The 1,153,433-nt window shown below is 42.1% G+C and overlaps 1 protein-coding gene and 5 long non-coding RNA genes across 12 annotated transcripts; 4 read left to right on the top strand and 2 right to left on the bottom strand.

Annotated features, from left to right (window-relative positions):
• The first annotated feature begins 47,772 nt into the window (after positions 1 to 47,772).
• On the top strand, positions 47,773 to 87,320 carry LOC309373874. Its single transcript, XR_014170261.1, has 3 exons — positions 47,773 to 47,865; positions 70,111 to 70,246; positions 87,281 to 87,320. It is a non-coding gene; the product is annotated as an uncharacterized lncRNA (long non-coding RNA).
• Positions 87,321 to 336,708: 249,388 nt separating this feature from the next.
• CDH12 (cadherin 12) lies at positions 336,709 to 989,098 on the bottom strand. 6 transcript variants are annotated; one of them, XM_081918186.1, is made up of 15 exons: positions 988,692 to 989,098; positions 774,847 to 774,924; positions 733,692 to 733,772; positions 589,205 to 589,365; positions 486,231 to 486,657; positions 441,252 to 441,546; positions 405,414 to 405,533; positions 397,926 to 398,093; positions 379,423 to 379,610; positions 364,544 to 364,797; positions 355,337 to 355,473; positions 350,012 to 350,133; positions 346,485 to 346,602; positions 341,392 to 341,643; positions 336,709 to 337,959 (listed from the first exon to the last, which is right to left on the bottom strand). In XM_081918186.1, the coding sequence occupies exons 5-15, from the start codon at positions 486,459 to 486,461 to the stop codon at positions 337,460 to 337,462; spliced, it is 2,385 nt and encodes a 794-aa protein (XP_081774312.1). In that variant the 5' UTR covers positions 486,462 to 486,657; positions 589,205 to 589,365; positions 733,692 to 733,772; positions 774,847 to 774,924; positions 988,692 to 989,098; the 3' UTR covers positions 336,709 to 337,459. The 6 variants fall into 6 exon arrangements, with proteins under 6 accessions (XP_081774312.1, XP_081774311.1, XP_081774314.1 ...); XM_081918185.1 differs by lacking the exon at positions 733,692 to 733,772; XM_081918188.1 differs by lacking the exons at positions 733,692 to 733,772; positions 774,847 to 774,924; positions 988,692 to 989,098 and adding an exon at positions 589,863 to 589,937.
• LOC309373859 lies at positions 858,566 to 877,851 on the top strand. The gene is made up of 3 exons (XR_014170247.1): positions 858,566 to 858,623; positions 859,762 to 859,863; positions 877,336 to 877,851. It is a non-coding gene; the product is annotated as an uncharacterized lncRNA (long non-coding RNA).
• Positions 943,424 to 947,972, top strand: LOC309373855. 2 transcript variants are annotated; one of them, XR_014170241.1, is made up of 3 exons: positions 943,424 to 943,729; positions 944,087 to 944,241; positions 947,888 to 947,972. It is a non-coding gene; the product is annotated as an uncharacterized lncRNA (long non-coding RNA). The 2 variants fall into 2 exon arrangements; XR_014170242.1 differs by lacking the exon at positions 947,888 to 947,972 and adding an exon at positions 947,516 to 947,670.
• A 60,196-nt stretch (positions 989,099 to 1,049,294) lies between the features above and the next one.
• On the bottom strand, positions 1,049,295 to 1,050,239 carry LOC309373888. The gene is made up of 2 exons (XR_014170272.1): positions 1,050,059 to 1,050,239; positions 1,049,295 to 1,049,610 (listed from the first exon to the last, which is right to left on the bottom strand). It is a non-coding gene; the product is annotated as an uncharacterized lncRNA (long non-coding RNA).
• Positions 1,050,240 to 1,051,895: 1,656 nt separating this feature from the next.
• LOC309373645 lies at positions 1,051,896 to 1,054,502 on the top strand. Its single transcript, XR_014170124.1, has 3 exons — positions 1,051,896 to 1,052,028; positions 1,053,628 to 1,053,698; positions 1,054,378 to 1,054,502. It is a non-coding gene; the product is annotated as an uncharacterized lncRNA (long non-coding RNA).
• Positions 1,054,503 to 1,153,433: the final 98,931 nt, after the last annotated feature.

The following is a 1,153,433-nucleotide window of genomic DNA, read 5'->3' as shown; positions in this document are numbered from 1 at the left end:
CTCTGCATTTCCTAAAGTTTCACAAGGGCTAAAAGGAGTGCGTGGAAAGGGCAGGAAGAAGCATTTGGGTGTGGGGAATAACTTTTGACTTCCACCTTCGACCTACGCTAATTTAGTGATGATCTGTCCAAAGGAATGTAAGAGGGTGAAAAGTGCCTTACTCAGAGCTGTGTTGGTAAGTTCCAGAGAGAGAGAGAGAGAGAGAGAGAGAGAGAGAGAGAGAAGTTTAGGAGTTAAAATGAAGAAGGCACAGATGAGACGGAACCAGGAGTGCATCTTGGGTGGAATCTACACAAATATAAAAACCATTTTGAATTTTTTTTTCCAAAGGTTTTTAAAAAATACATTGAATTCCCATTGGCTCACCATTACCATCTAGTGTCACATTGTATATTGCACTTAAAACATGCTTAAAATGCTTTATTTGCAGCTGTATAATTGAGTCAAAAAAAGATTGCAGGATAACACCAAGGTTGCAGGTTTGATCCCAGCATGGGACAGGTGCATATTCCTTCATTGCAGGAGGTTGGACTAGATGATCCTTGGGGTCTCTTCCAACTCTGTGGTTCTGTGTTCTATGATCTAAGTCTTCTATGATCTGAGGATCAAACCTGATACCAAAAAAAGTGCCTAAGCAATCTGCTCCTGAATGCTCAATGTGTGGAGCACCAGGAGACTAGTTTCAGGGAGAAATGGCACCCTGCTGGCTGACTATTGTACATTATTGCTTCATGTGGCAGCAGAAAAAACTAATTTAAGAAATAAGTGGGAGGATTTCCCCCATGCAGTGCAACTACTCTTTCTTGGTAAGCTCACCTGCCCTCAAAGGTTGGTTTTTCGAATTTCAGTGGCACCCTGTGTGACGCCAAAATTCAGTGCCCCTTGCCTTCCATTCTTTGTGTGCACTATGTCATAATTGAGATGCCCCCCCTTGACTCTGCCCTAAATCTCTCTCTGCTGCCCTGAACACATGACCCACTTACAAATGTGTCTTTAAAGTGTGTCTACCTGGACACTGAGGTCCAGCACCGAGGGCCTTCTGGCGGTTCCCTCACTGCGAGAAGCCAAGTTACAGCGAACCAGGCAGAAGGCCTTCTTGGTAGTGGTGCCCGCCCTGTGGAACACCCTCCCACCAGATGTCAAAGAGAACAACAACTACCAAATTTTATAAGACATCTGAAGGCAGTCCTGTTTAGGGAAGCTTTTAATGTTTGATTTTAAGATTTGGTTGGAAGCCGCCCAGAGTGGCTGGGAAAGCCCAGCCAGATGGACGGGGTATAAATAATAAATTATTATTATTAATTATTATTATTATTAATTATTATTATTATTATTATTATTATTATTATTATTTCCCATCTTCCCCCCCCCAGCATTATATGACTTTGCAGAGAAAAATCTTTCCAGGAGAATTTTCAGCTCAGCTCTAGCTTCTGTGCTGGAAACGATCCAACATGATGGAAGACAGATACATGGCAGACACACCCACCCTCAATGGGAACAGAGGCAGAGCACCAAATCATGCAGAGAGACACCGCAGGCAGAGTTACCTCCTCTCTGAGTTTGGGTTCATGGGAGACTTCAGTGATTTAATGCATTTGTTCCTCCTGGCATACTGGCAATTCTCTCACAGCACACAGCTTGAAAATCCCAATGAGTGCCATTCACAATAAGTTGTGATTTTTCCGACATCAGTGCCATCTTTTAAAAACGTTGCGGAGCGGGAGTCCTTTACAGGAGAAAATTAAAGAGCCAAAGCTGGGGTTTCGTATTTCATGCAGGACTCTGCAAAATAAAATAAAAGCCGACACTCTTCCGAAGGGCTGTGTGCCTCTTTTGCAGGAAAAGCTCTGAGAGCTCTGCGTTAGCCATTAAACTATGATTGACTTTTGGATTCCTGTTCCTCCAAATGTGTCAAATCCCTATGGCATTTACAAAGCTTGGAAAGCCTTGTTTACATTTGGAATTGTTTTCAGATGAAAACTTCATTTATTATGCTCAAATATGTCTTCACTTCTTGAAGGCAAAGATGCTTAGCAAGTTGCCATAGGGACTTGTTTTTAAGAAGGGTTGTTGTGTTGTTGTTGTTCTTTTAAGGGCAGCCAGCAGCTAGCTAATGTGAAGTCTCTCCACCACACCCCTAGTTCCTTAGCTAGTTTATATTTAAATGTTATATAATTAAAAACTCAGTATTGCATTTCAAATAGCAATTTGTTCAGTCTTGGAAGCAGTTGGCTGAGTACACTGATGCAGAAACATAGAAATAGCTCCAACAACAAGAGAGCGCCAATTACATAAGATACGTTCCCAAGAAGTTGAATTAAGTGGTCTGGGGGGGTTATAAGACGTATGTGGCTGCTCCACCTCTTCCTCTTCCATAATGTGATGTGATTCTGAGGGCTCAGATAGATTGGTAAAGGAAAAGCATTTTAGATGTGTTGTACAGTGGTACCTTGGTTTTAGAACAGCTTAGTTTATGAACAACTTGGAAATAGAATGCTGCAAACCCAGAAGTAGGTGTTCCGGTTTGTGAAGTTTGCCTTGGAAGCGGAACATTCCTGTTAAGTGTGTTCCGTTTGTAAATTGAGTCCCCCGCTACTAATCAGAGGCTTCCTGTTGAGTCGGTCGGCTGTTGAGTCCTGAGCACCCGAGCAACACAGAGGTGATATCTGGAGCTTTTGTTTTTGTTTGTGTGGCTTTTTCGTTTTTTTGACTGTGACTTCTTCTTCGTTTTATGGGACTGACTTGTGACTGTGGCTTATGACTTGTTATTGTGACTGTGTAGAACCCAGTTCAGATTGATTGATTGATTGATTGTGTGACTGCAGAAATGGATAAAAGCCCCCCATCCAAACAATGACTATCATCAGTGCACGTAAGAAAAAATAATAATTTTATTTTTTATCATCTACAATACTGTCTTATTTATTTTATAGTACAGTACATTGTTTATTGCTTTCATTTTATGGATCAATGGTCTCGTTAGGGGTTGTTTTTAAAAGTCTGGAACGGATTCATCCATTTTGCATTACGTTCTATGGGAAAGCGAGCCTTGGTTTAGAACTCTTTGGTTTTGGAACAGACTTCTGGAATGGATTAAGTTTGGGAACCAAGGTACCACTGTATCTGCATTATAACACTGTGACACCAGATAGTGCTGTGGACTTCTGTTTTTGCCAACACGATTTCTCATACCAAGTGTTTTCCTGAAACACTTCTTTGATGCATCTAGATCCAGCCTGAGTTTCCGTGTCTTTTTTAGCTGCCATTTGTTTGAACACAGAGCTCAATGAAGTCAATACGAGTGCTCAGATAAAGCTTACATCTTCTGAATCCTCTTCAGAGGCATATAGAAATTTCCAGAGGAGGAGCACACCATTTCAAGGGACTATGAGGCAGAGCATGTGGCTGTGGGGCCCTCAGAAGACATGGAATCCAACCTACTTCTCAAGATGCAGGTACCCCTTCATGGAATCAGAAGCAGAACCTTGCTGCTGATCACTGAACCCACCCCTCCCATATTTTGACTGTGATAACAACAACAACAACAACAACAACAACAATTTATTATTTATACCCCGCCCATCTGGCTGAGTTTCCCCAGCCACTCTAGGCGGCTTCCAATCAAGTGTTAAAAACAATACAGCATTAAATATTAAAAACTTTCCTCAGATGTTTCTTAAAGATAAGATAGCTGCTTATTTCCTTCACATCTGAAGGTAGGGCGTTCCACAGGGCAGGCACCACTACCGAGAAGGCCCTCTGTCTGGTTCCCTGTAACCTCACTTCTCGCAATGAGGGAAATGCCAGAAGGCCCTCGGTGCTGGAACGATGGGGGTGGAGACACTCCTTCAGGTATCCTGGGCTGAGGCCATTTAGGGCTTTAAAGGTCAGCACCAACACTTTGAATTGTGCTCGGAAACATACTGGGAGCCAATGCAGATCTCTCAGGACCGGTGTTATGTGGTCCCAGTGGCCACTCCCAGTCACCAGTCTACCTTCCACATTCTGGATTAATTGCACTTTCCGGGCCACCTTCAAAGGTAGCCCCACGCAGAGCGCAAGCAGGAGTGGTCTCCTCATTGACCTTGACAATGCAAATATATAGCAGGACAAGGCTGCTCACTTAGTGAGTAATGAAGTTTTGCCTTTGGCTTATATACCTTATACATAACTTAATCAGCCAGTCATGTGTGACAGTACACCAGGGGTCAATGTGCTTCTTTGTTTTGCTAGTTGCCTGGCAGTGCAAAACAGAGGAGCGTTGCTGAACACTTGACAGCATATAATCCATGGCTGATTGACTGCATTTGGCTTGCTGAGTCACAAGTAGCGCAGTTCTGAATTAGACAGCTCAGCAAAAAAATAAGCAGACGGGAAACTCACCTCTCACCTTCATAGAAGCAGAAGCTTTCAGGGGAAAGATTTATGCTATTTTTAATTTTAATTTGGGCTCAGTAAAAGCAACCAGTCTTTGTGGCATGCTTTCCTAAAGTGGGCTTCATCTTTTGCCTCTCCCCTCTCTTCATTTTGATTCCCTGTCCCTCACTCTCCTAAGGAAATCTGCTCAGTCAACCAGAGATGCTTTTCTCCTGTGTACCTGCAATGCTCAGCGGCAGTCATGCGGTTAAAGTTGTACTAGAATAAAGCAGAACTAATGTATGAATATTTGCTCATACTTAGAACAGATATGACAAATCCACATTATTTCCAAATACTTTGACACATCTTCACTTTACACCGGTGCACTTGTGCAGAGCATTTGCAAACAAACTGAATGCTTGAATAAACAGAAAGTTACAGAAACAGGCAGTCTTATCAGCCATCAAAAATCAACGATGCTTTACATCTAACTTTTTGTTTTGTACTTTTTTTAAAAAGTTCATTTATTCAGTTATTTTTACATCCTAACCCTCACAGTTCTGGGTGTATGTAATGAGGTACCATTTCACATTTCAGCTAAGAAGAGATCCCTCATCAAGAGCCAATACATATTTGAAATATACAAAGAGTCGCAAAGTGATTTCATGCTCTTTATTCAGCTCATAGTGGTGAGGAGGAATGAATGAATGTCCCCTCAAAGTATCTGCTTTATATACATTATTTACACAATGGGCTGCACATGATTGGCTAATTCTGGAATTCTACTGTAAGCCAATCAGGTTGTGGATTCACTTATATCTGGAGCATGATTGGGTGGTTCCTGCCAACCAATCATACTGCTGCATTGTTCTAGGACCAATCAGACTGCTGCATTCTGAATCCTATTGTTCTAGGACCAATCAGACTGTTGCAATTTGGATCCTATTGTTCTAGGACCAATCAGACTGCTGCAGTTTGGATCCTATTCAACTCAGTACATAACAATATTCAAAATGAATCTCCGTATATTTAAAGAGGTTTTGTGGTAGTAATTCATTTTTTTTTATTCCTCAAAATAACTATAGAAACATTATCAACCTAGGTCACATTTGTTTAGCAAATGGAAGCTCTCAGTCTAACACTTTGATTTCCTAACTAATGCTCTATTACTCTAGCTAATGAAATGACTTTTCTTTCCTGTGCTATAACTGTGTCACTAACGCATTGATTCTCTAATGCAGCAGGACCAACACTGGTAAGTCTTGGAAGAAACAGCAGTTGTGGATGGTGGGGTAGTGTGCTGGCACTCACCTGACATTTGGTCAATCACATCACTGACGTATAAGAGGAACAATGCCCATTGTTGAGCAAGGTTGCTAAGTAACAGTGACATGTCCTCCTGTTGAATGCCATTCTAGAGGTCTTTGCTAAAAGCAGGTCAGGGGAGTTAAAAAGCTAGGAAGTTATTGTGTTAGAGAATTATTTGCAAAGAGTGTTAATTGCAAAGAACTTGCATTACTTCAAGAAAATTAAGATGTTTTTGACAAAAGTTTATTTGGGTTACAAGCAAGAACGATTAATGCAGTCAACTGTGCACTGTAACACTGTTCCTTAATAAAAGGCTAGCCTTTAAAAGTTATTTCCTGCACAATTTTTCAATCAACTTGATTTTTTAATAGCACATTTGCTGATTTAGTTTTATCTCTAGAAAAGGCCTGAGACCTTGTCACCTCCATGTAATCCCCTGCCCCCATGTCACGGTTAGCTTTAAAAATTGTAAAAGTCAGCGTTAAAAAAATGTGATGAACAGCTTGAAATGTTTCTCATAACCAGCATGCAACTTGGAAATCAGTAGCTGGTATTAAACCCAGGCTCAGTTGTATGACAACTTCCTTTTCAACTGAAGGGAATAAGCAATTAAGTAATTATCATTTATTTGTCAAGCTAGGATTTATTTTACTTTTTTTCCTCTTGGTACAGATTTAGTTCTTCATTTCCTGCAAAATCTTTGAAAATAAAATACTTCCCTGTCAAGTTGTTTTACAGGTTGCAAATTACGGTCTACCACCTATAGATTGCAGTGGCAGGAAATGATGTTTTACTGAAAATTCAGCTTCCTTAGGGGATGTTAACTTATCTTGTTTTCTTCAACTACCCTTTATGCATAAATGAGTTGTCAATACTTAGTACATCTCCCAGACAAGAATAATCTGGCAATGGCAATCCATTCTCTGGTACCATCCTATTTCAACTACAGTTGTACCTCGGAAACATCTCGAACGTTTTGGCTCCTGAACGCCGCAAACCCGGAAGTGAGTGTTCTGGTTTGCAAACGTTCTTTGGAACCTGAATGTCTGATGTGGGTTCTGTGGGGTCTGATTGGCTGCAGGAGCTTCCAATCGGAAGCCATACCTTGGTTTTGGAAGTCAAACATATTTGCAGAACGGACTCCGTTAGACTCTTGAGGTACGACTGTAGTGAAATTTGTTTTAGGTGGGGCTGTACTTGAAAATGGTTTGGAAGCCACATTTAATTTAAAAGGCAAGACTTTTTGACCAGGACAATTCACTAGGAATGCATCTCTTTGGTTTTGAGATATCTATATGAAGCACAAGCTATTTTGCAAGCCCCTGCAAGGGGTTGGTTTTGATCTTAAAAACCATCCATGGTCTGGGACTCAGGGACTACCTCTCCCAAAAGGTGCAACTTTCTTTTTTTTTTTTTTATAAATATTTTATTAGGTTTTTAATAAACAAATTTCCACTTTCAAATACATACTTCCATGAATCCAATGGACTCCCCCCATCTCCCGAGCACTGCATTCCCTGTGTAACCAAAACCTCAGCAATTTGTTAACTTGTTTTATACATAACAATATATCTTCCATTTTATCGTGTTATCTGATGTAAACATTTCAATACAATTGCATTAATTTTTAATTTCCACACAATAAAAATATTTCGTTACCTCACTTCTGTCTTATAGTGTCTTATTTATCAATTCAGAAATTTGCCGATACTGAAGCTATACCTTCCTAGAAAGGAGCATTTTTTAACATTCATACAACTTATAATGCTTTTTCAAATAGTCCTTAAAATTTTTCCAAACTTCCTCCGTTTCTTCTTCTCCCGAGTCTCGAATTCTGCCAGTCATTTCAGCCAACTCCATATAGTCCATCAGCTGCGTCTGCCATTCTTCCAATGTGGGTAGATTTTGTGTCTTCCAGTGCTTTGCCAACAAGATCCTCGCTGCCGTAGTAGCGTACATAAAGAAAGTTCTATCTTTCTTGACCATTCTCTGGTCCACCATGCCCAGAAGGAAGGCCTCCGGTTTCTTAGGTAAGGTGAATCTCAGCACCTTTTTTAGTTCATTATGTATCATTTCCCAGAAGGTCTTCACTTTCGGGCAGGTCCACCAGAGGTGTAAAAATGTACCTTCCTCTTCCTTACATTTCCAACATTTATTATCGGACAGGTGATATATCTTTGCAAGCTTGACTGGGGTCATGTACCACCGGTATATCATTTTCATAATGTTTTCCTTCAAGGCAGTACATGCCGTGAAATTCATTCCGGTGTTCCATAACCTTTCCCAGTCTTCAAACATAATGTTATGCCCCAAGTCCTGTGCCCACTTTATCATAGAGGATTTGACAATATGGTTTTTGAACAATTTATGAACTTTAACCTTGTCATACCACAAATATGCATGCCACCCAAAAGCATTATCAAATCCCTCCAGGTCAAGGACGTCGGTGTTCTCCAATAGGATCCAATCCTTCAACCAGCAGAGGGCTGCAGCTTCGTAATATAACCTCAAGTCCGGCAGGGCAAACCCCCCTCTTTCTTTCGCATCTGTTAGTATTTTAAACTTTATTCGGGGCTTTTTGCCCTGCCAGACAAATTTAGATAAATCCCTCTGCCATTTTCCAAAACATTCCACCTTATCCACGATCTGGAGGGACTGAAACAAAAATAGCATTTTCGGCAATACATTCATCTTTATAGCAGCTATTCTGCCCAGCAAGGAAAGTTTTAATCTTGACCATGTTTCCAGATCTCTTTTTATCTCTGACCAACATTTCTCATAGTTGTCCTTAAATAAATTCAAATTTTTGGAGGTCAAGTGCACCCCTAGGTACTTTACTTTTTTAACCACATTTAGTTCTGTTTCTTTTCTGAACTCCTCTATTTCAGTAGTTGTCAAGTTTTTTGCTAAAACTTTAGTTTTTTGTTTATTCAGCTTGAATCCCGCCACCCGACCAAAATCAGAAATTAATTCTAACGCTCTTTTAGTGCTAGAGGCTGGCTCCTGTAATGTTAATACCAAGTCGTCTGCGAAAGCTTTCAGTTTATATTGTTTCTCTCCGACCACAATTCCCTGTGTCAACCGGTCATTTCTAATCATGTTCAGTAGCACCTCCAGGACTGAAATAAACAACAGAGGAGATAGAGGGCACCCCTGTCGTGTCCCTTTTTCAATTCTAAACTCCTCTGTCACCACGTTGTTTACTATCAATTTGGCTTTTTGTTCTGAATAAATTGCTTCTATTCCATTTTCAAACCCCCGCCCTACTCCCATCCTTTCCAAATTTTTCTTCATAAACAGCCAAGAAATGTTGTCAAAGGCCTTCTCCGCATCAATAAAAATCAACACCGCTCTTGTGTTTGAATTAATCTGTAAAAACTCCAAAATGTCAATGATGTTTCTTGTGTTGTCAAATAAATGCCTACCAGGGAGAAAGCCTGCTTGGTCCTTATGAATCACTTCATTTAAAACTTTCTTAAACCTACTTGCCAAAATGTCTGCAAAAATTTTGTAATCCACATTTAGGAGTGAGATAGGACGGTAGTTTTTAAGTTGAGTTTTTTCAGATTCTAGTTTTGGGATCAACGTGATGAAGGCTTCTTTCCACGTTTCCGGTGCCTTCCTCCCCTCCATAATCTGGTTGCAAACTTCCAGCAATGGTTGTGTCAATGAGTCCTTCAGTACCTTATAATATTTGGAAGTAAGCCCATCAGGTCCCGGAGATTTGCCCAGTTGGAGGTTCTGAATGGCGCATTCAATTTCTTGGGTTGTAATATTACAGTTCAGGGTTGCTCTCATTTCCTGGGGTATTTTTTGTAATCCATTAGTTATAACAAATTGGTCCACCTCTGAGCTTTTTTGTGGCCTTTGAGAATAGAGTTCTTTGAAATATCTCTGAAAGGACCTTCTAATTTCATCGGGTTTCTGAACCATTCTCCCTTCAATCTCTAGATTTGTAACTGTGTTAAGTTTTTGTCTCTTTTTCAGCTGCCAGGCTAACAATTTTCCACATTTGTTTGCAGATTCAAAGGATCTTTGTTTCATTTGTTTAATTTTCCATTCCACCTCTTGATTTATCAGTTTCGAATATTGTGCCTGGAAAAACTTCACTTCTCTCAATACTTCCTTTGATTTAGGCCTGGATCTCAGTTTTCTCTCTCCTTCTCTTATTTTCTCCAAGATCTTCTCCTTCTTTTCATTCCAGAGTCTTTTTTTAATCGTGTTCTGTTGTATTAGAAACCCTCTTATCACTGCTTTGCTTGCGTCCCAGATTATTCTTTTTTCCACATTTGTCTTTAAGTTTATTTCGAAATAGTCCTTTAAAACTTTTTGGGCCTTCTTAACAATCTCCTGATCTCTTAACAAGGCGTCATTCATTCTCCATCTGAACGATCCGGTTGTATTTAGTCTCAATTCCATTCTCAAGGCGTTGTGGTCGGAGCAGGTTTTTGGGCAGATTTCCACTTTTCTGGTCTTAGGTGCCAGCCCTCTAGTTATCCATATTTGGTCGATTCGCGTCCATGTCATATGGGCCTCAGAAAAGAAAGTTCCTTCTTTCCCTAGAGGGTTCTTGGTCCTCCATATGTCGATCAAATCCAAATTGTCAGTCATTTCAAAAAAGGTTTTTGGAAGACTTCCGGAGGCGGCGCAAAATGGCAATGGCGGTCCTCTTTACTCAGTGAAGAGGGGCTCCGCGAAAAAGGGTCGTCCGCTACGGCGAAGCGGAGACCCATCCAGATAAACCGCAGGCAGAGCGAGCCTGTGGCCGTGGGACTCGGCGGGTGCCAGAAGCCCCCCCAGAAGCGAGGAAGGGACCTCGTAAGAGGCTCCGGATCGTGAACGGGGGAGCGGCGCTGTGAGTTCATCGCTCTTTTCGCGGAAGTGAAGCCGCGCTGCTGTTGCTGATGAGCGCCGACCTTTCTTCTTGAAAAACATCGAGATTGGCTGCAATCTACCCGTGAGTAAGGGGTATCAAAGAACTGATTAAGGATTAACTTAAATTTGTCTATTTCGGCTGAAAACGGGAGGCGAGTAACAGGAAGTCCGCCTTCCGGTCCTGCTAATCGGAGCAAAGCAAAGAACCCGATGCGGGCTGAAGCGTTAAAAAGAGACTTTGAAAGAAGTAAGAAGGGGCATTAATAGACTGTGTGTTTCTAGAAATCGAAAAAGAGTGAAGAAATAAATGTTTTGGTTCAGTGTGCTAGAGAATCTTCCTCCTATTGTGAAGAGATGTGGAATTGAAGGGGATAACCGAGTTATTGGACTGCCAGTGTTGCAAATGAGTACTGTCAGGCTGCTGAAACTTTTCTCTTAACATAAACTGTTGCATTGATGGATACACTATCGCTTTAATACTGTCATCGAAACCTCTCCGTTACCTTGTGGCACTAATTTGAAACAGAACTTTCTGAAATCCTCCTTTCTGAACTTGGGGATTTCAGTTGAAATAGGAGCTTTGATGGTGGAAAAGAAACTTTCTTTCCTTTGAAAACCCCCCCTAGTGGATTTGCGGAGGCATAGTGGTCTGGGAACTGTATCTTATTGGGATTTTTTGTGGTTTAATTGTTTATACTCTGGACTTGCCTTTCTCATGGATTGAAAGACTATTTGACCTTGAACAGCAGCTGGGGAATGAGTGGCCCAGCGAAAACAAGAGCAGCTAAAGCTAAGGAAACTTTAGCTGAGGAAGCTAAAGAAAAGAAAAAAGATAAGAGAGCTGGGCAGCTTGTCCAAACAACCTTGATTCATCATCGTAGATCCTCGGTGCCAACTGTGTTGACGGCGCAGGAGGAGGAAGTTGAAACGCCTGCTACAGAAGAAATGGCAGCTGGAGGAACTGATCCAGTCTTGAAACAAATTTTGGAACAATTGGCACTTTTGAATAAGAAGGTGGACGATCAGTCATCTAAAATTGATAGAGCTACATCTACTATCAGCAAGTTAACAGATCAGGTTTCGCAGCACACTCAGGCTATTGAGAAACTGCAAGGAGCTACGGCGGAGAACTACAAATTAGCTGCGGAAGCCAATCAAAAAGCTGAGCAAGCGTGCAAGAAGGTGGAAGAGATCAAAGGGGAAGTAAGACCTCTGAAAAGACAGGTAGGAGAACAGCAAGCCTACCTGTCAATGGTGGAACTGAAAAGTAAGGAATGTAATCTTAGGCTGAGGGCTGTCCCAGAGTTGGAACAGGGCAACCTAGAGAAATTCTTGACGGAGCTGTTTTCTAAATTTTGGGGGGTTGAAGAAGATAAAGATTTCAAGATTGTGACGGCCTTCAGACTGGGAAGATCGGTTAAGAAAGATAAGTCCAGAGACTGTTTGGTTTGTTTGAGAACAAGAGAGGAAAGAGACAAGATATTAGGCCAACACTTTAAAAAATCCCTGGAAGTCGAAGGCAAAAGGGCAGAAATTTATAGAGACATTCCTAAATATTTGTTGGACCTTAGAGCCACATACACAGACTTGGCCAAATTGTTAAGATACAACGCAATCCCTTATAGGTGGGAATTTCCTCAAGGTCTGTCATTCACCTATAAAGGAAAGAAGGTAAGAATTAAAACACCAGAAGACCACCAGAAGTTCCTACACGACAACGAGGAGGACCTCCAAAAGAGAGCCGCAGATTCCTGGCCTCCACCACCGGGATTACCACCAGGATCCATACCATCTGGAGGCGGCCCGGCACCACAGCTTCCGGAAAAGGACGACAAATTAGATACCCAACTGTGATACCCAAGAAGTAGACCGGGATGTCTCTACAGCTTCTTAGTTGGAATATAAATGGCGGGAATTCTCCAGAAAAACGCAGAAAAGTATTTCATATTTTGAAAAAAGAACAATTGGACATTATTTGCCTGCAAGAAACACATGTGACAAGACTCCATAGAAAAGTGCTAATCAATAAAAGGTTAGGCCAAGAATTTATTTCATCGGATAAAGTTAAGAAAAGAGGAGTGGTGATTTATGCAAAGGAGAACTTGTCCCCAAAATTTGTATTTAAAGACGAACAGGGCAGAATTTTGGCAATTGAAATCCAGACACAAGGAGAAAAGTTTTTAATTCTAGGAATCTACGCCCCAAATGATGGAAAATCGGAATTTTTTAAGAAGCTGCACGAGATTATGCTGGACTATTTGGACTATAACAACATTATCATGTTGGGAGATATGAACGGTGTCGCCTCAGTGAATATGGATAAGTCACAAAGTGCTAATATAACGAAAGATGGCAGACTTCCAAAAGGTGCAACTTTCTGTCCACTCAATATGTGATTGGGCAAGGTCCCCCAGTGCCATTCCTGCCGGCAGAGCCAGGTGTATTGTCATGAAGTGGGGCTGGGTGGGGATGAGCCAGCCCACAATCTGCTGAATCCCACAACTGGTGCTGGCCAGCACTGATCAGGGCTGATTGCTGTGCCAGCCTGAAGCTGGCACAAATATCAGACTAAATTCCGCTTGCCCCCATGTCCACTTTCTGCTACCTTGAGCCTCTGGGCTGGTAACTCTGCAGAGCCTTGGTGACAGCTGTAACAAATTTGGATTGCAGTCTCAGGTGCCTATTTGGGTACTAAGTGAGATATAAGTTAAGAACAGCAACAATAGCAACAGTTTTCTAACTTCCCTTTGAAACAGGGATCTTATTATATTATATACTATCACCTCCCACATTACAGTTACAATAGGATTTAGAGTGTAACTTTGTGGTGGCAATAATAATAATAATAATAATAATAATAATAATAATAATAATAATAATGTATTTATACCCTGCCCATTTTGCTGGGTTTCCACAGACACTCTGGGCAGCTGCCAACAGAATATTAAAAACATGATAAAACATCAAACATAAAAACTTCCCTAAACAGATCTGCCTTCAGAAGTCTTCTAAAAGTCAGATAGTTGTTTATTTCCTTGACAGCTGATGGGAGGGCATTCCACAGGGCAGGCGATACTACTGTGAAGGCCCTCTGCCTGGTTCCCTGTAACCTCACTTCTCACAGTGAGGGAACCACCAGAAGGTCCTCAGAGCTGGACCTCAGTATCCAGGCTGAATGATGGGGGTGGAGACGCTCCTTCAGGTATACTGGGCTGAGGCCATTTGGGGCTTTAAAAGTCAGCACCAACACTTTGAATTGCGCTCAGAAACATACTGAGAGCCAATGTAGGTCTTTCAGGACCGGTGTTATACAGTCTTGGCAGCCACTCCCAGTCACCAGTCTGGGTGCCGCATTCTAGATTGGTTGTAGTTTCTGGGTCACCTTCAAAGGTAGTCCCACGTAGAGTGCATTGCAGTAGTCCAAGCGGGAGATAACTACAGCATGCACCACTCTGGCAAGACAGTCTGTAGGCAGGTAGGGTCTCAGTTGGCATACCAGATGTAGCTTGTAGACAGCTGTCCTGGACAAAGAATTGACCTGAGTCTCCATGAACAGCTGTGGTACCAGTTATTCCACAAAGAGTAGTCCTGAATCCAGTAGTCAAGCATCTCATTCACACAAAGAATATGTACTTGCTGGGTAGAACTGATAGCCTAGGCTTATAGGGACGTTTGCTGTAAAACTGCTATTTTCTGGGTGGGATTTCTTCCCTTATCCAACTTTTCTCCATCCATGTTTTTGAACTGACTGCATTCAGGATGACTTAGAAGTGGGCATTACTATAGGACATATTAAACCCCATATATATATATATATATATATATATATATATATATATATATGCAACATGTTTCCATGAGAACAAGAATCCAGGTCGTTGATTGCTTCCCTTGAATTACAAAGAACAGGTTTAGCCAGACATATCTGATATAATTCTTCAAAGGTTGACAAAAATGAATGAGAGAAAGAGGTGAATGTGGTATAGCTGGATTTTATTCAAGGCATACATTACCGTGTCAAAGAGAAGGCTAATCTTAAAGGTCAAGAGTATGAGATAAAATGGGAGTCTTTTCATCAAAAGGTGCCCAGGGGGGAGAAAGTCTAGAAAGCTGCATTAACAACAGCAGGTGGAATGTGTAGAGTGGGAGGCTTCATTTACTAAGGATTCACACTGTGTGAATTTTCTTAAAATTCACATCAATGTCTATGAAGCTGATGTTCATTGTTGTCAGCTCCTACATAATGGTGGCACCTGAGGGCAGGACCATGAACCAAAAGGGAGAAGGAGGCATTTACAAAACAGAAGACACAAGAGGGGTGTCAAAGGCTTGAAAGTACAACTGTATTCACCTGGGAAGAAATGCAGGAAAGAAAATAGATGCTGAAATGGGTTAAGACAGGCATGGCCAAACTTGGCCCTCCAGCTGTTTGGGGACTACAATTCCCATCAACCCTGACCACTGGTCCTGTTAGCTAGGGATGATGGGAGTTGTAGTCCCAATGCCTGGGTTAAGAGAAAGGAGGGGGAGGAAAGGGGAAGGGAGGGGAAGGGAGGGAGACTGGAGACAATATTATAAGATGAAGGGTTTCAGCTCTGTGGTGTCATGGGCCAGGAGTCGGCTTCACCTGCTGAGCAGCAGCCTGAAGCAGCAGAAGAATTGACTCCACCTGCTGCTGATCACCCTTCTTGCTCCTGATGAGAACCACCTGGTTCCAGCTTTCTTTAGCAGGGTTTTCAGCCTCAGTCAGTTGCTGGAAACATTTGTTTGCCCTGGCCAGACCTTGTTGCTTCTTGCTTCTTGTGACCTTGGATCTTCACCTTTCTTAACCCCTGGATTGTCTATACTCCTGACCTTAGGACTGGACTGGACCTTGTATATGGACTCTGCCTCCAGGCAAGTACCCCTCTGAGACTTGGTTGGTTGGCTGGCTTCTCCTTCCACTGAGCTCTGCTGTGGCTGGCAGCACAGGAATATGACAAGTGGTGCAGCATCTGTTTTGCCTGCAAAAGGTTGCAGGTTCAATCCCCAGCATCTTCAGGTAGGGCTGAAGGGGGAACAATCTTAGTTCTTTCCATTGCTTTCCATTGCATCCATCCCACTTTTGGATCACTTTCCCCATAACTCCCCATTTCTTCTCTTGCAAGGCAACACCCGAAGCAGATCAGATTTTTTTTCTCAGGGAGTGGAGTGGATGCGCAAGTACACTGAGGAGCTATGGCCACTCCAAATGCAGCATGTTGGCGCATTTGCACGTGAGGGCTGAATAATTATCATTGAAAAAGAGAACAATCCTCAAAATCTCTCTCCTCCCTTAAGCTTTTCACATCATGGGATATCATTTATTTCATATATCCATTTGAGATAGATTTTTTTAAAAAAACACACACCATATTTTGTAAATGTTAATAAGTTTTCTTTAAGATCTATTTTTAACATATGGAAAATAGCTGGCAAAATGCCCAAAGTATTCTAAAATAGATTGTATTTTGCTTTAGAAAGAGCTAAAAGGCCCACCCTCCATCAAAAGAATTCATATCACTGTTCATTGGATTCTTTATATTTTTCTCTGACAATGCATTTTGCAAATGCTAAACAGCTTTAATTTTTAATTCATGGGAAATAGTATGTGGCAAAAGATCAACATCTTTTTTAAATAATAATAAAAAAAAACATGTTAATGAGGTACATTTATGCATTGCGGTGAACTGTAAAGCATTTTGCTTCAGAATTCTCTGACAACTATATTCCAGTTGAAATTTTCTATTGTAGAACACTTTGTTCCAACTCAACGTACCGTGCAGAATAAATAACCAAGTAAGCAAAGTTCATTGTGAGACAAGTATTAGCAAAATATTTTGTATTTGTTTAGATTGGGAGCAGTGGTGTATTTATGGTGTCTGCCTCCTCGACTTCCATAAAACAAACAAACATGCCCATGGAAAACCAGCTAATTGAACAGGTCAAAGTTTTCAAATATCTTGGACTTATTTTCCAGTCTACGGAGTCATGGGGAGCACACCAGAAATGTTCAGAAGAAAAAGCATCCCAAAGCACCATGCTTTTTCTACACAAAAGGTGGTACATATATACCATCAGTCCTGGAAGTGTTCCAAGCTAAACCCCTAGCACAGTTATTATGTGGGGCTCAGATTTGGACAGGCACTTATCTTGGATCAATGGAAGCTATCCAATCAAAGCTCTTAAGGCAAATTTTCTCTGTACCACACCATTGTGCCTAGAGGATAATCTTCCCTCGGTAGAATTATGGATCTGGCGTAGGACACTTAACTATTGGCTTCGCCTAAACTCAAATCCCCCCGGTCTAATATCCGTAGTGCTGCAGGATTGTCACAAGAGCACCTGGACTAAAATTGTCTATCAGAAACTTCACTCTTGTGGTTTATCACCACAACAGCTACTCACTTTGGGTTTTAGTAAAGCAAACAGTCTAATTTGTCAGTGTCAAAATCATATTGAGCATCAGAACAACATGGCCGCAATAAGGAAATTTTGCCCATGGTATGACTATTTTCCACCTTCCCATTTTGACTCTCTGGCACCCTATCTGCATAACCTAGCAATTCTAAAATATAGACGCGCTTTTACTCTCACAAGATTGAACGTATTGCCTTTGGCTGTACTTGAGGGACGATTCCAACAGATTCCACACGAAAAACGCTTATGTCCCTGCGGAGAAGACAGTACCAAATCAGTAGCGCATGTCCTTTTGGCTTGCACTCTTTATAAAGACTTGAGGAATGAGGTTATCACCCCTCTTTTATTATCCATTCCGGGTCACCCAGCCACTGCCACAGTGTCATTTCTCTTGGCAGAACAAGATGAGCAGGTGACAGCAAAGGTTGCAAGGTTTTTTAGCTGGGGCAATTAGAATAAGATCCACTATTTGACTATTTCAAAACCCTAAAATGTATTTTATATAATTGACATTTTATTTCTGTTTTTTGTATATCGTATTGTTTTATTGCTATGGCGAATGGCTGATGCAAATAATGATTCATTTATTCAGTCGGGAAACAAACATGCCAGATATCTGGAGTCCCAGCCATTAAAATGGAATAAGGGAAATCGTTAGCTGTACAGTATGGTCCTCCTAGGTCCCTGCCATAGGCACCAATTCTAAGGGACCCAGTTCCATATCCCCCCCCCCCCAATGTTGAGAACAATCAGTTGTGAAGGAGGCTGATCGTGGAGCCAAGCATGATGCTTTTATGGTCCCTGTAGTCTTTGCTTCCTTTCTGCATCCTTCATCATTGCTCTGCTTCCTAAGTTCTGCCTAGGTTCACCAGTAGAATCTGGTGGGGCTTACACTTTTGTTTAATACAGGTATCTATGGCTGCATACACACCACACAGTTAAAGCAGATGGCTTCCCTGCAGGGATCCTGGGAACTGTAGTTTAGCCTATACATAGCTACATTTCCCACCGCTCTTAGTGGCTGTTCTTTTGGTGGCTGTTCTTTTGGTTCTTGCCAGAAGTCGCTATGAACCTAGTCACATTGACAAACATTTCCACAGAGCTAGACTGTTCAGCTGAAGACCTTAATTGTTCACCTTTCCATCTGTAAGTATTTTCACAGATGGGCGATGACATGCAACAAAATGGCGATACTTGACAGTTCTATAAATATTTATGTAGGATTCTGTTGTTCCTGATAAATGTGCTGTTTGGGCTTCATTATAATTTCTGAAATATTTTCTGGAGGAAATATTTATTTGCAGATCCTTTACAATCTCCTTTACTTTTGGATAGACTCCAACATTTCTAAGAAAATGAGCAATTATTGGACTTTGCTCTGACATTAGAGACATGCAGTAAACATTGCAGGAGAGGTTGGGCTGCCCTCATTCACCTTGGCCTTGCTGTCACGCCCTGACACCATCACATCCCAAAATTGAGTAGCCTATGTCAGTGCATAGGCTGTCCTTGTGGGTTGGGACCCTGAGTATGCTGTGATCTTGCCTGACTTTCAGCTGTTGAGTAAACTATGGCTCTCAGAGTGTGTGATACAAAATGTCATTGCATTTAAATTGGGTATAGAACTAGTGGGCATCCAGATTTTGCTGGACTTTAGCTCCCCTCATCCCTGTGGTCCTTATACTTTACAGAGTTGTGCAGAAGCTGCCCTGGGTTGTTTGGGATTTTATTGGTGGTGGTTATAAATTAGGCACTGGTACTCATACTATAGGGATGCGGGTGGCGCTGTGGGTAAAACCTCAGCGCCTAGGACTTGCCGATCGTATGGTCGGTGGTTCGAATCCCCATGGCGGGGTGAGCTCCCATCGTTCGGTCCCAGCTCCTGCCCACCTGGCAGTTCGAAAGCACTCCTAAGTGCAAGTAGATAAATAGGTACCGCTTTATAGCGGGAAGGTAAACGGCGTTTCCATGTGCTGCACTGGTTCAGGCTCACCAGAGCAGCTTTGTCACGCTGGCCACGTGACCCGGAAGTGTCTCCGGACAGCGCTGGCCCCTGGCCTCTTAAGCGAGATGGCCGCGCAACCCCAGAGTCGGTCATGACTGGCCCGTATGGCCAGGGGTACCTTTACCTTTACCTTACTCATACTATATATTGATAGAAGTGCCTTGGCTGGCAGTACAAAATGGCTGCCAAAAAGGAGAGATGGGTATTCTGTACCAGCAACTACTGTACATCTATCTATCTATCTATCTATCTATCTATCTATCTATCTATCTATCTATCAATCATCTATCTATCTATCATCTATCTATCTATCTATCTATCTATCTATCTATCTATCTATCTATTTCTATCATCTATCCAAGCAAGTCTTCTCTCCCTCAACAGCCTGAAATGGTACAGCCGAGATAAAACTGTTCCCTGTAGAGCTTTGATTGCCGGTTTCTGCTCTTCCATTTCTTTGTCACCTGAATTCTCTGACTCTGGGGAATCATGTGAGAATGTATTCACAGCTCTCCAAGGTGTGAACGGAGCAGGCTGCTTTAATTAAATATGCCTGTCAATATTCCCCAAACACCTTGAAATAGGCTTGTGTTTTCCCCAAATAAACATTTTACTATCCTAGGTTTACGTAGCTGAGAGTAAAAAGGAACCTTTTTCTGAATAAATTGTACAGAGCAGTCTGCTAAACAGGCACATACATACCTCCCATCTTTTCCTATATCTGAGCCTATGGGTAAGGTTTTTAATTAAAGTGTGAGTCTGCTCTGAGTAATGGTGTGTTTTTAGGGAATCCTGGTGTTCTGCTCCAAACCTTCACTGCCCTTTCCAAACATTTATCTAATCCAGTGGGTCTCATTCGGTAGGTTGGGGTCTTACTGAAGGAGGAGGGAGAGTAATAAATAGGAATGCCAGAAAATTCTGGTAAAAGCAGAAAAGAAAGCAAAAATAGCTGCAGTTGACATATTTGCCTGTGCTCAGGAATGGAAATCAGTCAAGCAAACATGATCAGTATTTGTTTGTATAGTTTTTAAGCTGAGGACAAAAGTGCAGTTGCACATCTGCGGGGATGCAGAACAAAGCAAAATGCAAGACATATCTGGGATGAAATAAGGCCGCAACTTTATTGATAATCTGCAGCAAATAGGGTTGATATAGACGTGGGGCATGGATCCAGTGATCAAGCAGCTTGAGTTCTGATAGAAACACTGTTGTACCTGTAAGGGGATTGTCTAACAATAGGGTCCACTATAGTGTGAATTGCTTTCAGGTGAACCCTTACAAATAATCTGGTAGGGGGCGCTATGGCCCATCAGCCCATAAACTGGACATAGTGTCGCCTTCCATGTTCCCTTGAAAACAGAGGCTTGGTGTGTGTGTGTGTGTGTGAGTGTGTGTGTGTGTGTGGTATGTCATCTTTTCTCTGCTAACTGTTTCAGTCCATTTTGCAGCCTGCAATTGGTGAAATGGGGTGGGGGTGTTATTTTAACGAGCACACTAATTTCACATATTGCTTTACCAGTGTTTTTACCAATTGTGTGACTGTATTGCTGGATAGTTAATGTTGACAAATGGCCTTGATTTAGCTATCTTCAGACTATGGTCCAGATAATGGTTAGACTATGGTCATTGTTGGTGTCCTTCCAGAAACTACATGAACCTATGCTTCTACACTACCACCAAAAGCCACAAGACATCTGATAGAAAGGAGCCTTGGTTGCTCCCTTTTTACTGAGCATGGGTTCTGCCCAGCAACCAGCCAAAAGCATTTCTTCCCCTTGCCCTCCCATAAGCAGAACGTATCGGATGAGAGAAATGCTTGCTCATTACCGAGAATAAACCATCCAGCTTTTTCTGATGCAAAACCGGAAAGTGCATCTTTTGGGATGTGTTCCCAGGTGAGTCATGTGACCCACACCTTGCACTCTCCTCTCATAAACAGTTTTTGGGCTGGCAAATTCTTGTGTGGTGCCCCAAAACACACATTTTTGGATGCCGTGCAAGATCGCAGCCCTGTAAAAAAGCACTTTTGGAGGGAGTGAAGAAGTGGGGCACAAAAAAAAAAGCCACTGAGATCTCATGAGAAAAAACTGGATGTCCCATTTTTTCCTGACACATGAGAACAATGGTTTACTAAAGCTGCAGTCTTCAGCATGCTTAGCTAGGAAGAAAGCTCCATTGAGCTCTGTGTGACTTAACTGTTGCATCTAGTGAAACAATGTGAAAGAATTGATAGATACAGCCTGAGTGGGTTCTGCTTCCTGGGAGGACCCAAGAGGAGGTTAATTGCAAGATCCACTGCTTCTGGCCTGAGAGAGAGAGGTTACTGACTAGAGCAGCTCTGTAAAACATGTGATTAAATCTTAAGTGTTTGTTTAGAAAACCCAGCTTGTTTGATTCTGTCAGGGACCGTACAAAAACACCTAGCAGCCCATTTGTCTGGCTTCACTCCCAGTAGGAGATTGATTCTCTTTCCTTAGTTGATGGTGGCCCTCAGAGCTATGAACACCCTGCTCCATGGCATTCTGGGTCTCTCAGGAGATGTAATATTTTCTGCTTGGCTGATGGCGATTGGAGAACAGCTGCAGGGTGGTTTCTTAATATTTTGCTGCAGCAGGGACTCTGCTAGGAATGCCATCATGGGAAAATGATTCTTGTGTCTTCAAGCTTTCTGAGGATGAGTAAATACATGGAAGAGGGATTAGCTGAGGAGGCTTACTGCTTGGTGGATGATCTTAAGGACTTTCCCCGCTGCAGCAGAGGACGTTGCAACAATTTAATTAACAATAAGCGCAACAATTCACGATACAACCCATTTTACATTTGAAATTACTCTTCTAGCCTAAAAAGGTGTAATAAAGGCTGCTGCATATAGTAATATGCACTTAACTGGGACTAAGTCCCAGTAAACTCAAGGAGGCTTAATTCTGTGTAGCCATGAATAGGATGTATTGTGAACTGGGAAAACTGCCCAGTAATACAGCCTGGGTTTGAAATGCTAGCTCATTTTTGCTTTTAAGCAATTACATTTTCAGGTCCTGGCATATGTGTGTGTGTGTGTGCGCGTGTGTGTGTGTGCGCGTGTGTTGTATGTACATGAAATCTCTAGTGACCATAAATTCTGAAAGTCTGATCTGATCCAATATCAAATATTACCGGATTAAGTTTGTATCACAAATAATCTTTACAGCTCGACATAAGTATATTTGTTTTTAATGTTAGCTTAACAGTGTTGAAGATGAAAAAAACACATTTCAATGAAATTCCATACCAACGATATACATATAGCTAAACATATTTACCAGGCATTTTTAAAAGTTAGGTAATGCTGCAGTTTGCTGTGAATGAGAGGAAAGCAAAGCCTCATAAATTTACGTGGGTTGTTTTGCATGAGGCCCTTCCAAAACCATCATCAATTTAAATACTTTGGTGTTTAAAGATTAGACATTGGGGGGGGGGCAAATCTGATATTGGGCAGTTCTGCTATGGCAGAAGAAGCATGGATCTGAAGCATGAATTATTATAGAGCCTCACAATGTTTACTTGGGATGCCAACAAAACCACCTTCGAATAACAGAGCACAACTGTGACTTATGAAGTCATTGGGTTAAGACTGTCTATTGGCTGGGAGACTCTTGAGAGTCCCATGGATTGCAAGAAGATCAAACTTATCCATTCTTAAGGAAATCCTGCCTACTGGATGCTCACTGGAAGGACAGATCGTGAAGCTGAGGCTCCAATACTTTGGCCACCTCATGAGAAGAGAAGACTCCCTGGAAAAGACCCTGATGTTGGGAAAGATGGAGGACACAAGGAGAAGGGGACGACAGAGGACAAGATGGTTGGACAGTGTTCTCGAAGCTACCAGCATGAGTTTGACCAAACTGCGGGAGGCAGTGGAAGACAGGAATGCCTGGCGTGCTCTGGTCCATGGGGTCACGAAGATTCGGACACGACTAAACGACTAAACAACAACAACAAAAATTGGCTGGGAACATGAGTAGCAGCAGATCATGTGGTTGCCACCAGAATGGGGGCATGACAATTTCCTTAGATGTTTGCTGCAACTTCTACATGGCCAACTTTTACCATAGTTGCTGTACTTTAACTCAATTCTCCCCATTTCAGATGTTATATCTAGTAGTTTAATAGGGATCCAAATGTATATTAGCTACAATATTTATGCCCCTTTATATCTGTGCATCTGTATACTTTGTATTTTACTAGATGCTCCATATAATGAATGATATGCTTTCATCTAATAATGGAGACCTTAAAGTTTGTCATCTCCGATATAAACAATAATTATGTTTCAAAGTTTTTCATTACTGCCTAATTGTTGATTTATTAGGCTATTAAAGTGGGGCAAACACACCAAATGAAATTTGATTTCAGGCAGCATTATTCAAAATGTTGAACTTGTAAATAATTGTGGATAACATTATAATTAATCACACAATTACTTAGGGCCATTTTGTGACATTATGCAAACTGTGGGAAAGGTCACTAGCAGTGGAACCATATCCATGCCTACTCAAGTATGGACTTAAAAAGGTAAAGGGACCCCTGACCATTAGGTCCAGTTGTGACCGACTCTGGGGTTGCGGCGCTCATCTCGCTTTATTGGCCGAGGGAGCCGGCGTACAGCTTCTGGGTCATGTGGCCAGCATGACTAAGCCGCTTCTGGCGAACCAGAGCAGCGCACGGAAATGCCATTTACCTTCCCGCCGGAGTGGTACCTATTTATCTACTTGCAATTTGACGTGCTTTCGAACTGCTAGGTTGGCAGGAGCGGGGACTGAGCAACAGGAGCTCACCCTGTTGCGGGGATTCGAACTGCCAACCTTCTGATCGGCAAGTCCTAGGCTCTGTGGTTTAACCCACAGTGCCACCCACATCAAGTATGGACTTACTCCCAGGTAAATGTATGTGTGGGGAACCTGTGGCCCACAAGATGTTGCTGAACTATTCTGTCACAATTGACTATGGCTGGGTGGTATATTGCTATATCATCCAAAAACCCAACTCTGTTTTTGTTTTTTTCCTCAACACTCTTTTCACGATTTGTTTGTGCAAGATGTCCAGATTCACTTTGTGTGAAATTTGGTGATAACATAATACTTCTGAGAAACTAAATGCAAAACAGAGAGGTTGTAGCCTCCCATCAAGATGTCTTTGCTAAACTCATTTGGCACATTTCCTAAGGAACCTATGCCTACGTTTCACTGAAATAAAGGGAATTAAAACAGGTAACTATCTTTGTGTTTGTTGTTGCCATGGACATTAAACACTGCACAATTGTTGCTAATGTATTGGGACTTAATTCTGAATAATTAAGATCACAATACATTAGCTGGATCCTAGATTTGTTATATGTCTTATTAATTGGGGTCATAACTGTAGAAATATTTTAAAAATCCTGCTTGATGCAGAACTTTAGTGTGGTTGGTTTCCTTTTTTTTAAAAAAAACACACCCATCTTTTCATGCTTGCTGGCTATGTGCCCCCAGAAAATGTGGGGGTTCATGTTTCTGCTTCAATGTATATATGGCATGCCCATTGTGCCTTGCCAAGTGTAACTTGTCCCTTAGTTTACATATAATAGACATAAATATTTGGAAAAGTATCTATGTAGTTGTACATTGATATGATAAGATATGATGATATGATATTTAATATATTATATATTAATGGATATGAACATGTATATGCATGATCTTTGAGCTGATTTCAGCCTTCAGATTACGTTTGTATTATATTTTTTGGGAAAACCTAGCAACATGCTAAAATTTAAAATGTCAGTATCTCAGCAAGTGCGGCACTCTTCAGCTGCTTCCACGTGAAAGACAGAGCAGAATTTTGCTATATATATATGCATTTGTTACTGCAAAATCCAATTAACCTTGAATTCCAAACACCTTTGAGGCATGCATCCCACTTTAGCCTTTAGAAACAGAATTGCTTGGGGCATAAGAGGAGGGTCAGAGGTCATGGATGAAAGAAAATTAAGAAGTTTGGAGAAGGTATAATGAAAAGTGTTCTGAACAATTGACTTTGTGGCCAAATTCCCTATGTGAGCACGTGCGTGAGAAGCTGAGAGAAAGAGTAGTTATTGTATCTTCAAAGTTGCCTGGTTTCTGTTAAATTCCATGGGAATCATAAGAACTGTTTTCTATTAGGCCCTTTACAAAGAAGAAAGTCCATTACTATAAAAGGAGGAGGAAGCTGCTATTCGGTTCTCAAAATTTGCAATTTGTCTTTAAGATTACCTAGCAGATAAGAGTACACTGATGAGGCACTGATTCTCCACTGGCTTTTATTGAATGTGACTGTGGGAATAAACATTGTGTTGTGCAATTTCATGAAGGTTAGAAGAAAGTTTAACTAGCAATGTTCAGTTTGTTTTGGATACTGGATGCATCTTTATCTTCCTGCCTAAATTCCCTAAAATTTCAGGATTGTTTTTAACTGCACTTAAAATGCTGTAAAAGTAGCAGCAAACATTTCATCTAATTGAGCTGCTCACTTTGGGGGGAGGGATCCCTCGACGCCTGACTGAAAATCTTAAATACAGTGGTACCTTGGGTTACAAACACTTTGGGTTACAGACTCCGCTAACCAGAAAGTAGTATCTCGGGTTAAGAACTTTGCCCCAGGATGAGAACCAAAATTGTGGGGTAGCAGTGGGAGGCCCCATTAGCTAAAGTGGTACCTCAGGTTAAGAACGGTTTCAGGTTAAGAATCGACCTCGGGAACAAATTTAGTTCGTAACCAGAGGTACCACTGTATATGACAAGTATGGAACTGTAGGGAAACAACAAACACAAAAACAACAGAATGAAAATGCTCTGGGTAGTTTTCAGTGCTAGTCTTCCTCAGAGTAGGCCAATTGAAGTTAATGAGCATGGTGAATTTAGGTTTATTAATTTCAGTGGGTCTACTCTGAGTAGGGTTTAGCGGAATACAATCCATTATTTATAACACAATCCAGCCAAACATCAATGATTTAAGATCTCAAGTCTTTAAATAGGAGAGAATTAAGCATGTGCTCAATTAAAGCTCATGCTTAATAGTCATATTAATTAGTAATACCTGCAAGTGCTTAACTTTGTATAGATTATTTATTCATGTGAGCATGTAGCCAAAGGAACAAGTACATTGTAAAACATACTCATACCCATTGTTGGTGAGTTTACACACCCCTTTCCATTTTTTCCCCTTGTACAGTTAGATATGCACAATTTACAACATACTACAATTTTGTAGTATGATACTTGGACTGAGGCCACTGCTATTTGACCAGTCACTCCCCCTCCTCCCCTTTCCAATGAATTTCAAAACTTTGTTGAACCTTGCAGTAAAATGTAAGGATATTGCTCAATAAAAATAAGTTTATAGGAAGACATGGTTGGAATTAATAACTGTTGGCAGTGGCTGGAACCTTGTCCCACTGTTCCTTCAATCAAACAAACAAATGATAAAACCCCATGCCTTATCACAAAAGCCCCCACAGTTTCAAAGGCAGTGTAATTGTGGCAAAACAAAGCCTCTCTGGTGAAAGAGACGCTCACTGTGTAGTTCTTTTGCATCTTGCCTTACTGGATCTCAGATATGAAAGTGGTGATAGCCTGTTTGCCTTTCAGTTTACCAAAATAACCTTCACTCTTACCACCTGCATCGGTTGTGGTTTCCTGCTGGTGAGAACTATCTCTGTAAAAACAGGCTAGCAGCGAAGCAAATTGTGCAGAAATCATAATTACTGCAGTTCTGTGTTGAGTGGGTAATAGTATTGCAAAGGTAGCTATTGTTCGGCTTTCTGATAAAAATTTCTTGAGCACCAAGTTGGTGACTCAGAACAGTCACAACAGGGGTTTAATTAAAGCCATTCTCACAGTCCCTTTCCCCTCTTAATGGGTCATAGAAAGAAATCACATTCTCTTCTGTTCAACTGTTTTTGGATAATATGAGGAGCCTCTTCACAATATCTCTGGGATATTTTTGATGCCCACTGTGAATTAAAACTACAAATCAAGCTGAGAAGGGGGCGTGGAGAGATCCACCTTGAGACATTTCTAGTGAGAAATTTCTGTTTATTAAAGAAGGAACCCCACTGTCCAAAGTGACTCATCCGTTGAAAGCCTCCAGTGCTATTCAATTTTTCTAGAAAATTTCCCAATTTGTTTTTCTGGAAATCTCACATGGTTGCAATCACAGGCACAGGTCCTGGATGAAAATCACTTCCTGGGAAGCAACAGTGAGTGAGGGCTATTGCCTTCAAGTTCTGTTTGTGCATTTCCCAAAAGAGTTGGCCACTAGAAAACAGGATGTTGGCTTAGATCTGGGGTCTGCAACCTTTAAGACAAAAAGAGCCACTTGCACCTGTTTCCGAAGGAAAAAAAAACTGGGAGCCGCAAAACTCGTCATTATAAAAAAACCTTTTTTGTCACTTTTAAAAATTATTTCTTCGTTTGACCCCTCAGAATTACTCCTCCTCATAGAAATAAACGTTAAATTAACAAGTTACCTTTTTGTGTGTGTGTGTTCTTCACTGCCCTTCAAAACAGTGACCAGCGTACATGCCCCCTTTCAATGCAGTGACCAGCGTACATGCCCCGTACAATGTAGCGGGCAGGCGGGCGGGACGGTGCGTGACTAATGCACACACCGCCCCCATGCGACGTCACATCCAGTACAGCGCCCGCCACAGTGGGAAGTGTCGGGGCGCACAATGTGCCTCCTCCCCTCGCTAGTATCCGCCCCGGAGCCGCGGCAAAGGTGTAAAAGAGCCAAATGCGGCTCCGGAGCCACGGGTTGCCGACCCCTGGCTTAGATGAATCTTTGATCTGATCCAGCAGGTTTCTTGTTATGTTATTAACAGGGTTACTGAGTACCTGAGATCACTGGCGGAGGAAGAGGAGTGCGGGGGGAGTGCACCGCCCCTAGTAGCGCGATCCTGGTTGAGTGCCATTGCGGCTGCCCCCATGCCTGCACTGGGCACCACGCCCCTGCAGGCGGCATGCCCCGCCCCAGGACGCGGGCCACGTCCCCCGGTGCCGGACCATGAAGCTCCGCCACTGCCTGAGATACCACTCAAGAGACTTCCCCCAGCCCCTCTCTAGCCCATATCCAGAGGCAGATTTATGGCAGTGCAGCCAGTGTTAATATCTTTCTGGAAAGTTAGCCTTGGGTAAGACTTGACGCTTTCATCCCCAAAAAAGTTTTTGATTTGAGTTTCCATTGAAATGAGGCTGTATTTTAATGTTTTAATGTTGTATTTTAATCTTGTTTTAAAGTTGCATTTCAATCAATTTGTTTTTATGTCGGGTGTTAGCCGCCCTGAGCTCGGTCTTGGCTGGGGAGCGGGGGGTATAAATAAAAATTATTATTATTATTATTATTATTATTATTATTATTATTATTATTATTTATTTATTTATTTATTTATTAAATTGTGGTACTCAGAAGCAGACACAGTACTTACAGGTGTGGTCTGACTAAGGCAGAATAGAGTTCCCTTTATCTAGACACTATACTTCTGTTGATGCAGTCTAGAATAGCAATAGCTATTCCTCCCCACTCCCTAACCATGTTGCAGGGTTTGTACCAGTGACCTTTTTGCTCGCAGTGTCACATTACTTCTACTTATCTTAATAGGGCTTTCTTAAAGTCCCGTTTCTTATGTCACTTATTATTCATTTCCCAAACAGCAGCCTGCATCGAAAGTGCATATGAGCATCATCAATTTACTCGCTTGTTTACACAGCAATGTAATAGCAGCAGCATCCTGTTGCTTCTGTTTTCCAGGTTAGAAAAAAAAAACACCAATTTATTTTCATCTCCTGGATGCATTTATTATATTAAATTAGCATTTGGTTCCATGTGGTACAATTTAAAAACTCTTTCCTCTTCTTCCTAATTTTTGTTTGTTAATAATTGCTCTGCCAAATGAATAAATAATACAAAAACATAAAAAACATAAGCATGCTCTACAAACACATTTATTCTATTACAGTTGTACCTTGGAAGTCAAACAGAATCGGTTCTGGAAGTCCATTTGACTTCCAAAACATTTGAAAACCGAAGCACGGCTTTTGATTGACTGAAGGAAGCTCCTACAGCCAATGAGAAGCAACAGAAGCCCTTTCAGATATTTGGCTTCCAAAAGAACATTAAAAAACCGGGACACTCACTTTTGATCGTTCAGGAGCTGATTTGTTCAGGAGCCAAGGCTTTCGAGATTCAAGGTACGACTGTAATAGAATAAATGTGTTTGTAGAGTGTGCTTATGTTTATTATGTTTTTGTATTATTTATTCATTTGGCAGAGTAAGAATATAAGATCAGACAAGAAGTTCATCTAGTGCAGTATCCTTTTGCTAAAAATGACCAGATAGCTGCTTCAGCGAAGCTGACAAGAAAGCTGCAAGAGCAACAGTCCCTTTGTGTCTCCCTATCCTTTGGTGTTCTATGACTTAATTTGCATGTGAGATGTAACACTCCTCCTTTAACACCCCATACATCTTGTAGGGGACACATCATGCTCCTTCCAGGGTAGTTTGTCCACCTTTGGTGGTCTCCCTGCACTTAGCTCTCACCTGTGGCTTCTAGAAGTTGTTGGCATGTGACAGCAGCCACACCCCAGGAAAAGGCTTTGACTGGGTGACTAAACCAGGTGAGGGGAGCCAATGGGTCTAAAACCATCTCTGAGTTATGGACTTCGACTGCGTATGAAGACAGGCTGTGGTGGATTGAGTGGACAAGACCAATAGTAGGTCTAATATCAAGAAGGCATTTGTGTGTCAAGGCCCCAGCGCAACCCCCAAGAATAATAAAAACACATTGACACAGAATTTTAGTTTAAAGGTTAATGGGCAAAATTGAGGCCACAACTTTATTGATTACAGAAATGTGAGTGGTATTGGCTTAAGCATTGGCAATAACTATATCTGACGCCTGCCCACCTTGCAGGAAATCTGGAAGGGTAAACCACCAAAAGAGGGAGCTCCGTTGATGACTAGCAACTGAAGGTCACCCTGGGGTTCCCGCTGGGTCGTGGCATGGCAACCCCTCCCCCGGCGGACTTTGAATAAAATCCAGACCTGCGGATTCCTTTAACGGAATACCCTTGTACCTGGAGGGGCAGGTGATGGCCGCCCCTCACCTCCCCCACATCTCCCTAAGCCAATGCGTAACCGCCAAACCGCTCTTCCCTCGCCGGTCCTGGATGGAGCCTATGCTCAGAGACTTTGCACCTGTCCATTGGGAGAGACAGGAAGCCCAGAACACTTGTTCTTTAGATGTCCCTTTTATGAAGAGGCACGTAGTAAGATCATTGATCCCCTACTGGTGAGGCTCGCCGACCTCCTGCAAAAGCAAAAATTTGACCTTTTGCTGTTAGGCAAAGATCAGAAGATGACCTGGATAGTCGCCAGATTCTGTGAACCTTACAAAGTTGTGACGATTGCTAAGAGGTAGGCGAAAACCAAATGGCCAGAGCCAATCTGCCAGATGGAAAAAATTCCTACCCAGCCCCTGTTCCAAAACAGGTGACCAACTGAAGTCCAGAGCAAGGGCAAAGCAGACACCTAAAACACTAGGGCGGGCGGGTGTTTGGTGGCGTGAAGCCTTTTAAAGGCCCCCACAATCATGCCAGTATTGTTGTCTGGACAGCCAAGTCTTCAGTTCACATTGCCCTGGCTTGTGCCCCAGAGAGATCACTTCATTGCTGCAAAAGCAACACAGAAGACAGCAGTTACGAGTTACCAGTCTCTGCCACCGCTGTGGGTGCAGTGATTTTCCAGTGGTTTGGCTTCACCACTGGTGATGCACTCTGTTATCTTTCAAGGCAGATGGATGCAAAGAACAACAGTTTACATGTAATTCTTCACCAATCTGTTAGTGTGAATGAATGTGTCAGTTCCTGGAGCAAAGATTGCAGCTGCTGCAATTCTCCCTTGGCTCTTGGTTACATATCATAGTACAGCAGCTGTGACCTTCACTCTGAGAATCCACATTAATGGGCACTCTTTAGGTTCAGTCAGTCTACCAGCTGCAGTTACACCATCCAGCCCACATTTAACCAGCTTTTCCTCAAGAATATCACGAGGGACTTTGTCAAAAGCCTTACCTAAATCAAGATACACTATGTCCACAACCTTCCCCTGATCCACCAAGCTTGTATGACTTACTTTTGAGAAATCTATGCTGGGTCTTAGTAATCACAGGATTCTTTTTTAAGTGCTCACAGACTATTAATTATGTGTAGTAGGACTTTTCCTGGTGACAACATCAAGCTGACCAGTCGGTAGTTACCTGGGTCTTCTTTTCCTTGCTTTTTGAAGATGGAAGCAACATTTGCCTGCCTCATGTCTGCAGGGACCTCACCTGTTCTCCAATAATTCTCAAGGATTACAGACAGAGGCTCTGAAATTACACCCAGAAGTTCCTTTAGCTTCCTTGGGTGTGCAGCTGAATTCATTTAAAGTAGTTTGGTGTTCCTTTACTACCTTTTCTCCTCTATCTTGGGCAGCTCAATCTATGCATCATTTATTCTGTTATCACCAGTTTGGGCACTGTTTTCCTTTTGGCTGCAGGCAGAGGCAAAGTAGATGTTGAACAGTTCTACCTTCTCTCTGTCACCCAATAGCATTTCTCCATGCAGAGGACCTACTATTGACTTGTTCGCCCTTTTACTTCTAACATAGCAAAATAAACCTTCATTATTATTTTTAATTTCTCTTGCAAGTGTGAACTCATTCTGAGCTTTGGCCTGCCTGACGTTCTCCCTGCAGCTGTTGGCTACTTATGTGTATTCATTTGTGATTTCCCCATTCTTCCTTTTCTTATACATCCCCTTCCTAACTCTCAGCTCAGCTGTAAGCTCCTTATGCAGCCACACTGGTTTCTTTAGATGCTTCCCACTTTTCTTTCTTATTGGAATTGTTTGCATTTGTGCCTTCAATATTTCACCTTTAAGATACTTGCATCCCTCTTGAACTCCCTTCTCTGAGTATTTCTCTGACCATGGGATCTCACCCAGAAGTTCCTTAAGCTCTTTGAAATCAGCTTTCTCAAAGTCCAAACTGCATATCCTACTACACTCAGAATAGTATCAGCCAATGTAGAGAAGATGCACTGGAACTACTCTCACACTTCCCTTTTTTAAAATCAATGAATGTTTTACTTTCAATGAAATATGGTGAGAATAAGGCTGCAGGGATCTGTATTCTTTTGCATTGTGCCTGAAACGCAGCTCAATAATTTTATTTAACTACTAATTAAAATTAGTGGCATGCTTTACTCTTATACTCAATAAGAAATCTTTTGGCGGGACATAACTGAAGTACACATGCAGTTTTAATTCAGAAATATTATATCTCAGCTATGAGAAGGTTAGGAAACAACAATCTGGTCTCTCAAACTTGGGCTTCCTTGAAACAGATTCTTCCTCCAGCAGCTATTTATATCGTTTACTCAGGAGTGGATTGAAACATCTGCCTGATTTGTTAATTTCATTTTAATTTACCCCAAGGGAAGAATAAGTTGATAAAGCTGTGCCCCCTTCCTCTTAGTCTACTTATACTTCCCCATTAGTATGATGAACAAATGAAAAGAGAACAAGAAATTAACCTTAGAGCATAGCACATGAAGCACATCGGCGGAGGTTTCGGAGTACAAAATTAAACAACACACACACACTTTTCTAGCCTAGATTCACTTAAAATCTCTGCAGGTTTCCACATCAAAGTTTTTCATGGTTGAAGGCTATCGCACTGCAGTGGGCTGAACTATTCAGAAAGGTTACCTAATCTGAGAGAGCCATGTTTTCTTCCCATACTGCCTGTGGGTCACAAGAAGTCTGCAGGGAGGCCATGAGGCGAGGTTGGCATTCATTGAAGCACTGATCTTTCTAGCCTGGTGTCTGATCTGCTCTTATTGGGATTTTCAAAGGAAGATTCATGGGTGTGCTTTGAAATCTTCTGGCTCAAGGAGTTACTGAAGTCTTCTGCCAACTAGGAACAGTGGTCTGGGATCATTGTCTAAAGATGCCTTTCCTCTGTAATAATGATCAAACGATGTTGGATTGTGAAGTTACTTAGAGAGTTTCATTTAGAAACATTTGAGACAAGACTAGATAAGGAGAATAACATATAGATAAGTACCTATTCTATGCAGGTGGCTGGATTAAGGTATACAAGAGGGATTCATTTTTTTTTTTATTCAGAACTTTAGATAGTGGAATCCTGGTGTCACATAACCACATATATTTATATAATAAAAGCAACACCAGACATTTATATGGAATTTTTTTAGCATTCAAAGAGTTTCACAGGCATAATCTGGTTATATCATTACAGAGCATTCTACATTTCCAAATAAAGAAAAAAATCTGATAAATTTAAGATCAAATGCTGGTATACTTGGAAATGGATTCAAATTCAGTTCCATAGTTTTTTGGATACATTTTTGTTGTTGTTTAGTCGTGTCTGACTCTTCGTGACCCCATGGACCAGAGCATGCCAGGCACTCCTGTCTTCCACTGCCTCCCACAGTTTGGTCAAACTCATGCTGGTAGCTTCGAGGACACTGTCCAATGAGTGAGCAAATCTGTAAATTGAGCAACCCACATGGCAGATTACCACAAGTGAGTCACTATGATGTCAAACTGCTCAGGCAGAAAACCTTTACCTGGAATAACCTGATTTATTTTCCAGATGTTTTCCCTTCCAGGGCTGATCAGTATACTTATAAGGTATTTTATAAGGATTTATTCATGTATGCATAGGAGCACAGGTTAGATGGAATATGTGTTTCAAATCGGTAACATATGAATTGGCAGAGAACAGCAAATCTTTCATTTTAAATAACTTTCAATTATGAATAGCAGCATTACTTGTAAAATAAAATAAAAGTCCATCTAATGTATCCTTATAGCTCTCAGAATGCATGTTTGTTTTATGCTTTTATTTAGGCTTTATTTCAACACTTGTTAAAAGAGGGACTTTTTAACAAAAACAAGGCATGCTAGGGAAAATCACCATTTTAAGATTGTTTATGCCAGGCATCCCCAAACTTGGCCCTCCAGATGTTTTGGGATTAACATTCCCATCATCCCTGACCACTGGTCCTGTTAGCTAGGGATGATGGGAGTTGTAGTCCCAAAACATCTAGAGGGCCAAGTTTGGGAATGCCTGCTGTTTTAAGCTTTAATTTGGGTCTGTGTTAACGTTTATTGATGTTTAAAAAAAGTTTTGTTTTTTTAATTAACACCTACACATTGGGCTGAATCCACCAAAGACCTTGAAGAAACAGAATGACCTACATAAATAATTTTTCCCTTCCTCTCTCCCACCCCTGGTCTTCCTGAATATGCTCCTAAGGGTTGAGTAAATTCCCAAAGGAGATGGGGACAGGGAAGTGATATTTTATGGGGTCACTTACACAAGGGCTTCATTGGATTAAATTGTAAATGGATACATAAATGGGTATGCAATATATGCAATTTTTAAATTTTCATTGATACAAAATTGCTATTGTCCTGACAAGTGTCTCATTGATCCACCCCCCCCCCCCAGCATTGTTTATTGACTTTTTGTGCATAGAGGTTGCTACCCATTGCTAGAGGTACCTTATACACACTTTACCTGCTTCCTACTGTGGAGTTTAAATCCAAGGAAATGTTTCATTCATTATTTTTTCCCATATGGAAATAAGTTTGCTTGTGGGGCGGGAAATGCCTGTGGATTATATCTGTGCTGCTCAGTTAAATCCCAAACCTCTTTGTCAAAGTGAGGAAAACCATGTGAATCTGACTGCTGAAATATCTCAGTGGGCCACAAAGGGTTACACTAGGATCAAATATTTTTTTATATATGGAAGAGAATCATGTCACCGTGGAACAACTAATAGATGAATCTGCCTTGAATTTGTCCTGGTTGCAAAAGCAGAAACTCACCCATACTCCAATAGTTTGGTTTTATTTTTGCTGCTGTTTTATCGTGTATCTTTATAGGTTTATGGGTTACTGCATTGTTTTTTTCCTGATTTTGTGTTATGCTTTATGCTCTTAAAATTTGTATATCACTTGGAATGCCTTATGCATCAAGCAACTAATAAACTGAATCAATAAGAATAATAGCAAAGATTAATATAGGACCAAAGAATTCAGGTTGTGTACCAAAAATTTTAATGGAGTAGTTCCACTACATTTTTATTAAAAAAAATTAGCTGTCATTTTATAACATCCTCCATGACCCACTTAAATATCCACTTCCTTTTCTATGCTGCATTAAATTATAAAAGAAAACATTTTCATATAGCAGCCTGCTTTTGATCTCCTTCCTCCAATTGTTCAGACTTCTACCATGATAAACGCCCAAGCTGCATGTGCTAATTTTTTACAATTCCCCCCCCCCCCCATTCTGATGTGTTTTATCCTTGAAACTGCCTCTTGCCTTTTCTGTAGCTCTAAGGATATATGTATATCAGCAGGCCTTTTCTTAGGAGTGGCAATTTATATTTGGCTAAAACACAATCCTGCCTTTCCAAAATAGCCATTTGGCAGTTCCTTCTTGCACTCCCACTGCTTCCAGCTACTAAAGTATCCTTATCTGCTGTTATTTATGCAAGCCCCCACCCACCACTTCTCACCAGTCTCTCACTTTTGAGGAAATGGCATTGATTATCATATTCATGGAAAGAGTAAAAATATAGGTTACCTTTCCAATACCTTAATCTGCAGTAGCTCACACAGTAAAAGTGTGGGCATCTCAGTGTCAAAGACTGAGATGAAAAAGAATGTAAGCAGGCATGAATGGAAATATTATAATAGGGAGAATTTTTTTTTTCAGACAGTCCCTGGGCTGTTCTAGAAGTTATGGGACATGCACTGATTGGAAATGTTTTCATTTGTGCTAAAAGCAATATCATGTGTAACTGCCCCAATACCATTGTGAACACACATAATTGTGAATTTGCAATGAAAATGACATCTGGAGGAACCCTCTATTTTACCCCAGTGACTTTGGCTTGTTCTATTGACTCCCTGCAGCCTTTCAAAAAGGCAATAAATCATCTTCAAATATCTTAAGGGCTGTCACATGGAAGAAGGAACAAGCTTGTTTTCTCCTGTTCTGGATGGTAGGACTCAAACCAATGGCATCAAGTTACAAGAAAGGAGATTCGGACTGAACATGTGGAAAAACTTTCTGACATTAAGAGCTGTTTAAGACATTAAGAGCAGTGGAACAGTCTCCCTCAGGAGGTTGTGGACTCTCCTTCTTGGAGGTTTTTAAGCAGAGGTTGGATGGCCATCTGTCATGGATGCCTTAGCTGAGATTCTTGAATTGCAGGGGGTTGGACTAGATGACCCTTGGAGTCCTTCAAACTATAATTCTATATTTTTTTTAAGGATTTCGTCCCCTCCCCCCAAAAAAACACTTAGCAGAGGTGTTCCCAAATTTCAAGTAAACCAAAATTCCAAGCTGAAATCGAAAATTCCTGCGCACCAGAGGAATTTCATGTTGAGGTTTGTGAGAAAGCCTCTCCTCCTTACAGAGGGGAGGAGTTGTGAACGGGAGCCATTTCCAGCATTGACAGGGGGTGTTTTGGCCCCTTCCCAGCTGTCCCGGCTGTCACGCCACACCCCCTGGCAGCCAACCAATCAGGTGGAGGCTTGGGGGCGGGGTTTAGCCACTCAAATGCATCCACGGCAGTGCTTCCCTTTCATTGTGCTGCTGATTTTTGTCGGAGCTTTGATGTGGACAATAAGTGAGTTGGCAAGAAGCCAAGTTAAGCAAGGGTAAGTGAGGAAGTCTGCTTGGAGATAGGGAAGCCTAGCAACAGGTGGTGATTGGTTAAAAGTTTTCCCTTATAAGCAGTGTTAACGGAAAAATCTGAGGGCTCCCTTGGAAAAAAACAAAGACACCAACCAGGATAACTTGGAGCAAAACAGCAGCCTGTAGGCTTGGCCTTTATTGATCTGTTGCAACAGGTGCTCCCCTCACCCGCAGGAGAGAGGAGGGACCCAGAAAAATGGTGTGCAAGGCCTTATAAAGACTTTTGAAATTGCCACCCTGTAGATCAAGACCACCCCTCAGATACATCATACCTACATCACAAAAAAGGCGGTCTAAACAGAAATTTGAATGTTGTTTTTCTCCTGTCCTTGTTTATCTCCTGTGTGGCAGGTTACTTGATTGGATTGCCTGGGGAGCCTGGCTATTCTTTTGTAATGATACATACTTAGTTCCTGGGCCCAGGTCACAGGCTCACACCCTATTCAAACACAGACATACCCTTAAGACAGGATTTGTGAAGGAAAAGACAATGGGGAGGCTTTCCCACTTTGACCTTGCAGAGAAAACATTTGCTCAGTTTAGGAATCAAAATGGCTTCAGGTTGGTCTTCCTGTGCTGATCTATGTACTTGCGGTTATGAACATTACCATATATCTAAGACCTCAAAATTCCTATCACAGCAGCATGACACAGTAGTTTGGTGTTGGAGTTCAGAGGTTGGTGTGCAGAGTTTGAATTGAGTCTGTGCATATAGTAACTTGTACACAGCTGTGCTATACTCTGTATAAAATAAAAGCAAATGCAAATCAAGTTACTGCTCAGCACGTTATGTTCCTGAGTCGTCATCCTGGACTACACAGACTAAGCAGTCAGTAGGAGAGTTTTTGGTTGAGATCCATCAACATTTCAATGGGACCGTAAAGGGTTGCAAATAAGGGTTGTGAACTTTCTCAGAAGCACCCCCACCCAAATGCTGCTCTTCAAGCTGTGTGATTGATGCCATCATTGGCTGACAAGAGACTTGGGACTTAAGAAGTTACTTGAGCCTCAAACGCCAGAGCTTTGGAACTTTATCACATTTGCTTGCTCAGCGAGAATGGAGAAATGGAGTGTAAACAATGTAACCTTGCAATGATCACGAGACTTTTCCCTTGTGTGTCAACAGTATGGAACAAATAATCACAGAGGCACTCAACACTGATAGCTGCAGCCTGCTGACCATCTTTGAATGGTTCAGGTTAACATATAATAAATATCCCATTGACCTGAATTGAACAAGTACCCCAGGATCAAAAGAACTATGCAACTGCTTCCACCCAAGGGGACTTTGTTACCTAAAGAGCAACCTGCAATCTTTTGGCAGACTTTCAAAGCCTGTTTGCATAAACTCCAGTTTTTCCTGATTACCTGGTACTTGTCCGTGGTAGAAGAACATTGTGTGGCGAGGCCCTGGCCCCGTGGTTCCCTGAGATAATAAACACATGGACACGAATGTTTAGGTTAATGGGATAAAATAGGCCACAACTTTATTGGTTACAGATGTGAGCGGTTTGGCTTAGGCATTGAGTGAAACTGGATTATACCCTGACTCCTTGTCTGCAGGGAGTCTCATAAGGGTAAACCACCAGTAGGGGGAGCCCTATGGTATACATCAAATCGGGGCACCCCCAGGGTCCCTGATGGGGTCGTGCCATGGCCCTAGCCCACGCCCAGGCTTCAGACAGGAAACACGCTCCCCAGATCCCTTTAAAGCAGTAGTTCTCAACCTGTGGGTCCCCAGATGATGTTGGACTACAACTCCCATCATCCCTGACCACTGATCATGCTGGCCAGGAATACAGGATACCCTTAACAAGGTGGGGCAGGTGGAGGCAACAACCTCCTCTCCCATAAACAAGGCTTACCCAATGCCTAACCTTACAAAGTTGTGATGTGGCCGGGAGTCCCAATGACACAGGCAGTATCCCTCCACCCACAGTCGGGTTACTGGGAGGCCTGGAGGCCCTCCCGCAACGCCACCCCCTGGGGAAGGGGAGGGGACCTGTATAAATATAAGCATGACTTTAGAAAGCATCACAAAGAACACACCGGGAATGGCTGAACCCAAGGAAAACTAAAAAGGAATGGAAATTGGCTGTTCCATCCACCTAACAATAAGGCCAACTGAACTTAAAAGGATTTGTCTCTGCATTGACGTGCATAGCTTTATGCTGCTTAATACTAATATTTCATTATTTAAGTAGTGTGTTTTACAGGAAATTGAGGGGAAATTAGGAAAACCAATCTTCCCATGAGTGAAGGGACAAGGCTAGATGTTTCAAGCTATGCTGAAAGCATTGTTATAACAAGATTGATTTTTTTTTTTACACAAAGCACAGAAAGAGGGAGTGGTGAAAATTTTGCCTCATTATCTCTTAAAAGGTAGCCTTCGTGGGGATAATGGCGGAATTGTTAGTTTCTGTGTTGAATAGACTGACACATCATGTAGCGATACAATTAGCGCAGCCATTTAGAAGAGATATTACTGTAAATTCATAATACAGTATGGCTAATTTTGCTGGTGTGTTTATAAAGACATGAACAACAAAAACAAGTCAGACGAGGTATCTTTGTTTTGTTTTGTTGGTATATAGCTTTTTCTCTTTTGTGTTTTGGTTTTTGATGTATTGCTTGTATTCTTGATGGTAAATTAGTGTGTATATGCACACACAGGGGAGTGTGTGTATGTGTCACACACATACACATCAATTGTTCACTATGACCTTTGGGCCACAGTGAAATCAACAACATTCATTCATAATAACTTCAACAACAAAGAAACCATACATTTTATTAGATGAAATGCACACTACATTCCACTGTAATGTTCTATGGAGGGGGTGGGTTGAGATCCAATCAATTGCTTTTCTCGTCACAAGAAGAGTTGGAGTCCAGTTTGTTTGAGAAATGCAAACATGCTTTGTTTTGCAACTATTCATTTTGCCTGGAAGAGACGAAGATAGTATCATTGTAGTCAAACTTTAAATATTGCTCCTGCTATAGCAAAGTCATCAAACTTTGCATCATTAACTGTTCTGCTTACCTGGCTTTCAATACTAATTATCTAAAATACAGGTGAATCACACTATGTCTTAAAATAGAATTAATGAGCATTCCCATCGAGAATGCAATTGGCTAGATTATTAAACAGCATCTGTGTTCTGTCAATTATGGTAATTTCACTGTTTTAAAGAGCATTTTACATTTCCTGGTGGGAATATAACTGTGCCCAGCATATGTTTATTAAGCCACTTAGCAAACAGAGTTTTATTAATGAATCTTCAAGTTAAACTATTCCATTCTGTACTTTTTAATTAGAGACTGTAAGTCATAGTATACGCGTAAAGTGAATGGCCATAGATGTACTGAGTAAACACAGATACTTTTGATAACATTACTCTGTTACGTAGTAACTTGATTGAAGATATGATAGGTATCATCATAATGGATAATGGGCTGTAACCTAGTAATGTGAATTTTGTGTATGATACTGCACCTCTTAGCTAACTAGAAACATGCAGCGGAATAAGCATTCAACAACAAAAGTCTCTCTTTAGCTTTAACTGATGAAGCTTTCCTAATAAGGCCTCTGAGAATTGGCTCACACAAACAAACAATGCTTATTTTCTCCACATGATCATTTAATCAAGTTAGAGTTACCGCTGAATATTGTCTAAAGTGAAATTCGAGGTTAATTAGCAGATGAAGATGACCATTTGGGGAAGCCATTACCTTCACTGTATTTATATTCCAGCCCGAATGTGACCATTTCTCACATTCACCTATGTCTGACCAATTCAGTTATTTGAGTGGTTATTGCTATCAAGAAATGACCTGTATGCATGCCAAAGGGGGGAAAAAGTTTGTAGAGGAAGAGGATTGAGACCAGGTGAATTTGTAGAGACTTGGAGTTTGACTGTAAAAAAAATGACCACTTCCATGGTGTCCCCCCACTTTACTACTCTTCTTGGTGCATGAGAAATCTGTAAGTGCTCTAAGTGTTCTTAAACCAAAATCGCCGAGGCTTCTTAATTTAGAATTCTAACTAATATATTTGGGTTTGGCTGCTGGAAACCTAGACTGTAAGAAATCTCTCAGCTCTGAAGCTCACTGGATGGCCTTAGGGAAATTCCTATCTTTCAGTATGCCTTGCCTTGGAGGGCTATTGTATTCAAGTGAGGGGTGGAAAAGTAGCTAATAAGTAAATAAATGTTTGCTCATCTCCAGGCTCTCGAAAGGAAAGCAGGTTGGGGAATGAGAACTCTTTACTTCCGCCAATAGTTTTCTATTACCTAACTCTTCAGCTGGGTAATTGTTCAGGGGCCAGTAAGCAAATTTCACAATCCCTTGAAGTAAATTAGAAACAGAAAAGTAATTCTCTACAAGTGCTGCAATAATGCTATGCCATCCATCTATTTTTGTTTAATGGATACGGTTATTTTCATAAGGATTCTTTACAGCATAACCAGTTATTTTCAGATTTAAATGTTAAGACTGTGGGACAAGTCTGCGTGACACAGCAGATGAGTGATCGGGATCTCTCTCTCTCTCTCTATTAGATTGCTTTTGTTGAACTTGAAAACTGTGGCACAGGTATGGCATTATGATGGGGACAGTGGTGATGTGGCGAAGGACATTTAACCTGTTCCCCCCAACCTAAATGGCCTTCTAAATTATGACCCCCAGAGGGGGAAAAGATAAAAATGTCTACCTTCATTCCCTCCCTCTTGGGGGACTCAAAAAATCACTTTAGGGAGGTGAATTAGATTGTGCACAGGAGGAATGAGTTAATTGACTTCTCCCAGCACTTCTTTTCTCGCCAAACTAGCAACCCTGTGCAGGGTGGGGAACCTCCAGGTTGTAAGCCAATCTTGACCCACAGGAGAGTATGATTTGGGAGAAGACTATTGCTTGGAGGATCAGTGGTTTCCACCTTTATATACCCCAGGTGTGGACCAGAGCATAAGGTAAAGGGACCCTTGACCATTAGGTCCAGTCGTGACTGACTCTGGGATTGCGGTGCTCATCTCGCTTTATTGGCCAAGGGAGCCGGCGTACAGCTTCTGGGTCATGTGGCCAGCATGACTAAGCTGCTTCTGATGAACCAGAGCAGCGCATGGAAACACCGTTTACCTTCATGCAGGAGTGGTACCTATTTATCTACTTGCACTTTGATGTGCTTGTGAACTGCTAGGTTGGCAGGAGCAGGGACCGAGCAACGGGAGCTCACCCCGTCGCAGGGATTCGAACCGCCGACCTTCTGATCGGCAAGTCCTAGGCTCTGTGGTTTAACCCACAGCGCCACCCCTGTCCCTTATGGACCAGAACATAGCCAGTTTTAGATTTGGTCTGCCCCTGGAGCCCCACCCTCTGGGAAGCTACCAATTAAGATTCTGGGAGCTTCCTGCTCTAACCTCCAGCGCTGCCCTAGAGCCGCAGAGACTGCCATTGGTAAGTCACTTTGAGAACCAGCAGTGGTGAACCCCAGGCTCACAAGTTATCTGGATTTATCAGAGGGAACGATACAAAATCAGTCCCCACCATGATAACCAACTTGGTAGGTGCAAGGAGGTTTGCTTTAACATGGGCATGAGCATTTAAACAAGTGGCTTCTCCCAACAGCAGCCTAAATGGCACAGCCCAACAATAGTTGCACCTTATGGTTACTCCAATAAGCATTTGCTTCTGGCCTGTGCTCCAGTGTGCCCTGTTGCTGTTTCACTACAGTGGTACTTCAGGTTAAGAACTTAATTCATTCTGGAGGTCTGTTCTTAACCTGAAACTGTTCTTAACCTGAGGTGCCACTTTAGCTAATGGGGCCTCTCAATGCTGCTGCGCCGCCGTCGTGTGATTTCTGTTCTCATCCTGAAGCAAAGTTCTTAACCCGAGGTACTATTTCTGGGTTAGCGGAGTCTGTAACATGAAGTGTCTGTAACCCGAGGTACCACTGTCCTGGGATTATAATAGCAGAACTCCCTCCGCCCTCTTATCTTATTAATGACTATTGTTCTGTGCACATTGCTGTAAGTATTTCCCTACAGCAGGATGTGGGTGGCACTGTGGTCTAAACCACTAAGCCTCTTGGGTTTGCTGATCAGAAGGTAGGCGATTCAAATCCCTACGATGGGGTGAGCTCATGTAGCTCTGTCCCAGCTCCTGCCAACCTAGCAGTTCAAAAGCACACCAGTGCAAGTAGATAAATAGGCACCGCTATGACGGGAAGGTAAACTGCATTTTTGTGTGGTCTGGTTTCCATCACAGTGTTCTGTTGCACCAGAAGTGGTTAGTAATGCTGGCCACATGACCCGGAAAGCTGTCTGTGGACAAACGCTGGCTCCAACCCCATAGTCACCTTTGACTGGCCTTAACCATCTAGCCATCCTTTACCTTTTTTCTGCCTAAGTTAAACATAGGTCTTTAGTCTGCTGTTGAAAATTTGCACACAAGTCAAACGCTTTTTCTATTCTTTTTGTTTTGCTTCAGGGAAATGAATGGTTAATCATTTATTTGTGCTTTATAGACCTAGGAAATAATTCCTGCACCCAACATTACAATTTAATTAAATGGCATATAAAACAAAGATTGTGAAATTAATGGGATTCCACTAAGAAGCTTGGTTAATCAAATGCCTTATTAATGCCATGGTTCTGTATATGTTTGTGTATATATGGCTTGCTTTTTATTTAGTAAAATAAGCAATTTAATGGTTTCCTTGATGATGGGAATATCATTTGCTTTGTTATCTCCAATCATATTCCCCTAGAAGCGATTTCAAGACTATTTCATTAATAGTGCTTCAAATTTATTTTCCCCGTGTTGTGGTATTTTCTATAACAAAAATAGCCTGATCTTCCTTTTGGCTAAACAGGAGATAAAGATTGTTCCCACCAAAATCTATTAGAGGTACCCAAGAGATACAAAGTAAATTTATTATGATAAACAATGTACATTGTATACAATATATGCATCTTGCCCTTTCCTACATTTTCTCCTTGGTATTCGCCTGGGAGCAAAAGTATATATTAGCATTCGTATATTCTGTATCACACCTGCACTATTTCTGGCCCACCAATATATTTCGGACGAATGCTACTGTAATAGGAAAAGGGGGCTGCTCGTGCATAAGCGTTTAAAGCCTCCAAGCTTTACCATCAGTTCCTAAACTTTCCCAGTCTGAGGAGCCATGGGTGCGTGGCTACCTCAATCGCTGGCAGAATCCGTCAGTGGGCGTTTCCGGAATTTACTCCAACATAAGAGTTCTTTGACAGAGACTCTTCTTCTAGATTCTCTACGTGACAGCTTCCTCCGCGGAGTGGGCGTCCCCAGTGGAGGTCCTGAGCCCTCCCCGCTATTCTCACTGGAAACATCTTGGAGCCCTTCCTCCGATTGAGTTTCTGCAGGAACTCTCCCTCTCCCCCTACTGGTTCCTTCCTCCGCATCTGAGGCTCTCATAGCCTCCTTGAGCCCTTCCACCACCTGACTCTCCAATGGCAGTTTCCTGACAGCTACTTTTTATGAATTCTGGTATTTTCCATATCAGACCTGCACTATTTGTGATCCACCAAGTCAACTGCAATCTAACAGCCTCATATGACACATCACTGGGTGACTATTTCATTTCCACTCAAATGAGTTTTCTCTTTTTCCTTTCTCAGTTGGGCAGGACATTTAAGCATAAAAGGGGAACTGTACCACTGAGAAAGTAGCTACAAATTTGCATGTAGTAATTGATATTTATATATGCAAATTTATAAACAATTGCCAGAATTTAAATGGAAGCTAATTAATTTCCCATCCAAATGCCCCAGATAGGTCTTCAGTTAGTTTGTACCCCAGCACCAGATCACTCCCAGTCTCTTAGTTGGAGGTAAATTGATTAAAGAGAAACTATTTAGCACTCCGATCCTGCTCCGAAATATTTTCCCCTTCAGTTAATTATCCTTACTCATGAGCCACTTTTAACCCCCTCTTATAATTTTTTGTTTTTTAAAAATAAAATGCCTACATTTGTGATTCTGTTTTTCTTTGTGTATGTGTACGTTTTGGGGGGTGGGGTATTATAATGAGAAGGCATGGCTTTTCTTTTTAATAAGTTTGACCAGCTATAGGTCAGCTGCCTCTGTCAGCCTGCTGCCAAGCTGTGAGCTGGAACCCAAGATACCTCTGGAAAATGAGAACACGTGATGGCATAATAGTGTTTCTATTTTCAGGGATGTTGCTTGTCCAAAAAAAAAAAAAAGGCTGAAAGCAAATACCTGATCATTCCATTACTACCAAGTATGCTTGGTGGTCATTTAACTGCTTTGGGGGCATGTTTTCCCCAAGTTTCTTAACTGATTTCTGCAATATCAGGATCTCCCTGAACATGCTAATGGTTTCTACTTTTTCCCATGGTTCCATTCTGGCAAATTATCTTTTGGCATTCAGCTTCTGTGTTTGTGGTGTGCTCTTGTAATTCTCTGGGCTATCCAATCAGTAATCTGATTCATTCCTTTTAGAAATGTGATAAATGACAGATGGGTCAAAGTTTGGGATGCTCACACCACACCGCTCCTTCTAGTAAGAGGCAAAGTAAGGTGATCACATCAGGCAGCAGCATCTACAAGGGCAGCTGATCTGGCTAACAAGGAATGCATTCCCTACTGTTGCTGCTGCCAGCAGAATGGCTACAATGGCTATGGTGTGCTCCTTGAAGACCTGATCTGCTCCCTCCTTGGCAGCCCTCATCACACCACCTCTACAGCAGCCTCTTGGGGAATAGGAGGCACCAATGGTCTCTTCCCCCTTCAAGAGAGGAAATTGGGGGTGTCTATCCTCTAGGCTCTCCTGGATTCTACACCCACCTTGTATGCTTCAGAGTGGGCCCCCTTTTCCCCCCACAACAGCCTTTGAGCCCCACTGAATCCATTGTTGTTGTTTAGTCGTTTAGTCGTGTCCGACTCTTCATGACCCCATGGACCAGAGCACGCTAGGCACTCCTGTCTTCCACTGCCTCCCACAGTTTGGTCAAACTCATGCTGGTAGCTTCGAGAACACTGTTCAATCATCTCATCCTCTGTTGTCCCCTTCTCCTTGTGCCCTCCATCTTTCCCAACATCAGGGTCTTTTCCAGGGAGTCTTCTCTTCTCACGAGGTGGCCAAAGTATTGGAGCCTCAGCCTCAGGATCTGTCCTTCCAGTGAGCACTCAGGGCTGATTTCCTTAAGAATGGATAGGTTTGATCTTCTTGCAGTCCACAGGACTCTCCTCCAGCACCATAATTCAAAAGCATCAATTCTTCGGCGATCAGCCTTCTTTATGGTCCAGCTCTCACTTCCATGCATCACTACTGGGAAAACCATAGCTGAATCCATTAGGTAAGGTTGATTAATCTTGTTCCTGATGTTATCGTCACTCAATCCATTGTTCCCAATGCAGATTTCTAGTCTAATGTCTCTTTATACTCATGGCATGATATAGAGAGATAAGCCATAATGTATGTTTGGATTCACACACACCTCTTCACACGATCTTTATTTCCCCCTTGTTCCTGATGTAGTTCTTCACTCTTGCCTTGTTCCTGATGCAGATGTTTATTCCCCCTTTGTTCCTAATTTAGACTTTCACGCACCCCTTCTTCCCTGGTGGGGAGGCTGCTATTTTGTGGTTCGCCTCAGGTCCCAAAATGTCTTGGTCCGTTCCTGGTTCAATGTAGTGGTTCGAAATCAAATAATATCAGAATGAACATTTATTTTTCATGCTGGGTGGTATTCACAATAAAGAAGCAGTCCCCCCCCCACAAGAGAGTCGCACAATTTTAAAACAAAAGATTGACAGAAGGACATCACGATTATAAAGCATTTTATGCAGCTCTCCCTTTTCCTTACTAGTATAGTTCAGCTTATTACATTGCAAATTCTTCCGAACAAATGAGTCTTATCCCTTGTTCCTGGGGAGAGAAGTAGCAATACTTTGATGTTGCTTCCAAATATAGAAATTACTTCTGTTTTAAAATGCAGATGAGATTCCTTTCTTTCTTCCCCTGCCTTGCTACAGACTCTGCCTGTCATAATTGAAATTTGAATATGACTCATTCTTAAACTTGAAGAGTGTTTGGGTGGGGAAGAAAGTAACAGAAGAAGCAAATAATTAAAAGAGCTCTCTGGAGAGATGCTATGCTCGCAAATTAAATATTGTTTGAGTTATGCTTGAAGAAAGAAAAGGAGAAGTTTTAAGGATGGAATAATAACAAGGGATGAGAGAATGGTAGTTCCTGGTGCAAATAATCACAATGGAGTGAAGACAGATGTGTGGAATAGTAAAACACATTTTGTTTTACAAGTATGGTGTAAAATTTTGTTATAGATACAGTGGCGTAGCGTGGGTTGTCAGCACCCGGGGCAAGGCAAGTAATTTGCACCACCTAACCCGTGGATTTGCGCCCCCTAACCCTAACCCCCAGATGTTGCGCCCGGTGCGGCTGGGCCCCCCCGTACCCCCCACGCTACGCCACTGTATAGATACACTTGTTATAACTTTTCTTTCTGATGCATCCAAACCAGCAAGCTCTGGATCACTAAATCGTTTCCCATGCCAAAGAAAAGTTTAATCTACAGTTTACCCCAATCTCCTGTGCATGAAGTATGATAACATTTGGAAAGAGTTTATATAGAATGTAGTAGGCTATTAACATCTACACAAGTACAAGGGAACCTTGGCTTTTGAGCATCTCTGCTGCTGAACATTTCAGAAGCTGAACACGGAAAACCCGGAAGTCAGATGACTGGTGAATGGTTAGACACTCTAATGAAGGGTTAGACACCATTTTGGCACCACATTCATAGCTGTAGATCCTGGGTTCAAGCTTTTCAGACAGGGGAAATGCAAAGCTTGAGAAAAACCAGGATACAGGTCCCAAGCTACTGAATATTTTCTTGACTTTTCCACTTTTCCACAACGTTTTACAGAGAACATCTGATAATACTGAATGACACCTTAGAGCAGAATGAGGAACAGGCCAAGGGTTTCCACAATGACCAGCTGCTATACTGCCATCCACAGTGACGGTAAGCAAGCAATCTTGATTTTGAAAGGCTTTGAATGTTAAAGTGTGTCAGTGGCTAAACATTCCTCTGTATTTCTCTACTTGTGCATTTTTAATGAGGAGCTCTGAGGATAATTGTCTATTTAATTCCCTATACTTATGTTTCTTTGAATGAAATGGTAACTTCTGAATTATGCTGATGAAAGTCAATATTTATCAAGTGCAGCTCGTCTATATACCCTATATATTACAGGTCTAGTAATTGCCAGAGAAACTATTTGTCAAAATCTAAAGATGCAAGGGGGGGGGGACGCGGGTGGCACTGTGGGTAAAAGCCTCAGTGCCTAGGACTTGCCGATTGAAAGGTTGGCGGTTCGAATCCCTGCGGCGGGGTGCGCTCCCGTCGCTCGGTCCCAGCGCCTGCCAACCTAGCAGTTCGAAAGCACCCCTGGGTGCAAGTAGATAAATAGGGACCACTTACTAGCGCAAAGGTAAACGGCGTTCCGTGTGCTGCACTGGCTCGCCAGATGCAGCTTGTCACGCTGGCCACGTGACCCAGAAGTGTCTGCGGACAGCGCTGACTCCCGGCCTCTAGAGTGAGATGAGCGCACAACCCTAGAGTCTGGCAAGACTGGCCCGTACGGGCAGGGGTACCTTTACCTTTAAAGATGCAAGGACAACGCAACAGCTTAATTATTAATTGTTCAATATGACATTGTTAGTTTCCATAATTTTTTATCAATCTAAAATGATTTGAGTTCCCTTCTCTTTTTGAATCACTCTAGGAAATGTGTGTTCACACATTGCATAATATCAGACTTCACAGAGACATTACAGAAAATCACTGGGTGGCCTACCTAGCTCTACAGAGTTGTTATCAGTGTGGAAACTCACGGCACTGCCACAGTGATGAGCCTTAAGGTGGCTTTCAGGTTCTATGCTTAACACTGCAATGTTGACTCCTGCTCAGTCTCAGTCCCACCACCACCCTCCTCTTCCCTCCCCAGCCAACATGCTCTTCCTCCTGTCTTCCTACCTTTTAAAATTCCAGTGGCAGCACCAGTCTCCTGGTCTCTGGTAATGTTTGAGCCACTCCTGCTGTTTGCAGTGGACAGTTTGAAAAATTTTCAAAACTTCATTTCTTAAAAAAAGAATTTAAAAAAAAGAATTTAGGTCTTTTCTAAACATTGTGGCAAATAGCAGGCATTTTTTCTGATCACCTCACGCAGGATGCCTGAGGGGGGGAAAGACCCACAAAACTATCTCAGAAACTAGGCTTCAGGTGAGGCAGCAGGGAAGTGGAAGTGTTTGGCTAGGTGGCTGCCATGGCAAATGGAAGCTGTATCTGGTGGACAGGTGATTGAATGAGTGGCAGGTTGATCCAGTGAGCCCTAAGCCAGTGCCTGACTAGACTTGTTAAGTATAATTGGTTTAATTGTCAGAACAATGGAAAATGTGTGTGCTTACTGATGATGGTTTAATATGGGGAAATTCCATTGCAGCATAATGTGGGACTTTAAGCTCCTAAATGACTTAATGATGAACTGTTGTAGAACTGCTTTCTACTCTCAACTTGGTGTAACCTTTGGTCATGAGATGAGGGTCTTGAGTTGCAAATTTGCCATCTTGGAAATGTGGTGGTTAGAGTCTTTTGTTCTTTCAGATTCTGTGGAGTAACAGACATGTGAAAGACTCTCCTGATGGGAGAGAAAACAGTTCCAGGAGAAATGGAGGATATATGAATAGAGAGACCTTTGCTTATAGGTCTGTTTGGCTAGTTTTGTTTTCCCCAAAACTCCATGGAGTAAGGATGTAAATGAAGCTCTCCAGATAAACAGCTCCAGGTTAAAGGGGCTGGAATGCAGGCAATGAAACCTGGGACACACACAGAGAGAGAGGCTATGTTTATTTCTAAGATGCTGGGCCTGTGCTGGACAGTGCAAGGCATTCTATGGATGTATCTTTGATGCTTTTGTTCTGCAAGTAAACTTTTGAATTAAAGTTATGGACCTTAGTGATGTTTTTTCCCCAAAAGGACTCAGTTTTTATGCATCCAGTTGCTTCAAACTATACAATATCAATATCTGGCAGCACCAGAACCAGAAGTAAGTGGGGGCACCTATTTTCTCTCTTTTTGTACCAGTTCCCATCATTTATCTCTCTTCTTTCCCACTCTTTGCAGGGTGGAGATCCTTCTAGCCAGAAGTCTGAACTTTTCACTTTCAGAGGGCTTTTCAAATTAGGGAAAGGGCTGCATGAAAGTAGGCTGAGGGTTATGGACTGCCTGTCTTTGCCCTGAAGGGTTGTAGATGTAAGGAACCCTTTTATTCCTTCAATTGCTGATCAAAGCATAGAGTAGGCAGAATGACAGCATGCCATTTTGCTTCAGCAAATGAATTGGAGAACTATAATGAGAACTTGGATATATCCTTTGGCTGCTGGTTTATCTCTGGCTTGAAGGAACAGAATGCTGGATTAAATGGCTTAATCAAATGAATATGTTCTCAATGCGGTTGGGTGTTCTAAGCAAGAGAGCTGGATTTGAGGCAAGGAAAAGAAAGTACAAGTGGGTTCACTTTCTCTTCCAATTCTTATTTTGAGCATCCCAGGCCAATCCCATTTATCTCTCCTCTACCATATGTGGAGATGCTTGTGCTCCAGATGCAGAGTTACACGTGCGTATATCTTCAGTTCTTTGTTTAATGGTTCAAAATGGCCCTGCTGTAACACATTCATTCCCAGCAATCTTCTAGACATCATAGCTAACAGAAGACATCATACCTAACAAAAATTCTGATACAGTCAAATAATATATGGGCAAAGTCCTGTGCCTCATGGCAATGGCAATTTCTTAGTCAGTGCTTTAGTGAAAAATGAAAGCTTCTAACTGGATATGTCCTGACTCTTGAGAAGAAGTATTTGTGATAATGGTATCTTCATTCTGTATTTTCTTGTTCCACAATGACCTGGAGTCCAATAACATTATTCCAAGCCTTACTTGGAATGTGAAATATTGACTTCAGCCATTGACATTATAATGATAGACGAAGACTTTGAACTAGAGTACCTACACAGTTAGCTATGAGCTACGTATTGCAATAACAATTGAGCTGTTGGACACTCATATCATTCTTAGATATAACTACAAGGAACAAAAATTTCTTCTCCACTTGAAAATTCAATTTCCCCAATAAAACTTTGCTCAGTAATAACTTGAGAAGTATGATTGCGATAGGAAGCCTCATCATCATTCTGTATTGATTTATGCAGAGGGCTGTGAGATTAATGTTTACTGTAGTAGAAATGAAATCCAGATGAGTCATTATATTGTTTATCTTGTTCTTGCCTTGGTCTTATTAATGCTGGGGGAGTGGGGAAGAAATGCATTTTTGACAGGAGCTTGGAGGAATACATTTATATTTAAGAGCAGAGTATTAAGATCTGGTTAATAATCTTATTTTGTAAAGTGCATCCCTGACAAAACTGATAAGAATAACTAAAGGGAAGAAGTCTGAATTGCCCCAGTGATCTTTGGTGTTTTAATTGGTTGCAAAGTTGTATAAATAACTGGGGCTGAGCCAACAAGTCACCCCACAGAAATGGTGAGGATAAATTTGGAGGTGTTTGGATGTGAAAGCTTCCTTCCAAACCCCAGATTACCTTTGAAGTCAATGCTTTATATGACTGAAGTCTGATGCACAACTGAGATGCTCAGTTTAAAACATAAATTTGATTACATACATTGGGATCAGCAGGGGCAAGGGGAATGATTAACCCCCACCCCCATGGTGTCCCTAATGGATGACATTTGTGCAAAGCGGGGGAAATAAGAACTGCATTTGAAGATAATTTTCCAGAAGAATAAAAGTCAATATTTAGTGTCCCTGAGAGCAGGGGGCCTGTTCTCCACTGACAGGGATGCCCTAGTGGCATGCCATGCATCACTGTGAGCAGAGATGCATTAAGCCTTCAAGGCGTACCAAAAATATATGGACCATCATGCCATGCGTGTATAGCTATTCCTACAAGGTGTGACCAGAAAGTTGGGTGAATGGTCACAGAAATCAGACAGTGAGAAATATTCAAACCTATATACATTACAAGTCTTCAAAGTAGGCCCTCCTCTGATACAATGCACCATTGACAACATTCGTAGAACTGTTGGAAACTTCCAGAGAAGTCCTTTTTTCGTACTGCTTTCAGTTCCCTTGTCACAGCAGCTTGAACGTGTGGAATGTTGGAAAATCTGTGCCCTTTCAGTGCAGATTTCAGTTTTGGGGAAAAAAAGAAATCTGGTGGGGCCAGATCAGGAGAATATGGAGGGTGGGACAACTCAGTAACCTCAGTAGCAATTTCATGCGGAATATGCAATTATTCCGCCCTCATTCAGATGGACAAATGCGAATTCTGCATCAATAACTCACGAACTCTGTCAACATTTGCGACTTGACGGTCATTGACGGTCTACCAGACCAAGGGTCATCTTCGATGGTTTGCCGCCCTTCACGGAAACACTTAAACTACTCATACACCGTCTTTCAAGTGACAGATTCATCTCCATGCACAATTGTGACCATTTCTGATGCCGATTGAATGTTTGAATATTTCTCGTTCTGCGATTTCTGTGACCATTCACTGAACTCTCCGGTCACACCTTGTAATTATGGGTGTGATGCTATTATTAATAAGTGGAATGAACCATCCTCAGGAAGCTTCACATCTGCTACTGCAAACCAGGATCCCCCAAGAGTGAACAGAGCAATGGCTCAGGCAAGAGTGAAGCACCCGTCTCAGGTGGTAGAAACACAAGAGACAGGGGCATGGAGGACAAGCAGGTGGACAAGCAAGAAGGGGGAGCGATCCTGACTGCTGGGGGTGTGGGGTACAGTGGGGGCAGCAGGTGGCACCTTCCCTTTTTGCCTTAGGTGGCTAAATAGGATGGGCCACCCCTGGCTGAGGATCATTAACTGCAGGGGAAAGAAGAGGCAAAGTTCATTGCACTCCATCCAGGTATCCTTTTTGCTAATCAGCAATTCTGTCAGGCTTATACCTTGAGCTTTCTTGACTGCAGTGCGCTCTCTCTCTCTCTCTCTCTCTCCCTCTCCCTCTCCCTCTCCCTCCCTCTCTCTGCGTATGCTGAAACCACTTGGATAGTTTGTCATAGAAGTATATATGTATGTGTGTGTGTATCATATAATTGCATGCCCTCCAACATTTCTCCAATGAAAATAGGGACATTCTAAGGAAAAGTGGGGCATTCCAGGATCAAATCAGAAACCAGGACGGCTTCTCTAAATCAGGGATGTCCCTGGAAAATAGGGACACTTGGAGGGTCTGTTCCTGTTGACAGATCTGGGTCTCTTCACACAGCATGTTTGTGTCTGGTGAGCTAAGATCTTACAGGGCTATCACACAGGCAATCATGGATTTGCAACAAGCATGTTTGCACACCACACAACTGAACAATTTTAGTGGTATCCTCAGCCAATAAAAACATTACTGTAGATCACGTCTGCAAAATATGTGACCTGCCAAGATGAAGTAGCGCAGTCAGCCACAGCAGCAGACTTCATAGGCCTAGCATTATTATTTTTTGCTGTCTGTTGAGAAATAGAAAAATAAGACTGGATTTGGGGTGGGGAGGCTGCCAAGCTCTTGGTTGGACAACTGCCTATCTGATAATCTGTGCTTGGCTCAATGGGTCGCAAGCTATGCTAGCCTTCTGTCAGCTAGTCTCATTTTGTATGAATATGTGATGCCCATCTGAAAGTCAGAGTGATTAATCTGTGAATGGTCTATCTGAGAGAGAAAAATTCTGCTTCATGTTCAGCTTGAAATAAGCATGTTAAGTGCTGTTCTGAATTAATACATTCTTCTTTATAAAAAAAACAAGACTTTTCAGATGAACAAAACTCCCTTTTTCGCATTCATCAAGGGCTCCCCTCCTCCCTTTTTTAAAAAGGCATTAACATGTGCTTAACTGTAGGTGCATAATTCAGTGTAGAATAATAAATTTATATTCTTTTCAAGTCTTATTCATTGTAGTTAAAAGGAACTTGTTCAAATTCATAGAACACAACCCTACATCATACCCTTCAACATTTCTCTGATGAAAATAGGGTTGCCCCCTTCCATAATGATAATTTTACTATTTATACCCCATACATCTTATTAGGTTGCCCCAGCACTCTGGGCAGCTTCCAACATACATAAAAAACATAATAAAACATCAAGCATTAAAAAATAACAACAACATCCTTCAGATGGTTCAGGGATTGGGTAACTCCATATTCTCCAACATTTCTCCAATGAAAATAGGGACATTCTAAGGAAAAGTGGGACATTCCAGGATCAAATCAGAAACTGGGATGGCTTCTCTAAATCAGGGATGTCTCTGGAAAATAGGGATACTTGGAGGGTCTGCTACATCTCAAAAAACCACTAGCCAAGAAGCCAACAGAGTAATATGATTCAGGGGCTATGCAAGTTGCCTGTTTATAAGCCTATTTATAAGGCGTCTGAGGATTGCAGAAACAAACAGCGAAAAACAATAGAATTTAAATATCATTGTACTGTAATGTATGCAGCTTTGTCAGTGAACCACTTTGGTGTACCTTAGCTCCCTGATGATTTTAATAGAAAAAATATTTCCCCCAAGCAATGTGATAGAAACAAACAAACAAACAATGTTCAAATGTGGAGCATTTCTTACGGAAATGTCATTACTTTTGCAACAACAGCATAGCATAAATCAGAAGGAATGTACAAATGTACAATTGTTCCCTAACTTTTATTTCCTTTTCTATGTGATGTAATTCACACACCAAATATATTTATATCTGCAGCTAGTATTGTAGAGGTTCTAGCTCTGGGCTACTTTTAATCTGTTTTAGTATTTTAACTTTTGTATGTTTTAAAATAGGGTTGTAATTTTTTATGGTTTTAACTTTTTGTAAACTGCTTTGGAGTTGTTGGGGTTATGCAAGCAGTGTATACTTCCATGGAGAAAAATCTCTCTCTCTCTCTCTTTGCCAAATTCAGGGTATTGGTATTATATTTTAAATTTAGTTCTAAGTGGATTTGTCCGAAAATATCATCAATTTATTTCCCATAAAAATGTTCCCAAACTGGTTCACAGCATCAAATGAACAACGGTAAGTCTAACAATTAAAAATAATAATTGCATTACTGCATTATGTGTTTATTAAATTTATACCTGGCCGTTCCTTCCAACAAAGTCCAGAGATAAACAACTTTGGCACTTAGATGCATCTTCCCATGTACATTTGGATGTGCAACAGATTAATGACTACATATCCCAGTCCTGCAAGTAAACTGTCCATAGAAGTCCCGTATTTTTTGCTCTATAAGTCGCACTACACCATAAGACTCACCTAATTTTTGGAGGAGGAAAACAATTAAAAAAAATATTCTGAATCCCAGAAGCCAGAACAGCAAGAGGGATTGCTGTGCAGCTTCTGGGATAGCTGCGCAGCCTGCATTCGCTCCATAAGACACACACATTTCCCCTTACTTTTTAGGAGGGGAAAAGTGTGTTGTATAGAGCAAAAAATACGGTATACTTACATACACTGATTTTCTTAACTGAATAGGAGTGACTGAGGTTAGACCCTAACATGGAAAACACTCAACATGTACAAAATTAATGAGACCCTAGCATATAAACAAAGGAGCTTTACATAGTCATTTAGATTTTCTCTGCTATTTCTTCTACTCAGAGTACTCCCACTGGGTAGTTCAGCGCTGCTGGTAGCATTGTTTGAGTAGACTTCATGCTTTTTGGCCTTTTTATGGGTAACAAAACAATTAACCTATGCTGCAGTAACCCTCAAACTCATTTAAGATGGGATTTTCCTATTAGTTCAAGCAACTCACTTTGGTGAAGCCTTGATCTATGTGCCTGATATTTTCAGCAAAATGGCATGTCCATGTGGAAAGGGATGCAGTGAAGCATCCAGTCACGATCTTGACCTTTTTAAAAATTCTGCTGGTTTGATAACATTCCAGCAAAAATAAAATAAATAAGAGCATAGCCAAAGTGACATTATTCCCCCCTCTTTTACTTTCTATGCACAGACATAAGTTAATACCTGACTTAATCAATTCTCTGTCTTAACTTTGTTCTATCCAGATATTGTAAAACTGATTTATTTCCTCCTTTGTGCATAAATAGAAACACAGGAGTCTTCATTTCCCTAGCTGCAGTTAGCTACAAGCTTAAATAAGTTAGAAGTCCTTATCAACAGACCTACTAAGCAGAAAACAGCCCAGCAGCCATGTTTTAAAGCCTACCAAATGGTTGGGACTGTGCCACTACCGATTTTTGTGGCTTGAAAAATGCAACAAGAACAGATTTATTGAGTGTGTCATACACGGGTTACTTTTTGGTTACAAATTGGGCAGGCTTGTTTAACACATGCATGTAGGCACACATGTATCCCCATTTACAGGGATGCGGGTGGCGCTGTGGGTTAAACCACAGAGTCTAGGACTTGCCAATCAGAAGGCCGGCGGGTCGAATCTCCACGACGGGGTGAGCTTTCGTTGCTCGGACCCTGCTCCTGCCAACCTAGCAGTTCAAAAGCACGTCAAAGTGCAAGTAGATAAATAGGTACCACTCCGGCGGGAAGGTAAACGGCGTTTCCATACGCTGCTCTGGTTCACCAGAAGCAGCTTAGTCATGCTGGCCATGTGACCCGGAAGCTGTATGCCGGCTTCCTCGGCCAATAAAGCGAGATGAGCGCCACAACCCCAGAGTCGGTCACGACTGGACCTAATGGTCAGGGGTCCCTTTACCTTTATCCCCATTTACACACACACAATGTATGGGCATGATACTTCAAGTCTGCTTTTGCCAACATCCCAAATGTCTCTGTTGGAGACATACCCAGAAAATTCACTTTGGCTTTTGTGCAAATGCCTTCATGTGGGATTCCATATGATGTGCAGGGAGTGGGGCTGTGTTGCTGGCTCCAGCTCGTGCACCAGTGTTTGGCAACCCTTCTTTTTGCAATTTTCAGGTAGGCAAGAAAGTCATGCCTGGCGGTGTGGTGCATTCAGCATTTGGGTTGCAAGTTCTGCAAGGCAGCTTTAAGATGCTAAGAAGAACTTTACTGGATCAGACCAAAGACCTATCTAGTCTAGGATTCTGTTTCTCACAGAGGTCAGCCAAATGCTTATTGGAAGCACACAAGCAGCACAGGAGGACAATAGCCCTCTCCTGCTGTTGCTCCTCAGAAACTGATATTAAGAGTCATCATGACACAAAACCAAGCATAGGCAAACTCCAGCCCTCCAGATGTTTGGGACTACAATTCCCATCATCCCTGACCACTGGTCCTATTAACTAGGGATGATGAGAATTGTAGTCCCAAACATTTAGAGGGCCGGAGTTTGCCTATGCCTGCACAAAACCGATGATAGCCTATTCTCCATGAATTATTCTAATCTTCTTTTATACTGTTGCAAGCCATCCCAATCCCCAAGATTCCAGGCTAACCAAGGGTTCATGTTTGCTTTTGAATGAGGTACAGCAGATTGTGGTGTATTTATGATATATGGTTTATTTACACATATGTGCAACCTGAGCTTATGATGAAGGGGTTCACAGCATTAACACCCCAAGAGTTGCTTCCTCCATTGTTGAGGCCCGGGATTCAAACAGAAATCAAACATTGTTTTTTCTCTCTCTCTATCTCTCGCCTACCAGCTTGATGATTTTCTTCTAGCTCCCATCACTTGAAACCCTCTGTTCTCAACTCTTGCTTTGTTCTTCTAACTATCCATAAGTGCCCACCCCTTTGCCTTCCCGCATAGAGCCCCTTCCCTTTGTTCCCCTTAATGACACATCACTCTTGCCTCACCAGGAAGCTTGACTGGCCAATATGTCAAAACTTGCTGGATCCAGGTATTAGAAAGAGCCAAGGTATAGGACGGTCTTGGCATATAGCCCACTCTCGCGTGCCAACTCAAAACAATTCATTTAAAACTGGTGACATCAAGTCAGCATTCACCACTTCAGCAGATGTGATGTCTTAATGAATAGGTCTACCTTAGAGTCTGGTTACCCCCAAGGATAGTGTGAATTTTCACTGACATTCCAAGCTGATTCTTCACATATGATTGAAGAAAGTTCAATATCAAAAGTATTGATGCACGTATTGCAAAATAATTAATTTTAGTTTCAATGACTTGTGGATGGGCTATGCTAGCTTAACGATCCATCAAGAAAGCAATAGTAAACCTCAAAAGCTGTCTGAGTGATTGTTTTTATGTAGCAGATTTTATCTTAATAACAGCATGCTTGTTTATTGTTTCTGGTAAACTTTATGACAGTTCTTTCCAGAAGGTTTTTAATCACACATCTCAAATGGCCAGGGGGTTTCTTAAGGCAAGAAGAGCTAGGTTTTATTTCCACAAAGGACTTGCAAAGGTGTTAGACACATAGCATGCACTCTGAGACTTTGCTGTGCACTCCAAGTCTCAGAACTAGCGGTCTGCTGAAACCTGTCATCCAATACGTTGAAAGTATCCATCCCCTGTAAAATAAGTCTGTTATTCTGCCTCACTCACAGTGTACATTAGAATTTCAGTGGGTGCAGAATTGAGTCTGTCTTATCAAGTTCCTTGTGTATTGGTAGGGTTCATATCTCCAGAATTGTAGGGAAAGCCCAATAAAGTTATGAGCCGCTCGCTTGTGAGGTGCTGGAACATCATCTTGCCAATAAACAAATAAACAATATAAATAAAGCAATATATTCCAAATCATTGGATTTCTGAGACAGTGTTGTACACCACAATTGATTTTCCATGAGGTGCCAGTGAAGAGTGAAGAGGTAAAGCTAAACTCATATAAAAAGGAGGTCAGTGCAATTTTTTGAAGGACCATGAATCTTGATTCTTACTAGAATATAAAAGAAATCAATTTAAGTATTGCTATATCCATTCAGCACTGCTTTGCTCACATGGATGGACCGTCTTCCACTCAAGTACATAAGATGCTATCAGGTTTGGTTTAGCTTTTGTAATTAGAGAGGGACAGCGAGAAATAAAAAAAGGGACACATAATCCTAAAATTAATGTTACAGGTGTATTTAAGTATACTAATCATATTTATAGCATAGTACTACCTGTCAGGATGTACCAACTTTGTATGCAATTAAGGCCTTTAAATTTTCACCTGGCTTGTCATTTATGACCTCTGATGAGACTAATAATATTGCACTGACTTGCAAAGAGAGTTTTGAGTCACTTAGGAATAATGCTGCTATGTTTTTCAGGGTCACTATGGAACTTTATGGTATTTTATGTGACAGGGCCATTTTCCTTCTGTGATGAATTATGTCCTGTAAATTTAATCCCCCTCAGCACAGACTTCTGACTCTGAGTCCCTCCTACTAACACCTGCTTTTGTGGGCATAGTATGTGTGATGGGATAATGAGCTGCTTGTGCGTAAAAGCTTAATCCCTCTGGGGTTTGGCTGGTCAACCAAACCCAGGCACTAACGGAGCCCCCAAAGCATGGCTCCGTCAGTCGCTGGTAGAATCTGACAGTGGGCGTCTACGGAATTTACTCCAACATAAAAGCTGTTTGACGGACATGCGCCTTCGTGACTCTCTGCGTGACAGTTTCCGGCGAGGGGTGGGAGTTGCTAACAGGGGTCTTGATACCTCTGCACTATTCTCACTAGAAGTATCCCAGAGCCTTCCCTCCGATTCCCCTTCCGCTGGAACTCCTGCGCTCCCCCTGCTGGTTCCTGCTTCTGCTGTAGGGTCTCTCCTATTCTCCTGGAGCCTTTTCCCCATCTCTCTCTCTGATGGCAGTTCCCTGACAGTATGATTGAGCTTAACTAAAGTAGCCATCACAGTGAGCCTACACCAAAATGCTGAGATTCATTTGGAGGTTCGTATTTCACATTTGGAGGTTGACACATCCAAATATTTTTGAGAGAAGCAAAGTTAATAATAAATACACAAAGCTGAATAATAATAGAAAGCTAGGCAAAATTCTTTGATGGGTTCTGCAACCTGCACATTTTTATATGCAATCTGTGCTATGAGTGTCTTCTGTCTCTCATCAGATTCCCATTAGGAATCTGGAACTGATGAAGAAGTTACTTGCACATGAGACAATACTACTAAGACCTTGGTCCTCATGTCAGGGGTACCATTTATGTAACATTGATACACTACCACATGTGATGATTCCTTTTTTTATATAAATTTTTATTAACAGTTTCAACATAACAAATTATCCAAACAAATCATCTTCATTATTCCCCCCACCTCCCCAACAAACCCTCCCTCCTTCCCCCTATGACTCCTCTCTCTGATTTCTCAACCAATGTTAACTTCTGCATATTATAAAATTGTATACATCCTTATATTATCTATCTACTATGTTAACCCTCAATAAATTTGTGTATGTTTGTTCAAAACTTGCCAAGGAGTCCAATTCATTTTGTTGTCTTTTTAAATAATTTGTAAAAGGTTCCCATTCTTCTTTAAAGTCACAGTTGTCCTTGTCTCGTAATTTGCATGTCAATTTCGCTAGTTCTACATAGTTCAATTTCTCTTGCCACTGTTCTTTTGTCTGGGTTTCCTCATTCTTCCATCCTTGTGCAATCAAGACTCTTGCCACTGTTGTAGCATACATAAATAAATTCTTTCTTTTCCTTGGCAGGTCTTGTCCTACTCCACATGTGATGATTCCTGAGCAACACTTACTATTTATAGGAAAATTAAATCCCGCATTTCACTAAGATGATCCCTCTGTGGTTTAGAACCCAATCTTTTGCCACCTACGGTCATTCTGAGGCATAAAAGAATAATAAATTTCCACAAATGCTATGAAATTACTGTGATGGGATGATGAGCTGCTTGTGCGTAAAAGCTTAGTCCCTCAGAGTTTGGGCAAGTCAGCAAACTTCTGTCTATAACGGAGCCCCTTAAGCATGGCTCCGTCAGTCGCTGGCAGAATCCGACAGTGGACGTTTATGGAATCTCTTCCAACATAAAAGCTCCTTAACGGAAACGCGTCTTCTGGACTCTCGGCGCGACAGTTTCCGGCGAGGAGTGGGTGTCCCTATAGGAGGTCCTGAAACCTCCCCACTGTTTTCGCTGGAAGTGTCTCTGAGCCATCCCTCCGACTCACTTTCCCTCGGAGCTCCTTCTCTCCCCCTGCTGGTTCCCTCTTCTGCTGCTAAGTCTCTCCTAACCTCTGTGAGCCCTTCCACCTCCTGTCCTTCCGATGGCAGTTCCCTGACAATTACACTGCATTGCTAAAATTCAATCTTCAACCGATGCAGAACAAATCTTTGAACCATCCTGTGGATCTTTCCACTGTATCTTCCACTGTTTCTTTTCCTGTCGCTTGCCACTGAAACCTGAAATAGCATTCTTAAACCACATGTTCAGTAATAAATCTACTGGTCACCTCAAGAGCATTTCTCAGAAAGGTCTCCAAGGATATACATATTGGACTGCTTCTGCAATGTTTAGATAACTTATCTGAATGAAGTGGTGAATAATGGCAGTAATAAACACAGAAAGTGTGTGTGAGAGAAGGCTGCCTCTCTTGTGTGGGTTTTCTGTAGTTGATTTGGCATTCAGTCAGTGCTATATCTGGTGGCTTGTTCCACTGGTGACATCTTGTATTAATAAAAAGCAAACCCCGTTGTCTCCTAGTGCCTTTCAGGGTGAACTAGCAAAAGCTGTAAAATGTCAGATGCTGATATGAAAGATGATATCTCTCTGGCCTATATGCTCTGACAGTGACTCAAATATATTAGAAATGGGACTCCAGCAGGCAGCAGTTCTTCTCAAAGGGAAGGACATCCCAGAAACAGTCCACTAAAACTTCACAAAACTGATGTCTTCTTTCAAGACAGTTTCTTCTGTATTCAAAACAGGGATGAAGTAAAAAGTGAGAGATATGTGGGATATGAAACACAAGAGCAGTCAAGTACAACATTCCTAGAGTTGACATGTTTGCACATGGGGAGGAATGTTTGTCCAGCCAGCAGGTAAACTTCCTGTTTCCTTCTGGGCTGGGACAGACTTCCTCTGCATGTGACTAGAGGTGGGTGTGGCCTCACCTGTGCAGGTAATGACAAAAGCACAGGGCAGGGCAGCCATCTCCATCTCTTTCACCACGTGCATCAAAGAAACAACATCTGCTTAGCCAAAGATGCCCTCTTGGCTTCCAGCCAAGAGAGGACAAAGGGACTTTCTTCTTATGGAATAGTTTCCAAGTGTATGTTACTTTTCTAAGCTAAGTCTGCCTTCTGGGATCCGATTATGTACAGAATGTGAGTAAACTCTTATGCTTTTGTAGAAGACTGTGTTGTGTCTTATCTTTTATGAGGGAATAAGGGGAAAATACCAGAACAGTTATTATGGAGGCTTTAGCGAGCCTGAGCAAACACATCCTCTGCAAGTCTAAAAGAAGGGAATGTTACTCTGCTAAAATTGTGGAACTTGTTAACACAAGTTGGATAAGGATATAATCAGACAATATATCCTTTCCTGCATCCCTGAACATTCCCACCAGGTGGACAATAAGTAAAAGGTCATTCATTAAGAAAGGCCCATAGCACAGTGTTCAGTGAAGGCTCTAGACTATGGGTGGGTGGGAAGCTCTCAAAGCAAAATGGCTCTGACCTCCAGGGGAAGCAGTCTTATATAGGTTTTCTCCTCCCCTTTGCAAGGGCTCATGGGACAGCTTTTTCCCATGAGCCCATTGCACAGAGAGGATACTGGGCAAAACCTTGCCCACTATTTTGCAACAATCTATGGGCCACATAGCTGCTGGGCAAAGGCATTCCGCGCTTATGGGACACAGAACGGGGCATGTAATAGAATAAAAACCAAACAAAGCTAATATCTAAAAAGAGCAAAATAATAAAAGGAAAATAATGGGGGGAGAGAGAGAGAGGGGGGAAAAACAAAAAAGAAACATACCCGCATAAATACAACATTTTATATTCTGTCAACCTTCTTCAATTCACCACCTCTCGCCTAGAATATTGTATACAGTGGTACCTCAGTTTACACATGCTTCATGTTACAGACACTTCAGGTTACAGACTCTGCTAATCCAGAAATAGTACCTCGGGTTAAGAACTTTGCTTCAGGATAAGAACAGAAATCGCATGGTGGCGGTGCGGTGGCAGTGGGAGGCCCCATTAGCTAAAGTGGTACCTCAGGTTAAGAACAGTTTCAGGTTAAGAACGGACCTCAAGAACGAATTAAGTTCTTAACCTGAGAACGGACCTCAAGAACGAATTAAGTTCTTAACACTGTCATTCTGATTGTCTCACTGAACAAAGGCAAGCAAGCAAAATGATCAAGGGGCTGGAGCAACTCCTCTGGCGAAAGGTTGCAGCATTTGGGGGCTTTTAGTTTTGAGTTTAGAGAAAAAGTGAGTAAGAGGTGACATGATAGAATTTTATAAAATGACGCATGACACAGAGAAAGTAGGTAGAGAAAAGTTTTTCTCCCTCATGGACATCCAGTGAAGATTAATGTTGGAAGATTAAATACAGTTAAAAGATTCCATTAGCTACAGGAGATGCCGACGATAAGAGAATGGCAGATAAGGCTGGTCGAATATGCTGAAATGGCTAAATTGACACACAGAATTCGCAATCAGGACGAGACGAAGCACCCAAAAAGAATGGGGTAAATTTATGGTTTATATAAGTGAGAATTGTACAAATATGAAAATGTTGGCAGGATTGAAGTAAATCTTATGTCATGGTGTAATTTTTTAATTAAAGAAACTGTGAATTATGGATTGGAATAGGAAAACTTGTGGAAGGGAAAGACGGAAGTCAACGGCTCTATGGAGCATAAAGTAGGATATATGTAATAAGAGTTGATGTTTTTGTTGGTTGGTGTTGGCGTTCTTAAACCTCATAAAAATCATTTTTTAAAAAAATACAGTTAAAAGAAAGTATTTATTTCACACAGCACATAGTAAAATGATGGAATTCCCTCCTATGGGAAGCAGTGATGGCCATCAATATGGATGGCTTTAAAAGAGGATTAAAGAAATTCAAGGAGAATGTGGCTATAAAGGCTACTAGGCCTAGTGGCCATGCTGTCTCCTTTGGAATGTGCATTTGAAAACCAGTTGCTAGAAACTACAGGAGGGGAGAGTGCTCTTGTGCTTGAGTCCTGTTTGCAGGTTTCCCATAGGAATCTAGCTGGCCACTGTGAGAACAGGACACTGGACCAGATGGGTCTACTGGCCTGAAGGTAAAGGTAAAGGACTCCTGGATGCTTAAGTCCAGTCAAAGGTGACTTTGAGGTTGCTGTGCTCAGCTTGCTTTCAGGCCAGTGTTTGTGCACAGACAGCTTTCCAGGTCATGTGGCCAGCATGACTAAACCACTTATGGCACAACGGGACACCGTGATGGAAACCAGAGTGCATGGAAACACCATTTGATGGGACTTAACCCTCCAGGGGTCCTTTACCATTACCTCTACTAACCTGAAGCATCAGGCCCTTTTTATTTTTATTTTATCCAGGTATTAAACAGGCACTTTGAATAATGGATCCAACATACTACCTGACAAGAATTTTATGACTGAAGCTTTAAAAGGAGTTCAAATTCCTTTATGTGGAAACTGAAAGCAGATTCCTAGAATACCCTTATCTCAACTAACCTGCAGTCAAAGGGACATTGTTAATCCCTGACCTCAACTGGAAACCGATGACTTCAAAAGTATTCTTATATGCATTTCTACAGGGCATGAGACATTGAACTGAAACGGTTTTGAGGTTACTTGACATTTTGCAGGAGTAAACCAGAAATGGAACGGGGTGGGGTGGGGAGGGATAACAACACTACCAAACCACAATGACAGAATCGTGTGGCAAGGTTATTTGGTGGCATGCAAGACTGTCATCGCGGGACGCAGGTGGCGCTGTGGGTTAAAGCCTCAGCGCCTAGGACTTGCCGATCGAAAGGTCGGCGGTTCGAATCCCTGCGGCGGGGTGCGCTCCCGTCTTTCGGTCCCAGCGCCTGCCAACCTAGCAGTTCGAAAGCACCTCCGGGTGCAAGTAGATAAATAGGGACCGCTTACCAGCGGGAAGGTAAACGGCGTTTCCGTGTGCAGCTCTGGCTCGCCAGATGCAGCTTTGTCACGCTGGCCACGTGACCCGGAAGTGTCTCTGGACAGCGCTGGCCCCTGGCCTCTTGAGTGAGATGGGCGCACAACCCCAGAGTCTGTCAAGACTGGCCCGTACGGGCAGGGGTACCTTTACCTTTACCTTTTTAAGACTGTCATCATATTTCTCTAGCCTTTTCAAACACTGCCTGAGTTTCCCATCATGCTGAAGTGATTTTTAAATGTGTACGCCTCCATCTCATAATAATTTACACGTCCCCGGCCTTGAACTAAATGTTGTCTCCCTCTGCTTGTAACCTGCGTATTCCTCTTGTGCTGATTTATAACAGCTTCTAAATACAGACTAGAAGTGGCTTGTCATTCCCCCCACCCGCCTTTTGCCTGAGGCTGTTGAATTCCCTGCCACTTCGATATCCCTGTTTGAAGACATTTTTGTTCTCTGGAGCGTTTCAGACAGTCCTATTTAGTTTTGTGATTTATTCTCCTGTACGTGTACCTTCAGATGCTCTCCGCGGAAGGTGCTTTATGAATGTATGTTGCATTATACCGTACAGCTGAGTGGCTTATGGCTGGGGAAGTGGGAATTCTCTGAGATCTGAAACTCAAACAGCAGCAGCTATCCGTCACTCTTCTCGCTAGCTGTGTGAATATCTGATGTGCCCAAGGGGTTAAAAATGTGGTCACAATGGCTCAGTTTTATGGCTCAGACATATATGCATGCAAGGGTAGGGATGGGGTTATCTCCATGTGGTGCACTTCAAAATCTTCTCACAAACCCATCCAGTGCAGTGAATGAGAATAATCTCACAAATATGTATCTTGCATGAATGCAAAGGCGAATCCATAGATGTTGGGCATTTATTTATTGAAAAGCATTTCTAAACTGCTCAGTATTTTAAATCCTCTCACATCATAGGCAAAACTATGGCATAAAAACAAGAAAACAGTATCAGGGTGTGAACATTAAATGCCGTGATAAAAACAGAAACTCAGTTAAAAACAAGGTGCAGTCTAAGGGGTTGGGAAAAACCTGGGCAAAAATATAAATTCATAAAAGACATCAGAAATGTCTGATACATACAACAGGTAGAAGGGCATTCCAGACCGCATGGAGGAATAGCAGAAAATGCCTGTTTTCTTTTTTTAAAAAAAATAAATTTTATTAGTATTTTCCACACAACAACAACAACAACACGAAAGATATCTAAAAATAACAATACACACAAAAATCAACATTCGAAAACTAAAGAAAGCAACAACAAGAACAACAACACAAAAAAAGAACAAATCTTTATCTTTCAAGTTAATATTATAAACACTAAAACAACAACAAGACATTGACTCCCTCCAACCCCACAGCACCTCCTTTATCTCTCATTGTGTCTTCCTGTCTTCCTGTTTTCTTTATCATCTCTATCCTAACATCTAGATATAAATCCCTCTTTCATATCCTTTCACTTCACAAGGTTATTCCAGACTCAGCCAGATTTCTGTCCTTGAACCTTGACTTTTGGGGTATTCATTTAGGCACTCCCATTCTTTTTTTACTTCACTTTTTGGTTTTTGTCTTATTATGTCTGTCAATTTGGCTAATTCTAAGTATTCTGAAAGCTTACATAGCCACTCTCCCCTGGTGGGTAACTGATTCCCTTTCCAGTTCTTAGCCACCAGGATTCTTGCTTCAGACGTTGCGTATAAGAAAAAAATAGTTTTGTCTTTTGGAATATTGTCATTTAAAATTCCTAAAAGGAATGCCTCTGGCCTTTTACTACATGATATTCTTAATATTTTCTTTATTTCTTCATGGAAAATGCCTGTTTTCAGGTCACCACCCTGTGATATTCTGTAAGGCAAGGTACCATGAGCAAAATTTCCTGTTGATTTCAGTGGTTGACAGGTCTACTATACATGCAGTAGCCTGGTCCTAAGTTGTTATGTTAGTAATAAGATCTTGAACATCACCTAGAAGTTGATTGGCAACCAGTGCAGTTTCTTCAATAGAGGTGTAGTATGTGTGCACCCAAGTATGTTATGTCACATATGTGTTTTATTGTATAACAGTGAATTAGAACATGGATCTGTATTACGTTTTGTGTTTCAAGCCACATAGTCGTGACCAGAATTAGCCAGTCAACAAAATTAGCAGATGATGATAATGATGCATCTGTGGAATTCTGTCTTTGTGAATTATGATATGAATCAACCTCATCCACCACTTCCAGACTAATGCACAGATGAGAAATTAGAGTTGTGTGCTTCACTAATGTTTGGGTGTAGCTTTTGGCTTAAGGAACGTATAAAATGCATTTAATATCATTACTCTCTGTCACCTTAACCTACCTCATAGATACAGATAGGTAGCCGTGTTGGTCTGCCATAGTCAAAACAAAAAAAAATCCTTCCAGTAGCACCTTAAAGACCAACTAAGTTAGTTCTTGGTATGAGCTTTCGTGTGCATGCACACTTGGTATCTGAAGAAGTGTGCATGCACACGAAAGCTCATACCAAGAACTAACTTAGTTGGTCTTTAAGGTGCTACTGGAAGGAATTTTTTTTGTTTTGACTACCTCATAGAGTTGTTGTAAGGATGGAAAATACCACATTTCCCACCATGAGCTCCATTTGGAATAGGACATAAAATAAATATATCTGCTTGCTCATTGCGCATTAAGCCATATATGGTCAGGATTGTGTTGGTTTGGGGCTACTCAAGTGGTTTGGGTGTTACTAGGGCTTTTTTCAGCCAAAACGCGCCAGAACTAAGTTTGGGCACCTCTCAGGTGAGCACCATTGCCGTTATAAGAGAACAAGGGAGAAGTTAATGGTGTGTTCTGGCACCCCTTTTTCTTAAAAATAAAAAATAAAAAAATAGTTCTGGGTGTTACCTAATTTATGACCTTATGAATGAAGCAGATTCTGTGACATTAAGGAAACTTCCTGACATACTTCCTGACTAGCAGAATGTATAGGACTCTGGACAAACCAGAACAATTATTTATTTATTTATTTACGTTCAAAATTGTTCCATGCATCCAGACACTGTATGTAATTCTATGTACTGTACTTTTCTGTATATGGGCATATTCATGCTTTGTATTTTGGTTCATTTAACTTAAATGTATTGATAACACATCTATGTTTATTGTACAGTATTTACTTTTATTTCTCAATAAATCTTACCCCCTGCACAAACTATTTTACGCACTGTACCAAGTTTCCTAAAAATGCATGTAGATTATGTCATAACAAGGGAAATTCAAAGATGGTGTATTAAGATATTGTGAAGAACAGTATGTCCCAGTTGTCCCAAGTCACAATTTCCTCACCTTAGACAGACTACACAATACTGAGGTACATGGACTTATGGTCTGACCCTGTTTAAGACAGTTTCCTATTTTCTTGTCAACTTAACTTTACTCTCTAGCTGCAAAATCAAACCCATCTTTTGATTCCTTATTTTACTTGTTTTCTCTTACTTGCACATTCTCAAAGATGCCTATGGCACCAGTAGTTTTACATTTTCCAGTTTCCAACATTGTTGACTGACAAAAATGGAGGGGGGGATGAGGAAGATGAATAGTCTCAGGGTAAACTGAACCCTTCTTGGTATAGATCCTCTTAAATTTCCTTTGATTTGTTGGGGTGTTGTTTTTCTTTTCAAGTGTGAGGAAACCTCACATTTTCCTGTAGCTGTGGATTGCTGAAGAGATATGTCTCAAGTTTATTTCTTCTTCTTTGCCAGTTCCAATTTAGCTGCCAGTAGTAAATATGATGTGATATGATTTGATACAATATATGAGCTCCTCTTTTCTTATTTTGGTGCAATCTCTCTCCCCAACGCTTTGTGGTTGCCTTCTCTGGGGAGACAACTAATAAAAAAGGAAATAATTGAAGACTACGGCTGCTGGCCTAAGAAAGACTTCCTAGAGAATAGTCAAGCAAGTCTCCCTCAGGCTGAGCAGCAACCAAGCAATATAATGTATTGGCAAAAGCATTATAATAACTTGAGAGTAGTTTCTTTCTCTCCCCCCCCCCCACCCCTTTTCAGTTCCTTGGGAAAATCTACAAATAACCTCCTACCCATGAGATTATATGGCAGCTTTCCCCAAGCTGATTACTACTTGGAGTGAACTACAAGTTACTGTGTTTTATAATAGCTCAGTTACCTGAAGTTGCTGCATTATCTATATATCCTCTGTTTGTTTTAGCTATTCTTCACCACAGCTGAGGAGTTTTTAAGAAGCACTACTTGCCTGCCTTGGCTGCAATCTCTTCTGTTTGTCACTGTGTACTCTTTTGTGACTCTTTTGCACACACAATCTTTCTCTCTCTCTCTCTGTCTCTCTCTCTCTCTGTTTGATCAGCCACTGTATTTTTAAGAGCATTTTTGGTAGTTACTTCCTTATAACTCACCATAAAGACATGGTTGGTTTTCATGAGTAATCACCTGTGGCTTGAAACAGCATGGATGATACAACATTGTTCTGTATTGTCTCATCTGACTGCCAGAAGCTCTCAAGTCTCTCAGAACCTGATGGCAAAGCCCTCTTTCTATCTCAGGAAGCAATCCAAGCCCAAGATCCACTGGGATTCTTTTAAGATCCCATGGATCTCTAGCTCAAACGGCCAATACCTGGGACAGCTATGCTATCATAAGTCTCACATTCCAGCTCAGCTGAAGATACACCGGCATACCTCCCTCATCCCAGCTCAAAATAAAACTGGAGCCAGGCAGTCTGCTGTTTATGTTGACAGAAAAACCAGCTTCCCAAGTCTACCTACAAAAGAGGCAATAAAATTGCTGAGTGGCTGAGTTTGATGGCACAGAAACCTCCATTTAAAAGGTTTATCTTCCTCTTGGGTCAAAAAGACCTAGGCACAGGAGCTCAGCAGCAGAAGGTCTGCAAGCTTTAATGGCTAAAAGCTGGAATTCATTTTGATAGAAATCCACTAGGAAAGTTTGAAGTTATAAAAAGTGAGCAAGCAAATCCGGTCTTCCAGGGAAATATAGCATTTCCCAGAAAACAAAAATGTGCAGTCAAACTATGCATTGTAATAAACATGTGCCCCAAATGGTGACCATGTGTTTAACTCACCCTTCTTCTCTCAGAATGCCTGAAAGAATTGACCATGTGTTGTGAAACGCACATTAGTCTGCATTTCCTCACCCACACTCTGCATCATTGGCTGCAGATGGTGATGGCAGTGGTGGTGGTGGGGAGAACTTCATGATGTCACAACATGAGGTAAGTTCTGCTAGGCATTATGAGGGAAAAGAAGGAATCAGACAGCTGCTATCTCTGGCAACTCCTACACATTTGCTGCAATGTCTAGTTGGCTGACATTTGTGTGTAGAAATTGCATTTTTATTCAGTTGTTTACTTCCCAAGGCCTTTATTTAGGGATAGAGAACCCTGTCCAATTAATTTGTCTAATCTTATGAAAGCTTTTTTTGTTGGGGGGGGCTTCTCTAAATTTTTCAGGCAATTCATCTGAGGACAGAACTCCACATTTGCTTCAAATTTTCCCTTTAGGATGGGTATTTTCTCAAAATATTTGAATTTGGAGGTGTTTCCCCCTTAATCTCTAGATTTCTGCAATAAAGATGTACATGCTCAAAACCTTGACTGTTAACAACAGCATTTGAATGTATATTTTTTAATTCCTAATAATAAGATGGAATCTAAACTACATTTCTCGAGTGACCAATGCCGGCAATGAACATGCTATAAAGCCTTCACTGAACAAATATGGCTGACCTCCATGAACTATGGATTTTTCCATAGAGCCAGTGTGGTGTAGTGGTTAAGAGCGGTAGTCTCGTAATCTGGGGAACCGGGTTCGAGTCTCCGCTCCTCCACATGCAACTTCTGGGTGACCTTGGGCCAGTCACACTTCTCTGAAGTCTCTCAGCCCCACTCACCTCACAGAGTGTTTATTGTGGGGGAGGAAGGGAAAGGAGAATGTTAGCCGCTTTGAGACTCCTTAAAGGGAGTGAAAGGCGGGATATCAAATCCAAACTTCTTCTTCTTCTTCTTCTTCTTCTTCTTCTTCTTCTTCCCCTTGGTTAGTGGGTATAGACCCACCCACCCCTGCCAAAAAACCCCATCCACTTACCACAATTCATGGTTTCAGGAAAAACATAGAAATTCTATTTATTCTATTTCATATCCATATGGTATTTCATTATTTACTTTAAGCTGCCCAGAGAACTTTATGCTATGGGTAAGAATGGACAATTCTGCCAGTTTTGATTCCTCTTAGTTTCTCATTTTTCCAGTCTTAAGTTCAGTTCTTCATATTTCCACATCAATTTGCTTTTTTTATATAAAAAAAAGGTCATTATAAAAATTCCTCAGCATTTTAGTGTGAATTTCTTCTAACATGCATATTTTTGCAAAGTAATTCTCCCTAACATAAAGGATTTTTGTATGCTATAGTTACTAATATTTGTACTTGACTACAATGCATTATGTACACATTACTTGGCTAGAGAAGTCCATTGCAAAATTCAGAGAAGTGCAAATTTCAAAGGATGGCTGCATATTGTTTCAGAAAGTGCAAATTTGAGAGGTTTGTGTTTAAATGTCAACAGCATACAAATGCCTATCATCACCATTTCCCCCCCATATTTAGTCTTGACTGCTCTTCCCCCTCCTCTTCAGTCCCCCTCACATCTTGATAAGTTTGCAAATGTGTTCAGGGGTGGTGGTGAATGAGAGACTGGAAGCGGAGGTGATTGGTACCCAGCCATTAGGAACCAACGCAAAATTCTGAAACGTTTCACCTTTCATTAAAAATTTCCAGATTAAAGATGGCAACCCTAGACTACACTTGCAGCATCACTTATTAAAGTCTCTCGAGCAGCCAGTCTACAGTCTTTTTGCATGAGATTTGAGAAAATTGCTCTGACTCAATTGACAGTACTCAGCTAAAGGCCATTCATTTTGCTTACAGCATCTCCTTATACCCCAGTCACTGTAAACATCCCAAATATGATGCCTTTACTTTATATAAGAAATGAAAGTCCAAACTGCTGTTGGGTTCATAGTTCTTATTCCTACAGGCCTCCAGAGATAATTCTGTTTTAAGCTGTTGTAAGTCAACAAGCTTCTGGAAGAGATATTGCTGAAGTCACTTAAGAAATACTGGAGCTTGCTCAGCCTAAGCGACAAGGAGAAAGGTTGATAAAAGTGATTCAGATAGTCCAGGGAATGAATGTTATAACTGAGTACAGTTCCAGTGCACTGTGTTATATTAAAATGTGACTTTGATCCATAAAGAGAGAATCATAGCTCTCCTGGTATATAGCTTTACAGGAACACCAAGACCGAATTGTTGGGTTTACAGCTTAAACAATGCAGAAAATTTCATTTCAAGTAACCCAGGGCAAAGATCGCAGTCTGGAACATGTTCAGATTTGTCACTTCTTCTTCTTACTCCTGTTCTTAAAATTAAAAGCATTGTTTTATGGTTTGAACCATTCACCAGGTACTTGTTTCAATTCCTTGTGTGTCGCTTTCTGAGGGCAAAGGCAAGCACAAAGAAAGAAAGAAAAAGAACAATACTTCAATGCTACCAATGGAAAATAGAGTAGTAATGTAGGGGGTGGTGCTAAGTATGGGAAGCTTGCATAATTTACCCTAGTGTAAGTACTCCAGATCCAAACTCTGTTTGGGAGTGGCACTACTGCTGTTGGAGCCAGCCTAAGCATGCAAGAGGTTACTTTGGCTATTGTGTGTTACTGTAAAAAGGAAATTAATAACAAACCATTTAAATCGCAGGGCTTTCTGTAATTTTACTGCTAAAACAGCATTTCATTTTTATTAAATTGCAACTTACTTTACATTTCCTTTGATAAGCTGGAAGGAGTGGACAGGAATCTAGTGCTTCTTCTCATGAGTGTTTTCTGTAAAATGCACATAGATGCATTACTGTCACACCGTTATTTTCCGTTCTGACATCCCTGAGGGATTAACTAGCTACTGTTGGGAGATAAAATGTTGGATCTTAGTCTGATCCACTAGGCAAATCTTGCATTCTGTCATGGACCAGGAGTCAGCTTCACCTGCCGAGCAGCAGCCTGAAGGGGAGAAGGCAGAGAGGGTGGAATGACTCCACCTGCAGCTGATTAGCCTTCAAGGACACAGAGGAAACGGCGCAGATGAGAACCCGCTGGCTTCAGCCTTCTTACGCAGAGCTTCCAGCAGCAGTCAGACGTTGGAAACAATGCTTGCAGTTCCTTGCCACTTCCTGCTTGTCTTGACCACATGATCATCGGATTCCCTGACTCCTGGACCACCTTACAACATGGACTGCTATTCTCCCTATGGACCTGACATAGGATGCTGACTCTGTCTTTAGGCAAGTACACCTCCGGAGACTCTTCTAGTCTGGTCTTCCACTCCACTGAGCTCTGCACATTGTTGCTCAGCAACAAGACTACAACACATTCTCCTTTTCACAAAGACACATTACATGTTTGACCTTTAAGCCAATGCCTTATTCAGCTGACATTTGCCAAACAGTTGACTGTCATAGAAAACAGCAGTTCCCATATGAATTTCTTCCCTCCCCTAGTGATACCTGCATCCTTATATCATGATGTCCTGGCTTTTCCTGATTCTGCTAGTGCCAGGCTCTGGAACCTTTGGCCCTCCAGATGTTGCTTGACTACAACTTCCATTATCACTGCCCATTGGCCATGCATGCTAGGGCTGATGGGAATTAGAGTCCAACAACTTCTGGAGGGTCACAGTTTGCCCAAGTCTTCGGCTCATGGAATCCCTGTGACGTGGAGTGGGGGACATACACAATTTAATGATGCCAGCAGATTAAATAAGTTGCAATTACAGAAGGACATATATGTCTACATACTTTTTTATGAGGTGGGTGGGTAAGCAGACTAGTTTCTAACAATTTTAATAAGAAGAATGGTGTGATACATTTTGCCTTGTATATCAGGATCTGATCATTATGGTTCATCTGGGATGTGTGTCAACTCTCCTCTTGCACCCCCCTGTTGATGCCCAGAGCAGTGTTTTTCCAACTTGGGCTTCCAGCTGTTTTTGGACTACAACTCTCATTATCCCTAGCTAGCAGGACCAGTGGTCAGGGATGATGAGAAATGTAGTCCAAACAGCTGGAGATCAAATTTGAGGAAACACTTGTCTCAGGCCTCCTGTTACTTATGGCAGCCCCATCTTTCATGTCCTGCTTCATCTTGGCCTCTGTAGGACTTCTTACTTGGAATATACATCTAGCCAAGTATAATGTGATTTCCTTTCAGATATCCTTTGAGTTGTAGAAATAAACAAGCAAGTGGCAGGTCAAACATTTATGATCATGCTACACCTCAGAGAAAGCCCCTTTTGAAGCTCTGTACATTTTCTTGATGAAAAGCGTATAAAAATCGTGCATTTCCCCCCTGAAGATATCATAAAAGATTTATAAGCTACAGCTTTGCCTTTAGCATTAGTCTGGACCACACCCCAGGGCAAAGTATGCATATGCTTGTCTGGCATATTCTAAAATGGATCCTGCCTACTCTCCTTGAAAGCCCTTCTCCTCGTCCCCCCTGCACTAGCTTTTTTTGGGTATGGAAAAGTTCAGGTTCTCTTGCCAGCATAAGCTCCTCATTTTGTATGCTTATCCTATAACAGGCTCTTGGGGAAATGCACAACCATCATCCAATTCCAGGCAAATTCAAGGGCTTATTTGGTTGATTGATTACATTCATGTGTTGCTTTTCTTCTTGAAGACATCAAGGCAGCATAAAGCTAGATCAGTGAGCTGGATCCAGAATGTCCTTTCTGCAAGGGGTCCCACAGGTGGAAGGACCAACAGCTGAAAATCACCTGTCCCACACACCCCAAAAACTTTTGCAGAGGGTCCTCAAACCCCATAGATAATCTTCATAGAGCTCGGTCCCAGCTCCTGCCAACCTAGCAGGTCGAAATCATGCCCCAAAGTGCAAGTAGATAAATAGGTACTGATCCAGAACTTATACTGCAGGGTGCTGACCTTTAAAGCCCTAAACGGCCTCGGTCCAGTATATCTGAAGGAGCGTCTCCACCCCCATCGTTCTACCCGGACACTGAGGTCCAGCACCGAGGGCCTTCTGGCGGTTCCCTCACTGCGAGAAGCCAAGTTACAGGGAACTAGGCAGAGGGCCTTCTCGGTAGTGGCGCCCTCCCTGTGGAACGCCCTCCCACCAGATGTCAAAGAGAACAACAACTACCAGACTTTTAGAAGCCCTGTTTAGGGAAGCTTTTAATGTTTGATGTATTACAGTATTTTAATATTTTTGGGGAAGCCGCCCAGAGTGGCTGGGGAAGCCCAGCCAGATGGGCGGGGTATAAATAAATAATAATAATAATAATAATAATAATTATTATTATTATTATTATTATTATTATTATTATTATTATTATCATCATCATCATCATCATCATCATCATCATCATCATCATCATCAGGGCCTACAAGAGGAAGGAACAGTTGACATAAATCATCTCTGCTCTTGCCTTTCTTCCAATGGGAGCATCATATGAGTGGAGTTCCTTTAATTTCAATCCATAAGTACCGGTACTTTTATTTCAAACTGAAACACAACTACATGTGTAGCTGACCAAATGAATTTGCCTAAAAGGATATTTCAAGGCGAATCTAGGGATTTTGTTCAGGCAAAACATCTGAGAAATATCAGAGGGCACCCAAAGAGATTCATAAGTCTGGCAAAATCTCCCAGGAGAAGTCCATACATGCTTAAACTGAACCTATGAAACAGCCTTATGCTTAAGGATCATTGTGGAAGTGCCTGCTTTGAGTTGGAGCAGAATGATGTTATGCTACCTAATGAGGTTAGCTCACCTAAATTCAGCAGTGGACCTTGGAAACCAGAATGGCTTCCACAAATCACTCTGGTTCTGTGAGAGTAAAATAATGAGAACATTTTTCACTGTATCTGACATCTTCAGGATGTGAAGAGGATCGAGGACAGCTTTTGTACTGCTCTGCAAACCCCACCTGAACCTCAGTGAAGCTTAGATTGAGCAATAGCATTGCAATCTTACTAGTCTTCTATTTCTGAATTGCAGAGGTTTTGGGCAAGGAGGCAAAGCACCCTCTCAATGTATGTGTTGAGCTGTTTGTGTAAAACTATAAACGTGTAAATGTAACATGTAGATGGGGTCTCTTTTCTGCACCACAAGGTGAATGAGACACCATTCTTGTACAAGAATAACTCATTTTGCTTGCTACCCATTTCTTGGTTATTAGTCTCTGCTAGACAACAAACCTCTCAGTCACTGGGGGGGGGGGGGGTTAAATATTGGTTGGTTGGCCATCTGCCACAGATGTTTTAGTTGATATTCCTGTATTACAGAGAGTTGGATGAGATGACTTTCAGGGTCCCTTCCAACTCTACAATTCTTTGATTCTATGAAATGCTTAAGTTGCCATGGAATTCAGCCAAAAATAGAAATTGGATAAGTATGTAGAGATTTCTGTTCAGGACAAACACCAAAGAGGGATAAAATTATGTTGTGTAACCCACGTGGGTGGTGCTGTGGTCTAAACCACGGAGCCTCTTGGGCTTGCTGATCAGAAGGTCGGTGGGTCAAATCCCCGTGACGGGGTGAGTTCTTGTTGCTTGGTCCCAGCTGCTTCCAACCTAGCAGTTCAAAATCACTCCCAAAAGTGCAAGTAGATAAATAGGTACCACTCCGGCGGGAAGGTAAACAGCATTTCTGTGTGCTGCTCTGGTTTTGCCAGAAGTGGCTTAGTCATGGTGGCCATATGACCTGGAAACACTGTCTGTGGACGGATGTCAGCTCCCTCAGTCTGTAAAGCGAGGTGAGCGCCACAACCCAGAGTCATCTGCAACTGAACTTAACAGTCAGCGGTCCTTTACCTTTTAACCCTAGCAGTATTTTTTCAGGCATCTGCAGAAGTTCCTAATTCATAGGAATATAGGAAGCTGCCTTATGGTGAGTTAGACAATTGGTTCATCTAGTTCAGTATTGTCAGCAACGGTTGGTAGTGACTTTCCAGGATTTCAGAGGAAGGACATTCTCAGCCCTGCCTTCCCGGACAATAATTTCCATCACACAATCTCATGCCAGCAGAAAGCATGTTTTGTTTTTGTTTTTGGTCAATGGAACCTTTGGCTTCATTAATTGTTTGCAATATAATTAATTGCTATCATTATGTCAATAATTGTTTGAGGGCAACCCATTGCTGCTCAACTGGGAGCAGCTGATATATGATCACCCACCTGTTGAGTCAAGAGCTTCCCTTTGTATGTGTGGATCAGAAGAGCTACAAACAGAGCATGAAAGGCTACGAGTGCACAGTGAATCAAAAGAGAACTCTATCATTTCCGTCACCCTTCCTCCTCCCCTTTTATTAGTGTATGTTCTCTTAGCCACCGCAGCAACCCATATATGAAATTATGAGCTCTTGTGGTTGACAGGATGGTCTCTCATGATTGTAGTGGAGGAGTTACAACATTTTGCTTTGCTTAAGTTTGTTTCCCTTTGTATTATATATAATATTTTTTATATAAAATATAGATTTCCCTACCTTGTCTCCCCACAGCATTCAAGGCAGGTCCCAAATCTGTAGAGCAAAACATAAAATACACAAGCTACAATGCTAAATAACACCAGTTGCTCACTTGAGCTCCTGTATAGTGTACATTTATTGTACATTTTTGTATTCACTTATATTAATGTTGTTCACTGCTTCAGGAGTCTTTGGGCTAAAAAGCAGAATATAAATAAACCATACTATAAAACAGCAGTTTTAAAAGGTAGTCTGTCAAACTGAACATGGGAAAAGATTTACTCTTGTAATATAGGTGGTGATGTGGTCTAACCAGTGAGCTTGCCAATCAGAAGGTTGGAGGTTTGAATCTCCGCAACGGGGTCAGCTCCCGTGGTTTGGTCCCAGCTCCTGCCCACCTAGCAGTTCGTAAGCACATCAAAGTGCAAGTAGATAAATAAGTATCGCTCTGGCAGGAAGGTAAACACTGTTTCCGTGCACTGCTTTGGTGTTGGTGTTTTGTTGCGCCAGAAGTACATGACCCGGAAAAACTGTGGACAAATGTTGGCTTCCTCGGCCAGTAAAACGAGATAAGCGCCGTAACCCCAGAGTCGTTCACAACCGGACTTAACTGTCGGGGGTCCTTTAAAGGTAAAGGGACCCCTGACCATTAGTTCCAGTCAAGGACGACTCTGGGGTTGCAGCGCTCATCTCGCTTTATTGGCCGAGGGAGCTGGCGTACAGCTTCTGGGTCATGTGGCCAGCATGCCTAAGCCGCTTCTGGCGAACCAGAGCAGCGCATGGAAACACCGTTTACCTTTCTGTCGGAAAAGTACCTATTTATCTACTTGCACTTTGACGTGCTTTCGAACTGCTAGGTTGGCAGAAGCAGGGACCGAGCAACGGGAGCTCACCCCGTCGCGGGGATTCAAACCGCCAACCTTCTGATCTGCAAGCCCTAGGCTCTGTGGTTTAACCCACAGCGCCACCTGTGTCCAGGAGTCCTTTACCTTTGTATGCAACAAAGACAGCAAAATACCCTGTACCACTTTCAAGACTGACACATATAGTGACATGTGAGACAAAGGTACCAAAGTGTTGTGGCTCACCACCCTTTGGAGCAATGTCTGCTAAAGTTTAGTCTTCTTGGAATAGACATAGAGGAGGAGAAGCAAACAAACAAGGAGCTTACAGGGATAGATTCATACGTCATAAGTATTGGGGCTTATTAGCATTCACAATGAATATAAACGCAAAATCCAGTTCCAAACTAATCATATTTCACCTAGAAATCATTTATGTTAAACAGGAAGAAGCATGAAAAAGCAGCAACAGAAATATTGCAAGTGTAGTGATGATAATGAAAAAGACAATAAAACAACAACACTGCAGCAGTCCTAGCAGAGTAGATAAAAATGCATTTTTAATTTCCAAAATGTTTGAACGTCGGTATTCCTTTCTCAAGGGAAAAATGCTTCGCAAAACCTAAAAGCAAAGTTGAAGGTTTTGCTTTTTTCAGTTGGGGACCATATTTTCCCCCCTTGAGAAAAAAACAACAACTGGCATTTGAAATGCTTTCAGAATTAAAGATACATTTTTGTTTCTTTCTCATTTGGCTTCTGTTTGTGTGTGTCCCGGCCCCCTGCTGCCTCCAAGGACTTGATGTAACCCCATGGGATCCTGCCAGAAAAGGTTCTCGGCGACAGTGATTCATCCTTCCGCAAAAGCCTATCTGCAGCCTGCTGTTCCCGCTTGCTCTCTCATTTTTAGATGATAGCATTGATTGGATCAACTGCAAACACAATTCTCTACCTATGAAAATATAGAGCAGTTCTTGCACTTAATTTCAGGCTCAAATAGGCAAATACACTCCAGTGACTGCTGGTGTTTGTTTTTGTTAACAAAATCTGCAGCCCAAATAAAATTTCTATCATTGCATTGTAACAGTTAGACAAGTGCACACAGAAACACAGTTCTTTTGCAAACATTTCCGCATGTTACATCAGCAGTGGAATCAATGTATCCAGCAAATGTGTGCACGTTGCATTGCTATAATATATCCAGTGTCCACAAAGGAACTGGGAAAAAAGTTCAGTTTTTGAATGAAGAAAGCCAGCCAGTCAGTCAGTCAGTCAACAGGATCATTACTTTAAGGGGCTTATGTCTATTAAATAGCCCATTGCGGGCATCACTTTTTATAATCCTTTAAATCATGTTTGAGGCTAGCAACCTTCCCCTAGAGGCCTCGATAAATAGGTTTCTATAGTGTTCTCATTCAGGCAAGATATATAATCCCCAGCTATAGATTTACAGAGGCTACATTTTATTAGCAATCAGAGAACACCAGGGAACAGTGTGGGGTGTGTGTGTGTGTGTGCACGTATATATTTCTGCTGATACAGTTATCTTCCAGAAAATTCAAATGCTCTTCCAATAAATGGTACAGAACAGTCTGAACAAAATGCTAACTTGAAAATGTAATGGTGGCATAAAGTTGTGCCCTGCTCTTTCTTCCAATATCTTCATCCCCAGTCCCTAGCCTCATCGTATGCTCATCTCACTGATGGTATCATTCTGGAAAATCTGTAACGTGGAAAATTTGGACTATTGTGCAGGTAAAAACCCGCTGTGGTGGAAGTGGCTTCAATAGGAAACATCATCTGCCATATCACTTGATTGGATCATGTAGCCAAAGAACAGAAAAATAAAGCATCCGAGTTTTAATTTGGAATCCTTTCAAGTACCCTCCCACACAACTACAATCAAACAAGGAAAGGGAGAGGTCATCAGTACAACCAAATTTAAGGTTCACTGTCTTTGGGAGTTGGAAATAGTATTTGACAATCTTACATAATGCAAAAAGAATACTTTTGCTTCATCCATGGAAACCAAGACTGTTAATAGATCACACAAACTGCCAAACTCATACCAAAATCCTTAAAATCAATGGGTGAACATGCTCCCATAGAAGCCAACTCCTAGGAACCAAGGTCGCTTTACCCTCACAATAAAGTATTTGTAGGGCCTGCCCCCCAAGTTGACGGGCATTGTCATTCAAATGGTGTGTGAGCAACGCATCTTGTGATGGATTATGCTGGGTGGGGCTTACCTGCCCCCCACCATTTATTTTATACTTGCAGTAGCCCTGCAGGATATACATTTTCCAAATAAGTAAATAAAATAGTGGATCCAGGGCTTAGATGAGATTCGAACCTGGAACTTCAAAGTAGGTGTTGACAAATCAGTCTGGTTTTGGTCTGTGTGACTTTCACATGTGTTTACCCATAAGTCCATACTGTCCTGTTTTACGTTAAATGCCTTTTTGGGAAAACCTGTGCAAAGCATTGAACTTAAATATTATTTAATTACATGTTTTATGACTGAAAACCTGCTGGACTAGTCTGGTCTGGAACATCCTTTTATTATGCAAACTACAGGTGATATGTAGAATTAAATAGTTAGCCTATGGGAACTAAATAGCCAACTGAAGATCAGTTTAGTTCATATCAGAATTTGCTAAGATCAAATTTCTCAAGCATTGTTACATTCTAGCTCATTCTTATAACCACAATGTAAGTACTGTACTGTTATGTAGAACACAACTGAATATTTGTGTTCGAACAGCTTGGAACATACAGACGTAAATATCCCATAGTCACACCATGGTTGTGGCTTTAAAACTGTGACTTTGCTCTGATGTTGGTCTGTGGTATAAAGGTAAAGGGACCCCTGACCGTTAGGTCCAGTCACAGACGTCTCTGTGTCTCTGGGGTTGCAGCGCTCATCTCGCTTTACTGGCCAAGGGAGCCGGTGTACAGCTTCCGGGTCATGTGGCCAGCATGACTAAGCTGCTTCTGGCAAACCAGAGCAGCGCATGGAAACGCCGTTCACCTTCCTGCTGGAGCAGTACCTATTTATCTACTTGCACTTTGATGTGCTTTCGAACTGCTAGGTTGGCAGGAGCAGGGACCGAGCAAAGGGAGCTCACCCCATCATGGGGATTTGAACCGCTGACCTTCTGATCGGCAAGCCCTAGGCTCAGTGGTTTACACCACAGTGCCACCCGTGTTCCAGTCTATGGCATATTCGGGTGCTTTTTCTTCATACTGCCTTTGAGGACCCATATCCCTCCCATAGTATGTAGGCTGCCTCACAGCACTTACCAACTTGGTAGAATTCAGACATGCATGGTGATATAATGTTTTAAGAACTTCACCATTTGACATATATATCTAACAGCAACAGAAAGGATTATAAGAAACTTTGTTCTAAGATCATGTTAAAGTTGCAGAGTTCATTTCTGGCTCCTTACTTTGCTTCAGAAACTCCCAACTTTCCTCTTTCACAGCTAATTAAAAGACTGTCAGAAATCTCCTGTTGTTTCCAGTAAGCCTGGAATTAAGTGTAATTCCAAGGTGCAATTAAAAGCATGGTTGGTTTTAATATATATACATATTGCAGATCTTCAGTTCTCTATTAGTAGCGCAGCGCAAATCGGCTTGGTTTGGTGAGGCTGTCACAATTTGTGGACAAAACAATCTTTTCTGCAGATATTGCTTTGTTCCTTATAGACTATTACATTTAAGCTTGGAAATGCTCAACTTTGTAATCAGAAGTTAGCTTGTGACTGCTTAATAATCAAGAATTGAAATAGGGCTGTATTCATTAGAAAGTCATTTATAGGAATAGCAAGGCTATCCTCTGTGATAATAGAATGGATTAAATAAAACTGAGGGTATTGAAAGGGATATGAAACATCCACAATAGAGAGGACATGCAGATCTAAGCAGGAATTAGCATTATGCAGAAGGTTTCTCTGGGGGTAAGTTATTGCATAACCATTTGCAGTAGAATTCTTGTAACCTTACCCAGCATCCTACGACATTAACCAGTGTCAGGTATACTTATACATTAAGATGGGGGTTTGGAATCCATGGCCCTATAGATATTATTAGACAAAAAAATAATAATCTCCTCTTTGGGAGGAGAAAAGACTAAGGAGTAAATCCTATCCAAATCCAGAGTGGAGTCCCTAAGATGGTTGGATTGTGCTTTGTACGCCTCCTTCCAGCAACTCCTTCACCCAAGCTGGTGCCAAACATATTATTCTGCTTTCCTTTGAACAATATCAGTTAGGCTGGGAGGACAGTGTTGTCATCTGGGAAGCCCAGGACCTCCATACACACTGTCCTGGCTTGCACCCCAAGGAGATCACTTTGATGCTGCTAATACAGCAAAAAAAAAAAAAAAAAAAAAAAAAAGCAATGCAGAAGGAGCAGTTATGAGTTACTGGTCTCTACAGCCACAGCAGGCACTGTGATTCTCCTGCAGTTTGACATTACCCCTGGAGCTGCACTCCATTGTCTCTTAAGACAGACAGATGCCAACAAGAACAAATCCCACCATCCCTGGCGCTTAGCTACACTTGCTGGGACCAATGCATACTAGAATCTTAGTGCTACCATTGATGGGTACTACAAGTTCCTCAAATGTTTAAACCAAACTACTTCCTCCTCCTTTTACATTGGATTCTGATATCTTGGTCTTGTTGCCCTTGTGTTCCCATAGGGTTGATTGATTTATTTTACTGGCTTTTCTTCTCTTTGTTAAAGGAATGTTCTTCCATTCTTGAGGGATTATTTGCTTTCTTTTATTACTGTTTACAGAACAGATCTTCCTTGTAGGATCTTTTCAAATATGTGCACTGTGGTTTCCTTCTAGTTCAAAGTGGTCTTCATGAGGCCTAGAGGCTCCATCTTCCAAACCATTACTCATAGAAATAGCCCTACAAACTACAGGCCACCGACTGATATCACTCAGGAATGGGAAAGCAAATGTGCATTAAGTCTATCTGTGTTTGCGGAAGAAATACAGTAACTGATCAAAGTTAACTGAATGTATAGCTCTTACTTTTTATAGATTATTTTATCATTCTGTATCAGGGCCAATGTCTCTGTGTTCAGTTCATTGGTGAACCTGTCTGCCCATCCTTCTCCCCCAGAACTGCTTCACCAGTGGAGTCAAAAGCGCCATCAGAAAGCTGAGGTGGATGGCAAGTAATTTGCTATGTTGGAGGGAAGTGTGACCTTCCACATGGAGGAGCAGCAATTTAGTGAAGGCAGAATTCAGGTCTGGGACTTTTATCAGAGCAGCAGTGGTGAAATGGAAAATAAATGCAATACTTTCAAGAGGAATATCAAAATTTCATGAAAATTGCTCACTACCTATGCTCCCCAAATAAAGTAATGCTTTTCCTCCTAAGTAAAAGTGTAGCTTTGATTTATAAATAGATTTAGTCTTGTTCGAAACCTGATAATGTTTACCCATATCCATTCTTCCCCAACCTTGTGATATCACGCTCCCAAATGGGATTGTATCTCAAAATGCTGGAAAAAATAGGATTTTGTTGTCAAAACAGTCCAAGATATACAATGATTGTTTAAATGCCTTCTTCATGGGCATTTGTATACTTGCTCTAAACAAACAGCCTGCAGAGATCAAAGTTAGATATATCTACCTTTCACATTAACTGGTTTGATTCATAAATATACCGTATTTTTCCGTGTATAAGACACCCCCATGTATAAGACGCCCCCTACTTTTGGAGATTGCAAATTTTGAAAATGGGCACATGCACTATCCGTGTATAAGATGCCCCCAAATTTTTAACCTTATTTTAAAGTATAAAAAAAACCACTGGTCTTATACATGGAAAAGTATGGTATTTAGTCTTGTTTGAATCATGCTCAGTTTTCCCCAAACTTCTGTGTTGAAGTTGTTCCACAACAGCTCTCATAATACCTGCCATTGACCAGGCTGGCTGTGACTAATGGGAATGATAGTCCAAAACATATGGAGAGTTCAAGCTTGAGGAAGGCAGCCTTGCCCTGTAAGAAGTCTTTAAAGATAAGACATCAGGGTGAATCTAGTTTATATCATCCCTACCTTGCTGGCTATGCACTTGGGTTCGAGTCTGTCTCTGTCTCTGTGTGTTTCTAGAACAAGCTGTTTTTCCCGTATCATCCAGTGTTCTTCTATTGTCATCTGACAATAGAATATAAATACTAGAATAAGGCTCAGTAAGGATTTTTGCACTCTGAAAACACTCCATGTCTCTATTAATTCCTACAACGTTGTATTTGTTGAGATAAATCCTTTGGTTTAAATTTGTTTTGAAAGATTATAAATGAATTGGACTCTACTGTCAAGCAGCATCCACAAAAGCTTTGAATTGCACTTAGGTAAGCTGTGCTTCATGAGGAGTTCATTTGTGGTGTGTGCTGAAAATTCCTCCTGCGTGTTTTCTTTCTTTCTAGTTCTTCACCATTCTCCATCAGTTAAGAAGGAAATGAATTGCATTTATCAAAGGGAGGAGGAAAGTTAAGTCAAATTCTCATGGGTGGGGTGCATAATTTTTATTGCACTTACCATTAAGGTGGATGAGGGCTGTTTATCCTTTCATCCATTCTACAAATCATTTCTTCCATGATTTATGGCTTCTCAATTGCCCATGCACTAGGAAAAAACACACACCATAAGGCAGTGGTGGCCCATGTGATGTAGTCCAAAGCATCTAGAAGACAATTCCCATCACACCTGACCAGTGTGACTGAGATTCAGGGATGGTGGGAGTGTTATCCCATCACCAGCAGTGAAGTAAGATTCAATTGCCAAGCCAGTTGTGGAATAGACGTCAGGAGTGTATGCAGGAGCCAGGCCCTGTGACTGGTAGGGCCTCACAGGACTGGGGCCTTCCTGAGTTTGGCCTGGAAGGGCAAGGTGCGGCCACACAGGTGAAGCTTGACAGAAGACTCGTAGCACCTGGTGGCAAGGGCCAGGAGGGGTATATAAGACCAGCAGTTCCCTCTGGCTCTTTGCCACAGCAACACACTACCCACCTAACTGTGCTTCAGCTTCCTGAATCCTGGTTCCTGACCCTCGGACTCTTGGCTTCCTGACTCCTGGTTTCCTGATTCGTGGACTCTTGGCTTCGTGGACTGCTGACCCTAGACTGCTGCTTCCTGCTTCCCGACCTCTACCCTGGTCCCGACGTACCAAGCCGAGACTCTGACTGCCTGTAACCCGGACCATGACAATAGAGTAGTGCCATCTTGTCCTTTGCAGCAGCAGTGACAGCCTGCCCTGGCTCTCATGCTCTTATGTTAAAGCTAGGAGATGCCAGACCTTCTTGGCTTAGCATGAAAATATAGAGTCAGTTGGGATTGCCTCTGAAAGCCAGCACAGCTCTCTACAAACTCTGCTGCTGCCTTGCCATTCCCAATGCAGAAAGTGGGAAGGATCACTGCAGAAAAAAGAGCAGGTTGCTAAAGCAGGTGCTAGGACACAGGGCAGCCTTCATGAACTTGGTGCCTTCCAACTTTGGGGACAAAACATCTCAATAGCTCCAGCCAGCATAGTGGAAGCTAACATAGGAAAGGGGATCAGGCTGCCACAGCACATATCTGAGGGAGAAGCACCTCATCCCAGCAATATTGTCTTCTGCTGTTCCTGACAAATGGTGACCCCCCTGGTCGTTTGAAAGAAATACACTTTTCACATACAATTTATAACCAAACATAACCTGGAAATTAAAACAAGGATGACATAGGGATGGGTTAATCGGTTGGTTTTGGTTTCTCATTTTTCAAACCTACATTTTCCCATCAGTTTGCAGAAGAGGTCCTCATGAAAATTCACCAGCATTTTAGTGCAAATTAATCCCAATATTCACACTTTTATGCAATTTTGCCTAATACACACATTTTTATAACTCACATTTTCTCCAATATTCTGGTTCTTTTTGTAATATAATGCACTGTGTACATTATTTTCACTAATATATACATTGCTATGGAAACTTACCTTAGTATTTGCATTTTTGTACACACTGCGTGGCTGGAGAACTGCATTAAAAATTCAGAGAAGTGTGGATTTTGAAGGACAGCTGTGTTTCAGTTCATGTATTCTCTCATGTGGGTTTGGGTTTAAATGAAACCTGAATCAAAAGTCTTGCCCATCCCTAGCTGGAACCCAAAATATGTTTGCTTGAATGTTTACTCCATAGAAGCAAACAAATATATATATATATATATATATATATAACAATATATTTCAGAGAAATGTTTAGGATGGGAATATCAGTGTGAAATACACCATTATTTCTTTTGCAAGACTACTAACATATGGAACTAAGCCCCACAATTGTTTTTGTTTTGCTTTATTTATGTGTTTAGTTTAAGGGGTTTAGGTTGGGTTTTGTATTGTTTATATATTGTACTGTATTGTTTTGCTTTTCTTCTTTTTTGTTATTTTTTCTTTTCTGTTTTTCTTCTTATTTCTTCTCCTTTTTTGTAACTTTGAAAAGTAATAAATATTATTTTTTTTTAAAAAAAATAAGCCCCACATTATCACACTGTCCTTCCTATGGCTCTCCCAGCCTTTCCCCCCAACCTGGTCCTGTCAATGGGAACAGAATATTAGCATGGTTTGGTTATGGAGTGAAGTGGCTGCAGGCAGGGCGAGTGGGGGGTAAGCAAAACAAGATATATGTGATCGTTGCAAGAAAACTTATTTGCAATTTGGGGGCAGCAAACAGTCATTCTGTAGCTCATCCCTCGTGCCACATCAAATAGATGTTCTGCAAGACCTTAAAAGTTTTTCTTTTCTTTTCTGCTACAGCTTGATGATTTATTGTGTTGTTTATTTGTTCAATTCTTTTGTTTTTCCTTTCCAAGGATGGCCTTTAGAAACCTGTGGGGAATGTCATAGAACAACTGGAGAATAATAATAATAAAAAGGATTCTCTTCCATCAAGGCTGTGCTGCGTGGCACTTGACAAAAAGCCTGTTAGTTTTGCTTCCTATTTGTCTGCTCAGAAAGTTTAGCAATAAAGCAAACATATTAAAACTCAACTGAATCCACAGCTGGTTAGTATATATATGTTGAGGAAAGGGCCATCTTTCCATAAAAGTGTGCTGTTTTGCAACTCAGGAATCCTGGCAAAATTTATTGCATCTGTTACACACCAGTAGAAGGATAATAATGCAGCTATCCTGTTCAATCTCAGCAGTTTAACAGGAAAGCATCTGTTCTTGATACAATGTTATTTGGTAATATTTACACTTTGGGCAATATACAGATAAGTATGGTGGGTATTTATGGTTGTTGTATGCATTACGTAACTTTCAATGTTGATCCTCCCAGTTTATCTCTTCTCCAAGTTGAAATTCAGTCCTGTGCATTCCTCCCCCCCATAAATTTGCATTAAAAACAACCATACAAATTCATCAGCATTTAAGGGCAAATTCATTCTAATTAAATACATTTTATATGGAGTTCTAACTAATGCACATTTTGGCAAGCAATTTCCTCAAATATATACGTTGTTTTCATCAATATTCATTCTTATGGACACTTTCCTGTGATATGACTATTTTTGTAAACATTGGTTAACAAACTACATAGTAAAATTCCAATACGTGTGGATTTCAAAAGATAGCTGCATTTTGATTTGTTTTATAAAGTGTAAATTTGAATAGGCTTCATAGGAGACCTGAATCAAATTTCTCCCTCCAGCCCTGCTTGCAGGTAATTTATTTCCAAATCTTCACATCCTTCAAGAGATGTGACTTCAGCTCCTTCATCCAATCTTGACTTCGTCACCTGCAAAATGCTCGAATCCCTGAAGGACATCCTTTCCAAACGCAGTCCTTATTGACACTTCTGATTTCAAACTGAACTGCTTTCCAACTCTGCAGGATACACAGAGCTTTCACCTTAGAGATTTCAAGGCCTAAAGCAAAGTCAAACATTGTCCACAGACAAATATGGCCAAAGACAGTTTTCCATTTATATCTCAAATTTATCCAGGATTGAGGAACTTGTATGGTAAATTTCAGTGTGGTCCTCCAAGTCTCTTTAACTCAGGCTTCCTCAAACTTGGCCCTCCAGATGTTTTTGGCCTACAACTCCCATGATTCCTAGCTAGCAGGACCAGTGGTCAGGGATGATGGGAATTGTAGTCTCAAAACATCTGGAGAGCCGAGTTTGAGGAAGCCTGCTTTAACTGGATCTTCAGAAGTTCTCCAGGCCACATGCCTCACTTGCTGATCTTAATATCTAAAATGTTTTTGCCTGGCTGCAAAGAGTCATTGAGACCTGGTAATACCGCTTGCTTCTCTGGCATATGTAGAATGTGTGTAGAACATATCCTTCTCTGCAAAAGTAAAATTTACATTTGCTTGCCCAGGCCTCCTGGCTGAAAAAGTTTCTACACCCCTTTGATCTCTTTCAGCTGTTGCATCATTTTCCCAAACTCTTGGGTCACTTCCTTGAGTCCCTTGCTTTCTCCTCCAGTTGAAAGAGCTGAAGGACCTGGACTTAAATGTCTACTTGGTCATGAAGCTCCTGATGTAACCTCAGGGAAGCTTAGCCCATCTCACAGGATAGATAAGAATTCAACAGCCTTTTAATATGTAACATCTAGTTTTACTACTGTCAGTTTTAATGTGCAATATCTTTTAGCCTTGCTGATGTTAGGCTGATGGTTTTATATGCTCTTTGTTATTGCTTTTAGAAATTGTTAGGTGTATGTTTATGATTATATTGTATCATTTTATGGTTATTCTGTATGCCTCTCTGGGGTTCTTCTCACAGAAGAGTGGGATTCATTTATCGTTGCGGTTGTTGTTTGTTGTTATGTGCACTATTATGTGGCTTCTATTGAGAAAAAACAGAACACAAATGCAATAAATAATTATGAGCACATCTTAAAAGAAAGGGAGAAGGAAAAATGAAATAATGTGTCCTGGGTACACATTTTTATTTTAATGAACTATGTCCATTGTCATTGTCTAAGATTGGATGAAAATATCAGATATGATAGTTTGAGCAGGATAAAAATAGTTATTGTGCTCCAGTGAAAATCTTTGGGTTTAAAACCCCACAGGTATAGGGCTACCACAAATTTTGTGCTTGGTTAACATTCCATCTTGGCCTGTCCTGGTCTTCATAACTGGAAGTTTCTAGGCTGCCCCTCATCTGAGGATCACGGGGCAGTTCACAATATAAAAACACAAAAATACATAACATACTAACAAATATGTTCCCAATGGTTGCCGGGTTGTAAGACATAATGGGCTGCAAACTGTCTTAACCTGCTTATGCTCCACTTCTGGAAATAATTCTTAAAAAATATCCCAATCTCGAATTCTGGAGTGCAATGAAGGACAGTAATGCCAGCTCAAGATATTTTGCTATCTAACGTGAAAAGGTAAATAGTGCCTCCTACCCACTCACACGCCACAGTCAAGGTATTCCAGGTCAGTCAATTTATTTTGATACCTGAGGCAAAAAAATGTCACAAGTGGGAGTGCGTGTAGAATACATTTTACTTAAATGACTACCAATTTGTCCGTCCTTCCATGATGCTAAACAGGGGGCAGCCTCACTCTCCCTAATGGAAGAGCTGGCCTTTCAGGCAGAGAAGAGAAGAGGGCTAATAAAGTAACAGAGCAGGGCAAAAGGCTTTTGTTTGAAGGAAAGCTAACAGCTGCTTCCAGTCCTTTTAGGGAGTTTGTTAAGTGAGCATCATAGCACCTTGGCTTTCAAAGCCTGCTGCTAAGAATTCCCCAGATCTCCTCCTGTTGGTTTTGTGTCTCCAGCTCCTGGGATTCCACCTCCCCTGCTGGCGACAGAATTTGCTGCTGTACAGAGGGATCCCTTTTGTGAAGCAGTTAATGGTCAGAGATGCTACATACTCCTGCTGTGTGTGATGTTCTCAAATGGAATGGTTAAGCTTTTCATCATGTTTCTTTTAAAATCAAATTTAAAGGCAGCCCTTCTTCTTAAACTTCTCCTTTAAATCCTGATTTGCAGCTCAGCGCTAGTCATGCCAATGAAGCTGCAATGTTGTTGCTGCAAAAAGTAAATAGCGGGGAGCACAGAGGGGGTTTATAAGAAGAGGGTGAGGGGAGTCTTTTTGTATATAATCCTATTTTAGGCTACACCTGATGTTCTTAAAGCAGAGCTTTACTAGAGAGAGAGGAAAGAAAATAACCGCAATTTTTTTTATCCTTAATCACACTACTTGCAGATAGCCATATGTAAGAAAAATGTCGTGTCAGATAAGCCTAAAACTTATTTAAAAGATTACCATCTTTACTGCTGTAGTGTATGTTAAATGCCAAGCATGGTTGAATGGCTGTTATGAGCAAGAAGTAATACTAAGCTAATGTGATAAGATAAAATAAACAGAAGCATATTTCATTTTTGCATCCAGAGAAATACACAGAACTGGCACCCATATGTACTTGTCACTAGGGTGGGGCAACTGGAGCATGTGCCTTGGATACAACCTGGCCCCAGAGATACTGCAGTGCACTCTAGGTGAGACTGCCCTTAAGACTGATTTGAAAGCTGCAGTTGTGGCAGGTGGACTGTTATGCAGCTTCCAAATCAGTCTTAAGGGCCTAGTGGGGGCATAGGCAACCTCGGCCCTCCAGATGTTTTGGGACTACCATTCCCATCACCCCTGACCACTGGTCCTGTTAGCTAGGGATCATGGGAGTTGTAGTCCCAAAACATCTGGAGGGCCGAGTTTGGGGATGCCTGGCCTAGAGGGAACATGTAACACCAGACCTGAAAAGTGTGCACTGGCTGCCAAACTGCTATAAGTCAAACTCTGTTGGGGCTCTCTAACCTTGGGTTAAGTACTTAATTCGTTCCAGAGGTCCGTTCTTAACCTGAAACTGTTCTTAACCTGGAGCACCATTTTAGCTAATGGGGCCTCCTGCTGCTGCCGTGCCGCCGGAGCACAATTTCTGTTCTCATCCTGAAGCAACCCGAGGTACTATTTCTGGGTTAGCGGAGTCTGTAACCTGAAGCGTATGTAACCTGAAGCGTATGTAACCCGAGGTACCACTGTACTTGCCTCAAACCTGGATCTAGGCATCTAGGGAGTTCTTTTATTTTACTATTTATTTCCTTTCACCAAATTAACTAACACAAAGGTTTTCTTATTGGACCATCTTACTTCTATAGTATATCTTACATCTATAGGGGGACACGGGTGGCGCTGTGGGTGAAACCTCAGTGCCTAGGACTTGCTGATCGTATGGTCGGCGGTTTGAATCCCCACGGCGGGGTGAGCTCCCGTCGTTTGGTCCCAGCTCCTACCCACCTAGCAGTTCGAAAGCACCCCTGAGTGCAAGTAGATAAATAGGTACCGCTTCATAGTGGGAAGGTAAATGGCGTTTCCATGTGCTGCGCTGGTGCTGGCTCGCCAGAGCAGCTTCGTCACACTGGCCACGTGACCCGGAAGTGTCTGCGGATGGCACCGGCTCCTGGCCTCTAGAGTGAGATGAGCGCACAACCCTAGAGTCGGTCACGACTGGCCCGTACGGGCAGGGGTACCTTTACTTCTATAGACTGGCCTTTGCTCAGGTCAGTTAGATGCAAGAAACCCAACAAAGTGCCTTCCTCTGTCTTATGTTGCATGTATATTGGACCACTGACCTGGAAACAGGTCAACTGATGATTCAGCATGAGTTGTTGGTTGTCTTAAACCATCAGTGGTTTGTTTCTCATTGCTGCAATTTTTGTAAGGATAATTAATTTTATTATTATTTTCTAATTTATATGCCACCCTATACCTGCAGGTCTCAGGTTGGTTCACAAGATAAAACCAAGCATACACAAATACTTTCCAAGTCCCTAATTCTCAACAGAACCATATCTGTTTGGGTTTTTTTGTGTTTTTTATTATTATTTATATCGTCCACTTCCCAAAGGAACCCAGTGCAGTGTGAATTGCAATGCTGCCATTTGTCGTGTTGTAAAGATATAGTTTCAGGGATGCTTTATCCTAAGTACATGGACTAGAGCTGGGATGTGCATATATGTATGAAGAATTTGTTGAATCACTGAGACCTGCTTGTGTGCATTATTGCCTAGGCACACTGCCAAGAATAACACGATGAGCTAGCCTTTCCTCCTAGTCACCTCTCCCCTGCTGTTGAATGATGTGCTCCTGGTGACTAGTGATCCTTATCCAGCCTCCTTCTTCTTGGGACAGAAACACTATTAAAGCCACAGTAAGTGAATGGAATCCTGCTCACCTGTGTCTTCTAATCTGGAGGAGTGGGTTTTATACAAAATGAAGTGCTGTCCTTCCAGGTGGGAAGGTGATTCACAGTTAATTAGCATCAGATTCAAAGAGGAAAAATGGAATCGCCAACTTGCCAAAAAACTTAATTGACTGCAAGAAGCAACCAGGTAATTGTGTGTACCTGTGGCCAGGAATGCTGACCATTGCATTGCATATTCTTCTATGTGATGTGTGCAATGAAGTTTAGTAAACTTCAATGAGCATAAACAAATGAACAGTATGCTGCACACTGTTGACACTTCATCCTTGCCAGTGTCTCAAACATATTTGTTCAATGTCCCCTCCTCTTTAAGGGTATTCTGTTAAAGGGATCCGGGGTTGTGGATCCTGTTCGAAGCCCAGGTATGGGCTAGGGCCATGCCACCACCCCATCAGGGACCCTAGAGGAGCTTGCAATTGATGTACATCAACAGGGTTCCCCCTACTGGTGGTTGACCCTTACGAGACTACCTGCATGGCGGGCAGGAGTCAGATATAGTTGGTTCAGTTCCAATGCCTAAGCCAATACCACTCACATCTGTAACCAATAAAGTTGTGGCCTTATTTATCCCATTAACCCAAAATATTGGTGTACATGTGTGGTGGGGCTCAGGGCCTTGCCATCCAAATCTTTGTGTGTGTGGTCATTATAAACCTCAATCCCTCAACTTCAGTCCAGTAACATATGTCAGACATTAACTGTAGTCGTTGCACTTTCACCTTGAGAATAAAATCAACATTTCATCTAATGCATCTCTTGAGGATAAAACTTCCAATGTATCTCATATTTGGTACTTAGTAACTAAAAAAAAAAAAAGTGGAGTGAGGGAACTACATAAAAAGAAATGTGTCCTATATAATTAAACAGTAGTCACCACTGGATTGAAGTGTATCATCTATAGCTGTAGTGGGCTAAAAATATACCCTTAGCTTACTCACTGGTAGGGCATTATTATGCCTTTCAATATATGTACCTGCAACTATAAATTATGTGGCATAATGATACACCTACAAGCTGTGTTAATAAATAGAGATCTACTAAGTAAAATGGAACAAGTTCAGTGCTTTAATAGTTGGGGGACTTATGAGTCAAACTGACAGGATCAAAATATAATTCTGGCAGCTTTTCTGTTCATCTTTCAGAGTGTGTATTTGGTTGCCAGACAACTAACAGGACTGGAAAAGCAACCAGTATTTGCATCTGAAAATACCAGTGAACTTCAGATTCTTCCAGGCTCTGTCTATGGGCCTTTTCCCACTTACCTTTTATATTGGTATAGTTGCTCAGTTTATTAAAAAAAATATTGTTATTCTCATGATTGGCATTCTCACATTTTCAACATAGCCATTATTCAGCTGCTGATCTGCAGTGATATACTCATAAAATTGATTTTCTTCTACCACAAAAAAATAAAATAAATAAATGTGAAAGATCTGGGGTGAATCCTCAGTATTTCCACTTCTGTGGAATATATTCAAGGGGTCGGGGGATTGTGGGCATTGTCCCATTTTTTAAAATTATGTTTTCTGTTAGGTCCAATATGAGATGAATAAACCATTGTTTCCTTATCAGTTGTGCATACTAATACTGGTATTGTGCAAACATATTGCCCATAACAGCAATAATTATCTGCAGATAGAATTTAATCAGAATAACCAGCATATGAGAAGTGCACCCAGCATATGCAGCAGCAGCAATGGAGCAAAATTCACTCTGCCTGTTCCTGCTTTCCTATTCTTGTGTTCTAATTGAACACCTGAAGAGGGAAAGCATTTGTTTAGGATTGTGACTCCTGAAACAGAAAATCCCACAATTACCTCTCCCTCAGACTAAGAATGCAAAGTGTCAAATTAAATAATTACCAATTTGTTGTTCCCACATGACACCTAATATCAGCTGCCCGAGGCAGCTTCCTCCCTCTGTCTAATGGTAGGGCTGGCCTTACATAATCACCTGAGGCATAGATACTTCATAATACTATTGTATGGTTCTTACTGTTTTGGAATGAATTAAGTTTATTTAAGTGCTTCTGAGTGCCAACTGCATAGATTCAGCATTTCCTGAGAGGATTTTTTTTTTTAAATAACAACTCAGCCTACAGTTCTGTGCATGCCTGCAGAAGAAGATTTGTTCTGGGAGAGCGAAGACAAAGCTGAGTTGAACAGCATCGAGACGGATAAATTATACTCTGCATATACCCCAACATGTCTTTATTTCTCTTTCTCATCTTCCATAATTTACAGCACGTTGCTGTATTGTCCCATTATTGAATTTTCAATTTGCATGATAGTTGCTTTGATATCAAATAAAAGTTGCACTAGTAATCTAAAGGAAAGCGCATTAAGGTTATTTCCAGGAGGACCAGACGGTGCAGATGGCTCATTATTGCCTTAACCCAGAATTTAATGGCAGCTTAAAGAAATATGCACAGAGAGACTCACACATGAACTCACAAATGCCTGCAGATCTGTCACAGCAGTCAGAGAGCTAGTAAAAAAAAATACTGGACATTATCACATGCAGGTCTTCTAATAGCCTGCTGGTCTCACCATGTGCCTCATCACAGTGTGTATAAGATAGAAGCTGTGAGTTAATGGGGTAAAAGGCCATGCCTTTTATGTGTTTGTCAGAAAACCTACTTTGTGAGCAAAAATAAGAACATTAGATAGATCAAGGAAATACTGTGGATGATTAGGAACCTACAGCCAAAGCCTTAGCTGTTTCATTCAGATCAATGGGTTGTATTCAATGGAGTGTTAAGGTGAATGTTCTCTCATTGTTCTCCTTTTGCAATGGAATATTCTCCCCATTTCTGCCCCGGCTTCGTCCAAATCTGTTCTAGAGAATAATAGGGGAATTCCAAACTGATCCTTCCACTAGTCCAATAATGTAGTTGAATTCCGTTCAATATGTGAAATTCAACCCCTTTCAAACCCCCCCATTGTTTCCTTAGGGTTGCTAGGTCACAATTGTGTCATGACCATAGAAGCCACAACTCAAGTGACCCTATGTCCCATAAATACCTGATCCAGAGTCCCAAGTCTTCTAAAGCTCATGAGTCCTCCTTTTTTCAACTCTCATATCTCCATTACCAATGGAAGCTCTTCTGTTTTCCTGTTCCTTGGGTTCTCTGTATCATTGGACCTCTTTTCAGCTATCAGATTGCCCTTCATGACATGTTCATCTCAGCCAAACTGACAGTAATTCTTTTCCTTACAAAAGCTAGATGGCAGATACTTGGGACATGCAATCAGTAATAGGTTCCTCAATGGCAATGCATGAAGCCTGGGGCTAGGAAAGCATATGGCAAGCTTTAGTACCCCTATGTATCCCTGATTCTGGCATTCTTTGGCAGGTCTAAGGACACCTCCATCTACCACCATGTTTCCCAAACTTGTATCTCCAGCTGTTTTGAGACTACATTTCCCATCATCCCTGACCACTGGTCTTGTTAGCTAGGGATGGTGCGAGCTGGAGACCCAAGTTTGGAAAACACTGATCCACCACATGCACTTCATAGACATCCAGCAACTTCAGATGATACAGTGGTGAAGACTCAATTACTTGTGCCTGCTTGCTGCAGCAACAGCTTCATTCTTTCAAGAGGTAATTACATGGCAGCTAAATTACATAGAAGGTTTTGTTTCTTACCAGAAAGGGACATAATAATTATTGATCAAACCATTGTCTTTGCAGCACAAATTGCTGTTAAAAATACCTATCATAGGAATGCAAGGGAGGAAATGTAATTTGCCTTCCCTAGACTCAGCAATAGACAAGGCATTGTCTGCAGTTGCCATTTATTAGACGGCTATAAAATATGTTGATTTGGTTTTATTTCCCCAAAGGAAATGAACTGCGTCTTTTTTTCCCCTTTTCTTTTGAAGGCACCAAATACAGAATTGTGAGAGGAGCTCTTTGTATGCGTGTCTCTGGGGGTGTGGGAGGAATCCTCCTGAAAAGTTTCATAAGGGTTTCCTTTTACCTATTAACCAGCCATGAAATTACTTAGGAAATCAGGAAGCTCCAGTGTTAGAGGATTTGTCATTCCACCAAGTAATCTGGGGTTGGAAAGCTCATATTTTTGCCGATAAAACCCTGATTTGTACACTGTTGATGCTCTGAAAGTGGGATACACCAAATTCTCAGGTTAGATTTACCTGGAACTGAATGTGGAGAGGGCAGCAAACTACTTAATGAGCTATAGCTATGGGCAGCCTGAGGAAGCTCTGCGTGCCTTGGGCCTCCCCATAAAATGGAAGCTTAGAGTGAGAGTCTAGGGTGATGACAGCAGCAACCCTTTGTGAGACTTTTGTGAGTGAGCTGAGAGTTAGTTTGGACCCTGGGTGAGAGCTGGGGGTGGGTGGGTGGAGTCCTGGGTGAGTGTCTGCAGGCTGACACTCCAAGTGGGGCCAAAGGTGTATGAGTTGACAATAATATATATTTATTAGTTATTCTATATGAATGCAGCATTTTATTTTTTGTAATATTTGTTGTCTAAGTTGTTGTTGCTTTTAGTTGCTTTTAGTATACCACTAAGAGATATATTTTTTAAAAATACTGTTGGCATCAGGAGTCCCAGTTTGGTCCTGTGACCATTGGTGCCCAGGGCTGTGGGTGCCATGCAGTGTGCATGGCTCTGATGCTGAAATTTGTGGGTGACAGACCCCTTCATGGGGAATTCTGTAGGTGCTCAGGCACCCAAGGCCCCAGGGAGTTGGCAGTCATCTTTCTCAAGAGACAATAGCGTGCACCTCCAGGGGTGAAGTCAAACTGCTGCATTAACAGCACAAGCCTAGGCAGTGTGAATGGAGGTCCTGGGCTGCTCAGATGACAAGATCCTCGTCTCGGACTCACTGATTGGTCCAGAGGAAAGCAAAAGCAATACATATGGCATGAACTTGGATGCAGGAGTACACCTCCGGGGTTGAAGTCAAACCTCTGCATTAGCAGCGCCAAAGTGACCTCCCTGGGGCCAAGCCTGGGCAGTGTATGTGGAGGTCCTGGGGTGCCCAGAAGATAAGAACCCTTCTCTCAGCCTCACTGGTGGAGTCTAACGGAATGGAAAGGAATATGTTTGGTGCCAACTTGGCTGCAGGAATTGCTGGAAGGAAGTGTACAAGGTGACATCCAACCATCTTAGGGACTGCACTTATTGGTGCTGGGTTTGCTTCTTAGCCCTTTCTTCTCCTGAAGATACAGAAATGGCATAAGTAAGTAAGTAAGTAAAATAAATAATTCACCATTGATGAATTGTGCTCACCTTTGTGGGTTACAAGGTGTGCCGATCTCCTATAAAGAGAGGCCACAAGGAACTTAGAATCTTTCCTATACATCAATGAGGGCCAAACTTGGCCCTCCAGCTGTTTTGGGACTACAGTTCCCATTATCCCTGACCACTGGTCCTGTTAGCTAGGGAAGGTGGCTAAACAGCTGGAGGGCCTAGTGTGGCTATCACTGCTATACATAGTCCAATAATTAGACTAAAGAGACAGAGATATTTTGGTGATCTCCTTTAAGATCTTCTGTAAGATCTCAAACTATTAAGAACGGGTTAACTGTAGTCCTATTAACATTATCTACTATATCTACAGCAAGCTGAAAGAATTCCCTGAGATCTAGCTCATATATGGGGTGTGTGGAGGGTTGGGAGCCTTTCTGATTAAACTGACACTTAGAGAAAATGTTGGGCATGGCTGTGTGAATACCACAAAGGTTCTTCACCAGCTCTGGTGCCCTTGTTTCTAAATATGGAACTAAAATGAGCAGTTCTTGGATTTATCAGCATGACCCCTGCCCTCTGCTTAACATAGCAGGGTAAAGGAGAGTAGACTATTGGAATTGAAACAGAAAGACGATCCCCTTCTTAAGAGAATGGATTTTTCTTGCTGAGACTTTTTTTTTTAAAAAAAGGCAACGGGGTGAGATGATCAGTTTAAAATTGAATACTTTGGTTTGGGTTTTTTTTAATGCCAGAAAGTGGATTGTTTATGTTGACAATGCTAAATATGGTCCCATGACATAGACAGTAAACCTAATGTTGGAAACTAGAATTATGGACAGTTTCTGCAACAGCACCTTAGCAGTTGGGTAAGACTAATCTTGGCTGCATACGCATCATACATATAAAGTACATGAGTTCCCCCAAAGAATACTGGGAATTGTAGTTTGTTAATACTGCTGGGAATTATAGCTCTCTCTCTGTGTGGGTAAACTACAGATCCCATGATACTTTGGGGGAAGCCATATGCTTTAATTTCACTTTAAACGTATAGTGTATGCAGGCCTAATGGTTATGTTTATGATAGATTTTGGCCTATAGGTGCTGTTTAAAAGGCCAACAAATGATCATCTTTGTTTCTGTGGATCAGGCCAGATGAAAACATTTTGCGCTCTAGTCTATATTTCTCTTTACACAATTCACTTCAGATCAATTCATCTATACATTTCAGAAATTTCAAGGTGGTCAGTCAGGTGATTTCAAATTAGGTAGCTGCTGGCCTATGTAGAGAAGCAAGTTGCCTGAAGGGCAGCTTAATATGTGGTTGTAGAATAGTTATGAGCGAGTTTTATTTACACCAAACAGTGCCATCTGCCAAGGAGATTTTTCAATTTAAATGATTTGAGCATAGATTTAAGTTTGCTAAATTGATGTTCTAAAAAATTTATAGATTACAAATTAGTCCTGGATTTGTTTGTTTGTTTGTTGCGATTTGTATGGCATTGGTCATTGGCTGCAAGAAATAAAAATGCATGCTGCAGTACTCTGGATACTTCTGTACTTCTTAAAGAATTGCACAACTGAGATATGCTGCTGTACAAAAGGAGATGGGATTCACTCCCCCTTCCTAATTGGATACCAATAAGATTTTTATTACAATATTTCCTTTAAAAATTAATCTGTAAATTAGTTGAGATCAGAAGTGCCTTTGGCAAATCCTAGTTTAATGAGCTAAGAGATTATACAGAACATAGAATTAATATGGCAAACCTTCTATAATTCCCTCTTATGACTGTGCAGTTTATTAAAACAAAGCGCTGTGAAACAAAACAAAGATGTGTATATTGCCTGAACAAAAGCCTGTGTGGATGCTCAGCTATTATGGAGAATGTGGAACTGGGGACTGAGTACTCCACACACACACACACACACACATCTTAACTTCTTAGACTAATATGAAGACCAGAATGCAGATATTGGATTACACACTTCTTTGATTTTTTGATACCTTGGCTCAAAAAACAAAAGGTTCTTTTCTGAATAATATTAGGAAAAGATTGTTTTTTCTGAGGGAAATGTTTGAAAATATGTATTTAAAGTGGTAAATGACAAAATAATGTAGAAATGGGACACAGACTCACAAATGAACACATGTGAAAGTGTCATGGTTTCAAAACAGATTAGCCCACCCATCCCTAGTAGGCCACCAACATTGCTCTCCTCTCTAGTGTCACAAAGTAGATTCAGTGTTCTCTCTGATACTGACAATCAGTAGCAGACCTTGGGGTCTCAAATCTCAGCGGCATCCTATGTGATGCCAAAATTCAATACTTCTTGCCTTACATTCTACATCACAGTTGTAGTGCTCCCTGTGGTGGCCCAGATCAGGTCCATCATCAGTAGCTGGAGTGGCTTAGAATCCCACTTTGACCCTCTCTGCCCCAGCAATGCCCAGTTTCAGGAGTTTACACTGACTACTATTGGAAGTGACGTTTCCGTGTGCTGCGCTGGTGCAGGCTCGCCAGAGCAGCTTCGTCACGCTGGCCACGTGACCCGGAAGTGTCTTCGGACAGCACTGGCCCCCGGCCTCTTAAGTGAGATGGGCGCGCAACCCCAGAGTCGGTCACGACCGGCCCGTACGGGCAGGGGTACCTTTACCTTTACTTTACTATTGGAAATAATATTGCTGATGACACTTTTGCCCATCCATGCTTTTGGCAGGGGTAGGAGGGACCTCTACAGCGGCAAAGGCCCACCAGCAACAGAACTGAGTGGAGCCAAGCAAAGGGTTCCCTGTGCTGCAGTCAAAGACTTGGATTATTTTGTAAGTCAATTTTGAAGCACCTACAATGACTTGTTGTGAAACATGAAGTCTGGATCTCAATATGAAAGGCTTGTTTTAAAGAAGTCTATTCTTTTGCTCAGGTTTCTGATTTCATTTCCAACTTTCCAAGGGAGCATATCATTGTAATAATTCAGTAGCAAAACGTGTGCTGTCGCGTATTGATCTACCAGTCTATTGATAGAAGTCCACTGAAGATTTTATACAATCCAAGATTTCAATGTTTTAAGTTTGTAAAACTTTCTGCTTTTATGTGAGAGGTTATACCCAATTGCAGTGACCTTGAATTTGATTAACCACCAAAGTGACAAATACTTCTAGAAGACCTGAGAAGGATTACCTGAAGTCCCATCCCTAATGCATTCAGGCCATTATCGCTGAAGTCTCTTTCATTTGTAGAACTCTGATTAAAATGGATTGCACATTTACAGTTTTATTTGTGATGAATTAATTTACTGGTTAATTTCATTGATGTATTGATTACAGCTTTCAGCCTGGATGAAAATGAATAGTGGTGTCATGGAACACAAAAGAACTTTAGAAATTGAAACATCTGCTTCAGATAAGTTTGTAGGGAGGGGAGAGGTCACTGAGGACAAAACGAGAAGGCACCAAGTTCTTCTTTGCAGCAATGAGGTTTCAAGCTTAGATTGCCTAGTGTCTTATGAACTCACATTATTGGTCTGGGGTGTCATGGCGGCAGGACTGGACTGATCCACATGGTTCCATTCTGGTTGTCTTGCATAGATGAATTGTGCCATGTGTTTCTCACTTCTTTTCCCGCTAAACTAATTTCTCTCATGAGTTTTGTGTAAACACATATTGTGGTGCACATTCATCTCACACATCACAAAAAGCCTGAAATCAGTCATTATTTCTATAATGTGTATTGAATGAGTCCCCCTTTCCCCTTCATGCCTCGATTTTGAGCTTTTGCTAGTATTTAGCTGGTCACTGCTTAAAAAGCAGCAATTGGACTAGATCAGTGATGGCCAAACTCAGCCCTCTAGCTGTTTTGGGACTACAATTCCCATCATCCCTGACCACTGGCCCTATTAGCTAGGGATGATGGGAGTTGTAGTCCAAAAACAGCTGGAAGGCCGAGTTTGGCCATCACTGAACTAAATGATCTGATCCAACAAGAGTTCTTATGGCCTTGTATACCCTCTGTTTTCCAAATTTTGATTGTGGTGTTGCCTCATCTTGTTTCGCCGATGTTATTCTGTAAATAGATGGTTATCAGGCAGATAAATAAAGGGCTGAATTAATGGCATGCACCTTAATATTTGTATACCAACGCTGATTATTTGAGACCCAGAATGATCTACTGAGGCCTCACTCCCTGCACAATGGCAGTAAGCTGATTATTGCTTTGCAAATGTAGTGGGGTTCACTGCTGAATGCCAGGCAGTTGACCACTGTACAAATGACATCTGCCAACTTGACAAAGCTTTGGCGGTTGTTGTTGTTGTTCCATCATTTCAACCTTCCCTGCATGTCAAAAGAACACCTAAGAGATTTGTGTGTCCATTTTAACTTGGCTCTCAGTGAAGGGGGTACAAATCAGAGATTTAGAGAATTGTAAAGTGAACGCATTGAAAACAGTTATTTTGGCCTGCACTGCTCTCCTGACCAATTAATTACCATGTTATGAAGAGAAGCGGAACCTGTGCTTGTTAGCTTAATTGAGAAAAGGCAGGTGAAATAGTCCCCCACATAAATCTGTTGCATGCTCTGCAATTGCTTAAGGAAAGCACAATCCATTTTTTGTTTTGTTTTGTTTTCAAATTTGCCTCTCCAATATTAATCAGCAACTTTAGCGTTTAGAGAGATGGATTTGCTTGTTAGATACCCCCAGTGGAGATTAAGCACACTGGCTGCTACTGCCTCCAAATGTACTTCAACTTTAATTGCATGGAGCAATCAATGCTAATGGATGGTGGCAACAATGTAAATACCTCACTGCCTAGGCCTTGTGAAGAAAAAAAACCTGGTGGGTGATTTGGGAATGCAGATCTTGCAGTAAGAATTGAGTTTAGGCTCAGCAGTGGTGACAGAACCAGAGCCTGTTTGTGTAGGATTCCCCACAACTCTACATTCATTTTACACCAAAATTCCAGAGGAAGCAAACTATAAGATCTTATATATTTATTTAGCACAGAATATAGTATGCTATTTAAACTAGTTTTGTTTATGATGACTCCTCAAATAAAGATGGGAAATATCTGTCAGTTTTGGTTCCCTTAGTTTCTCATTTTCCCAGTGTTTCATTCAGTTCTCTAAATTTCTTTGGCATCTGCTAAACTCTTCTTTAAAAAATACACATGAACATTCTTCTGCATTATAGTGTGAATTTCTCCTTTTAAATACGTTTGTGCATGCAGTCTTGACTAATGCATACATTTTTGCAAGCAAATTTTTCCTAATGGAATGCATTTTGTATGCTTTTTAAAACTGATTTTAGGCACAACTTCCTCTCATATATGCACTTTTGCAAATGTTCTTTGGTTGGAGAACTGCATTGCAAAATTCGGATACGTGTGAATTTCAATAGATGGCTGTGCATCAGTTTTCATATTGTTTTGGAATGTGAAAATTTGAAAGATTCTGCTTTGAACTGAATTGCTCACCTATGCAATACTATTTATTACCTTCGCACACAGGCCAGATGTGTACATTGTACATATTTTGGGAAAGGTAGTGAGCTTTGGGCACTCTGCACAAGGAGTGGGGAATCTTTAAGGGAATCTGCTTAAAATAATAGGTCTAATTAGCCCTTATGGATTACCGTATATAGGCAGTGGTTTTGATTAAAATTGAATGGCAAATCCTAAAACACAGTCTAGAGGAGAACATGAAGAATGTCTAAATTTGCATTTTGTTTTCCCCCAATGTAAACTAGGGCTAAGAAGAATATATATACACACATACATATATACACAGTGGTACCTCAGGTTAAGTACGGTACTTAATTCATTCCAGAGGTCCGTTCTTAACCTGAAACTGTTCTTAACCTGAAGCACCACTTTAGCTAATGGGGCCTCCTGCTGCTGCCGCTCCACTGGAGCCCGATTTCTGTTCTTATCCTGAAGCAAAGTTTTTAACCTGAAGCACTATTTCTGGGTTAGCGGAGTGTGTAACCTGAAGCGTATATAACCCGAGGTACCACTGTATGTGTGTGTGTGTGTGTGTATATATATATATATATATATATATATATATATATATATATATATATATGTATGTATATAAACACCCCTCTTCCAAGTATGCAGGCCTTCTTGTGGCAAACTAACATTGTATGTTCTATTAGGTGCACAAATATTGGGGGAGGGGATCCTGTGTCACAAGTATAAGAGGATTGTCAGCCAACAACTTCTCCCATGAAAATGAGCAGAGTCAGTTCTTATATGCCTATCTCTATGCTCTTGTAAGTGATTTTATTAATCAAAGGATAATCTTATTTGGGGAATAAAATACCTCAGGGTGAGTTGAGCTTCTTCAGAACAAAGTTGGAATCCAGGAATAATTTGTAATTAAGTTTCTAGATAACTTTGTGGACAATAATGGCGTTGGCTGATATATTATGCACACTACATATTTCCCAATTTGCACTTTGACAGATACAATTTATATTAGTTTAGTTATTGCTCCTCCCATTCAAAGCTTCTTTGCCCCTGCATTGCATTTATGTGTATTCAGCACATGAAGTTTGGTATTATAAATAAGGCAACAATACATTATGTCTATCTTTGTGTGTGTGTGCGCGCACACGTGCGCATGCAGATATGTGGCTGGTGGGAGGATGGGGAGAAGAAGGTAGGGAGCCTTGGGAAAAAATAAAATAGAAAAAATAAATAATCTAGCTCTCCTGCTTATTAATGGATGCCCACCAGAATGCCAGCCATCTTCTTCCAATTCTAAGTTCATCTCCATGCCCTGTTTTGAAGTTAAAGTAAGAAATGGCTATGTTGGTATCCATGGAGACAGACAGGCAGGTTGATGGGTCAGAACAGGGCCCCAACCTCCAACTGCGTTGAAAATCTGTAAATGGATATTCTGCATGTAGATTCTGCATTTATGTTAGTGGCAGGGTCAACAGGTTTGATTCCCTTCCTCTCCTCCATGTGTCCGTATCCATGGATATGTCACATGAAGTGGGCTAATGAGGTAAGATTAGATAAACCCCTTTGGGAAATCTAAATTTCTCTGATGTTTTTTGCCCTGCATGGGTTTTCCATTTTATGATTGGGTGAAATTGTAAACTTATAGACTCTCTCACTGAGGAAATTTTACTTCTCTCAGTATGGAATGCTTCTCAATCCCTCCTGGATTCTTCAAGTGTTTTGCCAGAGCAGAAACCTCCGCATTCACTTCAAGATTTGATATAGACTTCAAGTAGCAAGTGGTCCTTGAATGGTAAGTCCACTTATGAGACCAGTTAAAGAAAATTACACAGGCTTTTAAAGCAATAACTCCATCATTATTTCTAAAATTTCAAAATTACTCTCAGCGCATGAAATGACATATCTTGCACTGTGTGGCACAACAGTGTTCACAAATCCACTCTCCATCAATAATTTTTCAGTGGTATTCAACTAAATTATTGTGCTGGCACAAGAATTGGCTCTAGCTCAATGGTATTTCCCCCCTTCTCTTCCATCCACGTTTTCCCAACTCTTCCAATCTACTCCCATTTTTTCCCCTAGAATTCAGAGGAAGGTTGTTTTTGAAACCTGGAACCTGATGGCTTCTCTCAAAATTTCCTCAAAAGGATGAAAATATTCCCCCACTATGTTCAATAGCAAACGGAGGAGTGTGCATTAGAGACTGATGATGGTAGCACATTCTCATGTGGTGGTTTGCTTGAATAGTTCATTGTATCAATTTCTGAAAATAAATATATAATGAAATATAAAAATGTGAAAAATAAGCAAGGAGTCAGGCTGGTTCCAAAACAGCCAAGAGCCAATTGCATCATGCTCTTTTTATCCCCCTCCCCCGTACATTTACCCCACTGTTCCACCAAGGAGCTAGTAAGTGCTGTACATAGAGATTATCCTATTTTATAATCCTTATACCAACAAGGACTGAATTCACATGACAAATTATTTCATTTTCCTGACATTTCCCTAACTGTTATTTTCTGTATTATATTTGAGCTTTCGCATGACATAAAAACCAATTCTTGAAAACTAATGGAATGGAGTGGAATATAGCTCAAGTTTAGTATTCAATTCCATTTTCATTGGGTCTGGAAAATAATCTGTTTACAGTACCCTCAACCCGGGGGAAAATTGTGGAAGATTTGCATGACGCATGTTCAAGCCACAGCCACTCATGTGATGAGCAGTGAGGCATCACACCAGCATCTGTTGTGCTCCCTGCCCATTTGCAGGCTCCCACCTTTTTTCCTTTTCTGTTTCCTGTTTCCTGCTTCCTGTTTCCTTTCTCCTGCTTCCTTTCTTCTTTTCCATTTCCTTGGCAGAGGTAAAGCAAGACATTAAAACAAAGTTTTACTAACATCACCCTTTTGACCAGGAGAGCGTCTAGCAGGTTGCTAGGTTACATGACCGGTCTGACCAAAGTTGGGATATAGTGTAAGTCCCCACCTCTGCACTCCTCCCTCCCATACCCCCAGAATGCCTACTTTTTCAGGGGCTATGTTGATGTAAGTTCTTGTAGTCTTGGCTCAGCCCGCTTAGACCTAGCTGAGGTGGGAAGGTAAAGGTAAAGGTAAAGGTACCCCTGCCCGTATGGGCCAGTCTTGCCAGACTCTGGGGTTGTGCGCCCATCTCACTCAAGAGGCCAGGGGCCAGCGCTGTCCGAAGACACTTCCGGGTCACGTGGCCAGCGTGACATCGCTGCTCTGGCGAGCCAGAGCTGTACACGGAAACGCCATTTACCTTCCCGCTAGAAAGCGGTCCCTATTTATCTACTTGCACCCGAGGGTGCTTTCGAACTGCTAGGTTGGCAGGCGCTGGGACCGAGCAGTGGGAGCGCACCCCGCCGCGGGGATTCGAACCGCCGACCTTTCGATCGGCAAGCCCTAGGCGCTGAGGCTTTAACCCACAGCGCCACCCGCGTCCCACGAGGTGGGAAGAGGGTGTTACAATGGCCCATCCCCCTCAACCTAGGGGATTTAGGGTTTGGATTGCACCATGAGTCATAAAATTACCTTCACCTGGTGCCAAAAGGATAACAGCATTGTGCCAGGCAAGAAGAATATATGGGAAGGCCATCACAGAGATTAGCCATCACTACTGAAAAGGTCCTTAGCATTTGGCCACCACCTGCCCACCACTGACAGCAGGAGGAGAAGTAGAAGGGGCTCTAAGAAGATCTCTGTATCAAGGCAGGCTTAGTTGTGGGTGAACATATCAGATGACACAGCGATTCTTCAAACAGCTCTTGTTTATTCACAGGCCAGAACAGAACTGAACTGAGGAGCTCAGTCAGCCTGCTTATATAGAGCTCCAAAACAGCGTAACTGTTGCAACTTTCTAAAACTATCCAATCACTGAATGTCACTTTCGATCCCTTATTTGCATAACTATCTACAGTATCCCCCTGCTGGCCCAGGGTGAGAAATTCAGTACATAACAGAATTCAATTTTGTTTGCATTGTAACGAGAAACTGCTTAATATGCATTTCCACAACCAATGCACAAACAGAAAAACAGCTATCCTTTGACATTTGCAAAAATTGTCATGCAGTTCTCTAATGAAACAATATGTGTATTAATAATAATAATAATTTTAATTGTATCCCACCCTCCCCGGCCAAGGGTGGCTCAGAGCGGCTAACATCAAAAACAATAACACAATATGCATAAAAACAGACCTCAATTAATAAAAATACATCTTAAAATTAATTCAGATAAATTAAAAATTGGGCAGGTGGCAATTATCAAGTTGGAATTGAGAGTGGTTAATACTTGCCAGGACCAACTATTTCCATTGATCATACAAGGACCTGTGAGCGGGTTGGGGGCCTCCTTTGGCTTGTTTTATACAAAGGAAAGTAAGTCAAACTGCCGCCTGCCCAAAGGCCTGGCGGAACAGCTCCATCTTGCAGGCCCTGCGGAAAGATGTCCAATCCCGGAAAGATGTCAAATGCATATATTGGGGAAAATGTACACGAAACCATATATATTAATGAAAATAACATACAAAAATGCCTTACATTAGGATAAATTGCTTGGAAAAATGCGTAGTCAAGCCTGCATGCAAAAAAATGTGTTTATTGGAAGACATTTGCACTACTATACTGATTAATTATCATGAATATTTTTCACATGCTGCAGATACGTGAAAAACTAAATTCAAGATTGGGGAAAATGAGCAACGTAGAGAAGCAAAATTGATAAATCCATCGCGGTGTGGAAGCTATTTAGGTTGTGGTATCTACTGGTACTTTTTACTTGAAAATGTTTTGCATTTTGTATCTTCTATCACTACTACTGAACACTCCTCCTCCCCTTTCTTATTTTGCAGGGACCCAATGTACATAATTAATTCAATGACTTTGAGAGAAAGCAGGCTCGTGAATTAGTAGTATGACCCCTGACAAATATATTGTTACAGAATTAGACTCTTTTGGGTCTTCTGGGAAGGTGACCATGAGAAAACGTTGCCACCATCTATCATTCACACTCCTACGTGATTAAAAGGAGGAAAGAAAGAGGATATACAGTTGCTGAAAAATAGCATATCCACACATTTTGTTATATTGGGATAATTTGTAAGAAAAATTCAATTATCTTCAAAATCCCCTCCTGCCGTCACAAATTGGCAGGGTGCAAAATGAAGATTTGAATGCTGTTGATTCACTTTTTTCCTTTGGGGGCGAAACAACTCTGTTTGGGAAGAGACTGATTTAAAGCAGCCTGGAACCGTTCAAATGTAATAATATACATGAAAAAGAAATCATTTCTACAGGGGAAAGGTGTGCGGGTTTTTTTGTTTTTTTAAAAAAACATGATAGGAAGCTGTGAATATTAAATACACAGAGAATTGTCCAAAAGGGGGGGGGCATGAGACACAGTGTTATGCTTTTGCACGCATATTTCAAAAATGATATAGTGGATAATGTGATATGATTAGGATAACCACTAAAAGGAGGGTTTATATGGTTAGGGGAGGATCCTAGTATTAGTGATTAATTCTGCAGCCTCAACTTGAAAAGAGCTGGATTGCATCATTACAGATCCATGATTCTGCTAAGAACGTAAGAAAAGATCACACCAGCCCATCTTGTCTAGCACCCTGTTTTCACAGTGGCCAGCCGATTGCCTACAAGGCATATCTGCACGCATGCACACATAATACAGAAATACTCTGGATATAAAGGATTGCTGCTTGATGTTGTTGTTGTTTAGTCGTTTAGTCATGTCCGACTCTTCGTGGCCCCATGGACCAGAGAACGCCAGGCACCTCTGTCCTCCACTGCCTCCCGCAGTTTGGTCAAACTCATGCTGGTAACCTCGAAAACACTATCCAACCATCTCGTCCTCTGTCGTCCCCTTCTCCTTGTGCCCTCCATCTTTCCCAACATCAGGGTGTTCTCCAGGGAGTCTTCTCTTTTCATGAGGTGGCCAAAGTACTGGAGCCTCAGCTTCACAATCTGTCCTTCCAGTGAGATAGCAAGCAAAATAGCCAGCTTATTTCTGGATGGGAACTCCCAAGACCAATCCATCCCTAGCTATGCTCCAAGCCTCTGCGGGAGCTCTAATCTACGTGAAGATTCACTAAAGACTCTCCATGCATTCACTCAACATGCGGAGGTGGAAGGCGGCTGGCACCCACTGCCCATTGGAGGGTTCTCCAATGTCAACAAGCCTATCATGTCCATCCCCCTAGCTCTGCATTTTTTGACAGACAGGCAGAATGGGGAGTTTGTGCATGTGCTTCTGTAGGACCTTTGGAGTTACGGAGTGGAGCCAGTGGGATGTTGACTGGGGTGGGGCAGAGGTGGTTTTAGGGTAGCATGACCTGTTTGGCCACACTGGACACCATGTTGTGGAGGGTGCCACAACAATGCTGTAGAACAGAACATGAGAGGCAGGGGGCACCAGATGTTAGCGTTGTACAGGGCACCGTTGAGTTTTGAGAGCCCAAAGTCCACCACTGAGTTGGGGGATGGAGGCAATGGGACAAGTGGACCTATTCTCCCTCTTCCCATTCCATGCACACGTGGAGACCACTTGTGGAATGGACTTTAGTGCCAGGGAAAACAGTGTCCTGGTGGTGTGCATGCTGGTGGTCTAGTAACATTATGTGAGTGAGCTAGGACTTGCTTATGTAGAATGCCTTGTGTGAAAATTGTGTGAATTAGTTCCAAGTAGCATTTAGGAATCCATATTTTTTAACCCCCCAGTTGGCAGGATCTTGTTCATCAATCTCTCGAGGTTTCTGGCTTAACCTTCTCAGGGAACAAAGTGCTTCCTACTGCTTGAACAAATATGTTAACTAGAGTGGTTTTGCAGATTCAGGTGTATTTTCTGCTCACGTTTGTTTCGTCGCTTTTAAACAGACTTCCTTTTAGCAGCAAAATGTAAACCCCGGGGAGGCATTCTAGATTTGTCTTCCATAGTGTAAATCAATAAGCTGATACTAGAATAGCAGATTCAGACTTAATCCTATCACACAAGGGACTCTGGCTAATTTGACGCTGGTATAAAGCAGGGTCTTTTGTTAAATCATGAAGAAATATTGCCAAGGGGGTATGGATAGTCTGATTAACACTTTGGGCTATAAGTTCCCCTTGTAAGCCAGGCATAGGTAAACTCGGCCCTCCAGATGTTCTGGGACTACAATTCCCACCATCCCTGACCACTGGTCCTGTTAGCTAGGGATGATGGGAGTTGTAGTCCCAAAACATCTGGAGGGCCGAGTTTGTCTATGCCTGCATTTAGCTTAGCATCACTCAATAGTAATAAATGTCATGAATTTATATTTCTACTTGAGTAGGGAAGCAGAATCTGTCAATTTCATTTCCCCCAGTCTACCATTTTTGGATTCTCAAGTTCAGTTCTCTGCATTTCTCCACCAATTTGTGATTTTTTTAAAAAGAAATAAATCCTCATGAAATATCTTCAGCATTTTAGTGCAAAGTTTCCCAATAATATGCTATTTTGAAATAATACTTATACAATCCATGTTTGTATGCTACTTCCATTACTATGCATTTTATGTACACTTCACTTTATGCATTTGTATAAACAGTGCTTCGTTAGAGAAATGTATCACAAAACTCAAATAAGGGTAAATTTTAAAGGGTGGCTGTGTTTTGCTTCCCTTGTTGCTTTGGGATGTGCAAATTTGGTATATTTGCCTTTTAAGGTGTGATGAATTTAATTTCTCCCCATCCCATAAAGACTAAGGAAGCAATTATATGGCAAGATCCTTTGAGATGAGCAGCTTCAGATGCAGCTGATCTCCATCTCAGCCGACTGAGATGGTTCCACTGGGCTCACCCAGGATTAAATCTCCCATCCAGATCAGCCATAGATCAACTGGCATAATTTGCTCAAACCGGCTAACGCCAGGGGTCAGCAAACTTTTTCAGCAGGGGGCCGGTCCACTGTCCCTCAGACCTTGTGGCGGACCAGACTATATTTTGGAAAGAAGAAAAAAATGAACAAATTCCTATGCCCCACAAATAACCCAGAGATACATTTTAAATAAAAGGACATATTCTGCTCATGTAAAAACTCCAGGCAGGCCTCACAAATAACCCAGAGATGCATTTTAAATAAAAGGTCAGATTCTACTAATGTAAAAACATGCTGATTCCTGGACTATTCACGGGCCGGATTTAGAAGGGATTGGGCCAGATCCAGCCCACCTAAGGCTCACCTAGCTGAGCTGAAAGGGGCATTATAGTGGTGTTGCAGGGATGGGGCTAAGGCTGGATCCTAAGCCCTTTTTCTGCTCAGTCACATGACCTGGCAACCTGACAAAGAACACTATAGGCAATTCCCCACTCATGTGCAACCGCTGGTGCATGCACAGTTTTCAGCACTGCAAAGGAGTGCGGTAGGGGCAGAATGAGATGGAACACAGTGGAGCAGACTTCTGTGTGTCCCACTGACATGCACGGTGGCCAGGAACACCACTCCTGCACAAGTGGGGAGTTGCTTGTATTTTACAGGCTTGTTTTCCTTCTGCCAGAACAGCAGCCCCACTGCTGAATGGGGTTTGTAATTGATGTAGCCAGCATAACTTACACTCGCTTCATCTTCTTGCGCATAGGATTGCTCCATAAATCGTATAACATACATTTCTGTAGCAGTAAATTAAGTGGGAAGCCTCATTCTCTCGAAGTGTTCTCATATTCACACACAAAGGTAGTCAATAGGCCTTACATGAGTGGGGTTGTGTTGTCCCTCCCAGTTGATAGCAGCCTGCCCTTCAGATAGCATCTCAGTGGCCATAATTTAATAAAGAAGCTACTTCCACTGATTTAACATTTAAAAGACTTTCAAAGAAGAGGGCAAGGTAGTATAACTAATTTGTTCAAATCAGCAGTACTAAGTTGGTTTTTAAAAAATGAAATTGCAATATGATTTACTTTTCCGATTAACATTTGGTGCTTCTCATTCTGTTTAACTCATAAAAGAATATTCTGGCAGTTCCTTCCCCACCCCCTCCTCTGGCTCTTTCTGTGCTTTCTTTAAATAGGAAGGCAGCGACTTTTGTATCTTTCCTTATATAGAAGCATTATCCTACTTAAATATTTCAACAAGCCATATCATCTGAAATTGGAAGGGCATTATACCAATGGGACTTGTGACCTGATTCAACAAACCAGGAGGTATTCCGTTCACAGTTAGCGCTGCTCCGTTGCTTTTGCCAGGGAAAGCTTTTTAAATGAAATTACATGCAATTTGTCAGAACATTTTGTTCAGCATGTTTCTGTCTAGTCCAGTCAGCTTGGGTTACAGCTTTGCAATTGTAAAAAGTGAAGCAGTGTTTGTTTTATCCTAAGGAACAGTGAAATCATTCCGTAGTCCTAACACAGCCTCCTTGGTCCCATCTGCACTATATATTTAAATCAGTGTGATGCAACTTTTAACAGCACTGGGTTCCCCAAAGAATCCTGAGAACTCTATTTTGTGAAGGGTGCAGAGAGTTGTTAGGAGTTCCCTATCCCCCCGCAAAGAGCTACAGTTCCCAGAGTTCCCTTGGAAGAAACATGATGATGATGATGTTGATTACCCAGGCAGGCACATTATGTAACCTATGAGAGCAGCAAATGATCAGACTGTACAATGGTGATGGGATAAAATCAGGCTAGTAGGCAGGGTAACGGTTGGCATGACACTGGGGTCAGGATCATATCACCACTCCACAAATCCCACGTTGATGGAACGGGTTTGCTGGGTTACGACTGGCTCAAACCTGTTCCATGGGAGTCGGCCAGTATTGAACCTTGCTGTCTTGAAAGCCAAGCAAGCAAGGTCTCACTCGGCGACCAGGATGCAGATTCCAACCAGGCACATACCCTAACCCAAATTTGGGGTGTACCATGGTCAGTCCTTCCCTCAGGCACCTTACGCCCCCCCAATACTATGTTGATCCTGCCCAATGCTATTTCTGCTCTCAACAAACAATGCTCTTCCCCCCAACAAAGAATGAGCATAATTTCACTGAGGGAAGGTGAAAAAACCCCAACCACTAATCATGGCTGAGGGGGGTGAAAATCATTCCTGGCCCTGTCAATCAGTAACCCAAAATGGCTTAGAGAAGGCTCTAACCTGAGGGTGGGTGGCTGGGAAGCTCTTGAGGCAAAATGGCCCTGAGTGCCAGTGGAAGCAGCCTTATATAGGTTTCCCTCTTCCCTTTGCAGGGCTCATGGGACAGCTTTTCCCACGAGCCCATTACATGGGCAAGATACTGGACAGAATTTTTTCCAGTATTTTGGTGTAATCTATTGGCCCCAGGGCCACCGGGCAAAGGTGCCCTGCATATATTGGGTACAGAACAAGGCCCATTATTATGCTAGAGTATTCTATGTGGTCACCTACCTTTGTTTCTTTCCATTTCCTCTCACCATGTCTTCTCCCCCAGATGTGGCAGCATTGGGCAGGAGAGGCAGGCAATGGTAGCCTTGCCATCTTTCAGTTTTCAAACCAACAATACACAAGCCATTTGTAACTATTGTGTGTTTTTTAAGTTTGGAATAGACAGAAAGACGATAGCACTAGTGGAAGAAAATGCATTTTCTTCTTATTATTTTTAACTTCTTCTGCACTAACGTTAATGAACCTCTTGGAAAATGAGCATGAAATTGTGCACCATGTAGACACATTTATCTTCACTATATTCCTTTTCACTATCATATCTAAATCCTAGTCAATGAAATCTATCTGCAAATAATTGCATTTTTTATATAAAAAACCCCTGTCTTGCCATAAGCATGCCCTTATCAGAGCTCTCAATTTATCTGTATCAATTGAATAAAAGAAGGCAAAAGGGGGAAAAGAAAAAAGAATTGAAGGCAACAATGAAACCCTTTTTGCATGCAATTATTAGCATATTTTTCTACTGAATAGGACAAATTATGTAAAAACCAGAATCCCCTAAGGGTCTGTGAGAATTGGAAGAAGATACTATGACTGGAGGGGGGTTTTCAATGACACATTCTGTTTGCTAACTTCCTATAACTTGTTCTTTTTTAAAGCAATATTTGGAGTCTAAATGCTAAGATGGTTCTGTTGAAATGAAAGTTGTTACATATAATTGCTTCAGAAGACAATGCTTCAGATGAACAACTATCTTGCCTGTGAAACCTCAGGCTACAGCAAGAGATTAGAGCAGTGTTTAGCCTGCGGATTCATGAATGTCTAGCTCAAGAGTGAACCCAAGTTCCCTCTCAGATCCAGTATAAGGAGCTGCCCATCTGCTGGTCTTTGCTGCTTGGGCAGGCAGAAGACTTTGCTGACTGCTCCTCTCCTATTGCCAGGCACAGTGGAGGGGCCTATGCTTGAGTGGCAACCAGCTTCGTTAAGTATTTTTATGTCTACCAAGTTCAGTCTTTCATGGAATGGGCAACAAAAGAAAGAGAATCTCAGAGGAAAGTAACAGAACAGCAATATTCTCCCAGACTTTTGAAATATAGCATCAGGGCCTCAGAGTTTCTATCTAGTTCAAGAAACAAAGGCAATAATAAAGATATAGAGTTGGATCCAAAGAAATGCCAGTGTAAGAAATTAAAGCAGAGGCAAGATTCCGCAAGCTGTTGCACAAGAACTCATGTGAAACATCACCAAACAGGGACATAGCACATGAGGCTAAATATGAATAAATATCAAAGTGAAGGCAGGGTAAAAAAAATAAAATTAATAGATGATGGTGATGTTAGCAGACATTGTGTATACGTAAGAAATCGCTGACATCTAGCTGTTAGCAGATGTCTTGGGAACATAGGAAGTTGTCTTACACTGAAACAGATCATTGGTCTGTGTAGCTCACAAGTGTACAATGACGGGCAACAGCTGTCCATTGTTTCAGACAGGGGACAATCCCACTCCTACCTGGAGATGTCAGGAACTGATCATGGGACCTCCTGCATGCAAAAACGGATGCTCTACCACTGACTTATGGTACTTCTTAAGACATTGTGCAATGCATTGCGCCAACAGAAACACATTTCTACTGAATTTCAGTTCTCTTTTCTAACAAAGGAGAAGAAAACAGAAGCAGCCTTCAGCTTGCAGTGGGACATTTCTTGTTCAAACCCAACATCTCCATACTAAAAGTATATTGAAATTTAACAGGGTTAGCCCACCAGTGCCTCTTCTTGCAGTAGTGCTTTATGTAAAATATTTTAATAAGGGATATAATATATGAAATGTTAAAGAATGGGAGAAACTATCAATGCTGACTTGAAATAAAGATGTCCTTGCTACTGAGGACATTCTTTCAAAATATGAACACTTGCCACTAGATGAGATAAGTTATAGCCCCCCCTTTATTCCTTCAAATAAGGCACTGTGTTTATATTTAGTAGACAGATCAATTTAAGGTCAACCAGGGCTTAAATAAGAGGCTGTGGTTTCTGGTCAATGGTAATACTTGGGACAGAGTGAAGAAATGGAGAAAACCAGCTCTGGATTGTACAGACATTAGATCTTATAGATGAGGAAAAGGTGAGCTAGGTGAATAAACATTTTCTCCATTTAGCTTTGCTGAACTCCATGGGCAAGTAGAAATTTGAACCAAGGTCTCTGCATTCCAAGTCCAGCACTCCATCTCTGAAGGAATGGGTTTCCCAAATCTAAAAACCTGACTTTGTAGTCAGTCTGGAACGGGCCCCAAAATCCACATTTTTCCTTCTCCAAGGGAGCATTTCTAAAATGCTTTAACTTGAGCTCTTGAGCCAAAACCCAGCAGTATAAACAAATGCTCAAAGCGCTCTCCTTTATCAGTCCGTGACGGCAATGGATGACCTTGGCTGTTCCAGTGGAGCAGGGATGGCACGTCTGGGTCTTATCTTACATCCTGACCACACTCTGACGCACAGACCTAGTCTGGGAACAGTGCCAGGAGACCTTCTTACCCCAAGATAAGAGTATAGGAACAAGAACAGGAAAACCCTTTTATGGTCAAAGAGTGCAGGAACAGGAAAACCCTTTTATGGTTAAGAGTACCGGCAGGAACATCTGTGATGTCAACGTGCGTGTATAAGCTGACATGGCTGGATTCCTGGGGAAGGGGTGAGAGGGTGTCTGGAGGATATATATACTGCATGAAGCTTCTCATTTCTTTGGACTTGCTGTGGACTGACCACGCAAGTGCCTTCTGCTATCCGGAGAGCAGAATAAACTCTTTCTCTGAACCAAACCTCGGTGTCGTTTGACTTCCTTTCTCCCTCCCGGGAGCAACGCAGACCCCACCAGTCAGTATAGTCTAATAAGGCTACATCTCTTATACAAAGAACAACTCTTTCACTATTATAATTAAAATATATAGAAAGAATAGCATAAAGAGCTAACTAAGTATGATGCTCAAACATAGCCATAGTGCTAGTTTTTGTTTTCCAAGAAAGGGATTTTGGGAGGCAGCAAAAGAGCAGGGGAGCAAGGGGACAGAAGGAAGCAACTGAAGAGTAGTTGGAAAGTTTTGAGCTAGGAAAGATTTATATCCCCAGCAGCAGCAGCTGTATCTTCATCCCAAATCCCCATCTTCCCAAGCTACTTTTCTTTAAAAAGAAAACTCTGGCAGAACTATGTTAGGTACAGTTGCACATCTAGTGTAGTTAGCGCCTAGGCATGCATTCAAATCCTTAGACATTGTGACTTTATAATGAATGTCCACATTAACCTTCTTAAAAACCAGCTAAATCCTCTACCAATCTGTGCACTATTTTTTTTTTAATTTAAAAAGCTGCTCTCTTGACAGTCTCATTAACATATGGCTCTGTGTAAAAAGAGTCCCTTTGTATATATGCAGCAGCTCAGTATTGGAGGTAGGTCTTTTAATGGAGCAGAAGCAAGGATTTGGAAATACAGTGGCACTTGCCCCTCCTCTCTCCATTCTTGTAATCCTTTGTTAATCCATTTTGTACGTCTTGTGGTTTTGGGTTTGAATGTGGAACTCACAAAAGGTTCCAAGAGAGAGAAATGTTTGAAATGAGAAGGAGTCTCTTATTTAAATCCCCCAGAGCTGTATCTATAAAGGATTTTGCAATCTGCAAAACAAAAGATCAGCCCCAGGAGCTAATCTCTCCCTGCTTGGATTTCTCTTATTCTGTCATGACCTTGATTCTCTCACACATCTTCCCTCTCTCCTCTCCTATGTCTCAAAGCTGCTGTTTTCCTGCCCCACTCCCATATCAGGGCAGGACTCTCCAGCCTCAACTTGCTCTTTTGATAAACTGTACAGAGATCACTCAGGCAAAGAAGGGGATTTAGCTCAATATCAGCAAGGTGTGCCAAGATGACAACTCAATTTTTCTCTCTCTGTGTTGTTGGCTTCTAATGTGTTTGGTTGTACTTGGTTTAAAGGAGTAAAAGAAGAATTCCACAAATGCCTAGATCCAGGTTTTGGACAAATACTCTCTTGGTGAGAGAGCCCCAGCAGAGACTATGTGTGCTGGGCTGATGCAGTCAAACGATGCACATTTCCCAAGGCCTGCTAAAGATTGTGCATAAGGACCAGAAAACACATAGACACAAATGGTTGAGATATGCATAGTTCCCCAAACCAGCTGGCTATTGTGTATACCGACCAGGAAATGTGCACAACCCTTCTTCATCAACATATGATGTGCACATTATCCATGTTGCATGGTGAATGTGCACAATGGCCAGTCATTATGCACATTAACTGTTCAACTTACATTATCCATAACATATTTATGCAAACAAAGAATGCTCAGCAGTGAGTGAAACCAAAAGCCCCACTTCACTCAGCTAATGAAACCATATGTTTTTAAGATACAGAAAATATAATTTGAATTGATATTGCTCAAGGAAAATATATTAGTTTTCTGTTTTTTTGTTTAACGAGGATATATATGTGTGACTTTTCAAATTGCACCTTCTCATTCTGAAAAACTTAATGTGATTGCAGGCTTTGCACTTCTGGAGCTTTTCAGTTTTAGAGTGACATCTGATGGGCCCACTGAACAGTTGGTAGCCATCAGCACAGCCAGATAAAGGTGACTTGACTTTGCGTGGCTTTTGTTCTTCATATCCCTGCACAGTGGGTTTATTAAAACAGTGACTTCACATAAAGGAGAGACAAACAGGCATTTGAACAGATGGGTTTAATAAAGTTTCTGTAATATATCTGCCACAAACAGTTATGCATTGGCACTAAAGCGGCACCAGGATATGACTTAGAATAAAGAACTTCCAAATGGCTTGTGTTCTCAGTGGAGAAGTGCTAGATTAAAAGATAACAGTTAAAATGTTGATCTATATATGCTACATAGATCATAAGAATGCACACCACTGAGGTTTCCTACGTACAAGGGAAAATCCACTGTCCTTTCAGGCTAATAAAATTTAAAATATGAACTGTAGCCAGCATAAAGGAGGGCAGACTTTTTGACATATTTATATTCTCAGTAAAATATCTGTTGCTTTTTGTTCCACAATACAATCTGAAAAGTATATGATCCAGATAAAAGTTTGCAAAAAAGAGTTATGGAGGGATTTAATTTTTTTTGTCAGTTTCCAAGCCTATTTGTCTGTGTCTGTTAGGGAGGATGGGAACTGTGTCCTCATTCTCCAGTCCTAATATCTTGTCACTGACTATGAAATTGTACAATGGAGTTTAGGGAAGGAAGATGCAGCCTATTTCCTATCTACAGAAGTACCTCGGTTCCTGAACGTCTCCATTTCGGTTCTCAAACGCCAAAAACCAGGAAGTAAATGCTTCCATTTTTGAACCCTTTTCGGAACCCAAATGTGCACACAGCTTCTGCTGAGTGCAAGAAGCTCTTGCAACCAATGGGAAGCTGTGCCTCGGTTTTCAAACATTTTGGAAGCCAAACGGGCTTCCAGATCGGATTACGTTTGAGAACCGAGGTACCACTGTATCCCATTTTCTCACACATAAACCCATTCCACATTAATCTGTGCTTTAAAACATGCACACATGAAAATCTTCATTCTATGGAGCAATCTTATAGCAAGATCTGCCAAGATGGTCCTGGAACAGCTGAGCTATTCTGGCATAACTCCCTCAACCTTGCCTCAGCTTCTGTCCAAGCTGGGACCCAGCAGAGATGAAGCCTGCATAAACATTGAAAAGGTAGCCTTCTTGAAGTCTGGTGGTGCAGGATGAGAGGGAGAAATGTAGGCTGGATCCTAAGAGCCAGTGTGGTGTAGTGGTTAAGAGTGGTAGTCTCCTAATCTGGGGAACCGGGTTCGCGTCTCCGCTCCTCCACATGCAGCTCCTGGGTGACCTTGGGCCAGTCACACTTCTTTGAAGTCTCTCAGCCCCACTCACCTCACAGAGTGTTTGTTGTGGGGGAGGAAGGGAAAGGAGAATGTTAGCTGCTTTGAAGGGGAGTGAAAGGCGGGATATCAAATCCAAACTCCTCTTCTTCTCTTCTAAGCCTATTCAGTTCAGTCAATGAAAAGGGTGCTGTAGCTCAAGCAATATTTTAAAGGCTTATTTCCCTCTGCTAGGATTAGGCTGCCCACTGCTGAATAGAGTTTGGATCTCTTGCAGCTTTACACTGGATTAATTTACACTGGTTTGCGTGTACAAACCTTTAAACCTCCCCCTTAAATAAATTCAGACAAGACTCAAATTTTGGTTTGATTTTTGGCAGAATTTAGGCCACAACTTTATTGATTACAGCAAGTGAGTGGTTGCATAGGTTCTGGTTTGACTAGCTCCCTGCACTGTTGCCAGCAGCGCTGACCCAGGGCACCAGCATAGGTCAGCCTAGGGTGAAAACCTGGATAAGTGGAAAGCTGGGAACAGGCTATCTCTGCCACCCAAATGCCCCCCTGAACTCAGGCACAGGCACAACCCCCTCACAGGGGTTGACCAAACCATCGAGTCCCTGGATTCCTTTAACGGAATACCCTTCACATAGGGATGGCGAGAGCATTCTCCCATCCCTATCACCTGAACCAGAGCCTATCCGCAGCCTTACAAGTTGGGATGATTTGCTACACAGCAGGCGAAACCCAAATGGCACCAGCCAATCAGCCAAGTGGGGAAAATTCCTGCCGTGCCCCTGTCCCAACAACAGAAGACACATGATGGCATAGCAAGGTCAAGTGCAAAATGCCCTAAAAGTTGGGAGAGGTGGGCATGTGTTCCAATGCACGCACTGAAAGAGGAAGCTCTGGGTCACATATATAGGTCCCTTGATCCGTTTAGCCTGTGTCCCATTGGCCTGATTAAACCCAGTATCAAGGGACCTACCATTTGGGTGTTGTGGCTATCCAATCTTACCCACCCACAACACAGGGTTTGGTTGCCAGGTCTCACTGCAACACATGCACTCTTTAAGAGAGGACCCAATTTGTTTCTTGTGTAGAGAACTTCTCCCTAAATTGTCATTCTGAAAAATACTTAAACCTAGCAGAACAAAATTAAAGTTGGCTCATCTGTCTTCACACCCACCTTGTTTTCCCTATTTATCCTTGCATCTCATTTGCAGGTGTTTCTTTTCATGCAAATTGCGCCAGCTGGCAAGGCTGATAATTAATAGGCTCGTTGCAGGCATGGAGGGAGAATTTCACCCTACCCTCTTGCAGTTCTAAGGAAAAGTCCTCGTCTGAATCAGATATATATATATGGGAGGGATTCTCCCATTGGTGCCAACAAGGAATTTCCCCTGAAGGCTAACGCTAGCTTCAGAACCACAGTAGTGGGAGTAGGAGAGTGACAATAATGCCAATATATTTCACCAATGTACCCCTTTGGTTTCAGATAGTACATGTATATTTTGCTCTAGGAGGCTTAGTTTGTTCAGAACCAAGTATACACTTCCAGAGTTAATACTAAACACGCTACATCAGGTCAGCAAGCCACCATAGCTGCTAGAATTTGTCCCTCAGACTTGTCTACCCATGCACTATCTGAAACCTAATGCAGCACATTGGTTGCCAAATGTGAAATCTTTTTTAGTTCTCCTACCTCACTAAAACAGCAGCCACAAAATTAAAAGATACCTGCTTCTTAGGAGAAAAGTAATGACAACATCTTAAAAAAGCAGAGACATCACCTTGCCAACAAACGTTCGTATAGTTAAAGCTATGGTTTTCCCAGTAGTGATGTATGGAAGTGAGAGCTGGACCATAAAGAAGGCTGATCACAGAAAATTTGATGCTTTTGAATTATGGTGCTGGAGGAGACTCTTGAGAGTCCCATGGACTGCAAGAAGATCAAACCTATCCATTCTTAAGGAAATCAGCCCTGAGTGCTCACTGGAAGGACAGATCCTGAAGCTGAGACTCCAATACTTTGGCCACCTCATGAGAAGAGAAGACTCCCTGGAAAAGACCCTGATGTTGGGAAAGATGGAGGGCACAAGGAGAAGGGGATGACAGAGGATGAGATGGTTGGATAGTGTTCTCGAAGCTACCAGCATGAGTTTGACCAAACTGCGGGAGGCAGTGGAAGACAGGAGTGCCTGGCGTGCTCTGGTCCATGGGGTCACGAAGAGTCGAACACGACTAAACGACTGAACAACTAAACAACACCACCTCACTAAACTGTTAGAATCCCACACATGCACACACCTGAGCTAATCATATTAATGATCAACCCCACTTCCACACACTGATGTGTTTTAAATACATGTGCATTAAATGATAACATAGATACATTAAATTTCATGTGCAGTTTTGCTCAAAGCATTTTGGCTAAACTGATTTGAAGGCTGAAGTACCTGTCTGCTTACTAATGAATTCACATTCCAAAAGGACTTACCCTTTTTGGCACAGGAGGGAACAAAACTTGTCTCAGTGGAGTAGGCCTAAAGCTTTTGGGTTTTCCATAGCCCCTTAAGGGATTTCTTATGTAGCCTTTTATCCTTAATTCAGGTTTGTGGCCTCCACTCATCGTGTTCTACCTAGCGGCATAAACCAACAGTGATCAGGGGATTTTGCAACTGGGAAAATAAAATTATTAGCTGGTCCTAACTGAAATCACTAATATCCATCCTTGAAATACCAGCTGTTTCACCTTTAGAGTGATGTGGTTGATTACAGAGATGAGGAACCTCTGCAGCACCAGGGCAGGATGCAGATGGGAATACAGTTTGGGAAACATAAATGAAGAGTGCAAGGAATTAATCCGAGCCCACCTGGTGGCTTCCAACTTCCCAGAGCAGCTTTATTGTAATGTGGCGAAGAGCCAAGGTGCTCTGTTAAAGGAGTGGAGATGCAGCATGCTAAACTTGACAAATGCACATTAGGAATTCAACAGCCCATCTGGTTCTGCCATGATTCTCCTTGGAGGATTATTTTTCTTTATCTGAACCACTGTACAAGAAACAATGCAATTAAAGATGCATATTTTTTTGTATTATTTGTTTGTTTAATATTCCACAGTGGTGGCGATACAGCATGCTACTTTAAAGGAAGCAATGAGAAAAAAGTATGACAGCATACCAGGTGTGATGGTATTATAGGCATGTAGGAGAAATTCAGCTCCATTCTCATTTAAAGGTGAATTTACCCAATTATTTTTTTTTCCATGGTCCTCCTTTGAATCCAGAAGTGCAGAGCAAATTTCTAATTTCCTAAGCTCCTCCAATGGGGGAGCATATCGCTTTCTGTTTGTTATGCATTTTGGTTCTTTTAGATTGATCGCTGGATGAAGGGTAACATAGAAATTTAATATCAGTAGTAATAATAATAACCTGCACTTTCTGAAACAATACATGAATCGAAATTTGCTCTTACACAGATTTTGTAATGCAGTTCTCCAGCCAAGTACTGTGTGCAGAAATGAAAATGAATATATGCAAAATGCATTATATGCATGGGGAAATTGCTTTGCAGAAATGTGTAAATTAAACAAAATTGTATATTCAAATCAGGAGATGTTTTCGTTAAAATACTAATTAACTTTCATGAGAATTTTTAAAAATAATAAAATTAATTCAGAAACTGATGTGGAGGCAAGGAGCACTGAAACACAGCCAGCCATTGACATTTGCACTTTTTCATTTTTTGCAATATAGTTCTTCAGTCTAGTACAGTGGTACCTCGGGTTACATACGCTTCAGGTTACAGACTCCGCTAACCCAGAAATAATACCTCGAGTTAAGCAAAGTTCTTAACTCGAAGCACAGGATGAGAACAGAAATTCTGCGGCGGTGGCGCGGCGGCCCCATTGGCTAAAGTGTACCTCAGTTTCAGGTTAAAAACGGACCTCTGGAACAAATTAAGTTCTTAACAAGAGGTACAACTTTAATAGGTATGAAAATGCATATTCTGAGGAAAATATTTATAAAAATGCATGTATTAGTGAAAACAACATAAAAACTGCATTATAACTGTATTAAGGAAATTAGCTGTACAAAAATGCACATGTTGCTGTAAATATAACTGTTGGGGAGATGGCTTCATTAAAATGTTCATATTAGGCAAAATTGCATAGAAACATGAGTATATCAAGGTAAATTCACACTAAGATGTAGATGAATTTTCATGAGGTGATTTTTTTTGTAAAGAAATGAACCACAAACTGATGTGGAAACATGGCAAACTGGATTTTTAAGCTGAAATAACCAGAAAGTGAGTAAACCAAAACATTTCTGTGTCCCTCGCACACATTTAACAATGGGGGAATGACCCACTATTATCAGTGATGAAACATCTGCTTTGTGTGCAAAAGGCCACAGGTATAAGTCCCAGCTTTTCCAGAAATGCCAGGGAGATGCTTGTCTGTAATCTTGGGAGGCTGCTATCAGTCATTGTAGACAATATTGCTCTATATGGACCAACATTCAGACTCGGGATAAGGCAGCTCCTTATGTTCCTATGATTAATCCACTAAGGTCTCTTTAACTGGGCCCCACATATCCTTCATTTGTACACTGTAGGCAGCTGTCTGCATGACACAGAGACTTCACCTTTTAGTGGGTGCTACTGTAATTGTTTTAATAGATTAACACATTAGCTAGACGATGGTGTGTCACATCCTCTTGGGCCCTCGCAAGCAGTGTTTACTTTGTCTCGCTAGCTTTTAGAAACAAGATATGAATCCTCTTCCTTGGCCTCCAAGACCTTGAGTTTCATTATCTAAAACAAGTAGAGCACAATGGCATTAAGCTAATGAAGTATTTATTGACCTCGCCACCATTAATCTCTACCACCTTGTGTGAAAGGACTGCAGCACGTGCAGCCTAAGTAGGGCATTTACTAGACTATTGATTGCGGCGGAGAGCTTACTCTGCTGTGCCAGACCTGAAGACGTTCATTTTGAAGGCAGCATAAAAAGTCCTTCACCTTGTTTAAGGAGGTGGACACACAAACGGACACTGGAGCATTCACACTCTTTGAAAAGCACAGGAAAATTGTTACTCTTTTTTGGCTGAAAGATGTAAAGAGACATTTTCATTGAATTTATGATGGTTGCAACAGAGTCAGTCTGCTTGCAAGCTTTTCAACGCCTTGATGTAACAGTGAGATGTGGTCACCAAGAATCAAGCACCCCACTTTCATTTCTACAAGAAACCTTAGATCACCATTCAGATATTCTTTGTATCTAACCTTTTGAGATGGGGATGCATACATATGCAATGGACACAAAAAAGAGTTAGCAACAGATCTCACTAACTGATGTTGCTTACTGAAGCTTGCAAAGGTTTGTGTTTAATACTTACTCAAATACAACTGGAAGGGAAACAAAAGAAAAGAGCCAAGATACGGAACCTGGAGATGAAAGGCTTTTTAGAGTTCCTCTGAAAGTTATTAAAGCAGGCATTTCAGGACGGCACTTGAAGCTATAAAGACTACAGTGAACAAATACGATGGGAGAAAGTATATGAACAATACAATGTGACAATACATAACTTCCCTATGCGGTTGATTAAAAGTTACAGAATTTTAGTCTGGCAGTTGATCAAACCTTATGGAACTTACTTTATTTTAAACCATTTCTAAACCACTTAATATTTTAAAATCTATAAGCAATATCCAAAAAATACAACACAATCTTTTTTTGTCTAAACTCAGGTTTAGTGGATGGGGGAGGTGAGGAAAACAATTCTAGAAGCACAGTGAGAATGATTGTAGTAAATTGCTCCCTTCCACCTCTAACTTCCATATGAAGGGCAGCTTCACAGGGGTGCTTGACTTCCATGTCATACATTGATGAAAGTGCTTGCTTGAAGGGTTACTCAAATTTCCTCTAAACCAAAATTCAAACCAAATTTGAGGGGTCCTTCCTTCTTAGCATAACTTCAGGGAGTTGAGAGCAGGGAACTGATGGAAGCCAAAATAGTTTAATAAGAATGGTGGAAATTATCGAGTGAACATCCTTAGGCTCTCACTGAACTAGGCTTAAATTGATTTTAGAAGCAAATTTTGTGGTGGGCTCTTGGAGTGAGAAACCTGAGCAATTTTGAGGGAGCCCAAACACCTTTTTCATAGGGCTAGCACAATTTCTCTGAAGAGTTCTGAGCATTGCAACATTTCCTAGGCTGCAACTGCTATAATATTTACTCCAAGGAAAATTAGTTACAACTTTCAGACTTACTGGGAACTGTTACCAGTTTATCAATAGATTTATTAGAAATTACTGAAGTCCATTTTCATGCTATTTTCTTTGATTTCTGTATGATGACCAAAATCTGTTGGTAGCGTAAGTGTCAAGAATGGTACTTATCAATGACACCAATTGTTTTACACTCTGTGATCCTGGGAGCTGAATCTGTTTAGGAAGGCTATAGTTTTGAACTTTGTGAAGTTTTGTATCACATCCAGATTGAATTCATGACAGTGGCTTTCTTACAATTATTGGGCATTTGCCAAAGCTAAAAGGGCACAGTAAGTGAAATTATCTTTCAATTAATACAATATCCTTCCCTCTTTTCTTTTCTTTTCTTTTCTACATTATACACTTTTTTCTTTTCAATCTCTCTCAGTGATGTAAATCAGATGTCTGATAAACAGCACAAAGTCACTGTAGTACCGTACAAACCAAAATGTTCCCATACTCCCCAATTGGCTCTGCATAAAAATGATTATGAGATAAATGGAAGTATTCACAAATAGGTAGATTCTAGGAAATGGGCATGTGTTCAGAATAACTTGGTTCCCTGCCCATGGAGAGTTGGCAGGGCACATAATACTTGCAGAAGTAGCTGGAAATAATGGAGTAATAATTGAGCTTCCTCTGTTGTGGGCTCTGGGTACATAGGAAAGAGGTGCCAAAGGATTTAGTTCCTGCCAGAGAACAGTAGAGATTGCAGCTGGACAAAAATCAAGAGCAACAAAGAGACAGGTATGAGGAACTGTAAAGGTAACTGGCCATCTATTCATGGCCAAGGCAAGATATGAAGATTAGCTTCCTGGGCTGCATTCCAGGGCAGAGGGGAATCTGACAGCCAAATGGCATTTGCTGAATCAAAGGGGAAATTAAAGAAGAGAGGAACACGAGCAGTAGACTGGAAGAGTAGTAAAGTACACAGCCGGGAATTTATGTACTTGACATCTGTTGAGCACAAGCCAATCAAACCAATTAGATGAAGGTGATGGTAAGAGGTGGTGCACCCAAAATTTAACCATCAGATTTAAATCCATTTCGAGCTACTATGACATTTTTACTTTTTAAGTAATCAGTCCCACTCCTCTCTCCACACGTTGGACAGCATAATCCAATTCCCTCTTCGAGCATTTAAGGCTCATGAGATGAAATGGAGAATGAGTTCATTGTCTCCACCCACTCAGTTTCATCCCTGGCTTCGTTGGCTTCCAAAAGTTGAGATGATCTGCTGTCAGTGAACCTTCTGGAAGATCAGAGTTCTAAATTGTGCAGGGTGCCTACATGATTGCTGAGGCTTCTGCTCCAAGGTGCTCCAAGTGTCATGAAGTGGTGGGTCTTGAAGCTCCCCCATGTACCCTTCTATCAGGAAAGGCTAGGATATGTGAATGGATTTGTGTGAGAGGGAGAGTGTGAGACTGGGAGCATGTGTGCATGTACATGAATGAGTGACAAATAATTAAAATGATCACCACCCATACTCTTTCTCTCTGAAGATTCTTAACAGAGAGAGAGGGAGGAAGAGTATGGAGTGGCTCTGAGCCTACCTGCCACCAAAATACAACCCCTAAAACATTACCCCTGAAGGAATGAGACCCTTGGTAGGGAAAAAAGTCACTTGTTCTCATTTTCGTGAGATGATCACCATTATTTGCAAACTACAAGGTTAAATAAGGAGCAGTTGTTCTTTCCCTTCCAGAATTTCCAATAACTAAAAAAATGTCAAGATAGAGAATTCCTTTGCATGGTGTGACAGAAGCAAAACAGAGATGCTTTATACCTAAAACACCACTTGTAATGTTAGTGGCAGTATACTTCTTTAATACACCATGCTCAGGGTCTAGCAGGAAAGAGCTGTTGCTTTCCTGCCCTGTTGGAAATAGGATAGTGAACTAGATGGAGCCTCAGTCTGGTCCAGAAGGGCAGCAGGATTCATCCAACACAGCTGTCAATCATTCATCTCCATTCTTTATATTAACAAGAATTTTGGCAAGGAAACTGCAGAAATCTACACGGAAAGGACCTCAGGAGGAAGGTGCATTTTGATACAGATAATGAGATAGCAATAGAATTTTTTTGGCAAAAATAAATCAGTGAAATTGAAGATGACTGAATATGGCAAAGGCTCAGATTGACAATAATTCAACTTGACAGTGACCTTGGCAGAATGCTAAGGTAATGTTTAAACAATGATACGGTGATCCTGAATATAGTAGACATTGTAGCCGATTCCGACATTACACTCTTTCTGATATAGGAGTCACTTCCTACCTTGATCTATGGCAGTGATCCATCCAGGAAAACAGGGTTTCTGCACACAGATCTCCTTCTGGATCAGGATTCTGTGACAGAGAAGGAGTGGGAAGGAAGGAAGGAAGGAAGGAAGGAAGGAAGGAAGGAAGGAAGGAAGGAAGGAAGGAAGGAACTCATTTCCCATCAAAATAGCCACAATTTTTATCTTTAGAAAGACAGAACCAACAAACAAATATGAGGAATGAATAACAGAACCACAACAGTTTAGCAGCACTTTCAAAAACTTGCTTTCAACATGTGGCAATGTCCATATGTTTCACCCATCTATTCTTCCTAGGGCCTAAAGTCAGCAGTAATTAATGCCAATGATTGGCTATGATGGGAGAAGATCTTAAATACCCCTTAGGATGAGGTGTACAAAAATGGACACTAGCAGTAACATACCTAGGATAAATTAAGAAGTAGATCTGAGCCTTGGAGAATACTATGGGACATATCCAGTAAATAAATGAAAAATATATGTCCTTTTTCTTGAGAAGCATGCTACTTTAAAGCACTTGTTCATTCCTCTTTCAAAAACGTCATTGATTTGAATGATGATTATGAAGATTTTTAACAAAGCTAATTTCAAAGGTTTGGCTATCATGAGTCTGTTGTGAATTCAATTACAATGAGAGTAATTTGAACAAGTTTACCTCTATATAAACATGGGATTGGCTTCCTTTTTCGAATGAAAAAGTGTAAAACTAGCAACATGATTTTGCTGCAAATATACATGCATATATTTATGTTCTTATTTTGAAAATTATTCCGTGAAAAGTTGTCGATGCAAAACCAAACCCTAAACCTCACACCTGGCCTCACTTAGTTTCTTCACATCTCCCCAACATTTTCTTATGCTACTAATAGTCCCTCCATTAGTCCCTTGTGAAAATATTATTCATGTGAAAGCTGAGCACAAATTTGTGTATACTACAAGGTCAAGGCTAAGCTGTGCATATGGATTATTCTTCCAATTATCTACTTGTTGGGTACTTAGAGGGACCTGTGGTTCCTGAGCTCATTCAAAAGATTAAAATCATTGAAGGCAGATATAGGAATCAGTATTTATTGGCAACATATAATGGATAAGAACACTTAGTTCAGCAGAACTAAACTTGCAGGCTTTCTGGTTCCATATGGATTTATGTACATGTAGCCTTAAATCCACGATATCCATCATTTGATGGGCTCGATTAAGTTGGTGTACAAACTTTTCATTTGCAAACACTGTCACAGCAGATGACAAGCCTAATTTAGCTCATCAGATTGCAGAAGGCACTGTGGAGAAAAGGCCAGCTTTTTCGAGAACCATTATTTAACCTACACCCAAGGCTCCATTTTCTTAAGCAGAAGAAAATATTAATCACATAATATGAACCATTTAAAAGGCATTTACTTGGTGCATATCCTTGAGATTAATAGATGATGACTTGAATCTGTGAAATGAGTTCAGTGAGGATCAAGGGCACTGCCATCTTAGAATGAACAAACTAACAAAGGTTTCAATCCTGCACACAGAGAGGATTCATACTCTCTTTGACTTCTCTAGCATCTAAGCTAGAAACCTATTGTCCAATTCCTCAAATGATTTCTTTCCCTCCAAAAAATACTGTTTTTTCTCCCTTATTATCAGGGCACTTTTAAATTTGTTCAGAATTTTGGTGGGTGCTGGATTGAATGTTCCAAGATCATTGTGGGTAGTGTGTGGATTTTTATTTCTACGAAATTTCCTCATCACTCTGCAATCTCCCTGGTTGCCTGAGCTACCTGGTCTGAAAAAAGCCCCATGGGAAAAGTCAACATCTTCCCCTGAGCCTGGGAAGTAAGGTAGGTGGGCTGTCAAATGTCTGAGATTGTTGCACTTGGTGATTTTTATTTTAAAGAGAATACCTTCAAAAAATCCACACTGATTTCTTTAAAAATAAAGGGACCGAAATGACCCAATTGTCTGTGATTTCATGTCAACTGGACATGCCTAAAATGGTAATCACCTGTACAAACATGCTGAATGTTTTTGTGCTTGGAATGTACACTGTAATCTCCCTCTTGGCTGAATTTCCTGTTGAACCTCTGGCACTTGATGGAAACTTTTTAATTTTATATAAGCAGGGGAACTAAGTGGGTTTTCTGGCCATATGGTTAATTCTAACTGATGTTATGATACATGCTATATCCTTATTGTACATTACTTAGAAGCTATTGCATTAAGCAGCATATAAATTATATATATATATATATATATATATATATATATATATATATATATATATATATATATATTTGCTTTCGTAGATTTTCACGGGTACAGGAATGCAGGTTTTGGTGTCCTCGGGTGTCTTCCCGTGTAAAAGTTGGGGTGTCTAGGCGACGTTTCGACGAGGTCTCACTCGTCATCTTCAGGCTGGTGCTTTCGGCTTCTTGTTACTGGAACAGAGCAGGATCTCAGTGTTTGAGTTCCTATAAATACTGTTGAGGGGGTGTGGTGTATAGCCTCCAATGTTCTGGGCAGAGAGGAAGTTCCCAGGCTAGTGTGCCTTTTCTTCTTTTGTTCCTTAATTACTTGAGGGATATCCTGAGTGATTTCTTGAGTGATATCCTGAGTACCACTTAGGTGGGTCATTAGGTGTGGATTAGTTGCTAAAGTCTTTGTGTCTTGACCTCTTGAACTTTGTGAAGAGTTTTTCTGAGAAGATGGCTGTACTGCACTTAGTTGTGCTCTGGCTTGGCTTCGTGTATAGGGGCGAAGAAAACAATGGCATGGCCCTCCTTCCTTATATCAAGGGCACTACAGATAAAATTAGCAAAATCCTCCATAAACACAATATCAAAACAGCCTTTTGCACCAACCAAAAAATAGCCAATATCCTCAGAAACCCCAAGGATAAAATCCAGTTGGAAAACCAAGGGGTCTATGAAATACCCTGCAAAGTCTGCCCAGCCACGTACATTGGACAAACAAACAGACGAATAAATGCACGTATCGCAGAACACAAGAATGCCGTCAAAAAAGAAGAAAAAACTTCCTCTCTTTTCCAACACATGAAAGAAACAGGACACGAAATTAATTTTGCAGATTCCAAATTGCTCTTTAACATGGAACATCACCACAAGAGAATAATCATGGAAGCCATCGAGATAGAGAAACACCCTCACAACATGAACAAGCGTGACGACACATCCCGCTTGCCAGACATCTGGAAATTAGCCCTCCCCACAAAAACTGACACCAGATCCAGAGGCACACAGAACGCCATCACCAATCAACCACACCAGACCCAAACCCAGACCCTCTCCACAGATAAATTACAGACACCATCCAGTAGCCAAACCATGGAGGCACCTCCGGATGCTGCACCCCCCTGCAATCCCTACACAGATCTGGCTGACACAAGCCACAAAACCACAGCTCGCCCCTATACACGAAGCCAAGCCAGAGCACAACTAAGTGCAGTACAGCCATCTTCTCAGAAAAACTCTTCACAAAGTTCAAGAGGTCAAGACACAAAGACTTTAGCAACTAATCCACACCTAATGACCCACCTAAGTGGTACTCAGGATATCACTCAAGAAATCACTCAGGATATCCCTCAAGTAATTAAGGAACAAAAGAAGAAAAGGCACACTAGCCTGGGAACTTCCTCTCTGCCCAGAACATTGGAGGCTATACACCACACCCCCTCAACAGTATTTATAGGAACTCAAACACTGAGATCCTGCTCTGTTCCAGTAACAAGAAGCCGAAAGCACCAGCCTGAAGATGACGAGTGAGACCTCGTCGAAACGTCGCCTAGACACCCCAACTTTTACACGGGAAGACACCCGAGGACACCAAAACCTGCATATATATATATATATATATATATCCCACCTAACCAGCACTCTGCTTAGAGTGGAATAAAAATCCAGTGTGGATTGCCTCTGTGATATACCTACATTATTTATTTATAAAAATAGTCATATACCGCTATTCATAAAAAAAAAATCAGAGCAGTTTAACAACAATTACACATACAATCATACAAATAAAACCATATGAATAGATAAAATCAGAAATCAGCCAAGCTTTATGGAAATAAGTACTCTTAATTGCCCACATAAGCTTGACAGAATACAGAAGTTTTCAGTAGGCTTTTAAAAGTTGGAACAGAAGGTGCCTGCTGAATCTCTATTGGCAGATTATTCCACAATACTGGGCCAATGACACTAACAGAAATAACACTGTAAAATAGTTAATTAACACAGTTATTTATATAACAGAAGCCAAAGGTATTCAGTATAATTGCACCCACAGCCAAAAAAAAAAAGAAGAAAAAAGAAAAGAAAAGAGGAGAGATGCCTGATATTGGCAAACAGTAATATTACAAGAAAGGAACTCTGCAAAGAAGAGTTTGGATTTGATATCCCGCTTTATCACTACCCGAAGGAGTCTCAAAGCGGCTAACATTCTCCTTTCCCTTCCTCCCCCACAACAAACACTCTGTGAGGTGAGTGGGGCTGAGAGACTTCAGAGAAGTGTGACTGGCCCAAGGTCACCCAGCAGCTGCATGTGGAGGAGCGGGGAAGTGAACCCGGTTCCCCAGATTACAAGTCTACCACTCTTAACCACTATACCACACTTGTGGGCATTTGTTAATGCACAAAGTAATTCTGGCTCTTCCAGATGACCAAATGCCTGACTCAGCCCCAAGTCTAGAGATTTCTTGTCTCTGTGCCCTTCGGCCACCCATTTTTGGTGATGAAGGAGGTTCTCCCTTGAGGCGCACCCAGCTGGGACCCAAGACTCTGAGTTTGTGACCCAGTCACATTCCAAAGGGATTGCGTTCCCTGTCCCAAGCCCCATGCCATGGGAAATGGCAGGACTTCTTGGAACCTACACATATTTACCAATCATTATTTCCTGTCATTGGCCTGTTCTGGCTCTCAGCTCTACAAGAGAGGAGAAGCCTACTTGCTTGCTTCTTCAAATTGTCTCTTGGGTGGCTGCTATTAAGCAATCCTCAATGGCTGTTTCACCACAAGGTGAGTGGTATTGCATTATAGCCAGAGGGGGGAAATGTTGGCATGTCATGCAGGTCTATCCCCCTCGCCGCACTGACCGCTACTGCCTAAAAGGATGCAAACAATGAGTCCACTTGGGCAACAGCTTTCCAGTTGCTTCAGAAGTTCTTGACTCCTTTCTTGATGTCCATCCTTGATGCCAAGATAAAATTGAGATGGAGAGGGCAAGGACTGCTTTAACTAGGCCCTGTTAAGTTCTGTCCCCAAGCTGTCCACATGAGGACACAAATATGGACTCCCATATCAATGTTCCACCTTCCTCTGGCTTCAAAGTTGCCACTGCCCTTGCTAGGAGACTTATATGGAAGGAGCAGGATTATGACAGTATGCAGCTGCAAAAGCCTCAGGTTACACAATGAGAATGATTTGGAGCTGAGGAAACAAGAGCGAATGAATATGAGAAACATTATGAAAATGGGGGACGCGGGTGGCGCTGTGGGTAAAACCTCAGCGGCTAGGACTTGCTGATCGCATGGTTGGCGGTTCAAATCCCCGCAGCGGGGTGAGCTCCCGTCGTTCGGTCCCAGCTCCTGCCCACCTAGCAGTTCGAAAGCACCCTTAAGTGCAAGTAGATAAATAGGTACCGCTTTATAGTGGGAAGGTAAATGGCATTTCCGTGTGCTGCGCTGGTGCCAGTTCGCCAGAGCAGCTTCGTCACGTGGGCCATGTGACCCGGAAGTGTCTGTGGACGGCGCTGGCTCCCGGCCTCTAGAGTGAGATGAGCGCACAACCCTAGAGTCTGTCAAGACTGGCCCGTATGGGCAGGGGTACCTTTACCTTTACCTATGAAAATAGTATTGTTGGGGCTGCTGAGTAATTTGTGTCTTTCATGCATTAAAAAAAGCCATCATAAAGTGATGTTGTTTTCTCCACCTTCATACTTTGTTTAATATAACCCAAAATAAAACCACAGGAGCTATGATTTAATTAAACAGTAAAACACAACAGACCATGCAATGATACTGATTAAAGTTACCTCAGACACATGCAAGACTGAGCGGAGACCATGAATTTAAGCACTCAAAGAGTGCATTAATAAGCTTCATCATGCACTAAACTACCCCTTAGTTGCAGTTACAAAATGACTTCTTACAAAAGGACAATATAGCATGCTTATGTTGCAACTTTCTCGTGCCAGCAAATGTTGTTTAGCACACAGACAACACAGCTATATTTATTTGTTTCAGAATTTGTAAACCACTTTACACGCTCCTGCGACAGTGGATGATGCAGAGGTTCCAACCAGCTTGATGAAGAGGCCAGAATTCATATTGCCAAGAGGCTTCCATCTTGCTATATTTAAAATCTATTCATTCGAAAGGGTCAGGGCCAGTCAGCAGATTAAAACAGGTAGAAAAAAGACCAGCTTAAAACTGTCCATCAAAAGACAGCTAAATAATAGCATTATTTATATATATATTTATTTTTAAAAAGAGAGTGTTTTGTGCCATTTCCAAAAGTTGCTCCAGATTTAGACCTTCCCTTTCTGTAAGGTGATATATTTCAAAGCTGAGTAGCCACTGCAATACCTTTTCAGCTTGCTAAATTCAGGAAATGACCATGTCATGCAGTAGGCGGACAGAACATAAATTAGCCAAGACATCCTTGCAAACAAGCTGACTCCAGCTATAGCCCCTTTCTCTGGATTAGGTCCATGACAGAAAATCATACGCTGGTGAAATATGAATATGCACATCACTTGCTCTGGTTTTGACTACAGATGATGGGGAGGACACACACTTTCACCCGCAAAAATATCTTGTTTCCCATAATCTTACGGAGAGATGGATTGCTGCCAATGGATTATATATACAAACAATGTTTTGAGCATATTCAAATAGTAGGCTTAATAAATAAATAAATAAACTATGAGTGGGAATTGGAAATGGTTGGTTCTTGCAGATCTCCACACTCAACCAGAATCTAGTCAGGACCTAAGTTAAAAAGAATACATTTTAATAACCTGCTCGGGGGCAGGGGCGAGATTTCTTCCCGCCTACGTTTGATGGCATAGGTGGGGAGCAGAGTGATTTCAGGATTGCATTTCATTACCTTTTATTTTATGCACCAAACATTTAAAACGCTCATGCAAATGACAGCATAATACATTTTAATGAATGTCAAATGCGACCTTTTCCACTGTGGTTAATAATTTAGACAGTAGCACTAGAGGATAGGAGTCTATTGAAATATGATGATTATTGAAGATGTAGCTTAGAGATTTGCATTTAGATTTGCTGTGGTGGTAATAGAGCTGGGTTTGTTCCGTACTTGAGCACACTGATCTCATCTCATCTTCTGAACTGTTCCCATTTATGAGGATCCTCCACAAGAAAAGGTCCCAGGAGATTTTATTCTTTCACATGAGGTCCAGGATCCTAACCTCAGGCTGTGCAATGGTGAGTTAGCTACAGGATTATTACAGGATGGTTTCCAGTATCTCAGTGAAAATGGTTTGGAGCTGCGACGGAAAAATCCTAAATTTCCCCCGCTTTTAGCATGTTTAAGCTGTTCAGAAGCAACAACATAAGTAACTGTTTGGGAATATCTTATGAAAACACATATATACTCTCATATGTATAAAATACCCTTTCTCTCTTTCTTTAATTTATTAGCAACAAAATGAACTTCAGAGATGCAGTGTCAAAAAGCAGTAATAATTGAATAGCTCCACCTTCCCTTCCCTTTGGGTTTGTGGTACTTAATAAGAGATTTCTCCAAATGGGCACTTAGAAATTACTCCTGCAACATTTTGAATACTGATGCTTGTGAAACTGTTAATTATTAAACTGAATGTTGAAAAATGAAAGTAATTGAATCCCACAAATATGTCTACAACAAGTCTGAAGTCAGTATTCAATTGACTATAATTGCTTTTTCCTAATAAAGAGGATTTATCAGAGCAGAAAGAAAATATTTATGCTCTATTATGTAAATCCCTTCTGCCATTTATGACTTTTCCTGTTGGAAAAAGGCACAATCAAATGCAATATCAAATATTGTATTTTAATTAACGGATAAGTGCCTATTGTAAAGCACAGAGTTGGTCCACCAATTACATTGAATATTTCCTTCCTTCTGCCGAACTCTTTTTTTCCATCAGGTGGGGTGCTGCTACTTGAACTTGGTTTGGGCTGTTTTCCATTCCAAGGTAAACAGTAAGGGCCTTATGGTTTTAAAGCAAATGCAAGGATCACTACCCTGGGTTGCTTGGTGCAAAGTTTTCCCATTTTTCTGGGAGGGAGCAAAGCAACTACTCGGTGTAATTTCTCTAGGCCCTGTACACATTTGTAACAAGGATACGTCCCTCTCCCTCTAGTTCTGGAGTGAGCATATCACAAAACGATGCACACTTCTTTTTGTCTCTCAAAAACGACAGGTCCTCAATTCTCCTCTCTCACCATTGGAAATGTCACTTGTCTTGTTCTAACAGTGCTTCTAATTGGCTCTTCCAAGTTTTAAGAAAACCAGATGTTCCATTTAGATACCAGGAAGCAAGCCAGCACTTCCATCCTAAAGCATGATCTGCAATGCATTGCCATTTACAGTTCATCATAGATGACAGAAACCAAACTTGGTTCTAGGCAAGTCTTACCAAGATGAGACACCCCAGCTGGAAATACCTCTTTTTCTCCAGTCATTCCCTATTTGTTTGTTTAATGAACTGTTTCATACAATGCATCTTTTCTGTCTTTATAATTTTATTTTATTTTGAGCTTAAAAGTTACATTTTGTCACTCAACAGTTATATCCAATCCTACAATACTAATGACTTCGTGCTCACCCACTACCGATGTTTACAATCAAGATTAAAGAAAATTGCATTTTTATATTTCCACCATATCCAGTTTCATCCACTTTAACAGGTTTCTTAATATGTTCTGCTATTCTTTTCTTAATCTCCCTATGTCTTGAAGCAACTTAAAAATAAAAACAATGGACGCCACTTCATATATAAAAACAATTTCAATTCCAGCACAGATACAGACTCTTTCTGGTCCTTCACTTATGGTGACAATAGAACACCACCTTATCTCCTCCTGTCCCCTCCCATTCCTCTTATCTATACCATTATAGTTTCATATTGATACAGAAATTATGGGTCTCTCCCAAAATAAAATAATCCATGCCTATAGGAACACTGCCAGATTCCTTTCCAGTCCTAGATACCAGAAACTTTTCTGGACTGATCTCTCTGAGCTCACGTTGGAATAATTGATTGCTCGGTGGTTCTGATCAATTAAGGCACAAAGAGATATTTTAAAGCCTCCTCCAGGAGCCTTCAAATTAAAATTGATTATCATACTAGAAGGTGCTCTTACAGACATTATTAGCCAGTCATTAGTAGTGACCGCCACACCCCATGTTATCCTTATAGGTTAATAGTCAAGAGATGGCAGTGCTCTTGACTTGTCATTTTGACATTATTCTGCTTTACAGGAACCAAGAGAGTATAATAAAAATAAAACAAGAGGTAATCATGCATGGAGTGTGCATTAACTGTGAACAGAATTGCTTCTTTTGCATCCGATTCAAAAAGCTTTGCTTTATTTATGTATTAAAATTGGCTGGGTTAATGTGGAAGGATCTGTGTATCGTTACAAAGGTCAGTAATTTTAGCATGGTTATTCCCTAGCAATCAACCTGCATTGATGAAAAACAAGCCTTTCAACTCCATCTCTGGTACTTTGGGGCTATTTTGAGCTACCTGGAGATGAAGAGTTCAAGCCAAACAGCTCAAGGGCAAGGCATTGTGGAAGGTTAGCCTGGATAAACAGAATTTTAAAGAATTTTTAAAGGAATTTTAAAGAATTTTAAAGGCATGAGCCAAGCAGTGCTGGCTAGCAGAAAATAGTGTTGTTTATGTTGACAGGAACTGTTGAGACTTTATTCCTCACATATAGAGTACATTATTTATCCAGACATAGGAAAACAGATTGAGGGCCACACAAAAGTATAAACCCTTTCCATATACCGGTACTTTAAAATATACTTCCATATGTACTTTCAAATTCTATATCTGAAGTCCGGCAGATATACAGTCATCTTTTTGAAAGTATGTTAACAGAATAAATTAAAATGGGTGTCTTGTGCCAAAATATATGTGGTTCAATGCTTTATTTAAATAAGAGAAGTTGGATAGAGACCTAAAAATTATGGCATAAGTTTATGAAGGGATTTCCTCCCATAATGTTGGAACATGCAATTACCTGGCGAAATGGATTGACAGTAGATTCAGGTTGCATAAAAGTATGCGTTTCTTCAGTTTATGGACTTAATTATGATACACTGGGAGGGACGCAGGTGGCGCTGTGGGTTAAAGCCTCAGCGCCTAGGACTTGCCAATCAAAAGGTCGGCAGTTCGAATCCCTGCGGCGGGGTGCGCTCCCGCTGCTCGGTCCCAGCGCCTGCCAACCTAGCAGTTCGAAAGCACCTCCGGGTGCAAGTAGATAAATAGGGACCGCTTACCAGCGGGAAGGTAAACGGCGTTTCCGTGTGCGGCTCTGGCTGGCCAGATGCAGCTTTGTCACGCTGGCCACGTGACCCGGAAGTGTCTCCGGACAGCGCTGGCCCCTGGCCTCTTAAGTGAGATGGGCGCACAACCCCAGAGTCTGTCAAGACTGGCCCGTACGGGCAGGGGTACCTTTACCTTTACCCTGTTTCTCAACACTGCTTTTGCTCTCTGAATAATTCAAGGCTTTGTACCTGTATCAAAAAATAAAAATAAAAAATAAATGTTTGGAACTTTCAAAATTGGGGCCATTCTGCCTCCTTGAATATAAAATATGTGCATGGAATTCAGAAAATGATTAAGTGATCAGAACCTGAGAGCTGGTATGCCAGGCATTTTGTAGCATCATTGAGAAGACTGGCCGTAAAATATTTTACAGTTTGTTAATCTAAAGACTGGATCCTATGACTTGTTTGTTTTCTACTATGCAGTATTATTTTCCAGTTAATTTCCAATCTTTATATTGGCCTTTTCTATTGATCCTCAAATTAACATCAGAAAAGTACAATTGACAGTAGAAAAGCTTGCAAGTTTATGTTATTATGGGATTGGTCCGGGCTGAATACCATCTTGGAGTCCCTTCCTGTGATATAATCTGGAAAGGAAAAGGACTGCTAAAATGGTCAGAAAAGGGTGGTATTAAGTAAATATGCCTGGCCAGGTATGTTCAGAAGTCCCTTTGTAATGTAAACTGGGGCAATATGTTGCCAAAGAAATAAAATAGCTGAAGGCACCTCAAGAAGGTGACAGCCTTCTAAAGTAAGCCTGTCTTCTTCCCTGGTCTCTTGGCTGGAGGTGATGTCATTTAGGTCAGTGTTTCCCAACCTTGGGTCTCCAGCTGTTTTCAGAATACAGTTCCCATCATCCCTGACCCCTAGTCTTGCTAGCTAGGAATGATGGGAGTTGTAGTCCAAAAACAGCTGGAGACCCAAGGTTGGGAAACACTGATTTAGGTGTCTATGCATGTAGAAGTTTGGATATACACATAATCAGAAATAGAGACTGATTCTGGAAGCTAACAGCATTTGGGGAGCAGGCTGTGTCCACCTAGAAATCTAATGGGGAGGAGAGAAGTTGGGGCATCAGTTGGAGTTAAACTGCATCTTTCCCTATCCTCAACCTGTAAATTTATGTGTATGTATGTGTGTGTGTGTGTGTGTGTGTGTGTGGGTATGTGTGTGCATTCGTCTTGCGGGGCACCACTGTATGTATGTATTTGTGTGTAAGGATATGCCACAACGCACTAGTAAGACTCCTGTGTTTAGATGCACACTGACATAATGCATACTGAAATAACAAAAAGGGAGATTTTTCACCACTCCCTGATGCTTCTGTACCATATATGAAGCATTTGTGTTGGGTTGCTAGAATTTCATTCCAGCTGTGTACAGACAAAAAGCACAACAACCATGGTCAATTGGCTTCGTAGATCAAAAACAGTTATTAGAAGATAACAAAACAAAATTACTTTGTTCTGGCTGGCTCCTAGGTCAATTGTTTATTGATATGTACTTTTATTTGCCCAGGCAACTGAAACTTAGATGTCATGCAGTCCAGAAACTGAGATGATGGACTGCTATATTATTTTTGATTGAGTTTGATATGAGGCATTTAAAACATTCATGTATACGTTTTCTGATGTGTGTTTTAAGATTGTTGTGTTCTACTCTGGGCTCCACCAAGAGGAAGATTATTATCATCATCAAACTTTTTTTTTAAAAGAAACCCAACACCAAAAACCAGGATCCAATTCAAGTTTGCCTCGGGAATCCACAACCTCCTAAGGAAGACCATTCCACTACTGAACAGCTCTTACTGTCAGAAAGTTTTTCTGTATGTTTAGTTGGAATCTCCTTTCTTGTAACTTGAAGCCATTCGTTTGAGTCCTGCCCTTGAGAGCAGGAGACAACAAGCTTGTCCCCTCTTCTACGTGACAGCCCTTGAGATATTTGAAGATGGCTATCATATCTCCCCTCAGTCTCTTTTCCAGGTTAAACATACCCAGCTCCTTCAACAGTTCCTCATAAGGTTTGGTTTCCACACCCCTGATCATCTTGGTTGTTTTCCTCTGCACATGTTCTGGCTTGTCAACATCCTTCTTAAATTGTCATGTCCAGAATTGGGCACAATATTCCAGATGTGGTCTTACCAAGGCAGAATAAAGTGGTACTATTATTTCCCTTGATCTAGAAACTATACTTCTATTGCTTCAGCCTAGAATAGCATTAGCTTTTTTCTTTTCTTTCTTTTTTGCTGCTGCATCACCCTGTTGACTCATGTTAAGCTCCACCAAGACCCCTAGATCCTTTTCATATGTACTGCCAGATGTCCCCCATCTTATATTTGTGCATCTGGTTCTTCCTGCCTAAGTGTACACAAAAGTTGAGCATACACTGCTACATACCACGTCTTAAGAGATGGAGAGTGTCCTTTATGGGACATGTCTATGACAACATATATGGACAGTGACATGGAGTGTTGGCATTGCATTCAGAGACTTAGCATTTCATTCACTGTCTTCTTCTGTAAAGAAAATTCCATGAGTTCCCCAGCTGTGCCACCTTTATTCGTGTGTGTGTGTGTGTCTAACAATTCTGTGACAGAGGAAGACGAGCAAATTTTGCACTCAGCTGATATTGCTTTGGAAAAATGATTTACAAGCTCTTTAAACTGAAGTGAGGCATGCAAAAGTTAAGCACAGGCACACCATGTTTCTATCATATTTACTGTGATAAAGCCTTAACTAATTTTTCTTTACACTTCTTCACCTGAAGGCCTTCCCGGTGACATCCTTTCCTTCACAAATATAATTCATTTCCCAAAGCCAAGCTTTCTCTTCATCTCCTTCCTGTGCAATTTGCCTCTATCTTCTCAATTCCATCACTTAAGGATTGCCTACAGAAGTGGAAATGTCTATGGAACCAATATAAAACCTGACGTGTTTCAAGAATAATTCTGATTGCTTTTTGCAATAATTCAATCAGAAGATTCTTCAGAGTAATTTTCCTCCAAATCCAAGGGTGGAGTGGAAGGAGGCAAAAAGGGGCAAAAAATGTGGACAAACTGGGATGGAACAAGAACATTAACATTTTGGAGGGAACATGAGAGCTTACTTGAAAATAATTGGTGGATAGTATCCAACTAACTTGTTCCGTATGGGTTTCCAGTTGCACAACAGATTTTTCAGAACTTCCCCTCTCTATTTGTGCCCCCTGTCCTCCCCAAATCTGCTCCAGAGGTTTGGGGAAAACCTCTGCACAGATTTAGGGGGCATGTGAGGGAGGAGATGAGGAAAAGTTTATATTGAACTTTCTTTACATAGGAAGAACAAAACCTCCCTATTTAAGCAAATATTCAAGGGAAAATAAGTCTCATCCTTTCTATGACAGATTGTAAAGCCTCCTACTCCTTTTTCTTCTTCTTTTACAACGTCTCTACCCCCCATTGCACTGACTAAGCAACGTCTCCTGATTTCTCCTCCACAGAAACATTTGCTCTTCTAAGTATTGTTCAGTTTGGTGAAGGATGAGTCAAGACATAATGGGAGGAGACCTTTTGAAATTTCTAAAAGAAGAGGGAAACAAAGGAAAATTCTAAAGAAAGAAACAGAAAATGAAAGAGTAGGGGTAGTGTACATGAGGAACAGTATAAGGAGGAATGAACTCTTGGTGTAAAATGATTATTTTTTTCGGATTTACCCCTCATTAGCCTGTATGCATGGAAATAAATTATTATTAAGCCAACACTGTGAGCTTCGGGAAATCTTTGGGAATACTTTGCCACATTCAGATGCATCAAAACTTTAAGAACAGCTTCAGAATGTTTTCAGTAAAGTGACATAACCTTTTCTTGCTCCACATGTTCTAAATGTTCACCCTGGATAATTATAGAACCATGTGAGGCAAGCATTTGCTTCTATCCTTATGAAGTTTGAAAATTCTATTAATCATACAATCAAGATAATTTATCTTGTCAGCATAAAATTTGGCAACTTCTGTTCAGCCTTCAAGGAACTGTGTTGTTTTACCCTTTCTCCTGCCTCCCTTGAGAATGGGTTGTGGAGGAACACTCAAGCTGGGTTCCATCCTTGAAGCGCAGGAGGTACAATTTTAATTCCAACTCCCCTAGTATCTGGTGTGTGTGTGTGATGGTTTGTCTCTGCTGGCAGAGAGAAGCAGTACTGGCGGATGGGAGCCTCCACCATGATGGAGGCCCTGAGCTTTGCTGAGTTGGGTAGTAAGCTCCTACCACTGGTTCTTCAACTGACAGGAGAACACAGTGTTACGGAAGGGGGGCATGTCTTCTTCACCTTCTTCGCTACAATATATTTGCTCAATTTCTCTAGAACTCCATCACCCCTCCCCTGCCCTCCATAATCCCCCAAGTAAGGTGTCAAGACCCTAATCCTGTCAAATCACTCTGCCAAGCCTTTCCTCCGGGCAATGCCAGGTGACAGACTATGCATACATGGACCATTGTCTTCCCATCACCGGCACTCAGGAAGCGCTTATCTGTGCATATCTCCAGCTCTGCATATTCCCCCCTCCCTCCTCCATATGTTAATCCGGTGTAACCCAACCTCTCCTTAATGTATTCATGATTTAATCTGTGTAACCCAACCTTTCCTTAATATATTCATGATGTAACTGGGATGTATTTTGCACTGTATTCTGGGACATGGAGGGAGTTTCAAAAGTTCATGTCACCCCTTTCTCACTGTTCAATCTTGTCTTGAACCTGTTGCGCAATAAACCTTGGATCTCCGCATTTTGCTCCTGTCCGGCTGAGCTCATTCTCTTCCGCAGGGACCCGCGGACACTTAGTCCGACGAGCTGGGTGGCAGAGTAGCCCCGCACTCAGATTTTAGCTGTAACAACAGGAAGGTACAAAGTAGGGCAGTGGGCTGATGCCTTGGATCCACTGGATCCAAGACCTATAGATTCCTCCACCCAAGAGTCCCCATTCTTGGTCCCCTTGGCCTCACATGTTCCAAAGCAATCCTGCTGCTCCAATGCACCCCTCTTAAGAGAGGGAAAATGTGCTGGCTCTAAATTTATTTTTCCACCAACCACATCCTTCTACCATTTCCTGCCATGGCTGGAATGGGGCCAGCAGGCTTTAGGTGGTGGCACATGGACTTCTCCATACCCTCCAAGTGTCCCTATTTTCCAGATATGCAGAAACCACCCAAATAGCCCAGCTTTTCCTTAAAGGTAAAGGGACCCCTGACCATTAGGTCCAGTCACAGACAACTCTGGGGTTGCGGCGCTCATCCCACTCTATAGGCCGATGGAGCCAGCTTTTGTCCGCAGACAGCTTCCAGATCATGTGGCCAGCATGACTAAGCTGCTTCTGGCGAACCAGAGCAGCACACAGAAACGCCGTTTACCTTCCCGCCGGAGCGGTACCTATTTATCTACTTGCACTTGATGTGCTTTCGAACTGTTAGGTTGGCAGGAGCAGGGACCAAGCAACAGGAGCTCACCCCGTGGCAGGGATTCAAACCGCCAACCTTCTGATCGGCATTCCCCAGGCTCTGTGGTTTAGACCACAGCACCACCCACGTCCCTTCAGTTTTTCCTTAATATGTCCCTATTTTCATTGAAGAAATGTTGGCGGTATGGAGTTATCCAACCCCCAAGCCAGGTAGCCCTGTATCAGGAAGTATTTTTTAATGTTTTATTGTGGTTTATATATATATATGTTGGAAGCTGCCCACAGTGGCTGGGGCAACCCAGTCAAATGGACGGGGGTATAACTATTGTTATTGAATAGGACACCCCTATTTTCATTGGAGAAATGTTGGAGGGTGGGCTTCTCTCCCCCTTTCTCCTGTAGGACAAACCAATGCAAGCAGAAAGAGGAATGTTTCAAAACTTCTGCATCTCTGCAGTTTATGCCCCTTACTCCTGAGATTTTACTATAGCCTACTTTGTTTTTAGACAACACATGTACATACTAACATGCACACCCATACAACCTCCTGTCTAGACGCTGGAGTTCATCTGGGGAGAAACAGATTTTTAAGCATGTACCTGTCAATGTGATGCTGAAAGATAAAACCATGGGGATCCCCGGAGGCTTCTCGTGCAAAAGCTTCACAGTTCTAACTAAAAGTATTTTGTTTACCTCTTCTTAAAACCCATCTCTATAGTTTTGAAGATGCCAAGCTGACAGTATGACATGGTGCATTAATTTAAACTTCTGTTCGCTACGGAGAAGAGCATCGTGTTTGCCTAATTCTAAAAAGAAAAAGAAAAAGCCAACACATATCAACTTATCCCCATGATAAATAATTCTAAAATAAGCAAATATTTCTTCCTTTCTTTTGAAGCCTAGAGAAACCATACATTTTAATGGGATAAAATATTGAAAAACGAGACTGTGGACTTAGCTGTCTGATGCTGTGTGCTGCCGAGAAATACATACAACTCACAGAAATGGAACAGAGGAATAGCCCTCAGACTAGCCCGTTACTTTTGAAAATAGGTCTACATTACAAATTGAAATCAGGATGCGAGTGGCACTGTGGGTTAAACCACAGAGACTAGGACTTGCTGATCAGAAGGTCGGCGGTTCGAATCTCCAGGACGGGGTGAGCTCCCATTGCTCGGTCCCTGCTCCTGCCAACCTAGCAGTTTGAAAGCATGTCAAAGTGCAAGTAGATAAATAGGTACCGCTTCGGCGGGAAGGTAAACGCTGTTTCCATGTGCTGCTCTGGGTCACCAGAAGTGGCTTAGTCATGCTGGCCACATGACCTGGAAGCTGTACGCTGGCTCCCTTGGCCAATAAAACGAGATGAGTGCTGCAACCCCAGAGTCGGCCACGACTGGACCTAATGGTCAGGGGTCCCTTTACGTTTACAAATTGAAATCTATCTGAAAACTTACTATTGCTCTCAACAAGAGACCTTGGGAGATTGTTATGCATTCTGACAATCTGTAGAACAGGGGTCAGCAAACTTTTCCAGCAGGGGGCCGGTCCACTGTTCCTCAGACCTTGTGGGGGGGCTGGGCTATATTTTTTGGGGGGGTGTGGAGAAAAACAAATTCCTATGCCCCACAAATAACCCAAAGATGTATTATAAATAAAAGGACACATTCTACTCATGTAAAAATATGCTGATTCCCGGACCATCCGTGGTCCAGATTTAAAAGGTGATTGGACTGGATCCAGCCCCCGGGCCTTAGTTTGCCTACCCATGCTGTAGAAGCTCTAGTCCAGCAGCAGCCAATGTGGTGCCTTCCATATGTTGTTGGACTGCAACTTGCAGCTACCCCAGCCAACAGGCCCAGTCACAAGGGACAATGGGATTTGTAGTCCAACAACTATGTTGGCTGTCTCCTCTGCCTTCACTCTACTGCATCTGGCATAGAACAAGGAAATCTTCAGCTGCAGCCAGGCTATCGATCCTTCCTCCAGCTTATGGGATCATGAACACCATCTTCCCTTACTCTGCGTCTCCATAATCCTGGGACTAATGCTCTCTCCTTCTCCTGGATTCACAATAAGGCAGCTCATGAATATCCCTGGCATTTGCTGGATAAATTGGCAGAGGATTTGAAGGAGAGCTGAAGCATGACAGCAGTCAGCAGTGGAGCAAATTGAGGCAGCAGGTGTGCCTATGAAGAGATGGCTTATTGCTACCAGCTAACCTGGTGCTCAGAATCATCTAACCATTGCCATCATCATACTCAACTGCCTGCCCCCCAGAAACGCACAGCATTTTAATGAGATGAGTGCAATCCCAACTTAAAATGGTATAAACCCACAATTTCTTGCTATTGCCCTTGAGTGGGGTGGGCAATTTAAGACCTAAGCATACAGGATATTTGAAGAAGCATCTTCTCCATATCAACATGCCCACCCACTGTAGCGGAGCTATGGAGCTTTGCTTCATGTCCCAGCACCGTCACAGGTTTTTTTTCGGTTTGGGAGACAGCACTCTGTAGTTGGTTGTGGCACTCTGATTGTGCAATTCCCTCTTCAGAGAGACCTGATTGAAAAGTGCAGCAAATATTTTTTAAAAAGGGGGGGGGGTTGATGCTATTTTGATCTGGTTGCTTAATGGTGGTGGTGGTGATAGTTCTCTTTTAATCTGCACAGTTGCTACATGTTTTTAATACCATAGTGCAAATATTCTTTTATTTAAATTTTATAATTGGGAACGTCTCCTTATTTATTTACTTATTTATTTGCCTTATAAGCGAAAAATTCTACCTTGATTCATCTGCTATTATGATGTAGTAACTCATAATCCAGTTGATTCAAAGCAGAGGAGCTATACTAAGGAAAAAGTTCTTCCATTTCCTTAAAGTAGCAGGTGGGTGTTTCCAATATTTCTAATCTCTGCATTAAATGGAAGCTATCTCCACATTTAACAAGAAATGCCTGTTATTTCTTTCATTTGCGCAATGTTGGTGCATCTTTTATTTCAGCTTTCGCTTGCTAGGCTCAATTTGAAAACAACATCAGTGAGCTATTTATTTTACTTTCCTTTGAAACCAATTACCAACTCTTCTTCTATCCAGCTCTCCTCCTGCTTCCCTCTTCAATGTGGCACACTTAAATAACCAGTATCTCGTTTTCAAGTGTCTTTCCTTAGGTATTTTAGTCTAATCAAAATAAATCTCAGGCAATAATTGAACCACCTTGGTACTTACTGCAACCCTTCCACCCACAATCTGAAATTGCTAATCATTAAAAACTTCCCACTTGTTTAAACTCCCCCATGCCTCAAAATGAACACTGGGGGTGGGAGCTTATGAAACTGTTACTGAACAGCAAACTGAAGATGACAAAGTAAGTGTGTGTGTGTGTGTGTGTGTGTCTGTGCACACATGTGTGTGTGTGTGTGTGTGTGTGTGTGTGTGTTTATGTATAGGTATGTGTGTGTGTATTTATCCCCTGCTATCAAAAGTACCCATAGCAAAATACATTGAGTTAAGAAGAAACATCATTTGTATGAGCTCAGAAAGGAACTGGATGAATATAAGCAATCATTTGCTAAGTGGTAACTAAGTGGTCACTTCGGTACTGCTAACCGAGTGGTTTGACTTCACCCCTGGAGGCACACTCCATTGTCTCTAGAGACAGACAGATGCCAACAATAAACAACTACATAGGCCGGTCATCTGTAAGGCCAGAAGAGCAGTATCAGTCTCCTGATCGCCCTACGGAGCCCTACATGTTTTGGGAAAGGTCTTCTCCTTGGTGGAACATCCTATCCTTTGAGATGGGCTGATGTGTCCCATTTCTGTGTTCCCTCTTTTCTGTTCTTTATTCATTCTGGAATTCATTCTGGAATGAATAAAGGGTTGCCTACTTATGATTCATTTCATCCTGCTTTTTAATAACAAGAAGAAAAGTTTCATTGCTCAAATTGCCTTGCTTTAATAATGTGGATGTTAATGTTGTAAGTCTTTTGTAAAGATCTGAAAGGCAGTGGTATAAATTGTATTAAAATGAATAAATGAGAAGGAAGGTTTGGTACAGTACACCTGAAAGTGGTGGTACAGAGCCTGTTCACATGTTATGGTATGGCTATTATTTTGTAGAGCCAATCTATACACTTTCCTGGCCTCTTGGCCTAGAGGATTAGGTTTGCCACACCAATCCATTTTGTCCAAAGATAATGTATGTAGTAAAGGCTTTTATCATAGAGGATAAGGCTATCAATGGCTACTAACCTTGATCCTCCTGCGATTTTCCACCCACCCACCCAGTCTTTCTGGGCCCACCCAGGGGAGAAACAAGCATGTTGCCTATGGACTTTGCTGTGGTTTGTTTGGTCACCATATTCAGGGCCGGGGAGTAATTTTCTCTTGCAAGCAAATTGGCCAGCTTGCAGATTTTCACCTGCCTCATAGCTACTGTCACATCTTTGGTGGATAAAGCATAGGGCTAGATGCTTAATCACAGGGGTACCCCATTAGAAGGGTCCAGGAGGGGTGACTATGTCTGGGAGTCCACTGGAGACCAATGGGCCAATACACCTCTCCCAATGGCGGCCTGTGTGGGGTCGTGGCATCCAGTCCATGTTGAGGGTGACTCCCCAGCACAAGTTCAACCCCACCAGTTTCCTATCAGCTAGCAGACGGGCTGTGTGATGCGGAACACATGGCCAGTGCCTTAGCCAAACCTACTCTTTCTTGTAATCAATAAAGTTGTGGCCTAATTCAACCCAACACCAGTCTCCTGTGTCATTCTTGTGGTCCTTCCTTCAACTGCTGTGGCCATTAGGCACCTGTGCTGGGGATGCTACTTATTATTCCTTTAGTGGATTTCAGTCTGTGCACATTTATACCTAAACCGCTGAGCCTCTTGGGCTTGCTGATCAGAAGGTCGGCAGTTCAAATCCCTGCAATGGGGTGAGCTCCCGTTGCTCTGTCCTGGCTCCTGCCAACCTAGCAGTTTGAAAGCACACTAGTGCAGGTAGATAAATAGGTACCACTGCAGTGGGAAGATAAACGGCGTTTCCATGCGCTCTGGTTTCTGTCACGGTGTCCCGTTGGGCCAGAAGTGGTTTAGTCATGCTGGCCATATGACCCAAAAAGCTGTCTGTGGACAAACGACAGCTTCCTCGGCCTGAAAGCGAGATGAGCACCGCAACCCCATAGTTGCCTTTGACTGGACTTAACCGTCCAGGGGTCCTTTACCTTTACTTTTACATGATTTGTGCAGCTAAGAACACAAGAACAGCCTGCTGTACCAAGGCAAGGGCCTATCTAGTCTAGCACCCTGTTCTCACAGAGCTAATCAGGTGCCTGTGGTAAACCAGTCAGCAGAACATGAGTACAAAAACACTCTCCCCTCCTCCTCCACTGCTATTTGGAAGCATTGCTGCACTGTACTAGAATCCTGCTAAATCCAATGTGTGCATCATGTGCCCAGGTATATACGTGATCAAATGAACACACAGTTACTTTTTGATAACCCTGTAACATGCAGCCTCCCGCAGGGTGCCTGGAAGGCAACATTTTGGGGCAATACTGAAGAACTGCTGTGGAAGTTTTTAATTAGGTGGTTCAGAGGGAAACTTGGAAGATTTGCAAGGAAAGGGGGAGAAGGGACTGTGCCCTTCTTCACCTCACACAAAGTTTCATTTAGGAGCATCTCTCTAGCCAGTGAGTGACATACTGAGGCCTAGAGCTGCATTCCAGCCCAGGGCTGTGTAAGCAGCAAGCCAGGCCCCAGAGACCCATATCCCTTAGTAATGGATAACTGATTTATTGGACTCCATCCTCCTAACATTGTTTTATTTAAAGACTTACCTTAAATTCTATATTTATCTCTATTATTTGTCCCACTTCATACGCCTTCTGAATGTCACTCTTCTGAGTAAGACACAAATGGTGTGCTAATTTTAATGGGATATATCCTTTTGTAAGATTGGTACAGGAGTGTGTCGGTGTAACCAGAAATACTTCTGGCGATTCCCTTAATAGTCAATGGCAGTTAGCTAGCAAATCTTTTTTAAAAGAGAAAATTATAGACCAGGTAGGTTAAGATATGGTTGGAGAAGACTTATTTTTATTTCCCCCTCAAGCCAGTGAGAGAGAGAGAGAGCAAGCTAGTTGTGAGTGGAAAACAAACTTTTTATTGGAGGGCAGACTGGTTTTTGGGATAGAGAGCACTGAGCTTTGAGGGCTCCGCAATGAGCTTTTATTTTGGGGCGTACCTCTCTCTGGAGATCTGACGTGAAGTCATGGATTTGGCTGTCTGTTAGAGCATTTGAGCTATCCCCAAACTATGCTTAACCTGTATACAGTGGTACCTCGGGTTACATACGCTTCAGGTTACATACACTTCAGGTTACAGACTCTGCTACCCCAGAAATATTGCTTCAAGTTAAGAACTTTGCTTCAGGATGAGAACAGAAATTGTGCTCTGGCAGCGCGGCAGCAGCAGGAGGCCCCATTAGCTAAAGTGGTGCTTCAGGTTAAGGACAGTTTCAGGTTAAGTATGGACCTCCGGAACGAATTAAGTACTTAACCCGAGGTACCACTGTATTAATAAATATTAATAAATGTTACAAAACAACGTACAATATGTCTCCAGTGGCATCCTTCCAAACCCATATATGTGCTACCCTGCATGGAAAAGTGAAGAAGACCGTAATAATATATTCTGGTCTTTTGATTCAAAATGCAATGGGCTTTTAAAAAAATGACTTGTCCCTGTGCACCTTTTGAATATGTCTCTTCTTATTTCCCGAACTGTTACCAGGGGCGGACTTTGGTAATCTTTTAATAGGGTACCCTGTTTGAGACCAAAATTTAGCAACCAGGAATGGATCTTCACAGTTGTGGACCTTCGCAATTTTGTACCCCCTTGGCTTGGTAACCTGACCAGCTGCACTGACCTAAATCCAGCACTGCTGTTACCTTTCTCCTTACTATGCACTGCCATGCTTGTCAAAAAGAGGGAAGGAGGAAATGGTGTCCTCCTCCCAAAGAGTTGCGGTGAGATAATCAAGGTTGACCTCACTGCTGTTGTGGGTGGGAGCAATTGGATAGCCACAACAATCTGATTGGCGGTCCCTCAGTTGCTGGGGTAAATCTGGCCAATGGGATCATTTCAAGCATTAACCGAGAGACCCATATATACTGCTGTACGTTGCGTCGAGCTTCTTCTTTTTCGCCTCATGCACCCGATCACCCACCCTCCCTCCCTATATTTAGGGTTCATTATGACCTTGCTATGCCACCGTGGGTCGTCTGTCATTGGGACAGGGGCCCAATAGGAATTTTCCCATTTGGCTGATTGGCTGGTGCCACTTGGGTTTCACCTGCCATGTCGCAAATCATCACAACTATGTAAGGTTTGGTGGTTAGGCATTGGTTCAGTGGTGGCGGAGGGGGTGTGGATAGGCTGTGCCTCCCCCTCCAATGCTAGGGTATTCCATTAAAGGAATCCAGGGGATCACCTTGCTTTTGTCCAATCCCCATCCAGAGGTTAGGGCCACGCCAGAGCCCCTGGGAGCATTTGGGGTGAGCTTGAGTCTGAACCTGGTCCAATTCTCCCCCAGGATGTTTTCCCTTACTGGCGTCTGCCGGAGTCCAGGCGTCAGTGCTGCCCTGCTGAGGTCAGGTGCAACTCGTCAGGAACCAATGCCTAAGCAAACCACTCATGATCTGTAATCAATAAAGTTGTGGCCAAAATGATGCCAATAACCTTAAAATAAATTCCGTGTCAATTGTGTCCTTATTTATTGGGGGAGGTCTTGGTATCTTAACAAGCAAATAGATCCATTGGGCCTCATGGCATTACAATGGTGATTCTTCTGCACATCTGCACTTGTAGCACAGCTTTTGTTGCTGACCCTTTTACCTGCAGATATATAAGAGTGGGGAGGTGGGGAAGCATCCTGGCTGTATTTCACCCCATTGTTTAGCAAGAAGTCTGTCTGCTCCAAATGAAATCACTGTAAATATATTAGACTCCTTGTGTTTAGGTTTTGGTCATCTCCTATTGATTAACTGTGGCCGTGTCAGACTGCTCTTAGAAACCAGCACAACATTTCTAAGTCCTTGGCAATCCTGTTGATTTATATGTTAGAATTTAGAGAATATGATGTTGCACAGCAGGATTATAATGTTCCCTTTCAAATGATGAACTGTGCAGATGAAAGCTTTTCTTTTTTCATCATTTCATTAAAGTTTGGGTACAATGATGCGCCATATATCTGTTCCTCTTGAGACTCTAGCGTTGTTTTAATTTCCTAATCATACTCTACTGTTATGGAAGTTATAGTTGGTAATTTAAATTTGAATTGTATATAATAACTCTGTCCACTGTCAGAGCATAAGGCAAGCTCGCTTCATCCTTATACATATTTAAGAATGCCTTAAATCTCCCTAATGATACTCCTTTCTTAATTGAAACCAGGACCCTATATGCAAGAAACAATCCCCATTTTGCAGTGTTTACTTCTCTGATGCTTTGGTAGACATTATGTAGCAATGGATTTTTGCCTTCACAGCCAACAGTTTTTATTGGTAGTGCAGATGGCAATTTGAGTAAGTCAGAGGCATAGCTAATTTCATTTTTTATGGGTGCAGTCCACATCCCATTGAAATCAATATAGCACCCCCCATTGGTTTTAATGGATCATGTTTCTGCCCTATCTGACCAGCTTTTTGAAATTAGAAATAGGAAATCTGAAACATTAAATTCATGCAATTGCTAATGTGTGAATTCAAGAAGGATTTGGGTAGCTGATTAAATTCATCCAAATGCAAATAATTAATGCTAAGTGATCACAGTATTCTTCATCATTAAACAATTAAGCATTCTTCCATATTCTATTAACCATGAGAACTTTGTGTATGTCCCCTTCCCACCCCAAAAATTCTATTACAAGCCGTAAATTAAAAGAGAGAGAGAGAGAAGAGGAGAAAATGGCTGGAAAAAGGTACAAGGTGGCCTGATTTGCACAACATCATAAACCATGGTTTATAAACAGTCAGCTGGATTCAACTAGTTTCACCACCCAAAGCCTGCACAAGGGCTTCCACTATCACAGTGGGCCTTTTCCCTCTGCTTCCCTGACAATTCCCCCCAAATTGCCTCAAGGGGCGGGAGAACCCTAAGAACAGGGGGATAGGAGGGGTCAGATTGCTCCATAAAGCAAGCAAAAATGTTTGTGCTAATGAAGTGATCAGCTTAGTGCTACCCTGAATTTCTCTCTATGGTTTTGCAGGTATATTCTGCAAAGCGCGTTCTCCTTCATGGAGAGCACATGCTGCGGTGGGGGCCGCCAGGACACTCCAAAGTTGGGGGCGGGCTAATTGATCGTTGGCCACTGATGCGATTGGGCTTCTCTTGTTGTTGGGAAGAAGTTAATGTTGCCATTTGTTGATTGACAGCCAGAAATGCTAAAACTCTTTGCACGAGGCTAGGGCTTCCTCTTTTCGCCCGTGCATCGGATTGCCCAACCCCCATATTTAGGGTTGTTCACTTTGACCTTACTATGCCTGTCATGGGGTCGTCTGCTGTTGGGGCCGGGGCCCGGTAGGAATTTTGTCCATCTGGCTGATTGGTTGGGGCCATTTGGTTTTTGCCTACTGCGTAGCAAATCATCACAACTTGTAAGGTTGCAGTTAGGCATTGGTTTATGGTTTGGTTGCATGAGGGGCATGGATTGGCTGTGCCTGCCCCTCTAATGCTGCTGCTGCAAGGGATTCCGTTAGAGGAATCAGGGGCTAACTATTGCTTGTCCACCCTGTCAAAGGGGCTCGGGCCATTGCAAGAGCTCCTGGCTGCATTTGGGTAGGGCTGAGGGCAGGTTCCCTGCTCCATTCGCTACCCCCAAGTGTATTCCCTTTTTCTGACTTTCGCAGGCGTGCGGAATGTCAATCTGTCCCCCATGATGGGGGCAGATAGTCACAACCAATGCCTAGGCAACCACTCACATTTTTTGTATTTTAATAAAGTTGTGGCCAAAATTATGCCAAAAACCTTAAACAAATTTTTTTTGTGTGATGTGTGAGTTATTGGGGTGGCCTTGGGGACCTCAACACGCAATGCATAATTGATGCATTAGTTGTGGATTTGTACTGGGCTGTTCATACATCAGTCCACTGTATGTATGTATGTTTGTATGTATGTATGTATTTTTACAAAAATGTATACCACCCTATACCTGCAGGTCTCAGGACGGTTCACAGGATAAAATCAGAATATAAAACCACAAAGTTGTTTTGTAATGCGTCCTCAGTGTTACCACATTATTGCTGCTTGGAAAGGTAATAAGTGCAGCCAAAGCAGGAGAGAAAAAAAACCCACCCAGAACGTTTGTGGCATGAAAAGTTAGAGGAACAGGCAGTGATTAGAAATGAAGTAGTATTTTTGCCCTGAAAGTTATCCAGGGGCAACTCATACTGAAAACAGCATGGCACATAACCATCCCAATACCATCATGAGCAAAAATCACCATGTCTGCACAATAGAAAGGATATCTGGTGGGGTGCTGTGATACTCCTCTTAGCCACTGACTGGAAGGAGTAAGTAGTAGACCAATTAATGAGTCATCTGCAGGCCAGATTTACCTTCCCAGGATACTAGATGCACATTAAAGTAAAATTAGCAATGCCTGCTCACATTTCTCCCTGCACAACTAGATATTGCAAGAACTCTGCAAGTACATTTGTTTATCTCAGTTCATTTCCTCTGCTTACATCTTTTATCTGAGGATGCTGCTAAAGAGTTATAGTGGCAAGGCCAGCAAAATTTAAATTGAGTTAGATGTGATCTCGGGAAGATATTCATATTGGAAATGTAATTATCCTGTTGGGAAATAAAAATAGATCATGTGAGTTATGCTTTTAATCAAAGGCAATGAGCAGCTTGGACTTTGAATATCAACTTGTAATGAGAAATGGCCGGAATCACATATTTTAACAAATGAACACATGTATTGAAGGTAGAGGGAATAAGAAAGAGAAGCTTGTCATTCAGAAAGTCAACTTTACAGAGCTGCCCAAATGTGTTGCTCCTGAAATGTAATGCTGAAATATGTGACAAGGTATTGTTGCAGTACATTATCCCTAAAACCAATGAAGTTGTGTAGGGTGAGGAAAACTTAGTAAGAAGTGATGACAGATCTTGCATTTTGTGTGTGGAGGTCCCCAAGCCACCCGTCAAAATAATTCACAAATCACACGTAATTTTTGTTTAAGGTTTTTGGCACTATTTTGGCCACAACTTTATTAAAATACATAATCTGTGAGTGGTTGCTTAGGCATTGGTTATGACTATCTGTCCACCCTGCCTGGGACAGAACTGACATTCTGTACTCCCACAGAAGCCAGTGAAGGAAAAAAATGTTGGGGATCAGTTGAGCTGAGCGACAGTCCCTTAGCTCATCCAACCAGTTCCCCAAGGCTTGCCAGCCCTGATCGCATTTCAGAGATTGGGCGAAATCATGGCAAGCCCCAGGATTCCTTTAATGGAATTCCCTTCCAGCACCATTGGAGGGGCAGGCCCAGCCTATCCTGACCCCTCCTCCACCAATTTTTATAACCAATGCCTAACCGCAACCTTACAAGTTGTGACTAATTGCTAAGTAGTAGGCAAAAACCAGATGGCACCAGCCAATCAACCAAATGGACAAAATTCCTACTAAGCCCCTGCCCCAATGGCAGACTCCATGACAGGCATAGCAAGGTCAACCGGAACTCAGGGGGGCGGGTGGGTGATCCGATGCACTCAGCGAAAGAGAAAGCAAAAGCTGAGTGCCGCAATATTTAAAGCCTTTGGTCCCACCCACCAAACTGCAACATACAATTTGCCCCAGCAACCCGGCCATCCAATCATTGCCCCAGACCAGCCAATTTTACCTGCCTGGCAACAGAGAGTTGGCTTGGCAGACCCCACCGCAACACATGCTCTCATTTCAGGGAGAACATGCTGCACTCTTACTACTCATCAACCCGTTGCTATTCCCTGCATATTACCCCCTAGAGCTTCCCTTTCCCATCCTATACAGCTACTAAGTTCACTATGCACCTTCTCAAACCACATTTCTGTTCTGCATCTAAGCTTTGCATCTCTATTTTCACCTTCCTACCTATTCTCTCTCCTCCTTTGAGGTCAGAGATCAGCACTGTCTGAGCCCAACAACTCTTTTATTCTTTTTTTAAAAAACAACAACACTAAAAACAAAAACCCAAATTAACAGGGAAATATTGGTTGCGGAAACAATATTTTATGTAAGTCTTTAACTTTATTTTGCCCATGACTGTTTTTATTTCATATTTCAACAATATGTGGACAATTATTTCCCAAGGCTTACATATTTGTAAACAAGCTAGATGTGTATTTTTTTCACTATATTAATAGGTAATGAAAAATAACTTGAACATATGCTCATGTTGAAAGAGGTCCATATATTTGACACTGAACCTTGTACACCATTTATTTACATTTTATTTTGCTTGCATTGCAGAATCTTCATGGATGTCTATAAATATGTTTCACCCATGGTATGGAGAGGCTCATACAGATCAAGAATTCCAAAGTTTTCCAAGAAACACGGAGGGCTCACTATAATGTAAGAGCATAGTCATTATAAAACTTGGTTGTCCGCTTTTTTGTGAAGTTGTTTCCTAAGTGTCTGCAGCTGAAATGTTCATGTCAAATTGTGACTCAGTTATGTGAAATGTCAAGGTAGTAAAATTTCACATTTACAGATCTTCAGAGGAGATCAATTTCCATGGATAGCCTCCATAAATGACCTTTATTTTTTAATTTATTGTAAACAGTTTTGTTTATTTTCAATATACCTAAACTTTTCAACCACAGTGATCATCAAAGCAAATCACAATAGCAAAATTAGTATATGGTTGGATGATATTGTCACATGGACTGTATCTGAGCATTCTAGAAGATACCTTTTTAAAAGAGTGCATTTGTTTTGGAATGAATGAAAGGGTTTAACTGAATGAGGCCCATTTGGTTCAATGTTCGTTCGTACCATTTTCGGGATGTGTGTGTGTGTGTGTTACCTGACTCATACCAACATAAGTCTACTTGTTGACTGCTTTCTAGAGGCCAGAATTTTATTTACCTTCAAAGTCATGGATATCTGGTTATTCTGGGTAAAGGTAAAAGGTAAAGGACCCCTGGAGAGTTAAGTCCAGTCAAAGGTTTACCATGGGCATCTGGTTAGCACTGTGAGAACAGGATGCTAGACTAGATTGGCCCTTGCCCTCATCCAGGAGGCTGTTCCTATGTTCTTAGGTGCACAACTCATGTAAAAGTAAAGGTAAAGGTAAAGGACCACTGGATGGTTAAGTCCAGTCAAAGGCAACTATGGTTTGAGGCACTCATCTCGCTTTCAGGCCAAGGGAGCTGGCGTTTGTCCACAGACAGCTTTCCGGGTCATGTGGCCAGCATGACTAAACCGCTTCGACTGCAATGGGACACCATGACGGAAACCAGTTGGCAGGAGCTGGGAAAGAACAACAGGAGCTTACTCCATCATGCGGATTCGAACCATGACCTTCTGATCGGCAAGCCCAAGAAGCTCAGTGGCAATGGCAGTGGCCCTACATTGGAGGCTGCCATATCCTGCCCCACACTCTGAAACAACATATAGGACATTATCAGAAAGTAAAATGGCACTCTATGCAAAATGTTTTTGTGTTTTCATCTCTTATTCATTCACCTTGCATTTTAGCTCCGTGACTGAATATAGCATGGTTCCGAGAGAATGCTGATTTTTTTTAAAAAAAAGCAAAAATCAAAGCAAAAAAAACCAAAAAACAATAGCAACAAAAAACACCAAATTTGTACACCTGTTCCTCAAAATGAGTGCATCCTTTCAATGAATTTCAGAGAATTGCTTCAGGTTAATGAAAAAGTCCTTGAAATACTCCATTATCACAAGACCTGTTGTATAGCTGAGTTTCATAAGTCCATGTACAGTGGTGCCCCGCAAGACGAATGCCTCGCAAGACGAAAAACCCGCAAGACGAAAGGGTTTTTCGGTTTTTGCGTCGCTTCGCTAGACGATTTTCCCTATGGGCTTGCTTCGCAAGACGAAAGCCCATAGGGAAATCTCCGGGGACCTCTTTTAAATGCTGGCGGTGGGGAGCAAAGCCTTTCCCCCCCCCCTCCGGCCTTCAGAAGAGGTCCAGGAAGGCCGGCGGGGGCGAAAGGCTTTGCTCCCCACCGCCAGCATTTTAAAAGCGGTCCGGGATAGCAGGGAAGTGCTTCCCGCTATCCCGGACGGCTTTTGAAGGCAGGCGGGGGGGGCAAAGACTTTCGGCCCCTGCCGGCCTTCCTGGACCTCTTCTGAAGGCAGGCGGGGGGCGAAAGTCTTTGCTCCCCCCTGCCTGCCTTCCCGGGAGAGCGGAAAAACGCGCTGCTATTCTCCGCTCTCCCCGAGGCTTTTGAAGGCAGGCGGGGGGAAGCAAAGACTTTTGCCCCCCGCCAGCCTTCAGAAGAGGTCCAGGACCTCTTCCGAAGGCGGGCGGGGGGCAAAAGTCTTTGTCCCCCCTGCCTGCCTAACCGGGGGCTTTTAAATCGCCCCGGGACTGTCCGGGGCGATTTAAAAGCCCCCGGACAGCTTTTGAAGGCAGGCACGGGGGGGGGGGGAGCAAAGACTTTTGCCTTCCCAGGAAGGCAGGCAGGGGGGAGCAAAGACTTTTGCCCCCCGCCAGCCTTCAGAAGAGGTCGGGGGACAGTTTCCATAGGAACGCATTAATTGATTTTTAATGCATTCCTAGGGGAAACCGTGCTTCGCAAGACGAAAAACTCGCAAGACGAAAAGACTTGCGGAACGAATTAATTTCGTCTTGCGAGGCACCACTGTATCTCTCTGCTTCTTTTGTCTAGATTTGGTCAAGCAAAGTGGTCAATTTGATCACATTGGCAATTCAAAAGACTGTAAGTCATTGATCCAACAGTCAAAGCAATAAACTCTATGAAACAACAAAGCTAATGCCCTGTTACAGAAAGAAACATGTGCTTGTTTGCAATGACATTTCAGTGGTCTATTAGGAGCCATCTGGTTGCAATGTCAAAAACTTGGTTGTCATGTAAACAGGAGCATTTGCAGAGCTTTGGCCCAATCTGACTTATTAAATGGCCTGGTTCTGTATGCCTCCTTAGAGGTACATAAAACCACACACTTATCAGACCCCTGGGCAAAGTATTTATTCTCTTGCATTAATTTAGTGTGCAGAGACAAAGGACTCAAGGTCTTTCATGTAAAGTGCTCTGAGTACCCACTTTACTGCTCATTCATATATAACCTTTTTTTGGCTTAGTGTTACACATGAAATGGGCCTATGTATGTGCCCTCATAGATAGAAAGAATAAGAAAAATGAACCTTGGGTATAAAGGAGAATGGGTATATATACATACTTGGAGAATGTGTTTGGTATTATTAGTAGTCCCATACTATATGACATAGGAGCCAACTCCTAGGGAATGAGGGGTCTTTTGCCCCCAATAAAATATTTGAGGGGGCCAGGAGGCCCCCAAGTTGATGGGCATTGTCATTCAAGTTATGTGTGTGCACCTTGTCATGTGATCAATTATGCAAGGTGGGGCGTACTTGGGCCTCCTGATATTTGATTCAAGGTGGCATCCCACAGTATGACATTTACAATATCTTTTTGACTATTGCATGATGCTACAGACAAAACAAATTATGATAAATAAACATAACTTCTTTGTTTTGTGCTTCCCATGTGCATTTGGATGGCCACAGTTAGAGACAAAGAACTTGGCTAAATGAATCGGTAGTCTGATCTTCCGTAGCATTTCTTATGTTTCCAAGTCACTTTGATATGTAGAATGTAGCTAAATGCATAGGAGAACATCTTTCAACATCATTAGCAAAAAAACAAAGCCTGTGTGTCATCTTTTTCTGCATAAAACCTCCCATACCAGACAAGTATTTTCCCGCCCCACATGCATTTTTCTTTTTTTTCTTTTTAAATAATTTTTTATTAACTGACCAATCAAATCAAATCACATAAATTCCGAATTACAAAGCCGAATTTTAAATTTTTGTTGAGGGGACCCATATTTCAAGTTCCAAAGGGGGATTCCAATCATCATCTTGTTGCTGCGTTAATATCCACAAATCTGTCCAAATAATGTTCATAATTCTATCCAGTCTTATCTTGCTGTTTCCACATCTCATCTTGTTCATATATTTTTCTTTTTTTTTCTTTTGGATCTCTTCTGATAATCTCCTTAAGCTGGTAAACACCAATTGTAATCCTGTGTGAATTTCTCCATTCATCCAATCATCATATCCAGATGGTTTCCATATATCATCACTTTCATAAATAACAGCACTCTTTCCATCATTAATCTCGCAAATCTGTCGCTCTTTAGTCCCATTGAGGAGGCTCACCCACAATATAAAAACAGCTCTGTTCCTCCTCCCAGACTTAAGTCTTCTGACAGAACTTGCCAAAATGGCGACGGTATTTTTTACTGCGTCATTCCAAAACTCATATACTTTCCACAATCTTCTGGAAACATGCTTTGGTTAGAAAATTATCTCCCCACAACCTTAAATCCACAGCTTAACTCATTTAAACGGCATTTCTGACTTGTGACTTGTGGGGGGGGGGGTTTCTTAGTTAATCACATAGAGAAAAGAAAGGAAAGTTTCCCCCCCTCCCCCATCCAGTCCCGTTGCCAAACATACCGAGCCTTGGTGTGTCTTCTCATGATTTATTCTTGTTCCTCCGACCCGTCTTATTTATCAGAGATCTCTTCAGTTAGCAGTCTTTATTCCTTCCTTGAAATATGTGCATTCGCTTCCTCCTAATTGTTTCTTTTGAAGTTGCTGCAGCTAGGAGGCGCGGATCAGAGACAGCGTCCAGGAGTGCTGAGATCCACAGAAGGGCTTTCTGCCTAGTGCCCCCATCCCCACAAATTCAGGGGTGGTATAGGGCACAGCAGGCAAGGGCAGTCCCCCCCACACACACTTAGGGGGGCAGGGAGGCTATTTACAGCCTCCTAATTACCTCGTGTGGGTCGGAGAGATGTTATTGTTAGCCATCTTCCGATGCGCCCCTACTGGCCCCTCTCCCACATGCATTTTTCTTTTTGTTTTTTGGTTCATATTTTAACTTTCTGTTGCTGCCTAGATTGCCACCTCCCAAGACGAAATGAACAAATTATTCCCTTTAATATTCCAATTTTCTTCCTGGCAAGTTTTTTCATAACAATATATTCTAGCAATGCCATATAATGTATCAAAGGACAGTGCAATTAAAATGTAAAGATCTTCTGGTGCATTCATTATTTCTACTCTGCATTTGCATTGACTACTGTTCAGCTTAATGTTTTATAAAGCAATTCTTTGCTTAATGGAAGAACAGAATACAACATCAATTTTATTCTCCTTTTGCCATAAATGCTTCTAAAAAGAGTATCCACAATACTGGTGTGGTTTATAGATCAGAGGAGGTGAAACATTGAGGCGAACTAATTATAAAAAACAAAACGGAAAATCTTCAGCTCTCATGAGTTCATTGCTCAGACATCAAGTAATGTCTTCTAAAATTCAGGCTCAGTGTTCAAGTATCTCATAGCCAGTGATTTGTATGCCTAGCTTAGTAGCTGTCTCCCTACACAGATCTTGGGTCACAAATTTTTAAAAGGAGATTAGACAGAGTCTGAACCAATCAAAGGTTTTTGGCTGTTTTGGCTTAATCAGATAGTTGTGTCTGTGCAACTCAGGTGACATTCTCTGTTAAGCAATAGCCACGGGATCCTGGACATTTGCCACCAAAAAAGCTTTGCATTCTATTCTCTTCTTTCTATCATCTCCTTCTTACAGTGTTGCAACTCTGCATAAGACTGTTGACTATCCCAGTGACCCAGTTGAATTCTATCCAAGAAACCATTGGTGGCCTTATTTCCTTAGGGCCCTTGCCTTCCTCAAAGGTCCACAGTGAGCCAATTTTATGACATGTAGGGTGTATAAAAGTCACAATTGTAGGAGTTGTGGACAGCACAAATTAAATCTGAATGCAAATAGCTGATAGGTTTTCTTATGAGCAGTACATAAGCACCTTAAAATTGACAGAAATCATTGATCGTATAGTGAGTCAGACTGTGGTTGTCTCTGGAGCCATACAATATTACCAATAAGTTGGAAGTTGCAACAAATTTCCACTCAAACCTTGCCAGTAAAGAGGTTAACTGTAATACTTCTGAATAGTTCTCCCTCCCAACCCAACATTCAGGTTCTGAAAGTTCTCTCTCCCCCCAAGGTATTGGGAGTCGGAAGGGGGATGCCCAGGTATTTACTATTTATTCAAATCCCTTTCCATTTCAGGCCCAGTTAATAATGGATATGAAGATATTGGGCTGGGTAACCTGTGGCAACAAGTCGCTTCATAATTCACTCAGAGCAACAATTTTAGTTAGAAGTCAGAGTTATTGGCCTGGCTTTTCTTGCTTTGATGTGTGCTGTCAAGGGAAACCATTTTGGTTTGAACAGATAATGCTAAGGCCAAAGTTTGTATAAAAAGACAAAGATCCAGATTTCTTTTTCAGGAAAACTGTTCTTATGCTGGGTAGTATGTCCCCAGTGCTCCTAATAGTGCTTTCTGTAAGGGGATTTTGTAGCACCAGAGGATAGCGACTGGGTCACCAGGTTTTGAATGAGGACTGGAACCCAAACACTTTAGTATTCTCTCTCTAGCCTGCATTTGACCTTTCATTGGGAGACTTACTTGGCACTCAATGAAGCAACATTTATGTATATGAAACTGTGGAGGTTTTAGATGCAATAAGCACAGTCATCATATCACAACAGCTCCTTGAAATTTTTAGAGCAGACTAAGCAAATGAATTTGTGGTAGCCCATTACTAGCCAAGAAGAAAATGAATTTCAACTCGTGTGGCTGGAGCATCCACAACAGGTTCCTTATTCTTCATGGACTTCTGTTGTAGTTCCTCCTGATAAAGCAAAGCCCAGATGTAAGACTAAGTGGAAAGAACCCTGGTTAAACCACATTTCTGAGCCACTACCCAGAATGTTCAGTAAAGTCAGAACCAGCTACTCTGTCACCAGGGAGGGAGTTCTGCATGATCTAGCTACACTCTGGATTACAACAGGGGGAAACCTGCAGCCTGTGGTATGTATGTGGCCTGAGGCCTCATTCCACCATATTCCATCTACCCACAGGGATCTCCAGTCTTCTCTGGGTCTCCCTGGATGTTGTTGGACCACACTTGGCTTGATGGGTGGGATGTGGATAGGCTACACCAAAATAAAGGTTATGCTTCTCCTTCATTTGAGGGGAAGTTAAAAGTCTGAGTGTGTGTGTGGCAGAGATACTAAGTGTTGCAGCCAACATTACTAGAAGGTGAGGGATGTCATGGTCACTGCAGGGTGTAGGCCTAGTCTTCAGTGGTCTCTTGGAAGACACATGGCAAGGAGCCCAGAAAGAGAAACAGAGAGCTGGTAATTAGTAAGCAGGGTCAAGGCAGGAGAAAGCAACATGGGAAAGAGTTCTTGGGAGAGGAATCCCCAACAAGGAGGCACATATGAGTTTATCTAACCCCCCAGTGCATCCTAAGCTGCCCATCCTAATGGATCTTGCCATAGGATTTTCCCTTAGAAATATTGTTTATTATACTAAGCCTGTCCATCTCGTGGCCCACCAAACAGAACCCAACTCACCTCCTATGTGTGGCGACCCATAATGAGCCCAAATAATCTCCTGAATTGGCTGCCTACCTGGGACTTCAGCATAGTGAGGTTGACACACATATAGGTTAACTTGATGTGTCACACAAGTGACACACAAAGAGCTTTAAGGCTCTTTCTGCAGGGTGCCAAGGTCTTTAGGAGAGGCCTTTTTGTACCTTCACAATTAGTTTTACCTGGATGCTGCAGAAACATCCTGATAGCCCCATGGAAGCACTTTCCAGGAGCAATTATTATAAAGCAAGTGCTGAGCTTTGAAGGACAGCCGCTCTCCACCATGGTTCCTTTGATGTCTTCAAGAAACTTACAAACCAAAGTACAGTGTCCAGCCCCAAGTTGTTTTATTGTCCTTGGTGTCACAGATTTCAAGTTACCAAAGCAGCAGTGACAAATTTCTTAACACATCACTGGGGTTCATGACATCTAAGATAAATGAACATATATTGTTTCAATAGACCCCTTAAATGTATTTTTGACACATGACAAGATGAAATGGGGGGGGGGGAGAGAGGAATCCTGCCAGAAGATTATGACTTAAGTTCTAGAAAAGAAAGAAAGAAAGAGGGAACAGAAAGGAAATGATACCTAAAGGCAAACAACATAAACATTGTAGGTTTTGGCACAATGCTAAATGCAAAATTCCAGTGGCATTCCCTTAACAAGACCTAGTGTCATCATTTAATACTGCCACTCCTCATCAGGCTATTAACCAGAAGATAAGTTTCATATTAGATCATCCATGGCAAATTGTTGGGGAGAAGGGTGGGTGGTTTACAAGGAGCTAAGTCATACAGATTCATATATGTGTTTTGCAGCAGTTTTGTTATTACACGGTGAGCACAATTATATCAAATATTTCAGCTTTGTAGCTCAAGGGAATAGCTGACTGCAGTGTGAAAGAGATTGAATTAATGGTTCAGTTACCATGATATATTTGATCATTCATAGTGCTACTCAACAGAAAATAATAAGCTTGTCTTGCAGTACAAAGTCACATTCATATGGTCAAAGGGTTATAAGCAGGTTTTATGGCCTCAGAGTCCCAGCAACATTCTAAGAAAATCTCACTCTATTATCTTATTTTTAACATTTCAAGTAATTTTACAAACACAGGAAGGGAAAGAACACAGAGATCCAGGCCAGAAATTGTATTCCTTCTGGTTACCCTCCCAGCTCTTCAATATTTCCCACACCTGAGAAAAAGCAGTCCAACATTTGCCTCAGATTCCATTTTGCAACAACTCTACTTGTCAAAAAGACGACTTGCTATTACATAGGAAATGTACCAATCTTGAAGGCAATTAAGAGCTTCTTTATTCCATCACAGTTATTGGGACATAAAGCGCTTCTTTGATTCAAATAGATGCCATTTTCTTTTAAATCAGTGCTTGATATTACAAATACCCCTTTCTTAATTACTCACTCAGCTAATTGTCTACAAAATCATCCCCGTAGTCCAATAAAAATACTAAACAGGAAAAAGGGGATTCTTGCTGTCACGCTTCACAAACTATTACAGTTTTATCCTTTTAACCCCTTGGAATTCTAGAAACTGAGCCAGTTCAGAATGGCCCATGCCAATCAGGTTGGAGCCAGAATGATTCCTTGCAAACCAAAAGGACATTCTAGCATGACTGGTGGAATGCAAAGATGTGTAAGGGTAAGAAAATAGAAAAGAAAGAAACCTATATCAGAAGAGGGCAAATTCTTCCTCAAAATTTAAAAGAATCATACTGCACTCAGTTATTGTCGCATCGTTTTCCTGTTACAACATCCACAACAGCTCATGGCTGCCTGTGTCTTATGCATTAAGGAAGAAGGGAGCAGAAGGAAGCCATCAGATGAGGGGAAATGGAAGCAAGAAGGAAAGCAAGGTGTTATGTACTGAAGTTCTCACCCTGGGGCAGCAGGGGGATACTGTAGATAGTTATGCAAATAAGGGATCGAAAGTGACTTTCAGTGATTGGATAGTTTTAGAAAATTGTTACAGTTACGTGGTACTGGAGCTCTATATAAGCAGGCTGACTGAGCCCTTCAGTTCAGTTCTGCTCTGGCCTCTGAATAAACAAGAGCTGTTTGAAGAATCGCTGTGTCGTGTGATATGTTCACCCACAACTTAAAACAAGGTATGGTGAAGAAGAAAGCCAAGGAGAAAAGGAGACAGCAGAAGCAAAGGTGAAGGGTGTGTGTGTGGCAGGATGAGTGACAGGAAGAAAGGAGAAATGAGCAAAAGAGGAAGAAAAAAATAGCAGGGAGACAGGAAATGAATCAACAGGTGGTGGTGGGGAAACAAGAGACAGACAACACAAAGGCTAGCCAACTAGAGCATGAGTGAGGAACCAGTGGACCTTCAGATGCTGTTGGACTACAACTCCCAGCATTCCCGATTAGTGGTCATATTAGCTGCGACTGAAGGGAGCTTGAGTCCAGCAACATCTGGAGGGCTGCAGGTTCTCCACCCCTGCTCTAGAGGAAGGAGACATAACCAAGGCTAATAACTGACACGCATGACAATTTGAGCATAGGTATTTCTAAACACAACACTTTCCATGTCTCTCTCATTGCACCATATATATTTCAGATGAATAGCATGATGCGAAAACAGACATTACATTTTTAATATAACATTTTTCCCCCATGCTGTTGTTCCTGGGTTGTTTAAACAAGAGCTCTTTCATCAGTAGCTTCTTTTTCTATAAGGTTCAAAATGATGCTAAATCATTATTTTCTCATGTTCCTGCCCTCTCTGATCTGACCTTGAAATGTCAAACCAGTTTCTATTTGATCAGGCACACACCATGCATCTTCACTTGCATATCCAGAGCTAAAACAGTCACAGGTCCCTTTATGGTTCAAGTCTTGAGTTTACTAATTATGTTATATCCTTTATTTAGCTTTTTTCTCACACCAAAAAAAGAAACTTTTACCGGTGTTAGCACATTTTCTTTCTGATGTCAAATAAAAGTGACAGGTATTGGGGAGGGGGAAGGAAACAGAGAGAAGATGGCCTTGAGCACAAAACCAAAAGTAATGCACACAACTGCACTGATGTCTCAGCAGAATCAAACTGTGTTTAAAAGACTAAAGAATAGTACACAACCATCTTTAGGCAATAGTGAAGCCAACATGTTGCAATGAAATCCAAGCATGTTCGAAATTAATTCCTAGCTTGTGAAAAGTTGTCCAGATGTCAGTGCCCTTTCTATCTGTGTACGAAATTAAGTTGTCAACATAGAAGGCAACACACTCAGACTTCAGTGTAGGAGACAGGACCAGGGAAGTGGGAATTATTTATATATTTTAAAGAATTTACAGAGTGTTTAATATTTTAAAAATCTCTACACTTTACCACCACTCCTATTCACCAACACTGACAACATCTTTTCTGAGAAGATTCCATAATATGCATATCTGAAATTCTCCAAAAGACTAGGAGGCCATTTTGTTCTCTGAAGGCAGGGAAATAAGACTTGTGTTGCTGTGTGTGTGATCTCGAAAGAAAGAAGATTAATTCTTTGAGTATAAGGGACAGCATGAAATGTATATGGAGAACAATTTTCTCAAACACCATTTTGGTTCAGTAATTTCCTCTGTAATTCGATCAGCCAAATGGTTTAGGAGGCACCTCAAAAGCAGCCTGCTTAGGTTGAGATTTCTAAAGAGAAATGACACAATGTCAATTTAATTTCTCTTCTCAATGGTGTGCTGTGTTTCTGCAGTACGTCAGCAAATGGATGAAATCAAATTTAATTTATTGCAACATCTTGATAGGAGCTGGGGAGTCCATTTGTTATGTCGACTGCAATTAATTAGCATGCCATATAGTTTTCAAACATTTTCATCTCCTTGGTTTTGCATCCTTCTCTATTCCTACTTCCCTACAGGTCTTTTTTGCATGTTAATTTATTGCAATGTCTTGATAGCAGCCTGGGAGTCCATTTGTTGTGTCGATTGCAATTAACTAGCACGCCATACAGCTTTCAAAGGTTTTCATCTCCTTGGCACTGCATTCTCCTCTATTTCCTTCTCTCCTATGGGTCTTTGCATATGAATTTCTATTGTTTTTCCTTTTATTTACCTTAGGGTCTCAATGCAGGTGCTAGCATTTAACTTTAAAGACCTATGCATGAACCTCATCACTTACTCACAGCATTTAACAAAGCCCTGCTTGATATTCCATCATCAAGGGTGGAGCTTTCTTGTTTGTGATACTTGTGCTGTGAAACTCTCTCACCAAGCAGGTCTGCCAAGTGATTTCCCTGGAGACATTTAGAAGAACAGCCAATGCCATTTTTGTTTTTCAGGAGAAGGCTAATGGATGTTTTCTTTTATTCACCGCTTTTTCATGTGCTTATTCTATTGCATTTCACCTATTTTTCTTTTTAAGCAAGTAACAGTTGCTGGTAGTTTAGTGATCTTTTGGTTATATTGTTTCTATGTTATCATTTATTGTCAGTTGCATAGGGCGCTCTGCTCATCTGTAATATCTAACAGAATTTTCCTCTCCATACCCTACAATGTCCCTATCTTCCAAGTATAGTCCCAGATTTACAAGAGCCATCCCAGTTTCTGATTTGATCCTTGAATGTCCCACTTTTCCTTAAGACTTCCCTGGAGAAATGTTGGAGGGTATGGGGCTATGCAACCCCTGAGCCAAGGAGATAAGTAACTATACAACCTTTAGAAGACATCTGAAGGCAGCCCTGTATAGGGAAGTTTTTAAAAATGTTTAATGTTTTATTATATTTCTATATATGTTGGAAGCTGCCCAGAGTGGCTGGAGCAACCCAGTCACATGGGCAGGATGTTGTTGTTGTTGTTATGGAATAGGACGTCCTTATTTTCATTGGAGAAAATTGGAAGGTATGCTCTCCCAACCATATTGTGATGGCCTGGGAATCCAATTCAGAGGCAGAACCGGAGGAATCCCAGCCTGCACAGGAGTCCCCACCTCCAGGGCTGGCTGAACTGGGGCAGGGCCTTGATTCTGAAGCGCCTGCACCTGTGCCGGATCCTCAGGAGCAGGCACCAGGTGAATCCACTCTGGCTCCAGAGGTGGTTGAGGACTCAGTGCCTACAGGTGAGTCTCCCCCTGGGCCCAGTAACCCTTCAGCCTCTCCTGAACTGCAGAGGCTCAGGGCAGAGAGGCGAAGGGAACTGGTTTCTCCCAGGAGGAGTGCTCGCCTTAAGGCCAGGAGAGGTGGGTCTCCTGGGGGCCGGGACCGCCCTGGCCTCAGAGAAGATAAAGGCCAGTCAGCCTGGTCCCAGGTTGCGGGAGCAACGTCATTGATGAGCTGTTTCAGCCAGCATCCAGTCCTGTTCCCCCCAGAGTTCCTGTCCTTGCCCGGCTTCCCGCTGTGGACCCCGCTTCGCCCGAGGAGGACTGTCTGCCGACCCTCAACTCAGGTCCTGGACCTCGCCCCATGGTAACCTCCCCCCTGGACCAGCACACATATAGTATGACACAAAACAGGTTAAAAGGGACGCGGGTGGCACTGTGTGTTAAACCACAGAGCCTAGGGCTTGCCAATCAGAAGGTTGGCAGTTCGAATCCCCACAACAGGGTGAGCTCCCGTTGCTCGGTCCCTGCTCCTGCTAACCTAGCAGTTCGAAAGCACATCAAAGTGCAAGTAGATAAATAGGTACCACTCCGGCGGGAAGGTAAATGGACCTAATGGTCAGGGGTCCCTTTACCTTTACCTAAACAGGTTAACACAGTACTACCATTTTCACTTGCCACTAGAAAATCATCAGATTGGATTTATAGATAGGGACACTGTCTTTGAGAGGAAGGTACCCAAAAGCTGCAGAAATACTCCAGAGAAACTTTGATCCTCAGTCAATACTTACTAGTAATGCAAAGGAGACTACTCCTTGATGACCTCCAAAAACTTGTCTCATTCCAATCTTAGGGCTAACATTGTGATCTAAAAATCCATTTAGATTTGAGATCATTTTGTCCATGTTTGTGGAACTTACAAGGAAAAGCATTTAGAATAACATCCTTTGTCTGTGAGAAACATGGTAAAAATGCTGGGAGCAGCAAATACAATGTTCAGCCTAGGAAGTTGTAAGTGCAGCAAATTTGTGTATGAAAAAGCTGCATTGATTTTGTTGCTTGTTCCGTTAATGGAAAGTGGAGATGAAACGGTGATGATATTTCCCCCCCTCTCCCTCCCCTGCTCATCCATAATACTGAAACTTACACTGGGCACTTCAAATAATTGCAAAATAATGACAGAGCAAAGCTGGAGCCAATATTATCAGCTCCTACATGCGCTGAAAATGTGAGGACAAAAAGAAACAAAATGAGAAATGAAAAGGATAACAAAAGCAAACAAGGAGAGCAAAATAATAATAGTAATAACACTGTATGGGCTGAAAAGCACTTTGGATTAAAAGTTCACATTGCAATGTGCCCTCCCCTGATTGTGGCTCAGGCATTTCACTGTTTATTTAACAACTTCACCCTACCATCAATTTGCTTCTCTCTTTTGACGATGCATTTAACAGAAAGCCATTTGGATTTGAATATATTTCTGCTAGCATGCTTTCAAGGATAGGGATGTTTTATGTAACCTGTAAAAAAGAGAGAGAGAGAGAGAGAGAGAGAGAGAGAGAGAGAGAGAGAGAGAGAGAGAGCAGAAACAACCAACAAGAATTTCTGGCTGATAGCCTTTTGATTGGATTTCCAGAATGCAAGCAAAAGCTAAATGCATAGAGATATACACAACAGAGGTAGGCTTCACATTGCAGACATCCACATCCAATGCATGTACATCAGTGGAGGGGGACGCGGGTGGTGCTGTGGTCTGAACTATGGAGCCTCTTGGGATTGCCGATCAAAAGGTCAGCAGTTCAAATCCCCACAACGGGGTGAGCTCCCGTTGCTTCATCCCAGCTCCTGCCAACATAGTTGTTAAAAAGCATGCCGGTGCAAGTAGATAAATAGGTACTGCTGTGGCAGGAAGGTAAATGGTATTTCCGTGTGCTCTGGTTTCCATCACGATGTCCCATTGCACCAGAAGCGGTTTAGTTATGCTGGCCACATGACACGGAAAGCTGTCTGTGGACAAATGCTAGCTCCCTTCGCCGGAAAGCGAGATTAGCACCACAATCTCATAGTCACCTTTGACTGGACTTAACCGCCCAAGGGTCCTTTACCTTTTATCAGTGGAGGATTGGTAGTGTTGAGTGACCACAGGAGGTAGCCTAGAGGTGTGGCCTTGCAACTTCGTTCTGCCTGTGAGTACCTTTCACATGAAGCCTACATGCAGAGGGCCAAAGTGTGGTGATAATATCATTTTCTTTATGGAAGGCTTTTCTAGTCCCATCTTAATTATACATTTAAAACAGTATTCTATCACCTGAAACTGAGAACCAATGTGGTGTAGTCATTAAGAGCAGTAGACTCGTAATCTGGTGAACCGGGTTCACTTCCCTGCTCCTCCACATGCAGCTGCTGGGTGACCTTGGGCTGGTCACACTTCTCTGAAGTCTCTCAGCCTCACTCACCTCACAGAGTGTTTGTTGTGGGGGAGGAAGGGAAAGGAGATTGTTAGTCACTTTGAAACTTCTTAAGGTAAAGGGACCCCTGACCATTAGGTCAAGTCACGGACGACTCTGGGGTTGCGGCGCTCATCTCACTTTATTGGCTGAGGGAGCCGGCGTACAGCTTCCAGGTCATGTGGCCAGTATGACTAAGCCGCTTCTGGCGAACCAGAGCAGCGCACGGAAACGCTTTTACCTTCCCGCCGGAGCGGTACCTATTTATCTACTTGCACTGGTGTGCTTTCGAACTGCTAGGTTGGCAGGAGCAGGGACCGGGCAACGGGAGCTCACCCTGTTGCGGGGATTCGAACCGCCGAGCTTCTGATTGGCAAGCCCTAGGCTCTGTGGTTTAACCCACAGTGCCACCCGCGTCCCTTGAGACTTCTTAGGGTAGTGATAAAGTGGGATATCAAATCCAAACTTCTTCTTCTTCTTTCCAGTCCCAAAGAATTCCTCAAAGAATTCTGGGAACTGAGTTTCTTAAGAGAGAAGAAGAAGAAGAAGAAGAAGAAGAAGAAGAAGAAGAAGAAGAAGAAGAAGAAGAAGAAGAAGAAGAAGAAGAAGAAGAGTAGTAGTAGTAGTAGTAGTAGTTTGGATTTGATATCCTGCCTTTCACTCCCTTTAAGGAGTCTCAAAGCAGCTAACAATCTCCTTTCCCTTCCTCCCCCACAACAAACACTCTGTGAGGTGAGTGGGGCTGAGAGACTTCAGACAAGTGTTACTAGTCCAAGGTCACCCAGCAGCTGCATGTGGAGGAGCGGAGACGCGAACCCGGTTCCCCAGATTACGAGACTACCGCTCTTAACCACTGCACCACACTGGCTGAGAGTTATTAAGAGATCCTTTCCCCCTCACACAGCTAAAATTCCCAGGACTGTTTAAAAATCAGTCCTTCTCCCAATGTCTTAAATGAATAGAGCAAATGGGGACAGGCTTACATGTTAAGATATTTGTTTGGTATTTTAATCATTACTCTAACTACCACACTGGTTATTTCTTTGTTAGCAGAAATGCTATAAACCAAGGAGCATTTTACAGCAATTGTTAAAAATATTTGTCCTCTGAAGTAAAGAGATCCTTCACTCAGTAGAATAAAGTGCATTTTTTTTATATATAAAAAAGTCGATTCCAGATAAGTAGCTGTTTGCTTTAAGAATGGTGAAATTTTAATGCTTATGCCATGAACCCTCTTCATAATGAATGCAATTTGAATTCCATTTTGGGCCTGTCAAATGCAATATTAAAAAATAATGAGTCGTGCGCACACAATATTTTTCATGCATTCTTAGTTGCAGGAAGACTGATAAACAATGTGAACCACAGATAGAGAAGCATGACTAACTTTAGAATAATGAGGCAGATTATTGTTATTCTTTTTGCTAGCAAATTTTGCGCCTACAGTGTTAGGGTTTTGTTACAGTCTGGCCACCTATTAGACTGATAAGGATTTGTTCAGGAAGTCACAGTAGAATTTGCCCTTCAGGCATTTACTGATAAAAATGATGCTGCCTATTAATTTGGGGAGGGGACACCCAATCTTGTGAACCAATTAAACATTCTTGTACTGGCATATCCTAGATCTTTCAAAGCAAAACAAAACAACCCAAGACCTTATGCCGTGATGCTGTAGAAAACAGGTTATATGCTTTTGTTGTCTCACACACAATGCATTCAAAGCACATTTATACCACTTTGCCAGTCATGGCTTCCCCCAAAGAATTCTGAGAAATGGGATTGAAAATATCCAATACAGACCAGGTTATAAATACAACGGGATGAGGGTGGCGCTGTGGGTTAAACCACAGAGCCTAGGACTTGCTGATCAGAAGGTCGGCAGTTCGAATCCCCGCAACGGGGTGAGCTCCCATTGCTCGGTCCCTGCTCCTGCCAACCTAGCAGTTCGAAAACACATCAAAGTGCAAGTAGATAAATAGGTACTGCCCCGGCAGGAAGGTAAAAGGCATTTCTGTGTGCTGCTCTGATTCGCTAGAAGCGGCTTAGTCATGCTGGCCACATGACCCGGAAGCTGTATGCCGTCTCCCTCGGCCAATAAAGCGAGGTGAGCACTGCAACCCAAGAGTCAGCCGTGACTGGACCTAATGGTCAGGGGTCCCTTTACCTTTATAAATGCAAAAGTGTGTGAGTAGTTTACTCTGAGCTTCCAAATGTCCCTATTTTCCAGGAACAGCCCCAGATTTACAGATGCTATCCCGGTTCTTTATTTGATTCTGGAATGTTCCGCTTTTCCTTAGGACATCCCTATTTTCATCAGAGAAATGTTAGAGAGTATGGTAGAATGTCCCTATTTTCATTGGTCATGGAGTTATGTGACCCCAAGCCAAGGAGATAAGTAACTATACAACCTTTAGAAGACATCTGAAGGCAGCCCTGTATAGGGAAGTTTTTAAAATGTTTAATATATTATTATGCTTTCATATTTTATAGTTCAAATCTGGAAAAATAAATACAGTAAATGGACAAAAGTACAAAGATTTACAAAATGTTTAGGGGTATGCATACCCCTGCAACTCCCCAGAAAAAACACTGATAATAAGAATAAGAATAATTTCTGTTCTAATGGTTTTTTCTCTTTGATTCACTAAGAACAATAAACTGAAACCCCCACACACTTAATTAAATACAATATTGCTAGAATCAGCCATTTTAACTTTTTATTGTACTTTATAGCTCCTTTCATAATTTTTTTTTATTTTTGTAATGTTTATGTATGGATTTGCATGTATTAATTAGAGGACCATTAAGGAATGACAGGCTGACAGTTGTAGCTGGTATGATTGATGCTGAACAGTTTGGTACATTCTTAGAAAATAAGACTACACTATTAATACTGAAGAAATGGAGACTCTGTCCCAAACTATGGTTGCACCCCTGACCCGTAAAGACTTTCCCCCCCCCGCCACAATAATTTCTACAAAAAGAAGTTCGCCACAAATAGTTTCCCTAAATTGAGATTGAAATTAATCTTTGAATAACTCCTGAAAGAAATATCTGAGCAATATTGAGGTCTGCTTAAAAAGAAAAAGAAAAATCTAGATGGAGGAATATTTACTGTTCTAAATTACAAATGAATTCTGCCTAAAGTAAAATGTGAAACCCATTTGGAGGGGGTTTTTTGGTTCAAAAAAAGAGAATAGAATTTCAAGACAAGGCAAACAAGCTTTGATAATATAGTAAAAATCCTCAGGAGGCTTTAAAGAGTGGTGCGTGAAGGTATAATTCTGAAATATTGTCTCACATATTTCACAATGTTATAAGACCGTTGCCCCATAGTCCTTCATGACTACCACTTATTTTGTACATCATTGCATACAGTGCTGCCTTGTACACCCATGGCCTTCTCTATATTGACTTCATCCTGGCTACAGAAGTTCCACAACCTAACACCTGGCATCACAGTAGTTTTGATCTGTGCTTAAGTGCTGATGTGTCTCTAAGGTTTCTAGAGGGCAGATAGCTTCAGAAGTTTGATAGCCTTGCCAGTCAGACAGACAGAACTGATGAATCAATCCAAGACACTATTTTATGTAAGCGGTTTTGTGGATTATCCAAGACTATGCTGAGTTATGCACCATGGGGGGGGGGAAGGGTCTTCTTCTTCTTCTTTTAATCTCTCCAGCCAGCAGGCAGCTCAGCCAATGCCATCTGTGGCTTGAGCACTGGGATTTCAGAACTCAGCTGTGCCTGCTTGGGAGAGCTGTCTAATCTACTGACCATCTGTTACAGGTACTGGAACCACAACACATATTATTAATTCTATAGATTACAAACTTCCTTCACACTGGCACGCTGGCTCCTTTCTAGGGCACTGAGCTCTGCGTTCTTTGAACATTGCTGTGATTCTCTGAGCCAGCTTTTTGTACCCAACCTCCAAGAAGGAGTTCTTAGATCTCAGCGGTATCTCTCTGAAGAAGGGAAATGTTTCATTAGGTTTTCATTGATTTATAAGACAGATAATTTCAATGAAGTCATGAACACCTTGTTTGTTGAGCTTGGCAGCAAAGTCATCTCTACAAATAGATTTTTTTTTTATTGGCTGCAGACACTGATGCCCCCTGGTCAATCCTGGGGCAAGATTGTGGAACAGCCCTTTAGAATGACCTCCTTTCCTGCTCATCAACATAATAATAATAATAATAATAATAATAATAATAATAATAATAATAAATAATTTATTTATACCCCACCCATCTGGCTAGGCTTCCCCAGCCACTCTGGGAGGCTTCCAAAAAATATTAAAATACTGTAATGCATCAAACATTAAAAGCTTCCCTAAACAGGGCTGCCTTCAGATGTCTTCTAAAAGTCTGGTAGTTGTTGTTCTCTTTGACATCTGGTGGGAGGGTGTTCCACAGGGAGGGCGCTACTACCAAGAAGGCCCTCTGCCTGATTCCCTGTAACTTAGCTTCTCGCGGTGAGGGAACCACCAGAATGCCCTCGGTGCTGGACCTCAGTGTCCGGGTAGAACGATGGGGGTGGAGACGCTCCTTCAGATATACTGGACCAAGGCCATTTAGGGCTTTAAAGGTCAGCACCAACACTTTGAATTGTGCTCGGAAACGTCCTGGGAGCCAATGTAGGTCTTTCAAGACCGGTGTTATGTGGTCTCGGGGGCCGCTTCCAGTCACCAGTCTAGCTGCCATGTTCTGGATTAGTTGTAGTTTCTGAGTCACCTTCAAAGGTAGCCCCATGTAGAGCGCATTGCAGTAGTCCAAGCAGGAGATAACTCACCCCCTGTACAGTTGATTTTACAAAGCTGGGTGACACTCTGTGCATGGAATGGAACCACTTCACTGGCCACACCTATTAGATTCCTCAGTACAGTACTAGATCAATGAAGGGAGAGGGCATAAAGGCATGAGATGCCTTTAGTAAAAGTACTTAAAATTGCATTTGCAAGATCTGCACCGGCTTAGCTCTCTCTGGATTGTATCCTGTAATATTGTGCTGGAGAAATTGCCTTGGAAAAGTTTGAGAAGGAAATGAGAGTCGTTTATTTCATTTTAACAAATATTTTTGAGGAACGAACAACAAACATACACAATGGAAGCTTATTCCTCTTAAGGGTTGAATTATTTTTTGAGATTACCATCTGCTTGGTAAGTGTTGGGGAAAATGGAAGTGTTTGGTGCATATGCTCTCAATACTGAAGTGAACGAACACAATGAAACTTCATTAACAGTGAATAATCCCAGTTGTTTCCAAATGATTTGTGCCACTGAGGAAACCTTTTATGCGATTTAGCCTTTTTTGTTTTCCTCTCAATGGCTTTGCTTTGAATGGTTAATAACTGCATAACAGAGTGACTTTAAACATTAAGGCATGGCTTGTGCAAGTCAGTCTGGGAGCCTCCAGTTATGGGACACTGTGGTAGGTTTTAGAAGAATAGAATTTGGGGGTTAACCTAGAAGTCGAACCCCAGATCCACTATGCTGGGTGAGGTTTGAATGCAGTGGATATGTTCCTTCACCAATACTACTGGTGGGGATTTCCTGCCACACTGCAGAGGTCCCCATTGCATCAGCCAAAAGTACAGTATCTGAAAGGGAAAGGGTTAAGTGGTTCCTGATCTCAGGATGGGAATTCTAGTTTGAGATTGCTTCATTGTTATGCCCTGAAGAAAAGAAAATCACCATCCTTGACTTGGCAACTAAATTCAATGCTCACCGAAAACCCAAAATGCTGTTGCTGACACTTTTGGATTTATGGGCAGGGGACTATGGTTGTTGTTTTTCAAAGGTAGCTTGGCATTGAAGCCAACCATGAAATCTGAAGACTTCTGTGATAAAGGAGGCCAAGGTGGCCGGCGTACAGCTTCTGGGTCATGTGGCCAACATGACTAAGCCGCTTCTGGCAAACCAGAGCAGCATACAGAAACACTGTTTACCTTCCTGCTGGAGCGGTACCTATTTATCTACTTGCGCTTTGACGTGCGTGCGAACTGCTAGGTTGGCAGGAGCAGGGACCGAGCGACGGGAGCTCACCCCGCCATGGGGATTCGAACTGCCGACCTTCTGATCAGCAAGTCCTAGGTTCTGTGGTTTAACCCACCTCTTCTTCTTCTTTTTCTCTCTCTCTCTCTCTTTGTCAAATGCAATGCATATTTGCATAATCAAACACTTGTGCCAGCACCATAGAGTGCCAAAAAGCAGGTTGCCTTTTAGATGCTGCAAAGAGATTTAATGAAGGGTAGGATCTTCATTCCTCTCTCTCCCCCCACCCCATCTCCTAGTACCTCTTGCCAAATCTAGTTAAACCATTCCAGGCCATGGATCCAAGTTGTATAATTAAGGCTAGCACTAGACTTAATTCTACACTCTGGCAAAGGTCCTTCTTCTATCCCCTTGAGCCAAGCAAGCGATGCTCATTTGAAAGCTCTTCTGACATTGTGTGGAATTAGTCTATTTTGCAACAGGTCAATCAACCATTTCTTAAGGACATCATTTCCTCTCAGGTAAGTAGTAGCAAATTACTGCAAGAAGCACCTACACACTTAAATCAAATTAGTAGTGGGTTTTTTGAGGGGAGGGGAGGTGAAGATGTTGATGCTTCTAATTAAAGATAGAGTTAAGCTTCTTCAAACAATAAATCCACACACACACATTCTCTCACACACATACAGCTCACACTGATAGAAGATGTGATATACGCTCTGTAAATCAAACTGTATATTGAAGCGAGGAGCATTAAGAATTCCCCTCGTATTGCTTTCCTGCACTTCTTGCTCTTAGAAACAGCAATCATTCTGCACAAAGCACTTGTTACACTGATAAATCTCCTTACACTTTCCTGATTAAAAGGTTCTTCTGCTATTTATTGTTCTCCACTGTCCAGTAATGCCCAGTGTTGGGGGGCAGTTTGGGTGGGGAGAGAGAAAGAGTAAGAGAACGTTGTGTGTCGAGGTCCCCAAGCCACCCCTCAAATAACTCACAACTCGCACGTAATTTTTGTTTGGGTTTTTGGCATAATTTTGGCCACAACTTTATTAAAATACAAATTTTATGAGTGGTTGCTTAGGCATTGGTTAAGACTATCTGCCCCCCCCCCCGGCCTGGGGACAGAACAGACACCCGAACTCCATCGGATGCCAGTAAGGGAAAACAATATTGGGGAGCAATGGAGCTGAGTCACAGGCCCTCAGTGCTCACCCACATGCTTCCTAGGGCTAGCCCCTCTCCAGGGATTCGGATGAAATTGTGGCAAGCCAGATGGACAAAATTCCTACCAGGCCCCTGCCCCAATGGCAGACAATCCCATGACAGGCATAGCAAGGTCAAGCAAAACCTTCCGAACGCAGGGCGGGTGTGCGGGTAATTCGGCTCACGCAGCGAAAGAGAAAGCATCAAGCTGCGTGCTCTGAATTTAAACAGTTCGGTCCCTCCCATGAAATTTGCAACAAGTAAATTCCCCCAGCAACACAGCCATCCAATTAAATGCCAGGATAATATTTATCACCCTACCTGGCAACAGAGGGGTGACTCAGCAGACCCTACCGCAACACATACTCTCATTTAGGGAGAACACTCTTTGTTGGAACAGGTGCAACAAAATCACTCATCAAAGACAGATCTGCTTGCGTACCCTCCATAAGTTGGGAACAAAATACTTTTCTCATACTGACCCCAGTAAAACATGGAATACAAGGCTTTGGTTCTCTGAAAGAGTCTTTATACTGGTTTTGGCCATTGAAGAGTCACATTTTTGTGTCATGCAACTTTCTGGGCATGGTAACTATTTTGCGGTCCAAATCCAGTCTTTATTTCTCTCACCTCTTCTCCTATCCAGGAGTTCCCATAAGCATCATTGTCACAAATAATATCTAGAGAACCCAACAGCTTTCATCAATTCATCAATACCTGTAATTCCAATCAGTGCTATTTTTTCTAGAAACAGAGGTGCCAGAACTCACCATGAATGCCTCCCTTGTTCTCTTATAATGGCAATTATTATTTTATGTGTGTACTGGTTGTTTGCTAAAACAGAATAACTGAATTGTATGCTATATAATGGCAATGACATCCACCTGAGAGGTGCCGGAACTGAGTTCTGGTGAGTTCCAGCTGGAAAAAGCCCTGATTCCAATGACTTCATGTTCCTGTTGAGCAAAATAGATTCAGATACTGAGTAACAGGAGTAGCTTGTATGCAGATATGGTAGTTGGGCAACTTCTTACTTTTCCCTTAGTTAGAAGCCACATTACTGCAGTCAGGAAACGAACATTATGTTAATAGCTTAGGACAGGAAGCAGAGGATCAGGAGCAGCAGGTCACTCAGACTTGAAGCACCTGAACATATAAATAGCAAATAAATAATCTAGGTAGGCAAGCTCTCTTGTCATCGCTTGCTGCCACCTTTTGCTTTCCCTGGGAATTCTTTTATTAATTAATGACTGCATAATTTATGCTAATAGAATGAAGGTAATGCACAAGAAACAGTGCCTATGGCTACCACACAGATTGAATGGAAGCCTATCAAGTTGCATTTTAATTACTGGGGTGGGGGGAGGGAAAAAAGCAAGAGTGTTTAAAGACTTGCCTCAGAACAAGTAATAAGTAGTCATGTTGACTGCTCCGGTTATGGACTCTCACAGGATACTCCATTCCTTTCCTGGTTTTCCATGCATGTGCAGCCCTCATTGGACTGTTTTGGGTGTCCCTGCTGTTGGTTTCTGCTTTCTTCTCTGTGCAGCGAAGTGCTTGTCACGAGACAGGTGTTTACATTCCACAGAGTCTGTACTGTTGGGTTTCTCACGGGAACGGGAGACTGGATATGACGTACACTGGTTTTCCTGTTTTTCACTGTTCTTTGCAGTTTCAGTTTGTGATTCTCTCCGTGCCTTAGAGGAGAGATGACGCTTTCTCTGCTCCGGCAGAGGGAAGATGTTTTTCTGTAACTTACCAGCTTTGAACTGTAAATAAAGTAGTATAGAGCATGTTGGCACATACTTCTCATCATTCCGCTGTGCACTGGACACTGCTTATCCCCAACATTTGGTTATGGGCCCAGAAAAACGCAGTGTTTTGAGAATGGACTCCAGAAGTCGGGCTCCTGGCAAAGGAACAAAGGAGCAAGAAGCGAAGTGCCGGCAAAGTATCGGAACAGCGGCAGAGGGACGGAACGCAAGGTATCTGCTCTGCGCGTCAAAATGATTGATGAAGGTATGTGCTACTGCTCCGGGCAGCCTGCCAGCTTCTAATTAATGGCTTTATGGCTGGACTTTGAACTTTTAATAGCCGGTTTTTGCCGTGGCACAGGCAAAAGGCTAAAAGGGCAGTAGAGAAAGCACTTGGGGACTTTCGCTTTTGAACTTGCTTTTGGAATGCAGTTTCAAGCAGCTGCAGATAAGCAAAGCAGTTAAAGAGAACAGCAGCACAGGCAAGGCAGAGGCTGTTTTGGGTTTGCTTTTGGATTGAAGCAGCTGTACACAAACGCAGCATGTATAAAGCAGTCTGATTTAAAGCAGCAGAGATGATGCAGGAGGCAAATGCCAGAGTCATGATGGCTAGCTGCAGAAGGCTGGATGAAGCAAGTGGGGAATTTGATACCACTGATCAGCCAAATGCTCAACTCACAGTAGCTTGTGATACTGCCATGATTCAGAATGAAGCAGATCGGCGGGGTGATGGCTGCATGGGAAAGGGGGAGTCTTCACAGACGTCATCCCATAGTGCAGTGGAACCACCAGATGGCGCCAAAGCTTTGAAGGCAGTGAAATGCTACTCGTGTGGACGTCTAGGCCATATGAAGAGGGAATGCAAATATCCCAGGGCCAAGACAGAGCAGCGCAGTGGAAGCTCATCGCGTGGAAAAGGCCAGAGCAAAGGCAAAGGTCCGGTGTCCAGGACAACGCAGCACAAGGCAATGGTCTCACGCTACGCTCCAAAGGTTGCAGAGGTTGCAGAGGTCCAGAAGACGTCTAGGTCTTTCTTCGTTGTTGATTCAGCTGCAACCCACCACATGTGCAACGATAAGCGACTGTTCGTGTCTTTTACACCGCAGGAAGGTGCAATTCACCAGGCGGATGACCACACAATCCCCAGTAAAGGCTACGGAACTGTTGTTCTTCACAGTTTGGACTTATCGATACAGGATGTTCTTTATGTGCCGGATGCGAAACATAATCTGCTCAGCGTTGGACAGCTGATTGAGAAGAAAATTGACGTTTCCTTTAAGAACAATAGATGCATCATCACCAAGAAAAATGATTATCAATTGTATGCTGAATTTGTTGATCGTTTGTTTGTTTTGTATTATGATGACGTTGTGCAGGATGACACTTGTTGCATTGCAGGTTCTAACAAAAGTTTGCATGCAGAATGTATTCACGATTTTCATCGAAAATTTGGACATTTGCATTTTGAGGCAGTATCTAAAATGCCTGCCTTGGTTGAAGGTATGACTATTAAACCCTGCAGGTACCACATGAAGTGCAAGGCATGCGCAGCAAACAAGGTGAAAATGGCTGCGAAAGGTAAGGTGTCTAGTAGGCAAGCTACAGAACCATACCAAATTGTTCATGCTGATTTGGTTGGACCACTAGCGCCCTCTTTGGGTGGGAATAGGTACTTCATGGTTCTTATTGATGCATTTTCCAGGTATATTTTTGTGTACAATCTCAAGCAGAAATCAGAGGCTTTTCCTAGGTTCAAGGAATTCTGTGCTTGGTTGGGAAATGTGCATGGTAAGAAGATAAAAATTCTTTTCACTGACCGGGGGGGAGAATTCACTTCTCAGCAGTTTGAAGCTTTTCTGGCTGAGAAAGGAATTCAACACGATTTATCTAGTCCTCGCTCGCCATGGCAGAATGGACTTGCGGAACGAGCAAATCAAACATTGCTTCAAGGGTTAAAAACCTTGCTGCATGATGCAAATCTTCCAGAGAGTTATTGGGCCGAAGCTCTCTCATGTTTCACTTACAGTTATAATCGCAGGTTATCTTCAGCGATTGGTTGTACCCCCTATGAGAAGATGTTTGGCAAGAAGCCATACATCAAACACATGAAAATTTTTGGTTCTGACATGTGGGTTCACTCACCACAAAACTCCAAGTTAGACAAGCGTGGATTGCATGGTATCTTTCTAGGTTATCAGAAAGGGTCTTACAGAATAATGATGACTGACTCTAAGGAAATTAAGCTCACAAGAAGTGTTGAGTACAATGCCAAGTGGGGGGAGAATGTGGGAATTTTCCAATGTTATCCTGATGACAGTGATGAGACTGAGGATAGTCAAAAGCAACCACAACAACCCACACCCACTGATGAAGGTTCTGATTCTGAGTCTGAAACTGAATCAGATGATTCAGAGGATTTCAAGAGTGCGAAAGCCTCTATGCGACCCTCTGAAAGCTCTGATCAAGAATTGGAGGAACCATTGTTCACAATAGGTCACTCTTCTCCTAAGAAGGAAGAGGAGAGTGTTGAAGACTTAAGGCTAATTCGCAGGTCACAGAGAGCCACAAAAGGCAGACCTCCAAAGAGATTTGCTGATGAGTTTGCCAAGATAGCAGTAACAGCTGTTAAAAGCTCCAAGAAGGTTTTTGAACCTTCAAGTTTCCAAGAAATCCAGGATTTGGATTCAAAGGAAGCTGAGCCCTGGTTAAATGCCATGAAGGCTGAGCTTGATTCCTTGGAAAGGAACAAAACATGGGACCTTGTTCCAATAGTTCCAGGAATGAAATTGCTTGGAAGCAAATGGGTCTTCAAAGCGAAGACTGATCAAAATGGCAAGATAGTCAGACACAAAGCCAGATTGGTAGCCAGAGGATTTGCTCAGGTACCAGGTGAAGACTATCACGAGACCTACTCACCCACCGTGAGGTATGAGAGCATTAGGCTTATGCTCAAGCTAGCAGCAGAGGAGAATCTACACATTAGTCACCATGATGTGAATACAGCTTTTCTGTACGGATCTCTAGGTGAATCCCTTTATATGCTTCCACCTGATGGCGTACAGGTAAAACAGGGATTTGTTTGTGCTCTGAAAAAGTCAATTTATGGTCTCAAACAAAGTGCATGGTGTTGGCACACAAAACTCACTGAAGTATTGTTTTCTCTAGGTTTTAAGCAAGGGAAATCTGATCCATGTGTATTTGTCAAAGAGGAGGGGCAAAAGAAACTGTATTGTTTGTTTTATGTTGATGATCTTTTATTCTTTTGGAAAGATGTCACAATGTACAATAACGCCCTAGCTCAACTGAAAGAGCACTTTGACATGAAAGATCTTGGTGAGGTAAACAACTACCTATCTCTGGAAATAGAGAGAGATCAAGATGGTAACATTCTAGTACACCAGTCACGGAAAATTGCTGATGTGTTAAGCAAACTAAACCTGATGGATGCTAACCCTGTAGACACACCGATGACAACAGGTTATCAGGTAGATGACACTGAAGAAGCATTTTCTGACACTACACTGTACAGAAGTGTGCTAGGCAAACTAAACTTCATTGTCAGATGTTCAAGACCAGACATTGCTGTTAGCTGTAATTTGCTGAGCAGACAAGTCAACAATCCTACTGTTAAGGATTGGAAAGCTCTGAAACGCATAGCGCGGTATTTGAAAGGCACTATGCATTACAGACTGAGATTTAACAATCAGAAGTCTGGTGGTCTTGAGATATTTGCAGATGCAAGTTTTGGAAGTGACACTACAGACAGGAAAAGTACGTCTGGAGTTTGCTATAAGTACAATCAGGGTCTATTTGATTGGTCATGCAAGAAGCAAACAACAGTTAGCTTAAGTACTTGTGAAGCTGAACTGAATGCACTGTCTTATTCACTTAAAGATTGTGAATGGTTGTTACAATTGTGCAAAGACATGAAAAGTCCTGTCAAATGTCCAATCCAGGTTTACCAGGACAACAAAGCATGTTTGGCTTTGCTGAATTCTGAAGGTTGTAAGCAAAGCACGAAGCACTTGCAATTGAAGTTGCAACATGCTAGGGAACGTATTCAGAAGGGACTCGTAACGGTGTCCTATATGCCAGGTAATGAAATTCCTGCTGATGTATTGTCCAAGATTGTATCAAGGGATCAACACTGTACCTATGTGCAGAAGTTGGGTTTGTACTGATATTGTACGAACACGCTGCCCAGAGATGTTCACAGAAAGGGGGAGGATGTTGGTTTCTGCTTTCTTCTCTGTGCAGCGAAGTGCTTGTCACGAGACAGGTGTTTACATTCCACAGAGTCTGTACTGTTGGGTTTCTCACGGGAACGGGAGACTGGATATGACGTACACTGGTTTTCCTGTTTTTCACTGTTCTTTGCAGTTTCAGTTTGTGATTCTCTCCGTGCCTTAGAGGAGAGATGACGCTTTCTCTGCTCCGGCAGAGGGAAGATGTTTTTCTGTAACTTACCAGCTTTGAACTGTAAATAAAGTAGTATAGAGCATGTTGGCACATACTTCTCATCATTCCGCTGTGCACTGGACACTGCTTATCCCCAACACCTGCTCCCTTTACCTCCCCTCCCCCCAGCAAAGATTTTTGTACTTCTGAAAATCTTGAGGTTCTCCCAAGTCTGTTGCTATGTCATGGATGGTGCCATTTGGCTACATAAAGGATCCACGCTCAGAGATTGAGTTTGCTATTAATGTACAGACCAGCACACATGAGACACCTTAAACAAGCAATCAGAATATGCAGTGTGAATTGAAAATTTAGGGAAACCATGGAGGGAGGGGAGGGGAGTTGATTCATTGAATGTTGAATTTGGAATGTTGTTGGAATATTGTTTATTTTTCAAAGAGAGAGAGAGAGAGACCTCAAACATTTCTCTGCTTTAGCATATGCACACACACATGCATACACGCACCAAAGAAATTGCTTAAAATTTCACATTAGGTGAAATCTAGTTAAAAACATAGGCATTTGCAGGATACACAATAATTTTTGCTTGTCTCACTGAAAGGCTTTTTCGACATTAAATTTTGAAATCTGTGTCAAAACAGACAAGGAAAGAGAAAAAGACAACATCACAAAAGAACAATATAAGGAATTAAGGAGGATGGAAAGGAAACACACTGATTACAGCCCATAATTTGTAATCTGCAAGTTTATGACACAATTAGAGTGCAGCGGGCTAAGGAGACACTCACTAACTATTGAGACAGTATGTCAAGTGGCGAAATAGATACCTGTATTTGACTCTAGTATGTTCAAGAGTCCTTTGGTTCCATAGAAAAATCTCAGAGCCAAACAACACAATACATTGATTACACAATTTACCTTTAAGTGCAGGATACTTTTCTTTCATGAATAGCCAGGGCAGGCCCCTGATTCAGTTCAGGACCTGATGTGGGGACAGGGCCAAGGGCTTTAATCATTGCCTTCTGCTGTGATCCCAGGCCAGAACATGCCTCAAGCACCTGCTATTTGCCCTAGGAGAGGAGTTTCTATGGAAAAATGGAGGTGCAGGGGCCCCAGCCTGGATCATAGCCACTATGTAACTAGGTCCCTGCTAGGTCCAAATCTGGGGAGAGCACAACTGCTATGTGAGAAAGAAAAATCCCACACTTAAGGCCAAACCACATATTAAATATAATATGCAGTGTGCAGCTACGCCTCTGACTTGTTCTTGTCTTTAATTAATTGCAGGCACACAACTTCAGTGCAAGGGACACTCGATAGAGCAAAGTGTTTTAAAGCTAAGATTGTATAATCTTTCCGTTTCCACCTTGAGCCTATTCAATCTTATTTAATGGCAACAGTGCAAACAGTGTGCTGCCAAATGCTCTCTTTCCCTGTACTTCTAAATGATCCATCACAGGGTTGCTGTTTGAATATTAAGTGAGCAGGCTCTTGTACAGGATGGATGGGTGGAGGACAAAGTGACTGTTTTCACACGGGCTCACCTTCTCTCTCCCACCCCATATCCGATCAGCATTGTTTCTTCCACCAGAGTCGCATAATGACTCTATGTGTCTTCAATATACCAGTCAGAGTAAGGAAGGAGGTAGCACTGTTACCACAGAATGGGCAATTATACTGTTCCAGGAGTCAGTCTTGGATCTGATCCTGACACCAGGGCAATGCATCAATTGGAGAATCATGCTGATGTTGAGATGGTGAAGTTGCAATCTAAGCACTTGGGTGATTTCTAGGTTCTGATGTGAATAAATACTTTTATTTCATTTTTGAAGACCAGGGCCTCGCTCTATGCAGCACTTTTGAAAAGGTTATCAGTCTTTTCGACTGAATGAACAAACTTATCCACTACAGAGTGAAACTGTTGAGTACATGTTCTCTAGAAACCCCACAAAGTCCTCCAGGTTCTGAATTTTCAGACATACCATTCATCCATGGCCCACAATAGTTATGACACTTTGCTTCCCAATGGTGAATATGATATAGCTTTAAGCCTGTTTCAGATCATAGCATGCATCCTTGGCTCCCATAGAGGGTTTTGTTTTGGCACCTCTGCATCTCGGTGGGAAATGGAAAGTGGCTTTAAGGTAATTTCAGATCATAATACACATCTGTCATGTTCTCCAATGGAGCTTGTAACGTTTAACGATGTGCACCCCAGTGGTGCATATGATGTAGCTTTAAACCAATTGGTACCCATGAATGTGTCTGCACATTCAGATAGATAGATAGATAGATAGATAGATAGATAGATAGATGATAGATAGATAGATAGATAGATAGATAGATAGATAGATAGATGATAGATAGATAATCTCACAATGCACTGTGATGTTTTGCAGCTTCTTGGGGATTAAGACTATTTCATGGATACAAGGACCAGCAAGCAGAAACCTGGAGCTTTTCACATACTAACTGAGCCTCTTAGGGTACAGTCAGAAATGCAGTCAAAATAATATAGTTGCTTGTAAACTGCGTTGTTCACAATGAAGCGCACAGTGCAAGTATTCCAGGTAGACTGGGCTGCCATAACATTATCCTGGAGGAACTGTTCACCATTGACTTCAATGGGACTTGCCCCAGTAGAATTCTTTGAAAATTAGGCTCTTAGCATTTCAGGTAATTAAATGGACACCCATGCGAGAGAAAACAGCAGATAAATAAAATATAATCACATCAAAAAGAATACTATCCATTTCAGCTTGTTGTTATAATTAAGTGGTTTTTAGATAATAAAAGAGTGCAGTCAAAACATCACTGAAACATGAGTGGATTTTGAAAGGGACCCATCGTATAGAAAGCAAGACATCTGAAGTTCTTACAGTCTAGGCAGTGCACCATTTTGAACATCAAGCAAATTGCAATGAAAATAGTTCTTACACCATAATGCTCAGGAAGATGTGATCCATCAGCAGGACATCTGGAAAACAACAACAACAACTCTGGATTATGTCAAGTGATGAAATCATTGCAATGTGCCATGTCTTGAAAGCCTGGATGCCTCTGTGGCTTTCATGCAACAAATGAAACCTTTTTCTGGACACCACCATCTTCACAGCATTACGGTCTCACAGTGGCGTAGCGTGGGGGGTGCAGGGGGGGCCGCCCGCACCGGGCGCAACATCTGGGGGTTAGGGAAATCCACGGGTTAGGCTAAAATTACTTGCCTTGCCCCGGGTGCTGATAACCCACACTACGCCACTGCGGTCTCAGGTTTCTCTGCCGCACTTAGAAAATGTTGGGCAGTTGCTGAGAAGTGGCCTGGGCAATGTACCCTCCTTGAGCATCCCCACATGCTGCCTCAGGTTTATTGAGCAATGGTGGGGTGGTGGTGATGGAGGAGCACCGCAATCTGTGCTACTCAGAGTCCTGAGGCACCTTTAAATCTTTCCACCTCCCAATTTGGGAAGAAGAAGAAGAATCCAAAGTACAACAGGCAGTGGTTATTCTCCTCCATTGATGGCTGCCCTTTGGATGTGCTACTCTAGGTAGATTGTGATTGCAGAAGCGGCAATGCCCAGCCAAGTGGTAGAGGAGAAGCACTCCCCTCTGAACTACTCTGGGCTTACCAGCTTGCTTCCTCTGTTGCCACTCCCCAAATTAGCACAGGCAGAGACACTTTCTTCCATCACTAGCCAGTAATAAGGACTGAGCTCTCCTTATCGTTGTGAGGTTGCTGTGGGTTACTCTTTTAATTCAGAAGAAAAACACAGTGATGATCAGCTGTCTGGTACAGAATAGGCAGCCTCTCCACCTTTCAAGGAAACCCAGATGAGGACAGTGCGGTGCTTACATGCTATTCTTCCAGAAGGTTGCCAAGTGCAGATCACTTGAATGAATGAACACTCAGAAATACACTTTGGCCACCTCAAAACTTGTCAGGGACTGGAATGAGGAGGAATGGTGGGGACCACCCTCCCTTCTCCTGAACTTCTCTAGAAGAGGAGGACAGTGTAGATTTACCACAGTGGTTTGCAGGAGGTAATAGTTCACAGGCTGCAGAGGGAAGAAGCTGGGAAATATTGGGAGAGGAGAGCAGGAAGAAGCACAAGGGGATAGACAGCTGACAGACTCAGTATCTTTAGAAAGCATTCCTGACCCCTCCCCCCCCCCGGACCAGGCGGGCATTGAGAGTAGTAGAACAGAAAGCTCATAGGCAGAAAGCTCAGATCAGCCAGCGCATGGATGATGTACAATAGAAGAGACGGAGGGGTTGGGACTTTACTCGGAACAATGCCATTATCCTGGAGACTGCATCGTGTGTTTCTCTCTGTGAATACTGAATAAAATACCTTGGTAAGAGCTTCTTGTCTTTCCATTTACTGGCAGCCTGCCGTGAGGGAGCAGGGTCGGATTCCCTGAAGCCTGATAAAAATAAAATGAGAATGGTCAAAACGAAAGAAAACATCACCCCCAATCATAGCTGTCAACTTTTCCCTTTTCTTGCGAGGAATCCTATTCAGAATAAGGGAATTTCCCTTAAAAATGGGGAAACATTGATAGCTATGCCCCCAATTCATGAGAATTTCACCAAGTTTCCATCCCTTCGATAATTTTGGGGTGTAATATGTTTTCTCATTATTGCTGGAAGAGAGAAGAAAAATGCAGGAGAAATTTGTGGCATGGGTATATACTTTTCAATGCTGAGCAATTAAAAGTTTAAACCACTGGAGAAGAAGGGCAGAGAAGACGAGCTGTGGTGGTCTTTTGTGGTCTGTGGGCTCAGAAATTTGCCTTGATCACTCCAGGTGCTGATATTGGACCTACAATAGCCCAATCTGCATTCATGTCTGGATATTTTCCAGATGGGCCAGGAGCCAAAGTGCAAAACACATCCATGTCTAGGAGACTCCTAAAGCCCAACCCTAAGTCCTGATTCATCACTAGAGAAATCTCTCTGATTTGTGTGGCGAAACCCCTCCCCCCAAGAGAAATGAAGACACAGGACACGTTATTTAAGGTTAATGGGCATAAAAAGGCCACAACTTTATTGATTACAGGAATTGGAAGGTATTGGCCTTAGGCATTGGCTCCTATCGACTACCCGGCATGGAGACAGGGAAGGGTTATCCACAAGCCGTGGGAGTCCTATTGAAGTATGCCAACTAGGATCCCACAGGTGTCACTGCTTGGGGGCGTGCTGGAGGCCCTTACCTCCCTAGGTTTCGGACAAGGCAACGCCACCCGGAGTCCTCTACCGGACTACCCCTTTTCATTGGGGGAAGGTGATGGCGCTTCCTTCCCCCTTCTTTTGCATAACAATGATCCTTGCCAATGCAGGAACGGGGGCAAAGAGGGCGGTCCCCGGGCGCCCTGGCCTTAAATGGGGCCAGGCCATGCCTCCCTGCCCGCCGATTGGCGGGCCGGGTTGCAGACACGCCCGGGGATTCCCTCATCTCGCGGGGGCTAGAACCAGCCCCCGCGTGCATGGGAAGGGGATGGCCCCGCAACCCCCCCTCCTCTCGAGCTTGGAAGTGGCTTTGTAAAATCAGAGCTGTCACTGTGTTTGATCCCATCTAATGACACTGTTTCAAGGATGTAGCAAAAGCCAAGCTAGCTGAATGTGTGGCAGTGGGTGGGAAGCTGAAAGAATAATGCCTCAGACAGGCATAATATCATTATAGGAAAAAGTCGGCTCTGTCATCCATGTCGAACCTACAAAACTAGAGACAGAAAGGTAGACCATCAGCAGGTTGAAAATTGCATAATTTCATGGATTTTGCTGTCACTCTTCTTGTCTATTCTGCATATCTGGCCACAGATGTCTCTCTCATGGGATGAAAATATAAAATAAAGGGATCAATCTTGCCTTTCGGGAGAGCAAATGGGTAGTAGAAGGAAATGGCAAGGTAGGAAAAATGAATAGCTATCCCTCATTATTATTATTTGTCCCCAAGGCTATTTTCCCTTGCCCCTTGGATAAAATGTGAAACTTCCAACTGCATGTGCTAAGCAAAATGTTAACTAATTCAAAATACAGCACAATATTCTACTCATTTTGATAATATGTGCAAACCAGCTTTCCTTAATTTTAAACATTTTCTTATTTATAGTTCTTCTAGAACTTTCTTTTTGTTCCACTGCAGCCAGTGCTAGAGGATCTAAAGCAGAGGTTGGCAACATAAGGCCCATGGGCAGGTTCTGTGGATCGGCGAGGGTAATCTGTGGTTTGTTTCCCCCCCCCCTCACCACGGAGGAACCTCCTCCCTCCTCCTTTCCTGGTGTAGCAAATCACTGGCCAATCACCTGCTAAGGTTTGTGGCCCTGGCCAATGGGCAAGTGGCAGCTGTGCGTGGCCAAGAGGAGGAACAGGGCTGCGCTGAGTTGGCCAAGCACATTTCCAGCAGCCCCTTGTTGGAGCAAGCTGTTTAGCGCCACCACTGCCACTCTGCCAAGCGCAGCTCCTGTGTCTGCCCTTGCGAGCAGCAGACGCTGTCGGCAGTGGCAGAGTAAGAACAAGCAGCCTGCAAGCAGCCCTTTCGGGTTGCTCATTCCTCCTCCTCCGCTGCCACCACCAGCCTCTGCCACATGGCAGCACCCTAGGTAGGCAGGGGGACGGGAGGGGCTGGGGAGAGGGGGGAGAGAGAGAAGCCCCCTCTGCTGTGTGCGCATGCGCACATACATACACACACTCCAGCACACCAGGAGGTTTGTGGTGTGGTGAACCAGCCCCCCCCCAAATCTTGCCGACCCCTGATCTAAAGTGACCCATAAACTCAACTCTTTCTCTTATACTCTCTGCCCACCGCCAAAAGGTTATTAGAAAATATCACAAAAATCCGTTTTAAAATAAAGCACCTTGTTAATTGGTTTTAGCCACTGGACTTCATATCGACACTGTCATGTTGATATTTTCATCATCCTGAGCCATTGAAGTTTTGTGTTTGAATCAGGTTTGCTATTAAGTTGGGGAATTAAGTAACACAAAGGGAAGGGAAAGCTTTCTTCTCAAATACGTATATGGTTAGAGGATTTTAAAAGAGGATTAAAGGGGAAGAGGAATTAAAACAGGTAATTTATAAAGAGCTAAAAGGAAGTGATCCTGATTAGAAATTCCTATTCTGAAGTGGAGGTTTTGAGTTATTAAGTCTAAACCCATATCTTTATATAACAGGGTGGTGATGAAGTGTTTTTCAACACTTACTAATTTGTGCTTCACCTGTTTGAGTTAATGGGAATTTAATAGGGCTCTGCTGTTTGTTGCCAACTGAATATTTTGGTGCAAATGAGGGCAGCCAAATTTCTCCAAATTTCCCCTCAATTATTTAATTTATGAGGGATGCGGGTGGCACTGTGGGTTAAACCACAGAGCCTAGGGCTTAATTTATACATATTTTCATCAGCCATTGCAGTTCCACCATTTCTTCCTAGGACCAGTAATAGTAGGGATGTTAATCTGAACAGCCCTCAAATATTAAAGAAGGGTGTGGCATTGTGGCCAGTGACCAGTCACCAATGTCCCCTCCTTTTACTGTAAGTACCGGCCACAAAATTATCAGGCTATTCATTCAGCATGTGTGAGAAAAGGCTCATAGCAGTTGCAAACATATGCACATTGAATTTATCAGGAACACCTGTCTCATGACACATAGTTCTATGTGCATAAAGTGGGATGGGTAGTTCATGCTGGGTCTTTGAAGTTCAAAATTGATTTGTGCAGCTGTGAAACTACATCAGGATACAGTGGTATGTTCAAGGACCTCCATTTCATGCATGCTGAACATGTGGTTGACTGGGGGCATGGCCACCCAGTGTGTGGGCGGTAGAAGAGCTAGTCTTGTGGCCCCCTGGCACACTCTTTGAACAGGGGAAGAAGTTTCCTCTGACCTCTCCTCCCCAATTTTCAAATACCCAATTAAATGAAATGCTATCATTTGCTTAGTCCTCAGCAATGGACATGGGTGGCTCTGTGGTTTAGACGATCAGAAGGTCGGCGGTTTGAATCCCCGTGACGGGGTGAGCTCCCATTGCTCTGTCCCAGCTCCTGCCAACCTAGCAGTTCGAAAGCACGTCAAAGTGCAAGTAGATAAATAGGTACTGCTCTGGCGGGAAGGTAAACAGCGTTTCTGTGTGCTGCTCTGGTTCACCAGAAGCGGCTTAGTCATGCTGGCCACATGACCCAGAAGCTGTATGCCAGCTCCCCTGGCCAATAAAGCGAGATGCGCACCGCAACCCCAGAGTCATCCGCGACTGGACCTAACGGTCAGGGGTCCCTTTACCTTTACAGCAATGGCATCACATGTTGAAATGCCGTTGGAGAGGCAGAAAAGTGGAAGGCAAATGGTAAGCATACCTGCCAAAATGCTGGTGAATTTCCTTTTTTTAAAAAAAAACAACGAATTTGCAGCAGAAGTGTGGAGTACTGAATAAGATTGGGAAAGTGGGACACTGGAAGAACCAAAATGGACAGATCCTTCTACCCTTAGACCTAGGACATCCTCCTGATAGCTATTTTTTGTTGTTAAATTGGTGATCCTCTTCATAATTTTTCACTCACAGGCAGTGTCGGATTTTGGTTTGATGAGGCCCTAAGCTACTGAAGGTAATGGGGCCCTTTATATGTCCAGCTGTCTTTTGTCAACAACAAATTGTTGCTTTTTTTGTCCTGAATATATGCTATATTGTAATTTATGGACCTAATAGGTATCTTAAACCATTTGCACATAACAAAATATGTATTTTTTCAAAGTAATTGTTGAACTGAAATCTGGAACGGATTAAGTTTGAGAACCAAGGTACCACTGTATATAGAAATGAGCAAACCAGTGATATTTTAGGGAGCAGGCTAGCAGACATGGCCCGTTACTTACATCATAGGAGCTCACACAACACAAAACACTGTTGCTGTATGTAGGTTTTATTTTATTTGTTTTTTATCTTATATTTGGGGCGCGGGTGGCGCTGTGGGTAAAACCTCAGTGCCTAGTACTTGCCGATCGTATGGTCGGCGGTTCAAATCCCCGTGGCGGGGTGAGCTCCTGTCTTTTGGTCACAGCTCCTGCCCACCTAGCAGTTCGAAAGCACCCCTAAGTGCAAGTAGATAAATAGGTACCGCTTTATAGCGGGAAGGTAAACGGCGTTTCCGTGTGCTGCGCTGGTGCTGGCTCGCCAGAGCAGCTTTGTCATGCTGGCCATGTGACCCGGAAATGTCTCCAGACAGCGCTGGCCCCCGGCCTCTTAAGTGAGATGGGCGCACAACCCTAGAGTCGGACACGACTGGCCCGTACGGGTAGGGGTACCTTTACCTTTACCTTTAATCTTATATTTGGAAATGTACATCCAGTGGTTATTTTTCCCCTTTGAATTTTTTTGGGCCCCCCGAGAGAGTGTGGCTCTAAGCTATAGCTTGTTTAGCTTATACGTAAATCCAGCACTGCTCCCTGGTCTGTTTTGATGTACTGTCAGAAAGGTGAAGTTGCAGCAATGGTGATGAAGACCATTTAACCAGTCAGTCTCTTGAGTTCAGCATCTTGTGACTGTCATCCGCGGCTCTGTAACCTTGAGATTTGATCACTCTAATGTATTTCCTACGAGGCCACCCTTGAGAGGCTGGTACAGAGCACAGCTTCTGGTGGGGCTGTACCAACCAAGGCCTTGCTCCTGCCTGGTTCTCTGTCACTCCAGAGTACAAATCACTGTAGTGGTCCTTTACAAACCATAACTGACTGAGACTTAACAGGTGGAACAACCCTCCTCACCTGTACCCAATAAGGTGAGAGTGGTCTTTTAAGTGTGCCATGTATGAATGGTGAATGTATGTAAAAAAGGCATTAACTAATGGCTACAACTAAGGAACATTTTGCTCACACATTCCAAGGGGGCATGTAAACAGGCAAGTGATAGCAATCTAATCACTGCTGCAGGCATCATTACTTCACTTGCCAAAACCAAAACCATCCCTTTCCATATCATTTTTTAAAATACATACTGCATGCATAAGGATGTTTATATATAGTATCCCCTGATTCTTAAGGATGTTATGAGCAAAACTTTTAATTTATTTAAGACACTTAAAAACAGAATAACTAAGGTTTTTGTGGCCAATGGGAACTGGTTAGGGTTTTTTATTTTTATTTTTTAAATAATAAATGTTTTTGGCTCAATTATTTGGTTGCAATTATTGCCAGTGATCTTGAAAGAAGCACCCTTTTGTATAAATAGGTCAATTACTTGTGTCTTTGCTGAAATAGAATGTCCATTTCTGGAGGACTGAATGTGTCAGAAAAATAGGTCAAAACACAACCGAAATATAAAGCTACGTTTTTGGTTTTTTAATGGACTATGATGAAATGTTCCGGAAGGAGAAAATGTTCATATTTTTTTTTTTCAAAAGCACTCTGACAGTTTGAGTTCTGAAAGGAAATTGGAGCACTTTTTAAATTTTAACTTTGGAAAAGGCTTGTTTCAGTGAGTGGAGATTTTGATGTTTGCTTGTTCTTTATTTTGGCAGGGAAGTTCTGGTATTTTCCTAGTGGTTTCCCTTGTAGCATCATGCAACTTTTATAACTAAAAGCTTCATTTTCCACCTCTTTCTCAGAAGCCTTTTCATGTACCTGCACCCAATCATACTGTGTTGCCCTCCTACATATCAGAAGCAGTTTCTGCCACTTACTGGCCCTTTAAACACTGTTGCAAAGTTTCTTGCTGTGTGAAGTAACTCATTTGCCTCCAGTTAAGTTTTTACTAGGGCAGTACATTGGCTATGTAAACAGGTCAAATAATAAAAAACATCAGGATGATTCGGGGGCCTTCTTCCCCACTCTTGAGTGCATGAACAATGTCACATTTTCCCCTGGGTGATATCAGAGCCCCCACAAAGTCTTGTGTCTATTTGTTTCTGTACCATATAGAATTATTCTGTATCTCTGTTTCTCTAGGTTCATGGGTGAGGCTGTCCAAAATGCTGTCCACAAATCACTTAGGAGCTCTGAATTACTTGTTTGTTATTAAACCATAGCAGCAGAGGGGATTTTTTTTTTAAAAAAAGAAAACAGTTAAAAGCATCATTTATGTCTTTTTTAAAAAAATCCTACATTGCTCTGCTTTAACAACAGGAAAGCAACCCAGGGCTCTTAAGAACTCTGCAGGCAGTATTCTAGCCTGCCTTATGTTGTAAGGCCCATCAGGGGCCTATTGGAGGACACAACAAACTTAAAAATTCTGATGTGAAGCTGCATTTAAAAAAATAATAAGTATAGGCCAAGAATACACACAAACCACTTTAGAGAAAACAAGAGGAAGATATAGATCCCTGTCTCCTCAGCCCTCTCTTAAGAGATTATGGACGACAGTGAATCTCTTCCACATTAAAAAAAAAGTACCTGAACCCGTTTGTCTGCAGTTTGGCAGGCTTAATGTAATCTGGAGTGGCTCCTCTGCCTGTAAATTTTATCCACTTTGACCAAAAGAGTAAAAACTATAGCAGTTTTAAAGTCCCACATTATAGTGAATGAGGGATGAGGGCCAGAGATTAGACTGAAGCAGAGAGAACACGCAGCCATTCAGAAACAGATTAGAATAATAAATAAATAAATAAATAAATAAATAAATAAATAATAAGCAAGCAAGCAATGTGAATCTTGGGGCCCTGTGACCAGGAACCTCTTATCATCAGGGTTCCTGATTTTGGAAAGGTTTCTGAATGTTTTTAACAGAATGCACATGGGAATTTTCTTTAAACCTCCATGTTAAATGTGTGAAGGTCTGAAGCGTCGTTCATATGGTGAGGTGTCAGAGACTGGATAGATGAGGAGGAATGGTAGGAGTCTATAGTCATCACCATCAAACCTTTTACTGGCATCACATACAACATCCAAAACAAATCAATACAGAATTACCACTCCCCCAGTGGCAGAAACTATTTGCTAAAAGAAAGGAGGCAGAGCAGTCTATCGTCACATCTCTTGGTCTCCAGGGAGATTGGACGTCTGCAGTGTATTTCAACAACAAAAAACCAAATAGAGATATTTAGCCACTAACTTGGTGAGCTCCTGATCATTCCCCAGTAATGTATGACCTCTGACTCTGGTTTCCATTTGGGGATACAGAGTTGATCTAGAAATTGCTAGCGGAGATCAGCATATAGTTTACAATTGAGAACCATATGTGTAAGGATTTCCACCAGGTGGTCTTCACATGGGCAAGTTCTTTCTCCTTCCACCCTGCCTGAGAATCTTCCCCAAAGGATGTTTGATGAATTTGAATTAAACCTGGCTAGTGAAAATGCCCTTCTTTCTTGAGGGTTAAGCAGAAATTCAAGGTAATTATGGTTGGTTTCATGTGCCGAAGAAAGTTGAAAATAAAGAGGGGAACATGTTGTCTCTGCTGCTACTGTTAGTTCTTGGCGTTCAATATTCCACAACCTAGTTTTTATTATAGCCTTGGCAGATGATAGGGATATTGATCGCAAAAGTTCCACTGACAGCCCAAGTTGCTGTACCTTCTCGTTAAACTGTTGTAGCCCTGGGGAAAGAAAGGGGTCTAACAAAACTTCTCTGAGGAGAGGATCTTTATCTGATGTAAGGGAGTCTATAGTCAGAGAACCTCCCCGCAGGGAAGCATCAGATGGGGAAGGCAAGAGAATGGTGGTGGGATGCAGGAGACAGGTCAGAGGAAGGATGGAGTGAAGAAGGGTTGGAGACTGAGCAAGCACCTGTTTTAAGGCAGCTTAGGAGGAGGAGGATGAGACTGCAACAGGCCCCGAGCCACCTGCCAGTTCCACTGTTTCCTTCTCCCCTCCTCCGCTGTCCCCAAGAACAAGGAGGGGGTTACATGTAGCAGAACAAAAAGCACAGAGAGACCCTCCTCAAATGAGTTTGCGACTGTTGGGAAGGCTGGGGAGGAGCCTTAAGAGGAAATGGGATGCTCAGATCCTCAGTCCTGGCAAGTGCCTCAACGGGGCTAGTTCTGCCTGTGGAGTTCTCTGTTGGGGGTTTGTCTCTCTGAATAAAGAATTAACCTTACACTCATTTCTGAGTTTCTGTGCTGAACCAGCCCTGACATCAGGGACATTGAGATGGGGGTGTCTATGTAAAAAGAACTAGATGGTACCACACCTAAAACTGCATTTATTTCCCACTGTATCTCACCCTGATTACATTGGATAGGTGTTTATTTGTGTATAATATGAATGATAGAAAAGATCTTAATAATAATAATAATAATAATAATAATAATAATAATAATAATAATAATATCAATTACTTCTTAACTTTCACATGTTTGAATATAGTAGATCAGGGTTGAGGAACCTGTGGCCATCCAGATGTTGTTGGTCTCCAGCTCCCATATAATCTCTTATATAAACATATGTTGCTTTCATCTTTTAGTTCCTTTTCATATATACACATGTGTTAAATATGAAATAGCATGTGCAAGCAACAACAACGAAATCCCCTGTTGGTTTAGGCAGAGGTTCTGTTTTTTATATAGATTTTATATACCGAGGTTCTATTTCTATATAATTTTTTCTATAAAGAGATATAGATTCGTAGACATTTCTTTCTTGGATAGTGTCTGTATGGTCTGTATAGTGTCATGTCCTTTGGCTAGTGCATTAAAGCTTATCTACATCCACCCCCAACCCCTAGCATATGTATTATTCCTGCAAAACACTCCCCAAGCAGCTGATTGGTCAACACTCCCAGGTAAGTGTCATGATGGTCATGTGTGAAGCAGCCCTTAAATGACTGAAGACTGAAAAGAGTCAAGCATCTGAGCTTGCTTCATTGCCAAATTGGATTCTGAGCCAACTTCATTCTGTTTATTATTTAATTTACTATGAGTATTATAAACTGCAGTTTATTGAATATTTAAACCCCATAATGAAATAGAACAATAAAACTAGGCGGAAAAGAGACAGCAATATACAAAAATTAACGAATCCATAAACACATGTCCAATAAATCCAGGCCAACACAAACAGATCAACACATCTATAATTCAACAAGCAAAACTAAACAGCAATGAGGACAATGACGTGAATTTCCAATTTAACCAGACAGGACAACCGGCTAAAGCAACCAAATAGCTTTACTGACTTTTCCCACCCCATCTCTCATGTGAGGCAGTGCACTCCCCCACTCTCTCTCACCCAAAGAAACAGGGCCAGATGAAGACCTTTAGAAGCCACCTGAAATATTTTGGTGCCCCCATATATTTCTAATTCAAAATATAAACCATAACAAACTGTATATCATCAATCTCTATTATTGCTATTTTATTATTACTATTTTCTTATCATTGTACATATATGTAATTCTTTCATCTACAGTGGTACCTCAAGTTACATATGATTCAGGTTACATACAGTAGTACCTTGGGTTACAGACGCTTCAGGTTACAGACTTTGCTAACCCAGAAATAGTGCTTCAGGTTAAGAACTTTGCTTCAGGATGAGAACAGAAATCGTGCTCCGGCCGTGCAGCGGCAGCAGGAGGCCCCATTAGCTAAAGTGGTGCTTCAGGTTAAGAACAGTTTCAGGTTAAGAACGGACCTCCAGAACGAATTAAGTACTTAACCCGAGGTACTATTGTATTGTGGGAGCCATTATGTGGAATCTGCTTCAACTGCACCATGGTAAATCCGGTAATGAAAAAAATTACCTTCCCTTGATGCCCTAAACACATGCTTATTTTGCTTCAAATAGTGGCATATGGACTGGAAGTCAGTCAGTGTGCCACCACTGGTGTTTTTATCCTCCTCCTCCCAGTCTGCCAAGGTTCTTGAATGGCTTAGTTGTAGAACAAATCAACTCCCAAATGCCGCAAACCCAGAAGTAAGTGTTCCTGTTTGCGAATGTTTTTTGGAAGCCGAACGTCCGACGCAGCTTCTGCTTGAGTGCAGGAAGCTTCTGCAGCCTATCAGAAGCTGCGCCTTGGTTTTCGAATGGTTTCGGGAGTCAAACGGAGTCCTGGAATGGATTAAGTTTGAGAACCAAGGTATCAGGTCAGTAGGGCTGCTAAGGGAGGGGTACACAGGAGCATATGTAGGCCTCTCTCATTCCTATGCTCTTTAATAGCTGAAAGAAACAGCAGTCAGCATTTCCATTTTATCCCACTGCAAACTTTCAAAAAAAACCAGGGACAGAAGTAGTGTAGTAGTTTCCCATTGTTGGTATGCTTAATCTATGCTGGGCTTCTGAACCAACTAAACTCCTTTATTACAGTGGTACCTCAGGTTAAGAAATTAATTTGTTCTGATGGTCCATTCTTAACCTGAAACTGTTTTTAACCAGAGGCACCACTTTAGCTAATAGGGCCTCCTGCTATTGCCGCACCGCCGCCGCACAATTTCTGTTCTCATCCTGAAGCAAAGTTCTTAACCCGAGATACTATTTCTGGGTTAGCAAAGTCTGTAACCTGAAGCGTCTGTAACCCAAGGTACTACTGTTTATACAAGTGTTACAGAACAAAGCAACATGGCTCCTCTCTCCTTCTTCTTCTTCTTCTTCTTCAAGAGAACAGACAAAAAGCAATAGTACAACATAACAGAACAGTGTAACTGAACTTCCATTCTCATGACTCCAACAGTATGGAATGTCAACACAGACATGTGATGAAAACAATCATACATCCAGCAACGGAGGAATGAAATCCCAACACACATTTTTGATGGAAAAATAATAATCTTTCTCTCCCTCCCCCCCACTTGCTGGAGTATATGAAACTGTCTGCCGCCAGAATGTCACTAATCCTACCTAACTTCATTAAGCTGCTATCTCAATTAAACATATATGCTTTCCGAGTTGGAATTCTTTGAGATGAAATTTGGTGGCATTTCATTATTTGCAAACAAAGCATTTCGCTGCCACTATGATGTGAAAATCAGGGCATAAGACATTTTTCAAAGGCTATGGTAAAATCAGGTATCATGAGTTACTCTCCTGAGAGGACCTAGCACCCCACTCGTCCCCCAATCTTTTTTTTTTGTTTAACATATCAGTTTTACAAATGCATGATAAAAAGTTTTTCTTAATATCCTTTAGTACCCTATCTGAAACAGAACATTCCAAACAAATGTATCCTGTCTTGACATAAATGCAAACGTAACCTGTCTCAGTAGCAGAATATCTTCTAAGTGTTTCTATGCCATCTACAGGCCATTCATAAAACTGAGTGGACTTATGACTTGCATATTATTTAATCAATCTGGCAACCAAATAACATTAGACGTCGTTAGATGTCTCCATGCAAACATGGAGACTGTTTTGAACATCAACATCACTGTTTAAATTCTTCCTTCCCAATCCTAATAAGGATTAGCATGTTTAGCACCAGAAGCAATCCCTATACAGGATTGCTTTCAAATGGCTTGGGGGTCGGATAACTCCATACCCTCCAACATTTATCCAATGAAAATAACAACATCCTAAGGAAAAGTGGAACGTTCCGGAATCAAATCAGAAACCGGGATGGCTTCTCTAAATCAGGGACTTCCCTAGAAAATAGGGAGACTTGGAGGGTCTGTTATTGCTTTGTCATTGAACCTTGCTAGTAACACTACAGCTTGAGTCCGACAAAGTACATCCAGATAACCCATGACTGCATGTTCTCCCTCCCTCCCTCTCTCCACACACACATGTTGGAGAAATTTAAAAGGGGTTCCTAGACTGGATGTATCCCTCCCAGAAACTCCCCCCAAAAGGATGCAGGCTCCAGGGGCAAAGATAAGCCTTTATTGAAATACAAATGTGCATAGGGAAAACCTCAAAAATAAAGAGGAGGCTGCAAAGAAGAACATCAAAAGAAATGTGTTTTTTTTTATTACACACGTGATTTCTATTCACCAGTAAAGGATTGCAGCAATCTTATTCAGGATGAAAACCAATGATTTCATCTTGAACCAATCAAAATCCTTTGGCTTTTCAGATCAGCCTTCATCATAATATCATGTGATTACATATAATCATTTTTCAACGTCTTTCTTTATTAAGACTTTGACTAATTTTCCTATTCATTAAGTGTCTTCCAATATCCTCTTTCATCTGTCTACAAAACAAGATTAGTCACAATTGCCATGCCTAGCCAATTCTCTTCTCATGCATACAATGGCCATCACAGGTTCTAACAGTTTATTCTTTTCAGTTTTCTGAATGGGTATGTGCTACATACAGTACCTGAAAACAACTAGTTCTGTACTGTAAAAGGCAGGCAGCCACAGACCTTCTCAGTTCAGCCAGGCCATAGGCTCAAAAGAAAATGGAATCATCAAAATGATACAGTTTTATGGAATGATTGTTTTTTTCCATCACACACATATGGAGGGAAGCTAAAAGTCTACCAATTAGATGTTTGGCCGGGAATGGAGAGTGGGATGGGGTGAAGACTGAATCTAACTCACGCTCCAGAACAGCCAGTTCCTGGGATTTCAGCCTTGAGGTTTAAATTAGAAGTGTTTGCATTATGTGGCCACCTTCCTCATTCCATTAGGACTTCCTTGCATACAGTGGTACCTCAGGTTACAGACGCTTCAGGTTACAGAGTCCGCTAACCCAGAAATAGTACCTCGGGTTAAGAACTTTGCTTCAGGATGAGAACAGAAGTCACGCAGCCGCGGCGCGGCAGCAGTGGGAGGCCCCCCAGCTAAAGTGGTGCTTCAGGTTAAGAACAATTTCAGGTTAAGAATGGACCTTCAGAATGAATTAAGTTCTTAACCCGAGGTACCACTGTATATCCAGTTTGACTGGTTTCTGTTCTTCCTGCTATTGGTGGATTGAACTCCCATAAGCCCCCAGTCTACTACAGTAAAAAAATGAAACCAAAGGGCTCAGTCAAATGTTTGCTGAAATGTCAACATTCAGATTTGGCGGGCTGTATTGATGCCAGATTTCCTTCATGTATAGAAGCTGACAAGCTTCCCCACCCATCTATGTTCTATCCCTATATCACATTGCAATTGTACCTTCACCATGCAAACTCTGTCTCCATTGCATGGATGGGTAATCATTGGCATGAGAAGCAAAACTTCATCTAACTTCAAAAAAACCCTGGCAAGGTATCAGTTCAGAGCTCTGACAAAAGTGATTTGTCCATCCACCCACAGACTGCTGGGTAGGGAAGAAGAGGGAGAGGGGTAAAAGAATGAGGAAGGGGGCAGGAGAAAGAGAGAAATGGGGTTGCCTCACCAAATTTTGACTTTGACCCCACCTACTGCTGGGATCCAACTCCCAACAGATAACAGAACAAAGAATTTGATAGGACAAGGTTGCCTGCCTTTGCCTTCTTGGAGAATTATCAAAATAACTTGATTATTTCTTGTTGGCCAGTGGTGCAGGAATGGGAATATTTGGGAATATGGGAATCTTTTTCCAGTGCTGGACTAAATGCAGCTGCCCCTCTTCTCAAAGGAGTTGTGTATCCATGTCATAGCTTATTGCATGCACCACAATGTCTAAACTGGGGCTTGGATTTATTTTTTAAAAAATCATAGGAAGTGTCAAAAACACAGGAGGGGGTGGAAATGACAATTTCAAGTAATGAGGAACAAATGCACATGTTTAATTAAAAACGAACAAGCAAACAAGCCCTCAGCTATCCTAAGGAGATGTACGGTCTTATTCCTAAAGATATTCATTCATCAACTTCAACAAGACTCCTGGCACTGCACATGCTTTAAGTATCTGCATTGAATTATCAATGAGAATTTCCGCCAGTGAGCTTGCATGGAGAGAATGAAGCAACAGGGTGTAAAATGTAAGAAGCCAGCTAATTATGTCCTCCAATATGCCCTAGATAAATGGGAGCAGTGTTGTATTGACAATATAGTGACAAATTTTCCTAAAATAAAGCAAAGGCATTGAAGAAGAATGTGTCTGGTGTATCAAGTATTAAAAGCATGGAAACTGGACATATTCTAATAAGAAGCTACATGTATATGCTCACATGACATCCAAGTACTATTGGAAAACGCCCTCTGGCTTAGATCCAAATGAACAGAGCACACACATACAGTAGACCCAATGCTGAGTTTGTGGGCAGATAGAATTAAGTGAGGGTGTCTGCCCAGCACTGTTGACTTAATTGGCCTCCTACTAACCAATGTCAACACCAGAAGTAGCTGGCATTCTGGAGGTAGGGAGGGTCTGAGCCAGTCCAGGAGCCATTGGATCCTGAGCCAGTCTTACTGGATCCTGAGTGCCCTCATTTGATGGCATTAGATCTTATCAAAGTGTCATCACTATACAGTATCAGTCAAGGTAGTTCTGCTTCTACTGCCTTCCACCATGGGTTCAATGAGTGGCAGTGCTGCAGCTGTAGCAGTGGCCCTGCCACTCTGCCAATCCCTGTTTCTGGGGGAGAGATTTGGATTGGGGCCATCATCTAAGCAGCATGGGAGGCAAGGGAGCCAACTTGAATAAAATATGTGGGGGGGGGGAGGAGAGAACAGGTAAGCCCTGCCCTGCATAATCGATCATAAGATGTGGGTCACACACACCATCTGAATGGCAGTGTCCATCAGCTTTGTGGGGGCCTGGACACTCAAATATTTTATTGAGGGGATTGAAGGGACCTTGGCCCCTAAGACTTGGCTCCTATGATAAAAGGCAATGCAGGGCAAACGAGAAACTGATAGAAAATGCTATTCTAGCACAAGCGAAGGGGAGTGCCAGCTGGCAGGTTTAATAAGGCCTGGAACAATTCCCAGTGTGGCCCATGAGGTCATTTCCTACAAACCACATTGAGCTGATCTACACATGATATAATATATTATTTTGCAAGCAGGGCTTCCTAACGGTCTTCAAAGGGGCTTGCTGTAGAAGATCAGCTGATCATCAGTCACCTTTGAACTCTGATAGCTGTCAGTCACTTGGTATCATTCTGGCACCAGGTGATTGACAGGGGGGTAGTCCTGTTCCATTGTCAAAACTGGCCCACAAGGGGTGTGCAAAGTAAGGATCTGGCCTGCTGAATGGATCCAGTTCCCTACTCCTGCTTTAGCAGGATCCTTTGCTTGATCCCAGCTCCCTCTGTGAATGAAAGATCCTCTTCCATTCATGGATGGCTAGCCAGGAGCCAAGCCTCTGTTCTTTTGATAATATTGCATGTAGTAAAAGCAAAAGTAGAGCTTTGAAACTGAAATTTCACCTATAAGTGAAATTCAAGGTATAAAATCTGGCAAAATATTTGGAGAGTTCCAAGGGAAGCCAATAATTTTGATAAATCTCTTGGCAATAGCTGCATTCTGCACATCCAAAGACTGTATTTGTGTAGCAGCTGATCAGACTTGAAAAACAATATGTTATCGGGTTGAGGAGACAGGCTCACACAATGCTCTAAATATATGTTCTGTTTGTCATACACTGATCACTTTCTGCCATTTTTCTGTTGTGGTTCGTTTGGAGTTTGTCATCAACTTTAATAAAGTTTTGTTGCAATGAAATTTTGCTGATCATTCTTTTTTAGATTCCCAACTGAGCATATGGATTGAAATCTTACATTCCATGCATAGTATGCAATAAACTACCATCGACAACTTTACCTCCTGCTTATACAGAGTAGTTTTAATCATGATGGTATTGAACCTGCAAAAAGCAATTAAGAGTTCTTTGCCTTTTTAGAATATCATTCAAATGGTAATAACATTATATCTGCCACAGGGATATCGTTGAAAATCACCCACCCACTCCATAGCAAAGGAACCAGATTTTGGCCATGACATGTAGAAGCATTCAGCCATACACATTGTGAGTTTAATGTCTCTTTGAGTGGAAGCCACAAACATGGAATGAGAGTGTTGAGAGTGATTCTATTGTGAAAATAAAGCACAATACATACTTGTTATTCTCATCACAATGAGGTCATTTTGGGTTGCATCACTGTAGCAAATATAATATAATGTTAATAACTTGTGTAAGCGCCTATTAGCATGCTTTGGCACAAAAATGTTGAGTAAATAAGAATGTGACAGAATGGGTATATTCTGGGATAGCTCAGTTAGTAGAGCATGAGGCTCTTAATATCAGGGTCACGGGTTAAAGGCCTATGTTGGGCAAAAGATTCTTCCATTGCTGGGGGTTGAGCTCGGTGACCCTCACTTCCAACTTTGCAATTCTATTATTTTATGATTCTGAACAATGAAGTTGAGCCTTAGGACTAAACATCATAGGGCAACTCAATGGTGGTTAAAAATGTAGTGATCTTCCAATGGGAAAACTGCAATTTTGAGGTTGCCAAGTCGAAGCAGATTGTCAATAGTGAAGCACCAGAGTCAGTTATAGGTCTTCGCGTCCTTGGAGTTCTTCAGTGCAAAGTTGAGAGGTGTCTGGTGAAAAAAAGAGCGGGGAAGAGATTTTGTTTTTATTTTCTGGTGGTGTTTATGTTGTTCATTGGGAATTGGGAATGGATAAATAGCTTTCATCCATATTAAAAATGAAGGTTTTTAAAAATAAATAAATAAATGAAGAAGAAGAAGGCAACGACTATCTTTTTGCTTGCTTGCCCTCCCTCCCACCCTTTGATAAAAAGGGAGAGATTGATGGGATGAGAGCTGGGGGGGGGCTTCGGGGGGATGGAGTGGAGAATACTTAGCTGGCTGCCTTCTGCTGATATGTGAGGATGGGTACTGTGTGAGAATGATGGGGAGTGTTGTTGTTGTTTTTGTACAAAATGCAATCGAATGTATGTCTACTCACAAACAAGCCCTACTGAATTCAATGAGGCTTGCTCCTGGAAAGTAAAAGTATCTGTTTCCCCACTCGGAGGTCTAAGTGGAATCTCTGCATGCATAAGCCCCACTGAGTTCAACTAAACTTACAACTTGGCTAGTATTAAATTAGTTGAAAATATATAAAATTTATTATATGTAAATTTATATTACCACAAACTTGACATGAGCCAACAGTATGACACGGCAGCTAAAAAAGCCAATGCAATTCTGGGCTGCATCAATAGGAGTATATAGCATCTAGATCAAGGGAAGTTATAGTGCCACTGTATTCTGCTCTGGTGAGACCTCACCTGGAGTACTGTGTCCAGTTCTGGGCACCACAGTTCAAGAAGGACACCGACAAACTGGAACGTGTCCAGAGGAGGGCAACCAAAATGGTCAAAGGCCTGGAAACGATGCCTTATGAGGAATGGCTAAGGGAGCTGGGCATGTTTAGCCTGGAGAAGAGGAGGTTAAGGGGTGATATGATAGCCATGTTCAAATATATAAAAGGATGTCACATAGAGCAGGTAGAAAGGTTGTTTTCTGCTGCTCCAGAGAAGGGAAACACGGAGCAATGGATCCAAACTACAAGAAAGAAGATTCCACCTAAACATTAGGAAGAACTTCCTGACAGTAAGAGCTGTTCGACAGTGGAATTTGCTGCCAAGGAGTGTGGTGAAGTCTCCTTCTTTGGAGGTCTTTAAGCAGAGGCTTGACAACCATATGTCAGGAGTGCTCTGATGGTGTTTCCTGCTTGGCAGGGGGTTGGACTCAATGGCCCTTGTGGTCTCTTCCAGCTCTATGATTCTATGATTCTATATTATATATATTTTTATATTAAATCTACTGCTTCCTTACATATTAAGGACCTCCACTGCTGTGGGGAGGCCCAGCAAAGCCCTCTGCTTCTGTGGGGAAGTTCTGGGAGGTATGGTGGGACCCTCTGCGGCCACGGGGACACCCAGCAAGGCCCTCTGCTGCGGTGGGGAAGTGTGGTACACTCTCCGCCGCTGCAGAGAGGTACAGAGGGACCCTCTGCCATCCAACAAAGCCCTCTGCCATTGCATATATATGCCATGATATATTGAGATATTGTGATGTTTAGCTAGTAATATATCATGATGTTGAAAACCAGATATTGCCCACCCTTAGAGAGCAGGACCTCTAATGGGCTTGGAACTGATTATGGAAGCAGTCTTCATTTAAAATCATCATATTAAAGGAGTTTGGTTGGAAGTGATTATTTCGAATGACTTGTTTTACTCATGCAAGTTATCACATGATGTTGCGGTGATAAAGTGAATAATGTAGGCATGTGAATTTCAACTAAGTCACATTGGTAGAAGGCGAAACACAAATGTCTGAGAAAACAGAGCGAGAAGATCCTTAGTGTTTAGGCTTCAATAATAATTAAAAAAATAATGTTGTCAAGGACCAAGCAAGCATTGTGTGGTTATCAAATTCAAAGATGGATTTCTATATGTTTCTGTATATCAGCAAACATTGGTGATGCCATCTTTAATGAACCATATTACAAATCTATTTGAATGGATTACCACATTTTAGAAGCATTACATTCTGAATAATCTTTCTATGAAATCACATCATTGTTCTTCACAGTAGTTCACCAAAATGTTAAGAAGCAAAGAAAATAGGAAATGTAAAATGTATGTCTGGAAAGCTTTTAAATTAGATTCCTTTGAAAAGTAATGGAGACCTTTGTGTTATCAAACTCAATGCACCTTTGAACAGGGGGAAAAACAATCAGATATGCCAGAAGATAAACAGTAATGTCTTAATAACTTAAAAGGTTCCCAAAGGGTTTTTATTCTGGAGAGATATATAGGGTCTTATGTTTAGACTAGTTTGTAAAACACGGCAGGTTTTCACACAACTTTTTCAACAAAACTCAACTTAGCTGCAAGTGGATGTTTTGAAGTGTAATTGAAACTAATTAGTATGCTCTTTTGTTCAGCAAAGACATGAATTGAAAATTTGGGGACATTATTTAAATCTATTCAGCTGAGAGAAACCATGGGCAGGTCTGGGGATTCAGTAGCGATGTTGTATACCTTGGAGACCACATGTCCCAGCATGCTCAGCAGTACTTTAAGCAGAAAGCACTTTGGGACATATGATTCCCAGTGTGTGTGATGTCTCTACTGAGTACTTGATAATGATAGGTCTCAAGGCTAGAAAGGGTACCGCTGAAACATTTAAGACATCAGGGACGAACAGAAGCCTTGATAAGAGACTTGTATGTCTGTGCCACAACCAGGTAGATTTTTGGCGAGGGAATTGAGGCAGGAGGTTCACGAGGATGTAGGAGCTGTTGGGTTTGGGAAGGTGGAAGGGTGGGAGTTATAGGCCTCACCTCACCATATTTATGAGCACAATTAAGTTTCTGAATTTAAAATTTGGCTTAGAAATATAATATATTTTCCGATTTTTATTTTATTTTTTGAAATAACCAAACCAAATTCCAGATAGAGCTGAGCGAAATCAATCTTCCACTGCACAGGAATAGGCATTGCTGCCGAATGAAACAGTTGGTCCACATAATGCATTAGTATCAGTATATGACATGAAGTAAAACAGTTGTTACATCTGCTAAACCCCTTGGGTCTCATTAGGCAGAGAAATGTGTTCCAAGCCGATGAATATATTACTTTTCTCTCTCTTCTTCCGCCCAGCCAATTCAAATGATACATTTACATTATTAACTCTTCTTCCAATGATGATTTTCTTGTTCCATATAACTGCTATAAGGTCTTGATTTTCTTTTTGTATTAAGACAAAATGTCCAAACCTGACTTTCTAGTTCAACAGAAGTTGCACTCTTCAGTGTCAAGATTTCATTATCTATCTGATTCAATGACATTTCGACAGTCCTGTTTCTATCATATGAATCATATAATATTGAACTGGAAGGGTCCCTGAATGTCATCTGGTCCAACCACCTGCAATGCAGGAATCTCAACTAAAGCATCCGTGACAGATCAAACCTATGCATCCCTATCTGTGTAATAAGCTTGAAAACATTGCCTCAATATTTTGCTTTCCAACTTTCATTATAGATGTCTGATTGTCTTTTCTAAACAAGCAAACAAAGAAACGAAACTGAGTCTGAACTTCCTGCTCAGTAATGGGGTGGAGAGAGGGAATGAGTTTGAAAATGACCTAGGAATCATTCAAAGGTCTACCCCAAAATGAAATTAATTTACCCTTAAAGGTAAAGGTAAAAGGACCCCTGACCATTAGGTCCAGTCGTGGCTGACTCTGGGGTTGCGGTGCTCATCTTCCTTTATTGGCTGAGGGAGCCGGCGTACAGCTTCCAGGTCATGTGGCCAGTATGACTAAGCCATTTCTGGCAAACCAGAGCAGCGCACGGAAACGCAGTTTACCTTCCTGCCGGAGTGGTATCTATTTATCTACTTGAACTTTGATGTGCTTTTGAACTGCTAGGTTGGCAGGAGCAGGGACCGAGCAACGGAAGCTTACCCCATCGTGGGGATTTGAACCGCCGACCTTCTGATTGGCAAGTCCTAGGCTCTGTGGTGTAACCCACAGCGCCACCCACATCCAATTTACCCTTAGTTCACCTCTTAATTATGGGAATTACTTTCAAAGTGAAAGTAATTAATTATTTTCACTGAACTTCGTTCAACCAAACTAGTTCATTCCAAGTACCCAGATAGATGGATGAAAAAACATTTTAAATCTGCTATCATTTGGGGGGGGGGGTTTGGACACACTGGTGCCCAAGTTCAGGTTCAAGTTCAGGACATCTTGGGTGAAGATGGCACTATACAGTGTTACCTCAGTTTACAAGCGTAATCCGTTCCGAAAGTCCGTTCTTAAACCGAAATCGTTCTTAAACCGAGCCGCTCTTCCCCTAATGAGGCCTTCCACTGCCAGTGCCCTTCCACTGTTTGGATTCCGTTCTTAGACCGAGGTAGAGTTCTCAAACCAAGACACTATTTCCGGTTTTGCGGAGTTTGTAAACCAAATCGTTCTGAAACCAGACTGTGCTTAAACCGACATACCACTGTACTTATTTATGATTTTTCTGTAATAGGTAAAGGAGAAAAATGATTAAAGGCTGCTTTTCTTCCTAAGAATGAGTGGCTCATTTATGTAGCTTATCTAAGACTTAATTCAATAATCTCAGAATAACAGTTATACTGTTGTCCTTGTGAAAAATGCAATCCATTTAACAGCACAGTCCCTCACATGTCTATACAAGTAAACCCCATTGAATTCAATATATCTTATACCCAGAAGAATGAGTATGTGATTGCTGCCTACATATAATTGACTGAATAATCTGTTAAAAGGCATATGATTCATCAATTACGTTTATTTAATCAACTGCTCTCTCTCTCTCTCTCTCTCTCTCTCTCTCTCTCTCTCTCTCTCTCTCGTGTGTATGTGATTTGCATTCAATTTCATCAGCATATTTATTTATTTTTTAGCATTTTGATTTAACAGCAAAATTTACCCTCTAAGCACCTATGTATAAATACACAACCAGCAAGCGTCATGCTTGATTGCTAGCCATATGGCTGCCAGCTTTTTAATGCAGAGGCATCTGCATTCTTAGACAAATGGGAGCGTCTTGCAAACATAATTTGCCAAGTTTATTTCTCTTCATCCTCTTTTTTCCCCTTTCTGGCAATCATTGTGGTTTTTGTGTTTGCGAGTTTCAGTACAATGTTTCTTAGACAAAAAGAGGCATATGGGAATAAATCTTTTGTTTTTTTGAAGAATTAACTTTTTTATTCAATTTCTTCAAGTATAAGAGAAGAACAAACTGCCGCTGTGATCAAAGGATTCAAAAATAGCAAACTTAAACAAAAAAAATTACTACTCGACAAATATTGACTTGATTAGTTCTTCTAAGTCCTTAGCTTAGCCAAGCAACAAAGTTTGGGGAAAAAAGGCATTCTGTCTTGAATTTTTACCTAGATTGGGTAAAAGCACCCAAATCTGAATAATCATATTTGCCTCAATCCAGCAAGAGCAAGCAGTGTATAGAAACAGACTTTTATCTACTGATAACTTTTTAGCATTATCAAATCCTACTAAAATTACTTTTTCCACCCTGAGAAAATTTATGAGATTTGTCTTTTTTCCTCACTCTTCCCCCCTAGGAAAAGAAGGGCAATCTGCAGACTTTTCTCCTAAGATGCAGTAGTGAAGTGAATGAGGGGGTCAACAGACTGAAGATGAATCCTGCTACAATGGAGACAATACAGGTAAGTCATTTGCAGGACTGAGGACTGGAGAGTCTGATTCTTCTAGATGGGGTTCTGCTGCCTCCGATAGAACAGGTACACAGTTTAGGGATGCTCTTGGAACCATCTCAGCCCATTAAGGTCTACTTAGCCTCTGTGGCAAAGGCATATATTTTATGTGAACAACCCTGAGACCTTTGGGTATAGGGCGTTATAAAAAATCAATCAATCAATCAATCATTAAAAAATAATATATGATCACCTTTTACATACAGGGATAGCAAGGACAATGTAATACATGTGTTGGTAACCTCATCTCTGAACTATTGTCCAGGGTGGCTGTCTACCAGCTCCATCTGGCTGAGACCCTACCTGTCTGTGCACTGTCTTACCAGAGTGGTACGTGTTCTGGTTATCTGTTGTTGGGACTACTGCAATGTGCTCTATGTGGAACTACCCCTGAAGGTGGCTCAGAAACTACAACTAATCCAGAATGTGGCGGCCAGTCTGGGGAGCAGTGACTGGGACCATATAACACTGGTTTGCATTGCTATTTGTGTGAATTACTATGTGGTTGTCCTGTTGTGATTCGAGGACCCGGTCCCCGCTTGGGGAATAAAGACACTTGGACACAGAATGTAAGGTTAATGGGTAAGGTAAAGGCCACAACTTTATTGATTACAGCATGTGAGAAGGTATTGGCTTAGGCATTGGACCACGGAACATTAGACTCCACCCACTCGTAGAGGGGTGAGTCTGAGGAGGGGTTAACCACTAGTAGCGGAAGCCTGTTGATGCTAATCCAACTATAGGCTCTCTTCCTGATGTCACCAAGGGTTGTGCCATGGCCCCCCGCCACAACGGCATCAGACAGGATCCACAACCGCCGGATTCCTTTAGCGGAATATCCAAAATTGTCAGGGAAGGCAATGGCCACACCTTGCCACCCGAAACACCAACAACACATTCCAATGCCTAACCGCCAAATACCACAAAGTTGTGACGGTTGCTACGAGGTAGGTGAAAAAAACCAATTTAGCCAATTGGAAAAAACTCCTACCAGGCCCCCTGGTTAAACAGGGCGACCAACCAGAGGTCCATAGCAAAGTCTCAGGAACAGCTAATCTAAAGGGAGTGGAGGGTGGGTGACTCGAAGAAAATGTGTGTGCAATGGTGGGGATCGCTGGCGCGGCTGCGTTTCAGCAGCAAGCCACACACACACCGTTGAGCTTCCCTATTGGGTGCCCAACTGGGGAGGGGCGTGGTGCCAGCCCTGGAGTTGAAGCAGGGGCGAAGCGCCCCCTGCATGACATGGGAATCATCTCCCGATCACAACCCCTCCCCTCCTGGGAGGAGGAAAGGCTTTATCACTAGTGAAGTTGCCAAAGTTCATAATACTTTGTTTGGATTTGAAAACAAGAATTGGCCCACAACATCGGTGGTGCTGTGGGTTAAAACACAGAGCCTAGGGCTTGCCGATCAGAAGGTTTGAATCCCCACGACAGAGTGAGCTCCCGTTGCTCGGTCCCTGCTCCTGCCAATCTAGCAGTTCAAAAGCACACAGTGCAAGTAGACAAATAGGTACGTAAGGTAAAGGTAAAGGGACCCCTGACCGTTAGGTCCAGTTGTGGCTGACTCTGGGGTTGTGGTGCTCATCTTGCTTTATTGGCCGAGGAAGCCGGCGTACAGCTTCCGGGTCATGTGGCCAGCATGACTAAGCCGCTTCTGGTGAACGAGAGCAGCGCACGGAAACGCCGTTTACCTTCTCGCCAGAGTGGTAACTATTTATCTACTTGCACTTTGACGTGCTTTCAAACTGCTAGGTTGGCAGGAGCAGGGACTGAGCAACAGGAGCTCACCCCGTCGCTGGGATTCGAACCGCCGACCTTCCGATTGCCAAGCCCTAGGCTCTGTGGTTTAGACCACAGTGCCACCCGCGTCTCCACATTTCCCTAGCTGCCTTAAATATGAAGCAAGCATTACAAATGCCCAAATGGCTTTCCTGGTTCCTGTATTACTCTACCTCTTTCCCCATAAAGAACTGGGACAGCAGCAGGGTACATGGCTGAGATGGATGTGGTTCTATATGACTATTACATTTTATTATAGGGGCTTTATAATGTCTGTTGCCCTGCACTATGGTGTTTAAGTTGGCTTTAAATTAATTCAGCTCTGCATTTGCAGCGGAGTGTAAACAATTTCATCTGCATGAATATAGTTGAAAAATACGTTTCTCTCAAAATGGGGACTTCTGCTTGCTTGAAATGAAACTTCACCACCCATCTGTCCACTTGTGTGCCATCATAAATTTGTGACTATAAAATAATGCAATAATCTCAAATTATAAACACTTCAAGAGACAGATCCCAAGAATCAATCCCCATATGCTATGTTTGTTCATGTTGACTAATGATACAATTAATTGGATAACTGCTTTGAATCTTCATAATTCAGCAACCTCTCTCTTTGGGCTCAATCTAAATGTTTCATCAATACATAGATCAATTCAGCATTTTTGTAACCCTGTCTTCCCATCTGAACTGCAATGAAAGTAATAGCAAGGATTTAACTCAGAAGCACTTTCCTGGAACAAACAACCAAAAGTTTTGATTTGTCCATAAAAAGACAAAGCGCCAAATCGTTAAACTGTTGTGTAACCTTGAACCAAAGTTACACATCCTGTGTTATTTATTTAATTGCATATTTGTGGTGCATTGATCTGTCAAACGTGTTATATCCTTGCTGAATTTTCGGCTGCTGCTCCCCATTCTATTTCTGTTTTGTTAAGTGGGAACAAACTACATAGGGAGCAGCCTTTCCTGGGCTGCACCATTTCAAGTTGGAAGTAGGAAATTATATACTTGCATGCTCTTCTGTGCAATGGACTCCCTGCACATTCAAAACTGGCATGTTGGGAGAAAGCCTGGAACTCTGACATGATGCTACTCTTTCATGTACCTAGTATAGTGTGTTGCTCTTGTTTTTAACATGGGGGAATATTCGATTCATCATGAAATTTTTCAAGAACACATTTCAGGGCAGATATCTACAGATATCTCTAAAAATCTGTTTAGGGAAGTTTTTAATGTTTGATTTTTTAATTGTGTTTTTAATATTCTGTTGGGAGCCACCCAGAGTGGCTCGGGAAACCCAGCCAGATGGGTGGGGTTAATAATAATAATAATAATAATAATAATAATAATAATTGTTTTGTGCTGGGTTCTTTGTTTCACCCTGACACTGCAACAAGGATGTAGAGACTGTGGAAGAGAACAGGATGTCTGCAAGAAGGACAGATCTGTATTCACTTTTTCTAAGAAACATCAGGCTGGAAACTGGAGTTCCTGGAGTAATATGCTCTCAGTGAGATGATTCTGGAAGAAATGATTACGCATTTCAGTGTTTGGCTTTGGGTGTTCAGTTTCGCCCACACTTTTATCGTAGTTCTGTGGACATATTAAGTGCAGATTAGCTGGCATGTGATAACAGGATATTTGGAAGGAGAGAAGCAACATTGCACAATATATTTCTTAAAGCTGCAAAATATATTGTGGACATTTAATTTTAGTGAGGTGTGTAAGCATGTGGGTGTTGAAGTGATAACTTCACACATTGTCAGAATAGGAAAGGTGACCTAGAAAACCAAAGCATAGGGGTTGAATTAAACAGTCGAGAATAAACAATGGGAACAAGTGTCAAAGATTAAGTTAATCTTCCAAAGCATTTGTGGGTGTTAAATTTAGTAGGTTTTGTAATTAGCTTTAAGCCCTCATGATGTAATAAATATTGGTGCTAAAATTAATGAGAGTGCTGAATATATAAGTGATGCAATTAATAGACTGTTTCCTCCCTGTTTGACCTGCAATTCTTCTTTTTATTTATTGTATGCCATCTGATACATATAACATGTGGACATGTGTGATGCTAGAGATGGTTAGATTGTTGGGCTAGGACCTCAGAGACCATGGTTCCAATTCCCATTCTGCCATGTATCTCACTGGGTGACCTTGAACTCTTATCCCAAACACATGTATTTGAAGGAGGTTCCACATGAGTGTTGTTGTTTAGTCGTGTCTGACTCTTCGTGACCCCATGGATCAGAGCATGCCAGGCACTCCTGTCTTCCACTGCCTCCCTCAGTTTGGTCAAACTCATGCTGGTAGCTTCGAGAACACTATCCAACCATCTCGTCCTCTGTCGTCCCCTTCTCCTTGTGCCCTCCATCTTTCCTAACATCAGAGTCTTTTCCAGGGAGTCTTCTCTTCTCATGAGATGGCCAATGTATTGGAGCCTCAGCTTCAGGATCTGTCCTTCCAGTGAGCACTCAGGGCTGATTTCCTCAAGAATGGATAGGTTTTAAAATGATTTATAGGTGGTACATGACCCCAGTCAAGCTTGCAAAAATTTACCACTTGCCTGATAATAAATGCTGGAAATGTAAAGAGACTGAAGGTACATTCTTTCACCTCTGGTGGACATGCCCAAAGATTAAGGCTTTCTGGGAAATGATATATAATGAAATGAAAAAGGTATTTAAATATACCTTCCTGAAGAAACCAGAGGCCTTTCTCCTGGGTATAGTCGGCCAATTGGTGCCAAAGAAGGATAGAACATTCTTTATGTATGCTACAACAGCAGCAAGAATACTCATCGCAAAGTATTGGAAGACACAAGATCTACCCACCTTGGAAGAATGGCAGATGAAGGTGATAGACTATATGGGACTGGCAGAAATGACTGGCAGAATCGGAGACTAGGGAAGAGAGACAGCGGAAGAAGATTGGAAGAAATTTAAGGACTATCTTAGGAAACATTGCAAAATTAATGAATGTTAGAATGATGTTGGTTTAGAAATTATGTGGTTCCCAGCTGTAATGGTTAAATAAAAAAAAAGAAAATGAAAAATAAGGGAGAGGATTTGCTGAATTAATAATTAGAAATTGGAATACAGCAAGGGGAGGTTTGAGGAAGTCGGGGGAGTAAGTTATAAGAAAATAAGGGAATGAAATTATACTTGTTTTTGTTTGTGTTTGTTTGTATTGTTGTTTTGTTTTGTTTTTATATAATTTTTGAAACTTTAATAAATATCTATTTAAAAAAAAGAATGGATAGGTTTGTTTGTCTTGCAGTCCATGGGACTCTCAAGAGTCTCCTCCAGCACCATAATTCAGAAGCATCAATTCTTCGGCGATCAGCCTTCTTTATGGTCCAGCTCTCACTTCCATACATCACTACTGGGAAAACCATAGCTTTTACTATATGGACCTTTGTTGGCAAGGTGATGTCTCTGCTTTTTAAGATGCTCCACATGAGTAAAGACATCTAAATCATAAATAAAAGTATGTAACTCTTGGATGGATTATTGCACCGAATTTTTGGTTTTGTCATAGAGGTTGTCTGTAGAGTAGCATGTTTTTGAAATCACCTCAGAAGGAATCTATGCAGTCCTTCAGGTCAAGGTATCAGTTGCAGAATGTTTCAGGAGTGACAGCGATGTGAGAAATTGTAGCTGGCAGGTGTTCTTGTAAGGAATTTAATACATTCACCCCCAAACATTGTAATCATTTTTTGTAAAACCAGATTCTCCTTCAAAATACCCCACAATCCGCTCATATTCATGCTTTTATTTTTTTTAACTTTATTTGAATTGCACACTCCACGAAAACATATCAACTTGAGTACATGATTTAATATATTTAGTTGTTTCTAATTGTTTAATTGTTCCTTAACACTGTTTTTTATACAATTATAAATGCAATTTCAGACAATGTATTTATATATCATCCAGCCCTACTGGCCACGCTACCAGAGCATAGATTTTTATTTGTTTGTTTTGTTTTAACTCAAAACTGGGCTAGCTCCTTTTTGCAATTGGGGAGGGGACCCCAAAAGTTGTGGGCAGGGACTGAGAAATTTGAAGGCTTGTTTTCCTTACTTTAGACCTTAGCTGTTGTTTTCATGGTTATTCCAGGAAATGTGTGACTAGGAGGTCACACCACTGCTATGAGTACCCCATATAATTGTGGCAACCTGGGGGGGGGGGAGTTGGATCCACCTAACAGAGGGTCCATCTTGTGCTCGGCCCGAAACTCTTCCCTAACATGTTTGTGGGTGGGGCTTGCCCCGCTCCAAGCTGGTGGTGCCACAGTTATGCCAATGGCCTTTAGCCAATCAGCAGCGTGGCAAGGTTGGGGGTTGGGGGTATCTATTTGGCAGCATGACGTAGGGACCTCCTTTTGCTTCGCGCTGCCGAACATCCACCTACCCACCCGTTAATTAGGCCGTGTTTGGCCTTGCTTTGGACTTTGGTTGGTTGCCTGTTTTTGGAATGGGGGCCAGGTAGGAATTTTTTCCAATGTGGTAGATTGGCTGTGGCCACTTGGTTTTTGCCTACCTCTTAGCAATCGTCACAACTTTGTAAGGTTTGGCAGTTAGGCATTGGTTTAGGGGAATGTGGGGAGGGGAGGTGCAGCCATCACCTGCCCCTCCAATGAATAGGGTATTCCGTTTAAGGAATCTGGGTGTCTGGATCTCATCCGAAGCCCGGAGAGGGGCTAGGGCCATGCCAGGACCCCTGGGAACCCCAGGGGTGAGCACCAGTCAATATACACTGACGGTTGTTTACCCTTCCAGATTTCCTGCAGGGTGGGGCAGGAGCCAGATATAGTTTGATACCAATGTCTAAGCCAATAGCAGTCACATTTGTGTATTTTAACAAAGTTGTGCCCAAAATTTGCCCATTAACATTTAAACTAAATTTTGTCTCCACTGTGTCTTTATTTCCATTCGGGATGGGTTTGGGGGCTCGAAGCACAAATCCACCTCATTTAAATGAAGGTAATCCACTCCACTCAATATGTTTCTCAGAAATTTGCCCTATGAAATCACCACATATTCCACCCCTCGCTTTTGCTGGGATGTGTAGTTCTATGAAGAATGGGGTGGCAGAGCGGTGTGGAATTTCAGCTCACTTCAATTTTAAGTCATTTTAGTGGACATTTATTCTAAAATACACATTTTGCATGCAATTCAGCCTAATGCACATACCACCTTCCTTAACATATGCATATTGGTAATCTTGCTTTATTGGCCAAGGGAGCCAGTGTACAGCTTCCGGGTCATGTGGCCAGCATGACTAAGCCACTTCTGGTGAACTAGAGCAGTGTATGGAAATGCCGTTTACCTTCCCACTGGTATCTATTTATCTACTTGCACTTTGACATGCTTTCAAACTGCTAGGCTGGCAGAAGCAAGGACCAAGCAACGAGAGCTCACCCCGCCATAGGGATGCAAACTGCTGACTTTCTGATCAGCAAGCCCTAGGCCACAGTGCCACCTACGTCCCTTGCCCATTAGGTAAAGGTAAAGGGACCCCTCACCATTAGGTCCAGTCGCGAAGGACTCTGGGGTTGCGGCGCTCATCTCGCTTTGCTTGCTAAGGGAGGCGGCGTACAGCTTCCAGGTTATGTGGCCAGCATAACTAAGCCGCTTCTGGTGAACTAGAGCTGCACACAGAAATGCTGTTTACCTTCCTGCTGGTACCTATTTATCTTCTTGCACTTTGTGCTTTCAAACTGCTAGGTTGGCAGGAGCACGGACCAAGCAACGGGAGCTCACCCCGCCACGGGGATTCAAATCGCCGACCTTCTGATCAGCAAGCCCTAGGCTCTGTGGTTTAACCCACAGCACCACCCACGTCCCTTGCCCATTAGGTAGGTTCCCATTAAATGCAAACCAATCTTAGTCACAAGCTGTGCAAGCCCACCGTAAATTTTAAATTAGTCCGTTCAAAGGACTAGCTTTTAAATTAGGACTATTTCTGCCCAATTCATTGCATACGTTTCAGAAACAGACTATGGGGGGGAAAAGTCTGGGTGACAGTTCTTGTGCTGTACATTAGGTTACAATGACCCTTCATGGCCTGAATCTGCAAAGCTTTCAATAACATTGTACATCAAGTGATGCTGTCAACCCACCAAAATCTCAAAGCGCATTGCATAGTATTAGGAACGGAGTCTACAGCAGGCAACAAAAAGGAAGTTTCTGCAATATCCATTCAGCAGGATTACAAAGTTAAAGCTCTAAAAGCATGTGAAGGAACTAAATAGACAGATCAGTGACCTCACACTAGGAGAGATAAAGCGATAAGGAGATGAAGCAGAGTGCCAGGAGCTAAAGGAACACGGCACACCAGGTATAAAACCTTTTCTGAGAATAAAGTAATGTAAGAATACAAAAACGGCACCATGAAAACAAACCTGACCTTCCTTCTAACAGATATTAATAGCCCCTTGCACAATAAGAGACCTAATAGGACAATAGTTGAGATAACTCAAGAAACAAACAAATTGTGTGAGGAGGGAAGCAGCATGGTTCTTGTGGCTTCTCTTTGTCAGATTTGGGACAGCCTTGATTTTGATTTGTTCTGCCACCCGCAGCTTAATATGGAAATGGTTACAACTAGATCATCTTGTACTATACTTTGAAAGGCTATAGTTGGGAGGTTGAATAGAAAATGTGCACAAACTCTGATCATTGTGTATTTTCACAAGATATTGTCAAGCACGTGCACAAATGAACATGTAAATGGAATTTTGCATATTGTGCTAGGAAACACCCTCAACCTCTCAATACGAACAATGCATTTAATGTATATCGATCATATGCATATTCTCCATTTGGGCACAATGCACATCCATGGCTAATGCATTTAATAATCAAGTCTTCAAACATCTCTTGATGGTCGTGTACATTGACCAGACAAAGCACACCAAATCACCTTTTCATTGTGCTCATGCCTGCACATTTTCCACATTGTGTTTATGTGCACAATAGCTGAAACCTCTTCCTAGTTACCAATAAACTTGCCAATAAACTCACTCCCAAAAATATAACTCCAGTAGTTGAAAGAACAGGCAATATAAAGAGTCCCCAACTTGCATGGGATGTGAGTGCTGTGGAAAGATAAAAACACATACAGTACTAAAATAGAGAAGCATTCCTGCAACTTGATAGTTACTTGTTTTTACATTTTATATACAATTTAGCACTGCTGCTTCTGAACAATCTGCAATAAAGTTACAAAGATGATACAACAGAGATAAAATCAGTACAATTAACAACAGCGTCACAGAAAGTGCATTTTAGCTTACCCACAACCCAGTTCAGGGGCCCAGATTGTCTCTGAGGTTGACTCAGGTCGACCCAAGCCCAAATGAATTCAGAGAATTGGGATAATGTTGAATTAGAAGGGTTTTAACAGAAATAAACATGCAATCTGGAAGTGGAGGTGAGGTGTTGACGTCTCCCTGCACACACACACCTGACCCCCTTGCAAAGAGCAGGAGGTCAATCCTGCTGGGTGCTGTTACTTTAATATTTATTTGTTTATTTATTGTGTGTGTGTGTGTGTGTGTGTGTGTATCACCTTTCATTCAAGCAGCTCAAGGCTGCACACATGGTTCTGTTCCTCATCTTCTCCTCACAACAGCCCTAAGAGAGTTAGGTTAGAATGAGAGGAAGTTGGCTTCCTAGGTCCTAGTCCAACACGCTAACCACAACACCACACTGGCTCAGGGAACACACTGGCACAGCAGAGCCTTACAGCCAGCAGAAGTGAATCCTCTGATCACCAGCTGCAGAGTGACGGATGAAATCCTGATGGATCTGCTTCCCCAGCATGTTCCCTATGGGGCTCACACTAGCAAAACAGAACCCTGCAGGACTGAATTGTCTGCGCATCTCCTGCACACTGCTTTACATGTGGGAGTCTCTGGTCCCCAAGCCTCGTACATACTCAGCAGCCTCCCCACATATGGAGAGCAGTAGCCTGGGGACAACTGGACAGGGGACAGATCTCTATGCCTAAGGAAAGAGTTAAAGCCTTGTGAAGCAGTCACCAAGAATTCCTGGGCTGGATCTAGACTTGGTCATGTTCCAAGTAGATAGATCAATGGGTCTTTAAACTATGACTAGTTTAAATCCCACTGGTTTCAACTGGCCTCCTCTAGACATAGTTTTGGGTGTTTTGGGTGCCTTTGTCTCAGAAACTTGCTACATCCAATGTTATTTTAAAGAGGGCTGGTCTCAGAATTGCTGAGCTCTCATAATTTTACCAAAAAATTATCAAAACTACTGCCCTGCTCTTCTGGGAACGACAGCCATTTCATTTCTCCTCTGCAGTGTGCACTTAGAATTAACTTCATCCACAAGCAGGATTATGGGCTTATAAATAAAATATTAAATACTGTCAAATCAATAACCGGATCGCTGCAAAATGTGACTTTTTAAAACAGATACATTCATTAAACAGCTATTAATTTCAGAGGGCCCCAGGGTTTTTATGAAGCATGTTCTGACAGCCTGGATACATAGAAAGCAGGTTCTGTAGCTTTCCTCACTCTCTTTTAGGCATAAGAAGTTATTCTTTTAACAAGTCTATTCCTTTGTCAGTTTATGAGGACTTCAGTGCCACTATTGACTTCAAGAAGAGCTGTAGCTCAGTAGCAGAATACATTCTTCATATTCCAAAAGTACAATCACTGGTCTCTCCAGGTAGGGTAGAAAAATATTCCTGTTAGAAGATCCCCATTCCCCTCCCCTGGCATACCACCTTGCCCCCACAACAGAGGGGGCCCGGGGTCACATGACATCAGCATACCCCACTTCCTCATAGGACTCGGGGGGCAGCCCCTTCATTGAATTTTTTTTTTGGGGGGGGAGCTGGACCCCCACAATCTTGCATAGATGTGCCTATGCCTCTCCCAGTGTTATATTTCCAGAGTGGTTTAACAATCAATCCCTCTTAATAGGGATATCTGGGAAATGTAGGTCTGAGAGGGGAATAAGGGTCTTCTAACAACTCTTGGCACCTTTGACAGACTAAGGTTCCCAGAATCCTTTTGGGGGGAAACCATGACAGTCTAAAGTGGTAGCATAGTGCTTTAGCTGTATAGTGTGAATGTGGCCCTGCTTAGCTTCAGTAACCTTTACACTACATATGCCTTCAAACCATACCCTGGGATGAGTAACATTATTACCTGACTTCTTTATCCTCCCCTTCCTCTATTCCTGTTCTCTCTCCTATGTGATAAGCCATAAACTTACTTCTTTCCACATACATAGAGAAAGCCAGTGTGGTGTAGTGGTTAAGAGTGGTAGACTCATAATCTGGGGAACCAGGTTTGCGTCTCCGCTCTTCCACATGCAGCTGCTGGGTGACCTTGGGCTAGTCACACTTCTCCGAAGTCTCTCAGCCTCACTCACCTCACAGAGTGTTTGTTGTGGGGGGGGGGAGGGAAAGGAGAATGTTAGCCGCTTTGAGACTCCTTCGGGTAATGATAAAGCAGGATATCAAATCCAAACTCTTCTTCTTCTTCTACATAGTGAATTCTTGGCAGTGAGTCCCCACAACAAAATATCAGGTGATTGTGTCAGATCGGAGGGCAGGAGCCCCATAGAATGACAGCAAACAGGCTCAGATGCAGAATATTGAAGTCAGGTAGGCTAGAGGTCGTGTGATTGCTCGGGCTGAGGGAAGATAGCAGCCATTGCTGTCCAAAGACTTTCTATGTTAGGAACTACAGTACTACCTGAAATTCCTTCCTCTAGCCAGCAATTCCAGTGGTGCAAGACCCCCGTGAGAACTAGATGCTGCTGCTTCTTTTCCAACAAAAAGTAGTTTTTTTAAATTAAGATCCTGAGTACATGCTAGAAAACCTTTTGCTTTCACCTTTTTTTTGCAGGAACCCATTAACTAGAAATCCTACCAAAGAGAAAACTAGACATATGTAATCCTATCATCAATTCCTTCCAGCAATTTCCCAAATACTAATGTTTAACTAGGATGCTATAGGTTAAGCTGATTGCATTGGCTGAAAGGACAGCTAAAAGAAAGACTATTATTAGATAATAATAAGGGGAAAATACTTCCTGCCCTTAAGGAGCCAATTCATTTTTTCCTCTCCTTCTTATCTTACTGGCATTTTACACAGTCCCACTGCCAGGTGGAATCAAACATGAATGTTTCATCTGAAGTAATTTAACTCCTGTGGCGAAGGTTGACAAACAAAATTAAAACTGCATTATAAAAAATTCTTGGCACAGGTGAGAGCCACTTGAATAAAAATCCAGAAGGGTGGAGAAACATATTAATTGAATTTCAGGAAGAAGAAGGAGGAGGAGGAGGAGGAGGAGGAGGAGGAGGAGGAGGAGGAGGAGGAGAAGAAGAAGAAGAAGAAGAAGAAGAAGAAGAAGAAGAAGAAGAAGAAGAAGAAGAAGAAGAAGAAGAAGAAGAAGAAGAAATTCACATTTGAGGAATTAATTTTTTTGACATGATCACATATTATCTGTATGCATTTTTTAAAGCTTTTAACTATTTTCTTCCTATTGGCTATTGTAGATCCAAATTTCAGTGGTATAGCATCTTCCTTGCATGAAGAAGACCCCAGGTTCAACCACTGATGTCTCCAGGTAGAGCTGGGAAAATTTCCTGCCTTAAATTCTGGAAAGCCACTGCCCAGCAGAGTAGTCCATATTGAGCTAGACTGAACCAATGGTTACTCTTTGGACCCTGTGTGTGTGTGTGTGTGTGCGCGCGCACGCGCTTGTATGGAATCCTATCCACAGCCATCCCTGGATGGGCTTTTGGTCAACAGCCAGATGCATTGACCCACTTCATCCTGCTTCCACACAATTCCTTTTAGGAGTGTATGTTGGGTCTATACACATGGTGGTCCTGTATATGGTCTCAGATGCATGCCTTATAACAGGACAAGGTAACAATGAGGCCATCAAATGTCTCCAGTGCCTCCTGAATTTGGGGAACAGGGTTCTTTTCCCCCATGCAGTTCCTAGGAGAACATGTGTGAATGCCTTTTCCGGGTGAAAGACTGGAGATTTCTCCAAAACACTCTATTCTCCCTCTCCCTCTCTCTCTCTCTCTCTCTCTCTCTCTCTCTCTCTCTCTCTCTCTCTCTCTCTCTCTCTTTCAGCTTTTAACCAGTCTACCCCCCACTAACACAGGGAACATTGCTCAGAACAGAGAGTGTAATATGATTATTGCAGAAGTTACTAGAGCTTAATGATGTAATAATCTTACTTTTTGACTAGTTTGGTAGAGAGCTTTTCTGAGGGCAAACAGTCAGGACAACTGACATTTACCAATTTACAGGGGTAACTAGAATTCCCATGTATTTTAAGTACACAATTGGCATCTTGTTATGCTTCAAAATATTTTCCTGGTAAGAGTCGCAATATTCTTTCTCTCATCAAATCATGAAAATGACCCCTTAGTTTTAGTATGATGCTAAATTTGCAGGTGAACATCCATGTATAAGACTGATTTTTGGTCCCAAAGCTTCACCTTCCCAGCAAAGTCACCTGACATAAATACTTCCCTGTCCCTACCCAATATCACAACCAGCAATGTATTTCAAATCAGTTTGTGCTCAAAGCACTGGTGTCCTTTCACATGCTTCTCTTTTTTTTGTAGTAGTAGAGTTTCTTTCCCAGAGTTTCTCTGATGGCTTTGCATTTTTATGTTCAAAGGATGTCAGGAGTGACTAGTTAGATACGTGTGTGCACAGGCTTCAGGCTTCCTCTGTCAGGCTAATGTCAACTTCTGGTTATGAGTTTCTGCAGCTATTCCCATGTGGCCATTTAATCAAACTGGCACATAACCAGTGTTGCACAGAAGTTCAACAAGTCACTTTTGGAAGGTCAAAACTCAGTAACAAACAGTTACTTGGAGACCGTTGTGTTAAAAATAAAAATGCTCATGGAACCTTATGGTATTCAAAAAATATATGGTATGCACTTGAATGTAACCTGCAATTCAAAAAAACCTTTGCATAATTTTTGTGTGTGTGTGTGTTTCTACTGATTTATGCATTTCACAAAATACTTCTCTTCCATGTAAGTTTAAACCCATAATTTGGTCGCATTTTAGTAGCAAAATAGCTTTGCATTAAGTGAAATATGTCCTGCATCTTAAGAAGTAAAGAAAGTTAATTTAAAGGAAGGCAAGATCTGGAGACTAGAGGGAACTTGACACTTAGGATCCAGCCAAAGTCCTTTCTCTGGTCCCAACCCTGCCACCCCACCCACATTTTTAGGGCTAATACCAGTTTAAGATGCCTCAAACAGGCTTGCTTCAAACAGCTGGGTCCAAGCTAAGCCAAGATGGGGGAGATACAATGAAGTATCTCCAGTTGGGCATAGGGTGATGGTTTTAAGCTGGGGGTACGCAGGTGGCGCTGTGGGTTAAAGCCTCAGCGCCTAGGACTTGCCGATCGAAAGGTCGGCGGTTCGAATCCCTGCAGCGGGGTGCGCTCCCGCTGCTCGGTCCCAGCGCCTGCCAACCTAGCAGTTCGAAAGCACCTCCAGGTGCAAGTAGATAAATAGGGACCGCTTACCAGCGGGAAGGTAAACGGCGTTTCCGTGTGCGGCTCTGGCTCGCCAGAGCAGTGATGTCACGCTGGCCACGTGACCCGGAAGTGTCTCCGGACAGCGCTGGCCCCTGGCCTCTTAAGTGAGATGGGCGCACAACCCCAGAGTCTGTCAAGACTGGCCCGTACGGGCAGGGGTACCTTTACCTTTACCTTTTTAACCCAGCTGTAAAGGGATGCGGGTGGCACTGTGGGTTAAACCACAGAGCCTAGGGCTTGCCGATCAGAAGGTCGGCGGTTCAAATCCCCACGATGGGGTAAGCTCCCGTCGCTCGGTCCCAGCTCCTGCCAACCTAGCACTTTGAAAGCATGTCAAAGTGCAAGTAGATAAATATGTACCTCTCCAGCGGGAAGGTAAACGGCATTTCCATGTGCTGCTCTGGTTCGCCAGAGGCGGCTTAGTCATGCTGGCAATATGACCCAGAAGCTGTACGCCGGCTCCCTCAGCCAATAAAGCGAGATGAGCATCGCAACCTCAGAGTCGTCCGCGACTGGACCTAATGGTCAGGGGTCCCTTTACCTTTACCTTAAACCCAGCTGTGCTGGGAACCCATAGGTCAGTCAGTGGCGGAGCTTGCTATAGGTTTATGTCCTTAGTTGGTTCCAGCCTGAAGTCTGTTCTGTCTCATTCTACATTTAAAAAAATAAAGAATGAAAGTGTACATTTTTTGTATAGAAACTTTACCTTAAAATATACATTTTTGTGTGCTTTTTTGGGGGGGGGAGGGGACAGAATGCAATGACCTGTGACAAATAAAAACAACTTTGTTCCAATCCATACCTTTGTTTATGACATTTGTACACTGCCCCACTGCAGAAAGATATCTGGGCAGATTACAAAAAAGTAAAAATCAAATGAAATACCAAGTAAAACATAAAACCACTCAAGATGGGGGAACCAAGAGAGGTTTTAGGGTGGCAGGGGGGAGGGTGTTGTCAAATTTTAGCATTTATAGGGCGCCACTGAAATTTGAGATACCAAAGTCCACCACTGGGGGAACCCTAGATATGTAGAACAAAACAAAACTTGCTGCACCACAACCTTCATTTTATAAAAATGAAACAAAAGAGGCTCTAATTCAGGCATCCCCAAACTCAGCCGTCTAGATGTTTTGGGACTACAATTCCCATAATCCCTGACCACTGGTCCTGTTAGCTAGGGATGATGGGAGTTCTAGTCCCAAAACATCTGGAGGACTGAGTTAGGGAATGCCTGCTCTAATTCATTGTGTAATTGTAACCTTTTGGATGACCAGAAAGGTTAGCATTCTGCAAAGATGACAGCAAACAAGTCTCTAGCATAACTGTGTTGTCACTGTGTTGTCAACTGTGTGGCGCCCTCAGGTCATTCAACTGGGTACCCAATTACAGATAGGTAGCCGTGTTGGTCTGCCATAGTCAAAACAAAATAAAAAAATTCCTTCCAGTAGCACCTTAAAGACCAACTAAGTTAGTTCTTGGTATGAGCTTTCGTGTGCATGCACACTTCTTCAGATACACTGAAACAGAAGTCACCAGACCCTTCTATATAGTGAGAAGGTGGGGAGGGGTATTACTCAGAAGGGTGGTGGGAATGGGTGATTGGCAGATAGCTGTGATGAGCCTGTTGACAACTCTTAACGACTGCAATAGGTCTTACAGGAAAAAGCAAGGGGTGAGAAGGTGAAAAATGGCTTTGTCATGTATAATGAGATAAGAATCCAATGTCTCTGTTCAGACCAGGTCTCTCCATGGTTTTAAGTTTGGTAATAATTACTGGGTACCCAAGTAAGGGTAATATAGGTAATATTTCGGGTCTGTCTGTTCTGAAGACATTTAGGGCTTTAGCGGTTAAGACATGCACTTTCAGTTGGGCCTGGGAATTGACTGTGAGCCACTACAGCTGATGAAGCACAGGAATTATGTGGTCAAACTGCCCAGTCACAGATAACAATCTTGCAGGTATGTTCTGGATCAACTGCAGCTTCTGGGACATTTTTAAAAGCAGTCCCACTGGCTCTCTAAGATGGGGAAGTGGAAACCATGCTGGTTGGTATGAAAATGGAGACTGAATGAAATTCCTAAGAATCTCTAAAATTTCTTGCTGAAATAGGTAGCACTGATATTATCTGGAGTCTTTGAAATAACCCAAGGCAGTCACCCTAGAGCTTGCTTGTTGTTCTCCTTTTGTACTGGGAACGACTAAGCATAGAAATTGTTGGTTCGATGACAGCAAGAGGGAATGGGTTTTCAATAAATTCTATTGATTTTTCTACAAATCTTAATAATTGCAAAGCAGTAAAATGTTGTTGTTGTTGATTAGTCATTTAGTCGTGTCTGACTCTTCGTGACCCCATGGACCAGAGTACGCCAGGCACTCCTGTCTTCCACTGCCTCCCTCAATTGGTCAGACTCATGCTGGTAGCTTCGAGCCCACTATCCAACCATCTCGTCCTCAGTCATCCACTTCTCCTTCTGCCCTCCATCTTTCCCAACATCAGGGTCTTTTCCAGGGAGTCTTCTCTTCTCATGAGGTGGCCAAAGGATTGGAGCCTCAGCTTCAGGATCTGTCCTTCCAGTGAGCTGATTTCCTTCAGAATGGATAGGTTTGATCTTCTTGCAATCCATGGGACTCTCAAGAGTCTCCTCCAGCACCATAATTCAAAAGCATCAATTCTTCGGCGATCAGCCTTCTTTATGGTCCAGCTCTCACTTCCATACATCACTACTGGGAAAACCATAGCTTTTACTATGCAGACCTTTGTTGGCAAGCTGATGTCTCTACTTTTGGACAAAGACAACAGGCATATAAAAGCAGTAAAATATGTGACTTCTAATCACTATAGTTTGTGCATTCCCCCCCCCCCATATTTCTGTTATCATAAAATAAGCATGGCTGCTCCAACTTTGCAAACTGATGGAATGCAGTTCAAATAAGGACTATGCTTGCTTTGTGTATGTGTTTTGCACCTTATCAGGAAATAACCTTTTGAGTGGTTTGAACGGAAGCGGTCACTGCACAGCTGCAACATTGTCCTTTGTGCACGGGCCAGATAACTAAATTAATTTACCTACATAATGAACATGTGCTTCCATCCTGAGGTTTGCTAAGTATTATCTGTGTAGTGTTATGCCCTTGTTTTACCAGCAAAATAAGAAGCAGATGTTGAACTAGGGTATAATTACCCTATTTACAAAATAGCTGATCCCATTGAAATAGAAGTCATGTTGTGTCAAATTAATGATTGCTTTTGCCACAACTTGCCCTGCGTAGTTCATTACGCTCTCAGAATTTTCTCCATAATTCCACCAAATATTTAAAGGACACAAAATAATAATGTAGAAAGAAAAGGATTTAATTTTGCCTGACTATATGTATCTATGTATTCAAGGTCTACTACTTTGCCACTTGTGACCCTTCCAAGCGGTCCTTAAGCTGACTTTTATAACATTGACTTTTATATAAACCATACCATAATAACAACAACAATAAAAATACCAAAGGGGTAAAGACCATTTAATATGCCATTACAACCAATTATACTGCAATAATGACAAATAAGAGTCAGAACAAGAATGGGTAATAAAAATGCGGTTAGCCATCTCAGCTGGGTTGGGGTGGTGCTAGTTCTGCTCATTTCAGCTATATACATTGGCACTGAATTGTGATCCAAAGTCCTACTGTGATTACAATACAGTATTTGAACCCAGAGCACCTACCTACAGATGCTATGTCTCTGCATGATTCGCTGTTCTGCCCTTGCTTGCTTCCCGTCAGTCTCTGCTACAGGTAATTCTGCCATGTCTCTGCATCAGATAGAGATGAATGGAATGTTCCTGATATACAGGGATGCAGCACAATGACCCCTTCTCAGAATCAACTATTTTCAGAGTTGTGTCTCTGCAGGAGTCACTGCCTCTTTCTGGTCAGGAGCAATGGTCAGAACAGTGACAGATGGAGACACATTGGGCTAAGCTAGGTGTGGGAGCCTTTGCTCCCCCAGATGTTTCTGATCTACAGCACCCATCAGCCCCAGCAAATCTGCCTGATGTTCAAGGAGGATGGGAGTTTAGCAACATCTGGAGAGCAAAAGGTTCTCCATACCTGGGCTAGACTTTTCTGAAAGCAGTTAACTCCTACCATGGTATTAAAGAGTGTACCTCATTTATATCAAATTTGAGGAAAACAGAGGGACGAAGGTAATAAGAGCTAGGAACCATCTTACCTGTGCTCCAGTGCTCATCTTAGTTTGCAACAGAAAGAAGTTTGACCAAATTCCCTTGGATAGGCCAATCGTGCAATACGTATTTCTATTTTGAGGAATGAGGAAAGACCCCCCAATAGAGCAAGTTCCCACATGAATTTATTGGCTGCAGGATTAAGAGACAATGAGGTATCACAGAATAATGTGATCATTTGGTTATTCAATGGTTTGTGACTCTCATAAGAATTTGAGAACTAACATGACTGAAAAGCATTGCTGGCATTCAGACAAAAGGCCAAACTTATAGATTGGTTGTAAGAGCAGTTCAGCAATGGAAACAGTTATATAAATGGTGGTCTCTCCTGTATTGGAGGTCTTCTAACAGAAGCTGGGCAGCCTTCTGCTGGGATGCTCTTGCTCTACTGAACAAGAGGTTGGGTTGCATGGCCTACAAGGCTCCCTCCAACTCTATGATTCAAACCATGATTTGCCATTACTCACAGGAGAAAATGCCAAGGAAAGCTGAGACTCAGGCTTGCACACTTTCTATCCCCTTTCCCTCCCTCCTGCCCTGACATGCAAAGATTTCTATACTCGAGTCCCTGCCTTTTGGGAAGTTGCATTCATTGTGGTTTGCTCAAATCATCATTTGCTTTTAGATCAAGTTCCCAAACCAGAATCACACCATCTGTGTGAGGGAGAAGTTGTGTTTATCCTCAGAAGTTGATGGTTTTGCTTGCCTGTTATGTGTGTGTGTGTGTGTGTGTGCATACGCTGATTCTAATTTTAGAAAACTACAAAGCTATCTCCTCGAACTCTGTTTTTTGCTGAAAGGATCCCACCACTGCATCAAAAGGTAGGATATAATTAATTTTATATTGTTGAATGTACCTAGAGATGGGGGTCAAGAGATATTTCTCAAGCTTCTTCAGGGGAGATATTTTCCAACAGGTAAAACAGCCAAAAGTATCCATTCTTTTTAGTTCAAATAACAGCTAGACCCTTAATTCAAATAATATTCTTTCATCTCTTCCTGGCTATTCATAGGAAAGGGTAATGTTGGGTTTATAATAATCCACTACTACACACATACAACTTTTCCACAACTGTTTCAATGTAACACTCCCCAGGTCTCAATCTTTGAAGCTGACAGATATACCTGCTATCCAGATATTATAAATCATTTTTTTAAAAATCCTCCCTGATCAAAAAAGCCTTTTAAATCTTTTAACATTTCCGTAATAAGCATGTCCTGACTTCCTGTGATGACCTCCAGTGCTGCTTCCTTTCCACTAATGGTTCTCTCTTTATTTCCAATAGCTTTCAAGGGTTTATTTTATTTTATTTTTTGCTTTCTGTAATGAGTCAAAATGGGCTTTTAATCGTCTTGGGTCCTTTTTGTTGTTGTTGTCAAGTTGCTTTCCCCTGTGGATGTGAGATAGGGAGAGTATAAAGGAAAGGTGACTCCACAAGAATGTCTTCGAATGGATATGTTCACTTTACCCTATTAAAAATGAGAGAGAAATGACAATACGGCTCCTTTTTCCTTTTTTTTTTTTTAAAAAAAATATTTATTAAAGTTTCAAAAAAAATTACAAAAATAAAGAAAAACAAAAACAAAAAAATACAAAATACAAAATACAGAAAAAGTAAAAACAATTAAAAAGAAATCCATCTTTCCATGTCTTGTCTTTCATTTACTTGTTTCCTTGACCTCCTCACACCTCCCTTTTTTGTATTCTAGTTCAATTGATTATTTCAGCAAATCCTTTCCATTCTTATTTTTATCTTACTAATTTATCTTAATATATTGTAACCTTACATTCTGACCTCTTAACAATCCATTCTTCCTTAACCCTATATAGCATTACTGCAAAAGCCACATTACATCATTCCAACATCCTTTTAGCATTCCTTAATTTTACAGTGTTTCTGTAGATAGTCTTTAAATTTCTTACCATCTTCTTCTACTGACTCTTCTCCCAGGTCTTGGATTCTGCCAGTCATTTCCGCCAATTCCCTATAGTCCATCACCTTCATCCAGGGTGGGTAAATCTTGTGTCTTCCAATACTTCGCTATAAGTATTCTTGCTGCTGTTGTTGCAGACATTAAAAAAGTTCTATCCTTCTTTGACACCAATTGGCCAACCATGCCCAGGAGAAAGGCCTCTGGTTTCTTCAGAAAGGTGTATTTAAATACCTTTTTTTCATTTCATTATAGATCATCTCCCAGAAAGCCTTAATCCTTGGGCACGTCCACCAAAGGTGAAAGACTACCTTCATTTTCTTTACATTTCCAACACTTATTATCGGGCAAGTGACATATTTTTGCAAGCTTGACTGGTGTCATGTACCACCTGTAGATCATTTTCATAATATTTTCTCTCCTTTTTCCATCCTGTTTCAAAGATGACTAAAGTGCAGCTTGTAGATTCAGCTTCCTTTCTTTACATGCCCTACTAGAAATTCAAAAGGCTACTTATTTGCTTGATATTTACTCTAGACCATGGGTGAGGAACCTCAAGCCTGGGACCTGAATGCAGCTGAATGTCCTTGAATTGTGATAAATACTTGATGCTTGCCTGGATGAAGGATGCAGAGATCTGTGTGGAATTTGGATATATGGATATTCAACCTTTATTGAATAAAGGTTAGAGTCACAGCTATTGCTCTGCCCACTTTTTCCTCTGGCCCTGTCCACCCAGAAGATTGCTCATGACAGAAGCATAACCCTTGGGCTCAAAAACATTCCCCCACCCATGATCCCAGCCAAGGGTGACAAAGCTGTAGCCCTCCAGATTTCAGTGGACTCCAACTCCCACCAGTCCCAGCCAGCATGACCAATTTTCAGGGATGGCAGAAGTTGGAGCATGACAACATATGGAGGACCACAAGTTAGTCATCCTAATAAAGATTTGAAATTGAGTTCTGGTCTAAACATGACTGGTTCCAACTCATCCTTTCCCTAGAGACTCAATTTGAGTTCAGACATCTTTCAAAACTAAATCATTAGTCATATTTGTATCCCACCAATTTCCCAAAGCACCAAACATCACTAACCCTTAAAATGGCATGTTGCAGCACCCAGAAGGTAAGATTTCAAACTTGATTCACCAAGCCAGACTATAAAGCTCTGGTAGTTCAAGCAAGCCAACTTGTTACTCTTTCTTCAGCTGCAGAATTACTGTTCATGGTCCTGAACCTCTTTTTTTCTGTGCAGAGTCCTGACCTCACTCCAGAGCTAAGCTGGTTTAGTCAGTCCTGATTTGCATCTGCTGTCTTTTTCGAGCTATCACCTCTTCCTGGTGACAAAGATCACTCAGGTTCAGGTTAGAAGTGGGAAGCAGGTGCATCACTGACTCCCTCCACATGACCTAGGGCTTCTGACGGTACTATAATGTACAAAGTGTTGTGCAAGCTAGTGGCCTAAAACAAAATATTGGAAGGCTCATTTATCTATACACTGCAGAGGACAAAATCTGCATTAACTATTCACTATACACTACACAGAGGACAAAATCTAATTTCGATTTTTAAAAAATAATTCCTAGGGCACTGCAATATTCTGGGACGTGAATATCAGGCCTTTACTGTGTCAGTGAAGGGACGTGATCTGTTTTTATGCTACTCTGGGGTGTCCCCCCCCTCTCAACTTTACAGATTTGGTATGGGAAGATTGCAAGTTACAGCTTCTGATCAGCAATGGATAAAAGGGGGGGGGGAATCATCTGCTAGGGACTATTATTTCTGAAAGATTACAGCAGAAGAATAACAAGTTGGCTGATTGTAATTCACCTTCTTCTGAGATTCAAATTAGCAAATACATGCTGAATGTGATTTATTCTCTGTTTCTTCCTTGACTAACTGCATTTCATAATTAAGGCACACTTCATAATTAAAGCCAAAGAAGGCAAGGCGTGATCATGAAAAGAATATATAGCAGGGTAGTCATCTTCTCCAAAATCATCCTAAAAATGAATAAAGGTGGTTTTCTACCATCCCAAATATTGGGCTTTGCATTCTAACAGTTCATCTCTCCATCTCTATGTAATGCTACTGTATTTGGTGTCTACTGACTTTTTAAACGAAGTATACAACATAAAATTATCCTTTTTGCTGACAGGATTGCTACCCAATGCATGCTTACCTGAGAGCAAGCTGAACATGATGGGACTAATTTAAGTAAACAATGAAAAGGTTGCACAATAAGCGTGCCTCTAGACTGCTTTGTGAGAGGGATTCAAGCTCATATTTGAGGTTTCTGCAATTAAAGTGCTCTGCTACCCTAGCACAGCAAACCCACTTCTGTGGTTTGGAAGCCAACTGGAAATCATCATCATCATCATCATCATCATCATCATCATCATCATCATTTTTAATTTGTATACTGCCTTTCTATCTTACAATACTCAAGGCGATTTACAAGCTGAAGAAACAAAAAATGTACATCTTATAACAATCTAATGCAATACAAAAAATGTGATAATAAGACATAACTTTAAAATAGGCAACCTCCATCAAATAAGTAACATTCAACAATCACTAGAATAGTATAAAATAATATCAACATATAAAAGTTAAACAGAAATCCACTCAACAGTTACAATAATATCTAAACTATAATCAATAAAACAATGGCAAGCCACAGTACATAAAACAATACAATACACATTGAGAAGCAGAGGGTAGAGAAAGGCAGGTGGAAAGAGGCCTTGCCTGATGGAGTCTCTCCCCTCAAAAAACATGGAATGAATGACTGACTGATAGGAATAAATGCAAAGACCCCACATGCAAATCAGGGCGAATGCAGAACAAATACTCGTTGTTGTATAACTGCCCTGTAAATGAATCAGAATGAATGCTCAGTAAAGACTGGATATAAGCTAACTTTCATGTAAGTTTTGTGCAAGCAAATCAAGATGGATGCTGAATAAGCAGGTTATATAGAGGAGCCCTAAGATCTTAATGTCTGACTGCTTTATGAGACTGAGGACCAGGGCAGTTAGAGCTTGGGGTTTTTCAGTGGTGGCTTTGTTCCTCTGGAACTCTGTTCCCAGGAAGGCACTCCTGGATAACTTACTCATTGTTTTAGAAGTTGTGAAGTCCTGATATTTGGGCTATTGAGGGCAGAGTAACTGTGTTGTGTTTTTTTATAATGACATTATTCATTGGAATAATGTTATATTGGTTTTATTGACTACCGTCATTCATTTCTTGGTGACAGCTAGCAGAAATTATTGTCAAACTCTCTGAGGAGGACTGCTCATGATGAAGACAGTTCAGGAATTCCAATTAGCACAAAATGTGAGTCCTTATGTGGTGCATTTATTACTAAGGATGGGCAAAAATGGCACACTATCCCTTCAGTTTCACACTGTATATATATATATATGTGTGTGTGTGTGTGTGTGTGTGTGTGCGCGCGCGCGCCATATATATATATCTTGGTGTAGAGGGAAAGAAACTGCTTAGGATGTAGTTGCTGCTTCCTTTAATGGGTCTTTCCAGGAAGTGATGAGGAGTGGTGGAGAGACCATTGTGCCACTTCCTGCTGACCACACTTCCCAGAATGCCTTGGAAAAGATTTGACAGAGATTTGACAGAGATTCATGGCATTCTAGGAGGTGCACCTAGGAAGAAACTGTGGGGAAAGGCTTCTGCCATTGTGAACAGAGTGGGTCTTAAAAAAGAAAGTTAAGGAAGTTAACGGGAAAATGGAAAGCCCTTGGCCACCTCATGATGTGTAAACCACAACTACCTCTCAAAAAATATATATTTCAGGAGGATTTTATTTTGCTTGCAAACAACCAACCACAGGCCATTAAGGAAAGCTGGTTTTTGTACAGCTCAGTGCATTGTGCATTATGTTTTGTACTGAATAGTATACAGTAATTACCAGTTTATTTCTGAAGTCAAATCAATGTAGTGGATTTGACCTTCAGAGCCCTAAACAGTCTAGCTCCTGGATTTCTCAGGCAAGTTATGAAGTGATGTGTTACATGACAAGCTCTTAGATTTGCAGACCACTGCATCTTCATCTTTTTGGCATACAGAAAAGATGTACAAGCCTGTTTTTGTCTCAAACTGGGTTATTATGTTATGCATAATTCATTCAGTCTTCCCGTGAACTCTCTGTTTTTTTAATAAAGAATTTCTTCCATTTTCTTGTATGACATAAGTACAACATTGCTATCTACTGTTCTACAATCTAACCTAGAAAAGTACATGCAATTTATAAAATATTAGTACTGGTATCTAGTGCAGCCAGCACATTTGTATCCTACCCTTCTTTCAAGTGCCTCAATGTGATGTATATTGTGTAGTTCATTTTAGGCTAGGCTGAAAAGCAGTGATTAGCCCAATATCACTCAGCCGATTTCATAGCTGAATTTTGATTCCTCCCCAATTTAAATCCAAGATGCTAACTGGTCCATCTAGCTCAGTACTGTTTATATTGGCAGTGCTTCTCCAAGGTTTCAGGAAGAGGACATTCCCAGCCCTATGTGGAGATTTGTTCTCTGCTGTCCCAGAAGGCTGAATGGGTTTAAGTTACAGATGGGTAGACTTCAGATGACTGTTAGGAAAAGCACTTTCAAGGTAAGAGCACTTCAACAATGGAATTGCTTAGAAGAATGGTGGGCTGTCCTCACTGGAGGTCTTCCAACAGAGGTGAATGGAAATGTTCTAGCTCTGGATTTCCTTCGCTGAACAAGAGGCTAGACTAGATGATGGCCTACAAGGCTCCCTCTAAGCCTCCTTCGAGGCCAATTTTGCTCACACATGACACAGTGGGAGATAATCAAAATAAGAAAGTGGGAAGCAAGCTGCACTGAAGTAAGCCTAAGAAGCATTTTATATGTCAAGGTTCTACCCAGAATTAGGAACACAGAGTCATGAAATTCTCCCAATGTGACATCCATAACTGGTTAGCTGGAACTATTTCTCTCTCACACTCACCCTTTGCCTTGAAAGACTCCCTGCTAGTTTCTGAAGAGGGGATGTGACAGCTGGTTTGGTATGTGTAGAATTCTCTGAAGGCTAGGTCTCTAAAGTTTCAGTGATAATGAAGGATTTTTAGGAAGCAATTCAGAAATCCCCTGCAATGCCAGAAAGGGGACATACTTCTGCTTTAAACCACCGGCGGACTTGAAACCAGAAATATCTGTCTTGAGGCCTAGATGCATTTGTCAATAGAAATGTGGCTCCCAATGTTGGAATTCTCTTGGGGCTGAAGACCACTTCCACACTTTTTTCTGAGTACTCACTAGTAGGATACTTTTGTCTCTGTAGCAAGTACATTTGCATTACAGTTCCTTGGGACTTTGGCTACCTGTTGCATATTTCGCTTTCTGTCTAGACCTGCCATTTCACCCCACTTATCTCGATCATGCTTATCTGGATCATGCTGCCCTCATGGCTACAGATTTTTTCCTGGAAACTAATCTCTGAAAAATTGTCCCAACCTTTCATTTTCTAGCAAACCCAATCTCAAGACTAGATTTGGGAAGCACACCTTCCTCCTAATCAGCCAGAATTCGTCGGCATGCACCTCTCTCTGCTAGATGCCTCCTACAAATAAAAAAAACTATTTTCTAAAAAAACAAACAAACCACTTTCCTAGATGTAACTCAGGGATTGGGAACCTCAGGTTGGGGGCTGAAATGTGGCCCTCTATCCTGTCCCTGGGATTCTCCTAAGGCCATCCTAACACCATCCTTGTTCAAGTCCTTTTATCTGACTGAAACGTCTTCTTGAACTGTGATCATGCCTCATGCTTGGCTAAATGGAAAAATCTGCATGTAGATGAGTGTTTGCAACAATATCTGGCTTTTGCATGGATGAAATGTAGTCCTGCTTTTTGAGAATTACATCCATTAATCCACCCACTGCTCCTTCAGTCCCTATACACCGCTGTCATATGACCTTCAGAAGGTTGACTATGACTGAAAAAGTTTAGTTACTACCCATGATGTAACTAAAGGTGATGCAATTAAGCTAAGTGTGGCAGGTGATGTATATATAGATTCCTGTAGTTTTATGATGAGATGTTTAGCTTTGCTGTTTGGGTTTTTAATATATTTCATAAAGCTACTTGCCTGGGGAAAACAGGGGATGAGTAAAATTGTATTTAGGGGTGAGATAGTTCTGGGCAGCCTTGGTAACTGTTGTCAAGGGAACTGGAAAGTTGGGGAAATGACAATTATGGCAGTTAGGCCAGTTAGGTGAGGAACACACACACAAATGCTGTTGTGAGTTTGTGATCAAGTTCTTTGTGAGGCTTTGGTAGATACAGTCAGAACAAAATAGTGATGGGGGACAGTACAGCAGTAAAATGCAGGGCAATCTGGCGGCCTGCAATGCCAAGGAGCTGTGCAACAGCGTTATCGCACGGGAACCACAGGAACACTCAGAAAACACCATTGCAAAAATGGGATTTAATTGGGGGGGAAGGCTTGCAGCGTTGGTTCATTTTACCTGAAAAGATGCACCTGTGTAATTGTATTATTTGCTGGGGAGAAGTTATCCCTTCCATCATTTATAACAAGAAATATTTAATGGTGACTGGAAGTGGCCACCTGGACCATATAACAGCAGTCCTAAAAGATCTTCACTGGCTCCCGGTACATTTCCGAGCACAATTCAAAGTGTTGATGCTGACCTGTAACACCCCAAATGGCCACAGCCTAGTAAACCTGAAGGAGCATCTCCATTCCCATCTCTCAGCCCAGAAACTGAGGTCCTCCTCCAAGGGTTTTCTGATGGTTCCCTCACTGCGAGAAGCGAAGTTACAGGGAACAAGGCAGAGGGCCTTCTTGGTAGTGGCACCCTCCCTGTGGAATGCCCTCCCATCAGTTGTCAAAGAGATAAAGAACTGCACAACTTTTAGAAGATATTCGAAGGCAGCAGCCCTGTATAGGGAAGTTTTTATGTTTGATATTTTATTATGTTTCTATATGTGCTAGGAGTCACCCAGAATGGCTGATCTGTGTGTGTGAACCACCTGCTGCTATAATTACACACACTGGGTCAGTGTAGCATCACTCTGAGGTGTTGTGGGTAATTTAACATTGTGGCTTTCCCTGACCCATGTTAACCAGGGGCCAAGAATTTCCTGGACTGAGGCTGGGTCCAAGTGCAGTGTAATTTTGACCTCTTTTCAGTGGATGCCCTGCGGAATTTTGAGCTGGCCATGGTCTCTGTTCTGCTAGCAACATTGCAATGATTCCTATGAATTGCAGAGCAGGTGCAAGGAAAACAACTAATCACATTGCCCCACAGCTACCTCAGTGAGTGTTGTGGCTGCAGTGATCCCACTTCCACCTTTTCGATGACCCAGCAGTTCTTCACAAACAACTTTGAGAAGGAAGAGAGGCAGATAACTGGTGAGGTAAAGATGGATCCAAAGACAGATCAGAAGTGGAGATACCACATTTCAACAGTCTAACAGAGTCCCCAACTCTATTGACTTGTTTATGAGAGAAGAAAACAAGCCAAATTTGATGTGAGGAAACATGTGTTTTCAGTATTAAGGGATCTATCCAATATGATATCAAAATGAATGAGGGGAAAGTCTTTGGTGATGTGTTAGGCTCACTGCGACTGTCCTGTTGTGTCACTGGCTACTGAAAGCATTTCGGAGCTTTTGATTTTGAAACCTTTGAGAAAAGAATTGTTTCTGGGCCTTAATGAAAAGTAAAAAAAAAAAAAACCCACACACCCAAAAGGCATCCTTTTATTCTCTCTTTCTCTTTCATTGTCAGCTGCTTGGATGGACTTGCTTGAAAGAGCTCCCTATCTGAAAGATGTCACATGTTGCATTGACAGGCAGCTATTCTGTGGATGGCAGACAGCCAATATATCACTCAGCAATGCTTTCCTTGCCCTCTCAGGCAAGTCTTACAAAAATCTACAGTTCTTGTCTTCAGACTGCATGATTCAATGTCAAGGACTCTGCGTTCTGTTTAAACTTCTGCACTCCCACCATCTCTAACAAAAACTCTCCCTTCTATACACATGTTCAGATGCCAATTCTTCCTTCCCATTAAATAACCCAAGTGCACATTTGGAAGGACATACAAGTGGGTGCCATTGAACTGTTTGCCTCCTTTGATAGGGAGTCCCTGGACCACTGGAGTGTAGAAGATAAGGGCAACATCATTTCAGTCTCTGACAGGATAATTTGACTGAAGGAAGGTAAGAAGCAATTGATTACTTAGAGACTAAGGTTAAGGTGTTTGCTGCTGGAGGCAGCCTGGTCCCCACTTGAGCCAAGGTGCATCACACACAAGACCAATCCAGTTATTTTGGAGATAAGAATGTTTTTTCTTCCCCTACAACTTTTGTTCCCCTTTCCACATCAATAAAAATACAATGAATTAAATATCTAGCTTGTTGCTTTCATGTCACTAAAAGAAAAAGGGGGAAAGGTAGCCATCTTATTCTAAGGTTATTGCCAGCCCTGTGGAAAGAGTGCTTTACACTCATGTGAAAGTCACAATTGATGTGGGAATCCTTGGCAAATAACACCATGCATGGTCCTACTAATATTTTGGGCTTATGCACAGTTGTTGTTTTTAAAGATGATAGATAGATAAATGATAGATAGATAGATGATATAGATAGATAGATAGATAGATGATAGATAGATAGATAGATGATAGATAGATGATAGATAGATAGATAGATAGATAGATAGATAGATAGATAGATAGATGATATATTAGATTTCAGCAACAAGGTTTCAACAAATTTACTTCAGATGCAATATTTATATTTTTCTTTTTGACTTCCCATCCCCTCCCGCCCTGATGTTTTTATTCTTATCCTTAGTTGCTGCATTATACTTGTTGCTGAACCTCCTAACTCCCATCTTATCTTTTATTTTTTCAGCCGCTCATATCTCGAATCCTGCTCACAATTTCGTATCGCTAAAATACTTTGATATTTGGGGTTTATGCGCAGTTTTAAAAGATGAAAGGTGGTGAACAATGAGTGCTTTACATTGGAAGGAGGCAGAAGGAGGGGGCAAAGAACATAAAAGCTGAAAGCTAACAAGCAGATTATTCAGTATGATATAAACAAATGGGGAGAATATAGACAAACTGCAGTAATATTTCTAAATTCCCCCAAGCGTGCAACACCATATAATAGATGAGGCATCATTTGCATGTTTCTTGTTAATCATGATTGCTTTTCGAAAGATGATCAAAGACATCTTTGGAAGAAATCAACATGTGCTTTAAAACTCAGGCTCCTATCTTGTTTGTTACAATCCCTGGCAAATTTAAACTGGGATGATATCACACCATCGGATGTTTTAGAGCATTTGGACAAGATGGATGGAGAGATGAAGATGAGTTGCTTGGCTATCATTAGATGCAGGTCATTTTAGAGTCAAAGCGGAGACTGTTCCAGGAATTTTCTGTTTCCTTTTCTTTACTGTTGACATTTTCCATAAAATCACATTCTCCTGTTCTTCTCTTTATCAGCAGAACTGACACCCAGGTCCTGAGTTGCTTCCTGGTGTCATCAGCTCAGTATATAAAGAGCCCCTCATCTTGCTTCCTAGAATCCTAAAGAACTGAAGCAAGCTGGCAATAAAATGACAGCGGGATTGAAATTTAAATGGCCTGAAATGTAAAATGACTCTCCTGTTGTTCAGACATAGTTTGCCGCTAGTTAATTTCATCCTGAGCTGAATTTATCACCTTTTCGTTCTAATTGGAGAAACAAGCTATATTCCTAAGGGGGAAATACAGAGGATAAACGTCTCTAATTAGCATTGCCACCACATATCATTGTAGCTGCTCAAGACACCTGCTTGTGGCATGCAGAGAGGAGGGGGGAACGTTGAGCCATCAGGGATTGTAATGAATGTGATAATTTAAAGATATCAGATGTCACCACTATGAGAATCTTGGGCAACTGAGCACCTACAGAGCAGGGCTGCTGCATTTCTGGGTGACAAAATTGTTTTGTTGTTTTTCAACAAGGCTCTGTTTCGAAAATTCAATATGAACTTCCAGCTTTTGACATGCAGATAAATACATGCAGGCAATAGAATCTTTTAAAAAAATCCAAAACACATTTTCCATTTATTCTGATTTCTTTTGGAGTTTCGTAACATAATTTGAAGTGATAAATGCAGTATATACTGAAGTTCAACAAAGAACAGGAATATAAAAGAAGATGGAGTAAGAAAGATGAAGGGAATATGCCCAAACCCTGACCTTTTGGGAAAGAAATATAACTCAGTGGTAGAGCATCTGATCTGCATGTGAAATGTCCAAGATTTAATCCCCAGCATCTCCAGCTACATCTGGGAGTGTTACCTGCTTGAATTCTGAAGAGCTGCCCCTCAGGGAAGACATTTTCATTCTCTCCCTCCACTCCCATAACTGGCAAATGATCACTCCGTATAAGTAAACAGCAGCAAATTCTATGGTAAATACCCATTACAGTGGTACCTCTAGTTTCAAATGCTTCTGGTTACAAATGCTTCTGGTTACGAACTCTGTTAACCCAGAAGTAGCTGCTCCTGGTTGCAAACTTTGCCTCAGGATGTGAACGGAAATCGTGCGCCACAGGCCCCATTAGCGAAAGTGCGTCTCAGGATAAGAACGGTTTCAGCTTAAGAACAAACCTCCGGAACAAATTAAGTTCATAACAAAAGGTACCACTGTACAATGGATATGAACATTAGAGAAAGAAAGGGAGGGAGAAATGATGGACAGAAATGGACAGAAATCCATATCACAACATCTGGATCTCAAAAAAAAATCAAACAAAAAAGAAGAAGAAAAGTTTGGATTTGATATCCTGCTTTATCACTACCCGAAGGAGTTTCAAAGCAGCTAACCATCTCCTTTCCCTTCCTCCCCCACAACAAACACTCTGTGAGGTGAGTGAGGCTGAGAGACTTCAGAGAAGTGTGACTAGCCCAAGGTCACCCAGCAGCTGCATGTGGAGGAGTGGGGAAGCGAACCCAGTTCCTCAGATTACGAGTCTATCGCTTTTAACCACTACACCACACTGGCTCTGGACCACTGAATAAACAAATACACACTAAATGTTTTTAAACAGTTTGCCCCACATGTGAAGACATGCTCTGGTGGATAGAGTGGATGAGACCAACAGCAGGTCCAACAGTCAAGAAGGCAGTTTCGGCATGTGGTATAGAGGGGCTGCTCAACCTGGGAAGGTAGCCCATCTAGGAGGAAAAAAACCTCTGATGCAAAACCTCCACTGCCTTGTGGGAGATCTTTGGGAGAAGAAAGGGCTAAGGAGTAAACCCTACACAAAGCTAGAGTGGATTTCCAAACACTGTTGGGTGGTGCCTTGTACACCTCCTTCGGGCAACTCCTGCAGCCATGCTGGTGCCAAATGTACTGTCCTATTTTCCACAACAGCAAGGCTGAGAAGGAGGTCTTGTCTTCTTAGCAGCCCAGAACCTCCATACATACTGCCCTGGCTTGCGAAACTAGGGAGATCCCTTGGGTGCTGCTTGACTTCACCTCTGGAGGTGGACTCCATTGTCTCTTGAGACAGAAAGACAGATGCCAGCAACAACAGGGAAGAAATTTCTCTACTGTACTGAGCACATCTGAAGGATGTACAGTGGCACCTCGGGTTACCTTTGCTTCAGGTTACAGACTCCACTAGCCCAGAAATAGTACCTCGGGTTAAGAGCTTTGCTTCTGAATGAGAACAGAAATCGTGTTCTGGTGGCGCGGCAGCAGTGGCAATTCCCATTAGCTAAAGTGGTGCTTCAGGTTAAGAACAGTTTCAGGTTAAGAACGGACCTCCAGAACAAATTACGTTCTTAACCCGAGGTACCACTGTATTTCCAAGAAATATTTCAGTAGGCAGTAACCACCAACACCCATCAGTGGGCCATTTTTAGCTTTTAACCAGCAATCTTCACACCAAGACTTCATGCAAAAACCAGTCAGCAGTATCACAATGTCCTTGAGTTGGAGAGTGGATTTAATCAATGCAGCATACCTCTTACTAGTTCTAGTGATACTTCAAGCAATTCTGAAGCATATCAGCAGAAGACAAAGGAATGCAATGTCTGGTAATCTCAAAATGGTTATGAATTGGAAAGAGATCTACTTGGCCTTATCCAAAGACAAGTATTTCTATTTCACTGTTGCTGGATCTCAAGAGGTGTCCTCATGGCTCAGAATGCAGCTGGTTGATCTCTACACCCTCCCAATTCTCATGTTAACTTTCATGTCTCTACAAAGCCCTCAAGTATTGTAAATCATTAAATTTAATGATTTGTAGAAGAAGTTGATGTCCCTGTTTTAATGTGGTTTTTTTCCTGATTGTCCCCAGCAGAAAGACTCCTCCTGTGAGTTCAGAAGCTGTTCGTACGCTAGGGATTATATTTTATCATCTGTTCTAAAATGGAATCTTTAAGCAATTTATAAACAACAGCTTAGGTTCAAATATCAAGTTTTAGCACTGTTACTGCATAACATTTACTCAGTGCCACATTTTCAAATGAAAGGTTACATGCAATATGTGATCAGGACATGAAATATTCAAACGCTCCACCTTATGACAAAAACTTTAATTAGAACAAACATCTTGAAATCATTACAACACAAATAAAGTAAAAATAACAAATTAGATCAGCATCATTAATGATTTGCAATAGTAAGAAGACGCATGGGAAAAAGCCATGGCTCACTTCCAGTGTCTCACAACTACAGTTAAATGCATTTCAGTGTCCCATGGAATAAGCCTTAGAATCCACCAGTCTGGAAGCTAGCCATATATTTGTGTCGGAAAGAACCAGAAATCACAGTGTGGCATTAAAGTTAACCATGCTAGTTTCTACTGACAGGAAAAGATCAATTTTGCAATTCCTTGGAGGTGTTTATGCTTACATTGCCTTGAACTATAGTGCTTGAATCCTGCGATTTGCTACTGCATTGATCTTAACTAATCTATTTCCCCTCCTCCCTGTTATTCTGGGCCTAAAGAGGACCTCAAGGTGATACATATTAAAAACCATGAAAATGAAGAATAAGAGACTCGTATAGGTCTCCCTTAGGGACGCGGGTGGCGCTGTGGGTTAAACCACAGAGCCTAGGACTTGCCGATCAGAAGGTTAGCGGTTCAAATCCCCGTGATGGGGTGAGCTCCTGTTGCTTGGTCCCTGCTCCTGCCAACCTAGCAGTTCGAAAGCACGTCAAAGTGCAAGTAGATAAATAGGAACCGCTTTGGCGGGAAGGTAAATGGTGTTTCCGTGCGCTGCTCTGGTTCGCCAGAAGCGGCTTAGTCATGCTGGCCACATGACCCGGAAGCTGTATGCCGGCTTCCTCGGCCAATAAAGCGAGATGAGCACCGCAACCCCAGAGTCGGTCACGACTGGACCTAATGGTCAGAGGTCCCTTTACCTTTACCACAGATTGAAGCTGGGATCTTCTGCATGCAAATGATATGCTCTACCAGGTTTATTGGTTGCTTGGTTGGTTGGTCTGTGTAAGGCTCCAGCAGACTCAAACCAAGTATTGTTAATGGCAGAGTCCCAGCACACCCCGTGCACTCCTTTGGTCAATTTATAGATAATCCAAGGGAATTCAATGCTAGTGTGGGGTACTGGATGTCTCAAACTAGCAACTAGTGAACTCTCCTTGGCTCAATTCAGAATCAATTCAGAATTTGCAAAGTTTCTTGGCAAGCATTTGGGGAGAGGGGGAGAAACATTAATCTTGTTTTCCAAGAGCACATAATGATGATACATGCATGCATATGGTGCTGCTGTTCGGATGGAATAGGTGAAGACTCCCCTTACTCTGCCCCACCCCCACCATACCACTCTGGGGTGACTTACCCCAACCTCAGTTTGGCCAACTTTGACTCATCCAGCTAAGTTTTATCTAAGCCAGGATAGATAACTCATTCCAGTATATCTCCAGCTGATCCAGGTTGAGGGACTTCAGCTATTTGAGCCCCAGTTGAATGCTGCCAGAAATCAACCTATTTTAACTTTGGCTCATCCCAGCAAGTTCTTGGGCTTGGATTGTTCTCCAGCTGTTTCCCTTCCTCTTGCAAAAACCAGGCAAAAACAAACTGCCTATGTTTTTGCACAGACAAAGAAGAAATCCCTACTTGGCCCCAAATTAACAGGTTAGAGAGGCAGAGCAACATTGTATGAGATGTTTCTATAGTGACCATCCCCACAAAGGTGAGATATATTAGAACCTCAAATAAGTAAATGCCCTCTTTACTAGAAACGCTCTATGATTCAGCCAAGCAAGTTTCATAGTTATGGTCAAATTTAATCAGACTCTACCAAGCTGCAGAGTTTATGTTTGCCAATAATGATAAATCTTGCTGGGTGAAAACATCTCTCTACATAATGCAGTATCAGAAGTGTTTAATACAATGTCCATTTCTCCTCTCTCCCAAGACGCACACAAATCATTTTCTCAATGTACATTATAGTAAGGATTTGCAAGAGGCAATCAACTGCATGAATAAGTGTCTTTGAAGCTTGGAGATTAGAGTTATAAAACTTTAGATGCCAGACTGTATTTGGCCTGACCAAACCTCACTAACATAAGTGGAAAGTGTCCAACTGATTTGGATGGCTTTTGGATCCCATCCTTTTTGAGGTTGCTGGCTTGCTGCTTTGGTCATGAAATTAAATTCTCTGCCACACTCTGATAAAGTAGTTCCATTTTTTTTTTGCATGCTCAGAGTAGCAGTAAGCATGAGACAGGACTATCCCTACTCTGGATGGCAAATGCTGCAGCACCAACTGAGTTCTCATTAAATAACATGTCAGGTATTACTGGACAAGCAAATGTGTCAATATCATTTTCTCTCTGTTGCCCATTTTTTCTGAAGTAATATTCACCTCTCCACATTTACACATCAGTTCATGATATTTTTAAAAAGTTGTCATGAAACTCCATCAGCATTTTTGTGAAAAGTAACCCTAATATTCATATTTTTGTAAGCATGCTTGTATGTTATTTTCACTAATATATATATGCATTTTAGGCACACTTTACCTTTTTGTTGTTGTTTATTCATTTAGTCATGTCCGACTCTTCATGACCCCATGGACCAGAGCATGCCAGGCACTCCTGTCTTCCACTGCCTCCCACAGTTTGGTCAGACTCATGTTAGTAGCTTCGAGAACACTGTCCAACCATCTCATCCCCTGCCGTCCCCTTCTCCTTGTGCCCTCAATCTTTCCCAACATCAGGGTCTTTTCTAGGGAGTCTTCTCTTCTCATGAGGTGGCCAAAGTATTGGAGCCTCAGCTTCAGGATCTGTCCTTCCAGTGAGCACTCGGGGCTGATTTCCTTAAGAATGGAGAGGTTTGATCTTCTTGCAGTCCATGGGACTCTCAAGAGTCTCCTCCAGCAGCATAATTCAAAAGCATCAATTCTTCCGCGATCAGCCTTCTTTATGGTCCAGCTTTCACTTCCATACATCACTACTGGGAAAACCAGAATGGATCAGAATGGATAGGCTTGATCTTCTTGCTTCCATGCATTTATTTATTTATTTACATGAGAATCATAAAATTGTAGAGGCACAAAGGTACAAAGTTTAGTGAGAAAGATACAGATTGGTGTTGATGGGGTCAAATAAATCCATCTCCTTTACAGTTGATAGTTATCTCAGCTATATAATTTTTTCTATTTTTCCTTCCTGGTCACATACTTATCAATGTCTGCAAGGAGATATAGAATCATGTCAGAAGGATTCTGGCCAGGGGACCTTATCATTATAGTGTCAAAAACTGTTCTATTGCTTCAGTATATAAGGGGCAGTGCAAGCTATAATGCGTAAGGTCCTCTAATTCAGAGCATCCCCTAATACAAACACGATCAATTACTGGTATGCCTCTCTGTCTCCCATCTCTATAAGCAGAGTTTATTGTATTTAATCGTAGCTCTGTAAAAGCTTTCCGGAGTTGTACAAATTCATTGAAGTAAGACATATGTTCATGATCCTCTCTAAGTTTAAAATATAATGAGGCACATGCGCATGGGTACATGGAGTTTAAGTCGTTTTAGTAGCTACTGCCCTTATAGTCTGTTTAAAAATATTTTTCTGAGAGTGTAGGGAAAGTTCTTTGAGCTCGGTCACTGAGAGGTCATATTAGCCCATCACTTGGGCAGCATGATGTACCCAGTTTTTAAGGGGTAATCCATTCGCAAGCTCAATCAGGCATTTTTTAATTTTTATTGGTAACCTGGTGTTGTCCATCCGTTGAACTCTGAACCAGTAGCAGAGGATTCTTTTATCTGTTTGGCTCTCTATGCTCAACATACAAGTTTCCAGGCTAACCATGATGGATTGCACATCTTTGAGTAGGCCTAAAAGGGCTCTTTAAAAATAAATCTGTGGGGGGTTCCAAACCAGAAACCTTTGAGGTACCCCAAACCTCTGTGCCGTATAAAATCTGGGCCATTGATTTTGCTTTATAAACAGATAGAGCTGGATTAACCAGATTTCCACCTTTACAAGCGGCAAATTGCAGAATAGCTTTTGCTGATTTAAAGGCTTGCAATTTAATGTTAGATAACTGTATATTCCAAGAGGCTGTTTCTGAGTAGACCAGTCCCAAATATTTAAACATATTTACTTGATTTATAATGTGTTCATCCAGGCACCAAACATGCTTTTTAGAGCATTTCCCAAATACAATGACCTGTGTCTTATCATAGTTTCTAGATAAAGCATTACCCGTGCTATATGAACCTAATTTTGCAAGCAGCCGTGTCAAGCCCACCTGGGTTCTAGACACAAGTACTAGGTCATCAGCATACTTTAAAACTGAAAGTTTTTGGTCCGAATTGTAAGAGGGGAGAACTTTAGGCCATCCAGTTCTTTAACCATGTCATTAATATAAAAGTTAAATGGAAAAGGCGCCAAAACGCATCCTTGTTTAACTCTGGTAATGGTCTTTAGTAGTGAGATGGCCGGCCAGATCCACTTTTACTTGTATTGATGTATCAGTATATAGTGTTTTGATGAGAAATAATAAGCAACTATCTATATTCGTCTTTTCCAATTTCTGCCACAATGCATATGGACCGTATTGAAAGCTGACTTTAGATAAATTATAAATAATAATAATAATTCAGAGAGGTTGATCACCTGTCTCTTGAACAGGCATGGCACGAACACAGGTATATCCCTCACTTTGTTGCTTGCCAGATCACATCCAAGAGGAACAAGCTCTGAAGAGGAAACTGGACTTCTAAGCCACAGAGTGCCTTAGTGTCCGATAGGCTTAGTGGGAAAAGGGCTGTATGCTGTGAAAATTTATCAGTAGATGGTCACACTCAAGACAAGGGAGAAGAACCGCTTTGGGCACCAACAACCCAATGTAGAGCCACGCTGGCAGTGCAGAGTTTGACATTGTGCATGAGATCGTGCAAAGTTGTTATCATTGCAGCACCATTTCCGAGTGAGGTCTATCCAAGCACCAGATTACTTCATGCAAATGAGTGGTTCATTATGGTGTAGCAATTGAAATGGCAACTGCTGCCATTGAAAAGAACTCTGGACAGGCTTCAATTGATAAGCTGTGCTTTTAGGATTGTCACCCTGGCATATCCAACTCAACAGCCTGTCAGCCAACCAAGTTCAAAGAGACGCACCAAGATGGTTTACCAAAAACACATGATGTCACTATCTATCCTCCTGCTAATCTTGAGCACCTCATCTGGTAATTTAAGGTAATTTCTGAAAATGAAATTTGGGGTTTTAGACTGAAGCCATTGATAGCCCACATGCCTTACTTAACATCTCACTCTTGACTGCAGTCCTTCTGATCTCACACTTGTAGAAATCATGGGCATACTGTTCGTTAATGCTCTGGAACTTTAATAGGACCTGGCCTGTGTCCCCTAGCTTGTGCAGACCACAAGCATTTAACAATAGCCCTTGATACAGCAGTATAAAAAGGAGAGAAAATCAATTGCATAATGAAGGACTTAAAAAAAGAAAGGGATATATGTTCCCCTACAAATAGGTGTGTTACTTTATGCTCAGCAGTGCAATAGTGCATCCTGGTGGACATGCACCAGATTACTTCATTCAAACGAGCAGTTCATTACGATAGGTGTAGTAATTGAAATGGCAACTGCTGCCATTGAAAAGACAATAGAGAAGACCAGTAGTGTTTTCTTGTGTATAATTCTGCTCTGTTATTTCCATATGGGTTCTCTAGTGGAGAGTTGGGATATGTGATATTAAGGAGATGATCTGGTTCCTTTTGGCTCCTCATCTATCGCTTAAATATGGAAATTTTCCTGCAAAGTTGTAAAGCGGAGGTTAAGTTGTAAAGCAGGAGGTTAAGCAAAATAAAAAATAAAAATAAATCAGTCCCATGCACATATCAGCACTTTCAAGGTAGGGATGGGCAAAATGGTCCTAAACCAACCAACTAACCAACCAACCAACCAACCACATCATGAGCTCAACCACAGGTCTGTTCCATTCTAGTTCTGCATTAATCTATATTTTCTTGTTTAAAATCTGCACAAACATTTGCATTCAAATATGTATGTTTTCTCTCAAACTATTGGTGATTATCATTTATAGATACTTTCTTTCTTTCTTTCTTTCTTTTTCTTTGCCAAGGACATTGAGGAGCTCAAAAGTCAGTGAATAACTAAGTTAATATGTAGCTCAAGATATCTGGATTAGGTTGGTTCATACTCCAAGTCATAAACATCAAATTTCTCAAGCATTCTAATTCATCCCCTTTCCATCCAAAGAAGAGAGCCTCTGCTACACATTCCAGTTCTGTTTCAGACATTCTTTACTTGATTAGGTGTGTATTTACATACACATATCACCAAGGACAGTTTTGACATTTGCACCGTGTATCTTGCTACCACACATTTCCCTCAGGGAATGTTTGCTGAGCAGTTGCTATCTCCAGATGTTTCAAGAGGCACTTATTTTAAATGGTGGTGATGAATTCAGTACAGTGGTACCTTGGTTTAATAACAGTTTATTTTAAGAACAACTTGGATTAAGAATGCTGCAAACCCAGAAGTAGGTGTTTTGGTTTGTGAACTTTGCCTTGGAATAAGAGCATGTTTCACTTCCGGTTGAGTGTGTTCCAGTTGTAAATTGAGTCCCTCACTGCTATGGGAAGGCATGCCTTGGTTTAAGAATGCTTTCGTTTAAGAACAGACTTCCGAAATGGATTAAGTTCATAAACCAAGGTACCACTATAGTAAGCAAAGCATCATAATTGTCTAGTGCACTTTAAAACTATTCAAGAAGGGGGCTTTTGGTGTTTGCAAATAGTCCCCACCAATGCACCGTGTGTTTGCCTGTGGATCATATTTCATAGTACCTCACCAATCAGCTTTGTTCACCTGATGATGTCATTGAGGGTCAGTGAAATCAATGGAGAGTGAGAGCAAGATGGGGTGTTGTGAAATTTTCTTCTTCTTCTTCTTCTTCTTCTTCTTCTTCTTCTTCTTCTTCGTCTTCTTCTTCCCCCAACTATCTGGCTGGGTTTCCCCAGCCACTCTGGGAGGCTCTCAACAGAATATTAAAAACACAATAAAGCATCAAACATTAAAAACTTCCCTAAACATGAACATGTTGCAAGGAGTGCTATGCTGAACAGCCATAAAAGGAGGAGGATTTTTTTTAAAATGCGCTGCTGAAAGTGTTTGCAAAAACAAAACAGCCATTTAATCTCTGGGCTAGATAAGCTCCTCATAGATCCATTTGTTTTTAATAAGAACCCACTAATTTTACACTCTGCTAGTAATAACTCTTAACTCCATATGAAAAAAACTTTTTCAGGGACAGAGGAACACCTATAATTGAATCTAAGATTACATTTGCTTCATATTAACCACAAACTCTTAAGCAATCAATGGCTACCCGATTTCAGTAGCAGTTCCTTAAAATGATTGAAAAACCTTATGAGTAGTGATGAAAAGCATAAAGCAGTATTGATCTCTTGCTCTGGGACATTGACTTACACTGTAAGCAAGTCTAATGCTGAAAGAAATGTACTCCTTTTTCCTCCTTAGTTGCTTGTAAGCAAATACACAGATTTTTAAACTAATCACAAAGTCTGTTTTATAAGTAAAGAAAACCCCAGAAACCAAAATGTGATCAGTTCAAACAGAGACAGGAGCAATACAGTTATTGTACATATTTTCCTCACTTATCTTTTACTGCAAATAGGCTTACACTGGAAGGAATAATCACTTTGTATGTAATAAAGTATATACTTGTAACTAACAACAACAAAAAAAATCCATTTCAAATAAGCAAAAACAGATTACCGTGTCATTTTGCATTTGAATCTCCCCCTGCCCCAGTAGAATGTACACCACAGTTGTATTGAATGTTTGAGCTTGATCTTAGGCACCACATGATAAAAGCTTTGTCTAAACAGAGATAAGATGGAGCGGGAAGGGATTACCGGTATGTTCAGAAGCAGTGCTCGAGAAGATTTTGACGTGATTTACAAATCAAAACTTTCAGATTTCTTTTGGGGAAGCCTAGCTGTAAACAGAGAATGACATAGTTTGGTGTTTTCATGACCAGCTAATGACCCAAATGATTTTGCACAGAGACTGGTTTGTCAAGAATGGGGTGACTAAGAGTCTTTCCATTTTCTTACCATCATATCCAAAGTCTTTTGTTCTGCAGACGTGTCTTCCTCCATCCAGTTAAATACAGTAAACATTGATGGGAGTCTCAAAGTTACTCTCATCATTTTGTTTATATGATGCAAAAAAATGCCTCCAAAATTCATAAGCATACTGGTGATTCCATCGCTTGTGTGTTAAGTGTGTGTTTTGCAGCCTAGAACTTCCAACATTTGATATGTTTCCATACATATTCCATCCAACCTACCCTCACAAAAAAGAATTATATTGAGCGTCTCTTATCAATAAACAGAGCTCTTTCCCATCTTGACTGCTCCAGTCCCATTGATATGGGAATGGCTTCCATACATCCAGGTTTTCCCCCACACTTCCAGTAATTGGGCTGTCAAACGGCATCTGGATTTTCACTTTTGGGAATAAATTGAATTATCTGTTTCAGGAGTGGATTGGTATTTTCCACAATACATAATTTTCTGAGAAATGCTTGTGTTTTGTGAATTGCAGTGGTACCTCGGGTTACATATGCTTCAAGTTACATACGCTTCAGGTTACACACTCCACTAAACCAGAAATAGTGCTTCAGGTTAAGAACTTTGCTTCAGGATAAGAGCAGAAATCGGGCTCTGGCGGCGCAGCAGCAGCAGGAGGCCCCATTAGCTAAAGTGGTGCTTCAGGTTAAGAACAGTTTCAGGTTAAGTATGGACCTCCAGAACAAATTAAGTACTTAACCTGAGGTATTACTGTACTGTAATGTGAGTTTTGGAAAGAACAGGCCTGAAGGAAATTTATGTATGTACATATTGATTTTTGAATAATTAAAAAATTGGGGAGGGGGCTGGAGTGGTGGATTGTACATGGATCATTTACTTTATCAAATTTGCGGTTCAGAATTAACATTCCATACATCTACAGCTAGGACCTGTAACAAAATGTTGCAGTGTATCCTCAATGCATCATAGATGTGTTAATATTCAGGGTTCCAGTCAGTTTTCATGCCCTTGTCTGGCTAGGGATATAAAAAAATCTGTCAATTTTGGTTTCTCAGAGTTTCTCCTTTTTCCAGAAGTTCAGTTTGCCACATTGAACATCAATTGGCCAAGCTTACTGAGACTGATGGGAGAACACTTGGCTGAGAAAGGCTGTTCTAGTAGCTTTCATAAAATAGGAATAATTATCTAAGATGCTGAAAAGTATACCATTCTCCAATAACTCAGTGTTTTAGGGGTAATTTGAACAAAAGTCTGATACCAAATATAGTTACTTGGAACTATGTCCCACTGAGGTTTGGAGGAGCACACATTACAATTGTTACAAGTGTCCATTTATTGATCCCTACCTGGTCTATAAAATACTTATAGATGTATTGCCCAACATGATTTGTCCTCTTCATAATGCAAAAGTCTCTTTAGGGAAGATTATTTCTATGGACTGCTCCACAGTTATCATAACACATATTATCTTTGTATTTAATGAGAAGTACTTTCTGATAAGCATCCTTCGGACTGTTAGCTTAGCCTGCCGTATTCTTTTTTACACTGACAGCTATGAGACAAAGGATGAAGTAAAACGAGGAAGAAGTTATGTTCTAGTGGCAAATTCCTATCTCAGCCCCCAAATTAGTTCTCAGAATATTTTTATTGCTCAGTCCAACATCACTGCAAAGTTTCCTCCAAAGCCTTTTAAGTAGCTTAATAGATGGGTCTGGTTCAAAACCACGATAAATTCTGCTTTCTGCATCTAAAAATCCTTATTTTAAGGTTGACAGGGAGCTATATTCCAGCTTCCAATTAAAGATAACCTCATTCAAAACATACTTCTGTGTGCTTCAGCGATACTTAACGACAGAAGAGTCTCCTGGGAGCATTGTGTTTCGAAATGGAGTGGTGGTAAATCAAGGCACAGAATACCAAAAGCAGAAGATACTATCTATTCAAGGACACATCTTTTATATTTCACCTCCAACTGAACCATTAAACAGAAAGGAAAAGAATGGATCCCTGCTTCTTCTTTTGGCCTCATCCAAAGTGTCTACAGGAGAACTTACTGCGCTACAGCCTTGTCCTTGGGGACTTGAAATGTTTAAACTAGTTTTGGTTTTCATGGTTTGAGGGAAATGTATCTTTTAAAAAAAATACACACAAGAATATCATGTTGGCTAACCGTAGACCATTGGTTTAACAATCAACTCTGGGAATTGTAGCTAGTTCTGTGAGTGGAATAGGGGTCATCAAACAATTCTCAGCACCCTTAACAAAGCAAAGGCCCCAGAATTCTTTGTGGGAAGCCATGACTGTGCTATAAATATATGATGTGATTGTGACCTCGGTGGATTGCGCCATTTTAAGAGGATGCATCAATATCAGAGCAAATGTCTTAGTGAATATTTCTCTTTCGCACTAGTAAAGCTATGTTCTTTTAGCAGGGGGAAAACCACTTCAGTTTTTAAAGTAGTAATTAATAAAGCTGGCAAAAAACATTAAAAATGGAATCTTCATATAGTGCAGCTCATACATTTGTTAATTATATATTTCATTATATATGGGTAGGAAGCTTTCCAAAAGTGCAATTACTGTCTGGAGGGGGGAAACCTCACCTTAGTTCAACAATGACCTTGGCTTTGTACGGTAATGCATAAAAGCATTGCAATAATCTATGGCCTAAGTAATATGGCCATGATATTTACTGCACAAGGCCAGACAAAATGAGTTTTGCAAGACAATATCATGGAGAATGAAAACCTCCTCTCCAAAACTCTGGACAGAATTGAAGAGATCTACTCACTCTGTTGGAGCATAACTTGTATACAACTATCCAGTTTCACTGAAGTGGAAAGCTTTTTAAATGAACGTGGAAAGTTCTGCTTCAAAGAAAGTACCTTCAAAGCTGAAAGCAGTAAGAAAGCCCTTGCAGTTTTTCAGAGACGTGTTCAGATGTATAATCTGCACACCCTTAGATTAAAGAGCCATGGTTGTCTGTGGTGTACACACACACTTCTTTTTTCATCAGAGTGCCTCTGGTCCTCGATGTGTCTACTCAGGAGTAAGTCCCACTGAGTTCAATGGGATTTACTCCCAGGCAATAGTGTTTCCAGCATGAATCACCACAGGAAGCCAAAAAAACCCAAAAAAAAAAAACCAACAACATTCAACTGAATATTACAGTGGATCAAAAAAGGAAAAGAGCACACATAGTTGTACTATGAACAGTGATTGCTATAATATACGACTTTCAACTCTCTGGGGTGACATATATATCCAGACTCCAGTCCATGTTGCTGCTTTTGTGGATTAATCTACCTGAACAGTTCAAAAAAATATTCTGATCCAGATGTTGAAAGCCAATCCATTTTTATTGGCTATTACCTGATTTGAAAGAAGACCTTCTTCACAGAAGCCACGTTCCAATAATCTTAATATGCATTTGGTGTAATCTTCAAGTATCTAGATATATATCTAGGAAGACCTGTAGCCCAGCTTCACTGCTTCTTGAAGTGACTTGCTTTGAAATGCTAGACAACATCAAAGCTTCTCACAATATGCTGTAAGAAGTCCGGCCTCTGAAGTTTGTACACACTGAATCTGGAAAAAGCCATTTTAAGCTATGGATATGATAACTTGTGCACACATAAGAAGGGACATTGCTACTTTGATTTTGTGCTAACTCCTATGATTAGATACCTTCCTGCATGCACTCATATATGTAGATCAAAACTGGATAAGGTCTTTAAGGAGAAAGTAATAGTGTCACTTTTCATTTTATTTTCTTCTTTTTTTCAGAGGGGGGTATATGGACATGGCTCCCAGTAGTAGATTTCCATGCAGCAAATCAACCATAAAGCTGTCACAGCCTAAAATTGGCCACTGTTTCTTTAATACAAAAGTAACTGAGGCAGCATGAGTCGGTGGCCTACAATGAATCGGCAGAGCCTGCATGACTCATGCAACCTTTCACCTGCACATGCTTGTATATATAAGGTGGTCATTGATGGTCTGTTTGCTGTGGTGTGGGTTGGTTGGATGGTAGAAAGTTGGTTGAGTTTAATATGTATAAAGCTGTCAGTCATTGGTGGAGAAGACTTTTTTTAGAATACAGTGATACCTCGGGTTACATACGCTTTGGGTTACAGATGCTTCAGGTTACAGACTCCGCTAACCCAGAAATAGTACCTCGGGTTAAGAACTTTGCTTCAGGATGAGAACAGAAATCAGGCTCCGGAGGCGCGGCAGCAGCAGGAGGCCCCATTAGCTAAAGTGGTACCTCAGGTTAAGAACAGATTCAGGTTAAGAACGGACCTCCCTAACGAATTAAGTACGTAACCAGAGGTACCACTGTAAAAGCAGCAATACTCTGCAAAGTACTCTTTCTCTAGGGCTCTTTGTGCCAACTAGAGTGCAAGGACCAGGCAAAGGAGGCAAAGGAAGTCAGAACCTTTTCATTTTCAAACACTGACAAAAGCCATTTCTGATCATTACTTGTGGAATAACGCTGGTCTGTAGCTTCTCATTTGCAGTTCTACGACCAGAGAAAAACTCAGCAAGGTTAAAAGCAAAGCAAACTTGAGTAGACATCTGGAATCTTGGTCATTTCCCCAGGGTATAAGATTCAGGGCAAGGACATCCACTCAAAATTACTAAGACCTCTTAGTATTTCACTCAATATTCTGCATAGTAAATACTTCAAATAAATATTCCTAGAAAGAAGTCCTAGAAAGCTACTAGTGGATTTAATTTATTTATATGTCTCTCTGTGTATTCAAATCAATTTTATTTGTATTTTTTAAAATGCCCTACTCCTCTTTGCTTGCCTATGCTGCCTTCAGGAGTAGGTTGAAGCGGCAGGGAGATGAGGAAGGGGAATTCTCATTGCATGAGGAAAAGCCAATTCACATTTATTTATTGAGAGCACTTCAGCCAAAAGGGTCCCCAGAGCGGCTTACACAAAATCAAAACAAGACACTCCCTGCCTGCAGGCTTACATTCTAATTAATAAATAAATACATATGCAGCTCACAAGCGGAAAGGGACAAGGAGGGCAGAGGGAAATAAAACTCAAAACGCAGAAACACATTTGTAAATAGTTATTTTCTATACTGGGGACTGGGAGTGGCCGCCGAGACCATAGAACACTGGTCCTGAAAGACCTACATTGGCTCTCAGTACGTTTGCAAGCACAATTCAAAGTGTGGGTGTTGACCTTTAAAGCCCTAAACGGCCTCAGCCCAGTATACCTGAAGGAGCATCTCCAACTCCATCACTCAGCCTGGACAATGAGGTCCAGTTCCAAGGGCCTTCTGGCGGTTCCCTCACTGTGAGAAGTGACACCTGCCCTGTGGAATGCCCTCCCACCAGATGTCAAAGAAATAAACAACTATATGGCTTTTAGAAGACATCTGAAGGTAGCCCTGTTTAGGGAAGCTTTTAATATTTGATGAGTTATTGTATTTTAATATTTTGCTGGAAGCTGCCCAGAGTGGCTGAGGAAACCCAGCCAGATGGGTGGGGTATAAATAAAGTGTTGTTGTTGTTGTTGTTGTTGTGGCCAGCAGGCACAGTCCAGGGCCATAAGGTGCCTGGTGGAGCTGGGCCTCCAGGAAAGCAGAGGCAATGAACCCTGCTTCCTATCTCTCCCACCGAGGCAGCCTGATGAAAATGGCTGCCCCCAGATGACAGATGAGGAATCCAATAATTATTAAATTCATGATAACACAAGACTAGTTATGAGTGAACTGCAGTGCCTAAAAAATAAAAAAAGTTTAGGGGTACTCTCATTTTCCTACTCATATTGAAATACTGCCCCTCAATGAGGCCAAACTTAGATTCACAAAATGTTTAGGGGTGTGCGTACCCCCGCATCCCCCAGAAAAAAGTGCTGGTGAACTCTATTCACTATTCTATACAGGCAATGATTTTAAAATGAACACTGGAGATATGGAATATCTCTCTGTCTCCCTGTCTGTGTATCTATCAATATCTCTCTCTCTCTCAACACACACAAAAGATTTAAGGATTAGCCTTGAATGGAACTCTCACTGTTGAAAGACTGATGTAAGGAAACAAGAGTTTGGGTGCCTTTTAAGATGACACCTTGGACAGGAGCATTGGGAAACGCAACAGAATTTGACCGAAATAGAATATTGCAGCTATACACAAACGGAAGTGATGACTATTGATTGAATCATTAAGCTGAAATATATTGTAATGGTGGCCCTGTTTATTGGCTTTTCCTTTTAAAGTACTTTTCATTGTCTGATGATAATGATTAGGTGTAATTATGTTAAGGTCAAACAATTCATATAAATCAGTCGCTGATGTGGGGAACAGCCTAAGGAAATGAATTAAGATCTTGGTTGGGTGGTTTTTATTGGTGATTATTCATTGTTATGTGCCCCCTCCCCCCCGTATTAAACTCTCTCAAGGGCAAGCCCATCAACCTAGTTTGTTCTGACAATCTGCTTTTGAACTGTGTTTTGAATAGAGCCAAGTATAAAAGTGATTTGACTGGCTCCATCTTTCAAACAAAATTGATAACTCTTGTTTGCATGTTCCCACCTCCCCACCAACCTGCCTCATTTTCTTCTCTATGAGGTGCACATTCAAATCATGTTGGTATTGTCAGTAATACTTTTTTGAACGGCTTTTATAGTTGTTTTGTATTATCAGGGAATAATTGTCATTGAGCTCTGTGCTAGATCTTCCATGCGAAACACAGCCTAAACCAATTGTGAACTGAGTGATCTGCTGAGTTCCTCCCTTCTATGCAGTTGCAAGGCATTATCAAAAACAGGAGATTGACGAAACCCTTTGTGACAGTAGCAGAGCCTGACCTCCCATCACTGGCATCGATGTGGCCTACTGGGAAGGAAAGGCATTATGATGGTGAAGTTGGCATGGTGCAAATCCAACAGCTGGAGCACTGGATTGGCTCATGGTGTGCATCTGCACTGCACCAACCTTAACATTGCCTTCGGCTGTGTTTATTATTATGATTTTCATTTGCGTGGCAAGACCCTCATTCGCATAAAGAAATTCACACAGACACAGAATTTTTGTTTAAGGTTATTGGGCAATTTTTTTGGCCACAACTTTATTGATTACGGGAAATGTGAGCCGTATTGGCTTAGGCATTGGCAAAAGACTATATCTGACTTCTGCCCCATTTGCAGGAAGTCTGTAAGGGTAAACCACCCAAAGGGAAACTGCTTCGGGGGAACCTGCCTGTATCTCCCCTGGTATTCCCAGAGGCCTGGAATGGCCCTAGCCCCTCAAGCAGATTTCGGACACGATCCAGGCCCCGAATTCCTTTAATGGAATACCCTTGAAATGGAGGGGCAGGCAATAGCCAACCTCCTCTCCCCCACTCAACAATAAGCCAATGCCTAACCGCCAAACCTTACAAAGTTGTGACAATTGCTAAAAGGTAGGCAAAAAGCAAGTGGCCCGTGCCAATTTGCCAAATTGAAAAATTCCTGCCCGTTCCCCGACCCAAGATGGGCAACCAACCGAAGTCCAAAGCAAGGCCAGAGGACACCCAAATTAAAGGGAGGGAGGGTGGTTGTTCGGCAGCACAAAGCAGGTGGCTGGCACACGTCGCACTACCACTTTTGTACCTTCCCATGATCACCCATTCAAACTGATTGGGCAATAGCCCTGGGTAATCCTGGTGCAACTGTGGTGTGAGGGTGATGGCTCCACCCATGCCAGGGTGGGGGGGAACCAGGTTGAGAGCCTGCCTGCAACCAGGACCATCTATTAAGATGATCCCACTTATTCATTGCTGCATACAAATGTGTGTGTGTGTGTGTGTATGAATCTCCAAGCAACTTATAGCAGCACAAGATAAAAACAAGTAAAATTAGTTGAAAAGCAGATTGGAAGAAAACAAAACACAAATCCTAAGGTACTCATTCAATAGTACTACAGAAAGGATAAACATTTCTTCACCTAAAAAAATAAATAAAATGCACCGAATCCCTCTAAAGTAACTGTCATTTCTTTTTTTCCTCCCCCCTTTTTCATATTTCCATATTTATAAAACATGTCAGTGACATAATTACACATTAAATTGAAATTACAAACATATTGTTCTATTTTTCACAAGCAAAAACAAGAGGTGGAGAAATCTGCAAGCAGTCAAATGTACCAAGCACAACAGAATATCAATGTTTAATTAAATTTACATGCTAAAAGTCCCAAGAATCAGCTGTTTGCTTTGAGATGTTGTTTCTTAGGATTCTGTTCTTTCTTTTAAACTAAATATTTAAAGGAAGGGATCTTTTCCCTGCAGATCTTATAGTGTAGCTGAGATTTCTCTTGTGAATTTGAGTTTAATAGATTCAAATCAAGAAATACAATAGTCCTGTCTCATCCATTCAGTAACGTTCAGCCATTGCTCTGACATTGTTTCTGGCAGAAGACAAATGGAAGATTGAACGCCAAAGGGACCTTTACGCTGTCACCTGTCAGGAGAACATAAATCCTCTAGGTCATTGTTACACAGAAAACAAACTGATCCGTTACTCTTAAAAGTCTCCTATCCAGGAAAGAACACCTCTCTGCTGTGAGACACCTGTATTTTGACAAGACGTGGTAGCATTCTTGCAAACACCATCCTTGGAAACAGTGTTAGCAGTTATAAATAGCTGATTTCCTCCTATTATATTGGGTTAATCAATACCTGTCTTTAAATGGTATTTGCCAGAGATATATTCAGCACCCACAGTTTCCTTGATTACAATGGCACTGTGATCATACAAGGGGAGTTTGCAAGAAACCTCCGAGCCATGCAGTTTCTAAAGCAGTGACACAGTGGTGCTTGGGAAGCTGCCCTATGCTGTGTCAGACCCTTGGTCATTTAGCTTAGTGTTATCTACAATGACTGGCAGCAGCTCTCCAGTGTGAGCCAGTGTGGTGTAGTGGTTAAGAGCAGTGGGCTCGAAATCTGGTGAACCAGGTTCGATTCTCCGCTCCTCCACATGCAGCTTCTGGGTGACCTTGGGCTAGTCACACTTCTCTGAAGTCTCTCAGCCTCACTCACCTCACAGAATGTTTGTTGTGGGGGAGGAAGGGAAAGGAGATTGTTAGCCCTTTGAGGCACCTTAGGGTAGTGAATGTTAGGATTTTTATCTATTCAAGCTGCTCCAGCAAGTGGTACTGTGGTACTAGGATTTGTGTACATCATGTGAATGTCTGAGAGAGCGTGAGAAAGGAAGTCTGTATTATCTATTCCTGCTGTCTACTGTTGGACGTTAGTTTCACTTCTGTGTGTGTCACGAGTTCTGTACTGGTGTTCAGAGGGCATAGATGTACTGATGGAGTTTCTGTATATAAAACTGTAAATAAAGTAGTTTTAGAACTATGATTGAGTCCTTCTTCTGCTGTGATATGCCAGAAGACTGAAATGCTCTTTTCAGGAGAGAAGGGTCGCTTATTACTGGTCTGTTTGGATTGAGGGAGATTTACGGCCAGAGAGGACCACCAGAGAGATGATCCGGAGACCTGGGAAGTTGGCAGCCATTCCCGGGGGGGGGGGGGGGTTCCAACAGTGATAAGGCGGGATATCAAATCCAAACTACTACTACTACTACTACTACTCTTCTTCTTCTTCTTCTTCTTCTTCTTCTTCTTCTTCTTCTTCTTCTTCTTCTTCTTCTTCTTCTTCTTCCAGAATCTCTCCCAACCCTACCTGGAGATGCCAAGGATAGAACATGGACTGATTGCATGCAAAGCAGATGTTCCACCACTAAGTTATGACCAGTAGCAGATGGTGCCACTCATCTTACTTTCAAGCAGGGCTTATCCACACCTTGGCTTCTCCCACTGCTGTCCCCTGGGGAAAACCCACAAACAGCAATCAGGTTTGAGTTGCTGGGGAGCCCAAGTGGGGTTGTTCTGTTGCACTTATCCCTTGATTGTGGGCTTCCTAAGAGACATCTGGTTGACCACTTTGAGAACATGATGATGGACTAGATGGGTCTTTGGTCTGTTCCAGCAGTTCTTATATTATGTTCTTATCTTAGTCTCTGAATTCTGTTAGTGCAGCCAGTGTAGCCAATGATCAGGGAAGATGAGAGACATAGTACATGGCCGCTCCTCTTCCCAGAGGAGCGGGATTGCAGGCCAGCCTCAGGCATTCCCCGTGAACAGGGATCTGGGTGTGTGGATCTTGTCTGAAGCCCAGGAAGTGGCTAGGGCCCATGCCAAGACCCCATTGGGAACTCTGGGGGAGCTCACAGTTGATGTACATCAACGGGGCTCCCGCTACTTGTGGTTGACCCTTACTAGACTACCTGCATGCTGGGCAGGAATCAGATATAGTCGGTTCAGTTCCAATGCCTAAGCCAATACCGCTCACATCTGTAACCAATAAAGTCGTGGCCTTAATTACCCCATTAACCCAAAATATTGGTGTTCATGTGTTTTATTATCCAAGAAATGGGGTGGGCTTGGGGCCTTGCTATACAACAGCATCTGAAGAACATCATGTTGGTTACTCCTGCTCTATGGAAATGAAGTTTACTACAACTGTTTTAATTAATATTCATAAAAAGCATATTAATTATGAGTTTTAACCTGAGCATAAAATAACTTTTGTTGATTTCCCATCTTTAGTAATTATTATTATTATTATTATTATTATTATTATTATTATTATGCCAATCTGATTGGGTTGCCCCAGCCACTCTGGGCGGTTCCCAACAAAATATTAAAAACACAATAAAACATCAACCATTAAAAACTTCCCTTAACAGAGCTGCCTTCAGATGTCTTCTAAAAGTCAAATAGTTGTTTATTTGTTTGACATCTCATGGGAGGCCTCAAGAAGGCCCTCTGCCTGGTTCCCTGTAGCATCATGTCTTGCAGTGAGGGAACCACCAGAAAGTTATAGTTATTATTAGTACTTCATACTTAAGGGCAACAAGTATTTTGGAGAGTTCACCATGAATATCAGATGCCATGGTGGGACCTTTCAGATATTGAATATATGGGAATTTGTCACCACAATCAAAAGCATAATTTATAACAAGTGTTCTGAAAAACCTGATGAAGACTTACAATAGTTTGCTAATTTCTGAAGGGCTTTGCTTCTGATCCTGCTTATTTGTTGGATTTCACTAGAGGAGGCTTATTTGTACATTTGTAAATATAAAATCTTTCAGTCTTTCTTTTCCTTCCCCATCTGAGTTCAACTTGCACATCCACTCTGCAGCACTGCCTCATCTAAGCAAGAAAGTTGCCTTTCCTAAAACTAGATGTTCTTCCAGCAAATTGTAAATGCTAACAAATTTTCATGGAGATGTTAAATGCAAACTATGGAGCTATGAATTTAAGATGGGGAAAATTAGAAATTGAGAGGAACTCCAAAATTGGCATATTTACTCAGACTACAAGTAGAGTGCTGTGAAATTCCAACATGGGTAAATACTACCAAACTTTTCAGAGGGGAATAGGAGAAACATCTTCCATTTTAGGTGGCAAGTCCATATTGTTTAGCATCACATATAGTTGGGGCTTAAGTTGTAGTCAAAGGAGAAGACAACTCACTACTTCAGTATATTCTTTAAGGCCACAGAGCTTCTTTCTACTCTGTGCTTTAGTCAGACTGATACAATACCATAGCAAATGGCCTTTTAAAAAATGAGTCAAGAGAATTGACGTACCAACCTAATTGTCAATTAGTCCTTTAATTGCTTACAACTAATAAGATCAGAACACAGGTCAGCAATGAAATTGTCCCCTCATATTAACAACCAAGGCACTTTGGGAGGAAAGTCTGTTTAATGAGGGAAATCACAAGGTGGTTTGTTCAGCTAAATTTATTCTTAAAAACTCAAAGCTGGAATGTTTCCTTCCTCTTTTGATTTTAATAATTATTAGCCTGTCAGACAAGTGCTCTCTCTGTGTGTCTATATATTGCAGTGACTAACAAAACAAATTTTTATAGCAAAAAATGCTAAAATTTATGGCATACATAAATTGAGATGTCTTTTAGAATTTAACTGAAAGTGTGTTTCTCAAATATCCCTCTCCAAATAAGCTTCCCTATTCAGAGATTTGCAAAAGGTTGTGAATCTGTTTGCATGGGGTTGGATATCAAAGAAGAGGGAAAGAGATATGTTTAAACAAACAGCCAGGTTGATGCTTTTTCCATCCAATCTAGCCATGGATATTTAATCCACTTGCAAGTTCATCTCCATCTGCATTTTGTGGAAATGAGTCACACATTACAAGCAGCTTCCAGAGCTCCATTAGGGCACATTTCGTCTTCTGCACAATGTAAGTGGGCAATGAAACCACCATTGCAACCCAGGAAACTCCAGGAAATAAAGCCTCATTGCCATGGGAGCAGAGGTGTATCCCCACGGTTCTTCCAATCAGAAGTTGAGAGCTCTGGTTGCTCTCATGGTTGTTAACAGTGAGAGTGATGTGTCTGCCTATGGAGAAATCCTGGTGTTTATTTTTGGGTTCTGTACACACATTACCCCTTCATGGATCATTGCCTTGTTGTGGTGAAGGGGCTTGAATAACTCCAAGAAGTGCTGAGCTATGCCGTGCAGGGCCACCAAAGACTGACAGGTCATAGCCGGGAATTTAGACTAAATGTGATCCGTCTGGAGAAGGAACTGGCAAACCACTCCAGTATTTTGCCAAGAAAACTACAAGGACATAAAAAAGGAGAAGCTTCGAGAAGATAGTGAGAGTTTCCAAGGCATACTCTGGTTCACAGAGAGTTGAACACAACTAGACAACTAAACAACGACAACAACGCACATGATTCTCAACACAAGTGCAAGCTGACACTGAATGAACGTGTGTGTGAAAGAGTGTAAACTTGTTCATTTGTAGAGTCCAGCTATTGGGATGTTCTCACATTGTGCTGTACCTGGATACAACTCATCTGCACCTATGTTCATGAGAAAGTCTACCTGCAATGAATTTAAAACTTACCACGTGTAGCACAGGGGTTTCACTCAGAGGGTTTCACTGAAATTAATGTACCAAAGTTAGTCCTGTTCAATAATTTCAATGGTTCTACTCTGAGTAGGACTAGCATCGACTACAACCCAAATATTTTGAGGAATTGACGCGTATGGTGAAATAAGCACAGGGGAAGCCCACATATCTCACAGAAGGATGTGACTGTCCCATTTGAGGTGCACAGAAAAGCACAGAAATATGATGTTCAATGTATACATGCTTCTTTTACCAAGCATTTTCCAAGAAACAAATATGTACCTAGAGTCTAAAGGTGCTTACCTGAAATGTGAATGGAGGCGTTTGTGCATAGAAACATGATGTTATTAGATCCTGTGGTTGTTTAGTATTTGCAACCCAATTCCCCATTTTTTTTTTGGTTCAGCAAAACCGCCAGTATGGGTTAGGGATGAAATGTGGTAGAAGATGGAAGCAGCAGCCCCCTCCATGTCCCGTTCAAACCAACCAATAGCATGATCCTTTAGGTAGCAATGTTCCCATTTTGTCTTTGAAACAAGATTAGCAGAAAGACAATTTTAATGTTATTCCATTTGATCTGGTTTTCCGCTTTTATTAATACAGTTCCTTTGTGCATTCTAATGAAGATTGGGTTCAGTAAGGTTGACAGTTTCACAGTATTCCTACAGCAATAAAACTCCAGGCCAAAACCATAGATATAAATATAGCCATTGGAACATAAATGTGTTCTAGTTAAAGTTATTGCCTTATACTCAAAATAGAAAATACAGGAGCACTAAAACTGTATAAATCCATATTTCTCAGAGCTAATAAAAATGTTCAAGAACATAAAGTACCAAAAGCAATGTGTGCGTCTTTCTTTGTGGCTCTGAGATGGTGTAATGCCATTAAAATAATCAACTGGTGTGCATGACAAATAAAACCCCTTATCAAAATAGAAGGCAAAAGACTGTAATGTTTGGAGTGTTTTGTGCCTTTGTGATTGGTGTACTGTATATGGGTGTGCTTGCTTCACAATTCAGAAGTCAAGCAGTGTACAGAGAACTAAATATTTCACCCTTCAATAGATATAGATATGTTTTTAAAAAACAGTAACTTGCATGGCAATAATAATAAGTCATGTACAGCAGCTAGAAGAAAGGAAGAAAAAATGGACCATAAAGTAATGTATTAATGAAAGGCAACTCTGACACACACTATATTAATTGATCTCCTTGCTTTGATCAGTGCTATTGTCTTATGATCTACCACAAGTGCTTTAGATTTTGCCATTTATTTCTTTATTTGAGCATTACATTTGTATCCACCATTCACCCAAGAAGCTGATTTTTAGCCTCTAAATAATCTATTGAGGAAGGTGAAACAGGTTGATTTGCCCAAGCTTTCCAGTGAGCAAACTGCTGAAATGCCTGAGCTGGCAGGCACAAACAATACTTAGACTTTAATCATAGTTCATAAAGATCATAGAATTGGAGGAGGACCACAGGGGTCATCTAGTCCAGCTCCCTGAAATACAGGAATCTTTTGCCCCACTGGGGTTCAACCCATGGCCTTGAGATTAAGAATCTCATCTTCCACCAATTCCTACATCCACTTACTTGAACTCAGTGGGGCTTCTGAGTAGATTTGTTGCATTGCATTGCTAGAGTCTAATCCAGTAAACTGCTCTGGAGTGCTCTGGAGTAATGGTATAATGGCACCATCACTGCTATAAGCATCCCAGCACAAATGGACTACCCATTTCCTTGCATCAGTACCTAGGAGTTGGCTTCAACCAACCATACTAACAGCCTGGGCTTACAGTATAGAGCAGGTTAATATGACTTGCCCAGATAAAGTAACAGAGAGCTTCAGCTGTATACTTTGTGAAGAGAAAGAATGGTCCAAGAAGTTTCTAGCTGAACTCTTACATAGGCTATGAAACCCCTTAAACAGCCTCCTATTTTTCTGCCTGCCATTTGTAATATGGGCAACAATAATGTTGGCATTTCCAATACTGTACTATTGTAAGGATTGCAGAAATAATGCATGGAAGGGCAAATCATATCATAAATAACAATGATAAGGTAGCAATTTCCAGAGGATTAAACTCATGCATATAGGTTTATGCCATAAATAAATTGTTAGTCTTTAAGGTGACAAAAAACTCTTAGTTATGATAACAATATAACCCATATACATTAGTTATGTAATTGTCAATGATTTATATTTATGAAACTATATTTTTGCTTAACAACGTCTTCTTCTTCTTCTTCTTCTTCTTCTTCTTCTTCTTCTTCTTCTTCTTCTTCTAGTAGAATGTATTTTCTCCTTACTATGCTTTGATGCTTACAGGAGCACTTACATAACTTTACTACACAGTAACAGTTACACTTAAGGTTCACTGCAGATGGTGACAGCAGTCATGAAATTAAAAGATGCCTGCTTCTTGGGAGAAAAGCAATGACAAACCTAGACAGCATCTTAAAGAGCAGAGACATTACCTTGACAACAAAGGTCCGTATAGTTAAAACTATGGTTTTCCCAGTAGTGATGTATGGAAGTGAGTGATGTATGGAAGTGAAAGCTGGACCATAAAGAAGGCTGATCGCTGAAGAACTGATGCTTTTGAATTATGGTGCTGGAGGAGACTCTTGAGAGTCCCATGGACTGCAAGAAGATCAAACCTATCCATTCTTAAGGAAATCAGCCCTGAGTGCTCACTGGAAGGACAGATCCTGAAGCTGAGGCTCCAATACTTTGGCCACCTCATGAGAAGAGAAGACTCCCTGGAAAAGACCCTGATGTTGGGAAAGATGGAGGGCACAAGGAGAGAAGGGGATGACAGAGGACGAGATGGTTGGACAGTGTTCTCAAAGCTACAAATGTGAGTTTGACCAAGCTGCAGGAGGCAGTGGAAGACAGGAGTGCCTGGCGTGCTCTGGTCCATGGGGTCACAAAGAGTCGGACACGACTAAACGACTAAACATCATCAACAACAACAACACTTAAGGTAGCCCCCAAATACCTTTGAAATGCAGCAGTCCATAGCCAGGCAGAGGTGCTGTCTTTTCAGTAAGGTTGCATGCAGGATTAAAGATATTGCCTCCAATCTCCTGCTGGTTGCTGTTTCTGGGTGAGATTCCATCACAAAATGGCAAATAGAGGTTGCATGATTACAGTTGATTGAGAAGTCTTGCGCAACAAACCCACTTCCCCAAGACTGGATTTTTGTGATAAGGAAAGTGACAGGAAAACAAAGTGGAAAGTGTGGGATAACTCTTGCAATGTCATCTAACCTCCCTGCAAACAAATCAGGATGAATGCCCATTAAATAGCCAACAACTTCTCATCTCCCTGGAAAGAAATCAGGATGAAAGGATGCTCAGCAAACAGGAAACATCCTTATATGCTGCCTGGAAACTTCCTTATATGTGCTCTGCAATGGTTTTTGGATGGGTCCTGGCTCCTTGTGTCAAATGTATTATAACCACCAGACAAGGTGGGGAGGAGTAATCTGCCCCAGTCAAGTCCTACCACGGTGGTTCAGAAGCTTCATAGCAGTTCCACTCAATGCATCAATTGTAAATAGCATTCTCAGCTTGGTGAACACCTTGCTGACCTCTAAGTAGTGATGAGAACCTTGATTCACAAAGGCTTTCTGCAAGACAAAGAGCAGAGCTCTTCAGCTGGATCAAGGCAGCTGTACACAGACCCACGGGGGGCATTGTGCAGATATTATATTGCAGAACCCCCTATTTTTTCTTTCTATTGATCCACCTTGCTAACTGCCTGTTAGCATGAGATTTTTTTTTTTTTTTTTTGCACAGCAAGAGATCAAGCAAGGTTAAGTATAAGGATTTTTGTGTTCCTAAAGTGTTTGCCCTTGTTGTTCTGTTTTGGAATCTTTAGAAGTCAAATGTGCTTATCTAGACATTTCAGGTTTGTGTCTGTGCATTTTAAAAATGATGCTCTCCAAAACAGCAAGATCATTAATTGAGTGGAAATTGTTTACCCAAAGCTCTCCTAAGGGGAGCCAGGCTGTAAGCTTGCCACTAATGTGTTATGAACTTCATCATCTCTTCTAAAGATCACCCTCAAGACCCAATCCATATATTTTGAGGTTCTAGTTTTAATATAATTTTACTGTGTCTGTCGCCCACACATCAGTCTAACTGAACACGCTTCTTAAAAGTAAATCTGGATGTGAAAATGTCCACTTATTTCATGCTTCATTTGAATGGGTTGACTTTGCAGACAGTATAGCAGGAGACAGGCATAAAGGCATCATCCTGCTCACTCACTAGCTGTACAATGGCATGTAAATTTGAGATCTCTGTCTTTCTCATGAGTAGAACCACTGGCCTCCAGTGCAATTCAACACATGTCCACTCAGATGTACATACCACGGAGTCGAATCCATATTTAAAGTAAACCTATTCAAATTAATGAAAATGTCTGACTTGGGTCCATCTATTTCATTGGGTCTACTCAGCATATAACTTCATTGAATAGGAGCCATTAATTACAATGCTGCTTATGCTAAAATCGAAGCCATAATGAGTGAGTAGTTTCACAGGAGGGGGTGTAGAAATAACCCAAAACAATTATAATAGTTACTAAATAACAAATACTAAAATTGTAATAAAATAGTTTTTATTACTATTTTTATTTTTAAAAAGAGAGTTTATGGGTCACTTTTAATGGAAAACAACTCAATTTTGGTGCCTTTCCCACATTTGCTTTTCCTTTTTTTTTTTTTTTTTTTTTTGCTCAAGATGCTTAAAAAATGTTAGATTCCATTTAACAGTCCTTAATTGCACCCTTTTAGAAGGACCGGCTTATTTTTCTTCTCTCCCCACTCCTGTAGGTAATCAGAATACGAGGAAATTGCTTCTACTTAGACCATTTAATTGTGCAGTACAAATACAATGTAATGGAATCACGGATTTATTTTTTATTTTATTTTTTAAAAAAGAAAATTCAATTCATGAGCAATCTTTCTTTTCTCTTCCAGTTTCAAAAAGAAAGGTATATGTTGTCACCTCCTGCTGACCTTCTTTTTTTATTTATCCACTTTAAAACCATTACTCTGAAAATCGAAACTGTTTCCAATAATAATCTTTTGCAAGCTACACTTGCTAATATAGTAGAGTGCTAAGATGTTTATAAGAAATGCTGTGGCCTTTTCTTTGCAGGAAGTTTTGGCACACTTATTTGGGGTTCAGTATCACTGAACATGCTGAGGATTTCAGTGTTAAAGTTTAAACTAGATAGAAGATCAGTAAAAAATGCTTACATTTCTAGTGACAGTTCATCACACTATGCTTATTTTGAGATCCACATCTCAAGAGTGTGGTATGCTCTCATCATCCCAGTTCATTGTCCATGCTAGCTGACAGAAGATGGAGTCCACCAATATCTGGAGGACCACATGTTCCACACCCCAGAATCTGAATGTCTCTACCAATGGCATAGTTCTTCATAGGAAGCTTCCACATATCAGGTCAGAACATTGATCCATGTAGCTTAGCATTATCTCATCAGACAGGCTAGCAGCACTCAACAGGGGTTAAAGAAGAAACATTTCACATCAGATCATACATGATCTTTTAAACTAGAGATACCAGGAATAGAACTGGGACCTTCTAAGATTATGCATTGCAAACATGGGATTCGGAACATGGGATCATATTCTAGCAGCTAGGGAGTACATTCAATCCTCAGGTCACCTGGACCGTCTGGAAGCCAAGGCTACATACAGTACATACACCAGTCATACAATGCATACACATCATGCCTTTAACACACACTTCTTTTTTCAAAACCAAAACCCCAAACCAGCACTGTCATTTGATAAGGGTGCTGAGAATTTTACCTCTTTGAGAGGTATAGTTCCCATGATTCTTTGTGGGAGGAATTGTGCTTTAAATGTGTGCGTGGCCATAGTCAGCTGGGAAAGGAGTGGGGTGATGGATAGGTGGAGGAGCAGAAGAGATCGTTGTCTATTTCAGAGAAATTGTTGGTTGTGCTTAGGCAACCCACCATCACAGCCATCATCCTAAATGGCAAGCAGAGAGTGCCAGTGTGGTGTAGTGGTTAAGAGCGGTAGTCTCGTAATCTGGGGAACCGGGTTCGCGTCTCCGCTCCTCTACATGCAGCTGCTGGGTGAACTTGGGCCAGTCACACTTCTCTGAAGTCTCTCAGCCCCACTCACCTCGCAGAGTGTTTGTTGTGGGGGAGGAAGGGAAAGGAGAATGTTAGCCGCTTTGAGACTCCTGAAGGGGAGTGAAAGGCGGGATATCAAATCCAAACTCTTCTTCTTCTTCTTCTTTGGAGGGCAGCACAGAGCTTTATACAGTGGTACCTCAGGTTAATAACTTAATTCGTTCTGGAGGTCCGTTCTTAACCTGAAACTGTTCTTAACCTGAGGTACCACTTTAGCTTATGGGGCCTCCTGCTGCCGCTGCGCTACCGCCACACGATTTCTGTTGTCATCCTGAAGCAAAGTTTTTAACCTGAAGTACTATTTCTGGGTTAGCAGACTCTTTAACCTGAAGTGTCTGTAACCTGAAGCATCTGTAACACATTTACAGGTACCACTGTAAATGTGAGGAGGTACTTTTATCACTACAAATCTGCTCTTGGGAGGTTTATTGCTAAGCAGCATATAGGGACCTGCAACAAAATGTTGTCCTGTGGATGCTCCTGTTCAGAGTTCCAACCAGCTCACAGAGGATGCTCTGTTACATTTACCTCCTCCCAGTTTTCCATCCCTCCCAGCCAATCAGCATTCTGTGCCCACTGAGCATGCTCAGTGGTCATTGGTTCATACCTTCACCCCCATTATTGCTAAATATTTTGTTGTACTTCTTCAAAATTTGGGGTTCTCCCAGGCCTACTGATTTCTCCCTCTTGTGTATCCTTGCTTGGGTTGCAGGAAACCACACAGAGAGAATGTGTTCACTGTTGGTATATACAAGGATGTCCACCCTGACTGTGAAGGGAAGGGAACAAAAGAGGGCATGTTATAGCTTGTCAACTTGCTTCAGCAATATAGAAAGGAAAGATACAGAAATACCCTTGAGAAAAGCTAACTGAGTAAACAGGAATTCAGCACTCTCACAAACATATACATCGCTGCCTGTGTTTGTATACACAGCCAGCTATCATCTGCAAGGCTAGCAGAACTGTAAATCCAGAAAAGTACAAGGCAGAGTCTTGTGGCATCTTAAATCCCAAGGCCACAGTGAAGGCTGAATAAATCCCAGGGGGCTCAACGTGATTTCAGCAGCCCAGCTGTGCGTGAGGATTGCAACCCAAATGGTTTATTGTTGCGGACTATCCTTTGGAGGACATGTAAAAATGGCAGTAATAATAATAATAATAATAATAATAATAATAATAATAATAATATAGCCCCAGCAACTCTGGGTGGCTCACAACAAAATATTAAAAACGCAATAAAGCATCAAACATTAAAAACTTCCCCATTGATATGCAGTTGAAAATAGAATCAAAAGGACCCATGGATGGGATGGGGGGATGTCAGGAGATTCAGAGCAATCTCGATATTTGGATTTTGTACTATTTTTTTTAATATATATATATGTTTTCTTTCTTTCTTTCTTTCTTTCTTTCTTTCTTTCTTTCTTTCTTTCTTTCTTTCTCTCTTTCTCTCTTTCTCTCTTTCTCTCTTTCTCTCTTTCTCTTTCTTTTTTTGAAAATCAAATAAAAAGATTTTTTTTTAAAAAAAACCCCTTCCCTGAACAGGGCTACCTTCAGATGTCTTCCAAAAGTCAGATAGTTATTTATTCCCATGACATCCAATGGGAGGGCATTCCACAGGGCGGGCGCCACTACCGAGAAGGCCCTCTGCCTGGTTCCCTGTAACCTCACTTCTCGCAGTGAGGGAACCGCCCGAAGGCCCTCGGCGCTGGATCTCATTGGCAGCCCCCATTGGCATTTTATTGCCAATCAACATCTCCTTGAAATGGTCCTACAGCCTCTTGTTATAAACCAGGAGGTGTGCAACTCAACAACTTTATTAGAAACATCTGTAGCTCTCCAGACAACCCATGATCTGTAAACCAAGAACAAACTGTGCTTACAGTTTCTGACTCCTTGGGGTTGGAGATGACATGTTAAGCCAAACTGTGGCTTAGCTTATGGCAGTGCAGCGAAGAGGCCACAAACTTCACTCACACATTCTCACTACGCCAAGTTTTGCCTTAGCATTGTGTGTGTGTGAACCAGGTCTTTGAAGTTCAAGTTTGGGATATTACAAAGGAGCACATGCAGTTGTGGCTGTGCCCAAAGATGCTACATTGGCTGCACATTCAAAGGAAAGAAGCCAATTCACATAGGTGATGTCAGCTGTTTGATACATTGTAGAGCCAAAAAAACCATTGAGTTCAGTCCCAGCTACATTCTGTTTGAATGCAGACTGGTAGTTAAATCTTGAAGAAATAATGTTGACTGTGGCACAGCAATATATTTAAAGTGATTTCTTTTACTCCAGTCATGTCGCTTGGCCATTAATTATTTTCATTGGCACTGGATGCTGTCCATAAGTAAAAGAGATACAATATGGCAAAATTACCTGCCGGGACTCTAAGGGTGTTCGCTGGAGGAAATGTCAAGGAATGTGTAAATAACAAAGCATGGATACAACTGTTCCTCTTTTATTTTCTCTCTGTTTAAGAATTATAGCATCATTTTCCCCCTGGGTATGCACACTGCTGGCAAGTGTTATATCAACTGCTATTCAACATTTATATGGGGCCGGCAGTGTTGTATACACACAGACCCAGCTCAAACTGCCAGCCGCCATCGTGCATGCAAGTTAGGGGACACATATCTTGTGTTTGTAACCCTGTAGGCCTGCTGCAAGTCAGTGTAGACAATACTGACAGAGTTGGACCAGTGGTCTGACTTGCTATGAGGTAGCTTCCCACGTTTATACATTTTCATCAGATAATGTTCCCCTTAGTAGATGCCTTTTTTGCAAGTTCCCCTTTTCTTCCCCTTTAAACTGTTTCAGTACATGACAACACTTTGATACTGTTTTAATCCCACAATAATTCCATGGCTAGATGTAAAATTGCGGATTTTTATTGCTCTTGAATTAATCGTGCGCCACCAGACTGCTTTAATATCCTTCTACCTGCAAAGCAGATAGATGAAAAGTGATCAAATTCATGTAATAAGCAAAATAAACCAAGGAAAATCAATCCTGGCTTGTATATGAAAAACCTTGCCACCGTTAATCAGAATTGATCCATCAAACCATCCATTCCAAGTGCCAAGAAAATAAAATTTTGATGATCAACAGCTTGAGAGAGTTTATTTTAAATTAGAAAATAGATAACATCATATACAAAACTTTGAAGTATATGCTACACACAAGAATCTCATCTAGTTTTTGAGCTTTGGATCTTCCGGAAATGATTTCTCTATACCAAGCTTCTCCAGCGTGTTGCCCTCCAGATTTTTTTGCACTATAAATCTCAGTAGCCCCAGCCGCCATACCTAACAGTTGTGGGGTTGTGGGGAATGTAGTCCAAAATATACTGAAGGCACAAGTTGGGGGATCATGACTCCTGACTGGGTTGAGAGGAAACTTCTCATAGGAGTTTCACTTTTGGTGAAATTGAGCCCAGCTGCCATTTCTTCAAACGTGTGTGCATGCAAAATTTGAAGGCAAGGAGGGTGCTCTTCAATGCATGTTGGGGTCGGGTGGAGAAGTTCACCACTAACAGCAGGAACAGCTGTCTGAATGGGCCTAACTCTTGCTGGATTAACTTATGGTCTGTGTGTGTGGTTTGGGAGCTGCACGGAAAAAACAATGCTGTCCAGGGTTGTAAAGACTGCAGAGAGAATAATTGGGTGCACTCTTCCCACCTTAGATCAAATCTATGCTGTCAGGTGCCATAAGAAAGCTGCAGAGACAGTGCAGGATAGTGCACACCCCGGAAATGATCTCTTTCAGCTTCTGCCTTCTGGAAGAAGGTACAGGGTTATAAAGACCAGGACTAGCCGCCTGAGAACAGTTTCTACACAAATGCAATTCTGGTTCTAAATGCAGCATAAGGAGTCTCTATAGTATATTGTATTTTAAAATGGGGTTTCAGAGTTTTTAGGAGTTTCTGAATGTTTTATGTAGATTTTCAATTTCATTGTTCTGTATGGGACAATGAAAATAAAGATATTGTATTGTATCTTGCCCATAACCTTATTTAAAGACTGAGCTGCATGAGAATTTTGTTTATGTGACTTCAAGCTATATTTCAAACCTTTCTTTTGATGAGCTGAACAAAAGCAAAGCTGTATGTGAAGGAAGTCTATTGAGCTCTCCCCTCCACTTCTGTTGCAGTCATTATCATGGGCCAGGAGTCAGCTTCACCTGAAGAGGGAGAAGGCAGAGTGACTCCAGCTGCAGCTGATCAGCCTGCAAGAACACAGAGGAAAAGGCACTGATTAGAACCAGCTGGGTTCAGCTTTCTCAACAGAGCTTCCAGTCTCAGTCTAATGCTGGAAACATCACTTGTCCTTCCCTGCCCAACCGTGCTGCTTCTTGCTCCTCTTGACCTTTGATCATCGGATTCCCTGACCCCTGGACCTTCTGACCACGTGAATTGCTGTTCACCCAATGCTAGGACTGGACCTGACTTTGAATACAGACTCTGCCTACAGGTAAGTGCACCTTAGAGACTATGTTGGCTGTCTGGCCTTCCACTCCACTGACCTTGCTTGCTGCTACTCAGCATGAGACTACAAAGCCATCACCATTATGCTGGAGGCCTAGAGGGTATCAGAACGTTGAGATACTTCCATGAGAGACCTAAAAGGGCAATGTCTAAGTTCATTGCAGTACACCCAGCTGAAATGTGCTAGAATAGAAGGGCCTATGTTGTGAACCTCCCTGTGGTTTGTGGGTTTTTTTATGAAGGGCACTATACAAATTTAATAATTTATACTAATTATGATAGGCTATATTTCTGTTCCAACTGATGGCTCTAGTAGACTACAGGTTCTGGACAAGGCCATATAAGGAATGGCATGGTGTGGTATTGGGGATGGGCATCTCTCTACAGAGCTCCATTTACAACAAGGGCAGGGTAATTTTTGGGGGGTTGCCTCATTGAAACCTGGTCAATTCTTCTGGGGACTGCAGTTGGTGTGGTCAAAAGTGTATGCAGCCATCTTAGACTCATGTATGAATACACAGGACACCAACACAAAAGCACACAGCCCCCTCCTCAGCTGATCCATGTAAATCAGCTGCCATGAGAGTTATTAACTCCTCCCCACTTATCAAAAGATTAATCCGATGGCCACAAAAGGGGTGATTTGCATCCTCATATAGACCTTTTCAAGTGTCCCTATTTTCCAAGGACAGTCCCAGATTTCCAGAAGCCATCTGATACCAGAATGTCCCTCTTTTCCTTAGGACGTCCCTATTTTCATCAGAGTAATGTTAGAGGGTATGGAGTTATTCGACCCCCGAGCCTAAGAGATAAGTAACTATGCAACGTTTATAAGACATTTGTAGACAGCTCTGTACAGGGGAAGTTTTTACAAAAATGTTTAATGTTTTTTTAATATGTTGGAAGCCACCCAGAGTGGCTGGGGTGATCCAGTCACATGTGTGGGGTATAAATGTTGTTGTTGTTGAATCAGATTTCTCTATTTTCATTGGAAAATGTTGGAGGGTATGCCATCAGGGCACATGGCCTAGCATTTTAAAACAGTTTATTTTTCAGCCAAGTGGCCTGATGGGGGTGAAAATTTCGGCTAAATGATTGCAAGTTGTGTTTTGAAAAACATTGTGCATGCTTTCCAAAACATGCCCCGCCACCAGGATTGCTGTAAGGATAATACAGTGGTGGGGTGCAGTGGTACCTCAGGTTAAGTACTTAATTCATTCCGGAGTTCCGTTCTTAACCTGAAACTGTTCTTAACCTGAAGCACCACTTTAGTTAATGGGGCCTCCTGCTGCTGCCGTGCTGCCAGAGCACGATTTCTGTTCTCATCCTGAAGCAAAGTTCTTAACCCAAGGTACTATTTCTGGGTTAGCGGAGTCTATAACCTGAAGCGAATGTAACCCGAGGTATGACTGTACACTGTCTTGAACACCTTGGAGGAAAGATGGGTTGCAAAAATTGCTTTTTTTCTCCCTCTCTCCTAAGTTGCTGTGGGAACAGCATATGTGATGTTCTCCAAACCTCACCTCATGTTCATTTAACTGCAAATTTCACTAGGGTAGAAGAGGGGATACTTCAGGGTCACCCAGAACTTCCTCAATGCTTCTTTTGTGAAGCAAAAAATCTGCCACAGTGGGAACATTTTCAGCTAGTGGGAAACCAGCACGAAATTGCCAGTGCAAACACACACTGTTGAGATGATCTTTGAGGAATTGCTGAGGCTGGCAAAGCATTTGCTAAAGCTTTTGTCTCTCTCTTCTATACTAAGTGACGGACACAGCTCAGTTTAGCAAACAATGCACTTTACTTCCGAGATTTTGTATTGTGATTAATCCAATTATCTATCCTTCTATAGGAGAAAAGTGATTATATTGGATGGTTTTGTTTCCTGCAGCAAAGTAATTTTCTGCATGACCAGCAATAACATAATGGAGGAGATTTTAATACGTAGCAATTATTTTTTTAAATTAAACTTTAAGCAGGATACAGATTCTAATAATATGGCAGAGGTGCGCACAAAACGATGACCCCCCTCCCTTTAAACTTAACCCTGAAATGTGTTAATGGGTGAAATTTTAGCATAATGGCTATGCAGAACCAACAGCAAAAATGTAATCCAACAACATTTTAAAAAAATATATTTATTGAAGTTTTTAATAAAAGAAATACAAAAATAATAAACAGCGTTGCTTTGTTTTTACAAAATTTCATAACATCTTTAGACTTCCTCACATCCCCCGCTCCCACTTACATCATTAATAAGTTTTTGTCAAGCAAATTATCATCTTATTTTCAATTTTATAACCACTTATTTAAATACACTGAAATAATTCTCCTACAAATTTTGTTTCTCTTAGTCTCTCTTAACATCAAATCCTGATCCAATTTAAAGGTAAAGGTAAAGGTACCCCTGCCCGTACGGGCCAGTCTTGACAGACTCTGGGGTTGTGCGCCCATCTCACTTAAGAGGCCAGGGGCCAGCGCTGTCCGGAGACACTTCCGGGTCACGTGGCCAGCGTGACATCGCTGCTCTGGCGAGCCAGAGCCGCACACGGAAACGCCGTTTACCTTCCCGCTGGTAAGCGGTCCCTATTTATCTACTTGCACCCGGAGGTGCTTTCGAACTGCTAGGTTGGCAGGCGCTGGGACCGAGCAGCGGGAGCGCACCCCGCCGCAGGGATTCGAACCGCCGACCTTTCGATTGGCAAGTCCTAGGCGCTGAGGCTTTAACCCACAGCGCCACCTGCGTCCCCTCCTGATCCAATTTAGTGATGGCCAATTATTTATAACCAAGCATCCTTCTTAACATTCCACTAAATCACAATGCTTCTGTAGATAGATCTTGAATTTCTTCCAATCTTCTTCGATCCTTTCTTCTCCCAGGTCTCGGATTCTGCCAGTCATCTCCACCAGTTGCATATAGTCCATCAGTTGCATCTGCCATTCTTCCAGTGTGGGTAGATCTTGAGTTTTCCAGTTCTTAGCGAGTAGTATCCTTGCTGAATCCAACAACATTTTAAAGGAAAAGCCTAATAAAATACAGTTTATTCTGCTGTGCAAAGTCAGTCATATGAAAGATCGCAGAAGCATAATACCTGGGACAGTGTGAAACCCCATATGGATGAAAACATATTTGCTTTATAAAGTAGATTAGGGTTGCAATCATACTCAATGTTGTGCTCCTATAGTAACCTTTCATGCATTGTACAAAAAAGAACTGAGGAATTTCATATTTCTGAATTCCAATGTGAACTGACTTGCATTTCCCAGGCTAATGAGTGGAATAGAAATTGGCCCTCCATTGCATTTTGCAGATTTTGGAATGCTATGAGACAGTTCTCCACTTAAAATAGCATCAAAATAGTTTGTTTGCTTTTTACAAGGTGTATTTTCAGAGTAACCATACTCAATATCCATATTTTAATGTGACTTTTTGTATGTTTTTAAAAAATAAATAAATCACAGATTAAGGTAGAAATGGAATGAAAGAGACTCACAATTGAACACATGTACAAGAGACCTGGGATAGAAGTGAACTGGTCTATCCATCGAGATCCTTCCTAAACATTGGTCCAAAACTTAGCTAAAAAAAATCCAAAGCAAGCACTTTGAATTCCCACTGGTTTCAGTGGGTGAGTGAGGCCATGTTCCAATATGGACTGAGAATTTTCCTTGAGGGGTTCACGGTAGAACGTGTCTGTAATTGTGAGCTGTCACATCTTTTAATATTTCAAAAAGACACCCATATTGTGGTTTTGATAAGCAAATTTGTGGAAATGTAATCAACACATCACTTAAAAGGTAGATAATGAAGCAACTAAAATTTCTTCACTTTGTTGACAGCCTTAATTATTATGCATTGCTCTGAGGAGAGTTTGTCCCAGTTATTCTATACAAGAAGAAACAATTCTAATGAATACAATGCCCTCAAGTAAAGATGCTTACTCTAATATTAATTGACTGATTTGGGTCTAGGATTGCTTAGTAATTTATTAGGAGTGAATAATTAAACTAGCACTATTTGTTTCACTTTTATACATTATCTACCCAAGTGTTTCATTGATAAGCCCATTTCAAAATATAATGGAAGTGTTACTGCCTAAGTGATAACTTACAACAGCAGTACACAGACAGGAAACGAGGAAACCACTTAATAAGTGTCAAAAAAAATAATTTGTTCCTTCCCTTGTGCATATATTATCTACTCCACTGATCTTATGTACTACACAGAACAATGTTCAGGTTGGTGGTAGATTAATGAGATATTTGCCACAATATAAATGAGGATGCCATCTGATTTGCGTTACCGTAAGGCACAAGATGGAGTAATATAATTTCCCACTTCTACCATAAATTCAATTCATCAGTGTTTACAGAAGAAAATATATTATTGGGATCATGCTTCAGTGGGACTTTGTATTATGTTCGCATTATGCCCAGATAACTGAAGACATTTATTACGGTGAGCTTTCATGCAATGCCAATGAAACTGAATACCATTTAAGACCAGATATTTGGACAGTGAAAACACATTGGATAGGTTTCGGCCAGATCTTGCAAATACCAGCTCACTGTTTTGCTAAAACAGGTTTAATTGAAAAAAATATGATTACCAAGCAATGAATCATATTATAAGGTTGAGATACATCTAGTTATAACTTCTAATGATGTTTGTTTAGTATAAATGTGAAAGCTACGCAAGGCAGTTGTCCAAGACTGATACTGAGAATCAAGACTCAGTAGAAAAACAAAAAAGAAAACAAACACAAGGGGACAGGGAGAGAGTGACGGACAACATCAGTGTGCTGTTGATGCTGGGTTGTATCTAGGTAAAATAGGTAAATGACCCCCGGACAATTAAAGTCCAGTCAAAGGTGACTATGGGGTGCAGTGCTCTAACACTCTATATCTAGTTAGTTGTATGTAACTGTATACAGTATGTAACTGTATGCGTTACACATAGACAGTATGAAGACAGTTCAGAAAGTTTGGCTGGTGCAGAATTCAGCAGCCAGGTTGCTCACCAGAGCAAGACGGTTTGAGCATATTACACCAATCCTGGTCCAACTGGACTGGCTACCAGTTAGTTTCCGGGCCCAATTCAAAGTATTGGTTTTGACCTATAAAGCCTTAAATGGCTCAGGACCACAATACCTCAAGGACAGCCTCTTCCCATAGGGACCTACCCGGACCCTGAGATCATCCTCTGAGGCCCTTTTTTTGTGTGCCTCCTCCGTGAGAGGTCAGGAGGTGGCAACATGAGAATGGGCCTTCTCTGCAGTGGCTCCCCGGGGAGTTTGCCTGGCGCCTTCACTATACACCTTTAGGCACCAGGCACAAAACGTTTCTTTTAAACGAGGCCTTTGTCTGACTTGATCTACATCCTATATCCTTTTTAAAAATGCTGGCTTTTTTTGGGGAGGGGGGGTTATTGAGTTTTTGTTTTTGTTTTGCTTTCATGTATTTGATACTTTATGTGAACTGCCCTGAGACCTTCGGGTATAGGGCGGTATAGAAATAAAATAATAAAATAAAAAATAATAAAAATAAAATAAAATAAAATAAAATTAGTGTGCTTAAGTGAGCACAAGGGCTTTTGATCCAACAAAGGCATACTTTTCCACCTGTAGCTTCCTGTGCCCCCTTAAAAGCTGTTCCGGGGGGGGGGTGTCTTTGTGGAATCCCAAGAGAAAAGGTCTTGTAGAGAATGAGAATCAAGGTAGCCAGATGCAAAAGAGGGCAGGGGATCTGCAACTTTAATTGGAGTGAAGATGAGATTTCAGCAAATGTAGCTGCCAGGACAAGCCACACTGATTGTTATCTCCCTTTTCTACCGAATTACTAAAGGTGCACGGGGGTCTGTCCTCTTTTTGCATCTGACCACCCTAATAATCAGCCATCAGTCACTACAGAATAGTCTACTCTAGATGAACAGCTATCAAATGGGTTGCAGCTAAATTGGACAAATAATGTCTCTTGTGTATTTAACTTCAATGGGTCTTGTGACCTTAGTAAAGGTATTTGCTGACTGAGCTATCACATGGTAGAACTGTTCCAAAAAATTGCTGCTTTAAAATGGTGGGCAAGAAGGCACTTCCGGAGGCGGCGCGAAATGGCAATGGCGGTCCTCTTTAGTTTCTAAAGAGGGGCTCCGCAGAAAAGGATCGTCTGCTACGGCTCAGCGACGATCCACTAAGAAAAACCACGAGCAGAGTGAGCTCGTGGCCGTGGGACTCAGCGGGCACCTGGAGCGACCCCCGAAACGAAGAAGGGACCCCGTAAGGGGCTCCGGAAGCGCAGAGGGGAAGCGGTGCTGAGAGTTCATCGCTCTTTCTGCGGGAGCGAAGCCGCGCGGCTGCTGCCGATGAGCGCCGACCTTTCTTCCTCGACCATTGGATTCTAAATTATCTACTCGTGAGTAAGTGTTACTCTATTTTGGATTTACAAATTTTGAAATTCGGCTGAAAGCGGGAGACGAAAAAGAGGAAGTCCGTCTCCCGGCAAAGCTTACAGATCAAAGGCAAAGGAACTGACAGGCTGGAAGCAGTAGAAAAGGATTTTAAAAGTGGAAGTATTATGCGTCTGACAGAACTGAGGATTGAAATGAAAGGCAAGTTTTTTTCTTAATTAATTTACTCTACAGTGTGGAACCTTCTCCTTTGGGGACTTTAAAGTTTAAAACCCAGCCTCGGGATGGCAGGGGAAAAGAATGTCTTTTGCGGATACAATTTATAAAATCGAGATAGATACATAGAGGCAACTCTGGACTATATAACTAAGTAACTGTATCCTGCGCCTTGGGAGGTGATATTTCTGGCAACTTTGGAAGGGCTCTGCAGGTGGAAAGAAATGTTTTAAGGACTATCGGACTATTGCTAAACTATTTAACTGCAGGATCTTTAATGGCGACCATAACTTTTTTCCTTCTCTCCTGAACTCCAATTGTACTCCCTCCAACTGTACTCCCTCTGGTGGAGACTGGGATTTACAACTTCTTGGGAACTAACTTTGTTTTGTCTCTCCGCGGTGGTTATCTACATTGAGGTCTGTCCTTCCCATGGAACATTGGACAGCTTGACCTTGACTCATAGACAGGTGGGGAATGAGTGGCCAACCGAAAACAAGATCTGCAAAAGCGAAAGCAGCAAAAGGCCAGCTTGTGCAAACAACTTTGACTTCCCAGTCACGTAGATCATCAGTTCCTGCTGTACTGAAGGGAACTGAACTTCCAACAGTAGCTGAATTGAAGGGAACTGAACCTTCAACAACAGCTGAACTAAAGGAAGCTGAACAACTAGCAATAGAGGATATGGCTGCAGGTGGATCTGATGTACTTCTGAAGGAAATGCTACAACAATTTGCAATTTTAAACAAGAAGGTTGATGACCAAACAGCAAAAATTGATTTAGCCACATCCTCCATTACAAAGCTATCTGAACAAGTGGCACAGCACTCACAAGCAATTGGGAATTTAAAAGACGCTACTGCTGAGAATCGGAAACTGGCCAAAGCTGCGAACGAAAAAGCTGACCAAGCAATTCAAAAAGTGGATGAATTGAAAGGAGAGGTAAGGCCACTACATAAGCACATCAGTGACCAGCAGGCCTACCTGTCTATGGTGGAACTGAGAAATCGGGAAAATAATTTAAGATTACGCTCTATCCCAGAGCTTGAAAAGGAAGATTTGACTGGTTTCTTGACAGTAGAATTTTCCAAATTCTGGGGAATAAAGGAGGACGAAGACTTCAAAATAACAACGGCATTTAGATTGGGAAGTGTCACCAGGAAGGACAGACCAAGAGACTGCTTGATTATCCTAAGGACCAAACAGGAGAGAGACAAAATACTTGACCTTCATTTTAATAAATCACTTGAGATCCAGGATAGAAGAGCGGAAATTTATAAGGATATACCAAAACAATTACTGGATCTCAGGGCCATTTATACTGACCTAGCAAGACTTTTGAGAGGCAACGGAATACCCTATAGGTGGGAGTTCCCACAAGGCCTATCTTTTAAATACAAAGGAAAGAAGGTTAGAATCAAGACAAAAGAGGACAACCAGAAGTTCCTGCACGACCACGGAGAGGATCTTCAGAAGGGAACAGCAGTTCCTTGGCCTCCGCCACAGCCTGGATTGGAACCAATACCATCTCCCTCGGACCCAGATAAAAAGGAGGACACCCCATAGAGAGCAACAACAGATTGATACAGGATGTCTCTGCAGCTGTACAGTTGGAATATTAACGGCGCAAATTCCCCGGAAAAACGAAAAAGGATTTTTCATATTTTGAAAAAGGAAAATTTGGATGTAATTTGCTTGCAAGAAACGCACGTGACTAGGCTCCACAGGAAAGTACTAATTAACAAAAGACTAGGCCAAGAATTTGTTTCGTCAGACAAAGTAAAAAAGAGAGGCCTGGTGATCTACGTAAAGGAGAACCTAGCACCGAAATTTCTGTTTAAAGATGAGCAAGGGAGAATCTTGGCAATTGAAATACAATCCCAAGGAGAAAAAGTTTTGATATTAGGAATTTATGCACCAAATGAGGGGAAAGCAGAATTTTATAAGAAGCTGCACGAGACATTACTGGACTATCTGGACTATTCGAACATCATTATGATGGGAGACATGAATGGGGTAGTCTCCACTTTGATGGATAAGTCACAGAGCCAAAACTTAACTAAGGATGGCAGACTACCGAAAACTTTTTTTGAACTGACAGACAATATGGATTTGATCGACATTTGGCGGACAAGGAACCCCCTAGGTAGAGAAGGAACTTTCTTTTCTGAGGCCCACTTGTCATGGATGAGAATCGACCAAATCTGGACAACTAGAGGGCTGGCACCGAAGACTATAAGAGTGGAAATCTGCCCAAAGACTTGCTCCGACCATAACGCCCTGAAAATGGAATTGAGACTTACGCCAGCCGGATCCTTCAGATGGAAAATGAATGACACCCTCTTTAGAGATCAAGAGTTTGTAAAGAAGGCCCAAAAAACATTAAGGGACTATTTTGAAATCAACTTGAACACTTCAGTGGAAAAAAGAACAGTCTGGGACGCTAGCAAAGCTGTAATGAGGGGGTTTCTGATACAACAAAACACAATTAAGAAAAAACTCTGGAATGGGAAAAAGGATAAAATACTAGAGAAGATAAGAGATGGAGAGAAAAGATTGAGATCTAAACCAAAATCCAAAGAGATCTTGCGAGAGATCAAATTCTATCAGGCACAATAATTGAAATTGATAAACCAAGAAGTGGAATGGAAAATTAAACAAATGAGACAAAGATCCTTTGAGTCAGCAAACAAATGTGGAAAACTGCTGGCATGGCAGTTGAAAAAAAGACAGAAATTTAATTATGTTACCAATCTAGAGGTGGAAGGGAAAAATATCCAGAAACCAGGTGAAATTAGAAAGTGTTTCCAGAAATACTTCAAAAAGTTGTATACACAAGGGCCTGAGGAAGTGTCTGAGATGGAACGATTTTTGAAACTCAATGGTCTACCAGAACTATCCCAGGAGAAGAGATCAATCTTGAACTGTAAAATAACACAACAGGAAATTGAGGGTGCCATTCAGAATATGCAGTTGGGCAAATCTCCAGGCCCAGATGGGCTCACCTCCAAGTATTATAAGATATTAAAAGACTACTTAACTCTTCCATTAATGGAGGTTTGCAATCAGATTATGGGGGGAGGAAGGGCACCGGAAACGTGGAAAGAAGCTTTCATCACATTGATACCCAAAGTGGAAACTGAAAAGAATCAACTTAGAAACTACCGTCCCATCTCACTCCTAAATGTGGATTATAAAATATTTGCAGACATTTTGGCAAGTAGATTGAAAAAGGTTTTAAATGAAGTAACTCATAAGGACCAAGCAGGCTTTCTTCCTGGTAGGCATTTGTTTGACAATACTAGGAACATTATTGATATCCTGGAACTTTTACAAACAAATATTAACACTAAAGCAGTGTTAATTTTTATTGATGCTGAGAAGGCCTTTGACAATATCTCTTGGAAATTTATGAAGAAGAACTTGGAAGGGATGGGAGTGGGACGGGGGTTTGAAAATGGCTTAGAAGCAATTTATTCAGAACAAAAAGCTAAGTTGATAGTGAACAATGTGGTGACAGAGGAGTTCCATATTGAAAAAGGAACACGCCAGGGGTGCCCCCTATCCCCACTATTATTTATATCAGTCCTGGAGGTTTTGTTGAACATGATTAGGAGGGACCGGCAAATACAGGGGATTACGGTCGGAGTGAAACAATATAAATTGAAAGCATTTGCAGATGACTTAGTAATAACATTACAGGAGCCAGAATCTAGTACAAAAAGAGTTCTGGAATTGATACAAGAATTTGGTCGGGTGGCAGGATTTAAGTTGAACAAACAGAAAACTAAAGTTTTGGGGAAAAACTTGACGCCTTTAGAAATAGAGGGGTTTCAGAAGGAAACAGAGTTAACTGTGGTCAAGAAAGTGAAATACCTGGGGGTAAACTTGACGCCTAAAAACTTGAACTTGTTTAAGGACAATTATGAGAAATGTTGGTCAGAGGTTAAGAAGGATTTGGAAACTTGGTCGCGACTGAAGCTTTCCTTGCTGGGCCGAATTGCTGCTGTTAAGATGAATGTTTTGCCAAAAATGTTGTTTCTATTTCAAACCTTGCAGGTCGTGGACAGAGTGGAATGTTTTGGAAAGTGGCAGAGGGATATATCAAAGTTTGTCTGGCAGGGCAAAAAGCCCCGAATAAAGTTTAAAATACTAACTGATGCAAAAGAAAGAGGGGGGTTTGCCCTGCCGGACTTAAGGTTATACTATGAGGCGGCAGCCCTCTGCTGGTTGAAAGATTGGATTTTATTAGAGAATACAGATGTCCTAGACCTGGAAGGTTTTAACAATTCGTTAGGATGGCATGCGTATTTGTGGTACAGCAAGGTAAAAACACATGGAATGTTCAAAAACCATATTGTCAGGAAAGCAATCTTTATGGTCTGGATGAAATATAAAGACTTATTGGAAAGTAAGACTCCGAGGTGGCTATCACCAGTGGAGGCCAAGGCGCGGAAAAAACCCAATATGGAGGTCGGTTGGCCGAAATATTGGGAATTAATAGAAAAAGTTGACGACAATTGGAGGTTGCGGAGCTTTGAAAATTTAAAAGATAAGGTGCAAGATTGGTTTCACTATGCCCAAATTAACGAAGTTGTTAAGCTAGATAAAAAAACAGGATTCCAGGTGGAAAAATCGAAACTTGAGACAGAGCTGTTAGAACCAAAGACCAAGGTATTATCGAGAATGTATAACTTGCTGCTTAAATGGAATACACAGGATGAGACAGTTAAATCAGCCATGATAAAGTGGGCTCAAGACATTGGTTATAATATCATGTTTGAAGACTGGGAAAGGTTATGGACCACCGGTATGAAATTTACGGCATGTAATGCCTTGAAAGAAAACATCATGAAAATGATATACAGGTGGTACATGACCCCAGTCAAGCTTGCTAAGATATACCATTTGTCTGATAACAAATGTTGGAAGTGTAAGGAAGCTGAAGGAACATTTTTTCACCTCTGGTGGACTTGCCCAAGAGTGAAGGCCTTCTGGGAAATGATCTATAACGAGTTAAAAAAGGTGTTTAAGTACACCTTCTCTAAAAAACCGGAGGCCTTCCTCTTGGGTATTGTCGGCCAAGGGGTGTTAAAGAAGGATAGAACGTTTTTTATGTATGCCACCACGGCAGCAAGAATTCTGATCGCCAAATATTGGAAGACTCAAGATTTGCCCACACTGGAAGAGTGGCAAACGCAACTGATTGACTATATGGAGCTGGCCGAAATGACTGCCAGAATCCGAGATCTGGGAGAAGAAGCAATGGAGGAGGACTGGAAAAAATTCAAGAATTACCTGCAAAAATTTTATAAGCTATATGAACTATAAAATGACGCATAATTTGAAATGCTAGCCCCAGTAATGAGTGTGCAACATTTATGAAATTGGATAACATTATTGAAAGAATCCAAGTTTAAATGTTAAAAATGATAATATGTTTTGTTTATAGAGTAAACGAGCAGTAAGGGATTTAAACTTAAAACTGCAATTGAAAGTACAAAAGAAATACATGAAACAAGGTTATAATTTGCTGATAAATTTATTGTTAAGAATGCATTGAGCGGGAGATGTGGGGAAGCTCGATAGAAAGTTGAAATAGGTTGTTGAAGGGTTATGAATTTTTTATCTTCTTTTGGTCTATTTCTTGTTTTTTCTGTGCTTCTTTTTTCTTCCTTTTTTGTATACGTCTGAAAAAACACAATAAAAATTATTTTTTTAAAAAAATAAAATGGTGGGCAAGAGCAGATGTTGAATGCTACTTCAATAATTAAAAAACCCCTCAAAATTAAAAAAAAAACTAGCTTGGGATAAGTCTAGGTAATAAGTCTTTTCTCAATATTTCAATTCTGCATATGCAAGGGCATTAATTTTAATATGACGCCTACCACCACAATCTACAAGCTGAAATGGCACCATGAATGAACAGTATTTCCATGTGACCTAATGCTTGCCTAGGCCAAAGCTTTCTTGACAGAAAGAAACCAGCTCAGTGAAGTATAGCCCCCATTTTTACAATCCCAATGCCTAAACCTTGTGGTCAGTGAGTTAGAGGCTGCTGAAAGGACTGGTAAAACCTTTTTTGAAGAAGCAAGAAAAGAAAATCACACACACAAAGAACTGGTGGGTGTGGAACATAAGTAACAAAAAAAGGATGAATGTTCTAAAGAACAACGTCAAAAAGAGCAGTTGCTACTATAGAATTTAAATGGTTTGCAAAGGTTATCCAGATGTAAGTCTGGAAATTCTTTCAAGTGGGAAATCTTTGAGGATATCAACACTCTTGCAAGAAATCTTCTTTGATTATAAGCTATTCAAACACATTGTTCCTTATGCCTTTAACGTTATCCTTTCCTTCACCAAAAATGAAGATAAATCTGGCAGCTGCTGTGTCTTTGATAGATGCAGATGTAACTCACTCTCTAAATCATGAGCATTAATCATAGTTCTGATAATCATCACTCAGCGAGAACAGGCTCAAGTGTAGCTAACTGTGGGGCTCCATCTGTGACTGAGATCAAGGATGAAAATTTAAAGTAATAAGGCTGGCCTCCTTGAGGTGCTTCACTCAATTTAAGGAGGACCACAGGCAAGGTACACAGTGGTACGTCAGGTTACAGATGCTTCGGGTTACAGACGCTTTGGGTTACAAATTCCGCTAACCAGGAAGTGGTTGCTCCAGGTTAAGAACTTTGCCCCAGGATAAGAATGGAAATCCTGCGCCAGTGGCACAGCGACAGCAGGAGACCCCATTAGCGAAAGCACACCTCAGGTTAAGAACCATTTCAGGTTAAGAAAGGACCTCTGGAATGAATTAAGTTCTTAACCCGAGGTACCACTGTACTTGGACTTCAGTAGGCAAAGAGGAACAACTGTTTTCATGTCCACATTCCCCACAAATTCAATTAGGGATGCTTCAGAATTTTACCTCCTCAGCATCTCTCAACTACCACCCCACCCCACCTCATAGGCACTGACTCCTAGAGTCTGAGACAGTTTTGGGCACCCAAATATATTTTCTGAGGGGGCTGGGCCACCTTGATTTTTCAGAGGGTGTTTGACTCCATGCAATGTCACGTTTGCAACTTCAAGACGTTGTGTGACATTGCATTGGGTCCCCTCATTCCTCTGGAGAAGCTGATGCCTCTGCCCACCCCACATTTTAGTGGTTCAGATTGATCTTGTTCTGGTCCCAAAGAAGCATCAGTGCATTTGTTTTTCATCATTCTTCTGACTTGGATTTCTGAAATTTGTGCACATGCATGTCACAACATATATATGCCGCCTTGTTGTTGCTGTTGTTGTTTAGTCATTTAGTCGTGTCCAACTCTTTGTGACCCCATGGACCAGAGCATGCCAGGCACTTCTGTCTTCCACTGCCTCCCACAGTTTAGTCAAACTCATGCTGGTAGCTTTGAGAACACTACCCAACCATCTCGTCCTCTGTCGTCCCCTTCTCCTTGTGCCCTCCATCTTTCCCAACATCAGGGTCTTTTCCAGGGAGTCTTTTCTTCTCATGAGGTGGCCAAAGTGTTGGAGTCTCAGCTTCAGGATCTGTCCTTCCAGTGAGCACTCAGGGCTGATTATCTTAAGAATGGATAGGTTTGATCTTCTTGATCATCTTTGATCTTCTATGCCACCTTAGCTATGTATATGAACAATCATGAGCAATCTCTAGGCCTGCTGTGTCAAGGCAAGACTGTGGAGACTCCAGTTATGGCTGGAGAGCCAGTACAGCTTAATAACAATGGCCTCATTATCAGTAGCAGAAGGAGCTGACTTGGGATATTATCACAACCATGTCAAATAATAGGGAAGCATTTTCATGACCAATATAATATCTATAGTGATCTTTCTTGCTCCTCTACTGGTTGTTGACTATGAAATTGATGGAATGTTGAAAAGACACCAAAATCAAGGGCTGTCTCCAACTAAATTCTACTCAGAATAAGCCTATTGAAATGAATGAACCTAAGCTGCTCATGCTATTAATTTCAATAGGCCCACTCTGCGTTGGATACATCCCAGTGATTCCCTTTGGGTTGATGGCATGAAAGGTTAAAAGGTAAAGGGACCCCTGACCATTAGGTCCAGTCACGGCCGACTCTGGTGTTGCGACACTCATCTCGCTTTATTGGCCGAGGGAGCTGGCGTACAGCATGACTAAGCCACTTCTGGCGAACCAGTGCATGGAAATGCCGTTTACCTTCCCGCTGCAGTGGTACCTATTTATCTACTTGCACTTTGATGTGCTTTCAAACTGCTAGATTGGCAGGAGCAGGGACTGAGCAACGGGAGCTCACCACCGACCTTCTGATCGGCAAGCCCTAGGTTCTGTGGTTTAACCCACAGTGCCAAGGTTAGCACTCAAAAATCCATTGAAACAGCAAGGGTTACACTGATACAGCAAATGATGTAATATAGAGTAAGATATATCACTATGCAGTAGTATATATTCTTTGTCGAATGTGGAGGTTCCAAAATCTTTTTGAATTGCATTTTAGACAAGCTGTGATCCTGTCTATGGGTTCTCCACACCTGCTCTATGTGACAGAAAACAAGTAAAGATGGCCACTACACAACCCACAACCCTCTTGCTTCACATTCTATACACCATCCTATTAATAGAAGTGGCTTGAGTTAATGTGCCATCATTACTTTGGGAATCAGCCGCTAATGTTTTAGAAATATGTGGCTAAAAATAATAGAAACAGCATGCTAATTTTTCCTTAAAATAGTCATCCCCATTGGAATGTTAATGAATAAACCTTTAGTGACCAGCTATAGCCTAAATAATGGTACTTGGAGAACATTCAATTTGCTCAATGATGCATAATTGTTTAAAGATAATTACTGCTAATTACATTAGTTAATGCTAATTGACTCACACTAACTTTGAGACTGACTGATGTAGTTGGATATCTGTGTGGGGCATAGAATTCTATTTGGCTTCAGCTACATTCTTCTAAATGTAGCTGTGGGTTAAAGCCTCAGCGCCTAGGACTTGCCGATCGAAAGGTCGGCGGTTCGAATCCCTGCTGCGGGGTGCGCTCCCGCTGCTCGGTCCCAGCGCCTGCCAACCTAGCAGTTCGAAAGCACCTCCGGGTGCAAGTAGATAAATAGGGACCGCTTACCAGCGGGAAGGTAAATGGCGTTTCCGTGTGCAGCTCTGGCTCGCCAGAGCAGCGATGTCACGCTGGCCATGTGACCCGGAAGTGTCTCCGGACAGCGCTGGCCCCTGGCCTTTTGAGTGAGATGGGCGCACAACCCCAGAGTCTGGCAAGACTGGCCCATACGGGCAGGGGTACCTTTACCTTTACCTTTACATTCTTCTATGTCTTAAATGTCTCAGAATTCCCCTGCTTCATATATGTCCAAATCAACTTGGCAAAATTGTCTGGGTCTACCTGAATTTATGAGGAATTCTACTGCTAGCCAATAGTTAACACCCATTCCTTGCAAGCTTTCTCAGAGCATTTTTGCTCATTCCTATTCAGAAGTGAATCCAAAATTATGCACTGTTCATGCTCAGATGACACTTAGGTGAGTGCAATGGGTGCCACTGGCCTTCAATTAAATTATTTTTCCCTTTCCTTCCAAGAAACTTCTTCTGTATATCCTCATCCCAATAACCACCTGCTTCTCCTTTCTCCCCCATAAGGATACTGAAAGACATCAACACGGATTACACAGATTGCAGGTTAATATGAGAGCAAAGCACTGCAAGGAAGTAAACAAGGAAATCCCCTTGATCAATGCCATTGCATTCATTTCAGTGTTCTAGCATTGATTGCCCTTTTTAAACTGAAGGCTAAAGTTGAAAGCCTGCACGTCAGTTTAATCATCAGCATCTGGAGGGACTAAAATGACACACTTATCTATCCTTCTATCGCCAGCTGCACTATTGGGCCAGTGGCTGGCAAAAGCCAGAACGATTCTACTTGCTAGCAGTAAAAAAAGAGTGTTGTGTTGGGTCTTTAAACTGCTTACACAGGGACAACTCAGCTTGAGTTTGTAAGTTCCTGATACACATGATTTATCCTGCTGGCTTTTCGTCTTCAATGCATAGCCTAAATTGCAACTAATTAATCACTTCCACACCTTCCTCTCTCCCCCAAGTAGATGACAGATAATTACTAGCTTGTATTTCTCCCACTGGTAAGTTAGTGCTTTGATTGGCCTCCTTAAACTTAGGTCTGAGTTTCCTTGTAAAATACAGGCCAGAGCCTTCCTAAGCTGTCCATTTTTACTCTTGGAAAAACAAGCTGAAATGACTTATTATGTCAGAGAACCACTGCTGCCATTACTTTTATGGATTGCTATTTAGCTGCTTAATTAATGTGAGCACAGAGGTCTGAAAAATCCTCTGCTTATGTAATATGCAACACGACTACCGATTTGAAAAGCTATTAAAAGGAAGAAAAAAGTATACAGCATAGCATTGGAAAAATAAATCTGAAATTACCGTTGCTCTACAACTCTGAAACATCATGTAGAAAAAGATCAGGACAGAGAAGCTTCCTCAAAATAATAAATACATGCACTGGTCCACTAACACAACTGCATCCTTCATCAATAGATGAAGCAGAATGAGATGGTACAATAGAGTTTTTGGGTTGTATCCAAAGTTGTGTCTGAGTAATGCAACAAGACTTGCCCATGTACTCTCTCTACTCCCTATAAATCTATTCTAGGGGTCCCCCCAACCCTCTGAAACAGATTTGGGGAGTCACAGGACACACAAATGGGGAACAGAGGCAGGGAAGTCTGTTGTGCAACTGGAAACCACTGACCTAATGGGACACATTAGTTGGATACCACTCTACAATTTCAAATAATGTGGGACACATTAGTTGGATACCACTCTACAATTTCAACTTGAAAGCAGGAGATCAACTTTTAACAGTTTTTTTTTTTTAAAAAAATAATCTCGTTGAAAGTAGACAGCAAACATTAGAGATGTTCATGGAAGGATCCCAACATTTCTCAGATGTAGTCCTTTTCTGTTTACAGGATTTATTTGTGGGGAAGGGAACACATACAGAAAATGAAGTGGAATTTCCTACTCTCCTAACTTCATTCTGCTGTATATCTAGATCTGATTTCTACATGTAAACAAAAGACAAATTCACATGGTGTTTCTGAGCTGTTTGCTGGAATGTTGAACACTCAACTACAACTCTAATAGACTGAAGGCAGAAAAAAGATCTCAGTGGGTATCACCGGGCATCTGCCAAGACCCACAGCCCAGTTAGGAGACACACTGGCAACCCATAATGCCTTGATCCATTTAATTTAGCTATGCTGCCTATGACATGCATTTGCAATTAGCTATTGCCATCACACCCACCCCAATGAAGACTCAAGGCACCACTGTAAAAGGTTATATTTATTAAATATAGCATTGGGGGGAAACTTAAGGATCAACAGAGAACAGCTATTTATTTTGATCTTATCATTCTTTAGCATGTCTGTGGCAAGAAGAAAAAGGGGACAGGACTCTTACACCTTTAAGGTGTAAGAGTGTTTAGAAGAGGCACTTTATATCATATTGAGTATATGACATAAACTTCACTAGTTAATCAGTTAGTCTTCCTCTGAACTTGCGTGTACCATATGTAATGCCCTCCCCATATCCCCATGTTCTTACCTGGTTTTGTGACTCTGAAACTGTGACTTAACAGAGAGATAGCTTAGCTAAAAGCAAAGTCAAAAGGGCCAGCAGAAAGAGTACAGTGTTACCTCGGGTTACATACGCTTCAGGTTACATATGCTTCAGGTTACATACGCTTCAGGTTACAGACTCCGCTAACCCAGAAATAGTGCTTCAGGTTAAGAACTTTGCTTCAGGATGAGAACAGAAATCGTGTTCTGGCGGCACAGCAGCAGCAGGAGGCCCCATTAGCTAAAGTGGTGCTTCAGGTTAAGAACAGTTTCAGGTTAAGTACGGACCTCTGGAACGAATTAAGTACATAACCCGAGGTACCACTGTATATGGAAAAATATACGGGAATAAATCAAACTCAAGGTGAGAATAAATCAAGTATTATCTTTGCATACTTTCTTAAAGAAATTCCGTGTGAGATAGGTGGCAATAATAAAGCAAGTAGGTTGCATAGCAAGAGTCCTTCAAGATTCAGGAAAGGGCAGAGTGCCATAATAAGTATACTGCAGCAGGAGTACAAAAGCCTTTGGGGAAAGACTGCTTCTATTTTTCTCTAGGATATGTGACAGGCTTCTTCCAGAGGTGTTTCCCTCACGCCCAGCTGTGCATTGCAGTGTTTGAGCAGGAAGCTACCATGCTGCTTGTTTCCTGACTAGCAATGCCACCTGCTGGGTGCACTTGCCCTGAACTTGGCTTTACCAAAGCCCAGGGCTAATTGCAACCAATCACACAAAGGACATGTGACAAGAATATGCTCTCCGGTTTCACTTTGTGAATGAACCTCAATAGAGAAGGCTGAGTTATCCCTATTGGTGCGGTTGTCGACTTTTAAACAACAGCAGTCTGATTTGTAGCAATGAGCAGGTGATAATGGAACTCATGGCTGGTTCTATGCCATAAAGGCACTCTTGACCTGTAAATTGTCAAAGGAAGCATAACCCCAACATAATCTACATACACATCCCCATTTTGTAGGAAAGTACTTTCTACGTGTTTTGAAAAATCATCTCCAGGAGGTTGCACCCCTAAAGAACAGAGGATTTTAGCACAAGCATTTCCTCATTGTTTTGGTTTAGCTCTTTTTTCGCTCTGTGTGCATATGGTTCTGTCTTGCATGTGACCAGAAAACAGCACTCCTTTTTCCCCACCGCTCGGCTACCCAAAAGTTGAAAAGTTCATATGGGAAGATACACTTGTCACTATGAATAAACTGCAACATACATCTGAAAGGAAACACATTTAATTGTGCTTGGCATTTATGAGAGTTAGATACAGTCATTTCATGAGAGCTACATCGCTGGAACACAGACAGTATGAGGTCAAAAATTAGACTTAGATCAATTTATTGATCCATCTACTATCTCTTATTTGTGTCCTTAAATGTGTTTATGAGCTTTCCCATGACGAGGAACCCTGTCAGGGCTGGAGTGTGTGACCCCATGCACTCTACACACTTTTACGATCATAACTTCTGAAGAGGATGATAGCTTATTCATTAAGTGGTCACTGGACTTAAATGTATATAGGACCGGTTGAGAATAGGAGTTGGGGAAGGAGTTTGATTCTGTTCACAATATCATGAAAAACTACCTAATTCACACTTCTCTTCACAAACTGAAGCACATGTATCCATCAAAATGTATTCTTCTCAAATGTTGTGATGCACTTCTCCAGCCAAAAAGAAATGTGTACATTTGGGGGAAATGTACATAAAAATACACGTTTTGGTTAAAATACAGTGGTACCTCGAATTAAGTACTTAAGGTACTACTGTAACATGAAATTGGGGGAATTTGCTTGCAGAAATACGTATATTAGTCAGAACCGCATACAGTGGTACCTCAGGTTAAGAACTTAATTTGTTTCGGAGGTCCGTTCTTAACCTGAAACTGTTCTTAACCTGAAGCACCACTTTAGTTAATGGGGCCTCCCACTGCCGCCACGCCGCCAGAGCACAATTTCTGTTCTCATCCTGAAGCAAAGTTCTTAACCTGAAGCACTATTTATGGGTTAGCGGAGTGTGTAACCTGAAGCGTATGTAACCTGAAGCGTATGTAACCCAAGGTACCACTGTACTGAAATGTGTTTATTAGGAGAAATGTGTTCTAAAATTCAGATCTCCGATAGCTGCTGGAATTTAGAGAATTGAATTCAAGACTGTAAAAATAAGAAAATGAGGGAACCCAATTTGATGTAATGCTGTTCTGTTCTTGTTTAAGAGAAGCAACAACAAAAGTTCTTGTCTGGTTCTTGTCTGTGTCCTCACATCCTTCCATGGCAGCCGTAGCCTACATAAGCCTAGCCACAGGCTTCTCTGAATTCTCTGCAAGCAAATTCATATCACATCAGGGAGAATCATGGCTTGTTCCCTGTGCTCTGGGTTTCTGCATGCACAGAGTTACTATGTAGAAGAACATTCAAAAATGTAATTTCCCACATATCAGTACCAGAACCAGGAACGTTGCATCCAATTCTACAGCCTCATTCTACCCCATGTGCATTGGTTGGCACCTGTCTGGTCTCAAGAGACAATGGAGTGTGCTTCCAGGGGTGAAATCAAACCACTGTGTTTGCAGCACCCTCCCCGGGGCGCAAGCCCGGGCAGGGTGTAAGGAGATCCTGGGCTGCCAGGATGACAAGACCCCACTCTTGGCATCCCTCATGCGGTCCAAAGGAAAGCAGAGCAATATGTTTGCCATCAGTTTGGCTGCAGGTGTTGCGGACCAGGCCTAAGCCTTGCACATAACTCAAAACATGTGCTAGTACTTTCTCGATCACTTTGAACAGAACTGCATCATGGTTTCAAACTTGTACTTGAGATGGGGTTAGCTGTGAGTGAGATGGGAACTGGTGGGTAGGAGTTATAGATGCTTAATTTCTCCTGGGCCCACCAATTCTTCCTTTCATGTGCCCCATTTCCCAGCTGGACATACTTTCAATTTTTCAGCGTAGCTTCAAGAAAAAAAATATTTCCGTTAGTGAATCAATAGAGAGGAGGGTAAGCATTAAGCACCTCTTCACACACAAATCCCAGTTCTCTCTTGCAAGTGGTCCCCAAGAAAGGAAATTCTGATTGAGTTTAATTTCAACAATGAAAGTTGATGTGGGCTAATGGAAAGGAGACATGATTTATGCCCGAGATTGCAATTTTCATTCTTTAAATCTACGGGGAAACTTACATTGACATCAACTGAGCTTAAAATTGTGTGCTGTCTGAAAATGCAATTATGCATATTTCTATCAGAAGTAGTCATTTGTGTCATATGAAATTGCTGCTGCCTTTTTGTTGTCTGTTACAATTAGGAGACTACGTACAGCAGAGGTTGTCTATCACAGTGGTTTTCAGATGTTTTCTGCAGGAAACCCCTCCTGCCCTGCTTTGCCTTTCAAGATACACATTTGCCACAACCCCCCTGTGTGTTGCATGGGGCTTGGGGGATTATTATAATGTGTTTGCCTGCTTCAAGCAGAGTACAAGCCAGGCCTATTGAATTGCCTTGTTGCCTAATATGAACCAGCATTTGAGAATACCCACAACATCCCGTGCATTTAAAAGGTGGGGAGGGAATTGCAGTGGTGAAAATGTTTCTTCTCAGGAACACTTTGGCCATTACTGATCTTTGCATTTAGGAAACCCCTGATAAGCTTCTAAAGAGCAACCGGGTTCACAAGAAGATAGCTGGAAGATGGTCAGTCTTGTTTTGTTTGTTTTGGTGGTGTTGAGGAAACTCTGTTTTGTTTTTCAGACTTCACAACTGTATGCAGAAATCATCAGAGAAGGCTTGCTACATTGTTTATTGCGGAAGTAGGAACTCTACTCAAATGCTAATTGAGTCAAAAAGGGTAAGTAGCAGAATGCTGCTCAAAATACTTTTTAAATAAGAGTTCTAAATTGGCTTAAACAGTGTTTTGCACAAGTGTTGCTTTTTTGCAAGTCCACTTAGCAATACTTGTTCAGGGGTTGGGGAAGGAGGCATATGTTCTTGATGGAAGCAGTTCAGAAAACAATTATTATTTTATTAAATTGGCTAGATGGTTCTTAACCTTTTTCTCTGGGAGGTTTGCTGTTGCTACCAATGATGGCTGAAAGAAGAGAGGCAATAGGAGGACACTTCTTGCAAAGAAAATTCATATGCCTTTGACATTCATATTCTCCAAAGCAAATGGTGAATGGGGGGGGGGTGAGAGGCATTTTGCAGCTACCCTAGGAAAACACTCCCATTTTCAAAATCAGACAGGTTTAGCAATCAAGGACAGCTGTGCTGTTTTTGCTTTCTAAGTAAGGGATTAAAAGTAATCAGCCTCTAAGTATATGCTAGCAAAGGCTACCAACTTCTGATGCCTAGCCTGGTGAATGTCGGTCACAATCAGCATTTATGTTCATAAAATATTTCTACTTGAATTATGAAAGGGGGGGATTTCAGAGCATGGAAGCTTAACTCATAAAACAAGATGGCAAAACTCATATTCCAACCTACCCTTATATAACAAATTGTTGGTGTTGTATGAAAATGTTGATGCTGTGTTTGAAACATTTAATGATATAATGTGTTTATGTTTTAAGATATAAGTTACCCGGCGACCTTTTAAGAATGTGTGGCACTTTGAAACAGCCTTTATCTTAGCAATGCAGAAGTTATAAAGATATGGCCTTAATTTGGAACTTTTAAACTTACCCAAACCAATGTGTAAGGCAGGTTTGCAATATCCTCTGCGGCTGTTAATAAAGGACTATTCCGTTTGCCTCAAATTCTCTATGGGCAGCTTTTGAGAAGGGCTCTAGACATGGCCTTTTGCAATCATGAGGCTCTTAAGTTCTTCATACGTTAATAACAATGGAGATTAAGGTTCAGAAGGAAATAAAAATGACTGGATAGGTCTGTGTTCTCTCAGGGCCTGCTTTGAAGTCACACATGCCTTTCTGTCTCTTCAATTTTAAACAGAAGGGAATAAATTGATGCACATCCTTTTTCCCATTAGGGTTAGGAATAAGGATGGGGACCCACATGGTTCAAAACAAATACATTATTTGAGAGGGGCTGGTTTGGAAATCAAAGACAAAGGGGTGATTCAAAGTGGAATCACACGCAAAATGTATTTTGGCAGTTGTGGCAACTAGAATTCTAGCAGGGAGCTCATCATGAAGATCAGCTTAGAACTCAGTGATGAATAGTTTTGGTGCTTGACGCAAACAACAAAATAGTACTACTAACCTCCCTCCTTTTTCATATTCAGAAGCTACCTGGAATGGCAGCTGAATACTTACTGACATTACATTTCAGGGGTTTGGACTACACTCACTCGATCCCTTCAAACAGTGCAATTCTATTATCTTACTCTATCACATAAAAAGGTTTCAGGCAAATGTAGGGAGTACAGGGCAACTCACATGATATGTATGGCATGAATGCAGCCTATTTCAAGCACTGCCACCCCAGAATCCTGGAAAGTGTAGATTACCCCTCAGTTTACCTGTAACAAACTGCAGTTTCCAATATTCTTGGTGTTTGTGTGCTTTAAATGCACTGTTAAGTTGTGGGTGAACATATCAGACAACACAGCAATTCTTCAAACAGCTCTTGTTTATTCACAGGCCAGAACTGAACTGAACTGAAGGGTTCAGCCAGCCTGCTTATATAGAGCTCCACTACAACACAACAGTAACCACTTTCTGTAACTATCCAATCACTGAACGTCAGTATCAATCCCTTATTTGCATATGTGGACCTGAGTGAAAATTATATACAGTATCCCCCTGCTGACCCAGAGTGAGAACTTCAGCACATAACATGCACGGTGTGTATGCAGGCATGTACAGCTCCATTGTCCAACCACTTGCCACCACTCCTTGCCCCTGCCAGCATCTGCCACCTGAGGCAGCTGTCTTACTCTGTTTCACATTACAGCCAGCCCTGACTAGGTCTGAGTGAGACATTACACTGTAAACTAGAGAAACTGCTTCATGCCCAGAATATGGTCTTATTCTGCCACCTGCCTTCATGCACAAACAACATGTTCTTGCTTGAGCGCTAGAACCTAGCTGACAAGAAACAAAATCAATTGGTAGGATGCCCGGTGGGGCATATTTATCAAGTTATTGTCTAATGCCTTTATGTGGAAAGTTCATTTCAAGGCTAACTTTTCACTGGCATTAATGTGCTTGGTGAACTGTGTTTAGAAGTAGGAGAGGAGCTGGGAAACTCAGTTTCCAATTTGGGGGAGGCAAAGATGGGGGGGGGGACTTTTTACAGACAGAGGCTTGCATCTCACAAGCTGTGTACAGTGGATTGCTTGACTGTATGTTAGCAATGCAAACAAAACTTAATTCAGAGTAATGCAAAAAATGCCAGCTCTGTCATTAACAGGCAGATAGCGAAACTGAGGTCATCGCTTCCAAAAATTTCTCCAGCACACAGTTGGCATGTGTGGATTGGGCATGTGCAAAGAAGACTCATAACTCTGTGTATTGTTTTTGGGGATGCGGCATAGGTTCACGGTAGAACAGCAAATGTTGCAGATCCATTGCCAGTAGGAGTAGAAAATACCAGAGGAAAATGTAGAGCATCTTGGATTTAACAAATCGAGTGAAAGCAACATCTTATCTAAAACAATTAAAGCAATTACGGTAGCTGCCTTGAATATATTGTAGAAAGGAAGGGTACAAATCAATATATCATCATCAATCAAAAGGTCAATTTCAACAAACAACACAAAGGTTGCAATCTTAAACATGCTTACAAGTTTTGGGAACAAGCCTTATTGAACACAATGGGGCTTACTTTTCAGTAAATATATACAAGATTGCCACTTCTTTCTGTTAAGAAATTTAACCAATGCAGCATTTGTTCACATGAAGAAGGAATGATGTGAAAAGGCTTATACTGTAGCATTTCTGCCTGTTACATATCTGTTAATGGGGCAGAAGTCTCGCTGGCACGGGGGTTGGGGGGGAGGTGGTAGCCCCAGCCAAGATGAAAAATACCTGCTTTGAAAGATTTCCAATTACTGTAGCTTTCATTTCACCAGTCACTTGAACAGTGTAGGTTTCATTACTATTAATTAGATTTTTCAAAAAGATGAGGCTTCTGGATTTTGCCTGCTTCCTTTCCTGCATCTAAAATTCCAATTCCCATAATATTCTCACCGGGATAGGTTTGGCTTAATCTCATTTTTTTTGTGTGCGCAAGATCAATGCTCCTTCAGCATTTTTAAACCTGTGCCTTGCAATAGGTTCCCTTAAAAGCAAAATTGGACTAGCTCTCTGGAACACTGTGCAGTCGGTTAAAAACTGTGTGTGTGTAACGACTTGGTATTTTTGTGCTCCAGGGCAATAATTAGTCAACCAAAACAAAAGATTGTTAAAAATGAGGATGCACTGGGAAGCCACATAAAACCAGGAGAAAACAGTCTAATATTTAACTATTAAAAATACGCCGTGCAAGGCCAGGAATGCAAATCCATTGCTTTTGAGAGCTGTTTGATCAATAGGATATGATATTAAAATAACTCTCAAGCACTCTTCTTCAGAGCCAATTAATACTTGCCCAGGAGTGTGCAAGGTAAACAGGACAAATAGCAGTAGGCTGCCAGCAATAATCATTTGGTTCACACAGAGATGCAAAGCAATCCAGCTGGGAAGTTGATGGAGGGAATAAGCAACTGCAACCTACAGCCTCATCTAGGTGCAAATGGACATTCTGCTTACCCCCAATATCTCTGAATACACTCCACCCTATTCAGTCAGAATTCCTGGCATAATTCCCTGTACTCCATGATAGAAAGGCACTGAATAGCTGCACCTCTCTTACATGATGTTTCCCATGATACACATGGGTTTCACATGTTAACTTTATCCCTGTCATGGCTATGCAAAGGCAGAGGAGACTCTTGCAGCAAGGAAGCAGGCAATCTTCCCCACAATGAACTGTTGTTGATTTTCTAAGAGGACAGTTGGAACAGAGGTCCATCATCCTCTTTTCTCACAGTAGCCAACTGGTGCCACTGGAAAGCTGACTATCAAGACATGGAGGCAATGACTCTCTTCCAGTACTGCCCCACATATAGGAACGCAAGTGGCGCTGTGGTCTAAACCACTGAGCCTCTTGGGCTTGTGAATCAGAAGGTCAGAAGTTCGAATCCAAGCGACGGGGTGAGCTCCCATTGCTCTGCCAACCTAGTAGTTCGACAGCATACCAATGCAAGTAGATAAATAGGTACTGCTGCTGTGGGAAGAAAAACAGCGTTTCCATGTGCTCTGGCACTCTGTGCACCAGTAGCAGTTTAGTCATGCTGGCCACATGACCCAGAAAGCTGTCTGTGGACAAACACTAGCTCCATTGGCCCGGAAAGTGAAATGAGCACTGCACCGCAGAGGACAGGGAAAGGGCAGGGAAGGGGGGCAGCCCAAGCAGCAGTGGGCCTTTACCATGCTAGACTGATGGCTGAGGAGGGGCACCAGCAAGAAGTAATGGAGGAGGGGCAGAGGAAGAAGAGGAGTTTGCTGCTTCCCCCTTCTCTCTATTGTTGCTTACACTGGGCTCCTTGTCAACCACACAAACAGCAATGCAGTTGCCATTTTGAGCTGCCCGAGCTCAGATACAGGGGAAAATGTGTCCCATTTGAAGTCCAAATGGGACAGGGGACACTTTTGTCCAAAAACAGGGTGATCTCATTTTTCTAGGGACAGGTGGCAACTGTATGCCTAGCAGCCATTGATAAACTTACCCACCAGGAATTTATCTAAGGTCTGGTCATCCCCATATCTTTTGGCAGCAAATTCCATAAATTAGTTACACACCGTGTAAATAAGTGCTTCATTTTGTCTCTCCTGAGTCTGTGGCCAATCATTGTCATTTGATGACCCCAAGTTGTATCTGTGCATGAACAAGAATGCAGAAGGAATAAGAGTATAAATTAGGTTCCTGTTTCTGAAAAGATAATTTTTAGGAAGACATGGAAGTACTTTTTTCACCACCCATACCTTGTACATCCTCCTCCCCTGCCCTGGTTTTATGATCTACGTCAGCTGTAAAATGCAAGGAAGGCCAACTTACACTTCCTCCAACCTCATATCTGAGTGATATGTGACGTTGCTTCCAAAGCCTCCAATAGAGACCCTTTCATAACAGCACAACCTAAAGGCAATGCATGAAAACAAAGAGAAGCAGGCAGCAGCAGACAATCACAATGTTTGAGGGCTGTTGCAAAAGAAGTGTTTCAGGGTAGTGTGGTGCTGAACATTTCTCCTCAATTTTTTCAACCCTTAATGAGCAAAGCTTATTTAACTGGAATTAATTGTGTTGTACATTACTGCTTAAAGAACATTAGTGGTTACCAGTCTGAACAAAATTCACAATTTATCCTGCAACATCCTAGCAGTTTCCTTATACTTTGTGTTATATCCTCCAACCACCTAATCTTATTCAAGTTTAGATTGAAAGCTCCTTTGGGCAGGAACCCGATTTCTCCTTACGTGGCTTGATAAGCTCCATCTCCTGTAGGTGTCTTCTTGCCTGACATGGAGGAGGAAAGATATTCCAGGACTGTGTGAAGGTCCCTCTTTGCTGAAGGATAGGATATATTGAAGACCTTCCCTTGACATCAAGTGGTACAAATTAGTTGAGCAGCGGAAGCAAAGATACTGGAAAACTCTGTCAGAAAAGTTGCCTGGGTGTCTGTCTGGGGGAAAGTCCTAGGCATAAATCTGAGTTTTCTGATGAAGTAGAATGTTCTCCTGAAATTCAGGAGGGACCTTATTGGTGCTTGCCTGACATTCCACCATGTATTTCAGATATAGCATAGGTGATGGATATACTCTTAATGTGGTGATTCTCACCCACCCACCCTTTTTTTACTTTACCTCTCTCTCTTTTAAGTTATATGTTCTTCACCCCCTTCTCAATGAATAACCTAAATTATCACCCTCTAATTAATAACCATTTTTATTTGTGATGGTATAATAAAGGACATTTTGACATGTGCAAACTGTCTATCCATCACTTCTGAGTGTAGCATGTTTGGATGCATACCATTAAGAGGAAATTAATGGGCTCTGTTGGCTCCCATGCAGGCCTGAATTTACATTTCTTTAAAAATGATAATAGTACAGTCATGACTTCTCTTGCCAATGTTCCTTACAACTGGTACACAGCATATTGTGACTTTTTCTGTGAACCGCCCCGAGACCTCCAAGTATAGGGCAGTATATAAATTCAATAAACTAATAAAAATAAAATAATAAATATTCCCTGTCACATTCAAACATATTCTGGTTCATCTCTGTTTTTTTGGCAGTATTGTCATCTGGGATGGGAATAATTAGCTTTTCATGGTAAGTGCAAATTATCCCCTTTGTGTTTCATGCACAGAGGGGGATAGTGAGATAACATTGTGGGTCCCTAGGCGAGATCTAACTGAGTACAAATCCCTGCTGAGCCGAGAAGCTCAATAAGTGCTGTCACCCTCCTTTAGCCTAATATTCCTCACAAAAATGTCAATTGCATTGACATATTTGAAGTGTGTGTGTTTCAAAAAGAATCAATGTGCTATAGACTGTTTCACTACTACGCAGCTACTCTTGACGCTCACTTCATAATGAAGTTTGTAGGCACTTAGTTCAGTAATTAAAATTCAAGCTTTCAATGAAAATGGAGATGACTGGACAAGCCCTGCTCTTCACATGTATGTTAGAAATTAATTCAAAAGTCAACAGGGCCTTTGCTGACCTGTGAATGGGGGGGGGGGGAATATTCTGTCCATATTTGAAAAAGTACAGTATTTTGTACTCCGTGGGTTTTTACAGGAGGAAGACTGCAAGTGTGACTTTCTCCCCCTTTCTTCTAACTCTGAACTTGAGTCGTCCAGTGCCTATCTGTTAGACAAAGGGGGTAGAGTGCCAATAGTATACTAGAACCCCTGAGCCCACAGCAGAATTGTTGCAACACAGCAACTACCTATGGGCGTGCCGCATTCAGGAGGAGACATGTCCCACTGACATGGAAACTTAGGAAGAGCTCTAGTAGATCAAAATTAGGAATTTAGTTCAGCATCTTGCTGTGGTTAGCCAGATGCCTCAAGGATCTGTACATGTCATCCATTTAAATCACATTATTTCCCCTGAAAAATCCTGGGAATAAAAATTTATTAAGTGTACTGAGGATTGTGCCTCTGTGAGGGGCAAACTACAGTTCCCAGAATTCTTTGTAGCGTATAATGTGATTTCAATGGATGATGTGTGTGCAGTCACAGTCATAGCAATTCTCCATAAGTCTTTCATCTTCATTTCCTATACCTATGAAGAATTGCCATCAATGAAAATAAAGTTATTGAGTCAAGGCTCCTACTTGGGAATGTGGAGAAAGGGAGGGGTTTTGGCAAAGATATAAACTTATTTGGAGGGTGGGGGAGCTTCCAAACACCTCTAACTTATGTAATTTGATACTCTTTTGTATACCCATCCATATCTTTGTGCCTTTCCCGTCTTTGTGTAACTCAACAGCCTCTTTCTGTAGCCTCAAGTTATCTGACACAATTGCAAGTGATCAATGAACCTGGCCTATTATTTGTGACCGGTATGAAACTGACTAGCTGATTAATTCTCCATGTTCTAGCATTGTACAGATTAAACAGCGTTCATACATCAGGACCTGAGTTTTTTATATTCAGTGATTACAAATTCAGGAAAGTATTAAAAACTGTCTGGCTTATTCTATAAAATATGAAGAATAAATATAGCTATGTATAATGTGCAGCTGTACTGCCGGCCCAATGAGGCTTGTTTCTCAAGTTTAATGATCTGGAAATGACTTCAGTGTGGCACAGGCAACCCAGTCGATATGTTTATACAGCAGAATGCAAATCACAGTGCTGCATGCTATCGATGAGAATGAAGGACTCCCGTTGAACACCTGCATTGTTCTGTTCCTTCCACTTAAATCGATGGTTTCCTTTCAATCTTTCTACACGAGGAAATGAATACCCAATATTTATTACTCCCCATTTCTTGAAAATGTTGCACTTGGTGGGTCTACTTAAGTGGAGTTAGACAATGACCATACAATGAATGATCACCTCACTTTCACCACACTGAAATCATGGTTCAGTGGTAGAGCACATGCATTGTATGTACAAGGTCTGAAATTCAATCCCCAACATGTCTGGGAAAGATGCTCTACCAGAAACCTTGCAGAGTCACTGTCTATCAGTGTTGACAATACTGTACTGCATTCAGTACAAGGCTGTCTCCTATGTACCACAAGATATTCAGGAAACACCCCCCCCCATTTTCCTGCTCTCATTTGTGACTTTTTAAAATTCTTCTGTTTCAGTTCACCATCATCTATCAATTTGTTGCATTCATATCTCACCTTTTCCCCCAAGAGGCTCAAGGCAGGGAGAGAGGAAGGGGTGTGGGGTGGGTGCAGGCTGCCCCCGGTGTCACCACTGAGGGAGGTGACAAAATGCCAGGCAGCACTCACCGCGGGACCTGAGCCAGGCGTGTCTCCTGGGAGAGACTCAGTGGCCTGGGCACACTCAAGCTCCATGCTGCCCAAACAGTCCGCCTGCTGCCTTCCTCTCCCCAGCTGTAGGGCGGCTGAGTGGGAGGAGGCAGGCAGACTCCAGAGGCCCCACGGTGCACCACATCCCAATGGGCAGCTCACCCCACCCCTGGGCACACCACCCCAGGCACCTGAGTGGCTTCCTCCACCACTGGCTCAAGGTGGTGTAGATGGTGCTCTCTATTCTCATTTAATCCCGACCACAACCCAGTGAGGCATAGGAGCCAACTCCTAGGGGCTGTGGGGGCTTCAGCCCCAGCAATAAAATATTTGAGGGGGCTGGATCCCTGCAAAGTTGATGGGCATTGTGACTCAAATGGTGTGCATGCACTGTGTCATGTGATCAGTTCTGTGGTGCAAGGCTTACCTGGGCCCCACAATATTCCATTCAAGTTGGTACTCCTGCGGTGAGGTAGGTTAGGTTGAGAGGCAGTGTCTGGTCCAACGTCATCCAATAAGCTTTGTAGATGAGTAGGGATTTAAAACCTGGTCCTGCAGGTCCTAACCAGACACTCTAACCACTATACCACACTGTCTCTCCAGTGGGGGGTGGGATGCAATTTCCTATATAGAGAGTTAAACCTGGGCCACCTCTGTGAAAACCAAGAATCCTAACCCCTAGAACATATGGGAAACTATATGGAGTCATGGAAAATTTCAGTCGTGTTCAGTTTCAGATGGCAGCATGCAGTTTAGAATTAAATCAGTAAGCTTTTCAAGCAGGGCTGGTCATTGAAGTGATGGTTTGCAGTTAGCTAAACTGGGTTGTTTTATCAAACTGGGGAGAGGGGTGGTGTACCTGAAATGGGATAAGTGATTTTCTTTGAGAGGTGGAAATTTGAGAATAGGTGTTGGTGTCGAGAGAAAGAAAAGCTGCATAACTCAGTGAAAGCAAAAACTATGTGGCTGGCCAGCCCCCAGACACGGCTGGCTGTGGCTGCTGCAGATACTGGCTAGTAGCCATCATTTCCATGCCTCAAAGATTTTCAGTGCAGAAAGGAGGTGGTCTATGAAGGAGGAGGTGCTCTTTGGAACAAGAAAATTGTGGCTGCCAGCCAATTAGCTGGTAGCTACAGCTGCACTTGTCATGTTGCAAGCCACTTAAATAGTACATCACTTTCCAGAACAGTTGGAGGGAATAGGAAGGAAAGAAGAAGGTTCATAAAGACTCTCCTCCCTGAAAGAGAGGGGAGTGGTTGTGGACGGGAGCCCGAGCACCGCTCCTAGCAGGGGGCGTTGCCCCCTGCCTCCAGCTCACCTGGCTGGCATTCACGCCCCCCCCGGTGGCCATCCAACCAGGTGCCATGGGGGGCGTGTCCAGCAGCCTTTATGCTGCAGTGCCAGCCTCCCCCCCGGCCTCATTTCTCTTTGTCGTCCTGGGCGAGTCACCCACCCTCCACTCCCTTTGAGTTAGGGCTTAGGTCATTGGCCTTGCTATGGACCTTAGGTTGGTCGCCCCGGTTGCCCGGGGGGCCTGGTAGGAGTTTTTCCATTTGGCATTAGGCTTTTTGGTTTTTTCGCCTACCTCGTAGCAATCGTCACAACTTTTTGATGGTATTGGTGGGTAGGTTAGGCATTGGAATAATGTGTTGTGGTGTGTTGAAGTGCTAGGTGTGGCCATCGCCTATGCCTTCAATTTCTAGGGGTATTCCGTTAATGGAATCTGGCGGTCGTGTATTCCGTCCGAAGCCTGCTTGGCGGGAGGCCATGGCACGACCCTCGGTGACATCAGGGGTGAGCCTATAGTTGGATTAGCATCAACTGGTGATGAACCCCTGGTGAATAAACCCACTTGTTTCGCAATCCAATGCCTAAGCCAATACCTTTTCATTGCTGTAATCAATAAAGTTGTGGCCTTTTCTAGCCCATTAACCTTATATCACGTGTCCCTGTGTCTTCATTTTACTTTGCGGGGGTCGGGTCCTCGAACCACATATAAGCTGAAGAAAAGATACTCAGACCTCCTGCAAAACAAGTTGCCATTTTTTATTCCCCACCTCTGAAAGTTGGTGAAATGCCTTCTTTCAGTGTGCCCTCTCTGGAAATTGAAGAGGGGAGTAATTGCAGGAACACATTTCACAATAGCTCTACAATGAGCCATTACCAATTAGGCACCACTGACAGAAGAGAGACGCCTTGTGGCTCAGTGGTAGAGTGGCAGATCCCTGCAGAGTAAATAGTGGTGCTATGCTTCACACTCTCAATATCACATGAGGAAGGCTGGAGAAAAGTCAGTTGCCCCTTGTTATCTAATGGGCTTCCATTCCATTGAGAAGAATGAGACTGCTGCAGAGGCTTCTGTGAAAAATCTTTCACCGAGAGACACTTTCAATTTCTTAAGCCTGGTGGTATTGCGTTGTACTTTTCCAAGCCGCTGGTGGAGTGAGAACATCCAGGTCCCAAACACTTTAGCTGGGGGGGGGGGGGAATTAAGGAGATACTGGGTGAGATCCCATGGTCAGAAATACTCAAAGAGAAGGGTGCCCAAGATGCCAAAAGAAGTATAGTGATCAGGTCAAGGGAAATAATAGTACTATTTTATTCTATCTGGAAAGACAGATCCTGAAGCAGAGGCTCCAATACTTTGGCCACCTCATGAGAAGAGAAGACTCCCTGGAAAAGACCCTGATGGTGGGAAAGATTGAGGGCACAAGGAGAAGGGGACAACAGAGGATGAGATGGGTGGACAGTATTCTTGAAGCTACCAACATGAGTTTGACCAAACTGCAGTAGACAGTGGAAGACATGCTCTGGTCCATGGGGTCACGAAGAGTCGGACATGACTAAACAACAAAACAACAACAATTCTATCTCATTCAAACCACAACTGGAATATTGGGTCCAGTTCTGGGTGCCACAATTTAAGATGTTGTGAACCACCCGGAGGCCTAAATAAATAGGGCAATATACAAATAATAAAATAATAAGGATGATATTGACAAGCTGGAACATGTGCAGAAGAGGGCAACCAATATGATCAAGGTTCTGGAAACCAAGTCTTATGAGGAATGATTAAGAGAGCTGGGTATGTTTAGCCTGGAAAAGATGAGAATGAGAGGAGATAAGATAGCCATCTTCAAATATCTAAAGGGCTATCAGATAGAAGATGGAGCAATCTTGTTTTCTCCTGCTCCAGAGGATAGTACTTGAACCAAAGGATTCAAGTTACCAGAAACGAGATTCCAGCTAAACATCAGGAAGAACTTTCTGACTGTAAGAGCTGTTTGACAGTGAAATGGACTTCCTTGGGTAGTTGTACATTCTCCTTCCTTGGGGACTTTAAGCAGATGTTGGATGGCCATCTGCCATGGATGCTTTAGCTGAGATTCCTGCATTATAAGGTGTTCTATGATTCTAAGAGAATCCAGTCATCCCTAACTCAAGGAATTGAACACTGATGATTATGATTGTTCCATAAAAGCCTGGCTTTTGGTTTTCCATGCCTTTTAATAAGAAAGGTAGAGTGGTTGGCCATCTGATCCATTCTGGAAGAGAAACATTTCAGCTATTTAGCTACATCATTTAATTCTTATTTTTTGATGGCAAGAGGCTCTGCCCTTTTCTTTGCAAATGCCATTACAAGGCCCCCAAGTTATATGACTTACCTAGCACAATAAAACAGATTGTTGTATTATTGCTTTTGTAATAAGAATGACAGACTATTATAGTCTACACCTAGCAATGATAAGCAATTTACTTGGAAATATTAATAAGGCGGTACTGTATGCCATGTGGATTTATTTTCCAATTTCAATAATGTAAAACACAACTAAGCACAAGATAAACCACATGCCATCTTAAGAAAATTAAACCAAACATTAAAAGCTTGGGAGGAGATTCTGTTCATAGTTATAGCTGTAGTAGACAAAATCCATGTGATGCATTTCTGTGTATCTATTAACACAAATCCACATCTGTATCTAGGATGCATGTGACAAGTGTAATTTAGTATTTAAGTGGGGGAAAGAAGAAAATGTCAGCCATAATCTCAAAATTAAAAAATTAAAATTAAATTTTTCCTTTTTTAACAGCCCAGGAACATCTTCAATAGGTCATTTCTGAAGTGGGTTAGATGCTTGAGGGAATTAGTTTAATGTTTGTTCAATGCTACCTCTTGCATACTTCTGATATTGTCAATAATGCTTGCTATGGCAAAATCATTCATGGCAGAATCCTATGCATGTCTTTTTAAGAAGAATGCCCCGTTGACTTTCAAAAGACTGCATATGACCAAAAATATAGGCTTGGATTTGAAGCTGACAAACTCAGAGTAGAAATTTTCCATCCAACTCCCCTTTTTGACAAGTGGAAGAGAAGTTTCCATATACTTGCTTAAATTGTCTTGTGATCAAAGTCCCATTTTGGGGTGATTTTCCCCTGCCTAAAACAATCTCCGTGCCCCCCACATTATTCACCTTCTAGAGAAGCTTCTGAGGCTCAAATAGCTTCAAGGGCAAAGGAAGGTGCTAGAAACCTTCCTTTAATGAACTTCCTTAACTTGCAGTTTTATTCTGCGTGAAATGAAAGGAAAAATCTGATGTGCCATTTTTTAGCTGATCACAGTGTTTTAAATGCTGCAGAGCCAATATTTTGACCAGCATTTTACTTAACCATTTGTGGAAAGGGGTGGGCAAGTAGAAATCAGAATGAAGTTTGGGTGGGTGAGCTGGAAATTTATTCAGAAATGTGGGGGGGTAGGGATTTCAAATATTAGCTGAAACACCCTCCTGACTTTCTGTAGTTCGCCAACACCTGCTGTGGCGTCCGTGAAAACTTCTGGTTCCCATGGTAACTCCAGCAAGAAGAGTCAGGCTGATGAACTACTAGAAAAGCCAGTTCTAGTGCCAGGCTAGTTTGTGCTCTTAATTTTATTTTATTTTTAAATGCTAACTTCAATTTTCAAGTTGTCTTGTGGAAAAAATGAAAAGCATGACACATAATTTATTTTAAATTTCAAGAATAAGTAATGCAACAATCTTTGATTACCTTTTTTAAATACAAAAGGGAAAGTTTCAGCTCACAAATCCTTTTGAATTAACATGTGAATTGTGTTAAGTCTTTTAGAAGGTTCAATTTCAGACACATAAAAATCTCACGTTGCATGCCTTTTTCTTTCCAAATTTTGTTGCCAATTCCTTCAGGTCAAGTGCTGATGTTTGGCTTGTCTGATTGATATAGTTGCCAAGCCAAACAGTCTCTTTTGCTACATTGTTGAGCATATGTGAGTTGATAGAATTCTTGAGAATATAAAATAAAGGTAAAATATTATCAGAAATGTGTAAGATATAACAAAAACTAATCAGTTTAGTACTTTAGCCCTCCGAGATCTGCACCCGAGGTGGCTGACTAGTTCGCCTAATGATAGCATTAGCCTTTAGAAGGGCCCAAGTTGGTCAATTGCTTTATAGCAGAGGTTTCCAACCTTCTGGGGTCCATGGCTCCGTTGACCAACTACATTCTTTCTGTGACATCCCTGTGGGGCTCAGGAGCCCAGTTATGTCACCCCTTGCCTGCAGAGCTGGCAGCCCTGCACCCCTTTTTGAGCGCACACCCCGGTGGAGTGTTTCCTCAGCCTCCTATCTTCTCCCCGTTCCTTGGGGCTTGGGAGTCCTCTGGGCTGCCGCCCCTGGTCTCTAAGTTGACCCCCTGCCCCAAAGAGAGGTGCCTCCTCATACTGCCTCACAGGGGCATGGGAAGCACCCCCTGGCCAGCCCCAGAGGCACCCTTTGCCTGGAGAGCTTGTATCCACAACGGGGCAAGTTCCAGCACAGCACTGGTTTTGAACCTATTCAATTAGTTGATCAAATGTTACACAGAATTACAAACAATGTTTCAGAAAAGTAATTCTGCTTGAATTTAGTCAGTCTGCCTTGGGAAGAAGTTTAGCAACTCTAAGCAAAGGTAGGAAAGCAGCCCTGTAGTTCCCTCAATCCCAGTCAGCATGGCCAACAGTTGCCATTTTGATTGAATCAATTTTTGCAATTGGCCTGAATAAACAAACAAGCAAGTCATGGAGGGTTCTAACAAGCAACCTGAATTGTGCTTTTTTAAAAAAATTAAAAAATCAGGCACAGTTTGTGTGCATTTATGAGACAGTTTTCCCCCTTCACTTCACTGGAATGAGAGAATCTTCATATTCATCTTTTTTTTTTTTTGTCTGGTTATTCATATATGCATTGGACGCCTTTGTAACATTCTTTAGAAATGATCCAAACACATGAGGCAAGTATCTTGTAGTTCACGGAGCAGGCATTCCCTTGCTTAACACATTCCAAAAAGCATACAGGAAAGTAGCCGCGGAAGAATTGCATCTTTTGTTCTTTACAAAAGGGCCTTTTCTTATTTTGGTGACAGGAAAAGAAAAGAAAGAGGAAACTACAGAGAGATAATTGCTTTGCTCTTATAAAGCAAACGTTGAATCCAAAAGAGGAAGAAATTCCATTATGTGTTTTTAATGGTGCAAAAAGTGTAATGTGGTGCTAAAAATGGGGTTGGGGAGAGAGAGGAGGTACTAAAATGAGCTGACATACTCAGATTAGGCAATTAAAATCAGATAGGCAATTCATGGGTTTAGAAAGGTGGTATTTTACAGTTGACACCAAAGATTTGACACATGCCACTCTTGAGAGCATGCCAAAGGTCCCAGCTTTGGGTTTATCCACATTTTAATGCTACATATATATATGTTTTCCCTACGAAAACACTGTTTTCAAAGCTGAATCAGAAAAAAACTTCAATTTGGGTGTTCACTGACAGTTGCTCTGACTTAGCTTTTAAACAGCGGGTTTTCCCTGGGAAAGCTATGGAGCAAGAAACAAGGTGCTCAGACGCGGAGCTTTAAATTGTGGACCGTGCCTGGAAAGAACGGAGGAAAGTTTAGATCCAGCAAAAGGATCTTAGATGGTAGCAGTGACAGTGCTTACAGATTGAAATGGTGTGGTGTGGTGGTGTTATATTGTAAATGGGTTTAAAACTCATCCACACTTCCACTTGCCCTTCCACTTTCCCCCAGGCAAACTCAGTTTAGCGCTAAATCGGAACAAATGGAAGTTGGGTTTCCCATGGATTAATGTTTGTTCCAGATTAGCACTAAAGAGCAGGTTTTCCAGTGTGGGGGAGGCAAACACAAAACCGCTCAGACCCATGGAAATCATGGGACAAGCAGAAAACTGTTTGGACCCATGTTTTATAGCCATCAGACAAGTGGACAAGCCTTGATGATCTTTGTAAAAGAGATTGAACTAATAAAATAGGTCAGATTCATACTATTAAGAAGCAAAGGTTTTGCTTGGTACTTCAGTTGGGGATTCCTATATAGCAGCATCTTCTATCCATTATTCCATCTCTGTGTGTGTCTGCTTCCAATTTTAATAGATAGACTTGCACGTTACCTCTTGAAAAACAAAGTGATATTATGAAGGTTCTCTAAATACAAAATAGAATAGGTTTGAAGTACAAAACAATTTTGCTCAAAGTGTGTTTTCCCTAACATTTCAGGTTATTTAGTTCAGGACCTCAATTGCTCTGGTTTATCAATTATTGTAAGCAGAACCAAATTGGGGGATAAAATAGAGAGCAGAAAGTATACAATAGCTAGGAATGGAGGAGAAAGAAATGTCAACCTTTGCCTCAACCCTTTGTTGGACTGAATTTGCATGCTGTCTACCTGTATTTCTCATTAAAGCTGCTCATGTTGCCAGAAAAGCAGTAAAGTGGTTAGCTTATAAAGCCCGTGTTGGGGAAAACCCAGGGTCAGAGCTTTAAAACTCTCATAACTAGGAGCTGGAGACTTACTTATCTTCACTACTAGAGATGCTCTGCTTTTATAGGTTCTGCATACTCCAAGATGCACATCTCTTGGGTAGTTAGAGAATTCGGAACAACATTGATGCGAAGCATAGGGTGTTTTTTCCCTATGAGGGTAGCAGCCTGCTCTGATGCCAATGAGACTTTCCCCACTAGTGTTTTTTTTTACTAGAAAAATAGGTGCCAGTACTCACCATGAAGTTGTTACAGGAAGTGTCATGCTTTTAAACTACCACAGCAAAAGAGGTGCCAGTACTGCATACCCCTGAGTACCCCCTGAAAAAAGTACTGCATTTAAGTATTCCCAATTTCAGTAAATTAAAGCACTATACTTAACACACTATCTCAGTATGTGTTGCTCAGGGGTTGGGGTGGTTATGAGTTTGTGGGATGGGCTCCATTTTATTTTATTTTTACATTAAACAAGAACAAACCACTGCACTGCACTCAATAGTTACCTATTGTGTTGGAAAAATCTTTAAAAATGAGGCTAGGCACGTTGTTTGGTGATGACGAAGCATGATTCCCAGTAGGAGGAAAATGGCTGCCCTCTTGTGTATCCTGTACATTTTCCCAATAGTAACAATTTTTGGTCTCAGCAATATTCCCTGAACGTATGTTGGGTTTCAGAATTATGCGCAAACTCTTTGTATGGAGATTTTGAAGTGACTGATCCATGACTTTTGATCTGAATTTCAGCTCCTCTCGGTTTTGATAGTGAGTGTAAACCTAACAACCATGCCCTTTTGTTTTGTTTCATTGTTATGCATCCCCTGTAACATGACTCTCTAAAATATTTATATCATAGTTGCCTTGGGCTCAACTTGGTCTTCTTACATTTCAGGAATCTATAATTACATCCTACAAAGTATATATTATAGAATGCAGTAACTTTTGATGATAAATATGCCTTCAACCTATGAGCGAGTGTGTGCATGTGTGAGAATCAAAAAAAGTGTGACTCACAGGCTCAATACAATACAGTGGGCAAGCTCCAACTAAGTTAGAGTTGTCCTGCTGAAATCAGTGGACTAGCATAACAACATAACAGGACATTAATTTTAAGAGCGTTTAAATTGGTGATAGAGGAAGTGTTCCTCATGGCCCACAAACCAATTTCATGGGTCCAATTTGCTGTGAAATTTGAGGGTGGCATTTTCTCACTTCGGAGGATGGGTTGTGGGCAAAACTTACAGGAGTGCTATGGGTTCCACCTAGCTAGTGGTTGCCATCTTCAGTTTTGTGGAATAATGTGGTGGCTGCTCACTTAATGGGACTTCAAAGAGGTCTAGTAGATTTAGCCCACTCCTTAAAATCACACTCTACCCTGCAAAATGGGAAAAGAGGGACCTGATTCCCCCCCTCCTTTTTATTCCAAGCCAAATTTGGTCCAAAGCTCCAGGTTCCTGAAAATTCAGCTGAACCCTAGTACATTCCAAGAATTCTCTGTGTTATACTGAGTCAAGCCATGGGCCCAGTTAGCTCAGTCCTGTCTACACTGATTATGACTGGCACACCAGGATTTGAGGCAGAGAGTCGCCCTACCCAACCCTACCCTAGCCTACCTCAAGATCCCAGGGATTGAACCAGAGGACACACTGCCACTGAGCTATGGCCCTTCCCTTAGTTTTTATTTGTTTCACTATTTTCTCTGGGATATCAGGTTTAGCAAGTTTTTAAAATACTGAAGGTGGGGGAGGAACATCTGTTTATACCAGATACTATAGTGGTGTGTGTGTGCATTCCAATATTTACCTACCATATTTCAGTAATCACTACAACAACCCTGAAAGGCTATTCAAAGAAGCAGGGGTGGAGTTGGATAATATTTGGTTGTATGGTGTTATGAAGTGAGGCCATAATTTGGTGCCCCCAAATGGATCTTCTCAATGATGGATCTTCTCAATTTTGTGCCCCCTTGTCTCAGTGCCCTATGTGAGGGAACTGACTGCATCACCCTAAATCTGGCACTGAGATAAAGGAGGAAGTTCAGTGGTAGAGCTTATCCTCTTATGCATAAAGTTCCTAGTACAATCCATGGCTTCTGCAGGTTGGGTGAGCACCTACACTGAAGTCCTAGAGAGGCTGTGCCCAACAGTGTAGATGGTATTGAGCAAACTGGACCAATAGTAGTATAAGGTTGCTTTCTATGTTAATACTGTTACCATCTTCATACTGTACCAGCTCACTGAGATTGAGACATTGCAGTTTCATCATCATCATCAAACCTTTTATTGGCATCACATACAACATCCAAAACAAATCAATACAGAGTTACCACTTCCCCAGTGGCACAAAACATTTGCTAACAGAAAGGAGGCAGAGCAGTCTATCGTCACATCTCTTGGTCTCCAGGGAGATCAGATGTCTGCAGTGTATTTTGATGACAAAAAACCAAATAGAGACATTTAGCCACTAACTTGGTGAGCTCCTGATTATTCCCCAGTAATAGAAAATGTATGAACTCTGACTCTGGTTTCCATTTGGGGATACAGAGTTGATCTAGAAATTGCTGGCAGAGGTCAGCATATAGTTTACAACTGAGAACCATATATGTAAGGGTTTCCACCAGGTGATATTCACATGGGCAAGTTCTTTCTCATTCCACCCTGCCTCAGAACCTTCCCCAAAGGAGGTTTCATTGCAGTTTCCCTAGAGCCATCTACGGAGTTCTTGGGAGAAGCAAGAATTGAACAAGGCCTTTCTTGCACTACTGCTGAGTCTCCTAGGCCGCAATTGTAGACATCAAAGGTTTTACTTTACAGATGTTGTTGTTGGACTCTCAACTTTCATCACTTCCAGAAAGTTGTAGTGGGAGTTGTAGTTCAACAACATTTGTGGGGCAGCATGTTGGCTATCCCTCCTATACAGATGTCCCTGAGAATCACTCCCAATTACTGAATACATTCACAGTGCTTTGTACAAAACTCTGTGATGAATGGAACTATGCATGAGTTCCAGTTTTGCAACAAAACAAAAAAATTCCAAGTATTTTGGCACTCCAAAACCTGGGGGTGAATTTGGATGAGGAGAATTTCAGAAGCATCTCTAATATATATTTTTAAACCACTTCCATAGCATTTATTATTATTATTAAAAAATCAAAACTCTTAAATTTGTATTGCACAATCATCTAAACTGCCATACCTATAATTAGTGATCTATTAAGAAGCAATTAAAGTAGCTCCCAGTGAAAAAGGAAAACAGCTGCAAATGCTGAAATCCCCCCCCCCCCAAAAAAGAACTGATACCAAGGAGATAATCTCAGAACAGCAGGTTGCTTTGTATCAAACAGATTTGATTATGAGTTCAGATGCTCCAAAGCACAGTGTGGGCATTTCTGGAATGACTCGCTCGATTGAGTCATTGGCAACAAGGCAAATGTTAAAACTTGGCAGCTGCATTTCAATCTTTCTGTGTGATGAGGGTTGCTCTTGGGATAAACATTTCTTTTTAAGAATCCTCTCTTTCTTTTCTAAGAGCTTCATTATTATTATCTATTTTCAGCATGCAGGAGCATGATGATTGAAAGAAAGGCAAGGAGAAACCTAAATGTATTATTATAATAAAAACCTCCCCTTGTAATTATCTCTCATGTAAGTGCAGATATATATATACATATATGAGATAGGAAAGAGGGTTGTATCCAAGGCTAGCCCTACCATGCGGCAGAATGAAAATAGTTGTTTCAGTCAGCATCATGGGAGAAGGAGTAGATGAAAGCAGGTACTGATGTTGGAGCGGTATAGCAAAACCTTTTAAAGCTGGGGAGGTTAACCTGCAACCTTCCAGTTGTTGGTGAATTATGGTTTCCTTCACCCCTGAGTAGTAGTAATAATAATAATAATAATAATAATAATAATAATAATAATAATAATAATAAATTTTATTTATATCCTGCCCTCCCCAGCTGAAGCTAGGCTCAGGGTGGCTAACAACAATAAAACAGTACTAAAGTACATCACAAACAACACTCTAAAATCATTCATTATAAAATTAATTAAATTCAAGCCACTGGCCACCAGTGGGCCAGAGCTCCGCGAAGATTGCTGAGGGAGGGAGTCAGGCTGTGCCCTGGCCAAAGGCCTGACGGAACAGCTCTATCTTGAAGGCCCTGCGGAAAGATGTCAAGTCCCGCAGGGCCCTAGTCTCTTGTGACAGAGTGTTCCACCAGATCAGAGCCACAGCCGAAAGCCCTGGCTCTAGTTGAGGCCAGCCTAACTTCTCTGTGGCCTGGGACCTTCAAGATGTTTTTATTTGAAGACCGTAAGTTTCTCTGTGGGGCATACCAGGAGAGGCGGTCCCGTAGGTACGAGGGTCCTAGGCCGTATAGGGCTTTAAAGGTTAAAACCAGCACCTTAAACCTGATCCTGTACTCCACCGGTAGCCAGTGTAGCTGGTATAGCACCGGGTGAATGTGATCTTGCAGCAAAGACCCCGTAAGGAGTCTCGCTGCAGCATTCTGCACCCGCTGGAGTTTCTGGGTCAGTCTCAAGGGCAGCCCCATGTAGAACGAGTTACAATAATCCAGTCTGGAGGTGACCGTCGCGTTGATCACAGTGGCTAGGTCAGGGCGAGAGAGGTAAAGAGCCAACTGCTTAGCTTGGCGGAGATGTAAAAATGCCGCATTTGTTATAGCTGCAATCTGTGCCTCCATGGAATATTGCTCATGATGGATGGAGCTGATGGAATCTGAGGTCCAGTTACACAGGAATCTGCTTTATATGAAGTCCATGCACAGTCCATTCAAGGGAATAAAAGAATTGTAAGTTTGAAGGGACCACCAGGGCCATATAGTACAACCCACTGCAATGCAGGCATCTTTTGACCAATGTGAGACTTGCACCCATGATCCTGTGATTAAGAGTCTCATGCTCTACTGACTGAGCTATACTATAAACATTTGGTCTTTCTAAAGGATTGTTGTCTATGCCAGGCTTGGGAAATCGTTAGCCCTCAAGATGCTGCTCTGCTACAGCTCACATCCATGGTCACTGGCCATGCTGGCTGGGCCGATGGGAATTGTACTACATCAACATCTGGAGGACGAATGGTTCTTCAAACCTATTCTATATTCAGGGATTCTAACAGGATTTATTGGGCCCAGCATACTCTATGTAGATTGGGGTCCCAGCACTCACAATCTATTGGCAAATAACTGCTGTTTCTGTAGCCCAGCCTACCTCACAGGGCTGCTGAAAAGATGAGAAGGGATAGCAGAGGGGCTGCCTGCCTGGCAAAATCCCTTTCACTCTCAACGGAGTGAGATTGGGTTTTAATGGGAAGGCAAGGAAGAAGCTTTTGCGAGTTCCTTTTAACACCAATTTGCAAGCATTTGTGAGTCTCCCTTCCTTTAAGTTCACAGCAAGGTCAGGCTTAACAAGGAGGGTGCAGAAGCCATTGGAAGTCTCCACCTCTCTCTTTAAGACTGCAACAAAATTGAGCTCAAAAGGGGAGGGAATAGACTCCCTGCTGCTTCCTGTTATGTACTGAAGTTCTCACCCTGGGCCAGCAGGGGGATACTGTAGATAGTTATGCAAATAAGGGATCGAAAGTGACGTTCAGTGATTGGATAGTTTTAGAAAGTTGTTACAATTATGTTGTAGTGGAGCTCTATATAAGCAGGCTGACTGAACCCTTCAGTTCAGTTCTGTTCTGGCCTGTGAATAAACAAGAGCTGTTTGAAGAATCGCTGTGTCGTCTGATATGTTCACCCACAACTTAACACTGAGTTTGACTATGTTGGCATGCCTGGCTGCTTTTCTGAGCCCAGTGCTAAGAGTGATCATCCCCACTCCTAATGGAGAGGGAATGATCCTGCCTGGTGCTGAGTTTGGGCATGTCAGAGAGCTCCCTGCAGGAACGCTCTCCTGTTGTGCCAACTGATATGAAGGCAGAGTGATTGTGCTTAGCACTGGGTCCTCACTTTGTGCAGTGCTTCAATGGCTCCTGTCAACCAGCTGGTTTTCATCTATTGTTGTAACCCCTCCCTGGACCTTATGGTGAGGGATGGCTAAGAAATCAAATAAAACAACATCCACAACATGTAAACTAGAGAGAAAAGCAGCTCAGTGATTTATTAGAACTTGAATTGTAATAAATCTGGTAATAAGTAAATCTGGTAAACTGAAACCATCACCACACATTAACATCCTGCTGTTTCCCTGAAGTTCACCCTCCATCCCACTTCAACTGGATTCTTGTTTTCTTCCTGGTTTTCTTGGGCGCTAATGGACTCATCAGGGTCCAATCTCTGCCAATCAGTGCTGTCTAATCTCCCCCCCCCACACACACACACTGTTTCAGTTTCCTGTCCACTGGACTTTCTGGCTGGTGGATTTTATTTTATTTTTTTTCAAGCCAGAAAGGAGAACAGATTGAGACACTGCCTCTTAACTCTTTTCTTTGGTAGAAGCAACAGAGAGTTAGAGTTCATGCCTTGGCAAGCCCCCTATGAGCCTATCAGCTTGGTCGAATGCCCAGGTTCTTTGGTGGTTAGCACAGGCCATGAACTTTGGAGTCAATCTGACTTGTGACTTGCAGCACAGAATCTGCTGAGTGCAACTTTTCAAGCCTAGCAAAAATGCAGTCCAGTTCTTTTCTTATCAGAAAACAGACCGCCTAGTTCCTATCACTGCTATTTTCTCAGCAGGCTTCTATCTTGGGGAGCGGAGGAGGCAGCTGGCAGTATCCTTAGCCCTGCTGGTCCATGAGCTTGTATGACCCTTTAAGATAGCATTTTTACTCCATCAGCAATTCAGCAGGTACATTTCTCCTGACAGGAGGGTGGTTTTTAATTATTCTTTTAAAAAAAGCATTCTTGTTACTCTGCAGAAAGTGACACGCTTATAGGATCAGCCTTCCCAAAATTTCTATGCCAATGTTTACTGTCTGTCAATATGATTAAAAGTAACGAGCATACAGAAGCGCTGGATTTTTACTGCCTGTGGAAAAGTTGCTGCCATGTTTGGCCAGAAGTGAAATTTCGAGGCCAGTCTGGAGGCTCTGCCTAAGGCGGAACAAGGGAAGAATTTCAAGGGAAGCAAACAAACGGTTTCTCTTGAGTCTAGTGAAACTTCCTAATGAGTTCTGTGCATCTATAACCTGTGTGGTCTGTCATATATGGCTGCTTTTCTCCCACGGCATATTGATACTTAATAATCCAAAGCTTGGGGGATTGAGATGGCCAAAGGGCCATTTACAGGGGAGGATTCCCACAAACCCGTAACAACCTACAATGCCCAGAATGCTTAAAAGGTGCAGTGTGTACACAGCCCAATACAGTTCCAGACTGAGCTTAAAAAAAAACCACCCCCCAAAGCCCTCCATTTAAAGTTTCATTGAAAAATGAAGGCCCTCACTAAATACTCCACTTGTGGATTGTTCTGCACAGGGAATCCTACCAATTTTTTTCAAGGCCAAATGAAGTCATCCAGCCTTTTAACTCCCAGTTTTATTGCTGCTGTTCCACTTTCAGCTGCCAGATCTTTTAAGTCATTGTTCTTGTAGACATTTTGTTCTGTGTTTTATTATTTTATTTTAAAGCTAAAATGAAAATACATTTTTTTAAAAAAATATAAGGCAGCATGTCAAGTCCCAGAATAAAGAATATAATAGTGCTCCCCCCCACCCTTTAATATGATCACAAAATTTGCTTAATAAAAGTCTGTCAAAATTAGGGATGGAGGAGAATGCCTTTGGGTCTGATTATTATTTTTAAGCAAACTGGCTCAATTTGCACTTTCCAAACTAACACATAATGCTCTTTTTAAAAAAGATTTTGTACTTCTCTGAATTTTGCATTTTTTTAAGCTCAGTGTACCAAATTCTATTTATTAAGATACGTTTAGAACTATGTACATTGCGATAAAATGCATATTTAAATATGTGTTTTGTGATAAATACCATATTTTTCTGCCTCTAAGACTAGGTTTTTTCCCCTTAAAAATAATGTCAAAAATTATGGGGCATCTGATACACGGAGAGTGTCAAGGGTGGACTGGCAATTGGTTGTTGCCTCAAAAATAGGGGTGCCTTATACATGGGGGCGTCTTATAGACAGAAAAATATGGTAAGTATTCAAATATGAATTTTCATATGGACTTGCAAAATTGCATTTCAGTGGGGAAATAGGACTTATGTGGCCTAGGACCCTTGTACCTACGGGACCGCCTCTCCTGGTATCCCCCGCGGAGGACCTTAAGGTCCATAAATAACAACACTTTGGAGGTTCCATGCCTCAAGGATGTTAGTTTGGTTTCACCTATGGCCAGGGCCTTTTCAGCACTGCCCCCAACTTGGTGGTACATGCTGTCACAAGAGACCAGGGCCCTGCGGGGTTTGACATCTTTCTGCAGGGCCTGCAAGATGGAGCTGTTCCACCTGGCCTTCAGCTTAGATTCACTCTAACCCCTTATATGGGATTTGGCATATAAATTTCCCCTTGGCTTTTTTGCTGGCCCATGTAGGACCATCATGGATAGCTGGCTCAGGTGAATATCTGATGTTTCCTCCCTTTATGGTCTTGATTTATGGACTACTACTAAAATGAAGCTGCATTTTATGTTGTATTTTAAGCCATATTAACTGTTTGTGTGTGTGTGTTTTCTATTACGTTTTATTGTAATATTTATTTATTTGGTGTTAGCCGCCCTGAGTCCAGCCCTGGCCAAGGAGGGTGGGGTTTAAATAAAATTATTAGTATTAGTATTATGTGAACCTGCGATGCACTGAACTGTCCATCCCTAGACAGATGCAAGGTTTAGGTTATGCATGCTCACAGTATTTGAGACCTTCATGTTTACTTTTGGCAAGTGGTGACTGAAGAAAAAGGTATCTTCATTGGTGGCAACAGATTGGTGGCCTGCTCTCTCTGAGTATTCATGAAAGCTCTGAATGTTGAGGTCCAGTCTAGAAATGCAACAGAACTGTGGCTTTTAAAAGTCACTTCACTCCAGCTCACAGGTGGCAAACGTGACATATATTTTCTCTCAAGGAAAGCTAATGAGATTCTTGGCTAGTGTTTTTTCATTTCGTTTTGTTTTATTTCTGAGACAAGAGTACTCCCACCCTGCGACCCAACTTTGATGGTAGTTTATATTTTTATCAGGGCAGGTAGAGGAGTTTAGTTCCTGGCAAAGAGCAAACGGCAGGTGCAGTTCGATGAGAACAATTTAAGGGAAAGCTTGTTTTACAACTTTTTTTAAAAAAAATGGGGAAAAGTATGATTTCTGGCAAGCTTGTGATAGGTTGGCAGGATAAAGAGGGTATCTGAGAAACTGGCAGGAAGAGAAGACATGGGGGTGTTGATAAATCTTTGATGGTTCATTTATAATGTTAACAGTGCAGAAGGGTCACACACATTAAAAAAAAATCTAAGGCCAGAACATACCTAACTGATGCCAGGTGAGCAAGCTGCCTTCTTGGAAGCACAGGCCTTGCCTTGGCAAGGATATCACAAAATGTTGTTTGTCTGATTAGCAATCCTCAGGAAAATGACATATCAGATATCATTGCAATTAAAAGACACAGCCTGTTCAGTTATTACCCAGGGGGCAGTTGAGCTACTACAGCACAGTGTCATCCTAGTAGAAGTCACATATAACCAAATGAAAGAGGGCAGGCCCTCTTTCCACATGGGTCAGGGTTCCTGCTCTTACCTGAGCAGCGGGGGAGGGGGAGAAACTGCTTTCTGTCCCCCCAGGCAAGGCGCACAGTTCTGGTGTGTCTCAACAGTTTAGAGCCAAGTGAAATGAAGTTATAGATGGAACCATATATGTCAGCTGCTAGGAGTGAAGAAGGGGAAGTCTCAATAATTTTTTCAGCATTGTTTATGAAGAACTAGGAAACAAAGAAGGCTGAGGCTGTGGCAGCACATGGAGATGATCTCTGACTTCATCTCTTAAGTTGGATCCTTCCTTCTGCTTGCTTGAACTTCTGAAAGAATACATTACAGTGGTACCTTGGGTTACATACACTTCAGGTTACATACGCTTCAGGTTACAGACTCCGCTAACCCAGAAATAGTACCTCGGGTTAAGAACTTTGCTTCAGGATGAGAACAGAAATCGTGCAGCGGCGGCAGCAGCTGGAGGCCCTATTAGCTAAAGTGGTGCTTCAGGTTAAGAACAGTTTCAGGTTAAGAACAGACCTCCAGAATGAATTAAGTTCTTAACCTGAGGTACCACTGTATTTTGATTGCAAACATCAAGAAGTTCCACAATATTCCAGTCAAGAGCAGCGAAGCGATAACAAAAAGTTACTGTTCTGCAGTTTGTCAGTGAGCATTGAGGTTTTATTAAGAACGTAGGAACTTCCTTGATGGATTAGACAAAGGTCCAGCTCCCCCCCCCCCCCTGTTTGCAACAGAGGCCATCCAGAAGACACTGGCAGGGTTTGAAGGCAACAGCTCTTTTCGCCAGCTTGCCTCCATCTTGTGCATAAAATTATATTGCCATATGGAGGTTCTGGCTAACTGTCAAGGCCAATGGCAATTTAAGGATTTAACCTGTAAGAATCTGTCAGATAGCTGTTTTAATGCCTGATGAATTTGGGCATATTTCCACATATTGTCAACAAAGTTCCCTAAATTCAATTTTGTTCTGTGATAAAACTTACTCGTTTTGTCTGACTGGCAATAGGTGGTCCAGTCTGTTTTCTTATATGATTCTGGGTTTCTAATATTATGAGAGGTAAAGGGAATCTCCCTCTTTTCTCTCTGCACTATTCAAAGTTTTGAAAACTCTGATGCATATGAAGTTACTCTGTAGTTCATATAAAGTCCATTGCCTCTTAGCCCGCACTGAAGCATCAACATCTGGGCATCCCATTGAAGCTAAATAGAAACTCTGTGCTATACCTTAAATATAACATATATAACATAAAAATGCAGTGGAGAAACTCTTGTGTGAACAAAGATGAAATAATTTATCATTTTTCAATGTGAAGGAGTGGTTGTTGAAGTTTTTGGAGGCAAAGTTGCTATGTTGGACTGGAGGAAGATTATTGTTGACATTTATCAAGGATAACAACTGGAGAGCCCCTTTTGGACTTTTTGTGTGGAGGGGAAATAAATGAATTTGAGAAGTTTGGAACTGAAGATTGGTAAAATATCGCTTAGCAGAAAGGAACAGTTGGATGTCATGCTGGAGTGAATACTTTCAGTAATCTTTTTATATGTAATTGATGGGTGGAGAATCCGAAGTCATTTTTAGCGCTCTCTCTCTCTATCTCTCTCTCTCTCCCCTTTCTTCTTCCATTGTTTTATTGTTTTTATGGTTGGTGAAGGACCCTGTATGAGAGGCAGGGAAGCGAGGAGCTTCCAGGGTGATAGGCTAGGAGAAAGAAAGGGAAGCTCCCAGGTAAGAACTTGGAGGGTCCACCCCTTTCTGTTTGAGACCAGAGAGAGCGAGAGAGCGACATTAGACAGACTGACTAGCAGAGATTGGGCCCTGATGAGTCCATTAGCGCCCAAGAAAACCAGGAAGAAAACAAGAATCCAGTTGAATTTCCTCTTTCTTTCTTTCTTTCTTTCTTTCTTTCTTTCTTTCTTTCTTTCTTTCTTTCTTTCTTATTTTTTTAAAAAATAAAAAATATGAAAGGAAAGAAAAGATATAAATGAAGAAATTCATGCAGTGGTCTGAGTTGGGATAGTTTGACATTCACAGTGTAAACCAACCAGAACTCCTCTACTTCCAAGAAGATAAAGATAAAGAAAAGTACAAGTTGTGAGGTCTTTGATTTTAAAAAGACAGAATGGCTTGCCTATAAATTTATTTCCCCCCCAATATGGAGGTCCTTAGTTGCCTGCCTTACAATGTCCTCCATCTCCAATAATATAAAGAGAAGTAAGAATTCAAGGTGCAAGTTCTAAGATAAAGAAATGGCAGAATGTATTGCTGCTTCTTTTTCTTTTTAAATACAATATGGATGTCTTTGCTTCATTTATGTGCTTGTCTTGGAACAGCATAATAAATCTTAGAAGACTGACTCATCCTGTCATAATTAGTTATTTCAGACTAGTGATTTCGTTTTAGGGGGTGTGGGTGGGATGAAAACAGCTTTGGTGGAGGAAGCCAGTGGTGTTTGTTTGTTTGTTTAAAAAACATACCCAGTAATGTCCCCAATATTATTTTGCTGCCACTTTAAGTGGTGTTTTTTCTTTTCCTTAAAAGAAAAGATTACAGCTTCCTCCTATGTGACCTGTATCAAGGAAAACTACCCCCATTCTGCCCCAAATGCTCCCCTTTCACTGGGAACCAATGACCCATTTTGAGCCTGCCATAAGACAGAATTCAAATTTTGTCCCTTAGGAATTACAAGGCCCTTTTCCTATTATCACCTCTTCACATCATAATTTTGAGAAAATTTAATTTTTAAGAGCATGCATTGTCCCGGGGAATGGTGAGTTAAAATGAGGTGCTTCATGGGTCTTTCCCATTAAGTACCCCACTTCTCTCTGTCTTCTTCTTCCTCCTCCTCCTCCTCCTCTTCTTCTTCTTCTTCTTCTTCTTCTTCTTCTTCTTCTTCTTCTTCTTCTTCTTCTTCTCCTCCTCCTCCTCCTCCTCCTCCTCCTCCTTCTTTGGCGATCACTCATAGTCAAGTAAGATTGTCTTCCATAGCTTTCTGGGTGGGAGTTGATCACAGTGTGGATTTGCCAAGCGTGCCTTCCTACTATGATGTTTCTCCATTTCGTCCTGAGTTCAAGCATTTTCAAAGCCCACAACACCTTTGGTAAAGACTGTTCTCCAATTGGAGTGCTCACAGGCCAGTGTTTCCCAGTTGTCAGTGATTATACTACTTTTTTTTTTATTTGCCTTGAGACAATCTTTAAACCTCATTTGTTGACCACCAGCATTATGGTTTGCATTTTAAAGTTTGGAATAGAAATTAATAATAATTTCTCTCTGTACATCACTATAGTCAATGGAATCAGTAGCAGATTGTCCTGTTCCTATTTCCTATGTATCTTCAGATTTGGCGACACTCCAATGAGAATGGAGCAGACTAGATAACAATAACTAGATAACAATAACTATCTACCCTCATCATCCTTTGTGGGTTTCAGGTAGTTAAGGGAGTTGACTCAGTGTGTAAGTTTCCTTAACTATACAAGCTAGCTGTGCAAGGGGGGAGCTTTAAATCACATTTGTGGAAGGTGGGAATCATAGTGCCTACTATGCACATTTGATGTTCAAGAAAATATTATTTGCTTTGCTTTTTAAAAAATAAATAAAATAAAAATAAGACATGACCCAATAAGTCACACTACTATTTTTGATGGGAACATTAATTCTGTATGAGGTTATGCCAGAAGCCTAGGCCTGTCATCTCCATTCGGACACAATATAAAGGTGATTTTTCTCAGCGGTCGTTTTCAGAACATGCTGAATATTTCTTATCAAAAGATAGATAAAAAAATATCAGTTGGAGTCCAAAAGACAAAGGAAACAAGCGCTACCACTATGGTTTGGCTTCAGGCTCTTATCACTGTACTTGTTGAAACAAACCGATATAGAAAGATGTAAGAATATATCAGTATGAACTAGAGCTGTGCTAAACGTTCATCCATTTTGATCTTCAGAGCAAAACTAGTGCTTTTGTTTTTAGGGTTGTTTCAGCTGAAAAGGGGGAATAAGAAAAGTACTTTGGATGTCCCACTAATTATTAGTGATTGGTAACCCCGACCTTCTGGTTATATGGAAACTAGACTTAACACCCATCCCATAAGAAATCAACTTGGTTATCTCTGAGACCTGTTTGTCATCTTCTTTCTGACATCATAGGAAGTTATTAGGGCCTGAATTCTCTCCCAAACCCCAACAACTATCCAAGCTCTTAACTGTGTAATTATTTGGGGGAAGGTGGTATTTTCCAACCTGTAGGACCAAAGTAGATAAATAGGTACCGCTCCAGCGGGAAGGTAAACTGCATTTCCATGTGCTGCTCTGGTTCGCCAGAAGCGGCTTAGTCATGCTGGCCACATGACCCAGAAGCTGTACATTGGCTCCCTCGGCCAGTAAAGCGAGATGAGCGCCTCAACCCCAGAGTCGTCTGTGACTGGACCTCATGGTCAGGGGTACCTTTACCTTTACCTTTAGGACCCATCTTAATAAGGGGTCTCCCGCAAAAGATGTACAATAGGCTGCTTTCACAACCTGCTCATATACTGAAGAATGATCACAATTCTGGCTAACTCATCTGTGTACTTGTTACACAGTTTCATTTAAAAGTTCTTAATATACCTCTGTCCATATAATATTTCCCAGTGTTGCATGAGTTGTTGTGTATATGTTAAAAAATTGTATAGGATAATTATATATTTCTGGGTGCACACTTCAGTGTGATTTGTGAGCTTGATGTTATATAAATATATTTTTAAAACTGAGGACAAAAATCTTGTTGGGGACCCACTTCTGGAAGCCGCTTCTTCTTTTTTTTACTTTAACATGGAAAAGCTTAAACAAGCTGGTAGCTTACTGTATGCTTAATTGTTAACTCTAAATCAATGGCTGCAATTTGTCTTGGTCTAAAGTAGGTGTCTGATTTGATATATCTGAAAGTGGGCAACTGCTTCAGGTCACACTTGTCTTATTGAATTGCTACCTGGAGAATGTAAAATCATATAATATAGATATTATGTATCAGTGCACGTAGCATATTACTGCTCTTTAAATGAGGGCTGCTAGTGACCTGTAGAATGAGAGATGCTTGCATAAAATCCAGGTGTGCTTAAAGGATAAGTTGGCCAACCAATTGAAAACTACACAGTTATTACATGCCCCCCCAAACCTCTTCTATATGAAAGGACGTTGACATCTAAGAAGACAATGTCTTATTATTACCATTTCTGTCCCACTTTATAAACTTTTCCTCCTTCCCCCTTCTAGCTATTTGTGTCCAATTCTACCCGTTCTCTACTTCTGCATTGTCTCTTAGTAAATAAATTTGGTTTGGTGTGTGGAGATAATAGGGTCTTTTCATCATAACTGATGAAAGTTCAACAAACATGATGCATTTTCCAATCTGCAATGGGTGAGCCCGTATCGCTGGCAAAGCCATAGATCAGGGCTGGTTATGTATTACTCTTTAATATATAGCATTATATATATATATAGCACTTACAAACATTACCCAGGCCAATTTGCTTAGAACTTTCTTTGTCAGCAACTTTCCTACTTGGCACCTTTAGAATGGAATTGCCTGGGTCACTTCTGGAATGAGTTTGATTAATCTCTGTAGCAGGAACATAACACATCTCCACAGTCAAATTAATAACCACAGTCTGAAGGTTAGCTTGTAAATGGGTTCAGGACTTCTGCTCTGCAGCTATAGATCTTGAAGCCCCTATGATGTTCATTTTCAGCCTCTCATCTTTGGAAAGGCTATTTATTTCTACTGGAGATGAATGAATCTTGCTTTTATTATCAAGAATAATTGAGTACTCCATTCTTCATTTTTCTTCAGTTTAAACACTTGGTCCTGGGCTGTTAGTTAAACAAACATCCGATTATCTCCATCCGGGGTGTAAAGAGCCAAGGCAGTAAATTGAATAATGATTTGCTTGAACGTAAAGCAGAACAGAATACAAATATCCTCTGAAGATGCATGCATCCCTTTCTGCACATATTTTATCACTTGGTCCTTCATGTGTCTAAATTTCTTGTTAAATATAAATTATTTGGAGGTAATTAGATAGCAGATCTGAAACAGAACGGTGGCTAGTGGTGATTTATTATAAATTCTATGTTTTGTTCACTCACAATGGTAAACAATGTCATACATCACATTGGACAAGTGGGATCCAGCCTTGCTCTTGCAACCTGATCCTTTGTCCAAATAGTCACTGCATTCCCCTCCACCCAATTATTCTTTGCTTAGGAAGGCTGTTTTCCCCTACTAAGGATGGTGGAGAGTTTAGCAATAATCAAACATGAATGTGAGCTCTATAGCAGTTTTGGTCATTTACCTACCAAGTGAGCTGTTTGGTTTCCATCTTTATTGATACCAGTGTCGTTTTGGTAAAGTCAGGTGTCATTAGCAACACTCGGGACAAATTGAACCATGATTTCTTATAACTCGGGATAAATTGAACCATGATTTCTTCAGTATCTGAAGAAGTGTGCATGCACACGAAAGCTCATACCAAGAACTAACTTAGTTGGTCTTTAAGGTGCTACTCGCCTGCCAACCTAGCAGTTCGAAAGCACCTCCGGGTGCAAGTAGATAAATAGGGACCGCTTACCAGCGGGAAGGTAAACGGCGTTTCCGTGTGCGGCTCTGGCTCGCCAGAGCAGCGATGTCACGCTGGCCACGTGACCCGGAAGTGTCTCCGGACAGCGCTGGCCCCTGGCCTCTTAAGTGAGATGGGCGCACAACCCCAGAGTCTGTCAAGACTGGCCCGTACGGGCAGGGGTACCTTTACCTTTTTAAGGTGCTACTGGAAGGAATTTTTTTTTGGTCATGATTTCTTATAATGGCTTTACTTTGCTGTCACTGATTTGGGGTTACCATCAGATTAGGTGTGAATGTTTTCCACTGAACATGCCAAATCCTAAGCCTCTGTGGGACAAACCACTGGAGGCATCTTCTTAGGCAGTGAAGGGTATGGGAAATTCATGCCCACTCACGTCTGGGAGCAGCAGACTCTGAGAAATTCAGAGGATCATTATTGTAATATTTACCTGCTTATGTATAGCTATTCCCATTCAGCATTCCTTACTTTACCTCCTATGTCCCTGACGCAATTATGTATCATGGATTTGAAACATAATAAATACAGCTCCCCCGGGGAGTGGAGATGGCTACTTGATGATGGACAATAAATGACAGCAGTATGGCCAGTAAGAACAGGATAATTGAAAACAGTAATGTTATTTTCACACATGGCCTCACTGGGCCAAGGTCATATAAATTTAACAAAATGCAAAACTCAAAAGGACTGAGCTTAAGTAACAATAGCATGATTCAAAGATGAACACTGAACTACTTGCCACCAACTAATTCAGGGGTGCCCAAACCTTTTTCAAAGAGGGCCAGATTTGATGAAGTGAACATGCGTGAGGGCTGGCCAAAGTTGCTGAGCTATTTTTTTAAAGGATTTTACCCCAGAACATATACTGCCACGGGGGCCAGATTAAATTGACCGGCAGGCCAGATTAGGCCCCGAAAACAGACTTTGGGCATGCCTGAACTAGTTGGTTGGGTGATACTGTCGGTGACAAATTGTTTTTAATTATTTTATTGCTTGTTTTCACTGAATGACTCACCCCATCAAGCTAAGGCGATCCATTAAAAAAAATCAGACTTCCATGTGTATCACTTACTGGACTGATATCTATGGTTAACATTCAGTGGTGAACCCAAGTGAATATCCCACACTGCATTGCTGTATGGTGTGTATCCCAATGTGAATTCTCACCCAAATTCATACACCACCAACTGCACAGCACAACTAGCACCTTAGATCAGGGCAAGAGACTGAACAAAATTTCTTTCTATTGTGAAACACAGTCTACCAAGTTAGCACCCCATTGGTCAACATAATTGTAGGTGTCCAGCACAGGACAAAGAAAAAGATAGATTTTCTGAAATGACTGCTTTCATAATGGACATAAGATGACTGGCCTACATAAAATGGAAGTGAATTTCATTGGCTCTACGTGGTTTAGTGAACAGATATAATTTGCAACTCCTGGACTAATACATGCCTCAAAACATGATTATCCTTTGGATTTTGCACTTTGCTGAATTTTACAATACAGTTCTTGGCTCAAAAAAATAATACCAAAAACGTATTAGGCAATATGAATTTTAAGATTAAATACATGGTAAAATGTGTACACAAAGATAAAATAAATGTTTAAGTAGGTATTGTTTGAGAAGCTACATACCTAAATGCATATGTAACTGGGATCTGTGTATGGAATCTTGTTTTTTAAGTTGCAGTTTGTTACAAAAACAGGACAGAATGAGTTTACAAATGAACACATGCAAAATTGACATGGAGCAAATGGTCTGTATTCCCCTGGACTAGGCCTTGAATTTGTCCTAGGAGGAAAGCTACACTGTGACACTTTGCTTCAGGTTTCATTTATACTGTTTATTTCTAAAAACAACCTATGCCACAACCTGCCCAAGTTCCTGCAGAGCCTCTGCTTATTTAAATGAGTTTACTTTGGACCAAACCTGTATGCTTTTTGTCCCAAAGACTTACCTTGCTTAGGTATCAGTCAGAAAACAGTAGAGCCGGAGGACTTTAAATGTTACTCTTGAGAATTATTTTAACAATAACAACTATAATAAAAGCCACAGTGTCCTGCATATTGAAACCAATGATTTCCTTCCACACAAAATTGCTGTTCTTGCTTCAGGAGATGTTGAAGAGGGGAAGGCACATATAACCAACATATAACACAACAGGGTAGGGGAATTACTTTGGTACACTGCTGTTGTGAATTAGCTTATGAAAACACAAAGCCCTAAGGACCAAGCTAATGGGACATAAAACTCCTCATCTGTGGAAATTATTCTTTTTTATTGGTCCTGTTATTGCTATTAATAATAAGCTTTCACTTCTTTGAGGCCCTTTTTGCATTCCATCTCTCCCATCGTACGGTGATTTCGGCGCAAATCAATTTTCTCTCTTCCTTGAATAAGTGTGTTGTGAAACAGAGCTTGAGAAGCATGTTAGGGCCATAGAGTCAGCACATTAATTTCAAAGCAGCGACCTTGCTCAGCGAAGGTCAGCTCTTTAGAATGTCAAAGCAACCATTTAAGGGCACTTTGGACATTTCCACAAAGATTCATGTTCCAAAGAATTTTTAAAAAGTGCATGCATACTCTCCATTGACGCTGCCCTCTCAACCAGTTTGGAAGGGTTCATCATAATGGCAGCGGGCAGGCAGGCTTTGAAGTGTGGGAGACCCAAATTACTTTCAAGTAGCCATGCATGTTACGACAGGGAGGTGAAAAATTGCTAGGAATAACACACCACGTAGTACCAGAAGAGATTTACTTCCTGAGGCACCAGACTAAGCAAGGGAATACCCACCGGTGCACTGCCATCATCATAATGCAGGTACTACAACTCCACAGTTTCTACTGCATTCTGTAAGCTGAAGTCAGCTGACTCAGCAACAGCCAATTATCTATTTCACCATCAAAGTGGAGTGACAGAGTCCCTCCCTAGGATGCGTGTGGCATTTTCTCTACCCCAGTTTTTGTTGGACATCTATGCTCTCTTTCTTCTTCTTCTTCTTCTTCTTCTTCTTCTTCTTCTTCTTCTTCTTCTTCATCTTCATCTTCATCTTCATCTTCTTCTACTACTATCACTCTTTCTCATGTATTCATCCCAAATAATAAAATCCGCCCTTGCAGAACTATCACCACAGCCATCTTTCACAGCAGGTTTCATTGCATCAGGAGGGGTGACCATGCCTGCAAATTGTAAGTTATTCTGGCAGAAAATCAAAAAAGTTACAGACTTTTCTTTCGTTTTGTGTTTTTTAATCAGATGTTTAAAGTGCCTTCCATGAACACCACTGGATGCATCCACCTATGGTTTAGCAGGCTTAATCCACTTTGGAGGGGCTGCTATGCCTGCAGATTTCATCTACTTTGGCCCAAAGGGCGGTGAGTTCTATCTATTTTTATATTACCCATTGTAGTGAATATGGAGAAAACAGATCTAAATTGGTCCTGAATAATGAGTCAAATTAGGAAGACACAGAGCAGCTCCAAAACACATCAGTCTGCTTCCAAAATCTATATATCGAAGTCAAATATTGTGACTGGTGAACACTCCTAAATGATTCATTCTCTCTCTCTCTCTCTCTCTCTCTCTCTCTCTCTCTCTCACACACACACACACACACACACATTTCATTCTTGCATTGCATAGCTCTCTAAAGGTTTTTGAAACAGGAAAATATAGGGCATATGTTTCATTTGATTCATCCATACAATTCAGTTAATTGGGAGAAATGTCTTCTGCACCTTTTTCTGTTCCTCTCACCATCCCCTCTAGGCCTGCATCTATCCCTGATTTTACAATACTAGAACAAGTGACACAGGGGCACCCCAGTCTAATGTAATCTTACTTTTAAATAGTATTTGTTCATGATTAGCTGCACCAGAATGTGGGGGAGAATGCACATCTGAATACACATCGTATTGAAAGCAATGCAATGCAAATAGACTATGGGCTTATCCGCACCTACCTTTCCTCTACACTTTCCAGGCATGTTTCTGAGCACCTATTATTATTACCGGTATCTTATTTGCTGAAGATCTTGCCCTGTGAAAACCTGTTCTTTAAAGCTCAGTCAGAGACAACATCAATCCATGGAAAACCTGAATTGATGTTTGCTCCTATTTGGATTTTAGAAGCGGGAAAAGCTCTGGATGAAAAAGCAGAAAATGTGCTTTGACACAGAGTATTAAACTGCAGGCCTCTGCCTGGAAAAAGAAGGGCAAAGGGTTAAGTGTTGCAAAGACCTTTACCTATACTCTGGTGTGTACATGACAAGGTGTGCATAAGCTTGCTTATACATGCAGATCTATTTAGATAGATGGGACATTGATGTTTAAAAGCATGCCAAATGGTGAATTTCTGATGGTGAAATGCCACCAGAAATAACCCACACCATCCCTGGTGGATTAATGCAGGAGACTACAGCACATGGCAGGCTCTATTGGGGACATAGAATGAATGTGTATACAAAAGAATTCTGGATAACTAGTGGATTATGTAAAGGCTTTACTGTACCTGCAGAACAGAGTTGCCAAGTTTTAATTTGGCAATTTATAGGCAATCCAGCCATTCATTGCACCAGTGGGGCAGAATGAGGGCAAGACCAGTGGTTATGACCAGTGGGCAAGCATCTCATGAAGAACTGTTTCCCAATTCTCTAATAATTAAGATTATTATACAGCAAATTGGGAAATAAGTCTTCATGTTTTTTGAAGTCTCTTATTATCCATACACCATTTTACAAATGCATTTTTCTCAAATGGAAGGCAGTAGGATATACTGTGTCCATAACACGTTTTGTTACTTCTTATGGACAGAGCTTTGGAAATACGAACAATCAATTAAAAAAAACGCACACCCTATGAGCAGTTGGCATCTCTGCTGCAGACAAGCTATGATATTATTTACATATACCACCTTAGCTATACACAGCAAAAGGGATACCCAAATAATCCCCTCCATCTGACTAAACCCTCCAAAAACACCAGTAGCCTTTCTCTGAATACGAAGAGCATTCTGCAAGGACTTTATCATCCAAATAAGAAATGTATACTTCCATCACTTCTCTCTCTCTTTTTTTTAATTCTTGAAAAAGTGTAACATTTTGATGAACATTTTAAATATTCATTGACTTCAGTTAAAGACTGTGGGCTTTACAACTTGAATTGGAATAACAGCTTTTTAAAACTTTCCCTTGTGAAGTGTAGGCATAAGAAATGTGATGTCCTGGCAGACAACTTGCTTCCTTGGTTAAAAAACAAAACCAAACAGAACACAATCTCCACCGAGTTGCAATCGCTGGACAGACAGAATCCAGCCACTGTTCTACACTTTTTGTTTTAAAAGAACCAGAAGTCAGCGTGCGGCTATTGCTTCTCGACATAAAAGTTAATGTCCTCTTTATGTCAGTTTCCCTTAGCGCCATTTGCTGCAGTCATTTCCACTTTAAATAGTAAGAGTTTCAATAGGCACTTCAGTGGAATTAAGAAAAATCTACCACTCTTCCACCACCATGCCGGAAAGCTATCCTTCTTTCTGTGTTGTATCGGTAAATTGTAGCTAATAGGCCTGAGGTTGTCTCAGTGTGATTCCAAAGTAATAATAAAAAACAAAATCCACCAAGAAAGGAAACAGATTGTCAAGGATGCTCCTTCCCTCGACAAACAGGTAAACCAAGATTGGCGGTATGATAAATATAGGAGCTCACTGGGACAGCTGCTGTCTCTTATAATCAAAGGAATCCTTTCCTATAAAGCTTGTTTATTTTAAAATTTGTTGTAGGTTTACATTTCTTCCCCCCTCCCTGCCCCCAGCTAAGTGACTTTATCCGGATTATAACTTTCTTCTTCTCCAAACATGTCTGCTAAGACTTTAAAACGTGGTCCCCAGTCACTCAAATAATCATAATCCTGATCTGCCTCGGTTGCAAGCGAATCTATAGAGCTAAGAGACTCGGCCACAGATCCATTTCCTTCATAAGCGTATGTCGCTAGTGAGTCATAAGGGGGTGCTGAGGGATCGCCGTCATTTTCTCTCAGCCTTTGATTTATGAAATCTCTGATATTTGTGTTGTCCTCTGCGGGTGGTCTTGAGCGAGGTAGGCAGAGAGCATCTGGCTTTATATCCCTGCGTATTTTGTTATCCTCAATTGCTTTTGGATTCCTCAGGGCCCCGATGTCGAAAGCCTGAGTGTCCTCTTCGCCACCTCCTTCATCATCGTAATGGATGACGTTGTCTCGGATGTCTTCTTTAGAGGTCATGAGAGTGTCTTTTTTCTTCTGCCGCCTCAGCGCCACGTACAGCACCACGATGACTAAGACAAGAAGAGAATGGTAAATTAAGAGCGGAAGGCGTCCGGCTTTCTTCCAATAAAATACTGCATCGCCTTCTAATATCTAGGAACTGTCGGGGGTGAGTCACAAATTACTTTTTGATCTCAGGTATAAACAGGACCTGAGTTGAAATGGCAAAATGCAGGCCTGGCATTGTCAACTGCAAATGGCGCACATGGATTTTCTGCTTTCCCGACAACCATGAAATGGGGAAAGATCAGATTTTCTGTTTTTAACAGAATGGAAGCCTGGGCATTTATTTTTTAAAGAAGCCACTTTTTTATATATAAAGCATTGTGATCCTTACATTCGATATTGATTGCACTGAATGCAACCCTAGCTGCAGTTTACAGATTTTGATTATTCTGTATTATGTTTATTTAACAAAATGTACCGTATTTTTCGCACCATAGGACGCACTTTTTCCCTCCTAAAAAGCAAGGGAAAATGTGTGTGCATCCTATGGAGCGAATGCAGGCTTTTGCTGAAGCCTGGAGAGTGAGAGGGGTCGGTGCGCACCGACCCCTCTCGCTCTCCAGGCTTCAGGAAGCGATCCGCTAGCCGTGGGAGACCCAGCTCTCCCACGGCTAGCGGAGCGCTGCATTAATCCCGAAGCTTGGGGCGTGCGGAGCTCAGCGCGCCCCAAGCTTCTGGGTGCCGGCAAGGTCTCCGCTAGCTGTCTAGACCTTGCCGGCACCCAGAAGCTTGGGGCGCGCTGAGCTCCGCACGCCCCAAGCTTTGGGATTAGCGCTCCGCTAGCTGTGTCTAGGCTGAGGATATCAGCCTGCTGCCCGGCGGGTGGGGCGCCCTGAAGCAGAGCGCCCCTCGCACCGGGCACACATCCGCAGCGTGCGGAGCCTTGCAGAAGTTCCCTGCAGGGCTCCCCACGCTGCGGATAGCAGCCTGCTGCCTGGCGGGTGGGGCCCGCTGAAGCAGAGCGCCCCGCGCGCCAGGCAAACATCAGCCAGCCCCACAAGCTCGGGGGACAGCAGGGAGGCGCAGCGCCACTATCCCTCTTTTCCTCGACCTGGTTTGGTTTCCCTGACCTGCTTTTGGGGGGGAAATAAAGGGAAAAAATTTTTCCTTTATTTCCCCCCAAAAAAACTAGCTGCGTGCAATGGTCCGGTGCGTCCAATCGTGCGAAAAATACGGTATATGCTGTTGGATTGTAAAAAAAAAAAAATAACAAAACCCTAAAACTACAACCCACACATCTGTAAGTGCTTTGCAACAATGACTATAACAGCTCCACTTAACACACAAACACAGATGTACCCATTCACAGTTGATGGTGCCATGCTAACATTTTGCCATGTAAATCTAATACCTGTGGTTAAGGTTCTCATTGTCATTTCTCTGCCTTTAAACTCCTCAGTGCATTGCAGGGAATTGTCCAAGCTAATGTGGTGTGTGAGCTTGAGAACTATTATGTCTTATTCCCCTTTACTAGCCTTTAATTATATCCTTTAATTGTAAAGGAAATAGGCAACCTTGGATACAAAGGCCCTAAAAGCCTGCAATAATCATGTACCATGGGGCAGGTAGGCATATTCTGACTCCCCATTCAGAGCTTATTGGCTTTTGTTCAAGAAACAAATTTAAGCAGTTTCCTGTGTAAAATGAGGGTTAATAAGATAGCTTTTAGACAGAGGTCTTACTAGATGCAAATTACCTTTGTTACAGAGACTGGTAAAAAAAGGTAGCATTGGAAGCAGCAAAGCAAAGGATTATTTAGATGGACACCTTTAAACATTGCATGACCTGGGTGTAATTACCAAATGAACCTACCGTATTTTTCGCTCCATAGGGCACACCTAGTTTTCAGAGGGGGAAATCAAGGAAAAAAAATATGATCCCCCTCCCCAGCTCTGGGAGCAGCAGACAGGCTACAGGCAGCCTGGCACTTCTCCCAGACCTTCTCCCTGCTTTTGCGGGAGGTGGGGGAATTCCCCCACCTCCCGCAAAAGCCCGCAGAAGCCGCACACTCTTTAAAGGGGCTGTGCGGCTTCTGTTGGCTTTTCTAGGAGGTGGGAGAAGGGACTGATGCGGCCAGTCAGTCCCTTCTCCCTCCTGGGGAAAAGCCCGAGAGATGCATGGAGCTTGTGTGTGGCTCTTGACGGCTTTTCCCGCCTGACTCCCCCCTGCATTCGCTCCATAGGATGCACACACATTTCCCTTGCTTTTTAGGAGGGGAAAAAGTGCGTCCTATAGAGCAAAAAATACAGTAACTGCCTCCCACCCAAGTCTTATTTTCAGGCCATTCAGAATTCAAAATAGTGCTGAATACATTACCTCTAGGCTCCATAAGACCTTGATCAGTCTAAGACACCCCCAGCATAAGGCGAGCCAGAGATACCATCCTTTTTTTAAGAATTCGGAAAGTCTCAGATCAAGAGGTTCACGTCTCTGAGTCTGAGACAACTGGGCATGTACATCCTAAGATAATATACTGCAGAGTATATATCACGTGCTCTACATATATGCTATATTGCCTATAAATCCTCATCCTGATGTCTTCCGAGTGCTGTTGGACTATCACTCCCATCATCTCCAAAGTTTGGTCATCTGAAGGGCGCCAGGTTAGGGAAGGCCATACAAATGATTTTCATGTAATTATTGCCAACTTCTATTGCTAATGCTCATATTTAAGTATACAGTCGTACCTTGGTTGTCGAATGTCTTGGTACTCAGACGTTTTGGCTCCTGAATGCCGCAAACCCAGAAGTAAGTGTTCTGGTTTGCGAAATTTTTGGAAGCCAAATGTCTGACATGACTTCCAATTGAGTGCAGGAAGCTCCTGTAGCCAATAGGAAGCCGTGCCTTGGTTTTCAAACCGTTTAGGAAGTCGAACGGACTCCCGGAACAGATTAAGTTCGACAACCAAGGGTATGACTGTATACAACATTTAGTACATTGCCCCCCCCTTATTCCAGAGTGGTTCCCAAATAGAATAACCTTAACTACACATCTGGGAATTTCTGGGGGAACCAGTGGAATCTGGAGAATCCATCAAACACTCCTTTGAAAAAGTCTGCTTACCTTATTTGGTGGGTGACATTGTGGCCGGACTCTGAGTCCTGCGTGACCCAGCTGAGGGCTAGAGACTATCACACTCCATGCCGTCGGCGCTGGGCAGGGCCCTGCTCAAGGAGCGGGTCTCACTAACCAAGCAGCACCGATGGGAGCATGTCCATGGTGAATTTAAACTCCAACATGGTGGGGAGGCCGCCCTCTCGTGCCATTCACCGGATCCGAGTTTCAGTACATGGTATCTAATGCAATATGGCTGTGCTCACGAAAACTCCCACCCCTAAAAGCAGCTTACAGGAGCTGCCTTTTGGGAATTTCATAACAGTACTGAGGAATAGACTATGTAGTACCAGTGAAACTTCTTTCTGTAAAGGAGTACTAACCTAGAAGTATAACAATGCACAAGAGGATTGCAATCAAGGCCCCTGTGCTGAGTCCGACTGGCAGGAAGATTGCCTCAACATTGCACGAGAGGATGGTGCCATCAGAGTCGCATCTGCAAACCCGGATTGTCATTGTGTTTGTACTGCTTTGTATGGGGTAGCTGCTGTCTTCTATCACAACTGGAAGGAAATATAACTCCTGCTGCCGGCGGCTGTACCCACTTCTCCTGGCCACAATTCCAGCTGTGTTGTCTGGAGGGGGAAACAAAAGAACACTACAGATAAGGTTCTTGTTCTCTCCTTGGTGTCATGATTTGAAAAAAATGCAGAACAATGAGAATGTGCACTGAAAGCAAGAGTACCGCTTTTCTCCCTCCCTTCCCCCTGTAATGTAAACAAATGGAAATGGTGTGAAATCATGTTGTAAGCTTCTTCACTGTCAATAAGGTGGAATGAGGGTGGGGAAAAATTGCAATGGGGTGCCATCGTATCATGCACTCCCTATTTCTAGGCATTGTGGAAGGGAGAGGAGGGGAAATCAATCTGCTTCTTCCAATGTCAATCTCTCATGCACCTTCACACATGGCCTATTTGAGGTTCCACAACCAGTATAGTTTCTTTGCTTCATCATTACCCAAAGCATCACATTCAAATGAGATGCCAGGTAATGGAATCCTCTCCTCTCTTCCCTGGGCAAATGGTAATTACTGTGACTCTTCTCCTATAAATCTGGCTCAGCTTGACAGCAGGCTTGTCATAGCACACAAAAAAGATGAAAAACAACAACCAAAAAACCCCCAAACTACCATGGGGTAACTATCTTTGCCACATCTCTTGCTTTTCCTCAGGTCTGCCTGGATGCCCTTCAACGACTGTGATTGCCATTCAGTTCTCCAGTGGGAAGGGAAATGTGGCTTTCTGGCTTTCCACTGGAGGCACCTTAGAAAGGTAGGAAACCTTCCCTCATACAGTACCTGCTCAGAAGAGATGATTAAGAAAAGTCCCACCAGAAATCAAACTAGACACTCAATACCATTAGAACATTTGCCAGTAATCTCTGATTAAGGTGAATGCAGGCCTCTGAGAGTGGTGTTTCTCTCACTTTCCCTGGTAGGGGCTGGGTTATTGCGCCTTTCCCCTGAATCAAAAAAACCCAGTGAGGGAGAAAACTGATGTAAAGATTAAAAGGATTAAGCAGGGAGTGAGATTAGAAACCAATTTGCTGGCAGGTCTGATTGGGATTGCCTGCGGTGTTCTCTCTCCTGCCTTATTATCTCTCCAACACTCGCTAGTTCACAGCATCTCCCACAACATTACATGTCTCTCTATACTGGATGTTTTTTCTTCCCTCTTTGAATGCTGCTGCAAAAGAATTGAGAGATGAACTGACAGATCCTGTTTCCTTGTAGATAGGCTCAGATCCCAGTGGAGCCATCAGTTGCTGAGTATCTGAAGACAAGTGTTGCTTTTAGGGGAAAGTCTGCGGGTAGATGTTATGATATTATAAGTAGGCCTTGTGCAGGTTGCAGCCCAGTTACACTACAACAGCCTTTGCCCTCCAGATGTTTTTGGACTCCAACTCCCATCAACCTCATCTAGCATTGTGAAAGGTTGGGTATTGTGGGGAGTTGTAGTTCAGTACCACACAGAGCGCCGCAGGCTGTCCTGCATGAAAAAGATTTCAAGGCTGGCTCACACATGCCACGTTATGCATATTGTATAGTTCAGGACCTTTTTTTAAGATGGAACTCAGTTCCGGCACCTTTCAGTTGGGTTCCGCCACCTCACAGATAGGCACCATTGCAAGAGAACGAGGGAGGTGTTTGTGATGAGTTCCCACAACTCTTTTTCTAGAAAAATAGTTCTGATATAGCTTATCATAGCTACCATCTAATTCTTAGTACGTGCAAAGTTGGTAAGGACTTGGCTAGAATGTGAAAAATGCTGGGGTGAAGTGAAAAAAGATTTAGAAATATAGTCAAATTTGAAACTTTCCTTGCTGGGCCGTATCGCTGCTATAAAAATGTATTCCCTAGAATGTTGTTTTTGTTTCAGGCATTGCAAATTGTGGACAAGATTGATTGTTTCAAGAAGTGGCAGAGAGATATTTCAAGATTTGTCTGGCAGGGCAAGAAGCCTAGAATAAAATTTAAAATATTAATGGATGCAAAGGAAAGAGGTGGATTTGCCCTGCCAGACTTTAAACTTTATTATGAATCAGCAGCTTTCTGCTGGTTGAAAGAATGGCTACTTCTCGAAAACACAGACATTTTGGATTTGGAAGGTTTTAATAATGTATTTGGATGGCATGCATATTTGTGGTATGATAAAGTCAAAGTGCATAAAGCATTTAAAAACCATATTGTTAGGAAAGCATTGTTTAATGTTTGGATAAGATACAAGGATCTACTGGAAAATAAAACCCCAAGGTGGCTGTCACCGATGGAAGCAAAAGCTCAGAAAAAGCTCAATATGGAGGCTAAATGGCCGAAATATTGGGAAATTTTGGAGCAAGATGGAGATAGACTAAAACTGCAGAGTTTTGAGAAACTAAAGAACAAAGTGCGAGATTGGCTCAATTATTATCAGTAATGGAGGCATATAATTTGGATAAGAAAATTGGCTTCCAGGTGGAAAAATCAAAATTAGAAACAGAACTGTTAGAACCCAAAATTAAGAATTTGTCAAGGATGTATAACTTGCTGTTGAAATGGAATACTCTGGATGAAACGGTGAAATCTGTTATGATTAAATGGGCACAAGATGTTGGGTACAATATTATGTTTGCTGACTGGGAACAGTTATGGACCACAGGTATGAAGTTTACGGCATGTAATGCCTTAAGAGAGAATATTATGAAAATGATATACAGGTGGTACATAACCCCAGTCAAGCTAGCAAAAATCTATCATTTGCCCGATAATAAATGTTGGAAATGTAAAGAAACTGAAGGTACATTCTTTCACCTTTGGTGGACGTGCCCAAGGATTAAGGCTTTCTGGGAGCCGATATATAATGAATTGAAAAAGGTATTTAAATATACCTTCTTGAAGAAACCAGAGGCCTTCCTCCTGGGCATAGTTGACCAATCGGTGTTAAAGAAGGATAGAACTTTCTTTATGTACGCTACAACAGCAGCAAGAATACTTATTGCAAAATATTGGAAGACACAAGATTTACCCACTCTGGAAGAATGGCAGATGAAGGTGATGGATTACATGGAATTGGTGGAAATGACTGGCAGGATCCGAGATCAGGGAGAAGAGTCAGTGGAAGAAATTTAAAGACTATCTACAGAGACACTGTAAAATTAATGAATCTTAGAATGATGTTGGATTGGTGGTTTCTAGCTGTAATGGTATAAAAGAATATGAAAAAATGGTATAAGTAAAAACTCAAGGTTATAATAATTTAAGATTTAAATATCTGGGTAGAATAAAGAGGGAAAGAAACTGCTGAGCTAATAAATTTGAATTGGAATACAAAAAAGGGAGGTATGAGGAGGTCCGAGAAACAAGTAAATGAAAAATAATGTGATGAAAAGATTGATTGTTTTTAACAATTTTTATTTTGTATTTTGTATTTTTTCTTTTTCTATTTTGTAATGCAAAAATCTTAATAAAAATTTATTTTTAAAAAAAAGAATGTATGAGTCCAATTCAGACTGAACGCAGGGGAGACAATCTCTGTACTTTTCACCACCCTACAGTCTAGCATTATTCTTCACAGATGTGATATAATCTGAGGTTTGATTGGTGGTACGGTGCAAATTAATTGTCAGATTTGCACCACCATTGAAACCACAAGTGAAATATATGTCTAGCATTTTATATTTATAGCATCACTAAAGTACATAGTGGGTAACAGCTTTTCCTTATCTTGCTCAGCTCACTATTCTGTCTCTTTGATGGATTTGAAGCAGAAACAAACTGGGCAGGGCAGGAAGCTAATGTCTGTGGCCATTTTGAAGGGTTGGGTCCAGCAGACTCTGGTACTCTATAGCAGGAGTATCCAGCATGGTGTGTTCTAGGTGGTGCTGGACTCCAACTCTCATAATCCCTGGCACTTGGTCATGGTTGCTGGGGCTGATATGAGATGGAATCCAGTGGCATCCGCTCTCTTGTAAGCCTGTACAACCTGTGACCCAGCAAGGCATGCACAGCCCACCGGTCATGTATGTTCATCTATTCAGATGTTTAAGAGATCCAACATCACCAAGGATGTGGCAGACCCAATAGGGCTTTATGACTTTTGATATGAAATAGCCTGAGCTGAACCTTAGAAATGCATAGTTTCAGGGAGAATACAATTAGAGATGCATATTTTTACATCAAAATGCAAATTTTCATGCAGTTTTTTTTAAAAAATGCAGATAGATACAGAATGAAACATTGTGAAAATGTGTGAAAGGGACAATGGCTGGGGGAAAAAAGATGGATTCATCCATCTGTAAAGGCCAGTATAGTTGGTGAGAATTATTCGGCCAAGAATGTCACAAGATGCACAGGTAAGATATGGACCACATTCCCTTTTGTGTGAAAAAGTGCTGTCATTAATTGTGCACCTTTCTGGTAGGGGCCAGTAATTTTGAGGAAATAAATTACATTAGTTTTAAGGAGTAAATGTACCTTAGATTATGAAATCACATAAAGAATCAAAATGAATCTGCAGGACTCAACTATCTTCCTCTGTGTCCACAGTGGCTCTTGATATGTTTAATAAATATTACACACCCAACTAGAGTCATCCTATGCTAAGACTATGCTACTAAGCATAGTACAGATGGTGCCCATTTCTGAGAAGTTCTCCTTCAGTTACTCCAAACCTATTTTTCTCCTCCCCTTTCTCCCTTGCTTTGGAGTCTTTCACCATGATGGTCAAGCTGATGGAACTCCCTGACCTTTTTTGTCTAGTAGACCCCCCAACACTCCTTTGTCTGTAAAGCACTGTTCTCATCTCCCGTGTGTGATATCTGGAAAACAATTGCATATTGAAGCAGCTCACTGTCTCACATATAAATAGAAGGCTGTAGCCACCAGAATAACTGAACAAAACAATTGTTGACATCATCATCATCCAAAATAGAAACTTACTTCTGAAATCGTGGACTGTGAAATTTGGCTTTGTAGACACCTCAGGAGAGAGTCGAAAGGAGAATCTTTGTCCAGCAGGTGACAAATCCTTGTCTGCTGCACCGACAATCTGAATGACCTAAAACCACAATGGAATAAAAACTTCAGCACTCATTTCTGTGTGAAAGGAAATGTCTTAATTTGATTACCATGTTGTAGTACGTTAATTTGGACATAATGCACCAAACTGAAACACATGTTTTCAGAAAAAAGAAGGGTTTCACTAACATATCTCCCCAAAGAGAGAAACTCAAAATGTAAAGCTTAAAGTTAGCATAGGCTGCAGTGTTCAAAACCTCTGTAGCGATTTTCTGCAAGAGACCTGACTTCATTTGACTGTCAGTTGGTTTAGTTGCTGAGGTTTTCTGGAATATTCATGTCCTTATGGTTCAGTATATCACCAGGTTGGGGTCGACTTGCTTAGCAGCTATGGCCAGGTGAGGGACCAATCCAGCCCAGGATTGCACAGGGCCCCTCAGGGGCATGGCGGCTGACCTCTTAAAAAACAATGTTGCCCACCATTGTAGCATTCCTTCCCTTATAGTAGGATTTCCCAGCCCTCCCTCCCTCAGTTTTGAGAGTCGGCCAATGGTTTACATGACTAGGAATGAATTTTTCTCTCAGTCACAGCTGCCCCTTGGTTGAGAGGTTTTCACCTTTTTCCTCAGTGAATGGCAAAACTATTGGCATGTGAAAGATATTGTTCTTTCTTTGATTGCTTGTACAGTCGTACCTTGGTTCTCAAATGCCTTGGTACTCATGTGTTTTGGCTCCCGAATGCCGCAAACCTGGAAGTAAGTATTCTGGTTTGTGAACGTTTTTCAGAAGCCAAACATCCGACATGGCTTCCGCTTAACTGCAGGAAGCTCCTGCAGTCAATTGGAAGTCGTGCCTTGGTTTTCAAACAGTTTCAGGAGTCAAGTGGACTCCAGGAATGGATTAAGTTTGAGAACCAAGGTACCACTGTATTTTAAATTGTTGTTACCCACCCTGAGATCATTTATGATACAGGGTGGGAAAGAAATTGTGCAAACAATAATAGAAGAAAAAGTGAAATTGTTTGCCCTGACAGTAATCTGAGCCGGTCTTTTCCTGTGGGCAGAAATCACCAAAGGGAGGCAATCCCTGAAGGTAAAATAGACAGGGGGCATGATGTTAGCATTGTTAAGGATAATAGTTTAATGTCCTGAAATGGGAATGTTTGCTTATGTTAAATTGCATGGAGTTCTTTCTTTGGCAATAGCTCTCTCCTGTGATTGGCTGACTGTGAGTCATATGAGAGAGGCATTCCATTCTGTTGTGACTGTTACTCAAGTAACTGTCATTTTTAACTGCTTTTTGCTTCTCTCTCAGTGTGTGTGAGGTGAATAGCTGCTGAGAGAAACTTCACAGGATGCTGCTGAGGACAGTGTATGTTATTGTGATCTGTCTGAAATGAAATACAGAAGAAATCCCTAAATGTTAATAGGGGGAAACCTGTGCTCTCTATAAGGAACAAAGTGAATAAATATGAGATTTTAGATATGTTTTCAGTTTTGAGTCTGGACATTATATATCATCAAAAATGATATAGAGATAGATGATAGATAGATCTATCTATCCATAACAAGCATGGCAAAGTTTGACCATCCTCCATTCACTTCAACCTCTGCCATCAGCCTTGAGTGAAGGCTAAGCTGCAAGGCCTACAGCCTACCAAGTTAGCACTCTGCCACATGACACCGATCTCCTCCTTATCCTTGCACTTGGACCAGCTCATATGCGGATGGCTGCAAGCATTCTCCTACAATTGCTGACACTTTGATCATTTCAGACAATTTCAGTAGCACTTCTATGCATTTGTTACATGCCACACAGAAGCAAACACTGTGCAAGGGGCTCTTTAAGCAGTTGCCATGGGCAGTTATTTAAACCAGTTACTATCTATACTGAGGAGATTTTTTTTTTGCTCCATAGGTGTAGTAATTCAAGTAACAGAATTGTTGAGGCTGCAAATCCCATCTCCTCTGGGCAATAGTGTTGAATGATGGTGGTTTTTTTGTTTTTTTAAAGTGCCCAGAGTCTTGGAACTCTCCATTTGATTCTGCAAGGCTTATAAACAGGACTATATATGGTAGAATATAACAGTGTAGATATTCTTATGTTTATTACCATTGAGCAGCACCTCAAGAAAAGTAGGGTTTGGGAAAACTTAATGACCGGTGGGGGTGGGAATGAGAAGCAGGGTTAGCAGAATTTACACCGGCCGTATATTTTATTTTTCAGTCTGCTAACGTTTTGCTCATCCTGGCAAGGAAATTGCTGTCTTTTATGAGTTTTGTTCCCAGGCAAGGGGAACTTGTGATTATACTGCCTAACTTCAGTGGATCCCCGGGGGCCAGCTATATATGGTGGCTGAATACATCTTTTGGAGAGTCACAGTTAATTTGCAGAACAGTCGATACACTATCTTTTAAGGTGTCCACCGTACAAGAAATGCAGTTATCAAATACAAGCCTGAATGACTATTCACCCTGCTGTCTATTCACCCTGCTGTCCATACATTGAAGTCTGCCAGGTGCTGAACATACACCTCTGTTTCTGGCAGTCCCAGGCAAGGAGCTATAAGAGGTAGTTTTTTCAAGCCTTTAATAGGCCACAACGTAGTTTGTGGTCTGTGCTTGGCGGGTCACAGGGTATGTCCGCCTGATCCAATAAATGCAGTTTTAAGACTGTGACCAATGGGATTCACTAAAAACTAGAAAGTTCCTGGTTAAAATAGCATCCCGCCACAAACTTGCTATGTAAAGGTAAAGGGAAAGGTACCCCTGCCCGTACGGGCCAGTCTTGACAGACTCTAGGGTTGTGCGCTCATCTCACTCTAGAGGCCGGGAGCCGGCGCTGTCCGTGGACACTTCTGGGTTACATGGCCAGTGTTACATCGCTGCTCTGGCGAGCCTGCACCAGCGCAGCACACCGAACGCCATTTACCTTCCCGCTATAAAGCGGTACCTATTTATCTACTTGCACTTTTAAGGGTGCTTTTGAACTGCTAGGTGGGCAGGAGCTGGGACCGAAAGATGGGAGCTCACCCCGCCGCGGGGATTCGAACCGCCGACCATACGATCGGCAAGTCCTAGGCACTGTGGTTTTACCCACAGCGCCACCCGCGTCCCCAGCTTGCTATGTAGCTTTTGACAAAGAGACTGTTTCCCCAGCTTTAGCTGCCAATATATAACAGAGGGATAGGATAATACTGGCTCACTTTTCAGGGTTGTTGTAAGCATTGTTCAGATAAGTATTATTTTTATTCTGAGTTGTTTTCAGTGCAGCCCTCTCTCTTTAGAAATGCATTCAATATATAAGTAAATAAAATACCTCAAATACTCATAAGGTACAAGACCAATAGTTATCGTTAAGTTGCTTTTGTGGTTGGTTAACCACTGCACATGATTACAATCATTCCTCATGACTACATCCACAGGTAACATTAAAAAGGAGAGAGGTACCTGTCCTGGCCTTGCATTTTCACACACATAGGACTCATAGGGCACTGCAATTTCAGGAGGAAATTCATTGACATCTAGGACATTTATGATGACGTTGACCTTGCTGGTTAATAGTGGATTGCCTATTAAGAAAAATAAATAAAAAGAATTTAGGTATGGAATACTTACGATATCTGAAGCAACATTATATATTCACATAAGGCAGTGGAAGGCGTAATTACCGATATATCTTAACATGGTCTTTCATATTGGTCTGGCAAATTGCTCACTCAAGAGGGGTTGCACCTAACAGTCATATGAAGTTGGGACAGAGCACCAAGCTATATAATTTAAGCATGCTTATATAGAAACATTTAGCACTTCCCCTTTATGGGCTAAAACTGGCAGTGCCATAAGTAGGATGTGGGAAAAGAGTTACAATACTTAGTTACAACACAATACAGTGTGGTTACAAACTTAATTCATTCTGGAAGTCCATTCTTAATCTGAGGTACCACTTTAGCTAATGGGGCCTCCTGCTGCCACCGCCCCCCGATTTCTGTTCTCATCCTGAGGTAAAGTTCTTAACCCAAGGTAATACTTCCGGTTTAGCAGAGTCTGTAACCCAAAGTGTTTGCAACCCGAGGTACCACTGTAGTTACAAATGTCCTCTCTTGCACGTATATCCCCATTTCCCTTTGCATTAACTCCACATCACCTGGAATCTATAGGTTAAATCCAAACATAGCAGGGCAATCCAAATGCCTCTTATACTGGAGGGTGTGTGAGATGAGCCAAGGCATCTTTCTGCCCAGATCTCACAACTAAGCAAGCATCCTGCCTGAGTGACACAAGGATTACAGCATTTGAACCTCCCCCTTCTACCTTTCAAACGTGTGGGTGGGCAGGAGCCAGTGGAAAGGTCCTGAAATGGTGGACATTCTGAAGGCAAGAAGGAATAGAGCTGTCATGATGGGATTCACTGGATCCCAAGCTGGCCACACTGCTGTCATGTGATGGCACTGAGACCCGATCATCCTGCCTCATCTTCTGCCCTCCCTGCTATGGCTGCATTGGTGGTCCTGTCACTCCATAAAGTCCTGTTGGCCTGGGGAAGTTAGGAGGCTGCTGCAAATTATCTGAGTTTATGCCCCATGGACTGTCATGTGACAAAGCTATTTGAGAGCGGAAGCAGTAAAGGAGTCTAGAAATGTTGTGAAATGCTGAAAAGCTGCAGAACCGTTTAGCATGCTGAGTCACTGTGACTCATTCTCTGTACGAGTATTGTATCTGCTTGCAGGCAAACTCAGTGTCTTACTCAGTGTGTCAGTGTCAGTCAGCAACTGTGTGTGTGGTGGAGCCTGTGTCCTGTGAAGCCTGTGCTCAATGGAGACTCTGTGTGACTCAGTAACTCTGTGTATGCTCTGAAGCTAGTTTAATGTTCTGTTCACTATGCTGTTACAGTGGTACCTCAGGTTACAGATGCTTCAGGTTACCAACGCTTTAGGTTACAGACTCCGCTAACCCAGAAATAGTACCTCGGGTTAAGAACTTTGCTTCAGGATGAGAACAGAAATCGTGCTCTGGCGGCACGGCAGCAGCAGGAGGCCCCATTAGCTAAAGTGGTGCTTCAGGTTAAGAACAGTTTCAGATTATGAATGGACCTCCAGGTACCACTGTATTTGCAAACAAGTTTACTTTAACTCAGTAAAGCTTTTATTCTTTTACTGAAGAAGACTCTGCACTATTAATTTACGCTGAGCGTCATAGACATCAATGTGAAAAGTTAGCCATGACTAAGACTGCAATCCTAACCTCAGTTTTCTGGGAGAAAGCCCCATTTTATTCCATGGGACTTACTTCTGTATGGACGCATTTAGGTTTGCAGCCCAAGTTAAATCCCACTGGTTTAACTGGGAGCTATTTATTACTAACAGTTGTAATCCAACCCTATGTGCAACTACATCTACATAGGCCCTAACTAGCCAGCACTTTTCTGGGTCATGGGATTGTGCAGATGACTGGGGTCATCTACGCCTTCCCACAAAGGGAGATGGGCTTCTGCTCAAGACTCCTTCTCCCACCTATGTGCTGAGCCTTTGCTCCTCTATACAAATAAATAATAATAATAATAATACAGTGGTACCTCGGGTTACATACGCTTCAGGTTACAGACTCCACTAACCCAGAAATATTACCTCAGGTTAAGAACTTTGCTTCAGGATGAGAACAGAAATCGTGCTCCAGCGGCGCAGTGGCAGCAGGAGGCCCCATTAGCTAAAGTGTTGCTTCAGGTTAAGAACAGTTTCAGGTAAAGTCCAGACATCTGGAACGAATTAAATACTTAACCTGAGGTACCACTGTAATAATAAATCCCTTAGCACAGAAATTTGGCATGCCAGGTGGAAGGCTCATCTAGATTATGCCTCTTTGACATTCAGCATGCTACAGGGTGGAGATTTTGACACAGGTTCACCACCTCCAAGAGAACTAAACCCAGGTCATGACGGAAAAATAAATATAGCTTTGAATGGAAGAACTTGGTAAAAAGAACAAAACAGAATTTCCAACCCTGGAAACTATTTTATAGTTTGCCTTTTTTAGACAGAGTGTTCTGATCTGGTATTATATGGCCCAAAGTCAGCCAGCCAGCCTTGCTAAGAAAAACTAATCATTCATCTGTCACTTCATTTCTCTTACATATTCCCCATCATTGTCTTTATCAGCGTAAGCTGCACAGCATCTATTCTGGTAGCAAAAAGCCAACTTGATCTCTTGAGACTCGACAGAATTTCAAATCACTCCTAGTAAAGATTATTTGCTTTGAGAGAGCAGCGAGATAAGCATCAGCCTTGCATCACCATTGGTTCTAAATAATGCTCCATCTCAAAGAGCCACAGATGCTTTTCAGGAAACAACTGTCAAGAGTGCTCTGGGGATGAGACAGGCACAGCTGATTCTGTAGACACCTGCTCTTGACCTTCATCTGAGTCTCCACGGAAAGTGGCAAAGTCCAATTTCATTTGTAGTTTCTGAGAGTTGACGGGAGTCCAGATGGCGGGCTTTATTTATAACTACAAATGGGAGGGCAATCTTGACATTTTTCCATATTTGGAGATAAGTGTTCAAATTGACGTAAGAGGCCATGATGGGAAATAACGGAGAAACTCAGAAGGTCATTTATTTGATCTTCAGGACAGGATCTGCTGTGCAGGATACAACTACAGCCTTTGCCTAAAGACCTCCATTGAAGGAGGGAGCCCACTCCTCAAACTATCAAATGGCTCATACTTTAGGTTTCTTCAAATATTTAGCTGAAATTTCCTTCACTGTCATTTCTACCCACTGGTTTCAGTTCTGGCCTTTGGAGCAAGAGCAAACAGGTATGCTCCGTCTTCAATGTGATAACCCTTCAGATATTTGAAGATCACTATTTATTTTTAAAACACACACAACTTACTCATCAGGTACAACATTAAGACCGCAATAAAAGGTCAGAGAGGGGACAGGAAAATTGGCTTCCAGATGGAGAGATCCAAACTAGAAACAGAGCTGTTAGAACCCAATACTAAGAACTTATCAAGAATGTACAACTTGCTGCTGAAATGGAACACACTAGATGAGACCGTCAAATCAGCTATGATTAAGTGGGCACAAGATATTGGTCATGACATTATGTTTGCGGATTGGGAACAGTTATGGACCACCGGTATAAAATTTACGGCATGTAATGCTTTAAGAGAAAATATTATGAAAATGATCTACAGGTGGTACATGACCCCAACCAAGCTCGCAAAAATCTATCATTTGCCCAATAATAAATGCTGGAAATGTAATGAAACTGAAGGAACCTTTTATCACCTTTGGTGGACCTGCCTGAAGATTAAGGCCTTCTGGGAAATGATCTATAATGAAATTAAGAAAGTACTTAAATGTACTTTTCATAAGAAACCAGAGGCATTTCTCTTGGGCATAGTCGGCCAATTGGTGTTAAAGAAGGATAGGGCGTTTTTTATGTACGCCACCACAGCAGCAAGGATCCTTTTAGCAAAGTATTGGAAGACACAAGAACTACCCACACTGGAAGAATGGCAGACAAAGGTGATTGATTATATGGGACTGGCGGAGATGACTGGCAGAATCCGTGACCAAGAAAAAGAGACGGTGGAAGAAGACTGGAAGAAATTTCAAGTAAATCTCAAAAATTGTTGTAAAATTGATGAGTGCTAAAATGTCAAAGGAAAGGAAAATATAGAATTACAGCTGTAATTGATTATGTATGAGAAGAAGCATAAAAAGAAAATAAGTAATTAATTAATTGGTGTGAAGAGTTGCTGAAGAAATTTAAAACAGGGATGCAGAAAAGGGGAGGTAAGGGGAAGTCCGAGAAGTAAGGTTTAGGAAAAAGAGTTTTTGAAATTATACATGTTTATATGTTTTTGTTTGTCTATGTGTGTGTGTTGTTTTGTTTCTAATTTGTGTTGGAAAATTAATAAAAAAATATTTAAAAAAAGAGAGGGGAGGGGGAATCATGTAATTGGGCATTATTGACTATCTGATGAAGAAGAAAGCAGAGCAGGAAGAGAGAACATGAGATATAGTTCCAGGAACAAATGTTCTGGATCACTGGGATAACTAAAGCAGGACATCCACTGAAGTTCTTGAACTAGCAAGATTTTCATATAATTAAATATGTTTACAGTATTGAGAGGTCCAGCATAAGCTTGTTGTAACCAAGTCCCCTTGACTGACTGACCAAGTCGTGATGAGGTTCCATTCCACTGCTTTTAGCTACATCTAATTGTTGATCGGTCCCTGCTCCTGCCAACCTAGCAGTTTGAAAGCACATCAGTGCAAGTAGATAAATAGGTACCGCTCTGGCAGGAAGGTAAACGGCGTTTCCATGGGCTGCTCTGGTTCACCAGAAGCGGCTTAGTCATGCTGGCCACATGACCTGGAAGCTGTACGCCGGCTCTCTCGGCCAATAAAGCGAGATGAGCGCCGCAACCCCAGAGTCGGTCACAACTGGACCTAATGGTCAGGGGTCCCTTTACCTTTAATTGTGATCAATTGGTTTTGCAAAAGCATGCCCAGAGTGCCCAATCAAGAACTATAAATCCTTTAACGACTCTTAGGAAGTCATTTCATAGAATCATAGAAGTATGGAGTTTGAAGGATGAAACACTGGCACACAGCAGAGACACAAAATTATTACTGCATGAACCGCACGAAATAAATATATATTTTACCTTCCCACCCCCAAATGGGCCAAATGTGACCTTGCATAAAATGAACAAACCATGTAGGAAAGAGAATATTGGATGAGTCTTTTCCTGCCATACTTACTGACTTTACTGGCAATTATGGAAAAATTGTACTGTGCAGTGGTCTCTCTGTCCAGCAATTCATTTGTGGCAATAGTTCCTTCCATTTCATCTATAGTAAAGTAGCTGTCCACATCATTCTTCCAGTCTATGAAGTACCTGCAGATGTGTTTCGGGGAAAGAAAGAAAAACAAGAAGGAAATAGCAATGCTTAGCTATCATAATAGCAGTTGGTGAGGTATAATCAGTTTTGCTACTCTGGTTTCCCTGATTTATAATGAAGAAGCAATGACTGCTTCAATCCCAAGTTGGAAAGCTAAATAAAGGAATAAAGAAAGATGGACTTGAGAAAACAGTTAACCAAAAATATACTGTATAATAATATTTGACTGTATTTTGGTCGTTCAAATTTGTGTTTTGGAGTGCATGCCTTCTTCGCTTCCCCACCGCCCACCCCCAAGACCATCAAAGTTTAGAACAAACCTTTTTAATGTATATTTGTTAATGCTCTTCATAAATCCAATTTGAACACTTGTTTTGCTGACTGTATTCATAGTAACTTAGAAATGTTGTGGAAAAACAACGATCACAGTATAGCAAAGTTGCAATAAAGTGAAAAGAAAGAGTGCAATCTGTAAATGAGTGTCATATGGAAAACGGTGTCATGTGTGAATAGTTACATTTGTATCTTGTTACCTATTTATGAAAGCTTATAGATGGGTATGTTTGGTGTCTTCTGCCTGAACTGTGAGGTTGGAAGGACACAATTCTTGGCCAGGAATAAAGCTTGAAGTTTTGCCTCAATGCCTTGTTTATTGACTCCGCGAGGCAATGAACCAATGGTGATTTCCCACCACGGTAAGCATGCTTCACCATGTACTTTCATTGTTTATTGCTGTTTTATGATTATTTTATAGATTAAAGCTACACTGATTTATGCTGTTGATTGTAAACTGCCTTTTATAGAGAGGCGGGATAAAATGCTGCAAATAAATAAATAGAAAACCTCCTGAAAAGCCAGACATACAAATCTATCTCTCAAGTTCTATAACATTGAGAACCTTAGAGGTTGTCATAGGTTGTGCTCTTTTGAAAACAAACTACTGTGTTGAGATTTCAGGAGGTAGTTCAGTTTTAACTTATTAGAGAGGATATGAAAAAGCTTATCTCCCATCAGATGTCAGGGAGATAAAGAATTACACAACTTTTAGAAAACATCTGAAGGATGTTCAGGGAACTTTTCAATGTCCAACATTTTATTATTTTTAGTATTTTGCTAGAAGCTGACCTAAGTGGCTGGGGAAACCCAGCCAGATGGGTGGGGTATAAATAATAAATTGTTTTTTTTTGTTGTTGTTGTTAAATGGCTTGGGTAAGGCAAGTGTCTCCTACTACTCTTATGGGATATGGGAGATTATCAAAGAGAGACTAAGTATCACAGAACAGATCTCACACAAAGGTAAGACACACAGTTACAGTCAAAATCTGGATTTTTTTGTTTTGTGGGCTTGGGCACGATTATCCATTGTGCCTCAACATTACTCCGGTTTAGCTCATAAAAAATATGAGCTCCACAAAAGTGCCACAATTTCCCAATATCCCAAGTAAGAAAAAGTTTCTGGAAATCTTTTAGAGTTAATCCTCTCAGATCCAAAAACAAATGATTTCTCAGTTCCTGTATTGACTTCAGCGTCTCATTTCTCAAACAGTGGCTTACGCAACTGTCCAAAATCATGAAAAAAATATATTAAATACAAATTGGCTCTAGCAAGTGGGTAGGAACTGAGTTGGCACCTCCAAAGCAAATAGGATTGTGGATTATGTTTTGCCTTACAAATACAGAATGTGGAATGTTAACTGTAATTTAATACGAATTCTATTTCACCCTTCCACTATCTTCTGCTAGGCAAAAATTACAGCAGATGCCGCTGAGAGAGCCATAACAAACTGTGAGTACCTATTTGGTGATGGATTAACATTACTCATGCTGTTAACACTCATGTTTGCTCTGACAGAGGATCTGGAAGTCCAGCTCTATGAACTGTTGTTATATGGATTATTGTAGGGTGGGCTAGCAAATAATGGTTATTGTGGCCCATTTAAAATCCTTTCATGCCTTCCTTTTTCATAAAACTTGGGTGCTAGGGGAAACATTTCAGCAAAATTTTTCAGCAGGGGGCTAGTCCACTGTCCCTCAGACCTTGTGGGGGATGGGGCTATATTTTTTGGGGGGGAATGAACGAATTCCTATGCCCTACAAATAACCCAGAGATGCATTTTAAGTTAAAGAACACATTCTACTCAAGTAAAAACACACTGATTCTTGGATTGTTTGCAGGCTGGATTTAGAAGGCGATTGGGCCGGATCCAGACCCAGACCTTAGTTTGCCTACCAATGGTCTAACATAAAGTGACAGTTTACCATCTGGAACCATGCGGTTCCGCTGCCCAATTGGTTTTCTTTCAATGCTCAATGGTATCTATAGTTGAAGAAAACCTGAGAAATACATGCATATATACAAACAGCTGCCTTTTGCTTTATGTATGCTTATGTTAAAATTCTAACCACCTCCCAACCTGCTGGGAAAACAAAACTTGATCCGTGCTCTGTTTGACAACATGCCGCTACTGTGTTCTTTTGTGGCACTCTAATGAGACACATGCAGGAGAACTTCCCGAAGGATTGTGCTAATTTCACAATGGCTGTCACTGGGGAGCCTATGCTTGAAGAGTAATTTGTCACTGAGGTGAGAGAGGAACATTGCAATTATTTCACCCAATGTTAGTAGCGGCTGACCCCTTTGAGCAATTGGAGTATTTCCCCACCAACCACAACTGGCCTTCAGCTGCTCCCCACCTGCCTGCTTTCTTACAACCAGTTCAGGGCGTGGTACTTCTGCTTAGGGACGCAGGTGGTGCTGTGGGTTAAACCACAGAGCCTAGGACTTGCTGGTAGGTTGGCAGGAGCAGGGACCGAGCAACGGGAGGTCACGCCATCGCAGGGATTCGAACCACTGACCTTCTGAGCAGCAAGTCCTAGGCTCTGTGGTTTAACCCACAGCGCCACCCGCATCCCACTTGAACTCTTTGAACTCTTTGGCAGGCTTTAAATAATTATTGCAATGACACATACACTTTAGATATAATGGAGGATGGTAAAATAGATGGACTTACAACATGCAGTTAAAAAAGTGATTCAAAGACCCACAAAGGGGAGGGGGAAGTTTCGGGATTCAGAACAACCTTGTGCAATTCTAATATTTGTAATAACATCTGTGTGGAAGAATTTGTAAAATCAAATAAAAACTTTTTTAAAAAAAAGAGAATGGAGGCAAAACTAGAATGAGTTGCCTCTGCCTGTCATTTGCTCTGGCTCCCCCTACTGTTGGCCTCCTTTCCGCTGTACCAGCCCCAATGGACAATAGCCATCACTGCCTGGCTTAGGCCCATATTGTTGGGTGTTTTTGCATTTACATAGGCTAAGAAGTGCACGGGTCTGCACATGAAAATACTCTTTCATCACTCAGGCAGACACCAAGTTTTTGAATGCTCAAATCCAAACGAGACGATTTGTTTGCTTTCTTTCCCTGCTGCTTGCAATGGCAAGAGATATGTCGCCAGTTCTGCTGACCTGAACAAACACCATTTTACTGTGAGGGCCCAATGAGCAAAGCAATTATTGATTTGACAGGATGCAAAACTAATTTACATGGATTGTCCTGCAGGGAGTGAGAAAACCTAAAGCAGCTAATGCTTCCAAAATAGCAGTACATTTCATATTCCTGCTTTACCAAACAGCTCTACACAAGTGGGGGGGGGGAGAGAGAGAGATTCGCTGCAATCCGATTAAGAAGCACTTCCTAACTGTTGTCTACACATTTCATTGCTCCTCGCCTTGCCCTTCTAAGATGCGCTGTGCTTTTGCTTAACAAATGCTCCTGTCATCTCCATTGTCGGCTTTTCATTTCTCATAATGAGCTAAACGGTTTATCAAGAAATGTTGATCTTTGAAAATGCTTATTCAATTCTAATGTTTCACAGGCGGCTGGGTTATGGGGGCAATGATGCTTGACTCAGAAAGTGGGGTGGGGGTGGGAAGACAGACTCATGTCCTCTGTTTTAATAACATCACAGATGTTTTGACATGATTTCCAGTGAATGATACAGGCATCTGAATGATGCCTGAATAATGAATGAGCTGAGTATACATTGAGTTCCATGAAAACAGCTGCTTTGCCCATGCAATCTCATTTATTCATACAAAATAACACGGGAAAATGTATCTTGTTCACTAGGAACATAAATCTATGGGGATTTCTGCAATTTCAGCATTTTTTAAAAAATTATTTTTGCATTCCCAAGTACCAACTACTACAGATTATGTACACAAAGGCCCTTTTTAATTCTATCCTATTGGTGTAGAGGGCTGCATGTCAGAGGCTACACATGGATCCTGTGGGCAGGATCCAATGTGCTCCATCAGTGAAAGGCTTTAAGCTTTAAGGGATGCAGGTGGCGCTGTGGTCTAAACCACTGAGCCTTTTGGGCTTGCCGATCAGAAGGTTGGCAGTTCAAATCCCCATGATGGGGTGAGCTCCCGTTGCTCTGTCCCAGCTCCTGCCAACCTAGCAGTCTGAAAGCACACCAGTACAAGTAGATAAATAGGTACTGCGGCAGTGGGAAGGTAAACAGCACTTCTGTGCACTCTGGTTTCCGTCACAGTGTCCTGTTGCGCCAGAAGCAGTTTAGTCATGCTGCACACATGACCCAGAAAGCTGTCTGTGGACAAACGCAAGCTCCCTCGGCCTGAAAGCGAGATGAGCGCTGCAACCCCATAGTTGCCTTTGACTGGACTTAGCCATCCAGGGGTCCTTTACCTTTAAGCTTGCACAGTGAAATTCCTCTTTCCCCTCCCTCTGCACTTACCTAAATCTGTTCTAGGGTTTCACCTAATCAATAGACTTTGGGCTATTGAATTTCAGCAGCCCTCCTGCCTGCCTCCTGTGTTAAGTCATTGTTGCAGGTCCCTCTGTGACACATTCAGCTCAGTGCCCAGTGCTGGTAAACTGGTCACACTCCCCTAAAGCCACCACGGGGTTGGGAGAGATAGGAGGGAAGTTCCATTATATAAGTGTAAATCCTTGCACTGATGGGACATATTAACTGGATGCCACAGACAATACGGAACAACTAAATTCTGAGTCTCCCAAATCCTTAAATTGTGAAGTGAAGCTGCCTCATGCATCTGGTACACATCCTCTCAGGATTTCTCAATTTCTTCTTCATTCAGTGCTTGCCTCTCTATTTCTATATTCCTGACAGCTTTGATCTTCACCCAATAAACTCGTTCCTTCGCTGAAACTTTGACTGCTTTGATTCTATCCAAACAAGAAAAATAAACCTCAGCATTCTCGATGACTTTCTGCAAAACAGTTTTCCTCCTTCTCTATTCTTTAAATAAGTGGATTTCCTTTCTGCTATCATTTAGCTATTATCTTCTGATCCCCATATGTCAAAGCTAACAGATTTGAAAGTCCCTTTTTTGCCTGATAAAGTGTAATAAATTGCCAGGACTAGTGTTACTTCTGCTAATGTGAGCTGCTTTGAACTGCTTTGTTCTCTGGAGTTGTGCCTTCTGCTGCACAAAGCACAGATTTATCTTTTGTTCCTGTCTCCATTGTTTTGCAGATTACAGATTTGTGTAATAGGCATTGTGATGGCTAAAACTGTGCCTGGAAAACATCTCAGAGAAAATGAATTAATTTGCAATGAAACTATACTGCACAGCACATTATATTGCCTATTGCATACGAGAACACTTATTGTCTTCCACTGTCTTCTTAAAGACCTATTTTCCAGTCCCCCTCAACTGCATTATGCTTTGCAAGTTCTTTCTTTAAAATATTATTAAAGTGACACAGGCCATTATTTACCCTGACAAGGCAAACTAGGTTTTAAAAAGCTAACACAGCATAATGGTTGTAAGACACACTTGGAAGTTGTAAGCACACACAACTGTTTGCAACTAATTTATGCTTTTGCTAACTTCTGTTTATTGACTTTTTAGTTTCAATTAGAGGAGATAAACCTTATGGAGCACTGAAGTCTAATACATCAGTAACTAACAACTGCATATATTTTCTTTCCTTCTGTTAGGCCAATAGATAAATAAGCAGGATCAGCTTAATAAATAGGAAATGGGGGTCTTGACAATTATCCTTTTCAAATAAATAAACTGCAGTATCTCCGAATCAGCACTCCTACATATTAAAGCACCAAAGGCATTTTCTGCAAAAAAAAATGCAAGAGTGCAGCCAAAACCTACAGACCTTTTGAAACCTTCAGAGTTCATTTATGTGCACCAAGAAGTGCCCTCGTTATTTATCCTAAGGAAAAAAACAGCCTTCATTTTTTTTTTAAAAAAATCAAGATTCTAGTCCTTATGACTGCAGTGATGTTCACTTGAAACTGGGTGGTGTAAAACAACTGTAAAGAAGGCCTTTTGTGGCCACCATAATGACCCCAAAAGCCCTGTCTTTTCTCCACCTGCACATTAAACATGGCTGGTAATGAAGGAATGGGTTTCCCAAATCTAAAGACCTGACTGTGTAGTCAGTCTGGAACGGGCCCCAAAATCCGCATTTTTCCTTCTCCAAGGGAGCATTTCTAAAATGCATTAACTCGAGCTGTTGAGCAAATGCATAACAGGAACCCAGCTGTATAAACAAAGTGCTCTCCTTTATCAGTCCGTGACGGCAATGTATGGCCTTGACTGTTCCAGTAGAGCAGGGATGGCGCGTCTGGGTCTTATCTTATATCCTGACCACAAAGACCACACTCTGATGTGCAGACCTAGTCCGGGAACAGCGCCAGGAGAGTTGGTGACCTTCTTACCCCAAGATAAGAGTGCCGGAACAGGAATACCCTTATATGGTCAAGAGTACAGGAAGAGGAACACCCTTTTATGGTTAAAAGTACTGGAGCAGGAACATCTGTGATGTCAACCTGCGTGTATAAGCTGACGTGGCTGGATTCCTGGGAAAGGGGGGAGGGTGCCTGGAGGATATATACTGCATGAAATTTCTCATTTCTTTGGACTTGCTGTGAGCTGACCACGCAAGTGCCTTCTGCTCTCCGGAGAGCAGGGTAAACTCTTTCTCTGAACCAACCCTCGGTGTCATTTGACTTCCTTCCTCCCGTCCGGGAACAACGCTCACCCTACCAATTGGTAAAGTCCAATTGCTGTAAAAAGCAATTTCCTAATCAAAAGCCCTTCAGCATTTTTCAGGCGTCAGCTTTCAGACAACCATTTCCAAGCTAGAGTCAGTTAGGGTGATGCCATGCCTTTGATCATTGACCATCACTGTGGTTTCTTTCCCCCTCTGTGGCTATCCAGTTTTAAATCTCTGTTGTTTTAAGGGACAGATTGGAAGGTGCCGCTTTCAAACGAACATGCTACAGCCTCGTTCGTTAGCTACTTTCTCCCCATGTTGGGGATTTAGACCAATACAAGGTTCCAGAAGGGGCTTGCCAGGTGAGGTGGAATCAATAGGCTAGCTTCTCGGCAGCTAGGTCACTGTTCCTTACTGGGGGGGGGAGTGAGGGACCAGTGGAGAGGTTGGCATTGTGCAAATATGCTGGTCAGAGCACCAGATTGGCTCTTCTGGTGTATTTGAACCATGCTGACTTCCATTCCACCTCGACCCTCCTGATCCATAGGAGAGAACATCTTATAGGCTCTATGTGAGTTTCCCCTACATCTTGTATCTAGATCTACTACAGTGGTACCTTGGTACTCCGTTCTGGAAAACAGTTCAAATTCCAAAACACTCGAAAACTGAGACCCAACAGCTAGCCATCTTGCACTCAGTGGAAGCCACGTGGCATGTTCGTCATAAGCCAATTTACTGAAGTGATATTTAAGAATTGCCTTGCTTTCATCAACCATAAGCACCTGGTTCTCTGTTGGACAGCTTATTATTTAAATTTGAATGAGGCACTGTATCTTAAGCCATTGATTGTTCATTTTCACAATAAGAGGGTTAAACATTGCCAATGAGCCAGAGCATGTAAAGCCAATAACCTAGCCTCATCCCTTGAAATCCAGATTTATTATAAATATTTTCAGGTAGATATTTTGTAGTCAGAAAAGTGGCATTTCTAAGCATCCTAATCCTAAATTGAATTACATTTGTGCCGAAGCACATTTACTCAAATACTTATTTGGGATTATTATTAGTGACATTATTAGCAGATGTCATTCACATGCTACATGGCATTTTAAAGAATTAAAGAACCAGATTCCTGACCTGTGGGGATTGCAAACTAAAAATAAAAATTGGGGAAAGAGAGAAAAGGGGAGGCAAATGTAGAAGAGGAAGATGATGCATAAATGTTCAGAAAATGGGAGTTTTGGGAGGAAGCTGGAATTATTTGAGAGCTGGACTTATTTGAGGGATGGGCTGATCAGCTTATTCCATCCCTGGAATAACATTGACACTCCCTCATAGCTTTGCTCCATCCTGTTTAATCCCTTTGCAGGTCATTCCAATCCATGGTTTGAGGGTGACCAGAATGGTCATGTATAAGAAATCAACAGAAGCTAGTTTGGGGATTCCCAAAATTCAGGGCCAGCCCAGGACGTTTTGTCACTGTGAGCAAAATGTGCTGAAGCCGCCACTCCCTTTCACTCCCTGCCCACAGATCTGCATCCCTGCCTCTGCTGCTGTGCTGCTGCCAGCCCCATCATTGCAACTGTGCCCTCACCTATGGCTGTGCTGTCAACATGGCACAGCTGTGAGGGCACAGCAGGTGCAGCAGTCCTGGTGGCATGAAAGCCCCAGTGGGGCTGGCAGTAGCACGAAGGCAGGGGATGGATCTTCCGCCTGAGGCAAATGGCCTCATCTTACCTCTGCCATATCTTACCACATGGGTCACCTCCTTCCATTTGTTAAACATTGTACAGACATACACTGTTTTAGACTGGAACCCTTTCTTTTGGCCTCCAGGACTTGGGGAACCTTTGTCATTCTACTACACTTGAAGTGTGGGATCTAGAAGGTTTCTCCAGATTATAAGTGCTCTGGATTCACCGAATTTTTGTTTTCTTGGAGAAGGACCAAACTGCTGGTCCCTCGTTTTGAAAACAGAATTAACTGCTTCTGAGGTTAATGTTGCTTTATGTATTTATACATCACTGAACTTGGGAAGACAAGGAGCATTTTCTCACCTGACGACACTGCTGCCAATATCAAGGTCCTGGGCAGTAACAGCTCCAATAATGGTCCCGACCGGAGTATCTTCATAAACCTCCATAGTGTACAAAGGTTTGCTGAAAATGGGCGGTTCGTCCATGTCCAACACATTGATCTTCACCGTAGCAGTATCCTTGAATGGGCCCACAGAATGGAAGCGATGGTCAAGATGCACATTTGATGCCTCTACTTTAAAAGTGTATGCCTTCTTTGTTTCAAAGTCCAATGGCTACAATAAAGAGGAATGCAAAATACAACGTCAGATCAAGGACTTAAAAGAAGTAGTCTAAAACCTATTGGTGAGAGAGAAAAGACATGTGCATATTTAAAATATTGAACAGAGGACTGTTTTGCTTAGTATATTTATACTGGATATGCATTTTGGTCTTGGGTGGGGAAGAAGGGACCAATGGCAGACAAGAGGGGCTGCAGCTCAGTAGAACAGCAATTATTTTTCATACATAATTTCCTTAATTCTATCATTGGAATCTCACAGAGTTAGCCCTTGTGGCCATCCCCGCTTGCTATGCTATGAAATCCCAACTCCCATCATCATTGCTAATTGTCAGGGATGATGGGAGCTGTAGTAAACAATTGTTTGTGGTTACCATGCTTGATAGGGACGCAGGTGGTGCTGTGGTCTAAACCACTGAGCCTAGGGCTTGTCGATCGAAAGTTTGGCGGTTCGAATCCCTGTGACAGGGTGAGCTCCCGTTACGCGGTCACAGCTCCTGTCAACCTAGCCGTTTGAAAGCATGTCAAAGTGCAAGTAGATAAACAGGCACCACTCCAGCGGGAAGGTAAATGGTTTTCCAGAAGTGTCTTAGTCATGCTGGCCACATGACCCAGAAAAACTCTGTGGACAAACTTCGTCTCTCTCGGCTAATAAAGCGAGATGAGCACCGCAACCCCAGAGTCGTTTGCAACTGGACTTAATTGTCAGGGGTCCTTTACCTTTACCTTTTACCATGTTCAATACCCATGAAACAATGGAGTTCAACAAGAAAAGGACTAGGAGACACCTTTGCCATTACATGGCTGAATTACAGACCATTGATTTGAATTCAGTTTGCGATAAATTTTTGGTGGCTCAGTAATGCAGCAGGAAAATGTGGCCCTCTTGGTTCTTTTGGACCTGAGTGGCTCCAGTATCACCAGCCACAATGCTCTCCATCACCTCTTCTCTCACGCTCTGCTTCCCCAGTCAGCCTGGTTTCATTTGTCAGAAAAGATTGGTGTGGGTGGCAGGAATGGTCACCTGTTTAAATTTACTGAAAAACTAAGGCAAAAAGAGCAAATTGGATGGTTGTCATTTTGGAAGAGGCCTGCTTCCTTTCCCCAGCCACCTAGAGAGTAGGTGGAGAGGAGCAGCTTTTGGCAGAAGGGAAGGCATGCTAGGCTGTGCAGACACATATAACATTCACGTGTGCCACCAAAAATGCCAGGCTCTTCATCCTGCAGACCCCTTTATGTAGCAAAAATATATATATTGAAGCATTCAGCAGGCGATTCCGGCATTAGAGGGAACAGTGGATCAAAATCCCAGCATGGTGGAAGGGGGAGGGATCAGGAGCTGCTTCAGTAATTATTTTTAGAAGTACTGGGCTGGGGAGGAAGTTATGACCTGAGAATTCTATACATAAAGCCATGGATCACTGCCTATTTTACACCCTATCCTCCACCTCAATATGCCGTAATGAATGTCTTTATGTCTTATACTGCCTGAGGCTGACAAGCATGACAGAATATCTACGTATACTGTGAATCAATCAGTTCCACCATTCAGCATGAGTCCAGGTAATTTACCAACACGATGGTCTGAAATCTTTTTATTTGCCGAGCACAGTCTTGTCCTCGCTCAGTCATTCCTATCAGAACTATCGTTTCTGTCCCACATCTATCCCATTATACGTCCAAAAATAATAATACGTTGCCTTTTTTTTTTTTTTTTTTGAGATCATGCACACAAGAAGTCTACACAGTTTACCCTGCTGATGATAAAAAAGAAACAGAGGCTCTGCTGTCTTTACAGACATTTAACTGGATTGGGCCCCTGATTTCTTGTGATGCTTTACTGTTGATGCTTAGCTAGTAGTGACATCTCGTGGTCAGCTTTAGGAACATCACAGAGCAGTGTAGTTTTAAAATGCATGGAACAGAGAGGAGATTAGAAGGAACTGAAATTTACAGTTTTGCAATGTACAAAAATTAATGCATACTTTTGAAATTTCTGTTGTAATTAGTCGTGTTCTGCCAATATCCTACCTGGCATGAATGCAATCTCTGCTTTTTATAGCACTGGCAACAAAAAACAGGTTTATTATGAATTTGCAAGAGATTAATAGTCACTCTAAGACAGTGTTTCCCAACCGGTGTTCCGCGACACACTAGTGTGCCGCCGGACGTTGCCTAGTGTGCCGTGGGAGGGAGGCGGGCGAGTCGGGCTAATCCTCCGATGAGCTCTACCTCCAGACCCATTGCTCAAATCCTTTAACCCAGGAGGGCGGGGAGGGGGGGGAGAAAGAGAAAAAAGAAAGGGTGGGAAAAAAGAAGAGGAAGAGAAAATATTTTTTTAAAAAAAGGAAAGAGAGGGAAAAAAGCGAGGGATGGAGGAAGGGGAATAAACAGAAGGGGAGGACAATGAAGAGGGGCGGGGCTTGGCAGGCAGCAGATAACTGGGGAGGGGGGCGCGGCTGGCGGTGGCTCAAGGCAGGAAGGGAGGAGCTGCCTCGTGGAGAGTCTTGGGCTGCAGAGATTTCCCGTTCAGGAGCGCGGGAGGCCACGCCGTGGATGGGAATCTCCTCCTCCTCTTCCTCCTCCTCCTCCAGGAGAGAGGGTGGTCCGCCCCACCGAGTCGGGCGTGCTCAAGCGTGGGAGCCTATAGTTAGAGCTCAGCTCCTTTTCTTGCCTTCCCCGCCCCCCCACGGAGCACATTTTCCTCGCCCCCCAACCCCCGCATGTAGAATAGAAGCCCTCCAGCCTCCACGGTGCACAAACTCTCCCCTCTGCAACGAAGCGCTTTGTTGCATATCTTTGGTGAGGTTTTTAGGCAGTCTTGGTGCACCTTAAATCAGCGCTAATTGCGCCTGGACGCAGTATTTACTTCCGAGTAGGCCCCCTCCCCCCCCGGTAGCACCTGACGTTGCTATTCGTATCATCAGGTTTGTTTGTTGATAATTTAATTGTTTTAAAAGCATCATGCTAAAGAGCTCTCTCCCACCCCCAGACCCTTGGGCAAAACAGAAACACACACATACACAAACACAGAGATTGAGCCCTGCAGGTTTTATGAAATGAATGGATTCTGAATGCCTGTTTCAGTGGCTTGTCCGCCTTAGGCTGCTGGGCCAGACACCTGTTACACGGTGCAGTCCGTAAGCTGTGAGCGCTGCTACCTGCCGCCGAGACCACGTAACGACAGTTTTGAAAGACCTACATTGGCTCCCAGTACCTTTCCGAGCACAATTCAAAGTGTTGGTGCTGACCTTTAAAGCCCTAAGCGGTTTCGGTCCAGTATACCTGAAGTAGCGTCTCCGCCACCATCGTTCAGCCCAGACACTGAGATCCAGTGCCAAGGGCCTTCTGGCAATTCCCTCACTGTGAAAAGTGAGGTTACAGGGAACCAGGCAGAGGGCCTTCTCAGTAGTGGCGCCCGCCCTGTGGAATGCCCTCCCATCAGACATCAAAGAGATAACCATTACCTTCTATGCTGTTACTATTTTTTTATTTTTTTTTACATAAGTAAAAAGTGACCTTTCCCCATCTGGCATGGTGGTGTGCCTCGAGATTTTTTTCATGAAACAAGTGTGCCTTTGCCCAAAAAAGGTTGGGAAACACTGCTCTAAGAAACAAAAAAGCAAGTTTTGGAAAGTGTTCGAATAATGACTTTCCACAGGGATGCATTAAACCTTTTTGAGACATGTCTGACTGATACTCCTTTTCTCTCAAAATTCTTCAGATTCATTGCCTGAGGAGCTATATCTACATTCGCCTCAAGTGTTGCTTCAGACCTGAGGAATTTTACAAATCTTAGCAAAATCCCACAAATGTCTCCATTCACAGAAACCTCCAAAAGTTTGTTCAAATTTTGCTATAGGACACACACGGTGATGACCTTAGATTCTGGTTATTCTGGGCCCATTGTATGATGACCAGTCTATTTCCTGGTAAGCAGCAATAAATAAAAAGGTAAAAGGTAAAGGACCCCTGGGTGGTTAAGTCCAGTTGAATTTGATTATGGGGTACGGCACTAATCTCCGCTTTCAGGCAGAGGGAGCCAGCATTTGTCCACATGATTAAACCGCTTCTGGTACACAGGACACCGTGATGGGTGCCAGAGCTCATGGAAATGCTGTTTACCTTCCTTTCGCAGTAGTATCTATTTAGCAACAATATGACTGGCTTGAGGTCAGGTGAGCAACAGCACCACACCACATATTGCTGCTGTTTACCAGGAGATAGAGGGGGAGAGGTGAAGGGGTCAGTACTGTGCAAGTGCAACAGGAGTGACATATTGTGTCCAACCACACCTGAACTGTCGAAAGGTTTTTCTACTCCCGGGGAACCTGCTGTATAGGTGGTGAAAATGGAGGCACCTGAGAGCATATAAGAAATGCTAATTGATCTCTCTGCCCCTTGGGAACCTACTGTGGAAAAAGAGGTGCAGGAGGAGAAAGATTGAGGAACTGCCTCACTGTGGGTGTCTGCTGTAGAAAAGGGGATGCAAGAGGAACAAGTGCCTGCAGAGATGGAAGAAAATGTAAAAAACACACACATCATGCATGGTGGGTAGAGAAAAAGGTTCTCTCTCTGTCCTGCAGGATGCAGTAGTCATAGCAACAGCTTTGCCCAGGCAGGCTCACGATGTGACCCATGAGAGCAGCAAAATAACCAGAGTGTGATGAGATAAAATCAGGCCAAATCATTATTGATAGCAGAAGGCAGGGTAAGGGTTGGCATGGCATTGGGTCCCAGGACCAGTTCAACATTCCACAAGCCCCATGTTGATGTAATGGATCAAGCCAGGTATGGACTACCTCAAACCTGTTCCATGGGAGTCAGCCAATGTTGAACCTTGCTATGGTACAAGCCAGCAAGCAAGGTGTCACTGGGTGCAGATTCTAACAAAGCAGATACCCCAACCTTGGGGGTGCCCTGGTCAATCCTTCCCTCAGGCTACTTATGGGGGCTCCCCCATACTATGTTGATCCTGTCTAATGCCATTTCCACCCTTGTACAAATACTGGTTTTCTGCCTAATGAAGGAAGGCCATAATTTCACTGAGGGAGAGATGAAAAAACCCCAAACAAGTGCCAATCAGGTTGAAAGAGAAGAATTCCTTTCTGGCCATGTCAACCAGTGACCCAAAATTGCTCAGTGAAGGCTCTAACCTGAGGGTGGGTGGGCACTGGGCAGGATGACCCTTACCTCCAGGGAAAACAGCCCTATATAGGCTTTGCAAGGGCTCATGAGACAGCTTTCCCCCCACAAACCCATCACACAGAGAGGATACTGGACAAAACCTTGCCCAGTATTTTGCTGCAATCTATGGGCCACAGTGTCACCAGGCAAAGGTGTCTTAGACTTACTGGACACGGAAAGAGGCTTAAAAGAGAATTAGATAGATTAGTGGAGGATAAGGGTACAAGTTTCTGGGGGTCATGAGTGGGATAATACTATTGAGCCTGCTTCTATCTGCTTTGACCCTGTGTAAGCAGAAAGCTGGATAAACGGGCCATGGGTCTGTCTCAGCAAAGCTCTTCTGATAATCTTATGCCACTGTATTTAGTGCAATTTGGGATGAATTCACAGAGCTCTCCTCAATGAAGGTATTTGAGGAGTTTCAAGGGGAGCAACAGGTGTTTCAACATGGCTAGGGGAATTTCTTCAGTGTTTATGTGTGGCTCAATCCCAAAGCTGTTGCCAAATTTTGACAGAAGTGAGATTTTTGAAGTGAATTTTAAGATTCCTGCTTGGGTGAAATGCCTGAGGAAATTTTAGAGAAACAAATCTAATTTTATAAGCTTGATGAACACTATAATCCTAACCATGACTAATCGGAAGTAAGACCTATTACTCCCCAGGTAGGCAGGGTTAGGATTGCAGCCTAAATTGCTCAGAGGTTTCTGAGAGACAAGGAGATTAATCTACATCATTCAGAGGAAGAAGCATGAATGAACAAACCTATATGGCACTAATTGAACTCAATGAACTCAATAATGATGACAATGAAAATCAATCAGATAGTCCTGATTTATTAGACTTCTGCTTCATATTTCAGCCTGAGATTATTACTCAGGAGCTCTGGGAAGACATTTCCCATGACCTGTGCATTTTGATTTTTGTGGTACGTAGACTTCACTGAGATGGTCTGTGTTGCATTGGTATCTGTTGATACCCTGTGCAAACACTCAGGAGTTTGGTTGCCATCACATCTTGCCTGACATGAAGGTGACTATGGAGGTTCCTCCTTGGAGAAACTTCTGAGGAACTTTGAAGAAAGCCTAGTCAATCACATGGATGGCAGGTAGGAGCAAAGTGTGAGAAGCATGTCAAGGCGTTTGTTAAGTACTAACTAGAATTCTGATTCCTTCCTACATGCATCCATTGTTAATACAATCATGGTGCAACTAGTTGTTGATACCAGCTATTGTTATAAATCAGGGCTGGGGTACCATTGTCCCTCCAGATGCTGTTGAACTCCAGCTCCCATAATTCTCAGGGCTGATGGGAATTGGAGTCCAACAACCTCTAGACATCTATGGTTCCCCAGTTCTGCTATAAACAATTAAGTAAAATGGAAACCTGGGATTTTACTCCATCTTGTCTGTACTAATCTAAATAAAAGGTAAATGGACCCCTGAACATTAGGTCCAGTCATGGCCGACTCTGGGGTTGAGTTGCTCATCTCACTTTATTGGCTGAGGGAGCCGGTGTACAGCTTCCGAGTCCTGTGGCCAGCATGACTAAGCCGCTTCTGGTGAACCAGAGCAGCGCACGGAAATACCGTTTACCTTCCCGCTGGAGCGGTACCTATTTATCTACTTGCACTTTGATGTGCTTCCGAACTGCTAGGTTGGCAGGAGCTAGAACTGAGCAACGGGAGCTCACCCCATCACGGGGATTTGAACTGCCGACCTTCTGATCGGCAAGTCCTAGGCTCTGTGGTTTAACCCACAGCGCCACCCGCATCCCTTTGGAGGTCCCACCAAGATATGAACTCGGATATGAACTGTACTAATCTACTTTAGCACAAAATATGCTGATTATTATTATTTTTTGCGGGGGGCGGGCAGGTTCTGCTTTCATGCAGACAGGGAGAATAGAAAATTTTCTTTCAAAATTAAAGCAAAATCAAATTTTGAAGCAGAGAATGCAATACAGGCTGAAATTGATTGAATATGCTGTTGCAATAAACACAGCACAAATACTGAGAAGGAAGTGTTTCTCTTCATTCACAGTCTCCGCACGGTGACAGGAGACACGCAGTGCTGTCTGCTATCTGTGAAGACTTGCACAGCTAAACAGTTTCTATATTTATCCACAGAGCAGGCGCTGCATGAATAGGAACAGCCAGGCATTTTCCTATGCTGCATTATCAATGTGCTTTAGACCCCAGTGTAGAGAAACCTATTCCCATTCGCTCTCTTTGTTTCAGGCCTGCATAATGTGTGACACACCAAGCTGAAAACACCTGACCTGTCACATATTGCAAACCCACTATTTGTTGTTGGTTTTTCTTTTGTTGGGGAGGGTATGCAGTCTCCAGAAGGTTATGAAACAAGAGGTTTGTTCACCCCTGTGGGCCAACATGCTTTGTTGCACAACCCATCAGGCAGGTTTGAGAAACTTCTATTTCTTCTATCAGTACCAGCCCTTAAGGAAACAAAAATTTTAATACATGCATTAATCACATAATACCAGAACTTCAAATTAAACAATAGCAGATGGCACAGTGGGGCTGCACAGCTTACCTGATATCTCTCTGGCTGAATAGCTACTCCAAAGCAGGATGGAGATGGACAAAGGCAGCGGTGAGGTCAGCCTGGTGCAAATACACCAGCAGAACCAATCTGGTCTCCTGCCAGCTCATTCGCACCTTGCTGACCTTGCCACTGCTCCATTCCAATGTGCAGCAGCAACTTGGCCTGAACCCCACTGCAACTAAAACATTACATTAAAAGGGCTTAATATTATCCCACCACCGCTTGTGTGGTGGTCCAAATAAGACGGTCTGACTCCACCTTCCATAGGTGATCAAACCTGTATGAATCACAGGCAGACTGCAGACTACACCTGCAAATGGGTGTGTGTGTTTGGTTTGAATCCTGCAAATGGACTTCAAAGTCCATTCAAGGGGCTGCCCATGAGACTAACCCAGAAACTCCAGCGGGTGCAGAATGCTGCAGTGAGACTCCTTACGGGGTCCTCGCTGTGGGATCACATTCACCCAGTGCTATACCAGCTGCACTGGCTCCCGGTGGAGTACAGGATCAGGTTTAAGGTGCTGGTTTTAACCTTTAAAGCCCTATACAGCCTAGGAACCTTGTACCTACAGGGCCGCCTCTCCTGGTATGTCCCACGTAGGACCTTACGGTCTTCAGACAAAAACACCTTGGAGGTCCCGGGCCACAGAGAGGTTAGGCTGGCCTCAACCAGAGCCAGGGCATTTTCGGCTGTGGCTCCGATCTGGTGGAACGCTCTGTAACAAGAGACTAGGGCTCTGTGGGACTTGACATCTTTCCGCAGGGCCTGCAAGACAGAGCTGTTCCACCAGGCATTTGGCGAAGGCACAGACTGACCCCCTCCTTTGGTAATTATTCACAGAACTCTAGCCCAATGGTTGCCATCAATTTGATTTGAACTGATTTTATAATGAATTGATTTTAGAATGCTGTATTATTTTACTATTGTTAGCCGCTCTGAGCCCATCTTTGGCTGGGGAGGGTGTGATATAAATAAAATTTATTATTAAGTCGTTTGAGGATGTGCTATCAGCAGCAGCTTTGCATCCCTTGCTGGTACCCAGGACATGTGCCGGGAGTGGGGTGCGGAGGGTGAACAAAACCCTCAAAACAAAACACTCAAGCCCTCAGCTCTGACACTGCCAGACAGGCGCAGGGCACAGAGGGTTCAAGGGGCTGCTCTGCATTACCTGCCAAACTATCCAGGGTGGCACATCCCCCCAATGCTGGTAGATGGCCATTCAGTGAGGGGGGTCAGGGATGCTTTGGTAGGGCTAGGCCGGGCTCTGGCACCCAGAGACCCCTAGTGGCAAGCAGGGTGGGATGGGGATTCCTGCTTGGGGGTGCTTGGTCCATGCCTACTCAAAATCATATGCTTAGGGCTATGCGGGTGGCGCTGTGGGTAAAACCTCAGTGCCTAGGACTTGCCGATCGTATGGTCGGCGGTTCGAATCCCCGCGGCGGGGTGAGCTCCCGTCGTTCGGTCCCAGCTCCTGCCCACCTAGCAGTTTGAAAGCACCCTTAAGTGCAAGTAGATAAATAGGTACAGTTTTATAGTGGGAAGGCAAACGGCGTTTCCGTGTGCTGTGCTGGTGCTGGCTCACCAGCTGCAGCTTCGTCACGCTGGCCACGTGACCCAGAAGTGTCTTCGGACAGTGCTGGCCCCCGGCCTCTTAAGCGAGATGGGCGCGCAACCCCAGAGTCGGTCACAAATGGCCCGTACGGGCAGGGGTACCTTTACCTTTACATGCCCCCCTAGCCCTCCCTCCATGCTATGCCCCTGGCTGTAAGCACCAATCAGCTCATGGGCAAAGAGAATGCACATTCAAATGAGCTTGCTCTCAGCAGCACCGAAGATGCAGTGATCCACTTCCCCACCCCTGTTCTAGGAAAACCAAATGCCAGTTCCCCACACTTGTTCCAGGGAATGATCTGCTCCTTCATTGTTTTTCAGCTATGGGCCAGCTACCTAAAAGGCCTTGCTGTTGCTTAGGCATGGAAATATTATATATGAGCCCACATTCATACTGGCAAGTTAATGAATTGTGAGTTTCAACTCCCTAAAAGCCCACCTTTTCCACTGACTCAAAGAAATTTCTATCACACATGCATTCCCCTACCTTGAAGTGACTAAGGCATCACTTCCATGCCCACAACTCAGTGTGCACCCTGGTTGGATTAAGGCAACTACCTATACATAGCTTTTATGCTTCCTTTTGTATGTATGTATGTATGTATGTATGTGTGTGTGTGTGTGTATATATATATATATATATATATATATATATATATATATATATGCAGGTTTTGGTGTCCTCGGGTGTCTTCCCGTGTAAAAGTTGGGGTGTCTAGGCGACGTTTCGACGAGGTCTCACTCACTCAATGACGAGTGAGACCTCGTCGAAACGTCGCCTAGACACCCCAACTTTTACACGGGAAGACACCCGAGGACACCAAAACCTGCATTCCTGTACCCGTGAAAATCTACGAAAGCATATATATATATATATATAATCTCGAGAGAGAGTTGTAGCCTCTCAGACATGCATTTTTTAAATATGAAATGCACTATTTAGGTGTACAACAAGCTAACTTGTGAGCAACTGTACCTAACACAGCCCACCAGTCATATATTGTGGCCTGGCAGGTAGATGATATTTCCTCTACTTTGCTGTCCTGGACAAACAGAAAATGCAAGATCTCCGTCGAACTGATGGTAGGCCTTTTTTCATGGTTGCTGGTGGGCTGTGTTCAGCTCAGTGAATCACATGCTTGGGAGGCCTGATGTTAACGTATAAGAGACAAAATTAACTTTCTGAACCGTAAGAATCTATTTATCCACTTAGAGATCATAAAAGCTTATTGATTGCAATGCTAATAAGGCAGTAGAACTTGCTTGCTTCAGTTCCCTTTGGCTGCTGTTTCAGTGCCAACCACCGTGTGGCACTAGAAGACACAATATACTCAAATGGAAATGCATTTGATCCTTTCTAAGAGATAACAGAAGTTGTACCTGGGACTCAAAGCTCAAAGTCACAGAGTCAGCAGCCACATTATGAGATTTCAGATGTGCTACAAACATACCTCCCGCTTAGCAGTATTGGATTACGACAGCTATTGAAAATAATGAGGGAGAGGGTCTGGTTTGTAATTTCCTCCAGCCAACCCTGTTTTTCACCAGCGTATATATTTTTATTCCTTCCTAAAAAAACCCAGTGTATATTGTTGTTGTTGTTGTTGTTTTGCAACAACAGAGTAACTGACAAGTGTTAAACTATTAACTTGAATTAGTAACAAGCCCAGATACTTTTTGGATTGAATGTTGGTTATTCCAGACCATCTCTATTCAGTGATTTGCTTGAGAATAGGGAATAAAACGTTGGTCTTCTCCAATCCTAAGTCTCTGAGACTTTTTTTCTTTTACATTTCTAATGAAGCATCCTAATTCAAACCTCTTGCACAAACATGCAGATCTGCATTTAATAGATTTTGCACACTTTTGAATGCTGTGATACGGTTCTTGTCAGTCTACGCACATTTTTTGAAAATGAACTTCGAAATACTTAGAAGTTAGCCAGTCCTTAGACTCTCCTCTTTTTACTTTCTTTTAACGGACACTAGTCACCTGCAGCAGTGTCTGTGCATGGTTTCTGCCATATGAGTTGAAAGTGTGCTATGTGGTAGAGAGAGGAAAAAAGAAAACCACATGGTAGCCATGTTTTCTTTTATTCAATCTCATTGGAAGCCTATTTGGATCACTCCCTGAGAGTAGGAGGTCTTCTTATCCTGCTCTGCCTGAGGAGAATTGCAGGTAGAGTTTCAACCCATGTGGCAGGAACTGTGCATGCCAGAAGCTCCAGGTATGTGTGGAAAAAGAAATAAATAGTGTGCTACTTCATAATGGATTCTGGCAGGAGTTAAGATTTTGAAGTGGGCTCATATCTCAGCCTCATGTTGGTCCAGGAGGTATGGATAGCTCTAGAGCCATTTGTTCCAGCAGTGCACCGACCTTCTGCTGGCTAGGTAAGGCTTGCTTTTAGTTCACACCTCCTTAACTATTCTCTTAAGAAACTCCAGTCATTGCTGTCAGGCAGACAGACCTGGTGTGTGTCACCACGAAAACAAGAGTTCCAAAGGCCAAGCAATATTCATATCTTAAATAGCTGAACAGACCGGCAGGTAGTTTTATAGGCCCAGTTTGTTGCTTTTACTTTTCTGGCATGTTAGCTGTTGAAAAATGGAAATGTTTTGTATGAATTGCCTTCTGAGGTGTATGGAGCATTTTTTAAAACCTTGCAAGAAGGAAGGCATTGCACTGATGAGACCGACATTTCTACAACTATATGGGAAACGGCTTCCAACAAACACCCATGCATTGAGTCCACATATTTGTTGTGGGCCCTGCTTCCTAATTATAAGCTCCCATGGCCAAACTAGGAAAGATGCTACACTTTAACTTCTTTAAATGCAATGCTTCAGCAGCCAGCAATTCTTAGGTACCACTGGAATGTTTATTTCTTTATTGTAAATGGAGCCCCACACTTGCAAGTCTTCACGTCTACTCAGAAGTTAGTCCCACTGTATTCAATGGAGCTTATTCCCAGTTAACTGGGTAAAGACTGTGCAGCCTTACACTGCAATCCTAAGCAATTTTACTCAGAATTAAGTCCCACTGAGTTCAATAGGATTTATTCTCTGGTATGTTCCTGATCAGGATGTAGGTGGAGCTGTGGGTTAAACCACAGAGCCCAGGACTTGCTGATCAGAAGGTCGGTGGTTCGAATCCTCGCGATGGGGTGAGCTCCCGTTGCTCGGTCCCTGCTCCTGCCAACCTAGCAGTTCGAAAGCACATCAAAGTGCAAGTAGATAAATAGGTACCGCTCTGGCGGGAAGGTAAACGGCATTTCTGTGTGCTGCTCTGGTTCGCCAGAAGTGGCTTAGTCATGCTGGCCACATGACCCGGAAGCTGAACGCTGGCTCGCTTGGCCAATAAAGCGACATGAGTGACACAACTCCAGAGTCGGCCACGACTAGACCTAATGGTCAGGGGTCCCTTTACTCTTTACCTTTACCTATGTTCCTGATCATTCTCACAGTTTCCTATTACAGTGGTACCTTGGTTTAAGAACAGCCCTATTTACGAACGATTCGGTTTATGAACTCCACAAGACTGGAAGTAGTGTCTTGGTTTGCAAATTTTACCTTGGTCTAAAAACGGAATCCGAATGATGGAAGGGCCTCATTAGGGAAAGCGCGCCTCAGTTTAAGAATGGTTTCGGTTTAAGAACGGACTTCCGGAACAGATTAAATTCATAAACCGAGGTACTGCGGTATTATTATTACTCACTTTTTCCTCTGACAGGGACTCGAGGCAGCTTACAGCTAAAATTTTATTTCATTCTATTTACCGGTGGAAGGTTTGTACACGATCCTTTCCCTTGCACACTTTTTCTTTGCAACAATCCTGCGATGTAGGCTAGGCTGAGAGGTTTTAATTGGCTCAAGGTGACAGATGTATATGTGCATACGACATATACATGTGCAGCAAGATCAAATGCAGGAGAAGCTTCTCGATACAGAAAATGATGTCCCTATTTTCATCTGAGAAACACTGGAGGGTATGTGTTTACATCTTGCCTCCTACAAGTTATTCATGCAATTTCTATTTGTGTGACTGGTGTAGGACTGGTAACTTGTCCATTTTTGGTCCATACTCTCACTCAAAAGACTGGGCACATAATCATGTGAAGTACTAAAACTTTTATGGCTACTAATTTTGCTTTTGTTTTTAAAACACCATTTCTGTTCCTTCAGAGCTTTACGGCCCACTTGCAATAGTCAAACGAAATGCCGCAAGCTCTTAGTTACTATAGAGAGTGATTGATTTGAGCTGAAAATGTACTTGCTTTTGAAAACCACAGGAGAGAGCAGCTTCCTGGCTGGGAGATACAATGGACTCTTTGCCCTTCAGCGGGATTACATAGCTACAAGTTTATCCATTGGGAGATTCCAATAGGGCTGGACTGACAGCTTGGTGCCAGGTAAATATAAAAACAGGGCCGAGGTTGGGGATGTGAGGGGGCGGGGGAAGGAAACCAGTTCCATACTTATTTTAATGTGTATGCACATAATTTACAATTCCAAACATAATGTGCGACTCAAAACACAGTTATCCCTCAAACCTTACACTTTGCTGAATTTTGTAATGCAGTTATTCAGGCAAATAAAATGCACGTATTAGCGTAAAGCCTGCATTCAGATGCATATCTGAGTGAAAATAACATTGGAATACATTATGCTAGGGGAAATTGGTTTTTAAAAAGAAAAATAATGTGTATATCAGGAGAACTACACACTAAAATGCTGACAAATTTTCACAAGGACTTAAAAAACAACAACCCACAAGCTAATGCAGAATTTTAGAGACCTGTATATTGGGGAAATGGCAAAGGGAGAGTAACAAAAAATGACCGATTTATTCATCACCAGCTGAGGATAAAAATGGACTTCTGGTTAAGAAGAAATCTAAACTGATCTCTCTTGCCTAATACACTTGACAGAAAGGTTGACCGTGGACATCATGTTGCTGCCCTCTTCTGTTGATGGTGTTTGTTTCTCTTTTGGGTTAGGTGCTATGAAGGGAGGCAGTTCTTGACCTAAACATTTGGAAGATGTAAGTCTGATTTCAACTTATTTAACTGTGTGAAGTAATTTTTAGGTAAACCACTATGTACTTCCAAGGGGAGAGGGGTTTTTGTTTGTATTTTGATTTTGTATTTTGTGGTTTTATATTTTGATTTTGTACTGTGAACCACCCTGAGACCTCCGGGTATAGGGCAGTATAATAATAATAATAATAATAATAATAATAATAATAATAATAATAATACCTTTTTCAGCTTGATGACCCCTTCTTGGGTGTTCTCATCTGTGCCGATGTCAAACAAGTTCCCTCCATCTCCCGGAACAATAGTATATTCAATTTCTGCATTTTTCCCAGAGTCAGGATCAACCGCTCTGATTCTTCCAATGGCTGAACCAATGAGAGATGTTTCAGGTACTTTCAGATGGAAGATACCTGTGGAAAATTGATAATCAGTTATTCAGCTGAAATCTTGGCAAATTACAGATAGTTGTAATGCATGCTGCTACCATTAACATAGGTAAAAAGGTAAAGGTAAAGGACTCCTGGACGGTTAAGTCCAGTCAAAGGTGACTATGGGATTGCGGCGCTCATCTTGCTTTCAGGCCGAGGGAGCCGGTGTTTGTCCACAGACAGCTTTCTGGGTCATGTGGCCAGCGTGACTAAAGTGCTTCTGGTGCAACAGAACACTGTGACGGAAACCAGAGTGCACAGAAATGCCCTTTACCTTCATGCCACAGTGGTACCTATTTATCTACTTACACTGGCATGCTTTCAAACTGCTAGGTTGGCAGGAGTTGGGACAGAGCAACGGGAGCTCACACCATCGCAGGGATTCGAACCACGACCTTCTGATCAGCAAGCTCAAGAGGCTCAGAGATTTAGACCACAGTGCCACCTGCGTCCCTACCATTAATAAAGCACATTAGGGCACTATACAATCCCTATCATAATAGCCACGCCAAAACTATTTTTTCCTTCCAATTCTGATTTTAAAGGTGCAACACAAATTTAATAAATAAATACATTAAATATAAACCAGGGGGAAATGGGCATTGGAGAGTTTTAGATTTGCAGCCATGTCCTGGTTGTCTTGTTTTGGGCAAGCATCAACCATGAAACATCCCAAGCCGTTAAATGCTATTCGCATTACATCAGCCATTCAGGTAATATTTCTTAAATCATGAAGAGCAAATGTGGTTCAACACAGCTTTTGACAAAGTTGCATCACATCAAGTTTGTCTAACACCAAAACGGATTATGCTGAAATATCACCAGCGTGTCGATAGCCCTGTATCTCTTTGCTATTCTGCAGGGTCTCAATGCCTATTCTGGTCATAGGCCCTTCAGTATCCAGAGATAACCCTAAAACCAGAGGCACTTTATTTTTACACTGGGGGCTGCACTTACAATTGTGTAGCAGCAAAGAGATGTCTGCAAAAAGTTGGTGTGCATATACCACAGTGTCTTTCTCACCAAAGCATTTCACATTGTTTTCTACACACCACGTTCGTTAGACATAGCTAAAACAAGTGGACTGGAATAAAGCCATTTTGCTGCTAGAAGTTCTCACTGCCCAAGTCTGTTACAAGAATTTTAACAGCTTCATAATTTTGACAGAATGGTTCCCACTGCTACAAGGCACTCGTATTCTACCGAGGAAGAAGAATGTCCTCAACATTTTCCTTAATCATTTCAGAGGAAGCTATAATTTTAACGTTTCATCAAAAACAGAAGTCAGGGATTTTGTGCTAATCAATTTTAGTGAAGTCATTTCCCACCCCCTTTTGTACTTCAAGAGAGGTTCTTGACGCAAGCAGGGGAGAGGGATGTTTCCTGTGAGCTTGGTTTCTCTAGAAATTAATCATGCTGGAATGAGGGTTTCCCGGTTTGTTAGGCCCGTTGGCCTGATTCCATTCATACCAAGGCTAAGTAAATATATTCAATTCAGAAAGTTCAGCTCTCTTGACTATTATTGTTACCCATCCTTCACCCTAAGGACCCAGGATGGGTTACAACAATTAAAATACAGTATTAGCATTGGAACACAGTATCATACAATATTTTTTTTTTTTAAAAAAAGTTTTAAACTATTGAAATTACAGAAATAAGGTGGGTCTTAAAAAGATACATCTCTAGTGTCAATAAATCAGGGAAAGAGGTGCATCTGATTTTGCAGTGTCCACATATGGTATAAAAGCACATGGCCTAAAACCTTGCTACAGCTATATACTACTTATAGAAGAGCATTTCAAATTGGAGCGTACATGCAAACAAACAAATAGGAAAACCTATGTCTGGACAGTGCTTGGATGGGAGAAAAACTACATAGAAACCCATTTAATTCAATGGGCGAAAAGTAGGATACTATAAAACAGGAGTGGCTACCTTTTTTCCAGCCCAAGGTTTGTACAGATGCACACACACACACACACAGAGGGCAGGGAAACAGGCAGAAACACAAATATTCAGGCAGGCAATTTGACACATACATGAACAGAGTGACACAGAGCTGCACACACAGATACACACATTCTGCTTTTCAGAAACACAAATATTCAGGCAGGCAATTTGACACATACATGAACAGAGTGACACAGAGCTGCACACACAGATACACACATTCTGCTTTTCTGTAGACTGTGAGGGAATGGGAAAATAGTAGGAGGGAAGCCATCTCTTTCCTTCATTCCTGTTTCCTGACCTCAAATACAGTTGCTTCTTTCAACTGTGACAAACCAGAGGCAGAAAATGTCATTCTTCAGAGGCAAGAAATGGCACTACCAACTTGGAGACTGGATTCATTTTTGACACCCAAAAGCACCTAAAACAGTTCAAAGGGGCTAGATAGAGTGGTGCAGATGGGAAGCCATCAGAAAACATGTTTACAATTATATTATTATAATATAGACCCTTCAAGTATCCCTATTTTTCAGTCCCAGATTTACAGAAGCCATCCCAGTTTCTGATTTGATCCCATTTTTCCTTAGGATGTCCCTATTTTCATTGGAGAAATGTTGGAGGGTATGTCATTGTAGGTTTCAATAGCAAACCTAGCCCTCTAGATTTCTTTTACTTGTTCATAAATCAAATATGTATAGCTTCTGACTAGGTCCACCAACCATGCCATCTGGCCTGCCAACCACTTGACAGCACTCCCGTTTTTGCAATCCCAGGTAGGGAACAGTAACAAGAAATTTGTCAAGGCCAGTGTACATGGCTGGTGGGTTGGGCTGGGCTTGATTGAACAGATACTGCACAAGACATTTTAAAATTTGTATATTTGAGAAGGGTTTTAGTGCCTTAATTTTTGTAGTCTAGGTCAGCATAAAACAATGGGTGAATTTCTAATGCTGGTTGTCCCTTTTCTTCACTTACAAAGTTGCAAAACATCCCAGTCAATGAGGAGCTTGTTTTCTGTTTTAAGAAATATGGCTGGCTCTACAATGAAGGGAATAAGTGAGTCAAGGCAGTTGTATATTACTTATTTCAAATTGTTTAGGCTGCAGTGTTTTATTTACAGCAACTTGGCATTCTGTTGCATTTCCAGAAATTCAGCAGCAATAAAAGCCAGGGTCATTTGGATTAATCTGAAACTCTGAAGGATTCTTCAGCTCCTGCCAAACTCAGATTTCCAATGATGTACTGTGTAATTAGGCTGCCACCATCCTTCAGTAATGGTACCTCAGTAACATATGGAACATCTTAATGGCTCTTACCTTGGCAGCATGCTGTTAAGGGAAGTAATGAAAACAAACAATGCATGTTTTCACTCAAGTGAAGGGTAAAATGTTAAATCCACTTTGCTATTTCCCTTTGACTAAAAATGGGGCGGGGGGGGATGTAAGAGGAGAACAAATTAAAAAGCATGCAGCTGCCTTTCAAAGCATGTGTTCATCTTCCTTTGTTCAAATTTATTGTCAATTCAGTCTCTCTGGTTGGAGCTACACTGACCTGTTTAATGTTATTTCCTCATAATAGAACAATATTAGATATGTTGTACTGAAACCTTGCAGGGCATTCTTGTTAATTAAAATGTTTTTTAACTTGGTCCCCCCCCCTCATCAAATGGAAGCAATACCGAGCCACACCATTTTCCCAAATGCTGTTTCTTTCCCTGCTGGTCGCTGGTTGCTCTGGCGTCACGTTTTAATCTTCCCTCCCTCCCTCTGTGTCCTTTGAACACTGTCCCTTGAATACCATTGTGGGCGTGGGGACTTTGAATGCAGTAAAAAAAAAGATTAAAAGCCTATAAAGGTAAAGGGACCCCTGACTATTAGGTCCAGTTGTGACCGACTCTGGGGTTGCGGCGCTCATCTCGCTTTATTGGCCGAGGGAGCCGGCGTACAGCTTCCAGGTCATGCGGCCAGCATGACTAAGCCAATTCTGGCAAACCAGAGCAGCACACGGAAACGCAGTTTACCTTCCTGCTGGAGGGGTACCCATTTATCTACTTGCACTTTGATGTGCTTTCAAACTGCTAGGTTGGCATTGGGACTGAGCAACAGGAGCTCACCCCATTGCGGGGATTCGAACCACTGACCTTCTGATCAGCAAGTCCTAGGCTCTGTGGTTTAACCTACAGCACCACTCACATCCCATTAAAAAACAACAACCTATAGAGGAACATATAAGCAGTGTTTCACCGATATAGCAGCATAAAACGATTAAAAATAAGTGATAAAAAAGACAAGGTAATAATGCATTATGAACATAAAAGGTAGGATGTCAGGTGTCCATCTACATTATCAAAACCATTCCTTAACCCTTCCTTGACATTAAAAACCATGAGTGTAGATCCACCCTCTGTCTTGCATTATTAGCTTTGGTGACCAAGGGGATTGTTGTCTTCAGTACATGACACACTATGGAACTGTATACAGCTGCTGGGAATCATAACAGGGGAGAATGCTGTTGTACTCCAGTCCTGATAGATGGATCTTTGGCCTGATCCATCAGGGCTTTGTTTTTATGGAAGCAGTTTGTGTGATCAAAACTGGTGTACTGAGAATACAGACTAGTTGGCACAAGGTAAAGAGACCATGTGACTTTATCATATTCCCTGTGTTTACAATTCAAAGCACATTTATAAATCACATTTTGATCCACCCCTGAAATGTAGACACCTCCTGTGAAATGTTAATGAAGTGTTTTCCCAATTATTTTCTTATAATAATGGATGTTTCACCTGAGGAAGAATCTTTAATTTTCTTCAGCTGTTGCCCCAGGGAAAATTCAGTGGCAATTCTAATTTTCCACAAAGTATCTCAAGGGTTTATGAATCATCTTATGCTTTCCCCTCATAGCAACTCTGAAAGGTAATTTCAACTTAGAGATACTAAAATTCAAGACTGCTCAACATACTTCATGGCTGAGGCAGGATGCTGAGCTCTAGTAAAGGTAAATGGACCCCTGACCATTACATCCAGTCGTGACCGACTCTGGGGTTGTGGCGCTCATCTTGCTTTATTGGCCGAGGGAGCCAGCCTACAGCTTCCGGGTCATATGGCCAGCATGACTAAGCTGCTTCCGGAGAACCAAAGCACTGCACAGAAACGCCGTTTACCTTCCCGCTGGAGCGGTACCTATTTATCTACTTGCACTTTGATGTGCTTTCGAACTGCTACGTTGGCAGGAGCAGGGACCGAGCAATGGCAGCTCACCCCGTCGTGGGGATTTGAACCACCGACCTTTCGATCGGCAAGTCCTAGGCTCTGTGGTTTAACCCGCAGCGCCACCCACGTCCCTCTGAGCTCCAGTACACTATCCTAATTCGAAGCAAGCTTTGCAATGGCACCAATAAATTTAGGCCATGTGGTGAACTGGTTATGTGATGTTGTTATCCTACAGTGGCTTCACCATGTGGTGAACTGTGTGTGGATTTATTGCAGAGATAATGAACCTGAAGCCCTTCAGATGCTGATGGAGTGCAATTCTCATCATCCCTGACCACTCAGGTGGAGTTTACCCAACACTGATCTATTCACTCTATGTTCTCCTCTGCATTTCACCATCAAAAATGTCCCATGGTAAGAAAGCACAATGTTACAATACCATGAGACCTTGGTTCTCTATGAACCATATGTTCTATGCAAATAACAACCTGGTAAGCTGAACAGCACCCAACAATCACTTGTTGGTGGATTGCCAGGTGTTTGGCAACCACCCACCCACCCACCCACCCACCTTTCGTCCATTTCCTTTTTGCAGTGCTAAGCATGGAACAACATACACAGCTGTGTTCAGCTCTGTGTGCAGACCTGATCTGGATACAACAAATGTAACAGGACTATCTGCAACAGGAAAGAGAAAGCTGAAGCGATGAGAAAGACCAAAAGGACAAAGTATAAAATGAGAGCAGGTCAGTGGTGATGTTATAATCACAGAGGAATCGTAATGAAAGCCCTCTAACCTGAGTTTCACCTGCATATTCTTGCAATGAAACGAGCAATATGAACGGAACATGAGGCTACTGTGGAGCAAATCAATTTTGTTTGTCCTTGACATTTTAAAACTGCGTGGTTCTTGAGGAGGGCCACTGTTTTGAGAACAGAAAGCTTTAAAGGTAGGGCAGAGAAACAGGAGTCGCCCTCCTGCCATCAGTATGTCGTGTTATCAACAAGCCCTGCTCATAATCCTCAGAAGTATGTGACAGAAAGGAAGTAATTGTTATTTCAGAAGTCTCTGTATGCAAATGAGGACAAATTGCTGTTTTTCTCGGATTCTAATTTTTTCAATCTTAAATTTAGTTTGTCATATTTCTGCATTAATATGCATTTCTTTCAATATTCACATTTTATGCAGTTTTGCCCAATATACACATTTTTGCAACATTTTGTCTCATATGATACATTTTGTATGTTATTTTCTTTAATATAGGTATTCTTATGCACATTTCCTCCGATGCTTTTTTGTACTTTTTTTTGCAAAAACTGGAGAAATGATAATTTCTAAGGATACCTGCATTTCATTATGCAAACTGTTACAAGCACATCATATTAGAACTGAACTTCATCCTTTACCCTAGTGTGAACTAAGAAGAAGGGAGGATGCCTGAAGACAAATGAGCTGGCAGTTGTTCCTTTCCTTCCTAATTCCTAGGACAATTAGCTGCTAAGAAGATAGAAGATAAGCAGAGATTCACAGTGGAGGAGTAGGCCCCTACAATTCCCTCCAGCATTATCTGTCTGCATCCCTGGGAGCTTCCAATATCTCAACAGTCAAAGTCTGATTTACACATGTCTACTTTTGTTATGATAAATGCAAGGTGTTGCACAGCTGTAAGACAGTCTCCTGTATCACAAAACATACATATACCTATATACATATAAGAATGGGGAGATCACTCAATCTCTGGCCAGTGTCTCTCTTGCATGCTTTCATCCATAAGTCTATTTCTTCCCATTTCCAAACTGATCAGTGAGAGATTATGACATATTGGAGATTCTGCACATTGACCACAGAATGTATACAATTCCGTCAAAATATGCCCATTCCCCAAGACCTGTTGTAGATGATGCATGTTTACTGGGAAATGTTCAAAATTCCTTCTTCAAGGGCAGATTACAGATAACAATGGTCTGTTGTTATGCACATTAACTGCTCAACTTGTATTCCCCTTAACATATATGCACACATACAGGTGCACACACACAACTGCTTTGGCTAATTTTCTCTCTAAGGCAAACCTACCACACCCAAAGCACTGTGGTTTTCATGTTACTGACAAACCCCTGATTTTTGCAAGCTCAGAGAGGCAAAAAAACCGGGAGGCTTGCCAACTTACTTGTGGACCCATCATAGTGGACTGTTTGGAATGGAAGGAAACAATTTGCCCAGGGCTGCTCTAAGCTTTGCTGAACTGCAGTCATGTACTTTTGTTAAGATTTCACTTTTGATGCATCAGCTAACAATAAGAACTGTGGAGAAGTTTTAGAAGGGAGCTGGGTATGTATTCACGCATGAGATAAGTCAGAAGAATTTTGCTCCTTGGTTCTACCAAAGAATAGTAATGGGAACAGCATAATCTGCAAAGTTTGGATTTACGGCTGCGGTCACATAGGTAAGGGTCAATTCGAGAACATTGGAAAGGGCAAGCTGAATCCAAATGTCACACATGCTTGATTTGCTTAAAGGAAACACATTGTAATTTACACATGCACAAATTGCCTTTTGCTTAGCCGAAGTTACCCAAATGGCAACAGTGACTGGGGGAAAATGTCAAATTTCATTAAGTTCACTGCTTTACTTTTTGCCTCTCCTGTGGATCATCTAATGTTTGTGTGGCAACAGATTTCTAATAGAGTAGGGAATTTATAACAACATGTGCAATGCAATCTGTGAATACAACTAGAAGGGTTTCTCCTCTTCACTAGCCTCAGTGTGGTACCTCTAGGGTGATCAATGCACAAAGACTCATCATTTAGGGGCTAATGACCATGAGACAGACAAACAGCCTGATACGTGCTCAGTGGTGGAGAAAGGCTGGGCGGTGGGGTGGCGCACTCCGGGTGCCATCCCTGAAAGGGTGACAAAATTCCCACCTGGGCAGATTGCCCCCATGCTGATAGGGACACGACGGGACACACGACGCCCATAGGGATGCGACATGTGGGGCCTCAACCGCCCTACAGCTGGGGGGGGGGAGGCAGCGGGCAGGCAGCGGGTGGGATGGGCCATGCACATCGCGTCCCTAGGGGGAGCTGCACGCTCTGCGTCCCTATGGGCAGGGCGCCCCGCCCCAGATGGCCAAGAGGCTTCCTCCGCCGCTGTACGTGCTACAATGTGGCTCATTCAAAAGTTGTATAAAACAAAGGGGGGGTGTTAAATCAGAGAAACGGCAAGTGTCTGGTGCTGATTCCTTCCTCAGGCCTTTTATTTTGCTGTGCTTATAGAATGTCAACACGACCAAGCCTATTCATTTGTAACAACAACGTATGAGTCAGGTTTTGCATTTTCGACCAGTGCTGACTTACATCTTATGTATGTTATTTCATATAGAACTCCACTGCTGCAATTATGAATCACAAAATTGTAGAGTTGGAAGGGACCTCAAGGGTCATATAGTCTAAACGCCCCCCCCCCCAAGCAAGGCAGGAATCTCAGCTAATGCATCCATGACAGATGGTTATCCAACCTCTGCTTAAAAACCTTCAAGGAAGGATAATCCACAACCTCTCGAGGGAGACTGTTCTACTGTCGAATAGCTCTTACTGTCAGAAAGTCCCCCTGATGTTTAGTTGGAATCTCCTTTCTTGCAACTTGAAGTCATTGGTTCGAGTCCCACCCTCCAGAGCAGGAGAAAACAAACTTTCTCCCTCTTCCACGTGACTGCTCTTGAGATATTAGAGTATGGCTGTCATATCTCCTCTCAGTCTCCTCTTTTCCAGGCTAAACATAATCAGCTCCTTCAACTGTTCCTCATAAGGTTTGGTTTCCAGACCCTTGATGATCTTGGTTGCCCTCTTCTGAACATGTTCCAGCCTGTCCACATCCTTCTCAAACCGTGGTGCCCAAAATTGGACACAGTATTCTAGTTGTGGTCTGACCGAGATAGTATAGAGCACGACTATTACTTCCCCTGGGACCCGGGTGGCGCTGTGGATTAAACCACAGGGCCTAGGGCTTGCCGATCAGAAGGTCAGTGGTTCGAAACCCCGCGACGGGGTGAGCTCCTGTTGCTCGGTTCCTGCTCCTGCCAACCTAGCAGTTTGAAAGCACATCAAAGTGCAAGTAGATAAATAGGTACCGCTCCGGCGGGAAGGTAAACGGTGTTTCTGTGTGCTGCTCTGGTTCGCCAGAAGCAGCTTAGTCATGCTGGCCACATGACCTGGAAGCTGTATGTTGGCTCCCTCGACCAATAAAGCGAGATGATGCCGCAACCCCAGAGTCGGTCACGACTGGACCTAATGGTCAGGGGTCCCTTTACCTTTACCTTCATTACTTCCCTGGATCTGGACACTATACTTCTGTTGATGCAGCCTAGAAAACATTAGCTTTATTTTGCTGCTGCTGCAAACAAAAAGAGAATCATGCACAGTCCAACTACAGTGGTACCTCGGGTTAAGTACTTAATTCGTTCTGGATGTCCATACTTAACTTGAAACTGTTCTTAACCTAAACCAGCACTTTAGCTAATGGGGCCTCCTGCTGCTGCTGCGCCGCCAGAGCACAATTTCTATTCTCATCCTGAAGCAAAGTTCTTAACCTGAAGCACTATTTCTGGGTTAGCGGAGTCTGTAACCTGAAACGTATGTAACCCGAAGTACCACTGTACTGTTGAAAAGACAAATACACCTGCTACTGGTTAAACTGTGTCAGGTTCTAGGATAATGGTTTTCTGACTAGGAGCCCAAGAGTTCCTCAGTACCTTACCAAGAGCTCCTTAATAAATAGAACAGCAACAGTAGACAAGCTTCTGTGAAGGATAACTTGTCCACCACTACCAATGATTGACAGATCTGCCTATTTTAGGTCCATAGGTGAAGAGGAGGAGTGGCAGTAGCTGTGTCATCATCCACAAATGCTGGCAATCTGCCTGGCACAGGAGGGAACAGGCTGGGAACCAAGCAATAAAGGAAGAAGATGGGAGATGTGGACATGCTTGAACTGTGGGAGAGTAAATCATCTATCCCAAGGCACACCAAGACAGAGGCTGGCACTGTGTGTGTTATTGCTACATTCTCCTGTCTCTTGCCCTAACAGTGCCCTATCACAAGCCCCAAATCCAGTGTTTCTTTGGCTGAAAGTCAAGCAATATTATCTGGTGGAAGTTGATGCAAAAAGAGTTCCCTCAGGGAAGAAAGTTTGAAAACCATATCTGAACACAGTGTGCTAAAAAGTTCTGGGCTTTCTATAGTGCATGTTCCACTTCACTGAGCTCCTTTAGTAGGGAGGGTTGCCTAGAAATTTAATAAATTAACAACAGATGCAGCAGCAATGAAAGAAAAAACTGACTTTAATGTATGAGCAGATTCTTATACGAAGACCACCAAACTTTAAATGAGCTGTGCAAGAATAGGACTTTTTTAAAAAGCCTTTATGTTTTCGTGGACTTCTGGAAGGCAAAAGTCTGTGTATCTTTTTAATAATATCATGAACCATCCTGTTCTCCATTTATTTTCCTTTTATGCAAACAATTTCAAACCACTCACTTACATGACATGATATCAGGGCAAACCGTAAAATCTTTATTGATTTGGAAATCATTTTTGGGAAAAACCATTCTTTACCTGAATTGCTAGCTATTTCCAGTATAAAAGAAAGGTGAATTATGGGTGTTCTATTATTTCAACCAAGAAAAGCTCTCCCTACTATGATTTGCTAGGTTAAGATGGACTATGATTTGCTACAGCTAGAATGGGGAAAATGCAATTAACTAATGTTCATAGTGATTGTTTTCTTCTTTGTGTTCTTTGTCTCTCAGTAGGATATTTACCTTTGTGTGTGTTAGTGGGTCTTTGAATCCAAATATTCCTATGACATATATTGCATTGCATAAAAGACATTATACAGCTAAATGCTTTCATTTTCTCTCTTTCAACACAAAGAAATAAGGTGATGAAGAAGTTATGGAACAAAAATACTGCAAAACATGAATTAACTTCTTCACTTAATTTCCATGATTCCACAATGTATCATTTATCTCAGTTAATTATACATCTTCCGTTGTTTAAATGTGTAAGTAAATCTTTCTCCTCCTGAAGAAGATGAATTAAAACTGCTATAAATAAGCTGTAGCAGTTCTAGAGTTGATCACAGTACATTTTACAACAGTGGGGGTCTATTTTTTCAGATCTAAAGAAATTTCCAACCCTTCTAATTGATCACAGAATGCCGCCTTATTCCAGCTATCAATGCTGGATTTATTTCTGACCTTGTCAGATTCAGCTGTGCAGAGATGGGGAATTTGTGGTCATCCAGTTGCTCCTGAACTAGAGCTCTCATCATCCCTGAACATTACCCATACTGGCTGAGGCTTAGGGCAGCTGAAGTCTAATGATATCTGCAGAGCACCCCTGTGCTAATACCTTGTTAGATGCCATGTGTTTTAAAAAAACAACAAGTGAAATAGATGAATGACTTGGCTAGTTCTCATTCCAAATCTAGAAGCATCTCTGAAAATTTTATTTTTATTTATTTTAATGGTTATTTGAATTGAATGAATTCATCTATTTATTAATCTGCAATTATATTTTAGGATCTAACTATGTAGATTTAATCCATATATTGCAACCATTCTGCAATATAAGAAACTTCTAACACAGGGGTCAGCAAGGTTTATCTTGCCTGGGCCAAATCGGCCCAGTGGAGATCCCTCCATGGGTCAGATCGTGCATGCGCAGATGCAATTTTTAGCGCCGCGGAAGGGAGTCCCTGTGCTGCGCCGCGCCGGTTTAGCGCAACCTGCGTGTGGGCAACTCAGTTCAGGGGCAGCTCCTGCGCCAGTCAAATGATGTCCGCAGTCCAGTTCCGGCCCATGGGCCTTAGGTTGCAGACCCCTGTTCTAACAGTTTCAAGATCCTAATGATGGAGGAGAGGGACTCGCAATACTTAACTATTCCTCCATTAGGCTCCAAGTTCCATCCTGGGCATGCCAAAATGAGAGATGGCATAGAATTTCATCTGGTCTACATTTTTAACTAAACCGACCTAACTCACACCTCCCAGATTAGAGGAGGAATCCTATGCGCAAGAAGCTGGCATAAAGCAAGCTGGTATGCAATGGCATAAAGTTACACCAGATCCAATCAGCAGTGATGCTGTTGCTACCAGTCTGCCTAAGCTTGGCAGAGGGAAAACAAGCCTTTGAAATAACGTTATGCACCAGGTTGCAAGTCACACAATGAAAGTGAATGGGATTTGTTGTTGTTGTTCAGTCGTTTAGTCGTGTCCGACTCTTCATGACCCCATGGACCAGAACACGCCAGGCACCCCTGTCTTCCACTGCCTCACGCAGTTTGGTCAAACTCATGCTGGTAACTTCGAGAACACTGCCCAATCATCTCGTCCTCTGTCGTCCCCTTCTCCTTGTGCCCTCCATCTTTCCCAGCATCAGGGTCTTTTCCAGGGAGTCTTATCTTCTCATGAGGTGGCCAAAGTATTGGAGCCTCAGCTTCACGATCTGTCCTTCCAGTGAGCACTCAGGGCTGATTTCCTTAAGAATGGATTGGTTTGATCTTCTTGCAGTCCCTCTTAAGTTCCCGCTTTCTGGTGCTGCCATACCATGCCCACAGAAGGCTACTTTTTTGGTACTTACATCCAGGATTGGCCCGCTCATGAAGTGCGGTGATGCAGCTGCCATGGGTGAATGATGCCCAAGAGGGTGGCAGGGAACCTCTGCCCTCCCATATGTTGTTGGACTCCATTCTCCCATTCTCTGGCCAGTGGTGGAGCATTGTAGGTGTTTGTTGTCCAGGAACATTTGGAGAGTTGCAGGCTCTCCATCACTGCTCTAAGCCCTAAGACAAAGGCTACCTTTTCAGTATTTGGAGAGAGAGTAAGGAAGAGTCTGGAAGTAGTCTACAGTGTCGCCATCATGATTAAAGTGCAACAGGCTTTAGCATCCAAAAATGGCTTATGATGTAGCTTCTTAAAAGGCTGCATCAACCTGTCTGATTATTAAGATCATCATCTGAGCCTTTCTCTGAGTTTCACTAACCATTAGAGGTAAGTTAGATGGAGACAGTGCAGCATCTATTGATTGGTGGATTGATTTGGTTGAATTTCTTACCATTTATCAGAAGTTCCTGGGCTGGATTACAACAACATGAAGTGCAGCATTGAAATCAGTGTAAAAAAAAATTCACAATCAGAAGAATAGGGTGGATCCTAATATATGTGTCTCTCAGATATCAAAGACCTGGGTGAATAGGTGCATCTTCACCCTATGGCAATGCTGTTCACCCCCATTTACTAATGAACACGTGGCGAGACGTAATTTGATTTGGTTATATAGGTTGACTCTGATGAGTTAATCTGTTTTGCAGATCCTATTTATCCACTCTTCTTCCTGGTATGCTAAGAAAACCTATATAATGTTAAAGAAACAGAAGCCTTCTTATTAGGAATTACAGGTACGGAGATACCAAAGGACCAGAAAAGACTGTTAATGTACAGTACGTGACAACACCCACATGGATGCTACTAGACCAAGGATGGAAGGAAGAAACAACTCCTATTAGAGAAGAATGGCAAACCAAGTTGATGGACTATGCCTAAATGGCAAAATTAACTGGGAAGCTCAGAAATCAAGAAGACAAGAACTTTCAAAAATAATGGGGAAGGTTTGTGACTTACTTATGAGACCACTGCAAGTAAGTTAAAACACTGCCAGGATTTTAACCACACTTGTAAAGTAACAGAAAGTATGGATAATTTAGGATAAAAATTTGGATAAATATTGATATGCAGCTGTAGATATTATCATGGAAGGGATGGGGGGAGTCAGGAGATTCAGAGTAATTTCGATATTCAGACTTTGAATTGTTGTTCATAATTTATATTATTTAAAATCATTTTTTTAAAAACAATATTTTTAAAAAAGCAAAACCTATGTAATGAAGGTGGTAGATGCACCTTTTTGGGCAGGGAATTCCACAGGCAATGTCCTCTCCTAGACTGCCCCTCCCAAGTATCCAAGGGTGGCCCCCAATCTTAACATCCAAGGGATGTAAGGAAGGCTTTGGCACCCTGTCTTTCAAACTCCTTCTCTAAAGTGGCTCACCACTTTGAAGATAATTGAAGATATGTCTTTTTATATCTATTACTTTCTATGTTACACTGGACCTGGATCTGCTCCCCGGTGGGTTGTGATACTTTATTGCTGCTAATGTTGTTGTTTTAACTTACATAAGCCACAAGGGTGTGATGACCATAATAAAATAAAAATAAAATGAGAAAATGAATGGAATGATTTCATATGCAGCTATTTAAACTGCATAACAGCTGGATGCAAGGCAGAAATCACACAGGTGCTTTGAACATAAGTGACTTCCTTGTGGGGGGGGGGGAATGAACTGAGTCACCACTTAATTGTAGCACATAGTGGTAATACTACAAGCTAATATAAATAGATTGATATTCCTTCCTTCCCTCACCCCTTATTATTATTCTAACCACCACCTCCTGTTATGACTCCTTCCCATGAGGCATGCCAAAACAACTTAAAATATAACATCTATAAAACAGTTAACATATATAAAAATAGTTAAAACAATTGCATATAAAAAAAATTATTTTTAATGGTTATAAACAGAGATTATTTTCAATTAGTGCAACACGCCTGATAAGTTTAGTCTGTCTTATAAAACTCTTTATAGCTTGCCTTGAAATTCCATGGAAGTTTCACTGGCAGAGAAACCTTCATTTTCAATTCCACTGGAGGTGATATTCTGTGGCGACTCAACATTTCTCCTTTCCCCAGAGAGAAAGTTTTTTAAACTAGAGCTCTCTCTGATGTGGTGAGATTTCATTTGTTTCATCTGGGCTCTGAGTTGTACAATTTGTTCCCCAGATGAATGAAATGGAAGCGGTACAACTTCCGTGTGTGGGCTGTTGTTACATCAAAAATGAAACATGAGAACCAACTCCGCTTGACCAAAGACAGTGGGAGAAAAATGCTCAACTGCTAGAACTATGAGGGTGAAATCTTATGGAATGGGAACTTGGGAGAAGCTCCATAGTATGAGGGAGGGGAAAGTGGAAGAAAAATTGAACTTGACTGGAAGGGGGGGGGGGATAAATCTCATTCAGCTCCAAAACTGACTAGGTGGTGGAGCTGTGCAAACAAGCCCACCCCATAGGGTGGCATAGGAGGGCAGGGTTTGGAACCATATTTGCTTCTGATACCAGGTCCTTCCCCACTTCAGACAACTTTGGATATAACCAAATTCACCTTGAGTCTAAAGCAGAACCTTGCTTTAGAAATTCAGTGCAAATACACAAGGTTGTTGTCTATGTCAGAAATACTACTGGTAGACCCATTGAAATTAACAGAAATGATTAGCCTATGTCCATTCATTTAAATGCTTCTGCTCCAAGTGCAATTTACTTGGGTTACAACACACAACTTTTGCTTTAGGGAGTGAAATTAATAATGGATTTGCCTTGCACCTCTAATTTCACAACAGGCCAAAAACCAGAACCAAGTGCTACACAAAACACACCCCTTCATATCTCTCTCTCTCTCTCTCTCTAACACACACACACCCTTCACAACAGTGCTGCTCTACCCCAGAAAAGTTTGGGGAAAGAAAAGAAGGATGGGGTATATAGGAAGTCACAGTGAGGTTATGGGAACCTACAGGAGATGGGACGCCCAGTATTCAGACCTGAAGATGCTCCTAAAGAAGTCATCCCTGATGATGTCATACACCTGCCTAGATCTAAGAATGGCTCATGCTCATGTTCCAAACTGCTGAAGTGACAAGCATTGTTCCCTTTGAACACCAACTTGCTTTTCAGCAGAGGGGGCCACCACAAAGGAAAACAGTCAGAAATTCAGAATGATTTGGGTCAATCTCTTAACTGGCCCTACAAGAAAATACCTGAAGAAACCAGAGGCGAAATTAATTTGGAATCTACTGAGAAAAGCAAGCAATAAATTATATTCATGCCCCTTTCAGTATGAAAAATATATGACATATTAGAGAATATAACCCCCCCCCCAGCCCAGTAAGTCCTGTTGTAGGCAAAATTTGCCTCTGTCTGCAGAGCTATTCTAGTTCAGCTGCAGCTGTAACAGTTTCTTATGTGGGATCAATTTTATGGGTGAAAACACCTAAAGTTACCCTACTTCCCACTAAAGTGTCTCTTCTGATTAAACCCTCCACAGTTCAGCAAAGCATTCCATGGCATGATTGCCGTAGCTCATGCAAATGTTCTCGTTCAATATTACTTCCTTGCCCCAGTCTGCATCTCACAATTTCTCTCTCGCATACTCTCCTCTATTCCCACAAAGGCTGACAGCTATTATTTGGCTTTTGTGACATTCTATGCGATAGAGGTGAAAGGTTTTCAACTTGAGCTGCGTGCGGAAGGGGAGTCGGGGTAGAAGTGTTGTTTTTTCCGAGGGCAAATGCATTGCCAAGGAGGAAACCGCTCTGTATTCATGGCCACAGAGCTACAAGATTAGTTCCCTGGAAGTGTAAAGAAAGAACCCCATGACATCTCTGCTGAACAAAATAAAAATAAAATAGAGAACGAGTGTTTGACATGTGTGTTTGCTAGCACTCTTTTCCCTTTGCACTTGGAAATGCCTGAGTCTATTAAGCCACAGCATCTATTACAAAGCAATATTCAGGGCCTGCTTTAAGCAATAGCATGAACAGTCAAAAGCACTGCTGGAGAGAAGACTATATGAAACCAGGCATCTGGGAAAATGCAGACCTCTGCCTGAATTCTTTGGAGAGGTCAGATGATGCACACAACAGTTTGCAAATCAGGTGCTTTGCGGAGAAGCAGGGTAACGGTTGGAAATGTGTTTGGTTGTGGAGGGGGGAGAGAGAGATACACCCAGAAAATGTTGACTACTTTGGTGTTTCGGAAATACAAGGTGATTCATAATGAAGTATACAGTTTCCAGATGCTGTGAAACAGTAACAGGCAATGACACGGACCACAACTGTGCACCGTGAGGTAGATGTATTCATAAAGTTTGTGTTCCGCTACTGAGGGAAGTGACGTAGGTGATAGCATGCATGTCACGTAACTAGTCAGGCAAAATGGCTGCATCTGCAGTGGAGAAGGCATGTTGCGTTCTTGAACTGAGCAGAATAGAATCTGTAACTGTTGTGCAACAGCATTTTTGATTGCGATTCGGAAAACAACCTCCAAGCAGAAAATGCCTTTGTGACTGTTTCTAAAAAAAACTTTAAACATTTCCCTACAATTTTGTTACAGGTAACATAAGATATATAATATTCTTCTTTTTTATAGTGCGTTGAATCTGTATACTTCATTATGAATCACCCTAAAGGTAAAGGGACCCCTGACCATTAGGTCCAGTCGTGGACAACTCTGGGGTTGCGGTGCTTATCTCACTTTACTGGCCGAGGGAGCCGGCGTACAGCTTCTGGGTCGTGTGGCCAGCATGAGTAAGCCACTTCTGGCAAACCAGAGCAGTGCACGGAAACACTGTTTACCTTCCCACTGGAGCAGTATCTATTTATCAACTTGCACTTTTGTGCTTTCGAACTGCTAGTTTGGCAGGAGCAGGGACCGAGCAACAGGAGCTTACCCCGTCACAGGGATTCAAACCGCCGACCTTCTGATCGGCAAGTCCTAGGCTCTGTGGTTTAACCCACAGCACCACCCGCCTCCCTATGAATCACCCTGTATGTGCATAATTATAAGCAGATTTAAGGAATCTCCAGTAAGCATTTCAGAGCCAATCTAGAAACAGTTTCACTCACCACAGATATGAGATTAGCTTCCTTCCCCAGCTGTCTCATTTAACAATACTTGCAGAACCTGGTATCTTCTGAATGTTTTGGGCTCCCATCAGCTCTGGCCAGTGTGGTCAATGGTCAAGTGATGGCCTTGACTCATACAATGTTGCAACTGGGGCAGGGGCAAGGAGGGGATACAATATCTAGACCAGCTCTCCACTGGCAAAAGTTTGTCTTAATGTCATGCTATAAATTGACCCATGTGGAACCATGCTCCCATAGCACAAGTCACTTCGAACATTCATCAGAGTAAACACAGCCATTTTCATCTAGAATGTTACTCATAGGTGATAGAACTTACTCTTGGGAAATCTGGGCGGATTGTCATTTACATCAGTGAGAGTGATGTTCACCGTAGTAGTTCCAGCCAATCCTCCAAGCTGGCCTCCCATGTCCTTGGCCTGAATGAGAACCTGGTATTGCTCTTTGACTTCTCTGTCCATGTTTGGCAAGGCTGTTCGTATGACACCTTTTAAAAGAAACAAAATGAAGTTTCTCTGTGAGGTAGCAGAACATTTATGAGGCAAAACACTGTACTCACGGCATCAAATTCATAGCATTTGGCACTGAACAGTGTCCACAGAAAATGAACATTAATTGGATGCATACCACTCTTATGCTAGTAGACTATGAAATAGGAGCTTTAAAAAAACTAATTAAATTGGGGGGGACACTCTATTGGGTGTTGTTTGTTTGTTTGGCAATAATCAGAGGTACTTTTTGAGGGAGGGTAGATAGATAGATAATTTATTACGGTCGGACACCAGCTTATAAAACACACTTGGGGGTATAATCCCAGAAGGAAAACAAACATTTAAAACAATGTAAAACAATAAATTTAAAATTTATAAATGCGATAAGCATATAGACACTTAAAACTTTAAGATAAGCTACCGTGGAGAGATGAGCCAGAGTCACCCATGGAACCGAATTTGGGGATTTTCTTAAAGAACTAGTTTGGGTTGGGCAATGGTCTGCGCCTACAGATCTGTACACAGAATCTGGCGACCATCCAAGTCGACTTATGATCTTTGCCTAACAGGAAAAGGTCAATTTTTTGCTTTTCTGGGAGGTCAGCGAGCCTCGCTAGCAGGGGATCAATGATCTCACTACGTGCCTCTTCATAAAAGGGGCATCTAAAGAACAAGTGCTCTGGGCTTCCTATCTCCCCCAATGAACAGGCGCAAAGTCTCTGAGCATATGGGACTTTTTAAAAGGATCCTTCCAGGACCAGCGAGGGCAGAGCCGAGCTTCTGGTGAGTGTAAAAGCCCTTCATGCATTTTTGAATACGGGAAAGAAGATATATGCTGCTGGTACGGCTATGTCTCTCTCGATTTCTCCAATTTTGAGGGAGGGTATATAAAAAAGGTAGGGAACCTATGCAAAACATGGCTCCTCAGCACTCCCCATACATGACATCAAGTATGGGGCAAGTAAGAGGGGTTCAAAGGAACAAGTGGAAGCTGAAAGTGGGCTCCTGAATGTTCCTTTTCCTGCAGCATAGCACATTCTCAACCACACATCAGCTGATGCATGGAGCAGCATGTCTTGAGAAAGCAGTTTCCTGCCCTACCCCATTTGTTTGCCCAACAAAATCTCTTTGCCCCTTTCCACCAAAATTTGAGCTCAGCCTACAACTAAGTTAGCCTGGAAAGATAATGCCTGGTGAATTCATTCAATACATACACCAAACCAGTGTTTTCCAAACTTGGGGGTTTCCAGCTGTTTCTGGACTACAACTACTACAACTCCCATTATCCCTAGCTAGCAGGTCCAGTGGTCAGGGTGATGGGAATTGTAGTCCAAAACCAGCAGGAGGCCCAAGTTTGGGAAACACTGCAATAAACAAAAGCAAAATCAATCAATCAAACATCAGATATTCATTATTAGGTGCCAAACAAAAATGTTCCTTACTAACCAGGCCTTTGATTCATCCTATGTCCTTTTTAAAATGTGGCTCTTTTTGAGGGGATGTGTTATTGGGCTGTTGTTTTTATTTTGATTATATTTATTGTGTTTTTTATGTTGATCTTTTATGTGAACCGCCTTGAGACCTCCCGGTATAGGGTGGTATATAAATTCAATAAATAATAATAAAAATTAGCTTTTAGAACAGACGATGTCTCTGTTAAGGAGGAACTACCTATATAAATCCCATGTGCACCAGTAGTAGCCTCTGTTTCAGCATAGGCAGCTAAGACTGATGCGCTCCCATCCAGACTTTATTATATGCCATACCCCCAATAATGGACGAGAGACTTCTGCCTTCATCGTTCCAGCTTGACAAAAAACCCCTCAACAGCCCCAAATGACAGGATGCCCCAGAGATTTCGGAATCCGTTTCATTTGCACTGGAAGAGACACCTGCCAGGTGTGAAGTTGCATCTTTCGTGATGCTTTGGATCTAAGCAGAACTGCTTCCTGTGGAGAGTTGCAGAAGCTGCCGAGTCAGTGTCTTGTTGGAGGCTGGTACTGACAAGGATGCAGGCTTTGCTGGGTGGCACAGAGCGAGGGAGAAGCTGTTTGGGATCATAGTATGGGGGCTACAGCCCAAAATTTAATAAATAATCAGCCTTCTCAAACATATGAAGAAACAAAGGAAAATGCTCTGAACTTGCCTGATCTAGTGATCTAGTATAGCACCGTGACTATGTTTATTCATGCACTGTATCAAAAATATCATCAAGTAGTTTTAAATCTAGCCAAAGTCTTCCTAATGAGCAATTGTCTGTCATCTCACTACAGATGTACTCAATCAAGCAATGATTTCCCCCCCTGGGTTGATGTCCAAAGGCTTGTTCCAATTTTTATTATGTAATAGAACTTGGTCTTCATTTTTTTGTTTTGTTTTTGTTTTAAATCAATGATAATAATGTCTGAAAGAGCTCATGAGCAATATTCTCTTCCTTCTCTCATTTTTTTTAAAACAAATTAAGTCTTAGTTAAAATGAGAAACAGTCTCTTCAAAAGCAGGTGTTCATGAGCTGTGCCACAAGCACTTAACCAGAGCAAATAATTATGTGCAGTTTATTCCCAAGAAAAAGAGAAAATATTTAATTATTTGCCTGCACCTTGCCAAACGACATAAGGGATCTATACCATGGCTCTGTCTATAGAACTTGCATTTTCTTGTCTGCAGTAAAAATCTGATCTGTGACATAAAAAAAACACAGACTCATAGGCAGGGAATGGAGAACTAGGGACAATGGTATTTTGTACAAAAATGGAGGCCAAATATTTGGACAGGGGAAGCAAAATATTTAGTTCTACTCCATTTGCAATGAAAAAATCTTATCATGTAGCCCAGGTATGGCCAAACCTGCCCCCCCCCAATATTTTGGAACTACAACTCCCATCATTCCTAGCTAACAGGACCAGTGGTCAGGGATGATGGAACTTGTAGTCCCAAAACATCTGGAGGGCCAAGTTTGGCCATGCCTAATGTAGCTCTAGACATATCACTCAACATTTACTCAGAGTAGACCCATTGCAATTAACAACCATGACTAATGTAGGGCCATTAATTCCAACTAGTCTACTCTGAGTTAGCGGAATACAAACCATACTGCTGATCATCTGTACACGCAAAAAAGAATTAAATCTAATCGCTCTGATCCATGGGGTCATGAAGAGTTGGACACGACTAAACGACTAAACAACAACAAATCACTATGAAGGCATGAGTGGCATTATTGTATGTGATCTGACAGCCTCTATCAGGCTTTTTAGAGGTCAGGAATCACAATGCAATACACATTTGCAAATGTTATCATCTAGGGATCCCTGTTTCCATTATATGCACATGGCCAGCTTCGTGGAACTATCAATGTATAAAATGTATAAATTCATGATTCTTCAAATGCGGGTGGTGGAATCTGAAGCTGCACCCCAATACTACAGAAGTGTGAATGTTTTAAAGGACCAACTCTCTAGAGAAAGGGTGAGTATTTCTCCTTTCTGTGGCCTCCCACCTGCTGTCCCCCTTGATTCTTGGGCAAGCACAGAAGAACGGAGAAGTACATGACTTGTATTGGGAATACAGAGGAAAGCCACCCATGAGGTTTTGGATTCCAGCTAGGGTTCTGCAGGCTTATGGCCAATAAAAACCTCTCCTTCCATAGCAGGAACCTGCTCAAGTTCCTTAGCAGCTCTGGGCTCAACCAGTTAATTTACCACTGTCTGTGAGCTTGAGGCAGAGGAGAAGCTTATATAAAGAACAGGAAAGAAAGTGATCAGTCCCAATGGGGAGCAGTGGAGAAAGACAAATCACTGGTAAAGCTGCCTAGACCCCCAGAAGGATAATGGCTTTCCGATAGGGCTATTGTGGTTTAAGGAGAAGTGGATTGAACAAGCTCCCATGCTTTGAGACCACCCATCTCCAATGACCATGGCATTTCCCCCCCCCCCAGTGTGAAAATCCCCAGCTTCTGAGTGAAAATAATTAATGAAGGTGGCACTGAGAACAAAAGCAGAAAGAAGCGGAGCAGGGGATCCTGGGGAAATCTTTGTTGTCATCATTCATCTCATCCAGAAACTTTATATAACACACGTATAGCCTGGATTTTAACACCTCTGTATTGTCAGCGAGATCTAATTAAAAGAAGAACATTAAAGGAAGCGGTTTTTATCCCCTAGAGCCCGAGGAAGGGGGGGAAACACACACATCCTCATCCTAATTTAAAAAGTAAACTCTCTGATTCACACTTGCGATATCATCTTTTGTTAAAACCGGGTATATTTGACAGAGGACATGACCTCTACAGTACCTGCACTGACAGCGTTATGCTGTTTCCACCTCCAGTCATTGATTAGCCAGGAAGCCAGGGTCTTTAACACTCCATCTGACATTCAAGGAGAGGTTTGCAGGGAAAAGAAATTCCATTTGCAGAAAGGGGGCAGGCAGGCAAGCTCTTTCTTACGTTGCATTCAAGGCACACAATTGGCAGAATTTAGTGTGGAGCATTTTGGTAAAGTCATTGAATTATTAAATACAGAAGCGGGAGTGACATTTCGGAACACAGGGCAAGATATGCAATTAACTGTCATCCTGTCCCAGGAGCATTTCTGGGTCCTTCTACCAGCACATCTAGTGGACTCTGAACAACAGCCTGACATTATTGCTTGTCTCCCATCCTCCAGGCCAGACAAATGCCAAAAGCAAGCAGCTGGGGAAAGGCAGGTTTCCCACTGAACACCAATGTTCATTAAAAGCCTGGTTTATTCCAGATTAATAAACTTTTCCTGTAGCATCCAAGCAGGACTGCACACATGCTCAGAAGATCCTAGCTAAAACTCATGTGCAGTGTAATGGTTATAGGGGTTGCTCGTGCGTAAGTTGCCGCCACTCCTGGCTAGGTTGCCTGGTTAAACCTTTTCTGTCTGGACAGCCCTTCACTTCGTGGCCGTTTCAGTCACTAGCAAAATCCGTCAGTGAGCGTTTCTTGAACCTCTTCCAGCAAAGAAGTTCTTTGACGCCAAGTCTCCGCCTACTCTCCCTGCGCGGAAGTCTTCTGCGCAGGGTGGGTGTGGGCAGCGGAGGACCCGTGCTCTCCCCGCTGGTCTCTGGTGAGGAGTCCTGGAGCCCCCTCACCGCTTCCCCCATCTGCCCCCCTTTATCCCTGGTGTTACACTGATTTCCTTCCCCAGCCGATGAGCTGCCTCTCTCCCTGCTAGGGCCTTCTCCAGCATCGCTTTGGAGCCTTGCCTCCGCCTCTGGCTCCGATGGCAGTTCCCTGACATGCAGAATATAGCCTACTGGAAATTTGGCTCAGGGTAAGATTAAACCAGATTTGGGGGGGGGGATCACTGAGCTTTCATATTATATTAAAACTTTTGTCTATGTTTGGATAGCACAGTAAACTACACTTTATCATGATAGGAATGAGCCTGATGTTCATGCATTCTCCTTTCCATCTCCCATTCCAGTTCTGCCACAAAGATGAACTCAGAAGCCTTTGCTTGTGCTTTTGATTGACCACAGTTTAGCATTATATTAAAACCCTACACTGTGCTTAATCTTAAAGAAGTCAGCTACATAACTGCATACCCTCCAATATTTGTCCGAGGAAATAGGAACATCCTATTGTATAAGAATAATAATATTTATACTCCATTAATCTGACAGGGTTGTCACAGCAAACCTGTACAAAGAAACTGCCAGGGAATGGACATTGGAGCCAGAGGTGGAGGCAAGGCTCCCAAGTGATGCCGGAGATGGGCCCAGCAGGGAGAGAGGGAACTCATCGGCTGGGGAAGGAAATCAGCATAACACCAGGGATAAAGGGGGGCAGATGGGGGAATTGGCGAGGGGGCTCAAGGACTCTTCGCCGGAGACCAGCGGGGAGAGCACGGGTCCTCCGCTACCCACACCCACCCTGCGCAGAAGACTTCCGCGCAGGGAAAGTAGGCGTAGACTTGGCGTCAAAGAACTTCAGTGCTGGAAGAAGTTCAAGAAACGCCCACTGACGGATTCTGCTAGCGACTGAAACAGCCACGAAGTGAAGGGCTGTCCAGCCAGGAAAAGGTTTAACCAGGCCACCTAGCCAGGAGTGGCGGCAACTTATGCACGAGCAACCCCATATAACCACTACAGAAACCTAGCATGTCAGTGTGCTTACCCTCTTCCCTGACATTCTAGTTTTCGATGTCAATGGCCCTTTTATTCAGGGAAACATTTAAACTTGTGATTCCAGCCCCCATCGGCTGGAAATGATACAATTCAGCAAGATGTGCACCAGTTCTGAAAACAGCTGTTACGTTTCAATCAGGGGGCATGGGAATTGTGTTTATTATGTAGCAGTCACTGTATCTGGGGTGTGGGGAAGGCATTCACAGGGAAGAAGCAGCACACAGGAGTTCTCCCACCTAACTTGCAATGAAGTTGCTTAGGATTACCAACTGGAGTCACTGACATCTATAACAAATAGCTGTCAGCTGTTATCTGGTATAAAGCAACCTTCTGCAGTATGTTAAGTGTTGTAAACGATAGGCTGAATTGGTACAATAACTTAGTAGTGGCTGGAAATCAGAATTGTATGGGCTCCATTCTACCTGTGAAGTTATTTTTGTGAGGTAGCACAGATGTGGCAATTTCAAACATGGTGACTGCACCCATATTTTTTTTGAACCTTTGTGGGCAGCATTGGAAGAATTGTTTATTTGTAAATTCTAATGGAAAGGGACCCAGTCCGCAATGCTTGGACTAATGAATGGTTCAGAATGCAGTCATCTTCCAGATCTCACGTGCTGAATTTTTCAATGCAGTTCTTAGCACAGAAAAGTAACCAAAGACATAAACAATAAACATCTTTAGACATGTATATTTCTGTAAGAAAATACATCCAGAAATGTATTTTTGAATATGCATTTATATGTGTGTTTTCTTTTTTGTGTTATTCGCTCAGGATAATGCCAAAAAACAGCAAACAGCCTTATGAATCAACACATGGGAAACTGGCATGGACTGTGAAGCGGCTGATCCATCCATCCCTTACCATAATCACTGGAAGCTGTTTTACAAAATTTCCCATATGGAACACTGCCTGTTCATTTCTTTGATAGACCTTTATTTTGATTCAGCAGAGCAATCCTTATATTTGTTGAATTCTGAAAAGGCAATGCTACTTACCTTGTGCTAATGGGAAACAGCTGATGCTTTTCCACAAACAATAATACTGTCACCTTTTCTTCCACTGTCATCGGATAAAGACTGTCCAGGTGGGCATCTAATCAGTTTGATATTTGAAAGTGGGAAACAGTACAATTTTCCCTGGCAAATACGTTCATTACCTGTCTTGGGATCAATGGAGAAATATGGCTGTCCCTGAAGGATGCTGTAAACCACTCTGGCACTGTTTCCATAGGTCGGGTCATCAGCATCGGTTGCTTTGACCTGTAGCACATATGCCCCTAAGAAAAGGTGAAAAGAGGGAGAGAGAAAATTGTTTCATTTAGTACCGTATTGGCCCGAATATAAGCCACACCCGAATATAAGCCACACCTTTAAAATTCGGGGGGGGGGGGAGAAAAAAAAGACAATGCCCAAATATAAGCCACTCCCTTAAAATTCCGCAGGCACTCACATCCATTCCAATTTTTGTATGGTCGTGAATTTAAGCAGCACTTTAACTTTTCACAGTCATAATTTAGAAACAAAATGTGCAACTTATATTCAGGCCAGTGTGGTAATAGGACGCACCCAACCATAGGACGCACCTTGTTTTAGAGGGGGAGAACAAGAAAAAAAATTCTCCCCCTCTCTGCTCAGTGCCCCTTCAGCTAAGCAGCAGGATAAACGGAGCCCCTTCCATTTCTCCTCCCGCTTGGCTGAAGGGGTGCTGCGCAGCTCTCCCTCTCTGCTGAAGCCAGGAGAGTCTTGCTCTCCCGGCTTCAGCGAAAGGAACCTGAAGCCTCCGGAGCACAGCGGGAACTCACGCTGAGCTCTGAAGGCTTCAGGCGGCTATCCCTGAAGCCTGGAGAGCGAGAGGGGTCGGTGTGCACCAACCCCTCTCGCTCTCCAGGCTTCAGCGAAAGCAATGTGAAGCCTCCGGAGCGTGGAGGGAGCGCTCCCTCTGCACTTCGGAGGCTTCACGTTGCTATCGCTGAAGACAAGGAGCCTGCATTCGCTCCATAGGACGCACACACATTTCCCCTTAATTTTTGGAGGGGGGAAAGTGCGTCCTATAGAGCGAAAAATACAGTGAAAAATTCACTCCTGTGGATCTAGTTTTCTGGATGAAGTAATATTCAAGGTGTACTCTCAAGGTATGCTTAAAACAAGCTTCAATACAAATGGGTCAAAGCAGGTCAATGAGCACAAGAAGAACCCTGTTGGATCAGACTGAAGACCCATTTAGTACAGCATCCCTTTCTCACATTGTCCAACCTGATGGTGTGGAAAGCCTGCAGGCAAGACCGACATGCAAACAGCCCTCTCCCAGCGAGGCACATCTCCTCTGATCATGGAGGCAGCAGGTAGCTCACGTGAGCAGTAGACATCAATATCTTATCCTCTGTTTGTGTTTCCCTCATTTCCTTTGTCAAAGCTGCAGAATGTCTGGCTAACTGATAGATGCTAGGACTGCAAACTATTTGAGCCAACGACTGTGCTCTCTTAGGGTTAAATGTCAAAACTTACATGCTGGCAGTGGGCGGGGCAGGAATGAAAGGTGAGTGGGGCACCTTTTTTGTCTCTCTGCAAATCCCTCCCCTCCATGGTGTTTCCCATCTTACCACTTGAATGAAAGAAGACCAAGGTAGCCTTAGGGCATGCATTGGCAAACTCTGGCCCTCCAGATGTGACAGATGCATCAAGTTCTGTTCAGCAAGGACATTCTTTATTTGGGGACATTTTTCGGTTTCTGCAAAGTCGCTGTCTGTCACTGTTTCATCCTATTGTTGTCATTTAGGGGTGCTTGGTTAACATTTTGTTAGCATGAGTTGATGGACCCATCGTTGTTCAAGTTCCAGCTCCGTCCCCAAGGTCTCTAGAAGTTAAATCCCTGAGTGGCAGGAGGGTGGGCTCTGTTGTCTCTAGTACCTATACATCTGAATATGTGTAGATGAACACTGATACCATGTAGTAGTGCACACCATGTCATTTCATTTGCTGCAACTGCTGGGTATGTTTTGAATTGTTTACCTATTGTAGGGCAATTGTGTTCTCCTAGTCCAGGCATCTCCAAACTCGGCCCTCTGGCTGCTTTGGGACTACAATTCCCATCATCCCTGACCACTGGTCCTAAAATGGAATCACTCGAAAATGAGAATTCCCTTCAGGGCAGACAAGGATACAGTGAAACAGCAGGATACCCAGGCATTGCATTATTTTCCTGCAGGGTCTGGAGTTTGCCTATACCTGCCCTAGGGCCACAAATAGTTCCACTGGCTTAAGGGTTTGGTGTTGTGTAGGTAGAGGCAGTTAAGGGCTGCTCCTGAGATTGACCAAGCCCACCTTCCTCTAAGGCTCACTAATCTTGCCACGCTACAACTTCCCACAATATACACCTCCAACCTTTCAACTGGGTATGTGTAGATACCCTAGAGGAGACATCTATTGACAAGTGAATACATTTTCCCAATTGCATTTGGCCAAGCCAAGGTTGGGGTGACAGAAAGGAACTGACTCAGAGTAGTCTATTCAGAACATCATAGAGTTAACATGTGGGGGAATATCCTGTCATTCTATACATCTTTAAGGAACTTCAGGTGGAATGCAACAAGTGGCATTCGTGTTCTGTAATGCACATGTACATTTCTGACATTCACTAGCTGTGCCAGAGTATAAAATCTGGCCATTCTGCATTAGCTTTCTTCTTAAAACTGCAGGGTGGTGTTCTTATTGCTCATATGGCTGCTCTAAAAATGTAACACTTGCAATGGTAATATTGCCAAATATAGCAGGCTGTCACCCAAAAAAAGAACAGCCTGTCCTTATTTCTGTATTCCAGCAAAATCAATCAACATCCATCCACCTTGCTGCCTTGCCCTCAACTTCTGTGCTTTTTTTTTTCCCTTGAAAGAACTGCAAAGGAGATTTAAGGATTCAGTATATTGCAATTCAGATCAGGAAGGCCTTAGATGCAGACTGCATTTTCCTGACCTGTCATTGGCAAAGCCTTATGACCGTGAAAGTATATGGAGCATCTGTAAAGAGAGATGCTGACATTGCCTGTCTTTTAGGGGAGGGGGAAATTACCAATTATGTGCTGTAAAGATAAACTCCTGAAGTTGATTCCTCCATAAGTAATATGAGAAAGAAATATTTGACCTAGAGAAGAGCTTTTTTCTAACTTGCTACATTTGTGTCTGGGCTGCCCCTGATAAGAGAATGAGCTTGCTGGCTCCATCAATATATCAGCTGTTAGAAAGAGCATTCCCATCTCCTGCTATACATTCCTGAAAATGTATATATCTTCTCTTTTCCAAGTGTCTGAAGTAACATTCTTCACATAAACAGTCCAGCCAATCTGTGTTATGAATAATAGCAAGTCAGGATTTTATTTATACATGTCCTCTACATGTTAGAGAGGGATATATACAAAATGGGAAGAAAATGTATTCGTATTTTGTGCAGGCCCATCTAGTACCAGAAATGATATTTGCAAGCATGAAAAATTAGATGTATTTTGGAAAATCTCAATTCAAAGTTATGAATGAGGGGTTTTTAAAGTGAAAAGTAAACATATTTCCTGATTGCAAAATAAAAATGCTTTAAGTTATGTTACGTTTCTCAATTGTTTTGATATTCAAACATGAAATCTCATAACTGTTAAATGTTAAATACCAATAACCATCTCGTGTTCTTGCTAGAATTATCTCCCCTCCCGCCACATTATCATTGTCAAATGCTAACTAATGTTAAAAATGAAAAGGGATGCGGGTGTTGCTGTGGGTAAAACCTCAGCACCTAGGACTTGCTGATCGCATGGTCGGCGGTTCGAATCCCCACGGCAGGGTGAGCTCCCGGCGTTCGGTCCCAGCTCCTGCCCACCTAGCAGTTCAAAAGCACACTTAAGTGCAAGTAGATAAATAGGTACCACTTTATAGCGGGAAGGTAAACGCCGTTTCCGTGTGCTGCGCTGGTGCTGGCTCGCCAGAGCAGCTTCGTCACGCTGGCCATGTGACCCGGAAGTGTCTCCGGACAGCGCTGGCCCCCGGCCTCTTAAGTGAGATGGGCGCACAACCCTAGAGTCGGACACGACTGGCCCGTACGGGATGGGGTACCTTTACCTTTATGCCAACTATCAATTATGACAAACCATCTATGCTATTTACCAAGGACATATACCATATATCAACTTTTCAAATCATTTCAAGCTATTTTCTGGGAAACCTTGGTTCAGCAGAAGTTTATCAAGGGATTATTCAAGAACAGCTAAACAACATCAGTTGCATCCAACAACTGATCATCCTATGCAATGCACAGTCAATATTCAGAAAATCCAAAATTACCAAAATTAGGTAGAGCTCCATATATGCAAAAGGTCCCAATCATTGACATCTTGATGTAGAAGAATCTGGTTAAAGGCCTCAGAGAGCCTCTGCCAGTCAACAGACATACTGAGTTGGATGGACTAATGGCTTATGACAATTTCTTCCTACACTTTCTAATACTCAGCATCCAAATCGAAAAAGGGACAATTTCCCCTTTTTTAATCTCTATCTAGCATCAGTTCCTTTCCTAATATTATGAGAGGCAACATTATTTGATATATATCACTCATCCAGCCATGGTTTAAGAGACATTTCATCACAATGTGGCATAGGAACACTTTGAACAAATTTAAATGACAAAGAGAACCTGCTTCTAATCTGGCATAACACTGATTGGTACCATGAATCAGATATCAAAATCCTCTTATAGCGCAGTCCTAAATACACCTACTCAAAGGTAAATCTCATATGCATCTCACATACACACATCCCATGCATCATACTGTTTGGAGGATAGGAGGCAAGATTCCACAGGTAAATAAAATAAAATAAAATTGCATGCTACATCCCTGTCCTAGATAGTGAGAAGGTTAAATCAAGACAGAATTGCTTTCTAGCAGTCATCTCATTACTTTCCTGCCAGAGATACTACTCTGTAATAGCTCCAATGCATCACAAATCATTAAAATTTCTTTCTTCTTTTTCATGGATGGTAGAGTTTGGGGGGGGAGGGGGACCCAAAAAATTTCCCTCCCAAGACTTTTTTCTTTAAAAGTAACCTTTTTATACAGTTCTGCCATGCTCAAGAAACTCTTAACTTTTTGAAAAAGATGAAAAGTCACAAGCGAACCTAAAAATGCCCCCATATAGGAACCTGCTGCCACACTTTGCAGTCAATGTGCATGGTTTTTCTTAATTGCAAAGAAGGTATTTACAATATTTATAAATTTAGTAAAAAATGCAGATTATGATTATGTATTTACAAGGCTATCTGGAAGTTTAGACAGTCCTCTTGCTTACCTAACATTTATCGTGTTTGCATGACTAAAGGAAATGCATTCGTTCAAAATAGCAGCTAATGGGCTGTACCCAAAATGAATGTTAAAAGGACTTGCAGGGACAGAACACCTCCCCAAAAAAATATTGTAGTGGGAAGGAGCACACAACCTTATTAGCAAGTATGTAAGTGCACAAGGGTTTGGATAACAATGGATGTTTTCTGACTGAGTTTGCTCATCTTGCATTTTCAAATCCATGCTGTCAGTTTGTGTGACTGAAGAGGGGGCAGGAATGCAAAGGAATGCAAAGCCTTCAAGAAAAAAAACCACAAATACATCTTCTAGTTGGACTCTTACTGATGTAAAGGAATAGCTGATTGAACATTAGTGTGAGAAGAAGTACTGAAGGTCCCTGTCTATTATTAGGTGCCTCCATTGTTCTACCCCACTGGTGTGGGAACCTCTGGCCCATGGGTCAAATTTGGTCCACTAGCCTTCCCACTTGGTTTACTGGGCCATTTTCCCCTAAACCACACCTACCTGCCCCACACCTGACATCATACATGACATGAGGTGGGGCAGGTAGAGGATGCAGTTTGATCAGTTACATGTGTCAGTTGCCTGTTGGACATTTGCTGGGCAGTAAATTTGGGCTTCCTAGTTTACTGCCATGGGACGCGGGTGGCGCTGTGGTCTAAACCACTGAGCCTAGGGCTTGCCGGTCGGAAGGTCGTGGTTTGTATCCCCATGACAGGGTGAGCTCCCATTGTTCATTCCCAGCTCCTGCCAACCTAGCACATCAAAGTGCAAGTAGATAAATAGGTATCGCTCCAGCGGGAAGGTAAATGGCATTTTCATGTGCTGCTCTGGTTTCACCAGAAGTGGCTTAGTCATGCTAGCCACATGACCCGGAAAAACTGTCTGCAGACAAACGTCAGCTCCCTTGGCCAGTAAAGCGAGATGAGCGCCACAACCCCAGAGTCATTCGTGACTGGACTTAACTGTCAGGGGTCCTTTACCTTTACCTTTAGTTTACTGCCACTTGAGATGGAACAGTAAAAATAAGAGAAGGTCTGTCCAAGCCCCTCCAAAGTAGGCCTCTGATTTTAATACATGCCACGTAAACAGCACCATCGTTTGGCCTTTGGTCAAAAAAAGCTTTGATGAGTCTCTTCTCGATTCTCCTCCCTCCATCTCCAAAATGCAGCATCAGCTTCAAAATATCCGAAAAAGCTCCTCAGCAGAATGCCACAGAGGGGTGGAAGGGCTGTCACACTTAGTTTGAAGGGTGGGAACAAAAATAGATGGATGCCCAGCATTTGAACATTAATGCAGCTCGACAACCGTAATGTCACTCAGAACATGCAGCACTCATGGCCATCAGCCCTTGCCGTTCAAAATCGGTAGCATCATCCAAAGACCAGGCAGAACAAGAGGACAGCCATGTGAAACATTTTCAAAGCCTATTTGCATACCGACTGATGCATGCTCCTGGGTGGCTGTGTTGCCTTCAAAAAGCCAGGTGTCTGATAAAGAGACCTACGCATAGCATGACAAATGGCCTCCCAGAAATTGGACGTGACACGAGAGCTCAAGGAGAAGCTTGCCATAAAACCATGATGGCCACTCTAATATGCAAAGCTTCCGACATGCTGCACTTCTCATAGATTAGCACTGCGCGTGACAAAAAGAATTGCAAGTCTCAGCAGCAGCTCGGAGTAGGTCAGAAGGAAACAGAGGTGTAAAGTAAATGGGATTTGTTTCTGAACAAGCCGCACAAAGCAAGAAAAGTGACACCTCTAATTGCTTTAATTGACTAGTGGCCGGTGTGAGAGTGCTGTGCTATCTGATACACAAAACACTTTCTAATAAGAGTTGCTACAGAAATTGAGCCTAAAGAGGTAGTTTGAAGCAAATCTGGAGTGGCTGGGTGCTAAATACCTAAGAAATTGCAGGTGCTAAATACCTGAGGAATTCTGCGGACTGTAACTGAATTGAAAACAAGGAGAACTCTGACAGGAACAAGGAAGCTTCTCCCCATGAAAACAACAGAGGAATTTCAGAGCCCCAAAACTAAAAGCCCCAAATAAGTTCAAGAGCCAGGGACACGGGTGGCGCTGTGGGTTAAACCACAGAGCCTAGCACTTGCCAATCAGAAGGTTGGCGGTTTGAATCCCCGTGACGGGGTGAGTTCCCATTGCTTTGGTCCCTGCTCCTGCCCACCTAGCAGTTCGAAAGCACGTCAAAGTGCAAGTAGATAAATAGGTACCGCTCCAGCGGGTAGGTAAACGGTGTTTCTGTGCGCTGCTCTGGTTCACCAGAAGCGGCTTAGTCATGCTGGCCACATGACCCGGAAGCTGTACGCTGGCTCCCTCGGCCTGTAAAGCAAGATGAGCGCCACAACCCCAGAGTCGGCCACAACAGGACCTAATGGTCAGGGGTCCCTTTACCTTTAAGTTCAAGAGCCAATGACATTTCTCACTGAAGTCTTGAACCTCTCTGTTTTTTATTATTTTTTTACATTGTGTGTGTGTGTGTGTGTGTGTGTGTGTGTGTGTGTACACACACACACACACACAAACACACATATATTACTAGCTTCTTACTACAATTTGGAGAAGGGACTTTTAAGATCTAGCTCCGTGGTTGTTAATCTGTTCTGGTAACAAAAAGGCTCTGAGAATTAAGACTTTATATTATCTCTTACAATCAGCAGTGTATTTCATTGAAAAAATGATGATGATGATTTATTTTTTTAAAAAAAAAACCTATATTTGAATTTTTGCACCAGAAGCCCAATCAATGCCAAGTAGTCAGAAAATTCTTCTAATTGTTTTAAAGAAAGAAAGAAAGAAAGACACTTGGAGATTTGTGAAAATATAGATGCTTTATAAAGGATTTTGAATGAATGAATATACCGTTTTCCCCTTTGTATGAAACATTTTTTTGTGCTATAGATATACAGTTATTGCAAGCCCCAAAAGGTTAATGTGCCTTACAGTCTTCCCTAATCTGGTGTACTCCATATATTTTGGACCCCAACTCCCATTATCTCTAACCATTGGCCTGCTGGCTCACACTGCTAATAAGAGCATTTTTGATCAGTTAATAATAATAATAAATTTTATTTATATCCCGCCCTCCCCAGCCGAAACTGGGCTCAGGGCGGCTAAAAACAATCAAAATAATCCAACGATTCTAAAAACATTTCATTATAAAATTGTCATTAGTGTTGCACTAGACATCTGTTCTATTAAACATGGTTATGATTTTCAGATAAAATGCCAAATCCTTTATAATAAGGAATAGAACAGGAATACCAACATACCCTCAAATACTACCTCAACTACTGTTGGAGCAACAGCCCAAGCTCCTTCCTTCTCAGCAAGTCTGGGTTTACGCTTGATCTTCACTCCGGCCCCATGAGCTGTCCATGGTGCTGAACAATCACTGGCAGCCATACACCTATGCCACACCTGGCTAGGACAGCTCCCAAGAACAGAAAAGAACCTACCAAAATATTCTCCTTCACACAGCTATTAAAAGCCTCCTTTGGTCACAGATATTTTATAGCACATATTAGTACAAATGAACATATAATTAAATTCGTATTACCTGCCTTTCAATTATTCATCTTCAACAAATGTTTGTGCCAGTCGGAGAAACCTTAGCAAGTAGCCTTGTTGTTTCTTATAACTTGTTCACAACTACCCCTTTCCCTTTCCCAACCCCATTAAGAATAAGACAAATTGTCAGGGAAATAGGGAGTGAAAATGTATTGAGCTATGAGAGACATACCCCACTAAAAACTTTATATTCTACCCTGATTCTCAGAGTGTAGCCATAATATCACAACCTCCTTTCCTTCAAACTGTGAGAATTATAGCACTGGCTATTAGTATCCCTTTACTACACGGAAATTGACACTCCTCCTCTTAAGAAACACAGGGTTTCCTACCTTCAGACGCTCCACACGAAATCAATACAATGTCTGGCAGTTTATTTCTTCAGTCATGGCCTTCTGTCACCAGGTGGCACTATTTTCCTTGCAGGCTTCTGAACTCGATTACAAAAGGTCTTTAATTCATCCTCTAACTCTGCATCAACACATTTTGTACACTTGTGGCCCCTATGCTGACTTACTTTTATTATTGTTCATCACTACAGTTTGGCTCTTCAACAATATTTTTAAGTTCCACAAGTCCCTCTCTCAAGCATACTTTGCCACCTCCTTGAGCTCTTCAAGAAATGATTATGTCAAGCTTATTCATTGATAGTTTGCAGGCTGCGACATGGAGAAGGCACTTTTAAGATTCCAGTGTCATCCTTGCTAACAATGCAAAAAAACTTTCTTGAAGAGGAAAAAGAGGCATGCCTCAAAATGGTACTGAACAAGGAATGGAACTTTAATAAAAAATTACATATTGCCCCAAACATCTTGTGGATTGCCTAGAAACTTTCCTTGTGGATGCAATAATTCAATTTGTTGAGATACTTTAGATCAGGGGCTACAACGTTTTTTTCTGCTCATGGGCAGAAAAAGGTTATGCTGTTGTGTGCATGACATACACATCCTGCAATCAAGCACACAGAACAAACTATTCTTCCCAGCCTGATTTTGGCAAGGGGAGGGGACCCCCGTGCATGCCAGGGAATGCCTCTATGGCAAAGCCTGTTCTAAATGTTGTCTTGCTAGAATAAATGTATGAATTGACTTCCTGTGCAACTGAGAAATGCTCCTATTAAAATGCATGCAGGACCCCCACCTATCCACAATTTCTGGATCGTGGTGTGGAGAATTGGGGGGGGGGGGAGGAGCATGGTTACTGTTGGGATCCAGGTAAGTCTTCCCTAATCCTGAAGGGGCATTCCACCATTTTAGGGGTAAATAATTGAAAAGTACTTTGCTAACCTACCCTAGAGCTGGCCACGAGAAGAGGTATCCTTGAATATATCCTTGCTCTTAGTTTTGTCTTAAATAATTGAAAGTATATTTAGCAGCTCACATGTATTGTAAATAAATCCCACAGAAAAGCGTAAGGACATAAGGAGAGCTTTGCTCGATCAGGCTAAAGGCCCACCTAGTCTAGCATTGTGTGTTCACAATGGCCAAGCAGGTACCTATGGGAAGTTTGTAAGCAGAATATGAGCACTATAGCACTCTCTTAGTCATGAGCCCAATAACTGGCATTCAAAGGCATAATGCTTTTGTTCTTGGTTGTAATATATTGCATTCTATTTTATTCATTTTCCAATAAAAATCTTCCAATTATTAACAAATCAGATCAAATCAGATCAAATCAAATCATATACATTATCACCAATTATAAATTCCATATTACATAATTTCCAGGGATTCCCCCATGTCCTGGTTTTTTTCAAAGTGTCCATGTTTGTGGCCCTCACTACATCTTGTGGTAACAAATACCATAATTTAACTATTTGCTGTGTGAAGAAGTACCTCATTTTGCCTATTCTGACCTACCTCGTTAACAGTCCAATTGTTTGTTAGCAAATCAAATACTAACCTGTGTGAGTGTGTTTTTTTAAAAAATATTTGACTCCTTCTAGAGGTGCCACCTTGGGTAAAATATTGGGGAGGGGACAAGTTAAGTCCCACCCTGCACAATCGATCACAAGGCGTGGCACGCATGCACCATTTTAATGGCAATGTCCATCACTTTTTTGGGGGGGAGCCAGCCCCCTCAAATATTTTATGGGGGGAGGGCAAAGTGACCTCAGCCCCAAGGAGTTGGCTCCTATGACTCCTCCATCTTTATCCCTTTAGCTTTTAAAAAATAAAAATGAAAAGCAGGGGCATATCAGTTCATTTGAGGGTGCATTTTACATGTGAATTAAGAGGACAAAATAACCAGTGGAATACTGATTCAGGTTTGGGAATCAAGTTAGTTAAATTCAGGGAGAAGCATCAACCAAGATCCATTGACTTGCATTTTGTATTAATCTTAGGGTACTGAAAATGAATTAATTTTCTTTCTTTTAACTTGAAGAGAAGACTTGTTAGCATAATTTCAGTCCCCTTCTTGCCTTTCAAGTGTGAGTCAAGGAAAAGGAGATATTGATGGTTCTACGTTTTAGATTATTATCACATAAATCTTCTTGGTTTTCTTTTATGGTTTGCACCAAAGGTGTAAAACTTATCAAATGTATTAGCAAAAAACCCTACTTTGCTACGCCAGAGCAAATCCACTTAAACCTCAAATAAATACAGAATCAGATTTAAAACAAGCACAAGAAGGTCTTTTCTTTATGAACTTATGAAAAGAATGTACAGCTTGAACAAAAAGGTTTAAGTAATATCGAAACCAAACTTTTTTCAAACTTAGTGAACTTCTTTCATAACCAAACTTTATGATTCTTTAAAAACAAAACTATGCTTTATTAGATTTGCACTAATTTAGCCCACAATGAACCTGAAGCTCCCATGCTTCTTTGCATCTATTCCCATTGGACAAATGAGCATTTCAGCATGGCAAGTTTTATGGGTGACACATATCTGCACTTTTAATGCAGAATTAGGGTGTTCCTCCTGTTCACTTGTATTAGCATCTAGAAGATGATGGAAAGCTCCCAGACTGGTAAGCCAGACAAGCACCATTGCTTAGAGCAGAGACCCCAGGTCCCCAAATGTTGCTGGGAATTGTAACCATTCTCCCAACCATTGGGTCTAAGATTGGTGAAGAAGATGGGAACTATAGTCAAGCAAAATCTGGAGACCCAAGGTCCCAACATCTGGAGACACTGGGTTCAGAGCATTTCCAAACATACCCACTCATCTCTTCCTTTTCCTTGAAGTTTGGGCAAAAGACTTATTAGTTGCTTCACCTTGCTGTAGTGTATGGTCACAGGCAGATTAGGGTGAACTTTGCTCAAAAACCGAGATGAATGTTTGTGTGTATGAATATTTTACAGTGTTCCTGCACTGAAGGAGATCTAGCTAAAAAGATTTGTACAGTGGGTACTGTACAGGGGTACAGGAGTCTCCTAACAAACCACCCAGAATGATTTTATGTAATCTGGTGGGACTATATTTGTTATGCTTCGGAATTAAATGTCTAGCGTTCATATCTGCAGCCCCACCACTTACACTAAGAAGGGCAGATGGGGGGTCACGGTGGCAGGAATAGGCAACCACTGGCCTTTCTTTTTGAAGGAGGATAGAGACAAAACACTCTCTGTAACGTAGCTGCATTGACATATATCTGGTAAAATATCAGAATGGCAGTAGGTGTGCACTAGGGTGGGAAATCGATCAGTTTCAGGTTCTCTCTGTGTCTCATTTTTTCCCCAGTACAAAGTTTAGTTCTCCACATTTTCACATAAGTTCTTTTTAAGTCATCATGAAAATTCATGAGTGAATTTTTCATAATATTTATTTTTGTAAGCTATTTTTCCTGATTTGCAAAGCAAAGTAATTTCCCCTAATATAATGCATTTTTGGATGCTATTTTCACTAATATACCCATTTTCATACACACTTTACCCTAGTATATGCATGTTTTTATGCATTACATGGCTGGAGAATTGCACTGCAAAATTTGGAGAAGTGTATATTTTGAAGGATGGCTTGCTTTGGTTTGTGCATTGTTTGAAAAAGTGCAAATTAGGTATGCTTGCCTTTAATTGTGACCTGAAATCCCCACCTCTTGTCAGAACACAATTCTACACCTCAATATCAAACTTAGCTCAACTTTAACACCATTTTCCAGCAGGCTTGGAAAAAACATGCAACACAATGAATGCTTTCTCTTCCCTTGAGTATTGGTATCTCAGTGAAAGCTTGGTACATTTATGATGTAATTCTCAATTTGATGTGTAAACACCAAGACTACGCCAGTACTAATGTTATTGGGGAGGAGGGAGAGGCAAAATCCATTGTAAAGAGATATCTGAAGTGTGGCCTCTTGGGTTGTGTGCTTTACTATGCATGTATATTGTAAATCACGGATTGTGTTGAGTTTTAAATATGCATAGTTCACATTATTTGTCTTAATGGATTCTTGCCTTTTTATGCCTGAATATTTTCTAAAGAAAATTGTGAAAGTGTAGCAGACTAAAAAAGAAAATCAATCTTTGCTAATGCACTGATTAATGGAAATGTGTCATTTTGTATCACATCCCTCCCCAGTTTTCCGAACTTTAAATGTAACAGCTCTCTTTCCAAAATTATTGGCATATGCTGCTGCAACAAACTATGGGACCAGCAAGTGAATGATGCATGACTTCACTCTAAACTTCTAAAAAATAAAAAAAGGAATCTTGTTCATGTTAGGAATGAGTTTCATTATTTTCAGCAAGCATGCTTTGAAGGCTCAAAACATTATTTTGAAGAATGGCTGTGGAATTAAACTTTCATTTACTAAAAAAAAACTTTAATAAAAATGCAAATAATCTTTTTAGTTAATATGTCAACAGTGGTAGAGCATCTCTTTATAAACATTATTTTCAATTAGTGGAGTCATTATAGTCAACATTAAAATGACAGCATAACTGGAAGGTGATACATGAACTAAGTCTCTAATAAGTTAGGGGGCGAAAATGAACCAAAAAACAGCAGAGCGCCACAAATCTTAAATAATGTGGCCCAGGTCCAAAGATGAATGCAGGCAGCAGAGACCTGCGTGCTTACTGCAACATGTCAAGGTTTCTCTGTCCCTGAGGAATAGATGGCCAAGATTGCCCAGTTGCCCAGTACTGAACATCCATTGGGGGTGAGCAGGGATAGGGGTCACCCAGAATCTGACTCTTCACCCAACACAACAACAAGGAAAGCTTAATAAATGCCCTTATGTTTTGCTGCGGCAATTCATGTCTCTTCCTCACTTCCAGAAATTTAATTGCCCAAGCTATATGTTTGGAAAGACACAGCCCTAAATCTTCAATCTACACTCCACATTGTAATTTGGACTGTGGGGATTAGATCACCACAGGCAGGTAGCATGGACTACAGGAAATACTAACATGGCAAGCCATCTTGTAGCAGCTCCATCTAGCATAGTATTGTCTGACTGGCAATGTTTCACGTTTCTTTTAACTGCAGCTACCAGGGATTGAAATTGGGACCTTCTCCATTCAAAGCATGGACAGAGCTCTGGTCATGCTTCCTATCATTTAAAAGAGGTCATGTATGTCTTTCAGAACCCCAATGCCAAAGGCAATTTAAATCACAATACTTCCCACTTGCTTTCTAAATATGTATGTATGTATGAATGAATGAATGTTGCTGCTGTTGTTGTTAAATTAAAATTGTATACCCCCTTCATCTGAAGATCTCAAGGCAGTTCACAGCATAAAAAATATAAAAACACAACATAAAAGATAACAACAAGAACCAAACCAAACCAAAAACCTCATCTTCTACAAATAATTTTTAAAAGACATAGAATGTTGATCAACCAAAGGTCTGTTTGAAGAGGAATGCTTTTACCTGGTGCCTAAAAATGTATAATGAAGGGACCAGGTGAGTTTCCCTGGGGAGAACATTCCACAAATGGGGAGCCAATGCAAAAAAAGGGCCCATTTCCGCGTTGCCACTCTCTGGACCGCTCGTGGGGGAGGCACACAAAGAAGGGTCTCAGATGATAATTGCGGGGTCTGGATTAGTTCATATGGGAGACGTGCTCCCTGAAGTATTGCACTGGGTCAATAAGAAAAGGCGCGTGAGAGAAGAAAACATTGGAATCCTTCATAGTTTGAAGAGGAAATACAGTGTAATGATGTCCATGGAGTATTTTACAATTTTCAGATGTACTCCTCTGACATTTTCAATGTTCCCCTGAAATGTAACTTGTGGAGCAGCCTTTTGAGTAAAGGCAGATCTCCTGGTTCATGGCAGGAAATAGTTATACATTTCAAAATGACTGTTTTGAAAAACTGGATGCCCCATATTAAAGATGAATGTTGACAAGTTCCCTCTATTCTGTGTTTCTAAACAAAACAAGAGAGCCTTGTGGGGAAGGAGATCAGCCAACAGCCTGGAGGTACCTTTGCTTCCGTGTACACACCCAGCTGGGCACACAGCTGCCTGGTGGCGGCCATCTGGGTGTGTCTAATTAGAAACTGCTTGGAATAGGCACTCACAAATGCTATTAAGAAGAGGTTAGGCAGCAGATGCAACTCAAATCCCCCCTGGCTGAAAGATAAGGCAGCCAGAACCAGGGGATCACCGGGTAATCAGGATATTGTTATTACACCTCCTGGTGCTTTCCTCCAATGAAATATTCCTTTAAAAAGACCAAGAATGACTTGTGCTTGGAATTTACATGGTGTCCTACAGAGACAGATGATTACGGTGAACAGGAAGTATAACAACAGCAAAATGGCACACTGCAATATTATACATAATGTATTGCATGCTGGCATGCCATAGCTTAGGCTAATGTGGTCTCCCCCGCTCTGTCATTTTACACCCTGCTTTTTAAGGTTGCCTTGTCTCATCCTTTTCTGCTCACTTCATCTGATACCTAACATGTAATTTATTGTTTTAGACCCCCATTCCCTGTGGATTTTTTTAAAGGTGCCACTGTTTGTTCTCCACAAATGCTGAAATTCCAAGTATTGCTGACCAAACAACCAACAATACAATATGAAGAGAGATGGAGGGGAAGATTTCCAACGCAAATTCTGAGTTCAGCTTCAAGGAACATGAATTATCATTTCTTCCCCCTCATCTCCTCAGTGTTTAAAATGGCCTGCACTGTGATGAGCGAAGGCAGCTGGGAGTAATGTAAGGTAGCAATGATACAATATGTTTAGGTGGTGGTGGCGGGGCAACCAGAATGCATTTCTCTTGTGCAGCACCAGCAACATCTTTCAGGGCAACTGCTGCAGTCAATCCTGCCTCATTGCCTGTCCAGCATAATCCCATTATTTTTAAAAAAATCCTGCCACAGATTGTACAGTGGACGCTCGGATAGCGAACGTGATCTACGCGGGATGCACGTTCACAACCTGCAGCGTTCGCAACCTGCAGTGGCGCATCTGCGCACGTATGGGTTGTGATTTGGCGCTTCTGCATGTGCGTGACCGCCGAAACCTGGAAGTAACCCATTCTGGTATTTCTGGGTTTCAGTGGTTTGTAACCCCCCCCAAAAAAAACACACAAAAAAACCCCACAACCTGAAGCATCTATAACCCAAGGTATGACTGTATAGGGTTTCTGTATGGGCATCTATTGGAGAATTAAATTTATGGCGTAGAACTACCTTTATGGGGATGCTATAACCACTCCCGTGCCTATATCCTGTTCACTCCCTTATATGTAACCTCATTCATATTCATAGACAGGGCTTTTTTCAGCCAAAAATCACTGGGACTCAGTTCCGGCACCTCTCAGGTTGGCACCATTGCCATTATAAGAGGACAAGTGAGGTGTTCATGGTGAGTTCCAGCACCGCTTTTTCTAGAAAAAAAATAGCACTGTTCATAACCTTATAAATGATGGGTGTTCATATCAAAATATTATTTTGGGGCCATTCATTGGGTGGGGGATGGCAGGAAGAACCCTCCCAAAAAAGCAAAGAGTGGAAAAGAGAAATTTATCTGAAAATGTTGGAAGAAGGCTGCCACTTTCCTTATTTAATCTCATTGAAAAGCCCCCCTCCCAATTCTCTGGATTTTTTAAATTGAGAAAAGAAAAGAAGAAAAGAAAAGAAAAGAAAAGAAAAGGAAAGGAAAGGAAAGGAAAAAAAGCCCTGTAACACTCATTTACTCTGTTTCTAAGCAACATGCTGATTGTATTTCCTGGGATACCTTGGGAATAATGCCACATCACATCACTCCAAAGGCCTTCTGAGATGTATGACTGGTGGGAAGCGGAACAACGTTATCACTACAGCATCCTGCAGGCTGCATTTCTTGATGAAATCCAGAATCTCATCCAGAAACAGCCCCCCCCAACAATTTTGGAGATATCTTCCCTCCGATAGAAGCAGAAAAGCAGCCCCCATTTATTGGAGGGGGAGAGTAGTCAAATATCACTCTCACAAATATACAGTCTAACAATCAGCAGTCTAATTAGCAGTCTAACAATTAATTACCATTACTTTAGTGCTGTCACCTCCCTCTGCTGCACCCTTTTCCTCACAACAAACTCATCTAATCCCTGGTTCAGAAGTAGTCAATGCAGTACCCTTCAGATATTTTGGTCTACAGTTCCCATCAGACTCAGACAACCTGGCCAATAAGGAAGATGGAAGTTGGAGTCCCCAATATCTGGAAGTTAGAGTCCACAACATCTGGATGTCATGATGTTGGCAACCACTGCCCTAGGTTTATTGCTGGCTGGACTTTAAAAAATAATCATCAACAATTCGATTGTTTATCAACACTCCTTAGAATGTCCACTGTAGAATGTCTAAGGAAATCACAAGATTTTGCCAACAGTAGTGTTTTAATAAATCTGAGGGTATCCTTGGGTGAAACACCTGAGAAATCTGAGGAGAAGACTAAACAGATTGGATAAAGCAAGCCAACCTTCCCAGCGGGGTTCCATGTACCCCTAGACCAGGGGTCTGCAACCTTTAAGACAAAAAGAGCCACTTGGACCCGTTTCCGAAGGGGAAAAAACTGGGAGCCGCAAAACTCGTCATTATAAAAATAACTTTTTTGTCACTTTTTTATTATTTCTTTGTTTGACCCCTCAGAATTACTCCTCCTCCTCATAGAATTACTCCTCATAGAAATAAACGTTAAATTAACAAGTTACCTTTGTGTGTGTGTGTGTTCTTCACTCCCCTTCAAAACAGTGCCCAGCGTACATGCCCCCTTTCAATGCAGTGACCAGCGTACATGCCCCTTACAATGTAGCGGGCAGGCGGGAAGGTGATGTCGGGACGGTGCGTGACTAACGCACGCACTGCCCCCATGTGACGTCACAGCCAGTACAGTGCCCGCCACAGTGGGGAGTGTTGGGGTGCACAGTGCTCCTCCTCCCCTCGTTAGTATCCGCCCCGGAGCCGTAGCAAAGGTTAAAAGAGCCACATGCGGCTCCGGAGCCGCGTGTTGCAGACCCCTGCCCTAGACCATAGGGAAACAAAGCTCAATTTTGTCACACTTACGCTGCTCTTTGGTTGTCTACCAACACTCAAAGTTGGGGATCTCAGTATTGTTGGACTTTTAATCTCAGTACACTGAGATTACAAAACGGCATTCACAAGCACTTGACACCTCAGGTAGTTTTACTTAGGGGAGGCCTAAAAGGGTGCATTTTCACCACCATGATGACAGACCCTATAGACTGTGATCTTGTGCTATAGGTCTCAGTAAGGAAGCCTGCCAGTAGCTGTTTGCTTGCCAGTTTTTAAGAGCTCTTGTAATACACTTCATTTTTGTAAGTGATTCTGCTGAAGTGTGTATTGGCACCATCCACCTCAGCAATATCTTACCCATTGGTATTTATAGCCATCGGCCACAAACAAGGAAGGAAGGAGAAGTGAATAGAGTTCATGGCCATTTGTAACAACAAGCATCATCGTGCTCATATCATAGAAACTCCTGGCAATGAATGAGAGATGTCAGAACAAATGCATCACAGCAAGCGCAAGGACTCTGGGGGAAAGGAAGAGAAATGTAATGGCAGGAATGGACACATAAAGAATCGCCCACATGGGAGACAGCCTGACCAATTTCCAGTCACAGCTTAAAGCAATCGCTCAGAAGAATATGGGAAACAAAAAAGGAAATCTGCAGTGATGGATTAATATACACACTTGGATATTTACACAGGAGCCTCAGAAGCAAATCAAAGACAATTACCAGACCACATATGTGTAATTAGCCGACTTGCCAAAACATGCCTCTTTAGCAGCACATACAGAACAGAGCTTGAATGAAGAAAAGAACTGCCTCTCTCCCTATTCATAATGCATCCAGCACTGGGTCACCACCTAAAGGTAACTGGCTCTCATCATAGGTAGCTAGGCCAGTGGCTGTTTGCAAGTTGGAATAAAATAGGCACAAGCCCAACTGGGAATTCAGCTCCTCATATAGCTGAATGTGTCTCTACCAGTAGGACAGTTTTGACCTCCTCTAGAATATGGAGGCTATTATTTCACAACATAACAACATGTTCTTATTGTGAGAATTTTGAGATACTGGTGATTTGCAGAATGAGGATAATCTTGATATTCAGTGTCACAATTTAGGTAATTTTAAACTCTGAAGTTAATGGTCTGGTGGAGGAAAGGAAGTCATCAGATGCTTATGTGGATAGCATCTCTTACTTCAAAATGTGGTAAGCCAGCTCGGCTGTGTTTGAGGACTTTCCTGGTCATTCTTCTGAGCAGAGACCTGGATGTCTGCCCCCAGTGTCCTTCCATAATGACACCACAGTTGATATTATAGGCTTTCTAGTGAGGAACTGATGAAATACAGCAGGAATGGCATTTCTATCTCTATTCTTTCTAGTAATTGCCAGACAGCAATCTATGGGAAAGGCCTGGGAATATAATTTGTCACAAAATCTAACCTTTCCAAGCTCTGTGGTAAAGGAAGCATCCATTGCTTCAAAACCTTTGCTATTAAGGAACACATATACTCAACTACACGGCGTTGCATGAAAAATTCAACAAGAAACGAAAACAGTGAGTTATGAAATCTTTTTCTCACATATGTAAGTATTGGAGATAATGTTATCAGTTAAAATTTGGACCAACCTTTACCCCCACCTTGTTTGAAAATGTGTAAGGTCACACAGACACATATAATATTACTTTCTGGGGTAGACCAGCCTGCAAATTAATTCTCTGGGATTCAGAAAGGTTATTTGCTGTTTTCCTCATCCATTACATGCATGTGTCAGTTTATGTAAAGGAGAGAATGAGAGAGACGTGTCAGAAAAGATATGGGGCCAATCAAGAACGAGGTGACACCTCTAAATGAACTATGTCAGCTTAATATGTAGTGGGAGCTTTTCCTCTGGTTTGAACAGTTTAAAAACTCCCTAGCTTGACTGAGATTTACACAGCACATTGACCAATCATTGGCCTAGTTGTATAACCTTCATTAGCTTTTCTGGGACTGCCCACATAAATCCTAAGGAGAATGAGAGAACAGCCCCATTGTCTACAAATCATCGCCAAGCGTTAGAATGGCTCCACACTTCAAACCAAAGCAATAAACTAAAATTTACTTCTTTGGTCCTCAGAAAGATGTCTCCTGGTAAGGCATTCAAATGGACAGACCTTTTGCAGCAGCACCATACCAAAAAGAGTAAAGTACAGAAAATCCAAATCATAGGGTTGGAAGGGACCTCAAAGGTCATCTAATTCAACCCACTGCTAATACAGGAGAGTCACTGCTACACCATCTCTGCTAGATTGCTACCCGACATCTGCTTAAAAGAAAAGTCCATCACTTCCCAATACAGCATGCTCCCCTGTCTAATAAGTCAAACTATGACAAAGTTCTTTGCTAGATTTAGTCTAAATCCCATTTCATATAATTTTAACTGATTGGTTTGCAGGCAACCTAGTACAGTGGTACCTCAGTTTAAGTACAGTCTGGTTTAAGAATGATTCAGTTTATGAACTCCACAAAATCGAAAATAGTGTCCCGGTTTGAGAACGTTACCTTGGTCTAAGAATGGAATCCAAATGGTGGAAGGGCACCGGCAGCGGGAAGCCTCATTAGGGAAAGCATACCTCGATTTAAGAATGGTTTTGGTTTAAGAATGGACTTCCATTAAGTTCGTAAACCCAGGTACCACTGTATTGCAAAAGAAATGTAAGGTACTCTGTTGTGTATCTGAGACCCCTTCAGATCTCTATTATATCAGAACCGGGGTGCCAACTTGAATGAAATATTGTGGGAGGAGGTAAACACTCCGCTGCATAATCAATCACAAGATATTGCGCATGCACAACATTTTAATGGCAATGCCCATTAACTTTTTTTGGGGGGGGGGTGGTTTGGGCCCCTCTGATATCTTTTTTTAGGGGAGGACAAATGGACCTCAACCCCTAGAAGTTAACTCCTATGTTTCAGGGAAAGAAGGGTTGTTTTTAATATTGCCACACCAGCTCCATTGCTGGCAACACAAATGTGCTTGGATCAGGGCCTCCACTGCAACTTGGGGGTCATTGTTAAGATCCAGTAGATCCTTGGTCACTCAGCTCTGCCCAGCTCCCTTCCAAAATACTTCCATTTCAAGTCTACTTACTGGTGGGGATATTGCCAGCAGTAGCTTCAATATGCTTATGCTTTTGATGGGCAGAGAGGGGATTTCTGCAGCAGCACAGCTTCCCTGTTAGTGGAGCCCAGCACCACCAGACAAAGCTGAGCATATAGGCACTGCTATGTCTCCCAAACCCTCTCCAATGGGGCAGATCAGATTGCTCTGCCTGGGTTCATGTGAGCTGAGCAACCCAAGCTCATTTTCACATCTAATTCCTCTTCCAGTTAAGGATATGTGAGCAGAAGCTTGCTTTCATGTGCATATAGATTCTAGGCAGATCAAGGGACCTTACTCAAAACAAGGGCTTTTTTTCCAGTCAGAACTCACTGAAACTCAGTTCTGGCACCTCTCAGGAGCAAGGTGTTCATGGTGAGTTCTGTCACCTCTTTTTCCAGAAAAAATGCACAGCTCAAAATGCCTTACTTATTAGCAAATAAAAACAGAATCTGTGGTCTTTTCAGATTCCTGGATTATCCCAACGCAGCAAAAACAACGTGGGAAGAAGCAATTATAATTTGCTGGTCTCTGTAGCTATAGCAGGTGCAGTACCCTTCAGAGGTTTGACTTCACCCCCAGAGGCACATTTGTTGTCTCTAAAGACAGACAGACAACACAACTATCCTTACTTGACAAACCATTATTTGCATAACATATTCTTCATTGATGACGTGTGTCCCCTCCTGGTTTCCACTGCTATGCACTGAATTGTGTTTCTGATTTACACCCACCCACCCGCCCATACATGGAGTTTCTCACATAGCAAGAAAGAGGGAAACAAGGATCCTATTGTCAAAATTGCAATGTGAGGGGAGGGATATCTTTTTTTACCCTCACAGCTTGGATGGCATCCAGGCTGCAGTGTGATTTCACACTCCCTTGAACTTTGTAATAATTTTATATTAGTGATTTATCTTCTTGAACCAAAAGACCTCATTCAATCTTGTGAATGTATATGCAAAAGACTTCATAAAAATAAATCTAAGGATGGATTCTGAAGATGTATGCATATTGCAAGAGTGCTATCTAGTACCTAGCAAATGCTGGGCAAGTTTGTGGAGTAGCCATTCTGGTTGTTGCTCACTTTTGTATACCTACATTCATTTCTCTTCTTCCTCCCCTTCCTTAGTGTTTGCCCCTTTCCTTTTTGTTTTGTTTTCTTATTTATGCAAAAAGAGGTAGAATGTTGGTGGGGATTGGAATACAAGGTATTGATGGATCCCTAAATCAGGAGAAAACAGTGTCATCCATCAATGCCACTTCCAGGAAGAAATGGAATTTTAAAAACTGTACCCTAACCAGTACAGGTTCCACAAATACATTATATTACTTTCAGAGCCTTCCACCTTGCTAATGGCACCCAGTGTTGACAAAGGTTGACTGCCAATGCAATTCACATAACGTTGGTTAGGGAAGAGTGACCCACATATGTCAATCATATTCTGTATATTGTGGTATAATGGTAGTGTAGCATGGCAAGCTCATCATCTCAACTTTGAGATGTAGGCAAATGAAGAAGGGAAAATCAATAGCATTCTTCAGCTGGTGACACAGTTTCCACACAGCTCAAGGTATTGTGGTTATTAATATTGTGCATATGGAAGCAATAGGATGAATAAAAAATGATTCCTTTTAGAATAAAAAATCACCCATACCAAAAAATATGGCTCCAAAGCTTTACTAATAGAACTTGTTTGAAAACAGACTTATAAAAATTAGGATACATCCCAATAGTTGCATAGAATCGTGTGCTTGTCCGAGCACAGGTTCAGCATCTTAAGAATATAAAATTACTTCAAAGAGATCTGAAATCAAAGGTCTTTCTCTCCACACAGTCTCCATTACATCATTTGCACCCCTTTATCTTGTGGCTTGAGAACAGACAACTCCCTCAAAATGAAGATTTGCCACTGAAAACCTTACTCATGTGATCTAAAGTTAAACACCATGTAAGGGAGAGCAGAGGTACATTCTCAGTTAATTAGCAGCCTATTAGGCACCCAGAGAGCCTTACTTAGCTTCAATGGAAATTTATATGTTCCCTTTAACAATACATATACCTAGTCATTTTCTATTTCAATGTGCAATTAAACAACTATACCTAACATTGTGAACCCAGCCCAATCTTTCAAGCATTGCTGTCTCTACTGTTGCTGCAGTGTTTTCCCCACAGTGAAAGGATGGAATTCACACTGAAAATATTGGTATGAAGACAAAGTCGGGGGAGAGCCCATATTCTGCCACAGATCCTTCAAAAGAGAAGTCAGTTTTCCAAATTAAACTTTGTCACGCTCCAGTAATGGTCATATAGCTCATTTGTTAGAAAGAATAAAAAATGATAGTGAGGCCTATAAGTAGTTTTCCAGAGCTCAGGAATGAATGACTTGTCAACTCAAAGGCAGAGTAATGGCTTTGAACATATCACAAAGTACCCTCTTAGGACTGAAATGGCAGGCTACACAATTAACAGACCACATAAAACAGCTTACATGGATGACTGTGATGCAGTCCACACGGATTTAGGATGGAGAATTTCTTCTGCCAGTGTGGGGATATTGCAACAGTGCAACTGGCAGAAACTCCAACATAAATATTTAGGAATGCTGTCACTCCCTTTGACATCAACAGGACTAGGCTTGTTTAGAACTACATGTTCCATTGTAGCTAGTTTGTGAATTACACTAAGCCTGTACAACTTATGATCCACTAAGCCAAATGCAGACTATCTGCCTGTATGGCAACATATCAGGGTTTTTATGCCTGCTTGGAGCAGCATTAAGAAGGCTGCCAAGAACCTGGCAGGCCACAATATACGGCTGGCAGGTTATGTTCAGCTAGTTATGTGACATGTCATATAGATTAAGCCATAGGCCACTGATGATCTGGCTTTTGAATTGCTAGGAATCTTCTCCCTCCCATTTGTCCAGCTGTGAGCCAATTCTTCTCCACACAGAGAGAAAGATATCTAAAATATATATTGCAAAAAGTCGTATGACCATATTCTAATAGGGATATGGTTCCTGTCCCTTTATTTGTTGTATAGAAGAGAAGATCTGGCAGAAGAAGCTTGCTGTCATGAACGGAGGCTGCAGCTGCCAAAATTCTGTCCTCTGTACAACTACCAGCAGTCCAAGTAGGAACAGAGGAGAAAATCATTCACATTTCTAAAGCGAACAAACTCAATATGCCATTCTCAGACTGATGTACATGTGGATCAATCAGATAACACATATTCTGAAAACTGTTATATAGTTTCAGTTTGAAAAATGTGCACAAAAATGCCTATTTCGGGGAAAATACAAAATAGTATGTTTTAGTGTAAGAATGCATACAAAAGTCATGCATCTGAAATGTATTTTGTGTGTGTTTTCTTTTTTTTAAGGAAATCAACAAAAACGGGAAAGAATGGATGTAGGACTGAGTGCAAGCAAAATGTAAATGGAAAACACTGAATCAATCTATCCCAAAACACCAGTGTTCTCCTTGGCATCCAGGCTTACTAATTGTTAGCCAGGACTTTGGCAGCTTATGAAACACTGACACAGTTTAACACTTTTACCATTCTACCTGGGATATGTTTTTCACTCCTCTATTAGCAAGGACAGTTCACATCTAGTAATGCCTTTGACCATGCTAATATATGGTTTACTAAGTTTGAGGACGCCGGGAATGTAAATGGGTACCCCTACCTTGCCTTTGAGATGGGAAAGGGGGTATGCTAGAATCACCCAGCCCCGATGGATGCTGAAGACTGAGTTAACCTTGTCTAGTAACAGCCAGGACACTGAGTCAGAGGCTACAGTGTCAATACCTAAATGACTCTGAGCTTGATGCTAGTAAGAATATGATCACTGAACTTGAGGTTAGCAGGCAGGAAGCAGACCCAATAACACCGCTACATGTAAAAACAGAGCCAACACCCCCACAGACAACTTTCCCCAGGTCTAAGCAAAGGAATGCCTCAACACTACTTTGCCAGTCTAATAACCCACTGACAATTTCTGCTCCTGTTTTTTTCGTTGGAATTCTCAGGCATCCATAGTATAATCTCAGGATAAACTGGGTGGAGCAATGGGTGTGACTCTTATATTTGTGTGGCAGGCCGAGGCGCCAGCTTGAGATGGTGATGGGGGAGGGGAACGCCGTGCACATGACATCAGGACGTCCCAACCTCATGCATCAGGACACAGAACTCAACACAGGGCCGTCTTACCCATAGGCGCTAGGGATGCGGGGCACCCGGGCGCTGGGCTCTCAGGGGCGCCAGGCCAAGAGTCTGGGGCCTGAGAGTTGAGTCTAGGGAAGAGCCCACCTGTCAGAGTGCCGCGGTGGGCTCTTCTGCTGCAGGCGGCTCTGCCCCGTGAGTTTGTTAACGAGCGACACGCTGAAGCGGCTGGCTGGCTCTGTCCTCCTGCGTACCTGGGACTGGGCAACTGGGGGGGGGGGCACCGGGCGGATCTTTGCACCCCAGCACTGCATATCCTTAAGACAGCCCTGGCTAAACATGGCAGCCATGTGGCTTGCATGGCCAGCAGCTCCTCTGCCTCTTCTTGACACTGCCACTGACATGAAGCTGTTTTGAGCATCCTTCTCCTCCACGGCAGGAGAAGGAGGCTGTCACTGGAAACATGCCATGGTCAGCTATGCACTTCTCCTCCATGTTTTATGAACATGAAGAGGGGGTCGGCCCCTACCCCCCAAAATAGGGGGGAACAAGATGGCTCAAGTGTCTGGAGCTGGCTCCCCCAGTGTCAGGCTATATTCCAATCACACAAAAGCCAAAGGTTACTAAAGATACACACATCTCTCTATCCAGGTGTTGTTACAGTTAAAGAGAGCATTCCAGTTAGGCAAAAGAAAGCATGGAGCAGGGCCAGTGTGTGGGTGAGTAGGGTGCAGCCTGAGGAGAAAGAAGGGCCTGGGGAGAGTCCTAAAGATCTGATAGGGAAGCTGCATTCAGCCCCCAGGACTGAGGTCCTCCAGTCCTTCCTTAGACAATCCTCATTCCTCTGCAATTTCAAATTATTCATCAGCTTACTCTGCACCTGACAATGTTATTTGCAGCCTTAGAACTCACGTGTGCTTCAATACGGCTTAGCTCCCAGTGTGCTGAAAACTTCCAATCTACCTACCTTATGACCCCAGTAATTAGAATTTTATTGCATTTTTAAAACATCTACAAATCCCCCTCCCTGCAAACGCATAATCACAACATTTCCCCAGCACCAGATGGTCAAGATTTACCATGTTATCATCCTCAATGCATTTTCTCAACTTGATGTGGAAGAGTGGGTCCCCTCCTCTTCTTTACAACATGTAGAAGGCAATGTTCCTCCTGCTGCTTTAATAGCAGCAGATGGGTGAGCAGCTAGATCATCTATTATTTGAAAAGCAAGGTGTTTTGTCTCGCTGGATTATGTTCAGTGATTATTGTTGGTTCAGGACTAAAAAGCTGTGAATGGAGTATTATATATATATATAGAGAGAGAGAGAACTATGCAAGAGCTATGAGAGAGCATCTGCTGAAAACTGTCTGATTCACTTTCAGGCATGAGGGGACATAGAGTGGAAATCACAAGGGAAAGCGGATGACTCTGGAGTCACTGAACCAAAGAGAGAGTAAGCAAGTTACCTAATTCTAGCTACAGTGTCTTTAATACCTCTCATAGGACTAAGCACTGGGAAACAGAGTGTTTGCAGACAAGCTTTTTCCTGTTGCTTTCAAAAGCAACAGGCATTTTCAAAAGCACAGAACCTTTGCATGGAGAAAAAAGGGTTGATAAGATTGCAATGGAACTGCCATGAAGGCAATAAGGAGCAGGGCTGGATCTATCCTTGTTTACAGTGAGAAAAGATGAGCATAACTATGTCAGTGATGCTGACTTGTATGAGAGTTGTGGCATCAACAGAATTATGCACTGAATGATTTGCTTGCCCTCTGTGATTGCTGAAATTTGGTATTACCAAATTGGTAGAGAAAGCCACAGAGAAGTAGCTACCGAACTGTTCAAGTAGTTTCTAAACTGACTTGATGTCTAAGCTCAGGCCTTCAAGCTCCTCAGGATGGACACAGAAGCCACTGACATCTGTTTTGACTTTCACTGTGTGCATGAATCTGAGACACAAGAATGTTTGTTTGTCCCAAAGCAAGATGCAAACTGAACCACAGCAGAAATGTGCACTTCCATCAGTTAAGTTCTCCCACCACAAATCCATTAACCAAGGGGAAATAAATGCATATATACCAGTGAAAATAAAATGCATTACTTTAGTGGTAAAGGTAAAGGGACCCCTGACCATTAGGTCCAGTCGTGGCCGACTCTGGGGTTGCGGCGCTCATCTCGCTTTATTGGCTGAGGGAGCCAGCATACAGCTTCCGGGTCATGTGGCCAGCATGACTAAGCCGCTTCTGGCGAACCAGAGCAGCACACGAAAACGCTGTTTACCTTCCCCCTGGAGTGGTACCTGTTTATCTACTTGCACTTTGACGTGCTTTCAAACTGCTAGGTTGGCAGGAGCAGGGGCCGAGCAACGGGAGCTCACCCCGTCATGGGGATTCGAGCCGCCGACCTTCTGATTGGCAAGTCCTAGGCTCTGTGGTTTAACCCACAGCGCCACCTGCGTCCCTACTATAGTGGTAATTGCCTGTAAATATACATATAGTGGCCAAAACTGCATAGAAAACTGTGTACAAAAATGTGTGTAATGGGGGGAACGCACACTAAAATGCTAACAAATTTTCTTGAGATCTGTCACCTCAAACTGACACAGAAATGTGGAAATCTGAACTTAAGAATGGAAAAATAAGAGATAGAGAGAAACTGAAATAGATTCACCTAACTGTACATATGATTGATAGATTTTTTAATGTTCCTGGATAGATGCTCTGATGAGAAGGGGGGGGGAGAGTGTGTCTAAGAGCAATAGCAGATGTTCTTGTATATATGCATTTGATGGATGGAAATGATTATCAGTATGTATTTGTTTAATATTGTAAAGTAGGGCCAAATGACCAGTGGCTCATAGATCCAGATCTAACCTTGGAGCTGCAATTTTTAGACTGACAACAGAGCCTTCTTCCCAGGGAACTCTGGGAATTGTAGGACTTTGAAGGGGATGGAGTTGCCTAACAACTCTCAGCACCCTTAACATGTTCCCAAGATTATTTGGGTGAAGCCATAGCGGTTTAAAGTGGCATGATGCCGCTTAAAATGTATTGTGTAGGTAGGGCCTAAAATTGACATAATGGCAGGACTAAGATGCATGGAATGTGTTCAGGACATAAATATGATCTTCTGGTTCCAGATATGTGAAGGAAAACTCCACAGGGATCTTAGACTATGTGTTCTGGACTAGTGGGAATTAATCTGTACATAATATGAAAAAAAATATGGGCCAAGTGAAAGTATGGGTCTCAGCCTCTCCTATATTCCTAGACCCCACCTTTATCCCACTCTTACCTGAAGGCACCAATACTGCAACATCTTTGGCCTGCCCTAGATCTTTTGAGTCCAGGCTGGCTTTGTCCAAAAGGCAGAGGCAAAATCACAGCAACCAAAACAAGAAAAGAAACAAATACTTGTGGCAACCAGAGGTGTGTTTTCCCTTTTTACAATATCTGCCATCAGTAATTTTCCCCCTCTACTCTCTCATTAATCAAGCCCCTAAAGTTCACTTTGTTATCACTCTGACACTTCCTGTGGTTTGGTACTATCTGCTTTATTGTGGATATTTCTATACATAGAATTGCAGTCGTTAATCATGTTTGGTTTGCTGATTCCCACTTGCTTAGCATCCTTAAGTCTTTCCTGCTTTTCGCCCTCCAAGGCTACTGATCCCTTGACTGACTCCTACAATCCATCAGTGTCTGGTCTTTAGAACTGGCTTGCCCTGTTGCACAGGGCATCTCATGCCCTCCTCACACACAAAACAGAGTATAATACACTCCAAAGCAGGAAAGGGAGGAGAGGGGAATGGAGTGCTTTAAGATAAAGCAGTCGGGGCATGTGCCAAATATCCATTATAATCCGTTTAAATCTCAGCTTGCTCTCATTATCTCCAATGTCTTTATGAGAGTTCGACGACTGGGACATTATTGCTTGTCATAAAGCGAGAGCTGCTTCAGTGATGGCAACCTTTGCTTACTTTCTGATGTGAGAAATATAAATAGATCCAAGCTAATAGGAGAAAAATAGCTCAGCAGCTGGAAAGGGAAAATGATGCTCATAGCCACTCAGTCGGTAGCCAGGAAAAAAAAGTCATTTCCTATATAATATAGTTAATGTTTACAGCCGTTTGGGCGACTAGGCGAAGTAATCCATTTAAAAATACACTTCAGGTTTAGATCCACTTAGTGGTACAGACGCTTTGCACACATTATTATTGATTCCAGCTCCAGTGTGCTCTGGTGTTTGAAGCCCAGAGCACATGGCATTTCAATTTGTAAGTATCCTACAGTTTCATGAGAAATGCTGCTGTTTGATACACTTTCCCTCAAACCAGCTTCCATCCAATAAATAGCGCAGGAAATCTGTTCACAAGGTAGAAATTCTGCAAAACCCATTATCAATATAGTGGGGTGGAAGAACTGGGGGGGGGGGTCATATTTGGCAACCAATGCACTCCTTTGGTTTCAGATAGTACATGGGTAGACGAGTCTAAAAAGTTCAGGACACAAATTTTCACAGCTGACTAGCAGCTATGTTGGCTCATATACCAGAAGTAATGTACCATATTTTTCACTCTACAAGACGCACCAGACCACAAGACGCACCTAGTTTTTGGAGGAGGAAAACAATAAAAAATATATTCTGAATCTCAGAAGCCAGAACAGCAAGAGGGATCGTTGTGCAGTGAAAGCAGCAATCCCTCTTGCTGTTCTGGCTTTGGGGATAGCTGTGCAGCCTGCATTCGCTCCATAAGATGCACACACATTTCTCCTTACTTTTTAGGAGGGAAAATGTGAGTCTTATAGAGCAAAATATACAGTATTTAGCACTAACTCTCAAAGTGTATATTCCATTCTGACTAAACTAAGCCTCCTACACCTTCTGTTCTTGATACTTCAGTTTGGGAACAGACACAATAATGTTGTAGTAAACATTAGAATATTATAGCCCCCCCCCCATGTTTGATTTAATAGCTACCCTAACATTATCACAATCAAACTAAATATTTAAGTGATCAATACTTGTTAGTTTATCATTTTATTACACAAAATATGGGGTTAACTTCAGGGCAAATGTCAGGTTGTTTGCCCCAGTTACCAAGGCACTTAGGTCTGGTCCTGCTATCATTTACTCTTCATTCTGCTAGGCTTCTGTTTAGAAAGTTTCATATTAATTTGCTGAATTCTAAGCCATCCTTTGTAATTAGCTCCACTTTTGCTACTCTGTTAATACACACTTTTAACCTTTTAATGAGGGTGAAAGAGGAGAGCACAAAATATGGTTTGAAGCTCAACATCAAAAAAGCTAAGATCATGGCCACTGGTCCCATCACCTCCTGGCAAATAGAAGGGGAAGAAATAGAGGCAGTGAGAGATTTTACTTTCTTGGGCTCCATGATCACTGCAGATGGTGACAGCAGTCATGAAATTAAAAGACCCATGCTTCTGGGGAGAAAAGCAATGACAAACCTATATAGCATCTTAAAAAGCAGAGACATCAACTTGCCGACAAAGATCTGTATACTTAAAGCTATGGTTTTCCCAGTAGTGATGTATGGAAGTGAGAGCTGGACCATAAAGAAGGCTGACCGCCAGAGAATTGATGCTTTTGAATTATGGTGCTGAAGGAGACTCTTGAGAGTCCCATGGACTGCAAGAAGATCAAACCTATCCATTCTGAAAGAAATCAGCCCTGAGTGCTCACTGGAAGGACAGATCATGAAGCTGAGGCTCCAATACTTTGGCCACCTCATGAGAAGAGAAGACTCCCTGGAAAAGACCCTGATGTTGGGAAAGATGGAGGGCACAAGGAGAAGGGGACGACAGAGGATGAGATGGTTGGACAACGTTCTTGAAGCTATGAACATGAGTTTGACCAAACTGCGGAGGCAGTGGAAGACAGGAGTGCCTGGCATGCTCTGGTCCATGGGGTCACAAAGAGCTAAGACTAAACAACTAAATAATAACAACAACAACAAACTGAACTGCCAACAAACATTTTAAAAAAAGCTGGTAGAATCACACAATATCTTCAACATTATTTTTTATTTTTATTTTTATTTTTAAAAAAACACAAAATCAAGTGTTGAGGTTGGGGAAGAATTCACAGTGACAAAACACTTAGCAAGCTGCATTAAGCAGATGCTTTGTCAGTTGTATACAACTCTGACAGGACAAATTGCCAGTGCATTTCTTTATTCATTTTACTGGCATGCATTTTTAAACTTGCAACCTGCTCTTCCTCTTTGAAACACTATAAACAGATGTTCTGGTGTACTTATATAGAGGTCACACTTGTTAAGCGTAAGTGTGGAAAGAATTGCAGGGGATTCTATTTTCTTTCTGGCTTTGCCAGGAAGCATGCATAGAAATGACCTAAATAAATAAAATTTGTATCTTGAAGCAAAATATAATTATGGGGTCAACAGGAAACAGCATGAACTAGGACTCAACCCCTGTAAACATAGATAGCAAGGCAGAGAGTACAGAAAACTAGACTGTGAAGGATGAAAAGGGAGGGGCAGATCCCCTTCTCCCCACCCAAATTCCTCTCTGCTGCAAGGCACTGATAGTATCTGTGCACGTTCAATATCATTCAATACCATAGTCTCATGCTGAAAGCTATTTCTAATCTTGATAAGAGTAGTCTATCAGTAGAGGCCTCAGCTGTCAGATGCACCCAGGGAAGGAGCAAGGTCTCAGTGTCCAGGCAACAGAGGAGAGAGGAGGAAAAGAGGAAAGCAAATGAACCTGGCACATTAAGACCATAGCTCAGTAATGCAGAGCATGCAGTTAACAAGCAGAAGGTCCTGAGTTCATTCATTAAAGGGATAAGGTAGCCCTCTGGCTGAGAACCTGGAGAGACATTCCCAAGAAGAAAAGACAATACTGTACTGGGCGAGATGAACAAATTGTTGGGGTGCTGCACCTTTTGCAAGTAGAGGGGGTCGGATTGTGGCCATTGTGAATAACTAGGAATGTTTCAGGGAAGGAACACATTCCAAAACAAACATACAAACCCCTTAGTAACCAAATATTAAACACCTTCCATAAGACCTTGCTAAACGGTCTCGGCTCAGTATACGTGAAGGAGCGTCTCCACCCCCATCTTTCAGCTCGGACACTGAGGTCCAGAGCCAAGGGCCTTCTGGCGGTTCCCTCACTATGAGAAGTGAGGTTACAGGGAACCAGGCAGAGGGCCTTCTCAGTAGTGGCGCCCACCCTGTGGAAAGCTCTCCCACCAGATGTCAAGGAAATAAACAACTATCTGACTTTTAGAAGATGTTTGAAGGCAGCCTTGTTTAGGGAAGTTTTTAGTGTTTGATGTTTGATGTTTTATCATGTTTTTAATATTCTGCTGGGAGTTGCCCAGAGTGGCTGGGGAAACCCAGCCAGATGGGCAGGGTATAAATAAAAATTATTATTATTATTATTATTATTATTATTATTATTATTATTATTATTGCTAAGCGAACGAAGGAGATGGCCACAGATACACAAGCAGAAGCAACTGATTGCATATGCTCCTGGGGCCTCCCACTGCCATGTCTGCAGCAAGTAATTGCTGTTGATATCTTAAAATGGTGGTGATGTAGAATATTTGTCTCACCTCAAACCAGAGGTGTGCATCCATCATCCAATATGGTACGATGTCTCAAGCAGTTCCTACACAACTCTATGCTCTTTGAGTAGCTACTACACAGAATTAATTTAATACTCAACCTTGAACAGTAGAGGTCATGAATGCCAACACCGACAGTATATCTATATATGGTCTGAAGAGGAGGCTCAGTAATAGATTGGGTTTTTGAAAGGAAGCTGAGGTAGAAAGTAGGCCAGTCTACATCCTTAAAGAATGCTTTTACAGCAATTTAGGAGACAAAATGAATGGCAGGAAGAGGAAATCTTAGATGAAAACAACCGTTTCATTTTGATGATTTATAAAAAAAGCTGGTATTTTTTTTAGCTTACCAAAAAAATCATACAGTTATGACACATTATTTGTTTCAGCTGCAAGATCACCCGGAGGCAAAAGAATATCATTATCGAATAATTCATGTATCAGAATACTAAATACAGGACGGCAAAGTCTTACATTAGCAGAAAAGCTAATGTTTGTTGCTTAGAAATTGTTGGTATTGCTAATGTAAGACTTTGCCGTCCAGTATTTAGTTTTCTGATACATGAATTCTTCGATAATGATGTTTCTCCAGACATCCAGTACATGGGAAGTCCCTCAGATATTTTTTTTAAAAAAATGTAATGTAATTTGCTCTTATTTTTTTGTATTGTGATTTGCTTTGATTTGTTATTAATTGGGATGAATTAATAAAAATTATTTATATAAAAAAGAAATTAATGATTAATTTAGCTTTGGAGGCATGACTTGGTCATTATGAGTATGGCTATTCTTATCACTATGCGTATGTCAAACTCTCTGATTGCTTCCCCCTTGAGCTTAAAAAGGGTAGCACAAATAATAATAAATTCACTCTCAATTTTGCCCACATAGGCAGAGAAGTCCTGATTTAAATACTGATTGAAAGGTCTATCATAATAGGTAAAGGGTAAAGGGACCCCTGACCATTAGGTCAAGTCGTGACCGACTCTGAGGTTGCGGCACTCATCTCGCTATATTGGCCGAGGGAGCCGGCATACAGCTTCCAGGTCATGTGGCCAGCATGACTAAGCCGCTTCTGGCGAACCAGAGCAGTGCACGTAAACGCCATTTACTTTCCCGATAGAGCGGTACCTATTTATCTACTTGCACTTTGACATGCTTTTGAACTGCTAGGTTGGCAGGAGCAGGGACAGAGCAACGGGAGCTCACCCTGTCACAGGGATTCGAATCGCCGACCTTCTGATCGGCAAGTCCTGGGCTCTGTGGTTTAACCCACAGCGCCACCCCCGTCCCAGCTATCATAATAACTTGCCCTCAAAAGGGCATGCCCATCCAAACACCTCCCTTCTGTGTTTTGCCTCAAGGGGCAAACAACAGCTTTTTCTGCATGAAGCAGAAAAAAATAGCAAGGGGTAAAGTTAAATCTACATCTCGCTGAGACTCGATCCCCCACACTACCAGGAGAGCATAACGGTAACCCCATGTAGTTGTATTGGCCACATGTGGGACTTCTACATATGAGATGTGTTTATGTTCAGGCTCCATTTTTGTAACTCTCATGAGTGCTGCATATGCAGTTGACACCTTACCAAAATAATGCTGCTTTAAAAAGGGCTACTGTCATCATGGAAATCTCAGTGATTAAACATACTTCATACACATGGAGGAGACAGGTCACCTAGAATGATCTGGCAGCAACGACTCCCTTCAATCTCCCTTCAATCTTCCTGGGGCAACTTGCTGAGAGCACCAACACATGTGAAGATACCCCTCAACCACTACAGCTCCCATCATCTGTGACTATTGGCCATCCTTCCTGGGGCTGATGCTCAACAATATCACCTCTATGGGCCAAGTGGATTCTTTTGAGTACTTAATTGTCCACCTGTGGATTGCTATTACTTTAGATCCAAAAATTGTTTACATTAATGTATGAGTTTGTATTAGTGTTTACATGTATATCATCTGAACGTGGATTAAGTTTGTTTTATATTTGCTGTGCCATATGGGTCACTTTAAGAAAGATGTTCTGTGGATTGCCAACACCTGTAACCCAATCAATATTGTGCTTGTCCAGATAACCCTACTTTGTAACGGTTGCTAATTACTGCAGCTACTACCATGCCATAAGTTCCACTGTCCTGTAATCTAACATATGGTATGCACAGTTATTTATGGTTTTATATTATTTTTGCTGTAAAATGCGTGAGATCATGATATTGTATTTATTTGCATTACTTAGTGATTTAACTACTGATGAAGCCCAGGACGGCGAAACAAGGCCAATATTCCGGAAATCCTTGCCTTAGACTCTGTGAAAGGATTTTGTGGAACTGTAACAACCTTTCATGTGGATGGTTTGGACTTTATGAACAGATAAGTGGAACAGACACCATTACACAGATGGACCTTATGCACGAACGGACTAGAGAATGATCTGATCCACTGGGTCTTCTGCTTTGTTCGTTTCTTGAACTTTATGAGTTACTTCTACTGAAATTTACAATTTGATACTATGAATAGTATACCTTATTTATCTAAGAACACAACCAGTTACATCTCGTTTGTTTATTGAGGATGCTTTACGTGACCATATGTTTGTTTGTTGTTGTTTTGCCAGGTTCATTTCCAGAACAAATGAGGCTAAAGCGTGCAGGTTAGGTAAGAAGAGTTCTTTTAAAGGAGGAGAAGGAAGAAGAAGAGGCAGACTTACCTACTGGAGACATTTCAGGGACACTGGCAACGTAAGGCCCATCGAGAAATTTTGGTTCATTATCATTAATGTCCTGCACTTTGATGATGAACTCAGATTCGGGCTCCAGTGGCTTCCTCGTATCGATGTCCACTGCTTGAGCACGGAGGGTGTAGAAAGGCTTCTCTTCGCGGTCAAGGCTCTTTATGGCATGAATGTCCCCTGTGGTCTCGTCAATGGTAAACACTGTACCAGCGCCATCTCCTGATAACGTGTACTTAACACTTCCCACTCCCTTGTCCAAGTCAGAATGAAGCTTAACAGAAAAAGAGAGAAAAGGTCAAAGTAATTAATAAGAGAAATTCATGGATGGAAGAACGGTAGCTTTTTCGTTTTAAGTATTAATCCAAAAATCATTTCAATCTCTAACGACATCAAATGGGAAAGTTGCTATTTCTGAGCAAGACAGGAACATTGCACAACCCTTTGGGATCTTTAAGTGTACCTAACTCTGTTTATAGAAATTATTACAAATAACAACATGCAGATTATTTTATAATTCTTATCTCAGTTAGCCTCTGTGTTCTTCTGAGGTTGATTAGACTGAGAGACACTAGCCTGCCCATAGCCATACAATCAGTGTGGGTTTGGACTTCAGTGATATATGCTAGTTCAGGAAATGTCAGTTGCACTTCTTGTGTTGTTATCTTGGAGAAGGAAGCCCCAGGTTGGAGTTAATGCTATGTACAGATACAGGACATCTTGCTTAATGACACTTCCTGTACTTGACTTCAAATGGGTTTGCACATTTCCTGTACGGGGAAATGCATGAGGTAACAAGAGAACTTCTAATGTGCTTGATATAAACACAGGGAGTGTGACATAGTTGTTATTTCTGCAAATGCATTGTTAATGCTCCAAAACACTCTTAATTTCATAGATGAATCTGGTCCTCCTGTGATCAGTGCCAGTATTCTAACCACTACTACACACTGGTTTTAAATTTAAGTACAGATGTTTCCTTCTACTCAGGGACAGCCTGTTCTATTTCATTGCCTAAAAGGCAAAATGGAAAGGTCCTGTCTCCACTATCTAAACCCTCCCTGTTATTTCCAAATCCACAGATCGTGTCCTCCAAATCATGGAGAGCCACGTGTTGTGGTGATATCACCAAACTGCCTTCTTGTTGCTGGGGCGGGCCTGCTTGGATGCCCTCTGCACCTCATTGGTCGCCCCTTTGTTGCTGGGGATAATTTTCTGTCGGTTGGGGTTTGATTGGCAACTAAGGGGCTATTTAAGGGGCTGCACAAGGCAAAGTACTTTCTCTTTCACATTGTGCAGCGGATCTCCCACCTTATAATTTAAGGTGGTGTTTTTGACCTTTCTATGCCTGTCTAGGGTCATCTGTTTTTGGAGCAGGGGCCCAGTAGGAATTTTGCCACTTGGCTGATTGGCTGGTGCTATTTGGTTTTTGCCTACCATGTAGCAAATCATCACAACTTTGTAAGGTTGGCGGTTAGGCATTAGTTCATTCTTTGGTGGAGGGGATTATGGATTGGCTGTGTCTGCCCCTCATTTTTGTTGCTGCTGCTAGGGAATTCCATTAAAAGAATCCAGGGGCTCAATTTGCTCTGTCCGATTCCCTCTCAGGGGTAGGGCCATGCCAGAGTTCCTGGGAGCAGCTGGGGTGAACTAAGAGGTGGAAATCTGCCTCTGTGCTCCCCCAGTATGTTTTCCCTTACTGACCTCTGGAGGTTCCAGTTATCAGTCATGTTCCTGCAGGTTTAGGTAATCCGAACCAATGCCTAAGCAACCACTCACATGCTGTAATCAATAAAGTTGTGGTCAAACTAATGTCAAAAATTCTTAAACAAATATTCTGTGTCCTGTGTGATTTATTTTGGAGGAGGTTTGGGGGTCTCCACATGCAACTAAGGAACATCATGTCTAGCTGGAAAAAACATGTGTCCAGAAGAACATGCCCTACAGTAGAAGACAAGGAAATATGTTTTTCAATGGTGTGAATACCACTTTTGCTAATGGAACAGAGTAACCTCTACCTAGAGGCCAGCACACATGTGTGTATAAAGGCTGACCTTAAGGTGGATTCACAAAATAAAAATAAAATAAAAAGGCTAGCTATGAAAAGTGACCTCATTTCAGTGATTTTGGGGTGAAGGTGCTTGAAAGAGGGGCAAAAGGCCATTAAATATTGCCCTTCCTTTGAATTTACTTCATGACTTTATCATAGTTTTGTGGCATCTTAACATTAAGTGGCTTGGATCAAGTAGTCAGCTTGAAAAAGCTGTTGATTTCAGGAGATGAGGTTCTGAATGAGCACATCAGACATACCAAGCAGGACTTCAGAATCAGAAAGTTTATTGTATCTACCAGTATGAAAATCACAGTAGGACAAAGATGAAGAAGAAAATAAGAAAGAAGGCAGTAAATGAAAAGGAAGAACACACAATTGTATGTTGTCATCGGCATCACATCACTGCAGCCTTTTACATGCAGAACCCAGGCTTTTAATATAATGGTTGTCAAAAATATATTCTCTGTGCTAGGTTAATGCCAGAGCATTGAACACCTTTAGCTAGGGGAGAAAGATCATATCTCGATCATTTTTCAACACAGTTCAGCTGAATTGCACCAGAAGGAGCATAAACTAGTAAATAACAGTTTTTATTCATAATTTTACTACTATCCAGTGGTAGGAAAGTAGCAGGCCTGGCATATGATTCCTCCTTTAGCCTAGTGCTATAAGTAGGATGGAGGGATATTAGCTTGTGGGGGGGGGCACACTTCAGTTGTTCACTAATAGCACCAGTATTTCTCCTCTAACCACTAATCTTTCCTTTTTATCAACATTCCCATCCATGGTTAGGCCACTTCTGTGTTTTAAAAATACATCTATGAAGTACCCCCAAGTACAAAAAGAGTGCCCTACTGATCTACTAATCTCCTTCTGCATTGTGACTTCCTTTCAAAGGAGACAACAGACCTGAAAACCCAGGATCTTAACACTGTTCCCAATTCCTATTAGAGACAGGGGAGGAATTCCTTCACGTCACTTTTTACAGAGGACTGATCCGATCCAACAATCCCAAAACTCACTTGCGAACCGAAGACAAACCTAAGTCACGGAATGTATTTCTCCAGATTTTGCTACGCAGTTTAGGTATACAAAAGTACAGACAAAAAAACACATTTTATGTAAAATGTGTATTTAACAGTAGGAAATAGGATAGAATGGATCTCTGAATGAGTGTCAGTAAACCTGAAATGTGATGGAATTAGGCTGCTCAGAACATCGCCACCTCCTATGACAAAATTCTCAGAGCACAAAAGCTTTAAAAGTTTATAGCATGTGTTATAACTCCTTTACCTTTCTGGAATATTTGAAGGTCCACCATAACTGAGCATACCTGCTCAGTTTCAGCACTTTGAAACACAGCTATGACATAATACTTTGTGGAGTGGGCTTGTTCCCCCAGCACAGAAGGTCTTGCTTCCAGGTTTCCCACAGGCGTCTAAGGTAAAGGTAAAGGACCCCTGGACGGTTAAGTCCAGTCAAAGGTGACTGTGAGGTTGTGGCGCTCATCTTGCTTTCAGGCTGAGGGAGCCGGTGTTTGTCCACAGACAGCTTTCCGGGTCATGTGGCCAGCAGGACTAAACCACTTCTGGCACAACGGAACACTGTGACGGAAACCAGAGCGCACAGAAATACCATTTACCTTCCCAGCACAGCGGTACCTAGTTATCTACTTGTACTGGCAGGCTTTCAAACTGCTAGGTTGGCAGGAGCTGGAACAGAGCAAGAGGAGTTCACCCTGTTGCTAGGATTTGAACCGCCGACCTTCTGATCGGCAAGCCCAAGAGGCTCAGTGGTTTAGACCACAGCGCCACCCACGTCCCTTGTCCACAGCATGCTAGGCTAGATAGGCCTGATCTAGCAGGGCTCTTATTATGCTCTTATTATGATAAATACCCATTTAAATAGAACGGATTTCTACAGGAGTAAAAGATAAAGTATGTCAGCCGGCTGTAACCTGTCTCGTTCTGATATTACACTCTAAACAGAACTCCGGATTAATTTCAGCTTGTGGGTGTACGGGACACATTGAGAAACAGTTGTTTGTGTGTGTGGCGAGGTGGAACTATACACTGGCAGCCTCCAAGGCATCTGTTTCGTGGCGGTGTTATTGTTGACATTCCCTGAACTGGATCAGATGGCATGCAAAGATAAAAAAAAAATACAAATGCAAAAAAATCTGCCACCAGGAGAAGCAGAGCATCTGCTGGGGCTTTCTGAAGAGCTGCTGCTTGACTTTTTGTTGCTTCCAACTTGTCAGGAAACAGAAAGCATTTGCACAGAATAAAGGCTTGCTCCTTTGATCCCAATGCATAAGTTATAAAAAAAAAATCAAATCCTTCTTGGAGAACAGACATTTATTTTGGAACTGGAAAACATCTGTTAATAGCCCTTTTGCATGCCGCAAAGGACACAACTTTACAATAGACTTAAAAAGCATCTGACTGCCATTGCTTCTCCTCAAAGAACCACAGAACATGTGATTCAATAACGAGGGAAAACAGACTCCCCAATTTTCCCTATTTTTCAGGGCTGTCCCTGATTTAGAGAAGCCATCCTGGTTTCTGATCCTGGAACGTCCCGCTTTCCTTAGGATCTCCCTATTTTCATTGGAGAAATGTTGGAGGGTATTTTATCTAACCCCCGAGCCATCTAAAGGCAATCCTGTACAGGGAATTTTTTTTAAAATGTTTAATGTTTTATTATGTTTTTATATACAGTGGTACCTCGGGTTAAGTACTTAATTCGTTCCGGAGGTCTGTTCTTACCCTGAAACTGTTCTTAACCTGAAGCACCACTTTAGCTAATGGGGCCTCCTGCTGCTGCCGCACCACCAGAGCACGATTTCTGTTCTCATCCTGAAGCAAAGTTCTTAACCTGAGGTAATATTTCTGGCTTAGCAGAGTCTGTAACGTGAAGCGTATGTAACCTGAAGCGTATGTAACCTGAAGCGTATGTAACCCGAGGTCCACTGTGTGTTGAAAGCTGCCCCGAGTGGAGGGGAACCCAATAAGATGTGTGGGTTATAAATAGTATAATTATCATCATGGAATGGGGTGCCCCTATTTTCATCAGTGAAATTTTGGAGGGTATGGGATAAGGATTGTTGACTGAATACTCAGCACCCGTACTAAACTACAAAGCTGAGGCTTAAATGGGGGGTGGGCAGTGACCATGACAGTCACTGCTGTCATGACAAGCTGCTGTTGAGATGTGACGCACTGAACGTTCTCCAAAGCAGACTCAGGTGTAAATATGTGTTAATGAACAATATCTCTGAAAGACCATGACGATCTCCACTTCATCTTGATTGCCAACAGAAACACAACCCTGGCCATTTGAGCCAACTCTTAGGGGCTGAGGGGTCTTCACCCCCCACAATAAAACATTTCAGGAGGTGGACCTCCCCAGTCAATGAACATTGCCATTCAAAGGTGTGTGCGTACTGCGTCATGTGATTTATTATGTCAGGGCAGGGCGTACCTGGGCCCCCACAATGTTTTATTGAAGTTGGCACCCCTGACCCTGGGTAAGTCCTAGAGCCCCTTGGAATTTTGCTACAACTCAGTAGAGATTAGGGGTGCTGTGCAACCTTTGTAATAATAACTACATAAGTAATTAATTGCATAAATTATGTAATTTTGCCACAGTGGAGCATACCCTCCAACATTTCTCCAATTTAAAAAGGGACATCCTATTCTGTGACTGATAATAAAAATAATAATGTTACAATTTATACCCCACTCATCCAACTGGGTTGCCCCAGACACTCTGGATGACTTCCAACACATATAAAAACATAATAAACAATTAAACTTTTTTTAAAAAAAAAACTTTAGAAGACTTCTAAAGTTATAAAGTTACTTATCTCCTTGGCTTGGGGGGCACATAACTCCATACCCTCCAGATTTTCTGTTATGAAAATAGGAACATCTTAATAAAAAGTGGGACATTCTGGGATCAAAGCAGAAACCTAGATGGCTTCTGTAAATCTTGGACTGCCTGTGGAAAATAGGGACACTTGCAGGGTCTGGAACAATGCAATGAGTAGCATAGGTTTTGGAGGAAGGCAACTAGTACAGTATGCAATCAATACAGGGTAGAATGGAAAGTAGTCCCTCCTTACTTTACTCTTCTTCTCAACACTTAGGAAGTTTCTTTCTCCTTTCAAATCAACTCAGAACTTCAGCAATCCTCACTACCACTTAATACTATGTTGAGGAGAGGAAATGAGCTCTTTGCTCTCCCAAATGGTGAGAAAATGGAATAATACCTCTACTGAGAATGGGTTCTACAAGCTTAAATAGACAGTATGGTATAATGGTTAGTGTGTCAGACCTGGGAGACCAGGGTTCAGATCACACTGGGTGACCCTTGGGCCAGTCACTGCCTCTCAGCTCAGCCTACCTCACAGGGTTGTGGTGCCCTTTCAAATCTTGTGACCTTGTGATTTTGGACCATGTGATCCAAACTGCTCCATACTGCTGGAAAAGGAATGGAAGAATTGCATGGCACTTCCAAACCTGGAGTTGTCCCCCACCCGCAAGCAATTAAGATTTCAGTCAAAAATGTATATTTTGCTGGGAAAGTGACCAGTTTTCAACTCAGTCCCGTTACCCTCCTTTCTGATAGCCACCAGAAGCATTTGATTCATTACTGAAAATTTACAGCCTCTTGTTTAAGAGGAGCATAACAAACCCCACGCAGCAGTACACTAATAGAGAATGTGCGTGATAAAAACGAGCTGCCTGTAGCTCTCTTTGAGAAGCTGTTTATTAAGAGCTTTGTCTGGATTGACTTCAAAATGATTATCCTTTGTCATTTTGCCTGCCACAGCACTGCGCTAAAGTCAATAAGGAGAGCGGTAGTCTTCTTTATGGGATTTGCCAAAGCAGAGTGCTCTTAGTCCATTCAATCGAAGAATGCATAATAGCTGTGATCATCTGGATTATCACCGCACAAAGATGGATATCAAAGGTCTTGAAGTAGCAGCAGAGCAAATACTTTGCCTAACCTACAATGGTAAGCCGGAGTGTGCAAATCAGAGCTGTTGGCTTGTCTATGTTTTCTCTGCCTTTTGTATTCTGCTACAGATATTTCAACTATAAGGATATAGTGACTTGGAAAGGATTGAGTCCCTTTTTTCTGTATTCTAAAATTGATGTCTATGACCTTTACAATTCCTGTAATAGTTTATGCTACAGTCTTATACTTATCCAGGAGCATGTCCCATTGAAGAAGAAGAAGAGAAGAGTTTGGATTTGATATCCCGCTTTATCACTACCCGAAGGAGTCTCAAAGCGGCTAACATTCTCCTTTCCCTTCCTCTCTCACAACAAACACTCTGTGAGGTGAGTGGGGCAGAGAGACTTCAGAGAAGTGTGACTAGCCCAAAATCACTCAGCAGCTGCATGTGGAGGAGCGGAGACGCAAACCCAGTTCCCCAGATTACGAGACTACCACTCTTAACCACTACACCACACTGGCTCTCATTGAACTCAAAAAATCTACTGATAGGTTTGTGGTATAATATAGTCAGGGCTTTTTTCTTCTTCTTTTTTAGAAGAAAGCGTGCCAGTACGTTTCCGAGCACAATTCAAAGTGTTGGTGCTGACCTTTAAAGCCCTAAAATGCTTTGGCACTGTATATCTGAAGGAGCGTCTCCACCCCCATCATTCATTTAAGATCCAGCTCCTAGAGCCTTCTGGTGGTTCCCTCACTGCAAGAAATTACAGGGGACCAGGCAGAGGGCCTTCTCGGCAGTGGCACCCTCCCTGTAGAACACCCTCCCATCAGATGTCAAGGAGATTGATAACTATATAACATTTAAAAGGCATCTGAAGGCAGCCCTGTTCAGGGAAGTTTTAAGGTTTGATGTGTTAATGGGTTTTAATTTGTTGGAAGCTGCCCAGAGTGGCCGGGGGAACCCAGTCAGATGGGTGGCAAACAAACAAACGAATAAATAAATGTCATTATCAACATCGTCATGAAGTTGTTACAACAAATGCCACACTTGGACAAAGAAGGTGCTGGTATCGTGTAACCTTGAGTACCCCCAGGAAAAAAAGCACAGTGTAAATTAAGCCGACATAAGGCACACCAGATCCTAAGCCTGGGAGAGGAAAAGCAAGCTTTCAAAATAGTGTTTGAATTACACTACCCTGTTTGCTGGCTTAACTTAAAGCAGGTTGGCAATTCACTACACTGAGTTGAATGGACTTGGGATCCAAACTAAGTCACCCACTTTTTGGTCCAGAGGGTTTTCAGCGGGTTGCAGCTCTGCCAGAAACCTGCTAAATCCTAACCCCACACATCCCGCCAGATCTTGCAATAAAAGATTGCCCTATTAAGTGAATTTTCATTATATTACTGATGTGTGGCCCTTGTACTTTTAGTCACTCCATCAACACATGCACAAAACATGATATCTTATAACTCTAATACTTTGAGTCCAGTCGCTGAACTTAAAATGAATGCTATTTTGTGTGTTTGTGTTCTCTTAAACTGTTAGGATTTATAGCTTGATTTACATTGTACTAATGTGATGAAATTGCTAAATGTATTCAATAATCTATCCCTATCTAACAGACGTATCAAATAATAGCTAAATCATTTCTCTGTTGGTGTCTGATTTCCCCCCTTTTTTCTGCAATAACCTGATTCATAAATTGGAGTAGAAAACTCATCTCATTTAATTATATTGCTTGGGAGACATTCATGAACTTTGCGTAAGTATTATTTTAAGAAAGTTGACTATTTTTAATTTAAATAAAATATACATTTGTTTGGTTTGTCAGGCAGTTGAGCAGAGTAACTAATTGAGCCTGAAATTGAAATGAATTTAATAGCCATTCACCTCCTCTATAAAAACAGGGTGGTTCACTGCACCAAGAGATATTGACTTAACAAGTAATTAATAGCTATTTAATGCAATAGAAATGATCTTGCTAATATGGGTGTTCTCCATGGGGCTCAACAGAGCCTGTTTCACCCTCCTCAATGACTATTTTAAGGTCGTTTCAAAGAATGGGAGGCCTGGGTGCATCTCCTGTATTCACACTCAACCTATCTTGTTTGCATAAAAGTAGTTACTCAAATATTTGAATGGGAGCATAGAGATACAGACATGTTTGCAGCTCTACCCTTACAGAGTTAACTGCTTCCACAAGGTTCATCCATTTAATGCATTAACACACTAAACATACAATACAAATCTTTATTACGGTCATAAGCCAGCACAGATTAAACATAGATTATGGTGGAAAAGTCAGAAACGTATGCTTCATTTTAACGTTCCAGCGTTTGAGCCAGTTCGGTTCTCTCACTTTCTCATTTTTTCATTCATAAACTCAGTTCAAACCCAGTGGACCCATTCCATCAATGTGGGGGTTTGTGGAATGATGAACTGATCCTGGCCCCAATGCCATACCAATTCTTACCCTGCCTGTTTCTCTCGATAAAGATTTGACCTGATTTTCTCCCATCACCGTTCTGCAGCCTGGTTATTTGATGCTCTTTTGGGTCATGTAATATGCTTGCCTGGGCAAAAAATATAAGGGTACTGCTGCCCAAAATGGTCCTTTGAGGCCAAGCAATCTCCTGGCTATTCTATTCTGCTCCTAAGGTGTTTCTATTGGTATGTGTGTGTGTCATTTTTTGTTCTTTTGTTCAAGTACTTTGATCATTTTATGTTTTGTTCTTTAACATTGCTTGTATTAGCTGCCTTAAGGAAATTACACCCAAATGTCAGGGTATAAATATTTTAAATTACTTAATAAATTAGGCAGCTCAACCACTTTCTCTCATGCTTGAAAGGCTCTTTAACCCCTTCTCCCCCAGTGTGAATCACAAATTTAGTCTCTGAAAGTTATTGACCGTAGCAGCTCACTCTCATGGGAAGTTAAAAGACAGGGAAGGGGGAAAAATGAAGAGCTGAGGTGCTTAAACGGAGGAATCTGCCAAAGCCTCTATTGCTGTTCACATTAGGAGAAGGTTAACAAGTTCTTTGCTTTTCTCTCAGATGTTATTGGGCTGAGTCAGTGTTCCTTGCCCTCTAGTTATAGTTTAGATGAAAATTATATCCCTGCTGTGTGTGGGATTCCTCATCAGAGGAGGACCAGAAGGCCCCAGTCATACAACAAGCCTTGGATCAGACTCCATATGGGCATGAGAATCCAGGATCCAGTGGTGAGGCTGGGGAGGGGGTCATTACACCAGGGGAAAATTCAACCCCTGACATTGGAGCTGAATGGGTCCTAAGCTGAATGAAGAGGCAGTACGTTAACTGTCACATAGAAAGCTACTCTATCTGGAAAAGTGACAACAAGGATTCATCGGGAGCAAAGATATCCTAGGAAGTAAGACCCTTCTCTCAGAGTTGATAGAAGTCTGCTGAAACTGGGGTGTGGCTTCAACAGCTCCAGATTATTATTATTATAAACACACACACACACACACACACCAGTGTTTGGCTGGAAAAGCTGCTGGAATATTTGTGCACCAGTTCAAGTTGCTACTGGTCTGCCTGCCTACACCAGACCAAACTGTGGCCTGTTCTGACTTTCCCCTGAACCTTGCTGTCAACACTGCTTGCTTGGACTCTGGCTTTGAACCAGTCTTGAGTACTGTTTTAGTTTTTGCCAGCAGGTCTCCTGGTTACTCAGGTCCCCCTCTTGCAAAAGAACCACCCCCTGGGGACTTAAACAATAGAACTTATCAAATTAATTCAGAATTTAACACACCACAGGTTTTTCACTCATAAAGCTGTGCCACTCGGAAGAAATCATGTCACGCTGCGAAGGCTGATCAGTGCACTTTGCAACGTAAAAGGGTCTCTGTGCAGCTTCACTTTGTGCTTCAGTGGAAAAATTAAGTCCAGCAACAAAGAGACAGGGGGTGGAAGGAAGAAAAAAAAAACCCTCTCATTAAGTGTTATTGAGGCAGTCACTAAGGAAGGAACTCTCTGAGGAAGTAGTAGATAAAACGATCTTGGAAAGGACAGAAAAAGAAAAAGAAAATGAGCCTCTTTTACAAGGTTAACAACTCAAAGTCCGTCGCCGAAGGCCAAGCAAATACAATAGTGGGATTGCATGCAAAGTGGGGAAAAGAATAAATGCAGGTGTCAAGGCATGCCAGCAGGCTGAAGGATTGAGGTTGTTTGAGCTGAAACGCTCGTTTTTTGAAATTCCAAATCCAGCAAACATTTTGACCTGTAGGGTGGAGAAGCCTCTCTAGTTCAAAGGGCTACGTTTCCACTTGGGCAACTCTTCTGGGGTTTGTAGGGCAGCAGTGGGTGGAGCCAGAAACTCCCCCCCCCCAAAAAAAGTGGTGACTATTATATTCGAGCCACTGAAAACTCAGAGGTTTCTCTGACTTATGTAAGCTTCTCAAAGCCTCCCCCCCTTTATTGGACTTTGACGGATTTCTTTTTAAAAAGCTTCAACATTAATTCTTGTTGAGTAATTTTAAAAGTAGCTGTGCATTACATATCAGCAGAATGGTGTCAGAACAGTTTAGCCTGAGGGGTTAAGCAGCAAAAAGGTTAGCAGAGATCCACCTGGTCCTAGAAAACTGTTTATTATAGATAGGAGAGTAGCCTCAATAGGTTTTTCAGTCTGAACAAATCATTAGTTGGCTGTAGACGACAGAGCTTGCCTGCTAATTGAAGAAGAAGAAGAAGAGTTTGGATTTGATATCCTGCTTTATCACTACCCGAAGGAGTCTCAAAGCGGCTAACATTCTCCTTTCCCTTCCTCCCCCACAACAAACACTCTGTGAGGTGAGTGGGGCTAAGAGACTTCGGAGAAGTGTGACTAGCCCAAGGTCACCCAGCAGCTGCATGTGGAGGAGTGGAGACGCAAACCCGGTTCCCCAGATTATGAGTGTATCACTCTTAACCACTACACCACACTGGCTCTCATAACTGATTGGCTGACTTGCTTTCTCCTGAGCTTTACCTGCCTGGCTCGTTTATGACCAACAGCCTAAACAATGGGGTGACAGTGTAGCATAAGTTTAACTTCTCCAGTTCTGCCTCTAGACAAAGCTTTCACCGAGTACATCCTTTTTGCTCACTTTCTTTTCTCTCTGCCCCTCCACTCTTCTTGCTCTCTGGCCTCTATCTCTGCCATTCAATGCACTCTCAGAATTATGAATTCCAGTCCATTTCTTACACTGCCTATTTCCTTCAGCCACTTTGGACTCTGTTTCTTTTCTTGTGGGACTTGACTTCTGTTAAATAAATCATGACACAGTGTAATAGGTCATGTGTTGTTGTTCACCTGAGGTTGTATTTTCCTAATTTTCAGGCCTGCTAATTTTATGCCCTGATACATAAAACTACGGGACGCGGGTGGCGCTGATACATAAAACCATGGGATGCGGGTGGCGCTGTGGTCTAAACCACAGAGCCTAGGGCTTGCCGATTAGAAGGTTGGTGGTTCGAATCCCGGTGACAGAGTGAGCTCCTGTTGTTTGGTCCCAGCTCCTACCCACCTAGCAGTTCGAAAACACATCAAGTGCAAGTAGATAAATAGGTACCACTCCAGCGGGAAGGTAAACGGTGTTTCCATGTGCTGCTCTGGTTCTCCAGAAGCAGCTTAGTCATGCTGGCCACATGACCCGAAAGCTGTCTGCGGACAAACGCCAGCTCCCTCAGCCTATAGAAAGAGATGAGCGCCGCAACCCCAGAGTCGTCCGCGACTGGACCTGATGGTCAGGGGTACCTTCACCTTTACATAAAACCACATGATTAAAAGCGGGTGCACTCCCCCCCCCATGACTGTATTTTCACCAATATACACATTTTTTATGCACTCTTACCCTAGTATATGCATTTTTACTTGGCTGGATAACAGCACTGCAAAATCCAGAGATATGCAAATTTCAAAGAATGGCTGCATTTCAGTTTTCATATTAATTCAGAAACATCAAAATAGGTAGATTCACTGAAGCAGCCTTCTCCGCCATCCCAGAATGCACATCTTATTGCATGGCCACTCGGTAAACAAACAAAGCCAAGGAGTGCTAGGAGGCGTTCCATTTAACTTGAAAGCAAAAGACAAACAGATACAACCTACTAACCACCTTGTCTCCCTTTCAGGAAATGTGCCGTTGGCTGCAGGCTCTGAAAGAAAATTGATTTAAATCCACTGCATTTGTTGAGGTCAAAGATTTTAAAGGGTTCATATAAAGCTAGTGCTTAATTTGACAGTGATGGAGACCCTCAGGAGCAAATGCATCTTTTGCTGTGTTTTTCCATGTTCTTCTTTTCACAAAAGTCTGTTCGGATTTTGAGAGCATTATATCTGAATCCGACTTGGAAGCCTTTTACACTGATCTGCTGAATGTTACCTTTTTTATTTTGATTTCTGAATTACATGGGATATGCACTACCAACTTTGCCCATTTTTATATGACTGCATATATAATACAGTATCTGAAGAAGTGTGCATGCACACAAAAGCTCATACCAATATGAAACTTAGTTGGTCTCTAAGGTGCTACTGGAAGGATTTTTATTATTATTATTATTTTGTATATACAGTGGTACCTCGGGTTACATACACTTCAGGTTACATACGCTTCAGGTTATAGACTCCGCTAACCCAGGAATAGTGCTTCAGGTTAAGAACTTTGCTTCAGGATAAGAACAGAAATCATGCTCCGGTGGCACGGCAGCAGCAGGAGGCCCCATTAGCTAAAGTGGTGCTTCAGGTTAAGAACAGTTTCAGGTTAAGAATGGACCTCCAGAATGAATTAAGTACTTAACCTGAGGTATCACTGTATAACATTCCACATGGGACTGATGACATTGTTTCACTCCAGCCAACATTCCCTGTATTTTGTAGCCATTCACTGTAACATGCTATATATAATAAATATAACAGATGCCAATGCTTCACTGACAAACTAATTGTTTGTGTATTCAGAGTGGGAGAGTACTCTCAGATGAGCTAGAGTTCATCAAAATTAATACAGATCACAAGTACCTCAGTGCACCTCTATTCAGTCCAGTAACTAGAAAAATAAGAAAATGTGAGCAAGTGTGGGGTAAAGGTTAAAAGTGTTTGGACGGGGTTGGAAAGAAATGAGTTTAAACCCATTCCCAGCTATGAAGTTCATTGGGTGATCACCAGTTAGTCACTATCTTTCACCCTAACCTTCGACTTGGGGGAGCAGGAAGAAAGAATGATGTTTGCCACCCAAAGCTCCTTGGAGTAAGCACTGAATGTTCATTGTTGTTATGAAATTGTAAGGTAAAAAAAGTAAGGTAAAGTACCCCTGGACGGCTAAGTCCAGTCAAAGGCGACTATGGGGTTGCAGCGCTCATCTCGCTTTCAGGCCAAGGGGCCCAGCGTTTGTCACAGACAGCTTTCTGGGTCATGTGGCCAGCATGACTAAACCGCTTCTGGTGCAACAGGGCAACGGGACACCGTGACGTAAAACAGAGTGCACAGAAATGCCGTTTACCTTCCCACTGCAGTGGTACCTAGTTATCTACTTGCACTGGCATGCTTTCAAACTGCTAGGTTGGCAGGAGTTGGGACACAGCAACAGGAGCTCACCCCATCATGGGGATTTGAACCGCCAACCTTCTAATTGGCAAGCCCAAGAGGCTCAGTGGTTTAGACCACAGCACCATTCACATCCCTTAGGAAACTGTATGCACACCTTTCAACACCAACAGCAACAACCTCCAAAACATAATTCAAAGCATCTCCCCTAATAATTAAGCTACTTCCAAATCACACAGAAAGCTGCCATCCAGAGTATACAAAGTTAAAAAATACTTCAATTACTTATGAAGGGAATACCTCAGCATGTCTCCCTGTAACCACAAAAGAGAAAAAGCATCTATGAACAGTAAAGTTACTGCCTCACTTACAAGTAGGCCATATGTGGGGTCTATGTGGAGAGGGTAACAACGTTCAGATTTTTGGGCATTGAATTTCAAGAGGATCTGTCCTGGAGTGTCAACACAAGGGGGCTTGTGAAGAAGGCACAGCAGAGACTGTACTTTTTGAGAATTCTAAGGAAAAACCATCTTCCGCAGAAACTGCTGCTTGCCTTCTATCACTGTGCCATTGAGAGCGTGCTCACTTATTGCTTATGTGTGTGGTACAGAAGCTGTACTACCCAGGACAGGATGGGGTTGTGCAGAGTTGTTAAGGCAGCAGAGAGCATTGTTGGCTGCCCACTCTCCACCTTAGAGCAGATTTATGCCACAAGGTGCCATAGGAAGGCACTGGACATAGTAAAAGATCCATCGCATCCTGGTCATTGTCTCATAGTAAAAGATCCATCGCATCCTGGTCACACATTCACACACACATTTAGCTTTAGGCACTTGGCTAAATAAATAAAAAGATGTTGAAAAGGGGGCAGGAAATAAGACTTTGGAAATCCTATACACCACTGAATCCACTGTGTTTTGACTATACATGATTTTGGCTTTACATCCTATCCCTGGCACATAATTTGTAAATTGAGAGTTGCTTGTGTAATTAACAAGATTCATTCCTGTTGGAACTGGAGCCTCATTGCCACTAATCAAGTTATTCATTTGGGATGATTCCTTCCAGACCTGAACTATTCAATAAGAAGTGGCCATAAAAATGTACCCGTATTTGACAAGAAAACGAATTTTTCATGCCACGTTTTGTCTCTGTCCAGAACCACCTCGAAACCTCCTTAGGCCAGCTGCCACACTATGCCAACCAGATGATGAAATTGCGTGGGGATCTGTACATAACCCATCCTGTAAATAGGCAATATTTAATAATGAGAACTATTTTCAAGTGAGGAATAGCATCATGACTAAGAGCTGAAGATAAAAAGATACACAAGATAAATCTATAACAAAATGAGGCTATATTAAGCAGGTAACCTTGCCAAGTTTGCATTTCTCTCTTCTGGAGCACACCAAAAGAGATTTTTGCAAGCACAAGGAAATACAGCTCTGCTGGGGAACATCAATTAATTTGCGTTCTGAATAGAGAATAGCCAATTCTCTCTGAACATGTAAGGTGCTGAGAGCATTTGATTTTATTCAGACTTTAGAAAAACAGCCTTCTTTTGCAGCAACACGCCAATTTTTATGGAATAACCATTCTACATGTTTTCAGTATGTGTTGGCATGATGTCTGCTCAGAAACATTCCATTGCAGGGATTTGGGCTAGATTCTATGATTCTAAGTAAACTCCACTGAGTTCAATATCACTTACTCCTGGGTAGATGTGCTTAGAAATATAGTTGTTCTTAGTGGGCATTCATTCTGATTTTTTTGAAGTGAGGTTATATGGCATTAGAGTGTACCATTCTCTCACATTCCACCCCCCCATCATTTTTCTTCCCACAAAAAACGAACACTATTTAAAAACTGAGCTTATCATTGATTGAACTGTGCAAAAATGACATATCCACTTTAATGTTTAGAAATTACATTTTTTGGTATAAAATTTGATGGTTGGTATTATATTAAATATTGGTTTTATTTAATATTAAAGTATAACATTGCTTTATTGTAACCTGCCCTGGGATCTTATGATGAAGTACGGGTAAGAAATTCTATATAAATAAATTTGCACCCCACATTTGCTGGTATACATTGAGTCGCACTCACAAAAACCAACAGTCTGAAAGTTGTGTATGATTAAAAACAACAACTCCTGAAAGATTTCTTACTGATTAAACCACAACTTTATTTCTTTCGTTATTTACTTCACTTCTTCCTCCAATATGACACTTTGGAGAAATTCATGTGCTGCTTCATGAAATGCCGTTAAGAATAAATAAAGTCCTCTGCTAGTGTATACATGAGTAACAAGATCATTATTATTTCTCAGTTTGAATTATTGCTACAGCCTTCAATTTTTATTCCAAGACTTACTTTTGGTTAGAGCTCCCATCAAATTCTGACGAATGCAAAACTTGAGGAGACAAATATACAGGTTCCTGCTCAAGGAAACTGTCGGAGATTTTTGTTTGTTTGCTTGCTTGTTTAAAGTTTGGGAACATCCATTGTCAGAAGGTAAAAAAATATTCTTTTTTGTGGGTCTCCTGTGTAAAGATGAGTTACATACCCTCCAACATTTCTCTGACGAAAATAGGGACAAGTCAGTCTACTTCTTGTCTGCGTCAATTTCACATGTGTATATTCATAATTTAGGGTTGCCATATTTCAAACAGTGCAAATATGGACATAAAAGTTGTTGAGCTTTCCCCCTGCAAATGTACACTTCCGACATGGGTTGCCATACATTCAGATTTTCCTGAATATTACAGCATTTGCCAGCAGGACACAGTTTCTGACACCCAATCCCGGCTATGTCTGGGAAATTCCGGCTGTATGGCAACCCTACATAATTCCACATTATACAGCATGTTGTTGTTTTAATCTGCATTTAAATATGTCTTTCCAAATGCATTTCATTTCAAAGCAGGCATTTCTGACTATTTGTTACTTCAAATATCCCTTTTGAAATGCATTTCTCCCAAAATACACTCTCTTAAACGCATTTTGGTGTTAGTCTCAGCTTCCGAGGCTAAATCACACTGGGTCTGGATGACCCCTGCTCAGCCTCATTGCAAGATCCTGGCTTTTCACTCACTGATGGAGCCCGGCACAGGGCTTGCAGTAAGGAATCCTGTGCCTCAAGCATGACAATACACTTATTTGCTGGGAATAACACAAAGATTTTCATGGTACCCAATGTGATGCTCACCAAACATGTATGTTAATATTAGAAGCTTGGTTTTTAAATTATATTTTTCATCACGTTTTGTAAACTGATGCCTGGAACCTGGTTATTCGGTGATACATATATCAGTATACCTGAAGGAGCATCTCCACCCCCATCATTCAGTCTGGACACTGAGGTCCAGCTCTGAGGGCCTTCTGGTGGTTCCCTCATTGTGAGAAGTGAAGCTACAGGGAACTAGGCAGAGGGCCTTCTCAGTAGTGGTGCCCGCCCTGTGGAACGCCCTCCCATCAGATGTCAAGGAAATAAACAATTATCTGACTTTTAGAAGACATATGAAGGCTTTAGGCAAGTTTTTTTTATGTTTGGTGTTTTATTGTGTTTTTTTTTATCCTGTTGGAAGCCACCCAGAGTGACTGGGAAGGCGTGGCCAGATGGGAGGGGTATAAGTAATAAAAGAAGAAGAAGAAGAAGAAGAAGAAGAAGAAGAAGAAGAAGAAGAAGAAGAAGAAGAAGAAGAAGAAACAAACATTCATTTCTTCACCTAGGTACAGATAAGCCTCCCTATCTATAATGGGTGGGGAAGCCTTGGGCATTTATTATTTTATCTTATTAAATTTATAAACCGCCCTTCACCCGAAGATCACAGGACAGTTTACAGTATGGTTTTCCTTCAGCTCTGTATCCAACATGAGACACTTCCCAGATTCACTTTGGGCTTTCTTAGCAGAAGAGGGTGCCAGGGAGCCAACAGACAGAGCAGGTTGTTCACAGGTGTGTGTGTGTGTGTGTGTGTGTGTGGGAGAGAGAGAGAGAGAGAGAGAGAGAGAGAGAGAGAGAGAGAGAGAGAGAGAGAGAGAGAGAGAAAGAGAAAGAGAAAGAGAGAGAGAGAGGGTTGGCTATCTTTCAGTTAGTTTTTCTTATTAAGGAAAGCAAAACAAACAGCACATGGAGACTTCTAAAGGGTAAACCTTTCTTACTGAAGAAGTTGTTTGAACTGGCTAGTAGCATCTCATTCACTCCCTGCTCTGCAACATGCAATAAAAGCCTCGTTCTAGAAGTGTGGGGGCCTGGCAAGCTGTCAGCAGAGAAGATGCCAGAGCGGCTCTGAGGGAGAACTGCAGGGTCCATCTCTCCTCCGTCATTGCTTGTTGGCCTGCATCCAAACTGGAAACCTCCCTATCCTGCCTCCTCACTATCCCTCAAGTGCCCTGTTTATAGCACTTTCCAGCTCAACCCCCTCTTCTGAGGTGTGATCAGTGTCCCACTACCAGTTCCCAGCCTCGAAATTCTCTTTATCTGCGCCTTCCCCTGGGGGGCTCCTCTGTTGGGCATCCAGGGACTGGCTGGATGAAAGTGCGTCCTCAACCAGCCAGTCCCCAACATCGTGGTTCCAATTCACCACCTTCAGAATTTCCAATAAATCTAAATCTGATTGGATAATAAGTTCCCTGGGTTGGTTTGTTCGGCAGATGGAATTAATTTTACAAACAAAGGCCCTCGCTTTTATAGCGCACTTCAAAACTTTGTGTGAGGTGTCATCACTCATTGGCCTCCAGCTGGCCTTGTTTAGAGTAATAAAAAAATACGGTGGGGGGAAAAACATGCCGACAAATATGTAAGAAAAATGAGTCTTTGCCTGCCTTAAAAGTGCAGATTTTTCATTTTAATGTTACATCTACAGGAAGCCTGCATTGGTGTTGAGGGATACCAAATGCATGCCATGGAATGAAATTTGGTGCTATAAAATTATGACAAAGTTTTGCTCCTATACAGCATCAGTCTTAGGAGGAATGATGCTTTTGTTATAATAGGAAGGGGTCGGGTTACATGCTTTCCCCCCCGCCCCCATGCACATGATTAGAATGCAAAGCTGTGCTCGCTTGGCAGCTCAGCATTGAATCCATTAATTAATTCTTATTTAATTATCATGCAAGTTGACAGAAGTCAATTTGCCTGTCTGTCGTATTTGATGTCTTTGAGAAAGCAAAGTTTAAAATTACTGCAGCTAGAGATATCACTTTCATTAGGATGAAAGAGTACTTTAGGGCAGAGTCGTATTTGCCACTGGGAAGCTGGCCCTCTCAGAAATATATATATATATGAAAATTAAAGAAATTAAAGAAAGCAGAATGTACCTTTCTCATGATACTATGCACAAATCACATTTGTTAGTGTAACCTCAAGCTTTCATCATAATGATCTATGGAGAGGTAGGTGCATTATGGCACTACACTGTTGGCAAGTCACAGCAAGTTGTCTTCTTAAGAACAGTGAGACTTCAGACCCTATAAAAGAGTATCTATAATTCATTCAGATCTCTCGCTGTTCACCTTCCCGTGGTAACCCGGAGGGTCCAAAATAGATGAATAATGAATGATGAGATCAAAAAGATTGAGCCAATGGCAAGAGGCTGGGCTCTTCCTTCATCTCCAAACACTTCTTTTTGTTTTTGTTAAGTATGCCATAGAACTCTGTGGAATTTTGTGGTTCAAGCACTACTGATCATTTTGCTGCCTGCAAAATATGCTGTGATTCCAGATCAGAAGGATGGACTGATATTCCTATTCTGTTCTCTGAATCCTCTCACCAACAAAAATTTGTAAGTAGTCAACCATCATACCCTCCAACATTTCTCAAATGCTTAGAAAATTGAAGTGATTTAAAACTGCTTTAGTATTTTAACTTTTGTTAAAGTTTTTTAAAAAGGGTTGTATTCCCCCTCCCCTTGATTTTACTCTTTTATGTTTTGCAAACTGCTTTGAGGTTTTTTGGGCGCTCTGGTCTAAACCACTGAGCCTCTTGGGCTTGCCAATCAGAAGATTGGCGGTTTGAATCCCCATGACGGGGTGAGCTCCCATTGCTCGGTTCCAGCTCCTGCCAACCTAGCAGTTCGAAAGCATGCCAAAAAAAAAGTGAAAATTGATAAGTAGGTACCGCTCCGGTGGGAAGGTAAATGGCATTTCCGTGCACTGCTCTGGTTCCTTCGTGCCAGACAAACGCTGGCTCCCTCAGCCTGTAAAGTGAGATGAGCGCCACAACCCCAGAATCATCTGCGACTGGACTTAACTGTCAGGGGTCCTTTACCTTGACCTTGACATTTACAATGCGGCAGGTTATATTTTTTTATGAAGTAAATAACAGATAAATATAAAAAAAACCCTGACCTTAACACCACACCAAGCCACTTGGAACAACAATTCCAATCCCTTTGCATTTTGAGTCTTCCTTTATTCCTCCCGCCTCATCTTGCTATCCAGACATGCCACACATAACTGCTATTTTGATAGAAAACTATGGATGAAATATCCAGATGTGGGCGGGGTGTGTGTGACCTAATAAAGCAATTTTGCCAATCTTTGGCATAATACATTGTAGCATTATTCGAATCCCATTGTTTTCCTTTCACTGCAGTTAAGAGCAAAGTTAGACTACTGTTGAACATGTGTAAGACACCTTTTCTAGGTTATGCCTCAGTAGTCAATTTTGCTGTGCATGTACTAACGGCAAGACGAATAAAAAGCAAATGGATTTTACATGTGTGCAATGCAATGCATTTCAGAAGTACAGGGAAAGGGAAGCAGACCGAATCTGAACTGGAGTCAGAGTACAAGAACTCGCTATTAAGATTTGTGAATAATGCATGCATACCTTATCTGTTACTTTTATCTTTCTGTATAGAAATGTAAGAAGCAGAACCTTTTCAGCACGCGATTGCAAGCTTTTGGTGGTTAACACAGTTTCAGATGAAAACTATTAACATTTAGGAATGACAGCACTTTAAAGATCTCACAGGGCACATTTGGTTTTAGTGCCACTTTAATTATTTGCATTTAACAGTATTTTAATTTTCCCAAGGCAGATCCCTATTTTCATTGGAGAAATGTTTGAGGCTGCTTCCACACTGTCGCTATTTTGGGCTGGGATTCAATCGCATGCTATCAAACTCAGGTTGCACAATTAATGTTGGTCCGGTACTCTTGTAGGACAACTCGCCTCCCAACTGAACTTTTTGCAATAAAAGAAACGATGGAGAAATGCATTGGAAAGCATCAGAGAACACTTGCAGGATGCAATGTCATGTAACCTCTCCCATAAACAAATGAGAAAGAATGTTCATTGAACAAGCAGCTACCATCTAACCTCCCTGCAATATTTGTGCAGGCAAATTAGGACGAATGATCAATAAACAGGCCATCTAGAAGTGATCGTTGTTACTGTGTGGACCAGTAAATATCGCTTCACATTACGTGTATGTTTACCTGCATAACTGAAACTCCAGTAACTTTGCATTAAGTGACGAGCAATAGATGCACTACTGGCTGTTAACAAAATCACTGCTAAGCTATCATGGAATGAAACAGAACGATGGAATAGAGGCTTTTATCTATTTACTGAACACTGTTTCTGCAAAAGGCATTTGCTTTGCATGAATAAAACTGTCAAAATCTGTGCCATATCGGCAGCTGTTAGACAAATGTCGCTATTACCTCCTGTGCAGGCACTTTTTCAGGGCCTTGTTCACCCTCCCCTAGAGTTTATGCCATACTGAGATTATAAACGGCTTTGCTATTTCAATATGCAGGGAATAAATCATGTTTTACATGTCTACAGCCAGGGCTGGCCTAAGACCCTTTGGCGCCCGAGGCAAGATGTGTCACCAGTTCTTCCCCTTACAGATCCAGACTCATACCCCGGTGGGGTGGCAGGAGCATGCCATGCAAAGCAGGTCACCTCATTGGTGTGCTGCCAAGTTGGGCAGCAAGCTAGGTTAGGGGTTGCAGGGCAGACCACATGACATATCTTTCTAACCCCTCAGAATTTGCCACCTGAAGCCATTTTCTCACTATGCATCATGTTAGGGCCGGCCCTGTCTATTGCTCTCCTGTGCAGAAGATGGTACTCCTCAAACTTTTAAAACTGGGAGTCTCCTCAATTTGCTCTGCATTCTGCCCCTTGCTATGCAACACAGATGGAACAAACAAAAATAACTGCAGGTGGATTCAGTAGCAGTCTACCGAATCCAGTTTTATTGCCTTCTCACCAGGGGTGCTAACTATAGGGGGCGGAAGGGGCTTTGGTCCCCTCAATATCTGTGGGAAGGGGCCACCATCTTCCGCCGCCGCTTGCTGAGTGGGGGGGGGCACGTAGAGGGTGAATATCGCCCTCCGCAGGCCACGCTGAGTGAGCGCTCATGCACCAGGCGGAGGTGGGATGTGTCATGTGATGCCAGGCCCTCACTTGTGGAGGGCAAGTTGGTGACCCTACTCCTCTCTTTAGCAAGGTATGCATTGTGCTACATGTACTGCAATGGTCCAGCTACTGATATGAATGTAAGGCTCTTCCACACCTCACAAAGGTTTTTACCTCATTCTCCAGCAGATGAAATTTGGGTGCTTTCTCCCACCTCTCTCTCACTGCTCCTAAGTTCAGTATGTGATAGCGTCTTCCATATCTGTATCATTTATGGAGGCAAGGTCTGTGAAGGCATGGAGCAGGGACTTTTTAGTGGTGTTGTCAGCCTCGTGGTTGTCTTGGGGAAAATGACATGCACTAATCTTTCTCGTGCTTTCAAGAAGAGGATTTTTGAAAATTATTATTCAGGAAAGCTTTTCAGCTGTCCCATTTATTAATGTCGTTTCCCCACTGCAGTATCTGTCATGGTATAGAACTAGGGCTTTATGACTGAACGCTGAATTTCATTTACACTTGTGGGCATGATGCAACACAAAAAGAAACAGTTTGGCTTCTCCTCCATCTTTTCTGTGCATGCTTCTGTTTCCCCACAACTCCCTAACAACAGCAAGAAAGAACTGTATGCTGGTATCTGACCCCAAATTTTGTTACTTTACTCCTACAATTTTCTGGGTTAAGGGGGCTGAAAATGAGTATTTTCCCTGGAATTATGTGTTATGTGGCAATGAGCACTAAGCATGCACTATATTCCATTAGTTTCCTGGGAGTGGTTTTTACATTGTGTGAAAGCTCAAATACCATGTGGGCATTAATAGTTAGGGAAACGACATTAACTGCTCTGTGAATGCAGCCTGAGATTAAGGGGAAAGACACACAGGTGGGGGGCAGCTTAGGGCAAACCAAAGTTGGTGGGGCAGTACCCCACTTGCCAAATGGATCACTTTCCATTTTCAAAAGTTTGGTGCTGGCCCTAAACTGGATCATTCCAGTGATCAACATCTATTGTCAACCATACTGCAAAATCATTGCCTATTTTTGCCTGCTTCTTCCTTCATCTTCCACTTACACCTCCGGCCACTCGAGCTGGGCTTCGCATCATTTATGCTGGAGACTATCTGACTACGCAGGTGGGACTGTGGGTTGAACCACAGAGCCTAGGACTTGCCGATCAGAAGGTTGGCGGGGTGAGCTCCCGTTGCTCGGTCCCTGCTCCTGCCAACCTAGCAGTTCGAAAGCACACCAAAGTGCAAGTAGATAAATAGGTACCGCTCCAGCGGGAAGGTAAACGGCATTTCTGTGTGCTGCTCTGGTTTGCCAGAAGCAGCTTAGACATGCTGGCCACATGACCTGTAAGCTGTACGCCAGCTCCCTCGGCCAATAAAGTGAGATGAGCGGTGCAACCCCAGAGCCGGTCACGACTGGACCTAATGGTCAGGGGTCCCTTTACCTTTACCTATCTGCCTACAGACACAAATCTCTTCGTATTCATCTGGCTTTGTGCTAACGTATTGACTGACTGTTTGTAACAGACACAAACAAGGGGAGCCGACGTGCAGGAGTGGCAGGGATGGGTATTTATTTTCAGCAGAGTGGATTATGTGCCGCTAATTAGTAATTATTTCCTTTTCCACATAAAAAGAGCCAATCTATCAGATTTGCATCACATACTTTAGTATGCATCTATTTTCCCCATTACCCAGGACAATATGAAGACAAAACAAAGGCAATTCATAATGGAACAATCTTGGGGTGGAAGAACACACTAAATGCAGGCGTGTGTAAGAAACTCCCAGGGGGAACCTTTTTCTAAGGAGGCACAGCTTCTTGCAGGAGGTAATTTGGAATGGATAAACTGTGAGGAACGGGTGCAGGGAGGAGTAAAGTGGTGGTTACCCTTTCCCTACGTGTCATTCTCCCTCCGCAACCCCTGCCTCCCCATTTAGGAACATAGGAAATGACCTTATATTGAAGTTATATAGAAATGACCTTTCCCAGTTTCACACTATGGGACTCAAGGTGAGTTTTTGCACCCACAAAGAAGGGTTGAGAACCCTGTAAGAAGAAAAGTGGCTGGGAGGGAAAAGATGCTATAGAAAAGCAAAGGGTGGTGGAAAGGGTCCAAATACTGCTTCCTCAGTTCTGCATGGCCAAACGGCCCCCTATTCTTAAGTGAGGAGGTTGTAGCTTGCTTTCTTAGAAAAAAAGCATTTGCAAAATAATGTCTGGATGGTGAATAATGAGTTTGCATTGTTTACGGAGCTTGCCCTTTTCCGATATCCATGGCTAGCTTTAACGAAAACCATCCACTGTTACTAGAATGATTTTATGCTCTCCAGGGAGATAAAGCACGTGCTGTAAAGTGTTGCAGAATCATTTGTTTGGGGTCAGCAATCTTTGTGATACAGGTAAGTAAAAGGTTATTTTCCATGGGGAAAGTAGCAGGGTCATATACAAAATATTGGCATTAAAGAGAGGGAGGGAGCAGGAGGCCCTTATGAATTTTAATGGCATGCAATGCCTTCTGCTGACTGTTTTTCTCCCTTGCGGTTTAAATAGAGTGGCTCAGAGTGATGACCCATGCCTGTAAACTTGTAAGAGATGACAACTTTCCCTTCTGCCTCCCTCCCCCATTCTCCGCATCCCCTGGAGCTTTGCTCACCTTGCAGCTGTGAATTTCAAACAGTTAATGTCAATTTGCCTGGCTTAGAAGTTGAACACACAGTCTAACAAGAGTGCCAATTACTAGGTGAACCAAAACCTCATCAGCGAGTCCTTTTGCTCTCCCCCACTTTTCTTTCTTCTTTTAAACTAGGCCCAGACCTATTGATATTCCACATCTGTATAATGGGGAGCACACTTCTGCTTCCAAAGGCATTCATCAGAAGGAGAATATTCACAGCAGAGCACTCCACTTACATTGTACATACATAGTGCAGACAACTATTTATTCTGTTAAGTAGTGAAACAAAATATAAATCTGTGACTTAAGGGTCATTGGAGTATGTTCAGTCTAATTGCTATGGCCTTGTTCATCTGGAAGCTTATTCATCGTATCTATTATGTTCCCTCAGCTTGAAAGCGGAGATGAGCACCACACCCCATAGAAAAGCTGACCAGGGGTCCTTTACCTGTTTTTACCTACCTCGCAGGGGCTGTACTCCCTGAGAGTCAACATACCTGCCATGGTAGCATGTCATGTATTGCAGTTAGGAACCCTGCTGGAGATGTTCATGGGGGTATATCAAAAAAGCTTGAAACATTTCTGTTAGGGATTATAGCAGCAGAAATCAACCCCCAAGATGTTTATGTATGCAACAGCAGCAACTAGGATTCTGTAGGTACAGAAATGGAAAGTAGTAGTTCTAAGACTCTAATGATGAGCATTTCGTGGAAGAATGGATACCTTTTTTGGAGTATTTAAAGAAATATTATAGTATGATGAGTTCGTGAACAGGATTGAAGGGGAGAAACAACAATTCCGTGGAAAACAGGGTGAGGAGTTGACAAAGATAAAAGTTGAAATTGTGTTTTGACTGTATATATTGAAAATATTGCAACTTAATAAAATATCATTGTGGGGGAAGAGATGTTCATGGGGGAAGGATGAGGAATTGGGATAATGCCCACTGTTGGTGTCCTGATCTCCACAGGTCTGACCAGAGCCTGTGTAAGACCTCTATGAATGACCAGAAACTCTGCATAAGGTAGGATCCTTTATTACAGAGGCAGAGTCTATGTACATAGAGTTGTAAGTCCCAGCCCCCAAAGCTTCAGACAGATGTGCAGATATCAGGGGTAGGGATAGTGGATGTAATCCTGACCTCAGACATTCACTAAATATTTCCACACATTGCTATAGAGATGGTGGTGAAGTTAATTTTAGACTCTGGTCTTAGCCTCACCTAATTCAGCTGCAGGCAATGCGATGGGGCAGCAATGCTCACCTGATCTCTAGTCATTCACACCACAGCTGCTTATGTGAGGTACAGGGGGAGCACAAAGGTGGCAGAAAGGTCTACATGGTGAAAATAGACCGTGGGTACCCTGAATTGGCACAACTGGTGTGGTTTTCATTGCCCCTCTAACTATACATCCCAGTAAGCAATAATAACATGACCAATCAGAAAAGTACATTAGTCCACCCTGCCACCCACTATTGGTATTACTTCGAACTTGGGTAAACCAGCCTTATTGCATTTCAAGGCCTAGACCAGTGTTTCCCAAACTTGTGTTGCCAGCTGTTTTTGGACTACAACTCCTAGCATCTCTAGTTAGCAGGACCAGTGATCAGGGATGATGGGAGATGTAGTTTCAAAAACAGCTGGAGACACAAGTTTGGGAAACACTGGCCTAGACTTTGCCTCAAAGTCCTGCCCTGATGGCACCTCTCTATACAGGCAATGTGTAGATGGGGGAAGAGGAAATACAGTGGAACCTCAGTTCTCGAACGTATGTGTTGACAAACGTTTTGGAACCCGAACTCCAAAAACCCAAAAGTAACTGCTTTGGTTTTCGAATGATTTTTGGAAGCTGAACATGCCACACGGCTTATGTTTTGAGTTTCCCTGAGGAGAAACTGAGGAGCCCCAGGCACAAGCTGCTGAAGTAAAAGTACCAAAGAAGATGTGAGAGACAAACAACGATGGCTCATGCAATAAGGTATTGAATGGAAAGCAAGAATTCTGGAGTACATTTGAAATGGGCAGATACCATAATGTACACAGCAAAGGCAGGCAAATGGCTCTCGCTTTCTACCAAGACACATCTGTAAACACAGCTTGCAGCTGTAGCACACATTATAGTCGGTGGTGCTGAGAATGGGCTCCTTATGAAAAATCATTTCCTGTTTGTCAGTTAACATATCACAACAGTTCCAGAAGCATGTGCAGCAGCAGCACCCCACATGAGTCCAGCACGTGTCTCACCAGTTGGTGGCTTCTGCTTTTTTCCTACAGCTTTACATGTGGAAGAACAGAACACAGGCGTATGCTCTTAAAAGGGGGCTTTTATGTTGTTGTTTTCCCTTGGCGCATGTGCACCCAGGGAGGCTGTTTTCAGTCCTCATTTGGCAGCAAGCAGGAATGAGGGTTCTTTTCAGGATTGGCCAGCACAGAGCTAACCTCCCAGCATGGGCATCACTGCAGTTTACCAGAAAGAGGAGGGGGAAAGGGAGATCAGTGTGGGGCAAACACACTAGATTGGCTCGATTAAGAGCCTGCAATCCACCAATCACCCCCACCCAATAAATTGTAGCAACACTCATGTTGGGAGGTCAGGCAAATTACAACGTCCCTCCCTACTGACTAGCTACTTACAGTTCTTTTGCCTCCACTCCCCATGTCACTAGTATGATTGGAGCTCTTTCTGCTTTCCTCAACATACTTCTCTGAGAGAGAAAAATCTCTGCATTTTGCACTGAAATCCCCTATCAGACAAATTCCATTTGCAACTCTGGTCATACAGTATTTTGCACAAGAGAAACGTTATGCCATGGGTTGATCAGAAGCTGGCGCTGTTCCAAACCTTGCACTCTTGAAAAGCAAAGTGATGACACTTGCAATCACTCAGATCAGCCATTTAATTCAATAACATTATTTATCTGTTGACTTCATAAACTGCTGTTTTGTACCCAGCAATCTTGGAAGACAGCCTACACAATACAACAGCCCCTTGACTGTGAACTGAAGTGAGATGTAGAAACAAAAACAAATGTTTTAAAAGAAGCCGGCCACTGTTTCTGTATTATGACAGCTGTTAAGCCATACGAATGCAGGCTGCCACTTTTCATTAGGATTTAGTGTGAATTTTCCTTCTGTATCCACAGACTCTCACATTCATAGATTGATTTTACATTTCTTCAAGGAGCATCAATTAGGCTTAAACTAGAAGCAGTTACCTGCTGTTGGATTGAAACAGCTGGTGTTGTCAAGAGAGGACCATTAATTGGTTTTTAGTTTAAAACTAAAAAGGTGGGGAAGACTCACAACTTTGTAAATATTTATATTATTCTAATACAGATTTCTTTCAGTGTGTGTGTGTGTGTGTGTGTGTGTGTGAGAGAGAGAGAGAGAGAGAGAGAGAGAGAGAGAGAGAGAGAGAGAGAGAGCGCACTATGAAAGTTTCTTTCTCTATATAGAGTTCAAGGGGATTAAGAGTGGCTTCAAAAGTTCCTGAAGAAGAAGAAAAAATCCAAAGTTCCTTTTCTGGCAGGTGAAGATTCTTGAAATGGCCATAATGGAAATTGTGTGAATCCCTTCTCTTGAACAGAAATCCCTCCTCAGGATTTCTCCTCAGGTAAGTGAGCAATGATTTTACTAAACTGAAGAAACAGTGAATGGTAGACTTGGTATATTAAAAGGGACCTTGGTGGAGAAGATTCATAAGGTCATGTCACACATCTATCCTGCTTCTACTTTCCCCAAGATATTAGGTTATTTGTTTGTTTGTTTAGGGCAGAAATCTGAAAGGCAAGATTTCTGTAGTGGGTATTTTATTTTCTACTGGTGGTACAATTAAACCAAAGCCAATTTCTGTCTTTATTTTCCATCCAGGGGAGGGAATTGTCAGCACCTGAAGGCACAAACGCTTGAATAACCTGGCCAAGAATGGAATTCATCCAACTGAAATCTAAGAACAGCATCCATGACTGGATATGAATTCTAATCTGACACTAATTTACAGCTGCAGTTTATGCTTGCAGAATTTCCATTGATATTTTGGGATGGAAAATGAAGCAAGTTGTATTTAGGAGCCTGGGCACATATTGGTTGAAAGACATTTGTTGGTATAAACTACATATAATTTACATGGGCTAGCATAATAAGATTAGGCCTGCTGAGCAAAACGTTGCAGCCCAAGGATGGCAGCGTTCATGGTCCCTAACGTCCCAACACCCTTAATGATGTTATTTTATTATACATCATCTCTTCATTTAACACATCCTTGGGTTCTCAACAAATCTCTTTTGACCAATAGGTGCCCATGCTCTTAAAAAGAATGTGCTTCACAGAATATTATTCTACAATATTTCAAATGGACTGCAGAAGCATCTCGTCCAGCTTTCTTACTCAGTTGGGGGAACCTGAAATGCATGATGCAGCAGATGGCCATCTGCTGGGAAAAAAAGTGCTCTTGCCACTATGAAGTTTTTCCTTACGTTTAGCTAAAACTCAATGCATTGCAGTTTCCACCCAATTGCTTTAGGTCCATCTGGATCAAAAGAGACCATGTCTGCTCCCTTTTCTGCATGGCAGCCTTTCAGATATTTGAAGACAGGTAGCATGTCTTCCATTAGCCTTCTCTTCTCTAGTATTTTCTGACTATGCCCAAAAAATGTGACATCTCACAAATGAAAACAGGGTCACACCACTCTTCAGCTCCCTTCCCCTCCACATGCATGATGATGGACCCTCTCTGCCATCTCCTATATTCATTTTCTCCACAATAAGCCTTCCATCAACTGATTTAAAAGCCAATACAGCATTTGTGCTTTCAGTACTGATAAACTGGGACAGGCATCCCCAAACTCAGCTCTCCAGCAGTTTTGGGACTACAACTCCCATCATCCCTAGATAACAGGACCAGTGGTCAGGGATGATGGGAATTGTAGACCCAAAACAGCTGGAGGGCCAAATTTGGGGATGCCTGGAAGAGGAGAACACAATTGCCCTACAATAGGTAAACAATTCAAAACTTACCCAGCAGTTGCAGCAAATGAAATGACATGGTGTGCACAACTACATGGTATCAGTGTGCATCTACACACACTTAGATGTATAGGCACTACAGACAACAAAACCCACCCTCCTGCCACTCAGAGATTTAACTTCTAGAGACCATGGGAAAGGAGCTGGAACTTGAACAACGACGGGTCCATCAACTCATGCTAACAAAATGTTAACCAAGCACCCCTAAATGGCGACAATAGGATGAAACAGTGACAGACAGTGATTTTGCAGAAACTGAAAAATGCCCCCAAATAAAGCATGTCTTTGCTCAACAGAACTTGATGCATCTGTCACATTGTCCAAAACATTCCAAGATATTTCCAACCAGGCTTTATCTTTTCAATGGACCTCTTAACCTCCCATAGATGTTGACTCTGGGAGAAAGAAGCAAGAAAAATAGGAGGACTGCCAATGATGCTGCTTTATATAGAGCATCTATTGGTCCAAGTTCAGAAGCTTTTTCCAGATTTAGCCACAGCTTCTACGAATTGAAACTGGAACTTCTGCATGCAATGCATGTGCTTTTTCACTGAGCTTTGTTCCTTTCCCCTGTTCCCTCTATACTTGGTATCAATAGATTGCACTATAAACAATGTAGAAGGAAACTGACGGTTTTCACATTTATTGTTCTGGCCAATATGCCAGAACAATAGAATACAAAAGCAGGGCAAGAATATTAATCACAGACCCAAGTTAATAGAAGTTTTCAAAGAATAGAGAGGAACCATAAATAAGTCATTAGCATAATTAAACACACAAGATTAAAACAGGATACACGGCAAGAATCCAAATGCTTTTTTAACCTTAAAATAGGCCATCTCCCTTGTAGCAAATCATGTGCTTCTGAATGAACTCCCCCACTTTCTGAATTATTGCAGCAATCAGCACAAAACATGCTACTTCATGTACCTGATTCTAATCCATTTTGAAGAAATCCTATTTTAAGAGCTTTTGAGCCAAAAATAACCCTTGTTTGAGGTAGAATCCAATTGCTCCCTTTCTGTAGGGCCATAGAAGAGGGCTTACTCAGACATCCCTAGTCTTAGAGTCCCTTTCTACATTAGCTGGCAGGAGCTGGTGCAGGACAGCTTATGTCAGAAGCTCAGGGTCACATGAGAAAAAAACCCTTTTTGCAGATTTTCATAAACTTCTCTGATTTGGTGTCCTCCAGTAGCAGCTTAATTGCAGCTCACACCATCCCCGATCATTGACTTTGTTGACTGGGGCTGATGGAAGCAGGTGTCCAACAAAACCTGGAGGACACTAGCATGAGGTGTCCTCTACTAGGTGGGCCTTTGGTGCAATCCAACAGGGCTCTTCTTACTCTCTCTTGCTTGCATGCACAAGTAAGGGGTTGAATTCTTTGGAGCAGGGAAGTTGATAGACATTCAGTGCTAGTAAAACAACAACCCAGCATCAGTCTCCCAGGCGTAACATGAGTTGCTGCAATCCCCTAAGCAGCTTCTTGCCAGCTGGCTTGAAAACTGAAGATTGCTCCACTCCCCATCCCCATTCTCAAAACTGCTTCATTTAGCCCTTCTTTTCATACTGGTCTTAGCCAACGGCTGGTGGACATGACTGCCACTCTAGTTTCTAAGAATATCAACCATCAAGTAAGCAACTGAGCTAGCCCAGATACCGTATTTTTCGCTCTATAAGATGCACCAGACCACAAGACGCACCTAGTTTTTGGAGGAGGAAAACAAGAAAAAAAATATTCTGAATCCCTGAAGCCAGAACAAGAGGGATCGCTGCGCAGTGAAAGCAGCAATCTCTCTTGCTCTTCTGGCTTCTGTGATAGCTGCTCAGCCTGCATTCGCTCCATAAGACGCACACACATTTCACCTTACTTTTTTAGGAGGGGAAAAGTGAGTCTTATGGAGCAAAAAATACGGTAAGTTGTCATTCCATTTTGTACATCAGGATAGCAGGCCAGACTCCAATTTCTCATAATTTCCTTCCTTCCTTCTTAATGATCTACCATTCCTTTGATCAGCATCTCAGGGTACTCTCCAAGGGCTCATTCAATTGTTCTCCTGCTCAACGCCCACCCCTTGACCCTTAGGAAAGCCACTCTTTAGCTTTAAATAGGAGCAAACAGCAAATTGTGTTATAGCTGGATTGCCGTTTGCTCCTATTTAAAGCTAAAGAGTGGGTCTTTTCTTGGAAAAGGTGTAAGGGAAGATTGAAAACACTCTGGCCCATGCCTAGAAAGCACATGTCAAGCATGGGACAAGCAGGGATCTGGACAAGCACTACATGTGATATAACAATAATAAGAAAATAGTGAACCTGCTCAGAGCAACTCTGTGTCTGTATTTTTCTCTACTTCCTTACCTCTCATATATTACTGATTTTATTTTGCAATTGAAAAAGGTACCATAGTAGCACACAACAGGCTCTCAAAAGCATTAAGCTTTGTGGGCCCTTTATTCTGTCTGATGTTTAGTGCCCTAAAAGTTTACAACCTCATTCTGAGAAAACCCATTCTCAAATGTTCACCTTTGAGGTCAACAGTTTCATTATAACTGAACAACGCAGGAGAGGAAATTCAAAAGTGCAGTGCTGGGAGATATACAACCAGACCCACAAACCAGCTAGGTGAGCATAATTACCTGGAATTTTGTGAAATGCAATATAGCCAAACCAGCTTAAAACAACAACTTAAATGAATAACATCCTTGTGTGTGTAACCTGTGGTTTGTCCTACTATATTTACATTTCTGATCCATTATAAGCTCATTTACAGAACATTGTGTGCGCATGTCAGTCCTATTCTACATCTTATGAACTATGCAAGTAACTGAGCACCAAGCTTTCATAATCCTCACTTTTCCACTAACAGAAATGTGCGGAGCCAGCTGGTTCAAACATCATGTTCTTAACTAACATTGAGTAATACTAGGCTGAACATGCTTTCAGTTCCTGAAGCACAAGGATTGCCCGTGCTATTATTCTCTTCACTGACTGGCTTAGATGTAATTTACAAAGCAGGACTCCAGAGATGAACAAATTCCTCAAACCTGCTTGTTCAGGCCATTTCAAAAAGTCAGAAGTTGACATTGCTGACATAGTTAGGGCTGGGTGAATCTGTTGGTTTTGATTTTCTGTCAGTTTCTCATTTTCACAGTCTCAGTGTTCAGTTCTCCATATTTCTGTCAGTTTACATTAAGATACTGTCATGATGGAAATTCACAGCATTTTAATGCCAATTTTACCTAATACAGTGGTACCTCGGGTTACAAACACTTCGGGTTACAGACTAACCCAGAAGTAGTACCTCAGGTTAAGAATTTTACCTCAGGATAAGAACAGAAATCACGTGCTAGTAGGCCGGCAGCAGTGGGAGGCCCCATTAGCTAAAGTGGTACCTCAGGTTAAGAACTGTTTCAGGTTAAGAACGGACCTCCGGAACGAATTAAGTTTGTAACCAGAGGTATACTGTATACATTTTTTTTTTTTGCAAAACAATTCCCCCTTGTGTTTCCACAACACAATATATTGTGTTTTTGTATGTTATTTTCACTAATATATACAATTTTATGCACACTTTCCCCATCTACACAAAATGGCTAGAGAACTTCAGTGAAAAATTCATCAAAGTACAAATTCTGAAAGATGGGTGTGTTTCTTCCCAATTCATAGACATGTCAACCCTAGATATAACTGCACAGCAGGAGACCCAATGAAAATGTGGAGGCAGGCTGATGGTGGATGGGATGGGATCTGCTCCACTATCCAAGCACTGATGGTTACATTCTTATCTGAGAATGTTATGTGATAATTACATTGCTGGAATGGCTACACCAATAGATATAGATATAAAGGAGAATAGATATAAAGGAGCATCAGCTGCAATTTCTTTTGTCTCCAAATATATAATAATGATACCACACACACAATCCAAATTTGGGTCAGTCCAAATGAGAGTGACAAATTTGTGTTTCTGCCCATGCAGTGGGACTTCACAAATTCAATCGGCAGGACTAATGTATTGCAAAACATGTTCGGACTGCCCTGAGCCTTGCCTCTGGTGTGTGTTGGTTATTTGTTTATTCATTGCATAGATTTTCATATAATCATAGAGTTGGAAGGGACCACAACAGTCATCTAGTCCCAACACCCTGCAATGAAGGAATCTTTCACCCAACATGGGGTTTGACCCTGTATCTCTTCTTTCTGCTCACTCAAAGCAACTCGCAATGCAAGACAGATGCAAATTAAAATTCAAAGGAGATAGAGGCAACGGGGAGGAGGGAGAACAAATCAAGAATAACAGAAATTAATAAACTAACCAGGTGGTAAACAAATACTTGCCAAAACAAAAAGTTCTACATTAAGGCCATAAAATCACCACACAGTGCAGAACAGACACATATTATTGGGTAGGGACTTGCACCACTAGGGAGAAGCCCCCCCTCTTGTGTTCCCACCAGAAATACATCAAAGAGAGATGCTCTCTAGATGTTACCACAGATTGGGCACTGGGAAGTCTCAAAAAGGTAGAGACAGTATTTTAAGCATTCTGGACATGAGCTGTTTAAGGCTTTAAAGGTGAGCCATTTTGTGTATTTCTGATGCTATTCATCTGCATTGCCTTTTGACATGTCAGAAGTTTGATGTGCTTTTTTATGTGTCGGTGATTCCATAATGGCCATTCTAGTGATTCTCATGACTCCAGCTTAGGTCCAGACACTTCAGTCATATCCTGATGCAGAGTTCTGGGTACATGGAAACCTTTCCAGAGAGGAACCAGATGATTTTGCCCAACTCTAAGTATTGAAACAACTGCTCATTAGATCTAATTTGCAGTGTTCACTCCAGAGCCAACAACTGAACAACTGTAATGTCCTTCTCAAAGGACTGATTGAACATATGTTTAAAGCAACAGCCCATGCAGCATCATCTGTTATCTATCTTTGAAACTTGACATCATGCATATGAATAGTAGGAACACCAGACTGCTATTTTCTGTCTCTTTTGGAAGCAGCTGTTTTCAAGTTGCATCTAGAGTCGAGTGGGATAAACCCCTTATAAGAACATTAACAGTGGAGAAAATTAGCAGAGCTCTGTGCTATGTGTCAATAGCACATAGGCTGTAATCAGAATAAATGTAAGAATCTGAGTCCATTCCCAAAATAGTATTTACACACAGTTTTCCCCAGGCATGATACTGGCATGCGGAAAATTCACCCACTGAATTTATGGTCAGCAGACTAGGGGGTGGGATATGCACCAAATTCCTGCTATTCTCTCTTCCCCCTGCAGCCCCATGAAATCTGCTTGGGATGAGGTGTCTCCCAACATGCCAGAATAGATTCAGATATGTGAAGGCTACAGAACGGATGGATAATCACACACACACACACACACACACACACACACACTATGCTTCCCTCCCGATTCTGCTGATAGAAGCCTTATCAACAGCAGATACAACACATCTCCAAACCTATGTGAAACCTACTTTGCAAAACATTCCCTCACCATGAGCAAAATAAAGCACCAGGCTAAAAGCAGCAGCAGCAGCACATGTGACAGGTTAAAAGGCAGGAAGGGAAAGGACAGTATATTCTGTCCTATTCATGGAAATGGAGGGGGCACTGAGCTTCGCTTTCAGTCACAAGACTCTTCAGTCCAGTTTTCACTATGACTTCATATGCCCATGCTCCTTCGCCTGTTTGAACATCTTTTCTGGCATGAACCCAGTCCTTAACTCTGAAATGTACAAAACAACATGCCCGAAGGAATGTTAACAGCCTTATCAGCCTCAACTTGTTTTACCCATGGTGAAAATTCACTACAAGGGTGGGTTTCATTGACATTTTGATCATAACCCTATCTGTTGTCTAGGGTTGCCATATTTCAAAAAGTGGGTGGGGGGACTTCTTTTTTGCAAAATCTCAGGGGGAAATGAAGTTTATGAGCTATTTTTAAGGGAAATCACAAATTACAACACTGCTGACATGGGTTGCATCTCGAGGTCCCCAAGCCACCCCTAGATAACTCACAACACACACAAAATTGTTGTTTAAGTTTTATGGAATAATTTTGGCCACAACTTTATTGAAATACATAAATGTGAGTGGTTGCTTAGGCATTGGTTAAGACTATATGTCCCCCCACCTGGGGACAGAACTGACTTCCGGGCACCACCAAAAGCCAGTAAGGGAAAAACAATACTGGGGAGAAATGGAGCTGAGGCACAGACCCTCACCTCTCCCCGCATGCTCCCCAGGGCTTGCTGGCCCTAGCCCCATTCCAGGGATTCGGACGAAAAGATGGCAAGCCCCTGGATTCCTTTAATGGAATTTCCCTTTCCGCAGCAACCATGGAGGGGCAGGCCCAGCCAATCCTAACTCCTCCTCCAACCAACTGATAATCAATGCCTAACCGCAACCTTACAAGTTGTGACGATTTGCAATGCAGTAGGCAAAAACCAAATGGCACAGCCAATCCGCCAGCCAATTCCTACCAAGCCCCTGCCCCAATGGCAGACGACCCGATGACAGGCATAGCAAGGTCAACACAAACCCATAAAATTAGGTCGGGTGGGCGGGTGATCTGTTGCTCGCAGCGAAAGAGAACGCTCCAGATCCGAGCACAGGATTTAAAACATCCAATCCCTCCCACCAAATTGCAACATGGAATTTACCCCAGCAACCCAGCCATCCAATCGTTGTCACAGGCTTCCATAGGAATCCTGCCTGGCAACAGAGGGGTGGCCTGGTAAACCCCACCGCAAGACGTGCTCTCCATGAGGGAGAACACGCTTTGCCATACGTCCAGATTTTTCCAGATGTTTCAACGATTTCCACATGGACACCGTTTCCAATGGCCAACTAACAGCTATGTCCAGGAAATTCCAGACACATGGCAACCCTATGGTTGACCCACTCTGGCCTGTCGTAGCTTCCCACAATGCTGAGAGAGGTGTGTGTTTATTGACTCCTATCAATTCAGGAAGTATAGGTTACTGATATCCATTACAGCAGCCACATTTGCACAGTCAAATCCTGGCTTAATAAGCAGAGATATTCATGATGCACAGCCACTTTCTTCCATCCCGATGGAGGTGAAACAAGCAAGGGACCCACAGTTAACCATGGCTTCCTGTTATATCAGAACCAGGAAACTATGGTTAACAGCATCTAAGCAAGCCAGAATATGAAGCCATGGAAACTGGCTTCCAGATCCTGGTTACTTTGGAGCCATTAGTTCAGATGTAATGGGAAGCTATGTGTTACTGCTGCTGCTTCCTGCCTTGCTCGCAAACTTGTATGCATAGAGGAGTAAAATGGGGAGCCAAAGGGCAGCTTGTATCTCATTCATTAAACTGAGGTTTGTTTGTGCAAATGTGACTACTAGTTCTACACTCCTCTGACCAGCACAAAAAGTAATAATTATGACAGACTTAAGCCCAACTGCTAAGGGGGGAGGGAAACAGTTTAGATCTCTTCTTGCCCAAGTGGTTTTAAAGGGTGTCTGACTCTCGCCTGTAAAGCTGAAATATTTCCTTCAAAATCCTGTATTCTGATATAATATGAAGGCATAAGGCACTTTGATTTACAGCTTGGGTTACAATGGCCCAAGCCGACTGTCATAAGGATTTTTTAGTGATGGGTTTGAAAGTGTCAACCTCAAGCACTATTTCAGACTCTCTCACCATGAACTTGCCTAATCCCCATCAGTTTCTGCAACCTGACACTTTTTAAGATACTCTCCCGGGGGTGGGAAGCCAGCATAAAATGGATTGAGAGTTTGGGCTGATAGCATCTGACATGTCTGCTGTAAAACTCTCCAGTGCTCTTCCAGGTGGCTTCCAAAATTAACTAGTCATCCCAAAATGTTTAGTGAAATTGGCGGCTGATTTAATAGGTCCCATTAAAGCCCTATTTATAAATTACGCTGATATTGTTAGTGCTGCAGTTCTATAATAAGTCATGGAACGATCACTGCACCTGTCAGAATAGCACACCACGATAGCCTGATCAGAGTATGGGGTAAGGAATTGCTATTTTTAAAACAAACAAACAAATGCAACATTGAAAAGTGTACATTTTTGACAGCACAACACATATGAAATATAATGGCAAGACAAGTAAGGGTGAAATTTAACTTGCATAGCAATCAGTGACAAAGTTTTCATGGGTTTTACTGGAGTTTGCTTGCACCCAAAATTCTAATCAGCTGCATACATTTTTATTTGTCTTAAATAACCTTTTGCACATACAGTATCTTTAGGCCTCTGCAGGAAAGTAGTGGTTCATTTATAAAAATAAAAATTCATAGCTTTTCACTCGGAAGAACTTTTATCAATAAGAATAATAATTATAACCCTTTGCAAGAGCTGCATTGGGTGGAATTTGGAATTGGACATTTGGTAAATTTAATATGGGTTGGATAAATACACATATTTGTTGTTTAATTCTAATTTTATCAGTTGGCAAGTATGCACCAATTAATAAAATGTGGCATTGTCTGACAAGCAAGTATGTAGGGGCTACTGGCTACTGAACCATGTTTTGCATAAGAATTAAAATCTGTACAAAGCCCAGTCCCCTTTACTGGCTGCAACAATAAACACACCTCGGTTTATGTCTTAGGTAAGAATTACATTCATCATAGTAAATGCCTGCACTTCAAAATTTTGCATCTTAGGTGTGGGAAGCAACTGGTTGGGGAAGGTTTAAGCACCCTCCATCCAATACTCCATTGTCCCCTACTCTGATTCAGGGAGGAAATACATGGGTTTCCTGTGAATCTGTTGATTTTGCTTTCTCTCAGTATCTTGTTTTCCAAGTTCAGATCTCCAAATTTCCCCATCAATTTGCAAAAAATCCTTATTAAAAATTCATCAGGATTTTAAAGCAAAGTTATCCCAATATACGCATGTTTATATGTGCAAACTTTACCAAGACAAAATGCATCTTTGTATACATCACTTGGCTGGGAAATTGTATCGCAAGTGTAACTTTTGAAGGATGGCTGTGTTTAAGATCAATATTGTTTTGGAAAGTACAAAATAAGCAGCTTCACCTTTGAATGTGAACCGAATCAAATTTCTCCCCCATTTCCATTAGTCCAGTGTCTTCCCCCATCCATGCAGTTCATCCTTATTCATCAACAAATCCTTAGAAAACCCTTTAAATCTATCGCTGACCCTCTCTCCCATGTCAGAAAATATCACTTGTGACATGCCATGAAGGAAGAAGTGGTAGAAATTCATTGTGATGTGCACTATTTGCTGATGTTTAACAACAGCCATAGTGTGAATTTAACAACAAATGCACTCTATATGATTGGACCAGTCATTTGCATATATATTGCTGTAGTTTGGAACAACAACCTGTTACTTATTTAAGGAAATCATGCAGATAAATAATTAGCAAAAGAGGTGTATGGGGGGGGAGGGAAGGAAATCATTCCTTTGACCTTAGGAGCTGGATGCTGCAGCAAACTTCTGCTAGTATAAATCTTGCTTTGATGAAGTCAGCTATAAATGTCAGTCCAGTAGCTGTTCAACAGGCACAGTTTTCATGCTCACAGTCCGTGCTTCCTGGCTCCTTGTTAATGAAGTATCCGTTATGCATTCGTTATTCGGCATTCTATCATCCAGCTCCTTCCATATTTTATTTTTATTGTCTGGATAGAAGCGGCACACTAGGGACACATTTGCTTAAAAGTGTGCGCTTAGTACTCAAGGATGCAACAATATCACTTATCTTAAAGTGAAATTACACCCATGCAGCCTGTGCGGCAGAAGATTCTTTCATCATTATGACTCCCCCCTCCCATTAAAAAATATCTAAGTAACAATTGAGCCATGTTAATCTGATATATAGCCTAATATAGCTGGTCCTCATGCCTGTCTTAATTGTTTAGAAGCACACAGAACATTAGTGGGTACAACTCTTATATGAGCCAGCCATCTTTGCTGGAGTCTGGAAACTGGCACACACACAAAAACCCACACCTTCAAATGTGATCATATCACATTTGAAAAAGAGGAATAAGAATTTAGGAATCCACCCCATGGACCAAACTAAAGATTCATGTAATATCTACAGCATGCTAAGAATTCAGCTAAGAACAAAGCTCTATTATAATAAACATACAGCTTCAGCCAAGACTTACCTCTCCTCATATCACAGTGACATTAAAATGCTTACACCTACGAGGCGTCCATGAGCTCACACCACTATAAATAATTCCAGGTTAGAAGATTCCTTAGCACCTAGACATCATGGTGGGCATAGGACTACAGTCGTACCTTGGCTCTCGAACGTAATCCATTCCAGAAGTCTGTTTGACTTCCAAAATGTTCGAAAACCAAGTTGCGGCTTCTGATTGGCTGCAGGAGCTTCCTGCACTCAAGGGAAGCCATGTTGGATGTCCGGCTTCCAAAAAACGATCAGAAACTGGAACACTTACTTCCGAGTTTTCGGTGTTCAGGAGCCAAAACATATGAGTACCAAGGCGTTTGAGAACCATGTAGTATGACTGTAGTGCCACATGCATGCAGAACTTCTCTGAGGCCCAGGGTGGGAGCCCCCGGTCTACAGGGAGACACAGGGACTTCTTGGCAGGCCCCTGGTGGGGAGCACCAACCAGCTTAGCCCTTTGAGGCCCTGGGTAAATGTACTTGGCTGACCCCACTGACCTGCTGCACAGGCCTGAGACAAACAGGCCTGAAAACAACACCCCAGGTCATGTTCTCTCCTTTGTCCTTGCATAATGTATTTTCACTTTGCCTGCGATGCAGCATCCTTAAATTGTATGCTTCAATTGCTATGTCACACCGGGGGCAACCAATACGGTAAGGCAGAGGCCAATGGAATGGAGCAGGGCCATGGAAATGCATGGCGTGACAATGACTTGTCATGAGCTAAATGAAGCTACATGTAACAAGAAGTGAAGGGAGATGCGACGTGGGCCTGTCAGTTTGGATGGCAGCCTCACGTTGACTGCAATGTATGGTTTGGCCTTTATTCTCTTTTCTTGGTTGTCTCGAGCACGAACTCTCAGTCATGTGGGGCAAGGGCAATATTCCTCAAGGAGTATATTATTATATTCCTTAGAGTTCTTATACATTGTACATGGCGTTGTACTGTATGGGCACCTGCAGGATACCCACTAATGCAGATTTAAGGGGTATAATTAGGGATAGAAAAATCTGTCAATTTCTGTTACCTTCTGTTTCTGTTTTCCAGCCTTAAAATTGGTTTGCCCCATTTCTGCATATGTTTGGATTTATTTATTTTTTAAAAGGCTGCATGAACATTGATTTGATTTTTTTATGCACGTCTCCTAATATGCAAACATTTGCCAAGAAAACACATTTTGCAAGTAATTTTACCTTAACAGAATGCATTTTTGTACATGTACAAAACATTGTGCCATACACACATTTGCATGCACTTTTCTCTGGTATAAACATTTTTGTATGCATTCTTTTGTTGGGGAACTGCATCACAAATTTTAGAGAAGTGTGAATGTGGAAGGGTTTGTGTATTGGTTTGGTTCAAGTATTGCTCTGTGAAATGCAGATTTGGTAGTTTTGAACTAAAATGCAAACTGAATGAATTAGGTCTCACTATAATTAGTGAAAGTCACACTAAAATATGCAGTTTACCGAACTGAGGAAGAATCTATAGTCAAATGATGAAGTACATAAAAAAATATATGGGTATGACACAATCTGCTGTAGGGTGATCAAAGGATAGAATAGAAACACATTGCCTCATCCACCACTACCTGCTCAGACTCATGTCAATTCTTGAATTGTGAGGGATGAAATGTCCCTCTCAATATCTAGTTGGGGGGATCTTTGCATCTCTCTGACATATTGCTTTCTTTCTCCCTCACCGAAAGCCAAGTCAGTTCTCTCCGTGTGAGTGCGCATGCAAATGGTAAGAATGACAGGCAGGGAATATGACACTAGAAACTGTCTCTGAATTCTAGCCTACCATTCAGTTACACGGATACTTTTGATGAAATATACAAAATGGGAGTTACAGTGAAGCTTATTCTGCTCATATGAAACTACCATTTTGCTTCCTAAGATTCACACAGACACACACAATAGCTCTCACAAATATGTATAGGAAATTATTTCCAAAACAGGAATGCAATCGCAGCTAGCTGTCCTTCCTCATTCACACATGCTACTTAAATAAGCAGAAACCATACAAAAGGATCCACCATGTCAGATTAACCTTTCAAGGTCACTCAGCACAACAGAAAAGTTGCAAGGAAGGTAAGGGGTCAGAAGGCACAGTGAATGTAATAATATCTCCTATAACAAATCCTTTAGAGTTATAGAAACAGAGGCTTTTATTTTTCTTCCAGTAAGTAATTTTGAATTGCTTTACAAAGCTATAGAAACTAGACTGAAGACAAAGAATAGTTTGAATACATTTTGAGGCTGAAGCGAAACAGGTCTGGATTGAGTCAGTGTCTGAATTTTACACTGCTTTGGGTTCAATGCTGGAAGAAAGATGGCATGTAAGTTTAAGGGGGAAATACATTACAATACTTTAAAAGATAGCTGAAAGTGCTCGCTTCGGCAGCACATATACTAAAAGATAGCTGAAATTGTAAAAATGGAGGCACCCTCTCCATTCAACAACTGCCCTATCATGTGGATCATTATGAGACCCTTAAATTGAGATTGAAGCAGCTTAATATGGATGTTTGACCAATGTCAATGCATTATTGCTTTCTGGGGACGTGGGGGACGCTGTGGTCTAAACCACTGAGCCTCTTGGGGTTGCCGATCAGAAGGTCAGCAGTTCAAATCCTCATGACAGGGTGAGCTCCTGTTGCTCTATCCCAGCTTCTGCCAACCTAGCAGTTCGAAAGCATGCCCATGTAAATAGATAAATAGGTGGTGGGAACATAATCGGCGTTTCCATGCACTCAGGTTTCCGTCACAGTGTCCCATTGTGCCAGAAGCCATTCAGTCATGCTGGCCACGTGTCCCACAAGTCTGTGGACAAACGCCGGCTCCCTTGGCCTGAAAGCGAGATGAGTGCAGCAACCCCATAGTCGCCTTTGACTGGAACTGTCGGGGGGGTCCTTTTTATCACTGCTTTCTATTGGATCTTTGATTCTACAATCATTACTGCTTTTCACTATCACCTAATCTAGATCCAAGAATTGCTATACCACTTCCAAACTGTGCCAAGTTGGTTCTCCTGACACAAAGTGCCATACATTATTTATCCAGAAAGATGCATCAGTGCATTGAGGAAGGCATCCTGAGTCTTTAAAATGGGCATGTGAAAAGTACTCTGGACAAGCAAATGTAATAATCAAAGTGTAATAGACTTGCTATTTGTGCAAACAAGAGTCATTGGGGCGTGTGGATGGGAACCACAGCAATTTAAACTCAGCATATAGAAGAATAAATACGACCATGAATTGGCCACACAAGAAAGTTCCAAGACATTTCTGAAAATTAAACATTCACTCAGAGGCTTTGTTGTATGAATTGGCAAAGCATTTTGAAGCTTATCTAAACATGTTAAGGCTGAAATCCAAATCGCTTTCGCTGAGGCCTGGTTGGAAGTGTTGTGGTCACTCATGAGTGGCAGAAAACCATGAAAAGGGGGAATCTTGAGGGATGGAGGGACAGAGCTGGCCAGGAATTCAATAGACCCTTTGCCAGGCCCACAATCATCACAAGGTGGTTTCAGACACAATCCAGAGATGATATCTACATCAGCAAAATGATTTGCTTGCCCTATGTGGGTGTGCAGTGGCCCTGCTATTTAGGACTAGTCTAAAACAAAAACAAAAACACCTCATTCTGGCAACCTATCCTTCAAAGATTGCTTACTATATCCTCTGCAACTGTTGATAGCTTCCTTTTTAAGCCACAGAAAACCAATGTCAACAATTCTGTATAAAAAAACGACATCCAAAAACACGATTTCATAAAAGTTAGACTACAATACACAGTGGTACCTTGGTTCTCGAACATAATCTGTTCGAGGAGTCTGTTCAACTCCTGAAACCATTCGAAAACCAAGGCACGGCTTCCAATTGGCTGCAGGAGCTTCCTGCACTTTAATCGGAAGCCGCAGAAGCCACATTTGACATTCGACTTTTGCAGAATTTGGAAGATTTAAGTTGGAATCCTATAGTTACCTGGGAGCAGGTCCCATTGAACTCACTGGGGCTCACTTCTGAGTATAGGATTGTAATGTTAAAACACATGTACTTCTTTCATACAACATTTAGTCCACTGAGCTTTTTAGAAGACTAAACATTTACCTTTCCCACGTACTGGGGTTCGGAGCCCATGTATTCTTCCAATACAAAGAACTGATTCCACACCCAGCCTCGCTTGACCCGCACGGCGGGTGTCCTCCTCTCTGGTGCTGTGACAACATTTCCCCTCAGCTCACCTTCTAAAGTCTGTTGTGGTTGTGGATGAAGTGGCTTTAAGAGACCTCCATCGAATAGGACCCAGAGAACCAGGGATAAGCAGTTCCTTGTAAGCATTGGCGATGGTTTCCCTACAGCAAGCAATTAAAAACTCCAACGGTGAATGTCGAGCTGAAGAATCCAGGTTTAAGGTTGTCCGTGGGCCTCCACCACTTGTCTTCCGAGGGTTTTTTTTTATTGCCGAAATGCTAATGCAGACATTAATCCTTCTGGTGACAAGGTTTCTGCCGCATTAAATTCCATCTATAGAGACCTATAAAAGAGATTTACATGGCAACATGAAATTATATAAAATTACACTGAAGTATTCATCCAAACTCTCAAGCACACCTAGTTAGTTTCTAAAGACGGGGAGCGAGAGACAAACACATTGTGGAGGTTGATATCATTTTGGTGTTTCAGACTGTAGCATCCCGTTGCAACAGAACACTGCGTGGGGACAAGAGGAATGCTTCATTCTGCTTCTGCTTTGTATTATTTTAGTGTCTGTCTGAAGAGAAGCACGCAGCCCGCCCTTTATGGCCCAGTTATAAAATAAAGCCGTTACACACCAGTGAATTCAGATATTATTTACTCAGGATTCATTTGGGGGAAAGCAGAAGGGGGAGCACTGAGAGAAAGAGTAAACCTATCAGTAGGTATGGTAGTGTTGCTACCTACATCACAGTGTCTGTGTGTATACACACACACACAAACACACATACATTTATTAAAGCCGTGTGTTTGCGTTTGCTTAGCTTTCTACAGATTTTTTAAAAAGTAGTCAAGAGACAGAGAACTTTGGAGGAAGAGGAGGAAATGAAGGTATCACTCTTGTGAAAGGAAAGGGCTGTGGAGGAGTTGAAGGAAATGAGCAAAGTGGGTAGAGAAATGGAGAGAGTCAGAGAGGAAAGCTGTTATGAGAAGTATGTGTACAAAGACATGGGAGGAAGGATGTCTGAGGAGGTGGGGAAAAGGCAGGAGATAAGGCAGGGAAATAGGAGAAGAAATTGCAGGAGATGGATAAAAGGTAAAGAGGTAAAGGTAAGGTAAAGAACCCCATGATGGTTAAGTCTAATCAAAGGCGACAATGGGGTTTGTGATGCTCATCTCACTTCAGGCTGAGAGAGTAGGCATTTGTCCACAGATAGCTTTCCGGGTCATGTGGCCAGCATGACTAAACCACTACTGGCACACGGAGTGCCTTGACGAGTGCCAGAGCATACGGAAACGCCATTTACCTGCCCAGCACAGCAATACCTATTTATCTATGTGCACTGGTGTGCTTTCAAACTGCTAGGTTGGCAGGGGCTGGGACAGAGCAAAATGATGGATAGAAAAGGGGGAAAGTGTGTGTGTGTGCGCGTGCGCGTGTTCTAAATCTCTTAGAGCCTCTGGATTAGCAAATACTACCTAAAATGGGGAGGCTGTATCACAATACTGAACTACGAAACTCCTTGTCGCAAGGAAAATGCTGTGGCAAAGAATTTAGCAGTTTTCAAAGATGAATTAGGTATCAGTGGAAAGTGAAGCTGAATCTCTCTCACTGCACCATCATTCTGTGTAGTAGTCAACCACCTCAAGCGTGTCTCAGGGGCAGAAGGTTTGAGAATCCCTGTTGTAGAACACAAATCATTAGCTCTACTAGTTATAAGTAGCTATAAATAATTCTGTAAATCAGGCATACCTGCTGGGTTCAGAAAGATAATCACACAATTTCTGCACTTTCTGAAGTTTAGTGAGTTATCACGCATTGTAATTTTAGAGCACAACCCAATGAGAAGTTCTTATACAAGTTAAATTGCAAAGAATGGAAGCTGTCCTATTCAATATCTTGATGAATTGAACCTGAACCATTCACTGACTAATGTAATGAGTAACACATGACATGCAAAATAGCTATATAAAAAGTGTTTTCCAACTGCATTCTATAATTAGAGATGTTTTTTGTTCACATTTATGAATCCCTCTGAATAATTGTAGCTATTTATTAACTTGATAGCATTAAAAGGATGTAATTAAGTATTTCCACTATTAAGGACAAATAGAAGAGATTTCACTTAATTTAGGGCTTGAATTAATGAGCACAGCGACACAGAAGCTTTTAGTTAATTTTGGGTGGAACAAATGGCAGATAAGCAACAGGCGGTTTGTTGTTGGTACTATTACTAGTAGTAATAATAACAGCACAAGGCATACATAGCTAAGTAGAGGTATTTCCCAAAGATTCCTACATTAGAAAGACAAGTTACAAAGGGGAAAGGGATTAGAATTTGCAAGGAGGACAGCGCATCCATCTGAGTGAAGACCAAAGAGATTAAACTAGCTGTATCACTTCACAAGCATTAGCAAACAGCGTGATGGGGCAGCATAACTCACCTGTCCTCCAGTCAGTCATATTGTTGCTGCTTACTGGGATGTAAAGGGGCAGGGCAGGCTGTTAAAATGACAAGTTGAATGTGCATGAAATGCTGTGTTTGAATGCACTCTATTTAAAATGTTGTAATGGGAAGTTTATCTTAGGCAAAGAGGTTGCACTCTGGCAAATGCGTCAGAGAAGGCTGGTTATTTTTGCCTTGCAATTACTACTTGCCAGCAGTAGGTTACTTTATTTTGTAACATTTATCTTACTGGAACTGGTATTCAAGACTGTTCTGTAGTTAAGTATTAAAGTGCATTCTTATGGTGGAGAACAGGGGTGCCATCTAGGGGGGAGAGAAAGGGGCCAGAGCCGCCCCCATATTTTCAAGAAATTCTGCAGTGATCCTCAAAAGGATGTGCCAGGATGAAGACGCTTGGCCCTGGCACATCCCTTTCAGGGTCACCAGAGCGCCTCCATGGAAGGTGTGTTGGCGATCTCCGACAGGGACACACAGGAAATAGAAATACATCATTTCCTGCTACAAAGTCATCCTCAAAACAAAGCATTTCACTGTCTCCCCTCCACCATAACAGTAACTGGAACCAGTTTAGGAAAAAGTAAAGTAAAAGAAGTGAAGTTTTGGAAAAAGGAAAGGATTATAATGCTGGATACATAGGGAACTGGGAGGATAAACCTGTTTCTTATCCCATTTTCCTCCCCAAATGACCTGTAGGCAAAGTTTATTTCACCTTGGTATATAATGAATTGTGCCTAAAACTAGATTTGTTAAGGACTCTTTCCACATGCAGCTGCTGTGATATGGATGCCACTGCCTTGTGGCCTGACCCCACACTGTTGGGTAGTGTCTACGTGACTGCCTTTACTTTGCATACTTTTAAACTGAGGATGGTCCTGTGTCCTACATTACAGAAGACAGGCCTCTATTTGAGTGTGTCCTCTGAGGGCTGTTGAAGTCTGATTTTAAGATAAGAAACTAGAAGGAATAAAGAGTGGGAACATTGAAGTTTCCTTTCAACAGTTAGCACCTGGTCAGCAGACTGAGCAGGCAGACACACCACTCTCCATCTACCCCTGTGGTGCCCAACGTGGGGCACGCACCCCACAGGGGGGGATTTTATTTTTAAGGGGGGCAATTCAAGAATGAGTTATTAACAGTGAATGGCCTTTTAGGCTTCTTCCACATGAATAGGAGTTCACTATTTGAATAATAAGAATTATATGTCACCGGGGGTGGGGGGTGGCAATCAGGGTTTTAGAGATGCTTAGGTGGGGCATGACCAAAAAAGTTGGGAAGCACTAATCTAACACAATATGATGAGATGTAAAGATTTTTCAATATGCACCAATACACATATGCAAATTTGTTAGCTCTTTTGTTCACTTCTTCTGATGCAATTTCTCTGCTCTGACATTGTATCTGCCCCCACCAACCCCCATTCATTTTTTTCTGTTTTGCAGATGAGTAAAATGGTAAATCACACTGGGCCCATTATTTCGGATGGTGTTAAAATGCAAGTCTCTTCCATTTCTCTTGTGTGTGTTGGGGGGGGACCCCAATGTTCACAAGTCAAGAAGCATACAATAAAGTCTTTGAAATTATTATTTTTTCCTAAGATCAAATATTTGCAGAGTTACTCTTTTTATTATATTGTTCTTATAAGTGACTATTTTACTAATATTAGTTACTTGTAGGCTGATTTCTTTTATTATTAAGGATATATAATTAAAGATTCTTGAAAATCTAAGTTCTGAGAAGAGAAGAAATCTATGGTTATTTCCACCCTGAGACAGGAGAAAGGTTTGTACTGACACCCACACTAAAAAGAAAAGTTCAGTTTAGTCCCCCTTCCACTAAAACTGGTTTGTTTCAAGATCTTAAAGGGCAACCAGATATATATGCAAAATGTGTGTGTGTGAGAGAGAGAGAGAGAGAGAGAGTGTGTGTGTGTGTGTGAGAGAGAGAGAGAGAGAGAGAGAGAGAGAGAGAGAGAGGGAGAATGAGAGAGAGAGATTAATAAAACGAGAGATTAAAGGGCAGTGAAAATATGTTTAAGTTAAAATGCCTGACTGATCCTTGTGTTCAGAAAGGATTAATGTGTGGTATCTGAAGCTGAGAAGAAAGTACAGACATCTACTCCATAAAGTTTGCATTTCACATGAAGACTTTCTTAGCAATTTTCACAAGGCCTTTCTTCCACCACTGGACTCTTTCCTGGGTCGTGCTTAGGGCAAACCATGAATAATACACAAACACATCCCTTCTTGTTATTGGGTTGTCTGCCATTAATGGCAGGCATGTAAGCGAGGCACCCATTATATTTTGGCCTGGTAAAAGTGCTTGGGTTTAGTACATGTGAAATGCATTTCTTTTAACCACTTTATTTATTTAAAAGATCAGAGGGCTTCCATGCTCCTTCCTTTTTAATGCACACATACACTATACGGTATTACAATCAGACCAGGCTCATCAATAATGTAATTTCCAGGTCTGGCAGATTAACAAGCACCAGCCTTCAGCTCTGCGGCTGCTGCTACCTGCCTAATTTGGATGGCAAAATGTCAACAACAAATACAGCCTGCTGTTCCACAACCCTACCTTCCTGTATCTAGATTACAGTGGAAAATAATTGTTTAGGGTGTGGGGTCTTCAGAACAACACTTTATGATTCCGTGGTCACCCCTAAACCATTTGCTGCTCAATTCAGCAGCAGCTCCCAGGGAGGTTCTATTCAATACAGAATGCCTTTCTGTAAATCTCAGCCTCAGGCCATTTCTGTCAGTCAGGGGAGCTTTTAAGGTATCATACAGGGAACCAAAAGTAATGTAAAGAGATTGACAGGCTCAGAAGGACACCCCCACCCCTCTGAGGCTTGAAGATGGCATTCAAGCATAAATATGAACCATTTGTAATCCATTCTCCATTGTGCATGTTCTCTGTGCAGGGAGAAAAGAATGGCTTTTCTTAAGCAAGAAGCTTAAGGTATTGTGACATAGCTCACACAACCTTTCTTCACATAAGCTTCAGGCCTTGTTTATCTGTACAAATGGCAGATACCAGTACAAAATTGCTACTGGACTTCAGATTGCAAGAGTTGGATCAAATGGACGGATGTTTCCCAACAAGTGGGTGGTGGTGGTAGGAATTCCTGCACATGCAGAGCTATGATCTCATAAGGTTACAGAAAGAGCCCTGCAGGACCAGACCAGAGATTTATTTGACTGGATGAATCCCAAGCTGGTATTAAGATTGCTGGAAGCAATATCAACAACCTCAGATATGCAGATGGCACAACTTTGATGGCAGAAAGTGAGGAGGAATTAAAGAACCTCTTAATGAGGGTGAAAGAGGAGAGCACAAAATATGGCCTGAAGCTCAACATCAAAAAAATTAAAATCATGGCCACTGCTCCCATCACCTCCTGGCAAACAGAAGGGGAAGAATTGGAAGCAGTGACAGATTTTACCTCATTGGGCTCCATGATCACCGCATATGGTGACAGCAGTCACGAAATTAAAAGACACCTGCTTCTTGGGAGAAAAGCGATGACAAACCTAGACAGCATCTCAAAAAGCAGAGACATTACCTTGTTGACAAAGATCTGTATAGTTAAAGCTATGGTTTTCCCAGTAGTGATGTATGGAAGTGAGAGCTGGACCACAAAGAAGGCTGATTGCCAGAGAATTGATGCTTTTGAATTATGGTGCTGGAGGAGACTCTTGAGAAAACATCAAACCTATCCATTCTGAAGGAAATCAACCCTGAGTGCTCACAGGAAGGACAGATCCTGAAGCTGAGGCTCCAATACTTTGGCCACATCATAAGAAGAGAAGACTGCCTGGGGGAAAAAAAAACTCTGAAGTTGGGAAAGATTGAGGGCACAAGTAAAAGGGGACCAACATGAATTTGACAAAACTCCGGGAGGCAGTGGAAGACAGGAGTACCTGGCATGCTCTGGTCCATGGGGTCATGAAGAGTCGGACATGACTAATCAACTAAACAACAACAAACATCCCATGTCCCAGAGTGGACAACCAGATGCTATGAGAATCTCACAAGCAGGACATGAGGCAGTAGCATCTACCGCTGTTGTTCCTCAACAACTGATATTCTGAAGCATGACTCCTCTGATTCTGGAGTCGGGATATAGCCATTGTGATTAGCAACCTCCATGGTTCTGCCCAACTGGTGACCATCAACACATCATTGTGGAAGCAAATCCCATAGGTTAAGTATGGTCCGGGTGAAGAAGAACTTCCTTTTCTCTGTTCTGAATCATCTATCGTTCAGTTTCATTGGACAACCCCTGATGATAGTACCATGAAAAGGGGAGAAAAGCTTCTCTCTATTCATTTTCTTTACATCATGCATAATTCCTAAAATTCAATCTATGAAAAGTATCTACATGAAATATACCCATGCGGACATCTACAAATGTACATTTTTCCTTATTTGTTTATTAAATAGAGAACACATACTCCAACATGTTGCAAAACAGAAACATTTGTACATCATCTACTCTTCGTGTAGACCAGGTCTCAGGACCGTTTAATAAAATGTTGATATCAGCATCGTGTGCAGGGGCACCAGCTTGAATAAAATATTTGGGGGCCCGTATAAGCCTCACCCAATCTGAGCAATGGAGGTACCTAGTGCTGGTGAAACACTATTCCCCACTTTTTATCCCATGAATTGTGGTGCAGTGGATCCCACATATATTTGCAATGTATTCATAGGGTGGCCTTTACATGGGGCAATCCTCTATTTGAAGATGTCCTGCATCTGAAGGTCTATCCTGTTCATGTTCAAGGAAGGAGAAGAGAGGCACTAAAGTTGCCCATCAACAGTCCACATCAGGGCAGCATATTGAACAGATATATTGAGTTTCTATGTAAATTTTCTAAATTTCTATCTTTGGTTGATGCATTTCTGAGGGATGGGGGAGGCAATACCTAAGGTTGTGTAGAAGAGCCCATTAGGCTGCTCAACTCAATAGACAATTCAAACTCCTATGAGTCATGGGCTGGTGAGTGTTTTACAATGAGTTCCAAGACTCCAACACCATTTCTATGGAAAGCACTGAGCTGATATAAAGTCTCAAGACTACACTATCTGCTCTGAAAATATTACCTTGGCAAAGTAAAATGGGCAGGCAACAGAGCTACTCCTGCAGCTGCACAAAACCTGAAGAATTCTGCTGAGACAAAAATGTAACATGAACAATACAGCCTCACTGACAACAGTCAGAGGAGTTATAAAACACAGCATAAATTGCAGAGGAGATATGGGGGGCATTTCAGCATCTCCTGAAATATTGCAACTATAGAGCTCCTGCAACATGCACAATATTTCAAACTCTGGTATTAGGTGGGAAATCTAATATGTTATGGTCCCACATTCCAAAGCACACACCACCCCAGAAAAACACACATTTCTTCTTCTTGTACAGGTGGAGGTTGTAGCAAATTCATTTACCACCACCAAAGCGAGGTGGGGCGGGAAAGAGCACTGTAAGCAAATCGAGGACAGTGCCCACTTTTTGCATACTTTTCACGATCTCTCAGCACATGGGCTCTCAGTGCTCATCCAGCTCCCCATGCAAAACTTTGAAAATGCCAAACACCCAAGCTCTCATGCCAGTTTGTGTGTACAGTACTGTGATATTCTGATTCAAAATATCTGAAGAAAGCCACAGCTGTCAATTAAGCTTGTCTTTTAAACTTATTGTAGCAGGTGCTTCTTTTTGTGCTAGTGAAAGTGGTCAAGTTGTTATAGGACAGCTCCACTCAACTCCCCCCCCCCCCAGTGTTACATCAATGTCAAAGGAACAGTGGGGTCTTATTTCAAGAATACAAACTTTTTGAAGGTTATTGTTACCATTTTGCCAATGATCTAGAGGATTCCTTTAAAAACAAACAAACTGCAAACATTCTCTGTATATATGTGAAATTTATCAATGTCAAAGTTTGATGATAGACTTCCATGAAACCACCTTTCATCCAGCTTACTCAGGAGTGATGTCATATGATGGAATATAACCCAAAGAAAAACCTGTCCAGAATTTCAGATTGTGACTGAAGTGTGCCTTTCAATGTACAATTGATGAAAGCTGCTGTAATGAAGGTGAGTCTGTTTTAAGCTTGCTATCAATCTTGCTAATTTGAGCTATACTGTGACTCATTAATTGCTTATCAGACTGCTATGTACTGGAATGAAATAGCATGCAAATCAACTCAAAAGTTTACACTTAAAGGTTTAACATCTAACTGGCAAAATGCCTGCCATGCTTACAGAAAAGGCAAAGTCAGGGTCTAGGTATTGCATGCTTGTGAAACATGGACCACTTATAAATGCTATCTCCAGCTCCTCGAAAGATTCCATCAACAGTGTCTCCAAAAATTTAACACATTGCTAGGGAAGACAGGCAAACTAATGCCAGTGTACTGGAAGAAGCAAAGATCACCAGTGTTGAAGCAATGATTCTTCAACATCAACTTTGCTGGACTGGTCATGTTGTGCGGATGCCTGATTATTGTCTTCCAAAGCAATTACAGTGGTACCTCAAGTTACAAACACCTCAGGTTACAAATGATTCAGGTTACAAACTCCACTAACCTGAAGAGTTACCTCGAGTTGAGAACTTTGCCCCAGGATGAGAACAGCAATCGTGTGCCGGCGGCACAGCAGCAGCAAGAGGCCCCATTAGCAAAAGCACGCCTCTAGTTAAGAACAGTTTCAGGTTAAGAAAGGACCTCTGGAATGAATTAAGTTCGTAACTAGAAGTACCACTGTACTCTATTTTGAATTTAAAAATGGAAAGCGTAATGCCGGTGGTCAGCAAAAGAGGTTTAAAGACTTTCTCAAGGCAAATCTTAAAAAAAAGTAGTATAAACACTGGCAACTGGGAAACACTGGCCTGTGAGTGCTCCAAGTGGAGTACAGCTTTTTACCAAAAGTGTCATGGGCTTTGAAGATGCTTGAACTCAGGACAAAAGGGAGAAATGTGCTAAGAGGAAGGTACCCTTGGCAAACCCTCACCATGATCAGCTCCTGCCCAGAAACCTATGTCCCCACTGTGGAAGGATGTGTGGATCCAGAATTGGCCTGCATAGTTACTTACGGACCCACTGTTAAAACCGTGTTTATGGAAGACAATCTTGCTTGGCTATGCGTGATTGCCAAAGATTGCAAGGATTCAGGGTGGCTGCAATGCATATCTATGCCACCAGATGCAGTCAATTGCTTCTGACACATGGCTATTTCCAGGGACCTTTCACTAAGGATGGGCAAGCATGTCAGTTTCAGTTTCGCTCTGTTTATCCATTTTCCAATCTTAAGTTCAGTTCTTCACATTTCCAGAACAGTTTGCACTCCTCATGAAACTTCGTCAGCATGTTAGTGCAAAATGCTCCAACAGAGTGATTGAAATGGGATAAGGACAGACATGAAGGAAAAGATAGAGAAGCTGCAGCTCTTGTGGGTCCCATTCAAAGTAGCCAGAGTTTCAGGAGATTGCAGATACAGTTTCCTCCCTATCGTGTCTCAAAATATGCCCTTTATTCGCAATTTAAATGCAGGCTGGTTATGGGAATAACTGAGTTTCTGCAGTTTTGAAAGGAAAAAATCCACCTGCTTTCCCAGACACCACCGAGAGGAGAATTGCCATGCAGAATACTTTGTTCAAGGATAGAGAACATTTTGTCTATCAATGACCATTGACCCACAACAGAAAAAGCAAAACCATCAGCAGCCACATGCAAGTATTAATTGAGTTCTAGGTTGTTCATTACATTACCAAAAAACCCTATACATTTCACTTCATTTATGTATTTATTATATCTATATCCTGCCTTCCCCGCCCAAACGAGCCTAGGATGGTAAAAAAAGTGGCAAATAAACAAACAACATTTAAAACATCTCAGATCCAAAGGTTTGTTTAAAGAGGAAGGTGTTCAATAGGTGCCAAAAAGATAATAGAAACTAATATTCAAGAGGCTAATTCCAAAGGGTAGGTACGCCACAGCAATGAAGGCCAGTTTCATTCATTGTGTGAAATGGATCTCCTGGTAGAATGGAATCTGTGGGAGACCCTGACCTGCCCAGCACAGAGTATCAACTGGGTATGCTGGTACCAAGCTATATAAGGCTTTATAGGGTAATGCCAGCAACTTTAAGTTAACTCGGTAGCTCATTTGCATCCAGTGTATTGTAATGTCTAGAAAGTTCAAGATCCATCACAGCTGCTATTATTATCATTCTCACATAGAAGTCACAGTCATGAAGAACTAGGGCCACTCACCTGTCAGGGAATCCTTGCTTTTTTGTCAGTAGGGTTAATGGCTGTCACCCTGACCACTTCAGTTGGATGAGCTTCCACCTACTCCCCCATTCCTCACACCCATCTCATTATTGTCCAGTAGTCCTTTCGCTGGTGCCACCAGCCAATTCCTCACCCACCCAAAAAGAGTTGCACCTGAGAAGTCCACAAGCAAGGTATGCTGGCAACTGTCTCTGCCTGCTCCTAGCTCCCCATCAAATGATGTTCATAGGTGTACTGCCTCTGTGCTTGTTGCTACCATTAGCTAACATGCCTAAGAGCCTTCTTCTCTCTCACAAATTTGTCTAGTTTAAAGCCATTTAAACCAATGTCCCTTCTTGAATCTGCTGCCAGAGACTGTCATACATTAATTATGACTTCTGCGAACATAGAATTGCTTTTTTTATTATTATCCAGAACTGACAGCCAATCAACATCAGCCGAAAAACCAAACTTATACAGGAGGGAGGAAAATATTTTTCTCTATCCCCTTATTTATAAAACTCTTATGCTGTCCCTTTCTAGTTACACCTTCCCCCCCCCCACAAAAAAAATTGCTGATGAAACTGGAAATAATTATTAAAAGCAAATTATCCAGCTGCATGTCTGTCAGTCCCTAGGTATTTATTATTATTATTATTATTATTATTATTATTATTATTATTATTATTATTATTATTATTTCTAAAACAGAGATAAGACAGCTTTGGTTGGGAAGATGTTACAACAGTGTTGAAACAACTAAATTTTCCCTTCAGAACTTTCCTAGGGGAGTTCTCCAGGCTTACCCACTATGTAACTCTTTAATGTGTTCTTTCTTTAAAGAAAAAAAAAAGAGAGAGAAAGAAATTACACTAACTCCCTAAGTAAGAGAAGACAGGATTTTTGCTTGACCTACATGATTAGGAACCCTCAAGCGTCTCTCATGTGCACTCTGCACATTTCCCAGACTCATGACTAATGAGTTGAGTAATTTTACAACAGATGCTGAGTTGGCTTCCAGCACTCAGGGGGCTTGGCAGGCCTGAAATGTAGCTGTAACATCTCCTAAAAATTCACGCTGTATCTTGCATAGGAGATGGAAAGCTATTTTAACAAAAGGGTACTTTCATGGAGGGATGGGACAAGCTTTTAACACAAGGGTGCTGGGGTAATCAAGTACTCCTGCTTGATCACAGTGAACAAATTCAAAGGATTCAAATCTGATCAAAGGAGACAACAAACACTTCCCTGCCCTGTCAATGACCACTAACCATGATGGCTGTTTTGCATGCCTGTTGCTGGGAATCACCTGGGCAGAAAGCTCTGTTGTGTTTGGGTCTTGCTTGTAGGTTACCCACATCTGGTTGGTCACTATGAGAATAGGATACTAGATTATATGGCCCACTGGCTTGATCCAACTGGCTGTTATCTTAATGACTCTTGCCTCTGAGCATCTTTCCCTGCCAGGGATTATGGAGCTTGTATTATAGTGCAGGAGTCTCTTGATGGTGAGCTTCTGAGATAACAGAACTCAGAGGTCCACCAACTGGAACAATGAGCAAAACAGAGGAGTGATGATGTATTTTGAGAATGAAAAATAGGTCACTTCCAGGCTGGCTCTTACCACAAGGCAGGAGACGGCAACAGTCAGGATGTGGTGGCCAGATATTGAGAGGCAACCTACTGGTGCCTCCTATGCCAGTTTTCAGCTCCCAGGATGATGCCACCCTATTGTTACTGTCAAAATATGATTTAAATGTCATTTCAATAAGCTTCAGGGAACAAAATTGCTCAGCCCAGGACAGAAACCCAATCCTAGTTTTCTCCAGATCATTCTTTGTTTCAGCAACCTAATTTTGATAGGGAGGAAACCTGTTGCTGTTAAGTTAGCAGTTTGAAGGCCCCTCCAGATGTTCTTCTTGTTGAGCATTCATTATTGGGGTGGTTAGAAGCAATCACACTTTCAACACCATATGTGTCTAAAAGCGATTTCAGGCTATCATTCAGCCTCCTATGTAACTGGCACGTTGCTTCCAGAAAAGAAAAGAAAAACCCAGTTGCAAATATTATGGAAATGAGTGCTAAACTTCTACTGTAGCTCTGTATAATTCTGGAAGTGGTTTTTACATTGTGCAAAAGCTCAAATCAATGTAGTGCTGAAATTAACAGTCAGGGGAAGGTAGAGGAAATGGAATAAAACCGCTTTGTGAATGCAGCCTTCATGTTTCTTGGTTAATGTAATCACATAAACCAAATCTCACTGGTTATGTAGCATTGCAACATCATCCTGCTGATGATACTTGTTTGGCTGGCATTACCCATATGACCAGTACAGGAAGAAAAAGCAGAAATAAGTGGAAGGGGAAGTAGCTGCAGCTTGAGGGAAAAAAACTAGTACTAAACAGGAGAGTGGGGAAAGATGAATTTCATAAAGAGGGTTTTACAGTGAGTATTTCAACCCCATGGAAATGATTGAAGAATATTTAGAATACCACTGCTTAAAGCTAAAATCAAGTTATATGTTCTATTGTAATGCTTTCTTGAATTCAATAGGTGGAACGGCAATCAATAGATTTAATATAATGTTTATTGTGTCTAGCCTTTGAAAATAAGCATAAATTTGTCTGTTCATTGTAGCTTGCCAGCATGAGGTTTAGATACAAAATCAATGATACATTTGTAAAGTTAAGCTTCCCTGAAGCCGTGCATTGACACAGTCCCTGATGAAATACTGTCTCTGCAAAACTCACCAACAATGAATGGCATTGTAGTGAGAGATAATGCCGCTACGTGCAGCAGATTGCCTAGATATTCTATGAAGAGTAAATTCACAATGTGTCTCCTGTACTCAAAGAATACATTCAAATTAGAAAAGGAATGGACGTGGGGGGGACGACGACTCATATTGAATTATTCACTAAGGTAAGTATAATAAATTTACAAAAGAAAGTATGATTGGGTGTACTAAGAGCCATCTTTTCCTGACAATCAATCATAAGGGACAGAGCTCTTGGAATGCTGGTATTTCTGACTACTACTGATGGATAGCATGTTTAAATGTGTGAACATCCCCATGCTTCAAAGACAACACCAAACACACATAGATCCCACACGTTCAAAAGGGTGGCATATTCTGGAAGAGGCTAGGCAAGAGCATAGTTTCATAAACCAGGGGGATTTTTGACAAATTCAGTGATTGATTGATTGAGTGTGTGTGTGTGTGATGAAGAAACAACAGGAATAATTTGGGTATATATAGAACAAGGTCGTCTCTTAAGTAAGCTGGTTCTGAAATGTAGGGCCTTATATGTTATTACCTAAACCTTGAACTTGGCCCAGAAGCAGGTCTGCAGCCAGTTTAAATCCCACAAGCAAGGTGTAATATGATGTAGTAGCGTGTCCCACAAGCAGCCTAGCCACATATTCTGCACTAGCTGCAGTCTCTGGGCCAACCCCAAGGGTAGCAGCACACAAAGCACATAAGCAAAACGTAACAAGTAAGTGAATGGGGTGTTAAGAGGAGGGGTAGCACCTCTGGTAGGGAACACATCATGTCCACCTTTGGTCACCACCCTGAAGTCAGCTCTCACCTGTGGTTCCTAGAAGCTGTCAGCATGCCACAGCAGACACACCACAGGAGACGGCTTCGAATGGCCAACTAAACCAGATGAGGGTAGCTGAGGGGGCTCAAACCCTCTGTAAGTTACAGGCTTCCCTTGCATGTGAAGAAAGGCTGTGGTGGATTGAGCGGATGAATCCAATAGTGGGCCCAATGGTCAAGAAGGAGGTTTCTGCATGTGCTGCAGAGGTGAAGTGAGGGGCAGATGGACCTCATCAACCTGAGAAGGTAGCCAATCTAGGAGAATGAAAACTCTGATTCTAAATCTCTGTTGCCTTGTGGGATATCTTCAGGCGAAGGAAAGGTTAAGGAGTAACCCTACACAAAACTGGAGTGGAGTCCCTAAGATGCTTGGATAGCACCTTGAATGTATCCTTCTGGGAATCTGTATTCTCCTGCAGCCAAGCTGGTGCCAAACACATTGCTCTGCTGTCCTTTGGACCACAAGAGCAAGGCTGAGAGGGAGGTCTTGTTGTCTGGACAACCCAGGACCTCCATACACACTGCCTAGGCTTGAAGCTAGCTCACTTCAGTGCTACTAACACACACCCGGAGGTGCACCCCACTGTCTCTTGAGCCAGGTGGATGCAATGAATTGAGTACCAGCAATTTGCACTCCTGTTTCCATTTTTATTGGAATTATCCAACCACTTTATGGGGGAAATTAACATCACACTATTATAAATGTTCTGTCTCCACAAGCATATCAGCTTGCCAGTCAGAATGACCCCCCCCCCCCATTCTGGGACTTCTTCCAGCCCCCACAGAGTCAATTTGGTGTTGGAGGTGGGAAAACCCATTGCACAAGTAGAAGCTCTTCCACAGGGCTTCTGCAGACAGGACTCATTGGGTGAATCACACCCCTAGTCTCCACAACACAGATTGGTCACTGGATTGCCAAAACACAGAGATAACATTATCACGTTTTCTTTGCCCATCTATACTTCCTCCTCCTGCTGCTGCTGCTCAGAATATATGTTTTCCCAAATTAATTTCTCTACTCCACATTTCCTATTATTTGGAAGGTGATCTCAATACTCCCTCTGCCATGCTAAAGTGCAGGAAACCACCTCATGTTTCAGGAGGTTGGAGGGCCAAAATTGGATAGTTCAAAGCTTGCCATGAAAAACCTGTTCTTGGATATATTTAATAGTGAGACCACAATCTTAGCAATGTCCATTCAGAAGTAAATCCCATTGAACTCAGTGGTGCTTATTCCAAGGTAAATTGGTTTAGGATGGCAGTGTAAATTTCAGAAAGAAAGAAAGAAAGAAAGAAAGAAAGAAAGAAAGAAAGGAAGGAAGGAAGGAAGGAAGGAAGGAAGGAAGGAAGGAAGGAAGGAAGGAGCATTTACTGTGGATTTCTTTTAATGTTTTGTAATGTGTTCCTTGTTCTTTTTCTGTACCTATTCCTGGAGTTTTGAGATTTGCCTTCTATGGTCAAGATAGACACAGCATTCTAGGTGTAGATGGGGGGGGGGGGAGCAGACATTTACCTAAGCTCTTTGTGTCAAATCTTGACATTTACATTTTTTCCCATCGAAATGGCAGACATGTAATTATTTTAAGGAAAATAGGAGGAAATAATAGATCTTAGCCACCTCAGAATTTCAATCAAATAGCAATGACTTGCACAGTAGTAACTGCAGCCACAGGAGCAGAATGTTATTGCAAACTTTATATTAAGCCTCAAGCCTTTTGTTTTTTCTTGATTGATCCCCTTTCCCCTGCTTTTAGAAATTTCTTAAACAACAAGGCTGGTTTCTATGGCTAACTTTTGCAATTTGAGTTTGGAAAGTTTCCAGAGAGACTGTTTACAAGAGATGGAGAAAGAAATCGTTCAGTTGACATGTTAATGCAGATCCACTGAATTCACACTCCCCGAACCAATATGCAATCTAAAAACAAAACAAAAGAACCCTATCCTTCAAATTCTGTGCTTTGCCAAATTTACAGAGCAGTTTCCCAACCAAAAATGTCTACCAAGGTGCACAAAAAATGCATCTTCTCAGTGAAAATAGAATGCAAAAAGGTACTATATATGGGGAAATTGCATACAAAGTGTGTATCGTAGGAGAAATGCATACAATAGGTAGGTAACTTCCTTTTTAAATAAATACTAAAGTGATGGAGAAATGGGGTGAACCAAATGTAAGTATTAGAACAAATGAGAGACTGACATGGACAGATTTGCCCATTCCTGGTTCTTACATTAAGCAAGGACACCGAACAAGTGAGAGATCTACCAGAAAAAGACTGCATGGGTGGGTAGAAAACAAAATCCTCTATAATGTCCTCCCTGGTTGGAGAGAAAGTAATGAAAGTATTTTATTAGCTAGTTTGCAGCTGGAAGGGTCACTTTGATACATGATTGAAAATAGATTTTGATCAATGTCTCTTGATTCCACCCACCGAGTTCAAAACAAAACGTATATGCCAATGAGTGATTCATCTCGGCTACTCAAGTTAATTGCCTCCATCCTGTTGTTTATTTCAGGACAAAGGATTATGTAATTTCTTCCCCCATTTTCTGAAGTAACCTCCTTTAAGGGAATAGTGCCTAGAGCAGGGGTCTGCAACCCGCGGCTCCGGAGCCGCATGTGGCTCTTTTACACCTTTGACGCGGCTCCGGGGCAGATACTAACGAAGGGAGGAGCGCATTGTGCGCCCCGACACTCCCCACTGTGGCGGGCGCTGTACTGGCTGTGACATCGCATGGGTTAGTCACGCACCGTCCCAACGTCACCTTCCCGCCCGCTACATTGTAAGGGGCATGTACGCTGGTCACTGTTTTGAAGGGGAGTGAAGAACACACACACACACAAAGGTAACTTGTTAATTTAACGTTTATTTCTATGAGGAGGAGTAATTCTGAGGGGTCAAACAAAGAAATAATAAAAAAGTGACAAAAAAGTTATTTTTATAATGACGAGTTTTGTGGTTCCCAGTTTTTTTTTCTTCGGAAACGGGTCCAAGTGGCTCTTTTTGTCTTAAAGGTTGCAGACCCCTGGCCTAGAGGAAGACATTATTGATACTCCTTCCTACATTTCCTGGAATAGCACACACACACACACACACACACACACACATACACACACACACACACACACACACACACACGGGACACCAGCCATTCCATATGCATTTAAAGAGATACTTAACTCTTCTGTAACTCTCCTCCAATTTCAGCCTCCCTGTACCTTATAGGAAATTTAGTAAATTCCCATATTTAATTTTGAACCTTGCCAGGCTATGACAGTAGGTGGAAAGTTTGTGTGATATACAAACCAGGTCCTAGATTGATCCTAAATTCAATTCAACTTAACATTGTGCATGTTGGCAGTCCCTTGAGAGTCACGTTAGTTCTTTCCCCCATAGCTCCGCTTTGAAGAGGGATTGAAGCTCAGTGACAGAGTGCAAGCCTTCTATGCAGAAGTTTCAATCCCTGGCACTTCTAGCAGAAAGAAGCTGAAAAACCATGATAGGAAAGACTTCCTCATTGTTTGGAAAATCAATAAATTTATTTATAAAAAAGGAAAGACTTCCTCAGAGAGGCACCAGCTGTGGGAACAGACAGTACCAGCCTGAATGACACAAAGGGCTGACTTGGAATAAGACAATGCCATAAGTTCACATAAGTAGCAAACTTTCTATGGGATCCATATTCCCATAGTTGGTCTGTTCCAACTCTGACTCCTGCATTCCATTGATACAACTCTTAAATATGACTTCTCTAACTAAGTCATACATTTTGGTTAACACAACACACACACACACAAATGCGCGCACGCACACAAACACACATATGTATGTTTATTTGTTTTTCAGCTTAAAGTTTTACAATCACATAGACATATCCAAGAGGGACGCGGGTGGCGCTGTGGGTTAAACCACAGAGCCTAGGGCTTGCCGATCAGAAGGTCAGCGGTTCGAATCCTCGCAACGGGGTGAGCTCCCGTTGCTCGGTCCCTGCTCCTTCCAACCTATCAGTTTGAAACCACATCAAAGTGCAAGTAGATAAATAGGTACTGCTCCAGTGGGAAGGTAAACGGTGTTTCCGTGTGCTGCTCTGGTTCACCAGAAGCGGCTTAGTCATGCTGGCCACATGACCTGGAAGCTGTATGCCAGCTCCCTCGGCCAGTAAAGCGAGATGAGCGCCGCAACCCCAGAGTCGTCCACGACTGGACCTAACGGTCAGGGGTCCCTTTACCTTTAAACATATCCAACATACAACACAGAAACAAGATTCCAAAGAATTTCCTGGGCTTCCCTCCTCCCCTTTGTGGGTCCTATTGTCAATCATTTCCTTCTGCCTCTTTTATGATAAACCAAGTCTTCTACATCTCCATTATGTCCAAAATTCACCATTAAACTACAAAGCATTATTCCAACCCGACTAACAGTTTTAACCGTTTACAATGGTTTTTAAGAAAAAATGTAAATTTCCCCCATTCCTTATTAAAATTTTGGTCTTCCTGATTTCTGATTCTTCCAGTCATAGTTCACTCAACATTTTTATTCCCCCCACCCACCCACCCACTTCCTGGCCTATACGGTTGCTTTTCCTGTCCGCTAAATAAACAACACTTATGGTTAAAATACAGCCTTGTGTGAGTTGGAATCAATCCACAGACTGTAGCTGCACAGATCATGCTATCTAAAGCTATGTGGGAATTTGTGGCCTGTATGGCATTCAAGTAGAGAGCTCGAGGCGCAATTGCTTATATATGTACTAACTTATGCCGATGCAATTCTTAGTTTCCCCCACCAACTGAGGTAAATTAAATTGGTGAGAGAAGAAGTGGCAAGAATTGGTTTACTTAAAACAGTGAGGAAGCATGGTAATTGGAAAAGCACACAAGGACCTTCATTTACATCACAGTAAGAATTCTCCAAATGCAAGTTAAACTCCATGCTGGAATAAAGCATAACCTTTGTTCCAAAGTGCATGAAGAGCTACACAAGTGTTATTTTGAATCAGCTGCAAGCCAAGGAAGCCAATCCACACTGTGGTTCCTGATACAGGGACCAGAGGCAACGGGAAATTGATTGCACATTAAACCTCAGTGTTGGGGGTGGGGAGTATTGAGTTGCCTGAAAACACACATACATTTGTTTGTGAGCATGTGTTTGTGGGACAAAGGCTACAACTTTTGTTGATCTCTTTCACAAAGATGAAAATTATTGAGGGCGATACATGGAGGCAATAGATATGATTGAATTTCAAATTTGGCTTTGGAATAATCACTGCACGCAGCCAGTGTTTGTGTGTGTTTATGTATAGGCGTGTGGACATTCACAATGTTCAGCAAATGTTTCCTTCTTCATACCATCTTCTAAGTTCTGTACCTTCTCTGTCCTTACCGCCATTCAATCTATCTGGCTGTGATTCTATTTATTTAATGAATAATTCCTAGTTTGCCTTTTACAAAAGGTGGTAATATATATATATATATATATATATATATATATATATATATATATATACACACACACACACACACACACACACACACAGCCTATTTGCTGGGAATAAGTCTCCTCAGGGGTCTGATGCACAGCTATAATTTCCTGATGGTGGGGTCACTATTGTTTACTGGGAGCGGAGATGTGTCTATGCAGCTAAATCCTCACCAGCACATCAATGGGAGCACTGGTTCGGCTCCACCAGTGCAGCTTTTACCTCTCCACTGCCTTACTTCTCCCCCTCCCTGTAAGTAGCAGTGACTCTGTTGCCCAGGTCACCATTAAAATTACTATCTGCCTGAATACACAGAATGCAGCTGAAACCCAGAGGAGGGTTACCATTGGAACTAAGCTACTGGAAATTAAGGACCCACGAAATCCTGAAAGCATAGGTGCGTGTGTTCATCACCTCTGAAATACCATGAAGGTTGGTGGCTGATTCAAGCTCAGTGGGGATATAGTTCCATGGAGGGGGAATCAATGGTTTTGACTGTAGCATGTTTGATATCTATTAACCTGAGCATCATCTGAGCAAGTTAACAGCCTCACACTGTGTGCATGTAGCAAGGTTTCCTAAGATTCCTCCCTCCCTGCTGAATGGGCCATGGGTATAAGAGCCTGACAGGTATATTGTGCCCCATTGGCCTGTTAGGATATAGTTCTGTTCCACCTTAAAAGGGTACAGGCATGACTGTTGTATGTCACATGCCTGTTTACTTCCAGCACTTGCTGGGAACTTCTGTTTGTATATAGCTTTTGTGTTACTGCTGTCTTGCTGGAGACGAAGGAAAGCAGACATGTTTTCCTCTGTTCCTGAACTATGCTGAATAAAATGCTGTACATTATGCTTACACATTTCTCTGTCCACCTCTTCTGCTGTGAAAATATTTACACACTCTGCTGACAGAGTGTGCATGGGTCTCTAAACATATCTGAGGCTCGTGTCGCTGATTGATGCTATTCTAAGGGAGACTGGCTGCCGGCCAGTGGCTGGAGCCAGCTGTGGGCCTGCCTGGTGCCGGCCTGATGCCCCCGTCTTCCCGGCAGTATCCCAACAAGGCCAACATTCACTCTGATGCATCTGTCAAGTCAAAGAGCACCCCCACTCCCAGCACCCACAGGCCATGCCTGACAACAGTGACTAAGGGATACCACAACCCAGCATGGCTTCAGGTAAGTCAGGCTTCCTCAGCCTCGGCCCTCCAGATGTTTTGGCCTACAACTCCCATGATCCCTACCTAGCAGGACCAGTGGTCAGGGATGATGGGAATTGTAGTCTCAAAAACACCTGGAGGGCCAAGGTTGAGGAAGCCTGAGGGAAGTCTTCCAATCTTTCTGAAGTCCGCTCACCTACCTGGACCACATGCCAATTAGCCAAATTGAAAGAACACGACTGCAACAAACATCACCCAGCAGGGGAGGAGGGGTGTGGCAAATTCATCGCACCCCATAAATAGGGAGATGAGCATGGACAGGAAGGTTGAGGTCAACCCCCTCCCCCCCCCCCACAGTGCAATCAAAATAAAATAGAACTAGAGGTAACATTACAATAGGAACAGAGATTCTACTACCATTTGCTAATGCCATGAGGGAAAAGGGGGCTCAAGGTCTAATAGATTACTTTCCTGAAAAATCCTTGGATGTTTTTCCTCAAGAGTAACCCCCAAATCCGTATTTCAGTGCTGTGTGTTTTAACCTCAGAGGTATTTTGCTAATATGTCCAACACTGCCTGAGCTATGTAGTTGTCAGCAAAACCAGCCAAGTATCTCAAACCTGAACACGCACAGAGAGACGTACAAACTCTTCTGAAGCAAAAATGCAAGCACTACTATTCAAGGCAGCAAAAGTCATAAGCAGTTATGGGACACAGGTATCCTCTTGTTGATAGCAAAGTCATTTCCCACTTCTTTTGTGATAGTTTATTGAAGACACCATCGGGTAGAAAGTTCACCCTACATAACTCCAAGTATTTGCTTTTCTGGGGTTGTCAGAAAGGTGTAAAAGACAATCAAGGGTATGAAAGACAATGAAAGCATACCTCTATAAAGGGATTCTATCTCAAATGGCTTTTGTTACTTTGCCAGGCTTTAACTAAAGGTTCCTCTGATGTTCGAGATTTTGATATTCCTGGGAGGGTTTCCTCCCCCGAAGGAGCCATATTTTCCATTTCAAAAGGGACTAAAACAAGTCTTTGTTTAAAACACTGTTTTTGATGCTTGCACACATAGTTATGCGTAGCTTGTTTCCTTCAAGAGTATTAAAATCTAAGACTTGCGACTCAGAAACTGAGTAAAGTTTTGAGATTATATCTATAGGATTTTACTAGACCTTTGGTTTAACAAATACAAATTAAGCCATTACATTCATGCGCTGAATGAGGATTTATTCAGTGCTTTGATATATTGTTTACCACACTTTGGCTCCTTTCTGACTAAAGTATTTTGCATATTTCTCTTAGCTACCCGCAGAGCTGGGCAGAACTTCTTGGACCTGCTCTGGAAATGTTTAGAGCAACCAAAGGCTAGCCTAAAATACTTCTCCCCTGACATGCCAGCTTTCTATGAGCAGACTGAAGTAGTACAGCTCATAGTACAGATGTACCACTTCAGTAACCAACCTAAAGCTAAGAGAAGTAAACACATGAAACTGCCTTATCCCAAGACAGAATGATAGCCTATCTGGACCAGGACTGTCTATCCCAGGGATGTGGAATCTTTGGCCTTCCACTTGTGATTGGACTCCAGCTCTCATCAACCCCAGCCAGCATTGCCAATAATCAGGGTGATGGGTTTTGTAGTCCAGCAACACTGCAGGGCTGCAGAATCTCCATCCCTGGTGCATTCTGGCTGGAAATAAGTCTCCCTAGTCTCACATCCCTGCTGTCTGATAATGGAACTATAACAATAAAGCATGCACTCTGTATGACCCTCCATTTTGATTATCCTATCTCCTTCAGTCTCCTCTAATCCAAGGTAAACATATTTTACTCCTTCAACCATTCCTCATAAGGCTTGGTTTCCAGACCCTTGATCATTTTGGTTGACCTCCTCTGCATATGTTCAAGCTTGCCAACATCCTTTTAAATTGTGGCACCCAGAACTGGACAGAGCACTCCAGGTATAGTTTGACCAAGGCAGAATAGAGTGGCATTAGTACTTCCCTTGATCTGAACACTAGACTTCTGTTGATGGAGCCCAGAATAGCATTGCCTTCTTTTTCTTTTCTTGCTGCTGCTGCATCGCACTGTTGATTCATGTTAAGCTTGTGGTCTATTAGGACCCTTAGTAATAAATAAATAAATAAATATTTGTACTCCGCCCATCTGGCTGGGTTTCCCCAGCCACTCTGAGAGGCTTCCAATGAAGATTAAAAATACATTAAAATGTCACACATTAAAAACTTCCCTGAAGAGGGCTGCCTTCAGATGTCTTCTAAATGTCAGGTAGTTGTTTATCTCTTTGAAATCTGATGGGAGGGCGTTCCACAGTGTGGGTGCCACTACCGAGAAGGCCCTCTGCCTGGTTTCCTGTAGCTTTGCTTCTCACAGTGAGGTGGCAGAAGGCCCTCAGTGCTGGACCTCAGTGTCCGGGCAGAATGATGGGGGGTGGAGAAGCTCCTTCAGGTATACTGGGCCAAGGCCATTTAGGGCTTTAAAGGTCAACACCAACACTTTGAGTTGTGCTTGGAAATGTAATTGTGCTTCTCACACTGGCAATCCAGGTGTCCTCCATCTTATAGTTATGTAACTGGTTCTTCATGCCTAAGTGCAGGACTTGACGTATGCCCATACTGCAATTCATTTTGGTAGGCAGCATTAGCTACCTGCCCCATCTTGGTGTCATCTGTAGATCTGATGAGCATCCTCTCAATTGCAACATCCAGATCATTTATAAAGATGTTGAACAACAATGAGCCCAGAACAGAACCCTGCAGCACCCAGCTTGTCACTGCTAGCTGACTGCTTACTGCTGTTACTGGCATTTAGAAGCTGTGGCTTTGGCAGAGGCTTTGTGGCTATAGGGGATAAAACCTTGGCAGCTTACAATGCTAGAAAATGGGACTTAACAGCAGAAGTCCTCTTCATTTGGAGATAGATGAATATGTAGGGAATATTGATAAGAGTAAGGCTGACTGGCCCTATCTTTGACCTTTACACAGTTGAGTTTTACACTACGCTTACACCAGAACACTCGCATATGTATAAACCCCTTTGAACCTAGGAAAATGGAGGATCCTTGGTGGCAAAGCCCTCCATACAAAAGTGACACTTTTAAGATGTGGAGACAGGGAATGCGGCCAGATGTGAGCCCAAACAGTTCCCTCTATGCATTATACCCAAATAAATGCCTGTACAGGGCTACGAGTGACTATGCTACCCACTGAAAACACATTGCTTCCACATTAGTCAAAGTGCCAGTGAAAAATCTGCCCTTTGTTCAAGCCTTAGATAAGATTTCATACGCTTCTGCCCACCTGGCTGTTCAAAATAAAGCTGAAGATTGCCAAGCCATAGAAGCAAAAGCAACCCACTTCTTCCTGGAACTCCATTTCAGCACAGCTACCGTTCAATTGCTGCTTCTGTGATCGAGAGCTCCATTCCCAAGTGTGGAAAGGAGAATGCATCATTTATAGAGCACTACTACAGTGGAATGAAGGAGAAGGGGAAAGAGGAATTTGGGCACATGAGACATGCTTTCAGCAAAAATGCTCTATAAAACAAGGATGAGCTGATCTAAAGAAAGGGGAATTCCGTTTGCCCTCCTAGGGAGGGTGGCTTTGCGAGTGGGCACCATATCTCCCCTGTTAATCTGACTCTAGCAGCCTGGATCATCCTCCTGCTGGTCAATGGTGGCAGGAATTTAGGGTGCATTCCACTGGGCACAGTGCCAACTCGTCAGTAGTGGTGATTGGCACCACACCCAGGGGAAGCTTAAATACCCAGCCTATGCGGCCTCTCAGCCTCTTGCTCGCTGCACTGGTTTTGGGATATTTTCTACCTTGATTTCTCCATGGTACTCGTCCTCCTCCTCCTCCTCCTCCTCCTCCTCCTCCTCCTCCTCCTCCTTCTTCTTCTTCTTCTTCTTCTTCTTCTTCTTCTTCGCTGTAGAAGAAGAAGAAGAAGAAGAAGAAGAGGAGATTGGATTTGATATCCCGCTTTATCACTACCCGAAGGAGTCTCAAGGAGGCTAACATTCTCCTTTCCCTTCCTCCCCCACAACAAACACTCTGTGAGGTGAGTGGGGCTGAGAGACTTCAGAGAAGTGTGACTGGCCCAAGGTCACCCAGCAGCTGCATGTGGAGGAGCGGAGACGCGAACACGGTTCCCCAGATTATGAATCTACCGCTCTTAACCACTACACCACACTGGCAAATGGCCCACCTTGCCTAATTTTGAATTTTGACATCTATTACTGGGCTATGTGGAGCTGTTTAATTTTCTTTTTTAATTATCCACCATTGCAGACCAGAGTTTTTCTCCCTGACATGCCAGATTTGTCTGTGAGAGAAGCATTCAAACATTTATTAATTCAAAGTATTTACAAGCTGCTTTTTAGACCTTTTTGCTTTCCCAGACCTTTTGATGATATTTTTGTTTTATCTATGCTGATGAATATATGCAGCTCTGTTACTTCCACTGCTTTCATTATGCTACTTTTAAGTAGCTCATTTGGTATTGTATTGTAAGCTTTCCTGGGAATTTAAATAAATAGATATTAACTCGTAGGTAGATGTTTCCCCTACCATCTCTCTATAAAGATTTGGGGACTGCAAAAGGCCTTGGAAACATTAAAATTATTTTGTCAGTGCTTTTAATAAAACTGAATATTGCATGCTGTAACGAATGCCAAACGATTGCTGTGCACATCTATTTCAATATTGCACGCATATTTGCATCTCACTGGTGCATATTCTCCCTTATTCATTTTTGATAAACTCAGATGAAGCTTCCATATTTAATGCAGAACAATCTAGCACAGGATTCAGCAACCATATGAATAGATGACAGAGGGATGAAAAAGAAGTCAAGGTGAATATTTAGCTGAAGAGCCGCCAGGTAAACAGCCCAAAAGACAATGGTAAATCATGCACCATCACTGAATGCCTGCTTTTTTCTAATGTGTATGCAGTGGAGAAGTCAGCCAATCAAGTGAAAATTATTTGCACACTAGATCATTACTCAAAAATACATGGGGGGGGCAGCGGGCGGGCTGAAAATGCAAATGAAAACCTCTTGCTCAAATTACTAGGATTTGCATATTTTAATGTTTCTGAAAATTACCTGGAGAGTAATTAGGCAAGTGAAACCCACAGAAAATGGTTGGGGAATTGAGTAACTGGAAGATGAACTTTCACTTGCATGCCCATAACTGTTCATTAGCCCAGCTTTTTAGCTAAATGAGATGATTCAACGTACAGCTTATGTGTATAAAATTCCCAATACATTCTTAGCAGAAAAACAACAACACAACTATCAAATTGTGAAACCCGCAATTTGTATTGTCCTGTTACTTTATATCTTTGAATTGACATCCTGCGCTTTTTCTGGGTGGGGGGGGCAAACCTTGTCCCATTTAAGCAATTTAATCTAATTGCACATCCTGAAACACTATACATAGACATGTTATTGGGTTCCGCCATATTCAATCATTACACTTTAGAAAACGGAGATTATGGAGGCAGTACTGTACATATAAGAACCGGCTAAATCCTTGAAGGACTTCCATTAATGTCTGCAAGGCAAATAACAAAGAAAGATCGCTCATACAGAATCAGATGACTAGTCCATCCATCAGCACTGATACATTGACAGACAGCAGCTTTCCAGGGTTTCAGACAGGGTCATTCCTAGCTCTACCTGCAGATGTTGGGGATTTAATCTGGGACTTTATGTATTCAAAGCATGAGCTGCAAAGGGAAATACAAAGCCAGTTTCATATCTGGAAATCTTTATCTGGAAGCCTTCAGTTTCCTCCTTAGTGTTATTATTAAGTCACCTCAAAAAGCAAAAAAAAACTATATGTAAAGTCAAAAATGTTTAAAGCTACTTAAAATATAAATGCAAATTTAATCAGATTTTAAGTGATAGTGGCCAAATTGTTCACACAGTATTTATATTATAGGATGGTCCCTCATTGATTCCATTCAAAACAGAGATAATATCTGTTCACTATTTCCTGAACATGGAATTAGGATGAAACATCCCTTTTATTAATATGAACCAGGAACTGCAACTAGGCAGTAACAAACCATGTATAGGTGCCAGCGACTGCAAGAGGCCTTGGGGGAAGCACCTAGAATCACATGAATGGGTGACACCACCCTGTTTCAAACATTGACCTGAGAAATTAATGCCTATCACAATCTTCCTGCCCTAAATGCATGCAGGGGATCTCACACTTGCCCCTCCTGTTAAAAACTGGCTCGCATTTGGCCAGAGAGGTATCTCCAGGACAAAGTCTGCCACTTTCCACACCATACTGAGCCAGCCTTTAATGAGACATGTGTTTGGTTAGCATTCCTTCGCCTTGCAGGTACCCTGGGGTGATAGGTCTTACCTATGTGGTGCCTTCACTACCTGCATAACACCACCAAGCATTAAACTGAAGAGAAAAATCAAAGGCCAAGATTACTATGGAGTGGGCAACATGATATGGAGCTCAACAGCCAACTCAGGACACACCAAACCATGCTATTTAGCTCCCTTGAAGGAAGACCAATCACAGTCCTCCGTATGAGACATAAGGAAAACCTGTACTTGAATAGGCACATGCTTTATCCAACTTCCTGGATGTATCATTGACCGTTTTGTACCTGTTTTTGAAAACGTTCTGGCTGGTAAAACTTTGAATAATATTTATGTAAATAAATATTTGGGCAATTTTTATTCAAAAAGGATTCAGTTTTTATGCATCTAATTGCTACATGCTGCACAATATCAATATCCGCAGTAGTAATAGCACACTCTGCAAGGCTACACCACCAGAGAGTCTTTGCCCCATTCCATTTCAGGGGCAAACCCACCTTTATTATAATAATGGTTATGATTTAATTAATTTATATATGCCACTTAATGGCGATTAGAAATGGGAAAGCGACATTATCTAAGTAAACAACGCTTGTGCTTCAGAAACACAAGATCAGAATCCCTTTTTATTTATTTTATTTTTTGCTATAGCAATGTTCCAGTTACGTGGTGGGTAACCGAGAAACCTTGAGACAGCTGCAGTGATGACATTAATGAAGTGGAAATGTGTCATTCAGAATGCCTTCTCCCAAGTAAGCATCTGCAAAGAGCTCACATTTTTGGTTAATGGGGAGGAAAGACGATGACTAGCCAGAGATGAACGTGATCCTAATTAGAGCATAGTGTTCAGCTATCTTATTCCATCTCCAGAGCTGCTTTCCTCCTTCTAGAAGGCTGCCTAGGAAACAGCCGGTGAATCCAAAGTCTACCTCAGTCTACCTTGGACACATATTGCAGTCCTGTGCTGCCCAGCCACGACAGAGTTCAGTGGTGGGTGAAGCCAGCCTAGCAGCCAAGTCTCAGGGGGGTACTTGCCTGGAGGCAGAGTCCGTATGCAAGGTTCAGTCCAGTCCTAAGGTCAGGAGGAAGCTGAGAGTCCAAGGTCACAAGAAGCAGCAAGGTCTGGCCAGGAACGACAAATGTTTGCAGCAACTGACTGAGGCTGCAAACCCTGCTGAAGAAAGCTGAAGCCAGCTGGTTCACATTAGGAGCAAGAAGGCTAACCAGCAGCAGGTGGAGTCACTCTGCCTTCTGCTCCTTCAGGCTGCAGCTCAACAGGTGAAGGCAATTCCTGGCCCATGACAACATGACCCAGGAACCTGCCTTTTTTGACCTTGCTACCCTTGGAATATTGAGGGTGGCAACAGTGCTGAAAGCTTTCCATTGTTGCTCTCAGGAGGCCTTGGGCAACTTCCTCCAGCTACTGTTTCCCTTTCTCTCTGACCATGGAAAGGAAGCCCAAAGCTTCCCATGACCTTCCAGCTAGCTGCCCTGTGATGTTAGGATTGCTCCTTAAGAAGCCTAACCTGTAAAAATGGACCACTATGGTTTGTGAAGCATATGTCTATCTATAACATGGCATAGTTGCTTTGAGCATACAGTGACCCACTTGCCAATTTAACTCAAGTATCTATTTCATTTTCTCAAGAGATGTCAGAGGGCAATTGGTGGAGGTGGCCATGAGGAAACATAAATCTGATATGGTATTAGTAGAAAATGTGGCTTTTAACTTGTGTTTTAATTACCAAAACAAAATATGCTAGGCCTGAACATTACAGCACTCAACACACACAGTCTGCATAATATTTAGGCCTCTGGTAAACAACAGTACTTCTCTAGCTAGCCTTTCAAGTTTTGCAAGCCTTCATTATTTTTCCTTGGCTGTTCTTGGGAGCTGGCTATTGGGTTGCTATTGACTTTATATTGTTATTGTTTTGCTGTCGATTAAAATGTGTGTTGAGGTCTTAAGTAATGCCAGCTGTCTTGTTGATTTTCAATGTAAAATATGGAATCTAAATATATAAAATGTTTAGAAAATAGTATGGTTTGTTTAATTATATGTTCTTTTTCTCTTATAAGACGACTTGGGGGCAGGTTATAAATTACATAATTATTAAAATTGGTGCAATCTTCGGGGGTGGATTTAGGGCTGTGTGAGTGTTGCTCATGCGCTGGGAGCTGAGCTGAGGAGGCACAGGCTAGATTTATACTGATAAATAAAAGGCTACAGAAAAAACTTGTTATAAAAGCTCTCAATGGAAAATCCCATTGGCGAGAGATCACTGCTCCACAGAACCATCTGGTGCCACATGTTTATAACACAGTTATAATGGTATAATTGACAGGTGTAGCTGAGTCTGCTGTCTCAAAACCCGGTAAGTGAGGTGCTGGGCTTTGGGAAGGAGGCAGGGGGCTCTGATAGAGTCCCCCTGCCTCTTTCCCACATCCTAGTTAGCACTGTCCCGGCTTTGGGAAGCCGATGGGAGAGCTCTAGGCTTCTGCCAGAGCCCTCACACCTCCTTCCCAAAGCCAGGCGCCTCCTTACCCGGCAGTGCAAAGAGTTGGGGTGTGTGTGCTAAATGGTTGCCTTGCACTGCGCACCATAGTACCCTAGTCCACCACTGCAACATGCTCTCCAAGTCCCAATGCGACCTCAAAGGGATCAGCTACCACTTTCTGCTCTAAGAAGGTATTCAAGGGCAGCCCCCTCTAGAGTTTGCTGAAACAACAGGGCAGCAATGCATAGATGACAGGACTAAATTTCAGCATCCCCCACTAATGCACACCTTTTTTCAGGAAGCCAAAGCTATTCACTACTGCTCTTTATTTCGTTTTTTTAAAGTTTTGACTGACACCAGCTCAATTCACTATATGAACCAGTGTTCTGACCTAGTATAATACAACCTCTTTATATCTTAAATAACGATTCCCCGTTCCAAATCAACTATCTTTTCCTTTTTCTGAAAATCCATTACCTTTGCATTACACTCTGGAATGCTCTTTTCTAGTGTGGTTTTTTTTTGATGGCACTGAGCTGATATTTTCAGGGAACTCTCCACAACCATTCTGCTTTCCTGAATGCTAAGAGTTACTAGTGTTCAGCCAAACATCATTTGTTTCATACACTTATTTTTCTCTCTCATTACATTGCACCGAACATCATCTGCCATTTTAATTGCTCACTTTCCTTGCATTGCAAGATCCTTTTGAAACTCTCACTGCCTGCTTTTAAAACAGTTTAAGATGATATTTCCAAATATTGTGTACATTTTGTGTTTCCATTGTTTTCCTGTTAATCAATGAATAACTATAATAGCATCATGCCCAGCTAATATGATCGAGGTCACCGCTGCTTGCTAATTTACTGTGTTTTGAAAAATGACCATTTAGGCATATCCTCTGCTTCGTAATGGCCAGTTGCTAATCAATGAGTTCCATTATGCTTTCTTTTCCTTAAAAGCCTTTTTGTATGGAGTGTTGTCCAAGGTACAGTGGTACCTCGAGATAAGAACTTAATTCATTCTGGAGGTCTGTTCTTAACCTGAAACTGTTCTTAACCTGAGGTACCACTTTAGAGAATGGGGCCGCCCACTGCCGCTGTGCGATTTCTGTTCTCATCTTGAAGCAAAGTTCTTAACCCGAGGTACTACTTCTGGGTTAGCGGAATCTGTAACATGAAGCGTCTGTAACCTGAAGCGTCTGTAACCCGAGGTACCACTGTAATTCAAGACCTAGACTTGACCCTCCCAAAAGCTCTAGGCTAGCTGTCCTCAACCAGGACCTTTCTATAAGTCATTGCATGAAGTTGCCCCTCTGCATTGGTGCTAGGAGTCTTAGCATATGTGAAATACAGATTCTGCAAGCCTCTGGATAAATCAAAGTTGAAAAAGGAAGTTCCTGCCCAGGCAAAATACATGAAAATGCCAAGGGAAAACAGATTGATCTTTATAAGACACGCAAACTGTCTCAGAGAGGTTCCACACATGTCATAGTTGCCATCAAATGTTGCTTAAAGCAAAAACCAAATTTGGAAGTTCCTGCTTGGGTAAAATTTTTGGAGAATTTGGATGAAACAAAGTTTCAGTAACTAAAAGAATTTCTTGGGAGTGTGGTGGGATGGCACGTAACTATTAGGAACTGCTGTTTTGAGCTACACAAAGAACCAGGCCATAAATATTGCAGATAATGATGATGGGTTTTGGGGTTTGGTACACAGAACATATTCCAACGTTGCCTGCTCTATGGTAAATTTCAAGCAGTAATCATGATTTAAAAAATAATAATCATAATGAGGAAAAATAGTAAACAGGGTAGGAAAATTGTAAATAAAAATAAAATAAAATAAATAAAAATAAGCTACCTTGGATCCTGAAATGTCTTATGTGAGTGGAAAAGGCACTTTTATTTGTTAAGACAGCCCTACCAAATTCTCCAGGTTTCCCCATCCCACACAATTTCATACATCACCCATGGGCAGCTTTTGGGATGTGCTGGGGGCTGTTGAGGGTGGAGAGGAACCCTCACAGTCCCATTGCATGAACAGAGTTCAGCTTGTAGGTTTCTAGAATCCAGCCCTCCCCCCTCCCCTTTATTTTACTTTTACTTCTTTCTTCTGCAAACTTTAGTGGCAGGGGGAAATGAACTAATTTAGGATGGCTTTGAGTCTTTTGCTTTAACATTTTGATTCTTCGTCTGTTAAGATGAAACAAAGCAATCACGTTGGGGGGAAACTGGAAAGAATGAAATGGGTAGAAAATTTGGTTTGCCTTTTAAAGGTTTGTTATTACACGCTGGCTGTTGAAAATTACAGTCACAGCATGGAGTCCTATCACTTACACTGACCTTTCGTAACCTGTTAGTGTTGCAAAGGTTGATTAAGCCAGAGAAATATTAAAAGAAGTCATGGAAAGAGGGGGGGTAAGAAGTAAACTTCTCTCTGGGGTGGGGGGTTGGGAAGAAATGTAGAATTGTCAGAAGAGGTGACAGGGTTCTTTAAAACCTATTCATATTGGAACAATTTGTGTTTAATTGTTTCCTATGCTTTTGAATGCTTTGCTCACTACATGAGCAACTCAATGAACTGAGAAAGCAATGGGAGGTTTCACTGACCCTACGATAGCTTACAGGGTGGGATGGAGAAATGGAGATCAGGCCAACACTCCTCAGGGAAGTAACCTTAGCTACCTGGGGTTGAGACCTAACTAGCAGGTTGAAAAAAAAAGAGTCTCACAGCTCTGCTTTGTAAGTGAATGATTCAGACACATGAACAAAAATAACAGTGACTGTCCTGCTGTCACATCTAAGTATCGATGGATCAGTCGATTGTCAGTCTTTGCCACTTTTGCACATTTTCATTCAGAAGTCCCTTCCATCTCAAAATAATCATCCGCCCACACATTTACGTAACTATTTTAAGTAGGCATTTTAAATGTAGTTTCGTACCTAAAATGCAGATTTAGAAACATTTGGCTTCCAAATATGCATTTTCACCAAAGCACATCTTTATATGCTTTTTGAGTGAGGAACTGCATCGCAAAATTTGGAAACTTAAAATAACCAAAGGTTGGCTACTTTCCCATCTACACATTAGTCCAGGAGGTTTGGATCGAGTCAGTTCAGAAATTCAAAAGTTCCTCAAGCATCCCTAGTGAAATCTAGTTTGGCCCTTGTAATCCATGGTAAATACTCACTGAAAAAAAAAAATATAATTCAACTGATGTGGTCATGACACCTAAGATAGCTAGCTACAGAGAAGCTACACATATAGGTGCTTTCCTGCCCTTGAACTTAATAAATTTGCTGCTGTGCATGAACCCCCCAAAACAACAAAAAAATAGGCTTGAATATAATATTGCAAGATCTCAAAGGGGGGGATAAATGGGCATCAATTATGATGCACAATTGATGCACCATTATTCTCTCACTGGAGAACTGCCTGAGAGCCTACAGACAAAAGCCATTCTGTCTCTCCACATTTCCCATCTTGATACACTTCATTAGACTTAGTTTAGCTTTTTACTGGCTAGTAGAGTAGAAAGAAACCTAACTAGCCACTCATGTGCCCTGTGTCATTGCAGCCCTGTCCCTACAAATTCTGGATTGAAGTGGTGGTGGTGGGAGGGGGGGGGGAGACTTCTTGTTTTTCCCCAAGCACTTTCTTTCTGCATAAAATGGGCCATTAGCAGTAGTTGCACTTGGCCAACCCAGAACATCAAATTCTTCGTCTGCCTGTTGTACACTGGGTCTTGCAACCAACTGACTATTGTCTCTCTCCTAAGCCACACCTGGAAGAGAGCAGCAGTAGCAGTGACCGTGCAGGATTTTTAGTGCCTGCCAGCAGACTTGCCTAATTTTTCAAACTGTTGAGAAGAAAGTGTGTGTGTGTGTGCGTGTGTGTGTGTGTGTGTGTGTGTGGCAGAGGACAGGGAGTTTGGGATGACGAGAAAGGTCAGCCAATCCTCAGCAATGGAGAAATCCAGTGGACCAGTCATCTTTACTTTTGAAAAGGGCATACCCAACCAAAGAATAAGAGATACCGTATTTTTCACACCATAGGGCGCACCGGACCATAGGGCGCACCCAGTTTTTTGGGGGGAAATAAAGGGGAAAAAATTATTTCCCCCCCAGGTGCGGGGCTGGGGCGGGGGAAGCTAGAGCTTCCCCCGACCCCGGCCCTCAAACAGGCAGCTCTCCGCAAGCAGCGGGAGCGCTCCCGCTGCTTGCGGAGAGGTCCGCGAAGCCTGGACGCGCTGAGCTCAGCGTGCCCAGGCTTCGGCATGCAGGCACCTCTCCGCAAGCAGCGGGAACGCTCCCGCTGCTTGCGGAGAGGTCCGCGAAGCCTGGACGCGCTGAGCTCAGCGCGCCCAGGCTTCGGCATGCAGGCACCTCTCCGCAAGCAGCGGGAACGCTCCCGCTGCTTGCGGAGAGGTCCGCGAAGCCTGGACGCGCTGAGCTCAGCGCGCCCAGGCTTCGGCATGCAGGCACCTCTCCGCAAGCAGCGGGAGCCCAGCGCTGGGCTCCTGCTGCTTGCGGAGAGGTGTGCGAAGCCTGGAGAGCATGAGGGGTTGGTGCGCACCGACCCCTCTCACTCTCCAGGCTTCAGCGAAAGCCTGCATTCGCACCATAGGACGCACACACATTTCCCCTTCATTTTTGGAGGGGAAAAAGTGTGTCCTATGGTGCGAAAAATACGGTACCTCCTGGGTCTGTTTTGTGTTCTAGGGGCCATGAGGTGGGAGCTCCTGTATAAGAAACACACCAAGGTTCAGACAAATAGGGCCAGTGGGCATTGCATTAAGCATTTGTATCTTTGTTAAAATACTGGAAAAGTCACAGGTTTTTTCTCCATGAAGAGATACCAAGAGAGCGCTGAGATTTTAAAGTTTTTGTTACTGGGGTGGGGTGGAGGGGGGGGGAAGTAGGCCACCACAGCAGTCTAACTCTGCTCTCACAGCCAAAAGTCAGTTAACAACTGACATGAAATAATAAATAATTATATATATATGTGCGTGTGTGTGTCTATCTATATCTATCTATATCATCTATATCTATATCTATATCATCTATATCTATATCTATATCATCTATATCTATATCTATATATTATCCTCTGCCCGTCCCAGTTCAGAAAACCAAGCTCAGGGTGGCTAACAACAAATTTTAAACACTTAATTGTAATACAACATAGAAGCAGCATAAAATACAGTATAAAAGCATGAATAACAATAAAATTCAAAGTTTCTCCCTTTCAATTTCCTGATGGAACTCCTCCCTTCTCTACTGGGACACGACCCTCGCTCTCACTCCACCAATTCCTTTCATTATCATCATTTCATTCTTTCCTCAACCACCTCTCTATTATAGCCACTTTCCTTTTCCCTAACCTTGTTTTGGGTGGTTTGTCCAATGACCATGCAATCTCTGCCAGTTTGGAGGTTGGGATCCAGGCGGCTCAGCTTGCATTGGCATGCAGGGATTCATCTTAAATGCTGGGGGTGATCAACCCTAGGATAACACAGCATCTCCGACACAACTTGGGAAAGACAGAAAGCCCCACACCTGTGCGATCAGGGGATGGAGTTGCCATAGTAGTTTGCACTGTGATTCTTCATTTTAGGTATAGGGGGAAACCCCACCACCACCATCATGGATGAATTGCTGAGAGCAACCCTGGCCAGTAGATCTGGAAAGGGTGTACCACACTTAAGGAAAGCTGGAGGAGTCCTCTCTCCTTAACCACGTCCTTAGGTTAGTTCTTTTTCTACTTGGTGCTGCTGCTTGACAGCTCCAGGAGAGAAGTGTTCGTTCACAAGGAGGCAATTTGTGCCAAATTGTCGGCAGGCTTTGCAAAGATTAAGTACCTGTTTGATCTACTTATGAGTACTCAATAGTTATTCTATTTAACCCAAAGCAAAATGAACTCTCCAGTTTCTCTTTACATATCTGTATCATTGATTTTAGCCGAGAAGGTCATGATTGATACCAGATGTGAGCGAGAGATCAGTCTGAGGCTATGAACAGCAAGAGTACATGCTTCTTAAAACTAGATTGCAATTGTGTTTGCTTTATTGAGAGCAAGCCCCCATTGATCTCATTCAGGGGATGCATAAGATGCAAGAACAATGTCTGCTTTCATTGTGTGTGTGTAAATGCATGTGTTTGTGTGTGTGCCTGTGTGTGTGTGTATGCACACACACATGCATATGAGGCACACAGAGAATAGGTGGTGGTCAGGTTGCTCCTGCAACCATAATGGTTGTGTAGATGAGCAGATTTTAGAACAAGAAAAGGTGCATTTTTTGCAGTGCCCTCACTTACACAACTAAGGTTGCAGAAGCCCTGCCCACTTTTGCACCCAAGTAACAGAGGTGTATGTTTGTATTGCGGAATTACCACTGCAAGTGTTTTGGAGGGTATGTGTAAAGCATAGCTAGCCTGCTTGGTTGAAACAGTAATTTTCTCGATCTCCACACATTTCTGAAATGTGTTGAACTCAGGAACTTATCCAGAAGAAGTTCAGAAGACAACACTGGATGTTACCAGTCTTTAGGCCTTCTGCTCTCCTACAGTTCAGCCATAAAAATGGCAAAAAGGAACTGTACACAAAAATACCACCCCACATTTTGTCCCATGGGCAAATTCATGAGAACAGAGGGAGAATTACAGCACAAATTTCTGGGTTAACAGGGTTGCAACCCCTCCCCCCCCCCGGAAGCAATTCACAATGAAACCTCCACTGCATAGGAGTCAATTCCCAGAGGCCAAGGTCCCTTCAGTCCCTCCATAAAATCTTTGAGCCCCCTCCCCCCAGTTTAAGGGCATTACCATTGAAAAGGTGTGTGTGTGCCACGCCTTGTGATAGATTATGTGGGGTGGGGCTCACCTGGACCCCCAGGCACCCTTGTTCTAATAGACCTCCAGAAGTGGCTTTAACATTGTGTGGAAAATGCAGAGATTAACAGGTTAGAAATGTTGGGAAGACAGAATAAACAGTCGTGTGAGAGCAGCCACAGAAAATGAGTAGTATCTGATGCCTCCAACTTATTAGCAACCCAACTAGGTGAAGCAACATTTTTCTATCTTGCCTTTCAAATGTCTTTTAATGTATGAGGAATGGCAAACTTTTATCACAAGGACTGAGATTATTGTCAAGGTAGGGCCATTCCATTACGCGAAGATAAATGTTGATTTTCTGCAAGCAAAGCCAAAGCTAAGTATTACAAATTCTCCTTCCTCTCTCATATTGATTATCCATGTGCTCCTAGGAAATCAAGGAGAAAAGGCTGCAACTTGGTTGAGAATTGAATCACTCCTGGCTGTTCATCTTTCAGAATAATGCCCCTCCTCCCCTTCCAACCTCTTCACCTTCTCCTGCTGTTTCCTAAGAACTATGGCTAGGATTTTATGCTTGTTGGTTGCTCCTGGTAAATACTATTGGGTGTGTAGGGGGGTTGTCTGTTTAAGAAGAGGATTGGAAGCAGATAAATTTGTCATCAAAGCTTTCATTCTGAGCATTCAGTCTGACTGAGCAAATTATAGAAACAACAGCAACAACCATCTCAAGGTGAAAAGTAGTCAGTCTCAGGGCGTGTTCACATCACCACCTTAGAGCGTATTGAGTGATGCTTTTTGGTATATTTCACAACTCTTTCCTTCATATCTGTTCACATCAGCACAACTTCATCAGTGTCAGATTGGTTTCTGTTAGTGTGCACACCACCACAAAGCAAGGATGTCTTCACAATCTGCAAAGGTGTTCACACCTTGGCAGGAGATGAATTAGGGATGGCTTAAGAACACCAATCAGTGTAAAGGTTGTTCGAAAACACACCAATCAGTAATATCTTATAACAAATTCAGTGTAATTTGGATCAAGTTGTGTGAACCTGGCTTAAAAATCCAGCACTGAAAATATAGTGTGTTCACCATAGAAGGGAATGTGAACGTAGCCTCAGTGTAGTTGAGATGAGGGATGGGCAATTTTCTATCACTTGTACCACTTTCACATGAGTGCACCCACACTTCTGTTTGCACATTAATCTGCAATGAAACAATCTCAGAATTTAAATGTATACATAAATATGTATCTTAGTAGAGGTAGAGTCTTTAATTTACACATTTAAACTGCTGAAAACTGTGCCACATCATTTGGAGAAGATGATCTGGTGGGTGGGCAAATTAACAACCTGAGCATTGGTCCAAGGGAAGTGGAACAGGTTGTGTAAGATTTGCAGAGTGAATTCCTGACTTTTGCTAGCCTTTTTTAAACTACTACTACCTGTACTACTACTACTACTACTACTACAACTCTGTTGGCTCCTATCAAAATTCCCCAGTTGCATGTGGAAGAAGCTCCAAATTCACTCCAAGTTTTGCTTTAGACAAAAACATTGGTGCCAACTCTACACATTGTTTGTTAGTTCACAGTGTATGTGATGTCAATATCATTCTATATTTGAGGTTATTTATATCTCACTCAGTAACCAGTCTTCCCCAGTCTACTTCCCGCCAGATGCTTTGGGCTAAATGCTTACTACTGGGCCATGTTGGCAGAAACTGATGGGAATTGCAGTCCAGCAACATCTTGAGGGCACAGTTTGGGAAAGGCTGCAGCACTTCCTATCTGTTGCAGTCTACTCATTGTGGATTATTTCGCATAAACTCTTGGACATCTTACACCTGGGAAACCATTCCAGGTGGTTCTTTGTTGTTTCAGTAAAATGCTTTCCTCTTAAAAGAGGTTTCTATGATGATTTCCATAAAGAGACACACATGGAAACCTTAGGACAAAACTGCTCATCCATATGGATTTTCTGGGATAGCGTTGTGAGCACAAGCCGGCACGAATCTAGCATACTGTTCTGAGCCATATGCTGCCCTATTAAAGTGGATGAATGAGAAATCAAGGTCAGCTATGAATGATCGGCCTTCAGCTCCATCTGGTCTCCAGCTCATGTCCATGGCTGACAAAGGGGCAGTGGCAGGATCAGTGACACCCATCCAACACGAGGAAAAATCCACAGAAATTTGTCCTGTGCATGTATATTGCTGCACTGATGAGCCTCACTCAGAAGTCAGAGTCATTTATGAACTAGTCAGATGTTCAACATCTTGTTGGAAGAATGAATAGAGCATAGTGATTCCACACACACCATTCTCCTACTACTCAACACCTAGTGCTACTGAAGTCTCAGGTCCTGGGTTGAATAAGTGTGTGAGGTACATGTTTGGAAGCACATAATTCCTCCAGCAGAATTAGTGTGTGTTCCTCACACATAATGGGTGTTCTCTATTTCCTACACCTCTGGTGGAATACCTATAGGACTCAATCAGAAATATGGATCACTGGCATAAAGACACCTGTCACCATGGATTTTAAATGTATGCTTAGAAGTGCTTTTTCTGTGAATGGAAGCATAGAGGGAAGTGAAGAAAAAGAGTTAGCTCAGTGAAGGGTATCTGTTTATCTAGCTCCTGAATACTACTCAATATAGGATTTCCCAGTGTTTTGCTGAAAGTCGTTTCCTTTGCCAATACTAAACATTCTCTTTAAAGCAAAATAAATGCAAACACACACATGTTCAGCTTTGGTACAGATTTTGCATAATTATAGTATTAGTTGAGGATGGAAAAAATCACAACATGGAAAGTCAACAGATTGATTTCATGCCTTACCTACACAGCCATATCCATCATGCAGCTTCCATAAATGCTGTCATTACTTCATGCACACTTAGAAATAAAGGGCCTTCTGTCAGATCACCAATTGTCTTAATGAGTCTGCTTGAAACCATCATCAGACACCAGGTCCCTGCTTCACTAATAGCGCTGCATATTCACAGACACCACTTTAATCTACATGGAACTTCAATAATAGCCCTGACCTGACCACTCTACAAATTAGGAAGGACCAAGGCATAGAATGTGCTGCCCTGACTCTGCATAATAATAATAGTTATCATTATTATTTTTATTATTAAAGCACAAGGTTGCGACCTTAGGTTCTATATCGGGGGGGTGGGGGGGTTAAATCAGAAGACTGATGCATGAGCTTAAGTGTATTACTGCTTTCAATGGACCTTTGTAGTTATTAGTCACAATTGCGAAGCTAATGGAATTAGTCTTTTAAATGAGATTGACACCCAAGGTTAGATGAGTGTCTGAGTGACTGTTTTTTGACCAGATATTATCTGTGTGGTACCGGAGAAGAGAAGAAAAGAAATACATGAAATGGATCCAGCAGGAATTGGTGTTAAATGGACACTGTGTTCAGTTAATTTTCATTGCCATCATTATTAATACAGTAGACCTGCAACAAAATGCACAATAGCTTCGGTCCAGTATACCTGAAGAAGCGTCTCCACCCCCATCGTTCTACCTGGACACTGAGGTCCAGCGCCGAGGGCCTTCTGGTGGTTCCCTCACTGCGAGAAGCCAAGTTACAGGGAACCAGGCAGAGGGCCTTCTCAGTAGTGGCACCTACCCTGTGGAACTCCCTCCCACTAGATGTCAAAGAGAACAACAACTAACAGACTTTTAAAAGACATCTGAAGGCAGCCCTGTTTAGGGAAGCTTTTAATGGCTTTGATGGATTACTGTATTTTAATATTTTGTTGGAAGCCGCCCAGAGTAGCTGGGGAACCCCAGCCATATGGGCAGGGTATAAATAAATTATTATTATTATTATTTATGTAAACCTCGCAGTTAGCCCCAGGCATGACCCCATTTTGACCCCATTGGGACAATAATTCTGGTATCACTCACCACCAGAATTAACTATTAGAAAAAGCAATGGTGACAATGATTTTAAGAAGCGATTTGCCAGCACCTTGATTTTTTTTTAATCATATTCTAAAAATATAAATGAATGTTCTAAGAAGTCTTTCCCAAGCTGATGTCCTCAAAACATTTTGGACAGCAACTCCCATCAGCCCCAGGCACATGACCAATGGTCAGAATTATGTATGGGAGCATAATGTTTGAAGCATTACTGTATTTTAATATTTTGTTGGAAGCCACCCAGAGTGGCTGGGAAGGCTCGAACAGATGGGAGGGGTATAAATTATTATTATTATTATTATTATTATTATTATTATTATTATTATTGAGTCATAGGTCAGAGCAAATACAGGCACCAGATTGGGGAAGAGAGCTCTAAGAAATCACTTCCATCGAGTTAGTTCCTCAACATGCAGCTATTTTCTGCAGTGCAGAATGTATCAAAATAATGACACATCTTAAATGAAAACAGGAAGATTTCTCACTAAGGTGTGATTAAATGAGATTTGCTGTGGGAGGAAGGAGAATCCTGCAATCCAGCGCCAAGGGATCCAAACAACTCCCAACGGATTCAAAGTCGCCAGCTACTTATCGCTTTTTCTGATTTCAAAAAAGTGTGGCGGTTTGACGAGCTGTCACAGCCTCACACACAAAAAGCCTGGATGTAACCGCATGATGCAAAAGACTTTCCCGTCACAGCACAGCATTTCCACATACAGCATGTTTTACTTCATTTTAGCAGTTTTATGCAAAGATTCCATTCTCCCGAGATTTCATTGCCGTCCCAAATCTCAATTCTGATTTGCTTTATCCTCAAGTGTTATAGTCGGGTGGCAGCTGGAAACACAGTATGTTTCATTGGAGCTTACTTTAGACAGCCTATTTATTATACCTGGGGGACCACAGACCCATTCATTACATACCATAATCCAGCAAGAGAGATCCGTGCGCAGTAGAAAGCTTCTGAGCAGACATTAATCTGGATATGCATGCATACTGCAATGTTCATCAGGCGCCATTGAAGGGGCCATAATGGGCCCACTGACAGCTAGCATGTAATACAGGCATACGCAAACTCGGCTGTGGCATTTGCCCTCCTACGTGGGTCACAAGGAAAGGGTTAAATGAGTGTGAAGTGATTGGCCAGTGGGAACTCCAGGGGAGGTGTTAGAGGTAGAGTTGGAGTTGTTTGGAAGTCAATTGGGAGTTGGAGAAGGAAGAGGGAGGACAAGTCTGTGGGTTGGTCTAGTTTTGATGTGTGAGAGTGAGGGAAACTATTAGGAGGAGTCAGATAGATAGCTGGGATAATCATTTAGAAGTTATGAGGAAGGTATAGGCCAGTATAGGAACTAAGATTAAGAAACTGACAAGAAAAATTATCTGAAACCATAACCTTGTTAATGCTTATAAAATAAAGTTGCTTATTTGATTTAATGTTAACAACTGTCTGGACTCCACGTGTACCTGAGAGAAACGGGTTGGTGGCAGCGGGGAAGTAATCACAGTGGTGGCACAGGGATCAATAGACTGTCAAATGTCCAGGGACCCGGACTGTGTGATTGCCATATTGGCCCTCCAGATGTTTTGGGACTACAGCTCCCATCATCCCTAGCTAACAGGACCAGTGGTCAGGGATGATGGGAGTTGCAGTCTCAAAACATCTGGAGGGCAGAGTTTGCCTATGCCTGATGTAATAGATGGAGAACAGAACCACAATAACCTAGGTTCACATTCCCACATGAAACTCACTGGATGTCTCCAGGCCAGTCCTTATTTCTTGCTTGCCTAACCAAACTTGCAGAGTTATTATGAAGATACAGTGATACATTATACAATGCTCCTTGAGAAGGAATTAACAAAATGCAGTCCGAATATCTTGCAAACTTGTGTTTTGTGTAACTTATCAAGGTGAATTGTGTAACTTACCAGCACGATGCTAGTTGCAAGAGCTCTTGCATCCAGTTTTCTGTGATTTGTGTGGCCTGGGGTTTCCAGTGTTGGAAGGCTACTGGTGTAGCTGCTTATGTGGCCTGGTGGAACCATCCCTCCTGTCCTTCTAATAATGCAAAATCAGGAATCTACTACCCCACTTCCGCCTGTCTGGAAAAGTTCATTCCCCCCGCCCCTCATTGTTTGGAAAGAGGAACAAGTTGGTCCCACTAGATACGTGGTTCCCAACGTGGGGCGCACGTCCCACAAGGGGGCAATTTTATTTTTAAGGGGCAATTTGAGAATGAGTTATTAACAGTGAATGGCCTTTTAGGCTTCCTCCACATGAATAGGAGTTCACTTTTTGAATAATAAGAATTATATGTCATGGCAGGGAGGGTGCATCAGCATTTTAGAGATGCTTAGGTGGGGCATGGCCAAAAAAAAGGTTGGGAACCACTGTTCTAGATAGTTCTATTTATAGTTGTCATTTTTTTCTGATCTTCCCAGTAATATTTTCCTGCAATACCTGTGGAATCCCCAGGGTTCGTGGATCCCCTCTGCCCCACATGATCCCATGGGTGACTCCATTTCACTGTCCTGCTGGTCAGCACAGGGCTGTTAAGTCTGCAATTATTGGGAATGAAAATTATTTGGAATGATAATTTTAAGTTTCTATTTATCTCTTCAGGCTATAAATGCAAAACAGTTCCCAGCATAAGGACTCTAAATAGCATGTGGTGGGGGAGAGGAGGAGGAAAGAGAGGTGACATATAAACTATGTACAGGTAACTCTTCTACATTCTATATATATATATATATTTGATGGGGGATCCAGACCATGCCAATTCCCAGTTTGTCCCTGTCACCAGCTGGGGCAGAATCAATTTAATAAGGTATTAAGAGATGAAACAGATTCAAAACTGTTCAAAGTCGGTATTAAAAGATGAAACAGACTCAAGATTGTTCAAGGTCAAAATGAAACATTAATTCTCTTGTGCATACCTCCCAACTGAAATGTATGAGTGCTGTGAAAACGCATATTCACACGTCAACAGGACTTGCTCAGGAGTATTGACAATGGAATTATACCTCTGAATTCCTATCTGGGCTCATTGCAACACAGAACAACAAAAAAGTATTATTTTTCCTTGAATTTCCATTATAGCAATAGGTTCCAAAACAAAGCACTCATGTTTGAAAGAGTCTGCACCAAGCTGTTTTCTTATACAGTGGTATGAATGCTGTCAAAATCTCACTCTATTATTCCAGCATTCTGGGTCTGATGTGCCATCACAGTGGAGTGCTGAATACTATTGAAAGGGATTATGTAAAGATGTATTTCACTGGTGGACGGTGGGGGAGGGGAGTCCTGTTTTTCTCATTCAGCAGCAAGTCTGCATTTTCAGCTTTGCTTGGGATTGCAGCTCACAGCTTCAAATAGTTTCCCTATACCTTCACTAGAAGCAGAGCAAGGAAATATCTAGCAAGTGAAACTTTCCCAGTTACACCAGTAGCAAATGACACGGTGGGGCAGAGATGCTTACCTGACCTCCTGACGAGTGAGTCACTGGGAGGATGAGGAGTGAGACAGAGGCAACTTTAGAGGAGTGCAACTGCTTTGGAGCCTCAGGGATGCCACAACCATGATTTAGAACCACAGGATCCCACAGGGCAAAGCTGAAATTTGAGACTCCAAGTTCCACCACTGAGTGAGAAGGCATTGAGTTCAGGTTAGTGCAAACACGGCAGCAGACCTCAGTGAATGGGCAGGGATATAAAATATTAGTTAGTCCTTGAGGCATCCTGGACCCAGGTTGTTATGGGCCTTGCATATTAATTGAAGAACTTTGGACCAGGCCTTGAACCTGGGCAATCAGTGCAATTTTTTGAGCACTGGAGTTGTGTACTGACAATAGTCTGTCCTCAGAAACAGTCTAGTTGCAGTGTTTTGCACCAGTTCAAAATGCTTGGAGCAGGCCTTGCTCTTGTTGCGAAGAGAAGAAACTTCTGTAATGGGGAGTTTCTTGCATCCATGGAGGCTTCCTGCACAGCTTAGAACTCTTCACCACAAGAAGGTCATTCTCATCAAGAGAATGATAGGAAAAGTTGCACAGTCTCAGGTATGGGGCTAAAGGTGTGATTCCCACAGGCCAGCTGCAGCCAACAGTCCAGCTGATTCTCACAGTCCAGTTGTGTTATTTGTGTTGACTGGGATGTCATTTTACAGGACTTCCCACAACCAACAACAGAAATTTGCCTCCAGTCATGGCTCTACTTGCCTTAGTCTTGTGGCTGAGCAACAATGTGGAGAGCTCAGTGGAGTGGAAGACCAGCCCACCAGAAGAGTCTCTGAGGTGTACTTGCCTAGGGGTCAAGTCAGTGTCTCAAGTCAGGTGCAGTCCTAGTGTTGGGTGAACAGCATTCCACGTGGTCATACGGTCCAGGCGTCAAGGAATCCAATGATCAAGGGACAAGATGAGCAGGAAGCAGCAAGGTAGAGCCAGGAACTACAAATGTTAGCAGCATCTAGAACTGCTGCTGGAAGCTCTGCTTAAGAATCTGGAACCAGCTGGTTCTCATCAGTGCCTTTTTGTGTGTGTGTGTAATTGAAGGCTGATCAGCTACAGGTGGAGTCACTCCACCTTCTCCCCTTCAGGCTGCTGTTCAGCAGGCAAAGCTCCTAGCCCATGACACTGCTATCGCTTCTAGCAGGCAGTGCCACTGAACTTTCCAAATTGAATGTTGAGGAGTGAGTAAAGGGGTGATAAATCAGTGGTGAATAAAAAAGAAAGGTTGCCTCTTTTACAGGAGAATCAGTTTTGCACAAGTAAAATTAAAGCGCTTTGTTGCTCTAGCACAAATCCTTTTTAAACACACACATACACATATGACTTTTTGTGGTTAGGAATGAAAAGCAGGATGAATGCCTATAGCTGTTTTATTGCCCCCCAATTGTATCAGAACAAATGCTTACTAGACCAGACCTAGTCTGATCAAGCTTTGTGCTAGCAGATTGAGATGAATGCTCAATAAGCAGATCATCTAGAGGAGCACAAAGACAATTGGATAGCTAAACATTTTGAGTCACGCCGTTCAGTCAGTCAGAAATGCATTAAGGGCAAACTTTTTAGAAGCATGTCAAGCATTCTTGACTTCACTCTGAATGCATCCTTTGGCTTTCTGTCTGTTGGGATTCCGAAACCTTTTTGTGAGATAACTTTCCTCTCTCTCTCTTTTTGCCAAGGGAAAGAATTCGCATAGATAGAAACAGCCTTCTGCTGAACTGTCAGGAAGTGCGTCCCCCCCCCCCTTTTAATATCACAGACTCCCTCCACCCCTGCCAATCATTCCAACATTTTGTGGGGTTATGAGAGAACAAATAAGGCCCTTTGGAGGTCTCTAGCTTCTTAGATAATCATGCCTACTCCCCCTTCTGAATAGACTGGATACCAGCTATTAGCATATGTCAATCCACACTGCCAGTTTGGAAAGCCTGACCTTGTCCCTCATTCAGATTCTGTGAAGTGAAGGCTGACAGGATACTTGCACATCATCTTTAATAAGCAAGACTCTTTGGGCATTGGCTTGGATGAAGAGCAAGATTAAAAATGGCCACAGAGTTCTGCATGAGTTATTAGCCCGGTGTAAACATGACTAACAGATAATGGAATTAGCTTGACTGAGCAGAAATCACTCAAAAGAGCCCAATGCTCCCCTTCCATCATTAAAAAAAGAGAGGGAGGAGTAAATAAACTGCTTGTATAAAACCAGGAAACTGGAGCATTCTGAATTTTGGCCTATAATATTATCACGATGACTCCGCAGCTCAGTTTCCACAAGTTTTCCACAAGGTGCTGTTCTAATCATTGTTAACAACAACTATGACCATAATGGTATTTCTAAAATGGTATTTATATGCCATTATTCTTTTTTAAAAAATCAGAGTGGTTTACAATGATCCTACATGAAACCATATAATAAAAACCATATGAATGTTAAAATGTTTGTTTGTTTTTTAATTACCAACATAAGCTTGGTGGTATAGAAAGATTTTCAATAGGTGCTTAAAGATTAGAACAGAAGGCTCCCTGCAAAGAAGTGTGAGGAAAAGGAGGAGGCAAAGGAGACATTCTGGCACTTTAGACCATGGGTGGTGAACTGCCCATTTGTGAAGCTTCCCTGACTGGGCCTTCAGTGGGGAGGAGAGAATCTGCCCATTTTGGTTTACCTCAGCTCCTCATTTCTCCATTCATAAATTCAGATCTCCACATTTGTGTACACGTTATTCAGTTGGAAAGCAGCTGCACAAAATTTGGAGAAGTGTGAATTCTGAAGGACAGCTGTGTCTCGGTTCACATATTGTTTCAGGAAAAAGTGAATTAAGTATCTTTGCCTTAAAAAACACACAAAACCCTCCACAAAAAGCCACCAGAATTTCTCCCTTATAAAACCAAGACTTCTTAAAATAGGACTTCTTTTAAAAAGCAATTTTGGCTGAAGATGGTAATGCAATAAACAAAAGGGTTATCAAGAGCCTTCCAATCCAGTGAGAGTATTAGGGGTGGGGTAGGAAGAGATCAAGTAGGCACAGCTGCTCAGCTGGGTGTATTTGGACTGTTTATGTATGTAAAAAAGTAAAGGTAAAGGACCCCTGGGTGGTTAAGTCTAGTCAAAGGTGGCTATGGAGTGCGGCGCTCATCTTGCTTCAGGCCGAGGGAGCTGGTGTTTGTCCATAGACAGCTTTCAGGGTCATGTGGCCAGCATGAATAAACTGTTTCTGGCACAACAGATCACTGTGATGGAAACCAGAGTGCACAGAAATGCTGTTTACCTTCCCACCACAGTGGTACCTATTTATCTACTTGCACTGGTGTGCTTTCAGACTGCTAGGTTGGCAGGAGCTGGGACAGAGCAACAGGAGCTCACCCCGTTGTGGGGATTCAAACCACCAACCTTCTGATCAACAAGCCCAAGAAACTCAGTGGTTTAGACAACAACACCACCCACTCCCTATCCTTTATGTATGTAGGTGTATGTGGAGTGTGCTGTGTACATGGTTTGTGGGGTATCCATGTCTACATTTGTTTTGGCTGTGCCCCTGCATAAGGACTCCTGCATAAGGAGTGTATCTCCCATTTCCCTCAAGAGTGAATCAATATGAAAAAGGCTCCCCATCTCATCTTTAAAATATATGATAGGTTCTTGCTGCAATGAGCATACACTATAAAGACGCAACCACTCCAGACATTAGTACTTTTGAAACTTCATCCTTTCCATGGAAGGGATTGAAACATATTCCCGCCCATTGAAACATGAGTTTGGCTGAAACATACCCAATATTAGTCTGGGCAATTGAGGGAAGGGAAAGGAGGAAAGGGTAGCAAGATACGAATGTGAGCTAATGCAATTATGTACTATTGTGCATCATTTTGATCATGGATGAGGTCAGAGTGGTTAAGCACAGCAGATGTGCTTAGGCCAGGACATTAAATATGTAGGGAAATGGGGACATATGCTTACTTTCAAAACACAAATGATCTCTCAGCTCTTTCTCTTCCCTCTCCAAAGCCTTTGCACATGTTACACTCACTTGCCTGCTCATGAAGGACAGCCTCATTTCTGTGTGACACTTGCTAGCTCTTCATAAATAGCAACAGACTTGGCACTTCATTATTAATTAGAGGTATAGCAAATTGGCTGTCAGAAGCTGACAGATTTGTCTCTACAAAACTTAAAGCAATTTGCCCGCCATGTTTTGGATGATGAGCATGCCTAAAAATGTGCAAAGCTGCATCTCTTTTGATCTCAAGGCCACTGCGAGAAAAGGCAATATCGTTCTTTGCAATATTGTCAAGTAGCTCAGAAACTCATTCCAGTATTTAAGACTTTTCTGTGCACACTGGGGAAACGGGACAATGCAGCATTTCTTTTTAAAGGTTGACTGTATCTACCTCATTTCCATATCCTATAGCAGAGATTTGCAAAGTGGGATCCTTCAGATGCTCTCAGTAATAAGCTCCTTCCACAGCTACCCATCTTGCCCTGAAATATGCAAGCACATGGGGGTATTAACTGTGCACCAGAGCAGTAATCAGCTCTCTGTGCATAGTAGAAATGATACATTTCTACAGCTTGTGAGCATTCTAAATACACATGGAGGGGCATTCATATTCAGTTTAGCATGGTTGTGCTGCAATATCGCTTAGCAGCACCCAGAGGTAAGGCCTTCTCTGTAATGCCCCCCCTTCCTATTGAATCACTTCCCAATGTAGCTCTGGTAAGTGCCAACAGTGATACTATTTCAGCTTTTGTTAAAGGGAAACCTGTGCACTCAACCCTTGATTCATGTCAGGAATTAATTAATGGTGCCCTTGAATTCAGTTGCATTTATATTACAGTGGACCCTTGGGTTACGCAACTTTCGGGTTGCGAATTTGGCCAACCTGGAAGTGTATTCTTCCAGGTTTCACTGCATGTGTGTGTGCATGCGCAGAAGCGCTCTATCATGCTGCGCATGTGCGCAGAAGTTGAGCCTCTACTTACGGAATTTTTGGGGTGTGGATGGACCCCCGGAACGAATTAAATTCGTATTTGGAGGGTCCACTGTATTTATTTATAGATCATAGTATTTATTTATTTATATTATTGTTATTTCTATTCAAAATCAGCTCTGGAGGGGTAGGGGACTCTCTGGAGTAGATTTTTGGGACACACAAAGGGAGGAGAGAAAACCCACAGTATTGGATGGAAACCTTAATGATCTTCACCCTGTGGCACTAAATCCCATAACTTAACTATGTGCCTAGAAGTATTTTATTTTGACTGTCTCAGACAAAATCCTGAAGGATAAAATGCAGTGGTGTTTTCAAGTCTGGAAACTGGTATAAAATATATAACAGCTTAAGTCATTTAAACCCACAGGCTTCCTCGACTTCTTATGTGTTTTTTATGCCTTATAAATGGAAGAAGCATTTTACCATTTGAAGATATGTCATCATAAAAGCCATTACTAGACTCCTCCCTGTGTGCAAATAGTGTACACATTTTTCTCCCGCAATACCTCTGCTTAGAACAATTAAGGTTTAGTAGTGCTATGAAAAGTTATTGGGTATAGCTTGTCATCACTTTAACTCTAATGCATAATCTCTCTGCATCTCGGTTTTTGTTTCAAAGAAGCTTTACAATCAAGGGACTATTACTCTTTTCTGTCTCTTTGAGCAGTTGTGCTTGGAGAGGCAGTATTAATCATTTCAGGATGAATGGATTGGAATAAGTTATTGAGTAGTATGGTATCACCATTAATGGGAGTTCTATATGCTGATCAAACACAGCCTATATTCCAGCTTTAGATAATGAAACAATTCATCTTAGATGTTTCTAAATACTGATCGGAGCTATGCAAATATAGATACTGGACCAACTAGGAATATTTATTATACTCCTATTATTAAGATGATAATTTAGCCAAACTTTTAGTCAACTAAGCTTTAGTCAGAGTAGACTCATTGAAATGAATGAATATGGCTAAGTTAGGTGCATTAATTTCAATGGGTCTACTCTGGGTAAACCCTTAGTCATAATCTCATGCCCATTTAGAAGTAAGCACCACTGAAAGAAAGGGACTCTATTCTGAACAGACACACATAGGATCAGGCAAAATCCAGCTACAGTTACCTCTTTCACACATTTCACTGATTTCAATGACAAGTTTAAACTTCCTCACTGAAATCAATGACACTCTACACTCCTTAACTTGGTTTGGACCATGCTTTTACTGTGAAAATACCGAATCAGAGTGCCAAAACATCTTATAAACCCTGCAACCTTTGGGTGAAGGACACACTATATATGCTTTTCCTAAACAAAGAAACAAATAAAACCATCAAATACAAACCCTACAATAATACAGGACAGTGCCCCCACTCTCTCCAAACACTGTGCCTGATCATTTAAACTACAGCCCCTTTTAAACCTTCTCCTAAGCATATACTGAGGAAGCAGTGGGACTATGTACACTGATCTCACCCCTAACCTCTGTGAGTACATCTGTTCAAGTACATAAAACCCAAACTGTACATTAGCAGAAGAGAGAGTTTTCTGACTCCCACCCAACAGATGACAACAGCTGTGCATCCTTATGAGAAAGAAAGTGATCTTTATGTCAGCATCGCCCTTGAGCCAGTGCCACTAACTGGACTCATCCACTTCAACCCCGACTGGGCTAGGCGAGCTGGGTAGCACTTCCAGAGACCACCTTCTGCACAGGAACAGGTCAAAGTGCTGTGGACTCACAACTTAGTGTTGTGAGCACCGGATTCACTCCCACAAGAAGACAGTCATCGCACAGCAGAGTATAGCAGAGTATAGTAGAGCATAAACGACTCGGAGAGCAGCTTCTTTATTCTATCTACAACTATAATATACAACTATATACAGAGCTAAATGAGGTCTAAACTAAAAAACTGAACTGCACTGAGTGTCTGCAGCTGCTCTTAGCAGCAACCTTATGTATACACACAATCTTTAACACTCAGTTTCTCTCTCTCCGACACACTGACTGACTGACTGACTGACTAACTGACTGACTCTTTGATGTTAGGCTGGAGTGGAATAAGTAGAGAGCAGATTCTTGGATATGGGAGGGGTGAAATCTCCTCACTTTATTAAAGCAGAGTGACTGTACAGACTTAACAGCTGATAAGGATCCAAATACATAAAATCCAGGGGCTCTTACATGGCATAGGGATGGTGGGGATAAGTCTGGGACAAACCCAAGCTTCATGATTTGCAACCAAGTAAGTCAAGACTGCCTAGGAGCTTCAGAGTTGTTCCAAAAAGTTTTCATAGCCACCTGCCAAACTTATAAGCAGAGGTGGGGAGTACCCATGTACTCGTGGGAATCCCTATTCCATAAGTGTCCAACTATGTCTAGGTGGACACACCTCCTCCCTTCTCCTAAGGCATCTCCTTTCCCCAGAGACAATGCTGGACTCACTTCCACCTCTGAATCCCACTCTGCCATCCCAAACTGTGGCCTGGAGCTCAACAGCACTCTCTCCCACAGATTCCAATAGTACTCTCCCCTCCATAGAAGGGGACTGATTGGGAGCTTCTGCCTCAACATTGGAGTGAGACATATTTAGAAGAAGAGGAAGGCTTTCATCAGCCACACTCTGCTCCATTGTTTAATCTTTCTTGCCTCATTCCTTCTTCTCTCCCTCCATTGTCTGCTATTCTGGATCTCAACCTGGATGTACTAAGTGAATCATGTCATAGCAGGAATGGGGTCAACAAGTAGCTTTCACATTATTGAGCCAAACCCACAGAAAAGGAGAAGGAAATATGGCGTTGAGTTTTCTTTGGCAGCTCGCATACAGATCCCTGAACTGGAAGACATAACTTTCTATGGCAGTGTTCAGAAAACATTTGGTCATATGTGTCACACAAGTCAGGTAAGATTGAGAGCTGTCTTTAAATGTCTGAAGAACTGTCACACAGAAGATGAAACCGACTTGTTCTCTGTTGCTTTTGAGAGCAGGGTTAGTGGCAATGGGTAGATTTCACAAGGAAGGAGCTGATTATTTGAAACATTGCAACAGTAGGAGCTGTTTGAAAGGGGAACAGACTGGCACACAAAGTAGTGAGCTTTCCATCACTGCAGATTGAGGGCCCAGGTGCACTGCACCAGTGCACTACATTACCTGTTGTGTTATGGAACTGTGACTTTTTAAAATCACTATACTACAGTGGTACCCCGGGTTACATACGCTTCAGTTTACAGACACTTCAGGTTACAGACTCTGCTAACCCAGAAATAGTACCTCAGGTTAAGAACTTTGCTTCAGGATGAGAACAGAAATCATGTGGTGGCAGCGGGAGGCCCCATTAGCTAAAGTGGTACCTCAGGTTAATAACAGTTTCAGGTGAAGAACAGACCTTCAGAACGAATTAAGTTCTTAACCCGAGGTACCAATGTACTAGGTTGCACCAAATTTTAAATGGTGGGAAAGAACTGCATGTCAGAACAGCACCCCTGATTTCATCATAAGAAATTACAATGCAAAATTCTCACATTTTTTCAGGGAAGAAAATATCATGAAAACAGAGCTAAACTTCCACTAGATTCTGCTAGTTTTCCAGAAGGAGTTTTTACATCATGTGAAAGATCCAATAAAATGTAGAAATTTATCAGGTAAAGAAGATTCAGGAAAATTGAATAAAGTTCTGTCTGAATGTCACCTGGCAGTTTATATAGCCCATTTCAAAGGCTGAGAGCATTATTTCAATAATCTTTATCCTGTAGAGTAGGTTATGTTATGGTCATATATGGTAGGGCTAAAGCATACAGACTTGACTTGTCTTAGTTTAATCACAAGAGACTAAACTTCATAAAAGACCTGTAAATAATAGTTCCAAGGATATTCTGGCTTATACTTGATGCTTTTGTCCACTATACACCCTCTTTCCCTCAGGAGACTCACCAAACTGTACATCTCCTGGAAGTAACACAAGCTGTCTTTACCCAGATTGACTTTTGATGGCCTAAGGTAAGGAGGGTTGGTATGGGCTGAGCTATACATTCAATTAAATAATCATAAAACAAATATTTCAGTAAGTAGTTCCAAATGCTGCATGGATCAAAATAGAACTCTATCTTTATTCCCTTGATGCCATGTGAACCAACAGATCCAATAGAAAACCTGGGTGCACAGCCAGGACACAGCCATTAAAGGTTGAGTTGCATATCAAATCTCCACACTGTGCAGGTGATCAGATGGATAACTGTTTGAACTGACTCAGAGACTTGAATTCCTCCTAGGCTCTGTGACTGTGCAGGGAGCACCATAAGTCATTCAAAACTTAATTTCCTGTAGATTTGCAATAAAGTCTCATATATGATCTATGATGCCTATACCTTGTCAAGCTAGCTGTAGTTAATGCAACGCTGTCTCGAGCACGTGCTTCCACCAGTGAAAATAAGATGAGGGATATTTTTGGCTCTGCAGTTGGGGAACCATAAAGACTTAATAATCAGAAAGTGACACAATATGAAGAAAAATAGAAATACAGCAAGTTATAAGTCTCAGCACTAAGGATGCCACTCAGCACAATAGCCATGTATGTACTCTGCATTCATCATGGGCAATGTCCAGGAAAATGGGGAAGGAGAGAAGTTGGATCATCCAGCAAACAATACAGTAGCTCAGTAAAACTATTAATTGTTGGTACTGTAGAATCTTAAAAGGTAGAATAAACTCATGAGTCAATAAGTCTATGTCACTGCTATGACAACCACACAACAGAACCAGACATTCTTCCAAACCTACAAAAGAGAACAGACTGCAACATCCTTGGCATCTTGTATCAGTTTGATATGCTCTTATTGTTGGGATGCATCCAAGGCTATTCCTATTCAAAGTGGTCCTGTTGAAACGAATGCATATGACTAATTTAGGCCCTTAAATTTTGATGGACCTACTCTGAATAAAGCTTAGACAGAGCTCGTTAACACAGTAATGTGGACTCAGAGCTGCTTGAGCAAGTGTAGTGCGGTGTTCACACGATGCCACTCTTATCAAAATGCTGTCCCATATTTGTTCCCATTTAATTGGGATATAGCATTTCTGTGGGACATTGTTAACTTAAAATACAAACACAGAAACATTAAATCCAATATAAATGGGGGCACATTGATGAGGGTGATGTTGTGTGGACCCAAGCATGAGTTGCATCGAGTCCATGAAAAACTGTCAGGGGGGGGGCACCCTGATCTAAAACACTAATCTTGCTATTCAAAGAGCAAGAGTTGCTTCTTGTTTGATCTCCAGAGGACTACAGGGAGGATACAAGGGAGCACAGGATCCTTGAGTTCCCTGGATCTACCTTGTAACTCCTGGATGAAACAGGCCAGAGACTGGAGTAGAAAGAAAGCCTGAAGATGAATTATGATGGAACAACAAACCTTCACTTTCTAAAGCAAGGAGGGCTGGAAGCATGAAGGAGAAAAGAGACAGGATTGAACATAGCAAAGAGGAGTTAAAGGATACAACTACTTAAAGACCAGCACTCCCACTTATCACTTCATGAACCAGAAGAGTTTTTTTAATGAGTAAAAAGGAAATCCACTACACTGGAGTAGCATGGATCAGAAAAGTCACACTCAGTTCTGCATTACTGACAAAATACTTTTTTTGCAGATGTGTTCCTTAGTCTGTTCAGAGTATCTCTCTTTGGAAGACCAGAAATAATTGATTCCCTGGAGTTCAGAGAAGACACATGGGTCAATTCAAGTTGCTGAGATGTTACAAAGCTCAGCCCTTCGCTAACCTTGTGCCCACCAGATGTTTTCCCATGAGAGTTAGTCCAAAACCTCTGGAGGGCACTGAGGAGTTGGCAAAGGCTGGTACAGCCACACCAACACTCTCTTCCACAAATTTTGTCCTTGCAGGACTCATTTACATGCCAAAAGTGCATTTCAAAAGTATTTATATTCAACAAGAAAGAAGCATAGATTTGTATCAATGATGATTCTACTTAGAGTTGACCCCTTCAAATTAATGGACATTGCTAACCTAGACCCATTCATTTTCATACATCTGTTCTGAGTAGAATTTAGCTGGTTACAACAATAGATGCTAAAGAAAGTTAGCTTGCCTATGTGATAAGCACAGATTAAAGAGAGTGGAGCAGGAAGATATGCCCATAGCGATAGTTATCGTGTGACAATGGTAGTTTATTGGACATTAATGCAGGTATACTGCAAGAACCTGTCAAATTTAAGCACCTTTAAGACCCACTGCTTTCAACAGGAAAGTTATGCACATCCTTAATCTTTAAAGTTAAGCATTAAAACTGATTAATTTTAGCTGGATTGGACCCCCTGTTTGCTAAATATCAATTAAATCTATCACAAAACATACATAAATGCATCCGTTACATCAACAGATGAAGCTCATTCCCAGTGGCCCAAGTGGAGTGTCTTTGTAATTCTTTGCAGTTCCCCTCAGAATACTGTCTTCCATAAATTTATATCCACAGATGGGATCTTGGAAAGGACAGCTACTCCAAATTTGCATTTACATCAGCTGTCTTGAGCATAAAGTTACTGAAGCAAGTCTAACATATATTCTTTTTTATGTTTCACAGATCCCATCAACCACTGGATTGGCAGTTTTCTCAGAAAGCGAGCTCCTAAATTTCTCAGTGCTACCATTCAGCACCTCTTCAAAAAGAACTTCTCAGTAAGTTTGACATAGTACCTAGACAGGCACAATGAAATAACAGAGAGCTCTCTCTGATCCTTACCACCTCTTACCTTGCCTCCCTTCTGAGGGGCATTTGACTAATGCAGGAGTAGGGAACCATCAGCTCGAAGGACACATTCCCTTTGAGCAACCTTCAAGAGGCCGGAAGCCAGTGGTGAAGGGAACCAGAGGCAAAAGTGTGTGGAGAAACAGCTGTAAATTTTACCCTTGAACAGTAAAGGTAAAGGTACCCCTGCCCGTACGGGCCAGTCGTGACCGACTCTGGGGTTGTGTGCTCATCTCGCTTAAGAGGCCGGGAGCCAGCGCTGTCCGAAGACACTTCCGGGTCATGTGGCCAGCGTGACGAAGCTGCTCTGGCGAGCCAGCACCAGCGCAGTACATGGAAATGTCGTTTACCTTCCCGCTATAAAGCGGTACCTATTTATCTACTTGCACTTAGGGGTGCTTTCAAACTGCTAGGTGGGCAGGAGCTGGGACCGAATGACGGGAGCTCACCCTGCCGCGGGAATTCGAACCGCCGACCATACGATCGGCAAGTCCCAGGCACTGAGGTTTTACCCACAGCGCCACCCGCGTCCCCCTTTGAACAGTAGGTTAGTTTTATAGCCTTATCTATCCATCACCCAAGCAAGCAAGACACATGATCAGTCTTCAAGAAGACATTTCAGCCAGGCAAAAACATTCAAGAAGGGTGCCAAGTTGGGTTGCTGAGGGATGTGATTTGAGGAAAGGCATGTATCTGAGGATGAGGACCCGCATCTTTGGAAAAGTCCCAAGGGCAAAATTGAGAGGTCTGGAGGATCACATTTGACCCCTGAGCCTATGGTTTCTTAAGGGTTTAAAATGATGAATATAGTGCCCTTTGATTTAGGCTGAGGACTTGTCAAAATCTGTTGTTTTTACTGCAGTTATCAAAACTCGCAGTGTTCAGTAATAAAAGTGGTTTAGGTAAAGAGTTATAAAGAGGCCTTTCAGAAATCAATAAATTGCCTACCCCACTGAATACTGGGGTTTCCCAGCTCTGTCTTGTTCTTACTCTATATGATAAGAAAAGAGTTTGAACTCATGTCCCCATTCAACACTCCCATCTACCCAAGCCTATCTCTATGTTGGAAAGTTGTGCTTTTATTTGTTGCTTTTAAAAAAGGGAATGTCACAGTGCCACTGGAGAATAGCACGGTGTTCAAAATGACTGAATACAAATAGTCTTAAGAGCAAAAGGGTTTATGAAATCAATTATGTTAGATATAAGTTGACTTGAGTTGCTTAAAATGTGAAGCTCTTAATGTGCATCTTATTCATTTAGGGTGGATATAACTGGAGAGACTTCCCAAGAGAAAATCCCTTACTCAATCAGAACCAGGAGGAGGGGGCACTCAAATTGGTAGCATTTGAGAAATTTAGCTCCATTATATTTGAGCAATCTGGTGAGAAATATTATGAAGTTGTGTATATATGATGCATATATAGATGTTCACAAAGTGGTGGGGGGATGAAGAAGGAGCTGTGTTATCTATCACAAGTAATGTTACAGACACCATCAGAGAAGGGTCAATGACATGCACACAGTCATGTTCCACATTTCCCAGTTACAAGTGATGGCTAGCTGGGGGGAAATTGCATTTTCCCTTAGACAAAATATTGTAGATCAAATGCTGGTAAAAATTTGTATCTCTGCCACAGAAGTACTACCTTGAGGAAAGGCCTGGTCCCCTCACAACTAATGAGTAACAACTGTACTTTTATCATTCTGAAAGGTACAGTAACTCATTCTACAAGCTGTTTATTCCCTCTCTGAGGCATCACAGATACTTGGAGACAAGCTAAAAGAACAGCCTAAGCCTGGATCCAAAAATAAATAAAAATCCATTTGTATTCTCCTATACTGTATAACAGTCTGGTTATTTTTAGGTCATTGATCTTAACTTATTAAAATAAAATGGTAAAATCTATAGCTCTTCTCTCAGAGTTGTGGTCAATTAAAGCAGCTCACATATGAGGTATATTTAATTCCAACGATAAAATTGCTATCTGGGGTTGCATCATATGAGTTATCAGGGCATGAATTGGGTTCCTTCCTCAGTTACAGTAATATCATTTAAATTATATCAGCTCAAGAGTCACATTCCAAGGAAAATGTGAGGTTCTTCAACTTGTACCATACTCTTTTAGGGTGGCTGTAATGTTCTCTCAGGGACGCGGGTGGCGCTGTGGGTTAAACCACAGAGCCTAGGACTTGCTGATCAGAAGGTCAACGGTTCAAATCCCTGCGACGGGGTGAGCTCCTGTTGCTTGGTCCCTGCATCTGCCAACCTAGCAGTTTGAAAGCACCTCAAAGTACAAGTAGATAAATAGGTACCACTCCGGCGGGAAGGTAAACGGCATTTTTGTGTGCTGCTCTGGTTCGCCAGAAGTGGCTTAGTAATGCTGGCCACATGACCCAGAAGCTGTACACCGACTCCCTCGCCCAATAAAGTGAGATGAGCACCGCAACCCCAGAGTCGGTCACGACTGGACCTAATGGTCAGGGGTCCCTTTACCTTTAATGTTCTCTCAAAACAATCCCTTTTGTTTTCCTCAGAAATTCTGATTGTTGGCTCCCCCCGCCCCAGCTGAAACTCGCCAGAACGTCTCAGGTGGGTGCCATTGCCATTATAAGAGAACAAAGGAGGGATTCAAGGTAAATTCTGGCACCTCTTTTTCTAGAAAAATGGCACTGGACAGGGTGGGCGTAGAAGATCCACATATTATATGATTCTGTGTGTGACTACCTTCCCATAGCAGTTAGGTCATCAGGTGATGCTGATACGTTTTCCACCTCTCAAAATGTTGTCCACAATTACAATCTTTTATCTTAGCTTCAAGATAGATCATGGATAGGTTTATCTAATAATTAATGACAGAGTCATCATAAAGTGACTTCCTCGTCATTCTCTTAAGCTGAAGCATTGCTCTGAACATGCTACCATGTGATCAGATTTAGATTTACCTGTGTCCAAACATGCATGGGAACGCTCCCCACAGCCTATGACAAGTTGTGATTAAATGGCAATGTTATCACATGAAAGATTTCCCCTGACAGCTCATGGCGACAGGTTGCTTTTTCTTATTCAAATGTATAAGAAATCCCCCATGCTCAGATTCATGGGAGCACTGTGCGCACACACTCATACATTATCATGTGCATACTTTGATTTTTCTTCCTACGGAAGAGTAATGGGAGCCCCTACACATGAGGGACTCTGAATTATGTATTTATAATATTCAACCTGCCTTATCCAAAAGGCTCAGAGAAGGGTATAGCAAAAAGCTGTATCCCTAAATCATCTGAAGGCAGCCCTGTTTAGGGAAGCTTTTAATGTCTGACGGACTGTTGTATTTTAATGTTTTGTTGGTAGCTGCCCAGAGTGGCTGGGGAAACCCAGACAGACGGGTGGGGTATAAATTATTATTATTATTATTATTAAAAACACAACATATTACCAGGTTTTGAATCTCTCAAATCTTACAGGAGAGCAGATATTGGAAGGAAATAGCTATTCAAAATTCTTCGAATCCATGCATTCCCATTCAAGGAAACTGGATTATGTGGGAAACTGGACTGGAAATTTAGGCTTTTCCTGCCTCAGCCGTCTTGATGTAACATGGTTGCAGAGGGCTAATGGAAGGCTGGGTGCTTCCACATGGATACCATTGTGGGATCAGCATTTCTCCTGCATACAAGATTTATTTTATTTTTATTTTTTTTGCACACTGTTGTTGGCATCAAAATCCCAATCCAATTGCTGGGAATCCAAAGTGAGAAGAGTGCTTTTCCATTCAGGTCCCGCTTGTGGGACTTCCCATAGGATTCTTATTGGCCACTGTGATGACAGAATGCTGGGTTATAGAAGCAGCTCCCTCTTTGCTCCTCAACCCACTGCTTTTATGGGAGCCTGAAAGAGTGAGGAGTGGGGAAATGGTGAAAAACTTGCATAGTGGTATTCAAACGACTCATATCTTGTTTTCATAAAAACAGGAAGTTATGTAATATTGAGCGGGGGAGGGGAGGGAAATGGGAGACACAGATATAAGAAATGTGTTAGGGGACACACATGGACCTGAACTTCTAGTAACATGCTGAAATGCTTTTCTTGGGAGTTTGAAAATGAGAAGCTGTGGTGGCTTAACCATTTTTGTGACAATTTTAGTATTTTCAGGGCAGTTGGAGGGTATGACTTGGCCCTCCAAGCTTTCACACTTTCACACTTACAACTATATACACAAAACCTCATCCAGAATCTGGAACACCAAACAATACTGCTGTTGAACATGGGAGCAAAAGAATGCATGGCATCAGTGAGAAACCTGAACTCCCCTCCATAGGCACACCAATCTTTCTCTCACTATGGGGGTGGGGAAAAGTCCAATACATTCCTTTCCCTACCCAAAAGCAACAGAGGCCTAGTGAAGATTGCTTTTTAATTATAGCTAATGTTAGCTTTAAAAAGGCCAAACAACCCATGTGTACACACAGATGCAATTATGCACAAATTGGCTTACAGGAAGCCCCCAGGAAGGCATTAACACAAAGCTAGAACTGGCTGCAAATTGCCCCCAAAGTAATGAGTGCCTGATGTACCACCAAGAGCTGACACACATGTTCCATCAGATTAAATGCTCCTGAGATAACACAAAGGGAAAGATGAGTCACAGATTTTGAAGCGCAGAACAAGAAGCAAATGCAAATGCCTCAAACCGCCGTCATAAATAATTCCCAGAAACACCCATTCTATGCACTTCTTTAGCTTCGATTGCTTCACGACTTTCTTTTGAAAATGGAAGCCCCCTAAATTGGGTCTCATCCCCCGAGACCTCTCCTGTTCAGCCTTCTCTCTCTTTTCTTAATGCAGTTCTGAAAGCGATTCAGCTGAAATAAGATGTCTGTATGCCAGATGTTTAAAATTCCCTAACCCAATACCAGCACAGCACAAGAGGTCACTTGGAAACCGGCCATCTCTTCCTTTAGACAGTTTGTGGGCATTCCCCCCCCCAAATAATTTTTATTAAATTTTCCACAATTGTAACAAATATTGCATTACGGAAGAACAAACTAAGACAAAAAAAAAACACATCAAAGAAGAAAACAGTAAACGAATAAACAATAAAAACAAACTTAATTGATTAAAAACCCAACCTTATAAACATATTACAGTGGTACCTCAGGTTACATACGCTTCAAGTTACATACGCTTCAGGTTACAGACTCCACTAACCCAGAAATAGTGCTTCAGGTTAAGACCTTTGCTTCAGGATGAGAACAGAAATCGTGCTCCGGTGGTATGGCGGCAGCAGGAAGCCCCATTAGCTAAAGTGGTGCTTCAGGTTAAGAACAGTTTCAGGTTAAGAACGGACCTTCAGAACGAATTAAGTACTTAACCCGAGGTACCACTGTAATTGACTTCCTCTAGTCCCTCCCTTCTGAGTTTCCTTGTATCTGAATGTAACAGCTTTCCAATATCATTATTAAACAACAATATTCCAATTATAATCTAATTTATTCACTTTTCTTACAGTTCTAGTTCCCATTTATTTAGTTAGATCCTAATTTAACCCTAGGCCTATTTAGTAAAGGTAAAGGGACCCCTGACCATTAGGTCCAGTCGTGACCGACTCTGGGGTTGCAGCACTCATCTCGCTTTATTGGCCAAGGGAACCGGCGTACAGCTTCCGGGCCTATTTAATACTTTCAAGTAATTTCTAGTTTTTTATATTAGTTCATGGGCATTTTGTCTCTGTGTTTTATCTCACAAATAGCCTCAAATGCAGGCAGTGTGGGAACAGGAATAAAACTCAAGCCCATGCTTGCAAATGCTGGCATGAAGGAGGCCCTACCTGTAAAACATACCTGCTCCCTTTTCACAGCAGATGAATCATATGAACTGGGCCTACTCTGATAGACATGTAGGCTTCAGTTGACACTGAAGGTTGTCTGCAATTGCTATTTTTCTAGAAAAAGAGGTGCCAGAACTCACCATAAACACCTCCCTCATTTTCTTAGAAAGGCAGTGGCTGTCACCTGAGAGGTGCCAGAACCCACCTGAGAGGTGCTGGAACTGAGTTCTTGTGAGTTCCTTCTGGGGGAAAAAGCCCTGGTTGTCTGCATAGTACAAGAGCAGTTCATTCTTGTGCCCCGCTACACGGAAACACTTCATGCTGGAGCTGTGTGTGAACCAGACCTCAAGGGTTTAAAAGAGAATACATCTCATACTTAACATCACACTTAGTGAGCTTCACTGCACTCATAAATGTAACTGCATATCTACCATGAGCTTTGATAGTTCTGTCACTTAATCTATTAACAAGACAAACTATTTTTGACCCAGCCTCCTCAAATCCATTTCCTTTTATCTCATCTCATTTAATAGGAAAATTGCAGCCTATTACATGTCTAAGTAAGTATCCTGTATATCACTCATATACTTCCTAAAGCAGATCCTTCAGTGTCGACAAGCCATATCCATTACCTAACGTCAAGCACATAATCCAACACAGATGTGTTAACTCTGTGGATACATTAATGAAAGTGCGGGTGCATGGTTTCAGTCAAGAAAACAACACCCGCACAAGCTAATGTAAGTAAGCAGAAATCCCCTGTTCAATTCTCAACACAAAGCAAAATTGAAAAGAAGAAAAAAACAGACAAGCAACAGATAAATAATTGCTCAAAGCACACTAAATGAAAAATAAATATGAGGAAGAATTTCAGTGTTGTTTGCATTTTAATGGGAAACGACCTAATTGGAACTTCTCAGACGAATCCAAACTATTGGGTGGCAACATGAGAAGTAGCCTTTTCGGTGGTGGCTCCCCATTTCTAGAATGTTCCTCCCAGGGAGCCACATTCCGTATGTATCTTTAGGCGCCAGGTAAAAACATTCCTCTTCTCCCAGGCTTTTGGCTAATTAAACCATCCATGGCCTTTTAGACTGTGGGATGGGGTGGTTATTGTTTTGTTATAATGTTATGTATTTTTGTGGTTTTATATACTGTAAATGGCCCTGAGATGCTCAGATGAAGCATATAAATTGGCATATAAATTGACTCACTCACTCAATCAATCAATCAAATACATGTGTTGAAACACAGCAGTCCTTTGAAATTGACACTTCTTAGAATGGTGCAGAACTCTGACCATAAATTAGTATATTACGGAGGAAATGTGCAGGAAAAAATCTCTTTATTAGTGAATGTAAGGTGAAAATGCATTTTATACGAGGGAATTGCATGCAAAAACATGTATATTGGAGAAATCTGTTTATCAGGATAAATTTGCACTGAAATGCTGGTGAATTTTCATGAATATTTAAAAAAAAAAAAAAAAAACAGAGAGAGAGAGAGAGACCCAACTTCATTCAGCAAGGAGCTCCAGGGAAGTTCCAATCCTCTAGCAATTCCTGATTTTAAACCACCAGCTCTGGCAGGTTTTGTTCTTCACTATGGATCCAATCACAGCAATCAAAATGCAACCAAAAGAAAGAGGGCATCATGATGAAACTGACTACCAAAGTAAACACATTGAGGATATCCTTTCCATCATGCCCAAATCTATATTTCTGGATCAAATTATTCACAGAGGCAAAAGCCTAGTTGCAAGCATGGAATGTATTCTTTTAAATTCATTTTCTGTTCCCCTCTAGGTTTTCATCCCAAAGCTTAGATTCAAGCAACAACCCATGTATTGAAAGATCATGTGTGTGTGTGTGTGTGTGTGTGTGTGTGTGTGTGTGTGTGTGTGCAGGGGGAGTTATGTGGCTGCATGGGCAAGCCCTACCTAAAGATAGATGAATCTGTCGGTTTTGGTTTCTCTTCATTTGTCACTTGTCATTTTCTAACATATCATTTTGCATTTTAAAAAATCTCATGAAAATTCATAATTTTAGTGTACATTTTTCCTAATAGAGACGCTCCTGCATGCTATTTTGCCTAACATACACATATTAGCAAAGCAATTCCCCCTATTAGAATGCATTATTCAAATGTTATTCACTAATATCTGCAGTTGTACGCACACCTCACCCTCACATATCCATCTTTGTACCCATTTATTGGCAGGGGAACTGCATTACAAAATTCAGAGAAGTGCAAATTGCAAAGTGATGCTTTGCTTTATGTATTATTTTCAAAAGTGTGAATTAAGTAACTTTGTCTTTAAATGCTCTAGCCTCATCTCCCCCACCTATATGTTTGGTAGACATGTGAAGTAGATGTATATACATACATATACATACCCTCACAACATGAACAAGCGTGACGACACATCCCGCTTGCCAGACATCTGGAAATTAGCCCTCCCCACAAAAACTGACACCAGATCCAGAGGCACACAGAACGCTATCACCAATCAACCACACCAGACCCAAACCCAGACCCTCTCCACAGATAAATTACAGACACCATCCAGTAGCCAAACCATGGTGGCACCTCCGGATGCTGCACCCCCCTGCAATCCCTACACAGATCTGGCTGACACAGGCCACAAAACCACAGCTCGCCCCTATACACGAAGCCAAGCCAGAGCACAACTAAGTGCAGTACAGCCATCTTCTCAGAAAAACTCTTCACAAAGTTCAAGAGGTCAAGACACAAAGACTTTAGCAACTAATCCACACCTAATGACCCACCTAAGTGGTACTCAGGATATCACTCAAGAAATCACTCAAGATATCCCTCAAGTAATTAAGGAACAAAAGAAGAAAAGGCACACTAGCCTGGGAACTTCCTCTCTGCCCAGAACATTGGAGGCTATACACCACACCCCCTCAACAGTATTTATAGGAACTCAAACACTGAGATCCTGCTCTGTTCCAGTAACAAGAAGCCGAAAGCACCAGCCTGAAGATGACGAGTGAGACCTCGTCGAAACGTCGCCTAGACACCCCAACTTTTACACGGGAAGACACCCGAGGACACCAAAACCTGCATATACATACAAAGTTTCAACACATGACAAAGGGCCCTCCCCCCCAAGGTGGAGGAAATCTAGGTGCACACATCGCTTTCCCACACCAGTCAAACCCACAGGCAAGCCTATCCTTCATGGTTCAACAATCCTTTTCATCTGTTCCATCAAGACATATATGTGGAGGGGGCTCTACGGATTCCCCATAATGTTAAAAGTAGAGTAGACTCTTTTACTTTTGGCTACTTTCACCTACTTCTCCCAACTCACCGAGATGAATCAATTGCTGGAGCCTTCCACAACTTCCTTGAACTTATTTTTGAGTTACATCAATATTTTACAAAATGAATAAAAAGCATCTTCTTACACTGTTCTGGAAAGTGGTTTTAAAAGTGTGCTGTGTGTGTTTATTTGAATATACAAGAAAGGAGATTCTGATTATACGACAGAAAGAACTTTCCATTTGATAACAAAATGGGCTTCCTTGGAAGGTGTTGAAATCTGCTTCACAGTGGTTATTAAGCAGAGGTTAGTAGGCCATCTGTCATGGATGTCTTTGTTGAGATTCCCATATTGCAAGGGGTTAGACTAGATGGCCCTCAAAGTACCTTGCAATTGTACCATTCTTTGATTCTATAGTCTAACTTAGTTTTACTCAGAGCAGACCCACTGTAATTAATAGACCTAAGTTAGTTGTGTCATTAATTTAAATGGCTAGGAGTAAAGGTAAAGGGACCCCTGACCATTAGGTACAGTCGCGGACGACTCTGGGGTTGCGGTGCTCATCTCGCTTTACTGGCCGAGAGAGCTAGCATACAGCTTCTGGATCATGTGGCCAGCATGACTAAGCCACTTCTGGTGAACCAGAACACATGGAAATGCCATTTACCTTCCCGCCACAGCGGTACCTATTTATCTACTTGCACTTTGTGCTTTTGAACTGCTAGGTTGGCAGGAGCAGGGAGCTCATCCCGTCGTGGGGATTCGAACCACCGACCTTCTGATCAGCAAGCCCTAGGCTCTGTGGTTTAATTAGATACAACCAGTAACTGGGGGGACGCAGGGGGATGTGTACCCCTAAACATTTTGTGATCTAAAGGGAGAAGAAACTATTTTTTTTTAAAAAAAAATTATTAGTTTCTTCTCTATCACAGTGAATTGTCAGTTCTGTTGCTACCTCTGATGGCAGCCTCATTTCCAGTCCCGGTGTTTCCTGAGTCTCAGATGGAAGGGAGCATTTAATGTGTTAAACAGTGTGGAATGTGGATGTGTGGTGTTTTACTGAAGAGTTTGGCTGTCAGCTGTGTAATATGAGGTAATACATGTTCTTTGTATTTTTGTCCATTTACTGTATTTATTTTTCCCAATTTGAACTATAAAATGGTGATTTTCTTGAGTCAAAATGAGAGTACCCTTAAACATTGTTTTTTAGAAGAAGAAAAAGTACTGGATACAACTCTACAACTCTAAGGCAAACTGAATTCTACTTTGTATATGCAGGTAGATGTTTTTGGGGGTAGAATTTATTAAATATCACTCTGCCCCTGTGTACAGTCCAGGAAACTTTACCATCTGATTTTATTGAACAGTGGATAAAAAGCATTACGAAGAGTGTTGAGGCACAGAGTATGTGCAACACTATAACAGCCATGAACCTCCCCCTTCCTTCCTTCCTTCCTTCCTTCCTTCCTTCCTTCCTTCCTTCCTTCCTTCCTTCCTTCCTTCCTTCAAAAAATCATTGGTATGTAATGCAGTGAAATGAAAGCTAAAGGAAACATTCATGAACTCTTGACTGTCACTATAGCTGTTCCCTATAAAGCAACCAATAAAATGATACTATATAATCTGGCTGTATAGAGGTTTGCAGCATTAGTCTCATAAAATGGGAGATACCTGGTAGGTAGGCGTGATATCTTTTATGTAGCCAGCTTCACCAAGGTTTTTTTATTTTCCTTCTAGGAAATGAAATTTTTAAAAGCAGATTTGTAGTTCAGCTACTGCAGTGTTAAAGTGAAAGGATTTGGTGTTATATATAGCAGGTTTTCTATTCCACACTCAGCCACCCCACCAGACCCAGAGCGAGAGGAATCACAAGCTAATGGAGAAGAATGTTTTTGCAACATGTGAATTGCATGGCTTTTATTCCAGCTTCACAAATCTTCCCCATCAGCATCTGATGTGTATTTCCATTAAAAACAACAACACACAAACATGTGTGGATGCACCAGTGTATGATTTTATACTGCCAATGGCCACAACAATGAAATAAATACAGCAGTTGGTCCACATTTCCAGTGGTCAAAACAAAAAAAAAATTCCTTCCAGTAGCACCTTAAAGACCAACTAAGTTAGTTCTTGGTATGAGCTTTCGTGTGCATGCACACTTCTTCAGATAGCAGGAAGGAATTTTTTTGTTTTGACTATGGCAGACCAACACGGCTACCTATCTGTAATTTCCAGTGGTGTTTTTATTATCTAAAGGAATTTTAGCGGATCTGTATTTGCAGGCAGAGTCTGGGTGAGGTGGCTGAAGGTGCATCCGGGGTCAAATGGCTTTCAGAGGAAAGTGCACAGCTCACACAGAGAGCAATTTTACACACAAGAAGCTGATGCAAAGTTAAGCTGAGTCACAGCAAAGTAGGCAGGACTCAAAATTGGAGGGCCATGGCTGGTATAGGCAGCATGAAAACAAGCTTTTAAAACAGTGTTTTAGTTACACCAACCTACTTGCCCAGTTAAAGGGACACGGGTGGCGCTGTGGTCTAAAGCACTGAGCCTCTTGGGCTTGCCAATCAGAAGGTCAGCGGTTCAAATCCTCATGACTGAATGAGCTCCCATTGCTCTGTCCCAGGTCCTGCCAATCTAGCAGTTCGAAAGGACACCAGTGCAAGCAGATAAATAGGTACCACTGTGGCGGGAAGGTAAATGGCATTTCCGTGCACTCTGGTTTCCATCATGGTGTTCTGTTGTGCCAGAAGTGGTTTAGTCATCCTGGCCACATGACCCGGAAAGCTGTCTGTGGGCAAACGCCGGCTCCCTCAGCCTGAAAACAAGATAAGCACTGCAACCCCATAGTCGCCTTTGACTGGACTTAACTGTCCAGGGGTCCTTTACCTTTTACCTTAACTTATGCTGGATTCCCAGGTTGTACAACTGAGCTGAATGGGCTTACGATCCAGACTAGGTCCCTTCCCTCTCTAGTCCTGCCCCCTCCATGCGCCTATAACACCCCTTATTTAGTACTTACGGTGTCTTAAAATCTAGTGGGCTCAACTCAGCCAACTAGGTCACAATAGCTCAGTCTCAATAGGGGAGATGTGCCAACATATCTCTCATTGAGCCAAGGATAGGGAGTTACACTGGTGTAGCTCAGGTGTGCTGGGAACCTTCCAGTTCTGGCATAGATCCACTGGATCTAACTCCTCTTGTTCCAGGAGATCTTGCTATAGGATTTCACCCTTAGACCTTTTTAGTTGCGCTTTGCAAAGTTCTTAACACATTTGTTTTTCTCAGTCAAGGCCATGACTTTTGGGGAGGAGTAGAAAAAGTGCAAGCCTACGCACACGTATCCTTTTTTCAATCTCTTAGACATGAATCTTAAAATAAATAAATAAGTAAGTAAAGCTGACAGCATATTATGCTGCCGACTTCTTTATGTGAAAATATTTTATGTAAAGTCAATACTGAGATTCACACTGCAGCTGATGCAATGTAATAAAGAAAGCTGCTTTAAGCTATTTAGTCGTGCTAGCGTGCTTAACAAATATTGCAGAATATATTGCAGAGTGGGGGGAGATAGGAAAACAATTGGATTGCAAAGCCAAACAGCTTTAGCAGGCTGATGATACTAAAAAAATAAATAAAAAATAACAATTAAAATGTTAACGTTACAAACAATTTCCTTGAGTTATGAAGGTATTAAAATGAGGCATTCCTGAAGCTGGCTGCAACACAGATAATATTTTATTCGTTTTTAGAATTTATGCACACCACCTACAGCTTTATATCAGAAACAAACGCACCACTTGCAGAAAAATCAAGTGACCAGCAAGCTTGATATTAAAATGAACAGTACACTCAAGTTATGAGTAAAGGTTCACTAGATTTCCTGCAAATGAAGCTTTCCTTTGTTGACAGAGACACACTTCAGACATTTACCTTGGACATGGGTTCTTATTTTATTTTATTTTATTTATTTACTGAATTTATACACCGACCTATACCCAGGACGGTTCACAGAACAAAACAAAATATAAAACCACAATATATAAAATCCAAATAAAAACAACAACCCAATAACACCCCCCCAAAAAAGAACCACATTTAAAAGGGCATAGGATGTCAATTAAATCAACCAAAGGCCTGGTTAAAAAGGAAAGGTTTTGCCTGGCACCTAAAAGTGTATAATGAAGGCGCCAAGCAAACTTCCCTGGGGAGAGCATTCCATAGATGGGGGTGAAGGACGTGGGTGGCACTGTGGTCTAAATCACTGAGCCTAGGGCTTGCCGATCAGAAGGTCAGTGGTATGAATCCCTGCGACGGGGTGAGCTCCCGTTGCTCGGTCCCTGCTCCTGCCAACCTAGCAGTTCGAAAGCACACCAGTGCAAGTAGATAAATAGGTACCGCTCTGGCAGGAAGGTAAACAGTGTTTCCGTGCACTGCTCTGGTTTCGCCAGAAGCCGCTTAGTCATGCTGGCGACATGACCAAGAAAAAAACTGTCTGCGGACAAACGTTGGCTCCCTCGGCCTATAGAGTGAGATGAGTGCCACAATCCCAGAGTCGTTCATGACTGGACTTAAATGTCAGGGGTCCTTTACCTTTAGATTTTTAGGGGTGGATTTAACAAAGTTCAAGGTTTTTAGTCCCCATTTCAATGTAATGTACATATTTTAAGTAAATGTGGAGGGGGAAGGGAATGGGGGAAGATAGCAAGAAATTATTGAAGGTAAGGGAAACAAGCATTGTTTAATAAGAGAGAAATGTCTTACAAAAAGGTAGCTACTCTATGAGCTTTGAATATTCTCCTGTGATGGGATCATCTGCTAGCTATTTTGGTAGCCTGCATTCAAGTGCAATTAGCCACTGCCAAAGACAATCAATCACTGGAAGTCATTAAGTAGTATACGAAACCTGTGGCTGATGGACTGTATCATGTTATAAATAGATGTAATAGAGAATGGGTCTTGGGACTCAATCTCCCCCTCTTTCCATAAAGAAATATGATGCCCAAAGAACTACTGCATTGCTTCTTATGTATGTAAGAGATCACACTCCATAGTCATGTCTCTGTCCCCTTTTTATATTACACATTCCTCTATGTTCACACACACACCAAAGAGCAGGATTTCAAGGTCTTCAAGAGGAAAGTTCCTCCAGAACTCGTGATCAAAAATGCCACAGAATTTAATTTTGTCTCCATTGGACCATTTAATCCAATATGGGCACAGCATGAATCTGCCGTGGTCCCCTCACAATGTACTGTTTTATAATGTAGGAGCACCTATTTCCTCACTGGAAATGTTATGGGACTCATCAGTCATCACACCTGGATATGAATGCATCTCTCTCAGAGAATTCACATTAGAATTTGGTACTAGGCCTACTTCACATGAGCTGCACTGCAGAAGGAGAAATAATTATGGAGATTGTTGTGGAGTTGTCCTTTTACGTAATCTAATAGGGAAGCAAAACAGCAAATTAATACTGCGGTGATATCACCCCTATAAGACTGGTTTGCGGGAATGGGTTAGAATCTCAGAAAAAATGAGCCAAGATCAGCGCCTATTTGGGTTTTTGACAGCATCTTGCTCCGTTGCTCAGCCTACTGAGATTTAAATGTAAGTGTTTATGTTAATTAGCTGGATAAGTTAGTGTTTGTTGTTTTCTTACCTTCTGAGATATTTTAATCTGTGTAATTACTTGGAGTTTTTCTTTCTTGTAGAATTTTGTTTTAGTAAAATCTGGGTATGATTTCATGAAATTTGGTCTGGTCTGAGTTCCTGAACCCTTTAATTTTCACCATGCTTTTTGGAGCAAGGGTCTTCCACCACAAAGACCTAGAGAGAATCTAAAGTAAAGAAAAAATAAACCCTAAAATGGATCTTGTCGAACAGCTCAGATGATCTAGTAGTGTGTCTGAACTTTCTGGGGGAGCAGGGAGCACCAGATTAATAAAATACTAAAACATCAAGTATCTCTGAGTAGAAGAAAAAAGACACACCTTGCCTTTTTAGAGAAAAGATCAATCACTTGGCCAAGAGACAATGTAAACATACAATATTTCCCCAGGAAAGCTCAATCCATTAATGTGCAAGTCCTTGGAATACAATATCTGCCTGTTACATATCCCCCTTTCCACTCCTTCCCTGTCACCTGCTTCTACCTACTTGCTTAATGGTTAAGGAGAACTCAATATATCTGATGATATGAAAGGGTAGGGTGGAGGGGTAACAGTCTGAGCACTCTGATGTCTCTCTCAACTTCCATTTATTGCAGAAACCATATTAAGGCAATCAGCAAAGCTCTGATATAATGTGGTCCTTCTGATGTTCCAAAATATCAGAGTTCACCGATTTGCAGGTGGAAATGATCCAAGTGTCAAAACTGACACATTCATTCAATAAATAACCCTTAAATTGCTTCAGTCAAATCAGTGAGGCCCCAAAGAACACCCCCAGAATCCATGGTTATACACAACATTGAAAAGAATTAATCTGCATTTTCCCCCCTCCAACCAAAATGGATCCTGACTACTGAAATGAACAAAGCTGTTCTGTTTGCATGCCTGTTTCAGAACCTGGACCACCAGTGTGGTCTAAAGAGTTATTTGAGCTCTTTTAGGATGCTACCTGCTTTGCAAATTTGCAACACTGGTTTCTTATTCATAGTGTTATTTTTAGCTGGTCTTAAAGTAAATAATGGAAGGAATCTGATATAAGCCAATAGCCTCATGGGGTCCCTATGAGGCTATTGGGGTATATCAGATTTCTTCCATTATTTACTTTAAGACCAGTATTCCACCAAGGCATTTCTTCTGCTTTCTCCCCCAAAACATCCAGGTGGAATTTCCATGAGGAATTTAAATGAACATTGTGAAGTCCAGTGTCCTGCAGTGACTTCTGTGTTTGGCTATATTTTTGGAATGTGAATCCAATTAAATCTCTTTTTGCATGTTAAACTGGAGTTGTTTTGAAATAAATCGTGTACTTTTTTTCCGGGGACGACTTCAAAGGAGTCCATTGGACTCCAACTGCAGGCTGATGCTGTAAAGAAAGGAGAGAGGAGGAGGGTTTAAACTATAAAATGGAAAGTGTGTTCTTTCAAGCTACTTTAAATAATTCATTGTCACTTGAACATGCTTAATCCTATGCTTGTTAATGGGACATGGAAGTCAATAGTGCTAGGCTGCTGATTTAATTTCTGGATCAAAGCTAAATGTTGTGCTTTTCAACTCAAATTGCAAAGAAGGGGGGCACAAATCAGGTTTTCTAACAAGAAAGCTTTTTTCCCCCAAGGCATAGGAGTATGATTCTGCCAAAACTATAACCAGTACATAAACAGGATTCTGGTTTTTGAATTGCCCTTTAAAATTACTTCTTCCTACAAACATCTGCTTTCACACTATAGTCACAGGTATTCTAGGTGAGAACAAGTGCTTCGTGCCACCACTTTAATTAACTTACAGCTTTCCATGACACTTCTCATCTCATTTTTAAAAGGTGGGGCAGAATACAACCTTTCTTTGTATGGTATTTACCCAAACAGTTGGGAGGGGAAGTTGCCCACATGTTCACTTCCAAAACTGATAGGCCTTTAACTTCTCAGCTGTTGACCTCCTTTCAAACAGCTGCCGGATACTTTCTAGTAACTAAAGTTCAGCAATGACAACCTGGCAGAACAAGTCTCTAAGGAGATTAAAAATATACTCATTAAATGGTCTCCGGGCTTCATTTTTTTAAAAACCCTGAAACGTGATATGTAGAACTTCCTCTGAAAGTAAGAAAACACACACGCACTAGGTTAATTGGCTTGTCCTATTATAGTCAAGTTAGGAAATGAATCAAGGTGATTGCAATAAGCTGTCAGGCTGAACATATGGAGTTACTTTCTATTCAATCAAACTTTTGGTCCATCTACTGTCTATTCTGATTGACTGCAACTTTATAAGTTGTGTCCAGCAGAGGGTCGTTCACATCACTTACTATCTGAACCTTTTAACCAAAGATCTCAGGAACTGGTTTAAAACCACTGGCTAAGGTACTAAAATGAATTCTGGAGTGATCAGATCAGGCTGTGGGTGAGATGATCAATGTTACTCGTTAACATCAAATCATGAGTGAATACAGGCAAAAATTACCCATCTAGCGAGGGAATCAGGGCCATTGTGAAATCCTTACCCATAAATGGATGCTGCAGATAACTAACACCCCTTATGATTGTATGCCCACCAGTCCACACATACAGCATATAAAATGGCAGAAAACTGTTCCTGGGTTCTGCCACTTAAGACAACAAATGACAGCCCGAAGAGCGCATGATTCAATGCTCCTCCTTATTAAAAACTGATTGGGGCTGATGGGAGCTGTAGTCCCAAACATCTGGAGGACACAAGATTGGACCACAGATTCACCATGTTAAATTTATCATTGAGCAAATGGTTCTTTACATCTATGCATTATGAGTAGGCATGCAGAGGCATAACAACTCTTCCATCATTTGTTTCTGCCATACTCAGAAATATAGGTGATGCTCAAATCAGCCCTGAGTCATTTCTGTTCTTCTGTGGTATAGAAAGATAGATACAGTACAGCCATGTCCAGTTTTTGGAGAGATGTGATTTCAACTAGTTTAATAAATATTCATAGCAAAAGCAGGAATGTTGGAAGTCAGCCCCCTTTGGGTTGATAAAGTTTGCAGCAAAGCCAATATGCTTTGTTGCAGGCAACCAAAGAGCACGACATTCAGAAATTTCTGTGAACAGATGATGAATCCAAGCAAAGGTTCTGCAGCAGTCGCAGGCAGGTCCTTATGGCCTCAGACTCAACCAGGCTAAAAAATAATAATAAGGTAGGTCTTGATCTAGCCACTAATCAGTGGAGGGTGGTACTTATTGGAACTGCTGGGTTGGAAGGCAATGAAGCCAACTATGGGAAGAGCCTTAACTTTAGTTCTCCACATTTCCACATTACAGTGGTACCTCTGATTACGTACTTAATTCATTCCAGAGGTCCGTAGTTAACCTGAAACTGTTCTTAACCTGAAGCACCACTTTAGTTAATGGGGCCTCCCGCTGCTGCTGCGCTACAGCCACATGATTCCTGTTCTTATCCTGAAGCAAAGTTCTTAACCCAAGGTACTATTTCTGGGTTAGCAGAGTCTGTAACCTGAAGTGTATGTAACCCAAGGTACCACTGTAGTTTGATTTTTTTCTTTTAAAAGTCCACATGAAAATTCCTCAGCACTTTAATGAAATTTTGTCTAATACAAACATTTTACTATGCAATTTTTTAAAAAATATACACATTTTTGCAAAGTGAGTCCTCCTAAAACAATGCATTTTAATGTTATTTTCTTTCACACACAGAGGCATGCATTTGTATGCACACTTCACCCCAATATCTTCATTTATGTACGCACCACTTGGCTGGAGAATTGCCTTGCAAAATTCTGATATGTGTGGATTTTTAATTTTTTTTTTATAAATATTTATTAGAATTTTTAGAAAAAAGAATACAATAATAATAAACATTATTGCTTTGTTTTAACAAAATTTCATGATATCCTTGAACTTCCTCACGTCTTCCGCTCCCATTTACATCTTTAATAAATTTTTGTCAAGCAAATTATCATCTTATTTCCAAATCTATAACCACTTGCTTAAATACAATAAAATAATTCTCCTACAAATTGTTTCTCTTAATCTCTCTTATCATCAATTCTTAATCTATTTTGGTGATGGCCAATTATTTATAACCAAGCATCCTTCTTAACATTCCACTAAATCACAATATTTCTGCAGGTAAATCTTGAATTTCTTCCAATCTTCTTCAATCCTTTCTTCTCCCAGGTCCCGGATTCTGCCAGTCATCTCCGCCAGTTGCATATAGTCCATCAGTTGCATCTGCCATTCTTCCAGTGTGGGTAGATCTTGAGTTTTCCAGTTCTTAGCGAGTAGTATCCTTGCTGCTGTTGTTGCGTACATGAAAAATGTTCTATCTTTCTTTAACACCTTCTGGTCGACAATGCCCAGAAGAAAGGCCTCTGGTTTCTTAGTAAAGGTATACTTAAATACCTTTTTCAGCTCATTATATATCATTTCCCAGAAGGCCTTCACTTTGGGGCAAGTCCACCAGAGGTGGAAGAATGTTCCTTCATTTTCTTTACATTTCCAACATTTATTATCAGACGAATGGTATATTTTGGCAAGTTTAACTGGGGTCATGTACCATCTGTATATCATTTTCATTACATTTTCTTTCAAAGCATTACATGCAGTGAAATTCAACCCAGTGGTCCACAACCTTTCCCAGTCCTCAAACATAATGTTATGCCCAATGTCCTGTGCCCATTTTATCATAGCCGACTTAACCATTTCGTCTTGCGTATTCCATTTCAGCAGCAAATTATACATTCTTGAAAGTACCTTAGTCTTAGGTTCTAACAGTTCTGTTTCCAACTTCGATTTCTCCACCTGGAATCCTAGCTTTTTGTCACTTTTAAAAAATTCCTTAATCTGAGCGTAATGTAACCAGTCTCGCACTTTATCCTTCATTTTCTCCATACTCTGCAATTTCCAATTATCCCCATCTTTTTCTAACAGTTCCCAATATTTTGGCCAGTAGGCTTCCATATTGGGTCTTTTCCAAGCCTTAGCTTCCAAGGGTGAAAGCCACCTTGGAGTTTTATTTTCCAATAAGTCTTTGTATTTTGTCCAGACATTAAACACTGCTTTTCTGACAATATGGTTCTTAAAGGCCTTGTTTATCTTAGCTTTGTCATACCACAAATATGCATGCCAACCAAAGGCATTGTTATAACCTTCCAGATCTAACACGTCAGTGTCTTCGAGAAGTAGCCAATCTTTTAGCCAACAGAAAGCTGCGGCTTCATAGTACAGCCTTAAGTCTGGCAGGGCAAAGCCCCCTCTTTCCTTTGCATCTGTTAATATCTTAAACTTAATTCGGGGCTTTTTGCCCTGCCAGACAAATTTGGAAATATCTCTCTGCCACACATATCTCTCTGATATGTGTGGATTTTTAAGACAGTTCACTTGGTAGAGCATGGGAGTCTTAATCTCAAGGCCAGGGGTTCAAGCCCCACATTGGACAAAAGATTCCTGCATTGCAAGGGGTTGGGGTAAATGGCCATCATGGTCCCTTCCAGGTCTACAGTGAATTAGTCAGGCTTGCCTTGACATGCTAATTGAATAGATATTATCACCGATCCTTCCTCATGGGTGGTACTTGGCAGGCCAGGGTGAAACCTGAAGTCACTTATTGGGGGAAAGGGTTGGATACTACTATGGTTCGGGGAATATTCCATCAACCCAGCATAGAACACTATTTTCAAGGCTTGTTTTCCATGTGCCAGGTTCAAACAGCAGCAGCCACATTGTTGACTATGGGCTTGGAGCTGGTGTATTTTTAAACCAGCTTAATTTATACTGGTGAGCTTTATGTCAGCTTCTTGGACAAAGGATTGCTCCCATATTGTAGCAAAACAAGTTTGCAATGAAAAGAAGTTGTGCACGTATTTAAATGTTTCCTCCAAAATCCATTAAAACAAACAAACTCTCTTAAAAGCATTCAGTTTCATAAATTAAATAAAGCACCAGTGAGGGATACTGGATAAGGTTATAACACTTGACAGGCAAGGATTCAAACTCTCATTCAGCCACAAAATTACCTGAATGGCTTTGGACCAATCACGACTCCTCAGTCTAATCAACCTTGCAAAATCGTTGGAAAAGGAAGAGGAGGGATCATGCATGCTACCCCTAAGTGGGATGGAAGACTAATGTGGTTGATAGATGCATGTGCAGAAGATTCTGTAGAGCTTTTGTCAAGCAACTATCACCCCATTAATAAATAAATAAAAATCTTGTTCAATCTGTGCACAAGCACATACACCCCCGTGACTTTTGTATGCACTCCAGGCAGCTGAGGTTTAATCACCAATCACTTTTACTGCCGGGGTGTCAGTCCCATTTCTCATGGGTGCTGCCTTCCTTCATTTGTGAGTCCATTTTGACCCCAAATGCATTAACCCAGCCTGCCCGCTTTTCTTCCCGTGCTGTCATACAAGATGTACTCCACATGAAATAGGGAACATCGACCTTGAAAGGGAAGGGGGAGGGGAGAAAAGTACATTCAGCAGCCCAGACCAAGATCTAGGCTCTGTCAAGATGATTTCTTATTCCATTTTACCGAAGCAATGCTATGCTTTATCACTTCAGAGTTCACATCTTGCAGCTCAGGCAGCCCACTTGAATTGGTAAGTTGTTTAGTAAAAGTATACATGGGCCGTTCCTATTGTCTGGTTGATTTAAAACAGCGAGCAATTTGGCAGGTGACTTACAGCTTCAACCACTATGAGAGAACGGGAAAAAACCCTTAATAGCTGTGCTGAACATTTTATCCACCATCTATACTCATCAAGCAAAGTGTGTGGAGCTCAGAGGTTAAAGTCTTTGGATCTTTGCTAGTGTTCATCACATGGATGTAAGTAAGATGGCCCAGTGATCACTGCTGAGAGTTATGGAGTGTTTTCTTCATCAACCCCCAATCCCGCTGTGTGGACTGTGCTTTAGTTTGCCATCAGTACTAACGTTGGCAGTGAATCTGCTTGATATTCTCTTTACAAAAGAGACTCTGCATAGCAAAAAAATACTTCCCACTTTCTGGGAAGAATCCAATGTCTGCTTATCTCCGAGGAAGTTGCAATGGGCCTTACATTTCAAGTAAGAGAGTAGAGGATTTCACAACCAGATGTGAAAATTCAGTTTCCATTACATCATGTTCAGCTCCAGAACATGAATACATTTCTAGTATTCAACTTCAGGGCTGGTGTGACCACTGTGCAGAGGGAAGAAACTGCTTCGGGTAGCAAAAGCTGAGGAGTTCCAGGAGAGCTGTTCCCCTCTTCTGGACGGCAATCATAGGTGTGCTAGTTGGCCTAGCCATCTGCCATCAGGTGTGCCAGTGAAAGCTGCTATCCTGTTGTCAGCATTGAAGTTTGAGTCAGCTCTCAGTCCAGTCGCTTTCTGAACATGGAAGGGGGGGCACCATAATGTCCTTTGACCCAAGTGGCAAAATGTTTTGGTCCAGCTATGGTGAGGTGGTTTTGCAAGGGCTCTATCAATGGTTGAACTAATTCAGCTTCCTCAAGATAGGGTACCAGATATTTTGCTGATTTGGCTGTGAGCTTTGGAACACTTGCCTTGCAGGCCTTTCCCCATCTGGCCAGGGAGCGGAGGGCCCTGACTGACTCCAGCTACAAAAGCTGAGGCTGTATAAAGGTCAGAGACTCATCTTTGACTGTCTCTTGGTGGAGTCCCAGGTCCTTGAGCCTCAACATCCACAGCCACTGCCCACCATGAACCACCATTGACAGGATTGGCAGCAACAGATACACTCTATGCCCATGATAATATTCATTTGCAAGCTAATTATGCTGTTTTACATGGGCATTTAACTTCCATTGCAATGTTTTATTTTGAAATGTTTAAGATACTATTTCAGTTTCCAGTTAATTTTGATGCTTTGAATTTCTACATATTTGTCTTTCTTCTGTAGTTTTTCATTTTGGATTATTTGATTTGATGTTTCAATGTAATGCAGCTGGCGCTGTGGGTTAAACCACAGAGCCTAGGGTTTGCTGATCAGACAGTCAGTGGTTCGAATCCCCACGATGGGGTGAGCTCCTGTTGCTTGGTCCCTGCTCCTGCCAACCTAGCAGTTTGAAAGCACATCAAAGTGCAAGTAAATAAATAGGTACTGCTCCAGTGGGAAGGTAAACGGCGTTTCCGTGCGCTGCTCTGGTTTGCCAGAAGTGGCTTAGTCATGCTGGCCACATGACCTGGAAGCTGTATGCCGGCTCCCTTGGCCAATAAAGTGAGATGAGCACCGCAACCCCAGAGTCGTCAGCAACTGGACCTAATGGTCAGGGGTGCCTTTACCTTTACCTAGGTTGCAATCCACTTGATATTTTTTTCTTACAATTTAAAGTGGTATAGAAATGGAATGAACAACAACAACAACATCTAGTGCAGCCTTACTGTGCCTTCCAGGAGCTAGTTCTGAAGATTGAGAAATTATCTGCCGGAGTGCTGGATATAGCATAGAGGGCTGATGTTGATAAGAGAGAGGGGTGCCTCATGCTTCTACTAGTGCAAAGCCACCACTAGATGCAACCCTATCACTTGAACTTTTACCAGGCAGAAACATATTACATGAAGGGGACATTTCTCAATGTTCCACCCCAAGTTACACAAACCCTATTAATAGAAAAAGCAAAAGTCAAATAACCCAGTAGGGCTGGGAAGAGGGGGTGCAAAGTTGCACTGAAGGAAATTGGGGAGGCAACCATTTTTTTACTCCCCCACAAACTGGCACATTTGTGTATGTTATTTGTTAAAGCACACATCTCTAGCTCCCCCACCCCCAAGTTTAATGCCTGAGGCTGCTAATAATACATTTTATTTAAAAAGTTAAAAATGATTTACAATTGGATTGAAAACTTATACAAACTTGCAACATATGAACAACTTGCATATATAGTGGTACCTTGGGATACAGATGCTTCAGGTTACAGACTCTGCTAACCCAGAAATAGTACTTCGGGTTAAGAACTTTGCTTCAGGATGAGAACAGAAATTGTGTGGCGGCAGCGCAGCGGGAAGTCCCATTAGATAAAGTGGTAACTCAGGTTAAAAACAGTTTCAGGTTAAGAACGGACCTCCAGAACAAATTATGTTCTTAACCTGAGGTACCACTGTAAATGCATACCTGCCATGGACAAATTCAATAATATTTGGAATTCATTCTTATAAATACTGCAATAGGTTAAGACCTGGTGAAGTACAATAACAGCCTTGTAAGATATATAGTTTTGGGTCCCCCCACGTTTATTTCCTGTTCTACACGGGTTGTCTTTCTCTTTCTCTTTTATTTACATCTGACCATGTTTAGTGCACATATAATTATGTACTTTTTGAACTTTCAATAAAGATGTTTATTTTTTTTAAAAAAAAGTTTAAAAGATAAGAGATGCAACAGTGTGGGTTTTTTGGGTTCTTTTTAAATAAAATAAATTACACAATGACATAAAATCTATCCATTGTGGAGTCAGTTAATGTTGGCCATTCAGCAAGCCAGATGTCTGCTTCTTGTGGTGGTGCCACATTACTGAGGGAAACTTTTGAAGACTGTCTGAGGTGGGCCTCTTGGGGGAAATTATGGGGTTTTTTTGGGCACTTTCAAAGCAAAGGTAGGCAAAGAAAACAAGTAATGTTGAGCTCAACTGAACAAATAGGCACTTGTTGATAGGAATATGGTTACAGCATTATATCTGAGTAAATAAAAAAGGTGACAGTTAAATTGCACAAGCTATTTCACAATTAAACTAATTGTGTTTGTCATCCACAACAGTGATTCAGACTTGCATTGCTGTCTGTTTTGAACTGGCAATAAGGAGCTCAGTTACTCCAGCTTGGGTTGATGCACATATTATAGGCAATGCTTTAGATCTACATTACAAAAAAGAAAAGAAAGCATTAGGTATCTACTTTTGTAGATGTTTTGTCAAACATATGCTAAAATGCAGGAAAATGGAAATATATTTGAAGGATAAATATTTGTCTCTCTATAAGAAACCAATATTTATGTACTTTCTGGTGAGAAAACCCCAGCAGAGATTTAAAATAACAAAATATGCAGCAAAGTAAAGCATGAAAATTTAGGCTGTGAGACCTAAAATATCACCTAAGTACCTTCCAAAGTTCCCCTCTTCTCATATCACACATTTGCTAAGATAATGTTACAGCTTGGTCTATCCCACAAACGTGAGATTAATGGCTGTTAATTATTTCAGATTTATTGCTAAAACAACAAACTAAGACTGAGCTCCTCTACTCATCGTCCTCCCCAGAAGACAGAGTTACCCAGACTGAGCTCCTCCCGCTTCCCCAGCACGGAAGCCCCCACCTTCTTTTCAGGTATCTTTCGCACATCTCTGCCACTTTTGAAATCCTACGAGATTTGGCAGAGCATATTTGCTGCATCCCAACGTCTTGCCCACTATTGTAGTTCTCACACATCTGTCTGTCCCTTTGGTCAGAGCTCAGATTACAGCTGCTCTCCCCCTCCTCTCTGCTTTCTGCTGTTAACTGTCCTCTCCCTGTGCCTGCTTCTTCTCCTCCTGTCAGCATCTGAGCTTCACTGACAGATAAGAATTGGTTTACTTACAAACTCTTCAAAGGTCAGATTCATGTGGTTAGAAAACACAGGCAGTAAAACTTGGTTTAGCTACAGCGGCAAAATTTCCTAAATTATTGGAACAGGAGCTCAAGAGAGTCTTGTAAGAACCATGTGGTCTGAGCTTGGAGCAACCAGCTCAGACCTCATTACACACAAATAGACTAAAGGTGAAAAAAATGACCTTGCTTATCTTTCTCCCCAGGTGAGAGGGACTGACCTAGCTAAGCCTGTTGTAACAGCTTACTCTATGGCATTAACCCCGTCATGCATTAATCAGAGTCAAGAATGTTGGTTATATGATGCTGATTATCTCACACATTTCATCTCTGCTCAAAGTCCAGCTCATATACCATTGCATTGCACCAACATATTCATGCATTGCATGCAAATTAAAAACAGCAACACCTCTTTAGCCTGGCCATTGACACCTTATATGTCAAGAGAATTGGATTAATCCTACTATATGTCAACCCATACAATTATTTAGATTGTCATTCAGTCTAACAGGTTTTAATATTGCATTTTTAAATTGTTGCCTTACACTGTAAGAACTGTTTAAAAGATCAATAAATTAAAATAAATATCCAAGGAAAAGCAACCTACACATTCCTCCATCTGTACTTTCTGCGTTATGAGTAAACAATCAAACAAAAAACAAGAACCCCCAAACCATGCAAAATTGCTGACAAAAGATCCATAATAAAAACTAGGTCAAAAGTGAATGCATTAGTGCTCAATGCAATCCTGCTTCTGCTATTAGTGTTCACCTTTTTCCTGCCTTGCTGCCAATTGATTACCTTTCAGCAAAGTTTATGCTCTTTCATTAAATGTTAATAACACATTAATATTAAGCATGTCACCATAAAGTTTGCAATACAATTAATATCCTCAATTGAGGAAGGCAATATCAGAAGTTACCAAGATTGGTTTCAATTGTCAGAGACATAAAACCCCCTCCCTGCCACTCTGAATTTCATAGCTTTAAACAATTGAATTTCTGCAATTCATAATCTCTCTCTCTCTCTCTGCCGCCCCCAAAAACATGTAGAACCAAAGGAAGTCGGTATTACAAGATCTTAACGAATGCTTCTTAACAAGATTTTTCCTCTCCAAGAAAGACAGTACATGTGCTAATCACTCACAATATTCAATTCCATCTTTCTATTATTATGGTACCTAGCAACCATGCCCATCTTTCCTTCTGCAGTCTGCTCAACAGAAAGCAAACTCTGCCATTCATGCTTGGCAATACATCCTCTTTGAAGGACTGTAGTAGTTTCTCTGTGGGGCCACCTCTTAAAGATGGTTTGGAAACACCAACTGTACTGTGTGTACAACCCAGTTTTTATACGATTCTCAGAAGAGCCCTTGATTCTCAAACTGCTCCACATTAATTATCTGCTTGTTTCTGGACCCATTTCAAGGTGCTGGTTTTGATCTTTAAAGCCATAGGCAAATGGGGCATTGCCTACCTAAGAGAATGTCTCCTCCCATATAAACCTCCCCACTATCTTAGATGCTTTCCTTTAGACCACATCAATGAGGTTGAGGTCTTGTTATCTGGGCAGCCAAAGACCTCCATGTACACTGCTCAGGCTTGGTCCCCCAGGAGGTCACTTTAATAGAGGTGCACTCCATTATATCTTGAAACAAGACAGATGCCAACAACCATCTTATATATGCCCAGAAAGTCTCTTGAGTGTGGCATCTCCTTCTGAAGTCAGGCTGGCAAGCACAAGGTGCAGGGCTTTCTAACTCGTGGCTCCAAAACTCTGGAACCTTATTTCTTGGGAAGTTGGGGGAAGTGTCCCTCTATGTGGGAATGAATTCTGACATGTGGCACTTTGCATAAGTTAAACCAAAAATCAAAGAGCAGCACACACTGAAATGCCCCATGTATAAAATTTGCATTGATTGCCTTTGTCTTTCCTGTTCCATTTCAAGGTAACAGGCGGAGTGCATAGCTGTGAGGAATAGAGATTTGTTACCTATCTTGGAGCCTTATTAGAAAAAGGCAGACTACAAATAATAATTTCCAGGGCATCAGTGGGACCCAAAATCTCTCACAAGCAGAGACTTGCTGGGGTCAGAGGCTTCCACCTGTTATCACAGCGTCTTTCCAATATTATTCTGTGATATTTTCCAGTTAGGTTCTGTGACGCATTCTCCTTATGTGTGTGAAATGAGCGCTAAATCTCCCACCCATTGTGCTGAAGTGTGCTAAACCATTACGTTGGCTCAAATTTGTTTTTTAAAAGAGCTTTCCTGACTTTGCAGCTGGCAAGTTGACACTTCCAATCACTCTGCCGCCCGGTAACAGATGCCTCTCACTTCTGCACAGATGCCAAGTAGCCACCGAACCCTAACATTAGCCTTGTGTTTCAAACTAATTGGGCCAACACAGTTGTAATTAAGATCTGAATAATTTGAAAACTAACATAATCATTTTCACAATTAATCCTCATATTGAAATAATGATGCTCTGAGCTATATTATGGATGCTGAAGCTCTGTTATTCCTTTGTGACTTGAAAGCTTCTACCAGCATCCTTCTATCTACAGTATCTACCATTGTGAAGTTCACTATACCAAAGTGTATTTTTTAAAATAAACGAATTGCAGGCTATTGATCTTACAGTGGAAGAATAGACATTTTGAATGAGTATATTGTGTGAAGTGGCAAACACATACATCTTCCCTCCCCCTCTTTTTTCTTTCTTTCTTCCTTCACATCTCCCACCTTAACAATTTAATATAGGCAAGGATAAAGGAAATGTTTAATACTTTAGTTTTTGTTTTCACAGCATCAGGAAGCAGAAGATGTTTCATTGCTCCTTTCTAGAAAATCCCATTTTAAGTAGCTGTGACTTAACTGAAATAGCATAATGACAGTCAGTCAAAGCGATGTGACATAATGATCTTATGAAAACATGTGACTAGGCAACGCAACGGCAGAACTGTGCTACACAAAGAGTGCAAAATAGCATGCTCTGACTCCTGTGTGTACAAGTGTGAAGTTTGACATGACTTCTTGCAACCCATGAAAGAGATGTAGAAGTCACTTCAGAAGTTCTGTGACTGCATTTGAGAAATGAGCAAAAAATAATGGCAATGCTTTTTGCATTCCTGATGTACCACAAATCTAGTGAAGTCACAGATAACATAACATTCTGGGACTGCTATCTTTCAACCAGTGGGCTCAAGTTAGGCTATGAGCAGCCATGATCTTGACGTATCAAAAATATTCACCAGCATCATCATCATGGAAAAAAAAATATTTTATAAAAGTCAACTTCACAACATAACCATCACATATAATAAGATAAGGGAGCAACTGGAGATGCGGATGTATTTCCACAAGTGAAATTTCTGAAACCTAAAGTCCAGTTCCTGAATATACATGGATTTCAATTTTATTTATTCTCTCCATCATGGTTCTATGGATCCATAAGGTAGATCAAATGATACTCCATGATTCTAGGAATGGGGAGTCCAGCTCAAGACGTTGTGCTGCCCGAGTCAAAGAACAAGATGACTCCTTCACCCTATTTTATGTTCAGAAGCTGATTGGACTGGCAACTGAATATTTCTTGAACATAATGGGGTCCTCAATCACAGCTGAGGACAGAAATCTAGTTTAGGCAACATAGGGCAGGCTGTGGGGCACACAGAGTTCTGTTCTTCAACACCTCACCACTGCCTGTGGCCCTCTGGATGTTGTTGGACTACAACTCCCATCAGCCTCCAATGGTCTCAAGGATGATGGAAGTTGGACTCCAGTAACATCTCCAGGTACACTGAACATAGTGCTGGTCATTGACCAAGACCTGGATTTGAATCCTCAACCACAAAGCACACGACAATGGCCTTGGTCAAAGCCGTTTATCCTATGTGGGACTGACACATAGCCTCATAATATAATATCTCAAGTTTGTTGGAAGACAAGTGGGTATAAATGTAACAAATGCAAGGAATAAAAGCTATTATAGCTGAGGTGCTGCAGGCTCTTAATGCCCTGGAGTAAAATTGGAGGTGTGTAATTTCACCTATATCTATCAGTTGTTTTAAAGGAAAATTGTTTCCTGCTCTTCTTAGCAACTCTCAAGTTCCCCATTTTGAGTATTGCTGAGCATTTTGTAGCATTGGCTTAAAGTTTCTGAGTGGATGAGCTAAAGTGCCTAATAATTTCTTCTTTCTACCTGCCATATTGTGTGTGTGTGTGTGTGTGTGTGTGCGCGCGCGTGCATGGGTCACAGAAGCATAGATTTTGTTTTTGCACTGTTCATCAGAATTGGTACTAATGCCACACACCTTATACCTACATAAACAAGGGCAAAGGAAGAGATCCAATGCAATGTGCGCATCAATGGATATTTACACATGCCAGCTATACCCCCCATATTAGTCCATGGAAGTGTAGGAAGCTGCCTTATACTGTCAGACATTGGCCACTCTAGGTTTATATTATCTACAGTGACTGGCACCTGCTCTCCAGGTATTCAGGTGGGATCTCTCAAAGACCAACCTGGAGATGCTGGGGACTGAACCGTGGATCTTTTGCATGCAAAGCAGATGTTTAACCACTGACCTACAGCCCTTTCGTGAATCTGCTTCCATCACACTATGCAGAGATGCTGAACAATCTATTCCACATTGGTACAAGTGTGACCCACAGCAGACAAATGTTCAATTTTCACAAGCCGAGCAAGGAAAAAAATACTAGTTTCTAAAATACTGCAAAGCATCATACAAAATAAATGCATTAGGCACTCTTTTTGAGTAAAGGCTCTGAAACGTAATTTAAAAGTGTTTCTGCAGCAGGAGTTATCAACATGGTGGGCAACTGGGAAAGTGTTGTGGGCACCACACAGGCACTTGCACACACCCCACATGTTCTACACACAGCATGGCCAAACATTCATACTCCCTGCATCAAGATTAGGTTTTTTGGGGGAAAGAAGAAAGTATTCTTCTTTCAAACCTAATTTCAATGGGAGGTGGAGGGCAGAGTGATGGTGACCCAATGTCCATAGTTGGTTAATGAAGACATCCTGAGGGAATGAGCCATCTTCTGATTCTAGTGTCTTCACCAATAAAGGGTGAATTTCATTCTCCTGTGATGAAATTACTTGGTGAATATGTTAAAACTTTAGATCGCTGGGCATTGGGATGGGAATGAGTCTAGGCAAGCCTCAGGCTCACTTCCTACGTGATGGGAATTATATTTCCCAGAGACATCTGAAATATTCAGGGGATCCTCTACGGACAAGTATAGGCATGGTGGGGATATGTTGCTAGATCCAAATACCAAAAATGTTTTCTAATTGCATTTATTTATTTTCCTATAGAAATTGTTAGTTTTTACAATAGCTGATTTCATGTCCCAAAGATAAATAATCACTTCATTCAATAATGTGCGTTTTTATATTTGTTATTTTGGCCAAAGAAACAGCACTTACCAAGAGCAAAGTCTTATCTGGAAAGGGAAAATCTTAGCATCTAATTAGCTCTCTAAAGTAACATAGACTTGGTGAACAATGTGTTTACCCATTTCTGACAAGAAATATTTCTTTACTATCTTTGCACTTTGTTTATCCCTAGGTCCTACTGACAACATTTATCTTGATGTTATAGTCTCCCCTTCCTTTTCAAATGTTTGCCTTGAGGGGCACTGAAGCTAGTAAAATACATTACATTTTGTGGATCTGCATTAAAATATCTCCCATGCTACCCTCCCCTCCACCCGCCGGCCACACTGTTTAAAACATTTCCTATGTGTCCTTTGAATTCAAGATTTCCTTCTTCTCTCTTTGCAGTGTGCAACTTATCAGCAGAATCCGATTGAATTGATGCAAAAGGTTCTCGCTGCACAACCCTTTTTGTTTTGTTTTTTTGTTTTGCAAGAAGTGCAAATTCCATTTGAAGCTTTCAGTTTTAGCTACCTGAACCCAGGATCTCTTCTCCCAACAGAATGTGCTCTTAAATAAGGTTGTTGTTTTTTAATCACCCTACAGCTCATGTGCTAGTCAAAAAAGGGGCGGTTTCAGTGCATAGATTGCAGACCAAAGAGGCTGATTTCCACCAGCGTGCAAACAGAGGCATGGATGCAACATACCTTTGCACAGTGGGTTACATCCCAGCCTCAGCAAAGTATGAGATATCTACGTGCACACACCTCTGTCCATCATGGTGAGCAAGAGGCTTATTATCACAGTTCAAGAACACATTCCAACCAAGCAAAGGCACACAAGGAGGGTGTGGAGTGGGAAAGTGATATTGCCTGGGAGACTAATGAGACTTCAGCATTTAATTAGCCAGCAGTAAAGATACACGTTGAACCACTCAGAATACCAGTTCGAAATGTGCAATTTTAACAAAACCAGATTAAAGGGGGACAGGAGCAGAGAAATGGAAAACCAAAGCAAGCCTTGCCTTTTTAGTCTTGCCTGCATTTGGCCTGTGTTGACTACTATCCCTGCCCTCCAGGTTCTTAGGCAGAGATCTGGTCATATCAACTGCTACCTGATCCTTTTAATCAGATGGCAAGGAAATGAAGCTAGGATCTTACATGAACAGCATGTAGTTTACTTCAGAGATACAGGCCATACCTTTTCTTCCTTTTTCCAAAAGCCATTGGCCAGGCATGCACATTAGTACAAGGCAGGTTGTTTATGAAGTGAAGACCACCACATGCTGTCCATAGAATAATCCATAGAATCTTGCTCAGTGTTAGAAACTGAGATATGAAAGTTAGGGGCTAAATGGCACATTAAACCTAGGCTATGGGCACAACAACATAATGTCTAGGTACACTTTTTAAAAAGAAGACTAAAAACTGAAAAAAAATGAACTGCAGCTAAAATATAATGTTCATTTTTCACATGGTCTAGTCCTTCCCCTGCCCACCCCCCTAATATTCTTAAGAGGGTCTCTTCTCCTGTCTTCAGAGAGTAGTTGGAAGTGGGGAGGCAGAAAAAAGTCCTGTTTCTTTCCACTCTTCAGTTTTCATCTGAAATCTTAGGCGCAGTACTGTGCCCAGAGCTCAGAAACGGCTCGCGCTAATGTAATTCGCTGTCACAAAATCCGCCTAGAACAATGGGAGCTTCAAACACCGGTCTTGCTCATCATCAGTGTCCACACACAATTTAATCATGGTTTGAAGGATATATGGTGGAAGAAGGCCAATTGATCCCTCTACTACAGGAAGCATACCTAGGCCACACGTTGCAGGTAGTGGCTAGGTACATTGAAGTGAACCTACCACTACATATGCCCAAGCCAAAACCTGGTAAAGATAAAGGTAAAGGGACCCCTGACCATTAGGTCCAGTTGTGACTGACTCTTGGGTTGCGGCGCTCATCTCACTTTACTGGCCGAGGGAGCCGGAGTACAGCTCCAGGTAATGTGGCCAGCATGACTAAGCTGCTTCTGACGAACCAGAGCAGTGCACGGAAATGCCGTTTACCTTACTGCCTGAGCGGTACCTATTTATCTACTTGCACTTTGATGTGCTTTCAAACTGCTAGGTTGGCAGGAGCAGGGACCGAGGAACAGGAGCTCACCCCGTCATGGGGATTCAAACCGCCTACCTTCTGATCAGCAAGTCCAAGGCTCTGTGGTTTAACCCACAGAGCCACCCACGTCTCCCCAAAAGCTGGTAGGGGAGAGTAAAAGTGCTCAATTCTGCCAAAAGGAGACTAATTTTTCACATGTGTAGGTTTCTGAACTGTGTGCATGGAAAGGTTGGGTCATCCCACACTCTGCTCCAGAACATATGAATTTGACTACTGGGGAAATGAAGATTAAAAGTTTGAGACCATAATTCAATATATGCATCCACCTTGGTATCTCACTGGTCCTCCTGGCCTAGTATTGTCTTATCTGCTTGGTAGCAACTTTCCATGCCTTGGGAAGCAGGGTTTGTTTGTTTGTTTTCTTGCCTGGACTGAAATTCCTTAATTGGGAGATTCCAGAAATTGAATCTGCATGCACAGCACATGTTCTGCTATTGATTTATACCCCAGCTTGTCCTGTGGAACGAAGTTCACATTAGATTCAAAATCCATGGAACAAGGGTGGATTCGCACATCATGTTATGTGTGTGTATAAATCAAAGCCTATATGCAATAGGTAAAACTGCCCATGTGCCCAATACGTATAAAGTTGAACTGATTTGGATGGAATTTTAACATTCATAAGCCCATCTCAAGTCAATGACAATTAGCTGAACTTTTGTGTCTCCTTTGAATTAGGCCATATCATTACCAATTGTTGTGCTCTGTAAAGGTGACGTTCCACAAAATACTCAAGTATGCAACTTTCTGATTTAAAATATGCATGCTCATTGGTCAGAAATAGGGCAAAAAATGTCATCTGGCTTTTACAGAGATAAGGGAGTTGATTAAAATAAGTGACCTTTCCATAGCATTTGTGCTAAAAGGAGGAGAGGGAAAAAAGCTCATTGTTTGTCAGAAGATAATGCCTGCAGGAATTACAGAATGCTTGAAACGGTGGGTTTAAATAACAAGCTTAGCAGGGGGAAAAGTGGGGGTGGGACAACTTTCACCCAAAGAGAGAGAAAGAGGGATTTTTAAGATATATTCTAAATCCTCTTTGTCTGTGCTCATTTCCAATTGACCTATTAAAACTGCTTAGATAGCTCCCCGTGTTCTGTTTGTTTTCCAAACCGCCAGCCAGGCCATGCCATTACTCGATTGGCTCATCTCAGACATGTCCCTGCATTGATTTGCTTGGATTGTCTATGTTAGAAAGAGTGGCAGTTAAGCCAACATGACGGCACCATGCCAGATAATTCACTCTGCCAACAATTCTGAAACCAATCAAATGCTCATGCTTTACTATTCAGACAGGACACCTCAAACTTCCTTAACCAAATGTGACTAAGCAATGCTTGTAGTTACTGTTATGGAGGCAAAGGTGGAGCAGAGTCAAACCCTCTAAAGCAGATGTATGTGACTTGGAAGGACCTCCAACTGTTGTTGGACTATAACTCCCATAATCCTTGACCACTGGCCATAGTAGTTGGGGCTGATGGGAGATGGAGTTCAATACCATTGGGTGGGGCAGAAGTAAATATATAAGCAGCCAGTAATTCCTGTGTTCATTGCAGTTAGCTCACCACCACCACCCCGTTCTGACATCCTCCTAAAAATACACAAAACTAAGAGACTGAAAAATTGAGAGCAGAACAGACTACATAGCTTCATTGATCTTCTCAGGCAATGTTACATGATGGGGGAACAGCTGATATATGAATTTCACATATTTCTCAAAACAGAAAAGGCTTCTGAAATTATGGGCAGACTTAACGTAAATAAGTTGTTTTGCTTGCTCTTGTGGAGTCCACTGCACATTCATCAGCAAAACAGCAAGGAAGATCATTATGTACCATTGCATTTTGTAGCCATGCACAGCCAGCTTTTTAAGACTTGCTCTTGGGTCGGACAGCAGCCAATGCCTGGCCAGCCAGCAAGGCACCACCCTCCAAGTGGGGCCTCCGATTGGCCCATTCAAATTCACCCTCTTTGGCAGGAAGGCTGCCCCTTGATACCTCTGGCCAAGGGGAATTCCCCAGCAATGGCTGGAGAGTAAGCATGGCCTAGTTGCCAGGGGTGTAGGTAGGGCATGAGGAGGCCACAGCTGTCACCCCGCCATAGACGCAGTGAGCAGCCATTATGTGCTATTGCAATCTGTAACTTTCTCAATACCAGATCCATGACTAGCTACCTTCTATAGTATCATTGATTCTTCAATAATGTGGGTTTCTTCTACTTTTTAATTTTTTATTTTGGTACTAGGACTGATTCCCCTCCCCCCCCCCCTGACCAATTCTGTTCCACTGGACACAGCAAGCCACAAATAGACAAGTGAAAGAATGATAGTTTATTGTGCAAATGATGGTTTAATGATGGTTAATGGTTGGTGCATTTCTGGCTCATGGTTTTCAGGAAGACGAGGTGGAAATGTGGCAAACAGAACTTATAATTGGAAAAAAAATGAGAAACAGAGAGAAAGAAACCAGAATCAATGTATTTTCCCAACGGAATACTTAAGACCAAATCACAGACTTCAAATAATGCTTATCTATGGTACAAAGCAATAACACTCCTCAAGAAATCTGTAGATGTTGTTGTTGTTTATACCCCACCCATCTGGCTGGGTTTCCCCAGCCACTTCCAACAAAAGATTAAAAATACATTAAAATATCAGTCATTAAAAACTTCCCTAAACAGGATATTAGAAAGTGCTCCCCCAAATTCCACACAATTTAAGGGGAATACAAAGGAAAACGTAGGATGAGGCTGTGCAGACCAGAACAGCCTTGATTCGCAATTATAGTGGTACATCGGGTTACATACGCTTCAGGTTACAGACTTGGCTAACCCAGAAATATTACCTCGGTTTAAGAACTTTGCTTCAGGATGAGAACAGAAATTGTGCTCCGGCGGCGCGGCAGCAGCTTCAGGTGGTGCTTCAGGTTAAGAACAGTTTCAGGTTAAGAACAGACCTCCGGAACGGATTAAGTATTTAACCTGAGGTACCACTGTACAAGCCCCTTCATGGATCACTGCCTTGCCGTGGCGAAGGGGCTTGAAGAACTCAGAGAAGCTATGAACTATGCCGAGCAGGGCACCCAAGATGAACAGGTCATAGTGAAGAGTTTTGACCAAACGTGATCCACCTGGAGGAGGAACCGGCAAGCCACTCCAGTATCCCTGCCAAGAAAACTCCATGGACAAAGACAACAGGCATATAAAAGATATGACGCTGGAAGATGAGCCCCTCAGGTCGGAAGGCGTCCAACATGCTACTGGGGAAGAGCGGAGGGCAAGTACAAGTAGATCCAGAGCTGATGAAGCGGCTGGGTCAAAGCCGAAAGGACGCTCAGTTGCGGATATGCCTGGAAGCGAAAGGAAAGTCCAATGCTGTAAAGAAAAATATTGCATAGGAACCTGGAATGTAAGAACCATGAACCTGGTTAAGTTGGATGTGGTCAAAAATGAGATGGCAAGAATAAATATTGACATCCTGGGCATCAGTGAACTAAAATGGACGGGAATGGGTGAATTCAGTTCGGATGACCATCATATCTATTACTGTGGGCAAGAAACCTGTAAAAGAAATGGAGTGGCCCTCATAGTCAACAAAAGAGTGGCGAAAGCTGTACTGGGATGCAATCTCAAAAATGATAGAATGATCTCGATACGAATCCAAGGCAGACCTTTTAACATCACAGTAATCCAAGTTTATGCACCAACTACTTGCGCTGAAGAAACTGAAATTGACCAATTCTATGAAGACTTACAAGACCTTATAGAAGTGACACCAAAGAAGGATGTTCTTCTCATTATAGGGGATTGGAATGCTAAAGTAGGGAGTCAAGAGATAAAAGGAACAACTGGCAAATTTGGCCTTGGAGATCAAAACGAAGCAGGGCAAAGGCTAATAGAGTTCTGTCAAGAGAACAAGCTGGTCATCACAAACACGCTTTTCCAACAACACAAGAGACGACTCTACACATGGACATCACCAGATGGGCAGCATCGAAATCAGATTGATTATATTCTCTGCAGCCAAAGATGGAGAAGCTCTATACAGTCAGCAAAAACAAGACCTGGAGCTGACTGTGGCTCAGATCATCAGCTTCTTATAGCAAAATTCAAGCTTAAACTGAAGAAAGTAGGAAAAACCACTGGTCCGGTAAGATACAATCTAAGTCAAATCCCTTATGAATACACAGTGGAAGTGAGGAACAGGTTTAAGGATTTAGATTTGGTGGACAGAATGCCTGAAGAACTATGGATGGAGGCTCGTAACATTATACAGGAGGCAGCAAAGAAAACCATCCCAATGAAAAGGAAATGCAAGAAAGCAAAGTGGCTGTCCAATGAGGCCTTACAAATAGCGGGGGGGAGAAGGCAAGCAAAATGCGAGGGAGATGGTGAAAGATACAGGAAATTGAATGCAGATTTCCAAAGAATAGCAAGGAGAGACAAGAAGACCTTCTTAAACGAGCAATGCAAAGAAATAGAGGAAAGCAATAGAATGGGAAGAACCAGAGATCTGTTCAAGAAAATTGGAGATATGAAAGGAACATTTCGTACAAAGATTTCCATAATAAAGGACAAAAGTGGAAAGGACCTAACAGAAGCAGAAGACATCAAGAAGAGGTGGCAAGAATACACAGAGGAATTATACCAGAAAGAAATGGATGTCTCGTATACCCCAGGTAGTGTGGTTGCTGACCTTGAGCCAGACATCCTGCAGAGTGAAGTCAAATGGGCCTTAGAAAGCACTGCAAATAACAAGGCCAGTGGAAGTGATGGTATTCCAGCTGAACTATTTAAAATTTTAAAAGATGATGCTGTTAAGGTGCTACACTCAATATGCCAGCAAGTTTGGAAAACTCAGCAGTGGCCAGAAGATTGGAGAAGATCAGTCTACATCCCAATCCCAAAGAAGGGCAGTGCCAAAGAATGCTCCAACTACCGTACAATTGCACTCATTTCACACGCTAGCAAGGTTATGCTTAAAATTCTACAAGGAAGGCTCAAGCAGTATGTGGACCGAGAACTCCCAGAAGTGCAAGCTGGATTTAGAAGAGGCAGAGGAACCAGAGACCAAATTGCAAACATGCACTGGATTATGGAGAAAGCTAGAGAGTTCCAGAAAGACATCTACTTCTGCTTCATTGACTATGCAAAAGCCTTTGACTGTGTCGACCACGGCAAACTATGGCAAGTTCTTAAAGAAATGGGAGTGCCAGATCACCTCATCTGTCTCCTGAGAAATCTCTATGTGGGACAAGAAGCTACAGTTAGAACTGGATATGGAACAACTGATTGGTTCAAAATTAGGAAAGGAGTACGACAAGGCTGTATTTTGTCTCCCTGCTTATTTAACTTATATGCAGAATTCATCATGCGGAAGGCTGGGCTGGATGAATCCCTAGCCGGAATTAAGATTGCCGGAAGAAATATCAACAACCTCAGATATGCAGATGACACAACCTTGATGGCAGAAAGTGAGGAGGAATTAAAGAACCTTTTAATGAGGGTGAAAGAGGAGAGCGCAAAATATGGTCTGAAGCTCAACATCAAAAAAACGAAGATCATGGCCACTGGTCCCATCACCTCCTGGCAAATAGAAGGGGAAGAAATGGAGGTAGTGAGAGATTTTACTTTCTTGGGCTCAATGATCACTGCAGATGGTGACAGCAGCCACGAAATTAAAAGACGCCTGCTTCTTGGGAGAAGGGCAATGACAGGCCTAGACAGCATCTTGAGAAGTAGAGACATCACCTTGCCAACAAAGGTTCGTATAGTTAAAGCTATGGTTTTCCCAGTAGTGATGTATGGAAGTGAGAGCTGGACCATAAAGAAGGCTGATCGCCGAAGAATTGATGCTTTTGAATTATGGTCTGGAGGAGACTCTTGAGAGTCCCATGGACTGCAAGAAGATCAAACCTCTCCATACTGAAGGAAATCAACCCTGAGTGCTCACTGGAAGGACAGATTGTGAAGCTGAGGCTCCAGTACTTTGGCCACCTCATGAGAAGAGAAGACTCCCTGGAGAAGACCCTGATGTTGGGAAAGATGGAGGGCACAAGGAGAAGGGGACGGCAGAGGACGAGATGGTTGGATAGCGTTTTCGAGGTTACCAGCATGAGTTTGACCAAACTGCGGGAGGCAGTGGAGGACAGAGGTGCCTGGCGTTCTCTGGTCCATGGGGTCACGAAGAGTCGGACACGACTAAACGACTAAACAACAACAACAACACCACTGTACAAGAGTCTCCTCAGCAGGGAATCCCAACCTGAGTTCTGAATGCAACTGTCTCTTTCCTCCCATACAAGAAAATCGTTTCAATTCACTTCCATGGGGGAAAGCAAAATGCCTCACTTGGGGGTGCTGCTTTGTTAAGGGCAAAAATTACTTTCCCCCAATAATGACCCTTGAGACGGTGCCTCTGGGAGTCCTTGAAACACAAAAGCCCCCTCACCACCATACACAACTGAGTGCCATTGCACTAGCTGGCACAAAATGCTTAGCACTTAAAAATAGCACTGAGGACCAGATTGAAGGCAATGAGGAGAGAAAACTTCTTCTGAGGTCCCAAACTTTGATTGATGAGTCCTAGCCTCTCCTCTGTCAGCACCTCAAGCAACAGAGGCCAAGAGCTTTCCATATCAGATTCCATCATGTTTATTTACTCAGATTATTTGTGTACACCCCCTTCAGCTGAACAACTTCCAGGGCAATTTACAAAAATTGTGTGTATGTGTGTGCGCACACGCTCTCATGCACACACGTGGAAACATCAATGATTTAACTTTTTCCCCACAAGGAAGGCAAATGACGTACAGCTAAGGAAATAGCTAGTCATTTGTTTATATGTTTCGAGAACAGAAAATAATTCTGTGTTCCAAGTTATGAACTTTTATAAAGAGCCTAAAGGGAAAAGGAAGTCTGGCAATTAGACGACAGCAAAGGCCTTAGGGAAATTAGGTCCCTACTCTAAGACTTACTTAGTGTAAAAGTTATCCCAGCCCTATTTTTGCCATTAAACACTTAAGCCTGATAAGTTGTCTTCTCAGAAAAATGGTGTCACAAGAGGAGACAACAATTTTCTGTGAAGTTGGCAACTTTTGTGAGTTTTATCGCTGCAAAAGCTATAGAAGACCGAAAGGTGTGTCTTCCTGTGTTATAGCACAAAAGAAAAAAAAATGAACAATGTCCAAGTCACTAGGCTTCTATGATTTAGGGTCTCTTTTTGTCTCATTTCTCTCACAGCAGCATCACACTCTTGCTATCTTTATCTAGATTGCTATCTATCGTTGCCAGATTTTTTTCAATGAATCTGGGGACACCCCCCCTTTTTTAAGCTGAGTAGCAACAGGGAGTCAGTAGTGGGGATGGTGAGGCAAAAGACCCTGGGCCCAAGCACACATGCATATTGTATAAAGGTGCAAAGTCCTTCTTTCACACCCTGTGAAACATAAATGTGCAGTGTTTTTTTAAAAAATGGGTAACGGCCACCCGCCCGCAACTCTTGAACCTCCCCCGATCAGTCAAAGCAAAGGGGGAAGGGGGCAAGAGATCTGTACCGTCAGACGTCCCCGGTTCCCCTTTGGCAGTGGCAGCGGCAGTGGCAGTCAGCAGTCCGGAGCCAGCTTGGTAGCACAGTTGGCCCTGGCTGGCTTCAGGAGCTGCTCACTGCCGTGGCGCCCATTTTTCCTCTCCAGAAGTCCACATATGATGTGTTGCGCACAAGACACATCATATGAGGACTTCTAGAGAGGAAAAATGGTGGGCGCCATGGCAGCGAGCAGCTCCTGAAGCCAGCCAGAGCCAAATGCGCTACCAGGCTGGCTCCAGGCCGCTGAGGCTGCTGCCGCCACATTTCCTGGGGACAAATTTGCAAATCTGGGGACATTCCGGGGACGGAATTTGTCCGGGGACAGATCTGCAAATCTGGGAACATCTGGTAACCCTATTGCTATCTATATCTTGCTATCTGTATCTAAACAGGCTATCAAATGGAACTAGCCATGATGGTGCTACAACACTCCAGTGAGCGGGTGGAGCTGTGGTCTAGATTCACACCTCATTCAGCAGCTGAGCTGCTCTGCCTTAGCCTGCAGAGTGTTAACAACCATTTATAATAGCATTTTCTGCCGGGTTGCAAGGTCACATGACTGAGGTGAATGGGCTTATACCAGGTTTCACTTATTTCCTCTCCTCTCTGTCACATCTCTAGACTGTCCCTTTTGGGGAATGTACACTGGCCATGACTGAGATGAGGTGAGCAAATTATGTTTCTTTGGCTGAGCCAGGGTTCAGGATTTAATGCTAGCCAAGCCTTCCTGAGCCAGGGAGCTGCTGCATCTTGCCATAGGATTACCTACTAGGAATGTGCAGGAATATAGATTTTAAATCAACTGTGTGTCGCACAAGGCAGCAATCTGCACTGACATTTGAAGCTTTGGACACAGTTCATTCAGTTACTTGGCTGAGACACAGTGGAGCATGTGAGTGTATTATTTTGATTTTATTCTGTGAACTGCCCTAAGACCTGCAGGTTTAGGAAGGTATACAAATTGAATAAATCACAATCATTATCATGCAGAGCAACCAGCATATAATGTGGTGGGAATCATACACACAGTCCAACTTGTGCAATCCTTCCCCCACCATCCTCTCAAAAATGGGAGGAATGTTCCTGGAGATGCATAGCTACATGTCTCCACTGTGCTCAACATAATGCTATATGTTCACCAGAGGGGTGCATGTCTAGTAGCAACTTTGGCTCCACACTGCATCATCATCACCATCACCATCATCATCATCTTCCAGTGAGGGCAAACAAGCTCTTATACTGTGAATATTGTTGAGGACTGTGATTCATTCCCAAGGCTATACTGCAGATTCCTTTACCCCAACCAACTTGTGTGAGGTCTCAAATGTTCTGTTTCCCATTCACTTAATTTTGCAACTCCCATGCAAGTTTAAGGAGATATTAGCTATTACATCAGAGGCTTAATATAATTAACGTGTAGAAATTGCACAAATATGGAGGAAATTCTTACAATTCATCCGACGGAAGGATATATTCATTTTTGAAGTCTAGAAAGGTGGGGATGTTGGGGGGAGGGGGAGAGATACCAATGGGTGTTTTCTTTTGATTAACTTTTGTGGAAAGAATGCTTCGACTCATGTATATTAATATATACTAATTATGTTGAAGGTGCATTGTTTATTTATGAAACTTGATTCAGCGCAGATCGTTAAATCAGGAGCTACTTAGCTTACTCAAGCTGCCTTGGGAAAGTATATACATCTTTGGAAGAGTGGATGAGAAAGAAAGGCAGATATACCTGAATATTATCGATATGGGGTTGATATACGCCAGTGACATTTTTAGGCACCCAGAACACATCAGCTCATCCTCGATCATCATGATATTGTATGATATTATATACAGGTACCGGCTTAACCTGATCTTTTTGCAAGCTAAGGGAGCCCTTTTCAACAGAATAACCCTGTGAGGCAGCTTAGGCTAGGCTGATTGATGTGACTAGCCCAAGATCGCCCAATGAGCTTCATCACTGAGTAGGGAATTGAGCCTGGCTCATGCCAGACTCAATCCAATCCAATATTTTCTCAATTCTGCTACTATGATCTGGCCACTGCCACCTACATTTCAGCATCTTCATTTATTTAATAGGATTTCTATACTGTTTAATCATCAAACCATCTACATGACACACACATACACATATTCCTTCCACTTGGAGTCTTGAAATCTACTTCATGTGTGGCTACTCTTGAAGAATACTTGGAAACTATAGCCACCACAGAACTCAACTATTCATAAGGGCAGAAAGTCAATTACACTCACCCTAGTTTAGTTTATTTATTCATCCCAAGACCAGTGGTGTCACAATGGGGTGGGAGGGCTGTTCGCCCCGGGTGCCATATCTGGGGAGTGACAAGAAGGCACCCCGTGGGGGCTCGTGGCAGCGTGAGCAGCCATCGCACCGCCGCAGCCACATGTGGAGGCTCCTCTGCTCACAGCTGTAGTGGTGAAGGAGGGATCCCGGCACCGTCTGTACGGTGCTGGAGCACCGCCGCTGGCAAACCGCTATGTACAGTGCATGTGTGCTGTATGGCGCATGCAGTGTCACTACGTACAGTGCATGCATCGTACGTGGCGACGCCGCACATGTGCTGTACATAGCGACGTCCCGTCCCAGGTGTCATGACGCCTTCGTTTGCTCCCGCCTGAGACCTCAGGGCAGTTCACAAGATAGCCTAATTGAACTGTCTTGCAATGTAAGGTCAAGTCAAGCAGCTCTTTTTTGCCTTTAAAGCTCTAAAACAGAGAATGGAAACCAGGGGAACAAGGCCCAAACGTAGCCTCTTAGCCCTCAAGAATCTCATTACACCACTCACCCACCCTGCTTAGGGTCTTTTTGCCTGGCTGGCATGTGTCCTTGAATTTTGAGAATGCTTCTTGCTTTCCTGTATGGAAATGATGTGTGAAAGCCACCAGTTTGTGCATAGCTGGAAGGCTGGAAGCCTATGCACAAAGGTTAATGTTTACATCAATTGCTCAGCTCAATTTTGGTTCTGGCCCAACTCCAGTGGCCCTGCCCACCACCAACATTAACTTACGAACATGGCCCACAGGCTGGAAAAGATTATCCAGCCTTGCTCTTAAAGAGCCAGGGCTATGTATGTGAGATTGCACCTCCTCCCACATGTACCTGCCCATAAAGATCAGCAGAGGAGGTTGTGCTCTGTGTCCCATCATTTCCAAAAGGTGACAACCATGGGGTCATAGGGTCAGCCTTTCTAGACCCCACCTTTAATTGACTTTTTTGTTGAATCACTTTCCATTTTCAAAGCCTTTCCACAAAATGGAGGAGCTCAATTGTCACTCATTTGTCTTTTCCTTTTTAAATAAACAACATTATTTCATTAGTGATCTCTTATTATGGGGTGAACTATGGAGCATAGGTTCCAATTGTAGCAAGATGGATGATGAAGAATGCCCGGCTCCCAAAATAGCTTACTGTGCCTCCAGCCCCATGTTGTAGAAAGGAATATGGTGTGAAGAATGGTGAGCAACTTAATGGAATGGGGGGACCTAACAGGTAGGATTTATTTAACAAAGGAGGTGAGGGGCAGGAAGAAAGGAAAGGCTGTGGAACAACAGGAACAATTCAGATACATCTGGTGGGTCTGGAGGGACCACACACTGTTTAGGGATTCTTGGATTGTTCCTCACCATCCAACTTTTTACAGCTTCAACCGATAGTTCCCACCCATAACAAGGGGATTCTGGCAGGAAAAGTGGGGTTATTTTAAAATATTAGCAAAAATAAAATAAAATAAAAGTTTCTATTTTTAAAATATTGTTTGTAGGGCATTAAGTATTTAGATAAAAGACAGAGGATGGGAAACACTAATACATAAGTAAATAAATAAATAAACACGCTGATAGAGAGAGGACTGCGGTCAAACAGAGATGCTTCTCACAAGGCCACCTAGACTATCTGTGGCAGAGTAGAAACTGCACCCCACACCAAAACTGAACTGAGCATGCTACCTACTGGTTCATTGGATAGGGGATCATTCTTTATACCAGGCGTAGGCAAACTTGGCCCTCCAGATGTTTTGGGACTACAACTCCCATCATCCCTAGCTAACAAGACCAGTGGTCAGGGATGATGAGAATTGTAGTCCCAAAACATCTGGAGGGCTGAGTTTGCCTATGCCTGCTTTATACCAGTGGTTTGTATGGCTGAATCCACACACACATTAATCCCAACCTCATTAAGTGCTTGTAAGACTCATCAATTTCAATCTGAAATTGATGGCACATTTTATTTGCATTTCTCCCTTTGACTCCAACTACAAAACTGTAGTTTGTTGGTAGAGGAGATGAACAACGTTCCAGGCACAATCCCTGGCATCTCCATGTAAAATGAGCAGGTGGCAGATGATGTGAAAATAACTCTGTTCAAGACCCTGGAGAGCCGCTACCAATCACAGAAGACCCTACTGGGCTTGTTGGACAAATAGTCTAAGCAACTTTCTTTGGTCCCTTTGCAACTTCAGCTGGATTGTGGATACACACCAGTCATTCTACATATTTCCCCACAATCTCTCTGTCCTGTTGTCATGCCAGTACCATGCCCCAGTATGGCAGATGGACGGTGCATTCATATGGCATTTCCCAATGCAGTTCTGCAACTGTGCTTAAGAGCAGGTCAAGTAAACTATGCACAAAGCATGTTCCACACAAGATGGTAGGGGGTAAATGGGAAATAACTATACTTCAGGTCCCTACTTCTCTCAAAGAAATTATTAAAAAAGAGTTCCTAAAGAAAAAAAAGATGAATTTAATACGTATGAAATATGTTCATTAAGAATATGTGTGGCTTATGCAATAATAATATTGTATAGTATGTGGAATGTAGACTATCTGTGCTTTATAATGACGAAAAGTTTAAGCTACGAGCCAGGAAGTACTGTTTAAATAGCACGGCAAACTCATGAGGTTATCTTGGGCTGTGTGCACACCATACATGTAAAACACCTTTCCCCTCCCTCACACCAAAAATCCTGTACTTTATTAAGGATACTGGGAATGATAGCTCAATGAGGGATAAACTACAGTTCCCAGAATTCTTTGGGTGTTCATGTGTTTGATGTGCTTTAAACAAGCATCTTTTGCCTCAAACCCTTCCTTACTTGAATGTCTGTCCACAAAATGCTACTATGCAGGTATGTTTTAGAGGACAGCTGTAAAGATGACTAAAGTAATATGTGAAACATTCTGAAGACCTGATACACACTGCATAAATGTTATATATTAGCATTTTCGGTTCCATGCAAATAGTTAATGCTTTTAGCCAACTTTGGAAATCCACTAGCAGATAAAATGCTATTGCTTATGTTGCATGAGCTATATTTGCACTGACTTTACCAAACATTTTCTTTTGTTGTATGGCACGCTCCAATGTTTTCTAACAAAAACTGAGTTTTAAAGGCACCAGAAAGGTGACGATGCCATAGGCACTCTCACGTTTAGGCAAACTTTAAAACATTTTGCCACTTCCCTAGTCCACAAATCTCTTAGCTCTTAGTTCAAACCAGAATGGGATGAACACATCTCTGGGTTTTCCATTGTTGCAGCCACAATTCGGCTGGCTGCCCGGCAGCAGCCTCAGATGTTAGCATCTGAAGACTTTTACTTAAAAAGATTGTTAATCTTCCAGGACATGCCGGTTTCACCTGCCTGGCCCCCTTCTCAAATAAAACATCTTGACTGTCAGCAGAGTTCTCTCTCTTAACACGCCACCGTGTTTGCTTTGTTCTATCTCTTCCCGACCTTTTAATCAAAATGACTATTCATGTCACACTTTATTAGTGCTGACAACTATAGATTTCATTTCCCGACCGCATCAGAAGCAATTTCCACCCTCTACCTCCAATGCAATTCAGCTGCTAATCTTGCAAGGGGTGTGGGGGGGAATATTAGGGAAGACGCTGCATGTTTAAATCTGAAATTCATATCTACTTCTAGATGCCTTGAATATAACTCATATATTCTTCATTTGCAACCCAGAACACTGAACAAACAGCCAGCCCCAACATGCATTTGAATCCTCTCTGCCTGCCTCTGTTGCAAGACTTTGAAACCATGAGATCTTTATTGGGCTAGTGATGCTGTCTAATCAACATTTGAAAAGATAAGGTGTTTTTTACATGTCATATTCATGTGCCTGTACACAGACATATATATCCATGTATCAAATCAGTTCCATGGGATTACTAAGATTGCCAGTATCATCAAATATCTCCTGTAAGAGTTTGCACTTTTGCAGGTACAGGTAAGAAACAAAACAAAATCACCATAGGTTCTCCAGAGACAATAGTTCTATTCTGGGATGCTTTCTCTCTAAACTAAACCCCTGTATTCCTCCCCCTTTTCCCTTCCTGACACAACAAGCTGAGCTGCTGCAGTGCAGAATGTCAGTTTACTCATTTAGAACTTTCAATGCAGAAAATTCAGATTGATGCAGTCAACCAGATAACGCAGCACTTACCTTAATTGAAAACCCTCGCTTTTGACAAAGCTAACAGGAGGAAGCACTGGCTCAAAATCAGCAGTTATTTGGAGGACAATCTTTAAGTTTTCAATCAGCACCCTCCAGGTAGAGATGCATCCTAGGCTGTCTTTTGCTGTTGACGTTGAACTCCTCACTGTCTAGAAAAAGGAGAGAGAAGGAAAGATAAGCTGGAATCCTCGGGAGGGAGCCGAGTAAGTGAAAGAGTACAAAAGCTCCATTGCTTAAAAGGGGGGTGTTTGACAAAACGTGCTCAGGTCTGAAAGATCTTGTGGCAGCTACGATAGGTTTCTCTCATCTCCCTCGAGCCGTGGGATGATCGTTGACCTGATTAACACACAGCACACTCCTTACATGTGGAGAAAGCACCGGGAGGATAGTTGGGTCGCCGGGGAGTCGCGAAAGGCACCGAGGCCACTTGGGAATGTCATCTCTTCCAGATTAATAGATCTGCCGTTGCAGCTGAGGTTGTAATTTGCAAGGTGGGCTCTGCACTGTGCAAAACCCTCTAATGATTTCAAAAAGCAAAACCCATTCCTGCAACGCTGCCTTTTCCAAGGTGCATCAGCGTTCCGAACAGGTTATGGCTGATTAATTGAGCCGACGGATGAAGCCTATTTCATTATGGGATGCTCACAGTATGCACTGCTGAGGGGACTTCACATGCTCTCCTATATAAGCACAGAGATGGACACTCAGGTTCCAGCCGAACAGAAATGAAAGTGATTCCGGTGGGCAAATCTCCCAGATGGCAATTAACTATTGTTGGGTGGGAGGGAGGCAGGTTCCGCCTGGCACATTTGTCAGCGGGAGTAAGCCATTAAGCATGCAAAGTTATTTTTCCAGAAGAGAAATGCTCCTTTCAAAAAACAGGGTTATCAAGTTGGCAGAGAGCAACAGGAATGAGCCGTCAAATTCACTGAAATGCTTCAAAACAAGCCCCACCGCCACCAAAACCCCTCCTGTAGTTGGCATTTGACCAATCGTTTTTTTTAAAATGGGGGGGGGTGTCAATGAACCAGTTAAATAATAAGTATATAAAACATCAATTAATTAGATTATTTATTTGTACTAGGGATGAGAGAGGATTTCATTTCATTCCACAATCTGGAGTGAATCTTTCCAGTCTGAATTCAACAGATTGTGCTGATATTGGAACACAGACACGTGTACTAGGTTGCATGTCTGGCCAGAGCATGGTTTGTTCCAACTTACATTTCCACAAGTTCCTTTCCCCCCTTTATACGTCTGTTTCTAGCTGCAACAGCCACAAAGTACTATGCTAGTTGCCACACGTGGGGGGGGGGGGATTAAGTAACTTTCGAGTAAACTATGCAGCACAAAATTAAACTATGGTATTTGCTCCCATAGGAGGCAATGACAGTCACCAAAATGGGTGGCTTTAAAAGAGGATTGGACAAAATAGGGGGAAATAGAGTGTTTCGGATACAGTTAATATTGTAGGAAGACTCCTAGTTTGCAGAGTACATGCAATGGATTTTGTGAAAACCTTCAGTGGTGACCCTGGAATTTGGTATGGTGAGCTTGCTCACCTTTGGTGGCAGATTTTGGGGTACCATTAAAGGGCACCAAAAATGTCAGTTGTTTATAGAAAAAGCAGGTGTGACTTTTAAACCATAACTGTTCCACCCAAATTTCATCTACTGAAAAATCAGCAAGAAAGTACTGATAATGAATGAAGTTGTGAGGCAGCCAAAGTTAAGCACTTTCAGTGTTACCATAAACCACACTTTGATCTTTAGATGAAGGGTGGTGAAGAAGAAGAAGAAGAAGAAGGAGGAGGAGGAGGAGGAGGAGGAGGAGGAGGAGGAGGAGGAGGAGGAGGAGACCTGCCTGATTAACATTCTATGGCCTTTTAAATTTGTTTGTGGGAGAGGTTTTCTTTTCTTTGGTTTGGTTTGTTATGTGTTTACGTTCTTGTTTTGTAATTTTATGTTGTGAACTGCCTTGTGATCTTCAGATGAAGAGCAGTATACAAACTTAATTGAAGAAGAAGAAGAAGAAGAAGATTCACTTAACTAGTATAAAAGAAAATTAAGCATGTGCTTAAATTTAGGAAAATAATCCTGCCACACATCCATAACTAGCAAATGATTTATTGTCCCAGTGACCATTGCAATTATTTTACTTATAGCATTGCATGTTGCTTCAGTGCATGAGATGCCAGTGACCGTGATGTGACAGGCCTGTCACTGAAGTCTCCATCGTGTGTCCAGTGTCTCGGAGGATCCATGCCAATCACATTACTTGTATCTGCGGCTGTCATCTGAACTTCCTCATACGCATTGCTGGTTGGTGGCCAATGGGACAAGTGAGGCAAAAGGCAGGGGGACCAACAGTAAGGGGAGCTAGAGTCAAGGACAGGTGGAGTCCACCCTCCTCCCTCCTGAAGATGAAGGAGGAGGATTCCGACTTGCAATGCCACCCCTTGCCTTGGACTCATAGGTGGGGGCTGGTTGAGGGCAGACCAAGGTTTGTGGGGCCAGCCTCCATATAATGAAAACACGCATGAGTTTGTGAAGTACTCATGGCCACTTCACTCATCCCAGCAATGGTGTATAATGCACAACTCATGCTAGCTGCATGCATGATGCACAGCCCTATCTATGTGCCAATAGACACACATAAGACTCTTCTGCACAAGGAGGAATTCTTCTTCTTCTTCTTCTTCTTCTTCTTCTTCTTCTTCTTCTTCTTCTTCTTCTTCCCTTCATTTGAGGATCACAGGACTATTCACAACATAAAAAATACAGTAGTCTCCCTGGGAAGAGCATTCCACAAACAAGGAATTCCCCACACATCTTTCAACACATGAGTGGATTGTCAGTTCTGATAGAATCACATTACTGAAAATTTTATCTGATCAAATTTCAACCTCAAGGTGACTTTTAGCCATTGCCACAGTACAGTACATTGCCACTGATCCCATCATCTCCTGGCAAATGGACGGGGATGAAATGGAGGCAGTGAGAGATTTTACTTTCTTGGGCTCCATGATCACTGCAGATGGTGACAGCAGTCATGAGATTAAAAGACGCCTGCTTCTTGGGAGAAAAGAAATGACAAACCTAGACAGCATCTTAAAAAGCAGAGACACCACCTTGCCAACAAAGGTCCATATCGTTAAAGCTATGTTTTTCCCAGTAGTGATGTATGGAAGTGAGAGCTGGACCATAAAGAAGGCTGATTGCTGGAGAACTGATGCTTTTGAATTATGGTGCTGGAGGAAACCTTTGAGAGTCCCATGGACTGCAAGAAGATCAAACCTATCCATTCTGAAGGAAATCAGCCTTGAGTGCTCACTGGAAGGACAGATCCTGAAGCTGAGGCTCCAATACTTTGGCCACCTGATGAGAAGAGAAGACTCCCTGGAAAAGACCCTGATGTTGGGAAAGATGGAGGGCACAAGGAGAAGGGCATGACAGAGTACGAGATGGGTGGACAGTGTTCTCGAAGCTACTAACATGAGTTTGACCAAACTGCGGGAGGCAGTGGAAGACAGAAGTGCCTGGCGTGCTCTGGTCCATGGGGTCATGAAGAGTAAACACAACTAAACAACTAAACAACAACAACAACACAGCACAGAGATGCAGGGTAGATATTGTGATTCAGGCAACATGGAAATCCAGCACCACAAAATTTGGGGTGGACTCAGTGGGTAATGGGAATTGCTGCATGCTGACTCTTAAGGGCAGGTCGGGGACAGGAGATATAATTCTATTACCTTCCCTAAATTGTCGGCAGACTTTAAACTTTCAAATTTAATGCTTTAGAGTAGGTGGAGGAATTGCAGCCTTCAAGTCACTGACTATCAAGTTGCCTACCCATCCTATTGCCAGTGAAGCTCCTAGGGTTGCCAATTAACTGGTGGGAAGTATAGCTTGGCTTTTTTTAAAAAAGTTCATTTTGTTTTGGGACCAGTTGCCATTAAAAAGTCCCCATGTTTGTTTTACTTAGCCATTTTTTACACCACCTCTCTATGCAATAAAAGTCCTCTCAGTAAGTTTACATAAAAGACCATGGAACGACTAAAAAGATAAAATACAATTCACTATAGCAGTGTAAAAAAATAAATAAATCACCAAATGAGCAATAAGTAACAGTAACAGTTAAATTAGCAGAATTATGCATGTGCAAAATAAAGAAGAGTTCCTGCCGTAACAACAACAAAAACAATTAGAGCATATGCATAAAATAGGCAAGAAACAGATTCTAGAGTATAAACAATAACAGCAATGTCATACATATAACCGTTGATTGGCGAACCGTTGGCTTCTGAGCCAGAATTGACCCACCAAGTCTTTTAAGTGTCTGCCAGCCTCCATACCATTTTTTTCTCAGTGACACTGCCGGTGGTGTTGCTCTGGGTGATGGGTGGCAGGGAATGAATTCCTTCTGCACAGACTCTAGTAGAATCAGGATCAGATTGCTTAGATGTGACCAAATGGGTCTTCTTCTGAGCAACATTAGTGGCTATTAGGTGAGCCCAAAACTTTTCTGAAAGCTACAACCTGTTACAGTACAGGGGGATCCCTGTACAGCGCAGAACTGCTTGTTCATTTCCAGAAGTGCTTTGTAGCCCCCTGCTTTAGAACAAGTTCTGGGCACTGCAGAGAATCCATAAAAATAACACTAATATGAAGAAGGCTCCATTTGGTTAAGGTTGCATGTGATCGTGTGCTATGTATGCCATTGCTATTATGGGAGGTTGGAAAAGGCAGAAGATTGAGAAAACAACTGCAGCTCCGTCCACTCTGGGATTTGTCCACACCCACCACTGACATGTGACTCCCAACAGGTTTCCGCTGAGGCAGTGTGTTTCTTGGGCCAAAAAAAAGGTCGTTGAGGTCCCAGTCATGGTGCCACCCACCCCAGTAAGTGACCAGAGTGAGGTTTGATAGAACAAGCTCAGACACACAATGGTTTGGATTAAAAATGGCTACAACCTGATTACAGGTGTAGGTGGATTTTTGGCATAGGCATTGGGTGTATATCTGTTCTAGCATCCTGGCAGAGAACTGAAACATTTTCACAGTCATGCCAAGGATTATGGCTTCCCCAAGCCCCTGATCTACTGAGGTGGCTGTCCAAAGACTGCTGCTAGAAGCTCTATAGCCCATCTGCCTCACACTTAGTTTCTGGACAGAGACTTCCACTGCGACCCTTCTAAGAGAGTACTCTGATTATGCTGCTGGTTCATTCTTTGGGTGATGCACCACTTCACCCAAAGACTGAAAACTAGGATGCCTTAACGGCCTAAAGTTGTGATGTTTTGCTATGAGGAAGGCAAAAACCCCAGACCAACCAATTTATCTACAGGCAAATTCCTTTCTGGCAAGTCCCACTGGGATTAGAAGGTTTGGATAAAGTGGACCTCCAGCTCAGCCGCCTGATTCCTGGCTCATGCAGGCTCATTTGGCATTAATTCCAAATTCCAGCTCAGTGGAAGATGCACTGGTGTACGTTACTCATTTTAACACAGCCGGGGCTCAGCCAAAGCTGGTGTAAGACCCAAAAATAGGGGGTGGCAGAGGCAGGGCCAGCTTTAGGCTGGACCATATGCCCATTTAGCTTGGTCACATGACATGGCAACCAGCCAAATATTACTATTTTGAAGGCTTGTTTTCATTCTTCCAAGGCTGACAAAACAACAGCCCCACTGCTGAATGAAGTATGGATCTGGTGTATTTTTGTGTCGGCTTAACTTACGGTTGCTTCCTTTATGTAGCTGCTTATTCATAGGATTGCTCCTGAAGTAAGTTCATGACATTAGCATTTACTTCAGTCTTTCTTCTGTTTTGTGACTGCTTCCCCTGCTTCCCTAAATGCAACCCTTCCTCCAAGTTAAAAACAAACATGACCCCCCCACCAAAACACAACAACCAAGCAAAATACTCCCACTGTGTTCAAGACATTCCTTTACTATGGATGACTAAGTCAAGAAATAAGCCAGACAAAATGAGTTACTGAAATGAACTACTGGGAATGTAATTGAAGACTTACAGTGTGATTACAGCCCCCCCCCCAAAAAATTATTTATAAATCAGAATGTTTATGACAAATACGTTTCTGGTTATTGAGAAGGCTACAAATACTCCAAGTAAATAAAAGAAGAGATTGGACTGATATGTTTAAACATATTATTAGATTTTCAGCCCTGTCCTGATACTGTCCCTACCCATTCTTCCTGTTACCTGGTTTCTACTATTGCTGCACCACACGTTTGTGAAGTTCAGCTGTCAGTGTGAAAAGTGACATTTGAAAGGGTGCAAAAAGGTCCATCAAAAAAAGTCTTACCTTCCTCTCTTTCAAGATCCTTTTCACACCGGTTTTTTTGCCATGCCTCACCTCACCTGCTGCTGCTTCAGCACCATTTGTGACTGGAAAGGACATTGACTATATTCTTATTTTCAGCTCTATTGTTGTGAGCTGAAATGCATGCTAATGCACATTAAAGGTCTCTTCCTTAAATGAGCAAACAAGGCACCTTGCTGTGTGATGATTTTTTTTAAGCTTGATGTTCATGAGCAACTCTGGGACGAAAAGATGTTCGATAAGTCTATTGCTATACTCCAATGAGAATTAAGGGTTACATGGAATGCTAGTCCCTACTCCGAGTTGACCCAATGAAATTATGAATTTGCACATTTAACTTAGGTCCACTAAATTCAAGCGTTTTCCTCTGAGCAAATTCAGCATGCTGATGTAATAATTAATGCAGTGCAGGTCTTCCAATGACTTGTGATGGCCCACATTAATCAGGAGATCATGTTCTACAACATATGTCAATACAGATAACCTTTGTTTAATTCCTAAAGTGCTTCCCTTCTTTTTCTGAAGCACTTTAGTTCTCTTGGGAATTCAGAATACTTTCCAATGCCTTATTCCGATGTGTCTGAAGGGCACAACACCAGTGCTGAAACGTTTCTCCTGATGCTTCTGCATAACGTTTAGGCACTGGTTTTAATGTACAAAGTCTTAAATAATTTAAGCATGCATGCAACATGGCTCTTGTCAAGAGAACCAGCACTTGCTCCATCTCCAACTCAAGTGCATGTACTACATCACATGTGAAATAACCCTTTAGGTCTTACTTGCCCAGATAGTCCCAAGGTCAGGACTTGGGAATGTGTGGTCCTCTAGAAGCTACAAGACAGCATCAGAACCTAAGCAGAGCCTGATGAATCAGGGGAGTGGCCCATCTAGGTCCTGCATCCTCTTCACAAATATGTGCACTATATCTTGGTAAACTGAATCAACCTACCTGCTGCTCATTGATCATTTGGCAGGGTTAACCAAGGTTAAGGATCGCCCTATGGCTTACATCAAATCAGGGCGTTGGAGGTAACCACAGTTTTGGGAGTGCTATTGCCTATCAGCCGCTGTCTGGGTATCCAGACAGAAGCCATTCCCCATGGATCCCTTTGAAGGGATACCCTTATTCTTTGAAGTGGGAGGTGGACCCATTACCACCACCCCTGTCCAACTAGACTGATCAAATGCCTTATCCACCATGAAGTTGTAACAATTGATGTGAGGGATGGGAAAACCCCCAGACAGCTCCAATTCACCTGAAAGCAAATTCCTCCCTGGCCCTGAATATGGCAACCAAAGACTTCCATAGCAAGGTTTTACACAGGGCCTGCCTGCTTACTCTCCGGCAGTCCTTAGAACATAAAAGGTAGCTGTTATGTATTCAGTGGTCTGTGTTTACCTGAGCTTGAGTCTGGACTAAGGATTCTGAGCCCCTGTGTTCTGATTCAATACATGGTATCCAATCACAGAACTTTTCAGGATTTGGGCCTCTGTCGTTGGCCCTTAGGGATGCAGGGACGCGGCTGGCGCTTAAGAGTTTGAAAGCGCTCTTAAGTGCAAGTAGATAAATAGGTACCGCTTTCTAGCGGGAAGGTAAATGGTGTTTCCGTGTGCTGCGCTGGTGCTGGCTTGCCAGCTGCAGCTTCGTCACGCTGGCCACGTGACCCGGAAGTGTCTTCAGACTGCGCCGGCTCACGGCCTCTAGAGCGAGATGAGCACGCAACCCTAGAGTCGGACACGACTGGCCCGTACAGGCAGGGGTACCTTTACCTTTACCTTTACATTGGCCCTTAAACTCTGAGTTTGGCTTGGAAGTTTAGACAACCAATCACGTTGAGAGTGGGAGTGGCCCAGGCCTTCAGAAATGTATATAAGCAGTTGCTTTGTCTCTGTTGTCCAGTTCTGTTAGTTAATGTTGTTATCACTGTGTCTTGCCTTTTGTGAACCCACCTATACTTCAGTAGTGAAGGGTGAGACCTGGATTCATCTGGCTTTTATAACCAGGGAGCAGACCAGAAGGAAAATATTTTCCCTCTGGTCCACTCCCCAAACTGTACCCACTATCTCACCCACAATTGGCTACAATTGCGGACAATTCCCAGCAGGCAGCAGAGCCTATGGAGGAGAAAGTGGTGCCTCCCCTATCTGCACCAAAGCCAGATGAGTGTCTTGAATTGTGGCCATGCCAGACCCCAACCACAGCTCCCCTCCAGCTGGTGGTAAGCAGACCTTGGCAAAGGCTGGAGGAGAAAATGCCAATCTAGACCAACCAATGGCCTGACTCAGTACAAAGGTGCTTTATATATTCCCTATGTGTGCTGCAAGTTAGTTTCCATTTAGTAGTTATGTTTTACTGATTCTGAAGCAGAGGCAAAGGAAGAAAGAAAAGAAAAAAAAAGAGGTTAAGAGTCTTGCTCGAGGCTAAAAGGGGAGAGGTAAAGGAAAACAGGCATATTACAAGAGAGCAATGCAAGCAGATGGGACAATTATGGAGATGCCGCAGAATATAATGACACAGCACTGGTGAAGAATTTAACACAACCATCGTAAAACAGGTACTGTCAGCAGTGCATTACCAAAAAATTGATCCTGAAAAACATAATGCATTGATTTTGTTTAAAGTGCACTTTTGCAATGTTTTCTACATTCGTCTTCATCCTTAAACAAAAATAATAATCTATGCAAACAAATCTGATATCAGAAAGCTTGACATTTTCTTATAATGTATTCCCCCCCCCCCCTTATCCTATTTTCAACTGAAGGCCTCTCAACTTAAGGTTCGATTAACTGAATGTGAAAGAAAATAATAATGTATCCCCCCCCAGCATCATTAATTGCAGGACATAATGGGGATTTCATCCCCCACCCCATTTCAAGAAGTGGATTCCTACAAAAGTACTAAAGCCCTCATAGACTCTTCTCAGCCAACAGAAACATTCCCATCTACATCAGTGAGTTTTTCGGTGCGTGACAAGCTCAATATCTAGCTGCGAAAAAGGAAATATCCCACCAATAAATCATCTGTACTTCTTTCGTAGAGACAGAGGGCGAGTCACAACTTGCTACCCTTTTATATAATTAAAGGCTGGTTCATGCCAAACACCAGCACTTATTCTCTCTGCACGACTGTGCACTCGCGCATGCAGCCCCCTGAACGGACTTTAGGTTGAGGTCCTTACACATGGGAAGCATCTTCCCAGCATGCCAGCAATCTGAAAGGGGGCAACTACAATTGTGGTTTGTGGGCGTCCCCTCATGAACAGCCTGACTACAACAGACTCCTATCAGTGAACCCACTATATTGAACCCACTCAAATCAAATTTGCGCCTCTAATTATGAAGAAGGGAGTGAGGTTGGATCACACACAAGCAGGCTTGCAATGTTTTGAAATATTCAGTTATTCAGCGCTGCTTGGAAACTGTAGGGAAGTGGCATGTCACCCCAAAACAGCATTGTGCATCGTGTTCATAGTGCATCATGAGTCCTGCTGCTCTGGCTCATATGAATGGCTGTCAGAATGCAAAAGAGGCTTCAGTAGCCTCACATGTTGGCAGAGGCCAGGCAGCAAAAAGGTGGCTATTCCAATGGGGCATATCTTCCACTCCCCACTCCTCCCAATGTGGAATTGGAATCTGATGCTGATTTGCGACCACATTAAATTCCTGGGAGAACTAAATATATATATATATTTAGTAAAAGCATAGTAAAAGCTATGGTTTTCCCAGTAGTGATGTATGGAAGTGAAAGCTGGACCATAAAGAAGGCTGATCGCCAAAAAATTGATGCTTTTGAATTACGGTGCTGGAGGAGACTCTTGAGAGTCCCATGGACTGCAAGAAGATCAAATCTATCCATTCTGAAGGAAATCAGCCCTGAGTGCTCACTGGAAGGACAGATCCTGAAGCTGAGGCTCCAATACTTTGGCCACCTCATGAGAAGAGAAGACTCCCTGGAAAAGACCCTGATGTTGGGAAAGATGGAGGGCACAAGGAGAAGGGGACGACAGAGGACGAGATGGTTGGATATGGATACGACAGAGGACGAGATGGTTGAAACATGAGTCTGACCAAACTGCGGGAGGCAGTGGAAGGCAGGAGTGCCTGGCGTGCTCTGGTCCATGGGGTCAAGAAGATTCGGACACGACTAGACGACTAAACAACAACAATATATATATATATATATATATATATATATATATATATATATATATACACACACACACACACACACACACACACACACACACACACACACAGTGGGGCAGGCAGTAGGGCTTGTTGGTTCAAATATTGAGATTGGATTCTTTTTCGGCGAGTTTTTTTTATCTTATATACATTAATGTTGGATAAAAAAGATATTTGAAGTTTTGCATTTCTCTTTATAAATTCTAGTAACATTTATTTAAAAAAATTAAATAAAACAAATATTGAGATTGGAAACACAGACATACACAATGTGGGAAGGTGATCTAAAATGAGTTGGAATGCAGCTATCAAGAAGTAAGCTCAGTTTTCACAAAGGTCAAGTAAGCGGTTAAAACAAGATCTGAGTGCGTATTATGGCTGCCAACCTCACCTGCCTGGTCTCCTGAATGCTGACTGTGCAGGTGCAGAAGTGGGTCATCAGCTCCAAAAACATGTTGTGTTATCAATTATGAATGGAGCAAGAGCTCCAGAATAAGAGGGCTAACTTGTAATGAAGAAAGTGCCCAGCTCATGAGTATTATGAGCCATGAAAATGCAGCTTGTGATATTCACCAACTTATGTCAGCACCATTCCAGTAAAGTTTACCCACCTAGTCATGTACCTACAGATCATAATCACACTGAGAAAATAAGTTGGTGTGGACCACAGTACCAGATCAAACCCTGTGGAGGCCCCTAGGCAGTCAAAAACTTTGGGGGACAGGGACCCTCGTGCAAATGCTCTAGTGCAGCGGTTCTGAACCTGTGGGTCCCCAGATGTTGTTGGACTACAACTCCAATCATCCCTGAGCTCTGGCCTTGCTAGCTAGGAAGGATGGGAGCTGTGGTTTAACAACATCTGCGGACCCACAGGTTGAGAAAGGCTGCTCTAGTGGGACAACATTGAACTAAGAAACCTTGATTGTAATTTTCTTTCAAGATCAAATCAGCATTATTTTGATCCGTTGACACAGGGCCCCTAAAAGGCATGGGGCCTATAAGTCAGCGCCTATTCTGCTTGTTTGGTAATCTGGCACTGGTAGATGATCATAAAGTGATTAGGCCACCTAAATAATTTTCCCACCCTCAATGCTAGCTTTTATTTAAACTGACAGAGTATTTTGTGATCTATATCTATAAGGATGTTTTCCCACCAATCAGAGATGTTGCTTCTCTATCAAAGGCTGCTCAATTTCCCCCAGTTTCTTGGCAGGAACCTCCAAATGGGCTTCAGTTATTGGTTGGCCTGTCTCTGGATTTCACCTGAGGAACAGACGCGGGTGTGTGGATGCACACAGACAAACACACACACACACACACACACACACACACCCTTATCATTTTGGACAGTTTGGGCTTCCCTTCCAGCTCTTCTAAATGTTTTATCAGAGCAGAAAGCCCCAAGTACACTTCATATTCTCCTTTGGGAAAATGCTGGAGGCAGCAATGGTGCTCTCCTCTCCATTGAAGAGGCAACCCGCTGCATGCATCAACACATCATATTTTATAGAGGAGTGGCAGTATATTTTATGGACGAGTGGCAATCTAGTTTGTTAAGAAAATTCCCAAACTCAGATCCACGGGAGACTCTGCGTCATTTCTCTAAGGCTATCTTAAAGTTTTTATGTGTTTATATGCCTATCACATTTTTAAACTTAAAACCATTGTTGTATATTGTTTTAAATGTTTGTTTTGCTATTGGGATTGCAGTGCCATTTGTGGTCTCTGACCGTAATAAATATCATGTTCATGTGAGTGGCAGGGTTAATCTGCTGCAGCGAAAGAAAGAAAGAAAGAAAGAAAGAAAGAAAGAAAGAAAGAAAGAAAGAAAGAAAGAAAGAAAGAAAGAAAGAAGTCTTGTGACATCTAAAAGGACCATTGCTGCATGATTTCACTGTGTGCGTGAAAAGTGTACATAAATGTATTGCAAATGTCAGCTGAGTAGCGTACGTTGCTGGCGCCTGGCTTAACAAGCTGCTGATACCATCAGAGCATACACATCCCGACCAGAGCCAAGCAGGACCAAGCTGTGCTGCCTGCCTACCCATGTAGGGGGGAACCCAGCCAACACAGTCCTTGAAGGGCGAATCTGCTGACACCCATAGAGAGGAGCGCCGGGCTGTGCTGGGATCACCTCTTGTGCACCTCCCTTCATTTTCTGCTGCCTGCGCTGGGGCAGGGACCCCCACGGAAGCCGGCACCTGCGTGGGGATACCTGGTTGTACCCTCTCCAGATTCTGCGCCTGGGGTCATGGCCCCACTAGCCCCCCCATGCTATTGGCAAGTGTGCAAATGCAAATGTGAATAAGTAACAGGGAACCAGGCAGAGGGCCTTCTTGGTAGTGGCGCCTGCCCTGTGGAACGCCCTCCCATCAGATGTCAAAGAGATAAACAACTACCTGATGTTTAGAAAACATTTGATGTATTTTTAATCTTTGTTGGAAGCCGCCCAGAGTGGCTGGGGAAATTCAGCCAGATGGGCGGGGTACAAATAATATATTATTATTATTATTATTATTATTATTATTATTATTATTATTAGGGTCCTGGTCAGGTTGTTTCCCATTCTTTCTATGCTAGTCATTATGGAATAATTGCTTGGGTGCCAAAGACAATTCTGTCTTCTCGGTGGCGAAAGATGACTGTCAGAGTTATGGAGGAGGGTGGTAATAGTTCGTGCAAAATTTAAGTATTTTCTCAAATTATGTTTATATTAATTTTAAAACAGTTATATTCTGATTTAAAGTTCTTGCGGCATGGCTCAAAATACACTTGAACCACTTGCCAGACCATTTAAAAAAACAACGCTAACAGTTAGCGTCTGAATTGGAATCAAGCCAGAAAACTGAAACAAGTAATACTAAATAATCGAAAGCTGAACTGAACAAAGTGGGCAGGGGGATAGTTCAATTCCCTGATTGCCAGTGAGATTATTTTCAGGATTAACTAGTTTCCTGGCATAAGCATATGTAGAAATAGATTTTTAAAATCCTCTTGATAGTGCAAAGCTTTTTTATGTCAGTATTATTTCAGGATACTGTCATATCATTGGATCAGAAACCAATACTCCCCCCCCTTTTTTTTTAAGGAAGAGTGAGGCTTTCCTCCATACTGGAAGTAGAGATGAACAAAACAGTCAATTTTGGTTTCTATGGCTGCATTCAGATGTGAGGATTGTTTTGCTGGTTTTACTGGTTATAATGCCAGCACTTCTGTCCTGACATGTAACATTCCTTTGACACTGCAGTACCTGTTGCATTGTGGAACTGCAGCTTTCTGATTTGTGTATCACCATTTTGCACTAAATTTGAAATGGCGGGAAGACCACACCAAATTTAATCATGTGAAATTGCAATGGAAATCGCCCACAATTTTCTGAATTAATTGTTTTGCAAATGAACTGTTTTTGGGAATAATCAACATGGAAATGAGCACTAGATTTCCAGGTGCTGTTTCTACATAAAATGTAGAAATTATCAGGTAAGGAACCATCAGGAAAACAGAATAATGTTTGAATACAGCATATTTCTCATATTTCCCCAGTTTTGATTTCAATTCTCCACATTTCTGCACCTGTTTGCATTTCAGAAAAAAGTCCTCCAGAAAAGTTATCAATTTTTTACTACCAACTTTTCATCGTATACATGTTTTGTACACAATTTTGCTTTGCAAGTAATTTCCTATAATATAATGCATTTTTTTATATTTCCAGCAACATGTGCCTTTTAATGCGCACTTTCCCAGTGTATATGCACTTTCGCAGTGTATATGCAGATCATAGTGCAGTATGCATCTCCCAAAATTTTGACCCAATGGTAGTAGAATGTCAGCTATCAACCTGAATATCATTTCAGGCAGGAGATTGCAGCAGTCCTAAGTCAGTCACTTCAAAACACAAACTGAGGAGGAGAAAACATGAACAGAAGTGAATGTTGATCAGTCTACAGACTTCATCCTTAAAGACCTGTGCTCAAATACTTCCTATGATACGTTTTCACTTGGGAAGTCGCTATCATTGATCCACAATCCCAAATCTATAAAAGCAGGAGTGACAGTAGTTTATAATATAAATCACAAGTGTTTGGGCTAAGCAAGCTCAATTCAGCTCCTAGTTTGGGGATAAGCATCCCAAACTGGCTGGCGTTTTCCCAAATCCCTTCATTCATTTGATTGCTTGGAAGTGAATGATCACACCAGAAGTGAAGCTGTGGAATACACGAGTTGCTTGCATGTGATAGATATCTATATTAGTCAATCTGATTACCACTACCTCTTAATTGCAAGAATGATGTGACCAGCCGCAGCAATGGCAGAATTTTTACAGCACTATTTGATGGTTTCCTGCTCTCTTCTACTGATAGCATGTGATGAATGCATCGAAATGGTAACTATGACAAGTCCACTTTTCTTCCCTATTCAGCAGTCATAATAGATAAAGAGATAGCGGAATGATGAATGCATGCATACCAACCACAGTGTAATGGCAACAGCAATCGGAGGCATGGAATAGGGGTGGTTTAGCAATGCAGGCTTCCAGTGCAGAAAACAGCTCTGATTATTAGAGGCTTCTGTTTTGGATCTGGGAAATGCAGTATTCTAACTCCTGGGTAAATGTAACTTATTGGTTGTTTCCAAGAGGGATAAGGCATATAAAGAAGACATTCTAAGAGTTTTTCATTTCTTTTTTTAAGAAAGCAGTAGCAGCAGCAAACACTCAAGTGCTGTGTATGTGAATTTAATCCAAATGCAAGGAACGGGTTGCTATATAAAATCCCCCTGCCATGGTGACGCCATTGCTGCAACAGGAAGAGTGGCTTAATTATTGATCTTTGTCATTGCTATAATCAACTCAAAATAGAACATCAACCTGTACTATTTTATATATAATAGTCTAAATATAGCTGCCATCATAGCTATTTTTAGACAGAGGACATTTATAGAAGGTGTCTGAAATGTTCTTTAGAGCAACACAGTCTGCCTCCGCTTGCCAATTCCACAGTCACCTTCTGGAATGCTGTTTGCTAGCCATGGTTTATCAAGGTATCCAGCCTTCATTGTCTTGGTGTCTATTTTAAGATGCCGCATAATGCCTTGGTATTGTATTCTATAACAATGAGGTGGAGTGGCTCCCTCCTGCCTGGAGAATCGTGCCACCCTTGGTTTTAAACAAGGACCATTTTAAAGGACAGATGGAGGACCACATAATCCCACAAAACAGTCTGCAAACAAGTCCCATTTCCAATAGCCAACGCTGCCTTCACACACTTCTTGCCCGGGGGCAGTAGCCAAAGGACCAGCTGGTGTTCCTCAAGAATCAAGATTGCCTTTCAAACTACCAATTTGCTCATCTTCACCACACAATCCAAACTCACCTTACTGTTTGGGCATTTCTGATAGTAGAGACTAAAACATCTGCTGCCTTCAAGAAACTGGAAGGTTATGAAATGGTCTTCCCATTATCCTGGTAACTTTATCGACTTTTGTCAGAGGGCAAGGGGTTGATTTCAGCTTTGAGAGGTGTGCTTCATTATTATTAACTTCAATGCTTTTTTCGGTGGGGCCACGGCGATACACATATCCCTAAACATTTTGTGAATCTAAGTTTGGCCTCATTGAGGGGCAGTATTTCAAATGAGTAGGAAAATGAGAGTACCCCTAATATTTTTTAAGAAAAAAAGAACTGATTAATTTGATTGCTGCTGACTGTTATTCACTGCTTATACCATGCAGATTTTTATTGTTGAAATGTACAGTGGTACCTCGGATTAAGTACTTAATTCGTTCCGGAGGTCCGTTCTTAACCTGAAACTGTTCTTAACCTGAAGCACCACTTTAGCTAATGGGGTCTCCTGTTGCTGCCGCGCCGCCGGAGCACGATTTCTGTTCTTATCCTGAAGCAAATTTCTTAACCTGAAGCACTATTTCTGGGTTAGCAGAGTCTGTAACTTGAAGCGTAAGTAACCTGAAGCGTATGTAACCCGAGGTACCACTATATCACTGTTTTAATTTTGTTTTATCTTACTTTTAATCAGTGGCATAGTGTGGGGGGTGCAGGGGGGCCCGGCTGCACCGGGCGCAACATCTGGGGGTTAGGGGACGCAAATCCACGGGTTAGGGGGCACAAATTACTTGCCTTGCCCTGGGTGCTGACAACCCACGCTACACCACTGCTTTTAATGTCTCCTCCAGAGGGAGTGGGTGGGGAACCTCAGTGCCAGTGCTGTATGTGCCGCAACCCCAAGCCTCTATCTACTCCCCTGGACTCTCTCCAGGCCAACCATGCTCTGGTTTTCCACTGTAATTTCCTTGTGGCTTTCCTGCATCATGTCAATATCTGACAAAAGAACTGGCACACAGTTCTTTCCTGCCCTTTTCACTGGGTGAACCATGAGGGAACAGAAGTGTGTGTGCACAATGATGTTCACTGTTGTGTTATAATTGTGCCCCCTTGGTGAATTAACAGTTCACTGACACAACAGATGGACACAACAGACACAACAGTATAAAAGGAACATTAGAAACTGGGACAGAGACACTAGCTTTTTAACCAGGAAAACCAACACAATAATTCACATGTGTCTAAATGTATACTATGACTCAACAGGTAAGGGGTATGAGCAGTATAAGTCCCTAGTGGCTCTGTAAGTTCAATGTAAGCAGTAAGAAAAAATTAACCTTGTGCAATAACAGACCCTCTAAGTGTCCCTGTTTTCCAGGGACAACCCTGAATTTACAAAAAACTGTCTTCATTTGTCCCACTTTTCCTTTCGATGTCCCTATTTTCATGTTGGAGGGTATGGTGTTATGTGCCCACTTAGCCAAGGAGATAAGTAATTATACAACCTTTAGAAGACAACTATACAACCTTCCAAGCCATCTGAAGGCAGCCACGTATAGGATTTTTTTTTTTAAGTTTAATATTTTATTATGTTTGTATATATGTTGGAAGCTGCCCAGAGTGGCTGGGGCAACCTAGTCAGATGGGTTGGGTATCATAATCATCATCATCATCATCATCATCCCTATTTTTATCAGAGAAATGTTGGAAGATATGCAATAAGTTATTTTCTTCTCTCTCTCTCTTTCTCACACACTCACATGTCTAAAAGGTAAAGGACTCCTGGTAGTGAAGTCCAGTCGTGAACGACTCTGGGGTTGCGGCGCTCTTCTCACTTTACTGGCCGAGGGAGTCGACGTTTGTCCGCAGACAGTTTTTCCTGGTCATGTGGCCAGCATGACTAAGCCGCTTCTGGCGAAACCAGGGCAGTGCACGGAAATGCCATTTACCTTCCCGCTGGAGCGGTACCTATTTATCTACTTGCACTTTGACGTGCTTTCGAACTGCTAGGTTGGCAGGAGCTGGGACCGAACAATGAGAGCTCACCCCATCATGCGGATTTGAACCGCCGACCTTCCGATCGGCAAGCCCAAGGCTCAATGGTTTACATTTAGATTCCTGCATTGCAAAGGGTTGGGCTAGATGACTCTTGGGGTCCGTTCTAGCTCTACAATTCTATGGTTTTATGATCCTTCATCTAGGTAAGCAAGAGGCATTACTTGAATGCAACGTCATGTTCTAGCCAGGCAAAAGCACTTGAGGAGGATGTGAAGCAAGGTCTGTTGTGGGTGTGGCCGAGGAGAGGAGGATTGTGGCAAGGGGAAGTCCCAAGGGCCAGAGAGAGAACTTTAGAAGGTTATATTTGTCCTCTAGACTTGAGGTTCCTCACCTCTGCTCTACATCTCTTGGAACTTAAAATCACCCTGGAGGCCAAAAATGGAAAGGGTGCATTTAGAGGTCTTCACGGAAGGTCATGGTATCTGTAGCCATATTGGTGTAAGTATAGCAGACAATGGCATGCCATGTTTACTACCTTAGATATGTAGTGGCCAGCAGAGGCTCTGTATAATAAAGACGTTAATAAAATGTGCCATTCTCTGGTATGCAAATTCAACAAAAGCTATTCTAAAAAGGGGGTGTGAGTCACACAGTTACAGAGCTATTTTTCTATAGCTCAATACTGAACTGTCAATATACAGTGCTCACTGGTTCTTGGGCTCCAGCACCTGAAATAAAGCCCCTGCCTCAGCACATTTCGTAACTGAAGTTTGTTAAATACAATCGGAATGTTGCTGATGCCACCATTTCAAGGAATGCAAGTTTATTTTGGGCTCTCAAACATTTAAGTGTCCTTCTTATCATCTGCCATATTTCCATATATTTCCCCTTTGGAATCTTCCTCAAGAATACAGTAAATAACAATGTTTCTTAACACTCTTTTATGGCTTAATTAAATGTATGCCAGCAAAAAGTGGTGGACAGCAAACTGACTCATCACGGTGACATTTGCACAGGGCCCATGAGAAATCACCTGGATGCATGTATATCCGTCCCATATCATTAATGATACAAAAGACCCAAATTTACTTATTTATGATTAATACTGCATATGAAATATTAATCCCTGCAAGAAAAACCAGAGCATAAATAATATATATGCCTAGCCTCATCCTGACCAGGATGAGATTTCTTTAAAACAGTTTAGAAAATAATTAAGCTGCCTTGCGATACAATAACTTGCCCCGGATTCCAAGGCTGTTTCCATACAAACCTCTCAAAAACAATTTATTAAAAATGATTAAAATTATTAACTGCATAGAGCTGTGGTTTCACTCTGAATACCTCATTATCACTTTATAGCTAAGGTCATGATCCAGCCAGATCTTAGCTCATTCTTTCAGCAAAGTAAGCGGCTCACATATATGTCAAACAAAGCTTTAGTAATAAAGAAAACTGTAACAAGGTAACACACCATCCAAGTGAAACTGAAACAACATCATGAACTTAACCGAACACACAATGGTAGGGGCCGATTCTGGAGCAGAACACCAGATGACAGACATTCTACTCTGCAAATTAGGCCCCGGTGTTTTTCTAACACTCTCACACCAAAATCAGTAGAACGTGAAAGAGTTGTGCTAGGCCATGCCCTATATTGCTGATAATATAAATTTATACTTTTAGATTAAACAGTAAAGCAATGAACTATAGCAGCTTGTGACACTTCTTAAAATTAATTCAAAAAATGCTCCTACTTAGTCTTTCATCGTCCAAACTCTGTTCCAAATGTAAGGGTTACTGGAGCAGGATAGGGAAACAGCAGTAAGGTTAGATGAATTATTTGCATTGGCCTTCCCCATTGGATGATATCCATAAGATTATCCACCTCTGAACCATTAGACCTTTGTTGAAGACATTAGAGGAGCTAACTGTCAAACCACAAATGGAACAAGTCACTTTCAAAGGACTCAAGTGTGAAATTGATGTTGGGTTAACAAAACTATACAACTGTCATTGGTTCAGGTAGCAGAGGAAACTCACATGCATTTCCATCCATCTTCGCCTCAAGATGGATATGGAGTGTCAAGGGTTAATTCTCTTTCAGGTTCTGCTTCCTCAGGTGTGCAATCCAAACATAAGATTCTCCCTGATCCCCTTGTTGTGGACTAATTCCCACTTCAATAGTAAGCCTCCCAAGGGGGCAAACACTGCATTTTTTTTAACCTTGAATCCTCTGCCAAGGTGGATAAATATTCCATCTTTCTGGGGTCCTGCCTATTTTCCCGAAGTGGATGTTTCTGACCTCACTTTCTATTTTACAATGATTTTTTCCAGCCAAGTAATTTGTGTAAAGATGCATATATTAAGGTAAAATTTACACAGAAATTCAAATATTAGTGAAAATTGCATACAAAAATGCAATTTTCCCGAAGTGGATGTTTCTGACCTCACTTTCTATTTTACAATGATTTTTTCCAGCCAAGTAATTTGTGTAAAGATGCATATATTAAGGTAAAATTTACACAGAAATTCAAATATTAGTGAAAATTGCATACAAAAATGCATTATTATTATTATTATTATTATTATTATTATTATTATTATTATTATTATCATCATTATTATCTTATTAGAAATGTGTATATTAGGAGAAATTTGTACTTACAAATTTGCACTTACAATTTTGAAGAAGTGCAAATTTCTGGGGGTGACTGTGTTCCAGTTTGCATATTTGTAAAGCACAAATTAGACTTTCAAGTCTAGACTGACCTCTTTAGAGTTATGTCTCATATATAAATGTGTGTGTGTGTGTGTGTGTGTGTGTGTGTGTGTGTGTGTGTATCATCTGCCCTGTGGTATAAGGCTAAGGTAAGACACAATTGCAAAATGGGACTGGTTCAATAACTGGCTATTGTAGAGTCTATAATGAGAACTTGAACAAAGTTTTCCTGGAGCATAGTGCTTGAAATCTCTTCTGCTCAGAAGAAGAAACTTCAAAACATCCAAGGTTCAAGTTGCAATTGGCTAAGCATTTCTTATCTTTTCTTCTCAACTTGTGTTTGTTCTTTGTTAAACCGTATCTTAAGGAAGTCTTGACATTTCTACAGATGGATAGCCCCCGATCTCTACAACAAAACTGTAAATATAGCACATGCTGACCTATTTCACGATTCCCATCCCCCATTCTTTGTGGTTTACCTGAAAAATTGATAAGACGGTTGATGCTTTTTCTTATCAAGCTGCTCAGGCAGAAACGTCTTTATCTCTCTCCTTCCCCCCCAATGAAATAGGGGTGCCTTTAAAATCTACATGGGCATGTTCAAATTCAAAAGGTACCATCTTTTATAATAACAAAAGAAGAAAAGCTTCACCTCTTCAGTTTCTGCCAATCCATTTGTTAAGAGACGTACAATACTGTCATACCCTGTCTCGATTTTCCCGGTACAAAATTACAAAAACCAATCCAACTTCAGATTTGATCCTGGAATGTCCTGTTCCCCTCATCCAGCACCATCACTGAGTTTGAGGAGGAAGATGTGCCCAACACTTGCAGCCAGTGCTCACATTTGCAGTGATGCTGTGAACTTGCACAGTAGCCCATCACCAAAATACACAGATCCTGATTTTCATCAGAAGAGTCTTAGAGGGTTATATCAGAGCAGGCACAGTGTTGCCCAAAGTCCTGTGTGTATGTGTGTGTGTAAAGCACCAGATTTAGGTTCCCCTGCACTGAGTGCCATGGCAAGGGGACACAAAACAACAACAATTTCAAAAAACCTACATTTATACAGGTACCTACTGAGAAGATGGGATGTGGTTGGCGCTGTGGGTTAAACCACAGAGCCTAGGACTTGCTGATTAGAAGGTCGGCGGTTCGAATCCCCATGACGGAGTGAGCTCCCGTTGCTCAGTCCCTGCTCCTGCCAACCTAGCAGTTCAAAAGCACGTCAAAGTGCAAGTAGATAAATAGGTACCGCTCCAGCGGGAAGGTAAACGGCATTTCCGTGCGCTGCTCTGGTTTGCCAGAAGCAGCTTAGTCATGCTGGCCACATGACCCAGAAGCTGTACGTCAGCTCCCTTGGCCAATAAAGCGAGATGAGAGCCGCAACCCCAGAGTCGGTCACGACTGGACCTAATGATCAGGGGTCCCTTTACCTTTACCTTTACTGAGAAGATCTATTTAAAAATCAACTGTGCCAAAAGGAATGAACGAATTTACTTCTGTGATACACATGGCTGTTGCATTCATTGACACTTTGCACAGCCTCGTGTCTACTTTAAAATATTTTTAAAATCTTAAGTGTACACCTAAGAATATAATGTGTGAAGAGACATAGACAGGTGGCTCACAATGGCTTGCTTCCTAGATTGTAACAAGTCATAGGACTGGCTCCAGCCAACAGGCAAAATACCAAGAGTGGCCCACTCTGTCTATGATGGCAGACAGACTGCCACCGGGAAAGAGGGAGATATATATTCCTGTGACAAGAGTTGTAATGAGATGAGAATATGGATCAACATGAACCCACTCACACTGTAATGATAATGGGAAATTGTGCAAACACAACCCGTTCCATTACAATACAAAGATTTTAATCTCCTAGCCATTCCCAAATGCAATCTCCTCATTTTCAGACTAAATTAAAAGCATCCATACGCTATGTATAAATTAACAATAGAAAAGGAGCCATCTTATACCAATGATTATCTAATGATTATATCTAATTTCCTCGCCTGCCCAAGTGTGTGCCTTGCCAAGAACGAGATAGGGAAAAAAAAAAAATAATAAACGTGAAATATTTTTAGTGCAAGGCAGTTGAAGTTGATTTGGTCGGTTGTTGTGAGCAACATTATAATGCGATCTAAAGCTTATGAAAGGGCAACCTTGCTTCTTTCCATTTAGCATCACCATTTAAAAAGAGACCTCTTGGTTTTCTTAATCTGTGCCTTGCCTATATTGTCACTACTTCCGAGAAAGTCATTTCAGGGCAGCAGTCTTTGTTTCCCCTCTTTCATTTAATGATTCCCCTTTGTGGAATCACATATGGTTAAATGCCTATTACATTTAATTTTAAAAAACGATACTGATAATTGTTATAAGGCCACACAGGAGATATAAAAGCGCACTGTGCCATTGTTACCTATGAAAAAAACCCTGTGAATTACCTTTCATCAATTGGCTTGAGGTGCATAACTGTATAATCACACACTTGTGTTAAATACATGTCAATGCATTACCAGTGTAGATGCACATATACAAAGTGTTAGAGTAAGCTAGCATCAGTGGCTGGCACTTGTTCTACCAAAACCAAGATTTTTAAAATTATAATTGGAAGCCTACCTTTTCCTGGGCCTTTCCCCTACACTTGTTCTGTTCTGTTTTTCAGGGTGTGTGTGAGAATAAGAGACCTGAATCTGTATTCCAAATACAATTGCACCATTGATTCGTGTAACAGCATTATGATATTGCCAGTTTTATTTTCCTGATGATCCCTGTCACGGTCACCAAAACCATCTATCTCAATCCCAATATCTCTTTACTGGTCAGTCCCTGACTTTTCACATCACTAAATGTTAAGTTGTGGGTGAACATATCAGACGATACAGCGATTCTTCAAACAGCTCTTGTTTATTCACAGGCCAGAACAGAACTGAATTGAAGTGTTCAGCCAGCCTGCTTATATAGAGCTCCACTACAACGCAACAGTAACCACTTTCCGTAACTATCCAATCACTGAACGTCACTTTCAATCCCTTATTTGCATATGTGGACCTGAGTGAAAACTATCTACAGTACTCCCCTGCTGGCACAGGGTGAGAACTTCAGTACATAACAGTAAACATATACCGTATGTGAAGCTAGGGATTTTATTTATCTTTTTTTTTTTGCCTCAGTGTGACCTAAACCACATTCACCATTTTAATGCACATTCATGCAACCTGGAGAGATCCCTCTGTGGCGCTTCACAATTCCCTTTTTGTTTTTATCATTGTTTGACTTCATCAGCAAACCTGGCTACCTCCCTGTTGACCCCTGCTTCAGATTATTTATGAACAAGTTATGAACAAGCACTATCTGTCATATCTAAGCTTCAGATATGAATGGATCACTTTATCGCTCCTGTGATCATGGCAGCATGATGTGATGCTGTGCCAGAACTCTATATCAGCAGAGGCAGAATATCAGTGTTTCACCAGTGGGTCCCTTTAAACAGAGGTTATCCATGTTCTTACATACTAAAAGGAAAGTGTTTTCAGGAGGAGGTTTTCTCCATTAAAAAAACTACTACAATACTTTACTTTAGCTATCAAATGCTTGGGGAAAGTTGTCTAACACCCATGAGTGCAAATGAAGACTATACAAGATAAAAATATATGTTGATGAAGCACCAATAGTAACAAAATGGTCACTGAAAGCTGATTTCAGATCCATGCCTGGGTATATTTTTTTGTCCTGTGACGTTAGTGAAAGTAGACAGGAATGGGCAGATAGAGGGCATTCCTGCCTGATATTAAGGAGTACCGGCAAAATATTACTCATCAGAATTTTACAGTATGTATATAATATTTTGGGAGTGCTTGAAAAAGCCACAATTCACTTTCATCAGTGCCAATAGCCCAAAATGGCTTCAGAGAGGTTCAACACTTGATGTCTACAATATTCAGTGATGAATTAAATGTGTGTCACAATGTCAGGGCAAGCTTGAAATGTTTCAGTGGAGAGGCACCACCCATTTCTACTGACATCAGCTGGAGTTATGAGGGAAATTAAATGCATGAGGGAAATTAAACCTTTTGAATATGAGCAGAGCTTCCATAGTGGTTCTGTACATCTCTAGAGTTGAACTTTTCTTATGAAATCCTCCCCACCACCATCTTTGCCTGAAACAGACATGGGGAAATCTATGGCCCACAAGATTTTATTAAACTGAAACTCCAATAATCTCTTACTGGACCAGACGGAAGTCCAACACCATCTGGGGGGATCATAGGTTCCCCATCCCTGTGCTAAAGTAGAATCTCCTTGCTGCCCCCCTCTAAATTCTCATTTTGGGTATAGTGACTATTTGGGGCATAGTGACTATTTTCTCTCTCATTTTATTTCACCGGGATAGACTATGTCTCATTTGTACTTTTGCTGGTGTGTATGTGTGTGGATTACACACACACACACAAACAAACAAACACACAATCTCACTCTCTCTGTGTGTGTATTTGTACACACACACACACACACACACACACACATTCCAGATACCCAGAAAAAAAATCATTCTCATTCACACACAGAAACACACACACACAGAGAGAGAGAGAGAGAGAGAGAGAGAGAGAGAGAGAGAGAGAGAGAGAATATTCTCTCTGTGTGTGTGTATGAGAAAGGAACATTTCCAGGCATTTGGAATATTTATGTTGCGAGTATTGCCTTTCTATTCTTTTTTTTAAAAAAAGAACAGAAAAGAAGACATGGCTCACCATGTATAAAAATAAATTCTGAAGTCGCAAAAGTGCCCTGTAACTACAGTGTATTTAGAGGCAATAAAATTAAAATCAATTTCCTCAAATGGCTCAGTAGCTCTATTACATATGGTAATAAAGAACACAGTGCAACATTAAAAATGAGGAGCACAACATTAGAGAGGGAGGGCCTCATGCATAGGGCACCCAGTGCTTATGTCCTTCAAATGTAGAAGGCTTGGAGAAATAAAACCAGCTGAATCCAGTCTTTATTGTTCACAGGCTTTTTACTTTTATCCTGCATGTTTGCAAAGGTTCCTTCTGCAAATACTATATAGCCAATGCAGATTCACATCCGAATCTGTGTTCTAAAGTCACCCAGGCCCCACTGACCTGCAATTCAGTATATGACCTGCAATTCATATTAGCTTTGAGAACACTGTCCAACCATCTTGTCCTCTGTCTTCCCCTTCTCCTTGTACCCTCAATCTTTCCCAGCATGACGGTCTTTTCCAGGGAGTCTTCTCTTCTCATGAGGTGGCCAAAGTATTGGAGCCTCAGCTTCACGATCTGTCCTTCCAGGGAGCACTCAGGGCTGATTTCCTTCAGAATGGAGAGGTTTGATCTTCTTGCAGTCCATGAGACTCTCAAGAGTCTCCTCCAGCACCATAATTCAAAAGCATCAATTCTTCGGCAATCAGCCTTCTTTATGGTCCAGCTCTCACTTCCAGACATCCACCTGGAGAAGGAACCAGCAATCCACTCCAGTATCCCTGCCAAGAAAACTCCATGGGCAATAACAATGGGTAATTTGCATAGGAATGTGTATTTGTCCATCAGGGGATGTTACACACAACAGGCAGGCCATGACTGGCTGGATTGCGACCTCTCTCAGGAAGCTATGAAATCCCCCAACATGAAAATAATAATATTCTACTACTGTTGTTGTTGTTGTTACCCCGCCCATCTGGCTGGTGACGCAGTGAGCATTTATAACTCATCAGCACCCACTCTGGGTGGCTTCCAACAAATATAAAAGCATAATAAAACAGTAAACATTAAGCAACTTCCCTATACAGAGCTGCCTTCAGATGCCTTCTAAAGGTCGTATAGTTACTTATGGCTTAACTCCATACCCTCCAACAATTCTCAAATGAAAATAGGGACATGCTAAGGAAAAGCTGGACATTCCGGTATCAAATCTGAAACTGGGATGGCTTCTGAAAATCCAGGACTGTCTCTGGAAAAGAGGGACAATTGGAAGGGCTGCTATTGCTATATTATCAATATTTTAAAGCTTATTTTTCTATCCCTGCTGTTACATCTAAACTTTGCGGAACTGCTGAAGGTTGCCTCACACAACATACAGGCATGTGGGTGGGTACTAAATTCCTACCTTTCAAACCCAGATTCTGATGGGCTTATGGCACACTCCACCAGGCATAAAATATGATTTAGCAGGCATTCATCAATCCATTTTGGCGTGGTTGGAGTTTTTGCCCATAATAGAATACTCTGACAATGCTTTCAGCAGCGCACAACAAAACCAAAATCTAGGCTGATATAACACAACAGTCTGAATTGAAAATAAGCACACATCTATGGGCCATGCAATTTAGCCCCCGGGTAAATTGAATAAAACATTGTATTCAGATTCAGGAAAATGATCACCTATATTCTCTCAGTTTTCTCCACGCACTGAGGAAATACTGACAGCCAATCATCAAGCGCTGAAGTGGAGATTCAGATCAGAAATCTATGCCAACTTCATACGCCTAACCCCTCAACAGTAAAGGCCTGTGTGCCCCCTTTTCTCTTCTCACATGTGAATTCCTCTTGCATTTAAGCATGGCCAGTACAAACCAATTTTCATTTTTAAGCTGGGATTCAGAGCCAATTTTAGATCTTTAATTGAGAATAGGGCTTTACAGGTTTTTTTTAATCTTAATTTCAATTTGTGGTATGAATATATTAAAGAAATAATAATTAAGTACAACAGACAATGGGGGGGAGAGCTCTTCTCATCTTGCCGACCACTTAGCATGCTATAGCTGCCCGCTGCTCATTGGCTGGTGGCTGCTATTGTTGCTTGTCCCAACTTTCCACATCTGTGCCCCAAACACCTTCAGTTTCATTTCTGTTTAATTCCATTGAATGTGGGAGCCCATGTGGCATGCCATGGTGTCACTGGCAAAACCCATGTGAATTGCCACAGCTGTTTAATGACATTAAATATAAGTGTTTTAGCAGAGGAGGAAGGAAACTGGTGCCAAATATTTGAACGTTATCGTCATTATAATTAACACCCACCGTTTACCATAAGACCCTAGGGTGTGCTACAAAATGAACGTGCTCACAACAAATGCTGTGTTTATTCTGCAAGTGCTTGTCATAATATAGCGATTGTGTTCGCCTTGCTGTGATTTTATTTTTTATTTAATAAGCAATTAATAGATGCATTATGTACACTGCTCTGTTTCAGTCAGAAGCAGTGTATGATTCAGGGCTGATTCACACACAAGCAGCCTTGGAGGTTATACTATCAACAAGGTGTGGGAGCAGGTCTCAGGTACAAAACACCTTCCCGCAGCACACCTAGAATATTCAACGTGAACCAGGGCTAATGTGAGCAGACTTTCCAACCTTTCAACCCAAAACATTTCAAAAGCTATACTTTCAAAGACTGATGTGAATTCAGACACAGAAGGGCCTCGGTCTCAGACTCAGCACACATCCGCTAGAGAAGACTGATGCTTTGTAACGTCGGATGTGAGTGCCAGTTTATACCAGGATACTCCTGGGTCAGTGGCAAAAATTGGGCTCTCACATTTCTGTGGCACCCTATACGACACCAAAAATTGGCACTCCCCCCACCTCTCGTGCTTCATTTTACAGACCATAAGAAGGGAGAGCAGGGACCTTGAAGTTCCCAACAGCTGTTAATCAAGGAAGCAAGCACACAGGTCACCTTTGTCACAGTCAGGACACCTATGTCTTGGCCAGGCCTTTACCCAGTCTTGTTTTTGTACAATCTTGTTTGTCCTCAGTAGCCAAAATTATATTATCAACATATACAAGCAGAAAAGTTGTTTTCCTTCATTTGCAAGGAATCGTACAACACAAAGTGGCACTAATAAAGAAAAGTTCCAGGGTGGCAATAGAAAGCAAACTAAAAATGCTTTTGCAGTTTTTCAAAACTACTCAGCAGTGTCAAGTTATAGGAAAACTGGTGCTATTAGCAGTAATCCTTCTAGTTGGTTAATTGGTTCAGCAACTTCCATGCACATTACATGTGATGATAATTATTTTCCCCAAGAGTTAAACGATAACTAATCAGAGGCAGCTACATTTGCAAATGACAACAAAATATCTAATTAGAATAGTAGAGTGCCTGGTATCTGGTGGGCAGAACAAAGCGCTTGTCAGGAGAGCTATGAGATTCAGGTGAGGGTCAGATGCCTTGTCAATCCCAGCAGGTATATAAGAGGATGACCCGGCCTGCCTAGGCCTCCGGCAAATATTAAAAAGGTAAAGGGACCCCTGACCATTAGGTCCAGTCGTGGCTGACTCTGGGGTTGCGGCGCTCATCTCACTTTATTGGCCGAGGGAGCCAGCGTACAGCTTCCGGGTCATGTGGCCAGCATGACTAAGCCGCTTCTGACGAACCAGAACGGCGCATGGAAACACCGTTTACCTTCCCACCAGAGCGGTACCTATTTATCTACTTGCACTTTGGTGTGCTTTTGAACTGCTAGGTTGGCAGGAGCAGGGACCGAACAACGGGAGCTCACCCCATTGCGGGGATTTAAACTGCCAACCTTCTGATCAGCAAGTCCTAGGCTCTGTGGTTTAACCCACAGCGCCACCCGTGTCCCTTCCGGCAAATATTACAAAATGGCAAATCAAAGAGCTGCTTGACAGCGGAACAGACTTCCTCCTGTCCAAATCTACAATTCTATGATACTGTGTGGATGAAAACCTGTGCATGTGCCAATATCGTATAGAAGCAACTGCACGGATAGCAGCAGGATCTTAGTGTGTTTTTCAGGAATAGGTGAACATTTTTAACTTTTAGGAGCAATGAAGAAGGTGCTGTGTTTGGTTTCTGTTTGCTCGAGCCAATTACTCAAGTCCCATTGGTTGCAAAGGGATAATTCAGCATAGTATTTAATTCTTTCCTGTTGCATCCAGTAGTGCTGAATTTTGTCCCCTTTGCACACTTACTCATTATGAGAATTAGGAACAACCATCAACATTTCATTTTACAACCATATAAATTCAAATAACATGACTTGCCCCTCAGCATCAATTTTGTTCCACATGTGAAATATAGAACAGGGTGGCTTGTGCTAAAGAAGTTAATCATGCCCTTCAAATTTTAAAACTATCATGGCTAGCTAGCAAAATGTATGGAGGAAAAAATAGAATTTAGCTATACTTCCACCCTATCCCTTTATGTATTTATATTCATACAAGATTTGGAAATGAGAGTTTGTTTTTAATTCAGCTTTAGCTGGTTGACAGAAATCTATGGCCAAATACAGCAGACTAACAGAAGTTTTGGCTCTGGAAAGAACGTATGAGAAAAATCAGTATGAAACTATGCCTGCCTTTCCATTACTTCATGGAATGTATAAACAAAGTTTTGCCCTCCCTTACAGTCTGTCACTGTCAACTCAAAATGCAATTTCTCCTTTGGACTCCAGGGTTGGACTTTTTAAAACAACTCCCCTTTCAAGTTCACTGACTAGCAAAATAGCCAATTTTCTGTGAGAGAGAATATCAGCAGCTTGTTGATTAGTTTGGGGAAATTCATGTAGGCATCAACTTAAACAATTTTTGTCTCTTTCCCTCCCTTGGACTCCCAAGATACAAGCAAAATTCACCTGCAAAACGCTGCCTATCCTACTAATCGGACCATATTTTCTGACATATTCTTTCCCCTCACTTCACTTTTGGTCTCAGATCTAGGGTTGGGTCAAAGATATACACTTGTGCAGTGACACAACTACTCCATCTTCCAACTGACTCTACAGTCTGTTTCCTTTATCTCCTATCTCTTACACTTACACACCCACCCACACACCCCTCTGCAATGACACCATTATGCAGCCAAATCTAAAGGGCCCCAGAATCAAAACTGCACACCCCTAAGAGCCCTGCTTGATCAAGCCAAGGGCCCATGTAGTCCAACATCATGTTCTCTGGTGGACAGTGAGATAGCCATGTGAAGCCTTCAAGCAGAACATGAATTCAACATGCATATCCATCATCTTAGCATCATGCAAAATATCATGTCGACAGCTCTATATCAGTTCAATAGATCTCATGTGCTAGATAACTGAGATGCATCATAAAGGTAAAGGGATCCCTGACCATTAGGTCCAGTCCCCGTCACAGGGATTCGAACCGCTGACCTTCAGATTGGCAAGTCCTAGGTTCTGTGGTTTAACCCACAGCACCACCCGCGTCCCTGAGATGCATCATAAAGGTAAGGTAAAGGTAGCCCATCCCGTACGGGCCAGTCTTGCCAGACTCTAGGGTTGTGCGCTCATCTCACTCTATAGGCCGGGAGCCAGCGCTGTCCGCAAACACTTCCGGGTCACTTGGCCAGCGTGACAAAGCTGCATCTGGCGAGCCAGCGCAGCACACGGAACGCCGTTTACCTTCCTGCTGGTAAGCGGTCCCTATTTATCTACTTGCACCCGGTGGTGCTTTCGAACTGCCAGGTTGGCAGGCGCTGGGACCGAACGACGGGAGCGCACCCCGCCACGGGGATTTGAACCGCCGACCGTGCGATCGGCAAGTCCTAGGCGCTGAGGTTTTACCCACAGCGCCAACCACGTCCTCAGGAGATGCATCATACAGGTACATAAATTGTCATTTGTGTGTGTGCATGCATGCACACAGACAGAGGAAACTCATGTGAGTAGAAAAAGAATGACTTACTTATTGAATCATAACATTTTTTCTCCTAATTATCTTCAAATTATCTTCAAACAGCTTCAAGCATTTCTTTTTCAAACATTTTGGTAGTTTGTTTAATTTTATACTCTATTGGAAACCAAATGAACATTCTAATGAATCTTTATTAGTTCCACTACCATTCCTCGTTTCTTATAATCCATTATTTTGTATACCAACACCCTTTTCCATATGCTTTTCCCCAGTTTTTTTTTTCTGGGGGGAGGAAGGGATACACATACCCTAAACATTTTGTCAATCTTTGTACTTTTGTCCATTTACTGTATTTATTTTCCCCAATTTGAACTATAAAATGGTGGTTTTCTTGAGTCAAAATGAGAGTATCCCTAAACATTTTTTTTTTTTTAGAAAAAAGCATTGCTTTTCCCCATTCCTCTAGTAATGGAGATTGCCCCCCCAAAAAAACAAGAAAAATAAAGTTTTTTTGTATGTGAATAGCAATTCATGCATTCCCTACAATTAGGTTGTCTTATTAACTTGGGTCCCGCAACCTCCTTTAACATATCATTTACACCCATCCAAAATGTTTTAATGTTTTCTAAATTGCCTTTTGAAGCTAGGGGTGCAGTAAAAAGCTTGGTGTTATTACACATGTTTTGCATGCACCATAAAGCCACCCATTCAATCCCTGGCATCTCCAGCCCAAAATATGTCAAACAGTTTGACAGGGAAAGACTTTGACAGTTATGACTGCAGAAAGCCATGACAAATCTAACACTGAAATCACTGGGCTTGATCGGGTTAAACAAGTGGCCACAGCTAAAAACATCAGCCACAAATTTCAATTCCCACCTCCTCATCAACAACATCTGGGGAATTTTTGACTACATAAGGGGAAAGAACTTGTTTGGTCTGCTTTTGACAGTAAACCATCCTTAACCAAAGTTCCCTAGCTTGATTATGGATCAAAGCAGAACTCCAGTCCAATTGCACACTTTTCCACATCTCACAATGTATGTCCATGTGCAAAAAGCATGTATCTATCTATCTATCATCTATCTATCTATCTATCTATCTATCTATCTATCTATCTATCTATCATCTATCTATCTATCTATCTATCTATCTATCTATCTATCATCTATCTATCTATCTATCTATCTATCTATCTATCTATCTATCTATCATCTATCTATCTATATCTATCTATCTATCATCTATCTATCATCTATATCTATCTATCATCTATCTATCTATCATCTATCTATTTATCTATCCATCTATCATCTATCTATCATCTATCTATCATCTATCTATCTATCATCTATCTATCATCTATCTATCATCTATCTGTCTATACGTACACATACTGTACTTTATGATTCTCCGCCTCCTTCTTTCCCTCTCTCTGCAATCTTAGTTTCCTAGGCATTTGGGCAGTGCTGGGTGTTTATTCTTCCTTGGAAGCAAGATACAAAGTAATAGCAGCACAACTACATTGTGGTCAAAATGCTACTTTTAACAGAAGAGATTTGTCCTTTTTGTTGTTGACTATGCTACTCTCTAAGCAACAGTGATGACATCATATAATGCTGTATAGCCAATGAAGCTCAGGGAAGGGTCATAGCTCTGTGGTAGAGCAGCTGAATTGGATGGCGAAGATTCAATCCCTGGACCTCCAGGTAGGACTGGGAACACCCCTGTCTGAAACCCTGGAGAGCTGCTGCCAGTCCTTGTAGTTGATATGGAGTTGAATGCACCATGGGTCTGATTTGGTATAAGGCAGCTTTGAATGTTCCTGAGCCTAAGATCCCAGGCAAGTTCTGGAACTAGAAGTACAGGGCTAAGTGGGCTATTGAAAGAAGAGTAAGTTGGTATAGGTGTTAAAGGTAAAGGTAAAGGTACCCCTGCCCATACGGGCCAGTCGTGTCCGACTCTAGGGTTGCGTGCTCATCTCGCTCAAGAGGCCGTGAGCCAGTGCCGTCCGAAGACACTTCCAGGTCACGTGGCCAGTGTGACGAAGCTGCAGCTGGTGAGCCAGCACCAGCGCAGCACACGGAAACATCGTTTACCTTCCCGCTATAAAGCGGTACCTGTTTATCTACTTACACTTAGGGGTGCTTTCGAACTGCTAGGTGGGCAGGAGCTGGGACCGAACGACGGGAGCTCACCCCACCGCGGGGATTCGAACCACCGACCATACGATCGGCAAGTCCTAGGCACTGAGGTTTTACCCACAGCGCCACCCGCATAGGTGTTAGAACCCTGCATCAAAGACCATGAGCACAATCTGTGATTCTCTATGCTACCCTGAAAGGATTTGTGCTTGAGGAAGAAAGGTCCATTGACAATTTAGTGAGCCTTCACCATCGGTCATCAGCCAAGTGCATGGCAATAATGATTCCACACTACCTCTGTCAAATGCCAATGGGAGACCCTTCTAAGGGTTAAATTAAATAGCAGATATGCGCCCCTCCCATCTAGATCAGGACCATAGCATGTGGAACTCTACCCTTTGTCCTACCTGCACAGATTATCTGAATTGCATTGGCTTGAATGGGAGCTTTCCTTCCAATTCAAATAGGATTGGCTAGGCTAATCTGAAATGGAGGAATGGGGAAGGTTAAGACCCCCACCCCAGTGTTGTGATCTGTACCTGCTATTGAATATTAAACACCATTCATGCAATTGCTACTTGTATGGGCAGGGGTCAGCAAACTTTTTTCAGCAGGGCGCTGGTCCACTGTCCCTCAGACCTTGTGGGGGGCTAGACTATATTTTGAAAAATAATAATGAATGAATTCCGATGCCCCACAAATAACCCAGAGGTGCATTTTAAATAAAAGCACACATTCTACTCATGTAAAAACACCAGGCAGGACCCACAAATAACCCAGAGATGCATTTTAAATAAATGGACACATTCTACTCATGTAAAAACAGGCTGGTTCCCAGACTGTTTGTGGGCTAGATTTAGAAGGCGATTGGGCCGGGGCTGGCCCTGGGCCTTAGTTTGCCTATCCATGGTTTAGGAATTATCCACAGCTGCTCTGGTTCCACTGCATTCCCCCCCAGGGAAAACCACTCTTTAACAATGAATTGGAGCAAATGGCAATTGGGTTTTCCTCAGATTACCATTTGTTCCCTGGGAAAGGCAAGGGGGAAACCACTCAGACTCATAGATTTTAATGATTGGATAAGCAGAAATGTGGCTGAGCCCTTAGCCTATTTCAGTTCTTAACTGTACATAAAGTATTCGGCAACATGTCCTACTTCTTTTCAGGCTTCAATGAATTATCCCCTTTTCGTTTGGATATTTTGGATCCAATTCAAGTGTCTATTCAGCATGGAATATCATTCTGTAAAAGACAAGGTACACTAATTTTACTACCTTTCCAAACCACTCCCCTTTTGTTTCACTTTAGGTGACTCAGTTACTCTTCCTTCCAAACTGAGGCCCAAAGGAACAATCCTTTTCTTCCTCTTTTCATAGACAGTTATGGACTTAAAATTTCAATACTCTTTGTCCCAGCAGTAATAAAAGTAATGACAACTATATAGGTCATCACTCTGTTTCCCTCCTTTCCCAGCTGAACACTGCATTAGTGAAGCCTAAGCAAACTTCAGTGAGTTGGATTAGATTAAAAATGGTCACCTTTAAAGACCTCGGTGTTTGCAAATATTTTATGGGATATGAAATACACAATCAGAGGGAGATGTAAGGTCCACGTGAGCCACACGGAGAACATTCAGAAACTAAAATTGGGCAACAAATCATAGATTGCTGCCAAGTTTAAATAATTGTCATGCCCAACTCAATTGTTGCAAGGCTCAGGAGGTCAGCCTTCATTAAAGTGATATCCTCAAGCAGCCGCTTTCTGGAATAAACACAACACCTATCAATATACATTTGCAAACATAGCTTTGGTCTACGCAAATAGATATGACCTATGCTAGATCTATAAAATAATGGGTCCCCAATAGAGCAAATACAAAGTATTATATTTCCATACGTAGTTGCGGGTGGGAAGACACAAGTGTAAATGAAATAAAATAATATTTGACACATTCCACATCTCATGTCCACAAAAATTGCTATTACCAGCTACATCCAAGGGCTGGTTTAATGTAATGGCTAAGGACCGGCTTGGCACTGTTGGTTAGTCTTATGTAGCAAATGCTACACTGCATAGGAAGATACCTTCTACCACCTCAAACTATTCATCATTCTAGGCTGGCACTCTCTCCTTTTGCCTGGCAGTTGTTGTCCAGAGTCCAGAGTTGTCCTATTACACAGGGCTTTTTTATATACAGAAAAATAAGTGTTGGAACCAAAGATATTGAGCTTTTTTCAGGGGGAGCAACAAGCAAAGTTATTGAGCCCACCTCCCCTAACACACAGCCCAGTGAGTTCCAGCTGGAAAAAAGCCTTGCTATTACCCATTGTTGTTGTTTAGTCGTTTAGTCGTGCCCAACTCTTCGTGACCCCATGGACCAGAGCATGCCAGGCACTCCTGTCTTCCACTGCCTCCCGCAGTTTGGTCAAACTCATGCTGGTAGTTTTGAGAACACTGTCCAACCATCTCGTTCTCTGTCATCCCCTTCTCCTGGTGCCCTCCATCTTTCCCAACATCAGGGTCATTTCCAGGGAGTCTTCTCTTCTCATGAGGTGGCCAAAGTATTGGAGCCTCAGCTTCGGGATCTGTCCTTCTAGTGAGCACTCAGGTCTGATTTCCTTCAGAATGGATAGGTTTGATCTTCTTGCAGTCCATGGGACTCTCAAGAGTCTCCTCCAACACCATAATTCAAAAGCATCAATTCTTTGGTAATCAGCCTTCTTTATGGTCCAGCTCTCACTTCCATACATCGCTACTGGGAAAACCATAGCTTTAACTATACGGACCTTTGTTGGCAACTCATTAATGTTACCCATTAATTCCTCCCAAATGTATTTCCTCATTACTTTCCTAACTGGGGGTTGTGCTTTGATCCACTGAACCACATCTAAAATTCCAGCATACATTTGAATCCCCTTGGGAAGAAACCATTGACTGTGTGGAGGAAACCGAACAGTGCAATCATATACATGTTTACCCCATTGAGTTCAATGGGGCCTATTTCCTAAGAAGTGGAGACAGTACTGTAGCCAAAATCTTCCCTATAAGAACAAAAGAGGGGGGGGGCTGCAATCAAAGAATCACCACACTCTTCATTTCTTACCTGTGAAGAAACGGTTACTACGTTTCTTTTCTGACCACATACCTGCCCCTTTTAAGGTTAAGAAGCATACAGAAGGAGAGAAATTTAATCTAGAAATAAATATAGCTGACAAGTAAAATGACTTTTGGAGAGACTCCCACAAGGTATCCGGATTTAACGGATAAAAATCCCAACTGTTTATGTCATATCAACAGGAGCTCCACATTTAAATGGCTTATTTGTGGAAAATCTTACATGTGCTTTAAATAAGGTAGATATAATCAGAGCCCCCACTGCAAAAATGCTGTGTGTACTGCTGACTCCTCTATATTCTTTGCTGCAACTTCTCAAATAGTAAAAACAGCCTGGGGATGTAGTTGTCCTCTAAGCTGCTCCAAATATCCCTGTTACTGTGGGAGGTTTCCTTAAAAAATGAAACTTTGTTGTGAGATTGTTTAGTTGGGCTTCCTGGTACATAAAGAAAGGAACTTCACTGAGTACCAGCCCTGACACTATGATGGAGTACCCAGAATTTATTTCGCCAGTTAAAAGGAGAAGCTTCTATTATTAATGCAAGTTTCGGACATAAATTGTTTTATCTACCTGCCTGTCAAGGCTGACCCTTGTCCACTCTGAAAAGTTGAATCAATGGTTCATTTCCCCTCATGTTATGTTTGCACCATGGTCCACCCTACAGACAACATGTTGCCAGATTAAGCCAATGTTAAGAGGCATTGCTGATCTTTAAACGGAAGAGCTTTAAAGCAAAAGTGTAACTCTCATTTAAAACAGTGGGTCTTACAATTACAATTAGCTTATATTAGGTTGCTCACATGTAGATGTAACATATAACACCCCCCTACAAATCCCCTCCCTATCCCATCTGGTTTACATGTTTGAATGGAGAATTCACATAATCTTATTTTCCATTCCATACCCTCCAACATTCCTCAGATAAAAATGGGGGCATTTCTCACTCCTCCCTGGGAAAGGCAAGGGGAAAACTTGCCCCCATTTTTGCACCTCCCCACTGAGCATTTCCTATCAGAAGAGGGGCAAGTGCCACCACCACAACAATGGGACGCAGAACCTTCCACCGTTCCAAGAAATCTCTCAATCTGTATTTTCTTTTCTTTTATTCTTTGGTAGATTTACCAGAAGAAACGCACACACGAATAAATAAATTTTAGAAAGGGGCAAAATTAGACGTGGGTGCACAAAATATTATTATTATTATTATTATTATTATTATTATTATTATTATTATTTATTAAAAATCAAGATTCTTTGCACTCCATTCTGCTTTCCATTTCTTGCTGCTCAGGGCAGCCCTGTCCTCTACCTCAGAGCTGTAATAATAATAATAATAATAATAATAATAACAATAATAATAATAAAATTTATGTATACCCCGCCCTCCCCAGCCAAGACCGGGCTCAGGGCGGCTAACACCAGGTATAAAAACAATTGATTGAAATACAACTTAAAAACCAGATTAAAATACAACATTAAAATTCAGCCACGTTTCAGTAGGAACTCAAATCAAAAACCTTTTTGGGAGATGAAAACATCATGTCTTCACCAAGGCCAACTATCCAGACTGGTCCTACGTGGGCCAGAAAAAAGCCAGGGAAGTCCCCAAATAGGAGTTCCATCACAGAAGGAGAAAGGAAAGAGGGGCTGGTCACATGGGGCTGGGCCTTGATGGCAGCAGCCTCCTCTCCTCCTCACCTGCTCTCCAGCAGCTGCTGTGAGCTTCCCAAGGGAGGAGACTGGCAGTGGCCATGAAAAGGCCACGGAGAAGCAACAGGACACACTCTTGCAGCTGCAACTGCCACCACCATCACCGTCACTGAGGACAAGTACTAGCTCATCCTCTTCCCCAAACTCAGTGGAGGCACTGGAAGGAGAAATAGGGACATTCCAGGATCAAATCAGAAACCAGGATGGATTTCATAATTCTGGAACTGTCCCTGGGAAATAGGGCTGCTTTGAGTTTATCACATTCCATTTGTGCCTTCTCACCCTTCATGTCCCAAATTCCAAGGCAATGATGGGAGAAGATGCCATTTTCAGGTGTTTCTCTTAACCAAGGAGCATCATTTGCCTATGTGCATATAAAATCTAAGCTTCCCACCTGTTAATATGTTTGTCAGGCATCGAAGCCCGGGCATCTTTATATGGTCAGATACGTGCACACATTTACTTGCACATTAAAAGATTTGAACTTGAAAATCTACAAGCTGATCACAATTTTCTTTTTAAAGCCACAATAACAACAATCAAATCCAAAGATCAAAACACAATAAAAAAAACATCAAAACACAACAGGAAACTAATATCTAATTAGATTCAACAGCAGGAAACAATCAATGAGAACAACAAACCAACAAGGTAACACAGATTTCCAAAGGCTGAAGGCCTGTCACTAGAATTTTGCGGTTCTGCACGTAAAAAGTCCGGGGTTCAGCCTTTGACATCTCCTGGTTGGCCTTTGTCTGAAATCCTGAAGATCTGTTGCCACCCAGTGCAGGCAATATTGACCTAAATGGGCCAATGATCTGACTCCAGATAAGGTTACAGGTGTACCCAGAAACACAAAGGCATTCTTTCTTATTTGGCTGGATTCTTTTCAATCAGAATTGTTGTTGTTGTTTAGTCGTTTAGTCATGTCCGACTCTTCGTGACCCCATGGACCAGAGCACACTCATGCTGGTAGCTTCGAAAACACTATCCAACCAGCTCGTCCTCTGTCGTCCCCTTCTCCTGGTGCCCTCCATCTTTCCCAAAATCAGGGTCTTTTCCAGGGAGTCTTCTCTTCTCATGAGGTGGCCAAAGTATTGGAGTCTCAGCTTCAGGATCTGTCCTTCCAGTGAGAACTCAGGGCTGATTTCCTTAAGAATGGATAGGTTTGATCTTCCTGCAGTCCATGGGACTCTCAAGCACCATAATTCAAAAGCATCAATTCTTCAGCGATCAGCCTTTTTTATGGTCCAGCTCTCACTTCCATACATCACTACTGGGAAAACCATAGCTTTAACTATACAGACCTTTGTTGACAAGGTGATGTCTCTGCTTTTTTAATTAATGCTTATTAAGGATTAATTACTTGTTAATAACAAACCTCCAAGAGCATTTAAAACATATAAGCCACCTTGTGCAAGTTGAAATGAAAAATAACAATAGCACCCAGGGCCTTTTATAGCCGGAACTGGCCGGAACTCAGTTCCAGCACCTCTCAGGTGAGTGCCATTGCCATTATAAGAGAACAAGGGAGGTGTTCATGGTGAGTCCCTGCACCAATTTTTCTAGAAAAATAGCGCTGGTAGCATCTCTTAGAAAACTGGCAAGCAACAAGTTTGGAATTATTTAATTATGTCTGCTGCTTTGTATACTTTATTTCTGATGCCTATGCATTTCGAGTCAACACTTGCATTGACATGTTTTATTCATAGGCTTCCTTCAAACAAGAGCAATGTTGTACATTTCCCAATACATTGTCTCCTACAAATGAATTTAATGTTCTTTGTTCCTTTCCCCTCTTGCTTCATTGTCTTACTATAGAGGGACAAAGCCCTTCCTTCTACATAAATTGGAATGTCTTGAGAATTTTGACAAAAACAGGAGCAGAAATTTCCAGCAAATGTTATTCATTGTGTTATTATCTATCATTGTTGTGTTATTATCTAACATCTATCTATCATATCTCTCTCTCTCTCTCTCTCTCTCTCTCTCTCTCTCTCTCTCTCTCTCTCTCTCTCATCTATCATCTATCTATCATCTATCTATCTATCTATCTATCTATCTATCTATCTATCTATCTATCATCTATCTATCTATCTATCATCTATCTATCTATCTATCTATCTATCTATCTATCTATCATCATCTATCATCTATCATATCTATCATCTATCATCCATCTATATATCTATCATCTCAAGATTTCAAAAGACTGCAAGATTGCGTTGGGGTCAGTATGTCAAGGGGAAGGTAGGCTAGATTTCAACCCTTTTCCAGGGCATTACAATTTTCCACAGGCAGAGTGGGTTTTTTAAAATGAGAACCTCCTTCCATCTGAATCCCTGCATCTGCCTTTTGAAGTCCAAGAACAGCAGTATTGGTTGATAGTTCTCAACATATATTTTATTTGGCCGCACACTTCTGATTAGAGAATCTGATTGAAATCAATTGGATTTATACGTGGGGGGGGGGGGTTCAAAATGTACAATTAGTGAATATTCCTCACTAATCTCCAAAGGTTCACATGGACATTTGGAAACAGGGGGCAGACAAATTTGAAGAAAAATGATGGCCCCATCAAACTAATAAAGGAAAAAAAACCAAAACAAACAACTTTTGAATTAGCTGATAGTGAAGCATGGAACATACAGTTTTATGTCAGTCAACAGGAGGAATACAAAGTACAGTGGTATCTCGGGTTACATACACTTCAGGTTACAGGCTCCACTAACCCAGAAATAGTACCTCGGGTTAAGAACTTTGCTTCAGGATGAGAACAGAAATTGTGCTCTGGTGGTGCATCAGCAGCAGGAGGCCCCATTAGCTAAAGTGGTGCTTCAGGTTAAGAACAGTTTCAAGTTAAGAACAGACCTCCGGAACGAATTAAGTGCTTAACCCAAGGTAAATTGAGGAATTTAAGCATGAACATTCACATGAAGGGATAAAATGTGACAGACTGTATAATACTATTCATGTCTACTCAGAAGAAAGACCCCTGACTTCAGTGGGAGTTCCCCAGATAAGTGAGAGAATGAGAGCACCTTAATGGAACAGAACCCACAGGCATTTGATATCAGCTGACGTGTTAGTGCCCCCTGTGGAACTAGTGGGCAAAACTTCCCAGAATGTCATATTTAAATGGCAAATGCCAGCAAAATACTTTGATGGATACTGTACTCCTCCCCCCCATAGGGATCTTTTTCTACTATTGCTTTGATCAAACAATGAAGTTATAAACAGGGTGGATAAATATGTGGCTAGGCTGTTTGTGGCATTTGCCTGGTCTTTTGGAAACGTCTGTACAGGGGGGAGAGACTAATATAGGTAGACCAATAGAAAAGCCAGAGGCGGAGCCTACCTGTTTATAAAAAGGGCTTAGCCTGAGGTTTAGTGGGTTAGTTGGTTGGTTGGGAAGAAGCAGTTGGCAGACAGATGAAAATAGAGAAACAGTTAGTGCAGTTGGTTCTTGTGTGAGGAGAGGTAGTAGAGTTAGCGACTGGATAAAATAAGACTAAGAGCATAAAGGGTAACAGCGTTTTGAATGCATTTAAAGTTTATGTAGGGACGCGGGTGGTGCTGTGGGTTAAACCACAGAACCTGGGACTTGCCAATCAGAAGCTCGGTGGTTCGATTCCCCACGACGGGGTGAGCTCCCGTTGCTCGGTCCCTGCTCCTGCCAATCTAGCAGTTCAAAGTGCAAGTAGATAAATAGGTACCGCTCCAGTGGGAAGGTAAACGGCGTTTTTGTGCGCTGCTCTGGTTCACCAGAAACGGCTTAGTCATGCTGGCCACATGACCCAGAAGCTGTACGCCGGCTCCCTCGGCCAATAAAGTGAGATGAGCGCCACAACCCCAGAGTCGGTCACGACTGGACCTAATGTTCAGGGGTCCCTTTACTTTTACCTTTTAAAGTTTATGTGTGTTTGCAATAAACTACAATCTTCCATGTTAACTTGAGAACCTGACTGAGACTAAGCGATTTACCAAGGAGAACCTGGTTGGTGGCAGTGGATTAGTGGTGTACGGGTCAATAGTCCGTGAGATGACAGGGGGCTCCGTATGAATGCCACACTCTTATATGACATGCCATTGCCAGCAGGATGACAGTGGAGGCTGGTCCATTATAACAAATGGGGCACTGACCTTCCAAACTCAGTCTACCCTCAGCCAGCCCTCATTTGCCTGTCACATTACAGTGGTACATCGGGTTACATATGCTTCATGTTACATACGCTTCAGATAACAGACTCTGCTAACCCAGAAATAGTACTTCGGGTTAAGAACTTTGCTTCAGGATGAGAACAGAAATCATGCTTCGGCGGCGCAGCAGCAGCGGGAGGCCCCATTAGCTAAAGTGGTGCTTCAGGTTAAGAACAGTTTCAGGTTAAGAACGGACCTCCAAAACGAATTAAGTTCTTAACCCGGGTACCACTGTACTTACAACCAGCCTGGGGGATGGCACTGGTTATTACCCTCCTCCTTCTTTCCAGTCTTCCAATTTGCTTTTCATTGGTCCTGGCCCCAGCAGCTCTTTGCTCTGCCTCCATCTAATGTCAGCATCTCCACCATCAGTCCCAATGGGCACTAGTAATATGAGATGTAGGGGTGGGGGGATCACGGCCTAGTAAATTCAAAGAGCTGCCAGCCAAGCAGAGGAAATTTGTGGGGTTCTTGAAAAGTATTTAACAAAATAATAAGCAATCCTTTAAAAATAAATAAATGAAAGAGAGGTAGAAGCCAGCTAGGAACTAACATAACCCAATGTTAATTACTGTTCAGTTATTTATTCCGCAGCTGCATCTTCAGGTATGAGTGCAATATCGATTTGGTTTAATTGACCATTAGGTAGAGGACAATGTTAAGAGAAGAATCAAAAGGTTGATGGAAGCCAACTGGCTGCTGGAGACCTGCCTGGCGCGGGCATCCTGGCAAATGCTACAAGACAGCTTTTCTCAAGTCTTTTTAATTTCTGCTTTCCAAAACATGCCCAGAGTAACAGCGTGGTTCTGTTATACAATGTGGGCTATCTATGCACAGCTGCTTAACTAGTGGCCATTTAGAAGAGATGGCAGCAAAATGACAGCCTCTCTAATTCTGGACAGACAAAAAAAAAAGCTTGCGCAGATACAATCCCCCTCATAACTGGGCTGCACATAAAATGGAGATGTGATTAATGCAATTACATGAACAATGTGTGTTCATATCCAAACCCACCAAGGCAAGGGGGAGATGCAAGGGAAAGGAATGCTACCTAGATTCAAACTCAATTCCAATTTTAGTACTGCTGCAATTCAGCCTTATTGTCGTTTCCACACACACAGCTTTGCTACAGAGCATGAATGAATGATTGTTGCAAATATTGACTACCTTCCCAAACTGAAGGCCCATGAAAAGGTTATAGGATCTGCCAAACTGAACTGACACACCCACATTAGCCAGGGGCTGTGGAGACAAGACCAAACCCTGGATCCCCACCCCCGCCGACCTTGGATCTGTCTCAAAGGCAGCCAAGGTTTGTCTCGTTGCCATCCAGACAAGTATTTCACTGCTCCAGGCATATTATTGGGCATCCCTGTCTCAAAACCAAGTAGATGCTACAGTTAGAATTCCTGCTCCATGATTGCAGTCATGGGATTTTTGTCTATCACATGACGGTGTATGTTTGGATTCCACAGAGTGGGAAGTGACGGAGACAGGATGTTTGTGTTACTGTGTTCTGTGAAGTGGGACTATTTTCCTTTGTTCTTTTTTCTCTTTCCTGTCTGATGCTAGAGAGAGAGGGAGCCATGTTGCAGTGCTTTGTGTGTGCTTATATGTAAATAAAGTAGATTAGCTAAAATGCTGAGTTGCTGAGGTCTGTTACGTAAGCTACGAAGACTCTGCGGATCCCTAAGTGTGCCGATGTCTGTCAGCATCGGTTGCTGTGATGTTCGGGCTGAAGAAAGCTTTTGAAGCTCCCAAACAAACAACCAGGAGGGAAAGAACATGCCAGTCGGCCATGTGTCTCTGCCAGGGTCCTACTCGAGTGTAGGACGAGCTCCTGACAGCTACCAGGTTCAGCCACATTTCTCCCATGGATTGCAAGGTAGGCCTCTGACCTACCAAAACTCCCTTCCACCTCTGCACCTGAACTACCACATTTTGTCATAACTTTACCTGCAAAAGTCCTCCAGACATCTCTGTTCTTCCTTCCATTCAGGGGCCAGCACTTTAAAAATCCAACGTTGGGTACAGCTTTTCAGAAATGCCATAGTTTTGTGAATATAATTGCCACCTTGTGTTTTTGTTCCCCTTAATAAGAAACTCCTGAAGACACCCCATGCCTACACACACACACACACACACACACACACACACACACACACACACACCCATACCAGAACAGGATGCTGGAAAAGATGGGTTTTGGCTTGATTCAGAAGGGCTTCTCTACCTACATATAGTCAGGGCTATTTTTCAGCTGGAACTTGCCAGAACTCAGTTCTGGCACCTCTCAGGTAGGCACCATTGCCGGTATAAGAGAACAAAGGAGGCGTTCTTTTTCTATAAAAAAATATATCACTGCATATAATCATCAAACAACCTGCATATCCGTATCTGTGTTTTTGGAGACACAAATTGACCACAGACTACTTACACATGCTTCAACCCAATTATTTCAGCTGGATTAAAAAAGAAACTGGCTCATGTGATGGAGATTTTCAGTAGAGAGTCATCAAGTGGGGTGAAAAAGCCCCTTGGTGTTCATGATCTCTCTGCCATTAATCCTTCATTAGACTTGCACTGAAGAGCAAGCCAAGCCGTATCCTGCTGAGGCAGCAGAACATTTCAAACTGCCTCAAGCACCAACTCCAGTGAAGCCGATGAAACTATAAGGTAACATTTTAATGAGAACAGTGCCTCGTGATGCTCCTTCTTTAGGGTTAAGGACTTGGGGAGGGGCACAGGTATCCTGGCTATGTTTTTGGGCCTTCTTTGAGGCACCCAAGGGATCAGTACTGGCATATGATCTGACACACACAAGAAGAATGGAGGAGCCAGGCTGAGGAGCAGAAGAACTCCTAACCTCACACACTGCTGTATGTATGTATTCAAGGAACAGTAAAAATAAAGTGGTACCTCAGGTTACAGACACTTCAGGTTACAGATTCCGCTAACCCAGAAATAGTACCTCGGATTAAGAACTTTGCTTCAGGATGAGAACAGAAATTGTGCTCTGGCGGCTCAGTAGCATTGGGAGGCCCCATTAGCTAAAGTGGTACCTCAGGTCAAGAACAGTTTCAGGTTAAGAACAGAACGGATTAAGTTCTTAACCCAAGGTACCACTGTATGGCAATTCCACAGAGCCTAGGGCTTGCCAATCAGAAGGTTGGCGGTTCGAATCCCCGTGATGGTGTGAGCTCCCATTGCTCGGTCCCAGCTCCTGCCAACCTAGCAGTCCAAAAGCACATCAAAGTGCAAGTAGATAAATAGGTACTACTCCGGCAGGAAGGTAAATGGTGTTTCCGTGCACTGCTCTGGTTCGCCAGAAGCAGCTTAGTCATGCTGGCCACATGACCCGGAAGCTGTACGCCGGCTCCCTCGGCCAGTAAAGTGAGATGACCTGAAACTGTTCTTAACCTGAAGCACCACTTTAGCTAATGGGGCCTCCTGCTGCTGCCGCGCTGCCAGAGCACGATTTCTGCTCTTATCCTGAAGCAAAGTTCTTAACCCAAGGTAATATTTCTGGGTTAGCGGCATCTGTAACCTGAAGTGTGTGTAACCTGAAGTGTATGTAACCCAAGGTACCACTGTATTTACTTTAACTGTATAATTGCTATGATCTCATGCTGATCTTTCTTTCCCCCTTCTTATTCACTGATTGCATTGTTAAGGAAAAATTAAAATTAAAAAAGCACATTAAAAGAATGAAGAAAGGGGGGGCTTAACTCTTTCCTCCCTCTCTCTCTCTCTCTCTCTCTCTCTCTCTCTCTGCATTAAAATAAGTCACACTCCTTCCGCATCAGCCCCCCCCCCCAACTTCTTGTGTAATTCCAGGTGTGAGTTTACAAGTCTATTAATACATTTGGAGCTCCACCAGTGGAAAGCAATTGCAGGGAGCCTGAGGGAGGAACAACTGCCAAAGCACACAGTCCTCTCAACACACTTTCACTCAAAAGATCACAGGCATCTGAAGCGCCTTTTAAAAGGTTGTTAATGTTTTGTTACATTTGCATGTAACTTTGTCCCTAAGATTGGTGGAATGCATGAAGAAACCCAAGCTTTCAGCCAAGTTTGCATTCCCTTTTTCTCATGTCCACGACTTTAAAGTTTCTCCATGGCAGAGGTACAAAAAGGAAGATAAGAAGCCAGCCATAGGGAATACGTATATACATTAAACGTCCAGATACAAGGCTACGTCCCAGATCGATGGAAGCTTCGAGTTACGTTTTGTTCTAGTGTATGTTTCATCAGCACAAGTTGTTAAGAGAGGAACTTCACTTATGTAAGCGTATTCCTTTGAGCATTGTGTTGACACAGAGACAGCGAGTTGAAACAGAGTGTTTGGCTGTCCTCTGCACTAGAATCTCTTGTGAAAGGAAATGCAAAAGTAACATGACAATCTCAAGGAGCAGTGCCAAGACACAGAAAAAGATAGTTAAAGGGGGAAGGAAGAGATATGGGGAGAAAATGGGGGTTGATGTTGATTGGAATGTCTGCCTGCCTAGACACCAGTCACCTGCTAAAGCATGGTTGCTAGGCAGGGAAGGATATGTTTTTAATAATAAATACAGTAACTGTGTAACAACAACAGCAACAACGTTTGTGCATCCTCAAAGTATTACGTGAGCAATCTCGGGAGCTCTGAAGGATCCGGCTGAAACACACGCAATCTTCTAACATTTAAAGCTTACTCCAAAGCAATATTCACTGGCCTTAGTGAGTTTGGAACAGGGTAATATTGGGCTGTAACCGGGGTGCCAACTTGAGCAAGATATTGGGTGGGAGGTAAGCACACCCTCCAACATTTCTCCAATGAAAATAGGGATGTCCTACACTACTACTACTTCTTCTTCTTCTTCTTCTTCTTCTTCTTCTTCTTCTTCTTCTTCTTCTTCTTCTTCTTCTTCTTCTTCTATTTATACCCCACTCATCTGACTGGGCTTCCCCAGTCACTCTAAGTGACTTCCAACATATACAAAAACCTGCTAAAACATCAAACGTTAAGAAACTTCCCTATACAGGGCTGCTTTCAGATGTCTTCTAAAGACATCTGAAGACATCTGAGACACTCCTTGGGTCGGGGCTCACCTAACTCCATACCCTCCAACATTTCTCTGATGAAAATAGGGATGCCCTAAGGAAAAGTGGGACATTCCAGGATCAAATCAGAAATTGGGATGGCTTCTGTAAATTTGGGACAGTCCCTGGGAAATAGGGACACTTGGAGGGTCTGGGTAAGCACCACCCCACGTAATTGATCGCAGAGATGTGACGTGCGCACACCATATGAATAGCAATGCCCATCAACTTTAGGGGGGCTAGACCCCTCAAATGTTTTATTGGGGGGCAATGGTATCTCAGTCTCTAGAAGTTGACTCCTATGGCTGTAATTTCCTCAACCTGGAACAACCAGCAACCTGCTGGCTGAGTCAATGGAAATTATCCCCAGAAAGGGACATTCCAAACCACCTTCAGCTCAGTTATGTGACCTAGGCAGAACCTGTGCAGGCAAAAAGTGTGGCGTAAGTCAAACTCTGTCCTAAAGACTTGATTTTCCTCTGGCAGGTTTGGGACAGCTCAGTCAGCCCTAGCCTCACTCCTGAATGGGGTTTGGAAGAGAGGTAATTTATATCAGCTTAAATTAAGCCACCATTAATACCACTAGCTTCCTATACTTAGGTTTGCTCTGCCCAGAGCAGCTGAGGGAAAGGAAAAAAGGAGGAACTGGAGTTTGTCTCCTTCAACTTCCAAGGTCTGTCCAGTGTGAGCTACAGCATACATACACCCTCTGCAAGAAAGGAACCTGCAAGGACAGAGGTGTATTTAATTCATACATGGCAACAATGTATGCACACACACCACCTTCAAGTGATTATACAAGCAGGTTTTTTGGGTGTTTTTTTAAATGCCCTGACATTTCCAGGTATCAAACTTGTAGAGTTATCTAGGAGCTTAAAATTCAACTGTGCAAGGTTAAAAGAAAGAAGAAGAAAAAGGTAAAGAACCCCTGAATGGTTAAGTCCAGTCAAAGGTGAATATGGGGTTGCGGTGCTCATCTCGTTTTCAGCTCGTGGGAGCCTGTGTTTGTCCACAGACAGCTTTCCAGGTCATGTGGCCAGCATGACTAAATCGCTTCCAGCGCAGTGGAACACTGTGACAGAAACCAGAGCTCACAGAAATGCTGTTTGCCTTCCCGCTGCAGCGGTACCTCTTTATCTACTTCCATTGGCGTGCTTTCAAACTGCTAGGTTGGCAGAAGCTGGCACAGAGCAACAGGAGCTCACCCCATCACGGGCATTTGAACTGCCAACCTTCTGATTGGCAAGCCCAAGAGGCTTGGTGGTTTAGACCACAGCTCCACCTGCAAGAGTCAGTGGGGAAAGAGGGGGAGCTAGTACTCAGATGAGGCTATACCACTTTTAACTATACCACTTCCATTTCGCCTAGACTGGCCTTATTTCCCCTGATTCAGTCAGTTAGCACACTCTGTAATACAGTACAATGCTCAACCTAGGTGTCAAATTCTTATACCATTTGATAAAACCATTGTCTTCTGATATGCTTTGTGATGGGTCTTTGCAACACACTATAGATGAGAACCATTGGGGGGGGGCGGAATAACTGGTGTTGCAATTCAATAGGTTCTATTTCAGCTTCTTGTTCAGCTATTTGTTCCACTGCTATCAGGGCTTGTCCATACTTTCTCTTCTTCCATGCTTTCTGGGTATAGGTCCAATAAGTTTTTTGGTGGCTTCACCACTTTCCCCTGGGAAAAACACGCTTTTTGCCACTGAATGGGGGCAAATATTAATCTGCAGAAAACCCGTTTGATGTTTCTTCTGATTCAGCAGGAAACAGTGGGTTTCCTTGGGGGAAAGTGGCGGGAGAAGTGGAAATGTGGACAATCGCTCGGCCAAAAAGATACAGAAACAAAAGTGTGCCCAAGCCTATAATATAGTGTTGTGCAAAAATATACCAAATAGCCAAACCACGATTCACAAGTAAAAAGTAATGCTCCGGTTTCATTCGAAATTTGATCACTCTAAATCTGCACGTTTAACTACAAAATGTAGAAATATTGTGATGTGATTTGTTCTCTGTTGACAGAAAATCGGCACATGGTGAAATATACAACTTCCTGAACATCCATAAATTATTGTGCACCACTTTCATGCAAACACCAGAAACATTCCAATTAATGGATTTAACAACTGATAAAAGATATGTCCTCCATCACAGCTAGTCAAAGGAAGATTTCTTGCCCTCCTGTGGACTCTTAGCATTAATTACTTGCTCATCTCTTGCTGCATTTTGCTTCCACATTTCCTCTGTTCAGCATTTGCCATTCATGATATATTAGTTGTTAACGGGCACAGGCACCCATATCTGCTGTTTAACAAAATTATAGCCACACCAGTCACCCACACTTATGGTTAAGGTTGCATCAGCACTTTTGCAATAAAAACTGCTCTTCTGAGGTTTATAACTCAACCTTTTAGAAATTTGTTCTGGTCTTTAACTTGGCATAGAAGGTCATGGCTCAAGTCAATTTTGCTTTATCCCTTTCCAAACCAATTGCACCTGCCATTTTCAGACATAAAGGAAAAGCCACGGTCTGTGTGTTTTCATGTCCGATTCATTTCCAGTTTAGCACCACTGAATTCAAACCAATGATGACTTTGGCCAATAATCACTCTCAGGATGAAAAGTATCTTTGATTCAAGTTTACAGCAGTAATTAATTCAGGTGAGTTTACATAGCCATAAGGGAAACAAATGACAGAACCCTACCCAACCATCTCTTCCACCCATATCTTAGTAATGCATGCAAGGGATGTGTAATAAGAACCTGGGTAGTCATTATGTGAAAAAGATGGTGGAGCAGATGGGCCTTTGGTCTGACCCAGAAGGTCTCTTATGTTCCTATAGCCTGCTTGCCCTCAACATCACACAACACGTATAGAGAATACATTATTACTCACATCTAATACTATTGTGCTTTGCAGGACAACAGTGAACCTAGCATGATATGTCACCCACTATGACCAATGTCTGTTTCCACGGAAACCTAGAGTGGTCCCAAATAAAGTTTCAAAATCAGTGGTGCAGCAGACAGAGGGTATGACAAGACGGGATTCTTTAAGTGACAGAAATGTACTTAAAAAGACAACAACCCTGATCCACATGTTATAAGGCTGCAATCCTATTTTCACAAACCTGGAAACAGATCCCATTGAACTCAATGGTACCCACCTCTCAGTAGACATGCATACCATTGCAATCTAAGAGGCTCAAGAGAATCCCATGCTTTTATGTTGGGTGTTAGCAAATTATTCATAGATTCTTTTCAACATGAGTAGGCTAGTGTGGTGCCAAAACCAGTCCCCCATTATTATTATTATTATTATTATTATTATTATTATTATTTCTTCCATTATCTCTCTCTTTAGAATTTATAATTTAGGGGAATGCTAGGCTGAGCTTATTTTTTCACAGGAACTTGCCTGCAGGTGGGGTGGCTGTTATTCTTTCCATTTATAAATTTTCCCAACACTCGGCAGCCTCCCCAGCTGCCTGTGGTTCCCGATCTAATAAAGCCCCATGGGAAAAGCTTCAGCTAAAGCATTGGAAGCTGGAGAGGCTGGCTGCTAAGTGCCTAACATTGGAGCACGCACTGATTTTAGTTTGAGCTTTTCCTTCCATCTTTTAAAAAAATTCCATCTGCATTTATTTCCTAAGAAGTGATAATACATAACTTAGGCTATGTTCATATTAGCAGCTTGAAACACTGCAAGGTTACTTTCCCCCATTGCATTTCCCCATCCCCTTTCTGCACATGCACAAAAGCTGCCTCAGCTGTTCACAAACTGGAAATGCAGCTTCCGTTTTTGAATCACATGGAAGCTGATTTGTGGGAAAAGTCATGAAAGAGGAGTAATTCTCTTAAAGGTGCAGAATACAAATCGGTTGTGGCTAACATTGTATGAAGCCAGATTTAAAAAGAAGGGGGGGCAGGAGCATGCTGGAGCCACATTAAACAGCAATTAAATTAAACAGTGCCACCCACGTACCATAATTTGAACACACCATAGAAAAACAAATGTACAGTTATCAGCCTCCCTACTTTTCCAGACTTACAAGGAAATTGAGATGACGAGGTTATGGCGTTTTCAGGAAACACAGCCTCTGAAGAAGGCTACAGAGTGAATGCCACTGAAAATAAAATTTGAATCAATTCAAAAATTAAAAATAGGGAAATCCCCTGGTCCAGATGGCATACCAGCAGAATACTATAAAGAAATGTTAAATGAATTAATTGACCCACTAAAAGAAGTAATAGAGGAAGCAGTAGAGAAGGGGAATATTCCAGACTCTTGGACTCAAGCGTATATAACGCTCCTGCCAAAACAAGGCACCGACTTGGAATCTGTCTCAAATTATAGACCCATTTCGTTGTTGAATTCGGATTATAAAATTTATGCAGGATTATTGGCTAACAGGTTGAAAAAAATATAATAGACATAATGGAATATCTACAAGTAAGAAGAGATAAACAAGCAGCCCTGATTTCAATTGATGCGGAGAAGGCTTTCGATAAAGTCTCATGGGGATTTATGAAAAAACTATTAAAAGACTTGTGTCTAGGCGAAAAATTCCAAAAAGGTATAAATGCAATATATAACCAACAGAAAGCAAAATTATTATTAATGGAGAATTTGGAGAAGAAATCAATATCTTTAAAGGTACAAGACAAGGATGTCCCCTATCCCCAATGTTATTTATAATAGTATTAGAGGTTCTATTAAAGAAAATAAGGCAGGGCAGCCAAGTAAGAGGAATAGTAGTTGGTGAAAAAAGATACAAGTTAAGAGCCTTTGCAGATGACGTTATGATCACAACAGAAAATCCCCTACAATGCACACCTAGAATATTTAAATGTATAAATGAATATGGCATATTAGCAGGATTCAAATTAAACTATGGGAAAACCAAAATACTAGTGAAAAATATGGAAGAAAAAGATAAAGTGAAATTACAAGAAATTACAGGATTGGAAATTAAAAAGAAAATAAGGTATCTTGGAATAAATTTAACATCAAACAGAAGGAAGGAAGGAAGGAAGGAAGGAAGGAAGGAAGGAAGGAAGGAAGGAAGGAAGGAAGGAAGGAAGGGTCACAGAGTGTTCCTCCAGTCACCTAGTAAGGTTAGCTCAACTAAAACTCTGCAGCCTACCCATGGGAATTTTACCAAAATGTTGTCTTCCCTTTGATATGCAGTTTTTTTTTCATTAATTGCTACAGAATATAGGATATATATTGTCAGCACAGCACTAGTGCAAGGCAAGCTCTACATGTCAATGGCGAGACAGTTTGCACATTATAATTACAGGAAATGAACAGGTGAATCTACACCGATAGAAGACATTTTGCAACAAGATACAGCATGCACAGAGAGAATCAATGTATCATTTTTTTCCATCTGGGTAACAGAGCAGAGATACACAGGGAGCGTTTTGAATGCTATTCTGCCTGGAATTGGTGTGGCATGAAATGCTGGAATAATTCTATCCTGCTTGTAAAAAAAAAAAAAAAGAAAGAAAGAAAGAAAGAAAGAAAGAAAGAAAGAAAGAAAGAAAGAAAGAAAGAAAGAAAGAAAGAAAAGTGTGTGGGGTGTGTGTTTGTTTGTGTGTGTTTTGTTAAGCCTTCCTATTTTCATCTGGAATCTTACCCTCTCTGACAAACACATATGGATTCATATCAGTGGTTTCTGGCTACATTTGTACTATAAAAGTAGTAAAGGAGGCTTTAGGAAATAGTTTAATTCACATAACAATGTTCTTTCAAAGCCACATTCTGGACCTTGTTTTCTCAGCTGGGTAGGAAGGCAGTGATCTGAAAGTGAGATTTAGTCTTTCAGCCTCTACCCTCCCCCTTGTGTGGAATGTTTCACCCTCAGAGGCTGATGGATTTCCAGACAGCTCTGGGGGATTTTCTGGCTGATATGACTGGCACTTTTGTAGAAGCCCTGGGCGACCTCTGGAACATCCAAATGGCTCAGACTGTTGACATGATCCATCTTCAATGCCCACTTCCACTTTTTGGCTCCTTGGTGCTCACCAGAGCTTAGGGTGAGGAAACAAGCTGGGAGATGGCTTGAACATGAGTGGAGGAAAATTCCAGTCAAATACAATCAAATACTGGTGGGGCTCATCATCGAGCCTAACTAGGAAGAGTTTGGATTTGATATCCTGCTTTTGTCAGCATCGCCCTTGAGCCAGTGTACCAACTGGACTCATGCACTACAGCCCCGACTGGGCTAGGCGAGCTGGGTAGCACTGCCAGAGTCCTCCTTTGACACAGGAACAGGTGACAGTGCTGCGGACTCACAGCTTGGAGCTGAGAGCACCGGATTTACTTTCTCTGTAATGCAGTCGTTGCGCAGCAGCGTTTTGCAGAGTCTTGCAGAGTATAAACCACTCGGAGAGCAGCTCTGTAAAATATCTTCCTTTTATTCTACAACTACAACTATTATACAAACTATATACAGAGCTAAATATTCTGAGTGCCTGCAGCAGCAATCTTATCTCTAAATAATATCTCTTGCACTCTCTCTCCGGCTCACTGACTGACTCTCTCTCACACATTGAGATTCACTCACATGACCAATTAAGTAGAGAGCAATACATTGCTCCTCCTCTCTGTAGAGTCAGCAAAGACCTCAGGAGATGGTCAGGAGATTCTTGGGTATGGGAGGGGTGAAATCTCCTCAGCTTTATCACTACCCGAAGGAGTCTCAAAGCGGCTAACATTCTCCTTTCCCTCCCTCCCTCCATAACAAACACTCTGTGAGGTGAGTGAGGCTGAGAGACTTCAGAGAAGTGTGACTAGCCCAAGGTCACCCAGCAGCTGCATGTGGAGGAGCGGAGACGCGAACCTTGTTCCCCAGATTACGAGTCTACCGCTCTTATCCGCTACACCACACTGGCTCTCAACTAGTAACAGTGAAGGCAGCAAAGAAGGCTTACTTATTGTGCTGCCCAGCAGAGCTCTCCCAGGTAGTGTAGGGCCTTTTACAGTCTGACCCAAAGGAGGTGGTGGAACTGAAACTTGTCTGCAAATTGTTTTGGCCAAAAATTCAGTTGAATTCACTGGGACCTTGGCTCCACTGCCACAGCAGATGAATCCCGAGGAATGTCCAGAGCACTGCCCAGTCCTCTTGCATTGGATGAGTTTCAGTTACTAAAGGTTGAGGACATGACTGCTGGCACACTGGACCCTTGCCCCCTTGTGGCTGATAAAAACTATCAGAGAGAGTACAGCTGGTTGGGCCAAGGAGGTGATCAATGCTTCCTTGCAAGAGGGGGTGGTCCCTGCCTGCTTGAGGGAGGCAGTGGTGAAAGCCACTCTTCAAGAAACCCTCACTGGATTCAGAAAATCTAAGTAGTTACCAGACACTTGACAATCTCTGCTTCTTGAGTGGGTGGTCACAGACCACATCCAGGCACTCTTGGAGGAAACTGATTTTCTATATTCATTTCAATCAGGGTTTAGGCTTAGTTTGGCACCAAAGCTGCATTGGTTGGCCTGTACCTATGATGGGAGAGAGACGGAGGAAATATGTCTTTGTTAATGCTCAACTTCTCAGTGGCTTTTGATATCATTAGTTAGGAAAGTTCATCTTTAAATGTGAAACTGAATCACATTTCTCCTCCATCCCTACTGAAGTATAAGCCCACATCTACTGTTATTCCTTTGTCAAATTCTATCCTTTCCCCACTATTGGAGCTATTTATTTATTTATGCTAAATTCAATACATTTCAACTTTTCCTCCATTCACTTATACAATCTGCAAAATGCCCAACTATTTGATAATCTTGGAACTTGCCTGTTTCAGATTCCTTGGTATATTTTTTTTTTTGGGGGGGGGTGCTTGAAGGAGGAGTGATGATGTTAAAACCCCATTTGCAGCTGGTTTCATTCCTAGAAAAATGTTTCTGCTGATTAATTGGATTACAGCAGACTAATATGTTTTTAAAAATAAGGCAAGTAATGGAGAGGCATGCTAGGAGCAAATTGAGAATCTATGGTGCACACACACCAACCAGCAGAGCCCAGTTCCCTGAAATGCATGGATATTTGCTAGCAGAGCTGCAAGTATAAGCTAGTTTATCATTAGCAATCTGGATACACACACAGTACACAGGGCAACATGTAGAGGAGCCAGAGTCCTCTATTAATCCCTGCCAAGGCTCTGCATGACACTTTGAGGAAGGAAAAATAAAAACCATTGGAATCCAGATGGGTCGTGCAAAGCTCACACAGGGAAACCCTGCGCGATACTCACCAAACTTGACAAATTAAACATTTAGTTGGGAGGGTGGCTCTTTGTTATTTCTCCTAAGGCAATTGCTCACCACCTCTTCCATCACCTCACCAGTACAGGTTTGAAAGGAAGACAAATCGACAGCCACAAATCAGACCTGATGGGGTGATGATAGGGTTTAGCTGCCCACCGCAGTATAAATAGATGAGATAGCAGTTTCAAGGCAGAACAGGAGATCTCCAAGCTCTATCCATGCTGCCAATTAGTATTGAATCACATGGATTCTGCACCATGCAAAACCCTAACGTTTTGGGTTCTCTCCCACTAGCAGATTTTGCAGCCATCATATCCGAATTGGAAAGAGGAATTGCATCAAACCACATTTTTGTTAAGAAAAACATGAGTGAAGAAAGACGTTGGCTTGAAATCATCCTGAACCAGATTCAAATAAGATTCTGTATATATATATATAAATAGTAAGTTATTGAAAGGCATCCCTATTTAGCAAAAGTATTGATCAGTGTCACACATACTATAATCATAACCTTGCATCAGTTTCATACCATTTCCTAAAGCAGGATTTAGAGGATGCAATCATGATTGGCCCAGAAAATGTGGAGATATTCTGGGTCAACACACACACAAAAACATTTATTAAGTGGTAGGAATGCATGAATTCCTTTCATCCAAAATGCTTGATGCATTCCAGAATTTTTTGAACTTCCCTTGACATTTCTCAGATGTTTCTCCTGATGGTTAACGCACAAAATTAATTTCCAAGTTTGTTCCGGGTGCAATTTTGGTGGCAACTCTATAATTTCTATTTCACTTACATCACAGCAGTAGAGTTGCCACTAAGATTAGAACAAAAAGTGAATCAGGACAACTATTTGCTCCAGTAGGCAGGGGAGGTGGGCATGGGACAGAATCAAGAAGCAAACAGGAAGTAGCAGCTGTGTCTGCCTTGAGTCCTACAGCATCTGGAGATTTAAAAGTTTCCACCTCATGCCCTGAGTAGGAGATGGGAACCCTATAGTGAAAACATTCCTACTCAGTTTCTGATTGGAATGACTCAGTTTATGATATAGGTGGGATATGTTTCAACCACCCAATGGGCAGATGCAACAGAATACAAATTTCCTATGGGAAGTATTGCAATGGTGATGTTAAAGAAGTAGAGCTATTCCTTCCTATGTATATTGATGGACTAACATCAGAAGATATGGACTATATGAGAGGAGCCTATATACTACAGCACATCCTCATGCCAACATCATCTCAGTTTTTGGAACATTTGCACTGACAAATGAAGGTGCACAGTGGTGGAACCTTCCATGTTGCTCAGTTGGCAGAAGTGCTAACACCTGTCAGGGACTGGGCTGAGGAGGAATGGTGGGAACCCCCCACCCCTTCCTGCACCTTTCCAAAAAGATGAGGACAGTATAGATTTAAAACAGTGGTTTGCAGAAGGTCACAGTTCAGAGGCTGCAGCTGGGAAATATTGGGAGAGCAGCAGGAAGAAGAAGAAGCACCAGGGGAGAGACCGCTAACAGACTCAGTGTCTCTATAAAGCTTTCCTGACCTGCCCCTTCTCACAGGACCAGGCGTGCCTTGATAGTAGTAGAAAAGAAAGCTCAGAGGCAGAAAGTACAGAGGTGACGTAGAATAGGAGGGACGGAGGAGGTGGAGCATTATCTAAGAGAGACCTCATTCCTTCATCTCTGTCTGTGAATATTGAATGAACTACTTTGTAAGAGGGCTACTTGTTTATCTGCTTCTTGGCATCCCACCGTGGGAGAGATGGGATTTCCTGAAGTCTAGACACCACCTCACTGGCATAACATGATGATCCAAAACCACATATTAGGAAGTGGTCATTTGTTTTAGTCTTCTGTCTTTATTTAGACACTTATTACAAATTACGGGGCCACGCTCCCATACGTTACTGTGAAGAAGGGAGGAGAGTAAAGCGATGGACTATGCTGAATTGGCAAAGTTAACACCCAAAATAAGGGAATCTAACAATGATTTCTTTGTGGAAGAATGGAAGCCCTTTTCGGACTATTTAAGAAAATATGAGCAACTGAAGGAATTAGATAATATAGTATTGTTGCCATGGTATAAGAGATACAGACTGCAGTGTGCAGCAGAGGGGAAGAAAGAAAAATAACCTGGAAAATGGGGTGGGAAGACATATAAAGATAAATTTATCATGTATTGAAGTTTATATGCTAATTTTTTGAAAATGTAATAAAATTTATTATTAAAAAAAGAATGAAGGAGAGTAAAAACTAAAGTCAAACCACCAGTTGATGTTCTATATATTTCATAAAGCAGCTGCAGAAATGGCAATGCATTTAGCATGTAGCACAGATCAAACCTTAATCCACTTTGGCAGATCATACTTCTACTTTCCTTCACAATCAAGAATGTCATTTTAAAAATACTTGCCTCACATTAATAGGTCGAGACCTGGGTCATTCGACTGCTACAGTGGCTCTGTCAAAATAATGTTTGATAGAGAGTGGAGAGCCAAATAAAGCACATAAAATAAGATCTGGCAGGCTCAATCTTGTCTGAAAGCATACTTAAATCCAGAATGAAATTACCTTCAGCACTGTGACACCCACAAGCTTTGTAGGATTTCATGGAACATAGGAGGACTACCTGTTATGCAGTTTTATTCAAATCAGCCTAGAGATCTGATGCGTACACAATTTTGGAGTCACCAAGTCCAATGAAGCCTGCTGGTCAAATATTATGTCCCACCATGAGCTCAATAAACCACCTGAGGTTTTCATGTTTGCTTGTTGCAATGCAATGCAGTGCAATGCAATGCAATGCCAGATGAGAATCAAACAGGAGGTTCAGTTCAGAGATGCAGAGCTATGCTCAGTTTGACAGCTCATAAGTTGTGCAGGTGCTGTTTAGATATGCAGTCTTATATCAACTTCCCAGGGAGCAAGCCCAATGGGACTTAGCTCTGAGTATACATGCGTTGGATTGTGCTGTAAGGAACATCTTGCAGACGCACAGAAGGAATCCTACATAAGCAGCACACTCACAGTAGCCAGAAGTGACTTTTTAATTAAAGGGAGGAAAATAAAGATAGTGTTATGGCTTCCTGACATTTTGCCACCTCCTGCACAATTGCATATAGTCCATTAATAGCAGCCTGCAGAAGGGGGGAATCCGTACAATATATACAAATGCAATTGCACATTTATACAAGCTTAATTTTAAAATCCTCTCTCGGAGGCTTGCACAAAGTGAATTACAAAGTCCAACATGATGTTCTAAAATGAGTAGCATCATCTCAGGAGGATACAGAACCAAGCATTCCCTCAACTAAGAGTAAGAGAGAACCGTCATGAAGAATCACTGTCCAATGGTAAGGCTGAAGTTGTAATCTTAGAGATGAGCATGGCTCCCAGCTACCTCACAATGAATACCAAAATGCTTCTGACATCCTGTTGCTTTTGCTGCTATTAAATTTATTTTCGTTTTTTACATAAGAGCACAAAAAAGTTTGTATTGTAGCAAAACAGACACACACTTCCCAGGCTTGCAGTCCTTTCATTTGTACTGGCACTAATCTGATTTGTTTATCAGGTTTTGGGTGCCATCCAATGATGCCAACCAAATGGTCTTCCTGTTGCACAAATGTGTCTTTCCCCTTCTGCAGTTTCTGGGACCCTCCAGGGGAAATTGAAGGGCAGAAGATGGCTGAAGAAAGGAGAAGAGAAAGGGGAGATCCTGCCATATCTGTTGGTGCAATGGTGGATATCAACCATACACTGGTAGAAGTGATGAGACAGATTGGAGTAGCACATTAATGTATTGGTCAGGTCCTACCTTAGTGAATATTGATGGCCAGTTTATCCATAGTGCTACCAGCCAATGACAATCCATAATACTACCAGGCAATCTAATCACCTGAGTTTTCATACCCCAGCTGACAACATCCTTGCCTTTCTCCCAATAAGTCATTCCTTCCCTCACCAAGCAGACAGTAATATTAAACACATTTTCTGGAAATAACAGTAGAACCAAATAATTCATCAAGTCTCTAATTCTCTCTAATTCTCCAATTCTCATGTCCCATCCAGGCTCCATAATTACACTCTTCTTCTGTAGTTTGCAATCTCAGATTGCTATCCACGTACATGGACAGATATTGCTTATAGGCCTTTTGCTCAGTGCAATTCAGCATTCTTGGTTTCCCTTTAACTTAGTAGTAATAATAGTAAGTGTAAAAAAAGAAGAAAAGAAATTATGATGGGCTAGCGAGGGATGCCCTTCACTTACTTAGCAGGTTTGTTTCAGTTATCACATTCCTTTCCTGCTCAATTGGGAGTATACAACTGTGGAAAATACAATATAAAAACAAGGCCACAAATAATGTAAACACATTTTGAAAAAGAGGAAAAGATGGAACAATTGGAGCATGCAACAAAATGCATACCCTTTCTCAAGATAATCTATTCAATTTACCCTACCTGCCTCAGGTAGTTAACATTCTATGGTCAATGAGCATGTTGAACTATTTTGTGTCCCTCTTTTAGGGTTTTTCTTTCCTTCTAAACATTTTTTGTTTGTGTGCATGTGTGCTTCTGCTTCTGCAAACCTTGGGGTTACCCCAGTCCTGTTGAAATCTCCCTCTCATGCATGGATGATGCCATTTTGTTTACACAAGGATCAGCTCTCAGCTGTCACTATTCACATCCAAAGGAGAATGAATGTGAAGTCTTCAATAGACTGCAAAATACATGATACAGCATGAATGAGAACTTTTTTTTTTTTTGAGACTTGTAAAGGACGACATTTATGGAATAAATGGGAATACAGTAGTACCTTGGGTTACATATGCTTCAGGTTACACACGCTTCAGGTTACAGACTCCACTAACCCAGAAATAGTATCTCGGGTTAAGAACTTTGCTTCAGGATGAGAAGAGAAATCATGCTCCAGTGGCGCGGCAGCAGCAGGAGGTCCCATTAGCTAAAGTGGTGCTTCAGGTTAAGAACAGTTTCAGGTTAAGAACGGACCTCCGGAACGAATTAAGTACTTAACCCGAGGTACCACTGTAGCTAAATTCAGGAGAAACAACGCTACACTAAAACAATGTGTCTTAAAACATTTGTGCAGGTGGGGCTTAAGGAAGGGGTAACCGATGGGGTAACATCCAAATCAGGTTGCGTGTCAAGGCTCCCAAGCCACCCCCAGGAGTATAAAACACAAGGACACAGAACTTTTAGGTTAAATGTTAATGAGCAAATTTAGGCCAGAACTTTATTGGTTACAGAATGTGAGCGGTATTGGCTTAGGCATTGACATCAACAGACTGTGTCTGACTCCTGCCCGCCTTACAAGAAGTCTGGTAAAGGTAAACCTCTAGTAGGGGGAGCCCGGCCAATGCGGACCGACTCAAGCCCCCCTGGGTTTCCTGCTGGGGTCGTGGCATGGCCCTAGCCCCTCCTTGGGCTTCAGACAAGATCCACAGCCCCAGATTTCTTTAACGGAATACCCTTGAGCACGGATGGGCAGGTGATGGCCGCGCCTTCCCTCCCTCGCACATCGCTATCCAATGCCTAACTGCCTAACCTTACAAAGTTGTGGCGATTGCTACCAGGTAGGTGAAAACCAAGTGGCTGCTGCCAATTTGCCAAGTGGAAAAAGTCCTACCAGGCTCCTCAACGACGACCAACCGAAGTCCATAGCAAGGCCAATAACGTAACCCAAGGTTTAAATCATCCCCGGCCACGCCCCCAGGCAAGCTGATTGGCACCTGACACGCTGATGTGGCCGGGGTCTCCCCCAGCATGATGCGGGAAGCTGTCCCGTCCCACCGCTGAGGAGAGTGGCTAGGGGGCCGGACCGCAACAAGGCCCCACCAGGAAGTGGACCAAATTTCCCATCGGTCCCAGAAAGCATAGGAGTTGTGGTTCAACATCTGGCAGGCATTAGGTGGGTTAACCCTGGCTAAGGCATCTGCTTCTCCTACAATTGAGAGTCGCCTCCCCCCAAGCTTAGGCAGCTTCTGAAGTAACCCCATCATTTCTGAGAAATGAATATTTGTTTTTCACAACTATAAAAAGAAGAGGGGGGAAGATGATACTGGCTACAGGACAAAGAGAATAGCTGGAGGATGAGGTCAAGATGTCTATTTTCAGTTCCTTACTTGCTCCTGCTCAAGAGTGATTGCGTTCAAATCAGATCAGTCAGGAAATAAAACAAATGTCAAATTGAAATGAATGCAGCTGTAATCCAGGCAAGGGAGAAACTGATTGAAATCCTCTTTTATTTTTTCCGGTGGCAGAGAAGCCTAACTAAAAGTAGTGAGAAGTGGTGGGGTAGATAATGTGACTGAACACAGACGTTAAGCAAGACATCTCTAATTAAACAATCTCCCCCTTATGGTGGCTAAATATTGTGGGAAACATGGAGGACTCAAGAGTATCTCTCAGCACCACAGCCTGAAATTGATTTAATGGGAAAGTCTGGCAAATGCAAAACAGCACTTACTCCTGGCCACCTCATCTAGAATTATGATAAGCAAAGCCACCCACAAACTTTATTGTACAGTGGTACCTCGGGTTAAGTACTTAATTCGTTCCGGAGGTCCGCAGTCTGCACTTCCCCCTACTAAATTCTATTTTTCCTGACCTGTGAAGGATCTGATAAGGGAAAAAAATGCAATATAAAAACATGTGATGTTTCACTGGGTGCTATCTATCCCCACATCCCACTACAGTGGTACCTCTGGTTACATACTTAACTCCTTCCAGAGGTCCGTACTTAACCTGAAACTTTTCTTAACCTGAAGCACCACTTTAGCTAATGGGGCCTCCTGCTGCTGCCGTGCCGCAGGAGCACAATTTCTGTTCTCATCCTGAAGCAAAGTTCTTGACCTGAAGCACTATTTCTGGGTTAGCGGAGTCTATAACCTGAAGTGTATGTAACCTGAAGCGTATGTAACCTGAGGTACAACTGTACTTCGCCAAAAGAAGCACAAAATCTCCTTCCCTTCTCATAGCAGGAATTCTCTCTCACACATGCACACACAAAAGAGGAGATGGCTTCTGCAGATGGAATTAGCATCTATTGAAGAGTCAACATTTATTAAACAGAAATCCATTATATTAAGAAAAGTGTTTTTTACAAAAACATTATATTAGGAAAGGTTGCATGCAAACGTGTATATTGGGAGAAATTTGCAGTAATATACTGATGAAATTTCATTAGAACCTTAAAAGAATAATAATTGCAAACTGAAGTGGAACTGTGGAGTGCTGAACATAGGACTGGAAAAATAATAAATTTAGAGGGGTGAAAAATGACATATATGCCCATTCCTACACTTGCGTTTTACTAGATATCCTAAATAAATAAATAAAAATCACAGGGGTTGAGAGGGTGCCTTCTCTCCTGCTACACTGTTGTTCTGTGCTGTTGTTTTACTAACTTTGCCATTGATTCACTGTTTTTATTTTATTACTTTTAATATAATCAATTCTATTAATAATTACATTAACTGCCATGTATTCTCTTGCGCACCCTTCAATTATTCAGTGGAGGATGGGCTATAAGTAGAAATACTTACTAAATAAATGCATAATAGTGAACTTTATTTAAAAGTTTCCTTTAAAATACTTTTTTGGCTGCCTTTCTAGGGCAAAAGGCCTCTCGAGCAATTTACACAAGAAAAAAGAAAGCAGCACAGAGCACAATAAATAAAACAAGATAACTATAAACATTTATAAGGTCCTGCTCAGAAGAAACATCTGTAGGAATTAGAAAGGGAACTAAAAGATTTTTGATAAAGGTCAGCAATCCCAGCTTGGTACTCAAAAGCTTAAGATTCACACATTAGCCAGCTAGTTTAGGAATACAGATGGCTAGAAGTAAGCAAAAATAGGAAGTTGTAGCATTCTCGCCAACATTTCTCCATTGAAAATAGGGTTGTCACAGCCACTCTGGGCAGCTTTCAACATATATAAAAATATAACAAAACATTAAACATAAAAACCCATCCTTGTACAGGATTGCTTCCAAAAAACTCAGGAGTCAAATAACTCCATACCCTCCAACATTTCTCCAATGAAAATAGGGATGTCCTGGGACATTCTGGGATCAAATCAGAAACTGGGATGGCTTTTCTAAACCAGATATGTCCCTGGAAAATAGGGACACTTGGAGGGTCTGCTGTAGCTGGGAGTGACAGGGGCCAGGGCTGTACATGTTTAGGTGAATAAGAAGACCTATACAGTGGTACCTCGTGTTAAGTACTTAATGCGTTCTGGAGGTCCGTTCTTAACCTGAAACTGTTCTTAACTTGAAGCACCACTTTAGCTCATGGGGCCTCCCGCTGCTGCCGGAGCACAATTTCTGTTCTTATCCTGAAGCAAAGTTCTTAACCCGAGGTACTATTTCTGGGTTAGCGGAGTCTGTAACCTGAAGTGTATGTAACTTGAAGCATATGTAACCGAGGTACCACTGTAGAGTCATGGCTTCTACCTAAAATTCCATCACAGAGCTACAATTTCCAGAGCGGTTTAACTGTCACTGGAAGGACAGATTGTGAAGCTGAGGCTCCAATACTTTGGCCACCTCATGAGAAGAGAAGAATCCCTGGAAAAGACCCTGATGTTGGGAAAGATGGAGGGCACAAGGAGAAGGGGACGACAGAGGACGAGATGGTTGGATAGTGTTCTCAAAGCTTCCAGCATGAATTTGACCAAACTGCGGGAGGCAGTGGAAGACAGGAGTGCCTGGCGTGCTCTGGTCCATGGGGTCACGAAGAGTCGGACACGACTAAACAACTAAACAACAACAACCTCTTCCTAGTGAACTCTGGGAACTGTAGCTCCGTAAGGTGAACAGGGCGTCCTAACAACTCTCAGCACATTTAACAAACTACAGTTCCCAGGATCCTTTAGGGGAAGCCATAGCTGCTTAAAGCAGTGTCACAGCGCGGCAGTTTAAAGGTCATAGCAGCTCACCGAATCACCGTATCTGTTTCCTGCATGACCATCCCAGATGCCATCAATAAAGATGCTTGCCAGGAAATATGCAGGAAATCAAATTATTTTGAAATAAACCAGAGAAGGAGGTTGAGGGAAGTCTGGGGGGGGTAGGGAAATTTTAGAATTGTGAATTATGTTATTTGTTATGATGTAATACTGGGGAAAAATGGAAAACTTAATAAAAAATATTTTTTTAAAAAAAAAATATGCTTGCCACAACTTTTCAGCGGGTAACCACTTTTGCACAAACATTCTAGGTACATATTTGCATATAAATACACTCACAGACACAAGCCTCTAATGGAATTGTCCAAATTAGGTCACAAATGAGTGGTTTAATATGTGTTCCGATTGAAAATGACCTCATTGTGGCAGCTATAAGTTAACATATGCATGTCTAAGACAAAGTGCTAGTTTTGCCAGTTTGTTTAAAACAAACAAACAAACAAAACCCCTTTTGACATTTTGCTGGCGTCCGAGATAAAGCCTGGAGGGACCCAATAGCAGCAAAAGGTACTTAACTACTTCTGTGGCTGGTGCTGGCAGATGTTGCGGGCAGAGCTTGTATTTGGGCTCTAGCACTAGGTGAAGAAATTGTACAGGGAAATGGGTACAATTGCAAACCCTGCAGCTGTTACTACCAAGCTGTTACACTGATCTTTCTTCATTGAGGAAAGTCTGTAAGCAGAAGATATGAAAGATGCACATGCATACACTGTGCAGTTTATGAATATATATATATGTGGGAGCAACTGCCTGTATCTATATCATCTTTATCTACACACACTCACAGCAAATCTAGTTAGGTTATTATTTTTCCTGCACAGTAGGCAACAGTACAAAAAATTATCACCAAACAAGTGCTAACTTTCTTTGTTAAGTATATCCTATTAGCATCCAATTAGACTACCAGATTCATAAACATGTATATGCTGTGAAACTGCAAAAACAAATGTGAAAGGCTGAGGCAAATATTGTGTGAGAGATGCAGAGACATGGATAGAATTTACTATTTTGTTATCGTTTGCATTTTTCTATTTTCCTTAAAAAAGCAAAGTAATATTAACAAACTGCATATCTGCCTTCAGATGAGATCCTTCCACTCTTAACTCCTGCACATTAATGTGTTCCTTCTTATTTTAAACAGGGGAGGCAGGGGGAAAAAATCTCTGCAGGCTTACCTGTCTTAAACCAGCTTGTAAAAAATTCTGCCCATGCAGCCTTTGTACCTGAAAAAATAATGATCCTCTCTGCTATAAACATTCAACAGATTTGTAGCTCCAGTCTTAACATGAAAAAACCCTTTAATTATAAATGGCATGCACAGATGTATAATTGATATCATAATACACTGTAGGCAAGGATTCATATCAGATGAGGGACAATGAGTAGCAGATTTTTAGCCTAGATGCTGGCTGGCTCCCTGCACTCCAAGGCCAAAGCGTTCAATCACCAGACCCCACCTTTTCCTTCATGGACCAATAGTTTTGCGATAGTTTGCAACTATTGCAAATGACTCTGACACAGAAGAATTTGGGGTGAGTGATAAGAGCTGTGCTGAAAGTTAAGAGCAAAGTGATTATCACAGCTGAACTTCTGGGTGTTGTGAGGACAGGGCAGGCCACCCCCACCCCTCATTATTTTGGTGCAACTTACTTTGTGTAAACAATAGATGAGCTGCAGAAATAGAACTAGTAAAGTTTCTTTCTTCTTGCCACGAGATCACATTCACCCAGTGCACACCAGCTGCACTGGATCCCGGTGGAATACAGGATCAGGTTTAAGGTGCTGGTTTTAACCTTCAAAGCCCTATATGTTCTAGGACCCTCGTACCTACAGGACTGCCTCCTCTGGTATGCCCCATGGAGGACTTTACGGTCAGCAAACAATAACACTCTGAAGATCCCAGGTCCCAGGGAAATTAGACTGGCCTCGACCAGAGCCAGGGCCTTTTCGGCCATGGCCCCGGCCTGGTGGAACGCTCTCCCACAAGAGACAATTACTCTGCAGGATTTTACATCTTTCCGCAGGGCCTGCAAGATGGAGCTGTTCCGCCAGGCCTTGGGTCAAGGTATTTTATTAATTGATGCCTGTTTTTATGTATACTGTGTTATTTATATGATGTTAGCCACTCTGAGCCCGGTTCCGGCCGAGGCGGGCGGGGTACAAATAAATTTATTATTATTATTATTACTTAGCTAAGTAATGCTGAGGGACGTGGGTGGTGCTGTGGGTTAAACCACAGAGCCTAGGGCTTGCCAATCAGAAGGTCAGCTGTTCGAATCCCCGCGACGGGGTGAGCTCCCGTTGCTTGGTCCCTGCTCCTGCCAACCTAGCAGTTCGAAAGCATGTCAAAGTGCAAGTAGATAAATAGGTACCACTCCAGTGGGAAGGTAAACGACGTTTCCGTGCGCTGCTCTGGTTTGCCAGAAGCAGCTTAGTCATGCTGGCCACATGACCCGGAAGCTGTCTGCGGACAAACGCCAACTCCCTCGGCCTATAGAGTGAGATGAGCACCGCAAGTCGTCCGCGACTGGACCTAACGGTCAGGGGTACCTTTACCTTTAAGTAATGCTGAGTCCTTACTCTACACACATTTATTTGGAAGTAAGTCCAAGCACAACCCCATAGGGTTTACTTCTGATAAAACATGTATAGATTGCACTATTGATGTCGGTGTCTTAGGGTTCTATTCTGCTAAGGTTGGCAAAAGAAAAGGAAGCCAAGGAACTTTAACACAGAACAAAACTAAGAGTAACTGGATTATAAATCCATACCTTTATATAACTTTAGCACATAATAATAGAGATTTACAGTATCCAGCAGTTACTATGAGTATTGTATCAATAGTCACTAGCAGTAACCAAACACTGCGAGCAATCGTATTGTAATAGATCTGCGGTGCTAAACGTTTAGGTTTAGAAAATATTAGGATTAAATTAGAACTTTCATGTTATAACTGGGATATGCAATAAGGGAGTCTCAAAGTGTATTAGAAAGGAAGTTGTGCAAAGGGTTTGAGGTATTTAAGTAGTGTTTATGTGTAAAGACTGTCAGACTTTGAGAACATAATCAAGTCCCTTGCATTTTGGAATGTGTGTACCTACTTCTGAGCATCAGTAATTAGCATGTGAAGAATTAATTAACCTATGTAAATGTCCTAAGTGTGTACCAGTCTTTAATCCTAGTCAATCAACAAGTGTTGATGAACTCAGGGAAGCTCCTTTGTTAGGTGACACCTGGGAGGGATTAACCATTAGTACTTCAGAGCATCAAAAGAAATGGCCACTGGAATGCTGATGACACTGTGGTCTAAACCACAGAGCCTAGGGCCTGTCGATCAGAAGGTCAGCAGTTTGAATCCCAGCGATGAGGTGAGCTCCCATTGCTAGGTCCCTGCTCCTGCCAACCTAGCAGTTCAAAAGCATGTCAAAGTACAAGTAGGTACCACTCCGGTGGGAAGGTAAAGCAAGATGAGCGCCACAACTTCAGAGTCGTCCACGACTGGCCCTAATGGTCAGAGGTCTTTTTACCTTTACCTTTTACTTCAGAGCATCAAAAGAAATGGCCATTAGAATACAACCAAATAAAGGAGACATAGTGTTTAGGAACAGCAGAATTAGGAGATGTGGGGAACAAACCCTTCTTGAGATAACCATACTGTAAGATCTGGACTCCTTCCCATGAATAAACCATACAATGGTACCTCAGGTTAAGTACTTAATTCGTTCTGGAGGTCCATTCTTAACCTGAAACTGTTCTTAACCTGAAGCACCACTTTAGCTAATGGGGCCTCCTGCTGCTGCCGCGCCACCGGAGCACGATTTCTGTTCTTATCCTGAAGCAAAGTTCTTAACCCAAGGTACAATTTCTGGGTTAGCAGAGTCTGTAACCTGAAGCGTATGTAACCTGAAGTGTATGTAACCCGAGGTACCACTGTATTTCTTTAAGCTATGACAGTCTCTGCCACATCTTCAATTCTCCAAAGCAGCACAGGCCCTGGAACTCCATGGCCTCTTGCCACCACTTGGTGCGGGGGGGCACCCAACTTTTGTAACAATATGAAGGAAAGAGGTTTTTCAAACAGCACACAAGGAATGTAAATGTAAAGCACAATCATTGTAGGTATCATTGGAAGTGGGTTGCATATTTCAAGTAAAATTCTTTCATTGCATATACTAGTCTCCTTTTTACATTAATAATAAAGTTTGCTGCAGCAAATATTTGCAAATATGCCCCTAAATGTGTATATAAAATGATAAGGCTGGAGCTCAACCAGTGTTGTGTATCCTCTAACAATTTAATATATATCTACTGTTCTATTAGTAACCTCTGTGTGTGTGTGTGTGCGCTTTAGAAGTCTGTTGAAAGTAATAGAAAGTAATATAAATTATATAAGCAAGAAAAAGAGAGAAAAAGATGGTATTGGTACAGTTATTGATGTAAAGAACTAAAAAAAATACGGGCACCTTAAAAAATTACACCAAGGCACGACAGATTGTCAGATTTCCATCAATGAATTTTGAATTATTCTGCCTATATATAATTATATGGATAGCAATTCCAGCAGTCCTGAAAAATCTATAGACCCATTTCTTGCCTACCAATAAAGGATATACTATTGAGCAAGGGAGCAATCTATATCCCACTGAAGTGATTTGCCAACCTGTCATTGGTGTAATGGAGTTGAATTGTATGCCATATTAATAACTGCAAACATTAACAACCATCTCACAAAACAATTTAATACTATAAACTGATCAAAATGGATGTCATAAATGACCAGGAATGGAGGAACCAATAATGATATTGACCATGATCACTGCAAAAGCATGCTCCGTAAGTAGAAAATAATACTTAAGAGTGAACTGGCTACAAGTAACCCATTGATTCAGGCTGCAATCATAACCCCATTTACCTGGGCATAAGTCCCACTGAATTCAATGTAACTTACATAAGTTATTTCTCTAATTTGAAGATTGGCATATGTGAGATATGAGCAGAAGAACCCAGCCAGAATGGAGATCCAGAGGCAGAAAAAGTCATGGAAGAAAACACAAGGGAAGAGGGGTTATGGTTGACCAAGCCACTGGCTAGTTAAGGGTTAGATACTGAGAGTGAGCAGCAAGTGGTAGGAGTTACTGGATCCGGCATACAAGGCAAGAGGTACTTTTTAAAAAAGAAACTAGTGTATAAAGAAGTATGGTGTGTTTGGGTAAGAAGAAGCTGAATGGCTAGGAAGGAAAATGGCATGACTAGTGCTATAATGTAGCTGAGGCTACAGCTGGCTAGGGCCAAGGGTAGAGGTTGAGGTGTGAGCAAAGAGGGTCTGTTACAACTGCATCCAATCAGAAACAAGAAGATGAGCAGTAACAATGTGACCACAGATAAATAATGGTGTACCTGCACCAGGGCCTATGTCTGTTAGGGGTGCCATACTGACTTTCTCCTTCCTCCCTGCCTTTCCCTAGCCCTACAAGAAGGAAAGTTATACAGGAAAATGTGCAGGCACCCTTCAAGGCAATTTCTGTGACATAAGCCCATACTCTCCAAGTGTTCCTATTTTCCAGGGACAGTCCGGAATTATGAAAGCCATCCCAGCTTCTGATTTGATCCCAGAATGTCTGCAGAACAAGTAACCTCACCCACAATCAGTAATCTCACTTGCACAGGGTTCCCATCTGGAGATTAATGCATAAAAGAAGTACAAGTCCTAGGAACATCATGCCCTTGAAGGAAGCAAAAATAATTTATGAAAGGCTTGCGGAATTTCACAGGAAGGTTTTCACACTCCTAAAAATGTACCGTGCAATCCTCTGCATGTTTGCTTGCGAGTAAGACCCATCGAACTAGCCACATTAAACTCAATGAAACCTGCTTCTGATTAAACATATATAAGGTTGTGCTGGTTGGTTACTTAAGCTCAGCTTGTCGATCAGTTTCACTCTTCAGCTTAAGCTCAAGGTATGATTCGCTTCCTGGAAGTGACATGTTGTCCACAATCAAATTCCTGTTTCATAATTCAGAATAAATAAGCTATCAGGCTGAAAAATTAGAGCAATTAGATGCTTCAGCAGCAGAAGCCAGAAAATTGCTGCAAGCATTGTGAGAGAAATCCTATTACCTCACAAGCTAGCAAACAACAAGGATCAGGCAGCAAAAATAATTACTCTAGAATGATTGCATAATAATAAATTATGGATAGATTTGCCTTATGAACATAGGACTCAGAATTGTATACAAAGGCAAAGCTAGCATCAGTAATGTTAGAATAAGATTGCATCAGATATGGATACATCGTTACCAATGAGATAAAACTAAATAGAAAGCAGAACACTTGGTTGGTTTATAGAATCAATATATGCATTTTGGATTCTATATATGTAGGTATGTTTGATTATCTAATTTTAGAATCATATATTGTGGATTTATTGTACTTTTTTAATGAAAGTGAAACTAGTTTTGAAAGGAATATGCTGGGGGGCTTTTGATTTGGCTTTGTCAATTTGGCCTCATAGAGTAAGGTGCAAAATACACCACCTAGTGACCACCTATTAGCTTTAGTGAAACCTTTGTATCTTCTTGATGCTAAACCTACCAAAATGAAGAACACACCTGTGTTTTGGTAGCCCTTTTCAGCTTCATAAACCATGGTTTGTGAAACTGGGAATGAATACTGAAGTAGAACACACTTTCTAAAAGGCGAAAGATTTATATGATCTGAAGAGAAACCAGAGAACACACTTTCTATCCCTTAAATCATTTCCTGGCTTTTTTCCCCTGGTATTGTCTGAGTTCCCTGGTTTAGACATAATGGAAAACAAGACAAAATAGGTATGAAACATCAAAGCATGGTTGAAGCACCAAAGCTAGCATGGAAGTGGTAAAGAAGGGTGAGGGAGCTCAGAAATGGAACTCATTCCTGACTTCATATTGTTCCCTGCAGGCACCTAGCTCTTCCATATCTTGATTGTGTGGGGAAGTTTCATGCCACAGAAATGTGCAGCCTTTCTTTCAAGAAGAGGATAAATTCACTAGTTTCCACCTCCTGCTTGCTTGCTTGACTAGCCAAGGTTAAAAGTGCTAATGTGTGCAATGTTGCGCTTAGATAGAGAATTGCTTCGCATGTAGCTTTTACTTTCTCTTGGTTCGTTGACAAACTCTGTGGCATGCTGCCTTTTTTTTTTGTACGAATGACTTGAAGCTGAAAATTATTGTAGACATAATTGTTTTTGAAGAATCATTTGGAAAGCATGCCCACTGAATCCATCTAAACTTCAATCAGAACAAGTGTTTCCTTCCCAGTGGCCTGAGAAACACTTTGCCCCAGTGTAAACTTGGGATCTTACACTTGTAGTGTTTTAATATTTTCTTCCCCTTTTTATCTTCCTGCTCCAATCTGAACAAATTCAGAGGTGTGATGTGCGTAGATAGCTAGCTAGCTATGCAAGTAGACAGTGGTGGCTGTGGGCCATTGGGACTGGTAGGGTGGAAGGAAGAGGGACCAACAATATTTATTTCACTTATTTATTAAATTGTTATACTGCCCTTCAAGGAGCGCGGGTGGCGCTGTGGGTTAAACCACAGAGCCTAGGACTTGCCAATCAGAAGGTCGGCAGTTCAAATCTCCGTGAAAGTGCAAGTACATAAATAGGTACTGCTCTGACGGGAAGGTAAACGGCGTTTCCATGCACTGCTCTGGTTCGCCAGAAGTGGCGTAGTCATGCTGGCCACATGACCCAGAAGCTGTACACCAGCTCCCTCTGCCAATAAAGCGAGATGAGCACTGCAACTCCAGAGTCGGTCACAACTGGACCTAATGGTCAGGGGTCCCTTTACCTTTTTATACTGCCCTTCAATCGAGGGTGACAGGACTGTTTACCATTTAAAAACAACAGTGCATAACATTATAACAAAAACAATACCACACAGTTTAAAATGCCATAGATAGTTTAATTAGCCAAAGAGCCACCTCCCAATTGGCTCCAAGTAAGAAGGCAGGCAGATGGAGGCTGGCTGAAAGAGGATATGTTGGTGGGTTTGTGCCCCCATTCACCCTATTGGACTAGCTTGCCCTGAATATAAATCATATTGATATATAAAATACGTAAAAGCCCTGCACTTCTTCAGCCAAAACGCAGCTAGGTTTTAGGGTATTCTAAACGTGTCCAAATGTGAGGCATGGATCACATTGAAACTATACATTTAAAGTATTCTTATTCACTTCGACAATCATGGAGAATCCCAGGAATTATAACTGACCTTACACTGATGAAATCCCTAGAACTAGGTATCTGTTAGTGTTGACTTAGGTTTCTGAAATCCTGACCTAGGAATTTTAGGCCAGAGGCCTCATTTGTCCGCTTTCAATTCAGTGTGCTGTTGGCCTCACAGGGCACAGAAGCATGTAACTCTTTTAATAGTGAGAGGCATTTCCATTCAGCACTGTGTTAGGCTGAAGGCAAGTTCATGCATCCATGCATATCTCTTGAATTCCCTGGACATGATGACTGGCAGCTGAATAGGTGAACCAGTTCTACTGAAACATTAGGAGTGGTGTTAGCAATAAGCTCTATTTGTGGCATTGTTGTATCTGTGGTGATATTGGCACGGCCTAGCCATTACTTCATGCTGCAGCCACTGAATGGCACACCGATAAAGTGTCTCTCTCTGTCTCTCTCTCTCTCTCTCTCTCTCTCTCTCTCTCTCTCTCTCTCTCTCTCTCCCCCCCCCCCTCTCTCTCTCTCTGCAGTCACTAGGAAGTAAATACCAGTGCACAGAATTGGGTGCACACAACACATAGCCAGGCACAGGACAGCACTGTTAAGCCTTGAGTACACACTGCAGTTTCACCACCCAAAATGACAACCTGGTATCATAGTGGTTCTATTCAGAAGGTTCTATTCAATATTAGTCCTACCTAGAACAGTCCCATGAAAATTAATTAACCTGACTACCTTAGGTCCATTGATTCCAGTGGGCCAACTCTGAGTAGGACTCAGATGCAACCCACAATTCTTGTTTCACCTTACATCATTGCAAAGCAGCACAGATCATACGGGAGAAGAGAAGGAATGGCATCAGCAAGTAATTGCATGGGCTGCATTTTTTTTTTTTTCTGCAATAGGGACATGAAGCTGGGAGTTTCTTTCCTCAAGACTGGAGCACAAATTGCACTCACCACCAGGTGCTGCTACCTGTCTGCCATCATCTGTTCATGCAAACACATATGCACATATGCCCTCAGCTGGCACATATGTAATGAGAGTCATGGCATGCCACAGAGAGATTACATTTCGCACTAGCACTTGTACTATTTTGTTGCAACTAGAGATATTAAACAACCAGGGCCGTCTTACCCATAAGCGCTAGGGATGCAGGGCACCCAGGTGCTGGGCTCTCAGGGGCGCCAGGCCGAGAGTCTGGGGACGAGATTTGGAGTCTGGGGATTGAAGAGAGCCAGGCCAGACGAAAGCTGTTGCCGGGCAGAGCAGAGCCTGTCGGAGTGCCGCAGGCTTTTCTGCTGTGGGCGCTGAGGCAGCCGGTCGGCCCCGCCCTTCTGTGGGCCTGGGATTGGTAGGCTGTTGAGAGGCCCGCCCAGCACACACACGCTGCTCACACAAGGCACCCAGCTTCGCTCAGTTGCTGCCACCACCTTGGGCTCAACTGTTGTGGACTCTGCTTGCTCGCTGGCTGCCCCATACAAGGCACCCAGCCCCAGCGGGCTCCTCTGCTAAAAAAAAAGTCGATAATTCTGGGCAACCTGGTGGGGGGGGCACCAAGCGGATCTGTGCACCCCGGCGCTGCATATGCTTAAGACAGCCCTGCAAGCAATATGGAGGTTTTTACAGAATGAATGAAAAGTTAGGCAAGCAGCACTTAAGTTGGACCAGCAGCATAATTAAAGTTATGAACAGAGAGATTGAATTCCTGTATATACCTTCATGTGGAGGCTAAGGCAGTGATAGTACTTTAAGAGTGGTACTTAAACGGGCTCGTAAGAGGATCAGTTTCAAGATCTGCTCTTGGATAACTTGATTAAGTTATGAGTTAGCTTATGAGAAAGACGTCTGCATGTCTGGAGTTCTCACACTGGTATGCATACTTAATGCATTTCATTAACCAATTCAGATCAAGGTCATTCGGTACAAAATAGAACTTTCTTGCTTTTTCTTAGTCTTTTCCGAGCAAAATGAAAATAAAAGTCAGAGTGCTTGGCATGGTACATAAAGGCTCAGTGACATTGAACACCACAGTAACAGCGGATTCCACTAAATGACCTCCACATTCGCAGTACTTTCTGATTCAAGTTTTGGCAATAAAAATGTATTGGTCTAAATCTGTTTAAAGTACTAGCCACCAGCCCACCTTGTGACTAGGAATTTGATAAATGAATTACGTCTTGTACAGAGAAGTATTTTCCCCCACCCCAGCTGCCTGAGCCTTCTGCCAATCAATCCACTTGACAGCAGATCAGTTTAGTTTTTACTCGCCAAGATCTGTTGAGGGATTTTTAGCCATGTGAAAAGATGAAAGCCTATGCCCATTTACCAGGCTGTTATCTTCCTGTATGATGCAAGTGTGGTCTATCTTGTCCAACTAGACATTTCCAAAATCTATAAAAATGACTTGCCTAAAAACTAGTGTACTTTGCCTCAGGCACAACCCAACTTTCTTAGCTGGAAAGGACATTTATATAACAGCTCCAGAAGAAGGGAATCATTTGTCCCTACAAGAAAACAGTATGCAGTCTCTAGGGAGAAAGCAAGGCAGTGGGGAGAAATCCTTCACGGTATCTATTTTACTTTTAAAAATGCAACTTTATTGCTGAATAATAATAATAATAATAATTTATGATTTGTACCCCGCCCATCTGGCTGGGTTTCCCCAGCCACTCTGGGCGGCTTCCGACAAAGATTAAAAATACATTAAATTGTCACACATTAAAAACTTCCCTAACCAGGGCTGCCTTCAGATGTCTTCTAAATGTCAGGTAGTTTTTTATCTCTTTGACATCTGATGGGAGGGCATTCCACAGGGTGGGCACACTACCAAGAAGGCCTTCTGCATGGTTCCATGTAGCTTTGCTTCTCGCAGTGAGGGAACCGCAAGAAGGCCCTCGGTGCTGGACCTCAGTGTCCAGGCAGAACAATGCAGGTGGAGACACTCCTTCAGGTATACTGGCCTGAGGCCATTTAGGGCTTTAAAGGTCAGCACCAACACTTTGAATTGTGCTCAGAAACATAGCGAGTAAAACTTAAGCACAAAGAAAGCTGACTTAAATTGAATTAGACCATTGGTCCTTCTACCTCAATACTTCCTTCTCTTCCCGGCATCAATTCTCCATGATTTCAGGTTATAACAAAAGATTCTTGGGATTGGAGCTGGTGCAAAGCTTCTCCTCTGTGAACCACTCCCTTACCTCCAAACTTTTCTTATCCCTTTCAAATGCATTGTCATTGTAAAGTCATAGGAAGGGCTCGGTTATAAGGTCATTTACCTACAAAAGATCCCAGCTTCAATCCTGGCATCTCCAGATAGGACTAAGTCCTTTCTGAAACTCCGGGAGCTGCCAGTCACTGTATTCACAAAGAGAAACCCATAGGACTGCTGTTCTTAAGGACTCTCAAGGACTTCTGCTCTTAAGGACTGCTGCTGCTGTTGCTGCCCAGGAGGACTGCCTGCCTCCTTCCACCTCTTGGGGCGGGGCTTCACAGGCTTCACGAGGACTGTGGCTGTTTTTAAATTGTTTTTAATTTTTATCTGTGTTGTTTTAAATGAGACCATCTTGGCTGTGAGCCCTGGAAGACCTGCCCCCTCCTTGTCAGCCCTTTCCCATCTGGCCTGGGAGAGTGGAGTGCGGACTGACTCCAACTACAAAAGCTGAAGCTGTTGAACAGATTCTTGGGCTGGAGTATTGTTTATGGGGGGTTGAGAGAGCTGTTGCTGTTATTGATATTATTGTTGTATCTTTAGTTTTAGATCTTATGATTTACATGGAAATTGTTTCCATTTGGTTGTGTACTTTTTGATGTTTTTTATTTATTGTTTATGACTTCTGTTATGTTTTTAATTATGTAAATCTTGCTATGTTGTAAGCCGCCTTGAGCGTAGCTTCGACTATGGAAAGGTGGCATACAAATAAAATGATGATGATAGTATGAATTGATACAAGACAGGTTCTTAATCCATTCCACCATGCTACTGCCCAGCTACTTGCCAGCAGGGGACATTTGTAGTCTATTCAGTTAATGAGATCACACACTTGGTGCATGGTGCAGGGCAACGTTGGAGAGCTATTTCCAGTAGGGCTCCCATATTTTGAAGAGCTAAAGATAGGACACATTTGCCGACTTCTACATTTAACTATGGATCGCTATGGCGACTTTCATTTTACATACTCATGAAAAAGAGGACATGTCCTGCAAAAAGAGGACATATGGACTGGCTCACCTTCCTCCACTCTCTCCTCCTCCTCTTCACTACAGCACTGTCCTTCCCTCCCTGACTCTCAGGAGGACTCCTTAGTGACTTTGGAGCCATGTAGGAATTTTTTGCTAATCCACTTTCTTGCTTGGTTGGTTTTTCTCACCTACTCCACACTGAGTAGCTGGGTGTTGTCAGTCTGCTGTGTTGTTAGGTTCATGTGGTGTTTAATTTAGCCACTTTGGGGAGAAAAGGGAATTCTAGACTGGTGACCCTCTTTAGGCACCTTTCAGGGTGTGATGGGCTGGCCTTGATGCCTACTCTCTGGGCTAAGGGTAGGATAGAGGTCAACATTGAAGCTAATCTGCATCATTGCAGCATAGGCCTTCTTACCCACCTTTATGATGTGGCCTGGGAAGGGGATTGGACACCTGTGCCTCCAGTTCTTGCTGGTATGGGTTTGGGTCGCCACAGAGGCTGCACATTCTTCCATTTAAGGTTTGCTTCCACACTAATAGTGTTTCCCTCTGCAGGGACTCTATTATGGGTTTACTCTTAAATAAAGTGGCCCTCATTTGACCAAGCCTAAGTGCCTCTTATTTAGCTATCAGGTCACAAATAGCTCTATGCACAAATTGCCTATTTCTCTGTGTTAGGACCCAGTGTGTTTGTGTGTTGAAATCTTGTAGTCTTTCTAAAAAATAAAAAAAACCCAGTAAAATAAAAGGGGATACCACTTGGTCCCAGCTAGAGATATTACAAGTAGCATTGGTCAAGGCAATTCTGAAGCTAGCTTAGAATTTTACAAAAAAAAAAAAAAAAAGATAAAGGGGAACATTTAAATTAAAATTCAGATGGGTGCTTATGCATATTTTTAGTATGTGTGTCTTTGTGATCCCAAGTAACTTAATGTTTCTTCAAGCACCAAAGCAACAATACAATCAAAAAGAGGGGTGTCTCAGGAGTCTGTTTTCATCTTCTCTTCTTTGATCTCATGTTTCTGCTACAATCTCTCAACAGATGCTTCCAAATATACCTCTGGCTTCAGTCAATCTATTCCTTTGTTTTTATGTTTCCCCCGAGAAAACCTCCTATTGGGTTGTCCTTGATGCGTTCTCAAGTTTAGTGTCCCCAAAATGGAATTTCTTGCAAATATTGATATGCATTTACGGAAATCATGTACCAATATAACAGAAATGAATATATTTGCCTATTATCATCACTCCCCAGAAGTGCTCGTCCATTCCACAAGTTTCATTTATATCTCAGGGCTTGTTTTATTTCTCAAATGTTCTTGAAGGTCCTTTTCAAAGAAGATACGGTAATTAGATGCATTCTCAAGCCAAATATATGAGCACTTAATCCTGTGATCTTTTCTGGGTAAGACCTGAACCAGTGGGTTAAAATTACAAGAAAAGCCTTATTGACTAAGTGTTAGGAGGAATGTCCTGATGGTATGAGCTGTTTGACAGTGGAAATGACTGTCTCCGAAGGAAGTGTCCTCCTTTGTTAGAGTTTTATATGCAGAGTCTTGATGGACTCCTATTAATGCTGTTGTATTGGACCAGATGCTGTCCATTGGACCAGATGACCTTTACAGCCTTTTCTGATGCTATAATTCTAAGTGATGGTCCTGCATGTAACTTTCTGACTGGAGTTCTCTATACTCAGATATACCACCAAGCTCTTGCAAATTGCAGCCAAATCTGAAGGTATCAGGTAGTTGGAGGGAATGGTAAATGCCCCCTAGAGAGAGGAATACCTACTCCTCAAGATCCCTGCCTTGGATCTAAGATGCATGAAAAGCACTTCACAATAGTTTTGGAGGCAACATCATCAAAATATTGGTGACTGTGCAACAGGCTTGTGGATATGGCTGGATGAACCAGGTTGTCCCTACCCATTCCCAACCAGCTTCAGACCTGATTTCAGCACCAAAACAGCTTTGATTACCTGTTTGGGGAAAGAGACGGGGGGAGTGCAACCCTGTGGATTTTCCCTGAGCTCTCCACAGCTTTTGATACCAATGACCATGGAGTGGTTATGTGGGTTGGAAGTGATAAACATGGTTCACTCCTACCTGCAGGGGCATGTCCAGAAAGTGGCCATTGGAGGTTCCTGCTCAGCCTCATAGCAGTTGCAATATGAGGCTCCACGGGATTCTGTTCTGTCTCCTATGCTATTTATCTACATGTTCATCTACATGAAAATGCTTAGCGTGATCATCAGGGAGTTCAGTGTTTCCAGTATCTGGATGCCACTCAGCTTTATTTTTCCATACTATCCAGACCAGATGAAGTTATGCTGGTGCTGAAATTATGCCTGGAATAGGGATTGGAGATGAATCCAGCAAGTTTGGTTCCCAAATCCGGCAACCCTGATCAACTTTGTCCATATCAATTGTGCAATACAGTTCGCAGCCCAATTTCAAATCTATACATTGCTGGATTTCTTGATTGATCATGGATTCCAATTATGAAGTAGTCTGAGGGCTGCCCCCCTTTCCCATCTTCTCTAAAAAGTTAAACCTACTGGATAAGCATCTAGCCAGAATATGGGGCTCCTGCTACTGCATGAGTTCAAAACAATGTTCAAAACTTGAGAGTGCTCCATTGCTCTTGAGGATAGTCCCACAGATTAAAACAAAAATAAAAAACTGCCCATATTACCTGCACTAATCTACTAATCTCCCCGAGACCGACAGGGCATCACCAAGACATGTTGCTTTAAGGAGGCATTGCTGCATTGTTTTAAACCTGTGTAGCTGCAGGATCCGTGCATGCTAACCAGTTGCACCCCTCCTCCCGAAGGAGTAACCTGGGCATAGGAATGGGGTAGAAATCTGATTCAGTTCACATTTAAAGGTGGATATTTTAAATATTGAACAATATGAACACCAAAACACATCCTTCTTTTCATTCAGAGTGTGAGTATTAGGTGGAATCAAAAGAGAAGAACGAGGTGGGGTGGGTCAGGTTTGTGAGAACTTCACCACACACAGAGGGACATCTTCACACAAGCACCTACTTTTGCCATGAAACTACATTAGCAATCTTTCCCTTTCCCTCCCAATTACATCAGTCACTTGCTAATATTTATAGACACATTGCTTGCAAATAATAAGCATGCCATTTTAAAATCACTTACATCTGCAACAGGAAGTGTTTTCTGAGTTAGGCTTAGGAATAAGGAAAGACATTGTGCGGATCAATTCTGTGTCTCTCTCCATTTGTCTTAGCAGAGTCTAGACCTGGAGACAAAGAAATCTCCATTGGTCTCCTGCGACATTTTCTCTCCTCATAGCTTTTCTAGTCTAAGTGATAATCAGGAAGGAAAAGCTATGCAGAGGGGTGAGGTAGTCCTCCTGCTTTTGTTTTAAAGCCGTTAACTGTAGAAAAAGAAGCTTCCATAAAATCTAGTAATCGTTTCAGCTGGCATGAGGTAAAGTGTAAAGTATATTGCTGCCTAGCTCCATCCCTTCCACTCAAGACAGATTAGCTTCTCCATGCAGACCGTAAGCTGATACTGGCATTGTTCATCACATGAAGAACTATGAAGGCATCCACAATCCACTGAACAGGTTGCTTAGCCAAATGCCTCCAGCTATCTCCACAGCCAAAGCACCATGACCCAAAATTCTCCAGGCAAATGCTTTGCAACAAGTTACTCTTTTCACAGTTGGCGGATTGCCAGTGAATGAAAATGAAAGCATGTAAAACAAGGAAGAGGAAGGGGGGAAAGGAGGGCTACATATGTAAGATGCATCTGAAATGAATGGGCAGTTCATGGTGAGAATATGGATGGATGCAGCTAGCAGTGGAAGGAGATTTCGACATGTACGTATCTTACTCTCTGGACTTGCTGTCTTTCATTAATTTACTTATTGCAGACCTTCCATACAATAGTACAGTCAGATGGTTGTAGGCTAGTGTTTCCTGTGCTAGCCTCCCATAGCATTTTCAGAATTGATTTGTGGTGGTTATTCTGACATTGCACAGAATTAGCCTTCCACAACCTAGTGCCCTCCAGAGATTATGGATTACAGCTCTTATCAAGTCCTGCCTCTGCAGCAGAGTGTGAATGGGCAAAATTATTTTGACACAGCTAGAGTTTTGATTCCCCTTCCTCATTGGAGGGGAATCAACCACCAATGTCTTATTTCTGCTTTTGCACAAAAACTAAACCACAGGAATGATAGGGTCAAATATAGAGAAGGAGGAGTGGAAAGCCAAAATAATTGAGGTATCAGGGCAATTGTGGGTGAGCTGATTTTGGGACCCTTATCCTCCTGACTGCTAGATCTGCCCCTGAGGAAATAAGCAGTAGTTTGTTTGGAAAAGAGTTTTCTCCCTAATAGAGAAGGCGGGTTGTGATGGGGTCTATCAGGCCACCCCTTGGTTGCCAGGCTGGATTGGAAAGTCGGCCTGTGGCAATGATTGGTTGGCTGAGTTGCTGGGGCAATTTATGTGTTGCAATTTGGTGGGAGGGATCTAACGCTTTATATTCTGTGCACGCAGCTTGGGACTTTCTCTTTGCTGCGTGCATCTGAACACCCGCCCGCCCGCCCTGAATTTAAGGGTTTTCTGCATTGACCTTGCTATGCCTGTCAGAGGGTCGTCTGCCATTGGGGCAGGGGCCTGGTAGGAATTTTGTCCATCTGGCTGGTTGGCTGGGCCATTTACAAATTGTCACAACTTGTAAGTTGTGGTTAGGCATTGGTTATCAAATTGGTTGGAGGAGGGGCAAGGATTGGCTGGGCCTGCCCCTCCAGCACTGCTGCGGAAAGGGAATTCCATTAAAGGAACCCAGGGGCTTGCCATGCTTTCATCTGAATCCCTGGAATGGGGCTAGGGCCGGCAAGACCTAGGGAGCATGCGGGGAGAAGTGAGGGCCTGTCACTCAGCTCCATTTCTCCCCAAGATTGTTTTCCCTTACTGGCTTTGGGTGGAATCCGAAAGTCAGTTCTGTCCCCAGGCGGCGGGAACAGATAGTCTTAACCAATGCCTAAGCAACCACTAACAATCATGTATGTTAATAAAGTTGTGGCCAAAATCGTGCCAAAAACCTAAACAAAAATTATGTGTGTGTTGTGAGTTATTTGAGGGGTGGCTTGGGGACCTCGACACGCCAAACAAACAAAAAGGGTGCACTTGCCCATCTGACTGCCTCATTCCACCCTCCATGCCAACACTGTGGAAGACAGGAATACAATTCACGATGACCTTGATAGAATAGAAAACTAACAAAATGAAACACAATAAAGGGAAGTGCAAAGCTACACATTCAGCCTCCAACCCCTGTCTCCAAAAGAAGAAAGTGTGGAAATCAAATGCACAGGTGTAGAATGAGAGATACCTTGACTAGCGCAGTACAGGCCAAAATATTTCCAGAATTGTTGTTGATCAGAAGCTAAACATAAAACCAGCCATGATAATGTGATCTTTGGCTGCATTAAGAGATCCCTAGTTTGCAAGTCACAACAACTAGAGTTCCACTTTATTCTGCACAGCTACTGACACCTCATTTGGGGTACAGCATCCAGTTTTGACTGCTGCATTTTAAGTACAGTGAAGGGAAATAGAAACGGGTTCAGAGGTGGGCAAGAATGATGGGTCAACGGCATGGAGATCAAATGCAGAAGGAAGGCTGAAGGAACCTGGTATGTTTAGCCTGGGAAAGATGGAAAGCCGACATGATCACATTATTCAAATGCTTGAAGCCCTGCCACACAGAAGAGGGTGAATACTTGTTCTTTGCTGCTCAGAAGGGTAAGGAAAGATCTTAGGGGTTTAAGGTGCAGGAGAATAGATTACCACTGAACATTAAGGAAAAAAATATCTTGGTGGAAAGACCACTTTGACAATGAAACCAGTTTTCTACAGGGGTAGTTTCCTTGCAGAGGTTGGATAACCATCTGCAGGGAATGCACTAGAACTGGAGTTTCCTGCATTGAGGGTGTGTGTGGATTAGGTGACCTGAATAGTCCTTCTTCCAGCTATACGATTCTACGAAATAAATCGGCTGAGGCGTGCTTAGCTCTGCCTAGGACCAGGATCCACATCAAGTTTGTGCATCAATCACTTGCGTCCACTCAAGGTGAAACCTTCCCTCTCTCTTCAAAATGTCGATACAGCAGTGCCCCCAAAACAGAGAGCGGGCTGCACAAGGCCTCATTTTGCTTGCTGCAAAGAAGCGAACATTTCCATGAATAATTTACCTGATGAATATTTCCTTCTTTCCATGGTAATAGCAGTCTACTGAGCCTGCAGAGATGGGATCTACTTGTTTCATTATCTTGTTTTTTTCCTTGAAACTCGGATATTGATCTTCTGGCAAATAAAATTCTCATTCCAAAACTGTTGGAAAAAGTAAGTTTAGATGTTCTCATTGTGTCAACTCTACCTCTGCTAAAGCAGTGTGGGAAAGTCAGGAAACCTCACACCTTTTTGCTTTCACCCTTAAGATGTTTGTGACACCTGTTATAAAGGTGCTGGTTTATAGCCTTTGTGAATGAGCAGAGTGCCTTTGTGAAGGGAAGGCTTCCTTGCTTATCCTGAGATTCTGCCATTTTGTGTACTGGGCCTTGCCCTATTTAGACTGGTAGCCTCTCCTACAATTACTGCACTGCTATAGATGAGATCGAAGGTGAGATGGCAAGAACTGGGAAAATTATGGCCTGTCCAGTCCTTAACCATATTGGTGGGCAAAACTAGCAACTATCATTGTTCTTAATAGTATTTGTTATTAAATACAGAACTGGTCTGTTGCCTACAGACTTTTGGATGACTTCATTATCCTATGTAGCAATTCTGATTTTTGAGTGGTAATGCTGAACAAAACAGGAATGATTTATTATCTGTATAGAATAATTTCCCCCCAATAGGTTCTGTTTTCACTTCTTTTAAAACCACTGCTCTTCCCTGTCTTTGAAAATGCTTTCCCCCACATACTACATTTAAAAAATAAATGAAGGTGGGACTGGTTGAAGTTGGTTTTGATGCTTTCACAAAGAATGTGGACACATTCTGGCAGTAATAATTTTTGGGCTTATTATGTTGAAAAAGTTATGGACAGGGAAAAGCTCAAGTGTGTGTGTGTGTGTGTGTGTGTGTGTTTGGGTGACAGAAGGTGGTGGACTTCATCAGAAGTTCACTGCTTATCCTGTCCCAAGTTCAGACTGGGCCAAGAAGGAAGGAGAAACCCCTTATTCTTTAAATGTCATTGTGTTATAGCAGAGATGGGGAACCTGTAGCCTTCCAGAGGTTACTGGACTCCAACTCCAATAATTCCCTAGCCATTGGCCATGTTGGCTGTGGCTGATAACAGCTGGAGTCCAAAAAACATTTGAAGGGTCACAGTATTCTGCTGCTAAATGGGTTTTTCATTCTTTAGATCAGTGTTTCTCACCCTTTTTCCAACTGCGTGGCCCCCTTCTGACCTTGTTTCCTCCCTGTGCTCCACCCTATCCTACTGGTAGAAAGGTAGCTATATGGTTTGTAAACATGTTTTATTTATATTTTTTAAAAATTATATAATTTTACCTGTGTCCCCCTTGGAATATCTGGGGGACGGTCAGACAGGGAGTATTTCTTTAGACTAAATAAAGGGCCCAGCAGTGAAACCTGCCCAGGAAAACTCTGTGAACAAAAACAAAGGAAAGAAAAATAAAACTATGCTGGTCATCCTCATTTTATCTTTGCAACAGCTGAGGATAATTATCATAAAGTCTTTGAAGAAGCAAAAAGAAGAAGAAATATAGTAAATGCTCCCTTTAGGCTTGAGTTAACACAATGTTCCTGAGAAATAAAATATGTTTGAGTGTCTCAGATAAAGACTTCCTGAGACAAAGGAGTACAGGTGATGTTCTCTCACCATGCTCTTCCTAACACTATTCTGTGCAGGTGTTACATAGGACACATGTTTATGGTTCCTGTATACATGTGCAGGTGGCTGTCAGGGTGACTGCATGCACACTCATCTCCAAAATGTACACTTGTGTTTTTCCCTTGCTGCCAAAACTCACTACTCCCCAGCGACCTGTCTCTCCTCTGCAAGATTCCAGATACAGGTTTACCCTCATGTGCATCTCAAATCCTGGAGCCAAAGGACTGGGAGGAAGGGTTGCAGCAGAAAATCAAGCATATATAGGGGCAGTGGTCAACTGAGTTTGATTCAAAGCAGACCCACTGAAACAAATCGACCTAACTTTGTCATGTTGTTACATTGCAATGGGCTGACTGAGTAAAACTTTGTTGAATAGCGCCAAGATTAAATACCCCCTTCTCCTCACAACATCTCCTCTTCAAACCTAAAACTGCTGTGCCCTAATGGAAGCAGATGTCCAGGTTTTGCTGCACACATTTCTAGTTCTGCCCTAAGAGTCATTTCACAAATTATATTTTTAACAGCACACAAGAGGTATCTGCATGACCTGCCTACAAACATAAAGTGTGAATGGGGCACATGCTGGTTTATGAGCATGTGTGTGCAGAATGATTGATGGCAATTTCCTTTTGATTATACACTCATCTTCATTTTGCTTTGCATAATGTGTGAAACGGCTCTCGGTCCCAATGAACAGCTACCTGTTTTGCTACTAGGGCTGGTCTGGAAGATGAGGCATCTCGTCTCCTTTTAAGCTCCACAACAGCAGTCACAGAAAAAAATATATTCCCTACCCATTACGGAACTAATACTAGAAATAAACTGCCAGCCAAGGAAGCAAACAGATGAATAAATCCTATAACGCTTTCCCCGGCATCTCCTGCTGTGGAACGCCTTCCACTACAGAGAGAGGTAATCAAATAGTGCTTGGTTTTGATTTACAAGAAATCCAGAAGTGATATTGGGAATATCCAGCAAATTGGGAAGGGTATGAACGGTGACAGTGACAAAGATGCTTGAGTTTTGCCAGTATCCCCGAGTGGAATTTCCTTCATAAAGAGATTCGCAGTGGGAAGAAGCCAGTGATGATATTCTTCTAACGCAACAGTTTGTAAACTTTGTTGCAATCCGCTCCGCTGAACCAAGAGGTGAGGTGGGTGGAAGGAGAACAAACATCTTCTCTGAAGCTCCCCAGATGGCAAAATAAAGAAAGTTCAAGTGAAGCTGGAAGGAATGAAGGCCAAAGACACACTTCACATAGAGGGGAGGGACGAAGGGGGGGAATAGCCAGGCAAGCAAGAAGGGATTATTTGATTGGCCAGAAGTACCACCAATCAACAAAACTAATGTGGAAGAGTGTCAAGTCCAGCTGTCCGTTTCTCATATCTGCCAACTCCCACTAAACAATGGGTGGCTTGCCATTTTGCCACATATACTACTCTTGCACCTGATAAATTGGGAAAGCATTCATTTCTGATTGGCAGCTGACCGAACAATTACATTTGGGAAACGGTTGTTGTATCCACCCATCATTTTCAATGGAGCTGTACCAGAGTCTGGTTTAAAGGCAATTTACCATAAGGATTGGATTGGATTCTAGATGGTAGGAAATGATGGAACTCTATCTGATGAACCTTTCAGAGACTGTGCAAATGTGTTTTTGAAATTGCTGGGAGAGAAAGAGAGAGCACATTTGAGATTGCACAGTGTAATCTGCAAAATCATTTCTCCAGTCATAGCCACTTACTGATCACCACCACTCACTGAACACCATTAACAAAGCGATAGGATTTTTCAAGGTTTAAATGAGAACCACTTGTAGATGTCTCATTTGTAACTAAATTGGTGTTAATTAACATTGGGACAGAAATCTCTTTCCTCCCCCCCCTCCGATTTTCATGGGACTATTTGTTCCCCACAGAACAGGATAGCATTTTCTGTCATGGAGAGGGGTAGGTTTGAATTTGATTTTTTTAAAATAAAGGGTGGTGGTGGTGGTGGTGGAAGGCTTGCCTAAAGCAGCAAAAAATTATGGAAGGCATCATTTTACATTCCACCCTGTATTTGTTGTAGCAGAACTGTTCCCATTCTGCTTCCTTTGGCTTCTGCCAAAAACTACATTATTAATCTTACTGTCTGCTGTGACTAACTTTTTTAGTTTTCATAATTAATTGTGTAACTTTTGTAGCTTATGCTGTCATTAATTTATTCCACTCCATGCATTTGAATGCAAAGGAAACACAATGCAAATAAGAAAGGGGGGGGGGGTCAATTACTGTACAGTGGTACCTCTGGTTGTGGTTCGAGGACCCGATCCCCACATGATGAAATGAAAACACAAGGACACGTGATATAAGGTTAATGGGCAAGAAAAGGCCACAACTTTATTATTACAGCAAGTGAAAAGGTATTGGCTTAGGCATTGGATTACGCCAGTTGACTCCACCCACTCGGAGAAGGGTGAGTCTAGAAGGGGGGGTTATTCACCAGTAGGTGGAGCCTGTTGATGCTAATCCAACTATAAGCTCTCCCCTGATGTCACCGAGGGTCGTGCCATGCCCCCCCCGCCACGCAGGCATCGGACAGAATACACGACCGCCGGATTCCTTTAACGGAATACACAACAATTGAAGGTGTAGGCGATGGCCACACCTAGCCCTTCCACACACCACAACACATTATTCCAGTGCCTAACCTACCCACCAATACCACGAAAAGTTGTGACGATTGCTACGAGGTAGGCGAAAAAACCAGAAAGCCTAATGCCAAATGGAAAAATTCCTACCAGCCCCCCCGGACAACCAGGGCGACCAACCTAAGGTCCATAGCAAGGCCAAATGAAAACTGAGACCCTGAGCTCTAAGGGAGTGGAGGGTGGGTGACTCGTGGTGGGACGACGAAGAGTGAGGCCGGGTGGCTGGCGCAGCAGCAATTTACGCTGCCGTTTACGCCCCCTCGGAGGCACCTGGTTGGGTGCCTGTCCGTGAGCGTGACCCCCTGCTTTAGGCGGAGAACGGCTCCCGCCCACAACCACTCCCCTCTTTTGCAGGAGGAGAGTCTTTACGTACTTAATTCGTTCTGGAGGTCCATTCTTAACCTGAAACTGTTCTTAACCTGAAGCACCACTTTAGCTAATGGGGCTTCCTGCTGCTGATGCACCGCTTCCATGTGATTTCTGTTCTCATCCTCAAGCAAAGTTCTTAACCTGAGGTACTATTTCTGGGTTAGCGGAGTCTGTAACCTTGAAGTGTATGTAACCTGAAGCGTATGTAACCCGAGTTACCACTGTACATGTCATTCGTGGACTGAAGTCATCAGCAATAGTGAATACCAAACATATTCACTGCATTGATTTTTGTTCCAGACATGGGACAAATAAGCAAACATTACCAATTTCTACTCCATTGGCCTTCATAATTCTTTGACATTCCTAGCTGTCATTACTTCTAAATGGGGGTGGGGGCCGAGCTATGTAATAATCTATAGCGTACCCCAGTAATGACATTATCAGAACAGCAAGCAGCCTCTTCACTAGTGCCTCACATATCTTACAAAAGTTGTCGTTCCAATTGGGTGGGGGGGGAGCTGTTTTGCATCCCTGAGCAATGGGACCCACCAGCGCTACAAACTCAATTATTGCACGTATGAATATTTTATACCTTAAATTTCATAAGTTATACTTGAGCGAACAGAGCAACTGAATTAAAATTTGATTTATAATTAAAAACTTATCAATCACTTCAGGAGCCCAGGCACCTCTTTGTGATATTATTTGACACTCGGGCTCTCATTTAAAAATGGCAAGGTAACTTGTCAGGTAGCGACAGCCGTCAGTTCTATGAAGGAAACAATTGTTTGTGGTGGCACAGTGAGCATTTATAACTCATCAGCAATAGCATAATGATTTATTACATTCATGATATGTGTACTACAGCAGGAAACAGCAGATACACAGTGGTGCATTAAACCTCAGAATTAAATAGATTTCACATTTAAATAGTTCAGCACTTTGGCAGCCTGACTGACTATATTTTTTTAATCATTAAAGCGGGAGGAAATAAAGAAGAAAATGATATTTTTTTTCAGCAACACATGCATAATTCATTATTATCATCATCATCTCTACTTAATGTAAGATGTACCCAAAGTCCAATGAGGTCAGTGGGAATATAGGACAACCTCATATGTGCAAAAGATGTAGATAACGGGAGGTTAAAAAGTGCAAACTTTGGGCGGAATTTAACATTGCGCTAATAGGATTGTTTTGTCAGTGCAAGTATTTCTGCTTGCCAGATGCAAGTGAAGAGAAGAGAAAGCACCTTTGCTCCAGCCTTGGCTTCTCCTAGCACAGTAGCTGAATCTGGCCCTCTCTTTCCATTTCTGCAGGACAAGGGACAAATTACACGTGACATTAATCATGTGGTTTTGGTTTGGGGTCTGTAACTTTTCTTCTACAAACAGCTAGCACAGGGGCCTGATTCAGATCAGAGCACACACCTGCACCTGCAACCTGCAACCTCCTTTTCCCAAGCAAATTCCAGGGCTTTAATTTGGATCAGGACCACAGTAGGGAGCAAAGGGATAACATCTCCCCGCCCCATGCCAGACTTTGGATCTAGAATAGGATCCCTGTGCTGGCTTTTTCTAGGGAGAAACAGCAAGCTCAAGGGCAGACTATGAGTTTGGGGCCCTATATGTGCCATTCTCTCTCTCTCTCTCTCTCTCTCTCTCTCTCTCTCTCTCTCTCTCTCTCACACACACACACACACACACACACACACCTGTCTCATGTATGTATCACACATCTTAATTTCCCCTCTCACACACCATTGCCCCTGTCAACAACTTCACTCTGCCTTTCAGGTGGTAGTAAAGGCATAAACAGTAAGGACAGATGAGAAATGGTAAGATGTTGGAAGGGATCCGAAGGGAGGTTGTGGATAGCATTTGAGTCAGAATTTCTTTAAACTGATGTCCCCTCCCTTCCAAGCCCAGTACAACAATCTTGGCGGCTTGGCTTGGCCACCAATGGAGATTGTGTGTTTTTCATCCAAGCCTGAGAAATATAAAGGTATAGCAGAAACCCGATGGTAAGATGGTGAAATCACACACACAACCATACTCACATTCCCCACCAGTTTAGTTTTTTTTCTGCACAGCAAAGCTTAATGCCTGTATGATTCTCTAAAAGAGTTTGCCATCTGCATGTGTTGGCTTCTTACTATTGTCAACCTGGAATCAAATATAGGATTAACAAACAAATATCCAAATCTACAAGTAAATCAAATGTGAAGTATGAGTGCCTTTCTACATTAGAACAGCCAGAAGCCAGAGGAAATTTAATAGATGTATCATCGGCAATAATCACTGCATTTCTGAAAAGTTACTTATACAGTTATTTCCCATGAATTAAGGTAATCACTCCCATGATCTACCTTACATGTCTTTAGGGAAACCTACATAAACAGTGTCTTGTTATTTGGAGAATTGATCAACTCCCATGAATGTCATGGATGTAACTGCAAGTTCATCTCTTTTGTCACAACAGCATGTAAGGTACAAAACCAATAGAAGTCCATGGAGAAATATGAAGAAACCGTGGAATGGAGTAATACACTTCATATCAACCAGTCACATCAAAAACTGATTGTGGACCTTGGCATTAAAGCGGAAATTGTATCATTTTGTAAGGGACTGGCAGATTTTTTAATTAAAAAGACAATCTCCCACTGTCAACAGACCGTTGTGAATTTTGATTCGGGGAAATTAGATATATATGGAATTCTAAAGTGTGCAAGGGGTGGGGGGGGGATCTCAATTAAGAGCAATAGCAGAAGACAAAAGGGAATTAATCCTCCAGTTTAGCTTCTGTTGTGTAGTGACAGATAACAAATACGTTGTCCTTTTCCAGACACGCATGCTCTCATGGGCATCTTAATTATTGCTGAAGGAAATGGATAGGACAGCCACTTGCTTCTGCTGTCTTGTGGATATTCAAGGAAATGGAGGCAGAATAGCCAATAACTAAAATATTCTCATTGAGGGACTGGTACCTAAACTCACTGTGACTCTAGTAAATTCCAATGATGGGGGTACATGAATTAAGGTACACATAATTTTCCACATACCACTGCCAAGGCAGTTCAGCTGAGAGAGGCAGTGTGGTGTAATGCTTAGCGTGTCAGACTAGGACCTGAAAGACCAAGGTTCAAATCCCGACAAAGTCATGAAGCACACTGGGTGACCTTGAGCAGTCACAATCTTTCAGATCAACATACCTCAAAGGGTGGTTGTGAAGAAGAAAAATGAAATTGTGTTTGCCACCTAGAGCTCCTTGGATTAAAGGCGGGATAGAAATGTGATAATAAAAAAAATGTGTCCGCATTTGAGATGAGTTTAAAAGGCCTTTCTCAGCTGAAATATTTGTTTATTTCCTTAGTTCCAGCAACATTTTGTGGGGTGTCAAAGGAAGAATGTTGCCCACCTTTATACGCGTTGCAGAAAAATAAATTTAATCCACCTTTAGAGTTGCTTTTTCAAGTAGGTTAGTATGGATTTTGAGGGAATTCTAATTAGTTGTGCATTTTTTCCCCTTGTTGGGGTGGTTTGCCCATGTTTAGCTTCACAACTGTAAATAAGCCAGACAATACATTTTGCTATTATAATGACTGTAATTGGTTGTTTTCATTCTGCTGAAGTATTTCATTCTTCTGAAAGATTTCCAAGTTATTGACTGGATGGCAACCACCTTAGTGAAGTGGAAGTCACTGGGGTTGGAATCATGGGATCATGGAATTGTAGAGTTGGAAGTGATGTTGATGATGATCTAGTCCAACTGCTTGCAATACAGGAATATGCAGGAATATTTAGATGCATGTGTGAACTTGGCACTTTCATGTTAGCCATTTGACCCTGATCTATTTGCAGGGAGACTAGATGCCATTGAACGTTCACTTTCACTTTTTTATGAGTTTGGATGATGTTGCATTACAGCAAGTAGTCATTCTCCATCCCTTTCTTACTGCAAAGAAGCCAAATCTTTGGGGGAGGTGAGTTAGTTGTGGAAAAAGCTCCCAATCTGCTACAATGACACAATCTCAATTTCCCAGTATGTGATCAAACTCCACCTTAGGACAGTCTAGCAGTTCCCGGAACATGAATCTTTAAAAAGGGAGGAAAGTTCTGATACAATTAGTGCACAAAACCTTGTCATTATTAAGTTTAAACTAGCAGCCTGCAACAAGTTTTTCATTTTCAGACAAACTGAGAGTATTTAGCAACTAGCAATGTGCTTCACCACTGTCTGCCACTCAACTGATGTCTCAGAAATCCCAAACAATGTGTTCTGAACAAGTGGCATTTGGAAAATCCACCCTATCCTATTATTTATAGAATTTCTAAGATTTAGTAAAGTCAGACCCCCAATCCATTGTATATACCCTGTAGTTTGCATTTCAGGGCTTTACAAAAGTGTCAACTTTATATATAGTAATAAGGCTGATATGCTATACTATGGCACATCTGATTGTTTCAATAGCTTTCATGGTACTTCATATAGGAAAACTACACTTTGTAAAAAGAAAAGAAAATCCATAGGTCTTTTATCATCATTGTTATTTGCCTGGGGTCTAATGCACCCATCAGCCTAATTTGCCCACTGCAAGCATGTGGCTACAGCATCATAGCCTACCACTCAGAGCAAAGAAACACACTTATTCTGTCTAGCATTGTAACACATCCTGTTGTTCTCATATATGGCAGCATATGGTGTTTGAAAAGGGAGAGCTTTTACTACTTCCTGCTCTTTTCCAGTCTTGAATAAAGGCTCCAAAGAATGTGAACCACAGCACAGTCTGAAGCTGACCATTTATGGAGGTAACAGATAATGATGCATGCTCTCCCACAGGGCAGCACCTGAATTCAAATTCTCACAATAAATCAACGGACCAAAGAGCCTCGATTGTGGAGATGTCAAGGCTGTAGCAAAGCTGCCAGAGCATTATATGCATTCAACACGCTTTCTGTGCATTATTCAAAACAAATCACAAGGTTCCGCCAGCTCGATCCCACACATGTTACTTGGAAGTAAGGCCCACTGAGTTCAATGTGGCTTACTAACTTGTAGGAGTGACTAGGGTTGATACCATACATTTTTTTGATTCAAAAAATAAAATAAAAATGGCAACCTCATCTTTCGTTTTTAATGGGACAAAGAATATCATGTTGCACATGATTCCACCGAAGGAGCAAGAGAAGAATCATAGAATCATAGAGTTGCAAGAGACCACAAGGGCCATCGAGTCCAACCCCCTGCCAAGCAGGAAACCCCATCAGAGCACTCCTGACATATGGTTGTCAAGCCTCTGCTTAAAGACCTCCAAAGAAGGAGACTCCACCACACTCCTTGGCAGCAAATTCCACTGTCGAACAGCTCTTACTGTCAGGAAGTTCTTCCTAATGTTTAGGTGGAATCTTCTTTCTTGTAGTTTGGATCCATTGCTCCGTGTCCGCTTCTCTGTAGCAGCAGAAAACAACCTTTCTCCGTCCTCTATGTGACACCCTTTTATATATTTGAAGAGGTTTATATATTTGTAGAGGTTTATATATTTGAAGAGGTTTAGGTGATTCATGTTTCCTGTCATCTTTCTTCCAGGTCTCCTGCTTTGGCATGCGTGCCTGTCTCCAGAGGGCGACATACTAGGGCTGTGTGCTGGATTTGGCCCAAGCCCAAATTGTAAAACAAAATAGGCCGATTCAGCATTATCCAGGCCTGGGCAGAGTCAGGTTGCAACAGCCCTGGGTCACTCTGGGTTGGATGAAGCCAGTTAGAGCAATCTGGGACTGTCAGAAGGCAGGAGGTACAGGCAGACAGTATGCAAGCAGTCACTTGAGACAGGAGATGGGGAGGGAGATGCTAAATTTGTTGTTGTTGTTGTTGTTGTTGTTGTGATGATGATGATGATGATTATTCATACATCTGACTGGGTGGCCACTTTGGGTAGCTTTCAATATATATAAAAACATAGTAAAACATTAAACATTAAAAAGCTTCCCTATACAAGGCTGCCTTGAGCTGTCTTCTTCTCCTACCTCCTCTCAACTGCATGTTTACTGGTGTTCTGCTAGTGGAGGCTGGCTAGTGTACTGTATGTTCAAGCACACTATTACTGGACTCTGAAAAAGATAACCTTTTGGACCTCTTTGCAAGGCACATTTAGGGAATATGAATGAGGCTAAGTGCATGGCTGCTTCACCCACAACCTGAACTTCACTGATTGCTCACATATATTGTCCATACTGATTCATATTCAGTCAGAGCAGATACCAACACGTGACTGGGAGCCTTTGAGCAAACCCTGTCAAGTCTTCTATGAGGTCACATAGGAAGGGCTGTCTTAAGCATATGTGACGCCGGGGTGCAAAGATCCACCCGGCGCCCCCACCCCTGGTTGCCCAGTCCCAGCTGTGCAGGAGGGTGGAGCTGGCTGGCCACCTCAGAGTCTCGCTGGCTCAGTCACCCCTGAACTCACGGTGCAGAGCCACCCACAGCAGAAGAGCCCGCTGTGGCGCTCCGACCGAAGCGCGGGCTGTTCCCCAGCCTCAACCCTTAGACCCCAGACTCTCGGCCTGGCACTTCTGAAAGCCTGGTGCCCGGGTACCCCACACCCCTAGTGCCTATGGGTAAGACGGCCCTGCACATAAGGTTTCCAGTCTTGATCACAGGGCCGAGGGGCCACCATGAGCTTTGTAGTATGCATCACCCTTATTGTGATGTTGGAATGGGGTTGCATCAAGACAAAAGGTACATAAACTCTATGGACCTCACCAGCATTTCAAATGGATCACAATGGCCACTATCCAAAGGTATTTACAATGGCCATCTTTTGCTGTGAGATGTCCATTTTTGTTTTTAGGATTGCAAAGTCATCATCCTATCCATATTCAGTCTGAGGTTAGTTACCTGTATTCAATCAGACTTTCCTTCTAATAAGCATGCCTAGAGTTTTTAGCAATGAAAGTCAACCCTATTTGTATTCACTCATTGCTGTATTCAGTCACATGAACTTTACGTAAGTGGGAATAGGAGGACAGTCTTGGTTTCCCAATTTGTTTCACTACCACAAACTTCCTAACTATGTCCTTTTGCCAGTTTATTAACTGAATAGCCTTCATTTCATTCCCTAGTATTTCTTTCTCTTCTGCCTCTCTCCTCCCCTGAATAATGGAATTAGCATTTTACAGAGCCTCTGCTGCTACTATAATGCTGTCATGAATATCAAGCCCCCCCCCCTTTCTTCAATGGTATATAAATGAATGTGTCTTTCAAGCATCCTGGTTCACAAGTCAGTTTCATTTCTGATGCACTTTCCTGTCTTATTTTGTAGTGTACGAATCATTTCACATTAGGCCCAGACATAAGAAGAGGTGACTCAAGACAGCACTGAGGACTATGAAGTCACAATGCTGTATTTATACTTGACAGCACATAGTAACGTGCCTGCGACTAAATACACTTCCCCTCTCTGATGTACTCACATTGCTGATTATTATTCTCAGCAGACACTCTGTGTTGTTTCCTGCTGTTTGCATTAATCTAGAATTTGTTTTATTCTCAGCTTGACTTAGTTCTGTCTGATTTCTGAATATCTTATCCCCCATGTGTTCAATTTGTACACATCTTTCCTACCCTTTCTCCGCCTTCTCCTCAGGCTTCATACTCCAGACAAATGCATGCAGCACATTAAATCAGCATTAGTGTGCAGATTTCACACCTACTACCAATATGATGTTGCCAACAGTCAGGTGGTTGCATCATCTTCTATCCTTGTAAAAACAACAAGAAGAAGAGCAACAGAGAAGATAATGAAATATTCCCTGCCACCAAATGTTGTTTACTTCAAAATAAACTTGGGGATTCTACTCCGGTGAATAGTCTAAAAACACTTTAGGGAAGCATATCCCTATGGAGCCACCATATTTCACTCAGAATTTGAGAACTTGTCGAGGTTCCACCTCAGGTGAAGTGATACAGCCAATGAATTTAAAGAAAATGATTTATATATTTTTTTTTAAAAAAAAAGAAAGATTCACAACATATTTCTGTGCAGTGGTTGTAATAGTTATAATAATGATGATGATGATAAAATAACAAAACAAGACAAAACAAAACAAAACAACAACAACAACATATTTATACCTCGCCCATCTGGTTGGGTCTCCCTAGCTACTCTGTGTGGCTCCCAACAGAACATTAAAAACACAATAAAACATCAAACATTAACAACTTCCCTAAACAGGGCTGCCTTCAGATGTCTTCTAAAAGTCAGATAGTTGTTTATTTCCTTGACATCTGATGGGAGGGCATTCCACAGGGCGGGCACCACTACCAAGAACCTCTGCCAGGTTCCCTGCAATCTCACTTCTTGCAGTGAAGGAACTGGACCTCAGTGTCCAGGCTGAACGATGGGGGTGGAGACACTCCTTCAGGTTCACAAATCACTAACGCTTGTCATGTTGCTATGTGAGGATAGACCATCCAACTCTGAATACAGCTAACAACTCTGAATTTAATTCAAAAGCATCTTGTTTTCCTCATGTAGTGTGCATCCTATGGGAAATGGTCTAGCTGAAATCTATGGTCCTCACACTACTTGATGAACAATAAGATTCCCTATTACCATAAATTCTTTTAGAATACTGTCTTGTGCTCTGGGATTTTGTGAGTTTGGATTTTCACCTTCCTATTCAGCTTCATTAGACCCTGAGGGGACTCTTGCAGACAATTCATTCCCTGGGTGTGGAGAGTATTCCCAGGGGCAAAGCTCAACAAAGAAGTGTTTTTTATTTCTTCTTTCATTTGTTACAGACAGCTGCATGCCACTGAACACTAGCTTGTTAGGATTATAATTAAAGGCATAAAATCTGGTCATGATGCCTTCAATCTTCAAGAAGTAGGGGAAATTGGAAGTAGAATCATCAAGAGAATGATGAGAGGCAGGGAATAGTGGGGAGGGGGCAATAACAATAGGCTCAGTTACTTCAAGGTGTTTTATGGTGGAATGTACCTGAAGACGGTTGAGAAAGCTCGTCTGGTCCAGGATACAGACTGCTATTCAAGTTAGCTACAGGGAAGACTTTGCAACAGCATTGAAGGAGGTTGGCTAGCTGCCAATTAGTTTTCAGACAGAATGAGAAGAGATGGTTCTGACCTTTAAAGCCATCAGCAGCTTGAGCTCAGAATATATATTAGGGCGCACCTCCTCACTTATGTGCCCTCCAACCATGTGTCCTTGCATGATGGCTTGCTCCAGGTGCATTTGCCATCAACGGGCTAATGGCTACCAGGAGAAAGTCCCTTCTTTGCAATGGTATCCTCCTTGTGGAATACCTTAATAGCAGCCCATCCTGCCAGGGCTTTTGGAGACTGGCTAGACCTTTGAGAGAATGAGACCTGCATAAAGGAAATGCCCTCCTGATAGTTGTTCCTATTGCTCTTTTAGCTGATACTATGTTGCTTTGATATTTGTATTGTTTGACCATTTTAAAAGTGAACTGCGTCTCAGGAGAGCTATATATTTAAATGCATGCCTATTTCATACACTGAACACACAACCTACAAAACAATAGCTTCATAGAATAAATAACATAGCTAACAATATTCATTCACAATACAAATTAACCAATGGTTGTAGGTGAGTGTATTATTAGAAAACATGCTGGATTGTTTTTAAACTAATAGTTCATACATCTTAAGGTGGGGGAAAAAACATGCAGTTTGCAGTAGGCAGAGATCATTCACAGCCAGATACATTTTGACCCAACTGATTTCTTCAGTGACAAATCAACAATTTGGAATGAACACACTGAGAATGAATCTCTAAGGAGCCCTTGTAATGTGTGGTCATCTCTTAGATTTGATGCTATATCTAATTCCCTTTTAGGATTTAAATATGTAGGCTTTTTTGGATTTTAAAAAAGCAGCATTGGCCAAACCTGACAAGACTTCTTCCCTCAAGTGCTATACACCGTCATGTTGAAAATAGAGGTTTTCTCTAAAGACAAACAAACACTCACCCGGGAACTAAAGCCCCAATAAAAGCCTTTGTGAATTTAAATGGTTCCATCCCTGATCCTTCTCCTTCTACAAAGAACTGTCTCTAGACTTTCTCTAGACTGTTCTTATTAGGTATATATGGATAAAAAATGCAGATTGCATATTGTCACAATCAAAGCTGCTTGTCAGATGATACATAATTATAGACTAGGATACTGCAAAGTCTTTAAGAGTAACTGCCAAACTGCACATCATGTTCCTGACATTTCTCTTCTTTTGCAAACTGCAGCCGCAAAGGCTACAATATAAAATAAAATCCTGAAGTAAGGGGAAAGCATATGACTAAGACAAAATTTATCAAAAATAAAATAAAAATTAAAAAATTCTGGCAATCTTTTGAAAGTTTCCCATTTTGACCTCTTTCTGAACTGCTCAACAAAAACAATTGTCTTTATTAAGATATTTCTATGCCATCCTTCAACAAAATAGTCAGTGGGTGATCTAAATCAGAAAATGAAGTACAAAACATAGTAAGCATACAGAGAGAGAGAGAGAGAGAGAGAGAGATGATTTCATTTCATTTCTCCCCGGAGAATATTTAGCAAAAAGCCCTCCCCAGTTTCACCACCCATGAATTCTGGGTGCAACTGTGGATCCATTTTTAATTCTGTTGAACATTATGTTTTACATTGTTAATAGAAACAACAAATTCTTTATTGTCCTCCTCTCATGGCCCACTACTTCCTTCATCCACCAACGTAAACTAACAATCGAGTTTCATCCAACATTAAGAGAAGCTGAAAATTCTCAGAAAAGCATTTTCTGACAGTTTTGGAAAACTTTCTTTGGAAAAATGCCAGTGCCAGGTTTGCTACCAACACTGTATTCAACCAAGCCATTCCACAGGAAGAATGACAACTTCATGTTCCTGCTCCCACCAAATCTTTTGTTTTGCGGGGGGCGGGAAGGATCTCCAATTGTCTAAAGGAGATTGGAGGGTGGCATCGGGAATATATGGAGGGGAGACAGGGAGGAAAAGTTACATTCTGTTTGTGCATTGCCTTAGTTGAATTTTTGGAGGCCATTTTCACTCGGCCATACTAGCCCTTTCCCCTCCAGCAGTTTTTCTTCTAAAATCTGCCCTCATTGATTTTTTTTACCAAAACTGATGCTAGTCATAGAATCATAGATTTTGTAGTGTTGGAAGGATCCATGAGGGCCGTCTAGTTTAACCCCCTGCAATGCAGGAATCTTTTGCCCAAGGTGGAGAAAAATTAAGAGTCTCATGGTCTACCGACTGACCTATCCTTTGAAGTTGTGATCATAATTGTTGTTATATTTGTCCATGCCAAAATAAATTCATTTCCAATTATGAGTTCTTCTCATCCCTATCAACCCACCAATGTACTTTTCATACAATTGGAATTGAACAGCCAGAGCCAGAATAACCATTAGGTTAATTATGCTATAAAACAGGCATAAGTTAAACTGGGCAACTCTGTAGGGAAAATGCCTACCCTATTCTCTCTGCTGGGCTTCTTTGAAATTCCCCACAACTCATCACCTGCCAACTGTTCAATTATATGAAAGAGGTGCAAACAAATCTTTCCCCTCATGTGGAATTCCTGTTCAAAAATACAGACAATATGCGAGCATGAAAGCAGAACACAAGTGGTTCTTCTTCCAAGTTAACAGTCCTCCTTGCTCTCTGACATCACCATACTCTCAAACATCTTACATAAAAACAACAACCATCTTTTTATACTTGTAGCACCACTCACTAAGAGATCACATCTCTTCAGCACATTGCGTAAGTTTTTCTTCTGACTACTTTAATGTTGTAGTTACTTCATCTCTTCTGTGATAGAAAGACTGCACTAACTGATGTAGAATGCGTTAGCAAATAAGAGTTTCATTTTTAAAAAATTTTCTGATGGACCTAATGCCTTTACAGATATAATAGTCCCAATTCAGACATGTGCAGCTGCAGTTAATACGTTGTGATTGAGATTTAAACAATATTATCTCAATAGGTGGTGGAAGGCAAAAGTGCACTGACACTCTCTACCTCTGTGAATGCATTTACCTCTAGGGATATCTCACTCTCTGAATTGTATTATTATTAATAATTAGATTTCTTACCCATCCTTCACTATAAGGTCCCAAGGTGGGTCTCAACTATATTAAAATCCGTTAAAACAATTTACAATCAGAAGAATAGTGTGGTCATAAAGAACTATAGAGAGAGAGATAGCAGGTGCCAAAGGTCATGATAAAGAGATGCATCTTCAGCATATGATGTAAGCTATCTAACAAAGGTGCCAGATACACCTTTGTGGGGAGGGATTTCTAATGCCCTCTCTTCTGGACCACTGCCACCCAAAACTTGTAAGGGCAGTGGAACTAGAATTAAGGTCCCTCTGCTGATCTTAATACCTGAGAGGGTCTGTAGGAAAGGTGATGGTGTTTCAGATGCAAATTCTAGAGACCTGGAAAAGTGGCCTGGCATCTAAAGACCTCTAATGCATGTGTTCTAACAGTAGTTGAAAAAATATGCCCCCAGCATCTCCCCAAAAGACAAAATAAGGACAAAATAAGAAAACTGTTTTACCAGGGGAAAGGAATGATAGGTAAATATACTTGCAGTCCACATCACTTTTGCATAATCATATTGCATTTCTGCATTAATCTATGATACATCATAAGATTACACACATTTCATAGTGCACCTCCTCTTAAAATACCCAGTTAAACTGAGATATTTATCCTGTTGAGCACAACCCTGTGACATTTGGAAAACATGCAAAATCCAGCAGATAGCTAAGGTCTGTTCTACACATTAGATAGACAGGTACAAATCTGGAAATTCACCCACACCAGATCACTGAAGCAGCCCTAGGAAAAAGCACCAGCAAATCAAGACTGTCCCTGGTAAATAAGGAGAGCTGGAGCACATGCAATTCATGAGCACATTCCTTCTTGAACACTCAGCACTTCTATTTCGATAACAAAAAAACCCAGCAACATTCCATAATACTTCTGTTGAATGTATCAACCTCTTTGCAAATACAGACTTTCATCCTTTTCCTTGTGAGGCTCCTCTCCCCTTACCTATCTACTCTTTGCCAGCCCCTCAGTTAATCTGTTATTCTAGGAAAGAGATCTAGAAATGCCAGTATTTTACCCCTACACAGCCCTCTAACTCAAAATGCTTAGGACTTGCCCATCAAGTACTTTATGCTCAACGCAGCTGCTGGCAAAGAAATTGGCTCCAATCTTACCTCCCACAGTTTATTGTAGCACAGCTGCTTCTGGGGAGAAGTTGTTTATTTCGCTTTTCCCTTTCATATCCCTGACCTTTTTTTTTCCCCCCTCTAAGAAGTTGTGCAGTGTTTGGTGTCACAGTGATGAACGAGATGCGATGATGAGAAGCATACTGAGGTTGCAGCATGTACAATTCCTGAGGAGGCGGGGGGAGCATAAGCAAAAGACAGGACTGTGGTGGGGAGGAGGGAACGTGAAATTCTGACAGGATGGGTTGGCTGACAGCCCATGTTTATAGGATCTGTGAAGAATACAGATGAGAGGGAAATGGAGGCAGCGCTGCCGGATGACATTATAAATCTCACCATCGCCCTGTTTCCCATCCACCAAGTAAACAAATAAAATAAAGTTCGGAATGCTGTGAACGACTAATCTGTCACAAAACAGAACCATTCCACCCTCTACCAATCTGGATGGAGTTTGCGAAGCTTTGATATATGCTACTGTTGAAGGCTTCCCACTTTACTCTGACAAACTCCAGGGTCAGTCTTACCCAGATTTGGTTTCCTTTGAATGAGGGAGCATAAGGGAAATCGGATCCTCTTAATGGAGGGTCCGCGTTGCGTGCGGACCCAAGGCGCTCCCTCCCCCATCCGTGGGAGAGGTGGGGGATAAGTCTGGCTTGGGGCGCCAACTCGGCTTACCTGATGAAGTTAAGGTTTCCTAGGTGTCCAGGCACAAGATGCACTGGAAGGAGATGGTGCCATGAAATGATTTGCCATTGTTGAAGGGTGTGGACTTGCAGACTTGCATTAAGAAGGACTTGGATGAGAAGGCGACAGCCTTCCCAATCACAACTACCACCGTATTTTTCGATCTATAAGACGCACCAGACCACAAGACGCAGCTAGTTTTTGGAGGAGGAAAACAAGAAAAAAAAATTTCTGAATCTCAGAAGCCAGAACAGCAAGAGGGATCGCTGCACAGTGAAAGCAGCAATCCCTTTTACAGTTCTGGCTTCTGGGATAGCTGTGCAGCCTGCATTCGCTCCATAAGACGCACACACATTTCCCCTTACTTTTTAGGAGGGAAAAAGTGAGTCTTATAGAGCAAAAAATACGGTATATTTTGGTCGCAGCTCCTGGTACGGCGGGTTTGGCGCAATAGCATGTGCCCAGCTGCCACCAACAAAACCAGGAAACGTGTCAATCGTGATGTGGTGAATAAGGTGTTGACGCTAGGTGGTGGAGTAATCCACTACCCAGGCATGACCTTCAGTAATGGAGCCCTGTTTCGGGTTGACAGTGTGCATCTTTTCAATGGCAGAAACAATGTGTGGATGGCAGAGATTATTAAAGGTTTGAAGGATTGGTTGCAGATGTGAGGGTATTGGCGGCGAACAAGAGGCTTGTGTGGCGGTTAGGCATTGGCTTAGTGATATGTGAAGGAGGGGGGGTGCGGCCATCACCTGCTCCTCCAAAAATAAGGGTATTATGTTAAAGGAATCAGTAAGTCTGAATCTCGTCTGAAGTCCGCTTGAGGGGTTAGGGCCATGCCAGGACCCATCGGGAACCCCGGGGTAAGTTTCAGTTGGTAGCCATCGACGGAGCTCCCTCTTTTGGTGGTTTACCCTTCCAGACTCCCTGCAAGGCGGGCAGGAGTCAGATATAGATTTGCCAGTGCCTAAGCCAATACCACTCACATTTCTGTAATCAATAAAGTTGTGGCCTAATTTTTGCCCATTAACCTTAAACTAAAATTCGGTGTCAATGTGTTGTTATTTATTCGGGGGTGCATCGGGGCCTTGAACTGCAATGAACACTTCTTCTTTTTTTGTAATATTTTGCAACATTTTTGTAATGCAGGGCCATTTTTCCATGTCGTTGCAGTGCAATTTATTAATTTCTTTGTCACTGTCTGTTTTCTCATTATAAACTATGATGTTTAACTATACAGGGTGATTCATAATGAAGTATACAGTTTACTTCGTTATGAATCACCCTGTATAACATTAGTATAAAATTTCCTTAATTTATATTTTGTAAACTATTATTTATATGTCAATCATTTATATATTACCTGTATTAGTTTATGTGTCATTGTGAGCCACCTTGTAAACTTCTTAAAGGGTTTGTTGTTTTATTTACAATCAGATATCTAGTAGAGAGAGAAAGAGAGAAATACCTGACAAGTATGGTACCATACAAGGTTTATCCCATTTATGGCTGATGAGGCAAGAAAGCACAACTATAGAATTACGATCTCCTTGTCAGCCATGTAAGTTGGCATGTTATATATGCCAGCGGCTCCCAGTGGCCAAACTCTAGAGAAGGGATGCCAAAACTCTGGAGACCTCTCAATGTTGTTGGAGTATAACTAAAAATGTTAGTCTACTGAAAACCAACTTTCAAGCAAATTTCTTTCCACCCATACCTTCATCCCACATCACAGAATGGACTCTTCCTATGAATGGTTTTTGCCTCAGTTCTCAACAATAATATAACATTATACACACACATAGTACACGTTATATAAAAAATAGATATGTAAATTGCTTTGCAATGTGCATTACTTGCATACACATCAATGTGTAATAACCACAGTCCTGACAAGTGACTCGTTGCTGTTCTTTTTCCTGAAGTGTTATTTGTTAATATTATATGTATATAAATAGTACATTACTAGAGGCAGCCTATCTGCACAAAAGCTGCAGTCCGCACCATGTCTACTCAGAAGTAAGCCCTATTGACTTCAACAGGACTTACCTCCGGGTAAGTGATGTTAGAATTGCACCCTTAATCTACTGTGACTATTAAAAACCAATGAAATGCATCATTCATCACTGGGATTTTGCATTTGCATGGAGATTTGTATTTTCTTTCACAACCTGTATACTCAATCAGTTAAAGCCCTTGGTTGATAGTCAAAGTGAGGGAGAACCATCTGGATTTGACTGCTCATATATAACCACCTACACTACCCTTCAATCATTTTATTATTTTTATCTGTCCCGTGCCCTTGACCCACTACCCGTGAAATCCCAAATGAATTTAAAAAACAATGGAACATACTAATTATTCCCCTTGACAATAATAAATTGACATAGAAAGGATCTCAAGCTTCCAAACATAAGCCCATGTTTACTACAAACATTTAATAATAATAATATAATAATAATAATAATAATAATAATAATAATAATAATAATAATAATAATTTATACCCCACCCATCTGGCTGAGTTTCACCAGCCACTCTGGGCTAAGTTAAAACATAACTTAGCTTGAGTGTTATGTCTCATGTACACATGATCATTTTCTGAATAAAATACACATTTATGAAAAAAAAACCATTTTGTAATAATGAAAAACTTATATGTGGTCATGTGAGCAATCCTATTGGGTTAAGCTAGTGAGACAGGGTATAATTATAACCTTTCTTACCTAGCAATAAGCTAAGCCCCACTAAATTGCATGGTTAAAACTGCAGCAATAGATGACATTGTGATGGTCCACTAATCACATCATCATCATCATCATCATTATTATTATTATTATTATTATTATTATTATTATTATTATTATTATTATTAATTTGTTGTTGTTGTTGTTGTTGTTGTTGTTGTTTTGTTACAAAGCCACAAAGCTTTCCCTTTTCTTTCTTTTTTACTACAAAAGACTAAGAGGGCTACCCATGTGGAAATTCACTTTGAAAGGGAACATGTTGAGATAGTGATCGATTTGTAAATATCTGTTGATGGCTGAGGTATGCACATCTACTTGACACTGAAAAATATGAAAAGAAGCATATTTCTGAAGTATGTAAGTGAAGAAACAAAAACAGACTTGTGTAAAACAGAGGAACAGAAATCACCAACTGAAATTGTGAATGAATCCCAGATCAAATTTAGGCACATTTCTACATCCCTAATGACAACTCTCCCCTTCCCAGGTGACTGGGGGCTAATGGGAGTTGGAGTCTAGCAATAACTGGAAGGCAACACATTCTCCACCCTTTATCTGATTTTCTGCCGCAAGCCTTTTACGCTAAATGACCCAGGGTTGTAGAAGTCAGAACTAGCACCACGGTCTCAGGACTTTGAGAACCAGTTCACCCAATAAAGATATATCTTTCATGAATACTTTCTTTACAAACTGCACAAAGCCCCGTGGGGACCAGGACAGTTCAAACTACCTATTGATAATAGAGGACAATGATTTGCTGCGCCGTTTGTGTATGTAATGTGCACTGTGCATCCCAGAAGAGGAATTTGGAAGATTTACAATTTTTGTCACAGGACAGAAATGCCATTCTCTCACCAGCTTGTATCTAATGTTGTCAAAGTGATTTACTGACATCATGAAGCTCTTGTAAATTATGAGCGTGATATATTGGCTCTACCAGATGGCAAACATAGACAGAGAAAGGTCAAGCAATTCACCAAATATCTCTTTGAACACCACCACAGAAGTATGATGCTTTAGTTCTAGTCTACCATTCACACCCTACATTATGCTTTATTATTACATTATACCTTATTATAGTGACTTTATCAAAGCATATTTTGATCACGGTACTCTGTATACTACAATACATCATTATCGACTCTATTACATTTGCTTCGACTAATGGTATTTTCTCCTCCCTGTAGAGGAGAGATTATAATTGCAACATACTGTATTGGTACAACAAAAGTGGGATTATATATTGCCAATTAGAGCTCTTGTAATCATTTTTGCCACCAGTCTATTAAACTGCTTCTCACCACCCACACTCCAGTGGAGGCAATGAAAGAAAGAGCAGTAAATGAATGAAAGCAGGTGTATAAATAATGAAAAAAAACAATATTGTGGACCAAGGAAGGGACTCATAGGGAAAAGGCTGAGCAAAAATACAGATTGACCTGTTTTCTTCAAGAGGACAAATCATATCCATATCGCCAGTCAACCTTTCCTATACAGTGGGACATCGGGTTAAGTACTTAACGGAGGTCCGTTCTTAACCTGAAACTGTTCTTAACCTGAAGCACCACTTTAGCTAATGGGGCCTCCTGCTGCTGCCGCGCCGCCGGAGCATGATTTCTGTTCTCATCCTGAAGCAAAGTTCTTAACCAGAGGTACTATTTCTGGGTTAGTGGAGTCTGTAACCTGAAGCATATGTAACCTGAGGTACCACTGTATACAGATTTATATGTCCTTAAAATCAGTCCCCAGCAGTCTGCCACACTTTGTGCAACCAAAAGGAAGAACTCTGGGGCAGGAATATGCAGACAGGGAGATGGCTTGGTATTTAAGCATTTCAGTGATGCCCCAAAGTATACCACATGACTGCCTTATGCTGATGCATCACCACAAATATTGACATTTAAATGCATATTTAAAAATCTATTTTAGATGCATTTCTCTTTCACAACAAGCATTCCCAAATACAATACACATTTTGATATGAACCAAGAGAAAGTTATGGTGGGTAGCTAAACTACAATTCTCAGAGCTGTCCAAGAGTAGTAGTTAATTCATTTAAAGGTTTGTGCTGCTGTTCTTTTAAAAGTCTCATTATTAATCTAGTTAATATATGCAACAAAATATTTTCAAGTTATATGTGAGAAAACACCTCAGAACAGCCATGTTAGGGAGACTGGCCATATTTCCATTTTATGGATAGAAAGCAGAGTCTTTTCTAAGTCATTTGGTGCATGCATGTCTAAAGTAGGTTTTGATGCTTAGTCAGGGTCCAAAAATCAACCCTCTTGACACTACATGTTCTCATTCACAGTGCTGCTTTCAGATTTAGCATCCATCCCCACTCTTTCTCTTTGCAAATCTCAATTTCTCTTCACGGCCCCTTTCGCTATGTCTATATAATCTTCCTTTGCAGTTTGTCTGATTTGGCCTCATACGTTAGACACTCCTGAGAAGAAGACATTAACACTTGAACTTTAGTTTAAGAAAGAGGATGACACTCCTGTTCAACCTTTCCATCAATGATGTGATCCTATTTTGTTAAAGTTAATTTAATAACTGCTAGATGAAACACTTTTTTCCCCTGCCAAGACGCCAAATCAGAAGACTGCAGTTCTCCTGTGACAGCTGATAACACTACTTAGCTTTAAAAAAGCCATGTTAAAAATGGTTTTTTCCCCTTCCCGAAAGTGTAACAATGGGATCAGATGTTACACTGGGGGGGGGGGAACACTCCAGAACCTGCATCTTGTATTATGTCAGAAAAAACCCATTTCAATTTATTTTTTAAAAGTTAGGACCTTGATTCATTGTGGCCTTTTCTAAAAGTGAGTTCACACACACCCGATGAATGCTCATTGCATGATTTGGGGATATGAACCAGGATTCACAGATTTATCACCATTTTCACATTAACAAGGTGTCCGCTCCAAACACAGTTCTCTTTCAATGAAAACAGATCTATCTCATTCAGGTGAGAGAGTCAACAAATGTTCACTTATTGGGCAATGAAATGGACATGCATAAAGCCTAGTATGATGGGAAAGGGATGTAGCTTAGAGGCAGAGAATCTGCTTTGCACAAAGAAGGTTCCCAGGTTCACTTCCTGGTATCTCCAGGTTGGGCTGTGAACGTCCCCTTGTCTCGTCCTCTGTCGTCCCCTTCTCCTTGTGCCCTCCATCTTTCCCAACATCAGGGTCTTTTCCAGGGAGTCTTCTCTTCTCATGAGGTGGCCAAAGTATTGGAGTCTCAGCTTCCTGACCTGTACTTCCAGTGAGCACTCAGGGTTGATTTCCTTCAGAATGGATAGGCTCCAATACTTTGGCCACCTCATGAGAAGAGATGACTCCCTGGAAAAGACCCTGATGTTGGGAAAGATGGAGGGCACAAGGAGAAGGGGACGACAGAGGATGAGATGGTTGGATAGTGTTCTCGAAGCTACCAGCATGAGTTTGACCAAACTGTGGGAGGCAGTGGAAGACAGGAATGCCTGGCGTACTCTGGTCAATGGGGTCATGAAGGGTCGGACATGATAAACGACTAAACAACAACAACAAGCGAGTGTGTGACATCTGAGCCATAAGGTCTGGATTAACTTGTGTGTCTCACTCTCAAAGAAAAGAAAAATGACTTTAGGTCCCCCACTGAAATAAAAATAAAAAATATATGTCCAGTAGCACCTTAGAGACCATCTCCTACTACCCTTCTGAGAAAAACCCCACCCCACCCTCCCACTGTATACAAGGGTCTGGCGACTTCTGTATCAGTGTCTCTGATGAAGTGTGCATACACACAAAAGCTTATACCCAGAACAAACTGAGTTGGTCTCTAAGGTGCTACTGTACATTTTTTAAAAAAAATTAGCCCCCCCCCATATAAAAGAATTTACAAACTGTTGTTTTATATCCCAAATACTACGTTATGTTTGTCCTTTAAATCTATGATCATACAGCAAAACAAACACTGGCATTAGGAACAGTGAACCAATTTTGGCAGACTGAGAAGAGAATTGATTTTTTAATTGATTTTCCTCTAAGAAATCATTTGCATTTGATTTTTAAAATCTACAGGTATAGGATAAGCCGTTGTTATTCTCAAGTGAATTTATTCCAAGCATGCAACACTAGAGATTTGGTTTTCTTGTTTGTAACATCATAGCGGAGGAAAAAGATAACAGTTCTAACATCCTCACCCCACCCCACCACCTATCCATGGCTGCTTGCCTTTCTTCTTCTGGTGCTATGAAACACTGCTGCAAATTGGGCAAAATAATTTTGAATAAAGGAAGATTGGAGAATAATATTCCCCTCCCCTAACAACTGTAGGGTTTTTTTCCCCATCCAAAAGTAGCTTGCCAGCATAATAAAATATAAGATGAAACTCTTTTTGGAAAAAGAGTTGAAAAAGAGTGATTCATATTTTTAAAGCTGATATTCTTTAGCAGTTATTTGCAGCTAGGACCATAGCAAATAAAGTATGTGGACTATATTAATCGTTGGTAAATTACAGAAGTGTATGCCATGTTCACATATAAATACCACCAATATTTTCCCCAAAAGAGAATTTGTTTCTTTAAAAAAAATATTTTTATTGATTTTCTTTACATTGATGAGAATGGCACAATGTGTTTATACACTTCCAATATTTGGATTACAGTTACAATAACCCAAAAATACGGTAGGGAAAACGGTCAGCTGAAAGATCCGGCATTTTCCTTTGGGAAATATATCCATATCTTCATTACTTAGCACTTCTGTTGTTGCAAATACCTGCTCCATGCCACAATCTGATTGGCTGGAGGTCTAAGAGGATTAGCTGTGCTGTCTATATAGAGAATAAAAGGAAATCATGTTATATCATGGGATTTCCCAGTGGTGTAGAAGGAATGGCACCAGAGAAGGAATGGATCATAAACCCATTCAGCTTAATCACATGACATGACAACCCTGCATAAATTAAGCCAGCAAAAAGGATAGTGTAACTCAAACCTGATTTAAAGCAGAACTTTCCAAACTGTGGGTCGTGACACATTGGTGTGTCAGCTGCAGTATGTAGGTGTGTTGTGCGAATGCTCCCCATGCTTCTCCCAGGGCTGGAAAGGGGTTAGTTTAACCTCCAGTTTGCTAATAAAATTGAATTGCTGTGTTGCAAAATGATGCATGTCTAAAAAGTGTGCCATCAACACGAAAAGTGTGGAAGGCTCAAATTTAAAGGCTTGGTCCCCCCCCCGCTCCAGAATAATGTTTGAATTTGGTGCACATTATGCCAGCTTCACATAACTTGACACTTCTGTATAAGATTGCCCTATAAACAAATTCATTTAAATCTGATTCCTCCTTGAAGGCAAGAGCAAGGGTAACTTAAGGAAGTTCATATTTATTTAAGGATGATGGTCATTGTAAGTGTGTAGAAGTTTCTAATATTTTTTAAAGTGTCCTATTCACATTACTTTTGTTTCTGATTCTAAAATCTCATAGACCTTAAGATATACATAGACACTTGCTGAAAGGTAATGGAAGTTTTTGTTGGTTATGAGGAATCAATAATTCTCTCAGGTATTTCTTTGAAGTCCTACCTGGGACAGATGGCAGCCCAGGTAGGCTTATACTTAAAATATATTACATGAGCTTAAACTTAAAATATCTTAACTTTCAATTTATCGTGACTAGCAAATATTTCTAGTCCACAGTGTTTTCTAAATTGTCTGTTTTTACAAATAAGTGCACTGCCCAGAAAAAGGGTTGACTTGATCAGTATGCATTCTAATCTTGCCCTTTTTACCAGATTTTTCAGGGTTGCTTCACACATTACAAGCAAGATAAATAAGCATTTGTCTACTGTGTATTCCCCCCACAATGTGTAGCAGGAGAGAATAATCTGAAAGTGTGGTAAATATTCATGGGGACTGTGATTGGCACATGATTATTATTTGTTTTCAAATAGGTGACCTCTCTCCAAATACTCCCATGTTTACTAGGGAGAGTCAAGAGTTCAGAGTAACCCATCATTCCTGTAATGTATGAAGCAGCCCTCCATCTGAGAGGTACTTGTATGTCCCGAATAAAAAAAGTTAGTTAAGTGTGATGATGAAAAAAATGATTACTGTTAAATGAAACCAATTTAACTCTGCAAATAAAATAAAGCAAATCCAATACCCAAAATGGAGGTCTTCAAAAGCCAGCAAAGTCACAAAACACTAATCCACAATAATGTCTGAGCCCCAGCAGAATAATTTTGCATAGTCTGTTAAGCAAATGAACACTTTGGGATTCACAGGAAGGGGGATATTCTTAAGGAAAACAGAGCGAAGAATCTGTGTTAACAGCATCCACTCAAAAACTAAATACACATTTTGTTAATTTACAGCAACCCAGAACTGACCTCCTCTGGCAAAAAGAAAAGAAAAGAAAAGAAGTTATCGACATGCGCAAAAGTACAGAAGTGAGACAAGCTACAACAATTGTGAAGTTATGCAGAGAGTTTGCCATGCAAATGCATCCACTGAGATATTAGATCAAAGTCTTCCCATGAAATTCATTTTTTCTAAGATCGGGAAAAAAAACTTAAGTAGAAAGCAGTGCTGCTAAAAAGCAGTGCAGGAGCCATTTTCATATGAAGGAAATTTGTTGCCAGAACCTAGACACTCATCTGCAGCTCAGACTATCAAGGGTCCATGGGGACAATTTGTTAGCCATGCTATAGCAGATACAACTGTTAATTGTCACAATAGTGCACCAAGCAGTGCTATCAGCTGTTGGGTTCTTCTTTGGTTGAACTGCCTGACCTTGAAGACAAAGCTTCAGAGCCAAGAGCAATTGCCAGAGTACAGAAGGGCCACTGTCTGGTACTACTACTACTACTACTACTACTACCAATTTATCAGTCACCCTCCACACACACGTCACAAAAAACTGCTAAAAGTAGTTACAAACAAATCAGAAAACAACTATATCAATATCTATTCATCTATTGTTGTTGGCATCTGTTTTTCTTGAGTTACAATGGAGTGCACCCCAGGGGCCTCATCACTTCCTTCCTCCTCCCCTCCACTGACATCCAAACATACAGTGGTAGTATTTATCCTGCCCTTACTATTATCTTCAATAAATTACTTCTGGAATCATTGTTGACATAAGGCAGTTGTGCCCTCTCCACCCCACTGTCAATGTGTACAGAAGCTTAAGGGGTGATGATAAAGGGGTGAAGTCAAGCCACTGTGTTAGCAGCACCAAAGTAAGCAGTGGCCTAATGTGTTTATAAAGGGGAAGGTGGTTTCTCAAGTATGATATGACACTTCTGCACAAAAAAGCTGCAGAGTATCAATGAGGTTAGCCCTGTCTGGGTGCTGAGCCAGCACTGATGGGAACACGGGCACACGTATTCCATGGGAATGCCTGATCCTTTTTAGCACTTCACACAATTTGTTGTGGGTGAGTTTTCCAAAGCATTTTCAATGGGAGATATGATCCAGGGTTCCTACTCAAGGGGATCAATCAAACACACTTTGAAAACAAACAAAAATCACCTTCAGAGCTTTCCACTAATCACACAAAGACCTAAAAAGCAGCTGGCATACTCAGGGACATTAAGAACAGGGCTTGCATTTGTGACCCTGCCTCATACCTGTACTGATCCTTCATGCATTCAGGAGAATGTCAGAACATTCCTCTTCTCTTCCAGACATGATGGAAATGCAAGAGAGAGCCAACATTTGCATCTGTTGACAATCCTGCCTGAGAGGACCAGTTTGCCATCATTGTGTCAAATATTTACAGCTCTTCTTTTAATCTTGGTCTTCGTAACACCCCAAAACCTTGAGTGTTCATCCTTAAAGACAAAGGTACCCCTGGCCGTTAAGTCAAGTCGCAGACGACTCTGGGTTTGCGCGCTCATCTCACTTTACTGGTCAAGGGAGCTGGCGTTTGTCCACAGAAAACTTCTGGGTCACGTGGCCAGCATGACTAAGCTGCTTCTGGAAAACCGGAGCAGCACACGGAAATGCCGTTTACCTTCCTGCCGGAGCGGTACCTATTTATCTACTTGCACTTTGATGTGCTGTCGAACTGCTAGGTGGGCAGGAGCTGGGACTGAGCAACAGGAGCTCACCTGTTGTGGGGATTCAAACTGCCCTAGGCTCAGTAGTTTAGACCACAGCGCCACCCGCGTCCTTAGGGAGCCGCATAAGAGATCCTTCTTTGGTTTCCCTGACCACTGGAACTGTGAAAGGTGGCTACTGAGGAGAGGATAAGGCCACCTACTACTAGCAATGATGGTGTGTGCTGCTGCCACTATCGGAAACAGCAAACCTCTAAATTGCTGGGAGAGTGCTGGGAGTCCTGCTTGCAGGCTTCCCATTAGGCATAAGATTAACCGCTATGATGATGGCCTAGATAGACCTTTGGCCTGATCCAGCTTTCTTAAGTTCTTATAGGACTTTTTTATTGGTTGCGTGCTCTTCCCAGAGAAGCTAGCCTGACACCCATTATGATGTCTTGCCCACACTAAGTGAAGCCTTCCCCACCCCCCCAGCTTTGTAGCTGTTTTTGATATATTTTCTTTGGATGCTGCTTTTAGAGAGATGCGGCTTTTAGTTTATTTTAATGTATGAGGTATTTTGTGGTGGTTTAAATATTTTATTGTAAGCGACCCTGATAATGCATTTGAGGGGCAGGGTATACATGTGAATAACAAAGCAGCAAATAATATGTCAGCCTTGAAAATAACTGAGTTCTGTTTGATGTGACGGACTTCAGCAAATCTAATATCACCAGTATATTTTTGAATAAAGGAAGATAGGAAAAAGATAATTTTTTTCTATAACAGCTGTAGGTCCCCCCCCCCTTTCAAAAAAGTGGTTTGCTATCATAATGGAAACTAAAATAAACACTTTTTGAGGGAAAATAGGGTTTAGATAGCTTTCTCTATTTTAGAGCTGGAAAATAGTGGTTTACATTAGTAATACTATTATTCCTTAATGGAAATTTGCAGCTAGAGCCTTAGCAAGTAATGTTTGTGAGATATAGTAATTTCTCACCTTTTCCAGTTACTCAGCAAAAAAGAAATGGGTATGAAGCACAGTTGAGTGGCTTCCAAATAAAGGAGGAGGATTTTTATTTTTGGTTGTTGGTTAGCAAACCTCAAATCATGCTTATTACACACAATTTGTACTGGACTTACGTGTGACCTATTTGAACACAGCCTATATGCCATCGATTGTGTGGGACAGAAGTCGCATATCAGCAACAAGTTGTTGTTGTTGTTGTTGTTGCTGCTGCTGCTGTTGTATTGAGCTCCTATTGGCCACTGCAAGTGATTTTGCTGAACTTTGTAATTGCCTGGTTTGGAACACCAATTTGCCTAGCTTCAAATATTCAGGTGCAGGACAAATTGAATATTGTGCCTCTTGTTGTTGAATGAAAAAAACACAGCACATGTGGAAGTATTTTATGATCACACCATAAGCTGAAATGGTTGAGAAAGTATGGACTTGGGGTGGGGTGGGGCAGATATCTAAGAGAGGATACAGAAAGTCATTTCCAAAAGCTATCAGCTAATTTGGTGTGAAACTTTCTGGTGCTTAGACAGACAAGCTTAGATGCCTCCAGGGTTTTGTACCATTAATGGGAGCCTTAAAAACCTCTGCTTTGGGACATTTTATTTTCTTTGTGCACTGTCTCTCTCTCTCTCCAACTATTACTGTTTAGGACATGGACAAAAACTAACTGAAAGTTTAAGAGCAATATGATACAATGCAGCCAGTGCTATGAATCAATTTAGAACTGCTAGATTGTTTTATGTTCTCCAAAGATGCTGGTAATTGTGAACCCCATTCCAAAATGAGCTGAGGCTGCTGTACACAATGGGTGGCGTGTGTTTGGCTTGGTGGATCATGGATTTTGCAGGCTTACACTGATTAGATTACTTTTTTTCTGCTAGTAGATAGCAGCAGAAGGAGGGAAATCTGCCCCTTTTAGCTGTGATCAACTTACATAGCTATATAAAATACTTTAAAATAAAATAAAATTTAAAATAAGCTTTCTAAATGACTTGGTGCATTGTGCAATTCAAAGATCTGATTTTAAATCATTACAGACTGTGAACATCACACACACTATTACAGATATATTCAGACTTTTGTTGGCTGCTTTCATAATTCACCTGTGAGAAATTGGCACATATATTTTTTAAAAACCCCACAAATCCATCTGTCCTAAAATGCACTCTCTTTCATTAGCTTTATTTTCTCTTCTTCTCTGCATGTGTGGAGGCTTGATGCATAAGCAATAGGAAGCCAATAGCATCTAGCAATTTAATAAGAACCAGAACAAAATTACTAATGCAGTGCCAATGCTACTGGTTGTGAGCCAGCTTCATAGGACAGAGTCTTTTCTCACCCTCTGTGCATTTTTTTCCCTCCCTTCAGGTAGTCACTTTTCTTAAGGTTGAACAGAGCTGACATCCAAGATTAATGCAACTTGCAGTTTGATTTTTCAAGGCCGGTCATACATGAGACGTGCTTTAATTTGGATTTTATTTTTTTAAAACCAAGAGAATTGGTGTTTAACCATGCAGTTCCTGGAAATATGGTACAAGTTGCAATGTGTAATACTAAACCCAAGTGTGCTCGTGCTGAACACAATGATGTTGAAGGAAGTTGTTAAAATTCAGAATGAAAATACATTAATGCACTGGAAGGAAATGTGCTGAAAGACCTTTTCTTATTCCCAAAGTTCATTTATTTTTTCCCTACAGAGATAGATCAAATGTATTCATACAGCTAGCTAGAAAAAACTTCTATTCACATATATATGCAATATTATTTGGTCTGGATAGGGATTCCCAATACGTAGCCTATGGACCACCAGTGATCACCAAGTCTCATTTAGTTGCTCCAAAACATTTGTGTAAAAATACAGTTTAAAATAATATATCATCTAGTACAATGCATTACAATTGCTACAGGAGGCAGGAAATTATTAAGTGGTCCACCAAGACCTTCAATATTTTCCAAGTTGTCCATGGGGTAAATGTTTTGGGAAATACTGGCTTAGATGGCAATTAGTGTATCAAAATTAGTGATGGGTTATCTCAGTGCTAGCTTACCTGCTAAAGAAGGTATCTGAGCAATCTTGGAAACATGAAGCTTGGAGTAGCTCACTAGGCCCAAAGGCCCACTCCTCCATCGTCACCCAAGACAGACAGATGCCAACACACTTTGCCAGATTCATTCACATTCTCCAAGGAAAAGTTTAAAGTGAGATGCTGGATGTCACAATTGTACCAAAACGAATGAAGAGAGACAAATGATTATGGTTAAATGGTTTATAGGGAAGCAGTATTTTAAATTCTTGCTGTCACTGCTGCCCTTTACAAAACTTACTGACGAAGGAAGGCTAACGTATGTCAGACAAGAGTGCCCCATCTACATCAAAATGCACAATAGCTCAAATATTGTGATTCCTTCCCTGCAGAAAAGAGGGGAAGTGTCCTGGTCTGGCCTAGCAAAGAAGCCAATGGGGCAAAGCAGGTCAGCTCTTTCAGCACCATGGAGAGCTCCAAGTGAGCAAATGGCTGCAACAGAGGTTGGAAGTGAACTGAGAATTTTTGAGACTGTCTCCAGTCCACCTCTCTTAGTCTGTGCACACACGGCAGCTGAAAGCGGATTTGATGCATCCCATGTGTGCACATCTTTCACATCAACCACACAGAGTTGTTCTCTTCCAAGTGATAGTCCACACTTGCTCCAGTTTAAGGTGGGCTCCTTAGTGCTACAAACCTGCTACATCTGGAACTGGGTGCTGAGAGGGCAACTGAATGGGACACACTTGTGGACAGCCTGAGGAAGTACCATCCACCATGGGATTGCCCATAAAAAGCTGTGGTCTGTTGTTGCTTCAGTTTTTTGTACACTGCTTAGAGAGATTAAATAATCAATCCCACCAATGTCAGCCCACAGAAAGCCTTTGGGGACCGCAAGGTGTTGAGCCAAACAAGATTACACTGACTCCTGTCAGCCCCACTGCCTCCACTTGAGGACATTTGGCCTGATCCGGGCCCAACCACTAACCAGTTCCATACTGGGAAGTGAAGCACACGGTTTTGCCTACCCCTGGCTTCTGTCCTGCCAAGCCTGAGTGGTGGGACTGTGGATGCACAGCTGTGGATGCACAGCGGGGACTGTGGAGTCCCACTGCTGCATGATTAGGCCTAGGATCGCTGTGTTAGTCTTCATAGCTTTTGTTGCAAGAGACATGGCTATCCTGTGGAATTTGTTTTTCTAGGTGTCAGTAGTGGGGTCTTATGTCAGCTAGTACTCTGAATTTCACAGAAAGATTTTGAATGTGTGTATACACATGTTGTTGTTTCACCCCCTATTGATCTAGCATTATTTCATGGGCCATGGGTGCAAAGAGGGGTGCGTGTGCATAGCATGTTAAAGACAAGAAAAGGAGAAATAAAGAACACTCACATTGGTGCTTACTTAGAGGTCAGTCAACCTCAAATCAATGAAGGCATCTGTGAGTTCTAATGTTTTAAGTGGCCTGCACATTTATACCTTCAGGAAATCAGTGCAGAATTACAGGAAAGGGATTACGCGGTCACTACTTGTCGAATCTGATAAACAACCAGCAGAGCTGGAGAGCTGGAGCAGGTGACCACAACGTTTTGAATGTCAGGTAGAAAATGCCAGCGAATAGAGGAATGGCGTGAGTAGGGAAGAGAATCAAACTAGTACTTCAGTTACATATTATGGCTGATTATAAGAAGTGTTCAGGTAGCTATTTGCATATTTTCTATATTAGATGTAGTAGTAAAGCATAACTATTTCCCTCTGTGATAAAAAGCAATCATCATGCAGCAGCAGCCGGGTTTCACAATCTGTGATAGTCTGGTTGAGAGAACCAGCAGGCTGTTATGGTTTCACTATCGAAAGTGTCAAAGTTTTATGATATGTGGGGTGTACAGCATTGGGGGGGTGGGGGCAGATGTAGCGGCATCCTGCTAAATTGAATTAGTCACCACACATGCTTCTTTTGAAATTACAAAGTAATTACACCAATTGCTGAAATATGTACACTGGAAAAGCATACCTTTCATAAAGCTCATTTTTAATGTATACAGGGTAATTAATGTTCTCCTGACTGTCAAAAGCAATATGCTTGCAAACTTTGGAGAGCTCTGACTAAGTGCCTCAAAAGACTTGGAAAACTTGGGCAATCAGCTTTCAGCACAATAAATATATTCATAAAGGATGCAAATGAAATTCAATATGTATTACATAACAGACACTCTAGGATATGAAGCCATAATTCATAGCTATATTTCTCTCTTTGCTCCCTGCTCTTCTCCCCCTCCCACTCTGGATAATAAAGAGTAATGGTAAGCATATGCGGAGGCTTTTGTTTGCTTTGCGCCTGCGGGACTAAAAAGCAATTGATCTAGACACAGTAACATAACATTTGTTGAAGACGACATTAATTCAATCCTCCTTAGGGTTCAGAAATACCAGTCACAGTTGCATTTGTGAGTACATGTATTCCTTTATATATAGGAATATAATCATGCCAGTCTAGTCTAGTGCTCTGAGCTCACAGTGGCCTGCCAGATTCCTATGGGACATGCCCAGAGTGCAACAGCATGCTCCCCATTTGTGTTTTCTAGAAACTGGTATCCAGAGACACATTGCCTTTTACAGTGGACATAGAACAAAGTCATTTTAGTCAGTAGCCCTTTGGCCAGAATTTGTCTAATACTTTTTAAAGCCCATCCACATTGGTCATCACAACATCTTATTGGGGTGATCTTCATAGTCTAACTATGTGCTGTGTGATGAAAACTTTTTTTTTTTTGTCTGTCTTGAATCTTCCAGCATTCAGCTTTATTGAATAGCCCTGAATTCTAGAAAGGTTTTCCTGTTCTCTTACTCCACACCTTGAATAATTGTGTGGAATCTATCAGATTATAGATACATATATAGATATATACTTGACCTGATTTGACAGAACAATTAATCAGACCTGTTCCCAAAGGAGCCACAGAACTCAAAATGAAGAAGGCATCATTTCCAACTGCTTACTTTTGTACCAGGCATTTTTGGTGCATAAATATCTAAATGCAACTTTAAGTTGTATAACCTTTAGTTAACAGTTTACATTCTCTTGTACCCGATTTACAATTTTTACAAAAATTTCAGAAATATCCTTTGCATATCCTTTCCTCGCATGAGTCCCCCCCCCACTCATGTGACTGCCAGTTTTAAAACTTTACAGCTACACCATGTGATGAGAATATAGAAAAGTAACTTCTACCATAGAGTTGCAAAGGGTGTAAAGGGTGAAAAAGACCATTCAGTTGATCCTTCCAGGTCTGTTCTACAGAGGCATGAGATGAATGAGAATTAAGCAGAAATTTGGTGGAAGGCTGGAAATTATTGATTCAGACTATAGGAAGACTTTAAATTATGGGGGACTCCAGTTTTTAATAGGGACGTGGGTGGCCCTGTGGGTTAAACCACAGAGCCTAGGACTTGCCAATCAGAAGGTCGGCAGTTTGAATCCCCACGACGGGGTGAGCTCCTGTTGCTCAATCCCTGATCCTGCCAACCTAGCAGCTCGAAAGCACGTCAAAGTGCAAGTAGATAAATAGGTACTGCTCCAGCGGGAAGGTAAACGGCATTTCTGTGCACTGCTCTGGTTCGCCAGAAGCGGCTTAATCATGCTGGCCACATGGCCCGGAAACTGTACGCTGGCTCCCGCGGCCAATAAAGGGAGATGAGCGCTGCAACCCCTGAGTCGGCCACGACTGGACCTAATCGTTAGGGGTCCCTTTACCTTACCAGTTTTTAATGTCCCTCAATATATAAACAAAAGAACCTAGGTCGGATCCAGACTATGATAGTCATGCTTTAATCCTACTGAAATCAATGGGACTTAAAGCAGACTAACTTGTCCCATTGATTTCATTGCAAGATATGTGTAACTAATGTAGTCTGTATCCAATACATTGCCTAGATATTCACACACATACATACATGTACACACACACCATGTGCTAGCACATCAGGGAATTTTTTTTTTGCCTCATTCTGTGCCCAATACACATGGGATTCCTTTACCCAGCAGCACTGTGGCCCATTGATTGCAGCAAAGTACTGGGCAATTTACCCAGTCTGCATGGGCTCATGGGAAAAAAGCTGTCCTATGAGCCATTGCTTCAGAGGGGAGGGGAAAGCCTATATAAGGCTGCTTCCCCTGGATCTCACATTTCTCTTTGAGAGCTTACCGTCTGCCCACCCTCAGGTTACAGCCTTCACTAAGTAACTGTGGCTTGCTGGTTGACACGGCCAGAAAGGATTTTTCTCTCAACCTGACTGGCACTTGGTTGGGGTTTTTTTCTTCACCTTTCCCCAGTGAAATTATGGCCTGCCTTTGTTAGGGGGAGAATCATTGTTGAAGGTGGAAATGGCATTGGGCAGGATCAACATAGTAGGGGGGGGGGGCATAAAGGGCCTGAGGGAAAGCCTGGGTAGGGGTATCTGCCTGGTTGAAATCTGCACCTTCGTTCCCCAGTGAGACCTTGCTTGCTTGGCTGACACCACGGCAAAGTTCAACACGGACTGACTCCCATGGTACAGGTTCGGAGCAGTCCAAACCCAGCAGATCCGTTCCATCAACATGGGGCTTGTGGAATGATGAACTGATCCTGGGACCCAAGGCCATGCCAGCTCTTGCCCTGCCTGCTGCTATCAATAAAGATTTGGCCTGATTTTATCCCATCACCATTGTACAGTCTGGTTATTTTGCTGCTCTCATGGGTCATATAACCTAGCCCTTTGACAGCAGTTCTCATTTTCTACTTTAGGAGAGCGCCCACCTGCAGTCTGAAGTGGTAGAGTCCATTTAATCACCTTGGTAGTTTACCATCCCATTGTGCTGAAATACAGGCCAGGTGGTCTCATATTGCTTTGGATCTCACATCACTTCTGTGGAATTCAAGGGACTGGTTCACCTATCCCACATTTTCTTATTGTTAAGAGAATGCTGTGTTTGGTTTGTCTGTTCATTTCCAAGTACATCACACTGCAGGGCATCATCTATATATTGAACAGTGTGGTGCAAATTAATCTTCCCTGATGCTGGAATTATTATAAACAGTGTTCTAATTAATTGTCATTCACAGCAAATGGTTATCAGTTAGAAAGCACATTGATACACTCCAGAGATTAAGAGCTATAAAACAAGCCATTGGCTCTGCCATTCCATAATACATTCTGTTGCAGGAGAGCAAATGAGCTACCCATTCTCTCCTCTCTACCGTTCCATGTTTATCTTTATAAAACCACCCATATCACATGCATTATCATCATCATCAGTTTATTGCCCAATACTTAAAGTGGTTCCAAGGAAACTTGCATGAGGTCATGCAAAACAAATACAAATGCAATTAAAGGTAATAAAAAACAAAGAAACACAGCAGCAAGAATACTTATCGCAAAATATTGGAAGACACAAGATCTACCCACTTTGGAAGAATGGCAGATGAAAGTGATGGACTATATGGAATTGGCGGAAATGACCGGCAGGATTCAAGACCAGGGAGAAGAGTCAGTGGAGGAAGATTGGAAGAAATTTAAAGTCTATTTACAGAGATATTGTAAAATTAAGGAATTTTAGAATAATGTTGGATTGGAACTAAGTGGTTTCTAGCTGTGATGGGTTAAAAGAATACGAAAATATGGGTTTATATAAGTAAAAATCTAAAATTGTAATAATTTAAGAATAAGATTTGGGTAACAAAAAGAGGGAAAGAAATTGTTGAATTATTAATTTGATTTGGAATACAAAAAAGGGGGGGTATGAGGAGGTCCGAGAAACAAGTAAATGAAAATTAAGGAGATGGAAAGAAGGATTGTTTTTAACAATTTTTGTTGGATATTTTTTCTTTTTTCTGTTTTTTTTTATTTTTTGTAATGTAAAATCTTTAATAAAAATTATTATAAAAATAAAATAAAAAAGAAAGAAACACAACCACCAGCCCGTGTTGATAGAAAATAGTTCTGGATTCCCAGACAGGAATGGATCATGATGCATCCCCAAGCTATGAACCTAACCCTCCAGGGGTATGGGGATCCTATCCGGAACTAGCTGCATATGGTGGGGGAAATATCACTGAAAGCCTAAATTTCAACTGTAATGTAGAGAGAAGAATGGAGGTGTCACCATGTGAACTGGACTGAGTGGGACTTATCCTTCATCCTATTCGGAATGCAGCTCCACCTACTTTTCCTTACAAAAATCATGCCCTTTTGAATTCGTGTCACTCCATTCCATTGCATACAGTTGCTGCCATTTTATTTCACCCTTATTTAATACAACCAGGCTGCCCTTAAAAGTCTGGCACTCTCCAAATTGCAGGGACAGTATCACAGCAGGTGCACACATTAAATGAATGAAAGCACCCAAAGTACCATCTATTCCAAAATTGGTATTGCATGCTTATTTAGTAGTATCCCGTTTAATGATTTCTCCAGGTACATCTAATACAAAATAAATTGGTTTGTACTAGGGACTGGGGAAGCATGGAGGACTTGCTGCAAAAACAATGTTGCCAGAGGGTTTAGATTTATCCTGGATACTGCAGGCAGGGGAAGCTCACATAGCACAGAATCACAGCTGGAATTTAAACAAACGGTAATCATTTAACTGCCTTCTTTCTCCACCCCCCACTCTTCCAAATCATTTTAAAGACAGCTTGAGGGCAAACAAGGTTGCTTGTCAATTTATAGCCAGGTTTATCCCTGCAATGGCCTCCTGGGACTGTTTTAAGCCTCAAAGGACTGCCCATTTCCTTAATGCTGAACCAGGGCATTTGAGACTAGTGTCCTTAGCACAGATAAGCTTTGCCTGGGGTTCATTAGCATAGAAAGGTGGAGATTTTAAGTGATGGAGCTAAGCAATAGATTCTGGTTCTGGTGTTTAAAATGGCTAAATGTGAGATCTTAGGAGCTCTGACTTTACAAGTACACCAATCCGATGTTTGTGAATAAAGAAAAGTGCTAATTCGCTAAAGCTTTTCTGTGGTTAGCTATGGACCTCTAGAGGAGGAACTAAAGAAGGAAATGTCTAGATGGAACCAGCTTTCCTTGTTGGGCAGAATATATTTAACTTAAAAATAAAATGTATTTTTCTTTTATCAAAACATTAAAAAAATCTGGGTTGATTGACAATATTTAAAAGAAGATCATCTCAATCTACAATACAAGGAACATCACTTTTCTCCTGGTGGCAGCATGATTACTTTCCAGAACTGGAAATAATTTGAGCACCTACACCTCACACAATGGTGACAAACTGTATGGGCAATTGCCTGATCTGAAAAACTGACAAAAAGGTTGTATGCCTTGAACAGTACATGTGATGCAGATGATTTTATCAAAATATGTTACCTCTTTGCAAGATATTATACCAAACATTCTGATTATTGGCAACCACCAAATTTCTGAACGAGTTAATGGGAAATTTTTGACCAATTATGACAGAGTGGGAAAATGGAGAAAACTTGATGTTTTGTTCATGCCTTGCTGAAAATCTCTCTCTCTCTCTCTCTCTCTCTCTCTCTCTCTCTCTCTCTCTCTCTCTCTCTATATATATATATATATATATATATATATGAAATATTTACTGTGGTGCTTACCACCAGTCAGCATCATAACATTTAATTATGAAATCTGTTTGGCTAAACAGCCATTCTAGATGCAATAATTAAACAGATGCATAAAGGTAAAAGTAAAGGGACCCCTGACCATTAGGTTCAGTCGTGACCGACTCTGGGGTTGTGCGCTCATCTCGCTCTATAGGCCGAGGGAGCTGGCGTTTGTCCGCAGACAACTAAGCCGCTTCTAGCGAACCAGAGCAGTGCACAGAAACACCGTTTACTTCCCGCCGGAGCGGTACCTATTTATCTACTTGTACTTTGATGTGCTTTCGAACTGCTAGGTTGGCAGGAGCAGGGACCGGGCAACGGGAGCTCACCCCGTCACGGGGATGCGAACCGCCAACCTTCTGATCAGCAAGTCCTAGGCTCTGTGGTTTAATCCACAGCACCTTAAACAGATGCATACTGATTTAATTTTTTTAAAAAAAGGGATTAGGGGAGCAATCCTTTAGCAAGATCCTCTGGTATGAGCTCAGAGTTAAGATACACCAGGTTAACTCCATCATCTTTGACTGAACTGGTAATATGCCAGTGTAATTCCCCACATCCTGGCTCAGTTAGAACCTATCTGGCTAGGCTGAGCCCAGCAGGCGTAATCCCTGAAAAGCAGGGTAGGCTTGGACTGGATCCTAAATGCATTCACCTGGGCAACATGACCTGGCATGTTAAGTTACAAAAAAGGGTGGTGTAACAAAAACACTAGGGTTGTTTTCCCTCTGCCAGGTTTAGGCCTGCTCAGCTAATATTAGCCCCACTGCTGAACAGAGTTTGATCTGCTGTAAATTTATGCCAACTTAACTTGTACCGGCTTGCTTTATGCCAGCTTTTTGTGTATAGGATTGCTCCTTGGGTCTGCCTAATATTAATATAAATAATTTTGCTAGCCAGTTGCAAATTTTATTCATTTATGCTGACTTAACTTGCACCGGCTTGCTTTATGCCAGCTTCTTATGTATAGGATTGCTCCTTGGGTCTGCCTAATATAAACAGTTTTGCTAGCCAGTTGCAAATTTTATTCATCTAAGTGTCTCAGAAAAGAAAATATCTATGGAAGAATGTGGAACAATATTTCTTCAGATCCCCTTTGGAATATAAACAGAGGTCTTCAGGAATGAATACAATATTACATAGATTATTACCTTTATAGTAGGTCTCTTAAACATATCAAGAAGGTTCGTACAGATAATAAATCCTTCTATCTCCCCTGTTGCATGGCTTTTATGTATTGATTTTTTTTTATGATGATAATCTAATGGGAAATTTATCTAGTTCAAAGAAATTAGTTCCAATTAAACTAATGGAAACATGGAATAATGGGCAAGCAATTTATTATCAAGTTCTTCCTACAGATGAAGTGCCTCGAGTGCAGTTTTTCCAATGAAGCAATATGTGCTGGAACTATTTCACTATAAGCAAATGGGGAGTTGACAGCTTTTGGAAAAGAATTTTCTTTTAAGAGTGTTCACATGAACACTTCCATGTATAGAAAGGGTGGATGAAGGGATCTGACATTTACATATATTCAGATTATTCTGAAGGAGTTATGCATGCATAAAATGTGAACATATAGAGCTCCCGTCCTGGAGGAGACACCTGACCAAGTCAGGGTTCATCCTTGTGTGGAGCTTCTAAATTGATTGGAGACTTGTATTTTTAGAAAAAGTTATGAATTTTGTCAGGAGTCCAGAATTAAGCTGCTCCTCTCCCATGATAGTGGTAATGGAGTTTATTGTGGCTTAGACTGAGGGAAGGGGTGTAAACACATGAGGTGGTTTACTGAAAATATTTTAGAAATTTCCCCTTGCTTAGATATGAAGACTACATTCTGGAAAAGAAGAAAAATCCAATTGGAGCATGAAAAAGTTGCATGGTAAATTTTTTAACATTCCCATTTCGACATACTGTGCAATATTTATCACTATTATTCTCTTGACATGTTACATCTTCAGTTACTTATTAACTAGTACACTCCACAAACCCAAATCTTTTGGGTAAACCATGTCCATGGTTAACATTTCTAATCTAATTGGCTCTAACTTATTATGTTTAGCAACTATATACTAGTAAATAGTGTAAGACAGACATGATTCGCCAGGCTATCTCTTTGGAAAATCTAGCTATATTTCCATTCTTCTTATTGATGAGAACAAGGTAGCAACTTCAGTTTATTTTCTAATCTTGTGTTCTAAGAAGGTCTGATAAAGGAAAATATAAAAATCTGTATAAGTAACTGGGTGAAAAAAGTGAACTGTTCACTATCATCTTTCTTCAAATCCCCTTTTAACTATTGGCAGAATTAGTGTCATGTGATTACATGGTTTTAACCAATCCAGCTCATCAGCTTTTGATAGCATTGACCATGGTTTCTTTCTAGATTAGCTCCAGGGAATGGGAATTTGGGGCACTGTGTTGCCATAGATCCAATCCTACCTCTGGTATAGTATCAAGAAAGTAGCACTGGAGAGTGCTTTTTGGCCCCATGCTGGTTACGCAGTCAGGTATCTCTACCCCCATCATTCAGCCCAGAAACTGAGGTCCAGCTCTGAGGGCCTTCCAGTGGTTCCTTCACTGTGAGAAGTGAAGTTACAGGGAACCAGGCAGAGGGCCATCTTGGTAGTGGCTCACACCCTGTGGATTTCCATCCCATCTGATGTCAAACAGATAAGCAACATTATGACTTTTAGAAGACAACTGTAGAAAGCCCTATACATGGACATTTTAAATGTTTGAGGTGTTATTGTGTTTTTAATATTCTGTTGGGAGCGGCCCAGAGTGACTGGGGTAACCTAACCCAGTTAGAAGGGTGGGGCATAAATAATAAAATCATCACCATCACCATCATCAATATCTGTATTAAGGCACTGGGAGCAGTCCTTAGGAGCTTGGAGGCAAGGTGACACCAGTATGCTAATGATGCCTGGCTCTATTTTTCCATAACATCTTAATCTGTAGAGGCCATGTGGCCTGATGATATGCATGGCTTTTTCCCCCCAGCGGAAACTCACAGGAACTGGTGCCTCTCAGGTGGGCACCATTGTCATTATAGGAGAACAAGGGAGGCATTCCTGGTGAGTTCTTTTTCTATAAAAATAACACTGGTTAGATGAATGAGAGGAAATAAGCTGAGCTTGAATCCTTGCAAGATACAGGCACTGTCAGTGAGTGGTCCCCATGTCTAATATGCCTACCTTGAATGGGGTTGCACTCCTCTTTAAGGAGAAGGTTCGGAGTCTGCGGCTGTTTTTGGATCCAGCCTTGTCACTGGAGGTCCAAATAGCCTCTGTGGATAGAAGCACTTTTTATCAGCTGTGACTGATATGACAGCTTTGACCATTCCAGAACTGGGAGAGCTGGAGCACAGTAGTTCAGACATTGGTGACTTAATGATTGGATCACTGCAATGTACTGTATGTCGGACTTCCCTGGGCCTTGATCCTGAAGCTACAGTTAGTGCATAGAGTAGTGAGACCCTGTCAGCATATAACATTTCTGTTCAGAGATTTGCTGATTTGCTAGTATGCCAAGTTAAAAGTGTAACAATTGGTTTATCAAACCCTTAACAAGTTGGGACCAGTTTACAAGTTATATCTTCTTATCCTATCAATATACAGCATGCATACTCTACTGCTTCAATCAGAAGAAGTGGCACTGTTACAAGTTTCACGCAATACCCGTTGCACACTTTTAAGAAATCAATCTTTTACTATGGCAGCACGAACACTTTGGAACTCACTTTCTATTTATATCAGGCAAACATTTTCACTGCACTCTTTTTGGCACCTGCTAAAAACATTTCTGTTTAGGAAAGCCTATCCAGGCATCTAAAAGCTCTCATATGTTTTAATCTTATTTCTGGTTGTAATTATTTTTGGATTTTTAAAATACTTTTAACTGATTATTTTATTTAATAATAGTAGTAGTAATAAAATTATTTTATTATTTATACACCAACCATCTGGCTGGGTTTGCCCAGCCACTCTAGGAGGCTTCCAGCACATATAAGAAGATAATAAAATGCCCAACATTAAAAATGTCAAACATTATTCTTTTTGTGAACTGCTCTGAGGTTTTATTCCAATTGAGTGGTAACATAAATGTTGTGAACTAAATAAACAAAGGTTCCCCGACCTTTTCTTCCCACCCAATGTGTAGATATGCCCTTGGCAAAATTGTGCATTCCCTGTGCTTTGCATGCATGCTTGAAAACTGAGTTCAGCACAGTGAAAGTGCAAAGGAATAACATTTTTTTTTAAGAAAAAAGAAAAAGAAGAAAGAAAGAAAAGAACAGTACTTTTATGTTCTTGTTCCTTTCTAAAGTACATATTTGATTCATGCCACCATAACAGCCACATCATTTGCTACAAGTAAAATGAATCTCATGAATCAAAGTAATGACTAGGCCCTTAGCTTGATATATTGCAGGCTACAGTATCTTGAGAAATGAGGGTGGTAAGTATCATTGTGTTAAAAATGCACAGGGAGAAGACTGCTATGTAAAAACATGATGATTCTATTAAATTAACTGTGTTTGGGAGCAAGGGTTCCTGATTATGCTTTGCTACGCAGCATGGAATAGACCGCAGTGGATCCAATTTTTAACATTGTAAATATTTTTCCTAACAACTCTCAGCCTTGGGCTGAAAATGTCCAGCTCCCCTAAATCTGCTGTGGTCCGTGCTTAATCACCCCAATCCAGCTAGCGGCTATGTGAACATACAAGCTAGCTTCTGTGTTTGCGCCTTGATGGATGAAGGACCACATGTGTAATCAGGTTTCATGTATACAGTTTGCCTCCAACCATTGGAGCTGCTTATATGGAGCACTTTTTATGAAACAATCACACCTATCCATTAAGAATTGTTTCTCTAATTGGATGGTTATTGAAAATGGGGGGGGGTGTGCCAATACTTAGGTTTAAGGATATTTTCTGCATTCCCAAATATTGGGTCCTTTATGTATCACTGGATGAAAATCAAAATATTTATATTAAAAATATAAATACATTACTTTACAGTATTAGTTTTAGCTTTTATAGGCAAGGGGTAAACCATTCCATGTTGCAAGACTTATTCAAAAATAATACACAACAAGCTTTTAAAAATGTTTTTTTAAAATAAACAACAACATGCAAACTAGAGCAAATTTATCAACATTTTAAAATAATAAAAAACTATCTAGGGTTTAACAGTGTATGAGATTAGCATGAATTTTAGTAGGTTGTTACCTTTATGTTAGTTCTTCCACCTTATGTTTTTACCTAAATTAACAGAATACTGTCTTTGTGTTTACTCAGAACTAAGCTCCATGATGCTCAATGGGACTTACTGACATTTAATCATGTAAATATCTTGTTGATTTTGAGAGGATAACTTTGGGGAAAGATCAAAAGAGATCATTTTCAAAAATGTTGGGGAAAACATACAAACATATGATAACAACTAGACCCTTTACAGCATGGAAGGGAAGCCTCAAAACCTCCCCATTTGGCCCTTGGGGTTCTCCCCAGGCTGCATCTTAGCCACACTTCCTCTCCCTATGCCACACTGCAGTAGTTTGTCCCCCTTTGGTCCCAACCCTGCACACAGTTCTCACCTGTGGCTCCTAGAAGATGTCAGCATGCAACAGAAGTCATACTCCAGGAAGCAGCTTCAACTAGCCAGCTAAACCAGGAAAAGGTATCTGATGGATCTCAAACCCTCAGTGAGTTATGCATGCAAAGGCAGGCTCTGGCATATTGAGCACAGAAAACCAATAATGGTCAAGAAGATAGTTTCTGCTATAAAGGGAAGTGAGGAATAGATGGGTTTCGTTGTCATGGGGAAATAGCCCATCTAGGAGAAGGAAAACCCTGATCCTAAACCTCTGCTGCCCGTCAGGATATCTTCAGGAGAAGAAAAGGCTAAGGAGTAAAGCCTACACAATTCTGGTCCCCAAGATGGTTGGATGGTGCCTTGCATGCCTCCTTCCAGCAACTTCTGCAACCAAGCTAATATCAAACGTATTGTTCTGCTTTCCTGTAGACCGCATTAGTGAGGCTGAGTGAGGGGTCTTGTGGTCTTGGCAGCCCTGGACCTCAATACACATTGCCTAGGCTTGCATCCCGGGGAGATCTCTTTGGTGCTGCTAAAGCAGTGGCTTGATTTCACCACTGGAGGCGCAGTCCATTGTCTATCAAGAGAGACAGATGGCAGCTGGCAAGGTTGTAGTGCATGAAGCAGGAGTGGAACTGTCCGTGCTGACTGTCCCAACCCCAAACTCCACACACTGAGCAGCTCTGTGTGAATGTTTTATGTGAAGGTTCTGAAAACACAGAGATAATCAATGCACAGACGGAACAGAGTCAGTGAGGTAAATCCTGTACCCCATGGAAGCCTTCAGTATACTATACACATTTTAGTCCTCTCCAAGCATTCATGTAAATGCATGAGGGGCAGCAGGGACATGGTGAGGGATTCCAAAATTGTTTACATCATCCAGTTGTGGGACATCCAGAGACGGAGGGAACAAAGTAATTTTTGATGATGAACTCTAAACTTTGTGTGGAAGTAGGGTTTGGACTTATCTACCGGTATAACATTAAGGAAGGTCATTTTACAATATTACCTTGAAGAAACGGACGCGGGTGGCGCTGTGGGTTAAACCACTGAGCTTAGGGCTTGCTGATCAGAAGGTTGGCGGTTCAAATCCCCACGACAGGGTGAGCTCCCATTGCTTGGTCCCTGCTCCTGCCAACCTAGCAGTTTGAAAGCACATCAAAGTGCAAGTAGATAAATAGGTACTGCTCTGTCGGGAAGGTAAACAGCGTTTCCGTGTGCTGCTCTGGTTTGCCAGAAGCAGCTTAGTCATGCTGGCCACATGACCCGGAAGCTGTCTGTGGACAAACACCGGCTCCCTCGGCCTACAGAGTGAGATGAGCACGCAACCCCAGAGTCATCTGCGACTGGACCCAACGGTCCGGGATACCTTTACCTTTTTAATACAGGATAAGCACCCATTTATATTTTCTTATGCAAATGAGAGAATGAAGAGTTCATGTTCATAAATTTATTATAGCTTAGCAGCAACTGATTTCATTTTGGCATAAATATAGTTCTAGAAGAGCACGGCATTATTTTTATTTAAATTTCTAAATAAATTGATTGTAAAACAACTGATCTGATGGTTGTTTGCTATAAGCTTGTGTGCATGTTTGTAGATTTGCATACCTGTGTTGTAACTGAAGGGATTTTTTATTTTTTTATTTTTTGACATAGGTTTCTATATTGGAAAAGTGATAAATGGTAATTTTAAAATGCACTCATTTCCCAGAAATTTAATGCTTAACCCTTATCTGCAGCATCAGCCTGAGAAAAACAACTTAATTCTAGGTTCTTTGCCTGAATAAAATAGCCCTTATTTCTATAGAAATTGCCATTCAGTATTCTAACAGAATAATTCCTTTTCCTGGAATAAGAATTGGGGAGACTTCATTTTCCCTCTCTAATATCATTCATTACTGTAAATCTAATTTATGATCTACTCACTTAATTTCTCTCTTCTTTTTAATGCTCAAAAATCTTCTTGGCGATTTCTCGACTGCTTTGGCCCGTCACTACTCAGCAATATATTTTGCAAAATCCATTTATTTATTTTGATTTTAATCTTGCTATCTCTCTGGGTATGGTACATATAAATATATCCCTGAAAGTATTAGTCATGCTATTTTATTTGTATTGCCAGGGGGATGGTGGGGCACTGTTAGGGATTTTTCTTGCCACAGGTGACAAAATAACTCTGCTTTTTTTGAGTGGGGAACCATTTGTTGCTCCACCTGAGGCAGTAAAATGTATTGGGTCAGCCCTCCTCTTCCTTTGCTTTCATTGTTCTCAGCAAATACAACAGAAAAACACATGAAAGAACTGTTATCAGCTGACATTAATAATTGCCCATAGTGGTATTTAATCTGTTCAGCAGCCCATGAGATTTAGCATAATGTTGTCAACAAAATGGCATGGGTTGAACAACAAAGGGGATTTAAATGGCCATGTTGGCAAACTGTCAAAACAACAACAAAAACAAGAAAGAATAATAGAATAATAGAATTGTAGAGTTGGAAGGGAGCCAAGGGTCATCTAGACCAATCTCAGCTAAAGCATGCAGGAAATTCAGCTAAAGCATTTGTGAAAATACAAAGAAAATTGCCATGGAGAAGAACAAAATCGCATCAAGAACAGCAAAGTGTTGGAGAAAATTCCGAAAATTACAGAAAGCTAGAAACACATTACCCTCAGAAAACACACACACACACACACATGAAACGAGGTTATTCATTTTATTCCAGCTCTAATTATTTCTGTTTTTGATGTATTACTTAACATGTCAGTATGCCACCACTTTTGCTATATGTATGACATAAATGTTTAAAATAAGAATGGACTGACTACAAATAAGTAATATAGTCACCGGGAAAAATGATCGCATGCACGTTCACTAAGAGAGCGGGTTCTGAAATTCAGAAAGGGCTGCTGAAAGGAATGTCCATATATGGAGAGAAAATATAATTGCCTCTGAGTCAATCAATGCATGTATTTATTTTCTTTCTGTTCTGCTGCCAGTGTGCAAAATGTAACTTTCTTCAGAGCGGTTTTCCCTCCTCTCTTTCTTTTGCTGCTTCAGGCTGGGATGTTTACATTCAATTAAAGCTCCCCGCCTGCATTTCCCATGGGAATGTTTCATCTATATGATATGAGCGACATATATGCTCAGGTCATGCACAATGTATCATTAGCTTGTTGATTGTCTTCAGCACCTTTTCAAAAGAAGATTTCATTAGCATGAAAATGGAAATTGACTCTTTGTTTTAGACAGGCTAATTGTTACCCAGGGTAATTTATAGAACACTAAATATTAAACTCATCAAAATGTATGAAGCTAAAGCAATTCATATCAGGCCGGCTAGGCATCTCTGATACACCAGCCAAGAGATAGGACTGAGAAATCTAACAGTATGCATATCAACTTTTTCCTATGGGGAGCTGGCACCGGTTACTACAATACTCCATTATTTCTGTCTGTGTTTTGGTTCAGTGCTGAGAAACAAGGGTGCTATTGAGAGAAAGCAGGGTGGGCAATGTCACTGCAACATTCATGCTATGTTTCTATGCAAATTACTAATACTACAACAGCCATTGTTGCTATAAACTGGTAGATTCAAATTGTGAACCTCCAGGGAATTCCAAGGATTCCTGGAAACTGTACGAGCAGGATGTGTTTTCATAAAATTGCCACCCCTGAATTTTTTGCAACATTCAACTGTGGCGATCACACAGGGTCCCCGGATGTTTGACGGTCTATTGATCCCTGTGCCACCACTGTGATTGCCTCTTTGCTGCCACCAACCCATTTCCCTCGGGTACACACGGAGTCTAGACAGTTGTTAACATTAACAAATAATAAAGTTTATTTTTATAAGCATGAACAAGTTTAAGGTTTCAGTTAATTTTTCTTGTCAGTTTCTTAATCTTAGTTTCTTTGCTGTCCTATATGTTCCTAATGACTTCAAACTGATTATCCCAGCTATTTATCTGACTCCACCTAACAGTTCCTCTCACTCTCTCACAACACAACTCGACCAACCCGCAGACTTATTCTCCCTCTTCCTTCTCCAACTCCCAACTCTCAACTGACTTCCACACAACTGGACTCTAACTCTAACTCCTCCCCTAGCCAATCACTTCACACACATTTAACACTTTCCTTATGACCCACCTAGGAGGCAAATGCCACAGCAACGCTTTCATGGTAGACATGCAACAGCTTGCAAAACCTACAATGTTTCCAATCCTGCATGCTGTAGGAAGCAGGACCTGAGTGCAATAGCTTTCTCTCGCACACACTTGTACACAGAAGCATATTGCCTCTGGCATTGGCTGTTAATAGCCTTATCCTCCAGGAGTTCACCTTATTCTCCTTGAAAGCTATTAAAATTTTGAAAGTCATTACCGTATCTTGTCAATAGCAAAACAAGTTCAAAGCAACTGCCGTAAACAATGAAATGGTACGTATATGAGAGGCGCCAAATACGTTGGCATAAGAGAGATCCAAATTTGGCCACACTGACAATAAAGGGGCGGAGAACTTGAAGGCTTTGGGTTGCACTGCAGCTCCCATAATAAGCTGATAGGCAGGGATGAGGGGACTGCAAGTCCAGCAACATTAGGAGAGTCACATGTTCTCCGTCCCTCATTGATAATTTCAATATAGCTTTAAAAGGTTTATATGTTGACTAATGTATTGTAGTGGGACGCCGGTGGCACTGTGGGTTAAACCACAGAGCCTAGGACTTGCTGATCAGAAGGTCGGCGGTTCGAATCCCCGCGACGGGGTGGGACGCAAGTCCAGCAACATTAGGAGAGTCACATGTTCTCTGTCCCTCATTAATAATTTCAATATAGCTTTAAAAGGTTTATATGTTGACTAATGTATTGTAGTGGGACGCCGGTGGCACTGTGGGTTAAACCACAGAGCCTAGGACTTGCTGATCAGAAGGTTGGCGGTTCAAATCCCCGTGACAGGGTGAGCTCCCGTTGCTCTGTCCCTGCTCCTGCCAACCTAGCAGTCCGAAAGCACGTCAAAGTGCAAGTAGATAAATAGGTATCGCTCTGGCGGGAAGGTAAACAGCGTTTCTTTGCGCTGCTCTGGTTTGCTAGAAGCGGCTTAGTCATTCTGGCAACATGACCTGGAAGCTGTATGCCGGCTCCCTCGGCCAATAAAGCGAGATGAGCGCCGCAACCCCAGAGTTGGTCATGACTGGACCTAATGGTCAGGGGTCCCTTTACCTTTTTAATGTATTTTAAGAAAGAATGAATGTGTAAAGAAAATAATAAATAAATATTGGAATATAATTTCAAAAAGCTTTAAGATACAAGGAGCCCATCAAATGTTCCCACTGCAAACAATTTTTCAGCCATCTATCTTGAATATACCCAAGAATGAGGCCATTTGAAAATTTCATCCACAAAGACATAATGAAATCTTTCTCCCAACTGACATGGTGCCCTTCATGATAATATATGTTGCTTAAATTCATCCTGTTCAAAATTATGGTCAACTATGAAAGAAGAAGCAGGATATTGCTTCACATTTTTTGAAATGTTTTCCTTAGGCAGAAAACAATATCAACATGAAGGCAGCATTGCTTTAACTTTCTCCATCATTCCATCACAGAACACATCAAAAATCTGTTTAAGTAAGGTTTTTTTTAATTAAACAAAAAACAAAAAAATTCCTGTTTAAAATCCAAAATAAATCTCCATTAAGTCTGATGAAATCAGAATAATTTCTCCTCCACTCTAAGTATTACCTGGAAGTAAGTCTCATCAAACTCAATTAGAGAGATTTTCCTCTGACTGGACATGCATACGATTGTGCTGTCAGGTTTCAATCCTGTGCACGTCTTGAGCTCAGGAAACCTTACTGAGCTCAAGAAGACTTACTTCTGGGCTGCACGTAAATCACAGAAAAGACAATTTCAATTCAGACTCAGATATTTTCATGGCCAAGTTGCATGATGGAGGTTGAATGCCTTGGGAACACATTCCATGTTAATAAAAATGGGTCAGTCAATAGGAGATGGAGCTCCATATGGTCCACAAACTGAAAGGAAGTAGAAAAGCTGTTGATTTTGTCTGGCAGTGATAGAGAACAGAAGAGACAATGCACAAGAATAATATGATCTTCCTTTCATCTTTGGCGTCTCTTCTGGGGCTACTGATGCTTGATTTCTACACACTTTGATCAGCTGAGGGTGGGCTTTGTGCTATTTTAGGCAGAAGGAAAAATAATAAAACAAAGGGAGGAGGTTTCTGGTCGAATTAGATTCTACTATTGTTTAGACATAAGGATCTGTGTTGCCTTCTGTTGGGCAGGTAATGCTGTACTGTTAGTACGGCTGTGCAACACACACACACACACACACACACTATTAGAGTCAGGGCACAATTTAGCATTTCAGATCAGACTCCAATTCATCACAGATCTGGAACCAGCAGAACTCCAGTTTCAGCTTGCAACGGGAACCCAAATCATCAGTACTTCCATTGGGAAATCAAATTTCTTTAACTTTTTCATATTTGGAGACATTGTAGCTCTTCGGGACAGATTTCAAGGGTGTGGGGAGGAATCCTTGCTTGGGTATAACATAAAACTATGGTCTAGTGTTAGATTTCTGTGCATGAGCCTTGGACTCATGTGTGTGACTTGGGGAAGTCTCCAAGGGTGTTCTAGCTAGGAGCAGGCCTAGAAAATCCTCAGTAACCCTAAAAGGTCCTTCCCATTGATGTTTGTACTGCTCTTCCTTCCTGAACTGCTCTGCCAGTTGTGACCAAATTATTTAAACTGATATTGTCTATTAGTGGATTTCCCACCTGTTCCTTCAGGTACAGTATGGAGTAGGTGAGGCTAATCAGAAAAATAGGAAGGGAAATCCTACTGGGATCCAAATTGACTGGTCTTAGTAATACTTTCACCTGTAAGACAGTGTGTGTGTTACAGTGATGATTAACAGTGATGTATATACAGCGGCACATGTCTCCCACCCGGCTGGCTAGCACACAAAGGCAGCATGTACCTGTATGTCCCATCTTGTTGTCCCATCTTTCTTTGGGCGTGTTCACAAAGCCACTTGTGCCCCATGCACTCATATTAGCAGGGAAAAAAAGGGATATACTAGCGTGTGTGTGAGCGCTTACCAAATTTTCTAGCTGGCCTGTGACTGCATATTAAGTATTTTATTTGATCACCACATTTTGGACATTCACCCTAAAATGAGATGTGCAGGAATCGTACTGATGAAATAGAGTAGTCCTCTCTTTAAAAACAAACAAATAAAAAACAAGATCCAGGTCAAAACTATATTGAAATGTTAGTAAAAAATAGAAGCATAGCTTGAGAATTAGCTCATGTGGGCAAATTGGATTTTCCATTTCGTATGCATATGATCATTTCCAGTCAGCCGGTAGCATTGCGGGTTGAAGAGTCAAAACCTTTCAGACTCTTTGGGTACTTCTGTAAGCAATCAATGCTGATATCCTCTATTGAATCCAACGGACACTCACCCAAGCTGTTTAGCTAGTCATTCAGTTCTGCACTTATTTGATTATTAGAAGGATGCAAAATGATCTCTTAGATACACAACATTAACCTTCAATCAATAACCACTTTAATGGTGGGTGGGACTCTTTCTCTCTAGCCTTTTCCAGCTGCATTAGTGCAACAATGCTGTTTTGAAGAAAGCATGTTCAATATGTCAAATGTTTACACAGAAAGACAATGCATTAGACATTCTACATTTCTACGCAACATTCTTCATCTCAAAGAATTTGAAGCACTGGAGTTTCTTAAGGGTTGCTTGGAACTGTAAATGTGTGTGAGGGGTGAACTACAGTGCCCAGAATTCTTTGAGATGAAGAATGTGCTTTGAATGTGTTTTGTGGTTAAAGTGTGTACACAGCCTGTGACCCGTGAATGACAGAATTTCACCTGCTTTCTGATTAAAAGAAATATTGCTGTTTTTCACCCATGCGGATCAATAAGTGGAAGGCATGCATATAACACCTTGAGTTTAGGTGATGCATGAGGTGATGTTTTCCAAGCACCACATTTTAGAAAGTAGGAAGTAAGAGGGAAAAGAAGATTTTCAGCCCACTAAGTTCCTAATCTAAGATCAAAACTAACAGTAGAGGAAAAATAGCCAAGGTGATAGACAAGCATTACAGAAACACTTAAGAACATCTGTGTTCCTATGAAAGAAATGTACAGTGGTACTTCGGGTTGCATACGCTTCAGGTTACATACGCTTCAGGTTACAGACTCCGCTAACCCAGAAATAGTGCTTCACGTTAAGAACTTTGCTTCAGGATGAGAAGAGAAATTGTGCCCCGGCGGCGCAGCAGCCACAGGAGGCCCCATTAGATAAGTGGTGCTTCAGGTTAAGAATAGTTTCAGGTTAAGAACGGACCTCCGGAACGAATTAAATACTTAACCTGAGGTACCACTGTATTTGATGTTAAATTAAGAATGACCTTTTCTGATGGAACATGTTGTGCCTTTCAGATTGTTCCATCAATGCATGCTTTTCAGTTAGCCAGATGGAACAATCCCCACTATCATCCCCCCACATTGTTCTCAGACTGCTCCTGATCCCTACAAGCCAATTTCAGGGGCCCAGGGGAGGAGCAGGAAGGACTGAGAAGAAGAAGAAAACCTATTACAGTGGTACCTTGGGTTACATATGCTTCAGGTTACAGATGCTTCAGGTTACAGACTCTGCTAACCCAGAAATAGTACCTCGGGTTAAGAACTTTGCTTCAGGATGAGAACAGAAATTGTGCTCCGGTAGCGCAGCAGCAGTGGGAGGCCCCATTAGGTAACGTGGTACCTCAGGTTAAGAACAGTTTCAAGTTAAGAACAGACCTCTGGAATGAATTAAGTTCTTAACCTGAGGTACCACTGCATGTTGAATACAACCCAACTTAGTAAAATGCATTATAGTAAAGAACTACTGAGAAAGTTTAAATGGTGGAGAAAATGGTTGTTGCCATTTCTGTGGCATGGAAGAAGAAAGCTACTGCTGCAGTAATAAAAACAGTCATGGCTGTCTGTCTCCACGTAAGCACCCAGTGAATACTAAAGATATCCATCAGAGTATCTGAGCACACAATCATGTGGGGCAAGTCAATAACAAATTTCTGGGGCCCAGTTTATACATTTACAAGAATCCAATGGTGAAAAATATGTGATGAAAAGTATTAACATATGCCTCAGTTTCATCCTGAATTTAAAAATATGTCTTGATGGCTTCAAGCAGTATTTGTGTTGTTTAGTTGTGTCCAACTCTTCATGACCCCATGGACCAGAACACCCCAGGCACTTCTGTCTTCCACTGCCTCCCGCAGTTTGGTCAGACTCATGTTTGTAGCTTTGAGAACGCTATCCAACCATCTCATCCTCTGTCGTTCCCTTCTCCTTCTGCCCTCCATCTTTCCCAACACCAGGATCTTTTCCAGGGAGTCTTCTCTTCTCATGAGGCGGCCAAAGTATTGGAGCCTCAGCTTCAGGATCTGTCCTTCCAGTGAGCACTCAGGGCTGATTTCCTTCAGAATGGATAGGTTTGATCTTCTTGCAGTCCATGGGACTCTCAAGAGTCTCCTCCAGCACCATAATTCAAAAGCATCAATTCTTCAGCGATCAGGCTTCTTTATGGTCCAGCTTTCACTTCCATACATCACTACTGGGAAAACCATGGCTTTAACTATACGGATCTTTGTTGGCAAGGTGATATCTCTGGTTTTTAAGATGCTGTCTAGGTTTGCCATCGCCTTTCTCCCAAGAAGCAGGCGTCTTTTAATTTTGTGGCTGCTGTCACCATCTGCAGTGATCATGGAGCCCAAGAAAGTAAAATCTCTCACTGCCTGCATTTCTTCCCCTCCTATTTGCCAGGAGGTGATGGGACCAGTGGCGTAATCTTAGGTTTTTGATGTTGAGCTGCAGAACATATTTTGTGCTCTCCTCTTTCACCCTCATTAAAAGGTTCTTTAATTCCTCCTCACTTTCTGCCATCAAGGTTGTGTCACCTGCATATCTGAGGTTGTTGATATTTCTTCCAACAATCTTAATTCTGGTTTGGGATTCATTTAGCCCAGCCTTTTGCATGAATTCTGCATATAAGTTTCTGTTAAAGCCAACAGGAAATAAGAGATTCTCATGAACTCTCAGCTAGGGATGAATGGCACTGTCAATTTCACCAGCTAATTTTTCAACTCTTAAATTTAGTTCATCCCATTTGTGCACAAATTTTCATTTTTTTAAAGGAAATGGGCATAGAATTTTGCTTGCATTTTTTCTGCTCTAATGTGCAAAATTTTGCAAGCAATTACCTCTGTTAAAATGCATTTTTGTATGATATGTTCACTAATATATGCATTTTTGCACACTTCCCCCTCATATGTGTGTTTTTTTATACAGTTTAGTTAGAGAAACATATTGTAAAATACAGAAAAGGGAACATTTGAAAAAATAGTAGTGTTTAGGCTTTCATATTGTTTTGGAAAGTAGAAATTTGTAAACTGAATAAATTCCTCCCTCATTACTGCTCTGGACACTGGCTGTTGGTGATAGTAGGTGGACTTGGTAACTGAGAGTGCTGAAGGCAAAACCAGGAGTGGACTTGTAGTCTACCTTTGTTGTAGGCCTGAACTCCAAAAGTGAACAGGTTTTCCAGGTTTTCCAGCAAATAGACCTGACCTTTTAATGTATTTTAAATCTCCTGTTGGAAGCCACCCAGAGTGGCTGGGGAAACCCAGCCAGATGGTCAGGGTATAAGTAATAAGTTGTTGTTGCTGTTATTATTCAAAATGTTTCATTGTTTTTCCAGAAATGTCTGGAGCAGATATGTGCATATTTCTTAAAATCTTATTGTTTACCTTTTTCATGTTAGTATATGTAGCTTTGATTTATAAACTTCAGGATAACTTTTGAAGAACACTATAAACTAGGTCAACCCTCCTAGATTCACATACATCCAAGCAAAATTCAGTCTTCAAATTGAGTCGACAAATTCAAAACACATACTGCATTTCAACCCTGGGTTTAATTGGAAATATCCTGTTCCCTGGTCTTGTTACTGGCAAAAGTGAAGAGATATATTTAACTACATCTAATTAGTTAGCTTTTGCAAGTATGCAGAAATTTTTCATTAGGCTAGCTGGACTTGGAACCAATTGCTACCAAATGTCTAGTAAACACTGCTCCCCACCCAGTCTTAGAAGAGCATCTATTTCCACTTCCAGCTTTTCTTATCTCTCTCCAAACCTTGTGGACTTTGTTAACAAAAAAATGCAACTCTTTGGCTAAAATTATTTGCACACATATATTTAAAAGAAAACATGAAGAATCAGCTTCATATGTTGGTTGTACCATGGTGGGGTTTTCAGCTGAGAACTTTTGTGAAAGAGAGCTGATAGTCAATGAGCAAAAACATGACGAAAACTTTTTGTAGCACAGTGACTTACTCTCCAATATCATTTTATTAAAGAAATTTTAAGTCAGATAGAAAGCACTCCTATGCAGATGAAGCTGACTTAAAGCAAACTGCTATAAATTAAGCCATCTTACACCAGATCCAAACACCATTTGGCAGTAGGGCTGCTTCTGCTGTCGCCGCTCTGATAAAGTCTGGCAGAAGGTGACTGTTAGGATAAGACTAAACTTTAAAATAGTATTCTGTCCTGGAATGCCAGCTCACATGACCAAGCTGAATGGGTTTAGGATACAGCCTAAGTCCTGTTCTCTGACCCTGATCCCACCATACCCCTGAAATACTAAAACATCTATGACACATGGTCATCCAAGCTCTACTTAAGAACCTCCAGTGAATTTGCAAATGCATAAAACAACAGTTTAAAACTATTCATATTTTATTGCTTGTGATCTTTAAACTTTTCAAACCCAGAACTAGCCTTCATGTCTAATCTGGGGCTGATTATATATTTTCTATTTATTTAACTAATTCCATTTATGAATCACTTTCTATAGAAAATGTCAAAGCTATTTGACAATCAAACCAACACAATTAGAACCCATTAATATTTGTATTTTAACTAAATGTTTTGAATCTAGGTCTATATGGGTCTATCATTCAGCCACTTTGTCATTTTCCACTCCATTTCCTATTGTGTATCATTCCTTCTGGTCCAGAGAAAATACTGTATACAAATTTGCTTTAAAAAATAATAATCACAGATTGCTTATCTCTTCTAAGCTAGGAATAGAATATATTTGATTTCCAGTTTGTTTGTTTGTTTGTTTGTTGTATTGTGGTACACTTCTGTGGAAATATTATCCCCCCCCCCCTGCACTGAGCCCATTTGAGGTCTACAGATGCACTGCAAACTTTGCCAAAGGAGACCGCAAGTTGACCTTCCAATGTTAAAGGATAGAGGTGAACTAAAAATAATTCCTCCCTCCATCTAAGCATCTAAGTGCTTTTGTGTGCCAACAGGAAGCACTACAGCAGAAAAGATGTAGGCGGCGCCGCTGTGACTCTCTTGTGGGTAGGAAGAAAAATAGCTTCTGCTTTATTTGACAACGTCATCACGAATGTGAAGCACACAATTTATAAAGCCATCCAAATTAAATCTCTGCCATTTTAGATTGCAATCTGGATTGTAAGGGTTCTGATGCAGCAATGCATCAATTCTTTAGCACGCAAAAACAACCTACCAACCCAGCCCTCCCCCCCCTTTAATCTCCACAGGCTTTGCACAGGGGTAGCATTTGGTGGTTAGTGTCCATTAATAGCCCTGTAAATGTAAATTAATGATGAGCGCAATCATCTACCTATCTATCAAGGGTTTTTATATAGACATCCATCACCACAATGGATTAAAAAAAGAAGAAGCAGGGATGATTGCCTTTCCCCTTCTATCGACAAAGAGTTATTTTGCTTGCTTTAGCAGTTACATTTTTCCATATAACAAAGTGAATCTTGTTCTCCCCAGGTCAACTGTACTCATGCGGTTCTCCTCTCACTGTTTCTATTAGCTGGGGGAAATGGGGTATATGGACTCCTTAGTCCAAGTGATTGGCAACATGTGCGAAGCCTTTTGGTGAATTGAGATATATTCCACAAACTGAAATTCCAATGCATAGAACAATACCAACTTACAGAGTCAAAGTCACATTTGGATCAATTTTTACGGCTACTTTCTCTGGAGGTATAAAATAAAAACACATGCAGATTTATATGAGAATAGTGGTTTTTCCATGTACCTCCAAATCAAATAAACCTGAGAGAACTTAACAACAAGCCACAGGATAAACACAAACTGTACTTTTGAAATATTCCTTGCATTCTGGCTTCAGAATGTTGAAATAACTTGTTGCTACCCATAGACTCCATAGCTGAAGTATCATGGAATGCTTGTGAGAATTCCATTTCCTCAGACATTTTAAAAACTGTGAGCACACAAAACGTATGGCCTGATGATAGTATCATACCCTCCAATGTTTCTTTGATGAAAATAGGCATGCCCTATTTCATAATAATAATAATTTTATCATTTATACCCAATCCATCTGACTGGGGTGCCCCAGCCACTCTGGGCAGCTTCCAACATATATAAAAACATAATAAAAAATTAAACATTAATAAAACTTCCCTATGCCGTGCTGCCTTCAGATGTATTCTAAAGGTTGTATAGCTGCTTTTCCCATTGGCTCGGGTGGCACAAAACTCTGACATTTCTCTGATGAAAATAGGGACATCCAAAGGAAAAGTGGGACATTTCATGATGAAATCAGAAGCTGGGATGGGTTTCATAATTCTGGGACTGTCCCTGGAAAATAGGGACACTTGGAGGATCTGTGGGACAGGTTGCATGGGAAGGAGGAATCTCTGTCACAACATAGTATTCAACTATTTGAGTGTGTAAATATAGTGTGTGAAAGTAGTAGCCAGTCAGTGATAAGGACAATTAAGTCTCACTGATTTCAATGAAAGAAAAGCATACGCTTAATATTCCAGCTGAAATAAATTCAGCTTAAAAGTGTGGCTAGATTGTGTCCTTCATGTTTATTTCATTTTCATTTTCACCTTATTTTTCTCTTGACACATCAGATTTTTATCAGTACTGATCACATTCTGAGAGAAAATCAAAGCATTTCTGTGCATGCCATAGAAGGAGACGCTAGAGAGCAAAACAGCTAACATCTCAACCTCGTCAAGGTCAGCTTTCCGCTGCATGCAAACATCTATACGGCACTAAATTCCCAGCAGGGGGAAGAAAAGGATTTGAGTGAGTAAATAGCTATGATAAAAATGAACACCAATCTCAAGAGTCATCATGAAGGCTGAGCTTAATGGATCACTTGCAAAATAGTGGATATTAAACTGTCTCTGGTGCCTTCTATCAAAGAAATGACAGACAGCTAAGTTTACACAGATTTACCATCAGAATGCATTTCAAACCATGAGTGTTTCTTTTTGCCTTTCACAAGGCTCTGCCCATATTTGACAATTGCTGAGATATTTCAGTAAAAGAAGTACATATTCAAATTTCCCCCATTAACTCTATTAATGCTAGATGGAAACATTTTCTCAGTAATATGAAATAAGCACTTTGATAAAGACAGATTTGTCCTTTCCTGGGATTCACGTGATTTCAGTTTTCACTTGATAACAATGAAGGGTGAAATTGTTAAATCAGATATTTTTTGACTCAACAGAATTTCTCTCCTCCTTTTAGACAAATCACCTTCCTCCTAACTGGAGTTTGACAGCCATAAGTACAATGATCAACTACGTCCCATAATTTCTTAAGTATATAAATAATACATACAATTGTTGTCTGATGTTTGAACAATGAAATGAACTTGGAAGTTTTCTATTGTCAGTTTACATCATCTACCGACATGATATCTGCCACACTGATATCATGTCCAAACCCTGTCTTCAACATCAGGTACTAGGTTCACAGAGCAGAAGAATTCATTTATGCAAAAGTCCCATGCAGTTTAGATTGCCACATGATAGTTGTCATATGGTGAACATGTAGGAATATGCAGAACTCCCCATCTCCAAGGAAATGAAAATAGGTGTATTAAGACTTTTTGTTCCCCGCAATCCCTTGGCTGTAAGAATGGGCCAGGAATCCAGTTCCAATGGACCTTGGTATATATTTGTGAATTTGACCGCCTGGAGCAAAAACCTAGTAGCAAACTGCATTTCCATCCACAATATTTTATGACTATTGCCCAATAGATTATATTGCCTGTGGGACAAACAAGGACAGTAGTAGCAAACTGTAGGGGAAGTGCTCCAAGTTAAAAACATCATTTCACACACACACACCCCCCCCCCCTAAGTATATAATTTTGGAGTTTAAACTTACCTGTTTTGCTCTCTGTCAGAGTCTGAAGATCCAAAGGCAACCCTTAATATCCTAACTTTATTGAAATGAATTGGGCTGGGGCTGGAAGGGACAGAGGAAATGGAATGAGAGTGAGCATACTCTTAAGGAATCTGGAGAAAGCATATCCTGTCCTACTTCCCTTCCAGCCCCTGACTCCTATGACAATGAGTCATCTAATCAGCCAACTTTTTGGTTATGTGTATAAAATGTGAGCTCACAATTGTAACTGTTCACAATTTAATGGAATCAGTAGCAGTAGTGAGGAGTTGCAACAAGATGGGAATTGGGGGGGGGGGGAATTGAGATGCTTAGAAGGTTACATCACCACCTGGGTCTTCCTCGCAAGCAATGACATTCAATTCTGCCTCATATTTTCACTTCCGCAGCTCCAAGATTAAAGTATTGGCAACTGCCATGTTCTTCTAAGAGATGGAATATTTGCAGACATCACTAAAATGGTGCCCTTCCTCTGTTGTTGGGCTACGCACCCCATCGGCCCCAGTCAGCAAGGCCAATGATCCAGGATTATAGGAGTTGTAGACTAACAACTGGCCCATGACACAAGGAAGCATGAACAGCTTAAGAGCAACAGAACATACCATGGAATGAGCAATGCTAGGCATATCATTATAAGACTGAAGAACTAACAATTGGATGTGACAAAGATCAAAAGTTATGGAGCTAGTGGGAAAGGCTCACTTAAAATGGACATATGCAGGGCATGTGGCAAGAGATGACTCAGATTGATGGAATGAAGCAATGCTAGTGTGGAGACCCTACAATTTTAAAAGGTCTAGGGGATGTCCATTTATGCAATGGGTGGACGATCTAAAACTAACAGTAGGACTTACAAGGATGCAGTAAGTAAACCCAAGAGAATGCTGGAGGTGTCTATTGGAGGAAGAGGAAAAGGAGAACTTAGCTAACAACAAGAAGGCACCATGTTGACTAGCTTTAGGATTCTGCATGTTTCAGTGGCCATGCACTGACACTCCTGGTGGATGAAGCACCCAGTAGTGACTAGGACCCACTTCCAGGTCAGTTAAAACAGCACTGAAAACTGTTAACGTCATGATTCTTAAAAACAAACAAACCCACATGTATTTTCAAGAACACTTAGAGCTTCAGCTATGTATACTGACACAGCTGGTATGCCCAGCTGCCTAAGTGCAGGTGTCGTAGATCATGCACAAAGGCTATTGTTCTCCAAAATAAATTGTGTTAAACTGAGTAGGACTTCTTGAATATTTTTAAATCAATCATAGCTGCAACTAGGAGGCCACCATCAGGGCGTGAATAAGCACAGGGTTCTTTGGATGAAGAGCAGCCCAATAAAATAATATGTGCTTTGCAACTTCAGCTTCACAAAGACCAGAAACTTGCAGCCCAAACTCATTCTGTTTTTAAAAATCTCATACAATCCCTCAAATCTCTTTTCAGCTGCCAAGACTGGCATGAGAACACAGTTTAATCCGGTTTTCTGAAGCTCATATAACAAACCATTAGAAAAACATTAGTGATTCTCTGTCTGGATACAAAACAAACAGCAAATTTCATTCTGATTGATTTCTTTATCATGAAGAACAGTAAATTTTCCTTCCTCTCAGCTGTAGCTAAAGGAAAACAGTTATTTTACAGAAGGGTGAATTCATCCTCCCTTTTTTAAAAAAAAAACCAGCGACTTCTGCATAAGAAGAATTGGGCATAGAATTTTTGAGGTGAGCAATGCTGCCAAGGCAAGCATTTCTGTTCCTTTATGCAGGGAGAAAACCTGATGTTCCAGATCTCTCACCGTACTTAAAGTTGTCATTTCCTGAAACAGAGAGGAAGATTTGTGCTTAGCTTGCACAGTTGGCAGATAGTTGGTCAGGGACACAAACAAAGCAAAGTGCTCTTCAGCCCACAGTAGATGACCCAGACAATTGGCCTCCAGAAAACCTCCCTCTTCCAGGTAGGCTTCCAAGCAGATCGGCAAGGCATAGTTCTGCCTATTGCCTTAAATCATAGTGTAATCATTGGTTTGTTGTTGTTATTTTCACTTTGTATTTTGTGGGCTCTCCTTTCTTGGAGGTTTTTAAGCAGAGGTTGGGTGGCCACCTGACATGGATGCTTTAGCTGAGATCCCTGCATTGCAGGAGATTGGACCAGATGGCCCTCATGGTTCCTTCCAACACTACAATTCTATGATTCTACGCCCCTGAAGCACCCTTGGGTTCCAGAGACCCAACCTGAATATATATTTCAGACTTTTAAAAATGCACACTTCAGGCATCAATGCCACTGATTTCCATCAACAGTTACCACATGGGCAATACAGAATCCCTTTTGTGATGGGGTGGCCAGATTTGCTGTCTGTATTCAAAATCCTCAGGAGTATGTGTGGCGATCACACAGGGTCCCCAGACGTTTAACAGTCTATTGATCCCTGTGCCACCACTGTACTCGCTTCCCCGCTGCCACCAACCAGTTACTCTCTGGTAGAACACTGAGTCCAGTCAGTTGTTAGAAGTGAACAAAAAACCCCCACAAGTTTATTTTACAAACATTAACAAGTTTATGGTTTCTCAGATAATATTCCTGTCAGTATCTTAACTTTAATTTCTTTACCGGGCTATACCTTCCTAATACCTTCTGACTGATTATCTCAACTGTTTGACTGACTCCTCTTCACAAATTCTCTCTCTCTTCTCACACCAGACTAGGCCAACCCACAGACTTATCTTCTCTGTCTCTTCTAACTCCAGATTGTCTTCTCAACAACTCTAACTCACTCTAACTAACTAAAAAACCTCTGTGCTTAAACCTTATACACAGTTAACTCATCCCCCTGGGTTCCCATTGGTTAGTCATTTTACAATTAGTTAACCCTTTCCCTATGAACCCAGTATGATATCACACACATAGGAGAGCAAACGCCACAGTATGGGTTAGGACCAGCATGCAGAAAGGAACTGTGCAAACAAGCTGTTCCTATTATTACCTCTATCTCTTCTACTGCCTTCCAAGGGTTGAGGAAGCCCAAGGTGTCCTGAACACATAAATCCAGCCTTGCTACTCTTTAGAAATGGCCAACTTTAATGTAGCTAATCTTGCTTCTAGTGGGGAAGAGCTGTGCAGTTTTAATGGCTCTCATAGTCTTACTGTGTAAGTCAGGCTGCCCTGGAAAACCTTGCTCCTTTCATCCTGTGGCATTGCCAGCCATTGATAAGAGAGGTTACTTAAAGGTTAGATTGGGAAGATAATATACTGGGCTAGGGCTTTTCATTCATATATATTTTTTAATTTGATTAACTAGTGTGCTTCCTCTGAAGAAAACCAGAGGTTCTAAAAAGTGACCATTCTGTCACATTGGTCTTCATTTTCAATGTGTCTCTAAGGGTTAAAAGGCTATATTGCTTCACTGAAGAAGCTATTTTTACGATGATGATGCTGAAAAAAGGAAAGATGGGATGTGGGGAGAGCGGGACGGATTCCCAGCCAAAATGGCTTTTAGAAAGATTTAGACCAAGATGTCTGAATAAAATGATTCGTGGAATGAAAGCAGAAAAAATTGGAGGAAAGATAATCTGTGAGTAATTTGAAAATAAAAAGTGATATAAAAAGAGCCTTTTATTTATTATGAATGTCTTCCATAGCGAGTGCTGACATTCTGCTGAGAAAAGTGAAAATGCTTTTGAAGACACCAAGCAGATAAGATCCCCATATATATATATATATATGAATGAGAGAACAAACTACTTGGCTGTCTAGAAAGAGCTTGCTCTTACATATTATTTCCTCTATTTTCTAGCATATAGGTGATAGCATAAGGGAACACAAATAGAACAATCACTTCTCTAATAATGCTGTCTCATGTACGAAATATACTGATATTTAAGGTCCCAAACTGTGTGATCATTTAATGCCTTTCAGAGGCACTGTCTTTTCCATAAATTGTATCCTTTCGTATCCTTAAACCAACACTTAAAAGTCTGTATGTTTGGGGTTTAAGCATATGCAATACATCTGAACATAATTTTAAATAAGAAATGCAAATGATGGGTGGTATTAAGCTAGGTTTTTACTCAGAGTAGACTCACTGAAACGAAAGAACATGACTAAGTTGGGTCCACTCACAATAAAATTTGGTGGAATATCATTGTGTTTGTGTATAAAGTTGTAATTTATGTGAATAGCTGAGTATGAGTTTCAGCATTCTAACTTAAAAGCCAGATATTGGATTTTGGGACGATATCCACTGGAATGTGTGAAACTAGCTCCTTTATTCCTGCGGATATTTCCAGTTCCCTGCACACTGGCATGGCATGTTCAGGACATCTGCAAAAACAACTAACTATGCTGTCTTTTCCAGTGCAGATCTGGATCATTGTAGCATATCACACACATATTGTTTAATTGCACATCATGTTCTCCATTTGAAATCACAACCATATTTTTAAGCAAAAAGAACGCTGTACTCTGGCTCTTATTCAATCAGAGACAGATTATGCAAACGATAAAGGTAGAACTCAGGAAAAGAACAAAGATGGTCAGTTTTGTTGTTTCTCATTAGCGTTGTATCATTTTGACCAAGGTAAACAAAATAGGATATAGCAAGGATCTTAACCGTAATGAAACAACAAAACAAAGGAATATAGGTGCTAGCACAAATTACTCATCTAAAAGACCTCCTCCCTTTTCCATTCGGGATGCATTGACTCAGAATTGTACAAAATCTCCATAACTTCCCCCCCCCCCAAAAAAAGGAGAGAGAAGAGTATATTCACACTGGATGAAGAATCGTACCATGCTGGTCCTTGACAGTGTAGAGTAAAAAGGGGCTTTTTGTTGGATCTCTGAGAGCTTTAACAAACGATTGAAGTGATGGTCACTAACTTGGAAAGCTTTAAAGGGGGTTCAGTCAAATTCATAGAGGATAAGGCTACTAGTCAATATAGTTGTATTACCTCCAATATATGAGGCGGTATGCTTCTGAACACCAATTGTGAGCCATCACTTACAACAGAACACTACTCCCTGCTGGCTTGCCCCAGTCCCCAGGCAAAATGCTAGATTAGATAGACCTGTATGATCTAGCAACGGCACTTCTTATGAATGGCCAAAAAGCACCCAATCTGAGCCTGGATCTGAGCCCAGGTCTATCCAGTTCTAATCAAAAACTCATGCCAGATCTCAACAGGGCATTAACAATTCAGTCATACACATAACAGAGATAGCAACATGATTGGTGACCTTTTGTTTCCATGCCTCATGGGTGCAACACCCACGCATTTAGAAATAGGGAAACAGAACTGACCTTGAAGCATTCTCAGAAATGTGACATGGGATCCACAGTAAGAGAGAGTCATATTCAGAGGCACACAAAACAGCATAAACACCATAGCCAGTGGTTCTCCCAAGCCAGTGATAAAGTGCTAAAATATGAGTTTGGGCTGTTAATAGTAGTGGGATTAAAGGCATGAAAGATTTCTAGAAGGACTGTAGCAGAGAAAATGGGATAACTATCTGGTGTCAATAACAAAGGTGAAAAATAACCACTTGGTATCTTTTGCTTAAGAGAAAGAAAGAAACAGCCAGGGGATGCATGTATTAATAAAAGCAGATAAAAGGAAAAGGAAACACTTCTGATTTATTGGTAGAAACATCCGCACAATATTTTCAAAGGATGTAGCATCACATTAATCTCCACTGCCACCTTCGGCATATAGTTCTAGCCAAATTTGGTCTCCATTAGCATGTGTGGGCAATTCACAATATGACTTACCATGTTTCAGAGAGCACTAGGAAAGTTTTCTGAATACTTGTTTGTGCTTCCATGCGTTTTGTTTTTGGTTTTTTAACATTTTGTTTTGAAGGATATCTAGACTAAGAACACTAACTTGAGAAATGACAAAGATAAGCTCTCCTCTAGGGAATACAGGTTGCTTCTAATAAAACATGTAGACTGTCTGAAGGGGAAAGGCTGCTCTGAGACTCTTAAGTAGTGCACAATTTTCTGAATCTGGTTGATACAAAAAGCAAATACTGAGTTAAAAGTCATCTGAAGGGTAAATATCCATAACCAGCCAATTTGCAACACATTTCCTATTAGAAGCAATGCAGCGTATTGTGTTTAGTTGTAGTCCCAGTCCCACTGCCACCCTCCCCATGCTTAGGCTACAACTAAGGTGTTATGAACAAACTTGGGCAAACAATGATATGGGTTAGGAATGGCCACAACATTATTGATTCCAAATGTAGGTGGATTTCGGCTCCGGCATTGGGTGAATATCCATTTCAGACTCCTGCTGGAGGGCTGAAACTTCTGACAGAGTTGTGGAAAGGATTATGGCCTCCCCAAGATACCACTCTACCAAGATGACCATCCGCAGGATCCCGCTGGAAGCTCTATGGCCCATCTGCCCCACATTTGGCTTCTGGATAGAGGCTTCCACCAAGACCCCTGGTCTGGGTCTGGATGATGTACCACTTCACCCAAAAGCTTGATGGCTAGGATTTCACCAAATGCCTGAACCTCTCTGACCAAGATGATTGAGCATCTGGAAACCAAGCCTGATGAGGAACAGTTGAGGGAGTTGGGTATGTTAAGCCTGGAAAAGAGGAGACTGAGACGAGACATGATAGCCATCTTCAAATATCTCAAGAGCTGTCACATGGGAAATGGAGCAATCATGTTTTTCCTGCTCCAGAGGGCAGGTCCCAAACCAATGGATTCAAGTTACAAGAACGGTCTTCCAACTAAACACCAGGAAGAACTTTCTGACCACAAGAGCTGTTTGACAGTGGAATGGTTTCCCTCATGAGATGACGGACTCTCCTTCCTTGAAGGTTTTTAATCAGAAGCTGGATGGCCATCTGTCATGAATGCTGTGACTGAGATTCCTGCATTTCTGGGGGTTGGACTAGTTGACATTTGGGGTCCTTTCCAAGTGTACAGTTCTATGATTCTATATATTCACAATTAGTATACTGTATTGACTCTTTGGATTTCAAAATGACTGTGGATACCAGGCATGGGATCATAGCAATATCTGCTCCTTTTATACCAAATGCTAAGCATGCATGTGCCAAAAGTGCAAAAGATCGGCAGTTTATATGGGTACTATGTGTGACTTTTCATTTTCTACATGGAAGGTTCGTGGCTTGCATTTTCCTGGCACATTCCCTAGGCTAGGTGCAGTGTTCATGAACATTTCATGACATCACAGTAACTCAGCCAAAGGCGAGAGCAAGGTTTCATCAAACTGACACATTTGTCCGTCCCTATATGCAACATAATCTTATACATGTTTACTTGGGGAAAATATCTCACTAACTTTATCATAACATACTCACAGATAAGTGTTTTAGAACAGCAGCCTGCAATGGCAAGTAGGATTCAATTCCTATATGAAGGGCTGGGTCACTGTATCAGGAGGTTTTTAACGCTGGATGTTTTTATGATGTTTTTAGATATGCTGTAAGCCACCCAGAGTGGCTGGGGAAACCCAGCCAGATGTGCAGGGGATAAATAATAAATTTATTATTATTATCATTATTAAGAAAATTAGCCCATACCACATTACCACAATTGGAAGACTAAAGGATGCCCTGAATTATTCCTTTCCCTTCCCTTCCCTTTAATTTCCAGAGCTAATCATTCTTACCATTGCATCACCGTTTTTGCTAATCAGTGTATTCAAATTGCAAGCTTATAACCAGGTTTGCAAAATGGTCTGGAGTTCTCCATGGTTACCGATATTACCAAGGTCAACATCATGATAATCACTTCCCAAAAAGTGAAAGGAAGGGGGAAATCTACGTGCAACAGGAGTGGTGGGGATAAGATTGGAGGGAAAAGGAAGTATGAGTGTCACACATGCACCTGTGTGCCTAGCTATGGTAAGGAGATTAGGCAGCATTATGGCTGCTGCATCTGTCAACTGTGGTCCAGACTGAAAACTTACAGAAGAATTCATGTGCAACGCATGCAACACAGAGCAGAACCATGTGCAACACATACAACACAGAGCAGAACAATGCACCTTCATTTTTCTCAAGATTAAAAATTTGACAATCACTTAATTTTGAAGAGACACAGTATGCAAGATTTACATGCTTCTTATCTGAGCCAAGTTGATCTAAAATTATATGTTTTGCACGAAACATGTAATTGTGCATAAATGTGAACAGCATCAGATAATTTATCACAGTTCCTCCCAGCTACTCTCCTGCTATTTTACTTTGGGGGGAAATACGGATGCCGGCTATAAAGTAGTTTTACATCCTTATTTGGAAACATTCTGACACCTCAAGTAGAGAGCGTGGGGGCACATCAGGCGTCATGCTGTGAATTAAAAGGTATCGTTCCCCACCCATCCATGTGTTCTGCTATTTCATTGAACAAATGAACCAGCAGTGCATCTGGCAAAATGATATTCTGCACAAACCTTTCCAAACTGACTTTCTCTGACTTCCAAACACCTGATAGTAAATAATCCAATTCCTCAAAAATGCATGCCCAGCACCAGTAAAGAGAAAGTGGAGTCAGTCGCCACAGCACACTTAATTTATCCAGGAAGTGTAGACAGACAATAAAAAGGCCATGAAATAATCTAGATGGTATCGATTACGAGATCTGTTCTTACCTCCTTCAAATTCATTTCCCATAGATTTTCCGAAAGATCATCCAGGAAACTTCCTATGCTCATCTCCTATTTCTTCTGCTGTTTACACCAATTAGCATCATGGGGCTATGTGGCAAATGCAGACTGTATATGCCTATCAAATATTCTGTTTAGGTAAGTGAAACAAGAGAGGCAGGTGTATTTTATTTTATTTTAAATGACCAAATTTGAACTATCAGGTGTGCATCATGCCTTTTCTCTGTTTCATTCCTTAAACTTCATGTGTCATCTCTTGGCTTAACTGGTTTTAATACTGTATTTTTCTATTACTGCAATTTACCCTAGGACCTGATGGTGAAAGGTGGGTAAGGAATTCAATCAATCATCGTCATCATTATCAATGCTAGTTTGTTTTAACAATTTGTATACCGCATGGCTACAATAGTCTCCAAGCAGTGTACAGAAAAATCCAATGCAGAAAAGTTAAAAGTCAGTCAAAATGATAAAGTCATGCTGTAATTAAAATGGCTGCTGGAAGAAAAAGGTCTTCAGTAATAATGGGTCATGTCCAATGTTACTCCTACTCAAAAAAGGTCCAGTGACAAAATACTTATGGGATGGACCCAATGTTAATCCTATGGAGAATAAACACAATGAAATTAATAGACATTGGTTTCAATGGGTCTACTCTGAGCATCTTAAAAAGCAGAGACATCACCTTGCCAACAAAGGTCCATATAGTTAAAGCTATGGTTTTCTCAGTAGTGATGTATGGAAGTGAGAGCTGGACCATAAAGAAGGCTGATCGCCGAATAATTTATGCTTTTGAATTATGGTGCTGGAGGAGACTCTTGAGAGTCCCATGGACTGCAAGAAGATCAAACCTATCCATTCTGAAGGAAATCAGCCCTGAGGGCTCACTGGAAGGACAGATCCTGAAGCTGAGGCTCCAATACTTTGGCCACCTCATGAAAAGAGAAGACTCCCTGGAAAAGACCCTGATGTTGGGAAAGATGGAGGGCACAAGGAAAAGGGGATGACAGAGTATGAGATGGGTGGACAGTGTTCTTGAAGCTACCAGCATGAGTTTGACCAAACTGCGGGAGACAGTGGAAGACAGGAGTGCCTGGCGTGCTTTGGTGAATGGGGTCATGAAGAGTCGGACACGACTAAACAACGACAACAAACTCTGAGCAAGACTTAGTTGGCTACAACCCAGTAGCGAACTATGGCCAAGATAATATTTCCCCTCTCCTGGAACTATTTCACAGAACCATTCATTCCCCATCAAAGGGGTTGGGATAAAACATGGATTTTCCAAATGAACATTTAGGACTGTTCAGCCTCTGCAACATATCTGTTTATTTGCCTTGGGTGCACACAACTTACACAGTGATTGTTCAGTGTGTGCTTCTTCAGGGATTGCATTCAGCTGTTTGACAGTGGAACGGTCTCCCTCGGGAGGTTGTGGGCTCTCCTTCTTTGGAGGCTGTTAAGCAGAGGTTAGATGTCCATCTGGCATGGATGCTTTAGTTGAGATTCCTGCATTGCAGAGACTTGGGCTGAATGACTCTCGGGGTCCCTTACAACTCTATGACTCTATGAAAGGGGGTGAAAGTGCCTGCAAACAACCATCTTACTTATGCCAGAAGCTCCGCCCTCATTCTCTTACTTGATTTTGTTTGCCCTCAGTGATATCAATGAGTAGCCAAGTTTGATTGCCTTCCTAGTACCATTACATTATATTCAGTATGTGATCCCTCGTTGGGCTGCAAGAGAAAGAAGCTCTTTAAAGAAGGCCCTTTACTATGAAAGAGCCACAGAATGCTGCAGGGAGAGGAATTAATGACAGCAAACAGGATTTTAAAAGGAAGCTTCAGGAAATCTCCTTCCTTCAATCTCTATTTAAAAAAAAAAATATGCTGAATTTGGTCCAGCCATAAGTGGTGGTACAGTGGTACCTTGGTTTAAGAACAGCCCTGTTTACGAACTACAGTGGTACCTCAGGTTACATACGCTTCAGGTTATAGACTCCACTGACCCAGAAATAGTACCTTGGGTTAAGAACTTGGCTTCAGGATGAGAACAGAAATCGTGCTCCGGCGGCGCAGCAGCAGCAGGAGGCCCCATTAGCTAAAGTGGTGCTTCAGGTTATGAACAGTTTCAGGTTAAGAACGGACCTCCGGAACGAATTAAGTTCTGAACCCAAGGTACCACTGTATTTGGTTTAAGAACTCTGCAAAACTGAAAGTAGTGTCCCAGTTTGCGAACTTTACCTCAGTCTAAAAACAGAAGCTGAACAGTGGAAGGGCACCAGCAGTGGGAGGCCTCATTAAGGAAAGTGCACCTCGGTTTAAGAGCGGTTTTGGATTAAGAACGGCCTTCTGGAACAGATTAAGTTCATAAACTGAGGTACCACTGGTGTATCCTCTTGCTTATTCAGGACTGAAGAGCCTAGCATGATCACATGCTCAGCCAGCAGGTGGTGCATAAGCCTAGCTCTAATTTAAAGAAAGGATCTGTCTGCTGTACCACTTTTCCCAGGCCCACATCTGAAGGGGAAGGAGGGGGAAGGACCTGTCCTGCTTGGCTTTCGTGGTTTTGCAGCTCATGACTTCAAGGTTGTTTTGTTGTTGTTGTTATTTTGTTTTGTTTTTTACACACACACAATGGGAAAGCAAAGCAAAATCACGAGCATGTTCAGCGCTTCTGAAAACTGCAAAACACACAATGAATAATCTCCTTTCGTACCTATATATGCTACTGATATGGATTGTGTTCTCGCCGTTTATTGCAGGGCTGTTTCAGAGCTTAAGGGTCTCTGTTCAGTGCTATTCCAAATCCTACTACAGTTTGCACTTATAACATGCACCTCGCTGGGTTTTGTTGCTGGTGCTGCTATTTTCTGAAGAGTGATCATAAAAATAGGGATTGTGGATATACTATCACAAAGCTAGAGCTGTGTGCAATTTTTTTTTTTCTTTTTAGAAGAAATGGGCGGATTGGGAGTAGACTTTTATTCTTTACCTCGTCCTCAGCACAATGTTGCAGTGTCCCAGCTGCACAGTAACTGTTTGTGATCCACGGAGCTGTTTTAGTCAGTTTCTTTTATTATTCAGAGGCCAAAGCCATCTTCTATTTATCTTACAATGCCATTTCTCTAAAGAATTCAGCACAGCAAATGAAGAAAATAATACATAATGGTTTATAGCCTGAAGAATTCAATCTCATGGCGGTAAGGATGGAACAGCATCCATGGTAGATAGTATTAAAAAATAAAATGAAGAAAGATTTTTTTATCACACACACACACACACATACCCAGCCTCCCTCTCGCTCCTGTCATTTTGAATGCTCTAGGGACGCGCTGTGGGTTAAACCACAGAGCCTAGGACTTGCCAATCAGAAGGTCAGCGGTTTGAATCCCCGCGACAAGGTAAGCTCCCGTTGCTCAGTCCCTGCTCCTGCCAACCTAGCAGTTCGAAAGCACATCAAAGTGCAAGTAGATAAATAGGTATCACTCCGGCAGGAAGGTAAACAGCGTTTCCATGCACTACTCTGGTTCGCCAGAAGCGGCTTAGTCATGCTGGACACATGACCTGGAAGCTGTATGCCGGCTCCCTCGGCCAATAAAGCGAGATAAGCGCAGCAACTCCAGAGTCAGCCACGACTGGACCTAATGGTCAGGGCTCCCTTTACCTTTACCTCTAGGGGGCAATCCTATGCACAAGAAGCTAGTGTAAAGTAAACCAGTGTAAGTTATAGTAGCATAGTGCAAAGTTACACACATCCCGGTTGAGCATCCCACCCTGCTATTCTGCCTAGGCCTGACAGAGGGAAAACAAGGCTTTAAAATAGTGTTCTATCCATGGAAAGAAGGAGAAGTCCCAGCAACGGAAGAATGGATACAAAACCTTATGGAATATGCAGAAATGGCAAAACTTACTGGAAGAATAAGAAATCAAGATAGCAAACTTTTTAAAAAAGAAAGGAAATGGTTTATTGAATATTTACAGATAAATTGTAAACAGATAAAAAAATGGAAGGATTATTGTAAAACCCTGCAGTTTTGTAAGAGTATATATTTAAAGAAGATGAATAAATGAACAAATTAAGTTAATTTGGATAGGCAGAAGGTATTAAAAATAAATGTAAGGAACCGCAGAAAGTGGGTGAAGGACATCAAATTTTAAAATGTCAAAATGATTATAAAATCAGTGAAAGCTATAAATTTGAAAAGTATAAATATTTTTTTAAAAATAAAATAAAAATAAAATAGTGTTCTATTTTGAGGATTAATAGGATCACCCATCTAATCTAGTCAACTGTTTACTGGTCCTGTCCTGATGGGGGAATGAATGAATGAATGCATTATTTATTTATTTATTTATTTATTTATTTATTTATTTATTTAAATTTAATTTATTTATTTATTTCAGATGGCCAGTTCTTCAAGTGCTCAAGGCAGCTAACAACCACATACTCTCCAACATTCCTCAAATGAAGATATGGACATTTCTTACCTCCCAACACAAACTGACCCTACTCGACCCTACTCGACCCCCCTATTTTTTGTCATCTCCCCCACATCGCACTTCATATCAGAAGGAGGACATGTGCCACCACTACACCAAAAGGACACAGCACACACACCCTCCATCATCCTGAGAAAACCCCTTAAACCCAATTTTATTGTATTTGATTCTGTGGTAGATTTACAAAAAGAAAAACAAACACCAATAAATATATCTTAGAAAGGGGCAAGATTAGCCGTGGATACACAAAGCATTTATTTTATTATTATTATTATTATTTGTACATCACCCATCTGGCTGGGCTTCCCCAGCCACTCTGGGCAGCTTCCAACAAAATATTAAAACACAGTAATGCATCAAACATTAAAAGCTTCCCTAAACAGGGCTGCCTTCAGATGTCTTCTAAAAGTCTGGTAGTTGTTGTTCTCTTTGACATCTGGTGGGAGGGCATTCCACAGGGCAGGTGCCAATACCAAGAAAGCCCTCTACCGGGTTCCCTGTAACTTGGCTTCTCAGAGTGGGGGAACTGCCAGAAGGCCCTCAGCACTGCACCTCAGTGTCCCGGCATGGGAATGGAGACGCTTCTTCAGATATACTGGACCAAAAATGTTTAGGGCTTTAAAGGTCAGCACCAACACTTTGAATTGTGCTCAGAAAAGTACTGGGAGCCAATGCAGATTTTTCAAGACCGGTGTTATGTGTTCTCAGTGGCCACTCCCTGTCACCAGTCTAGCTGCCACATTCTGGATTAGTTGTAGTTTCCAGGTCACCTTCAAAGGCAACCCCACATAGAGCGCATTGTAGTAGTCCAAGCGAGAGATAACCAGAGCATGCACCACTCTGGCGAGGCAGTCAGCGGGCAGGTAGGGTCTCAGCCTGCGTACCAGATGGACCTGGTAAACAGCTGCCCTGGACACAGAATTGACCTGCACCTCCATGGACAGCTGCGAGTCCAAAATGACTCCCAGGCTGCACAGCAAAGCAAAGCAAAAGCGAAGCAAAAGCGAAGCGAAGCGAAGCGAAGCAAAGCAAAGCAAAGCAAAGCAAAGCAAAGCAAAGCAAAGCAAAGCAAAGCAAAGCAAAGCAAAGCAAAGCAAAGCAAAGCAAAGCAAAGCAAAGCAAAGCAAAGCTCCTTGAGCTCTGCTCCCCCTTTCTTTCTCCTGCCCAGGGTGGCCTTGCCCTGTGCCTGAGGCTCAGAGCTGGAGAATCACGTGAGACAGGAGTGAAGGAAGGGGGTGCGGTGGGTGCGGGTTGCCCCGGGTGTCACCACTGAGGGGGTGACAAAATGCCAGGCGGCACTCACCGCGCAGCCTGCAGCGCGCCCAAGCCACGTGTCTCTCCTGGGAGAGATGCTGTGGCTTGGGTGCATGCAGGCTCTGCACTGTCCAAAGGGTCCACCTGCTGCCTCTCCCCCAGCTGTAGGGCGGCTGAGTGAGAGGAGGCAGGCAGACTCTAGAGGCCCCATGGTGCACCCTGCCCCTATGGGCAGCTCGCACCTCCCCAGGCACCCAAGTGGCTTCCTCTGCCACTGACATGAGACTGGGCCTTGGAAGCTGTGGTTGCAGGTTCTCCTCCACCTCCTCCTCCTCCTTTCCTCCCCCCCATATAATTTTTATTAAGTTTTCCTATTTAATAACATCTCATTACACAAATCTATGACACAAAGTATTGCTCAAACAGAGCATCGACTTCCTTCCCCCCTCTTTCTGACTTCCAAACACTTTTTTACTAAATTCTCGCATTTCTATAACCACTTTTTTACCTTTGAACTTCTTCTTTTCTATGATAATTACCTCCTTATATGTAAACCAGATCCTTATTTTCACATTACAAAGCATCTCAGTTTAAGCCTACAAACCTTTCCAAATGTTTATAATTTTCTTTCATATAAAGTATAAATTTGCTCCAGTCCTTTTGAAGCAGTTCATCTCACAAATTCCAGATCTTCCCCGTCCGCTTTGTCATCTCCACATATTCTACCATCTTTATCTGCCAGTCTTCCAGTGTAGTAAGTTCCTGCTGCTTCCATTTCTGGGCCAGGAGTATTCTTTCAGCAGTTGTGGCGTACATAAACAAATTTACATCTTTTTTCTGAATTTCCTTTTCAATTAACCCTAACAAAAATACCTCTTTTTTAAAAATTAAAATTGTATTTTAAAACCTTTTACAGCTCATTATATATTGTGTCCCAGAATGCTTTCACCTTGGTACAAGTCCACCACATATGGAGGAAATTTCCCTCTTTCTCCTTACGTTTCCAACAACCTTCTCCTCCTTTCCAACTCTCCAGCAGCTGCTATGAGCTGCCCAAGTGAGAAGGTCGGCAGCAGAGGCTATGGAGATGCAATGCTGCGATCCCTCACAATTTCCACTGCCATTGGCTTATGACAAGCAATGGCTCATCCTTCTCCGCTTGGGGCAGGGCTGATGGGGAAAAGAGGGACATTCTGAGATCAAATCAGAAGCCAGGATGGCTTTCACAATTCCAGGGCTGTCCCTGGAAAATAGGGGCACTTGGAGGTTATGCAACCAATAATAAAACAACCCAATAAAGCTACTAGAAAGAAACGGTCGTAAGATCAGATGCAATCAGCTCAATAAAAGTAGCAAGAGGACCCTACCTAGTAGTATGCATTTGAATGGGCTTTGCATGTTTCTTTTTTTGTAGGTCTAGAGAAAGGAATTCAGCCAGACTTCATCTGGTAAATTCTTCCACAGTATTGGGGTAACTAAAGAAAGATCCCAGATTTGGGGTTGCAAAGTGTCAGAAAAAGGAGGAGGAGGAGAGGCCACTGTAAAAATAACAGGAATTCCTTTCTTTATGCCATTTTCAGTCCTATCTTCCATGGATACAATTCCATCTGACAGGATTTCTCATGAGAATGGTTCCTTCAGGCTATAAACTCGTATGATCACATTTTTGTCTGGTCACACTTAGCTTGTTTTTTTTATATATATAGACTTAGCATGTAGGCCACATGAGTGGCATATGTTGTTAGTTTCAAGCAGTTATTTTAATTAGTATTTTATCATTTCTGCTACATAAGAAATTCCTGCAAGGAAGGGCTTTTTATAGCTGAAATTAATGATTCCCCTGCCCTTTGAATTTTTCTGTGTATCGTTCATGTTTTCCTTTGCACATTCACCAGCCACACAGCAATAATCACACTCATGAGAAAAAAAATGCACTTATCTGGAGCATTGTGAATATTGGTGAAATAATGCAGTGTGTTGCTTTCAATAACACAGGGATTTCTGACGTGCCTTCTCCCCCCCCCCTTTAATGTAATAGACATGTGCCCCGATTCTTTAGTTACTTTTTTATTTTCACATTTTCAGAGATGGTGCAAGCCATTTTGGTGCCCGAGGCAGAGAATCCAAATGCTACTCCCATAGTGATAAAAACTAAATAATTGACAATTTTCTATCCTATAATGCAAACACTCAGATGATTCCCTTTCCCTTCCCTTACACAACCTGGGGATAAGGAAAATCTCCTGTTTAGATGATCAGGGTTTATCTGTGCAGTGGTTAGCTTCATTTTACAGTGTCATTGCCTGAACACAATCAAGATCATTAACTTTACTGCTATAATTATGACCTGAAGTTAAACTGTACTCTCAGCAAATTGAATTAATACCTCTATCTTAGTCTACCCCTGCCCATCAAAATGTAGAGAAGGAGAAAAGGTTTTTTTCTGAAGCTGGAAGCACTATAGTGATTCTGAGTCAAGATGACATATAAAAGTGGGCAAATAGACGATACTGTAAGAAGAAGAAAATAGTGTCCGTGGATTATCAGTTATCTTATTTACTCTCAGGGGAAATGTGAAGCCGATTCCCATAAGTTATCCCCTTCACTGAATATGCATGAAAGCATGCTCTGTGAAGAGCTCCTACAGGAAATATGTTTCTAGATGATCCGATTAACAGAATCCTATCTGGAGATCATAGGACTGAGGGGTAAATCACATGCACAAATAATTCCCTTAACACATTTCCATATGATTCTTCTGAAAGGAATCACTTGCAGAAGTCACCCTCTTCCATGTGATCCCAGAAAGCATGTTCTCCCTCATGGAGAGCACGTATTGCGGTGGGGGCTGACAAGACACCTCACTGTTGCTGGGCAAAAGAGTTTGGCCATCTTTAAGCAGGGGCGGGCTGTTACTGGGGAGATTTATATACTGTCATTTATTGATTGACAGCCCTGTTTGTTAAATACACTGCACGCAGTGACGAGCTTCCTCTTTTCACTGTGTGCTTCGGATCACCCACCCTCCCTCCCTAATGTTAGCCTGTTTGCTTGACCTTGCTATGCCTGTCATGGGGTCGTCTGCTTTGGGGCAGGGGCCCGGTAGGAATTTTGTCCATTTGGCTGATTGGCTGGTGCCATTTGGTTTTTGCCTACTGTGTAGCAAATCGTCACAACTTGTAAGGTTGCGGTTAGGCATTGGTTTGGGAATTGGTTGGTGGAGGGGTATGGATTTGGCTGTGCCTGCTCCTCCAAAATGCTGCTGCTTCAAGGGTTTTCCATTAAAGGAACCCAGGGGCTCGCCTTGCTTTTGTCCAAACCCCATGGCAAGGGGCTAGGGCCACGCAAGCCCATGGGAGCATTCTGGGGAGAGGTGAGGCATGGTTCCCAGTCCCGTCTCTCTCCCCAGGTGACTTACCCTTCCTGACTTCACGGGGGGTGTGAATGTCAGAGCTGTCCCCATGCGGGGTCAGTTAGTCGGTACCAATGCTTAAGCAACCACTCACATTGCTGTTATTTTTAATAAGGTTGTGGCCAAAATTATGCCAAAAACCTTAAACAAAAATCAGGTGTCATTGTGTTCTTATTTGGGGTGTCTTGGCGACCTCGACACGCAATCCATGATTCTGTGCATACCTAATTCTGAACCAAGCTGCTATGGCTTTAAATATTTTCAATATTATTTAACAGCACTGGCCTATCCACATTGGCACCCACTATATTTATAGCCATACAGCATTTGCAATCCCAGGCTGTCTTCTATCAATGGTATCTTACACATTATGCATTTCTCATAGTTCACATTTTCATATAGGGCACACAATATAAATGCCATCGTTATTAGATTCACGATTTCGTCTCTCACAGAGCTTTCTATCTACGGGAGGAAAGTATGATATGGCAATATGACTTAAGGGTTGTGACATTGATAACTATTGCCCGCAAGCTAATATGAAAATGAAAGAACATTGTGGAGATTATTTTCTAAAGCGCAAACTGCAGGTGTCAGGAAAGGGTTCAATCCATTGTATTTTAGTGAGAAGGGAATGGTCCACTGGAGACAACATCCGCCTTGCAAATCAAACATAATACTGCAAGCATTCATGTACTACTTTACTGTAGAATTCAAATTCTGAAATCTATGGAGAAATGACCTCCTGCAAAAATATTAAAAAATAGGCCTTGCATAGTTTTTCACAATTACACTCTATTTCATTTTGTTGGCAAGTTTTTCATGTGTGCTGAAACTCAGTCTAAGGTGCTTTTTGTTTGTTTGTTATAAATTGTTTAACCACATCAGTTAACAAACATGGATACATATGCTATAATGTTACTGTTTTAGTTAAATAAATTGTTTAAATTGTTATTAAGGAAATGATTATTTTTCTCCTTCCAATAAAGTACAGTAGAAAAGTTATCCAAATATAAACAGTTAACTTATTAAACCTCACAATAATTTCATAATTATCTGTCCATGTATTTCTAATAGTATAAATAAATCAGTAATTTTGATAAAGCTGTAAAAACTACTCTGATTTTTTTTTTATTCCAAAGGAAACCTTCATCTGGTTGTAAATATTAAGATTATACCAGCAAGAATGAGTTTTTTCTGTTTTTAAAAAATGATTTAAATCAAGTCTTACTGACTAGAGATTTAAATCATGATTTAAATTGATTTGATTTAAATCAAATCCACCCTGGTTCTACAAGCTGCAGTATTAAACTGAGTACTACCAACTACTCCCTTTTACTACAAGTTTTGCAGTAGCTGCAGTGGCTAGAGTTTTCATCACATTTTATCCAAAAGTGAAATCCCAAGGTAAATTTGAAGGTACCTAGCTCAAGTGAAACATCCCAGGAATTGGGAGGGTTCCATAAATAGTTTCAAGAAAGCTAGAGAACTGAAAGCTAGAGTCCCTGCTTGAGACTCATTGAAAACTATAGTGGAAGTGATTATTAGTCAACTTGTGCTGTGAGCAGCATTTGCCTCTCATGAGCACTAGCTGAAAACCCCTGCGAGGTGAAGGAATTATCCACAACGTGAGGAAAAGACTTTTAAGGCCCAAGGCTGGGGCTGAAGCGAGTTTCAAGAAGACTAGAGAAAATTTATCAGGAGATTTCTGTGAGGTCAAGAACTAACCTGCATGACACCAATACTCGAAGCAGGAAGCACAGTCAATAAAAGGCACTGAAACCAGCACTTTATTTTACTTTCATTTAGCAAACCTGTTAGAATACGAAGACATTTTAACAGGCCTATGAAGCTGTTAGCCATACGCCACATCCAAACCGGCTCATGACCATCTGAAGGCCTTATATGAATGAGTATCAGTAGGATAAATGAAGCCAGAAAGTTTGTGTACCATGCAGCGCTACTTGAAATCTCTTTCCTAGTCATCCAGTAACAGTTTAGTATAGAAGAAATGTTAATCTTTTTTACAGTACATTGATTATACAACAAAATGTGCAAGATCCTTTCGTAGTTTAAGGCATCATTGTTTGTTTCGAGACAGTCTTAGGCTTAATGCTTTTCAAGAACCTCTTACACGACATACAAGGGGAACGAGGCTTTAACAAAACATAAAACCGTCTCTCAATCAGATTGGTGTGTCAAAATATGTTGCAGAAAGAGAGCAGTCCTTTCTTACGAAATGTCAATTATATAGCTTTCCCCCCTGTTGCTAGAAACTGCATATTTGATAAAAAGGAGACCAAATTGCACACTGAAATACATCAATGGGTTTTCTTTGTTGTTTTCCAGGCTTGCCATTTTCTACACTGCAAGAATGTCTCAAGCCTTATTAAACCAAATATTTGAAGTGTGAATGTATGGATTCTGCCTGCCAGAGGCGGAAAAAGAGAGATGAGCTAAAATCAAAAGAAACCTGAGAATAAAGTGCCTCCTTTCTCTTCAGTGATCTCCTTAATTCATACCCTGGAGGGTAACAGACATGGTTAAACTGAATATCTACAAAATCCAAACACAACATGCTGGCTAATAACTGTTAGTAAATATATAATTGGTATGATGTCATTCAAAATGACATCATACCAATTATATATTTACTAAAAGTTTTTAGCCAGCGTGTTGCGTTTGCATTTTTGTAGATTGTCACATTTTGCAACACAGGGGTTTGTGTTCATGGTTAAACTGAGTGCAAACCCTGGATTTTTCAGGTGTGGGTGTGTGTTTAAACCCACAAAATACCAGCTTCTACCAGAAATCAGTCCAGATCATTGGAGGACAAGATATATTTGCCATCTCTACCACTTTTGAGAAGATATCTACCAGTTTTAAAGCTTTTCTGCCACACTTTAATATGAACTCAGTTTTTAACATACAATTCATGTGTGAAGTTATGCTTTGTTTTGTTTTTTTAATAGGCACTGCACGGAAGCAAACATGGCGATCACAGTGAGGAGAAAACCAATGTTTGCACAAGAGAAATGCTTATTTACTGTGGCCAAAAGAATAGGATGATATCTAATGCTAGTCATTGTGTATTAGTTGTAATTTGACCCCTGTAAATGGGCTTCAGTCAATTAATTTCAGTAGGTGTACTCTGAGTAAGACGTAGTTACACATTACCCATAATAGTGACACCTCCAGTTAATGCTACATATTTTTTATCTTAGAACAAGGAAAAAACCACCCTCTAGTTTCTCTCTGTCTTTCCCCAAATTAATTCCAAAGGCATTTCATACAATGCTTGCAAACTGGACCTACCAGACATTTCCCTTCCACTTCCACCTATGCATTTTCAGTGGGAAAATATCCACTGCCTGGAGGAATGGTGACTTAAAGCAAAATGGACTTCAGCAAGTAAGGGCAGAATACCCAAAATTTTAATGCATTTGTGCCTGACAGTGACACTTCATCATTTTAAGAAGACATTTTTAGATGGAAACATAAAGCAGGAACATAAAAGTAAAATTTATAAGGGCATTTTAAGGAAATGGCAGAGTGAAATATTCAGAAGACACTGGCATATATATATATATCCCCAAAACCAGAATCTCATCATTGGTAATTGGAAGGAGTTCACCCTAAGTACCATGTGAAATGCCTGATCAATTAAGGTAATAAAACACATAGCACTTAATGGCCTATAATGGGACGACACCCCTACCTAATAATGCCCTACCTGATAATTTTCATTATGCAGACTGTGGTATCCCAGAAATAAATTGCATTTTCTGAATAAATCAGCAGGTTCCCATGAGTTCTATATTTTATTTCAAACTCATGGGAGTTTTAAGGAGAGGGAGCCCAACACAGGAGTAGCTTTCACTGGCCTATTATCTCATTCTTCTTAGAAGAGCATGTGTATCAATTTTACAACAGACGAAAAGGTGGTATTGGTGATAGTATTTGGGATGAGGGGGGTAGAGGGAGTTTGGTAGGTTTAGCCTGGAAAATAGAAGACTGAGAGGAGATAAGATAGCCATCTTCAATATCTTAAGGGCTGTCACATGGAAGAGGGAGCAAGCTTGTTTTATCCTGCTCTGGAGGGTAGGACTCAAACGAATGGCTTCAAGTTAAAAGAAGGAAATTCTGACTAATCATATGAAAAAAAATTCTGACAGTAAGAGCTGTTCAACATTGGGGCAGTCTTCCTCGGGAGGTTGTGGACTCTCCTTCCTTGGAGGTTTTTGAGCAGAGGTTGGATGTGTTTCGATATTCCGTTCCACCTTAACAGATGTGTGGAGTTGTTGTATGTCACATGTCTGTTTACATTCCAGCACAGCTTGCTGGGAACTTCTGTTGTGTGTATAGCTTTTGCTGAAGCTGCTTGCTTGGACACAAAGGGGAGAAGACATGTTTTTCTCTTTGCCCTTGTAGTGGTTCTAGGGGTTTCTTGTGCATAAGTTGCCGTCACTCCTGGCTAGGTTACCTGGTTGAACCCTTTCTGTCTGGACAGCCCTTCACTTCGTGGCTGTCTCATTCGCTGGCAGAATCCGTCAGTGGGCGTTTCTTGAACTTCTTCCAGCAAAGAAGTTCTTTGACGCCAAGTCTCCTCCTACTCTCCCTGCGCGGAAGTCTTCTGCGCAGGAAGGGTGTGGGCAGTGGAGCACCCGTGCTCTCTCCGCTGGTCTCCGGTGAAGAGTCCTGGAGCCTCCTCTCCGATTCCCCCATCTGCCCCCCTTCTCCACTGGTGTTACACTGATTTCCTTCCCCAGCAGATGGGCTGCCTCTCTCCCTACTGGGACCCTCTCCAGCATCCCTCTGGAGCCTTCCCTCTGCCTCTAGCTCCGATGGCAGTTCCCTGACAGCCCTGATACTGAATAAAATGCCTGTAATTACGCTTTACACAGCCTCTATCTGCCCTTCTGTTGCGAAGAGTATTTTTCTCTGCTGGCTTGTGTGCTCAGCTTCTGAAGGTTTCTGAAGCTCGAGTTGCAGTTACATGCTGATCCAAGGACTGGAGATCGTCCGGCTGCCGGCCGGTGGGCTGGAGCCAGCTGGGGGCCTGCCAATTGCCCCCATTTCCTTGGATGCATCCCAACAGGATGGCTATCTTTCATGGATATTTTAGCTGAGATTCCTGCATTTCATGGGGTTGGACTAGATGACCCTTGGGGTCCCTTCCAACTCTATGATTCCATGATTCTATGCTATTAGTTCTAAGTACGCTGGCAAGCAATGTGCAACATGCCAGCTTCGCTTAGGGACAAAATTATTTTCCAACTAGCAAACAGCTGAGAAAATTGAGGTAGGGTTGTATGTTTACAGCAGGTCTGTTTTAATTTAATTTTTTTGCCAGCTGTCTATTTTTTTTTACCTTTACACTTAGATGCTTTAATGTAACATTAAAATGACACATATCTGAACTCCCCCCCAGCATCTTTTTTTATTCAATTTTTCCAATCAGTACAAACACCAAACTAAAAAGACACGTACAACAAAAAAACATAATAACAATAATAACACACATTTACAGCACAAATTTAGATACAGTAATATCCCTATGCCTACTCCTTGTTTTATCAACCCTCTCTCTCCCCTCTCTTTCCCACTGTTATCCACCTTGTCACTTAGATATTTGTTCCAAATTTCTTCATATTTATCCATTCTTATTTTGCGTCGACAAGCAATTCTTTTGTATGTAGCTAATCTTTCCATATTTTCAATCCATATGCTCATTGGAATCTTTTTGCGACTCTTCCAATTCATCAAAACATTTTTATTTATTTATTTTTGCTTCTAATACATCGCGATACAACCACTTTTCTTGGCTTTCTTTTTATTACTTTTGCTATAAATATCCTGTTTTATTTATTGAGAATAAAACAGGAACTATGAGGGGAACTAAAGAGGTGTCAGATCACAGCTAGCATAAAGCAACTCCAAAGAATTTCACTTCAACTCTGTATTTGAGTGGCTTTAGTTCTACGTCTCACGTTTTCAAATAGCAGATTGCAGCGTGTGGTCTTTTATGTGGGCTACCCTGAACTGCCTCTTCACCAATATGTACCTCTATCCGCACCACCCCTGCCCTTATCTCTGCATAGCTATTGCTGAACTTCAGCTGTCTCTGAGTGAAGGTAAAGCATATTATCAATCTGGGTACCGCACAGATTTCTCACTGTGCTGCTTCAAACAGGACTGTTGGCGTTTCACCTCTGCCAGCAGCCCTTGAGCATTGCATTTTTGAGTCATTCTTCAAAGCTGTGGTATGTCTCACATTTGACACCAACAAGCTAAGGCACTGAAACTCTGTGGAACATGACCTGGAGATGTGAGGAGCAGAAGATCACCAAGGATCTATGGCAGTGCTGAGTTAATTTGAGGCATGGTGGAGACTTCTGGTCAACTGTGCCCCAGGACTAATTAAAAGATATCTGATATAAAATCTTCTAACTCCAAGCAACAAAGACTTTATATGCACAAACTGAAGAAGGCAGTAATGCTACCCATTTATCTATATACAAGCTCCTTGATGCCATAAAAGAAGCTTTTAGTTGTCATCTTACAATAGTTTTGACCTTGTATGATGCTATCTCCTAAAAATCATGGGGCAATGTTCAACTATTACTTGGGTTTCCCGCCAAACGGTTCTAACTTAAAACAACAGAAACATAAGCTGAAGGTAATGAAGTAATTTCGTTGTCCCGGAGAGGGGGCAATGACAATAAAGATATTATTATTATTATTATGGAACCAAATTTGCAATCACATGCTTTCCTTTGGTGATAGTTCCCTTTTCAGTCTCAGTTATATATGTACCCATCTTTCGTACTATGGATAGTCAACTGTTTTAGCCCATGGACTAGAACTAGTCACCAGAGATTTTCATTTAGTCCCTACCCCTGATCTACTATCCTACTTGGTGGTATAGAATGGGTCAGGGCAGTGGTGAAGGCAGGGGCTGGTGGTGGCAGCAGGAATAGATGCATGTGGTGGAACTCCATCTCACATGACAATACTTTTGTGGAGTCAAGTTCACTGGTCTGTCAGGCATGGTTGAGATGAAAATATGCCATCTGTTGAAAATGAGTTCCAATGAGGGCTTTACACATTTTCACTAGGAAGAGCAACATCTATACACTGCTGCCTTGGTTAATTGGTTTAAATACTGGTATTCTTTTCCTAGATCTGCCTCTTCTGTTTGGTTTGGGTTTTCCCCATGGGGCAGAATCATCTTTTGGAGATATTCATAAAAGCCAAGGTATCTACAAGTGTTCTGCATTAGTTTTAAGTAAATATGTGATCTTTTAAGTAAATATGTGATCTTTCCTACAATATTATTAAATACACAGAGAGTTCCCAGAGAGTTCCAAAGACTCCCTACTAGATAAGATCTCCTTCCAACTCATGGAGGTGGTTTGAATGGCAACCAGGGAGGTGGTAATGCCCATCTCTAATACGTACATTTTCTTAACATAATATGCTTCACTTAACTTTGAGTACACCACTTAGAGATTGTTACTATATTAAGCAGTATGCTCTCTCTCACACACTTGCAACGCAATAAAAATAAATAATAGAAATACACAAAATATACTCAGATTACTTTCAGAGTGTTTCTGAAGCTTTCCCCATCTTCTTCCTGACTTGGGGGAATTGTGAAATCTTTCCCTGACATTGAACTGTTTCACCATATTTAAAAGGTGCACTTATGATCCTAGCCAGAATATTTTCATTTTTACTCTAACTAGGGTGTTCCAATCACTTATAAGGTGAGGTCTAGTATTTGTTGACTCGTATATGTAATTTATCTCTACCTGAACGTGCATATAGTTTTATTGGTGCAATGTAGAAATGAGCACATTACATTGTGTTGTAAAGAGGTGCCCCGTTCTTCTTCAATGAATGCATTGAAAACCTTTATAGCTTATGACTTTTGTTGTGTGTTTTATATTTATGGTACCCATTTACAAGCAAAACTGTCTCTTGGAGTGTCTGAATTCAAAACATTTTTATTGGTCTTATATCAGTTTATATATTTCCAGAAACTACGTAGTGAAGCTTTAGAATACAAAAAAGGAAGGCATATTCATTGGAGGAGCTGTAGGCAAATCCATGAAACTTACTAAGAAGCTAGTTTGAAAGTCTTATTTGGGCACCAAAAGAACACCACATTTGTTTCAAATTTCATTTAAGCCAAACTCTGGTGACAAATCTAGGAATGTACAAATCTTCCATTCTGAACCACTTCACTACTCTCATTATGTAAGCTCTTCAGTCTCCCCTCAAAATTCATCAGATGCATGGCCTGAGGCATCACTTCCAGATTCACTTCAAACTTAGCTTATATTTTGCTGGCAGATCTAGGAAACTTCAGCATAATTCAACAACTCGTAAAAAAGTGTCCACATCATTTTGTAGTATCTACTCCCTTAAGGCCTCCCATTTCACAAAAGATGATTTCCACCCCCCTAAATGTGCATGGACACATTCTTATTTCTCAAATCGTAGCCTAGAGAACAAAGTGATTGTAAAAAATAAATAAATAAAATTATCTGTTCAGGAGTAATACTGCCCATGATTGTTTCAGCACATGAACATTTTTAATGGGAGAATCAGAATATTGGTTGAAATCAAGACAGCCACATTCCAACCTCCCAACAAGCACAATGTTAGAACTCTGGATGATAACTAAGCAAGCTTGATTCTCCTTTTTTGATCTTCTCATTTCTTGTTCTTACCTTGCTGGGTCTCGCCAGGAAGTACAGCCAGTGGGAAAATGTGAAGAGCACCTTCTTCTTCTTTGGCGATCGCTCGTAGCCGAGTAAGATTGTAATCCATAAACATGGTTTTAACAATGAGTACTGTAAGTCACTGTGGAGGCCAATTCTGGATCCACACGTCCTTTCACAGTGGGGACATTATAGTAAGGTAGTGCTACCTGCCTGCTACACTTCCCATAATGTCTTGGGAGCAGCACAAAGCAACACAATATGGTGTCACTCCCAAGGCATTCCAGGAAGTGCAGCTAATGACCCTTGTGCTTCTGTGATCAGTGCTGAGCTTTTAAAAAGAAGTCTAGATGCAGTGGGATAGGGATTTTGGCTATAACATTCAAATTGAACAATGGGAGAGGCTCTGGAGGGAAGACATTACATTTATGGCTTGCTATGATTTAAAAGAGAACTTCATGAAAATGCTGTACTGCTGGTATCTAACAACTGTTAAACTATCTAAAATGTTTAGAGCTAGGCCAAACACTTGTTGGAAATGTTTGAAGGCGGAAGGCACTTGGATCCACATGTGGTGGAACTATAAAAAGATCAGAGAATACTGGGACACGATTTACAACAAACTTAAAAAAAAAAGTTTAAATGTTCCTTTCCCAAGAAGCCTGAACCCTTCCTGCTAGGAAAAATGGGTAATGAAATCGTAAAGAAATTCAGGAGAAATTTAATGTACGCCACAGTAGCAGCCAGAATTTTAATCATGAAAGGTTGGAAAGGAGAAGCAATCCCATCTAAATTAGATTGGCAAAACAAACTACGAAAATATGTAGAATTAGACAGACTATCAAGATTCTGAGACATTTCTGATGGAAAATTTAACAGGGAGTGGGATGTATATAGAGTTTATTTAAAAGAACATTGAAGACATAGATCTGTTGGCACGTTCAGATTAAGAAGAATCTTACAAATACAATGGAACAACCTAGAGGAGATAAAGTTCAATGTGTGGCTAAAAAATGTAATCAGGGCAGCACAATGGGTGAATCAGAAGTCACAGTGAATTTAATTACCAAGGATGGTGTTGTTGTTTTACAATGTGTATTAATCATGGATTGAATGCTTGTTTACTTCCTTCTATTTTTGATTTCCAATGACTACTTATGTTATTTAGTTTGTAAACCAATAAATAAAAAATAAATAATAAATAAATAAATAAATATAAATTTACAAGACAAGAAAAGCCAGAATTGCCTTGTCTTACTTAAGTTAAAAGAAGATAAATAGTAGCTTCCTCCTAAACACTCAATGAAAAACAGAAAATGATCCTCCCCCCTCAATTGTAGTGTAATGTATCTATTGCTGGACTGTGCTATTTCACAATGCAGGTGGGGAAAGTAAACTATACATTCAGAACAACTCGCCAGTGATAAAAGTAGGATCAGAGCCAGTGTGGTATAGTGGTTAAGAGTGGTGGACTCCTAATCCGGTGAACCGGGTTCAATTCCCCGCTCCTCCACATGCAGCTGCTGGGTGACCTTGGGCTAGTAATACTTCTTCTGAAGTCTCTCAGCCTCACTCACCTCACAGAGTGTTTGTTGTGGGGGGGTAAGGGAAAGGAGATGGTTAGCCACTTTGAGACTTCTTAAGGTAGTGATAAAGTGGGATATCAAATCCAAATTCTTCTTCTTTTCCCTGACACACTAGTTTTGCATATGTGGTAAGTGTTGTTTAATAGAAGGGAGCAAGGTATGAAGCAGAGAGGGCATTATTAGAATTGGTGCCAATCCCTAGGCAATGGGATTGGGATATTCATGCAAGAAGGCACACAAAATGGGCAAATTTAAGACTCAGTGGTGGACAGTATTTCCCCCCTTCTCCTTTCTGTGTTCTCTACTTTTGTTCATAATTGCTGGACCCAATCTCATTCGAGTCTGTGGGAGCTCACCCACATCTACTTTCCATAGCATATCATATAACCCAGTTGCATGTATGGTATATTGCATCATGAATACTTGAAAGCACATAATTCTGATCGAGTTCTGTCAGCTACTCCTGGATGTTAAGCCACCTGGGAATTTTCTGTACACTGCTCTTGGAAGAAGAGCAGGATAGAACAACAAAATTAAAGGAAACCACCAACAGTATAATCTTTGACAAATGCAAGCTGGTCTCCAAGTGGTATCTAACTGAACTTACCCATGCAACCTGCAATGCTAGAAAAAGTCACAGTCAGAAAAACCACGGCAAAAGGTAGGAAAGCAGGGAGGGGGGACACCTAAGGACTATTTAAGGCACCATATTTTCTCTTGTGTAGGTTCTAACTACTAACAAGTGGTAAAGACCAGATCTAAAGTGATCTAAAGTGCTGGCCTAAATCTTTATCCCATCTCCCTTCTGAAAGATTTACCCCACAAATGGGACAACACAGTGTTAGCATGCTTGGAGAATTCAGTTTAATGGCATGGAGACTAATGGATTTACTTTGTTTTAATGTGAACATTAACTCTGTGCACAAATTACCCAGACCACGCTTCCAAGAAGAGCGGTGCTGGATTTACATTCAGCAGTGCATCCAATGGATCACAGGCTTTGATTAATAGCATCTGCATCATTGTTCAATATCTGGAACTCAAGCTGATAATGCAACAGCTGAATTCACATCAGTTAAGTGCTACCAGCATGAAACAGCAAACAATAACTTGCAGATCCACGATGTGGGAATAGGAAACTGCCAAAATGCTTCTCGGCAAATTTCCAGGGGAAAATAGTTCAATTAGTAGTTGTGATTGTAGCTCCCAATGAGCTATGAATGTCTTCTCCAAGCTGGCATCCGCACATAGCTCACATCAGCAGGGAGCAAGGTCAGGTATTTGCAAAGGCTCAGAAACTGCTGAAAGACACACTGCTGACCCCATCAACATTTTCCTTGCTCATACACATATGTGGACTGTGATATTCCACCTAGCCTAGCATCAGGAAACTTTGGAATGATCTACAGATATAAGTTGCTTAAAGAATGTCACATATTAGATGTGTTTTCTGAAAGCAACAGCCTTTGCCCTAAGCCACTTCCTATAATCTCACATTTCTGAGGCTACCTGTGGTTCTGCAATAGTAAAGGAATGCTCTCGATATGTTCTCAAGGGCACTGCAACCTTTTCATATGTCGAGGAAACAAAGAGAGACTATGGTAGCCCATGAAGGATGGTAAAGACCCGGAGGCCTGCAGCAGACTCTCTACATATTAAAGATCCAGCTTTCTCTAGGACAGTAATTCCAAAACTGTGCACCATGAGAAATTATTGGAACCTGCAATGCTATACACACTTATTTGGCAGTCAGTCCTATTGAACCCAGTAAGACTTCTGTGTAGACATACTTATGATTACTGGCTGCCATAAGTCAAAGAGGAGTCAGCTTGCTGCCTCACTTTAATTCACCATCTTAACCTTGCCTTCATCCTATCAGACTCCACTGAGGGTGGGTAGTTATGCTGCATCTTTCCAAGGCGTGTATGTGAGTAGCTCAATGACACACAGTGTAGAGGTTCAGCAGAGTTACACATACAGTACTTGGAGGAATCTGAGCATTGTGTCTCTGCATAAATTACCACAGCTGCAGACCTTCCAGGTGTCCCTATTTCCAGGGACAGCTCCAGATTTACAGAAGCCATCTCGGTTTCTGATTCAATCCCAGAATGTCCTGCTTTTTCTTAGGACGTCCTTATTTTCATCAGAGAAATGTTGGATTGTATGGAGTTATGCAGCCCATAAGCCAAGGAGATAAGTAACTGTACAACCTTCAGAATACATCTGATGGAAGCCCCGTCTAGGGAGGTTTTTTAATATTTGGTGTTTTGTTATGTTTTTATATCTATTGGAAGCTGCCCTGAATGGATGGAGGAACCCAGTCAGATGGGCGGCCTATAAATAAATACTAATAATAGAACAGGACATCTCTATTTTCATCTGATAAATGTTGAAGGGTATGCACCTGAAAGTTGTGAAGTATAAGAGTATTTCTCTGATTTTAATTTTGGGGGACAGGGTGTTAGAATTCCTGCTCCATGATTGCAGTTATGGGATTTTTGTCTTTCACATGACGGTATATGTTTTGACTCCACAGAGTGGGAAGTGACGGAGACGGGATGTTTGTGTTACTGTGTTCCGTGAAGTGGGACTATTGTCCTTTGTTCTTTTTCTCTTTGCTGTCTGATGCTAGAGAGAGAGGGAGCCATGTTGCAGTGCTCCGTGTGTGTTTATATGTCAATAAAGTAGATTAGCCAAAATGCTGAGTTGCTGAGGTCTGTTATGCACCTGCGCAAACTCTGCTGATCCCTAAGTGTGCCGATGTCTGTTGGCATCGGTTGGTGTGATGTTCTGGCTGAAGAAAGCTTTTGAAGCTCCCGAACGAAAGACCAGGAGGAAGAGAACATGCCATTCGGGCATGTGTCTCTATCAGGGTCCTACTCGAGTGTAGGCTGAGTTCCTGACAAAGGGACCGCCAGCTATCAAAAATACAGGAAATACTGCTTTGTAGGCACCATTTTACAACTCTTATTTGCTAATAAATGCCAACATTTTTTTATTTGCATATTGAACCTCATTTTAAATTTGCAATAAAGTCACATATGAATGGATCATACATTAGTAGCATAGAAATATACAAGATTTCAGATTAAAGCACATTTCAGATTAAATTGAAGTATCTTTAAATTTTTTTCTGTTTATGTTACTTCGTGATTATACATAGATTTGTGAATTTAAATTTATTATTTATTATTGAATTATTGAAATTAATCTCTATATAGCTATAAAAAGGTGCCTTGAAGTCTCCAACCCAGTCAATCTCAGACTTAAATCAACAATTCATATCTTGAAGCTGGTGACCCCATAATGTATTATTATAACGTATTATTTTCCGTATGTGAATCAGTAAGAGAGTGCCAGAATTAGGGTTGATAGACTTTCAATTATTGTGCATTATGCACTTTTAGAAATTATTTAAATAGGCATTTCCATGATGGACTATTATGGGTATTCTGCCTGCTATGGTCCATTGAGTACATATTATGTCCTATAAAAATAGCAATAAAGCTTTATGGAAGAAAAAATATGCATTATATAAAATGTTATAAAACCCTTGAACGCCTGTGGTGAAAGATACAGCTTGTCATAGGCATTATGTTTTTAAGTACAATGAATAATCCCATCTGAAAAGCTATACACACATGCACACAAATGGAAATTAAATATATACAGGCCATAAATTGATATGAGTGCATGGTTTGAACTCCCCAAATCACTTAATTTTTTGTGATTTTTAAAAAAGTATTATTATGACTTCAAAACGCAAAGTGTTGTTGAGCAGCCTGTTAGCTTCTTATTTTCTGCAGAATTGCCCATTTGCTTTGACTGGCGTTGGAATCCACATATACAAGTTTTAGCCATTCTGGAATTACTGTGGCACAATAAAACATTTTTCATAACACAGTAGAAGTTGCCTGCATCCTTCCTTAATATTATATAGCCAATATTGGGGGATAATAAAAAAGGCAAGTGTAAAAGTTACAAGGTGCTTTTCTTCTGTAAAGAAAACAACTGGTGGCCATTAATCTGAAAGCCCAATTTACATTAAACCTTCAAATCCAAATCTGTATCATCCATTTGCTGTGTCAGATATGTTTGCGTGTGGAGGGGTGGGGGTTAGCAATGGCTCTGAAGGCATCTAGCTGAGCACCCAGTGGCTTCCCATTGAGGAGGAGCAGATAAGTGGGCTTTTTAGGCAGGAATCAGAGGCTGCTCTATTTCAGCACAAGCCAACTCTTGGCTTGGTTAATAGGGTGAGAGCTCTTTTACTATTGGATGATTGAAAAACCTGTGGCCCTCCAAAAGTGGCCCAGTCAACTGCTGAAAGCAAAAGGAAATCAACCCTGGAAGGACAGATCCTGAAGCCGAGACTCCAATACTTTGACCACCTCATGAGAAGAGAAGACTCCCTGGAAAAGACCCTGATGTTGGGAAAGATGGAGGGCACACAAGGAGAAGGGGATGACAGAGGACGAGATGGTTGGATAGTGTTCTCGAAGCTACCAGCATGAGTTTGACCAAACTGTGGGAGGGAGTGGAAGACAGAAGTGCCTGGCGTGCTCTGGTCCATGTGGTCACGAAGAGTCGGACACGACTAAATGACTAAACAACACAAAGCTCTTGGTTCCTGCAAAACTGGGTGTCTGAGGAATAGCCTCTCATACATGGCTGTCATAAGTCTGAAGCATAACCCTCATTGATAGCATTTCCTGTATACCAGATAGTTGTCTTAATAAATATCCCGTTAGAGAGACTGTTGAGTTGCTACTATGCCATAATTGCAATACACCCTTTGAAACACTTTTGATGCAGCTAAATTAATTTCCCAGAATGAAATACTCTCACATATCCAAACAATTAAAAACATGTGAAGTATCTTGCTGGATCAAACCAGTTGCCCATCTAATTCAGCCTCCTGTACACACAATAAGCAACCAGAAGCCTATGAGAACCCACAAGCAGGATATTAGTGCAACATCATTCTCTCGGTTGTGGTCCCTTCCCCCAATATGGTTAAACTTGGTGGCCAGGTTGTTCTTATTCTGCTTTGCTTATTGGCATCTTTACCTTGACTAGACTTGGCTTCATTTGCCCCTATAAGTCAGTACATGTGGTTGTGATGATCAGTTAATATTTCTCTTATTATCATCCAGTATGTCATCATGTCAGATGTTATTGGCAATTTTTTATGGGCTGCCACAGGGAATAGGATTAAAGCAATAGGATTCAATGGCCAATTCAGCTTCTCCCTTACAGCTCATGCAGCCTCCAAAAATCGTATCTGGAGGGGCTTTTGTGGGATGATAAAGACTATAGGAAATTCCCCTCCAGTGTCCTGCTTGAATGACACAATATGGATACAATGGCACCAGAAGGATAGAACTTCATAAAAGCAAGCAATTCTCAAGAATTTAGCATATAATTACTGAAACTAAATAGAAGTTGAATATCATCTGTGGGGGTTGTAGGTTTTGGGTCTGAGAAATGCATAGACAGGCTGTTCTGGATAGAGTTACAGATCTTCCTGAAGGACCAGTTGTGTAGTCTCGAGGTACCCCTGAATCCTACTTTTTCACTTAAGTTCCAAGTGCTAACAGACAAATGAGTTTAAGATGGTCTCATAAAGTATGGGTGATATGGGTGAAAATGTTCCTTCAGGTAACTAACTGGGATCCAAACTGTTTACAGCTTTATATGTTAGCACCAGCACCTTATGAAGATGAAAGCTTTGCACTATATCTTCCAGCAGTTGAGTGGTGTGTTGAGTTGGTAGCCTGACCATTGTCTCCCAAGCACGGCACACCAGGTCATCACCTGGGCTATCTGCTCCTAAAATTGTCCCTTAGTGCATTGGGGAAGAAAGACAAGAAGAGAAGCTGGCCTGCATCCCATTCTTCGTCTCCCCTTTCACCACCCTTTACTATCAGTGCATGAAATCTGGAAGGGAATGAAGTTTCTAGGTGCACAGAAACACATTTTTTTTTTTAGTCCAATGTGTTTTGAATATCTTCTTTGGGGGCACTCTTAGTCACAGCCAACTTTGGCTCTTTTGGCTGAAGCCAACACATTCTGCTCCCCATCCTATGAAGAGGGACTGGGTAATGACCTTGTTAACATTTTCAGGGGGGAAATATTAGCACATAATAATATTGCTAAGAGTACAGAGAATTGGTTTTTAAAATAACTCAGGTATAGCAACCCCTGGAACAATCTTTCATAAACCGCTCATAAGTGATTTGAAGCTTTTCTGACTTCAAACTCTTATTGTTTGCTGAATAACTGGAAGGGGCGGAAAGGCAGACAATAAGAAGTGTCAGGATCTGTTTGAAGACTTACTTAGCTGTCGGTTTTGCTACTTCTCTGTATTAGATTTGTGTCAAATCTTGTTAAATGTTAACACTATGATTTCATATGCTTTTGTTATAAGGCAATTTGGCTTGAATTACATCAGCCCCGATGAGGAACATGAAGAATGTAACCCCAATGAGAACATGGTTAGAAAATGCAACAGAATGATTTGAATATGCTTTCACAATAGTTGACTCAAAGTAAAGGTGAAGGCTGAAACCTTTATGAAGTCTGCCACACGATCTTACCATCTAAGGGATAATGATGGATCCTTAGTTGGGGCCGATAGTTGCATCTTCCTGCACATCAAAACTAATTAATTTAATCAGTGAGTGACAATTGTAATCCACGGGGCTGAGAACTGAGAGTACACATTTAATTTGCTGTGTTGTTGTAATACAGAATACAATACAAAAGATGGCATTTCCAGAGACCCAAAGTGGAGGTGAATAGAGTGAAGGTAGAGAAGTTTATCGCCTTGCAGTGGGATAACAAATATAACTCATTAAGAACAATAAGAAAGTGAAAGGACGAGGTGCAGAGCTGCTGTCATGGCTTATTTCCCCATCACCATCCCACCAGTTTCTACATAGTAGTCTTCCTCTGGTTGCATTTTTATTGTGATAATATTTCCCCCATTTTTAGCCTGTCTGGTGCTATTGTTCACTCCAGCTTTGTCTACCCCAGTGACATTCCCAATCCCTAACCTGGTTAGTGCTTCTTCTTATTGCATTATGTACAAAGGAGATTCCATGGTCAACATAATGGTGTTATATAGCCAATCAGATTTGGTTATGTGCTAACAACAAGGACAAATTCAGAGTAAGGGCAATATAGGAAGACATTTTTAAAGCAATTAATACTTTCAACAGTCTTAGAAGCAAGCCATTCCTTTGTGGTTGTTATGACTGAAAAAGTATAGTGGAAATGACTAGAAGTCTCTTGAGGGATGGTGAGCCAACCTCTCTTTCATTTTGATGCCAATGACCCTAGGAGCATATTGTAATATCAGCACACATCTCAATGGCAATAACAACAAATGGTATTTTTAAAAAGACCATTTTATTAAATATTATCTCATCCCGAATAGGATTAAATTCTCTTCAAATTTTCACAAATGAAGTGGTGAAGCTATTCTAGGACTGTACCATTTCAGATTGCGGCTGAGGGGATGTAGCATTGTTGCATGTTTCTTTATAAGAAACAAATCCTGCGCATCCAAAAGGAATATACCTCAGACACGGCTATGCTTGACTATGTTCAGGGCAGTTGTGTTTGTTAGTTTTTAATACAGAACACTCCCTCATGTGATGCCCAGACTTTTATTTTGAAATAGCTCAGGAATAGTCCTGGTTATGTCTCTTGAGGAGGTTTACTTATTAGTTAAGGATATTTTGTTCTCAGGGACTAATTGCATTTTCTGGTGCACAATTTCAAGCCAAGTTTGAATTTCAAAGATATTTATTTTAATATAATTCTCCTTTTCCAATACAGAGAAAGATGAAAGTAGTTGTACCCAACTGTATCACGGAAAGAATTGGGTGCAAGTATAGATCTTTGACCCCGTATTTAATTACTTTCTGAAACACACATTTAAAAACAATATGCTCACTCACTCAGGGTGCCATTTAATTTTGATTATAGTTTTTTAGGAACCCTTTTGGATATTAGGAACTGAGCTGAAGCTTCCATTATATTTCACATACCCAATGACATCAGATAGTGATTAGATGGGCTTGTTGACTTTTATGCAGCACAAAAAGGAAGAGACAGTGAAATATTATTAGCTGGAGCCTGTCTCACAAGACATATGGAGATTTGCATAAACTCATATTTGCTCAACTGAGTATTGACTTATGCAGTATAGTTTTACTCTGTTCTCCTGCCTGAATTTCCAGTAGTGGAATCTGGAAGGCTTCCATCTTGGAAGCTGAAATGACTGCAGCACGCCGAGCTTAGGGTTTGGTCCCAACTGTTTCTCAAGTGTTGGATATGAGAAAAGAAATTCTTGATAAAACATTGGGATATGGTTTGTTCCATAACAAGGAACTTCAGACTCCACATTTGCCATTGTTCCAAATGTAAAGATTGGCCTTTTCTTCCTTGTTGAGGGAAAAGCCTGCAGCACATAGAGGTTTTCATATTGCCCTACATTAGTGGCCCCTAATCACAACATTTTAAAATATAAAATGAAGAGCTGTTTACATTAAGGTGCCTTAAGTTCATAGAATCATAGAATCATAGAGTTGGAAGAGACCACAAGGGCCATCGAGTCCAACCCCCTGCCAAGCAGGAAACACCATCAGAGCACTCCTGACATATGGTTGTCAAGCCTCTGCTTAAAGACCTCCAAAGAAGGAGACTCCTCCACACTGCACCTGTGGATGGAATTCCTCTGCTGCTGGAATTTGGCCAGCAAGACAGCTGCTACAGCTTCCAGTGAGTTGGGGACTGATTCTGTTTTGAGACTAATGCTGACAGCCTGTGTGCCTAGGTGGTTCCCACTGGCTCTACTTGTAAAACCAAACAAGTTATTTAAGGTCACCACTTAAGGTCACCACTTAAAAAAAAATCAATCCTATCTGGAGTTAGCTTTGTCTAGCTAAAATCATTTCAGTGATTTTAGGTTTGCCTAACTCCAAGTCACTGAAGGAAACTGAAATTACAAAACACTTAGACTTCCTGCCAATCAGAGCATCCAAGAGACATAAATATGGAAGTGTAGGCGGGTTCCCACGAGGCAAGACACAGCAATAACAACAAGAACCTTTATTGAACTACGTAACTGGACAACAGGGGCAAAGCAACTGCTTATATACCGTACATTCCTGAAAGCCTGGGCCACTCCCACTCCCAACATGATTTGCTGTCTAAATTTCCAAGCTGTGAATCACGACTCAGAGTTCAAGGGCCAATGGCAGAGGCCCAAATCCTGAAATGTTCTGTGATTGGACATCATGTATCAAATCAAAACACAGGAGCTCAGAATCCTTAGTCCAGACTCAAGCTCAGGCAAACACAGACCACTGTATGCATCAGAAATATTATTATGAAAACTTCCTCAGTGACTCTGTGTTTAAGCAGATTCATACAATTAGCCTGCTCCTCCCACCAGTTGGTGGTTATTTTCAATGCATGGTTAAACAAATATGACACTCATTTCTCATTATTTATTTTTATGGTTAGTTAACCTTTTTTGAACCACTCACAGCTCCAGCTATGGTGCAAAGTCAGGCTTACACTTCCGCATATGACTCCAGAGCTGTGCTACATACTGCCTGCCCTCTTCAAGAGGGACAAGACACAACTGACCCCAAAGAGCAGCTTTGGAATGGTAGGAACTCTGGACTAGACTTGTGGCATGCAGAAGGGACTCCTTCAACAGCATGGGTTTCAAAGGCTACAACGTTACAGTTGATTCATTGCCACAGTGGCTGGGTAAGATGGCATGAGCTTGACCGTACAGATAGAATTGCATTCCTTCCACTCATACTTGCATTTGTACATGCAAGACAAGCCTGGAATCTGTTATTAAGTGAATATTTTGGAACCACTAAACCAGTCTGTATAGCACTTGCTCTATTACAAAATGAGTGTAGGTTTGGCCCACTGCTTTTCCTGGGGAAAATGCCATTTCCTGCTAAATCAGAGCAAACATCAATCCACAGAAAAACCCATTGACATCTGCTCTGATTCAGTGGTAAATAGTGGGTTTTCCCAGGGGAAATCAGTTGGACGAATGGAAGTGTGGGCAAGCCCATGACCAGATCTCCTTTACACGTAAACTGGGCAGTGGAGTTTCCACTTGCCCCTTTGTTGTTCAGGTTTCCCCCTGCTTTTGCCCTTTCAAAGCATGGTGAGCATAACTGATGCAAAGCACTTAAGGAGACACAGTATACAAAATACCCTTAGAGAAGAAGCTTTGGACACAATCTGATGTGGGAAGTACTGTAATGGAGTAACATGGAGTACTATGGTGCCTTGGTGACACAATTAAATCCTATGAAATGTGGAAGGTAACTCAGAGCTAGATACATGGCTTCTTTAGATGGCTGTCCAATTACCTTCACTTTTAGCTTTAAAGTCCCCTTATTTAGTGTTAAAGTAATACATTTTCAATTGGGTTCCACCCCCCTTTTTTCCCTCCCTTCCCCAACAGGCATGCATCATTGTTAATTGAGGGAATCGTTTTTTAAAGAAGAAGAAAAAAAAAACAAAAGCAAATGAGGAAAAAAAGCTCAACACCTTTTATCCCCAAACAAAGATTACATGCACAGCAAGTTGTAATCCTTGGCTTTGCAGTATTGCTTTACAGGGTTAAGAAGATAAATGTTCATTGCTTTTAATCCTCCCCATGATTTATGAGTCTCTGGGTGTCCTCACTCCCCCACCCTGAGCATCTACAACTGTGTGCTGGTTCTGCCTGCTGTTTAAATTACAGAGACATCTATAAAGGAAATAGGGGATTGTTGTCCTACAACAGGGCAGCTTCTTCATGCCTCCCGCAGCATTCCTCTGATCGTAAGGAAGCGATTTCTCTGCGTGAGTATTGCATTTTATGTTTGAGGGGATGGGAGAAGATTATCTCAAGAGTGGGTGGCATTATGATGCCCTGGATGATCACTTGTCATGCTAACTTGAAAGGAACATGACTGGGACAACAGCTGCACAAGCTGAAGAAAAACTCAGCTGAAACCGCCCAACTTCTATTGTTCCAGAACCCACTCTGCATTCTCAGCTACTGACAGGATAATTAAAGGCTAAGCGAGATTGGCCTGATGTAAAGGAACACACCAACACATACCAGCTCTTAATCGTACAATCTTATTCTGTATTAGAAATGCTATCCATTCACACTCAGTTTTCTGCTGGTCCCAAAGAAAGCAACGTAAGGGAGAATAGTGCCAGGTTGAGGGCAGCGTGAGTGGATCCCCTTGCACAGGGTGCTGAGCCGAGGGATAGTAAAATAGTGCACTTGGGAGCATGCACAGAACAGAAGGTAAGAAAGGGAAGATGCTTTAACATAGTGTTTCTCAACCTTTTTCTGACAGTAGCCCCCTTCCGACCTTCCTTCCTTCCTGTGCTTCCCCTATAATGTCGAGTTCTATCCTCAATACCCCTTACAATATAGGGCTTCTTATCAAACAGTGTGGAGTTTCATCCATGGCCTCCCTTGCAGGACTGAGGTGATCCCTTCCTTCACTGTCCCCTTAACAGATCCAATAACAACAAGGTCTTTTTTATGTATTGTTGTTCTCCTCCTCCAACTTACGCTTCAGCCACTGCATTTGTTTGAACTTTAGCCTCACAGTTAGGACCATTGACACTGCACAAATGTTGGCAGTCCCTGTTCTAAAGCACCCTTCTATCTGCAGATTTTAAAGGAAAGAACGGAAGGAATGCTGTCAACAGCTCCCATGCCCCAGCATCAAAAGCACACAAAAACATGCAGGCAAAACTCATTGTACAGTTGGATTCTGTAAGGAACAATTCAAGGAGAAAAGCAGCACACGGCTAATAAACAGGGGGAAGCCAATGATTGTCTTTCACTCCCTCGGAAACTCAGAGGTACGCTTCTGAAGTGAGATGCATCCCATTTGACAAAAGCAGTGCCTTATAATTATGACAGGAAATGTACCATGAAAGAGCTCCGAGGAGAGGGCCATAGCTCAGTGGTAGAGTGCATGCTTTGCATCTGCAAGTTCCTTAGTTCAGTCCCTGCCTTCTCCATTTAAAAGGTTCTCTGGCAGCAAGGCCAGGAAAGATCACTGTCTGAGAATTCAGAAAGCCATTGCCAGTCACAGGCAGCACGAGGCTAAATGAACCCATCGGTCTGATTCAGTGGTAGACAGTGCTGATGTTTATAAAGGAATTTGTGTCCTTTCAGAAATATAAACACCCTGTGAAAGGACGTTCATTTCCTCCAGGCTATATATATATATATATATATATATATATATATATATATATCTGAAGAAAACACATGGAACAGAGACATATTTACACCTGTTTCAAAAGGAACCAATCACTCGCATGGCTCTGCTGTAGTGTTCCTACTCTATACATATTTCCTGAGTTGAGACAGGCATTTACGCACGTTTATCACATCCTTTGTGCCATGGTAACCTCTGGAGCATGTGTATCTGGCGTCAGGTTTATGACATTTTGTGAGAAGCAGTAAAAGCATATGAATATATGACACACTAACACAAACATAAACTAGGAGCAGAAATACATATTGGGTAAAAATACCAGGTGTGTTGGTGACTCTCACAAAATAGCCTTTGGATGGTGCATTGAATACATGGTCAATCCATGGACTCCCATCTCGAGGCCAGTGGCATTCTGGCATCCATTGCCATTTTAGAGGATATTGGGAAAATTCATTTTCAATATAAATATTAAATAAATCTTCTTTAAAGAGAAAGGTCAGGATCCAAAGCAGCATGGATCAAGGCCCATGTCCTCTCCCATGCCACTTGTCAATTGCCTTTGAAATGGAGACGTTTGAAAAATATTTGTGATGTGGCATAAGGTGAGGGACCTGCTGTTGAACAGGTGCAGGGGTGTGCTGTAACATCTAACCAAGCGAGTACAAACCTTTGGAAACACCAAACAGTATCTACATGCCAGCTGATATTTTAAAAAACCTTTTGTTTCCTACCTGCAAAAGTGATTTCACACCCAAGGTCTCAGCAGCACAGTTTTAACTCCTCACTCGACCACAGTTGGTAAGGTTGATCTGCCAAAACAAATGCAAAAGAACTTATTAAAAATGAGAATAAAAAGTTAGCAATCTCCATTATTTCCATGGTGTACAGGCCCCGTGACCTGCATTCTGTGTTGGATTTGTCCACCCTTATGTATCTTTCACGTATCCTTTTAGCATTCCTCTTCCTAAAACGTTTCACTTACACCAGAATGTTTCCTGCCCATGCTCATCTTCCTCAGATCTGGCTTTAGGAGAACATCTATTTAGCAACTAAAGACGTATGTGTGACATTAACATATGAGAGTGCTGGAGGTGAAATAGTTAAACAGGTTATCCAATCAGAACCCAGGGGGTGGAGTCAGAGGGACTATAAAACCAGCTCTGGGAGGGGCAAAGGGGGGAGTTCGTTGGGAGTTGGGTGGTTGGTTGGAGTGGGGGTGAATTGGGATAGAGTCTTTGGGTAGGTTGAGTTAGTTTAGCGAAATAAGCTGAGTCAGGAACAGTTAGGGGCTAGGAAGACAAGTAAATATCTGAGAGGTGGTGAGTGAGAGCAGGTAGCAGAAGTTATAGGTCTGGATAGGCACCCCATGGTTGTAATTGACTGATACAGTTTATGAAACCACACACTTGTTAAACTGCAATAAATAAATAGAGGTTTATGTTCCAATTTGACCCTGACTGGACTCAGTATTGTACCAAGTAGGGCCTGGGTGGTGGCAGCGAGAAATAAAGTGGTGGCACAGGGATCAACAGACAGTGAAACATCTGAGGACCCTGTGTGATCACCAGAGTATGTACTCACCAACCCCGTTCTAAACAGGATTTGGGCCATTCTTAATAAGATTTTGCCTTGTTTGAAATTTCTTCATACTTCCTTCATAATTGTGACATGTTCTTTGTTATGTATGAAGGCACTGCTAGGCCTTGATGCCTCCTTGAGCTGAGGAGACTCATCTACTTGACGAGATACTAGAAGGATTCTAAAATGCTCCAGTGGTAATGTTGGTGGCTGGCAGGCAGCCAATCCCTGCTGAAATAGGGCCAGTGTTATAATTGGCTAATTGCATCATAAAGGTGACCTATCACAGGTGGTGGTGGGGTATTGCCTGGGCCAGCTTAAGGTATATATTCTGGGCCAAGTGCCCAATCATTCAATCTTGTGGTACCCTCCCTTCAGATGTCAAGGAGATAAAGATCTACATAACTTTTAGAAGACACCTGAAGGCAGCCCTGTATTGGGAATTTTAAAAATGTTTAATTTTACTATGTTTTATATATGTTGTAAGCTGCCCACAGTAGCTGGGGTATAGATAATATCCCCACCCCTTGCTGCTGTAAGAAAACCATTTGAGCTTAATCTTGGTGCTCAGCTAGAAAAGAGAAAAAGAAAAAAAGCTATTTACAGTGGTACCTCAAGTTACAAACGCCTCAGGTTACAAACACCTTCAGGTTACAAACTCCGCTAACCTGGAAGAGTTACCTCGAGTTGAGAACTTTGCCCCAGGATGAGAATGGAAATTGTGTGCCGGCGGCGCAGCAGCAGCAAGAGGTCCCATTAGCGAAAGCTAATGGGACCTCTGTTAAGAACAGTTTCAGGTTAAGAACAGACATCTGGAACAAATTAAGTTTGTAACTAGAGGCACCACTGTATGTGTGTTGCATGTGCAATATAACATTGTGCCACCAGATGGTGAAGTGGAGTCCCATTTTTCTGTATCTCTTTTCCCTGTTTAAATTAACAACGCTTTAAACTGAAATGCTTCTTTCATATGTTTAGATCCAGCCTAGGCCTCAAGTCATGATTGAACCCACCAACACTTCATACTTTGCCTGAGAAGGTTCCTCCAAAGTCCACTGATATGTTATTCTTTGTTCATTTCTTTAAAAAGCTTACTATAAAAAGTCATGCCTGTATATTTCCTCTGGTTCTTGAAGAACATTGCACAGGGAACTAAGTAGTGCAACCACTGACAATTCATGCAATAGAATGGAACATGCTTTACACTCCGATCTTCCCAGAACCTGTGAGATGCTTCTAGTTATGGGACAATGCCAAAGAGTGGTACAGTGGTAACTTCAGTTAAGTACTTAATTCGTTCTGGAGGTCCGTACTTAACCTGAATCTGTTCTTAACCTGAAGCACCACTTTAGCTAATGGGGCCTCCTGCTGCTGCCGCATCCCCAGAGCACGATTTATGTTCTCATCCTGAAGCAAAGTTCTTAACCTGAAGCACCATTTCTGGGTTAGTGGAGTCTGTAACCTGAAGCGTATGTAACCCGAGGTACCACTGTATTCTCTTACCATACAAGCAGCAGTAATCTCTTGGTGTTTTCAGATGTTTTATGTCAACCGTTTTTCATTTACAACGTGTTAAAGAAATAAGCATGCAATGAATAGTATTATGGCTAGCCCCATAATGACCTTCTAAGATTGGAATCACATGCTGAAATTGGAAGGCTGCTTTGGACTAACATATGTCAGTGAAGTTACATGAAAAATAATGCAGTCAGAGCCCTTACATTTTTCTCAAGTTCATAGAAAAGCCATGCAGACACTTCATTTTAGTGAGGATAACTGCACCAAATGTCACTTAACTGAATGCCCCTTAAAAGTTTGAGGTGAGTCTGAAGATGCTTGGTTCAAGCAACTGATGAATTTCAAAGAAGAGAAAGTTCCAAGAAGACTAGAAAAAATTATCAGGGGTGTTCATCATGTTGTTTTTGTAGATGGTTGTGGCAACCTCAAGAGAAATCTTCTTTTTAGGCTAGGTTTACAATAATTTTATAATTAAGGGTCTAAGTTCAAACTACATTGAACCGTATGAGATTATTTGCACTGGCTCTCCTCTTCTCTGATCGTATTTGCCCACGAATGCCTTGATTTAATAACAATTTTCAGAAATCACAACTTTGTGTCCTTTTGAATGGCTTATTATTATTATTATTATTATTATTATTATTATTATTATTACCAATAACAAGGACATATTTTCAAGGAGTACCATCTCCCAACCCCCCAGATGGGTTGTCCACAGTGATTTGTGGGTGTAAACACTTACTGAAGAGGAAATCTACAGATATTTCTAACATGGGAATACTGCAGGTTAGTAAATATTTATTGAGTAACATCTAGCCACGGAAGTGTAACAGTGAATGAGTAATATCATTCACAATTTATCTTTCACTACTATTTGATACAACGTCAGCATATGAGGCCTGTTTTATAGGACTGTTAATAGTATAAAAAGCAGGCTACAAAAACAGATTAGGAACAATAGCAATTCAGCAGCAGTATGCACAACCAATACTAAATGCTCAGCATTTTGCTTGGAAAAGGTGATTTCGGCTAATATGTGCATTTAAAAAGAACACTCATGAAATCTTGCCTTAGGAGGTTACTGTAATTTCCCCATGCTTAGTTCCAAATATAACTGCATTCAGTCACAAATTTACTTATTTTTAAAGACCCAGACTGAGAGAAAAGACACAGTTTTGTTCATAATAAGATATGCAGTTGTCACAGTGTTGCTATTGACCAGAGAGACATAGGCTGGTTCTAGAAACATCAAAGAAATGATTCAGTTAAACGTGGACTACACTATGTGTTGAAAACCCATAAACTGCTGTGAGGGGAACAGTCTGATCCTACTGCTCCCTAGCAATCAATATTCAGATTGTCTCTGATCCTGGAGGTAGCATATAACTATAGTCACTGATCTCCATGAATATCTGTAGATGGGATCATCTTAATAGATGGTCCTGGTTGTGGGCAGGCTCTCAACCTGGTTCCTCCCACCCTGGCGTGGGTGGACCTATCGCACACATGCCGGGGTGGCACCACAATTACCCAGGGCTATTGCCCAATCATTTCAAAGGGTGGTAGTGGGGGGAATATAAAAGCAGCAGCACGATGTGTGCCAGGCTCCTGCTTCGCGTTGTAGCCACATGGGCAGAGTCTCAACGAATCTGATCACTTTTAAAACGGTATGCGACTTCATGGCTAATTCTTCAGGTTTGAAGTCCATATCATGATATCAGTTTCATAATTTTTGACCTGGCAATATATCACAAATCATGATGTGTGCTAGGGTTGGGTGATATATTGTTGATATACAGTGGTACCTCTGGTTACGAACTTAATTCGTCCCAGAGGTCCGTTCTTAGCCTGAGGAACCACTTTAGCTAATGGGGCCTCCTACTGCCGCCATGCAATTTCTGTTCTCATCCTGAGGTAAAGTACTTTACCGGAGGTACTACTTCCATGTTAGCAGAGTCTGTAACCCAAAGTGTTTGTAACCCGAGGTGTATGTAACCTGAGGTACCATTGTATTGTGAATCATGATGCGTGTGTGCGTGCATGCACACCATGCAAAAATCACAATGCAGGAAAAACCGTGAAGACAGCCAGTGCCTCTATATAACTCCATCCTTATTTCAGACATTGTGATATATCTGTAAATCATGATGTTTAGCTGGTGATATACCACAATACTGAAAACCAGATATTGCCCAGCCCTAAACACTCCCTCTCTGCTCAACAAATGATCACTCTGGGGTTGGCAACCCCAACTTATAAGGATGCCACTCTAGAATGGCAACTCCATGCCTAGCATGCTGCTACTATATGGAACGTTCTGCAACTTCATCGGCTATACGTTTCATGCAGGCTCTTACATGCCACATGGAACAAATCAAACAATGTTGTGCTCCAGATTGCCATAGAATCATCAAATCATAGAATTGGAAGGGGCCCTGAGGATCAACTTGTCCAGCTGTTTTTGGACTACAACTCCCATCATCCCTAGCTAGCAGGACCAGTGGTCAGGGATGATGGGAATTGTGGTCCCCCAAAAAACTTGAGACCCAGTGATCCAGTCCAAACCAGGAATAAACCATTGTCCCATATGGGGATTGAACCTCCAACCTTGGCGTTATCAGCACCATGCTCTAAGCAGCTGAGCTATCCATTGTCTGAGTACTTTTATTACATTAAACATGAAGGCTTCCACTTGAAATGAATAGCGACAATATGTTTAAACTGGGTTCTTATTGTGGCATCCATCTCCTACATTAATGCTGGAACATTCTTGCTATTTTTGACTACTGTTAGCATGCAGCACAGGACCTCTTCTGATTCCTACTTGGCAACTTGAGTGGCTTCCTATTGTTATTGACTTCAAAGAAATGGAAACGATTTGTAATGTCATGTAAGGGCAATGTTTGCATACTGCAGAATGGATCAATTCATTAACTGGCTTTTTCTTGATTCCATTTGCAGCTGGGTTATTTGCTTTGTAGAGAAGAATAAAATGTATACCAAAAAATAAATAAATGGACTTTTAAAAACCATTTCATGGCAGCGTGCCTTGAATCTACTGAAAACTCAAGATTATAAAAGAAACTGTGAGTGATGTTGTGTTTGTTAATTCATCAATAATGACAGTATGAAAGAAAGCTCTCTGAAAGAAATGATCTAGAATATACACTGGAGCAATCCAAGTTTATCAGAACAATTCTCAAACACAGTGCATAATGGATGTATTGCTGTCAAATGAACACAGGAATTCTAAATCTTAAACTTTTGTATTTTGTCTTCCTCGATTTGTAATATAACGTTAAAAGTGAGCGTGTAGAGTTATAGCTGGATATGTAACGCATTAACATATTTTGCATCTGGTCTAGTGTTTCTAAACTGGGAAAAAACGGTAAAACAAATTTGGAAAACCTACATATTTTGGAATGCTCCTCAGTTCAATTTAATACAAATACAGCAGGCAGGGATCACTTAGGACAGAGCATAAAGCAACATTTTGCACAAATTCACATTTGGCAAAATTTGAATTTGACTATTAGAGTTGCAAATCTTTTCAGCCTTTGAAGCTTCCCTAGGTCTTTTTGGTAACTGTGACATGCCTGGGGGATGTTGTGAGTCCTTTCTGCTCTCTTCTCACCCTGGCACCCCATAGGGTCACTAGATGAATGGAATTTTGCTGTAATCCTGTACCCACTTACCTGAGAGCATGCCCCATTGAACTCAATGACACCTACTTCTGAGCAGACACAATTAAGTTGTTAACATCAGTTGTCTCAATACCCCAGGTTTACCTTCAGGGCTAAAGGTAAAGGGACCCTGACCGTTAGGTCCAGTTGCGGATGATTCTGGGGTTGCGGTGCTCATCTCGCTTTACTGGCCGAGGGAGCCGGCATACAGCTTCTGGGTCTTGTGGCTAGCATGACTAAGCTGCTTCTGGCGAACCAGAGCAGCACACGGAAACACTGTTTGCAGTTCTGCTGGAGTGGTATCTATTTATCTACTTGCACTTTGACATGCTTTCGAACTGCTAGGTTGGCAGGAGCAGGGACCAAGCAATGGGAGCTCACCGCGTCGTGGGGATTCAAACCACCGACCTTCTGATCAGCAAGCTCTAGGCTCTGTGGTTTAATCCACAGCGCCACCTGCATCCCTACCTTCAGGGCTGAACCCACCTAAAAACACTATAACAGTCAACAATCCTGCTGCTCTAACTGCTTACCATGATACAGCTGTGCTACTTTTCATTTTCCATCTGCTCAGTTCCTTAGTGTCAGACAACAAACCCATGCAAAAGAGTGAGCACATGAGAAAGTCAAGTTAGAAGGAAATTTGAGGCCATTGGCAGAACCCTAAGGAAGTGCACAGAAAGGAAGTTTCCTGTACCCTATTCCTTATCATGAATTATGGTGAATTATGAATTATTGAATTATGGTGCTGGAGGAGACTCTTGAGAGTCCCATGGACTGCAAGAAGATCAAACCTATCCATTCTGAAGGAAATCAGCCCTGGGTGCTCACTGGAAGGACAGATCATCAAGCTGAGACTCCAATACTTTGGCCACCTCATGAGAAGAGAAGACTCCCTGGAAAAGACCCTGATGTTGGGAAAGATGGAGGGCACAAGGAGAAGGGGAAGACAGAGGACAAGATGGTTGGACAGTGTTCTCGAAGCTACCAGCATGAGTTTGACTAAACTGTGGGAGGCAGTGGAAGACAGAAGTGCCTGGTGTGTTCTGGTCCATGGGGTCACGAAGTGTCGGACACAACTAAATGACTAAAGAACAAGAACATTCCTTATCATCTGTCACACCCCAAAATCTCTCCAGTGGGTTTTCTGGGGGTTTCTGTGGGAGGGGAGAATAACCCAAAATCAGGGTGCTTGAAGAAGTCAATATTTGTGTGATCTATTGTGAAATGACCTGATATGCACCTCCCTGCCTAACGTGTGCACTGAAATTTAGCAATCCACTTGATTTTTCATTTCCGAAATGTTAGATGCAGTCCTCAGCTTAGAAAAAACTTAACCTACATACAAATGTTGTTTCTACTTCGTTGCAAACTTCTGCGTGGTTTGTTCTTTTTAGTCGCAAAATAATGCAGAAATCAGACGGCAAGTTTTAGCAATTCGTAGTATTGCAAGACACAACTTACTGAGTGTCACAGAAAGTGAATCATGCTCTTAATATACATAAAATTTAAATGCTCTTCAGATATAGAAAATAAAATAGCCAGTTGTTAGCTGATTCTATGAATATTAGTATTAAAAAATATGTAAAGCACTACCATCACCTGTAATCAGCCCATAACTGAGCTTTTCATTAATATAAATTGTATATTCCTGCTGCTAATAGACCCAAGTAAAATTCACTTATTGGAAATGGCCATTTATTTATCATTTTGCATAACCCATCAGTAACCTTATTATTAGGAAATTTAGTGACACAAATGAGCATGCTTTAAGAAAGCCCACTGCCAACAGAGCTCTAATGACCAATTTCATTTGCGGCGATAAAACTGGAGGAAATTTCTCTGCCTAATAATGAATGACCCAGTTTTCAACCCGAAACATCTGAAAAGCTATCACACCTGAGCATTCTGAAAAACCAGAGCTGGATTTTCTGGCAGATTATCAAGACTACAGACAAATTATGGCAGTTAAGTAGGCATTTGTGGTTTCATTTTCTCATTGCTACCAAAAAATGGAATTTTGATTATTTTGTCTTAGAGGACTGTTGTTAGGTCGAACAAGAGAAAGATTGTCATTGAGCTTGCTGGTTGGGTAAGAGATAACCATAGTTGTTGCTATCAAAGGGTTAAAAGAGTAGCAGAAACGCTCTAATCACTGAGCAGCTGGAGGTCATTAGGCTTCCAGGAACATGAGTCTGTATAAATAGTCCCCCTGTTTGTTTGTTCTTCCCCTTCTCCCTTTGGGTGTGTGTTTTGCTGAGATGTGTGGTTCGTCGCCAGGATTGTTTTTTGGTGTTTTGTAAATAAACCTTATTTTTGATTTACAAACCGCATGCTCCAGGACTCCTTTTTGGGAAGATGCTGCCTCTCCTGCCCTTCTTAGCTGCTGCGCGAAATCCTCTGCCGTGGTGAGACTTTTAAAGAAGGAAGTGCACTGGGCTTTTACATTAAACTAATTAAAGTTTAATGGGACAGGTTATGGATGTTTGTACGTCAAGAAGGAGATAAGGAGAGCAGTTCAGAGTGATTTATGCAAGGACTGGAGTGAAGACAGAAGCGGTTGCCGACAACGAAAGCCTCCAAAGCAGCTTGAGTCCTGCAACGTGCCTAGAAAAGTTTTAAAGAGGCACTGCGCAGTTTGTACTCGCTGGAAGACGTCTGATTCCTCAAGGAGCCACCTCAGCAGCTGGGAGACGGTCTACAGGTGTGTGAGTATCGTTCCCAAGCCCCAGGGAGGATGGCAGAGTCCCAGGAAAGTTTTACTGTCCCGTTTACGCGACTCAATGGGAAAAATTGGCAAGATTGGAAGGCTAGAGTAAGGGTTTGGTTGCAAGCAAAAGAGTTGTGGAGCTGTACTGAAGCACCGCCTTTACAGGCAGCTGCAGACGCGTCTGCAGAAGCCAAAGCAGCAGCAGCAGCTTCACAGAAACGCGACAGGAAAGCCCAAGGTCTACTAGTTTTGGCAGTGGGACCAGAGCAAATGCCTTATGTTTCTGAGTTAAAGAACACGCATGAGGTCTGGACGGTTCTGCAGCGGTTAAATTCCAGAAACACTGCGGGGGCCAAGATCCATGCTACAAGATGTTTGTTTGATTTGCGTCTCCAACCGGGAGCGTGTGTGAAAGAACATATTGCCAAAATGGTGTCTGCCTTTAACCAACTAAGGCAGCTGGGCATTCCTTTCTCTATGGAGCAGCAGTCATACATATTGTTGTCTTCTCTAGATAAAAGCTATGAGACTCTAGCTCTAACTTTGGAAGCTATGCCTTCAACTGAATTAACCCTTGAATACATTTCTTCTCGGCTTGCGGATGAACAGGATAAAAGGCAAAGAGAAAGAGGTTTGTCTTTAAAGGGGAGTTATGCTGTGCCTAAGAGTGTTGATGCTGAGTTTGAGCACACAGTAAATGCTTTTGCAGCTAGACACTGTTTTCGCTGTGGTTCCCCTTCCCACCTAATCAGGAATTGCACACGTGAACCTGGTCAAGACAGCAACAAGGCCGTTACCCCTAGTTACCAGACAAGGAGTTCCAGGGGACGTCGAAGAAGAGGAGGAGGTCGTGGCTACTCCCACAGCACACAGCACATGGCTTCAGCAATGGCGTTGATGCAAGGGCGTGGCCAAGGCAGCAATCTACGCTGGTTGATCGACAGTGGTGCATCTCACCACCTGGTGGCGCCATCTAGTGTCCGTTTGCAGAATTGCAGACATTTGCAAACCCCTAAAGTTGTGACAATGGCAGATTCAACTAAACGTTCCTTAGAGACTGTAGGCACAGTGTTCTTAAATTGTTTGCAAACAGAAATTGATGCCTACGTGCTAAAGGGACTGAAGGGGTGTATTTTGTCTGTGTCAGAACTTGATAGAAATGGGTTTAAAACTGTGTTTGAAAATGGGGTTTGCACTATTTCAAAGAATAACGTATCTCTTTTGCAGGTGGAATGCAGAAATGGGTTATATTATTTTGAGACAAGTCCAGATGAAGTTGAACAGGTTCATGCTGGTTGTGTGAACACGCCTACCCATAATTCTTGTGTTCATTTATGGCACCGCCGTTTAGGGCATATTAATTTTCAGTATGTTAAAAGGCAACCTGAATTATCAGAAGGGTGCAAATTGAACAAATGTACTAAGTATTTGGATTGTACTGCATGCAAAAGTGCGAAGGTTCATAGATGCAGCTATCCCAGTTCAGATAGGAAATCTGACAAAGTATTCCAACTTGTGCATATGGACCTATGTGGCCCAATGCCTGTTGCTAGCATGGGAGGTTCGAAGTATGCACTGTGTCTCTCGGATGACAAAACAAAGGTTACATGGTTTTTTCCTCTCAAAACAAAAGCAGATACTGCAGAAACAGTTAAAAATTGGGTTCATGCGGTAGAACTTGAATTCGGTACTAGAGTACTTGCTTTTCAGACAGACAGAGGGTCAGAATTTACCGGGTCTGTGTTGCAGAATTTCTTTAAGAAAAAGGGAATTAAGCATCGTCTGTCTACACCTTATTCCCCCCAAGAAGGAGGCGTGGCCGAACGTAAAAATAGGGTTCTGCAAGAGTTGGCAAACTCTATGTTGTTTGATGCTAAACTTCCTCAGAGTTACTGGGCGGAAGCCTGGCAGGCGGCTACTCATATTCTGAACCGAGTATATAATTCGGTAATTGATACTACGCCTTATTTTGCTTTATATGGGAAGAAGCCCAAAGTTAATTACTTTCGGGTGTTTGGATCTCAAGCCTATGTACTTATCCCAAAAGCGTTAAGGAAAAAGGGAAGTCCAAGGGCTAGGAAACTCATCTTTTGCGGGTACGAACCACATGCCAAATCTTGGAGGTTTGTGGACCCAGGTGGGGATACTACAAGAGTGGTCCTCAGTAGGAGCGCTGATTTTTGTGAGCAGTCCGGATGGACTCACTTACACGCTAACCCTGACATTTTGAGAGATGATTTAGGCATTCATGCTGAGAAAGAAAGTCCAGAGAGTGATGAGCCAGAAGGGGATGGTGCACATGGTTCAGATGCAGATTCTGATCAGGCACGAGGTTCTTCTCCTAAGGTAGAAAAGCCAGAATCTAGGAGTGCTCCAACTTCGCCAGTCAGTAGGCCTAGCAGACAGCAAAAGCAAAGCAGGTCACCTGCAACACCAAGCCCAAGGGAGGTATCTAAACGGAGGTCTTTATCCCTAGAGGCACGTCCAGACATAAAGTCTGAGACAGATTCTGACAGCCAACGGTCAGAGGGGGCACAAGAGGAGCAATTGCGCAGGTCAAAACGCGCCACGAAGGGCAAGCCGCCAGAGCGGTTTAAGGTGACAAGTGTATACGTAAATATGGCACAGTGTGAGCCAGAAAGCTATATGGAAGTACAACAGCTTCCAAGCTCAGAAGCCGTAAAGTGGCAGGAAGCAATGGAAAAAGAGATGGCTTCAATGAAGTCTCTCGGTGTGTTTACAAGTACAGAGCTTCCGAAAGGGCAACAAGCTGTAGGTTGTCGATGGGTATATCGTTTAAAGCCCACAACTACTGAAGAGTTGCAATATAAAGCCCGGCTAGTTGCAAAAGGGTTTTCGCAGCGCAAAGGTGTTCACTATTCTCAAATCTATGCCCCTACTTCAAGATCGGAGTCATTAAGAATGCTTCTAGCCTCTTCAGCTAAGAAGGGAAATAAGCTGTTTCATTTTGATGTCAATGTGGCTTATTTAAATGCAGACTTACAGGAGGAAGTCTATATGACACCACCACCAGGTTTTGAAGGAGACAAGCCAAACCAGGTCTGGCGCCTACACAAATCCATTTATGGGTTGAAACAGTCCGCCCGTAATTGGAATTCCTGCTTAAACGATGCTCTAGAGAGCATGGGGTTCAGAAAGAGCGCAGCAGATGCGTGTCTTTATCTAAAAGGCTCGGGATGTGAACAAGAAGCAGTTTTGATATTTGTTGACGATTTATTATACAGTGGAAAGGATGATAAACTTGCACAACAATTTGCCACAAAGCTTGGAGAAAGGTTTCAGATAAAATCACTAGGCAATGTATCTGTTTATCTAGGAGTTAAAATTCAGCAAGATGAAAATGGTAACTATTGGCTTAGCCAAGAAGCTAAAATCCAGCAGTTGCTGGAAAGGTTTAAAATGAACAACTGTGCTGGTGTTAAAACCCCAATGGAGTTAAGTTACACAAAGGATGCTCAAATTGAGCAAAAGGCAGAGTTCTGTAATCCCGGGGTTTACCAGTCAGCGATAGGCAGTCTACTCCACATTGCACAGTGGACTCGGCCCGATATAACATATGCTGTCAACATGCTGTGTAGACAAGCTGAAAAACCATCAATGCATGCTTGGCAAGGAGTAAAAAGAGTTTTAAGGTATCTCCAAACTACCAAAAGCTTTCGCTTAAAACTATCAGCAGAGGGCAGCACACAACTTGAATGTTGGGCCGACAGCAGTTGGGCAGATGCTGGACCAGATAGAAAATCAGTGTCAGGAATGGCGATAAAATTTGGAAATGCACTAATTGGTTGGAGATCAAGAAAACAATCACTTATAGCTTTAAGTTCAACTGAATCTGAGTTCAATGCGTTATCAGATATATGTAGAGAACTGGAATTTTATAAGCAACTGGTACAAGAATTGTTTGGAGAATGTTCCCTACCTATCAGAGTGTGGGAAGACAATCAACCTTGTATTAAACTAGCTAAATCAGGTCAATTCAAGGCGCACACAAAACACTTGGATATCCGTTATCAAAATGTATGCCAAAGTGTAAAACAAGGTTTAATTGAACTAAAGTATTGTCCAAGCCAAGAAAATCTCGCAGACGGTTTTACAAAAGCTTTGAGTCCGCAATCTCATAAATGTTTCTGTTCAGGTTTAAATTTGTATTAAGGTTGGTACAGCTCAGTGTTACGAGCGAGAGGGGGTGTTGCTATCAAAGGGTTAAAAGAGTAGCAGAAACGCTCTAATCACTGAGCAGCTGGAGGTCATTAGGCTTCCAGGAACATGAGTCTGTATAAATAGTCCCCCTGTTTGTTTGTTCTTCCCCTTCTCCCTTTGGGTGTGTGTTTTGCTGAGATGTGTGGTTCGTCGCCAGGATTGTTTTTTGGTGTTTTGTAAATAAACCTTATTTTTGATTTACAAACCGCATGCTCCAGGACTCCTTTTTGGGAAGATGCTGCCTCTCCTGCCCTTCTTAGCTGCTGCGCGAAATCCTCTGCCGTGGTGAGACTTTTAAAGAAGGAAGTGCACTGGGCTTTTACATTAAACTAATTAAAGTTTAATGGGACAATAGTGATGTTTGATGGAACAAATGAACATATTCCCTCTGAACCCTATGTAATAATAAGGGGTTTAAGACTGCAGCAACTAACCTTCTAATATTACATACATATTGTAGGAAGAATTTCCTATATAGATCTTGTTGATACCCAGCTTATAGAAGCAACAATGACAACCAATACAGTGCTTTGAAATACAGCCCTCTGCACATACATTTTAGTTTGCATTTAAATCTGAATTTCTCAAATCCACACTTTCTGAAACAATGTGAGAACTAAACACTATCATCCCGTGAAATTCACACTTACCCGAATTCTCCAGCCAAATAATGTTTACAAGCAGGCATCTATTGGCGGGGTGGGGAATGTGTATATGGAAATATTAAGTGAAAATAGCATATGCAAATATTAGGAGAAGCTGCTTGCAAGAAAAGTGTACATTAGTCAAAGCTGCAGACACAATGTGCTTAGCGGGGGGTATTCACACTAAAATGCTGAACACTCATAATGAGGGTGGTGGAAATGTAGCTCCATCAGTTCCCACATAATCCAGGGGGATCTTTCTGTCCTGCTTTCCTTCCTCCTTGATAGCTTGCTTGCCTTCCTGCCACTCCCTGAAGAAACAGCCTCTTTTCTCTAGATTTCTGCTGCCTTTTCCTTCTGCAACTTCCTTCTGCAGTTTGCAGCAGCTCACCAGCCCCAGCATTTCCAAAACAGCTTGTTTGAGCTGAGGCTACTCACAAGTAAGCAGCTGATCTGGTGGCTTCTGCATCCCATTTCCCAGATGGACATCCTAATTAATTGGGCATTTGTTCCCACCCACCCCTTTTGCCTTCTACTATTTCAGTGGCCTTTGGTGCACTGGATAACATTGGTGCAAATGCCTGTGTGATTGGACCCTGGTTCTATCGCCCATGAAAAGTGGTGGCAGCCTCCATGGTTCTTGCTTCTCTCCATTTTATCCACACAACTGTTAAGTTGTGGGTGAACAGCACTTGTTTATTCACAGGCCAGAACAGAACTGAACTGAAGGGTTCAGCCAGCCTGCTTATATAGAGCTCCACTACAACGCAACTGTAACAACTTTCTGTAACTATCCAATCACTGAACGTCACTTTCAATCCCTTATTTGCATATGTGGACCTGAGTGAAAACTATCTACAGTATCCCCCCTGCTGGCCCAGGGTGAGAACTTCAGTACATAACAACAGCAACACCATGACGTAGAGAAGTCTGAGAGACTGTGACTGGCCCCAGATCGCCCAGTGAGCTCCATGGCTGAATGGGGATCTGATCTCTGGCCTCCCAGGTCGCAATCCAATATTCTAACTGCTACACTACATTGGCTTTCTGTGCCCCCGTGTCTCCTCCGCCTCTTGGCAATGTGTCATGGACTGGTTGGACACAGAGGAATGTTAGGAGAAACCAGCTGGGAAACTCCCAAGGGAAGAAGGCTCGGAGCCAGGGAATTGGTGGTGGGACAATGATGAGTGGAGAAGAGGGACAAGACTGGAGGCAGGTGTCAGAAGGTGAAGAGGTAACAGGGCTTAGTGAGTGGGGTGAGTCTGTGACAGAGAGGAGTCCAGCTGGTGAAGAGGCTCCCCCTCCTGCCCCTGGTCTACAACCAGAACTAGGAGAGACATGAAGCAAGAGGAGCAGAGACAGGCACGCAGGTGCAGTCTCAGATTCCTTGGGGAAAACCCTGAAGAGAAAAGGACTTAGACGCCAAAGGGAGGTGGGGACTGAAGATGAGTTGCTGTGCTCATCAGGCCTAAAATTTTCTGTGCAGATCCTGGTTGTTGTTGTTTTCTCTAAAAAAGAGTTAACTCCACTAACTTCATGTGATTGACTGCTTGCTGGCTCGCTCCTGACAAAATGCTTAGTGCTACAAATATGTGAAATGACATCACTTTACTGTGAGTTTCACCACACCCACAATTGCAGGCCAATGAAGTGCAGTGGGTTTGGAGCAGTGACAGGGCATGTGATGAACTAGACATTAAAAGGGGAGAAATTAAAAGGTGAGTGGCTCCTATAATATCTCAATATTTTCCATAGCTACCCTGTTTGAAATGTCTCTCAGTAAAAATGAGTCTTTCGTACCATCCTTACTCTGGTCTGCGTAATAACCATATGGATTATTTCGTATTAAGATATATCAGCATAAGATTTCCAATTAATTGTGTGCTTTCCACACATCCAGAAATTCTAAAGGCTATAATTTCCCAAAGAAAAGAGAAAGCACAATATTACTTTTCCTCCCTCGCTATATTTGATAAAAATGGAATTTGAAGGCTTTGATCACAGGCTGATATTATATTATTTATATTCATAAGAAAATAGCTGTAACCAAGCAGAAAATATTGTTTGGCCAAAAGGAATGCTTTGTTTGTGATTGTTTCTAGCTTAGATTATTAATAATAAAAATCTATACAATCTTATCACCAGCCTTTGAGTGTATTCTTCCCCTCCTGTTTATGGTTCACAGAAACTGATCTTTTTGCCTCAGCATTTACACACTAGCAAGAAATTTACCAAATGATGAATAGATTTATTTATTTTTTACCTCATATAAACAGATATGCACACTGGGTTATTGTTAGACTGTTTTTAGGTTCAAAGGAAGAAATTTCATAAATCAAGCCTGTGTAAATTAAGCTGTTATATGGTTGGGCAGCTGGGATAGCTCAGACTGTAGAGTGTTAGACTTTAAATCTGAGGGCCATGGGTTCAAGTCCCACCTTGGGCAAAAGATTCCAAAAGACTAGAGGACTCTTGGGATCTCTTCCAACTCTATGATTCTCTGAAAGTTACATCAGATCCAAGTGCTGACTATCAGTGAAGCTACCACTGGCTCCTCAAGGAGTTCTGAATTTCTCTAGCTATCTGTAATGGTTATATGGGGTTGCTTGTGCGGAGGTTGCCGCCACTCCTGGCTAGGTAGCCTGGTTAAACCTTTCCTGGCTGGACAGCCCTTCACTTCGTGGCTGTTCAGTCGCTAGCAGAATCCGTCAGTGGGCGTTTCTTCAACTTCTTCCAGCAAAGAAGTTCTTTGATGCCAAGTCTACGCCTACTTTCCCTGTGCGGAAGTCTTCTGCGCAGGGTGGGTGTGGGTAGCGGAGGACCTGTGCTCTCCCCGCTGGTCTCCAGCGAAGAGTCCTGGAGCCCCCTCTCCGATTCCCCCATCTGCCCCCCTTTATCCCTGGTGTTACGCTGATTTCCTTCCCCAGCTGATGAGTCCCCTCTCTCCCTGCTTGGCCCTTCTCCGGCATCGCTTGGGAGCCCTGCCTCCACTTCTGGCTCCGATGTCAGTTCCCTGACACTATCCACCAGACATTACATAAAACAAAATTTAGAGTCAACTGGAGTTTTCTCCACAGAGTTTTCCAAAAGTAAAACTGAGGAAGAGTTACAGTGGAATATTACTCACGGTACTTTCATGTTTCTCCAGCTGAACCTGAAGAAAAGTTCAGCCTACACTTCAAAATTCTGCAAAATGCACACGCATGCACACCTCTTGAACTCTTTTTGTTCTCCAGAGATGTCCAGTGTTTACCATTTCTTTTACCTTAGCTATGATGTACCTAAGGTAATATTATGCTGTTCTTCTGAAGAAAAGAGCCAATTCTTAAATGTGCAGTGCTGTTTGTGCAGTGCTTTGTTAGTTTTTTGTTAGTTTTTTATTTTTTTATTTTTTATTTGCTAAGGTGCTTACTGTATGAAATGAAAGTGGATGGAAAATCACACTCCTGGAAAGAAATAGAATGGTGTTTTGTTTTGTTTTTTATCTCTGCAATTTGGAAATCCTTAGGCAGTTGCTGCTAATAGAAATCATTCATTTTCTGTGTATTAATTCTGGAGTACATAAAAACAATGTCACACGCCTCCAGACCATAAAGAAAGCCATTGTAGTCCGGGAGGTTTATTAACATTTATATGGGGAGCTTATAAAATTGGTAACATGTTATCTAACCAGGATACACACGGGCCTCAATAGATGCTGGATTAATTAATTCCCCTTGGCATTTTTCTCTAGACGCAAAAGTAGTATTCCAGTGCTGGTTATTTCTACCTGCCTGGGGCTAACTGTCATACTAACAAGGAGAGAAACTTCATGTTGAACTTTGTAGCCCACCTCTAACTTTTCTTACAAGTCACTTATTTGGGGAGCTTATTAGTAAATAGTCCTGAAGCAAGGATGACCTGTCACCTAATATTATAGAATAGATTCAAGACTTTTAAAAGTTGTGATAGAAGAAAGGAGCGTTGAATATAGCAGAAATCAAAAGAGCTGCAATAACCGAGAGATCCAATCTTTCCAAATAAATTTGACGTCTGCAGATAGCTAGATAGATGATAGAAAGCGAGAGACCAAATAACCTTGAACACAGGGGTGGTAGTCGGTTCTTTTCCCCTCCTCTCCCTTCTGCCTTCCCAGGGATTAGTTTGCTTCTTCCTGCCTTGGGATCTCTGTGGTCCTTTCCAATCCTGCAAACAGCACACTGGCAAAGCAGACCCCTGCAGATAGCGAGTGGAGGGTTCAGTTCTGCTCAGTTTGACTGCAGCATTCAAAGCAAAGCAATTTTAGAACCATCATGCTAAACTGGGTGACTAATAATAATAATAATAATTTATTATTTATACCCCACCCATCTGGCTGGGTTTCCCCAGCCACTCTGGGTGGCTCCCAACCAAATATTAAAAACATGATAAAACATCAAACATTAAAAACTTCCCTAAACAGGGCTGCCTTCAGATGTCTTTTCAAAGTAAGATAGTTGCTTATTGCCTTGACATCTGAGGGGAGGGCGTTCTACAGAGCAGACGCCACTATCAAGAAGGCCCTCTGCCTGGTTCCCTGTAACATCACTTCTCACAGTGAGGCAACCACCAGAAGGCCCTAAGCGCTGAACCTCAGTGTCCAGGCTGAACGATGGGGGTGGAGCCGCTCTTCAGGTATACAGGACTGAGGCCGTTTACATCAAACTGGATAGAGTGACAATATCTTCAGAGGCATTGAAATCAGTGCAGTTAGGGACATTTTGTTCCATCATCTTAAATGAAAATTTGTTTGGGGTCCATGTTCATAGCTGTCAAGCGTCTCTTATTTGGCGGGACAGTCCCTTGTCCCAGCGCCATGTTCCGCTGCTGTCCCTTATTGATGATGTCCCTTAAATAAGCTACTGAAGGTAATGGGGCCCTTTCTATGTCCAGCTGTCCTTTGTCAACAACAAATTGTTGCTTTTTTGTGTTGAATATATGCTATATGGTAATTTATGGACCTAATAGGTATCTAAAGCTATTTGCACGCAACAAAATAGGTATTTTATCAAAGTAATTGTTGATCTCTTATTTTGGCTGCTGATCCCTTATTTTTGAGGCTGCTGATCCCTTATTTTCAAATCTGTAAGTTGACAGCTATGCCCATGTTGCCTTTCAAGTTGGCCTTATGAGATTCCCATCCTCTCAGCCAGAGTGCATGTCAACGTGGTTAGAACAAATGTAGCAAACAGCAGGCGTCATCTACACTTTTAGTATATGCTTGCTCGGAGCCACAGTTTCCATCTAATCCACATTAGCGATTACTACTGCGTGCTCTTCCAATATGCGCTTTTAGAATATGAGGCCACGAAGGTCAGGGATTATGTTACCATTGTGTACATGGCTGGTGGGTCTTGAGTTGTCTTGTCGAGTCCAATGCACTGGTGACATGTCCATTAGCACTCAATAAATCTCCAGTACATTAATGCTTATAAAGGGGGGGGCACAGTCTACAATCAAACTGAATTATTAGCCTGCCATAAGGAAAGATCAAAGGGCCAAGAGCATCAATGCCTGCAAGGCAGGAATTGAATTAAGCATGGCATACACAGATGACAAGCTAGCAAACCATATTACATGCTACAGCTAAGTTGCTAATTTTGTTCTGTCAAAATAGGTAACACAGAATGGCATTTCATAAACTGGTGCATATATCTTTGAATTTATACTTTAAAGCACAATGTTGGTGGCTTTAGTATTTGATAGAAGCATGGTAGAGGCTTCTATTATAGTAGCTTGGAATGCCTGATGTCTTAAATCTATGGATTGATTAGCTTGGAAGTTGGTCACACCCTCCCAACATTTAACAGGTAATAAAAAAGAATCCTCTTGTCTCCCTTCAATTATCCTCCCCCCCCCCCAAAACCAGGGAACATTGCTTGAGTTCCCACACCTCCCAAACCGCCATGCATTATTGTATGTTGTTTGCCATATTTCAGTTAGTCTAAAACATGAGTTTTTAACTAGTCGGAACAAACACATGGTGCAAAAATAAAAAGTGGGTCCCTGAATACATGTTTGGGCAAAAGATGGATTACTTGCCCAGAGAGGCTGAGGACTATTGGTTGACAAATAGCCCGTCCTAGCCCTTTCCTTGCCAATTTTTCCTGGAGTAGGTACAAGTGAAACTAAGGGCTACTCTTGATTGGGGTTTGGTTTTGTGGGTGAAAGCAATGACACAATAAAAAAGGTAAAGGTACCCCTGCCCGTACGGGCCAGTCTTGACAGACTCTGGGGTTGTGCGCCCATCTCACTTAAGAGGCCAGGGGCCAGCGCTGTCCGGAGACACTTCTGGGTCACGTGGCCAGCGTGACATCGCTGCTCTGGCGAGCCAGAGCCGCACACGGAAACGCCGTTTACCTTCCCGCTGGTAAGCGGTCCCTATTTATCTACTTGCACCCAGAGGTGCTTTCGAACTGCTAGGTTGGCAGGCGCTGGGACCGAGCAGCGGGAGCGCACCCCGCCGCAGGGATTCGAACCGCCGACCTTTCGATCGGCAACTCCTAGGCGCTGAGGCTTTAACCCACAGCGCCACCTGCGCCCCTAATGACACAATAGCAATGCATTAAAGGTGGATTTTTACTGGACCATGAACACACCATCCCACTGTGTTAGTTTTTCTGCAGTGCTTCTGCAATTGTATTGCATTATAGCCATCTAGAGGGGCACTCTGACACTAGAGCGCAGCAAAAGCAGCACATATAAACAAAAACAAATTAGAAGATTTGTGGTATGAAGTTACAGGATTTCAACTGGAAGTCATAGGACACACATCAATTGGAAACAAAGCACTTTGTCAACCCCATCTTTTGCAAGTGCAAGGGGACGCGGGTGGTGCTGTAGTCTAAACCACTGAGCCTCTTGGGCTTGCCAATCAGAAGGTTGGCAGTTTGAACCTCTGCAACAGAGTGAGCTCCCATTGCTCTGACCCAGCTGCTGTCAACCTAGCAGCTTGAAAGCATGCCAGTGCAAGTAGATAAATAGGTACCACTGCTGCAGGAAGGTAAATGGTGTTTCCGTGCGCTCTGGCGTTTCCGCCATGGTTTTTCATTGTACAAGAAGTGGTTTAGTCATGCTAGCCACATGACCTGGAAAGCTGTCTGTGGACAAATGCCTGCTCCTTCAGCCTGAAAGCGAGATGAGCGCCACAACCCCATAGTCACCTTTGACTGGACTTAACTGTCCATGGATCCTTTCCCTTTTACCTTTACAGGCGCAAACAGTATTGAAAGCAGGATTGCATACAATTGCCCCAATACCCTCATGAGCACAAATAATCAGGAATGTACTATAAAAAGGATTTCTGGAGGGGCCCTGAGTAGTCAAGAAAGATATTGAGAGTGTTTAGGACACAGCAGAGAAAAGAACATCAGGAGCAAAGGACAGGTGGTCACACAACCAAATGGTACAGTGTCACAAATATTATTCACCTCTGGTGGGTCTGTAATAATGCTCAAAATTACAGGCTGCAGATACATAGGTGCTTTGCTCTCATATTATAGGAGTTGTAATCAGGTCACATCCACTCACTTGAGTCATTAAAATAAGAGTGAGGATAATTATCCACCCCCTGCCCCAACCATATTACTTGCTCTAATAGACCATCTAGATTCAACAGTTGTCCATTTACAACATTGGAACATGATCAACTTTCCTTATGGCAAATGAAGAGTTGCTGGAAGTCCAAATATGATAAAAATGGAGCTGTTAAAAGTTATACTCCACTCTCTAAATGCAGTTGGAAGTGTCATTGGAAAGGAAGGTGTAATTTTATAAATAAATATAGCTCTCCACATATCCCAGAGTAATGGAAAATATGAAAATATAAAAATATGAAAAAAATGTTGGAGAGATGAATGGGCATGATAATCAGGTCCTCATAAGTATAGGCTGCTTGTTGTTTTGCCAAGGAATCTGAAGTTGAGGATGAGACTTTTTTTTTTTTTAAAAAAAGACCAAACCTTATAGATAGAACTGTAAGAAGTTTTGCCAACTTTTAAAGCAGACTCTGCAGTTATGACCATGACAACACCTTGATGTGTTGGCATTAGCAGGCAAGAATGCTTATTTCCACACTGTGAAAGCCTACGAGTTATGATTTCTATGCATCCAGATGTTGTTAAAGGCAATCATAGCTACATTCTAGGGCAGGGCTAGCCAGCACAGTGCCATTTGTCAACAGTTTCCATCATCCCTCATCATTGTCCAAGATGGCTGAGGGTAGTGAGAGTTAGAGTCAGACAACATCTGGAAGGTACCACATTGACGACCTCTGTCCTAGTTAAAATGGTGTACAACAGACACTAGGTGAAAGACAGCAAGTGCCTCTGGGGTGTGTGTCCCAAATGTGAAGCAGGTGGCGCTGTGGTCTAAACCAGTGTTTCCCAACCTTGTGCCTCCAGCTGTTTTTGGACTACAATTCCCATCATCCCTTGCCACTGGTCTTGCTAGTCAGGGATGATGGGAGTTGTAGTTCAAAAACAGCTGGAGGCACAAGGTTGGGAAACACTGGTCTAAACCACTGAGCCTCTTGGGCTTGCTGATCAGAAGGTCAGTGGTTCGAATCCCCACCATGGAGTGAGCTCCTGTTGCTCTGTCCCATCTCCTGCCAACCTAGCACGCCAGTGCAAGTAGAGAAATGGGTATCGCTGTGACAGGAAGGTAAATGGCATTTCTGTGCACTCTGGCTTCTGTCACGGTGTCCTGTTGCACCAGAAGTGGTTGAGTCATGCTGGCCACATGACCTGGAAAGCTGTCTGTGGACAAACGCCGGCTCCCTCGGCCTGAAAGTGAGATGAGTGCTACAACCCCATAGTTGCCTTTGGCTGGACTTAACCATCCAGGAGTCCTTTACCTTTACCTTCACACAGTGATTTGCATACACAGGCTCATCCTTCTTGCCTGGGTCCGCAGGAGCTCACACTAGTCAGACAACAGCACATTTAATAGTTGGTCTGAAGGTAACATGCTACACATTTACAATGCTCTCCATGAAGGAATGCAAAGGTTGTTCCAAGCCATATTCATCTTTAGACAGTGCAATTCAACTCCCATTCTTGTTCTTTTATCCTGCCCAACCACTCCGCTGTGTAATTTAATGTATCTACCGATTAGACACTTCAGACTCTCAGAAGCAGAGCTAACAGAAAAACAAACCCAATTAGTTGAATATCAAACATTCATTGCACAATTTATTGATAGCGGCCTGAAGTATATAAAAAAAGATACACGATAACTTCGTAAGTCAAGTTTCATTACAAAGTCCCTATCTCTTCTCTGCTTTATGGTGTTGGATTCTCCCCCCCCCCCCCGCCCTTCACAAGAGTGCAAGGCAAGTATCTGAAAATAAGATGGGTTGGCAAGCTGCCAATGCCCTGTACCAGCTGCACTGCCAGGTGGGACATTATGCTGTTTGACAGAAAAACCGCTGCTCAAGTGCCTATTTCCATTGTTTGCTTGCAGCAGGAGGTGTGATTTTTTTGAAGGGTTAGTGAGTAAGTTAGCAGCAATTAATCCTTGTGTCAGGCAAGACTGCAGTTGCAAGCCTTGTTAGTGACTGCTAAAAAGCAAAACACACCCAAAACCACAATGCCTTGTATTCCTAGATTCCTTTGGGTTTCAATTATGATTAAGGGTAATGCTTTCCCCTCCCCAACAGTTCATGCAAGTGAAGAATCCACAGTGAGAAATGCATAGGCTGTTGTGGGACAATGAAAATGTGCAAATTGTTGTACGAAGCTACATAACCTTAGGCCTGAGATGGACACTGTATGCTAAAGAAAAAGGCCAGTTTCACTTATCCAGTAATCCCGCAGTGCAAACATATTTTTCTAGAAAAATATGGCAATAGTGTCCACCTGAGAAGTGCCAGAACTGAGTTCCAATGAGTTCTGGCTGAAAAAAGCCCTTGGTCTATACATAGACATAACCAACATGGTGGACCCCACTCCTCTGTTGTTGCTGGACCACAGCTCCCATAATCCCTGATCACTGACCATGTTAGCTGGGGCTGATGGGAGTTGTATTTCAATAATATTTAGAGTGCACCATGTTGGGTACCAGAGATAAGTCATGCCCACATTTCAGGACACAGTTGTTGTTTTTAACATAATTTGATCTGCTTTTTAAAGTTACCTTGGCAGGGTTTATGTATTATTTTAAAAAAAAACAACAGATATAAAGCAAAAGTTAGCAGAGCATAAATAAAAAGGAAAATGGATTCTTTCATCCCTAATCAGGTTTCATTGGTTTTCCTATGAGTAGCTCTGCTTCCATTGTAGCAATCTTGGCTGCTGTGTAAAATGGCTTTCTATGTCCCAAACTTCTCAGTAGAAATTTGCCACTTTTTTTGCTTCCCTGCAGCTCAATCTTCTTCACATTCAATGCAATTAATGTGAAATAACAAATCATGTTATTTTTAAAAATCAAGTTTTTCTATTTTTTTAAAAAAAATGATTAAAATTTTAAAGCAGCCTATAGAATAGATTCAGTTTGATCAATAGATTTTACTGGTAAAATAGATCATTGACAGAAACACTTGTGTCACTTTAAGGAGGGTCCCCATAGTTAACTGTAGTAAACATCCAAATGTCAAATTTTGGTTTGTTCTATTTCTCATTTTTCTAATTTTAAATTCTGTTTTCCACATTTCTGCAGTGCTTGCTTGCTTGCTTATTTATTTATGAATGATCCTCATGAAAATTCTTCAGTATTGTTACATGCCACTCCTATCACAGATTAGTGTGAGATTCCTGGGGTACCAGGTATGCTTTAACTCAGGGTTTATGTTTCCTTTTTTACAATTAGGCACAATGGAGACTAATGTGGCTATGTGGTATACGGTTTTAATTACACAAATATACAACCTGAAGTCTTCAATGGAGGATGTTCAGTGCATCAACATTCCAAGAAAGCATTGCTTCCAAGAACAATGTCAGCATCTCTCTCCTGTGCACTGCTTACCAACCCCCATTGCTTAACTGCAAACTGTCATGCTCTCCCTTCTCAAACACTGGTATTAGCTTCCAACCTAACCTCCCAGTTGAAGGAGAGAGGAAACCCACAGCTTTGCAAATGAGATTTGTTCTTCCCTTTGTTGTGCTAATGGATCATTACTCCAAAGGAAATTAGGCTGCCTCCATTCATTTGAATCCATGTTGATTTCACAGAATTACAGATTCAGGTTCAGCACACAAAATCTGATTTAATTATCCTTCACATGTGCTAATCCAAGGGAGCTGTACACTTCTACCTGGGCAGTTATCTTTCCACAAGGGCCACCATTGATGCTGAAATCCAGCATCGCCTGAGCTTTGCTAGTGCAGCTTTCTCCCGATGAAGTGCCGAGTGTTTGAGGACCAAAGTGTTTCACAGGGAAACCATAATGCTTGTTTACAAAGCTATTGTACTACCAACCTTACTGTATGTTTGTGAAACATGGGCCACTTATAAATGCCATCTCCAACTCCTCAAAAGATTCTATCAACGGTGTTTCTGGAAAATTTTACACATCACTTGGGAAGACAGGCAAACTAATGCCAGTGTACTGGAAGAAGCAAAGATCACCAGTGTCAAAGCAATGATTCGTCAACATCAACTTTGTTGGACTGGTCATGTCGTTCAGATGCCTGCTTATCATCTTCCAAAGCACCTACTCTATTCCAAACTTAAAAATGGAAAGTATAATGCTGGTGGTCAACAAAAGAGGTTTAAGGACTCTTTCAATGCAAATTTTAAAAATATGTAATATAAACACTGACAACTGGGAAACACTGGCCTGCGAGCACTCCAGTTGGAGAACAGCCTTTACCAAAGGCTTTGAAGATGCTTGAACTCGGGACAAAAGGGAGAAATGTGCTAAGAGGAAGGCACACTTGGCAAAGCCTCACCATGATCAACTCCCATCCAGAAACCTATGTCCCCACTGTGGAAGGACATGTGGATCCAGAATTGACCTCCACGGTCACTTATAGTTTCACTGTTAAAACCGTGTTTTTGGAAGACAGTCTTTCTCAGCTATGAGTGAGCACCAAAGTAGAAGAAGACACATGCTAATCCAAGGGAGGTGTACAGTGGTTAAGCAGCTAATCCAAAGAAGTGGGTCTACAGAATTTAATGCACATATCTTAAGACACAAGGGTCCTACATCTGTTTTAACACATGGATTTAAAATCCCAGTCTTTACCAGCCTGGACACCTTGCACCCCCATGTTCATAATTGTATTTCAGTGCAGATTTTTCCTTTAAAAACACATTTGTGCAAACAATTTCACCTAATATTGTGAATTTTTGTGTGGTATTTTAACTAATATAGTTATTTTTATGCACACTAGTCTAATATATACATTTTGTAAACATCATTTGATTGGAGAATTGCACCGCAAAATTCAAATGAGTGCAAATTTCAAAGGATGGCTGTGTTTCAGTTCTCATATTGTTTCAGAAAGTGCAAATTTGATATATTCCCCTTTAATCACAAACGGAACCACTTCCTCCCCAGTCCGAAATCCTTCCCAAAGCACCCATTGCCAATCTGCTTGCAATAGTCTGAACAAAGTTTTAGCTACTTATGAAAAGAACCATTGAGGCAGATGGGGGCGGGGGGCGGAGATCCTCATCTTTCTCAAAGATGTAGCAGCTTTTCACAAGTGTTGCAACTAATTGCCAGAAATAATGAGATACTACCTAGAAATACCAGATTATAGCACAATGCCTCCAATTAACCGATGAAGGCCAAGGTCACAATAACAACAGGAAGTAATTCCCAGCTAATTTCAGAAACATCCAAAAATATATTTGTAAATTTATCTCCAAAGATGACTGGTTTGCATATAGACCTTCCAAATATGATGGCTTAATCACTGTTGCTCAGGGTGGGGTAGGAATACATCAGTTAAAGGGATTTATTTCTTCCCAAGTTATAATAATAATTTATTATTTATACCCCTCCTATCTGGCTGGGTTTCCCCAGAATATTAAAAACATGACAAAACATTAAAAACTTCCCTAAACAGGGCTGCCTTCAGATGTCTTCTAAAAGTCAGATAGTTGTTTGTTTCCTTGACATCTGATGGGAGGGCATTCCACAGGGCGGGTACCACTACTGAGAAGGCCCTCTCCCTGGTTCCCTGTAACCTCACTTCTAGCAGTGAGGGAACTGCCAGAAGGCCCTCAGAGCCGTACCTCAGTGTCCAGACTGAATGATGGTGGTGGAGACATTCCTTCAGGTTAGTTAGGATAAACAGAGAATCAATAAGTTTTATACCAGCCTTTGAAAACACGCAAACTTGTCAGCAATTCAGAATCCCTCCACCACCAGAACCCTCGTGTTGGTTGACCAGTGAAAGAAATGTCTGAAAATCTCACAAATTGTACTGATGAGGATGTTGTGAAGTATGGTAAGCCTAGGGCCATGGTCCATTTTCATCTGACAATGTCCCTCACCAGCCCCCTAGCCTGTTATCAGTACAGTACATGTTCATAGGAAGCACCTACTTCAGAATTTCAAGCAACCCTCAGTGCTCTCCTCTTTTTACTTGAAAGAGACAGCAGCAAATGCAAACACTCATGCTGCCTATGACCCCCTTAGATAGTCAATAAAACCCAAGTGAAAAGATGGCATTGGTGGGACAGTGGGGTTTATGCCAGTGTTGGGCCTAGACAATGGACAAGCCAACCCAGTGGGCCCAGTATGGCTTGGGGACACAAATCTGCTCTTCACACTTTGTTTGCAATCATGTGAATGTTTACTCATAGGTAAAGATCACTAAATACCCATACTCAAATGATTTGTGTGCTTATGTATCAAGGTAAGGCAGGGGAAATAGAACTGAAACTGATGCCATTTTGCACATTCATTGATGAGTGTCAAATGTCAACATGAAAGCACCAGCCTGCCAGTATAATGTGTATCAGTTTGCGGAACTGCTTTTCCCCATGTCCAAAAACTGTGGGAAATTCATGGACTATCTGTGCACATCTAGGAAGAGGTAAACCCAGAAAACTGAAGAAAACAAGGGGCAGGTTTCTTAAATGCTTATATTTGCAAAACTCACAAACAATCAATTTACGAAATGTATAACTTTTAAATTCATTTAATTCAATTGCATTTTGCAGAAGTTGTCTCCAGTTCACTGAACACCGAGCTGAGTTGAGCTGAGCTAAGCACTAAAAATATAGCTCTAAGTTCATACTATTAACCTAGAGAAGGAGAGGGGGAGCAAGTGCTTAAAAACCAAAATACGCTTCTTATCCTCAAACATTACACAAAAATAAGAAACAATTGCAGTGGGAATTATCCTAAAATTAGTGTTCTACAAGCAGACTACACAGAATTTGCTACTGGCTTCTCAGTGGGTCAGGAGTTAGTAGCCTAGGCTGAAAGCAGGATCTTCCCTCTCAGCTCACAACATCTACAACCATGGGTTATTCTTCTGATCTAGAACTTATGTGATCAGCCTGCACCTTTCGCTTTGCATACAGGATTTCATGCCAAATAAATCTTATGCACAAATCTACATATCCACGGCACAGCACAAATACACATCACTGTTCAATCCCAGCATTTCCAGACAGGGCTGAGGGAAAAGACTCCCTGGACTCAGCTACATTGGCAAAGAAAAGGCACTTTATATGCATTGTTTATGCATTCTAACACTGTGACACCAGATGGCGCTGTGGAGTTCTGTTTTTGCCAACCCGGTTTCTCCTACAAAGTTTGCAACACGTTTAACTGAAGCACTTTTTTGATGTGTCTGGCACCAGCCCGTGTCTGAAACTATACAGAGTTGCTTCAGTTCTGTGTAAACAATACTGAGCTGGACAGACACAATGCAAGGCAGCTTCCTATGTTCTCTTACATTTTACAGCTAGGAAATGCCAAGGAAAATGTATATGACATGTTTAAATTACCCAGAGCATCTATGGTGGATAATGTTGAGCAATTCTATTACTAATGGTGTTATGTACTGAGTTGAATAGGATCCAAACTGCAGCAGTCTGATTGGACCGAGAACAATAGGATTCAGAATGCAGAAGTCTGATTGGTCCTAGAACAATGCAGCAGTATGATTGGTCGGCAGGAGCCACCCAATCCAGCTCCAGATAGAAGTGAATCCACAACCTGATTGGCCTACAGGAGAATTCTGGAATTAGCAAATCACGTGCAGCCCATTGTGTAAATAATATACGGTATATAAAACAGATACTATGAGGGGACTTCCATTCCCTCCTCACCACTATGAGCTGAATGAAGAGCATGAAATCCACTCTCGACTCTGAGTATATTCAAATAGCAAACCTAATTCTCCAAGGAAGGATTCTTACATTGGTAAAATGATACCATCTATGGAGGCAGAAAGAAAGTTTGGGGAACCCCAAAGGGTTGCAGAAGTACCAAAAAAAAAAAAAAATAGTGGGAAGGAGGGAACAGGCCAATGAATTGACTAGCCAATGGATAGAGGAGAAAGCTAGGCTTGTTTAAAGCAAAGTGTGCTGCCTTGATATTTCAAATAAAGCCAAAAAATTGCAGAGTGCATCCAGTTTAATCAATCTGAAGAAAGAACTTAGGAGCACATGTACAAAAAATGAAAATTCAGCTACCTTGAAACTTGCAGACTTAGAATACATTCACATTAGTGACTTAAAATTCAGCAAGGTCCTTTTCCCTAGCTGTGTTTCAAACTGCATGTGCATGGTGCTTACATGAGAGAGGAGAAAAGGATGTCTTCACCCCACAAACATGGCCTTTTTGCCACACCCCCAAACTCCCCCTCCTATTCATGAAGTTGTCACCTGCACATGTGTGAGGACTGTCTCAAATGTTCCCATCATAGCTTACTCCCCATCCAATTTTCTAGTTGGATTGAAGTTGGCTTGAGGGGGAATAAAAACACATTAAAAAGAAGCATATGTCAATAAACAACTGAATCAATACAGATTGTGACTAACGTCATGAATATGGCTTCAAAAAACTAGCAGTGAGAGCACACTACATATGGAACACATAGTAGTGTGGTGGAATCCTTAGGATAAAAATAGTTTCTGTGATTGCTTTTTTCCATAGAAAAATTTCCCTTCCCCTTCTTCCTTATGTTGAGGAACATTTCCCACAACCTAGAAACACTGCCCTGAAGCAAATATAACTTCTGCTGGGATTGCATTCTGAGGAGAAAAGGCTCTCTCTCTCTATATATATATATATTCACTATGCAGTTTTACATGAGCCTGGACAATCTATCTTACTCTTATCTCAAGCGCTTGCAAAACAAATAAGCTAATCCATCCAGTATTTCACCTGCCACAGAAGAGGCAAAGCAGCGATGCATTTCTAAAATGGGATAGCTACCTGCGGCTGATGGGAAAGCATCAAGAGTCCCGAGTGCTGCTGCCGTATAAATCTCTTTCCCTGGCATTTTCAAGTGTACGATTTGTCATCGGATACATTTAATGAAATCCACAGAACACACAGCAGCACATTTGTTAAGTGTTAATATCAGATAAGATGTTTCATCCACCAAAATCGCCGGTAACGCAGGGCAGCAAAGGAAATTCAAAACTATAAGAAACACAACTGAAATCCCTTCCTGCAATGCCCTTAATGTTGAGGTGAGGCATTAGGAAAAGACTTTTTGGGGTGAGGGAGAAACGTAATAGAGACAAAAGAGACAAAAGCATTGTGCCTGTATTAATGCATTTCCTTGATTCTAAAGCTCTATGGAATTTAATACATTCCATATTTAACAAATGAAGCACAAATATACTATTAATTAACACAGATTTTCTAGGTAGTATAACTTTACCCAATGGTGAGCTCCCATTGCTCGGTCCCTGCTCCTGCCAACCTAGCAGTTCAAAAGCACATCAAAGTGCAATTAGATAAATAGGTACCGCTCCGGCGGGAAGGTAAACGGTGTTTCCGTGCGCTGCTCTGGTTCGCCAGAAGCGGCTTAGTCATGCTGGCCACATGTCCCAGAAGCTGTACGCCATCTCCCTCGGCCAGTAAAGCGAGATGAGCGCCGCAACCCCAGAGTCATCCGCAACTGGACCTAATTCGTGACTGGACCTAATGGTCAGGGATCCCTTTACCTTTACCTTGCCAATATTGTAGTTAGCAAAACTTTGTTTCAATTTCTTGGGGCTCAGCAGTCATGTACAACTCCAAGAGTGCAATATCACTTTTGACCGCATTTGAAGTAACCCAGATGGAGGTTAAGCTGTAATTCTGGCATGTTATCTATGTGATCTAGGTCAGCTTTTCCCAACTTTCTGCCCATCTGATGTTTTAAACTACAATTCCCATCCATGTTGGGTGGGACTGATGACAGTTGTAGTCTAAAATATCTGGAGGACACCAGCTGATCTGAGTGATCAAAATGATATATTACCACTATCATGTTGAGCTCCAATCATCCACTGGTGTCACCCCATTACCCTGCCCATGTTCTCAGCTTATACCATCTTTGGAGAGGAACATGCATTCTGAAGTGGTACAGTCCAAGCAAGTCTGTTGCATGTGACTTTTCTGAACAAGGATGATCTGTGCATGGCCCATGGGTGTGGGCTTCAACCTAGGACATGGTAGTGGTCTTAGGAGCCTTCTGCTTCCTCCCAGCCCAATCTGATTTGAATATATATATATTTAAAGGATCAGAAAGTCAGCAATATGGTAACCTAACTTTCAACCAGTATTTGCAGTTTTAGGGATTGGGGAAAATTGCGGAAAAATTGATTTTCTTTTTTAAAATGAGGGAGTTTTTGGAGGCTGCAGACTCTCCCAAAAGTGGCAACAGTAAACTTTCAAGTTTCAGAGTATCTGAACTTCTCTATACATAATAGCTCCAAAGGTCATTCTGAACCAAGGCTACTTTCCAGGAATAGTGCATTATGCTTCACCTGGGTGCTGCTTATGTCTGCTTTGAGAGGCACTTCTACTTGAAGAGTGAGCAGGTGTTCTGTGGCCATTTTATACACATTTTGCATTTTTAGTACATAAAGCATATGCTAATAACCTTAACATATGCCTGCAAAGATCTTTTGCTCCTGAAAGGGACAGCTCATGCACACAGAGTGAAATTTTTGATGAAGGCAATTAAAAAAAAAAACCAAAAACCCTCTGCTCACAATCACAAAGTTACAATTTTTAAACAACTTTTATTATTATACCATGAAGTGCTATTTAACACAACTAGGATGCAACTTATGTGGAGCATGCCTTTTGAGCATGGGGGTTATAAGAGGAAAGAATATTTAATTTTGATTGGCCAGTGGGGCTACACTGGCCGTGGCCCTGCCCAGCGCCAGTGACGCAGCCAGGACAGTACGAGGGGGGAGTCAACTCCCCACCCCCATGCCAGATCACTGCAGGGGCCTGGATACCTGGCCGCAACACTGCCCACCGAAAAAGGTGAATGGACTTGCCCAGTACTAGCAATAAGCTTTCTTTAATAAATCTTATCCACTGAGATGGATAAAATGGAGCAGCAATTTTGACGCGTTATCCCCAGAGTGGTGAGAATTCTAAATGAGGACAACCACCCAAAGGAGAAACAGCTGAGGCCCATTTAATGAACAACCAGCAGCAGCTTGTGGAGGGAGGCAGTATTCTGGTGGCAGTGTGCTCATTAGGGCAAGGCAGCAGCAAAGGAGGGTGTTGTTCGGGATCGGTGGTTGGTAGTACTGCACAGGTGTGCACACACCTGGTGGGGAGGGGCACCTGTCAGGGAGTGGAATGAAGAGGAGGAAGAATGGTGGAGGTCCCCTGTAGAGAAGAGGGGAGGGCAGAGAAGAGAAGAGAAGAGAAGAGGAAGGCAGTCTCAAATTACAGCACAGCGTTGAGGAAGATAGCAACTCAGAGACAGGCGAACAACAGAGTTATAAGGTATTAGGAGAAGGAGGAGGGGAGGCAAAGCAGCTAGGTGACACATCACTGGACAGCATAACTGACCCCCCTTCTTCCAAAATGTAGCGTTCGTCACGTGTACAAGAACAAAGGGCACAGAGGCAGTTGACCATGGACAGACGCTGTTGAGGCAGGTGTCATTGCTAAAAGGGAAGGGGAAGGGGTTCAGTGCGAGCAACGCCATCACTGAGGGATGATTGGATTCTTTGTCTTTCACCGTGATACTGAAATAAATCATAAGTAAGAACTTCCTTGTTTCCTCCCTGCTTCTTGGTGCCATCGGGGGAGGGAGAGAATTCCTCACACCTGATATCACCACTGTCAACTCACAGCTCTGCAACCTCACCGTATCCTTATAAGTGCAGTGCTGCTACCACTGGGAAATCTCTGCATGCCCCCCACCTTCAAAAGAACATATGAGGTGGAAAAACGATTGCTGTATTGTACCCCTCCAGTCAACAGGTATGGGGAATAACATAGAATCACAGAATTGTAGGGTTGGAAGGAAACACAAGGCCCATCTAGTCCAACCTCCTGTAATGCAGGAATCTCAGCTAAAGCATCCACAACAGATGGCCATCCAGCCTCTGCTCCACCACCTCCCAGGGGAGACCATTTCACTGTCTAACTGCTCTTACTGTCAGAAAGTTCTTCCTAATGTTTAGTCAGAATCTCCTTTCTTGTAAGCCATTGGTTCGAGTCCTACTCTCCAGAGCAGGAGAAAACATGACTGAGTGCTTCTCTAAAATTGGGGCGGGAGCTAATGAACACCTCTCTGCATATAGAAAACCAGATGGCAAATAAAATAATTATAACTCAGAGTAGGAGTTCAGTAATCAAAGCCCTATGCATTGTCCATGAAAGGAAAGTTGAATGACACACAAAGTTTCAAGGTAAGTAGCAGCCCTGCCATAGAAAGGTGGGCAACTGGTTCCCCATGTCCCCTAGGAGGAAAGGGACACACCTTCAAAAGCAGCCCACAGTGATTCCCTAGATCTACAATGAGGCCTGTTGAAAAACAGAGACCTGCTCGTGGGAAAGGCACAGAAGCACCAGAGAGCCACATAAACAAGGAAGGAGCTCTTCGTCGCACAGAGAAGGATTTGGGCTGAGTGGTCAGATGAGGGATGCCAACCTGAATCAAATATGGGTGTCTGTTAAGTCCCGCCCCACATAATCAATCACAAGATGTGGCACATGTACACTATTTGAATGGCTATGCCCATGAACTGGGGGGGGAGCCTGGCTCCCTCAAATATTTTATTTGGGGGGGGGGGCAAAGGCTCCCCACAAGTTGGCTCCAATGGTCCAGATGAAAAAAGGCCTCCTGCACCTTTAATAATGGTGTCAAAGAGTGAATTTCAGCAGATATTGCTTTCACGACAAGTTGCACTTGAATCTGCAAGAACTAGCTGTATGACAACAGCTCCCTTATCTCTACCTCCTTCCTCACACCCAGACTTTCCCTTAATGTTCTAGTTTTTGTTCATGGAAGACTCTTCTCCCCAACATGGGGAAAACCACCTGATCCCCAATGTTCAGCCTCAGATGTTATTTTTACCAACTCATTTCCTATTTTCTATGAACAAGGCCTCTCATATATTATGGCTAAAACTGGTAAATACATGGCTGTCAACAAGAACAGTCAACATGCCATTATAGTTCTCTCTCTCTCTCTCTCTCTCTCTCTCTCTCTCTCTCTCTCTCTCTCACACACACACACACACACACACACACACACAGTATGAACCAATATCTACTGAAACTTATCACAGGTTGTGACATTGAGATGTTTTGTATTTCCCCGCCCCTAGTCATCAACAGCCAAATATGTGGATCAGGAGGGAAGAAAATGCAAAACATAGTGACACACTGTATGTTTTACTGGACATCAGGGAAGCAGATTCATTGTGGTAGTTTTCAGCCCTTGGCAACACAAAAAAACCAGCTCTGGTGTCAGTAAAAAAAATGCTAAGCCTGGTTATTTCAGTTATATGAAATGACAGACAGAGTGGTTTTTCCCCCCACAGCGCATTGTTAGCAACGTGTCTCCTATTCATCTGCAGGGTGCCTGTGTGCATTTAATTAGCTTCCCAGTTCGTGAGATATGGGTCATCAACACCAGTAATATCAAGGAACACAGCATGAGCAGGAGACCTAAATCTCTGAAGCACATGTATGAATAAGAAAGGAGAGATAAAGCAAGGCAAAGTATTTCTGTTGAACAAGGAAAAGACGACAAGAACGTCTCCTGATAGATGGGGAAAGGTAAATTATCCAGAGTTCACAACCTGGGCAAGAGTCACACGGATGAAGAAAAGGCCACCAACTCCCTGTCCACATAATGAACCTCCTAGAAAGCACCTCTAAAAATGATGATGATGATGATGGGCCTAAATAGTACAAAAAGACATGCCCATCCAGCTCAGCTGTTTCCAACCGCAATCAACCAGCTACTTCCAAAGAGTCATTTCCTCCTTTGATGCCTGTGCCCCCAAAAATGGAATTGAGAAGTAGACTGCACCTGTACAAGGAGGCTCCATTTATTTGCTGTTGACCCCATTTCCACATATTCATCTAATATTCCCCCCTTAAAATCCACCTAAGCTTGTGGCCATTGCTGCAGCCTGTAGCAGTAGATTTCTGCATATTATGGAGATTTTTTATTGTGCATTGAGATTTCCTTTCGGCATAAACAATTATCGAGGGGAATCAAAGGGAAACACTTTACGGGTGTTTTGTGTCTACGTGTTTGGCATTCCCTCCACACATGCTAGTATCCTACAGTCAAGTTTCATTTTCCACACCTATAGATTGAACTGCTAGGTATTTGGGAGAGGAAGTTGACGCATGGAGTGTTCTAAATCTAGCCATTCACTTCAACATTTTAAGCCATCCCAAAATAAACACAAATAATAAAACCAGGAAGGACAATGATTTACTCTAGGTAGGTGCTCAAATAGTGTTCGCCTGCCACTGTTGCCAGAATTATTTGAGAATTAGAGGCCTTCTCAAGTGTGACACCTTTTCCACTTGTGTGCTGCGCATGGCAATTCCAGGTTGCTGCGTGCATTACTAATTTTGCCCGCATGGTAGCAGTTCCTACTGTAGCAACCCTGTATCAAATATGATCCTGAGGGGTAGATGGATGTTTGAAAAGGCCTTCTTGGTAGTCCCTGCACAGGAGAAAGTACATGGCCTTTTTCAGTGGTGGCTCCTTGCATATAGAACTAAGGCACTTCAGGCTTTATCTCTTTATAGTTTTAGGTGGCTGGTTAAGACACACCCTTTTTGGTGGGCTTTTGGAGCAGGAGACATATGACTAGACAAATTGATTAGTTGCTGCCATTATTAGTAATAGCTACTTAATAATTTGTTATGAGTTGTGTTACTTTAAGGATAGCGTTTTTCAAACAGATTTCTTGTTATCTTACTGGATTTTGTTGCAAACTACCTTGTAGCTTGTGTAAAGGGTGGTAAATATAGGATGAGTCTTTTAAAAGAGGCCCTGTGAATACAGTGTACACATGTTCCACGGGGCCTCTTTTAAAAGACTCACCCTGTATAAATCATCTAAGAAAGAGGATGTGTGTTGTTTTTCTCTCTCCTGCTTCTTTGCTGTGAAAAGGAGAGTTGTGTTTGTTTATTAAATAGTCCATCTTTCCACTGGAAAAAAGGAGGAACTGTTCAAGGTGACCTACAGTGACATACAGCAAGTTTTTTAAAACAACAACAACAACAAATAAGCCCCACAATATACCATTTAATAAATACAAAACTAAAACAAATAAAAGCACAATAAAAATCACAGTTGCATATCCCCTCTCTTCACAGAGCTCTCCTCCCCTTTCTGCCTTCCAGTTGTGAAGTGGCATTGAAAAGGGGTGGAATATTGTAGGGTGCAGAAATAAAGAGAACAGAGAGGTGACCCTTTCATTTATTTAAACTAGGTTAGAGGTGAAGAGAAGCCGGTACACCTGGGGTCTCCACTGGTAGGTAAGATGGGGAAATCATAGAGGAGTCTGGCCACTGTGCTGATGCAAACCATGGATAAAATGGATGGTGGTGTAGATGTGAGAGAAAAGGGAAGGGATGCTAGAAGTGAAAGCCCATAGCTCAATGAGGGAGCGTTCCTCTGGGACGGGGAAAGAAATTCAGCTTGGTTCAAAGGGAAATTTAAAGGGAAATCTACTTAATCTACACTTTCCAAATAAATACACAACCGGAAGTACAGTCATCTTTTGTACTTCTCTGAATTTTGCAATCCCAAGTCATTCCAAGCCAAGCAGTATGTACAAAAATACATATCCCAGGACTAAGCATCTATAAAAATCCACAATGACAGAAAATTAATGTACAAAAAGGCATTACCGGTAATTTTCTGCAAAAAAAAAAAAAAAAAGCATCTTGGGCAAAAATGCATGCAAACATGTGTATATCAGGAGAAATTTGCACTGAAATGCAGATGGAATTTCATGAGGACTTTTTCTTTCTTTTAGGCACCCTGGCGTGGAAATATGGAGAGCTGAATTTAAGACTGTAAAAATGGCAAACACAGAGAAACCCAAACTGACAGATTCACTCATCTCTTGTCAATTCAAGTCAGCCGTGTCAGCTATGACTGACGGGAATTGTAGTCCAAAACTTCAGGAGGGCAGCAGGCTGGTAAATTCTGTTGTCTATCCCATATTTAGGTGACTGTATGCAGAACTATAGAGTAAAGGCTCATCTGGAGTTCATTTTGTACCATATTTGTAGGCACAGGTCTGGGCTTCAAAGCTCCATGTCTGAAAAGTTTGGAGGTTGTTGTCGATTGTCGTTTTTGTTTTGTCCCAGTTCTTTAGCCGGGAAAACCTGTGTTCTACCACTGAACTGGAGCAAATGGGAACAAATTGATTTCCCACAGATTGCTATTTGCTCTGATTCGGTGGTAAAACATAGGTTTTCCCAGCTAAAGAACTGGGACAAAAAAATCTACCTCCTGGACCCAGAACTTTTAAAGCACAGACCTTTGGCTGGAAAGCATGACACAAAAAGAAGTTTGGATGAGCCCTAAGACCTAACAGAATCTTTCATTGCTGCCTGGTCAAAGAAGCTGAGCAACTCCTAAAACCAAAGCAAGGCCAGCTTCAGATTCTGTCAGGCTAAACATCCACTGACATTGGTAGCCTGGGACTTTAAGCTGGATGACAAACATTACAGCTTGATATGTGGACAACAATGCAAAGCTTCCAGCATTTTGCTTTTTGTTGGGGTTTGGTTTTTAGAAGTTGATGAATGAGAGGTTGACTAGCCGGGGGTAACGACTTTCCAACAGTAACAAGTTTCCTTCATGTTTGTGGTTAGTGTTACAGATGGATGGAGAATGCTTAGTTTTCAGTTCACTCCCAGCAGAAATATAGCTAGAAGAATAGATGTGTGGACAATCATTTTCTGCTGATGTTTGGCCATGGAATGCATAAGCCTGCATTCATGCACCCCAAGCAAGTCAGCCAAAATGTCATTCTCACTGTCAAAATCACAGACAGGAAGGCAAGTTTTTTGCATATCAAAATCCCTTTTAAACTGCCGTTCTCTCTTTCCCCCTGGGCATGGTATTTTCAGACAGCAAAGGGACTTTTCCTTTGCTTACTCCACTGTTGTCTAAAGACCCTAGCAAAAGCAAGCTTTGAGAATATTAGTTTGGTAGCTAGCTTAAGGTGAGCCACAATCTATTTATGTGTTTTGGGTTCTCTTCAGCTGTGCTGCAACCTGCAATGTGCAGAGACCTCTGCTGCTCACCACCCAAATGGTGTAGTGAATAAATATGACTTTTTCTGGAATTGCAGTGAGAAGAGAGACAGAGACAGATGCTTTGCACTTTATAGAGTATTTAAATGAGCTGTTGAGAGGTCAGAATCAGGGCGGCTATAAATGTCCCACTCATTTATCTCTAATGGGTAAAACAACATTTAGGTATGTACCATACTGTCAGCAGCCATCAATCTGCTCTTAAGCATGTCTCCCTTAAGTGACTGAAGTAAGGGCATATTCTCACACAAGCAATTCTCTACCATTGCAAGATCGCTTTTGTAATCAATCACCTCACAATGAAAATAATGTGAAGCACAGCGACTTTGGTCCAATGTAACATTAAAAATGGCATCCATCAAAGGAAATCACAACTGCCACTCCATAGTGTCCAGTAATGAATTTTGTAGCTTTACATTAAAACATAAATGGGGAACCTGAGGACATCAAACTGTTGCTGGCTTGCAACTCCCACCAGCCCTGGCCAATATAGCCAATGGGATGGAAGTTGTGGTCCAGGAATATCTTGAAGGCCATAGGTGTTACATCACTGCAATAAACATTACCATACAGATGGAGAAAATAACACGTGTGAAGCTGGAAGTATTCTCCCTAAGATGTGGCTAAGTCTAAGAACACGTAAAGACTGAATAACCTTCATCCCTGGACCATCCCAAATTCTCAGTTGACAATTTATCAGAACCATATATTATCACATAATCTTGGCAGATGTAAAAGGACAAGCTAAGGGTGCAATTCAAAGAAGGCTATTTTTAGCTTTTGACTTTCCTTTTTTGATATTTACATATTTTTTTTCACATTGACAGTATACAACTACCCTGTGCAACACCCCCCATTTGCTCTGCACTTGGTATCATTGTCTCCCCCCCATCCCCCGATGTACAGTGTGCATACCTGAAGGAGCATCTCCACCCCCATCGGTCAGCCGAGACACTGAGGTCCAGCTCCGAGGGCATTCTGGCAGTTCCCTCACTGTGAGAAGCAAAGTTACAGGGAACCAGGCAGAGGGCGTTCTTAGTAGTGGCGCGCACCCTGTGGAATGCCCGCCCATCAGATGTCAAGGAAACAAACAGCTACCTGACTTTTAGAAGGCACCTGAAGGCAGCCCAGTTCAGGAAAGTTTTTAATGTTTGAAGTTTTATTGTATTTTTTATATTTTGTTGGGAGCCACTCAGAAAATCTCCACTGGACAAGATTGAGAGGATGTGATGGAGGTGGAGAAAAAATATTTCTTCACCACCAGTTCCATCTTTTGCATCAATTATTATTGTCTTATTATCCCAGAATGTGTTATACTTGTTGCATGGTTATTGCTAAGCAGTTTTGGTTCTATTTATAGGTGAGGAAATAACCATTTCCACCTGCAGAGTTTAAGAAAACCAGCCACATGGTTTTCTTTTGACCATATGGCCTCATCTGATGAATGTAAACAAATGTTCATATTCCAGTTACTTAGAAACTGCATTTTGAGCTGAGTTCAGATTTTGTAGGTTTTAATATACCACCCTATCCCACCAGTCCCATCAGGTATCTTCTGACCGAAGGACTTTACTATTATTATTTGTCTTTGTTTTCGGTAGCTAAATTTTGCCTGCCTGATTAGTTTTTGAAAGAACACTTTAAACCTTTAAAAGAACTCATTTCCCCCTGTAATCTTTCAACAGTAATTCAAGTGGTTACTCTCCACTCAGACTATTCCCTTTGGAGCACTGCATTATAAAACTCTGTTTTAAAACTGGCTGGCTGCAGCATTAGCAAATAAAAAATGTTAAGGATTTACGTGTAGTGCTCATGTAACAGTAGAAAAATAGTACACAGGTGGCATGGAAAGATGCATTTCAATTTTTCAATTTCTAAAAAAAATTCTGGAAAAGGAAATAGAAATAACTTGGACATATTTTTACACCTGAGGTAGAAACCATGTATCAAGAACTGGAAGATTTAAAACTGAAAAATGCTATCATTATGACAGTTAATTTGTTAGGCATAGATTTCATTTAATGATATCATCATATATTGTAGAAGAAGAGACAATTACTGAAAAATAATTGGGAGAAAACAGGGGTTGGAAACTTCTGGACCACCAGAAGTTGGTGGAATCCAGCCCTATCAAGCCTGACATCTAGAGGGCCTTTGGTTCCTCTTCATTGACATACAGGGTAAAGGAAACCAAATTCCTGAAGGCGGGCTCTGTTCATAGCATAATAGGTAGATAGATAGATGATTTATTACGGTCAAAGACCAGCTCACATAACACAATAAAAAGAGCATTCATAAAGATAAAATATAGAATCAGAGCAGATTGCAGCAGTAGCTCATAAGTTAAAATTGAAATATATACATACACCCGTACAACTGAGATTTGGGCTACCATAAAAATTGACCCTGAGGCACCCCAAAGGGTGACTTCAGCATTTCCCTAGTAACCTATTTTATTCCAGAAGATGCTCTGTGCCTACAAATCTGGGCGCAGAATCTGGCTACCAGCCAGGTTGTCTTGTGATCTTTGCCTAAGAGGAGAGAATTTAGTTTAGACTTGTCTGAAATATCAGCGAGCCTCTTCAGCAAAGGATCAATGGTGTCTCTACGAATCTCAACATAAAAATGACATCTAAAAAATATATGTTCGGGGCTTCTTATTTCCCCTAATGGGCAGGTGCAAAGTCTCTGTGCGTATGGGACTCTTCTATAGGAGCCTTCCAGAACCGGTGAGGGGAAGGCCGAGCTTCTAGCATAATAGAAGAAGAGGAGTTTGGATTTGATATCCTGCTTTATCACTACCCTAAGGAGTCTCAAAGAGGCTAACATTCTCCTTTCCCTTCCTCCCCCACAACAAACACTCTGTGAGGTGAGTGGGGCTGAGAGACTTCAGAGAAGTGTGACTGGCCCAAGGTCACCCAGCAGCTGCATGTGGAGGAGTGGAGATGCGAACCCCGTTCACCAGATTGCAAGACTACTGCTCTTAACCACTACACCACACTGGCTCTCAATAGGTATATAATAGGTATGAATAGCACCATTTGGAATATAGTGCAGCTTCCACAATAAGTATGTTTGTCTCATAAGAGACTTCATGGAGACAGAGAAGTGCAAAAATGGGGTTAGTGTGGTGCAGTGTACTGATTATTTGGCCGATTATATATAGATTTCTTTGAATCTCTGCTACATGAAATTCCTGGGCAAGTGGTATCAGCCAGACTAGTGTGACTCATGAACTCAAATCTTTCTTTTGTTCAGCAGTGTCCTCATGTAGTTTAGACTGTATGACTGGAAATTTATGGACACATAATCTTCTTAGGCTGTAGAATAACTACAGTTATCTTTTATTCAGTGCTTCTTTGAAGGATTGAATGCTTCACATACACCATTTCAAGAATCAACATTTCTGCAGAGCTGGCCAGTATTATTCTCTTATTGATAGTGGCTTGCATACCACTACTGACTGAATTAACAACTGGGGTAAAATGTAAACCACTCTAAAGGTACAATACTATGTCAGATTCAGAATGAACTCTCATTGACTTACTTCCTGCTAAGTGTCTATAGCAGGGAGGGAAACTAGACCTGGTCAGTGGTCCAAATTTGTATCTCTCCCATCCCCATGGATCAAGCTGCCCATCTGTCAGTCATCTGAAGTCACAATGATGTCAGGTGACCCATTTTTTGCGCATGTGCTTTGAAATCAAATCAGGTGGGCAAAAGTACAGCATTTCACAAGCCCCAATAATAAGTTTATACTTGGTGCTTTGCAACCCCCAGTGACCAGCTGATTGACAGTGTCTGCAAAACCCTTTCCTACTCAGCCATAACTTTAGTTCCAATTCCACAGTTCTGTGATTCTATAATCGTATAAGACAAGACCCCAGGTGTTGGGAAGATGGGAAGACCTTGGTCAAAATGGCCTTGTAGGACAATAGCAGGTCGTCAGGTCTAAATAATCCCTCAGGCTAAATGTTCCCCAGTGTTCTTGTATAGGATCACAGTGGCCTACCATACTACACAATCTCTACATTCCATCTTTTTTATCAGACCCTTTTAAATGTGATTTTGTATTTTAAAGTTATATTCATAAAATTGTATTCAACTGAGAGAAAGAGGCAAGACAAACAATACAGGAACCCCCCTCCCTCAATTATCAGGATTAATGTAATTATGTCATATGCACATTTTTATGTTAATAAGGTCAAACATGTGCTGACCAGGCCAGTGTAATTCTTTAGAAACTCTGGACCTTCTTTATTTTGATCCTTTTTTTTTTTTTTTTGGTCCAGCAGTAAGCGAGAATACCAAGTATCCGCAGATCATGTCAAAGTTTACTACTTCTGGCAGGAAGACAGAGAATTACATCAGTAATTGTAACACAGGTCATGTACAATTATAGCAAGCAGATTTATTCTGTACAGCCATTGAGGCTATGTGCATCAATTAGTAATTGAATTTCAGGCTTATAATGGCCATAACATAATGATGCAAATGAGTAATATTCACAGAATCAGCAGATTTTTTGAGAAACAGGCTTCAGGAAAATGGAAGGCTTTCCCCATTTTTCAGTGTAATATCTCTTTATTGCATTATCATCATCAACAACAACTTAATTTCTATACCGCCCTTCCAGTTGGAAGCTCAGGGCAGTTTACAATATTAAAATACATACAGAGTAAGATATTACATTAAAAACAATGTGAAAATTTCTGCACAAAACAAAGCCAGCTTTAGAATCTACAATACCATTATAACTGTGTTGTCAGTTCTTTTATCTTTGAACTGCCTGAATACAGAAACATACATGACCACAAACATACTTCCACTGGAAGGGAATTCCACAAAAGGATTGCTGTTACTGAGAAGGCTTCATCCACTACAATCTGCATGGTCTCATCCAAATAATTGTATTGGGGAATACTGTTTGGCCCCAGGACACTTGTACCATGAAGTTCTGAAGGGTTTCTTCTTGTACCCTGTGCTGCTTAAACACCCCCATGAAACTGGTGGGAGCTGCCATCCAGGGATTTAGAACAACATGCAGAAGACATTCAGCTCTAGCTCTCCACTTCACCTGAATCAGGAGAGGTTGACCAGTGTTTGTAATGTGCTGGATGGTGACCAATAAATTGAAGCCGAGTCCTAAAAACTTATAGGTGCCATGGGCAGAATGTTCATGGGCCTAGAAACTAGGTGGATTAGGTTGTTCTGGATGTCCTTGAAGGATCATACACATAGCTTGGGACTTCTTGATTCCAAGCTCTAGCCACTCAGTAACCCATGATTTGATAACTTCACATTTGGACTACTTCTACTGATCCTGTGTGCAGCTAACCTTGAAGACAATGCAGAAGCTAAGGTTGGTGCAGAATGAAACTGCTGAGCTACTAAAACAGGACAGCATTCTTGGTTTATATGTCACCAATTATTAAAGCATTGCTCTGGAAGCCTGTGAGCTATAGGCCCAATTCAAGGTTGGCACTGATGCACAAAGCCTTGAATAGCTCAGAGTCAAATCACTTCTGTAAATGATTGCTGCCCCCACCATACATGCTAGCCTGTGCCCTGAGATTGGTGGAATTCTGCCAAGGGGAGTGGTCCAGGATGTGATTGCACAAGATGAGGCCATGTGTGCTGACGGAGCCAGAGCATGCACAGGGTGATTGGCTAACATGGATGCAAATATGGCATTTCTTAGTTGTCATTTAATTGTTTAGACACATCCAGGCACTACAGAGGGGAAGCAATTTAAGTGGAACTATCAAAGCACAGTGCACCCAAAACCACAATTCAGAGTCACTTCAGGAGGATATCTGGACAATGGTGTTAAACACCAAAGAGAGTTCCAAGAGAAGCAACAGGGTATGAGTCCCCTGTCTCTCTCCCAATAAAGATGACCAATCAAGTTGACTAAGGCTGATTTGACGCCAAGATAAGGCCTGAATCCAGACTAGAAGTGGTCCAGATTATCCACTTCATCCTGACATGCCTGTGTTATTCTAAAGCAGCAATGCGGCAGCAAGCAAAGGCTATAGCAGCCAAGACTGCTGCTTGTGGCTGGAAAGCCAAACAGGAAGTTTGTGACTGTTGCCATGGGAATAAAGGGGCAGTCCATTCTGTACTGAGCACCGGATGTTAGCTCAGTGGGTTTGTCATATAACCTGTACAGGATGTACATGGGTGGAGCGGGAGTTTATTCTAACTGCTGATGAGTGCAGACATGTTTTCTCTGTACTGAAGTAAAAGACAGGAATAAAAGATGTAAATAGATTTCTGTCTGCTTCTTTCCCCTCCCTGGGGACACCAAAGGGGAGAGAGGAGCAGTTGGTGTGTTTTCCTCACAGCCTGAGGAAAATCGCCGGAACGGACCTCGAGTATGTTTATTCCTGCCGGGAGTCGCCGGAGGGAGGTCTAAGGAATTCAGTCGGTGCCTGAACAGATAGGCACATACCTCTGACCGGGCAGAGAATTCCAACAGTGGTAGCAGAGGATGGTTTCGATCCATCGACCTCTGCATCAAGAAGAGTGGCCTCCATGGAAGCCTGAGGTGAGAAAGCTGATCCTCTGCAGCCAGAAGCTGACCAGAGGAAGCTGAAAGCCAAGCTACGGAGCCCAGGTATGAGATTTTCGGGCTTAGAAGTGTGAATGCAGATTGATTCATTCTCTGCTTCGAGGGAGCAAACGTTTGGGAAAAACAGCTCCGAGAGACAATAGCTCTGCATTCCAAGCATTCCTGTGGTTTCCTGTTCAAGGAAAAGGAATGCTGTTGCTTAGCAACGAAGGCCAGTTTCACGAGAGGGCTGGACAAGTCAGCCTTTTGCCTCGGAGAGGCAAAAACAAGGTTTTGTTATGACTAGGCCCTTCCAAAGGAACTCTTGGAAGAAACATTCCAATGCGGCTAGTGTTCAGAGCTGCCAGGTGCACAGAGTGTAAACAAGCCAGCTATTGGATTTTAGAGGCTTGTGTTTGAGACTCAATGCAAGGACTCAAAATGGATGCCAAGAGGGGGGGAGGCCTGCCTACTCCAGACCTTTTGACCAGTGACAATTATGCATCTTGGTCTATTAAGATGAAGGCCCTGCTGCAGAATCAGAGACTGTTTGGGGTGATTGAGAACCCCATTCCAGCAGCACCAACGCGTGCTTGGGAGTCACAGGATGTGAAGGCCAGAACTGCTATAATTCTGTGCGTGTCAGATTCGCAGCTGATCCACATACAAGATTTACTGCACGCGAAAGATGTTTGGGACACGCTGAGAAGGACACATCAGAGAGATGCAGGTTCTTCAGCGTTGCTGTATTTTGAGAAGCTGACCAACCTGAGGCTTGCGCCTGATGGAGATGTTCAAGCGCACCTGACGGAAATGAAATTTCTGCGTCAACAGATGGTGGAACGCAATTTCCGTTTGCAGGAGGAAGTGTTTTGCTTCATGGTGATCAACAGCCTGAATCGGACTTACAAAACAGTTGCCAGTCAGCTGGGGTCTCTCCCAGCAGCGGATCTCACGTCGGAGAGGGTCTTTGCCATGGTTCTTTGTGAACATGACAGACTTGCCGCCCTGGAAGTCAAGGACAGGGGGAGCCAAGAACGGAGTTCTGACACCCCCACTGCTGTTGCTACTGGAGGAAACGCCGTAGCTTTAAACGTTGTCCGATGCTACAATTGTGGACAGACTGGGCATCTTCAGCGGTACTGCAAGAAGCCACGTAAGAACAGAGGAGCTAAGGCGAGCTCCGCAAAGTCTGAGGCATCAGACAAAGGTCACACCAAGCCAAAGGCAAAGACTGCAAAAGCTTTGATGTCGCTAAAAGCCACACCAAAAGCGGGGAACTTCTTTGTCCTGGATACTGGAGCCACAGTTCACATGACAGGACACAGAGGACTATTTTCTACGTTTGAGAAGCAAAGCTTCGCTGTGCAACTAGCCAACGGTCAAGAGCTGGAAGCCACCGGAATTGGGACTGTGTATCTTAAAAGTCTGAACTTGACTATAGACAATGTTTATTTGGTTCCAGAGTTGAAGTACAATCTGCTCAGCGTTTCGCAGATAGCTAAGAAGGGATTAAAACTGTCCTATGATGATCAGAACTGCGAGATCTACAAAGATGGAGAGTTGTATCTTTCTGCCAAAGAGAAAGATGGACTGTATTTGTTGACTTTTGATCAAAGTGATTACATGGAATGTAATTCTTGTGATTCTAACATGATCTCTTTTACAGGTGTAGCCAAGAAGAACACCAAGCAGGTCACCTCGAGGGTCGACAAGGCATTTCAGCGGGTGTATGCTGATGTGATTGGTCCTTTAGCACCGTCTAGAGGCAATGCAAAGTATTACCTAATATGTGTTGATTCTTTTACAGGTTTTGTCTGGATTTATCTTTTGGAGAGACCGAAAGAAGCCTTAGAAAGGTTTAAAGAGTTTTGTGACAAGGTTAAAAATATGCATGATGCTGACATAGATTGTCTTTGCACAGATGAGAAGCCAATTTTCTTTTTACAGGAGTTCCAGAGGTTCCTGAAGAAGAAAGGGATTAGACACAAAACTGCTAGTTCCGAACAAGCTTGGAACAAATGTGTTTGTGTTAGGGTGAACAGAGAATTGCAAAAGGGAATGCATGCGCAATTGCTAAGTTCACATTTGCCACATGAGTACTGGGCTGAATCGCTAATGTCATATTGTTACACGTGGTTGAGAAAGTTTTCAAAAGAGTTGGGATGTTCTCCTTTTGAGAAACTGTTCCACAGAAAACCTTCTGTTGCCCATTTCAAGGTTTTTGGGTCTCATGTGAGAACAGAAGCTCCAGGCGGAGTAAAGAATGCCAGAGGCATTTTTGTGGGTTATGAAAAGGGTCTCTACAGAGTAATTTTGTCTGAATCTGGTCAGGTGATTCTCACAAAATTTCTAGAGAGTGCTCCTGAACAGGAGAGAGTGATTGTTCACACATTTCCCACAGGTGATGATGATTCTGATGATGATGATGATGAGTTTGATCTTATTGAGTTCAGTAGTACTGATGATGACAGCGATAGCTCAGACAGCTCAGTTGTCACAGTCATTGAGAGGAAATCTCACATAATGACTAGACCCTCAGAAGAGGAGGATGAACCACTGATTAAGCTTAGTACTGGTTCTCCAGAGAGTTCAAAGGCTGAACCAGAAAGCAAAGAAGAGCAGCACCTCTTACGTAGGTCTGAGAGAGCAACGAAGGGTGTACCACTCAAGAGGTATTCACAAGAGTTTGCTAACTTATGTGTTGCTGTTGTAAACGACCAAGGTAAGATTGAAGCTGTGTCTGAGTCAGAGACAAAGGCACAACAGAGAGTTGTTAACCAAGGTAATGCAGAAGCACTCATTCCTTGGAAGTCACACAACCAGAGAGGTACATTGGTAAAACCAGTGGCGGGTAGTTCCAAGGGTGGAACTGAAACAACAGGGAAATGTTATAAGTATAACAACTGTTTGTTTTCTTCTCTGGATGACTTTTTGCTCGCAGCACGCATTGATACTTTAGGGGGAGTATGTTATTCTAAAGCAGCAATGCGGGAGCAAGCAAAGGCTATAGCAGCCAAGACTGCTGCTTGTGGCTGGAAAGCCAAACAGGAAGTTTGTGACTGTTGCCATGGGAATAAAGGGGCAGTCCATTCTGTACTGAGCACCGGATGTTAGCTCAGTGGGTTTGTCATATAACCTGTACAGGATGTACATGGGTGGAGCGGGAGTTTATTCTAACTGCTGATGAGTGCAGACATGTTTTCTCTGTACTGAAGTAAAAGACAGGAATAAAAGATGTAAATAGATTTCTGTCTGCTTCTTTCCCCTCCCTGGGGACACCAAAGGGGAGAGAGGAGCAGTTGGTGTGTTTTCCTCACAGCCTGAGGAAAATCGCCGGAACGGACCTCGAGTATGTTTATTCCTGCCGGGAGTCGCCGGAGGGAGGTCTAAGGAATTCAGTCGGTGCCTGAACAGATAGGCACATACCTCTGACCGGGCAGAGAATTCCAACAGTGGTAGCAGAGGATGGTTTCGATCCATCGACCTCTGCATCAAGAAGAGTGGCCTCCATGGAAGCCTGAGGTGAGAAAGCTGATCCTCTGCAGCCAGAAGCTGACCAGAGGAAGCTGAAAGCCAAGCTACGGAGCCCAGGTATGAGATTTTCGGGCTTAGAAGTGTGAATGCAGATTGATTCATTCTCTGCTTCGAGGGAGCAAACGTTTGGGAAAAACAGCTCCGAGAGACAATAGCTCTGCATTCCAAGCATTCCTGTGGTTTCCTGTTCAAGGAAAAGGAATGCTGTTGCTTAGCAACGAAGGCCAGTTTCACGAGAGGGCTGGACAAGTCAGCCTTTTGCCTCGGAGAGGCAAAAACAAGGTTTTGTTATGACTAGGCCCTTCCAAAGGAACTCTTGGAAGAAACATTCCAATGCGGCTAGTGTTCAGAGCTGCCAGGTGCACAGAGTGTAAACAAGCCAGCTATTGGATTTTAGAGGCTTGTGTTTGAGACTCAATGCAAGGACTCAAAATGGATGCCAAGAGGGGGGGAGGCCTGCCTACTCCAGACCTTTTGACCAGTGACAATTATGCATCTTGGTCTATTAAGATGAAGGCCCTGCTGCAGAATCAGAGACTGTTTGGGGTGATTGAGAACCCCATTCCAGCAGCACCAACGCGTGCTTGGGAGTCACAGGATGTGAAGGCCAGAACTGCTATAATTCTGTGCGTGTCAGATTCGCAGCTGATCCACATACAAGATTTACTGCACGCGAAAGATGTTTGGGACACGCTGAGAAGGACACATCAGAGAGATGCAGGTTCTTCAGCGTTGCTGTATTTTGAGAAGCTGACCAACCTGAGGCTTGCGCCTGATGGAGATGTTCAAGCGCACCTGACGGAAATGAAATTTCTGCGTCAACAGATGGTGGAACGCAATTTCCGTTTGCAGGAGGAAGTGTTTTGCTTCATGGTGATCAACAGCCTGAATCGGACTTACAAAACAGTTGCCAGTCAGCTGGGGTCTCTCCCAGCAGCGGATCTCACGTCGGAGAGGGTCTTTGCCATGGTTCTTTGTGAACATGACAGACTTGCCGCCCTGGAAGTCAAGGACAGGGGGAGCCAAGAACGGAGTTCTGACACCCCCACTGCTGTTGCTACTGGAGGAAACGCCGTAGCTTTAAACGTTGTCCGATGCTACAATTGTGGACAGACTGGGCATCTTCAGCGGTACTGCAAGAAGCCACGTAAGAACAGAGGAGCTAAGGCGAGCTCCGCAAAGTCTGAGGCATCAGACAAAGGTCACACCAAGCCAAAGGCAAAGACTGCAAAAGCTTTGATGTCGCTAAAAGCCACACCAAAAGCGGGGAACTTCTTTGTCCTGGATACTGGAGCCACAGTTCACATGACAGGACACAGAGGACTATTTTCTACGTTTGAGAAGCAAAGCTTCGCTGTGCAACTAGCCAACGGTCAAGAGCTGGAAGCCACCGGAATTGGGACTGTGTATCTTAAAAGTCTGAACTTGACTATAGACAATGTTTATTTGGTTCCAGAGTTGAAGTACAATCTGCTCAGCGTTTCGCAGATAGCTAAGAAGGGATTAAAACTGTCCTATGATGATCAGAACTGCGAGATCTACAAAGATGGAGAGTTGTATCTTTCTGCCAAAGAGAAAGATGGACTGTATTTGTTGACTTTTGATCAAAGTGATTACATGGAATGTAATTCTTGTGATTCTAACATGATCTCTTTTACAGGTGTAGCCAAGAAGAACACCAAGCAGGTCACCTCGAGGGTCGACAAGGCATTTCAGCGGGTGTATGCTGATGTGATTGGTCCTTTAGCACCGTCTAGAGGCAATGCAAAGTATTACCTAATATGTGTTGATTCTTTTACAGGTTTTGTCTGGATTTATCTTTTGGAGAGACCGAAAGAAGCCTTAGAAAGGTTTAAAGAGTTTTGTGACAAGGTTAAAAATATGCATGATGCTGACATAGATTGTCTTTGCACAGATGAGAAGCCAATTTTCTTTTTACAGGAGTTCCAGAGGTTCCTGAAGAAGAAAGGGATTAGACACAAAACTGCTAGTTCCGAACAAGCTTGGAACAAATGTGTTTGTGTTAGGGTGAACAGAGAATTGCAAAAGGGAATGCATGCGCAATTGCTAAGTTCACATTTGCCACATGAGTACTGGGCTGAATCGCTAATGTCATATTGTTACACGTGGTTGAGAAAGTTTTCAAAAGAGTTGGGATGTTCTCCTTTTGAGAAACTGTTCCACAGAAAACCTTCTGTTGCCCATTTCAAGGTTTTTGGGTCTCATGTGAGAACAGAAGCTCCAGGCGGAGTAAAGAATGCCAGAGGCATTTTTGTGGGTTATGAAAAGGGTCTCTACAGAGTAATTTTGTCTGAATCTGGTCAGGTGATTCTCACAAAATTTCTAGAGAGTGCTCCTGAACAGGAGAGAGTGATTGTTCACACATTTCCCACAGGTGATGATGATTCTGATGATGATGATGATGAGTTTGATCTTATTGAGTTCAGTAGTACTGATGATGACAGCGATAGCTCAGACAGCTCAGTTGTCACAGTCATTGAGAGGAAATCTCACATAATGACTAGACCCTCAGAAGAGGAGGATGAACCACTGATTAAGCTTAGTACTGGTTCTCCAGAGAGTTCAAAGGCTGAACCAGAAAGCAAAGAAGAGCAGCACCTCTTACGTAGGTCTGAGAGAGCAACGAAGGGTGTACCACTCAAGAGGTATTCACAAGAGTTTGCTAACTTATGTGTTGCTGTTGTAAACGACCAAGGTAAGATTGAAGCTGTGTCTGAGTCAGAGACAAAGGCACAACAGAGAGTTGTTAACCAAGGTAATGCAGAAGCACTCATTCCTTGGAAGTCACACAACCAGAGAGGTACATTGGTAAAACCAGTGGCGGGTAGTTCCAAGGGTGGAACTGAAACAACAGGGAAATGTTATAAGTATAACAACTGTTTGTTTTCTTCTCTGGATGACTTTTTGCTCGCAGCACGCATTGATACTTTAGGGGGAGTATGTTATTCTAAAGCAGCAATGCGGGAGCAAGCAAAGGCTATAGCAGCCAAGACTGCTGCTTGTGGCTGGAAAGCCAAACAGGAAGTTTGTGACTGTTGCCATGGGAATAAAGGGGCAGTCCATTCTGTACTGAGCACCGGATGTTAGCTCAGTGGGTTTGTCATATAACCTGTACAGGATGTACATGGGTGGAGCGGGAGTTTATTCTAACTGCTGATGAGTGCAGACATGTTTTCTCTGTACTGAAGTAAAAGACAGGAATAAAAGATGTAAATAGATTTCTGTCTGCTTCTTTCCCCTCCCTGGGGACACCAAAGGGGAGAGAGGAGCAGTTGGTGTGTTTTCCTCACAGCCTGAGGAAAATCGCCGGAACGGACCTCGAGTATGTTTATTCCTGCCGGGAGTCGCCGGAGGGAGGTCTAAGGAATTCAGTCGGTGCCTGAACAGATAGGCACATACCTCTGACCGGGCAGAGAATTCCAACAGCCTGCAGCTGACTATCATTCTCTCACTCACTTAACCAAGGAATATATATATATGGTGACAGTTGCCTAATATATCCATATATGCCAAGCATGTCATAGTCTAGCATGGCTTCTGTCAGGAGTCCAGGTTCCGGGCTTGATAACACTGTAAGCATAGGTAGTTAAAAAGGAGGATTTATTGCAAAAACAAACAGATAGCTCTGGACAGCTCTAACAAAGCCACCAACATTATCACACAAGATGACCCTTCTGAAGACTCCTTCCGGTTCCTATAGAAGATATTGAACTTTTGCCCTTCTGTCTCTTGTTTTGCTTTCTGTCTAGCTGACTCTTCAGACTTATTTGATCAGCTCCAACCTCTTCCTGTTCTGCAAGACTGTCTCCGTGTCTGTTAGCGCCTGTTTGAGCTTCTTGAGAGCTTTGGCTGTGTTCCAGCTCACTCTCAGTTGTTCCCTTGGCAACCGGCATTCCAATGTCCAGGGGAGTCAGCACAGCCTGCGTCAAATCTAAACCTCTCTGTTCTGTAGCCGGCTGTAAAGTTCCACTAGGAGCTGGCTCATTCCTGACAGCTTCTGACCGCAAGATGTGATACTGTGGCCTGATGCAACCAAGGCACTCCAACAATTCACAAAGCATCTTAGTTATGCAGGTAGAAATACTGACACACTAGATCAGTGCTCATTAAAAGCTTTCTTTACAGGGAACTCTTTCGATGTCAAGCCATCTCCCAATGAACACCAGCAATTTGCATATAATTCAGGGAAGTATTCTAGAGCACGTGTGCTTCATTCTGGGTGCTGGTTAGGCCGCTCAATCACTCCAGGTGACCCAATAAGGCGCCATAGCACATAGCCAACAATTCCCTGCAACTATTCATAGCAGATGAAGATGAGAAATGGTGGGCAAGCTGTTTGGATGCTTATCTACCATTATGGTGCCTCTCTCATTCCAAGGAACTTACACTTCAGGGCATGGTCTGAAAATAGGCATATAATGCAGCGAACTTGCCCATAGGAGAAGCCCAGGAGCTGAGTGTTCCTTTGAAGCCCTCTTCTCATGTCTTCTCTTCCCTTCTGTCCTCAGTTGGAACACATTGTTTGTCAACACTAATATGGCCCCCTCCATCTCTGAGGCCTCAGGCAAATGTATGCAGAATCTAAGCAGGTCGAAATCCAGACAATGCCTGGATGGGGAGACTGCTGGTGAATGCTATGTATGCCACTTCGGGCTCCATGATGGAAGAACAGTGGGATATAAATACATAAAACAACCCCTTAGGGTTCCCTGAAGCACAGCTTGAAAACCACTGCCTGGATTATAAGTAGTGTAAAAATAATTATAGTCAAATGAAGAGTGAATGTATGTCCTGTTTGGAAATTGCAGTGCCATTTGTAATCATATTGCCTCAAGCTATCCAGGCCTATTTGGCCTAATTAGTTGCATTGCTGCCAGTTCATTAGTTCTTCCAGCAGCTGCCTAGATGTGGGCAAGCAAATCTGGTCATTTATTTAGACAAGCTGCTCATTTAACCTCTCCTTCTCTCAACAGTGGATAGTCAGCATTCTTCCCAACTGCTAGGGACTAAGGTTGGAAGAGATTTGTCGCAAAGGGACTGCATGGGAGAGGGTTAATGAGTGGTCTGGGAAGGGATCTTAGCCACTGTAGTTTTGGAATAGCAATACGTGACTGGGAGTTTTCAAGAGGATAAAGATCCTGGACGGCAAAACTTTTGAAGCAGAGATATGTCAACATAAAGTCTATGCTACAAAATGGAAAGGGACAGGCTTTCCTAAACTAGTGATTAAGAGAACTGCCTGACTCCCAAGAAATTGTGGAACAACGGTTGGTTCTCTGCAGAGGACAGTTGCATACCCTCCAACTGTCAGGGCAAATATGTGAAATATCAGATCTCTGAGTTTTGGTAGTATGCACTGACTTGGTGCGGACTTTATTATTCAAGAGTGAGATTTGTGTGACATTGATAAATATTTCCTTTGCTAAGAGCATGCTTTATAAGCAAGAAGAAACTGCATTTTTGGAATTTATAACTCCTATTATGCCAGTCTCCCATTCCACCACTAACCCCCTCCAGAAATGTCACCTTCATTTCATGCATTAACTGTTAATAAAGTCAGCAAAGACTTCCATTCACTTTAGAGGGGTGTGCACCTTCTCCTATAGGTCATAAGAGCTGAATCCCTGCTTTAGCATTCTGCACCAGTTATAGCTTCTGAACCAACTTCCAAGGCAGCTCCACATAGAGTGCTAAGCCAACTGGTGTGAAGCTGCTCATGTTTTAAAATATGTACAGCCAAGAAGACACACCACTTAATTGCCCCTGAGTTATATTGAATAAACCCCTACATCTCTTAGAAATATGAAACTAATTTTTGAAGTTTTAGTCGGACTGCTAAAGTTATTACTTTAATATGGCTTATGGAGGAATCCATATTAAAGTAATATGCTTCTCTTATGCTTCTCTTACAGAAGCCCCTGGACATGTTTGTCTGCAATCTGGCCAACTTAATTCACTCTGGATGGGCTCCTAAGTCTTCAAATTTAATCTGACCCCCCTCCAAAGGAGACAAATTCTAGTTGTTTTTGAATTACCCATAAGAGTGAAGTGGGAATAGTGGGTACAAAGAGCTTTGCTCATAGAGAGTGATCTGAATCAGAGTGAAAGCTGACAATGAACCAAGTAACTCAGAAGCAAATCAGATTATATATTTAAAACAGACACAAGGTGAATCTCTGCATTCACCTATTATATGCAACTGGGTGATAATTATCAGGATAATTATTGGACTTCCCAGTCCAGTGTTGTTTTTATGAGTGAGAGCATTGCAGCCTCCTTAATATTTTCAGGTACCTGTTCCTCCTGCAAAGATGTGTACGCCCCATATTAGACCCACCTGGTCAATCCCCTCCAGCGAGATCTAATCAGGCATAAAGGACAGTGTTCAAGTGAGCATGTAATTGGCCACACACCCTCAAGTGTATTGCCCAGATCTTCAGGCCACAAGAGCTGACATCAAATCCATAAAACCAGACCAGACCGGTCACCTTACTCTGACCTTCTCCATTAGTGGCATCCAATTTGTCATGGAAGTGAGCAAAGTGCCTCACAAATTTGTCATAGCAGTCTTCTGAGGGGTCTGCTTTACATTAACTGGTGTAGATGCTGGTGTCGACCTCAAAACTCTTGGAGCAATTACACTGGATGCATACTTGAAGATATGATGGAAGCAGTGAATCACATATTTTCTTCTTTCACTGCTACATGATAACACTGAGGCTCCCTGAAAACCAAGGGGCTCTCCGGCCACCGGAGCATCAGAGAAGATGCTTAGGAGTGGCTGTGTGAGAACACTGTGGAAAATAAAAATGACGACTCCTAAACCATTGGAAACTACAATTTTAATTTTTCACAGTGTCCTGGAATGGTACTTTGTTGGGGGCAAAAATAAAATAAAATAAGGGGAGCAGAGTGGATATCAAAAATGAGAACCCGCTGGTACTCTGAAGCAGGCTGTTCATGTGTCCTACTTTACAGAAGACTGTCCTCTCTTACAAAGGGCTTCAGAGAACATCCTCTGTTTCAGGGGTCGGCAAGGTTTACCTCACCTTGGCTGCTTCACTCCAGATCGTGGGCTGGATTGTGCACATGTGTGAGCATGCTTGCCTGCCATTTCTGGCATCTGCACATGCACAGGTGTGATTTTCAGTACCGCGGAAGCGAGTCCCCGTGCCATGCTAGTTTAGTGCAGTGCACAGGGACTCGCCAAGCAGGCGGCTTGCTTTTGGGGGTGGTTCGGGGGCCGGTTAAATGACCCCCGTGGGCCGTATGTGGCCCATGGGCCTTAGGTTGCCTATCCCTGCTCTATTTGAAGGAACCTTCTGTTCGAAGGGCTGTATAGTCAGGCCAAATATAAATAATTTTAAGTAGGAAAAGTAGGGGTCCTAAACAGCGGTCTGAGCAGTTGCACAGGTCAGGTAGTCACAGAAGATCTGTGTACTTGTTTGTTGTCTTTGTGGGGATGTTTCCTCTTTATTTGGCAATGTAAACATGGCATCCAAGTGTCATGGACTGTTTGGATGCAGAGGTGGGAGGAACCAGCTGAGGAACCACCAAAAGAAGAAGGCTCCGTGCTCAGAGAATGGTGGTGGGACAACGATCAGTGGTCAGAGAGAGAAGATGAGGTGTCAGAAGGTGAAGAGGTAACAGGACTTAGTGAGCTGGAAGAGTCGGTGACAGGCAGAAGTCTAGTTTCAGAGGCAGAAGTTGAAGCAGGAGATGGGGAGGAGGGGGGGGGGCAAGAGGCAGAGATGAGTCAGGCTTGTGAAGAATCATAGGTGTCTTCACCTCCTGCTGTGACAAGCTCCCCTTCTTTCTGGTCTCCCAGAACCAGAAGAGGCATGAAGTGGGAGGAGCAAAGAAAGGCATGCAGGTGTAGTTTCAGATTGCTTGGGGGGGGGAGGTGGCAGCTGTGGGAAGGTGGGACCTTTAGTCTCAGCAATTGATCCATGGGGAATGAGCTGCTGTGTTCATTAGGCATGACACTCCCCCAAGTCTGTACAGATCGTGTTCTTGCTAAAAAAGAGTTAACTCCAAAATGCACGGTGTGATTTACTGCTGGCTCACTCCTGTTATCAGACAGCTGCCTGAGGAATCTGTGTGCTAATGCCAGGGTTCCATTAACCCCTGTTGGGTTGTTATGCATGGCTGGTAGATGACATATAGTTTATTTTAGGCCTTCCCTAAAATAAGGACCATAAAGCATGACCTTGGTCAACTCTGTCCTGGAATAATGTATAATTTAATCTCCTTTCAACTATATAAAAGCTCTAGATTGCTATCATTGGCACAACTATAAAGCAAGCCTTTGACATGGCATGTTAGTTGCACATCAACCAAGGAATTCACAGCTCCACCAGTCTGGTACTACATAGTAAAAATACAGGAATGATCACTACATTTTGTCTCGAGTGAATCAGAGAGAATCAGATGAAAAGAACAAGAGCAATTGGAGCCAGCAATACTTTCTGAAATGCTATTTACCACTACAACATCCCTGCAAGGAATTTAACACAGTCTGCATTTTGTTTTCATAACATCCAGATGAGATTTCAAAGAGCAGAAGGCAGGCATAAACATAAAATTTCTGTGAATCTAATACTCCCCTTTAAAGCAGCAGGCTCCTGAGAGATATAAATGCGGAGGATTTTAACCTGCTGCACGTTATGTGAATGAGGACAACGGAAATTACTGTGCAGAATGTGGCAAAATGTAGGGGATGGAGGGGACAGTATTTTATGATGGGCACCATCTGCAAAATGAAAACACATAAAAGAGATCCTTTATGTCTGTGGTGGAACCCAAATATAGACGCTGAAATGACCCACCTCAGCTTAAAATACGTAAGCGGATGACATGTCTCTTATTCATTGGTATGCAAAGCAAATTCCCACTGCCTAATACTGAGATGCATAAAGATCAGGAGCATTGCACTCAGGGTTGAACGAAGCTGGGTTTTGGGGGAAAGATTGCATTGATGCGACACTGAAATGTATTGACAAGCAATAACAGGGTACTGTGGGGAAGGAGGCTGAACAAAAGAAACGGCTAAGGGAGCAAATTGATACAAACAGTCACACAGAACGTGGTTTCTCATATTTTAAAAAGGCAAATGTATTTCTCTCCCCTCCTCCACAGCCCACATCAAGGTCATCTCAGTATAACGAGCAAAATGTCCTTCCCATGATGAATTGTGTATGTGCATGCACAAACACAACCCCAATATATTGCAGGGATTCAGTAGGGTCCCCCAATTCCTTCTCTTCAAGTCTGGATTGTTATTGCAGTCATTTGGGGGGTTGGAAGACTAACTTAGGTACCATTTCCATAGCAAAACGTAAGTTGTGCTTCAGGCCTGCTATTTTGCTCGAATTACTTAACTTAAGGAAAGTTTGCCTCTTAATACTATTCCCTGATGGCAGATATTGCTTTCTGGGAATGTATTGAAATGAAATGTTCACAAGGCTAAAGTATCTTTGTGATTATGTCACCAGGACAAGACTTAATGCAAGAATTGAGGCTTGAGTTTTCTGTTAATAGTAAAGGAAAAAATGATCACGCACTCCATTTGTGGGCTACTTAGAGAAATCTGGATAACCAACACCATACCCTCCATAGGTGCTGACTCCCCGGGGCCCTTGGGGCTCAAGCACCCACAAAATTCCCCATGAAAGGACCAGGCACCCACAAATTTTGGCACCGGGGCATGCACACTGCAGAGCACCCATTGTCATGGGGCCAAGCCGACATTCCTGATAATTCTCCAACATTCCTCAGATGAAAATAGGGACATCATTCCCCTCCATGACCCCCCATTTTTTGTCCCCCTCCCTGCAGAGCATTTCCACTACCACTACACCAATGGGGCATAGCATACACATACCTCACCACCCTGAGGAAACTGTCGACATGCAGAAGGCCGGGAGGCCAGCTGGCTAGCCCATCTGGGCCATCTCCTTCCAGCCGTCCCACTACAAAGACCCATCTGCCTCTGCTCCAATGTAAATCAGTGACACGGACTTCAAAAACAGGGCACACTATCAGCAGATCAAACTGCGCACACAGAATAGGCATGAGGCTTGTGAAAGCATACTACAACTACAGATTTATTCGTCATAAATCAGGACAAAGAAACATGTCGTCTCTCTCTCTTTGTCTTCTCAGAGAGACTCAGGAAAAGCAAAAGGAATACACACAATGGAAGTTCCCAGCAAGCTGTACTGGAATGTAAACAGACATGTGACACCTAACAGTTCCACATGTCTGCTCCTTAAGGTGGAATAGAAATCTCAACAGCAACCTCTTAAAACCTATTTTATTTTATTTTATGTTTGGTAGAGTTACAAAAAGAAAAACACACACCAATAAATCAGTTTTAGAAAGTGGCAAAATTAGATGTGGAATCACGAAGCATTGTTTTAAAAATAAAATAAAGTGTACTTGCCCACTGCTTTACTCCCCCTTTCTTCCTGCCTGGGGTGGCCCTGCCCTCTGCCTGCACCTCAGAGCTGATGCATCACATGAGGCGGGCAGCAGCCTCTCCTTCTCCTTCTCACCTGCTCCCCAGAAGTCCTTACAAGCTGCCCAGGGGAGGAGTTCAGCAGCAGCAGCAGCCAAGAAGAAAGGAAGAAGCAACAGGATACTCTCAAAGTTGCCACTGCTGCTGCCACCATCGCTCAGGACAAGCACTGGCTCATCCTAATCCCTGAGCTCAGCGGCAGTGGCAGGGGAAATAGGGACATTCCAGGATGAAATCAGAAGCTGGGGTGGCTTTCATAATTCTGGGAATATCCCTGGAAAACAGGGACACTTTGAGGGTATGCCAACACTGCAATTTGGAAGTGGATGACATAGAATTTTGGTATGAACCAGGAGGGATCATCTTACATTCTTGAGGACACAAATGGCTTTCTGCAGTTAAATCCTAACTTGCATGCTATTTCAAGGCAGGAAGTTTTCCAGAACAGTTAAATTCTATGTTGTAATATGCATTCATATCTGCAGTAGATATTATAGCCCATGTTTGTTGCTACTCAACTTCTCTACAGCCAGAGAAAGCAGTAAATTTGTATCAATGATTGCTGTTACGATTAAGTATTAATTAGACTTAGTCACATTTAATCGAGCTATCATTTCAGCTCTAGCTATTTATTAGCTGTCTGAACATAATTGCATAATTACATAATTGCTATGAACGGCAAATAGGACAAAATTGAGCTAAATTCCCCTTATTTTCATAATCCTTATTTCCTCGCAGGAAGCACACTCCCAAATCTAACAAACTAAGTGCACCACATTAACCCAATTCTGCAACTGAACACTCGCAGTTGGAAACCTTGACTCAAAATTCTACCCACATTATATCAAAGCTTCATAATGAGTGGTTGGGCACGTTAGCCAGAACAGACAGTGCCACAATTAAACAAAAAACACCTTGCATAGAAATTGCTCACTTACACACTCTGCCATATGGTGTTTTCCCTTCCTCCCCACTCCCACATTACCTTCTTCAGAGGATATATTTCTTATTTCCAATAGATCCATCAGCCAATGAGCTTTAAGGCCACCCCTATTTCCAGAATTAAAGGACAGCTGTAGGAGAACTAACTCCAGTGACAGCTCTAGGCCCTTGGTAATATGGCACCCTGTTCAAGGCCAAAATTTGACAAACACACCCCAGCCCTTGTGCCACCTTTTGAAGGCCAGGTAAGGGAGGCTCCAGTCTTTGGGAAGGAGGCATAAGATCTGGCAGGTGCTAATTAGGCTTTGAGAAGGAGGCCTCCAGGACCTTCCTAAAGCCAGTGCTTACTTTGATCAGAAGCAGTAGCAATAAATGCTGAACTCTCTCTCTCTCTCTCTCTCTCTCTCTCTCTCTCTCTCTCACACACACACACACACACACACACTCACACACAAACATACACACACATATATACAGTGGTACCTCGGGGTTAAGTACTTAATTCGTTCCATAGGTCTGTACGTGCGCTGCTCTGGTTCGCCAGAAGCGGCTTAGTCATGCTGGCCACATGACCCGGAAGCTGTACACCGGCTCCCTCGGCCAGTAAAGTGAGATGACCTGAAACTGTTCTTAACCTGAAGCACCACTTTAGCTAATGGGGCAGCTGCACCACCGGAGCACGATTTCTGTTCTCAACCTGAAGCAAAGTTCTTAACCCAAGGTACTATTTCTGGGTTAACGGAGTATGTAACCTGAAGCGTATGTAACCTGAGGTACCACTGTACACACACTCATTTTCTCTCACACACAAGTTCTAGTATTAAACTTTCCTGTCTTAGATGCACTGTTGCAAAGTACCATGGTCCTCCCAAAGGTAGGAAACTCAATCTTTTTAAAGAGAATAGAATCCCTACATTTCAACATTTATGGTCCTCCTTAAAAAAAAAAAAAATGACCTCTGATATATACAAAGCACAGTCATCATCTTTCAAAAGAATAATCTCATAAAATTGGGGGGGGGGGAATACAGCAGAAATAAGCCTTTCATTTGTCAGCCTGTCATAAGTATTTAAAAAAGAGGGGGGGAGCCTGATAAAACAAAGATAGCCAGCATAGTTGAATGTATTTCGAATGTTCATGGCCTGCTATGAGATATTTTTCAATGTTTCCTTTACGCAAATGCATGCCACTCATTCCATAAACTTTGTTGTATAGCACAGAAATTCATGTCACAGTGAGTTAGAGAATGCTAATATGATTCTAAGGGCAGAAGTAGATGTTCTTGGCTTGTCCAAGTTGAGCGTAATAATTGATTTCTACACACTATTTCTTAATACCAACAGCCAATAGCATCAGTACCACCATGATGCATGTTAAGCTGATCATGCATTGTGTGACTGGCCTAAGGTTGTCCAGTGTGATGGCTGAGTGGGGATTTGAATCTGGGTTTGTAGCCACGGTAATGAACTGGATGACAGCTAGTAAACTTAAACTCAATCTAGACAAGACAAAAATACTTTTAGTGGATGGTTCTGTGGTTCAGATACAGGAAGTTTCACTAGTTCTGATGAGGCCACACTTTGCTTGAAAATCCACATCTATGGTTTGGGGATTCTTCACAATCCATTACTATCACAGGAGGTCCAACTGACCTCTAAGGCTCAGAGTACCACATCAGCTGGTGACTCAGATATATCCATGCTGTTAGGTTAAAAACATCACTTTGTAGTCTGTGTCTATAACCTATAGACTGTGTCTATAACCTCACAATTAGACTACTGCAATATGTTATTGTCAAGCTTTGGGGACTCTGCTTCCCCCCTTTTGGACATAGATAAGTAGGACAAAGTGAAAATAGTTGCTTACCATTTAAAGTGTTTTTAATGATCACAGCCAAAGAACAATGCAGCCATTCTCAGAAAATGATGGTGTTCCCAATTAAGGCTTCCACCCACTTCCCCCCTAGTCACTTCCGCGCTTTCCAACCTGATCATGCAACCACTGTGCTTTTTGTGTAGCCACTTAATTTGCTCTATGTGACCTTGGACTGATAGACTAGACACTTTCCAGCGAGAGAGAGTCTGTTAGCTGTCTCTCTTCCAGGTCTTTTTCACTTTGCTGTTCACCCCCCAGTTCATCCTAACTGTTGTCTTCAGAACTATGCCCCTCTGCAAACCACTGTTCCAAATCTATACTGCTCTACTGCTCCTGGGCAGCTTCAGAATCCTGGTCAGGAGCAGGGGGAGGGGGAGGCTCCCACCATTCCTCATCCTTCCTTGGAGGTTTTTAAGCAGAGGGTTTATGGCAGTGTTTCCCAACCTTGTGCCTCCAGCTGTTTTTGAACTACAATTCCCATCATCCCTGACCACTGGTCTTGCTAGCTAGGGATGATGGGAGTTGTAGGCCAAAAACATCTGGAGGCACAAGGTTGGGAAACACTGGTTTATGGCCATCTGTCACGGATGCTTGATTCCTGCATTGCAGGGGGTTCGACTAGAAAACTCTCGGTCCCTTCCAACTCTACAATTCTATGATATGAACCAAACTGGATTTTAAGATGGCCCTTCTGGATGCCCCTATTTTCAGTATCCCCCCACCCCATTTATGGTACAAGGCTCAGCAGGTACAAACTTCCCCCCTAATATTCATCTTTATTTATTAACCAAATGCAAGTAATTCAATAACATATTAAAATAAAGAGGAAACCATGCACTTGTATGAAAATGAAACACACATCAAGACAATAAAGGGATATAAATCTGAGCTTCAAAATTCACAATTCTTGCAAATTGTGAGAAAATCTTATTATTATTGATTCTGGGGTAGTAACATGTCCTTTTTTAAAAAAAAATAGAAATGCTTTCTTTAGAGATATCAAGATGTATCCTCAAAACCTTATAAATATCTCACCTGAAACTGAAAAAGTTACTAAGAATTCAGAAAAGTAGCATATTTCACATGAGAAATTTGAACATTGCTATAATCATTTATATATAAAATATTTGCTTGCCATGTGGTTGGAAATTATTATTTTTCTGTCCTCTACAGCACCGTAATTTTTGAGTTTTCAAGCAATAGTTATGAACCAGATTTGACCATACCATCAATCTATATTTAACTCCTCTGAATAGTTCCATTTTCTTACAATAACTATCCTGGCAGCTAACAAGAATACAAAATCAATCTTTATCCACACCATCTTCATTTCGGCCAGCTGATGAAAACTTTGGCTTCTTTCAGGTGCTAGATGAAAATGTTTCCTTATTTCCAGATATTTGACTGCTAATGTTGTATTGTGGTTTCTTGGGGATTCATTTAGTTTTAAAGATTAATTTTTGATGATTATTTTCAGCTGTTGGAATGGAGGAATGTGTTATTTGAATGTCTGGAGTGTATTACTGTGATCACTGGAGTGGCTGTTTCCACTGCATTTTAATCTTAGCATTTTTGTACAGTGGTACCTTGTGGCACTGTGGTCTAAACCACAGAGTCTAGGGCTTGCCGATTGGAAGGTTGGTGGTTCGAATCCCTGCAACGGGGTGAGCTCCCGTTGCTCGTTCCCAGCTCCTGCCAACCTAGCAGTTCGAAAGCACGTCAAAGTGCAAGTAGATAAATAGGTACAGCTCCTATTTATAGGTAAATGGCGTTTCCGTGCACTACTCTGGTTCGCCAGAAGCGGCTTAGTCGCTGTACGCCGGCTCCCTCCCTCAGCCAGTAAAGCGAGATGAGTGTCGCAACCCCAGAGTTGTCTGTGACTGGACCTAACAGTCAGGGGTCCCTTTACCTTTACCTTACCTCAGATTACAGAAGCTTCAGATTACAGACGCCGCTAACCCAGAAATAGTACCTTAGGTTAAGAACTTTACTTCAGGATGAGAACAGAAATTGTGCGGCGGCAGCGGGAGGCCCCATTAGCTAAAGTGGTATCTCAGGTTAAGAACAGTTTCAGGTTAAGAATGGACCTCCAGAACAAATTAAGTTCTTGACCTGAGGTACCACTGTATTTGGTTTTGTAAGTAATGTATATTCATTTCATAGTTTACTTAATGTTGTACTGATCATGTCTCCTGCTTGTTATTTAACTATCTTCCCTCAATCAGTGAGAAAAACATTGTGAAATTACCAAATAGAAATGATTTTTGTGTGTGAAATTCTCAGAAGTAGATGAGAGCTTTTTGGTTGTGCTTACCTTAGTGGCTGAGGGATATTTATAATGTCCTTTCTTTCAATCTACTATCAGTTCTCCAGTGATCTGCACTCTGCAACCTTCCTGGCTGGTTGTTTCCTTGAAAACCCCTGATGTCCTCAGCTGGGTCTTCTTGCAGGTGAGGAGATTGCCCAACACACAGCTGATAGCTTTATTCTTTTCTTTTCTTTTCAAAGTCTTTGTACTTTTAAGTGAATCACTGTGAAATGATATTTTAAGATAAAATGAAGGACTTCTCTTAAAGAATAAATCAGGAAGTGCACCAATCTCAGGCATTCAACAGCCACCTTTTACAGCTTCTGCTGCTTAAATTAAAGTTCAGTGGAAGATGCCATGAAGTAACTCCTCCCATGAGGCCTATTTAGATCAGGAAATACTGTACAGGCAGCTGGGGGGGGTTTCAGAGTGGAAGAGAAATGTTTAAGGAAACACACATACATACCATGGCCACCTCCCAATGATACGGTAAGTGCAAGTCCTAAATTCGAAGGAAATTATAAAGGGTCTTGAGAATGAGACAGAAAAGTGGAAACCTTCCTTGCAGTGGAAGAAAGCTTTACAAGTACAAGACAAGATGCACTTTTTAAATTTTCGCTTCAATCCACTGAAAAGAATCTCTTGTCCTATTCCGGACATGCTAGTTGGGCTAAACATTCTTTGTTTTAAAACATAGACAAATATACTAGTAGACAAAAGTGCAACCATGCAAAAGGGAATGAAATGAACAGACGTCCTCAGCATAGACCCTCACAATTTTCATTCTATAGGCTAAGCATCAATTAGTTGTTATGTATTCTAAATAAAGGAAATAAACAAATCCATTCATTCATCCTTTGCATTTTCACCTGTACCACGTATTGCCCAAGGGAAAATAATTGTCAACTAATATCTCATCTCCCCTCCTGGCAAACAGCAGCCCTGTTTTGGGATGTGAGAATTTGAGAGAAGCAACTTCATCTTGACACAAATTGTCATTCCCCAAAACAAATTCCACCCGACTTACATAAAAGTTTGTTGCAGAGGGACGCGGGGGGGGGGAGGGGAGGAATGCCTTGCTTTTTGTACAACTTCTTGTCAAGTTTTACAAATCTAGAAATCCCTTCCTTTTTAAAGTCAACTTATTTCATCAGTTTGCCAACTGGATTTTTTCCTAGTATACTTTGACTGTCTTCAAAACAAGCAGCAAATGTTGAGTTCTTCATTAAGCACTATAAGCTTTAATCAGCTGAAACAACAGATGAATTAATGGGAGGTTTTGCTGATTAGTTAGCGAGGGCAAGTGCTAATCCATGGAGCTATGAGTCAAGGCACCTTTGTATATGTTCAATGCTCCTTTGATTCTAGCATTCTTCCCTTGAGAGCAAATGAAAAGAGAAAAGAGTGGTTAAAGGCGACTTTTCTTTGAACAATGTGGTATGTTTATTCAATGCCATGTGATTTTATTCTGGCTTCCAAGTAGCCAAAGAGCTTTTGGAAATATGCACTTGATTGGTCAGTTAAAAGGCAGATCATTCATCAGCTAAAGCTTTGATAAAGAGAAATTACCGGTACTAGGGAACTGATGTGAAACCAAACACGGCACATGATATAGCAGCACTCAAATTCCCATGCAGAGTTTTCCTCTGCTGCCCCAAAATATAATACTAATACTAATACTAATACTAAAATACTAATAATATATACCCTGTCCATCTGGCTGGGTTTCCCCAGCCACTCTGGGCAGCTCCCAACAGAATATTAAAAACATGATAAAACATCAAACATTAAAAACTTCCCTAAACAGGGCTTCCTTCATATGTCTTCTAAAAGTCAGATAGTTGTTTATTTCCTTGACATTTGATGGGAGGGCATTCCACAGGGCAGCCACCACTACTGAGAAGGCCCTCTTCCTGGTTCCCTGCAACTTCACTTCTCACAGTGAGGAAACCACCAGAAGGCCCTCGTAGGAGGACCTCAGTGTCTGAGGCTGTTTAGGGCTTTAAAGGTCAGCAGCAACACTTTGGTCACTTCATCACTTCACAGCAACAACTGAGCATTTCCCCCTCTTGTACTCCATATCACTGATGCCCACTGTTGGGATCAGAGAAGCACATGACCTGATGATGGGCTCAATGATTGCACAGTGACTCCTAATGACATGAGGAGTTTACACAATTAGTAAAAAGGACTATGTTAGAATTATTAATTGCAGTGGATCTACTTTGCAGAGGAGGGCAACCAAGATGATCAAGGGTCTGGAAACCAAGCCTTATGAGGAGCACTTGAAAGAGCCAGGTATGCTTAGCCTGGAAAAGAGGAGACTGACAGGAGCTATGATAGCCTTCCTCAAATATCTTAAGGGCTGTCACATGGAAGAGGGAACAGACTTGCTTTCTCCTTCTCTGGAGAAAAGCAGAGTTCAAGTTTCAAGAAAGGTGATTCTGACTAAATATACGGAAAAACTTTCTGACAGGAAGAGCTGTTCAACAGTCTTCCTCGGGAAGCTGTGGACTCTCCTTCCTTGGAGGTTTTTAAGCAGAGGTTGGATGGCCACCTGTCATGGATGCTTTAGCTGAGATTCCTGCATTGCAGAAGGTTGGACTAGATGACTCTTGTGGTCCCTTCCAACTGTACGATTCTATGATTCTACTCTGAATAAAACTTAGTTGAATACCCTCCTCCGCCCAAAGTAACTTACTTCTCAGTAAGCATGGTTAGGAGTGCAGCTGCATACAATCTTTGTTTCATAGCCTGTTTCATAGCCTGGGCAGTGGTAATAATAGGATCTTTACATTGATGTGCCAGGCAGCAAAATGATCAACAGAAGAACCTTGCAATCACCATTCAACAGGCTTCATGACTAACGTCTTATTTGCACTTTCATCTGGAGAAGTATGTATTGGTTATTGCTTGAGGCAATATTGCTTGATGATTAGCTCTGTGATGCAGAATGGCAAAGCCTTCCTCCCAGAGAGATGAACAAAGAAAACATTTATTTAGTGACAGTAGTTGAAATTCCACCAAAGTATATTTTGCCTAGAGGATCGTAGCTTTTTCAGTGCGGTGACTATTGCCTTATGGGGAAAAAAACCACTGGTGTGCTGATGCTTTGACAATGCTTAAATAAATCACAGCGAGCACAGCAACCCATCCCATGTTGGACTTTGTCACATACATATATGTTCATCATGATGACTGTAACATATATTTGTGAGTGATGACATGATGTGATGCAATAGGCAGACCCTGATAGCTTTGGCGATCAGGTATGATGACAATGAAGCTGACTTTGTTTCCTTATGACAAATTAGTGAAGAGGAAAATAATCAAGAAAGGGCTGTACACTTGTTTCTTTTTCTTGATATGGTTCCCACCTCGTGCTAGCAGTTTAAATGAAAACACCTAGCAAAATTATATGCATTTCTAAGAGATAAAGGCTGGATTTCAGCTTGCTAAATATCTTTCGTTAAACTTCAGTGAGTTTTACAAGCTAAACCTGTGTGTTCAGAAGAAAGCATCACTGAGTTCCAAAGAGCTCAGTCCCATGAAATGATGCACATAGGACTGCAGTCATGCGGATCTAATAATCTAAGTATTACGCTCAGTACTGCTGCTCTTTGGTCTATGTGTGTGTCATTGTTTTCGGGGTCCAAGGGTCACCAAACTTTTTGGACCAGTGGACACATTTTGAATTTTAAGAAAATGCTGTGAGTGCCAGTCATAAAGTGGCTGGCACATGGGTGTGGTATAGCACAGTCTCCCTCCCAGCCTTCTTTTGATTTTAATTAGGTTCATGGACTGGTAGGTTGAAAATCTGATCCAAAGGTACCTGTAAATGTATTTGTCTTGAGAGGGATCTCTGGATGTTGGGAAATCTCTGGATTTTTAGAGTGTTTGTGCTGAATGCTCAACTAGCCCTCAATTTTCTTTGGTGAGATTTCAGTTGGAATAGTCTGATACCTTCTATTACTTAAGAGTTGTATACATGCTATTATTACTAATGAAAATCTACTACACTGCACGTTTTCCGGAACCTTGTTGGCATGATTCAGATGAGACTTACCGTAATTGCTTTAAAACTACACATCCCTGCTTACACACCAACTTGATTCTAAATCACCAGTTGTGGCACACTTAAAATCACAAAGCCTCCAACATTTCTCCGATGAAAATAGGGACATCCCATTCCATAATGATAATTTTATTGTTTATACCCCACACATCTTACTGGGTTGCCTCAGCCACTCTGGGCAGCTTCCAACATATATAAAAACACAATAAAACATTAAACATTTGGAAAAAAACAACAACACTTCCCTATACAGGATTACCTTTTAGACAGCTCAGGGGTTGGATAACTCCATACCCTCCAACATTTCTCCAATGAAAATAGGGCCATTCTAAAGAAAAGTGAGACATTCTGGGATCAAATCAGAAACCAGGACGGCTTCTCTAAATCAGGGATGTCCCTGGAAAACAGTGACACTTGGAGTGTCTGAAATCACCCTTTCTTAAATGTCAGGTAGTGTATGGTCTTGACTTTGGAATGTGGCTATTTTGGGTTTTGCATGCACTCCTGATACACCTCACTGACAATGATGATCCTTGGGGCAAGAGGTATACTATTTTGCTGTGTATCTCAGTTATGTATCATGCCTCAGAATCAATACTGGTGTCATATTTGAAGCTTGTTCTTGTGCATTTCAAGCAGTATGTGCCAGACTTGTCTCAAGTTTACCAAAGCAAAAAATGAAAAGAAATCTACTTCTGCCTCCCCACCCCCACTCATTGTTTTGGTATGAAGTAGAAGAAGATGAAATATAACTTCATGTTCATTTATAATCTCTATCAATGTATCTGAAATATGGTAAATGTCAAGGAAGCTGCTGACAGCTTAAGTATGACAGGTAACACCTCAGATTTGATGCTAACTAAACAAATGTGTCACACAGTTTTCTGCAACTAAAGAAAAGATTTATATTTATGAGGATACAGCAATCTGATGGAAACTCTGCCTCAAAGGCAACCAGCCTAAGTTATTCAAATCTACTGAACCAAAGATAGAGGGGAAAGGGGGAAATGAACGGATCCAAATGTTACAATGTTACATGACATTATAGAGTCCATAGCAGTTTGAGCTGATGAATAGACTTTGGGCTTTGCATCTTTCTTACACTTTAAAGTCAATGAAGAACCATATTTTTGACTGTTCCATTCATGCCCCAAACAGCAAATAGAAAGGTTCTTCTCCTTTAAAACCAAGTACCTTCTCAGATGCAGCAGTGTAAGATAATTTCTTGCTTGGGCTGATTCCTCGTATTGGAGGTTAAGTAAGGTGTGGCTTCCAAAAGAGACTTACTTCAGCTAAACACCCCTTTACTCATTTTCATCAACCTCTTCCCATTAGTGGCTTAGGAAAAACAGAGATTTCCAAAATATAATATAATGAGCACTGGATCAGAACAAAGGCCCATCTAGTCTAGTATATTTTCACAGTTACCAACCAGATGCTTGAGCCACATATAACAAAACAATTCTGAATCAAAGGAGTGATTGCTACCAGTGGTACATGAGGATGACACCAAAGTTTCCTCCTTTGAGCTCTTCTACCTCCCTATATGAACTTTTGCTAGTTACCTGTCCCTAGAGGCTAAGTGGAGGGATGTGGGTGGCGCTGTGGTTAAACCACAGAGCCTAAGACTTGCCAATCAGAAGGTTGGTGGTTCGAATCCCTGCGACGGGGTAAGCTCCCATTGCTTGGTCCCTGCTCCTGCCAACCTAGCAGTTTGAAAGCACGTCAAAGTGCAAGTAGATAAATAGGTAGCACTCTGGTGGGAAGGTAAACAGTGTTTCCGTTCGCCAGAAGTGGCTTAGTCATGCTGGCCACATTACCCGGAAGCTGTACGCCGGCTCCCTTGCCCAATAAAGCGAGATGAGCACCGCAATGCCAGAGTCGTCCGTGAGTGGACCTAATGGTCAGGGGTCCCTTGACCTTTTAGAGGCTAAGTGGGTTCCCCCACCCCCCAGGAGAAATTGCTTGATTGGTTTTGGGTTCCCTCCTTTTTTGCCTACTTCTTACTGTTGGGACAAATTAGATTGGCACTTTGGAGTGGTATCATTTGATTGCTCTTTTGGCATTGTGTCCAGGCAAGTTGGGAAGCTGGAGAGAGAAACATTATTGGGGTAAAGGTACCCTTTAGAGATCTGCCAGTGTGGTATATCTGGGAGGACTTGAAGGGAGGGGTGCCCTATAGGCCTGACATGCATATTTTGGGTCAAAACTGAGATTAACCTTGCTAGGAGGGAGCAGTGTTCCCCCTTACTTTGCTGGGTAGCCACAGTCTCCAGCTGCATCGTATGCCCAGGAGTCTGGAGGGATGCTACCACAATTAGGTAACGTCCTAATCTGCCAGTAATTTCTGAATTCTGCGGATTCACTTAATTTGGTCTGTTGCTCCTCCAAGTTGTTATAGTAATAAATGTAACCATTATCTTGATGTTTTGCCTCATTAGGCTTGCGGGGGGTGCAATAGGCAATACTAAACTAGATGGACAAATAACCTGATATAAGGCAGCTTCCCTTTTAACTTATAGCTAGCAAAAAGGCATTTTTCTTCTTCTATTCTTCTCCCTTTTTGTTATGTTACACCTGCCCAGAAATTACTGCATATCTCTGGCGTACATGTTCCAATATCCCAAGGCTAAACATATGACGGTGTGCACCCTCCATTGAGCATTCACACACCCAGTACAATGAAAGACACTGCAACCTATTACATTATAATGTAATATCACAAATTAGGGTACTCTTTTTCTGTAAGATGTGGATGAGCCCTTGGGCAAATGACAGATGATCATGGTTACTGCAGACCTCCGACTATACCGCTCGACTGTTGTAACACTGCTGACATTAACCTAGAAAAGATTGCTGTGGGCTGCCTTGTCAGAATAGTGCATCAGTTCAGGAAATACTGAACAACCTTGTACATAGCCAAAATGACAGAAAGACAGGGAGAAATAAAATAATGGCAAAGGGGGTCTCATCCCTCATTTCAGCACTTTTGAGCACAAGGACATCTTGTCAGCTCTTCTCGCATGGGCCTGCAACCAGTTTCAGAGCTTCCAAGTGGTGAGGGGGAGAGAAACTTTAAATTGAAAGCCACAAAATAAAAATACTCTCCTGCTTTAGATTCAAAAATGCACCATTAATTCATATGAAATGTGTGTGTATCCTCTCTCTCTCTCTCTCTCTCTCTCTCTCTCTCTCTCTCTCTCTCTCTGTGTGTGTGTGTGTGTATCACATACTATTGCAAGGAAGTGTTTTAAATAGTGGCATATGTTGTCAGACTTCTGGCTGACTACACAGGCTGCTGTGTAATTACACCAATTGTGTATGCAATAATCAGCAATGATCCTGATCTGCATTATGCTTCTTAGAGAGGTGTCTGTTATTCTGGGTAAGGAACATGATATGCACTCAGGCAATCATAAGATGATGCACATGCCATGCAAAAATCGCCATTCACATCTTCACTTAGAAAACTATTTGCCCACTTCCACATATCCCAACACTAGAACCTGGGGAGATCAGAAACCTGTGATCTCACAAATCCCTAAGGCTGAAATCCTGTGAAATCTTGGGAGGAAATCCCTTGGAGCTGCATGGGATTTAGTTCTGTGAAAATTTAGTTAGCTAGCTGCAAGAATTAAGAACTGCACTTCATTACAAAGTAATCAAAGGGCAGTTTCCAACAGAATATTAGAATACTTAATACAAATAAATCAAATCATACAGTTTTTAAAAGCTATAACCCAGGCATAGGCAAACTCGGCCCTCCAGATGTTTTGAGACTATAATTCCCATCATTCCTGACCACTGTTTGCTAGGGATGATGGGAGTTGTAGTCCCAAAACATCTGAAGGGCCGGGTTTGCCTATGCCTGCTATAACCCATTGCAAATAAACAGATACAGATCTTAGGCACAAGTTAAAACCAAAATGATTTAAGTATCTCCAGGTATTTACAACCTGAGACAACAGGTCTTTTTAAACTGGGTGTTGGAAGTTTAGCAGCTACTAAACCAGGGTGCCACTACAGTAAACAGGGCCGTATTTAGCATATGCACGGCTGGTGTGCAAAGATCCATTCCGTGCCCCCAAATTTAGTTTAGCCACTCCCAAATTTTTTAAGGGAGGGTGAACTCAAATTTATTGAGCATTTTTGGGAGGAGGGAGCCAAAGTAGTTTTTGACCTTTTTTAGGGGGTTGGCAAACTCAAGAGGGACCAGTATACAGTAGGTATACATTTGGCGCCCCCCAGAATTCGGCGTCTGGGTGCCCCACACCCCTTGCACCCCCGAGCAAAGATGGCCCTGACAGTAAAGGCTCTGTCTTGTGTCCCTGGAAAGAGTTCCTCACCCACTGATTGCAAGGTCTTTCTAATCACAGGGCCTAGGCAACTCTGTGAATAGAGAGGTACACTTATTGGGCCCAGGAACTTACAGGCAGCTGATGCAGATCCTAAAAAGTAGGTGTTATATATGCACTGAAGCACCTGTCAAAACACGTGGGGCATCATTCTGCACTAGATGAACTATCTTCAATAAAAGCCCGACATATCACAGTAACAAAAATACGAGGTTACCAAGCTTGCAGTACCATGGCAAAGCTATCCCAGTCCAAGAACAGCCATAGGTTGAAAAACAGCTATAGCTGGAAGTAAGTATTCTTCACCACATAGGTCACTTGAGCTTATTTTGACAATGATAGATACTGTTGGACTATGAATCTGTTGCTTCAAGGGGGCGTGTGACTCCATCTATAACATGGCATTCACTGATTACCAGACCACTCACCAACATCATCTCAATGTCTTGACAGGATTCAGCTTCAGTTTACTGGTCATCATTCAGCTCATTATTGCCTCCAGGCATTAGGTCAGAGCCACAACAGCTATGTTTCCTATAGATGGACTAGAGAGATAGATCTGGCTGTCATCTGCAAATTAATGATACTGAATACCAAACCCTCTGATGGCTGTGCATAATGGAGACAGAATGGAGCTTGCAAGACTGCACAACACATGCCCAAAGGGGCACAAAGGAGCTTCTCAGGGCTGCTCTCTAGAAATGGCACTACAGATAGGAGTACAACCAATGTATCACTTTGCTTCCAACTGCCGAGCCACAGACTCACCCCAAGAGGATACCATGGCCAAGGGATCCAGGAGAATCAACAGACTCACACTTCCTAGCTCTCTTGTGATACAAACCATCCACCGGAGCAACCAAAGTCATTTTGGTCCCAAAACTAGGTCAAGAGAAATGGATTCATTCTAGCAGGCCTGTCGTTACACAGCCACAATCTTCTTGAGAACTTCACTGAATAACAGAGTATTATCAATCAGGTCATAGTTATCATAGAATTATAGAGTTGGAAGGGACTCTGAGGATCATCAAGTCCAACCCCTGCAATGCAGGAATATGCAGCAGTCCCTTTCAGGGATCGAATCTGCAACCTTAGCATTATCAGCACCATACTCTAGCCAACTGAGCAATCCATTTGTGACATATCACGATCATCATGGTCTAAGGAGGATTTCTCAAGGATGCGAAACACATTGCACCACCTCTTTCAAGGCAGCTGGTACAAGCCATTTTCACAACAAAGCATTTACTGGTCTTTGGATGTGGCAAATCAACCCCCCCCCCCAGTTGTATTTTAAAACCCATGATGGTCAAGAGGCCAAGTAGTGGAGTTTGCTCTCTCAAGCAGCTTGTCTACATCCTGCAGCTGCCATAACTGAAATTGATCCAAAGCAACGTTCTGAGGGAGCTGCAAAGACCTCAGCTGAGACTGTACCAATCACCGTGTCAAGGTTGGAATGAAGATGAGTGACTTTATTCTCAAATAACCTAGCAAATTTATAACAGCATGCCTCAAAGTGATCAGATACTACTGACTGTGTTCTACCTTTCACTAGCTGCTTAACCACTCTGAACAGTTCTGCTGGACAGCTATTCAAGGATGCAATGGAGACAGGGAAGTAAGTTATCTTCTTTGGCATCACTGTCACACAGTAGGCAAGATTCCGTGCTCTAACTCCCCCTCCCCCTTTTGGGGTCAGCTTTGGTCTTGTAACACTTGCACTCTAGCTATTATTCAACCTGTTTTTATTGTGCAAAGCTCATCAGAGAACCAGGGTGATTTACAGGTTCCACACTACAGTAAGACCAGGGCCTTGACAGGAGCACTGGCTAAGTCAACTTGAAAATCTCCCAGAGCATTCAGGAATCTGTACGTCTTCATAAGTCTGAGGGGCAGACCATCTATGTCAGTCCCTCCCTTCTTCAGGAAGGAACTGGCACCATCAACTCAAACCTAACCAGGAAGTTGCCCAGCCATGATAAAGTTGTTACTTTGATCTTCTTATGAACTGACCTAATATACACAGAATCAGACCATAAGCATGAACGCTGATGAAACTAACAGGATCAGATATGAGAAGAGACACCCATATGCACACATGTATACAAAGAAGCTTGAAAGAGAGATTGTTCTGAATTGGGATACTTTATTCTCAAGGGAACCAGGTGTGATATATTCCAAAGTCAGTAATTATACAGCACGACAAATGGCTAGTAAACAGACTTCTCAATCGTCTGGAGTTATTAAGGTGTTTGCCATCTCTCAGATGTTAGCTCCCTTTGGGATTACAAGATACCTCATTAAGAGAGTGAGAGGAATCTGGATTCCGTGTCAGAGTTTATTACTTCTCTCAATTGAAGAGGGAAAACACTTTTTATCGACTAACACAGATCCACATTGACTAAAGTTTGTTTGTGTGTGTTGTTTTTGGTCGATATGATGCCACTGCCCCCGTAAAAAAAATATTATGAACATACAATTAAAAGGATTTGAATTCATCCAGTGACTAGAATACAAATTTACATGTATACTACAATGCACATCAGTGGGGTGGGTTTCATAGACAAAATGGATTGTGTTAATGGTTGTTGCAGTTTGCTTTGCCAGTTGTAGCACGCCATAGCTGATCACAATTATTTGTTCTCAGAAACAAGGTACCGTATCATTTCCTTTATGAAAATGTCCTAAAGGCAGTGTCACAACCCAGCACAAGCTCACTTTTCAATTAGACAACAAGATGACTGTATGTTTTATTTAACAGTAATTATTTCTAACCAAATAGAACTTTCATTATTCAATATAAGTAATAGGTCACAGAAAGTTGATGGGTTGTTGAAGTAGCTTGTAAAAAGTATTGCATTATTCATCATTTGAGAGAAAACTATACAGTGCTTAGGGAAGGAAATTTGTTCCAGAGTGGTCAAGGTAGGTGACAATAATAGGGCATCAACTTTGGATCTTTAAGGGTATGGAATCGCCCTCATCTAAGCCTAATTGCTCTACTAACCCCTAGCATTGTAGCAGAAACGAAGTTCTTGTGGGGACGTAGGGAAGCTGGGAGGATTCTAGGCCACACTATTTTGAAAGGCCACACACAAATTATAGGAGATATTTCTACAGGTTAGCCTAATCTACAGGTTTGTGTGGATTACTGTAGTAATGGGTACACTCAGTGCTTTTTTCCTGGGGGACGCAGGCGTACACATACCCCTAAACATTTTGTGAATCTAGGTTTGGCCTCATTGAGGGGCAATATTTCAATACGAGTAGGAAAATGAGAGTACCCCTAAACATTTTTCTTAGAAACTCTCCTCCACCCTGGTCTCCCAGAACCAGAAGAGTCATGAAACAGAAGCAGCAAAGGCAGCCATGTAGGTGCAGTCTCAGATTGCCGGGGGCTTAGACAACTGTGGGAAGACAAGGACCTTAAGTCTCCACAACTGCTTCATATGGACAAGAAGAGTTGCTGTGCTCATTAAGCCTGACACTCCTGTGCAGATCCTGTTTCTTCCAATAAAGAGTTATCTCCACTGACTTCATGCATTTTACCGCTAGCTCACTCCTGACAACAATTTTGCCCTCCTCCCCCCAAAATCAAGAGATTATTCCCCCGCCCCCAACTCAAGATAAGCAACAGGAAATTGGCTTCCTTTCCACCCATCCACCCAAATGGAGAATGTTTTCAGGGAGTGTGGATGGGTAGACTCCAGCCCTGCCATATCGGAAATAATAATTTGGTTTCTGTCAGAAACCATGCATAAGACCCATTGCTTGTATTTCACAGTTTTAGGACCATTCCTTAGTTTAGTAATAATTTTTTTTTTTTGCCCCTGTATCTTCCATAGTTTCCTACAAGGTTGAAAAGTTGACAGTTTAGGATAGCATTCATGAGGAGTTCCTGCTGTCACTTTCCATTGTTGCTAGATACAGCTGCTTCTCCTTTATAGCAGATAAATACAGAGCATCTCTCAGGGTCCTGAGATGCCATCAACTAAATTCCACAGTTATCAGTTGCTACACCACTGGAATGAAGATTCACCCAGAAGGACCATTTCCTAGAGATTCCAAATGTGCCCCACATTCTATAATCAATTCCCCACTTTCCACCACTCCCCCCAGTATAGAAGCTTGAAGTATAGTGATCTGCCATAAACAAAACATCTATTCCTCTGTTGTTGTTTTCTGTAATAAACATAAGCTTTTCATTAGTATTGGGGAAATGGTCTATTTCAGGAATGTTTTATTTTAGCATTTGGTTTTGTTTTAGATGATAAATTTATTTTGAAAAAAAGAAGTAAGTATCTTACAAAAAACTGCACCCCTGCAGTGGTATACCTGTGAGCTGTTAGCTATACCTGGGAGTGAGGAATCCTGGAATACTAAACTTGCACACAAACATACTTTGCACACACAAACACACACAAGTGGACTTGGAAATGACCAACTTTATCCTATTGAATAGGGATTTGATGAACTCTCTATCTTGTTAAATGTATAAGCTAATGCCTTGCCACAGCTTTCCCGGGACTTTAAATGTCAATTGTAAAACCAGGCCTTGCTCTCAACATTGTGATACGAAGCCACAGGAATATTGAACTCTGATCTGGTCTCAGCATGGGACCAGAGCCTCTCAACAGAAAGCTCTTGGACCAGAAGTTCCTGAAACTAGTACACCTCCTGTCCCAGAGACAACATTTCTTTAGCCAGATCTTCTGAGGGACTAGTATTCTTCCATACCAGGACTCCATGCTCCCCCATGCCTACTCCCCAGAACAAGCGATTCACAAGATGGGGGTGATGGAGGTGATCAAGTGCTAAGGCTCTAGGCCAGAGGAACACTTCTTTTATGCTCTGCACACTTCAGGAAGGTGGAGGGTGAGAAGTCTAGTTTGACACAAGTGGCTTAGACTTTGAGCTCAAGGCTGTTGGGAGAAGGTATCCCTTCTGAGCTATCCAAGGTTCTGAAACTCCAGCATGACATTGCCTATTCCTATTACCTATTATGGGCACATGTCTATTGTGCCCATTAGTTTCTGCTCATGATTAAAGTGGGTAACATATAATTTCCTCTCTCTTCCAAATGCTTTATTGGAAAGAGAAACTAAAATTTTCCCACTCACTCTTCCTGGAAATTTACCCAAGCCTTCCTTCATACGTATTTAGCCTGCCTCTGCCAAGTCGCATTACCACCTACATCTCCTAGCATTAAATGTGTGATAAGGTCTAAGAAATTCACTCCAGTTCTTTATTTTGAGCCCAGAGAGCATCTCACTTGATTACAAAACCCTGGGGTATCATGATAGGATTGTACTCATAGTGATACATGCCTTAATTAACTAAACAGCAACAACATTTTTACATCCTTGTATAAGTGTCAATTTCTTTAAAATGCCTCCCATCCCAATAAGCAGAAAGAATATTTGATATTTGTACAGAACTTTATGATGCTAAAAGTAATTAATACATTAGCGTTTTTTAAACAACAGCAGCAGCAACAGCAAGAACAACAACAATGTACAATGCATCAGTATTATAATCCTCAGATTGTAGGCTAACAGCTGAAGGAGACTGTGTGGCTTAGCTTCTGGTCAACAGCCATGGCCTGGGCTGGACAAAATATTGCTGTCACCTGATGCAAAAAAACACAAAATCCTATCTACTTCTCCCTCCCAATGCCCTCGCCCCCCAAATGGCTGACAATTAGTCTTTAAATCCACCCAATATATTAATTCCTGAGACAGTCACAGTAGTATGCAAAATTTGCTGTTTGGGATAGCAGCTCTTGTCTAATGGTAAGGCTAGCTTTGTTTGAGGCCACGGTTTGATTTAAATGTTGCTTATAGCTGAGATTTTTAGGTATTATATTTTGCCAGCTTGCCTTCATTTAATCACTCCCTCTAGTGAACTCTTGGTGAACCCTAGTGCTGAGTGCTATCTGCTATGTTGTCAAAATGAGCCTACTGGGAAACAAGAGAGCGGAATCTGCATGCTTGGGGCAATCCCAAGTTTTCAAAAGTTAAAGCAAAACTTTAGGGAGGCGTAACACACTCAGGTGGCGCTGTGGGTTAAAGCCTCAGCGCCTAGGACTTGCTGATCGAAAGGTCGGCGGTTCGAATCCCTGCTGCGGGGTGCGCTCCCGCTGCTCGGTCCCAGCGCCTGCCAACCTAGCAGTTGGAAAGCACCTCCGGGTGCAAGTAGATAAATAGGGACCGCTTACCAGCGGGAAGGTAAACGGCGTTTCCGTGTGCAGCTCTGGCTCGCCAGAGCAGCGATGTCACACTGGCCATGTGACCCGGAAGTGTCTCCGGACAGCGCTGGCCCCTGGCCTCTTAAGTGAGATGGGCGCACAACCCCAGAGTCTGTCAAGACTGGCCCGTACGGGCAGGGGTACCTTTACCTTTACCTTTAACACACTCAATCAACACAACTCAGTGAGAGCTAAGCATCTTTTGTGGCAAAGGGATGCTGAGTGCCCTTTAGGGAAGCAAAACAAAAAACCCAAGGTGAGAGGTGAAGAGAATTGAATAGTCTGTAAGAGAGCATGGCTGGCTGGCTGGCTAGCTGGCTAGCTGGCAACCCCAAACAGGAGCTTTTGCCACTCAAACACTACTAGTGCCAGATTGCTTACACACACCTAAGGAAATGGGAGCGTTGACAGAAATAGTGGTCCTGTGGTAGAGAAAAAAAACCTATTTCTTCAATTCTTCAACCTACATACGGAAATCCTCTCTCTAATCACTTTCTATCATTGGATGTATCATTCAGAATCAGGTTATCTGAAATCAGTAGCAAGGAGAAAAATGGTGAGGAAGGGGAGATAAGCTTTTTCCCCTGCAGAATCCAAGTGCTTCAAATTGCTATACCCGCACCAAGAGTTAGGTTATTCTCTTTCCCAGCAAGAAAAAGAAATGAGAATAAATTGCCTTTTGCGGATATCAAAGTGGCCCAAATTGCAGATCCTCTCGCATGACCATTTCATGATTAAAAAGCATTTTCTCATTAAAGATGCTTGCAGCGGCTCATCTCCTCCCTTGCCCTTTGTTTGCTTGTTAGATTACAAGGATGTTTTCCTCCTCCTAATTGCAAGTGCTTATGGATGCATTGGCTCTGAAATGTTTTGGAGAAAAGCAGCAGAGTTTGTTTCCTACAGGGCACAACCTTATTCTTGTGGACTACAGGTTTCTGTCACGCAAATGGAAGGGTAATACAAAGTGGAAGCATTTTCCCTCTCTCTCAAAGATGTACAGACTTATGGGTACAACAGGAGCACAATTAACAGGCAATTAGTTGCAATCAAAAGCCTTGTTTGTCCCAAGCTCAAGGGATGTGCGTGCTCAAATTAAAAAGGAAGGGATAGTCAGGCAGTTCCCTACCTGTTGTAATGGTCTCCTTAAAGGTAAAGGGACCCCTGACCATTAGGTCCAGTCATGGCCGACTCTGGGGTTGTGGAGCTCATCTCGCTTTGTTGGCAGAGGGAGCTGGCGTACAGCTTCCGGGTCATGTGGCCAGCATGACTAAGCTGCTTCTGGTGAACCAGAGCCGCGCACGGAAACGCCGTTTACCTTCCCGCCGGAGTGGTACCTATTTATCTACTTGCACTTTGATGTGCTTTCGAACTGCTAGGTTGGCAGGAGCAGGGATTTGAATCACCGACCTTCTGATCAGCAAGTCCTAGGCTCTGTGGTTTAACCCACATCACCACCCATGTCCCTTAGAAGGCTACAATTGGGAGGAGTAAAGAGTTGGAGTTTGTGGGTTAAAGGGCTGCCCTTCCCTTGCCTAAATTGAGTGCTGTGTCAAAAGTTGAACTCTTCTGCAAGGGAGAAGAAGCATCTACTACTGGGGAAATGGACAATTTTGGGGCAAAGTAATTTGATTTGGTTGTGCTTAGGGGTTTTAAGGTGACAATGCTGAAACTGCTGGGGAATTGGTGTTGCCTGTACCCTGTTGCACACCCAATAGTTCAGACAACCAGATACAAAGGACAGGACTCTGGCATATATTTAAGGTTGTATAAAAGGTGGGGTTTTAGATCCCAAACTCCTTCTGTTCCCCATCCCAGTGTGTGGCCCCCCAGTCACTTGTATAGGGAGCAGTGATTCAGATCTGCACAGAAATGGAAATTGCTTGGATATTCACCGGGATATGTAGCATCCTGGGAGAAAGCAGAAATACCTGTAGAAGTAGCAACAGGTTTTACAAACCATTAAAAAAAATCTGTCTGTCTGTCTGCTGATCTATTAGCCAGTTCTCAAACCTGTTGAGCAAGCCTGATCAGGGAGGAGCATAATTCAGTAAAAGAGTGCCTGTTCTGAATGCAGAATGACCCATATTGACTCCCTTACACGGTTAGCATAAAAGGTTCTCAAGCAGCATGGAAGGGAAGAACGCTTCCTTGAGAACCACTGCCAAGCCTGACCTTGCGAAGTGTGCAAATTCTGATGTAAAATTCAAATTCTATGAATAATCAACTCAGCCCTGGATACGAGCTGCCAAATCAGCATAGCTATGCTTGTCATATTATGCCAAACATAATGCACCAATGTTTTGGGTTGGGTTTTTTTTAATTGTTTGTGGGGAGAGGAGAAGAAATAATCTCTCAAAAAATGAGTAGCATGGGCGAACTTCAAGCAAATTCAATGTGTGTTGTGTGGGGAGGTATCTATTCTTGCTTAGTTCTTTCCTTATTTACATTACAAATGTTCTTCTTCTCCCTCTTGTTGTCGTTACTTTTATTTCAAGAGTTTTGTGTGATTCTTAGACTCTTCTCAGTCTCCTCTTTCCAGTAGAATGGATGGGTCAGAGCTGGTTTGTTAGCTTCCCAGAAGGTGGGTCGTTGCTTCTTACCAGAAGGGAGAACAGCAGGGAGGTTGGCATGGTGCAAACACACTGGCAGAGCAAATACAACATTTCTGCCAGTGCATTTGCACAGCACCAACCTCATGGCCACCTCACCACCTCTCTCCCAGTTAGCAACAGTGAATCACCTACCGGTAAGCTAGTGAAATGGCTCCACCCCATCTGCCAAGCTGCTTCCAATTTGTGGAATTCCTATGGGAAAACATAGCATGACATTGTCCTATGGACATTTTAGGAAGTCAGGAGGCTGGCTGCAGAGTGCTAGAGAGTGGTCGAGGGAAAAGTTCTGCTGTTTTCCAGCCAGTCATAGTTCCTGGAATGGTAGGTGCCTTCAAATGTGCATTGCAGGAAGCATGGGCACATGAAGGTGTGTTTTTTTTATAAAAAAGTAAAGGAAATAGCACTGCAACACTCAGCCACCTCATAAATTAGCCTAGCTAAAAGTGGAGGGGCACTCATAGCTGTTTATAAGAAAAATAATGTAAAAGGAAGAACACACTTCTCAGTCATTTTGTAATGTAATTAAGACAAGAAATATAGAAAGGACATTTTACTGAATTTCCCTGCCTGCCCCTCAAAGTATGTGTATGTGGGGGGGGGGGTTTCACTGGGTTAATGAAATGAGGAGGGGATCAGCACAGGATTACTTAAAGGACAAATTCTGTTCTTTATTTAAAAGGACTATGATAGCAAGAGGATAATAACTGTGTAAGATATGGTCCCAAGTGCACAGATTGATTTTTTTTTTGGGGGGGGGGGGAGATACTAATAAACTATCACTTGTCTAAACTAATGGATGATTTTTAATTTGCAGATGTTAGAGAAGTAAAGGTTGGTATAATTAATGGGAAGTTTCAAGTTTATAGGGTGAGATTTCTTTTTCATAGAAGATAATTGAAAAAAATTCCCTTGTGCATTAATTATTATTGATCTCTGTAACATTAACCGAATTTGAGTTACTTTGCAAGGGCCAGCAAGCTTGGCATGGTAGAAAAGCTAATTAAGAAGTATGAAATAAAACTTCAGAGAAGAGATATCTTCTGAGTGGTGATGTGGTTGAGAGGAGTCTCAAAAGTATTTATAATTAGGAAGCCTCTAAAATTTTAAGTAAATGGCATTTCCTGGAAGCAGACAAACTTCTCTTTCTCTCTCTACTTCTTAAAGTTCATGCCAGCTCCAGGTGGGGCTGGAAGACATACCTGCCTCAAACCCCAGAGAGCCACAGCTCTCTCAGTGTAGAGTATAGTGAGCTTGATAGACAAATTTTCCTGCTCATTATAAGCAGCTTCCTATGTCCCCATTCTTACTAACCTAATCCCGTTCGTGCAGAAGTCTTTCTTGTGTGCCTACCATTAAGAATGGTTAGGCTGATAGGAACAAAGAGAAGGCCTCCTCAGTGGTGGCTCCAGAGTTATAAAATTCTTCTCCAACTGATTCAGTACAGGCATTGAAGACTTATTTTCACTTAAAAAATCAAGTGCAAAAATAGTGTATATACTTCAGAGTAGTTTTGTAATAGTAACTTATCAATTCACCTGTGTCGTCATTATTATTATTATTATTATTATTATTATTATTATTATTATTATTATTAAAATTTGTAAACTCAAGGTGGTTCATAGCATAAAAATACAAGATAAAAACACAAAATACAAAAGGAAAGCAAATATGTATCTGCTGTTTCATGGTTAACTCAATTCATGTGCACCGGTTTGAAAGGGTATGGTGCCCAAAATACTACCCCGAATAGTAATAATCATAATCATGATAAGCCTTTTTGAGGAAAGGAATTAGTTCAGTGACAACCTGGTAAAGATACTTTGTGAATGGTAAAAGGCACAGAGCACAATCAAAGCAGATTTCTGAAGGCATTAAATGAAGTTTGAAAAATGCATGCAAGTGACACTGTGAAAAATATAACAATTCCATTATTTACCACCACCTTTGAATACCCAGAGCATCATAATAAAATAAAATTTAAAATTTTCAATAGCAGTTGTGTTTGTGCAGTTGCTGCTTAGATCATACAATCATACAATTTTAGAGTTGGAAGGGACCATGAGGGTCATCTAGTCCAACTCCCAATCCATACAAGAATCTTTTGCCCAACATGGGTTCAAATGCATGGCCCTCAGATTAAGAGTCTCATGTGCTACTATGGCGTTCATATGGAGCGCCCGTCGTCTCATGGACTATTGACCCATACACCACTAATCCACTGCCACCAACCAGGTCTTCCCCGGTAAAATCACTTCAGCCTCAGTCAGGTTCTCAATTAATAAAGAAGAGTGTATTTCATTTCAGACACAAACAAACTTTTCCGGCATTCCAAATATTGTTACTCTTTACCCACCAGAAACTCCAACAACAACTCAAACCTTGGGCTAAGCCCTTTTATACATAGGTAGGCTCCACCTCCAGATTTCCTATTGGTCTACATTTTTAACCCTATCTTTCCCAGCTGTACAGACAGACTCTAAACGAATGGGCAAATGCCACAGCTACCAACTGAGCTATTAGTTAGCAGTTCTAGCATCCCCCAAAACTGGTGTGGTGCAATGGTCTTAGATTGTGGAGGTCTGGATTTAAATTTCTCACTCAACACTGAAGCTTACTTTATAACCCTGAACAATCAGTGTGTCTGTAGCTGTCTCCCAGGAGCTTATAACAGCTTGGGGAGTGAGAGGAGGGTTATTTACATCAGGGAAAGGCTTGAACATTCTCTTCTAAAGCACCATTTCCCTGATCTTCACAGCACATGAACATATGGAGGTACCTTCTGTTGATGGACCCTTCATCTAGCTCAGTATTGTCCATACTGACTGCCCAACCACTGTACCTGAAAGTGCCAGGAATCTGGAATAATTTGTATGCAAAATGGATGCTCAGCCAGTGAGCCACAGCCCTTCCTCAGTCCAAGCAGTCATTGGGGGGGGGTGTCTAATTAACACGTTTTTTATTTAATCTAAATCATGGGGACCCTGCATTGTGTCCAGTTTGGCCCATAGCTTAAAGCCATTTCTTGCAAATATATGCATTCTACATTCTTTTCTTTTCTTTTGTAACAGCAACAAAGGTCAAATATGAGAATGAAGTGGAATGGAGACCCAGTTAGCTGGTTCTTGATATAGACAGGTCACTAAATTGTCATGAATTTGAGTGTACCTTAGGTGAAAAAATTGAGGATTTGCTAGGAAATCCAAATTATTTTAAGTAAAGCTAGAAGATTCCTTGGGGGTGGATTCTGAAAATCCCTAGGTTGTCACTAGATCTTGCTTGATGTGAATTTCAAAAGTAGGTGGAGATTCCTCCTCAAGCAAGACAATGAAGGAACTATGAGAAAGCCATGGGAAAATTCGGGGTGTGGGTGTGTGAGAAAATAACCTAGGGATCCATTCCACCGTCTGTGTTTGTGGGATGATTTTTATTTCTAGTTCAGATGTCCTAAAATGCAATTTTAGAATATTGATTTAAACTGTTTAATTATTTTTTACTTCATCACAAGTTGATGAATTCTTTTTTTAAATCAAAACTATTCCTAGCTCAGAATACCCTAATTAAAGGGATGGAGGAAGCAGAAAAGTGCCATGTTATATTTGAGGCAAACTGCTTCGTTGTGATGCGTGTTTCTGCATTCAAGAGAGGTGAGGTCAACTATATATATTTTTAAAGGGCGAAAAAGCGCATAGTAGCTTTGATCTAGTGCAGGCAATAAAAGGAAAACCCTTTAATTTTGAGTCAACAGGACTATTATCACCCTTGATTTACACCCCAAAGTCTAATTAAGTATGGCCGCACGCATGCACACACTCACACACACTGAAATAAAGAAAGAGAAAGGGAATTTGCTTTCGGAAACCACATGGCTTATATCTCCAAGTATCCTCAAGCTATTGGACACATGAGACTCAGAGCAGCTGGCAAAAGGGAGTGACTGCCACCACCTTATTATGCCACAACACACTGCCTGTACACTTTACAACATCCACATGTGATTTAACTCTGTGCTGAATCAATGACAATTTGTGGGTTTCAATAGCATTTGGTATTCTTTTACTTTGACAGAAGCAGTAAAGCACAGACAAATTCAAATGAAGACCTCCCCTTGGTAAAAGACACTCATCTTTCCTGCGCTTAGTTTTTTTTTTTTTTTAAAAAAACACATTTCATTGGGGGTATTTATTGCACTTTCATTGCACTCTTTCCGTGGGGTGATTCAGAGAAGCTCAAATGGATCCCCAGGCAGCCTCCTATCCAGGCACTGCTCGGTTTGAGACCTGCTTTGTTTTAGTAATGCAAGAACACCATATGCTCTCTCAGGCAGTTCTCTTGAGCGGTAGATGGTGATCAATAAAACATTTTCCCCACCGACATTCAGTAAAACAGTAGCAAGTGTTAGGTTACTGATCCCTACTGAAATATATTTGCTTTTGCTATAGAATCATAGAATTGTAGAGTTGGAAGGGATGAGGGTTATCCATTCCAATGCAGGAATCTTTCACCCAACATGAGCCTCAAACCCATGACCCTGAGATTTATAGAGGTTGCATAAAGTCTAAAGGATTAACTCTTCCTTCTTTGGGCCAGATACCATTTTGTGGAAGAGTGGATAATATGTTGTTGTTGTTGTTTAGTCGTTAAGTCGTTTCCGACTCTTTGTGACCCCATGGATCAGAGCACGCCAGGCACTTCTGAGTTCCACTGCCTCCCACAGTTTGGTCAAACTCATGCTAGTAGCTTCGAGAACACTATCCAACCATCTTGTCCTCTGTCGTCCCCTTCTCCTTGTGCCCTCCATCTTTCCCAACATCAGGGTCTTTCCCAGGGAGTCTTCTCTTCTCATGAGGTGGCCAAAGTATTGGAGCCTCAGCTTCACGATCTGTCTTTCCAGTGAGCACTAAGGGCTGATTTCCTTATGCATGGATAGGTTTGATCTTCTTGCAGTCCATCTTCTTGCAGTCTCAAGAGTCTCCTCAAGCACCATAATTCAAAAGCATCAATTCTTCGGTGATCAGCCTTCTTTATGGTCCAGCTTTCACTTCCATACATCACTACTGGGAATACCATAGCTTTTACTATACGGACCTTACAGTGGATAATATAGTTGGACTGAATAATAATGATGATGATGATGATGATAATGATAAACAACTCAAGAAGCAAGGGGTCTGGAAACCTGTAAGATTACTGAGGACCAGCAAATGCAGGAACGGCCATTGATTTAGCTGTAAAGACTGTTACCTTTAAAGTAAATTAGGTGAAGCAAGACCCTGCAAGAAACCCATGAAAATGTCACCATATTTCCCCCTTCCCCTTTGATAATTTTAAATGCATTTTCCACATTCATTGATGGAGTGTGGAAATAAAACGCAGAAGCCATTTTGGGCATAACGTGAAGTGAAATTCATTTCTAAAATTAAGTTACTCTTGCAGCTGGTTCATAGGTGCATCACTGGAATCATCAGGACAGGTTTTCTCAACACATCTTTAAAAAAAAGATGTTGTGAGTGCTTCCGGCTGGTTGGGATAGGTCTGGAACTGTGATAATGCCTCCTGTTTACCTGAATAGAGATCTGCACCTGTGCATGTGTAAAAACCGCAAGCTTTTATATGGCTAGAATGTAATCTACTCAATAAACACACAAGATGTAACCGGCTGTACTTTTGAATAAATAAGGTAAAATATTCATTGTGTCAAATTGTAGATTTCAACGGAAGTCTCATAAAGTTCAACAAAAAAAGCAGAAAACCCAGTGGATCAGTTCATTCTCTAGTCAGTTCATGCATAAGGTCCATACATGTATAAGTATCTATTCCACCTGTCTGTTCATAGAGTCCAATAATCCACATGAAGGGTTATAATAATAATAATAATAATTTATTATTTGTACCCTGCCCATCTGGCTGGGTTTCCCCAGCCACTCTGGGCGGCTTCCAACAAAACACTAAAATACAATAACCTATTAAACATTAAAAACTTCCCTAAACAGGGCTGCCTTCAAATGTCTTCTAAAAGTTTGGCAGTTATTTTTTCTCTTTGACATCTGGTGGGAGGGTGTTCCACAGGGCAGGTTGTTACAGATCCACAGAATCCTTTCGTTGAACTTTATGAGACTTCTGTAGAAATCTACAATTTGACTCAATGAATATTATACCTTATTTATTCAAAAGTACAGCCGTGTGTTTTGTGTGTTTATTGAGTATGTTTCATGTAACCATAGGTTTGTTGTTGCCATTTTAGAATGTAATCTACTGCACAAAGGAGTCTGGCCTCATCCATTACGACATGTCAACCCTCCCCCCTGAAGGTTCTCAATGAAGACATGTGGCTTCAGTCATAATTAAGTTATGCCACCCTGGAATACCAGACAAAAATTGATGCCTCCATGCCCTGCTTACAAGCTTCCCAGAAGCATGTGGCTGGTCACTGTAGGAAACCAGATGCAAATGTAAACCTGCCTTAAGAGCTGCCATGTTGGGTTAGATCAATATTTCACGTTTCTCATGTCATGTATCTCCAGTGACAAGTTTCCAGATGTTACACTGAGCATTAAATGTAAATGGCCCATTTTAATCTAATGCACAGAAAATAAGCAGATGACATTTTCTATATGAACTCCCCGAGGCCCAAAACATTATTTGATAACTACAAAAGTTTTATTTGCAAACTCTTAACTCATTTGCATTATTTGCTGGGGGCGGGGAGGAGGGAGAGAAGTTTCCTTAAGTGAATACAGATAAAAAGAAAACATTTTCAGACTTAGCCTGCATATAGATAAAATGGGGGGGGGGGAGCAAACACGTAAACAATTATTAAAATGAAAGTTTTGCCAGTGGGAATAGTATAAAACAATGTGCCAAAGGACAGCTTAATCTCATTAATTAGCAACAAGCATTTGGAAAGTTTGTACTTTAAAAGTAGCTGGCTGAAAAAAGTAGCACAAAAAACATTCAGGGTAACTGGCGATGGCTTGTGGAATTTGTCACTGTGTGCCTTTGGGGCTCGGGGGGGGGGCTTATGCATCCCCCTCTTTCTTTTTGTTTTGTATCTATTAAAGGTGTTTGAAATTCCAGTGCTGCTATATGTGTAATTGGGAAATCCAGCTGTTCCTCTCCATTAGAGCAAGGGGAGGAGAAGCGCTCGTAAGCTCAGAACCTATTTATTTGCTTAATAAGATGTCTTGGAAATGTTACATTTATATTTAGTGAAAGTTGTGGCTAAAGAGAGGGTGTTCTGTACATAAGGACTCGTGAATGCAAATGTGTGAAAAGAGAAAGTATATGACGGGGTCCACCGCCAGCTGCAAACCTCACAGTCTCAGAGGGCACAGTTCCACTCCAGCCTATGTTTCTGGATGCTATACCTATCCCCTTGTCAATTAAGAGGTGAAGGTTGGAGAGGAGAGAGAATGGGAAGAGTTTCAGATCCATTGTGTCTCCATAGGGTGAGCTTCCACGCTGTCCTTCTAGGACAGGCATAGGCAAACTCGGCCCTCCAGATGTTTTGGGGTTACAACTCCCATCATCCCTGACCACTGGTCCTGTAAGCTAGGGAAGATGGGAGTTGTAGTCCCAAAACATCTGGAGGGCAGAGTTTGCCTATGCCTGTTCTAGGAAGAGGCAGCATCATTTTGTCCCATTGCATCATTTTGTCCCATTTTCACCATCTTGTCCATACTCCTTGGTACAACTTGCACCGTGTCTAGGCTCCTTCTATGAAAACCAGTTCTGCCACAATGATGCCAATAACTCTCAGTGGGACTGCTTGCAAAATATTATTTCATGTGCACCCTCTGCTTTTTGCCAGGGAACTGGGAACTGTATAAACAACACTGATGACCCTTCAGATATTAGACTACAAATCCCACCATCTATGAGGGTTGTCCTTGGTGGATGAGATGGAAGGGAATTGGGGTCCAACAGCATCTGGAAAGTAATTCCCCCCCCCACATCGCCCCAAATATGTGGTTGTTTTCTTATTTTATTCTCACAACTGGTTCAAGGTCACACAGTGAGATCTGTGGTTTGGCAAGAAATGGAACTCAGATCTCCCTGTTTCAATTTCAACGATCTGTCTATTGCTTTCATTACCCATCACCATGGCTTTCATTACTCATAGTCATTAAAAAAATTACAACAACAACAACAATATTGTTTCCATGGGTCACTGCTATGATACTGTAATGCCAAAATGTTTCCTGTGACTCTTCAAAGCCCTCCATATTTGTCCATTTTTGAAAATTTCTTATTATTTTTACTCCCATAAGTACTGTGATGCCCAAAAAGTATTTTGTGGTCTTCTAACAAAACTTGTTCAATGAGCATGAAGTAGGTTTCTCTCCATTATGGTGTCTTCTGCATGGAACTCCTTAACAAATAGACATTCCATTTTCCTCTTCCTTAGAGATGCTTAGGGAATTGGACCTCTGTGAATTCTGATGATAAATTACCTGAGCCACACCTCCACGATTAATATGAGGATCAGAACATAGTTAAATGCATTCTCTGGAGGGTTCTCCCGACCCCCAGAGCCAATTAGGTAGGCTGCAATGAGAGCCCTATTGCACTTGCAGGACATGTCGTGCTGCCTCTGATTGGAGCAACTATTTAGTTGAATCTGGTCCTGCATGATTTGGGGTCACCCAAGGTTTTATATTGAAGGATAAAGTCCCCAGTTTATTGGCAGTTATTGACATAGGAATATCATACTTGAAATAATCTTAAACAAAGGCAAGCTTTTTTTGCAGTTATATGTTCGAAAAGTGTCATTGCAAATGTCATTGTGAGATGAACAGAGATTTAAAAACATGTTTCCTCACGATCCATATCTAGACAGAGAGGATTTGTTATCTAATGACGTACAGCATCCACGATGAAAACCTATGGATGAAAGAACACAGTAAAATCTGTTTCTGAAACTATTTTAATTAGGAGGGAAACAGTGTTTTAATTAGTGAGTTTTAATTGGGGGGGGGAGCTCAGTGCCAGATTGCTAGGCTCTGCCGCCCCTGCCCAGTATCACAACTGTAATGCTGACCTTTTAAAAATGACAGGATTAAGGCGCTAGTATGTTTTATGAAATGGAAAGGTAGATGCCCTTTATCTTTCAGCTCAGTGAGTTAAAAACATTTCACCACAGAAGTACAACTCAACAAAAAATGTGGTTAGCATGTTGTATTAGAGCAGAACTGCTCAGAGGTGTTACAGATGAAGTCAGCCCTTCAATGCTCACAAACGACAATCAAGAGTCAAAAGAGCAAAGAACAAGTATACCCTGTAAAGTCATCTTAAAGCACTGTGTAATCCTTTCAAGAAACCATTTTCAAAACCAACTACAACATCCCAGGTACTTAATCCTCCACAAAAGCTGGGTGCAAGAGAACCGAAGCACATTTTTCCTGTGAAGCAATGGAACTTAAGCCAGAAAACAGAGTCTTTTCACATGTTATGAATGTAGTAGGCTAGAGGAAAGGGGTCACTAGTGGCATTCATACTCCCATGATTTCAGCATTCAAGTGGAAATGTCTAGTACTAGACCAGCTCTTATGTTGTATAGTGATACTTCAGGTCTGTGTGAAACTATCTCTCTATTTGTTTTATTGTTTGCTGGTGTTTTATTGATACTATCTTAGAAGGTGAAAAAGAGGGTGAAAGAGGAGAGCACAAAATATGGTCTGAAGCTCAACATCAAAAAAACGAAGATCATAGCCACTGGTCCCATCACCTCCTAGCAATGAGAAGAGGAAGAAATGGAGGCAGTGAGAGATTTTACTTTTTTGGGCTCCATGATCACTGCAGATGGTGACAGCAGTCACGAAATTAAAAGATGCCTGCTCCTTGGGAGAAAGGCGATGGCAAACCTAGACAGCATCTTAAAAAGCAGAGACATCACCCTGCCAACAAAGGTCCGTATAATTAAAGCCATGGTTTTCCCAGTAGTGATGTATGGAAGTGAGAGCTGGACCATCTAGAAGGCTGAGTGCTGAAGAATTGATGCTTTTGAATTATGGTGCTGGAGGAGACTCATGAGAGTCCCATGGACTGCAAGAAGATCAAATGTATCCATTCTTAAGGAAATCAGCCCTGAGTGCTCACTGGAAGGACAGATCGTGAAGTTTAGGCTCCAATACTTTGGCCACCTCATGAGAAGAGAAGACTCCCTGGAAAAGACCCTAATGTTGGGAAAGATGGAGGGCACAAGGAGAAGGGGACGACAGAGGACGAGATGGTTGGACAGTGTTCTCGAAGCTACAAACATGAGCCTGACCAAACTGCAGGAGGCAGTGGAAGATAGGAGTGCCTGGCATGCTCTGGTCCATAGGGTCACGAAGAGTCAGACATGACTAAACGACTAAACAACAAATCTTAGAATCATAGAATTGCAGGGTTGGATGGGACCTTGAGCTGAGAGTCATTTATTCCAACCCCCTGCTATGCAGGAATCCCAACTAAAACATCAATGACAGATGGCCACCCAACTTCTGCTTAAAAACCCCCAAGGAAGGAGAGACCACCATCTCCTAAGGGGTGGTCAAATAGCTCTTACCATTTGAAATTTATTTCTGATGTTTAGCCAGAATCTCATTTCTTGTAAGTTGAATCCATTGGTTTGCATCCTACCCTCTAGAGCAAGAGAAAACAAGCTTGTTCTACCTTCCATGTGACAATCCTTTAGATATATGAAGATGACTTTATCTCTTCTCAGTCTCCTCTTTTTCCAAGCTAAACATACCCAACCTCCACAACCGTTCCTCATAAGAGTGTTCAGATCCTCAATCATCTTGGCTGCCCTCCTCTGCACACATTCCAGCTTGTCAGTATCCTTCTTAAATTGTGGTGCCCTGAACTGGACACAATACTCCAGGTGTGGTCTGACCAAGGCAGAATAGAGTGGTACCATTACTTCCCTTGAACAGGACACAATACTTCTGTTGATACAACCTAGAATAGCATTAGCTTTTCTTGCTGCTGTATCACACTGTTGACTCATGTTAAGCTTGTGGTCTACTAAGACCCTTAGATCCCATTTCACATGTGCTACTGGGAAACCAGGTGTCCCCCACACACTTTATATTTGCTCAGCTAGTTCTACCTGTTGAAATATAGAACCCTACATTTGTCTCCGTTCAAATTCATTTTCTTCATTTCGGCACAATTCTCCAATCTGTTAAGGTCATCTTGAATCCTGATTCTGTCTTGTGTGGCATTAGCTACCCCTCCCAGGTTAGTGTCTACAAATTAAAGACACAGGAGCCCTGTTCTCTTGCCCTACCTCAGGGGTAGGATGAGCTATAAATTCAAATAAATAAGCAAGTGCATCACAGTTCTGACATTAAACACTTGTACAGGGATTTACAAAGTGTGTGTGAAATACCTGTAATGCTAGTCTAACCACTGTACAGCAGAGAGGCATGAGTGTATGAAATGGATTCTTGAAATGTTATATTTTTTATAATTACAGGATGCAGACTGACTTTTTTTAAAAAAGTTGTAAGCTACCTTAAGTAGATTAATGTAGAAAGAAATTGTGCTCGGAAACATACTGGGAGCCAATGCAGATCTCTCAGGACCTGTGTTATGTGGTCCCAGTGGCCACTCCCAGTCACCAGTCTAGCTGCCAAATTCTGGGTTAATTGCAGTTTCCAGGTCACCTTCAAAGATAGCCCCATGTAGAGCACATTGCAGTAGTCCAAGCGGGAGATATCTAGAGCACACACCATTCTGGCAAGACTGTCCGTGGGCAGGTAGGGTCTCAGCCTGCATACCAGGTGGAGCTGGTAGACAGCCGCCCTGGACACAGAATTAACCTGCACCTCCATGGACAGCTGTGAGTCCAGAATGACTCCCAGGCTGCGCATCTGGTCCTTCAAGGGCACAGTTACCCCATTCAGGACCAGGGAGTCCCCCACACCCGCCCGCCCCCTGTCCCCCCAAAACAGTACTTCTGTCTTGTCAGGATTCAACCTCAATCTGTTAGCCACCATCTATCCTCCAACCGCCTCCAGGCACTCACACAGGACCTTCGCCGCCTTCACTGGTTCTGATTTAAAAGAGAGGTAGAGTTGGGTGTCATCTGCATGAACACCCAGCCCAAACCCCCTGATGATCTCTCCCAGCGGCTTCATATAGATATTAAAAAGTATGGGGGAGAGGATGGAACCCTGAGGCACCCCACAAGTGAGAGCCCAGGGGTCTGAACACTCATCTCCCAAAGCAAAGGAAAAATGAAATGAAATGAACAATGCTTCCTTCAGCAGTGGAAAGAGAATATAGCCATTGTGGCTAGCAGACATTGGGAAATAGGACAGAGATGCTGAATTGCACCCAACTTGGGGGGGGGGCGTCACACACATGTGATGTCACACACAACATGCGACACATGTTGGGAGGAGGCCAATAGTGGAAGGAGGCCACTGCTATTATGCAACACCTCAAGCCTATAGAGTTGGTAATTATAGAGAATGTCACCTACAAAGCTGACCACACTCCGTACATTTATGTGCTATGCTATCTGAGCCACTCGGAAGACAATGTTGCTGGTCGCGAAGGCAACGCAAGGATACCCTTTCTTCTCACTCTCCTTCCCACAATATTATGGCAATTTTTACCCATGTTTGTTGCTGCCCCACAAACAGATAAGGGAAATGGAGGGGGGAATCAGGACAGACTCTGTAATGGGATGCCAAGGGAGGGTTGATGTTCCAACTCAGCCCTAGAGATGTGAATGTATCTCTTCCTTCAGATGCTGAGCCAGAAGTGCAGAAAGAAAGAAAAAATGGCATTTGTGTTTCCACTTTCTCCTCTTGTCTGTCATGTGTCAAGCTGCCAACTCCATAGCTAATGATCTCGGGGGGGGGGGGAGAAACATGAGGCACTGTGGAACTGCAAACAACAGCAGCAGCTAAATAGAAATAGTCTTCTGTGTTTGAATTGAAGTTATTTAATGTAGTAAAATTATTGAATACACATTTTTCAAAAGAACCAAGTGCCCTTCAATTTGTTCTCAAGCCAGGAAAAAATCAATGCCCATTTCACAAGTGAGGAAAATAATACAGCCATGCCCAGCTGGAGAAAAATAAGTGCTATAATTGACAAAGTGCAAAATCCTGATGCCTTCTCCCTCCATTGGCCCTCTTCAACTCACTCTCAACTTTTATTACTGTGTTTTGTTAATAAGAATGTTTCTATGGAGCAGTTTAGGGAAATGAGACACTTTGCCTGGATTAAAACAAAGGCGGGAGCATTAGCAGAAAAGACAAAGGGGAATCAGCTATAATTTTGAGGCTATAGGCAGGAGGAGAATGAAGGAACTGATAAAGAATGATGACACATCAGGTTTTAAGAGATTTAATTTGAAAAGTACGGGGACCGTGAATGTCTGAAAAGAGCTGTATCACCTAAAAGACGAGGATTTTTCAGTGGAGTCAGTTCATACATTCAGCTGCTGAGTTTCGAGTGTACAGTATCAAACTTGCATATGTATGTGTGAATTGACCGTTAAACTTGGGGCCAAGGTAGATGTGATGTTCATCCATGGTCACGTTGTCATACAGTTGTTTGCTTTTAGATCAAAGCAACCCTGGAAAGCTTTGAACAATTCAGAGCTGAAACACTTATGGTGTTTGTGTGTGTGTGGGGGGGGGTGAAGTCTGCCCTCCACAATATTTTCCTGATCTAATCATTCCTTGAAGGTATTTGTTCCCTCTCTCAAAATGCCAGTGACCAGTCTTATACATACATACATACATACATACATACATACATACATACATGTTATCACTTCATTGACACTTGCATTCCCACCCCTACCAAAGATCTACCTTCCATTTCCTTGCTGTTGTATATATATGAGATGCTTTATTGGATAAACACCCTTCATCATTAAGATCCTTGAGTGATTCAATGCTAATTAGACTTTACAATGATTTTTCTTTTTCATAATACTCTGTAATCATTACTGCCCAAGCAATTAGGTTTCACTGTTAAAAAAAGGATCAGTTTGTTTGTTTTCAAGCATTGTAATTAAATCTAGCCATAAGAAGAAATGGGTTTGATTACTTATCCCTCCCCCCACCTCCATTCAGACACTTGGGAACATCAATAACAAAAGAGAATTAGCATTTGGTTATTTAAATTGGAAAGTTTTCCAGAAAATCAAGGGTTTAAACTATTTTATGTAGCACTGTGAATCTTCCCAATAACACCCACTCAACAAGTTAATCTAATAGAGTAGAGCTCATGACAAAATAGCCAAACATTATCTTTAATGAACAATAAACTGACACGTTATAGTGAATCCTGAGCAATTTTACTGTCAGTATATGGGGCCTGCCTTACTTTCCTGTAGCCTGACCACAAGTAGGGTTGTTGAACTCCCTTCAATCCAATCTACATCAATCATGGATCAGGTTCTCGTTTGGGTGTATCCAATCATGGGGCATGCCTGATGACATACCCAAATCTCAAGGTGGTGGGGTCAAGCCCCACATTGGGTGAAAGATTCCTGCATTTCAGGGGCTTAGACTAGATGATCCTCATGGTCCCTTCCAACTCTACAGTTCTACGATTCTATGATTCTAATCCACCTGGCATGAATTAAGCCCTCTCTATTTCATCCTCAGGACACGGGTGGCGCTGTGGGTAAAACCTCAGCGCCTAGGACTTGCTGATCGCATGGTCGGCGGTTCGAATCCCCGTGGCGGGGTGAGCTCCCGTCGTTCGGTCCCAGCTCCTGCCCACCTAGCAGTTCGAAAGCACCCTTAAGTGCAAGTAGATAAATAGGTACCGCTTTATAGCGGGAAGGTAAACGGTGTTTCCGTGTGCTGCTCTGGTGCCGGTTCGCCAGAGCAGCTTCGTCACACTGGCCACATGACTCGGAAGTGTCTGCAGACAGCGCTGGCTCCCGGCCTCTAGAGTGAGATGAGCGCACAACCCTAGAGTGTCAAGACTGGCCCGTACGGGCAGGGGTACCTCTACCTTTACCTTATTTCACCCTCATGGTTTGCATGCTATTATGTATCCCCAGTCATGTGATAAGCCACGCAATGAGGCATTGAGGCCTTTCACCTTGCTGTGCACACTTCTACGTATTGCAACATTAAACCTGCACAGGAAGAAAAACATTTGTGGGAATAAAATCAAAAATCTTAACTTAGCAGGTTACTAAGCCTGATAGAACTAGGCAAGCCTACCTATTGTGTGCTCAAATTTAGGTTAGCCCCCAAATTAACTTTTACTATGCTTATGTCAGACACCACACTTACGCCTTATCTCTTGTTTATGAAAGGAGGAAAAAGAAACAAACCTTTTTATTTGCTCATTTATTTACAATATACTTATACTGAAGTATGCAACACCACCACACTTAAACTTCTAAGTATTGTTTAGGCACCTACTTAGGAGAAACATCAGTCGTGTCAAAGGTACCGCTGAACCCGCTACCGTATAGCATTGCAGCACAGCTCAATACAATATGTAACATAATATTTTGATGTAAGAGTTAATTTCGCTTGCACAGCACTGTTAAGAATGACAAGCGCCACTGCTGGTGTGCCACATCTATGGTAAGTGAGCACACAAAGTCGAAAGTCCTTTAGTGAAACAGTGGCACTGTGGGTTAAACCACAGAGCCTAGGACTTGCTGATCAGAAGGTCGGTGGTTCAAATCCCCGTGACGGGGTGAGCTCCCGTTGCTCGGTCCCAACTCCTGCCAACCTAGCAGTTCAAAGTGCAAGTAGATAAATAGGTACCACTCCTGCGGGAAGGTAAACTGTGTTTCCGTGCACTGCTCTGGTTTACCAGAAGCGGCTTAGTCATGCTGCCCACATGACCCGGAAGCTGTAAGCCAGCTCCCTCAGCCAATAAAGCGAGATGAGTGCCGCAAACCCAGAGTCGGTCATGACTGGACCTAATGGTCAGGGGTCCCTTTGCCTTTTAGGTATATATGTATTTTGTTTTTCTAGCTTGATCAAATTTATTTATTATTTCATAACAGGCAGATAGTTTAGAGCTTAGGTGGCTTCAGCGGTAGGCCCCAGGCACCCCCCAGAATTCAGCGCCCGGGTGCCCAGCACCCCTTGCACCCCCGGGTAAAGACGGCCCTGGGGAGAGGTAATAAATATGCCACAAGCCTCTCAAACACCCTTTCTGGTGAGGAAGCAGGCCTTTCTTGCTCATGCCTTCCAATTGGACCGAATTCTCCTTATGCTTGGAAAGTGGAAGAAGCTTGCAAAGCTCACACCTGGGAATACACTTACTTTCCCAGTAGAATGCCTTTCAAAGCTTGGCATTTGATTACATGACATCACCTCAACCAGAACATAATATAGAAGCAGAATGGTGGTACATTTAGGGTAGAAAAAAGGAAGTGTACCTTCATGTACCACATGATTAAAATATGGAATGGCTACTTCTTCAAATGATCATCTGAGGAATCTTGTAGGTATTTATTTATTTATTTGTTCCTTTTTAACCAGTCATTTGGTTGGTTGATTGACATCCTATGCCCTTTTAAAATGTGGTTCTTGGGGGGGGGTGTTATTGGGTTGTTGTTTTTATTTTGATTATATATATATATATATATATCGTGGTTTTATATTTTGATTTTGTTCTGTGAATCGCCCTGAGACCTCTGGGTATAGGGCGGCATATAAATAAAATAAAATAAAATAAAATAAATAAAATAAAATAAAATAAAATAAAAAATAAAATAAAATAAAATAAAATAATATAAAATAAAAATAGTGCAATTTCCCACAGAGGTTTATGCATCTCTGCTTGAAATAAGAAGTAAGAAATTTGAGACAGGCTGGTTAGAATGCCTGTACAGCCACTTCCTCCCTATTGCTTGCTATAGGTCATTGCTCAGAACTTCAGTGGAGTGAATTTCTGTGTAATTGCATGGGGGGAAACGATGATCTGTCAAAGACAAACCCATAAAACGCAAAAAAAAAACGCCAAAAAAAACTTGATTTACTTAGCACTTGACTCTCATCTTTTAAAACATAATTAGTAGTAATTATTTTGCACTAGATAGTGTGGAGGGAAAAAGAACATTATGGAGTCAAATTACCGCATCCTCAATTACACAAGTGCCAATATCGCAGCACCAGTATTGTCTGTAGGAACACGCAAGGATTTTGTTTGGTCTGACTGACGGTTATGTCAGTGTTGAGGTACAGTGGGAGAGAATTCAGTTTCCCCCTTTTTGTGTGCTCCTAGTGATGTTGACGTTAGACCCACATGAACCACTTGGCTGCCTCCATGATCATGTTTAGTTTGGCTCTCACTTGGTTGCTGGTACTGAAACAGCATTATCTCTATGCACAGTGTGTGTGCCTGTGTGCATTGCTCTAGTTTAAAGGAGAAAAACTTAAAAAGCTCACTCAGCTTTTCAAGATATGAATAGACTTGGTTTGGGTGTGGTTTGAACTTCCTAACACTTTCACACAAGGCCCCTGTTCGAGACAAACATTTTCTTGCTGATCCAGATCCTATTTATTCCTGAACCAAAATATATGGCTCTGACTACTGTAAGAGATATAGGTCTGGTCCCTCTCATATTTTTTATTTAGATCTGTATCTGACACCCTGACTTTAAATCTATCAAGGTGAAAAATAAGAAAAACCTTCACCTATGCACATTCGTGAGAAATATAAATCAAACCGCAAACCTGACAGGATTAAGAAAATATTAATCTCTTTACACAGTAATGGAATCACATTGGATTTCATAAATCAATACCTGGGCAAACCTGAAGTACAGAGTTGAGCAACTGCCTCATACATAACCCACCCATTACAGCACACTAAGAAATATAGACTGGCGAGGGGGAAACATACACCTTAAAATGTCAAGAGGGAAATCAAATGAATGCGCTAAATTCACTGGCACCAAACACAGAACATGACTGAAACTACTACAGTCCTGCTGGATGATCTAACAATGTAAGAAAGCCGTTGAATTAAAATGAAATTAATGCACAGAAACTAAGCTTCTCTGATGACAAGTTTATGGCACATACATCCCCTTTTCCCATAGAAAATGTACAATGGTACCCAGAAGGAAGGTGTTATGACTATAGGAGCTAGTCATAATCTATCAGAGGAACGGAGTTCGCATAATGAGCCTCATCAGTGGAATACCTGAACACAAGGACTTCTATTTGACCAGGGAGGCTTTCCTCCTCTCCTCCCCCCATGCATCCCCCAAAATTTGCTGTTGGAGGGTCATGAGAACCCCTAGAACAGTGGGGGGCGTGAGGAGGATTACTCCATCAGGCAAGATGAAATCAGTGCTGGATTTACATATAAGCTAAACAAGGTATAACTTAGGGCCCCACTCTCTTGGGGGAGGGCAAAAATTTAAAGGAAAAACAACTGGATGTACATTTCCAAAATATAAGAAAAAAAACAAATAAAATAAAGCCTACATACAGCAACAGTGTTTTGTGTTGTGTAGGCTCCTATGATGTAAGTAATGGGCCCCGCCTACTATATAAAGGGCCCCATTACCTTCAGTAGCTTAGGACCTCATCAAACCTAAATCTGGCCCCAGATGAAATGCTTACACAGATGGAACATAGTGCCAAACTGAATTCCACCCAGAGATTATTATGCAACAGGAAGATGAATCTTAGCATGTGGGGGTGAAAGGGTGGAGGGTAGACCTACTGAAAAATTTAACGCACAAAGCATATTTCAAAGGTGCATTGATATGCACCCTGATGAGCACCTGAAAACGATGCCTTGCAGAAGTTGGACTACAACTCCCAAGACTGGCATTGAGTGGGAGGGCGAGGGGCCAGAGGTCCCCCAAAATTTTCAATAAAGGGGCCACCCTCCAATGTTCCCCGACAGCTGTACATGCATGATGTGGGGTGTGCTGACGTCGGTTTCCGTGACTCCCAACATCGCTGGCCTTTGGCTATGCTGGCTGGGGCTCTGGAGCCACTATTGAGAAGGCTGTATTGGGGTTCTTGCCAACCAGACATCTCATAGGAGAGATGTTATTCTGTACAGACTGAGATGGATAGCAATGGTGCCCTCAGGTAAGAACCTGACAGTGGAAGTCCAGTGCCCCCATTCACCAGAATGAGCTGTACACCCACCAAATGCAGCATAAGAGTTGGCTTAGCACATTTTGAAATAAGTGAACTAATACAAGGTAGAGTAATAATAATAATAATAATAATAATAATAATAATAATAATAATAATAATTTTATTTATATCCCGCCCTCTCCAGCCAAAGCCGGGCTCTGAGGGGCCAACAACAGTAAAATAGCACAGTTTACATAAAATCACAGTCAGTTAATTGAAATATGTTCTAAAATCAATTCATTCTAAAATCAATTCAGAATCAAATTAATGGCAACCATTGGGATAGAGTTCTATGAGGATTACAGAAGGAGGGGGTCAGACTGTGCCTTGGCCAAAGGCTTGGTGGAACAGCTCTGTCTTGCAGGCCCTGCGGAAAGATGTCAAGTCCCGCAGGGCCCTAGTCTCTTGTGACAGAGCGTTCCACCAGATCGGAGCCACAGCCAAAAAGTCCTGGCTCTGGTTGAGGCCAGCCTAACCTCCTTGTGGCCCGGGATCTCCAAGATGTTTTTATTTGAAGACCATAAGGTCCTCCGTGGGACATACCAGGAGAGGTGGTCCCGTAGGTATGAGGGTCTTAGGCCGTATAGGGCTTTAAAGAGTCTCGCTGCGTAACACCACTGAGTTTAGTGTCAACAATTATGCAACTGCACCACTGTAGGGCAGACACATGCATATTATTTCTGCCAGACACCCAGAAAAGTATTGGAAAGGGTTTTCTCTGCGCCCTCCAGATGTTTGGACTTGAGTTAAACCAGCGTTTCGACTGGGAGATCTTTGATACTTCCAAAATCACATCCTGTCAACTCCAAGAAACGGAATTTAAGCCAAATTCTGCTCCTGATTCAATGCTCTAGCTTGCTCACTTGGCATTTGGAAAGGAGCAGATCACTGGCATTCAAGACGAGAGATTAAAAAAAATTCTTCCTTTCATGTAAGTAGACTCCAAAAGAGCCAGTCCATATGGTGAGGTACACAGAGAGAGAACAGACACAACAGAGCCCTTGGAGCTTATCCACTACTGAGCAATGCATATTCATGGTTTATGGTGACTTTGGAACTTAGATGTACGGTCGACTGGTTTCCTGTTTGCTTATTCGGAGGAAATGTCACTGGCATTTAAAATAAAAGCATTTCCCCTCCAATCACGCAAAAGTTAAGAATAAATAGATCAAATCATCTAGCCCATCAAATGATCAAGTGTGCACTCCTGATTCTTTTAATAGTTTAACCTTTTCGGTCATATGTGCTTTTGCATCACCCTTTTAAAAAAGAAAAGAAAAAAAGAAATAATAATCAGCATCTTGCTGAACTTGTGTGCTGAATAATTCAAAAAGTATCCTGCTGTTTACCAAATTCAAAGCGCCTCACTGGGATGCCTTTGTGTCAGTTTGGTCTGTAGGTGAACAAGGACCTTGTCATTTCAACAGCTCCAAAGAGTTTAGCATAGGAGCTGAGAGAGATGCATCATGCAACTACAGAATCACTTGCCTGCTAGTGGCCTGAATCTTTACTTTGAAAAAAAAATGTTTAATCTTGTTACATTGTCTAATATTAACAGCCCAGTGTTGCTATTTCTTGGGCAGCCTTGCAGGGAAATCCAACAGAATAATTCAAATATCACCAAGCCAGAACCCAGCAATACAGTGGTACCTCGGGTTACAGACGCTTCAGGTTACAGACGCTTCAGGTTACAGACTCCGCTAATCCAGAAATAGTACCTCGGATTAAGAACTTTGCTTCAGGATGAGTACAGAAATCGCATGGTGGCGGCATGGTGGTGGTGCGGTAGCAGCAGGAGGCCCCATTAGCTAAAGTGGTGCTTCACGTTAAGAACAGTTTCAGGTTAAGAACGGACCTCTAGAACGAATTAAGTTCTTAACCCAAGGTACCACTGTATAACCAGAAGTTACAAAAGAATTCATGGGCAGTTGGCTGGAACTCTGAACAGGAGAACAGCACACTGCAACATTTTATGGCAGACCCCAACTGCCTCTCATTTTCTGCTCTTGTGTGCAGATCCTGCTATGGAGCATGCAAATGAACACTAGAACAGCTTGAGAGATCCCAGTGCTTATTTATAGATAAATGACAATATTCCCAGCGCCTCGTCATCAGGGGAAGCATTTTCCAAACAGAGTCTCGCCTATAAAAATAGCAACAAGGAAAGTTGCGGGGTGAGTTTTTGTTCCCATTTAGGAACAAATAATGCATATTTTATGATCTATCGTTTAATTCCACGCCAGGTTTTTTTTTTCTCTCACCAGCACCGAGATCTATTGTTCCCTGAGCCATGGTGAGATTGCTATCACTTAAACAGACAGCACTTATTGGACATTAAACTTCTACTAATGTATTATAATTATTACTTCAGGGTAATTTGGTGCTCCAGTAGAGAATCAGAGCTAATCTGATGGTAACAGCTCTTCCAAGGGGCTGCTCATATTTTCTTCTCTCTTTCTGTGCTGAAAATTCCTCCTAATGTATCTAGCCTTAGGCTGATTAATGATCTCAGGACTGGAACAGGTGATTTGTAGCTAAATCAACCCGCACCAGAAGAGATTCGGGGTTATTTCAGTCAATACTGTTAAATAAGTTTCAGCAGCGACTTCTGTTAGCACAATATGTAATCCAGTAAAGAGAGGAGAGGTGTGTGTTTGGGAGAGAGACAATAAAGAGAAGCCTGATGTCGCTTACATAGGCATGTGAAAAACTATCAGAAAACATCACTTGTCGTGACAGCCAGTTTTATACAGCTTTAAAGACGCACATAATTGGCAGCCGGTCAATGTTCTTCACACACACACACACACACACACACACACACACACACACACACAATGTTGTCTCCCTAATAATGCGAAAGCAGAACTAGGATAGCACACTCAGCACAGCTCCTGTGCCTCCGTTTCTGTAATTAGACCACCTCCTACTTGATGCAAATTCTGAAATTGAAGAGATCAGATTATATGTCACGTTCGTGACCCAGAAGTGTGGGATGCCTTTGCCCAATGGCACTGTAGCCCACAAACTGCACCAAAATACTGGGCAAGGTTTTGCCCAGTATCCTCTCTGTGTGATGGAAAAAGCTGTCCCATGAGCCCTTGCAAAGGGGAGGGGGAAAGCCTATGTAAGTCTGCTTCCCTTGGAGCTCAGGACCATCTTCTCTTCCTATGTAAGTCTGCTTCCCACCCACCTACCCTCAGGATAGAGCCTTCACTGAGCGATTTTGAGTCGCTGGCTGACAGGGCCAGAAAGGATGTTTCATCCTGATTGGCATTTGGTTGAGTTTTTGTTTGCCTTTCCCTCAGTTAAATTATGGCCTTTCTTTGTTAGGTGTAAGAACGTTTGTATGAGGGCGGAAATGGCATTGGGCAAGATCAACATAGTATAGCCCACCCCTCATAAAGGGCCTGAGGGAAGGATTGACCAGGGCACACCCAAAGTGGGGCACCTGCAGTCTTGGAGTCTGCACCCTGGTCGCCCAGTGAGACCTTGCTCGCTTGGCTTGTACCATGGCAAGGTTCAACACTGGCTGATTCCCATCATACAGGTTTGGAGCGATCCAAACCCAGCAGATCCATTCCATCAACATGGAGCTTGTGGAATGAGGAACAGATCCTGGGATCCAATGTCATGCCAACCCTTACTTTGCTTACTATTGTTGTTGGCAATAAAGATTTGGCCTGATTTTATCCCATCACCATGGTACAGTCTGGTTATTTTGCTGCTCTCATATGTCACATAATGTGCCTGCCTAGGCAAAAGACTACTTTATACCAAGTCAGAGACTAGTCTATTTAGTTCTGTACTGTCTACTCTGACTGGCAATATTGGATACAACCTAAGAACCTGAAATAAATGGGAAATTATTCGTTCTAGTAAGACCTTATATGAAAAACTCAGGAAATTAATTTGAGTAGCTCTTACTGTTGGTAAATGTCCTGAACATGTGAATAAACTTTTTTTTAATAACTTAAGAAAAATTCATGAAAATGAAACAGGAGGGTTTCAGACAAGCCTCCTGCAAATACTGCTCCCGTGGCTGCTTCTACAATACAAGCCAATGGGGTATTATAGCTCCTTTATCACAGACAAAGCCTTCCATTCCTCTGGCACAGCCATGACTTGGGGAATAGAATGACCTTCAGTTTGAAACCAGGAAATGAATTCCCTTATCAAGGGCCCCCTCTATCATGTTTTAAATTCTGGTGCAGTAAACAAAATCCATTTTTATTTACACACTGTCGTATTTGAGCACATTAGTCATATTTAAGTCTTTTTGTGTGTGGTTGCTGATGATTTATGTGAAATCCTCCAAATGCCATGAGCCTGATTTCTCATATTAATAATTATTTTATGCTCAATCTGGTAATGGTAATTTTGGATATCATGCCATGAAAATGATCTGCCACCAATAGCTTACTGCTAACCCTGAAGGGAGAAGACAGCACATTTTCCACTTTTGCTCTACAGGTGCTGCTAAAAACTAGTTTAAATTGGATTTTGGATTTCTTCCTAGATGGACCCCATAAAACATGTAGGGAATGGCATGCTAGAACAAAAGCAGGAAATGCTGATATACATGTGTATGTGGAGAACATGAGGTGGGAAATGCAAGAGCTGTGAAAACTGTAACTGGCATAGTCGTAAAGATTCACAGCCGGTGGTGCTGTGGTCTAAACCACAGAGCTGCTTGGGCTTGCAGTTCAAATCCGCACAATGGGGTGAGCTCCTGTTGCTCTGTCCCAGCTCCTGCCGACCTAGCAGCTTGAAACCACACCAGTGCAAGTAGATGAATAGGTACCACTGTGGCAGGAAAGTAAACGGCATTTCCGTGTGCTCTGGTTTCCGTCATGGTGTCCCACTGCACCAGAAGCAGTTTAGTCATGCTGGCCACATGACCCAGAAAGCTGCCTGTGGACAAATGCTGGCTCCCTCAGCATGAAAGCAAGATGAGCACTGCAACCCCACAGTCACTTTTAACTGGACTTAAGCATCGAGGAGTTCTTTAACTTTACCTTTACCTTAAAGATTCATGAAACAAAATTAAACTGTGTATCCCAAACTATTATCATACTTCATGCAATTAGACCAATGAGGCAATTCCCCATGTCTCAATATGTGACTCATCACATGATCCTGAGTCAACATTCCCACATAGCACAGAGTGTTAACTCCTAGATACCCACAATTCAACAATTCCACACAGTCTTCCTTCCACTACTGGGACAGCAACTCCAGTTTGTGCCTCAGCTTTCGACAAGATATCCTCAAGTCCTGCTGCATCCATGTTCACCTCTCAAAAATCTTCTTCATGTGCTCAAAGGATGTAGGAAGCCTGGGAACTTTGTAATTCACAGTTGACAATATTAAAGATACGAAGGTATGGAAAATAAGGTGAAGGAATGAAAGTATGTGCAGCTAATCAAGATGTAAAAAGAACTGTAATGGAATGCTGGGTGGGAAGTCAAATAGAATTACTGTATAAGAATGGGGAAAAGGTGTAACTGGGAACCTGAAAAATAAAAATTATAGAAACGGGGGGAAAGGATGTCAGAAGTTAGGGGCTGTGTAGATCTTGCCGTGTTGAGTGGGATGGTCTGAAGGGGGACTTGAAAGCCCCTATTTGCCTAAGTGTGCTTACAAGCCTATCTGTGATCAGGGATGCATGCGCATTGAGGTGAACAATTTCACTTCACACCTTGTCATCCAATGTGCCAAGGTTGGGGAGAGAGGAGGCAGCCCGGTGTCACCTATAACCTAACAATTTCATAACACATGGCAGAGAGGTAAGACAGCCACCCAAGTGTCATAAACTCTATCTAAATGACAAAAAAAATTCCTTCCAGTAGCACCTTAAAGACCAACTAAGTCAGTTCTTGGTATGAGCTTTCGTGTGCATGCACACTTCTTCAGATCTGAAGAAGTGTGCATGCACACGAAAGCTCATACCAAGAACTGACTTAGTTGGTCTTTAAGGTGCTACTGGAAGGAATTTTTTTTGTTTTGACTATGGCAGACCAACAAGGCTACCTATCTGTAACTGGATCTATCTAAATGAGTGTAGGACATTTCTTCCAGTGGGCAGAATTTATTTCCACATGGCCAGTCCAGAAGATAAAGAAGTCACTCCATCATTTCATCAAAGCAATATCTGAGCAAAGGAGGGCTAAAATTGTGTCTGCTTCCTGTGTGCGTCACTCACAATCTTGGCAGAGATTCGGGTTTGATCACACATTAAGACTAAGGCCAATGAAAGTTAATGACCCATATTCTATTGTCTCTATTAATTTCTAAAACAACTGATCACCAGATTCAGTCAGTCTAATGCTTCAGGAGAAGAGTATTCCTCTGGGCTGAATATGTTGATAAAAATACCTCACAGAGTGATTTGGTTTTTTTATTAAAAAAAATGCATTGCATTTTCTCCTGTATGAAATTGCAAAGCAGATTATATTAAACCATCAGGAAGAAAATATCCAAGGTGACATAATGTAAATGGGACTCATTGCATAACATTTCTTCACCTGGTTTGCTTAAAGCTAAACCTAGATTTGCAAGTGAACAGAAAACAAGTTTATGTGCTACACAGTATCTAGCAAAGTCCTGTTATGTTTCAATAACTTAAATGCTCATCAAATCACCAAATCAAGAGATACTGAATTTGAAAGCTAATTCAACATTCTGGTCATTAATAAGCAGAAATATACCCATCCATACAATGGACAATGTAAGTGCAGCTGGTGTACTCCGCAGAGACCCCATGGGGATGTATCGTGTGCTCACACATATGCAAAGAGATGAATCACACCTTTGTAAGAATCAAGCCAGTCAGTGTTTGCACTTTCTCCAATACCTTTCCATTATGAAAAATGCAATATAGCATTTATGGAATGCTGAATTCATCACCAAAGATGATAAAATGAATCTCAAAGAAAGATGGGTTTTACTCTGTATGGTCTCAATTTCTATCATTTTTAAAACAATAGTACAGTAATCTCCCTTCTGTTTCAGTCGCAGCATCCTCTATGGAGAAATTATCTTAACACACTAGATTGAAGTACAATCCACGGATGTGAGATTAATTTGTAATTTAAAGCATTTTCCCAGTCTGTTATGAGGTCATCTGACTCCATACATGTCTTAACATCTCTACATGTGTTTGTCCTGGAAGACAGCTTGGTAACAGTTTTATTTAAAATTTCAATAAAGTTTCTAATTTAAAAATGCAATCATTCACTTATGCGTATGGGAGAAAGTGAAAGGATGCAGCCAAGAATTCCACTGGGGTTGGGGCTAAACCTGACCCTTGTGATCCAAGTGGTTAAGAATCAAGCCTGCTCCAAGTACGAGAGTTCCCCTCTCCCTCCTGTTAGCTCACTCTCCTCTTCTGTTAGAAGCTGTGATTCCCCAATCTTCCAATCCAGACCAGCCCCTGACAGCTCCTATCTGTGGATCCTGTCCTTTCACCTGTGCAGCTCCACCTTGGATCTTTTTCTTGATCACCCAATACTGGCAGGAACTAAATGCTGATACAGTGGTACCTTGGGTTAAAAACTTAATTCGTTCTGGAGCTCTGTTGTTAACCTGAAACTGTTCTTAACCTGAGGTACCACTTTAGCTAATGGGGCCTCCCACTGCCACCGCACCGCCACCGTGTGATTTTTGTTCTCATCCTGAAGCAAAGTTCTTAACCCAAGGTACTATTTCTGGGTTAGTGGAGTCTGTAACCTGAAGCATCTGTAACCTGAAGCGTCTGTAACCCAAGGTACCACTGTATATATTACACAGCCACCACCATATTTAGCTGCAGATTTTTGTATGATGGAATCTGGGCATACATAACAGCCAATTTCCATCTCCCATTGTGTTTTGAAGCATGCAACCGGTGGCCCCAGATGGGAACAGTCATCCTCATCTGCATCAGATGTACCCACCAGGTTCAACGAGAAAGATGTACAATGTACATCCGCAGCTGCAGAGCACATGAAGCTCCCTTGGGGGAACCAGACAGAAAGGCTATGATGATTTCCTTCACTATGTGTTTCGTAAATGAAATATTACTGAACCTGGCATAAATATGCAAAAGAAGCCTTAAAACAATTCCAAGCATATTTCAAGCATACTTTGGAATGCCAAGAGAGAATGGATGATTGACAGCGGGAATATGTACTCTCTGTATCCTTGACTTCTCTTGTCATTCACTGAAAAAGAAAAGCTTTTCTCAAATCAATGGCATTGACACCTACAGAATGTGTGCCAGCATCAATTTCCCAGAGAACTGTCTCCAACATGCCTTTTACCAATTGTTGCCCAACAGATGGTCGGTGTTTTGATAAAAATGGGGGTGGTGCAGGGGGGAACAGGGAGGGGGGAACATACACATACATTTCCATGTAGTATTGCATTTACAGTACCAGAGAAAAAGAGGGAAGATGCTTCTGAAGCTAAGTGCAGCTCCTCCATCCAAGAAAAAAAAAGGGGGGGGAGAAGACTATTAAGCAGAGTGCTAGAAACAAGAAGGAATATAAATTAAGATAGAGTAACAGATGTTTGTGCTTCTTCTGTTGGGTAAGAGATAGAAATTGTGTTCTAATGAAGGAATGTGTGAAAAATGCATTGACTTGTGAAAAAAATGTGTAAACACCTGTTTGTTTGTTGTTGCTGTTTTCATATGTAAGGCATAGCTGTCAACTTACAGATTTGAAAATAAGGGACCAGCAGCCTTGAAAATAAGAGACCTGCAGCCTCACCTGTTCCAGGCACTCCAGTCTTCCTGTCCTCCTGCAGTCTGGTCAAACTCATGCTGGTAGCTTCGAGAACACTGTCCAACCAACTTTGTAACCAGAGGTTCAACTGAATAGAATCTGAATCACATGCACCACAAGGCCTATGCAGCCTCAACTTAAGATGGCTCCCCAGCCTGCCTTTGCACTGCAAAGTTTGCAGCAGCACGTGCAACAAAATGGCGTCCAGCATTCAAAAACCCCCTCAGCTTGCATTAACTAGCCACACACACACACACAGCCTCCCCCCCACGAGATCTCCTTTCCTTTTCCCCCACCATGTGCCCCCGCTCCAGACAGACCTTTTCACCGACAAGGGTGAGTGGGCCTTCGATGACGTATCCATCCAATTCCGATCCGAGCACTCAGCACAGGCATGTTCAACTTCTAAGCCCCTCTGAACCAAAGGCAGAAAGCCCAGCCCACAGCCAAATGAAGCCTCAAGGAAAACCACCGTCACCTCTCCGCTGGGAAGTGCTGAGCAAAGGCAAGTCCCCAGGCAACGCAGCCGATTTGATCAGCACAAGGCATGCAAGCTCCCAGTTGTTCTTAGACTTCTTATTGGGTGAGCAACACAGCCAAGCAACACAGTTGGAGCCTCTCTCCTCCCTGGCCGGCAGGGAGAGAGGGAGAGGAGCTGCTTCCTTTGAAATTTAAGGGACATCATTTAAGGGACATTTAAGGGACATCCATCAATAAGGGACAGCAGCGGGACATGGCGCTGGAATAAGGGACTGTCCCTTCAAATAAGGGACACTTGACAGCTATGATGTAACGATCCACAGAAAAAATGGATTTTCAGGAATTGGCTCATCATAGTTTTTACTATAGACAGAGCTCTGCTTGCACTCACAATCTACAGAAGGGCCTATGAACTCTACCCCTCTTCAGTGTTTAAAAATGGAAGAGCTGAATTAAAAGCTGAAAATGCAAATACTTGACTATTGAGACAATGTGAAAGGATGGATAGGAAGCCATTGAAGCTTGATTGTGTTCCAGGGTTACCAGTTGTTCACCTCTAGACTAATATGGCATGGCCTTATATCTGGCGCTGCCATTTAAGTGATTGTAGATGCCTGAAAACATGTAGCCATAGTGACGCTTGTTTGGAACTCAGCTCATACTAGACTTTTCCTACACAGTTCTATATTTCATCTTCAATAGGGGTGCCAACTTGAACAAAAAAAATGGGGGAGGGTAGGTAAGGGCTCATATAACCAATCACATGCCACAGTGCACACACACCATTTGAATGGCAATGTCCATATTTCATTGGGGGGGGGGAGAAGACCCCTCACCACCTAGGAGTTGGGTCCCGTATCTTCAATATACAACATGCTAAACATTTCTTATCTTACAAGTTTGGCAGATAGATGGTCACACCTAATCCCTCCTGACTTTATGTCAGAGTTGGGAATTTTAACTTGGTACTCCAAAAGCCTGTCCCACCATCCTATCAACTGCAGTGAACTGACAATTAAAGCAAATTTGATAGGCTGAAGAGCTACATAGTCTGCTAAACTGCTTATTATTATTGGCAGTAGCTTTTTAAAAATGATAAAGGCTTCGGTTCAATGAAGCTGGTGCCAGTAGAACACTCTGCGGACTGGAGTAAAATGGGCCTAATTCAGGAAAGTGCTTAAAAGCACTTTTATACAGTTGGTGGGCTTCAAGGTAGCTTATAGGAAGCGTCTTTTAGTGATTGTACACTAAAACAATTTGGCACATAACTTCATCAGTATTGCTTGGTAGCAACATGCATTAGGAAAATCACGTACTCCGCAGGTGCACCAGCATGAATACTTTCTATTCCACAGTTTTATATGGGAATGTGTTAATTGAAAGGAGCCCATCTTTGAGCGCTGAATGTTATATATCTTCCTGCTAGGGCTCCCATCAAACCATATTTCTGCTAAATAATGCAGTGGCAGCAAACTCAAAGTATCACCATTCTTCTTCTAATGTGTCAGGTTATAGATATGGAATTAAAACTACAGTCAAAGCTCAGTTTTTGAATGTAATTTGTTCCAGAAGCCCTTTTGGCTTCCAAAATGTTTGAGAACTGAGGCGCAGCTTCCTGTTGGTTTCAGGAGCTTCCTGCACTCAAGCAGAAGCCACGTCGGAAATTCGGCTCCCGAATAATGTTCGCAAACTGGAGCATTTACTTCCAGGATTTCAGCTTTGGGAGCCGAAACGTTCCAAAACAGAGGCATTCAGGACCTGAGGTTTGACTGTATTTGAAGTCATGGTGTAGTCACATGACCACTTCATGTATGACAGACGCTGTGCATATGTGCTAATACAAGGAGAATCAGTCATGTGTCTTCTGGTGGTGCACACAGAACATACATAAACCAAGTTTCAGCTAATCCTTGATAACAGGGCTTTTTGAATCCATGGAGTGTAAATTCCTCAAAAATCCATATTCCACAGTCATATTCTGCATAAATCCTTTGAGCAAACCTGTGGATACCTCAGAAATCTTTTGATTTCTTCACTTCAGAATACATTGTGATCCCACCAAATCAGCCATGGCATCTCCGCCATGTACAAAGGCTTGCCAGGGTTCAAAAAGGCTCCTATTTCTTATGCCTTTTTAGAACTGAGGAAAGAAAGGGGCTTCTTGATCAACAGAAAAGTCACCATACATGATTGATGGGCTGTATTTGGCTTGGTGGGTCACAGGCTGTGTACCCACAATTTGCCCCACAATACATGCACACTAAGCCTCTGTAACTGTCATGGCACTGTAACATTTTAAATAAAATATATTGCATTTTTTTCAGGGGAGAGGCCATAGCTCAGTGGGCAGAACAGCAGATTCCTATCTCTACAAAAGAAGTATTCACGAATCTCACACGTCTTCTGAATTCTACTGAATACCTTCCAGGTAGTTCCAGTACTGGAGGAGCATAGTGGGTGAGCTACCTTCTCCCTCTCCCTCCCATCACAAGTGTTCTCATGCGACTTTGTCATGGCTCTGCAAAGCGCACAGACACATTTCACTTGCTCCAAATAGCCTTCGAAAAGAGGCTACAAGAATGGCAAGGCTCTCCTTGCCTCAGCTTTTCAAGGGGCTAAATTCATTTGAAAAGGAGAAGTGTGGAAAGGGATTAAATTACTGATGATGCTGAAGTGCCTAAGCTCTTGAACTGCTTTTAACACCCTACCTTTAATGGGAAAAATAAGGAAAGGAATTATGGACAATTAGGGAGTGGTGAAGGCTTACGACAATGGAGCTGCTGATATAGATAGTTAAAGGCCTACATGAGCAGAAGGGTATTGGGCGCTGGAGGGTATTGTGGTTAAGGTTTTGCTCTTATCGAACAAATTTAGCAATGAATAAATGGCTTAATCTATAAGGGACACCTGGAATTGTCAGCATTTCCAGTGCAACAATTGCACAGGGTCACAAGACCCGATGATTTCATTCCTTATCACTGTTATGTGTAAGCGGAAGTTAATCCAACAGCTTCCGCTCTTTGTTCTCTTCCAGCTGAAAAGCTAAAGAGAGGGGATGTGTGAGACAAAGCTCATACAGCCTGTTTTGTTTATTTTATTTGTTTTGCTATAATAAAGGACTAGATGCTATGATTCCTTCATGACTCTGCTTCTGCTGAACTCTACTAATGCGTACACATGTCTGAGGATGTGTGCCAAAGATTTACGGGACACTGCCAATAAGGGAGGTTCCAATAGGAATTCCCCTCCCTACAGAGAAGACAATCTTAAAGAACTGAATAAAAGCCACATCTTCTGCCTCTTTAGGCCTGTTGTCAAAAACAGGGCAGTGAGTTAGATGAGTCACTAACATGACCACTGGGTTGGCCCTGCCATGCAGCAGGGTGAAGCAACCTTTTTCAGGTGGTACCAAAAGGAGGGGGAATTGGTTGGCATCCATCTGTGTCAGGAGACAATAGAAGAAGGGGCGTAGTCAAACTGTTGGAGAGCTTGTTGTTGTTTAGTCGTGTCTGACTCTTCGTGACCCCATGGACCAGAGCACGCCAGGCACTCCTGTCTTCCACTGCCTCCCGCAGTTTGGTCAAACTCATGTTCGTAGCTTTTAGAACACTATCCAACCATCTCGTCCTCTGTCGTCTCCTTTTCCTTGTGCCCTCCATCTTTCCCAACATCAGGGTCTTTTCCAGGGAGCTTTCTCTTCTCGTGATGTGGCCTAAGTACTGGAGCCTCAGCTTCAGGATCTGTCCTTCCAGTGAGCACTCAGGGCTGATTTCCTTAAGAATGGATAGGTTTGATCTTCTTGCAGTCCAGGGGACTCTCAAGACTCTCCTCCAGCACCATAATTCAAAAGCATAAATTCTTCAGCGATCAGCCTTCTTTATGGTCCAGCTCTCACTTCCATACATCACTACTCGGAAAACCATAGCTTTCACTATACGGACCTTTGTTGACAAGGTGATGTCTCTGCTTTTTAAGATGCTGTCTAGGTTCGTCATTGCTTTTTTCCCAATAAGCAGGCGTCTTTTAATTTCTTCATGGATCACTGCCTTGCCGTGGTGAAGGGGCTTGAATAACTCAGAGAAGCTATGAACTATGCCGAGCAGGGCACCCAAGATGGACAGGTCATAGTGGAGAGTTTGGACCAAATGTGATCCACCTGGATGAGGAACCGGTATTCTTGCCAAGAAAACTCCATGAACAAAGATAACAGGCATATAAAAGTTGGAGAGCTACCAATGGCAAAATTGGCACCTGAATAGTGCAGCAAGAGTCTTTCTAAGGCGCTTTCCTAAGAGGAGGGAAGGAACACCATTTGGGTCTCATATCAAGCAGCAAAATGTCTTCAAAAAGCACTGCATTTCTAGGACTGGCCCAATATTTTAGTAGCCTCACACATCTACTTACATGTAGCGCATAAGTGTGTATTGGGCCGTGCAGCCATGTTGCATCTTTCTCATTCAATAACTGGGTGTGCACATGGTTGTTTGAGAAGAAAACCCAATGCTTGAGCTCCTGCTCAAGAGTAGGCACTCTCTGTGATTGGGACATCTGGTATCAGACAGCTCCTTGTGAGCAGGAGCTCACACCTTGGACGCTCTTCTCACACAACCATGTTCAGCACCAGGTTACTGGACCACTTATAAATGCCATCTCTGACGCCTCAAAAGATTCCATCAATGGTGTCTCTGGGAAATTTTACACATCACTTGGGAAGACAGGCGAACTAATGCCAGTGTACTGGAAAAAGCAAAGATCACCAGTGTCAAAGCAATGATTCTTCAACATCAACTGGTCTGGTCATGTTGTGCAGATGCCTGATGATAGTCTTCCAAAGCAACTGGTCATGGTTGGACTGGTCATGTTGTGCAGATGCCTGATGATCGTCTTCTGCAGCAACTATTCTATTCCGAACTTAAAAATGGAAAGCATAATGCTGGTGGTCAACAAAAGAGTGTTTTAAAGACTGTCTCAAGGCAAATATAAAAAATGTAGTATAAACGTTGACAACTGGGAAATACTGGCCTGTGAGTGCTCCAGTTGTAAAAGAGCTTTTACCAAAGGTGTCATGGGCTTTGAAGACACCCCACACAAAAGGGAGAAATGTGCTAAGAGGAAGTCACACTTGGAAAACCCTCATCATGATGAACTCCCACCCGGAAACCTATGTCCCCACTGTGGAAGGATGTGTGGATCCAGAACCTTACCACAGTCACTTACAGACTCACTGTTAAAACTGTGTTTATGGAAGACAATCTTACTTGGTTATGAGTGATCTCCAAAGAAGACTGGAAGGAAAAGTTGTGATATTAGGGGCTAAAACTGAAGACCCACTCCTCACATTTTTGCCTTAAACATGAGTAATTTGTGAACAGAGCTCTGGTAGGACAAGTCAGTTATTGAGACCAGCCTTTATTAGTGCCCGGTGCTCCACCTCACCAGATTCTTTATTGATTTTATCATTTAACCATTTTATCATTTTACTTGGGAGTTCAGCAGTCTCCATGATGTTCTGAGCCTGAGTAAAAGATTATAATTTATCCCTGACAACTTACTTCATTTTTCATTCAGTGTGGAGTCCTTTTTGCTACAGGACTATCTTCAACATACTTAATGGAATCAATAATTAATTGTTTATTTTTAAGCACAAATAATTTGGCAGGTTCTTTGACGTACATTGTTTTAGCAATGTGAACCGTTGTTAAAAACCCCAACACAGGTCAATTTCAGGACTATTTATCCAATTTACTCTATCTGCTAGGGGTTTTTTATGAATGGGAGAAAGAACTTTTTCATTATTAAAATATTACTCATGCAAAAGAGGCATACAAGGATATTATAGCAGATTGGTTGTTTCTCATTACATGACCTTAATTAAATTAGCATCCAGCCTCGGCAAGGGAAGAACAGCCTGTTTTAAAATCCTTCAGAATGTGAAAAGCTTACTTTCAAATGAGTCTGAGATAAACCTCAATTAGCAAAGGGTTTCTTACTCTGCTGAGAAATGGAGCTTTGTATGCAAAATACAATACGAAAACTAAAAACCTCCTCCATTGGAAAGGGAGGGGCTATAAGTTAATTGGAGAGTTGGATAATTTCAGCTCCCCTCAGAGAAGCGGCCTTCCCACTTCTGAATTTTGGGTGCAACTGTAGCCAGTTTTAATATTTTAAATATTATTTTAATCCTCTGTTACTGGTTTAGAGTTCAACAGATGGACAACACTAGGCTACCAAAAAAATGCCTGATTGAGCTCTCAAATGGATTACTCCTTAAAAACTGGGTATATCACGCTGCCCAACTGAGACACAGAGGCATACTGACAAACGAACGTGTTTGCATTAGGGGATGTCCTGAAGTAGAGGATCTTATGCATTATATCTTATATTTTAATGATGTTGAAGGAAGCCTTGGAAGCGTTGCTCTTTCCAGTCTTCCTCTCTTAACCCACGGCTTCCTTCATCCACCAATATGAACTATCACTAAAGTTCCATTCAACATTAATTAGGGCAAATATTTTCATATGAGTGTTTTTGATGAAAAACCTGCTGGAGGGTTTCACTTCATGCCCCAAGAATATCCAATCCCTTCCCCCTATTTCACTGCCCACAAAGAACATGAAACATTTAGGGAGGCCATCAAAACCTCAGCCTTATAAATTATCATCAGACTTTCTCTTTGGATTCTGGATCTCTACCTTTCCTTGCCTGCTTACTGAAGTAGAACTGACACACTAGCAATTCACCATACTTATTTCTGAAATTTGTATATTGCACAGTTAGCTGTCCTTTTGGGGGCTGTTTCAAATTTACTTCATAAGAACACATGAAGCCACCTTATGATGAGGTGGACAATTGCTCCGTCTAGCGTAGCATTGTTTATGGTGACTGGCCGCAGCCCCACGATGCCTTTTCCACCCCAAACTGGAGATTGAACCTGGAATCTTTTGCAAGCATAGCGGCTCCTCTACCACTGAGTAATGATATCCTCATTTTTTAATTTTTTTTTTTTTGCTTATGGTATTCTGTTAGGTGCCATTTATACTGATGAGGTCAAGAGCAATATGAAGAAGAAAACTGTGTTCACAGTAGAGAGGTTCTTTCCTTCTTCCAGCTAGCTGTAAATTTAGGCTTTGCTTTTATATGTTGAGCGCTGCCTTTAGAAAGCATTTCCCTACCCTGCAACTGCTCTTCCCATGTGTTCTTTTATTTGCTTGGGACCATAAAGACAGGTTGGAGGCCAAACTATTCTGAATTTATACCTGTGATGCTTCTGTTCTTTCTATATGTAAGCCCCCAAGGAAACCAACTGAAGGGGTCAAACATGAATGGAATGCTTCATAACTGAATTCTCTGAATATCTCTGCATTCTATGAAAATTCTTCCTGTGCTTTCCACCAGTTTGGCTGAGTGGAAACGCAGGTGCATTAGAAAAAGCATTTTCATACATTCTGCCCAAGACCCTTCTGGGAACTGGAATGCTAGGGCTTTGAAGGGGACAAAATATTTACACATTATGTTGAAGTAGGTAGGGGAGGGAAAGTGTTTCTGTTCCCAAGGCAACCAGAATGGCCTCCTAATTTTGAAACATCACAGGAAGTGTCATTCTTTCTGGTTACCTCGGGAATAGGCTGAGTGTTCCAGCTTTCCTCACCACCTCCATAAGAGCAACATAGCAATGTAGAAACACAGAAACATAGAATTGTAAAATTGGAAAGGACTTTGAGGGTCATCTAGTCCAACTGTCTTCAATGCATGAATCTCAACATATATGGCTGGTGGCTATCCAACCTCTACTTAAAAATCTCCAAACGGGGTGGTGCTTCTGTTTATTGTTATGATTGCAGTCTCAACAATTCCTTCCACTGAGGCCCACCAGATTGCTTCCTTGCCTAATGAAGAAATAAAAAAACTTCATTGGAAGTGCTCCCAATTCTTGTATGCTTGAATCACTGAGAAACACATGGACTGCACAATTCACCATGGATTCGGTAACAGACTGGATTTTCTGCCTCTCTGAGACAGCAAGTGTTCAGGGAGGAAGTCCAGGAACTGTCTATCTGCTATACATGACCAATAAGTAGATCTCAAACTGTCAGGTGTCCTCAGTCCTTAAATGTTTCTGAACACTATTACTCAACTCAATTTGCATTTATAATCATATCCTGAAAATGACAAGGAATATATAGAAAGGACCATGACTTAGTTGCACTTTTGCTAGTTGATGATCAGCATGCAGACAACCTGGCCAATTTTTGGAATGTGCATTCCTAAAAATTATTGTGTGGAATCTCAGAGACTTTCAGCAAAATTTCTCCTAGAAACTAGGAAATGCACCTCCCTTGACCTTGATTTACCGTTGTGAACAGTTTGACCAGAGCTGTCTTTAGCTTGTGGAGCAATTTAAAGAGTTAACTGATGACATTTGCTCCAGCCATAGGAAATTAAGAGAAAATTCACCTTGATATGAAGGCTACTATCCACTCCAGTTCATTTCTGAGCTTGAAATGGAATATAGCTCTATTCCCAAGTAGGCGGCTTGGACTAACCTCAGTGCCCCCTCTCCTGCTTTTCAAGCCTCTCTTCAAATAACAGGCTTGCTCTTTCTAATAATATCTGAGGCAATATCTTCATTCCTTTGCTCATATAGTGTGCGCTGCAGGAAGTGCTGAGGAGATCTCACTTGCTGATATCTAGAGTAAGATCCTCATTTCTTTACAGTGAGCCAGGAGAGTGGAACATCTTAACAAGTTCTGGAAACCACTCATCGCTTTGAAACTGTGAACACTTGAAACGTTACAGTTGGTTGGATTGGACTATCCAGTGACCAGGATGGAAAATAGGTTTTGCCCTCTTTCCCACCATAATATTGCATTCAAAAAGTATCCAAAGGAAGAGGAAAAAAATCAGTCAAATTCTCATAGGTGAGGTGCAGGGATTTTTATGCCCTTAACTTGGGCAGCATCCCACTAACTCATTACCACCAGCGCAATGGAACATTTCCTCTCTCTTCCCTGCATGGACCTCCTAAATCTGTTTTATGGGATTCCCCCATGCAGCAGAGCAGATTTGGGGTGTGTGACGGGCACACAGTGGGAGAGGAGGGGGAAATTCCCATTACACAAATGGCAACCTTTGCACTGAAGGAACAAGTTAGTTGGATCCTGCCACTGACTTTTGAGGTGGTCAAAGTTATATGTGGGTGTCCTCTCCTTCCTTCCTTCCTACAAACCATCTCACCCGTCCTCTGTTCTCTGCAGCCTTCCCAATTGCGTTGTGTTTAGCAAATAGTGTGTAGCTTGTTTCTGTTTCTCAGTCTATAGAACCCAGTGGGAGCTACTTGGAATTTAGCCTGATCCTCCTATCTGCATCTCCTGCTCCCTTCAACAGAATAGCCAAACCTTGAGAGGTTTTTGTGCTAATGTGTGTTAGAACCTAGGTCTCTCTCATTCTCTCTCTCTCTCTCTCTCATTCTCTCTCTCTCTCTCTCTCTCTCTCTCTCTCTCTCTCTCTCTCTCTGTGTGTGTCTGTGTCTCTGTCTGTGTCTGTATGTGTGTGTTTGCTGAGAAAGAACCCCTTTGTCAGTGTTATGTACTGAGTTGAATAGGATCCAAAATGCAGCTGTTTGATTGGTCCTAGAACAATAGGATTCAGAATGCAGCAGTCTGATTGGTCCTAGAACAATGCAGCAGTATGATTGGTCTGCAGGAGCCACCCAATCCAGCTCCAGAAGGAAGTGAATCCACAACCTGATTGGCCTACAGGAGAATTCCGGAATTAGCCAATCACGTGCAGCCCATTGTGTAAATAATGTATATAAAACAGATACTTTGAGGGGGACATTCATTCCTCCTCACCACTATGAGCTGAATAAAGAGCATGAAATCCACTCTCGACTCTGAGTATATTTCAATCAGGCTGTTGTGTCATTCTTCTTCAGGATTCAGCATCACACTGTCACAGTGTCCCCATGTCCATTCACTCTATTTAACCTGCTTTCCCATTTGCAGGAGATGGAAGATGCAAGCCAGTACGCATAACATTTATTGAGAGAATTCTCGCAGTCTTAGGAGAAAAGGGGCTATATTTCAACTGAATTTAAGATAAATGAAGAAGAGTTGTTAACAACCCTGAGCATCTTGTACAAGTCAGCTCCCACTCCCCTCAAACCCCCTTGAGGCATTCCAGTGTGTCACAACTTCCCTGAAGGAACTGAAATAAGAATATTTGCTACAGCTCATTGTTTTAATTACTCGCAGAAGAACTAAAACAACACTGCTTGCCTCTGGGCCTTTTGTTTCAAACACAGAAAGAGAGATCATTAAATTTAAGCAAAGGTTATCATCTCATGTCCACATACATGTATATTTCTGCTGATTCTCTTTCTCTTGTGTGAAAGTTGTGGAGAATATATATATATATATATATATATATATATATGCAGGTTATGGTGTCCTCGGGTGTCTTCCCGTGTAAAAGTTGGGGTGTCTAGGCGACGTTTCACTTTTACACGGGAAGACACCCGAGGACACCATAACCTGCATTCCTGTACCCGTGAAAATCTACGAAAGCAAATATATATATATATATATATATATATATATATATATATATATATATATATGCTTTCGTAGATTTTCACGGGTACAGGAATGCAGGTTTTGGTGTCCTCGGGTGTCTTCCCGTGTAAAAGTTGGGGTGTCTAGGCGACGTTTCGACGAGGTCTCACTCGTCATCTTCAGGCTGGTGCTTTCGGCTTCTTGTTACTGGAACAGAGCAGGATCTCAGTGTTTGTAGGAACTCAAACACTGAGATCCTGCTCTGTTCCAGTAACAAGAAGCCGAAAGCACCAGCCTGAAGATGACGAGTGAGACCTCGTCGAAACGTCGCCTAGACACCCCAACTTTTACACGGGAAGACACCCGAGGACACCAAAACCTGCATATATATATATATATATATATATATATATATATATATATATATATATATAATTTCCTTATCCAGACTTGTAACGGAAGTGAGGGTATGCCTATGGATTGGGTTGCCTGTTTTCCGAGAATTTTATATGAGTATTGTATTTCTTTATTATTTTTGAAATAAGTCAATGCCTCAGGGCACTTGCAGATCTATTTTAAAGTGGGATTCGGTCACATACTAGCAAATCCAATTAAAGTGGATTTGGAGGTCTTGTGCAACAAACCTGCTTCCTCCAAAGATTAGATTTTGGTGTGATAACAAAAGCAAGGAGGAAAGCTCAGGAAGAACTTTCCGACAGTAAGAGCTGTTTGACAGTGGAAGTGCCTCCCTCGGGAGGTTGTGGACTCTCCTTCCTTGGAGGTTTGTAAGAAGAGGTCGGATGGCCTTTTGTCATGGGTTATGTAGTTGAGATTCTTGCATTGCAAGGGATTGGACTCAATGACCCTTGCAGTCCCTTCCAATTCTACAGTTCTATTACTCTAATGCGCTGGAAAGAATGGGATAAAACGTGCTATGAAGCAAGACCATCAAACACCCCCAGATGTTATTGGATGGTAAATGTCACCTAATCTCCCAACTAACAACTCAGAATGAATGCTGAATAAACAGGTCATCTGAAGTGCCTTCACTGAAAGCCAGTTTAGATATTATATCTTCCAGCTTACTTACATTATCATTCTTGCTTGGAATGGTCTTCTTCAGGTCCTCCTATACAGTGGTACCTCGGGTTACAAACACCTCGGTTTACAAACACTTCGGGTTACAGACTCCATTAACCCAGAAGTAGTACCTCGGGTTAAGAACTTTACCTCAGGATGAGAACAGATATCGTGCGACGCAAGCGGGAGGCCCCATTAGCTTAAGTGGTACCTCAGGCTAAGAATGATTTCAGGTTAAGAACGGACCTCTGAAACAAATTAAGTTCGTAACCAGAGGAACCACTGTATTATGTCTTATATTGCTTGGATTGATTGGCTGGTATCATTTTATTGTAATCTACTGTTTCATTTTTTTAAAAAAAAATGTCATTCATTGGCACTGGAATGGGGGCTTTTAGCCAAAAACAGCTTCCATCCCATGTATTCAGGGTTCTGTGAATGCATAACTTTGCAAAGGAGGAGCTGGATATACATATCAACAAACAGCAAGCAGATAGACACTGCATGCACATTATTTTCACAAATTACATTGATTTTAATGAGTCTACTCTGAGTATGGTCTAGTTGCTTATCACCTCACAGATGTAATTGAGATTTTAATTTCTTGCTTTAACTATGTGCATCCTGGGATCATTGTTTGATTAAGGGGCATTTTTTAAAAAAATAAATAAACATAGCACAAATACAGGTAAGGCTTTCAGACCCTCCAAGTGTCCCTTTTTTCCAGGGATGTCCCTGATTTAGAGAAGCCACCCCGGTTTCTGATTTGATCCTGGAGTGTCCCACTTTTCCTTAGGATGCCCCTATTTTCATTGGAGAAATGTTGGAGGGTATAGAGTTATCGCCCCCCCCCCAGCTGTCTGAAGGTAGTCCTGTATAAATAAGGTTGATGTTGTTGTTGTTTTAAAAAATGGTTTGTTTTTTTTTTAAAAAAAATATTTTTATATATGTTGGAAGTTGCCCAGAGTAGCTGGGGCAACCAACTAAGATGCATGGGGTATAAGTAGTAAAACTATCATTGTGGAATGGGATGTCCCTATTTTTATCAGAGAAATGTTGGAGGGTATAGGCTTTGTAACTGCTGCCAAATACAAAATCAGTGCATACAATGAAATATTTAACTGCATTCATAGTGTTCTTCAAGGCTGATTTAATTTTATACAGGCATTCTTTTATATGCCATACACACAAAAGTACTGAGGTAACATTTATTTCAAAATTCAGGTAAGAAAATAGCCTATTTTTCAATTTAGGGTTCTCTTGGTTTTTTGTTTTTTTTAAAAAACCAAATACAACATATTGCATTTTACAACATATTGCATTTTTTAAAAAAGAATTCACATGGAAGTTCAGAAAGAATTCATATGGAAGCTCTGAAAACATAAGAAAGAATTCATATGGAAGCTAAGAAAACAGATTTTTCTCCAAAGGAAACACTACATTTTTAATTAGTTTATCCTAATTTGAGGTTAATCCTGGCTAACTGATTTACATATCCTTTCCCCATGGGCAGGAAAGTAGAAGCAAATATTGAATTCTAGATAGCTGAGTTCTTCTTTGTAAGAAAAAATGAAATGCAAAGCGTATTTTAAAGACTATATTTGGGTTAGGCAATTAAGTTACCACGTTTGTTTCGGAAAAATTAAAATAAGGTGTACCCTAGCCATTTCAGATCCAAAAGCAGCTTTCAGTGTTAGAGGATAAATTGCCAGATTTTAAGTGTTTTGTGTTTTTTTTTTAAAAAAGGAAGCTAATTGACATAATATATTCATGTATATGTAATAATTCTCATTTCCATATGCCTTGCTCCACAAAAAGCAAAACAGATTATTTTTAATGGACACCATGTTCCGTCACAATAATTTATGTCTGCCCTAACAATAGCTCTTTGAGATAAGGCACTCTTCACATTATAAAGGCTGAAAGCTAATGACTTAAATTACATAGTTGGAGAGGGCCTTGGAAGCCACCTGGGAACGTTGAGAATTGTAGTTTGTTAATGGTATTGAGAGTTGCTAGGATACCCTTAACAAACTACAGTTCCAAGGAATCTTTGAGGGAAGCCATGACAGTTAAAGTGGTATAAGAGGGATTTTAAAGTATGGTGTGGATGTGTCCCAACTCCATGCTTGATTCAGACAGTCCAGAGCTCTAGAGCATCTCCAACGGATTTGCTGTGGCAGAAGATAAAATTTCCACCAAAAATACCTGACCTGCAGTGTGCTTAACTCAATGAAATCGGTGCAGAATTATGTATCCTAATCATTGGGTGTTACTTTTTGTGCTGTAAGTTGCCGTTCACCAAGAGTGTCCTCAACATAAGCACCCTTGAAAATGCTGGGACGATCATGAAAACCCCCAAGACAGAGGTTTTCAACCGTTTTGGGTCCACGGCACCCTTGATCAACTACATTCTTCCTGTGGCACTCCTGTGAGGCTCAGGAGCCCAGTTATGTCACCCCTTGCCTGCAGAGCTGGCAGCCCCTCACAGCTTTTTGAAGACCCTCCCTTGTGGAGTGTTCCCTCAGCCTTCTTTCTCCTCTTCTTGGGGGTCCTCCGGGCAGCCGCTGCTGCTGCCCCCTGGTCTCTGAGCTGCCCCCACCCCAAAGAGAGCTTCCTCCTCACTCTGCCCCTCAGGAGGCTGGGAAGAGGATGCCCCCAGCCTTAGTGGAGACTGGCCAAAGGTGAACCTGAGGCCACCGTCTTATGCACCTTGGGAGGCAGCAGTGGGTGCCACTGTACCAGCATGGCAAAAAGACTCCCCTTCAGTGCCAGTTCCCTGGTAGGCATTGCACACAGCAGGCACACGAAAGGCAACATACCGTCTGCATGCCTGCCCAGCCTCCCACTTGGCCCACAGGGTTGGTGGGCTGGCTGGCTGGCTGGGCTCCCCCACTTGCTTGCTTATTCCAAGGCCACTTTGGTTCCTGGCAACACCCCTTCTGTTTCCCAGGGCTACAACTGTTTTGCACAAAGTTATGGCATCTTGGGCTTTCAGAGGATCCCCTGGGTGCTGTGGCTTTTCCAATCGCCAAGGCCATGTTAAAAGCTAGGCTGTGGGATATAGTCCACCAGGAACTAATCTCAGCTGTGAAAAAAAAAAACATGTTCCCCTCTTTATTTTTTACTCTCCTGGGTGCACGAATTTAACCTTAGTTATTTACAATTTTTGTTTAACCCGGAAGAAAGAAGGGCTTTTTCGCTGGCTAGGTTCAATTGCGATCCTTCTAACCTCCTTTGGGATAGGTTTGCGGATATGGCAGAAGGAGACAGGATCTGCCTATGTGATGCCCACCTGGTGGAAACTCTAGCTCACATGGCCCTTAATTGTAAAATATATGAAGATCTCCGCCATATATGAAGATCTCCGCCAACAATTCTTAGACCACCTATGTATCCCAACATGGAAACCAGAGACAGAGGTTATACGCTTCTTATTACAGGGGAGAGACCAGGAGCTCACCAAGACAGTAGCCAAGTTCCTCTATTTGATTTTCTGCCACCGAAGTACACTACAGGACCCTACCCTTGCTGGAGTTCCACAGAGGTGAAATGGATTGCTCGCCTCTTCTTCCCCTTGGCAAATGACTATAGTGTTGAAATGGCAACGAGATAGCATTGGCCTATTTATTCTGAATGTTTGTAAGTGATGCCAATAAAGGTTTGATGATGATGATGAGTTCCTGGCAACCAGCACCCCCTGGCCAGCCCCAGAGGCACATTTCGCCTGAAGAGCTTGTAGCCAGGGTTGCTGCAACAAACAGCTGTTCAAGCCTTTGGGAGGGAGAGACATGAGAAGGCATCAGAGGAAAGAAGGGAAGGGAAGAGGAATAGAGGCCAATGTTGCCCCCAGCAGCCCTGACCATCATTCAAGGCACCCCAGGATGCCATGGCAAACTAGTTGTAAACCACTGCCTTAAGACATCACGGCTTCTCACTTGGTCATGGGCGATCCCAAAACCATTAGGAGGGCAGCTCCTTACCAAAACCTAGTTAGTGTTTACCAGGCTTTGGTGGATGGACACTAGGAAGAGCTCTATTTCTTTGCCAGAAGGCAGCAAAGAAATAATCCACAGCCACCTTGAGCAGTTCTTAGGTAAGATAAGTTCCAGACCCACCCATTGCTGCCTGCCAAAAGACAAAATACTGGAAATTTGTTAAAACCAGTAGAATTTTACCAATATTTTCACAGGACAAAGGTGGGCCCACGAAACTAGGGACAATTTTCTAGCACACCTTTAACTTGTTTCCAGATATGAATATGCTTGCAGGCACAAGAATATGGAAAACTGAACAATTAAAATTCCAACAAGTTCTCTACACAGCTTCCAAACAAGGAGAAAAGAGATCTGAAAGCATCAAACGCTCGTTTTTGCCAGACGTTCCCTTTACCTGGCAGAATTTAAAAAGTAATTAACCAGAAGTCCAGTGGCTACACCTAGGTTTAAAAAAGCATGGCCAGCAAGAAAATGAACCCATTTGGGGCAAGATTAAACCTTGGTGCTCTTGGGCACTAAATGAGCAAGAGAGATAAGAAAGCATGAAGTGAAACTGTCTGCTTTGATGAAACACTCTTTGGAAGATTGAAAATTTTCAAGAGCACATAAAGGAGCGTAAAACTTTAGAACGAATGCAAGATAGTAAAGAATTAAACAAGTTATAACCCATCCTTGCACAGTCTGTGACCCACACCAAGTCAAAAGCAGCCAATTTGTCATGGTGGTCCACCAGCAGCTGAATAAATCTGTCTAGGCCTGCAGATCAGGAGGGACAGAAAATACTAGCAGTCTATATCAACGACACATGCCTGGTAGGCTAGGTTAGGCTTGCTGGACCACAAATTGTCCTGGCTTGCTGTAACCTGTTGTATATTTCAGCAGGTTGGATGGCACAAACAGCATATTATTTGGACTTTGGTTCCTTCATATCCATGGCATGTTGTATTTCAAATTCGGGGTATATCTTTAGTAGGGACGTAGTGATCTGTCAGTTTTGGTTCTCTCTGTTTCTTTTTCTTCCATTCTTAAATCCCCCACCCACCCAACACATTTCTGCAGTAATTTTCTTTGCCAGGAGTAGACAATATGATTCCCTCCAGAGGTTGTTTGTCTCCAACTCGAATTATGATAAAGGTAAAGGACCCCTGGACGGTTAAGTCCAGTCAAAGGAGACTATGGGATTGTGGTGCTCATCTTGCTTTCAGGCTGAGAGTGCTGGTGTTTGTCCACAGACAGCTTTCCAGGTCATAAACCGCTTCTGGCACAACGGAACACCGTGACAGAAACCACAGTGCACAGAAATGCTGTTTACCTTCCCACCACAGCAGTACCTGTTTATCTACTTGCACTGACATGCTTTCGAACTGCTAGGTTGGCAGGAGCTGGGACAGAGCAACGGGAGCTCACCTGGTCGTGGGGATTCGAACCACCGACCTTCTGATCACGAAGCTCAAGAGGCTCAGTGGTTTAGACCACAGCGCCACCCGTGTCCCTGTCCAACCTTTACCAACTTGAGTTAGCTGCACCCAACATGGTCAATGGTCCACCAACAGCTGAAGACCCCCTCATTGGCTACTCCTGTGCACTATCATTTTAGACAGTTTACTGTGAAATCCTAACACAGAAACTGCAAGGAGGAGACAAATCCTGGGCAGTTCTAGCTGAGCTGCGGCTATGCCAGCGTGACATTGTCAGCCAGTAAGTCCCACAAAGGGGCATAGATGTGTTGGGATGGGACAAAGAGAGACTTCTATTCATTCCAAACCTCTTACACCTCAATCAAGTCACCTGAAAACCCAGTGGAACTTAGCTAGCAAAAAGTGTGGTGTTAGTCAGTCTCTCTTGGACTACTGCAATACGCTCTATGTGGGGCTACCTTTGAAGGTGACCCAGAAACTAAAATTAATCCAGAATGCAGCAGCTAGATTGGTGACTGGGAGTGGCCACCGAGACCATATAACACCAGTCCTGAGATACCTACATTGGCTCCTAGTACATTTCCAATCACAATTAAAATGTTGCTGCTGACCTTTAAAGCCTTAAATAGTCTCGGCCCAGTATACCTGAAGGAGCATCTCCACTCCCATCATTCAGCCCAGACAATGAGCTCCAGCTCCAAAGGTCTTCTGGTGGTTCCTTCACTGTGAGAAGTGAGGTTACAGGGAACCATGCAAAGGGCCTTCTTGGTAGTGGCGCCCATTCTGTGGAGTGCCCTCACATCAGATGTCAAGGAAATATGTTTGATGTTTTATCACATTTTTAATATTGTGATGAGAGTCACCCAGAATGGCTGGCGAATCCCAGCCAGAAGGGCAGGGTATAAATTACTACTACTACTATTGCTATTACTACTACTACTACTATTGCTATTACTGTCTTTTAAAGGCTTGTTTTTCTTGGCCTGGCTCAGCTGCAAGTAGCCCCACTCCTGAACAGAGTTTGGAATCAAGGGTAAAGTTTGCCAACTTAAGACAGATGATGATGTTGATGATTGGCATTGCTGACTGCCTCTGGTTAGGATCAAAAGAACAACAAAAAGAGCAATTAAGTCCTTCTGGTTTAAACAGGGCTTATTCTATGTATGCATGCATAGGATTTATTATTATTATTATTGGCAAAAGACTATATCTGTCTCCTGCCCCCTTTGCAGGAAGTCTGTAAGGGTAAACCACCCAAAGGGAAATTGCTTTGGGGAAACCCACCTGCATCTCCCCCAGTGTTCCCAGAGGCCTGGCATGGGCCTAGCCCCTCAAGAGGACTTCGGAGAAGATCCAGGCCCCGGATTCCTTTAACGGAATACCCTTGAAATGGAGGGGCAGGCGATGGCCAACCTCCCCTCCCCCATTCAACAATAAGCCAATGCCTAACTGCCAAACCTGTGACAATTGCTAAGATGTAGGCAAAAACCAAGTGGCCCATGCCAATTCGCCAAATGGAAAAATTCCTACCCGGTCCCCAACCCAAGACAGGCAACCAACCGAAGTCCAAAGCAAGGCCAGAGGACACTTAAATTAAAGGGAGGGTGGGCAGGTGTTCAGCAGCACAAAGCAGGTGCCTGGCACATGTCGCACTGCTGCTTTTATACATTCCCCCACAATCACCCATTCAAATTGATTGGGCAATAGCCCTGGGTGATCATGGTGCCACCCTGGCGTGAGGGTGATGGCTCCACCCATGCCAGGGTGGGGGGGACCAGGTTGAGGGCCTGCCCACAACCAGGACCATCTATTAAGATGATCCCACTTATTGAACAGAACAAGACAACATAAATCCTATGCAAGCTTACTTTGGAATACATTCTTGAATTACTTCTGAATAAACAGCCAAAAATTTGTGCTATAACCTAGTTAAAATAAAATGTGCAATCAGCATTTGTTTCTTTGCTGCATATACAGTGGTACCTCGAGGTACATACGCTTCAGGTTACATGCGCTTCAGGTTACAGACTCCGCTAACCCAGAAATAGTACCTTGGGTTAAGAACTTTGCTTCAGGATGAGAACAGAAATTGTGCTCCAGCGGCGCGGTGGCAGTGGGAGGCCCCATTAGCTAAAGTGGTTAAGAACAGTTCAGGTTAAGAACAGTTTTGGGTTAAGAACTGACCTCCGGAATGAATTAAGTACTTAATTCCACTGATACCTCGGGTTAAGTACTTAATTAATTAACTGTTCTTAACCTGAAGCACAGTTGGGGCCTCCCGCTGCCACCGCACAATTTCTGTTCTCATCCTGAAGCAAAGCTCTTAACCCGAGGTACTAATTCTGGGTTAGCGGAGTCTGCAGCCTGAGGCATCTGTAACCTGAAGCGTCTGTAACCTGAAGCGTCTGTAACCTAAGGTACCACTGTAGTTACTGAAACGAAAAATTATTCAGTCTGTGTGAATACATCTTTTTTATTTTAAAAATTTACGCATTAACTGCATTTGTTGAACAAAAAACCTAGAGGTTATTAATGCCTCCACTATAACAGTGCCTTCATGTCTCTCTATTGAAGTCTGCAGTTGTAAATACTTTGTACAATCCGGCTGGCAGGGTTGGGGGAGGGCAGAAGGCATTAAAAACAGACACAAACTGTGCCCAAAGGCTCTCACTTTATGACATGCAGGTTGCCTCGAGGAGCAGCAGAATGAATATCAGACATGTCTGATCACTTTAATGCGATTTATTAGCACTGATGCCTTTGAAGCAAACCTCCCTTCCATCTTCCGCCTAGAAATAACAAAGAGCGGCTGCCACCGGCTTTCTTGTGGTTCTGTCCCACACAGTTTACCAACAGCTGTTCTGCAGAAGCAAATGTTTCATCGTAACTGGAGTGGGTGTTGAAGTAACTAATATCCAATGTCCCCTAGCAGACGAGGGCTGCTTGGCTTCAGGAAGAAACTTCACGTTACCAAGAGATGCATGGGTGCTGCATATCCAAACATAATGTGTAGTGAGGAAAGGCAACACAATGCTATTTCATAGGGTTTCAGCTGTTGCAGGTTTTCATCATCTTTTGAATGTTTTAAAAACACCAATATATAACCAATATTTTACTGATAATTTTAATATAGTCTGATTCTATTGTATCATATTTTGTAAACAGCACAGAGGTTTTCTTCCAGTCAAGTAGTATACAAATTTTGTTAAATAAATACATTAAATTAATTTTGTCCTAAAACTGCTTTAACCTGGGAGGGCTTTGTTAAAGGTGACATATCAGATTTTTGCCTTAAAGGTGATAAATCAGATTTTTACAAAAAAGAAGAAGCAGGTGGCAGGACTGAGTCGCAGACAGGCAAGAGTAAAGTCACCCTGTCATTTCAGGGAGAAGGAGAGCAATCCTAACTATAGAAAGTCAGCATAATTTATACTGGCATAAATTAAAGGTAAAGGTAACCCTGACCGTAAGGTCCAGTCGTGGACGACTCTGGGGTTGTGCGCTCATCTCGCTCTATAGGCCGAGGGAGCCAACATTTGTCCTCAGACAGCTTCCAGGTCATGTGGCCAGCATGACTAAGCCGCTTCTGGTGAACCAGAGCAGCACACGGAAACGCTGTTTACCTTCCCACCGGAGTGGTACCTATTTATCTACTTGCATTTTGACATGCTTTCAAACTGCTAGGTGAGGACAGGAGCTGGGACCAAACAACGGGAGCTCACCCCGTTGCGGGGATTCGAACCGACGACCTTCCGATTGGCAAGCCCTAGGCTCTGTGGTTTAGACCACAGCACCACCCGTGTCCCCTGGCATAAATTATGCCATTGCCCATGAATTTCAGGTAGAATCTGATTTACACCACTCTTTCTGCTTGCAAAGTTCCACCTCTTTCCTAGGCCACATGACCAAGCTAAAAGAGGTTTGGGATAGGTTTAAACCTCTCCTTGCCCTATCCACCCCCCCATGTCCCACCACTGCCACAGAATCCCACTTTTGGGAAATTTACACTGTCTTAAGCAGTGCCATTTTTCTAGAAAAAGAGGTGCCATAACTCACCATTATAATGACAATGGTGTCACCTGAGAGGTGCCAGAATTGAGTTCCAGTGAATTCTGGCTGGGGGAAAAAAGCCCTGGTCTTAAGTCCGGCCAACTGAGCCCTGGCTGAGCCCCAGCTCAGCTGGAATGAGGGACCTAGGCCTGAATAGCCCTGGCTCAGCCAGAAAAAAACCCATCTGCCAAACCCAGCTTCTCTTATGGTGGTTGATCTTGGGCATAGGAGCCAACTCCTAGGGGCCCAGCTCTTCTGGGGCCCCCAACAATTTTTTGGTGGGGAGGGAATTCCCCATGTACAAAAAAGCCTCAGGAGGCAGAGGAGGCCATCCATGGAGCCAAGCATAGCATGGCTTCAGTGGCCAGCTTATTCTTCTTCTTCCTCTCCTCCTGCCATGGAGAAGGAACGTGACCTCCAGCCAGTGGTAGCAGCAGCAGGAGGAAGAGGAAGCTGATTGTGGAGCTGAGTTGATTGTGGAGCTAATACTACTTCTTCTTCTTCTTCTTCTTCTTCTTCTTCTTCTTCTTCTTCTTCTTCTTCTTCTTCTTCTTCTTCTTCTTCTTCTTACCCTGCTCACCTGGCTGGGCTTCCCCAGCCACTCTGGGCAGCTTCCAACAAAATATTAAAATACAGTAATGCATCAAACATTAAATGCTTCCCTAAACAGGGCTGCCTTCAGATGTCTTCTAAAAGTCTGGTAGTGGTTGCTCTCTTTGACATCTGGTGGGAGGGCGTTCCACAGGGCAGGTGCCACTACCGAGAAGGCCCTTTGCCTGGTTTAATGTAACTTGGCTTCTTGCAGTGAGGGAACCACCAGAAGTCCCTCAGAGCTGGCCCTCAGTGTTCAGGTAAAACGATGGGGGTGGAGATGCTCCTTCAGTGTCTCGTGGCTTCTCCTCCTGCTGCCACATACGGGAAAAACAGGGGAAGCTTCCCTGTAAGAGGAGCAGGAGCCATCAGCCATTGAAGCTGTGTTGCTGCTGTGTTTGGCTCCACCTCCTGGCTCCTCCCAGCATCCTGACATCACGCACACGGCCTTCTCCCCGCCCTCATCTCCCTTGCAAGTTGGCACCTCTGATCTTGGGTTTGTATTGCACTGTTCAGCGGGGATCCTCGGTGAATTTCCTTTGTCGCCATTTCAGTCATCGCAATGAAGCAACAAAATTCTTGGGATTTCCAGTTAAGAGAATCAAGTGATGGGAAAGACCTGTGCCGCAGCCTCTGGAGAGCTGCTGTCAGTAATACTAGATGATTCCAGGCTATAAGGAAAAAATAATCTGACCTGATAGAGTACAGCTCCCTATGTACCTAACAAACCATGGCAAGAAGTTGCACAAACCTGCCAGAAAGCTTTGGAGACATAGGGAAGGGGAAATGACTTTCACAGCATTATCAATTCATATCCCTAAGCAGCAGAACACCTACTGTTGTCAAGAGGCACCCAGCATGTATCCATTCTCGTTTCATTGCAGCATCCTGATTTGAACGACAGGTGACAAAACCGTTTCTGTATTGTTACTCACTGTGGAAATTCACTATTTAGAAAACAAAAAGGATGAACATTTAGGCCCTAATTGCACAGCTCCAATAAACTCCTCTCGTGCTCTGTAAGCTCAATGAAATAACCCAGTGGGAATGCTTTCATGCTTTTTCCCTCACTTTTCTTTCTGCAGACCTTCTGAATTTAAAATATTTTAAACTCTATTAAATGAGATGCAATATATTCATCTTTTATTGGGTTGCCTGAAATGTTACTCATTGTTCATACCACTTTCATATTGAAGGCTTGAGCTTCTGTTAAAGAGAGCACTTCGATTTTTCACATTATGGAAAATACCATATTATTATGATGAATGTGATTTCACTGTAGTCATAGGTCCCTTTGGGAACCTGCTATTTTTGCAATGAGTGGATTCCCCCATACCCCTGTGAAGAATTGCGAAAAGAATAAATAACCCACCATCACTTTCCTTTTGTTGTTGTTGTTTAAATCCTCAGGTGTATATGACTCATCCGTAGCAATTTTTGCACATGCTTCCCTGACAATATCCAAAGCCTCTTTGAACACATTTAATGCATCCATTCTTAATGCTCTTAACAGTGCAATGTTGTGCATGTGTACCACTGATTTCAGTGAGATTTACTCCCTATTAAGTCTTGGTAGGCTTGCATCCTAATTCAGGTATGGCCTGTTAGTGGCTCAAGGTTTGATTCAGCATATTTATCTGAGTGATTTGCCCACACACATACTCAATGGCTTGACCAAATTTTAATCAACAGGTGATCAATAGATCAGTGGATGATAAAATATAATCACTCACAAGGCAAATAAAATTATTAACTGGAAGCAATAGTTCAGGGAATAATTGTGCATATAGAAAGGGGCTGCCACCAACACTGCAGCTATACGACGATAATAGCAAGCAATTACCAACAGCCTGGTGCAGAGCTAGCTGGTGTTTCCTGCTGCTGCTTTTGCACCCTGCCAACCTCCCTGTAGTCTTGTCCCTCTCTGTCCTGATAAGCTGAGAAGCTAATGCAACACCTCTATCACACCTGGGAAGAAACTTCTGGTGCTGGTGAAGCAAAGGTTTACATCCCAAATGTTCTGGGCTCAAGTAGCTCATTCACCTTCTTCACCTTGAGGAGGAGCCTAGCTTCTGAACCTTTGCTATCCCTCATTCTGTCGTATCATTTGATAAAATGAAACAGGTGTAGACAGTTGTTGTCATCTCATTCCCAGAGAATGAGGTACTTAACAGGCATAGAGAAAGCTTTTATTGGATCAGCTAATGTGTATTGCCCCAGTAAAAGACATCATCTTTTCTATCGTATATAATTTATAAATTAGATAGCACTAATGTAATTTTCGGCTAGATGACTCAATTAAGAAAATATTACCACTTTCTTCTTTAGAGGGTTTTTTCTTCCAATGGGTAGGAGGTGGGGAGAAAAAAAAGAGATGCATGTAGGTTAAAAAAAAATTCAAAAATACGAAGAACCTCTTTCCCCCACTGAGCTGGGACTATTGTAACCATAAATACACCACCTAATGCCTACAAATCTAATCTGCACTCAGGAGGTTGCAGTGTGTAAACTGAAAAATTCATTATAACCATTGTGGAAAGCCCTACGGAGCATGCACAGATTCAAGTTCAATTATAATGTATTTCTACATGGCAACACCTCCCAAAGAAATGCAGTGTCGCACATAATTATACAGAAAATAGAGATAACACAAAAGACCATCTGTAAGCTTTGAACAGATGTAGCTTTTGAATACTTGGGCTTATCTTGCACTTGAAAATACAAACCTGAAAACAAGTGGGGCTTACCAAAATATCAGAGGAGGAGAGTTACTTAAGAGAAGCCTGTTTAGAACGTCTCTAGAACGCACAATGTTTTATGCTAAGTAAATATGTTCAGTGTAAAATTGAGCATCATTGTTGCAAGAATTTCTCCAGTTAGTTTTAAAAAAACAACAACAACCCTCTATCAATTAATGAGAATTGAAATTGCATTCAAAAATTCTCAAAGGGGGAAGAAAAAAAATCAGTGAAATTCTCAGGGGTGGGGTTCAGGGCTTGCCTTACTCTTGAGATTAAAGGGGGACGCTGTGGGTGTTCTTTGCTTCATTCTACAAATCTTGTTTCTGGTACTCTTCGTGGGCATCTAGCTCAGGTTTCTGTCAGTGTGGGAAGACAGGATGATTACCTACCATGCAACTGACAGTATTTTCTTCCTTTTTGGGGGGTGGGGAGGAATGAAGCCTTTTTGCATTTAAAGAAATAGCACAGTTAAAAAAAAAATAAAGTTGAAAGCAAGAACTTCCTTTAAAATCAATATAAATGGGTAGACAAATCTCAGGCACTTGGTTGCCAACCTCTACGGGAGTTCGTTTCAGATCAAGAAGCACAAGCAACTGGGGAAAAGGAAAGAAAAACACACACCACCATTGGCCAAGTCACAATTGTAAGGTAAGCTCAACCCCATGCTGCAGAAATGCTAAAGGGGCCCATGAATGAGGCATCATCATCATCATCACCCACATTTTCACAGGACAAAACCCCCAATTTCAAATAATTTAAGGGCAGGTTTCACTGCAATACTAGAGTTATCCATGACCAAGACCAGGATTAGTTGCCTTAAAGCAGGCATCCCCAACCTTCGGCCCTCCAGATGTTTTGGACTGTAATTTCCATCATCCCTGACCACTGGTCCTGTTAGCTAGGGATCATGGGAGTTGTAGGCCAAAACATCTGGAGGGCTGCAGGTTGCGGATGCCTGCCTTAAAAGCTAAAAAAGATATCAATAGAAGCAATTCTCCCCGTTTCAATAACAGGGGTGTGTGTTTGTGGGTGTTGATTCTGATTTGGGAACATGGTGTGGGACAGGCTAATTGTTACAGCACTCTTCTTCCTAGGCTAGATTAGTGTAGGATGTGAAACACAAGAACAGTCAAGTACAACATTCCTAGAGTGAACATGTTTACACATGGGGAGGAATGTTTGTCCAGCCAGCAGGTAAACTTCCTGTTTCCTTCTGGGCTGGGACAGACTTCCTCTGCATGTGACTGGAGGTGGGTGTGGTACCTGTGCAGGTAATGACAAAAGCACAGGGCAGGGCAGCCATCTCTCTCTTTTTCACCACATGCATCAAAGAAACAACATCTACTGAGCCAAAGATGCCCTCTTGGCTTCCAGCCAAGAGAGGACAAAGGGACTGTCTTCTTATGAGACAGATTCCAAGTGTATGTTACTTCATTAAGCTAAGTCTGCCTTCTGGGATCTGATTGTGAACAGAATGTGAGTAAACCCTTTTTATACTTTTGTAAAAGACTGTGTCGTCTCTTATATTTTATGAGGGAATAAGGGGGAAATACCAGAACAGTTATTATAGAGGCTTTAGCAAGCCTGAGCAAACGCATCCATTGCAAACTTAAAAATTAAGGGGAATGTTACTCTGCTGAACTCTGTGGAACTTGTTAACACAAGTTGGACAAGGATATAATCGGACAATATATCCTCTCCTGCATCCCTGGACATTCCCACAATTAGTGCATGTGTGTGCACACAACATCTGTGCTGGGTTTATGTTAAAGGAACAATAGCAGTTAAACCATTTGTCTGGCCCTAAGTTGAGCAATGATGGGATGCCGATTGGCGTGGAGAAATGGAAGAGCAAAAGGTTTCCACGATTCAAGTACATGAGGCACTAGACAAGAATTTGGTCTGTTTGCCATGAGCAAACTCTGGACAAAGGGTGAAACCGAAGACAATCCAACTAGGCATGCCTCAGTATGCTAGAATATCTCATGCATTACTGCCTGATCACTATAGAAGTGTCTAGATTAGCCAAGCAACAAAAATAACTCTTTGGCTTTGGTTCTTTGAGGACATTCTTTTTGTCTTTAGACACACTAGTTCCTTGCCCCGCAGCTCAAATCTGTGTTGTGCATCTCCTGTGCTGCTAGAATGTGTTTTTTGCTCTACGCAGCAAACATCATCATCATCATCATCATCATCATCATTATTATTATTATTATTATTATTATTATTATTATTATTATTATCACCAAGCTCTGTTTCTTCATTATGTCACTCAATCTGAAATTTTGGTAGCGTGAAGAGGCATGCAGGGTGGGGTGGTGCTGGAGATAGGCGGCTGTTGCTTAGAGGGGAGGGAGAGGGGAAAGTTGGCAGGGAGGTCAGGTCAGTGCAAACACACTGGCAGGGCCACCAGGTTGGTTCCACCGCCACACTTGCACCATGCTGACCTCCTTACCACTTTGCCCCTCTCCCTCCCTGTAAGCAACATTGACCTACATGCAGGAAAGCTACATGTAGCCTTTTATACTAGGGGTATAAAAGGCTCGTTGGTCTAGGGGTATGATTCTCGCTTCGGAAAGCTACCATAGTAGCTCTGAGCTATCTGATGGAACGAATCCGTTCTGCCCCAAACTTTCAGAACCTGGTGGTCCTACTCACGTTTCATCCACACTTTTAAGGAATTGTACAAACTGAACAGGTGATGGGAACAGAACTTCATTCCTCCTCACCATGCATGGCCTGGCCTTGATTATGAACATCTGAACTAACATCCAGTTGTAGTGAGTGCAAAAAAAGAAAAAAGAAAGATGGCATGTATAAACATCCATCCATGGAGATCTGCAAGCCAGTGGTCAGGGAGGATGGGAGTTGTAGTCCCAAAACATCTGGAGGGCTGAGTTTGCCTATGCCTGCTTTATACTGAACATGGTGGGACAGGATGGACCAAAATGAGAGCATAGTATACCATCTGTCAGGATGTTTGACAGATATAGTTCACAGATTTTAATAATGCCATACGTTATCACACCTCCCATCACCATAAGCACACTTAGGATCCAACTCATTACTTTTCAATGTGTGACTTAATAGAATATTTGTTTTGGGATTCCCCCCCCCCCCCCGGAAGAAGAAAATGGTTTTATTTTACATCAGGTGAACAAGATTTGCTATCATTTCAAAAGAATGATTATGCACGAAGCAGCCAAACCTCCTGTCCTCCATAAAGCACCGACTATATTTTACAACACTTAAATTTACTTTGTATTTCATCCAAATTATTCCAACCAAATTGCATACAGTTAACATAGCTTTCTTTTTTCTTTTTTCTCATGGGTTAGTGAGATGTGGCTAAGCAGAGCTGAACCTTAAACAGAGATCACAAATGATAAAAACATGGCCCTGTTTCTGCGACCTTCTTTAAAAACTCCCTGCTGAGTCACAGTTTTAAACATCAAAGTTGTAAAGAAGTCTTAAATTAACTCCCTTTTATTAAGAAATGATTGACAATATTTTCTTGATGGAAAATGACTCTAGTAAGGCACACAGTTAACTAGTACTGCCAGAATGGGAATTAAAAGACGTTACATGTAGAACAATGAATTTATATAAATAGAACTGCTGGGCATGCTAAGGAAGGAAGGAAGGAAGGAAGGAAGGAAGGAAGGAAGGAAGGAAGCTTTCTTAATAATCTACTCAAGTTCATGCTTGACTTTGGCATTCAGGGAGCCGTGTTAGTCACTGCTGAGCCAAACAAGGCAGTCCCGTGGCCTGCTTTCTGATCACCAAGGCTGCTTTTCAGATGTCTATACACACCTCAGCATGAGTCCTGGTGTGTGAAGTGAAGTAATGTCAGTAGGCCAATTAAACTTGCTGATATATTTGTAATAACAGCAGCAAGAATATTATTGGTCCAAAAATGGAAGCAGGAAGAATTACCAACGATTGAAGAACGGAGGATGAAGTTAATGGACTATGCAGAACTAGATAAACTAACAGGAAGGATTCGAAACCGGCGGGACCAGAAATTCACAGAAGACTTCAGTAAATTTACGGACTATTTGAAAAGTATTTGTGAAGATCAGACGACGCTTGTAGGTTTGCAAGCAGTTTTGTGAGGAGTATTATTGGAAGTATTGCAAAAATGGAGAAGGGGAAGGATGATTTGTTAAGAGATGTAAAGGTAATATAAAGTTAAGAAATGCATAAGAAGTGGTTAAAATGGTGGATCATCAGAGGTGCTGATGGAAGTCTAAAAAGATTGTATAAGTTTTGTGGTACATTTTATAATTTATATGTTAAAATCAATAAAAATTATTTTGAAAAATAAAAAATATACTTGCTGATGTATTTATAATTAATGGTATATTTCCTTCCTCTTTTAGAAAAGGTATTCAAACAGCTGTTTCTTCAACTGCACCCCACCCAATGCACACACACAACCCTCAGACACAACCTTGTCTTCCCAATGTCTACCTCACCACCTTTGGAGCAAAGTCCCTCAACCACATGAATGAGAAATCGATGGCCCTCCAAATATATTTGGGCTACAAGTTCCATAATACCAGACCTTTGGTCATGCTGCCTGCGACCGATGGGAGCTGGAGTCAAGCAACTTCCGGAGGACCACAGGTTCTCCGTACCTGCTAAACACACACAATTGTGGAAACCCTCTCCACCCCCAGGACAAAGGCACCTCCATTTTGAGACCCAAACTATGCCACTCTGAAATCAGACTTAATTTCACTCCCTTTAGTAAATGCATACTTTTCTCCACCTATGTACACAGATGACCTGATTTGTTTGCACAGAGTTATATGGCACATGCAGTTGACTGAGAATTCATTCAGATCTGTTTGTAGGGCACTTAGGAAACAGCACAGCACACAATCATTATCTCACACTTTGCAGTGTGCTTTCCCATCACTTTCCTTACTGCAAAAAGACATGGTGGGGGTGGGGAGAAGTGAAGGTGTTCTGCATGTACACAAAAGTCTGGAAGTGGTCTTGAACAATTTGAAATAAGCATGCCTTCTGAATGAAAAGACACTCGGCAGCTTCTGCAAAGGCACAGGTCATGCCTTGTACAATAACCTGTCGTAGGTATCTGCAGATGTGTTGGAAATAGATCGGAAGAGCATAATTTATCATTATCACCCTTCTTCAGTTATTGTTAGCAAACCTCCACATCCCACTTTGTCCGGCAAAGTTAAAAGACCTTGCTCCCTTGTTTAAACTTTATTTATTTATTTCCCAAATCAGTTGCACTGCTCTCAAGCTGAATTAAGCCAGGTAAGCAAACTGTGGTTATTAGAAGCTGACGTAGCAGTCTCCCGCCCATTAATTAATCTTGCTGAGTGGAGTGATCTCTCCTGAACTGTTTTCCAAGGTATATCTCGGACTTTAATGCCACACTGCATTTCTAGCAGACGCATACAACCACATTTTGACTTCCATCCAGATGCTCTGTACCAACTTTGACATTTGAATTTCATGAGATGACTGCTACAGAAAGAAGTATGTTGGGCAAAAGGACTCTAGCAGTTCACAAATCCAATAGCAAACTGACCTAGCAGAAGAGTTCATTGGTCAAGCAGAAGAGTTTGAGTGATATACAGGAATACATTAATCCTGACAGATAATAGTCACCTCATCTTGCTTCACCAAACCTATTGCAAAATCTGTATCAGAAGTCCCATCACTGAGTGTGTGTGCAGTCTTTAAAATTTAAATATGTCCCTTTTCATAGTATTTTAAAATAAATAAATAAATAAATCAGGTTACTGTGGAAATAGAACAGAATGTAATTATGGAAAAACACATGCAAAAGTGACATGGATCAGCAATGGACAGATTCACACATCCATGACAATTCCCAACCTTTCATAAGCTAGGATACAGAAACTACATTTATCTATAACACAATTTAAGACCTCACTGAAGTTTACAGAAGTTAGCTTTGTTTTCATTCCAGCATTATTTAGGTTGGAAGTAAGAGTTTGATCCAGATTCCACCATGCTTACAGTAAAGGTAAAGGTAAAGGGATCCCTGACCATTAGGTCCGGTCATGGCCGACTCTGGGGTTGCGGCACTAATCTCGCTTTATTAGCCAAGGGAGCTGGCGTACAGCTTCCACGTCATGTGGCCAGCATGACTAAGCCACTTCTGGCGAACCAGAGCAGCGCATGGAAATGCTGTTTACCTTCCCACCGGAGTGGTAGCTATTTATCTACTTGCACTTTGATGTGCTTTTGAACTGCTAGGTTGGCAGGAGCAGGGACCAAGCAATGGGAGCTCACCCCGTCACGGGGATTCGAACTGCCGACCTTCTGATCGGCAAGTTCTAGGCTCTGTGGTTTAACCCACAGTGCCACCCGTGTCCCTACGCTTACAGTAGATACATTGAAATAAAATAAGATATAAGTCCAATGACTAAGGGCTCATCCACAGCTACCTTTGCTCTGCAGGTCCATGCTTTAAAGCTCTCTTTGAAGATCCCTATCCAAATGCTTTTTTTGCCCCTACACTTTCCCTGTGAAAACCTCTTTACCACTGAATCAGAAAATGTGAATCACCATTTGTTTCGATTCAGTATTAAAGTGTGTGTTCTCCTGGGGAAAGCTGTGGGGTAAAAAAAGTGTTTGGACACAGACCAGGAAAACACAAACCTGTGCCTCAGAAGCCTGTGCCACACAAAAAGTAAGTGTGGATGAGCCCTAACTGAAGTTCCGTCGATTTCGGTAAGCATGATGAAGTCTGGAGCCAGTGAATTGAAGGACATGAGGCAAGAGTTGGTAATGCAGGTGAGCTGTGCACAAGCAAGCTGCCAGCTAGCTCTGTGGAGGCTCCTTTTATTGACACAATATGCAAAGCCCAGGCAGATATATTTGGACTGTGACTTTTACACATCTTCCAGTCCCGAAATTGTGGGGTGGTACAAAGTTATTTTGGCACCTGTTTCCACCACTTCATTTTCCCCTTGCACAATGTATGACAAAGGAGACAAAGGTCTCAGAGACAAAGGTCACAGGCAGGACACGGCAGACTACTGAGACCGCAAAAAGTTAGAGAAAGGGAAATATGTTCAGACAGCTGTGTCTTTATCTGTGAGGGGGAGTGTGCTCCACACCCCAAGGTCACAACGTGCAGACAGCTGAGTCTGCCCGTGGGTGGCAGTGTGCTCCACAACCCAGCGATCATTCCTACAAACCAGCCCTATGTGTTTGAAACCCAACACTCCTATGTGTGGTGGAGTTGTGTGTCCCTAGAAACCCTACAGCTGGCACATGCACAAGGCAATTGACCACAATGTGTTTCCAGTGATATGTTTGGTTCTTTCTCTTTCTCCTTCACCATTTTCTTTTTTTAACCCCCCGTCAAACTTCTTATTATTGTTAATGCACAAAATGTACAGGCGCCATATAAACACTGACATGTAGCAATGGCCAACAAGCCACAAACAAGTAAGGGAGTGGGCAAACTGACTGTTCAGATATCTGAATCTGTGGTATATAGCAAGGACTGGGCATAATTCCTTATGTTTGGATAACTGAATTTGTGCATAACAAGGGGATGGATAGTGGGGCCTGCATATACACATGTGATTGGTCCCGCCAGCATGGCTCTGGGCCTGTAAATATTCTGAAAGCAGAGTGACCCCAGGGCTAAATGGCTCACACCCTACTCCTAAAACTTATGAAGAACCTGCTTTCCTTTTTGGGGAAACATCACTGACAGTGCTTATGCTATAGGAGCATCTTCTTCATTTATTCGTGGCATCTACTCCCAATGCACCCACCAATCATATTTCACTGATTCATTTAATATCATTTTGGGGCTGTTTCTTCGCTTAGATAAGAATTCCATAAACAAGACCTAAACTTCAAATTGTGCTTGTATACAGTTTCTATTAACCTTCAAAGATGACCTTCTCTGCCCATAAGCCTACCATTTATTTTACACCGATTTATCTGTCATTTCGTAACTCAGTTGTCCTTGACTATTATATCTCTTTCATCATACTTAGCTTTGCTGTACACTCAGTGTACAGCAATATACCCGAAGTTTCAAAAAGTTCTATGGGACTACTCAAGAGAAAGCAGTAATGTGAATGGATGTATTTCTGGCCAGAAATCTCTACAAAGCATGGATTTAAACAATGTGATCTAGCATTAGGATTGAAAATCCTATATAACAATGCAAGGAGACTGCCATTTGTCAACCCCTATTCTAAATGGGCTGTTTAAAATGTGCACAACAAATTATGTTTTATTTGAGAAAGTTGAGAAAGTTATCCCCCGGTAGGTTTCAATCCAAAAACCTTTAGCGTCAAACTCTACATAGAGGAGTTAGCTGCAGGAATAACCCACCTGCTTTTCAGAAACTTTGCTTCACTTCAATTCCTCCTGAAGCTGGAATTTAATTCATCCTAGGCTGATTTAATACATGACTCCCAGTTGCTAATTAGTCTTTAGAGACCATTCGAAGTATGTCAATTATCTCCGGTCTAAGTTTCATAACAACAACACTAAAAAGAAAAAGTGGGGGGGGGGAGAGAGAGATAAGGTCACCTTGCTTCTTCATTAATGAGCAATTGTGAAAAGTTTCAGCTAAAGGGAAGCTCATGACAACGTGGTGTGAGATCTTTGGATAGAAATATGGTACAGCTGTGTGGCCCTTAGAAAGTGCAGCTAGCCATATATAGAATGTGACCTAAAGGCATCCTCATCTAATTGTTCTCTCTGGGCAATAAGAGTTTCTCAGTAAAGGAACCTACGACAAAATGTCAAGATGTATTAGGAGGCTCATTGCATGAATGATGTCAAATCCTTGTTATTTATAGAACGACCTCGCTGACTCACATGCTCAAAATGGTTAGGGTACTTCCATGGCTTAGAAAGCAGAAATTTAAAATGCACATAGGCTGTGTGTACATTTAAAGCAGATAACTCCCCCCCACAAAAAAACAATTAAAAAAAAATTCTAGGAACTGTGGTATGTTAAGGATGCTGGGAGTTGTATCTGTTAAGTTGTGGGTGAACATATCAGACGACACAGTGATTCTTCAAACAGCTCTTTTTTATTCCCAGACCAGAACAGAACTGAAGGGTTCAGTCAGCCTGCTTATATAGAGCTCCAGTACAATGTAACTGTAACAATTTTCTAAAAGTATCCAATCACTGAACGTCACTTTTGATCCCTTATTTGCATAACTATCTACAGTATCCCCCTGCTGGCCCAGGGTGAGAACTTCAGTACATAACAGTATCTCTATAAGGGGTCAACTATGGTTCCTAAATGTTTTAAACATATGGTGTGCATGCAGCCATAGTCAAGGAGTGGGGGACTTGGGATCTTTTAGATGTTGTTGAATTCTATCTCCCATCAGGCCCAGCCAGCATAGTCAATAGTCAGGATTAGAGATGATGGGAACTGGAGTCCAGCAAAATCTGGAGGACCACACATTCCTTTTTCCCATAAAATAGGAATAACATTGGTTTCTCCCTCAATATCATCACACCAACAACAGAAGATTTTTGGTAAGTATGAATTTTAATCCAAGCCATCATGATTACTGAAAAAATTCTAAAAGTTGGAGATTTTTATATATCTTTTTTTTTATACATACTCAAAGGTCTGGCAGGACTTAAAAGCAAATCAAGCCTCTCGTGGGAAGAGAAAGAAGACATCAGACCTTCATCAGGTTAGAGCTTAGCCCATCGAAACAGATTGTTGTGGCACCCACTCCATGCAGCAACCATAACCAGGAGAAAAATTACCAAGTGTAATTCATTGAAATGAATGTCTCACCTCCACAAGTGCACAAGGTATGAGCATGCGGATTCATGTAAGGTGGTGGTTTCAGACTCTGTGCTGACAAAACTTATGGTTTCTTGGGGATTTCAAATGAGTAGATCGGCATTTACAGACAAGGTCAAAAGAGTTCTGTGTTTGTTTTAGGGTATAGCCTTAATTCTTGCAAGGCAAAAAATAGATAATGCGTGGCTCTCTAGATGATGTTGCACTCAAACTTCCATTAGCACCAGTCAGCATGGTCAATGATCAGGGAGAATGGAAACTGGAGTCCAACTGATGACGCCCAGGACAGCAAAACAAGGCCAATATTCCGGAAATCCTTGTCTTAGACTTTGTGAAAGGATTTTGTGGAACTGTAACAACCTTTCATGTGGATGGTTTGGACCATAGCTGTCAACCGTCCCTTATTTAATGGGAAAGTCCCTTATCCCAGCGCTGTATCCCGCTGCTGTCCCTTATTGATGCTGTCCCTTAAATTTCCCGGGTTTCAAAGGAAGCAGCTCCTCTCCCTCCCTGCCTGCTGGCCAGGTAGGAGGGAGGCTCCAACTGTATTGCTTGGCTGCGTTGCTCACCCAATAAGGAGTCTAAGAACAACTGGGGGGTGGAGCTTGAATTCCTTGTGCCGATCAAATCGGCTGAGTTGCCTGGGGTCTCGTCTTTGCTCAGCGCTTCCCAGCGGAGAGGTGACTGTGGTTTTCCATCCTGCATCCCCTTTGCCGGGTTGCTGCGCTGTGGGAACCACCGCTTGAGGCTTTGTTTGGCTGCTGGCTGTGTTGGGATACTGCCAGGGAGACAAAGGCCATCACTGCCTTCCACGTCGTCTCCGGACGATCTGTTGATGTCCCGTAGTCACACAGTATCAGCAGTTAGCGGCACCAAGCCTCAGAAATAGATTGCCACATTCCTGGGCTGGTGCACACTCTTTCAGCAGAGTTCACACAGCAAAAGTTGCACTCAGGAGAGTATCATTTAGAATGTTTATTCAGCGTTGGTCAGAACAAAGAAAACATGACCGACTGCTATCGTGTTCTGGCGCAGAGAGAGAAAACGAAAGCAATAGCAAACTTAAACATCCTGAGAAACAGGACATGCACAGACTCTGTGACTCACAAGCCTGCTCTCTCTTAAGGTGGAACGGAAATATCCTAACATCCTCCCCCTTTCCGTGTAACCTGTAGTACCTGTGGTTCACCCAATTGCAACTTCTTTATGTAAACCTTAAGTTGTTCTCTGTTAACAACCTTAGGCAACAGATCAGCAGGAATTTCATTTCCTGGCATGTAGGACACCTGAATCAGTCCTTTCTGAATACACTCTCTTGCACGATGTAGCTTAATCTGCAAGTACTTGGTTCTTTGCTTGCAACTCTCTGAGTTCAGCAAAGCCAAACAGGATCTATTGTCTTGGTATACCTGTATAGGACATTTCACAGAAACCCCAATGTCCTTAAACAGTTGCATCAACCATTCACAATCCATGAGTGAAAATGACAGAGCATTGAGTTCTGCTTCACAGGAACTTAGGCTCACTGTCGTCTGCTTTTTGCACAACCAGTCAAACAGACAGTGGTTGTACATGTAGCATACTCCAGAAGTGCTTGTGCCATCCGTGGTGTCACTTCCAAAACTTGCATCTGCAAAGATTTCAAGACCTCCAGTCTTCTGACTGGTGAACCTCAGCCTGTAGTGCATAGTCCCTTTCAGATAGTGGGCTATGCGCTTCAGAGCTTTCCAATCCTGAACAGTAGGATTGTTAGCATGTCTGCTAAGCAGGTTAGTGCTTACAGCAATGTCAGGTTTTGAGCATCTAGCAATGAAATTCAACTTGCCTAGAATGCATCTGTACAGCGTAGTGTCAGAGAACGCTTCAGCAGTACTATCTACCTGGTAGCCTGTCACCATTGGTGTGTCTGCTGGGTTTGCATCAACCAAATTCAACCTGGTTAATACATCAGCAATTTTCTGTGTTTGGTGTACCAGAAAATTACCTGCTTGGTCCCTCTCCACCTGCAGAGAAAGATAGTTGGATACCTCACCAAGATCCTTCATGTCAAAGTGCTCCTTCAGCTGAGCTAGGGTGCTTTGGTAAAAAGCCTGATTCTTCCAAAACATCAGAAGATCATCAACAAAACATAAACAATACAGTTTGTTTTGCCCCTCCTCTTTGACAAACACACATGGATCAGCTTTGCCCTGGTGAAAACCTAGAGAAAGCAACGTCTCAGTGAGTTTTGTGTTCCAACACCTGGCACTCTGCTTGAGACCATATAAGGATTTCCGCAGTTTACAGACCATTCCCTTCTGTATCTGCATTCCATCAGGTGGAAGCATATACAGCTCCTCCCCCAGAATCCCGTACAAAAAAGCTGTATTAATGTCATGGTGAGAAACATGCAGTTTCTCCTCTGCAGCTATCTTGAGCATTAGCCGAATGCTCTCATATTTGACGGTGGGCGAGTAGGTCTCGTGGTAATCCTGTCCTGGTACCTGTGAAAAACCTCTGGCAACCAATCTGGCTTTGTGTCTGACAACCTTGCCATTCTGGTCTGTCTTGGCCTTGAAGACCCATTTGCTGCCAACCAGTCTCATTCCTGGGACTACCGGTACCAATTCCCAAGTTTGGTTCCTGTTCAAGGAATCAACTTCAGCCTTCATGGCATTTAGCCAAGGCTCAGCATCTTTAGAGGTTAACTCCTGAACCTCTTTGAAGCTTGAAGGTTCCCACACCTTCTCTGAGCTACCAAGAACAGCAGTTGCCATCTTAGCAAACTCATCAGCAAACCTCTTTGGAGGTCTGCCTTTGGTGGCCCTCTCAGATCTGCGAACCAGACGTAAGTCTTCTGGACTCATCTCCTCCTTCTTAGGAGAAAAGTGACCAATGGTGAACAGTGGTTCTTCCAGTTCATTGTCAGACGCATCAGATGGTCTGACTGAGGCCTTTGCGCTCTTGTAGTCTGCTGTGTCATCACTGTCACTGACAGCAGCAGCAGCGCCACCAACTGAACTGGAATCCGAACTTTGATCATCATCATCATCATCATCATCCTCATCCTCAGCTTCCTCAACATTATCTGTCTTTTTCCCATCACCTTCATCCTCCTCTGGGTAACTCTGGAAAATTCCCACATTTCCCCCCCCACTTAGGATTGTACTCAACACTCTTGGTGAACTTAATGGACTTAGAGTTAGTCATCCACACCCTGTGTGCACCTTTCTCGTACCCCATGAACAAACCATGTGCCCCACGCTTCCCAAGCTTGTTGTTTTGTGGGGAATGTACCCACATGTCAGAACCGAAGATTCTCATGTGCTTGACGTTCGGTTTCTTACCAAACATCTTCTCGTACGGAGTGCAACCTATGGGTGATGACAGTCTGCGATTAATGGTATAAACCACCGTCGACAGAGCTTCCCCCCAAAACTTCTCAGGGAGGTTGGCATCATGCAACAAGGTTTTTAGGCCTTGAAGCAAGGTTTGATTTGCTCGCTCCGCAAGTCCATTCATCCATGGCGATCTAGGCGTTGACAAATCATGCTGGATTCCCTTCTCAGTCAGAAAAGCTTCAAACTGTTGAGAAGTGAACTCCCCGCCCCGATCGGTAAAAAGACAACCGATACTTTCACCACGAACATTCTGCAACCAAGCACAGAATGCCTTGAACTTAGGGAATGCTTGCGATTTCTGCTCAAGCATAAACACATGAATGTACCTAGAAAAAGAATCAATTAGAACCATGAAGTACCTTGCTCCTCCCAAAGAGGGCGCAAGTGGCCCTACCAGGTCTGCATGCACTAGCTGGTAGGGTTTGGAAGCCTGCCTGCTAGACTCCTTGCCTTTTGGAGCAACCTTCACCTTGTTCTCTGCACAAGATATACATTTCATGTGGTACTTACAAGGTTTGATGCTCAAACCTTCAACCAACCCTGGCATCTTGGCTAGTGCTTGCCAAGACATGTGACAAAATCTTCGATGTGCTTCATGAATACAACCTGCATGAAGAACCTTGTTAGTTTGTGCAACACAACAAGAATCAGCATTAGACACAACAGCATTGTCATCATAAGTTATACAGAATAAACCATCCATAAATTTTGCATGCAAAATGTCCTCTTTGCCTTTCCTGATGACACAGACGCTCCTCTTGAAGGAAATCTCAAAACCACGCCCAGTCAGCTGTGGGACGCTCAGCAGATTGTCCTTAGCTCCAGGTACATAAAGCACCTTACTAATGGTTGTATGCAAACTTGCAAGTTTAACAGTCCCTTCTCCTGCAATTTGCAACGTCCTTCCATCAGCCAGGTGGATCTCTCCTTCTTGAGGTGTAAAGGAGATAAACAGGTGCCTATCCTTTGTTAAATGGCGCGTGCACCCTGAGTCCACAACAAACTTGGCTTTAGCCCTTGGAGTAGTCTTTGCAGCAAGCAAAACCTTGTTTTCCACCAGCGTGGGCTTTTGCAGCTTGCCCCCCTGCTCCTGGCCATGAGGCTTGCCTTTAGCCTTTGGTGAAGCTGTGCCAGCTAACAACGCTTTGTTTTCCACTGGCGTGGGCTCTTCACCCTCCCTCTGCTTCGGGCCATCTGCAGGCATCTGTCTTTGTTTACCTCTGGCCTTCCGGCCTCTGCAAAGACGATGACCTTGGCTCCCACGAGAAACAGAGCTCTCAGCTGCCGACTCCTTGGCTCCCCCTGGAGGCTGGAATTCTGCCTGGGCTGACATCACAGTCTGCTCCCCCTGCAGCTTGCAATCGGTGCCCTCAGCATCCCTGCATTCATTCGCATTCTGGGAAACAGCCAGGACTTCCGATGCATTCACACTCTGGGCTGGGATGATTGGCAGATGGGCAGCTTTCAAAGCATTCCACATCTTACGTGCAGTCACATTGCCAGCAAGCGTTTTTATTTCCTCCAGAGAGACGGACAGGACGATTATGTCAATGGCCCTTGAATTCTGGGCCTCCCATTTCTCTGTCAGAGGAACTGGGGGGGGGGCTTGAGACACGGTTTGCCACACCCCGTACTGACGCAGCAAACTCTCACACCATTTGCCCAGGTCTGATAATTTCCCCCATTTAACTTAGGGCATTCAGCAGCTTCAGACACTTGGAAAAACTCCATTCCAGGTCTTTACGTGAGCCCGAGTCTCTTTCTTTACTTCAAAGACTCCTTATCTCGGCTCCCATTAATCACGAATTCTCTGGCGCTGCTCCCAGACCAATTAGTTTTGCCGGACATCAAAAGCTCCCTTCCGCGGCATTCAGAAAAGCCTCTCCGTTTCGCTTTTCACATACCTCAGCAGCAGTCTGTTGCATTCTCATTCTTACTCTCCTGTAAGTGCCGTGAATCTGGGCCCATAACCTGTTGTTGGGATACTGCCAGGGAGACAAAGGCCATCACTGCCTTCCACGTCGTCTCCGGACGATCTGTTGATGTCCCGTAGTCACACAGTATCAGCAGTTAGCGGCACCAAGCCTCAGAAATAGATTGCCACATTCCTGGGCTGGTGCACACTCTTTCAGCAGAGTTCACACAGCAAAAGTTGCACTCAGGAGAGTATCATTTAGAATGTTTATTCAGCGTTGGTCAGAACAAAGAAAACATGACCGACTGCTATCGTGTTCTGGCGCAGAGAGAGAAAACGAAAGCAATAGCAAACTTAAACATCCTGAGAAACAGGACATGCACAGACTCTGTGACTCACAAGCCTGCTCTCTCTTAAGGTGGAACGGAAATATCCTAACAGGCTGGGCTTTCTGCCTTTGGCTCGGAGGGGCTCAGAAGTTGAACATACCTGTGTTCAGAAAATCCCTTATTTTGGCTGCTGATCCCTTATTTTTGAGGCTGCTGGTCCCTTATTTTCAAATCTGTAAGTTGACACCTATGGTTTGGACTTTATGAACAGACAAGTGGAATGGACACCATTACACGAATGAACCTTATGCATGAACTGATTTAAGAATGATCTGATCTACTGGGTCTTCTGCTTTGCTTGTTTGTTGAACTTTATGCGTTACTTCTGTTGAAATTTACAATTTGATGCTATGAGTAATATATCTTATTTATCTAAGAACACAGCTGGTTACGTCTCATGTGTTTATTGAGTATGCTTTACGTGACCATAGGTTTGTTTGCTGTTGCTGTGTCTATTGCAGACAAATTGCTGTAAAAAGTTTTCCTAGAGGGTAGAAAGTCTGGAAACTACTGGCATCAGCAATAATTCTGTATCCTTCACACAACGAAAGCCATTTCAGTAGAGCACATTTTAAATATTCTTCTCCCCCCCTCCCCTTACATACTTAGCATTTTCTATTTCCTAGTTGCTAAGAGAAATGGAGTTAGATAATTCCCTTCAGATATACTGTGTATGTAATGAAGAAGACATAAAATGATTCTGAAGTTGCTAGTAGTTTACTTCAGTTTTCTTTCAAATCTTGATGAGCATTTCCTTTACTGCAATTATGAGTTATTTTAGTCAAGAAAAGCTGCAGCATAGGAGAAAAGAAAAAGCAAGGGGAGAGAAAAATGAAAAGATATTATGTAATGACTAAGTACTGGTTTAACAGTAGGGGCGGAAAGACATTATGAAGTATTCATCACAGTCATCTTCCCGCAACAGACAAAAAAGGTAAGCATGGTACCGAAATTCTCCTCATCTGAATTTTTTTTAATGTATTTTGTCATTCTGAATCATGCTGTCTTGTTGCTGAAGGGGAATTGATCTATTCGGAATCTTCCACTGTTCTGTTTTTCCCCTTTATATTACCAACATTCATATGTGTGTTGATAAAACATTCTAAACAAAGCCACCTTGGTGTGACTGTACATATGGGTGCATCAAGAATCCTTGCGTGTAGTCCAAGAACAGGACTGTATACTCAATAAAACACCACAAGAATCTTGATGCAACCGTGTGTACTATCAAATCGCTGTCACTCTTTTGTAGTGTTTTATCAATGTGAACATGCGGATCCATAACACAGAAGGGTGGAAAAGTGGAAGTGTAGGCAAGAGAGAAATGCGCAGAATATATTTTTATTTGAATGGGCCGGACATATCCCCACCATGGGTACATTCAGATCTGCTTCCCTGGCCCCCAGCCATACAAAAGCACACTCAGTCAGAAGCTTGGCTTTAGTCCTGATCTGGCAAGGTGGACATCATCTGCATTGCTATCCAATCTTGATTGTCCATGAATCAACATTCTAATGTACTTGCGTGTGAAGACCCCCAAGACCCCCCAAATAAAGACACAGTTGACACCAATATTAGTTTAAGGTTATGGGCATAATTCTGGCCACAACTTTATTGATTACAGAATGTGAGTGGTTTGCTTAGGCATTGGTTCGACTAGCTGCACCTACACCTCTGGCAACTGGACACTGACAGAAGTCAGTACAGGTAAACATCCTGGGGGAGCATTGGTCCTACCACAGATGCAACCTCACCCCAAATGATCCCAGGTGCTCTGGCATGGCCCTAACCCCTGGAAGCATGGCAACCACCTGGATTCCTTTAACGGAACACCCTATCGCACATTGGGAGGGGCAGGTGTGACAACCTCCCCTCCACCACACCTTGAACCAATGCCTAACCGCCAAACCTTACAAAGTTGTGACGATTTGCTAGACAACAGGCAAAACACAAGTGGCACCAGCCAATCAGCCAAATGGGAAAATTCCTACTGGGCCACTGTCTCAAAAGCAGACAACCTACGAAGGCATAGCAAGGTCATAGCAAGACCCTAAATATCTGGGTGGGCAGGTGATCCGATGCACGAGGCGCTAAGAGGAAGCTGGACGTAATGTGCAGTGATATAAATAGGTTCCTCGACTGCTTATTCACACAAACCCATTAGCCAGACTTACCCCAGCAACCAAGGGATTCAATCAGGTTGTTGTGGCTATCCAATCGCTCCCACCCACACAAACGATGAGGTCAGTCTTAGTTATCTCACCGCAACACGTGCCCTCTGTGAAGAGGACACAATTTGCCATTTAGTGGGGCCACAGATGACCTCTAACAATGCATAGAAAAACCCTTCTTAAAGATTTTGTGGTGTCTGTAAGATATCTTTGGACTTTTGGACTTGCGCTCCTTTGCAAACATGCTTTTCTAAGACGTTTGTGTGCCTTTTAAGATTCCAGAAGAAGAAGAAGACAACAATGCCTGTTTCAAAGATAGTATTCTGCTTCACAATCATGGCTATTCTGACTGTGAAAGGAAGGTAGGAATGATGCTAGAACAGTGTTTCCCAGTGTTGGGTCTCCACTACAACTGCCATCATCCCTGGCTAACAGGAGTGGTCAGGGATGATGGGAATTGTAGTCCAAAAAGAGTTGGAGACCCAAGTCTGGGAAACACTAAGCTAAAGGAATGGTGGTGATGCTACCACCTAAGCCTTCTTAATAGATTCCTGCATTCCTTAAGCCATGTTTTTTCTCTGGATGAAAAGCACAAATCCAGTGCAGAGCATACTTCAGACATCATCATGAACAAGTCATCATCTTGCTTTCTATCCCATTACTTCTCCTTTTGACTCCTAAAGAGATATTCGCAAACTTAGACTTCAGGAAGAGCAGCAGGATGCCGGGATGCCGCATGAAAGCATCTTCTCCTGTTTAAAGCATTGGCTGTACTTCTGCCTTAAATCAGAAATTTAAAATCAAATATCTGAGAACAATGTTTTGGTTGAAATGACTCCAAGGAACAGAATGACTAAAGAGAGATTTAACCAGAGCCAGTTAATGATGTGGCTTTTTTAAAATGGGTTTTTATTCTTAAAGAGTTGTGCACAAAAGAAGCCTTTTAAAATACAGCACAACCTCCACGGTATGCTGTTCAAATGTATGCATGCAGGAGCCAAATATCCCAGGAGCTTCTGCACACAAAATGTTTTCTCCAAAAAACTTATTATTCTTGGAATAGGGGATCCCCCTGCTGTACCAACATAACTTGCAGTTGCAAAAAGGGGTTTGCAAAAGTGCACGATGGTGGCTATTTCGTAGAATCACAAAACCACAGAATTGTGGAGTTGGAAGGGGCTACAAGGGTCATCTAATTCATCCCTCTGCAATTCAGGCATCTTTTGCCCAAAGTGAGGCTCGAACCCACAACCATGAGATTACAAGTTTCATGCTTTACTGACTGAGCTATCCCAGAAAAAGAAAAAGAAAGTCCAAAGTCTCACTGGTCATGCATGTCTGCTATAAGCCACCTATAGTACACCATGTCCACTAAAAAACAAAAACAGACAAAAAACCCTCTTTTCTATGGTGCAACTGGCATGGGAGGAATTGTTAAGCATCTGTTTCACGCTGCCATCCTATGGCTTCTAAAAGAATTGAAGAGCAGTTGCTTTTCGAGTACCAAAAGTTAGTCATCCTAGGAAAGTTACTTAAATTATGCAGATTGAGTCCAAAGACAAAATGAAACCCAGTTAACACTTTGCTGAGGAAGCTGAACAAAAATAAGGTGTATAATCTGAGAAGAAATAAACAGAGAAGTTTTGTCTTTCTTACTTCAGGCCTTGTACAGAGCAAGGAGACATTCACCCAAACATATAGAGGAACAAATCTTCAGAACTACATTGCCAATCAGGGCACATGGTACCTCAGCATGGTTTAATGCCTCATGCTGTTCTGTGTGGTTGCGAAGAACTCCCTCATGGCTAGCTGACTGTGACACTAACAGAAATAATCCTTAATTTGCATAAGGAATGACCTCTGATGTACTTCCAACAAGTCATCCTTTAAAACAGAAACATGACCTTGTTCCTAGGGCAGAAATGGCAATCATGCTCTCTTCTCATAAAAAGCATGATTGACAAATATAAGATTGCGATGAGATAAATCAGTTCGTTTGTCAACCTGTTTTAATCAATCATTTGGGCTCTCTGTGAAATTGCAAAAGAAATTGGGCTCTCTGTGAAATTGCAAAGAAAACTTCATCACCATTGTTGCCTCTTTGGAACCTGCACTAACCCTCAGACTTTGTTCTTAAGAATAAAGCTTATATATATATATATATATATATATATATATATATATATATATATATATATACACATATATATATATATATATATATATATACATATATATATATATATATATATATATATATATATATATATATATATATATATATATATATCCTCTCCCCTGTAGTGCTTCACATATGTTAGCATAGCAATCCTCACAGCCACCTTGCAAAACAGGCCAGGATAATTATTCCCATGTTACAGGTGAATCTAAAAAAAGACACAAATTAAACTCAGGAATAAAACAACATCAGCACAAACACAGCCTGTGAAAGAACAGATGAGTTGTATTTTTCTTCCTCTGAGTCAACAGGCAGCTATGCTTAAATATATATTTCAGTAGGGAGAACATTCCTTAGCCTATTTCGCCTGGGCTGATGAACCTTCCCGCAGCTGTAACAATCTCTTTCATACTTCATAGCATTTTACAAGTGATAGTTCACCTGCTTTATATGAAACAGTCCCACATTCAATCATTGCTATCTCTAGTTTTAACAAAAAAAAAAAAAAAAAAAAAAACAGGTAGCAAGTGATGGGAAAGCTCTTTGCCCAAAGCCCTGGAGAGCATCTTCCAGACATGACAGATGGTACCAGAGGAGATGTCAAATAGCCTGACCAGATATAAGGCAGCTACCTATGTCTCCTCTTTTAACACCCCTGTTCTTACACCACAGTCAAGGGCCTGAGATCCATGTTATCTCACACACAGACACACAGACACATCCCTGCTGGTATTACAGATTGCTGCATGCTGTGTTCTGTTTCGCTTGCAACAGTTTCCCTGATGCTGATTCAAAAGCAGAGAGCATTTGTTCTTTTGAATGTAGATATACAAGAGATGGCTTATAATATGCAGGCAGTGGTTCAGACTGAATCTCACCAGCTGTAGCTTGGCACCGCATGAACATTATAATGCCCATGTACAAGTATTTACGTCCTTCTTCCAAACAGCTAAAGGTTCTTGAAACTGGAAGAATGGCAATTCGTCCTTCAATGGCAATTACAATAACAAACAAAGGCAGTGATTTGTTTGAGACAGGTACAAGAACACAGAGGGTGTCTCTTGTAAATTAGGGGTGGGAAGATGGTGTCTCCCCAGAGAATTTTCTTAACAGATGAACAGACTCATACAGAGAGGCATTTTCTGAACAACACAGGTCACAAGCAGCTTTACTGACCTTTAAACAGCATCTCTCAAGATACACCAAAGCCAAAGGTTCTCAGCCAAATTTAGTCGTTCCCAAAGTAAACCCGCACTGTGAGGGGGGTGACATTTTCTGCTGGCTATCAGGCAATAGGTTTTTTCACCTGCCTTGCCCTACCCTCCAGCCCTAGGAGCCTTTTCCAGTCCATGCTTTTGAGAACAGCAGCAGAAGCTGGGAAGAGAGAAGACGAATGCAGCGATATGTTTTAAAATAATTGTTCATCTATGTTTCTCAATTTGTTGGGTCTCTGGACCGTAATAAAGATTGTTGTTGTTGATCCTTTTAAATGGTGTTTTTATATGCTTTGATATTTTATGCATTGTGGTCTGCCATTATTATTATTTTATTATAGTTTAGTAATTCTAGTAATTGATAAGCTGTTTAATTATGATTTGCTGATATTTGATTTTGCTGTTTTCTATTCTATTCTAATGGGTCATTGAATATTGTTTTATTTGATATAAGCTGTTTATTTCAAAGTTACTGTGACTCTTATTTATTTATGATTATTACTTTATCAAAATAAAAATAAAAATAATGTATAAAATACATAAACGTTATTGTGACTTTTTTCTTCAGGTATACTGCTCCGAGGCCATTTAGGGCTCCTTGAATTGTGCTTGAAAATGTAATTTAAAACAATTTAAAGCAACCTCACCCCCAAATAAAACAACACCCAGCCAAGTTAAAACCCCATCCCAATTAAACAACAATTTTAGCACAAGGGAGTCAGCCCACACCCTTGCTCCACCCCCAGTATAGGACCCTCAAAAGGCAGTAGCAAGGACAGTAAATTCCCCAGACCATTGCATAATAGATGATGAGTGTTTATCTTTCCAGGCTTGGAGGATAAGTCTCCTAGATACTACACAGATGGCCAATCCTCCATTGTTAGTTTGTTGTGTGCCTACTGTTGGCTTGCCATGCGCTTACTGCGAGCTTGCATACAGCCATGCCACCCTAGTGAAATTCTTCTTACAAAATGTTATCTTAGGTCAAAGCTGTCAACTTTTCCCTTTTCTTGCGAGGAATAAGGGAATTCCCCTTAAAAAAAAGGGAAACATTGACAGCTATGTTTTAGGCTAATGCACATTTACCACTGTATGCACGAGTTGTTTGTATGAGATCCACACATACCCCAGAAATACTACATTTATCATCTGACTTTCCCTCCATTTTTCCTAAGCTTTGTTCATGCAGCCTCCCAGTAGCTGGATCCATGTCCTCCCTGGATACTTTACAAATGAACTCAGTTCTGAAGACTTTTTCATGCGTTCATCTGTCAGTCACATCAGAAACATTGTGCCCAGGCACCATAATTAGTATTCTGCAGTGGGGACCCTACCTGTGCCTGGAATTACATCTATGCGGATCATGGCAGGGAGGAGGGTCTCCCAGCAGATCTTGCCATGACAGGCTGCACAAATCAATTTTCATTAATTCTGCCTCTTTAAATCTGTCTCCTCTTTTGGAAAGATTGTTATCTGCATCAGACAACTATGGCAAGATAATTAACAAAAACACTGCAGGATGCTGATAGCACCAGCAGCCAATTTACTTGGCAATGGTCTCTCTCTCACACACACTCTTTTTTATAAGTGAGCTGGGTTAGAAATAATACAACAGATCTTTGCAGAGTGACATCATGTATAAAATTCCAATACTAATCCAAAAATAATACCTTCTCAAATTTTAATTACGTAGCGTCAAGGAAGGATTAATGACTCGGAGTTTCTGACAAACAACTTGAGCGTTACATGGCCCCCAAAATGTTCACCATAAGATTGACAGCTCAGAATCAGTGTCTCGGGGCTGCATTAAAGTTCTTGGGATGGGGGGCGGGGAGGCTGTGAGCTTATCAACCACTCTCTTGCACACTACTTGACATTCACTTCAAGCCATCCACTATATAACCCTGATTTCACAGAGGTAATGATGTCTCAGTTGCATGATGCAATTTCAGTTTCCATCAATGGCTGAGCCTGGAGAAACTACAATTCAGCGCGGCAATGACAATGCAATGTGTTGACATCACCGGTGATCTGGCATTTGTTTGACATATTCCATTAGCGCCTTAAGTAGTTAAGGCTTGTGTAACAAGTGTATGCTCAGCAAACACAGGGCTTCTCTCTCCTCCAAGTTTTATATGTCTCAATCACAGCTAGGAAGGAAACAATTCCAATAATGTGACAAGGGGAAAAAAAGAAATCAATAGACATTTTAAGGGCGAGACCAAGTCAAGGGTTGCTTCTAGCGCTACATTTCCCCGCTCACATTTAAAACTCTCCTGCTCTCGTAAAAACACCTCTTCATTAATTGGATAGCGGGGGTTCAATGGAGTCATTCTGTTTGGCAAGAACTCCAAATGAATGTAAAACAAGTAAGGATTTTTTACTTATAGTTCAGGTGCGCATAAACTACAAAGATGGTATTTGGGGTCTGTAGTGACCCCAAGGTTTAGCCCCCATGGGATACTTTTCTTAACAGCTGCATCAACATAACACAGGCTATTAACTGAAAGGGTGTTTTTTATATATATAAAAAATCACTTGGGTAGTGCATAAACTTCAATACATTGGACTGGAAGGGTTTCTTTTCACCCCATTTCACTTTAAATGTGGTTTTACTGATCATTGTATCTTTAGTAAAAAAAGTTCAAAACCGCCACACACAAAAAGGAAAAGGGGCTGAAAGACTGCAGAGTAATTTAACTCCTTGTGCCAGGTCTTATTGTGAGTCTCTTTCTTTCCTCCTCTCCTCCTCCTGTGCCTCTGCCTTTTTTCCGTCACTTTCTCTAACCCTTGTGCCTAGAAAAATTGTGTCCTCCCTAAAAGAGGGCATGTGTTGCAGTGAGACCTGGAGAATGACCTCCCTGTTGTGGGTGTGCTTATTGGACAACCACAACACCCAATTGGTAGGTCCCTTGTTGCTGGGTTTAATCTGGCCAATGGGGTGCAGTCTAAATGGATCGAGGGACCTATATATACCTTTGCACGTGACCCAGAGCTTCCTCTTTTGGCTCATGCATGGAAACACCCACCCACCTCTCCCTACTTTTAGGGCATTTTTGCGATTGACCTTGCTATGCCGCCGTGTGTCATCTGTCGTTGGGACAGGGGCATGGCAGGAATTTTCCCCACTTGGCTGATTGGCTGTTGCCATTTGGGTTTCGTCTGCCACATAGCAATTCATCACAACTTGTAAGGTTGCGGATAGGCACTGGTTGAAGTGATAGGGATGGGAGAGCGGTCTTCGCCCTCCGTATGTGAAGGGTATTCTTTTAAAGGAATCCAGGTTCTCAATTTGGTTTGGTCAACCCCTGAGAGGGGGTTGTGCCCGTGCCTGAGTCCAGGGGAGCAGCTGGGGAGTGCATGTAATCTGTTCCTGGGCTTTTCACCTACCTCAGGTGTTCAACCTTGGCTGGCCTATGCTGGTGTCCTGGGTCAGTGCTGCCTACAAGGGTGCAGGGAGCTAGTCGAACCAGAGCCTATGCAACCACTCACTTTTCTGTAATCAATGAAGTTGCGACCTAAATTCTGCCAAAAACCAAAACTAAAATTTGAGTCAAATGTGTGTTTATTTAGGAGGGAGGTCTCTGGGTCTGAACACGCAAATGTAGATGATGATGATTGAAATGATATACACAGGGCGATTTACAGCATAAAAACACCCAATAACTGGTTTGCAACATCAACTCCACCATGTGAGAATCCCTTGTATCTAATCCAATCCAAATAACTTTATTGTAGTAGCCATTGGCCATGACAATCTGAATCAAAAATAAATACAAGCAAAAGAGATGCCACACCACAAACAATAGTCTCTATTTAGATCTCTGTTTAGATCTTACAGTTTACTGCTATATAGTCCAGGGCCTTCTTTCTGATCTTTTTGGCTGCCAGAGCAAAAAGGGTGACTCATTGAAGTGTTTACATCACTAAGAAGCCATAGGGCTTCTTCTCTGCCGGGGAGAGATATCTTTCCTGTATGGACGGTAGGGTAAGAAAGAGCCTCTTGGGTCCAGTGTATAGTGGGCAATATAGTAAAAAGCGCATGATGTCTTCCACCTGCAGTTGCCCATGTATACAGAGTGGATGATGGCAGTGCCTGGAGACAGACAGTAAGGTTGTGCATCCTCAGCAGAGACGAAATGATGAATGACTGCTGAAGGAGTGCAGAAAGAAGAAACACCATGGTTCATCTGCAGCAGCACAACCGGACACCTCAATCTGCCCCAGCTGCAACAAAACATGTCCGTCTTGTGTTGGTCTTTACAGCCACAGCAGGCTCTGTAAACTTCCAACAGTGTGACTTCACTCCCAAAGGTGTAATCCTTCATTGTCTCACAAGACAGACGGATGCCAACAATGTAATAATAAGAGAGGTGGGGAGAGAACAAGACCTGCCCCCTGAGACATTTAAAAGGCCATAGGCCTGCTTGAGGAAATGTCTTCTAGTGTTTCCAGCTATGAAGGCAATAACAGAGTGATCATGTTCCACATTGGTCATCTGCTCTGCTGAGCATCTTAAAGAACTTAGCAAGATCATCTGAGAGTTGTACTTGACTGCCTTCTCGTACTGCTACTTTAACCCAGAAGCGCTTGATGTCATCGGACTCGGTGAAATCACTGAATTTTCCAGCATTTCAGACACTGGTACAGAGAAAAGGGACAGAAAGGGGGAGATAAGAGAGGCATTTTCCTCCCCTTTTGGCTATTGGCATCACTACCATTGGAACATCATAAGTGACATCAGAGCAGCAATGAGGATTGGTAAGTAAGGATATCTAAGGATCCCAGTGGAAATGAGAATGGAAACTGTCACAATTTGCATGTTGCTCAAGGTCAGAAATGGAAATCATGCAAGTGAAAATCAATGGTATCCACTATTGTTACTTTAGCTCACAAATGTTACATAAATACATTATTTTCTGCATTGCTCTTGACATTTGCCTTCCATTGTAATTACAGTGGTACCTTGGGTTACAAACACTTCGGGTTACAGAACTTGGGTTAAGAACTTTACCTCAGGATGAGAACAGAAATTTGGCGGCAACGGCGCAGCGGCAGCAAGAGGCCCCATTAGCTAAAGTGATACCTCAGGTTAAGAACGGTTTCAGGTTAAGAATGGACCTCCGGAACGAATTAAGTATGTAACCAGAGGTACCACTGTATAATAATTATTTGCATTGGTTTGGGTTATAGCCGATAGTGAGATGAATAATGTAGGTTTAGAGGAAGGCAAGCTGCAGCAGAATGGAAACAGCACTGATTGCTGCAAGCTCAGGGTGAGACAGGATGTACACATGGAAGCAGACTTTTGGACCCAGCCACTGACTTGCAAAAGGTAGCATTGGAAGAGGCCTGTTAACTACAGAATGGAATTATTCATATTTCCATCTAATTTGTTGAGCTGTCACTCCAACTAATCTTCTAATAATGGTCTCAGGACATAATTTGAAGGCCCAATATATAGCAACCTCACTGAACCTAGGCATGTTGGGGTTGTGGGTGCCTATATGGGAGGCTCCCCTGGTATCCTTGAAGAACAGTAGAATATAAAACAACAATCCAAGGACAACTCAATGAATTCTTGTAAAAAAACAAAACCTTTCATCTGCAGGTTATGTCATTCAGCCATACATATAAAGCTCACCCTGCTTTTCAATCACACTTCTTTTACTTGATTTTCCTCTACTGTGACATATAAAGAGATAGAAGCCAAGCTCATAAAAGAAAGTGAAATATGAGGCGTTCTAAGCCTTTGCATTTGTCTATTGTAAATAGCTGCCCATCTAAAGGAGCCACCTCAGAAACTGGAGATATCAGAGAGAATAATGATCATGTTTACTTATCCATAGGTGTTTCATGCTTTTTGGCAGTTTCCCAGATGTGGAGGCATTGGGGAGTCGGAGGCTGAATTGCTCTTTGTTTTCATGACTGCTGCTGTGCTTTTACAGAAAGGTGCCTGTGAGAGTCATTCTGATGATCAAAAGCAGGTTCCCGGGAGGAGAAAAAACAAAATGAAATGTCCTGCTTGTGGGAGTGGTGTACTTGTGTGACCAGTTTAAGGGGAGGGGGGAGAAAGAAAGAAAAATCACACGTTGTGGTTCTTCTTCCACGAAATGAAATGTTATGTTATTCATACAAGTGGACACCTTTTGGTGAGCAGCTTAGTTTTTAAAAGCATCGCAAGGCCACGTAAAAGATTACTGCTAGGAGGAACAAGCTGGACACTGGCAATGATCAGGTAGACATTGACATTGTCCACCAAAGGCTTTGAGCTTTCACCTGTCCTGGAAAGGGTGTCAGTCTTAACAGCCTGAGCACTTGCCACCAGTGACAAACTCAGTGTGGCTGTGGCCGTGTGCTGGTCCTGGGGGGGGGGTACCATGAGGCGTGGTCAGAGTCTGGTCCTGGGTCAAGGGTCTGGAGACTGTCCACCAAGGGCAAAGCAGGGTCCAAAGCAAGAAGCCAGGCATGGTCAGGAACTCCAGAAAAAACAGGTCTGGGTGCTGGCAGCAACAGGTTTCCAATGACGTTGCACCCACAACCTGGGACTGGGCTGACTGGCCCACAGGTGACTCGCCTCTCCTGGCCTTAAGGCGAGCACTCCTCCTGATAGAACTTAGTTCCCTCCGCCTCTCTGCCCTGAGCCTCTGCAGCTCAGGAGAGGCTGGAGGTTTACTGGACCCAGAGGCCGCATCACCTTCCCTGACAGGGCTGGGAGAGGAGCACCTGCAGGCACTGAGTCCTCAACCACCTCTGGAGCCAGAGTGGATTCATCTGGTGTCTGCTCCTGAGGATCCAGCACAGGTGCGGGCCCTTCAGACTCAAGGCCCTGCCCCGGCTCAGCCGGTCCTGGAGACGGGGACTCCTGTGCAGGCTGGGATTCCTCCGGTTCAGCCTCTGAATCAGATTCCCAGGCCATCACAGGCCGTGAGTGAAGGTGTGCCATGATCTTTCACCAACACAAGGAGAGTCTGGATGCTTCTGCTCTCTACCTCATGTGGTGGAGATCTCCCCACTGTATAGCCCCACACACCAAGGGCCAGCGGTCAACTCATGCATCTCATATTGCAACCATGCATTGTACCCTGAGTCAGCATGAGGATCTTGCCCACCATGTGTCCAGACAATACAGGAGCCACTAGTACAATTGGAGTCTCTTCTGATGACCCAGCCACTGTAGGCACATTGTCATTCTCATCCACCACAAACACCTGAACTGTAGTGTTGCCACACAAGGAGGGCAACCCGGCATCCTTGGCCCTCACTTGGAACTCCAGTATCATTATTGTAATGCCATTAAGGGGGAGTTTGACTGAAATGCATCCTGGCATTGTAATAAGAAATTGGAAGCATAGGGTCTATGGCTTATAGTTAGAAAAATGCTTCAGCATAGGTAAAGGTAAAGGGACCCCTGACCATTAGGTCCAGTTGTGACAGATTCTGGGGTTGCGGCGCTCATCTCGCTTTATTGGCCAAGGGAGCCGGCATACAGCTTCCGGGCCATGTGGCCAGCATGACTAAGCCGCTTCTGGCAAACCAGAGCAGTGCACAGAAACGCCGTTTACCTTCCCGCCGGAGCAGTACCTATTTATCTACTTGCACTTTGACATGCTTTCAAACTGCTAGGTTGTCAGGAGCAGGGACCAAACAACAGGAGCTCACCCCATCATGGGGATTCGAACTGCCAACCTTCTGATCGACAAGTCCTAGGTTCTGTGGTTTAACCCACAGCGTTCAGCATACCCTCCAATATTTCTCTGATGAAAATAGGGATGTCCTACTCAATAATAATAATGATGATGATGATGATGATGTCTATTATTTATATGCCACCCATCTGGCTGGGTTACACCAGCCACTCTAGGTGACTTGCAACATATATAAAAACATGATAAAACATTAAACATTAAATGACTTTCCTTTACAGATGTTTTCTAAAGGTTGTATAGTTATTATCTACTTTACTCGGGGGTTACACAACTCCATACCCTCCAACATTACTCAAATGAATATAGGGACTTCCTAAGGAAAAGTGAGACATTTGGGGATCAAATCAGAAACTGGCATGGCTTCTGTAAATCTGAAACTGTCCCTGGAAAATAGGGACACTTGGAAGGTCAGCTTCAGTAGACTACTTGGAAAATTGGCAGTATAGGAGTGAAAAGCTTGAGGGTGACAGATGCCAAATTTGAGGTAAAAAGATAAGAGATGTTTTATTTAGAGCAAATTAAACAATTGACAACAGACTATGGCATGCTAACAAGTTCTGTGTGCTTTTCTTTCATAGACTTTGCTAGAGGTTTTTCCAGAAACTTTTCTCCATTCTGGAGAATGCTTTGTTGTGTTAGGTCAAGGAAAATGTGTAGTATGTGCTATTGTCAAAGACTAGTGAAACATGGTTGCCAATGTTATTAAAATGCTTTTGTTTCCCCAGCTTGTGAAAGTCATTGGGCTTGCGAGTTGTCACCTGCTGCTGCTAAGTAATGGTTTCTGGCCAATCTTAGCTCTGGAAGTATGGAAATTTGCCATTGCTAGGCAAGATTGCCATAGATCAGGCCTCAATCCTGAAGAATTTACAGTTAGACGTTAGATGTGAAAGGAGATGGGGAGAGGAAATCACAAGTGATGGAAACATATAGTTTGGGAAGCATAGAGAAGGGGAAAGTAGATTTGAGGTGCACCGTGGCTGGTTTTTGATTATCAGTTTTTGAAGGTACAGAAGAGTCCTCAGGAAAAAAAGTGACAAGTAGATTTAGCAGGCAATTGTGTGACTATTTCCTTCCCTGCCCCCATTGCAATATTTAAAGGCTGGGCTTGCCAGCTGACCAGAAATTCTCCTGTTGGGCCTGCTACTGTGTCTCGAAGAACCATGCAACATGCAGAAATCAGCCTGGGTGGTTGTAGGATATGGGAGCCAACATAACTCTTGCCTATGCCAACCAAAAAGTCAGTAGCTAGTAAAAGTTAGCAATGTTGTTAAAGACAGGGGAGCCCGGTTAGGATAAACGAACATTTGCTACCCTTATTTCTAAGCTCCACCCAATTTATAAAAAAATGAATTGGTTGCAGCAGATATTTAGGGGAGGAGCTGCACCCACTAAAAATTGGCAACTCAAAGATACAAAAGTCAGGGACAGAGGGAGGTAAATGTAAGGGTGGCTGTGTAGCTTTATCTACTCAATTTTCTCCTTTTCTCTTGCACCCTTCAAAGGATAGGCTTGTCAAATGTTCTGAAATCCCTTCAGTTCTTTGGCTAATTCCGCCAAAAAGAAAACCTAACCAAAACTCTGTGGGGGAAGATGTACTGAAGGAGTAAGGAGAAATGTTTCTCATTTCCTCCATTAAGCATGGGGTTGGACTATATTATATTCAATAACCCTTTTATCTCTGCTCCAAGCAACTGCTGAAGCTGGAAGAAGTGTAAGGAAGGACACCATACTATATCAATATTGCCTGAAGAACATATCCTTTAAGAGTATGCCTCTTAGGAGCTGAAATTTCCTGGCATTTTGGAGCTTGTGTGAAAGTGAGAAGCTCTTCAACACATCAAGTTAAATTGGAAGAGTTTTGTTGTTAATGTATTTTTTAACTGAGTGCATTTATACCCTGCTTTTCCTCTAAAGAACTCGAAGCAACATACAGTGATACCTCGGGTTAAGTACTTAATTCGTTCCGGAGGCCCGTTCTTACCCTGAAACTGTTCTTAACCTAAAGCACCACTTTAGCTAATGAGGCCTCCCGCTGCTGCTGCACCGCCAGAGCACGATTTCTGTTCTCATCCTGAAGCAAAGCTCTTAACCCAAGGTACTATTTCTGGGTTAGCGGAGTCTGCAACCTGAAGCGTATGTAACCTGAAGCGTATGTAACCCAAGGTACCACTGTACATAATTACGCCCATTCCATTTTTTTATTGACAACAATGCTACAAGGTAGCTGAGGCTGAGAAACTGTAAGTAGCCCAAGATCAACATGGCTGAGTGTAAATTTGAACCTGGGTTTCCCTTGCCTTTATCCAACATTGTAAACACTACAAGACTCTCATATGATTGGGGTCTGAGGATAGGATTTGAGATTTTTAATACAGACTCCTGCCCTGTCCACTCCCCACTCTTCAAGATTTCCAGTGTTCTGAATGAGGGTTAGGGGAATATATTCAAAAGAAAGTATATTATCTAGGTTTATGTTGGCTATCCTTATTCCATCCTTTATTCAGTTCTGTAAGAGTCTTAGCAAAATTCAGATTATCGTCATTATTTTTTGAAGAGAGAGATTCAGTGTTTTGCAATGGGTCAGGGCAAAGACTATGAAACACAGAATTTGATGGAAATCTTTTGATTTCCCCCTGTAATAAGGGACTAAAAACTCCCTTTTATCTTTGCTTTGCTGGCAGAGGAAGCACCCTGTGTACTTCACATGATTCATGCAAATCAATTTGTGCTGTTTGTGCCAATTCTTATGGGGGGAGGGGAATCAGTCTATATTGGTTAGGATAAGGTAGATGAGATGAACGTCTTGAATCTGTGGAAGAGTAATTATATGACAGACCTTCTATTTATTAGAAACATGAAAATGCAAATTATTAGATACTGTGAGATTGATTTTCTCTAATCCCATGTTGAAGAATGACCTTCTTCTAGAGATACATTAAGTACCTTCAATTATGATGTTCCACTGCTTGATCAAGAAATATCTATTTGTGAGGGAAAACACTGATTTTTAGTGCCAGCTCTAGTGGAATTTTTAAAGATATCTGTGGTACTGGTGCTTTTTAGTACCTGACTGTTTTTATTATATTGATTTTTTTACCTTGTAAACTACCTTGTTGTTTTATAATGAACAAGGCCCTGTGGAACACCCAATGGAATGCCCTCCCATCAGATGTGAAAGAGATAAATAGTTATATGACCTGTTTGTCAGCCCCTGTATGGCAGACATTTTGTGAGGCCCGGCCCTAATCCAACAGAGGCCCTAATCCACTCCACTGAGCATGCTTGAAACAATTTACTGCCAAAGAAATGCAGATTTGCTGACACAGGTAGTTCCAAAACTGGGATGTCCTTTCAGGAGAACAGAGTAGTACCCCAACATGGTGAGCTTCAGGTTACATGCAGTCCTGTGAACATAGGAGCACCTACATTTTGAATATGGATATAAATGGATGGTCCTCTGTCATGGATGCTTTAGCGGAGATTCCTGCATTGCAGGGGGTTGAATTAGATGACCCTTAGGATCCCTTCCAACTCTACAATTCTACAATTCTATGGTTCTGTATTAAAAAGCAGAGACATCACCTTGCCAACAAAGGTCTGTATAGTTAAAGCTATGGTTTTCCCAGTAGTGATGTATGGAAGTGAGAGCTGGACCATAAAGAAGGCTGATCGCCGAAGAATTGATGCTTTTGATGCTGGAGGAGACTCTTGAGAATCCCATGGACTGCAAGAAGATGAAACCTATCCATTCTGAAGGAAATCAGCCCTGAGTGCTCACTGGAAGGACAGATCCTGAAGCTGAGGCTCCAATACTTTGGCCACCTCATGAGAAGACTCCCTGGAAAAGACCCTGATGTTGGGAAAGATTGATGGCACTAGGAGAAGGGGATGACAGAGGACGAGATGGTTGGACAGTGTTCTCAAAGCTAGGAACAGGATTTTGACTAAACTGTGGGAGGCAGTGGAAGACAGGAGTGCCTGGTGTGCTCTGGTCCATGGGGTCACGAAGAGTCGGACACGACTAAATGACAACAACATGGTTCTATGAAAAGGCCCTATGTCAAATTGATACACTTCAAAGGCACAGGTCCCTTTGCTTGGAAAAGAGGATTGTGTGAGAGAATACTTTCATACAAACTGATACCATTGCAAATGTTACAGACATTTTCAGAAGTAACTGCAACAGACAGCTCTCATTTTTTTAAAAAAACAACTAACCATTTTGCACCCCCATCAACATCTTCTTACCGCTGTTTTCCAGCCCGCCACTCCCCCAAAATGTACTTCCCTTCTCAAAATCAAAATGCCCAATGAAACAGCACAAACAACACAGCTCCTTCTGATATACTGTACGGAACACAGAAACCAAAAAGGAGAAGAGGAATCCAGCCTCTCTCTTTGAAGATCAGTTGCTTGAGAAACGCGAGTAGTAGCCAAACTTCAAAGAGAACGTGGCCTTCCTACCTGGCTGAAGCACTTCAGAGAGAGCTAATTTACCTTCTCTGGTAAAATCAAGCCTTCGAGCAGGTTTGCTGCCTGTGAACTGCTAAAGCTAGTGGACATTTGAACCTAGGTGGCAGTCCCTTTGAAGTTTGCCCACGGTAGTCATTAGCATTTCAGAGATAGCAGAGCTACCCTTCCCCCCCACTAAAAAATTCCTCCCCACCTTAGGAAGTTAATATCTGGGTTGAACTTTCTGCAAGGGGTGGGGGATCATGCACTTTAAAGGACAACATTTAAACAAGGCAATGTCTGCAGGTACCTGGCTACAATGAAACCCAGCTTCTGCCAACCTAGCAGTTCAAAAGCACACCAGTGCAAATAGATAAATAGGTATCACTGCGGCGGGAAGATATATGTCCCATTCTGCCAGAAGTGGTTTAGTCATGCTGGCCACATGACCTGGAAAGCTGTCTGTGGACAAACGCCGGCTCCCTCAGCCTCAAAAGCGAGATGAGTGCCACAACCCCATAGTCGCCTTTGACTGGACTTAACCATCCAGGGGTCCTTTACCTTTTAACGTTACAATTAATTCCAGGGGATTTTGAAGGCTGGGCCATAGTTTAGCTTACATGGGATTGAGTGCAGACACATAAGCCAGTACCACTCGGTGGAAATGCACACACAGTTGCTGCAATGTTTTGCCATCAGCTGGGTCGTAAGTCCTTCAATAAACCATTACACTGGGGCCAATGGTTTGTTGGTTTATTTGCTTTATTAAACAAATTTATAGACCGCATCACAGCATGAAGCCATCAGAATGGTGTATATGTTAAAAACAGAATGAAACGGAAACCCAAACTCTAAGAATAATAACATCAGTTCAAGAAGCTGCATCAAATGTGATGTTGACATGTTCTTTGCTTGCATTGTATATTGTGGGTGCAACATTCAGATTCAAAACCTATACAAAGCTCCCTTAGATCAGGACAAATTTGTCTGGGTGCAAAATTGTTGGGGGTGGAAAATTTCAACACCTGGTACTGCCTCAATACAGCTGTGTGCTTCTGTCGCTGGACTCTGTTGAAAATGGATTCTCCATGCAAACCAGGAAGTGACCTCTCCAAACAACAGAACAACTCCTCTTTTCTTTTCATATCTCTGTGGCTGCGATCTCCTAGGTGACATGGATGCCATTAGGCAGTTGAATGTGCAGGTATACTCCATCCATTTCCATCCCTTCCACCCCCATCCACATGGCCTCAGGTGCTGGCAACCCATGCTATGCCACTGATAGGGCCTTCTCTGTGGTGACTCCCTATCCCTTGAATTATGTCAAACATAATTTGTAGTGAGCTTTTGTCATACATGAAAAACACATTCATCAAGGCCTATGGGCCATGTTAATCTGGGTGTTTAGGGCTTTTTTCTTTTTTTAAAAAAAGTGCTCCTGTGTTAGTTATTGGCATTTGATGTTTACCTGGGCTTTAGCAAGCGACTCTGTCATTGTTTTACTGGTATGTGTGTATATTGTTTTCTTTTTAGTCTATTGTAAGCTACTCTGGGGTCTTGGATGAAATGCAATATGAAAATGGTATGAGTTATAATATTATTATATTTAAAACAATGCCAGACATTCTAAGCTTATAGGGATTTCCTGTTTGCAATGGGTCTGCTGTGTCATTTTGAGAAACGTTGAGTCCTCTCATTTGGCATCCGTCTCATCCCAAATAAACAGAATAATTCATTATTAATTGTTCCTACAAATAGGTTTTTCCTGTTGGCTCTATTTTCCCTTGAAAGTGCATGCCCTTACACTTGAAAGAGCAACACAACATTGCAGGACCTCATAGTTATAAATTATTGAATCTCAGCAGCTATTAAAGGAGCAGCCCCACCTCCAAGGCAAGTTCACCTGACATGAAAGAAGGGAAATTTTCTTGCAAACCTGTTCATGTTCCTCGGGAGATTATGGGTGAAAGTACTCATCCATGCTGAAGGATAGCCATTGGAGATCCAATTGACCAAGGTAATCAAGGTGATTAATGCAGGATCATTGCCCTCACTCTCTGATGATGTCATTTGCTTTCTGTGATGTCATTATACTAGGGTTACCAGACATCCCTGTTTCCTGGGAACAGTCCCCGGATTTGCATATAAGTCCCCGGACAAATTCCATCCCCGGAATGTCCCCGGATTTCATCTAATGTCCCCGGGGAAATGCAGCAGCGGCAGTCTCAGCAGCCTGGAGCAGTTGGCTCTGGCTGGCTTCAGGAGTTGCTCGGAAGTCCCCATATGGTGGTGGTGCAGGGGCTCTAAGATGCAGCTTCCGGGCTGCTTCCACCTTCCCTGACTCCAGCAACTAAGCTGTGAAGGGAGGCTTCATGCTGCCAATCAGAGCTTGCGTGCAAGCAGGAGAGGGCTGGGATCTCTCAGGCAATGGGAAGTCTCCCTTCCCAGCTGAGGGATCCCCACCTCCTCCTGCTTGCACGCAAGTAGGAATGGGATTGGGGCTGCTCTGATGGGAAGGGAGGCATCACACTGCCCGAGTCTTGCTGCCCCACCGCTCTAGGCCCTCCTTCTCTGCCTTCCATGACTGACCCACCACACACCACTTCCCCACCACCACCACCACCGAAGAACCAACAGCTCAGGGGCTGCCCAGGCTCATTGAAAAAGGAGATAGAAGCCTCGGAGGAAGGGGAAACATGGAGGTTGAGGTCAAGGTGGCAGCCGCCCCTCTGCCACCGCCATCACTGCAGCATCAATGTCCTGAACATGTAGTATTTATTTATGTATTTATTTATTTAAAGTGTCCCCAGATTCATTGAGAAAAATCTGGTAACCTTACATTATACTGTCAGTTGCTACCATTATGTCATCATATTCACTACATAGCTCTTTGGGAAAGGAGCCTTTTCACCTGTACCCAGGAAAACTTACTGCTGCTTACAGCAAGGTAGTGTAACCCCTGACCCTCCAGATGTTGTTGGCCTCCAACTCCCATCAGCTCCAGACAGCATGACCAATAGAGTCAGGTATTATGGGTGTCAGTGTCCAATCACATCTGGAGGGCCACAGGTTATCCACCCCCTCCTTAAAGATCAAATCCAAATGTCCCATGACAATGCAGTCCCATTGCATCATTGATGCTTTTTTATGCTAGCCACAATTGTGTTCTTTGTAAAACTGTTTAAGGAGACAGGCTATCATATGTTTCTTACACAGTGTTTGGGAAATCATTTCACAGTCAATTAGTCTGGCTCAGCTCTATGTCATTTTGTGCAACCTTCTATTTCTTAAAGAAGTTACTTACTTCCCTGTCTCATTTCCCAAAAAGTGCTTTTGCCATTCTGTTGTTTGTTTTTGTTTCTTTATTTATGGCTTTTGTCCGCAGTGCTGTTTTGAAAAAAAAGTTTGACTTTATTTTCTAGCACCAAAGTTTTACTTTCACCAAAAATGGCTTTCTACTCAGGAACACTGGAAATTCACATTTCCTTTTCCCCATCCCATGTTCTCTGCTCCTAACCTGCACACAGTTGAATCTGTGATTTTTTTTTTACCCCATTACCAGCTTCTTTGCATTCAACTGGATTCTACTTTATTTCTGCTCAAAAAGACTCATAATAGAGTGTCTCCTGATAGCAGAACTGGGACAGATATATATGCAAGCCATTCTCCACCTATATTGGTGTTTCTTGCTACCCTGGAATACATAAAAGGGATTAAGAACCAAAATACCTTCACATACTTCCCAACCATGAGACTACAACATTCTTCTGAAGCCCGCAGTCATAGATATACCAGTATATTATATAATGACATAAATGTCAGATCAGGGAGCAATCAAAACCCTGTATCTGCCAGCAGGAGCCTAGTTTGGAATAGACAGGTCTCCAACTGATCTCTAACTTAGCTCAGCTCTGTAAGTCCCCAAAATGTCGCAGCCAAAGCAATGTTCACAGCAGATAGTTTTTATTGTCAAAAATAACACTTACAGTCACTTCTGCAGCTCTGGATGTCTATGTACACCAATCTAATAGCTAGGCAGCTATTCCCAGGTCTGTGAACCATGGAGCAGTTGCAGCAACAGAGGACCACTCCCCCCCCCCAATCAGTTTACGTACCTTCCCCTGACGGGCTGAATACACACAGCCATAGACTGTGTGTGTGTGGAAAATACCTCTTCTCTTCCCTTTTCAATCACCTCCTGGTTCTGGGAGGCAGTGGTGCAGGAGAGGGTGCGGAAGTACATAGCCCATGGGTAGGCAAACTAAGGCCCAGGGGCCGGATGCGGCCCAATCACCTTCTCAATCTGGCCTGCAGACAGCCTGGGAATCAGTGTGTTTTTACATGTGTAGAATGTGTGCTTTTATTTAAAATGCATCTCTGGGTCATCTGTGGGGCATAGGAATTCGTTCATTTTTTCTTCTTCAAAATATAGTCTGGCCCCCCACAAGGTCTGAGGGACAGTGGACTGGCCCCCTGCTGAAAAGGTTTGCTGACTGCTGCCTTTACTTGTTTGACCTGACTCTTCTTATCTTCCTGTGCTCCACCCTTCAGCTATGAAGTTCCCCCCTGCTTCTGATTCTTGCCTCCTGGCTGGTAAGGGTCCCCACAAACCACTGCCCCTGTCTTCCAAGTCAGATTCCAGCTCCACTGCCCCTGGTGCACACTTGATAGCATCTTGCCAGTACCTGGTGCAAAATGGGGCATTGCAGGGGCAGGGCAGGGGGAGATCTAGCCCTATTCCAAACCCCGCTATGACCTAGTGAGCCAGAGGAAGTTACACTGACCAAAAGGGTGATGGAAGTCAAACTCTATTTTAAAGAGACGTTGGAGTAATTTGCAAAGTTGGAGGCATCATTTACTCCAGCATATTTTTTCACTGGCTTCCTTTAGTTTGGATCGCTCTGCAGATCGATGTACTATTCTAACACTTGCATTCTGCCCCTCCCCAAGGATAGAAGAGGATTCTTGTCCCTCTTGCTCATGACTCAGTGGAGGTCTCTACCCACTCATCGCCTTGTCTTACCAGCTGGTGTTGACCATAACTGTTAGCATTTAGTTTTGCACACATTTCATTTTGAACACAACATGTTCTAAGCATAGGAGGTGATTTGGGGATTTAGCACAAAGTGCCACCAGCATGCTGCAGACACTCCAGCTCTCTTCCTCATCAGATTCAGCTGGGTTTCTATGGAAGAAGAGCTCTCGCCTTTTGAAGTGTGGTCCTGATGCCTTGACCATGGCTGTCCTCCATTCATAGGTCGTGAGAATGACTGTTATTTCCTATCCAACAGATGTGGGGCCTCCAGAATATCTAGACCACTTCCTTCCTGATGAAGCAAAGCTGTCCAATGACACTTATTGATTGCCAATCCAGAGTCCTGAAGGGAGATGCTATCTTGCATCAAGTGATTCCAAACCCATAGCCCTGCTCAAGAACCAATCTCTGACCTGATCTTTTGAGAAACCTTCACCCCCAACTTCTTATCTTTTTTTTTTCAGTCTCCACGTTTTAAGCTTGAAACTCTGCTTCTGTCACTGACATTGTTTTTGCTTATTGGAACTGTCTGGTCACTCTGTCTGTCATATTTAGGTGATGACTCGGTGCCCTGCATTGGCCTTACACAGCAAATGTACAGGATACTTTTTATTTTTTATTTTTAAAGGCAGTTTCTCCTCACTCCTATCAGAAAACAGCAGCGGGCATTGCCAAAAGAAGAAAAAAGAACAAATAAACAATATTGAATTAAATATGAATATGTCATAGATTTATTTCCTTGGCAGCAATGTTTGCCATTTTCTCTCATTACCCATACACTTAGGATAAATTGGAAATGATTTGTATTATTCTGAATGTTTAAGATTTTCTTTAGAAATTATTCAGTTACTAATTGAATACTTGTTTTTAGGAAGTTGATGATTTTTTTTCATGAAAGGTCAAGGATAATTAAATGCTGGCTTACTTTTAAGCTTATTTTATATTTTGTATTTGTAAATAAAATGTAAAGGCAAGCCAGATGACTCTATTGTGCCATTTCTTTCTTTTACAGTGCAGCAAGCTAAACTAATAATTATGTTAGACTAACATTAAAGCTGGTTGTCAAATCAGATAGTGATGGCCATTTACCTTTGTTTAGATTCTTGCTTGTCTCCAAATATAGTATTTCTTTAAAATTCTAATTCTACAAAAAAATACTTAGTTCGTTATATTGTAACACGAAATGCCTGGATGACTCAACCAAATGGATTTAAGTGTCCATCTCTGAGTAGGTGGAATGGTGTAGGTCAGGGGTCAGCAAACATTTTCAGCAGGGGGGTGGTCCACTGTACCTCAGACCTTGTGGGGGGCCAGACTATATTTTGGAAAGGGAAAAAAAGAATGGATTCCTATACCCCACAAATAACCCAGAGATGCATTTTAAATAAAAGCACACATTTTACTCATGTAAAAACACGCTGATTCCTGGACCGTCCACAGGCCGGACTTAGAAGGAGACTGGGCAGGATCTGGCCCCCAGGCCTTAGTTTGCCTATCCATTGTGTAGGTGTTTTAGGTAATCCTCTCAAACAAGAAAAGGCTAAGCTGAAGAACAATGAATATTGTTTGGAAGTCTGTGCACAGCAGGCAAAGACAGGCTCTGGTCATGAGGTGGCTGGTTGAAATGAAGAGTGTAAAGGAAGGCTGTAAAGAATTATGTAGAATACCAAATGGGGGTGGAAGTGGCAAAGCAATGCTTTTTATGTTGTGCAGGGGATATTAGCAGCTTTAAAGCATATCATATTGCAAAATATACAATATGGAAAGAGAGTGTTTTAAAAAAGAAAGAAAGAAAGAAAGAAAGAAAGAAAGAAAGAAAGAAAGAAAGAAAGAAAGAAAGAAAGAAAGAAAAACATACTGTTCTGGGATTCTCTTGTGTGCCTTGGGGACAGATGATTTGTATTGGAGTAACACACTGCATTCAACAAGCAGGCAATGTGGTTCAGTCCTTTAAGTCCTTTGACACAGTCCAGGAACATCTCTCTTTGATCCCAGAGATGGGACCTCTTGCTTAATGCAAACTTCTCTGCTTTGCAAATGCAAACTTTTACAGAAGTTTTAAAATATTGAGCTAGAGTGGATGTTTTCGGCTTGATAGGCTGAAACTCAAAAGTATAGTTGAATTCATAGTTGAGATACCTGCTATGGAGATACACCTAATTGTGTGTTCATACCCATAAACCTCCCCCCTAAATAAATTCACACTTGACTCAAATTTTAGATTTGGTTTTCAGCAGAATTTAGCCCACAGCTTTATTGATTACAGAAAGTGAGTGGTTGCATAGGCTCTGGTTCAACTAGCTCTCTGCCATGCAGGTAGCACTGACCCAGGATTCCAGCATAGGTCAGCCAAGGGTGAACACCTGAGGTAGGTGAAAACCCCGGGAACAGATTATGTTCACTTCCCAGCTGCTCCCCTGGACTCAGGCATGGGCACAACCCCCTCTCAGGGTTGACCAAACCATCGAGTCCCTGGATTCCTTTAATGGACTACCCTTCACATAGGGATGGCGAGAGCATTCTCCCATCCCTATCACCTGAACCAGAGCCTATCCGCAACCTTACAAGTTGTGACAATTTGCTACGCAGCAGGCAAAACCCAAATGGCAACAGCCAATCAGCCAAGTGTGGAAAATTTCTGCCGTGTCCCTATCCCAATGACAGACAACACACGACGGCATAGCAAGGTCAATCGCAAAGCCCTAAAACTAGGGAGAGATGAGCGGGTGTTCTGTATGCACGCGCCAAAAGAGGAAGCTCTGGGTCACGTGCATGGGCATAAATAGGTCCCTCGAACCATTTGGGCTGTGTCCCATTGGCCAGATTGCACCCAGCTACGAGGGACCTACCAATCAGGTGTTGTGGCTGACCAATCGCATCCACCCACCACACAGGGTGTTGGTTTCAAGGTCTCACCACAATACATGCCCTCTTTAAGGGAGGACCTGATGTATCAGCACAAACCAGGCTGGTAAGACAAGAACTATTAGTGCAAAACAAGCACAGACAAGCAGCAAGTCCCATCCCTAGGAGCAAATGAATGGCACAATCCCGTCCAGTGCTCATTACCTACTTACTCCCTGTGAAGTCTGGTTGGGCAGAGAAGTGAGTTGTGCTCAGAAAAACTGGAAAGCCACCTCCAAGGATGGTTTTTCTTCTCTCATAAGAGCCTTTAATTGGGAGCCATGCTACCATCTAGTTTGTACTGGCACAAACAGGAAATTGACTTCCGTCCTTCTCCAAGCCCTGAATTTTCCAATTGCCCCCCCTCCTCCCCAGGTTCATATTGATTTTGGTTGCTTTGTATTTGGATGGGGAAAAAGCCTACCTTGTTGAAAGGGCAGCTTCTGATCCAAAAAGCGAAACACACAAAGCTCTAATATTTTAAGTGTCACTTTCCCAGCTTCCCTGTTCTTTCCCTCCCCTCTCTGCCTTTTTCTTCAGTCTTAGGCTCATCATTAGTTCTTTATCCCTGCTGCCAGCTGCAGCCTCTTACGGATTTATATCCAGATGCACCAACAGGTACCAGGTTAATGCTTGTTTATTAGCAGAGTTCCAGCCATCTGCTCCGTACGCAACAGCTTGTGCTCTCCAGCAGATCTTGGCATTTCACAGTGCAGTACCAAAGCAGCCTTAAAAAGAACATCTTCATTGCAAACTTGTACAAGCAAATAAAGAAAGAAAGAAAGAGATTATTTTCCCCCATTCGTGCAGATCAGGGAAGGAGAAGAATTGAAGTATATATGCTACTCAGATTTGCTTGATTTGCTCTAAATCCCTCGCATGAGAAAGGCAATGAGTTGGTTCACCCCATTCATTTTATACTGAAAATACCAGCATTAAAGATGACTTTCTACCTGCCTGTACTGGCATAACCAGTGTAATCAACTATATCTAACAAAAGCCTTATGCTGCAGTAAAGTTAGATTTCTAAAGTGTTCTGAAATTTAACCAGTGGATGGTATGAAACACCCTCCCTGTGTTGGAGGTGTTTATCGGTATTTTAAAACTCTGATTTTCTCCCCTTCTCTTTCACCTTTCACGACCTTACAAATTTAACCATCATTTCAATCAAGAACTTGCCTCCCAGACCCTGGAACACAGCTCTCCTTAGTTCAGACAGCATCTAATAACCAGGGGATGAAACAAACCCTACAAGTTTGAGGCAGGAGGTTTCCAGACCTCACCAGACACGGCTTAAATTAAGGGGAAACAAGAGCTAAAAAGTAGGTTCTCTGTTCGCTGAACCTCAGGTCAAATACTTAATCATTAGCAAGTAACAAAGATTGTTAGAAACTGATTCTGTACCAAGCAAAACAGTATTCACCCCAGACAGACAGACATCAATCTTAGGGAAAGGGTAAAAATGGAATAAAAATAAAAAGCAAAGCCACCACTGGAGACTTAATTGTCTTTAATTTGTTAGGATTCAGCATTGATTAATCACTGTATTTCACTCACTTTCCAAAGATATCATGGCAGTGTACATGGAGTTCAATGCTGATGAGACAGGTTTAGATTAACAGCTAATCTGGAAACTTTGGCTCTTTATTATTCAAATTATAAGGAACTACTAAATGAGGTGGGGGGGGGGAGGTCATTCATGATTACCTGGTGGAAAGAGCTGGGAATGGCAGCCTTGGATAAACAGTTCTGCAATTTGATCTCAGACACAGGTTTTAATCCTATGTTAGATGCTTTGCATCTCAGCTAATACTTGGGTGGAATCTACACACATAAAAAAACCATTCTGAAAATGCTTTTTTTTAAAGCATTTTTAGAGAATCATTGAATTTTCCATAAGGCTTGCCATCTAGTGTCACATTGTATATTGCACTTATAACACACTTAAAATGTTTTATTTGCAGCTGTATAGCTGAGTCCTTGGTGTATTTACTTTAGTAAAGTCATTTAACAGCAGTCCTAATGCAGTCCTAACTATTACTCAGGACTGGTTAATGCTGTTACCAGAATGGCCCCCCATTTCAGAACAAGAAGTAAGTGATCTCAAAGATGCTTAAAGGTAAAGGTAAAGGTACCCCTGCCCGTACGGGCCAGTCTTGACAGACTCTGGGGTTGTGCACCCATCTCACTTAAGAGGCCAGGGGCCAGCGCTGTCCGGAGACACTTCCGGGTCACATGGCCAGTGTGACATCGCTGCTCTGGCGAGCCAGAGCCGCACACGGAAACGCCGTTTACCTTCCCGCTGGTAAACGGTCCCTATTTATCTACTTGCACCCGGAGGTGCTTTCGAACTGCTAGGTTGGCAGGCGCTGGGACCGAGCAGCGGGAGCGCACCCCGCAGCAGGGATTCGAACCGCCGACCTTTCGATCAGCAAGTCCTAGGCGCTGAGGCTTTAACCCACAGCGCCACCTGTGTCACTAAGATGCTTAGTGAATGATAAAGCTCTTGGAGAGTGAATGACCCCTTCAGAGGTTTTTAAGAACAGCTCTGGTTGGTGGTCTCCTCTCCTAGCAAAATTGTTTTCTTACATAAACTATGGCACTTTCCCCGTGGTCTGGAAGTAGAGTATAGTCATTCCAATTCACAAGAATGGTGATAAACATAACTCCCAGATTATTAGCTTATTGGACTAATTGATATAACTCATCCCAGGACATCCTGGCAGTTTTATTATTATTATTATTGAGTATGGCCAAGTCTGCAGTTGCTGTGTTTCCCCCCCTTAATTTTTCTCCTTTAGACAACAATTTGTAGCAATTACCGCATGGTTGTTTTGTTGGTGAATTGGTCAATTGGATATAGAAGGGGTAATGCTATCTTTCAGGTATCCTGTTCTCTGATAGTGTTGGTAGTAGTTGTAGTAATACAAGAAGAAGTATTCAAGGTCTCCTCAGACCAAAGGATGGAGGCACAAGAGACACTGGTGTGAGACTTTCTTGTAGTAGACAGGTGGGAAACCTGTTGCCCTGATTAAAGGTAAAGGTACCCCTGCCCGTAGGGGCCAGTCGTGTCCGACTCTAGGGTTGCGCGCCCATCTCACTTAAGAGGCCGGGGACCAGCGCTGTCCGCAGACACTTCCGGGTCATGTGGCCAGCATGACAAGCTGCATCTGGCGAGCCAGCGCAGCACACGGAAATGCTGTTTACCTTCCCGCTAGTAAGCGGTCCATATTTATCTACTTGCACCCGGGGGTGCTTTTGAACTGCTAGGTTGGCAGGCGCTGGGACCAAGCAACGGGAGCGCACCCTGCCGCGGGGATTCGAACCGCCAACCTGATGATCGGCAAGTCTTAGGCGCTGAGGTTTTACCCACAGCGCCACCCGCATCTTTGTTGCCCTGATTAACCCTCAACTTAATTTCACACAGCCTGTGGCCCAATTTTTCTTGAGTGCCAAAGAAAACCAAAAGACAGAAAGATAAGGTGCCATTAAAATATGTGGGTGGGTGGAGGACGAAAACAAACCACTTTTGGCTCTGGGCCTCTCTCATGTCTGGAGTTCAGCCCCCCAAAAAATAAACCCCCAGACAATGTGGCCTTCAACAGGAGCAACAGCCCATTCCTGATGTAAAGTGTTGCCACAGGTTTCTAGGCGAGGATGTGTCTAGCGACTTTGTAAAGCAATTAAGGGTTTGGGCCGAAGAGATTGGTTAAGATATTTCTCTGTCTAGGCTCTCTAATGATATTGTTAACAAAGAGTGAACATCTTAAGCAAGTAAAACAAGCAAGGTTGTGCCTTTGGAAGGCAGTACAAAGGCAGCAGTTCTATGTAGCTTGCGCTATGCATAGTAAAGGTCAGGAGCCAATTTAAATGAGATGCTTGATGCATAGAAAGCAGCTACCTGTGTTATGTTTGGCCCAGGTGGAAACGGCACTGGGGTGTGCATGCATTCAAAGCAGCCAGTGTATGGTTGCAAACCCTTCAAATTTGAGTACTGGGGAAACTACGCTGGTAATTATTTTTAGCAAACCCTGCCTCATATGTAAAATAATTTTGGGTCCCAGCTTACCGCTAAGGAAAATTATGACTCTTCCCTACATTTGCACAGAAATGTCTGAAGTAGGACTGCTTCTGGATTTCACCCCGAGCAAAATTCACATTTAATTTGAGGAGTAACATTCATACAAATTCCAGAGAGGAAAACCAGATGGATCAGATCGCCAGGGGATTACTGAGTATCATGGAAATGGCTTCCTTTATTTTTTTGGCTGGTTCACATAACCAGCCTTTCAATGGAACAGACCTTGGGGCAACATTTCCAAAGAACTGAATTCATCTTCTGAATAAAGAAAGCAAAGAGAGGGCAAAGGAACCACCATGGCAACTGTGGTGGCTTCCCTGGGGTGTTTGGAGAGAGCTCATCAGGACAATGCTTTAGGGTGCTGTACCTCCCTTCTTTATTGAATTCAAAGGGCTTTAGATCAGGAGCAAAAGGGTTAATGAATGGTTCTGTGGCAAAAATAAAGAAGGATAGCTTAATGACCCCCTTCTAGTTCCTAGATTTTCAGAGAGAGGCACTGCTCTGTCCATACCTCATTTTCAGCACTTTAATCAATGTTACAGTACAGCTATTCCTGACCTTTCATGCCATATGCCCCCGTGCCACAATGTACTTTATAAGAATAGCTACAATTGGTTCATTAATCACAGGGATCTCCACTAAGATGGAGCATTTACAGAAGAGTCTGCAAGGAGGTCTGGAAGAGTGTGGATCACAATATTGATAAATTAGCTAATTGTTACACTGCAGACAAAAAAAATAAAAGGAGGCTAGTAGCAATTTTTCAACGCATTGCAGACATAAACCAAGGTTGGTCTTAAAAAACAAGGGAAACCATTGACAAGATTTGAGCTTTCCTTTTATATTAAAAGAGCCATATCATTCGTACAACTTAGAGTGGGTAAGCAATGGAAGGCTAATAACTCTAAATGATTCTAGTTGATTTAACAAGAGTGAAAGGTGAAGCTGCACACATTAATTGTTACCCTTGCAAACTTACGGATTTGTTTCCTGTGGTGTTGCCAAATAAATGCCTTATGACTGAGCTACAGACATTTCCAGGACATGTTATATTGCTCAGGTGTTGAAGCTTATGGGAGCTGGCCCAGATGAGTGACTGGACAAGGGACCTCTTGGGAACAAGATATAAGTGGTGAGGAAGAGCAGCAGATAAGCAAAATAGATAATAGCAAAACCAAGCAAAGTATAAGTAGCACATTGAAACAAATGATAAATCTTGTAATGTAGATATTCTCATGAAATCCATGCAAGACTACCCCAGTGCCTCCAGGAGTGCACTCAGATTACTGAAACAGCTTGGCAGTGGCACAGACGCAGGTGGCGCTGTGGTCTAAACCACTGAGCCTCTTGGGCTTGCTGATCAGAAGGTCGGCGTTTTGAATCCCTGTGATGAGGTGAGCTCCTGCTGCTCTGTTCCAGCTCCTGCCAACCTAGCAGTTCGAAAGCACACCAGCACAAGTAGATAAATAGGTACCACTGTGGCGGGGAGGTAAGTGATGTTTCCGTGAACTCTGGTTTCCGTTACGGTGTCCCGTTGCACCAGAAGCAGTTTAGTCATGTTGGCCATATGACCTGGGAAGCTATCTGTGGACAAACGCTTGCTCCCTTGGACGGAAAGCGAGATGACTGCTGCAACCCCATAGTCTCCTTTGACTGGACTTAACTGTCCAGGGGGTCCTTTACCTTTTTTTACCTTTATGGTCCACTCTGACTAGAAACATCTTTTCAAAATCTCAGAGTTCTACTCCCACTAGCAAAGATGACTCAACCCAGGACTTTTTCCATGTGTCCTACTACTGAACTATGGTCACTCCCCATAAAGCAGGATGGGGGGGGGGATTTCCATGACATACAAGGGTTTAAAGGAACAATTGGGAGCTGGGGAAACCCAGCCAGATGGGCGAGGTATATTATTATTATTATTATTATTATTATTATTATTATTATTATTATTATTATTATACTTACAGTGTCTCCTGGTTGCTCTTTTACTGGATCAAGGCATGTTCCCAATTGCCTGTCAACTGATAGGCAGTCAGAGCAGAGTCAGAGGGAGGGGAAATGGTTTTCTTTCAGCTTTTTCCTCCCAGGTCTGCTCTTTGAAGCAACTGCTTTGAAGGAGATGCTTCTTTAAAAGTCCAAAAATCAGAAGTTTCAAGTAGTGGAGGTGCTTGCAAAGCATAAGTCTAGCAATGCCCCTTGCACTGTGGTTATTCCCAAGTTCAAGGGATTTTGACCGGTGTGCAGGACTTGTCAATCATCTTACATCCTAATACATCACATCAAAAAGGGTTCTCCACCCCTACCACATAGATCATCATGTATGAACTGAAGCTGAAGTACTTATTTTCATGATTGCGGTGGCTTGTTTGGGAAGCATTATACAAAAAACAAAATGGACTCAGCCAAACTATTCCAGAAACTTCTGAAGAATCTTTATTACAGGGCATATCCACTGAATTTAAAGGTGAGTTTTATTGCTTAATAATAATAATAATAATAATAACAACAATTGAAAGACCTTTGGGGGCTGCAGTTTTCAAAATAAAGTTCAAATGCTTCTAGTTCCCAAATCAACAAAAAATACCTTACTAACCTGATAGGGTTGATATAATCCATCTCATAAATGCCAGGAAGTTCTAACAGAAAATGTCTTCTGGATAGTGAATTAATTTATTATCTGGGGTTGGGAGCCTTATCTAGCAATATATCCCTTCATGTACAGTGGTACCTCAGGTTAAGTACTTAATTCATTCCGGAGGTCCGTTCTTAACCTGAAACTGTTCTTAACCTGAAGCACCACTTTGGCTAATGGGGCCTCCTACTGCTGCTGCGCCGCTGGAGCCTGATTTCTGTTCTTATCCTGAAGCAAAGTTCTTAACCTGAAGCACTATTTCTGGGTTAGCAGAGTGTGTAACCTGAAGCGTATGTAACCCGAGGTACCACTGTACATATATGGGGGGGGGGGAGATAAACATATGAAAAGTGCATTTTGAACAAACTAAGAAACAAAGCACTTTGTTTTCAAATAAGCATAGGACCACATCTAAGGAGGAGCTTGTATAATTTGACAGAGAGGCAGTATGATCAGCTGTCATGCAGCCAAATTGGATTTCTACTACTGCAAGGTGTCGAACAGCTATATGCAACTATTGTGCTGATAATAATCTTATGGTGGCTAAATTGTGGGTGAGGGGTGGAAGGAATCCTAGAAAATACTTTTTTTAAAAAAAGAAGAATGTGTCTGCCTTGACATTTATAGAATGCTCTTTGAATGTCACTGACTTCTTTTGGCTAAGGTGATTCTTTTTCTATCAATATTCTTATCATGTTATTCTAGACAGGCTACATAAAAGGCTATTTTCAAGCTTAGTAATCTCTCCTCTCAGAGAGGCAGAGTATTGGGCTAAGTCACACATTCAACATCTCATCTTTTTTCTAAGTGATCAATGGGACTTGGACTACCCATGTAGCCAAAAGTGTGGTATAAAGTCCTGAGGAAATTTAGTAGATTGTATCACTTAAGAGTGCAGATGGAGAGAGAGAAAGAGAGAGAGAGAGAGAGAGAGAGAGAGAGAGAGAGAGAGAGAGAGAGAGCGCATGCACAGATACAGAAAGATGCCACATTACATAGGGGGTGACATTAAAAAATGCCCCCCAGTTAAAAAAGGAAAGAAAATCCAAAACTCCATCCCATAATAAAATTAGCTTAATAAGAGGAAAGGTTCTAGTCAGCCCTCCATCTGCCCTTGTAGCCACTTTTGGCTACATGGGTAGTCCTACATACATAGACGTCTGCATATGGAGGCATGCACAGGATCAGGGGTGCCACCTCCTTCCACGAAAGCCTACATATTTCGGCCCCTCCAGTTCTGAAATTGGCACTCCACAACTTCAGATGATTATTTCAGATTATGTCTGCAGAATATCTCTCACAATATTCTGCTGTTTTTCATAGTGCCATGGTGGTGGAAATGATCATCACTAACCCAGAGTGATCCAAATTCTCTTCGGTGTCAGGCTTAGTAGGTCTGTTCCTCCAATTTCAAATTATATCTGGTCCACTAGAATGGCAATGGAGAAACCTGTGTCAGAGGATACACTTGTGGAAAAACCTGGATCAGAGAGGATATGTGCAGGGGAGATATAGTGGGCAGGTGGAGGATGCTTTAACCTCCCAACACTTTCATATGTAACTCTTGCTGCTCCTCACACACATCTCATTATTTGCACAAATTCTTAGGTGTGTCTCCTTGGCATGGATGGAAAAAAACATCTAGTATAAGAAGTTGGAGATGAATCATCCATCTGGAAAAGCTTATATGCCATCCCTCATCCCCACCATATCTCCTCTAGGAATCTCCCTCCCCATTCTCTACTTTACACATTTGGCAGAAAACAAAGAATCTGGAATCCCATGTTTGGTGAGTAACATGTAGTTCAGCCCTTTGGCACTATGAGGAAGTCATAAAGTTATGCATTTACTAGGGGAAATGGTTGTGACAGACTATTAATTGAACATATGTATAGCGACACTTAATGCTTTGCTAAACATAACATAAAGGTCATGAAGAGTCAGACACAACTAAATGACAAAAAAACAACAAAACATAATACAAAAAAAGAGTTCCTGTTGCAACAACACAGCTCTACATGGGGATACTGTTTTCCCACATATCATCGCCTCCCCCATGTATTTTATGTTTGCAACACACAAATACTGTGTTCACCTCTTGCAGGGAATTCCATTGACAGGTAGAGGAAAGAAGCAAATGAAACAATTCTGTTACACAGCCCCAAGGTACAGAGAGATGGACCATTTTTGCAGCCCTGACATAAGCGTGAAAGCTGGAATCTCCAGATTTTCCTTTCAGTGTCCTTTCACTGCCATGAAAACGCAAACAGAAACACTCGCTGCAATTTCTCTATAATTTATCCCCCAAAGTATTCCAACTGTCTTATTGCTGGTTAGTATTTGAAGTGGATCTGAAAATTAAATCAGTATTGATCCCCCGTTCCCATCCCCTTCTACATGCTCAGTTCCATCTATGAAAAAACAAAAGGCATTATTATTTGCTCTGGAAAATTAAAGAGAAACCAAACTCAGCTTCTTGTCCTTCAGCCTAGAGGCCTGTATATTTGCTGGCATGATGAGTAGTATATTAGCTCTGCTATTTCATTGGCTTGTGGTCACATCTCTCAAAAAGCACAACTCATGGTGAGCCAGCTATTCCCGTTCCACAAGCACCCACCTCCAGCAGATTTATTGCTGCTCCCTGAAATGAATGTTCTTATGAAGCAGTAAACAGGTTTAATATCATTTCTTTTATTCCCGTGCCTTGGTGCAAAAGAATTGATTGAAATTATTATTTTTTTGAAAAACACATCTTTCAAAGTGGCATCGAACTGTCAGTAGACTCCCCTCCCCCTTCAAACTCAATGAAAAACAGAGAGGGTAGTTTTCCAGGTTTGGCACATAAAATTAGGCACAGAGGCTGACAAGAGAAAGCAGCTGCCCACATTGTTAGCAGAGCAGGACAGGACCAGAGAATTCATGCATTTGACATTCATATTTCAGGCACAATATATACAATATACAGTGTCTGTAATACGCACAGAAAATGTATAATATCTTAGAATTACTTTCTGCTGCAGTTCTATTATTATTATTATTATTATTATTATTATTATTATTATTATTATTATTATTTTGTGAGAAATACAAGGAATGCAACAAATCCCTTCTTGATGATCAAGACAAGCGACAGAAAGCAAAAATTGTAGCAGGAAAGTTGCATCAGCAGTGGAAGTAGCATGGCTTCTTTCTTTTACCTGATATTTTACTGTCCCCTTCCCTTCCCTTCTGCTATTGCAACTTTCTTGACAGTCTGCCCACTCCCACCCAAAGAAGCTCAACTCTGCCTCCCCCAAAGCTCAGTGACTGCTGGGGAGGGAACAGCTGATAGGCAGCCTGTTGGACTCATGGGGCTGTTGGCCTCTGGGCAATCGTCCCCCCCAAAAAAAAAAAATTTCAACAAGTCAGGGCAATTTCCCCCCATTTTCTTAATTTCGGGTCCCCAAAAATAGGGGGCGTCCTATACATGGGGGCATCCAATATATGGAAAAATACGGTATACTGGTGAGAAAAAAGGGAAATCGAAGCAAATTTCTCAAGAAAATGTCTTCGGAGAAATTTCAGTTTTGCTCTAACCCATACTCAAAGTAGCCACTGGGCACAAACAGTACTTGCCTTACACCAGTGGTTTTTCAACCAGTGTGCCATGGCACCCTGGGGTGCTTTGAATGATGGTCAGGGTGCTGCAGGCAACACTGGGCTCCATCCCTCTTTCCTTCCCTTCCTCCACTGATGCCCTCTTGCATCTCTGCCTCCCAAAGGCTTGCACAGTTGTTTGTTGCAGCAGCCCTGGCTACAAGCTCCCCAGGTGAATGGTGCCACTGGGGGTGGCCAAGGGGTGCTTCCCAGGCCCTTGTGGGGCAGTGTGAGGAGGAACCTCTCTTTGGGGCAGTGGGGGACAGCTCAGAGACCAGGGGTGGCATCAGCAACTGCCCAGAGGACTCCCAAGAAGAAGGAAGAGGAGAGGAGAGTGAGGGAATACTCCACAAGGGAGGGTGTTTGAAAAGCGGTGAGGGGTTGCCTGCTCTGCAGGCAAGGGGTGACATAACTGGGCTCCTGAGCCCCACATGTGTGCCACAGAAAGAATGTTGTTGGTCAAGGGAGCTGTGGACCCCAAAACATTGAAAACCTCTGCCTTACACCAATTAATGTTCAGTTGACATAGCTGAAAATGATTAACAAAATAAGTGCATTAATGCAACATAGGAGCTATTTGTCCTTGGCGATAGCCTACAATCTGTTGTGGTCTATCATATACTATCACCATCTACTGGATTCTAGAGGAAGCAAAGGGGTGAATGTATTAGATCTGGAGCAGGGAATCTTTTACAGCCAAAGGGCTACATTCCCTGACAGTGGCCACATGCCAAAGGCAGAAATGACCAGACTCACAGGTCAATATGGCCAGAGGCAAACAGGTGGGGGACAATAGGTGCAACATTTACCTTTGTACAGTTGGTTGTATTTCAACCACACAAAAGCCAGAGGTTTCTACACTCATCCACATCTCTCTCACATCCACCCAAGTGCAAAAACCTAATCCAAAACAGCAGACATCTGCCTATTGAAGTCCCCACACCCTTACAATGCCAAACATCTAATGAGCCCACCATCCAGTTTGCAAAAGGTGTCCTGTATCATGCATGCATTTTTTGGCTTGGAATATACGATTTACTCTCATTCTCCCCCCCCCCCGATTGTGCATTTAGGACCAATGTCTGCTGGACATAGGCCATGCTGCAGATGAGAGCTACATGTGGAGGCCAAGCACAATGGGAGTATGGAGCCAGCAAATGCAATCCTGCTCTTCTTACACATACATTTGTGAAAACCATCCAAGACAAACATTTGGTTGCTAATATGATCTTCTCATGACATCAGTCGTTGCCTAGAATTGTGTTGCTAAACCAAATTACAAGATTTGCAGCTGCAGCACCTTAAAGGACCATTGCTTAGTGGAAGCTACACCAGAAGGACTGGGAGCAAGGCATTTCTCTTGGGAGGAGCCGAGTTCTCCAGTCAGTGAGGCAGTCAGACTTATTTCAGTCACCTCACACCCAACATCTCGGCTCTGTTAGCTGCCACCTGTCCATGAAAAAGAGGCCACATTCCAAACTGAGGATCACATTCCAAACTGCTACCCCTCATACAGACAGAGAGAAAAGAGAGGCAAAGTGTTTCAGTGCTGATGGATTCTCCAGTTTCAGACTGACTGTGCTAAATTTAAAATTCAGAGACCAGCAACAGTCACAGAGGAACAGAACTGAGCTACTACACTATTTAATGCCAGATGTGCTGAATGAATGCTGAATTAATAGTCAGCAGTTAGTAAGTTGTACAGCAAGTTAACATAAATTTGCGCTCATTTGCATGGAGGGAAAAGCTCCTTTCATGTGCCTCCATTATTGCTCTGCAACCCTACATCCAAAGACATTAGGACAAGGTGAAAGAATCCTGATGCCACGTTAAATTTTAGTCCACTGGCTAAGCTGCTAAAACCACACATTTCCCAATCCCTCAGGGATTCCCTCATACAGGTTGGAGTCATGGATGGGGCAAGAACAGCATGGAAAAGGAGGGGGATAGCTATGCCACCAAATCCTAACTTCCCCCAATTCAAAAACACAAGACAAAATAAGGCCCATTCCATCCCAACTCCCAAGCTGGGGACCATTTGGATCCTTGGGGCAGCCCACAGACATTAACTACCTCGTCCTAGTAGGAATGGGAATACAAGGTTGTTCTGTAACCAACAAAAGATACAAGATCTTGGTGCCCTTCCGCCTAATTCGAGAAAGGGCTAATCCAAGCTCAAACTTCATGTAGGCCATCCAGGTTTCAGTAAATTGCTATTTTCCAATTATAAATATGACTTAGGCAGGACATGTATTTATATCACCAGGGATTTTGATTCACCACTCAGGCAATTTCTAGAGTCACCCATCTTGACTTGTCATTGCCAAATAAATGGAATAACTTCAAGATGAATCTCTGCCTGCTTTCTCCTATTCATGGTCCCTTTTTAATACATTTTACAACAGGGGAAATCATCCAGCTAGTTCTTTTGAGCTTCTCCTAGCTAGTGCTAGCTAAGCTGTCACCTTGTGTTTGTTTGCCAAAGAGATGCTCTTCCCTCCAAGGGGAGATCTGCTGCCTGTTGGCGATAGAGATGTAAATGGGGAGGACACCACAAGTGTGAAAGGACATGCAGCACATAAGCTGAGATATGGGAGAGCCAATTAAGAGGGTCTAAAGGATTGAGGGGGGGAATGGCAACAATTATGAGTTTGGTTCTGAGAATCATCTGAAGTGTGCTTATTTATTTCAAGCACTCCACGAGAGAACGGCCAGTCTGAGAGAGAGGAGAAATGAAAAGGCACTCTGAAGGGGAAGCCAAGGTTTTCGTACTTCTGTCGTAGTTGCATCAGCGTCAACAAAGCCTTGGAAAAGTTAATTCCTGGACACTCAGGAGCTTCTCACATTCTTGATACAACACCTTTGGGCAGAGGTGGGGAGCTTATAATTGTTAGGCTGCAACTCCCATCAGCCTCACTTAACATGGTCAATGGTCTGGGTGCGCCGGATTTTTTGAAGAAAGCCATGACTGTTAAAAGTAGAATGATACTGATTGAAATGGGGCCAGAGAGAAGAGGGATTAGAATAGAGACAAAAAGAAATGGGTGGAACACTTTTGACTCAGGCTCCACCCACTGCCTACATGTAGCCCTCCAATAGATGACATTTGAGGGAATTCAGACCTTCAAGTGAAGAAAAGAGGAGCCATGTCGCTCTGAGGAAATACAGCCTTACGGTTGTGTGAAATTAAAATCCCTCCAGAAGCTTTATGAGTTGGGCAAATGCATCACGTTTGCTCGTAAAATGAGCCGCATATTTGTATTCACCTACTGTAAATTGTCTTTAAGAACAAACAACAACCCTAGGCAAAATGCTTTTTTGGAAGCAGAACAGTGCATCGTTTGTACAAAATGGGCCTTTATCAATCCACAGATTGCAGAAAGCAAACTTATCAAAATGTCCCGTATGTGTTTGCACACCATTATGGCAGAGCTTAGCAAACAACTGGATGTTTACCTTCCCAATTAATTGCATTCTTAACCTTCCTAAATGGGCAGAAAAAATAGCAATCCTGCATCGCATGGCTCTGTAAACCAGATTTCATCTAGTTGTGGAAATAGGTGGCAGCTAATTAAGCAGTGCAGTAAATGAATTTTTATCTGATGTATTTATAGCCATTAGGTGCATTGCTATTAACAAGGTTTTTTATCATGTATTTTCATGCCTTGTAGCTCAATAAATTTCATAAAGCATAGCATATAAAAAAGAAAGAGAGAAAGATTATAAACTTTGCAATAAACTGTCATTCAATTATTTTACAATGGTCTTTTAATTATAAGACTGCAAGTATTTATTTCATCATCATCATCATCATCATCATCTGGTGGCATATTCAGTGAATTTCCAGAAAATCAATGGACTGAAGTTAGTCATCACACACCAACATACACCATTCACCCACAACATTCATATAAATCAGTGCTTCCCAACCTTTTTCTGACTGTGGCCCCCTTCCAAACTTTTCCCCCTTCCTGTGGCCCCCCTCATGGGTGTAGTCAAGGGGGACAGGGGGCAGCTGTCCCTCAACAAAGTAAAAACCAACACAAATCAATACAAATATGAGGTTCTGCCCCTCTAACTAAAATCCTGGCTACGCCGCTGCCCCCATCCTACCAGTAGAAAGGCAGCTATTTGAATGTTTTGTTTGTAAATAGTACACATTTTATTTATATTTTTTATCATTTATACAAAATACAATTACATAAAGTGATAGGAACATAATGAAATATTGTTGAAGCAGAAAAACATAGAACCATAGAGCTGGAAGGGACCACAAGGGTCATCATTCTAGTGCAACCCCCTGCAATGTAGGGAACTCAGCTAAAGCATCAATGACCAGTGGCCATCCAACCTCTGCTTAGAAACCTCCAAGGAAGGAGAGTCCACAACCTCCCAAGGGAGATCCATCTTCAATGTATTATAGAAAGTAAACAACACTTATTTGACCCCAGTTATTTGACACAGGAAAGGGACGCGGGTGGCGCTGTGGGTTAAACCACAGAGCCTAGGACTTGCCTATCAAAAGGTTGGTGGTTCAAATCCCCGTGACGGGGTGAGCTCCCGTTGCTTGGTCCCTGCTCCTGCCCACCTAGCAGTTTCAAAGCACATCAAAGTGCAAGTAGATAAATAGGTACCACTCTGGCGGGAAGGTAAACGGCGTTTCCGTGCACTGCTCTGGTTCGCCAGAAGTGGCTTAGTCATGCTGGCCACATGACGTGGAAGCTGTACGCCGGCTCCCTTGGCCAGTAAAGCGAGATGAGCGCCGCAACCCCAGAGTCTGTCGCGACTAGACCTAATGGTCAGGGGTCCTTTACCTTTACCTTCTTTGACACAGAGGGGGCAACCTACAGATAAAGTCCAGAAGGCACACATGGAGTTCTGCATATATGGGAGAATTTCAAAAAGCAAGTGGTCCTCACTAACCTGGTGCAAAAAGATCTTGTCATCCGGAGGAGCCCTGGCTGCCTAGATAAAGCACTATAGCCCCACACACTCTTACCTCAGTGTGGCTTTCTTCTGAGTAGACAGTTATTTACCAGATGCAAGTCAGCAGCACCAGACAACCCCGCTTGGCTAGGTGCTGCCGACAGGCCCTGCACCCTCAGCAACATCTGAAGGCCCTGGGGTGGATTGCACCCTGAACCTTGCAGAGTCAGGCCCAGGCTGCCACTGGGCCCAGCACTGGTGGCGGCAACAGGCAGCTCCAGCTCGCCCACCCTACCCATTGCCACCTCACCACCGCACTTACCTGACCTGGGAGGTCTGGATTGCGGGCTCTACTGGTCAAAACAAGAACCTCAGCAATTGCACCCTCCCACTGTAAACAAACCAGGACTGCTCCAAGAAAATGCACATGACAAAAAGCAGTGTTAGGTCCTGGTGGGCTGCCCCTTTACCCGCTTACGATTTGCCAAGCGGTCAGCCAATCGGGATTTTTAAAAAGTGCTTCTCCCCCCCCTTCACTTCTCACTTCCCTCTGTGACCTTCAAGCCTCATGCTGTGGCCCTCCATTTACACCATTTTCACCTGTGACCCCCTTGGAATATCCTGGGGGTGTCCCCAGGGGGCCATATGAGCTCCAGTTGAGAAACACTGATTAAAAGCACCATCATGCCACTTTAATGGTTATGGCTTCTCCCACATTCCAAAATCTGTGGGAACTGAGTGCCTTCCAGAACTCTTATCTTAGTCCTTTGCTTTCTTCAGCCACGAACAGGAACAAGCAGTGCAGAGTTGTTGTTGTTGTTTTTAAGTGAGCCGAAATTTTCTCAGAAGAGAATTTTCTGAAAAAAAGACTATTCAACTCTATCCCTTAAAATATATACAGTGGTACCTCGGTTTTACGATCTTAATCTGTTCCGGAAGTCCATTTTACAACCGAGGCACACTTTCCATAATGAGGCCTCCTGCCGCCGGTGCCCTTCCACCATTCAGATTCCATTCTTAGACTGAGGTAAAGTTTGCAAACCGGGACACTACCTCTGGTTTTGCAGAGTTTGTAAACCAAATAGTTCTTAAACAGGGCTGTTCTTAAACCGAGGAACCACTGTATTTAGCAAAATACCTTCCCATCCAAATTTTGCAACCCACAAATGGTGTGGGAAATGTCGAGAGTCCATTTTTATTCAGCTGTGTATTTCACTTTCCTAAGAGAGATAGTATAAAATATAATAGAAAGAAGCCTTGTGAAATTATATGAAACTGCCAAAGAAATAGTTATGGGGAGATCACTATAGGCTAACTCTGAATGAGTGTGTTTTGGCTTGAGGAAATAACATGGAAGAATATGTTATTTGCAGATAGCTAGGCTAGGCTGCTGGGCTCCCTAGCAAGTGCAGCTAGGAGCTAAACAGCTTGCAGCTGCATATCATTACCAAAGACTTATTAGTCCCATGGGCAGGCTTTCCAGACGTTTCCACTTTCTTGAACCACATTTCTGCTCAGAAAAATATTTTCTTCTCTGTATCTTCCTTGGAGCAATGTCTTCAGAATCTTTACCTTTTCCATTTACGAGAAAAAGAGAAATCAAGGGAAGAGTGGGAGGTGTCTCTGAATTCTAACTTCCGTGCAAAAGTTTCAGAAGGGCAGAACGCATTTATCAATAGTAGAGAAGCAATAATGAGAGATACCACTTTTTTGTTCCATTCTTGTTCCTTTAAAGGGCATTGCCTCAGAAATTCAGCAGGTGAACATTTCCTGCCAGGAAGATAAGTGGCATCATGGTGGTGAAGCCACTCAGCTGTGTGACCGAGGAAGATCCTACATCCAAATCGCACATCTGCTCTGAGTAGGGTGACCGAAAAAGAAGAGGACATGCATTACCCAAAAAAGGTGGCCAAAGAGGAAAAAGATTTGCATGAGATTTACATATGGTAATGCGTTTTAAAGATGCAAAGTTACAAATGAGTACTATGGTCTAAACAAAACTACAATGCTGTCGCCAATGGAGGCAAAGGCTCACAAAAAAACTTAACATGGAGGCCAAATGGCCGAGATATGGAGAAATTTTGGAACAAGAGGGGGACAGGTTGAAATTGCAAAGTTTTGAGAAATTAAAAGGGAAAGTGAGAGATTGGCTTCATTACTACCAAATAATGGAAGTTTTCAAAATGGACAGGAAAATTGGCTTCCAGGTGGAAAAATCAAAATTGGAGACTGAGTTGTTAGAACCCAGTACTAAGAATTTGGCAAGAATGTATAGCTTGCTGTTGGAATGGAACACAAAAGATGAAATGGTAAAATCTGCAATGATTAATTGGGCACAGGACATTGGTCATAATATTTTGTTTGCTGACTGGAAAAGGTTGTGGACCACCGGTATGAAATTTACGGCATGTAATGCCCTAAGAGAGAACATTATGAAAATGATTTATAGGTGGTATATGACCCCAGTCAAGCTTGCAAAAATTTACCATTTGCCCGATAATAAATGTTGGAAATGTAAAGAAGTCGAAGGAACATTCTTTCACCTTTGGTGGACGTGCCCAAGGATTAAGGCTTTCTGGGAAATGATATATAATGAATTGAAAAAGGTACTTAAGTACACTTTCCCTAAGAAACCAGAGGCCTTTCTCCTGGGCATAGTTGGCCAATTGGTGCCAAAGAAGGATAGAACATTTTTTATGTATGCCACAACAGTAGCAAGAATACTCATCGCAAAGTACTGGAAGACGCAAGATCTACCCACCATGGAAGAATGGCAGATGAAGGTGATAGACTATATGGGACTGGCAGAGATGACGAGCAGAATCCGAGACCAGGGAAGAGATACGGCGGAAGAGGATTGGAAAAAAAATAAAGAATGTTTAAAGAAATACTGTATAATTAATGAATGTTAGAATGACTCTGGATTATAAAATAAGGGGTTAATAGTGGCAAGGGATAATTTAAAGAAAATAAATAATATTAAAATTGAGTTAAAAGTAAGGCAAGGATTTGCTGACAAATTAATCAGAAATTAGAATACAGAAAGGGGAGGTATGAGGAAGTCGGGAAAGTAAGTTATAAGAAAGAAAAACTTGAATTTATATGTGTTTTATGTTTGCATTTTTTATAATGTCTTTTTTTCTTTTTTCATTTGTTGGTTATTGTGTTGTGTTGGAATGTTATAAATCTGTGGAAACTTTAAAAAAATAAAATAAACAAAACTACAATGCACCTCACCATAGTTGGGAAGACTGTGACCAAATGACCTGCTCTCTGGGGGCTGATGGACAACATGAAGGCCTCTGTTCTCCCCAGTTTTATCATGGGCTAGGAAATACAAGCTGTCCGTGGTAAATAGGTGCAGATGGGAGATAAGGTGAAGCTTGCAGGGATACCATATGTAAAGCATTTTGAACATTGATAAACCATAGATTATTATTATGTATGTATTAGGATGCACACACACACCCTATGTACTACAGCAAGTCAAGTCCCCAGTCCAGGGTCAATCCACGGGTCCAAAGTCCCACAAACATCTTGGAGCATCTAAACTGAGGTCCTTCAACATGGAGGCACAGCACCTCAGCTCTCCTTCCCTCTTTTACTTTGCATGCTGACTGCAGCATCTGGGCTTGATGAGGCAGGTGACCCTCAGCTGTCCTGAGTCTACACCAGCTTCATCCAAGAGCTAGCAAGCCCCAGATGGTGAGCTAGGGAGCTGGGCTGTGGGTCCTTGCCTGCCACAGCTTCCTGGAGTGCCCTGCCTGCTGCTCCTTAGGCCTCAGAGCCCGCTGTGTTTGTGGAGACTGAGACACCTATGGCTCTGGTGATGGGTCTCATGTTGCTCTGGTTCCTATGCATAACCCCCATCCCCTCATCATCCTCCATCACCTTCCTACACCAACCTCTCCTTCCCAATCTCCAGTGTGTCCCAGTCCCGACTACACCCCTCTTCCTCTTCCCTGTTGTACTGCCAGTTTGTGTCCACTTGGGTCATAGACGCAACACTTCCTATGGAATTATTGCCATGCCATCTCCTGACACCATCTCCCACTGCTACTTGGTCACTTTTTGGCAATGATGGTGAAGGCTTGACAGAGCTAAAGGGCTCATTGACAGCTCTATGCTGAAGCCAAAAGTTAAAATCCTATGCACTTGGGAATATACTTCACTGAAATAAGGAGGGAATTTACTTCTGAGGAGAGATGGCTAAGATCAGGCTGAAACTATTCTTTTGACTCTCTTCAATCAGTGCTGTTGTGACTCAATATATTTACATTGCTGAAATAGTTATGATGTTTAATGTTTACATGTCTTCATCTAATCTGAATTAAAAATAAAGAATGATCAGTACCTCAACAGAAATCCAATTACCGTATGCTGCTGGTTACTTACATTTGGGTTACATTTCCACACACACAAAATATGCATGGATATTTCTGCACATTTTCCCAAAGACTTTATCTACTACACACATTTTTGCAAGCAATTTCTCCATGTATAGAGCATTTCTGTATGATAATTTCGCTAATATGCACCTTTTAAAGGTCTGCTTTCAACTAATAATTATTTTGTGCACTCTGCAAGTCTGGGAGAGGTTAGAGAATGACTCCACAGCATTTGGGCAAATGCAAACTCTGAAGGTTAGCTGTGTTTCTGTTCTCATATCAGTTTGAAAAGATTTTAAGCTTCACAACATTCTCCCCCTACCCCTACATGAAAGGGAGAAGCAATGCATTGAGATCCAAGCTATAGAAAATTCTTGGGCTGCATCTACACTGACCTGTTAGCATTATTTCCCCCTATTACAACGATATTAGATATGTTGTTCTAAAACATCACAGGGCACGCTTCTTAATTAAAATGTTTTTGACCTTTTTTTAAAAAAGAAATCATACTTCCTTATGATTTGCCATATTTCAAAAAGTAAAAATCCAGACACACAAGTTGTTGCATTTTTTTTAAGGCAATTGCCCAATAGCCCTGAGCTGCCCACTCCAGAGCCACAGCCTGAACCAGAGCCACCAGCAATTATTATTATTATTATTATTATTATTATTATTATTATTATTATCTAGGACATTTGCTTTAAAATGTAAAATTCCCCCCGGATGGGCATGTAAACCCCCCAAAAGAGTACATGTCCAGGAATTCTGGGATGTATGGCAACCCCTAAGTACAGTGGTACCTCTGGTTATGAACTCTTCAGGTTACGAGCTCTGCCGCCCCGGAAGTAGCTATTCCTGGTTGTGAACTTTGCCCTAGGATGCAAGCAGAAATCGCACGCCAGTGGCGCACGAGCAGCAGGAGGCCCCATTAGTGAAAGCGTGCCTCAGGATAAGAACGGTTTCAGCTTAAGAACGGACCTCTGGAACCAATTAAGTTCGTAACTGGAGGTAGCACTGTAATACCCAGCCACACCATTTATAAGGAACAGTTTCTTTGCCTGCTGCTGAACGCTGGTTGCTCTGCTCCACCTTCTGGTGCCACATTTTAATTCCTCCTCCCTCCCTCTGTGTCCTTTGTTATCTGCCACTCAAATACCATTGCAGGTGGATCAGAGTTTGAATCCAGTAAAAAGAAAGAAAGAGGTAAAACACTACATAGAGACATATGAGCAGTATTTCACCAATTTAGCAGCATAAAATGAATAAGAATTAAGCGATACAAAATACAAGTTCATAATGCATTATGAACATAAAAGGTAGGATGTCATGTGTCTATCTACGTTATCAAAACCATTCCTTAATGTTAAAAACCATGTGTGTAGATCTGCCCTGCAGTAGACTTCCTGCGTGTGAGAAGCACATTCAGTTCCTTTCTCCAGGCATGCCCTTTGGTTAAAAATACTATAAATCTTGTAAAACCTATCTGAGCAGAGACCATGCCAGGGCAGGGGAAAACATGAAAGCGCATGCGCATGACCTAAAGCAACAGTGGCTTTGTACACCAGTCCTTTGAAAGAAAACAAGCATTTGTAGATAGCAGAGGAAGAACCTCAAAGGAAAGATGGTGCCTTGGCCAGGCCAGATTGGCAAAACCTGATCCATTTTAAGATTTAATTAAATCTTGCACTCGGCATTAAGATGCCACAATTAGGATATAATGACCCCGGAGATGTGCCATCATCACCATTCATTTGGTCTATTTATTGGGTTTTGATGTTAAGCAAAGTATGCAGAATGTATTACATATGAGTCCAAACCAAGATGAATGCCTTGCTTTCCTCTACAGTATTGATCTATGCTGCATTCCAAAAATCACATATGCATAAATATTAGGTATTGAAAAAGTACTCTGTCATTGCACAGGAGAAGCATTTCATTAGCCGCACTAAATTACTCACCTCTAAACATGCAGGTCTGTTCACGGTATTATTTTTATTATTAAAGAATCCGGTTTTCTCTTCTCCTACCACAAATTATTTCATGATTATCTTTCCCCTTTGCATTGTTGCAATGGTGAGCTACAGTCAATTATATCTAAAATCCCTTTGGCCAATCAGAAGGCCTGATTAGTGGCCGTCTAATTACGGGATAATAAATGGGGAAGTGACAAGTTTCCTCTTCCTCATTTATTCCTGTAATTAAATGGCATACTGCACATCAATCATATAATCTATGTTATTAGGATTCACAAACTTTTTGGGGAGGGCGCTCACATTTTGCTCTGCTGGCAGGGGGCATTCATCAAGGTTTATAGCCACCTGTCAGATAATCAAAGAGCACTAAGTAGCTGATAATGACCTCCAGGTAGGATGGGAAATAATCAGCCAGACATCTTGCTAAGAGATTTCAGGAATCTACGCTTCCCATGTCAGCGGTACGAAGAGCAGTACAAATGTGAGCAGTGTTTGCCACGGAAAATAGTTAAGGTTTAGATCTGAGACGGCCAAGCAGCAGCTTACACAGGCAACAACAACAACAACAATAATAATAAATAATAAATTTTATTTATATCCCGCCCTCCCCAGCCGAAGCTGGGCTCAGGGCGGCTAACAACAGTCAAAATAGTTCAACATTCTAAAAACATTCATTATAAAATTAATTAAAATCAGATTCATGGCAACCATCAAGCAAAATCCTGTGCGGGTTGCCAGAGAAGGGGGTCAGGCTGCGCCCTGACCAAAGGCCTGGTGGAACAGCTCTGTCTTGCAGGCCCTGCAGAAGGATATCAGGTCCCGCAGAGCCCTAGTCAACAACAAAAACAACAACAATAGTTCATAGAATTGTATAGTTGGCAGGTACCCAAAGAATCATCTAGTCCAACTCCCTGCAATGCAAAAATCTGAACTAAAGCACTCATGACAACATAGGTGCCATCTATGGAGGCCCAGGTCCCCACAAATTTTAAATGAAGGGAAGTGGCGCCCACTCTGTGGGTTGTCTGCCTGACACGTCAGCACGCCCCTGCCACATGCGTGAGTGACATCATTATGCCACGGGCCATGCTGATGTCACACATGCCACGATGACATCACATGGCCCCATGCTCCCTCTGCAGTACGGGCAAGGAGGCTCGCCTGCGTGGCAACAATCCTGTGATACAGGTTAGCCCAGGCATAGGCAAACTCGGCCCTCCAGATGTTTTGGGACTACAACTTCCATCATCCCTAGCTAACAGGACCAGTGGTCAGGGATGATGGGAATTGTAGTGTCAAAACATCTGGAGAGCCGAGTTTGCCTATGCCTGGGTTAGCCTAAGTGATTGGCCAAAGGTCACCTTAGGTGGGGATTTGAATCCTGATTTCCCAGATCCTAGTCCAGGGCTTCAACCACTACATCACACAAGCTCACATCATTACACTTTCAATGCACGTATCCTACATTTATATCCCACCCTTCTTCCAAGAAGCTGAAGGCAGCAAGTGGAGGAAAGAACCAGCTCCCATTTTTATCATCACAACAACACTGTGAGATAGGTTGGCTGGCTTAAGGTCATCCAGTGTCTTTAAAAGCTTTGGATCCTGGTCTCCCAGGACCTAGGCCAACTCCCTAAACACTTACCACATTCCAAAGCAACTCTCCATGGGGCAGGGCCGCTATGCTAGCTTCCCAGCAGGTAGGGGTCTGAGATACTTATGTGGGTCAATCATGTCATTGACCTGTATTGATGGATGAAGCTTAGTTGACATTTGGCTGATGGGTGTGGCTGCCTACAGACTACTGGCTTCAAATGACACATGGAATTGAGCAGTATCGAAGACTTCCAAGAACAGAGAATGTCAAAGCCTTCAGTGCAATGAAGTATGCAAAACTTTTTGGAAATAATTATATAGCCAATGCTTCTAAAGCTGTTCTTTTCTCTATTTTCACAGTAAGTGAATTTGAGAATGCAGCTGGGTTAATGAGTGTTGAAGACAGCTTTAAAATTGGACCGGTATTACAATGTTAATGAGGCAAATGCTCACAATTTAATGAAATGCTTCAGTCATTTCCGTCTCTCCACATTCGTCTCTCCAGTTGTACTTTCGAAATGGTCACCACATGATTTCATCGTACAGCATTTCCCAGTTTTGATTTAGTCAGACAAGAAAAAAGAAAAAGAAAGATCTGCAACGCATGGGAGCTGAGAGCTTCTTTCTTGAAAGACGTTTTGAAAATAATGTATTTGAAACAACAACAATAATAATAATGGCTCTTTCACCTGCCACTAATGACCACTTGTTAGCTTCCTGTGGTCCCATTTCTCATTCTCTTCTGAGATGGAAAGTTTAACAGCAATGTTAGCAGTGAGGCGGGGGGTTTCACCCCTGTATTTTTAAAGCATCAGTCGCTTTCTTCCCGAATGAATCCTTGTATCATGTAATCTTCAGGTCTTTTGCTTGTGATAGAATCTGATGGAACATCTTTTAGAAAAAGCAGACAATCTATTTCCCTCCGATATCCAGGGTGATGTTGGTCGCTCTCTTTTTTATCTGTTACTTATATAGTTTGGTAACAAAACTGCTTGCTTTAGTTTTTTTCCCCCTTCTGTAACTCACCAGACCATAAATCGCGGAAGCAGGAAAGGCTAATGAATCTGTTTCTCAGTGCCAACAGATTTCAGCTTTGGCGTGCGTTCACCATAAATGCTGAATGTTCTCTTAGCACCACTGAGCAGTGGTTTGCAGACTGGTGTCCCTAGAAATTGCAGGGGTTTGCAGAAACGTATCGGGAGTTTCTTGATGGGAAGATCAATGGTGGTGGACAAAGATGTGGCCGATACGTGGAGACCCAGCTGACACAAGGCACTTTGTGCTATTAGTTGTTGTTGTTTTGAAAGCACTAGAATAGAGGGAGGCAACCTGCAAACATCCAAATGCATTCAGAACTGTTGGCTGCCCGTTCTTATCATCTCAGTTTCTTTCAGAACAATTGTGCCTCCTTGCAGCAATCCCCGCAGAGGGAAGAAAGGTTGGCAGCGCTGAGAAAGAAATGTTTGTGTTCACTCTGTAGCAAGTTCACAGCTAGGCAGCGACGTCGCCTCCATCCCTTTCCTCTAGGTGCCTGGAATGGCCCGGCAGCGTGACATTTGCAATAAATGAAAAGCCTCTGGAAGCTATCAGTGTGCTTTCAAACTGGCACACTGGCGGCACTTTGCATGCAGGCCATGTTGTGGACCTCAGTGGAAGCAAGGGGAAAGAAATAGGGGCAGCTTTCATTGTAAATAATCTGCCACAGCAGGTCAGGTCACCTAACCTTCCCCACTGGAAGAAAAAAAAAAGCCAGTAGCAAGAGAACAGAGAGGGAGTCAAAGGTCTCATTTTGACTAACAGCTGGGCCGTCTGTTCACCCAGATGGAGTCACAGGAGGCAGGTGTCACACAGTCACTGAGAATCCTGACCCTGGTCTGCTTTTATCAGCCTCTGACTGTAGCATCATAATTTACCCGCAGCTAGCAAGCCCTGGCGCCTCCTGGTCCAGCAAAGTGAGCTTTCCGGTAATCACTGGCTATCTCCAGGAGGAAGGGGTGGCTCGGCTCATTATTTAGATGCGATAACCTGACCCAAGCAAACATTGGGGGAATATAACGGGCTAAATGACACTCTGCAAATCGTACTGTGCCATGATCCATCATTAACCTTAGTAAGCCATTGCATTACTGGAGCAGCCTTCTAAATGAAGAGGTCACAGTTGATTTAAAAGCTCCAGAATTTGTTAATGCTCCAAGGACTTATATTCTATTAAAATGTCCAGCTCAGGCATATGAATGTGTGTGTGTGTGCTCTCACACACTCTCAGTACAGAGAATTGGTTTAATGGTTGGCTTAAATTTATTGCCATTTTTGCTTCCAGGTTAATGATGATACATATATGTAGGGTTGTGCCAAAAAATCTCCAGGTTTTATTGCTGGAGCTGAAAAATAGGTATTTTTTGAAGGGTACAAATGTTTCCTGGAAAAATGTTTCATGTGGAATATCAGACCCTGCAAACATCCATATTTCCAAGAGACACCCCTGATTTAGAAAAGTTGTCCTGGTTTCTAATAGGATCCTGGAATGTCCCTCTTTTCCTTAGGACGTCACTATTTTCATTGGAGAAATGTTGTAGGGTAAGGAGTTATTCAACCCCAAGCCATCTGAAGCCGATCTTTTCTGGGGAAGGGTTTAATGTTTTAGTATGTTTTTATACATGTTGGAAGCTGCCCAGATTGGCTGGGGCAACCCAGTAAGATGTGTGCCGTATAAATAGTAAAATTGTCGTTATGGAATGGGGTGTCACTATTTTCATCTGAGAAATGTTGGAGGGTATGGAATTGCATTCCCGCCCCCACCTGGAGTTCTGTTTAGCTGCTGTTGCTGTGGCACCAACTCCTTCTCCCCAATTAGTTATTCTTTCCCCTTCCTGAGCTAGTGTGTGATCCCAGCTCATTAGGGATCACGTCATGAGCATGATGATATCATGAGTGTTATGTATCCAATCTGATTTGGCTGTGTGATGGCACCACTGGGAGCAGGAGAAGCAAACAAAGAGGGAAATGAACAGAGGGCAATGTAAATGAATGGGGGAACATTTTTGCAAGCAGTGCCAAAACAATTATCAAAAGTGGTGAATCATTTTTCAGCCGTGCCAAAAAATGTGGCATGCACATATATGCAAACACACACAAAACTGCCTTTCCGCACACAAATATTTATCACTCATACTTGTTGAAAGGACAAATAAGAAAGTCACTGGGGATGGAGAGCTTCAAAGCCTTGCAAGCAGCTCAGAGGAGAGTCTGGCAGGGATGGTACGGAAATTAAAACAGCATTGGCTAATGTGAAGCGGCAATTCATGAAGAATTAGCACTGCCCTTCAGAGCAGTTTTACTGAATTGAACCTAGGAGGGTTTTAAGATTAAGCCATTTAATTGCTGCTTTAGGAACTCTGGATTTTGCATAGCCATGAGTCCAGGTGTTAATACTGATTCTTCTCTGTTCAGTTCTGATAACAGGCCTGAATCTCAGAACCAATTAAGAGGAACCTTTCAAAGATTTCCTCCCAGTTTTTAATACATCCTCGGGCTTTGCTTTAATTGGGGACACTGCAGGAATTTGGGGGTATTGCACTGTGAGGAAGCCAAATACTACATTAAAAAAGGAGGGGTTGGCTCTCCTGTGAGTTCTCCTAAGCCGACATTTCAACCGAGACTTATTTCCCTGCTGTTTGTGTTAGGCGGTTTGTTTTGATCCTGAAAGACCAACTGAAAATGTGAAAATTCACAGCTGAAGGAAGGGCAAATCTCCACACAAATTCAGAGGAAACCCAGAAATGTCCCTCAGCTAAATCAAACACTTACAAGCCGGGGCCCTGTCCTTCTGTCATGCTTCAATCCCTGACAGCCCCTGCAGCTGAACAAATCCTTCCCCCTGACCTTAACAGAGCAAAGAGCAACAGTTGTGGAAGCTAGAGGGGAGAGGTAAAAGGGAATGTCCTTCTTTATGGCTATCCTTTCCTCTCCTCTCTCCATTATCACCCAGAATGATGCTGGATGTGTAGTCATGACTGAGGATTGCTAATGGGTGCTAGGGATGACTTTGGGGAGTTTGGATGTCAATTTTGGTTCTCTCATCCTCTCCCCCCCAAAAAAAATGAAATTCAGTTCTCTACCTTCCTGCAGCCATTTGGCTTTGGGAAAACTTTGATCATAAACATCCACTGCCTTGTGGGACCTGAAGGAGTGTCTCCACCTCCATCGTTCAGCCTGCACACTGAGGTCCGGTGCCAAGGGCCTTCTGGCGGTTCCCTCACTGCGAGAAGTGAGATTACAGGAAACCAGGGAGAGGGCCTTCTCGGTAGTGGCACCCACCCTGTGGAAAGCCCTCTTGTCAGAGGTCAAGGAAATAAACAACTACCTGACTTTTAGAAGACATCTGACGGCAACCTTGTTTACGGAAGTTTTTAATGTTTGATGTTTTATCGTGTTTTTAATATTCTCTTGGGAGCTGTCCAGAGTGCCAGATGGGTGGGGTATAAAATAATGATGATGATGATGATGATGATGATGATGATGATTTCATTGGGAAAAGGGTAGTCTATGGACTATGCTCTACACAAATCCAGAGTGGAGTCCCTATGATTGTTGGATTGTGCCCTGTATGCCTTATTTTGGCAACTCCTGCAGCCAATCTGGTGCCAAACATTTAGCTCTGCTTTCCTTTGCTCCCTTGGACCACATCAGTGAGGCCAAGGAGGGGGGTGTCTTGTCATCTGGGTAGCCCAGGACCTCCATACACACCGCCCAGTCTTGCACCCCAGGGAGGTCACTTCGATGCTGCTAATGCAATGGTTTGTCTTCACCCTAGAAGGTGCACTCCATTGTCTCCTTAGGTGGACAGAGGCAAACAACAACAACATCTGCATCTGCTTCTTCACATAGTCACCACTGCTTTTGAAGGTGAGCTTGAAAGGGTCTAGGCAAAATACCGTATTTTTTGCTCTATAAGACTCACTTTTTCCCTCCTCAAAAGTAAGGGGAAATATGTGTGCGTCTTATGGAGCAAATGCAGGCTGCGCAGCTATCCCAGAAGCCAGAACAGCAAGAGGGATTGCTGATTTCACTGCGCAGCGATCCCTCTTGCTGTTCTAGCTTCTGAGATTCAGAATATTTTTTTTCTTGTTTTCCTCCTCCAAAAACTAGGTGCGTCTTGTGGTCTGGTGCATCTTATAGAGTTAAAGGAATGTAGAGGGAAATGCATTGTATTTTTTAAAAAAAATAAGATTCCCTCTCTCTCTGATGTCTCACACAGCTCCGTAGTGATGGCCGAGGAGGGAAAGAATCCAAAGAGCAAAACTTAATAACCTTAAACACATTTACTTGGATGTAATTGATTTCAGCCTTAGGGCTATTCTATATATGCCAAGAATACTGACATTTCTGCCCAGGTGGGTCAAGCTGATATCCAAGCTGTAGCTCAAAGGAACACCACCAGGGGAATTTTCTACAGAGCAGCTCACAGAATAGGTTAGTACATTATTTCAAATGCCAGCATCCGATCTAAGTCAGTTATAAGCCACTTAGAGAGCAATGGCATTCCATCCACGTTATATCTGACCAACCTGAAATGCTCCCAAGTCAGCTACCATCATTCAAGATAGAACACTAAGTTATGTGCACATGATGTTCTGCGTGAATGACTGCTTGGTGTTGTTTTGCTTGCTTTTTCACTCACACTGCATACAGCAACTAATATTTGACCCTTTCTGTTGCTGTCCAGTACCTACCTACCTTCCTTCCTTCCTTCCTTCCGTCCTTTAGATGGATTTCATAATAAAAGTTGGTCTCTCTGTCTGTCTATCTCACACACTTATAATTCACAATAAAAACTCAAAAGTAATACTGGGTTTAAAGGTTTGGGCAGTGAGCAGCTGGGGCAGAGCTGCTACACCAGATACACAGCAAGTGGGTCACTATTGCTTACTGAGAGGGGGAGGGGAAGGGAGAAAGTGGTGGGGAGGTTGATGTCATGTAAATGATGACCGCCTCTTTCCATATGAACCTACTCAGACCCTGAGATAATCTTCTGAAGCCCTCCTTCATGTGTCTCCTCCTCTAGAGGTCTGGAGGGTTGCAACACAAGAACGGGCCTGCTCTGCAGTGGCTCCCTGTCTTCGGTATGCTCTCCCCAGAGATGTTCGCCTGGCACCTTCATTATACACCGTTAGACACCAGGCAAAAACGTTCTTTTTTAACCAGGCCTTTGGTTGACCTGATTGATATATTCTACCCTTTTAAAATGTGCCTCTTTTGGTGGGTGGGGGTGTTGTTGGGTAATTATTGTTCTTATTTTGATTTTATACATTGTGATCTTTTCTGTGAACTGCCCTGAGACCTCCGGGTATAGGGCAGTATATAAATTCAATCAATCAATCAATCAATCAATCAATCAATCAATGCACCAGTAGGACCAGCACATTAGCTTCACTATTGTATTTGCATCATGCCAAACTCCTCACTCCCTCAGTAAGCAATAAGGACCCACCTGCTGGAAATCTAGCATATTCATCCTACCAGATAATCCACTTCTGGCTCTGAGTCCATCATTCTGACTTGAACGCTGGCCGGCTGGTTTCCTCAAAACATTCCATTTGGTGTGGCCACACCCTTTCTTTCCCTAATTTGTCAGTGAGAGGACGACTACAAATATCAGTCAGTTGTGACACATCAACAGACTAAAGGAAGCAGGAGTCAGGGAAGGCCCTCGCTTTCACTTTACAAATGTTTCCTGTTTTATATGGAATTTTTATTTGCCACAGGTGAACAGTTATTTACATGCCTGAAGTAGATGATGTAAGCATTATTTTCAATTCTACAGTAGGAAACCCAAATATGACAACCCCCAAACAAGTGTCTGGAACGGAAAAGATGATTTACATATATTTGTTTTAACATTTTAATCCTAATTTCACCCCCAAAGGTAGCTAGTAACAGCCATTAAAAACATCAGTTAAAATATTAAAAATTAACAAAACTACCCCCCCACAAAAGCAGTAAAAACAGAAACAATCAGCAGTATTGTAAAAGCTGGCAGCAAAGTAGAAATTAAATACATCATCGACTGAAAGCTGAGCAGAATTGGATTTATTTTAAGCATACCTAAAGCTAACAGAATAGGTACCAACTGGGTATTCCTGGAAAGAGAGCTTTATAACCAAGGTGCCACTACTGAGTAGGCCCTCAGTAGGGCCTGCTGAGTAGGCAGGATATCACAATGATCAAAAGTCTCACAAACAGGCAACAAACATTCGGCTCTCCCCGTAGCTGTATATTTTATCCTAGAAGTGAACTGTGCAGGTGAATGGACATTTGCCTATAGAAGGAATTTGTCTCTCTGTGTTAAAAATAAAAAAAAAAAATGCTGGGGAACTTATGAGTGATGAACAGAACAGCTGCAAAGTTTATAGGGCTCCAAAGAACTTTATATGAAAATGTGTATATTGCCTTGTCATATTTATAGAAGAGTCATTGCACACGCTAATGAATTGTAACCATCTCTAGGGCAGAATATATCAACCCCATTAACTGTGCTGGAGAACAACATAAACTAGAAAGAGAAGTCTTCTAACCAGCTGTGAACAGCAAGCTGTCAACCACTTTTATAATTGTAGGTGATTAATCTCCCTACTCCAAGTTATTAATTAATTTATTGGGCTTAAATAAATTTGCATATGGCCAAAAACTCAATGCAGATAATCAAAACTTCTATCACTCATTATGAGAAAGAAAATCATTATCTATCATCTATCTATCTATACATACATACATACATGTGACCAAACTTAACGCAAAATAGCAACAGAGGCCCTTAATTTGCAAGAAACCAAGTAAAACTGGCTTGTTAAAATTGGCCACTATCAGTGAATTGATTAAAGCCTTGGTTAATTCATTGATTAACTCACACCTAAAGAATCATGGGAACTGAAGTTTGCTCCTCAATGAGCTACAATTCCCAGAACTCTTAACAAGCTACAGTTCCCAGGATTCCTTGGGGGAATCCTTCCTTACTATGGGATCAGGAAAGCTCCATTGCTTTGGGATAACTTGGTCATAAGTATCAGCATGATCACCCTGCCTTCTGCTTTTGCAAGAGATTTAAACAGCTACCTCTGATAACTGGGTTATGAAAATGCATCTAGAGCTATCCTCTCTCCAAGCAATCAGAGGAATGACTGAATAACCTATAGTGATGGGCAGGACTTTGGGCCATAGGTCTGGGACCCCACTCAGAAGATGAAACAAGAGAATCTCAAATGCAGGAAGGGTGGGATGCCACAGTTTGAAATAAGCAAAGTGATACGCATTACATTCTAAAGGGCCAGTAAGTCCAGATTCTAACATTTTATAAGTGCATCGCTAAAAACCTATAGTCCTACTTTAAAGCAGCACGTTTTACCTCCAAGAAACCAACACGAGAGAGCTAAGTGCATCTCAAGACAGCACAAAACCAATGACATAAATGCATAATATACTCTCTCCCCGAAGATATTAGTGTTTGTAGAACACAACAAGCTCCTAAGTCCTCCTGAAAGTGGACTCAAATGTTCTCTACTACAGAAATGTATGTCCTATCATGATGCCTAGTTTCTTGAAATCCAATTGTCGGCTAAATTCTATAGTACTATAGTACTGGAGGGAGGAGTGAACAAGAAAGAGAAAGGAGCTGTTCTGAGGTTTTATGGGGCCATTGCCTTTATAAAATGCTGGATTCTGGTTTACTGTGCCTTTTGCAACCAGCTCGTTGAGTAAAAGCTGAAGATCATAGTCCATTTTTCAAAAAGAGTAGTGGATGACCCTGGTCTATACGCCTCCTTAGAAGCATTTGTCTATGCAGCCTCTATTGCCAGCATCAACAGTAACTCACGTGGATGGCAAATGGCTTTGCAATACCTTGACTATGAGGGGTGCTATATAAAACCAAATTCTATTCTCCTTTAGAAATGACTCATAAAAAACGTCACCCCTTTAAGTGTGTGTGTGTATATATATAAACACAAAGCCGTCTCTGTGTTTATACATAACACTTAAAGTGGAGGCATTTTTACGAGCCATTTATAGCATAGAAGAGAATGGCGTTCTGAAGCAGAAGCTTCTATACTCAAGACCTCTCAAAGCACTTTACAAATCAGTGGGTTAGAAGCTGGAAATGAAGTGGTTGCATGCAAAAACGCATTTAAATTGTGTATGTACATTACACACACTTTCATTTTATACATGAGCAGAGATCCCATATTTAAACTGTGGGACTTGGGATATTACCAGATTGATATTCATGAACCATAAAAAAGCTACCCTGAACCCTCTCATCTACTTAATGCTCATTTTAAGCCAGGGCTGTGCAAATTTGTAGCCTACGGAGACAAACACCCAATCAACTTAGTGCTGTGCTGAAAATTTCTTTCTCCCCCCTCCTTTAACCATTCTTCAACAATTAATAAGAAAAGAAATTCCATTCAAATGACGTCAAACAGATGGGGACATTTCAATGAAATCCTTATAAGTTGGAACTCTGGGTTTTTATTATGCTCACCTCACCATGTCAAGAGATATTTTGTTGATGTCTTTTTTTTTTTTACATCCTACAAATCAACACTTTAGTGGTCTATACTCTGCAGCCTTCTCTTAAAAAAAAAAAGATGTTTAGGGCTACTTTCTTTTTCCTACTCATGTTTGAATACTGCACCTCAGTGAGGCCAAACTTAGATTCACAAAATATTTAGGGGTATGTGTACCCCTGCGTACCCCCAGAAAAAAGCAGTGTGTGTAATTTTTGAAGAAGAAAATCTGTGTGGAAAGGTATGGTTTTTCTAAGGTAAAAGGAAGACTTTAATTAAAAACAAAATCAGTGAATACACCACTCTCGGGCACTCAGAAGCCAGCTTCACATACTTCAATTAAATCTCAGGGGAAGATGCCCTAAGGGGAAAAAAAAATATAGCAATTTTTAGATTTCCCCCTTATAGTCAACGGGAGGGGGGGGTGAAACAGAGCTTTAGATTTCACATACTACATTTGGACCTGAATCATGAATCCAGACAGAAGGACACAGAGCAGATGTGAAACACAATGGCCTGCTTCCAACTGCTACAGATACAAGGCGCTTCATGTGGTCACTGTGCACCACACACACACAATCCGACTCAAAGGTTTTCATCATTCTCATGCATTGTATTAACTGTGTTGTCCTTCTAGATTGAAATTATTATATTCATTGCTATAAACCACTTTTTAAAAGTACAGTTTGGGTATTGTCAAACAGAAAGTGAGTGGCAAAGAACTATTAGCAGATAGTTCTAACAGGAAACAATAAAATTCCCCAGGAGGAATAGCTTTAAAGTATACATGATTAAAGTATACATTACTGTAGCAATTAAAGTATACATGACAATAAAGAGACCCTCACATTACAGCTTTGGAAATTTGGATTCAAATCTGAGATCAGCAAGTGGACTCCTTTGGGCTAGTTTTCATTCTTGAGCATCTTTTCCATCATCTGGAATGCTGAATTAACAAAAAGCCAAGTTTAGAGGAATTTTGGATGCCTTTTTAGGTTAAATATTATGCCACACTTTGCACAGTGTAGAAACATATTTCAGCTTTCAGATAATTCAGCAGAAATAAAGTCCAATTTCAAAGAACCATGTACAATAGCCTAATTATGTTGGTCCTGGGTGGATTGGGGCTCTGGGCTATATGCATCAAAATTTAGAGTTCCATAAACTGGATTTGAGGGGTGGGGTGTTCACCTTCTGCATTTTCAATATCTGCCTACAATTTTCAAATTCCAGAATAAGCATGAAGAGAATTGGAATGGGTCATGCATTTCTTTTGTATTTCCAGGCCCAATTCAAAGTGTTGGTTGTAAACTATAAAGCCATAAATGACTTAGGCCCATGCCCCATCTTTCCCACCATGAATCTGCCCATACTCTTACATCACCATTGAAGACCCTTCTCTGGGTACCCCATCTGAGGGAGGTTTGGAGTGTGCTAACAAGGGACAGTGCTGCCTCCCCATCTGTGGAATGTTCTCCCCTGCAAGGCCCACCTGGCATTGGCTTTGCTATGCTTTCAGTGCCAGGTGAAGAGATATTTCTACTCCAGGTATTTGATGGTATGGCATGGCATGGTTACTTTTATGTTGATTACCACTGATGTTTTGTCTGCTATGATGGTGTTGTTATGACATCGTTTATATGGCTTTGCATTAGTCTTGGAACTTTTCAGAAATGAGCACTCACACTTTACATTGTGGGTGCCCTTTGCAGGATCGTGCATGGTGCTACAGTTCCCAGGGAGCTTACTGGCAAGCAGGGGCTGGCTTGCCCCTCAGTGTTAATTTTTGGAGGTTCACACCCAGCCTAAGTAATCAGGTTTCTTGCTGGGAGGTAGGGCCAGCCCCATTTATAAATAGGGGTGGAGCTCTGGAGATTCACCCTCCCTACTCTCCCTTTCTTTAATGTTCCTTGTTTGCAGGTTAACTTTTTTTCTCGCTTAGCAGGTGCTACTATGTTCTTTGACTGGTTGCTGTTGAAGGACCAGGAATAAATTTTCCTGCATTGGTAGGTTTTGTCTTCCCCGTAGCAATTTGTCACAACTTTGGTGGTTATGGCCTTGGGTTGAATCCTTTAGTCTTTTCTTCCCTATAATGGTGTGTGTGTGTGTGTGGTGACTCACTCCCCTGCAGTGGCAATTCCAGGGTCCCCTCTTAAAAGGGGTTATATAATGGGTGTCACTGGCCATACACTGAAAGGTCATCAGTGAACTACCCTGAGTGTGGGGATATGGGCTTGGCTGCCTGCTACACTTACATCTCACAGAGCACCCCCATATCCCATTTACCCTGATGTGCCCCAGTTCCCCCCAGCTGGGGGGCTGGGAGGGATATATGCCCAAGGCCTATGCCAAGGTCTTCCTACATGTGGAAGTTTAATAAAGTTGTGGCCTAATTTTAATTCCATATACCGTTGTCAGAGTCTTTATTCCTTCTTACGATCCCTGAGGGCTGGGGTTGTCGCCACCTGGTCATGCAATAGCATTTAAGAAGTCTAATAAAACCAAGCTAAACACCTTCAGATGGAATTGCACATTACATACATGAGCCCAGTGACTTTATGGAGTCATTTCCAGCCAGCGAGGGCAACTGGGATCTGTCCATGGTACTGATTTCCCTGATCACTGCTTCTAATGGCTTGACTTGGCTTGCCCAGAACAGCTTTGGTCTGACTGCATTCATGTCCTATGTGAGCATCAAGTGAATATGCTACTTAGTGAAAGCTGGAGACTGGAAGCAGAAAGAGTCTGATTCATACTCTGGGTGCAAGGGATAGAGATGTGGGCATCATGGCAGCTTGTCCAAAGATCTATGCACACTTAATGATGCAACTGGGAATGTGAAAAGGCATACTGGTTCTCAATTCATCAGAATCAGATTAATTCTGGATGTCTAGCAGATGTATTCTTAATCAATTTACCCCTCTTCCTATATCAGTTGTAATTCAGAAAAGTGATGGGGTTACTACACAGAGAGACAGCTGCTTTACTATGTGACTTACCCAGGCTGGACATATTGTTCCCAGGCAACTACAGCAGAGTGCTAATGTGACAATTCAACCTAAGGAAAGCTAATACATATATTCTTATCAAAGGCTTGGTAAGTAAACAACTTTGCAACTGTGGAGGCGGCAGCAACCACACTACTTAGGACATCTGCAGCACAGATCTCAGAAGGTCCCTGTCATCTGGGATGATCCACAGTGTGGCTCCCTTCCTTATTGGTGTTTTCCTAATTTTTCAGAGGAGGTGATGTTGACATCACTGGCTCCTCCCATGCAATCCTGTGTTTCTGATGTTACCAGGGTGGCGCATGTAATGACACAGGCTGCACTGACTCCCAATTGGTAAGATAATGTCCAATGGGTTACTTGTTGTAAGTAACTTCTATTGAACTTGTGGGATTTACATTTGAGTAAATGTTATTGGGATTTCAGTGCCAAGGGATAGCAGTTGCATCTTAACAGTTTTTTTGAAAGGAAGATGACATTACATGACTGTTTTGAGTTAAAATATTAAAATTCCTTTTAAATGTAAACTGGGCTGAAAACTATTTTGTACTGATTGCGAGGAAGGTCCTTGTTTTAATTTTGGCAAGAAATTGACAGCCCTATCCTGGATACAGGCAACAAACTTGAATAGATTGGCATCGATATCTGGTGCAGATATAACAAGTGGTCGTTGTTGAGTTGGCTGTGAAAGTGGATGGGCTAACAAGTCCTGAGCATATTCTTGTTGAGCAAAACTTCCTTCTGCCATGCTGAATAGAACATAAGCTGTGGGAGACTTCACAGTCTCCAGCTGCTGTACAGTCCAACCAAAGAGATAGGGAATGCCACAGGCTTGGCAGAGACCACAGAAATTTTGCAAGTGAATTCAAAAGCTGACTGGCAAAAAAAAAAAAAAAAAACCAAAGGAGGCACAAAATGTATCAAGCAATGAGCGTTGTAAAGTGTATGTGTGGGGGAGACAAAACTGTATTTTTTTCTGGTGTAGCTTTCCTTATTAAACCATGATGTGCCTTATTATGGAGAACAGAGTGATTATATTACTGCACAGTTTCCAAAAATGGCCCTTTGATCTTGGTACAGGTGAGCATCAGGCAAGTAGCTTGATCAGTTAAGATGTAAGCACCGCAGTTCAGGCGCTGATATGTTCAAGAGGACTGCAAATCAATTCTGCAATTAACTGCTTATGACTTTGGTGGTATAACCATCTGGCTTCTCCTTCTTGGGGACATATTTGTAAAACTCCTAGGAACCCTCCCAACAGTTAGTGGCAACCACTGAAACATCTAATCAAGTCTTAATGGGGGAGAAATAAAGACCTCCTGACCAGTTCATGAATAATATGAGAAACTGAATTCTCAGTTCTGTTCTTCCATTCATTGCACTTATTATTAATAATATTTTGCCTTGCATCCAGTGAGGTGTGCATTGAAAAGTGCATAGCTTGACATTAACACCTGCTCTGTATGCTGAAATGGTTATGCTTTTGTTGGTCATGCTGGAAGTGGAAAACAATAAAGCAAAGGAAATACAAATGACTTCTTTTCCCCCTCTTGGTTTTCATCCAGCAGTACAGCAGTTTCTGTTTTCCTAACAAGCATCTTGTGGATATGTTTTACAATGTACGGATGAGGGGATGTGCAGTATTGTGAAAGATCACGGAACCCAGAAACCAAATCCATTGGCCACCTATTCCCCCCCCCCACTGTGGGAAATACTTTAACTTAGACAATATGTTTGTCTCTTATTAGTAAAGATCAGAATACAAAGCTATCAAAGTCACAGAACTGTGTGTCACATTTCTAATTTGGGGCTATTAAATATCTAGAGAAAGCAAGATTCCTCTGCTCCTACCCCGATCTCTCACATGCAAAAGACAAGGCTTCGGTGAATGTTTACAATTTGGTGCTAAATAGTTCATTTAAATGCTTATTTAAGAATTATGTGAGTTTCACTTATCACCACATGATTAATTTGGGCAAGATCATTTGGGGGGAAAGGAAGCTCCAATGCTTGCACTGAAATGTCTTATTTGCGACTGCTGAATTAGATCCTTGCTTAGAAATGGAACCTGTAATCCAGTTAAACAACAGGTAATAGGAACTGGAGAAAAGTTGCCTTGCAGTGCTTTTCTTTGGAACACAAAGAAACCAAACCCCCTCTTTTAAAAGGTCAGCTTTTAAGCACCTCAAACAGCTGCCACAATTTAAGAATAAAAAAATCCTTCAAATAGCATCAGAAATCTCTCACTCAAGTTCTGCACTGTACCTTAAGGGGGGGGTCTTCTAATGAACTATATTGCATAATATTTGACACAACTGTTCTCTGGTCCACCAAATTCAAACCATCGAGAGCCCCACCTGTGCATCTTTTAAGCTAGAGGCAAAGGGAAATATTTCTGCACCTTTGCTATTTCCCTCCCTGCACTTCTGCACAGAGCTACTGCCTTGCAACCCCTTTCCTCGCTCTCAGATCAATACATACCACACACTCATCCACTTTCTTGAGAACTTATTCAAGTTTCCCCTGTCACTGTGTGTGGGACAACCTCCCCCAGGAAGAAAAGGATGCCCGAGGTCATTTCCTCCGTCTTGCAAAAGCCCTCGCCATCCAGTGGCGCAGCGTTTGCAAATCTGCCGATCCCTGTGGGTCTGGGATCTCAGGATGCAGAAGCCACCCGATTGCGTTTCATCATCACCGTTTTGTGTTTTGCTTTTATAAGGCTTACCTGTTCTATGAAACTGCAGCAGGGGAGCAAGCGGCGGCGGCAGCGGCAGCAGCAACAGCAGGAATATGCAACAGCAGCTTCGACCAAGGGAAAACCTTGCCTCGCTATCCCACCGTCGCAACAAACAGTTTTCGCAGGCGTCCTCTTTTCATTCACCAAAGATAAAACAAGAAAGGCAGGCGGGTTGAAACCACTTCCTTACTGGCAGAGGTCGTCTCTCTTCTCAGAAATGACTGGATCTCTCTCTCCCTCTCTCTCTCCCCACATTTACCCTTCAGATCAATACAGCTCTTTAGCAGCAGCTTCAGCTAAACTGCAGCTGATAGAGCCTAGCCAATAGGTACAGAGGATTCCCCTTCTGCAACCCTCCCTCAAAAAGACACACGCAGAGCATGCATTTCAAATGTTATTAGTTGGGGAGGAAAGGCAAAAGTCATCTTAACCCCTTGCTTGAAGCCTAACCTGTCTCTCTTCCCCCTCCATCCCCCGAGTGCAGCTTTCCAGGCTGACTTGGAAAGACTCCCCAGCGAAGCAAAAAAGCCCAGTTGAAATTATGGAAAGGAGCATGACCCTGCAAAGCCTCTAAAAGTGTTTTAACCGTCCAAAGGCTGTCAGCCTCCAGACATCTCTCTCACACACACAGCACAGCACAACACAACACAACACAACACACTCAGAGCTAGCAAACTGTAAGTAATAATCAATTCATGTGCAATAAATCAGCTATCCTGCACACAAACACTTGCTCATGCCATTGGTGTCCACTAATGCAGACAGCGTTCCATCATGTGAATCATTGAGTTGGAAGGGACCCCAAGGGTCATCTAGTCCAACCCCCTGCAATACAGGAATCTCAGCTAAAGCATCCATGACAGTTTCAACCTCTGCTTAAAAATCTCCAAGGAAGGAGAGTGCACAACCTCCTGAGGGAGACCGTTCCACTGTCGAACAGTTCTTATTGTCAAAGTTTTTCCTGATCTTTAGTCAGAATCTCCTTTCTTGTAACGTGAAGCCTTTGGTGCAAGTCCTACCCTCCAGAGCAGTACCCTTATAATGAGACAGACTCTTGACACCTTCTGCCCATTCTCTGCTCTGACCTCCAGTAGCTCTCCAAGTTTTTCCTAGTTTTGCAATGGGAGGGGTTTTCTAAAAAAATAAAAGGGGGGGAGAGGAGAAGTGGAAATCACTGAACCATTTAGTTCAGTTTTGCCACTAGATGGATTAATCGATCTATGCCAGTTTTGCATATTTGCACCCAGAATTCCATTGTGTTTCCATATTATTTTGCCAATAATAATAATAATAATAATAACTCTCAAATTCCACACCGATGGCTTTCCCTAGCATGCATCATTCACAGAACCCCCAGTACTGTTCTAGCATATTCAGTTAAAGGTAACTAAAGGTATATATGTATTTATTATTCATTCATTCATTCATTCCGGTTTTATCATTATTCTTATTATTAGTAGTAGTAGTCAGTTTTTATGGCCAAGCCCTCACCAAGCAACATACAGAGAGAAACAGAACAAGAGAGTCTCAGACAGAGTATGACACACTGAGTGGATACAGACAAACAGATGGATACAGACTGAATGAGATCACCAAAATTCTCTTAAGGAAAGTCAATAGCAAAAAGATAAATTTTAAATACTTATTAAATGGCAAAACAGAAGGGGCCAAATGAATGTTAACTGGAAGAGGGCACAAATATATCTGCAAAGCATCAGATGGCACAATCTCTGAACTGTGGGTGCTAGATACATGAAAATCAGTCTACTTGAAATCTGCCACTGCATGCAGTTATTGTTTTTGTTTGTTACTATGATGTGTATAAAGGGATGCAGGTGGCGCTGTGGGTAAAACCTCAGTGCCCAGAGCTTGCCAATCGCATGGTCGGCAGTTCGAATCCCCGCGGCGGGGTGCACTCCCGTCGTTCGGTCCCAGCGCCTGCCAACCTAGCAGTTCGAAAGCAACCCTGGGTGCAAGTAGATAAATAGGGACCGCTTACCAGCGGGAAGGTAAACGGCGTTCCGTGTGCTGCGCTGGCTCGCCAGATGCAGCTTGTCACTCTGGCCACGTGACCCGGAAGTGTCTGCGGACAGCGCTGGCTCCCGGCCTATAGAGTAAGATGAGCGCACAACCCTAGAGTCTGGCAAGACTGGCCCGTACGGGCAGGGGTACCTTTACCTTTACCTTTATGATGTGTATTCTTGCATATATATATATAGTAAAGTGCCCTGTGTTCCTCAGATGAAGGTTGATATAGAAAACTAATAAACAATATGAATTATTTCAAGTGTAGCACTACTTATATAACTAGACTTCTCCCATGTTGTGCTCCTAATCTGACCCGACAAGTGTTGTGAGCAGTTATTTGCATATATCATAAATGATTGAGCTACTATATATCAGTGTTTCCCAAACTTTTTTGGGCAACGGCACACCTGTTTACTGAAAAAAAATCTCACGGCACACCACCATTAAAGCCCCGCCCCGTGACGTCAGCGCGCAGCGTCACGCCGGGAGGGACGCACGAAAGTGAAAGTTTTTTCCCTCCCCCTTGCCGGGGAACCTCCAAGCTTTGGGGGTGGGAGGAGGCAGCAGAGCGAGGGACTGAGGGACGGCGGCAACTGAGGCGGCGGCGGCTGTTGTGGTGGTGGCGGCGATAGCGGGCGGAGGAGGGGGCGGCGGCGGGGCTTGAGGAGCCGTCGCCGGGAGTTGCTGCTGCTGTTGTTGCTGCTGCTGCCCGGACATGCCGGCCTCCTCCTCCTCCGCTGTCTCGCGCTCCTCCCTTTTGCACGCGCTGCCCCGCCGCTCGGCACCACCACCGCGGAGCCGCCCCCGGCTCGACGCGGATCCTCGCCGCCGCCGCCTCTCACCGCCCGACTCGCCCGCCTCCCTCCCACGGCACACCAGCCAATGTCTGACGGCACAGTAGTGTGCCGCGGAACACCGGTTGGGAAACACTGCTATATATATTGGAAAGTGGTTTGTCTGTTGCAATACTGCAATATCATCACCAAACTTGCCACAATAGTTCCTGAGAAGTGGCAGCAGACTCTGTTGCCATTTAGACACCGGTGGCCATTGTGAATCAAGTCTTTTTTGCCCAGCTCTTCCTGAAGTGAACTTGGGGTTTGAACCTGGAACGTTTGGCATGCCGAAAATGTGCTCTACTATACATCTACACGGGACGCAGGTGGTGCTGTGGGTTAAACCACAGAGCCTAGGACTTGCCTATCAGAAGGTCGGTGGTTTGAATCCCCACGACGGGGTGAGCTCCTGTTGCTCGGTTCTTGCTCCTGTCAACCTAGCAGTTCGAAAACACATCAAAGTGCAAGTAGATAAATAGGTACCGCTCTGGCGGGAAGGTAAACGGCATTTCCATGCACTGCTCTAGTTCACCAGAAGCGGCTTAGTCATGCTGACCACACAACCCGGAAGCTGTACGCCGGCTCCCTCAGCCAATGAAGCGAGATGAGCGCCGCAACCCCAGAGTCGGCCACAACTGGACCTAATGGTCAGCAGTTCCTTTACCTTTTTATACACCTACATGCAATGCCATACACCCACAACTGAGACATGTGGATGCCCCTGCTTCAGGATGTTATAGCTACTTTGGTGTCAGAAATGGATGCAGCCAGCAAAACTTCTGATCAGGATGATATGGGTGTAAACAACTGCAAGGATGTTTGAGACCTGCTCTATGAATCTTTACTTCTACTAGTTTTTGAGATTTTATTTGCCACAGCTTTCTATTTGCACCAAAGAGGTAGTCCCTATCACCCTGAAAGAGGTGGTAGTTGACATTTACCAAAGAAACCTAATCTAGACTGTACTGAAGAACTTTAATTCAGTGTCAAAATTTGCTTTTCTTTTCTTTTTTTTGAGCAAGGTATTGGTGTGGGTGGTATTTTCTCAACTCCAGGCAGCTTTGGGTGGGACAGATTATTTGGAGCCATGCCAATCCCAGATTTGGGATGGAAGCTGCTTTGGTTTTCCTGGTGAATGACTTGCACTGCAATATGGATAGTGGAGTAGGAGACATATTGGTGCTCTTGGACCTTTCAGCATCTTTTCATACAATCAAACCTGTCTTTCAGTTCCATATCTTCTGATCACATTTCCTGTTGGCCATGATCTACATCCTAGTTCTTGCTGTTTAAAAAAGTTCTTCCACTTCTGCTTCTTTCAGTCTTTTTCAATGAGAGTTTGGTAGCTTTATCCTCTAGATTCACTCCAAATTATACACAGAATTCTTTCTCTCTCAACTCTATCTCTGCCAGCTGAGAATATTTCTTAATCTCTCTGCCCATAGTTTCATTCTGCTCCTCCAACTTCAGAGCTTCACCACATGACTGTTTCATCATCTATTGCCTCTGGTTTCATCATTCCACTCTCCTATTTTTAGTTGCTCATCCATGATGCCAGCAGTCCATGGCTTGTCCAGCAGTATTTTCGTCATACTGAGTGTTCTTGGTCTTATTAACAACTCACTCTATACTTTAAGGTCTTACAGTCTCTGCCTTAAAAGCTTGAGCCTCCCATCTCCTTATCTCCAGACCACACCCCCCCCCCAGTGGAGTAGATAAATTCGTTTCTCTTTGCAGCAAGCACTTTCATCCAAGGGATGGAAGGTTAAAAGTAAAATAAAATAAATATTTTTAACAGTTGGAACACCCTTTAGCCATTTAGAATCTTTCTTAGTCACAGCCAATTAAAACATGTTTTTTTTTTGTTTTGCTTTCAGCATTTTTAATAATTGCCCCTTCTTAAGCTAGCAGTCAGTTCACATTCCAGATACAAATTTCAACCAGCAGACAGATCACCTCAATCATAATTTATAACAGTCTCAAAAGCAATTAAAGAAAGAGAAGTTTTGCCAACCTTATGCTTGAAGGACTGACCCACAGGACCACAGGTGTATGGGGATGATTAGAGTCACTCTCTCCCATCTGGGTCCCTCAAAACTTCTCAGTCTCCCAACATAAAAAGCAGCCATTTCAGAGCATTAGAGGTTAATCTCTGTTCTCTTTGTCTTCCCAGAGAGAATGTGATAACCAAGATTTATGGCTTGGCGATCATTAATGACCACATAATTATCTCTGCTAACAGACTGTCAACAAAAGATGTCTAGTCTGCCATCTTCCTCCCCGGAAGTCCCCAAACTATGGTGTGCTTGTGACATTAATTTAAAATTAATTTGTGAACTCACACTTTCCCCCAGTAACAGCACTGATCGTACTACACTATACGATTGTTAATATATTGTTGACATAGATGTTTCTGGTGTTTGATTTGAATGGGTAATAATGTATATTTATTTCTAATGTTATAAACTGCTTCAAGATTTATTTGTAATTGTGAACAGAATAAAAGTATATCTAAATAAATTAGTAAACATTCAAAGCCCTTGGAGTGTGTGTATGTGTACACACACACACACAGAGAGAGAGAGAGAGAGAGAGAGAGAGAGAGAGAGAGAGAGAGAGAGATCCTGAAAATTAAACTTTACATTGTTATTCACATCTCCGATTTGTTCATGAGTTTTCCTGTTACAGATAGGTAGCCGTGTTGGTCTGCCATAGTCAAAACAAAATAAATTACTGGCCCCAACAACATCACACATACCATCTCGGGACTATTTAATTGCTCATCGTCTAACATTGTGTATGCCATCAAATGCCAACAGTGTCCTTCAGCTCTCTATATTGGACAAACAGGCCAAACCTTACGCCAAAGAATAAACGGACATAAATCTGACATCAGGAATCACAAGACAGAGAAACCAGTAGGAGAACACTTCAATCTCCCAGGACATTCTATACAAGATCTCATCTCAAAGTAGCTGTTCTACTACAAAGGAATTTCAGAAATAGACTGGAAAGAGAAGCTGCTGAATTGCAACTTATTACCAAACTTAAAACCATGGAGAGACCTGGTCTGAACAAAGACATTGGATTCTTATCTCATTATACATGACAAAGCCATTTTTCACCTTCTCACCCCTTGCTTTTTCCTGTAAGACCTATTGCAGTCGTTAAGAGTCGTCAACAGGCTCATCACAGCTATCTTCCAATCACCCATTCCCACCACCCTTCTGAGTAATACCCCTCCCCACCTTCTCACTATATAGAAGGGTCTGGTGACTTCTGTTTCAGTGTATCTGAAGAAGTGCGCATGCACACGAAAGCTCAAGAACTAACTTAGTTGGTCTTTAAGGTGCTACTGGAAGGAATTTTTTTATTTTGTTTTGACTATGAGTTTTCCTGTTCTTCATTGGTGTATATGTGAGTTCTTTGAGAGTGTGGGATCCTAGTTATAATAATTGGTTGTCAAAAATGTGCTGCAATGTGTGCTAATGTGCAGCATCCTCAGCCATCCTCGTTGCTGTATTTGACAGCACAACTTTTTTGCCATCCCTAACCAGCCTTCTGTCATAGCCATTAGCACATATTTCTGTAACATTCCACTATCTGCTCTTCTGTAATGGCCTCAATGAGTTGTTTTGCTTGGGGTTCAGAGAACCCTACATGCTATTTCAAAGACACATCACTCCAGAGAGCCCATCAAAATTATATCTACTATCTATCATGTGGAGAAGGGGTGAAAATGTGTGATGGTACAGAATATGTGCTATGAATTTTGCCAACCTAGGCTGAGATCACATGAAGGCCCATCTCCGGTATCATAAACTTGGCTTGATAAATAGGATGCACAGAGCCGGGGACCAGGGAAGGATTTGATGGATCTTCTTCTCACTGCAGTCCAATCTGATCCGACACCTCTAGAATTTGCTTGATAACTGGAGCACAACTTGCAGTTAGATTACAATGTGTTCACGGTGTGCAAACACTGTGCACAATGATACAAAAACTGTATTTTACAAGTGAGTTCATTGGAAGGCACTGAAAGATTTGTGTTTTACACTGAAAGTGTGTATTTTACATTAGAAAGTGTACACAAAATGCATACAGTGGGACAGAGTAGGATGCAATGAGATGGTCATAGGTCTCATGAGATGACTCATAGGACCTATGAGATGGTCAAAGGTCCTGTCTATCCATTCTGAGTGCCAGCAAGACTGAAACAAGGTGGAATTAATTGCTCTGTCCATCCCTAAGCACAGGTCTGGTTCACATATAAAGCACTTGATAATTCAGGACCAAACTACAAGTAACTTGAGAGATGTAAATATGATATCCATTATTATTATTATTTTGGTTAATAAAATAAGAGTACACATGGTAACTTCAATTTGGATTCAGACTAGAATACTGTAATCCCAATCCAAATGGGGGAGGCAAATGAGTCTAGTGAATGAGTAGGCTGCCACACCTTATCTTTAAAAGCTTGGCAGGTGTGCTGTGGAAACTTATTTGGACACCTTCATTTTTTTCTGTCCAGTTCTGAACTCCTTGCCTGGCTCCTAAACTGTGACTCCTCTGTTTGCTTCTGGGCTTGTAGGACTACTTGCATGAATCAATATATCTTTCTTATTTACAAATAAGAGCCTCTGCTTTCATGCTTTGGGGCAGGAGCCCTAAATCTTTTATGATTTCCTAGCTCTACATTGTGATTTCCAAATGTGCTTTGCTCTACATTATGATTTCCAATCCAGAGCTCCCTCCCACAAGGGATTTGTATGCCTGGGCATACATATACAGCATAGTACAGGCAATTTAAAGCCCTATCAGCGCTTTTGCATTTCAGAGTTAGAATTGCAAAATCTGAAGCATCCAGAGAAGGTCACATGTATTATCCATTCCACCAATATCCACACCAATAGTTTTACTCATCCATGGCATGACAACAGAACAATCCAAAGATGGAAAACTCAATTATACATTTATTCAGAAGTTGTTCTGCCTAAGCCACCAGATAGTGTTATGTCCTTCTTACCAATAAAATAATAGTTGCTCGCAACGTAATAAAATTGTACAGGTGTTTCAGTTTCCTACTCCCACTCATCCACATCCATCACTTAAAGATACACACTTATTTTTAAAATCAGATGTATATCACAATCTCTAACTCCTATTATTTTTAAAGTACAGTTTAAGTTGTTGTTGTTTAGTCGTTTAGACGTGTCCGACTCTTCATGACCCCATGGACCAGAGCACGCCAGGCACTTCTGTCTTCCACTGCCTCCCACAGTTTGGTCAGACTCATGTTTGTAGCTTCAAGAACACCATCCAACCATCTCCTCCTCTGCCGTCCCCTTCTCCTTGTGCCCTCTATCTTTCCCAGCATCAGGGTCTTTTCCGGGGAGTCTTCTCTTCTCATGAGGTGGCCAAAGTACTGGAGCCTCAGCTTCACGATCTGTCCTTCCAGTGAGCACTCAGGGCTGATTTCCTTAAGAATGGAGAGGTTTAATCTTCTTGCAGTCCATGGGACTCTCAAGGGTCTCCTCCAGCACCATAATTCAAAAGCATCAATTCTTCAGCGATCAGCCTTCTTTATGGTCCAGCTCTCATTTCCATACATCACTACTGGGAAAACCATGGCTTTAACTATACGGACCTTTGTTGGCAAGGTGATGTCTCTGCTTTTTAATATACTGTCTAGGTTTGCCATCACCTTTCTCCTAAGGAGCAGGAGTCTTTTAATTTCGTGACTGCTGTCACCATCTGCCCAGGAAAGTAAAATCTCTCACTGCCTCCATTTCTTCCCCTTCTATTTGCCATGAGGTGATGGGACCAGTGGCCATGATCTTCGTTTTTTTGATGTTGAGCTTCAGACCATATTTTGCGCTCTCCTCTTTCACCCTCATTAAAAGGTTCTTTAATTTCTCCTCACTTTCTGCCATCCAGGTTGCGTCATCTGCATATCTGAGGTTGTTGATATTTCTTCCGGCAATCTTAATTCCAGGTTGGGATTCATCCAGCCCAGCAGTTTAAGTTACAGTATATCTATTCTCTCTGTGTTCGCTGGCAGACAGACAGCTCCTTAATTTCACTTCCTCACTTAGGTTGGCCTATGTTTCTGGCATATCTAGGAACTTCAGCTGGCTTCCGGTGCTCCTTATTAAGCAAGTGCTTATAGTTTTCAGTTATAATAAGTGCTGAAATGAAGTCTCTTCAGTCCATTGATATAACAATATTATGCAATAGGTTTGTCAGGAAGGGATTTAATATTGGTGTGTATCTTAAAAACTAACAATAGCTCACAGTTACTTGGGATCATGAAGGTGGGAAGTTTCTACTGTACAATAGATGGCATTCTATTATTAAAGAGTTCTGAGTATGCCATCTTGCCTCCAGCAGTGACCCATAATTGATGCTTCAGATAAAGTGTCTATAATGCATGTGGACAATTGTTCAGATCTGACAATGGCAGAGCATTCCCTTCTGACCTTATGCCCTGACATCTAATGCTTTTACTATAGGCTTTCACTTAGAGGTGGCATTTGGTATTTTAAGAAAAAAGAAATTGCTGCAGTGACTGATTACTTCCAGAAAGCAAGTTACTATATAGGGAAGGCTAGAAATAGCCAATGCATTTAAGTTTCAATTTCTGTAATACTATGTATTTAACTGCAAATTATTACTTTAATGTGATCACTTTTGCCAGTTACTTTGTTCATCAGACTTTGTGCACTTCTCATTTAGTAGTTTTCTTCCTATTTTATTTAACTCTACTGCATTCAGGAGCTGCAGTGTGTGTGTGTGTATATATATATATATATATATATATATATATATATATATATATATGCAGGTTTTGGTGTCCTCGGGTGTCTTCCCGTGTAAAAGTTGGGGTGTCTAGGCGACGTTTCGACGAGGTCTCACTCGTCATCTTCAGGCTGGTGCTTTCGGCTTCTTGTTACTGGAACAGAGCAGGATCTCAGTGTTTGAGTTCCTATAAATACTGTTGAGGGGGTGTGGTGTATAGCCTCCAATGTTCTGGGCAGAGAGGAAGTTCCCAGGCTAGTGTGCCTTTTCTTCTTTTGTTCCTTAATTACTTGAACAAAAGAAGAAAAGGCACACTAGCCTGGGAACTTCCTCTCTGCCCAGAACATTGGAGGCTATACACCACACCCCCTCAACAGTATTTATAGGAACTCAAACACTGAGATCCTGCTCTGTTCCAGTAACAAGAAGCCGAAAGCACCAGCCTGAAGATGACGAGTGAGACCTCGTCGAAACGTCGCCTAGACACCCCAACTTTTACACGGGAAGACACCCGAGGACACCAAAACCTGCATTCCTGTACCCGTGAAAATCTACGAAAGCATATATATATATATATATATATATATATATATATATATATATATATATATATAGTGGGAAAATTCAGTCAGTAGAACATGAGACTCTTAATCTCAGGGTTGTGGGTTTGAGCCTTACATTAGGCAAACATTTTCCTGCATTGCAGGGGGTTGGACTAAAAGACCATCTAGAGGCCACCTCAGCTAGGACACTAGGAGCTAGATTGTAAGCAGTTCTCCAGGTTGTTCTAACTTTTCTCCCCTCCCTTCAGGGTATATTAATCCTCAGATAGTGCTGTGGTGGGGTCATCATGTATGTTTCCCCTTTACCTGTGAAATAGACAGACAGACAGACAGATGAGTTGGTTGTACCCTGCTTATTTGAGCATATTTTCCTGCCTATTCAATCTGCCTATGGAAAGAAGAGACACTTCCATTTGGACAGCCAGTCCATTTCACTCCACTCAGTGTGAAGGACACCAAAGCCTCAAACCACATTAAGAGTTCTCTACAGAATGTAATACTGGTAAAAGCTTAATTGATTTACTTCAGGGAGCCATGCAACCAGTGAATGGCCAGCTTCCTCAAGGTGGCTTCTGAATGGTTTAGCTTAAAACAAGCAGCTGTGGCTTCTGTGAATCCCTTGATGCAATAACATAACCCAGGCACAAGGATCCCTGGGGATTTTGTTCCTCGGAATTTCTGTATCCATTATAAGGATCCAGCCTTGCTGCAAAATGACTTTTCCAGCTCGGATTGACACTCCCAGGGCTGCTGCTATTGAATGAAACTTACAGAAGCAGCAGCCTTTCTTGCCGTTTGAGCAGAAACAAGAAAGAAGTTGCAGCGGAGAGATCTGATACTGGAGCCAAGGCTGAGGTACCTAATTACAAGCCAAGCCTGAACGATGGAGAAATTTGGGCTTGGCTGCCATTACCCCAGAGGCACTGGGCTAGTTAAGTTCATATCCTGAACATCCCAATTCTGAACTTCAGCTTTATCAGTACTTGAAATTCCTGGGCTGCACTTGTATCTGGGTATTCATTTCCTGAATCTAAATCTCACATTTCCCCAAGTGTTGCATACAGGTGTCAGAGATCAGATACCTCCTGAGTGAGTGATGATAACCTTTCTTCCTTAGAATGTGGGAGGCTAGCAGTGTTGCTAACCTCAAATTTCCCAAGTTTAAGAAGACACCCCCCACAAACAAGCTGGCTGCATATAAAGCATTGTTTTGACAGATAAGAAGGGGGTTCTTCAACATGTACAACATTTTAATAATGGATCAGGAAGATCTACAATAAATAGGGATGGATAAAAGTCCACAGTCTATACAAATTTCATTTAGTCATTCATTCATTTCCTTTCTCTGTATAAGGCCCGCCATCCTGATTTCTCTATATAAGGCCCACTCAATACCCATGTATGGGTCTCATCCCCTAGCCACATATTTTTAAACCCTGCTTGCTCTTCCCCAGCCTGTGTCAATACCTTGAGGCTAGTTGTTTACCATATATCAAGTATTTCAACAGGACTGGACTGAGGCTTCAGAATAAGATACCCTATTTGTAGAGGACACTAAAGTTGGAGGAGTAGCCACAAAATTAGCATACAATATGACTTTAATTGATTCAAGAACTGGGCCAAAACTAACAAAATGAATTTTGATAGAGGTAAATGTAAGGTTCCACACCAAGGCAGGAATAACCAGCTGCACAAATATAAAATGGAGGACACTTGGCTTGCCTGTAGTACATGGGGAAAGGGATCTAGGGGTCTTGGATGACCACAAGCTTACCATGAAGCAACAGTGTGATGCAAAAAAAAAAAAAAAGTTAATGGTATTCTAGGCTTCAACAGAAGTCTAGTGCTCAGATCAAGGGAAGTAATAGTACCACTATATTCTGCCTTGGTCAGACCACACCTGGGACACGGGAATTAGAAGGTTATTGACAAGCTGGGACATGTGCAAGCAAGATGATCAAGGATCTGGAAACCAAGCCTTATGGAGTACAGTTGAGAAGTTGGGTGTGTTTAGCCAGCAGAAGAGGAGACTCAGAGGAGATATGATAGCCAGCTTCAAATACCTAAAGGGCTATCAAATGGAAGATGGAGCAAACTTCTTTTCTCATGCTCTGATGGGTAGCACTTGAACCAATGAATTCAAGGTACAATAAAGGAGAATCCATTTAACTTCAGGAAGAACTATATGACAGTAAGAGCTGTTAGACAGCGGAACGGCCTCCCTCGGGAGGTTGTGGACTCTCTTTCCTTGGAGGTTTTTAAGCAGAGGTTGGATGGCCATCTCTCACAGATGCTTTACTTGAGATTCCTGCATTGCAGGGAGTTGGACTAGATGACGCTCTGGGTCCCTTCCAGCTGTACAATTCTATGTCTCCAGAAATATCATTGGGAATGGAACACAGTTCACTGCTCACCCAACTTGCTTCACTCGTCACTGGGTACAAAATTATTCCTTCTGGTTAGTTACAGAGATTGCAGTTCTCTGTTAAATGGCTAAAATATGAGGTGCAATCTGGGCCATCAGTCTCAGGTCATCTGGGCTCTGTCATACAGACTAATCTGGGGATATCTATGGCAGCGCTCCCCACCCAACCTAGTGGCCCCCATGTATTTGGATTAGAATTCTCTTCAGCCCCAGCCAACATTGAAGATTGTAGAACTGTATTCCAAAATATCTGGAGAGTACCCAATTGGAGAAGGCTGGCCTATAGTATTAAATAATTTCCACAGTAATTGCCTCTCCTGAGAGAAGCTATGTAACTATAGTTCTGTGAGTGGATCTTTAGCAAAGAATTTTCAGCTGTGACCAAAACCTCAGCTACAATTCCCAGGATACTTGACAGGGGAACTATGATGGTGGTAAGTTTGGTAAAAAAGCATTTCAAATTCATAGTATAGGTGTATTCAATATTGTAAAGAGCTTTCACACAGGGGGAAAAATCTATATCAGCTAACAATGACCACGTTGGCTCTGCTGTGATAACAAGTACTAGTAACATTCATTTTCAGTTAAGAATAAAGCTTTGAAGGGCAGGCAAGGAGCTAAAATATTGTGTCTGAAGGTGCTATTCTTTGATAGATATGCTTTCTCCAACCAACGGTGTAACTAATGTGGTTTTCTTTCTCATTCTCACAAACTTAGTTTTATCTCTCCCTTAGAGATCCAAGTCAGAAGTACAGTCGTACCTCGGGTTAAGTACTTAATTCATTCTGGAGGTCTGCTCTTAACCTGAAACTGTTCTTAACCTGAAGCACTACTTTAGCTAATGGGGCCTCCTGCTGCCACCACGCCGCCGGAGCATGATTTCTGTTCTTATCCTGAAGCAAGGTTCTTAACCTGAAGCACTATTTCTGGGTTAGTGGAGTCTGTAACCTGAAGCATATGTAACCTGAAGCATATGTAGCCCGAGGTACCACTGTAAACATGAAAAACAATGAGGTCTTTTTTAAAAAAGAGAGAGAGAGAGAGCAAGGCTTCCAAATGCATGCTTGAAAAACTAGTTTCTCCCCCCTCCATAGATTTTCAAATGTTTCTTGTTAGTCGGTAAATGCCATTTTTGTTGTCGTTTAGTTGTTTAGTTGTGTCCGACTCTTTGTGACCCCATGGACCATACTTGCTCCTATTTAAAGGCTAGAGGTACACCAAATATTCTGTTTTGTGGTAGCAGCTACAGAAATTGGTGAGGCAGACATCTCCTCTTGCATTATTTTTGTCTGCTTTTTCAACATTAAACTTTTTAAAAATTCTGCTCAGTGCAATAGTTTCTGGTCACTTCCATTTCTTTAGTTCCTCTGGCTGACATTTCTTCCTCTGCCTGGATTAGTCACATTGCAGATTCCACTCAATCAGGGACCATGTAGTGAAATGGATGATGCCACACTACTCTGTGGTCAATCAGACTTAGTCATAGCCCTATTCACACATTATACAGATGTGTACATGCCGTGCTTGGTTAGTCCTCACGTTTTGGTATAAAACAAAGTGGATACCCAAAGAAACCTGTTAAAGAAAAATAGGCTAAACTAAAACAATACAACCAATCTCACAATGAAAGCAGCAACAATTGATACATCAAAGAACAAAGATCTGAGAATAAATTGTGTGTTATCACTGAGAGCAAGTGAGGGCAATGTAATTGTATCGGCAAAACATTTTCACGAAAGTGTTGGAAAGTCACTAAAAAGAGGTGGGGGCAAGGTTAGCAATGCTGATGAAGCCAACCAAAATTGTGAGCAGCTTATTTCAGAAACCATAACGTCAAGTCCATATTGGCTTCCTAGGACATTTTCACAAGGCTATTCCAGGCAGCTTTTGTTGGCAATGCTTAAAAGGCCTGTGGCAATAACTTCCCATGAGCTTGTTTGCTGCTTTGATGTGTAACTGACAGATACATTAAAAAAAACAAACCCAACAACATATGGAGAAAAGGAAAACTCCTTAATTGAGGGACTGAAAGGTTTGGGGGATTGATAATGAGCTACAGACAGCTAGATTCAAAACCTACTCATAGTCCAGCTGACCGACTGAGTGCTATTGCTGTCTTATATGTGTTCTCTAACCTATGAAGAACAGATTAGTTTCCTTAGCCACGAACCAGTGGGGAGGTCTTTATCACAATGATTGCTGGCATTAATTACATCTTATCACAGTGACAACTGGCATTAATTGGTTTTAGTAGAGGGTGGTGTTTGAGCAACAAGTGAGACACTTCCCTTTTAAAAACATTTAGTCCTGGAAGCCGAATATGGATGGAACCAGTTTCTTCCCAAACATAAGCTTCATGACCTCCCCTTGTGAATGTAAATAATCAGGTGGTCAGTGTGGATAATGAGGCAGTCAAATTAATTGCTGAATATTTATGGGATGTTTTATGCCAGTTTGGGACACCCCATGTGTCCCCCCCCTCAACTGAATATTGCTATATATTTTCATGTGACATCCAAGGATGTTAAGTTTCACTATTTTGATTTCCATAACTGTTAACTGCTCAGATTTGGCTGTGTTTCAGAGCCTGCATACAATGCTGTTTCCCATCTGATCATTGGTATGAGGCAAAAACATTTTTAGAGAGTTTCTGAGAATCTGAAGGAATGTTTAAGAGACAGAAAAAGAGAAAAAAACACACAGACACCCATGGCCAACTTGCAGTCACAAGGCAAGATCAACACTGCACTGACAGCAATTATCTATTGAATTTTAGGGCACCCTGCAAATGAGACAGAAAAACAGAAGTCACTTTAGAATCAGAGCTGGAAGGGATCACAAGGGTCATCTAGTGACTAGGTCCGCCTCCTGCAATGTAGGAATCTTTTTTGCCCAACATGGGCAAAAAGAGATTAAGAGTTTCATGCTTTACTGATCTCTCTCTCTCTCTCTCTCTCTCTCTCTCTCTCTCTCTCTCTCTAATAAGACAAAGGCTAACTGACAAAGGAATAGCAATGAAAGGGTTGTAGGGAGAAGTCAACACTGTTCCTTGTTTCTCTTTTGCAATATGGTACTACTGGCACAGACAACCCAGAGACCAGGGTTCTAATGCCTATACGCACATAGCATGAAGGGGGAAAGACCTTCAAACACTCAGGAACACATTGTAGACATGTGCCAGAGAGCCATCACAGCTGCATGCTTCACATACCCTCCAACATTTCTCCAATGAAAATAGGGACAACCTATTCAATAATACCAATACCAATATTACTATTGGTATACTGCACATCTCACTGGGTTTCCACTTTGGACGACTTCCAACATAACTAAAAACATAATAAAACATTAAACATTGAAAAACTTGCCTATACAAGGCTGCTTTGAGATAGCTCGGGGGTCAGCTAAATTCATACCCTCCAACACTTCTCCAATGAAAATAGGGATCTCCTACGGAAAAGCAGGATATTCTGGGGTCAAATCAGAAAATGGGACAGCTTCTGTAAGTCCGGGACTGTCCCTGGAAAATAGGGACACTTGGAGGGTCTGGTTGCAGATGCCCCACTCCCTTTTACTCCTTCTGTGAAGAGAAGCGAAACACAACTGCCACTCAAAATATGAATTAGTTCTGTGGTGATATATTCAGAGATCAGTTTTATCACTCCTGATACCCATAAAGTACACTAGTCCCCCTGTCCATATCTGAACTCCAGCAGGTGAGAGTATTAGGGCCAATACACTTGAAGCTGGTTGCCCAAGTTCAGGGACAGGATTGTCTTAGGATTCTTCAGCACCCAGTAGCACTTGCTTTTAGGAGCAGGTACCTCTCCCCCCCCCTCTGTTTAAACACTAAAGCAATAGTCTGGCAGCCTCTGTAGAACCACTCCCTGAAGGAGTCTGCTAGGAAAATGTGATAGACTCTAAAGCTGAGGGGAGTTTGATAAGGCCTAGGGAACAAAATTCATTATTCTTCCTTCATTTATAACAGCACATTCTGCAATTGACTAGGCTTCCTCTAAAAGGAGAGCCAGCCTTGTTGCAGTAGTACATTAGGAGAATAGTGGCCAATGGCCAAAAATGTGCATTTGAGACTTAATAATGGGTGGATGCAAAGCTGCACAAACACCGTGAGAAGGTGAATTGACACTTTAAAACAAATCCTGGAGAAGAAACATTGTGAGAATTTGGAGGACATGGTTCCACACAGCATTACTTTCCATGGATAAGTGAAGCTTCTGACATCTGCACAGGTTGGTTTAGGAAAACACTCCTGGATACTCCTGGGCAGAAAATGTGATCCAGGTCTCATTTAAAACCACATCTATCAAATTTGCACTTTATGAAACAATATGCCACACAGCTAATTTTTGCAATTCGCACTTATCCAAATTTACTACCCAGCTTACCAACCGATGTTTATAAGAATGCATATATTAGGGGAAAGTGTGCATACAAGTAAATATATAGGTGAAAATAGCACACAAAAATTAGGGAAAATTGCTTTAAAAAATGAACTGTACCCAAAACTATAGAATGTGTTTATTAGAAGAAATTAGCAATAAAATGCTGGAGAATTTTCATATTTAAAAAATAATAAATAAATAAAATCCACAAATTGCTGCAAAATGGGGATAACTGAATTTAGGGTTGGAAAAATAAGAATTTGAAAGCACCCAAATTTACAAATCCTTCAGTGTCTACTCCTGAATTATTCTCAGTCAGCGCTGCATCTCTGAAGGTCTCTTTTCTACTTAAGTAAAGCATTCTGAGGGAAGCCAAAAGGGTTTTGCTAAGACTAAAACAATTTCTCAATGGAGTTTCACACATGAGATTTTCCATGTAATTTACAGTGCCTGAGAAGAAATGCAATATTTGTTTGTTGTTTACATCCAGAAGTGACAGCCTCATAGCAAGAGGGTGAAATCTTTTTTTTCAAGGCCTGGCTTGATAAGCCTGGAAGGCATTAACTGCTGTCATTTCAGCTTTTGTTGTTGTTCTTATTTATACACACACACACACACACACACACACACACACACACTGTTCCACACTTCTAGAGCTTACCGTTTCATCTTGGGACACAAACTGTATCTTCACAAACTCGTTTTCTTAAACTATACAAACTCATTCTGTTTGAGTGTGTGTGTTTGTGTAGCCTAGTAGGTAACCATAGACAAAATAGCCTTGAGCAGAGTTCATCGGGAGGGAATGATGGATGTGCATTTCAAAAGCAAGTAGTGTCAAATAGTTTTGCACACTTGCCATAGCTTGACATTCATTTCAAGCCTAAGGAAGAACAATAAAAGCAAATAAATACAGACCTTGAAAATCATACGTAAAACCTGATTATCTTCCACAGCAGAAGCTGAGGGTTCTGTTTAATGTGTCATATTTTGCTACACACATCACATTCACATTTCTTGTCCGGATAGTGGCTTTGCTCTTTGCCAGATGCTTGGGAAAGGGCTAAATTCAACCTCCCAAATTCTCATCTTTGCTCCATATCTTCCCTCCATACGTGTTTCTGTGTGAGTAACCATAGAGATAAGTCCCAGGCTACCACCATTCCACAAACATAAAAGAGAGTACTTCATGCGAAAGAACCCTCCAAATTAGCTCTGCTCTTTTTGGTGGGATGATTGAACTGCTTGGCAGATACTGGAATTACTTCTGAGCTGCCATTAAACTTTGCTAAAGCAGAATTTTAGACAAATTTGGAGGGCCCTCCTGAGGCAACAAACAGGGATGAAGCAGCTGCAGTATACAACAACAACAATAATTGGTGATATACAAAAAACAACAACAGTATCCTTTGTTCCCAATGCATCTGAAAAGAGATGCAATCTTTGCAATTCAAACAAGCCAGTTGGCACTGCATGTTCCCTCAGGCATTGATGACCAATAACTATAAGGTAATACAGTGAATTTAAAGCAATGCAGTAAGATGTCTGATGCTGGGTACTTCAACCAGAGCTGCAACAAGAGCAGAGTCAAGATTATTCTGATACGGAGTGGCTTCATCTTCCAAGTGTGTAGCAACACTTTGGTCACAGTGGATCTCTGAAGGGATGGTGGGAGTTGCACACCAGCATCCTGTGGAGGGCACCATGCTGGCAATCTCTGATACACTTCAAGAGTAAGTCCTATTGAACCTGATGGGACTTTTAAGTAGGCATTACTGAATTGCACTAGTAGGCTGCAAGGCTCTATTCTTAATACACACTGAGTCTCGGTGACTTCAGTATGATTGTGCGATAGTGTTGGATATGCTGGCTGCAAACCTACAGACACTTCGTTGAAAGAAACTTCCATTGAACTCAATGAGAGAATGGTGTGTTATGTGGGTGGAAAGCTTGGCTAAATATCTCCGCTGTCCCTTCCCGACTACTCAAGCATCTTTGTTCAGCAAATTCCATGTCTCTTGGAGCAGCTAACAACCCAAAAACAACCAGGCCAATTTTCCTTGCTAAATATTGAAAGCATAAATTTTGAAAGCCCTTACAGATAAATTATGGTATCTGTTTACAAGACCCAATGGACCGGAAAAGGAGGAATGTGACTGGTATTTTTAAGACAGAATATGTATTAAGACTTGTCAAGCAGTTTAAATTTCATTTTGTCCTATGAGTGCTTCAGAGGTTAAAAAAAAATCTGCAAGATAAGACAGTAATATCATTTTACTGTGTTAAAGACACCTATTAGTCATGTCCTGAGCAAATAGGGATTTATGACTCAGACATAATTCTTCCAAATATGCCGGCTGTTCATAAAAGGCAGAGATATATGACTCAAAAATAACATTGAGACAGGAATAATTTTACACTTCACTTTGCAACATTGACTTTCCTCCAAAATGTATGGCAAAATCTCCATCCTTTATGAATAGGTTTCTGTCAAGGCTGCAAATTTACAACTCGCACTTCTAAATCAAGTGAATCTCTTGAATAAGAGAGAGATCAGTGCAGATATGGATGAAAGGCATACGTAATACATGATCGTTATTTCAAGTAGCTGTGCACGCCTCATAATTTGAAAACGATGACGTGGCTCTTCCATATAGGCTCAGATGTCCTTTGGTGCCAGGTGCAGAGAGTTGGGAATGCTGGAGATTTGAATGGTAAGCTTCATGACCTGGAACATGAAACTTAGTGTATGACATGAGATTCTACGTGTGCCCAGGGCCCTCTTGAGACATCAGTATCTCTCCCTGCAATTGGCAGGCAGTATAAAGCCTCTGGATTAGTGCTGTGCCAAAATTCATCCTCAGATTTCTCAAAAGTTTTATTCTTCTTCTTCTTCTTCTTCTTCTTCTTCTTCTTCTTCTTCTTCTTCTTCTTCTTCTGCCTCAGGGCACTGTATAATTTTGATGGTGCAGGTTTTCAAGCTCACCTCATTATTGTGAGGTGTCCAATGGTGGTGTTTTTCTTTCACGTAAATATATTTTTAAAAAAGTAGAGACATCACCTTGCCAACAACGGTCCATATAGTTAAAGCTATGGTTTTCCCAGTAGTGACGGATGGAAGTGAGAGATGGACCATAAAGAAGGCTGGTCGCCGAAGAATTGATGCTTTAGAATTATGGTGCTGGAGGAGACTCTTGAGAGTCCCATGGATTGCAAGAAGATCAAACCTATCCGTTCTGAAGGAAATCAGCTCACTGGAAGGACAGATCCTGAAGCTGAGGCTCCAATACTTTGGCCACCTCATGAGAAGAGAAGACTCCCTGGAAAAGACCCTGATGCTGGGAAAGATGGAGGGCACAAGGAGAAGGGGATGACAGAGGATGAGATGGTTGGACAGTGTTCTCAAAGCTACCAGCATGAGTTTGACCAAACTGTGGGAGGAAGTGCCTGGTGTGCTCTGGTCCATAGGGTCATGAAGAGTCGGGCACGACTAAACGACTAAACAACAACAAATATTTTTCAAGCATTCTGCAGCTTGATTCGTGATCTGAAAAAGTTCCATGGGATGAGTTGCCTAATGTTATCTTCCCCTGGATTTTAATTGAAGCACATAAACCTCAGTAGGCTGCAGAGTGGAGGCAACTGGTGAAATGATTTGTAGAATGGAACATCTCAAAAGCAACATAAACATAACAAAAGCCCCTCGACAATTTCACTGGGGAGAGGTGGTCCTTAAGGTTATGGGGTCCTCAGCTGCATAAGGCTTTATATGTCAAAATGTATTATCACAGGTATCAATGAAACCAAAATAAAAACAAGACTCCTACAATCAAGACACACACACACACACACACATACATATATATATATATATATGGATGGAGATACTTAACCATCCAGCATATAAACTAGAAAATAGACTTAAGCTTTTTTTATTAGGTATAGGGGTAGAGAGATACCGAGACAAGATAAAAAAATTGTTCTTATATGCAATAACTGCAGCAAGAATTTTGTTAGCCCAAAGATGTGGCAGATGAAAATTTTGCAGAACTGGCAAAACTGACAGGAACCAGCAAGACCAAGCTTTCCAAAAGGACTGGAACAAATTTATATTATACAGCGGTACCTCAGGTTGCATACGCTTCAGGTTACAGACTCCACCAACCCAGAAATAGTACCTTAGGTTAAGAACTTTGTTTCAGGATGAGAACAGAAATTGTGCTCTGGCAGTGCGGCAGCAGCAGGAGGCCCCATTAGCTAAAGTGGTGCTTCAGGTTAAGAACAGTTTCAGGTTAAGTCCGGACCTCCGGAACAAATTAAGTACTTAACCTGAGGTACCACTGTATTTGAAAGACAACTGTAAGCAATTAACTGTTGGGATTTGCAGGATACTGGATAAGCCTGCAGGCTTGAGGATGATGCAATACTCTGCTGGGTCAGAGTGACTCAGCAGGAGTGTAATTAGTATCACCTGCTTTAAAAAGAAAGCCTGTGTAACAGTGGGTGTGGTTGGTGTGGTGGTTGTCCTGTATGGTGGTTGTGCTGTAGAGCTGTGGTGGAGGAGAGTATTCGTTTGTAAGTACTCTGTATGGACTGTTTCTTTTGTACATGCCTGTGTAAATAGCTCACATTAAAAAAGACAGAACTGGACAAACCTGGAACTCTTAGCGTCTCTGCTGAAAGCTTCGCGTAGAATACGCGACAGGGTTATGGGCCCAGCACGCTTCCGCTGCGCAAGAGTACAGGTGGCAGTTATCTAGCCGTGGGTGCTGGAGGTGAGCTGCAGGGATGGAGCAGTCCAGAACTGGCGTGTTGCTGGAGAAGCTGACGGCCACTAACTACAGCATCTGGTCGGTTCGCATGCAACACTTCCTCAAGCGTGAGGGACTGTGGAAGGTGGTGGAAACTCCACCGCAGCCCCCTGAGGAAGATGAGGACGACGACGAAAAGCTGGCACTAGCAGAGGCCCAGCTAGAAAAGGATGAGAAAGCTTTGGCTACGATCATCCTTGGAGTGGACGACAGCCAGCTAGTCTACGTAGCTGATAAGGTGACGGCAAGTGAGGCGTGGAATGCGCTCAAGGCTGTCCATGTGCGAGAGACAGCTGGCTCACTGATAACACTGACCAGGAGACTGTACCGGTGTCGGAAGAAACCGGGGGACTCCCTGGTAAACCACCTAAAATTCCTAACAGGCTGTTTCCAGGAGCTAGCCTTAAGAGGGAGGCCTGTGGGGGAAGAGGACAAAGTCTTTATAGTCCTGAGTTCCCTTGATGACAGCTATGATATGCTGGTCAACTCCCTCGAATCTGTAGAGACTGATAAGCTGACTCTGGAATACGTTACCGGACGGTTGTATGCAGAGGAGGACAGGCGTGCAGAGCGAAAGATGACCTCAGCCCAGCTGTTGGAGCATCCCAGAGGGAACAACAGCCGGGAAGAGCAGAGGTGTCGGGAGCCGGAGAAACAGCCAGGAGGAGCTACTGCAGACCAGCCGGTGGTCAACAAAGTAAAAAGGTGTTTTTGCTGCAACTCCAGTGGACATCTGCTGCGGGACTGCCCGAGAAAACAACAAAAACAGCAGAAGCACAAGAGGCAGCAGAGAGAGTCTACCGCTTGGGTATCTGCAGATGGTCAAGAAAATGAAGAGCTGTGGGTTCTGGACAGTGGAGCTTCTCAAACCTTTTGTAAAAGAAAAGGACTGCTAACTGATGCTAGGGCTTCAAACAAAAAACATGTAAGTCTTGCTACGGGCCAGAAAGCTAATGTGGTTTGTGAGGGGGAGGTTGTGTTCCCACAACTGGGACACACATTCAGGAATGTGTTGTGTGTGCCTAGTTTGCAAAACAATCTCCTAAGCATTCCTGACTTGGCAAAAGCAGGCTTTGAAGTAAACTTTGTGGGAGACCAGTGCCAGATAAAGCAAAATGGGGCAGTGTTGGCAAATGCTAACCTTAGAGCTAATATGTATGTACTGCAGTGTGAGTCTAAGGTTGCTAATGTGCAAAATGTCCCAACCCATGATATGTGTATTCATCTCCTGCACAGGCGTCTGGCTCATGCTAGCTATAAGGTGCTAAACAAAACATTGGAGTTGTGTGGGGGGATGAAAAACATAAAAAGTTGTGATAATTACTTAGACTGTAATATCTGCAAGGAGGTTAAAAGCAGGGCTTGCCCAGTAGCAAGAGCAAGCCAGAGAGAAACCAAAAAACCACTGGAGTTGATTCATGCTGATGTAACTGGTCCTTTTCCACCAAGTGTCTCCCATAACAAGTACTGCTTGATCCTAGTGGATGACTATTCTAGATTTGGCTGGGTCTATCCATTGAAGCAAAAGTCTGACGTTGCCCAAACTTTGAAGTTCTGGGTAAGAAGGGTAGAACGGCAACTTGGCGAAAAGGTGTGCTCTATTCAGTCAGACAGGGGAGGAGAGTTTATGGCAAGCTCCCTAAGAAACTGGTTGCGTTCCCAAGGGATCAAACATAGGCTTACCAATGTGGCAACGCCTCAGGAGAACGGAGTAGCAGAACGTAGGGGAGGTGTCTTGCAGACACAAATGAAAGCATTGCTAGCAGATGCAAATCTCCCAATTAAGTACTGGGCTGAGAGTATTAAGACCGCAAATTATATTGGGAATCGCTTGTGGTCAAGGGTACTAGATGACATACCCTATAAAATTCTCTATAACAAAAGTCCCAGTTTGCAACATTTGAGAATCTTTGGGACAAAGGCATGGGTTGACATACCTGTAAAGAACCGAAGAAAAGGTGGGAAAAGGGCACAGCAGTTGCTATTTCTTGGGTATGAAAGTGGTACGAAAGCTTACAGGTTTGAAGATGACAAAAATCTTTTGAGTTATAGTCGATCAGCCAGCTTTAATGAGCAAAGAAATTGGCCCAAGATACATGCAAACCTGCTGCCAGAAAAAGTTTTACTGCCGAGCATACCTGATAAGGCAGTTGAAACAAAGCTGAGAATTGGCAACTCTCCCAGAGAAACTGAAAGGGAGGAGGTAAAGGTTGAGCATTTTTCTCCAGCTGCTAGTATGGAGCAGGGGAGAAAAGAAAGTGCAACAGGGACAGGAGGAGGTAGATCTACAGAGTCAATCCACCCCAAAAGCAGTCCTGAAGGTAGCCCAAGGGATGAGATTAATGAACCAAGGAGGTCTGCAAGAAGTAATAAAGGTCAGCCTCCAGACCGTTATGGGTTCCCAGCCACCATAAACCAGGTTTGTGTAACTGAGCCAGAAAACTTTGAAGAAGTGCAAGAGTTACCTACTCTAGAGAAAGAGGCGTGGTTAAAGGCAATGCAGGCAGAGTATAACTCTCTGCTAAACAACAATGTGTTTGTCCCTACAGAATTGCCTGAAGGTAAAAAGCCCATAAGCTGTAAGTGGGTTTTTAAAGTAAAAAAGCTGGCTGATGGTAGTTGTCAGAGGAAAGCCAGGTTGGTGGCAAGGGGCTTTACACAAAGGAAAATGATACATTATGATGAAGTGTTTGCCCCAACAGCAAAGGCTGAAACAGTAAAATCAGTTTTAGCAATGGCAAGTCTGAGAGGGTTAAAAGTTAATCATTTTGATGTTGCCTCAGCATATTTAAATGCTCCTATAGACGCCGAGGTGTATTTACAGCAAATACCAGGTTATGAGCTGGAAAAAGACAGCATGGTGTTAAAGCTGCAAAGGGCACTATACGGGTTGCACCAAAGTGCACGTCTATGGCATGAATGCATAGACACAACTTTGAAAAAGATGGGATTCAAACAAAGCCTGGCTGATTCCTGTTTATATTCAGCAGTGGTGCAAGGAAGTGTTTGTTATTTACTTTTGTATGTTGACGATATCTGTCTGATAACAACTGCACAAAAGCAAGTGTCTTGGTTTATGAACAGCCTAGGTAACAAATACAAACTGAAGTATTTGGGAGAGATTCAGAATTACTTAGGAGTAGAGGTTCAGAGAAATGAAGAGGGCGTCTACTCTCTGAGTCAGAAGGAAAAAATTGAAAAGTTACTAAAGACATATGGAATGGAGAGGGCAAATGAGGTTGATACTCCCATAACTACCCAGTACAAAAATGAACCAGAAGGGCAAAAATGTGAGAATGCAACAGCGTTTCATTCTCTGTTGGGTTCTCTGTTATATTTAAGTTGTTGGACAAGACCTGACATAACATTGGCAGTGCACATGTTAAGCCAAAGAAGTGCAGACCCGGCTCAGAGAGATTGGCTAGCATTTAAAAGAATCCTAAGGTATCTGAAAGGCACAAAAGATTACAAACTGGTGCTGGATACAGGATATGATCAGCAAGTGTATGCATACGCTGATGCCAGCTGGGGGGACAGAGAAAATGGAAAGTCTACCACTGGCTATGCCATATATATTGGAAATGCCCTGGTTCAGTGGAAATCCCAGAAACAAACATTTGTTGCCACAAGTACTTGTGAAGCAGAGTACTCAGCCATAAGTGAATGTGTATCACAAATAGAATGGTTTGCTTGCCTAACAAAAGAGCTTGGAATACCTTCTGAAATGCCAATCACTGTGCTAAGTGACAACATGGCTGCACAACAGCTTGCTAACCAACAGAACTTTAAAAGCAAGAGCAAACATATAGCTATAAGATACGGAAATGTGAAAAATGCTTTGGAAAGAAATGTGTTAAAGGTACAGCACTGTAACACAAAATGTAATGTGGCAGATTTGTATACAAAATGTTTGGATGCTCCTAAATTTCGAGACTTAAGAGAATTATTAGGTCTCAAGCCTTTGACTTAAGGAGGAGTGTTGGGATTTGCAGGATACTGGATAAGCCTGCAGGCTTCAGGATGATGCAATACTCTGCTGGGTCAGAGTGACTCAGCAGGAGTGTAATTAGTATCACCTGCTTTAAAAAGAAAGCCTGTGTAACAGTGGGTGTGGTTGGTGTGGTGGTTGTCCTGTATGGTGGTTGTGCTGTAGAGCTGTGGTGGAGGAGAGTATTCGTTTGTAAGTACTCTGGATGGACTGTTTCTTTTGTATATGCCTGTGTAAATAGCTCACATTAAAAAAAGACTGCACTGGAAAACCCTGGAACTCTTAGCGTCTCTGCTGAAAGCTTCGCGTAGAATACGCGACATTAACACCATTAGCAGGATTATCTGAAGATCTGTAAGGTGAAATTGCTACCTATTCAGGTTGAGTAATATAATATTTTAGGTAATGATGTAACAAGGATAGGAAACAAAGCGAAATGTAAAGATGTAAAGTTTACATTTGTAAACCATTAGATGAGAGGGAGGGAAGTCATTAGGTTCAGTCAAGCCAAAGAGATAAAACAAGAGGACACGACGTTACGTAATGTGATTATATGTAAAACCAATCGAAATAATTTATTTTAATTTATTTTTAAAGATTCATCCATGCTATACATTTAAAGCACACTTAAAGCACACGGATATCCCCAAAGAATACTGGGAACTGTAGTTTGCCCATTAGAGAACTATATTTTCCAGCGCCCTTAGCAAACTTTAGTGTTCAGGATTCTTTGGAGGAAGCCATGTGCTTTCAATGAATGGCATGGTCATTTTCTAGCAGCTTCTACCAGCAATTCTCACATGCAGTGATGCTTTAGTAACCACTGTTGCAAGAATTATCCAAAATGAAACTCTATATCAACTGGAAACAAGTGTCTTTGCAGTTAGATACTATGCAATCGCCTTCCAATAAACATTCCCACTTTGAATAGTTATAATTGTAACCCTTGCATGTAAGAATTGTTGTTAGGAAAAGTTTGTCCACTTTCTTATAAACTCTCTTTATATTTTTTCATTTAAAAAAAAAGATGGTGAAAGGCAGTCACACTACAATCTGTAGCCAATGGCTGAGTGCTTGCTGCTTTTGTGAATTACCCACAATGTCTCAATGTAGAGCCGCCCTTAGATATTGTTGTTGTTGTTTAGTCGTTTAGTCGTGTCCGACTCTTCGTGACCCCATGGGCCAGAGAACGCCAGGCACCTCTGTCCTCCACTGCCTCCCGCAGTTTGGTCAATTTTTTTTTTAAACTGGAATGTTGGCATGCACTTGACGTCACAGTGAGCGGCAACATCCTGAGCATCATCCACGTCGATTTCAATAAACACTACATCTGGATACTTTTCGAGAAGACTGTGGAAGAACGGCTTGATCATTTTGCATGGTCCGCACCATGTGGCAGAGAAGTCGACGACTATGAGCTTTCCACCAGCATTTGTCAATTCTGCCTGAAATTCCGTCAGGCTGCCCACGGTCTTCACCATCTTTGCGCGTCCTTCCGGCGGTTCCTGCGACTTCTCGGCGGCGGCTGCAGCGGCTCTTTCTAATATCTAATATCTTAGATATTACAGTACATATATTTCAAAATGAGGCTTCCTGGCTGCATATTGCTGAAGAGGTAGGGGTGCTTGGAACAGGTGCCAGTACTGGAGGACTTTGTTGGTTTCCTGGGATCCTAAGGGTGTCAAGGGTTGGTGATGAGCCTGTATGGATGACTGCACTCTTACTGGAGAATCCCAAGTCAGGAAGTGAAATAGAGCAAAAAATGGAAAAGGAACCCAACACATTTAGAATATCATCTTTCACAGCAGAGTTTTGAAAGCAAAAAATGAAGTTGTTCATTCCTAGGAGAGCCTCTGAGGAACATGTTCAAAATGTGTGAGGCTCGATAAATACATTTCTCTGCAGCTTGGTGGGGGTCCCATCTGCAGTCCCCCACCCCAGCCCCAACTGCACTCTTACTGCCACATAATCTCAAAGTGATCTGGGAAGAAAGGATTTCAGTCAGAACTGTTTGTGTTTCCCTGTATGTGGTTTTAGGAGGGTAATCAGAGTATGGTCCTGTCTATTCTTAATGCCACTATGGGATTATTGCCTGAATCCATAGGTTCTTGCACATAGTTGGCTATATATTCACGACTGTAGAATAGATTACGGCCTATAGGTTGGGGGCTTCAGGAGGTAGCCTAAGTTTACAAGGGGGAGAATTCAAAAACTGGGGGGGGGCTGTTTTACGAATGTAAAATCTCCCCAAGGAGCAATTTCCATGGGGACAATATCTTTATCAGGCCAACCAAAATGTGACAAAATGGTGTGTAAGCTTTTGAGTGCTTCAGAACTCCTCCTCAGACAAAGCAAAAGAAGAGACGGGGACTGGTTGATCCTGAGGCCACGGGGATCTTAACACATCCACACCATTTATTTTAAGAACATGGCTTCCCTCAAAGAATCATGGGAATTCTCACAGAGCTACAGTTCTCAATGCCCTTAGCAAACTACAGGTCCTAGGATTCTTCAGTGTCAAGGGCTTTTTAAAAAATATGGTGTGACCTTAGCTACAGTCTTCAAAATAGCTCTGGCTTTCTTGCCACTTTCATGCCCTGACATTTTTTGGCCCAGTTTTGCTACTGCTCATCTTTTTCTGTAAGTGTCATATGGCAAACACCACTACAGAATAAGGTTACTTTCTTCTTCTTCTTCTTGGCATGGGTGATTTCCACTTCTTGCTGCTTTCTGCAATTGTTGAGGACTGCAGAGAATCTGTCTGTCATATATCCCTGTTCTTTATTTTCCAATAGAAAAGGTACCAGCCTATTATATAAGTGTCATCTGAATTGCTGTCTTTCTCGCTTTTGTTCATTGAGAAGCATACCAGCGTCTACTCCATTTCCAGATGAATGAAATGCTTGACATCCTTTGCAGTTACATAGCAACTTTTGGGGGGTGGCGGCAATGTGTTACCTGGTCCTTAATTTTGCATTACTTTGATACTCTGACCATCACATTGGATTGTCCTCATGAACAATTCTTTCATGTGGGTTTTAGGCCAACTCTGTACATACGCCTGCCTGTTATGCAAACCCTGATTACTGATTCTTTTCAGGCTTAGCATCCTTGCATTTGTTCTGGTTACTCCTGATTTCCATGCCCATAGAAATATCTTACATTTTATTTTGTAAAGTTTGCTGCTCGAGAAAGCTTCCTCCTTTATCCATGCCATATTGCCGAGGTTGACAAATGGCAGATTCAGATTTTTTTTTTCTTTCTCTGCTTTGAGATTGTTAACAGATGGTAACAATCTGTGTGCAATGTGGTCTTTGAATAGGCTTGTTGTTTTGTGCCTGGACAGCTTGCCAACTGCCTTATAACAAGTCAGACCCAATGGTCCATCTAGTACAGTGTAATCTATACCAGTCTTCACCAACCTGGTGTGCTCCTGAGGTTTTGAAATACAACTCTCAGCAGCAACAGAGGCTATTCAGACGCATCGGATAAGGCAGCTGGGTTGCTGGGCCTTGAGAATCTGCTAAGCATAATGCAAAGCCCTGGGAAAGCCAGTAGATGTTGGCCAAAGGTGCCAGTTATGAGGGCAACGGGAGGGGGCAACATCATGCACATGACATCGAAAAGAGCCAGGAGTGGAGCAGAACACAGCAGCTGCTGTGGGCAGCTCAATTGTGGGCAGCTCCTCCTTTGCCTCCTCGTGGCACTGCCATCACTGTGAGGCTGCTTTGACCGTCCTCCCCTCCGTGGCAGAAGGAGAAAGAGCCAGTCACTAGAGCCGCATGACACGTGACTCAATGCTTCACCGCCACGTTTTTTGGACCTTGGAGAGGCTCGGCCCCTACCCCCAAAATATTTGGGCCCCCAAAAGGGCTTGGCCCCCAGGAGTTGGTGCCCCCGATGTTGGCCTTGATGCTCCTCTTATCTGTAAACAACAGATAAGGGGTTGCTAGCCTGTGTCTGAAGCTGTTGGGAAAGCTTCAGCATGCTATAGTAACTTATTGATACCTTGGTGTTCTTCCACAAGTTCCATTACAGTGGTCTGTTTATATGTGCGGACTGGGAGGAGAGATTCACTTGGGCCAAGAGAGATGTATGAGCGTGTGCCTCATGTGTGTGTGAGAGAGATGTCTGTGATCTGTATTTGTAAGGCAAATGTGTGCATGTGCAAAAGTAGGTGTGATGGGGCCACACACATACATACATATATATATATATATATATATATATATATATATATATATGTATGTATGTATGTACTGGAGAAGGTTCCTTGTGGACTGCAACAGTATTGATGATTGGGTGTCATCAATGTTGTGTGATCTCCACAACAAAAATCAGCATGACATAGATGACATACCTCAGCAAGTATGCAGTTGTCCAGGGGTGGTGGCAAAGGAGAACAGCAATGACTGCTCTCTCTCTTATTTTGTGTTATGCCATGCCCCCTGCCCCAGCAGCCATTTGTGTTATGTCACATTCCCAAGGAAGACATTTTGTGACTGGTACGCACAGCACTTTCTCAAAATGTGCCAACTGGTCCAAAAATGTTGGCAACCCCTGAAATTCAGGCTAACGATGACAGACAACAAGCAATCCCCCCCCCCATTGAAATTCTGACATGGTTTCATCAGGGATATATATCAAAAGCAGACCACTCTTACTAAATAGTGACAATTGTAGTTTAAAATAGCTGTCTCCTTAAAAAATAATAATAATAATAATACAAGGAAGCAGAAGCACAGAGAAGATTCTGGACTGGTACCAGGGGCTACTGAAGTGAATGGATTACTGATCTGTGAATCCCATTCAGCTTATCCTGAAAAGTATTTGGGCTTCTCACACACTCCTGTCAAAATCTTCTCTTGGAGTTTTTTTTTAAAAAATGAAAAGCCCCACCATCTCCTCAAGACGCAATGACTCTCTACTGATCATTTCCAGCCAAGAAGGGCCTCTCTTGCAAGTAATTGAGACTTCCCTGCTGTCTGTTACTCCTTTCTCTTCCCATGAGGTAAGGTTTTTTTTTAGGTAATATGGGGAAAACTGATAGTCAGGACTGTGTAGTAGTACTGCCAGGTTAAGAGTTTGGCAGGAGTTCAGACTGGAAACCTACAGATTTCTGTGCAGTTCCCCCATGTGATGGGTCACTGAACTGCGTACCAAGGCTACTATCTAGGCTGCACAGTATTCTCAAAATCTTGACTGTCCACCCAGGTTAATGGTTAGATCTGTGATGGACTTGGGCCAAAATTGTCCTCCCCAGCCCTCATGCTGCCTTCCCAAAGGTGGATAAGGAGGTGTCCAGCTTTGGGAAGAGGACACAAAGGCTCTGATAGGGTTCTATGACCCCTCCACCTCCTTCCCAAAGCTGGGAAAGCAGTAACTAGGCTTTGGGAAGGAGGTGGGAGAGCTCTAGGAATTTCCAACAGCACCCCCTTGGCTCAGCACTTGCACAGACCTAAATGTGCCCCTGGTAGGATCATCTTGGACAAGAAGGTCTAGAAAACATCTAAAAGTTCTGCTTTGCTAGAGCAACAAGAGCTTCCCAAGCTCTAGCATGTTCCAGTGCTCCTAGATTTTGGCTTTCTCTGATCCTGCCTCCTGATTTGTTCTTTGGTGCTGACTACTGCCTAATTCCTCAGTCCAGCCTCCTAGTTTGTCTTTTACTTTCAACATGGAGCTCCTTGGTTCTGACTTCTGGTGTTCCTTTTCATCCTCACTTGACAGTCCTGATTACCAGCTTTGCCCCATAGTTATGGGTTCTTGTCTCCCAATTCACTTTGGGTTACTCTCCATGGCTAATCTCTAAACAGAGACTCAGACGGGGTGAAGCCCATTTTAAAATGTGCTGGACCTAACTCAAACTAGGGACAGATTTTGGAGTGGGGGGACTTTGCATTTTTAGTTTCCCCACATAGCCACTCCTGAGCTCAGGAGGGGGGGGGGTTGCGGGGCTCACGCCCACAACCCACGTTCTCGCGGAGCTGCGTCAGCTCCGCGTGACTTCAGGGATTCCCCTTAGCGCCCGCCCAACTACAACAATCCCAGCCAATGGGCTGGGACTAGGGGCGGGCTCAACTGGGGGCACTTAAGGTTGGGGCAGCCCGGTCTCGCCCCTCTTTCCTCTTCTCCAGCAGCGAGGTTTCCCCGTCCACCCTCCCTTTAGGTTTGCTCTCGGACTTTGCTATGGGCTTCGGCTGGTCGCCGCAAGGGGCCTGGTAGGAGTTTTTCCATTTGGCTAATTGGCTGATTTTGGAAGCCACTTGGTTTTTTCACCTACCTCGTAGCAAAACGTCACAACTCCTTGGTTTTGGCGGTAGGCATCGGCAGGGGTATTGTCATGCAAATGAGGTTGGGGGGGAGGTTCGCCATCACCTCCCCCAATTCATGAAGGGTAGTTCGTTAAAGGACTCCGGGGGGCATCGCCTCGTCCAAAACCTACGGAGGCTAGGGCCTAAAGCGCACCCCCGAGCGGTAACCCCTCGGGGAGCGCTCAGGGATGTGCATCTCGGGGGCTCCCCCTGTTGGTGATTAACCCTTCCCGGTTAGACCGGTTAGTCTGTTAGGGCCGATGCCTATAGCCAATACCGCTCTTACCTGTAATCAATAAAGTTGTGGCCATTTACGCCCATTAAACTAAATTCTGTTGTCCTGTGTCTTTATTGCTCCTTCTGTGGGTGGGGGCGGGTATTGCCACGCAACTGACATCTAACACCATCATTAGAATTCACCATTTCCTTTTGTGGGCAAAGTAAGATAAAAAAAAGTGAGGGAGTTTTGTTCAGGAATTGAAATATGTTGATTTCAGCAAACTCTTAGTAGTTCTTCTAAATACTATTTACTTTTAACTTCATGGTGTTGACAAGAATCAGTTATTCTGAAATCTTTTTAAACATAGCACAAAAAGTGACCCAGATTATCAAGACTCTTTATCTATTGCAAGATTCACCCTCCCATCTGTGGAAATTTATTGTGTGAAATAATTGAATGCCAAGAGGGGAAATCATTTTAAGTTGAATATTCTGATAGTTGCTGTTCTCCTCTAAAAATAAACTGTTAGGACAACTTATAAGTTTCATTAAAAAAAACACCTCAGTTAATATAATTGTATTTCACTTCTGAAATTTATGCTCTCCTCTATAACTGAGAAAGATTCTCATAGAAGCTTACAAAAAGCTTGTGAAAGATTCCATGCAATTCCAAATAATCAATAAATAAGTTTTACATTAATTAAAAAATGTTGTTATAACAGAGAACCAAAGGCTCCAAAAACAGTGGAAAGAAATTAATTATGCAACTCCATTTTTAAAGTTAAAAAAGAAAAGAAACCAGTCCACAAAATAAAGTGGTCAGCTTCTCTTGCAGTACCAAATGCCAACCTGAATAAAAAGATCTAAACAAACTTTTTTTGCAGAACTCAACAGGTGTGCTACTCTGGCCAAGAGTTATATAAGGATGGAATCACTGTCAAGAAGGTATTGGATGTGGGAACCACCCAGTTTCATGGTGGGGCATCCATAGCAGGACCTCTCTTGAAGATCTCACAGGGAAGAGAGATTCCATTGGATATCAAGAACAAGGAAATTTAGGGCTGTAATGGTCAACTCAAGCATCTTGAGTTGGGCACCAAAACTAAATGATAACCACAGCAGTACTCTGATAAACAGGCTAGTATGATTGTTCCCTACCTAGTACATATCAGTAATCCCTGCTGTTGTATTCTGGGTCGGCTTTGAAATTTCCTAAATGCTTTTCATAGGCACTCCCAAATTGGATGCACACCCTTAGTTATAAGCCTGATATAGACCTATCTTTTTACACACCATTACATACTCTCCAACATTTGTCCAATGAAAATAGAGACATCCTAAGGAAAAGTGGGACACTCCGGGATCAAATCAGAAATCGAGACGGCTTCTGTAAATCTGGGACTGTCCTTGGAAAATAGGGACACTTGGAGGGTCTGTGAAATCTAAGGACTTTTTCAGTGCAATTAACAGTCTGCACCTTCCCCTCAAAATAACAGAGTAGCATCCAAGAGCAGAAAAATGGAAGTTATTCGGATTGCAACCTGAATAGTATGGCTATGTGAATGTAGCTGTAGTTTTGTAATCCCCTAGGATTTCCTCACCCTACGATCAGGTAACATATGACCAAGGCCTTTGACCAGTTCCAACACTTTTTTGATTTTCAAACTGCTATATTAGAGTGCTGGCTGTTTCTGTGCCGACAAAACAGCCTTTTTTTAATACCCAGCTCTCCCACTGTTTGCCATTAGCTATATTTCTGTTGGAGTGTCTTTATCATCACACTTCTTTGCTAGCACTTAACAACCATCATTATTACCAGACACAATATAACTTCAGTAGAGTGGGAGGTACTGCATTTTAAAAATGCCCTGCCCGGTTTTAAAGAACGCTGGGAGCATCTGACTCTGAGCTGACCTATTCCAACAACTGTTATTAATTCTTCAGGTGTCATAAGTAGCTTGAGGCTACACAAAAAAAATCATTTACTCTGTAAAGCTTATTAGTTGCATAGTGTTTTCAGTTACACAAGCAGACGCAGACAGGGGTTTCATGGGATTAAAAAGCAAATATCTCCAAGGAGAATTAAGCTTGTTATGTATTGCTCATTAATGTGTGTCTTTCACTCAGGCTATTGTGTTTTATCAGGATGATGTATTTTCAAAGCTGTTGATTTAGAAACTGCTAATGATTTCTCGGCTGCTATTACAACTTGCCAAATCACTCAGTTGTCTTTTCCCACAGACCCCTAGGAAGAATTTAGTTAACACCACAACAGAACCAAATGCCTTGACAAGAAACAGAATGCTAAGCACCCTAGAGATACAGCAAGAGAACTGCAGGAGGGAAAAGACCTACCTGCATTATGAGAGCTTTCCGCACTAATTCAAACTGATGCATCAAGGTATAAGCCTTTCACACCTTGAATGAAAATGCAGACCTTCCAAAGGCAAGGCTGAGAAAGGATGCAAAGTCTGGGAGATCCCACTGGCACCAAGACCGGGAAGCAGAACAGAACAAATTGTATATACATCTGTACAAGCCAAGAGGATTTTAGCTCAATACTATTATATTATTCACTACTTTTCTGATCTTTCATCTTGTCCTTGACTTATTAGAAACACATTTACAATGTAGGTGCATTAGAAGGACTCAAATCAAGCTTTCCATTGCCTCAGCAGAATATTTTAGCTTTGGTTAGCAAAGAAATTTGGGTGGGATTGGTTAAAACACTGTTACACGCCAATCTCCATGTTTCTCACCTCACCAAATTTGGCAGCATGCAAGCCTTGTGTTTTTCCTCCTGCTGCACCCCTTTTCCTGGTTACCTCCCCAGGCACTAATTCAGCAGGAACACAAGGGACCACTGTGGGATGTAACATCACAAAAGCAGTCAGATACAACATTTCCTGTTTGACTAGAGTGGACACACAGGGGATTGTTGCTCCAGCCAGGAGGACTGCCTGTCTCCCATGGAACAGCATCAGTCAATTAGTGACACGAGCCTCAGAGACATTCCAAGACTTGTGCACACCCTTTTCAGCAGTCTCCACAATGGAAGATTCAGACAGGAGAGCATATTTACTGCTTTATTCAATGTAGATCAGGACAAAGGAAAAACATGGCTGCTTGCCTCCGTGTCCAGGAAAACAGCCAGAACAAAAGCTATATACAAAACTGAAACTCCCAGCGAGCAGGAAGTAAATAGGCATGTGACACACAACAGCCTGTTCCCTTTTTAAGGTGGAACGGAACTGTTTCCCAACAGGGAGATCCTATAAAAGGGCTGGTCATGCTGCCATCTTTCTCTTGATGCCCTTTTCTCTTGCCTCTCTCACTCTCTTGACTATATTGATGCCTTTTTGCTGTCTGCTGGTTATCAGCCAGCAGCACATGGGCTCTTTCCTCACAAGAGGATGAACCCATACATTTTCTCTGTAACTGTAACTACAAGATAAAGCCTGCCTTCTGGATCACACTGTGGACTGGATGTAAGTAAACTTTATCATTACTTTAAAAGAAGATTACTGTCTCATTATTGTTTTAAAGTGGAATTAATAAAATAATAATAATAATAATAATAATAATAATAATAATAATAATAATAATAATTATTTATTTATACCCCACCCATGTAGCAGGGCTTCCCCAGCCACTCTGGGCAGCTTCCAAGAAAATATTAAAATACCGTAATGCATCAAACATTAAAAGCTTCCCTAAACAAAGGAGACTTACCAGGAACAAATCCGATATGGACAAGCCAGACTGGATTGCTTAACTCAAGTGATTCTCACAAATCCAATCAACTGGCTTCCTGCTATGTACATGGGAATGTGCTCTGCTACAAGCTCACTAACGTGAGTGAGGAAGGATAATATGAAACAATATATCCTCTCCTACTAGCCTCAACATTCCCACAACCACCACCTTTTCATTCAGGACTGATTCGATAAGGTGCCAGTTGCTCTCCTTGCATGCTCTCACACACTTCTAAGTCCCCTTTGCTGCATCTTTTACAGTAGGCTCCCCGTTTCTGTCCAACTCTGAGGTGCCATCTTCCTCTGGCCTTCAGCTATCGACTACAACTCTTTGCAACCCAAGTCCTTCAACTGCTCATCCATGCTCTGGACCTCTCCAGCCACCCTTCCCTTTGGGATGCCTCAAGTGGCAAAACAAGATGCGCCGACCCAGCACTGGAGTGTGTTTGCTCCAATTACGCAGAGGCCTTACTGCTGAGTGATGCAAACATTTGTATAGACCCCCACATATGGGATAGCCTGAAAATACAGAAGCTAGTTACTGTTCATTTGAGGTATGATATAAATGAACACAAACACCATGAATGTTTGTCATTGGCTAGGATGATTAGGGGGGGGGATGGCATCTTCTACAGTCCTGGCAAGAAGGCAGAATGAAGATCACTCTCATAGCCACTCCTGCAGCTCTGGAAACACAAACATGCATGCAATGCTTGTTGCCCATTTTAAAAAACTACTCAGTACTACAGCAATAAAGGAGACAGAAAATGAAAGCTTTAGACCATTATGTAAAGCAAGGCCACAGCTCAAGTGCACCCTCTGGTACTGTAATTTAAACTTTCTTTGTTCACTGATGAAATTTCTACTATTTATTCATTAACTTATCCTGCCTGAAGGGATATATATATATATATATATATGCAGGTTTTGGTGTCCTCGGGTGTCTTCCCGTGTAAAAGTTGGGGTGTCTAGGCGACGTTTCGACGAGGTCTCACTCGTCATCTTCAGGCTGGTGCTTTCGGCTTCTTGTTACTGGAACAGAGCAGGATCTCAGTGTTTGAGTTCCTATAAATACTGTTGAGGGGGTGTGGTGTATAGCCTCCAATGTTCTGGGCAGAGAGGAAGTTCCCAGGCTAGTGTGCCTTTTCTTCTTTTGTTCCTTAATTACTTGAGGGATATCTTGAGTGATTTCTTGAGTGATATCCTGAGTACCACTTAGGTGGGTCATTAGGTGTGGATTAGTTGCTAAAGTCTTTGTGTCTTGACCTCTTGAACTTTGTGAAGAGTTTTTCTGAGAAGATGGCTGTACTGCACTTAGTTGTGCTCTGGCTTGGCTTCGTGTATAGGGGCGAGCTGTGGTTTTGTGGCCTGTGTCAGCCAGATCTGTGTAGGGATTGCAGGGGGGTGCAGCATCCGGAGGTGCCACCATGGTTTGGCTACTGGATGGTGTCTGTAATTTATCTGTGGAGAGGGTCTGGGTTTATATCCTGAGGTTGCAAAGCACCTGGGTGTGGGGAGGTCTCTGTAAAGTACAACAGGAAACAAATAAATAAAATACTCCTCACTTGGAGCACTGAATGCCAAAGGCAATGCAGAACCCAAAACTTCAGCTGGGAACTGATGCCATACAAGTCAAACAGTGCCATTCAAAGCACAGAGCCCCAAGGACTTCAAATCCATACTGTGGACATATCAGATCCCTTGCAGTTGCTTATCTGAGTGAACAGCTTGAGATGTATAGTAGCAATAGGTCTTGGAGATAAACAGGGTGTTTAAAGATTAAAACACGATTTTATAAGCTTGCAATGGAAATCTTGGCTTCGAGATGGTATTTACTAAGGGGCAAAGGGGAGACCTAAAAGTGAGAGCAGCAGCAAGATAGTACAGGCTAGGCCTAGAAATTGTATGAATCGTCACATTTTGGATCAAATCAAGGCTCTATAGGAGAGATGCATCTACAAAATGAGACAAGTTAAGAACTCAACCAGTGGTGGCTTATAAATCAGGCCAGATGTAAATTACAATTATTAAGTGCTTTTTTTCCTTCTTCAGGGGGTACACAATGGTACGCAGTACTGGCACCTCTTTTTTGGGGGGTGTTAAAAAGTTTGACACTTAGTGTAACAACTTCACAATGAGTACTGGCACCTATTTTTCTAGAGAAAAAAGCACTGCTATATCCTCCCTCCTTTGTGTGGGCAGGTAATCCCTCCCCTACCTGGCCTGGTCTCCCTGGCAACTCTTCCCCCAGGTGGGATTGGACAACTGACTGAGGTAGGCAGAGACCTCCAGGTATCCCACCTGAGGGAAGGCAAAGCTTAGCCTATGCTGTTGGAGCCGCTCCAGATCTAGGGGCTGCACGCGTCCACGCAAAGGACGCGTGCACGCATTCAATTGTATGAGCCACATTTTTTTCAATATTTTATTAATGTTTATTTTAAACAAAATATGCAACAAAATATACAATAGGCATTGTATGTCCTCCCCCCCCCCCCGCCTTATATTTAAATGCAACACAGTTCAACATTATAATGTAGCTAAAGCAGGGCTGTTCCTTACTTAGTTGCCAAGCCTGAGTACACAAATCCATCTCCTTCCCCAGCAGTTGGGCTCTAGGAGAGCTTTCCGGTAATGGAGAACATAGATTAAAATACAGCCTTACATAGAAACCTGAATATTACTTGCAAAAGGAGTCACATGATCTAAGACATAAAATGTTTTGTCTTCTCTTCTGAGTAAAACTGTCAGCAAAATGTTAATATCTCCTGGTGAATATTCAGCAGGGACACTAGGTAAATTGAGGCAAACCACTCACCCCCCTTCCCACCTGCAATATGGGGAATAATGACTTAGGTTTTAGGGTGCTTGTACCTGGAGGGCTCAGTTCAATGAATCCCAAGTTGGACAGACCTAGATTAAATGACCTCCAAGGCCGATTAGTGGGATAGGAGAGCTGAAAATGATGTCAATATATTTCACATCTGGCAATCAATGCTCCCTTTTGGTTTCAGATAGTACATGAGAAGTCTAAAAGCCTGGGACACAAATTTCCACGGCCCTCTAGCAGCCTTGGTTGCTCATTTACCAAAAGCAATGTATTTTGGGTTAAGTCTGGAAGTGTATATTGTTGATATTTTCACCCCTCCCATTGACAGAATCTCCTGAACTGATGTTTTGAGAAAGGAGGAGGCAGAAACTGCTCTTCTACTCTTCCACTCCTGACTGACTGCCTGACTCTGTGTGTAGAGAGAGTCTTATCTACGTAGTGACTAGATGGCTGAGTGGGAGATGTAACACTCATGCAAGCCAATAGTTCGTCAGTTTGTAGTACCTATTAGAAATAAAAGGAGTTATGTTTCACAGCTAGCTTCCACATTATTTATACTCTGCATAAGACAGGTGCTCACAATGCACAGCTGTGGGTCCAGTGCACTGGGACCTGCTTTCCAGGATTGGAAGATCTCTGAAAGTGCTCCAGTCGCCTAGCCCAGTCAAGGCAGAACCAGTTATTGAGCCCAGTCGCTGACATCAGTTGAAAGGCGTACTAACCAAACTAAGACTACTGATGTATATTTTGCTCTAGGAGACTTAGTTTGGTCAGAAGCGAATATAGACTTCTAATACTATCAATATACCACATTCCAATACTATAAATGTAACAAGATTACTTAACATGTAGCATCTAATAACTAAAATAGCAAGGGGGTGTCACAGTTTCACCTTAGTCCTAGAAACACCCCTCCCTTTTTTCCTCTATAAGAGGATAGCGAGAAGGGTATAGAAAAGAATAGCACCCAAATAAAATAAATATATTCCCAAAGTGGTTTATCTTGCAGTTCAGTTCAAACATTAGAACCCCCAACAGGTTTGTTTGTTTTTTAATTTAATTTCTTCAGGAACTTCTGTTTTCCCATAGTTTTGTTTACATTTTTAATGAGGTTGCATTCATAATGGATTCCCCAAGCCCTTTCAAGCACTGATAATGCAGGGGTGTTGTGAGAAAGCCTATGTTACTATTTCCATCTCTGCAAAAAAGGGAAGAATACAATAGTACTGGAAGTCTCCCAAGAACAACCTCTCTTGGGGTTTCCATTTTAATTTCACAGAGCCAAGCTAGGCTGCTATTGATCTTCAAAGACAGCCTCTGAACTCGGGGATGGTAATTCAGAACAAAGTGAATACCAAACCCACTTTGATCCTCTCTCCGTAGTCAATATTTTAGGGATGTGTTAAAACAAAACACCTGGCAAGACCACGTGAGAAGCCCAGCAGCAATCTATGAACATCAGGCTTCTTAAAGGAGCAGCTTAAAATGCCACAACCCTTTTAACTTCACAGGCACTGCTGCTTCCACCAGCATCCGGCTGTTAATTATCTGAAGCACTGGCTGCAACTCCACAATGGGGACCCCTGAATATATTTGCTTCCATTTAAGAAGTTTTATTTTGCAGAACCTAACTGCTGTTTAAGAAAAATAAAAATAAAAAAGATCGATCACTGAGCAATAGTGCCTCTGTGCTCCTTGAAAAGCTCTGAGATAAAAGTGTAAGACACAACTTCTGAGTCTCCTGTCCCCGCTGGTCCCTTTGCCTATTCTCCATAGGCAGGAGCAAAACGTGGGTGAAACAACCAGTGCCATTAGATGCATTAGAGGCACAGTGGCTCTGAGTTTGAAAATATTGTGTAGCTTGAAGCAGCTGGATGCAAAAAACAACAACACATAACCTGACTCCTTTTTGGAATAAGACATTGTCCAGACCCATTTGATGTTATCCAAAGCCTTTACTTGCAGAACCTCCTTCAAAACAGCACAAAAGATAAAAGAAGCATCCAAATGACTCCACACAATATCTTGGGCAAGTCCAGCCCAGGTTCATCTTTTTAAAAATAAAATTAATTCCAAACATACCTAGAAGACAGCCTCCATTTTGCCGGAGGGTGTGTGTTCCTGGAGAGCTTCATTTACATCCTTACTTCCCCAGAGCCTGAGAACCAAGACCAAAGGCAACTCCTTTTCAAAATGGAGATTTGCAACCAAATACCTTTGTCACTTGATCTAAGGCTAAACACTCATGTGTTAGCTGGCAGAAAACAACAATAGTTAATTATCAACCCATCAAGGAGTTCAGAGACCACTTAGTATACTTCAGTGGATTTTCTCCATGTTAAACATTTTTCAGCATTACACATTGACATTCACCATTTTAGTGCCAATTAAACAATTATAGTTTACATAGAGAACTTCACACCTGGGGGCTCTTGGAAGGCCACATATCCTCCCAAGCCACACCCTCACCTGTGCTGCTTTACCACCACCACCACCCTGTTTTTACCTGTTGGGAATGTGCCCTTGAACTCTGATAATGGCTCTTGCTTGGCTAGATGAAGGACCAAGATTGACTGGATCGGATTTAGAATGATGCAGTGCAGTAGTACCTAAAGGAGCATCTCCACCCCCATTGTTCTACCAGGACACTGAGTTACAGGGAGCCAGGCAGAGGACCTTCTCAGTAGTGGCACCCACCTTGTGGAAAGTCCTCCCATCAGATGTCAAGGGAATAAATAATTATCCAACTTTTAGAAAACATCTGAAGGCAGCCAGAGAAGATTTTAATGCTTGATGTTTTATTGAGTTTCTGTATATACTGGAAACTGCCCTGAGTGACTGGGGCAATCCAGTCAGAAGGATGGGGTACAAATAATAAAGTTGTTGTTGTTGTTGTTGTTGTTAATGTGGCAAGAGGGGAAGCAGTGAGCCACATTTTCTGGGGTGGTCCTAGAGTGACACAATGTGTCATCACCTAGCTCTGAAGTTTTTCTAGGAAGTGTAGACAGAGGAAGCAGACACATAGAGGTCCATGGCATGGTGAGTGGTGTGAATCCCTTATTTTTAAAAACACAAAGAAATTTTAAAAACCTCAGCTCCTTCATACATTTAAGGTAAGAGTGGAACAACTAGGGTGGGGTTGAGTGGGCAAAGTTCAGCCTCTGCCGCCCAACAACACCTGTAGCATTGACCTCCAACCCAGTGTATCTGGCAAGAATTTCAGCCTCACATTGAACCAGGCCCTGCTTGTGTCTCTCAAAAAAACACACACTTCCTGACAGCCAACAATCCACCAATGTAAAAACCTTCACTGTGATGAACAGATTAAGTGCTTCATGGAGCTGCTAATCACCATTTAACAAGGTATTTTCAACCCAAGTGAGAGGCTACTTGCTTAACATTCCATGGCAACCTTATTCATAATATTAAATGGCTCTATGGCTGGGCTGAAGAGGGTGAAGATTAATAGAGTGAGTTATCACATAAATAGAAGCTTGGTCTGAAATATGCGATAGACAAATTCCTTTCCCACAGCCTGGAGACATTCATTGTTTCTCAGTAGGACCAGTGCAGGTCCGAAGAAATTCTAGTACCATTGCTATACTAAACAGATGTAACTAATCCTGGCTGCCTAAAACATGGAATTAAAAACAGACTCATCAGTCATATGAAAACCACCACCGAAAGTTTTGAGGTTCCTTCTGTAGACATTGCCCTTTCTGCTCTTTCCCAACACTCCCACAGCTGCCCTTTGATGTTCAAGAACTTCCTTAATATCACACTGGCTATTTGGAGACTTGTTTCCATCCCATCCCAAGCATGCTTTGGATTTATGCAAAATAAATCTGTTTGCTACACGGTGCACAAGAGTAATCCAACACAAGTCTAAAATGCCAGGGAACCTGCAATACCTTTGTGAATATTGCCATGTCCACCATTATGTGAGTGTTAGCAATTTATACTCCTGATGAATCACCCTTCTCACTTGTAATTAGTTGGACCCTTAGGCCAACTAAGATGCCTGTTGCACAGGAGGGAGAAGTAACAAGGCCTTTGTGACTTATTTGCCCTTCCAGGTATGTATTACACAAGCTTGTAGGGGGTTGAAGGGCTTCTGAAATATGTGCTTCCTTTTAGCATGCCATGACCCTTAGAATTCTCAAACAATATAAAAGGCTTTAGGTAACCTGCATCCTTTGGTCAACAAGAGGCCTGCAAGCAGGACCTTCCAGCAACTGGTGCTCAGAGGCATACTGACTTCAACACTAATGTTCACTACTGTATCCCTGAGTTTTCAGCCATTCCTAACATTTCCCATGGTTTATGAAGCAAAAGCTGACATCCCAATATCAGACATTTGGTTGCCCCATCGAGGTGCTTGTTAAATATTTCTGTGGAGGGGCCTTCCATCCCACCACTTCCATCCTTGACCTTCCTGCATTGAGTGGGAAGTTCCGAAGGAGGACTGTAGGCATGTTTGGCTGCAATCCAGTCCGACCTACAATCAGGAATCGTGTGCAGGGAATGTGTTTACAGCCGCTCTTCAGACTGTCCTACGTCTATTACAAAAGGTAAAGGGACCGTGACCATTAGGTCCAGTCGCGGATGAATCTGGGGTTGCTGTGCTCATCTCGCTTTACTGGTCTAGGGAGCTGGTGTGCAGCTTCTAGGTCATGTGGCCAGCATGACTAAGCCACTTCTGGAGAACCAGAGCAGCACACAGAAATGCCATTTACCTGTCTGCCGGAGCGGTACCTATTTATCTACTTGCACTTTGATGTGCTTTTGAACTGCTAGGTTGGCAGGAGCAGGGACCGAGCAACGGGAGCTCACCCTGTCATGGGGATTCAAACCACCAACCTTCTGATCAGCAAGCCCTAGGCTCTGTGGCTTAACACACAGTGCCACCCGTGTCCCTTTGTGTTTATTATAGATACAAGCAAATGATGCCTAAATAAAAGGTAAAGAGGTAAAGGAAACCTGGACAGTTATGGGCTCCTTTATGGTGTATGGCACTCATCTCCACTTTCAGGCTAAGGGAGCCAGCATTTGTCTGCAGACAGCTTTCCAGGTCATGTGGCCAGTATGATGCTTCTGGCACTATGGAACACCATGATGGAAGCCAGAGCACACGGAAAAGCCATTTACCTTCCCGCCACAGTGGTACCTACCTCTCTACTGAATACGGCTACTGTAACACATGTACATTGTAACGGCATGCCACATTCCTGGCATTTAGATGAACTGCCGTTTTATACAGTTGCTGATGTGACAGTATTTTTTCGTTTACTGTTCGCAGGAAAATCTGCTACCTAACCTGAGACCTTGTACTTCTGATGATGTGCTGTGTTGTACATTTCAGATAAACACATTTGACAAAAGCCATCTCCTCTCCTGTCCTATCACCCGTGCTTTTTGTACATATAGCCGGCATGAAATAAATATTACAATCTTGATGTCACAATCATTAACAACAAAAGTGTTGTGACAGCCAGGAAGGAACTGCTAGCAAGAGGTAATGGGCAAATGTTTCATAGCACGGCATTCAACAATATAACTTTACAAGCATGTGGTGGAAGCTAATCTTACCCCTCCAAATCTAGCCTTCTCACAGCAGTTTTGAGAAGCGAAAGCTTATACCAGACACCTGGTAGCTGAGGTCTGGCCCTATATTTAGGCAGACTGAGGTGGCTTTTGTTGGGGCATGCACAGACTGCCCATCCTAATACCAGTGGAGTATACCAATAGGGAAACACCAAAGAGTTCTAGGAAGAGTCAGTCACTTTACAGACATTATAATGCAGTTTCAGTTACATACCATTGTAGATACAGTCTCCTTAGAGCAACAGAAGATGCCCTGACCAAGAGCTAGCTTGCCTTAAGCACAACAGCATCTATACTGTAGATTGTGCTTAGTCACTCCTAACTACTGTAGCTGCAGGTGCAGGACAAAATGCACCCGAATTAAACAGCACACCAAAATTAACCCTTTCTTGTCATTTTTCTCTGCATACACAAACCCTTACACATTAACAGCTTTTGCAGTCAGCTGATCTTAGTTGTCATGCAAAGGCAACAACCACAATGGGATTATTCTAGGACACTTACTGTCAGGAAAGGAGACTCTTCTCATTGTCAGGGAAGGATACTGGGAGTGGCTGCAGAGGCCATATAACATTGGTCCTGAAAGACCTTCATTGGCTCCCAGTATGTTTCTGAGCACAATTCAGAGTGTTAGTGCTGACCTTTAAACTGTTCTCCCTCAGGATGGCCCAAGGTCATTGGAGGTGAAAGTAAAGATGGTGCCTCCTGACCATTCCACATATAGAAGCTAACTAGACTGACAGCAAAATCGTATTTCAGCACTTGTAATGGCATAATGCTATGAATCTGGGAGCTGAAGACACCCTGAATTCTTAATTAAGGTTGGAATGTTAGAAGCAGGAAACAGCCAAGCTTGTGTGTATTTAAGAAAGCTCCTAGTGTGTTTTAGGGTATAGTAAGAGGTGTGGTGGGCCCATCAATAAGCCTCTGATATTAGCATATGCGAATGCAATTTAAGTCAGCCTGATGTCTTAAATTGTGACCCCTCCTTAATCCTCAGAAATTAACATGTGTTTGGCATTAATTAAATCAGGCAAACTCCCGCAAGATTATAGCCTGGGGAGGGATAAACAATTAGGAAGTTCAGAGCATCAAAGGCAGTAGGTGTGAAAACTGAATAGGCTTTCTCTCTCCCTCAGGGAATAAAAGCTGAGGGTTTAGACCAGTGGGTTGGATGCAAGCTAGAGAGGAGGTCCATTTGAGTTCAAGGCTACAGCTATTGAAGAAGCAGTTACCTTTTGGATGCCAATGCTGGAAGCTCCTCCGTCTAGGTTCAGGTTGTATATATGTGTAAATAAACCATATATCTTAAGGACTCCACAGTCACTGCCATGCCTCATTTGTCCAAAAGGAAACACAGAATCTGGGTTAAGGTATGCCTTGAACCCCTGGAACCGTGGAGATTGGAGTGGCATGCAACAAAACTATACTCAGCTACATCTGAGGTTGTACACTAGTTCAGGGGCTGCAAGACAGGCCATGTAGCATACATTTTGTCCTCCAATGGAATGGATTGGCCTGGAAGGACTGCTCCAGAGGAAATGCCACGGGGCTGTTCTTGCCTCTATCCCCAGGGTCTGCCTCCTGTGGTGGACCCCTCACTTTGCCTAATAAGGCGGCGAGTCCTGATTATCCAGTATCAAAAGTCTCCAGCACTCTTCCTACTGTGCCACTTCATTGGAAGAAGGCAAGCCTGGTGCAATGCTGCTATGCAGAGATGCTAAATGCAACCTTTGCTGCTTTGGGACTGACTGAATGATCCAATCATACCTGAGGCAGAGAGATGGAAGATTTACCCAACCCCTGTGGAGGCTTACGGGAAGGAGACAAGACCACACGCAGAGACACAGCCAGCTGCCTCCATTGCAGGAGCACGGTGTCGATCGCACAGAAACCTTTAAATATTTATTTCATTTCCTTAGTGCTGCTCACTGACAGCTTGTCTCACATCACACCATTCTGCTCACAATTTAAAAACACCTGCCTTTTTACAGCTGGGCAAAATGTGCTCCTATCCATTTTGTGGCCCTATTTTCAGGCTGTGAAATGTGGGGAAGGGGGGGGATTTTTTCAGGACTGGGGTAGAAGTTCCAGGGCCCAAACTCTATGGTTTTTCCTAGAGAGTTCCAAACTATCAGTGATGACAACCTCTTCGCCAAGATAACTCCTTCCTATCGTCAGTTCAGATAGTTTCAAAAGCTTGTTTTCTGTGACAGAACATGGAATTAATTCATTTCTCTTCAAAAGGGAGGTCTAACTTTCTGCCTCGGGAATGCATGTACATTTGGGTAGCTATTTTTGACTCAGTTTTCAATTCAGAGGACAAGTCGAATTATGAACAGCTAATGAGGCAAAACAACAATATGGCACAAAGGGGTTGGGGAGAGATAGCCAATGTTAACAATTCCCACTCAACCATTCTCATTATGTTCAGACCGCTGTAAAAAGTATCGATGTTTTTCTGGATTTTAGGTCTCCAAATTCCCTAATGAAGGAAGAAATGATTTTGCAAGCTGTACTTCATTACAAAAGCATTCTATTTCATCAGGAAATATAATTCAGGGCTGATGAATGTAATGGCAGCTGTGTTAGAAGTGATAGAGTTGATGCTTGATGGAACTTAACATGATAGAGAGAGTAAACAGGAGAGAGAATATTTATACACAGGAACAACCAATGAGAAAAATATGCAAATGGAAATGTAGAACACTTAGTTTTTTTTCCAAAAAACGTTTAAACTTGGAAGTTATGTAACTACAGAAAAAGGGTTCAGTGACAGATACGTGGATATAGCAGTGATGACAACTTCTGGTTAATTCAACTGAATTCAAATTATGTTACAGAAGATAAAGTCCAAAGACCATCTAATATGAAACATTCTACAAATTGTATGAAGTGACCCAGACCCTGTGTTCATCACCTGAGGCCCTTCTTCATGTACCCCCTCCATAAAAGGTCTAGAGGATGGCCACACAAGACCAGACTTTTTTTGTAGTGGCTCCCCATTTGTGGAATGTTCTCCCCTGGAAGGCTTGCCTGGAACTATATATATCATTAGGCATTACTTGGAAACACAGTTCAATAAAGGCATTCCTTAAAGTGAGGGTTTGGTCAGATAACCATCTCTCAAATGCTTTGTTCTCAGGAATGGATACCATGGGATTTGGTGTTTCCAATAAGTTGTATGTCATTTCTGGATTCTATCAAGAAGAACCAATCCTTTAGTTGGCACTTATTGAAGGTCAAAGTAGAACTCAGCTCTGGAAAATAATAATGGTCCACAATATCTCGACAAGTTGTTTTCCAGAGCTGGTTATTACCCAATTCCATATAGCCCAGCCAAAGAAAACACTCAATAGGCATTTTATATATATGTTTGGATTTTTTTTTGCATTTCCCCTATTTAAGGCACAGATATATGAGTTTACACTTTTTGCTTTAGCTGCAACTTTCCTCCCTCCCTTCCTTTTCACCTTACCACTGTGCTTTAACCAGATTCCCATTGCACAACATCCGGGCATATTGATCATTGGAGTTCCTCATGTAACATGCTCACTGTCTCACAACTGTTCATCCAGTTCCCAGTGAAGCAGGTGTAGCTCCATAAAAGCCCTTTCTCCATACAACGGAGAATGGCAATGATTGCTTTTGAATCCTATCCCATGTCTGTCTCCGTCCACCAGTGTATATCAGAAAGGTTAAGAAATAGCACAGCATCCTAGGCTGGGGAAAAACTGAGTTGTCTTTATTGCTTTCTGAGCCATTTTTATGTGAAGCAAGAGGACAACTAACACATAAATGAATCATCATGTGAAGAAAATACCCCCCATTGAGTTGTCTGCTTCCAGATGTATGAGTAGTACACATTTTATAGATACTGAGGAGCTTTATATTGCTTCTACACCTCAAATTCTACATTGGTTACCACTTGCTATTAAAGTCAGATCTTATTAAGATAACAGAGCCATTACAGTCTGCTAGGTTATTTATGGCTAATAATGTTTCCTTAATGTTCTTTATGCTCTTACTAAGAATGAGGTCTTTTTATTAGTACATAATAAACTGAGAAGGCACCATAGAGTTGTGGCTTCCTTTCTTAAATGCAGAGGCCACAGACAGGCTTCTCAGGCATGTTTTGTTGTGTTCTTTGCCTGGGGATTCATACATAACTGTGGGAGCAAGAACATACCCTCCAACATTTCTCACATGGAAATTGGGATGTCCTCCTCCATAATAATAATAATTTTATTATTTACACCCCACCCATCTGACTGGGTTGCCCCAGCCACTTTGGATAGCTTCCAACATATATAAAAACATAATAAAACACTAAACCTTAAGAAACCTCCCTATACAGGACTGACTTCAGATGTCTTCTAAAGGTTGTATAGTTATTTATCTCCTTGGCTCGAGGGTTGCAAAATTCCATAGCCTCCAACATTTCTCTGATGAAAATAGGGATGTCCTAAGGAAAAGGAGGACATTCTGGGATCAAATCAGAAACTGGGAAGGCTTCTGTAAATCCGGGACTGTCTCTGGAAAATAGGGACACTTGGAAGGTCTGCAAGAAGCTGGCGTAATTTAAGCCAGTGTGAAGTTATACCAGCTTCAGCCCCTGTTCAGCAGCAGAGCTGCCTGAGAGATGTAGAATAAGCTTTTTAAATAGTGTTCAATCTCCAGGTTATGTGATCAAGCTGAACACACCTAGGTTCCAGCCTAAATTCCACCGCTCTGGTCCTGCCATGCTAGAATGCTCCTTTATGGGGGATATATCAGACTCACTGCAATCAACCTAGAAACAACATTGAAGCAAGGCTCACTAAAATTATCACACAGTGATGTTTGCTAGTGTATCTCTTACAAAATTACAGCCCATTAATTGAAAAAGTTCTATCCATGGTGAAATGCATGTTATTTTTAAGCAGAATCTAAAATATTGATCTACATAAACTTGTGCGCCTTATCATCGCTCATGCCTAAAAGTAATGTTACACCCAACCAAATTAAATTTTAAAATCTACTCTAATGCATGCATCACTTATCGAAAATATAGCAATGGCTCTAATTTGGCTCCAGGAAGGAAAACAATTTAAGTCAATGTTATTACTATTAACATAAAAGATTTGCTGAGCGTGCTCATGAGGGAAAAATCCAAGTAGTCAGTTGTTTGATGTGAAGCTATAGTTGTCCTATAGACGTGATTTATTTTTGTTTTAAATGATAAATACGGGGGAAGGAGGGCCTTAAATTGGATAATGGAGCAGAGCATGGGATCCAACTCCTTCGGCCCCCACAATAAAATATTTGTGGGGGCTGGGCCCCAGCAAAATTGATGGGCATTGCCCTTCAAATGGTGTGCGTGCATTACACCATGTGATTGGCAGCCCTGGAGAAGAGAAAGAGTAGCTAACCCTCCCCACCATGCAAAAAAAGTAGATTTTCATTACATTTGTGGTACAGTGGAACTCCTCTGCACACATGACACAGTACTCCTTCTGACATCCCTTGACAACTTTGCTTTTTCAAAAAAAGCAACAAATCCCTGGATACATTAAATGTGATTGCAAGATACTTTCTGACTCAGAAACACATATTATTATGTGTTTTAAAACATGTTTTAATGTTCTAGTTTACATTGTTTATTATATTATTCATCTTGTTTATTAAATTAGTATACCACTCTTCATCTGAAGATCACAACTTAAAAATGCAAATAGACAAAATATATAATAAAGCAAAAACATACCAAACATCCACAAACACATTTAAAAGACTATAGAATATTAATCAGCCAAAGGCCTGGGTATAAAGGATTTTGCCTGGTGCCATAAGATATATATTAAAGGTGCCAGCTGAGGCTCCCAATTTAAGATGAATGGGGAGCCACTGCAGAAAAGGCCTGTTCTTGTGTTGCCACCCTCTGGACCAGGCACAGGCAAACTCGGCCCTCCAGATGTTTGGGACTACAATTCCCATTATCCCTGACCACTGGTCCTGTTAGCTAGGGATCATGGGAGTTGTAGTCCCAAAACATCTGGAGGGCCGAGTTTGCCCATGCCTGTGGACCTTTTGTGGACAAAAGAAGGGCCTCAGACGATGATTTCAGGGTCCAGGTCATTTCATATGTGGAAATGTGATCCTTGAGCTATCGCAGTCCTGAGCCATCTAAAGCTTTAAAGACCAAAACCAGCACTTTGAATTGGGCCTGGAAAATAAGGGCAAACAAGGGATGGGGAAAGAAGTACTCACAGGGTGATGGAGGATGGCGAGGCTATGGGTGCAGTGCACAGGAACCAGAGTAGCAGGGACTCAGAGCCAGAGGGGCCCCTGTCTCCATAAACATGGTGGGCTCTGAGGCATACAGAGCTGCAGGAGGCATGGTCCAAAAGGCTGAAACAGACAAGGGCTCATAGTCCATCTCCTTAGCTGGCCAGGTGGAGCTCGCTAGCTGTGAGAGGAAGTGTGTGATTCCTCAGCTGTTGTCGGTTGGAACAGGTGAGAGTCACCTGCCTCATCAAGCCCAGATGCCGCAATCAGTGAGGAAAATGTAAAAGGGCAGCAGCCAGTGCTGGATTTATGTATAAGCTAAACAAACTATAGCTTAGGGCCCCACTCTCTTGGGGCCCCCAAAAAATATTTAAGGGGGAAAAACCTGGATGTATATTTCCAAAATATAAGATAAAAAATAAAATAAAATAAAACCTACATACAGCAACAGTGTTTTGTGTTCTGTAGGCTCCTATGATGTAAGTAATGGGCCCCGCCTGCTAGCCTGCTCCCTAAAATATCACATATAAAGGGCCCCATTACCTTCAGTAGCTTAGGGCCTCATCCAGTCCTGAGCAGAGCTGAGGTGTTGGGTCTGTTCAACTGCCCATGTTGATTAGGGTTGTCAAATGTCTGTGAGAACTGGACATGTCCTCTTGGGGGGGAATGACAAAATGTGTCTCCAGGTGAATTTTCACATTTACATATTTTTTTAGGAGTGGGGGTGGGGCTGATGGACAGTGTCTTGCAGTAAATACAAAGAACCACACAGAGTCAAATGATCTACAGTAAAAGGAAAAACTTTACTGAGGCAAAAACTTTGTTACATGCAATGTACAAGCAAAGGGAGAGAGCGAGAGAGAAAGAAAGAGAGCAGCCCACTGAGTGCAGGATTTTATCTCTCCTGGGTCAGCATGATCTTGAGATAGTCAAAACAATATTTGCATCAGAAGTGAACCTTCTAGAAGCTTCCAGGACTTTCCAGTTTCTGTCCTCACAGACCTTAGTCATGACAGGGGTTTGGGTGTCTTGGGCTTTGGCTGCCCTGCATTTTGTGGCTGCTGCCAGCCCGAGCTGAGGGAAGAGGCATGCTGGTGCACCTGCACCTCTCTTTCCCCAGCTCGGGCTGGCAGTGGCTCAGGCTGTCCTTTTTTCTTTTGCTCTTCAAGACATAGCAACCATTACGTTGATGGACCTTGACTTGGATGCTCCTCAGCGGGACTGTGTTTTGGGTTTGACTCTGCACTGTATCCTGACTGATGGACTTCAGGCTGCATTTACTATTGTTTAAGATAAAACATTGGGTGGCGCTGTGGTGTAAACCACTGAGCCTCTTGGCCTTGCCAATCGAAAGGTTCGTGGTTCGAATCCCCACTGCGGGGTGAGCTCCCGTTGTTCGGTCCCAGATCCTGCCAACCTAGCAGTTCGAAAGCATGTCAAAGTGCAAGTAGATAAATATGTACCACTCCAGCGGGAAGGTAAACGGTGTTTCCGTGCACTGCTTTGGTTTTCCAGAAGCAGCTTAGTCATGCTGGCCACATGACCTGGAAAAACTGTCTGCAGACAAACGTTGGCTCCCTCAGCTAGTAAAGCAAGGTGAGCGCTGCAACCCCAGAGTCGTTCACGATTGGACTTAACTGTCAGGGGTCCTTTACCTTTTTAAGATAAAGCCTATTTGGGAAAGAAACAATTTTTGCCATTTTTATAGAGGCATTTTATGTTTGTTTACAGATTGTTGCCTTGTTGATATTTTCTTGTGCCAATTGTGGACTTCAGACTTGGCTACTTGGATTGGCCCTGAACCTTGTTTCCTAACTTTCAGACTTTGGACCTAACTTATGTGGATCAACCCTCGGGCTTTGAAGTTTGGACTTGCCATACTGGCCTGGTAGGTTAGGGGTTCAGGACACAGACTAGGATCAGTGAAATGTGCTCAGTCTTTTTTTATATATAATAATATTTATTAAAGTTTTGTTTAAACAATAAAAAACATACAGAGTAACATACAATTTTCCAATGTCCACATTTCATTCTCATCATTGGACTTCCTCACAACTCTTGTTCCTGCATTCCAAACTCTTAAATTTTACCAGCAATTTATTAACTTGTTTCGATTCATGTAATGTAATTTTCCAATATTAAATCTCAAATTTTAGAAAATTTAAATCACCCTTTTTAAAACTTAGTTTTGACATACTATTTATCCAAAATTTGTCTTTACTTTTAATTGCATTTAGATTCATATTCCTTATAACTAATTTGTTGGAACCATGTTGTTGCTAGTCTTACATCCTTCTTAACATTCATACAATTTGCAATGTTTTTGTAGATAGTCCTTAAATTTCTTCCAGTCCTCCTCCACCAGTTCTTCTCCCAGGTCTCGAATTCTGCCAGTCATTTCCGCCAGGAAATGTGCTCAGTCTTACCCAGGTGAACAGTTCATTAACTGGACAAAGAAATGTAGGGTGTTCCAGAGTTTGCATATTCAGAGATTATGCACCCTAGGTGCATGTACCTTGGGTCTCAAACTTAATCCGTTCCAGAAGTCCGTTCCAAAACCAAAGCATTCCAAAACCAAGGGACACTTTCCCATAGAAAGTAATGCAAAACGGATTAATCCAGACTTTTAAAAACGACCCCTAAAACAGCAATGTAATATGAATTTTACTATCTAACAAGACCATTGACCCATAAAATGAAAGCAATGATCAATGTCCTGTACTATAAAATAAATAAGACAGTATTGTTGTCGATGAAAATTAAAATTAATTCTTTTTCTTACCTGCACAGATGACAGTCATTGTGTGGATGGGGGGGCTTTTATCCATTTCCTCAGTCACACAATCAATCAATTAGTAGCTGAACTGGGTTCCACAGTCACAAAAACAAATTAACCAAAAAAGTCTCAAAAACAAAAACACAAAATAAATAGCAAAAACAAAAGTGCCAAACTTAATCTGTTCCGGAAGTTCGTTTGACTTCTGAAATGTTCAAAAACCAAGGTGCAGCTTCTGATTGGTGCAGGCACCCTGGAAACAATAGCTGACAATGGCATCGAGAGTTCAGCTTCTGAAAAACGTTAAAAAACCAGAACACTTACATTTGGGTTTTTGGCATTTGAGTACCAAGGTACCACTGTACTTAGGTGTACACTTTTTTAAAAAAGCAATTGGCAATAAGTTTGTTAATACAAAATGAGGAGGTTTCAGACTTTTAGTGGCTGCCAATGGGCTTCCATATTCCCAGGACCGTTCAGCTACCATTTACAAAAAGCCATTCATGAAGCTTTGAAGCCCTAGAGGAATCTCCCAGAGCAAAATGTCCTAATGGTGATGGCTTCTTCGCAAAGTGCATCTGATCTTCGTATGATGTCTTGAAATACTCAAGAGTAGCCAGAAATGATTCAGATGAAAGCTATCCCAAGGGCTGTAGTTTATTCATGAGGACTAGGCTGCTTGCACTGGCCTTGTGTAAATTTTTTTTTCGGGGGTTGCAGAAACTTCTCCATCTGGAAACTGTTCTGTTAGGCTGAGGATGAATGCACATGATTGCTTTCCAGCATCCTAATCTCATCGTAACAAGCACACTGGGAGATATGCATATCCAGTTCTTTAAAGAGGTGTTCAAACAAAGGCAATTATGAAAGGGGTGGGTTGTGTTTCTTTTTTTTTAATGCTATGTTTGACACACTGAGTGTAATAGCCTTATGCCATTGAGAATGACAAAAGACATTTTGTAAAACATGTTCACTGGTTATTTCCACTTATGCTGAATTTAATTAGCATGTAAAAGATTGTTTTTCAGCTGCTTATCTGTAAAAACAACCACCACCTAATGTGCATTCCCTCTTGGTGCCTATAACTTTTAAGAAAGGCTGTTTTTTAAACAGGGGCTGTACTTCAAACCAAGCAAATACAGTACTAAAGGACAAGTAACATTGGCTCTCTCCACCGATCCATTCACAGATAGGCTAAAGCACAAGTAAAATAGAGTTTGACTTTGACTCTGTCCCTGATAGCAGTGGCATAGCGAGGGGGCAGCTGGGGGGCATTGCCCCAGGTGCATTTTTTTGAGGGGGTGCAACCAGGTGCCTGGGGCAAAGGGGGTGGCAGCAGCAGCTTCTTCTCCTTAGGGCCACCCCTGGGCAAGCCACCAGCTGGTTGCAGCTCCACTCAAACAACAGGCCTGACCCAAGGGTGACAGTGTCAAAGAGGTTGCAGCAGCTTCACTCATGGGTCAAGCCTAAACCAGGGGAGGAAGCATTGGAGAGGCGCCAGCGGTGGCGGCCCTCTCTGATGCTGGGATCCGGCACACAAGGGAGCAGTGGGCTCCATTGTGTAAGTGCACTGCCCCATTTATTTGTATGCACAGATACAAATTGGGACGCGGGTGGCGCTGTGGGTTAAACCACAGAGCTTAGGACTTGCCAATTGGAAGGTCAGCACTTCGAATCCCTGCCTCCCATTGTTCGGTCCCAGCTCCTGCCAACCTAGCAGTTCGAAAGCACAAAGTGCAAGTAGATAAATAGGTACCAGCAGGAAGGTAAACGGTGTTTCTGTGTGCTGCTCTGGTTTGCCAGAAGCGGCTTGGTCAGGCTGGCCACATGACCCAGAAGCTGTCTGCGGACAAACGCCGGCTCCCTTGGCCAATAAAGAGAAATGAGCGCCACAACCCCAGAGTCGGTCACGACTGGACCTAGTGGTCAGGGCTCCCTTTACCTTTTTACAGATACAAATTATCTCTAGTAATAATAATAATAATAATAATAATAATAATAATAATAATAATTTTATTATGTATATGCCACCCAACCACTCTGGATGGCTCCCAACAGAGTATTAAGAACACAATAAAACATCAAACTAAGGCATAGTTCAGACTATGTTGTTCAACTACAGCTGGACATGCCCCAAAAGTCATGGCTCTGGGAATAACAAGGCCTGATACCACGAACAGGTTTCACATGTTGTACCCTGAAGAGTTTGGAAAGCAGAAGAAGCCATCTCTGCCCCTTTTCTCATGAACACAGCTAGCAAATTGTGAGCTACCTGATAAATCAAGAGGCACAAGACAGGTTACATAAGATGGCGAGAGGTGGCAGCATGTTGCAAATTAGAAGAGTGCAATTTTTTTATACAAATTTGTGTTCTCTTTGATTCTCTCTTTTTTGGTAAGGTGTAGGGTTACCCTATTTCAGAAAGTAAAAAGCAGGACACCCCAAAAGTGATTGAGCTTTGTTTAGGAAAAACCCAAAATTGGTGAGTTCTTTTAAGGAATACTCCAAATATGCCATAAAAACGTGATTTTTATTATTATTATTGACTTGCCTAAGATCCAGGACAAAGCGACACCTTTTGAAAATTCCCCCCGGATGTCAATTCTGCCTTTGGAATCACAGTAATGTATGGACATGTGGCAGTCTATGAGTGGCTACTTTACTATTATCCCTTGCCAAAGATGCCTAATCGACATCTGGGCCTATAACTTGGCAGCTGAGGGGCATATATGAGAGGTTTACAAAGGTACATAAGATACTATCCCCGGAATCTAACAGCGGCGGCTCAGCCAAATGATCCGGACCATCGTAGCTCCACAATGGCTTTGGCTAAACTGCGGGCACAGTTTAGACCTGCTCTTGAGCAAAGGCTCAACCCCAGCAAATGTCCTCTGCAGCTTGCACATTCCTTCTGGCTTCAGTGCCCTAGTGAACTGTGGGGGTGCATGTACAGTGCCTGCACAGTGCCTGCCTGCCTGTCTGCCTGCATCTCCCCTGCAATTATTGCATGAACAATGCTGAACTGGCCTGTCACAGGTACTGGGGGAAAGAGGAATAAAGGAGATGGGTCCAGGGGCGTCTTACCCATAGAGGCTAGTGGCGCAGGGTGCCAGGACACCAGGTTCTGGAGGGCACCAGGGCAGAAGTGGAGGCTGGACGCGCCACCTCCCGGCATCAGCTTGCCACCCTCGCCCACCTCTGTCATGCCGCGCAGAAGCAGCACCTCACCCGGAGCTTCCGCCTACCGTGGCCACCATGGCACGAAGTGGCCAGCTGAGCCGGGAGTCACCACGTCCAGCCTCCACCTCTTCCCCACCGGAGGAGCTGCCCTCTAGCCACTGTCCTCCTCCTCCAGCCCCACACCATGGTGCTGGATATGCTTAAGATGGCCCTGCATGGGTGCCATCTCTGCCTTTATTTTTGTAAATAACTTAGGTAAGGACAAGCCCAAAGAGCAATCAACATTTCAGCCACCGCCCCACTGTTGGATTCTTCCTGTCCCTTTTGTAATATTTGCAGTGGATTTGCTTGATATATGAGAGGTTACAGATGGAGTGTTATGTTGAAAGTTGCCAGCTGTCAAGCCCTGGTGCCTAAGATCCTGGCCAGGAGTGCTTCTCACACCTCCTGTCTGCCTCCCAAAAAACTCCAGCTGCATTGTGTGCTGTTGGCGCGTCGAGGTCCCCAAGACACCCCCCCCCAAAGAAAAACACAATTGACACTTAATTTTTGTTTAAGGTTTTTGGCATAGTTCTGGCCACAACTTTATTCAAATTACAGCAATGTGAGTGGTTGCTTAGGCATTGGTAGCACTAACTGACCCCGCCCGGGGACAGCTCTGACATTCGCACCCCCCGCGAAGCCAGGAAGGGTAAGTCACCTGGGGAGAGAGATGGGACTGGGAACCATGCCTCACCTCTCCCCAGAATGCTCCCAGGGGCTTGCATGGCCCTAGCCCCTTGCCAGGGGGTTTCAGACAAAAGCATGGGGAGCCCCTGGGTTCCTTTAATGGAAACCCCTTGAAGCAGCAGCAGCATTTTGGAGGGGCAGCCGAATCCATACCCCTCCACCAACCAATTCCAAGACCAATGCCTAACCGCAAACCTTACAAGTTGTGACGATTTGCTACGCAGTAGGCAAAAGCCAAGTGGCACACACTAATCAGCCAAATGGACAAAATTCCTACCGGGCCCCTGCCCCAAAGCAGACGACCCCATGACAGGCATAGCAAGGTCAAGCAAACAGCCTAAAATTAGGGAAGGGAGGGCGGGTGATCCGAAGCACGCAGCGAAAAGAGGAGGTTCGTCGCTGCGTGCCTTGTATTTAACAAATAAGGCTGTCAATCAACAAATGGCAACATCTAGATTTCCCCAGTAACAGCCCGCCCCTGCTTAAAGGACGGCCAGACTATTTGCCTAGTAACAGTGAGGTGTCTTGTCAGCTCCGCCTGCAACCTGTGCTCTCCATGAGGGAGAACACACTATTCAAACACCCTTCTCCTCTCAATGCCTGACCCTAACTTTTAAAAATTAAAGGGGGCCCAGTGTCATTTGCGGCGGTTTGCTCGACCAAGTAATGCATTCATATCCCAGTTTCAATGTGCTACTTCATGTAACCATAAGTGAATTTTTGGCTGTAGGTTGAATGATGGAGCAGATTATGTTTCTTATGATAAACACTTGCACATTATATGCATATAAAGGCATAATAAAATGATTACACATGAAGATCAGGCACATCTTTTTGATGCATAATCTACGCTGTGACACGTATCCATTTACGCCACACAAAATTGCATGAAGCAGGATGCTGCTTTTTATGAGAATAAACTGTGTGGCATTTCACACATTAAAATGAAGGCTATTAATTTAGCAAAATAAACATGGGAGTATTGGTCTGAGGGATTTTTAATCATGTAAGTTATTCATCAGTGCCTTCAGCTGAAATACTGGGAGAACATCCAATATTCTGAATATTCAGAATTTGTACAGATTACGGAAGATTGGGAACATTTTTGAAGGAATCATTTGTCCATCAGTGACTGGTTTGATTTTATGGGCCTATCTATCTAGTGTTAGGATTGTTACATAACTACATTACAATGTGCCAGTCCCATTAAAGAAAAGTTAGTCTGAAGAAGCACTTTTGTCTTTGGCTGAATGCCACCTACCTAGCCTGGCAGTGTTCCTATAAATATTGGCAGGGCTCTCCCTTTGTCATTCTTCAGATCCCCTTGTCAAATGCTTCTCTGAGGTTTCTAAGAAGTTGGAGGAAAAGGAAGCAGCAGGAGCGCTGAAACTACCATTTATTATGCTGACAAGTCCCGGCTCATTGCTTCTTTTGTTCCCCGTGTCTCTCCATTGTTTTGTTGCCAGTCACCATGCATATGAATCACCAGAGCTTTGGATCCAAACGTGTGTGGTTTTTTTGTGTGTTTTAAAGTATGTTCCTAGCACACTGTACAATAGGCTTCTGCCTCAAGACTAAGGTTTCAAACTGCAGCCCAAAGAACAGCAGCCCTTCCCCACTGCTCCATTAAAATGTGGACCCCTTCCTCTCCACAAAAGTAAAACAGAAAATGAGATGGGGGAGATCTGATCCCAGTACAGTTTGGCCCCATATTCCAGGAAATCATGGTTCATTTGAGTGGATTTTTGGAACTGAAAACTAGTAGGACAGGTCCTGCATTGGAACGTATGTCTCCAGGCCCGTATATCTGGCTCCCAGGACTCTCCTCAGGCCTCAAGAATGTCACAGCCTTCACAGACCCTGCTAAGCCCCCTCTTCAAGTGCTTCTGCCTGGTCTAAATGTGATGATATCTCTTGTTTGCATGGATGGGAGGAGTTTGCATGGGTGCATGTGGATGTAGAAAGCATAGATTTATCCATACAGCTGCTGAGACCGTATAACACCGGTCCTGAAAGATCTACATTGGCTCCCAGTGTGTTTCCGAGCACAATTCAAAGTGTTGGTGCTGACCTTTAGAGCCCTAAATGGCCTCGGCACAATATACCTGAAGGAGCGTCTCCACCTCCATCATTCAGCCCGGACACTGAGGTCCAGCTCCGAGGGTCTTTTGGCAGTTCCCTCACTGCGAGAATTGAGGTTACAGGGAGCCAGGGAGTGGGCATTCTTGGTAGTGGCGCCTGAAGGCAACCCTGTTTAGGGAAGTTTTTAATGTTTGATGTTTTACTATCCTGTTGAGAGCCACCCAGAGTGGCTGGGGAGGCCTGGCCAGATGGGAAGGGTAATAATAATAATAATAATAATAATAATAATAAGCTGGAATGTCATCTACTATCCCTCACCTGTCCCATCACCTTTTTTTCTTCTGGTCCCATGCACCAACTGGAATGTGGCACCTAGAATGTAGCTCACAAGGGAATTTTTATCTCTTTTTTCAACTAATATAATATAATATAATATAATATAATATAATATAATATAATATAATATAATATAATATAATATACCACCCTATACCCACAGGTGTCAGGGCGGTTCACAGAATAACTCTTGTTATATAAGCTTCCTCAGTGAGTAGATCAGTAATGGTGGAGAACTTTCTTGCACTGTGGGTAGCCAGGCTGTGGATGGGGAGATAAGTCCACTGCTTGGCAAAGTCATAGCAGTGACCGGACTACTCTGTTAGAAGGGGCTGTTGTTTCTGGATATTTGCAACCTCAGTTCCTTAGTTTGCCTCTATGACTGAACCAGCCCTGGACGGCTGAGATGAACCTTCCCTTGGAAGAATGGGTTGTGCCATTCTTGAGCTAGTCCAAAACGGCTGTGGCTGGGGAAGCTCTCTATATCAGGATGAGGTTACAGGCGTTTGCAGCAATAGTCAAATCTGGAATGAGTATAATCCAAGGATGGGCAAATCTATGGATTTTGGGTTCTCTTTGTTTCTCATTTCCCCCCATCTTCAGGTCTTCATATTTTCACATGAGTTTGCATTTTAAAAAAAGTCTGCATGAAAGCTCATCAGCATTTTATTGCAAATATCTCCTAATATGCACATTTATGTATGGAAAATGGCCTAATATACACATTTTTGCAAAGCATTTTCTCCTAACATGATGCATTTTTTGCATATTCCTTTCACTAACATGTATCTTTTTTGCAGACTTTACCCTGTCAATCAACTTTGAGATACCCTCTTGGGACTATAAGATAGAACTTGAGTATTCTAACTAAATAGTCTTCAGAACTCCTAAACTGGAAGATTGTGAGTATTAGATTCCGTACTTTATGCTTGCCAAGTTCCCCACAACTTCCTCTGTTTTACACACCTGAAAAAGAAAGACGTCTTTTCTTTTCTCTTGAAAGGTTGTTACACTAGGGTTGCTTAAAGGAGTTTGTGTGGTAAGACTGCACATAATAATACTAAGTGAGTTCCTGTTACTCCATATGACATATGTACAGGTAATGGGGTTTGAAGTGCTGACAGCCAAAAAGGATGGCTGCCTTTCTGAAAAGAACATTTGGAGAGGTTTAAGAATTACTCTAAATGAATAAATGGCATGTGCTCATTTTGTTCCACTTTGGGTTTAGCTGCTCTCTCTAATTGACAAACAGATTTCTAGGCCCATGTTAATGCTTCAAACAAATTCTGTGGCAGGGCTGAAAACGCTGTGCTATAAAAAAGGCACTTCACTTGCATCTGTAGCATCTTGGGGCTCTTTATAACCTCATGCTTAGAATAGATTAAAACAACGACAACCCAACTACAGTCTTTACTTGCAAAGTGCAACTGCTTCAATGTGGAAAAGCTGAAAGTCTCGCTGAGCAACCTTTTCCCCAAGCCTGCAACAGTAAGTGTTCCCTTCAAGGTATCAGGTTGCTGTCAATGTTTGACCTATTAACCCACAAAGCTCTGGCCTCCATCTTCTAGCATTTTGTTATCTGGATCCATGGCAAAACATGAAGAACTCACAAGAGCATAAGAACAGATCTGCTGAATCAGTCCAAAGGCCCGCCTAGTCCAACTCCCTGTTTCCAGTGGCCAATCACAGAAGATTGTCAAACAGAAGAGTGATGTCACAATTTCTTCCCAGAGAACTCTGAGAATTGTAGTTTGTGAGGGGATTAGGCACTTACAAACAACACTCTTCACTTTTAACAAACAACAGCCCTCATAAACCTTTGGGGAAGCCATGACTGCACAAAATGGTATCATAGTTTTCGCCAAGTAGGGGCCTTTCCTGCTCATATTATGTTTTGTTTGGCTGAATTGGATTAAGATAGGTTAATTGGTTTTCTTTGCATAGCCCCAAGTTTTCCTTAAAGCAGTGTCTTGATACTTACTTGGGGTAGGTGTGGCGGCAAATCTAAATTTCCAGTATACACTTGAATCCGTTCCACAAAATATTGTCAGACTGGAGTCAACCAAACTCTTGTCCACGGCTATGATCTTGAATTCATTCTGATTTTGCTCCCCCTTCTGTGAGAGATCCTAATCACAGATCTCTTGCATCATATCAAGTTGTGTCAAATGTACAAGTGATGTGCAACAACAGCCGTTCAGATCTGTATCACTTTCTATACTTTCAAATAGACAATATGATGCATGGTTTGTAGGCAGTGAAAGGGACAGGTTTTGCAGATTGTTAATGAAATGAGTTATTGGGGGAAAATAAGAATGCTGGGGGAGAGAAGAGAATGTCAATACATGATAAAAGCCATTGTTTAAGAACCGAGAACTACAAAAAAGCTCCATTACAATTTTTCTCCTTCCACATAAATTCTGCAGTCAGCAAAGGATGGAAATATAGTGTTACAATTCAGGCTTCCCTACCAAAAGCTCTGCATCTTTGTCATGTGTGATTTCATTTGTGAGTCTGAGAACTGCAGATTTCACATTTTTCACAGGCAAATATAGGAAGCGGAATAAAGCAAGATTTATGCATGCGTCACCTTGTAAATAGGCAAATCCCAACAGAAGAAATGCAAGTTGGCACAGAAAATTGTCTTTCATTACATGTATATTTATTTTTCTAAGTTGATCTTTAGAAAGTAGGAAAACTTACTTATATGCCAGATGTGGTTTAATTCACTATCTCCAGGCACCACAATATTTTCCTTTTCCTTCAGAAAAGAAGATACATTCAGGGCTTCATTTGAGACAGGGCTCAACAGGGATGAGTCCCAGCACCCACATTGAGTACCAAGGCTCCATCCTAAAACACCCCTCTCTAAAGTACATTCCACAAATCTGAATTAGGAGCAGTTTCCAGGCTGCGTGCCTTTAGTTGTTACCACAGGGGGGCAGAAACCACTTTTTTCATGGGTTTATCCCATTGAGCTGACATAACAACAGAGGCATATTGTTTGGCCCCTGCAACCCTATCATCACTGTATTGCTTGTGTGCAATAAATCATTTGTGTGGCACAGATTGGCCATGCACACATGTTGTTGGGTCTTTAAATGTCATAGTAGGAACATGGAATGAATCCCCCAAATCACCCACAAACAAGTGGCACCCACCTCTCTTTCTGTATGCTGTATGGCTGAGTTACCTTTTGTGGCCACTCAGTTTCCCACTGCAGGAATCCTGGGACTTGTACTCTGAATACTATCTGGATGCTCCAGCAGAGAGCTGAAGTCCTGCCGCTGCCACTTCTTCCGCTTTCCTTAGCAGTACAGGCTAAGGGAGGGGCTATGGATTGAGAATATGCAAGGAGGGAGATCCAAGTATTTGAAATTGGAGGTACAGTCATTTGTTGTTGTTGTTCTTTAGTCATTTAGTCGTGTCCGACTCTTTGTGATCCCATGGACCAGAGCACGCCAGGCACTCCTGTCTTCCACTGTCTTTGGCCAAACTCATGCTGGTAGCTTCGAGAACACTATCCAACCATCTCATCCTCTGTCGTCCCCTTCTCCTTGTGCCCTCCATCTTTCCCAACATCAGGGTATTTTCCAGGGAGTCTTCTCTTCTCATGAGGCGGCCAAAGTATTGGAGCATCAGTTTCAGGATCTGTCCTTCCAGTGAGCACTCAGGGCTGATTTCCTTCAAAATGGAGATGTTTGTTCTTCTTGCAGTCCATGGGACTCTCAAGAGTCTCCTCCAGCACCATAATTCAAAAGCATCAATTCTTTGGCGATCAGCCTTCTTTATGGTCCAGCTCTCACTTCCATACATCACTACTGGGAAAACCATAGCTTTAACTATACGGACCTTTGTTGGCAAACAGTCATACCTCGGGATAAATATGCTTCAGGATAAGTATTTTCGGGTTGTGCTCTGCGGTGACCCGGAAGTAACGGAGCATGCTACTTCCGGGTTTTGCTGCTCGCGCATGTGCAGACGGTCAAAATGACGTCATGCGCATGCATGAAAGCTGCAAAACGCGACCCAAGCATGCACAGACACGCAGTCACATCTTACGTTCTGCTTAGGACGCGAACGGGGCTCCAGAATGGATCCCGTTCACATCCCGAGGTACCAGTGTATACACAGCAGTGGTAGCCAGATGTTGCTGGACTCAATCAGCTCCACCCAGCATGGCTAATGGGCAGGAATTATGGGAGTTGTGGTGCAACAACGTTTAGATGGCAACACATTGGCAGGCCCTGCACTACAGAATAAACGTGTGGGTCTGGCAGTATTTTCAGCTGTAGCTGGGGTCAGCTGCTGGTCCTACAGATGCCTTGGTCCACACACATTGTCCTGAACCCCTGGCCTTCCTGGCAGCAAGGTAGTATGTCAAGTTCAAAGTTTGGGGGTCAATCCACACATGCAAAGTCCAAAAGTCAAGAAGTACAGCCCAGGTTTACTCCAAGTAGCCAAGTCTGATGTCCAGCAGTCAGGATACTGTCCAGAGTCAATCCCAAAGCACTGTCCTTGGTCCAGGAGCATCCAAACCAATGTCCATCTACATGGGCAGCTGAACCGACACAGCACTGCAGCTCTGCTTCCCTTTTGTACTTGTGTGCTGAGCATCTGGGATTGACAAGGCATGTGACCCTCACCTATTCCAAGCCTACTACAGCTGATGAATCGTACACCTCCTCCCTGAGCTATCAAGCTCCATCTGTTCAGCTAGGGAGCTGTGCTGAGGCACCTTGCCTGTCTCAGCCTCCTGGAACTCCCTGCCCACCATGATCATGGAGACAGGGGCTCCTCTGGCTCTAGTCTTGCTGCTCTGGTTCCTGTGCATTGACCCGTTCAGCATCCTCTGTCACCCTGTGAGAACACATTCCCTGCATGCTCTGGTGTGTCCCAGTCCTGGTTACACCCCTCACCAGGAACCCCTCCTCCTCTTCCTCCTCCTTGTACTAGTCTACCTTACACTTTAACTCTCTACAGAAGTTCTAAATTATGAAAGATTCAGTGCATGGAAATGAGATGGTCCATGATGCAGAGCCCAAGCAAGAATGGTGAGTGGATCAATGTCTGGAAATTAGGGATGGGACCAGGATGTGCAATCCAAACTTCCCCTCCATCGATTGCTTCTCCCTAAACATAGAAGATCTGCTTGGGTTTCAATGACTGGTGTTTGATAGTGTGAACTGACTCCCATTAGAATGTGTTGTGTTTGAAGTGATGTAAGTTTATATGGAAATGCTATCTCTGGGATAAGTTCTCCGATGGCTCATTTATGTATGTAAGTTATTGCAGTAGAACTACAGAAGCGATTGCAAAGGTCACAAACGCATTGGCTTATATTAAACAATATTGAGAACAGCATTCCTTCAGGATTTCTCTATTACCACTAAGACTAGAAGCATTTTTTTTTAGAGAAGCCCAGATTCCCAAGATTTGAACAGGAATCAATGTCCTGTTCTAAGGAAGCCCATTGTGTTGCATCATAAATTGAATACACCTTTCACGGCCTTCATTTATGAATGGATTACAAAACTATGGTGGACTTTTCAGTATGCGTCATCATGCTGCCATTGGACCAGTTCTCTTGTCACCTTTAAATCCTCCCTCTGTTCATATTGTCCCTTCCTCAAATTCTTCCACCTCTTGTCATGTGAATTGAGCTATAAACTGCACAATACTGGTCATTTTCACCCAAGCTGGCTCACAGTATGCCATTTTGTGTGTGTCCAGGTTGCTACCTGAGGAAGAATCAGTATGTGAACTATTTGGTCAAGCTAGAGTTTATGCAGTGTAAAAAGAAGAAAAGAAAAGCTACTGATCACGATAACTCACAATGCATCTCTAAGTTACTACACTGGAAGGGTAATCACTTTGTTCTGATTGCCTTATTAGCAGAAAGCTATGTGTTTTTGAATAATGTATGTGACAGGCCTAAGATGACTGTCTCCGATGAGCCCAAACGAAATCCCACTGTGTAAAGTGAACACAAAGCACAGCTTCGGATTCCCAATTCCTTCAGAAAAATGACTTCTTTTTTTACTGTTCTGCTGAGTGCAGAAGTCATCACAAGACAATACAGAGCTACCTGCTGATTACAAGGAAAGCAGCTATTTTCATCCTGGAATATCTTCCCCCTCTCTCTTGCTCAGAATAAAAAAAATAATAGCATGGCCTCTGTTTCTTTGGAAGCAGCTGAGCTAGGGGCGGGGAGAGAATATTGGGTTTGTTACTGTTAGGATTGCTAAATAACTCATTATTATTATTATTATTATTATTATTATTCAACATCATCATGTGTTAATGTCCAGAAATCAAGGCATAAATTGTGGCTATTAAACACTTGCCAGACTTGCATATTGAACACTTGCCAGAGTTGCATATTGTACAGACTATGGCAACTGAAAATACAGTATCTCACCTAATGAATCATATGCTTGGAATTAAAGTTCAGATCAGGTCTGTTTAAGGATGACTCCAAATGACTGTAAGAACTAGTGGAGGCTCCCTAAAAATATTCTTCACTCTTCCATTTCCTCCCGTAGCTTTCAGTCACTATATAACATGGATTAATTTCTTGCTTCCTTAATAATCGTCTTTCCCCCCTCTCACCAGACTTCTCACCAACCAAACTAGTTTTCCTGGAGTCACCTCTGCATATGAGATCAGCTTCAGAAGCCTAAGGAGAAATGATGTTGCTATACTATTAAAGCTAATAAAGTTTCAGAAAGGTCAGTGCTTCAACAGGAGATTGTATGGAAATTCTGAGATACCCATAGGCTAGGCTATATAAGTGCCACAGGCTCAATAAAGTATATACCAATAGGGATGTTTTTAAACAACAACAACAACAACAACAATAATAATACACAAATAGTGATAAGTAACAACATAACTTTGAAAAGTGAAAAAAAAACAAATCCAGAATGTCTAATGGGATATTCCACAGTTGATCATATAGCATATCATTATATTATTATATGAAGACATATTCTCACAGATGGAAAGGCTGGTTAGAAGAATAGAAGATGACAAAAACATTTTAAAATCATAACTCATTCAGATGTGTTAAAGGTGAAGCTACCTATTTTGCACATTATGAAACATTACGCAGATCAAAGAACAGCCACCCTTCAATACAGTAAACCTGTAACTTACAGGCATTTATCTTGTACACAATCAGTTTTACATGTATGGCAAAATAAATAAATAAATAAAAATTAAGCAGCAGAAAGGGGGTTACTGGGGAAATGACTTTGGTAATATCACCCACTACTGAAGTCAGTGGGTTTTGATTTTATGTGAAGTTGGCTTTAGGCGTGATTCACGGAATGTAGCCCCCACAAAACTTGCGTGCTTACTGTATTCTCACATTTCCGCCTATCATAGATGACTGCAGAAATCTCTGCTTTGGTTTTGTTCAGGTCTGCAGAGAAGTTAAGGCCATCGTGGGTCATTCTAAGCAAATGTTCAAATCCAAATGAAACTGGAGCCAGGCTAGGGAGAAGCCTTGACTGATGTCCTCCTCATTCTGTTCTGATTGAATGAAATGTATGAGCTGCAACCCTCTGATGAACAGAGTCAAATTAAAAATGTCATCCGCTATGTTTGAGCATATCATGTTACTAGTCACCAGGAAAAAAAGAAACATACTTGCCTAGATCAGTTTTGCAATGTAAATTTTACTGCTACAATTTAGTTATATTAAATGTAAAGTATTTCATGTTTAAAATTCTATTACCTGCCACAGGTCAATTAGAATATTTGTGCAGGTTTCTCTCCATTCCTGTTTTAGTGTAAGTTTATTTAATCTTCTAATACAACAATTCAGCAGTTTCAGACTTTCCACCTTCAGGGAGCTATGTCTATTCTGCCTCTGCCAAGTTACATTGTACAGAGAAGTCTGGGTCATGATTTAAAGTGTATGTTCAATTCATGTGGTGTATGAGAGAGCATTATTTGGTATCACCAAAGCCTTATGTACTGACTAGGCACCTGCAATCCTCCTGTGGCTGTATTACAGTACAGTGGAATATCAGTAGTGGCAGACAAACTTTGGAGAAGACTCCCCAACATTATTACCCTTCTCAGCCAGGAACTACTAAAATGTTTCTAGGGAACTTCAATGATTTCTGCAACATATTTGAAAAGGCTCTTATCTACAACCAGGCTGAATCAAACAAAAAACCACCTGGATAAATTCCCTCCCTCTGTGGAATCGATTCTTTCCAGCCAAAATGGCAAGGAGGACTTGATGTCCATTGGGTGCAAAAGTGTGGTGATTATTGAGAATTTGGGATTGATATTGAAGGACCTACCTATCTAGCCTTATCTGATACTAGGAGCATCAGGGACGCTGCAAGAGTCAAATGACAGCAGGGGGAAAAAAGATTTTTTTTAAAAAAAAAATTGTGAAGCAATTGCTTGGACACAAAGGCACAGACCTGCTAATGACCGGAGTCTTCCCCCAAATTCTGAGCGAGCCAGCTTTTTATACATTTGCAGAATAAAATACCACCTGATTTCTTGTAAACCACCTGATTTCTGGGAAATCGAAAGTTATAGTAAGTTCCTATTACCATGTAAGGTCTTGGCCTCCCTCCTTCCTGCAATCTCCCTCCTCCCTGCCATGGCCCCATAACACCATGGCCATGTACATTCCTGAGTTTGCTTATCTCTTTACAACCTTGAATAATAAACATTTGAGCCTGTTCCATCAATGCCAGCCTTGTTCTCCTGATGGACCTCTCCTTTCTCAGAAAGGCCTTGGTGGGGGGGGAGGTTTCTTATGGCCCTACAATATCTCTGAATGATGCAAACTAAGCTAACACAAAACTGCTGTTATGAAACTGGTATTTGTGGATCCAAGCACAGTGTGCTCTAGAGACATAAAGGGACGAGGCAATAAGAGGTGAGAAAATTGACACAACAACGTTCTGGAATTGAAAATGGCCACAAATTTATTGATTACAAATGGATGAAGGCTTAGGCTTAGGCACTGGGCCTGTATCATTGTTCATAGTTCCCCTTGTTGGCTGGAGTTTGCACAGGGCCATGCCCGGGTTAAGGGTCACCTCAAGATGGGGGTCAAGTAAGATGGGTCCCCCCAGGTCACCATCTGGAAGCTCTGTGGCCCATCTGCTTCCTGATTGGCATACTGGAAAGAATTTCCATCCAGACCTTTTATTCAGGCATCCTGAGATATAACACCTTCTGGAAGAAAAGGGGGTGATGCACCAATTCACCCCTTCACAGGAAATAAGCTAAATGGTTCAACCCAAAGCCTTATCTGCCAAAAGTTGTGACAATTGCTATGAGGAAGGTGAAACCCCCAAATGGACCCAACTTGTCTGCAGGCAAAATCCTTCCTGGCCCCAAATATGGCAACTGATTATATCCACAGCAAGCTCTCAATAATACAGTACAGTGGCACCTCGAGTTACAAACTCCTCAGGTTACAAATACTTCAGGTTACAAACTCCACTCACCTGGAAGAGTTACCTCGAGTTGAGAACTTTGCCCCACGATGAGAATGGAAATCGTGTGCCAGCGGCGCAACGGCAGCAAGAGGCCCCATTAGCAAAAGCATGCCTCTAGTTAAGAACAATTTCAGGTTAAGAACGGACCTCTGGAATGAATTAAGTTTGTAACTAGAGGTACCACTGTATTCATGGACCTATGTATAGGGTGGATGAGTTGATCTGCCGCCAGCTGAGCCACCAGCTCCCAGAACAGGAAACCTTTATACCACAACGGCAGCTCAGAGGGAAGCCTTGTTCTCTCTGCTCTGACCCCTCTGGAGGCCACAATTTGCCAACTCAAATTTGTATTTTTTTAGTGGGTGATCCCATCATCTCCATTGGCCGAAGCCAACAACCAGCCACAAAGGAGGAGGGGAGTGTTTCCTCCCTTTCCACCCTCCTGCCCCAAAGAGTTGGGCTGGGTCACAACTGTTCCCCACCCCCAAAAGTGGGTAAGCCATCTTTTATCATGGAACCAGATTTTTCTCTCTTAATTTATTGGAAGATTATATTGGAGGATTATATCTCAATTTGTTTATTGGTCTGCTTGGAGTTATTTCCTTTTTGCTTAGCCTTCCAAAGTGCGGTAAAGCACAAAGGGTGATATAATCTCCCAGAGCTGCCCATAATCACCATATAGATTTTGGTATTTAAAAAATCACTGTGAGCTTAAGCGTTTCAGTAGAGGGACCTAACAGAATAACCTCTCTTGAAATGAATGGAAGGATCAGTGTTAAGCTGTCTTCCTACCTCACGTCTCCTGCTAAATGTGTGCAGACAGTTACATGAGCAAAATTACTGTGTGCTACTTTCTAGAATAGGGAAGGACAAATTAGTTGTTTTCTTTTTTTAAAAAAAATATTTATTTATTTTACAGAAAAAGGAGAAACATCACAAACATACAGAACAACAAAACAATCACAAATGCACATAAAACAGATAAAAAAAATTCCATCCATTGAAAAAAGGAAAAATTAAGAATAAAAACTCCAATTTTTAAAATTCGTGTTTACAAAACTCTCTTTCTTGACTTCCTCAAGCCTCCCTTTTTTGTGTTCCTCTTTGTCCAATCAAATACAGCAAATCCTTACCCTCTTTAGAAACTCATTTCTAATTATTAAAATCAATTCTATTATGTCTCCGATCTTTCCTCCTTATATTAAACATCTTTAGCATAATATTTACTTTTGACATAATATGACTTTAGTCTTTCACCCTTTTTCTATTACACTTTTGCATACTTTTTGACACTGTGTCGCTAATGCCATATTGTTTTTATATCCAACATCATTTTAACATTCATAAACTTTGCAGTGTTTCTGCAGATAGTCCTTGAACTTCTTCCAGTCCTCTTCCACCGCTTCTTCTCCCAGGTCTCGGATTCTGCCAGTCATTTCTGCCAATTCCATGTAGTCTATTACTTGCATCTGCCATTCTTCCAAGGTGAGCAAATCTTGTGTCTTCCAATACTTTGCGATAAGTATTCTTGCTGCTGTTGTTGCGTACATAAAAAACATTCTATCTTTCTTTGACACCAATTGGCCTACTATGCCCAGGAGAAAGGCCTCTGGTTTCTTAAGGAAGGTATATTTAAATACCTTTTTCAGTTCATTATATATCATATCCCAGAAAGCCTTAATCTTTGGGCACGTCCACCAAAGGTGAAAGAAGGTACCCTCAGTTTCTTTACATTTCCAAATTTGTTATCAGGCAGGTGATACATTTTAGCAAGCTTGACTGGGGTCATGTACCACCTATAAATCATTTTCATAATATTCTCTCTTAGGGCATTACATGCCGTAAATTTCATACCGGTGGTCCACAACTTTTCCCAGTCTGCAAACATAATGTTATGACCTATGTCCTGTGCCCATTTAATCATAGCTGATTTGACTGTTTCATCCTGTGTATTCCATTTTAACAGCAAGTTATACATTCTTGAAAGAATCTTAGTTTTAGGTTCTAACAGTATTTACCTGAACTCCACTGAACTCAGTGAGAGGTACTTCTTAGTAGATGTGCATAGGATTAGCCCAGTGTTTCCCAAACTCTCTAGCTGTTTTTGGACTACAACTCCTATCACCCCTAGCTGGCAAGACCAGTGGTCAGGGATGATGGGAATTGGAGTCTGAAAACAGCTGGAGACCCAAGTTTGGGAAACCCTGGTTTAGTTTACTAGGATTAGGCAAATTTTACTGTTGTTCTTTAACTGACAGACTCTGGGAGATGGAAACTAAGAGAGAGAAGAAAATCTCCAGCCATCTAGCAGCTTCTGCTATAGTACCAAAAGAAGGAAGGGGATTTATATATATTCTGCATGCGAAGGAGAATTTTACTTGCAGGTGCTACAGGCGAGTCCTCAGCAGTGATTCTGACCTTTACATTTCAGGCATAGGTTTTTTCCCCTGAATAACAATGGCATTCTAATCCCAGTCACTCATTTAAATATGGATACTTTCTCCCCTTCTCATGTAACCCTCCAGTAATAATGCAGCAAGGCACGTTCTTACTGATCAATCACACTTCCAGATTCTGCATAGCAGAAAGTTCAAACGTCATGGTACGATGAGTCCTGTGAGTTATTAGAATTGCGATGTGAATCCATATCCTCTTCTCGGCTCTGTGGGTACAATCACAAAGCGCTGAAGTTCTGCTGCAGATAAAATATGGCACTGACTTCTATATATTTTGGTTAAAGTCAATTATATTAAGTTACACCAGGATCTTGTATCACTCAGCCTGCCAGCACTAAAACCCACTACACTTACAAGCTGTTGATTTAATCAAATATGTGATATTTTATTGGTCAATTTAGTGCAGCATTCAGGCGGTACAATGGAGGAGATGGCTTTGCAGTATTACCCTGCCCCATCTTTGCTATGCTGAGCCAGTGCTACTTCCGTTGTAAAACATGAGCCAGTTAATTTATAGATCTGTATCTCTGAAGGATGCATCTAGTTTTTAGATGCCATTGGAGGACAGGTCGAAAACATTGTCCTATAGACTTGGGCAGTAAAAACAAGGCAAACAAATCAAACACCTCTCTGCTTTTTCATGAGACAAATCTTCTTGCTTATAAAATGGCCTTTTTAGAATTCTTTGGCTAATTGAATGCATTTTCTTTTCTTTTATTTCAAAACAAACATAGCAACAAAAATCTGTATTATTGAGTCCAGAATCGTTTTGACAAAGTGATTGGATTTTGCCAGAAACAAAGAGATACTGTTTGAATAAATTTTTGGCCTTTGGCTTAATTATTCAGATTTGGCCAGGGATAATCACCCACAGAAGCCATTGATCAACACAGAAATTTATTATTCGTTGTGACTTGTATTCTGCCTCTGCGGGATTTAAGCAGGTCATAATCAACCAGAGGTAGCTAATATGGTACTCTTCCACTCCCATCATTCTTGATAGTTAACCATATTGCCTAAGGGTGATAGAGCTGCCAATCTCATCTGGAGGGCCACAGATTAGCCACCCCTATCCTATTAGGTTATTAACGTGACTGCTACTACATGCCTTCCAACATTCCTCAGGTGAAAATACACACAACGTTGAATAAAATTTGGAAAGGGGCAAGATTGGATGCAGATGCACAAAGCATTTAAAAAACAACACCAAGTGCCAGTGTTGTAGTGCCAGTGTGGTATAGTGGTTAGGAGCGGTGGACTCGTAATCTAGTGAACTGGGTTCGCTTCCCCGCTCCTCCACATGCAGCTGCTGGGTGACCTTGGGCTAGTCGCACTTCTCTGAAGTCTCTCAGCCCCACTCACCTCACAGAGTGTTTGTTGTGGGGGAGGAAGGGAAAGGAGATTGTTAGCCAATTTGAGACTCCTTAAGGGAAGTGATAAAGTGAGATATCAAATCCAAACTCTTCTTCTTCTCTGCTCTGTGTCCCTTTTCTTCCCACCCAGGGTGGCTCAGCCCTCTTCCTGCATCTCAGAGCTGGCACATCACACAAGGCTGAACCTCTGTGGTGGCAGCAACAGACTCTCCTCCTCCTTGCCTGCTTGGCCAATAGTCAGAGTTGATGGGAGTTGTAGGCTACTCCCCCCAGATTTCAGATCAGGGTCTTCCCCATCGCTGCCTGGAGATAATAGGAACTGAAGTGATTTTTTTCTGCATGCAAAACATGTGCTCTTCCTCAAGGGCGTATGTGCTGCACATAATGTCTGTGTGTAGCATACTAAAGCACAGTTTAGTATCCCATTTCATTTTCCTGGTTTCTCTTTTCTTTCTTACAGGAAAGCTACAGGGAGCTGACAATAACCTGAACTCAAGATAAGAATCTTCCAAGGAAAACCAGTACAAACATTCATTTCCGGTGATTTCTTTTTCTTTTTGGAACGAAGTGGGAACAAGTTGCCCAGCTTGCACTCAATTCAGATGCCTTTTTGGAGCACATCCAGTTTTGACTTGTTTCCTGAAGCTCTCCTCCTTGGTCCCTGGCAGGCCTCCTTGAGTCTCACAACTGATAAGTGACACATTAGAGAAGACCCTTGCTCCATGCTCCTGCAGACTTTATGAAATGGGCAGATGGCACTTGGCAGGTGTTAATTTGGTGAAGGGCTTCAAATGAAAAACAACAACCACAGGTTCCTTCTGGACAGTCTCTGCAGAAGTGTCCAACACTTACTTTTTGATATTATCACAACTCATGACAGCCTGGCTTTAACAGGAATGCAAACCCTGTGCTCTGCACCCAACCTTTCATGCCCTCATCATGACATGTAGCATCCTGGCTTGTACCATGTTCCAAAGAATTACTCCCTATGTTTGCACAAACATATGCACCATCCTTACTCATTGTTAATGGCTCTATATTACCATAGGCACAATCAGACACAGTAAATATTGCATAAGTTTTCCTGGTCATAATGCTAGTTTTCTTCTATCCTTTTTACATTGCAGTATCTGCTGTGTTACGGAACTGTAACTTTTTGGCCCAGCGCCGAGGGCTTTCTGGCGGTTCCCTCATTGCAAGAAGTGATTTAACAGGGAACTAGGCAGAGGGCCTTCTTGGTAGTGGCACCCTCCCTGTGGAACACCCTGTCATCAGATGCCAAGTAAATGAACAACTATTTGACTTTTAGAAGACATATGAAGGCAGCTCTGTTTAGGGAAGTTTTTAATGTTTGATGTTTTATTGTGTTTTTAAAATCCTGTTGGGAGCCAACCAGAGTGACTGGGGGAGCCTGGCCAGATGGGCAGGGTATAAGCAATAAATTATGATTACCGGTATATACTAGCAGGCAGCACTAAATTACATTCACACCAGTGGGCATGACACAACAATGAACATGATTCCCTACTCTCCAACCCTTTCTACACATGCATATTTTTGCTTGCCTGTGAAAACAGCAGGAAAGAACTATGTGTTGGTATACTGCCTCAAATTTTATCATTTTACTCCCACCATTTTACAGGTTGAGTGGGTTGCAAACAGATTTTCTTTCTGGAATCAAACAACGTGGAAATGAGCACTAAACATGCACTATATATCATTACAAAAAAATTCCTTCCAGTAGCACCTTAAAGACCAACTAAGTTAGTTCTTGGTATGAGCTTTCGTGTGCATGCACACTTCTTCAGATACACAGAGAAAGCTCATACCAAGAACTAACTTAGTCTTTAAGGTGCTACTGGAAGGAATTTTTTTGTTTTGACTATGGCAGACCAACACGGCTACCTATCTGTAACTATATATCATTAGTTTTCCAGGAGTGGCTTTTATGTCATGTGAAAGCTCAAATACAATGCTGAAAGCTGCACGTTCCTGCATTGCAGAGGGTTGGACTATCAGGCTTCCTCAACCTCAGCCCTCTAGATGTTTTGGCCTACAACTCCCATGATCCCTAGCTAGAAGGACCAGTGGTCAGGGATGATGGGAATTGTAGTCTCAAAACATCTGGAGGGCTGAGATTGAGGAAGGTCACTTCCAACTCTATGATTCTAAGTAACCATTAAGAAAACATTGAGGAAGTAGAATAAACTGTGCGAATGCAGCTTATCTGTTGCTTTCTGAAGCAGCAGGGTCAGAAATGCTTTAGATCACTTTGTTTATTCTTAAGAAATTTCGATAGAAAGGCTGCAGGCAAAATGCAGTCAGCAATACTCGTTGCCTTGAACAGACAAATGGGTGTGGGGATGGAAGAGACCAGGGCATCTGAAGACTGGACTCAACCCCCCGCTCCATTTCACAATCTGACTAAGGCTGGATCTAGACACATCCAAGAAGCGTTTCAGTTAAACGCGTTGCAAACTTTGTATGAGAAATTGGGTTTTCAAAAACAGAACTCCACAGCCCCACCTGGTGTCACAGTGTTATAATGCATAAAGAACGCATATAAAGCGACTTTTCTTTGCCAGTGTAGATGAGTCCTAAGAGGCTGCAAAAAGGGGGGCAAGTTCAGTCATCTTTTGGACCGGGGGGGGGGCATTTTGGAAGGAGGGATGAGCAGAACTCCTAGCAGCTCCGATTAGTTGATGCATTTTGTTAATTGTGGGATACTCCATTCTAAGGGATAAGTTGTGGGGCACAACTCATCCATAATTGTCAAGGAAGAGCCAGAACGTGTGGTTTTGTCAGTAGCAGGGAAGGGTTCTGAGCAGGAACTGGCAGAAGAGGAAGACAGGGAAGTGATGCACGAAGCAGAACAGGGGGTAGGACGTAGTCAGGAGGAGCAGGGGCTTAGGGATTGTGAAGAGCCCTACAACCCACCAGAGCCGGTAAGAGGAAGTTCAGACTCAGAAAAGGGGGCAGGGCTTTCACACAAGCACAGGCAAGGAGGGAAATGAAACATAAAGAGCAAAGACGTCTTGCGAGATTTCCACGCCTACTTTGTTGGTGCCGAAATCGAAGGAAGCCACTCCCCGAATCTGACTCAACAGGTTCGGATGCATGAGTTTGAACTGCAGCTGTTCTTTGTATATATGTAATAAAGACTGTAAATATCACACTGTGGGTGCTGGAGCTTTACTGCAAAGAGGCAACACTACCTTTACAATAATTGTCCTTTGAGTTCAAGTGAACCTTTCCATTGGTAGCACGTGTGAAATGTACACATTTTTTCACCTTAAAAGGTACATCTAGAATCTAAGCAAAAGCCAATACTAGATAATGAGGTTTGCCAATCAAAAATTGGGACCACCAGATACTAAGCCATGGTACTTCTAAACCTGTTAGGAGAGTTTCAGGATTGGAGCTAGCAGCTCTGCTGTGGAAATGTAATAATGGCTGTTCCTGTCCCCAAGTAGAAGGTAATGGTTTAACTCTTTGAAGGAAGATAGCTAAATCTAAGCAGCTGTTTCATTGTTAAGGCCTCTTATTTTGGCCCCGTTCCTGTTTCTGAATGGAATAGCTTCTGGCTGTTCAAATCACTTTCAAAATTAAGATCTATGACTTGATAACTAAATGAAAATATAAACTCCCCAAGTTGGCCATTTGTATCTGTAAATCTTTGTCAGGCTGACTCCTAGTGAGCATGCATATCCTTCAGATGTCACAATGCAATAAGAAATAAAATGGATAACTTTAGTAAAGGGCACTGACTGCATTTTCCAACTATTGACTACCACAAAAATTTTAGGGCTAAAAGAAGTAAGGTTGTCACCCAAAGGTCGTGATGGTTTGTGTAGCATTGTGGGTGCCCAAGGGGAAAGTCCTTCTGTGTTGTACAATGGAAAGGGCAAAGGCAGGCCTCAGCTCATCTCCATGAGGTCAGGACATGTGATGGCTAATGTCTCTGGGCCTATGGAGAATGGATAAAGCCAAAGCCTTGACTTCCCAGATCTTCTTGAGCTACAACCCCCATCATCCCCAGTTCTATGATCAGGAATGAGTTGCAGTCCAACAACATCTGAAGACCGAAGGTTGAAGAACACTGATGTAAAGGCCTTCCTGCAGCCTTCCTTGCAACAGCTGCCTGTTCCAAAAGCTACTGATTGGTGATGGTAAAGGGACCTTCTGAGATAGAGTAGCAACTGAGCTGATTCCTCCAAGTGCTGTTGAATTCCAGTTCCAATCAGCCATAGCCAGCCCAGTCAATTGTCAGGAACAAGGGGAGTTGGAGCCCAACAACATGTAGAGGGTCACATGTTGGACACCCTTGTCCTAGGTAAAAGGTAAGGTAAAGGACCCCTGGATGATTAAGTCCAGTCAAAGGTAAATATGGGGTGCAGTGTTCATCTCACTTTCAGGCCAAAGGAGATGGCATTTGTCTACAGACAGCTTTCCAGGTCACGTGGCCAGCATGACTAAACCGCTTCTAGCACAACGGAACACCGTGATGGAAACCATAGCACATAGAAACGTCGTTTACCTTCCTAGTGCAGCGGTACCTATTTATCTACTTGCACTGGCATGCTTTTGAACTGCTAGGTTGGCAGAAGCTGGGACAGAGAAAGGGGAGCTCACCCTGTTGCAGGGATTTGAACCGCCAACCTTCTGACTGGCAAGCCTAAGAGGCTCAGTGGTTTAGACCACAGTGCCACCCACATCCCTTGCTCTACATGCTGCCAGCAGGATGCATTGGGAATGTAGTTTCGGGCATTTCTTTTAAAATCTTTTTAACTGAAAAAAATGGGCATAAAATAAGAATCATACTAGTCTACAGAATAATAATATTTTTTAAAAAAATCCCAAAAGATAAAAAAGAAAAAGAAAAACAGAAGAGAGCGAAAATACCCATATGACCTTTTACCATAATTATATCATATATATCTAAATACAGAGAGGTAGACTGCCCACTCTCCCACCTGGGAGCCTACTTCTTCTCCCAGTCTCTCACCCTGGGAGACCCTTTCGACCCTGCCTTTCATACAGGGACACCACCACCCCATCTCTGATTATCCCTTCCTGTCTGTGTCCTTCCCAGTCCAAGGTAAAGGTCTTCTCCTTCCCACACCATAGCTTCTGGCATTCCTGAAGCTATCATCCATGCTGCTGGCCATGGTCTTTAAGTCCAAGGGACTATGGTAGCAGTTTCAAAGAGCCCTCCTTGATCCTCCTCTATAGCTTTGGGGAAATATATGGAAACGAGTACTCTCTGAAAGCAAAATAATCTGAAACTGATTGTTTTCAGATCACCTCAGAAAAGGTCCAATCTGAAACGGAGCCTGCAAAGACACTCCAGAAATCTGAACGAAGGTTTCTCTCTCTGTGTGTCTGTGTTCTTCATCTTTCCACACATGAACATACAAGGAACTACCACTTCTCCTGACATATAACACCACAAAGATGAGTGGCTGTTTGATGGAAATTGCAATGATTCAAATGAAACTGATGCACTGATCCTTTGAATTAAGATTCATCTTCCCCCTTTCTCTATCTCTCTCAGAAAAAAGCTCCTTAGCCTTTCCCCAACACAAAAAGATGCGAGCAAAAACAAACCCCCATTCCCAAATCTCTAAAAGCAGCTGGGCTTTCTGAGCAGGCAGCAGACAAATTCATTGGCAATGCATGAGACTATAGTACCCCAGAAGGACCTATTCACCCAGCAGTAACCCACAGCAGTGGATTATAAAAGCCGCCAAGAAACGAGGAGCCAGAGAAGACTTCTCATCCATTCACTGTGCCTCTCCACTCCCATGGTTCTGCGCCTGTGAAAATGGATTCCCATCCAACTGGGGTGGCAGACGCCCAAAGAATCAAAGCACAAAGCACAGAACAGGCAAGTGGAAATTGCGGTGGCATGTGTAGCTCCTGCTGGCACTTAGGAAAACAAAGCTAGTTATAGATGTAAGAATTGAGTGATTAAGCCCAAGCACAATATCCATTGAACTGCAATAGGAAGCGTTCTGGGGGATGTCATCATACACCTGCTTTCCATTAGCACAGTTGAGGCTGGGAACGTTATATATATATATATATATATATATATATATATATATATATATATATGCTTCTGATGCACTTCAGAACATGAAATGCATCTATCTAAAAGTATGGCGATTTCACAGTATTAAAGTTACTTCTTAATTCTTTTAAACTCCATGCTTAATATTCAAGTCACACATTTTTACGTAAAATTGTTTGTGTGTGTATGTGTTTATATCTATAGATGAAAACAAAGATGCAGACATAGATTGGGGTGGATATGTGACTTTAGAATTTCTCTCCATTCTTCATTTTTCTAATGTTCAATTCACCTCATTTTTGCATCTGTTTGTGATTAAAATCTTTGCTCATTTTCACGCACCTTCCTTTCCATATACACATATAGTACGGAGTTTTGCCCCATACAATTTTGCAAGCCTGTCTCCCTAATACAATGCATTTTTTGCATTATATTTTACATTATTTTCACTCATGCATACCTTTTGGCACGCACTTTTTCGTAATATGTAAATTTGGGTTAAAAAAAAAGTAAAGTAATTTTAAATTAATGAACCTAAATTAGAGTAAAGAGTAAAGTAATTTTAAATTAATGAACCTAAATTAGGAGGCAATACTCTGCAAGGTTCAGTGGGATGAGCCATTTTGGATGCAGCAGATCTGTGGTTGAGCCAGACCGCAACCCACATTCAGCCATAGATATATGAACGTAACTTGCTCATCCTGTGTCATGGGCCAGGAGTCAGCTTTGCCTGCCTGAAGGGGGAAAAGATGAGTGACTCCACCTGCAGCTGATCAGCCTACATTGAGGAGAAGGCACTGATGGTTTCAGTCTTATTAAGCATAGCTTCCAGCAGCAGTTAAATGCTGATAACAACGCTTGCAGATCCTGGCTCTACTTTGTTGCTTCCTGCTCGTCTTGACCCATGACCCCATGATCATCAGATTCCCTGATCACTGGCCCATCTGACCATGTGGATTGTTGTTGCCCCACCCTAGGGCTGGACCTGACTTTGAATGCTGCCTCTGCCTCCAGGCAAGTCCACCTCAGAGACTCTTCTGGTTGGCTCGCTTTCCTACTCCACTGAGCTCCATTGTTGCTCAGCTGGAGCTCAGTTAGTTGAACCAAAGCTAGCTGAATGAAGTAAGTCCCCAAATGGGCATTCTGGGGTTAGGGTCGTAGGTGGGACTAGAGCAGGGGATGGGGGTGGACAGGCTGCATCCTAAGTCCATTTAGCTTGCTCACATGACCTAGAAACCTGGTCTTGCAAGGCTTCTTTCCCCTGTACCAGGCTTAGGTAGAGCACCAGCAGTAGCTGTCCTACTCTGAATGGGGTTTTGATCTGATAGAACTTCAAGGTGGCTTAACTTAGGCAAGTTTAATGTAGACCAGCTTGTGCATACAATTGTTCCCTTAGTCATGTTCATTATCTTCAGTGGGTCTACTCTGAGTTGGAGCACCATGAGAGGCAATCCACTGCATCCCAAAATTCAGAGAAGTACAGTATGAAGTTTAAGGGATTGGTTTGGGAAGTGCAAATCAGATAAGTTTACATCAAAGGATGAACTGAATGAATTTGAACCCATGATTTTTGAAATGCAATTCTCCAGCCTAATAATGTGTACAGAAACACCTTTATTAAGATAAAGTGTGCATAAAAGTACATCTGTTAGTGAAAATAACATGAAAATGTGTTATATTAGGGGAAGTTGCATTTGTCTATTGAGAGAGATTCACACAAAAATGCTAATGATTTTTTATGACTTTAAAAAAAAAAACTCGTGGGAAATTCTAGAGTACTGAATTTAACACTGGAAAATGAGAAACACAAATAAACGAAAAAGTAGTGTTTTGCCCAGTCCTTGGTGTAACTAATTGTTAATGGGGTCTGCAGGAATGGCCCTGACAGCTCCTGCTTCTCTTTCCCCTTGACAACATGATTGTTTCATCCCACCCCAATCTCTGAATGGAGTGGAATTTCAGGGGTTCAGGGTGCTTACTGGGGGTTCATGTTTCCTTTTGGCAATGAGGAGCAGGAAAGACTGTGGTATCTTTATGCTATAGGGCTTTTTTACACATACAGTGGTACCTTGGTAGTCGAATGGCTTGGCTCCCCAACAAATCAGCTCCCAAGTGCTGCAAATCCAGAAGTGAGTGTTCCGGTTTGCTAACGTTTTTCGGAAGCCGAACGTTCGACGTGGTTTCTGTGGCTTCCGATTGAGTTCAGGAAGCTCCTGCAGCTAATCAGAAGCCATGCCTTGGTTTCTGAACCATTTCGGGAGTTGAACAGACTCCTGGAATGGATTAAATTCGAGAACCAAGGTACCACTGTATATGCAACCTGGTGGAGGGGTTCACAGCATTAACACCTCGAGAGGGTCGTGCTTCTCCCACAGCCACAGCTATGATTTCAAACATAAATCAGCCACTGTGCTGTGATCCTCTCTCCAGCTTGCAACCTCTCTCACCACCATCCCCGCCAAGTCATAGCACAACCAAATCTAAAATATCTACATTAAACTCTGCTTTTTTCTTCTAACTAATTCTGTGAGGGGAGAGACTCCATCAGGCAAGGCCTCCTTCCAGCTGCCTTGCCCCACCCTCCAGCCCTGGGTCTCCTCATATAGGAAGCTGTTCCTGGAGGAAGAACTGTGAGGGGAGAGGCTCCATCAGGCAAGGCCTCTTTCCACCAGCCTTGCTCTACCATCTGCTTCTCATTGTGTATTGTATTGTTTTATGTACTGTGGCTTGCCGTTGTTTTACTGATTATAGTTTAGATATTATTGTAAGTATTGAGTGGATTTCTGTTTAACTTTTATATGTTGATTATTATTTTATACTATTCTAATGATTGTTGAATGCTACTTTTTTGATGGAGGTTGCCTATTTTAAAGTTATGTCTTATTATCACATTTTTGCATTGCATTAGATTGTTATAAGATGTACATTTTTTGTTTCTTCAGCTTGTAAACTGCCTTGAGTATTGTAAGATAGAAAGGCGGTATACAAATTAAAAATGATGATGATGATGATGTGTCGATGGAGGGCCCCCTCCCATTTATTGTCTGGCACAGAGCCCCTTCTCTTTGCCTTTCCTAATACCTCAGCCCCTTCCTATTGATCTCCTACTGTCCCATTGCCCCACACAATTTCCTTAACATGGTAAGCTGTGTCCAGGAACCAGGAGTCTGGCATCCAGTCTAACCCCCAAGCTCTGAATTAATTCTAACACGTGCTGGATCCAGGAATTTAGGGGAGTCTGGCACTAGAAGAATTCAAAACACAATGAAATAAAGCCTTAAACGGCTCAGGACCGCAATACCTCAAGGACCACCTGTTCCATATGAACCTACCCAGACCCTGAGATAATCTTCTGAAGCCCTCCCTCATGTGCCTCCTCCTCCACGAGAGGTCAGGAGGATGTCAACGCAAGAACAGGCCTTCTCTGCAGTGGCTCCCTGTCTGTGGAATGCTCTCCCCATGGAAGTTCACTTGGTGCCTTCATTATACACATTTAGGCGTCAGACAAAAACATTCCTTTTTATCCAGGCCTTTGGTTGACCTGATCAACATCCTATACACTTTTACAATGTGCCTCTTTTTTTTGGGGGGGGTACTATTGTGTTATTGTGTGTGTGTGTGTGTGTGTGTGTATATATATATATATATATAGTGGCCTTTTTTGTGAACCGCCCTGAGACCTCCGGGTATAGGGAAGTATATAAATTCAAAAAATAAAAATAAGAAATGAAAAATGAAATGGAACAAAAATCTGGACAGAAACCTGCAGTGAGGTGGGGTATAAATTATACTTATTATTACTACTACAGTCATACCTCGGGTCACAGATGCTTCAGGTTGCGTGTTTTCGGGTTACAGATGTGCTGAAACCTGGAAGTACCAGAACGGGTTACTTCCAGGTTTCAGCCCTCATGCATACGCAGAAGCACTAAATCGCGCATTGCGCATGCGCAAAAGTGTTGAATTGCAACCCGTGTGTGTGCAGATGCGGCGCTGTGGGTTGCGGACGCTGTGGGTTGTGAACGTGCCCCCCGCACGGATCTCATTCGCAACTCAAGCGTCCACTGTACTACTACTGCTATTACCGCTGCATGTAACCAGGCAGTAGAATATGTGATTTGCTCCAGCTTGCAGTTAACATCTTACAGTTGTTGTAGTTGCATTCATAAATGTGCAACTTTAGCACGCAGTGCTAATGCGCCATTATCTGACTGCAGCGTGCTAGATCTAGGCCCATTAACATATTTATGGGAAACTGGCATTCATGCATAGTATTATAACTAATGCTGTCCTTCTGTTCTTGGAAAGCTCTTTGATCCAGCAGAGGAAGAGTGAGGCATTTCCACAAATTACCCTTTCTCTCTTCAGCTCCTCTGCGCCCACCCAATCTGCTGCAGAGAGTTGGTGGACTGTCTAGAACAGTATTGGCATTGGCAGCTGCAGAAGAAAGGGGGAAGCCTTCCTGCCCCTTCCATTCATGGAAATATCATCAAAAGAGCCTTCCATGAACGGTAGGAACACATTGAATGAAAGCTGCAGTGTATTGGAATGTAAACAAATATCTGGAATGATGGAAACAAAACGGTTTCTGTTGTGGTTTAATGTAGACTATTATGTTCCTGTCAAAAATGGTTTTGTGAATGTATATTTTAAAGACACCCACTCCCGCTCAGCACTTATAAATAAATTTATCATTTATAAAAATCTAACCACTGTTCTCTCAAACAAGATGCATTAATATGAGCTAATTCTATGTAGCTCAGAGAGACAATAATAGCCTAGCATTCTAGTACTGTTGCCTGTCACCCGCACCTCCAATAAATAGACGAGTCCTGCCATTTATCTTGCATGTAACTCTTTTACAGTTGCAAAGTGCTTAACAGAGCTTGCTCTGGAAAACATATGGGTCAGCTTGTTAGTATTTGTTCCCTACAGATTCATCCTAAGACTGAGAAACAGAGAGAGAAAGCATGTATTGGACTCACTTGTGTTTCTACATTAGATATTGACTGATTTTATAATGAGAGATGAACTTTAAACCTATATCTTGTCGCTATTTCAAATTTGCTGTTTTCTATGGACAGGTGGAAAATAGACCCTCACCAGTTGTTCTTCAGAACTGAATTATTTGAATTATTTTGACTTTGCATAGAGTTGAAATAGAGTACATATGAAATGGCAAGTACTAGCCCCCAAATGAGAAAGTGGTAATTTATATACTGTATTTGTCTGTGTATAAGACAACATCTATTTTAAAAACCCAAAATTAATAAATCAATATTTATTGAGTTGTTGAGATTTTTGTGGGGGGGTCACTGATGCCAATCGCTCATCACCCCCTATCATCCACCCACCACTACCGCTACTGCCACCGATCACCTCCCCCCCATTCACTATCTATGTATAAGGTAAAGGTAAAGGTACCCCTGCCCGTACGGGCCAGTCTTGACAGACTCTGGGGTTGTGCGCCCATCTCACTTAAGAGGCCAGGGGCCAGCGCTGTCCGAAGACACTTCCGGGTCACGTGGCCAGCGTGACAAAGCTGCATCTGGCGAGCCAGAGCTGCACACGGAAACGCCGTTTACCTTCCCGCTGGTAAGCGGTCCCTATTTATCTACTTGCACCCGGAGGTGCTTTCGAACTGCTAGGTTGGCAGGCGCTGGGACCGAGCAGCGGGAGCGCACCCCGCCGCAGGGATTCGAACCGCCGACCTTTCGATCGGCAAGTCCTAGGCGCTGAGGCTTTAACCCACAGCGCCACCTGTGTCCCATCTATGTATAAAAAGACCTCCAATTTTTGCCTAAATTTCTTTAACAAAAAACATCACCTTACACACTGAAAAATACAGTATTTTGTCCCACAAATGTTGTTTCCGAAGAGATATGGGGTTATAGTCAATGGTTGGGCTAGGGGCATGCAGCTCATACACCCAGTCTTTCTCTTTTACCCCTCTACAATCCCTGCAAGCTCTGAAAAGTCTCTCCAGAGGGATCTTAATGAAAAATGTGTGGTCCATTGTAAGGTGTCTCAGTAGGAGGGAGGAATTACATAAGGTTCCTTTGCCTGATTTTAGGTGTACTCCGCTCCCACTTATGACACAACACTCATGGTTCAGAAGACACTCTCCCAACTTTCTGGAAAGCCATTTTCAGGGGTTGCATGGTTGGGGAGACTGCATATATGAGCTACGCCCCCAAATCAGGCCTGAAATTAACCTGTCTCATTAAAGAAAACATTTAGCCTCCAGGTCTACCCCTATAACATGTAAGCAAATCAGAGGAAATGAATTCAGGAGTTGTCTCGGGTTTGCAGATGATGTAAAATACCCTTAAGCATGCAATCTGGTATGCACATTGAGCTGGGATGAAAGTCCCATGCAAAACCATTATAGTTACTTCTTGGCCAACATGCTTAGGATTGTGCGATTAATAACCTGGATCTCTGACAGATCCTGCCTTGTGTAAACCTACAATGTAGATGACATAAATTGGACCGGGGGCATTTTCGAACATGACTCCTGCCTTTGCACGATAGGCTCCATTCCACACATGCAAAAGGCGGAGATTTACACTCACGGCTACACGCCTCTCTGTCTTAAATCCAGGGAAGAATGAGGTATTATTATCATACTTAAAAGGAATTTTTCAGACAGATAAAATCACCCAGATGGCATGGAGCAGAGCTGCTGAGGAGTGTGGCCTAAGTAAAGAGATTGGTCTGAGGAGACCTCTGAGGGCTAGATCAATAGGCCTGGAGAGCTGCATTTGGCCTCTGGGCTGAAGGCTCGTCATCTTGGGTAGACATGAAGAGCATGGAATCATCCTATAGTGATGATACTATATCCTGTTTGTTCCCAAACCTCCCCATTCTATTACAGCATTATGGATTTTCATTAATGTTAACAAATGCAAATATGATCATACCATCTGCATAATATTGACTCAAAAAAGAAGCAAATATATAAAAACACATTATATCTCTGCAATGAATCATTCATGGGTTCTCGGGGAATCAGAACAGATGTTTTAATTAAGAAAGACTATGAGATAAATTGCACTGTACTTTAATTTCATCAGAGCGTTGGCAATGGTAGGAATGAAGTATAAATATTTATCTGCACATTGCTCGCTCCGCACTCTTTTTCTGAATGCAAACTCAGGGAGAGAGAGCTGCTGTTGTGTTTGGTCTGTCTCCCAAGAAAATCCCCCTTCTGCTTGTGAATAATACATTTCTTCTATTCATCACCATTTCAACAATTCCAATTGTCTGCTTTATCACATATTCAGTTCTACAGCCAACAAATGTTGAGATATCTTTTACTGTAGCAAAGAAGGGAATATCCTAGGCACTAAAGCAGTCCATTTCTCTCTGTGTATCATAAAAAGAACATCTCTATTTAATTTACTATTGAACCATTGACTTGATCTGGAGGGAGGGGGAAGTAAATTGCATGCTGTGATTTTGTAAATCTAATTGGCTTTCCCTTAATGCTCCTTTTGGTTGGTTTGGTTCATTGGCTATTAAGTCAACAATAGATTTCATTTTTGTCACTCTTTGTTCAATAGCCCCTGCTGTCTGCCACCACTGAAGGCACACAGAATGGCATAGTTGTTATGTGTTTGGACAGAAAGTTCAATATATTTTTCTTAGCATACTGGCATCAAGGAAAGTTAAAAATTTCCAGGAACTTTTCCTGCAAATATTCCCCAGAAAATTACTAAGATAATATAAACATAAGATGTTCTTACCATAAGGTATTTGTTTGTTCAGTTCTGCAAACCAAGTTAACATTCAGAATAATAGATTGATAGGGATTAAAACCAAGGTAACGTTATTACATTAAGTCACAATTAGGATTGCTGGAGAATTTCAATGAAAACAGAAACAGGAGCAAAACATATCCATGTCTACTTATTCATCCCATGTCCAGCATGGAAATCAATCCAGCAAATATGATCAGTATTATCTGCTGTTGCTTTCAGTCTGCAAATGATAAACAACAACAACAACAACAACAACAACAACAATTTTTATTTATATCCCGCCCTCCCCAGCCAAGGTCGGGCTCAGGGCGGCTAACAAGCAATAATAAAAACAAGTTGAATGAATACAACTTAAAAACAAGATTAAAATACAACATTAAAACATTAAAATATTAAAATTAATTACACACCTACCCCAATTTGCATAGTTTTTCTTTTGCATTGAAATGAATAGGGTCAAATAATTTAATGACAACATGTGCAATTCATGTAATTTCACAACAGCAGAAAGCAAGACAAATAACCAAAATTTTGGCAGAAGACGAGCTGCAGTGGAAGAGAAACAGCGTTGCATGAATGGCAAATCATGCCTTCTTGCATCTTCTTGCAACATACATCTCAATAGGTATACATGGAAGGCAGGCAGCAGGGCATGTCATATTGGGACAGTACTGTTAACATCCTCCAAGCATTAAACCCTATGACTGGTGGTATTTAAATTCTGATTTATTATGTGGATCAAAGGCTGTCATAGTGTAATGTCTCCCTCCTCCTAAAAAGGGGGGGGGCATTCCTAAAAGCACAGGAGGCTAAGAAATGCCAGGGAATGGTATGAAGCAAAAAACAAAAGAGCACCACTATTCAGAAACTGTGTAATATAAGAGCTACGCAGAAAGAGACGAACCCCTATTCACCAATGAAAACTTCACCAATGTTCTCCCACAGCACTCCTATAGTCTTGGGTGATCTGTTTTGTTCCTCCCCAAAATGAATGCGCACACCCCAACAAATGGCCAAACCATCTGCTCAGCACTAGTCCCCATCCCCCCACATAGCTATTGAGTTTTCTTGGGTGCCTTTCTAGATATAGAGAGAACACACATCTCTTATATTAAGTATTCATGGAATATGCTTCTATATTTTTCTCACCTTAATACTTCCTCTAATGAAATGCTAATTGGATGACTAATTTTTTCTTTCTTTTGCTAGTAGGAATTTGGGGATGTTTTCCACAGATTTCTACCCTTTGATCCACACATTAAATCGGAATATAAATACCATCAGCTCGCTGTTTTTAATATTTCTTTAAACATAGGATTTTCCGATTAACTCGGCTTGAGAGGAGTCGTGCTGTCAGGGACTCACCACTGTTCTGCTGACTCCACTGCCCTGGCAAGATAAGAACATGACTAGAGAAGAAGTGATGAGTCCAGACCCCATGCCTTTCTTTATCCGCACCCCATGACTTCACTCCCTGCCCTCAGATGTGGAGAATATTCGTTTTTGAAAACAGTCAAAAGTGGAGATGAATTTGTTGGTTTCGGGTTCTCCCCCCCCCCACAATCCTGTATCCAAAGCTGCTGTTCTGCTTGAGCTACACTCTTCTGCTTGTTCAATGGAGCTTTCTCCTAGTTTCCTCTCCTATGAAGACCACAGAATCACCATAGGGTCTGTTTCTAATTTTTAATTTCTTCCTAATTATTTTAATCCAAAAATACAGTTCTACAATCCCACTATTTCCACTTATTCCCGGGACTAATTTGAATTGAGATCACTGACATAGAACCTATATATGGGGCAGAGTGGAGCTTAGACATCGGAATACCCCACAGTGCAAAACTGAAGGATGGTTATTTAAAGTTCCAGTGCTAAATACTAATGACAATACTCTTGAGCCTGAAACTATAAAACATAAAAAACACCCAGGAAGAGGAAGAGAAAGGCATCCTACAAAGTAGAATTGCAGTGTTTTTAATGGCCTAAAAGACTTGCTTGCAGTCGGGGTTGTTCAAGGTTGTTTTAGAGGTTGTTTATTCATTGTTATTATCTTGAATCAATATAGCTCTTGTTTACAGAGATCAGGGAATCCCTGGGTGTTTCCAAGCAAATGCTCATCCCCACTTTCTCTTCTGTGGCTGTGTGACAAATTCCAACCATCTTTGTGTACCTGAGACAATGCTCTGGCTGCATACTCTGAACAAGTGTTTAGAACAGGTATCTAACCCTTCCTGGCCTAAGGGCTGCATTCACCCTTGGTTCATCAAATAATACATTAATAGGAAGGACACAATTTGTATTCTTCATAACAACAACAATCCTAATCCTAATCCTAATTTTATTATCTATACCCCACCCATCTGGCTGGGTTTTTTCAGTCACTCAGGGTGGCTTACAGCTTATATAAAAACTTAATAAAACATCAAACATTAAAAACTTCACGATACAGGGCTGCCTTCAGATGTTTTCTAAAAGTTGAATAGTTATTTATTTCCTTGACATCTGAAGAGAGGGCGTTCAACAGGGTGGGTACAACTACCGAGAAGTCCCTCTGCCTGGTTCCCTGTAACTTCGCTTCTCGCAGTGAGGGAACCAGCAGACGACCCTCGGAGGACCTCAGTATCTGGGCTGAGCGATGGGGGTGGATATGCTTCTTAAGGCTCTGGGCAGGGCAGAGAGGTTTAAAACAGGCATAGGCAAACTCAGCCCTCCAGATGTTTTGCGATTACAACTCCCATCATCCCTAGCTAACAGGACCAGCAGTGGTCAGGGATGATGGGAGTTGTTGTACCAAAACATCTGGAGGGCCGAGTAGTTTGCCTATGCCTGGTTTAAACCTCTCATTCCAACCCACCATTATGTCTGTGTGTGCATAGATGATAGATAATAGATGATAGATAGATGACAGATGATGATGATAGTAAAGGTAAAGGTAAGGTACCCCTGCCCGTACGGGCCAGTTGTGTCCGACTCTAGGGTTGTGCGCCCATCTCACTTAAGAGGCCGGGGGCCAGCGCTGTCCGGAGACACTTCCGGGTCATGTGGCCAGCGTGATAAAGCTGCTCTGGTGAGCCAGCACCAGCACAGCACACAGAATCGCCGTTTACCTTCCCGCTATAAAGCGGTACCTATTTATCTACATGCACTTAAGGGTGATTTCGAACTGCTAGGTGGGCAGGAGCTGGGACCGAAGGACGGGAGCTCACCCTGCTGCGGGGATTCGAACCACCAACCATGCGATCGGCAAGCCCTAGGCACTGAGGTTTTACCACATTCAGCTGTGCCATTCAGCTATTCAAGTGTCCAGAGCTCAAGATAGTAGAAGGGGGAAAATTAATGGAATGGCTGCACTAGTGGGAGGCAGCAGAACAAGTCCTCCTAGTATAATGTGACTTCTCCACCTACCCCACTCCCAATCCTCCCAAACTAGAAAGCCATCTATTTAAATGCAAGGCTCGTTCCAAAATACAGAATAGTTAGTAGCAGCAGCAAAACCTGGTCTGTGTGGAACAAAATATATTTATTAGTAACTTGGTTATTAATGTAACATTGTTATATGTAACTATGTATTGTAATATTTTGTTTAAGTTGTTTGTTGTTGCTTCAGTTTTCTTAGAGATATTTTCAATATATTAAGTGGTAAGTGTTTCCCAATTGACACCTGCCTGCGAGCGCTCCAATTGGAGAACAGCCTTTACCAAAGGTGTCATGGGCTATGAAGACTGTCGAACTCAGGATGCAAGGGAGAAACATGCTAAGAGGAAGGCACGCTTGGCAAATCCACACCGTGATCAATTCCTGCCCAGAAACCTCTGTGGAAGGATATGTGGATCCAGAATTGGCCTCCACAGTCACTTACACACTCACTGTTAAAACCGTGTTTGTGGAAGACAATCTTACTCAGGATGCAAGTGATTGCCAAAGAAGAAGATATTAAATGGTAAAGGAATCAATCAATCAATCAATCAATTGGCTTGGGAGTGGGGGGTGTTCAGTCAGGGGAAACCACAGAACAGGACCTGTGGGGAGGAGGGAGGGGTAGATCATTCCACCAGACAAATAGAAATGCTTGCACTGACCAAACAATTGCGTTACTATGACATTGAATTCACCAAATGTTTTTGGATTTGCAGCAGATTCTTCCATTTTGATGGTATTCTTCAGGTTTCCTTGAATGCGAATGAAAACGTGCAATGCCTTATTATGTACAGGTATTCCTGTACACACAAGACATATGTCTTACGATAGCACATTCGTTCTTTGTGTTGGGTAATGGATAAATGTGGCAAAAATCGTGTAGAAACACATTATATGTCAATTGACACTAAATTTGAAGCATTAAAAATGTAAAATCCATACTTTAAAAGTTGGTAAGTAGGGACTGGAGATGTAAATGTTGGGCTTTCAGTCGACGGAGAAAGAGAAAAAGGCTTTAGACTTACAGCGTGAAAATGAATCGGGGGGGGGGGATGTGATATGTCACGAAAGAGAAGGATTAGGAGAAATTATTTATTCATAATTCTCTATTTTCATGCCTAAACACACTTATGAGTGAGTTAATGCCATCAATTTCAATGGAGGAAGCAAGTTTAGGATTATTAACTGCACATCATATGAATCTGGTATATCTCCTACTGTACTAATTAGAGTCAAACTAAGTTGTAATTTTCCAAGTTTCTGCTCTGTTGGAAAATATATGGAGAAAATCACATCAGTCGTAAGAGTTCAAATAGATGAATAGGTGCTCAAATTACAGGTAGACTAACCCTAGACTTCTCAGCTGAGCTCTTTTCAGCTTGAGTAATAGACTAGCACAGCCAAATTCATCAAAGGGCTGAACCCACTCTGTACATTTAAAGCACTCTTACACTACGTTAAACAGTCATGGCTTTGGCCCCAAAGAATCATTGGGAGTGTAGTTTGTTAAGAGTGCTGAGAGTTGTTAGGAAAGCCCTATTTCCCGCACAGAGGTGTAATTCCCAAGGTGCTTAAAACAATCAATCCCTCCTTCCCATGGAAGTAAAAATAATAATATAATGAGCATGTGTAACCATGCGTCTGCCTGGCCAGCTATCCCCATTCTATGCTGATATGAGGCCTGGTTGCCACTCTCATTACCTCCAACATTTTCCCAATGAAAATAGGGGTGTCCTATTCCATAATAATAATAGTAATGAAATCGGGATGTCCTATTCCATAATGATCATAATAATTTTATTGTTCATAACTTGCCCCTCTGACTCAGTTACCCCAGTCATTCTGGGCAGGTCCAACATATATAAAAACATTTTTAATTTATTTTTATTTATTTATACCCCATCCATCTGGCCGTGCCTCCCCAGCCACTCTGGGCTGCTCCCAACAGAATATTAAAAACACGATAAAACATCAAACATTAAAAACTTCCTTAAGCAGGGTTGCCTTCAGATGTCTTCTAAAAGTCAGATTGTTTATTTCCTTGACATCTGATCCAGGGAGGGTGTTCCACAGGGTGGGTGCCACTACCAAGAAGGCCCTCTGCCTGGTTTCCTGTAACCTCACTTCTCACAGTGAGGGAACCTCCAGAAGGCCCTTGGAGTTGGACCTCGGTATCCGGGCCGAACGATGGGGGTGGAGATGCTCCTTCAGGTTTACTGGCTGAGACATAATAAAAGGTAATAAACATAATAAAACATTAAACATTAAAGAACTTCCCTATTCAGGGCTGCCTTCAGATATCATCTAAAGCTTGTCTTCTAAAGCAGTGTTTCCCAACCTTTTTTGGGCAAAGGCACACTTGTTTCATGAAAAAAATCTCGAGGCACACCACCATGCCAGATGGGGAAAGGTCACTTTTTACTTATGTAAAAAAAAATAAAAAAATAGTAACAGCATAGAAGGTAATGGTTATCTCTTTGATGTCTGATGGGAGGGCATTCCACAGGGCGGGCGCCACTACTGAGAAGGCCCTCTGCCTGGTTCCCTGTAACCTCACTTTTCACAGTGAGGGAATTGCCAGAAGGCCCTTGGCACTGGATCTCAGTGTCTGGGCTGAACGATGGTGGCGGAGACGCTACTTCAGGTATACTGGACCGAAACCGCTTAGGGCTTTAAAGGTCAGACCAACACTTTGAATTGTGCTCGGAAAGGTACTGGGAGCCAATGTAGGTCTTTCAAGACTGTCGTTACGTGGTCTCGGCGGCAGGTAGCAGCGCTCACAGCTTACGGACTGCACCGTGTAACAGGTGTCTGGCCCAGCAGCCTAAGGCGGACAAGCCACTGAAACAGGCATTCAGAATCCATTCATTTCATAAAACCTGCAGGGCTCAATCTCTGTGTTTGTGTATGTGTGTGTTTCTGTTTTGCCCAAGGGTCTGGGGGTGGGAGAGAGCTCTTTAGCATGATGCTTTTAAAACAATTAAATTATCAACAAACAAACCTGATGATACGAATAGCAACGTCAGGTGCTACGGGGGGGGGGAGGGGGCCTACTCGGAAGTAAATACTGCGTCCAGGCGCAATTAGCGCTGATTTAAGGTGCACCAAGACTGCCTAAAAACCTCACCAAAGATATGCAACAAAGCGCTTCGTTGCAGAGGGGAGAGTTTGTGCACCGTGGAGGCTGGAGGGCTTCTATTCTACATGCGGGGGTTGGGGGGCGAGGAAAATGTGCTCCGTGGGGGGGCGGGGAAGGCAAGAAAAGGAGCTGAGCTCTAACTATAGGCTCCCACGCTTGAGCACGCCCGACTCGGTGGGGCGGACCACCCTCTCTCCTGGAGGAGGAGGAGGAAGAGGAGGAGGAGATTCCCATCCACGGCGTGGCCTCCCGCGCTCCTGAACGGGAAATCTCTGCAGCCCAAGACTCTCCGCGAGGCAGCTCCTCCCTTCCTGCCTTGAGCCGCTGCCAGCCGCGCCCCCTCCCCAGTTATCTGCTGCCTGCCAAGCCCCGCCCCTCTTCATTGTCCTCCCCTTCTGTTTTTTCCCCTTCCTCCATCCCTCGCTTTTTTCCCTCTCTTTCCTTTTTTAAAAAAAATATTTTCTCTTCCCCTTCTTTTTTCCCACCCTTTCTTTTTTCTCTTTCTCCCCCCCCCTCCCCGCCCTCCGGGGTTAAAGGATTTGAGCAATGGGTCTGGAGGTGGAGCTCGTCGGAGGATTAGCCCGACTCGCCCGCCTCCCTCCCACGGCACACTAGGCAACGTCCGGCGGCACACTAGTGTGCCGCGGAACACCGGTTGGGAAACACTGTTCTAAAGGTTATTCCCTTGGCTCAGGGGTTGTATAATGTATGTCCTCCAACATTTCTCTGATGAAAATAAGGATGTTCTAAGGAAAAGTGGGATATTCCAGGGTTAAATCAGAAAGTGGGACGGCTTGTGTAAATCCAGTGCTGTCCCTGGGAAATAGGGACACTTGGAGGGACTTCACGCTCAACTGTCACTCTCTGGGTGTTGGTTTTGGAGAAGGACCTGGGTTGTGGAGATTTCAGTCACAAGGTCCAGCCCTAGCTTCACACTGGTGCTATTGTCACTCAAGCATTTCTGGCTCCCTGTGGTTAAAAATAATCAAGTTTTATGATATTGAATTGACTTTTACCTCATAGAAAGTGCTGGCTTCAGCACATTTGATGGGGATAGGAATTTCAGTATTCATGTGGGGTGTTGAGTGCTCTGATAGTCCCTGGATTTAGTGTGTACAAAGTTGAGTTGCTGATACAGGTTGCAACACTTCTCCCCTCCCCTAAGAAATTTCCATAATCAAATTGACAGTTTTATTGCTTCTCTTCATTCATCTACCAATTTATTTATTTATTTTTATTTTGTAGGTGATAACCTGAAGATATATTAAACTCACCTGAGAAATTTCAGTAGTTCTGTTGTCTATGCTCCCTGCAAAATCATTGAAGTATTTTGGCTGAGAACCCTACTTTAAAGAGAATTTTGGTGACAGTACACCATATTTTGGCAACCTATATGGAAATTGAGGTTGTGGGCAAGTTATTATCTGTCAAAGGGCAGTCAAGGTCAATGAGTAACATTCAAATGAAACCCTAATCATGTCGACTCAGAAGTAAGTTCCACTTGCCTCAGTGGGGCTTCTTCTCAAGTAAAACTGAAATCCTCGCCCCGCTTACCTGGGAGTGAGTGCCACTGAATTCAATATGGCTTACTTCTGAGTAGACATGGTTAGGCTTGCAGTCTAAGTGTGCAGTCATAAAAGTGTTGGGAATGTATTTCCCAGGAAATGTTTTAAGAAGTTTTGAGATGTAAGTTAACAACAGACATCTATTTAAATATTTAAAATTTAATAACTTGTATGTGAATCTGATGTTGCACAGTAGTTGTAGATCATACCTGGATGGTAGGAGGACTCTGGGTTTGAAGATGAAGTAAGAAGCAATTTAAAATTCACAACACATTTAGCAAAGTTTAGCTTAAACCCTTTGCTGGACGGTTCTGAAAACTTGCACTCTTTGAAATGAATCAAATCAAAAAAAGATTGACAACTTTCATGCCCACTGCCTTGAAGATTTCTGCGTAAGCTGGTCTAGCTAGGCCCTATTTGCTTAAGCTCTTTATCAATCAAAGACAGTAGCTATCCTTACACTTTTTATAGTCAGGTTGGGCTGGGCATGGTGTTGAATGGAAGTCTTTCACAGGCAACCACATATTTGATTCTGAAGCTGAGAATAATAGCTATTGGTTCCTGTCGCAGTCTTGCTTTCTTACCCAGTCATTTCTGCAGAGATCACTCAGTTTGAAATGGTGGAAAGAGAGCCTGTGAATATAGCCCAGTGTCTGAGTATATGTTCAAAGGACCTTACTCCCTTTTACCTGTAGAGAGGTGATTGCATTAAAAATCCCCCCCACACACACACATGGATGATGAAAGTGAGTTTAGAGGAAATAATAATAATAAAAATTTTATGTACACTCTTTTGAAGGAACTCACGAAATTCCAAAGCATACTGCATTCATCAGCTAAAATAACCTCTCTCTTCTATAAAGGTAAAGGTAAAGGACCCTTGGATGGTTAAGTCCAGTCAAAGGAACTATGGGGTGCAGCGCTCATCTCGCTTCAGGCCGAGGGAGCCGGCGTTTGCTCACAGATAGCTTTCCGGGTCATGTGGCCAGTTGACTAAACCACTTTTGGCACAATGGAACACTGTGAGGGAAACCAGAGTGCCCTGAGACCCCTGGGTATAGGGTGGTATATAAATGCAATAAATAAATAAATAAAAACACACAGAGCTCACTGGATATAGACAAGACATGCCTTTCCACCCCAAACCAAGGTCAGTCTGGCTCCCTCCTCTGCTGCCTTGAAATGATTTCTCCCTAACTCTCAGAATGAGCTAAGCAGACCCCGCTTCAGGGTGGGGAGGGAGGTACAATGAAAGTACCACAAATACATACTGTATGCACACACAGCTGAAATTCAAGGAAACATTTATTTGCAATTTGAGGACCCTCCCCCTGCGCTTGAGGATAAGAAAGACACACGGACACAGAATTAAAGGTTAATGGGCTAGAAAAAGGCCACAACTTTATTGACTACAGCATGTGAGAGGTATTGGCTTAGGCATTGGAAGAACATCAACATTCGACTCCGCCCACAGGGAGGGGTGGGTCTAACAGGGGTTAACCACCAGTAGGGGTAGGCGAAAAAAACCAAGAGGCTGGTGCCAATTTGCCAATTGGGAAAAAACTCCTACCAGGCCCCTCGGACAACCAAGGCAACCAACCAAAGGTCCATAGCAAGATCAGTTGCAAGGAACTGAACTAAAGGGTGGGTAACCTGAAAGAAACCAGCAGCACACTGAGGGGAAGAGCTGTCGCGGCCGCATTTAGGCAGCTAAACCCCGCCCCCGGGCTCCACAATGATTGGAAGAGAGCCCGGGGGCGGGGAGCGCCAGCATTGATGATGGGCAGGGGGCTGGCACGCCCCCTGCAAAGCACGGGAAAGGCTCCCAATCGCAATCCCTCCCCTCTGGGAGGAGGAAAGGCTTTTGGCCTTAATTTATTTTGATTTTTTTTAAAAAAAAAACCCTACTCCACACCACACATTTCTAATGGTTTCACAGCGATGTAACATTCCCCATTTGATGCAAAGAACGCTGATGGGAACTATACTTCACTGAGGCTGCTACAAGATTTCAGAGGCCTCTTCTAGACCCTTTACTAGTCCCGAACTTACTTGGGGTTGGGTGAGAATTATTTTTAAACTGGTTCAACTCTACAGTGCAGGTGTGTTCTAGAAGAAAATCACAAGTGTAACAAACTGCTGGGTTTGCTCATACACATATTCTCCTTGAAATATTGTCCTCTTCGCTACTGGGAAAAGCGAGGATGTAAGTGCCAATTCTGTCAACACAGCAGGTTGTCTGGTTTTTTTTGTAGTGCGGGGGGCAGGAGGAAAGTTGGCAGCCACCTTTTGAAAGTTAAAATATGTCAAACATGTCAAAACCTGTTCCTCACTCATTCGCTTGGCAATACTAAAAGGAAAGTTGGCAGGTTCTTTGGTTCTGGAAGCCAATCAACATGCCTTGAAAGATGCATTCGTTGCTGAAAGAATTCTGGTAGGAAATGACCGGGCGATTGTTGCAGTTTTCTCACCAAGCGTGTCTCGGTAATAAGGACAGTAATGAGACCGACGTACTTTAAACGCTCGCTGTAGCTTCCCACCTTTAGATATTTTATACATCACAGCCTCTAAGAAGCAGTCACAAATTGGCAAGTGGCAGACGTCGCCTGATTCATCTGACAAGCTGCCTGTCGAGCAACAGCTGCCTCGTGTAAAAGAATTCGGCAACACGAAAAATCTTGAAGACGGGTTCACACAACCAGTTAGCCTAAGGTTAGATGCTTCTCATCTCCCTTCACTCCAATATGAATTACTGCTTTCCTGAGGCAGCTTGCTGTGTGAATTTCTCTTGCCATATCCACAACTGCTTGTCACCTTGGGATGTCAAAGACCTACCAATGCATATTTGTTCATAACACCCTCTTAACAAAAATAAAAGGCGAAGGGGGTGGATGGGCCTGGTCCTCTGAAGTGTTAGTAGCGCTCAAAATCAAGAGCTTAATGGGACCAGGCACCTTATCTCTGCACAGTATCATGCTGTTAAGCATTCTTCTCCAACAGAAAGGATGAGCTTTTAGCCGCCTTCACTGCAAAATAATGATGGTGATAATTAATAATTTTAAGTGTGCCACATTGATGATACATGGAAAAGCGCCTGCTGTGTCTTCTTTAGTATTCCCAGTCCCTCCAGCCCCAATAAAATGATGAAAAATAAATATAATTTCAAAGAATCTGTGATTTTATTCAAATGTTTTAAAATAGCAGCTTTTAATAATATTTTTTAGTTTTTTATTTATACTTTTCAAATTTATACATTTTCATTAGTTTTACAATCAATTTAACATTTCAAAGTTTGACTTCCTTCCCCCTCTTTCTGCAGTTCCTTAAATTTATTTTTTTAATATCTTCTGCATATCCAAATTCATTTAACTTGCTCATTTGATTATCTACTGTAAATATATATTCTTATAAAACTGCAGGTTATTACAATAATCCTGCTAATATTTTATCTGTTTACAATATATCTGCAAATATTCAATAAACCATTTCCATTCTTTTATAAAAAGTTTGTTATCTTGATTTCTTATTCTTCCAGTAAGTTTCACCATTTCTGCATATTCCATAAGTTTTTGTCTCCATTCATCTTCTGCTTCTTTCCATTTTGGGGGTAGTAACATTCTTGCTGCTGTAGTAGCATACAGAAACAATTATCTATAGAATTTAGGTAGTTCTGTCCCTATAATTCCCAAAAGAAAAGCTTCTGGGTTGTTTTTTTAATAAAAGTTATTTTGTACATCCTTTTCAGTTCATGATATATCATTTCCCAGTAAGCTTTAGCCTTGCTACAAGCCACCACAAAAAATATTTTTTTTCAATTCATGATATATCATTTCCCAATAAGCTTTAACCTTGCTACAAGACCACCACGATAATATTTTTATTAACATTTTTACATAAACCAATAACATAAAACATAGAATACCTCAGCTGGGTGCATCATATATTTGACTGGTGCTCTTAAGTGAATTTACATGCCTTATATAATGAGAAACATAAACAAAAATAAAGGCTGAAGAACACAAACATTTAGAATGTGAAGAATTTATGACATTAGTAAGTAAAAAATTGGTATGTAATAATGAGTAAAAAGTAATATATTATGCTTCTTTGTTCAGATGGTAAAGGAGTCCTCTCCAGAATGAGATGTTTGTTGTTGGAGAGCATACACTGTTTGTTAAGAAAAAGTCTACTGATGGACACAAGATCACTTTGAATAAGTCTTTTTTTCCCCTTTTCTTTTTTGGAGTATCTTGTGCCATTCTAGCATGTTTTGCTAATTTTCAGATAATGCCACTGTTTATTCAGGACTTTGGAAATGTATTGATTTCACTGAAATCTGATATACAGGTCTTCATTGGGCTTTTTACGCTTTTTTTTTTTTGGTCATACTTCCTTTCTTCAGCCCAGTTTGGGTAAAATAATATTCTTGATCAGTGCAAAAGCCACAAAGCTGCTTTCTGTGTTGACAAAGTCGATCTGGTGAACTTGAGCAAAACATGTTCTGCATACGTGACCCTCCTGCATGAAAGAAAATGAGGGGGTTGATAAAAGCAAGCTAAATACAAATTAAAAGAAATACATAAAAGGTTAATGCACATAGCAGTTATATTTACTTTCTCGTGGGAAAACAGCTGCAGAAAAACAGCCATGCACACATACTGCTTAGGAGGTAATTTCGGGTGGGGGGGAGAGAGATGTTACCAGACGAGGTACTGCTTCCCACCTCTATTCCTTCCCCCACCCAAAAGGGGAAAAATGTTTGTGGATCTTGATGGGGAAATCACTTAAAGTAATGTGGGAGCACATGAAATACATTTAAGGCAATGCAGCAGATGGAGAGTAGAGTAACATCTTGAGTTAATTTATTTTTGAAGTACATAGTGAGCTTTTTTGATATAATTGAATTAAAGAGTCGGGGGGGGGGCTACACTCCTGCTCTGCTTATATCAGAAACTTTCACTAGAAGTTATGTTGACTTCTTTAAAACACACACACATGACTGTCTCTAAGTACTCACATCTTGAAACAAAACAAAAAAAAAATTCTTCCAGTAGCACCTTAAAGACCAACTAAGTCAGTTCTTGGTATGAGCTTTTGTGTGCATGCACACTTCTTCAGATACACTGAAACAGAAGTTTCCAGACCCTTCTATATAGTGAGAAGGTGGGGAGGGGTATTACTCAGAAGGGTGGTGAGAATGGGTGATTGGCAGATAGCTGTGATGAGCCTGTTGACGACTCTTAACGACTGCAATAGGTCTTACAGGAAAAAGCAAGGGGTGAAAAGGTGAAAAATGGCTTTGTCATGTATAATGAGATAAGAATCCAAGGTCTTTGTTCAGACCAGGTTTCTCCATGGTTTTAAGTTTGGTGATAAGTTGCAATTCAGCAGCTTCTCTTTCCAGTCTATTTCTGAAATTCCTTTGTAGTAAAACAGCTACTTGAAACAAGCAGCAGGTGAATCTAGATAGAGAGAACACAACTGTTCTGAAGGCCTAAGCTGAATTTCTAGTCTTCTTGAGAACAGAAGAACTCTCCAAGTGGATCAGACTGGAATGCAAACAGTTTTCCCCGGGAAGTTGTTATCTCTTGATAATTTATAAGGTTAGACCTAAGGTTCATAGAGTACAGGTGAGATGAAGGCCTCGGTGAACAAATCCCTTGCATATAAGTACTAAGTACAGGGGCCGCCTGCAGCTTTGGCTGCCATCTTTCTTATCTCATCACACCTGTTCATCTTTCTACAAGGCTGATGAAGAAAAGGTAATTCAGGCTTTCTGGAGAAGTTGGTCTGAGGCAGCACAATCTTGTCCAAGATGAATACTGTACCAAAATAAAGACACCACCCCCAACGTAGCAATAATGTTTAATTTGGCCTAATTAGAGATTGACCCAGGAGCACATTTTCATTATAAGGGCCCAGTAATAATTGTGAGAATGTGCCTCACATTATGTAGGACACCCCAGGAAGGTCAAATGTTTTTGTGACCCTTCAGAAAACCCATGCAAAGTGAGAGATTCCCCCTCACAGTCCCCTGTGCGCTCTCATTAGTTATCACGTGGAGCTCTCGTGAAGGTTGGAATCTGACTTCCCACAATCCTTGCTTTCCTCCATAATGCAAAGGGGGGAGAGAAGCATCTGGAAAAGCCAGACAGGATGCTGGTGACCATCTTGTGAACCCAATAAAATGTGGTCACGATGGATGCCACCAGGAGGAGTGAAATGCATCGGAAAATATGGTACTTACTTGAGAGTAAATACTATTGAGCTCATTGGCACTTACTTCTGGGTAAACATGCGTAGGATTGCTCTGTGATGATGTCATCAAGCACATTTTAAAGATGAATAGGATCAATGAGACAGATCTTTGGTAACAAGAAATAAGTTTCAATCAGATTGGCCCATCACGACCATTGCTCAATTGCCCAACAAATTAAAACATGAAGAACAATAGTTATTTAAGCATAGCTAGCTTGTGGACAGAGTTTGTGACCACTTCTCAGCTAATAGGTAGTGCTAATTCAGGCCTTAAATATGCATCCTACAGTGTGGTAAAAAAAGTATTATTGGTTTTAAGGAAAGTAAATCCACTTATAACTTGCAAAACATGTAATATGTATCCTAGACCTTTTGTTTTTTTAAGAAGAGAAGGAAGGCTTTGCAAGACATGATAGCTGTCCCCTCTGGTGTAATTGGCTTTTGAAATAGCTCCAAAGTCTGCAAAGTCTACTTCATTGGATGTGAAAGGGAGTATATACACACCATAAACACCTGTTTCAAACTATCTTCAACTCTCTGGGAAGAAACAACAACCACCCAAATAACTGTCTCCAACCTTAGCGCTGCCAGCTAGCTAGATATTTCCTCTGAAAACATCTGCTTGAGAAATCACTGGTTCTGATGCCAATGTTCCACAGCAATGAGCAAGCTGTGCCCTGGCATCTTCAAGGACAAAAGGTTATGAAAGCTAAAACAGTCCTTCTTTTTCACAGAGGATATCGCAGAACATCTGCACCCAGGAATCTATCATGACCCATTCGGCATATCTTCCAGTGACAGGTAACTTGTCACTACATGCTTCAGTTTCCTTCTTGTATTACAGGCTGGCTGATCCAGCACATTTCTCATTGTACAGGTGCTTTCCTTTGGCAGACTTGTTGAGATAATAGAGCAATCCAATCAAAACATCTCGGAGAACTCCTGACAGAACATTTGCTGCTTTCGAAACATTTGTGCTCACCATATGGCAGGGGCAGTGCAGGCTTAGGAGACTATGCAATCATTTCCCCCCTCCCTCCCTTTCCTCTCTTTTTGTTTTTGTTCAGCAAAAGGTGTCAAAGATTTATAAGAGCCAAAATTCATTAAATGTCAAAAAATCCATCCAAATTTTTTAAAGGAGTTTGCGCAATGCGATCAGAGCATTCAGTATACAAAAATGATTTATTTATTTTTTAACAAAAGCAACCCACACAAAATCTGTGCTGGTTGTGATCCCCAGCCAAGTAACCCTAGTTGCATAAAACTGAGTGGGCAAATAACTCATCTGGGGACAAAGACGTAACATGCCTGACCACAAGAGACTTCGGTTCAGTTCATTGAGGGGAAACAATTCCATTGTGAAGTATCCACAATAACTGGATCGTTAGAGCTGTGTCATAGGAAGCTGACTCCATGGGAAACGTTGAAATGTAAGCCCTGGAAGGATTTGAGACAAGAGCTGAATGAAATACTGGGACGTATCCATGGGTTGGTCAAATTTAGAGACACAGATCCCTGAGTCTGCCTTGAGCCAGGATGCTTAAATGTCTGAAGCTGGTATTAAATTTAATAAATTACTGTGTTCTGTGTAAGGTCATGCACACTGCACAGTGAGGAGAAGAATATAACAAAGGTGTAAGTCAGTGACCCTTACAATTGGCAGGCAGTATAAAATCTCTGGATTTGTCAAGGTTTGTATGAATATTAAGTTTTCCAAGCCAACACAGCAGTCCTGTATACCTGAAGGAGCGTCTCCACCCCCATCGTTCAGCCTGGACACTGAGATCCAGCGACGAGGGCCTTCTGGCGGTTCCGTCATTGCGAGAAGTGAGGTTACAGGGAACCTGACAGAGGGCCTTCTCGGTAGTGGCGCCCACGCTGTGGAACACCCTCCCTTCAGATGTGAAGGAAATAAGCAGCTATCCTACCTTTAAAAGACATCTGAAGGCAGCCCTGTTCAAGGAAGTTTTTGATATTTAACACTGTACTGTTTTTAACACTTGATTGGGAGCCGCCCAGAGTGGCTGGGGAAACTCAGCCAGATGGGTGGGGTATAAATAAATAAATTATTATTATTATTATTATTATTATTATTATTATTATTATTATTATTTTCTGCTTACTGCACACTTCAGCTTCCAGGTGTAGCCACTGACCCCAAGGATCCTGGGGTGGAGAATGCACCCTTAAGGTCTATATTGTTACATCTCCAGAACCTGAGTCCTCAGACACAGTTCCTAAGTGGTAGCAGTTTTGTGAAGAGGACAAGCATGTCCCTCGAGCCATGCTGAGTTGACTCACCGGTACTACATTCTGCACCCAGGCCTTTGAATCCTAGCCTATCAACTGTGAAGAAGGAGCTTCTTTCTCTGCTAAGATTCAAGAAAGCCATGTTGACCTTCCACAGCCCAAATCCCCACAGCCCAGGGACAATGTCTTCACAAAATGCCACTGGCCCTTAATTGGCCTCTTTCAGCACTCCGAACCTTCTGATGGCTACAGTCAAACAGGGCTGACTTATGTTCTCAGATGAAAGATCCCTGTCCATGGTCCTGAATCTCTTGCTCCTTTCAAGCACCCTGATCTCATACAAACAGGAAGCTGGTTCAGGATGTACTGGACCTGCCTCCCACAATTTCACTTTGGCTGTTGCCTGTTCCCAGTGAAGGAGATCATTATGGGTCTGGGCATATGTTTGGGTATGGTGACTCACAACCTCTGCTTTATCCTCACAAACCACTGGCTTAATGGATCGTCATAATTCCTTTTCAGAAGTGGAAGAATTATATCGTAACTGAGCAAAGTCAACCATCAGCCTTTTTCTGTGGGGTGGGGGAGAGTCAGTTGACAAGCAGTGGACAAAAGCCTCTTGGTCCTGCTGCTGTGAAGTGATAGACTCACTGAAGGAGAGGGACCTTGGAAATTGTCTTGCTCAAGGCCCCTCCAATCCAGAGCTGACATTGGACTTGGGGAGCATCCCTCTAACCACTATATGTTGTCTGGACGCTTCAACAATTTACAGTTAATTGTTTTCTAAAGTTCTTGATGGTCTATTTTTATCTTACTAACAATAAATATCTGAGTTGAATCTATCACTGGTCTAGACTTTTACAGCGATACTTTGGTTCTCGAACTTAATCCATTCTGGAAGTCTGTTCAATTCCTGAAACTGTTCGAAAACCAAGGTGCAGCTTCCAGTTGGCTGCAGGAGCTTTCTGTACTAAAGTGGAAGCTGTGCTGGACATTCAGCTTCTGCAAAATGTTTGCAAACTGGAACACTTACTTCTGGGTTTGCAGCGTTTAGGAGCCTATTTGTTCAGGAGCCAAGCCATTTGAGTACCAAGGTACCACTGTACCACTTATTTGGGTAGCTAACATGTTGCCCTTCAGATGTTGATGCCAGTTAGCATGGCCAATGTCCTGGGATGATGGGAATTGTAAGCCAGCAATAATAATAATAATAATAATAATAATAATAATAATAATAATAATAATAATAATTATTTATATCCCATCCATGTGGCTGAATGGATTTGATCAGAGTTACACAATCAGTGAGCTGAGAGGCAGCATCAAAAAATAAATATATGACCAGATTTACCAGCTCAGTTCAAGCAGGTACCTCAGTATTCTCTTTAATGGTTTGTTCTTCTGTAGCTTAACTGCAGTCTTTTGATCAGTTGTCCAATAAATGTAATCCCAATGTTTTATTCAGTAATCAGCCATCCTTCTCTGTAGTTAATACAGTTTACATGATTCCTCACGTTGGCTTGTTAATTAAATGTCTCCTGATGGCGGATGCTTTTTGTAATTAATTTGGCGCCTAGAGAATAATTAGAGGAAGAAGAGCCACAGTTCCCACAAGTTAAAAGAAATAGTTTGGAACAAAGTGGCCCTCATTAATCTTAAAAAGTGATGCTGTAAATATAACAAGACATAGTTATGTACCCCCACTAAAAAGAGCAATACGAACACTAGGGATGATCTAGAGATTCTTAATCAGCTCTTTTATTGGGAAACCTGCTTTCAGTATAGATCATTAGTCACTCCCAGCAAAGAACTCAATCACACCCCTATCTCAAAAATGCTGATATTTCTCAGAAATTGAGAGACATGTGGAGGGGCAAACCACCTCTTACCAGTTACATTGTGGTTTTCTCCACTGCTCCTGTATTGTAGAATAAATTAGCAAACATTAAACACATGAATACGGAGAGTGTAAGTTGATAATCCCAACATAATGCTCACATAGTATTGAATATAAAATGGAAACCCTGTCAGCCCCAAAGCCAGCTAGATATGTAACTTCTACTTGTAAATTAAGTCTTCTCAGGATGCAGTTCCATGTGTATTCCAGAAATTACTTATTTGGGAGTAAGCCTCATTTAACCCCTATAGCGGGGTGGTGGTGGAAACCTATCCTTCACCTCAGATGCTAGGTTTATTATGGGGTGGTTGAGCCCCTTCCTGTGTCCTTCACCAGGTGACCAAAGTAGACATTGGGATGGCCTTTATAGAGGACCATCAATTGTTTGTTCGAATCTTCTATCTGAAGGGCTATTTGGTCCAAATTCAGTTTTTAAAATAAAGAACAACAAGAAGGGATACAGGATGACTATCAACAGTTCACAGCTGGACAGCACTTTAAGTGGGTATACAGGTCATCTGGTCACAGTCTTTTCCACTATGCAAATATGTATCATCTTTTGTGTGTGTGTGTGTTTCTTGTTTTGACAATACAGCTTCTCTTTTTTGGGGGAGAGGGGCAACTGGTTTTCCTCCTAGAGGTGTGGTAACCTGGTTCAATTCAAAACAGCAGTAGGAAAGGACAAAGTTTGAAGAGAAGGTGCAGTGGCAATGATAAAGAGTGCTTAAGCCTGACACTGTGTGGTCATGTTGTGATTCCAGGAAGCCGTGTCGAGCTCAAAGCTAGACTGCAAACATTCACACATTGCTGTAAGCAAACAAAGAAGGGTGTCAGGGGTTCAGGGAGAGAGGCGCAGATGAGGGAGGAGACTGAGAGCGAGGGGGAAGGATCCCAGGGCGACGAGGAAGAGGATGACAATGACCCAAGGTTGTCCATGAGTCCCTCCAGTGAATCGGAGGATTCCCAAAAGGGAGCCCCCCTGGTCAGGCCAAGGGGAGCCCAAGGGGGAAGTAGTCAGGAGCAGGGCAGCGGCAGGGGAACCCCCAGTGGGAGTTGGAGATCGGGACCGGCTTCTCTGCCAGAACGGAGTGAAGGGGGTGGAGCTACCAGTCTGTCAGACGGAGCAGAGCAGGAAGCAGAGAGGGGAAGGAGATCGGGGCAAGACATCCTGCCGGAAGGGGTGGAGAGTAGTACCGGGAGCAGTGTAACTGTCGAAAGGAAGGTCAGAAGCAGCGTACGTGCGCCAAGTTCAAATGTGGAGGCGCGCGGAAGTGAGGAGAGCCCGGGGGAGGAGCCTGGTCCCAAAGCACGAAGGAGGGGGGAACAGGCGTCAGAGGATTCAGCCTCTGGGGAATCCCGGAGGGAGGGAACCCAGGGGGGCAGAAAGACCCTGCGGAAAAGGAAGGAGAGGAAGAGGTGGTCCAGCACAAGCCTCTTAAACTGGTGTAGAGGCGGGACTGATTCAGAGGGGACTTCAGCGGTCTAAGCCTAACAGACGTAGGGCCACGGACCTCGGATGTAAAGCTGACAGTGTCCTTCAATAAAAGCTTCTGTACATAAGCTGGACTGGACTTTGGTCTCTTGTGAGCTGGGACCTCGGGTGGCCTTGACAAAGGGTTTTCTCCTTTTTTAAAAAAAGATCCCTTAGCCACCACATTTCCTCATAAGCAAAGTGGCACTGTGGGTTAAACCACAGAGCCTAGGACATGCCGATCAGAAGGTCGGTGGTTCGAATCCCCACGACGGGGTGAGCTCCCGTTGCTCGGTCCCAGCTCCTGCCAACCTAGCAGTTCGAAAGCATGTCAAAGTGCAAGTAGATAAATAGGTACCACTCCAGCGGGAAGGTAAATGGCGTTTCTGTGCACTGCTCTGGTTTGCCAGAAGCGTCTTAGTCATGCTGCACATGATCCAGAAGCTGTACTCTGGCTCCCTCGGCCAATAAAGCGAGATGAGCTCCGCAACCCCAGAGTCGGCCACGACTGGACCTAATGGTCAGGGGTCCCTTTACCTTTACCTAAACTGCAGCCGCTTGCCCCATCCTTCGATTTTTGTATGTGTGTGAGGTTTTCCCACTCGCTAAAAAAGAGGCAGAATAAAATAACACCTTTTTCTCAAGGAGCTCCAACTTTAGCAAAAGCAAGCAGGATTCAACACAGCACTACGAAAAATAATCTGTGTCGACATAAGATATTGCTGTTATGCTCACATTTCCATCTCATGTCAAGTTGTTCTCAAGAACAGTCCTATTTAGCAAGAAGATAATTTTCTTCATCTTATATCTTCCCTGCCTTAAATCTTAAACTGTTTTCAATACAGTTAGGAAAAATGTGTTAGAAGGCCACCACAATGATATTTGGCTCCCCTCAGTGAATAGTTTTATTCTGTACATTCAGCATCAAATGCCGTCTTTATATATGAGTGCTCCTCCCTCAGCTCATTTCCTTTTCTGCCTTTGTTGTGTGATTTATAAATTATAAAGAGAGATAGTATAATTCTCTAAATGCTAAACAATTAGGTCTAAGGAAAACAAATTAGAACCATAGACCATAACACTCAGAGAAAGCATTAAGTTGATATATCAAGTGATCAAGTTCATGGTTTTTAATCTACACAGCAAACAGTTTAACGGGCCGGCATAGTTTTGCCTTAAAAAACAAAACGGGGGGGGGGGGGCTTGTTTAACCTAAATTTTGAGCAGACTACAGTGGGCTAACTCATTTTTAAAAATCTGATTTTAGTGCCAGTGATGAGAGTTAATGGAAGGTACAGCAAATTACTCTAAGGAAGATTAGGGATCATAAGCGGGGCGATAAAGTTCCTTCATTATAACTTTGTTTTCATGGCACAATCAAATATGCACATATATATTCTGTGTACTAAATGCAGCACTAAACATAATTGTACATGACAAATGCTTCACAAAGAGAATGGTTATAAATATTTACATATACTGGGCACAGAGCTGTCCAAATTAAGACCTATTAATTCTCTATCATGTCTGTGTAAGCATATGCATGAAATCCTTAACCAGTTTGGTGGGCATCACATGAGCGATACATAACCGTAAAAGTTGCATAGATGGAAACTTTGCAAATTACTGATGTGGTGCGGGACTAATCATCAGGGCAGAATATAACACACTGGCAACACTTCAATGGCACATAACTGGTTGGGCTGCCATTTTTGTTCTCAATCTACTGTTTTATGGCCAGAGTATTCTATTCAACTCCTAATCCTGTATTAAATGCTGTGTCATTTTAATGGGATTCTTTTATTGAGTATTTTAGCAATGGATGTTTATATTTTAATATTTTACTTTTATTGTGTATTTTAATTATGGTTGATTATATTTTAATGTTTGCATCCTTTGTTTAACACATGTGAACTGCTTAGAAGCCTATTTTGATATTAAGCAGAATATACGTATCATGAGGATGGAACAAGGCCTGCAGAGGTTATTGGACTACAGCTCCTATGAGCCCCAGACTCATATTTACTATATTTATTGAATTTAGGGAAGCTTTTAATGTTTAATAGACTATTGTATTTTAATATTCTGTTGGAAGCCGCCCAGAGTGGCTGGAGAAACCCATCCAGATGGGCAGGGTATAAATAAATTATTATTATTATTATTATTATTATTATTATTATTATTATTATTATTATTAATTTGTATGGCACCTATTGTCTATTTAGCATGCTCTACTTATGTATGTAGGTGCTTTTACTTTATGCTGGCCTATGGCCATAAAAATATTCTCTTTCTTCTTCTTCTTCTTCTTCTTCTTCTTCTTCTTCTTCTTCTTCTTCTTCTTCTTCTTCTTCCCACCTTACATCTGCATGTGGTTCACAACATTAAAAAATACAATATAGAAGCACAAAATACATGATAAAAACAAGAATAACCTCCCCCCCCCACAAACCAATAACACCCCACCCCTTGATTTTAATGGTCAGGGGTGATGGAAGTACCAGCTGGATAAAATCTGGAGGGCACCAAATTGACTACCACCATTCTACATGAATATTGCCAATTTCGTGTTAGGAACAAACAAAGTTGCCTTATACCAAGTCAGACCATTGGTCCATCAAGTTCAGCATCCAGTCAGTCAAAAGTGACCAGCAGCATACAAACATAGAGTGGTATTGAACTAACTTTAGCCAGAGCAGATCAATTGAAATAAATGGACCTAATTTAGGAATATTCCTTAATTTCAATGGACTACTCTACTCTGAATACAACTTAGCTGAATACCATCCATTGTGCTGGATCTGACCAAGATGGTTTGAGCATATCCTGGCCCAACTGCACTGGCTGCCAATTAGTTTCTGTTGCTGGTTTTGACCTATAAAACCTTAAACATCTCAGAGCCTCATTAATATTATGTCAAGGACCAGTTGTCTCCTTATGAGCTAACCCAGACTCTGTGATCATCATCTGAGGCCCTTCTTGGTGTTCCTCTTCCATGAGAGGCCCAGAGGGTGGCAGTAGCCCTGTTTGTGGAATGCTCTCCCCAGTGTGTATCTATAATGCTTCTCTATAACCAGGCCTTTGGCTGATTGACATTCTATGGCCCTTTAAATGTGTTTAAATGTGTTTGTTTTATTATGTATTGTCAGAGAGTGTGTCGCAGAGGCAGGAGACCAGGGGAATGACCCAGGAGAGGGGACCAGTGATTTATGAGGTGTCATGCCATCCACAAGGCAGGAGCCCATGGGAGGAGGGAGAGTCAAGGCAGTTTGAGGTGGATGATGGCGAGCAGGATGTGGTAGAGGAAGAAGGGACAGTCCGGGCAAGGGACAAGTCAGTGGATTCCCCACCCTCACCCCCATTGTCTCCTAGAATCAGGGAAGGCTTGAAAATGGAAGAGAAGCAACAACTTCCATGCAGGTGAATCCTCAGGCTGTGGGCACACAACCTGTCAGAGGAGGTATATAAGGGAGGTGGCCCCTGTTGCTGCAATAGAACTCAGACTTGTGGGTCACTGCAGGGGTCAGCAAACTTTTTCAGCAGGGGGGCGGTCCCTCAGACCTTGTTGGGGGCCGGACTATATTTTGAAAAAATATATGAACACATTCCTATGCCCCACAAATAACCCAGAGATTCATTTTAATTAAAAGGACACATTCTACTCATGTGAAAACACGCTGATTCCCGGACCGTCTGCAGGCCCGATTTAGAAGGCGATTGGGCCGCATCCGGCCCACGGGCCTTAGTTTAACTACCCATGGATAGACTAGAAGTGTGTGTACCCACAGCACTGTGGAAACTGCTGTGTTTCTCTTGCCTGTATCAGACATGTGCTTCTTTCTTATCTGAGATGGGCCATGACATGTATTATGTGTTCTCATTTTGTATTGTTGCAAACTGCCCTATGATCTTCGGATGAAAAGCCGTATACAAATTCAAATAATGACAACTACAATGATGATGAAGCCTTCAGTGGATTTGTTTGTTTATTTACAGTATTGATGTCATACCATATAACCAAAAAGGTTCTCAAGGTGGTATACAGCACACAACTAACATTCAACTTAAATGAAATTGCTCAGCTTACGGGCAATAATTATGACGAACCTCATAGGGTCATTGTGATGATATTTATATAAGCACCTGGCAAGAGTGTTGTGTAGTAAAAGATTGGATGATGTTAGGCAATTACCACACATAATCTATGGCATGGGGCTCCTGTTGAGGCATGTCTAAATTTAAAATTGATTTAAGTTTGATACTAGCTGAACTCAGGGGCAGAGGAAGGGAGCGGTGGGGGCAGAATGCCCTGGGTGTCATCACTGAGGGGGGTGACATTCAGCGCGTCACCTACCCGCAATTCCCAAGCCTATCCTGAGCCTTCGGGTGGAGGGGTGGAGCTGCACCGCCTTGCCTGCGGCCTTCTCCTCTTTCCCCTTCATTTTGACAGTTCAGAGGAGGCTTTGGAGTCGGGGGCAGGTGGTGCGCCATTGCCTCCCGCTCCCAGGCTGCCTCCTGGGGGAGGGAGAGCCTCCCCTGAGCTGTCAAAATGAAGAGGGAAGGGAGGAAGGCTACTGGCAAAGTGGCACGGCTCCCTCCCTCCCCACAGGAAGCGGACCACCATGGGCAGCTCACTCCACCTCCCATGGGTGGCTCGCTCCACCCCCATGGGTGTCTAGCCCCCTGGGACACTCACCCCACCCCCATGGCCCCCCAGGTGCACAACATGTGCACTGCTCCGGGTGCTGGAGCAGCTAGCTCCGCCTCTGGCTGAACTGCCATGGCTTCCGCCAAACAAACCCCAGTGACAGCACTGATAATTTGATTTCCCAAGATCCTCCTACACAGAACTAGTTTCCGGTACAGAAGGGGCAGCTATTAAACCAGTTTAAGTTTGTAGTTCACATATACCCTTGGATCTGTTCTGTTTAGGATGAGATAAAACTCTCTGTTATTAAAATTCCAAAAATGATGAAAAAGGCAAAGTTTAAAATGTCCCCCCCTCAAAAAAAATAAAGAAAGAAAAACTCTCAAATTTTATGCATTTAAATTTTCACATTTCCAATAAACTGCAGTGTCTGCTTCATAAAGTTTCCTTGGTTGTTTTAGTGATATAAAGGAGTGATACTCTCTGTATTACCTTTTATGCACATTTCTTTGTACCTGAGGATGTTTAATTCTTTTATAGATTTCTAGAGTTACGGGGCAGTGATTATATGGACCTTTGGTTGTTATAGGATTGAAATTTGCTGAAGAAATCCATGCTGCTCATAGGAGAGCTTTCTGAGTACAATGGAAGCAAAGGGGTACAATGTTTCCCTTCTGGAAAATATTTCAAAATGGGAAATTTGCTAGGGATTTCTGAATGTTTCGTAACTGAGACATCTTGCTTGTGTTGAAATAACTGTACAGGCTTTTGATCCACTGGGCACCATCTAAAGTAATGGCTGCAGCCTCTGAAGATCTACATAGCTTGGAGTTTCCTCTAGTTACATACCTGTTTCTTCATCCATCCAAAACAGGTTGAAGCACCTCACATAGATCTCAGTTGTTTTTGGCTAATAGCGCCTCCATCTTGCCTTGGATTAAGTTTTAGCTTCTTCCTTAATTGACTCTACATGCTGGTTAATCATTTCCATTGCTTCCTTGGGCTTGGATGATGTGAATGAGAGGTAGAGTTGTATGCCACCTTCATGCTGGTGACATCTCAGCCCAAACCTCTCAATGTTCTCATGGGGCATGGGAAACAAGATGGAATCTGGTGGAAACCAAGCTACAGGCCATGGGATTGGAAAGCTATTTCCCAGCACTGCCTTTTGGGTCCAACTTTCTGGGTGGGAATGGAACCACTGAACTGCAATAGCACATCTACCCATTCCATAAAATTATTGTGGTCCAAGGTAGTGAAAGCTGCTGGGACATTCCTCCATCCATCTTTCAGAGCAGGCCATCCCCCAGGGTGACCAAGGCACTATCTTATCCAAAACTAAGTCTAGAAAGAGACTGGAATTGATCAAAGTTATAAGTTTTATTCATAAAAACCTGGAACCCAGATGTAACCACCTGAGTAAGCTTTGGAAGATGATATAAGAATGATGGTTATTAAGATTATCAGGGTTCTTAGGAATGGATTGTCTTAATGTTAGGCCCCACCACAAGCTCTTTCAGACTGTTGGAGCCATTCTCTGTCTTCGGACCCAATTATATATGCCCAGTCTTCCCAATAAAACCAGCCACGATACATTAATTCAAGCATACAGGTGGTTAAATATACCCAGTGCTTTTTTGTGTGGATACTCACTGAGTATCACCTCTTTTTTTGCTGCCTTGGGCAGCCATTTTGTCTGGCACCCACAACACTTTTATCAAGATATGAGTACCAGAATACTATTCTCTGTGTGACTAAAAATACTTTGATTGTTTATACTAAATTATCCTAAAGCTTTGGCCTGCCTCCAGCTGAAAGGTTAAAATGTGGAGAGGTCCCCTGAAATCTGAAGGCAGTTCAGCCATCACATTCAACACCCTGCCAGACTCAAGGGCAGATGGGCAGGTGGAGGAGCAAAAGCTTAACAGGATATGTTAATGTTAGTTGAATCACTGATTCTATAACTAATTTGTTTTGCCACCTTCAGTTTAATGCTGCTACAAATTAACACTTAAGAATCCCCTTTAAAAAGGAGAGAGGATATATAACCCTTACATTTCATAGTAAACACTATTTATTTATGTAGCGTGTTAGTGTGCAAGGCATTTTTACATGCTCCCACTCTGTCTTCTCAACAGCCCCATGAAACAGATCGATCCGTTTATGGCTAAGAGTCCTTGAAGTGATGACTTGCCAAGGGCTGCACTCTTACACCAAAACTCAACCCTAGATTGAGCCTCGATGGAACATACTCGAATCCAACCTAAACACGGATACTGTTGTAAATGTGTGTTATACAGAGACCTTTCTTTTAACTATCATTTATGTTGCGGCCCTCTAAGAGCAGAAGAAGGTTTCCTAAACAGTGCTAAGAAAGCCTTAGAATTCCTTGAAGATTCTTGCTCTGCTTTGGCGAGGGCACAATTATTCCACCTGTCCTGGAGGATTGGGCTACATTGGAACCTCAGCACAGGGCCAGGAATCTGGTTCCACACACAACCTCTCTCCTCCAGCTCCACTCCCATTGTGAGCACCCAAGAACACTAACTCAGTAAAGGGATATTCACTCTTCCTACCCTTATTGTCTACTGGCTTGAAGGGAATGCAGCAACAAGCTATGGGTAGCAACCGAGAGGGGTTTGCAGCTATACTGCAGGCATCTCTTTGGCCAATGTGAGGACAGGAAGCTTGGGAAAGCCATCTTTGTGATCATGGTACCTCCCATTCCAGAGAAGGCTTGGTTAAAGAGGAACATTTTTGCCCAGTCCCTAAAGGTGTATAATGAAGGTGTGTTCAGGCTGAGAGGGTGGCGCTGTGGTCTAAACCACTGAGACTCTTCGGCTTGCCAATCAGAAGGTTGGCGGTTCAAATCCCCGCAATGGGATGAGCTCCTATTTCTCTGTCCCAGCTCCTGCCAACCTAGCAGTTCGAAAGCATGCCAGTGCAAGCAGATAAATAGGTACCACTGCAGCAGGAAGATAAATGGCATTCCCGTGTGCTCTGGCACTTGTAACGGTGTCTCATTGCACCAGAAGCGGTTTAGTCAGGTGGCTACATGAGCCGGAAAGCTGTGTACTGACAAACGCCGGCTGTCTTGGTCTGAAAGCGAGATGAGTGCTACACCCCATAGTCTCCTTTGACTGGACTTAACAATTCTTTACCTTTACCTTTACCTTATAATGAAGGCACCAGCGGAACCTCCCTGGGAGATCATTCCACAAGCGGGAGAGCCACTGCAGCAAAGGCCAGTTCTCGTGTTGCCATCCTCCAGACCTCTCATGGAGGAGGCACACGAAGAAGGTCCTCAGAAGATGATCTCAGGATCCAGGTAGGTTCATATGAATAGAGGTGGTCCTTGAGGTATTGCAGTCTTGAGCCATTTGGATGGGTCATCAGCCTGATCCATCAGGCTCTTCTTATGTTCTTACAGCATCTCTGAGAATGCTGGGCAGCAAGGGAAGGGGGGCCCTTATTGGATACCTCACCATTGCTCACTGTTAAAAGAAGAAGGCAAAGAAGTACAGCAGTGAACCATCCGTTACATTAAAAGAGTTTTGCTATTATCAGGCCAAAGACCGGTCCCGTCCAGTCTCCTGTTCTCACAGTGGCTAACTAGAAGCCTATGGGAAAACCTGAAGCAGGATCTGAGTGCAACAGCATTCTCCTGACTTTTGATTTCCAAGAATCAGTATTCATACTGCCTCTGATATTGAAAGCACTTGTTTTCCCCCCCTGTAATTTGTGTGTGTGTGTGTGGACTTGAATCCCAAACCTGTGTTGTGTATTCACTCCAGAGTATGGGGGAAATTGGAAGTTGACTGTGTTGTGGTTAGAGTATGGGAGTAGGAACCTAGTATGGTTCAGTGTTGGACTAGGACCTAGGAGACCAAAATCCAAATCATCCCTCATCCATGAAGTTCACTAGGTAACCTTGGGCCAGTTTCTGCCTCTTAGCTAACCTACCTCAAAGAGTTGTTCCCAACACTCCAAGTGTCCCTATTTTCCAGGGTCTGTCCCAGATTTACAGAACCTATCCTGGATTCTGTATGTCTCACTTTTCCTCAGGATGTCCCTATTTTCATTGAAAAAATGTTGGAAGGTATGGAGTTATATGCCCCCCGAGCTATCTGTAGGCTTCTTTGTATAGAGAAGCTTTTCAATGTTTAGTGATGCTTCTATATATACTGGAAGCCACCCAGAGTGACTGGGGCAACCCAGTCAGATGGGTGGGGTATAAATAGGAAAATTATTATTATTAAGATAATGTTATGGAATAGACTGTCCCTACTTTCATCGGGGTGGGGGACACGGGTGGCATTGTGGGTTAAACCACAGAGCCTAGGACTTGCCGATCAGAAGGTCGTCGGTTCGAATCCCCATGACAGGGTGAGCTCCCATTGCTCGGTCCCTGCTCCTGCCAACCTAGCAGTTTGAAAGCACGTCAAAGTGCAAGTAGATAAATAGGTACCGCTCTGGCGGGAAGGTAAACGGCGTTTCCGTGGGCTGCTCTGGTTCACCAGAAGTGGCTTAGTCATGCTGGCCACATGACCAGGAAGCTCTACACCAGCTCCCTCGGCCAATAAAGCGAGATGAGCGCTGCAACCCCAGAGTTGTCCACAACTGGACTTAACGGTCAGGGGTCCCTTTACCTTTACCTTACTTTCATCGGAGAAATGTTGGAGGGTATATTGTGGGAATTAAATGAGGAAGGGGAGAACCGTGAAGACCACCTCAACTTCAGCTATGCTGCATTGGCTCTCCACAGTTTACATTTCAGGTGAAATTCCTTTGGTAATTCCAGGGTGAACACAACAGCATTCACATAATACAGTATGGTTTTAGCCTCAGCTGTCTGTTTCAACGGGCTATTGTTGTCTACTGCTATTTTTCACCATCAGTGATAGGAGCATGCCTCCTCGCATTACATTATCAGTTGGCAGATTACCTGTTGAGGCCTTAGGATTTTGTTCAAAAGCTGGTGTGACCACTTTGAAATAGTTTGATACTAAAAGTCGGGGTCACCAAAAGAGATCCTAGAGGTTCCCACTCTGGGCCATCATTAGAGAAGCATCAGGCATGTGCAGTCACAAAGAAGTGTCTGTGTTGGAACTAGGCAGTGCTGTTCTCACAGAGATAAGATAAAGAGTTCAAATAGTGACCTTTCCTTCCAGAATCCTCTGTGAAAACTTGCCATTTCTAAATTCTGAGGCAGAGTAACTTGACACCGAGCTTTAGGAGGCCAGTAACATCCTAAGAAAACAAATCAGAGCAAAGCAGAATGTTGTTTCTCTCTGCTGATTCTAGGAGCAATACTGGTAGAAAATGCCAGGGTAGCTTTCAACCCTTGGTTTTCTTTGGAGGATAGTGCTGGGGGCATAGGCAACACAGAGAATCTCCTTGTACACATCAGACTGTTTCGCCATGTAGCCCAGGACTCTCCACTCTGTATGACAGCTTCTCTATAGGCTCTTAAGTGGGGTTCTTCCTCTCTGTCTTCATATTCTTTATTTCATGTTCCCACAACCCATCAGGAGGTTTCTTCCCTATAACTGGGCAACTTTCAGTCCTCATTTTCTTTAGTCAGTTGCAGAGATGTGTCCACTTCATTGAATTTCATTTAAACATCTCCATGGGTTCAGCTGTTCTCCCAGACCCTCCAAGTGTCCATATTTCCCAGGGACAGTCCCAGATTTACAGAATCTGATATGATTCTAGAATGTCCCACTTTTCCTTAGGACACCCCTATTTTCATTGCAGAAATGTTGGAGAGTATGGTAGGATGTCCCTATTTTCATTGGAGAAATTGGAGGGTATGGAGTTAAGTGACTCCTGAGCCATCTTGGCAGCCCTGCATAGGGGATATTTTTATTTTTTATATATATTGGAAGCTTCCCAGAGTTTCTGGGGCAACCCTGTCCAATGGGTGGGGAATAAATAGTAAAATTATTAGTATTGTAATTATGGAATGGGGGTCCCTATTTTCATTGGAGAAATGTTGGAGTGTCTGTTCTCCTATGAGTCTGCTCTATGATCATCTTCTGCAAGCCTGCCTACCTTCATAGATGCCCATGAGAGCAGACCTAATCAGCCTTACACTGATCCTTTCTTCCTGATTCTTCTCCATGTTGGTCCTTTATGTTGGTCAGGGACCTTAAGGGAACACAGATGTCCTTAAGTGTTTTAGATCAATCGAGCTGTATATGGTCTGAGTCAGCCAGAAACAAATGTGGTTATGCCTCTGTATATTGAGTTGTATCCGCTGCTATTCCTACTCAGAGCAGACCCATTGAAATTAATGGACATGACTAACTTGGGTCCATTAATTTCAGTTAGTCTGCTATGAGTGTGACTTAGTGTGAATACAACTGTCAGAGCTGCCTCCAGGTCCCAGCTCACAGAGGACCAACGCCAGCCGGTGGTAATGTACAAAAGTCTTTATTGAAGTTCAGTTTCCATTTACAAGCCGCAGCGTGCAGCTCTACGTCTTAGAACCTAGACCGGCGAAGCTCCGTCTGAGTCTCCACCCCCTGTACACCAGTTTAAGACTCTAGCCTTACTCCACCTCTTCCGTTGCTCTTTCCTCCTCTGGGTCCTTCTGCCCCCCGGGGTCTCCTCCTTTCTGGACTCTTCTGACGCTGACCCTCCTGACTCTTGTCCCTCCTTTCGGCGGGCTTTAGGACCTGGTTCCCTACCCAGGCTACCTGCTGTGCCGCTCGCCTGTACATTTGAACTTGGCGCGCGCACCCAGGCACCAACTTTCCTCTTGACCGTTTCCGCGCTCTCCGATGGAGGCGTGGTCCATCCTGACTCATCTCCTCTCGCTGGTGGTGCACACCCTGGTCCCGATACCTGGGATTCCTCCCCCCCCACTGCGCTCTGGTGGGGAAGCTGGTCCTGATTTCCAACTGCTGCTCTCTGAGCTCCCGCTGGCCCCTTCCTTCTGGGGTGTCCCCCTTGGCACCCCCCTTGCCCTGGCCATGGGTGCCCCCTTCTGCGAATCTTCCGATTCGCTGGAAAGACTCAGGGAATTCCTTGGATCACTGTCATCGCCTATGCTTCCCTCGGATTCCTCCCCCTCGCTCTCCATTGCCTCCCTCTCCTGTGCCTCTGCTCCTGAGCCCCTGACATCCACCATTTGAACTATTTATAGAATATGGGTTTTTAGCCAACTCAGAGTATACCTACTGAAATTAATAGGCCTAAATTAGTCATTAATTTCAATGGGTCTGCTCTGAGTAGGATTAGCATTGGCTGCAAGTCTATGTTTGTATTTCTTACCTACAGAGTAAACTTGCACATTTTTATATAGACTTTTTATTATATAGCAATAATTTTCAAACTAAGGCCTATAAAACCAGTGCTGTTTTCTTTTCTTGCTCTTTTTTTTTTTTTTGGCAATCTCAAAGACTTTGCAGCGTGGAATGCAGCTAAGTCCTAATTTTGAATGCACATGATAAGTTCCCCAGACAAGCGAGGCACAATACCCAGGAGGCAAATGATCTAGACGTGGAGTACTAAAATAATATTTTGCATTTTATTTTATTTTTTGCTTCAAGTAAACACTAAAGAAAAGCTGTTTAGTATTCCTCTGCATCTTAGAAAGCTAATTGGGTATATTTTTTTATATAAAAAAGAAGTCCCTCTCTCTTTATACTTCCGTCTCTGCTCCATCTAGTCATGTTCTTGCCATTCCAAAACTATAAATATGTTGTGAATGATTATTGCTAATCACTTCACTACACTTTAATATGCAATGCAATTTACAAGTTTCTTCTCTCTCTTGCATCCATGACTATTTTCCTGAGAGATTGGCCACTGGTGTATTTGGTTTACAAATGGTGAACAAAGAGTTGCACCATTTGAAGTTGTCCCATTATTGAAAGGACTTTCCCCTGTGCAATAGGATTTATATGTTGGAGCAGTCTGACACACAGCGGCCCACACATAAACAAATACCTGGCCAATCTTATGCACTGGTGTGCCAAAGCTACTATTTTTGTTCTTGCTGTTGGGCAAGTGTCACAGCTACAGTGTGCCCTCCTGGTTCTTCCATAAGTGACAACTTAGTGCAGAGTTCTCTAGCACATAAACACATGCAGTTTGACATGGTGCCATCTTGTGGACCTGCAAGTATATCACAGAAAAGTTGCCTGGGGAAAAAGTTAGGAGGTAACTTTCATCTGAGATACATATAACGCCGCTGCAAATATCTGAAATTCCACACTTGTATGGAAAGTATAGACTCTTGGGCTGTGGAATTGCTTAGGGGTTTTTTTGTTAGGGAGTGTTGTTGCTGTTATTGATATTAATTTTGTATCTTTGATATGATTTATGTGGGAATTGTTCAGTTTGGTTGTGCACTTTTTGATATTTATTATTTCTGACTACTTTTGTTGTGTTTAGAATTATGTGTTTTTTTCCATGTTGTAAGCTGCCTTGAGCATGGTTTTAAGGTGTGTGTTTTTAAACTATGGAATGGCACCATACAAATAAAATGATGCATGTATTTATGTGTGTACTCACTAAAATAAATAAGTCAAAAAAGACTCAGGGTTATGAATAATATTAATAGATTGCTGGTAAAAAGCGGTGCAATCAAGCAAACAGTAGTGCAAATAATCAATTTTGCAGGCAGTGTGCAGCAACTATTCAAATTTGCATTACTGTATACTGCTTATTCCCTGCCCCCTAATTTTTACTGAATTTAAAAATAATTTCCTCTGATCTTCCTTGTGATGATTCCCAAGCACAGTATATCCATAAAAACATAGCATTAACACACAATAGCAAACTTCCAATAATCTAACAACAGCAATAAAACAAAAAAGTACTGAAAACATTTATCTCTGTTTGGGTCTCTGCTTTCAAGTGGGGGCGATGTAAAATAGCCATTGTGTAGACCATGCTCCGGCTCAAGGCAAAGCAGTTTCCTGGTGTTTTTGAAAGTGGAATGTTTGCCAATGTGTGCTTTCAAATGGGGAGCAATGGGTATTATTCTAGAAGGTTTTGTGGTAACCTAAGCAGTGCACAACAGTCTAGGCCATGGTTTTTTGAAGGTGATTTTTGAGGAATAGCTAGAATGGAGTGTAATAACCTCATTAAACAGAGAACAGAGAAAGAGCCTAGTCAAGTGTATGATGTTTCACAAGGAAAATGTACACTGCTGATTTGGATTCAGGTCCAATTTGGGAAATGAAATTGTCACAGAACCTCTAAACAGTTTTCTGTGCTATCAACCATGTTGTCCATCTATATCATCTGGCAAAGCTGGAAGTGAAGGTAAAGGGACCCTTCCTGTCCTGAAGGATGCAAAACATGGTGCTGAGGGAACAGCAGTTTGACCCATGGTAGCTTGACTCCTATGCTATTGGAAATGAAGCTGATGAGAGAGGTTCTGTAGAAAGGTATTACTGATTCTCCAAAGTTCCAACTCTCCTTCTCCTCAGACCCCAGTAAGGTGACAACGTCCATGCAGGTAGCTGAAGGCAATGATGTATCAGATCTACTTAGATGACCAACAGCAGCTCAACCCAGAAAAGGCAGATATTAATGGTGGACAACTGGATCCTCTCCAGGCAAGCGTGGTAGCTCTATCCTGCCCCCTCCATTGCAATTCCTGTCAGCTTCCAGTTTGTGGAAGGATGAAGTCTGAAGAGGGGAACCTCCTGTGCTTGCGAAGGCTCCTTGTGCATTTTAGAACCCTGGCTTCCAAGTTGTAAAACATGTGGTGAGTGTTTGTGAGTACACAACATCTCCCCATCACTTTTGGTTTTCATCTTCCATGGTTTGGGAGTCAATGGGAGTGGATGAGAGGCAGGGCTCATTGCAACACCTGAAGAGGGCGTAAGTTGATTTCAGATTAGGTGGTCATTCTGTTCTGAATTGGTGACTCTCAGAAATGGCCCAGTATTTAGGGGCATGTTAACTTTGACACTCTGTTGACCTTCATACTCATTCTGATGTAGAGAATGATTGTTACTGTCATTCTGTGTGGGTGGGCAGGAATGAAATGGAATGGCTGTGCCACTGATCCCACTGATTATTGCTCTCTTTTTCTAGATAGACCATTGAATAAGCAATGTTTCCTAAATAAATAAAGAAATAAAAACACTTTGGGATTTTTCTGCCAATTAAAACAGACGTCAGACTGGTTTTTTATCCACATGACCCCATTCAGTCTTAAATGTCAAGCTGGTTCCAGGATTCCTACAAAGGAACCATACAGTATACAAAAGCCTCACACTTGCTATTCTCTGAATTCACACTTGAGACACAACTCCCCATGGATGATCATATCCCCCCCCCCCATTTATTGCAGGAGAACAAATGCCCTGAAATTTCTAGTTTTGATTATATAACTGTTTCTTTTTACAACTCAGAAATATAGTGAATGCTAAAACTATGCGGCAGCAAGAAGAGCATATCCCCATCTCTGAGTTTCTTCTAAAAGAGAAATATTTCATCCCTCATTTTTCATTTTCTAAAATGACCTTCCACAGAAAGAGCTATAATCATATCCCCGTGTAAAGTGTGGAAGCTTACATATCTGATATCACAATTCAATGAGATTTGTACTTCATTCACATATACAGTGACACAATATTGGGCTTCTCCTCATAGGGAAAGACTTGGTCTGCAATCTAACACAATGGGTACCCAAATCCTCTCAAATAGTTTTTTAAAAAATAAATCTGTATTTATTTCTCCCCAAATACTTTTTAACACTGCAATTCTTTATATATCTACTCAGAAGTATTCCCCATTGCATTCAATGTGGCTTCCTCCCAAGTATGTGGATATAATATCACAGCATAAGGTGTATTTTATCTCAAAATGTGGATTTAAATGCGTATCAATGGCTAATTGTTACAACCATTTGCTGGAAATCACAAGAGGGAAGAACATGATTGAACTCATTTTCTGCTTGCCCAATTCCCACAGGCACATGGCTAGCCACTGTGAGAATAGAATATGCATCTCAAAATACATATTTAAAAGTTAAGCTTCCAAGAACCCCATTGGTACAAAATCTGGTAGAGACCTATACAATCTTACCTTGGTTTTCAAAATGCTTAGTTCTTGAACATTTTGGCTCCCAAACGCTACAAACCCGGAAGTGACTGTTCCGGTTTGTGAACTATTTTTGGAAGTGGAACATGCAATGGGGCTTCTGCGGTTTCCGATTTGCTGCAGGAGCTTCCTGCAGCTGATCAGAAGCCATGCTTTGGTTTCCGAATGTTTTGGAAGCCAAACGGATTTCTGGAACAGATTTCGTTCAGCTTCCAAGATACGACTCTCCTCTGATCAGCACATTAGTCCAGGAAGCATGGATCAAGTCACTGATACCAACTGGTTTACACATTCTTAATTTTGCTTTGGGATTGAAGTCCACATGACAGTTGGTTTATCCAATCTGGTCATTTAAGTTTCCTGACCAAGAAAATTATTCTTGTTTTGAGAGGGCTTGATGATCACGCGCACAGACCAGCATGTCAGGGCATCACAGGCTGCACACCAGTAAAACAATGTGAACAATGGTAAAAACAAACAAACCCTCAACCACCATTTTGCAAAATATATATATATATATATATTAAAAACCTGGTATCCGAAAGATGGATCCTTTCCTTCTTATTCTTGAATATCACCTTGCTGCAAGCAACCAGGCTCCATACATATAATTTGCCAGCTCTGTGTGAGTACGACAACTACCATGTATTTAAATGTATGCTTCTGGATTACAGTCTGTGGATTCTTCTAATATCAGTTCCTTACTGGCAGACTCAGAGTCCCTTTTTCAGCCCTGGAAGTTGACTCTGTCTTCTCAAATTATATAGTGTTTTCCTAGAAACCTGATAGTTTCTGGTCAGAAGAGCGTTAAAAGTTGGCAATTACATAGCAGTGTTGGTTTAGTCAGGTAAAGTCAAATTACCAACTGCTAGTTCTAAAGGGATGAAGCATTCCCTGAAGCAGCTTTCATTGACAATATTAAATGTCATCATTTTCACACTTCATTAAGTGTATAATTCAAGGGGGAAATGGCTTTATAGCATCTCCTGACTTGAGACAGGAGTTTGTTGTGCTTTGATGAAATCTTGTTGACCTCCATAATTTAACTTTCAGCGGAAGCTTAAAGTTTAGTGAGAATTGCTCAGTATAATGAAAAATCTAATATTTGACTCTTATGTCTTATAGAGGATAAATCCTGGAAGCTCTATGAAATATACTTGGTTCACTCACACTCTCTTAATTAGTTGGCACCACTAGACTGTGTCCATATTGTGGCTGAAAAGCTGAAATATTGCAAGCAACAGTTTGAAATTTAGGGTTATCAGGTGTGATGGTTGGGTTTTGGGGGGTTGGGGGTTTCCTCCAAGTAAACCTAAAGGAGTGTCTCCACCTCCCTCATCCCACTGAAGTCCAGCGCTGAGGGCCTTATGGCAGTTCCCTCACCGTGAGAACTGAGGTTACAGGGAAAGAGGCAGTGGGCTTTCTCGGTAGTGGTGCCCGCCATGTGGAACACCCTCCCATCAGATGTCAAAGAAATAAACAACTATCTGACTTTTATAAGATATCTGAAGGCAATGCTGTTTAGGGAAGTTTTTAATGTTGGATGTTTTATCGTGTTTTTAATATTCTGTTGGGAGCTGCCCAGAGTGGCTGGGAAAATCCAGCCAGATGGGCGGGGTATAACTAATAAATTATTATATTATTATTATTTCTTCAAGAAGTACATTGTCTTTTTTGCAACCCGGTATCTCCCTGCATGTTTCCCTGCCTCATTTCCTTGGCTGTTACTTGCTGAGTAGAGAAGCTGACATGTGATGGTATTGCAGGATACTTTTCTAAAATATATATATATAAATCTCTAGGCATTACTTTATTTATTTACTATTACATTTATCTCTCACCTTTCCTCCAAGGAACTCAAGGTGCCACATATAGTTCTCTCCCTCATCTCCATTTTACCTCCAAAAACCCTGTCAGATAGATTAAACCAAGAGACTTTGACTGGTGCAAGGTCACCCAATCAGCTTGATGACTGAGTGGGGATTTGAACCTTGATCTTCCAGGTCCTAGTCTACCACCTAGTATTGTTCTTTGGTGATCACTCATAGCCAAGTAAGATTGTCTTCCATGAACAAGGTTTTAACAGTGAGTCTGTAAGTGACTATGGAGGCCAATTCTGGATCCACATGTCCTTCCACAGTGGGGACATGGGTTTCTGGGCAGGGGTTGATCACGGTGAGGGTTTGTCAAACATGCCTTCCTCTTAGCATGTTTCTCCCTTTCATTCTGGGTTTGAGTGTCTTCAGAGGCCATGACACCTTTGGCAAAGGCTGTTCTCCAATTGGAGTGGTTGCAGGCCAGTGTTTCCCAGTTGTCCGGGTTTATACCATTTATTTATTCCTTAGATTTGCCCTGAGTCTTTAAACCTCTTTTGTATGCCACCAGCATTACACTTTCCATTTTTAAGTTCAGAATAGAGTAGTTGCTTTGGAAGTCGATAATCAGGCATCTGAACAACATAACCAGTCCAACAACGTGACTAGTGATCTTTGCTTCTTCCAGTTCACTGGCATTAGTTTGCCTGTCTTCCCAGGTGAGGTGTAAAGTTTCTCAGAGATACCATTGATGGAACCTTTTGAGGAGTTGGAGATGGTGTTTATAAGTGGTGCATGTTTCACAAACATACAGTAAGGTTGGTAGTGCAATAGTTTTGTAAACAAGCATTTTGGTAAACAAGCATTTTGTGGTGTACCACCTAATACACTACAAGGGCATTATGAGCAGAGTAGTTTAGCTAGATCCACATTTAAAGAAAACTAAATTAGACTATGCTTCTCTCTCATCCCTAATGCAGAAAAAATGAACTCAGACATGGAATTCAGGCTAAGTTCATCCCAGCAAGGACCTTTTCTGGGGATTAATGTTTGAGAGGTAGGAAAGTATGATCCCAGTTGGAAATTCCAAAAACTAACAAGGCAGTAAGGCTGAGATCACCCTACTTATGTGAACTCAAATGGTATTGCCAGGGATCTCACAGGGATGGGGGATAGATTAGGAAGGGATGAAAACTGAGTGTCAACCATTTCAGAAGTTCCCATGCCAGTGTATAAAGAAGTCTCTCCTAGCCTAGAGTGTGGAGACTTCCTCTTGGGTATTTCAATAAAGAGTTTTGGAGCCAAACTTCCAAATAACTTAAGACAGTTGGTTAGATTATTTCCATACTAGCTTACCTTCTTAGAAAAAAAGTGTAGCCATTAGAGCCATTGTGCTTCTGAGGGGATGCACAAATGGTGACAGACTACTATCCTTTGGCATCACAATTTAATTATTACTAGCCTGTTTTCTTCCTAGCCGTTTTGTGACAACCCCCTCCCCCGATTATTGTTGCAGATACTAATAATGCACAGTTTGAAGTGACTGCAATCATAAGAACTGACTCTTTGGGGAAGAAATCATTGTCTAGTCCCATAAACATGTTATTCAAAGTTTTACTGGTAGAAATCTTTAAAAACAGAACATAAACATCAAATATACAACCAAAATATCCATACAATGTATTTTGCTGTTCAGCACAGGCTCAGCATCTTAGAAAATATAAAATAATCCAAACAGACCTAGAAGCAGAGCTCTGTCTTTCCCCATAGCCTTCTTTCCAGCCCCCATCAGCCTTAGGGTGTTTAATCTCCCTTCATGAGAGCTTCATTTATATCCTCACTCCATGGAAGGAAAAAGACTAAAGGCAACTCCCTTTCAAAATGGAGATTTGCAACCCAATAAATCTCTCACATGATCTAAAGTTACCATCATCCCCAGCAAGAATGGCCGAAGCTCAGGGATGGGAGTTGTAATCCAAAAACTTCCTCACACCTTTAACAGAAGATGAAAAAGTCTTGATAAGCTACTGATGTGGGAGGGGAGGAATATGACCTACCATCTTTTTTTCAGGAGAAGGAAAGGGGAGGAAAAGGCTAGATTCAGTATTCTCACCTCTGTGCCCTCTTGAAAAAGGTGATCTGATGAAACTGAAAATGTGGACATCTGATAGATGCATAGTATACACAACTTTGCATTCTGAAACAGGTTTTACAATGCAGGGAACATGGAACTAAACTTTTCTTTTCATTGGATCAGGATTATCGTAGTGATCCATTTAATCAGCCTTTAAATAGTCGTATGATGCATGAACACTTGCTTCTTCACAACATGTCGATGAATTAATTCCAAACCGTTGCAGCCTTAACGTCTGTTATCTGCTTTATTGAAAGGAATTATAACAGTTATCTTTGGCACTGTGTCCTAATTTACACTTTGCCCAAAGTTGTTTTTTAAAAAAGAAAAAGAAGAAGAAGAAGGAAACCTAAATGTTATCCACTTGGTAAATATTATACAACGAACCATAAAATGATTCAAAATAAAACAGAACTCCTATCTTGTCTTCCAAGTCCAAAGCATCTTTAGCTGAGCCTCCCACATGCCCTCATGTAATGCTCAAATTAATTCTCCCCAGTTGTTCCCTCTCAATTAATACTCTAGAGATGTACAGATAGATGCCAGAGTCATCTGAGAGCCTGAACAATTTTAAGCTCTGGGAGTTACTGATAATATTACAAACATCATCAAGCACTCCCTGCAGAGTAGTACTAAATTAACTATGCCACCTGGGGTGCTAATGTGCTATCAAAGCATCTGGAGGAAGAGGGATGGGATAAAGATAAATATATATATATAGTGTGTCTGTTCATATTGTGCATCCCAAAGCAGGCTATCTGAACTGTCTACCTTTCACATCCAAAAGTTGAACAAGTGACATACACTGGGGGTGGGAGCTGAAATTGGCTAGGAAAGGGAATACATTATCATGTCTTCCTAGAAGCCATAGAGAGAATTCAAATCTGGGGAAAAAAACCTTAATCCACATGAGATTATGTATATATTTAGAGCATTTCATAGAATCGTAGAATTGTAGAGTAGGAATGGACCCCATGGGTCATCTAGTCCAGCCCCTTTCAATGCAGGAATCTCATCCCCTTCGACATTTATTTGATGAAAATCATAGAATCATAGAGTTGGAAGAGACCACAAGGGCCATCGAATCCAACCCCCTGCCAAGCAGGAAACACCATCAGAGCACTCCTGACATATGGTTGTCAAGCCTCTGCTTAAAGACCTCCAAAGAAGGAGACTCCACCACACTCCTTGGCAGCAAATTCCACTGTCGAACAGCTCTTACTGTCAGGAAGTTCTTCCTAATGTTTAGGTGGAATCTTCTTTCTTGTAGTTTGGATCCATTGCTCCGTGTCCGCTTCTCTGGAGCAGCAGAAAACAACCTTTCTCCCTCCTCTATGTGACATCCTTTTATATATTTGAACATGGCTATCATATCACCCGTTAACCTCCTCTTCTCCAGGCTAAACATGCCCAGCTCCCTTAGCCGTTCCTCATAAGGCATCGTTTCCAGGTGTCCCATTCCATAAAATAGCGGCATCCCATTCTATAATGATAATAATTGGGTTGCCCCTGGCCAATCTGGGTGGCTTCCAACATACACACACACACACACACACACACAAAATAAAACTTTAAACATTAAAAAAACTTCCCCATATAGAGATGCTTTCATATGCTTTCATATGTCTTCTAAATGTTGTATAGTTACTTATCTCCTCGGCACAGGGGTTACATAACTCCATGTCCTCCAACATTTCTCTGATGAAAATAAGGACATCCTAAGGAAAAGGAGGCATTCCAGGATCAAATCAGAAACTGGGGTGGCTTCTGTAAATCTGGGACTGTCCCTGGAAAATAGGGACACTTGGAGGGTCCCTCCATCCATTTTTTACCCCACTTTTAAGACAAAAAAACCCTTTTCAAGACTGGCTTACATACAATCAATTAACAGAAGAAAGTCCCTACCTGTCAACTTGCAATCTAAAAAAGAAAAAAGAGAAAAAAAGACACACAAGGGAAGACACACAGGGTGGGAACAGGAAACAAAATCAAACTCAGACACCAATCCTTTGATGGTTCTTATAAGTACCACCTTGCATAATTCAGGGTAGGATGGCAAATCTCATGGGAATGCGTTTTGCTTCCTATCTCTCCCACTGAATCAATCTTCTCCCAGGTGATAGATGGCCTGATTCGTTCATGATGGGTGGAACTAACCCTGTACATGCTCAGAGACCCTGTCCTATTTTTTGCTAATCAGCTTATCCCAGAGCTGCGTATTGAAAAAAAAGGATGACTCCCTGACTCAAGATTTGCTCTGGCACCTGCATCGTTCGCAAGTATTTGGAAAGTTGAGAGCTGCACATTTTAATAAGAGCAAGAAAATATCTAGAATCTCTGCTTACCTTTGCTCAAAGCAAAATGTTAAAATATATATTTGACGGAGAGATCTGCCATGTTTGTTTCTTAAACAATGCCTCTGGAACAATGCTAAATCTTAGTGTGGCATCCTTCCAGAACCACCTATCTCCATTATTGGAACAATTGAAACAAAAAAAATTCCTTCCAGTAGCACCTTAAAGACCAACTAAGTTAGTTCTTGGTATGAGCTTTCGTGTGCATGCACACTTCTTCAGATACACTAAGTGTATCTGAAGAAGTGTGCATGAACACGAAAGCTCATACCAAGAACTAACTTAGTTGGTCTTTAAGGTGCTACTGGAAGGAATTTTTTTTTGTTTTGACTATGGCAGACCAACACGGCTACCTATCTGTAACTGGAACTATTGGAACAATTGATTAGGGAAGCAGCACAAATATTAAAAATCTGCTACCATTGCTGCCACCATTGCTTGTCGCAGCAAGCCCCAATTTTCTCTGACCCCTAAAAACATCCCACTGGGGGTGGGAGCTGAAATGGAGAAGCATTTTTGGATCAGGTATAGCTTTATCACAATGCCTCAGACATCTACAAGGGGCTCAGTTTGTCTGAATAAAAAGACTTTTCTTCCTCACTCTGCACTCAATGATAAAAAGCAGCTTGCAGAAATGCAAAAGTTGATCATCCCTGTTTTAGAGAAACTCTCTAAACTTTGTGGGCTTTTTCTATTTAATTGCTGTAAACAGTATTTAATTAGTATCAATAAAAATCTCAAAGCAGCGCCATTTCTGGGGATTAATAACCAGCAGGGCTTAATTAACAGTTTTCAGCACCTCCCTGGTCTTAAATAATCCCCTGAGAAATGACCTGAGTCTTAACCAGTATTGCTTAATTGAAAGATTAGTAAAGAATCAGACTTTAGCCTGATTGTTATATTTTATCTTATCTCTTGGTAACATTTACAGAGCTTTCATTGAAGAGATAGCAGCAATCATTAAAAATAATCATTTGTTGAGTGCCCCTCCCCTACAAGTACCAAATAACTAGAGGGCAATCCTAATTGAAGCTGGCATCAAGCAAGCCGATGCAAATTAAGACAGCATAAAGTTACTCCAGATCCAAACCCTGTTCAGTAGTGGGGCGGCTGCAGCTCTGCCTAAAGTGTCAAGGGGCTGTTGGGCACAATTAGGTCACTCACGGGTCAGGAAAAGGACTTGAGACACGAAATACAATTACCGTACTTTTCTGTGCATAACACATACACACCTTGTGTATAAGACACCCCCTTATGGGGGGGGGGACGGACAAAAAATTAAGAAAATGGGGGGAGATTGCCCAGAGTTGTGGGGAAAGTGCCAAAAATAACGCCTGACCTATGCTAACACTCACGCGCGTCACAAAAGCTTCCTAATGTCTGTCCCCTTGCTGGCAGAAGCAGCCAATTGCCACAGTGGCAACCAGTCAACAGCACCCCTTGCCACAGCCCCCAATAACATGCTGCACACAATCTCAGGCTCACGGCATCAACCAATCCCATGTACCCCCTATGCACTATCCATGTATAAGATGCCCCCCTATTCTAAACATAGTTTTTTTTTTAGTAAAAACACCTAGTCTTATACACGGAAAAGTACGGTAGCTTTTGTTCACAAAAGTGAAAACACAACAGGGGTCATCTAGGCTTGTCTCCCATAGTTGAAGACATTGCTGGAACTGGTGTCTAGCCCCTCCCTTCCCTCTCTAGTCCCCTTAGGCTCGAGGCCTCCCAAGCAGCCGTAGACTGTGCTGAGGGGGAGGGCTTCCCCTCTGGGCCTGTCTGACGCATTGCTCATTGCTGTGCAGGACTCTTCGGGATGTGGGTATCAGTGGAGGAGGAGAGCCTGCAGGAGTAGGACACTCCAGCTGCTGAACAGCAGGAGCAGTTTCTGACTTCTTTCTGTCCTGCACTCACACTGAGACTCTCAGTACCCAGCCCTGTCCTGGAAGGGCTTCCTTCTTCTGACCCCCCCCCCCATGTTCACTCAAACATCCTGCTTCTAGCACCTCCCTGCTCATCCCTTCCACAGACTGGTTCCCCATGTTCCACCACAACTGTCCTGGTTCTAAATCTCCTTCCTCCATGTCATCCGTGGGGGGCTCTTGGGCTGGCAGTGCCCACCACTCTTCCTCACCCACCCAGTCCTACCCAAGTTGGTGGCCAGGAATTTCCTTCTCTGCTTACTCCTAGTGTCTCCCAAGCACTTCATGGGCCTAAACAAAGCCAGTTTGCCCTCCCAGTGATTCTTGACACCAAAACTCATGGAACCTTGGGTGACCCTTTCTGCTTGGGTCTGCACCCAATACGGGGACTGGTCTCCACACCACTGTTAGTTTCTGTTTGCCACTGTGCAGTGCTTTGGAGTCACAAGACTCTGTTTACATTCCAGAGACCTTCCAGGCTGTTAGAAGTCTCACGGGAGACGGGAGACGGATGTGACGTTACTGGTTTCCTGTTCCTTTGTTTGTTCAGTTGCCCTCTGCTCTCACAGAGAGAAGATGTATTTTTCTGTCTGCGTAGCTTAGAAAATAAAGCATGGCAATGTAGCCATAAATCTCATCACTTCCATATGCTGCTTTGGAAACTCTGCTGAATGGGGGTAATGTGCCTGGAGTCTTATCAGAGGCTCAGATCGTTAATTACGTCGGAGGGCGATTCTGGAAGATGAGCTTTATCAGCTCGGTCAAACGGAGATTCTGACAACCACAAGGCCATCTTGGGGTAGTCAAGGATCAAGTCAATGGAGGATTTTATCTCACCCAATTCAGCAGGTTTTGGCTGTTCCCCCTGGTGCATGCACCCAGTTCTCCATTTCTTCTTCCCAGCTTGCCCAGCTCCACCAATCTTCTGCTGCCCACAAAACAGGTAGATGGGCAGGAAGTCTGCTAGTGGAATACCCAATAGCAAGGGACAGCCAAAAACCTCTGAAATGGAGGAAGGAGGGGGGCTGGGCTTAGCCAATGTGGATAGCTAGGATTGTGCCATAAATCTCCCTCATGGACCTCAGTGGAACTATAGCTTGTGCTCAGTCCTCTTTCTTTAGTTCCCTGTACACACTTTCTGCAGTCTATACATTTTCCCTGGAATGGAGATAAATGTATGATAAAGATGAACCTAAATTGGTTTATGTAAATCTTAAGAGAGCAGAAACAGATCCCCAAAAGACAATATATAGCGTGACTCTCTGTATCACTAGATATCTGTATCTTATTGCTATCCATTGAGGCAGGGAGAAGATTTAGCATTTTCCTCTTGCCTTTGTTTATTTGTATATTTTGTCTCTAGGTACATTTTTTCTTTTTCTTTTTTACTTGTGAAAAATGTGTAATATAGTTGCTGGAAGTATTTGACCACCTGTGAAGCCCTTGTTCTATGTGAGACAAGAGAGAACACACACACACATTTGCTAGGTGTTTAATTGCCTAGGAGGATCCCTTGGAGTGCTAAATGAGGTGAGGATACTTGCTGGAGTTTGAAGAATTGTTCTGTGTGAGCACATCAAGGATTTTGTTCACAGCACATTGTACCTTCAATAATAAAATCATATGCTTTGGGTACTCATTGAGAAGCTAAGAGTCCGAAAATATGCCTATGAATGAGAGTCAGACAATTTTGCCTTTTTTTCTGTGCAGTGCCACAACTACCATGAAAAACTTATGTCAATGACCACACCTTGGGCTTTCTGTACCTCCTACCTTAATGAAGGCAGCCCCCACGACAGTGGGGGATCATCGGCAAAGGAAAAACCCAGTCTTACATTCATTATTCATTTAGTACAATAATCTGTATTCTGCCTTTCACCAGATGCATGCTTCTAAGCTGTTTAACATTGAAGTTGCCTATTTTAAAAACACAACCAACAGTTTTAAAATATTAGAAAAGTAATCCTTCCCATGGGGCAGTTGATGGCAAAACATCCAGTGTGCGTGAGAGAAGTGACCAGCTTACAGCAGGTCCTAAGGTGGTCTTTCATCTCTCTCTCTCTCTCTCTCTCTCTCTCTCTCTCTCTCTCTCTCTCTCTCTCTCTCTCCTAGAGAATTTTAATTCTCTTTACCTCCAAATGTAATTTATACATACATACATACATACATACATACATACATACATACCCCACCCATCTGGTTGGGCCTCCCCAGCCACTCTGGGCAGCTCCCAACAGAATATTAAAAACATAATAAAACATTAAACATTAAAAACTTCCCTGAACAGGGCTGCCTTCAGATGTCTTCTAAAAGTCAGGTAGTTGTTTATTTCCTTGACATCTGTTGGGAGGGCATTCCACAGGGCGGGTGCCACTACCGAGAAGGCCCTCTGCCTGGTCCCTGTAACCTCACTTCTTGCAGTGAGGGAACTGCCAAAAGGCTCTCGGAGCTGGATCTTAGTGTCCGGGTTGAATGATGGGGGTGGAGATTCTCCTTCAGGTATACTGGGCCGAGGCCATTTAGGGCTTTAAAGGTCAGCACCAACATTTTGAATTGTGCTTGGAAACGTACTGGGAGCCAATGTAGGTCTTTCAGGACCGGTGTTATATGGTCTCAGCGGCCACTCCCAGTCACTAATCTAGCTGCCATATGCTGGATTAATTGAAGTTTCCAGGTCACCTTCAAAGGTAGCCCCACGTAGAGCGCATTGCAGAAGTCCAAGCAGGAGATAACTATAGCATGCACCACTCTGGTGAGACAGTCCACGGGCAGATAGGGTCTCAGCCTGTGTACCAAATGGAGCTGGTAGACAGCTGCCCTGGACACAGAACTGACCTGCGCCTCCATGGACAGCTGTAAGTCCAAAATGACTCCCAGGCTGCGCACCTGGTCTTTCAGGGGCACAGTTACCCCTTTCAGTAATGACAACCACCTCAGTAATTCCCACAACAATCCTATGAGGACGGCTAGCAGTGTAAGCTTCAGTAAAAAGTTCTGTTTCATGCATGTATCCCTTTATAAACCATTTGCATTGAGGTGAATGGGGGAGAACTTTCATGTGGAGAAGCTCTGAATGCTGGAGTCACCTTAGTGGTTGGATCAGAGCGACAGCAGGAAGAGAGGATTTGTTCTTTTTCTCTCTCCAACTCAGCTCAAAATCTTGTTGGAAGTGAATATTCCAAGTCTTGTATTTGGGAGCTGGGAAATAAAAAATATATATTCAGTGCTTCTCATAAAGCAGCTGAAAGTGTTGGGAACTGCCTTTCTGAACAATCCTGAAGGAAATTGTCACTGAGGTTAAAATCAACATGTGACAGTGACACACCTTTATTAAAATGTTAAGTAATACCTGTATTCTGGCATAACAACTAATACTGCTATGTTGTTTGATGCTTTGTGGGGTGGGAAAGCCTCTCCACAGAGCAGGCGGGAAGTTTCATGTTGGAACTGCTGGTCCTAAACTATAAAATGCACAAATTGCCTTTTTCAAAGAAATATGAAGCTGTTGGGAGTCAAAGTGGTTCTTTGTGAAATGAAGGAGAAGAAAAAGTGGCCCTGTCCTTGAAGGTTTATGCAGGAGGGTCATTTTTTACTGGGATATCTTTGTTGCCTGCTAAGAGTGAGTTAGCCTGCTAGACGAAAGAGCTCTACACAAAATGGGTGAGATTAATTCTGTCGTAACAGGCTCATAATTAGTTTCTGTTTACTTAATATGATCTTGGAGCTGGAGAATAAGTTAATTAGAACCATTTCCAAATAACGATGGATCCTGAGCATCGCCTTGAATATAAATATCTCCTTATTGCAAGGAGGAAGGGGAAACACTATGCTTCTCATAAATTTTCGTACAAAGTTCAGACTGCATCCAGTTTAAAATCCTAATTAAACATTAGGTCTACCCCTCACCCCAATTGACTCAAGGACCTGATTCAGGTCAGATCAGTTCTGGATCAGATCTGGTGGTGTGACAAGGCACACTCACAGCCCTATATTTTAGTCTGTGAACTCTTCTAATACACCCATTTTTTACAAGTAATTTTCACTAATACATGCATTTTTTAAAATGTACACTTCCCCCTAATGCACACATTTTTGTACACATTTGATGGTTGGAGAACTACATTGCAAAATTTGGGAAAGTATTATTAAAAAAATATTGAAGATTTCTTGGTTTACAAAAGTATGGGCAATGTCTCTTTCTTCAAGTCACATTTTCTACAGATCAGTTTCATTTGTTGAGGCATTAGTGTTACATTAGGAAGAAAAAAGGGAAAGAGGTGGAGGGGAGAATGATGAGTGGAGTGGGATTGGGTGACAATGCTTCTATTCTATTTATGTGTGGGGTTTTGTATCAGTGTCACTTGTGTGGGTACTCTTTATTATTCGCTTGTATTCCTTTGGTAGTGAGAGAGGTTGGGGTTGGCCTAGGGTGTGGTTGGTTGTCTTTGATTGGCTGTGGTCAACTTTGTTTTCTTGTGTGAGTGGGGTTTGTGTGTGTGTGTTTTTGGATCAGGTTAGCCAGATTGATTTGTAAGCTGTTGGGGGGTTCTAATAGAACAAGATGCATTCACCCTGACATGGTTACCCTTTATCACATACACAGCTGAACAAGAAAAGTACAAAAGTTCTGTTTCCATTCACATATTGTTTCAGGGAGTGTGAAATAGGCAGGTTTGCATTATGCAAATCAAACTGAAATTCTCTCTCACCTTCCTCTCCCAACTTTAGTATGGAGAGCTGCAAGAATGTGTGAAGCAACAGAAGATCAGGTGTTGATGTTTTATCATCAACCTTCCCCACACCTTCTGAAAGAGAGAAGCTTGCATCAATCTCTCAAACCCATGGATCTTTGGCAACGTTATTCCACAGCTTGTCCTCTATTCATTTCAAGCAGCCAGCCTGCAACCATACAACCTCAATCTCTGAGACTTGAGATATGTTCACAGCCTCTGGAAACATCAAATTAACTCACGATGTGTGCCAGTTTTAATATAAAATAGGAAAATGAAGAATTTTGCATTAAGAGATGAGACGTTAAAAAAGAAGAAGCATGAATATATACAAATTTAATAGACTTGTTTTCCTGAATGAAGCTTCGGTTTTCAAGTGCTTTGGGAAATGCTGTGTAATTAGTTCTTAGGAAATGCAATTGCTGCTCAAGCAGGTCAATGTGATAAAGCTGCCCCCCCCTTTCTCATCAACTCACACTTTATATTGCAAATTGATTTTTGGTTAACCCATTGCTGCTTGGAGATTTGCCTGGTCCCGGAATGCAAAATTTCAGCAAGGTTAAGGAGAATAATTAATTCATTGGAGAGTGCATTGTATTTCCTGTGGGAAGAACTAGTAACTGAGCCTTACAGAGGTTGATGGGATCAATGTACTCAAAGAGCACAGGATCAAAAACAGATCATCCAATGTTTGAGTAAATGAGCGTGGTGGCAATGCGGGACAAACTAGTAGTACAGATGTCAACTCATCATCAGCATTTGTTTTTCTCAGATCATCTGAGAGATAGTTCAGATGGCTGGTCCACTGGCTCATTTGCATCAGCTTCTCACATGATCAGGTGACTAGAATGACCAATGTACTGCCAGATACACTCTATATGGACCATCAATTAACTCTACTAAACAGGGAGATGTATGGAAGTGAGAGATGGACCATAAAGAAGGCTGATCGCCAAAGAATTGATGCTTTTGAATTATGGTGCTGGAGGAGACTTTTGAGAGTCCCATGGACTGCAAGAAGATCAAACCTATCCATTCTTAAGGAAATCAGCCCTGAGTGCTCACTGGAAGGACAGATCCTGAAGCTGAGGCTCCAATACTTTGGCCACCTCATGAGAAGAGAAGACTCCCTGGAAAAGACCCTGATGTTGGGAAAGATTGAGGTCACAAGAAGGGTCTGACAGAGGACAAGATGGTTGGATAGTTTTCTCGAAGCTACTAACATGAGTTTTACCAAACAGTGGGAGGCAGTGGAAGACAGGAGTGCCTGGCGTGCTCTGGTCCATGGGGTCACGAAGAGTCGGACACGACTGAACAACAACAAAACAGGGGTTAGGTAAAGAAAATTCTTATCCCTCAAGAAACTGACTGTGAACTTGTTAGTGACAGCTAATTTGTTTTCAGGACACAGAACAGGGAATATTTCAGTACAGAAAACAGTCCTGCAGTTGAATAGCTTGGGTTTGTCTGGTGGTGTATGTGTGTTGGTGTGTGTGTGTGTGTTGTACTTAGGCATATTCAACCCCAGGGAAAATCTCAGGGCTGAGATGGGTATTGTAACCAGTATAATAATAATTATAATAATTTATTATTTATACCCCCCCAATCTGGCTGGGTTTCCTCAGCCACTCAGGGCAGTTCCCAACAGAACAACAACAACAACAACAACAACAACAACAACAACAACAAAGCAATAAAATATCAAACATTAAAAATTTCCCTAAGCAGGATTGCCTTCAGATGTCTTCTGAAAGACAGATAGCTGTCTATTTCCTTGACATCTGATGGGAGGGCATTCCACAGGGCAGGTGCCACCACTGAGAAGGCCCTTTGTCTGCTTCTGTGTAACCTCACTTCTCGCAATCAGGGAACCACCAGAAGGCCCTTGGAACTGGACCTCAGTGTCCAGGATGAACGATGGAGGTGGAGATGCTCCTTCAGTTATATGTGTGATAAAAGGATGATAAATTATATTCACTGCCTAGTAGTCAGCACAAAATTGTAATTAAATGTTCACACCACACCACTGTTCCTTTATGCATGCTGTATACTTGCCAATATATTATAACCATACTTTTTTTTTAATCTGTTCTTTTCCAGAAAAATCCCACCTCACAGACAAAACTGTGTACCCTCAAATATACGGCTGCAGAAAGTTCAGCCATGAGCTATAACTTAAAGTACATAGTTTCAAATTCCCTTTTTGTCAACACTTGAGAACTCAAGCCTAAAATTTTGTTTTTCACTAGGCCTGGTCATATCCTTGAAAATGAAAAGAGAATCATAATTCACTTCAGTGTTGAAAGGGAAAAAATGGCCATCTTTTCATTATTTTCTTCTGAACCACTCAAGTAAGGTAGGTCTCCCGTACACAGATGTTCAGTGTACTTTTAGCCAGCCTGATTAAGGAACCTCATAAACTTTATCTCCTTGTGCTAGAGAAGCTGTCGAGCTTGTAAAACGTGAACAGAGTTATAAGAGAGTAAGGAAGACCTCCGTCTCCAACCCCCCCCCCCAAAAAAACAACAACAGGTGAGATAAGTCTCAGTGAATGTGAAAGGACTCTCCATCATTAGTAAACATTTAGTTTTTTTCGTATGGGGTGGCGGCTGGATTTTGGTGTATTGTTAATCCTTGTTGGTATTGACAATTTTATTTCTATAGACATATTGCATTTTATTGTAAACCAGTATAAGAAGGATTTTAGCTTTAAAGGCACCCAAAAAACATTTTTACATAAAAATAAAAAGCAGATGCATTTCAGAACAGAAACACATATTCAAAATTTGTTTAAAAAGTCATAGCCCCCCTCCTTTCAAATGTTGGGAAGCTGGTGGCTTTGGTTATTTGCTAATCCCTGCCACTTACTATATCTAGAATATATTTATTTAGGTGTTTATGCCCTATTGTTAAGGGCAAAAAGCATTTGCGAAGCTGTTTAAAATGTGATGGAAATTAACACATGAGCAATAATCAAAAGTAATTCATATTATATAATTTCCCTGTATTAGAATATTTTCTGTGTTGCAAAAGTGATATTCCATTCACACGATCCATCCATGAAGGGAGCTTTAGATTTATGGGGTCAGGCTGGGCTGTACTTGCAGGCTGATGCTAAGCAGTGATGGACCTTGGGGTCTCAAATTTCAGTGACACCTATGTAATGCCAGCATTAGGCACCCCTCTGCCTCTTGCATTCCATTCTACAGAATAGTTGCGACGTCGCTTGCAGCACCCAGGGGCAGAAGAAGGGGGTGGGGTGGGGTGGGTCACCCTGGGTGTCACCACTGAGGGGGTGACAAAGCGCCAGGCAGCACTCACTGTGGGGCCTGCAGCACGCCCCAGCCACACATCTCTCCTGGGAGTGATGCAGTGGCTTGGGTGCCCACAGGCTCTGCACTGCCCCAAATGGTTTGCCCACCACCTGCCTCTCAGCTGTAGGGCGGCTGAGTGGGAAGAGGCAGGCAGACTCATCGGAGGCCCCACGGAGCATCCTGCTCCGGCTTGCCCTGCCCCAGGCACCCAATCAGCTTGCTCCACTTCTGGCATCACCCTTGATGTTATGCACCCAGTGTGACTGACCCAGTCATGCTCCCCTATATCTGACTCTGTGCTAGGGAAAGTGAGGCCTGTGGTCTTCTGGGCTACAGGCACCAGCACTGAATAGCGTGAAGGGGCAGCCTACCCCTATGGAATTTTGCATAGTTAAAGAATTCCAATCTATAGATCTATTTGGATAGAGATGGAGAAGGGGAGATAGAGATTGAAATATGGAGATGGAGATATAGAGATAAGGAGATATGGAAATGGAAATATAGACATATAGAGATGGAAATGGAGATAAAGAGATATGGAGATGGGGATATGGAGATGGATATATGGAAATGGATATATGGAGATGCAGCTATAGAGAGGTGGAGATGGAAGTTATTTCCTTACATATGTTTTGAGTTGAGATTTGGCTATAAAATAAAAGACACTTTCTCAGTTATTTCCATCTCCACACTTTACTCTGGGAAATAGTTACATTTGGAAATATTTACCTTTACTATTCCCTGTCCCATATTCTAACCTCATCTGATCACCCTCTGCCAATCCGTAACCCAATTTAGATATTTCTGGAGCTTGTTTTGTCATGGAAACATAACATTGATTGGGATATGCATGAAGAGGGGACTCTACAGCTTCAATACTGGGATACAGCATCACTAGTCTGACTGGACTTTGAACAGAAGTGACCAAGTTATTACTGTTGTTGTTGTTGTTGTTGTTGTTGTTGTTGTTGTTGTTACTATTACTGCTTTTATATTGCATCTTTCCTCCAAGGATCTTGAGGTGGCGTACATGATTCTACTCCTCCATTTTATCCTCAGAACAACCCTGTGAGGAAGGTTATGCTGAGAGATTTTGACTGACCCAAGATCACCCAGTGAGCGTCACGACTGAGTGGGAATTTGAACCCTGGCGCTATTCCCACACTCTAAATGCTACACCAAATTGGATCTGTCAAGACATTCAGTCCACTGTCTGCTTTAGCTTCCAAGACAGGAGGAGCGCATAGAGGCTGGACACATCAAGAAGTAAATATTTTTCAGCATTTCTCAGGAAAATAGGAGGTGGACTTGTTATAGTGGCTTATTTATGCTCTTTCTAAAAACAATGACCCTTTTACCGTATCTCAATTGATATCTAGGTTGAAGGATGTTTTCCAGTTTTATATATGTGTATTGTGTAGAAAAAAATAAGCTGATATATGTTTCCTCATCTATCCCAGAATAAATGTGTCTGGGTGTTAATGGAAGATAGTACTGCAGGGGAGAACTAAACCATTGAGATAATGTTGATAAATTCCATGAAGTCTGATGCCAGTTTTCATTTTAGCCTTTCAGTAGTTAGAACAGCTGAACAGCCCACCAGTTGCCCTTCGGAAGCTCAAATCTGCTGCTTTTTCTATCTTCTAGGACTACAGAGGTAGTTGTCAAACAAAGGATAGAACCCATACATGGCAAGTGGTCTGTGTTGGCTTGGTAGATCACAAAAAATGCAAGCTTAAGCTAGCAAGACCACATGAAACCATATAGCAAGGCATGGAGGACATCAAGATGCCTCTTTTGTTTCTGTAAACCAGTGCAATGCAATGGTTCCCTAGGAAAGGCAAACTCCAATTTCAAAAAATCATTGTTGTAAAGCAATGTCCCTTGTACAGTCATACCTCAGGTTTCAGATGCTTTCGGTTGTGCGATTTCAGGTTGTGCACTGTGCCAAACCCGGAAGTACCAGAATGGGTTACTTCTGGGTTTCAGCACTTGCGCATGCACAGAAGTGCTAAATCACACTTTGCACATGCGCAGAAGGGCCAAATCGTGACCCGCGCATGTGCAGACATGGCACTGTGGGTTGTGGCCTTTGCAGGTTGTGAATGTGCTTCCCACATGGATCACATTCACAACCCGAGCGTCCACTGTACAAGCTTATACACCAAAGGAAAATTCAATTTCCAGTACTGAAATGATACAAGAGTGGCACAATTAGATTGTAGTACACTGATCAATGATACAGGGTTATATCCTCATCACAGATTAGTGATAGAACTCTCCCTGTCAGGAAAAAACACATTAACCAAATATCTTGGTTAATACTAGTTCCACTTCCAAGCCTGTCATGCCCCAATGCATCTGGTTCTGGTTCCCATCTCCAAATCTCCTATCATCTGCCATCTCTGGCACAACCCCCCCCCCCCAGTTTTGTTAGTTTAATGGAGAGAAAGAGCAAGAGAGAGGGAACTACATTTCCCATTGCTCTTTGCAGGATGTTGGGCATCAGAGAGGGAAGGTGGAAGAGAGAAAGACCTCTCTCCCTCCCTCATACCCACCTTGTGCTAAACAAAGGTAAATGGGAGTGTGGAGGAGGTTTCTGGAGGTGAGAGTGTGTCAGGCAAAGAAGGAAGGAAGTGCTAAATCTAGTTTGCGTTACATCTGAGCCACAGAAGAACTTTTAGATTAGCCTTGCTATTAAGATGAAAGTCTCATAGGAGATCTGCCAGATTAAGAATACTCAGTCTTTTCTCAAACCTTTGTGGAGCAAGTTGCTCACTTGGATCTATCCATGGTACTGAAACACCTGCCCAGTTTAATTGCTTTTGGGATTCTGAAATGGACCAGAATATGACACACCCAAATTCATATTTCTGAGCCTGCAAATACAAATTTCATTGCCACCACTAGAACATATTTCAGTTGATTAATATGCTCTTATTCCCAGGAAATTCCGGGAAATACATTTCTGTTGGGGATGAGGCTAGAGATCTCTCCCAGAGAATACTCAGTACCCTCACCAATCTGCAGTAAATGTAGATTGCCTAAGTGTTTGATTTAACCCACCGCAGTAGCAAATGGTACAGATATTAGCAAAGAGAGGAAACAGGAGCAAACTCCATCTATATGTTTTCTGTTATCATGGTCCAAGTTTCTGAAGTAAGAACAACGCATAAGCATTATGAATTTGTGACAACCCCAGTGCTTAACCATGCGTCCTTGTTTTTTCTGGCTGTAGTTAGCTGGGAAGGACATTCAGTCTTCTTTCTTTTGCATGGGCACAAAACTGGTCCCAGATTTTTTCCATGCTATTCAGTAATGACATAAACATATGGCGCTGCAGAGGCTGGATGGTGGACAGGTGTTGATGATTATGCCTTGTAAATATGAAAGCAATTGCCCACACCTGTTCCCTCTTTTCTTGGGCACCTTCCAGGTATTTAGTGAACACCCACAGCATGAAATTGGTCCCAAGTTAAGTCAACCTGCAGGCAATGTTCACTTTGAAAAGGTTCCTTATTGTGCCTGTACATAGCTCTTGCTTTACTAACCCTACCCAAGATATGGTGGGTGGGTGCAAACATAAGAATTGAGCTCCATGGATTAAAAAAAAAAGTGATCAAAGCATCCTGCATTATGACAAGCCAAAATGACTCAAATCCTCAGGACTTAGAAGTGTGCATCATAGTGTATCAGTCAACTCCTCTTCCCAGTAACATCTGGGAAATGTAGCTCTCTGATGGGAATAGGGATCTCCAAACAACTCCCAGCACCCTTAAAAAACTAAAGTTGCCAGGATTATTTGGTGAAAGCCATGATCGTTGAAAGTAGTATAACAGTGCTTTAAATATGTAGTGTGGATGGGGCCTCTGATAATCTAGCAGACAGGCTAACATGTTGATAATATTAATGTACGTAAATTTTGTGCCTGCAGACCTCTTTCTGCCCTGCATTCCAAGGGTTTTATAGAATTCATGTAAAAAAGAAAATATAAACATCAAGGGTTTGGGTGCAAATAATCAGATTTTCTTTTTTTACTTCAATTTATTGCCCACACATAACTTAATGCCTTTTTTTTATAAAAAAAGTATGCACTCATGTTGATACTGTCAGTTTGCGTATAAATGTCACTGCGGAATTTAATTCCTTTTCAAATTAAATGGCTGATTTGCTAGAATCATAGTGTTCTATGAACCTTGGAAAAATAATATCAATCTCAAAAGAAGATGTTTGAGGAAGTGTGCATCGTATCATTTTTTCCTATAATTTATTTTCTAGCTTTTTCTTCTTCTATGGCTTTATTCCCTGCACCCATTCCATCCTGTTTGTCATTGTGCCGTGCTTCCATTCTACACTTTGCAAGGAGAAATGTTCTCTGACATGAGCCGCATCATCATTAGAGGTGAAGGAGTACATCCCCCCCCCTTCCAAATTGAATTTATGTATATCTTTTTTCAATTAATGGATCTTTTGATTTGATTTTTTCAAAATATGAATATTTGAATGGGCTTTGATTTAGGAAGTCCATCTTAATTAAGGCTATTGTTTTGACAGTCAATAGTTATTAATTACTTCAAATCAAAATATTTCAATTAAGCCCTATAATCTACTGAACAAACATCATTTGGCAAGGAACTGCCTTCTGCTGAATCAGACCATTGGCCCCACTAACTCAGTTTTGTCTCCTCTACACCCACTGGCATGACCTCTCCAAGATTTTAGATGGGTCTCTTCTATCCTACCTGGCGATGTCATCTGTTGGTTCTGGGACCTTCTACATGCAAATCAGATGCTTTACCACTCTTTCCTTACATCTCCTTAAGTTTTGGTGATACCATTCTAAACCAGCAATGATAGGAGAAGATGATTCCACAACAGGGAAGGACCCCCCACCCCAGGGTTGCTACCAGATTTTAGCTACATTTTCACAGAAGGAGGTGGTCACAACCCACTGAACCTACCTAGTCATAACAAAGTTGGATCTAGGTGAGTTCAACCAGGCACAGAGTTTCTGGGGCACATCAGGGGTCACCACAGCTATGACATCCAAAGGAAGGCAGGAGTCAAGGAGAGCCAGATTTTGGCATCACACAGGATGCCCCTGAAATTTGAGAAGCCCAGGTCTGCCACTGGTCACAACACCCTGGCTCATTTAACTCAGCCATGTTGGGTAAGACTTGAGAGGGTATGTAGTTGACCGCACAGCTGTAAACACCTTGTCCACAGACTAACAATATACAGTGGTACCTTGGTTTTCGAATGTAATCCATTCCAGAAGACTATTCAAGTTCTGAAACGTTTGAAAACCAAAACTCAATAGCTGACAGCCGACAGGGTCTTGCACTCAGTGGAAGCTGCATTTCCTGTTCCGACATCTGAGGCGGGTTCGAAAACTGAAGCAGTTACTTCCGAGTTTACGGCATTGGAGTTCCAAAACATCTGTCAACAGAGACGTTCAAAAACCGAGGTACCACTGTATATACAGAAGCAACCTAAAAACATTTAAAATCAATAGAATTTCTGCTTCCAGCGATAAAATTGAATATTTCCAGTGACAATTATCATTTATATAAAACAAGTAATAGAATAAGAGAAAAATAAGTGATGTGATTTTTTACCAATACTGTAGAATCGGTGTTTGGCAGGGACTACACTCTAAGGTTAGGTTCAAATCTGACTCAACCATCAAGCCTTGGACATGTTGATATTACTCAGTCTCACAAGGACACTGAGAGGATGAAATGAGACTGATCTACTTCAAAATCATTGGGGGAAGAGTGGGGTGCAAACTTGATAATTAAATTGAGAGCGGTAAAATTGCTTGATTCTGGGCACTATTCTCACCATACATTTAAAAGACTATCACACTACTTTATATAGTCATGTTTCCCCCCAAAAAAAATTCTTGGACATGTATTTGATCAAGGGTGCTGAGAGTTGTTTATCCCCCTCCCAGGGCTATATTTTCCAGAGTGGTTTAACCATCAATCTCTCTTCACGGGGAACTCTGGGAAGGGAATAGGGAGTCTCCTAACAATTCTCAAACTCTCAGCAAACTGCCACTCCCACAATTCTTAGAGTGAAGCCATGACTGTTTAAAGGGGTATCATAGTGGGTTAAATGTGTGGCATGAATGTGGCCTCTGTTCTGAAAAGCAGAAGGCAGACAAGTTCAGATTTATTTATTATTAAACAATTTGCTGTAATGATAACCGCCTGCTTTCCTTATGCATCGGTGCTGAAAAGGGCCAAGGAAAGCTGTTTTTGTTTTTTTGATTTTTGGATATAGATAGGTAGCCGTGTTGGTCTGCCGTAGTCGAAACAAAAATCATTCCATTAGCACCTTAGAGACCAACTAAGTTGGTTATTGGATGAGCTTTCATGTGCATGAACACTTCTTCAGATACCATTTTTTTTAAAAAAATTGTTTTTATTTTGTTTTTGTTTTTTGTTTAGGTAACAGACAGACCCCTTCCTCCACCCTCCCCATGGCTACGGACCTTTGTGCTACCAAATTATGTGTCCTTCATAATGTTGCTTATCCAGAGGTAGCCCAATTGTCCAGTTACAGCGGTTAGATGTGATTCATTCCTTATTAATAAATCTCGCAAAAAGACAAAGCTATGGTGCCAATGTGGATTGTAAAATACACTTATTTCCCAGTATGGGGTCAAGTCCACTATGATGTGCCTGGCAACTTATCTATTTCTAATACAAACAGAGTAAAATCCTTTGAGCGGAGGTAATAGCTCTGCAATGTTACAAACCTGGATCAGATCAAGGGTCTTAAATTGGGATCAGGTACTGTTGAAGCAAAGAGTCAGATAATGCAATATAAACATTAGTCTATGCTAGCATGTCTCCAGCGATTTCCTATCCCCCATTTGGTATTTTATCTGAGCTTTAAATAAAAAGAAATAGATTCTGACAGAATGGATGGGGCTTCTCACCATCTGGTAGGGAAAGGGAATTACCGTATTTTTCGCTCTATAAGACGCACCAGACCACAAGACGCACCTAGTTTTTGGAGGAGGAAAGCAAGAAAAAAAAAATTCTGAATCTCAGAAGCCAGAACAGCAGGAGGGATCGCTGTGCAGTGAAAGCAGCAATCCCTCTTGCTGTTCTGGCTTCTGGGATAGCTGCGCAGCCTGCCTTCGCTCCATAACACACAAACACACACATTTCCCCTTACTTTTTAGGAGGGAAAAAGTGAGTCTTATAGAGCAAAAAATACGGTACTCACACAATTGTAAAAGGTGATTCCTACCCCATTGTATTTATCCAAATAGGTAATTGATCAGATTTTATCCAAATAGAATTTGCCCACTTTATCCAATTCTATGTGTTAGTCCTACCAATCTGAGATTCAGAAATGTAAAAAATACTTTTCATGTGATATATCAAAGAATTGTAGAATCGTAGAATTGTAGAGTTGGAAGGGACACCAAGGCTCATTTTGTCCATCCCCCTGCAATGCAGGAATCTCAGCTAAATCATCCATGACAGATGACAGATATGACTGATGGCAAATAGCCGTTTGTCTCAGAATCAAGTTCTCTGGCTAAGGGTCCCTGAGGTCACTTATCAAAATTAGGAGCTAGAGAAACAGTCTGAGGGAAAGCCATGCTATAAGTTTTTATTTTAAATTTGGTCAATCCAGATACTTACTTTATTTATTCACAGGCCACTCTTAACTTGAAGGCCCCAGGGTAGAAATGTGTAAAATGAAAGCTAAAATTGAGCAATACAGTGGTACCTCAGGTTAAGAATTTAATTCGTTCTGGAGGTCCATTCTTAACCTGACACTGTTCTTAACCTGAAGCACACTTTAGCTATTGGGGCCTCCCGCTGCTGCCGCACCGCCAGACCATGATTTCTGTTCTCATCCTGAAGCAAAGTTCTTAAGCCGAGGTACTATTTCTGGGTTAGCGGAGTCTGTAACCGGAAGCGTCTGTAACCTGAAGCATCTATAACCCGAGGTACCACTCTAGTATTAAAACTAGCCAACATAAATGCCACACAAATAATACAGGTACAGTAATAAAGGGCACTGTGATGTCTGCCTGTTACAGGGCCCACTGCTGAAAAGCTCTATTCCCTTTTGTGACAGAGGCAGTGTGGTGCATTGGTTAGAACTAGGGTGGGGTGTCTCAGGCCCAGGAACCAAATGTGGCTCTTGGGACTCTCCCCAAGCCATACACCCTTCCCAGATCAGAGACCTTTTCCCCACAAGGAGGAAGGAGAACCATGTACACCATCTTGAGAGCTTCAGAGGATCTGAGAGTTATAATAAATGAACAAATAAAATAAAAGCGCCAATGGACTAACCATATAGAATGAATGACAACTTAAGGTTCTGAGTTTTGGATCTAGCCATTAAAGTCTTAAGTTGCTTGAGTTCCAGAGTCCCAGACAATGCGGACAATATTCAAAATGGGTATATAAGGGGAGGTCAGAATGGAATGTGCTGTTATGGGTGTGGGGTGTCATGTGATCTCTTTTAACCCAGTGACTCTGGTGGCAAAAGGTGTCAGTTTGCATTTCTTAGTACAGAAATGTGTAGAGATCTTTCCTGTTCTGCATAGTGTAGAGGGTTCTAGAAGGTTTCATTTCTGTGTGAAAGAAGGTTCTTGTTTGGGTTATTCCTTCTGAGAAGCTGAGTACTGCTAGTTTGAACTGGTTCTGTTATTTTTCTGTCAAGGTTACTCTGACTACAATAGTCAGGCTAGAAGGAGCCTGGGTTTCACTTACTTTCTCTTTCTATCTCTTTGTTCTGGTGTGGTGTTCTGTTTGTATATAATGTTTAGTCTTATTATAAGTTATTGTTAAATTTTAAGTTAAGTCTCCTGCAACTGGATTTCTTATGGATTGTGCCAATCCTGAATGTATTGGATTTGTGACTATTATACTCATTTGCCTCCAGTAGCTGTAAAGCTATGCTGGACAACTGCCTCTTTTCTATTGTTTGGCAACTCTGCAACATGTTTAAGTTTTTCCTCCACATGTGATGAATGGTCCAGGATTAGCAGCAGTATAGGAACCTTGCCCAGAGATGTTCCTCTTATAAACTCAGCTGATGCATAAGCCAGAAAAGTTGGAAGATGGCATTCTCTCTTGTGTTCTGCCTGGCCAGGAGATGAGAGCAAGCTAAGCCTGAAGCTTTTGGGGTCAGGTTGAGAGATGCAGAGAAGGCTAAGTTGTTCTTGGGGAGATTTTCTTTTCTTTTCTTTTCTTTTCTTTTCTTTTCTTTTCTTACAGTATTGGTGGTCTCCTAGGAACCTCCTATGGGGGAGCAGCATCTGCCAGAACATTAACACTATCAATTTTCATCTAACACTCAGTTTGTATATTTGTAAATAGGTGATCTCATTCACAGGAGACTGACTCCTGGGTGAGAAATGTAGCCCTAAAGCTTCTCACTGCTCTGAACTGGGGTGCATGTGTATGTATAACAATATCATTCTGGAAGCAAGGAAGGACTTTGGTAATCTTTGGTAATATCGCACCAGAGTATGGCCAAAATTTGGTGTCCCCAAATGGATCTTCTCACTTATGGAACTTCTCAGTTTTGTACCCCCTTGGCTTCGTACCCTGTGTGTGGGAACCACCTCCAACGAACTAAATCCTGCACTGCTGGAAGAGAGCCACTGATCATTTTTAATAGGAAAGAATAAAGCTAGATAGCCTTGGATCTGGAACAGAATACTGGGCTTATTGAGTATCAGGTTTCTATTAAATCACATTCTCATTCAAAAGGATAATTCATATTGTAATTGAAGATGTCACCCTTCACTCATTTCAGATAGAATTACTTCATTACTTATTATTTTGTACTTTGAGTCTATTTATCTCTACTGAAAAAGATAAATACATGATGAAATAGGAACATTGCATGGAACAATCTTGTCAAATCACTGCTAAAACAGAAAGAATTCTGATTCTTAGAAACAATTGTGCTCTCTTAAGCAGCTACCCCCATCAACAGCAAAAGGCTTTATAGATTTATCTCTAACAGACTTTGAAAATGAAACATAAGAACCAGACATTTCGGAAGAATTACTTGGCGCAAAATGTCAGATCTCCAAGATAATACGTTAATTAGCTAGCAACTTTTCCAGTGCAGGAAAATAAAAAATAATTGAAAAAATGAATTATTAAAGTATTCCGAAGATGACTGATGCTGAATGCCAGCATTCCTTAAAATCATAGTGTTATTATGCTAACAGTTACAGAAGCTATTAGCATTTTTTTTTTTAAAAAAGAGAACTCACAAACAAGTAAAACATCTCTTTATTTGTTGTTAAAGCCCAAGCCTTTCCTGTATGTTCTGGGTAGATCATTACAACTTTACCACAAATGGCAGAGCTATCACTGTCACTGTAAATGAATCAGACAGACAGGTTTCTGATTGGTTAACCCTGGGTCACATGGGAGGTAAAAAGGTTCTTTTAAAAAGGTAAAGGTCCCCTGGATGGTTAAATCCAGTTAAAGGTGACTATGGGGTGTGGCACTCATCTTGTTTTTCAGGCTGATACACGGGAGGTATCTTACTGCAGTCCCCATTTTGTTTTGTGTGTGACTTGACTCGCCAACACACAAAACATGAACACTGAATAAGAGACAGTGTTAGATTACTCTTGCTCTCTCTAAACGCAATAGAGGAGTGGAGCGCTATCGTTTCTGGGTGAATGTATGTAACCAAAAGAAGTACAAAAGTTGATGTTCTCCCAAAGAAGCAGTAAGGGAAAGTCTGCCAGAAGGACAAAGTGGAAACCTCTTAGGAGGAACTAGCTGAGTCATTTGCAGAAGGCTGAGAGTGAGTACTGGAAACAGAGAAAGACAGTTTGTTTGACTGTTTAAGAAGGAAGCGGTAATCTTCAATTAAGTAAAAAATAAGCCCATGCTTGGATAAGCATGTGAACATAAATTCTTCACATATATTCTTCTATATGCTCTGCAAATAAAAAGCTTCTGAGTATTTTAACACATCTTAAACATTTTAATTTCAAGAAAAAGAGTCAGTATTGCACATGATTGGCTCCCTAGCGGCAATTTAACTACTCTTCCAATGTTTTCTCCCAGCATGGGATTGGGGCGGGTGGGGGTTAGTTCAGTAGTAAAGCTGAACATCCCAGAAATCTGCACATAAAGCTAAAAAAGGTAAAGGACCCCTGGATGGTTTAAGTCCAGTCAAAGGTGACTATGGGGTTGCGGCGCTCATCTTGCTTTCAGGCTGAAGGAGCTGGCATTTGTCCACAGACAGCTTTCTGGGTCATGTGGCCAGCATGTACATGGCTCAACCATACAACTGAGGTACATTTGCCTGCCCCCCCAAAAAATATATTTGAGGAGGCTGGACCCACCTCCCAAAGTTGATGGGCATTGCCATTCAAATGGTGCGTGTGCCACATCATGTGATCGACTGTGAGGTGGGATTTAGCTGCACCCCACCAATATTTTATTCAAGTTGGCAGCCTTGCTTCACAGGGAGTAGGCAATGAACAGTGGAAGTGATTGCAACATTCAGTCGCTCCAAGGGATGGGGGTTGCTACTTCTCTGTGGTTCTTGTTACACCAGCCTCTGTGTGACCCCCTAAATATGCTCCACAGGGTTGGGGAAAACCCAGAACAGATTTAGGGGGCACAGGGGGACACAGGGGAAGAGGAAAGGGCAGGGAAGCTCCATTGCACAGCGAAAAGTCATTGCGTTAGTGGAACTGTTTAGTTGGATACCGCCCACTTCTTCCTTCAGTAAAACACAATCTATAATTAAAGCAATTCCTTTCATTCTGTTAATGGTTCTCACTAATACATTCAACATCAATTGTTTATTCCGTCCTCCCCGCGTATATAATTGAACACATACATTACAGCGAGTTTGGGCTAATTCCTACAGTCTTTTAATAGGTTTTATGCTTTATCGTTTCTTTCATTCAGCTTCCCTCGTAATCATTGCTTAAGTTCAGTGGAAGGTCATGTGTATTTTGGGTGTGTGGCTGTAATTAATATTTCATTATCTCTTTAGAGAAAAAAATGTGGTCCCGTGCACGAAAACAAAAGAAAACCCAACTCCAAATAAGTAAATCAATGAAGTAGCAAGCTGGGTTTTGGAGCATATAATACAAATGTCAGCAGCAAATTGGGTGCAAATTCAAAATTCATTGTATCCAAATGTGTGTAGTTAAGCGTTGATCATGTGAGGCCTGCCACAAATCCTCTAGGACTGGGGTCACAAACATGGTGCTCCTGGTGCCACTATGCCTGACAGTACCTCCATTGGCAGCTGCAAAGTTTCCGCAAAAAGACACAATGAATGTGAGACTTTTTGCTTCTCCTGCATGGAACATGGCCACATTTCACTGAATGCCAAGATTGGACACCCACCCTTCCATTCCAGAGAGCTGGAAACATAGTCTGTCAGTGAGTAAATAAGGTGGTAGATTGGTGGTACATGACACCAGTCAAGCTTGCAAAAATTTACCATTTGCCCGATAATAAATGTTGGAAATGTAATGAGACTGAAGGTACATTCTTTCACCTTTGGTGGACATGCCCAAGGATTAAGACTTTCTGGGAGATGATCTATAATGAAATGAAAAATGTATTTAAATATACCTTTCTGAAGAAACCAGAGGCCTTTCTCCTGGGCATGGTCAGCCAATTGGTGCCAAAGAAGATTAGAACTTTCTTTATGTATGCTACAACAGCAGCAAGAATACTTATTGCAAAGCACTGGAAGACACAAGATCTACCCACCCGGGAAGAATGGCAGATGAAGTTGATGGACTACATGGAACTGGCAGAAATGACTGGCAGAATCCGAGACCAGGGAGAAGAGTCGGTGGAAGAAGATTGGAAGAAATTTAAAGATTATTTACAGAAACATTGTAAAATTAATGAATGTTAGAAGGATGTTGAAATGAAGTTATATGGCTTTAGCAGAAATGTTTTAAAGGATTAAGTAAAAATAGATTGTTAATCGGCTAAAGGGGGGAAAGTAAGGTTAGATTGTGTCAAGACAAATTATAGGACAAAAACTGAGAAAGATGGAAAGGATTTGCTGAAATAGCTAACTGAACTAGAATACAAAAAAGGGAGATGTGAGGAGGTCAATGAAACAAGTAAATGAAAGATAAGTTATGGGAATATTCATTGTGTTTTTAATTGTTTCTGTTTTTGTTTTTGTTTTGTTAAGATAAGTAGTGTTTTCTTTTTTTCCCCCTTTATTGTAATGTATTGTTTTGTTTTGTTTAACTTTGTCTTTTCCTTTTTTCCTCTCTGTAACCCTTAAACCTTTAATAAATATTACTTTGAAAAAAAATAAGGTGGTAAATTATATAGGTGCCTTTTTAGTTGGTGTGTGTGTGTGTGTGTGTGTGCTGGATTGAGAGCACACCCATTTTGTGATCCTATCTCTTGTTCCACTCTGTCAAATGTGACAGGCATTTTGTGTTGTGCAACATACCTTCTGATAGCTATCTTGTGACTGATACCCAGGCACCAGTCTCAAAACGGCAATTCTCAACATTCTAAATGTGCACACCGTCCAAGAAGATTGGTACTCCCTACTTTTGGGCTGCATCTTCATTGTCACTGTGTTTCTTCATTCCTTGAGTCACGTAATATTCCCTTTAAAAATGTGGTGAGCATTACAACCCTCAAGTTCTTCACCGGCTCAGAATTCAATCCAAACCAAACCAGAAAAGAAATCTGACCTCTCTCTCTCTTTCACTCTCTGTCTCTTCCACCTATTTATCCGAGAGGAATGATGAGGATGAAAAAGAGTTGCACCTCGCCATAAGCTGCAAAGAGTGGGAAGGCTGAAGCATTGTCTGCAGGTCTCTTAGTTTTAACCTTCCTTATGTTATTCCTTTGCAAAGTGATCGCGGTGCCTCCAGTATTGTTTTGTAGAGTCACCACTTTATGAACGAATGAAGCAAAGGGAACTGTCTTTGATAAAAGGGTTTTGCATTAAAAACATGTTAGGCACGTTTCCAAAAATTCTCAGCACCTGCGGAGGTCTCCCCCTGTGTGTGCGTGTTCTTTGGCTTTGCTCCTTTTCTATATTGTATTGCAATTTCAAAGTGTTTACACAAGCTAAACTGTGTTTGATGGGTTACTTGAAGAGCAAGCCAAGTACTTGGTTGTCTTAATGCACTCCCTGACACATGACATTCACGATGAACCTACGGGGTCTAAATTGTGAAAATAGGCAGCTCTATTGTTGGAGTGGAACACCCCACCTCACCCTCGCTTTGCTGCGTTAAGGCTCCAGAATTTGTAAATTGATGTGTTTCTTCCATAGTGGCAGAGAACGACCTTTCTTATTTAACCTCAATCTTATGTGTGACAGATTGCAATGAGTCCGACACATTGGACTGTACAAATGCATTTGTGTGGGATGTGAGAACAAGGCCTGGTATGCCCATATAATAAAAAAGAAACTATGCATTTCTCCCCTTTCTGTGAATGAAAGAATCCATAAACTAAGAGCAATGCAAAACTAAGAGAACAACCTCTTTCTGACCAAATGCTCATGAAACAAACATTATTTGAACTCTGCTAAACCAATATATGCCACAAAGTTCTGCAAATGGGAGAGCTACTTTTAAAATCTAATACAGTCGTACCTTGGAAGTCGAATAGAATCCATTCTGGAAGTCTGTTCAACTTCCAAACTGTTTGAAAACTAAAGTGTGGCTTCTGATTAGCTGCAGGAAACTCCTGCAGCCAATCGGAAGCCGCAGAAGCCCTGTCAGACGTTTGGCTTCCAAGAGAACGTTCGAAAACCAGAACAGTCACTTCTGGGTTTTGATCATTCTGGAGTCAAAACATTCAAGAACTAGGCTGTTTTAAAACCAAGTTACAACTGCATGCTGATATTGTGGGGTTTTGGGTTGTTGTTTTTTTTGGCATGTTTTCAGTTGTGACTTTTAATATGAATCATTTTGAGTGTTTACCCAAGAACTGAGATATAAATATGTTTCTTTACTTGATTATGCTCTTAAAGCAAAAACAATGAAATTATGTCACATATAATTCATTGGGTAACACAGATAACTAAGTTCACCTTTGGTCAAATCCAACAGGCACACTTGCATTCATGGGAGAGATTTTGATCCAGGGGAGAAATCTGCTAATGGAAGATTGGAGGGAGGATTTTTATTTTTTTATTTTTTGCTAATTGCCCCTCCCCTGCAGTCCCTCCAGATAGCAACTCTTAGAGAGATGGGGATCTAATACATTGAAAGATGACATGGGGGCAGAAGGGGAAAGGGAGAAGTGGTTAGATTAGCAGGTGTGTCTGGTGGATAAAAAGGCCTTCCACGAACACAAGAACACTAATTAGATTCCATTCCTTAATGTCTAAAGAGCTGTCACACAGAAGATGGAACAAGCTTGTCTTCTCCTGCTCTGGAGGGTAAGACCCAGACCAATGGAATCAAGTTACAAGAAATGAGTTTCTGACTCAACACCCAGGAGAACTTTCTGACAGTAAGAGCTGTTAGACAGTGGAACCAACTCCCTTGGGAGGTTGTGGAAGTTTTTAAGCAGAGGTTGGATGGCCATCTGTCACTGATGATTTAGTTGAGATTCCTGCATTGTAGATGATCATCGGGATCCATTCCAACTCTACAATTCTATGATTTTATCATTGTAGGGTTGCCATATGTCCTCTTTTCCCAGAACAAATCCTCTTTTGCATGGGTATGTAAAATGAGAGTCATCATATAATCCATAGTTAAAAGTAAAGGTAAAGGGACCCCTGACCATTAGGTCCAGTCGTGACCAACTCTGGGATTGCGGTGCTCATCTCGCTTTATTGGCCGAGGGAGCCAGCGTACAGCTTCTGGGTCATGTGGCCAGCATGACCAGAGCATGAACCAGAGCAGTGCATGGAAACGCTGTTTACCTTCCTGCCAGAGCGGTACCTATTTATCTATTTGCACTTTGTCATGCTTTCGAACTGCTAGGTTGGCAGGAGCAGGGACTGATAAATGGGAGCTCACCCCGTCGCAGGGATTCGAACCGCCGACCTTCTGATCGACAAGTCCTAGTCTCTGTGGTTTAACCCACAGCGCCACCCGCGTCCCACAGTTAAAAGTCGATGTCGGCAAATGTGTCCTGTTTTTTGGTCTTCAAAATATGGCAACCCTAAATTGCTCCTCCGTCTCACACATAGTCCTGGTCTTGAATTACTTTATTGATCATGCTGGAGTGTGACAACGTGTCCAGAATTGTAATATGCAATATAGCAAATTAATTTTCGAAATGCTTTGAGGCTGAAATCCCATTGAACTTCTGAGCAGACACATAGAGGAGAGCACTGGAAAACCTTTGTTAAAATTCCCTTTTGCCAGATGCTTAACTCTGAGCTTATAGTAGATATTGGACCTCACCCAAGAAGTCACTCAGGGATAAGTTCATTTGGGCTACCACCCATGTATAGTACTGTATCAAGTATACTTGCTTAACAGTGTATTTCTTTAAAACAGAAAATCAGAGCAGAACTGCTTGGCAGCAAACCAAAAGCAGACAGTGTGAAACAGTTTATATACCCATGGCAGGGCATGTACATATATAGTTCATGCACATCTTGGTTGGACAACCGTAGAAATGCTTGTGCAATCTTCTATTATTAATTTTTGTGGATTATTTTTTTTTTGCAAATCTGAAGGATCAAAGGAAATATACGGCTATGCTTTCAGCAGGGCTGAGAAAGAAATGAAAGCAATTGTAAATTCTCAGCACACACTTTTCAGATTGCTGCACATTATATCTTGTGTCAAAAAATTTTATGTGGTTTGCTTGTGCAGTTTTCTGGTTTTGTGCAATCTCAGGGATCAAAAGAATATATATATATATATATATATATATGCTTTCGTAGATTTTCACGGGTACAGGAATGCAGGTTTTGGTGTCCTCGGGTGTCTTCCCGTGTAAAAGTTGGGGTGTCTAGGCGACGTTTCGACGAGGTCTCACTCGTCATCTTCACTAATGACCCACCTAAGTGGTACTCAGGATATCACTCAAGAAATCACTCAAGATATCCCTCAAGTAATTAAGGAACAAAAGAAGAAAAGGCACACTAGCCTGGGAACTTCCTCTCTGCCCAGAACATTGGAGGCTATACACCACACCCCCTCAACAGTATTTATAGGAACTCAAACACTGAGATCCTGCTCTGTTCCAGTAACAAGAAGCCGAAAGCACCAGCCTGAAGATGACGAGTGAGACCTCGTCGAAACGTCGCCTAGACACCCCAACTTTTACACGGGAAGACACCCGAGGACACCAAAACCTGCATATATATATATATATATATATATATATATATATATATATATTCCATTTCAGGAGCATGCTGGAAATTGTTACAAACATGGCTGGAACGGACATGAAAGCACTGAGGAAGTAGAGGGAATGCAAACAGCAAACAGGAGTAGGAGAAAGTAATGATTGATCCACCCGCTCTGAAACACAAAAATAAAAACTAAGTGGAGGGGTTTGGAGTCCAATTTTCTCCAGCTTTTCAGATTATCCCCATATCAGGTAAATCTAAGTTTACAGGGGGAAAGCAACAAGACTGATTTTGTTTGAGGGTAATGTCATGTGGACAACACAAAATTAAATGGGAACACAAACAGCCTCAAACACACAGTGAACTTCAGCGTAGGCAAGGCTGTAGATAAAACATGAGTCAAATTAATGTAAATTTAGTGCCAAAAATGGGGACAGATTATCTGCAAATATCCACCAACATTGGAATCTTCTTTATGAAGTACCAGTAATATTTCTATTTTGTCAAGCATAAAGCCATTTTACTAGCTTTTACAAGCAATATACAGGACAAAATGGATATTCCTCCTTTTAGCCAGATCTCAAGATACTACCTCAGAATGGTCTTCTTAAAGCTATAACTACAAATGTTATCTGCTCACACAGATAAGGCAGAGGAAACTGTTGTGTTTCCATCAAAGGACACAAAAGCAATGATAAAAACTTTGCTAAGATTCTTTGGCCTGCATAGCAGCTCGATGGTGCAAACTGTTTTATATTTAAGAACAGGACATGTATCCTTTCAAACTGCAAAGTCTTGTTTACCTGTGTACTGGAGACATCATAAAGATTCTGGAGTTCATCCACGTGGCTACACATAGAAATTAATGTAATCAACCTGAACTAGTGCAAAAATAAACTTATATATTAAAATAAGCACTTATATCAGAATTTAACATTCCATTTTAGTCTCTTGATTTCAAGTTTCCGGACCAAATAGCCTATCAAAAGCAGCAGGTACCATCAAGGTAGTCAGCTAAACTATGTTACACTACTAACTATGTTAATGAAGCAGCTGGAAGAGGAGGAGAGGACAGAGGGTAAAGAAACAGCTGTAAGTGGAGGGTGGCAGGCTTTTCTCAACCTTTGGACCCCCTGGGAAACTCAAACAAACCTGCTGTATCTGGAGCTGCATGTGGAGAGAGAAGCTGAATGGGACACAGCTGTGGGCAGCCCGAGGAAGCACCATCCACCTTGGACCTGCCCATAAAAAGCAAGTCTATAGTGATAGACGTGGGCAGAGCTTTCCAAACTGTGTGTCGCAAAATGTTACTGTGTCGGCTGCAGTATGTAGGTGTCAGGGATCATGCTGAGGAGGGCTGCACTGAGGAGGAATGGTGAGAGCCACGCCCTCTCCCTGATTCTGATCCTGAATCTTCCCAGGAGCAGGAGGACAGTATAGATTTGGAACAGTGGTTTGCAGAGGGACATAGTTCAGAAGGCAGAAGCTGGGAAATACTGGATGGGGAACAGCTAGCAGAAGAAACACTGGAAGAGAGAGGGTTGACAGATTCACAATCATTGGACAGCATTCCTCCAGCGCCCTCCTCAAGGTCGAGAAGAACTCAGAAAGTTTCAGAAAAGAAAGCACAAAGGGTACAAATTCAGATTACAAATCTACAGAGTGACATAGATTAATAGGGATAGAGGGGTGTGAACCTTAATTGGGAGCACCACCATTTCTAGGAGATGTGTTCTCTGTTCTCTCGCTGTGATTATTAAAGATTCGAACTGGTAAGACATTCCTTTTCTATGATATCTTCTTATTTACTGCTACAGGGGAGGAAGCCTATTCCCCAAAGCCTGACAGTAGGTGTGTTGCGCAAACACTCCCGGCGCTCCTCCCAGCGCTGGAAAGAGGTTAGCTGACCCTCCGGTTTGCTAGTAAAACTAAATTACTGCGTTGCAAAATGATGCACGTCTACAAAACGTGTCACCAACATGAAAAGTTTTGAAAGGTCTTGACTAGGGTGATGTCCACTGTTTCCAGGAACTCTTCTTGATGTGAGACTTTTATGAGTGAGCTGAGTGTTTGTTTGGAACCTGGTTGAAAACCAGGAAGTTGAGAGAGAGGATGTGTCAGAAGGAAAATGAATTGATTTTTTTTCCTATATTAGTAACTTTGTATTAATGTAACATTTTTATATGTAATTGTGTATTTTTGTATTTTTTAAAGTTGCCTGTTGTTGAGTCAGTTTTCCACACACCACTTAGAGATATTTTTAATATATTAAGTGATATAGAAATGGTGATATTATTATTATTATTATTATTATTATTAATAATAATAATAATAATACAAAAGGAATTTTCAAGGTTAGTAAAATGCTCAACATGATCTAACTATGCGTTTACAAAGGAAGAGCATTCAGCATGGATTTATCATATTTCATATATGTGTTTATTTTTTAATTATGCTGGATTTCAGTGGATGAGAATAAATGAGGATTCCCACCAACATATCTTAAGGGTCATTTCATACTTGATTTGTTAGCAGTTAGTTCTCAAGCACCCAAAAATTTGTAACTGAATGCCCCTGAAAAATGCATTTCGGGTTATTCTTTCCGCTTGTTGCAGAAATCACATCATATTTCATGTCCTTCCATTGGGCTTCTCGACCAAGAACAGAATTTCACCGAGTTCATAGATAGGATTTTATTTACACTCCTCTTGGGTCCAACCTATTATTTTTTAATTGAGACAATTTAGATGCTTTACTTACAAGTAATCCTATGCACACAGTGAGGCTTACTTCTGAAAAAGCTTATATAGAATTGTTTTGTACCTGGTATATGTGCAGATATTAATTGGCCTTAAATGTTTTGGGAGTTCACATTTGATTTTCAAGTGGATCTTCTAAAATCACGTCTAAGTTTTATTTGGAGCTTTCCAAAAGATTGATTTGTGTTTTTTTTAAAAAAAAAAAACAAAAAACGTTGAACACCTTTGGATTCTGGAGTAATAACGATCATAATAATTCAGGGAAATGCCTCTGCATAACCCAGATGACAAATGATGTGCCCCATAAAAAATGTTAATCATAAAATATCTTCCCACAACTGAATTGAAATTTCATGCAAATCAGATGAGAACTTTGGAAAAGCTGATTACATTCTGATCCATTCTGTATGAATGTATGTTTAAATACCATGTAATTTTCTACTCACATCCCCAAAGGAGGTTTTCTACTATTTGTCTCGCAGCCTCTTTTATTCATGAAGTGTAGCAAACAGTTAAAAATCTATACTTCTTCCTAAACACTAACACAACTTCTGAATGTCTTTATAGTATTTCCTATATTCACTTGTTTAAGCCTGTATTCCTAACCCACCTACATGAGAGTAAACCCTTCTGTACTCAAGACGTCTTACTTCTGAGGGGACATGGTTAGAATTGAACTGCAAATTGTCACTCATTGCACAGAATTTGCAACTCCCTTAGGCCCCAACTGTACTATACAGTGGTACCTCAGGTTACAGACGCTTCGGGTTACAGACACTTCAGGTTACAGACTCTGCTAACCCAGAAATAGTACTGTAGGTTAAGAACTTTGCTTCAGGATGAGAACAGAAATTGCACAGTGGTGGTATGGCAGCAGTGGGAGGCCCCATTAGCTAAAGTGGTGCTTCAGGTTAAGAACAGTTTCAGGTTAAGAACGGACCTCCTGAACGAATTAAGTTCTTAACCCAAAATACCACCGTACATGAAATGCAATACCATAACCACTTTAACAGTCATGGCTTACCCCAAAGAATCCTGGGGACTGTAGTTTGTTAAGGGTGATGAGAGTTGCTCCACTCACAGAGCTCCACTTGGCAGAGTGGTTTAACCATCAATCAGTGGCATAGCAAGCCTATAGGGTGCCCGTGGGGCAGAGCGAGCCAAGGCAGGATGCTCCGCGATGCCTCTGAGGTGTCTGCCTGCTGTTAGTCTCTGTTTCTCACTGAGCAGCTGCTGGGAGTCATAGGACTCTGTTTACATTCCAGAGACCTTGCAGTCTCACGGGAAAGGGAGACGGGATGTGACGTTAGTGGTTTCCTGTTTCCTTTGTTGCTTTGTTCAGTTGCTCTCTGCTTCCATAGAGAGAGGATGTCTTTTCTGTTCTGCACAGTTTAAAAATAAAACTCTTTGCAATGTAGCCCATACCTCTCATCTTTTCCCTGTGCTGGGAACCCTGCTGGAAGAAGAACGTGCCTGAGGCCTTATCAAAGGATCAGGTTGTAATTATTTGTCAGGGGTGATTCCGAAGGACGGCAGGAGGAAAATGAGCTTTATCAGCTTGGCCGACACCTGCCTCCTCCCACTCAGCTGCCCTACAGCTGAGGGCGGTGGAGGCCGGACCTTTTGGGGCAGCGTGGAGCCTGTGCATGGCTTGGGCAGGCCCCATGGGTGCATAAACCTGGGGGTACTCCTGGACCCATTACAGTTACTTAGGCTCAGATGAGTTCAGTGGTACAAAGGGGAATTTGGGGTGTCTCTTCCACAAAAGACTTCTGTTCCATTAGAGGATTCCTCCCTAATGGAGATTGTTTTACCCATACCAGTAAAGCAGTTCATAGGAGAGCAGCCATTCATATAAGCAGCTGTACTTATATGCCTCATATACATTAAGCTGTACTTAAACGGCCTCAGCCCAGTATACCTGAAGGAGCGTCTCCACCCCCATCGTTCTGCCCGGACGCTGAGGTCCAGCGCCAAGGGCCTTCTGGTGGTTCCCTCATTGTGAGAAGCAAAGCTACAGGGTACCAGGCAGAGGGCCTTCTCAGTAGTGGCGCCTGCCCTGTGGAACACCCTCCCATCAGATGTCAAAGCAATAAATAACTACCTGACATTCAGAAGACATCTTAAGACAGCCCTGTTCAGGGAAGTTTTTTATCTGTGATATTTTAGTGTATTTTTGGTTTCTATGGAAGCCGCCCAGAGTGGCTGGGGAAATCCAGCCAGATGGGCGGGGTACAAATAATAAATTATTATTATTATTATTATTATTATTATTATTATTATTATTATTATTATTATTATTATTATTACTACTTAAGTACAGGAAAGTATTACAAAAGAGCATCATCGTAATTCCTCTTGTGAAAATACATTTCTAAAAAGTTGTGATGAGAGAGAAGTCCTGTTTTCTATTTTCCAGTTTCATTTTGCAGCAAACAAACCCACAATTTTTAATTATTTTTTTTAATTTAAAAAGTCTGATGGTGTATTCTTGTCATGCTACTTAGCTTAGCTAGCAGTCTTCAAAGTTTGACCTTTTCTGAGCTCCCAGTGTGTGGCTATTCCTTTGCCTCCATGAGTGCTATTCTTTGTAACAGGCAAGGAGTTTCTTTGTACAAGTCCATCTGCCCCATGCTGAGTTCTGCTCCATCAGGAGGCTTGTTGAAATCGTTATGCTTTCCCATAGATCTCACCAGCTAATTATTTTAGCTTAAATGTTTATCTTTCTTCCTCTTGCCTTTTGTGCATTTCTCTTTTCTTTCCTGCCTTTCCCCTCTAAACATGCTGGAAAGTTGGTTCACACTGTGTCGCTGTAGTAGGTCTGTGATTGCAGCAAAGATTCAATATGGATACAGAACACCATCTTAGCCCCCTCTCAGTGACCCCTACAGAACCAGAAATTACAGCTTTTATCTTTCTCTCAGGCTGCGGCCAGAGTTCTTTTTCCTCCTGGTTTCTAGTTCTTTTTGCTCAGATTTTATATCCATAATGAAACTTGACTAATATAAGTAGCTGCCTTGAAGAACCAGGTCTCCATGAATATAACTTCCAAGGCCACACACAGAGGGAGGCTCCATCTGTACTGTAGATTTAAAGCATTATCATACCATTGTGGCTTCCCCTAGAGAATCCTGGGTACTGTGTTGTTGCTGTTGCAACTGTTGTTCTTTATATTTATTATTTGCTTCTTTTTTTTCCAAAAATGAAACTCAAAGCAATTTACACAAAAGGAACATTAGTCTTGTTTGTTATACATTTGTTTGTTATACATTTAGTAAAAAAGAACATTACAAACAAGGTTAAAACAAATAAAATTAAATGTGTGTGTGTGTGTGTGTGTGGATTAGATAGATGATAGATAGATAGATGCTAGATAGATTCAATTCCACCCCACCCCCCAAAGGTGAATAAGAATGTTTTTGCCCGGCACCTAAACCCGGATAATGATGGCACCAGGCATGCTGCCTTGGGGACAGAATTTCCACACCCTTCAACAATTTTCTGATGAAAATAGGGACAGCCTATTCAATAATAGTAATAATAATAATAATAATAATAATAATAATAATAATAATAATAATAATAATGTATTTAAAGATTTAAAGTGCAGTCTCTGCATGCAACATTTTCACAGCCAAAAGATGAAATATAACTCCGAGTTTCTGAGAGTCATCATTAGGATCGAGAGTATTCAAACCGTTTTTTTAAAGGATCTCAGCATTTAACTGGGAAGAGAGGTTTCTTTAGCATTTTGTTTTAATTGAACTTTAACATTTGCACAAAACTTCATTACTTTATGAAATTAATTTTGGATGATGTAGATATTTCTTATTCATTTCATTCCTTTTATATGTGATAGTCAATTGTCAAATTCATTAAAATTCATTAGAATGTATTGGTCTGTGGTGGGGATTTTGATACAGGTATATTCCCTTTTCTCATTTTTAATTCCAGGCTGCTCAGTTTCAGTGCCAAACATGATGACAAGGGAGATCTGTGATGAGATAAATCGATGAAGGGGTCCCAAAAGTTCCCCCCAAAGTTCCCCCTGGTAATACCAGAAGTCTACTGATAGATTTTCATCTGCCTTCTTTTGATCACTAATCATTAATCATTTGGAATTTCACTTTTCCCCAATGTTCTAATTTCCCAAAGTAGCTTGAGATGGCATAGAGACCCAGAAGGGTGAGTGTCAGGATAGAAAACACTGGAATCTGGGAAATTCACAGCAGTGTTGGGCAGTGTGTTTTAATTAATTTAATGACACTGAAGTAGTGGGTGTTGTGAGAACATACAAATACATATATGCACACATATGTACATCAAGTATGCCGTCTTTCCGTAGTTGAAATCATGCTCAAGGCAGCTTACTACATCAACAAGGATGAAGGTGGCGCTGTGGTCTAAACCACTAAGCCTCTTGGGCTTGCCGATCGGAAGGTTGGCAGTTCGAATCCCCACAATGGGGTGAGCTCCTGTTGCTCTGTCCCAGCTCCTAGCAACCTAGCAGTTCGAGAGCACACCAGTGCAAGTAGGTAAATAGGTTCTGCTCCGGCGGGATGGTAAATGGCATTTCCGTGCACTCTGGTTTCCGTCACAGTGTTCCTTTGTGCCAGAAGTGGTTCAGTCATGCTGGCCACAGGACCCAGAAAGCTGTCTGTGCACAAATGCCAGCTCCCTCGGCCTGAAGCGAGATGAGCGCCTATACCAACTTGGGGGGGGGGGAGAGAAGAGGACTGCTTTGCTCTGCCACAAAGTGGCACGGCTAGAGCAGCCCACACATCAAGGAAAGGAGGGAAAAGAAAGGAGCCATGCCACTTTGTGGTAGACCTGCTTTGGTGTACAGGGAGCAAAAGCGGTGGTGGTGGAGGAGGCAGGCAAAGGGGAGGGGTGATGGTGCATACTGGCAGCTCCCCCCCCATAAAACACTTGTTAAGACTACTTTTTAGCTGCTGTCTTTTTAACATTGTTTTATAGATTTCTTTAAATGGTTTTATTGTGCATTTCTCCAATACATTATGAGTCGCTAGGCTCAGTTCTTAATGGCCTAGATCTTGTAATTGTGGTGTTCTGTACTGTAACTGCGATACTCTGCCGTTAACATTTATTGCTGCTGCTGTTGTTTATTGGCTGCAAAGCCGCTTTGGGATTTACTTGAATGAAAAGCGGCCTAGAAATAGAAATCAACATATACAGATGGAGGCCAATGCTCCACGAAGCTGCTGCTCTTCTTTGCATTAAGTGTCTGTAGGAAAATCAAGAGGCCACATAATATTTACTCAGCTGTAAACAATAGATTTAAATGACAGGAAATATATTTCACTTTGACAAATTAGCACCTTTGAGGGAAGCCGCCGTTGCAGTTCAGCAATTGAACAAGCAACCTTGAGTCATGTCGCAGAAGCTCCTCTCGATGCTGTTTTAAATAGATGCTGCGAACGTCTTCAGTTAGGAGGCTTAGAGCGGCTCTCGCTTCAGTCGGAGTTTGTAATGCAAATGTAAAAGCTGCATAGGCCAGAACCGCTCCTCCGCATCACAAATGCGTCTCCTCCTCCCTTTCTCCTTTGCGTGAGCAAGGATCAGGCATCAAAAATAAATAGTG

Source organism: Podarcis melisellensis, assembly GCF_964234715.1.
Source record: "Podarcis melisellensis genome assembly, chromosome: 7".
NCBI lineage: Eukaryota > Metazoa > Chordata > Lepidosauria > Squamata > Lacertidae > Podarcis > Podarcis melisellensis.
Note: the sequence above shows the minus strand (reverse complement) of the source record. Positions and strands in the feature narration are given on the sequence as shown.

Excerpts from the sequence above, each read along its gene's own strand:
- CDH12 (XM_081918186.1), bottom strand. The coding sequence starts at position 486,461 with ATGCTTACAAGGAACTGCTTATCCCTGGTTCTCTGGGTCCTATTCGAT. Across the intron at positions 355,474-364,543 it reads ATTGGCAGCAGTGTCGTCAG|GTACTTCATAGACTGGAAGA; the intron begins GTGAGAAAATGC and ends ACACATCTGCAG. Across the intron at positions 337,960-341,391 it reads GTGCATTGTTATACTTCTAG|TCATCGTGGTGCTGTACGTG; the intron begins GTTAGTACTCCT and ends TTCTTGTCTTAG.